Source organism: Callithrix jacchus, chromosome 9, assembly GCF_049354715.1.
Source record: "Callithrix jacchus isolate 240 chromosome 9, calJac240_pri, whole genome shotgun sequence".
Taxonomy (NCBI): domain Eukaryota; kingdom Metazoa; phylum Chordata; class Mammalia; order Primates; family Cebidae; genus Callithrix; species Callithrix jacchus.
Window position 1 is genome coordinate 31,048,395 of NC_133510.1, and position 917,991 is coordinate 31,966,385.

At 37.2% G+C, this 917,991-nt stretch overlaps 5 protein-coding genes and 3 pseudogenes across 22 annotated transcripts; 5 read left to right on the top strand and 3 right to left on the bottom strand.

Moving 5' to 3' along the window:
• Nucleotides 1-111,300: 111,300 nt before the first annotated feature.
• Nucleotides 111,301-647,119, bottom strand: TMEM117 (transmembrane protein 117). Of its 5 annotated transcripts, none has more exons than XM_003733723.6 (8): nt 646,736-647,119; nt 636,860-637,164; nt 546,702-546,834; nt 357,750-357,849; nt 291,253-291,350; nt 200,100-200,259; nt 124,397-124,526; nt 111,301-113,367 (listed from the first exon to the last, which is right to left on the bottom strand). In XM_003733723.6, the coding sequence occupies exons 2-8, from the start codon at nt 637,134-637,136 to the stop codon at nt 112,721-112,723; spliced, it is 1,545 nt and encodes a 514-aa protein (XP_003733771.1). In that variant the 5' UTR covers nt 637,137-637,164; nt 646,736-647,119; the 3' UTR covers nt 111,301-112,720. The 5 variants fall into 5 exon arrangements, with proteins under 5 accessions (XP_003733771.1, XP_035111650.1, XP_009001854.1 ...); XM_035255759.3 differs by lacking the exon at nt 646,736-647,119 and adding an exon at nt 646,345-646,484; XM_009003606.6 differs by lacking the exon at nt 646,736-647,119 and adding an exon at nt 643,604-644,172.
• On the bottom strand, nt 218,398-223,578 carry LOC103795195 (bifunctional coenzyme A synthase-like; annotated as a pseudogene).
• On the top strand, nt 497,134-498,143 carry LOC118144134 (zinc finger protein 75D pseudogene; annotated as a pseudogene).
• Nucleotides 588,807-593,196, top strand: LOC103795199 (protein LSM14 homolog A pseudogene; annotated as a pseudogene). Its single transcript, XR_013522253.1, has 2 exons — nt 588,807-588,812; nt 590,952-593,196. The product of XR_013522253.1 is annotated as a protein LSM14 homolog A pseudogene (transcript).
• LOC118144482 (uncharacterized) lies at nt 643,273-658,540 on the top strand. The gene is made up of 4 exons (XM_078338153.1): nt 643,273-643,370; nt 646,356-646,638; nt 646,694-647,329; nt 658,346-658,540. The coding sequence occupies exons 1-4, from the start codon at nt 643,273-643,275 to the stop codon at nt 658,436-658,438; spliced, it is 1,110 nt and encodes a 369-aa protein (XP_078194279.1). The 3' UTR covers nt 658,439-658,540.
• An 18,726-nt stretch (nt 658,541-677,266) lies between these two features.
• Nucleotides 677,267-689,977, top strand: TWF1 (twinfilin actin binding protein 1). Of its 2 annotated transcripts, XM_003733725.5 has the most exons (10): nt 677,267-677,332; nt 678,978-679,055; nt 681,013-681,191; nt 682,916-683,011; nt 683,968-684,072; nt 684,867-684,887; nt 685,657-685,782; nt 686,044-686,194; nt 686,368-686,489; nt 688,012-689,977. In XM_003733725.5, the coding sequence occupies exons 1-10, from the start codon at nt 677,308-677,310 to the stop codon at nt 688,180-688,182; spliced, it is 1,074 nt and encodes a 357-aa protein (XP_003733773.2). In that variant the 5' UTR covers nt 677,267-677,307; the 3' UTR covers nt 688,183-689,977. The 2 variants fall into 2 exon arrangements, with proteins under 2 accessions (XP_003733773.2, XP_002752399.4); XM_002752353.7 differs by lacking the exon at nt 684,867-684,887.
• A 3,488-nt stretch (nt 689,978-693,465) lies between these two features.
• On the bottom strand, nt 693,466-724,400 carry IRAK4 (interleukin 1 receptor associated kinase 4). 8 transcript variants are annotated; one of them, XM_054238155.2, is made up of 15 exons: nt 724,352-724,400; nt 723,345-723,650; nt 722,386-722,433; nt 715,110-715,279; nt 712,064-712,209; nt 711,046-711,228; nt 710,353-710,513; nt 709,387-709,451; nt 706,060-706,174; nt 705,526-705,635; nt 701,071-701,254; nt 699,847-699,909; nt 697,064-697,165; nt 696,665-696,823; nt 693,466-696,534 (listed from the first exon to the last, which is right to left on the bottom strand). In XM_054238155.2, exons 4-15 carry the CDS (start codon nt 715,268-715,270, stop codon nt 696,499-696,501), a joined length of 1,485 nt encoding a protein of 494 aa, XP_054094130.1. In that variant the 5' UTR covers nt 715,271-715,279; nt 722,386-722,433; nt 723,345-723,650; nt 724,352-724,400; the 3' UTR covers nt 693,466-696,498. The 8 variants fall into 8 exon arrangements, 7 of the variants coding, with proteins under 7 accessions (XP_054094130.1, XP_054094131.1, XP_054094129.1 ...); XM_054238156.2 differs by lacking the exon at nt 723,345-723,650 and having other exon boundaries at nt 697,064-697,141; XM_054238154.2 differs by lacking the exon at nt 723,345-723,650.
• A 202-nt stretch (nt 724,401-724,602) lies between these two features.
• Nucleotides 724,603-758,843, top strand: PUS7L (pseudouridine synthase 7 like). Of its 5 annotated transcripts, none has more exons than XM_002752356.7 (9): nt 724,603-724,764; nt 727,759-728,684; nt 732,704-732,863; nt 735,222-735,414; nt 738,547-738,645; nt 748,737-748,818; nt 750,759-751,039; nt 755,709-755,762; nt 756,726-758,843. In XM_002752356.7, the coding sequence occupies exons 2-9, from the start codon at nt 727,775-727,777 to the stop codon at nt 757,050-757,052; spliced, it is 2,106 nt and encodes a 701-aa protein (XP_002752402.1). In that variant the 5' UTR covers nt 724,603-724,764; nt 727,759-727,774; the 3' UTR covers nt 757,053-758,843. The 5 variants fall into 5 exon arrangements, with proteins under 5 accessions (XP_002752402.1, XP_009001858.1, XP_009001856.1 ...); XM_009003610.6 differs by having other exon boundaries at nt 728,578-728,684; XM_009003608.5 differs by having other exon boundaries at nt 724,603-724,635.
• Nucleotides 758,844-917,991: the final 159,148 nt, after the last annotated feature.

Genomic DNA, 917,991 nt, shown 5'->3' on the forward strand with positions numbered 1-917,991 from the left:
GGAGAGGCAAGGATGGAATTTTATATTACAAATCCTTTGGAAATCTTTGTAGGGCTCTAGGCATATTGGTGGCTTGCAGATCCTTGGTTTCTATAAGCCACTGAGTGAAATAAAACTCATAGTTAAGAAGAAAAGAAGGAAAAAACAAGACTGTGATCATTCAATGACTATTAAAGCAATAAATGTGTTCAGATTGAATTTTTTTCTTCAAGGTTTATTCCATAAATAGTAGATTCCCCAGGAGAATTACTGTTTTATGTGCAGACCCTGGGCAAACAGTAATCAACTGTTTCTTAAGAACTTTGTTCCTTGAAAAAGAGAAGGTTAATGCCCTGTTTCTCATTCTGATAATAATTGGCAGAATGCCATGGTTGCATTATACCAATATTAAGGGGAAGTGAGAACTAAGAAGCATGAATATAATTTGAGGGTGCTTAGCCCCTTTAAGGGCAGGCGTGGTGAAAATAGTCTTTATTCCATTTTCTTTATTTCCTCTTAAATCGTCTTTATTCCATTTTTTTTTAATTTCTTTATTTCCTCTGCAAAAAAAAAAAAAAAAACCTATGATTCTTTGGTTTAGTAACCTATATAATTTACCTCCCTTTTTAAAAGAGTGCCATATTACTTTTTAGTTTGCCTTATATAATGGTAAAAGGAGTCATGCATTTGTTCAGTTATACTGAAATATCATGGAACCCTTTCATCCTCCCCTAACTTGGTTATCTATAGCCAAAGTTGAGACACCCTGTAAATTGCCTTTACAAAATGAACAGTATATCAAAGCTCTAAAACAGCAGCCAACACTCTTTGAGTGTTGGAGTAGCAGAAGTTATTCGGTTGAACAAAACTGAGTTTACATCTACTGAATAAAAGATGAGCTTCAGTTCACTAAGCATGACCTCATCTATCAAAGTCCCACGTTGCTGACTAGTTAGGACTTCCTCTGAAGGTCAGCACATCTCACAGACACCTGCATGGTCCCAGTCCTGTTGATATAGGTAGCTTAAGGATTGACAATACCAACTGTTCTTAAAGAAAGACTTTTTATTTTCTTTTTTTTTCAAATGTAGAGTGTTGTAGCTCAGCAGTAAATTGATCTCTGAGAGAGTCATGCCGAAAGCATCCCTGAAGACAATAAGTGGTTGCTGTGCCCTGTACCCGCTTTGTTCACTGTGGTACCTGGACAGTCCCCAACTGCAGTCGCTCTTGCAGTGGAGTTGGCTCCTTGTGGTCTTCCTGACCTTTCATTATTGCACAGTTTTCTACCCTAGAATTCCATATTTTCCGTAAAGGACTTGTCACCTCTTTGCAGAATAATTGCCCTCACTAAATAGACCTACAGGTAGAAAGTCAGGAATTCCTAGGACTACAGTGGCTCCGGATTGGTGGTGACATAAATAGGCAAGAAATAGAACCATTGGAGAAGTTTGGAACAGGATAATCTGAATTGCCATTTCTCGTATTCTCTCCATTTGGCAGGTTGGGACAACTCCCCCACATCGTTTGTCTTTGTATTGGTATTAAATAATTGTTCATAGAGATTGTTTGCATGACAGATTCTGAAATTTTTCTTTAAATGATGGATGGCACAGTATGTTACCACCACCACCAATGTGTTGCATTTAAAACTTGACCCCCTATTTATCTCCAATGTTAGGTGTTTTAGAAAAGCAACCTGAAATAAGAGTATAACTCTATGTAAAAGCAGAAATGATATTGAGTTGAACTTTATTTTGGAGGCTTTTTCTCTTTGTTTCACAAAACCACAGCGATAGAGAAAGAAGGGAAAAATAATGAACAAAGCATGTGCAGAGCATGAGTATTCATTTATTGCTGACTTTAAATGTCCATGTCCTAATGGAGGGGAAAGAAAATTAACAAATAAATAGATACCATATCAGGTGGTGATAAGTGCTATGAAGAAAAATTAAGCTGGCTTGGGGTACTGTGGTGGACAGGGTGATCATTTAGGTCAGTTGGGCAGGAAGTCCTCTCTATAATAAAATATTATTGGGGCGAATACTTGAATGAAATGAGAGCATGAGCCACTTTCATACCTGGAGGGAAGAAATTACAAGCAGAGGGAACTGTGTCTGAGGTGAAAGCATGCTTACATGTCTTGAATGGAATAAGACACTGAAATGTATAGAAGATACTGTCAGAGGAGTGACCAAATCGGTTCTCCTAGGCCATGGTTAGGGATCTGGGTTTTTATTCTTAGTGACATAGGAGACATTAGCAAGTTTTGAGCATAGCTGTGTGCTATAATCTGACAGGTAAAATCACTCTTGTTACCATGTGGAGAATAAACAGAGGTGGGGTTGGGGGAGAAATGGGGATGTCGGTGAACAGGTACTCAGGAGGCACATTCATATCACAGAGTTTCAGACAAGAGGACAATGGTTTGGACTAGGATGGTAATGATGGGAACCAAAAGGATTTAACATGAAAGAAGATTCAATTAAATGAAATAATGTGCAGAAAAACTAAATGTCACAAAACATGTCGATTCTCCCCAATAGTTCTAATAAAAAAAATTGTTTTATGGTGATTCTAAACTATTATAGAAAAACAAATGTCCAAGAATAGCCAGGAATACTCTGAGAAAAAATTATGTTTGGAGACAGGGGATACTGATTCTACCATATATTACTAAGGTATAAAGCTAGAGGAATTAAGAGTCATTGCTTCAGGAAAAAACAAGCTAGATAACATGAACATATTTCACCAAAACCTCAGAAACTATCCTATACACATAAAGATACTTGATAGAAGTTAGCAGTTACATTGAGTAAGGCTGTGAAAATTGATTACGGGAAAACAAAAACATAGACATTTATCCTTATTTCATAAAAATCAATTCCACATACGTGAAAGACCAAAATGTGAAAAGTAAAATAAATTTATGAAAAACAATTAGAATTGTTTTAGCTTTAGAATATTTTAAAATAAACTCAAAAAGCATATATATATATGGGGGACGTCTGTGTGTAAGTTTACATAAACACATTTATTTGCATGCACACATTTACATACATTTATTTTTCTTCTCTTTGCTCACATGGCTACACATTTTACATTGCTGCAATTATGGTATGTATCATTTTGTCTCTACCTTTGCATAACATTTTGGGGAAACAATTGTGACAATAAAGTTATTAGACTTTAGTAAAAGATTAATGGCTGGTATATATTTCACCAATTTGTTGTAAATGTAGTTTATTTGTTTCTAACTTTTTTACTACTATAGATGCCACTGTAATCTATATCACGTAAGCTGTTTCTTTAGACAATATCATCAAGAAGGATTTAATGAAGCAAGTTATAAATGGTCCACTTGTTGAGTTTTAACTTGTTTTATTGCTTGTTCAAAGGCTGTATCAATGTACAATGCCACCAGCAATATATGGAATTAATTTTAAAACACCCTTTTGCCACCATTGAATATTACCAATTTAGTTTTTGTCTTCTATTTTGTTTTTTTATACATATAAAATGGTATATTTCTGTCTTAATTTGAATTTTTTCAAAAAAACTGTGAAGGTAAACATTTCTAGTTGTTTATACCTCATGTGTGAATTATCTATTTACATCTTACATTCATATATATGGTGTTTTAATTTTTTTATATGTAAGAATTAGATATCCTTTATAATCGTTAGAAATCCTTTAACACATTTCTCAAGTATATTGTTATGTTTAGAGTTTATTTTCATTTTTATTATGCTGAATTTTAATATCTATCATTGATGATTTCTTTTATAACCTCTTATATTTTTAAAAAATTCAGAATACTGTCTCTCCAAATAGCTGCTTATGGACATTCCAGAAATGAAGACTGTCACCTCCTCCAGAAACCACTCATTGCTTTTCGCGAATTCTGTATTTGAAGTCTTCTGAACGTGATTCAACTAAAATCTGTTTTCCTTACATTTCAACTTAATTTACATAATGTTGTTCCTGGTTTTAGTCATTAGGCCATACTGACAAACTCCTTTTCAAATATTCTTCCAGCACTCTTCTTCCAATACTAGATTTCTCCAAATAATTCAGTATGAACTATCTGTTTTTCCTTCTAGATGTTCTGGAGTTGCTTATGTGCCTCTGCATGTGTCATGCCCAGAACCACACACCATATTCCAGGAGAAATCTCTTCAGCCAAGACATACTTGGTTTAGAATCTGAGGCCATAAATTGGGATTCTCTTTTTTTTTTTTTTGAAACAGAGTCTAGCACTGTCGTCCGGGCTGGAGTGCAATGGCACAATCTCGGCTCACTGCAGCCTCCGCCTCCTGGTTGACAGGATTCTCCTGCCTCAGTCTCGCAAGTAGCTGGGATTACAGGCATGCACCACCATATCTGGCTAATTGTGTGTGTGTGTGTGTGTGTGTGTGTGTGTGTGTGTGTGTGTGTGTATTTTTGGTAGAGACTGGGTTTCACTATGTTGGCTAGACTGGTCTCCAACTTCTGGCCTCGTGGTCAGTCCGCTTTGGCTTTCCAAAGTGCTGGGATTACAAGCGTGAACCACTGCGCCCGGCAAATTGGGACTCTTTTACTGGATTTCTCTGTCTTAGAAAGAAGAAAAATATATTTTTCTCCCAATTCACCAGTGATCTTTTCTGATATATTTGAAATTCATAAAAACTGTAAAATGCTAAATAAGAGTACATTTGTATTCAAATTATATTCTCCCAAGTGTGTTTAGGAAATTATTGTTCGAAGAGCATATTCAACACTTTTGTAAAATGACATTCTATTTGGTGGTATTGTTACTATTCCATGAAGAATCCAACAGCATGTATTGTCCACTTCAAACTGAATTTTTCTAGTAATTTGGTTTTTTCATCTGTAGTAAAGACATTTCTCAGCACAGATCTTCATACATCATTTCATCTCTAAAAGATATTCTGAAAGAAGATAACTTTGACTTGCTATGAATAAAATAGCTTCATTTTATTTTAATAATTTGAATCATTTTAACTGCAAAGTAATGCCAATAGAAATGGAATTGTATCACTTTGGTTAAATTCTCACTGTACCTAAAGCAGCACACTAGTAAAATAGTCCTCCAAGTGATGATTAACAATAAGGCAGAATTGTTACATAGACAAATTTGACACGTTTTCTGAATGTTCAGTTTTAATATTCTGTATGTGACACCTGTTAACAATTCCAGAATTTGATCAGTTTTTTCTTTAACTGCTAAAGACTTCTACTTTGACTTTATCAAACATGAACTGTTTTGTTTCTGTATTACTTTATGCATTTTATCCCTATGTTTTGTAGTTACTCTCCATCCTATTACTCTTACTGTCCAATAACCATCACTTTGTCATTAGTGTAAGACTACTTGAGCAACTCTGCTCCAAGCCTTAGAGAAACTCTTTGAACCCTTGTCCTGATGAAAGGACAAAAAGCACACTGATGGGCTTAAGTAAGGAAGCCATGAAGGCTAGGAGTCTCTTAACTGGCTTCTAACTTAGGCCTGTATTTGGAGTAAAGGCTCTGAAAATGGGGTCTGAAAAAGAGGGAAAAACAAGTTCCAGCTCATATTACCTCCATGGAGTTTGACCAAAAGTAGGTTTGCTGCCAAAGCCCTACCTAGGAGCCAGAGAGTAAATATTTTGGGCACGTATTCTCTGTTGCAGTTATTCAACTCTGCATTTGTAGGGCATTTATGCTTCAGCAGCCATTCATAATATATAAATAAATGAACATAAGTATGTCCCAATAAACCTTATTTGCAGAAGCAGATGGCAGGCCATTTTTGGCCCATGGGCCATAGTTTGTCAACCTCTACTCTAAGTTATAGATACCCTGGGAAGTTGCAACAGTAATATGTACAGCCTGTTTGAGATTCAGGAATGTGTTGTCATAAACTTATTTTTCCATTTCTTATATGTAAATGTAGAGGAAATTCATGATTGAAATCCTAAACGCCTTTTGGGAAATCCAAAGTAAAAAGACCACATTTTCAGAGCCTTTACTCCAAATATAGTCAAGCTGCCCAGCCCAATAAATCTTGCCTCTGTCTTTCCTTAGGCTCCAAACTCTCTGCCTGTTCACTCTGAAGTAATAAAGCTGAGGATGCATGACCACAGAAAGACCTTTGCCTTTCCAGTGACCTACAAATAAATGTCTTTTTGCTGCACACATTAAGACCTCAAGGCTTCGGAAACAGGTTCTCAGAGTTTACCACTCGTAAAAGAGCCAATCAAACCTAGCATCGAGGATTTTACTTGACCTGTATAAGCAGGTGAATATACTTCCTTTAATCCATGGGGCTGGGTGGCATTGCCACTTTAGAACCCAGGGAGACAAACTTAGATATCATTTATAAGCCCAGAAGCCTAAGTATGCTCACCTATAAAATGGAATTAACAGTATTACTTAATTCATAGGGCTTTTGTGAGGATGTAATAAGATTATTCATGAGTACCTAGCACAGTGCTTAACATAAGTACTTATAAATGTTACCTATTATTAATACTTATTCTCAGTGCCAAAGAGGCTGGTAAGAGGACCTCACCTGAATCCCTTTTACAAAAAGCCACTAACAGCTAACTAAAAGCCACAAGTTTGCTACCAATTAGTTTGTTGAATTTTCTTCCCAAGATATATTAATTTATTCAGGTCCCCAAAATGAGTGAATCTTCTCCCTAATAGCAAGTATGTTTCACACATTCTACATTTCTCCTCTTGAGCACATCATGTGCATCATTATTCAGGCATGAAACTCTTTCCTTCTGAGGTTAGAGGCACCCAAAAAATCAAGCTCATCAGGGATCTAGGAAATCCATTCTTGTCCAGGCATCTCTGAATTCACTATAGCTGTATAGGAGGGCTTTCTCATGGAAGCTTCTTTAGCTCAAGCCCTGTGGAAGAATATGAGGCATCAGTTCCAAATAGTTTAGGGAAATTTGTAAAACCAACTTGATTTCTTTTCTAACCACCAAAACTGTAAGAGAGGAATAGATTTAGACTTTGTGAGGTCCCTGGAAGTAGCATCAGAATTCATCTTCGTTTGGAGCAAATGAATATATATCTATATCAAACTATTGGTGGAGAGTTATGCTTATAGACAGATATCAATCTATATTAGTATAGATATAGAATTGTCTATTCATATGGTTTGTATCTGTATCCTTATTCAACCTCTTGTTCAATTGTAATCTAATAGTTGGAGGCAGGGCCTAGTAGGAGGTGATTGTGAAGGGGGTTAGGGAAGTGCCGTGTAGAGAAGGGCAGGTCCCTGGCTAGGGCTCCACCCACGAGCCTGTGCCCACAGAGCTAGATGAGGACAGGCATTTCCGTTTTCAAGCCCAAATGTTACATTTTCCAAGACCACCCTGGCCCGCCATGCCTCTATCTTGTGCCTATAAAAACCCTGAGACCTTAGCTGCCCACAAGCAGCTGGATGTCAAGAGGAACACACCAGTGGAAGAATGCTCAAGCAGCTGGACGTCGAGAGAACATTGAAAGGAGCACAGTGGCAGATACCAGCAGATGCTGGCAGCACAACCAGTGGAACAACATGGAGTCTGGTGAGGGCAGCTGGAGGAGAGCCCAGCTGCTGGACGGCCCAACTCCGGGGGAAAAACCACCTTTCCACTCCGTCCTTTCTGGCTCCTGCATCTGCTGAGAGCTACCACCACTCAACAGAAAACCTTGCACCCATCCTCCAAGCCCATGTGTGATCCTATTTTTCAGGTACACCTAGGGTAGAACGCAGGATACAGAAAGCCCTCTGTCCTTGCAATAAGGCAGGATGTCCAACTGAGCTGATAAATGCAAGCTGCCTACGGACAGCTAAACTGAAAGAGCACACTGTAACAGATGCCCACTGAAGTTTCAGCTGTAAACATTCACCTGTAGACAGTGCCATGGCATCAAAGCCCCACAGTCTGACTGCCTGTATACTACCCTAGAGGTTTGACCAGCAGGGCACCAAAGAAGCAAGCAACACCCCCATCACATGCCCTGTGAGAGGGATAAAGGAACTTTTCTTGTTTTAATTGGATTATTGGAGCCATTTCTTATGAATGGTTTAACACCACCCCTCTTGGTGCTGTTCTCATGATAGTGAGTTCTCATGAGATCTGGTTGTTTAAAAGTGTGTAGCATCTCCCCACTCTCTCTGTTCCTCCTGCTCCAGCCCTGTGAAGTGCTTTCTCCCACTTTGCCTGCCACCACAATTTTAAGTTTCTCAGGGCCTCTCTAGAAGCCCAGCAGATGCCAGCATCATGCTTCCTGTACAGTATTTGGAACTATGAGCCAATTAAACCTTTTTTTCAATATAAATTACCCAATCTCAGGTATTTTTTCATAGCAGTGAAAAAATGGACTAATACACCAACCTAGGGCCACTCCTACACATTGCTCTCTGAAGTGGTCCATGCTCCATCTGGCTGCGTCAATATAAGATCCCAAGCCTTTACTTCAACTCAAGAAAATGCCGGAATTTACAGACATCTTTTTTCAGTCTGAGCATCAAAAATATCTGTGTCTTTGGGTTATTAGAAGAATATTAATACTAGTTATCCAAAATTTCCCTAAACATTCTGAAACATGTTTAAACATCTTTACATCCCTGCTCTGTCACTTAGTACCTTAGTCTTGGTGAGCTTCATTTTCTAAAAATGTATGTATATATCCTAACACATAGTGTATTTTATTAATATCTAACCTATAAGATTGCCTTTTTTCATCCTTACCAAATGGGACTTCTTGTTATGGCAGACATCAGGGACAGATACTAAGTTTATAGGTCACAGGACTATGAGGAACTGTATCTGACATGGTGATGTAGAGGACATACTGAGGCCCCAGACTCTGAGCAAGATTTTGAAAATAAGTATAATCTATGTGTGGGAAAAAAGAAGAAACTGAAAATTTGGTTGCCAGGAGGAGTAGATTATGGTAGAAATGCCAGTGTTCACCAACGTCCATGTTCTCTGTTTTTGGACACACAGAAAAACTATATTTTCCAGCCTCTCTTGCAATTAGGTATGGTCAAGTGATTAGATTCCAGTTAATGGAATATGGGCAGAAGTGAAGTATCCTAATTTTAGGTATAGCCCACAAAGCCTTCTGCAGTGGAGGACTCTAAGAGTCCCAGAAAGGTTAGAAAACTACAGCGCACATCTCGCTCATTGACTCTTTGTGTAGTCTGCAAATAAAATGACTTGGTGTTTTTTAATAAATTATTGGAATCATAGTTTGTGACATGTAAAATTACATAACATTCGAATTTATATGTCACAAATAAAGTTTTATTAAAAACATTCGTGTTCACATTCATTTACATTGTCTATGTCTACTTTTACACTACAATGACAGAGTCGAATTGGTGTGATAGACAACATATGTGGCACTCTCATTGCTATGCCCTACTGACTCAATACACTGCATGCTGCAATTATGTTATTGTAATTTTACAGCATTTGAGCTATGTGTATCATTGTACCATGGTATTTTACACGTATTTTTTTCTATCAGTTCATGTTCATTGGGAGAGAAGAAAAAGAAAGGTAGAGAGAAAATGACTTTAAATGGTTATCAAATTAGGTAGCAAAACATTGCGTTTTTCATTAAATGACAGTATATTTGTGGTATACTGTCAAATTTTGTTATCAAATTAGGCAGTAAAATATTATATTTTTCATTAAATGACAGTATACTGTGGTAGGCAAAATAATGGCCTCCCAATGATATCCAAATCATGACCTGTGAAACCTGTGAATATGTTACCTTATACCCCAAAAGGCAGTTTTCAGATGTAATTAAGTAAAGGACCTTGAAATAAGATTTTTCTGGTGGTCTCACTATAATTACAATGGTCCTTATAAAAGGGAGGCAGGAGAGTCAGAGTTAGTGAGAGAAAACTGGCAAATGGAATCCAAGACTGGAGTGATGTGATTGCTGATTGGGGCCTCTAAGTCAAGGGTTAGAAACACTCTAGCATCTGGGAAAAGCAAAACCAACAAACAACAAAACAGATTATTCCTTAGATCCTCCAGAAGAGCTTGGTTTTAACCCAGTAATATCTCCTTTGGGGTATTCTATTCTGCAGAATTAAAGAAAATAAATTTGCTGTAACACTTGTTACAGCAAAAATAGATAAGTATGACAATATACAGTGATATTATCAGACTAAGCCTTCATGACAACATTCTCAACTCATAGGAAAGCAATTCCCAGTAAAATTTGAAGATTTTAAACAACATATTTCATGGCAAAATTTCTTCACAAAAGCAAAAGATGAAAATGAGGCTGCACCCTCAGGAAGCTTCCAAGTGGCTTGTTAGCTAAGCAAAGAAAGCCTTTAACTGATGGTGAGTCAATTAAATCACATTTGATTGTGGTAGCAGAAGAAATGTATCCAGAGAAAACGAATCTAAAACTATTAGCCTTTGGATGAAAATAAGTTGCTCAAAGAGTTAAGGATATGAGAGCAATTATCAATAGTCAACAAAAAAATAAGGCAAATAATTTTGAGTGGTTTGCCTTAGTTCTTAATGAGTAGATGTTATATTTACTGCTCATTTCTACTGTTTATTCAAGGCTGAGTTTGAGGTTACTGAATAATCTGTGTGGAACCACTATAGGTGAGCCTAGTTTCAAAAAAGTTGAGAAAACTTTAATTCAGTACAACCTGAAGTGGAATCTGTTAAGATGTGTTTCAAATAATGGTGGTAAAAATATGTGTACAGCAGAAAAAGAATTAGTTGAACAAATTCATAAAGGTAGTGAAAAAATAAGATATTTAAAGACTTGGATCATCACTAGGTACCTTGCAGAAAATATTGTACTCTGTCATGTGTTACTGAACCAGAATCATCAAGAACAAACTTAAGTTGCTCTCATGGACTTACTTATCATCAATTCCCTGAATTTTTGTCAGGAATAGAAGCTGGCTATCTTGACTTGTCCTACCCCACAGCAGAGCAAGGGCCTGGCAGTGGTAAAAAAAAAAATTTGTTTTTGATCCTCTGGTTAAAATTAGATTTTTCTGAACAAGGAAATCTTTTTTTTTTATTGCATTTTAGGTTTTGGGGTACATGTGCAGAGCATGCAATACAGTTGCATAGGTACACACATGGCAGTGTGCTTTGTTTGCTTTCTCGCCTTCACCCACATTTGGCATTTCTCCCCAGGCAATCCCTCCCCACCTCCCCCTCCCACTGGCCCTCCCCTTTTCCCCACTATGGACCCCACTGTTTAGTACTCCCCTCTCTGTGTCCATGTGTTCCCATTTTTCATCATCCGCCTATGAGTGAGAATATGCAGTGTTTCATTTTCTGTTCTTGTGTCAGTTTGCTGAGAATGATGTTGAACAAGGAAATCTTTACTCAGCTATGATTAGCAAACACTAAATAGCTTTGGCAAATAGCTTTTTCCCACAGAATTGATCATGTTTAAGAAATCCAACCTAAAAAATAGAGGTAAAATAGCACTTACAAGTAAAACTTTATATGTTCATAAAAACTTGAGTCAAGTCATGTCAAACTGCCTTGCACACTTACTGTGCTGTAAACATAAAGCAAGGAAAACTCCATTTCCACACACACTTGAGGGTGCTATTTTCTCCCAGCTCAAACCACCATCTCAGCAGCGTTTTTGGTACTTCAACACAAGTGCAAAATAATTTTTTATTTATAAAAATCTCTACTTTCATATTTCAAAATTCTTTTGAGCAGCTTCCTCTTAATCTTCAATTGGAAGTGATTAGTCTGAATTCCAATGACATGTTACAAGACAAGAGAAGACTCTAACAGAATCTTGCAAATGTTTTCTAAGAGATAAATATGGACAAATAAAATTGAATGCTTATAGATTGATATCAATATTGGGCAGAACTTATCTATTTAAAAAGACATATAAAAACATAAAATATATAAAATTGTATTACACATCTGCATTATCCAATGAACATTTACAATCATTTTGATGATAAAGAAACTAATTTTGAATCCCAATTAAGCAAAAATATATCCCCTGCAACAAAACTATTCCATTTTCCTGATTAGTACACTTGTATTACAGAGATTTTCATTGTTATTATATTTTTAATTTCATCAAAATAATACTTACCAAAATTTGTTTTCTCTTTTGTTTTGTAAGTACCTAGATAATATATTTTATTTTGTCTATTGGCTGGCAGGCCTAAAATATTTACTACCCAGCCTTTATAAAAAAATGTTTTCTGATATCTGCCCTAGCAGATGGTGGAGGGAGCCATTAGATGCAACGGGACTGTACTTCTAATCACTATGTGGGAGGCTGATCACCAAACATTCAATTGAATCACAACACAAGTGATAAATTAACTCTTATTGTGGTAAGCCATTAACAAGGTTGTAGGTTGTTTGTTACAGCAGCCAGTATTTTTACCATGACTAAAACAACCTCTTAATTACATGATTGAAATTCACATTTCAGGAAGTCTCAGAAACCACAAGCATTTCCAAGAAATATTGTCATTTCAGGAAATGGCTACAGATACATACATTACCTTAGCAAAGGAAATCAGCATAATTTGTTTTTTGTTAATTCAGTCAACATTCTTTGGAGGCACTGTGATTAAAGCAGTATACAAGATTGATTTGATATTTTTATTTGAAGTTACATATTTCCACTTATTTTTAAATTGAGCAATTAAATGTATCTATTAATAAGTCAATAAATTGTAGAAACTCCATGCAATCATTTGTTAAATGAAAGTCTTTACTAAGACAAAGAAAATGCATTTTTGCTTTCCTAAAAGAGGAATTTCTCTTCTCTTTAGAATAATACTAAGCTGTTTTCCACTGGCAAATTAGAAAATAATAAATTTCAAGGTCTGATTTGGATATTACTTTGAAATGCACCCTGTGACAACATTAAGAAAACTCCTATAATATAATGCAGTCATCAAATTGCCAATATTTGTCCCAGCTGCATGAAGAACTAGAGAAAGCAAAACACTAAGGAGAAAAATGTTCCCCACCCCCATATTTTGCATTATAGAGTGAACAATTACCTTCAGTGAAAAGCATTTTTACTTTCTGATTCTGAGTAGAATCATATCTACAAAATTCAATTATACAAGTGTGGCCCAGCTTAAACTTTTAAAAATCACAATTAAAAAATATTTTCTGGATATCTATATGACTGTGTATCCCAGATCTCACTCTGATCATTTTAAGCAATATTTTCCAAATGTCCCTGAGCATGAGAATTACTTAGGGTGAGGAGGTAATTGTTAACATGCTGGCTCCCAAAATCTGATTCATTAAATGTAGTGAGGGACCAAGAGTCTGCACTTTCACCAATTCACCTTGTATATTAAAATGTTCACCTTGGAAGTTAGAATGTATGCTAGATATCAGTAACTGGCTTATTTAGCCTCTTTTCTGCCTTCTTAGACTCCCTTGCAGTGAGGGTTCTATCTACAAATTAATTCTGTTAACTAGATACACTTGTGGAAAATATGGAGGACAAAACAGGGTGGAAGCCATCTTTTTTGCCCTCTTTTTGGCTATGTCTGCTTTAGCATGGTTATGGTCATGGATTTTTCTCAAGTGATGTTTTAGTGTGGATGATCCAGTTCTCTATGTGCTAAACAGTGGCTGTTTTAGAAGTAGCAGTAGTTCTTTTTTTCTGGCATAGTTCCAGTTATTACCCACTGTTCTACAATTGTTCCTAGAGGTTCAGAGAGGAAATAAACTTTTAAAATAACTTCTGACTATTTTGTAAGCACCTAATTTCCAATATCATGTCAGTTCCTGCTTAAAATAGAATGGTTTCTGTTTCTTGAACTGAACTGTGACTAATAAGGAATGTGACACCAATGATAACATGATACAGCAGTGGGCTTTAGAGAAGCACCATCATTTGTACCTCTTGAAACCTATTCTTTTCTCATCATATAGGAATGTGTTTGTGAGAAAATATTAACAGTATCAAGATGCCCTTGAATTTTCTTGATTGACACTTGGATACTAAGTATGCTTGCCCATTGCTATTCTACCCCATCCCTTGCCCCCTACCACACACATATCAAAGGACAAGGAACACTGCTTCTCCAGGTGGAGGCGGCCTCAGGCTGGGACCACAACCAGCCTCCTGGTAGGACTGGAATCATGTGGTAGTTGAGAGACAGGATCCACCAGACTGTAAATTTCATGAGCACAGATGCTTTTGCTTGTTTTTCTTTTTCTCTTCAATGCTGCAATTACAAAACCCAAAACAATGCCTGGCAATCAACAGTCATTATATACACATTTAATAAACAGTAAAAATGTTTTGAATGATGAATTAACCTAGGATAATCTAAACAGGTTATTACTTCTTAGTGAGTAAGTTAAGGCTTTCATAGCTATGTGCTGCCTCAGAAATAGAATGGGAGATTAAGACTTTTTAAAAATGTTTCCAGGGTCCATAAGCAAGGATAGGATCTAAATGGTCTGAAACTTTGCCAACCAACACCTACATTTCTGAATACTATGATTCTTACCTTTACGCTTTGTTGACTGGGTAGGCCAGTCTGTGACCCCATGTTGTGCTCTCACGTGTTTTTCTGAGCTAATATTTGTCTATGACTAGATTCTCAAATTTATGCCCTAGAAACAACTCTGCTATTTCCCATCAGAATGCAGAGCCTAGCCTTGCACTTCCTTGCTTTTCTAGGCTCCTTACAAAGCTGGGTGCTGAGGTGAAAGTTATGTCTTAGTGATAGAAGCAAAACCTAAGTTATTAAAATTATCACTCCCATTTAAAGACAAGTCATCATAAGGTGGCTTAAAGTTGAGCCCCAAGGCACTGGGCTGATATTAGGTACATGCACCTTCCTGCAGTCAAGATTGGTCCCAGAAATTTTGAACGAGTTGATGACTGGTGGTAGACATCAAGGTTTAAGAGCTATGAGAAGTCAGTTATATAAGTTGAGATAATAAGTTGAGATAAACTGCTGAGGGAAATTTTATTTTATTCATTTGTATCACTTTGGACATGCTGTTCACTATCAATGAGTTTTGATTGGCCTGTCATTTCTGCAAGGAATATAAAACTATGTCTTAAACTGAGAACTGTGGGCTCAGCTTATGTTCAGATGCATGAAAAAAGGGGGATGCTGGAGTCTGCTGGGCCTGGCCTATGACATGATAATAATTAAACAAGCAATTTTCTGCACTCTCCTCCCCCTTTTTTTCTTTTTTAAGAATTCTGCCTTGCAACTTTCAGGTGAAGGGGCTTGCAGGATGCTATTTGGAAGGCTGCAGCTTGTCTCACTGTGTTCTTTTTGTCCTATTGAGTTGACTCAGCATGGCAGTCCTTTGAAGACAGTGAGAGCTCTCTGTTTGTATTCCTTCCAAAGAGATGAACCCTTACTGAAGTCTCAGCAGAGAATGTAGAAATCAGACTCCCTGGCCAAGCAGGCCAGTTCCCATGGAAAGCTGTGTGAGGCAAGGGTCTTATAGGCACCTTTATGTCTTTCACGTTTTGATCCTCTACATCTTTTTATGTTAAATCAGAATTTTAAAAGTAGATCTAAACTACACTTAAATGCAAATATTGCGATGCCTGGCTAGCACAACCCGTGGAGATCTGATATTATTACTGTTGCATTTTAGCTTTGTGGCGATTCTGGCACTAGATGGAAAGTAAAATTCTGAGTTAATCTCATGCTGCATTTGAGTTAGCAACTTTAAATTTATTTTTTGATACTTGAGTTTTGCCTTTATTTCTTTTCCTTAGAACATATAACATCTTATGCCTTGTGTGCTTTTATTTCTACCATTCTTACCACATTTATCATACCATGACTTGCATTTTAGTCACTTGCAAAGGTTGGTCTTCCCCAAAGTAAAAGTTGCTTGAAGGCAAGGAAGATATTTTCATGTAATCTCTATAACCATGGGCCATATCCTTTGCCAGAAGTCAGATGGTCTGGATACAATTTAAAATCTTTCTACTTAATGTGAGTCAGCATCCAGGACTTCTGTCTAGTAAGAAATAGTCTAAAAATAAAATAAAATAAAAACAACAACAATCTTTAGCTACTTCCCAGACATCAAAGGTCACTCATATTACTGGCAGAGAGGATCAGGGACTACCAGAAATAATACTGCTATACCCTGTCCTTGATCCTGGTTCCAACAGTGGTTTCTAGTTAGTGGGGGTTTCCAGCCAAACTCTCAGTCAGAAGAGGCAGTTGCCTCTGCATATAGATTCATATAGATTTAAAGTTATGTATTCTTAGTAGATTAATATTTTGTCCTTATAGAATGTCTCTTTATCTCAAAAATGCTGTTTTCCTCACAGTCTTACATTGCCTCATGGTGATGCCTTAATTTTCCTTAAAGTGTTTTTATTATAGGTCTTTTCTCTACCTTTGGTTTTTAATTCTATTTTTAGTGCATGCTTCTGGTAAGCAGCACATACTTGTTTTTTCCCTTTATAACCAGAGTAATGACTTATTATGGTATAAAAAATGATTACTTTTCCCATTTCCCTAGCAATTTAGAACTTTAGAACTTCCATTCAACCTCCCCTCCCATTTTTTGTGTTATTCTTGTTTGTGAAAGGTATCATTCCAATATCCTCTGACTTTTGTCATTGCTCTGCTATAATATTAAAATAGTCCTACTTCTTTTGGCTGTCTTAATGCTTTTCTCTCATTTTTGTTTTTAAGCAGTTTTACTATGAAGTACCTGTTTTTACTGTTTATTCAGAATAAAACCCAATCAATTGGGTTTGTAGCAGTTCTTGAATCAGTAGCTTGATGTCTGTTACCAATTTTGGAAAATATTTACTTCTTATTAAAATATTGTTTCTACTTCCTTCTCTTCTTTCTTCCCTATAGAAACTCTCTCCATCATCCAGTGCTTTTCTCTAGCCTGTTTAGTGCCTTTAACTCTAACTTCCATTTTAACTGATTTTAATATTTATGCTTTCACGTTCTTTTTGTTTGCATTTGCCTACTGTTGTTTTCTTTATCCATCAGTCTTCTTTTTAAATAAGAATTTCATTTTTAAAGTTTATTTATTATACTTTAAATTCTGGGGTATGTGTGCAGGTTTGTTACGTAGGTATACACATGCCACGGTAGTGTTTTGCTGCATCCATCGCCCCGTCATCTACATTAGGTATTTCTCCTAATGCTATCCCTCCCCCATTCCCCTACCCCTGCTATTCCTACCCTGGCCTGCCCACCCACCAGGCCCCAATGTGTGATGTTCCCCTCCCTGTGTCCCTGTGTTCTCATTGTTCAACACCCACTTATGAGTGAGAACGTGTGGAAAAGAAAATTTCATTATTAGTTATTTTGTGCAGGTTACTTATGAGCAATATGCAAGTCTTTTTGCTCTGTTTTCAGGACAGTATGATGGTTTCTGTCTTTAAATTTTTCATGAACCTGTAGCAAAATAACCTGTATACCTGATTTTATTTCCGCTTTTAACTTTATTGGTTATTTTATCTCACAGCAGCTTCTTGATTCCAGATAGCAAAGCACCTTGGAGTTGTTGAGGAGAGGAAAGAGGCTGCATTAAAGTAGCGATGTTTCCAAAAACCTTTCTCATGTGCTTCTCATATGCATCTCATTTAATGCTCCTATAAAACATTTTCAGTGAATTTATTCATTTCCCCTAGGTCTGGATTTAGAAAAGATAACCTCCATAATACTGCATAGTGGCTCATGCCTATCTTTGGAGATGAGGTAAAGAACTAATACCTAGCTGGATCCCATTTGAAGTCTATTTAAACCTTCTGAACATGAAATGTGGGCAGCGCAAATATATAAACCATATCAGCTGCCTAAGGACCCCTTATTTCCCTTACCTTACTACCTTATTTATTTATTTATTTTTGAGATGGGGTCTTGCTCTGTCACCAGGCTGGAGTGCAATGGCATGATCTTGGCTCTCTGCAATCTCAGCTTCCTGGGTCCAGGTGATTCCGCTGCCTCAGCCTCCTGAATAGCTGGGACTATAGGTGCACACCACACCTGGATAATTTTTCTTGTATTTTAGTAGAGACGGTGTTTCACCAGGTTGGCCAGGATAGTCTTGATCTCCTGACCTCATGATCCGCCTGCCTCAGCCTCCCAAAGTGCTGGGATTAAAGGCATGAACCACCACACCCAGTCCCTTACAACCTTTAAAAGAAGCTCACCTTGGCCTTGAAATAATAAAATTCATAATCTGGCATTCCTCATTTCATATAACAGAATAGGCGGAGTAAGGTTGAGACTAAAAATTAAATGTGATGTCTGCATTTCTGCTAATGGCTGTCACTGGTTAGCAATTTATATAGTCGTGCTCTCATTTAACTATTCACTTATGCTTCATAATTTAAATACATTAAAAACTAAATGAAGTATTTCCTGGAGTCCTTCTCTGGTGTGTGAGTATATGTGTACATTTTCTTAAGCAGAGTCATGTTTATGCTCCAAAGCTGTCAGAGCTGACATAAAAACAAAATCACTGCTTTGAACTCCAGGCCTAAAAATATCAGGGTAGGTCCTAGTACACACTATCCTTAATCAAACTTTTCTTTCTTTCTTTCTTCCTGCATTTAGCACAAGTGTCTTCTACAACTGGTCAAATATTTCCTACAGCCAGCCAAGTGTTTCCTCTCCAGGCCCACATTTTTCCTGGGGGAGAAAAGACATCTCTCCTCAATTTCAGATTACAGCAGAGATACCATGAACTTATCTCAGTTTTATGTTACCCAGTCAAAGGGAAGACAATAATATTTGGTAGGATTTTTGGTTGCAAGTAACTAAAATTAACTTAAGCCAATAATTGGAACAATTTTGGGAACTCACAGATTCCTCGGAGAGGATGGAGAATCAGGCTTAGAAAACAAGCCAGAATCAGGAAAACTTGGCAGCAAAAAACACAGCCTAATCCTGCCACAGGCAGGTCTGGTTAGAACACCTACAGAGCCACCTCCACTAATGGTCACTCCGTAGCCATCGTTAGACTCACAAACTTGCTTCTGGAAATGTAGTGTTTTAACTCTGTTCAGGCTGCTATACAAAAACACCATAGATTGGGAAATTGGTAAACAACAAAAACTTATTTCTCACAGTTCTCGAGGCTGAGAAGTCCAAGATTAAGGTGCCAATAGATTTGATGTCTGGTGAAAGTTCTGTGTTTCATAGATGGTGCCTTGTTGCTGTATCCTTACAAGGGAGAGGAGCAAAGAGGTGTCCTCCGGGCTCTTTTATAAGGGCACTCATCCCATTAACAAGGGTGGAGCTCTCATGACCTAATTATCTTCTAAAGGTCCTATCTCTTAATATTATCACATTGGAAATTAAGTTCCAGCACATACATTTTGGGGAAATGCTAACATAGGGTTAAAATAGTCTCTCTCTTTTTGCCCCGTTCTCTCACAATTCAAAGTCTAAGGTGAGAGAGTCTAACTATGTTAACTGAAGTCATATCCCTGCTTCTGGAGGCTGAGGGATAGTATCTGACTTCTGTTTCTCTAGTGAGAGATGCTATATTCTCACACAAGAGAGAGTTCTCATAATCATAAGGATGGTCAAATATCAGTCAAATAATTCACTGTGAACAGTCAACAATTTCCCCTTTCATTTTGAGAATTATTCTGGTCTAATTTCACATTACTCTGATTAATCCAGCTGGACTTTCTGCACTCCTAAATTAACTGGATACATGATGATAACATCAATTGTCTATGAACTCTGGTCCCAAAGTGGGGGATGCCTTTTCTTGGTAAACATGTATATGGAAAATCATCTAAATAATTAGAGTTCTTAGAGTTCTCCATCCTTGGAATAATTCTATGACAACATGGCCTTCAAATCTCCAGCACTGACCTTCATGCCTACTATGTAGGAATGCTCAATAAACCTTCCTTGCCTGAAACATACATATATAGGGGATACTTTTTATTTGGTATGTAGCTATGTACCACTCACTGTGAAGAGGAATTTATATGTAATATCTAACTTAAATGTCACAATTAATATCCTTACTTTACAAATGAGGCAACAGATGTAATGAGGTAAAGTAACTAGTTCAGTATCATACAGCTAATAAGGGGTAAAGTCACCAGAACTGTGGACTATCTAGAGAAAGCCAGGAAATGGGATAATTCCTCACACACGTGATCTACTCTGTGCTACCAAGAAAGGGGTGCTGCCACTTTTACTTTAGTTCAATTGTTCTTGAGATACATTTTATCAGCAATCTAAATAATCATAAACTAGAAACAGAACAGAAACCAGAAATTGTGTCTCTACCTATTCCATCTATATCTATTTACTTATTTTATCCAGACCTGTATTTTTCCTTTTGGTGAGGTCAGGGAAACTTTTGGAGAGAGGAAATTCTATCACCTACAAGACAGACAGGGCTTTGGGACACGATCAGAGTCTTCGAATTTAGGGAACAGGAGGAAATAGAATTTTACATCTATATTTTATTTACAAAGATAGGATTTCCACATCCATAAGCCAATTCTTAGACAGAAATGAAACACAGAAAGGAATCCATGAATATTTTTCTTTAAAAAGAAAGGGGAAAAAAGTTGACAATTGCTAATTGGTTAATTAGTGCTTAACTAAAATGACTCCAAATTTGAGTGCTCCCAGATAAGCAGTAGGAAAAGCAAGCAGGAAACAAATGTAATGCCTTGAAGTGAAATGCACATGGCTATTGTTCAGACAAGCAGCTGGCCTGTTTTCCTTGCCCATCCTTTTTTCAGGAGTGTTTTCCTGAAATAACATGTGACAACGCATTGAACAAAGGGAATGCCCAATAAATATGCATTCACTTTTCCAACCTGCCTCCATTCCCTGTGTGCAAAGATCTGAGGCTACTCTGTTTGTGGTCAGAATGAATGCATGTGTGCATTCATTTGTTCAACAGCATTTCCTAGGTGTCTGATACATTATCAGGTACCATGCTAGGCACTGAGAAATCACAGTAAACCAAACAGGCATGGTCCTAGTTCTCAGTGAACTCACGGCCTTGCACAGGAATAGACTTTAAGTAAGTGAGGACTTAACAACCTTCATAATGTGACTATGCAACAAAGATTAAGGGGCAACCATGCAGAATCTAATGAGTGGAAGAAATTCCAGATCCAGAAAAATAGTTTCCCCTTTCTTTCATGTCCCTCCTTCCTCAGGCAGGTATGCACACCTGACATTATTGGGTGAGATTTGAAGTGTAGGGTGTGATGTTGTCAGTGTTTGCATAAATCAGGTTGTACTTGACTGCAGCTCAGACACAGACCAAAGCCTCTAGAAAAACATGTGATGAGTTTGATCCAGTGTTCTACAGAGTATGCATGTGTTCAGCCACTTTGAGATTGCCTCATTCCCCGGGGAAGCTCCTGGCAACATATTCTTAGTCAGAATCTCAGGTATCCTAAAATAGGGCAGCAAAGATGTCTGCGATGGCAGATGCTCTTGTTTTAGTGTCAGTAAAAGATAATGGGGTTGCATAGTTGCCTCACATTCTCTGTGTCCTTAAATTTCCCTGTAGCTTCATAGCTAAGCAATTGTTCTTGTTGAGGCACTGAGCTTTGGAAGGTGTTTCTATCATAAAAGTCCAAGTATATTAGAGCTCTCTAATGTTTGAGGACAGCTGAAAATTATTTCATAACAATAATAACTAATGTTTATTAAGCACTTACATACCAAAAACCTTTCACACATGATCTCTTGAAAGAATGATTATCCTACTTCATGAAAACCATTAAACTGCAGTAAGCCAGGACTGGGAGTCTTGAAATTTAGTTAATTCCCCAAGAGCTTAAATATTTCATTTTGAACAGAAGACTTCAAATCCAAATCTCAAAGTCATATTTAATTTCAGGGCAATGCTTTTTTGCTGTGCCACTTAGGTCAAGTGATTTAACCCTTTGGGTGTTGGCTTTTAAAGGAATGAGGTTAAACTACATCAGCTCTAAGTTCCTTTCTAGTTGTGCCATTTTTCTAATTCGATCTGATGAATCCTGCCTTCTAAGTAGCAGAGAGTCGTGATCATGAGTTTAAAATCATATGCTTACTATATTCAAAGGAACACATTCAAAAAAGAAAAAGAGAAGTGTATTTGAATGTTACCTAGACTGAAGCAGTATTTAGTTTCTTTCTCTTTTTTTCAAAAATGTTTTCTAATTCCACATGGGTATTCTTTCTTCCTGGTTAGATAGAAACTTCAGAAGTGAAACCACAGTCCTTTCCAATGAATCTAAAATGAAATCCTAATGAGGCTACGTTCTATTTATATAAGAGTGAGAATGGGGAGGGGAATGATTTTCCCTACCACATTTTCACAAGCTTTTGAAAAATGGCAATTTAGATAAGGTTTGTCAGTCTTCCCACAATGGCTAGAATTCAAACCTCCAGGAAGCTGGAAATGAGTATTGTCCTCTCAACCAGAGCAGAGGACCAAGTTTGATTTTCTGTTTTAGCCTTGACTTTTTATGCAATCATTAAAAAAAGGTCTCTAATATGGCTCTTGAAAATGTCTGCCTCCAAATAAAGAAAAATAAAATATTTCATGCCTCACCGGAGAGCTGTGAGAACTCATTTTTGTTTGTAAATGTTAATCAAATGATAGGCATGGATACCTGCAAAGTATAGTTTCTCTCTAATTTAAAATTAGCCAGGTTATTGACTGAGGTCTGAGTAATTACTATCACTTGAGTGTGATGTGTAATTTGGTGCCATTATTCCCTTTGCATTAATTTGGAGCTAGGTGAGAGTTTTAGGTTTTTCATAGAGACAGTGTCTATATAATTTATTGAAATTCTGACCATGCTTTCTAATTATGTAAATATTTCAATCACCTCTCTTGCTGACTTGACTCTTAAGATGATAGAACACTTTCTATACATAATATTTGGTGAAGTTTCCCGGCTCCTATACATTAAATGCTATGAGAAAATATGTGTTACTGGGAAAGAAGAATGAAGCTGAGTGCTTTTCAATAATTCATCATTCTTCCAAGGTGAAAAATCCAACACTTACGTTTAGAAGCACTATCCACACACTCAACAATGTTGAAATTGCTTTTGTTCACTGAAATAGCTGGCTGTGTCATCAGATCTTTCATTTATTAGGGTGTGCTGAAAGCTGTGTGCCAGCATTCAAGGTAGCTGTCCAACTCCTTGGCTCTCCACGATGGGGAGTGTACACCTGGGTCTTGACTGACTTCATAGTGATCAGCTTGAGGTGGCCTCATCTTTTTGTGTGCGATCCTAAGAGACAAGAACCCAGAGTTAGCAATTCTAATTATTTCTCATTATGTTAACCTGTTACCTCCCACCTCCAGGCAAACTCATTTCTCTCTTCAAACTCTCCCTTCTGCTCACTGCAAGACAGCTACAATGACTTTCTTCTTGTTCCCTCAAACACCATAAGCCAAACACCATTCCCACCCCTTGGGGCAGAACTGCAAATCCTCGAAATACCGCAAGGCTTGTTCCTGGCTTCCTGCTGATCTCAAATGACACTTAAAATAGGCACCTTCAGCCGGGCACAGTGGCTCAAGCCTGTAATCCCAGCTCTTTGGGAGGCCGAGGCGGGTGAATCACGAGGTCAACAGATCGAGACCATCCTGGTCAACATGGTGAAACCCCATCTCTACTAAAAATACAAAAAATTCGCTGGGCATGGTGGCACGTGCCTGTAATCCCAGCTACTCAGGAGGCTGAGGCAGGAAAATTGCCTGAACCCAGGAGGCGGAGGTTGCGGTGAGCCGAGATCTCGCCATTGCACTCCAGCCTGGGTAACAAGAGCGAAACTCCGTCTCCAAAAAAAAAACAGACACCTTTCCTGATCACCCTCCTCAAATTACACTTACACACCCTGCTCTGCTCCCTTTTCTTCTGTTGAACTCTCTATCTCCTCACCCTGCCTGGTTTATTTTTCTTCAGTTGATATCATTGTTTGACATACATTTATTTATCTATCTTTCCCACTTATTATCCTCAATTTTTTCCTCCACAACAATCATCTCGACATGAAATTCATTTATTTTATGTGTTTATTGTCTCTTGCCCTCTACTTTATCCTCAATGCCTATAACAATGAAACAGTTTCACAGTATTTGTTGATTAAATGCATGATTGAATCATGACTGATAATATTCTCCATAGCTTAACAAGGTGTGAAATGTCCCTATCACTTAAAACAAAAATCCTATCTTTTCAGCACGACAGTTGGGATCTCTTTATAGTCAGGCTCGAAGCTTTTCATATAATCTTAACTTCTGCCATATATTTGCCCCTAGCCCATGCAGCATCTTTCCCACTCCAGAGGAGGATGAAATGCTCCCAGGGCTCACTCACCATTCTTCCCACTCCAGGTCTTTGTTCAAGCTGTATTGTGCTTCCTAACGTTTTTTTGATGAAATCTTACCCTTCCATAGTAGCTTGCTAGAGCTGCCATACCACGGACTGGTGGCATCAACAAGAGGGATTTATTGTCTCACGGTTCTGCTGGCTGTATTTCTGAACCAGGTGTGTGTCACTGGGGTTGGTTCTTCCTGAGGGCTGTGAGGAAGAATTTGCTTCAGGCTTCTCCTTTCTAGCTCTGGTGTTTTGCTCGCAATCTTTGACATTCCTTGGCTTTTGCCTCATCTTCATGTAGTATTCTCTCAAATTCTCCCTGTTTTAACAGACACCAGTCTTCTGGATTAGGGACCCATTCTACTCAGTATAATTTCCTCTTAAATAATTGCATCTGCAATGGCCCTGTTTCTAAATAAGGCCACATTCTGAGTCACTGGCATTAGAACTTCAATATATGGATTTAGGGGGACACAATTCACCTCAGACACCTTCCTTCAAAGTCTAGAGAAAATATCGCCTTCTCCAAAATGCTTTTCTTGATACTTTTAGTTGGAGTCCCTTTTTCTTCTTTGTTCTCATGGTGCTGGATTTAGGTCCATGTTTTTCCTTTTACGGTACTAATTTCATTAACTTTTTTATTTGCTCTTCAATACCTATGAGTGCGTAGGGGAGAATAACATTTATTTTTTCAACAATAGGATCTTACTTGGAATGGGCTGCTGTAGTAAAAGACAGATCAGCAAGAGGAAAACAGAAGTTTAATTTCACATATACAAGTAGACAACCAGGGAAGTAGTGCTCCAAGAGGTGGCTTAGAATTCCAGCTTATATAGCAGTTCAACAAGGAACAGCAAATTTTAGAGAAGTGATGAGACAAAGGAAAAGGCCTTTGAGTTCCAGGGGTGGGAACGTGTGAGTAGAAAAATAAATGGCAGATAAAGGCTCATTAGTACAGCTTGTTCGTGTAGATTCCTCTGGTATTATCTCTAGATAATAAAGGTATAAAGTTTTCTTCAGCAATTGACCTATGTTCTCTGTGGTAGAAGGAGGGGGTAGAATACTTTTTGCCTTTGCAAATGTATGTCCTGTTTTTAGACAAATGGAGGGCAGAAAACTTTCCTGTATCTGTTTCTTTTTAATTGCCTTCAACTCAACAATCCTTCATATTTTGGGGTGGCATCGTCTTGTCTCCTGCAGATGCTTACTCTGGTCTGGGAACATAATGTAAATAAAACATATGGAGGCCTCATGGAGGTCCTAGACTAATGAGAATGATTTTCATCTCTTGGAAGATACTCAATAAATTTTGATTGAATTCAATAATCCCCTCAATTTAGTATATTTTGTGATAAACACATATGAAGAAGCAAAGGGATAATGAAGGCAAAATGTTTCCACAGAAGAGATGTCTGCTTTTGTTTGGAGAAATGGATGAGTATTTGTAACACTAAGTGGGGAACAACAGAGGCTTTAAGAAGTTTAGGAGAGGCATGAAAGAACAAGACATGTTTGAGATGTTGCAAGTAGCTGAGAACACTTAGAATGTGTCCCAAGTATGGGGAAAGGCATGAGAGGTAATCAACCAGGAGTCAAACCATGAATGTCTTTTGGCATAATTAGGAAATCAAATGTGCCTGGATATTGAACACCATTTTTCTTGTTCTTTATAAATTTTTCTAAAGTCCCAAAGCCCCTCCTTCTGGCTTACGTAAGAATTCAGTTTGTTAAAGAGGAGATTAATAGCGGCAGTGAATATTATGCTTCAGGGAAAGTACTTTGCATTTCACATTCCTTTCCTTCTTTTTAAGTCAAGAGGAGAGGGGAAGACTTAGAATGAGAGGAGGGAAGGAGGGAGGGAGGGAGAGACAGAGAGAGAGAGAGAGAGAACAAGACATTCAGAGAGACTGAGGGTGCCTGCAAAGAGGTAAGGCTAGCATTTCACCCCTGAGTTGATGCTTGGTCAGCTGTAGAAATCCTTAGCTTCTCACCAGTAGAACTGCAAAAATGGAAGGCAGTGAGGGAATCCAGGTTATGTGTATTTCTTGACCAGAGAATTCTGAAGGTGGGAAGCTGAGTCAAGAGCTACACTAGGAGTAGGAGTGCAAGGCTGGAAGCAAGGTAGCAATGGGGCAGTTTCCTCTCTCAGCATTGTCGTGGCTGAGTGTGCCTCCTAGATGGTCACCAAGAAGAACTGTCTTCAAGGTAAGGTTGCCTCAGGGTCAGACACAGTGGATTGTGTTCCTGGGGCAGAAGAGGTTGCATGGGGATGGGAGCTGTGGAAGGGTCCAAAAGAGACTCATCAGAGAATACTTCACCCACTGCATGGATTGTACAACGTGGAAATACCCCTAAAGAGCCCACAAATGTGCTCCACAGGGAAGCCAGGATTTGAATGCAGCTGCTGGAAGCTCACAGGTGGCTAAGAAAATTTGATGCAGCCTCATCTGATTAAATAACTACCTCTTTTTTTCTTAGTTTTGTTGTTGTTGTTGTTTGTTTGTTTATTTTTTTAACTAGGCCAGATCCTAAAAGCTAGGGGCAAGAAATTGAGAGAGGGCATCAGAGAAAAGAAAAAGAGACTGTGCTCCTATATCACTTCCTTGCTGCTGGAACAACTAGCTTTAAATTGGATGGTAAACTGTCTTAATTTAGACTTACTTAATTACTTCAATTTAATTCTACATCTAGCTGTAAAATGATTGTACCTTCTGATTCAGTAAATTTAATAAGACTGTTACACAGATATTATCATATAGTGGATACAGAGTCCCTACAGGTTTTAGGTCAAGGAGCCATGTATTCAAGCCATTATTTAAAAGACAACACCAGTAAAATCCTGTGCTTTGTTCCTAGCCCAATCATTACTTTCTCACATGAGTCAACCCTTCCATCACCTTGATTAATTTTCCCTATTTTTAATATTTACCCCTATAGTGATATTTGCCTCTAAATGCCTCTTTCTCATAATTGCTTGGAAGCCAATGGGGATAGAAATTTCCCTTACCTTTTTCTTTTTTTGCTCTTTCATTCTACCAGTTCGTCCATAAAAACTTAATACATAAAAGGGGAAAATTGCATATATATATATTTTCTGTGGCTTTACTCTAAATTTCCTGAAAGTGGAGATTGTAACCTGTTTGTATTTATATTCTTGAATTTATCTAGACTAGTGCTCAATAGCCATTTTTTGAAATAAAATTAATTTTAAATTCCTTTTAGTGACTTTGAAATCGAATAATTCCCACATGGCATCTGCAGCTTCTGGATGTTTCCTGTTGTCTGTTTTTCTGCCAGTTCTCATTCATGTTGTCTTATCTCCCCATGAGCTTGGTTATATCATTGACTGTGTGCAGGACTTTGGTTTGAAAAAACCTTTCTAGAAATAATTTGAGGCATAGAAGATTATATTACTTTAGGAGAAGTTTTTTTTGCTTCTGTAGGTACCTGGGGAGATTAATAAAAAAGGATTTTCTTTTTTTAAGAGGAGTTCTCACTATGTCACCCTCACTGGAATACAGTGGCATGATTTTGGCTCACTGCAACCTCAGCCTCCAAGGCTCAACCAATCCTCCCACCATGACCTCTTGAGTAGCTGAGACCACATGTGCACACCACCATGTCTGGCAATTTAAAAAAAAATTTTTTTTGTATAGAGACTGGGTTTTGCCACGTTGTCCAAGCTGATCTTGAACTCCTGAGCTAAGGTGATCAGTGTGCCTCAGCCTCCCAGAGTGCTGGGACTACAGGCATGAACCATTGCACTTGGCCAACAAGGATTATTTTAATTCAATTTTAGAGTGAGATTGTTCTGGGTAATCTGGGCCAGGTTACAGCTAGGGAGAAGGCTAGTTTACTTCTTCAGGAGTTACCTTTACTCCTGAAGCATAGCCTTTGAGTCCCAATCCAGGGTAAAGGTGGTTTAGCAAACTCAGTGTTCAGCCCTGTACCCTTTTAAGATTATGAAAACTCTGGTTAGTCTTAGCAGCCTCATCTGGATCAGCAAATGTTCTCAGGACAAAACCAGCCCCAACTGCTGAGTTAGTCATTAAGGTAGAAGTCCCTTTCTTTTTCCAGTCTTTACCCAATATTCCTCATTGTTCTGTTATCTCTCTGATGTCCTCAAGTGGATGATTTTTATCTCTTGTCCCTATTTTCTAGTTGTCCTCAGTGGCAGGGTTGCTCCAAATTATGCAGTCCATCATTACTAGATGCTGAAGTCTTAAAAACCACAATGTTGAACTGACTTGTTGCTTTTTTACTAACTTTAAAGGAATTACCATTGACTTTGGTGGATTTTAAATTAGCCATAGCAGGAAACTGGTAGTTTTTGCCTGAGCACTAGATAACATTTTGAAAGCTACCAGGAAATGTTAATGAAATACCACATTCTATATCTCCAGAGTTCAGCCAAGTGTCTCCTCAATTTTAGATAGATACAGAATATATTTAAACTTTCATGCAAGTCAGTCTTAATTCCCTATGAATCTGTGTCATTTTGACTGCAATACAATGTAAGAATTAACCTTGTGGTAATTTAAAGTTTTTTATAGCACCCACTTACCAAAACAACAGGACTTATGAAAAAACAAAAGAGAGAAATAGAACAATGAAGCCTGGCAAATCAGACCCTAAGGACAAGACTTCTTTCTGAAGTGATTTTAAGATTATTTATCCATTACTACTTATCCAAATATTTATTAGAACCCTATGGTATGCCATGTATGATAATGGATGCTACAGGTTGGAAGCAAAAATGTAAAAAGAAAGCCATGACTCCTGTCCTCCATTACAGTGCCCATGCCTGGCACCTGCTTAATATACTATTACTCTAAAACTGAAAGCCATGACTCCTGTCCTCCATTACAGTGTCCATGCCTGGCACCTGCTTAATATACTATTACTCTAAAACTGAAAGCCATGACTCCTGTCCTCCATTACAGTGTCCATGCCTGGCACCTGCTTAATATACTATTACTCTAAAACTGAAAGCCATGACTCCTGTCCTCCATTACAGTGCCCATGCCTGGCACCTGCTTAATATACTATTACCCTAAAACTGAAAGCCATGACTCCTGTCCTCCATTACAGTGCCCATGCCTGGCACCTGCTTAATATACTATTACCCTAAAACTGAAAGCCATGACTCCTGTCCTCCATTACAGTGCCCATGCCTGGCACCTGCTTAATATACTATTACTCTAAAACTGAAAGCCATGACTCCTGTCCTCCATTACAGTGCCCATGCCTGGCACCTGCTTAATATACTATTACCCTAAAACTGAAAGCCATGACTCCTGTCCTCCATTACAGTGTCCATGCCTGGCACCTGCTTAATATACTATTACCCTAAAACTGAAAGCCATGACTCCTGTCCTCCATTACAGTGCCCATGCCTGGCACCTGCTTAATATACTATTACCCTAAAACTGAAAGCCATGACTCCTGTCCTCCATTACAGTGCCCATGCCTGGCACCTGCTTAATATACTATTACCCTAAAACTGAAAGCCATGACTCCTGTCCTCCATTACAGTGTCCATGCCTGGCACCTGCTTAATATACTATTACTCTAAAACTGAAAGCCATGACTCCTGTCCTCCATTACAGTGCCCATGCCTGGCACCTGCTTAATATACTATTACTCTAAAACTGAAAGCCATGACTCCTGTCCTCCATTACAGTGTCCATGCCTGGCACCTGCTTAATATACTATTACTCTAAAAACTGCAAATACAATCAGAGAGTCTGTTTTATTTGTTCTACTGCCCAGACATATTTGCAGTGGGTCAAAAAAATGGGACCTCCATAGTAACAAGAGGTGATCATTTGTTCAGAGTGTAATGAAGAGGGAAACAGAATGAGAAAGAGTTGGCATGTTGGGAGGATAGTTTTTGGCTGTGCTCATTGGGTGGGGGGCAGACAAGGGAACTGACAGATACAGTGACCCTGAGTCCCACCCCCTTTTCGAATATTTTCTCTTTGTGTTGCATGTCCCCTTCCAATGAGACTCCCTTTATCCTACCTCACCTCTCTTTTGAGTATGACCAAGCAAAGAGCAGTGAGAGTTCTTCTCAGTTGAATCAGCAGCTGTCTGTAATGGAGCCAAAATCAAGACACAGCTCTGCTCTCACTAATTTTCTAGATCAGAGGCTTTATTTAAAGGCTGTGGGAGAATTGAAAAATTTCCAACTGAGTAACCTTACTTACTCCCTAGACCCTTTCCAGGAATTGCTAACAATCCTAAATAAAGGAACTACTAAGCCAAGCACATTTTCTTTCTTTCTTTTCTTTTCTTTTTTTTTTTTTTTTTTACGAGACATAGGGCTTTATCAGTGGGGAAATGTACATATAGAGTAATCCAGCAGCGGCAGTATGGGCAAGAGAACTGCACCAGTTTTGCAGAAAGCATATAGCTTATACAGCATTTTCACTTAGCACTCCCCCTAACAATCTCCACCTGGCATCCTTACTGTTAACCCAAAACAGAAGGCCTTGATTCTCCCGTACAGCAGGTGTTTCACAGGACCATCCAGGGGCTCAGGTGTTCCTTATAATAAGAAATGACTCTCCTGATTGGCCATTCCTGAATTCCTTAGCTCAGAATTCCAAACAAATATTCAGAGGCACCTACCATACAGCGTCATTCTCAGGGTCTATGCCTATGATCGCTGTCAAATGCACTGATATGGTTTGGCTCTGTGTTCCCATCCAAATTTCCTGTTGAATTACCTTCACATGTTGAAGGAGGGGCCTTGTGGGAAGTGATTGGATTATGGGGGCGGCCTTCCCCCTTGCTGTTCTCACGACAGAGTTCTCGTGAGATCTGATGGTTTAAAAGTGCAGCGCTTCCTGCCCACCGCCTCCTGCCACCTTGGGAAGAAAGGGCTTGCTTCTCCTTTGCCTTCCACTGTGACTGGAAGTTTCCTGAGGCCTCCCCAGCCATGTGGAACTGTGAGTCAATTAAATCTCTTTTCTTTATAAATTACCCAGTCGCAGGTAGTTATTTATAGCAGTGTGAAAACAGACTACCATACATATGGGCGCCAAGTTGACAAGAGGTAGACTGCTGTGGCTTCGAAATGTGTCAAATTGGCCAGGCCGAAATACAGTGCATAGACTTCCCATTCCTGTGTTTCTGTTCGGGTGTACCACAGGATAGACTCCTGGGGGCTTTGAAGGCTGGAAGTGAATCAGCAGCCATTATGTAGAGGTGTCATTTACCTGCCAGCTCACCATGTGGTGAGAGGCAGCAGCTGGATCTGCAATTTCGGCACCTTTTCCTGGATCCTTCTTTAGTTTCTCTGACTCCTGGGCATGTATGTGTGTTTAGCTACCTTACAGAAGAAACTGGCTTCTGCAGGACACCTATACCATTAAGGTCAGAGGCAGCAGGAATTGACACAGGTTTCAGCTGGCTTTGTAAGCTCCAGATTGGGCTTGTGGGTTTCAACTTATTTCTGCTGTCCCTCACTTTCCTCCTGCCTTTCCCTCTTGATTGCCTCTTCAGCATCAGACTGGAAGACAAGAGCCTCGCAGAAACTGTTAACCAGCTCCCACAATTGCAGGAGGTCCAATTCCTGTAAAAAAATCCCATCTTCTGTTTCTTTGATAGAACTCTAACTAATATGGTAAATTATAGAAACTAATATGCTATTTAAAAAATTTATAATAATACAGGGTAATTTTTGCTAACATTATAAGTTATTTTACTGTGAAAGCTACTTGTTTGATAAAGGCCTGGTATTCCTGTAATTAAATGTGTGGGCACATAGAAACCCTGGCATTCTGTCTTGAAAAGTAATTATATTTGAATTTAGCATAATTTGAAATTTTATTTCCTTGGACATTATAATCCTTTTCAATTTATGAAAGAGAAAGGTAAATAGGGCTAAAAACTAATTGGCACAATAGCTATCATATACCTTTTTTTTTGAGATGGAGTTTTGCTGTTACCCAGGCTGGAGTGCAATGGCGCCATCTCGGCTCACCGCAACCTCTGCCTCCTGGGTGCAGGCAATTCTCCTGCCTCAGTCTCCTGAGTAGCTGGGATTACAGGCATGCACCACCGTGCCCAGCGAATTTTTTGTATTTTTAGTAGAGACGGGGTTTCACCATGTTGACCAGGATGGTCTCGATCTGTTGACCTCGTGATCCACCCACCTCGGCCTCCCAAAGTGCTGGGATTACAGGCTTGAGCCACCGCACCCGGCCACCTTTTTTTTTTTTTAATTGTACCTTAGGTTCTGGGTTACATGTGCAGATCATGCAGGCTTCTTGCATAGGTACACACATGGCAATGTGGTTTGCTACCTCCATCCCCCCCACTGCCCCCACGTCCCCATCACCTATATCTGGCATTTCTCCCCCACGTTATCCCTCCCACCCCCACCTCCACCCTCCGCTGTCCCTCCCTCACTCCCCAACAGACCCCAGTGTGTGATGCTCCCCTCCCTGTGTCCTTGTGTTCTCATTGTTCATCACCTGCCTATGAGTGAGAACATGCAAAGTTTGATTTTCTGTCCTTGGGTCAGTTTGCTGAGGATTATGGTTTCCAGATTCATCCATGTCCCTACAAAGGACACAAACTCATCATTTTTTATGGCTGCATAGTATTCCATGGTGTATATGTGCCACATTCTCCTTGTCCAGTCTATTGTCAATGGGCATTTCGGTTGGTTCCAGGTCTTTGGTATTGTAAACAGTGCTGATATAAACATATGTGTGCATGTGTCTTTATAATAGAATGATTTATAATCCTTTGAGTATATACCCAGGAATGGGATTGCTGGATCAAATGGAATTTCTATTTCTGGGTCCTTGAGGAAGCATCACACTATCTTCCACAATGGTTGACCTAGTTTACACTCCCACCAACAGTGTAAAAGTATGCCTATTTCTCCACATCCTCTCCAGCATCTGTTGTCTCCAGATTTTTTAATGATCTCAATTCTAACTGGTGTGAGATTGTATCTCAATGTGGTTTTGATTTGCCTTTATCTAATTATCAGTGATGATGAGCATTTTTTCCTATGTCTTTTGGCCTCATATTTGTCTTTTTGTGAATAGTGTCTGTTTATATCCTTTGCCCACTTTTTGATGGGTTAGTTTTTTTTTTTTTTTTTTTTTGTAAATCTGTTTCAGTTCTTTGTAGATTCTGGATATTAGCCCTTTGTTAGATGGGTAGATTGCAAAAATTTTTTCCCATTCTGTTGGTTTGCTGGTTCACTCTAATGATTATTTCTTTTGCTGTACAGAAGTTCTGGAGTTTAATTAGGTCCCATTTGAATATTTTGGCTTTTGTTTCCATTGCTTTTGGTGTTTTAGTCATAAAGTCCTTGTCTATGCCTGTGTCCTGAATGGTTTTGCCTAGGTTTTCTTCTAGGGTTTTTATGGTGTTACGTCTTATGTTTAAGTGTTTAATCCATCTGGAGTTAATTTTAGTGTAAGGTGTCAGGAAGGGGTCAAGTTTCTGCTTTCTGCACATAGCCAGCCTGTTTTCCCAACGCCATTTATTAAATAGGAAATCCTTTCCCCATTGCTTGTTTTTGTCAGGTTTGTCAAAGATCAGATGGTTGTAGATGTGTGGCATTGCCTTGAGGGCCTCTGTTCTGTTCCAGTGTTCTATATCTCTGTTTTGATACCAGTACCATGCTGTTTTGATTACTGTAGCCTTGTAGTGTAGTTTGAAATCAGGTAGCGTGATGCCTCTGGCTTTGTTCTTTTTGCTTAGGATTGTCTTGGCTATTTGAGCTCTCTTTTGGTTCCATATGAAGTTTAAGGTGGTTTTTTTCCAGTTCTGTGAAGAAGGTCATTGGTAGTTGGATGGGGATAGTGTTGAATCTATATCTATAAATTACTTTGGGCAGTATGGACATTTTCATGATATTGATTCTTCCTAACCATGAGCATGGAATGTTTCTCCATCTGTTTGTGTCCTCTCTTATTTCCTTGAGCAGTGGTTTGTAGTTCTCCTTGAAGAGGCCCTTTACATCATTTGTTAGTTGTATTCCTAGGTATTTTATTATCTTTGTAGCAATTGTGAATGGGAATTTGCTCATGATTTGGCTCTCTGTTAGTCTGTTACTGGTGTATCGAAATGCTCGTGATTTTTGCACATTGATTTTGTATCCTGAGACTTTGCTGAAGTTGCTTATCAGTTTAAGGAGATTTTGGGCTGAGATGATCGGGTCTTCTAAATATAAAATCATGTTGTCTGCAAATACATAGACAATTTGACTTCCTCTTTTCCTAATTGAATACCCTTTATTTTTTTTTTTCTTGCCTAATTGCCCTTGCTAGAACTTCCAATACTATGTTGAATAGGAGTGGTGAGGGAGGGCATCCTTGTCTAGTGCCAGATTTCAAAGGGAATGCTTCCAGTTTTTGCCCATTCAGTATGATATTGGCTGTATGTTTGTTGTAAATAGCTTTTATTGTTTTGAGATATGTTCCTTTGATACCTAGTTTATTGAGAGTTTTTAACATAAAGTGCTGTTGAATTTTGTCAAAGGCCTTCTCTGCATCTATGGAGATAATCATGTGGTTTTTGTCTTTGGTTCTGTTTATGTGATGGATTATGTTTATAGAGTTGTGTATGTTGAACCAGATTTGCATCTCTGGGATGAAGCCTACTTGATTGTGCTGTTGCAATTGGTTTGCCAGTATTTTATTGAAGATTTTTGCATCTATGTTCATCACGGATATTGGCCTGAAGTTTTCTTTATTTGTTGAGTCTCTGCTGGGTTTCAGTATCAGGATGATGTTGGTCTCATAAAATGATTTGGGAAGGATTCCTGCTTTTTGTATTGTTTGGAATAGTTTTAGAAGGAATGGTACCAGCTCCTCTTTGTATGTCTGCTAGAATTCAACTGTGAACCTGTCTGGACCTGGGCTTTTTTTTGCTTGGTAGGCTATTAATTGCTGCCTCAACTTCAGCCTTTGTTATTGGTCTATTCTAGGTTTCAACTTCTTCCTGGTTTAAGCTTGGGTGGGTGCAAGTGTCCAGGAATTTATTCATTTCTTCCAGGTTTACTGGTATGTGTACAGAGTTGTTTGTAGTAATCTCTGACAGTGGTTTGTATTTCTGTGGAATCAGTGGTGATTCCCTTTTATCATTTTTTATTGCATCTATTTGATTTTTCTCCCTTTTCTTTTATTATTAATCTGGCTAGAGGTCTATTTTGTTGATCTTGTCAAAAAGCCTGATCCTGGATTTACTGATTTTTTTGAAGTGTTTTTTGTGTCTCTGTCTCCTTCCATTCTGTTCTGATCTTAGTTTTTTCTTGTCTTCTGCTAGCTTTTGAGTTTTTTTTGTTTTTTTTATCTTGCTCCACTAGCTTTTCCAATTTGGGTGATAGGGTATTGATTTTAGATCTTTCCTCACTTCTCTGGTGGGCATTTATTGCTATAAATTTTCCTCTAGACACTGCTTTAAATGTGTCCCAGAGATTCTGGTATGTTGTGTCTTCATCCTCATTGGTTTCAAAGATCATCTTTATTTCTGCCTTCATTTCATAGTTTATCCAGTTGATATTCAGGAGCCAGTTGTTCAGCTTCCATGAAGTTGTGGGGTTCTGAGTTAGTTTCTTAATTCCGAGTTCTAATTTGATTGCCCTGTGGTCTGAGAGACTGTTTGTTATGATTTCCAGTCTTTTGCATTTGCTGAGGAGTGATTTACTTCCAATTATGTGGTCAATTTTAGAGCAGGTGCAATGTCATGCTGAGAAGAATGTATATTCTATGGATTTGGGGTAGAGATTTCTGTAGATGCCTATTAGGTCCACTTGGTGGCCAAGCACATTTTCTAAGTATGAAAAAGAATTCGAAAATTAAGCAGACTAACAAAATGCTGTGGAAATTAATCAAGATCCTCATGTTAGTTTTTCCTAAGTCTTAAAACCAGAGCTGTGACTGTGATTCATAATGTTGCACTATTTTCTCTCTCTCTGTTGTAAATCATTCAACCAAAACTACACACTTTGGTGAAGTTAAAATATTCATGAATAAGCTGACTGAGCAAACCCCCCTTGGAGCTTGTATGTAAAAGCTAAAGACAAATATGCCAAGAATTGCATTTTACAGAGTTAGGAAATAGGAAGTTCAAAGGTTACAAGAGAATTAGAGAATTAAAGGGTCAAAAGATGAAAGCAAATACAACTGCATGAAGACTGCAGTAATTCATATTTCCTGGGGAAGCTAATCTGATACTAGCAGTCATTATTGTAAAACTGCATTGTTTTTAGTGTTTCTTTTCTATTATGTTATTTAGTTAATTAATTAAGCTTAGTTGTTCAATTAAATTTTAATTAATACAGTAATTGGAACTAGGCAAACAAAGCCCTGCTTACCAGCAGTCCTTTGGAACCTGCTTTGATGAATAGGTCAAAATGATTTATAATTAGGTGTCAATTATTTATATGAAAATTATGTTGTTAAAGGCCCCGAGGGCATCTTGAAAAGTTTATTTTCTTCAAGAGCATTCAACGTCCTTCCTATTACCTTATTTATATATGTTAATTTTCTTAGGTTGATAGATATTCACAGAGAGTAAAACACGACTGTAAAACAGTATTTCTCTGTTTGCTTTTACAAATTCTAAGCCTATGGCAAGTGAATTAGTAGAGTTTTCTTCTGTTTTGTTTGGTTTAGTACATCTAACAGGAGCTCACTGGTGGAGAACATGGTGTCTATTCATGAGAATAAATAAGACTAAATTCAGGATTTTATTTTATTTATTTTTTTTTTAGAGAAAATGTGCCATAAATGGATTGGCTGATTTATTCTTTCCCTTGCTTTTCCTCTTTCCTCCCTCACTCTATCCCTTCCTTTTTTACTGCTACTTCGCAAGAAGTTTCTGGGCCTTTATGTTTATTTCTACATGAGGACACACTGATCAAGTGTTTGTTAAATGTAATGTTCATCAAATGCACTTTACATTTATATTGAACTTGCATGAATATTTTATCTTTTCATCCTCACAATTCTTCTAAGATGTTTACCAAAACAAAAAACCCTATTTTTTTTCCCTTTTACAGATGCGAAACTAAGTCTAAGAAAAGCAAAGTATTAGACTCAAGATCAACAATTACTAACTAATGGAGTTGCTATTATTATAACACACTCACTGATATTGACCAATTGTATGTGCCATAAAATTAGATTAAAATATTACTATCTATGAAATGTTTTATGATTATGCTACAAAGGCATATCGTGGAACATGATCTATGTGTGAATATTCTGTCTATCATCTAAAGCTAACGCCACCTAACCAGCCTCTCTGCATGTTAGATAAACGTAGATCCCCAACCAGTTCTGCTCTCCAAACATGGAGTCCTCTGAAATACAATCTGCAATACTTGGAATATTTAAATGGTCTTCTCACTTGCTAATTTTCCCTGCAAATGTTCATTTTTGGCCTTAGGTCAAGACTACTTTTTATGTTTCCTATAAAACTGATGTCCTTATCTAATGTTTTTTCCATGAAGCTACACAAAAGGGTCACACAGTCTGGATGTAACTGTGACTTGTGATTTTAGTTAATGTACCTATGTTGAACCAGAGTCACCTTGCCTATTATAATTTTGCATTTGTTCTTGTGTAAATGCTCAGAAATAGCATTTTTTAATTTTTAAAATGTCTAACGCAATTTTCTTTAATAAGTACATGATCTCCACATCTTTTCTGTAGCCTTTCTGAAAACATGAAAATTTTCTAATTGGATAGGTTTATGAATTTTAAAAAATGATTAGTAGGACAACATGTCCTCCATTTACCTTGGACAAAAGTGGCTCACCCATTTAAAAAGAAAAACCAACAACATTCCATGGAAATATTTATGGAAAAGTAGATACAGTCACTACTGAAGAGCTGATAAAGAATATAGGGCATATGATGCAAAAATACCTACTAAAAATATACATATGTATATATGTACATATAAGTAAAAATATATGTAAATATGTGCCTATATGATAAAATATAAAATGTTGAATATATGTCTACATGTAGTTAGTTTTTACACAAATAATGTATATACATACACCAGAAATACTCTACCTCATTTTTCCTTAGGTAAGCAGAAAAAATGATCTATATGTAGATATAGATACTGATTTGCTTTGTCATAGATTAGCTGAAGATGAAACATTTTGAGTGAGGCATGAGGCTTGAGGCTTCTACCTGCTTTACTGTTATATTTACATTTTGTCCTCTCTTCTGCAATTGGCTAAAGCCCTAGTAGAAATGGGCACAGGAAATTCTTTGAAATTGCATTGACAATTACTGCATGGAGGCAGCTGTATATATTATAATTACATCAATTACAATTACATTACAATTAAATAACCTTACTACATTGGTGCATGGGAATATGTTGCCAACTTCAAGTTCCTGCCTCATCCCCATTCCACCCTCCATAGTTCTACATTCAATTGACAGAAGCTAAAGCAGGGTAAAATCCATTCTGAGTTTCTCACTTGAGGCAACATATGAGGCTGTTGTTTATTTATTATTTATAATTTTATAATTTATTTATAATAAAACTAAATAATATTATAAATACATTTCATTGGATCTTATACCTACTTGTACATTTACGCTCCCTAGGCTTTGCAGTGTTCACCACCAAGTATTTCCACAAAACCCAAAAAGGTGCCTAATGTGCTCTCATAAACAATTACACCTCCTTGGGACTCTGCTATTGCTCCATTAGCTTTCATATATTCCCCTGGGCACCATAATCTTCTACTAGGCTCTGCCACGGCTCCCCCAGGCATCATTGAGAATGTGCTGAAGTCCCGCAGTGGATAAATGGGCAAAGGTAGCATGCCTTTCTTCCCTTTCTGTTATAATTTGTCAAAGAGATCCCCAAGCAGCCATGCCTCTACACCAACATTTTCAGAGCTTTTGTGTAAAACTGCTCTTTCTGTTTTTGTTAAAATTTTTCTCATTCTAGACCATCTGGGATGGACATGCATTTGATTGACAGCCACTATGTTGTGCTGAAATTTCTTATTCCCTTTCAATGACAAAGACTTTGTTATAAATGTGTCATGCCTGGTTCTTTCTTCCCTTTAGGCAAGCTCCTTTTCCAGAAGACTTCTCAGTCCCTGTAGAAAGAGACTTAAGTTAGGGACATACCAAAATTTTCTAGAGGAATCAGCATGTCAGCAGAAGACATAGATCATACTAAAGATGAAATCCTTGCTGCAGAAATAAGAACACATTTATAGGCTGGTAGATCTTAAAGGTCAGTTGATACTCTGACATTTCATTCAAAAAATGAAAAAAAAAAAGATAAATTCAGAGGATAGCAACTTCATACACAAAATTCATTTGGTTAAAAGACCTTGAGTCCATGCTATGAAATTGAGAGTCCTCCTGAAGTTTTAAAATTGACCAAAAAAGGTTGAGAAAGATAATTCTGGAGACGGAAGTTTTACCACTTATTGTCATTAACTCTCTCAGATCCTTAATTTTCTTATCTGTGAAATGGTAAGTCCTAACAGAGACAGGAGAAAATTGTTGACTTAGGTGCTATACTCCTTCTCTTTGGATAAAGAACCATGTAATTATTTTTCATCTTATTTTTAATTAGTGAAAAAATACATATATATTTTTTAATGTGAGATTTTAAAATCTTTCGTAGAATACTCTTTGTAATGCATGGCTATTACAAGCAGGTTATTTTACTATTTTACAATTATGTCACTTCTATAAATTAGGATAAGATAGCCTGGATAGAGGCTCCTTTTGATGTGAGTCCTCCTAACCTAGTTGCAGTTTTCTCAAATTTGTTCAGGGGCCAGGCCTGGCGGGAAGAAAGGGTCCCCACAGTGCTGGCTGTATGATATTGAATTTTTCTTTTCTTTCTCTTGGGCCCTAAAGGGTACCCTAGAACAGTGCGGGAAAGCTAAGAGCAAAATTATTTGTACATACTAAGCACTGTGAGAAGCTTTGCCCTTAAGCTTTGAATTTCTGAGTCTAAGAAGATCGAATTAAAATGGAAGTACATGACTTCCCTCAGAATTCGCTGAGCTCTTTCCCTAGGACCCAAACTTTACTCTCATTATTGAGTTGCTGAGATGATCTGGTTGTGTACACTGTAACACACTATATGAATGTTGTTAGAATAGTCATCATTTGAGGCAGAATTCAGAGCTGATTCATTAAGCAGCATTTACCGCTAATACTAAGGACCAAAGTCCCGATGAACACTGAAGTTTTATATTAGGGATGCAATTCCTATGACCTAGGACACCAGCCTGGAACTAAAACTTAAAATTTCAACAAAAGAATCAATTCCTTTCTTAGCAGATCACCTTAATTAAACCCATATAATTTCAGGAGTCTTTGGGGAAATATTTCTTGGGTAACATGTCCTATTCTCCATTGACTTGCCATCCTAGAAGCCAGAGGTGAATAAAGTCACAAAGATAAGATGTCCACCCCTGTGGTCTCTCCACTCCAGATGTCATTGTTCGGGTTTGCTGCTGGGACTCTGTGTCCACACTGAGCTCCACCAGGAATAGCAAATTGGAAACTCTCATTTGCTGTCCTGTGGTCTGTACTCCTCCCACGCTACAGAGAAGAATTGCCTTCTACCCAGCTGTCTCCACAGATCACAGTAAAATAACTCTTTAGGGTGCCTCTGGATTTTTTCGTAGATTTCCTTCTCCTTTCAGGGACAGGGGTGAGAAACTTTGTGTTCCATCCAAAATTGCTCTTCCTTTTTGTTATTAGTTTGCTCCCTAAAATGGTCCATTTCCTTTCATTCAAACTCATGAACCCCAGTCCTTGATTCTTTAGGTTAACTTCACCCACCACAGGTCCATATCCTCAGTCCCTATACCAAAGAAACTGATGGCATATCCATTTCCATTAGTCTTCTAGAAGTATTTAGTCAAGTCTGAATTTAAGTGAAATTTAAAAAAAGACATATGTTGCCAAATGGAGTTCTTCTGCTATAAGAATGTCCTAGCCATAAAGTATTGGCAGTGACACATAGATTCTACACTTTATGGTATTTTTTTAAAGTATGAAACTACTTGTCTGAGAAGGGCTATTTATTTTTGCCTAGAAATGGAATGGAGTGGAATCTGTGATTCAATCAGGGGACTATAAACTGAATTTCTGGTAAAATTTAGCATTTCACCCCTCAGGTAATGTTCCTTAAAGAAAACATATCACGTCTGGAAAAAGTATCTCATCTGTGCATCATTGCTCATTTATTCAGAAATTGCTAGTGAGTACTATACATGTGTCAGTCAGTGGTCCAGTTTCTGGGTTATGGTAGTGAACGAGATAACAAAGTCCAGGCCCTTAAGGAATTAAAACAAGATGGCAAAGTCCTAGCTCTTACAAAGTCAAATAAAGAAAAAAGAGAAATCCAGATTGCACTACATGCTATATAGGAACTTGTGTTGGCTTAGGTTGCCATAACAAAATATCACTGGGTGATGTTTGTTTAAGACTGGGTGGCTTTAAACAAGATAAATTTATTTCTCATAGTTCTAGAGATTGGAAAATCCAAGATGGAATTTCTGGCAGAGTTCAGTTCTGGTGAGGTTTGTCTTCCTGGCTTGCAGATGAGTACCTCCCTCTGTGTCCTCACATAGTAGAGAGAGAACCAGCTCTATAGTCTCTTACGATAAGGATACTAATTCCATCATGAGGTCCCTAGCCTCCTTATCTCAATATAATTACATACTAAATACTATCACATTAGAGGTTAGAGGTTTAACATAAGCATTTTGAGAGGACACAATTCAGTCCACAGCAAAAATAAATAGGGAGATGTGATGGAGAGTACTGGGGTAGACGAGAAACTTTAGGATAAACAAGAACTTTCTGAGGAAGAGCTAGCTGAGCTGAGATGAGAGCTGAGAAAGTAGCAATCTTGTGTGATGCTTAGGTAGAAATCATTTCAGACACAGGAACAGCAAATGCAAAAGCCCCAAGTATCTAAAGAGTATAGAAGGCAGATGTGGCGTAAGATAAGGGAGAAAGATAATGTCAGCTTGGACTAGGATGGTGGCTCTGGAGAAGTGGCTGAATCAGAAACACAGAACTGTAAGAACTTACAGATTCAATGTGGAAGATGAGTAGAAGGAGGAATCAAGGTGATTTCTGGGCAACTGGATATACCATCTACCATTTCCTGTAATCAAGGGAAGTAAAATCAATTCTTTATAAATTCAGAACATTGGTAAATCATTGACACAAATGACCTCATAAAGATACCAGTATAGCTATGGATTGATCATTCTGAAATATAATGAAATTATCTTCAAAATAAGTTCTTATCCAGAATCAGTTTCAGAGACTTCAAAGCTGGTAATATGGAAACCAAAAGATGGAACTGATCAAAATCAAGTAACAGATCATGAATTAACATATTACATTTGGAATTGCCTTCCCATTATTTATTTCACTTTTATGATCATCTGTCTCTGTGAGAAACAAATTATTTTCTGTGTTAAAATAACCATGAATAATAACATAGCTAATATTTATGTAGTCTTTGCTATATTCTACTATATTCTACCTTCTAGATGCTTCCCATGTGTTAACCAAGTTAACTAACAAATTAAATTTACTAATTTATTCCTAAAGCAGTGCTATCACTAGTCCCATCGTATAGGTAGTAAAACTGAGACACAATTAACTAAAATGATCTTCATGAAGTATCATAGCTACTAAGTGGGCAAAACTAAGATTCAAGCCCAGCAGTCTGAAACCATAGTTCATGCTTTTATCCACCTCAGTATAATGCTCTTCATTCATGATTAATAAGGCCAAGGAGATTGGGAGAATCCTAATTAGTGGGTTAGATTTTGTAAAAGCTCTAGAACTAGATTTTGTAAAAAAGCATGTTTAAAGATACCATTATGTGTCAGATAGATCCAAAGAAAACATAACTTTCAAGCGTTTTAAGGTCTTTCTAACACAATAAGGATTTTTTTCAGATCAATCCAATGAGGTAGCCATGAGAAAAACCTAGTCTATTCTGTGGTTTCTCTTCTGGAATTTGAAAATAAGTCACCATTGTCCTTTAGAAGAGATTTGATTGATTGCACTATGAGCTTTTAAATTCATGCCAGTTAACAACAGTTTCCTGTTTGTGAGCTGTAAACAGATGTATTGCAATAAATTTTGTGATCTGACAAAGCAAAGGCCAAAAAAAAATTTCTCTCTTCATTGCAGAATAAGATATTGACTTTCCACCATGTTCCAGTCACTCTCCTAGGCACTGGAGCCTCTCACAGTTTTGCTTGCTCCTTAGTGAACATAAGGCTTAGTTTTCTGATTTAGAAACAGAGAAAGATAATGATCAGGTTTTTATTGTGACATTTTAGGCCCAAAAGTTGCTTCCTATTAATTTTTTTTTTTTTTGCATCATGACACTGCTTCTTTTCTAATGAGTAATACACCAGTGTCTCTGAAATGATCTGTCTTCAGTGATTTTCTGGAAGAATATATTTTCAAAGACATCATCTGTTTGTAGAGAAGGAAGCACTATTAATAGTTAACATTCAGCATGGCACTTAATGACAGAATAACCTGAGATGAGAGTTGGGACACAAACCTTTAAATGTTTTATACAATAGTAACGTCTTTTTTTCCTGAGTGGTGCTTTCTAATTAGTTCTATGTGTTGTCATAACTTTTCCAACACTTCATTTTTGTAGCATAGTAACATTGGCCTACTTCTTCCTGTGAGTGTACCTTTGCTAGTTTCCTCAACAGATTGTATGGTGTGAGGGAAATCAATAGCTCATTTTTTAACATCAGGTGAGATGCATAAGCCCAGAAGAGTTTCAGTCAAGTTTTGCATCCTTCTGCCAAGGAAATACACGTTTTTTTCTTGTTTGAAGCTGCATGGTTTACAAGCAGCAATTGACAGTTTTACAGAACTTCTGCAGTCAGATCTGTCACAGTGGCTCCTTAAAGTCTTACTGAATGTGGTGTGAGTGTATCTATAACCACCTTTTCCACCAAGTTTAATTCCATAAAAGCTTTCTATCCTTGAATGTACCCAATAAACATTAAAGCTGGTTAAGTAACTGGAAGAAAGCTATTAATCATCTCTAAAACCAGGTGGTGGTGTTTGAAGTCTGCACAATTTCTATATGCTGAAAGGTGCAAGTTTAGTGGGATTGTTTTTTTCATTTTAAATACCTATCAAAGATAGCCTGTGTTTAGTCCACTTGTGTTGCTATTACAATACCTGAGACTGTGTAATTTATAAAGAAACAAGTCTATTTGCCCACAATCCTGGTGGCTGGAAAGTCGAAGAGCGTGGTGCCAGCATCTGCTGGATCTCTGGCGAATCCTTTCCTGTTGCATCATAACATGGTCAAAGGAGAAGTGGTATGAAAAGGGACCAAACGGAAGGGGGAACTTCACTTTATAACAACCAGTTCTCACCAGAATTAATTTCTGAAAGAGCAATAACCCACTCACTTCTAAGAGATGAGGTCAATCTATTCATGAAGGATCTGCCCTCAAAACCCAAATACTGACACCTCCCAACACTGCCTCATTGGGAATAAACTTTCAGCATGATTTTCCTAGGGACAAACCACATTCAAATCATAGCAAACTGTAACCTGCTTTATTTTGCTGACCTTTAGAGAAAGAAATGGTGGCAAGCTGATTTATTCCGAGCTGGAAGCCACTTTTGTGCCCTTAAACATATTCATACATATATTCTTATGGGTTTATGACTATTGCTACTTTTTAGAACATAGTAGTAGAAAATTGCCTGAACAAAACCTCTTTTTATATTACTTATTATAGTAGGATGCATCTTTATTAAAAATCATGACTCCTACAGAGAAATAGTAAAAATAGTCATGATCTGGAATGTCTATTCAAATGAACGCTGCTGGGAATAAGCAAATCCCAGAAGAATTAGACTTTACTTCTTGGTTTCATTGCCCACTCACACCTTTCCAAGAAGAATGTAATCTACATTTCCATATTGCCTTTTTCTTCTAAAATTTCTAGAGTTTTTTTCATTTTAATCATGTACCCACCCCTTCCCACTAAACTCTTCTTTAAAGGTACAGACATTAAACTGTTTTAATAATCATTTACAGAATGTTTTGCATCTTCTAAAGAATATCTGAGGAATTCAATAATTTGTTTTTACATTTTTCATTTATTTTCATTTTTAACTTTTGTGGGTACATGGTAAGCATATAAAGGTACATGAGATATTTTGATATAAGAATATATATAATGTGCAATAATCACATTGGGAAAATTGGGTAGTCATCACCTCAAGAATCTATCATTTCTTTATGTTACAAATGTTCCAATTATACTTTTAGTTATTTTTATCTTTATCATTTTAAGCTATGACATTTGGTATTTTTTTCAACTTATATTTTAGATTCAGGGGGTATATGTGCATATTTGCTACCTGAATATATTGCATGATGCTGAGGTTTAGGGCGTGAATGAACCTGTCACCCAGATACTAGCATAGTACCCAACAGTGAGTTTTTCAACTCTCACCCTTTCCTGCCTCCTCACTCTAATAGTTCCCAGTGTCTATTGCTGCCATCCTCATATCATGAGTATCCATTGTTTAGCTTCTACTTCTTATAAATGAGAACATGTGGTATTTGGTTTTCTGATCCTGTGCTAACTGGCTTAGGGTAATGGTCTCTAGCTACATACGGTCCTTCAAAGGACATGAATTTGTTCTTTTTTGTGGCTGCATAGTATTCTATGGTGTATATGTACCACATTTTCTTCACCCAACCCACCATTGGTCCATTCGGTTGATTTCATGTCTTTGCTATTGTGAATAGTGCTGCAATGAGCATATGAATGCACGTGTCTTTTTGGTAGAATGATTGGATATATACCCAGTAATGGGATTGCTGGGTCAAATAGTAGTTCGGTTTTAAGTTCTTTGAGAAATCTCCAGATTGCTTTCCATGGTGGCTGGACTAATTTACATTCCCACCAGCAGTGGCACTCCATTTTCTACACAGCATCCCTAGTAGGTGTGACTGTAGAGAATGTTGGGTAGGGTCTTTTGACTTTACTTCTATAGGCCTATGCAGTTCTCCCAGGCTCAGGTTTATGTACTCCCCAGGCTGCACAAGTATGGCACCAGCATCTTGGCTTCTGATGAGGCCTCGGGGCTTTTATTCATGGTAGAAGCTGAAGAGGGGACAGGCATGTCATATGAAGAGACAGGAAGCAAGAGGGAGACAAGAGCAGTCTCAGACTCTTTAACATTCAGTCTCATGGCAACTCATTAGCCTGGGGAGGGCACCAAGTCATTCATGAGGGATCTGTTTCATGACCCAAACACCTCCTACCATGCCTCACCTCCAATATTAGGGATCACATTTCAATATGAGATTTGGAAGGAACATCCACATTATATCAACCATTGCCTGATATTGGAGTCATACAGTATTTTGCTGAATTCTTTTTTTTTTTTTTTTTTTTTTTTTTTTGAGATGGGATCCCGCTCTGTCACCCAGGCTGGAGTGCAGTGGCTTGATCTTAGCTCACTGCAACCTCTGCCTACCAGGTTCAAGCAATTCCCCTGCCTCAGCCTCCAGAGTAGCTGCAATTACAGGTGCGCGCCACCATGCTTGGCTAATTTTTGCATTTTTAGTGGAGACCAGGTTTCACTATGTTGGTCAGGCTGGTCTTGAACTCCTTACCTCGTGATCTGCCCATCTTGGCCTCCTGAAGTGCTGGGATTACAGGCATGAGTCACTGCACCCAGCCCTTGTTGAATTCTTTATTTTTAGAGAAGACTAAAGCTAGAAAGGAGGCTCAACCAGCCTGCATTAATAGAGATTCAAAAGCAAGAAGGCATGAGTTTTCACATTCCAGATGAATGCTAGGGGAGGTAGCTGTAGTGGAGTGGTTTTGATGTGACCAGTAGTAAAAGGCTAGGGAAAGGAGCTGAGGAGAGTCACAGGAGTCAGTTGACAGTGCACCATGCACATCAGCCGCTGGGCTCTGCACCCGGATCTCGTAAGGGATCCTTGCCAGTCATCTCTTCTATCTGAGCTCTCTATGCCCAACATTAGTATACTACTTCCTCTTTCTTTCAATCTCCCATCCTTTGTCTCTCCTCCCCAAATGATATCCCTCCTAACCTTCCAAATTCTTCTTACTTGCTTTAGGAGAGGTGGTCACTATCTGACTTTCTTCTTACCCATGCCTAGTAAGTTGTTTCTAGATTCTGAACCCCTTAATATCTGTTCAAAAGTGCAGAACATAGCAACTCATTTTTATTTATTGTGAATTTATACTATTTATTCAAAATGATTTGATGACACTTTCAAGAAAAAATGTTATAAAAAGAAGACAGTCCCTTACATTTTAGAAGTAAAGGAATTCAGTGTTATCAATTACCCAAGATGATTTGATTACCATAATTAGGTCTTAAATTTAGCTGAATTAAATTTCCTGGCAGTAAAGAAAAAAAAGAAGATGTGAGAGTTATGAAGCATTGACTTTCTGGCAGAAGAAAACATTCAAATTTGTTAGTAGAGAAACTTCTTTCATTAACTAAATCCAAACATGAATTTATTGTATGAGTCATTAAATAAGATGCTATGACTTTCAAAAGATACTTAAGTGCTGCTAGTTTGCAGCAACATTACTGCAGCTGGAGGCCATTATCCTAAGTGAAATAACACAGAAACAGAAAATGAAATACCACATGTTCTCACTTATAAGTGAGAGCTAAACACTGAGTACACACATGGATATGTAGATGGAAACACTAGACACTGGGACTCCAAAAGTTGAGAGGGAGGAAAGGATTGGGGGACGGGTTGAAAAACTACCTATTGGATACTACCTTCACTGTTTGGATGAAGGGTTCCCTAAAGGCCAAACCCCTGGATTACACAATATACCCATGTAATAAACCTGCACATATGCCCCTAAATCTATAGTTTAAACAGATAGATAATGCTGTTAGTATGGATAGCTCTTGAACTGATACTCTGTAAAGCCTGAGGACATAATAACACATTGTAAGGGTGATTCGGTGGAATAGCGGAAAACACACTGGAACTAGAGTTCAAAGGTCTGGATTTGGATCCTGATCTTACAACTTTTGGGGGCTTTGTAACAGTTTACTGAGTTCTCTGAGCAGCATTTTTCTTATCTATAAAGAATAACACCTGCTTTAAGTCTGTTTTGTGGAAATTAAATAAATTAATATCCATAAAATTGTATTAGAATATTAAATGTTTTTAAATTTTTTTTTTTAATTTTTTTTTTATTTTTAATTTTTTATTGGATTATAGGTTTTGGGGTACATGAGCAGAGCATGCAAGACAGTTGCGTAGGTACACACATGGCAGTGTGCTTTGCTTTTCTTCTCCCCTTCACCCACATTTGGCATTTCTCCCCAGGCTATCCCTCCCCACCTCCCCCTCCCACTGGCCCTCCCCTTTTCCCCCCAATAGACCCCAGTGTTTAGTACTCCCCTTTCTGTGTCCATGTGTTCTCATTTTTCATCACCCACCTATGAGTGAGAATATGCGGTGTTTCATTTTCTGTTCTTGTGTCAGTTTGCTGAGGATGATGTTTTCCAGATTCATCCATGTCCCTACAAACGACACGAACTCATCATTTCTGATTGCTGCATAATATTCCATGGTGTATATGTGCCACATTTTTCCAATCCAGTCTATTATCAATGGGCATTTGGGTTGATTCCAGGTCTTTGCTATTGTAAACAGTGCTGCAATGAACATTCGTGTACATGTGTCCTTACTGTAGAACGATTTATAGTCTTTTGGATATATACCCAGTAATGGGATTGCTGGGTCAAATGGAATTTCTATTTCTAAGGCCTTGAGGAATCGCCACACTGTCTTCCACAATGGTTGAACTAATTTACACTCCCACCAACAGTGTAAAAGTGTTCCTTTTTCTCCACATCCTCTCCAGCATCTGTTGTCTCCAGATTTTTTAATGATCGCCATTCTAACTGGCGTGAGATGGTATCTCAATGTGGTTTTGATTTGCATCTCTCTGATGACCAGTGACGATGAGCATTTTTTCATATGATTGTTGGCCTCATATATGTCTTCTTTTGTAAAGTATCTGTTCATGTTCATGGTTAGGAAGAATTAATATCGTGAAAATGGCTATACTGCCCAAAGTAATTTACAGAATCAATGCTATCCCCATCAAGCTACCATTGACTTTCTTCACAGAACTGGAAAAAACCACCATGAACTTCATATGGAACCAAAAGAGAGCCCGCATAGCCAAGTCAATTCTAAGCAAAAAGAACACAGCGGGGGGCATCACACTACTGGATTTCAAACTATACTACAAGGCTACAGTAATCAAAACAGCATGGTACTGGTACAAAAACAGACATATAGACCAATGGAACAAAACAGAGGCACCGGAGGCAACACAACATACATACAACTATACAATCTTTGATAAACCTGACAAAAACAAGCAATGGGGAAAGGATTCCATGTTTAACAAATGGTGTTGGGAAAACTGGCTAGCCATGTGCAGAAAGCAGAAACTGGACCCATTCCTGACACCTTACACTAAAATTAACTCCAGATGGATTAAAGACTTAAACATAAGACCTGGCACCATAAAAACCCTAGAAGGAAATCTAGGCAAAACTATCCAGGACATAGGAGTAGGCAAGGACTTCATGAACAAAACACCAAGAGCATTGGCAACAAAAGCCAAAATAGACAAATGGGACCTAATGAAACTCCACAGCTTCTGCACGGCAAAAGAAACAGTCACTAGAGTGGATCGGCAACCAACAGAATGGGAAAAAATTTTCGCAGTCTACCCATCTGACAAAGGGCTGATATCCAGAATTTACAAACAACTCAAGCAGATTTACAGGAAAAAAACAAACAAGCCCATTCAAAAGTTTTTAAATTTTTAATTTGAGAATAAGAAGAGAAAATTACCACTACCAATACTTTCTCACAGCATTTAGTTTTATTTTTGCATTTGACATAATTTTCTTCTCTCAGAAATCTTATTCCCATTTTAGAGAGAGAAAGTAAGGCTTTTGGATCTTGGATTGAGTTTGGCCCGTAGATATACATAGACTCTTCAAAAAAGCAAACCAAAATAATACAGAACAAAGCAACAGTGGTACCATTCTGCTTGACTGTTTTTTTGAGGACCTGCTGGTATCTTGTCTTCTAGGGCATTTCAGAAGAGTTCCATAGTGGGCTGAGCACAGTCTTTCTCTGAAGTGGTGAGACCAGTTGGCTTTATACCTTGATAGGCAGAAAAGCAGAGTTTTTTTTCCTGGAGCCCCAATAGGGAACTGATAATTTTCCAAATTAGCCCACAAGAACAGAAACTACTATAGCCTCACCAGCACCCAAGGGAATGCTAATGTTCCAGGTGTATCAGAAGCACATTTTGAGCCCCAATGCTAAATCTATGTGTGGGAAACAAAGTAGAATAATTCCTCTAAGGGAATCCAAGTATCTTTTTTTTTTATTGTACTTTAGTTTCTGGGGTACATGTGCAGATCCTGTAGGACTGTTGCATGGGTACACACATGGCAATGTGGTTTGCTGCCTCCATCCCCCTGTCACCTACATCTGGCATTTCTCCCCATGTTATCCCTCCCTGACTTCTCCATCCCCCAGCTGTACCTCCCTTGGCCCCCCAACCAACAGACCTCAGTGTGTGATGCTCCCCTCCCTGTGCCCATGTGTTCTGATTGTTCAACACCCGCCTATGAGTGAGAATATGTGGTGTATGATTTTCTGTTCTTGTGTCAGTTTACTAAGAATAATGGTTTCCAGATTCATCCATGTTCCTACAAAGGACACGAGCTCATAATTTATTATGGCTGCATAGTATTCCATGGTGTATATGTGCCACATTTTCCTTGTTTAGTCTTATCGTTGATGGATATTTGGGTTGGTTCCAGGTCTTTAACAACATTCAATTATAGCTCCTCAATGGACTGATCTTCAACCTAAACATTTGATGAATTAATTTTTAAAAATAATATTACTCTTAAGGCTCAAATTTGAAGTCTAAATGATTAAATGGAAGAAATATTTCAAAATGCAGAGAATAAAATACAAACAAAAACCATCATGGAATATATCAAAAGTATAGGATGCAGATCTAATAGATGTAACTTATAAATAAGGAGAATTCCAAAAGAAGAAAAAGGAATACATGGATGAGAAACTAGAATTTTTGTAAAGGGAAGGATATTTATTTAAATTAAAGAATAACTGGAATCTGAATCTGCATATTAGAGGGTTTGCTGAAATCCAGAGATAAATAATTTAAAAAGAAAGTCACATAGCTAGGTGTAGCTAGATAACATTTCTGAACTCTAAGAATAAGAGGAAGAACATTTACAAATGGTTAGGAGGAATACAAGATGACTTACAAAGGAAAAGCAGTCATGTATCAGAGTTTTCTGTAGTGACAATAAAAGTTAGATACTCAAAAAAACCCTATAGACTGATGGAAAAAAAGAACTGTAGCTCAAGAATAATATTCTTTATCAGTTAGGATGAAAGATATTTGAGAACATGCAAGAATTCACATAATATCTATGCTACTATCTTGTCTGAGCCAAATACTTATTTGTGAGAAATCACTTATGAGAAATTATGTCTGAAAAAAACACTCATATTATGAGAATAGACATACTAAATGAATTGGAACAGAAACGTCAATATCAGCAGTAGCAGGAAATGAGAGACATTGGTTACATGCCAGTAATTCTGCTCCTTTTATACTTAAATTTAAATGGATAATATAATGATGGAGTGATTGGAACTATGCAAAAGGAATGCTAAATAATAATGAGAAAGAAAAGATACATAGCAATCTGGACAATCTCTAAGACACTGGGTCACTCAGGGCACCTCAGCCAGGTGTGGTGAGGAGAATATACTGCCTCCTCTCCCCCAAAGAAGTCCGCAGCCTATTTCCAAGAACCTATAAATATGCAATGTTATGTGACAAAAGGACTTTGCAAATGTGACTAAATCATGAACCTGGAGATGGGGAGATTATGTTCCATTATCTGGGTGGGGTCAATCTTATAATTTATTAAAGGCATCAAAATTTTTCCAGGTATGGTCACTGGGAAATTTGACTAGAGAAGAGTGGTAAGACAGGTGAAACGATGCTAGCTTTGTAAAAGGAGTAAGAAGCATGAGCCGATGAATGTGGGAGGCCTCTAGAAACTGGAAAAAGCATGGAACAAATGCTTCCCTAGAGCTCCAGAAACATATGTCTACCGAACCTTGATTTTAACCCAGTGAAATCCTTGCTGAACCCTAGCCAACAGAGCTCTAAAGTTACAAGTATGTTTTGTTTTAAGTCACTCAATTTGTGGTTATTTGTTGCAACAGTAGTAGGAAATTGATACTGAGCATCACCACTCAAGAAAGCAACACTTGAAAGGAGATCATGCATTATTGATACACTATATGTAACTAGCCTAATATGTTCTATTTAAAGATAGGAATGGCCACCTGGGTTAAAAAATACACACACATAAACACACACACTTTATAGAAAATAACCCTTAAAACAAAGTGATAAAATATATTTTAAAAAGAACACAAAGAAAGTGGGGAGGACTCAAGATGGCGCTGTGAGAACAACCCAGGATTGGAGCTCGCATTGAATCCGCAAACGGTGAGTCAGAGCTGCATTTCCAGACTGATCTTTGTTGCCCACAGAACGCGGAAACTCCCAAGTATAAAAAAAAGACACGGGACGCCAGGCAGTAGGTCTGCCTGGCGAAGCCGGCAGCCGGGGCGGCGGCGGCGGCCGGCCCTACCCAGCAATCCCCACAGGGCGCGCTTGTCCGGGTGCCCTGTTGAACCGGCAACCTGAGACTTGAGAGGGCTGGACTTGAGACTGAACGAGACTTGGACAGTAGGCCAGCCCAGGGTATTGCAGGGACAGATCCTCTGGGATACCCAGTGGGACGAACAAAACCGCGATTTCAAACTATCCCAAGCAGACAGTCCGAGACGCTCTGTGGGGGAGGGGCGTCCACCACTACCAAGGCAACCCGCCCCAACTGAGATACACGCCCACTGCTGACGCAGCCAGCCGTTGCTGAGGCAACCCATCCCTACTGAGATACACGCCCACTGCTGACGCAGCCTGCCGTTGCTGAGACAACACACTACAACGAAGAGACTCCGCCACAGGGTGTGGCGGAGACCACAGCAGAGCCTGCAGGAACAGTGCGAATCACACAACAGCAGGGCGGAGCCTCGGCAGCCAAACAGTGGCTAGTCTGCCTTCTAACTGGGCAGGACACCTCATTGGACATCCAAAAATAAAGCCCAAACCCCTCAACACAGAGCATTTGAGAAAAAAAAAGGGTTTTTTAATGAGCTCTGTTGCAGCAGAATCAAACATAGCAGCCTAACAGCCCTGAATGAACAACAGAGCGCACAGCTCAGCAATTGAGCCCCTATAAAGTATAAACTGTCTCCTCAAGCAGCTCCCTGACCCCTCTATATCCAAAAGACTGTCATTAGGCAGGCATCATCCTGGGACAAAGAGAGCAGAAAAAGAAACTGGTAGCATCCCTCGCTGTGCCACAGCTGCTAGAGGTGCACCCCAGACAAGCAGGGTCTGGAGCGGACCTCAGCAGTCGTACAGCGAAGGGGCTAGACTGGTAGAAGGAAAACCAAGCAACAGAAATACTTCATCATCAACATTCTGGGTGTCCACTCAGAGACCCAATCGAAAAGTCAGCAACTACGCAGACGACCAGCGGACAAATCCACAAAGATGGGAAGAAACCAGTGCAAAAAGGAGGAAAACACCCGAAACCAGAACACCTCGCCTCCTAGAAAGGACCAAAACTCCTCACCAGCAAGGGAACAAAGCTGGACGGAGAATGACTGTGACGAAATGATGGAATTAGACTTCAGAAGATGAATAATGAGAAACTTTTGTGAGCTAAAAGATCATGTATTAAATCAATGCAAAGAAACTAAGAACCTTGAAAAAAGATTTGAAAAAAGATTCGAGGAAATGATAACAAGAATGGATAAATTAGAGAGGAATATGAATCAATTAAAGGAGCTGAAAAACACAATACGAGAACTTCGCGAAGCAAACACAAGTTTCAATAGCTGAATTGACCAAGCAGAAGAAAGAATATCTGAAGTCGAAGACCAACTCAATGAAATAAAATGAGAAACCAAGATCAGAGAAAAAAGCGCAAAAAGGAATGAACAAAGTCTCCAAGAAATGTGGGACTATGTGAAAAGACCTAACCTACGTTTGATAGGTGTACCAGAAGGGGACGAAGAGAATGAATCCAAGCTGGAAAATACTCTTCAGGACATCATCCAGGAAAATTTCCCCCACCTAGCAAGACAGGCAAACAATCAATTGCAGGAAATACAGAGAACACCACAAAGATATTCCGCAAGAAGAGCAACCCCAAGGCACATAATCGTCAGATTCAACAGGGTTGAAATAAAGGAGAGAATACTAAGGGCAGCCAGAGAGAAAGGTCGGGTCACCCACAAAGGGAAGCCCATCAGACTCACAGCAGATCTCTCGGCAGAAACACTACAAGCCAGAAGAGAGTGGGGGCCAATATTCAACATTCTTAAAGAAAAGAACTTTCAACCCAGAATTTCATATCCAGCCAAACTGAGCTTCAGAAGTGAAGGAAAAATAAAATCCTTTGCGAACAAGCAAGTACTCAGAGATTTTGTCACCACCGGGCCTGCTTTACAAGAGCTCCTAAAAGAGGCACTACACATAGAAAGGATCAACCAGTACCAGCCATTCTAAAATCACACTGAATGCTAAAGAGCTTCAACATAATGAAGAATCTACAACAACTAACAGGCAAAACAGCCACTTAGCATCAAAATGGCAGTATCAAATTCACACATAACAATATTAACCCTAAATGTAAATGGACTAAATGCACCAATCAAAAGACACAGACTGGCAAATTGGATAAAAATCCAAAACCCATCAGTGTGCTGTATCCAGGAAACCCATCTCACATGCAAGGATACACAAAGGCTCAAAATAAAGGGATGGAGGAAGATTTACCAAGCTAATGGAAAGCAAAAAAAAACAGGAGTTGCAATTCTCATGTCTGATAAAATAGACTTTAAAGCAACAAAGATCAAAAGAGACAAAGAAGGCCATTACATAATGGTAAAAGGATCGATACAACAAGAAGAGCTAACGATCCTAAACATATATGAACCCAATGCAGGAGCACCCAGATACATAAGGCAAGTTCTTAATGACTTACAAAAGGACTTAGACTCCCACACAATAATAGTGGGAGACTTTAACACTCCACTGTCAATACTAGACAGATCAACCAGACAGAAAATCAACAAGGATATCCAGGGCTTGAACTCAGACCTGGAGCAAGCAAACCTGATAGACATTTACAGAACTCTCCACCCCAAATCCACAGAATACACATTCTTCTCAGCACCACATCACACCTACTCTAAAATTGACCACATAATTGGAAGTAAAGCACTGCTCAACAAATTCATAACAACTGAAATCGTAACAAACAGCCTCTCAGACCATAGTGCAATCAAGTTAGAACTCAGAATTCAGAAACAGACCCAGAACCACACAGCTTCATGGAAATTGAACAACTGGCTCTTGAATGTTGACTGGGTAAACAACGAAATGAAGGCAGAAATAAAGAAGTTCTTCGAAACCAATGAGAATGAAGACACAACGTGCCAGAACCTCTGGGACACATTTAAACCAGTCTCTAGAGGAAAGTATCTAGCAATAAGTGCCCATATGAGGAGAATGGAGACATCCAAATTGACACCCTATCGTCAAAATTGAAAGAGCTAGAGGAGCAAGATCAAAAAAACTCAAAACCCAGCAGAAGACAAGAAATTACTAAGATCAGAGCTGAGCTGAAGGAGATTGAGACACGAAAAACCCTTCAAAAAATCAATAAATCCAAGAGCTGGTTTTTTGAAAAGATCAACAAAATAGACAGACCACTAGCCAGATTGATTAAAAAGAAAAAAGAGAACAACCAAATAGATGCAATAAAAAATGATAAAGGGGAAATCACCACAGATTCCACAGAAATTCAAACCATCATCAGAGAATATTACAAACAACTCTATGCGCATAAACTAGTAAACCTGGAAGAAATGGATAAATTCCTGGACTCCTGTGTCTTCCCAAGCCTAAACCAGGAGGAAGCTGAAACTATGAATAGACCAATAACAAGGTCTGAAGTTGAGGCAGCAATTAAGAGCCTACCACACAAAAAAAGCCCACGTCCAGATGGGTTCACAGCCGAATTCTACCAGACACACAAGGAGAAGCTGGTACCATTCCTTCTAAAACTATTTCAAACAATCCAAAAAGAGGGAATCCTTCCAAAATCATTTTATGAGACCAACATCATCCGGATACCAAAACCCGGCAGAGACCCAACGAGAAAAGAAAACTTCAGGCCAATATCCATGATGAACATAAATGCAAAAATCTTCAATAAAATATTGGCAAGCCGATTGCAACAGCAAATCAAAAAACTTATTCATCATGATCAAGTAGGATTCATCCCAGGGATGCAAGGCTGTTTCAACATACACAAGTCTTTCAACGTAATTCACCACATAAACAGAACCAAAAACAAAAACCACATGATTATCTCAATTGACGCAGAGAAGGCATTTGACAAAATTCAACGGCCCTTTATGCTAAAAACCCTCAATAAACTCGGTATCGATGGAACGTATCTCAAAGTAATAAAAGCTATTTATGACAAACCAACAGCCAATATCATACTGAATGGGCAAAAACTGGAAGCATTCCCTTTAAAATCTGGCACTAGACAAGGATGCCCTCTCTCACCACTCCTATTCAATATAGTACTGGAAGTTCTAGCCAGAGCAATCAGGCAAGAAAAAGAAATAAAGGGTATTCAAATAGGAAAGGTGGAAGCCAAATTGTCTCTATTTGCAGACGACATGATAGTATACCTAGAAGACCCCATTGCCTCAGCCCAAAAACTCCTGAGACTGATAAGCAACTTCAGCAAAGTCTCAGGATATAAAATCAATGTGCAAAAATCACAAGCATTCGTCTACACCAATAACAGACTTAAAGAGAGCCAAATAAAGAGCGAACTGCCATTCGCAATTGCTACAAAAAGAATAAAATACCTTGGAATACAACTCACAAGGAACGTAAAAGACCTCTTCAAGGAGAACTACAAACCACTGCTCAACGAAATCAGAGAGGACACAAACAGATGGAGAAACATTCCATGTTCATGGTTAGGAAGAATTAATATCGTGAAAATGGCTATACTGCCCAAAGTAATTTACAGAATCAACGCTATCCCCATCAAGCTACCATTGACTTTCTTCACAGAACTGGAAAAATCCACCATGAACTTCATATGGAACCAAAAGAGAGCCCGCATAGCCAAGTCAATTCTAAGCAAAAAGAACACAGCAGGGGGCATCACACTACCGGATTTCAAACTATACTACAAGGCTACAGTAATCAAAACAGCATGGTACTGGTACAAAAACAGACATATAGACCAATGGAACAAAACAGAGGCACCGGAGGCAACACAACATACATACAACTATACAATCTTTGATAAACCTGACAAAAACAAGCAATGGGGAAAGGATTCCATGTTTAACAAATGGTGTTGGGAAAACTGGCTAGCCATGTGCAGAAAGCAGAAACTGGACCCCTTCCTGACACCTTACACTAAAATTAACTCCAGATGGATTAAAGACTTAAACATAAGACCTGGCACCATAAAAACACTAGAAGGAAATCTAGGCAAAACTATCCAGGACATAGGAGTAGGCAAGGACTTCATGAACAAAACACCAAAAGCATTGGCAACAAAAGCCAAAATAGACAAATGGGACCTAATGAAACTCCACAGCTTCTGCACGGCAAAAGAAACAGTCACTAGAGTGGATCGGCAACCAACAGAATGGGAAAAAATTTTCGCAGTCTACCCATCTGACAAAGGGCTGATATCCAGAATTTACAAAGAACTCAAACAGATTTACAGGAAAAAAACAAACAAGCCCATTCAAAAGTGGGCAAAGGATATGAACAGATACTTTACGAAAGAAGACATATATGAGGCCAACAATCATATGAAAAAATGCTCATCGTCACTGGTCATCAGAGAGATGCAAATCAAAACCACACTGAGATACCATCTCACGCCAGTTAGAATGGCGATCATTAAAAAATCTGGAGACAACAGATGCTGGAGAGGATGTGGAGTAATAGGATCACTTTTACACTGTTGGTGGGAGTGTAAATTAGTTCAACCATTGTGGAAGACAGTGTGGCGATTCCTCAAGGCCTTAGAAATAGAAATTCCATTTGACCCAGCAATCCCATTACTGGGTATATATCCAAAAGACTATAAATCGTTCTACTATAAGGACACATGTACACGAATGTTCATTGCAGCACTGTTTACAATAGCAAAGACCTGGAATCAACCCAAATGCCCATTGATAATAGACTGGATTGGAAAAATGTGGCACATATACACCATGGAATATTATGTAGCAATCAGAAATGATGAGTTTGTGTCGTTTGTAGGGACATGGATGAATCTGGAGAACATCATCCTTAGCAAACTGACACAAGAACAGAAAATGAAACACCACATATTCTCACTCATAGGTGGGTGATGAAAAATGAGAACCCCACATGGACACAGAAAGGGGAGTACTAAATACTGGGGTCTATTGGGGGGAAAAGGGGAGGGCCAGTGGGAGGGGGAGGTGGGGAGGGATAGCCTGGGGAGAAATGCCAAATGTGGGTGAAGGGGAGAAGAAAAGCAAAGCACACTGCCATGTGTGTACCTACGCAACTGTCTTGCATGCTCTGCTCATGTACCCCAAAACCTATAATCCAATAAAAAATTTAAAAAAAAAAAAGAAAGTTATATTGGCAATATCAGTATTAGATTAGGGAGAATTTAAGGCTAAAATCCAGAAACAGGAAGAATATTGTAAAATAATAAAGCACAATTTATAAATATAGCAAAGCAGTACATCACATACAACAAGCAGTATTGAAATAGAATGTTTTAAAAATTCTTATAAATGCAAGGAAAATGTGATTTAAAAATATATTCCATCATGAAAAATTTTAATATATTTCTTCCAGAACTATACAAATATCACAAACTAAAAATAAGTTAAGAATGGTGTTTGGGCTAATTAACAAAAGAGATTATGTCTTTGAAAGAGGGACCATACTTGTATTTTCTTATGTGCACAAAATATTTACAAAATCACTTACATACTAGCTCCACCCCCAAGAGTACATTTTTAGGTAACATGTTTTATTCAGAATAAAAAAAGATATCTGAAAAAAAATTGTCTCTTCGGATATTAAAAAGCACCATCTTAAATTGCCTTTGCAGAGAATAAAGGTTGTTTACATATGTACTTTCTATAAAGCAAGAATTATGAGAATGCATCACACTAAAGCTTGTGGGTATTAATTTATATAGAGAGATTGCATGGTCTTGAATGCCAATGAAAACTAAACATAAAATAATTTTAAATTGATCTTAAGAAATATATGAAAAAGATAAACAAGAAACAGTGGAGAAGATGAATTATTGAAATAAATAGAAAGGAAAATTAAAAACACTTAGATCTAAACATGATTCTTTGAAAAGACCAATAATAGAGATCAGCCCCTTGTGAACTTGATTAAGAAAAAAAGGAGAAAGATAAATAAATGTACAAGTTTAGGAATTAGAAAGAAGATATAGGAAACTAATAAGAAATTGAGAAAAAGATAAAACCAAAAATAAAAAATGGCTAAAAGAATTGCAAAGGGATACTAAATAAAATTCAGAGATCACTCAGAAAATTTCCCTAGTAAAATACAAAGTACCAAATTTAACACTCTTAAATAAGTAAAAACACATTTTTTTAATTGGTCAATTACTAGGGAGAACTTTGGACAATAATCAAAGAGATGCCATCTTAATAGATTGCCAAATGTTGAACCATCCTTGCATTTCTGGAATAAATTATACTTACTTATGCTGACTTGTTTTGGGGGGCACACTAATGGATTCTGTTTGCTAATATCTGTATAATTTCCATCTATAATCATAATATAGTTTAAATTTTTTGGACTACTTTTTAAAGAGATTTAATAGTAAAGGAAACTAGAAAGGTGTATTCCTTGTAAAGATTACAATAATTTAGAAAATAGTATTTTCTCTTTAAAGTTAAATAAGAACACAACTTTGAAATAATCTCCTGTTTGGTCATTTTTTAATGATTCCTTTTTATTTTTTAAACTTATAATAATTGATTAGTTACTTTTTAAAAAACTTTTGAGGGATTAACTTTGGTAATTTGTATTTTACTATGACAATTTTCTGTAATGGTTGTCTCTGAATTTTTTTAGTATTCCTTTATTGCTCTTTTAAGCTTTTATTTTTGGTTATCCATGATTGGACTTTATTTACATTTCCAGCCCCATCTTGCATTACTCTGCTTCACGCACATGGTCAAACATCAGAACATTACCAACCCCTTCCACTTCCATACTCCTTTTTGAATGTTCTCTTGGCCTTTGTGCTATAATCTTTATAGGTTACCAATTTCCATTAAGCCCTCTCTTACTAGGAAAGGCTGTGTCCTTCTTGCTCCTTGCTGCTATTTTCAGACTATTTCCCTTTCCTCTTCTTTACCTCTGTAAAAACCCTAGATGACATGTATTTCTGTTTTAAAGTCCTCTATACCCCATTCTTCTTCATTTCTTTAAATTTTAGCATCTGGCGATTGTATTATCTCCACTGGTATCTTTGCTTTAAATATAATGAGCAACTGTCCTTGTTTGCTGAGCCTGAAGGACAGTCCTGGGAAAACTATCCCTATTTGTCTATGGCTGAGAAATTTTCTGGAACATGACAATTCATATTAAAACTAGTAAATACCATTCAGGAGATAGGCATAGACAAAGACTTCATGATTAAAACACCAAAAGCAATGGCCACAAAAGCCAAAATTGACAAATGGTATCTAACTGAACTAAAGAGTTTCTGTACAGCAAAAGAAACTATCATCAGAGTAAATAGGAAACCTATAGAATGGGAGAAAATTTTTGCAATCTATCCATCTGAAAAAGGGCTAATATCCAGAATCTGCAAAAAACTTAAACAAATTTACAAGAAAAAAAAACCCCATCAAAAAGTGAAGGAAGGATATGAACAGACATTTCTCAAAAGAAGACATTTATATAGCCAACAAACATTTGAAAAAAAGCTCATATCACTGGTCACTAGAGAAATGAAAATCAAAACCACAATGATATACCATCTCATGCCAATTAGAATGGCTATCATTGAAAAGTCAGAAAACAACAGATGCTGGAGAGGATGTGGAGAAACAGGAACATTTTTACACTGTTGGTGGGAGTGTAAATTAGTTCAACCATTGTGGAAGATAGTATAAAAATTCCTCTAGGATCTAGAACCAGAAATACAATTTGATCCAGCAATCCCATTACTGGGTATATACCCAAATGATAATAAATCATTCTGTTATAAAGACACATGTACAAGTATGTTTACTGCAGCACTGTTCACAATAGCAAATACTTTATTTTATTTTATTTACTTTTTGAGACGGAGTTTCACTGTTGTTACCCAGACTGGAGTGCAATGGCACGATCTCGGCTCACTGCAACCTCCGCCTCCTAGGTTCAAGCAATTCTCCTGCCTCAGCCTCCTGAGTAGCTGGGACTACAGGCACGCATCACCATGCCCAGCTAATTTTTGTATTTTTAGTAGAGACGGGGTTTCACCTTGTTGACCAGGATGGTCTTGATCTCTTGACCTCATGATCCATCCGCCTCAGCCTCCCAAAGTGCTGGGATTATAGGCATGAGCCACCATGCCTGGCTTAGCAAAGACTTTAAACCAACCCAAATACCCATCAATGATAGATTGGATAAACAAAATGTGGTATATAAACACCATGGAATAGTATGCTGCCATAAAAAAGGGATGAGTTTGTGGCCCATGCAAGGACATGGATGAAGCTGGAAACCATCATGCTCAGCAAACTAATGCAGGAACAGAAAAACAGACACTATATGTTCTCACTCATAAGTGGGAGTTGAAAAATAAAAACACATGGACACAGAGAGGGGAACATCACACACCAGGGTATGTTGAGGGGTGGGGGAGCTAGGTGTGGGATAGCATTAGGGGAAATACCTAATGTAGATAATGGGTTGATGGGTACAGCAAACCACCATGGCACATGTACACCTATGTAACAAACCTCCACATTCTGCACATGTACCCCAGAACTTAAGTATAGTAACAAAAAGATATTATATATTGCTACAATAATGCAAAGAACCAAACATTTGTTTTCTACGATAAACAGAAGTTGGTACAAAAAAAATGAAAAAAGCACCACCCTATGAGTTCTGCCTTGCCCTACAATCCCAACTACTTTCCAGATGTGTTGTCTCCTCCTTGTTCCTGCTCTGGAGCCACTACATCCTCCCTTGCTCATTGCAGTTCCCTGAATGCGCTAGTTCCACTCCCTCTTCAAGGCTTGTGCACTAACCATTCCTTCATCTGAAATGTGCTTTCTCCAGATATCTGCAGTGCTTGGTCTTACTTTATTCCTGATTCTGCTCAAATGTCACCATCTCACAGAGAACTTTGCTGACTACCTTATCTAACAGAGCTATCCTAAACCTCATCCCTGTATGTTCTCTCCCCTTTGTCCAGCTTTACAGTGTACTAGCTGATATTTTATAAGTTTATTTCTCATATGTCTCTCCACATTAGAATACAAGAGCCATAAAAACAGGTACTTCATTTTTTCTCTTAAGGGAGTGCCTGTTTCTAGCAGGCTGACAGTAAAATATTTGCTGAATCAATGAAGGAATTTAGGATGCACCCCAGCCATATTTGATTCTTTGTTATCTCCTGTACACACTCTGTGCTCTTTTCCATCATCTTCTATTGAAATGCCATCCACACCTGAGCCTCTGCTCAAACACCATGTCTTCCATGAGGCCTTTGCTGACTTCCCCAGATGAAAATAGTTCCTCTTTCCTCCATTTCCATGTAACTTTCTATCACTCATTGAGTAGCATCTACTACATTCTGCCTCATGCTTTTTGTATTCAAACAAGCTATCCGCTTTTTCATCAGCTTTATTGAGATGGGTATTATTTACATGTAATAAAGCACGCACATTCTAAGTTTATATTTTAGGAGTTTGAAAAATATATACTTCATATAATCACTAACCCAGTCAAGTTATTCATTATCTCCACCACCACAGATATTTCTGCCATGTTTTTTGCAGTCAGCCCCTTGTTGCCCCACGGATTCCTGAACCAGCAACTAAAATCCCATTTCTATCATTACAGATTAGTTTTGCTGATTCTAGGGCTACAATGAATTGTATAGCACAAACTCTTTTAGGTTTGGTTTATTTCACTCAGTATAATGTTCTGAAATTTATCTATATAGTTTTAGTATCAGTAGTTTCATTTTTATTGCTGAGTAGTATTCCACCACATAGATATACCACAATTAGTTTATCCATTTACCTGTTAGTAAACCATTTGGTTGTTTACAACTTTGGCTACTTTGAATACAGCCGAAATGAACATTTTTGTGTATGCCTTTTGTAAACATATGCTTTCATTTATTTGGGGTACATATCTAAGAGTAGAAGCAGTGAGTTTTATAATAATATCTTTATAAAACTTGATAACAAGTTTTTGAAAGTGTATAATTTGCAAGCCCTCTAGCAATGTATGAGAATTTATTTTTCATTTCCCTGATGACTTTATGACCTTTTCATGTACTTAGTGGCATTCCTATGTCTTCTTTTGTAAAAGTACTATGCAAGACGTTTACCTATATTTACAATTGGCTTATTTGTCTTCTTTTTATTGAGTTGTAAGAGTTTTTTTTTAATATATTCTTTATATTGACATAAATTTATAATTGTATAAATGTATCTATTCTTTATGTATTCTGGATATAAGTCCTTTGTTAGAAATTGCAAGTATTTTCTCCCATTGTTGCTTGCTTTTTCATTTCCTTAAAATTATATTTTAAAGAGCAGAAATTTAAATCATTTTCTCATTCATTCATATTTTTTATGACATAAATAGTTTCGTTTGCCTTTTCCAATCTCACCGTTTTAAAAATAAGCTCACAGGTGTCTGCAGTGATGTTTATATGATTGTTGAACTTACAGTTATTAGAGCTGAAGAAGTATGATTTGAATACATCTAATTGCCATTCCAGTTGTTTAGTTGATGATTAAGCATATATGGTTAGCTCAAGCCATATGTGACACCATCAAAATGAGATTGCATCTGTCATAATGTTTCCGCTAACTGAGTTTATTAGCTACTCTCTTCTACAGGCACTGAGCAAGCATCAATTCAGCATCAGCCACATAATTGCAAACAACAGAAACCATATCTGTTTTAAGTAATAAATGAACTTATAAAAAGGGTGTCAGGTAGCTTGCAAGATTTGGGGCAATCTGCAAAGGCAGTTGTGGGAAACAAGCAGGAACCAAGAGGGTTCTGGAGGCTAAAAGACAGGAAGATCCTGGCATGATGTTTCACTCATAGTACTTGATGGTTCTGCCAGCATACATAGCAACTACTACTGTCTGTCAGCTATAGTGAATTTATAACTCTCCCTTAATTTTTGCATTTTTTTGTCCACAACTCAATATTTTGGAGAGAAGTATCAAATTTATTCAACATGTATTTCTTGATTACCTCTTTTAGTGTCAGGCAGTGACACTAAATGCTGAAAATATATTAAATAACAAAATAGAATAAAATGCCTGCCTTTATGAAGCTTATAGTATTAGATAAAAGAAATACAATAAAAATTAATATGATAAATAAGTAAAATATATTATATAATAAGATACTTGGTCCTGGTTTCCCTGAAGTAAATAGAGGGTGTATCTCTTCATTTGGCTTCTATACTTGTCAAAATGAGCACTTTATTATATATGTATGCAATGGAGAGTTGCATATAAAGTGCCCATTTTTATGAGTGTGAGGGAGAAACTGAATTGGGGGAAATTGAATTTTGGGGAAATTGGATTTTAATAATGTAATGTGAAGGAGAAATTGGATTTTGAGGAGGCAAAAATATAGAAAAAATAGTACAATATAGATATATTTAATTTAAAGCATAGACAAATACTTTCTATTAGTTTATATTTACCTAATATTTATTGAACCCTTTGTTCCAGGTACTGTACAAGTTACTTACACATATATTATCCCATTTTATCCTTAAAACAATCATATAATCCCTAAATTACCATCCATCCTTTTTTTTGAGATAAGGTAATTAGAAGCTCAGAGTGATTACTTAACTTGAGGTTGTATAACAGGATTCATACCCAAGCGCTTTCATTCTATGTCCTATATTTCTTTCATACGGCCATTCTCCAATTAATAGAAAGGTTTACTTACTGGGATTTTAAATAATGAGAAGTTTATTGTGTTCTCATCAACCATCATGTGGCTCCAGTTCCCCACCCCCATATGCAATAAATTACACAAACGTCTCCAATCCACAGAATAAGACTCAAGGATTTTTGCCTATGGCCCTTACAAATATTTTAAAATAAGAACTGACCTCTACTAAAGTTCAGGGCTGATTATTTCCACTTCTGGGGATAAGAAATTAGAGGAGGAGATTGTTGCATCTTGCTCTGACTGGTGAAATGCATCTCATCCATATCAAGTCAGATCATAAAATACATAAAACTGCATGAAAAATTATCAGCAAATAGAAAAATGTTTTCACTGAACTTTTCAAAAACACTCAGTCTCTGAGCTTGGGGTCACAAGAAGGATTATTACGTAGCATTTTTTTTTTCCTTTCATTAAGTGTTTACTCTTGGCAGTCTATCTGGCAACAAGCTCAAGGTTATGCTGTCAGTGCAAGATCATTAGCTTTACAATTTTTCAAAAAGTGTTTGCCTTAGCAAATGTTCATCCCAACCTCAGTGAACATGTTTGTGTCCAGGTGTAAATCCTGTTGCTGGAAGAACTGCTTGCTAATTACAGTGGCTGCTGTTCTTTATTTCTCTGTGTGTGAATTAAGCAGCAGAAATTCATCAGAAATTTTTTCTTCCTGAACAACATTAGCTGAAGTTGTTAGTATGAGCTTTGCTAGTTGTACCTCAGTAAGCACTTGTGTCCTCTCATTTATCCAAGGAAAGGTCTAAAGAGCTGTGCCCCCTTCACTCCAACATCATCAAGGCAACCAGAAAAAGTGACAAATGTCTAGTTATTTTTGGTGAAAGTGGTGTCAGTTTGATGTCAGAAAATACGCTGGCTAATGGATATTCTTTTGTTTTCTCTCTTTGAACATTCCTTAAAAAAGAAGAGTATCTGGTTTGGTGAGGCTGGGAGAACTGGGAGATGCACATGAAACTTTATAGAGCAACTAGAATGTGGTAGGCACTGTGCTCAAGACTTGAGCTACTAGGATAACATTGTCCTTCCTTCAACAAAACAAAAGAAATGCAAAACCCTCCATCTAGGGGAAAGAAGGACATGTAAAGAAATCTTAGCAATTGTGTATGATAATTGATATGAGAAGAACATTTTTCCACAGAGAAAAGGATACAGGGTCAAAAGAAATTGCTTCTTTGGGGGACTAGATTGCTAAGGTTTTATAAAGGAGTTGAGATTTTTGTTGGTCTCACAGGTAACAGGATTCCACAGATTTGATTTTAAAATCCATTATACATTTTACATTTCCAGTGTTAAATCTGAATTAGGCAGTCACACATATCTTACTTCTTTTTTCCACTTGTGCCTTCAGTGATTCTTGACATATATTTTGTATTTTTATGTATAATTAAATTCAAATGATATATACTTATATTTTTAATTGACAGCATCTAGCCATAGGCAACAATGAGTAGGAAGCAATTAATTGAGTAGTTGTCCATCTCCTTGCAGATTTTGGGGAAAGAGATAAATGGAGGCAGGACTGAGACAGGGCAGAGGGGTTGATTTGAAAACTCTTCAGTCTGATGCCAAGGAAATCTTTAGGCAAAGGCACATTTGAAGATACACAACCTTTATAAAGCCCATCCAACAATCTTGCTATACCAGTCGGTCTGTTACTCTGAAAGCAAATATTAGACAAAATTCAACTAAATGTCCAAAGAGGTTAGCAAGAGGGCGCTAAAACAGGACTTTGTAGAGTCATAAGACTTGAGTTCTTCTGGTTTGACCAGATTGAAGATGTGTGACTTCATGTCAAATCGTCTATAACTCCTATACTTCAAGTTTGTGGTGAGAATTAAACCAAATAAGGAAGATGTATTAGTCAGGGTTCTACTGAACAGAATCACTAAGAGAAAGATAAATTAGTTTACATAATAATGGAAGCTGTCAATCCCATAGCTCTCTGGTCAGCAAGTTGAAGAGCCAGAAGAGCTTATAGTGTAGGACTAGTCTGATGGGCTCTATCTAGGCTTGAGATCCTGGAAGAGCCAATATTGCAGTTTGAGTCTGAGGCAAGAAAAGACCAAGGTCCCAGCTCAAAGACAGCCAATCAGGAGGAGTTCCTTCCCTCTTACTCATGAAAGTCAAACTTTTTAAGGCCTTCAACTGATTGGAGGAGACCTATGCACCTTAGAGAGGGCTATCTGTTTTACCAAGTCTGCTAGTGTCAATGTTAACATTGTCCTTATCCGAGGACACCCTCACAGAAACACCAGATAATGTTGGTGTCTGACCAATTATCTGGGTACATTATGGCCCAGTGAGCTGACACAAAATTATCCATCATAGTAGATAAACTTGCTAAGTAAATTCATGTATCATATGTCTCTAAGTTATTCATATGTGGAGTTCATATGAGCCTGACTTATTTCCTGCCTGTTGAATATAAGCTGGTACTCATTCCTTTATCTCCAATCATTCATTATCCATTTGCATTCCAGGCCTTTCACATACCCAACAGTGTGCTTGGCCTGGAGATAAAATGGTGAGCGAAGCAATTTCCATCCTCACAGACATTATCAGCTGCTGGAGAAACACATTAATCAAGTACTCACAAACATAAACACTGATAAATCGTATTTAGTGCTAAGGAGAAAAAAATAACCAGGGGACTATATAGTCTTGGGCTGGGGTAGAGTGGGGTTATTGGAGGTTTCCTTGAAAAAGTGAAGCTAAACTGAAGTTGGAGGGTGAGAAGAGGCTAAAATGTATGAAGATAGGTGATGGAAAAGAGCTTTCATTATTAAACAGGCACTTGTTGAGTGCCTCTCCATGTGAGGCACTGTTTTAGATGGTTGGGCTAAATCTCTAAATAAACCAGATATGGAACTTACAGTCCAACCAGGGGAGACAGGCAATCAACACATAATAAATAAATTATATAGTTGCTAGAAGATGACAGGTAACCTGAAAAGATGAGTGAAACAGCAAGGTAAGAAGTCTCATCAGCACAGGAAGGTGAAGGTAGTGTTGCCATTTCAAATACGATTTTCAGGTTTGGCTTCACTGAGGAGGCATTATCCAAGCAAAGATTTGCAGATGACTACAGAGCTGGCCATGTGGGCATCTGGAAGAACAGGAGGGAACATCCTATGCAAATGTCTTAAGCTCGCACATCCTGTGAGGTGTGTTTGAGAAAAGGTAAGGAGGCCAAGGACTAAAGCAGAGAAAGCCAGGGCAGAGGAGGTAGAAGGCAACAGTATAATGAACAAAGCACAGAGCAAAATGCTATGACTTTTTAAAGAATCATCTCAGGTAGTTCTCATAGAACTCTGTGAGGCAGGCACAATTACCTCCACTTACCAGATGAGAATCAGGTTCAGAATTGTAAAGTGTCTGATTCAAAATTCTGTTAACCATGAATTCCATCTGTCCAAAGGCTGCAAAAGACTGCAGAGTGTAATGGTTAGAAATATCACCTCTGGGGCCTGACTGCCAGTTTGAATCCTAGTTCTGTTAACAACAAGCAGTGTGGCATTGGGTTAGTTATTTAACCTCTCTGTGCTTCAGTTTTCCCATTTGTAAAAATGAAATGCTTACAAAACTACCTTATATTGTTCTGAGAAGTGAATGAATTAATTCATGTGGAGTGCTTATGAATAGTGTCTGGCACATAGTAATTACTGTACTCAAAAATTATTAGCTATTGTATTGAATTCTATTCTAAGTAGTTACTCAGACAACTACTGTGTTTCTTCTAACAAATATGAATTGAGCTACCCTCTGGCTGTTGATGATAAAGAGATGAATGATAGCAAATTACCATGAGGTTCTATAAGTCTAGAACATAGGAGCAGGATCTGACCAGAGACAAAGACTTCCTAGGTGGAAGATAAAATGATGGATGTAAGCAAGGTGTTTAGACTTCACTATGTTGATAATGCAAATTTTTGGGAGCTTTTAGGCAGTGGAATAGGAATAAGGTTATACTTGTGGATATATTACTGTGACTGCAATGGGGAAGGTATTAAAAGGTATAGTGAGATGGGGGGAGGGACAGTTAGAAAGCATTTTTAGTGTTCCAGGAAGAAGACAGAGGGTCTGAACTAGGGCACAGTTAATAAGGATTTCTCAAAGAGATGCCCTGCAGAGACTGTAAGTATGTCAACTATTGGAATGGGTGAGGTGAAGGAAATAAAATAACCTAGGATAACTTCTATAGGTCTTATTTAGGCATGAGATGGTACTGGGTGAGCCATAAGGCCAACCATCAGATAGGAAATTCATGGGAACTGTTCTAAAGCTAATTTAGCAGATTAGAAGATGCCAGATTATTTGGTAAATACAGTAGCCTCTGATGGAGCAGAAGTACATGTGGTCTATGCTTCCTTTTCTCCATAACCTTCTAACAAGATGCGGTGTTACCCTCAAAGCAAGACCCAAAAACGATTAGTGAAAAGGCACAAAACCAGTGCCGTACTCTGTACTAGGTACCTGAACAGCTCCTTGCAGAAAAGGCGAGTGAGAACTGATTCCAGGACTTTGTGAATGAAGGGCCAGACAACTCTTTATTCAAGTTAGGATACAAGGTCCTTTATGAAGTCAGGGATAGCCTGTGTTGGGGAGTGGCAGTCGGGGGTTGGCTGGGGAATGCTGAACCCCATGGAACTGTCGTGTTCCTGCAAGGGTAATGGAGCCTGCAGAACATTCCTCGCCAGTCACCTTTCTTAAACACATTCATTTTTAAAAATAATTTGTTAAAGTGCTAATTATTTTTAGATAATTACAAACTCTAGGGTCTCAGATTTTGATAATAATTCAAATGTTTAACATCCATCTTTGGAGCATTGATTTCTGTTGGAGTACTTCAAATACTTCCTAATTCCCCCCACCCACCATCCCCCAGGCATTTTTAGAATTAATCTATACAACTGTTTAAAATTTAAACTTATTTCACACCACTTATAAAGAAATAAGTATTTTTAAAATAAATTACCAATATATTAGGAAATTCTGTCAGAAAGTTGTACATACACTAAATATAAAATGCCAATGGAGTCCAAGTATATATGTTTAGTGGGTGTTTGCATATTTAAATTTAAAGTTCAAGAGAGAGGGTTCAAAAGTCAAGAATTAGTCATTATTAATACAAAAGGTATAGATCAAAAAGAGTGGCAAAGTATACACTGCTTGGGCAGTATACCTGTGGTTGGAAATTTGTTTGCTTAATTACCCTGCATATATTGCTTGATTGCTTTTTCTCATTGAGAGTATCATAGTAGCCTCTCTAATTGCATATATTAAGTTGTTTAATCCTCACAATAGCCCTGTGAGTTAGGTATTGTTGTTATTCTATTTATATAGAAGAAGAAAACAAGGCAAAAATAGGTTAAGTAACTTATCCAAGATCACACACACATGCAAGATGACACACAATACAACACCTGTGACTTTCATCACAAAAAGGAAAATAATATCTTCTTATTTGGTGGTTTGACTAGACCAAATGCAGGTGTTTTCTTTTGCTTATTTTTAAAATAGAAAATAAGGTTACTGTCACTAAATAAAAACTATAGAAATATTCTGTTGCTTCCTGTAAGGCCCACCTCAGTGTTAGAGTTAAAAGAAGCTTCTTGATTAAACAATGTCACCCTTGGGAAGCAGCACTTTTAAGCTTGTGCCACTAACCAGAGGCAAGAAATTCTAGAAGTGGGGTGCTCCCTTTTCTTCCCTCAGTGAGAGGAATTGGATATTTGGCTCCTCAGTGGGGTCAGGCACCTATGAGGAACAGTTATTTCATAACTCTCTCCCATGGGCTGCAGGGCAAACCCAGGTGTAATCCTTACAGATTACACCTCTCTGGAGAGCTGTGTGGCTTCTCTCTGCCACATGAGATCCTGAAATGAATTGAGAGATCTTCTCGGGCCACCAGGTAGAGAATAGCCTACATCGGCAGCAGCAGTTGGCCACAGTTGTGAATTTTTGGCACAGAGCAGAGAGCAAATTCAAATGGTGTTTTCCCTAGAGTCAGACATAGGTTGTGGGGCAGTTTGGTGCATCTTCTCCTTAAGGTAGTTTTTTGAATCAAACAATTTTTAGTGGTACTGTTTTGATCCATCCTTATGTTTTAAACATCTAGAAGCTTCAGGAAATGGAAACAGTCAGGGATGTTTATCATTTCTGAAGGCTTTGTTTTTATTGTGATGGTTGTCATTATAGTGAGCTCTACTTTCTATTGCACATGGAGTATGCAGAGGATATTTATTTTTTATATATACTCTATATAATGCCCAGGCTAAACAATATGGTAAAAGAATCAACTCCTCACATGTCAGTATTAACCTTGAATGTAAACAGGCTAAATGCATCACTTAAAAGACAGAGTGGTAAGTTGGATAGAGAAGCAAGACCCACCTGTCTGTTATCTTCAGGATACTCACATGCAATGACACCCATAGGTTCAAAGTAAAGGGATAGAGAAAAATCTATTGAAAAACCAACAATGATCAAAAAGGACAAAGAAGGGCATTACATAGTGAAGAAATGTTCAAATCACCAAGAAGATTTAATTATCCTACATATGTATGCACCCAGTGTGGGACAACCCAGATTCATAAAACAAGTTCTTAGACCTATGAAAATATTTAGATTACCACGGTAATAGTGGGAGACTTCAACACCCCACTGATGCTATTAGATCACTGAGGCAGAAAATGAATAGATATTTGAGGCTTAAACTTGACACTTGACCAAATGGACCTAAGAGATATCTACAGAATAGTTCACCCAATGACAGAATACATATTCTTCTCATCTTCACATGGCACGTACTCCAGTATCAACCACATATTTACCTATAAAGAGATTCTCAACAAATTCAAAAAACTGGAATCATAATAACCACACTCTCGGACAACAGCACAAGAAAAATAGCAATCAATACCAGGAAGATCTCTCAAAACCATACAATGACATGAAAATTTGAAAAATTTGCTCTTGAATAACTTTTGGGTAAAGAATGAAAATGAGCAGAAATCACAAAAGTATTAAAAACTTATGAAAATACAGAAAAAGAATGCCAGGATCTCTAGGAAATAGTTATGGCATATTTAGAGTAAAGTTGATAGCTAAATGCATACATAAAAAGACAAAGATCTCAAATTAACACCCTATCATCACACATTGAACTAGAAAAACAAGAGCAAATGAACCCCAAAGTTAGCAGAAGAAAATAAATAACAAAAATCAGAGCTGAACTAAACAAAATTGAGATGTGCAAATATACACAAAAGATCAATGGGTCCAAAAGTTGTTTCTTTGAAAGAATAAATCAGTTTGATAGACATTCACCTAGTGGGCAAAGAGTAGGAACAAACACTTTTCAGAAGAAGACATACAGATGGCCAATTAACTTTTGGAAAAATACTCAACATCTCTAATCATTAGAGAAATGCAAATTAAAACCGCAACGAGATACCATCTCACACATCAGAATGTCTATTATTAAGAACTCAAAAAATAAACAGATGTTGGTGAAGTTGTTGAGAAAAGGGATTGCTTTTACACTGCTTGTGGAAATGTAAATTAGTTCAGGTATTGGGGAAAGCAGTTTGGTGATTTCTCAAAGAAATTAAATCAGAATTACCATTTGACCCAACTATCACATTATTGGGTATCTACCCAAAAGAATATAAATTATTGTACAATAAGGTCACATGCAAGCAAAGGTTCATCACAGCACTATTCACAACAGCAGAGATGTGGAATCAACCTTGGTGCTCATCAATGGTGGACGATATAAAGAAAATGTGATATATATACACCATGAAATACTACATAGCCATAAAAAGAACAAGATCATGTTCTTTGCAGCAACATGAATGGAATTGGAGGTCACCATTCTAAGCAAACTAGCACAGAAACAGAAAATCAAATACCACGTGTTCTCTTTTATAAGTGTGAGCTAAACTGTGAGTACATATGGACACAAAGAAGAGAACAACAGACACTGGGCCTATTTGAGGGTGGAGGCAAGGAGGAGGGAGAGGATTAAAAAACTACCTATCAAGTGCTTATACTTATACCTGGATGACAAAATAATCTGTACACCAAACCTCTGCAACACACAATAAACCTATATAACAAACCTGCACATATACCCCTAAGCCTAAAATAAAAGTAAAAAAAAAAAAACACATGCACAATCAGAAATGACAAAGGGATATTACTACCAACCCACATAAATTCAAAAGATCTGCAGGGACTATATAAACACCTCTATGCACAGAAACAAGAAAACCTAGAAGAAATAGATAAATTCCTGGAAACACATAACCTCCCAAGATTGAACTGGGAAGAAAGAAATCCAAACCAATAACAAGTTCTGAAATTGAATCAGTAATTAGAAACCTACCAACCAGAAAAAACCCTGAACCAGATTGATTCACAGCTGAATTATACCACACATGTAAAGAAGAGCTGGTAACAATACTACTGAAATTATTCCAAAGAATCAAGGGTTCAATTATTCCATAGAATGAATTAGGGAGGGACTTCTCCCTAATTCATTCTATGAAGTCAATATTGCTCTGATACCAAAACCTGGCAAAAACACATGAAAAAAAAAAACTTCAGGTCAATATCCCAGATAAACATAGACACAAAAAAATCATCAACAAAATACTAGCAAACCTAATCCAGTAGCACATCAAAAAGATAATTCACTATGATCAAGTAGATTTTATTCCTGTGATGCAAGGTTGGTTCAACATATGCCAATCAATAAATGTGACTGATCACATGAACAACTAACAATTAAAACCACATAATCATCTCAATAGATGCAGAAAAACTTTCGATAAAATTCAACATTTCTTGGTGTTAAAAACCCTTAGCAGACTGGGCATCGAAGGAACATACCTCAGATAAGAGCAAACACACGGCCCACATAATGCTGAGCAGGCAAAAGTTGGAAGAATTTCCCTTAAGAACTGGAACAAGACAAGAATATTCACTCTCATCACTCCTAGTCACCATAGTCCTAGAAGTCCTAACATGAGCAATCAGACAAGAGAAAGAAATAAAAGGCACCCAAATAGGAAGAGAAGAAGTCAAACCAGCTCTTGTTGTAGACAATATAACTCTATACCTTGAAAACCTCATAATCTGTACCCAAAGCCTCCTGGAAATGACAAGTTGGTAAAGTTTCAGGATATAAAAATCAATATAAAATAAGTAGCATTTCTTTTTTTTGTTTTATTTTACTTTAAGTTCTGGTATATATGTGCTAAACATGCAGGTTTATTATATAGATATACATGTTCTATGGTGGTTTGCTGCACCTGTTAACCATCATCTTGGTTTTAAGTCCCACATGTATTAGATATCATTAGGTATTTGTCCTAATGCTCTCTCTCTCCTCCTTCCCCTCCATCGACAGGCCCTGGTGTGTGATGTTCCCCTCCCTGTGTCCATGTGTTCTCATTGTTCAAATTCCACTTATGATTAAGAACATGCAGTGTTTGGTTTTCTGTTCCTGTGTTAGTTTGTTGAGGATGATGGTTTCCAGCCTCATCCATGTCCCTGCAAAGGACATGAACAAAAATGAGTAGCATTTATATATGTCAATAACATCCAAGCTGAAAGCCAAGTCAATAACAAAATCCCATTTACAACAGTCACAAAAAGAACAAAATACTTAGAAATACAGCTTGCCAGGGAGGTGTAAGATGTCTATAAGGAGAATTACAAAACAATGCTGCAATAAATCAGACATTGCCCAAACAAATGGAAAAACATTACATTCTTATGGATAAAAAAAATCAATATTGTTAAAATGGCCATACTACCTATAGCAATTTACAGAGTCAATACTATTTTTGTCAAACTACTAGTGCTATTTTCCACAGAATTAGAAAAATCTAAAATTTATACAGAACCAAAAAAGAGCCCAAATAGCCAAAGCAATCCTAAGCAAAAGAACAAAACCAGAGATATGCTACTGAGTTCAAACTATACTACAAGGTTACAGTAACCAAAACAGCATGACAATGATACAAAAACAGACACAAAGACCAATGGAACAGATTAGGTAACCCAGAAATAAAGCTGCATACCTAAAACCATCTGTTCTTCAACGAAGTTGATAATAACAAGAAATGAGGAAAAAACTCTCTATTAAATAACTGGTGCTGGGATAACTGGCTAGCCATATTCAGAAGATTGAAACTGCACTACTTCCTTTCACCATATACAAAAATCAACTCAAGATGGATTTGAATATTTAAATGTAAGATCTCAAACTATAAAAACCTGGAAGAAAACCTAGGAAATGCCATTCTGGACATAGGTATTGGCAAAGATTTCATAATGAAGATGCCTAAAGTAATTGCAACAAAAACAAAAATTAATAAATTGGACCTAATTAAACTAGAGAGCTTCTGGACAGCAAAAGAAACTATTGACAGAGTAAACAGATAACCTACAGAATGGGAAAAATGTTTGCAAACTATTTATCCAACAAAAATCTAATATCTAGAATCCAGATGGAACATAAATAAGCAAAAAATAAACAACTTGATCAAAAAATGGGCAAATGATATGAACAGTCACTTCTCGAAGAAGAAATACACACAGCCAACAAGTCTATTTTAAAATGTTCTTTTTTTTTTGAGACGGAGTTTCACGCTTGTTACCCAGGCTGGAGTGCAATGGCGTGATCTCAGCTCACGGCAACCTCCGCCTCCTGGGTTCAGGCAATTCTCCTGCCTCAGCCTCCTGAGTAGCTGGGGTTATGGGCACGTGCCACCATGCCCAGCTAATTTTTTTTTTGTACATTTTTTAGTAGAGACGGGGTTTCACCATGTTGACCAGGATGGTCTCGACCTCTTGACCTCGTGATCCACCCGCCTCGGCCTCCCAAAGTGCTAGGATTACAGGCTTGTTCAACATCACTAATCAGAAATTGAAATAAAAACCACAATGAGACTCTAACTCATAATGGCCAGAATGGCTATTATTAAAATCTCAAATACAGCAGATTACAGTGAGGCTGTGGAGAAAAGAGAACACTTAAACACAGCTGGTGGGAATGTAGATGAGTTCAGCCACCAGGAAAAGAAATTTGGAGATTTCTCAAAAGAAAACAGAACTACCATTCGACCCAGCCATTCCATTAGCTGATACATATCCAAAGAAATATAAATTGTTGTATTATAAAGACACATGCATGTATATGTTCATTGTAGCAACACTATTCACAATAGCAAAAACGTGGAATCAACATAGATGCCCATCAGTGGTGAATTACATAAAGAAAATGTGGTACATATATACCATGGAATACTATGCAGTCATTAAAAAGGTGAGATCATGTCTTTTGTCCTTTGCAGCAACACAGATGGCGCTGGAGGCCATTATGCTAAGTGAACTAATGAAGAAACAGTCAAATACCACATGTTCTGACTTGTAGGTGGGAGCTAAACATTGAGAACACATGCACACAAAGAGGGGGAACAATAGACACTGGGGCCTACTTGAGGATGGAGAGTGGAAGGAGGGTGAGGATCAAAAAATTATCAATTATGTACTATACTTACTACCTGAATGATGAAATCATTTGTACCCCAAACCAAAGTGACATGCAGTTTACCCATGTAACAAATCTGCACATCTCTAAAACCAAGGTCTATATTCTTCTGTTTTCTCTAATAAATATTAAGTATTTATTTATAGTTGTTCACTTTGCATGTAAGATTGTGGCCCGTTTTTCATTTACTTTTGAGAAAGGGATATGGTCTGTGTCTCAATTTTCTTCTTGCATTAGTATGTCCAATTTTTCCGGCACCATTTGTTGACAATGCTACCCTTTCTCCATTTGGTTGCCTAATTGGCTGTTTGTGTGGGTTTTTCTTGGCTCTTTATTCTGTTACATTGATTATCTGTCTGCGTTTTCTACTAATAAGCTTGATTAACCATACAATAACTGTGAGTATATAACTACAGGGTCTGAAAGTTCAGTAATGTCAGCCCTCTAACTTTTGTTCTTCCTCTTCAGTATGTGTTGGCAATTCTAGGTCTTTTGACTTTCTGTACAAACTAGAGTCCAAATTAAGTTTGTTGATATCCACAAAATATAATTTGCTGAGCTTCTGATTGGGATTGAGTTGAGTTTGTATATCAGGTTGGGAAGGACAGACATCTTAACAATATTGAGTCTTCCAATCCTTGAACATGGACTATCTCTCCATTTGCTTACATATTCTTTGACATCTTTCATCAGCATTTTATAGTTTTCTAGATATAGATTTTGTGGAATTTTTTAGATTTATACCTAAGTGTTTATTTTGGTGGTATTATAAATGGTGGTGGTCTTAATTTCAAATTTCAGTTGTTCATACTGTTATATAAGAAAACAATTGACTTTTGTATGTTGGTCTTATATATCGATTTTATTTCTTCTTTCGCAGGCCCCTATAGGTGAATCACAATGGAGGTCCTTAGGATTTTGGAACAAGGCCCTACTATTATCCAAAGATAATTATGCTCCTTTGATAAACAGCTCTTGGCCTGCTGCAGTATACCAAATGTATGCTTTTAAGTTCCTTTTTTATGATTTTGTCTTATTGCATAGCTGGCTTCTAGTACCATGTGGAATAGAGGGGTTAAGAGAGGATATAATTGCTTTGTTCCTGATCTTAGGGGGACAGCAGCCAGTTTTTTAACATTAAGCATTATGTAGTTGCAGGGTTTTTTGTAAATGTTCTTTATCAGGTTGAGGAAGTCCTTCTCTTATTTTAGATTACTGAGAGTTTTTATTGTAAGTAGGTGCTAGATTTTGTCAACTGCCTTCTCTGCACCAATTGCCCATATAATTTATTTCAGCCTATTTATGTGGTGGATTACATTAATTGATTTTCTAATGTTGAGCCAGCATTTTATACCTGTAATAAATGCCACTGCTCTTGGTGTATAATTGTTTTGATACATTGTTGGAATTGATTGTTAATATTTTTGCATTTATGTTTGTGAGGGATATTGGTCTGTAGTTTTTCTTTCTTGTGATGGCTTTATGGACTTTTGGTATTAGGATAATACTAGATTTGTAGAATAAGTTAGAAAGCATTTCTTCCATTTCTATTTTCTGGATCAGATTGTAGAAAATTGGTATTCTCTCTTTAAATGTCTGGTAGAATTTACTAGTAAAACTGTCTGTGCCGGCACTTTCTGTTTTGGAAGGTTATTATTGATTCAATTTCTTTAAGACATGTGGACACTTTTAGATTATCTTTTTCTCTTTGTATGAGTTGGGTAACTTGTGCCTTTAAAAAAATTGGTCCACTTCATCTAAGTTGTCAAATTTGTGGAGAGAGAGTTATTCATAATATCTTTTTATTCTCCTTTTGATAACCACGAGATCAGTAATGATGACTCCTCTTTTATTTCTGCTACTGGCATCTCTTTTCTTTTGTTTGTTAGCCTGGTACTATGATTTGAATCTTTGTCCTGTCCAAATTTCATGTTGAAATTTAATTGCTATTATAACAGTATTAAGAGGTAGAGCCTTTAAGAGGTGATTAGGCCATGAAGGTTCTGCCCTCATTATTAAATTAATATCAGAGTTAGTTTGTTAAAAAAGGGAGGAGTTATTACAGGCATGAGCCACTTCACCATGGCCGCATTAAGCTTTGTTAGGCTTTAAAAAACAACAACAAACAAAAGCTTCCTCCCGTGCTCCATTCCATGATCATTTACCATTATTGTCAAGGAACTACCTCATTTTTTGCTTTTTGTGAGAAAGAATAGGGAGGGAAGGGAAGGGGAGAGATGAGTACCAGAAGGACAAAAAAACCCTCATCACAGCTCTGAGGGAATGTTTAGGAGAAATAAGGATGATTTATCCCACATCTTGAAGGCTGGGTTTTCTAGAACTAGGCAGACATAGTTATACCGCTTTCTTGTCTGGGATAAAATTATAACCAACAAAGGATCAATAAAACCAGTTAATCTTGGGGGGAAAAAAAAGGGAGGAGTTTGTCTCCCCTTACTGCATCATGCCCACTCTTGTCCTTCTACCTTTCATCATCAGGTCACTCAGTTTTAGACTTCCCCCCAGTCTCCTGAAATGTGAGAAATAAATTTCTATTCATTATAATTTACTAGTCTCAAGTATTCGGTTGTAGAAGCAAAGTGGACTAAGACACTTGGCAAGCAGTTTATCAATTTTATTGTTCTTTTCCAAAACCAGAATTTGCCTTTGTTAATTTTTTTTCTATTGATTTCCTGTTTTCAATGACATCAATTCCTTTTGTAGTTTGTATTATTATTTTGTGCTTAATTTGGACTTAACTTTATCTTCTTTTTTAGATTTCATAAGGTATAAGCTTACATTGTTGATTATAAATATTTCTTCTTTTTTAATATATGAATCTGCTATTAATTTTCTTTAAGCTCTGCTTTTGCTATATTCCACAAATTTTGTTAAATAATATTTTAACTTTTACATAGTTCTAAATATTTTTAAATATGTGAGACTATTTTTGACCCTTTTTTTAGAGATATATTTGTGTGTTTGGATTTTTCCTTTATCTTTCTATTATTGGTAGTTTAATTTCATTGTGATTTGAGAACATGTTTTGTATAATTTATATTCTTTTAAATGTGGTAAGTTGTATTTTACTTATTGCTCACATGTAGTCTATCTTGCTAAATGTTCCATTTGAGCTTGGGAAGAATAAAAACATTCTATAAATTTTAATTAGTTTAAGTTGATTGATGGTATTGTTTATTTTGATTATATCCTTATTGATTCTCTGCCTGCTGAATCATTTTCAATTACTGAAAAAGAGGTGTGAGATTCTCCAACCATGGGAATGAATTTATCTGTTTCTCCTTTCAGTCTGATCAACTTATGCCTTATGTATTTTGATGCTATGTTGTTTGGTGCATACACATTACGGATTGCTATATCTTCTTGAAGAATTAGTCTCTTTATTACTATGTAATGTCATTCTTTACCCATGATAATTTTCCTTATTCTGAAGTCAGGTTTGTCTGAAGTTAATATAGGTATTCTAGCTTCCATTTGATTCACATCAGCATTCCATTCCTCTGTGTGTGTGTGTGTGTGTGTGTGTGTGTGTCAAAGGGGTTTCTTGCTGACAGTATATAGTTATAGCCTCCAAAACTGTGGAAAATAAATATCTGCTATTTAACCTGTCCAGTACATGCTGTTTTGTTATAGTAGCCAAAACAAGACTGATAGTGATATAACTGGGTTAACATCTACTATGTGTGTAACTGTTTTCTATTGGTTGCATTAAAAAAATATATTGCTCTCTTTTTCTACTTTCTCTGGCTGGCTTCAATTAAGCCTTTAATATAATTACATTTTTCTCTCCTTTCTTGATTTTTTATTTGATTTCCTTTATTCCTTTTCTGAAGCTCTTTCTTTCTTATGTAGATCAAAATTCTGACCTATATAATTTTTTTCTCTGAAGAACTTCTTCAAACATTTCTTACAGGGCAGGTCTACTTACAGAAAACCACTTCAGTTTTTATCTGTCTGAGAAAGGCTGTATTTTTCCTTTTTTGAAAATAACTTTGCCGGGAATAACATTCTAGGTTGGTGGTATTGTTTTTCTTTCAATACTTTAAATATTTCACTTCACTCTCTTCTGATTTGCATGGTTTCTGAGAAGCTCAGCATAATTTTCATCCTTATTTTTCTATAGGTGAAGTATTTTTTTCTTTCTTGCTTAAAAAGATTCTCTCTCTCTCTCTCCCCCCCCTTGTGTGTATGTGTGTGTGCATGTGTGCACATGTGTGTGTGTATGTGTGTTTTCTGCAGTTTTAATATGATATGCAAGGTGTTGATTATTTCATATTTATTGTAGTTGGTGTTTCCTAAGCTTCCTTTATCTGTGATTTGGTTTTTGTTACTAATTTTTGAAAATCTCACACATTATTACTTTTAATATTTCTTCTGTCCTTCTTTCCTTTTTCTTTTGTCATTCCAAGTACATGAATGTTATACCTTTTGAAACTGCCCCACAGTTCCTGGATGCTCTATATTTTAAAAATTTTATTATCTTTTGTATTTTCTCTTTGTATCTCTGGAAGTTTCTGTTACTATATTTTCAAGTTCACTGATTCTTTTGTTATGCATGTCCACTCTCCTGATGAACCCATCAAAGGTATTCTTCATTGCCGTTATGGTGTTTTTGACTAGCATTTCCTGTTCACTCTTTAAGTTTCCATTTCTCTGCTTATAGAACCCATCTGTTCTTACATGTCTATTTTTTATTCTAGAAACTTTAACATCATAATCTTAGCATTTAAATTCCCTATCTAATAATCCCCAAATCTATATCATATTTGAATTTTGTCATTATACTTGCTTTGTCTCATTAGGTTCTACTTTTTTTTCTTGTCTTTTGGCATGACTTGTAGTATTTTGTTGCAATCTGGACAGATACTGAATAACAGGAACTGAGGGAAAGAGGCCTTTAGTAAAAAGTTTTATGTTTATCTGGCTGGGGGTTGGGTTGTGTGTTTATGTTTATGGCAGATGTAGTAGCCAGAGGCTTCAGTTTCCTCATTTATGTCTCCCCTCTTGTGTTTGGCTTTCCAGAAAGCTACTTCTTAAATAGAATCTGTGTTTTGCAGCTCTCTACTCTTATTATACTGAAGCCCTGTTGGTGATAAGGTACAAGAGGAGAAATATTCTATAATATTTTGATGGTATCTGTGTTTTAGTGGGTCTGTGTGCCTGCACTGTGACTTTTACAGTGTTTCTTAACTTGTTTAGTCTCTCCTAGGTGAGACAGAAAGGTTGGAGGAAACCGGGATGGAATAAACACCTTTCTCACTGGTGTTGTAAGGATTAGCTAAAGTTGTTTCTCCTAGAGATGAGGCTTTTGTCATAGAGCATGTTTTGGGTTTCTCTGAAAATGATTTATTTACCCCTCCTCCTACCAAAAATATGAAGGTTTGGTTGTTTTTTTTTTTTGTTGGTGGTGATGGTGTTTTTGTCTGTTTTGTTTTGTTTTTGTTTTTGTTTTCATGGTTTGTTCACCACAAGAACCTGGGGATTCTGGGAGATAAAACTCAGAAACGTGTGAGAGCTCCTAGGACTGGGTGCCTAGGAATTCTGACTCTAAGCTAGTTTACTCTTGGCCTTTAGCAATTCATCAAAATATCATGAAAGGGTTTCTACCAGTTTATAGCTCTTATGGCTTCTGTAGCTCATAAGCTAATCTCAGCTGTGATTCTCTATATTTGGCTATGATTCTCTGTGTTTGGCCATGATTCTGTGTATTCATTTATTTTTCCAAATTTCAGGGACACAGATTTTTCCCGGAACTCAATTCTCTGATGAATTGAAGGAAAGTTATTGATTTTCAACATGTTGGGTTTTTTCTTATAAGGATGAAAGTAATGACTTCCAAGCTTTTGACATGTTGTAGCTGAAACTGAAGGTGTTGTATACATTTAGATGATCAACTTCCATTTGTTTATTATAATGCAATTGCTTTTTTATTATGCACTTTAGGTTCTGGGGTACATGTACAGATGATGCAGGATTGTTACATAGGTACATACATGGCAAGGTGGTTTGCTGCCTCCACCATCCAGTCATCTATATCTGCAATTTCTCCCCATGTTATCTCTCTCCAAACTCCCCACCCATTGCTGTCCCTCCCCTGCCCCTGCAACAGACCCCAGTGTGTGATGCTTCCCTCCATGTGTTCTCATTGTTCTACACCCGCCTATGAGTGAGAACATGTGGTGTTTGGTTTTCTGTTCTTGTGTCAGTTTGCTGAGAATGATGGTTTCCAGATTCATCCAAGTCCCTGCAAAGGACACGAACTCATCGTTTTTTTATGGCTGCTTAGTATTCTATGGTGAATATTATCATTATTATTTGAGATGGAGTCTTGCTCTGTCACCCAGTTTTGAGTGCAGTTGCATGATCTTGACTTACTGCAAACTTTACCTCCCAGGTTAAGCAATTCTCCTGCCTCAGCCTCCCAAGTAGCCGGGAATACAGGTGTGTGCCACAACGCTTGACTACATTTTTTTTTTTTTCTGTATTTTTAGTAGAGGCAGGATTTTGACATGTTGGCCATGCTGGTCCTAAACTCCTGACCTCAGACCATCCACCCACCTTGGCCTCCCAAAGTCCTAAAGTGCTGGGATTATACTTGGAAGCCACCATGCCTAGCCTGCAATTGCATTTAATCAGGTCAATTAGTGATAACAGAAGGACTATCACTGACTGTTGCAAATTGTTTTAGCCTTCAGAGACAGGATTCTAATTAGGCTTTCTTTCTGCACTTCCACCCCATTGCCCATTTCCCAGCCCAAATATTATATTCTGTTTGACAACTTCAAGTAGGTTATGTTCAAAGTAAAGAAACAATCAACATTGATGAATTCCTGCATGGGCTCTTTGAGTGTAGTTCAAAAGTGTGAATCTTTTTGTAGATCAGTTTGCAAAACAGTGAAACTCTAGGACACTAATTTGTGTTGATTGGCATGATTCGAGGACACAGAACCCAGAGAGCTATTTGCTTTGCCTACTAGCTTCCTTTCCCAGTGCCAGCAAGATCTCCCAACTCACATTAGTATTTCCTTGTTCATGTTCTGCCACTGGCTCACAAACCAGCATGTGGTCTTGAGACCATCTGTTTCAGGATTACCTGGGATGTGTGTTTAAAAGTTCATGTCCTAGCCCTGAGTCAAGATCTTAGGATGAGGGGTGTCAGAATCTGTTAATATAAATCTCTTTTGCTCCTGTTTCACCACCACAACCACCATGGTTCTCATATTCACTTAAATTTGAATCCTACTGCTCCTAGTGCAGACATTTAAAAAACCACTAAGTTTAGACTGATAATGGATGCATACTGTACAATTCAAAAGTATTAACTGAATACATAGTATTGTGCTGTAAAGAACATAAAATGAAGGATATATATATTATCAGTGTCTTCAAAACACAATTTACTAGGGGAGATAGGATAAAGCATCTAATTATGATACTCATCAAATTTAGAGACATGTAGTAATAGAAGCAGCAAGGATTACTTCTGCTTAAGGGGATCAGGAAAGATTAGTGAAGAAGGTGACATTTACATTAAGCTCTGAGGCATGCAGAAGGAAAGGTGTATATTCTAGGCAGAGGGAGCCCCAGGAGCAATAGTAAAGACCTTGGCAGTGACTGGCATGTGTGTGGCAAATGTAGGAGAACTGGAAGGAGGAGATGAAGCCAGAAACTAAACTGCAGCTGACTGTGATAGTCCTTGAATGCCAACTGAAGGAATTCTGCTTTATTCTGTTATTAAAAGGGGGAACGGTTATTGAAGGTTTCTGGACAGTGGATGGCATAGTTACCCTGAGAAATATGATGGCAGTAATATGAAAGGAAAGATTAATGCGAAAGACAGCTGGGGTCTGTAGCAACAGTTCATGTAATAGATACAAAAAGCTAATCCATGGAGCAGCAGTGGAGGTAGGGAAGAGGGACTCTGAAGTATGCTAGGAAGTTTTAGATTTGCTGCATGGTCCAATTTATTACAAAAAAGGAGAGGTACTACAAGCATGATGGCTCATGCCTATAATCCCAGCACTTTGAGAGGCCAAAGTAGGAGGATCACTTAAAACCAGGAGTTTGAGACCAGCCTAGGCAATGTAGTGAAACCCCATCCCTAAATAAAAAGAAAGAAAGAAAAAAAAAATTAGCTCAGTGTAGTGGCATTTGCCTGTGGTCCTAGCCACTCAGGAGGCTGAAGCAGGAGGATCACCTGAGCCCAGGAGTTTGAGGCTGCAATGTGCTATGACTGTGCCACTGCACTCTAACCTGGGTGACAGAGAGAAAGAGAGAGATCCTGCCTCTTAAAAAGAAATAGGGTAATGTTGAAGTTGATTTAGGTTTCTAGCTTGTATAAGAGGATCAATGGTGACAACAGTGAAGTGTAAACAGACTCAAATCTGTTGCAAGGTGTACCAATCTTAGGTGCTTTTGTAGATAACTGTAGCCTTTAAAAATTTGAGGTGATGAAGTTTAGCTGTTATGCAAGAAGGGTAGAATGTATGATGAAAGCAGCTCTCAGATCAAATTCTGCCACACATTTAGACATGTATTAAATATTTTCTAAGGGGGCATAAAACAGTGCACACAACCTGTCTTGTAATCTTGTTGACTGGCTGTCTGTCCTTTTAAGTAACTGACTCAAGCTTACTTTAAAAGTTCATTTGAGGATGACTGAATAATAGAAGCAGGATTCAGCCACCATTTTAATAACATCAGGAAACTTGCATCCTCTGTTTCAGTGGCTGGACCCAGAGGGCCCTCTAGGGATCAAGTCTTGAGTGTCTTTTCTAAAGTGAGACCAAAGAGCTTGTTAGAACACTTATTCAAGCCTTATGCAAGAATTAGAAGTATCATTAAAGTATCCTCAAATCTTAACTATCACTAATTTCACCAAGGAGGGCTTGTTTCTGAAATTTATTATACTACATAACAATATCATATCCAAAGCCAACATAGCTGGAACAGTTTAAAGGTACTTTAGAGTGTGGACATTCAGATGTGATGGTACCTTGCTAGCTGACCACCCAAGAAATAAGGGATTCTATTAGGACAGCTGACTTCCCTAGAGAGTACTTTAAACAAACATGCACACATTTACATCACTCTGTCTAGGGTAAAGTATTTTAAAGTAAGTCACATATATGGTAACACCAAGATCTGGGATTCAAGAAGAGAAATGATTTCAAGGAAAGAAGAATAATTTGCTTATGTAAATCCTGACATTCTACAGAAATATACAACTACCCATAATAGGAGATTTTTTGACCATTAAAAACAATCTCTTTTCAAATCTACTTGTTCTTTGCTTATCTTTGGCACCATGTAAAATACTCTGCCAATAGAAGAATACAGCAAAAGCCAAAAGTGGCCTTTACACCAGCAATTTTTTTCTTAGGCTCTGCATTTGAGAAAATTGGTTTTCTAAAGGAGCGATAAGGCATGAGCATATCAGAACAAAGACTGGCCAAAGAAACAACATATTCCAACATGTATGGATTCTAAGTGTGTTGATTCTCAGAATTCTGCAGAAAATGGGAGTATGCAATTGTATAATATGTCTGTAATCCAATTTGATTCCATGAGACTGAGATTTCGTCACCTTAAATTCAATGAAGAGCTTCAGAGGGTACATGAAAAATAATTCTGTCTGTAGAGCCATGGCAAAGTACGAGCCGACCTGCACCATCTTCCATCTCTCCTTTCCATGCCTCCAGCTGCCTGCCCAAAGCATGGATGTACAGCACAGGACAGAGCTGTGACACAAGCTAGTTGTTCTTCATTTAAATATGGTTTCACCCTTACTGGTTCTGCAAGTCCAAGGTCCTGAAATTCACTTGACCTCAGTTTTCAAATCTGTAAAAAAGAGGTAAGAATTGTGCCTGTCACAGAAATTGTGTGGGGATTACAGGAACTAATGAGTGTGAGGTGCTTAACAAAGGGCTGAGACACGGTACTTAATATATGCTAATGGGATCATTGCAGTGCAGTATCGGGTGAGCGAGAACTCTAAATTGTTTTTGCAAAAGAACTAGCTTTTGCATTTTCTTTGTTGAGTAGACTCACGTTTTACCTTGACTCAGGTCTTCTGCATTCAGGCAGGAGTCAGTTGAGCAGTACAGTATTTGTTAGTTAGGTAAAGGTAAGGCTGATTTACTTTAAGGAAGAAAGAGCAGAACATTTGTCCACCCGACAAGGGAGGTCCCTGTCAACATCCCCTGCTATATAAAGGTGAGGAAATTGGCATATGGGGGCCAAAGAGCCTCCTTAGAGTAAGAGAGACCTCTGCCACCTCTTCTAAGGTTCAATATTATCAGAAACTCTATGGTGAACTCCCATGATTTGAGATTAGTCAGCAGTGTGAAACAAGCCATGTGACTACAAGGGACCAATTTCCAACAGTAACCATATATGGCAATGAAGGAATCAATAACATAATGGACTGAGCAGACTTACAATTGCTCTTAAATGTCCATGGGGCTTAGTGGTCCACAGGGTTAATAATAGAAATGAGAACACCTCAGGGAGGTATTATTGGATTCTGGGTAGTTTGCAGGCGTAAATTTCAAGAGATTAGTTAAGAAAATACAAGTGATGAGGCCAAGTATTATGCTAAGCTCTCATACTACTTACATTGTATTCATGCATTCATCCATCCATTCATTCATTCCTTTATTCCTTCATTTATTCACCCATCAACGTGCATTTTTACAGGTGCTGTTTAAAACAGAGCTTTATAGGGCATGGTTTTGGTTGCCAAGTGGCCAATAATATCAAGGACACATGTTTCATAGGATAATGTATGAAGGAATATCATTATGTTTAATGTGTTACTATTTTGCCAATAAAACAAGTATACTTTAAAAAGCCTAGCCATCACCTTACTACATGTGCTAAAATGTTTCACTCTGTGTATGTGTGTGCTGTGTGTGTCTGTGTATACAAGCATTTGTGCTTACAGGTTCTCAGAATGACAAAGTATGCCAGTTTTTGCTCAGTTTTAGTGTGCTGACTGCTATTTGATGTGGAAGTTTGTTTTGCAAAACAATATAAAAGTTTGAAAACCTACCAGTACTTGGAGAAGAAAACTTCAGAAAGCATGCTCTGCCAATAGAGACATACATTGTTGCAATTCAGTATCAGATCTGGCTCCTTCATCTGCCAATAGAGACATCCATTTTTGCAATTCAGTATCAGATCTGGCTCCCAAGAAGCCTCGATTATCTTTTCTTCTGATGACAAACATAAACTGCCCACAGCAGAAGAGATACTGATGAAGACAGCTTTTCTTATCACCAAGTAATGATGACTCACTGCCACTTCAGCCCGTAGGAGTCTAGTATAAATGAATTCCCATTTGTCATAGATTATCAGATATTTCTGCATCTGTTCAACAAAGGTAATTATTAACGGTGCAATAAAAGTAGGACTGCTTCTGTGAATTTGTTATCTTTTTTCCTTTGCTAATCTATATTTTGCTTTTTGGTCCCAAGATGACAGAATAAACATGCTCTTTGGATGCAAGAGGGCATCTGATCCAATATTCCTTAATTAATGTAAGCTTTTGAAAATCATTCCAATATCCTTAGATGGTCTTTGAACACTCAGGCGGAATGAGGAAAAAACCTCACTGAACTTATTTTAAAATTCCTATTCGTGGCAGCATCTGATGGAATATTCTAAACAGCTGTCAAGCAGCCAGGTCTCCCCATAGCTTCTGGACAGCCCCAAGGCTCTCAGAAAGATGGTGGAGAGGATCAGGTTGACAGATTGTTTTTGCTGTCTTAATGAGCACAAATTAGCTGATTTTGCTAAAAAAAATCTCTCTAGATTATGACAAACAAAACATCTTTCACAACATGATATGTCTTTAGGGGGCTGCTCTGGTTTCTTCATGCCGGGGCTGACAGTCTAGCTTGCCTACTGTAGTTTGTTTCTAGTTAATTTTTTGCTATTATGACTCAGCCTTAGCATTTTCCTAGTAACACAAACGAAAAGGCTTAGAAAAAAAAAAGACAAATGTATTCTACATGTATTTTCACCTAGGTTGTCTGATGACAACTATCCACTGCTGAGTCATTTGTCTGTTGGTTGTTTAATTCTTTTTGGTAGTGAATGCTTTCTTGCAGGCATTAACATGTGTTATAAATATCTTCATTTTTGTGATCACTCATGTCCATCCATATTCTTCCACAACCCCTGACCAGTCAATTAAGCCACTTGTCACAATCCGTAAATTCATATATATTCCAACTTTTTGTTACTTTTCTCTGCACACAAAGCATATGACCAGGAAAACAAACCAAAGCATTGATCCTTGGGAAGAATATCCTTTTTCAATGTTTTTCATTGCCATCCATGAATAAGCTATGGTTGCTGTCCACTTTCAGTTGATGTCTGCATATCAAGCCAAGCCATCCATAAGCCAAGGTTAATTTTTTTCCTTTCTAGTAGTTGGTCAGTTAGTGTCCAGCATATGTCCAGAGGTGTGAGTTGAGAGAGGAATGCTATTATAATAAAGGGGGAAGTTTTGGGTGTCTGGACCTGGACTACCTGCTCATGCAGCTTACTTTTGTTCTCTGATCCTGCTTGTGCTTGATGCTGGATGTACCACTTCCATCTTATGATGAACTATTGCTGGACCTGCCCAAACTTATGACTAGGACTGATAGGACCCAGCCCATGATGAGCAATTGAATTGTATGGTCATGTGTTGTGTCATGGTAAAACACCCGATCTCTAGCAGGGGCCAGTACTATGTCAGAAGTTATTTTTCAAAAAACATGTAATTGTCTGCTGTAGATCGTATTGCTTCAGAAACCCAGACACCTGTGTTGTGATCTCCCACTGTGACATGAGACAGGCTCCACTTGGCCTCTTTTCTCACCACTGATACCTCCAATACCATTGGGTTTACCCATCTACTGCCCAAGTGGTGGCAGACTTGCTTGTTGTGCATCTTGGACCTGCTGTAGAGTCCTCTTCTGCTCTAGACTTAACAACCCCACTAAAACCTGGAAGCCTTTCCCATTGCCTGGTATATCAACTGGAAAAGTATTTTTCTGTGTGTAATGTAGCTAATACGGTTTGGCTGTGTTCCCACCCAAATCTCATCTTGAATTCCCACATGCTATGGGAGGGACATGGGGGGCAGGTAATTGAATCATAGAGGCAGGTCTTTCCCATTCTGTTCCAATGATAGTGAGTTCTCATGAGTGAGATATGATGGTTTTAAAAAGGGAAGTTTCTTTGCACAAGTTCCTATATATATATAATAATTATATATAATATATATTATATATATTATATATTATATATATAATAATTATATTATATATAATATATAATTTATATATATATATAATTATTATATAATATTTATATATATAATTGCATTTTAGGTTTTGGGGTAAATGGGAAGAACATATAAGATTGTTGCATAGGTACACACATGGCAATGTGCTTTGCTGCGTTCCTCTCCATCACCTGTATCTGGCATTTTTCCCCATGTTATCCCTCCCCAAATCCCCACCCCTTGCTCTCCCTCCCCTAGTTCCCCCCAACAGACCCCAGTGTGATGCTCCTCTCATGTGTCCATGTGTTCTCATTGTTCAACACCTGCCTATGAGTGAGAACATGCGGTGTTTGATTTTCTGTTCTTGTGTCAGTTTGCTGAGAATGATGGTTTCCAGGTTCATCCATGTCCCTACAAAGGACACGAACTCATCGTTTTTTATGGCTGCATAATATTCCATGGTGTATATGTGCCACATTTTCCCTGTCCAGTCTATCATTGATGGGCATTTGGGTTGGTCCCAAGTCTTTGCTATTGTAAACTGTGCTGCTATGAACATTCGCGTGCATGTGTCCTTATAATAGAATGATTTATAATCCTTTGGATATATACCCAGTAATGGGGTTGCTGGGTCAAATGGAATTTCTATTTCTAGGTCCTTGAGGAATTGCCACACTGTCTTCCACAATGGTTGAACTAATTTACACTCCCAGTAACAGTGTGAAAGTGTTTCTATTTCTCCACATCCTCTCCAGCATCCATTGTCTCCAGATTTTTTAATGATCACCATTCTAACTGGCGTGAGATGGTATCTCAATGTGGTTTTGATTTGCATTTCTCTAATGACCAGTGATGATGAGCATTTTTTCATATGTTTGTTGACCTCATATATGTCTTCTTTTGTAAAGTGTCTGTTCATATCCTTTGCTCACTTTTGAATGGATTTATTTGTTTTTTTCTTGTAAATCTGTTTTAGTTCTTTGTAGATTCTGGATGTTAGCCCTTTGTCAGATGGGTAGACTGCAAAAAATTTTTCCCATTCTGTTGGTTGCCTATTCACTCTGCTGATTGTTTCTTTTGCTGTGCAGAAGCTGTGGAATTTGATTAGGTCCCATTTTTCTGTTTTGGCTTTTGTTGCCAATGTTTTTGGTGTTTTAGTCATGCAGTCCTTGCCTATGCCTATGTCCTGAATGTTTTTGCCTAGATTTTCTTCTAGGGTTTTTATGGTGTTAGGTCTTATGTTTAAGTGTTTAATCCATCTGGAGTTAATTTTAGTGTAAGGTGTCAGGAAGAGGTCCAGTTTCTGTTTTCTACACATGGCTAGCCAGTTTTCCCAACAACATTTATTAAATAGGGAATTCTTTCCCCATTGCTTGTTTTTGTCAGGTTTGTCAAAGATCAGATGGTTGTAGATGTGTGGCATTGCCTCCGAGGCCTCTGTTCTGTTCCATTGGCCTATATCTCTGTTTTGGTAAGTTCTCTTCTCTTGTCTGCTGCCATGTAAGATGTACCTTTCACCTTCTGCCATGATTGTGAAGCCTCCCCAGCCACGTGGAACTGTGAGCCCATTAAACCCTTTTCTTTTGTAAATTGCCCAGTCTCTGGTGCTTCCTTATCAGCAGCATGAAAATGGACAGTAGCTCATTAGATATTATGCTGCTGCTTCTCCTCCTCCTCCTCCTTATTTTGGTGGTGGAAAGTACAAGGTACACTAATTTGGAAATTTGGAAATTTGCAAGGGGTGTCAACATGTTACTGAACACAGGGCCCCCTGAAATTTTATAAATATTTCAGGCTCCACAATTTTCTCAGGGCCCATATCCTACCCTGTTGAGCATATATCTACTACCATGACCACCTGTATGCCAGCTGTCTCTTGCTTATTTGTTCCTCTAACTATAGTATCATTGTTGAAATTGATCAATGTGAAATTCCCTAGGATGTCTACATGGTCCAGATTTCTTTGGACTATGTTGTGACTGTAGTAGGAAAGTTATCCTTTGGTAAAACTATGCACCTGATTCATGTAAATGCAAATGGTTTTCAATAATCTTTTCTGATTAAGATAGAGAAGAATGTATCTGATAAATTAATCTCTACATATACTGTACTTGAAGACATATCAATCTGCTCTAGCAAAAATACTGAATTTGGCACAGTTGCTGTGGTTGGAACTGCAATTTGGTTGAATTTGTAGTAATATTTTACCTTCAGGATTCACCTACTTTCTCCAGAGATCAGACTGGTAAAATAAGTAGAGATATGATAAGGATGACACCCTGACATCTAGAGAGCTTCAAGAGTGGCATTAATTTCTACTCCTCCTTGCTCTGGTGCACTTTTTTTTTTGTTTTTGTTTTTGTTTTTGAAACAGAGTCTCGCTCCATTACCAGGCACCAGGCTGGAGTGCAGTGGCATGATCTTGGCTCACTGCAACATCCACCTCCCAGGTTCAAGCAATTCTCCTGCCTCAGCCTCCCAAGTAGCTGGGACTACAGGTGTGTGCCACCACAACCAGCTAATTTTTGTATTTTTACTAGAGACGGGGTTTCACCATGTTGGTCAGGATGGTCTTGACCTCTTGACCTCATAATCCACCCACTTCCGCTTCCCAAAGTGTTGGGATTACAGGTGTGAACCTGTACCAGCTGGTGCAACATTTTTTAAGTTACTATCTTGGCTGGGCATAGATAGTTGGTTTTAGAGACTTCTGCTTGGCCTTCTTCACTGTGATAGCTTTCAGTCTATAGGCCAAGGACAAAATCACTTCAGGTGTTAAGTATATCAATCTCAACTATACATTCAGGGATGGGAGACATGACTACAAGGCAGGTCCATGGACCCAGTGGACTTATTGAAAGCCAGATTTTGGCCAGGACTCCATTTATAACTTGGTTTCTGAGTGCTCCTCAGTGTAAAAACAGACTATTATGACATTGTTGTGGTTTGAACACATCCCCAAATTTATTGTGTTGAAACTTATTCGTAAAATTCATATGTTGACAAGAGATGTGGCCTTTTGGAGGTAATTAGGATTAGACAAGGTCATCAAGGTGGAGCTCCACAATGGAACTCTGATGGCTTTATAGGAAGAGGAAGAGAGATATGAGCTGACACACTCTGGCCCTCTCACCATGTAATGCCCTCTGCCATGTTATGACACAGAGGGAAGGCTCTCATCAGATGCAAGCACCATGCCCTTACACTTCCCAGCCCTCAGAATTGTAAGTAATAAATTTCTTTTTTTTTTTTTTTTTTTTTTAAAAAAAGTGTCTAATCTCAGGTATTCTGGTAGATTCAGACAGACACTTTGGGTCTCCAAATAGCCCTGTCAATTCAAAGCCTGTGTCCAACAGTCCTCAAAATACTTTCATATTCTCCTTCCCCCTTACACACTTACCTGACTAACCAGCTATAGTTCCATTTGGAGGAAAGTTTGGTAGAATCATTATCATAGTACATGCTATGGTGTTTTAGGATCTTTCTTCCTGAGGATCCAGTTCTCTCTTTGATCAATGGGCTTCAGGTCTTCAATTGGCTCAGATCTAGAAACTGAACAAGGGTAATGACTTATCAGGGTGATTATGCGTAGTCTTCTGATCCTCTGTACTTAATATCTTCTCCTGGAGCAGACTGAGTATTACCTTAGTCCACTGCCAATTTCATTTGTCTGTAAAGACATATCTCCTTTATTTTCTGTAGCTCTGATCCATTGGAAGCCACTCTAACCTTGCCAGGAATCACAATTAATGGTTACTCCCTGGATTCTATTATTTAAGCACTACCACATGGCCTTAATTGTTTTTGGGTGTTATTAACTCCATTGCTATAAGTCCAAGTAAACAAAAACCTTTCTTACCAATAGCAATGGCCCTCTGGAGCTCCAGTGGTTGCTAGAGCTACCATTGTTCTAGCAAAAATACTGCAACTGGCACAGCAACAGTGATTGGAGCTACTGTTAGGTTGAGTATGTGGTTGTCGATGCTTAGATGATGCTATTGATCCTCTTAACCAATGTATTTCTTTGTTCTTGGCCAATGTTCATCTCCCAGGCCTTCCTGTGGAGCTTAATCATCCAGTGGCACTTCCGGCATTAGGACATAGCTCCATGACAGGATGTGTGTTGCTCCAGGAAGACTATGTCCCTGGGCAAGGTGGCTCTCTACAGCTGAGACAGACCCTAAAGGAGCTGTCAGCTGGAAGCTGTTCACTGAGTATATTCCCTGCTGCTGAACAGCAAGTGCTTTGTAGGGGATCTGGGCAACACTTCTTCATGTCTACCACAAGTCTTTTTTTTTTGCATTTTAGGTTTGGGGGTACATGTGAAGAACATGCAAGATTGTTGCATAGGTACACACATGGTAGTGTGATTTGCTGCCTTCCTCCCCATCACCTATATCTGGCATTTCTCCCCATGCTATCTTTCCCCAAATCCCCACCCCCACTATCCATCTCCTATTTCCCCTCAACAGACCCAAGTGTGTGATGCTCCCCTCCATGTGTCCATGTGTTCTCATTGTTCAACACCCACCTATGAGTGAGAACATGCGGTGTTTGATTTTCTGTTCTTGTGTCAGATTGCTGAGAATGATGGTTTCCAGGTTCATCCATGTCCCTACAAAGGACACGAACTCATCGTTTTTTATGGCTGCATAGTATTCCATGGTGTGTATATGCCACATTTTCCCTGTCCAGTCTATCATTGATGGGCATTTGGGTTGGTTCCAAGTATTTGCTATTGTAAACAGTGCTGCAATGAACATTCGTGTGCATGTGTCCTTATAATAGAATGATTTATAATCCTTTGGATATATACCCAGTAAAGAGGTTGCTGGGTCAAATGGCATTTCTATTTCTAGGTCCTTGAGGAATTGCCACACTGTCTTCCACAATGCACGAATACCAATACAAACTCTCTTAAAGACTTGTGGTAATGGCGAATACCACAAATCTTTAAGAGAGTTTGTATTGGTATTCTTGCTGTTTTGTGAGAACTCTTTGCAAAACTGAAGTGTTTGTTTTTGTTTTGTTTTGATTTAAAGGAGCTAGAACTGAGATACTATGAGTACCTTTCTATTTTTGTATATTATTTGTAGATATAAACCCAGACATATCTGCCTGTTTCTTCCCTGTCTAGGCACAGGTTAACTCTTTGAAGAACAGTATATATTGCACTTTGTTATGTGAAATGAAATCTTTGCAGGTAATCCTTTGTGTCCTTATAAAGACTTGGCTTGCAAGAGCCTTTTCTGAGGCCCTTCGGCTGGGTGGCCCAACCACTGTCTGTCACCATGACCCTGCTACCTGGAGTGAGTACATAGAAAAAGAATCCTGGAGCCAGTTTGGTGTGAATAATTTCTTCCAGTTGTGGAGAGGGAATTTTGAGACACCAAAGTCAAGCCAAAATCGATTTAATTATTTTATTGTATTGATGGGATCTTGAAATCTTTTCTTGGTCAGAATATTTTTTTTAAGCATGCTATACCTAATGATGCATTTTCTGCTTAAAATTCTTTAGTGGTTTCCCGCTATCTTCAGAAGAAAGAACAAAGTCCTCAACATGGTCAGTGAGGCCCCAGCATAATCTGAGCCCTGCTCACCTCTCCCATCTCAACATAGCCTTGTTATTTAAAAAGTTTATTGTAAGTAGACAAGTTATAGTTGTATGTATTTATGGAGTGCAAAATGATGCTATGATTTTTAATACAATTGTGGAATAATTAAATCAAGCTAATCAACATATCTATTATCACAAATATTTACCATATATTCTGAGAGGCACTAGATATATAGGATTGAGCCAAACAAAAGCTAGAGGGAAAGATACACATAATGACACAAATAATGATTTAATTATAGCTATAAAAAGGACTACCCATTACCCTTTTTTTAGTAAAAGGGGTATAAAAACAGATTCAATCTTTCCTGCCTTAGCAAAGCATTAATCTTTGGCATTATTTCAGTTGCGCAGGAGCATCGTCCTTAGGTCTGTGGTTTCTGCTTTGTTCAGTCACTGAGTGACTCCTACCAAAATTCAGTGGTGTCCCAGCCGTAAGGTCTGTTCTCAGGAGCCAGTGCCTCCTGTGTGGGGGTGGGGCAGGCACTGAGGTGTTACTTTCCCCCATATGGTGTGTCTGGTGGGTGGGACTGGAATACAACCTGGTCTCTTGTCCACAGTCCAGTTCTACTGGTACCCTGCCCAGAACCTGAGACCATTTGATTGGAGGCCAAGTGACTGGTCAATCACAAAATGCAAACTGGTCGATATCCCAGCTTGGGCTCTCTGTATGCCTCTCCTTTGGTTTCTCCCAGGAATGCTTCCTGCTTCAAACTGGACAGATTTCTCTGGAACAATGTTAACACCTTGCCAGCTTCAGTGGTGTCTGCTGCCACACCTCCCTCCATATTGGATCCCTTGCATAAAGGGCTCTTTTTCTGCCCTCTTGGACAGCTGCTCCTCAACCCTTTCAAATAGAGGAACCCTGCAGGGGAACTGGGCCATTGGCTCTTGGTCCTGTTTTCTTCAACATTCAGATTTATTTGTTTTTCAGGCTTGGATGTTGACATATATTTAAGTCCTTAGGTTTAAAAAAAAACAACAACAAAAAAACAGAAAAATAGCTTTGTTCTGTCCTTCAGAAAGGACAACAAGGTGTGGGAATGGAGTAGCATGGAGTAGAAAAATAGCTTACACTCACTACCTTTAGATACGAGGTGACTGATGATAAAATGCCAAGCAGAAAGAGGGGCCGTAAGACACTTCTTGTCTACTGTTTTGCCCTCCCCCATTGTTGTCACTCTGTGTAGAATCCTGGCTGGCAAGGCTGGCTTGGACCTCAGACCTCACACTATTGATTCGCTTAGGGCTAGATGCCAGGCTTCTCTTCCAGCCCATACACAACTAATCAAATTAATGGATGCTGCTGTTGGTTCTCATCAAATGCCATTAAAATATAACTCTTTCATGAATAATTCTAAACATTGACTCAAAGCAATTGATTACAAGAGCCACGTATTTCAAACAGGAGAAATAATTGATGTTTTTAACATGTAAATAAGCTTCTAGGGAGTTTGGAGATAACAGTTATAAGAATATGGCTATAATCACAGTTCATCTGAGTTTTAGAGCTTCCGACTTGTGTTTATTTTCCAGTTGTGGCTTTCAGAGTGCAGCACATAAAAGACTGCAACCTGTTTTATCATTTCAATTTCACTCTGTTCCATTCTGCCTGTAAACTTACTAAGTGCTATGGGTCTGCACTCAGATATATGAACTATGGAAAAAACATACAGAATGGGGACATTGTATTTCCTTTCTTCTAAAAGACTGGCATCTCAAGATACAGAGTCAGTCATTACTTCCTTCCCATCAATCACAGTCAATTCACCCATGAAGAGCTGTTGTAGAAGAAGAAACTGAAGAGTCAGGTGAGGATACAGCACCCTTGTCTCAGAAATTAGTGCAGGGAACTTCCAGCTGCCTCCTCTGACTGGCTGCTCATTGCTTCAGCTCTCTCACGCTTCATCCTGGTTTGCCTTCACTCACTACCGTGGGCTTCCCTTACCTGATATTTTTGTGCAAGTTTTTCTGGCTCAACTGGGATACTCTCTTTTAATTGGATTTTTTAAATTTGCTATTTTTACCCCTCATTCCCCATATTGAATATAAGAAATAATCCTGCCTGCCTCTTAACTGAAAGGATTTGATTGAGGGTCCACTCCCTTACAACATCTATCATGCAGATAACTTGAGAACATTATGCTACATAAATAAGTCGATTCTTTTTTTTTACATGGAGTCTCACTCTATTGCCCAGGCTGGAGTGCAATGGTGCAGTCTTGGCTTACTACAAACCTCCATCTCCTGAGTTCAAGCAATTCTCCCTTAGCCTCCCAAGTATGTGGGAATTTTTTTTGACAGAGACTTGCTTTGTTGCCAGGCTGTAGTGCAGTGGCACGATCTTGGCTCACTGTAACTTCTAACTTCCAGGTTCAAGCGATTCTCCTACCTCAGCCTTCTGAGTAGCTGGGACTACAAGCGACTGTCACCATGCCCAACTAATGTTTGTACTTCTTTTTTTAGTAGAGACGGGTTTTCACCCTGTTGGCCATGACGGTCTCGATCTCTTGACCTTGTGATCCACCCACCCCGGCATCCCAAAGTGCTGGGATTACAGATGTGAGCCACTGCGCCCAGCCCTAATTTTTGTATTTTTAGTAGAGACAGGGTTTCACCATGTTAGCCAGGCTGGTCTCTAACTACTGACCTTAGGTGATCTGCCCGTCTCAGCCTCCCAAAGTGCTGGGATTACAGGCTTGAGCCTGTAATTGAGTTGGGATTACAGTGAGCCACCTCACCTGGCCTAAAAAAAAATGAGTCAATTCTAAGTACATTATTTTATTTAATATGTAGTTATTCAGTCAAATTTTATTGAGTCAGAAACTATAACAAAAGATAATTAATGCATAATTCCTTCCCCCACACAAAGTCATCATTATAGGCAGGAGCAAAAAGTTTATAATGTAACAGGACACACAGATATATAAACATATAGTGGAAGAAAATGCTAAAGATACCATAATAGATAAAAGGTAGGTCACATAGGAACACAGTAGAGGGGCAGTGCATTTTATTTGGGAAAATGAAGAAAGACTTAATAAAAGAGATGACATTTGAGTTGATCTGGTTGGTTATGGTGGAAAGGAGATTCCAAACTAGACACCTAGTAAAAGCAGAGTTGATGGTACAAGTGACTCAATGGAGAGCTGTCAGTAGTTCAACGTGGCTGCAGGGTTAGAAGTCACTGGACAGGGGAGAGAAAACCCGAGAAGCTGTCATACAGCCTTGAGTGCCAGACAGTAATCTGCAATTTATCAGTGGTTCTCGAATTGATGTTTGTAAGAGAATCACCTATGGAACTTTAAAAACTCAGCTCAGCTCCAGCTCCATCTCAAGCCCCTGAATTGCACTTCCAAGGGTGAGACATGATTTGGCATATTTTGTAAATGCTCCTCTGACCAGAAACTCCCCAAGCTTGTTCCCTATCCTTTGTGGGCACAGAGCTGAACAGCCTTTCCTAGCATTCCTTGTACTTAGGCAGAGGCTGTACGAGTTTTGGCCAATGGAATGCAAGAAGTGATACATGCCACTTCCAGGTCTATTCCTGAAAATTTTTACAGCATCTGCCTCACCTGCTGTCCTTCATCACCAGCCTGCTGAATATGCTGAAGGCTCTAACTCAAGAAAGTCAAAGAACCTCTTGCTGAAACATGTCTGAGTCCCTGAGTCATTGTATGGAAGGCCACCCAGTGATCATCCAGTTCAATGGCCACATGAGCAAGAAATTAATTCTTATTGTGTTAAACCAGTGGGATTTTGGAGTTGTACACAATACTTTTGAAAACCACTGCTGGGCAATAACTGGCCACTGGAAGTGTGAAGTGTCACATTCAGATTGACATTTTAGAAATATTCTGATACAAGTGTGTAGAATAGATAGCACTAGAAAAGGTGACAGCCAGGAAGACCAATTAAGATCAGTTGTAGTCATCTGAGGAATAGATAATGAGATTGCTGTATGGCAGTAGTGATAATGATGGAGAGTAGGATAGTGGACCAATTATGGAAGACATAAGTATGTAAAATCTATTCATTTTGGGGAACATTTGGATGGGTAAATGACAGAACCTCTGAGTTTTCTAGTATATTTGAAGTTCAAAATATTGCTCCTTAGATTCAAAAACATGATTTGTTCAAAGATAATTTTATCGTAATTTCATGGTTATCAAGCCTGAGGAGTAATTGTTAGAGTTATCTTTCCTGATATGGCCATTGCCCTTCCTCTCATCTTACACATTTTGTTTCAGTCAAGAGTAACTTTTTAAGTGCAGATCTTTTCTAGGGTGGTTTGCTTGAAGTCAATTGGACTATCCAGATAAGATGATATATTCAAAGCAAATAAGTCTATATGGTGAATGGAAAACCCTGACACTTTTATTCTATGAAGCACTGTAGCTTGGCTGAAGTATTGCCTTGATTCCACAGGATACCAAGGTGAGCATTTTAAAAGGCAAGGCCAGAGCGACACCCTGATTCAGAAGTGGCTACCTCAACTGCATCCGAATACAGCCAGAAGAGCCTAAATTGCAGGGGCTCAGGTGTATGTGTCAGCTTTCTTGAAATGCTGAAGACACAAGCACTTTCACTTCAGGATTTATGAAAGGTGGTGGATTACTGGCAAGATGAGAGTGTCCTGATAAGAGAAACTAGTAAAGCAATCATAAAAGGAAGGAAATAATTTAGAACTCCAGAGTCTAGGAAACCTTGAGGAATAAGTTTGGCCCAGCAGCTCCAAGGGATTATGACCATTGATTTCAGACAGTATAACCACTTGCTTGAAACTAAGGGATCTGAACATCTGTTAAAAGTGAAAAGGGATTACATTGTAGCTTGTAGAGTTCAAAACAACTGCAGGTACAAAAAATTGGGAGCAAACGGCCTAAACATGTTATCTTGGAAGAAGCCGAGGGGGTTCTGTTGAAAGCTGGGCACTAAAGGGGACTGGGGCCCTCACCTGTCATATTCATCTCACGCCTGCATGACTTGCTGCAGCTACCTGCATGCTTTCACATGCACAGTCTTCTTTGGTCCTCTGCAAAATCCTGTGAGTAATTTTCATTCCAGGGATGAGAATAGGGCTCATTGTGTCAAGGGACACATCTTCATGGCCAGTCTTGATACCTTGACGGGGATTCTTAAAAATAATAAATTTGGGGTCGTCACTTCAAAATATCGTTGTCTCTAGAGCTCATATTCAAATTATGCTTCCTAGAACTGGCCAGTAACTAATTTTTTTTTCTTGTTTTAATATTCAAAACTACTGGTTCTTCCTCTGACATTCTCCTGGCTGTGTTCAAAACATGCAGAGCTCCAGTCTCCCATCCCCAAAGAAAGTGAAATGATAAACACATTTCAATGCTAGGAATTGTATTGGGACTAATCTGTATTGTGGTTTTAAAAATGTAGCTTAAATCAGATCAACTGGCAAGGAACTGACTGCTTTTGCCATTTAATTTTACTTTATCTGTTTCAATCATATGCTTTAAATTGTAAATTGCATCCAGGCAACTGTTAGAAATTAATATTTTACTTAGATTCTTGAGAGGTAAGAATTGCTAGAAGTCAAGCATATTTATGGCTTTACAACCATTTCCCAGGTTATCCTTACCAAAGATCCTGTTTGATACAGATATTCTAGTTTTGATGGGTGTTTATAGATGTTTGTGATGAAAAATTAGAATTTGGGGAGTCAGACAAGCCTGAATTCCAATCATAACTTTGCATTCGGCTAGCTTTAAGTCCTTGGGCAAGCCAAAAACGTCTCTAAGCTTGAGGTTCATCATTTGTATAGTGAAATTAACCATACTTACCTTCAATGGTTAAAGTTAATAAGAATATTGAATATGATATTTATTTTCACATAGAAAATATTCAAAGTAATAGTATTGTTAATATGAGAATTAAGCAAAGATCTGAATAGGGTGAAAAAGTTTATTGGAGCAAGGAGTATCTATAAATTGGTTTTGTTACTGTAATTCTCAATTATAAATTATAGTGGTCCTTCTCAATTATGTAAGTCCTTAAAAAGTTCAATAGTACTGTTAGTATTAAGGAATTTAAGACCTTGTGAAAGCTTATGTTGGAGGTAGATGTAAGCTATAAACCTGTGAAATATATGTTTTATATTCACTGAAGTAAAATAATTGATACCTCACACTAAATTAAAATATTATCAGTAGTATTTTATACTTATTAAATTAGTAATACTTTCCAAATTGGTTTCTCATTAAACTTTTTCAGAATCTCTCTCTAGCACAAAGTACCTGCAAGATATTTTCATTTACAGGATGTCAGCTTTTATATGCTGATAATATACATAAGCCAAATTTGTCCCTGTGTTTGTTCTCCCATCAAGGATGTTCCGGTCTCTCTAAATTGATGTGGTGATTTTTCTTTCTCCTCTCATGTTGTCTATTGTTTTGTTTCACAGTAACATTTCTTCCCTCCCAGGTCTCATCATGCTCCCTGGAGCTGACATACAGTAACTTCAATGCGAGAATGCTTAAGAAACCAGCTAACCAGCCAACCAACTAACCAACTAACTGGTTAGTTGGCTTTTATATAATACCCTTACTCAGCTATGTTGAACATAACTTTCGAGTCCTCTACACAACACGTTAAGATTACTGGCCTAATGAGAATTTTATGTTAAAGTTCCTTTCATAGAGGCTTCTATCCTCTCCCTGCAGTTTTAAAGCCTGTTCAAAGTAAAACTGCTGTTTTTATTTCTAAGATTTCATTGCAGCAACCTCCACTTGTTCTCCACCATCTGCCTAACCTTCTCTTTTCATTATAAATAGCTACCTCTTTTTCTAGTTTATTCAATAAGAGTGACTGTGAGTTATAAATTCTACATCTAAACTTCCCTAGTTGTTCAAATAAGACAGTTCTAGACCAGTCTAAATGGTAGTAAGTCACATTTCTGAGCTTGACTCTGTTATCTATATTTATTCTCACTAATTACAGCTCTATGCATACAAACATGTTTAAAAGTCTAAATGGGGATAAATGAGGAAAGCGCTAGTTTATCTGCAGCAGAACTAACTGAGTTGTTCTTGCTCTCTTAAAGGTAAGAGCTGGCTAATAGGTCAGAGTTGGGTTCTAAGGGATAAAGCTAGAGGAAATCAGGCCACATAGACTACTGAGGCAAGTCACAGTCTCGGAGGGAAAAACCAATATAAGCCTAATACCCTACTTGTAGCTGCCTAACAATGAGTTTAAATTTAAAGTAAGGGTCAGTCTGAGCGAAGACAGATAGATGAGAAGTAACGTTAGGGTACTGAGGTCTTAGCTGAATGTCAGATAATCCAGTTGGCCTCCTGAATTACCAGTTAAGGGACAGTGAAGAGTGATTTATTAGCATTGTCTTTCTCATATTTCGTATTGGGCTTTGTTGGTGACCCATGGGATAGCCAAATAATGTAACAAAACTGCTCATGGAGCCCAGTGGTGAGTTAACATGCATTGATTCCCTCTTTCGAATCTGAATGCCTGTGTTGGATTTCTTTCCACTGTACTGTCAGCCAGTGGTGCAGTGTTTTTGGACATGACTTGTATGAAGTGTGATGCTACAAAAAGATTTTTTTTCCTGCTTGACTCTTAGGGCAGATGAAGAAATAATTCTTAACATTTTAAATACAATTTGCTGGTGATCTCAGATATGCTAAAAGTAGCTACCATGGGGAGACATGGGGTATCTAATTATGATTATACAATACAAATAGACATGTGGTGATGAGATTTATGTCTAAGTGTATATTATCAAGCACAAATTCATAGTGTTTATTTAATTTCCCATTTAAACTACTAATGAAGTACTCTATAAATGTAGGATACTAAAATTGTGTCAAATTAATTCAAATTCTGCACTGTGTGAAGAAAATACTGTAATTACCTAACAGTAGAAATATAATTGTTTATAGTACTTAAGCATCACTGCAATTAAGACATAATATTTTTAAAGCTTTCTTTAGAATCTATGATTAGTAATTCTTTAAATCCTTTTTAACTTCAATTTCTGAGTTTGCTACGTATCTTTTTAAAAATTTCCTTAATGATTTAAAAGTTTTGGTTTTCAAAAAGCTCTGTAGACTCAGTCTATTGGTATGTGACTCAGGATTCAAGACTGAATGTGAATGAATTTGATTTTATTTCATTTTAGTATCTTTACTTTATATAAATGCAGTACCCAAAAGAGGCAGCAAAAGAAGAAAGTAGATCCATGTGTAGGTAAGAAAAGGTCACTATTGATATATACAATTCAATAGTGGAAGCCTTAGAAGGCTGAAGTCTTCTTTGCCTATTAAAATGTCCTTGGACATTAAGTGTATATTTTCATATTATTTGGTAGTGTTTCTAGCTAATCCCAAACATAAACATGTTGTTCTGTGTTTGCCATTTTTTGGTCTTACTTCTATTAGATTTTCTCATTAAAACATTTTCCCAGTTTAACAGGGCACTCAGATCAGCACATTTTGTGCAGGGTGTCGCTGTGCTGCGGCGCCGGCTGAAACGGCCTGCGCTAGCCGGGAGAGCTGCGCTGGCTTCCTGTGTCTCTCCTACACCTGAAAATTTCCCCGTTCTGTGGGCAACAAAGATCCGTCTGGAAATGCGGCTAGGACTCACCCTCTGCGGTTTCACTAAGAGCTGAAATCCCGAGTTGTTCCTACCACGCCATCTTGGAAAACTCCCCAAGATTGGGAGGGCAGATTAGCATATCCATCTGATTAAACGGGACTTTGACAGTGAGCCAGACAAGGAGATTCCCAGGAAGCGACATTTGAGCCAGTGCAGTGTGCCCCTGCATGGTAAATCACACAGATCCCAGTGCCCTACCAGCAGGCGACTAAAACACCTAGGAGAGAATCAACCGTTCAACTTAAAAAAAAAAAAAATAAGCGGGAGAAAGGGTTCTGAGGCAGGGAGCCTGGTGATCAGGCTCGGCAGGTCCCAACCCCACAGGGACAAACAAAACGGCGATTGGAAACGCTCGGGGTTGAGAGTTTCACTGTGGGCACAGCTGAATCCAGGACAGTGCAGCTCCGTGGTGGAGGGGCGTCCGCCACTACCGAGGCATTCCGCCCCTACTGAGGTACACGCCCATTGCTGATGCAGCCTGCCGTTGCCAAGGCAACCTTCCACAACAGAGAGACTCCGCCAACAGGGCGGAGCCCACGGGCAACAGGATGACAGGGCGGAGTCCACAGCAGCAGGGTGGAGCCCACAGCAGGAGGGACTGGAGTGCACTTCAGCAGTCATACAGCAGAGGGGCTAGACTATTAGAAGGAAAACTAAGTAACAGAAATACTTCAGCACCAACAATCTGGGCATACACTCAGAGACCCAATCGAAAAGCCAGCAACTACTAAGATGACAGGTGGATAAATCCACAAAGATGGGAAGAAACCAGCGCAAAAAGGAGGAAAACACCCAAAACCAAAACACCTCGCCTCCTACAAAGGACCAAAACTCCTCACCAGCAAGGGAACAAAGCTGGACAGAGAATGACTGTGAGGAAATGATGGAATTAGACTTCAGAAGGTGGATAATGAGAAACTTCCGTGAGCTAAAAGAACATGCTCTAAATCAATGCAAAGAAACTAAGAACCTTGAAAAAAGATTTGAGGAAATGATAACAAGAATGGACAACTTAGGAATATGAATGAATTGAAAGAGCTGAAAAACACAACACAAGAACTTCGCAAAGCATGCACAAGTTTCAACAGCTGAATTGACCAAGCAGAAGAAAGAATATCAGAAGACGAAGATCAACTCAATGAAATAAAACGAGAAACCAAGATTAGAGAAAAAAGTGCAAAAAGGAATGAGCAAAGTCTTCAAGAAATGTGAGACTATGTGAAGAGACCTAATCTACATTTGATAGGTGTACCAGAATGTAACGAAGAGAATGAATCCAAGCTGGGAAATACTCTTCAGGATATTATCCAGGAAAATTTCCCCAACCTAGCAAGGCAGGCCGATATTCAAGTCCAGGAAATACAGAGAACACCACAAAGATATTCCTCAAGAAGAGCAACCCCAAGGCATATATTTGTCAGATTCACCAGGGTTGAAATGAAGGAGAAAATGCTAAGGGCAGCCAGAGAGAAAGGTCGGGTCACCCACAAAGGGAAGCCCATCAGACTCACAGCAGATCTTTTGGCAGAAACCCTACAAGCCAGAAGAAAGTGGGGGCCAATATTCAACATCCTTAAACAAAAGAACTTTCAACCCAGAATTTCATATCCAGCCGAACTGAGCTTCAGAAGTGAAGGAAAAGTAAAATCCTCTGCAAACAAGCAAGTACTCAGAGATTGTGTCACCACCAGGCCTGCTTTACAAGAGTTCCTGAAAGAGGCACTACACATAGAAAGGAACAACCAGTACCAGCCATTCTAAAAACATACCAAATGCTAAAAAGCATCAACAAAAAGAAGAATCTGCATCAACTAACAGGCAAAACAGCCAGCTAGCATCAAAATGGCAGTATCAAATTCACACATAACAATATTAACTCTAAATGTAAATGGGCTAAATACACCAATCAAAAGACACAGACTGGCAAAATGGATAAAAATCCATAACCCATTGGTGTGCTGTATCCAGGAAACACATCTAACATGCAAGGATACACAAAGGCTCAAAATAAAGGGATGGAGGAAGATTTACCAAGCAAATGGAGAAAAAAAAAAAAGCAGGAGTTGCAATTCTCATCTCTGATAAAATAGACTTTAAAGCAACAAAGATCAAAAAAGACAAAGAAGGTCATTACATAATGGTAAAAGGATCGATACAACAAGAAGAGGTAACGATCGTAAATATATAAACCCAATACAGGAGCACCCAGATATATAAGGCAAGTTCTTAATGACTTACAAAGAGACCTAGACTCCCACACAATAATAGTGGGAGACTTTAACAAACCACTGGCAATATTAGACAGATCAACCAGACAGAAAATTAACAAGGATATCCAGGGCTTGAACTCAGACCTGGAACAAGCAAACCTGATAGACATTTACAGAACTCTCCACCCAAAACCACAGAATATACAGTCTTCTCAGCACCACATCACACCTACTCTAAAACTGACCACAATAGGAAGTAAAGCACTCCTCAGCAAATGCAAAACAACTGAAATCTTAACAAACAGTCTCTCAGACCATAGTGCAATCAAGGTAGAACTCAGAATTCAGAAACTAACTCAGAACTGCACAGCGTCATGGAAACTGAACAACTGGCTCTTGAATGTTAACTGGATAAACAATGAAATGAAGGCATAAATAAAGAAGTTCTTCAAAACCAGCGAGAACGAAGACACAACATACCAGAATCTCTGGGACACATTTAAAGCAGTTTCTAGAGGAAAATATATAGCAATAAGTGCCCACATGAGAAGAGAGTAGAGATCCAAAATCGACACTCTATTGTCAAAAATTGAAGAGCTAGAGGAGCAAGATCAAAAAAACTCAAAACCCAGCAGAAGACAAGAAATAACTAAGATCAGAGCAGAACTGAAGGAGATAGAGACACGAAAAACCCTTCAAAAAATCAATAAATCCAAGAGCTGGTTTTTTGAAAAGATCAACAAAATAGACAGACCACTAGCTAGACTGATAAAAAAGAAAAGAGAGAACAACCAAATAGATGCAATAAAAAATGATAAAGGGGAAATCACCACAGATTCCACAGAAATTCAAACCATCATCAGAGAATATTAATAACAACTCTATGTATATAAACTAGTAAACCTGGAAGAAATGGATAAATTCCTGGACATCTGTGTCCTCCCAAGTCTAAACCAGGAGGAAGCCGAAACTATGAATAGACCAATAACAAGGTCAGAAGTCGAGGCAGCAATTAAGAGCCTACCACACAAAAAAAGCCCAGGTCCAGACGGGTTCACAGCCGAATTCTACCAGACACACAAAGAGGAGCTGGTACCATTCCTTCTGAAACTATTCCAAATCATTTTATGAGACCAACATCATCCTGATACCAAAACCCAGCAGAGACTCAACAAGAAAAGAAAACTTCAGGCCAATATCCATGATGAACATAGATGCAAAAATCTTCAATAAAATACCGGCAAACCAATTGCAACAGCACATCAAAAAACTTATCCATCATGATCAAGTAGGATTCATCCCGGGGATGCAAGGCTGGTTCAACATACACAAATCTATCAACATAATTCACTACATAAACAGAACCAAAAACAAAAACCACATGATTATCTCAATTGATGCAAGGAAGGCATTTGACAAAATTCAACAGTGCTTTATGCTAAAAACCCTCAATAAACTCAGTATTGATGGAACATATCTCAAAGTAATAAAACCTATATTTATGAAAAACCAACAGCCAATATCATACTGAATGGACAAAAACTGGAAGCATTCCCTTTGAAATCTGGCACTAGACAAGGTTGCCCTCCTCACCACTCCTATTCATTACAGTACTGGAAGTTCTAGCCAGAGCAATCAGGCAAGAAAAAGAAATAAAGGGTATTCAAATAGGAAAGGAGGAAGCCAAATTGTCTCTATTTGCAGATGACATGATAGTATATCTAGAAGACCCCATCATCTCAGCCCAAAAACTCCTGAAACTGATAAGCAACTTCAGCAAAGTCTCAGGTTATAAAATCAGTGTGCAAAAATCACAAGCATTTCTATACACCAATAACAGACTTAAAGAGAGCCAAATCAAGAATGTACTGCCATTCACAATTGCTACAAAAACAATAAAATACCTAGGAATACAATTTACAAAGAACGTAAGGGAGCTCTTCAAGGAAAACTACAAACCACCGCTCAACAAAATAAGAGAGGACACAAACAGATGGAGAAACATTCCACGTTCGTGGTTAGGAAGAATCAATATCGTGAAAATGGCTATACTACCCAAAGTAATTTACAGAATCAACGCTATCCCCATCAAGCTACCATTGACTTTCTTCACAGAACTGGAAAAAACCACCATGAACTTCATATGGAAGAAAAAGAGAGCCCGCATAGCCAAGTCAATTCTAAGCAAAAAGAACACAGCGGGAGGAATCACACTACTGGACTTCAAACTATACTACAAGGCTGCAGTAATCAAAACAGCATGGTACTGGTACCAAAACAGAGATATAGACCAATGGAACAGAACGGAAGCATTGGAGGCAACACAACGTATCTACAACCATACAATCTTTGATAAACCTGACAAAAACAAGCAATGGGGAAAGGATTCCCTGTTTAACAAATGGTGTTGGGAAAACTGGCTAGCCATGTGCAGAAAGCAGAAACTGGACCCCTTCCTGACACCTTACACTAAAATTAACTGCAGATGGATCAAAGACTTAAACAGAAGACCTGGCACTGTAAAAACCCTAGAAGAAAATCTAGGCAAAACCATTCAAGACATAGGAGTAGGCAGGGACTTCATGACCAAAACACCAAAAGCATTGGCAACAAAAACCAAAATAGACAAATGGGACCTAATCAAATTCCACAGCTTCTGCACAGCAAAAGAAACAGTCACTAGAGTGAATCGGCAACCAACAGAATGGGAAAAAAATTTTGCAGTTTACCCATCTGACAAAGGGCTGATATCCAGAATTTACAAAGAACTCAAAGAGATCCACAGGAAAAAGCAAACAAGCCCATTCAAAAATGGGCAAAGGATATGAACAGACACTTTACAAAAGAAGACATACATGAGGCCAACAAACATATGAAAAAATGCTCATCATCACTGGTCATTAGAGAGATGCAAATGAAAACCACACTGAGATACCATCTCACGCCAGTTAGAATGGCGATCATTAAAAAATCTGGAGACAACAGATGCTGGAGAGGATGTGGAGAAAAAGGAACACTTTTACACTGTTGGTGGGAGTGTAAATTAGTTCAACCATTGTGGAAGACAGTGTGGCGAATCCTCAAGGCCTTAGAAATAGAAATTCCATTTGACCCAGCAATCCCATTACTGGGTATATATCCAAAGGACTATAAATTGTTCTACTATAAGGACACATGCATATGAATGTTCATTGCAGTACTGTTTACAATAGCAAAGACCTGGAAGCAACCCAAATGCCCATCGATGATAGACTGGACTGGGAAAATGTGGCACATATACACCATGGAATACTATGCAGCAATCAAAAATGATGAGTTCGTGTCCTTTGTAGGGACAGGGACCAATCTGGAGAACATCATCCTCAGAAAACTGACACAAGAACAGAAAATGAAATACCACATATTCTCACTCATAGGCGGGTGAGGAAAAATGAGAACACATGGACACAGGGAAGGGAGTACTACACATCGGGGTCTATTGGGGGGAATGGGGAGAGACAGCATGTGGGGGAGCTGGGGATGGATAGCCTGGGGAGAAATGCCAAATGTGGGTGAAGGGCAGGAAGGCAGCAAAATACACTGTCATGTGTGTACCTGTACAACTATTTGCAACATTCTGCACATGTACCCCAAAACCTAAAATGCAATAAAAAATAAAAAAATAAAATCCATCTGTTGCTCAAAAAAACATTTTTTCTTAATACCCATGTAAAAATTCTCAAATAATATTTTTATAAGACATGCATACTGATAATAAACATCTGCTTTCTAAATCAACTTCTTCATTTTACAAGACAACGACTTTCAGAATAAATAAAAATGTGGTACTAGGTGGTATTATTTGCATGTCCCACAGCTAAAAGTTGAATGTTCTAGGCTACAAAACTTTAGTGACCGCCCTTGTTGGCACCTATCAGACATAATATGGTAAATTCCTTTGGATAGTGTAGGTAATGGTTACTAGAGTGAGCTTGGTCTCTGCATTTTTTTGTGTCTGTCAGATATGTTAATGATTCTAAATAGCACCATGCATGGCTAATAAAGGTAAAAGAAACAGTGGGGGCATGGTTCCAAATGCTTAGTAAAGATGTTTATTAAAGCTGGTTCTCAAGTGACAGATAAATGCATAGTTCTATTATGCATGCTAAATTCAGTATGCTGCAAGCTTAAAAGCAGATAGATCAAAACGAGAGAGATTTAAAAAATCATAAAGACAAAATGCAGCTATGTCAGTGTGTGACAGGAGAATACTTTTTCCTTAAAAGTGATCTCCCCTCACCCCCTCAAGAAATGTAACCACAATTCATGGAACAAAATTGAAAGCAAGTCGGCAGTGTGCCTTTTCTTAACTTGCCTGACATCAAGCTTTAAAAACCGATGTAAATGGACTTTTATTAAGCTAAGATACAATTAAACAAAAAACATCACATAATAGCTGATGTATAATTCTTATTTTTTAATGTGCAATATTTAGTTTTTAAAAAACAAAAAACACACACGCAAAACAAGACACTAAACAAATTCTTTCATGCACGGCTTTTCTACCTGACAAGGTTCCGCTGCATGATTTTTGAGGAGTTCCCTTGCTCAGGATTTGTATATGGTTTTCAATTTTCACTATCCAGAGCCATATTTGCAGAAAGATGTACAAATATTGTAAATGGTGGGCTGTGCTTCTCTCACATGATGAAAACTTCAGTTCCTTGGTTGTCTGGGGCTTTGTGTAAATGCCACTAAATTTGAGAGTTCACAAAACTGTGTATCTTAACCTTTGTTCCCAAAGGTGAAGGGCAGGATTTTTAATCAAATAGCAATTTATCTTTAATTAGGAAAACATAATTAGGTATTATCACCTAATTGCAATTACTGGTGGGAGAAAGTAACATTTCATGATTACTGACCCATGTTGGGTTGTAGTTCTCCTATTACTGAATTCTGCATCTGTATTTATATTTGGCAGACAGCCAATAAAAATTAAAATGTGATCACCATGTTTTTCTGCAGTTCAGTTGTCAAAGTCACCAACTGCTGCTGAATAAGAAACCAAGAGATACTTCCTGAGTCACATTTAGCTATTTCTGTTTTCTGCTCAGACATCAAGTGTAGATCAAAATAGTTGTATACAAAATGCCCATGTGAAATAGGTTAGATAACTGTTCCACACTTCATTTCTGGTAAGTTAAAAACAGTTTAATGTCTCAAGGCACCACTATGGTTGAACATCAGATACATGGGTCATCAGCTAATCTACTATGCTGTAAAGTCAGTAATAGCTTGTGCAATTGTGAAAAGCAATCTCTAGAGGACTGTTAAGTATACAGTAGGCACGTGTATTATAATACAAGTAGAAAACAATGAATCCTAGAAAAAGCATGTTGAGCACCGTTGTGGCATTGTTCATATTTTTACCTAACGCTACGTAAACCTTACATATACAAAAGGAAAGACTAAATTTTTAATGTTATACTCAGGGTTGCTTTTTGTGAGTCTAGTTCGTAGGTGTACTCTTAGAAGTCATTGGGTCTTGGTCAGCTTCTGTTGCACTAGTAGATTCGTTCAAGTGTGAGCTCAAGTTTTCCGAGGTTAGGTGGGAAGACTTGTAGACGATCTCATTGAAGTCAGACCTGATGCAAACCAAAGAAGGGTCATTCAAAGGGTCTTCTACTGAAGCCTGGGTGTTTTCTCGAGTGATTCCCATATCTTTGCTATGTTCTGATGGAGACTTTCTTTTCATGCGAGTGTAGGTTTTGTCTTGATTCTCCATGCCTTGCTCATTTTTCAAAAATCGTCCAAAGAACCAAATAAAGAATCCAAACCACACAAAGGCTATCAGGCTTGGAACAAAGGCCAGACACTTGACATCAAGACTGGCTCCTATGAACCTGCTGTGTAAGAACATGTCTCCCTCGACATACGTTTTATTAGTCCGAGGGTTAGTATGATTGGATCTCCATTCCCAGGATAGCTTGGTTCTGTTCAAATCTTTTAAACTTTCTGAGTCTTTCACTGTATATATCTTCTGCCCTGGGCCGATATATTGTCCATATTCATGAGGTTTATAAAATATTTGGTTCTTCCACATATTAAGATCCAAAATCAAGACAAGGAAGATAATTCCATAGTTAAACCATTTACCTGCATTAAAAAAGAAATACTGCATTAATCAAAGGGCCATAAAATTGCAATAGGGTTTTCTCCAATAAAATGAAGATAATGGTATAATAGCATAAATTGTTAATGTTTTAGACTGGTTAACAATTTTCTGAGAGTGCTATGCTTCCATTAAGTGAATTGGCAAAGGGAATTGACTAAATGGATTCTGGGCATATGAGAACACAACTGTAGGTCCCTGAGCCAGTAATTTATGGAATTTATACTAACAAGATTGAGTCTGCTTGTTTTTTAGGCACCACAGCTACACTCAAATTTGGTTCCATGTAGGTTATCCTCTAGAACATTTCAATTAATGTGAAAAAACAAGGTCTAATGAAATTCTTAGAAAAGTTCAATGTATGATTGAACATCTCTTACAGTTTTATAATTATGTCTGGGAAAGACATAAATCATTTTGCAATGCAAGCACAGCAGTATATCAAATGAATTCATATTGCTGTTTGTAGGTGACCTGTTGATTAAACCATTAGTTGATGTGATTCAGATCAATAATCCTTGAGCATTCATTTCAAGACTTTAAAAATAATTGCATCAAATTCTCATTGAACAGAATGCATTTATCAGACACAAATGTAACCAAACTTTATGAGCTGCTTGAAAAGACATATTTGAAGAGATTGCAACTACTAATATTTTCTTTGTAGTATTTAATATCTTACATAAATAAGATATTTAATGACCTATTATCAAATGATACTTTTACATTTGCAAATGGAAAGAATGTGGAAAAACTTTTCAGGTACACCAGAATCCATTATGATTTTTCTTATGATTTCTACAAATGGAAAAAAAGTGAAAAAACTTTCAAGTCATACTAGATTCTACTATAATTTTTCATTATAAATTACTGCAAGTTTTACAGTATCTTGTATATTATAATAATATAATAATACCTGCCACATAGGTTTGTTATAGTAAGTTAGGACATATGTGCCAGGTTCCAGAAGCTTTAGTTACAATGATTTTATGTATTACGCCAAAATTTTTTCTTTTGTATTTGTAGTAGCATTATTTCACATTATTGTTACTGCTTCATATGATTAGGTATTTTGCAATATGCAGTCTAACAAAATATATAGCTGCATAAATACATAAGAGACGTAACTGTGAGGAGTTTAGTAAAGTATTTTATCATCATAATTACATATTTTAAAGCTCCTATTATATGTAAAGCTAAATGGTTTTAATCCTGGCTCCAAAATTACTAGCTGTGTGATCTTGGGCCAGTTGTTAAATTCTCTAAAGCCCAGTTTCTTTACATGCAGAAAATACAGTATTTATTAAAGTTGTCAGAATTTCATGCAATTACTAGAAGCTAAGGACAGTGCCTGGTACAAAAGAGGGACTCAGTAATTGTTATCATTATTATCACAAAAGCCTTGCCTAAACAATGATAATCTTTTTATTTGCATGAGAAGGTCCAACTTGCTCCTCTATGATGAGAACTTACCTAAATTATATGAAGGGAAATAGTAACTCTGCTGTCTTGACATTGTTCAGCTATATTGAGTTTATAGTATTTGAAATGAAAACTCTTGCCTAAATGATTTTTTTGGCATGTCCAACTGGAAAGAAACTTTGAGCATTGGGAATGTTGTTTCAGATATGATAAAATATTTCTAGCATCTGGGGCTGTTAAGTCCAAACCACTCATGAGATTTTCAAAATTAAAACAGGTCCATACTAAGGATCCACCATAATAGACTGTGTAGGACACCTTGGTAGATGCTGAAGACATAAGTTTCTGCCTTTCAGAAAGGAATTCATCATCTTGTTGGGGGAACAGGACAGAGATCAACAGATAAATAATAAGAGGCTACATCTATGTTAGGTAGAACAGCATATAGAAAAAGATGAGATGATGCAGAAGAAAGCAGCTGAGAGGAGAGAAAAGGAAAAGAATGGAGACTATTGTAGAAAAAGGCAGGAAAGGGATGAGAAACAGGAGAAATGAAAAAATTCAGAGGTTCTTATCCAGTATTAAGGAGGCTCTAATTTGTAGATTCCATGACAGAAAGCAAGTTGAAGGAGGGGCTTTGGGTTCTCCTTTATTGTAGGAGCTTTATATTTATTCTCTTGCTGTAAACTGTGTGTGTTACAAAGCCAGACTCAATTTGGGGTGGGCAGGGAAGAGGTCCTTGTGCTTGTATGACTGACCACCATCTCCTTTTTTTATTTTTATTTTCCTTTTGAGACAGGGTCTCATTCTGTTGCAAGGCTGGAGTGCAGTGGTGCAATTGTAGCTCACTGTAGCCTTGAACTCCTGGATAAAACAATCTTCCTTCCTCAGCCTCCCAAGTAGCTAGGACTGTAAACTCAAGTGACCATAACTGGCTCCCACTATCTTCTTGGCTGCCAAAGGTTTCTTTCTCCCAAAAAACTGTTTACAGCACTATTCAATTATTTTTCTACCAATCAAATAGTGCTGGGTCAGTCTGACAACTTAAACTTGCACACCCAAGGATCAGTTTTTATGATTTCTCATATGTCCTAAAGTCTGAACACTTAGATGGGGTGGAGAAGGAGCAATTTAAGACAGTGTGACCTACCATCAGTTAATGGATATCGCCACCTACTCCAACACATCTTTACTGGTTTGAGAAAGGGAGCACCATGGTGACAAAGCTGCAGGCTGGAAATAGCATATGGGCATCTCATCCAAACACTAAACTTAAAGCATATGACCTTTGGGTAGCCTGCTTAACCTCTCTAGACCACAGTTATTCTATGTTCAAATTGAGGAAACTGAACTAGATGTCTTCCAGTTTCATAATTCTGCCCTCCTCCCCCAAATCTGTCTACTTATTGGTTGTGTATAGAATTCAGTTTTTTATTCTGTGAAATGGAGAATAATACCAGTGTTAACTACCTCAAAAGATTATTTGTGAAGATAAAATAAAATGTTGTTGTATTTGAAAATTCTCTGAAATATATTGTTTGCCAAAAATGTAGTATGGTATTATTTCTCCAATTTCTTTTCTCTACTTCTTCAATCCAGATAATATAGGATCTTGGTGATGGAATAGAGAGAAGCAGATGTAAGGATTGTAACAAAGGTACATCCTAAAGGTGATCACATTATCTATTTTTTCTGTGGGGATAAAACAGTATGCATTACAAAATACTGACAATAATAGGAAGATGGCATGGGGCCAGTTATCCAAGAGGACCCAGTGTGTGGCTCTAGGTAAATATGCTTTGTGAATATGCGTATTTAACATGTTAAAAATCCTTAGCAATTGGTAGTTTGTCTACTGCTTGCAGTAGTATTGGCCCTGAAAAAAGGTCTTTTATGTCTATGAATTTTGAAGCTAAAGAAGAGGGGATCATGTCCCTACCTCTCGCTCACATAAGACAGGCCATGTCGGGGCAGGGAAGCACAGAGGGGAAGGGATGCAGTGAGGCAGGCTGGCTATTCATATCACATTTCCCTTCTTCTCCCTCCTGAGGATGCAGCAGCATTCTTCCTTCATTCAGCTGAAACTTGAAACTGCTAAAACGGTAGATAAAATGGCCCTTCTTACTATTTGTGTTTGTTTCTGCCCACCTGACGTGACCTCTAGTTCATTTATTTGTTTACAGAAGAAGGAAGTTCATCTTTCTCTGTCATCTATCCTTCCATTTTTCCCACACACTGTGCTGTTACCTTGGTAATAATTTCTCCTCCGTAAAAACTTCCTTTTGCCCTATCAGATGTGGCAAAGCAGACGGTAAAGTCACGGAGGGCAACCCAACCCCCGTGTTCTTGTTTATAAAGTGAGGGAGTTGAGCTAGATAATCCTTAAGATTTCTTCCCAGCCCTAAAAGTCTCTTTGATGAGCCTGTGAAACAAACATTGCCTAAATCTTAGTGTTTTATGCTGGGCCAGGGAATCTCAACATTAGAGCAAAGAAGATGGAATATACAATTTTTAGAAGGAGAAAGGTTTTCTGAAAAAAAATTATATATTCTGAGAAACACTGTTTACTATAAAAAATAAATTTGAGTCCTTGAAATGACCCACAAAGAAAGGATTTAAGACAAAAAAGAGCAGAATAGAAAGTGCTTCTGTAGCCATTTTCCCAAGTGTGTTGTGAATACACAATCGACAGTAACCAGAGGGTTGGTATTTCAGCATTAATCACATGAGAGCTTTTGCATCTTCCCCTGTTGTTTCAACTACATAGTACAATGTAAATCGGCAAGGAGGTAGGTAAGGATCTATACATTATTTCTATTAATCTCCTTGTTGAAATATCTCACTATCTCCTCTAATGAGAACTCACTGCATAGTGTTGGTGGGATTACCTCTTTCTTGATTTGGGGGCTTTTAATGAATCTTACTGGTTGTCAGAAATGATATTATAATGAAAATTTTATCTTTTTACTTTGTGGGAGTTTATAAAATTCGAGGACAGGTCATTGTAAAAGGATTCTTCATTAAATATCACCCTTAGTTAACATAGCAACTGACAACAATTTGACGGAAAGTGTTATTTTTTCAACTTAAGGAAAAAGAATACTTCTACCTTATAATGAACCTTTCATGATTGAAATATGCAAATATAATATTTTGAATCTCTTACTTTGCAGAGTTGCCAGTTAACATTGTAGCTGATCTGTGCTGTGGGCCCCTCTACTACATGGGTGCAATGACTTGGCCAGACTTTGACATCCAGTGCAGGTGCATGGATGTGCAGTTATGCTCCACAAAGGCATTCAGCAACCATTATGGGACAGCACAAAATCATGGCCTTGAAGATGAATTTTGGATAAATAAAAGAAATACACAGTTTGCTGTATAAGTCTTCTTGGCCATACATATTCAGTGTCCCCTCATTCCAGATGTGAGCGATAAAAACAGGGCTCACGAATTAGCATCTCTTCATGTCTCTCTCTAGGTAATTTAGGGATATCTAGAAACCACATTAAGTGCTTGGGTTATGAGGAAGCTATTTACTGAACTGAAAATATTTACTTATTTATGAAGTAGTCATAATTATTTGAGTTAACAAAGTACCTTTTAAGGCTTAAAGACATATTGATACAGCTTCTCAAAGGGCCTCTCTTGTCATTGTTATTTCCTAAGTGAGAGACTATGCCTTAGGAAGCGATCAGATGTGACGAGTACAGATAGGAACATGTGATCATAAACCAAGAAAGAAGAAGATGTGTGATTATAGTGAATTAGATGAACATTAGACTATGACTTTCTTGAGATTGGGAACTGTGTCATGTTCATTTCTGTGTTCCAGATACCAACTTGTTTTCGACCCATATTAACTCAGAGACATATCTGTTAACCAATTGGTAAACTCTGAGACAAAGCGCCCAGAAAAATACAAAGAGAGAAGTTTTAGCATTTCAAATCAAATGTATGTGTCATAATTACCTGATGAATTCCAGGATATAGCTAAAATTTGATATAATCTGAATAACAGGGAAAAGCAAAATGTTCATATTTCCAGGATTATGAATAATTACATATTTCAAGTCTTTCCTCTGGCTCTGAAGACAATTCCTAAAGGGCATGTGAATTTTATTACAAAGGTGCTTGTGTATGCACAAATGAAGACAGGAGACCTCAGTGTGGGCAGGGCGGACACTCAGGACTAGCAAGTAGCAGCAGGTCATGGGCAAAATGATGGCCTTGAAGATGAGTTTGGGAGAAATAAAAGAAATTGCTGCTTTATATAGAAATAAACATAGTTAACTCTTAGAGGTTAAAATGAAAATTACTTGAGGAGAGGTCTGGAAAAAATTACAACTGAGAGAAGAGTAAGAGGTCTTTGTGTACTTTGGATAAATTCATGATCTCTGGGGACTTTCTCTGTGTACAGAATGCATCACATTTCCTTATAACAAGTCCCTTGCTAATTTTGCCAGATAGAATATTCTGCTAGAGGAACCACTGGCCTCCCATCCCCAGCCTTCTCATGGCCTGATTGATATAGGAGAGCTCTTTTAAAAAAACCAATCTCTGGGAACTCATTTGCTAGAAATCATGCACCTATGCAAATAAAAATCCTTCGTTTTTATTCATTATTTTCCACATTCTCACCATTGTAAAATACCTGTACCCTCACACAACACAAGAAACTGAAACAGAACACAGACACTACACAGGCTTGTTTACTTCTACATTTTCAATTTTTGCCGAAAGGGCTCCCGTGGGCATCATTGTGCCAACAGTGTGAATTCTCTTCTCAAGGCTGCACAGGTCTTCCTTCTGGCCTGTTGCCCAACCCCCTCCTAATTTACTCAGATGATGGCCACCAATGGGACACTTCCTTTGTCTGGCTGCGATGACAGATGGCAGAGCTACCACCGGGATTGGCATTAATAGGACTCAGAGGAGCTTCCGAGACTGAATTAAGAGGCCATTCCTCTCTCACCTCCAGAGATTTAGTACATCGCATTTTCAATCCATCTATGCACTTACCTTACAGGTAAAGGGGAAGAGGGCAGAGGAGATCATTATACAGTTGCTTTTTGCATTTACTTTTAGGAGGAGACCAATGAACTTGGGCTAAAAGTACCAATGTGACTTAATTACTAACCATTTGTTCCCTGTTACTGAAGTCAAAACTCTGAGATAAAAAATTTTAAAATACCCTTGGATAGAAATGATTTATTTTTATAAGCTGTAGCCCAGCTTATAAAATGAAAGCTCATACATACTGCAGGAAGCCATCTGTCAAGGGGGATCCAGATGAGTTAAACAGATGCAACAATTCAAGTTATTTCTGACATACATAAATAAAACTACCTTGGAATCAGGATTAAAAAATACTCAAATCCTAAGTGCTTTTAAAAGGTCAATGGGAACTCATCAGTGTCAGATAACCCACTACAGAGTATTCCATTGAGAGAGAATTTTGCATTCTTAGCTTTCTCTTTTTTGAGGACTCAGGACAGTAGAGAACTCAGCATTGTGGATAAATGGCAAGAGAATGCCCCTCAAGCTACCCAGCATTTCTGAATTAAATAGGAAATCAGCCTGGGCCACACAGGAAAACCTCTGGCCAGAAGAAAGGAAAAGCTTTAAGTGAAAAACAGCGAAAGCTTGTCAAATGCTTACTGCATGGCAGACAGTGTCATAAGTGCCTTACATATATTAAGTTAGTTCTCACAACAACCCTGTGGGATAAATATTATTACTGTACCCATTAAATAGAGGAGGCACTGAGTTTCTGAGGGGGTTAAGAAACTCAATGAGGGCCACACCAACAGTAAGTACCAAAGGTAGAGCCTATGTATCAAATCTCTTTGCCCCATTGCTTCAGTGTATGCTGGATGTCTTTTCTAGATCATAGGGACATGGTAGATTGGGGCCAAGGTGGAGCCAACTCTTGACTGTGGAGACCCTTTGGGGTCCTCACCCAGGCTCTTCTAGTGCAGAACAAAAGCAGATAAAGCAACAGCAGGAGCCATCTGGGGTTCCGCAGGTTCCCTTCTCATCCCTGGCTCCAGCTTCCTCTGTGGTCACTCAGACCAGCACCTTTCTCCAATCATCTCCTCTGCTGGCTCCAGCTCTAAATTTTTCAGCTCCTAGGACTCTACCATATCCCTTTCTCCCCAGTCACCCCATTGCTATTGAATTGGCATTCTACCCCTTGGCCTTTGAGTTTAACAGTTGCATATGAAAACAAATTAAAGCTGAGATAAGAGGAATTCTAACTACAGAAAATGTCTCTCAGCAGCAATGTCTCAAAGAGCAGTCCTCTGCCAGCCAGCAGAGGTGTCACTTGCAGTGCTTGACAAAAGGGTGGATTCTGAGTCTGCCACATACCTCAGGCATCAGATTCTGGAGGTGTGGCTAATGCAGCTGTCTGTTAAATAAGCTCTCCAGGTGATTCTAATACACATTAATGTTTGTGATTCCTGATGGATCTAGAGGATTTTATGCTTAATAATCCCAGTGGTGATACTATAATACTTAAAGGAAAGCACTGAAGCCTCCATAAAAAAAAGTAACAGGACTTGGAGGTGATCAACAAGCTATAATTTGTAGTTTACATGGAAACTTGCAGGCTACTATTGGGAATATTGAAATGCAGCATGCAGCACAGTATTTTGGAAATTTTACCAAGGTTTCCACAGAAACCGTTGTCTTACAAACATAGACAGGTAAAGTAAAAGGCCCTTCACAGAAGACTAGATGCTATTCTGAGGTGGCCTCACCAACCTCTTCAGTCAGTTAACAAAACAGAGAGAGTGAAAGAAACAGAACAAAAACAAGAGAGCAAAAGCTCAGACTGCTTCAACCTCCAAACCTGTGACATTTTCCCAGGTACTTTCATCATGGATATGTGGATGCATGTGGTAAACTGGGCTTACCACAAATTGGATTTAATTTGTTTATGGTGGGGCCCCTCACTTCAAAGTCCTCACCTACCCTATTTTATTTTTTTGAGACAGGATCTAGCTCTGTTGCCAAGGTACCATCATGGCTTACCATGGTACCATCATGGCTTACCACAGCCTTGACCTCCTGGGCTCAAGCAATCCTCCCACCTCAGCCTCTCAAGTAGCTGGGATCACAGGTGTGCGCCATCACACTTGCCTGCCTGCCTTCCTGCCTTCCTTTCCCTCCCTCCTTCTTTTTCTTCCTTCCTTTTTTTTTTAAGAGATGAGGTTTCCCTATGTTGCCCAAGCTGATCTCAAACTCCGGGGTTCAAGTGATCCTCCTGCCTTGGCCTCCCAAAGTGCCAGGATTACAAGTGTAAGCCACTGCTTCTGGTCCCCTATTTTATTAATGTTTTGAATTTAACTCCAGAATCCTCAAAGGCCTTTTTGGCAAGTCCAGGCACCCAATTGTTTGCATGACGCATTTCAGGGAGACGCTCTGATCTGTCTGTGGTCTCTCGATCAGAAAGGAGACATCCCCAGGTATCAACATATCTTGGAGGACCTTTTCCAAAGTCCCATTCCCTGGCCCTCACCCAGACCTATTGGATCAAAACATTAGTGATGAAGCCCAACAATCCAAATATTTATGAAGTTCCCTGATGACCTGGCCATCAGCATCATACAGCAAACACTGCACCAAAGCCTTAATTAAAATACATTCCCACCTTCTGGCAAACCAGATTAATGTGCAGCCTCTGCTACAAAAGTTTAACTAATCTTTCATCCCTTTAGGTTTTCAGAAAATAATTCTTGGTGCAACAAGGGTTTTAGTTCAAATGAAAGTCATGGATTTGCTTCTACCTAAATGCACAGTAGGCTTTACCTCAAAGGTAATAACACTGAAGCTTCAGGGACTCTGCATGCATGGCCTGTTTCTGAGGCACTGAATATAATTTTGAGATATAATTTTGTATTCATCTTCTTAAACAGAACAGTTCAAATTGTGTAAACTCTGGACACCACAAATCTGAAATCTGTACCATTTATAAATGACAATGTAAATGATAGTCATACAAAATAACCCTAAATTAAATATTTTTAGCAGCTCACTTTTTTTCTTACCAATAGATCTCCTTTTTTTTTTTCTTTTTTAACCTGAAGTTCTGTACTTAAGCAGGATATTTTTAACAAGGTATTCTGATAGTCAGAGACAATATTAGTGTAATGATGGCCTGGGACAAGTGCTGGTAGCAAGAACAGATGGTCTATGCAAAAGCCCACCCAAAGGAATATGATGATGCCATGTGTGTGATAGCTGTTTTAGAAGTCCAAGAGGGTAGCATGCTGCAGAGATTAAGTGGGGACTCTGAAACCACACTATGTGACCTGAACTCAAATTGATTGATTTACCCAGTGAATTTAATAGATGGGCCTCATTCATTTTGAATAGAAGAGAAACCTGCTGCATCTTCCCTATTCATGAGCTCATTCTCCAATTTAGGAAGGTCGCCTCATGCTCAAAGCAAAAAACAGCCTCCTAGCTGGGAAGCAAAGGTTTTTTGCAGTACTCAGATGTTAATGTTTTCTGGGCACAGACTATTTTTATTCTGCAGCACAGACGGTAGTGTAAGCACAGATTTCTTCAGCAGTTTTTATTATAGCAGGTGTGGGATCCTAGGCCATTGTCCTTAAAACAGATGCACATTCATTACCTGCATTTGAACAGCTTTGGAACTAATGCCATCCTTTATCTGTGATCATTCAGCTCTCTGCTTCTTGTTATAAAGAAAGAAAGATATAAAACGTAGCTCCGGGAAGCCCTTTTTAGATGAGAATGACTGATATGTCATGAAAGGATATTATAATAAATCATATTTTACCCTTTTCAAAAGCAGAAAATATCTGAAAATAAAATAATCTGAAGATCCACAAGAGAATCACTTAAGATGAACCTGAGCTTTGCCACAGAAGTAGGTTTTGGAAAATCAAATGAGAAGTGGCCTAACTCCCTAAAGGCATATGTTCTGATTGGGGCTCTAGGATACCATCGTTTTAATTTCAGCAACACATGAAGAACAAGGCATAAATATTAAGTTGAAAATAGATACTGAGTTCTATGTGGTGAAAAAGAAACCCATCCAATGAATAAGATCAAAGTAGAGTGGTATACAGTGTATGGCAGAAATAGCTCTCTACACCAAAGATTTGTCTTTCCTCTTGGATAATCCTATACTAGAATACTAGATCTGACACCAGAAGTGGCTGCTCAACTAACAACTACCTTTCCTTGCTCTCCCTGACTCGAAGTAGGGCTATGTACTAGTTATCATCAATGGAACATGAGGAAAGGTGACATATTTCTTTTCCAAGCTAAAGAGTAAGGAACAGACAAGCCTTCTTAGTCACTTTCCCCATTCTCTTTATTTCCATCTGCCTGCTGCTTGCTAACACTGAAATTGTCAAAGCCACCAGTAACCTAGGTCCCAGAATGATGGTACAGAGCCCCCTGTTGATCTGAAAACCACCTTGCACTGTATGTGAATGAGAAATAAAACTGTATTTATACCTCTCAAATATCATGGCTTGCTTTTTACAGCAGCTAGCATTACCCTAAATAATATACGAAGATAATTAAGTTGTGTTCAAAGATATAACACACCTGTTATGTGAATACGATATTCCTCCTTGAAGATCTTCTGGAAGAAAGGAATCTTGAACTGCATGTGTGGGGTATGCAAACCAGGGAGATTTACATCAACATCTCCCATGAAATGTGGGAATTCCCAGTCCTGTCAGAGAAATTCAAATAAAAACACATTTGTGATTTGTTTCATTCTTAAGCAGCAAAACACCAAAAATTGACTTTTTTATAAGCACTTACTTTAAAATCATTTAAATGCAGCCAGCTGTTGGATATATCAGTTTCATTCTGTGATGGTTATTTTATGTACATTAAGTAGCAGTATGCATTCAAAATCAAAATTAAGTCATAACTTATATCTTCAGATTTTCTTTTTAATGTGGTAATAAGAAACCAATACAGAATTGATTTGCATCTACACATTTCTCTTTTTCATTCTGGAGAACTGAACTTAAATGTTTTTGGGAAGGAAGTTGTCCGTATTTAATAAATATGGGGTAAATTTGTTGTATTTTATGACTTTTAAAAAATATGAACCTTATAGCATGTTTTCTGTAAGAAGACAAAGAGGATCTGATTCACTTAACCAAGTTCTTTGATTCATATCAAGTGACTTTTATTAACCATGTCTACTGGCAACTGTCAGGAATGTAAAAATGACAGGCTCCTGTCCTGCTCTCTTGCAAGTCAGCATCATTTGAGCCAAACAATGGAAGACCTGACATGGCAGCGTGAGAGATCAACAGGGAATTAATTCCCAAATTGTTATTAGTTATTTCCTTGTTGTCAAGGCAAAACTGGGTGGGCCAATCCTCCTTCTCCAAAGGAAGGGAAACAGATTCAGATGAGGATACTTTTAGGTGTCTCACCTCCTCTTGGTTTTCAGATAGAGGCACCAAATTAAAGTTCGTAACTAGCATATAAAGAAATAATACGTGAAATTTGAAGAAACATTTGAGATCCATAGACATAAGTATACACATTTTCACTTATAATACCTAAATAATCAACAAATAATCAGTCCTATATTTAGTTAACATTCCTTTAAGAATTTGAATATGAAAATGTTAGGAACAAAATATTAATTTGAGATTTTAATTCATTACCTCAGTATAAAGAAATTAGGTTTATTCGAGGCTTTTATATATGCAGCTGAAAGCTATGTGCTAGTGATATAGTGCCTAAGCTTTTTAGAGGTTTCCATGTCCATTCCACTCTCCTATCTGTTGAGAATTCTGGTTAAGAGAGAATGGGCCTTGAATAAAAGATATGTGAGTGGCAATAATCAGGAAAGCCTGCAATGGCTATCAGTTTCCTGATCTATGATCATTTCAAGCTGCTAATAAGAAATAAATATACAAGAAGAAAAACAGAATAACACAACATTATCCCTTTCTATGAGTGTACACTTAAATCTCTCGTTGGTCTCACCTCCCCTTTTCTTTCAGACATCAGCAGCAAATAGACATGTAATTTGGGAAGTTCATAAAAACCAACACTCTAGAGCTGAATGAATTTGGCACATTTGGATCTAAAATATTAGTAGAAGATGGATTGGTGATAACACCTGTGAACTATTGCTGAGGTTAATGTGCATTTGCCTTTTTCTCCCCCATTAATGCCACCTTTGTTCTTTCTATGTTGCTTGGAAGACGCCTAAAAAAAATTGACATTGAATTTATTATTTTGCTAAAATATAACTCATGAAAAATTATGCTTGACAAAGAAGATGACTGATAACCAGAATATCTTTCACTTGCCCTGGATAAATGACACAAAGCATTATCAATAGAGCACTTCTCTTTTTATTTCTTCGTTTAAGGAAGAGAAGATTTCTTGGTAGTAACTGGGCAAGTATATTCAGAATTGGCTTCTTTTTAGAATGGCACTTTTGAATGCTCCCATTTAGCTTTTCCTTCCATGAAACTAAAGTTTTCTATTGGGTATGAAATTGGTTTTAGTTTGAAAGCAATCTCTAGAGATTTCTTGTAGACTATGATCAAAATCTCATTCACACACACACAAAATAGTTTCTTGATTATTTCCCACCTGTAATATGAGAGAGAAAGATAAGCTATGGAAAAGAAGAGTAAAGGAAAGAGGGGGAAGAACAAGCGTTTGTTTTTATCTGGAAGATTACTTTACTTTTTTTTCTTTTTTTAAAGAAAGGGCTCAGAGAAGGTAGTTTGGGCCTGGGGGTGTGAAGTGTGAGAGAAGCAGCTGGTGCCATGTAAGATATTTTTAAAAGAAGATAAATAAAAGGAATGATGACTCATTCAGAAAGTCTTTCCTATCAGTCCTTCCAATTTTACTTTTTTAATCACGATTTTGTTTTTCCAGACCTCCTTTACTTAATCTCCTAAGGGCTTGCCTCCATTTTCTCTCTGCTGCTCTGATTTTTACATTTCAATTCCTACTCCACATACCTCTTCAGACACTTCATTTTTGAGTGAGTGTAAACTCTGGCCTAATTTGACTTGGAGCAGAAGAGTAATAATAATAATTGCTAACATTTTGAAGAACATGTGGGGCTCATTTAATAGAAGAGGGACATCCTGGCTGAGCGCTGTGGCTCACCCCTGTAATCCTAGCATTTTGGGAGGTCGAGGTGGGCAGATTACCTGAGATAAGGAGTTTGAGACTAGCCTGACTAACATGATAAAACTCCATCTCTACTAAAAATACAAAAATTAGTTGGGTATGGTGGTGTGTGCTTATAATACCAGCTACTCGGGAGGCTGAGGCAGGAGAATTGCTTGAACTGGTGAGGTGGAGGTTGCAGTGAGCTGAGATCGCACCACTGTACTCCAGCCTGGGTGACAGAACGAGACTCAGTCTAAAAAAAAAAAAAAACTGAAATGGACATCCTAGGCTGGTAACCTCAGGTATTTAAAAGAGATAGAAAGCAGAGTGGGAATGATAATTCTGAATCTATCTAGGTTTCAGTCTCTTTATCTATGAATTGGTGTTAAATATATCAGCCTCACAGGCTCCCTGGGAGGATGAGATAACATTAGCACACTGCTGGAGACAGAGGAAAAAGACAGGTGAATGTCCAACAAAAATAGTTTATTTCCTGGCATGATTTCAAGGTCAAGTCTATCTTGGCAGTAAAGCAAAGGAAGTGGATAGGTATTTCAAGGAGGGTCACACATTGCCTGTTTCAAGATTCAGGAGAAAAAGGAAGAAAGCCATGTTCTCCTTTCTGCCCTTATCCATGGCAGAGCACTGCCCCGCTGAGGCCTTTGACCAGGACTTGGGCCACAGCAGTCCTCCCAGACGGCACCTGGAACAGGGCTTTTGAGAAGGTCACCTCTCTCAGACATGTAAGCATTGGACTTACTGTAGGAGATTGGTCATAGTGGTGGTGAAACTATAGGGAAAGGAAACAAAGTGGTGGGGAAACTTCTGAAAGGTCAGAAGGTTCTGCAAAGCTTCAGGGGAGGATAGCTGAAGAGGCAGCTCTTCTCTAACCCTGAGGCAGAGGGCAAGGAGTAGGTACAAGGAAATGTAGGGGAATTTATCTTAAACAGGCTTGTTTACTTATGTTGTCCAGAAACTGACCTTTGATCATCTGCCTGCATGACTGCTGCCTGCAAGGGGGAACTGTAACGTTAATTACCAGCAGATTGGGTTTGCTCCAGGCTTTCGGCAGTATGTCTGTAGTGAATAAAAGCAAGCAGCTCCAGCTGTTCCAGTAACTGCTCTCTTCTTCAGTTACTGGTGCCAGGCATCCTCTTAGCTGCTCTTACACTGCATACCTGTGTCTGAGTACTCAATTCATCCATTGCTCGGCCAGGGTCTGCGGGACAGACCTGGCACTTCATGAAGACAAGAACAGAAGCTTACTGGTTTCTTGTGCAACGTGGGTCACACTGTGTATGAAAGACTTTTAACTATGTGAGGGAGATGCTGCTGCCATGCAGGTGGGAGGGAGAGCCAGCAACATGTGCAACCAACTGATGGCAGAGAAAATCTGTGGACATTTGGGTTATAAATTATGGAGTACCTGCAATGTTCCATTATCATCCTAGGCTGTATATCTGTGTATATAGTTACACACGAAACCATTCTGTTAGCTATTATTAACCCATTTTTATTGAAGTATAATTGACAAAATATATATTTAAGGTCACAATGTGATGTCTTGATGTATGCATACATTATAAAATAATAACCACAATCAAGCTAATTAACACATCCACCTGCAGATGTGAGCATCTGCCTCAGAGAAGTTGTTGCTTGTCCAAAGTATCGTAGGTTCCATGCATCATAGCTGAGGTTTTTATCTGGCTCCAGAGTACATACTTGCTACTAGGCCATGCTGTCTTTCACTGTGGAAAGTGACATCACTTCCTGCTTTTAATTCAGAACTGGAATTACTTTTACCTGCTCTATGTGTTCTAATTGAGAATCACTGGTGGCAGTCGTCACCAAAGTCAGTTCCATGAGAGGCTTTAAACTATTTTCTTTCTTTTTTGTTTTTGCTGCAGCGATGTCATTTGATTCATTCTACACTGACGTAAACAAGAAGACCAACTTTAACACTTTCTCCAAGAAACAACTGCCCCAGGGATAGCTGGCTTCTAATCAGACTCTGATGAGTGGGGAGATTTGACTAACGGGTGATTGATAGCAAACACTGAGATTCTCTTGGCATAACTATGGACATACAGCCAGTTTTATATACAGATGGTATAGAAGTGTTATGAGAGTCATGGCTTTCTTTCCTTCTACATAAATGTAAAAGATATATCTTGAACACAAGATAAAAATGTTGAATTAAGGGAATGATGAGGCAAGAGGTATTCTGCTACAAAGCCCAGGGTAGACAGGCTGATCCTGGGATTGTATATTATAAAATATTCATTTATTTTGTTCTTTAAGAAATGTTATCAGTGTTTAGTAATTCAAAGTTTTCTTATCATTCTCTGCTATTAAATCTAACAATAACTACAGAGGCCTATCAGTTTTGTGGTTCAGTGATGTGAGAATTATTTAGGCACATGGTATTATACTACTTGAGTTCTCATCAGTTCAACAGAATGTACACGGTGTGTACTTCCAACTTTGTATCTTGGTTCATATATGATGAACAGTTAATTTTTATTCAGACGGGTGTATTTCCCATGTAAAAATAAATGAACTGTGTCATGATATATATCTAATCTTATTTTTTACATATATGGTTTACTTTTGCCTATAGCAATAAAAATCAGTTACTCATCCCTATTATTCATGAGCCACATTAGACATAGAATTTCAGTTAATATTAAATACATAGTCAAGGTAGTCTCAGGATATTTTGGATTCATAATTTCCCAATGTTTTCTCACTGATACCCATGCCTCAGGATCAAGGAAAAGAATTTGGTACTATTGAGGGGAATTCAAGCTTGAAATCAACACTGTTTTGAATTCCCTGACTGGCATTTAATTTCCCAAATCAAATGAAGAGATCTTATTTCTATTTAGAGAAGCATTAGGATAAAAGTGTAATGACACTGATTACGCTACCTTGCAAAACTAAAGTCATAGTATCAGAACGAAAGTTGTATTTTCTAGGCTAAAAATTAGCCACCTGGTTTATGAGGAAATTAAGAAAGAGATTAGATTTTACTGAAAAGCTGATGACCATTTAGAATAGGGTTGACAATAGATACTTAAATGTTGCATCTATTAAATAAAATACCAACAGTTTTTGATGTAGTAATTTGTATAACTTCTCTTTATAAGCATTAGATTATTAAGCTTGATATCAAATGTAACTTTACAGATACATTTCTTTCTTTCTATGTTAATCTCTATCCCTCCATATTTCATAACTGAATTTAGATCTATGAGTATCAGAACATCCTTCTACCAAAAATTTCCCCAGCTTGTAAAGTGTCCTTAGCTTTGCTATGCTTAGCAGTGTCCTAGCAACCGAATTTCAGATGAAAGTGAGCAGTGGTGCCCTGAAGAATTGTACTCAGGCTTTGGGTGATATTTTTGCTTCTTATTAAGAACTCTAGTGCCTGATTTCTTTCAGCAACAGTGTACTTCTTCTAATTGGCAAAGTTGTCGTAGTATCACTTGGCCAAATAAATCCTTGGAAACCTTGACATATAGTAGATTTTGCTTATGCGTTTGTTTATTAATGTAAGTTCCAGGGAGCTTAGAAGAATTTCTTTCTGTTTTGTACACTGCTGTATTTTTCTATGGCTGAAATAATGCTTGGCGTATAGTAAGAACTCAAGTATTTGTTGAACTGATGAATGGTGCTCTCTGAAAGTTAAAGATATAGAAGAATCCCTGCCTGTAATCCCAGCACTTTGAGAGGCTGAGGTGGGCAGATTGCTTGAGGTTCGAGACCACCCTGGCCCAATATGACAAAACCCTGTCTCTACTAAAAATACAAAAATAAGCCAGGCATGGCGATTCATGCCTGTAGTCCCAGCTACTTGGGAAGCTAAGGCAGGAGAATCACTTGAACCCAGGAGGCTAACATTGCAGTCATGCAAGATTGTGCCACTGCACTCCAGTCTGGGAGACAGAGTGAGACTCCATCTCAAAAAAAAAAAAAAATTCCTTTGTGGTTTCATATAAGTAAAAACACAGGATGGATATAAGTAAACAGAAACAACACAATAAAAACTTGTTTTTGTAAATAAATATTATACATCAATGTTACAGTAATTATTATTAAAAATTGGTTGTCTTTTTTCCCTTTAAACTAGGTATAGTGGAATCATACAGAGAGTGAAACAAAGATTGAGCCATATGTCACTGATCACAGAAGGAGTAGAAAATGAGGGACAGTGGAAGTCATTGTAAATATTGTGAGAAGAGGCAGTAAGTGTTTGAAGAATTGGTAAACAAATGTTTGTTGGGGTGATCCAAGTCACCCTTTTAGTCATCATGTAAATGCAAAGAAGTTCATGATACATGTGTAACCAAGTGAGAGAACAAGGAAAGAGTATAAACTACCATGTGATTTTAAAGGTCGGGGGATCATTCTGCACAGTGAGTGACAGCAGGAGGAGCACTAAGACAAGGCTGAATGTAAGAGATGCCCGAGGAACATGTGAAGGATCAACAATAGAGACATTGCAGGAGGTTACTTCCTAGGTGTCCTTTGACCACTCCCCTTTTCTCGTTTGTTGTATTCTCATTTTCTCTTAATATTCACTGTTGCTTTTTCCATTCAAGGGCAAATTAATTCTATAAACTTTTGGAATTTTCTCTCAGGAGGAACATATGCTATTTAAAGAACTTAAAATCTGTTGAGAAAAATCTAGACTTTCTGGTTCAAGTAGGCTCTTTTCAACAAGTAGTAAGGATGGCAGACCTCAGGCATCACTAAAACAAATCCAAGTCAAACTGTAAACCCTTATTTGAAATGTTGTTAAAAAACTGACTTTTTAAATGTGCTTTTGTATATTTCAAAATACCAATGAACTCGCAAAGTTGTTGTTTCTCAATTTAATTTATCCTTAAGATAATAGATCCTTAAGATCTATTTCACAGAGTTCTTTAATGTCTTTTATTCATCAATAATTTTTGTTACTTGCAAAGGCCAATATGAATTTTCCTAGAAAAGTCTGAAGCCAACATACATCAATGAAATATAAGCAATAGTTTAGTGCCTCTAGAAAATGCAAATAAATCAAGTCCAGAATAGGCCTGAAAAGTAAGTATAGTCTGTTACTTTTCAGAGGCTTTGCCTTGAGGCTCTGGCAAGATAGCAGCGGGTTTTTAAAAGCTAACTTCATTACACCTAGACACCTTGAAAACAAAGTGCCAAGGTGGAACCATGTCTGATGAAATGCACTTGGCCTCATTTACAGATGTCCTGCCCTGGCAGACTGACGTGATGAAGGACAAAATAGAATTCAGTCTTGTAAGTGTTTACAACTAATAGAAATGTATCATGTGGTATCCAGGAATCATGGAAAATCAGTACCCCCTCACTAGGCAGATATAGCTTACCAGTACACGAGGAAAGAGGGCTTCACATCATAAAGACACCAATAAAAGGGTAGAGGGGTGCAAATAATTGGCTATGAAGAGTTGCTGATAATAAGCTTAGCACAAAATCTAAAGAAAAATAATGAGAAGTCATCGTGGATCATCTTCATCAGTTATCAAACAACTTGATCTAGTTAGCACTTCTTAAGGAGAATGAAAGTTAACTATATAAATTGGCATATTTCTTACTCTAATGAGCACTCCCCCAATAAGGAAAGAGTGAAAGCTAGTGGAACAAAGTTCTTAGACAATATACTTTGGTGTTCTTGTTCAGGGTCTGGCTACAATTCAATAGCACATAGCTCCTGCTTATTTGGTGTTTTATTGTATTTGCATATTTGGTACAAAATGTCACTGCTCCAGTATCTGTTCTGGCTCCACACATGCTACCAGCAATGGTCACATTCAATTGTCTGAATGAATAATTTCTTCTATGGGCTGGATAGGAAAATTAATTGCATACTGTAAAGAGTAGGTATTATTGTCCTTGGTAAAATTTTTATTTAATATTGAGGTCATTTTTCTCCATGAAAAAATAATGGTGATGGAGATCAGTGGGAAAATATGATTCAATATAAAAATATTCACTTTACAAATAATGGAGAGAGTACAAGGTTGATCTAAATATTAGATGGTGGGTAGAGATGAATGACCTCCAGATTTCATCACAATAGTTTTAGTTCTATGGTTATATGTTTTTTCAGGAATGTCTTATGGAGCATATATTCTATTTGGGGAGATAGACCAATCAGAAAATAGCAAGACGATGTGATGTCACATAGTGGCAAGTGCTCTGAAGCAAATAAAGCAGAGGAAGTGGGGGAAGAGCAGTGAGTTGAGTGTGGTTTCTATTTTAATTATTCAAAAGAAAACTTCTTTGAGGAGGATCTTTGTGTAGAGGACTGATTGACATGAAGGAGGAAGCCCTGAGAAGCTGTGGAAGAGGATCATATCAGCTAGAGGGAGGAGCAAGTACAAAGGCCCTGAGGAGGAAATGAGATGGTTTTATTAAAGAAACAGCAAGGTAACAATGGTCATGTGAGTGATGTGGACAGTTATAAACTAACTGCAGAAGGGATAAATCTATTAGGAGGCTGTTGCAGTAGTGTAGGCATGAAATGATGGTGATTTAAATAAGGGTGGCCAGGTGGTCAGATCAAGATGTATTTTGAAGGCATCATCAACTGAATTTCTGAAAAGCTGGAGCAACAGCAATAGCATTTGCTGAGAAGGAAGACACTGGGAAACCAATACACTTGCAGAAAATAGAGAAGTGGGTAAGAAATCCAGAGAACTCAGAATATGCTAATATGGAAAAGCTTATTCGACAACCAAATGGAGGTATTATGTAGGCAGTTGAAAATCTTCGGGGAGAGTGCAAGGCTGAAGATACAGACATGGAGTCACCAGTCTATCTATTGATCTAAGGCCACAGAATTCGATAAAATCCTTTAGAAAGGCAGTATAGAAGGCCAAGAGAAGAGGCCAGGGACTAAGCACTGAGGCATTCCTGCATTTATAAATTGGAAGAGGAGAATCCAGTAAAGAAAACTGAAAAGAAAAGGCATGCACTAAAAGAAGAACAAAAGAACGTGGTGTCCTAGAAGCCAGGTAAAAAGGCCTTTCAAGAGGAAAGGCATGATCAATATGTGTCATATGCAGCTGAAGATTTAAGTAATAAAAAGACTGAATATTAACCATCAGATTTGGCAACATGAGGGTTGTTGGTCTTGATAAGACCTCTGAGCTCCTGAGGAAGCTGATGTTGGGGACAAAGGCCTGATTGGAGTTGGTTCAAGAGAACACAGGAGGTGAGAAGTAGAGGAAATATATACAGAACTCTTATGAGGAGCTCTGCCGTTAATTGGAGTCAAAGAAGCAATAACTGAAGAGAGACTATGATTAGATTAGTTTTAAATAATTTTGTTGTCATAAAATATGTTGAATTTTGGTAGAATAGAGGACTCTTAGTGAGATTCCCTTTTTATGTTTTCAGTAGTTTTTGCAATGGCAAATGTTAAAAGCTATCAATATGGATACACTGGTTGTTTACAGCTGATGTCCATTGTGATTGGGCAGTATCTATTCTCTTTGGTCAGTACCAGTGCTGTAGCAGTAGTTAAATATTCTGACCATCACCCTTTGTGAAGTCAAGATGGCTATTCTCAAACAAAACTGGGTTAAGTTCACTGTGTATTGAATGCAGAAGGCTTTTAGAAACAATAGGCTGGATCCTCACTGCTCTGTATCCAGTGTGGTTTCTTTCTGTTTTCATCTTTCTTAGTAAAGACTTCAGGTTCCGAAACAACCTCCATCTCTGACCCCTATGGACCACCCAGTGATAATATGTAACAGAAAATAAAACCTTTAGAGCAATGGATTTGAACTGCCAGGCTTTCCATGTCTTTCTTCAATGAGTGTTAGGTCAAGAGTGTTCATCCTCTGAGCTCTAGAGAAAAATTATCCACCCTCATGTAAGAGAGCAAAGACTAGGAAAACAAGATACATTGGAGCAGGTTAGAGGGAAGGAAAGAATAAAATACATTTTGTTGTTTGAGAATTATGCCCTCAGTGAATTGAAAAATTTTCTAAAACTATTGTTAGTCCAGAGGTCAATGGCCAAGAAAAGTCTAAAATACATTGCTTTCCTTGTTGGACACCTATGGGAGAGAGATGCTATCACCCTCAGGGTCTTTTTTGGAAAACAAGTCTACATGCTGGGGTAAAGAACTTTACATGCTTGTTAGCAGTTGCCTGTCTTTATACTGACACAATCCATTCAAAGCCTGAGGTGGCTACAGCAAACTTGGTTTATAGATTCTACATAGCATGAATAGAGTGAATGTGAAGTACACATTTCTCACAGAAGTTCTCAATGATATACTCTAGCTCCCCCTAGGAGGGCATCACACTCTTATTGAACTAATTCAACAGTCATTCAATGCCCACTAGATGCAAAGTGTCTATTCTCAAAGAATAACATTGATAGATAAAGAATCAAACTAAACTCTTCCTTTTATAGTTACAGACAATGACAGTCAATGAGGTTACAGGAATCCTCCCATATTATCCAACAGATTACTGGTAGAGACCAAATGAAATCCAATCAGTAGTCCCCAAACTATATTTCACTACATTTCCCTTCACATTACTGAGGATTCTTCAAGAAAATCATATATACGAGATTGACTATATTTTCAATTCAGACTAAGCAAACAAACATTTGTCATGAATTTGCTCTGTGCCAGGCATTTGATATATTTAATCAATTGTAAACCACATGTAAATATATATGGTAGGTAGGATTTTTCTTATTTTATATGGGAGTAAACTGAGGCTCAGAGAGCAGTTAAGTAGCATGTTCAATGCTGCACAATTGATACCAAAAGGATTTGCACCAGGAGAGCCTGATTGAATAGACTTTTTCTGTTTACCATAGTAAGAGTTTTCATGATATTTTCCCCCATCAGGCCTAATGTTACAATTATCTACCCACTTTGAACCCAACTGTCATGCCAATATGTCTTTCTGTTTGATGCTAAATTATATCTGTAATGAAAGGTTTACTTTCAGTGGTATGTTGCAGCTCATCTTGAAATAATATTTTCTCAGAATTTTTGCTACCTGGAGCACCTGGGGAGGGAATGCTAACACATACTGCAAAGTGAAGGAATGGCAGTGGTCTTATGTTTATCCTGCAAGTCATTGACAAAGCCTGAAAACTATGCAGGCTGAGATATGCATTTGACTCTAGATGGTTTACGGCCATCTTAGAATTTTTACTGCCAATGCATAGATTTGGCTCTAAACTTATCATATTTCTAGTAATGAATACTATCTCCCTAACTTCTTTGCATTTCGCTTTTCTCACCTGAGGATATTTTTCATCATGTTTAGGCACTCTGATGTCGGATTCCTGTATTATTGCATGGAAAAACAGAATGGCTTTTGAGATGATTTAGAGCCTACAAGTGATGGCTATCAAACTTCACACCTTGCTAAAAAGACAGAACTTTTATGTTTCTTTGGAACTTACATGATGCTAAGATTTGTACTCCTAACATACTGTGGCTGTGAATATCATTAAATGGTGAAACTTTTATGTTATGTACATGACTTAAGGCAGTGCAGACACACAAGAAGATCTATATGGGTAACAATTTTTTTGGCAAAGAAACCTAACTATTTTATCTTAAGTTTTCTTTGTTTGTATATCAATGGAGTGTTTAAGTTACTGAGTTACAAGAAGCTCTACACTTAAATGATTAATTCTTTTGGCTCCTAATTATGATCAGAAGATGACACATTGCATATAAATGTAAAATCATTGATCATTTTATTCCATATCCTTCTTTATATTTGATTTTAAATAGAATTGTCAATGTAACCAACATTAAAAACTACATCTATGATGTTATTATGAGGTTGAAGCTTCATGTAACGTTGCTACATAATATGCCATATTTATAATGAAATGTGTCATATTTAAAAGTACTACAAATGGTATCCTTAGGCATATGTGGAAACAAAGAAAGAGTGGACTTGTGAAGGTGGTAAAAATGATCAGAAAACAATTTTATGCTACCTCAGTATAATATCTCATAAAATTTTTACCCATAAAAATTGGCAAATCTATGGTTCTGAAAATGGAGTTTTAATGCACAGAAAAACTATATGGAAGCAATAATAAAAACTAAACATAAAACATAAAATTTTGCCTTTAAGCAGTGGATTGTACTTGGTGAGCCATAGGTAAATGTGAAATTATTACATTTGCCGGTTGCCAAAGGCTTTGCTTTATGGATATCTACAATGTTATATACATAAGTCAATTAATATGTTTTTCCCCATATAAACCCAGGTACACTTGATTTATTGCCTCTTGCTGGAGGAGAAGCTGGCAAATCAGCATCATTATGAAACTGTTTAGGAGACAGACTATTCAGAAATCAGTTCTCTGAAAAAGGCTCCAAATTATTTTACAAATATATGATTTGTTGACTGCTCTCTGCCCCCAATTCCCAACTCTGAGATTCCTGGACTTTTAATACTATATTTATCTTCAAATGAGAAATTCACTCTAACAACTACACACACAGAACAAAAACGTCAACTAATCATGTATCATCTGCCTTTCAATTAGCCTTAGCTTGAAATGGAGAGCTCTTCAAATCTCTTCTGTTAGAACAATACATAAGAAGAACATTTGGGTGTCTTAATGTAAATACTTGCAAGGTATGCTAATTAACTCAAAATCAGTGAAAGATTCTTTTCAATTTTACTTCCTAAGCCTCAATCATATGCAATGTGAAAGAATAATTATCATAATTAATGATTTTTTCTTTTTCAAGTCAGTAGTTTATGATTAATCATGCCTTTACTGACAATTATATATTACGTACAATAGGTTGCTCATGCAATAATCTAAAATAAAGAGATGTCCTTTAAAGCTTTTTAAATGAAAGGAAATACATCTTCCTTTACTGATATGATTAAACGTTTTGCTTGCCACCCTTCCAGCTGGGCACTGTAATTGATGTTCTAACAATGACCACCATTCAGCGATCTCCCACATGAAATAGGTTCGGCACTAGGTGTAGCCTTTTATATACATTTCTTTGCTCTATTTTAAAAATAAGTCTATGGGGTAGGTTTCATTTTTCTTATTTTGCAGTTGGAGACACTGTGGCTCACAGAAGGCACCTGACTTACCCACTGTAATACAGCTATAAATACAAGAGTAAAAAGCCAAACCTAGGTCTGTCCAGTCCCAAGAGTGTTTTTGCATGACGGCAAGTAGTTCAGCTTGTCCTGGCTCTAAATGACCTTAGATTACTGTCTTGGTCTAACCACTGTTTTGTTTGGATCTCTCATTAAGCCACAGCTGGGCGTGGTGGTGCACGTCTGTTGTCCCAGCTACTCAGGAGGCTGAGGAAGAAGCGCTTGAACCTGGGAGGTGGAGGGTGCCGTGAGCAGAGATGTGCCACTGAACTCCAGCCTGGGCAACAGCGGGAGACTCTGTCTCAAGCAAACAAATAAATAAATAATGAGAGAAAAAAGAAGCTACCAAATTGTGTAGAGATGTTTGCCCACAGCTGTGTAGAGACAAAGACTTCAGATTGCTCTTCTGGCTTAGTGTTTGTTACGTCTCTTTTCTCCCAACTATTTTGATTTGCAGTTATTATTTTTCATTGAAAATAGAGCTTGCCTTTATCATCACAATTCTAAGCTAACACTTGCTTTGCTATCCTAGCTAACAACTAATCTCTTTTGTTTGCTTTTTTTTAAAAAAAGTATTTCGTGTTTTATTTGTGCTGTCACCTTTTATTTGCTAAATATTTGCACATTCAAGAACTGTATGTGTCAGTCCCTCTACTAAGCCTTCACAATACAGCAGTGAAACTGGTAGAAATGGCTCTAGGCTCTGTCCTCATGGGGATTACAATTTGAATATAGCATAACTACATATAATTACAGAAAATATTAGTACTAGAGAAAAAATAAAGTAGGATAAGAATTGGCAGAAGCTACGTTAGATAGGGTAAGAAAATACCTCTATGAGTAAGAGCCTCTGCAGGGAAGGGGTACCAGGTGCTGTGATGTGTGCTATAGTTGCAACCAGGACCAAAACAGACAGAGGTTTACCATCAGATCTGGTGGGAGTGACAGGTAAAAGAACTAGTAAAGAGCCAAATAAGTGGTATATGTGTTGCAAAGGAAATAAATTAGGGACTGAGAAAAGAATGCAGAGGGCACTCTGGAAGGCATCTTGGAAGAGGAGACACCTGAGCTGAGAGGTGAGGATGCAAATGATCCAGCCTTTGAAAAAGTAGAGAATATTGAGCCAAGCGAGTGCTCAATTACCCACTTCATGCCAGTGCTCTGCTAGATCTTAGGAATACAATGGTGAACGAAAACTCACATGCACTCTGACTTCTTGGAGCAGAGTCTAGAAAGGGAGTTGAACACTAGTCAAATAATGATGGAAATAGACCTTAGTACTTCTCAATCAACCTGTATGGCCATGCCTATCTATCACTCACCTATCACAATGGCACTTTTTTTTTTTTTTTGTATATGTAACTCTTCCTATTTTCCTCAGGGCCAGCACCAAAGAATCTTCTGTTACAGCTTCATGAGAGACTACTAAATTAACTTCACATTTATGTATTAGTTATACACTCCTTGAAGGTACACTTCTTTATGTCTCTGTCAGTCCTTAGCACAATAGTAGATGCATGGTAGAAAATAAAAACCACTTGGCTGATTATTCACAAGTATTTACTAAGTGTTTACTGTGTGTCAGAAACTGTGCAAGGCCTAGGGATACCAAAGACATAAATCAAAACTCCTGCGGCCAAGAAAGCTCATCTAGTAGAAGAGGCAAACAAGTTAAACAATACTTAAAGAATAATACAGTGGCATTGTATTAATAACAGAGTCTTGAAAGAAGTTTCCTACGGACCCAAATGAATCCCTCATTCAAGCTCTGAGAGAATGAGTAAGTTAACCAATCATTCTCTATCTTCCATTTTCTTGGTGACCACAGGTTGTTGAGAGCATGTAGGTCATCACTGTATTACAGGAGTAGGATTAGCTGGGTAAATTGCTCATCTTTGCTATAATTTGGAAACAAATTCTAGCTTTGAGTTGTTGGTTTTAAACACAGACCAAATGAACTTTTCTCAGTGGGTAGGTTTGATTTACCTAACTTTAGATTAATTCTCTTTTAGAGTCTGTGAAAAAATGTCTTTCTTACCATAATTTAAGTCCCATTTTTTCCAAGACAGACCCTGCTTGTTAGACTGTGTGGTGAAATAGAAAATACAATCTAAAATACTGCTACAATGCTAATGAGAATGGTTTGCAAAATCTCTGTCAGCAAGTAGAAATGTTTTGGTGTCCCATGTTAACTTCGGTCAATTTGTGACATTGCTTAAAACCATAAAATAGATAAAAATGGGTATATGACTTAAGATCAGCAAGAATATTATTGAGAAAAGTGATTAAAACAAGATTCTCAAGTCCGTGGTTAAGGCTGTATGCCTTATTCACATCTAAGCTAGTTTTGACTTCATATTCTTGACGTCATTTAGATTGACTGCCATTTGGAAAAACACCGATTTGACAGTTTCTTTGGTCAGTATTTAGATTACACATCAATATGTTTTTAATGTGTAAAGCCAATATTCTTAATCTTCAACTTTTTTTTTTTTTTTTCTGATAGAGTCTCACTTTGTCACCCAGGCTGGAGTGCAGTGGTGCAATCTCAGCTCACCACAACCTCTGCCCATGGAATTCAGGCAATTCTCCTGCCTCAGCCTCCTGAGTAGCTGGAATAACAGGTGTGCACCACCATACCCAGCTAATTTTTTTATTTTTAGTAGAAATGGGATTTCACAATATTGGCCAGGCTGGTCTCAAACTCCTGACCTCAGGTGATCCATCCACCTCAGCCTCCCAAAGTTCTAGCATTATAGGCATGAGCCACTGTGCCTGGCCTAATCTTTGACTCTTGAGATAATAATTACTTTGGTACACGACTATGGCATTAAATCAGATAACCATGTAACGACCTGTCACTGAAACAGTAATACACATATATCATTTTCTCCAATGCCTCCATAATTAATAAGAAAAATTTACAATTATATTTACCTTCTTAAAATGGGGCTTTATGTATTGGTAAACACACATACACATTTTCCTTAATTATTTTCATAGAACATTTGACCATGTAAATTAAGAGTACAGAGAAAGTACATGTTCCAGCTAAGTAAATCTACTTTAAAAAAATCAGGTACAAATTTATGTTTTCTATGAGATTCAACTCTATTTTTAATCTGGTTTCATACTATGAAAGAAATTGAATTGTATTGAATTAATTTTTAATTAATTAAAAATAAAATTAAACTTCTTGTTTGTGCACAGATAAAAAAATGCTAACATTTTTGCTTTTAAAATAGCTGCCTTGGAAACTTGAAAACATAGTTTGTAACTTGTAAAGATAGGTGGTCTTTAGATAATTTTCTTATTTCTTTTTTTCTACTTACATGTTAATTTGAGCGTATGTTTATACAGTCATGTTTAAATGTACTTATATATCCATATTAATCTGGTAATTCTACTGGAAATCTTCTCTGCAGGAAAAATTAAACAAATAAAAAATCCATATCCATAAAGATAGATTTTCAATCTATTGTTATTTGTTATGGTGAAAATGTGGAAACTGCCTTTTGATAGAAAAGAGTGAAACAAATTACAGTAGGTAATTCCATGGAAATTATACAATTACTCAGAATTATAAGTATGCAAACTTTATGATATATAGTTAAGTGAAAACTACATAATACAAAATTGAATATATGCTATAATTTTAAGTAGAAACTTGCAGATGCACAGTAATAACAAAACAAAATGACATAAGGTAATACATCAAATTAGTTTTATTATTGCAGTAAAATTACAGATGGTTTTAAAATAACCTTGCTTTTCAAATTTTGAAAGTATTTGTATATTATTTTAATTGTGCGCACACATATATATATATAAACACACTCTAGACAACTTCTCATTTTCTCAGAGCAATTTTTCTTTTGGCTTTAAATCTCCCTTTAATTCTAACATACTCAATATCTTCCTTTAAACTCTAACCTTATATCCTCTTATAAATCTTGCTTTCATTCTATATTGCTTTTATTTACTTTTGGTTGGAGAAATTCCTTTTCAGCTCTGGGTTCAAAGGGGATATAATATCACCTGCCTTCTTTCAATGTCCCCAGAGTGCTGTGAGATTTAATGGGGTAATGTCCACACAGCACTTTATGCTCCTTAGAGAAAGGTTTTATATAAAAACAGTACATTATAATTATATATGCTACTACACAACCCACAGAGATATTAGAGCTACAATTTAGCACAAGTAGATTGGTTGGACTAACGCCAAGTGCAGGCTGGGCAATGTCCCTTTAAACCAGACTCCCAGGAGTGGGAGGAGGTTACTGCTTCTCCCTTCTGGCACTTGCAGTACCAAAAATGCAGTCTCAGCTCTTCTCAATGTTACAAACAGAACATTTCAGTTTTCATGTACCATCTTTTACAAAAAAATCATAGTATGTCATTTATGTTTACTTGATACTCTCATTTTCATTCCCTCCCCCTTCCCTGGGCTTAGTTCCAACTGAATACATTTCCAATCTATTTATGGGAGATAAACTTACAGAGCCAGTGCTAACGGCAGAAATCACTGACTACTGGAAATCATCAGGTGACACAAGGAATTGTGTATTAATAAAGAATAATACAATCTCTTAGTAGAATTAGAGGTCATTTAGCATAGCCAACTACTATCTGATGCATGTCACATATCCATCTGTTCACAAGTGGCCATTCTCTGAGAATTTCTAATTAAGGAACACTTGTTATTTATTTCATTTTTAATTTTTTATCCCATTTTAAAATTAATTGCAACTTTTATATTCACGGGGTATATGTGCAGGTTCGTTACCTGGGTATACTGTGTGATGCTTGGTTTGGGGTATGATTGATCCTTTTACCCTAGTACTGAGCAGAGTGTCCAAGAGTTGGTTTTTCCATCTTTGACTGCCTCCCTCCAACCCCTGCTCTAATAATCCACAGTGTCTTTTGTTGCTTTATGTCCATGTTTAGCCACTGTTTAGCTCCCACTTATAAGTGACAACATGTGGTATTTGGGTTTTTGTTCCTGTGTTAATTACTTAGGATAATGGCCTCCAGTGGCATCCATTTGCTGAAAAGGACACAATTTTGTTCTTTGTTATGGTTGCATAGTATTCCATGGTGTGTATGTACCACATTTTCTTTATCCAGTCCACCACTGATGGGCACCTAGGTTGGTTCCATGACTTTGCTATTGTGAATAGTGCTGGGATGAATACACGAGTGCATGTGTCTTTTGGGAAGAACAATTTCTTTTGAATATACATACCCAGTAATGGAATTTCTGGGTTAAATGGTAGTTCTATTTTTAGTTCCTTGATAAACATCCAAACTACTTTCCTCAGGTGCTGAACTTATTTGCATTTCTACCAACAGTGTATAAGCATTCTCTTTTCTCTGCAGTCTTGCCACTATCTGTTATTTTTCACTTTTTAATAATAGTCATATTGACTGATGTGATGGTATCTCATTGTGGTTTTGATTTGCATTTCTCTGATCATTAGTGATGTGGAAACACCACCTCTTTTAAAAGCTCTGACACTTAGAATGTTCTATTCTACGTTTAGCCACACTCTAGCCACTTGTAGTTTTGCTTTCTGAAGCTGAACTAAGTGTCTGTCCTCTGACTTAGTCACTTCACTGTGCTTCTTTATTCACTCTGTCAACACTTACTCTATAGCCATGGTGTAGTCCCATATGAGGCTCTGGGGACACCAAGAGAATTGCTGACAGCTTTCTGTTCTAGAGGATCACACAGTCTAGTGGGGACATAGGCATCAAATAGAGAAATGATAATTTTGGCAGGTGACATGCTGTCTTTAGAAAGAAAAGTACCAAGGAACAGAAAAGAGGGAGAAAGTAATTCTGCTCCTGTGAGCATTCAAGAAATCTCAAAATCCCAGAGAAGCCCAGAGAAGGTGATTTTGTTTTCTGTTGTAAAGATGGCTAAGATTTTGCTAACTGAAGACATTTTATGAAACAATTCTTGCATACAAACAAATGTGAATGGGCCAGTTTTATGCAAATGACAGTGAGAAGTCCATTGTGGCTGAATCTGGGTGATAAGGATGAAGTTGAAGGAGCCAGTGTGTGAAGGGTTTTAGTTTCTATGCTTACAAATTAGGCTTTATTTCTCATGCAATAGAGCTAACAGGGATTATGAAGAGCAAATGACATGATCAGATTTGTCCTTAGGAAGATGACTATAATAATGAAGGTGGAGTATTGACTACAGTGGAGAGAGTCTTAAGTTAAGAAGCTATTGCAAAAATTCAGACAAGACATGTTGAAGACCTATACACCAGTGGTAGAAAGATAGGAGTGAGATTTGAGAAGTTGCTAATGGCACTGATGTTAACATACTGGATATGGGAACCAAAGGAGTGGGAGAAGCAAGCGGTAAATCTATTTTCCTTACTTGAGAGACTAAGGGGCTGGTGACATCATTAACAGCACATCAACAACAAAATACAGAGGGGAGAGGAATTTGGGGAATAATGTAAGGTAATAACATCAGTTTTGACTTGTCAAGTATGAGGTTTCCATAGGATCTTCGGGTGGGAATATACAGAAGACAGCTGGAAATAGGGATCTGCAGCTTGGGGAATGTCAAAGTTGGAAATAAACTGAAAGAAAAACCCCAAATAAAATAAGCAGAACAAAATAGTTCAAATGAACTCAGTTGAATACCTAGTAATGGGATTGCTAGTGAGGCATTACTGTGACCTCTCTTACTCTGTTAATTCCATTATTTCTGCCACAGATGCTGTTGATGCTATGAACTCATTCAGATGACAGTAACATACATAAAATGGAGAAAAGTGATAAAGTTAACTACAATTTGCTTTTTTACAATTGTGCATTTGGTTTAGTTTTGTAGTTTGCAACAAATGTAGTTCATTTATCTGTTTTACATGTCATCTTGTAATTTGTCATTCTTTTTTTTTTTTTAATTTTTTATTGGATTTTAGGTTTTGGGGTACATGAGCAGAGCATGCAAGACAGTTGCATAGATACACACATGGCAGTGTGCTTTGCTTTTCTTCTCCCCTTCACCCACATTTGGTATTTCTCCCCAGGCTATCCCTCCCCACCTCCCCCTTCCACTGGCCCTCCCCTTTTCCCCCCAATAGATCCCTGTGTTTAGTACTCCCCTTTCTGTGTCCATGTGTTCTCATTTTTCATCACCCGCCTATGAGTGAGAATATGCGGTGTTTTATTTTCTGTTCTTGTGTCAGTTTGCTGAGAATGATGTTCTCCAGATTCATCCATGTCCCTACAAACGACACAAACTCATCATTTCTGATTGCTGCATAATATTCCATGGTGTATATGTGCCACATTTTTCCAATCCAGTCTATTATCAATGGGCATTTGGGTTGATTCCAGGTCTTTGCTATTGTAAACAGTGCTGCAATGAACATTCGTGTACATGTGTCCTTATAGTAGAACGATTTATAGTCTTCTGGATATATACCCAGTAATAGGATTGCTGGGTCAAATGGAATTTCTATTTCTAAGGCCTTGAGGAATCGCCACACTGTCTTCCACAATGGTTGAACTTTTTTAAATTTACACTCCCACCAACAGTGTAAAAGTGTTCCTTTTTCTCCACATCCTGTCCAGCATCTGCTGTCTCCATATTTTTTAATGATTGCCATTCTAACTGGCGTGAGATGGTATCTCAATGTGGTTTTGATTTGCATCTCTCTGATGACCAGTGACGATGAGCATTTTTTCATATGATTGTTGGCCTCATATATGTCTTCTTTCGTAAAGTATCTGTTTATATCCTTTGCCCACTTTTGAATGGGCTTGTTTGTTTTTTTCCTGTAAATCCGTTTGAGTTCTTTGTAAATTCTGGATATCAGCCCTTTGTCAGATGGGTGAACTGCAAAAATTTTTTCCCATTCTGTTGGTTGCCGATCCACTCTAGTGACTGTTTCTTTTGCCGTGCAGAAGCTGTGGAGTTTCATTAGGTCCCATTTGTCTATTTTGGCTTTTGTTGCCAATGCTTTTGGTGTTTTGTTCATGAAGTCCTTGCCTACTCCTATGTCCTGGATAGTTTTGCCTAGATTTTCTTCTAGGGTTTTTATGGTGCCAGGTCTTATGTTTAAGTCTTTAATCCATCTGGAGTGAATTTTAGTGTAAGGTGTCAGGAAGGGGTCCAGTTTCTGCTTTCTGCACATGGCTAGCTAGTTTTCCCAACACCATTTGTTAAACATGAAATCCTTTCCCCATTGCTTGTTTTTGTCGGGTTTATCAAAGATTGTATAGTTGTATGTATGTTGTGTTGCCTCCCGTGCCTCTGTTTTGTTCCATTGGTCTATATCTCTGTTTTGGTACCAGTACCATGCTGTTTTGATTACTGTAGCCTTGTAGTATAGTTTGAAATCCGGTAGTGTGATGCCCCCCGCTGTGTTCTTTTTGCTTAGAATTGACTTGGCTATGCGGGCTCTCTTTTGGTTCCATATGAAGTTCATGGTGGTTTTTTCCAGCTCTGTGAAGAAAGTCAATGGTAGCTTGATGGGGATAGCGTTGATTCTGTAAATGACTTTGGGCAGTATAGCCATTTTCACGATATTAATTCTTCCTAACCATGAACATGGAATGTTTCTCCATCTGTTTGTGTCCTCTCTGATTTCGTTGAGCAGTGGTTTGTAGTTCTCCTTGAAGAGGTCCCTTACGTTCCTTGTGAGTTGTATTCCAAGGTATTTTATTCTTTTTGTAGCAATTGCGAATGGCAGTTCGTTCTTGATTTGGCTCTCTTTAAGCCTGTTATTGGTGTATAGGAATGCTTGTGATTTTTGCACATTGATTTTATATCCTGAGACATTGCTGAAGTTGCTTATCAGTCTCAGGAGTTTTTGGGCTGAGGCAATGGGGTCTTCTAGGTATACTATCATGTCGTCTGCAAATAGAGACAATTTGGCTTCCACCTTTCCTATTTGAATACCCTTTATTTCTTTTTCTTGCCTGATTGCTCTGGCTAGAACTTCCAGTACTATATTGAATAGGAGTGGTGAGAGAGGGCATCCTTGTCTAGTGCCAGATTTCAAAGGGAATGCTTCCAGTTTTTGCCCATTCAGTATGATATTGGCTGTTGGTTTGTCATAAATAGCTTTTATTACTTTGAGATACGTTCCATCGATACCGAGTTTATTGAGGGTTTTTAGCATAAAGGGCTGTTGAATTTTGACAAATGCCTTCTCTGCGTCAATTGAGATAATCACGTGGTGTTTGTTTTTGGTTCTGTTTATGTGGTGAATTACGTTGATAGACTTGCGTATGTTGAACCAGCCTTGCATCCCCGGGATGAATCCTACTTGATCATAATGAATAAGTTTTTTGATTTGCTGTTGCAATCAACTTGCCAATATTTTATTGAAGATTTTTGCATCTATGTTCATCATGGATATTGGCCTGAAGTTTTCTTTTCTTGTTGGGTCTCTGCCGGGTTTTGGTATCAGAATGATGTTGGTCTCATAAAATGATTTGGGAAGGATTCCCTCTTTTTGGATTGTTTGAAATAGTTTTAGAAAGAATGGTACCAGCTCCACCTTGTGTGTCTGGTAGAATTCGGCTGTGAACCCGTCTGGACCTGGGCTTTTTTTGTGTGGTAGGCTCTTAATTGCTGCCTCAACTTCAGACCTTGTTATTGGTCTATTCATAGTTTCAGCTTCCTCCTGGTTTAGGCTTGGGAGGACACAGGAGTCCAGGAATGTATCCATTTCTTCCAGGTTTACTAGTTTATGTGCATAGAGTTGTTTGTAATATTCTCTGATGATGGTTTAAATTTCTGTGGAATCTGTGGTGATTTCCCCTTTATCATTTTTTATTGCATCTATTTGGTTGTTCTCTCTTTTGTTGTTAATCATTCTGGCTAGTGGTCTGTCTATTTTGTTGATCTTTTAAAAAAACCAGCTCTTGGATTTATTGATTTTTTGAAGGGTTTTTCGTGTCTCAGTCTCCTTCAGCTCAGTCTGATCTTAGTTATTTCTTGTCTTCTGCTGGGTTTTGAGTTTTTTTGATCTTGCTCCTCTAGCTCTTTCAATTTTGACGATAGGGTGTCAATTTTGGATATCTCCATTCTCCTCATATGGGCACTTATTGCTATATACTTTCCTCTAGAGACTGCTTTAAATGTGTCCCAGAGGTTCTGGCATGTTGTGTCTTCGTTCTCATTGGTTTCGAAGAACTTCTTTATTTCTTCCTTCATTTCATTGTTTACCCAGTCAACATTCAAGAGCCAGTTGTTCAGTTTCCATGAAGCTGTGCGGTTCTGGGTCGGTTTCTGTATTCTGAGTTCTAACTTGATTGCACTAAGGTCTGAGAGGCTGTTTGTTATGATTTCAGTTGTTTTGCATTTGTTGAGCAGTGCTTTACTTCCAATTATGTGGTCAATTTTAGAGTAGGTGTGATGTTGTGCTGAGAAGAATGTGTATTGTGTGGATTTGGGGTGGAGAGTTCTGTAAATGTCTATCAGGTTTGCTTGCTCCAGGTCTGAGTTCAAGCCCTGGATATCCTTGTTGATCTTCTGTCTGGTTGATCTGTCTAGTATTGACAGTGGAGTGTTAAAGTCTCCCACTATTATTGTGTGGGAGTCTAAGTCCTTTTGTAAGTCATTAAGAACTTGCCTTATGTATCTGGGTGCACCTGCATTGGGTCCATATATGTTTAGGATCGTTAGCTCTTCTTGTTGTATGGATCCTTTTACCATTATGTAATGGCCTTCTTTGTCTCTTTTGATCTTTGTTGCTTTAAAGTCTATTTTATCAGAAATGAAAATTGCAACTCCTGCTTTGTTTTGCTCTCAATTTGCTTGGGAAATCTTTCTCCAACCCTTTATTTTGAGCCTTTGTGTATCCTTGCATGTGAGATGGATTTCCTGTATACAGCACACTGATGGGTTTGGATTTTTATCCAATTTGCTAGTCTGTGTCTTTTGATTGGTGCATTTAGTCCATTTACATTTAGGGTTAATATTGTTATGTGTGAATTTGATACTGCCATTTTGATGCTAAGTGGCTGTTTTGCCTGTTAGTTGTTGTAGATTCTTCATTATGTTGAAGCTCTTTAGCATTCAGTGTGATTTTGGAATGGCTGGTACTGGTTGATCCTTTCTATGTGTAGTGTCTCTTTTAGGAGCTCTTGTAAAGCAGGCCTGGTGGTGACAAAATCTCTGAGTACTTGCTTGTTCGCAAAGGATTTTATTTTTCCTTCACTTCTGAAGCTCAGTTTGGCTGGATATGAAATTCTGGGTTGAAAGTTCTTTTCTTTAAGAATGTTGAATATTGGCCCCCACTCTCTTCTGGCTTGTAGTGTTTCTGCCGAGAGATCTGCTGTGAGTCTGATGGGCTTCCCTTTGTGGGTGACCCGACCTTTCTCTCTGGCTCCCCTTAGTATTCTCTCCTTTATTTCAACCCTGTTGAATCTGACGATTATGTGCCTTGGGGTTGCTCTTCTTGCAGAATATCTTTGTGTTGTTCTCTGTATTTTCTGCAATTGAGTGTTGGCCTGTCTTGCTAGGTGGGGGAAATTTTCCTGGATGATGTCCTGAAGAGTATTTTCCAGCTTGGATTCATTGTCTTCGTCCCCTTCTGGTACACCTATCAAACGTAGGTTAGGTCTTTTCACATAGTCCCACATTTCTTGGAGACTTTGTTCATTCCTTTTTGAGCTTTTTTCTCTAATCTTGGTTTCTCGTTTAATTTCATTGAGTTGGTCTTCGACTTCAGATATTCTTTCTTCTGCTTGGTCAATTCGGCTATTGAAACTTGTGTTTGCTTCGCGAAGTTCTCGTATTGTGTTTTTCAGCTCCTTTAATTCATTCATATTCCTCTCTAAGTTATCCATTCTTGTTATCATTTCCTCATATCTTTTTTTAAGTTCCTTAGTTTCTTTGCATTGATTTAATACATGATCTTTTAGCTCACAAAAGTTTCTCATTATCCACCTTCTGAAGTCTAATTCCATCATTTCGTCACAGTCATTCTTCGTCCAGCTTTGTTCCCTTGCTGGTGAGGAGTTTTGGTCCTTTGTAGGAAGCGAGGTGTTCTGGTTTCGGGTGTTTTCCTCCTTTTTTCGCTGGTTTCTTCCCATCTTTGTGGATTTGTCCGCTTGTCGTCTGCGTAGTTGCTGACTTTTTGATTGGGTCTCTGAGTGGACACCCAGAATGTTGATGATGAAGTATTTCTGTTGCTTGTTTTTTCTTCTACCAGTCTAGCCCCTTCGCTGTATGACTGCTGAGGTCCGCTCCAGACCCTGCTTGTCTGGGGTGCACCTCTAGCAGCTGTGGCACAGCGAGGGATGCTACCAGTTTTTTTTTTCTGCTATCTTTGTCCCAGGATGATGCCTGCCTAATGTCAGTCTTTTGGATATAGACGGGTCAGGGAGCTGCTTGAGGAGACAGTTTCTACTTTATAGGATCTCAATTGCTGAGCTGTGAGCTCTGTTGTTCATTCAGGGCTGTTAGGCTGCTATGTTTGATTCTGCTGCAACAGAGCTCATTTAAAAAACCCTTTTTTTTCTCAAATGCTCTGTGTTGAAGGGTTTGGGCTTTATTTTTGGATATCCGTTGAGGTCCTGCCCATCTAGGACGCAGACTAGCCACTGTTTGCCTGCCGAGGCTCCGCCCTGCTGTTGTGAGGCTCGCCCTGGCTCTGCTGTTCTGCTGTGTTCTCCGCCATGCCCTGCGGCAGAGTCTCTCTGTTGTAGCTGGTTGCCTTGGCAACAGCAGGCTGCGTCAGCAGTGGGCGTGTATCTCAGTAGGGATGGGTTGCTTCGGCAACAGCTGGCTGCGTCAGCAATGGGCATGTATCTCAGTTGGGGCGGGTTGCCTCGGTAATGGTGGATGCCCCTCCCCCACAGAGCGTCTCAGGCCGTCTGCACGGGGCTTGTTTGAAATCGCGGTTTTGTTCGTCCCACTAGGCCACCCCTAACGCTCTGTCCCTGCAATCCCCTGGGCTGGCCCACTGTCCAAGTCTGGCTCAGTCCCAAGTCCAGCCCTCTCACGTCTCCGGTCGCCGGTTCAACAGGGCACCCGGACAAGCGCGCATTGTGGGGAGCGCTGGGCAGGGCCGGCCGCCGCCACCCCCGCTGCCGGCTTCGCCAGGCGGATGTTCTGCCTTCGTCCCGCGTCTCCTCTTCACTTGGGAATTTCCCCGTTCCATGGGCAACAAAGATCAGTCTGGAAATGCCGCTCCGACTCACCTCTCCGCAGACTCAACGCAAGTTCCAGTCCTGGGTTGTTCTCACAGCGCCATCTTGAGTCTTCATCTGTCATTCTTTTCTTATCATATCCTATCACACATTTCTATCTTCCCCAAGACATCTTCCTGAGGAAAAGTCATTTAAGGCATTTCAGGACCTTGTATTCTTAAAATGAGGTCCTGACTGGGAGGACTCAAGATGGCGCTGTGAGAACAACCCAGGATTGGAGTTCTCGTTGTGTCTGCGGAGAGGTGAGTCTGAGCTGCATTTCCAGACTGATCTTTGTTGCTCACGGAATGGGGAAATACCCAAGTGAAGAGGAGACGCGGGACGCCAGGCAGATATTACGCCAGGCGAAGCCGGCAGCCGGGGTGGCAGCGGCCGGCCCTACCCAGCACTCCCCACAGGGCGCACTTGTCCGGGTGCCCCGTTGAACCGGCAACTGGAGACGTGAGAGGGCTGGACTTGAGACTGAGCTAGACTTGAACAGTGGGCCAGCCCAGGGGATTGCAGGAACAGAGCGTTAGGATTGGCCCAGTGGGACGAACAAAACTGCGATTTCAAACAAGCCCCGTGCAGACAGCCCGAGACGCTCTGAGGGGGAGGGGCGCCCACCATTACCGAGGTAACCCGCCCCAACTGAGATACACGCCCATTGCTGACGCAGCCAGCCGTTGCCGAGGCAACCTGTCCCTACTGAGATACACGCCCACTGCTGACACAGCCAGCCGTTGCCGAGGCAACCCGTCCCTACTGAGATACACGCCCACTGCTGATGCAGCCTGCCGTCGCCGAGGCAACCCGCTACAACAGAGAGACTCCGCCGCAGGGCGTGGCGGAGAACAGCAGAACAGCGGAGCCAGGGCGAGCCTCACAACAGCAGGGCGGAGCCTCGGCAGGCAAACAGTGGCTAGTCTGCATCCTAGCTGGGCAGGACCTCAACGGACATCCAAAAATAAAGCCCAAACCCCTCAACACAGCATTTGAGAAAAAGAAGGGTTTTTTTAATGAGCTCTGTTGCAGCAGAATCAAACATAGCAGCCTAACAGCCCTGAATGAACAACACAGCTCACAGCTCAGCAATTAAACCCCTATAAAGTACAAACTGTCTCCTCAAGCAGCTCCCTGACCCCTCTATATCCAAAAGACTGACATTAGGCAGGCACCATCCTGGGACAAAGATAGCAGAAAAAGAAACTGGTGGCATCCCTCGCTGTGCCACAGCTGCTAGAGGTGCACCCCAGACAAGCAGGGTCTGGAGCGAACCTCAGCACTCGTACAGTGAAGGGGCTAGACTGGTAGAAGGAAAACCAAGCAACAGAAATACTTCATCATCAACATTCAGGGTGTCCACTCAGAGACCCAATCGAAAAGTCAGCAACTACGCAGACGACCAGCGGACAAATCCGCAAAGATGGGAAGAAACCAGCGCAAAAAGGAGGAAAACACCCCCCGAAACCAGAACACCTCGCCTCCTAGAAAGGACCAAAACTCCTCACCAGCAAGGGAACAAAGCTGGATGGAGAATGACTGTGACGAAATGATGGAATTAGACTTCAGAAGATGGATAATGAGAAACTTTGGTGAGCTAAAAGATCATGTATTAAATCAATGCAAAGAAACTAAGAACCTTGAGAAAAGATTTGAAAAAAGATTTGAGGAAATGATAACAAGAATGGATAACTTAGAGAGGAATATGAATGAATTAAAGGAGCTGAGAAACACAATACGAGAACTTCACGAAGCATGCACAAGTTTCAATAGCCGAATTGACCAAGCAGAAGACAGAATATCTGAAGTCGAAGACCAACTCAATGAAATTAAACGAGAAACCAAGATTAGAGAAAAAAACGCAAAAAGGAATGAACAAAGTCTCCAAGAAATGTGGGACTATGTGAAAAGACCTATACGTTTGATAGGTGTACCAGAAGGGGACGAAGAGAATGAATCCAAGCTGGAATATACTCTTCAGGACATCATCCAGGAAAATTTCCCCCACCTAGCAAGACAAGCCAACACTCAATTGCAGGAAATTCAGAGAACAAGACAAAGATATTCCACAAGAAGAGCAACCCCAAGGCACATAATCGTCAGATTCAATAGGGTTGAAATAAAGGAGAGAATACTAAGGGCAGCCAGAGAGTAAGGTCAGGTCACCCACAAAGGGAAGCCCATCAGACTCACAGCAGATCTCTCGGCAGAAACACTACAAGCCAGAAGAGAGTGGGGGCCAATATTCAACATTCTTAAAGAAAAGAACTTTCAACCCAGAATTTCATATCCAGCCAAACTGAGCTTCAGAAGTGAAGGAAAAATAAAATCCTTTGCGAACAAGCAAGTACTCAGAGATTTTGTCACCACCAGGCCTGCTTTACAAGAGCTCCTAAAAGAGGCACTACACAAAAAAGGATCAACCAGTACCAGCCATTCCAAAATCACACTGAATGCTAAAGAGCTTCAACATAATGAAGAATCTACAACAACTAACAGGCAAAACAGCCACTTAGCATCAAAATGGCAGTATCAAATTCACACATAACAATATTAACCCTAAATGTAAATGGACTAAATGCACCAATCAAAAGACACAGACTGGCAAATTGGATAAAAAGCCAAAACCCATCAGTGTGCTGTATACAGGAAACCCATCTCACATGCAAGGATACACAAAGGCTCAAAATAAAGGGATGGAGGAAGATTTACCAAGCAAATGGAAAGCAAAAAAAAGCAGGAGTTGCAATTCTCATCTCTGATAAAATAGACTTTAAAGCAACAAAGATCAATAGAGACAAAGAAGGCCATTACATAATGGTAAAAGGATCCATACAACAAGAAGAGCTAACGATCCTAAACATATATGGACCCAATGCAGGAGCACCCAGATACATAAGGCAAGTTCTTAAGGACTTACAAAAGGACTTAGACTCTCACACAATAATAGTGGGAGACTTTAACACTCCACTGTCAATACTAGACAGATCTACCAGACAAAAAATCAACAAGGATATCCAGGGCTTGAACTCAGACCTGGAGCAAGCAAACCTGATAGACATTTACAGAACTCTCCACCCCAAATCCACAGAATACACATTCTTCTCAGCACCACATCACACCTACTCTAAAATTGACCACATAATTGGAAGTAAAGCACTGCTCAACAAATGCAAAACAACTGAAATCATAACAAACAGCCTCTCAGACCATAGTGCAATCAAGTTAGAACTCAGAATTCAGAAACCGACCCAGAACCGCACAGCTTCATGGAAACTGAACAACTGGCTCTTGAATGTTGACTGGGTAAACAACGAAATGAAGGCAGAAATAAAGAAGTTCTTCGAAACCAATGAGAACGAAGACACAACGTGCCAGAACCTCTGGGACACATTTAAACCAGTCTCTAGAGGAAAGTATATAGCAATAAGTGCCCATATGAGGAGAATGGAGAGATCCAAAATTGACACCCTATCGTCAAAAGTGAAAGAGCTAGAGGACCAAGACCAAAAAAACTCAAATCCCAGCAGAAGACAAGAAATAACTAAGATCAGAGCTGAGCTGAAGGAGATTGAGACACGAAAAACACTTCAAAAAATCAATAAATCCAAGAGCTGGTTTTTTTAAAAGATCAACAAAATAGACAGACCACTAGCCAGATTGATTAAAAAGAAAAGAGAGAACAACCAAATAGATGCAATAAAAAATGATAAAGGGGAAATCACCACAGATTCCACAGAAATTCAAACCATCATCAGAGAATATTACAAACAACTCTATGCGCATAAACTAGTAAACCTGGAAGACATGGACAAATTCCTGGATTCCTGTGTCCTCCCAAGCCTAAACCAGGAGGAAGCTGAAACTATGAATAGACCAATAACAAGGTCTGAAGTTGAGGCAGCAATTAAGAGCCTACCACACAAAAAAAGCCCAGGTCCAGACGGGTTCACAGCCGAATTCTACCAGACACACAAGGAAGAGCTGGCACCATTTCTTCTAAAACTATTTCAAACAATCCAAAAAGAGCGAATCCTTCCCAAATCATTTTATGAGACTAACATCATCCTGATACCAAAACCCAGCAGAGAGCCAACAAGAAAAGAAAACTTCAGGCCAATATCCATGATGAACATAGATGCAAAAATCTTCAATAAAATATTGGCAAGCCGATTGCAACAGCAAATCAAAAAACTTATTCATCATGATCAAGTAGGATTCATCCCGGGGATGCAAGGCTGGTTCAACATACGCAAGTCTATAAATGTAATTCACCACATAAACAGAACCAAAAACAAAAACCACATGATTATCTCAATTGACGCAGAGAAGGCATTTGACAAAATTCAACAGCCCTTTATGCTAAAAACCCTCAATAAACTCGGTATCGATGGAACGTATCTCAAAGTAATAAAAGCTATTTATGACAAACCAACAGCCAATATCATACTGAATGGGCAAAAACTGGAAGCATTCCCTTTGAAATCTGGCACTAGACAAGGATGCCCTCTGTCACCACTCCTATTCAATATAGTACTGGAAGTTCTAGCCAGAGCAATCAGGCAAGAAAAAGAAATAAAGGGTATTCAAATAGGAAAGGTGGAAGCCAAATTGTCTCTATTTGCAGACGACATGATAGTATACCTACAAGACCCCATTGCCTCAGCCCAAAAACTCCTGAAACTGATAAGCAACTTCAGCAAAGTCTCAGGATATAAAATCAATGTGCAAAAATCACAAGCATTCGTCTACACCCATAACAGACTTAAAGAAAGCCAAATCAAGAGCGAACTGCCATTCGCAATTGCTACAAAAAGAATAAAATACCTTGGAATACAACTCACAAGGAACGTAAGAGACCTCTTCAAGGAGAACTACAAACCACTGCTCAACGAAATCAGAGAGGACACAAACAGATGGAGAAACATTCCATGTTCATGGTTAGGAAGAATTAATATCGTGAAAATGGCTATACTGCCCAAAGTCATTTACAGAATCAACGCTATCCCCATCAAGCTACCATTGACTTTCTTCACAGAACTGGAAAAAACCACCATGAACTTCATATGGAACCAAAAGAGAGCCCGCATAGCCAAGTCAATTCCAAGCAAAAAGAACACAGCGGGGGGCATCACACTACCGGATTTCAAACTATACTACAAGGCTACAGTAATCAAAACAGCATGGTACTGGTACCAAAACAGAGATATAGACCAATGGAACAAAACAGAGGCACCGGAGGCAACACAACATACATACAACTATACAATCTTTGATAAACCTGACAAAAACAAGCAATGGGGAAAGGATTCCATGTTTAACAAATGGTGTTGGGAAAACTGGCTAGCCATGTGCAGAAAGCAGAAACTGGACCCCTTCCTGACACCTTACACTAAAATTCACTCCAGATGGATTAAAGACTTAAACATAAGACCTGGCACCATAAAAACCCTAGAAGAAAATCTAGGCAAAACTATCCAGGACATAGGAGTAGGCAAGGACTTCATGAACAAAACACCAAAAGCATTGGCAACAAAAGCCAAAATAGACAAATGGGACCTAATGAAACTCCACAGCTTCTGCACGGCAAAAGAAACAGTCACTAGAGTGGATCAGCAACCAACAGAATGGGAAGAAATTTTCGCAGTTTACCCATCTGACAAAGGGCTGATATCCAGAATTTACAAAGAACTCAAACAGATTTACAGGAAAAAAACAAACAAGCCCATTCAAAAGTGGGCAAAGGATATGAACAGATACTTTACGAAAGAAGACATATATGAGGCCAACAATCATATGAAAAAATGCTCATCGTCACTGGTCATCAGAGAGATTCAAATCAAAACCACATTGTGATACTATCTCACGCCAGTTAGAATGGCGATCATTAAAAAATCTGGAGACAACAGATGCTGGAGAGGATGTGGAGAAAAAGGAACACTTTTACACTGTTGGTGGGAGTGTAAATTAGTTCAACCGTTGTGGAAGACAGTGTGGCGATTCCTCAAGGCCTTAGAAATAGAAATTCCATTTGACCCAGCAATCCCATTACTGCGTATATATCCAAAAGACTATAAATCGTTCTACTATAAGGACACATGTACACGAATGTTCATTGCAGCACTGTTTACAATAGCAAAGACCTGGAATCAACCCAAATGCCCATTGATAATAGACTGGATTGGAAAAATGTGGCACATATACACCATGGAATATTATGCAGCAATCAGAAATGATGAGTTTGTGTCGTTTGTAGGGACATGGATGAATCTGGAAAACATCATCCTCAGCAAACTGACACAAGAACAGAAAATGAAACACCGCATATTCTCACTCATAGGTGGGTGATGAAAAATGAGAACACATGGACACAGAAAGGGGAGTACTAAACACTGGGGTCTATTGGGGGGAAAAGGGGAGGGTCAGTGGGAGGGGGAGGTGGGGAGGGATAGCCTGGGGAGAAAAGCCAAATGTGGGTGAAGGGGAGAAGAAAAGAAAGCACAGTGCCATGTGTGTACCTACGCAACTGTCTTGCATGCTCTGCTCATGTACCCCAAAACCTATAATCCAATAAAAAATTAAAAAAAAAAAAAATGAGGTCCTTTACACACACATAAGTTTTGAGAAGTTACCAGTGGGTCCTACAATTGCACATAAACCCAGTTCTCTCTCTTACCTGACATTTTTTTCCTGACTCTAAACAGATATCTACTGCAGAAGGCAATGTCCGTGAACCTGCTCAGAAAATTCTGGGAAGCCAGCGAATTAGCCATCAACCTTTATGAAACCTCCCTCCAGTGCTAGCATGGCTAGTTTTGCCTCCAGGTAACTACTGCCAAAGATGTCTCCTGCCCTGCTTCTTCTTTGGGTCAGGTAGTAGGCTGCTCCAGCCTCTTGCTGCAGTTATTATTTTAGTTCTATGTACCCCTGCTTCTTCTGGTGCTATGTTGTAGAATACAAAGAAGAATTATTCAGTGTTTCCAAAATTGCTCAAAAATTTTTGGAAAGGATGCTTTAGAACTTTATAATCAATACACTCAAGCCTACATTTTGGAGGGTGGCAGAATGAACTGTGCGACTTCCATGGTTTGGTTCTTTCTACTCCCAAAGGCTTGAATTTATATCAAGCTTCTCTTTGTCAACTCTCTAATGCCATGGGATGAATTACTTCCTAAAAGACTCTTCTATCATGCAAATGGACTTTTGGCAGGCCCATTCTCTAGGACTTTCCAGATGTACCTGATCATACCTGACTCAAGGTAAATACTGACTGGGTGATCATGTGTCATGCTGTGTATCTCATGTAGAATAACCAAGATAAAGTCTATGTAACCTCCAAATAGCCAATGGAAAGGAAATTTCAAATCAAAAAGAACGAATGTTATCTCTCAATTATTTTGAGAAACTCAAACCACTATCCCATTATTATATTCAAACAGAAATTTGATCAGGGTAAAGCAGTATCAGCCAGAAGACAGATATATTTCTAAACAAAAATATAGAGCTGAAAAGACCAACTTGTACAAGGAAAATCCATTTTTCAAATGATTGTGCATCGTTTAATTTTTACAACATCATGCATGAAAGTATAGTGACCTTGGCCTTTGGAAATAATAATAAAAACAGAGTACCATATATCCATTTATTTTGGGTCTGCTGATTTTATTAGTTTTACTACTAATAAAAAGTTATTTATTATGAGTATGCTGGTCAGATTAATTCTAACTGCAAGCTTTCCCCAGTGATTATGGTTCTGCAGAGTATTTTCAAAAGAATTTAGAAGATATAAAATTTCTTCCTGTGACTAATTTTCTTTATAGATTAACACTACTAAAAATTGTTTTCTGGGTTAAAGCACTTTCCTTTCAGTGAATTTTTTGGGGGGGATGAAGGCAGCAAACCACATTGCCATGTGTGTACCTATGCAACAGTCCTGCATGATCTACACATGTACCCCAGAACCTAAAGTACAATTTTAAAAATTTACATTATTTTAAAAAATGTTTGTGGATACAAAGTAGATGTATAGATTTATGGGGTACATGAGATGTTTTGATATAGCCATGCAATATATAATAATCACATCATGAAAAATGGGGCATTCATTCCCTCAAGCATTTATCCCTTTAAAACTTTTACTTACCATGCACATATGTCTGTCAAATGAAAAGAAGATACATTTATTCACCAGCCTCCTATCTGACCCTAATGCATAAAGGCTGTACTGAGGGTGATTGCTGGGAAATGCAATTTCAGCTTTTTTTAATGTCATGATGACATATTTGTTAATGCCAATGCTGTGAAGAGAATGGAAACCTCCTCCTGCAAGCAGTTTCAGTTTTCAAAAATCACTCAAGAAGAGTTGTCAAAAATATTCGGAACTATATTCTAATTGCTGTAACTCACTTGGATTTAGACAAACAGAATAGTTGTTCGGTTTGGGTTTTAAATCATTTTTTATTAAACATCCACAAGCAAAATGTAATGAAAATTTCTCTGTGTAACTCAAATCAGATTTCTATATGAATCAGAATATATATGCAGGCCTTGAAGGAATAAAAGAGTATGTGCCAAGAACATACACTGGGGAAAAGATAGTCTCTTCAATAAATGGTACTGAGACAACTGGATGTCCATATGCAGAAGAATGAAACTAGACTCCTAACTCTCGCCACATACAAAAATCAAATCAAAATGAATTAAAGGCTTAAATCTAAGTCCTTAAACTATGCAACCAATACAAGAAAACATTGGAGAAAATCACCAAGACATTGGTCTAGGAAAAAATTTCTTGAGTAATACCTTGCAAGCACAGGAAATGAAAACAAAAATAGACAAATGGGATCACGTCAAGTTAAAAAGCTTCTGCACAGCAAGGGGAACGATCAACAAAGTGAAGAGACAACTCACAGAATGGGAGAAAATATTTGCAGAATACCCATCTGACCAGGGATTAACAACCAAAATATACAAAGAGCTCAAACAACTCTATAGAAAAAAATCTAATAATCCAATCAAAAACTAGATAAAAGATTTGTATAGATATTTCTCAAAAAATGACATATGAGGGGCAAACTGGCATATGAACAGGTGCTCAACATCACTGATCATCAGAGAAATGCAAATCAAAACCACAATGAGATATCATCTCACCCCAGTTAAAATGGTTTTTATTCAAAAGATGGGTGATAGCAAATGCTGGAGAAGATGTGGAGAATAGGGAACCCTCATACACTGTTGGTAGGAATGTAAAGTAGTACAATCACTATGGAGAACAGAAGAGTTTGGAGGCTCCTCAAAATCTAAGAACAGAGCTAACATATGATCCAGGAATTCCACCGCTAGGTATACATTCAAAAGAAAGGAAATGGGTATATCAAAGAGATATCTGCACTCTCATGTTTGTTGCAACACTGTTCACAATAGCCAAGATTTGGAAGGAACTTATGTGTCCATTAGCAGATGAATGGATAAAGAAGATGTGGCATATATACAAAATAAAGTACTATTCAGTCATAAAAAATGAGATCCTGTTACCTGCAACAACATGGATAAAACTGGAGGTCATTATGTTAAGTGAAATAAGTCAGGCACAGTAAGACAAACATCACATGTTCTCAATTATTTGTTATCTAAAAATCAAAACAATTGAACTGATGGAGATAGACAGTAGAATGTTTGCAAGAGAATGGGAAGGGAAATGGATACAACGAAACATAGAAAGAATCAGTTAAGACCTAGTTTGACAGCACAACAGGGTAATTGTAGTCAATAATATTTAATTGTACATTTTGAAATAACTAAAAAATGTAACTAGATTGTGTGTAAAACAAAGGATAAATGTCTGGGGGGACAGATAGTCCAGTTTCCATGATGTGGTTATTATGCATTGCATGCCTGTATCAAAACATCTCATGTGCCCCATAATATATACATATTTTGCATATGGCAAGTTGGCTGCTTTTTGTCTTTCTCCTCTGCTAGACTGTGATACATATATACAGCCAGTATGTACTCACAAAAATTGAAAATTAAAAGAGTATGTAAGACAAGTTTATCCTAATGAAGACAGGCTCTTCCAGCAATTAACTACTGAAAGAAAGAAAAAACTAAAAATATTTAAGAAAGTATCAATGATATGGGCACATGATTTGGATAAGAACTGAATCCATTGAAAACACAAGTCCACTGGCCACTTCTCTGACAACCCATTCTGTATTTAATTTCCTCGAACTGACATTTGCAAATGAGCCATCTTTGCCTTTCCTGGATAAATCAGGTATACTTGGCATCTGGCAAATTGGCTGATTTTTGTCTTTATCCTCTGCTAGACTGTGAGTCACCTGAAGGCAAGGACTGCGTCTTATTCATGTTTTATGTTCTTAGTACCTGGTACAGTGTTTAGAACGTAGCAAATGTGTAAAATTTGTCAAAGGAACGAGTAAGTGAGTGGGTGGGTGAATTACTCTCTATTCCATAAGGCAGCTGCACTTGCATGAATTGGGAAAAGTTGACAGATTACGCCCTCAGGGAAAGAAGGGTGCTACTTCCAAAAGAATGCTCGGCACTTCTCTGGGAACATAAAATGCAGGTTCCAGAATGTATTCTCACATGGAGTGACACAGACCAGCAATCAGCACTCTGAAGTGGATCTGACAGGAATGTCAATGGCCATGTTGTGATTAATAATGGAGGGACAGTGCAGGCAGGCACTCAGAAAAGAGCAGCTTGCACTGCCTAATTTCCTCCATTATCAATTCAGCTAAAGTACCCAGACAACTTGATTCAAGTTTTCATAGCTGTTACAATAACTACTTCATTCATATTTTACTGAATGGGTGGCTTTCTTTCAACATGTGGCTATTATAAAGAAACTGATGTATTGTTTGTTTAAACAATAGAAAATCATTGTATAACAGAGGCCCTGAAGAATAAGCTAAATGGGTCTATTAGCTGTCAACTTTCACAGAAGAGAATTAAACATACATTTCTGAAAGTTTGAAGATGGACACTCCATCAAACTTTATAATCTATGCCCTTGAAAATAATAAGAAAATGTATCACTGGTAACAGCCTATAGTATTTTAAGAGGGGCAAAAATGCAATTTGTTTGAACTCTTGTATCATTGGATCTTTGTTAGAAATTTATGCTTAATAAAAATATAGTTTAAGTACTTGCTGTGGCTGAGAAAGGTTTTCAACCAAAAATGTTATTTTAATTATCTCACTGGTGTACAACCATAAGCCTGGAGATACAGGATAAGCTATAATGGAATCATCTTTCTGACAATCATCTTTCTGGAAAACTTTTTAAGAATGAAAACAGAATGAGACCTGTTAAGAAGAACAAACTCTGCTGGGAAAAGGGGCCTATTCTTCTTTCTTTTATTGTACTTTAGGTTCTGGGGTACATGTGCAGATTGTGAAGGACTGGTGAAGGACATGCATAGGTACATACATGGCAATGTGGTTTGCTGCCTCAATTCCCTGTCACCTATATCTGGCATTTCTCCCCATGTTATCCCTCCGCAACCTCCCTACCTCCCACTGCCTATCCTCTAGTCCCCCCCAACAGACCTCAGTGTGTGATGCTCTCCTCCCTGTGTCCATGTGTTCTCATTGTTCAACACCTACCTATGAGTGAGAACATGCAGTGTTTGATTTTCTGTTCTTATGTCACTTTGCTGAGAATGATGGTTTCCAGATTCATCCATGTCCCTACAAAGGAAACAAACTCATCATTTTTTATGGCTGCATAGTAAGTATTCCATGGTGTATATGTGCCACATTTTCCTTGTCCCGTCTATCATTGATGGGCATTTGGATTGGTTCTAGGTCTTTGCTATTGTAAACAGTGCCTCAATGAACATATGTGTGCATGTGCCTTTATAATAGAACAATTTATAATCCTTTGAATATATATCCAGTAATGGGATTGCTGGGTCAAATGGAATTTCTCTTTCTAGGTCCTTGAGGAATTGCCATACTGTCTTACACAATGGTTGAACTAATCCCACCAACAATGTAAAAGTATTTCTATTTCTCCACATCTGTTGCCTCCAGATTTTTAAATGATCACCATTCTAACTGGCATGAGATGGTATCTCAATGTGGTTTTGATTTGCATTTCTCTAATGACCAGTGATGGTGAGCATTTTTTCATATGTTTGTTGGCCTCATATATGTCTTCTTCTGAAAAGTATCTGTTCATGTCCTTTGCCCACTTTTGAATGGGTTTGTTTTTTTCTTATAAATCTGTTTTAGTTCTTTGTAGATTCTGGATATTAGCCTTTGTCAGATGGGTAGATTGCAAAAATTTTTTCCCATTCTGTTGGCTGCTGGTTCACTCTAATGATTGATACTTTTGCTGTACAGAAGCTCTGGAGTTTAATTAGATCCCATTTGTCTATTTTGGCTTCTGTTGCCAAGACTTTTGGTGTTTTAGTCATGAAGTCCTTGCCTATGCCTATTCCCTGAATGGTTTTGCCAAAGTTTTCTTCTAGGGTTTTTATGGTGTTAGGTCTTGTGTTTAAATGTTTAATCCATCTGGAATTAATTTTAGTGTAAGGTGTCAGGAACGGGTCCAGTTTGTGTTTTCTGCACGTGGCTAATGGTCTCAACTTTTCACCCTCACACTTCTATCTATGTCTTGAGGTCTTATTAGTTTGATCCTACCTGCCATCACTATCCATTACTGAAAGGTTTCAATATTCCCTTTTCTTAGTCCAAAGACAAAAACCACAAATGAAACCAAATGTCCTTCCCATTATTATTTTTAATATAACTACGTCCAGCATTAACTTTCTAAAGAAAATATAAGAAAAATTTGAAGAGATATACACACAAAATTTTTAAATAAATATTTGTTAAAATATATAGTTCTGAAATAGCAAATTATGCCACCAGCTGATATGCACTAAGAACGTATTATCAGATGTGTTTTGGGCATTTCCCTTCATTTGTGGCTCTTGTCTTTGGACTCAGAATAGGTACTTTGGTACCTTGGAGTAAAGGGTGATGACTAATAAAACCCGAAGTCATAGTTAGAAATTTGAGGATGAAGAGTTGGACTCATTAGAATGGGTCCCTTTTCCCACCAGAGTATATTTCTCTATAGCTCTCATTTTTTTTTTCGTTCTTAAAGTGTATTGCCCTCGTCAAAGAGATTATTCCTTTATATCTTATACCAGAATGTGTTCTGTTTTAAAGTGCACCTTGTTAATTTTCTAGATGTTCTTTATGCTATGTGATGTTCCTACTTTAAACTGAGATCTGTAATAAAACTTTCACATCCTCCTGAAGAGAAACACAGTCTCCCCTTAAAAGTCCCTCAGCTTTTTTGATGATGATGTCCAGATAGAACTCTAACTAGCAGTAGTTTCTCTTACTCCATTGTTCACAATTTATGATTAACCCTCGTCAGCACATGCAAAGCTCTATAAGGTCATGGTGCTTAATCCTGACTCATTGGGTTCCACCTTCAGAGTTACTTCAATTGCTTGACAGCAAGGCCAGGTGTAGAAGTTTTTTTTAAAAAGTCCTAAAATGATAATGTGCAGCCAGATTTGAAACTTAAGAGCTGAGTAAAGAAGAGTTGAGAGGAAAAATTCTGATGACAGAGTACAGTTAGTGGTTGACTGTTTCTCTGAGTTTTTCAAAAATGCTGTCCTCTCATTTTGATCCCTTGATTACTAACTCTTGTAAGAAAATCATCTCTATTAGTGAACAAAGACAAAGCTTCCAAAGAGAGAAGGGACATCTGAACTGAAGATTGTTCCCATCTTAAATTATTGGAGGAAGAGTGCCAGATACAAGAAAATTCATAAATGATCTTGATGATTGTCTCTCCAGAGTTCTTCTGTGCTCATATATGGAAAATTTTGGGTTTATAATGTGAGGAAGTTTCCTGCATAACAAAACACATATATACCATTGAAATAATTCAGAAAAACTAATGCCTTTGTCCTTTATGAATACTTAAAATATAATTATGTTTCAACCCTAGAGTATTCTTGGGAACATACTTGAGATTTGTATGATTCTATCACAGGTTGTGAATTTCCTGGCACTCATGTTTATTTCTACATCTATGTAGACTAAGTAGAGGTTAAAAATGCATGGCATTTGAAGTCCTTCCAGAATCTGTTACCTGGGGGAAAAACTCGCAACTTTTAATCTAGAAAACTATTCACCATGGAATAAAAGGTTGCATTATAGGTTGGATTTATTTAAGTGGAAGATTAGACAATGGGAAAAAGATCCCTTTTAACTAATCTGCTCTATGTGTGCATATTTGTAAAGGCAGATGGAATAGAAATTATGGGAAACAAGATTTGCAAATGAATTATATTCAGTTGTCTAGAAAAATAAAAAATAAATATCCTTATCAGGAATAAAAGTACTTAAAACTAATTCATTGGCCTAGAAAAATTATCATTTCTCATACGGCATTCCTGAGAAGAGCGTTGTTTTCAATAATATGCTTACTTAATACAACCATTTGCAAAGAGACAACCATTATGTCACTTCAGTGAGCTGAAGATTTTACTGATATTTTGGCCTATGGCATCTTTTCTCCTGTGTTGGAAAATTCATCAGTTACAAACCACATTCAGAGTAAGCACTCAACTCTGAAATCACTCTGCTGACTCAAATTGTGTTCTGAAGGGAATTGGTCAAGCTGCATTTGACACAATGAGGTACAACTTGGCAACATATGCTGAAGTGACACAGTCTGGGGAACAAGGAACAAAGCACATCTTGCTGCCTATACCATGTGATCGCACAGTAAGTGTAAGAGTTTAAAAGACAAATAGACCCACTGAGTACTTTTCCTATTGGGTAAAGAAAAAAGAGAGTAAGAATGAAAGCAAGAACCAGAGTGATAGAAAGACTCTTCGCTGAGTATTGTGTGTGCTGCATGTTTCCTGTGTATTTCTGAGGAGGAGATTATGAGCAACCACATTGTATATTTTGAATCAAGATGAAAGAACCACATTTATCTGATTTATGAACAACAGAAAAAAGCATCGTTATGCAGGAACAAAAAGTTGTATAGGTAAATTAATTCAATCCACCTTTGTATAATACTGCAAGTGGAAAGCAACACACCATTTATAAATTAAATGTAGTACCAACCATTTTGTTCAAAATAATCATTTCAAGAGCTTAATAAAAGGAAAGCAGTGGCTACAATAATAGAAGTCTTGCTTCCCAGCTAAGACTTAGATTGAAATGATTTAACTTACTTAAAGGTAACCAAATTAAACAAATAAAATGATTTTATTTGTATCAGACTGATAAAACTTCAGGGAAAAATACATTCAATACTTTAAAAGACATAGTTTAACAGATTGCAATTTCTGCATTTGTTAAAAGAGGAAACTTTAGTAGATGATCTGTAAGATTTCTTGCAGGTCTAAGACTCCATTTCTATAGAAGTGAAATAAACAGTCTTCGTATAGGATAAGAAATTACACTGTCCCTACTTATAATCCTATTTACAAAACCCTTAAAGATAATCTGGCAGCTCCAGGGCTCACTATTCATATATATATTTCCAATTTTAAAATGTACAATTAATTACATCTGCACATACAAAATAAGAATAACAACCAGGAAATAAATAAACAATAATGATATGTTGACTATGTAAATGAATAACAATTAGCTTTCTTTACAGCTTAATCCCCACGGATTTTTGGATTAGTCTGGTTGGTATATCTTTAGCTCTTCCCTGATTGAAATAACAGTTACAATGCTTATTATATTAATAATAGATCCAAATCATTTGGGATCTATTTTATGCTTCACATTTGACACATTTTCTTATTTAATCATCACAGTAATATTATTAATATGTTTTATCTGTTTTATAAAATGAGAAAATGTGCACTCATCTCAGAGAGGTAAAGTAACATACCTAAGGTCTCCCATCTATATAGTGACAATTCTAGAAATTGAATCTGTGTCAGACTGAAATCAGGTGCTGCTATTTCCATATGATAAAGGAACTGAGGGGAATATGCCCTGAAGACATGGGAGCTGGTGAAATGATCAGAAATTCAGAGCCAACAGAGTTCCCTCAACATTCCCTCCAGACAACTCAGCTCTGATAACTTTGCCTGGACAATAGTCCTGACAGTGAGTTCCACTGGCATGGATGGAACCCCCTTTCCACCATCTTATCCCACCAAAAGATCCCTACTCCTCTTCCGGGAGTCCACACCAGCCCCCAAGTCCAACCCAGCCTGTAGCTTGGAAATTTCCTTCCTCTTCCAAGTCCCCAGTTAGTTGATATCTCTGACGTGATTTGTGAGGACTGGTTTAATGCACCTTCTCTCGGCAGGCCCACTCTGTTGAGGGGATAAAGATGAAAGACGATAACAAGGGCAGGAGAAGCAATCAGATGTCCCAATAGAAGGCATAAGAGACCCTGCAGGGCCGGGCGCGGTGGCTCAAGCCTGTAATCCCAGCACTTTGGGAGGCCGAGGCGGGTGGATCATGAGGTCGAGAGATCAAGACCAACCTGGTCAACATGGTGAAACCCCGTCTCTACTAAAATACAAAAAATTAGCTGGGCATGGTGGCGCGTGCCTGTAATCCCAGTTACTCAGCAGGCTGAGGCAGGAGAATTGCCTGAACCCAGGAGGCGGAGGTTACGGTGAGCCGAGATCGCGCCATTGCACTCCAGCCTGGGTAACAAGAGCGAAACTCCGTCTAAAAAAAAAAAAAAAAAAAAAAAACCTGCAATCCTACTCACTGGAGATTGCACAACAGGAGATAGACCTTGGCCTTTTCCTATCCAGGATCTCCTCTATGTAGCAATGACAGCATGAGTAGGAAAGGAGGATCACTGCAGATGTAATTATGTAATTATGTGACTGGATAATGATGCGGACTGGCCACAGGACTCTGTCCCTAACAGTTTACTGACAGGCAAGCTTAGAGTCACAAATATATGGAATACTATAAATATTTTCTGTCTGTTTTTTCTTTGACTCCACCTCAGATTCCCAAATAATATCTCCCCCTGGGTTGTCCGTACCAGCCCCAGGTCCTTTCTTTAACACTTCATATCTGCCCAAATTAGGCTTGTGCATCACCTCCTTGCATGACCATGATATTTCAACCTGGACAGTAGTTTGACATTCTTACTGGTGCCAGCAGGACCAGGTACATGATTTGAAAGACCTAGCAGAAAGGAAAACATGGAGCCCTTTTTTCAAAAAGTATTAAAAATATGAAGAAGGCAACAACTGTCATTAAACCAAGTACAAAGTGCTTCAGCACATGGGAAGCATGTAACTGCACAAGCAGCATACCTAGGAAGCTAGCCCTGGGTGCCTGTTCAGTCTCTACTTGGTGAAAACCATACTCCTAGTTGGCTCTCCTCTAGGGATATAAAAACATACAATGAGTCTATTATCAAAATTATGTAAAGCAGCAGATGTTTGCTTTCCATCATACCTTACGGTTCTCAGGTGATACTAATAGGTTACCTATTATTTCCCTGACATTGTAGTTGCGGTTTTAAATGCAAGCCTGCTCTCCCTATTTATTTCTCAATGATTTAAGACAGGCCTTGGTATTTATTATCCATCACCTTTGTGGCCAGCACTGAACAAGCCAGGCATCCTACCACTAGGAGCTGCCCCCACCTGTCTGATCTACTCCAGCTTCTGGCTTCTAGTTCTTTGCCATTAGGAAGGCCACAGACCCAATATCATGGTCCACTTCAGTGCCGGCCAAACAGAGTCAAAGATGATCAGCTTGTCACAAAGCTCCCCAGACCTGAAATATTCCAATGGAGGCTCTGATACTGAGGATGCAAAACTGGATTTTTAAAGTTCAGTCACTGATATTCCTTTGTCTATAAATATAATTGATTTTAACATTTTATTTTAAATGGTGATAACATACATGTAACATAAAATCTACCATCTTAATCATTTTAAGTGTATAACAGTGTTGAGGACATTTAAATTTTGGTCAGTCTAATTACCATCTATCTCTACAACTTTTGTAATCATCAGAAACTGAAACTTTATACCCATTAAACAAGTCTCCATTTCCCCATCCCTCAAGCCCATGGCAACCACCATTACACCTTTTGTCTCTATGAATTTGACTACTCTAGGTACCTCATAAAAGTGGAATCATACAGTATTTCTCTGTTTGTGACTGTATTATTTGATTTTAACTTTGGATGTAAAATTTTCAGGTGAGTGTGGAGAACTCGAAGCAAGCCCCTTTAGACCCCTTAACAGACAACGAGTAAGTTTTTGGGAATTTGATTATTCCCATAGAAAATAACATCTGAAAGGCAGTGTTGTATCTGTTCTCTGGGTTGGAAATATTCTCATCACCACTTCCCCCAGGCAAAGTCTCTTTATTGGCCAGGTGCTGTGGCTTATGCCTGTAATCCCAGGACTTTGGGAGGCCAAGGTGGGCAGATCACTTGAGTTGAGGAGATTGAAACCAGCCTGGCCAACATGGCAAAACCCTGTCTCTACTAAAAATACAAAAAATTAGCTGGGCATGGTGGTGATCACCTGTAATCTCAGCTACTTGGGAGGCTGAGATACCTTGTCTATGAGAAATGCTTGAAGCAGGGAGGCGGGTGGGGGCAGAAGTTGCAGTGAGCAGATATTGCACCACTGCACTCCAATCTGTGCAACAGAGTGAGACTCTGTCTCAAAAAAAAAAATCAGTCTCTTTTCCTTCCTTTTCTTATTTGTCAAGAATGCTAAAAACCCTTGAGGTCAAATGTCCCAATCTACATTTGCAAGGTGGTCTGTTTTAAAAGCTATTACTAAAGAAGAAAAATATGTCTTTTTGTCTCATAACAGACAATAATCATTTAGGTAACTAAACCTGTAAACTTGGCCACTGTTAGATATTTAATGAGTCTTTTTTTTTTTTTTGGACTAATCAGCAACTCATTTCTGTTTTACTTCTCCTCAGTTCACCCTTTGTACTGGGAACACTTTGCCTACATATGCAAATCGTTGCAGGCTGACCTTGATAAATGGTCTTGTGTTTGTGTAATTTAGATTAGTTCAGTAATTGTTTGGAACAGAGGCCAGTAATCTTGCCAGGAGTATTAAGCATTCACTTTCAGGACTTGGTAGTCTGTGAGGAAGGAAAGGTCAGACCAAAGTTACTTTACCACCTTCACCCAAAGTCATGTCTACTTTTGCTCTCTCTAAGCAGTTGTCCGGAATCCATCAGCTGGAAGCTGGCTGAAAAGTGGGAGGGCTGATTCCCTAGACTTCCCTGGAAGCTGAGATGTAGTAAAGCTGGCTAACTTTAGAAAAAAGTTTAGAAAAAGTCAGAGAGCAAAGCCAAATGAAAAAGGTAATAAAAGTGGTCCTACGGCCTTTAGACATGACAAACAACCTTCTGTAGCTCTGCTTTCAAGAGCCAGTACACTGGAACTGTTCCTGACAAGCTAGATGGCTGACTTGTAGTTTTACAATATACTTTAGGTGTGTTTTATTATATAGAACTATTTTTGTGTGTGTGTTAAAATATCTGGGAACTCCTATGAAGTACAAGTAAAATGTGGTAGCCTCTAAGAATTCCAGAGTTTGATCTCTATCCCTTATTCCATCTGACAATAAGCAAAACTGTTCAGAACAGTTCTGACCAATTCTCATAATGAGAGAACTCACTACTTGCCACGTCAGCCTCTGTTGGAGTGCCTCGCTGCTTAACGTTCTCCTGCTTCATCAGTCCAAAACTGTTTCCTTTAACATATTCTCTGAGCCCATGGCCAGTATGTATACTGGCTCTTCTGGATTCTATTTCCATGAACGCTGCTATAATTTCTATTCGTTATTCCTTTCCCAGCTATAGAACCCAAATAGATGCTTGGATCCTTTGTCATCTGGTGTGACTGCAAATTCTCTCATTCCATGGTTGTTTCTCCTAACATGTTCTAGTTGATTTATAGACCCAACACAGTCACAGGCCAGGCTGACTACCTCAGAGCAGAGCAAGACTAACACCAAACTTACACTCCCATGTTTATTGCAGCACAATTCACAATAACAAAGATATTGGATAAACTTAAGAATCCATCAATGGATGATTAAAGAGAATGTAGCATATATAAACAGTGGAATCCTATTCAGCCATAAAAGAATAAAATCATGTCTTTTACAGCAATATGTATGGAACTGGACGTCATTATCTTATGTAAACTAAGTATATTTTAATATCTGGCAGTGCATTGCAGACTTTCCATGGCAAACTTTGTATATGTGTTTCTTTATTCTAAATGTAGAATCTTCAGGTTCAGAAAAGTCCTCTTGATTTGGATATATTAATATATGTATATTGGGTATATTATATATAATATAAAATCAAATATGATTAATTTAGGGAAAAATAAAAATCTTGATAATATTGAATCCTCCAATTCAAAGCAAAGTAGTTTATATATATATTTTTTCTTATATACCTCAGCAGAAATTTTAAGGGCTTCGTCACAATAAAGCCTACATTTTTTTTAAACTTTATGCATCTATTGTATTATTAAGATAACTTCTCTCATTGTATTTTCTAATTAGTTACTGATTATAGAAGAGCTATTTGATGTTTGTACAGTATATCTTAATTTAAAGCAGGACATTGTGTTAAACTTCTCAAATAATTCATCAATTGCCTAGAGGATCAAGGTCTGTTTTTAAAAATCATTCTGTGTTAATGAACCTTTAAAAACACTTCTTAAAAAATATTTTAAAACAAGATCTGAAAGCTTTAGCTCTAATATAAAGCCTGTAAAATCCCTTAAAATCAGAAATCAATAGTGCTTTTCCTTCTACTTTATTCAGTCAGCATTTCCCCATGTAGGTCAGTGGTTCTTCATTATACATGGCTGCTCCCTCTGCTCTATGGTTTGCAATGGAAAGAAACACTGTTAGGCTACATTTTTCTTCATCAGCACTTGATTTATACATTTTGCCCCCAAATATTCTACATTCTCTAATTCAATTAATGCCAAGATACTTTGAACTACTGACTATGATATGCATTTTAATGTGAAAATGTGTGTTTTAGAATGGATTGCATGCTGTCACACTAACTCCCAAGGAGCTCTTTCAAGGTTGGTCATCCTCATCTCTATCGGAAGGTACATCATGTATTCATTTTCCTCTCACACAGCTGTATGACTTAGTCCTTTGTAATTATGGAGTCAGATTGTCACTCTGTTGGAAAGACGTCCCTGAAGGATGAAGGGCATGGGACGCTGGAAGCAGGATCACCTGCCCTTTTCCCGGTATCTCCTTCTCCCCACAAAGCAACTCTGTGACATTCTTACCTAACCAGTGTCATCAGGTATTGTTAGAGCCTGAATGTGTCTTCCCAAATTAATTTGTTGAAACTTAGTCAATATGTCATACTATCAATCACCTCACTTTTAGAAGGTGATTAAGTCATGAGGCTATAGTGCTCATGAATGGATCATAAAATCCATCCCTTACAAAAAAGCCAGTTCTTCTGTTCCTTCAACTACATGAGGATACAGCCTTCATGTTCTCTGGAAGACACAGCAACAAAGTGCCATCTTGGAAGCAGACATCACTGGTTGGTGTCCTCACTGGACACCAACACTATTAGAGCCTTGATCTTGAACATCCCAGCCTCCTAACTGTAAGTAAAAAATTTTTGTTCTTATTAAATACGTAGCCTCAGGTATTTTGTTATGGCAGCACAAATGGAAAAAGACAGTACCTTTTATAAGCTTCCCCAACTGCAAAGGAATATTACACACAAAATAGGATAAAAGATACCAAAGACATTGAGTTTCAAACAGTGTTTTAAAAGATCAGACTTATTTCTTACATGTTTAGCTTCATAATACTGCTCCCATCAGCAGCTTCAATTATTATTCTTAGTTTTTAGGAATTGCTCTAGCTGACAGTAGGTCTGATTGATGTTTACTCACATCAGTTTGAATGAATAACTGTAACAGATGTAGACCGTAGCATGACTGGAGAAAAGGGAAAGGAAGAACAATCTAGACTTAATCACTTATAAAGTGCTAACTCTATGACTGATGCCATGTTTTACATATATAGCTTTCCCCCTCTTGTTCTTTTTTAAAGTTTTTAAATGTAACCATCGGGCATTTTTTCAATGTCTAATGGATTTATCTAAAACATAAAACCAGAAATCCAGGAATTATTTGTTTCTGGTTTCCCATAAAGCTTCATTAATCACCACGGATCACTAAAATCAGTAAAATGTCATAAAATCTTGCTTTCCATTTTCCTGCAAATCTAATGCTGACACCTCTATAGTAAGGGGTTAGAAAATTGAATGGGTTAGACATGTTCCAGAATGCAAATCAGTAGTTCATGGCAAATAGAATATATATATATATGTATGTGTCTATGTATGAAATACGTGCATAATGGTGGTTTTGCTGGCATGAGAATATTTTTACTCCTTACTGTTTGCTGAATTATTATTCTCTTCATTTTAAAGATAAAGACAATAAGGCTACAAATATGCATAAGTTCACAGGTTGAGTAAATGCTGGGACTAGGACTTGTACCCCAGCAAATCTGACTTTAGAATCTTTCCTTTTAAACACAGTACTATACAGCTTTCCCTCACAATATTTAGCAATAAATTATAAAATGTATTATTATGTGGCCAAAAGTATGAATCAAATAGCTGCATTCATGAAATTAAAAGTTAAACATATTGCTTGCCACATCCTAAATTGGTTCTATTTATGGATGATATATCATGTCTCTTCTACAGAAAAACCCATCTTTGCAACAAATCCCTGTTTTTTTTTGTGTTATTTCTTACAGTTAAAACATTTCCCCCTTTAGATTGCAGTCTATGTAGTTTTAGTGGCAAGAATTGTCACTGATTGCTGATACATAAGATAATTAACATATTCTACAGCCTGAGCGTTATGACACTTGAGTATTACAAATTTGGGTTAATCCAGCAAAATCTCCTTGATTCTTTTCAATGCTGTTGTGCAGATTTGCAAACATGCATATATTTTTAACATAGAAGCGAAAAGCTTCATCAACAAAAATCTGTACATATTTTTACCAAGATTATGTTTTGAGACAATATACATGAAAATCACAACTATATAGTTATACCATTAGACACATTTTAATTTTACTGATAGACAGTTAAAATTCAGGATGTTTTTCTGATAATACGGGATCTGCCATTATTAACTAGATGACCCTGAACATACAACTTAGCCTCTCTGAGCACATACTTCTTCCTTTGTAAAACAGATACAAGTGCCATCTTGCCTGGTTGAACTGCTATGATGATCAATGAGAAAAAAGCAATGAGAGTGAATTTTAAAATGCTATTTTTATATAAAGTATTTTAAAATGATTTTACTCATAGACTTATTCTGTTTAGACTTAGCTCATCTACTGTAATCTAACCTAAGTATTTTATTATGATCATGTTAGTTTCATACTAAAAGCCACTCAGGTCTACATATTCTGACCCTACATTCCTATACTACTCTGAATTTTCAAGTGCTTCCATAATCTGACTTCAGGCCATGTATCCAGTGTTAGTTTCCACTGTCAACCATCATGGACTCTACTGTTCTTCTCAAGTCTATCACCATAGTGTTCCATATCTCACCTATGGTGCTCCCAATATGCCATGTCTGCTTTTCTACTTAGTGAATTCTCTCCCAGTTTTCCAAGACTCAAATTTTCCATGACAATCTCTGGACCTTATGAAGAACTTACAGAGAATACCTCACATTTTAATGCCTTCCTTAAATTCTTTGATTTTTTGGTTTGTGTTTTGGCTTGCTCTCCTTGTGAAATTATAACCTCATGGTGAAAGGTCACTCTATATGCTTTTTCAGAAGATTTTTATAAGTGTTGAGCACATAAATGATTTTTTTTCTTAGATCATGCATCAGAAACTCATGAAACAGCACTTTTTAAATGTCACCATGCCAAGAGTTGAGTGTTGTGGGCACAATTCCACTGCTTGTGGAGAGCATCATGTGGTGGAGGATTCCGCCCTACACCCAGACATTAAAGAGTTGCAAGGTTCTCTTAATGGAACCTTCTTTATGAAGCCAATGCCACATAAGCCAAACCTTAGGTAATCATGCCAGGTGTCTCAGAGGAGGTGACTCTTAAGCTAAAAAAAATCTCAGAAAGAGTAAGAATCACCCAGGTGAAATGTACACCAACAGTATTCTTCAGCTTTCCAAGGTGATTAAAAAAGACTTAGGGTTCAGCTGAGGCCCAGAGCTGCATCATGCCTTTTCAAGAGCTTCGATAACAATCATGTACTCCTAATTCTTGGTAAGGTAGCTTTTCCATTAAGTCACATGGCTTTGCTTAGCCAAGATAATGATATGCAGAATGCATACTATTTTTCTAAAGTCAATAAATCCATTCCCTTAATTATATTACCAAACACTTGACCTGAAATAAAAATCTCTAAATTGAATATAAGCATTTCCACAGCAGACACAATTTTATCTCATAATTACTTGTCTTGACAGTCTTTGTCCTGCACAGGATTTGAAATCATACTTAAGAAGAATAAAATCTTATTAGGCGTTAAGCAAAAGTTTGTCATCAAAAGAGAAGTCCAATAAATAACATTACTGTTTATTATATACACACTATGTGCCAGCCACCAGCAAATCTATTTTAAAGTCTTCAAAAATTCTATTAAGTACAATAATTCATTTTATAAATGAGACAACAGAGGTTTCAGAGAGGTTTAGCAACTTCCCTCAGTATATAGCAGATTTGAAATCCAAGCTCATATCCATTTAAAGCCCAGTTGTTTTCTTTCATCAGCCTCTTCACGGGGTTGATTAGTCAGAAAGATAAACTCTAACCAGGCTCCACAGACCATGCCAGGTCACTCTCCTTTTCAGTGTTTTTATATTTCTCTTTACTTCTCCATAATAGAAATCATTGCAACTTGTACATATGTGTATTAGTTCATTCTCACGCTGCTATAAAAAACTGTCCAAGACTAGGTAATTTATAAAGCAAAGAGGTTTAATTGACTCACAGTTCCACAGGTCTGGGGAGGCCTCAAGGAACTTACAATCACTGACGAAGGGGAAGCAAGCACGTCCTTCTTCACATGGCGGCAGGAAGATGTGCCAAGCAAAGGAGGAAAAGCCCTTACCAAACCATCAGATCTGTGAGAACTCACTCACTATTGTGAAAACAGCATGGGGGTAACTGCCCCATGATTCAATTACCTCCCACCATGTCCCTCCTACAACAATTGTCAATTGTTATGGGAACTACAATTCAAGATGATATTTTGGTGGGGACACAGCCAAGCCATGTCAATATGTATTTATTTATATGATTCATTAGTTAGTATCTGCTTCTATCACAAGATTCCAGGCTCTAAAAGAGCAGTGCTAGTTTTATCCACCATATTTTATGCCCAGGGCCTGGAATATTGTTTGTTTGTGTTTAAAAAGCTCTTATCAAATAAATGACACTTTCTCCATACAGTGTACTCACTCCATGTAGTGAGAAGCAAGAAAATGGGAGTTGTTGATCAAAGGCACTTCTACTAAGAACAATACAGTCTCAAATTGGTAAGAGATGTGTAAATTGTCCGGGTGGTTTTGCCAACACAATTGCCCTTTATCAGTTTTGAAATATTAAGGAACACTCTTCAGTAATCATTTACATCTTATCAAACTGTAATAAAAATATGTAATGTGTTAAGAAACTTTCAATGTACAAAGGCATTTTAAATCTCTTAATGTCAGTCGCAACAGAATCAGTATAGCTTTATATAAATTATTTTAAAGTAAAAGAGATCTTAAAGTTATGGATATTTTCAGTCATCCAGTATTAATTAAAAGTGTGTACACACACACACACACAAAGAATTATGCATGCTATAAAAATGCTGGGAAATGCTGATATTCAATTTAGAACATTTTATTTCTAGTCAAGCATTTCTCTAGGGTGTGTCTGTGTATGGTAATAGTAGTTTGTTTAATTTGTTTTTATAAGCTCCTAGCTGGAAGCTGGCTCTGCCTAAAAAATTTATCGATGTGAAAATTCTATAATAAATTATATATTTCTCTTAACTCTAGAAAATTCTAGAATTCATGGAATTCTCACAGTGTTTGAGAATTTAGTTATAACACTAATTATGCCAGTGTTATAATTTTTAACTTAGATTACAATAGGGGTCTAGGACAATTTTATCAGTAGTTATGTTTTTATAAAATATTCAAAGGTAGGCTTAAATAACCCATTTGGTTTTCTTTTCCTTTGGTCCAGTTCTTTGTCTGATACAGAGCAATTTGGCATAACCCAAAGAGTGGCATTGTTATTCTAAGTCAGAAGATATTTTTTCCAGCTTCTAATAAGAAGTGAAATGCTCTGTACAATTTATTCCATTCTTGCAAAGTGAAGAAGGAAAGCTATTAAAATAAAACTATGCAATTTATTTCTTATAGCAACACTTAGTTTTATTGCTCCCATTTTATAGATATGGGTAACTGAAACCCAGCCAGTGTACCAGAGCTGGTAAGAGATGCAGTCAAGATGTGTCTTCTCTGGGACTTAGCTTACATACATGTAACAGAAAATATGGCTATTCCATCTAAATGTTCCTGAGATATATGATAAATTGATTAATAACTGTGATGCCTCTAGCACAGAGTTGATGATTGGTAGGCACTCACACATCATTATTAATAAATCTTATTATTGTAATTAATTAAATTTGTTTTTGTCAGCACAGGTAAAACCTATGCAACCAAGGTGAGAAGAATAAAGCTTTCTTCATCAGTCAGTGAATTAGCAAGTGTCATTCAGTACTACTGAGGAGTTGGGTGTTTTGGGGTACTGGAGGCTAGTAGCAGGCATGGATTCAGTCTCCAGGTAGCTACTCCCTAGAGGAAAGGAAAAATTTCCAGTGGGCAAGAGAGGGTATTCAAAACTTTGAGCAGTAAAAAACTGTTTAATTCTATAGGAAGCTTGGAAAGATGGTCAATATTGTCCATTAAATTTAAACAAACGTCACTGCATCATTAATTCATGAACAAGGGCCCTGCTATCTAAACAGTCAACATTTAAGCTTAAATTGACAAGTAGTTCCTTCTTAATCATTTAAAAGCTCTTTAACTGTTTGGTGTGGAGACTGTGCACAGAGGAAGTAAACATGCAAGCCTGAGAAACACCATCATGGGCTTTTCCAGTAATGGTTGGGCCCTGACCACAACTCTCATTTTATGAAACACCATGGTTATTAAAACTGATGAAGATCTCAGAGGATCTTACCTCTCATGTGACAATATCTGATTTGACACCTATGTTTGCTTTATTTACTTTGTAGTGTGCCTTACTTTAAAAAGTCACTTAGATGATCAAAGAGTTTGAATAGTACTACTAAGGTAGCTCATCTGCTACCTGACTCAAACTATACCAAAAGGCTACAGTAATCAAAACAGCATGATACTGGTGCTAAAACAGAGATACAGACTAATGGAAAAGAACAGAGGCCTCAGAAATAATGCCACAAATCTACAACCATTTGATCTTTGACAAATTAGACAAGAACAAGCAATGGGGGAAAAAATCCATATTTAATAAATGGTGTTGGGAAAACTGGCTAGCCATATGCAGAAAGCTGAAACTGGATCCCTTCCTTATACCTTATACAAAAACTAACTCCAGATGGATTAAAGATTTAAACATAAGACCTAACACCATAAAAACTCTAGAATAAAACCTAGGCAATACCATTCAGGACACAGGCATGGGCAAGGACTTCATGACTAAAACACCAAAAACAATGGTAACAAAAGCCAAAATAGACAAATGGGATCTAATTAAACTAAAGAGCTTCTGTACAGCAAAAGAAACTATCATTAGAGTGAACCGGTAACCAACAGAGTGGAAAAAATGTTTATAATCTACCCATCTGACAAAAGGGCTACTATCCAGAATCTACAAAGAACTTCAATTTACAAGAAAAAAAGAAACAACTCCAACAGAAAGTGGGCAAAAGATATGAACAGATACTTCTCAAAAAGACATTTATGGAGCCAACAAACACATGAAGAAAAGCTCATCATCACTGGTCATCAGAGAAATGCAAATCAAAACCACACTGAGATACCGTGTCATGCCAGTTAGAATGGTGATTATTAAAAAATCAGGAGACAACAGATTCTGGAGAGGATGTGGAGAAGTAGGAATGCATTTACACTGTTGGTGGGACTGTAAATTAGTTGAAGTATAGTGGAAGACAGTGTGGCAATTCCTCAAGAATATAGAACCAGAAATACCATTTGACCCAGCAATCCCATTACTAGATATATACCCAAAGGATTATATATCATTCTGTTATAAAGACACATGCACACATATGTTTACTGTGGCACTGTTCACATCAGCAAAGACTTAGAACCAACCCAAATGCCCATCAAGGATAGACTGGCTGGAAACCATCATTCTCAGCAAACTGAATCAAGAACAGAAAACCAAACACTGCGTGTTTTCACTCACAAGTGGGTGTTGAACAATGAGAACACATGGACACAGGGAGGGGAACATTATATACAGGGGCCTGGGGGACCCGGTTGGGGAGGGATAGCAGGGGGTGGGGGGATAGAGGAGAAATAGCATTAGGAGAAATACTCAATATAGATGACAGGGTGATGGATGCAGCAAACCACCATGGCACGTGTATATCTATGTAACAAACCTGCACGTTCTGCGCATGTACCCCAGAACTTAAAGTATAATAATAAAAATTATTTTAAAAAAAGAGAAAAAAGAACACTTTCTTTAAAAAAAAAAAAAAAGTCCCACCAGAAGAAATATTACAGCAGAATTAAAAGCCTTTATTTGAGATCTGAATCAAATATTCAATGGTCACCTCCACACAGAAATTGACCGAATCATAAATGTTGTGATTCTAGACTTTGTTTACATATTGATTCCTGTGGAATCAAATAATTTGGGGTTAGGTTCCCAGACTCGCTGAATAATGTTTTTAAACTTACAGTTTAGCTAAAATACTCTCAGATTTACATTTAAAAATATAAAATAGTGTAAAACAATGCCATTACCTTATAGTAATATAACAAAAGAATGAGACTTTGTTGCTACTTTTATCCAGAAGGAGGTTTCCTTTCATGTGTGAGTGTGCACACGTGGTCAATGTGTGGATGTTGGTGAGGTGGAAACATTACCTCCATGCACAGGCTGCCTATGGACATAGGATTTCTGCAAATCATATATGATAATTGGTTGTTTTGCTTTCTATTTTGTCACAGGATTAGTCAGTTTTCAATTAGAATCAAGATATTAGACTTGTCCAATATGGTAGTTATTAGCCACATGTGGCTATTAAACACTTGAATTGTGGACAGGCAGAACTGAGATGTGCTATAAGTATAAAATATACACTAACAAACAGTTTGAAAAAATAATGTAAAATATCTCATCAATAATTTTATATTACATGTAAAATTATAGTATTTAAAATATATTGGGTTAAATATGTTATTAAGATTAATGTTACATGTTCCTTTTTTAAAGTGGTTGCTAGAAAACTTAACATTACACATGTGGTTTACAATGCATTTCCATTGGACAGAGCTGCCTTAGAGCATAGTTAGGAGACTTCTAGAGTTATTAGGAGGAACAACCCCAAATAACTTAGAAATAAAGGTTTTCTTTTAACTTAACATAAAAAGTTCATAACTTTTTTTAAAAAAAAACTATGGCTCCTCATTAGGGAATGCAAATCAAAACCACAATGAGCTACCATTTAACATTCAGTAAGATGGCTACAATCCCAAAAAAATCCAGAAAATAACGGTGTTGGAAAGGATGTGGAGAAATTGGAACCCTTTTGTACTGATAGTGGGAATGTAAAATGGTGAAATGGTGCAGCTCCTATGAAAAAAGTTACGGCAGTTCCTCAAAAAATTAAAAATAGAATTACCAAATGATCCAGGAATTCTACTTCTGAGTATATATATTAAAAAAAAATTCTGAAAGTAGAAACTTGAACAGACATTTGTATGCCCATCATACAAATGTTCTAAACAGCATTCTTCACAATAGCCAAAAGATGGAAGTAACCCAATTATCCATGGATAGATCAACGGATAAACAAAATATGGTATATACATACAAATGCATGATTAGCTTTAAAAAGAAGGGAAATGCTAACATATGCTATAGCAGGGATAGACCTTAAAGACATTATGCTAAATGAAATAAGCCAGACAAAAAGAATAAATGCTATATGATTGCACTTGTACGAGGTAGACAGAGTAGTCAAATTTATAATGACAAAGTAGAAGAGAGGTTGCTCAGGCATAAGGGGAAAAGGGACTGGGGAGTTATTGTTTAATGGACACAGTTTCAGAGTCACAGGATGAAAAAGTTCTGGAGTTGGATGGTGAGGTGGTAGTTGTGTTAAAGAAAAAATATTCTGACATATTTTTAAATGGTAAAGAAGACTTTATTGAGACCATTTGTGATAGATGTCAACACTATCACAATAAGAAGAAAGATTGGATTGAATGCCAAATGTGGTACAGATAGGTGGGAATTACAGTTTCATGTACATCTTTCTGAGGACTATTCTGGCTAAGTGAGATTGACCAGTTTAGACTAGTGCTTAACTGTCACCTCCACTGCTTTAAATTCCTTATATCTTTTAATACAGCTCCAGTTCTCATTAGTTGTGTGTGTGTGCACGCATGTGTGTGCACCATATCATGGCATTGGTTGATACTGTGCAACAGGATATTTTCATACCTATTGCTACTAAAGCCTCGATTCTGTATGTTTGCACTGTGATTACTCAGAATCCTTACATGCTTCCTATGTCATTTCATATTATATTTGGGCCACTGTCCTAGAGTTGTAGCAGTCAAAATATTTTACACAGTGAAACCCTGAGAGATGTTTTATAGGTATATGCAATAAGATGGAAGGTGTTCTGGTTGTGGTGGGATAGTCCATCTCCCATCCACTACTCACTTCCTGGCCTCTGCTTGCCCCTTCTGTGACGCATGTGGCATCTCTGTGGAAGTTAGGGTTCTGAGAAGTGCAATTTGTCTGGAGCTATCCAAGACCTGCTGTCTTACTTCTGGTATTGTATCAGGTCCCTAAACTTTAAAAGCATCTCACCCTGATTCCAGCAATCACTGATGTAACAAGAGACTTATTTACTGATATAATCAACTATTTCTGGCATTCTATTTTCTGCATTACATTGGTTTTTTTGACTGGTATCTGACCTTCCTGGTAATGAGAAGATCTTTCTGCTACAGGAAGATTCAAGAATTTGAATTTTCTGTAGAAACAAGCAAATTGAAATGGTAGAAAAAGGTAAAGATTGAAAAATTTTAAATTTGGGAAAAACAGATCTAAATTCCAACCAAAAATATCTTTTAGTTATAAATTATATCACTGATTGTAATATGTGCCTTGTCTGGCTAGACTTTGCTGCTGTGGCTGATCCGTGAACTAATTTTCTAAAAGTAGCTGAATGAAGGAACTATAAGAGCTAACAGTTTTCTTGTAGAGTTATTGGCTTACTGGTAGAATAAAATGCACTGTTTCTGTAAAGCTTCAACCCCTGTACAGAAGTGAGAGTGTTAACAGTGCTGAAATTCTTGGTAGTTTTTATTTTCCATGGCAAATGAAGTTAATTCAACTCAATTTGAGTCAGCGCACATTTAAGAAAACTCTTAAGTGCAACACACTGGCCAAATAGTGGTGATATTAAGATATGTATGATGGCTATGCCTTCAAGGAGTTCATATTCTAGAGGGTCATGCACTGTTTTAGAACTTCCAAAGGAAATCAGCCATAACTAATGCAATTAGTACCAACTCTCAGAATGTTCTATAGTGAAAGAATAAAAGGGTCATTAATCAACTGGAGAAAAAGCTAGGGTTTTTGATCAACTACAGATAACATCAAACCACATTTGGTTGACAAGTTCACTATTTAGAAATTACTTAACTGGCTCACTGCTTTCAGAGAAAAACACATTTGTAATCTGTCAAAGAAGTTCAGGCCTGAGTCTAGACATTTAAGTCACTGTATGTAATGTAGTGGGACGCATTTTCCTTAATGGGCAGTGCATGACAGCTCACTAGCCAGCTCAGGAAGTGTGGAGATGTGGAATTAAAACACTAGAGGCTTGTGACCTTGGCAATTCTGGAGTTCTTATTGACTCAGAACTTTTCCTGCATAGCACACTTATATCTGAAAGGACTGACTCTAAATGTAATATGCAATACACTTGAGTAATTGATTGCTAGAAAAACTAGAACTCCTACTTCATATTTCTATGTAACAATAAGAATAAAATAGTCATGGAAGGTAAAATTATCCATTAATGGCCAGAATGAAACATAAATATAACAGATGCTAAAATATATGACATATTTATTATCCCAAGATGTTCAACGATTAACTATGCACATTTTCTTTTGTTATGCAAAAACATGCAGGCACTTTAATGAACATTATAAGAATTCCTAGGCAAGTAAAAATGAGTATGTCTTTTAGTCAACATATTGTCTAACACCAATCAAATTTTTAACGGAAGCATAAACATCTTCCACTTAATCATCTTGGTAAAAATTATGCATTTGGATTCCAAACGCAATCCTGTTATTCCTCTCTACAACTCTAACAAGTTTAATTATTTGCCTTTGATGTATCCTCCTAAACATTGTATTACCAACAATAGTTTTACACCAGAATGTACTATAAATTCATTCAAGTTTCAATAATGGCTGAAAAATGAATTATAGAGTTATAATCATCTCTTCAATTTTTAAATATTCACTAATCTTTCCTATTGAATTCTCATTTGTTTTGAGATAGAAGAGAGGATATGTGTTTTATTATCTTTGTAGCCTCAGTACCGACAGAATCGCTAATAAATACATAAAAATATAGGTAAATATATACAAATATAAATAGTTTATCAAGTCTTTTAATGACTTACATTTTGTATTAGGTCACATTGGTGACATTCTGGAGAGAGGCTGATGAGACAAACTTCCAAGGCCTCGGCCTTTACTAGAGCTTAACATACAGCTCAGGCTAGAAGGAAGGAGGCTTCAATATACAGATAGCCTGTGAAACTCTGCAGTTTGAAAAGGAGGAATGTGTGAACTCACGTAAGAAACATCAAACCATTCATTTGGGTGACACATTTGGTGAGTAGTGTGGTGAAGTTGTCTGGTGAGACCTGGATTGTGAAGGACCTCATAGGACGCTGAATGTTCTAAAGGCAATAAAAGCCACAGAAGTTTTCCAAATAGTGAGTGATATGATCAGAGCTGCTTTATAAAGGAAAACTCACAGTGGAAGATGGATTTGATGCCCTGAATTTCAGCACACTGCTCTTCATATGATCTGATGCAACATAGAATAGTTACATTATCTTTTCCATATGACAGTCTTTCAAACACATGAGGGTAATAGCATGTTCCTCCCGAAAGTCTATGTTCAAGCTTAGCATCAGTTCTCTAATGTCATTCTCTGGGTCTCTCAGCATCCTAGATGATGGCCTCTGCACACACTTTCCAGTTTTTCACTGTCTCTTTTGAAACGCAGCACACACGGTTTAACATAAAAAGCAGAAATCACAAATAAAAGGATTGATATATTTAAAACAACTGTATGTTGAACACACCTTATCAAAAATATGGGTTTCTGCATTAAAATCACATTTGGACTTTCTAAGATTCAGATGCCAGGGTTCTTTTTTTTTTTTTCTTAAACAGGGTCTCACTCTGTTGCCCAGCCTGCTGGAGTACAGTGGTGGTATTTTGACTCACTGCAACCTCTGCCTCCCAGGTTCAAGCAATTCTCCCACCTAAGCCTCTGGAGTAGCTGAGATTATAGGTGCATGCCGCCACATCTAGCTAATTTTTGTATTTTTTGGTAGAGATGGGGTTTCACCAAGTTGGCCAGGCTGGTCTTGATTCCCTGACCTCAAGTGGATTTGCCCCTTTGGACTCCCAAAGTGCTGGAATTATAGGTGTGAGCCACTGCACCCAGCCTTCAGATGCCAGAGTTCTATCCTAAGCTTTTCTATACCCTTTTTATAAAATTTTCTATGAGCAGTGTTCAAGAATTTGTATCATACACACACGAACACACCTGCTCCACACCACATACAGACATACACACATATATATCAGGTGATTCTTGGGTAGATTCAACCTTGAAAACAACTATTGTAAACAATCTTAACAAATAAAACTTACAATATCTGTAACTCATATTACAGGAAAAGGGGCAATTTCTTTAATCTGCAAGGAGCTATTACAAGACCATGAGAAAAACATCAATCATCCTAAGAGAAAATTACGTGAAGGATGTGAACAACCAATTCCCAAAAAGAATAAATATATAACAGCCAATAGACTTAAGAAAAAAAATCTCCACTACACATTTACCATCCCTTGTCCTCAATTTTGAAATAGAAAATCTCTGAAAATAAAGATTTTTCATCATTCAGCAGCAAAACTGCACCGGACCTGATGGTAAAACCTGATAATAAGGGAGAATATGAAAGACCAGTGTCTGCCCCCACTTAGTGTGGATATTCATAGTTTTCACTGTAGAAGGATGAAAGGGGCTTGTTTGTTTAAAGTTTTTCAATCTCAGGTCTCCTGAGGTGGTTATATAATATACAGTTCTATATCACCTTGCTAAAAATCAAAACAAAATCCAAATTTTAAGTCATTGAACTAAGGATCATGGACATGTGTAAATAAAGAAATGTATGTCAAAATGAAATATTCCTTTTTTTGTCAATCAAATTGGAAACTATTAATACAAACACAGTCCTCTTTGTTGGTTTGAGGAATGGTTACCTTTTTATTCTTACTATGGAATGAGAGATGAAATAACTACTAGAGAAAAATTTAGCTTAGCATATTATAAGTGATAATGTTCAACCAACAAATCCACTTCCAGGACTTTATCTCAAGAAAATAATCACCGTATCATGTTCATTGCAACACCATAAATAGTAATAAAATGGAAACATATATTTAACAATAGAGAATCTGTTAATACAGTTACAGATAAAATTACAATGCATTCATTAAAATGATCTTGGGAAAGTACCTAATGACGTGGGAAATGTTAGTAACATATTGTGACCTGAAAAAGCAGGTTTGCAAAACAGTAACATAGAAGATGATTCTATTTAAAAAATATATGCAATTATATGCACAGATTGAAGCCTAGAATGAAGGATTTATCTCTAAGGTTATATCAGGGTTACTTTTATTTCCTTTTTACTATTTAGTCTTTCAATTTTTTCCCTCCAAAGAACCTGTAATGTTTTTGTTACTTAAAATGTCAAGGCATTTTTAATGTAATGCCCTGAACTCAACATAATTCTGCTGAAATATTCTGACCATGACAAAGTAACATGAAGCTATCATTTCCCTTACCCTGGACACTTCCATTAAGAAAGCCCAAGTTTACAGTATAAAGGATTAACTAGTTATAATTCAGTGCAGTATAAACTGGCTTTAATATGATATAACGTTATAGAGCATAGTAGTGATACTGATGACGGTGAAAATAGTACTTCTAATAATAGCATCATCATAAGAAAGGAAGGGAAAAGAAAGAAATTAATGAAATTAGAGGCAAGCAGAAGCCACACTGACTTTGACAAAGTCAACAAAAATAAGCAATAGGAAAAGAACTCCCTATTTAATAAATGGTGCTGAGAAAACTGGCTAGTCATATGCAGAAGAATAAAACTGGCCCCTACTTTTTATCATATAGAAAAGTTAACCCAAGATAGATTAAAGACTTAAATGTAAAATCTCAAGCTATAACAATCCTCAATGAAAACCTAGAAAATAACATTGTAGATATCAGAATCGACAAAGAATTTAGGACTAAGTCCTCAAAAGCAATTGTAACAAAGCCAAAAATTGGCAAATGAGGCCTAAACTAAAGAGCTTTTGTACAGCAAAATAAATGTCAGAGAAACAGAGCCCACACAGTATTGGAGAAAATATCTGCAAACTATGCATCCAACAGAAATCTAATATCCAGAATCTGTAATATATTTAAACTCATTAAGTAAAACACAGATAATCCCATCTAAAAGTGTTCAAAGGAACATGAACAGACACTTCTCAAAAAAAAAGAAAAGACACACAAGCAGCCAACAAGCACATGAAAACATGTTCATCATCACTAATCATCAGAGAAATGCAAATCAAAACCATAATGAGATACTATCTTATGCCAGTCAGAATGGCTACTATAAAAATAAATAACAGATGCTGATGAGGTTACAGAGAAAAAGGAATGTTTATGCACTGCTGGTATGGCTGTAAATTAGTTCTACTACTTTGGAAAGCAGTTTGGAGATTTCTCAAGGAACTTAAACAGAATTACCATTCAACTCAGCAATCCTATCACTGGGTATATACCTAATAAAAAATAAATCATTCCACCACCAAAAAAGACATGTGCAATCACAGGTGTATCAGTGCTATTCACAACAGCAAAAACATGGAATCAACCTAAAGGTCCATCAGCAGTATATGGGATAAAGAAAATGTGATGCATGTGCACCCTGGAATACTACCTAGGCATGAAAAAGAAAAAAATCATGTCCTTTACAGCAAGATAGAGTCATCTGAAGGCTATCATCCTAAGTGAATTAACACAGGAACAGAAAACCAAATCCTGCACATTCTCACTTATAAGTGGGAGCTAAACATTGGGTACATGTGCACATAAAGATAGCAACAGGAGATACCAGGAATTACTAGAGAGGAAAGGGAAGGGACAAGGGCTGAAAAACTTATTGAGTACTATGCTCACTACCTGGGTAATAGGCTTATGCATACCATAGGTGATAGGATCATCATCCTCTGATCATTCATCAACATCAGCATCATGGAATATACTCATGTAATAAACATGCACAAGTACCCCCCGAATTTAAAATAAAAGTCGAAATTATTTTTAAAAAATGCACCTTGATCTCACAACCTTTTCCTTCCCCTGGGTCTTGTCCAGAAACCCATCTAGCATGTAAAGAGGAGGACTTACCTGGTCATCAAATGTCAAAGAATGGAAGAAAAATATGTGTATATTTTTAATATTATCTGAAAATTTCTTGGGAAGCTGGATGTAGGATACTGTGTACAATAGAGCACAACTGTTCTGAAAATCCTCTCTGTTACAATTTCTGCTGGCTGTGGCAGCTGTCATCTCTATGTCCTCCCTCTTTCTTTCCCCATAACAAGTCTTTTCAACCTTCGGTATAGGCAGGAATACTCAACTAGGTTCCTGAGCGTCTCCAGTTTGCATCTACACCCACCACCCTATTCACTAAAACAAAAGATCTTTCTTGACATTCACCCTCTTTAGAAGGCCAAGGAACAGATTATAAATAATTACTTATGTATTTTTTTGTTTTTTGTTGTAAAACTGAGATATATGTACCTCCCTGAATTCCTGCTTCTTCTCTGCTGTAGATCTTATTCAACTTGCCAAATGAATGTACTAAGCTATTGAAATCAAAGGTTAAACAAATGGTAATCTCTCAGATATGAAATATCATTTTCAGCATACATATAGGTATATACACACATACACATAAAAATTAGAGAAAAATGTACCAAGAACATACTTAGTTTTATTTTTCAGCTTTCCACAAATACACAACAGTAGTGATGTAGTTTTATAGGAGAAATTCAACAATTCCCCAAACTTCTTCGAATGAAATAAATTGAGACTATTATCTGGCAGTTTAGAATTTTCTTGCAGTTCTATCCTGTACCGGGTGTCTGATCAAAGAAATAGCAAACATTGACTTATTACCAGAGTTACATGAGAGCTGAGAAATCACAGTCTAATTTAAAACTCATGTTTTCTGGCAGAATCCCCTAGTGATTCTCATACTACTAAATGTAAGAGGAAGACCCAGGAAGCTGCATTTTTAAACAAAACTCAGGTGATTCTAATGCAGGTAACTATGATTGCAAGAACCATCTGTAATGATTTAAATGAACATATTCCCAGGCACCATTACACACTTACTAAACAAGAAACTTTGAGAGCTCTTCTGATCCAGAAAATCCACATCTTTGTAAAGGTTCCAGTGATTCCTATGATATGGTAACAGCGAGAATCACTGCCTTAGAATATGCCTCTATTGGTAGGTCATGACTACAGTTTCTCGTACTCCAAATTCTTTATATATCATCATATTATTATAGTTTTTCTTAGTTAAAACCAAAGAAGGTCTGAATGATCAACTGCAATTCAAAAAACAACTGAAACCTTTTTCAACTAAATTAATTTTTTCTATCCATATTATGTACTTTTGACATGTAAAAACATCATACTTCAACCATTTAAAAAAATCAACTATCACAAAAAATCATATAACAAGACAAGGAAAATACTATCATGCTATCAATGAGAAAAGTGGATTCCTAGAAATAAGCTGACTTAACTAAGGTCACACTGCCACTAAGAAATGCAACCCTGACTTTAGTCTATTATAAGAGTGTTCCCATCATTCACTAAGCTTCCTGTCACCTGCAATGTGCTTTATTTTCAACATTGTATACAGTATATTATTTCATTTTATATGCACAACAATATAGTAAGTTATGAGAAAGGTATGGTCATTTAAGTCAAAAAGATCTTTTTTAAAAAATCCTCATTCTGCTGAATCCAGAGTGTGTGCCTTAGGAATTTCTCATTTTCTTCTAATTTATAAAATTAAAGATAATGTTAATAATATTCTTCTTATTGGAAGGTTTTGTAAGATTAAATGAAATAAAGTACGTCTAAGCATCCAGGACAGTGCCCAGCACATAGTAAGTGCTCAATGAATGTTAACCTTTTAGTTCTTCTGCCTTCTTCTCTCCCTCAACTCCTGTCTTATGTTTAGTCCAGTAGTGTTTTCACTGCACCACTCTGCCCTTCGTAGTAGCTTGTTCCTCATTTCACTGTGCAGTGTTCTCATTATGGTCTCCCGCTATTGGATTCCACATTTAATCTAACTAGACTTGACAGTGAGCCTCTTGGACAACATTCTTCAAGGTGCCTTTTCATGTCCAACTCTAGAGTTAATAAACCTTGACTTAGAAACTGCCTATTGGGGTAGTCAGAAGAACCAGCCTCTACATCAGGTCCTGCCACTGACTGACTTGATGTCCTCAGACAAGTTAGAGAACCTCCCTGGGCTTCAGCTTTAAAACTCAAGATATGAAAAAGTGATTCTAAATTGTCCTCCTGCTCTAAAATTTCATGACTTTATTATATTAATGAACTTGTCTGTCTAAAAATAGCTCTTTTTCATTTCTTATTTTAGGCATGAGTTTAAAATGAATGCTCTGAATTATAGAGGATCATTATACTGGCTTCCGTGATTCCATTACCTACAAAATTCTTTTGAAATTTGTTCCTTAGCTTTATCATTGTATCTTAAAAAGTTCATAGAGGAGCCCATAGAAATGCCTCATATCCCTTACACCATCCATTAAAAATAGTTACAAAGGATCAGTCCATCAGATCTGGGAAAAGAATATTTGAGATGAATTTCCCCATAGCTTGCATTTATCATCACTTTACAATTCTGATCTGAAGTACAGCCATGCTCTGACTTTGGGTGCTAATAGGATGGCTAAATGTGTCATTCTTCAATGCTGCACTTTTTATTACTGGCTACAAGTAGGAATGACAAGTAGCAACTGCTACCCGGGACTTCCAGGACCAACCTTGACACACATACAAAGATAAGAGTGAGGGATAGGGCTGAAATATTCTTTTCAGAGTGATGGTCAAGCTCTAATTATAAGAAAAAAACACATTCATTGGAAAAATACAAATGCAAATAAGTTATATATTGCTGCTTCAGGATGGCTGTGAAAAAGTTCCTACCCATGTGCTGTAGTATAGAATTTTTATCTTTCCAGTTTTTTAAATCATGTTCTAGCTCTCTTTTAAATGAATACCTCAGGGATTGAAGCATTATACTTTAAATTGGGATAAAACTTGAATGTCTCTATTTTCCACTTACTTAACCAAATCTTATAATTCCTCCAAACTACATTCTTTCCACATTATACATAAAGACTTGAGTGATTTCTCCCACTCACATAATCCCTCACAGAATTTACTGTCAGTTTCAAAACTGTCATCTATCTCATATGCTAACCAGACTATTAGTTTCATTTTCAAGTGAATGTGTTTGTCACTCCAGTAACCATGGTTAAATCCTAAAAGTTTCTGCCTGATAGCCCCAATGCTTCCAGCTCACTGTTACCTTCTGCCAAATTCCTCAGATACCATGGGATGGCCACCTGTTAGCACAGCCTCCTTGGCACTGCATGCAGACTACCCACCAGGCTGGACTACTTCCTTCTGTATGGACAAACTCACCATGTTATATCTGTCTACCATTTGGAGATCTGCTGCCAGGACTGCTAATAAACATAATGTGGTCTCCTTCCGTGATTCTCCCTTAACAGTCTGTCTTCCGACAGTACTAGCAGTGATGAGGGAAGATAAATTGGTGAGATTAAATAAAGTTGAGATTTAACCCCGGAAGTACATACCATGAAGACATTTATGGTTAATCCAGGTATTACCTAAGTGATAAGCCCTTTACTCCATGTCACTACTTGGGACCTATAAAAGAAGCCACCATTATTGTGTTTTCAAATAGTATTTTTCCTTAAGGAAAAATGAAGATGTTAAACATATGTAAAGAGGAGCCTAAAATACTTTGAAGAAGTTATATAAAATATTCCCAAAGCTCAAAAAGATGTTAAATCTAGTGGACAAACATTTAAACAAATCTTTCTAAATAAACTGTAAACGTAACTAGTTGGAATAACTTGTCTTATTCCAACTTGTTAAAACACCATGACCATGTGATTAATATAGGTTTATGCTTGTTGCTCCCCTATATGGTCCAAAATGACTGAATCCACTTTCCACAACTGTAACCTCAAAAGAAATGCCCTACTAAAGTCAGGTCAGTAGAGTTTTAAAATAAACTCTACCAAGAGTCACAAGGTCTATTTTTAACTAGTCAACCTACTTCTGAGAGCCACGCACAAAACAGAAAACAAACACACTTTAAATCTGTTACTCGGTGAAATGTTTGTGTAATGCAATTTGTATGTTTATTTTTTCACTGCATTAAGAATTGCTTTTCAGGAAATATCACTTCTCTCCAAGTGCCTTTTGACTATACCAAAGAATGCTTTTAACACCTAACTGTGCGATTCATTCAGATTTTTCTTTACATAGTTAATTACTGTAAAATCATACTTCAGTGAAAATGACCAAATGTAATACTTTTGATAGTTCATTCACCTGCTGTTGGTTAAGTATTTCACCTCTTGAAAAATCACATTATTTGGTACATGTGAAATAATGTTACATTAATTTCTTTATTCCTTCACACAGCAAAATATTTATGGTAAAACTGCAATGAATTAACCATGCTTTGGGAATGAAAAAATGATAAAACATTTCCTCTCCTAAAGGAGCTTACACATTTACAGGATGTATGTATATACACAAGTAGTAGGTAATGTATATACGAGAGAGAAGTGTTGAAAAGCTGTATCAACGGTATGAGCAACCAAAACTTGATCCTTGAAACTTTCTTTCTAATAGTCTCTTCTTTATACAGCTTCTGTTATAAACTTAATGCACATAAATCTAAAATATTACACAGACACACATACTCCTGCACATATATATCTATGCATCCAGGCACATATATATTTGTATTTATCAATATAAAAATATGAGATTTATGTAATGTCTATAACCTACTTTCCATTTTTTCCTTTTCTTTTAAAAATAATTTCCAATATTATTGTAGATTCAGAGGGTCAAGTGCAGGTTTTTTACATGGGTATATTACGTGATGCTAAGAATTGGAGTATGGATGGCCCTGTTTTCCAGTAGAGAGCATAGTACCTGATAGGTAGTTTTTTGGTCCATGTCCCTTCTGCCTTCTCCAGTAGTCCCCAGTATCTGTAGTTCCCATTTTTATGTCTACCTGTATTCAATGTTTAGTTCTCATTTATAAATGAAAACATTCAGTATTTCATTTTCTGTTCTGTGTTAATTCACTTAGGATGATGGCCTCCAGATGAACCCATGTTGCTACAAAGAACACCATTTCATTCTTTTTCATTGCTACATAGTATTCCACTGTGTATAGGTACCACATTTTCTTTATCTAATTCACTGTTGATGGGCACCTAGGTTGATTCTATGTCCTTGCTATTGAGAATAATACTGTAATAAACATATATGTGCATGTGTTTTTTTGGTAGAACAACTTATTTTCCTTTGGATATATACTCAGTAATGGGATTGCTGGGTTGAATGGTAGTTCCGTTCAAGTTCTTTGAGAGATCTCCAAACTGCTTTTTACAGTGGTTGGACAATTTACATTCCCACCGGTAGTGCATTGCCTTTTCTCTACAGCCTCACCAGCATCTGTTATTTTTTTAAATCTTTTTTTATAATAGGCATTCTAATGGCTGTGACATGGTATGTCTCGCAGTTTTGATTTGCATTTCTCTGATGATTAGTGATGATGAACATTTTTTCATAGGCATGTTGATTGCTTGTATGTCTTTTTTTTGAGAAGTGTGTGTTCATAGGTGGGATCTGTTATTTGCTTGTTGAGTTGTTTAAGTATCTTATAAATTCTGGACATTAAACTTCTGTTTGATGCATAGTTTGCAGATATTTTCTCCAATATTCTGGGTTACCTTTTTACTACTTGCTATTTCATTATTTTTAATCTTTTTTAAATAATAGGCATCTGACAGCTATGAGATTACCATCTCATAAAAGTCTTACAGTTTTGATTTGCATTTCTCTGATGATTAGTGATGATTAGCATTTTTTCATATGCTTCTTGGCTGCTTGTATGTCTTTTTTTTTTTTTTAGAAGTGTCTGTTCATGTTCTTTGCCCAATTTTAGATGGGATTATGTGTTGTTTGCTTGTTGAGTTGTTTAAGTATCTTATAAATTCTGGATACTAGACCTCTGTTGGATGCATAGTTTGCAGATATTTTCTCCAATACTGTGGGTTGTCATTTTACTCTGCTATTTCTTTTCCTGTACAAAAGCACTTTTGTTTAATTAGGTCTCACTTGACAATTTTTGTTTTTGTTGCAATTGCTTTTGAAGACTTAGCCATAAGTTATTTGCCAAAGCCAATGTTGAGAAGGAAGAGTCTTTCCTCATGGATACCACTTCTCCAGGCCCATGGCAAGTACGGCCTGGCTACTTCTGATGTTCACACAAAATCCAATGGCTGTTTAGTCAGTTTATGGTAAATGCTGCCAGGCCTGTATCTCTCTCATTTCAGGAATGGGCTCCCCTCTGTCCCAGGAGGAGTCCAGAAGGGGCTATCTAGGAGCCAAGGCCTGGAGTCAGGGACCTCAGGAGCCCACTCTGTACTCTACCCCACTGTGGCTGAGCTGGTACCCAAGCTGCAAGACAAAGTCCCCTTTACTATTCACTCTGCTTTCCCCAAGTAGAAGGAATATCTCCCCATGGATACCACAGGTGGGGATGTTTGGATTATACCTGAAACCAGCATGGCACTGGATGTCACCCAAGGCTGCAGTGAGTACTTCCAGGCTACTGCTTATGTTCATTTAAGGCTCAAGGGCTCTTTAGACAGCAGATGATGAATCCTGCCATGACTGAGTCCTTCCCTTTAACTCAGTGGGTTCTCTTGTGGCCCAGGAACATTGTCCAGGAGGTAGAATCAGAAATGGGGGCCTCAGGACTCTGCCTGGTGCCCTATTCTACTGTGGTAAGCTAGTATCCAAGTTGCAAGACAAAGTCCTCTTTACTCTCTCCTCTCCTGAAACGAGGGAAGGACTTTCTCTTGGAGCTGTGAGCAGCGCTGCTTGGAACTGGAGGAGTGGTGCAAGCACTCCCTTGGCCACCCTGGCTGGTGTCTCACTAGGTCACATGACACAAAGTCAACTGGCTCCAAGCCCAGCACAGCCCAAGGACTGACTAGCCAAGAAATTGCAAGTCCCTGTAGCCTAAACTGCCTTTCAAATTTATTTTGGATCCCAAAGCACTTTAGCCTATATTTGAGAGGCTAGCCATGCTGCTATGCTGAGGTGGACAATTCCCCTCTAGCTAGGGCTGGTCTATGTGTGACAGCTGTGTGTCACACATTTTGCCCTGTGTTGTTTTTTACTATAACAGGCAGCACTAAGTTCCAATGTGAAGTCCCACAGTCACTGTGCTCTCCCTCCCCTAAGCACAGATTCTCTCTCTGTGCCATGTGGTGACTGCCATGGGAGAAGAGAGATGTCAGCAATTTAAGACTGACTTTCCTACCCTCTTCAATGTATCTTTCTTTGATATACTGTTAAAAGCAGGTACTGTGATCATTCATCTGATTTTGGTTCTTATGGAGGTGATTTCTTGTGTGGATTGTTGTTAAATTTCATGCTTCTATGGGGGGATGATCACTGGAAGGTTCTATTTGGATATTTTGCTCCATCTGTCTCACTTTTTTCCTTTGTTTACAAACATATTTTTAACTCTTTTCAAAAAATTGTATAAATTTATGGAGTATAAGTGTAATTTTGATACATGGATAGATTGTGTAGTGGTGAAGTCAGTACTTTTAGGGTATCCATCAATTGAATCTTTTTCTTAACCTAGCAAAGAAGGTAGGTAGGTGGGGCATGCTACAAATCAAATACTTATGCAAAGAAATAAAGGGATATATATAAGTCAAATGACGTAAGTACAAATACTTAGTAGAATCTGAGATAAGGTTTTCCTTAGAAGAAAGTTTTCTCTACAGTTTATTTCTTGTGTCCTGTATGTAGCATGTGCGAGTCACATTACATTTTGCTGGTATCTGTTAATGTCTTAGTTCTAGTGAGTTTACTAAAACCACAAGAAAAATGTGGTACAACAATAAAGGTAGAAAAATCCTATTAAGTAAACATCTATAAAAATTAATATTATAGGCTTGGCACAGTGGCTCAAGCCTGTAATCTCCAGCACTTTGAGAGGCTGAGGCGGGTGGATCACGAGGTCAAGAGATTGAGACCATCCTGGTCAACATGGTGAAACCTCGTCTGTATTAAAAATACAAAAAATTAGCTGGGCATGGTGGCACATGCCTGTAATCCCAGCTACTCAGGAGGCTGAGGCAGGAGAATTGCCTGAACCCAGGAGGTGGAGGTTGCAGTGAGCCGAGATCGCGCCATTGCACTCCAGCCTGGGCAACAAGAGCGAAACTCCGTCTCAAAAGAAAAAAAAAAAATTATACTTTCTCTAGAAATATTCAGAATTGGCCTGCTAATTTTGTTAAAAATAAAAAACTTCACAAAAGTAGCACCAAATTCTAATTTTTAAAAATTACAATACCTTTCTATAATGTAAGTGTAATTTTCCTACCATTAGAAAGCCTAGGATCGATTGCTTTCAAATTATTTAAATAATTATAATAAGGACAGGTGTTTTAGTGACACTAATTTTACTCTTTATTTTTCTCTTATCTGAAATATGTAAATATGGGATGAAGTAGAATACGGTTTAGTTGATTATGAACTTGTTAGGATATTTGTCTTACGTATTTTCAAATGTGTTGAGTACACATGCTTTCTGGTGCTCTGTTTCCTTAAATTAACTCTCTTACCACATGTACTAGTTCCTAGAACTTCTACGTGATGCTCATAAAGAGGGATACAGTTTGCACAAGACTCAGTGCTGAGCCGTCACTTCTTTGTCCTCATCGAGCCGTTATTACCCTGGGCCTACTCCTGCCATGCAAGGCACTCTGCTTGGGAAGCTCTATGGATATGAAGAGTTATAAGAAAAAAGTGACATGTTGATTTGCAGTTCAGGTAAGAAGTGCTACAGGAGTTCTGAAGAGGGAGTGATTACATGGCTTTAATGAGCAGAGAGTTGAAATGGTCTCCAGTGGTAGAATCTAGAGGAGTAGAACAGAAAAGGCACAATCTGTAGAGGAACAGGAGACTCCTGACACTGGGGAATAAGCATGCTGTGGGCAAATGCCCAGCAGCAAATACTTTGATCTGGGAGGAACTAGAGCATAGAAGACATGGGACAAGCCAGAGTCAGGGCCAGCCCATGGAGGGCACTCAGCTCCCAGAGGCTGGCCACTCCTCTTAGACAATGAGAAGTCATGGACAATATCTAGGGCTGAGAAGTGTACAACATGGCATTCCCAAACTAGAAGGATATGAAGAAGAGCTGCATAGGGCATATAGTACGAAGGGATAAGGACAAGTGGTGGCAGAAGATCCAAAGGAGATAGATTACTTAGATAGATAGAATAAAGGGTAGTCAAGACTGGAATGGTGGCAAGGAAATGAGAAAGAATGACATTAAAGGCACAGAGAAAGATAAATCAATAGGCTTGGCTAGCTGACTTAGGGGAAGAGAGAAAAGAGGAGTTAAGGGACCTAAATTTGGGGGCTAATTTTTTTATTCATCTTTATATTAGAAACCTATTAATTTGGAGTTTATAGCCCAACCTCTCTCCCCTTTTCTTCCAGATGACCTCATCATCACAGCCTCCCATCTTAGGAAGGGAGAAATCCCACAGATTTCTCCCTTCCTAAGAAATCTGGAATCAGGCCTGACAGCTAGAGAGTGCTTGCCTTTTGAGGCGTTGGAAGTAGCCATTTTCTTCTATTTGAATGAGAAACCTGGAAAGACTGCTTTACAATAAGAGGGGAAAAAAAAAGAGAGAGAGGCAGAAATATAAAAGATAAGAGATGGAAAATAAAGGCTGGGTCTGGATTCCTTGTTACGCCCTGGTCTCTGTTTTCCTGTGTTCCTAGAGGCAAACACATCCCTCTTCTTGAATTGGGTAGGATATCCCTATAATGCAGCAATACATTCCTCCTTTGATTAAATTAGCTTGGCAGGGTTATTGTTACATGTAGCCAAAATACTTAAATATTCCTCAGCATAAACTCTTCATCTTCGGTCAGTTGTACTCTGACTACTCTCTGAACACTTCAAGCACGTTATTTACATTTTACATTGTTAGGATATTTTTTTCATCTAGAATGTCTTTCCCTTTCCAATCCTGCTGATCCTGCCTATATAAATCCTGACTATCCTTTCTTTCTTCCATTTGTCTTTATTAAGCACTTTTTGAGTGAATTCATAGTATCTGTAAATTACAATGTTATTATTTTCCCACTTGAAGTTCTTGATTTTAGTGAACTTTTGGAAGAATACTTAAAACTTACACAGTAGAGTAGAAGCAAGAGGATGGTAATGAACAGTCAAAGAATTTATGCTCTCAAATATACGAATGTAAGCAGATTCAATTAGACAAGAGTCTACTTGATTACTAATACCATTGACTTTAAGATGGGTTCAGAGAGGTGTCGGTAGGCCATTTGGCCAATGGAGACATTTTACATGAGGAATCATATTAGTTAGGAAATAGAAAAAGATAAAAATAGCCTTCATATAAGTAATTCATGATGCATTATTACATAAATGCTAAAAATTCAATTCTGCAGATATCTATGGGACATCCTAATAGCTTAGTGACAGGCATATCTAGAACCTACCAATGCTGTCCATCTCAAAGTCCAAAGCTTTTCCAATTGCTATTTCAGGAAATAAGAAATTCATCAACTTTCAAATGAGTCAAAAATATTCTATTTTATCTCTTCAAGTAATTTTTTAAAATGATAATGTATTTTAAAATATTATCCATTAAGCTAGTAATATACTCAAGGAAACATCTTGAACCTAATACCCAGGATATATTATTTAACAAATTAAAAAAAGAAAACAAATAAACTGCTATTCTCTTTGAAACACCACTGAATATCTCTCATAAAGGCCTATTTTTGCCTCTAGAAATGAGAAAACCCATCTGCTATCCTGTGAAATCTCACATAAATTCAGAATAAAATGGAGTATCCTTCAGTAATCACAATCTTTGGTCTAGTGACTTATGATGCCGCAGGAGAGAAAAAAAGCAAAATTGCCTTATGAAAGCAGTAAGAAAATATCCAGCAAATGGATGGATATTTAATGAGCAAGATAAAGTACCAAGAAATAGCTAGTGTCTCTTTCTGCCCCATTCAAAAGAATATTCCTAAACCCCCAAAGAGTCACACCAAATTACAAGAGTAACACTGGTTACTGTGATGCTATTGTATGAAAAATCTGTTGCTAAGCAGGGCAGAAAAACTGTTTACATGAAAATGGAATGATCTTTGGTGAATACTGAAAGAAAGTAACAATTTCTATAACCAGAAAAAGAATTTTTACATCACTCCATTTCAACTGCTATAAAACCCTGAGTTGCTTCGACAATTGCTTTTCCCTGTTTTGCCGGTTTTATATCATCCTCATGTCTGCAGCTTTCCATTTACTAAATGACAGGGTTTTTTGGTTTTTGTTTCTGGGTGTGTTTTGCTTCCCCCTAAAGCCTAGGCAGAAAATACCAATGTGCTATATGGTTTCTAGGGGCCCACCTTGCGACGTTCATAAAATACATTTTTGGTGCCCCTCTTATAAAGTCCAATTGGCTTTTCCTACCAGTATAACTGCTGAAAATATAAACAGAGAAGGCCCCATTAATAGTAACTGTAAATGCTGTACTGAACTAGATTTATGGAGCCTGTTGCCATAGCCTGTTTGTTATACTGAGAACAGAGTATGCAACAGCTTAGTTGAGGGGATAGAAATACACTTACCTGCATCACAATAAGGAGGTCAAAGACCAAGATAAAAGAAGCAAGGAATGCTCTGGAAACTTCATCACTGGGCAAAAATCCCCGATTCAGCTTGTCCCAGCTGATCCAGTCCGTTGTAATCACAAGTACAACCACAGATGTCAGAGTAAAAAGCACTGTCCTGTAAGGAACAAGACACTCATTAAAGAACATAAGGCATTCAATATAGATACTAGAGAGTGATGTTATCTGTGCTGTATTAAATGTCTGCCCCTTGCAAGTGCCTACACTAATGTATATTGACCAAAAGGAAGATGAACAAAGTTGACCTGCACTTTGGGAGGCCAAGGTGGGTGAATCATCTGAGGTCAGGAGTTCAAGACCAGCCTTCCCAATATAGTAAAACCCTGTCTCTACTAAAAGTACAAAAAAAATTAGCCAAACACTGATGTGCGCCTATAGTCCCAGCCACTTAGGAGGCTGAGGCTGGAGAATCACTTGAATATGGGAGGCAGAGGTTGCAGTGAGCCGAGATGGCGCCACTGCACTCCAGCCTGGGCAACAGAGCGAGACTCTAAGAAAATAAAACAAAAAACTTAAGTGCTTTCTTTCAAAAGCAATTAGAAAAAGTTATACTAGCATCTCTTCCAAGATTTTCCCTAAAGAACATTAAGATAATAATTATGGAACAAATAATTAACAACAACAATATTAAAAAATGATTTTGGTTAGTGCAGTAAGTGTCCCAAGAAGACATTGGTATGTGGCTCTTAGTAAACACGTACATTGTTTAACAAGGGTAGTGGACATGCAACCTAAGGAGATAAGGCAGATGGTGAATGGTTGAGGAAATCTTTGTAGAATTATCCTTCTACAAAGGACGGGGATAGTTAGACCAGACACATAACCATCCCCAAGACATGATAAGCTCCATATAGGGAACACCTCTAAATGCCAACAATGTAGCCTGTTCTCATAGGACATTTATTATCCATCGCTTGTGGTCTAGTGACCTCTCTCCATGTCAGAGCATCTGCCCCCTGCTATAAGATATTAGGATGCTGACATTTTCTCTTACATATCTTTGTAGCCACAATAAAATCTTGCATAAGTATACACAGATAGAGTTCGAGGGTTAGTTGAAACTAAAGCATTTTTAAAAATCAGAAAAATACTCAAATTAGTCTTTCATGCTGACTTTTAAAGTAGAGCGGAAGTGTGGGTGGTGAAAATTTAATCTGCCAGAGAATTGTCCGTAATGTAGTTAAGGGCTATATTGATACCTAGATACTGTTTAGAATTACAAGAAGAAAAAAAAATATTTGAAATATATTTAATCAGATTAAAAAATAAAAGAAATAAAAAGGAAAACAGAAGAAAAAACAGAGTTGAAATAACATTGTAGAACACATACCCATTTTGGCAATTAACAAAACTGGTTTTGCTCTCTAATGTCTTGTAATAATTGAAACTCATACAAAATATGAATCTTCATAGAATTCTCTTTTCAATTGTACATACTGCAAACTTCTAAGCCAAAAATTTGGTTTTCCTTTTCACAACTTCTTATTTGAAGCAATTTATACTTTGATATAATGTATATAAAGAAATCCTTTTTATATTTTTTCTCCTCATTAATGAAAAGATATATTATTTTTAAAAATTTTAGAAAATGAACATTCCTATTAAACCTCATTATTTTATTAAAATTGCAAATTTTCAAATGAATTTGACTTCTGACCTCTAAAATATAAAGAGTACAGATTGTCTCTTGCTATGGTTTAAAGTAACTTTGATCACAGAAACTCAAATGAATTAAATAATTATGGGAAAAATTCTATTATAATTCAATAGCTAGAAATTGCAAGTATTATATAGTAAGAATAGTGGGACTTATGCAAAATTTTCTCCAGGTTAAGTCTATGTGTTTTTTTGTTTGTTTGTTTGAGTTTGAGAAACCTCAAGCAACTCTGAAAGAAATCACCATATTTTTTTTCAAGAAGAAATATGACAACCTCCATGAAGAATAGACAAATATTGATTATTAAAAGTTTTTGGTATTAAGGGTATTTTCTCATCATTCTTGGCTTTTCGAATGCATTTCCCACAAGGATGCCATGAATATATATGAATATATATACTTGACAAGATGCACTCATATGGCTGTATAGGTTGGTAAACAGTTGGGGTCCCAATTTTCTCAGGTCCCAATTTTCTCATGTCCCACTTTCTTTGCCTCCCCAGCCTCCTTCACAGAACCTCTCGCCTCCCTGTTATCCAGCACTGCCTGGTTAACCTCTGGTGAAACAAGGGTATTATAATACTTCATGCCAGTGTCTATTTGACTGGTCAGACCGTGTAGTCCACAAATTATTATTTTTAACATCATTATTTCATTTTCACCTGGAACTTCCTTTAGTAAAGACAGTTGATTAAGAGGAATTAATACTCTAATGTTACTTCATGGGTCTAAATATGTTAACTGTTACTGTAAAATTAAATATTTATTCAGAGGCACATTTTTAGGTGTGAAAGACTGGGGATTTGGAATAAGTGTCTGCTGAGCAATTAGAAAACTCATCTATTACAATTGTTGTAAAGGAGTCAGCAAGATAGCAGAATAGGAGATCCTCTACTCATATCTTCCCACAGAACAATAATTTGGCAGTTATCTATGGAAAAAAGTGCCTTTGTCAAGCTTTGGGGTTCAGATACGAAGTCCAAGACTGATCAGGGCTGTTCTGAGAGTGCAGGTCTGTACCCAATCAGCAGGCTTATGAACAGTGGTCCTGGATACAGATCCAAAAACAACCTCATTCCCCTATGAACTTGGCTACAGCTCCATTTGGCCTTGATCCTGCCACCAGAATCATCCACCAAGGAATGAGGAAGGAGTCATGCCCACATGCACTTTGTACAATAGACCTGTTGATCTCAGACCCAGCTATGAACCCTAAAGTGGCCCTATAATTCAGCTCCAGCCATTCTCACCTATAGTCTGAGAGCATTTCTGACCACACAGGGATCTTCCAAAAGATATGTCCATTCATGCCCTGGTGGCAGTCCCAACTTTGGTCTCACTGTAGTTGCTGAAAGAGCCCTTTAACTTGGTTCCAGCTCCTTTCAGCTGTGATCTGAAAACAGTTCTGTCCACCAACAGACTTTATAGAAAACATGCTCATCCATGCTCCCAGAAATAGGCCAGCTGATCTCAGGCTGAATATAGATCTTAAAGTAGGCCTGTGATCCATCTCCAGCTCTGCTTGAATGCAGTCAGGGGCAGTCTTGCCCAACCAAGAACCTGGCAGGAGGTACATCTGTCTGTGACCCTGGAAAGAGACCTAAAAACATTCAACTCAGCTGTGGATCCTGAAGTACCCCTGTAACTTAGTTCTAGACCCCCTCAGCCATAGTACAAGACTAGTTCTGCCTGACCAAGGATCTACCTAGTGACCCAGTTGGAGCCCTCCTAAGAACTTGGAGAGAAAAACATTCAACAGTATACCTGGTAACAGGCCTGCCATCTGTGGAGCCAAGTGTTGAATCTAAAGCACACCCTTGCCCTAGTGCCAGTTCTACTGCCCAAAGTCCAATCCATCTTGAGACCAGACCATATATATTCTGCTCCTCATATGGACCAGCAAAAGTCACATGACCCAGAAGAAGTCCTATCAGGCTGGGAACCTTGAAAGGGAAGATCAATATCTACCAAAGCCAATCTGTAAAGATTTGAGCAGGTATTTGTTCTTCAAATGCAAACACAAAAATGCAAAGCTACACAGATAATAAAGAATCAGATAAACATGACACCACAAAAGCAAAGTAGTAAGTGCCAGTAACAACTGCAAAGAAATTGAGATCTATGAACTGTCTGACAGGGAATTCAAAACAATTATATTAAAGAAAATCAATGGGATGGAAGGGGAAACAGACAACAAATGAAATCAGAAAAACAATTCATGAACAAAATCAGAAGTTAATAAAAAATAGAAATCATAAAAAAAATAGAAATCTTGGATTGAAGAATACAATGACAGAAATGAAAAATTCAAAAAAGAGGTACAATATCATATTTAATCAAGCAAAAGAAAAAATTAGCAAATGTAAAGACAGGTCACATTGAATTAGTAAGTTAGAGAAACAATTAAAAAAAGAGTAAAGAGGGCATACTAGGCTGAACTTAGTGAGTCATGCCTGTAATCCCAGCACTTTGGGAGGCCAAGGTGGGTGGACTGCTTGAGGTCAGGAGTTTGAAAGCAGCCTGGGCAACACAGTAAAACCCTGTCTCAAAAGAAAAAAAGAAAAGAAAAGAAAAATCAGCCAGGCATAGTGGCCTGCACCTGCAGTCCCAGCTACTCAGGAGGCTGAGGTGGGAGAATCATGAGTCTGGGAGGCAGAGTTTGCAGTGAGCCAAGATCACACCACTGAACTCTAATCTGGATGACAGGGTGAAACCCTGTCTTTAAAAAAAAAAAAAAAAGAGAGAGCATACTAACCTATGGGTATCATCAAGATAATAAATACATGATTTCTGAAAGTAACAAGAACAGAAACAGAAGGCTTGTTTAAAGAAATAATGTCTGAAAACTTCCCAGAGAGATATAGACATCCTGATTCATGAAGCTCAAAGAATCTAAAGAAGGACCCACCCAGAGAATATTTATCTGAGACACATTACAGTAGTTCACCTTATCCTTGGTTTCACTTTCAATGCTTTCACTCACCTGCAGTCAACCACAGTTTGAAAATACTAAATGGAAAATTCCAGAAATAATTCACAAAATTTAAATTGCATTCTGTTCTGAGCAGAGTGAAGAAATCTCACTCTGTCCTGCTCTGTCTTGTCCAGGATGTCGATTATACCTTTTTCCAGGATATTGACATAGAGCATACTTTAGTCACTTAGTAGTCATCTGTTATCAGATTGACTGTTGTGGCATTGAAGTTTGTTTTCAAGTAACACTTATTTTACTTAATAATGGCTTCTAAGCATAAGTGATGCTGGCAATTTGGATATGCCAAAGAGAAGCCAGCAAGTGAAAAGGTAAAAGTTATTGACTTAATAAAGAAAGAAAAAAATGGTATGCTGAGTTTGCTAAGATCTATGGTAAGAACAAATCTTATACCCATGAAATTAAGAAGAAAAAAAATTTTTCTGTTGCACCTCAGACTGCAGAAGTTATAGTCACAATGTGTGATAAGCAAAGATGAAAAAGGTTTTAAATTTGTTTCCAGAAGACATAAACAGAAACAGGTTCCAACTGATGGCAATTAGGTTCAGTGCTATCCACAGTTTCAGGCATCCACTGGGGATCTTAGAATGTATTCCTCACAGAGGGAATGCTTTATAATCAAATTGACAAAAGTCTTAAAGAGGGAAACTTTAAAGCAGCAAGAGAAAAGAGACTCATCACAAAGAAGGGTATCCTGATAAAACTATTGGTCAACACCTCAACAAAAAACATTGAAAACTGGGAGAATGGAATGATATATTCAAAGTGCTGAGGAAATTAACAGTCAAAAAAGAATACTATATCCAACAAGGCTGTCTTTCAGAAATGTAGGAGAGAAAAGGACTTACACATACAAACAAAAGCTAAGGGAATTAATTGGCACTAGATCTGACTTGTAAAAGAATGTTAAAGATAGAATTAAATGCTAAATTGAACTGAAAAGATGCTAATTAATGTCATAAAAACATCTATATGTATAAAATTCACTAGTAAAGTTAAAAATATAGTCAAGTTCAGAATATTGTAATAGTTGTATATAAACCACTTATAACTTAGAGAAGTTAAAAAACAAAAGTATTAGAAATAACTATAGATACACTAATTTGTTAAAGATATACAATATAAAAAGATGCACAATGTAACATCAATAGCATAAAATGTTGATTGGAGAGTAAAAGTGTAGAGTATTTGTATGTAACTGAAGTCAAGTTCTTATCAACTTAAAATGGAATGTTGTAAGATCTTTTATGCAAGCTTCATGCTAACCACAAAGAAAAAACCTTTGGTAGATATACAAAAGACAAGAAGAAAGGAATTAAAATATAAGATTATAGAAAATCATCAAAATACAAAGGGAGACAGCAGGAGAAAAAGAAAGGAAAAGAATAGCAAAACATTTTAAAAAGTGGAAGTCATAAATCTTTACCTATCAATGATTACTTTAAATGTACATGGATTATATTCTTTAATCTAAAAATGCAGAGTGGCTGAATAGATTAAAAAAGCAAAAACAAGAGCCAATTATATGCTCCCTATAAGAATCACTTCAGTCTTAAGGACATATATAGCTTTAAATGCAGGAATGGAAAAAGATATTCTAATCAAATGGTAACCAAAAGACAGCAGGGTTGGATATATTTATATTAGACAAAATGGACTTTTCGTCAAAATCTATCACAAGAAACAAAGAAGGTCATTATATAATAACAAAGGGTCAATATATCAAGAGAATGTAACAATTTTAAACATGTCTGTATCCAGTACCAGAGCATCTAAACATACCAAGCAACTACTAACAGAAGGGAGAAAAGAGACAGCAATACAGTAATAGGGGACTTCAATTTCTATTTGCAACGATGAATAGATCATACAGATCAAAACTGACAACTAAACACTGGACTTGAATAACACCATCCACCAAATGAATAACAAATATATTCAAAACATTCCATCTGAAGAAGCAAAATGAACCTTCTTCTCCAGCACACATGAAACATTCTTCAGCATAGATTATATGTTAAGCCACAAAACAGTACTTAAACATTTTTTAAGATTAAAATAATTTCAAGTATCTTTTCGGACCACAATGGTATGAAACTAGAAATCAAAAACAGGAAGAATTTTGTAAAATGTACAAGCATATGAAAACTAAACAACGTGCTACCTGAACAACCAATGAGTCAAAGAAGAAATCAAAAGGAAAATCAGAAAGTATCTTGAGACAACAAAAAATAAAAACAGAACATACCAAAATTGATAGAATACAGCAAATACAGTTCTAAGAGGGAAGTTTTTAATAATAATTGCCTGTATTAAGAATAAAGAAAGATCCCTAATAAAATACTAAATTTTATGTTTCAAGGAACTAGTAAAAGAAGAACAAACTAGGGCCAAAGTTAGAAGATAGGATGTAACAAAGATCAGAGCAGAAAGAAATCAAATAGAGAATAAAAAAAAATGAAATACCAACAAAGCTAAAACTTGGTGTTTTGCAAAGATAAACAAAACTGATAAACCTTTAGCCAGACCAACCAAGAAGAAAAGAAGAGACTCAAGTAAAATTTTAAGTAAAAGGAAAGACATTAAAATTGATACCCAAGAAATACAAAGGGTCATAAGAGACTACTCGGAATAAGAATATTCCAACAAAATGGAAAACCTGGAATAAATGGATAAATTCCTAGAAACATACAAGTTACCAAGACTGAATAATGAAGTAGAAAACCTGAACAGACCGATCATGAATAAGTGACTGCATCAGTAACCAAAAACCTCTAAATAAAATCCCAAAACCCGATAGCTTCACAAGTGAATTATATCAGAGGTTTAAAGAGGAATTAATATTAATCCTTCTCAAATTCTTCGAAAAATTCAGAAGGAGAGGATATCTCTGAACTCATTTGATGAAGCTAGCATTATTCTGATACTGAAGTCAGATATGGATACTATAAAAAAAGAAAAATCATAGGTCAATATTCCTAATGAACATAAATACAATCAAGCCAAATTAACAGCACTTTAAAAGAATACCATGATCCAGTGACATTTATCCTTGAGAAGCAAGGATATGTCAGCTTACACAAATCAGTAAATGTGATGCATCATGTTAATAGAATAAAGGATACTAATTATATGATCATCTCAAATTCAGAGAAAGTATTTGATAAAACTCAATATTCTTCCATTATAAAAACTCTCAACTAATTAGGTATGGAAGAAATGTACCTCAACAGAATTAAGGCTATATAACAACCTCCCAAACAACATCATACTTAACAGTGAAAAGCTGAAAACTTTTACTCTAAGATCAGGAACAAGAAAAGATGCCCACTCCCATCATTTCTATTTGACATGGTACTGAAAGTATAGCCAGAGCAATTAGGCAAGAAAAGGAAAGAAAAGATACCCAAATAAGAAAGGAAAAAGTTAAACTGTTTCTGATTGCAGATAACATGATCTTACATACAGAAAATTCTAAAGATTCCACCAAAAAAAAAAAAAATCAACATACAAATGTTAGTTGTGTTTCTATACACTAATAATAAACCATCTAAAAAAGAATCAAAACAATCCGATTTACAAAAGAGTAATAAAGAATAAAATTCTTGGAAATAAATTTAACCAGAGTTGTAGTATCTGTACACTGAAAATTGTAAGATGTTGCTGAAAGAAACTGAAGAAGAGACAAATAAATGGAATGACTCCTATCTTCAGAGATGGGAATAATTAATACTGTTAAAATGTCCATACTATTCTAAAAAAAAAAAAGTCCATACTATTCAAATAAATCTACAGATTCAATGTAATCCCTCTAAAAATTCCAATGGCATTTATTCAAATCAATCAGAAAAACAATTCTAAAATTAATATAAAACTACAGAAGATGGTGAATAGCCAAAGAAATCTTGAGAATGTAGAGCAGAGCCAGGCACAGTAGCTCATGCCATAATATCAGTGCTTTGGGAGACCAAGGTAGGAGGATCTCTTGAGGCTGGAAGTTCCAGACCACCCTGGGTAACATAGGGAAACCTCGTTTTTATAAAAAAAGAAAAATTAAAAACTAGCTGGGTTATGATGGTGCATGCTTATAGCCCCAGAATCTCCAGAAATTGAGGTGGGAGGATTGCTTGAGTCCAGGAGGTTGAGTTTGCAATGAGCTATGACTATGCCATTGCACTGCAGCCCAGCTGACAGACAGAAATCCTGTCTTTAAAAAATAAAAAAAGAACAAAACTGGAGACAACACACCTTCTGATTTCAAATTATGTTACAAAGCTATAGTAATCAAAGCAGTATGCTACTGGCATAAAAATGAGATACACAAACCAATAGATTAGAGAGCTAGAAATAAACCCATACATAGATAGTCAACTAATCTTTGACAAAAGCACTAAGAATACAAAATAGGAAAAGAATGGCATTGTAATAAATGAATAACCACATACAAAAGAAAGAAATTAGACTCCTATATCATACACAAATATTAACACAAAATAGATTAAAGACTTAAATGTAAAGCCTGAAACAATAAAACTCTTATAAGAAAACAGGGGAAAAACTCCTTGACATTGGTATTGGCAATGATTTTTTGGATATGACACCAAAAGCAGAGGCAAAAAAATAAAAAATAAGCAAATGACATAACATCAAACTAAGAAACTTATCTACAGCAAAAGAAACAATCAACAACATAAAAAGGCAAGTTATGAAATGGGAGATGGTTTTGCAAACCTTCTATATGACAAGGGGTTAATATTAAAAATATATAAGGAACTCATACAACTTAATAGCAAAAATGAAATCACCTGGTTAGAAAATACACAAGGGATGTGAATAGACATTCTTCCCAAGAAAACATACAAATACACAACAAGTGTATAAAAAGGTGCTTTACCTCACTAATTATCAGGGAAATGCAAATTACAACCACAATGACATATCACTGTTAGAATATCTATTATCAAAAAAGATAAGCTCTAACCAGGGTTGGTGATGGTGTTAAGGAAAGGGTTCCCTAGACTGGATGTGGTGGCTCATGCCTGTAATCCCAGCACTCTGGTGGGCCAAGGCAAGCAGATCATGAGGTCAGGAGTTTGAGACCAACCTGGCCAACAAAAATGAAACCCAATCTGTACAGGTGCCTGTAATCCCAACTACTTGGGAGGCTGAGGCAGAAGAATTACTTGATCCAGAAGGCAGTGGTTGCAGTGAGCTGAGATTGTGTCATTTCGCTCCAGCCTGGGCGACGGTGTGAGACTCTCTTGAAAAAAAAGAAAAGAAGGAAAGAAGGAAGGGCAGAAGGAAGGGCAGAAGGAAAGGTGGAAAAAAGAGAAAAAGGAAAAGGGATCCTTTTTATACTGTTATGGGAATGGGAATGTAAATTGATTCAGCAAGTATGGCAAACAGTAAGGAGGTTATACAAAAAATTTAAAAATAGGACTACTATACAATCCAACAATTTCACTTCTGGATATATATCTAAAGGCAATTAAGTCAGCATCTTGATGAGATAGCTTCACTTTCTTGTTCATTGCAGTATTACTTGCAGTAGCCAAGATGTAAAACCAACTTAAGTGCCTTTTAATGGATGAATGAATAAAGAAAATGTTATACACACACACACACACACACACACACACACACGGATAGTATTCAGACTTAAAAGAGATTAATTCCTTCCATTTGCAACATGGATGCACTTGAAGAACATTATGCTAAATGAAATAAGCCAGATCTACAAAGACCCATACTGTATGGTATCACTTATATGTGATATCTGAAAAAGTAGAACTTTACAGAAACAAAGAGTAGAAGGATAGTTATCAGGGGTAAAGAGTGGGGAAAACTGGGAGATGTTGTTTGAAGTGTGCAAACTTTGATTTATAAGATGAATAGGTTCTGAGGATCTAATGTACAGCATGGTAGCTATAATTAGTAATACTGTAGTTTTACTTGAAATTCACTAGGAAGGTAGGCATTGTCTTCATCATACATAGACATATACATACACACACCATGGTAACTATGTATGATGAATGTGTTCATTAATTTGATTGTGTTGATATATGCATATGCATATCAAATCATGTTGTGTACTTTAAATATATACAATTTTGTTAATTATACCTCAATAAAGCTGAAAAAGGGAGTAATTCTTGTTCATGCTAATAATCTCATTGTGAATAAAGTAATTACAACTTTTTATTATAATTTGATAAGTACTTTGGTAATTAGAATTTATCATAACATTTTGTGTGAGAGATTCCTGAAGCCAAATCAGCACCAATTCACATCTCAGATGTTTGCATTATTTGATGCATTTATACAATATAAAATACTCTTTTTACGAGCTCTTGATAAGTGGTTTTCTGGCTTTATAATGTACTTCCATTTTGACACAAGGTATTGCTACAGATCTCAGGAAACGGTTACTGGTAACCTCTTATTACTCCAAAGAGAAATTAAAGGAGGTGTTCTGCCTGGTATTTAATATTTAATTCTCCAAAAAGAATAAAAATGGCAATCATTAAATATGAATGCATTCAGCTCAGAGAAAAAGACCTAAAACTAAAATCTCAAGAGAATGGAAAAAAGAAGAGAGAGACCAAAATACTTTAATTGGTCAGACCACTCTCCAACATTATGCTCAGTGTGTTATATAGATATAACTGCAGAAGTAAATGTATTGCATGCCATTTGTTTTTCTGAGCCACTGCTTATAAAATTGGTAGACTTTACCATGCTATGATAATTCAGTCAAAACCATTCGTTTAAAAGAGCCAGGGCTCCGTTAGTTAGGTTATATTGAAAACAGCCACTTTTCTGTAAAACTGCCATGAAGGAAATAGTAATAATAGCAGATTACTGTTTCAGAAATACAGCACTTAAGCCAAGCACTGGTATAAGGTCATTATACAAATTAACCACAAATTAACTCATGTAATGTTTACTACAGCCCAATACCATCCCACCCAATTTACAAGTGCTAAAACTAAATCACAGAAAGTTTCAATAACTAAATCAAACTTATAACACATACTTTATAAATTACATAACATGTATGATAGAAATGATATAAGATGCTTCAAACCCTGGCTGACTCATGATAGTTTTTATCATAAGCACTGCTTAGGAAGCACTTGAATATTATCCTCCTGTTATTATGTTTGTAGCTAGTATTTCATTCATTCGTTATTTTTCATAAAAGTGTGCTATTATAAAATTATCATCCAGAAGTACTTAACATTGAAAAGTAAAGCTGACAGAGATTGTCAAGGACCTGCAGGGGACAGTTAAAAGAAAATTTCATGGCAGTGAAAATGGAACCTCATGGATGCTGGCCATCAGTGCACCATGCTTGGGTTTTTATTTAACCAATATGGTGGAAAGATGTTTACTCCAGATCATACTTCTTGTGGGGGTTTCAACTCCTGTTTTTAAGTAGTATCCAATTAAACAATTATCTGGATTATTTTCCTTTCAGGCTACAGCCACTGCCAGCACGACACACTGGTTCATTAATTCCGCTCTCTCTGGTTTCTGGCAACTAGTCAAATGGAAAGAACTCATACATAATTATCAGCTTCAGTGGTTGGAATCTTCATTATCACGATTCCAAATTTCCAGTTAGTCTATTTCCTTTTCCTCATTTGTTGCTAATACCTCTTAGGTTAATAGAAATTAGAATGTGAGGCTAAGAAGGGATAACAGAGCTTTTATAATCCAATGGTTCCTAACCTCTGGGGTGGGCTCCTGAGAACCATAGAGTTGTTGCTAAAGAAGTGGGAATGCATATGTGCACTAAGATGTCAGTAAAGTGAACAAATAAAATGCTTCCATAGAGGTTAGGGCACCTGCTTGTGTCACAGAGGCTGCCGGTGACAGAACTGATAAGAATTTATATCTACTGACACTAAGGATTTGCATTGTAGTAGCCCACTCATTTCCGTTCAGCTAAAAATCTGCAGAAATTCTCAAAAATATAATATCATCTTGATATTATTTGTTAGAAATACACATTTTAGAGCCCACTTGTCTATTATACATGGGATTAGAGATATAGTAGCACATGTAAATAAATCCAGATAATCTCCTAAAACAAGGTTTTAAAAAGGTCTTAACTGCTCCTTTATTCTAACTCCTGGGTTTTTAAAAATATGGAACTTTAGGTATCTAAATTTATGGATATTGTTTTCTTTCATTCATTACCACTCAAGATAGACTTCTTGAGTAGTCAGCCTGAAAGCAGTATTTAAATCAAAAGAGAGAGGAACTGGCATTAGGTTTAGATAATCCACCAAGGGCTGACTCATTTATGGTTAACTATCATGCATTTAATTTTCATTAAACTGGAGGCAAAAAATGTGCAGAATTACCTAATATAAGCTGATTGCCAAAATTTGATAACTTTTTTCCTATCAAAAATAGAAACTTCATGTGATTCAACATAATAAATGTGCTTTTATGTGTTTAAATACATTAACTATTATTCATGTTCTAAATGTTTATAATCTTTGATTCTAGTCATATATTCCTTATGTTCATGCTGCACAATTATAAAATCTTAAAGGAAATAAAAATCACTTTTATTTCTTTTTATAATACTCATGTTAAAATTTTGGAATGCAACCAAAAAAGTCAAATGCTGTATCAGTTTCTTACAGAAAAATAAAGATCTGTGAATCTATTAAAATGGAAAGGTTTAAAGTTAACACTACAGTAAAAGAATACATGAAGTGGGATAGCAAACTTAATTTTATAATTAAATTACGATATGGTCTCACATATCAAAAAGCTAAATACATGAAACAAAATGTTGCATGACAATTGAATTTAAAACAATTAAATGTCATAATTTCTAACCATGTTGTTCACGGAAAAAAAAAAAGAACAGGCGAAGCAAAAATGTGCTTCCCTTTATTTTCACTGCAAAACCAAGAACCAATTCAAACGTTCAGTTGCCTGTGAACACTAAGTCCCAGCACACTGAAGTCACAGATGGCCATGAAAGAATGCCAACACTTTTTGCTTGTTTTAATTATCAACGTTGCCACTGCAACTCTGTAAGAAAAGCAATCACCACTCATGTACTCAAGCCAGTTTATCCTGAAATATGTGGGTTTACTGAACCCTAAAGCCCAGCTGATGAAGTCAACGTTGCTCTTTAGGAAGTGGGTAAGGAAGTGATTTGGTTCCCTTCTGGTTTCCTACTCTTGAGATCAGGAAACATCAGGGGAGCGAAAAGGTAATGTTTGCCAAGTGACCTAGTGAAAGAGCACAGCTTTTCCATATGGCTTTCAGTAAGTAAATGCTTCTGCTGGTTTTTGGCCAACCTGAACACATTCGTTAAGATAGCATCCTTGGGAATGGAGATGCAGTTATTAACTTCTCTTGTTTGTGACTCCATTGAGATCTGGAGTCTGTAAAGAAAATTACTAGACTCTAATGTTATCCATTAAAGTAAACATTTATGTGTTATTTATCTTTGTAGGTCTCTATTACTTCAATAAGAAAAGAACTCTGAGCACAGCAGCACCTCAAAAGTGCTAAACAAAATAAAATGAAGTAACAACTTGGTAATGCTTGCTCTTGACAGAATATAAAAGAGGTGGCTGAAAAAGGTACCTCTGGGTTGGAGCATCTGGCCACTCAGATTGTAATATATGTGAACAGTGTCCCAGCATCCTAATCTATGTAAACAATGTCCCCTGGAGTTCCGCAGTACCCAGCCATTGCAACTATGTTGGACCCTGCACATTGGCAATCTCCATATGAAAAGTGAAGACTGAAACAACTGTATTGTTGCAGTGGATTGAATTCCTCTCCTTATGTCTCAAGGATGTTAGTTTACTGAGAGGCACTTAAAAGTAGCTTATCAGTATAGAACATAGTTAATCTTGCTTAAGAAGAACCATTTTAGTTTCTTTGTGTTTCACAGTTTTAGGGTATAGAATAAAAAATAGGAAAAAGAAGACCTAGCAGATTGCAAAGCCTTTCAGAGATGGACTATGCCATTTATTATTGATTACCAATGACTGGTACATTGCTGCTGCTTAATAACTAGTTGAATTAATAAATTCATCTATTTAACCTCAGGTGAAAAATGTGCATCCTTTGATATCCACCAAGCTCAGATGCTACCGCAAATAATGGTACTTTCCTCTTTACAAAGCAAAGAGGCTTGTGCATTGCAAAATTAGGTTGGATGGATCTAATGGGCATGTTAATCCTGTGTGTCTCTTAGTAAACTCACCAGCCCAATTTTTCTTGCCAGTGAATTACCTTGTACATAGTAAATAATTCACCAGTTCAACAGAGGGAAATTGTATTAGTCTGTTTTCACACTGCTGATAAAGACATACTTGAGACTGGCAAGAAAAAGAAAGAGGTTTAATTGGATTTATAATTCCACATGGCTGGGAGGCCTCAGAATCATGGAGAGAGGTGAAAAGCATTTTTTTTTCCTTGAGACCAAGTCTCACTCTGTTGCCAGTCTAAAGTGCAGTGGGATGATCTTGGCTCACTGCAACCTCCAACTCCCGGGTTCAAGTGATTCTTCTGCCTCAGCCTCCTGAGTAGTTGGGATTATAGGCTTGTACCACCACACCCAGGTAATTTCTGTATTTTTAGTAGAGACAGGGTTTCATCATGTTGGCCAGGATGGTCTCAATCTCTTGACTCATAATCCACCCGCCTTGGCCTCCCAAAGTTTTGGGATTACAGGACTGAGCCACTGTACCTGGTGGAAAGGCAATTCTTATATGGCAGCAGCAAGAGAAAAATTAGAAAGACATAAAAGTGGAAACCTCTGATAAACCCATCAAATACTCCTATCACAAGAGTAGCACAGGAAAGACTGACCCCCATGATTCAATTACCTCCCCCGGTTCTCTCCCATAACACATAGGAATTCTGGGAGATACAATTCAAATTGAGATTTGAGTGGGGACATAGCCAAACTATATCATTCCACCCTGTCTCCTCCAAATCTCACGTCCTCACATTTAAAAACCAATCATGCCTTCCCAACAGTCTCCCAATGTCTTAATTCATTTCAGCATTAACCCAAAAGTCCACAGTCCAAGGTCTCATCTGAGACAAGACAAGTCCCTTCTGTCCATGAGCCTGTAAAATCAAGCAAGCTAGTTACTTCCTAGATACAACAGGGGTACCAGTATTGAGTAAATACAGCCATTCTATATGGGAGAAATTGGCCAAAACAAAGGGGTTACAGAGCCCATGCGTGTCCGAAATCCAGTGGGGCAGTCAAATTTTAAAGCTCCAAAATGATCTCCTTTCACTCTAGGCCTCACACTCAGGTCATGCTGATGCAAGACATGGGTTCCAGTGGTCTTGGGCAGCTCTGCCCCTGTGTCTTTGCAGGGGACAGACTCCCTCCTGGCTGTTTTCATTGCCGGCATTGTGTGTCTGTGGCTTTTCCAGGTGCACAGTGCAAGCTGTTGATGGATCTACCATTCTGGGGTCTGGAGATCAGTGACCCTCTTCTCACAGCTCCACAAAGCAGTGCTCCAACCCTGTGTGGGGGCTCTGACCCCATATTTCCCTTCTGCACCTCCCTAGCAGAGGTTCTCCATGAGGGCCTCATCCCTGCAGCAAACTTTTGCCTAGGCATTTCCATACATGTTCTGAAATCTAGGCAGAGGTTCCCAAACCTCAGTTCTTTTGTGCATCCACAGGCTCAACACCATGTGGAAGCTGCCAAGGTTTGAGGCTTCCACCCTCTTAAGCCACAGCCCGAACTGTACATTGGCCCCTTTCAGCCATGGCTGGAGCAGCTGGGACACAGGGCACCAAGTCTCTAGGCTGCACACAGTACAATGACCCTGGGCCCACCCTACAAAACCATTTTTCCCCCTGGGCTTCCAGGACTGTGATGGGGGTACTACTGTGACATGGCCTGGAAATATTTTCCCCATGGACTTGGGGATTCATATTAGGCTCCTTGCTATTTAGGCAAATTTCTGCAGCTGGCTTAAATTTCTCCCCAGAAAATGGGTTTTTCTTTTCTATCACATAGTCAGGCTGCAAATATTCCAAACATTTATGCTCCACTTCCCTTATGAAACTGAATGTCTTTAACAGTAACAAGTCACCTTTTGAATGCTTTGCTGCTTAGAAATTTCTTCCTTAGATACCTTAAATCATCTTTCTCAGGTAGAAAGTTCCACAGATCTCTAGGGTGGGGGTAAAATGCCAGCAGTCTCTTTGCTAAAAACATAACAAGAGTCACCTCTATTCCAGTTCCCAACAAGTTCCTCTCCTCCACCTGGACCTTATTGTCCATATTGCTATGAGAATTTGGGCAAAGCCATTCAATAAGTCTCTAAGAGGTTCCAAACTTTCCCATATTTTCCTGTCTTCTTCTGAGGTCTCCGAACTGTTCCAATCTCTGCCTGTTCCCCACTTCCAAAGTCACTTTCACATTTTTGGGTATCTTTTCAGCAACGTCTCACTCTATTGGTACCAATTTACTGTATATTAATCTGACACTGACATACCTGAGATGGAGAAAAAAAAAAGAAGTTTAATTGGACTTACAGTTCCACAGGGCTAGGGAGGTCTCCGAATCCTGGTGGGAGGCAAAAGGCACTTCTTACATGGTGGTAGCAAGAGAAAAAAAAATGAGAAAGCAGCAAAAGCACAAACCCCTGATAAACCCATCAGACCTCCTGAGACTTACTTACTCTGATGAGGGTAGCACGGGAAAGACAGGCCCCCATTCAATGACCTCGCCTTCAATCCCTCCTACAACACCTGGGAATTCTAGAAGCTACAATTCAAGTGGACACTTGGGTGGAGACACAGCCAAATCATATCAGAAATGCACAAAATATTCTCTACTAATCATTACTGCAGGTATAAATTATTACCGCAAAATTGGTAACAAAGGTCATAATAAAGATATGGCAACAGATTAATGCCCATTGATACAGACAATGCCAGGAAGAACTATATCCATTACTATTTATTTAAGGATAATAAAATGATACCTACAAGACTCCAGACATTGTCTGGACTTTTAAAAATGCAAAGTAGAATTTTCTTAACTAACTGTATCAAGTTGCATCTTTTATCTGTTGTTAAAAGTACTCTTAAAAAAAAATAAATGAAAAAGTAGGATGTTGTCAAATGTTGTGAACAGGACAAAAGCACGTTTGATTTCTAAATAGGATGAATTTATATACTGAGTTAAAAATAAGGTTCTGATAACATTTTGTGACTTGGATGAAAACAAAATGTTTACATAAATCAAGGCTAAGAACAAGAGTATGTTTGAGTTGCATCTCAAACATCTCTTGAAGAGGATATATCATCATGAGACTTTCCACCAAGAAATAAATTTTGGTAACTCCCCAAAAATACCCCAAAAAGAGACAATGTTTTCCATGATAAGGGACATATGACATAATGGCTAGGAAGATAGATATTATAAACATAAAATATTTTTCTGTTATGAAAGAAAACTATAAAATAAACAGAAGGAACACAAACAATTCCTTATACACAAATATTTAAAGGAGGTAATGTCATGTCACAATGGAAGATAAAAAATTTAGTATTAGGAGTCATATGAGACATATTTCATTCTTAAATTCTAAGGAAAAAATTTTGTAAAGCACCCAATGCTTTATTACTATAGAAATATATTTAGTTTCTCTTGGAAACTTGTGAATATGCTGATTTATTTAAGACTAATTCAGGAAAAACTGGGAAAACAACCATACTTCACTCAAAAATAAGGAAAATGCATGTAGCACTTGTGATCAGGGGATGTACTCATCAGTTTGATTGAATTCATAATTGATTGTTGGCATTTTAAAGGCAAATCATCAGCCTTGTTTAGTAAATTCAGTGGAGAACTTTAAAGCTATATAAAAAGTATAATTTCATCAAAATTTGGAAATTCTCTTAACATAAAATGTTACTTCAGGTAATGTAAAAGACTGGAAAATAGGATTGCTCTTTGAATATGAAACTTTTATTGTCATGTAGGCAAAGGAACAGAGAATACAGGAAATACTGAATGAGCAACCACCATGATAAAGATATAGAGCTAAAATATAAAGACCTGGGACTGTTCTCACCTTTGAGTAACTTGCTATCAATTGAAGGATGCCAATGTATACACAAATAACCATACCTCAGTGAAAAAAAAATGCTACAGATGTTTCTGAGAATATCTGATTGATTTTTATTCATGAATGAAGGGTGGCTGAGAGTTCTGATTAAATTGGACCTAAAAGATAGATAAATTTCTACAGTCGAAAGGATACTGCAGGCAGGAAGACAAATTTGAAAGGAAACATTGAAATTGTAGTGAGTAGGTAGTAAAACATTGGAGAAGAATGACAGATATTTCCACAGTTTCTAGACTACGTGAATGAAAGAATTGTGAAGCCATTAACTGAACTGAGAAATAGGAAAGAAAATAGAAATGAAATATGAATTTGGTTTTGCACTCATCGTTGAGTTTAAGGAACTGGCAGGACATCCATATAGGGATTAACAACAGTCAGCTGGAGATAGTAATCTAGACCAAAACAAGGTCAGGGCCTGAATGTTGAATCTTTGAAACAAAAGTAAAAGCCACAGTGATGAATGATGTTTTTCAGGTAAAAAATAAATAAAAGTAAAAAGTGTATACAGGGAAAAACAAAAATAGAATTTTGAAGATTACTGCTTTTTATGGTGTATTCTGAGACTGAATGAGACTAATAAGGTGTAGCCAGAGATAGATTAAGAAATCCAGAGGAAACCAATAAGAAGCCGGAGAAGGAGAGAATTTCAGGAACAAACCAGTGGCCCAAAACTCCAAAACCACATGGAAGTTTTATAGGATAAAGACTGAAGATGACCACAGTTGAAGACATTTCTTTCTTTAACACAAGATTGCTTTGAAAATTGCAGGCTGGGCACGGTGGCTCATGCCTATAATCCCAGCACTTTGGGAGGTCGAAGTGAGTGAATCAACTGAGCTTAGGAGTTCAAGACCAGCCTGGGCAACACAGTGAAACCCCCTAAAACACAAAACATTAGGTGGGTATGATGGTGTGCGCCTGTGATCCCAGCTGTTCAGGAGGCTGAGGCAAGTGAATCACTTGAACCTGGGAGGCGGAGGTTGCAGTGAGCTAAGAGTGTGTCCAGCCTGGTCAACAGAGCGAAACTCCATCTCCAAAAAAGAAAAAGAAAAAACATTGCAAACTTGGATTTAAATATAGTTTCAGATATTTTCTTTGTAAATTCAGATATGGGCTTAATTTGTGTTCTGCTCCCAGGGTCTCTCTTGGTAAAGGTGAAAAGAAAACTAAAGAAAATTATTTGGATAGTTTATTTAAAACAATTTGGCTGCAACTGGCCAAAGTAATTGGCAACTTTGTTAAGAGTTTACCCAAATATCTGAAGCAAAGGTATTTAGTACTTTAATTTTCCATTATGTTCATGGATGAAGAAGAGCATTCAAAACTCATCCAGGCATATTAAAATGCTACCTAATATCAAGTCATTTCATTTTGTAGAAACATATTTTTTAGTAATAGCTTTTGAGTTAGACTTGATCATTTCCTTACTAACAGAAAGTTGTTGTCATTAATATTTTGAGGAACAACTATATATGGACACAAAATTACAAGATACAAATATATCTACTCCAGAGCACTTTATAACATAATTAGAAAATGGGCTATAATTTAATTAGGTAGAGAAGACCATCATGTACTTCTAACTGTAATGAGGAATAAAAGAAAGTCTCAAGGAGGCCCTAAAATTATCCATTGCCTTGAAGGATGAGCAAATAAAATCAAGAGAAAGGATCATGTTATATCTAATAATAAAATTAGCAATTAACACCATTGTGTTGAGAGGACATGGATTGGGTTCGATCTATGCTTATCCAAGCAAAATGAGATTAGATATTTATAGGTGAAACCATATTTCTGATGGACTTAAAATTCTTAAATTCTTAAAAATTTTCAATGAAGAATTTTTTTTTTTAACCTGGGAACATACACTTTATTTCGGTTACAGGTTCCAGTACTTGCCCCAGCCCTAGTCAGTTGTGGGTATCACAGACACTCATAGGCAAGAATGGGGAGAGGCCTGCTCCCCCACGAATCACATCCTCAGTGTTAGCCAAATACCAGCTTGCTGGGTAGGCCTCTTGTGTCCACCAGGTGCTTCTGCAGGAGGGCCCAGGCTTTCTCCACCTGGCGCTGGGTGATATGTGGCTTCCACAAGGGGCTGAGCACCATGTGGCTCTGTTCCACAAGCTCTTCCCGCTCTTCTGGTTCTGCAGCCGGCTTTGAGCCTCAGCCTCACTCAGGCCATCCCTCTCCATAATGTGTTTTACAGCCGCAGTCTCAGGGATGACAACAGTCCACACTTCATGGACCAGGTTCTGCCAGCTGGCTTCAAGCAGCATAACAGCATCAATCACACACACACGCTTTCCCTCAGTCATAGCCCGATCCATCTCCTCTCAGGCCAGCTCTGTGATAATTGGCCACATAATGTCCATGAGAATCTTCAGCTGCTTCTTGTTCCCAAACACCCGGCTGCCTAGGACCTTCCTGTTGATGATGCCATCTTTATGGAGAGTATCTCTTCCAAATGCCTCCACCACAGGCTGGTAGGCAGGGCTACCTGGGCAAAGGCCCAATGACCCAGGTGGTCACTGTCAATGATAAATGCCCCCAGGCCTTTCAGCCGCTGAGCTATTAAGCTCTTCCCAGAGCCACTGATGCCAGTCAGCCGGATCACATAGAGACTAGGGGAGCTCTGGCCTCTCATATGAAGGCCAAAGCAGGTTTCCCAGAATTTGCTGATGGAAGCTGGAGGAGCTGACTTTGTCCTCGTCATTCTCCATATGACTTAGGTCCTTCAGCAGCTGGACCTGGTACAAGGCAAGCTCCTCCAGGTCATTCTCCAGGCAGAAGCGGTTGATGGCCATTCCCCCATGATAGGTCTCCTTGCTGACCACCAGGAACTCCAGGGAGGGGGTCAAAGCCAGTGGGCCCATAGGGGTCCAGCAGGGGGACAACATGGAAAGTCAAGGAGGGCTTGACATCCATCAGGAACTCACTCAGATGTTCCATGTGTCCTGTATAAGGTTGGAGCAGCTCAGGGAGCAACTTGCTCTTCAACAGATCTTGGTCTGCTATTCCCACCACCAGCTGCTCCTGGGCCAGGACGTACACACTGAGCAACACCTTGTGGGCATTGTGCAGGTGGTCAAACGTGTCACCCACAGAGCCACGGTAGTAGCCACACACTGGCTGCTTTGGAGACCTGGACATGGGGGAAGCTGGCCTGATCGTCGAGGATAAGGGGATATCCAGGGGCTCCACACGCACTTCTCCTGTCCCATAATCGGGGTATAGCAGCACTGAGGCCAGTTGCGGACAACAGCTGTAACAGCTGGTGGCATAACACACTACCTGCTGCTTGACTGAGTTGTACTGGCTTCCATCCAGGGTCTGGAAGTCTGTCAACATGACTTCTGGCAGGTGGGCGAGATTCTGGACTGAGGTAGGCAGGGGAGGGAGAAAGCTGCTCTTGGTTCGGATATTGGTCAGTAGGATTCTGACATCCAGATGCCTGTGGATGTCGGGGCCAGCATAGAGGTGTGTGATGAAATCAAGAACCTCAAACGTGGCCCACATGGGGGTGGACTGGGGCTGAGCCGGGCCTTCCAGGCTCATGCCTGGCTGCAGGTGTACATAGAGTGTGTCATTCACCAGCCAGGCTGCCGAGGTCAGGATGGGGGCCAGGCGAGGGGCCAGGGAGGCCAGCGGCGTCATCAGCACCAGGAGGCCAGACCATGAATAAGGCCATTCTGCCCAGGCCTGCGGACAGTCAGGGAGATGAAGTGACGGTGATTGAGGGGCCTGCGGCTGAGGCAGAGGTCTGCAAGGGGCCTTGGACCCCAGAGAGGGGAACCTGGAGCAGGTTTCAATGCTGATCGAGAGGAGCGAGAGGAAGGGACAGTGCCCGGCAGACGGTGCCTCCTCACTGTGCTCTAAGCTTTGGTGTCCTCATTTCTCAGACGGGGTGGTGACTTCGCTGAACTGAATTGAAATCCTGGGAGGTAGGAACTGGACTGGAAGCCTTGTCACAGGGCTGGGGGATCCAAAACTCCTGGGCCTTCTTGCTAAGCTGCACGAGGGTACTCACGGAATCAAAGGGGGAGTTTAAAGGGGGCTGCTCAAGCTCATGTCGGCCCCCTACTCACTGAAACCTCCATCTTTTGGTTCTGCTTGCACCACCGCGGAGGCTGCCCTGGCTGCAAGGAAAACTAATACAGCTTTAGAAATTTAGGATACTTGGGATCCTAAAATGACTGTTCATTGAAAACACTTCCTAGACCAGATATAGAAAAGAAATGTTTAACTCTTGACATCTACGATAATTAAGATCAACTAAAAAGGATTACCTATACAAACTGGAAAATAAACCTCGGCTTAAGAAAAAACATGATTCACAGGAAAACGCTCACTGAATTAGAAAACAAAAATCAGCATTGAAAGAAAATCCTATCCATCTACTTGATTTCAAATGTATAAATAATTGTCAAGGAAGGCAATATCTAACGTTTTCCCCAAAATTTAACAAGAAAGAATAATGCGTTCAAAACCTATCCAGGCATATTAAAATGCTACCTAGTATCTAAATGCAATTTCTCTTAGATAAATTTAACCAACACAGTCCTAGAAGATTACTAGTCAGTATCTATTCCCAAAACAAACAAACAGAAAAACCTCTTCATGTATTTAGAAAGAACTTCTCAAAGAAAGAAAAGGGTCTGGCTAAGAAACATAGCTCATACTAATTATTTTTAAATTGAACATTTATTTTGTTTACTTAACTGCTTTAGATTGATAAGTAAAGATCATATATATTTATGGAATATAACATACTTTGATATAGGTATACAATATAGAATGGCTTAATCAAGCTATTTGACATATGCATGATCTCTCAGACTTATTTTTTGTGGTATTTAACCTACTGTCTTGGAAATTTTCAAGTATACAACATATTGTTATTAACTATAGAAACTATGATATACAATAGATTCATTAAACTTCTTTCTCCTGTCTAACTGAAACTTTTTGCCCTTTGACCAGGGTCTCCCCAGTCCCTTCACCCCCAGCTACTGATACCCATTTTATTATTTTTCTATGAGTTCAACTTGTTTAGATTTCACTTGTGAGATCATGCTATATTTGTATTACTATGCCTAGCTTATTTCACTTAACACATTGTCCTCCAACTTCATCCATGTTGCTGCAAATGATAGAATTTCCCCTTTTTTATTTTAGGCAGAGTCTCGCTCTGTCGCCCAGGCTGGAGTGCAATGGCACCATTTCGGCTCACTGCACCTTCCACCTCCTGGGTTCAAGTGATTCTCCTGCCTCAGCCTCCTGCCTAGCTGGAATTGCAGGTACACACCACCATGCCCAGCTAGTTATTCTGTATTTTTATAGAGACAGGGTTTTGCCATGTTGGCCAGGCTGGTCTTGAACTCCTAACCTCAGGTGATCCACCCACCTAGGCCTCCCAAAGTGTTGGAATTACAAGTGTGAGCCATAATGCCAGGCTGGATTTCCTTCTTTTTAAAACTTGAATACTATTTAGTTCTATATACAGTGTCTCATTCCTTTTTATGGCTGAATAGTACTAGATTATGTATATGTACCACATTTTTAAAAATCTGTTCATCTGTTGATGAACACTTAAATTGCTTCCAAATCTTGGCTATTGTGAACAGTGCTGTGACAAATATGGGAGTGCAGATATCTCTTTCAAACACTGATTTCCTTTATTTTGGATATATACCTAGTAGTGGGATTGCTTGATCATATGGTAGCTCTATTTTTAGTTTTTAAAAGAACTTCTAAACTGTTCTCCATAGTGGTTGTACTAATTTACATTCCCACCTATAGTGTATGAGGGTTCCCTTTTCTCCCATCTTCATTATCTGTTCTTGTCTGTCTTTTGGATGGAAACCATTTTAACTGGGGTGAGAAGACATCTCACTGCAGTTCTGATTTGCATTTCTCTGATGATCAGTGATGCCGAGCACCTTTTTATCTGCCTGTTTGCCATCTGTATGTCTTCTTTTGAGAAATGCCTACTCAAAACTTTTGCCGATTTTTTTCATCAGGTTATTCAATTTTTTTCTATAGAGTGGTTTGAACTCCTTATATATTTTGGTCATTCATCCCTTGTAAGATGGTTGGTTTGTAAACATTTTCTTCCATTCTGTGGGTTGTCTTTTTATTTTATTGATTGTTTCCTTTGCTGTGCAGAAGCTTTTTAACTTGATGTGATCCCATTTGTCAATTTTTGCTTTGGTTGCCTGCAGACCAGTGTTCTTAAGAGTTTCTCCAATGCTTGCTTCTTAGTAGTATCATAGGCTGAAGTCTTAGATTTAAGCCTTTAATCCATTTTGATATGATTTTCTATATGGTGAGAGATAGGGCTCTAGTTTCATGCTTCTGCATATTTATATCCAGTTTTCCAGCACCATTTATTGAAAAGACTATCTTTTCTCCAGTGTATGTTCTTGGCAATTTTGTTAAAAATGAGTACACTGTAGCTGTATGAATTTGTTTCTGGGTTCTCAATTCTGTTCCATTGGCCTATGTGTCTGCTTTTATGCCAGTACTATACTGTTTTGGTTAACTATAGCTCTGGAGTTTAATTTGAAATCAGGTAATGTGACTACTCCAGTTTAGTCCTTTTTGCTTAGGACAGCTTTGGTACCCTGGGTCTGTTGTGGTTATATATAACTTTTAGAATTGCTTTTTCTATTTAGGTGAAGAATGTCATTGCTTTTTTGATAGGATTGCATTGAATATGTAGATTGTTTTGGTCAGTATGGTCATTTAAACAATATTGATCCTTCTAATCCATGAACATGGAATTGCTTTCCAGATTTTGGTGCCCTCTTCAATTTCTTTCATTAGTGATTTATAATTTTCATTATCAAGATCTTTCACTTCTTTGGTTAAGTCAATTGCTAGGTATTTATTTTTGTGTGTGGCTACTGGGATTACTTTTTAAAATTTATATTTCACATGGTTCACTGTTGGCATATAGAAATGCTACTGATTTTTTATGTTGATTTCATATCCTGCAACTTACATGAATTTGTTTCTCATTTCTAAGAGCCAGGAGAGCTCTGGCTGACATCTGGCAGGTACACTTTTGGGATGAAGCTACCAGAGAAAGGAACAGGCAGCAAATATTTGCTGTTCTGCAGCCCCTGTGGGTGATTCCCAGGCCAGTAGGATCTGGAATGGACCTCTAGCAAACTCCAGCAGACTTGCAGCAGAGGGGCCTGACTATTAAAAGAAAAACTAATAAACAGAAAGAAATAGCTTCAACAACAACAGAAAGGACACCCACTTGGAAACCCCATCCAAAAGTCACCAACTTCAAAGACCAAAGATATAAATCCATGAAGATGGGAAGGAACCAGCACAAAAAGTCTGAAATCACCAAAAGCCAGAATGCCTCTTCTCCTCTAAGGGATCACAACTCCTCACCAGCAAGGGAACAAAACTGGATGGAGAATGAGTGTGACAAATTGACAGAAGCAGGCTTCAGAAGGTGGGTAATAACAAACTTCTCCCAGCTAAAGAAGCATGTTCTAACCAAATGCAAGGAAACTAAGACCTTGAAAAAAGGTTAGACGGAATGCTAATGAGAATAACCAGCATGGAAAAGAACATAAACATGATGGAGCTGAAAAACACAGCACAAGGACTCCATGAGGCATACACAAGTTTCAATAGCTGAATCGATCAAGCAGAAGAAAGGATATCAGAGATTAAAGATCAACTCAATGAAATAAAGCAAGAAGGCAAATTAGAGAAAAAAGAATGAAAATAAATGAAGAAAGCCTCTAAGAAACATGGGATTATGTGAAAAGACCTGATCTACATTTGGTAGGTGTACCTGAAAGTAATGGGAAGAATGAAACCAAGTTGGAAAACATTCTTCAGGATATTATCCAGGACAACCTACCCAAACTAGCAAGGCAGGCCAACATTCAGATATAGGAAATGCAGAGAACACCAGAAACAAAAAAGATATTCCTTGAGAAGAGCAACCCCAAGGCACATAATTGTCAGATTTACAAAAGTTGAAATGAATGAAAAAATGCTAAGGGCAACCAGAGAGAAAGGTTGGGTTACCCACAAAGGGAAGCCCATCAGACTCACAGCAGATCTCTTGGTAGAAACCCTACAAGCCAGAAGAGAGTGGGGGCCAATATTTAACATCCTAAAAGGAAAGAATATTCAACCCAGAATTTCATATCCAGACAAATTAAGCTTCATAAGCGAAGGAGAAATAACAGCCTTTATGGACAAGCAACTGCTGAGAGATTTCATCACCACCAGGCCTGCCCTACAAGAGCTCCTGAAGGAAGCACTAAATACGGAAAGGAACAACTAGTACCAGCCACCACAAAAACACACCAAACTGTAAAGACCATCAACACTATGAAGAAACTGCATCAACTAAGGGGCAAAACAACCAGCTAGCATCAAAATGGCAGGATCAAATTAACTTATAACAATATTAACGTTAAATGTAAATGGGCTAAATGCCCCAATCAAAAGACACAGACTGGCAAATTGGATAAAAAGTCAAGACCCATCAGTGTGCTGTATCCAGGAAACCCATCTCTCATGCAAAGACATACATGGGCTCAAAATAAAGGGAAGAAGGAAGATTTACCAAGCAAATGAAGAGCAATAAAAAGCAGGAGTTGCAATCCTAGTCTCTGATAAAACAGACTTTAAACCAACAAGGATATAACAAAAAAGAAAGCTACAGACCAATATACCTGATGAACACAAATGCACAAATCTTCAATGAAATACTAGCTAACCAAATCCAACAGCACATCAAAAAGATAATCCACCATAATCAAGTGAGTTTCATACCTGGGAAACAGGGATGGTTTAACAACACAAGTCAATAAATGTGAATTGAAAACAGAATTAATGTAAACAGAATTAAAAAGAAAAATCACATGATAATCTCAAGAGATGCAGAAAAACCATCTGACAAAATCCAGCATCACGTTATGATTAAAACCCTCAGCACAATTAGAAATAGAAGGGGCATAGCTTAATGTAATAAAAGTCATTTATGACAAACCCACAGCAACCATAATACTGAATGGGGAAAAGTTGAAAGCACTCAACTTTTTGGAAAATGACAAGGATGTCCACTCTCACCACTTCTATTCAAAATAGTACTGGAAGTCCCAGCCAGAGCAATCCAATGAGAAAGAGATAAAGGGCATCCAAATCAGAAAAGAGGAAGTAAAATCATCATTCTTTGCTGATGATATGATTGTATACCTGGAAAACCATAAAGACTCATCCTAAAAGCTTCTAGAACCGATAAATGAATTCAGCAAAGTTTCAGGATACACAATTAATGTACACAAATCAGTAACTCTGCTATACACCAAGAGTGACCAAGCTGAGAATCAAATCAAGAACTGAACCCCTTTTACAATAGCTGCAAATAAATAAATAAGTAATACTTAGGAATATATCTAACCAAGGAGGTGAAAAACTGCTACAAGGAAAACTACAAAACATGGCTGAAAAAAACTATTAACGACCTCTTTTTGTGTAAGGAGGCATTATACTTTGAGAGATTAAATAGTCTGTTTAAGATTACAAAGTTATTAAATATGGAGTTTAAATTTAAACCCTAATCTCTATGACTCCAACACCAAAGCTCTTAGTCACTGTGCTATTTGGATGTACCTTATTATGGTGTTGCCATGAAGATTAAATAAAATAATGAATGTGAAATAACATGGAAAATGCATTCGTTATTATTGCATTTAAAAGACAACAGTTTAGTCATTCTTTAGTCTTCTTTTTCCAAGTTATTTCACAGATATTCCAAGATAAAGCTACTATAAATTATCTCACTACCCAATAGTTGGAAAATTTTTCTTCCAAATTATGAGATTATTAAATTTTCTTTTTATCCAGAGATGATGTCTGTAATCCACAAAACCAGATTTCTCGTTGACAATAATTTTCTCTGCTTTGTTTAGTAGTATTAACTGATAGGGAGCATATGCTGCTATGGAAACATAAATACCTGTTTGGGCCCAATAAGGCCTTGGAAAGTATCATTCATCAAATTGAAAAATATAACATATAACAAAAATATAATTAGTGGATTTGCAAATGTTGGATGAATCAATAAACAAAATGGAAGACAAGTATAATTATAATGAGAGAATGTTTAACTAATTTTAACAATGTAAAAACAACATAGCTGATAGAAATGTAGAGGATGAGGAAGGGAGACGAGGTAGAGAGAAACACAGAAACATAAATTGAAGATAAAATTAGAAAAACTAACCTAAAAAAATAAAGAAGGAGAATTGCAAAATGTAGTCTGGAAGGGGCAGTAGAGAATAGTAATATAAGAGAGTAAATTTCCCATTATAGATTGTTCATTATTTACAATTACTGTGTGAAATTCATAAATTTTTTAAATTAAAGTAATAGTACAATTTACGATTTTAAAACAAGAGGAATCAATTACAGGAAGAGTTTTCAGGAGTCACCCACGAATGGGGGTTGTACTGTTTTGCTTTTAAGTTTATGCCTTTTGGCGTTACTTAAATTTTTATTTTTATTTTTATCATTTCCATGTATTACTTTTAGAGTCATAAAATTATCACATAGGTAACCCAAAAGCAATCCTAGTTTGAATGTCAGACAATAAAAAAGAAAACTTGCCATTGATATCAGAATCAAGTATAACAATAACAGAGATGAATCCCTTAAATGTAATGTTCAGTGAAAAAAAATATATATATATATTATTTATATATTTATATATTTATATATATATATATTTATATATATAATTTAGAAAGATTCTGAAATGGGTAATCAGACTCTATTGTTTAGGGATGCATATAAGGTTGGTAAAACCAAAGGAAACCAAGTAACTGATTATTACCAAGCACAAATTATGGCCATCTTAGGAGAGGAAGGAACTGTGATCTGGAAGGGAAACAAAAGATGTTTTGGGGTCCCTATAGTTGTCTATTTTTTTACCTGAGTGGTGGGCACTTGACACCTATTAAAAAAGGAAAACTATGGGCCAATTTCAATATAAAATATTGCTCATACTTATTAGATTTCAAGAAAATTAAAATTTAAACCACAAAGATATACTTGCATACACCTACTAGTTTACCAATGTGAGTTGTTAATATACCTGTATTAAACATATATACATATAGTTTATAGGATACATATGTGTAACATATATGTTTATATATACTCATATATAATAAACTCATATTTATGTAATATTTTATAATTTTTAAAAAGGACTTCATTTAACCCTGAAAAAAAAGACATCATCGGTCAAGTACTGTGGCTCACACCTATAATCCCAGCACTTTGGGAGGCTAAGATGGGTAAATCACATGAGGCCAGGAGTTCGAGACCAGCCTGGACAACATGGTGAAACCCCATCTCTACTAAAAATACAAAAAGATAAAAATTAGCTGGGTATGGTGGTATATGTCTGTAGTCCTAGCTACTTGAGAGGCTGAGGCAGGAGAATCAGTTGAACACAGCAGGTGGAGGTTGCAGTGAGCCAAGATTGTGCCATTGCACTCCAACATGGGCAACAGAGAAAGACTCTGTCTCAAAAAAAAAAAACATGTCATGATCAAGTAGAACTTTTTTCCAGACAAAGAATCTATAAGAAAGGAAGATTACAGAATGATAATCCTTATAAAATTATTAAAAATTAAAAATAGAACTACCATAGGATCAAGGAATCCCACTACTGCGTGTATATCCAAGAGAAATGAAATCAGTATGTTAAAGAGCTACCTGTATTCCCATATTCAATGCAAGGAAATTTTCTCCTATGGGCCAATTTCAATATAAAATGTTGCTGGACAACATTTTATTTGTTGTTTGTATGTCTCGGGTATTATTCACAATAGCTGAGACATGGAAACAACCTAAGTGTCCACTGATGAATAATGGATAAGGAAAACATGGAATACATAATGTCCTCCAGGTTCATTCATGTTGTCATAAACCACATGATTTCCTTCTCTTTTTTTTTCCTTTTTTTATTATACTTTAAGTTCTGGGGCACATGTGCAGAACGTGCAGGTTTGTTACATAGGTACACATGTGCCATCGTGGTTTGCTGCACCCATTAACCCGTCATCTACATTAGATTTTTCTCCTAATGCTATCCCTCCCCTACTCCCCCATCCCACAACAGGCCCTGGTGTATGATGTTCCCCTCATTATGTCTACATGTTCTCATTGTTCAACTCCCATTTATGAGTGAGAATATGTGGTGTTTGGATTTTGTTCTTCTGTTAGTTTGCTGAGACTGATGGTTTTCAGCTTCATCCATGTGCCTGCAAAGGACATGAACTCATCTTTTTTTATGGCTGGATGGTATTCCATGGTGTATATCTGCCATGTTTTCTTTATCTGTTAAATAAAGTAAGCCAGACACAGAAGGACAAATGCTACATGATACCAATTATATGATGAATCTAAAATTGTAAAACAGAAGCAGAGAATAGAATGGTTGCTAGGAACCTGGATAGAGAAAGGAGGATCAAATGATATACATTTTGGTTATACAAGATGTGTAAGTCCAAGAGATCAACTGGACACCATAGTGTCTACAATTAACACTACTGTGTTGTACACTTACAATTTTGCTAACAAAGTAAATCTTTTTTTTTGGAGAGGGGATGAAGTCTTGCTCTTGGCCCCCAGGTTAGAGAGCAATGGCACGATCTCAGCTCACTGCAACCTCTGCCTCCCGGGTTCAAAGGATTCTTTTGCCTTAGTCTCCTCAGTAGCTCAGATTACAGGTGCCTGCCACCAGGCTGGGCTAATTTTTGTATTTTTAGTAGAGATAGCGTTCACCATGTTGGCCAGGGTGGTCTCAAACTCATGACCTCAGGTGATTCGCCCACCTTGGTTTCCCAAAGCATGGGGATTACAGATGTGAGCCACCCGTGCCAGCCAGAAAGTAAGTCTTATGTTAATTATTCTTATCACACAAATAATAATAAAGAAATTGGGAGCAAACTTTTAGAGCTGATAAGCAGGATCAGACATAGATTGTGGTGATGGTTTCACAGTGTATACTTATTTCCAAATTCATTAGGTTGTATATATTAAATATGTACAACTTGTTGTATATCAATCATAACTTAACTATTTTTAAATAATCAGTTTTATTTCTTATAAACTAGCAATGAACAATCTAAAAATGCAATTAAGAAAAATATTTCATTTATGATAGCATCAAAAAAACTAAATATTTATGAATAAATTTAACATAAGTCAAGGCCCATGCACTGAAAATTACAAAACATAGCTGAAAAATTAAAGAAGACACAAATAAACAGAAATATATCTTATATTCATGTATTGAAAGATTTGACACTGTTAAGATGGAAATATTCTTCAGACTGACATCCATATTCAATACAATCCCTACCCAAATCCCAGCTGCTTTATTAGCAGAAATTGACAAGCTAATCCTAAAATTCATATGGAAATGCAAGGGAACCCTGGCATAAAGACAGTTATGTAGATTGACAAAACAGAATTGAGAATCCAAAAAGCAACCCATATATATACACATCCATTGTCAGTTGATTTCTGACAAGACTGCCAACACTGTACAATGAGGAAAAGAATAATCTTTATAACAAATGTTGTTGGGACAACTGAATAATCACATGCAAAATAATGAAGCTGGATACTATCCTATACCATATATAATAACTCAAAATGAATCCAGAACCTAAATATAAGAGCCAAAACTATAAAACTCAGAACAAATCTTTGTCAACTTCAAAGAAACCAAAGAAAACATAGATAAATTGAACTTCATCAAAATTAAAAATATATGTGTCTCAAAGGACACCAAAAGAAAGTGAAAATGCAGGCCACAAACTAGGAAAAAATAATTTGCAAATCACTTATCAGATATGTGACTTGCATACAGAATACATAAAGAACTCTTACAACTCAACCATAAAAAGACAAATAACCCAATTTAAAAATGGGTAAATATTTTGAATACACATTTCTCCAGGAAAGATATAAAAATGGCCAGTAAGCACATAAAAATACGTTCAATATAGTCATTAGGAAAATGCAAATCAAACCCACAATGAGATAGCAGTCCACAACAACTAGGATGGTTACAATAAAAGTGACAGACAATAATAAATGTTTAAGAGGATATAGCACAATTAGAACCATCATTCATCGCCAGTAGGATTACAAAATGCTATAGCTAGTTTGGTAAGCAGTTTGGTAGTTTTTCAAAATGTTAGATGTCACTATATTGCCCAGGAGTTTTTCAAAATGTTACAGATTTACCATATTATTTAACAATTTCACTTCTAGCTAAACACCCAAGAGAAATAAAACCATATATCCATAGAGAAAGTATATGAATGTTGATAGCAGTATTATTGCTAATAGCCTCAAAGTAGAAACAACCCAAATATCTATCAAGTGATGAATGAGTAAATGAAATGTGTTTTTTCCATACAATGGAATATTACTTGTGAATAAATGATAAATGCTCCATAATGGACAAACCTTGAAAGCATTATGTTAAGTGAAAGACTAGCTAAAAAGTACTACATATTGTATTATTCTATTTATTGAAACATCCAGGATAGGTAAATAAATAAAGACAGAACACAGACTGGTGTTTTCCAGGGCCTGGGGAAGGGGAGAATGGGAAGGAACTGCACAATGGGTAGGGGATTTTCTTTTGGAGTGATGAAAATGTTTCAGAATCAGATAGAGAGGGTTGTTGTACAATATTACAAAAGTCCTAAATGTTACTAAATTGTATACTTTAAAATGGTTAATTTTATGTTATGTCAATTTCACCTCAATAAAAATATGAAGGCTGGAAAAAAGGAACTATATCCTAGATGGGTTCACTTGTCTCCATCTTCACTATTCACATTCTAGTCAAAGCTCTGCCCTCTCTCCCGCAAAGCACTGACATAGCCTTCTAACTATTACTGCTTTTAGTTTTGCCTCTCTATGATACATGCTCCACAGAGCAGCCAAAAATGACCTTTTAAACTTAAACTAGATCATATCACTCACTTCTAATAGTGTGTCATTGCACTTAGAATGAAATCCAGACACCCTACCTTAGCCCTACTACATGATCTACACCTTGTTCCCCTCTCCAAGATTGTCTGGTACCATTTTCACTCTGGCGATTCCTTTTCTCTTGATCATACCAACCTTCTTTCTGCTGTGCAGCCTTTGGATTAGGGTCTGTTTCCTTTTCTGGCTTCTCATTATATAGTGTTCCATTTAAACTTCACAGAAGAGTTCTCTGAACTCCAAAAGTAGCCACCGAAGGACTCTTTTCTTTTTTATCATCATATTTTACTTCTTGACAAGCATCTCCAAAGCTGATATTTTCTTTGGCTTCTCCTCATTTCTTTATCATCTACTATCCCCAGAGCACATATTTTGAAATCCTACTGCTAGGTTTCTAGTCTCAGCTCTGTCACTTTTGGGACAAATTATATTTTCTGTACATAATACATAAAGTTGTTGTATAGCTTAGATGTGGTAATTTTTATAGAATGCTTAAAACTTTAATAAATGCTAAAAAGCTATAGTATATGCTAGTTAAAATTATTTTCAATTCTTTTAGTGACAATCCATATAAATGATGACACTTGGTATTATTTTCATATATTCAAACCACATCTTTATATTTTTTCTTTTTCTGTTGGTTTTACGTTATCTAGAAAAAGCATCTGTTTTTTCAGATATCTATGGTTCTGTGAGCAGTTTCATCCTTCTGACATACATACACTATCTAAATAATAAAGTTGGTCATGATGTCCTTTACTTCCCTTGCAGCAGTTAGGTGGGACATCTCTGCTTTCCTTATCCCTTCCCTAACAGCTTCCCACCAACATCCTTCTTATCTGAGGGATCTGTGAGTAGCTTTCCCCATTCTACACATCCCTTCACAGATACCCACCTCACAGAAACACTGGCTCCAGTGTCCTGAGAGCCACAGAGTTAAGGTAACAAATATGGAGGGGACCAGCATAGCTGGTGGGTGATTCTGAAGGTACAAAACCACATTCACATTTGTGCTTTGTGAGGGAAAAGTGAATGTCTTATGGTGAAGCTTCAGTAATAGTTATAAAACCAAGGAAGTAAGGCCGGGCGCGGTGGCTCAAGCCTGTAATCCCAGCACTTTGGGAGGCCGAGGCGGGTGGATCACGAGGTCAACAGATCGAGACCATCTTGGTCAACATGGTGAAACCCTGTCTCTACTAAAATTACAAAAAATTAGCTGGGCACGGTGGTGCGTGCCTGTAATCCCAGCTGCTCGGGAGGCTGAGGCAGGAGAATTGCCTGAACCCAGGAGGCGGAGATTGCGGTGAGCCGAGATCGCGCCACTGCACTCCAGCCTGGGTAAAAAGAGCGAAACTCCGTCTCAAAAAAAAAAAAAAAAAAAAAAAACCAAGGAAGTGAGAGGGCACACTGAGAAATGGATTTTGAATTTTCAGCTAGTGGGAGATCTTCTAGGTAGACAACAAAGACAAAAAAAAGACAGTGATCAAATAAATAGACAATTGGGAGGCCGAGGCGGGTGGATCACGAGGTCAAGAGATCGAGACCATCCTGGTCAACATGGTGAAACCCCATCTCTACTAAAAATACAAAAAATTAGCTGGGCATGGTGGTGCGTGCCTGTAGTCCCAGCTACTCGGGAGGCTGAGGCAGGAGAATTGCCTGAACCCAGGAGGCGGAGGTTGCGGTGAGCCGAGATCGCGCCATTGCACTCCAGCCTGGGTAACAAGAGTGAAACTCCATCTCAAAAAAAACAAAAATAAAAATAAATAGACAAAAGAAAAACAAAGTTGTCAGGAAAAAAAAAGGTTATCTCCCAAACACCCATTAACTTATAGTTTTACCATATTCAGTGCATCTTTTGTATATGTAGATAGTCAATGCTATTTATAGATAAACTGAGAACTCTGTCTTTAGAAAACCATGAAACCGACATAGCAACATTTTAGAGCATAAAATAGGGCTTCTAATTGAGTAGAACTGTTGTAAAACATTACCCAATTCTTTTGCTCTGAAAATATTATGATCCTCCAGGATATAAATACTCCTTTGCCGAAAGAAATTATGAACTAAAAGTATTCTTGATTATTTTGTCTTAGCAGGTAAAGAGATATGTACATTTTATATTTATGCTTTCCATGCACAGTGGTTTTTCCATTATCTTATGAGAAACATAATGACAAATAATTCTGAAGAATGTTCAGCATTATTACGGCAGGTCAATCAAATGGCTAACTACCTCCAGAAACAGTCCTCTTCTTTAAGTGGCATTATTTTGCTTTAAAGGTGATTAAAATAATAAATGAAGAAGTGATTTCATTTTTAAAAACAATTCTGTAAGGAACCAGATTATCCAGTCTATCATTGATGGGCTTTTGGATTGGTTCCAAGTCTTTGCTATTGTGAATAGTGCTGCAATAAACATACATGTGCATGTGTCTTTATAGTGAAATGATTTATAATCCTTTGGGTATATACCCAGTAATGGGATTGCTCGGTCAAATGGTATTTCTGGTTCTAGATCCTTGAGTACTCACCACACTATCTCCACAAGGATTGAACTAATTTACACTCCCACTAACAGTGTAAAAGCGTGTCTATTTATACATATCCTCTTCAGGAATCTGTTGTTTCCTGACTTTTTAATGATCGCCATTCTAACTGGCATGACATGGTATCTCATTGTGGTTTTAATTTGCATTTCTTTAATGACCAGTGATAATGAGCTTTTTTCCGTATGTTTGTTGACCAGATTAAGGAAACACAGAGAAGCAGATTTCTGAGAACACTTGAGGTTATAAGTAAAAGCAACAGAATTTATTTTACCATATTATTAACTTTTCAAAGTGAAAATGTTATTTCAAACACCAGCCTATTTAAAGTGCTAACTTATAAATGCCATTGCCTGTCTGTGATAGGCCTTATAGAACATAGATGGAAGAAAAGTCACGGCTTTATAAAAAGCACAATTTCAAAAAAAAGTATTGCATAAAAATAAAGCAGAGATTAAAACAAACTCTGGTTGTGCAAATTTTTCTCACTTAGTTTCCATTCTTAAAGTAGCTGCTTCATTTTAGCAAGATAGCAATATTAAAAATGAACCTCATGCAATGAAAATCATGGTAGATCACATTAATTTAGCTGCTATAGAATTATATGACAGCAAATCACATGAAACTTTCACTCTGGTGGCTACCTTAGTATGAAGGTCTTTGTATCTAATGATTACTTTTATACTTTGGACAAGATAACCTCCTTCATTTCTATCAAGCACATGGGTTTGTGGAAGCAGCACTAATGAACAGATTTCTCTGTTTTACTGATTCTATCAGAGTGACCAAAGGATCCTTGGTCAACTTTTAACTCTCTGTTTCAGTTTTCTACTTCCTGCCAAAAGAAAATAGTTTTCTTTCTATATTTATATTATACAGTTTCCTAAAAATAAACAAATAATGTATGAGTATAGTATATACTACACACTAGAATTCATACATGTACATACACATTGCATAGTGTGTGTGTAGAAACTGAAAAATTTGTGGTACTATCAAAATTTGAGCCTGTTGACTATAGTCAGCATAACCTTTCAAAAGGCAGTACTTATTTTGCATAAAATATTCAGGAAAGGCTCTAGAGACACAGGTTCATTCCTACATTAATCCTTACCGCTATTTCTTTCATAAAAACCCCACATAGATTTCCTGTTAATAGCAAAAACATTGGCTGTTTACATTCCATTTCATTAAACAAGGTAATTCTCCAACTTTGAACAAAGGTCTTTAACTTGTAATTCATACCCAAATCAATAAAGAATTACAATGAGATGAATCTTGCAGGGTGTAAAGGAAAAAACTACTTCAGAACTTCATTCAGAAGGGCTCCTGACTTGCTTTAATTGAATTTCACTCCAATGCTTTGTTACAAACGCCATTCAAAATGCTGCATTTGTGAAGGTTTCTCAGAGACTCCTACTTCTCAGTGTACCACTAAACTGGAAAAATTACTGTGGTTTTCCTTATAGGTGAAATGTCATAACAGCAATAGCAGGATTATTCAACACCATCATACCCTCCATCTTTGTTCCTATTATTTAAATTGGACTGTTTCCTAAAGCTTTATTTTGTAATAATGACTTCTCTCCATAGCAATACTATTGATAGGAATCTGCAGCATCAAGTTTTTTTAAAAAAATATAAACCTTGATATCAAAGCAGTACCAAAACAGGCCAAATCCTCAACAATATCAAAAAGCTTTCTATGTATTGTGCAAAAAATTCCAGACTATTGATCTCATAAATATCAAAATTTCAGAATATTTTTTGCAATTTCCACATTATAGTTTGATACTTTAAATCAAATAGCATGTGAGGAAATTAGGTTTTCAGTTAGGCAGAGTCATGTTTTAAGCTTAACTCTACTATTTACTAATTAAGTGACAATAAGCAAGTTATTTACCCTTTTAGAGCCTTAGCTTCTTCATCTGAGATAGTGATAACCCATCCCCCTTTAGTTATTTACTGAGTTAATCATGCAAAATGCCTATAAGATTGCTCCATAAGTGATTTTTGTTTTACAGACATTATTGATTTTTTATTGATTTAAAAATATATATATATTTTAAGATGGACCAAACATCTAGTATATATTAATATAACTTGTATACACTCACAATTTTAAAATATATTTTAAAAATCTAAAACATAATTAGATAATGTCCTGTAAAAGACACAGTTATTAATTAATAGAGATTCTCGTAGAAGAAGCATGCTATATAAAGTTCAATGTGGCACTCACAATTACAAGCTAGAATTTTTTTTTTTTTTTTTTTTTTTGAGACCAAGTCTTGCTCTGTTGTCAGGCTGAGTGCAGCGGCCCAATCTCGGCTCACTGCAACCTCTGCCTCCTGGGTTCAAGCGTTTCTTCCGCCTCAGCCTCCCAAGTAGCTGCCATCATGCCCGGCTATTTTTTGTATTTTTAGTAGAGACGGGGTTTCACCATGTTGGCCAGGATGGTCTCAATCTCTTGACCTCGTGATCTGCCCACCTCGGCCTCCCGAAGTGCTGAGATTACAGGCATAATCCACTGCGCCCTGCCCAAGCTAGAATATTTTAAAAGAAGTTTGTTAAAAAAAATTAGTCTCTCTTTTTACTTGTGGAGTCTGATTAAGATACTTATATCTCAAGATTTATGCCCATCTGGCTGCCAGGATCTATGATTTGCACATGGTTTCCCACTGTGAAACTAGTGGGGGTGGGAAGGGGTGGAGGATGGTCATAAACAAGACAAAACAAAGCTAATCTCTATCTGTAAACAGATATTTGTTTTTCCCTTCTAAATTCATGTAATCTGAAGTACATGTTGCCATGGCAAATGATAACCAAAGTAATTGACTTTAAAATAATTTCATGATTGTAGAGCAACTTTTCCTTATATTACCAAATAATAAATACTGTATGTTTTTATTTGTTTTTGTATTTACTGTAGAGGATATTAATAGATGATATTATCAATGGATTAAAAATAGAGGATATTAAAAAATTAAAATGCCTAGAAAATGAAAAGTTCTTTATTAGTAAGTACTTTTCTTTGTAAGTATGAATTATAGCATCCTTTAGGTACAATTTCATGTGAAATTATGTGACTTCTCATCATGAAAGGAGTCTCCGTACTTGTGCACCTAATGGCCTAGGCAGCATATGAGGAAAGGTTTAGACTCCACTTAGCCAGAGGGCAAGTCAAAAAATCACAAGTGAATCTGTAAGACACAATCTCATTACCATAGTAATTACCACTGTAAATGCAGTGGTAACTCAAATTGCTCAAGCGCAGGCTTTCTCGCCTTTCTCTAACCTGCAGATATCTGTAGGAATAACAGCCTTAGTGGCCAAGGCAGATCTGGACAGAAGAGCCAAGTGTCATGGAAAGACTCTACTGCTACTAACAGTCTCTACGTTGGCCTGGGAGCTGTAGGGAAAATGTCCACAGCCAATACTGACCAGTGAAACTAATCAGCAGAACCCAATCAAGGGAAGTTTCAACATGGTGTTCTAAATGTTCTCAGATATCATATAAATTATTAAAAATTTCCATGGTGGTTTTTTAAACAAGAAACTATTGGTTCTTAACTAAAATTTATAACATAAATTGATGTCCTTCATTCTTCAACTCATCAAGTAGCAGTAGTAGCAAATGTGGGCCAGGTTACAAACAATTTTATAACGAATTATTATTGCTTTTTTAAAATATGTGTTTCAAATGCTTTTCCTGTAATTCAAATACATAATTTTAATTCAAAAAGGGTAATTCTATTTTTAAGATGGCCACTGTTACTATTTAACCATTATAACAATAAGGGCACATGGAAACATTTAGATAAAGTGCCTATTTCAGTGAATGCCATGTTTTACTGTTCCTTGTGGAACATATTTAATTGCCTACTAAACGCAGAGCACCTAAGGATGGAGAAGTCTTGTGTAACTTTTACTGACAATCATCCTAATGACCATCACCATTCCCAAATATCAGTTTAACATAACTCCTTGAAAGAAGTCCATATGTTAATGAATTTCCTGTAAAGTCTCAATATAGGAAGAAAAGTAGTTGTGCAGTAAAACTATAAAGACTGACAAACTTGACTTTGAATCCTGACTCAGTCCCTTTAGAAAGCTTTCTAATAATCTAATAATCATATTAAACATGTTTTTGAACCATCTGAGATTCAGTTTCCTCATCTTAAAACTGGAGTTATAATAACCACATCATAGAGGATGGTGAAGAGTATGTGAGATAATTTAGTTCACACAGCACATTGTAGGGACTCATATTATAGGTTGCTGCATAGCTAGAAAATTTAGGATAATGCTCACTACCTCAATATCAAGACAGCTCACTCCATTAATTTACCTCCGATGCAGTTTAGTAAGAAGCAGTGACTTGGGAACTGTTAAAGGATAACAGAACACTAATATGAAAAGTGAAGTACATTTTTGTACTTTACTCAAATGTTTTCTATGCAAAGGCAGAAATACAAGCCACAAATCAATAAAATCAATTTAAAATTATGAATTTGATATTTTTTATCTTTTTCTTAATGAATCCTTGACATCTGTGGTGACTTGCTTAGAGCAGATCTCAATTCAGACAAATTTCAAGTGCTCAGTAGCTATATGTAGCTAATGGCTCCTGTATTAGAAAATTTACATTAATGAACATCTGGCTGAATTTATTAATATTCATCTCAATGTTCCAGCAGTCTCTGGACACAGCCACAACTATACATTTGCTAATTCTGTAAAGTTTATATGTGATTCTCAAGGATAACTATCTTCTCCACTGAGATCCTTAAAAGAAACCCTGACTATTGAATTGTGAAAAGCTTTCCAAAATAAAATGTAATTACAAATGTTTTGAACCAATCTTTAATATTTTTTCAAAAGAGTTTGAATAAATATAGATTCTTTCATTTAACAAGGTTGATTTTTCTTCTGTTAAGAGTTTAAATAACAGAAATGTCAAAACACTCTAATCTTTTTTTTTCCTGGTAATGCTTTAATGTTAAAAATATTTCTCTAGAATACACACCATATGTCATAAGAGAAGAAGAAAAAACGTTTGCCATAAGTGAATGAAACTTCATAATCAGTCATATGAGCTACAAGTCTTTTAAACTCTTGAAAGAAATAGAACAGCCATTATTCAATGAGGACATAGCTGCTCATATATTATAGACAGTAATTACCTACGGTAGGAGGAACTAATGTCAAAAATATATAAACACTTTTTTTAATGCAATAGAATGAATAGGGAGGCTTGTTTATGCTTTGGAAAAGACTGTACTATCTAGCATCAAAAATTATAAAAAAATGTATTTTGTTCATAAATGCCCATCTAATGCTTTGGTAGCTACTGAGTTGAATTCAAAGCTAAGCCAAGATAAAGAAATTCCTTAGAAAAAGGTAATTAAGTATCTATTATGACAAATGGTAATTTTCAAACTATGTTCTTATCTTCTTATAAAGGTAATAAATATTATTAATCTCCATAAAGGTAATAAATATTAATAATCTATTTATTTTAAATATACTGGATTCATATTATTCTAAAGAATACTACTGAAATTAACAAAGTTATATCTTAACAGCAATTAGTTCAGAAAGATTATGGCAGAAATATTTCTGGCACAATCCAAAAACATATGTGTATAATATATACTTTATTTAAAAATAGAACCACCATCTTTTCTCATAAATTTCCTCCTTATTGCATACAACATATTTTTGTTCCAAGAGTAAAATATAAAGTAAGCTGTGTCTCCTGCATAATGTGTTTTATTCAGGGTGTAGCATCAGAGACATGGGTGTTAAGTGGGATCTAGGTTGGAGTAGTTGATTTGGCTTTAGGATGCTCAAGATAGTGATTTACAATGAAATCTCTAAGTCAATTTGCCCTAATACTAGTGAAAATTCTGGTTAGGAGAGAAGGTTTTATGTAGAAGAGAAACTCAAAATCTGATATTAGTAGCAAATATTGTTACAAGCTACCAGTCCTTTGAAGACACAACCCTAGCAAGTAGTCGAGGATATGACAGGCAAGGTCCTTCCTCTATTTGAGATGGCTAAAAGGCCTAGACATTGTATTAAGATCTGGATTCAAGACAGAGCTCCAAGCCTAAAACAGAATAGGAAAGACAAACAGCAAATGGAGTGGACACCTATATAGAGAGTCTGAGTCAACATGTCAAAAGAGTGAGAAGAATCAGCAAATGGAAAGAGTACAGATGTCTAGAGCTCCATTCAAGCACATAATATTGAGCCTGGGGCAGCAAGACTCCTTCTAAACCACCATATGTGGAAATTTCTCCCCAGGGGTGTGCAACTTCTCCTCTCCATCTCTTTCTTCTTTGTTTAAGTGATATGGTCTCCAATGACCTAGCATATATGATATTTGAGGATTCAATGAAGTCACATACATAAAAACATGTAGTATACAATAGATATTTCATAAACTCTTTCTTCCTTTATGTGAAGAAGGGTTAACTTGAAGGAATAAAAAGGTCATTTGTCAGGGTCATCAGGGGCCCAGTCACAGACCAGGAAAAGAGAGGGCACTAAGCATATGACTAGGCTATCTGTGTAAATAATCGCAGAATTACAAACCCTTTTAGAAAAGACTTAAAACCAAATGAATTATTGTTATATACTGAGGCAGGTAAAATCAATAACCTGTAGAAACAATTGCACATTTTTAAAAATAATGATGATGCTTTAAGGGTATTGATTTTTTAAAACAAACATTTCTTTGATTATCCCAAATAATGCTATTCTCAGAGACAGAAATCAAGTAAGATGAAAGCACATGTTATTTTATACATTTTAATTGCATCTGCAAACACTTTTTGGGGTTTGTGACATCATATCAATTCCCATTGCATTATATTACTACTGGCTATATCTGTTGTCATAAAACCCAAGAATACATAGTAATCTATAGCAGTAAAATTCCATATTGTATAAATCTACATCAAAATTCAGATGAAATAGTCATGTATTATTTATAAGAGTAATTTCATCTTGTGAATCTGATCAAATTATAAATAATGAGATAAAACCTGAAATAGAATTTAACTTTATTGAAATATGTGATGGCATATTTCTTCTTTCCTTCATATTTAAAAGGTTAAAACATGACATTTTGGGACCACATTCAATAGTAAGTAGTTTAAGTATAATAATGAGATTCCATATATCCGACCAACAGGGCTATAAATACTGTGGGCTGGATGTGACCACAATTAAAAAAAAGCAGAAATGCAATTAAAAAGAAAAGTAGGAAAAAGTATTGTTCCTTTCAGCATACATACATTGTTTTATATGTGAATATATGTAAGTATAAAATTTATATATAAATTTAGGGAAACATAAATTTATATATATCCTTATTCTGTGTGTATGTGTATTATGTCCATATAGTATGTATGTATGTGTTTATATTTATTTTTAAAGTTTTACAAAAATGCTGACCACAAATTACGTTTCTAACTAGCATTTTTAGTAATATAACGAGTTATAAATGACTGATATAAATAATTTTATATAAAATCTACTTGAGAACATGAGGAATGGTCTGGAATGGCTTTCTAAGTCAGGTTATTAATAATTTGCTTGACTGTACAATAATCCTATAGTTCTTAGCAGTGTCCAGTAATGACATTCTCATTCTCAAATATGAGGATTGCTTTCCAAAACATATTTTCCATATCAAAAATTATTTTTCAAAGGCTAATAGAAAAATACAGAAAAGGGTATAACAGAAAATGAAATTATTCCTCCAGTAATGCAGTGGTCAATTTTCCTGCCAGTATTTTGTTATTCTTGGCTGTATTTTATTCCTGTATTTTCTCTATAGCTACGTACATATATGTGTGTGCATGTGTCTGTGTTACCAAATTGTGATCCTACCAAGTCCAAGTTTATAGCCTTTTTTTTCATTATTAGACTTTAAATTATGGGATACATGTACAGAACTTGCAGGTTTGTTACATAGGTATACATGTGCCATGATGATTTGCTGCATCCATCACCCCGTCATCTATATTAGGTATTTCTCCTAATGCTATCCTTCCCCTATCCCCCTACACCCTGCTAGCCCTCCCCTAGGCCCCTACCCCCTGACAGGCCCCACTGTGTGATGTTCCCCTTCCTGTGTCCATGTGTTCTCACTGTTAAACACCCACTTATGAGTGAGAACATGCAATGTTTGGTTTTCTGTTCTTGTGCTAGTTTGCTGAGAATTATGGTTTCCAGCTTTATCCATATCCCTGCAAAGGACATGAACTCATCATTTTTCTGACTCCATAGTATTCCATGGTGTATACGTGCCAGGTTTTCTTTATCCAGTCTATCACTGATGGGCATTTGGGTTGGTTCCAAGTCTTTGCTATTATGAACAGTGCCGCAATAAACATATTTGTGTGTGTGTTTTTATAATAGAATGATTTATAATCCTCTGTGTATATACCCAGTAATGGGATTGCTGGTCAAATGGTATTTCTGGTTCAACATTCCTGAGGATTCACCACACTGTCTTCCACAATGGTTGCACTAGTTTACACTCCTATCAACAGTGTAAAAGCAGTCCTATTTCTCCACATCTTCTCCAGAATCTGTTTCCTGATTTTTTAATGATCGCCATTCTAACTGGTGTGAAATGGTATCTCAAAGTAGTATAGATTTGCATTTATTTAATGACCAGTGATAATGAGCTTTTTTCCTATGTTTGTCAGCTGCAAAATGTCTTCTTTTAAAAAGTATCTGTTCGTAGTCTTCACTCACTTTTTGATGTTTTTTTTTTTTCCTTGTAAATTTGTTTAAGTTCTTTTTAGATTCTGGATATTAGCCCTTTGTCAGATGGGTAGATTGCAAAAACTTTTTCCCATTCTGTTAGATGCCAGTTCACTCTGATAGTTTCCTTTGTTGTGCAGAAGCTCTTACATTTAGTTGGATCCCATTTGTCTATTTCGGCTTTTGTTGCCATTGTTTCTAGTGTCTTAGTCATAAAGTCCTTGCCCATGCCTAGGTCCTGAATGGTATTGCCTAGGTTTTCTTCTAGGATTTTTATGGATTTAGGTCTTATGTTTAAATCTAATCCATCTGGAATTAATTTTTATATAAAGTGTAAGGAATAGATCCAGTTTCAGCTTTCTGCATATGGCTAGCCAGTTTTCCCAACACCATTTATTAAATAGGGAATTTTTTCCCCATTGCTTGTTCTTGTCGAATTTGTCAAAGATCAAATGGTTGTAGATGTGTGGTGTTATTTCTGAGGCCTCTGTTCTGTTCCATTGGTCTATATCTCTGTTTTGGTACCAGTACCATGCTGTTTTGCTTACTGTAGCCTTCTAGTATAGTTTGAAGTCAGGTACCGTGATTCCTCCAGCTTTGTTTTTTGTTGTTTTTTTCCTCAGCATTGTCTTGGCTATGAGGGCTCTTTTTTTGGTTCCATATGAAGTTTAAGATGTTTTTTTCCAATTCTGTGAAGAAAGTCAATGCTAGCTTGATGGGGATAGCATTGAATCTATAAATTACTTTGGGCAGCATGGCCATTTTCATGATATTGATTCTTCCTAATCATGAGCATGAAATCTTTTTCCATCTGTTGGTGTCTTCTCTTATTTCCTTGAGGAGTGGTTTGTGGTTCTCCTTGAAGACGTCCTTTACATTCCTTGTTAGTTTTATTCCTAGTTATTTTATTCTCTTCGTAGCAATTGTGAATGGGAGTTCACTCATAATTTGGCTCTCTGTTTGTCTGTTATTTGTGTTTAGGCATGCTTGTGATTTTTGAACATTGATTTTGTCTCCTAAGACTTTGCTGAAGTTGCTTATCAGCTTAAGGAGATTTTGGGATGAGATAATGGGGTCTTCTAAATATACAATCATGTCATCTGCAAATATTTTGACTTCCTCTTTTCCTAATTGAATACCCTTTATTTCTTTTTCTTGCCTGATTGCCTAGGCCAGAACTTCCAACAGTATGTTGAATCGGAGTGGTGAGAGAGGGCATCCTTGTCTAGTGCCTGTTTTCAAAGGGAATGCTTCCAGTTTTTGCCCATTTAGTATGATATTGCCTGTGGGTTTGTCATAAATAGCTCCTGCTCTTACAATTAACTTCTTACATCATCGATATTTGTAAGAAAAATTTAATATCATTCAAAAAAACTATCTTACATAGCTGTGTAATATACCATGATATAAATTTATCTAACTAACTTGGACTTGTTATTAGGCATTTAGTTATTGTGTGTCATACATGTCAGTATTAAAAATCCTAGTCAATATCTGGTACTTTCTTAAGACATGCCCCTAAAAGCAGAATAATTATTGAATTAAGGGTATGACTATTTTATGGATATTTTCCATATTGTAAAATTTGTTTTTTGAAAGGTTCATTCAAATTACACCCTAGCAGTAGGGTATGAGAAGTTCTACTTTTATCTTATGTAGTAAAGCCTTTTAAAAATCTGGGCTAATTTGTTAGATAAAAATGGCAGAGTTTTCATTTCCTTTTCTGGGATCAATAATGAGGTTTTTCATTTTGTATATTTATAAGTCATTTCTATGCATTTTTCTATAAACTACTTCATAGTCGTCTTCTAATTGATTAATTCTTACTGAGACTATTAATCCTCTTCTTCTCATACTAATTAAAAACAACTTCCTAGCATGTCAGCCACTTTCAATTTTGTTAACTATTTTCTGTCAAGAACATATATGTACATGTATAAAATATAGTTGAATATATCAGGCTTTTTACTTGTGGTGATTTTTCCTTTTATGCTTAGAAATCCATTACAATTCTGAACTTACTTAACTCCTCACACATATGCCATTCTCATCTATATTTCCTTTTTATTTTTTTGCTTCAGAGTGGCTTTTTTTTTTTTTTGGTCAAATGAAGGGAAAAAAAATGATGATTAACCTTGACTTTTTTTCAAATAGGTAATTTTCCAAGTTTATCTACCTAAGATAAAAATGTTCTCTGCAGTTTTGTAATGTGTGTGTGTGTGTGTGTGTGTGTGTGTGTGTGTGTGAATTATCAGTATAGCACAGTAGCTTTTATGCAAGTTCTAAAATCACATTGGGCTTATAACTGGCTTTACAACTTAATAGTGCATGACCTTGAACAAATCATCTAATCTCTGTGTGGCCACATTTTCCAAGTATAAAGCATGAATAACAATAATGTCAGCTTCATTATGATGTGAGAATGGCATAAACTAAGCATACGAGGAACCTAAAGTGCGCCAGCTCACCTGTTGAGCCAATCAAGCAATCCTGGATTCTAATCTCCAGATTTTGTTGTGGGAAAAGGGAGCTCCTAACCCACACCTGAAATTCAGCATCTGCTCTGTGGCTTTCAATTTGGGAGGCTCATATAGGTCTTTTCTTATCCTCTGTCAGACCTCAGTTTTAGTATTTTGAGTGGATTATTGATCTCCTTTTAAGGTTTTCCCTTAGGGTAGACTAAACTTTGCATAAATCTGGGAGACCACATTTTAAGTTGATCATCCTGAACATCCCTTCAAATATGGTGAAAATTTTAGCAATATTTATCCTGCCTCTTGATTTTTGAACCAATACATACTGTTTTAATTTTTGATTGTATAATTAAAAAATAAATCTAACAGGTTAAATATGTGTTCCAAACTATTCGTTAATGTTTAATTAACAATTTTTAAATTCTCATTTATTTATTCTTTTTCCTGTGTTTTGACAAGTCATTACACATGAAATAGAAAGACGTCAGAAACATACCATTTTAAACCACAGTTCAAAAAATTCACTTAGTTTACAGACATCTGTTTCATACAGCATTAATATTTCTTAGAGGGCTGCTTTTTTCCCTGTTCTCCTTTCTCCTTTCTGTTCCTCCTATTTTTTCTGACCTCTTCTTCTTTTCTTTGCTAATTAATTACTAACAACCACAAAATCTTACTTCATAAGCTTTATTATCCTCATTTTTCTATAGCAAAATTGTCCTGGGCAGGAGTGAGACTGACATGTCCATAATACCCCTCTAATGTGTCCTCTGTGTCAAAAATATCCTGCTAGGTACTTTTCACAGTCCTGTGGGGAAAAAAAAACTGAAGCTCATAGGGTTCAATAAGGTGCTCCAAGTTATGTAACTGAGAAAGGAATCCAATCCCAATATAAATCAAACCTGTGTAAACATCAAACCCTAATCCTAGACCACTACTCTATAAGAATCAACCAAGGGATGTGAAAATGAAGAGGATGGAGCCCTGATTACATAATAGGGATTGGGAAAAATGACTTCATAAAAATCGATATTCAAGCTGAATCTTTGCTTTTTGTTTTGTTTTTTCCTTTTTCTTGTTTTTGAGACACAGTCTCACCCTGTCGCCCATGTTGGAGTGCAATGGAGCGATCTCAGCTCACTGTAACCTCCACTTCTTGGGTTCAATAAATTCTCCTGCCTCAGCCTTCTGAGTAACAGGGTTACAAGTTTGTGCCACCACACTTGGCTAATTTTTGTATTTTTAATAGGATGGGGTTTTGCTATATCGCCCAGGCTGGTCTCAAACTCTGGGCTTAAGTGATTCGCCCACCTAGGATTAGAGGTATGAGCCATCATGCATGGCCACAAGCTGAATTTATGAATATGGATAAAGTTTAATAGGTGGATAAAAGAGGAAAGGCCTCATAGACAAAGGTAGAGCATGATCAGTGTCACCAGAGATGAAGCATGTAACAAGCTTGTGAAACTGGGAGAAGACTGCAGATAAACTGAAGCATTGATGTGTCAAGAGACAAAGAAAAAAAGGCTAGAAATGAGGGATGAGCTAGATGCTGCAAAGCCTTGACTATTATGCTAAGAAGTCTGCAATTTTTTTTTTTTTTTTTTTGGCTTGTAAGTGATTAATCTGAAGCAGAGATCGGTGAGGGAGGGCTGGGGTGATCTCTGGGTAGGAAGTTAGCACTAAGATAGTAAAAGTTTCTAAGAGTGATCTGATCCAGTCCACGTTATAAGAAGCTAATGCTGAATGCTTTTGTTTGTTGCCTATATCTTTGTAGTTTCTGAAATTTTTGTTTTACATATATAGAGGTAAATAAATGACTTTAAATATTTTATTTGACCACGCAGGGTACAACGTCACAAACTTAAAAACTAGTTACGACTGTTGGTAGATTCAGTGTCAGCTAATAATATTATTTGATATTCCGAATTATTCTGTGGTTTGGGTTACAAATTAACCCAATATATAGTTTTTTAAAATCCACCTTATATATAAAGTAATGAACTATAAAATGTGTCCTCAGTGATCTAGGACAGTGGTCAAACTACACGTGGCCTCATGTTGCTATCATAGACGATTAAATGCCGGTTCTCAGTGAAGCCAAATCTATCATCTTATAAGCTACCCTTACGATTTCATCAATATCAAAAAATCATCCAACTGATGGCCTTAGAGGCCTGAAATACCAGTGCCCTGAAAGAGGCTTTGAAAGCAGGAAGCTTTCACAGCTCATAAATTGGCATGACAGATCTGTCAGTAACCAGCTTTTAAATGCCTCCCTGGGATTTCAAGTTTCCATTTTAGAAGATTTTAGAAGAACTGTTTTCATTTTATATCCCATTAAATTATGATGATGCTTCAGATTTTTCCTTTAATAATGTTGTAAATCTGTTTCAAAGATGAATGCCTGGGCATTGTAGTGCATCCATCAGCGGTATCATTCACTCTGGAGTACTGGTCCTCAACCCTACAGCACCGCTGCATCCTACGACAAGACGATATGTAATGCTGAGTCAAGACGTGCACCAGAGTAATCATGTCACCTATTTTACTTAAAGTAAAATAAAATAATATTTTTATTTTTTTATTTTACTTTAAGTTCCGGAAAACAAGTGATGAATCTGTAGGTTTGTTACATAGGTATACGTGTGCCATGGTGGTTTGCTGCAGCTATCAACCTGTCATCTAGGTTTTAAGCCCCGCATACATTAGCTATTTGTCCTAATGCTCTCCCTCCCCTTGTTCCCCACCACCCTCCACAACTGGCCCCGGTGGGTGTTGTTTCCTTCTGTGTCCATGTGTTCTCATTATTCAACTCCCACTTAAGAGTGAGAACATGAGGTGTTTGGTTTTCTGTTCTGTTAGTTTGCTGAGAATGATGGCTTCCAGCTTCATCTATGTCCCTGCAAAGGACATGAACTCAATCCTTTTCATGGTGTTCCATGGTGTACCACATTTTTTTAATCCAATCTATCATTGATGGGCATTTGGGTTGGCTCCATGTCTTTACTATTGTGAACAGTGCTGCAATAAACACTTGTGTGCATGTGTCTTTATAGTAGAATGATTTATATTCCTTTGGGTATATACCCACTAACGGGATTTCTGGGTCAAATGGTATTTCTGGTTCTAGATCCTTGAGGAATCACCACACTGTCTTCCACAATGATTGAACTAATTTACATTCCTACCCACTGTGTAAAAGCATTGCTATTTCTCCACAGCCTCCCCAGCAGCTATCGTTTCCTGGTTTTTTAATAATAGCCATTCTGACTGGTGTGAGATGGTATCTCCTTGTGGTTTTGATTTGCATTTCTCTAATGATTAGTGATGTTGAGCTTTTTTCCATATGTTTGCTGGCTAGATAAATGTCTTCTTTTGAGAAGTGTCTGTTCACATCCTTTGCCTACTTTTTGATGGGGTTTTTAATTTTTTTTCTTGTAAATGTGCTTAAGTTTCTCGTTGATTCTGAATATTAGACATGGATCATTCGGTGCTGATAGTGGCTGATACTGTCCAGGATTCTGGAGAAGAGTCAGCAGGCAGCACTAGAGGGCTTCTCACGGGAGGAGTGGGCAGCAGTCACACTGCAGCCCCTGGTCCACATGTGCTACATCTGCCAGTGCTAATGCCAGGTTCTCAATACTGTCTGTATCATCCAGGACTTCTGGAGGTGTTTTCTGTGCTTCCTGGGGGCTTATAAAGGGTCATTACCTAGTGGTGGTTAACCAGCTGCCTCTTGAGCTGGAGACCCTGAGGAATTGGCAGGGCTTGTCTGCAGCCCCATGTGGAGAAGGACTCTGAGACCTTATCTAAACTGGGCAGAGACTGTGATTGATGAGCAATGCCTGCCATAAAAAGGAAAGTTCATGGTACAGATTGGTTAATTAGCCAACTCCAGAAAGCATCATTCATGTCTGGTCTATGTAAATGGTATAATGATCTATGTAAATGGCATACCCAAGACTAGCTATAATGGAAGCCTGATGGTCATGGCAATGGCAACCAATTCTCCAGAAATTCACCCATCTGGATCTAGTTGCTCAGAGTTTGTTCCCCAATCCACACGATTGAGAGGAGTCCACCCATTCCAAACCTTATGATCCAGTCTTCCCACCCAAATGGGGGATATGTCCTCATACTCAGCTTCTAAGTCACAATCTGAGACTCAAACTGGAAGCTGTTAGCATAACCCTAGTCTTCATTCTCACCTCAAACCCCATCTGTCTCTTGCTCTCAAACCCCAAATGAAAGCTAGAACTCATTCTCCTCCAGACTAGCCTGGCATAGCAGGTGGGAGAGAGAGCATTCTGCTGCCATCCCAACCCTCTGGTAGACCCCAGACTATCACAGCCCCAGGAGCTGATGATGCATTAGTCTTGTCTCCCTCACCCTCTCCCCAGGACTAACCACTGCAATGACTGGTCCAGGCAGAACTGGTTCCTCTGAAAGTTGCTTCCTGGGAATTACTGCCCCCTGGCATAGGGTTGGAACCCAGTTGATTAAAATGGGCCAATTAAGAGGTCAAGGTTTTCACTACTCTGATGATTAGTGAGGTTGAACATGTTTTCATATGTCTCTTTGCCATTCAGGCAAAAACAATGTAGTGTATATTTCAAGAAACTTAGAACATTTTCAATGATGTCACCACAAGAAAACGACAAATGTTTAAAGTGATGGATGTGGTAAATACTCCAGTTGATCATTATATGGTGTGTAAATGCACTGAAATATAACATTGTACCATATAAATTTGGGGAAGAGTGGGCAGCAGTCACACTGCAGTTCCTGGTCCAAATGTGCCACATCTGGTAATTGTTAACAATTATATAAATTTAAAACTAAAATAAGAAAACCTATATCTTTATTTCTCTGGCATTAAAGAAAGAAAGCTTGAGAGTAAGAGAAAATGTTGCTTTCTCATCCCGTTGCTATTTTCTCCTGAAACTTTTCCATAGTTAATCTGTGATATTATAAACACAGTAGCACAATCATTTCTTAATTGTATAAAGTGTAGCTAGTTACTACTATACAAATTTCACTTTTGGAAGAGAAAAGTAATGATCTGAAGATACAGATTGCAGCAATAACACAATGAATGTTAACTTGAAGGCCTAAATACCACTGCTGTGAGCAGAAATAGTTGTTTTGCCTATGCCAATATTTTCTATTAAATGGGCTGAAGATTGACATACTCTTAAGAGTGCCAAATTTATTAATGAGGCAGTGTTGGGTATCTGAATGCAAATCAAAAGCTCCCATTCTCCCTCCTCTACCTGTACTTCTTGAGATGATGAAAAATAACCACTGCTTCTGAGTGACTGCCACTCAAAACTCTGTGCAGGATGCAATAGATGCAAGGCCCAGCAATGCTTTTAGACCAATATTTTGGAATAAATTAAACCACAAATATAAACCCCAGGTTGATGTGTTTGAACTTCTCAGCAAACATTCTTCATACATATTTAATTGCTCCATTGAGACTGTTACTGTTTGGAGAGGTTCCAGGCATTATTTCCATTCCATTAGTAAGCTTGCAGGGTGTCTACTTCTTAACCCAAAATGATTGATTCTATAAATGCCTTTCCACTGACTGACCTGAACGCTAATTGAGTTTGTGTATAGATTAAAAGAAAAAGTGTGTTTTCAGAAAATGTTCAACATATATTGCTGTCACTTAAATTCCTTGTAGCAGGAGAAAGTGGCACATCTAAATGATGACACTAAATGTCTTATCTGAATTGTCTTTTTAAAACATAGAGTGCAAAAATTAAGTTACAATGCTGGAAAAGAGTAGCAAAAAACACATTTTCAATGCAAAAGCAAACAGTCTGCTTTAAGAAGAGCATAAACATTTGTGCATATATTAATACCATATTCTGGCAGCTTCCAATTCTCCTTCTTGTGGTTAATGTATTTATTGTAAAAAATATATATAAATTTCTTTTTTTCTATTACAGAAGAGTAAAACCCAGAATATCTTATTATTTAGTTCTACTAGGTAGGGAAAGCTAAATGTTTCTTAAAATCTTTTACAAACATGTATCAAAATAGTAAAGTATCTATTGCTGTACTTATAAAGTCAAACTCCTACCTTTATGCATAGTTCAGAAAAATAAAAAACACCTAAGTAATGTTAATGTAATGTGACTCAGCTTGAGAAACTGAGCTTATAATTCTCGCATTTGTTTATCTCTTTGTTATTCTGGAGATGGTAATCAAATTAAGATTCTTAATGCTCTGACCTAATTCAGAACAAGTAAAAGTGCAAACTGATGCAAGAACAGAAAACCAAACACCGCATGTTCTCACTCATAAGTGGGCGTTGAACAATGGGAACATATGGACACAGGGAGGGGAACATCACACACCAGGTCCTGTTATGGGGTGAGGGGCTATGGAAGGTACAGCAGGGGGTGGGGGTATTGGGGAGGGATAGCATTAGGAGAAATACCTAATGTAGATGACGGGGTGATGGATACAGCAAGCCACCATGGAATGTGTATACCTATGTAACAAACCTGCACATTCTGCACATGTACCCCAGAGCTTAAAGTAGAATTTAAAAAGACATGAAAATTCAATAAATACAGTTTTAATTGAAGGAATTTTTTAAATGATACATATAATAATTGTTTTGGATTACTCCCATATGGAGTTATTTGGATGCTAGATACATTATATATAAAATGTATTTCTTTTAAATGGTCATTTCCTACCAATAAATGTAGGCCAATTTGGGATTATAGAAAGTTCTGTTTTCCTGATTTTTTTCCTAATAATCATTCTAAAGTCCACCACAAGCGCTCTCTTTAGTTACCTTACTATACTATCCAGAGTTCTCAGCCGTATTTTGTTGGTTGCTCCCTAAGTTTTTTTCTTAAATAAGTACATTGAAAGAAATAAAAGGCATCCAAATAAGAAAAGAAGAATTGAAATTGTCTCCGCTGATGACTTGATCTTATATACAGAACATACTAAAGACTCCAACAAAAAACTGTTAGAACTAATAAATAAATTCAGTTAAGTTGCAGGATGTAAAATCAACATATAAACATTAATCACATTTCTGCATGCTAAAAACAAACCATCTGAAAAAGATGTAATAAAACAATCCCATTTACAATAGCATCAAAAATTAAAATACTTAGAAGTAAATTTAACCAAGAAGGTGTAAAATCTGTATGCTGAAAACTATAAAATATTGATGAAAGAAACTGAAGAGACAAATAAATGGGAAGATATCTAGTGTTCATGGATTGGAATAACTAACATAGTTAAAATGCCCATACCACCCAAAACAATCTACAGTGTCAATGCAATTGCTGTTATAATTCCAATGGCATTATTCACAGAAAGAGAAAAAAAACTCTAAAATATGTATGGAATCACAAAAGACTATGAATAGTCAAAGGAGTCTTGGTCCAAAAGAACAAAGCTAGAGGTATCACACTACCTGATTTCAAAATATACTACAAAGTTATAATAATCAAAATAGCATGATACAAACAGAAAAACAGACACATCAACCCAATGGAACAGAACAGACAGCCTAGGAATAACCAATTTATAGTCAATTAATTTTTGACAAAGAAACCAAGAACACATAATAAGGAAATGCAGTTTCTTCATAAGTGGTGCTGAGGAAACTGATATCAATATCAAAATATGGAAGACTATAATTGGACACTTTTTTCACCCCATATACAGAACTCAACACAGAGTAAGTTTAAGACTTAAACCTAATACCCGAACCTACAAAACTATTAGAAGATAACACGGAGGAAAATATCCATGACATTGGTCTGGGCAATGATTTCTTGTATATGATCAACAGTTGCCTAAAGACAAAGTAGACAAACAAGATGACATCAAACATAAAACCTACTGCACAGCCAAGGAAGTAATCAACAGAGTCAGAAGACAATCTCTGTAATGGAAGAATATATTTGCAAGCAATATATCTGATAAGGGGTTAATGCCCAAAATATATAAAGAACTCAAATGACTCAATATTAAGAAAAAAAAGTCTGATTTAAAATGAGCAAAGGACCTGAACAAACATTTACCCAAAAAAGACATACACATTAGTTTACCTAATGTTGAACTGTTTTGTGTTGCTAGAATAAAAATTATCAGAATATGGGAAGAGAAAAGACATACAAATGGCCAATAGGTATATGAAAAAATGCTCAAAATCACTAATCATTCAGGAAATGCAAATTAAAACCACATCGAGACATCACCTCACACCTATTACAATGACTATTATCTAGAAGACAAAAGATAAGTGCTGGTAAAGATGTAGAGAAAAGGGAGCTTTTGCACATTGTTGGTGGGAATATAAATTAGTGCTGCCATTTTGAAAAACCATGCGGAAGTTTCTCAAAAGAATTAAAATATAATTACCATATGATCCAGCAATTCCAAGTCTGGGTATATATCGAAGAGAATTGAAATTAGCATATCAAAAATATATCTGTACTCTCATGTTTATCATAACATTATTCACAATAGCTATGATATGAAATCAACTTAGATGCCCATCAATGGATGAATGGATAAGGGAAATGTATATACACACAACAGAATACTATTCAGCCTTAAACATGAAAGAAATTCTGTCACTTGACAACATGGATGAATGTGGAGAACATTATCCTAAATGAAATAAGTCAGGCACAGAAAGACAAGTATTACATGGTGTTACTTATATGTAGAATCTGAAAAAGTTGAATTTGTAGAAGAAGAGAGAAGATTGTTGCCAGAGGTGGGAGGGTAAGGAGTGGATGGGGAAACAGAAAATGTTAGTGAAAAGGTACAAAGTGTTAGTTAGGAGGAATGTTACAGTAATCAGAATGTCACAGCACATTCTGATGTGACTATAGTTAATAATAACTTATTTTTTATTTCAAAATTTGCTAAAGGAGATTTTAAATGTTCCCATCACAAAGAAATGGTAAGTGTGTGAAGTGACAGACATGTTAATTTACCTGATTTAATAATTCTATAATATACATATGTATCATAGCACATTGTACCTCATAAATATATATAATTATTATTTCTCAATTAAACAAAATTTTTAAAAAGGATAACTGATTTGAATGCATTTATACTTTAGTTATTATTTATTTAAAATATTTAGTCAAATTTTTAAATATCTCAGGAGTGTGTAAACTGTTATAATAGTAAAGAAAAACCTCTTCAGAATTTCTCAGGCATAGTTTTCTAATTGAGTCTGCCATTGAAGTATACAAGATAATGACCTACTGACCCATTTCTATATATTCTGTGAAGATATAAGTTCTATTCTGACCTAAATCTGATAATGCTATCATTGAAAAGGTAGCATACAAAGAGACACAAGAAAGATTCAAAATCAAAGATCAGTAAACATGCAACCTACAGAACAGGAGAAAATATTTGCAAACTATGCATTTGACAAAGGTCTAATATCCAGCATCTATAAGGAACTTAAACACATTTACAAGACAAAAACAACCCCATTAAAAAGTGGGCAAAGGACATGAACAGACACTTTTCAAAAGAAAACTACATGAGTCCAACAAGCATATGAAAAAATGCTCAATATCACTAATCATTGGAGATATGCAAATCAAAACCATGTCACACCAGTCAGAATGGCTGTTAATAAGAAGTAAAAAAATTAACAGATGCCCGCAAAGTTGCATAGAAAAGGGAACAATTATACGTTGTTGGTAGGAGTGTCAATTATTTCAACCATTATGGAAAGCAGTATGGTGATTCCTCAAAGAGCTAAAAATGAAACTACCATTTGACCCAGCAATCTCATTACTATTTATATACCCAGAGAAGTAGAATTCATTCTATCATAAAGACATGAATGTTAACTGCAGCACTATTCACAATAGCCAAGACATGGAATCAGCTTAATACCCATCAATGACAGATTGGATAAAGAAAATGTGGCACATATATACCATGGAATGCTATGCAGCCACTAAAAAGAATGAAATAATGTCCTTTTCAGGGATGTGGATGGAGCTGGAGGCCATTACCCTTAGCAAACTAACTCAGGAACAGAAAACCCAATACTGCATGTTCTTACTTATAAGTGAGAGCTAAATGATAAGAACTTGGGAACACAAAGAAGGGAGCAACAGAAACTGGGGTCTACTTGAGGCTGGAGGGTGGGAGGAGGAAGAGAACCAGAAAAAATAACTATTGTGTACTAGGTTTAATACGTGGGTGATGAAAAAGTCTGTACAACAAGCCCCCATGACACGAGTTTACCTAAATAACAAACCTGCATGTGTACCATTGAATCTAAAATAAAAGTTAAAAAAAATGAAATAAGACAAATTATCTGGGAATTGATGGGAAAACATGATGAGACTTGAGGAGAATGTTAGATATTCACAAAGATATTTCTGAACTCCATGCAGAACAAGAAGGAAAAAACAGAGCCGCTGGTGGAAGAATAGGGTCCTAACAAAAATGTCAACTATATTTTATAAGTACCATAAACTTATTGTCAAATTAAAAAAGGAAGAGAAGAATAGCCAAGCAAATTCTGAAAAAGAAAAAAAAATTAATGGGGACCAATCCTCCAGATGTTAAAATATATTATAAAGCTCCACTGATTAAAACAATTTAGTATGCATAGAAAGGTTTTTAAAAATGGATTTGGGGCCGGGTGTGGTGGCTTACACCTGTAATCCCAGCATTTTGGGATGCTGAGGCAAGCGGATCATGAGGTCAGGAGATCAAGACCATCCTGACTGTGGTGAAACCCCATCTCTACTAAAATACAAAAAATTAGCCGGGTGTGGTGGCACACACCTGTAGTCCCAGCTACTCAGGAGGCTGAGGCAGGGGAAGCTCTTGAATCTGGGAGATGGAGGTTGAAGTGAGCCGAGATCATGCCACTGAACTCCAGCCTGGCAAAAGAGCAAGACTCTGTCTCAAAAAAAAGGACTTGGAACCAACCCAAATGCCCATCAATGATAGATTGGATAAAGAAAATGTGGCACATATACATTGTGGAATACCACACAACCATAAAAAAGAATGAGTTCATGTCTTTTGCAGGGACATGGATGAAGCTGGAAACCGTAATTCTGTGCAACCTGACACAAGAACAGAAAATCAGACACCACATGTTCTCACTCACAAGTCAGTGATGAACAGTGAAAACACATGGACACAGAGAGGGGAACATCACATACCGGGGCCTGTTGGGTGTTGGGGTCTAGGGGAGGGATAGCATTAGGAGAAATGCCTAATGTAGATGACAGGGTGATGGAGGCAGCAAACCAATGGCATGTGTATACCTATGTAACAAACCTGCACATTCTGCACATGTACCCCAGAACTTAAGGTATAATAATAATTTTTAATTAAAAATAAAAAATTATGTTTGTAGTTAAAAAATATATCTATAGAGAAGACAAGGAAGTCCAGAGATTAGTACATAATGGCCAGGATATATCAAAACTGTGAGGGAAGATGAATCATTTAACAAATTATTGTGGGACTATTGTTTGCCAGCTTTAAAATATAATGGCATGTTTCTTACCTCATACCATAAGACAAATCCCAGATGGATCAGAGTCTTCGACACAAAAAAAATAAAGGTGCAAAACTACCAAAAGAAGCCAAAGAAAACATTTTCCATAATATTGGAGTAGGAGAGTGCTTCTAATAATAACAAATTCTAGAAGTCATGCACAGGAAGATTGATAAATTAGATTACATAAAAATAAAATATTTCTGCATGGCAAAAAAGTACCCACTACTACCAAATAAAAAGAAAGTTATTAATCTCATTCAAAGTAAGAAAAATACAAATTAAAACAAAGAATCGCTATGTCTTTTTAATCTACCAAAGAGAAGAATTAAAATGTTGATAATATACGTTTTAGTAAAAGTGTCTGACAAAGAATAAGTTATCAGATAAGGTCAGCCCTTCTTATGTGCAGGCTCCACATCTGTGGATTCAATTAACCTCAAATCAAATATATTTGGAAAAAACAACATAAAAGGCAACATAATAAAAAATAGCATGTTTAAGAAACCAATAAAGTATTATAACAAATGCTTATATTGCATTTTACATTGTATTAGGTATTACACATAATCTAGAGATGATTCAGGGTATAAGGCAGGATGTGCGTGGTTTATACGTAAATACCATTTTATCCATTTTATACAAGGGACTTGATCATTCATGGATTTTGGTATCCACAAGGGTTCTACAACCAATTCACACAGATAACAAAGGAAGTCTCTGATCCAGTGCATGATTCAACAGTGGGGAGATTTGATACAACTTAGAAGAACAATTTGTCAACATCTATCAAAATTTTAAAAAAACATATTCCCTTTGGCCCAAGAATTAAATTCCTAGGAAAACATACACAGCTTCATTCAAGTATGAAATAATACATGTAAATCGATATTCACTGCAAACATTTGAAAACAACCTAAATTGGTATTAACAAGGAAGTGGTTTAATAAATTATGTTTTTTCTGGAAAATGTGGAAAGAGATCCAAAATAGATCATTAAATGAAAAGAGTACAAAGTTCCTATGATATACCTCCACAATATTTATATACAAGAAATAAAAAAGCATTAACATATATATAGTATATAAATACACATATACATACATATACAAACACATACATACCCATTTCTTAAGTGTTACAAAAGAAATTAGCCACAGTTTCTGGGAAGACGTAGTGGGTAACTGGGAGATTAGGAGAGGATGGAAAAAACCACCAATCGTTGCAATATCTGTTCCCTCTTCTTCCTCAGAACAGAAAACTTGATTATTCAGTAAGTGTGTGGCAGTCACACCAAGGACAGGCATATGACTGGATTTGAGCTGACAGGGTATCAATGAAAGTTATATGTGCAACTTTTGGGAAATGGCAAACGTTCTCCTGAAAAGGAGAAAGACATACGTTCCCTTCATAACAACCTTCCTCCTTCCTACAAACTGGAATGTGAAGATTCAAGCTGAATTTCAAACGTCTACTGTGACCCATAAATTAGAATGACAAAGATAGCAGTGCAACAAAATATAAAGAGGTTGGGAATCTATAAATCATACAGCAGAATACATGGCCCAATTCTTGAATACATGGCCCAATTCTAAACTTTTTAAAGGTCACTATTGCCGTTAGGTTTCTGTCACTCTCAGTTAAACAGAATCCTAATATAGCAGGGCAGTCGCTTTTGCCCAAATACTTTTTATTTTATCTTATTTTTTTATCTGCATGTATTTTCTATTCAAAAGTAATGTCTGTAAGTTATTACTAGAATATATTATTTTACCAGAATTGGAAGGCAGAATTACCAGTATTGTTTGGAATATATGTGTATCAAAAATGATCTTTAAAACTGCAATTTTGACAAAGTCATATGAGGAAATATGTCAGCCACTTAGAAAGATAAAGAGTAAAATAGCAACTATCTTTTTAATAACAAACTGCAGTGTATGAGAGCATGTGTATGTGTGCATATGACTATATCCTGTGATATTAAATATCTGGCATATAACTTGTCATACTAGTACCATTGACAAATATTGATAGAACATTATGGACAATAGAAAAGATGCTACAGGCAGGAAAAGCATCAAATGTCCTAATTTCCAATATTCTGGTACATTTAATACCTCTGATTAGAAAGTTTCTATAACTGAACACTGAACAAATTGGAATGATTTTGGATGATTATGGAGATCACTAAGAACCAATATGGGTTTAAGAAGAGACAGGCATAAAAAATAACAATTTCTGTGCTGCTAAAAAGGTTTAATCTTTATAAATAAGAATAATATTGTGATAGGAACATCTTTATTTCAGTGTATTTGATAAAATTTTTTGACAGGACAATCCTTAATGCCACAGGTAGAGTTGTAGCTTCTTGTATTATCATTCCCAAAAAGTGACAAATAGAAGAGTTATGCTGCATGCTTGCTGGGAGAACTAATATTAAGTTGCTAAGTCTGTGTTCAACCTCGTTCTATTCAACATTTTCACCAATTATTTGGATACACACTTAGAAGATATGCTTATGAAATTTGCAACTAATAAAAAGTTGAGAAATATAATACCATGAAAGACAAAATCACAAAGCAATTGTGACAAGTTAGAAATTATAGTCTAAAACCAGAACAAATAAGAAAATATATTTAACAGATGCAAATTAAAAACACTACACTAGGATTGAAAAATGGAGAAACCTATATTAATGTTGATATTTCTGATAAGCTCAATTTAAATGGACAATGTGTCACAATTGTCACATAAAACAACTTCAGGCATAAATCAAAGAAAAACAGTATCAAGAATAAAAGATAATGGTACAGAGGAAAAGATTTTATGTGGTGTACCATGATCAACTGAGTACATTTGTATTAAAAAATAAATTGATAAAACTTTCTAATCAACTAGTTGAAACCAGTTGAGTTTGTTATTAGAACCTAGGATGTTTGAAACAAAAAAAATACCTTTGTCTTTACATATTATAAGAATTCCCATTGAGAAGTGAGTTGCAATTGGGTGAGTTCTGTTGTTGAGACAGGGTCTTGTTATGTTCCCTAGGCTGGAGTGCAGTGGTTATTCACAAGCACGATAACTGCACAGTACAGTCTTGAACTACTGACCTCAAGCCATCCTCCTGTAGTTGGGACTACAGGCACACATCACTGTACAACCTACTGTGCCCAGGTAGGTTGACTTTTTCACAGTCATATATACATATATATGACTGGTTATACATATAGCCTGGTTATCGCCTCATCCCTCCTTCTGTTTTTCCTTCTATAAAGTTTTACTGAGTGTTTACTATTATGTACAACTATATTGACATTTAAGATACAAAAATCAGTTTGAAAGCTCTTCCCCTTATGTACTTCACAGTATTTGTAAAGATACTTCACACTAAACTGGTTCATTAAGTAATGCTTCACCCTCTTTCCTATGCTTGACCTCTTTTAAATTTCTGATAAATGTTTTATTGCAAAACACAAACACAAACACACACACACACTCCCACACTTCTTATCTGTAATTTCCTCACATTTTTTAAGACAAGTGAGAATTTAATCAGGTTTCAATAATGAAGTCAAAGCCATTATGATATATAGAGAAAGAATTACTTTCATGGCTCTTTTTTCACGATTCTATTAATGAGTTTTAGTGTCCTGAAACTCTTCACACAGCAGCGCTAAAGAAACGTCTGCAGATATCACTGTTTAATACATTCTCAAAGCATACAAAAATACTTTTTATCTACATGTATAATGCAAATGCGTTAACTCATTTTCAACTGGTACTATTTCATCTGTGCCCTGAGGTAATAGGGCATTCATTCATTTATTCAATAGATATGTATCTAATGACGGGTATATGCCATGAATTGTATCAGATAATGATGATTAAACAATCAAAAATAGCTATAGTCCCTGTCTTTTTTTTTTTTTTTTTTTTTTGAGACAGGTTCTCACTCTGTCTCCCAGGCTGGAGTGCAGTGTGGGGTCTCGGTTCACCACAACCTCCACCTCCCGGGTTCAAGCAATTCTCCTGACTCAGCTTCCCAAGTAGCTGGGATTACAGGTGCATGTCACCATGCACAGCAAATTTTATATTTTTAGTAGAGATGGGGTTTCACCATGCTGGCCAAGCTGGTCTTAAACTGAGCTCAGGTGATCTGCCTGCCTCAGCTTCCCAAAGTGCTGGGATTACAGGTGTGAGCCACCATGCCCAGACTACAGTCCCTGTCTTAAAGGAGCTTGCAGACTAATGGGGGGCATATAAACAAGTATAAATTATAATGTAGAATATGTGTTATAATATAAAAGAATGATCTTCTATGAAAGAAAAATAAAACCTATTCAAACAATGTCTGGGAGCTTCAGAAGCCTTTACTGAAGAAATGATGCCTGTCGTGTCCTGAAGAATAAGAAAAACTAAGCAGATGAAAGGTGAGTGTTTTAAGCAGATGTACCTTGAAACTTCTGCTTCACATAATGGGGAACTAGGAAACAGATTGAAACTCTTGCTGAAAAACTGAAAAGCCTGCATACCATATAAAAAGAATATTCTTTAAAAGCATCAAACAGCTAACAAGGTAGTGAGGTATTACTGGCCTTGCAAGAAAACCTAGTTCTGCTTGGAAGGGACCTGCTAACTCTGATTTTAGCAACCTTGAGCAGCTCATGATTCAAAATGAAAGCCTTGTTATCCACAAGGGTAGAGGCTCTGATAAATCCTTCCTGACTTTAAGTTGGGAGCATGAAAGGCTACATCCTTAGGACAGGTGAACTTTGAATAAAGTAGCCCTTGCATGAACTCCTATTACAGCTTTATTGCTTCATTCTGGGTCATTCATGATACCTCAGGCCTTGAACTTGTATTGAGGAAAATCTGTAGCATCTACCAAAAGAAACAAAAACCTACTCTGAAAAGGAAGCTATCATCTTATGCCCGAAATTACCCTGATAAAGTGTTTTTAAAATACAAACTGCCTATTATTGGGCCAGTGATGACTGGGCATGCAAGCAAACAAAATATCAACACTGAGAACCAATAGAAACATTCACTAAAAATATTCAAATATTAGAATTCCCAGACAGACTGTTAAACAATCATGCTTATTATCTTCTAAGTAAGAAAGTCAAGAAATAAAACTTCAGCTTTAAAATTTTAAGAAGGAGCTAAAATTTTTTAAAGGATGTGGCAGCTTTGAAAAAATACAAATAGAAATTCTAGAAGTAACAAATAATGGCTGAAATTAAGAACAGGACTAAGAGAAGATTAAAGAGAAAACTAATTAACTAGAAATATGGTAGGAGAACCTATTGAGAACATAGCATGGAGAGACAAAATGGTAGGAGAGGAGAAAACAAAGGAGAGAGTCAGAGAATAAGGCATACATGAAAAGGTTTAATATGTATTTAATTGGCACCTTAGATAGAAAAGTGGAAGAGAATGACACAATGGCTCACTCTGTCTGTCTGTCTCTCTCTCTCTCTCTCTCTATCTATCTATCTATGAATGAAATTAAGACATTTCTAAAACTGAGGAATGAAAACCAATTTTCTGTTTCAATAATCCCAAGAAATCATGAGAATAATAAACAAATTTTTCAGAAAATTCACATCTAGGAATGCCATTAAAAAGAGAATGGCCAAAAACAGAGAGTAAATCTCAAAAGCAGGTACAGAGAAAGGACAGACTAAGTAGCTATCTACTTAACTGAAACAATGGAAACCAGAAGAGAGTTAAATGATGTATTTGAAATGTACATTTGATATGTTTAATGCAAAAAAGAATTTCAACTTAGAATACTATAGTCAGCAAAATGTTTTTCAAGATTAGATTAGAATTCCCAGATACAGACTATCTGGGAATGACTGTAGACTGTAAGATGAAACTAAGACATTTTCAAGAAAATGATACCTGAAAGTTTGTAACTAACAGACATGTACTTTAAAGAATAATAAAGAACTTACATCAAGCAGAAGGAAAAATGCAAAATGATTCCAGGTGGAAGCTAATAGATGAAGAAAAGAGTTAAGAGAAAAGAAAGCAAACTGGAAGAAGGGAAAATATGTGAAAGTATTTTTTAAAATTCTTATATTACAGCAGAGTTTATAACTTTTATACTGATAAGGGAATATAAATGCAATTGTGTAAAAATAGATCAAAGAAAGTAAAAATTGAAGTACAAATTTAGATGATAGATTTAAATCCAAGTATATCAGGGTTTACATTAAATGTACACAGGCCAAATGTTCCTATCTAAAAAAAAGTATTTTTAGATTGTTTCTAAAAATCTAACTGTGCATTTAACAAGAAACATTTAAAACATATCTATCCTAAGTGATTAAAAGTAAAAGAGTAGGCAAAAGGATACCCATGACAACAGAAGAGAGAAGGTGTTTCTATATTAATATCAGATAAAACAGACTTTAAAGGCAAAAAAATATTTTGAGAGAGTATAAAGAGTATCACTTCAAAATGACAAAAAAGGATGGCTTAAAAATTTTATGAACTACTTAAAATGTCCTCAAAATACTAAGAAAAATGAGACTCTATTATTTGAAAATAAGAAAAAATGGACTCCATTATTACTTGAGGGTTTTAATACACTTACATGTAGCTCTCAGTAACTAAAAGAAACAGACACATAAAAATAACATTAAAAACATAGATAAATTGAACACACTTAATAAACTTAATCTAATGAATACATAGAACATGTACTGCCAAAAGAGAGAATATACATTTTTAAACATAACAGGAGATTTTCAAAAAGTGATTACATATAAAGGGTTATAATGTATGTTTTGAGAAATTTCAAAATGTTGAAATTACAAAAAGTATATAAGCTAACAATTAATTATGACAGAAGTCAATAATGAATAGATAAGTAAACAATGTTAATATGTAACTAAAGTAATACTTAGTTTCTGAAATGCATATATGAAGAAGAATGTATGCTTGTGAAATAATTATTTCAGTATCCACTTCAAGGTATTATGAAAAGAAATTGCAAAAAATATGGGAAATAAGGAGAATTTAAAAGAGCGGAAATTAAGAAAATAAAGAAACAGGCCATAAAAAGAGTCAACAAAGACCAAGATTAACTTCTTTGAAATGACTAATTAATTTGAAAAACTATAGAAAATAATAATGAAGGAAAGAAGCACACAGAACCAATATTAGGAACGAAAAGCCATCATTACAAATCCTGCAGACTCTACAGATACTAAGAGAAAATTAAGAACAACTTTATGCAATAAATCTGAAAATGTAGAAAAAACTGGACAAATGCTGAAAAATGTATAATTCATCACAGCCTCCCAACACTAAACCAGGAAGAAGTTGAATCCCCGAATAGACCAATAACAAGGTCTGATGTTGAGGCAGCAATCAATAGCCTACCAACCAAAAAAAGTCCAGGACCAGATGGGTTCACAGCTGAATTCTACGAGACATACAAAGAGGAGCTGGTACCATTCCTTCTGAAACTATTCCAAACACTACAAAAAGAGGGAATCCTCCCTAACTCATTTTATCAGATCAACAGCATCCTGATACCAACCTGGCAGAGACACAACTAAAAAAGAAAATTTCAGGCCAATATCCATGATGAACATTGATGCCAAAATCATCAATAAAATACTGATAAACCAAATCCAACAGCACATCAAAAAGCTTATCCATCAGGATGAAGCCGGCTTCATCCCTGGGATGCAAGGCTGGTTCAACATACACAAATCTATAAATGTAATCCATCACATAAACAGAACCAAAAACAAAAACCAAATGATTATCTCAATAGATGCAGAAAAGGCCTTTTACAAAATTCAACAGCACTTTATGCTAAAAACTCTCAATAAACTAGGTATTGCTGGACTGTATCTCAAAAAAAAAAGCTATTTATGACAAACCCACAGACAATATCATACTAAATGGGCAAAAACTGGAAGCATTCTCTTTAAAAACTGGCACAAAACAAGGGTGCTCTCTCTCACCACTCCTATTCAACTTAGTATTGGAAGCTCTGGCCAGAGCAATCAGGCAAGAAAAAGAAATAAAGGGTATTCAATCAGGAAAGGAGGAAGTCAAATTGTCTCTACTTGCAGATGACATGACTGTATATTTAGAAGACCCCATCGTCTCAGCCCCAAATCTCCTTAAGCTCATAAGCAACTTCAGCAAAGTCTCAGGAGACAAAATCAATGTGCAAAAATCACAAGCATTCCTATACACCAATAACAGACAGAGAGCCAAATCATGAGCAAACTCATTCACAATTGCTACAAAGAGAATAAAATAACTAGAAATACAACTAACTAGGGACATGAAAGACCTCTTCAAGAACTACAAACCACTGCTCAAGGAAATAAGAGAAGATACAAACATATGGAAAAATATTCCATGCTCATGGTTAGGAAGAATCAATATTGTGAAAATGGCTATATTGCCCAAAGTAATTTATAGATTCAGTGCTATCCCCATCATGCTACCATTGACCTTCTTTGCAGAACTGGAAAAAACCACCAATATTGTGAAAATGGCCATATTGCCCAAAGTAATTTATAGATTCAATGCTATCTCCCTCAAGCTAGCATTGACTTTCTTCACAGAACTGGAAAAAACTAAACTTCATATGGTACCAAAAAAGAGCCCCCATAGCCAAGACAATCCTAAGAAAAAACAAAAAACAAAAAAACAAAGCTGGAGGTATCATGCTCCCTGACTTCCAACTATACTACAAGGCTACAGTGATCAAAACAACAGGGTGGTGGGTGTTGAACAATGAGAACACATGGACACAGGGAGGGGAACATCACACACTGGGGCTTGTTGAGGGGTAGGAGAGATAGGGGAGAAATAGCAGGAGGTGGGAGAATTGGGGAGGGCCAACATTAGGAGAAATACCTAATATAGTTGATGGGTGATGGATGCAGCAAACCAGCATGGCATGTGTATACCTATGTAACAATCCTGCATGATCTGTATATGTACCCTAGAACTTAAAGTATAATAATAAAAAGTAAGACCAACATAGACCATGAATATATATAACAACTAAAGAAAATGAATAATTAATAAAGACAATTTTCTCATAGAAAAAGCTCTTGTTTCAAATACCTTCATTGAGTTATATCAAATATTCAAGTTAAAAATAACTACTTTTATACAAACCCTTCCTGAGAACAAAAGGAGTATACAATCCCCAACTGATTTTATGATGCCAGCATAATCTGGATAGACATGAGGATAGTACAAGAAAAGAAAAATAGAGGCCAATATCATACACAAACCTAGATGCAAAACTCTAAAGAAATATTGGCAATTGAATCTAGCAGCATATGGAAAGTAAGATGCAAGATTCTAAATTCTTTTTATGCCAGATTATTTTAATATTAGGAAATTAACATACAAGCATGTTCATAAATGCACTATTAACAATGACAAGAACTTGAAAGCATACTACATGCTCTTCAAAATGAGAATGAACAAATAACTTGTGTATATTCACCTAATAGAATTTTATTCAGCAGTCAAAATAAATGAATTATAGACGTGGGCACTAATGTGATACAATTTAGCATTATAATATCACAAGGAAAAGAAAATGCCACTATGATGCCTTATCATAAAGATAAATAAAAATGAAAGATACAATAAAATATTTTTTCAGGAAAATAAAATATTTCACTATGAGTTTTGCTTTGGTAGGAAGGGAATGAGATGAAAGCAGTTCTTGAAGGTAAATGTCAGTGATATAGCTATTGTTTTGCATGATAGTACTATACACATTCAAAAATTATTGGAAATAGTTAACCAAATAATTAAATGTGACCATGAATGAACTAGAGAAGAAACAGTTTCCTGAATCAAGGATTAATTCTGTCCACTTGAATTAAAAAAAAAAAAAGAAAACAAAAAAGTAAGTAGATGTGATTTATATATTAACATTTGAAATATATGATCATACGATTATTTCCACAGATGCAGAACATTATTGTATGAAATTCAACATCCACACATAATAAAATTCTAAGCAAACTAGAAATGGAGAGAACATTACTATTAAACCGATAAATGTCAACTATGAACTCTCTGCAAACATCATACTTACTAAAGACTTTATTGAAGTAAGTAACAACTCAACTCTCCTCATTTCAAGTGTTGTGTTGGTGGTTTTAACCATCACAATAAGGCAAGAAAGAGACAGAAAAGATGTAGGAACTGAAAACCGTAAAAACAAAGCTGTCATTCACAAGAGATATAATTAATAAGATAAAAATAAATAGCATATAAATCATTAAAATTAGAAAGATAATTTAATAAACTTGCTGGCTACAAAGTCAATACATAAAATTTAAGTTTATTCTTATGTACAAAAGTTAGAAAGTAAAACTATTAAAAATACTATAATTCATAATAATATTTAAAAATACCAAATGATAGTCATATTTCTTTTTTCTTTTCTTTTTCTTTTTTTGTTTTGAGACAGAGTTTTGCTCTTGTTGCCCAGGCTGGAGTGCAGGGGCGCAATCTCAGCTCACTGCAACCTCCGCCTCCGGGGTCATATGATTCTCCTGCCTCAGCCTCCCAAGTAGCTGAGATTACAAGCACATGCCACCATCCACAGCAAATTTTTGTATTTTTAGTAGAGACAAGATTTCACCATGTTGGTCAAGCTTGTCTTGAATTCCTGACCTCAGGTGATACATCCACCTCAGCCTCCCAAAGTGCTGGCATTACAGGCGTGAGCCACCACACCAGGCAAAAAATATCAAGTGCTAGTAAGATTTCAAACACATCTATTGAGAACGTGATATAGTTTACTGAGAAACATTAAAGAAGACATAAATAAAGGAATATGTATCGATATTCAAAAGATAGAAGGTTCAAAATTGTTAAAGTGTGCGAATTCTTCACAAATTGGTCTATAGTCTCAATAAAATTGTGGTCAAAATCCCAATTTTATTGTGGAAGTTGACAGGCTGATTCTTACAGTTAAATGGAAAAATTCTTAAAGTTAAAATTAAAAAGCCAAAGGATTATGAAGATACTCTTAAAGAAACAGAACAAAGTGGCAGGAACTACTTCAACATATATCATAATAAATGTACAGTAATTAAGAGAATATGATATTGGTACTGAGTAATGAGACCAATTAAAAATCGAGCCACAAATAAATGTACATTATATGGCAAAGGTAGCACTGCAGACCAGTGGTCAGGGGAAGCTTTTCCATAAATGGTTGCAGGACAATCGTTTATCCATAAGAAAAAATAAAAGTTTACTTCTGCTACAACCACTCAACATCAGTTCAACTTTAGATTTAAAAAGCAAAGCAGTAAGCTTGGAAAATAATACAAAGAGTATCTTTATAACTTTAGAACCTTTTTGTTCTTAATAAAACACTAAAAGTTACTAAACTTAAAAAGTTGACTACATTATAATTAATAAATCACGATAAAGAAGATAAAAATAAAGAACGGCAAATGTTTATTTACATAATACTTCCTAGGTTCCAGGCACTCTTTTTACTGCTTTGTATATGTTAATAACAACTACATGAGGTAGGACTACTACTATTCTCATTTTTATAGTAGAGGCATGGAGAAGTTTAATGACTTAGCGAAGTTCAAATTGTTATTTGAGATAAAGCCATTATTTGAATCAGACAGTTTTGCATCAAAGTTCATGCTTTTACCCATAACAAGAGTAAAAAGACCAGGCACAGAATGAGCAACACATACAACTGACAACGAATTTGCACGCAGAAAATATTTTAAAACTCTTCTATTATGAAAATACATATAAACCAATGGAAACATGGGCAAGAAACTTGAACAGGCACTTCAGAAACAAAGATTGTTAATGGTCAATACAAGAATCAGGGGGATACAAATTGAAGCCATAATGAAATGTCACTGAACAACCACCAGATTGGCTAAAACGTGAGGCTATAAACATTAGGTGAAGCAAAAAGGTAGAACAAAGATAACTTTCATACACTAATTGTGGGGGTGCAAACTGATATTTCAGAAAGCTGTAGAGCTTATCTAGTGAAGGTAAAAATACACATACCACATATCTCTCCTTTACTCCTGAGTTTACATATTCTAGACTTATGGGGATACACATCATCCAAGAGACATGTATGCAAGAATGATCCTGAAGACATTATTTTTAATAGCTAAAAATGTGAAACAGTTCAAATGCCCATCAAGAGCAGAATGGATTTTTACAAAGCTATGTTCATACAATGTAATACAGTGCAAAAATGATAGAGGGTGATAACTTGAACAAGGGAAATGGTAGGGAGGATAGCAGATAGCTGTTTCCACAATAAGGAAAAGGAAGAAAGGAAGAATTTTCAGGACCTGATTGGATGTAGAGGTGATGAATGGAAAACAAAGTTAAGTGAAGGACATTACCATTTCAGAAAGAGAGAGAGAGAGAGAGAGGGAGGGAGGAAGACGAAAAAGCAGAATTGAGAGGAAAATAGAGTACCCTTTTGGGAATTAGGTTTTTGGAGTCTCTGGGACATTCAAGATGAGATATCCACTGGACAACACATGTTTCTCATCTATTTGGTACATGTGTTTAAACCAAGCAAGTTTGATCACCATTCAAAAGCAGGAAATAGAAAATATAGATGGGTCAGCCCCTCTACTGACTGACTACATAATATCCAGCAAGTCACGAACCCCTCTCAGCCTGTTTCCTTATGTACAAAACTGGGAAAACAGTATTATTTCACAAAGTTCATGCTCTGATTAAATGAGGCAGTAAAAAACCACCACTCTCAGGTCATAACAGGGGCTTGAGTCAGGAATCTGAATCTGAAATGAAGACAATAGATTGCTTTTACATAATGTGTGGGAAAGCACACCATTAGCACATACCTCAGAAATGTGACTGCAGAGCTCAAAAAACTGAATGGAAGAGGATTTTTAAAATGCAAAGTTAGTTTGGTTTATGTTATTTTTATAAGCAAATGTTTCCATTGATTTATATGTTTAATGAGGTTCTGTATTAAAAATATTGGAATAAAGAGAAACATTTTTCCCCAAAGCTCATGTATATAATCTATAATAAATTTTCTTCCAATGTAGTTAAAGCTAACACTTGTTAAATGTTACAGCTTAATTATGGCTCCCAGAGGATATCTTAAACAGGGGAACTGGTGGAAATACAAGCCTATCTATTGTCTCCACCAGGATTACAAAGCAAGGAGGCAAATGAAAGGGAAAGTCTTCCAGGGATTAAAGGAAGTCCAAAGACAGTTTCTAGAAAAGTGAGAAATGGGGCAAAGAGAATCTAGAAGTGAATTGTTCCAAAATCCCTGTGCAATGCACGTGAGCTGTGCTGTGCGTGTTCTCTAGCTTGGTACATATACCTGGACCCCATGAGCACATGTTCCTCTCTAGCAGCTACATACTAGGAACTGTGATCACAAGTCAACCAAAAAGAGGTCACAGTGGTGTGACTCCAAGGTAAAATGGTCTCAACTGAGCTAGGACACTTCATTAATATCTCTAATGTGATGTTTAATAGGCACTTCAACCTACCATGTAATATTTCATTGCTCGGATCAGAAAACTTGAAGCTCAAATGTTTCTTCCTGTTTCTTTCTCTGATAATCAGCTAATTTGGCATCATAACTTGGGTGACTAGAAGGCACCTATCCAAAGAGAAATCTTGATTCTCTTCTCCCAACCTGCTTCTCCACCAGTCTTTCCATCTCTAAACAGCATCATTACTAGACGCTCAAGGCCACAGATAAGTCATCTTTGGAGATAGTCTCTTTCTGTTTCTCCTCATGTCTATTTTCCCTGTAAGACATGTTCTGAATCTATGTACATCTCTCCATCTGTACCACTACCATTTTTGTTCAAGCCAACATACATGTTTTACCCAAATCACTGTTTATTGTACTGCCTTCCTATAATCCATTCTCCATACAGCAACTATAGCAATCATTTTATAAAGTTTCGTAACTTTCACAATGGCTTTCTGCTACACCATGTGTGTGGGCCACAGGCTCCCCACCACATCTTGCCCATTACTTCTTGGACTGACCATGCCTCAGACGACCTTCCACCTTTTTCACTTCCTACAGGACACGCTGGCCTTTTTTCTATTCTTGGAACATGCCAAACATACAGCACATCCCCACCCCAGAGCCTTTGCATTAACTACATACTGCGCACAGGATGCTTTGTCCTAGACTTTCATATGGCCTCGTTTCTTCCTGTCATTCAGTTCTCTGATTAGGTATCCATGGAAATTTTCCTGGCTCATAATTTGAAGTGGTCTCTTTGGATCCCCACATTGCTTTATCTTTTTTACGACATATGCCATTATAGGATTGACTGATTGATTGATTGAAGATCTTTTATTTATTTAGATCTGTATAACTCCACCAGAATATAAACTGCAGGTCCTGACAGAAGGTACTTCATCTGGTTTTTCTCACATATGTTTGAAATCTAAATTAGTCACTGACACCTAACAGGTAAAAGCTATTTGTCAAATTAATAATTAAGTCCCTGATATACAAAATGTCAGCAAATTCTCTCAGTTTTCTTTCCAAAACATTTCTAGAATCTATCTACTTTTTTTTCATCTCCTCTGTTTCCTTTGTAGTTCAAGTCACCATAATCTCTCTCAGGGGTGACTGCAATGTCCTCCTTCCTAATTGGTCTCTTGCTTCCCTCAGCAGCCAGAGCAATCTTTAAAAATGTAAATGAAATCATATTGTGCTTCTATTTAAAACTGTCCGTGACTTCCTATCACTCTTAGAACAAAATTTCTACACCTGAGATGATCTAAGCTTTGACTGTTGCCAACTTTCCCCTATCACTCTCTCCCTCTCAAACCTACCCTACCCTTAACCTCCGAGTTTTGTGTATCTCCCTAAGCCTTCTTGTCGATTAAACTTCCTGGATCTCAGGTTCTTCAGCTATAAAAATAGTAGTTCTGGAAAGGCACAAGATGCTCCACAACATTTACTAGACACATGCTGTGTGGCAGACTCTCTCTTGGGTCTTGGGAACAGAAATCTGAACAAGCTTAGTCACTGCCCTTGAGGAAATCAACATATGAAATAAACAACTACAGTGCCCTGAAAGCTGTAACACAGGGACTTGCAATCAAATGGTGCGGAGTCTATTGGCAGAGCCTGGGAGAAGCAGAGACAATGCTCAGAAAGGTCCTTTCTACATTGTAAAGCACTATGCAAATGCGATGTATGTAAAATAGGATTATTGTTGAAATATAGAAATATGAGATTTGTTTTCAGTAAAGTTTGTTCTGCCTTACCACATGATTAGGCAGAAAACTGTCTAGCCAACCCCAAAACCCATTTTGTTCCAACTTGCAAATAAAATCAAATAATCTATTTTCTTGCTTTTGTAAATGTAATAAAGTACATATGATTGAATCTTTTTTGCAACAGGGTCTCTCTGTCACCTGGGCTGGATTGCAGTGGCATGATTTCAGCTCACTGAAACCTCAACCTCCCAAGCTCAAGTGATCTCCTCACCTCAGCATCCTAAGTAGTTGGGACTACAGGTACACACCACCATGCCCGGCTAATTTTTTCTAATTTCTGTAGAGATGGGGTTTCGCCATATTCCCCAGGCTAGTCTCGAACTCCTGAGCTGAAGCAATCTGCCTGCCTTGGCCTCCCAAATTGCTGGGTGAATCTCTTCTTTTATGACAGCAAATAATAAAGTTCCTAGGATCAGGTTTTTGCAAATCAAGTTTCTGCTATGACCCTGTAATGCAAATATTGAATATGTGGGAATTGCAACATAACAAGTCCAATCTTGAACCATATTTTGAGCCAAAGGCATACAGGCCCTAGAAATTGCCTTTGTAAAAATCCATGATATTAAGTTGTATTTGTATTTCTTGACTCCTTATTTAAAAAAAAAATTAGTTGCTTTGGGGATTGGAATTAACTGGGCAAATTTTTATTGTATTTATATCACACATTTATATGAGCTTGCTAGGGCTGCTATACCAAAGTACCACAGGTTAGATTCCTAAACAACAGACATTTATTTTCTCTTCATTCAAGAGACTAGAAGCCTCAAATCAAGGTGTTGGCAGAGTTGACGTCTTCTGAGTCCTCTCTCCCTGGCTTGTAGATGGCTGTCTTCACCCTGTGTCTTCACATAATCTATACTCTGTATCCTAATTTTCTCTTCTTGTGAGGATACCAGTCATATCGGACTAGGGCCCACTCCAGTGCTTCATTTTACCTTATCACCTCTTTAAAGTCCCAGTCTTCAAATGCAGTTATATTCTGAGGTATCAGCATTAGGAATTCAACATATGAATTTGGGCAATGTACATTTAGCTAATAACATGTATATTATACACATACACACAAATACACACACACACATATATATACACATACCCACACATATATATGTGTGTGTGTGTGTGTGTGTGTATATATATATATATTTTTTAATTCGGATATAAGGAAAACTCTCCCTACTTCAGGATAGATGAGAATCTATGATATTGAACCCAGAGGTCTGATAGTTATTATACCTTATTTAGAAAGAGTGATTAATTCTATCACCATGCTATTTCAAGGATACTTCTAGTGACCTTTATCTCTGCCCTAGTGATCCCATTTTTATCCAGAGACGATTTCTCAGTCAATAACCACTTACATGGAAAAGATGGCCATAGGACCTGAACAGATTGTGAAACAGGTGCAAGAAGAAAAACTTCTAAATAAATAGTGGTAGTAATTCTGTCTGGTTCTCTAAGAAATCATTGTGGTTCCCTCAAAGGGGGAAAATGCTTTCCTCAGGAGCTATATTAATTTTTTTCTATTTATCTTATTAAACAGAGTGCCATGTAAATGTAGAGTCTATAAGCTGCATGACGCAGCGAAATGAACATGTGTATGGGTGTTTAAAACTGTTTTTGTGATGTTAGTCAGATAAATTGAGTTTCCTCCTCACATAACAGTGATTGTAACATCTATCTCACAGGGCTGTTACAAGTTAAGTGTGATTATATATTTAAGGCACCAGCCGTAGTAGAGCATCTCAGAGATGTTAGTGCCCTTCTTCCTTCTCCAAACCTAGCCAGTGACTTTAATCTACCATAGACACAAATTTGTTAAATAATAGTTCTATAGGGCAGAAAATCATAGGAGTTAACTGGAATATGCTACAGTGAGGATGGATTTATAAGAAGCAATGATGCTAAGTGTCCACTCTCAGAGACATGCAGTTGGCACTACTATATTTTACATTAAAAAAATATACTGTGGTAAAGTCACTGATTAAGATGTTGTTTATATACCAAAATTGCTTAATAGAAAAAATGATAAAAGTATCTTCATATAATGTAGGTGTGAAATTAGAATTCAGATTATATGATTCTATATGTAATCATCTTACGCTAAAAGGAAAAAAATCTGTTCATTTATTCATAGAGAGAAAAATACTAAATTGCCTTTGATAGTTTCAACCTTGGCAACGTGCTGTTCTTTTAATTCCAGAAACTCTATCACTGCACTATTTTTGCAATGCAACTGGGGTAATTCAAATGTATGCCAAGTACATTTTAACATAGTTTCATGGCAGTTTTTTGGCTCATCATTTCCTCTCTGTGATACTCAAATTTCATTTCATTAAGCACCGTGTTACTTCATGGTATATTACAAAAGAATCCCAGCCAAGTGTATTTCAGAAGTGTGAGGGGAAACCTAAAAGTTGTGTGTTCCTTCTCAACTGAATAAAGTATACTAGGTATTTTTCTTTGACATATAATCTTTGTTCCTTTCTTTATTCCAAATTGCTATTCTAACGAAGAGACATAAAAATACTGTACTAAGAAAGTGCAGCATTCAGTGATTCTCATCAAGACAGCAAGTATGAATAAATCATGCATATCCAGGGGAACTGAGCTCAGCATTCTCCTTCCTTATGGAAGGGGGAAAAGGAAGACACTGCATAGAAGCCTGGAGTTATTGTGGTCTCTACCCCAAGTTTTCAGGACACAGCTTTGGGGAGGTTGGGAGGAGAGCTGAGGAAGACTGAAATGAATGAGCTTGGGGAGAGCAAAACTATGGTGATTTTTTAAAATTACTAGTTTACTATACAAGGACAGCTGCACTCACTAATTTATCACGGCAAATCTCACTGCCTCTAGGGTAGTTTATTTACTAAAAGGATATTCAAAAGCAAGACCTACTTTACAGACAAAGTGATTGGGGGACCACACTTACATGGCAGTTGAGTTTCAGAGACAAAAATGAAGCTCCCAGTGACTTTCACATCCTGTTTCATATGCTTTCTAATACTTGACAGTTCCCAAAGGTAATTTCCTTTTATATTAACACTTTCTTAAAAAAAAAAAAAAAAAGAAGCAGAAAAAGAAAGCAAAGAAAAACAAACAAAAAAATCATTGCCATCCCTGGTTCCCTTTGTGCTGGACTTGGCACAGATGGAGGATATAGAGAAGAATTATCAATGAATCTGGAGATTTAACATAGATGGGACAAAATTGGTCTAATTTAAAGTATTTGTATACTTTGCATTCTTGGGCAGATTAACAAGTAAAATCTCTAAAGCCTAATATTGATACAAAGATGTATAGATAAAATATGGTCTTGCATGGGATGATACTAAAACTTGTCATGAACCAAGGCTTAAAACCAATCCAATATATGTGTGTGTGTGTGTGTATGAGCCTGTGCATGTGTGTGTGGGTGTGTGTAAGAGAATCAAGGAAGAAACAGGTAAATATGGAATAAGAATAAAGTTGAAGTTCTCTTCTTTACATTAGAAGGGAAGCTATAAGGACTATGACATAATGGGGGAAAAATGTTTACTAAAAAAAGGAGGGTACAGTAAAAGCCTACACAGAGTTAATAAAATATGAAAGAGCTGCAGATTGACAGCAAGGATGATGGATCACATCCCAGAAATTCTTTGTCTTCTGGAAGGGCCAAGCCAATTGGCAGAATGAGGCAAAAAATCATACTTTTCAGAAGCTTCTCTTGGCAGGTTTGGTATTTTTGCTTATCATTGACCTGAATTTCTGTTATTGCATTGGTTTGCTCTAGGACCTCACAAGTCAGTCTGTATAAGCTCTAGTTGGCTGAGTTAGTTAATTAAGGTGAAACTCCAATCTGAATAGCAGGAAAACAGGATCCTAAAACTTGGAAAAACTCAATAGCTTATTAAAACAAAAAAAACAAAGATGGTGCACTTTGGTTTAACATATGACCAGCCTATTCTTAGGAGCAATGGAAGTGCCAATTTGGAGAAATGCAGGATATTCTTAATAGTCTTTGTTTTGAAACGATGTGTACAAAATAAGTAAATTTCAACTTTGGGATAAGAAAGAGACTCCACCAAACATTCATATAAACTAAGGGATCTAGTTCCAAATGATGGTCCAGGTAGAAGCCACCATGAAGGAAGAAGGCCTGGTATGGGGATTGAGGGGACTTTAACACAATAGAAAGGCTCAAGTCATTTACAGGAACACTGGAATGATAATGCTGAACAAGGAGAACTTCGTGTAAAGAAATTCATATGGGGCCGGGCGTGGTGGCTCACGCCTGTGGTCCCAGCACTTTGGGAGGCCGAGGCGGGTGGATCATGAGGTCAAGAGATCGAGACCATCCTGGTCAACATGGTGAAACCCCATCTCTACTAAAAATACAAAAAATTAGCTGGGCATGGTGGCGCATGCCTGTAATCCCAGCTACTCAGGAGGCTGAGGCAGGAGAATTGCCTGAACCCAGGAGGCGGAGGTTGCAGTGAGCCGACATCATGCCATTGCACTCCAGCCTGGGTAACAAGAGCGAAAACTCTGTCTCAAAAAAAAAAAAAAAAAAAGAAATTCATATGGAATGGCCTAAGAACTGAGGACTAAAAAAAGGTTAAAATACAATCTTTCCCTTCTATGTGTCCATGTGTTCACACACTCCTGCCCGTGAAAATGGAGGAAATCTTCCCTTCTACCTAAAGGTAGCAAAAAAGGGACAGAAGAATGAGAAGGCTAGACAGCAAAGATCTTATTCCCCTATACCACCAGCACCTACTTTAAGGAGGGAGTGGTGATATGTAGAAATGACAAGATTCACATGAAGGTACCCAAGGTGCATCAGGGCTTCTCTGACTGTAGCCCAAGGGAGATGGCAGGTCTTTCCTATAAAAGAATGATATCACAGTCTAGGGCATTTGTAAATGGATATGGGTAGGCACAGGAGACTGTTAAAGCTCCAGATGTCCTCCTTTTCTCTCTGCCAATGCCATAAAGTCCTGCAGATGACCCAGAAGTTCCTGCATTCACTAAATGGATGGAAAGGTAATGAGAAGACTGCGGAGGCCTGGTCTCAAGTCCCTTTAGGTCCCAACAGTTCAAGACTAAGTCCCTTGACTGTGGGGACCTAAAGGGAGGGGGGAGGTGAATGGAATTCATGACGAGAGACACAAGGCTAGGAATTAAAAATCAAACAGGAAGTTGCACTTCAACCATCACTGTCCATGCATAAAGCTAAATGAACAGTTGAGATCGTCAAGGATACACATAAAGTGTATCCTTCCTCCAACATCATAAAGTCAGGTAAAGAAGTCAAGAAGATGGAGTGAAAGAGGGAGATGTGAAAAACTAAACATTTATCTAAAATAGACAGATTTAACCAAATAAGACTGAGTTCTCTGAAAGATCCTATTTTAACTAAAAGTGTCACAGATATTAATTGTAATTTAAATTTTGTGATGAATCCCTATATCCCACATTATATAGCAATCAGGTGGATGCTCATGAGAAAGACATGATCAGCTACAGATCACAAATATATCGTAACTTTTTACACATTTGATATATCACTGTACTAAATAATATCAGTAAAGTAATTAGTCCATAGTTAGAAGCTTATCCTAAGGCAAACACACTAGCTATGTTAAGAGAATGGGTGCTCCAGCCTTGAAGTTTATGCATAAGTAGGCAACAACAAAATTTTCTGCTATAAACAACAAACATTAATTAATAATTTGGGAGAAGGCCCCTTAGATGGCCTTCTCTTTTCTCTTTCTATTCTAACTAAGATAGAGTATTTTTAAAATTGGGCCCAAATAGATACAAAATATTTATAATGGTACAAAGCATTTTTATTGTACAGATGTACAAGGTCTTAACCTATATTCTATCAACATGACTTAACACTGACAATTTTAAGCTTCATCACAAGGTCAAGGTAATTTGTCAGATTTCTCTTCTGTAAAGAAACTTTCCCCCACTTTCACTTTCCACAGTCTTTTCTTCGGAAGCAAGTCATAAATTTCAGCTCATACTCAAGGGATGGGGAGTTAAGCTTCACCATCTTGAGGAGATGAATATCTACATAAATTTCTTAAAATTCTTCTCTACAGGAGATTTCTCTTTTTCCAATTTACTTATTTATTTAATCATCTTTATCTAAATATGAACTCATGAGTATTTGATAATTTGGGTTATAATCTAATATTATATAATTCATTTTGTTGACCAAATTTCTCTAGCTTTGGCCATTGAGAACTCTTTTGGGTTGACTCTTGCATCCCTTTGAAATACTCCCATCATTCCGTTTTTTGAACACTTCCTTACTTTATGGCATGACATAATGCTCCAGGATCATCTCTATTCTCCGCCTCAGATTTAGAATCAGTCACTTCTCCAAGGAGCCATAGTTCCTTTTATTGGAGAATATTAGAAATGAAGATCTGGACAATGGGTGTGCTCATCACGACTGAGGTGTCATTCTATCTAAGTTCTCTTGGCAGATAGAGTGAGATATATACAAACATAGCTAAAATTATCCTTGTAACTATCAATTTTTCTATGTATTAAGCTAAACACGAATTCATACTGATGTCTGACTCTAATCCAGTATGACATTGTTCATTATAGCCTGTCCCCAACCCCTTGCTTATCTGTAACTTCACTCTTTGACAGTGAGAAATATGGATTCTGTCATCTACCATTCATTTACTCATCTATCCATTCCAGCAAACACGTAAAACAAGCTTAGAGTTGTTAACCGATAACCCCATGAGAAACAGCTCTACCAACTAGAATATAGTTGTGCATGTCTAGTTTCCTTCACACTCATTCTTAAAATTCCCAGTCAATACACTGTTTTCTAAAGGTACCTAAATTAGTATGTTTTTCTCCACCTCCCAAGTCATTAAATATCTTTACAAAGATAGTTGAAACATAGTGGCTAGATAGTGTTCTACGGAATGGAATGAGCATGCTAAAACTAATTTAACATTTACTTAGGATGTTACTTTGAGTTGTTTTAATCATTATTCTGAATACTTCATGTTTGTCCAAACACATAGATAACCTTAGAGAAGGAAATAGTCTGCCCAGAATTATATTTTAGAATGTAAAGAACTTTAGATGCCGACTGTTCTCACAACCAATGCTGGAATGTTATCTCCCTAGTAGATGCTTTTGGCAGGAATGCTGAACTCATTATTTTCCAACGAGTAGAGTTATTATTTGAGTAGCTATGATGTTTAGTATCTTAGTACTTCTAGTGTCCACTAATAAAATGCTGGGGTTTTGTTGTGCTTAATATAGCCAACATTTAGGACATCAACTATAATCTTTAATTTCGATCTTGCAAATGAGTTTTAAAGAAATTAAGCCCTTGAAAATCCTGAAGTTAAACAAATTTAAAAAAAAAAAACAAAAAATAGCAATTGGCTTTTCATATGTGAACTTAAATGAAGTTTCTGGTAATACATCATATTTTATTGGCAAATTAAACTATATGCTATACACCTTAATCCCCATAATTGAGAGAAAATGATAAACAATTATATCAAGTTAAACTACACAGAATATTCTGAGTGTTACTACTGACTTACAATAGTTGTTATCTTGATATATCTAATCATCAGCAAATTCTTTTTGTTTCAATTTTCTTGACTCGTTTATACAAACAACAACAACAAAGAATATAGGGAGGAAATGAGAAACGGTCAAAAGCCTCCTAGACCAGGGATCAGTAGCCCTGGGTCTTTAACGCCACAGGAACTTTAATTTCGTGATCTTAGACAAGTCACTTATTTTTGTTTCAATTTCTTTGTCAACAATACAAGGGTAATAGAACATAAGAAGATAAACTCCAAGGGTTTCTTGGATATTTTATCTTTCTGTACATAACCCAAATCCATTTGCAAGGAGAAAGAAAGGGTTATAGTAAATACATTTGTTGAAAATATGACCAATCATTTTAAAATACGTTAAATATCTTGAAATCTTAGAATAACTGAAGCCGTTCAGTACATCCCAGGTTCACTAGCTATGCAACTTAAGCAGCAGGTTTTTTTCTTTAAAATACTGCTAATAATGATAATAACCATGCAGATTGGCAGTGTAGATTAAATGAAACGATGATTGTGAAAAGCCCAGTACCAGGAACACAGGAAGCACTTGATTAATGACAGCTGCTCTAGAACAGAATTATAAGGATATTGCAATAGAGAGGTAATGACTGATAGGTAATAAGCCTCATATGTCTGATAGGTTAAATATCTTTCTATATTTGGGTTCAACCCATTCGGACTTGTTTGTTTCTCTTTTCTTGCCTAATTGCTCTGACTAAGACTTTAAGTATTATGTTGAAAAGAAGTGGGGACAGTGGGCATCCTTGCCATGTTCAGAGGAAAAGCTTTCAGTTTTTGCCATTGAGTATGATGTTAGCTGTGGGCTTTTCATGTATGATCTTTATTATGTTGACTTACATTCTTTCTATACCAAGTTTGTAGAGTTTTTATCATGAAAATATGTTGAATTTTGTCAGAAGCTTTTTCTGTACCTATGGGGATAACTGTGGTTATTCTTCATGCTGTTACCGTAATGTGGCATAATTACATTAATTGATTTGCATATGTTGAATCACCCTTGTATCCTAGAGATGAATCCCAATTGGTCATGGTGCATGATCTTTTAAATGTGCTCTTAAATTTGGTTTACTGGTTTTGTTTTGTTTTGTTTTGTTTGTTTTGTTTGAGATGGAGTCCTCTTCTGTCACCCAGGCTAGAGTAAAGTGGCACAAACTTGGCTCACTGCAAACTCTGCATCCCAGGTTCAAGTGATTCTCCTACCTCAGCCTCCCAAGTAGCTGGAATTACAGGTGTGCACCCATGCCCAGCCAATTTTTGTATTTTTAGTAGAGTTGGAGTTTCACCATGTTGGTAAGGCTGGTCTCAAACTCCTGAACTCAAGTGATCCACTCGCCTCGGCCTCTGAAAATACTGGGATTACAGGTGTGAGCCACCATGCTCAGCCTGGTTTGCTAGTACTTTTAAACAATTGTTGCATCTTTGTTTATCAGGGTTTATGTTTCTTGCTCACTATTTCATTCTCAGTAGAAAGAAGGCCTAACACAATTGAAAGATATAAATAAGAACAAATATATAAATAAGGTAAGCATATATTTTCTCTGACTTAATAATAGCAAAGCTTTGTCCAGCTTACACATAGAAACACTGGCTCCTCTTTGGTTTCTGGAATATGAGTCACTCATATGTCAAGGCATTACAGTCAGGTTTCATTTAACCTTTGTGAGAAGGAACTGAGAGATTGACTCATCTGACCTGTGACACCTGCCTATAGATTCTGCCTCTAGTTTGTCAGAAAACTTCCTGGGTATGAAAACAAATATCAAAGCATGTCAACCTTCAATACAGTTAATGCATTTATCCCTTATTCTAGAAAGAAGGCACTCACAAAAGGAGCTCCGGACAGCAGGGGAAATGAAGAAAAAGGATATTCTGAAAACAAGAGCTGGCACTACGTAACCAGCACTGCTAAGGGGAATTCAGGCTGGATCTGGGCGATGGCAGCACTCTAATCCCAGGAAGAGACTGCTCATCAGTGGGGACTGTCACAGATCTCAACTTCTCTCAGATAGACCCTCCCTTGTATGTTCCACCTCCCTTAGTTTTGAACCATGGCTCATAAAACAAATAATAATTCATTGTCACTTAATAATGATAAATGAGTTTCTGTGTGGAGGACAAGAAACTGTTAGTCACTAATACTGTTACCAAAACTCTTGTGCCTGACATTTCCCTGATTCTTAGGTCTTTATTATTAACTTACTATGTTATTATTATGATGTTACTCTCCATACCATATTTAATGTATACTAAGATAATAATAATTTGATTTGCTCTTGTCTGATCAGAGGTAAGCAACTAAGTTCCTTTTGTTAGACTTTAATAACTGTGATATTCAAAGCAGGAAAATTAACAGCTGCTACATTTGTTTCCCAGTTAAGAATTAAGATAATTATGGTTAAAAGATACCCCGTCCAAACCATTTCACTGGTAGAGAAAGTACTTTAAAAAATATACAACATTGCTCATCCAAAAGAGAAAACATAAAATAATCCTTTCTATATACCAGATTGGAACAGAGTACACAGCTGCTGTGCACAGATACACACAGCAACACACTATGAACATTTTGCTTTCCAATTTCTCCTGGAGCTTCCAAGTCATCACAAACCACAGTTTTTACCAACTCCTTTGCCACTGTAATATTCAAACACTATAATACTTGCCACTCTAATACTCCAGTCTCCAGCATCAATTCCCTTGCCATTTGCTGTCCAGTCTTAATATACAAATTTCAGCTTTCTGTTATTGCAGCACCCCATTTCTAGGGATGATTTTCTGCCAACATCAGAATGGGTTATTTTATGCTGCAGTATCAAACAGTCTTTAAATTTCAGTGGATTGTTTCTCACTCAAACTACAAGTCTGCAGTGTTAACAAGAATGCTTATTTTATCCTGGTCATTCAGGGAATCTAAATGACAAGGGCTCCAGCTAGACACAAGCTTCCACAATTGTTATGAGAAAAGAGCTCCTTTCAGTTCATCTCATTGAATGTTAAATGTTTCCACCTAGATATGGCACATGCCACTTTTGTTCACATTTGCCTTGGTCAAAGCAAGTTATGTAATCAGAGAGGGCAGAAAGGTGAAATTCTCTTATATGTCTGGAAGGTGAAGAACCGGAGTAACCGTGGAGCCCTAATGACCACTAGACCTCCCAATCCCTTCTTCCACAAATTCTTCTACTAATCATAGAACTCTGTTTTGTCTTATTTTTTTTTAAAGCTAAGCCTTTGGGAAATATCATCCTAAAATGCTTCCCTTGAAAAGCACACAAATTGTGTCTCTCGGGAGTACACAAATCAGGAGGATAGAAGCTAACATGAATATCCTATTACTTGTTCTTTATGTAGCTGTTCTTTTACTTCAGACACGTCAGTGAAAATGGTTGTTGGTAGTGTCTCTGAAAAATAGAAGAGCATAAGGCATTCATATAGCATTTAGATTCTTAGATCTTTACTCTTTTTAATTATCCAAAGGGCTAGGAAAAGGGCTTTGGAAGAGATCTATAAATATTCCATCCTTTCCCATTTCAAATATAGCCAGTATTTAGCCTCCCCTACATTGTGAAAGCACAGGTGCTACAGCAGCCTCATCTTTGCACAATTGCAGAAGGAAATAGGAACCATTTTCTTCAACATAGAGACACCTATCACTGAAAATTAAGGAAGAACTCAGCTGGCACAGCTGCAAACAATACAGTTTCTGACAGGCCTTTGTGAGTTAAAGCAGCTACAAGTAGGTAAGAGGTACATTTCTTGGAACAAAATTACATATTGTACTGCTCAAACTGCCATGTATAGTCATACTGCAAGTTAAGAAAGATTTCCTTTGCAATTTTTTTTCTCCACCATACATTTTTTTTACACTAATCTCTTTCCTTAACTAAAACAAAATCAAAAGAAAATACTCCTTTTTGAGTGGGCAACACAAAGTATGTAAATACTGTCTTTTATTTAATCTAAAACCTTGCCAATGAGTTCTGTATTTTATCTCCTAGGGCTAAAAAACAAAACAAAACACCAAATGCCCTTTTTACTTGCTAAATCCCTTTTATGTGAAAAGTATGAGCAAAAAGGAAGATTTCTTCACCTCCCACATCATTTCTACATTCAACTTTTCCCATCAGATTTTCCTTTTTTTAAACCATGAATATTGTTGTCAAGATAATCTAAATGTATAGAAATGGATAAAATGGAAAAAAATTTAAAGTGGCATTTAAATTGTTCTTCAGTTACTCTATGTAGTGATTTAAAATACTGCTTTCAAAATATAACAGTGAAAACAATCTTTCTAATATATTGCCTAATTATTAATAATTTTACAGAAACAAAGTGTGAATTTTAGTTTGCTCTCTATTTAAGAATATTATCTATTTGCCAGTGAGTAATTAAATTATCATTTTTACAACATTTAAACTATTCTTTAGAATACCCAATGAGCTATGTTATCACATATGCTAAAAATAAACCCATTTGAGGCTGGGCATGGTGGCTCATGCCTGTAATCCCAACACTTTGGGAGGCTGAGGTGGGCGGATCACCCTTGGTCAGGAGTTCAAGACCTGCCTTGTCAACATGGTAAAACCCTGTCTCTACTAGAAGTACAAAAAAAAAAAAAAAGATAGCCAGGCATGGTGACACATGCCTGTAATCCCAGCTACTGGGTACACTGAGGCAGGAGAGTCACTAGAACTCAGGAGGCAGAGGCTGCAGTGAGCCGAGATTGCACCACTGTACTCCAGCCTGGGCAACAGAGTGAGACTCTTATCTCCAAAAAAAAAATTTGTAAGAGATTGGTGATATATAGATGTAAGCAATAATGTTCAAAGAAAAAAGCATAGTAAGCTGCTTCAGGAAAAATCTAGCATGAATTTCTATCCTCTGAAACAGCAATCATGATTAAGAACAGCTAATAATACCAATCACAGGGGCCTGTAGATTATTCTATGCATGGCTTACCCTTGCAAATAGTATACATGGGACCTTGATAACTAGTAGAGAACAGTCATCAATCACCTGCCTTTGAAGATACATGTATTAGTCCATTGTCATGCTGCTGTGAAGAAATATCTGAGACTGGGTAATTTATAAAGAAAAGAGTTTTAATTGACCCACAGTTCCACATGGCTGGGAAGGCCTCAGAAAACATACAATTACAGCCAAAAGGGAAGCAAACACATCCTTCTTCACATGGCAGCAGGAGAAAGAAGTGCCAAATGAAGGGGGAAAAGGCCTTTATAAAACCTTCAGATCTTGTGAGAACTCACTCACGATCAGGAGAACAGCAAAAGGGCAACCATCTCCATGATAAAATTACCTACCTCCCACTGGGTATCTCCCATGACAAGTGGGGAATATGGGAACTACAATTCAAGATGAGATTTAGGTGGGGAAAAAGAGTGAGATCATATCAGTACACTCATAAGAAACATGTGTAAACATAATAAATAGATATTGTTTTAAGAGAGACCATGTATAAAGACTTTTGCTACTAGTTTATCTCCTTTCAAATTCTGATTTTTAAAACCCCTTTAGAGAATTTTGTAGGGAAGAGGGCTCCCAAGAATTTTATGTTCCTCTTTAGCACCCTACCTAAAAAAGAATTAACATTAATCACTTGGAAATTGGCACACTGATGTATCCTTTGTTCTCCTAGAGGCAGTCCTAGTGTAATAATTAAAAACTAGGACTCTGGAGTCACAGACCTATGCCTATAACAATAGCACCTATCTTACAGGATTGTCATGATTAAATAAATAAAGATATAGGATGTAAAGCCTTTGGCCTAGTGCCTCAAGCAAAACATACTATCAATAAATATTTCCTATAATCATTAAATTATATATTATTCAGAAAAGCTATATGGGAAGTTTACAAATAGGAAAAAAGATGGAGGTTAAATATTACCATAAAAACAGTCCACACATGACTCATGAAGATAAAGTGTGAATACACATCTAAAAAATCATATTCATTTTCATAACAATATTGAAAAAATCCACTTTTTGTTTACCTGCTAAGAACTGAGTTCAAAATATTGTATATCTCCAGCAACATTTAATGGATAATGCTAAAGCACAAAAGATAACAGAGTGTATATTTTCCTCAAGTACTTAGTTTCTATAATGTTTGTAGCTTTTGCATTAAAAAAAAAATCAACCTCCAGAATTAAATCCAAGAATAAACAGATTTTTTTCTCTTTTGTTTCAAAAGGCAGGTAGGTACAGGATAACATATACCGACACTAGCTCCAATCAATTACAGTAGTCCCCCCTTATCTGCTTGGCATGTGTTCCAAGACCTTCAGTGGATGTTTGAAGTCCTGGGTAGTGTCAAATCCTATATATCCTATGCACGAACTTATTTTTCCTTCTTTACAATTGCAGGTATAGAAGATCCGTTCTTACTATATTTCTCAGCATATGATATTTAAACCTCACTGTATGATTTTTTTTCTTTCCTTATTAAGTAGAGAACTTTCACCTTTTCACTTAAAGGAAGCCATATGGCTTCTCTTCTGCTTATCCCCAAATTGCCAGTATCACTACTTTTGTGCTTGGGGGCTGTCTCTAGCTAAAATAAGGATCACTTGAACACAGCACAGCAATACCTTGACAATAGATCTGGTAAGTGAGATAGCTACTAAGTAACTAAAGGGCAGACAGCATAGACAGCATGGATTGACGCTAGGCAAAGAGATGATTGATGTCCCAGCAGGATATGAGTCTTCGTCACACTTAGCACAGCGCATAATTCAAAATTTAGTTATGGTTTATTTCTGGAATATTCCACTTAATATTTTTAGACTGCAATTGACCAAGGCTAACTGAAACCATGGAAAACAAAACCATAAATAAAGGGGAAATACTGTAGAACATTTATAAGTGTTAGTTTATATAACTTTTCATGGGATTATATAATTACTCAATTGTATATTATACTACGTGGAATCACTGTGCTTGGGGAGGGTGCCACAGCCATGTGAAAGTGCCCTTCTTGCTGCCTCTCCATTCCTTTTTGTTTGAACTTGTTAACATACACATAAATAATGGTGACTCCACAAAGTTCCATAAGACATGGATTGTTTTCTAATTGCAAGGATTGGGCTGAAGCGCTAAAGGAAATTACATAAAGAAGAAATGCCAATGTAGCAGATGTGATTTGTAAAGACGTTCCTTTTCTGTATCACTTCTCAGAGCAAAATCGTATCTTGTCAAATATACTAGGCAATTTAGTATTTATAGGAGACAGTTTTATATATCAGATTTTACCAGTGAAAATTACAGCTTCTTTTTGCTGAGTCAAATACCCACCTCTAGTCAAATCATAAGTGTATTGCTATATTAGCAAAACTTCTCTTTTATAAATGTGAATATACAACAATATATAGAAAGAAATTAATTCATAAAATAATTAGTATAATTTTTTTAATTGTACTTCAAGTACTGGGGTACATGTGCAGATCTTGTAGGATTGTTGCATAGGTACACACATGCCATGATGGTTTGCTGTCTCCATCCCCCTGTCACGTACATCAGGCATTTCTCCCAGTGTTATCCCTCCCCAACCTCCCCAACCTCCCCACCCCCTGATGTCCCTCCCCTCGCCCCCAACCCCCAATAGACCCCACTGTGTGACATTCCCCTCGCTGTACCCATGTGTTCTCATTGTTCAACACCCACCTATGAGTGAGAACATGTGGTGTTTGCTTTTCTGTTCTTGTGTCAGTTTGCTGAGAATGATGGTTTCCAGATTCATCCATGTTCCTATGAAGGACATGAACTCCTCCTTTTTTATGGCTGCATAGTATTCCATGGTGTATATGTGCCACATTTTCTTTGTCTACCAGAGGTACAAAGAGGAGCTTGTACCATTCCTTTTGAAACTGTTCCAAACAATACTAAAAGAGGGAATCCTCCCTAACTCATTTTATGAGACCCACATCATCCTGATACCAAAACCTGGCAGAGACAAAACTAAAAAAGAAAACTTCAGGACAACATCCATGATGAACATAGATGCAAAAATCTTCAATAAAATACTGCCAAACTGAATGCAACAGCACATGAAAAAGCTTATCCATCACAATCAAGTAGGCTTCCTCCTGTGGATGCAAAGCTGGTTCAACACATGCAAATCTATAAATGTAATCCATCACATAAACAGAAGCGAAGAGAAAAACCACATGATCATCTCAATAGATGCAGAGAAGACCTTTGAAAAAAATTCAACAGCCCCTTATGCTAACAACCCTCAATAAGCTAGGTATTGATGGAACGTATCTCAAAATAATAAAAGCTATTTACAACAAACCCACAGCCAATATCATAATGAATGGGCAAACTCTGGAGGCATTTCCTTTGAAAACTGGCACTAGACAAGGATGCCCTCTCTCACCATTCCTATTCAATATAGTATTGGAAATTCTTGCTGGAGCAATCAGGCAAGAAAAAGAAATAAAGGTATTCAATTAGGAAAAGAGGAAGTCAAATTGTCTCTATTTGCATTTGACATGACTGTATATTTAGAAGACCCCATCGTCTCAGCCCAAAATCTCCTTTAGCAGGTAGCAAATTCAGCAAAGTCTCAGGATACAAAATCAATGTGCAGAAATCACAAGCATTCCTATACACCAATAACAGACAGAGAGCCAAATCATGAGTGAACTCCCATTCACAATTGCTACAAAGAGAATAAAATACCCAGGAATACAACTAACAAAGGATGTGAAGGACCTCTTCAAGGAGAACTACAAACCACTGCTCAAGGATATTGGTTTTAATGGAGCATGGTAATCACCAAAAATTTCCCTTTAGATAGAATTCTATATCTCTAAGGAAAATACACCCAACTCAAATCCTTTACTGAATGAGGCAAGGCAGAAATAAATAAGTGAAACAATTTCCTACCAGAATAAAGTGATCCTAACATTTCCTTTCTTCCAGAAAGCTCTTGCTGATTTTCCCCAGTCAGGATAAGGTTTGTCCTGAAGCATCATATCAGTGACCTGAAGCAATAAAAGGAACTTATTTAGCATGTTCAGAAATCTTAAAATCAGATTTAGCTACAATTTACATTCTATTGAGAATAAAGTAAGTGCACATTTTAACATTATAATATATGCAGAAATAAAAATTAGGATATACTTCAATTAAAAACCTTAATAGTTTATTTGACTGTACATACTGAATAAACACATTTAAAGTCATTCAACATGTTAGATATTAAGATTTTTTTTAATTAAGATTACCTTATATAAGGTATCTTTCAATATTAAAATCACCACAGAAACAAAGCATATGTAACAAAATACTATATTCTTTTAAAGTTTGTCTAAATAAGAAACTCCAAATTGAAGTATTTCCTGATGTCTAGATTTTTAGTGATATTATTAATAAAATACTATCTTCTCTTTTTCTCTTCCTTACTTCTTCAAGTATATGTGTGGTAAAGTACTTGTACCCAGTTTTAGGGCATATTTATTCTAATTAGCTAGCATTCTCTCACTCGCAATTCTATGCCTTCATCTAAAATTGTTCTTCCTCTTTTCCCCACCTGCACAGATTCTGCCCATCTTCTGAGGCCTAAGTCATATTACTATTGTGATGTCTTCACTGTTCTCCCCAACTTCTAGAAAACTTGTGGTTCCTGATCCATCCTTCTCATGTCATGTATCACTTTCTATCTTCTCTTTTACTTACTTACATACTTTTTTCTTTCTTCACTAGGCTTTGAAATCCTCAACGGTGAAGATCTTTATATCCCTTCTAATGTCAAAAAGATTTTTATATACTAGACCAAAATATTTGCTCAAAAAAGAAATGATAACATAAATTAAGATATAAATGCCAGTTTTTAAAGATCCATTAACAAAGTACATTGCTCATTAACCACATCACATATTAATGGTTTCAGCAGAAGCCCAAAGTATTATAAATAGTTAATCTATTAGAAAGGTATTTTAAAAATCCAAAGGGGATCAAGAATAAATTTCCTTTAAAAAAGTGTTACATAAATGTGTGTGTATGTTATATATGCACATGTTTTTCCCATTTCTAGCCTTCCCTTCAAGAGAGGAAAACACAATTCCACTATTTATGATTTTAACTAATGTTCAAACCCAGACAAGATAGATTCAAATTAAGAAAACAGAAACAAAATGAGGTTTACTGCATTGAGTAAGGGAATATTTTCATCACCCACTAAAGTAACTTTTTCTCTTGCCCTTAAACCTTTATCATTGCATTTAAGTGCAGCTTTCAGCAGTGGCCTTGAAATGGGTGATATTTAATCGTTTATGATGAAAGATTGTGATTCAGTGGAGAGTCCTTTTAGATCAGTGACCCCTTCAATAGTACTGGACTTCCTATGGAAGGCACATCCATTCTCAAACAGGGGCATCCAAAAATGATCTCTGGAAACATTCACAGGCATGTCAATGCTTCACGTGGTTACTTAGGTGACACAATCAGAATGGTGGATAAGGAGCCTAGTTTCCAGGAAAAATATGATTATAATTATTTATATTATTTCTAAATGTCATTTCTAGGAATAGAGTTCCCAAGATTCTCTTGGTTGGTGAGAGCTAGAGTTAGTCCATTCCTCTTCACTGACTAACACTACAGATTTATGTAGGCTCTATCTAACTTACAGCCTACAATAATTTTACATGATGTGGCTTCATTGTTGAATCAAAAAAGATTCAACAATCATGCGTGGTTTTAATGTAAACTTTCAGTTCATTTATTTAAACTGTCAATCACTTTATAAATGTGAATGCAACTAATATTAAGAATTCAAAAAGGAAAATATTTTTTACTTATTTTTAATAGGAAACTAGTTCATTAATGGTTTTTTCATCTGTATATTTTCTTTTTGGTCCTTTAAAATTACAGGATTATATTTTCTCATTCAAACTAATACCCTTGGATTGTATTTTCCATCAAAATGATTCATGGCACTTATAAAAATGAGTAAAGGGAAGTTGAAAAGATAAAAATTAATCATTAATCAAGTGAATTACATTTTACTGAAAAAAAAAGAAAAGTGAAAATGGAGAAACTTAAATCTCATGTACTCTTAGGTATAAAAAGAGTTTTATATCATAACTCTTCTTGAGGAAAAAAATGCTATTTTTCCAAATACAACAATTTCAGCCACTGTTCCTTTATAACCTTCTTTAATAACAGGTTTACTGTCAAATATTTTAACAAAACCTAAAGGTTACATGGATAAATACATAGATAAATATTTCTTGTTGCAACAGACTTTTAAAAGATTTAATTAATTCTCTTCAGCAATATTTATTCTGTTCCAGAAAGAATGAACATGGTAATAAATATTTCCAAGGAACAGAATGATTACTGAGCGGGCTTTATTTAATTTTCAATGTTTTCTCCAGGGCATTTTCTGGGAAATACTATGTTTTCTAGAATGAGGCAATCTGCTGCTGTATGACCAATTATTACAGCTGCATGTTTTATAAAAATGATATTCTAGAATAAAGCATTTTCTCAGGAAAATGGCAAAATGAAGCAAAAACATTCTTTCTGATGCCAGGCAGCTGATCTCTGTCACCTCCAGCTCCAACTCTTTATTTAAGTCATATCATCAGATCAATGTCAGGTCACTTGCAGCCAAATTGGCAGAAACAGAGACAGTCATTAAAGGGATGCATTCCATAAAGAAAAATCCAATTATGTCCTGCATTAGAGAAATCAAATTCATTTCTGGTGTTGGTCAAGGACAGTCTTTGTAAGAAAAGATGCAGGAAAAGGAGACTAAAGACAATGCAATGAGGTTTCTGTGTAGCATAAATACACAAAACCTGTGAATGCTTCTCTCACAGGCAGGTATTAGAATTTGGAAATGCAAGTCTTTCTCCGCTGGGAGAAATTTGTTTAACTCTTTGAGTCTCACAATCCTTCCCTTCCTCTTTCCTCTCTACTAGGTCTATCAGAATCTCATTATGGCACTCACCACATCATGGCTTGTCAGATAATCTTTTTCAGTAGAATATAACTTGTTTGAGAACACAGATATTGTGCAATCTGAGCAAAAACATGCATTTTGAGGTTTAAAAGTCAGTAAATGATTGTAAAATTTTTATCTCTACAGGAATATAGGTGAAATCTTCACTTGCCTGTGAGGTGAGCCTATATGGTGTCAGGCAACAACAGCATGAAAATAGCAATGATGACAGTTATACTTCACATTTGTTATAATGCTTCATGGATTACAAAGGTCTTAATGGATTTTTCTTATTAACCATCACAGCACTTTGTAAAGTAAGTCATTATTCTACACCTTTCAGAAAGGAAGGAAGAGAAGTCAATGAGGTTAAATAACAGAGCAAGGTTGTATACCTATTATACCATTATGTACGCTATTTCCAGAGCCAGCCTGCCTGGGTTCTAACACTAAATTTATCTCTTAGTAGCCTTTTTTTAAATTTAGGGCAAGGTAATTAACATCTCTGTGTCTTGGTTTCTTATTAATCATCTATCAGCACACAATATGTATATATTAGCAGGTGATATAATAATTATGGGTGTGTTATTGTTAGTATCTGAGATTTCTATCCAATCGCTTTGCTTTATAACAGTAACACATTACACAAATGAATTTAGAGTCAAAGGACTTGTTTCTGTAAAGATAAGACTATCACACACTGAACTATTAGAAAATGATAAAGACATAATTTAATGTTAAAGTATGATACAGTCTATAATTGCTGTTAAAAATCAAAGAAAAGGGGGTCACTGAGGGCTGCAGTCATCTAAATATTTTATTTCATAAAATATTTGTGTGACATAACTGAGTATTAATTGACATTTTGTATGATTCTCTAGTTTTGCCAGTCTTATCTTCTCAGCCTGATTACAAGCGAATTCCCATGCAGATAGTACATATACTATATCTAAAGTTGTATTTGATATAGTTGTATGCTAAGCATGTGATATTTGTGTAAAATATTCATTGATTAGGGATACTAGGCCAAAATATAAAAATAACTATGCTATGTAGTATCACTACGAGTGGGGTATCATTTAAGATAAACAAGTGCTGGTCTATCAATAAACAAGCATATACAGAAAGAATATTAATGAACATAATAGATAAAATTGCATTTGATGGTATGTCAATTTGTTCTTTCTGCTTAACAATATATTCACATCACTCAGTATTGGCACATATAAAGCTGTTTAAGTAGTTTCCTCTTGCTTTAGTCTCCATCATGCCCTTTAAAAACAATTTTCAACTTTTATTTTAGGTTCAGGGAGTATATGTGCAGGTTTCTTGCATGGGTAGATTGTGTATCGCTAGGGTTTGGTGTACAAAAGATTTCATAACCCAGGTAGTGAGCATAGCATCTGATAGGTAGGTTTTTCATCCACACCCTCCTCTCACTCTCCCCACTCAAATATGCCCTTGTGTCAGTTGTTCCCATCATTGTGCCTATGTGTATTCAATATTTGGCTCCCACTTATAAGTGAGAAGGTGCAGTATTTGGTTTTCTAGTCCTTTATGAATTTGCTTAGGATAATGGTCTCCAGCTGCATCCATGTTGCTGCGAAGGACATGATTTCACATCACAATTTCAAAGGACACAATTTCATTATTTTTTATGTCTGCATAGTACTTTACTATATTTTCTTTATCCAGTCCACCACTGATAGGCATGTAGGTTGATTTCACATCTTTGCTATTGTGAATAGGGCTGTAATAAACATCCATGTCCATTTGTCTTTAAGGCACAACAATTTATATCCTTTAGGCATATGCCAAGTAATAGGATTGGTAGGTCAAATAGTAGTTCTATTTCAAGTGCTTTGTGAAATCTCCAAACTGCTTTTCACAGTGGCTGAACTCCCACCAGCAAGGTATAAGCAATCATTTTTCTCTGCAGCATAGCAGGCATCTGTCATTTTTTTTTAAATAATAGCCATTTTAACTGGTGTGAGATGGTACCTCATTGTGGTTTGATTTGCATTTCTCTAATGATTAGTCATGTAGAGCATTTTTTTTCTTGTTTGTTGGCCATATGTATGTCTTTTTTTGATAAGTGTCTATTTATGTCTTTTGCCCATTTTTTAATGGGATTATTTGTTTTTTGTTTGTTGATTTATTTAAGTTACCTATACATTCTGGCTATCAGACCTTTGTCAGATGGATAGTTTGCAAATATTTTGTCCTATTCTGTAATGTATTCATCTTTTCTCATTCTGCTAATAAAGACATACCTGAGATTGATTAATCTATAAAGGAAGAGGTTATGGACTCACAGTTCCACATGGCTGGAGAGGCCTCACAATCATGGTAGAAGGCAAAGGAAAAGCAAAAGCACGACTTGCATAATAACAAACAAGAGAGCATGTGCAGGGGAGCTCCCATTTATAAAACCATCAGATCTTGTGCAACTTATTCACTACCACAAGAACAGTATGGAAGAAACTGCCCTCATGATTAAATTATCCCCAAGGCACCTCCTTGACATGTGGGGATTATTATAATTCAAGGTGAAATTTGGGTGGGCACATAGCCAAATCATATCATGTAGGTTGTCCATTTACTTTGTTGATAGTTTCTTTTGCTGGGCAGAAGCTCTTTAGTTTAATTAGGTCTCACATGTCAATTTTTGTTTTTGTTGCAATTGCTTGTGGGATCTTCATAAATTGCTGTCAATGCCTATGTTCAGAATGGTTTTTTCTAGATTTTCTTCTAGGGTTTTTATAGTTTTAGATATTACATTTAAGTCTTTAATCCATCTTGAGTTGATTTTTGTATATGGTGAAAGGAAGGGGCCAGTTTCATTCTTCTGCATATGGCTAGCCAGTTTTCCCAGCACCATTTATTGAATAGGGAGTCCCTTCTCCATTGCTTATTATTATCAATTTTGTTGAAGATCAGATGGTTTTATGTGTATGGCTTTATTTCTGGGTTCTCTAACCTGATCCATTGGTTTCTGTGTTTGTTTTTTACCAATATTATGCTGTTTTGGTTACTGTAGGTTTGTAGTATAGTTTGAGGTCAGGTGGTGTGATGCCTCTGATTTTGTGCTGTTTGCTTAGCCTTGCTTTGGCTAGATGGGCTCTTTTATTGTTCCATATGAATTTTAGAATAGACTTGTAATTCTGTGAAAAATGATAGAAAAAGCACTGAATCTGTAAATTGCTACAGAAAATATGGCAATTTTAACAATATTGATTATTCCTATTCATGAACATAGAATGTTTATCTATTCGTTTGTGTCATCTCTGATTTCTTTCAAAAGTGTTTTCTAATTCTCATTGTAGATGTTTTCCACCTGCCTGGTTAGCTGTATTCCTAGGTATTTTTTTTTCTTTTTGTGGCTATTGTGAATGGGATTGTGTTCTTGATTTGGCTTTCAGCTTGAACATTATTAACATACAGAAATGCTGCTGATTTTTGTACACTGATTTTGTATCCTGAAACTTTACAGAGTTGTTTATCAGTTTCAGAGTCTTTGAGGGTTTTCTGGTATAGAATCATGTTGACTGTGAAGAGAGAGAGTTTGATTTCCTCTCTTCCTATATGGGTCTTTTATTTCTTTCTCTTGCCTAGTTTCTTTGGCTAGGAATTCCAGTACTATTTTGAATAGTGGTGAGAGTGGGTATCCTTGTCTTGTTCTCAGGAGGAATGAATCCACATTTTTCCCCACGAGCATAATGTCAGCTATGGGTTTGCCATAGATGGCTCTTGTCACAGAATATACATTCTTCTCAGCTGCACATGACACATACTCTAAGATCAACCATATGTTTGACCATAAAGCTATTCTCAACAAATTCAAAAAAAGAAAAATCATACCAACTACATTCTCAAACTACAGCATAATACAAATAGAAATCAATATCAAGAAGATGTATCAAAATCATACAATTACATAGGACTTAATCTGCTGCTGAAAAACATCTGGGTACAGAGTGAAATTAAGGCAAAAATAAAAAATTCTTTGAAAAAAATTAAAACAAATAAGCAACATACCAGCAGTGTTAATAACAGTGCTAAACACCTATATCAAGTTAAAAGGATCTCAGATTAACAATCCAACATCACACCTAGAGAACTAGAAACAAGAGCAAACCAACCCCAAAGCTAGCAGGAGAAATGAAGTAACCAAAATCAGAGATGAACTGAACAAAACTGAGACATGAAAAAAAATCCATACAAAAGATGAAAGAAACAAAAAGTTGGTTCTTTTGGAGAATAAACAAGATTGATAGACTACTAGCTAGACTAAGTTAAAAAAAGAGATTTACTCTCCCTCTTTCTCTTCCTCTTTCTTCCTCTCCTTTACTTATTTTTTTTTTCTTTCCTTCTCTCAAAAAAAAAAAAAATCAACTTGTAAACCTCTAGATCCAGGTCGGCAATGTCTCTTTCATTGCTTGATTTCCTTTCTTCCCTTCCCTCCCTCCCTCCCTCCCTCCCTCCCCACTTCCTCCCTTCCTTCCTCCCTACTGTCCTTATTCCCTTCCTTTCTGCCTTCTCCCCCCCCCAAAAAAAAGAGAAAAAATAAAAAAGAGATTTAAATCAACACAATTAGAAATGACAAAATAGACATTAACACTGGCCCCACAGAAATACAGAAAAACCTCAGAGACTGATCTCTACATATAAAAATTAGAAAAACCTGAAGAAAAGGACAAATTCCTGGAAGCATATAACTTTGCAAGACTGAACCAGGAAGAAATTGAAATCCTGAACAGACCAAAACAAATTTCAACATTGAATCTGTAATAAAACATCCTACCCGCCCCCACCCCCCAAAAAAAGGCCCTATGTGGTGGCTCATCCCTGTAATTCCAGCACTTTGCCAAGGTGGAAAAATCACCTGAGTTAAGGAGTTCGATACCAGCCTAGCCAACATGGCGAAACCCTGTCTCTACTAAAACTACACACACACAAAATTCCGGGTGTGATGGTGTACAACTGTAATCCCAGGTACTTGGGAGGCTAAGGCAGGAGAATCTCTTGAGCCTGGGAGGCAGAGGTTGCAGTGAGTGGAGATTGCAACATTGCACTCCAGCCTGGATGACACAGCGAGACTCCATTAAAAAAAAAAAAAAAATCCTACCACTTCCAGAAAGAAGTCTTGGAGCAGATGGATTCACATACAAGAAGACACACCAGACACACAAGAAGAGCTAGTATCAATCCTACTGAAATTATTCCAAATGTTGAAGAAATCCTACTGAAATTATTCCAAATGTTGAGGAAAAGGAAGATATCCATAACTTATTCTATGAGGCCAGCATCATTCTGATACCAAAACCTTGAAGAGACACAATGAATAAAGAAAACTGCAGTCCAGTATCCCTGATGAATATACACACAAACATCATCAACAAAATACTAGCAACCAAATCCAGCAGCATATCAAATAGCTAATCCACGACAATCAAGTAGGCTTTTATTCCTAGGATGCAAGTTTGGTTCATTATATGCTAATCAATAAATCCATTTATTGGATCACATGAACAGAATTAAAAAGTTACCACATGATCACCTCAGAAGATGCAGAAATGGCTTTTGATAAAATTCAACATCTCTTAATGTTAAAAACATTCAACAAAGTAGGCATCAAAGAACCATCATACCTTATTATATGCATTCTTCTAATATATGAAATGTTTCAATTTTGTTTGAATTATTACCTTTATAATTAAACTTCATTTAAGGCATGTATTAATATTTCCGATTTAGATTCAACTTACTCCCTACTATGAACAGTGACAAGAAAATTTTATTTCTGCTTCCTTTCCCTCTGTCTTCTTCCCCTTTACTACCGTATTTTATTATTTTTCTTATTAACATATCTCATTCTTTGAATAGCTTATATCCTTATTTTAGTTATCATCTTTAAATGATATCTTCTCATCTATTAAAAAATGAAAATATAAAAATATTTTACTTTATTATGCTATATGTAATATTTATGTTCTTAGGGTTTCAGAATATTTCTACATTCTGCTATTTAATTGGAAGCCACATATTTCTCTTAAACTCGACCCTAAAACTAAATTGGCATGAAAACAATGTAGCCTACAACCAAATTGCTTATTTTTAAAATACTTGGCCAATAATTAGGCAGGGTTTAAAATTATTAGGTCACATTTTTTCCCTAAGAAACGGGAGGCATTCCTTTATTGCCTTAACATTGTTGATGCTAAGAAGTCTGAGAAAACTGAACCTGAAATTATTTTTTCCATCTTTGCAGGTAAATTTTTAATAAAGTATTTTTTTTTATATTTTGAGGATAATAATGTTGTTAAGTTTATTGATTTGTGTCAATTTTCTAGGCATGATTTGCCCTTTCAGTCTAGGAAAGGAAAATCCAAGAGATTTTCCTTTCTTCTGTTCAGCCTTTTTGGAATCTTATTGTAATCCATGACTTTCGTTTTCCATTGCTTTAGTTCTATTTTTAGGGATAACAATTATGTAGATGCTGGTTTTCTCTGTCCTCTATGTCTACATTCCTTTTTAACTTTTAATTTTGCTCTTTGAGTTAGGAACCAATGAGGATTTTGAATTGTGTCAAGTAATATTTGCAGAGATTTCAATTTGACCTTTATTTCTCTAATTTTCTTTCTTCCATGTTTCTTTCCTGAGTCTACATTTACCTGAGTTAAACCTATTGTCTCACACCATCCTCTTTGAATTCTGGTACTATTGCTTTGAAACTTCATTTTATAAGACAATTACTTCACTCATTTAAAAAATTCAATATAACATGTTTGATCACCATTTTCCTCAGGTCCTTGATAACATTTCAACTTCCGACTTCTGTTGGATTTTCCTATTATTTTCTTCCTCTTCTCTTCTTAACAACAAATTCTCACACTAGTTCCTTTGGGACTGATTGACATGTGAACGATGTGAGTTTTTTTCTGGACTTCCTCTATCCAAGAGGCTCATCTTGAAAGGTGGCAGGACTCACTCAGCCAGTGCATCCTACCTGCCAGGGCTTTCAGAGTTTGGCACCTACCTTGAAGAATAAATCCATCTACTGGATTACACGAACAGAATTAAAAAGTTACCACATGATCACCTCAAAAGATGCAAAGATGGCTTTTGATAAAATTCAACATCTCTTAATGTTAAAAACATTCAACAAACTAGGCATCAAAAAACCATCATACCTTTTTACGTGCATCATAAAGGAAATAAAAAGGTATGACACTTTTGAAGAACTGTCCTTTACCATCTTTGCCTTGATCAGTAACCATTATGTTTTCTCTTTTCGTTGTCTTGTAACATAGTTGACTGTTAGCATTTGGGAACCCTCCTTTACAGATGTGATTCAGAGTTAGATATGTCACTTAGTCTTAATATAAAGTTAACATATTTGATTCTTGTTCTCTGTGTTCTTTTAGTTGAGTGCCAAAACCTCTTTATCTTAAAACAAAATTTCTGAATTGTTATTGAAAGTGATAAGAGGCTCATTTACAATGACACAGATTTTTGGCAATTTTGAGCATATATCACCCAAAATAATTAGTATATCTGTGATAGACTTGTTTCCTTTTTTAACTGTATCCATCAGATGACCTAAATAACATTCAAAGCCAGTTTTTAATTAACAATGTTTTCTATTAATGTCTTCTGCAAGTACAACTTTGTTCAAAATAAAATAAATGTAATATGAGATTCTGTAGGAATCTGAACATAAAACCATTTCAGCTCTTTAGAGATATAATTTTGAAGAAGACTTTGTTTAATATTTAGTATGTATGGTAAACATTTGGTTTATCTGACTACCTATCTTTATGATATAAATGAAACATGAAAAGTATTTCATAAATACAATGCTAAGTATTCTTTAACAGCATTTAGTAGGTAGAATTTTCATCTCTTCTCTTGAAGATAATAGTAATACCATGGTCTCACATTGGAAGTGTCTCCTATGCCATGAAAATTGTAGCAAAATATGCCACCAGAAACAGGATTTTCATAGATTTCCCTAATTATTTTTTAAATACTTGGATAAATGTCCTGGTATAATTGCTATCATGGCCAACATTCTTTTAGTTCCTTGTACAACTAAGAAAGATAATTGAGGTAATTAGGGAAGAATTGCCCCATCACTGAAAATATTCTTTTCCTGACTTGGTTGATATCATTTTATTCAATTTCATTGAAGAAATTGTGGTCATATGTTGGTCAGTATATTATGGTCATATACTGGTTCACATCAGGAATAATTCTTTAGGTGAAATTATAAGCAAATATTTGGTACTTTCTCAGCATGCACAGCCAATACATGCCAAGCTTTCAATATTAAAGAAACCCATAATTTAATATATGCTTTGAAATTTCCTATGGTGGTTCATTCAGTGACAAGATGGAAAGACAATAAATTTCTTTTAATTTGTAAAAGCAGATTAAATGTTTGAGAACTTTTCTTGGCCATGGAATGTGGTTCAGGAAATATTGATTTACCCATAGCCAAAGCCAACATCAAAATGAGAACATCTTCACATACACAGGCCAAGAGGAAAGCTCTTTATCATGATGAAGGACACGAGCACTGACTAGGAGTTATGAGACATTGGTTACCAACCAGAAAATGTCAAAATTTAAATTAGAGAGGAGGTGAGGTGAACAATAGGGCTCCAACTTCAAGTTGTTCACTTTACTTCTCTGCTTCTGAGCATATTGATATAAAGTTCTAAATACACTGCAGTCATATTTCCCAAAGTTTCTTTCAACATCGTCATAACTCTAGTATGAAAAATGACTCAATTTTTAAAAATATTTGACTGCTTATAACTTTTAAGCCTCACCCCTCCTTCTTTTCTTCCTACCTGACACTTGAGAAAGCTGATAAGAAAACTATGGTGCCCCTTCCTTTGGTACCAGCAGGAAGTTTAAACCATGTATGGAAACCTCCACCATGGCTTCACTCCAAGTACACCATAAAAATCCAAGCCAGTTGCCTTTCTTGGCTCTAGCTCTAGTCATTTTCAGAATTGCTGGGAGCCTCCATGCTCTTCTGAAAAAGCCTCATTACTTACAAGATAAATATTTTTATACCCTTTTAGGGTAAGTCTGATGTCATCAATCCCAACATCTGAACGAATTTTGGGTATGTATCCATCTTATTTGCACAGAATGTTAACAACAGTAATAAAGCCAACATCATCATGACAGGTAAAAAGTTTCTGATCAAATTTTCTCATTTATTATTTGAGGTCCTAACTTTTCTTATGGAACAGTCAATACAAGCATCTTATGTTGTGGCCCTGCTTTTTGGTAATTTTGCATCCATTGTAGCACAGCATTATTTTCTTATGCACCATCTTAAATCACTATGAGATGGAAACAAAGCCTAAATTTCATGTTTTTGACACTGTGAAAATACTGTACTGTACAGGACATATGTATGTAGTTTTGCCCTCCTTTTGCTGCCCTTCCTATTCCAACCATTCACAGCACATCACATACACAGATATACATATATAATCCATCTTACAACATCATTTCCAACTGAGACAAAGAACAGCCCAAAGGCTAACCAGAAAGGATTATGCATACTCACCGAGGAACATTAGCCAAGAACACAATTAAGTAAATGGAAACTGTGGATGGAAGTTTCTTAAATCACCTAGTGATGTCTTGAACAAATTGCCACAAGAAATATATTAAAATCACTAGCAAATATCTACTGATGAACATTAAACCTGGAATGTATTCTACAGCTATTTAGAAGCACAACCAGGATTTTATAATGCATAAATATTAATGAGCCTGCTTATTATCTCCAATGATAGCCTGCGCTGCTTTTGTGATGTATTGCACCTTATTGCTGAATCCCTGCTGATTTACAATGAGTGATAGACTGTTTTATTATTAAATAAGGAAATTGGGCATGTCTCAGAATATAGAAACATTTAGAGAAAGACACCTGAATCATCTAAATACAGAAATATACACAATCAAAAAGTATATTTCCAGGCAAGTTCTGCAGAGTTTCTAAAAGTGTGCTAACAAATACAAAATAAATATGATGCATCCCAGTATGATTTGCTTTCTACCACATTGAATTGTAATTTAGAATAAATTGAAAAAAATGAGAATTATCACTAGTTGTGCTGAGCAAGAGGCCAGCAGAAAAAAAATTTTTACACCTTCTTATGGCATGTTATTCCTTATGGGTGGCTAAATTATCAAACAATATTAGCCCAATATTATATGGTTGAGCATTTATTTTTGCCTGAAAGAATGGGTAGCTTTCAGGGTGCATAACTTCTCTGCTTTCTTAACATGGATAACTGATCAATTACTAGAGAAGGTAACTATGAATAATATACCATAATATAATGATTTTGAAAATGTATACAGGGATGGAGGGCTAATAGGAAAAAAAGGATGTTTTCAGAAATGTGATCACAAAAATTATTATCCACAAAGGAGCCCTTGGAACACAAAAAAGCAAATATTTTCTCAAAGGAAAATAAATCTCATCTTAAACATCCTCAGCGTTTCAGTTTTCTAAATGAAATGCCTACTACATGCTATCCCTAATGATGGAGTCAAAGGAGTTGGCTCCGTCTCCCAGGTCCAGCACCACTGGTAGCCTGCCATATTGTTTGCATAATATCATTTATCAAAACAGTTAAGCCAACTCTATATGGTGACAAACCCAAATCTGTAGGCTAGTGTGGGGAAGATAACTTCAACTGGCTTGATGTTTGTTTTTAATGTTAGGAAATGGCAAGTCCAAGAAAAGACTGATAAGTCAACCATCTGACATAACCATAATCATTTTCAGAATTTGAGAGATTAAAAAGTAAGGGAACTATCCAGTAACATGGCTTATAAGTTTGTGCAAGCATTGTTTCTATATTTTATTGTCGCTTGAAAACAGATATAATGTTATGGACTGAGTGTTCAAGTGACATTCATAATAAAGAACTTTGAAATTTAAAAGCAAGAACCTAAATGTGTACTGCTGTAAAAGAAATCCTACTTAGGATTCAGTGTCTAAAAATAAAGTCAAATACTTTTATTTTAAATATAAGTGAATTATTTGCTTTTGGACATATTTTTAAGATTACACCAAGTAAAAGTGTTTTAGTCAAACAATTTCATTTTCTGCATTTTGTTAGTATATCAGATGTAATTACATATGTGAGATGCTTTCATTTTACTTTTCTGAGATTTTCTATATTGAAGCTCAGTTCCATTTGACTTTTATTAACACTTGCTTATTTTTCAGAAAGAAATCATTATGGTGGCTGTTTAACACAGTAAATGTTTGCTTACATTTAAAAACATATTAAACATATTCATGGTCCCTGCCCTTATATCGGTTGTTTCTGATTTGACAACACACTTAGTCTGAGTCCTTGGGTTTTGTTTCACATGAGTGAAAAAAACAAGTGCTCTAAGTCATTAGCATTGGCAGATCCCCTCAAGCCAGCCACAGTACCACTCATTACCTCTCTGGGTTTGAGTCACACTTTATTTTGGTCTCTGAAGATATCCTTTACATTTGTACAAAAAACTATGGTTTTGAAAAGATTGAAGCTATTTATTATCTGTCTGTTTTATTTTTAAAAATTATATAGCCACCGTTTTTTGTATTGGGAAATTGTTGCTGTTGCTTTTTCCTGGTTATCTCACCCACTGTATTTTCAGGAACAGTTCAATTGGTCCATACGCTTTCTCTCACCCTCATTTTAGCATTGTAAAATACCAGATGTTTTAACAAAGAATTCAAGTTTCCATCATTAGTCCTAAAAAGACACGCTTAAATTCCAGAAAGAATTAATCAAGATATTTAATGATTTTTCAAGGGTACACAGCCAAATAAACCCTATAGTTCTAAGTCTGGTTACACTTGAAAAGTGTCTACCCTCCCAACACACACCTCACTTCTACCTTTACTTCTCTGAAGCAACGAACGGCTAATCAAGTTTTCACTTTATACCTTTGAGGACCTACAACATGTTGACTGACAACTAATTAACAAATTTTTCCATAATCCAGACATTATTATGTTCCCAATTTTATAGAACAGGAACATATAACCATGCAGCTTGGAGAGGCTTGATAGCTGGCTCAGTGTTACAGTACATCAGAGTCAGGACACAGATTAAACACAATCAAGCCTGATCCCAAATTCCAAGCTCTTAGCCAATGGATTATGTGTCTACCTCACTAATGTTAACAATATTTAATGAAGTAATATTTTTTCAAGCTAATTATTTTATATTTTCAGATTTTTTAAACCATTTATTCAATACATTCAACCAACACTTCACCTCATTAAAGATACAAGTCCTCTTTTCAGCTCAGTCTGTTTTAATATGTAATTTGTATGTTGTACATTAAATTGGTTCACATTTTCAATACTTTACTTTTCATTTGCCTCTTTTCCAAAGATAGCTTGACAAGCTCATAGTTTCTTTCCACATTATTTTGGTTTCTTGTTTTTCCATTATATTGACTTAAACATTTAAAGTCAATATCTGAGATTTATGTGCCATATAATTTTTTCTGATGCACAACCGCAGTAGCTTATCTCCTTGTGTGCAACATAATTTATAATTTACTCGTCACGTACACTGGTAAGGTGAAATGCTGATCACAATTAGTGTAGTCATATACTTTATAAAAGGCAAATTAACAGAAAATATAAATATATTTATATATGAAGATTAGATTGAGAAGAAATAAAATGCATTTAACTGTTTTTCCAGACTATCTAAATAAGAAGGCAATATTCAAATAATCAGTGATTCATATGTTTCAGAAATTAGAAATTAGACATGAATCCTTTAAAAGTTTAAGGGGAAATACATGAAAAAAAGGTAAAGTAAGAAATACTTAGAAGAAATAATGGTTTTGGCTATTGTGAATACTGCCTAATAAACATGAGAGTGTGGTTATCTTTCCGACATGTTTATTTTGTTTCCTTTTGATATATACCAGTAGTGAGATTGCTGGATCAGATGGTAGTTCTATTTATAATTTATTGAAAAACTTCCAGGCCAGGTACTATGGCTGATGCCTGCAATTCCAGCACTTTGGGAGACTGAGAAGGACAGATCATGAGGTCAGGAGTTTGAGACCATCCTGGCTAAGATAGTGAAATGTGAAACCATTTCTACTAAAAAAGCAAAAAATTAGCCAGGTATGGTGGCATGCACTTGTAGTCCCGGCTCCTCAGAAGGCTGAGGCAGGAGAATTGCTTGAACATGGGAGGTGGAAGTTGCAGTGAGACGAGATTGCCCCATTGCACTAGGGTGTCAGAGTAAGACTCTGTCTCAAAAAAAAAAAAAAAAAAGAAAAAGAAAAACCTCCATGCTGCTCTTCCTATAGAAACGGAAAATGATTGTACTAATTTACATTTTCATTAACAGTGTATAAGTGCCCATCTACAGAATGAACAAAGAAAATGTTATACACACACAGAGAGAAATAATGTTTAGTCATAAAACAGAATGAATTTCCATCACTTGTGTCAATATAGATAAGCCTAGAGGACATTATGTTAAGTACATTAACCCATTTAGTAGAGATGGGTTTCAGGTTTCACTGGACTAAGCCAGGCACAGGAAGAAAAAGACCACGTGCTCTCACTGATGTGGAATCTAAAGAAGTCACTCTCATAGTAGAGAGTAGAATGGTGGTTACAGAGGGTACCATGGGTACAAAGATATAGCAAGGAAGAATAAATCCTGGTGTTCTATTACACAGTATGATGACTATACCTAATAATAATGCACTTTTCATTCTATCATAGCTTGAAGAGACGATTTTGAACTTTATTAGCACAAGAAAATAATAAATGTTTAAAGTGTTACAAATATTTATACAATAATTTTCAAAGGACTCTTGGAAACATCAGTTCATTTATACTCATCACCATTCAATGTCACACTAGTTTGACAATCTTTATTTCAGAAATGGTGAAACAGGCACAGAGAAGTTTCATGATTTGCACAAAGCAATTTAGCACTGCAGCCAAACTAGCCCATTTTATTTGGTCTTCTTCCTTTGCTTATACTAGCATTTGGAAAATGGCAATCCCCTTATGCAAAGACAGAAAAGAGTAGGCATCCAGTAGATCCTGAAAGGCAGTGCAATAAGAGCAGGAATTACATGGCTAAGCCTCAGGTGCACAGACCCTTGGGTGCTGAGAGTGGATCACTGGTTCTGCTGCTTAAGACCTCACTGATGGAAAGGGAGTGAGGGTGACATTTGACCACTCTGTACCCTTTATCCCAAACCCACTTCCCACCTTACTGGTATACTAAAATTGAGTATATGTTATTAGAGGGAAGTTTATAAACACGTGTGATTAGTATCAATCCTACCCTTATACATTAACTTTAATGCTTAAAGCTGACTCTGATCATACATACATCAATAAAATTTATATCCCTTAACCCTTTTACATTTGCTCATGATTGAGACATGAAAAACCCTTCAAAAAATCAATAAATCCAAGAGCTGGTTTTTTGAAAAGATCAACAAAATAGACAGACCACTAGCCAAATTGATTAAAAAGAAAAGAGAGAACAACCAAATAGATGCAATAAAAAATGATAAAGGGGAAATCACCACAGATTCCACAGAAATTCAAACCATCATCAGAGAATATTACAAACAACTATATGCGCATAAACTAGTAAACCTGGAAGAAATGGATATATTCCTGGACTCCTGTGTCCTCCCAAGCCTAAACCAGGAGGAAGCTGAAACTATGAACAGACCAATAACAAGGTCTGAAGTTGAGGCAGCAATTAACAGCCTACCACACAAAAAAGTCCAGGTCCAGACGGGTTCACAGCCGAATTCTACCAGACACACAAGGAGGAGCTGGTACCATTCCTTCTAAAACTATTTCAAACAATCCAAAAAGAGGGAATCCTTCCCAAATCATTTTATGAGACCAACATCATCCTGATACCAAAACCCGGCAGAGACCCAACAAGAAAAGAAAACTTCAGGCCAATATCCATGATGAACATAGATGCAAAAATCTTCAATAAAATATTGGCAAGCCGATTGCAACAGCAAATTAAAAAACTTATTCATCATGATCAAGTAGGATTCATCCCAGGGATGCAAGGCTGGTTCAACATACGCAAGTCTATCAACGTAATTCACCACATAAACAGAACCAAAAACAAAAACCACATGATTATCTCAATTGATGCAGAGAAGGCATTTGACAAAATTCAACAGCCCTTTATGCAAAAAACCCTCAATAAACTCGGTATCGATGGAACGTATCTCAAAGTAATAAAAGCTATTTACGACAAACCAACAGCCAATATCATACTGAATGGGCAAAAACTGGAAGCATTCCCTTTGAAATCTGGCACTAGACAAGGATGCCCTCTCTCACCACTCCTATTCAATATAGTACTGGAAGTTCTAGCCAGAGCAATCAGGCAAGAAAAAGAAATAAATGGTATTCAAATAGGAAAGGTGGAAGCCAAATTGTCTCTATTTGCAGACGACATGATAGTATACCTAGAAGACCCCATTGCCTCAGCCCAAAAACTCCTGAAACTGATAAGCACCTTCAGCAAAGTCTCAGGATATAAAATCAATGTGCAAAAATCACAAGCATTCGTCTACACCCATAACAGACTTAAAGAAAGCCAAATCAAGAGCGAACTGCCATTTGCAATTGCTACAAAAAGAATAAAATACCTTGGAATACAACTCACAAGGAACGTAAGAGACCTCTTCAAGGAGAACTACAAACCACTGCTCAACGAAATCAGAGAGGACACAAACAGATGGAGAAACATTCCATGTTCATGGTTAGGAAGAATTAATATCGTGAAAATGGCTATACTGCCCAAAGTCATTTACAGAATCAACGCTATCCCCATCAAGCTACCATTGACTTTCTTCACAGAACTGGAAAAAACCACCATGAACTTCATATGGAACCAAAAGAGAGCCCGCATAGCCAAGTCAATTCTAAGCAAAAAGAACACAGCGGGGGGCATCACACTACTGGATTTCAAACTATACTACAAGGCTAAAGTAATCAAAACAGCATGGTACTGGTACCAAAACAGAGATATAGACCAATGGAACAAAACAGAGGCACCGGAGGCAACACAACCTACATACAACTATACAATCTTTGATAAACCTGACAAAAACAAGCAATGGGGAAAGGATTCCATGTTTAACAAATGGTGTTGGGAAAACTGGCTAGCCATGTGCAGAAAGCAGAAACTGGACCCCTTCCTGACACCTTACACTAAAATTAACTCCAGATGGATTAAAGACTTAAACATAAGACCTGGCACCATAAAAACCCTAGAAAAAGTGGGCAAAGGATATGAACAGATACTTTACGAAAGAAGACATATATGAGGCCTACAATCATATGAAAAAATGCTCATCGTCACTGGTCATAAGAGAGATGCAAATCAAAACCTCATTGAGATACCATCTCACGCCAGTTAGAATGGCGATCATTAAAAAATCTGGAGACAACAGATGCTGGAGAGGATGTGGAGAAAAGGAACATTTTTACACTGTTGGTGGGAGTATAAATTAGTTCAACCATTGTGGAAGACAGTGTGGCGATTCCTCAAGGCCTTAGAAATAGAAATTCCATTTGACCCAGCAATCCCATTACTGGGTATATATCCAAAAGACTATAAATCGTTCTACTATAAGGACACATGTACACGAATGTTCATTGCAGCACTGTTTACAATAGCAAAGACCTGGAATCAACCCAAATGCCCATTGATAATAGACTGGATTGGAAAAATGTGGCACATATACACCATGGAATATTATGCAGCAATCAGAAATGATGAGTTTGTCATTTGTAGGGACATGGATGAATCTGGAGAACATCATCCTCAGCAAACTGACACAAGAACAGAAAATGAAACACCGCATATTCTCACTCATAGGTGGGTGATGAAAAATGAGAACACATGGACATAGAAAGGGGAGTACTACACAGTGGGGTCTATTGGGGGGAAAAGGGGAGGGCCAGTGGGAGGGGGAGGTGGGGAGGGATAGCCTGGGGAGAAATGCCAAATGTGGGTGAAGGGGAGAAGCAAAGCAAAGCACACAGCCATGTGTGTACCTACGCAACTGTCTTTCATGCTCTGCTCATGTACCCCAAAACCTATAATCCAATAAAAAATTAAAAAAAAAGAAAAGGTAAATATTTCAGGTGGTATATATCCCAATTACCCTGATTTGATCTTTACACATTATATGAATGTATTCCATTGTCAAGTGTACCCTGAAAATATGTACCTCTATTATGTACCAACAAAAAATTAATTTGTTACATGCCAAAGTACTTTTCTAGGCTCTTGGGCTACATCAATAAAAAGAAATACGGTGGCTCACGCCTATAATCCCAGCACTTTGGGAGGCCAAGGTGGGTGGATCACGAGGTCAAGAGATCGAGACCATCCTGGTCAAGATCATGAAAGTCTCTACTAAAGATACAAAAAATTAGCTGGGCATGGTGGCGCACGCCTGTAATCCCAGCTACTCGGGAGGCTGAGGCAGGAGAATTGCGTGAACCCAGGAGGCGGAGGTTGCGGTGAGCCGAGATCGCGCCATTGCACTCCAGCCTGGGTAACGAGAGCGAAACTTCGTCTCAAAAAAAAAAAAAAAGAAATAAAATTTACAGTTTACATTCCAGTGGAAGAAAAATATTTAAAGATTGAACACAATAAATAAGTTTCATAGCCTGTTACAAGGTATTAAATGACATGGAAAAAACAAAAAAATTAAGCAGCCTGGTAAGACAAATGGGAGTGCTGTGGGAGGTGGGAGCAGAGGGGGGTTATGTTTGCAACTGTACTTGGGGTGGTAAGGGTAGGATTCATTGAGAAGATGATGTTTGAGCACAATCAACAGCAGGTGGGAGATGTTATATACAAAACACAGAGCAGTAGGAGCAAGGAAGCTTGTTATTAAAGTCCATTGATTATCTCTATCTCTCTATTGACCCCTGATGACAAGAGACAAGTAGTGTCTCGCCCAGGAATGGCATAGTTAGGGCTGACTTACTCTAAAACCACAATAATCTTCCAGTACTCTCAGATCCTATCTCACTGTCAAATTATGAGCCCCTTGAAATCATTAAGCAATAAGATGTAGCAAAATTAAAACTGGTACCAGAAAAACAATCGGGAAAAATGGATCAAGATTAGCTGCAAATGGTAAGTAGAAAGGCAAAGCCGAAATCACTTATTGGACACTCAAATAAAAGATGACCAAAGTCAATGAAAGAGAAAACAGAATTGCAGGCCTAAAAGAGAAGCCCAAATCAGCAGTAGATAAATTCGATTATGGACAGGTAAGTAGCTCACATTGGCCAGCTTATTTAGTGTGATGGTTAAGGCTTGTGTTTATGCCTTTCTGCCTCATTAAGGTTATCTACAATTATTTCATTGTATTTTGTATCCCCTTTCAAATGTGTCCTAGAAGAAGCTCTAGGTACATCTTCTCCTTCCAAATACCAGGCCGGATTCTCTTAATCCATTCTCAGAACCACCTGAAAAAAGATTTAATTTCATCAAATGCTCTTGAAATAGACAGTTTGCTGTATCGATTCTTCCTTAGAAGTAGTGAATAGATAGATCAATGGTAAGTAAATCATTGATGAGAGCTCCCTACGAGTCACTTAGGATATTACACAATGTATACCAAACCCCTTACCTGAAGCAGTCATCTGAAAAAACAAATGTTGGTGCTCAAAAGGGTTATTTCAGGAGATGACTGATCCTCAAACATTAGGACATAGTGCTTTGCCTGAGAAGTGGCTGCTTCTTTGATTTAATCTTGTTTATAACTCAAGACCCAGCACAAATGTAACATATCCATTGTCTCCATTAGATTACAAAATTCCTCCAGGTTAGAGATCCCATCTTATTCAATCTGAATTTCCTTAGCACATCGTATTAATTCAAAAACATTACTGAAACTAAGCATTAAAAATATATAGCTGTTGTCCCCCAGGGACTTTCAAATATTAGATGTGATTAAATTAACAAGTGAATATCAGGCTTACAGCACTAGTTCTAAAGGGCATAATATGAAGAACTATACAGTCAGAGCTACTCTTACAGGGAATAATATATAATAGTATACTTTTTAAAAAGTAGAGAAATGAGAATTTTGTTTTGACAAGCATATAGATCACAGAATATGAAAATATTAAGGATCATGATGACCTTGATATTTTTCCCCATTTACATTTGTCCATCTGGATTAGACTGATATGGTGGAAATAAATGAGCAAATATGAGTCTGGATACAATTAAAAAGCATATATACATTAAATAGTTTTAAGAAACCTCCCTAGTGAGAGTCCATCTGTGCAAGAAACTAATGTGTAGTTGAAAACTTGTCTGCCTTGAGAATTAAGTAAAAATGGCTAAATACAAAATTACTTCTGGTTTAGCATAAGATTATTTTATATATACTCTCAGGTTCTCCCACTGTTCAAATGACTCCCAAGGAATAAGTTAGGCCTGCTTAAAGGTAGGGTAACTGCTTCAGTCCACCAGGGAATCATTACCAAGTAGCCGCTCAGGAACTGAAATGTTAAAGCACTGGGAACACATGCACAGGATAATGATGCTTTGGAAGAATGGAGACAAAATCAATTTTGCTTACTTAGTGCCATTATTGTCTAAATTTTTATGTATAAATTATTAACTTTTGTTTCTTTGGTTTCTTCCACAGAGTTGTTATAAAGTGAAGAGTGCTAAGGTAGTCCTAATATTAGGCACAGTAAAATCAGTCTTCCAGAACACACCATGTGGTAACTCAAAATTACGTGAAACTGAGAAGAGTTATAACTAGATTTTTAAAACATATGCTCCTGCAAAAATAGGCAATTGTGAGAGTAAATCATTCTCATTTTCACCTACCCCTTTCCACAGGAAAACTGGCTACGTGTGACACAACATATGGAGATGTTTGGCAGTAGTTCACACATGTATGCCTCCCTCTCTGCATCTGTCCATGTGCATTTAACAGCTCAAAGAGAATTTGCAAAGTTGGCTATAAATTAAACAAACAAGTTGTAGAATGAAGGATATCATGCTCCCTAGACTAATCTTGCTGCGTTTGTCAATGCTGGCTCTCTGGAGGAAACAAATGTTCTGATTATTTTCATTGAGACGTAAGATTCCTTGGAAAGGCATGTCAACAGGAGTTCCTCAGTTGTCAGTATTGGTGATGGAAGGGTTTCCAGTAATATCTTTAAAAGCAGATGTCAAAATCCCAACCACACCTCATTATCAGGACTTCCAAAGGCCCTTTTCACAAAAGTGGAGGTTTTGGCAGAGGTTCTTGCCAAATCATCGGCTGATCATTCTGCATTCCACCTGCTGAAACACCCTTAGGAATTTGTATTGGATGTGTTATTATTTTCTGTCTCAGATTGCTACAGAACATTCTGATTACCTGTTTTAAAAGTGCTGCATTGTGTTAGAATGGGTGGTAGATTTATCTGAGAAATGGTGCTAATAATAACATTATAAGAAAATAGGAGCATGTGTGTGTATATCCGTACATATATATTACTTTTAAGTCTGAAAAGGAGCAGAACTATATAAACTGTTTTATCTTAAGCATTAGCCAAGCTATCTTTGCTTGCACATCATGTTAAAAAGAAGTGTCAAACTACTTTAAAAAAACCCCAAATCCATGATAAAGTGAAGACCATCTACTTGATTCAGAGAATAGAGCACCTCTTAAGTCAGTGCTATTCATTGCACATGGTGAAATACTGGAATATCTGTATCACGTACACTAGGAATAATTTCACAAACTAGTAACACATAACTAAATAATATGTATACAGTATAAATTCACAACCATAAATATGCATTCATGAAAAAAACAAATGCCTTTTTTAAGCATCAATGTCTTTTTCTAATGATTTTTACTTTGTTTTGGTATTTTTAATAAATCACTTTTCTGTTCTATTTTTTATAGACTAGCCTTTCTTAGAATATGCAAGAGCAGGTGGCAAAATCCAAAATATAATTTATGGGACAAGAGCTTTAAAGTTGGGAATTTTTATTACTGTATTTTTTTCTATAAATAGGAAAAAGTCTTTATCTAATTTTTGTGATGGAACATTTTGATTAAGCTCATGACCTTAGCCTGGAAACCACTGTTCCTTCAATCATTGTTTCAGCAATCATGTTTTGTATAACTACCAGGACTAAATACTAGAATCGTCACTGATAATGCAAAGTAAGACAAGATGTCAGCTCTTATCAAAAAGCATTTAAGGCTGAAGGGGAATACAGACAAATAAATCAATGATTACCTGTGTATAAATGTAAAGATGGAGCTATATATAGGTTTCTACTGCAGCACAAAGTAAGAGCATCTAAATTACACTCAACCCTATTGAGGGAAGCTTCCTGAAAGAGGTGACGTGGTATTTCAAAGACTGAGTAGGGGTTACCTTAAAAAAAAAGAAAAGCTCAGTCTAGGCAGAGGAAGGTGTACAAGCAAAAAAGGTATGAGTACTTGGCATAGGAAGTTATGCTTAAATATGTTTGAGATTGCATTAGTTTTCTATTATTCCTGGAACAAATTATCACAAATTAAATGGCTTAAAACAATATGTATTTACTAGCTCACAGTTGTGTAGTCAGAAAATGAGGTACACTGTAAAACCAGGAACAAAAATCCAGAAAAGCCACAAAGTGAAACAGGGTCTAAGTAGAGCTGAGTTCCTTTCCGGAGGCTCTAGGAAAGGATCTGTTTTCAAGTCATTCTGGTTGTTGGCAGAATTCAGTCCCATGCAGTTGCAGGACCGAGATCCCCATTTCCTGGTAGGCTATAGGCTGGAGTTTTTCACTGTTTTTAGAGGCTGCCTGCTTGGTCCCCTTCAACAATCTTCAAGGCAAGTCATGATGAGCCAGCGCCATTTCAAGCATTGAATCTCCCTGGGCTCCCCTCCCAATCTACCTCATCTCTCCTGCTGCATCTCCCTAACCCTTCTGCCTCATGTCCCTAAACTCTTCTGCCATTATCTGCTGCTTTTCATGGCTCATGTGATCACAGTGGGCTCACCCAGACAATCCAAGCTAATTTCTCTACTACTTTTTAAAATATTTTTGAAATGGAGTCTTGTTCTGTCACCCAGGCTGGAGTGCTGTGGTGTGATCTTGGCTCACTGCAGCCTCCATCTCCTGAGTTAAAGCCATTCTCCTGCCTTACCCTCCCAAGTAGCTGAGATTACAGGCACCCGCCACCACGCCTGGCTAATTTGTGTGTTTTTAGTAATGATGGGGTTTCACTTTGTTAGCCAGGCTGTTCTTGAACTCCTGACCTCAAGGGATCTGCCTGCCTCAGCCTCCCAAAGTGCTGGGATTAGAGGTGCAAGCCATTGCACCTGGCCCTAGTTTCCCTACTTTACGGTCAGCTGATTAGTAACCTGAATTCAACTGCAAAGTCCCTTCCCAACAGTACCTAGATTGGTGTTTGGTTGAAGAACCCGAAGACAGAAATGCCGGGGGACATGTTTAGAATTCTACCTACTGCAGGGATGTAGATTTTAGGCCTTGGGTTTGGGAAGGTCTTGCTGAGTGTGAGGGAAGCTGTCAGTCAATGAATACGTAGAAAAGAAGGAGTCTATCAAATGGGCTATTAGCTATCAACTCCGTCACTTTTTTATGTGACAAGCCAGGCCAAACATGCAGGTCCCCACTTTCCCACCTCTTCTCTCAGCACACTAGGCTACTCAGTTGCATGTTAATCCTTTGAGACCTTATTCCTGATGCAGCTTGAATTTGATTCTAGTTTTAAAACTCATTTTCACTTTCTCTAGGCTTGCTCTAGTTCTCTCAAATAAGTTTTCCCAGTCCCCTGGGAAAGCATAGCATAGCACTAAGATTGTTCCTGGATGTGTCGGCAAGGGTATTGCCAGATGAGATTGACATTTGAGTCAGCGGATTGGGAGAGAAAGACCACCCTCAATGTGGGCGAGCGCCATCCAACTGGCTGCCAGCAAGGCTGGAACAAAGCAGGTGGAAAAAGGGAGACAAGCAGCCTGCTGCTGAGTCTTTCCACTCTCACTCTTCCTTTGCCATACTGAGCACTTGGCTTCCTCTCTTCCTGCTCTTGGACATCAGACTACAGGTTCCTTGGCCTTTGTGGACTCTGGGACTTGCACCAGTGGCCTCCTGGAAGCTCTTGAGCCTTCAGCCTCAGATTGAGGGCTGCACTGTCAGCTTCTGGTTTTCAGGCTCTTGGACTTGGACTGAGCTACACTACTGACTTCTCTATTTCCCCAGCTTGCAGATGGCCTATGATGGGACTTTGCCTTGTAATTGTGTGAGCCAATTCTGTGAGCCAATTCTCCCTAATAAACTCCCTTTATGTATGTATATATAAAGCAGGGCTGTTTTTGGATCGTTGTTGTTTTATTTAAGACAGTCTTTCTCTTATCGGCCAGACTAGAGTGCAGTAGGGCGATCTCGGCCCACTGCAACCTCCACATCCCAGGTTCAAGCAATTCTCCTGCCTTAGCCTCCTGAGTAGCTGAGATTACAGGGACATGCCACCATGCCTGGCTAATTTTTGTACTTTTAGTACAGACGGGGTTTTGCCATGTTGACCAGGTTGGTCTTGAACTCCTGACCTCAGGTGATCCACCCACCTCAGCCTCCCAAAGTGCTGGGATTACAGGCGTGAGCCACTGTGCCCAGCCATATAAAGCTATTTTCATATATATCCTCTTGGTTCTGTCTCTCTGGAGTACACTGACAAATACAACTACTTACTATGTGTCAAGTATTATGCTAAGCAATTTATATATATTATCCCATTTAAAGTGTATCTCAGACTCTCAGAAGTAGATATGTTATCTCCTTTTAAAGGGAAGAAAACCATAATGCAGATAATTGCATAATTTATCGAGGGTAATTAAAATATTGTATCTTGCACATAATAGATTTGGGAACCATGTCTAGGATCACTTTTCAATCCAATCTCTTAACTACAATGTGGTATTTACAGGTTTAAAATTGGTAAAAAAGACCTTATCCAAAGAGCCTGATCATTGAAATGATGCCCACCTAAGAGAATGCTGAAATTTAATATGCAATGAACTCGATGAAGATATATAGTTCTACATATCAAACCTGCAAGTGACAGGGAGCTAATAGAGATAAGTAGACTACATGAGAGAAAAAGCACCTATTAAAAGTATGCAAAAATGACTGGGGGGTCTTACATGTTAAAAGTAAGTAAGGTTAAATATAAGTTTCTGTTTTCTTAGCCAATAAACAAATTAGATAGGTACAGAATGGGAGTGGCATGGTTTAGTAGTAACAAGAGTTATATGACAAAATTTAGTTGTCAGTGAACTCATTCGCCAATAAATTGATGGGATTATCAGAGACAAATGTAATCTTGGACTAAATTAACAGTGTATCTAAAACATGAGCGGTAACAGCAGAACTCCACATTTTAAGAAAAATATTGGTAAGTGACCGAGATATTGGACCTTGAATTCAAGTCAATTAAGAAATAACCAGATGTTGTAGATGCTTGCTTTGAAAAAAAATACTTAGGTGAATTATGTTACGTCTTTAATTATATAATAGTTTGTCATATGGAAGAGGATGTTTTGGTATAACCTCAACAGTTGGAATAATAATTATAGAATGTAAGCTCAGGAAAAGTGTTTGGTGTCACTGTAAGGAGAAATTTTCAAATACTCAGACTTGTCAAGAGCTGGAATGGGCTTTCCTGTGAGGTAATGAGATTTCCATTCCTGGAAGACATCTAAGCATAGTCCAGACAATTCTTTTGCAAGAATAACCCAGTGAACTTTGAAATTAACAAGATAGCCATGAAATTCTCCTCCAAAACTGAGAAACTATAAATAAATGGATGACTTATAATGAAATTTTAATCAATTCATAGCCAAATCAGTACCCACTTTATAAGTTGTGAAGATTAAGTTATTAATAACTTTCCTGAAGCATGGTGAATAGGATGAGACAAAAATCTAATAACAAGAAGAAATATGCAGTGTTTCAGCCTTTGTATACTCAGCTCACCACCATTAACTGAATTTGGAATAATTCACTTCGCTCTACCTGCAGAGGCACAGCCACAAATAAACATAGACCACAAATAAGCTATAAATAAATATTTCAATTACAGTATGGTCTTGTGATTATGTGTGTGCAAAGAGCAATTGTTTATAAGACTTGGGTGGCAGGATTGCAAAGAGCTTGTTCATTTTGCATTGAGCCTTCAATGAGCTATAACAGTAAATTTTTTTGTGTAAAGAAGAAAAGGAAGATGAATGCTCAATGATATTTTTCACAGCACATACAATTTTTTTATCTAGTGAAATTTACAGATTTAGAGACTTGACCATTTAGTCCAAAATAGTTAGAAATATCTTTTTTTTCTAAAGCAATGTTTCTTTCCTGAAGTGATAGGTACTGCACTGTAAATTGAATGCCCCTACATGAAACCAGTAAGAAATGTCTCTTATATTTCTCTAATGGTTTGTAGCTTGATTTTTGTTAATCTGAGAAATGCAGCTGAGACAGTAATTTATCAACATGAGTAACATGACTGGCTTGGGTATTTTACAGTCATGCAGAACTTTACCCTTTTCCTTCCTGAGCTAGTCCTCCATTATATAATACCTTACCAAACATCATTTTTTATATTCTTAACACTCTTACTCTCTTCCTATGTTGCTTTATAAAATTCTGTGAGGATAGCATTTTAAGGACATCTATTTTGAGGCTACATATGCATAGCATTCTTTCCATCACCAGCAGGAATTCCATAGTACTAGAAAGACCTCACAATGCAGAGAATGAAACAGTTATAGTCAAGTGACAGCCACCAGATTTTATTCTCCATATAGTATTATTTTTAAAGGGAAAAATATTTCCTTTTGGTTTAAGTAAACCAAAGCTTAATTAAGAGCTCAAAGCAAGCTCCGTGGCCAATTTCCCTTGGACTCTAGGTTAAGTTACTTAAACTCTCATCCTTCTCTCCATATGTAAGGCAAAAAAAATAGTTACCTGGCACAACTATGTTTGAGAGCCTAAGTGTGAAACTCTATACAAGCTTATGGGGATCAACGGATGAACAAATCACAGCTCTTGCCATTGAGGAATTCACGGTTTGATGGGAATCTCTGCACATGAGATTACTAGTAAACAAAGACTTGCACAATAAAGCAATACTGAGATAGTACTTCTACACCTCATATAAACAGAGATGTATTATTCACTTGTTCATTTCACAGGTATTTGTTGGGCAGGTACTATGTACCAAGCACCATTATGGGTGCTGGGTATAAAATAAAGAATAAAAGAGAAAAAAATCCTTGCCCTAGCAGAGCTTAAGTTCTACTAAAAATGAGAATGTTCTAGTCTAGTCAACCCTAAGTGAGGCAAGCACTTTCATATGTGGATGATGTTATTCTTCATAAGAGTAATAATGTTTGAGAAGAAATTTTGAAATAAGATTAAACTTCTTCCTTAAAAAATCAGACAAATAATCCACCTTCTCCCCATCTCCCCAATATACCCATCTCCCTTGAGCTTCTATTTTATTTTTCTTCCATTACAAACTTCTTGAATAAAATCATCTACACTTGCTGTTCTTTATCTTTACCTCCACTTAACCTGACTGTCTCCAAATTATTTCTACATCATAACATCTACTGAACTGACTTCCTACATATCAACAAAAGCCATTCATTTCAACTAAACCAATAAACATCTGGTCCAGGATTTTGTATACCTGACCTTCCAGCGCATTTGTTACAGTTGACCACTGCTGTCTTTTACAGTTCTCATTCCTTTGATTTGTGAGAATGTTCTTATTTGCTCCCCATCCTCCATCTGTGTAGTCAGGCTTTATCAGTCTACCTTCCCAGCTCTCCTTTTCCAGCTCTACTTTCTTTATTTGACTAAATAAATAAATGGCCTTGGGCCTTTATCTTAGGCCATCATGTCACCTAACTCCCATAATTTCTGTAATCATCTGTGGGCAAAAGATGTTTGAATGTGTATATCCAATTGTATTCTCCCCTGAGTTATGTGCCCTCAGGCTTGAGCTGATCTAGTTCACCTCTTATTTAACATTTCCACTTATACATCTTTTGGATACCTCAAACTCAAAGCAAGCTCCTTGGCCAATTTCCCTTGGACTCTAGGTTAAGTTACTTAAACTCTCATCCTTCTCTCCATATGTAAGGCCAAAAAAATAGTTACCTGGCACAACTATGTTTGAGAGCCTAAGTGTGAAACTCTATACAAGCTTATGGGGATCAATGGATGAACAAATCACAGCTCTTGCCATCATTGGCCCCATCCCAACCTAAAGAGACTGCTCTTCTTCTAGTGCTCCCTCACTCAGTGAATGACACTAACCCAGTTTCACAAGCCTGAGGTCATCCTTTTTTCCTCCCCATTTTCAATTCCCACCACTAGTATCACAAAATCTCACCACTCAACCTCCATCATTTCTGTCAAATATGTCCTCTTCTCTCTTCCACCATTAACACCTTAAACTCCATCTTCTCTGGCATAACTCCTAACTGAAATCTCTGCAGCCCCTTTTTGTCTTCTCAAAAAAATTCTCTATATTGCAGCTGAAGTAGTGATAAAATCTGCTTCAATAGTTTCTTATATCCTTAGAATTCAAAATATTTATCATACTTTAAAATATTTAAAACCTGGCCCTTCAACCTCTGTAATTTTCCCTCACTCATGCAACTTCAGCCCAAATTGTACAGTTTCAAGGTCTTTGCACTTCTCTGAATCTCTTCCTCTTTGGATCTTCAAACACTCTGATCTTTCTCCATGAGACTCCATGTTCCTGTTGCTATTGCCTCTCTCAAACCTGCTGGCTGATTTTCATTCTTCAGGCATCACCACTTTTTTTGAGATGTCTTACTTGACCTCCTACTTTTAAGTCAGGTTTTTCTGTTGTGTGATAATCTCACTAGATAAACTCTGTACAAAATGTTCATCAAATGCTCAACATATTTAAATATATTTGTTTTTCCTGCTAAACTGTAAACTCCCTAAAAGTAAGAACTATGTGTATGTTATTTACAAGTGTATTTTAGAAACTAACACAGTGCTAGTTACGAGATAGGTATTCAGTACATTTTTGTTGAATAAAAGAAATAAATAAATGAATGACTTTATTAAAGGTATTCAAAATTCTGGCCTAAGAAAATCCAAGATAAGTAACAAATATAATTGATATTTCATCCCCATGTTACATATTAAAACAAAAAAATTAAACTACCCAAAGCATAAAACTAAAAAAAGTAGTTAAGTATAGTGAGAAGGGGTTGGCAACCTTTTCCTATAAAGGGTTAGATAGTAAATACTTTTGGCTTTTGGGCCACAGAGTCTCTGTCATAACTTCTCAGCTGGCTATTTGATCCCAAAACAACTGTGCACAACAGGTTAACAAATGGCTGTGGTTGTGTTCCAACAAACTTTATTTACAAAAAACAATGGTAGGCTGGATATGGTCATGGGTCACAGTTCTCTGATCTCTTTATTAAATGTCCACATGACAGGACATTTGGTAAAAAAAAAAAAAATACTCACTAAGTATGCTTATATTATAATGCATATATAATATGCTTAGGCTGTATATCATATGCTATAATATACTTAGATTATGCTATATATATAATATGCTTAGATTGTAATGTCAAGACAAGAAATCTGGGGTTCTCCAAATTTTACACAGAGAGTTAAATTAATATGGTTAAAATATTTGCATGGAAAAAGCTTAAAAATTAAAAAAAAAAATTAAAAGCAATTACCAGTGGGTCACAAATGTATGAAGAATTGATTTCTCTTCAAACTTTTCTGAATTTTCTTAGACATTAACCACTTGTTTTATATTTAGAAATAATGCATTATTTTAACTATTAGGGGAAAACAAGCATTAAAAATATTTAAGTATAAAGAAAATTTACTCAAATAGCTAGAATACTCAAATAGCTAGAAGAAAATATGTGGGAACCATTTATTTGACTTACTGTTCAACTTCTATTATTAAAATTTATGGAATAAATTTCAAAAAAAAATCTAAAATACATATAACAATTAAACATTTTATGAAAATAAAGTACCCAAAACAACCTGCAATGTTTTGTACAGAAAATCTGACAAATATTAATATATTTTCTATATTAAGAACCTATTGATAATAAGAAAGATTCTAGTGTTTTAAGCAAGTAATGAATAAATGTCAAAGACAATTCATGAAACTGCACGTATTTGAAAAACATATGAAAACAATGCACATTTAAACTCAAAAGAAGGCAACCAAGTTAAACACCAGTGCAACAGCCCCCAACTGTAAAAATCCATTGTAAAAACAATTTTACTTTATATTCTCAGTAAAGTGAAGAAAGTTATTAAATTGATAAAATAAAAACAAGCTGTCAGGCATGGTGGCTCACACCTGTATTCCATCATTTTGGGAGGCCGAGGTGGATAGGTTGCCTGAGCTTAGAAGTTGGAGGCCAGCCTGGGCAACATGGTAAAACCTTGTCTCTATCAAAAATACAAAAATTTAGCCAGGCATACTGGCACATACCACCCATGGTCCCCACTATTCAGAAGGCTGAAGTGGGAGGATAACTTAACCCTGGGAGGTGGATGTTGCAGTGAGTCAAGATTTCACCACTGCACTCAAACCTGGGTGACAGAGTAAGACCCCATCTAAAAAAAAAAAAAAAAAAAAAAAAACAGGCTACTTAAAAATGGCATTATAAAACGGGTATAACTTGAGAAGAAGAAAGATTCTGCAGCCAGGCATGGTGGCCCACAACTGTAATCTCAGCATTTTGGGAGGCTGAGGTGGGAGGATCACCTGAGGTCAGAAGTTCGAGACCAGCCTGGCCAGCGTGGCAAAATCCCATCTCTACTAAAAATACAAAAATTAGCTGGACATGGTGGCATGCACCTGTAATCCCAGCTACTCAGGAGGCTGAGGCCAAAGAATCCCTTGAACCCAGGAGGCAGAGGTTTCAGTGAGCCAAGATCGTACCACTGCACTCCACCCTGGGTGACACAGGGAAACTTAGTCTCAAAAAAAAAAAAAAAAAAAGAAAAAGAAAAGAAATATTTTTCGAGGGAGGACTCAAGATGGCGCTGTGAGAACAACCCAGGATTGGAGTTCTCGTTGTGTCTGCGGAGAGGTGAGTCTGAGCTGCATTTCCAGACTGATCTTTGTTGCTCACGGAACGGGGAAATTCCCAAGTGAAGAGGAGACGCGGGACGACAGGCAGATATTCCGCCTGGCGAAGCCGGCAGCCGGGGTGGCGGTGGCCGGCCCTACCCAGCGCTCCCCACAGGGCGCACTTGTCCGGGTGCCCCGTTGAACCGGCAACTGGAGACGTGAGAGGGCTGGACTTGAGACTGAGCTAGACTTGGACAGTGGGCCAGCCCAGGGGATTGCAGGAACAGAGCGTTAGGATTGGCCCAGTGGGACGAACAAAACCGCGATTTCAAACAAGCCCCGTGCAGACGGCCCGAGACGCTCTGAGGGGGAGGGGCGGCCACCATTACTGAGGCAACCTGCCCCAACTGAGATACACGCCCATTGCTGACGCAGCCAGCCGTTGCCGAGGCAACCCGTCCCTACTGAGATACACGCCCACTGCTGATGCAGCCTGCTGTTGCCGAGGCAACCCAATACAACAGAGAGACTCCGCCGCAGGGCGTGGTGGAGAACAGCAGAACAGCGGAGCCAGGGCAGCCTCACAACAGCAGGGCGGAGCCTCGGCAGGCAAACAGTGGCTAGTCTGCAACCTAGCTGGGCAGGACCTCAACGGACATCCAAAAATAAAGCCCAAACCCCTCAACACAGAGCATTTGAGAAAAAAAAGGGTTTTTTTAATGAGCTCTGTTGCAGCAGAATCAAACATAGCAGCCTAACAGCCCTGAATGAACAACACAGCTCACAGCTCAGCAATTAAGCCCCTATAAAGTACAAACTGTCTCCTCAAGCAGCTCCCTGACCCCTCTATATCCAAAAGACTGACATTAGGCAGGCACCATCCTGGGACAAAGATAGCAGAAAAAGAAACTGGTAGCATCCCTCGCTGTGCCACAGCTGCTAGAGGTGCACCCCAGACAAGCAGGGTCTGGAGCGGAACTCAGCACTCGTACAGCGAAGGGGCTAGACTGGTAGAAGGAAAACCAAGCAACAGAAATACTTCATCATCAACATTCAGGGTGTCCACTCAGAGACCCAATCGAAAAGTCAGCAACTACGCAGATGACCAGCGGACAAATCCACAAAGATGGGAAGAAACCAGCGCAAAAAGGAGGAAAACACCCGAACACCTCGCCTCCTAAAAAGGACCAAAACTCCTCACCAGCAAGGGAACAAAGCTGGACGGAGAATGAATGTGACGAAATGACGGAATTAGACTTCAGAAGATGGATAATGAGAAACTTTGGTGAGCTAAAAGATCATGTATTAAATCAATGCAAAGAAACTAAGAACCTTGAAAAAAGATTTGAGGAAATAACAAGAATGGATAACTTAGAGAGGAATATGAATGAATTAAAGGAGCTGAGAAACACAATACGAGAACTTCCCGAAGCATGCACAAGTTAAATAGCCGAATTGACCAAGCAGAAGAAAGAATATCTGAAGTCGAAGACCAACTCAATGAAATAAAACGAGAAACCAAGATTAGAAAAAAAAACGCAAAAAGGAATGAACAAAGTCTCCAAGAAATGTGGGACTATGTGAAAAGACCTAACCTACGTTTGATAGGTGTACCAGAAGGGGACGAAGAGAATGAATCCAAGCTGGAAAATACTCTTCAGGACATCATCCAGGAAAATTTCCCCCACCTAGCAAGACAGGCCAACACTCAATTGCAGGAAATTCAGAGAACACCACAAAGATATTCCGCAAGAAGAGCAACCCCAAGGCATATAATCGTCAGATTCAATAGGGTTGAAATAAAGGAGAGAATACTAAGGGCAGCCAGAGAGAAAGGTCGGGTCACCCACAAAGGGAAGCCCATCAGACTCAAAGCAGATCTCTCGGCAGAAACACTACAAGCCAGAAGAGAGTGGGGGCCAATATTCAACATTCTTAAAGAAAAGAACTTTCAACCCAGAATTTCATATCCAGCCAAACTGAGCTTCAGAAGTGAAGGAAAAATAAAATCCTTTGTGAACAAGCAAGTACTCAGAGATTTTGTCACCACCAGGCCTGCTTTACAAGAGCTCCTAAAAGAGGCACTACACATAGAAAGGATCAACCAGTACTAGCCATTCCAAAATCACACTAAATGCTAAAGAGCTTCAACATAATGAAGAATCTACAACAACTAACAGGCAAAACAGCCACTTAGCATCAAAATGGCAGTATCAAATTCACACATAACAATATTAACCCTAAATGTAAATGGACTAAATGCACCAATCAAAAGACACAGACTGGCAAATTGGATAAAAAGCTAAAACCCATCAGTGTGCTGTATCCAGGAAACCCATCTCACATGCAAGGATACACAAAGGCTCAAAATAAAGAGATGGAGGAAGATTTACCAAGCAAATGGAAAGCAAAAAAAAGCAGGAGTTGCAATTCTCATCTCCGATAAAATAGACTTTAAAGCAACAAAGATCAAAAGAGACAAAGAAGGCCATTACATAATGGTAAAAGGATCGATACAACAAGAAGAGCTAACGATCCTAAACATATATGGACCCAATGCAGGAGCACCCAGATACATAAGGCAAGTTCTTAAGGACTTACAAAAGGACTTAGACTCCCACACAATAATAGTGGGAGACTTTAACACTCCACTGTCAATACTAGACAGATCTACCAGACAAAAAATCAACAAGGATATCCAGGGCTTGAACTCAGACCTGGAGCAAGCAAACCTGATAGACATTTACAGAACTCTCCACCCCAAATCCACAGAATACATATTCTTCTCAGCACCACATCACACCTACTCTAAAATTGACCACATAATTGGAAGTAAAGCACTGCTCAGCAAATGCAAAACAACTGAAATCATAACAAACAGTCTCTCAGACCATAGTGCAATCAAGTTAGAACTCAGAATTCAGAAACAGACCCAGAACCGCACAGCTTCATGGAAACTGAACAACTGGCTCTTGAATGTTGACTGGGTAAACAACGAAATGAAGGCAGAAATAAAGAAGTTCTTCGAAACCAATGAGAACGAAGACACAACGTGCCAGAACCTCTGGGACACATTTAAAGCAGTCTCTAGAGGAAAGTATATAGCAATAAGTGCCCATATGAGGAGAATGGAGAGATCCAAAATTGACAGCCTATCATCAAAATTGAAAGAGCTAGAGGACCAAGACCAAAAAAACTCAAAACCCAGCAGAAGACAAGAAATAACTAAGATCAGAGCTGAGCTGAAGGAGATTGAGACACGAAAAACCCTTCAAAAAATCAATAAATCCAAGAGCTGGTTTTTTGAAAAGATCAACAAAATAGACAGACCACTAGCCAGATTGATTAAAAAGAAAAGAGAGAACAACCAAATAGATGCAATAAAAAATGATAAAGGGGAAATCACCACAGATTCCACAGAAATTCAAACCATCACCAGAGAATATTACAAACAACTCTATGCGCATAAACTAGTAAACCTGGAAGAAATGGACAAATTCCTGGATTCCTGTGTCCTCCCAAGCCTAAACCAGGAGGAAGCTGAAACTATTAATAGACCAATAACAAGGTCTGAAGTTGAGGCAGCAATTAAGAGCCTACCACACAAAAAAAGCCCAGGTCCAGACGGGTTCACAGCCGAATTCTACCAGACACACAAGGAAGAGCTGGCACCATCTCTTCTAAAACTATTTCAAACAATCCAAAAAGAGGGAATCCTTCCCAAATCATTTTATGAGACCAACATCATTCTGATACCAAAACCTGGCAGAGACCCAACGAGAAAAGAAAACTTCAGGCCAATATCCATGATGAACATAGATGCAAAAATCTTCAATAAAATATTGGCAAGCCGATTGCAACAGAAAATCAAAAAACTTATTCATCATGATCAAGTAGGATTCATCCCGGAGATGCAAGGCTGGTTCAACATACGCAAGTCTATAAATGTAATTCACCACATAAACAGAACCAAAAACAAATACCACATGATTATCTCAATTGACGCAGAGAAGGCATTTGACAAAATTCAACAGCCCTTTATGCTAAAAACCCTCAATAAACTCGGTATCGATGGAACGTATCTCAAAGTAATAAAAGCTATTTATGACAAACCAACAGCCAATATCATACTGAATGGGCAAAAACTGGAAGCATTCCCTTTGAAATCTGGCACTAGACAAGGATGCCCTCTTTCACCACTCCTATTCAATATAGTACTGGAAGTTCTAGCCAGAGCAATCAGGCAAGAAAAAGAAATAAAGGGTATTCAAATAGGAAAGGTGGAAGCCAAATTGTCTCTATTTGCAGACGACATGATAGTATACCTAGAAGACCCCATTGCCTCAGCCCAAAAACTCCTGAAACTAATAAGCACCTTCAGCAAAGTCTCAGGATATAAAATCAATGTGCAAAAATCACAAGCATTCGTCTACACCAATAACAGACTTAAAGAAACCCAAATCAAGAGCAAACTGCCATTCACAATTGCTACAAAAAGAATAAAATACCTTGGAATACAACTCACAAGGAACGTAAGAGACCTCTTCAAGGAGAACTACAAACCACTGCTCAACAAAATCAGAGAGGACACAAACAGATGGAGAAACATTCCATGTTCATGGTTAGGAAGAATTAATATCGTGAAAATGGCTATACTGCCCAAAGTCATTTACAGAATCAACGCTATCCCCATCAAGCTATCATTGACTTTCTTCACAGAACTGGAAAAAACCACCATGAACTTCATATGGAACCAAAAGAGAGCCCGCATAGCCAAGTCAATTCTAAGCAAAAAGAACACAGTGGGGGGCATCACACTACCAGATTTCAAACTATACTACAAGGCTACAGTAATCAAAACAGCATGGTACTGGTACCAAAACAGAGATATAGACCAATGGAACAAAACAGAGGCACCGGAGGCAACACAACATACATACAACTATACAATCTTTGATAAACCTGACAAAAACAAGCAATGGGGAAAGGATTCCATGTTTAACAAATGGTGTTGGGAAAACTGGCTAGCCATGTGCAGAAAGCAGAAACTGGACCCCTTCCTGACACCTTACACTAAAATTAACTCCAGATGGATTAAAGACTTAAACATAAGACCTGGCACCATAAAAACCCTAGAAGGAAATCTAGGCAAAACTATCCAGGACATAGGAGTAGGCAAGGACTTCATGAACAAAACACCAAAAGCATTGGCAACAAAAGCCAAAATAGACAAATGGGACCTAATGAAACTCCACAGCTTCTGCACAACAAAAGAAACAGTCACTAGAGTGGATCGGCAACCAACAGAATGGGAAAAAATTTTTGCAGTTTACCCATCTGACAAAGGGCTGATATCCAGAATTTACAAAGAACTCAAACAGATTTACAGGAAAAAAACAAACAAGCCCATTCAAAAGTGGGCAAAGGATATGAACAGATACTTTACGAAAGAAGACATATATGAGGCCAACAATCATATGAAAAAATGCTTATCGTCACTGATCATCAGAGAGATGCAAATCAAAACCACATTGAGATACCATCTCACGTCAGTTAGAATGGCGATCATTAAAAAATCTGGAGACAACAGATGCTGGAGAGGATGTGGAGAAAAAGGAACACTTTTACACTGTTGGTGGGAGTGTAAATTAGTTCAACCATTGTGGAAGACGGTGTGGCGATTCCTCAAGGCCTTAGAAATAGAAATTCCATTTGACCAGCAATCCCATTACTGGGTATATATCCAAAAGACTATAAATCGTTCTACTATAAGGACACATGTAAACGAATGTTCATTGCAGCACTGTTTACAATAGCAAAGACCTGGAATCAACCCAAATGCCCATTGATAATAGACTGGATTGGAAAAATGTGGCACATATACACCATGGAATATTATGCAGCAATCAGAAATGATGAGTTTGTGTCGTTTGTAGGGACATGGATGAATCTGGAGAACATCATCCTCAGCAAACTGAGACAAGAACAGAAAATGAAACACCGCATATTCTCACTCATAGGTTGGAGATGAAAAATGAGAACACATGGACACAGAAAGGGGAGTACTAAACACTGGGGACTATTGGGGGAAAAGGGGAGGGGCAGTGGGAGGGGGAGGTGGGGAGGGATAGCCTGGGGAGAAATGCCAAATGTGGGTGAAGGGGAGAAGAAAAGAAAGCACACAGCCATGTGTGTACCTATGCAACTGTCTTTCATGCTCTGCTCATGTACCCCAAAACCTATAATCCAATAAAAAATTAAAAAAAAAAAAAGAAATATTTTTCAAAGAAAACTACCATATAAGTAGGTGTACTGAAATTAAAACACACACACACACACACACACACACATGCTTGCACACAACAGAGACAGTGTTATGGGTTTAACTGTGTTCCTGAAAAGGACATATTGAAAACCTATGTCCCACAGAATATAACCTTATTTGGAGATAGGGTCATTTTAGATGTGATTAGTTAAGATGTCATACTTGAATAGGTGAGCTCTTAATCCAATATGACTGGTGTCCTAATAGGAAGAGGAGAGAGATTAAGAAAGAACTGCTACGTAAAGACACAGAGAGACACAGAGAGAAGATGGCCAGGTAAAGATGGAGATGGAGGCCTGAATTATGCCACCACAAACCAAAGAATGTCTCAAGTCACCAGAAGTGAAGGAGGCAAGAAAGGATACTCTCCTACTGGCTGAGAGGAAGCATGGCCCTGCCAACACCTTGGTTTCAAACTCTTAGCCTCAGAACTGGGAGAAAATACATTCTGTTGTTTTAAGCCTCTTATTCAATGGTATTTGGTTACAACAGCCATAGGAAACTAATACAGGCAGTAAATAACAGAATGTGCTATCCTAAAACAACCTGTGAAAAATGCTCTCCAGTGGCCTTCCACTGTCCCCAGCATAAAATCCATTCATCTTAACAAAGCCTTCAAGACTACCAGATGTGGCCACTGCTTACAACCAAACTTCATCTCCCAAGCACTGCTGCCTCACCGACTATGTTTTATTCTGGCCATCCTTGAGTTCCTCAAGGATGCTAGCACACTTGAGTTATGCCTTGGCTGTCTTCCGGCTTTGTACATGTTGTTCCCTATGCCTGGAACAATCTTCCCTCCACTTTCTCGCTACTTGGCTCCTTCTCATACATTTTGCTCCTTCTCAGCAAAAATGTTAGTTTCTCAAGAGGCATTCCTTAATCATGCCTCTAAAGTTACTGTCCGCTTTCTCAACCTTGATGTTTCCTATTATGGCAATCAGTTTCTGCAACAGAAAATAGCATAGTTAAAAGGAGTCTAACTTAGATGGGCTACTTAGGGACAGCCTCTCACTGAATGAGTAAAACCATTTTAATATGATATTAAATACTATTTCTGAGAAGCATAACTTGGGAGAAATCTTTCAGAAATACATTTGGCTCAGCGTATTCAGAGGCTACAAAAAGGTTTTCTAAGAAAAAAAAATGGGAGAAAAGGGACAGTTTTTCCTTTCAAAAGAATTCCAGTCAATAAATGCAGAAGGAAAGAGGGAAATACAGTATCACTGTAAGGCAAACACCACAGTAATAATTATTGCTGATAAGATCCATTAGTGGATGTTAAGATTAATGGGCAAAAGTTGAGAAGAAACAGGATATTTGTATAGTCTCAAAGTTATCTCCCTCAAGATATTTATTAATAACAAAGAGAAAACAGAACACTGGATCAGATCTCAGGACAGAAAAAGATGTTGGAAAAACTGGCAAAATTGCAATAAGATCTGTAGTTTTGTCTTTGTACAAATGTCAATTTCCTGATTGTATAATTGAATTGTGATTATGTAAAGCATTAATATTAGGGGAAGCCTACAATTTTTGCAACTGTTTTATCAGACTAAAATTATTTCAAAATTAAAAGTTAAAAATGTTAAAGTTAATTTTAAAAAGTCACAGGAAAAAGAGAACATTGATCCATCGGCACGTAAAATTCACTGGTTCTGCCTCCAGGAGGTACAAAGAAACTTGCTTGGTTCTTTAGACCTTGCTTGGCCTACACTGAATGCATTTAGGTCTGTATTGAAAATGAAGGCTTTACATGAGTTTATCTTGAAAAGAAAAATACATTTGGAGGTCTCACATTCCCTAATTTCAAAACACTTACTACAAAGCAGGGAAAAGCTTCATGACATTGGCATTGGCAATGATTTCTTGATATACTACCAAAAACACATGCAATAAAACAAAGTATAAATTGAATTTCAAAGTTAAAAAATCTTGTGTATCAAAGAACACCATCCACAGAATGAAAAGGCAACCGCGGAATGGAAGAAAAATTTTGTAAATCTTAAATTTGATGGGGATTAATGTCCAGAATATATAAATAGCTCCTATAACTTAACAACAGAAAACAAGTCAGTACATAAGAACCTTAACAGTCAAATAATATAACCAAAAGATAAACAGATGGACAATAAGTACATGAAAATGATGCTCACCATCACCAATCATTAGAGAAATGCAAATCAAAACCATGAAGAGATGTGACTTCACACCTGACAGAATGATCATTATTTTCTAAAAGAAAGAAAATAATTGCTGGTGAGAACATAGAGAAATTGGAATCCTTGTGTATTCCTGCTAGCAATTATGGAAGCTGTGGAAAACAAGATGGCAGTTTCTCAAAAAATTAAACACAGAACTACTGTATGATCCAGCAATTCCACTCAGGGTATGTACTCAAAGGGACTGAAAACAGAGATAACGTACACCAATGTTCACAGCAAACATTTTTTTACAATAGCCAAAACGTAAAGTAATCCAAGTATCCTTCAATGGAGGAATGAATAAACAAAATTTAGTATACATACACAATAGAATATTAGCCTTAAAAAGGAAGGAAATTCTGACATATGCCACAACATGGATGAAACCTGAAGACATTTGCTTAGGAACATGAGTTAACACAAAAGGACAAATGTTGTATAATTTCAACTACATAAGGTACCTAGTGTAGTCAAATTCCTAGAGATGGAAAGTAGAATGGTAGCTACCAGTGGCTGATGGGAGGAGAATAAGAGGAGTTATTGCTGATGAAACAGAATTTCAGTTTGAAAAGAGGAAAATGTTCTGGAGATGAGTGGTGGTTACAGTTTCATACAATGTGAATGACCAGTGTCACCAGACTCTACACTTCAAGATGCTTAAAATAGTAAATTTTATGTTATGTTCATTGTATCACAATAAAAAGACACATATATTTTAGTTCAAAAGTTCTAATTTGGGGAACCTTTATCAAGAAAATAACATGAAAAAGTTGAAAAAGCTTCATGTACAAGATGCATTATTATTTAGAATAGCGCAACAGTAGAAAGAGCCTAGATGTCCAACAATAAAAGAAGTGTTAATTAAAGTAGGTTAAGGCCACACAGAGTTATAATACAGTCATTAAAAAGATTTTAATAAAAAGGAGTAAGTGCTTATTTTATTATGCTAAGTAATAAAATAATGTACAAATGCATAACAAGTTATAAAGAAAATTAATCACAAGTTAACCGTGGGTTTTCACAATGTGGTAGAAATATTTTCTAGTGTTTCAATAAAACAATGTTTAGGGAAGGGAAACAGCAGTAGGTTCTCTAAGGTAGCCATCAATTGTACAAATCCAGGATTTTTCTGCTTGGCCTACCTGAATACAGGCACTTAGGAAATAACAGGACTATATGGAATTTTCAAGAGGAAAGTAAATAAATTCTTGTAGTTCTGACTGTGCTGGGCACTAAATTACATACTAGATCTGCACTATGTAATGTAGACCTCAGAACTGTGAACCTATAGACATTATTTACTCTTCTAAAGAAGAAACTAAGACTCAACAAAGCTAAGCAACTTACTTGTATATTGAAATGGCAGAGATGAAACCAGAACCCCTCTGATTCTATGGCTTATATTCTTTCTATACTGCAAATCTCCAGAGTTTTCTACTTGGGGCAAAAGGAGTGCAGTGGGCATTGGAAGAATTATATTAATCCCTGGGGGGCATTTAATGCAAGGCAACCTCTCTATGTCCAACAGGAATACAACACATTCAGAATCATTTAAGCTCAAGGATTTGACAGTGAAACCATATGTGGAGATGTTCAATATAGTATATAACAAATTACGTTCAAGTACAATGGAGGACATTTTATTGCACATAATTTCAGGCAAAAATACATAATCTTGGGGCTATCTTAGTGCATGTATCCTAAGTGCATATTCCGTGAAACTGAAGTGGAAAAAAAGATGTAATAATCCCATGAGAGACTAGAAATCCTTTAAGAAAGAGCACATTTGACAAATTATTGCAAAATTAGTTTGTTTATGCAACAAATATTTATTAAGGAATAACACTGAGCTACATATAATACGAGTATGGAACCAAAAATTACAGGTTTTAAATTTTGACAGACTGGTATGTTTTCATATTTGATAACAAGCCTTATAAATCTGGGTAGAGAGGCTAATTTTACAGACAGGAGTACTTGGAGAATTTAAAATTCTGTACTAAAATTGCTTTTATTCATTCAATAAGGAAGAAGATTTTGCAGAATGCTTAAATTTGGGTGAATATAGATAGGAGTTTGACTAGAGGATTAATAAATATGATCATTTTCCTGCAAGGCTTGTAGCAGCATAATCATTTAAGCAGTAAAACATGTTTATTTTTTTAAAAATTTTATTTGTCCACTTAGAAACAGAGAAATCTTGTGTAATTCACCCCATAAAGACTGATTTTGTTGCCAAACTGCAAGTATTTTTAGTTTTTATACTGGCTCTCCCTCTAAAATCTTTGTATGAAGGAAATCAAGTTGTTTTTAGAATATTTGGTCCAAACACAATGTGAAATTTCATTTATTTCACAAAAGCTTTTGTTTATACCCTCCAGCAAAATTCATTTTTATAGATTCACCATTTTATTTAACTCAACTGAAGATGTTAGTGCTATTAAACATGAGTGTGGCTAAACTATACCATCAATTTCCTTGAGGGGATATCACTGGCCTGTTTACTTGAAATCTTTCTACTTTTTTGATGTAGGCATTTTTTGCTACAAAATTCCATCTTAGCACTGCTTTTGCTGTATCCCATAGGTTTTGGTATGTTGTGTTTCCATTTTCACTTGTTTCAAGAAATAATTTTATTTCCTTCTTAATTTCTTCTTCAACCCTATGGTCATTCAGAAGCACGTTTTTATTTTCTGTGTATTTGTACAGTTTCCAAAGTTCATGTTATTGATTTCCAGTTTCATTCCATTGTGATCCAAGAAGAGAGCTGATATGATTTTGAACTTTAAATTTGATATGATTTTGAATTTGTTGAGACTTGTTCTGTGGCCTAACATATGATCTATCATAGAGAATGTTTCCTGAGCTGATAAAAAAGAATGTATAAAACATTCTTTTTTATACATTAGGGTTGAATAAAACGTTCCATAAAAGTCTGTTAGGTCCATTTGGTCTAAAGTGCAGTTTAAATCCAATGATTCTTTGTTGATATTCTGTTTAGATGATCTGGCCAGTGTTGAGAGTAGGGTGTTAAAGTCCCCAACTATTATTGTACTGGAGCCTATCTCTCCCTTTATATGTAATAATAATTGCTTTATGTATCTGGATGCTCCAGTGTTGGGTGCATATATATTTAGAATTGTTATATCCTCTTGTTAAATTGACTCCTCTCATTATGTAATGACCTTCTATGTCTCTTTTGATTGTTTTTGACGTAAAGTCTGTTTTATCTAAGTATAGCTACTCCTGCCAGCTTTTGGTTTTCATTTGTGAGGAATACCTTTTTTCCATCCCTTCACTTTCAGTGCATATGAGTCTTTACAGGTGAAGTAAATTTCTTTAGGCTGCATATAGTTAGGTCATGTTGTTATTTTTCATCCATTCAGCCAAGCTATATCTTTTAAGTAGGAAAATTAATCTCTTTTGTAAACAGATTGAAGCTTACTGATAGAAGAGGACTTATTATTATCATTTTGTTAATTGTTTTCTGGTTAGTTTTATATATCATCTATTCCTTTCTCTCATAGTTTATTATTGTGATTTGGTGGTTTTCTGTAGTGGTTACATTTGATTCCTCTCTCCTGTGTGTCTGCTCTACCAGTGAGGTTTTTCTTTCTTTCTTTTTTTTTTTTTTTTTTGTACTTTAGGTTCAAAACATGTGCAGATCATGCAGGATTGTTGTATAGGTACACACATGGCAAGGTGGTTTGCTGCCTTCATCCCCCCATCACCTATATCTGGTAATTCTCCCCTCATTATCCCTCCCCACCCCTACTGTCCCTCCCTGAGTCCCACCCACTAACTGCAGTGTGTGATGCTGCCCTCCCTGTGTCCATGTGCTCTAATTGTTCAACATCCACCTATGAGTGATAATATATGGTGTTTGGTTTTCTGTTCTTGTGTCAGTTTTAAACTTTATGTGTTCATGCCATATTGTCACTCATATGTAGAGCTAAAAAGTTGATCTCATGAAGGCAAAGAGTAGAATTATGCTTACCAGAGGTTGAGAAGAGTGTGGTGTAGAGGCAGTAAGGGGGTGTGATAGAGAGAGGTTGGTTAACAGGTACAAACATACAGTTAGATAGATAGTGTTAGATAGAACAGTAAGGTGACTATAGTTAACAATATATTGTATATATCAAAATGGCTAGAACAGGAGGTTTGAACTGTTCCCACAAAAAAGAAATGATAAATATTAGAGGTGATGGATATCCTAAATACCCTGATTTAATCATTACACATTATATGCATGTATCAAAATATCACATGTATCTATAAGTATGTAAAAATATTGTATATCAATACAAAATATACCATCCAGATCATGGTTTAAGTGATTCTCAGAGTACTGAGAGCTCACTGTGTCACACCTTCTGCCTCAACTGCTCACTCTATCAAGACTAAGATTGCCAGCCCCCTAATTCAGAAATCCTATTATGTTCCAGAGTTTACAGAATCTTCATAGCCTATTCTTTTCATTCCAAATTTGTGTTCCTATATTTCCATACTGTTGCCTTTTACAAGGGTTTCTTCCAGCCCCTCACAGAGTATAGTTTTCTTTAACGGCCTTTGTAGCAACTTGGATGGAGCTGGAGGCTATTATTCTAAGTGAAGTAACTCAGGAATGGAAAACCAAATATCATATGTTCCCATTTATAAGTGGGAGCTAAGCTATGAGGATGAAAGAACATAAGAATGATATAATGAACTTTGGGGACTCAGGGGAAGGAGCGGGATGGTGGTGAAGGATTTAAAATAGCTACATATTGGGTACAGTGTATACTGGGTGATGGGTGCACCAAAATCCAGAAATCAACACTAAATATCTTATCCATCTAACCAAAAACCACTTTACCCCAAAAACTATTAAAATAAATTTAAAAATAAAATAAGATACTAATAAATTCACTGAAGAAAAAAAAGAAGTATGTTTTTCTGACTTGGGTTTATGTTTCAACCCCTTTACGCTGTCTCTCAGGTTTCTCTTACTCCGCTGTATAGTCTTCTCATTCCAAGCCCATTAGGGATAAAGAAAGCTTTGTCCAATCCCGGTCCCACCCTAACTCCTGCACGAGGCCCCCAAGATCCACTGGAATCCAGTCCATTTATTTTAGGATCCCTTTCATCTAGGAAGGGAGAAACAAAAGGTGGTACCAATATAGGGCTCAATGCTAGATGAAAACAGAAAATACTTTGGGAAAATCTAGTCGACCTGGCAAGTTACGATGAGTGGCTTCAACAATCTCTAAATGCCACTGGAAGATTCAATGTTTGTCCTAAAATATAAAAAGTAAGCAGGGTGCTACCTAGAATGTTATATTTTAGAAGTCACATTTGTGAACACTGGCTAGTCAATGGCAGTCCAACAACGCTATTTAAATTAGTACATTTTGGTGATGCTCACCCTTTTATCCTCGGAAGACTCAGTGAAATAATTTTTCCAATCATCATTCTGGCTGTAGTAAAATAAAGCCAAATTCTCTCTTTTCGTGTTCTAATACCATAAATTCTCATAAGTAAAACTGATGATGATAAAAAATAATCTTTATCACAGTGCTTTCCAAAGTGCTACACATTTACCTATTGCTTCTAAGGCAAAGTATGCTTAGGTAAGTTTCGTTAAGTTAGGTAAATTTGCCACCTGATTCTATTATCTTTTCATACGTTCAGTAAAAGATCATTTCAGAAATGCAGACCTAGATAAAGTTAGAATATTTATATTATTACTAAATAAATGTTGAACTCATTCTGGATAAAAAAAAAAACAGGTTTTTTTCATAGCATTTTAATGTTCTCCATGTCCCCAAGTGTTACGTCATGAGATCGTCTTGTAAGAGAAAAGGTATTAAGAAGGTATGAAAAGACTCAGTGAGCAATTCAAAAATAATGTACTCACTACTCAAGAATTTTAATCTTATTTCTTATATGTGGCTTGTGCCTAGATATCTGTTAAAATGCAAACCTATGGACTTGCTAAACCATTCTTTCTTCCGCAGAAGAATGTGCAAGCTTTACAGGAAGTCATTTCTAAAGTTTTCTAGCCCGATTTCTTCAAATGGCAAATCCCTTATTTAAGACTCTTCAACAAACATTTAACTGAGGCAGAAGAAAGAACTGAGGCTGACCAGAAGGTCCGATTCTCCTGTTAGTGTTGTAGGAATTCTGCATATGCATTTTTCCAATGTTAGTGACCAGTCGAAATATACCGATCGCATCTCTTAGGATATTTCCTAGGGAGCAAAAATCACTTGAAAAGGGCTATTTTTAAAAATCTTTAATAATTAATTTTGAAAAAGACCATCATGCAATACCTACTCCAAAGGGTCACACAACTAAATATGTATTAGTCTGCCTTTATGAAATAGAGGCAAGATGACATCAGAGACATTTTCAATGGAACAAGTGCAAAGGCCACTGTGTGATCAGTATTCATTCAGTCTCATAACTACTACAACCTTATTTATGTATTCATTCATTCAGTCTTAATGCTACAGTACATCTGGAAGACAGATACATCTGGAAGAACAAGGGAGAAAAAGGACAAGACATAAAAGCTCTTTCTAAAAACAGTTAGGTTTTGACCATATAAGCTTCCAGACCAAGAAAACCCAAGCAGCCAGTTAATGGATAAGCATTAGGTCAGAGCATGAAGAGCTAAGAGACAGGACAGGTTGAGTGACAGATGAGGGAGTAGTTTTACTGGAAAAGATCAGAGATGTGTTATTTTGTCCAACACCATTCAACTCTGTCTGAGGAGAGAGAGAAAATGCACCCTCAGGACATGGTGCCACCTACTATTCCTGGGAAAAAAAAGTGTTTCATGCAGAAGAATATTGAGGAAGCTGAGACAGTGGGGCCAAGAAGTGGCCCCCACCCCAAACTTTGTATCGGGTCCTAAAGATGGGACACTATGGGCATTTAAAAACTGGGGTGGAACACAAATCTGTCCACATACAGTGCCCAAAGTTCTATGTCTTCAAATATTTATCCTTATCTTTATTTTTTGGGAGTTTTCTAGAATGTTCATGTTCCCTGGAACTCCATATGGCATCTCATTGTTTAAACTAACTTCAGTGGTTTCAAATAACAGGCATATTCTGATGATTCTCAAATGACTGCATAAAGTCCAATTTATTTTCTCTATCTGATTGCTGACTGTACTCCTCTACCTTGATGTTCCATAGATGACCTCACTACCTCTCTCACCACATAATTCTCACCTTCCTGAATTATGGATTTCTGTGATCAGTGTCAACTTGTCACTTGGTAAACCTATCCATGTAATAAAAATTAATTAATTAATTAATTTGCCACTACCATAAATCAGTAAGAATGGGGAATAAATACATTAGGACAACAAACTGAAATACTGCAATAAAATGATAATATGGTAATAATCATAGATAACATGTAATAAGTGTTCCTATATGCAGGCATCTTCTAAGCGTCCTGTCTGCATTAATTCATGTAATCTATATGCTTATGAATGATAATTACTAAGAACTGTGCTAGGGTATGTCACCCACACATATGCATTTACAAATATATGCATTTACAAATGGTATACATAAATTCCATTGATTTAATTAGCAAAATTCCTATAAGGTGAGTATTAGTCCCCTCACTTTCCTTTTAAGGAAATAGAAGCAATAAAATTAATAGCAATAGCTAGCATTTATGAGCGCCTATCATGACATAAGTTCCATGCTAAGTGACTTACAAGGATGTATAATGCAGTTTACTTTACCAGTAAATAAATTAAGACCCAGGTCACATAATTAATAAGTACCAGGATTGAGATTTAAACCCAACTGTAGGCAAAGTCAACATTCTCTCCACTATTAATAGAATAGGCTATCTTTATCATTTTCTCTTTATTAAGATAGGAACAGATACAAAAATTTTCAGAAAAATTACATCAAAACACAATTATAGTCACACTTCCAGGGATTAATTTGTGTTTATGTTAACTAATGAGGAAAGAGAAATGTGTATTTTGTTGTCAAATAAATGGGGTGTTACTCAATATCCCTGAAAACCCTACTGCTGAACGCTCATGACACTTCATGATTATAGTCCATTAGTAACTGTGTAGCCTTGACTCCAAGTGCCTCTATTTCCTCAGATATAAAACAGAAATAATCATAAACATACCTAATAACATTTGGCTCTAAATAAATTAATAGATTTAAAACATTTAGAACAGGTTTTAGCACATTGATTCTAATTTTATATTACTATTGTTGTTACTATGGCAGCTACAATAATTCATTTCAAATCACCAACACAGATCAAGGCATTGATAGGGTACTTTTTTTAGAAACAGAATCTCACAATGTTGCCCAGGCTGGAATGCAGTGGAACGATCATAGCTCACTGCAGCCTCAAACTCCTAGGCTCAAATGATCCTCTCACCTCAGCCTCCCTAGTAGCTAGGACTATAGGTATGCACCACAGAGCCCAGCTAATTAAAATTGTTTGTAGTGATAGGATCTTGCTACGTTGTGAGACTGGTTTCAAACTCCTGGCTTCAAGCAATCCTCCCACCTCAGCCTCCCAAAGTGATGGAATCACAGGTGTGAACCACCACACCCAGTTAACTTCTTAAATGGTATAAGGAAATCCAACATTATTCAATAATTATATTCCTGAAAAAATATATACAAATCAAAATTTTGATAAATAGCATTCTTGATTGAAATAAGCTTCATTGGTGGATCACACTGCACTGTAACTAGTAATTTTCTTTTCTCACTTATTTTTGAAAATGGAAAAGGGGAGAAATATGGGTATTTACATATTAACTTTTCTGTGAGTTATACAAATATGTATGTGTGTGTATATATGTGTGTGTGTGTGTGTGTGTATGTATGTATGTAATTTACTTAATGTATGAACAAAACAATTCAGATGCTCAATATAACCCCACTGAATTGACTTGGTGATCGAAAAGGGCCAATGCAGCTTACAAATACACGAGCTTTTCTCTGTGGATTGGACATCTACACATTCTCAGTACTTACTTTAATTCTTGGAATACCTTCAGGAAATGTCATTTTGCTTTCCAGGTTAGTAGAAACATCCTGCTAATTTACAATCTGCCACTTCTCTCTGAGCCTTCTTTTGGCCGGGGTCTTTGCTTTCATCCACTCTCTGATTTGAAACTAGGAACCTGGGTGGAGATGAGCATTATCCTAAATTGCCTACGTTTTGTTCCTGTGCCTTCTCTGTCATTCCCACACCAGCACTTAGTTTCTTACCAGGCATCTGGTAGCCTAGATACTTTATTAAAATTATTTTTCAGTATTCTCAAGAACCATCTGAATTAAGTTCATTCTGCTGATGTTTTCAACAAAGTTCCAAAGTAATTAATAATTTTATCAGCATTTTAACTTTTAATGGCATGTTTACAGATAACCATAAATATACTTACTTTTAGGATATCAGTGCTAATTTACAGGCACGCAGAAATTATATGCCCCACAGTTTGACACCAAATCTTGTGATTATTTGGCTGCACATTATTATCATGAATTTCAAGCATGAATGGGCAAAGCCTTCATTAGAAATTATGGACCCACTGTTTAGGAAAAAAAAAAGGTGCTAACATCAAAAGTGAGGCTGGCATTTGGTAAGCTTTCAAAAGCACAGCTCTGCAATTGTTTCAGCCTGATTAACCATTCACACCTTTGCATTTGTTTTAGGAAACTAAACCATCTGCAGGTTTTAGTTTAAAAAAAGTCTTTAAAGAGTAAATAATGCTATTGGACACTGCAGTCTGTTTTCCCTGTAAGTAAACAGAACAAGAGCTAGAGTCCAACAAGCTGGCAAATAATATTTTTTCAAAGGAAACGCTAAAAACAGAGATTTTAAGGCAGTAACAGACATTATATCTAAAGAGGACTTAACACTTTCAAACTCAGCCTTCCACTTCCCATGGCTGCAATATTTGGTGTTTAAAGATTGCCATTGACCATTCCTGCTGCTTAAATATTATTCCAGAACCAATACAATTACCTACCCATAAAATATTTTCCATTTGCTGCCTCCATCTCCAATCAGCCCAGTACCCAGAAATTCTCTGCAGATTTCTTCCTCCCAGCACTAGACATCAAACATATATCACCCCAGTCTCTGAGGCTGCGGGCATCTTGTATTCTGCAACCCTTGCTCCTCCTCACTTTTCTTCTCTACTTGCACATTAGCTACAATCTGTGAGCCAGCTGTACCACAGCAAGGATGCCAAAGAGCAGGGCAAACACTGACAGCTGCCGACAACATGGTCAATAATCACTTTCCTATAGTGTAGAATTCCTATTGTGTAAAATCTCTGTAATTGACTTTTTTCAGGCCTGCTATTTTTTTTAAGTTCCCAAATGCAGTTTAATTTTTACAGTAATATTTCTAAAGTTTGTTATTTTCCAATGGTACTAGAACACCCTAGACTCAACATTTAAACCCCAACAATATATGATTAAATTTTTTAAGATGCCATGGCAACCAAAGATTAAATCTGAATTTGAATAATAGAACTCAGACTCCCTTAAAAATTGTCTCTCAGCTGAAAAGAATCCTAATATAATTTTATGTGGAGTCTTGTCAAGTGCATTCAAGAAATGTCAAACTATATTTTTAGCCATGGAGTTTGCTTAATCCCATAAGATGCTATCTCGCCTTTATGTTGACAAATGAACAGGACTGAAATATCAAGGATCTGAGCTTCTGTCAGGATCCACTTCACATCAAAAATTGTTGTTCTTGAGCAGCTGTTTTGTCAAAACTTTCGAATTAAAATCTGTACTTATCTTTATGATTCCCCTGGGTTTACTATTGAATTCCTTTGTTGTCACACCTGAATTGACTCCAAGCTTTACTGTTATAGACAAGTCAATGAAATGTTGTGGAAACATAAGGAGAGGTCCTGATAATTGTCATTGACTAGGAAAATGCCACCTTTACTCAGCTGCTTCCCAAATTTGCTTCCTGAATGACATATCTGGCCCAAACTCCCTTCCCTTCTTGTTTTTCTGCATATAATCCATTTTAGGGAATATAGCATTCATACTTTAATAAAATCTACTACTTGGACTCTACTAAAATAAGCAGGACTAAAAGTATATGCAAGAAAACTATTTGGATGAGTATCTCATTTTTGCCTCAAATACTCATAGACTTTAGAACTCAGAACTCATCAGGACAAATATTATAAGACAAAGTTTTATGGCAAATTATCTACATGGAGTCAAGATTATATTTTAAAGTTTTGTATTACTCGACACTTTTTTTAGTCACTTATTTTAATAAATGGGACTATGATTTGCCTACTCAATATTGTCTTATCATCTTTTGAAAAGCATACCTAAAGTATAAGCATTTCTTAGAGAATACAAAATTTTTATTGTGTTTTAATCACATAATTCATATAATTCACATTGTTATTTCTATAAGCAGAGAAAATTGTAAATGACCTAACACTAACAACAGATATATTTATAATTTAGAGTGACCTACTTACAGCTGACCTCATTGTTTTTTTAAGAGGTTGCTATGTAAAATAGTGATTATGTAGTCTTGGTATCAGTTCCTGTTGGGCTAAGCTTTGGAAATGACACTAGAGCGACAATAAAAAGATGTTAAAATTAGTAAAAAGTCTTTATTCAGAAAATGCAAATTGAGAATGATATTTTAAGATGTTCTAATGTATGAAACACTGTAATTTTTTAAATTAAGTAACACTAACAATATTAGCAGTCATAATTCCACATACTTTATCTTTTATCGCACAGCAGTTCACAGCCATATTCTCTAAGTAATAATTACTAAAGGTAAGCCACCCCCTGGGCAAATGACAACAATACTTACTAATGTTTAATAAGAAGTAAAGAATCAAATTAAAGCACATGTAGAATTGGGGGAGAAGGTCATTTGCTGGTGGGCAGGTAAATTGGAAGAAAGTTTATGTAGATGATACTATATTACAATAGACAAAATTATAAAAGGATTGTTCTTCATATTAGGAACAGAAAGGGTAGGGCTGGCAGTGCTTGTCCTGATAACTAGAGAGAGGAAAACTTAAATAATCTGGCCAAAGCCTGGGCATAGTAATATCTGTCAGTTTTTCCATCAAGGATGGTAGAATCTAGCCTTGGGAAAAGGGAAATCCACTGTGAGCATCAAAAGCAAGCCAGAGTCAAAGTTGCTTTGTAAGAATCACACAGCAAGTTCTAGACTTAACTCTGGAGGCTAGGTAATATTTACGGAGCACTTACATTGCCTTGTGGAAATGTGTGGGCCTTTGGAGTGCTGCAACCCAAAGAGAAAGCCAACCCTCTTTATATCCATCTTGCCCTCATGCCTGCTTCTCTGTTGTATAGTCTTCCAGCACCAACAGATTCTTCCTCTTGGTTTCTCTTCAACCATAATATCTGATGAGTATGGCCCCATAATATCTGATTTTGACATAAGATATGCCAAAATGTTCCCATGCCAAAGTTCCTGGAATCACCTTAGAGAAACAGTCCCCACATTTGTCTGCATTTTGGAATCTCTTGAATGTTCCAACACCCAGGCTACATGCAAACCGGTTAAACCACTAACCTGGAGTGAGACACAGGCATCAGTAGTCTTAGAAACTTCCTAGGTGATCCCAGTATCCTGACAAGTTTGGGGATCATAGCCTTATAAGCTTCAGGTAAAAACTGATTACAGTACCCAACTGAACAATAAGCTTTGTTCCCTAAATCTATATATTTACTGCTTAAGAGATTTATAAATACTGACATCTTAATATTTGTATTCATTTAAGATTTCCACAATGCATATTCATTAAGTACCCATCTGCACACAGTTTCCTGATGATAAACCAAAGCTGGTAAGTAAGTCAACAAATACAGCATGAGCCTGAGGTCTCTGCATCCATTGTGGTAAAGGCTAACCTGATTGCTTTAACAAGTGTTTAATTAACACTTCAGTAAGTGTTATTTTGAAAATGCTTTTTGCTCACTTCGGCCTTAAATGTTTGGGCAGAATAAGTGCTAAGCAGTGCAAGGATTCCGGATGTTCTTAACAGCTGTGATTAGTATGCAGAGACTCCTTGTCTCCCCTGAATTTTAGTGGACAGAACAGAACAGGGAGAACCAACCTTTTAAAGGATGGGTAAGTTTAAGGGTGTGATAGAGATATTACGAAATGGCACCTGCCCCAAACTCATGCCCTGTGCTATGCTTTTCTTGCAACATTCATGCCATAGTCAGTTTCCAGATTAATGTGCCCTGTTTAAAAAGCACAAAACAGGACTCTCTGTCAGGTGACCAATGGGCAGAATTGCTGCTGAAATTGCATCCTACTTTGCATTAGTGATATTTTTTGTTTTAAACCAAACTTTAATGCCTCTTCCAAGAAATACAATCTCTGGTTCAACACAGTTCCCTTCAACTCCACACAGACCCTTTTTTCTCATACCAGATGTTTCACACTTTTACTAGATCAGCCTGGCCTTGACGGCATTTGAATTTGCAATGCTGGTATTTATTATTTATGCAAGTTTAACAGAGAACACCACTGTCACTCATTAAAACCTTGCCACAAACTGATAACTTAAGCTACTGAAACTTGGTAAGATTTGAACAGACCAAAAGGCATTGCAGAAAAACTTCTACACAGCATGACCATTTACCAAACCAGCAAGGCCAGGGAAGGGCTGGCTGGAACAAGACCACTGAGAGATGAGTAACAGAAAGTTAACTTCAAATGCAATGGTATTTTGACTCATTTTTTACCATATTTAATACAGTCTAACATTTATTCCTTACTAATTTGTTGTGACTTTACATGCATTTCATATATATGTGTTAAGTGAATAGATTCATGAAGAATTAAGAGAAACCCACAGTGGAGTTTTGGAATATTAAAGACCTGTAATTTTGCAGCATCAAAATTTGATAAAATATTACAATACTATGTATACAAACACCTTATTTGATGAGTTTTGTTATTTCAAAATGTTTGTTGAAAAAAGGAGGCTGAATGGAGACAAAAAGATAATTATCTTAGGAAATATTTGGGCAAACATAGCAGTAAAAAATAAATTTAGACTACTCTTCATTTAGTTGAATAAGCTCAGTACTTCAAAAATCCCTTGACACCAGAGAAAACATTTTCTCAAAGATATTATGACTTACAGAGATAGTCAATTGAAAGTGTCACCAATTTTAGAAAGATGGAAATGGCATTACAATAGAGACTTGTAGGGCTAAGAAAGGTATGCAAAAGTACCAAGAATAATTATTCTGCTTATTTTTTTAAATCATATAATCAAAATAGGGGGCTATTTTTAGATATATAGCATCTAGTTGGGAAGAAAACTGGTTCACTTTGCTAATTTTTTATTTAAGTAAAATAAAATACCTTTTTTTTAAACCTGCAGTTTAGATTTGCCCAAAATCTTCCTTAATTTGATTATATTTAGTTCAAATTGAAAATGCCAAAGAGAAAGTAGGATAATTACAACATTAAAAAAAAGTACTTGGATTTTGAAATTTAGGTTTCATTTTTCTTCAAAAGCTATAGGTTCATAGTATTTTTATGATGTATTTTAAAACCTTTACAAGAGGTTTTGTTCTTTCAGTGAAAACAGATGGCTTCTCTCTAGGTTTTCTGTTTCATCTCACTCACTTGACTCATCAGCATTACTTCTCATATATCCTCTGGTTAGTAGTCAAGAACAATTTGGAATTCTTAATTTGACCCATGTGGTGTCCTACTTTCTTTTTGTGAGTCCTTGTTTATAGCACTAAAGAAACTGTTGATGTGAACTTTATCTCCTGTTTTAACTTATGTCTTTGAAAACGGCAGAGATATTTATTTGATTTTACACTTGAACAGTAATTTCTATTGCTATAGCATGCTTCATTGACTCCTTATGCAATATTGTGTTCCAAAAGCTACTGAAGACATTTCATTGAGCAATTTGGTAGACTAGTGAAAGACAATAGAGACAGTCCCAGGTCTGTCATAAAGCTTAACAAATTTTGTCAGCCTGGGAAAAAAAGAAGTTATTTATTTCCTCCTAATCAGCTTTCAGATATATAAGAGAAGACTATATCCCAAACAAAGTTTTAGGAAAACACTTACTCAACCATTTCTTTTTTTTTTTTTTTTTTTTTTTTTTTAACGGATTGGAGGTTTCAGTGGGATGGGAGAATCACAAGGAATCAGGTGTTCAGAGGAATGTATTGAGTAGAGGTGAGGAACTAGGATGTTGAAAAGTAAAAAAAGGAGAGAAGGAGAGGAAGAGGAAGAAAAAGAGGGAGAGAGAACAGGAATATTGCTTCATTCTAAAAATGGGTATTAATGGCTGATCAATATTTTGTGTATTTAAAATGGAGAACTCTATAAATATTTATTGAGTTTACTTGATCTGGATCTGAGTTGAAGTCCTGGATATCCTTATTAATTTTCTGTCTCGTTGTGTCTAAATCTCATTATGGGTCTTATGTATCTGGGTATTAAGATCTCTTATTGTTGCATTGATCCTTTTGCCACTGTATCTTTGTTGCTTTGAAATCTATTTTATCAAATGTGAGAATTGCAACTCCTGCTTTTTGTTTATTTATTTATTTTTGCTCTCCAATTGGTTGGTTAATTTTTCTCCAACCCTTTGTTTTGAGTCTTTGTGTATCTTTGGATATACCGTTAGGTTTTGGCTGCATCTTTTGATTGGGGGATTTAGTCGATTTAAATTTAGGGTTACTGCTTTTGATGTTAACTGGCGATTTTATCTATTCGTTGATGTAAATTCTTCTTTATGCTGATGCTCTTTACTTTTTGGTATATTTTTAGAAAGGCATACTGGTTGTTTCTTTCTATGTGTAATGCTTCTTTCAGAAGTTCTTGTAAAGCAGGCCTGGTGGTAATAAAATCTCTGAGTACTTGCTTGTTCATAAAAGATTTTATTTTTCCTTCAATTCTGAAGCTTAGTTTGGCAGGATATGAGATTCTAGGCTGAAAGTTCTGTTCTTTAAGTATGTTGAATATTGGCCCCCACTCTCTTCTGGCTTGTAGGGTTTCCACTGAGAGATCAGCTGTAAGTCTAATAGGCTTCCCTTTATGGGTAACCTGGCCTTTCTCTCTGGCTGCCCTTAGTATTTTCTCCTTCATTTCGATCCTGGTGAATCTAATGATTATGTGCCTTGGGGTTGCTCTTCTTGAGGAATATCTTTGTGGTGTTCTCTGTATTACCTGGGGCTGAATAGTGTCCTGCTTTGCTAGATTGGGAAAATTTTCCTGGATAATATCCTGAAAAGTATTTTCCAGTTTGGATTAATTCTCTCCATCACATTCAGGTACACCAATCAAACGTAAATTGGGTCTTTTCACATAGTCCCATATTTCTTGGAGACTGCTCATTCCTTTTCATCCTTTTTTCTCTATTCTTGTCTTGTCGTTTTATTTCATTAAGTTGGTCTTCGACCTCTGATATCCTTTCTTCTGCTTGATCCATTTCTTATCAAATATTGTATTCCCTGTGTTCACTCAAATACTTTAAACATAATAAAGCTTTTATGAAGCAAGAACAATAAAGCATAAGTACAAGATACTTCATTGCTATAAATCTCTTTCCAATGTTTAACTAAATATGGCTAAAACACATTTAACTAAAAATGTGGCATACTCTATGAAAATAAAAAACTTTGCTGCTCTAAAAATCCATGGAACAAACAACTGCTAAAGAATAGCAATTTCATACAAATACTTAGCACTTAAATAACAAGAATCGCAATATCTATCTTACACAATGATAATACAAGATAAAACTTACTCTTTTACTTTCTTCCAGTACCAGAAATAGGAAGCTTTCCACCATCTTTATAAAAAAGAAATAGGAATATAGGGATTTGGGAATTTTCTAAAGTTGAAAAGCAATAGTTTGGCAGAGATGTAACAGTTATATCATTTCATACCTAGAGATGCTCATTTCCCCCAACTAATGACAATATTCAACAAATCCAATTGACATGTAAGCAGGAAAAAAAAAATGGAACCAAAATATATGTCTATATGCCATATTGGATTAAGATCTAAAATTAAATGCTTGCAAGAAAATTATTCAGTTTGTCAGAATACTATAGTATGTGAAAGCAATGAAAACTTTGGAACCGGATAGCCTAGGTTATATTCCAAGTTCTCCAATTCATACTGCCATGTCTGTGTGATCTTGGGCAAGGGCAAGACACTTAATCTCTCTAAGCTTCATTATCTCCACCTGTTTCAGGGTTTTTATGAATGAAAAATGAGTATGTATCTGATATAAAGTCAATGATACAATAAAATGAGTACTCATCAATATTAGCTGAGTTTAGAAACTGAAAAATGACACTATGTGCTTCTTTTATAGTACTTCTAGAAGTAGTTCAATGATTCCCCTGATCATTTCTTTTATTTTTTAGTTAACACCTCCTGCAGGCCCAGCATGCTTCTAAAATACATACATGTGCATATATATATATATATATATATATATATATACACACACACTACTCTTAAGTATATATAATATATAATTATATATATACACACACTACTCTTAAGTATATATAATGTATAATTAGATATAAACTTTATTCTAAATATGTGCATTTAGAATAGTTCTTGGGCCACAGGAGGCACTAAATAAAAGGTGAAAGAAATGATAAGAAAGCCATCAACTGCTTCTAAACATACTACAAAAAAGCACATAGCTTCTTTTTTCAAGTTCTAATATGAGCCTATATTAACAGTCAGTCCTCATTTCATTGTATCATTGACTTTCAAAGAGGCAAATATAAAGTATCAGTGCCTCCTGGGTTTTATTCAGACTTCTTCAGGTAAATGATAAATAGTGCTTTAAAGGTGTGGAACATTATGTTAGAAAAATTGTAAAGAATATGTGGACAAATGAGGAACCCACCTAGAGGAAGTATAAACTAAGTAAAATAAAGTATAATGGAATTGGAAGAAGCTGAAACTGTTGGGAATTAAAAAGATGAAAAGTCTTTAGTGGGAATGTCTTCTATGAGAGATATCCTGAGTTTCTTCCATATCTTAATGCAGTTCAATTCAATACCTAGGTGAATTTTCCTAGGTGCCTTTCATACTGTTAGCGAATATGAAGATGAAATTTATATTCCATAAATTTTTCATAAATGAATATAAATTACATACAATATACCTAGCACATACTATGGAATTATTTGATATTTTGATGGGTATTGACATTAGGAGACTTATAGTGAAAGCCAGAATTTGTGCTTCTATTCTTAAATATCTGTACATTGTAGTACAATCTTTCTTACCTAGAAATCTTTTTTTATTTCATGTCATATTCTATTTGTAATTTTTTAATTCTGAAAGTCCTAAAAATTAAAAGACTCTTGATCATCACTTATGATGCTATCTGAACACAGGAAGTTAGACTTTCCTGCCTTATTAATTTTTTAGCGGGAACTTATTATTTTGAAGGAACATGAAACACAAAGCTAAAATATTTATAGAGACATTAAAATATTTATATGTGCAAAAGCAAAATGACCAGATTTACTTCCCTCTAAAATTCCTAATGAATGAAAAGGAAATATGAAAAAGAATTTCTCTTTTATGCTCTTTGCTTCAATCGAATGATCAAACAAACTGATGTGTTTTTTTGACGGTTATGGGTGCTACTAAATCTGCCATCCTTTGGTTTCTTCTGTTTGGTGGTCCATGTTGGTGCCCCACTCACGTCCTCTTGACCTACTGGTGCACTCCATTCCCCAAAAGCACAGGCCCAGGGGATCAGGCTGAGGGCAGACTTTATGTGACACCTTATAAGTATATCTTTGCTTGCCTCCTTCTCTTTCTCTTTTCTGTTTCTCTCATCTTGTATAGATTCCCCAAGAGTACTTCCTCTTTAAATCTTGTGCCCCTAAATCCCTGATGCATGCTTTTTTTCTTGGAGAACCTCACATAACATAAAATCTTTATAGAAAGATAGTATACTAATTAATGCTTGATCCCGTTTGCATTTTCACTCTGTAAGTAATGAAATGGAACATACAAATGTACCGAACATGAGGTTAACTAATCGGGGTAGGCTGAGTTCAAAACGGTCCCAATGAACAGGTAGAGAGAGAAAGCAAAAGAGAAAGATGCAGAGGAACGTTTGGCTTTTAGATCCAGCTCCCATGGCTAAATATCTGGTTTTCATCCTTCCATTTGTCATATACATGTGTTCAGTGAGTTTGCTAACCCTGGCCTTCTATTCCAAGTTTCATAGTTTAATTTTTCTTCTATTATGAAGTTCAATAAAGCTGTTATTGCTACTTTATTTCAAGTGTTAAATCAAATTAAACTATGCTTTTTATTCTGTCATTCTGAAACATCAGTAGAAGAGAAATAATTAGAAAATTGGCACTGAACATAATATGAATTGTCAAGCTCAATTCCAGATGGAATAACAAGCTAGTATTGTTGGTTGTACTCCAGGTTATTGTTCATTCACCAACTTACTGTTTGCAGAATAGTCCACAAAATAGTGACATATATAAACTAGAAAACTTTTAAGTACACTATTTTTAATTTGATAAATTGAAAACAACACAGTCAAACTACTTTCTTAAATAATTGTGCAATAAGCATAAAATGACAATTTAAAAAAATACCACACTGTAGGTTCTATGTTTATATACTTATAAATTTTATTTCATATTATCTACATTTAAGATAGAAGGATATTTCTATGCTCAAAGATACTTTATGCTCAAACACTACAGAAATATTTACTCCCTCTATTCTGTTCTAGAATTGTAAATAAATATTAACCCTTGATGTAATGGTATTACTCTCAAGTATATACCATTATATAATTCTCTGTCTTGAGTACCTATTTTATGCCTGGGTCTCTGTTGGGTGTTAGGAATATTATTATAAACATTATTGACATTGTAACTCCCCTCAGGAAGCTTCTAGTCAAGTAAGGAAGAGTTTTCAACTTTTCCTCTTAACTATTACAAGCAGTCTTTTGAAGCAAAGCTAATAGCAGTATAAATATTAATTATAAAATCGCTCTGAAAAAAATACAAAGTGTGTAAAAAATAAGAAAGCAAAATTTGTCACTCAAATATTTAGATAGATATTGTAGTACTTATACATAAAACAGGCACAGCTAAAATAGAAGGGTAAAATATATTTCTAAAAAACACCTTTTTTCTAAAATCATATCCTTGCTAGAGCCTCAATAGAGAGAAATAATTATAAAAAATTACAACTTATTTCTTACTATACTCAACCACAAAGGCTATGTTTTATTAATCCAAAAGCATTTTTAATGGTTAAGCTTGTCTGGCTCTAATGAAACTCCAAGTTTCAAGGGAAAAAAACGTCCACTAAAACCACACATGGTCACCATAAATGTCTTAAACAAAAGTAAAGCCAACTGGTAAACAACGAAATTGTTTTATGTGTCTATGATATCACTTCCTGGTAAAGCCTTTGCTAGTAGTGGCACATATATATATATATAAATTCCAACAGAGAATCCTAGGGCTAATATGTTAAAGCCAAGCAATGTCCCATAACTATTAGGAGTTGATATACATAGTATACTGTTTTTAGGATGAAGAATGCTTTATGAGGACTTCAGTATTGACTAACAGAATTGTTTTGGGTTTTTGTTGTTGCTGTTGTTGTTTTGTTTGTTTTTGAGACAGAATCTTGCTCCATCTCCCAGGCTGGAGTACAGTGGCACAATCTTGTCTCATTGCAACTTCTGCCTCCCAGGTTCAAGCCTTTCTCCTGCCTCAGCCTGCCAAGTAGCTGGGATTACAGGCATGTGCCACCACACCAGACTAATTATTGTATTTTTAGTAGAGATGGGGTTTTACCATGTGGCCAGGCTGGTCTTGAACTCCTGACCTCAAGTGATCCACCTGTTTCAACCTCCCAAAGTTCTGGGATTACAGGCATAAACCACCATGCCTGGCCCAAAATTGTTTTCTTAGGTCATGGCTCAATTTCACCTTATCTGTACCCCTCACCCCAACAAGAATCTCAAACCTAGAGTCTGATGACCTGATTCTATTGTGAGTTACACCATGTACTGCTGTAAAAGGGAAGCAAATAGAACAGGATGTACCCGGGGCTAGAATAGGGGATGATTAGGTATAGATCAACAGGAAGTGCTTCTTCTCTCTGGTATTAAATTAGGGGCAGAAACAAGTGCCATCATGATGTCCTCAGAATCCTCTGCCACCTTGAGACCTCATCAGAAACTGAAGCAACAATGGAAAAATTTGGGTAATGGAATATGAAACTGGCCGACTCTCCTCCAGCTTCTCACTTAATGGCACAATGCATGAGCATATAGGTGGATACCTGGAATTTGTGTCTCATGAGACACCCCATGTTGTTTTATTTACATCTTCATGACAGAGCTTTTCTCTGCTCCTGCCCATTGCAAAGACCCAGCTTAATGCGGGATTACATAGTTCAGCACTTTATGTATTTCTTATATATTAACTTATTTTAAAAACCTATTTACCAAAAGAATTAGTACCCTTAACCCTAACTTAAATATGTCTTGTCCTCTGCATGGGGAGTACCACAGAGCTAGGAAATGTCAGAACTTCCTAGGAAATTGGACCCAGTAGAGCTTGAAGCTCTGTAATGTGAAGGCCAAAGATACTTCTAATATTGATTGACACCATCCTTATCTTTGGATCACATCAGTATTGATATGCCTTTTAAAACCATGAAAAAAGTTTTGAATTATTTCCATAAAGAAAAATCCCCCATTTCAGATATACATAAAAGACACACTTTGATAGTTAATGTAAACAGTTGCTTTTCCAGGGCAGTCACCTTCATCATTGATATTTATTTCATGATTATAATTCTACAAACAGATGAAGGTCAAGGCTACCTTAGACTGCACTTATGAGGAAAAATACGATTTTTAAAAATGTTATCAATACACACATATGTAAACATATAAATATTCATACAGAAACTTACTGCCCACTCAGTGAATAGAAATGGGAATAGAGATGATGTGCTCTGGAAATCTTCCCTGTGTGACTGTACTTTAAAATCAGAGTGCTTGGTATTTTCTTTGCTATTTCTGTCCCTGTGTCTAATGGGGAAAGGTCAGTGTTTCATATAACACAGCATAAAGAGGCTTTGAATTCTCCTCCAGCTTACAGAAAGGTCCCAGGGGGTTAGATGACTTAAGATCACCTTATGGGGTTCAGCCTAGAACACCATTTTCTTCACTCTCAATCCAGTCTTAGTTCTATGATGTAGCAGTAATCTTTTGTATAGAAAAAGGTAATCAGGTTAGCTAGTAGAAACATAAGGCATTAAAATAGTAAAGATGGAAGAAACTGTGAAGGTCATCCAGACCTTGGAAAGAGACAAAGATCACAGGCTGAACTGCAGAATTATTTGTACTCCCCTTAGCCAGATGAGAAGGGAAGACAAGTGCACAGTAGAAATCCAACCAGGAAGGGTTAAAGGTCTTTGGTCAAAAGTGCACCATGCAATTTCCTCCCAAGGCTGCTGTAGCCATTGGATCCCTCCTACAGTTAAAAAGGAAAAAAATACTAATTTAAAAAATAATAATAATGACCAGTAAATAGGGGCAGAGCTGTGCATGGTATAAAGAGCATCATCTCGAGGAAATGGCTGGGGAGGAATTAGAAAGAATTGGGTTATAAACAAACAATGTTGTCATAGTGGAAAAGAAAATGATTTCTGTAATAAATGGCTGACATGAGCTCGCAAACTCCAGAGTGAGCTCCTGGGTCCTGCTGGTTCATTGCTTCTCTTCTAATTGTTGTCAGGCTCAATGTGAGAGAAAAGTCAGTAAGCAATGTATCATATCATCTTAGTCTTACTGCAGCATTGTTGATTGAAAGAAACTCCAGGCACTTTGGACCCTGAGCCTGGGAGAAGGTGGGCTGCTCACACTCATGGGGCTCAGGAAGCCCAGGCATCCTGAAGTTTGGATCAATGACTTGCTTTTGCCATCACCTCAAGGAACTGAGCCCAGCTAAGGGGATGAGGGGGCCCACAATGTGCACAACAAGGAAGCACTTATGTCTACCTTATACTTGAGCATTTTAAGTCACATCACAGGGCCACACATTTAAGATTTACAGAAAATATGCAACACAGGGAGGAACTATTAATCCTATCTGAGAAATCTGTAAACTGAGCCTCAGAGAACTGCATTATTTGTGGAAGGTCAAACAATAGGTGGTCAGGTCAAAGAATTCCAGTTCCTGAACGCTTAATCTAGTTAGCTTTTCCATCTTCTTAAGCAGATTCACCATAAATTTTTTTTAAAATTCCCTCAAATTTCAAAAAAATTATGTGTTTCAAAGTTTATGTATTTCCTTTTAAAAAGCTTTTTTCCAATAAAAAACAGAAATTTTTGGCATGAGGCAGCCTAGTCCCAATGTCTGACTTAATCTAATTTCTATTTTTAGAGATTACAAATAAATCATTTTTCAAGTTTACATTTTAAAGTTAATGGAATAGGATACATGTAGGAATCTGTTCTGTTAGCATTCTAAAAATCAACAGAGGTAGACAGAGGCTCAAAAGCAGGCTGCAGAAACCCTTTCATGGTTACCTGATACTCTTCCTGGATGTTCTCAGTAGGAACAGTTAAGCTACAACTGCTGCCTGTTCCCAGAAAGTACCTGTTCTAGGTAAGAAGCAATCAACAGAAATGGCAGGAACTCTTTTGTAACAATCTACCTACAACATCTTGGATGTATCTGCAGGGGCATGTCCATGCCGAGTCTTGCTTGGGTCAGGCATTATCTGTCCTCTGGTATATCTCCTCATTTTTAAGTGAATAGACTGACAAAGATAATTAGAATCAACCGCATTTATGAGCAGTGTTAATGAAGTGCTCCATTTTTATGGGAATTATACTCTTTGCATTTCGTGAATCTCTCATAAATTTACAGAAGCCAGAGTATTTTAGCAACATGCTATGTTTAAGGTTTTAACCCAATGATTAAAAACAGAAGACACTTTCTTGACAGATGAGCTCAGCAGGAGACATGTTTGTCTGTTTGTGCCAGGCTTATATTAACAAAGACTAATAATATACAAAAGAGATTAAAAGAGAATACCCAGAACTCAGTTACCATCATATTAGTAGTTTCGATGAGGAAAATGAATGTAGAAAAATATTTATTAAATTATTAAAAAATATTTCATACAGTCTTCTGAGACAGGCCAGACCACATTCCTTACCTGAAAAGTGTACATGCCTAAAAAAATAAAGGCCGAAATTATTTAAACAAACAAAATTATTTATAACTTCACAGGGAGAATTTCTATTAATGTTATGACTGTATATGTTTATATGCTCAAACATACACGTGTGCTTAGACAGATAGATAGATGGATATATTCTGGTGGGCCATTACTTATATTCTAATTGCAATAATTTTTTTCTGAAGTCCACAGATATTGCATATAATCTCTGGAATTATCATTACTCATAACTTTGTTTTACTTGAAGAGAAGTAATTATTTTACTCTACACCATCAAAAGCAAAGTCTGTCCAACATTGTAAACATGTCTTCCGTCTGATGTTTGAAATGGGTGAAGTTAAAATTTTCTTACCATCCAAGCTGTGACAAAGTCCCCCATCCAGGTCCCTACTGCAGCTAATTTCATGAAACTTTCATTTCGGATGCCCATATAGTCTGTAATGATATATGCTCTGTGGAAACAAACACACAAGACATTGTCCGGACTCAGAGAGTCATACAGTTCAAGTTTTCTGGTTCAGCAACAGGCAAAGGGACTTTCCCACTCTCAAAAAGCTGTCTTGCTCTTGTCCCATCACATATGCTTACAAATCTGCAAATCTGAAAAGAGCTCTCAGGATGTCTGGGTCACTTTCAATTACACTTGAAGACTGAATGTGGCTCTACCAATTACCATCTACATTTCATATTTGAGCTGTATGACTAATGACAGCTTTTGAAAAATCCAACAGAAATACTCAGCAAAGGTATTATTGCATGATCACTCAAGTATGAGCAGAGCAGAAACACTTCCAAGATTGGAATAACTTGAAAGATGAGAGAAGAGCTAACTTTCCTTCAGTTCCATCAAATCAGAACAATTTGAAAAATGCTGGGATTAGGCTTTAGATATAATATCAAATCTGAATGTTCAGAATAACATCAAGATTTAAGAAGAATTTCCACCCATAATAAAGCAGTACGAAATTTGATCCAAATACATGTGATTTAAATCCTAAAATAAAAACATTTAATTATACCATTTACTTTTTGTATAACTAATTCCTATTTCCACTGATCATTAAATACTAGTATTAAAATTATGCCTATTGTTCATTAGGCATTTTCATTTCTACTTTTTCATTTAATATTCAAGAAAACCCTAAATATTATTTTTCTATATTGCAATTTGTCTGAGAAAGCTGGGACTCAGACAGATCACATAACTTGCCCTATTCATATCATATAACAAATGAATGGTAGCTAGGTGTCAAATTTCTCTCGCTCTTTTAGTTTTTATTTTACTCTTAAGTTTTTGTTCACTTGGATACTTTTATCTTAAGTTTTGCTCCTTTTCTTACATATAATAATGCCTGTACAACTTAGAGTATTGGTAAAATTTAATTCTTCTTAAATTAATTTTAAAACAGATAATGATTGTTCATTATCTATCTACTGAAATTATGAAAAAACATGTTGTTGAAGTTAATGATAGGTAAACTGTCTCCAATTCAGTTTTTTTCTTTCCTGGAGTTATTTCAGATGGTTCTCTTATCTATAAAATAAACAGATATTTAACTAGTTTTATTTAACAACCAAAGCAAACTTTAAAATTCTTAACGTAAGTCTTTTCAACAAACTTCATTCACCTATCTTGGAGGGTCTGTGTAAATATTTAAAGGACCAACTCCAAAATTCTGAATCTCCAATTCCATGGATTTTCATAGTAGCCCAAAATTTATAGCTACCACAAACTGTATGCTTATGAGGTACCAAAGATAGTTATTACCATTTTAAATACAGTGTATATATCAACTCTCACACTGGTACCATGAAATGTATTATTATTCCCAATTTACAATATGAAATTGAGATTTAGAGAGTTTTTGCAACTCCCTCAAGGTATAGCATTTGGTAAATGGATAGGATTTAAATCTAAACTTGATTGACTCACAAACCCAGAAATTTAACCATTAAGCTACACCTTCTTCTTGTAAGTGTTAGTGGAGATATAAAACACAATGAATATCTACTCTCTCCACAAGTAGCTTAGTAGATGATGAAAATTAAGGTTTATTTTCATTTAAGAGAAATCATAATAAGAAGTCAAGAATAGCATGCAGAACTTTTAGCTTTCCAGAGCATCCATCAAATCGTGAGTTTCAATTCATGTTGAGTACACCAGTCGAAGAGCTTCTACTTGAAAGCTCCCAAGTTATTCCCTTGGACAACTTGGTATAGCACCATTCAATACCACTATCACAGAACAGCTCTTGGGCAGTGAACTCAACATTACTATAGAGGATTAGCACTGGTAATTGCCCAGTTCTTTCAATGATACCTAATTTGAAGAACTTGTCCAATGACCCAGCTGTCCACTTTTCCAATGAGTTCTAGAATATCTTGGATAGAGAGGAAATTTTAGGGTATATGCCCTGTAATTGCAAAGATGTATATAAAAGAAGGTATCATTCTTTTATTTTAGTATCTAAAAATAGAGACAGGCAGCTGGATACACTTGGAAAAGATCAACCATCCAGCTAAGAACCAAAAAACAAAAAAATACCACCACACTCTGGGGCTTTTCATAGGGAAAAGAGTGGGAAGAGAGAAAGGATCAGGAAAAATAACTAATGGGTACTAGGCTTAATACCTGAGTGATGAAACAACCTGTACAACAAACCCCCATGACATGAGTTTATCTATATAGGAAAACTGCACATATACTCCTGAACTTAAAATAAAAGTTTTTGAAAAGTGCAAAAAATGTCACAAATTTGCTATCGTAGAAGTTATTGACAAAATGAGTTTTAATGAAGTGGTGTTACTGTAGATGTATATATAATTTGAATATATGTTCATCAAAAGCAGCATTTTTCAAGTAATCAAAAAATTAAACTTTATTTTGATATGTTTTCATAATAAAAAATACGAAAATCACTCAAAAATCTTAATGGCATCAGAGAGTTGGTGAAGCAATGAAAACTAAAAAAATCAAGATACCAGATTAGAGAAAATCGTGGAAAGTTAGAACCATGGAGAAGTTAGTTGTATTTTCTCTGGGCATGTTTGCTGACTCTGCATGCAAGGCAAGAGGATGAGAATCTGGGTTTTGCTCTTTGCAATGGGCAGTCTCAGTGAGCTGAAGAGACAGCATTGGAAACTTAAGGAGCCAAGATCCTAGTGAGGAAGGAAAAGCCCAGAAGAGAGGATGAAACACAGTTGGTTGCCTTTCAAGACATTTGCCAAATTCTGAACTTATACAGGAGGGTATTAAAAGACTAAGTAAAATTTCTAAAAAGCATTAAGGAGGTTTGGCAACTTCCTCATCCTGAGGATTCTATTAAAAGAGTTCAGAACCAGCCAGAGAAGGTGGTCCAAGAGAATACGCCCTCTGGAGGGCGACTGAAAACTAGAGATGGAGGAATCCCTGATGAAAGTGTAAACCAGCCCTTACCCATGCCAGTCCATTCTATGACCGGATTGTGGTGATCAGCTTCTACACTTTCCACCTAACAGATGAAAAAGTAAACCTTTTGGGGAAAATTTTTTGTTTTATCCTCTACATACTTTTATACATAGTATCTTTCTATCATTCAAAAATTACTAGGATGTCAAGAAACAAGTTCATATCACTGAAAACCAAGAGAAAAAAACTAGATATAAGGTCCAGGACAGAAAACTATTCTGACTATCTTGTCTACTGTTGATTGTCCAGAGGAGAATTAATAAATATTTGTTTAAATTATAATTTAATAAAGTGATCCAAATCCTTCATATTTATTTATATATGACATGAGTAGATCTCCATACATTACATCCTATAAACAGCCATAAAATGAGATTGAATCATGGAAAACTATTCCATGGAGCAAGATACTAAAACTCTTAAAAATTGTTTGGTGTGTTCACTTTATCTCTCCAATGACATTTATAGTTTCTTGACTGCAAGATAGCTTTCCTGTATTCACCCAGAATAATATCAGCACAAAATAAAGTATCCTTGTCTGTGGCTGTGTACATATATGTGCTAGATGCTATAACAATGCAGATGAGATAGTACCTACAATTTATGAAATAACTAATATACTTAAAATGGAGAGTAATATCTAAAGAATAGTTATTTAGTAGTTATTTTTATTTTTGCTGCTCTGGATAAATATGAAGAAGAGTTACCAATATGTAGACCTGTCATAAAAATTTTCAGCTACTATTTCACTCATGTGCATATCCATTAACATTTAACAAGACTTCCTGGTTGGGTTGTAAAGAACAAGACAGGCATATATTTATATCAGCAATTTTAGCCAGTTTGAATACCACATCAGACTCTAGAAAAGTGAAATTGTGGGGTTTCATACACCTAATGATTTGGGCAAGTAATTCAGAAGTAAATTTTATTTGCTAAGAGGCACAATTACAGTCATTTTGTTAGGTGCATTCACTGATTATTTTAACTACTCACTCATCCTTTGTTTTCTCTTACGCTTTATCTGTTTTCTTTTTTCCACTATCTAGAAAATCTTGCAGTTCTAACAGCCTCCTAAGTAATCACTAATATAGGTTTTTAAGATCCTAAATAAATTCTTTCTCAACCTCTAACTTCAATTATTTTTTCCTTGAGATTTAAACCTTAACTGTCAAATCTATAACCAACATGTGGAGACTTCAATATACAAGATCTGGAAAAGGTTAATTATCATAACATCTTGACAACATGAGATACCAAGGCTATTAAAACCTGTTGCAAAATGACTAAACTAAAGAGACTCTAACATGAACTAAATAGTCAATAAAACTATAATATAGTGAATTGGTCTTACAGTAAGGGTCTTGCTCACTAGCAACAAAAGTTCCAGTTCACTTTAGTCTATTTCTCATACATAAGTGGTTGCAGTCAATGCCAGGTGATTTAGGGGTTGAGTCTCTGAAATTGTAACAGTAGGCAGTACATACAGATCATCAAACCAATATGGATCCATGCTTCACTGAAAACCCATCGGCGGCCAGCTGGATTCATGTCACAGCTGTCTCTCCCAGCCATGTTTGGGCAACATAAATAAGATTGGGGGCTTCACACACAAGTAGGTCATGGGCAAGGAATTGACTTACATGAGTACAGGCCTGCATTAAACACACTAAAACTAAAGCAAAAGCTCTAAGTATTCTTAAGGCATTAAAATAAAAATCTGTCACTACAACATGCCAGAAACTAAACCTAGATTTTTTTAAATTAACCTTTTCTCAATCATTTTGTGTTTGTAATGAAATGATTAACTAGATTAATGACTCTAGTCCCTTAATCAACTATTACCCAAATAACCACATCTTAGTATATTTGATCAAAATCTCTAGTTCTTGAATTAAAATACTTTGATGGAGCTCAATACACAGGTAAGGACCTTCGAGACCAGACCCATGGTTTGAAGCGATAGGACAAGATCCCCCGGAATGTCAAAAAAAGCTGCAGACAATTTTTAGATGTAGCCTGAAATGATTAAAATTGCATCTGATCCTAACAATGGTCATTGATGAAAGTCCAACTCAAATTTCCCAACTTTAGCCATTAATTCCCTCTAAGTTCTATAAAGAAGACATATATAAGAAGACTGTAGACAGCATGTTCATTAACCAAGCCCACCCTTACTGTGAATACATCCAGCATACATCAATTCTTCCTCTACTCCTTGCCTTACTTCAGTCCATTCAGTGACATTCATTTGTTCTGTATACAGAAACATTAGTATTACATCAATTTCTCTCTTTCCTTTACTATCAATACTTGATTACTCACTAAGGTTACTTCTGAAAGGCTCTCATATCTATGCTGTTTTTCTGTCATCAGCATTATTGATGTCTAAATTCTGTCCAAAATCATCTCTAACCTGAAAATAAAGTAATAATTTCCTATTTGTGTAACTATTCCCCCTACTGTAAATTATTTATTGACACTATGGGGATTTCTAGGGAAAAAATAGGGCATACTGGAGAAGCAGAAGTCCTGGAACCAGAAAATATTAAGCTTGCAACCCACCCCATACCCCCATGACTTAGGACAAGTGATCAACCTTGATAATCATCCATTTCCTTATCTATATAGTGGGAGTAAAAATGGTTTTCCTTCACAGGGGTTTATTGGGGAACACATGATATAAAGTATGTAATGTTTTTAATACAACTATTTCATAATACGCCTGAAAAAAGAAAAAAAAAGGTAAACCTCTGGTCAACTGGCTTCCATTTTTCAAAATAATATTGTAGCCCCCAGTGTTACAGGGTAAGGCATGTGATATATGGTTTGGCTGTGTCCCCACCCAAATCTCATCTTGGATTGTAACTTCCACAATTCCCACATGTCATGGGAGGGACCCAGTGGTGGGTAGTTGAATCATGGGGGCAGGTCTTTCTTGTGCTGTTCACACAACGGTGAGTGGGTCTCATGATATCTGACGGTTTTAAAAAGAGGAGTTCCCCTGCACAAACTCTCTCTTTGCCAGCCACCATCCACGTAAGATGTGACCTGCTCTTCCTTGCCTTCCACCATGATTGTGAGCATCCCCAGGTATGTGGAACTGTAAGTCTATTAAAAACCTCTCTTTCTTCCCTGTCTCAGGTATATCTTTATCAGCAGGGTGAAAATAGACTAAGACAGCATGGGTAAGAAGAACCTCCACTCTGCAAGGCATTAATTTTAGACTAATCTCTTTACATTTCAGAATCTCCTTCTTTCAGGCCCTCCTCCTCCTAGGAAATCAATCTCTCCAACTTATCACCATTCCATAACACACCTTATCATGGCTGCCCAGAGTGCTATGTTTGTCTCATGCCATCCTCTGTCTTCTGTCTTGAGATTCTAACTCAGTCTATCCACTGAGAAATCTATTGCCATTACTTTTGAAAGTTATTGCCTCCCTGGTGTTGTCATAATACTTTGAATATATCTCTATGTTAAATAATTTTCCCAGAGTAATTATTTTCTTTCATTGCCCTCTTTCCCACAAGATTTACTTCATCAAGGGTAAAAAAAGTGTCATTTTTTTGGCAAATGCAATTCTTGGCCGAGTGTATAGTATGTTTTTGGAATGCAATAAATATGCAAAATAATTAAGTAGTTAATTACTTAAAGCATTTGACATCAGGGCCAAAGTAAGATGAGTATAAAAGCACAAAAGGTAAAAACAAGGATTCGCAATATAAGATAAAATAAAAGCAATCATCAAAGACAAACTGTGCACCATGTAATTATGGTGCTCTAACACAGTTAGAATAGATTGTTATTATATCATTTTTATTACCTGTTCTGGAATAAAAAGCTAGAGGCTAGAATATAAATAAATCAAAATGAAGAACACATGTTGTAAGTTTACTCACTTTGAACATGTTAGTTGAATAATTTCAAAAGTAAAATATTGAAAATCTACTTAATCATATTATTTTAAAGTATTTCTTAAATGAGATCACATATCAATATATGATTTAGTGTACCAATTTGCTGGCACAAACAATACCAGAGCTAGATAGTAAAACACATTTATTTTATCCATGTGAAAAAGAAAGAAAATGTATTCCACTGTCCTTCAAATGGATACTGTAAAACTACATTTGTTGTTTGTCCTTTAAAGTCAAAATATAGAGGTCTACGAGGTTAAAAAACAATATAGTCTCAAAATTAACTTTAAAGTTAGAGAATTTTTGTGGTAACACCCCAAATTTATTTCATAGTTTAATTTTTTTCTTTTATCAACTTCACAAATATTCCAGAAATATGCAGTATAATTTGATGCTCTGAATTGTTCTGTATTTTACCTCTAATGAATTAAACAAATACAACCAAGATACTTCATGTTTCTTTAGTAAAGTTATTTTAAAAATATATACATAACCAAGCTTTAAAATCCTGAGATTCTTGCTAAGAGAACCCCAATAAATCCCCAAAGGAATACTGGGAGTCACAAATTATCTGAAAGTAACTTCATACTTAATTTAGTCACATTTTCATGTTAAATAACATTTATTATGTTTATTCAAGTAAAATGTACACACTGCATTGCCATACATTTTTATTATTGTAAAAGTGAATTGTCAGCTAAGCCAGAATGGCATTCATTAATTTACCCTCTATTATGATACATCTATCTAAACTAATTCGAAGAGCATAAAATAACTTACAGATTTTGCAGATTTTGATGCTGTTCCTAGTAAACAAAAAGCAAGTTGAATTACAATGGGTATGTGTCAGCAGAGGTAAGTGTTCATAGTTGTAAATGGTCAAAATAGATAAGAAATACTTGAATAAAAACAACGAGACATAAATATAATTTTAATATTCGCCAGAAACTATAACTTGTCCAATGTCTATAATAAAATGAAGAGACCTTAAAATGAGACTGTTCTTATACTTTCCACAAAATTTTCAGATTCAAAGCAATTGTGACAATTTCTTTTCTTTCTCTTCTTCCCCTTACTCCTTCTTCTCTTCCTTCTCTTTGTCTATCTTCCTATGGATATAAATTCAACCATCTCTTTTTCTCTTCCCTGTGGCTACTCAACACTATTTCCCAATGATTTACTCCACATTCCTGTTGCAAAAATTGTAGGCTCCAGTGATATGGGGACAGGAGAAGGGACTATCTTTTTACCTAGGAACCATCTTGCAGCATATGAATTTATATTGGATAAGCACCTATCTAATTCACTTTCACTTATTCATTAAACAAATAATTATGTCTCACTGCATGTTAGACCATGAGCCTGATACTTGTAAACTCATAAATTTTCAAGGGAAAGAAAATAGCACCCCAGAGCTAGTGGTCCCATTTTGGACTATCACTCAGTGCCTCTTATCTAGTAATTTCTTCCTGCCATTGGGATAAGCTTATGGAGACGTGCCCAATGATGCCAAGCTCTGCTATTGTTTCCTTTTCTGTTAATTTAGAACCCTTAAAAAGAGAGAGAGAGAAAGAAGGAAATATCTTTCCTGGAGGTTATATGAGAAAACAACCCAGTGATTACTGGAGACCACAATTTTATCCCCTGTAATCTGGGGATAAAGTATGTAGCAAGAGAAGGAAAGTGAGAAAGAGAGAGAGTTGCAGAGAGTGAGAGAGCAGGCAGAGGATAAAAGTCCGCTGGCATATGCAAAGAAGGAGAGAAGAAAGACAAGAAAAAACACGTGTGGTGAGGCAGTCTAATTCCAATGCCTTCCTGGGACATGCATACCAGCACTTTGGATCCCATGGGACACCTCTGTTGCTTCCTAATAATTACTGCTCCCTACCCTATCTTTGTTCTTGAGCTAACTTCACTGAACTTCTATTTGTTGTAATGAAAAGCACTGTAACCATTCACCCAGGAAAGATGGTAGAGTCTAAAAGTGTGGTTCTTAGTATTTTGTTCAATTTTAACTATGCAAAAATTCTTTTAGCCTTTTAGAAATGACACTAAATTGGCTATAAGAAAAAAGTCATCAGTGTAGTTGATAGACCCGAGGTTGGTTCTCAAATTACTCCCAATAAGAACAAAGATAAATATATGTGCCCTCTCCTTATGGCGTTGCTCTAGACATGGGGAAAACTTATGTTTAAATCTAATGTACTGTTTACACATACAAATTTCACAGGTGTCCTGAGGTTTAGAATAGCACTCCCCTCTCCAGTTAAAAAATGTGATAAATGTTCCAGTTAAGACCAATCTGTTAAGCCTGGGCAACATAGTGCACCACATCTCTACAAAACTAAAAAATTGGCGAGGCTTAGTGGTGCATATCTGTAGTTCAAGCTACTTAGAGGCTGAGGGGAGAGGACTTCTTGAGCCTTGAAGGTCAAGGCTAGTGAGCCCACCTTGATCACACCACTGCACTCCAGCCTGGACAACAGAGTGATAACCTGTCCTATAAAAAACAAAAACTCCAAAAGATCAACGTGTCTCCATTTTGAGAGATGTGGGACAAACCGTGAGTGTGTCAACGGAGTGACAATAAGTGAGGGAATATCTGTCCACTGAAAGCTAGATATGACATCACTTATTTAGCTAATATAAAGGGAGCCTGATTTTGAAATAAAAAGTGTTGACAAAATATAAAATAAAGGCAGATAATGTATAAATCTGGAGAGAGTGGTGGCTGCATTTCTGACAGGCCAAAGATATTTTATAGGTCTCTTACAAAGTGTCAGAAGAAGGTGACAAGAAGATGAGATTAAGCAGACATCATTTAGTAGTGTAGAATAGAGCTGGAGAGTGTAACACAGGCATTTGGGAGAGAGGCCCAGGAATTGAGTTTGACAATGATATAGAAGTGGTATAGGGTATGGGATAAAGGATTTTGAAGCAGTTTCCCCATTTGTGCTTGGCCATCCCTGAACTTGGACCTTCCACAAAGAACTCTAAAGCCCATGGGACATCTCTCTAGTCTTGCAAAGTCTCATTATCATCAAATGCCCTCAAAATTAGAAGTGAATTAGTTCTCATTGCTCCATAAATTTGTTTCATAATTTTACTAATTATATGGTTTCTCTTTACTTAACCACAAAGAATTTCATGCTCTGCTTTTGCAATGTGTCTTTCAAAAGCTGTACCACACAAGAAGGAAAGGAAAGAAAAGGGGGGAAGGGGAGGGAGGAGAGAGGAGGGAAGGGGAGGAAGGAGAAGGGCAGGTAGGGGAAGGGAGAGGAGGGAGGGGAGGGATATATAACAGATACCTCCCTTATAATGTCTTTAATCAGTCAACCAATATACCCACATCATTGTACCATGCCTGTGCCACCACAAATCAATATCAACAGGGCCATTGATGCCCAGCAGTCTCAAATTCCCACAGAGATTATGAAAAAATCACTTTTCACTTTTACTTGCTCTTATACTTGTTCTTACTGTCTGATTCAGGTGTGAGTAGTTGGGACTAGGAGTAAAATATGCTCTGATTTAGTCACAATAATCCTTTCTTTTTCAACACTTGCCCATTGTCTTTGAACTAGATACCTCTGCTTCAACTGTTTCTTAGACGTTGTATTTCAGGAAGCCTTTTGGTACCACATGTAAACAGCACCCGACAAGCAAGATTAAATGTAAACTTGATGGAGTAAGAAATTATGTTTCCCTCTTCCAAAATCTACTACAATGGCAGTGTAGGAATTAAAAAAAATAAAACCTGCAAAGTAGAAAAAATGGCAGAACATGAGAAATTTTTAATGCAATTTTAGAAAGCAGATTGAGGAATGGTGATGAGCATAGTTTTGGCTTTTTTGTTGTATTAACTTATTCTGGAGCATGTAATAAGAAGGAAGCTAAACTCTGCCTCTGGATCTCAGTAATGCTCAGGGATGGGAAGCTCAAGGTTTCTGAACCTAGAGAGAAGTGGGATGGAAGTGAAAACAGGAGGATCAGTAGAAATCTTGTATAACAAGTTGTTAGGCCACCAGGTATCTTCGCTGATACAGGAAACCAGGAAATGACTTTCACCTCACCTAATTTAGATGGGATGTTTGCTACATGAAGAAATTTAAGCCTAGAATGAGGCACCTTAATGAGAAGGAGCTTTAAAATACAAGGGGTGTGTGTGTGTGTGTGTGTGTATGTGTGTGTGTGTGTGTGTGTGTACCATTATTCACAACGTTGTTTGTCTAGGTTGAAGACAAAAGTTTCATCTCAAGAAAACAAAAAACAAAAAAGCTGAGCAGCCCCTCTAGCTTAAAAAGGGATTATTAACAATTGAGAGTCTCCCAGTGAAATGGCCAACTTCCTTACAAACACAGCCTCCCTCTCCCTAATTCTTATTCATCAATAACCCTATCCAGGCACAGAGACTTTCCGATCATGTTTTTATTGCTCAGCCTTAAATATGAATAAACTTCAGGTATTATCATATATTTGAATAAAATCTCTAACAAGGAAAACAAAAAGCTCAAAATGAAATAAAAACAAGAAACAAAACAGACCATGCAGAAAACAGAAAAAGTGAGAACAGAATAAATATATTTTTCAGAACTGCAAAGTCAAAATTCAATTACATGCTGCTATGAAAAAAAAAAACACCTAAAACTAAGGCTACATAAAGGTTGAAAATAGTGGGAAAACATACAAATAACAACAAAAAGAAATTTGGTTTAGCTATATTAATATCAATTTTATAGGTACATAGTATTATAAATTAAGAGCAATTCTTACTAAGATTCAACTTATCAGGAAGATACAGTGCACTATCAAAATATATAAATTAAAATAAATTGGTAAAACAGTAAGGAAAAATAAATGATTCCCATAGAAAATGTGAAATAATATCTTTTTCTCAATAATCAATGAAACGAGCAGACAAAAACTAGCAAGGATACAAAGGATTTAAATAAGAAGATTAGCAAACTCTGCCGAATGGATATGTATAGAGTAACTCACTTCACAACTACAGAATGTACATTCTTTTAATGCAACAGAGAACATATAGAAATATTGATCATAAGCAGGGCTGTAAAAAAGTCTCAATCATACATAGGATATTCTTTGTCCATAATGTAACTAAACTATACATCAGTAACATATAATTTGAGAACTCCAAGATCATTGGAAACTAAGAGAGACACTTCCAAATAACAGGAGTCAAACAGAAACCTCAATGAGACAGAGTAAATATTTTGAAAAGGGGAGAGAAGGTGGCACTGTAGGACCAACTCAGGATTGCAGCTCCCAGTGAAATTGCAGATGGTGAGTGGACGCCACATTTCCAGACGGACCTTTATTGCCCACAGACCAGAAGATTCCCAGGTGTAGGAGCCCCACAGGCCACCAGCGCAGCTGTTTGGGCCGGCGCAGCTGTTGGGACCAGCATGGCTGTTTGGGCCGGGACCACAGCACAGCGGCACTCCGTACAAAATACACTGGTTTGGTTGCCCTGTTAAAGCAGCAATTGGAGATTTTGGAAGGCAGATTAGCACATTCTTCTGATTAAATGGGACTTAAACAGAAAGCCAGACCAGGAGATTCCCGGGCAGCAACATGGTTCCAGCTGGCGCAGTGGGTCGCTGCATGGGAAATCATAAAGATCCCAGCACCCTTTCAGCAGGTGACTGGAACACCTGGGAGAGAGTCAACTGTTCAACTTTAAAAAAAAAAAGGGCTCTGAGGCAGGGAGCCAGGTGAGCAGGCTTGGCGCGTCCCACCCCAACAAAAACAAACAAAACAGCAATTGGAAACTCTCGGGGTTGAGAGTTTCACGGCAAGCACAGCTGAACCCAGCACGGTGCAGCTTGGAGGTGGAGGGGCATCTGCAATTACCGACGTACTCGACCCCTATGGAGGTACACTGCCATTGCTGACACAGCCTGCCATTGCCAAGGCAACCCGCCATAACAGAGAGAGTCTGCCACTACAGAGGTGGACCATCATCACCATGGCAGCTCTAACCACATATAAACAGGACCACAGGGAATTACACAAGGCAGCAGGGCAGAGCCCAGAGCAACAGGGCAAAGCCCATGATACCAGGGCGGAGCCCACGGCAGCAGGCGGAGCCCACAGCAACAGAGCAGAGCCCACAGCAGCTCAGCATAGCCACTACAGGCAGGCAGTGATTAGACTGCCTTCTTGTTGGGCAGGACAGTGCAACAGATACTCATAAATAAAGCCCTAACTCCCCAGGACAGAGCACCTGAGGAAAAAAAAGGGGCTTTATGAGTTCTGCTGAAGCAGACTTAAACGTACCTGCCTAGCAGCCCTAAATGAACAATGGAGCTCACAGCTCAGCACTTGAGCTCCTATAAAGTACAGACTGTCTGCTCAAGTATAAAGTACAGACAGTCTCCTCAAGTAGCTCCCTGACCCCCATATATCCAAAGAGTCACCTCACAAAGGACTGATCAGACTGACATTTTGCAGGCCTCATTCAGGGACAAAGATAAGAGAAGAAGAAACATGTAGCAACTCTCACGGTTCCACAGCTGCTACAGGTACCCCAGGCAAGCAGGGCCTGGAGTGGACCTCAGTAATCCTACAGCAGAGGGGCCAGACTGTTAGAAGGAAAACTAAGAAACAGAAATACTTCATCATCAACAATCTGGACGTCCACTCAGAGACCCAATCGGAAAATCAGCAACTACTCAGATGACAGGTGGATAAATCCATAAAGGTGGGAAGAAACCAGTGAAAAAAGGAGGAAAACACCCAAAACCAGTACACCTTGCCACCCACAAGGGACCACAACAACCCACCAGCAAGGGAACAAAGCAGGATGGAGAATGAGTGTGATGAAATGACAGAATCAGAATTCAGAAGGTGGGTAATGAGAAACTTCCGTGAGCTAAAAGAATATGTTCTAACTCAATGCAAAGAAACTAAGAAACTTGAAAAAAGATTCGAGGAAATGATAAGAAGAGTGGACAACTTAAAGAGGAATATGAGTGAATTGAAGGAGCTGAAAAACACAACACGAGAACTTCGCAAAATGTGCACAAGTTTCAACAGCCAAATTGACCAAGCAGAAGAAATAATATCAGAAGTCGAAGATCAACTCAATGAAATAAAACAAGAAGCCAAGATTAGAGAAAAAAGCATGAAAAGGAATGAAGAAAGTCTCCAAGAAATGTGGGACTATGTGAAGAGACCTAATCTACATTTGATAGGTGTACCTGAATGTGACAAACAGAATTAATCCAAGCTGGAAAATACTCTTCAGGATATTATCCAGGAAAATTTCCCCAACCTAGCAAGGCAGGCCAATATTCAAGTCCAGGAAATACAGAGAACACCACAAAGATAGTCTGCAAGAAGAGCAACCCCAAGGCACATAATCATGAGATTCACCAGGATTGAAATGAAGGAGAAAATACTAAGGGCAGCCAGAGAGAAAGGTCGGGTCACCCACAAAGGGAAGCCCATCAGACTCACAGAAGACCTCTTGGCAGAAACTCTACAAGCCAGAAGAGAGTGGGGCCAATATTCAACATCCTTAAAGTAAAGAACTTTCAACCCAAAATTTCATATCCAGTCAAACTGAGCTTCAGAAGTGAAGGAAAAATAAAATCCTTTGTGAACAAGCAAGTACTCAGAGATTTTGTCACCACCAGGCCTGCTTTACAAGAGCTCCTGAAAGAGGCACTACACATAGAAAGGAAAAACCAGAACCAGCCATTCCAAAACATACCAAATGCTAAAGAGCATCAACAAATGAAGAATCTGCATCAACAAACAGGCAAAACAGTCAGCTAGCATCAAAATGGCAGTATCAAATTCACACATAATAATATTAACCCTAAATGTAAATGGGCTAAATGCACCAATCAAAAGACACAGACTGGTAAATTGGATAAAAATCCAAAACCCATCGGTGTGCTGTATCCAGGAAACCCATCTCACATGCAAGGATACACAAAGGCTCAAAATAAAGGGATGGAGGAAGATTTACCAAGCAAATGGAGGGCAAAAAAAAGCAGGAGTTGCAATTCTCATCTCTGATAAAATAGACTTTAAAGCAACAAAGATCAAAAGAGACAAAGAAGGTCATTACATAATGGTAAAAGGATCAATACAATAAGAAGAGCTAATAATCCTAAATATGTATGGACCCAATACAGGAGCACCCAGATATATAAGGCAAGTTCTTAATGACTTACAAAGAGACTTAGACTCTCACACAATAATAGTGGGAGACTTTAACACTCCACTGTCAATATTAGACAGATCAACGAGACAGAAAATTAACAAGGATATCCAGGGCTTGAACTCAGACCTGGAACAAGCAAACCTGATAGACATTTACAGAACTCTCCACCCCAAATCCACACAATACACATTCTTCTCAGCAACATATCACACCTACTCGAAAATTGACCACATAACTGGAAGTAAAGCACTCCTCAGCAAATGCAAAACAACTGACATACTAACAAACAATCTCTCAGACCATCGTGCAATCAATTTAGAACTCCGAATTCAGAAACTAACTCAGAAATGCACACCTTCATGGAACCTGAACAACTGGCTCTTGAATGTTGACTGGATAAACAATGAAATGAAGGTAGAAATAGAGAAGTTCTACAAAACCAACGAGAACGAAGACACAACATACCAGAATGTCGGGGACACATTTAAAGCAGTCTCCAGAGGAAAATATATAGCTATAAGTGCCCATATGAGAAGAGTGGAGAGATCCAAAATTGACACCCTATCATCAAAATTGAAAGAGCTAGAGAAGCAAGATCAAAAAAACTCAAAACCTAGCAGAAGACAAGAAATAACTAAGATCAGAGCTGAACTGAAGGAGATAGAGACACGAAAACCCTTCAAAAATTCAATAAATCCAAGAGCTGATTTTTTGAAAAGATCAACAGAATAGACAGACCACTAGCCCAGATTGATAAAAAAGAAAAGAGAGAATAACCAAATAGATGCAATAAAAAACGATACAAGGGAAATCACCACAGATTCCACAGAAATTCAAACCATCATCAGAGATTATTACAAACAACTCTATGCACATAAACTAGTAAACCTGGAAGAAATGGATATATTCCTGGACACTAGTGTCCTCCCAAGCCTAAACCAGGAGGAAGCTGAAACTATGAATAGACCAATAATAAGGTCTGAAGTTGAGGCAGCAATTAAGAGCCAACCACACAAAAAAAGCCAATGTCCAGATGGGTTCACAGCCAAATTCTACCAGACACACAAAGAGAATCTGGCACCAGTCCTTCTGAAACTATTTCAAATAATCCAAAAAGAGGGAATCCTTCCCAAATCATCTTATGAGACCAACATCATCCTGATACCAAAACCCAGCAGAGACTCAACAAGAAAAGAAAACTTCAGGCCAATATCCATGATGAACACAAATGCAAAAATCTTCAATAAAATACTGTCAAGCTGATTGCAACAGCACATCAAAAAGCTTATCCACCATGATCAAGTAGGATTCATCCCAGGGATGCAAGGCTGGTTCAACATACGCAAGTCTATAAACGTAATTCACCACATAAACAGAACCATAAACAAAAACCACATGATTATCTCAATTGACGCAGAGAAGGCCTTTGACAAAATTCAACAGCCCTTTATGCTAAAAACCCTCAATAAACTCGGTATTGATGGAATGTATCTCAAAATAATAAAAGCTATTTACGACAAACCAACAGCCAATATCATACCTAATGGGCAAAAACTGGAAGCATTCCCTTTGAAATCTGGCACTAGACAAGGATGCGCTCTCTCACCACTCCTATTCAATATAGTACTGGAAGTTCTAGCCAGAGCAATCAGGCAAGAAAAAATATATATATACAAATAGGGTATACAAATAGGAAAGGAGGAAGCCAAATTGTCTCTATTTGCAGATGACATGATAGTATATCTAGGAGACCACATCGTGTCAGCCCAAAAACTCCTGAAACTGATAAGCAAGTTCAGCAAAGTCTCCGGATATAAAATCAATGTGCAAAAATCACAAGCATTCCTATACACCAAAAACAGACTTAAAGAAAGTCAAATCAGGAATAACTGCCATTCACAATTGCTACAAAGAGAATAAAATACCTAGGAATACAACTAACAAGGAATGTAAGGGACATCTTCAAGGAGAACTACAAACCACTGCTCAACGAAATAAGAGAGGAAACAAACAGATGGAGAAACACTCCATGTTCATGATTAGGAAGATTCAATATCGTGAAAATGGCCATACTGCCCAAAGTAATTTACAGACTCAACACTATCCCCATCAAGCTACCATTGACTTCCTTTACAGAACTGGAAAAAAATCACCTTGAACTTCCATATGGAACCAAAAGAGAGCCCACATAGCCAAGTCAATTCTAAGCAAAAAGAAGGCATCACACCACTGGATTTCAAACTATACTACAAGGCTACAGTAATCAAAACAGCATGCTACTGGTACCAAAACAGAGATATAGACCAATGGAACAAAACAGAGGAATTGGAGGCAACACAACATATCTACCACCATACAATCTTTGATAAACCTGTCAAAGAAAAAAGCAATGGGGAAAGGATTCCCTGTTTAATAAAAAAGTGTTGGAAAAGCTGGCTAGCCATGTGCAGAAAGCAGAAACTGGACCCCTTCCTGACACCTTACACTAAAATTAACTCCAGATGGATTAAAGACTTAAACATAAGGCCTGGCACTATAAAAACCCTAGAAGAAAATCTAGGCAAAACTATGCAGGACATAGGAGTAGGCAAGGACTTCATGACCAAAACACCAAAAGCATTGGCAACAAAAGCCAAAATAGACAAATGGGACCTAATCAAATTCCACAGCTTCTGCATGGCAAAAGAAACAGTCACTAGAGTGAATCGGCAACCAACAGAATGGGAAAAAATCTTTGCAGTTTACCCATCTGACAAAGGAGTGATATCCAGAATTTACAAAGAACTCAAGCAGATTTACAAGAAAAAGACAAACAAGCCCATTAAAAAATGGGCAAAGGATATGAACAGACACTTTACAAAAGAAGACATACATGAGGCCAACAAACATATGAAAAAATGCTCATCATCACTGGTCATCAGAGAAATGCAAATCAAAACTACAGTGAGATACCATCTCACGCCAGTTAGAATGGCGATCATTAAAAAATCTGGAGACAACAGATGCTGGAGAGGATGTGGAGAAATAGGAACACTTTTACACTGCTGGTGGGAGTGTAAATTAGTTTAACCATTGTGGAAGACAGTGTGGCGATTACTCAAAGACCTAGAAATAGAAATTCCATTTGACCCAGCAATCCCATTACTGGGCATATATCCAAAGGACTATAAATCGTTCTACTATAAGGACACATGCACACGAATGTTCATTGCAGCACTGTTTACAATAGCAAAGACCTGGAACCAGCCCAAATGCCCAATGATGATAGATTGGACTGGAAAAATGTGGCACATATACACCATGGAATATTATGCAGCAATCAAAAATGATGAGTTCATGTCCTTTGTAGGGACATGGATGAATCTGGAGAACATCATTCTCAGCAAACTGACACAAGAACAGAAAATGAAATCCCGTATATTCTCACTCATAGGTGGGTGATGAACAATGAGAATACATGGACAGAGGGAGGGGAGCACTACACATTGGGGTCTATTGAGGGGAATAGGGGATGGATAGCGGCGGAGGGAGCTGGGGAAGGATACCATAGGGAGAAATGCCAGATGTGGGTGAAGGGGAGGAAGACATCAAATTGCACTGCCACTTGTGTACCTATGCAACTATCTTGCATGTTCTGCACATGTACCCCAAAATCTAAAATGCAATTAAAATATATATTTGGAACAGGGTAATAATGAAAGTATTATAAGAAACAGTAAAACCATACTTAAACTTTTAATTTTGAATAAATATATTGGAAAATAAGAAATGCTAAAACTGAGTGATTAAGACTTCTTGTCGAGGAATTGGAGACTGAAGAGCAAAATTAATCCCAGTGAGAGAAATATATAATTTTTAAAAGACGTTAATTAAATAAGTAGTAAAGAAAACGGAAATATATGACACACCAACACAGTTACTCCTGTGAAAAGATGTAAAATTAATCAGTACCTGGCAAGACTGATCAAAATACACAGAAGAAACACAACATCCTAAATCAATGTCAGAAATTAAATAGGGGCATTGCTATAGATCTTGCAGAGATTAAACAAATAATCATCTCACTTTTAAAAATGCTATACAAACTGAAAATGAAAATTTAAGTGAAATTGGTAAGTATCTAGAAAAAAAAATTATAAATTACCAACATGTACATAGGAATATAAAGTAGATCTATCACTATTCACAAAATTCTATCTATAATTAGAAACTTTCCCACAAGAAAGATCCAGGCCCAGATGTACATAATCTGGAATGGTAAACTACTCAAATGCCTATCAACAGAAGAATGGTTAAACATATTATATGGAGACTACTCAACAATGAAAACTACTACTAATCGAAGCCTGGATAGATCTCAGAAACTGTCACAGAAAAGAAGTCAAAACCCCCTCACCAAAAACAATATATTATTACAAATATATAAACCTCAGAAATAGCCAAAACTAAACAATGGTGTTAGAGAAGTTGTATAAGTGGTAAAACTCTCTTTAGCAAAGTAAAAAAGCAAAGGGCCTAAAAACTGAGATAGTTGTTACTTTGGAGGGAAGGGAGAGGTTTTTTTACTAGGACAGCCAGAGGGCAGCCGCTGGGACCCTGACAATACTCCCTTGTTTAACATTAGTGATAATAACATGAGCAACATAGTGTTTACCTAATAATATTTTATAATAATTTACCCTGCAATAATTAAAACATACATGTGTGTAATCTGCCTACACTTTTATGGAGGAAGATTATTTTCCACATTTTAAAAATTACGAAAAAAAAAAGAATGAACCAATTCGTATAGTAAAGGTGCAACAAGCGGCAGCTTTTTTTTTTTTTTTTTTTTTTGCAGGAGAAACAGTGGGACAGTAAAAGATCAATGTAACTTTGGGAAAAAATTGTTTTTATGTTGGATCGAATGGTGCCACAAAGGGAGGTAGAAGAATGAAGATTCCTGAAATATGATCGAGTCTGTGCATGTTGGAGCTGTGCAATGAATGAAATATCCTGGCTAGAAGAAGGGCAAGGTAAAAAATAATAAACGATGAAGCTGAAGATTAATGATGTAGTGAAGGGCATTGTAATGAGTGCCCACAATGTAATTTAGCCTATATTTTAAAATCTGTGAACAATTCACATTTGGAAACTAGATAGTATGAGTTTCTTCCATAAGTTGCTACAGTTTAAATATCTTTCTGCATTTTAACTGACTCTGCATCTTGATATCTCTTAATGGGAACTAGACGGTACAGCTGAAAGCAAGGGCTACCATTTTTACATACATCATGACTGATAAGGTAGAGATTAAGTCTAGTGCCATTTGAAAGACTCACAAAAATATACAACTGCTTCATTTATTTATAGAGTGGGAGGCAAGAGGTCACCTCAAAGCAAATGTTCCCTGGGTTCCATGAGGAATTTCCCTGTAGTTTTCTGGGTTAAGATAAGTTACTGAGGAAGGCGAATGGGAAAGAGTGTAATAAACTGTAACTCTAGTAAAGCTCTGCAAGACTACTGACATGCAGAGCGGATCACCAGGGAGGAAAAGAGATCTGCTCCCTACGATGGGAAGTACCGAGACTTATTGTGGAGGACCTGACAAAGACCCAGTGCTACAGAAGAATGATGAGACATCTCCAAACAATAACTGTGGGGAAAGTGGATGGCCATGCTGCTGACTTGGGCTGCTCACTAAAAGGCATGTGTAGGAGAGCCGTTTTCAGCCCCCAGTATGACTGATGGAAGCTCTTCTGAACTCACCATTCTGGGGTTAGAAACAGCACTGTGGCCAATGCAGGGTCTGGGCCAAGGACGACACTCATGCTGAGTAAACAGAAGTCCATGCACCTATGCAGAAGCAAGCTTCAACAATGACACCATGTAGCAGTAACAGTAAGACACAAGTGAAATAGAATAATAATCAGAATGGCACAGCTTTTGCTATAGAGGGTATTTGAAAAAAACAGACCCTAGTGACCCCTACATAGGACTGGGTAAGACATCAAGTTTAAGGTTGACTGGCTGCGTATAACTTCAAAAGTAATATTGGATTCCTTGCTAATGAATGCAGGTAGGACTTCAAGGCATTAATTAGGAAGGTTAAAATGTATCAGCCCAAATTTGTACTCATTTTGCAAAGCATTCATGCCACCAATATATGATGCCAGAGATTTCTACACAATCAGCTTAAATCTGCTGGGCATACATATAATCCCTCACAAATACTGAAAGCATAGGCATTTGGTGGTAATTAAAGGTCTGTTTGCCTGGGAATTTCTCTTCAAGCAACTCAGGAACAAGGAGCTTAGAAGCATACCCAGCCCTGAAAGAACAGTCACTTAGAATGCCTCCCAGCCATCTGCAATGGAACTTATAGGCAGCTGCTTATCCCTGAAGGAGAGGGTCAGCTACTTATTCATTCTTTCAACAATATTGATTGAACACCTCCTAGATGCCGGGAACTGTGCTAAGTGCTGGGAATACCAAGATGAATAAGACATACTCATTACCATTTAGCAAATGAAAAAAGACTTGCAAACAAATCAACAGAGCCCTCTGTGTAAAATGTTGTGCATGAGAGGCGAAGCAAGGATGAGAGAAGCCTAATTCTTCTAGTGTGAAGAGAAGCGGGGTCAGAGAGAAGAGAAGGCTTTACAGAGAAGGGCAGAGGAAGGCAAAAGTGTTTGAAGTAGAAGAAAACAGACAGACAAAGGAAGAGAAGGCCGGAAACAGCAGGGCATGAGAGGAGCGGAGAGGGCAGCTTAGGGCTGCTGCTGGAATGCCCAGTGCAGCAGGCAGGCATGCTGGAGAGGCAGAGGATGTTTCCCAGCAGGCTTTGAGCAGCATTAACAAGGCTTGATTTTTAAAACACTCACTGAAATGGGAACATTAGAAACACAAACCTCTATCCCAACATCTACCTAATATTATTTATTTCATATCTTTAAAACAGTTTCCATTTAGGAAAGGTTATCAGTCAAACTTCTCCAGAGAAACAGAACCAGCAGATGATGAAGTAGATGGGGGGAGGGAGGGAGGGAGGGAGGGAGGGAGGGAGGGAGGGAGAGGGAAAAGGAGAGACAGACAGACAGACAGACAGACAGACAGACAGACAGACACAGAGAGATTTATTTCAAGGAACTGGCTTATGCTGGCAACCAGGCTGGAATTTCATAGGAAGAAGCTGATGTTGAAAAAAATTCAGGAAGAATTTCTTCTTTCTCTGGGAAACATCAATTTTTGCTTCTGCAGCCTTTCAACTGATTGGGTATGACCCAGCCACATTATCAAGAAGAAGCTCCTTTAATTAGTCATTTTATTGGAGATGTGAACTATGTCTACAAAACATTTTCACAGCAACACCTAGATTTGTATTTGTTTAAATAACTGGGTACTATAGCCTAGCCAAGTTGATACATAAAATTATCACAGAAATCATATTCATAATTTACATTTAAAGATACAGTTCTTTCTACATCCAAAAATATAACTCCTATCAACATGACATATTTAAATATTTAAATATCTCTATGATCCTAATTTTATAATTCAACACAGAAATCCTGTTAACATTGCCTCCACTTTCCCTCACCACCTCATCAAGTAGAAATGGTGTTTCTCATTATCATTGAGAAGTCAACAGATATACTCACACATGAATATTTTATCATTTAAACTGTGGGATTTCACAATATTTCCGAAACTTCAACTCAATTTCCAAGAGATCATACCTGTGCCTTAATCCATGAATCTTGCTGCAACACAGAACTACGTGGCTCTCTTTTTCTTCTGGCTCCTTTTTGAAGTTATTATACTAGAATTATTTGTGCTGTCAAGCATCAACTTCCTGCTTTCATGTTAACAGCTGCAGTTAACAGGTAAATTATATTCATATCCAACCTAAAAGCTGTTCCTCTGAAACCCCAAGGTATTCACTTTAAATTCCTCTTGAGAATAGAGGTCATGTTTGGGTTGGGTATTTTTACAAATGTCCTACTTCTTCCCATTAAAAAACAGACTATTCCTTGAACAGAGCCAAATACTGCAACTAGCACACTGTATACTAAACAGTCATCCGCCTATGAGAAACACTATACAATGTTCAATATCATATGAAATCGCCAACTGCCATTTCTGAAATCCTGACAGTTTCAGGGCACTACATGAACACAGGTAGAAGAACACAGGTAGAATCTGACACATTGCCTGATGCTATAGATGTCTAGAGAATATTTGTTAAATCTAAAAAAAGGGAGAGAAATTCCACCTTCTAGAGTTAAATGAGTGAAGAAGAACTAGAAGTTGATATCAAACTAAATAAAATATTGTATACATTTATATTCAGTTGTTTGATATAAAAGCATAACCAGTTGACCTTGAACAATGGAGGAGTTAGAGACACTGCAAAATCTAACAGATTCACAAATCTGTGTGCATGCATACATAAGTTCATTGCAGCTCTATCCACAATAGCAAAGACATGAAATCAACCTAAATGCCCACTAATGGCAGACTGGATAAAGAATATGTGGTACGGCCGGGTGCAGTGGCTCACTCCTATAATCCCAGCACTTTGGGAGGCTGAAGTGGGCAGATCACCTGAGGACAGGAGTTTGAGACCAGCATGGCCAACACGGCAAAACCCTGTCTCTACTAAAAGTACAAAAATTAGCCAGGCATGGTGGCGGGCACCTGTAATCCCAGCTACTCAGGAGGCTGAGGCAGGAGAATTGCTTGAAGTGGGAGGTGAAGGTTGCAGTGAGCTGAGCTCGCACCACTGCACTCTAGCCTGGGTGGCAAGAGTAAGACGCCATCTCACAAAATAAAAAAGAAATGTGATACATAATTAGAAGTAAAACATTCTTCAGCAAATGCAAAGGAAAAAAACCTGAAATCATAGCACTCTCTCAGACCACGGCACAATCAAATTAGAAGTCAATATTTAAAACTCATTCAAACTATATACTACAAAGAAATTGAACAACCTTCTTCAAATAATGAAATTAAGCTACAAATCAAGAAGTTCTTTGAAATTAATGAGAACAAAGCTACAATGTACCAGAATCTCTGTGATGCAGCTAAAGCAGTGTTGAGGGAAATTTATAGCACCAAATGCCCACAAGAAAAAGCGAGAAAGAACTCAAATTAACAATCTAATATCACAACTAAAAAAAACTAAAGAACCAAGAGCAAACAAAATCCAAAATTACAAGATAAGAAATAACCAAGATTAGAGCTGAATTGAAAGATATAGAGACAGAAGAAAACCCTTCAAAAAAATCAACCAATCGAGGAGGTGGTTTTCTGAAAAAATTAATAAAACAGATAGACCACTAGCTAAACTAATAAAGAAGAAAAGAGAGAAGATTCATATAAATACAATCAGAAATTATAAGGGGGAATGTCACCACTGACCCCACAAAAATGCAAACAACCATCAGAGAATACTGTAAATAAATACCTCTAAATACATAAAGTAGAAAATCTATTTTAAAAAAAAAGGATAAATTCCTGGACTATACACCCTCCCAAGACTGAACCAGAAAGAAACTGAATCCTAGAATAGACCAATAATCAGTTCTGAAACTGAGGTACTAAGTAACCTACAAACAAAAAAAGTCAAGGATAGGCAGATTCACAGCTGAATTCTACCAGAGATACAAAAAAGAGCTGATACCATTCCTACTGAAACTATTCCCAAAAAAATTGAAAAGGAGGGACTCCTCCCTAACTCATTCCTGAGGCCAGCATCATTCTGTATCAAAACCTGGCAGAGATACAACAGAAAAAGAAAACTTCAGGACAATATCCTTGGTGAACACTGATGCAAAAATTGTCAACAAAATATTGACAAACCAAGCTTAGCAGCACATCAAAAAGCTTATCTACCATGATCAAGTAGGCCTCATCCCTGGGATGCAAGGCTGATTCAACATACACAAATCAATAAATGTGATTCATCACATAAACACTACTAAAGACGAAAACCATATGATTATCTCAATAGATGCAGAAAAGGCCTTTAATAAAATTCAACATTTCTTCATGTTAAAAACACTACGTATTGAAGGAACACACTTCAAAATAATAAGAGCCATTTGTGACAAACCCACAGCCAATATCATACTGAATGGGCAAAAACTGGAATCATTCCCCTTGAAACCCAACACACGACAAGGATGTCCTCTCTCACCACTCCTATTCAACATAGTATTGAAAGTTCTGGCCAAAGCATTCAGGCAAGAGAAAGAAAGAAAGGGTATTCAGATAGAAAGAAAGGAAGTCAAACTGTCTTCGCTTGCAGATGACATAATCCTATATCTAGAAAACCCCATCATCTCAGCCCAAAAGCTTTTTAAGCTGATAAGCAACTTCAGCAAAGTCTCAGGATACAAAATCAATGTGAAAAAATGTTAGCATTCCTATACACCAACAACATGCAAGTAGAGAACTGAATCACAAATGAACTCCCATTCACGACTGCCACAGAAAAAGAATAAAATACCTAGGAATATAGCTAACAGGAGAAGTGAAGAATCTCTTCATGGAGAATTACAAACTACTGCTCAAAGAAATCAGAGATGACTACAAAAATGGAAAAGAAAAATCCATGCTCATGGATACAAAGAACCAATATTGTTAAAATGGGCATACTGCAAAAAGCAATTTATAGATTCAATTCTGTTCCCATTAAATTACCTTTAACATTATTCAAAGAATTCTAAAAAAAAATATTTTAAAATTCATATAAAATAAAAAAAGAGCATGACAAGCCAGGGCCATCCTAAGCTCAAAGAACAAAGCTAGAAGCGTCACGCTATCTGACTTCAAACTATAATACAGGGCTACAGTAATCAAAACAGCATGGTCCCAATACAAAAACAGACACATAGAACACTGTAACAGAACAGAAAACCCAGAAATAAGACCACACACCTACAAACATCTGATCATTGGCAAACCCGACAAAAACAAGCAATGGAGTAGGATACCCTGTTTAATAAATGGTGTTGGGAGAACTGGCTAGCCATATGCAGAAAATGGAACCTGGACCCTTTCTTTACAACACATACAAAAATCGACTCACGATGGATTAAGGACTTAAATGAAAAACTCAAAGCTATAAGAGTCCTAGAAGGAAATCTAGGCAATATCATTCAGGACATAGGCATGGACAAAGATTTCATGACAAAAATGCAAAAAACAATTGCAATGAAAGCAAAAATTGACAAATGGAACCAAAGAGCTTCTGCACAGCAAAGGAAACTATCATCACATTAAACAGATAACCCACAGAATAAAAATTTTTGCTGAAAACATCTAATATTCAGCAACTATAAGGAACTTAGACAAATTTACAAAAAAAAAATTTTAAGTGGGCAAAGGACATAGACACTTTTTAAAAGAAGAAATATGTACAGCCAACAGAAAAAAAAGCTCAACCAGCAATGATCATTTGAGAAATGCAAATCAAAACCACAATGAGGTATTATCTCATGCCAGTCAGAATGGCTATTACTAAAAATCATAAAACAACAGAGGCTGGTGAGGTTGTGTAGAAAAAGAAACGCTTTTACACAGTTGGTGGGAATATAAATTACGTCAACCACTGTGGAAGACAGTGTGGTGTTTCCTCAAAGACGTAGAGGCAAATATGTCATTTGACCCAGCAATCTATTACTGGGCATATACCCAAAGGGATATATGTATATCTATTGTAAGGATATATGTGCATGTATGTTCACTGTAGTGTTATTCCCAAAAGCAAAGACATGAAATCAACCTAAATGCCCATCAATCACAGACTGGATTAAAAAAAGTATAGTACATATACACCATGGAATACTATGCAGCCATAAAGAGGAATGAGATCATTTCCTTTGCAAGGACATGGATGGAGTTGGAGACCATTATCCTCAGCAAACTAATGCAGGAACAGAAAACCAAATACTGTGTGTTCTCACTTATTAAGTGAGAGCTGAATGATGAGAACACACAGACACATGGTGGGGAACAACACGCATTGTGGCTTGTTGGAGGTTGGGAGATGGAAGAAGAAAAAGCATTAAGAGGAACAGCTAATGGATGCTGGGTTTAATATTTGAGTGATGGGATAATCTGTCACAAACCACTACAGCACATGTTTACCTATGTAACAAACCTTCACATCCTGCACATGTACCGCTGAACTTAAAAGTTGGAATGACAAAAGGATATGCGGTACATATACAACTATGAAATACTACGCAGCCATAAAAAAGAATGAAATCATGTCCTTCGCTGCAACATGGATGGAGTTGGAGGCCATTACCCTAAGCGAATTAACACAGGAATAGAAAAGCAAATACTGCATGCTCTCACAAGTGGAAGCTAAATATTGAGTACATATTGACACAAAGAAGGGAACAAGAGGCACAGGGCATATCTGAGGCGAAGGGTAGGAGGATGAGGATAAAAAAATTACTATTGGGTACTATGCTCATTACCTGGATGATAAAAATAACCTGTATACCAAACCCCCAAACACACAATTTACCCATATAACAAACCTCCATATGTATCCTCAAACCTTAAATAAAAATTGAAAGAAAAAAAAAGCTATATAACTTCAACTCTCCTAAAAATAACTATTAATAGCCTACTGCTGTCTGAAAGCCAAACTGATAACATAAATAATTAATACATAATTCATCTGTTATATGCATTACATACTACATTTGTACAATAAAGTAAGCTAGAGAAAAGAAATGTGATTAAGAAAATCAAAAGAAAGATATAGTTACTACTTATAAATTGGAAAAGGATAATTATAAAGGTCTTCATCCTTGTCATCTTTATGCTAATTTGGCTGAAGAGGAAGAGTAAGAGGAGGGGCTGGCCTTGAGGTATCAGGGACGGCACAGATGGGAGAAAGTTCACATAAAAGAGGATCGATACAGTTCAAATCCATGTTGTTCAATGGTTAACTGTATTTATTACAAATTTTAGGTTTACTCGTACTCAAAAAAATACTTTTAGACATGGATACGGTTTGGCTCTGTGACCCCTCCCAAATCTCATCTTGTAGCTCCCATAATTTCCATGTGTTATGTGAGGGACCCAGTGGTAGATAACTGAATCATGGGGGCAGGTCTTTCCCCTGCTGTTCTCGTGATACTAAGTCTCATGAGATCTGATGGTTTTAAAAACAGGAGATTCCCTGCACAAGCTCTCTTCTCTTGTCTGCCACAATGTGATATGTGCCTCTCACCTTCTGCCATGACTGTGGGGCCTCTCCAGTCACGTGCAACTGTAAGTCCAATTAACCTCTTTCTTTTGTAAATTGCCCAGTCTTAGGTATGCTTATCAGCAGCATGAAAATGGACTAATGCAAACATCTTCATAAAATCCTTAATTGAAATGACTCATTACTTGTGAACTGGTGGCCTCCATAGATGAAGGAGATGGGGAACACACAGTTGGACCTCTTAACTATGGTTGCTATTAAATATCTGTGTCCTAACACCCAGAAACCAGGAAGGGGTCCTGAGCAATCAAAGTGTGAATTGTGATCCTACCTCTAAGGGTCAGCAGATAAATGAGGCTAAGCTAGAGCTGCTCAGTCAAAAGAAAAAGTCAAATCACCAAATCCAGAGAGAAGATTTACTAGAAATGAGGACACCAGGATATAAAATCAGAAAACGTCTACAGGCAGGCACAGGGGAAGCTGGTAGCAACTCCTGAGCTGAAAAGCAGGCCCTCTGGTCAAATACATGGCTAGCTTCTTACCCAGCTCCTGGAGCTGTGAGCAATGGCATGCTAGAAGAGCTTAAAATGAGCAGAAGAATAACCCTAAGGGAGGCCTCCAGATAAATATTCGTGTCTGTACCTTGTGAACCTTATTATTATAGTCAAGCTATGAATGAGTGTATGATGCAGGGAAATAACAGGTAGACAGCACCTTTTTACTTAATACTGCTTTGATAAATTTTCAGTGGCCTTAGTTGTCCTAACAATCCACATGCAGATCAGCAGCATTCAAAATTAAGAACAGAAGACAGCCATCAGGAAAATGATAATTCATACTCATTTGAAGGTTTTTTTTTTTTTTTTGGTCAATTTACCTAAGTCATCCTTATTCTTCTGTTCTTTCCTCTTCACAATATGATTTTACCTTCTCTGGGCACACACCTTTATTGGCACCAAACAATGGCCCAAGTGCTGCTGCAGGCCACATCTCTATCCTCTTCTCTGAGTTTTCTCTCTTCAAGCCCTAAAGTTCCCATTCTACTGACTTTAAATGACTTCTTTTAAAAGACTAACTGGATTTCCCTTTGCCATTTCTCCAACATACTACTTTTCAGAGTCCCGAACATCCTTCGCCACTGCCCAAAGTGAGCATATCCTACAGACCTCTCGTGCTGATCCACGTTCTACTCATTCTCAACCTTTGTTGCACATTAGATTCACCTAGGGCAGTTTAAAAAGACACTATATTGCCTAACCCCCTCCCTGAGAGGTTCTGACTTAATTAAGCTGATGAAAAGCATATGCATCAGTACAGTATTTTTTTAAACCTCCTGGTGATACTAACACACAGTCAGACTGTGGAGTCACTGACATGGCTAAAGCTTCTACACATAGCCCTAGGTGGTCAGGAAGACAATTTGGGTGTGAATCACCACATTGAGCCACATAGGGTCTCAGAAGTCACTACAAAGGACCACTGGAAAGCAGACTATGTAATAAGAATCATGACCACTGTAAGAATCCTAAGTGCTGAAATGACATAGGCAAGTACCTTTAGATAGGTAAGAATGATCAAGGCTGGAGCTCATGCGATAGGTAAGAACGATCAAGGTTGGAGCTCATGCAAATAAAACATTTACATTCTCTCGACTTCCAATAAATGGCTTCATTTATTCATTTAGTTGAGTGTTCACTGGATTAATAGTACATCTCATTCAGAAGAACCATGATCTTCCTGCCATCGGGAGGCATCTAGAGTGTGCTGAGGTGGTCAGCTTTTTACTACACAAATTTCCTCTTCAAGCTCATGAAAAAAAATGATGAAACTATCAAAGAACAGTCTGTTTCAGAATCATTTATTTAAAAAGCACACAGCATATGATGACATAATTATATCTTTGGTGATTAACACAACCAGAATTTATTTAAATTAGAGACCTTCTGGCTGCAACAAGCTGTCATCATAAGGTGATGTGCTTGGCACACATTGCATTCAAGTGGAGCATAAGTAAAAATAATCTCACACAAACTACTTTTGTTCACTTTGGAGTCAGCTTTCTGAAAAAAAAATTAACAGTAAAACATGAATTATGAGTACAGAGGAGATAAAATACAGTTTAACATTACTTTAGGTTATTTAGGAATTGGGGGAAAGTCTGTTAGCTAATGACTGCATCATATTCCCAAATGACACCTGAGAACTGGAAAGTAAAATGCAAGAAACGTATTTTAAATCCAGAGATGGAAATAAACCCACTCTTGACAAAGTATAACAAGATTTGATTGATTAAGGGGTGTTATAATCATAAACTGCATTAAGTTTAAAAAAGTAAAAAATGCCTCTGCCTGAAAAGTAGAGGCTAAAGAAAAATTGCAATGTGTATTGATTTTAATAAACTATCATGTAATAGTTGAAAAGCTCATCAAAAACACACACACACAAATCCCTACTTTCACCAATTCCTACTAAATTTGAGGGACCAGTCAATAACATGACATACAATCTCTCTACTTCTCTTCATCTCATAAACATGTAATATTCAGCCATTCTGAACTACCGTTGCTTTGCTACATCTCTGAGGCTACTGCACAATTACAATGGTGTTTAGAATACCTTCCTTTACCTTTTTCAGCAGTCGACCCTTGCTTCTCTTTTAAAATAAACCTCCAATATCACTTCTTCTTTCCACCCTTCCCCTACTTTCTAAAGCTGAGATGGATTTTTCCATCTTCTAAACCAAAGTTAATGTAGGTACCTAATAAAATTATTTTGTTTAAATAAATGTCATTCTCTTCAAATCAAATTTGGATACTCAAGGAGAAAGGGGTTGGCCTCAATATAAAATTATATTATTTCCCATGAACATATTTTCCTTTTATTCATTTGCCTTTCTTCTTTTAAAAAGCTTTTTAAGCATGAAAGTTTAAAAATTTCATTAACCTATAAAAAGCATTAAAGATTGGAAGGAAAATGTCACCTGATATTCCATCACTCAGAACAACTGCTACAATTTCCTTCCAATATATTTTCTGTACATGTTTTTTTAAAATAAAGAAGGCAAGATGTGTATCAGGATAAAATGTGGCAGAAGATTTAGAGAGATGATATTAATAGATAATTAAGTAGATAGATCACAATTTACAAAATAAAATTATCTACAAACAAAACAATCGATAGTCCATATATCTCAAGTGGCAACACAAAGACATAGAAAGGAGTTTTACTGGTAAGGTCACTTCACTCAAAGAAGCGAGAAGTATTTAAGGAAGAGTCAAATAATATCATTCCAACATATATCATGGCAAAAACTAACAATAATGGCTGACCATAAAGACAAAAGCACAGATGGTTTCCATGCCCAATATAGATGATATAAAAACGAAGCTCTAAAGTAAGTGGTAGGTTGTTCAATAATTATTTTATTTCTTTCTCTCTTGCTGGTCAAAAACAAGATATAGCCTGGTTTCATTTTCAAAGAACCTGATGACTTCAGGATCAAGCTACTGCATATTGCTCACCATGAGCCAATGCAGTAACAAACCCAAGCAGAGGAACTGCCCAAAGGCGTGTCCAGAGCCCCAGGACAGAATGCGTAGACTCTGAGGACAAGACCAATCACATTGCAACTGATTCAATCAATACATCCTGCAAATAGTGACAGGCATTGCAATAGCTAATGATCAAAAAGGACAACTGCAATGTCTCATAGAAAATGCGATAATTAAAGAAAAAACAGTATAAAACAGTATGCTATAGATTAGGTAAAGCTTCCATGTGTAAATGGCATCAGAATTGACATTTAAATGATGAGTCAATATAGCTAAGAAAAGAGAGATGGGAATAATTCAGGTAGAAGAAACAATATAAGCAAAAGTAAGGAGGCAATAGATTTGATTATGAACTCGAGGCACTTAAAATATGTTGAAACTGAAGTCAAAAATAAGGGGTTAGTTGATGGAAAGCTAGGGGGTGAGAGTGATGAGGAACAAAAACTGAAAACATAGGTGGGAACTGATCCTCAGGAGCCAACTACAACAAGGGAGAGAGTTTAAATCACTCCAAAATTTAAAGGGAATTTTCAATGATTCTGAGCTTGGATGTCAGATGATATAGTTTGTGTTTTATTAACACTCAGATGACAACATGGAGATTCATAAGATGAAATAAGATCAATTAAGAGGCTACTGCAGTGAGTCAAGAAAAGACAAGGGCCTGACTAAGAAACTAGCAGCAGTTATGAGGAGGTGCGCTCACACTTAAAGTCTATTAGGGATGAGAACTAACAGAATTTGTAGGATGAGGGTAGTAAGAAAAAGGATGGAGTTAAAATGAACTCAGTATCTCTGCTTCAGCAACTGGTGAACCTGTGGTGCTGCCATGCACCAAATTACCAAATACAGTAAGTGAGGAAGGTTTGAAGAGAGGAGATTCATTCAATTTTGGAAAAGTTGAGTTTTACCTGCCTGTGGAACACAAGGGCATGCCCAGTAAGTAGTTGAAATACTAGTCTGCACTGGGATCGACAGAAAGATACAAGAATATTCAGGTTAGAGGTGCAGTTTGTAGTTTAAAAAGTAGGTGAAATTCCAGAGAGAAGAAAAGGAAATTGAGGCCATAATCCCAGGGCAACCAACCTCAAAGAAATTGAAGAAGAAAAAGAAACCACACTGTTTAAAGAGAAGGTAGCTACAGAGAAATGAGAACAAATTAGAAAGTATTGTAAAATGATATAACAAAAAATACAAGAAAACAGAATATAATAAGAAATTCCAGGAATGAAATGATTGACAGTGTGAAATGTTTAAATAAAGTGAGAAAATTCAGAATTGAAATATATCTGTTAAATTTAACATGCAGATGATTATTGAGTTCAGAAAGAACATTTTCGGTGATTAAAAAGAGAAAAATAATGTGCAGTCAGTTGGGTCATGTATAGGAAGACTGTTAGGAAGAAAGGTGATGAAGACCATAAATGTAGGCATTTATTTTAATGTGAAACTTGGCTGGAAAGGGCCAGAAAGATACACCAATAACTAGGCAACATAGGCTTAAGCAATGGGAAAGAAAGACACAATTGTGTTTCTAGTAAATGAAACTGAACCAGAAGGCACTTTATCATGTATCAGGGCTAGTTTCATAAAGACTTGATTTCTCTAATAACTCTAAGTTACTTGAGTGCAGAAACAGTAGCTCAGGTATAGTGCACACAGTAGCTTTTCCATAAATGCTACTTAATCAAAGAGTAAATACAAGAGTCAATCAATCAGAACAAATGTAAGGACTATGATGAATGCAGACAGGTTTGAAAATTGTAGAAACAGCCTCATGTCACAGAATAAAACTATGATGGGAACATGTACATCTGGCTTTTCATTCAAATAATAGCAAAAATAACAAGTTTTATGACTTCAGTAAAAAAAAAAAATCCTGTAATATTTGAGCCTTAGATTCTTTATCTGTAAGTAAGAAAGTCAGAGTTGATCATGAATGGCATAGACGATTTTAACTCATCCTCAAGTCTCATGGGTTGGTCACAGCATCCTGAAACACATTACAGAAAATTCTGCAGCCCTGTCTTTATTCAATAGAGTAGAGGATTTTAAAGGATTGGTGATGTCTGCCATGTATGCAGAAGGAGGAACAGATGACGCCTATGCTACATATTTGCCAATCCTGAAATAGTTCATGTGTACAGCTCTTAAAAATAAAAAATATATATGATTTATGGTCTTTTTCAGAAAATTCATTCATAATTAAGTTTTTCAAAATATTCTACAGTAAATTGGATTTAAGATTAAAGAGATGTTTTATTCATAGTCTGTCTCTGATTTTTTTATAAACACCAAACGAGAATGTCTAGAATAGAGTCCATATACAGGAAATGTGGAAGTAGTAGCATTTTTAAAGGAAACAGTAGTGTTTGTTCTATTAGCTAAATACAAAGAAGATTAATGTGTTCTCCAACCCCCACCCCTTAGACTTCTACTAATACTTATGTGGTGACTTTTCAGCATGCCTGATGCTCAATGGGTATTCTTTTATCTCAGAAGTTTGCCTTGATGGAGGTTGGTGATAAGTATGATTGGCCTCACTGACTAGATGGAGAAAACGAAGCACAGAGAGAATAAATTACTTCTTCAGAGGCTACTGAGCAAACCAGAAATGGATGTGAAAATGTTTCTTTGGCCAAGCAGAGAGAAGGCTTGATTTAGGCATTTCCTCAGCCATCTTCAAAGCTGTAAAAGGGTTCTCTTGAGAACTGGGTTCAGTACCCCTGAGTTTTACCATTCATCGAATACTAAGCTAAAATACAGTCCTAAAGGCAGAAGTGAACACCTTAATTTTACTGACTATCTAGTTATAAAACAGCTTTAGTCCCACAGCCATTCACTCAGAGGTACCAGCAAATAAATATCTCATTTCTGGTTGCAATTATGATCAGGGACAAGACGGATATAAAGGAGTTAAAAGTTGCCATTTTTCTTTAAAATAAAAATTTAAACTTATTTAAGTTCGGTACAAGTGATTAGTGGTACAGGTGAAGAAAGAGATTAAGTAGACTATCCCTTTTAAATTCAATTTAGTGGGTGTGCTCATCACACGTCAACAGATCTGTGGAAGTATTGTCTAAACGGTTGAGATTTTACTCATTTTACTATAAAGTGTCAGAATGCAGAATAAGCAAACAAAGTTACAAATGAAAATAAACAAACATACAAAGAGTTTATTTGGCCTGTAAAAGCCAGGTCAGACACTGGTGGCTCTTTTGCTGTGTTATTCAATTGGTTCAGTGAAGGACATGAGCAACTTTTAAAAGCCCTATTCCACAATGACTGCATACTACTTTTCCAGAATATGAAAACAAAAAATTTTGTGGATATAATTCTTGCCACATGTCCACAAAGAAAACAGTTGTTTTCCTGAAAAGTAATTTGGAAATGGTACATTTTAAAATGAATGATAATGAAAGAAATAAAATAATATTTCTTGTAGAGGAAATACTATGTAAATCCATAATTGGAGGATGATTTAAATACCACTGAAGCATTTTAAATAATCTTCATTAAAAATAGTACAAAAATTAGAAATTCTGCCTGTGCTGTCTACCCTTCACTACTATATGTTAATTTTTAATATTAAAATTATATCTGTTTCCTATCTCCAAGTCAACTCACATTAAAATACAGTGACATAGTGAGTGACTCTTTAATTAAATATGACAATGCTCTCAAACCACTGTGCACTAAAGCAAGAGTCTAGGTTCTAAGTGAATTTATTTTATTTCTCTTGTAAAAAAGTAGATAATGTAAAGCTTAGGCTACTTCTTCCCCTCTTTTGATGCTTGTCACAAATAAATGTTTCTTAAAAGAGAATGTGTTAATTGGACAAATATACACGGAGTTTTGTTTTGTTTTGTTTTGTTTTGTTTTGTTTTGTTTTTTGAGACGGAGTTTCGCTCTTGTCACCCAGGCTGGAGTGCAATGGTGCGACCTCAGCTCACTGCAACCTCCGCCTCCTGGGTTCAGGCAATCTCCTGCCTCAGCCTCCCGAGTAGCTGGGATTACAGCACGCGCCACCATGCCCAGCTAATTTTTTGTATTTGTAGTAGAGACGGGGTTTCACCATGTGGACCAGGATGGTCTCGATCTCTTAACCTCGTGATCCACCCGCCTCGGCCTCCCAAAGTGCTGGGATTACAGGCTTGAGCCACCGCGCCCAGCCCACGGAGTTTTTTTCACACTATGAGCCCTGGAGCCAAGGAGGCTCAGGTTCAAACCTTTGCCCCATATCTTACCAACTCTGCAGAATAAGGGAAAGTTAATTTTTAACTTCAATTTTTTAGTTTCATAGTAGAAATCTGTGACAGTTTATACGTGTTTATTTTGAGAACTAAGTGAGATAATTTCTTGTAAAGCACTTAAACTTCGCACCTGACCTCTAGTAAGTACTCAATAAATAGAGTATTGTTGTTAATTTTAAAAATTATACCATCATCAACTTTACTGATGGGACAGCCAAATATCATTCATCCTGACTGCCATCTGAAGGAAGACCCCTTATGAATGCAATGTTAGGAGTAAAATAAAAATAAAAGAGAAAACAGATTCAAGAATAATACTTTATCAACTCTGTTTTACATAGGAAATAGATGTCTACATTTCCATAAATGAAACTAAGCTCAAAAATGAGATAAGAAATATTAAATATACTATTCACTATAATTGAAATTCATCTTTTATTCCACATCTGAAATAGTGAATACCTGTAACTCTGTGGTATCAATTATTATTAGATTATGCCATCTATAGAAGTTTTCCAAGATTCAAATGTTTCTTCCCAGATAATTTCTTTGTTTAATTTTTTTAAAAATTGACATATTTGTATATATTTATGGAGTAGAAAGTGATGTTATATGTATACAATATATCATTACTAAATATAGTTACTATATTGTGCAATAGATCTCAAAAATTTATTTCTTATGTTTAACTGAAACTTCATACTCTTTGTACCAATAGGCACCCGGATATACAATTGTTATTCAAAGTAATAACAATATAGAATTGTCACTCAAAGCAAAAGACTAACTGTAACAGTAAAATATATTTTTAATCGGAGTTCAATTTTTTTAAATTTTAGATTCCATCCCTTATATTTGTGTTTGACCTCAAGCAAGTTACTCAGCCTTGTTGAAAACTGTGCCTGCTTTTACATATTTAAATGGAAATAATAGACAAGGTTTTCAGTCCATAAGCTCCTCTTTCAGACTGGAGCTGGGAAGTCATGCAATCCTAACGGTAAGTAAAAAAGGTGCACAAACCAAGAAATCAACAACTGTTTTTTGGATTTGTCAGAGAAGTGCAAGCTGCTCACCCCAAAACTGGAAAAATAGACAGGTGGATACCAAAAAAATCGCAACTTAATAGAGCAGAAACCTGTAAGTAGAAACCTCTGAACGAACCAGTGCCAGGACAGAAAAACCTGAACTGTAATTGATGAATTGCTAGAGGCTCAGTGTGGACACATGTGAGGGTTAAAATCTCCACAGGGACCACATCATAGGAAGATCCCAAGATTTAGAAGTTTTACTTCCTGGAACTCTACCAGGTTCTCAGAGTGAAAATTGCTTTAAAATCTCCCTGTACTTTCTGCAGGGGAAAACACTTCTTTTGGAATCTGACAGAGCACTCTGCTCTTCACAAGACCTACCCTCAAGAGAAACTGTTTTATGATGCCTAACCTTAGTGGGATTGATCAGAGCCTCTCTGACCTGGGGAAGGGAAATATCCAACTCTAGACCCCTCTACCTATCCTGTCCCACACAGGGGCCAGGAGGTTTGTGAAGGAGACTAAAAGACACTTTTTAAATTCACAGTCCAGGGGCTAAAACACTGAGATCTAACCATAGGACTATAGAACATTTCCCCTCTTCCACACTTTACCATCACATTAGTAAAGGCCAATTTACTGCAGTAAATTTACCTTAACCAATGCGTGATTGCCAGGTATACTACCAGGTATACTAAAAAGCAAAAAAAAAAAAAAAACCACATCAAAGAAACAGAACAAGCATCAGAATCAGGGTCAGATATGGCAGGAATGCTGGAACTATCAAACCAGAAATTTTCTTTAACACTGATTAATATGCTAAAAACTCTAAAAAAGTAGGCAACATGCAAGAATAAATGTATACTGTAAGCAGAGAGAGAAATAATAAGACAAAAGTTCTAGAGATCAAAAACAATGTAACAGAAACAAAGACTGCCTGTGATGAGGTCCTTTGCAAACTAAGAAAACCTGAAGAAAGACTCTTTGTCCTTGAGGCTATGACAATAGAAACTTACCATATTGAAAACCAAAGGGAAAAAAGACTGAAAAAAAATTTGAACAGAACATCCAAAAACTATGGAACATCTATAAAAGGTGTAATGTAACCTTAGTGGGACTACCAGAAAGAGAAAGAGAGAAAGGAACAGAAGAAATATATGAAGCACTAATGTTGGAGAATTTTCCCAAATTAATGTCAGACACCAAACCACAGATTCAGGAAGTTCAAAAAACACCAAGCAGGATCAATGCCAAAAAGCTACACGTAGGCATATCATATTCAAACTGCAAAAAATATATATTTTTAAATCTTGAAAGAACCCAGAGAAAAAATAATAACTTATTCTACAGAGGTGTAAAGATAAGAATTACATCTAACTTCACCTCAGAAGCCATACAGCAAGAAGACAGTGCAGTGAAATATTAAAAGTGTTAAGAGAGAAAAAATAACACCAATCTAGAATTCTGTTCTCTGCAAAGATATTCTTCAAAAGTGAAGAAGAATAAAGACATTCTCAGATGAACAAAAATTGAGGGAATTTGTTGCCAGTAGACCTGCCTTGCAAGAAATATTAAAAGTTGTTCTCCAGAGAGAAGAAAAAGTATACAGGTCAGAAACTCAGAGCCACATAAAGGAAAAGCATTGGAGAAGGAAAATAAGAGAAAATGGAGGCAGTAATACCAGTCACAGGGCCTTTGTGGTACTTAAATGAGTTTAAATAAATAATTTATTAACTCACCAAGCAAGCAAATGGTAGGTGCTCAATAAATATTTATGACAGAAAAAATAAAACCTAATTACCGGTTTACTGAAACATTTAAGCCTCATATAATTTTGATTGAGCAGATTGTGTATCCTCAAAATATTTATTTTAAAAAATAAAGGGAAAGAGGAATGCAGAGAGAAAAAAGAAGAATGGAGAGATGAAGGGAGGGAAGAAACACAAAGGTATAAATGACTTCAAATTGCTGTTATAGTTAATATACTAATTAATCATTCTATTTTACAGCAACAATATTTACACTGAGTTCCAAATAAGTTTTCCAGGACAGCATCCATTTAACAGCATCTGTTGAAACTCTAGTAACAAGTGATCATTTACAAACTGTTAACTCCCTATCTTGCTTATAATAGTCATTGCTCCTCTCCATTGCTTTCCAAAAATGCCAGTTTCACTTCTCTCATTAGAGTTCATATTGTAAAGTTTTAGTTCTGAGGTTTGTTGGTTCACAATCAAATTGTGACAATGAACATTAGATAGTTCTCATCAACTATGATATAAGAATTAGTGGGGGGAAAAACAGAACAAAATTCAATTTTCTATATCTTCTAAAGTGCTTGAGGGGAAACTCTAGTGAAGACTGATAAAAAGTCAAAGATGAGATAGCTGCTCAAGAGAAAAGAAAAACGATGGTATCGATTCAGCCATATGACTTTTCCACAAATATACAAGGTTAACATTTGTCACCTCATAGCTGCGTGGATTCCAGCAGCAAGTGCGGGGATCCATCAGCATGCCCAGTTACAGGACTACATCCATGAGGAGCCAAACTCAGTAAAAGAAATGATGAAATCTGCCCCAAAAGGCTAAATATTAAAAAGGAATAAAAATAACTGAAAAAAAATCATAGAGGAGAAATATGAAGCAAAGTTAATGAGAGACAGATTGCCACCAAGGTCATCCAAAGAAATGCAGGAAGTACATAATAAGTAGAAAGATAATGTGAGAAACAAGTACGACCTACTAAACGCAATGGTTAGAAATTGAACCTACAAAGATATACCTCAAAGTTCGGCAAGGCATTCTGTGGTGCTTCTTGCTCCCTAGAGTAATGGTACTGATTAATGTCATCTTCCCTCAGACTTCATTACAGTATCATGTAATGAAGAAACTTTAGAGTTAACTGGCAAAATGTGTTGTCCATAAGTTACAGGAAAAAAATCCTCTAAAAAACATGGGGCTGGCCGGGGGGCTGGGTGTGGTGGCTCACGCCTGAAATCCCAGCACTTTGGGAGGCCAAGGTGGGCAGATCACTTGAAGTCAGGAGTTCAAGACCAGCCTGGCCAACATGGTGAAACTCCATCTCTATTGAAAAAATACAAAACTTACTCAGGTGTGGTAGCAGATGCCTGTAATCCCAGCTACTCAGAAGGCAGAGGCAGGAGAATTGCTTGAACCAGAAGGTGGAGGTTGCAGTGAGCCAAGACTGTGCCACTGCAATCCAACCTGGGCAACAGAGTGAGACCATGTTTCAAAAAAAAAAAATGGAATTATGCTGATAAAAGTTGAGACGAAAGAAGACCTCATAAAATAATATAAAGTAAGTGGTCATAAAAATGCCTCTCTCCTTAACTCTACAGAAATAAAATTTTTCCTTTGTACTAGTCTATTCTTACACTGCTAATAAAGACATACCCAGGACCGAGTAATTTATAAAGGAAAGAGGTTTAATTGACTCACAGTTTAGCATGGCTGCAGAGGCCTCAGAAAACTTAAAATCCTGAAGAAAGAGAAGTAAGCGCGTCCTTCTTCACATGGTGGTGGCAAGGCAAAGTACAGAGCAAAGGAGGGGAAAAGCCCCTTATAAAACCAACAGATCTCATGAGAATTCACTCACTATCACAAGAACAGCATGGAGGTAACCACCCCTATGATTTAATTACCTCCCACTAGGTCCCTCCTACAACATGTGGGGATTCTGGAAACTACAGTTTAAGATGAGATTTGGATGAGGACACAACCAAACCATATCATCCTCCTATCCAAAATATTTATAATTCCAACCAAAAAACACAAGGAACTTAAAACCAAAAAAAAGGTAGAATAGTGGTGTTTGGACTATTTCTGAAACCTTTTGTTTGTATTGTATATTAGGGCTAGGACAATGGGAGCTCAAATCAAAAAGTACTCAGGAATGCTGAGAGGAAGGTAAGAAAACAAATGGAAGAAAAAGGAGAGAGATAAATAGTATTACAGAGATGAATAGACAGAAATTCAGAGAAACATTTAGAGAGATGAATACAAGCAGAGAGAAACAGAGAATTATAGAAGAATGACTTACTGAGGGGGAAAAAAAGAACTGTAAGAAATCACCTATCTCACTTCTCCATATTCAGGTCTCTTCAAACTACATTGGTTAGACAGAAGAAAACATATCTTATTAGATCTAAAGATGAACAGACTTGGGGAGTTTAATGAATAAACTATTTTAGATAGCTGATTCCCTTATGTGGGAAATGTTCCTTACAGCAAACATAAATCCAACATCCTTTGCTGTGCTTTCTTCTAAATATTAATGGAGGATGGTCTAAGTCTGTTCTCTAGGAAATAATTTTTCTTTCTTATACCTCCCTTTAGGCTTTTTATTCTCCTGGCTGAATAATAGTTCCTTTTCCTGTTCTTCATTATTCTAATTTTTAAACTTTTAATTATCTTTATTGGTTTCCTGAGTATCTTCCACAAATTCCCCCAAGCCCACCTCAAAGTGATCTAATAACAAGAACCACATGAACGTGTATAGATCAGTTTATGACACTCGTAGAAAATAAAGCAGTTACATAGGCCCTACTTCCTTTGACCATCACAGTCTTCCCTTTATACAGACATTACAGTTACCCGTGCTATATCGAAAAGAAAAAGGCATACAGGGATTAAACACCTTAGATATTGCTAGACAGAGAGAGGAGGACAGCCACACGGTCAGGAACACTAAGTGCAGAGGCAGCCATTCCAGCTGATGTAGGGAGGAAAGTGGAAGGACATAGACAGAAACAGAAAATGACAGCCTGAATGTATCAGTGAATTAAGGTCTCTGAGGGGGTTTGCATGCCATGCAAGAATTTTTTTCATTTAATCCATTGGGCAATGGATGTTTTAAGTAATCTAGTGAAAGACCAGGCTTATTTTAATGGACAGCTGTTCTTCCCACGTTATGTTGTATGATGTGGAACAGGTGGGAGAAGCTTATGCTCAATAACCTACAAGGATATTGAAAGTCTCTTGCAGTTAGCCAGATGAGAGGTGATGAGTCCCAAACTAAGGCAAAAGCTATAAAGACCGAAGATCTGGACCCACATGCAGGGAACGTTAATGGACAGAGGAAGGAGAATCCATGGAGAGACTGAAGGAAAGTAGCCAAAGGAGGAGTAAGAGCAGATGGCAAGAGTGGCACTTAAGACAAACAGCAGTGCCATAGTCTGAATGTTTGTCACTCCAAGGCATCATCACCAACCTAATAAGTTAATTAGGTTTCAACATATTCATACAGGGGTTTTCAACATATTCATATGTTGAAACCTAATCTCTAATTTGGTGGTATTAGGAGGTGGGGCCTATGGAATCTGATTCAGAGTTCTCCTGAATGGGATAAGTGCTCTTCTAAAGGCATCCCCAGAATGCCGCCTTTTCCTTTTACTATGGAAGGATGCAGCAAGACGTCTTCTACAAACCAGAAGATGGTCCTCAACAGGCACTGTATCTGCAGGTACCTTGATCTTGAACTTCCTATCTCCAGGACTGTGGGAAATAAATTTCTGTTGTTTATAATCTGCCCAGTGTGTGGTATTTTATTATAGCAAAATGTTGCAGTGAACCAAACTGGTGTTTGTGATAGTTGGATGAGCAGTAGCACAGAGGCTACAAAGACACTCCAGAATTACCAAGAATGGCTTTAAAGTGAGTGCTTTCACTAAGCAGTGGGGATGCAGATGAAAACCTGTAGTGCATCGAGAAGCAAATAGTGAGTGATAGAAACTATTCTTTCTAGAAGTTGTATGGTGATGATGAAAAATGAGATAAAGCAATAACTTGAGGGAAATTTAAGAGGCAGAGAAAGGAGTTTTGCTTTGGGGGATGTTATAGACAGAAGAGAATAAGCACAATATGAGCAAAGTATCATCAAGCATTATATTTTGTGGGTGAAAACACATCATCACTTGGCAATGAATAAGCTTTAGCTAAAAATAGAATGAACCTGGCATTCCTGTGATATAAAATGTTAGGCATTAATGTATGCAGTAAATCTGAGACAATTAGGATGTTTAATGGAATTTATTGGTCTCTGTCTTAACATGCATAGATATCTATATATATTCCAAACTCTCTATTAGTACTGCCCATAGAAAAAAATGACCAGTATTCCAAATGAAAAGAATAAATCTTAATTCTTTTATATATATATAAAAGAAAAAATCTCAATTCATATATATATGAATATACATATATGATTATATATATATATAATGTCACTATGTATCATTGTTCCACATATTAGTAGGTAATAGAATGCTAGTGATTCCAATCTGGCATGTTTATGGGGCATAAAATAACCCATGTTTGTTGTTTTTAGCTTCAGCATTATTTTCAGTACACTGAATAATATAAACATATGTAGCACCATGTCTAGCCCATTATAGAGAATAAATGAATTGAATTAAAGTTCATCATTATTTTTAGAGTCCTGATATGCCTGATTCCTTTGCTCAAAAAGAATCATTCTAATTTTAATACATTTTTAAATACCTCGAAGGCTTTTGTCAGTCTGATATTACTGTTCCTCTGTAATCTGTAACTAGCATTCCTATTAATGCAATATCAGATCATCATTCTTAATGTCCCCACTACCACGTGGCTTGCTCAGCTACCAATATGCTACAGCTTCTAGGCTCATTTTAGCCTTTTAAAAATATCCCACTTTTTTTGGTGAACTTCTCAAAGTGCTCCTCCATATACATATGGCAAAATAATATTCTGTTTCTTTCTCATGTTCCCCCTCATTAGTAACATTTGATACTGAAATTCTAAACTCTAGATTTTGAAGTCATGTTTTATGCAGTTCTAAGCGAGGACTTCACCCAATTCACTGACCCATTCAAGCTTCATCTAGAGTATCTCTAGTTTTATCTTAATATTCTTAATATTTTATCTGAAAACAGGGTTGTACTGCTAAACCAAAGGTTTGAAAAACAAAACAAAAAGTTTTAAAGTTTTAGACACCCTACTATATCATTATTTTTGTAAAAGAAAATGTAAATAATTAAACTTCCACATATACCCAAGTGCTTTCACCATCTTATGGAAAAGTATTAGAATTATAGTGTTACTATTAATTCCTTCAAACAAGTCCACTGTGCCATTTAGGGCATGAAAATCAAAACATTACAGAGATCTGCAAAGGGCAATGGTCACCAGCCAGAAATCTATTTAAGTATTTGTATGGAATAACTGTTTTTTAAAAAGTCAAAAGAAAAGAAAATTGCTGATACCAAGAAAAGACTGAGGTTGCAAAGCACAGAGGTTGCTGTTTTGTAAAAGAATAATTCGTTGTTGCTCTACTTAGGATCACTTTGGAAAAGTGGAAATAACTTCAGGTTGACTGTTTTTTTTTTTTTTTTAAGATAGCCTGAGGTTGGCCTTGCCTGTAATCAAATAGTAACAGCAGATTTCTAAGCAGATAGATAAGAAACAAATGTCAAAAGCAAATTAACACATTTATGAGGCTGCTCCATCCCCTGAGCAGTTGAAAGACATCCCATAAGATCATGGGCTGGCCCTCTGCCAGCCATACCTGAGGCAAGAGACGTCTGCAATGAGATCAAGAAATGACACAAGGGAACCACTATAAGGAAACAAGAAAAGATGAATGGATCTATTCTATCACTCCTTTGAAAGCATTATCTCTCACATCTACGTTCAATATTATTTGGAGAGATTGAATAAGACCTACTCCTTTCAGAAATGTTAAGGCAAAACAAGAACAGGTAACACAGATTTTGAGTGTTATCAACGAGCCCAGCTGGCTATTTCTCAAGGAAGTTCTCATAGTATAGGATCTGGCTCCCAGCCTTCAAGACTCAAAAATCTGACTTTGGCAGAAGTCTAAGAAGGGATTCAGCCCTTAGGGCTATACCCACAGCAGACTGATGTAATACTGATAACCATATTTAAAAAGAGAAATGCAAACATCATCAGGACCAAAGCCCTCATATTTGCTTGACTCTGGTATTCCTTCTCAATAGGCATACACATAGGAGAATCCAAATTATGATCAGAAACTTGTGGAGTTAGATGGTCTCAGAAAAAAAAGGGCATTTGTGATAATTCTGTGATAATAGGCAAAAATGTCTGCTGCCTCTGTCTTCAAAAGAGAGATGCTCTGTGTAATGGAGAATATATCACTGGCAGCCTCTCTCTCAGACAATGCTCAGCTACATCACACCATCACTGACCTCTACAATGGTAAGACCTCTGAGGGGTCAGGGACACTGCCAGTCTTATTCATCACTATAGCCTGTGTCTGGTACCCAGAAGGCATTCAATATATATTTGTTTGGCTGAATGAATTCAACTCATCTTTTTCTATGTTTGCAGTGCTAACCAATGCATATTCTATTTTCAAATACGTTAATATTCAATCCAATTACTACAGACCCTACTGACCCTGGGACCATTTTATACAAAAGCTGAGCTTATCCATCTCTGCTCTAACTTATTAAATTGGACTCTTAGGAGAGTCATCCTATATTCCTATTTCAAAATTAATTATGGATGCATATCTGAATTGTCCCCAAGCACCGGCAACCCTCATTTTTACTTATTCCAGATTATTGTATTTCTAATTGGTATAATTCCAACTTGGCCACTGGTGAAGATCTGGAAGCTATCTTTGAGTCATGAAAATTAATACCTAACCTGAAAATAAGTGACAATTTTGAACTGAGCCCTTTCTTTTTGCCTCTTCATCTTTAGGGCTTTTTCTTTGCAACTCTCTCTTGAATCTAAAGGCCGACTTTCATTTTTTTCTTTCCACTTCCAAATTGATATATATTCATCATCCAGCCTCCATTCCACTAAACTTCTAATACATATCTTCCACATCTTTCCCCATTTTGCCCTTTATTTCCCCGTGGCCCCATCAAATTTCTATTTGCAGACCACCTAACCCCCCCCCATTCAAATCCATTCCTAACATAAGCTTCATGCAAAATGGCTTCCCAGTCCTACTCATTGAATGAATTTACTTATTTTTCTCTAAGTTTTTTGCCAAAAACTTGTCTGTTTTGAGAATTCCACATACAAAAAGCCAAAAAGAATTGAGAATATTAAACTTAATAAAGAAAATAAAAATGTTAATGCTTCAGGATCAGACCTTCACTAAACTGCTAGTATGTTTGTGCGATATGCATTGTACATGAGTCATGTGCATGTACAGCACAGACAAATACCCTTTACCTTACACCGCTTTTCACTATAGAAGCAGCAAGAACAAGTTGTACTGATATCATGAATCTTGTTAATGTTCAATGTGTGTTTTTTTTTCCCTGATCCCATACATGACAAAAAATGTTGACCAAGATGGTAATATCTTAACTAATTAGTCTTGTAGGATCACACTACTAATGTAAAAGTATGTTAGTACATATGTATGAAGCAATGCCAAATACTTTCAGACAAACAGTATTTACTAGTTGTTTATAAATTAAAGTGTCTAACAAAGTCCTTGGCACACAGTAGGAACTTACATTTTAATTTCTCTCTCCTCTTTTTAGTTGAGTATTCCACCTTTAGTTGAGTATTTCCCTAACTTGCTCTCTTCCTTAATTAATAGTGAATTTTTATAAATATCGACTTGGATGCCCACAGAGTGGATTTTCTTAGTGATAATGGAATTCCTGTCTTCATTCTAGGAATAGAAAGAATTAAATATTGGACACGAAAGACAAGATTTAAGAGGATATTTGTGTCAATTGATTTATGCTCTTTCATCAACTATCTGGACTTGCTCTGTGTGCTAGGGATGTCAAAGGTAATTTTTTAATACTTTTCACTAATGCATTTCTTTCATCAGTCCTTCTGGGCCTTTCAATATAATCAGAAAGCCAGCCAAAATAAGAATTTAGGAACCATTACTATTAATTAATGCAAGCTCCTGGGTAAAGTGTCAAAACATTTCCAAAGGGCCAGACTTTAACCTCCAATTCATTCCATTCACTTTTGTCCAATTACCAAATGCATGCCACTCTACCAAAGTGCACATTTTTCAAGTTTGACATTGACATGCACTGCACAGAGATCAGAACTGGGCAGAATCCCATGACTTAGTATGATTTATATTCTGTCATTGGAGCTAATGCATAGTGAATGGTTCAGAATTCTCTTCCCTTTCTCCAGCCCTTTAAATTAAATCAGGCATAGGCACAATATTAATTTTAAAGTTAACTTAGTCTAATTGAATGGCAATGCTTTATTATAGTCATGTATCAAACAAGGGCCATAATACATCATAAGGGACACAGCTGAAGTAGATTTTTCCACGCTTTGCTTTTCGTTCTGCTTGATTTTTCATTCACTAGCTCTTTAAATATTATTAGTAGATTAATATACTCTGTTAGTAAATTAACAATGCTAAATCATCCCTGTATAAGCCACAGCAATACTAAGTCATGCACAGTGATATGCAAACCAGCTCATATTTCTTTAAACAGAAGAATTCTTAAGCCACTGAAACACAGAGCTGAAGGAATCTTAAGTGGTCATCCAGTCTATCCACCTTTCTCCAAGAAAGATCAATTTTCTCACATTCCACCTCTGTTTCTCAGATGATTCTGTTTCTTAGTAGCATCTAAGAAAAAGTAACGAGTAAATATTTCTTAAAAGATCTATGTAATGTTATTCAATTAAAAAGATGATTTCATTAGTATGGTTGATTTATAACTTCTTAGAAATAAGAAAAAGAAACTTCCCATGGTTGGATTGAGAAATCAAGCACGATTTTTTTGTTAACATCCATCCTTTGATTTCCACTGTAAACACTGGAATTGGTCTAACCAAAAACTGCGAGGTTTGTGCCAATGTCTTCCATCCCCCAGAGAGGGATGCTGGATACTGTGATTCTTGTTCATAGTAATTGTGAGAACTAAATGAGATGGTATACATAAAACAGGTTAAAAACATTCCAGAAAATTAAAAGCATCATAAAATTATATTAATAATTATAAAACTGAGATTGCTTAAAACAGTAGCAATTAGAAATAACGAAGTTAGAGAGAAATAGCCTTTAGCTTTATACTGTGGGGAGATGTGAATATGTAATTTAATTTGAATAATGTGAATAATTCTGTCATTCTTTCTTCAGAAAAAAAAATTTCCCTTGACCAAAACACTGGAAAAAAAAATAGGATTCAGCCTAATCCAACTCCAAGCCTAATTAGTGTTCTTATAGATTCAGAACATTATCACGCTCATCTCAAACTTTCACAGTCTGTTTCCCTATCTCTGAAACACTTGCCCCTTCCTCCCACCACCATTACAGTCTAATTTCCAATCGTCCTACTGTTTGCAACATAAATGTCACTGCTTCAAGGGAATTTTTCTGCTCCAAACTCCACTCCAAACTAGGTCAAGTCAATTTCCTGTACTGCAGACTTGCAGAACACTTCGTACTCCTCCTCCTTAGTTGCATTTAAGGAAACTGAATTCAAAAAGTTATGTGGTCCTAATATATGCTCTGTGCACACAGGAGTTATGTCTGTCTTGTATGTCCACCTCCTGGCAGAGAGTTGGAGTTCAATAACTATTAGTGAAAGAATGAATAGTTCTTAGGTGCTACATGGAGATTGCTGAAGCTTTTCCATGACACTTGAGTTCGTTGGGTAGGTATCTAGTTTTCTATAGTGTGTGGCTGCTTTTGAAGGAGTTCAGTATTTTTACTCTCATGAGTTAGCTTCAACAACAGCTAGCTATTCCACTGGGAAAGTCACTCCTCTGTGTGGGCAAGAGGTGATGCTATTTCAATATGCCTCTGGATGGTCCCTAGATGGTAATAAAGGTAAAGCCTTCTATACAAGCCAGCATTAAAGCATTTCATCTCCTACCTCCTAGGCAAGATGATCTCACTGCACTACACTTAGAAAAGCCCCTGGTTCTAAATTTCAAGCTCTGATTAGTATCCATCAGTACCTGGCCCACTCTACTGAGCTCAGCCAGACACTGCTTTGTTTTTTAAAGCAACACCCACCCTGTCAGAGGATGTGAGTGGAAATATGCTTCCAGATTCTGTGATTTTTATCAACATGTGAAAAATCTAGAAGGTAATAAATGCCTACACTAAGTTGAGCATTTAAATCCACACAGTGGTAAGAGAATGGCTTATTTCTATACTTAGCTCTGTATTATTTCGTTATGAAGAGAGGTACCTGACACATATTGGCTTCCTCACTATGATCAGCATAACCATTCTTTGTTACCAGCGAAACATGCTAATTCATATTCCAAGATGAGGCATCTGAGCTGAGTATCTTCTTGTGCCCCTAGGATGGCTATACTTTCTTTCCATGGTTTATCATTAATCTTCTCTGACTCCATCTATGCCACCAGAAAATACGGGTGTAGTATTTGAAATGAATAGCTAACATATCCAAATAGATGGTCATAATACAGCTTGACTAAAAACCAGTGACTGGACTACATTTATCAGAATTTTTCTAGACACTAACAAAAAAAAAAAACTAGGAACATGCAGTTTTCAAATATTTCTGTTTTTATACTCCAGATTCCCTTAGATAAATATAACATCTAGAATACTGTCCTTTCCAAAGCCTTGAATTTTTAAAAGAATTCAGAGTTGATTGTATTCTGCCCTTTGCTGTGTTGACTGACTGTAAAGTGCTGATAACAGAAATATTCCCCTTTCTGACCTTAGTATCAATCAGTGGACACTGTCTACCTTGAAATTTTATTGTCCCTTTCTTAGTGACATGCTGTAAATAGAAACATTATTGTTATAAATTGTTCTTTGAAGTTTGACATTGTACAAATTACACTGTATACTCTATTTTATTAAATGGCAAAACTCAACAGGCTTTCTATCATGAGCCCAACCTATTGTCCTTGTCTCCTAAGAAATGAGTGCTATGTTGGCAGGTTAAGCATGAGGTCTCATCCTAATCATTCTGCCAATAAGTAAGTTGATACGGTTTGACAATGTCCCCACCCAAATCTCAACTTGAATTGTAGCTCCCAGAATTCCCACATGGCATGGAAGAACCCGGGGGTAGGGTAATTGAATCATGGATGCCAGTCTTTCCTGTGCTGTTCTCATGATAGTGAATAAGTCTCACGAAGTCTGATGGGCTTATCAGGGGTTTCCACTTTTGCTTCTTCCTCATTTTCTCATGCCACTGCCAAGGAAGAAGTGCCTTTCACTTCCCACCATAATTCATAGGCCTCCCCAGCCATGTGAAACTGTAAGTCCAATTAAACCTCTTTCCTTCCCAGTCTCAGGTTTGTCTTTACCAATAGCATGAAAACGGACTAATATGTAAGTCATAAAATATTTTTCTGAGGATTCACCTTAAAGCATTTATCTTGATTTGTTTTAATATGTATCTTTGTTTACTTTAACATAGAGAGGTAATATACTTTGTCAGAGGTAATACAGTCTATCAGTAAGAGGTGATTCCTGTACACAGCAATAAAAAAAAATAAACATAAATACAAGATTAAGAATTAGTACACAAACAAAAAGGCACAAGAATGAAAGTAAAAAGGAATTAAGTGTTTTCTTGTCTTTAAAATGTGTTCTGGGCTGGGCATGGTGGCTCATGCCTGTAATCCCAGCACTTTGGGAGGCTGCAGCAGGTGGATGACCTAAGGTCAGGAGTTTAAGAACAGCCTGAGCAACGTGGTGAAACCCAATCCCTACTAAAAATACAAAATTAGCAGGGCATGGTGGCACATGTCTGTAATCCTAGCTACTTGGGAGGCTGAGGCAGGAGAACTGCCTGGGCCCAGGGGACAGAGGTTGCAGTGAGCTGAGATTGCACCACTGCTCTCCAGCCGGACAGAGTAAGCCTCAGTCTCAAAAAACTAAAAAATAAAAAAATAAAAATAATAGGTGCTCTGCCCTCAAAATTAGGAACAATAAACCCTGGAGAATCTAAAAGTGGGATGGGAACAAGGGTTGAGAAACGACCTGTCAGAGGCTATGTTCACTACTTGAGTGACTATGTAATTGGAAGCCCAAACCTCAGCATCACACAATATACCCACGTAACAATCCTGCACATGTACCCCCTGAATCTAAAATAAAATTTAAATTTAAAAATTTGTTTAAAGGTACTTAAATCAATCACAAGTATCTCTATGTCTGAATACATACCATGTTTAATGCAGCAGAATTGATGTGTGGAATAGAAAAAAATGCTATGGTTGTCATCATAAAATTTATAGTCTAGTTCATCAAGTATGGGATAAATACATAAGACATTAAGAAAAGAAGACATTATGTGATAAGTATTGCTAATCACAATAGGTGCTAATCACTAATCTTTTGTTAATCACTAAAAGAAGGATTGGCAAAATACAGCTCCTTTGTAAATAATTATTACAAATTATTTGTAGATAATCTGTTGGAACACAGCCACATTTATTTGTTTAAGAATTGCCTATGGCTGTTTTTGTTTACAACAAGAGAACTCAATTTTGCAACAGAAACCTATGGCCCACCATATCTTTAAGAAAAAGTTTGCTAACCCCTACTATAAAAGGTTAGAGGGAGAAGAAATTGCTATGCACTGGACTGGGAAAGAATGGCTTGAAGAATGGGTAGAAATCAGTGAGGAGAGGTGTTATGCAGAATTATAGATTCATGATAGGTGTGTTCTCATGTGACTCTCTTGAGCTGAGAGAGTCACATGAGCAAAAGTGTGGAGGTGAAAATCTGTGGGGTGGGACAATACAGAAGCCAACCTGGCTTAAGGCGGTAGGGGCCATTGTTTGGGAAGGAGAGGCCAAGTGGAAAAGTTGGTTTTGAGTATGGCACAAGACTGGCAAAAAGCGCCTACATGTCCAGTGAAGAAACAGAGACTTTCTCCTCCTAGTCAACAGAGGAGAGTTTTGTAGTTGTCGGGGTAGTGGGTTATTTTGCTTTATTTTAGCAGATAAGTAAAACACCAAAGATATAGTTTAGAAAATATTACTATTTTTGTATTTCAGTAAAGCATTTATTGTATTTCTTCTAACTAGATCAGTTTGCTGCAGAGCAAAGATTATCAAGGAGTTTTTTATACCACCTCTATAAATTCATTCTTTCTTTTCATTCATTTCAAAGAACATTTAACATTGTTATTTATAGTTTCTTACCCAGGACATATTTGTGTCCCTTATACCTATGATCCATATTTTCCTCATGTTTAATACTTGAAGAATCAAAGCCCTGAGCAGCAACAGAGAAACAGAATGACCTTTGACCCAGTCCCTTTTGATGTACATGGTGTACAGATGCTGTCATTTTGACTTGCCCAAAGGTTAAAGCTTAAAGACAGTATAGAAAGTGCAGTCCTCCAAAGAAATAAATACACTAGGGTTAGCTCCCAGGCATATAGTATTTGATACTTTTGCTCCTAGCTGTTGGCCCTTTTAGACTAGTGCTGGGGGCAACAGATCAGCCTAGGAAAGATTTGGCAAGTCAGTTAAAGTATCCAGTGACCCTGAGTGGTATAGCTCAGTTGTCTACCATTTGTGCCTAAGAGTCCAGGTAAATTCTGCAGCAGAGAATTATAGGTTCATGATAGGTGTATTCTCAGAACTACCTAAGGTCCAACTAAGGAAGTCTCCCCAGATCTTCAGGTTAACCTTGAACCAAATTCGACTTTCAGATGTCACCCAGGACCAGATTAGATATCACAAGATCACTCATAGTCTAAATGAAGACATCAGTTCTGATTCAAATCAGCCTCATACTCCAGACGCTATGATAGAATTGGATTTAACCCAACTAACCTTGTTTTATGGAATTTTTTTAATACTTTAAGTTCTGGGATACATGTACAGAATGTGCAGATTTGTTACATAGGTATACACGTGCCATGGTGGTTTGCTGCACCCATCAACCCATCATCTACATTAGGTATTTCTCCTAATGCTATCCCTCCCCTTGCCACCCATACCCAACAGGCTCCAGTGTGTGATGTTCCACTCCCTGTGTCCATATGTTCTCATTGTTCAACTCCAACTTATGAGAGAACACATGGTGTCTGGTTTTCTGTTCTTGTGTCAGTTTGCTGAGAATGATGGTTTCCAGCTTTACCCATGTCCCTGCAAAGGAGATGAACTCATCCCTTTTATGGCTACATAGTATTCCATTGTGTATATGTGCCACATTTTCTTTATTCAGTCTATCATTGATGGGCATTTGGGTTGGTTCCAAGTCTTTGCTATTGTGTACAATGTTGCAATAAACATACATATGCATGTGTCTTTATAGTAGAATGATTTATAATCCTTTGGGTATATATCTGGTAATGGGATTGCTGGGTCAAATGGTATTTCTGGTTCTAGATCCTTGAAGAGTTTTATGGAAAATTTTTAAGGGGAAATACAATAAAATGGAAAAATCACAAGCTCTGGAACTAAAAGATCTGAGTTGATTTTATTAGTTGAGTCCCCATGAAACAATCACTTAATTTCCCTGGATATAATTTTTTTCTTACCTGTAAACTTATGTAATATTGTCATGATTATATTAATCTCACAGTGTTATTGGAGAAAAATCAAAGAGAAAACATTTGTGAAGCTACATTTTTAACCTTAAGCTGCTCTGCAAATATTACTAATCATTAGCACTTCATATTTATACAGAAATTCCTAAAGTGTTGCTGAGGAGCCCTGGAGACACCCTTTGAGTTCTGCAACAACAAAACTGTTTTTATAACAGAAGTAAGCTGTTATTTGACTTTTTCCACTCTTACCCTCTAAAGTTACAGTGAAGTGTGCCAGAGGCTAAGGGGCATATGATATCATCATGCTGTCAGCTGACAGAATGCTGTGCTTGTGTACATTTGTATTTTCCAGAATTTTCTAAAGTAAATCTTTGGGGTGCTCAATAAATTTTAAGAATGTAAAAGACTTCTGATATCAAAAGTTTAGGAACCATTATTTTATATCAGTTTAGAGCTCCTTTTGTACTTCATAAACAAATAATGCACAGATTGTCTGCTCCATTGGTAAATACATGTGAAGACTAGAGAGGCAGAAACATCTTTGAATGATATACATTTGTAAATTTATCAATTTAAAACTAATAAGGAGGCCAGGTGTGGTGGTTCATGCCTGTAATCGTAGCATTTGGAAAGCCAAGGAGGGTGAATCACTTGAGCCCAGGAGTTTGAGACAAGCCTAGGAAACATGGTAACACCCCATCTCTTCATGAAATAGGGAAATTGGTTGGGCGTGGGGACACATGCCTATAGTCCCAGCTGTTCAGCAGGCTGAGGTAAGAGGATAACCAGAGCCCGGGGAGATTGAGGCTGCAGTGTGCTGTGATCATAACACTGCACTCCAACCTGACTGACAGGAGTGAGATTCTTATCTCAAAAAAATAAATAAATAAAAATAAAAAAATAAGAAGAGTAAGGAAAAACACTGTAAATTCAATTATATCAATTAAGGTGCTTATTGAATACGTTTTATATGTTTAGCACATTGTTATTAGACACACACACACAAAATCCAACATACTTCCTACTCAAAATACCTTGAAGCAATTAGTGAATAAAAGAGCATTTTTAGGGCAATATGAATATTGATTAAAATGCTGAGTTATTTTATGTTGTAAAATAATATAATATTATATAAATACTAAATTGTACTAATTTTATGGCACAGACCAAAAGTAAATAGAACTAGGATAGGAATAGATCTATGACAGTGCGTATAAGAGAAATAAGAACAATGGCATCATACTCCTCTGCTTGGTCCTAAAAACATTAATTAAAGTCATGATAATGTAAATAATTACAATGAATTTAATTAAAATGAGATCGAAGTTGTTGTCCAATGGAAACAAGACTAAGGAAGTCTCCCTGTTCATTATAATATAGGCCATGAATATTGTTGGGCCTCATACACTATGTTCATGCATTTCATGGCTAAAAGTAAAATCTGTTTCTAAAAATTAGGCCTCCATATTTTGTTTGATAGTGAAAGAGCTTACCAAAACCTCAGATGCAACAGCACAGCTGCTTGCAAATGGCCCTTGACCATTTGAATCTCTGATCTATCCAGATAAGAATTTTGCTTAGGCCTTGTGCCAGAAACTAAGAAAGCAAAGCAGGTCTGGATTTGAACAGAAACAGAGTCGAAGGCCAGCATACAGAACAAATCTAGACCTGGGATGGAAAACAGGACCAAAGTAGAATGGAGGCAGGAACCAAGAGCTGCAGCTGGGTACAGTGGCTCACACTTGTAATTCCAGCACTTTGGGAGGCCAACGCAGGAAGATTACAAGGTCAGCAGAGTGAAACCATCCTGGCCAACATGGTGAAACCCTGTCTCTTCTGAAATACAAAAAAAATTAACCAGGCATGGGGGCACACACCTATAGTCCCAGCTACTCAGGAGGCTGAGGTAGGGGAATTGCTTGAACCCAGGAGGTGGAGGTTACAGTGAACTGAGATCACACCACTGCACTCCAGCCTGGGGACAGAGCAAGACTTCATCTAAAAAATAAACAAATAAATAAATAAATAAATAGAGTTGGTTGGAAGCAACATCCAAGATTCTCCAGGCCAAAGAATTTTAATATTCAATGTCCTGCTGAATAAAAGCTCTGGTAAAGTCTTTCTGGATCACTTCTCTTTTTTTTTTTTGAGAAAGAGTCTCACTCAGTCACCAGGCACCAGGCTGGAGTGCAGTGGCACGACCTCAGCTGACTGCAACCTCCGCCTCCCGGGTTCAAGCAATTCTCCTGCCTCACCCTCCCAAGTAGCTGAGACCACAAGTGCACGCCACCACACCCAGCTAAATTTTTTGTATTTTTGGCACAGACGGGGTTTCACTATGTTGGCCAGGATGGTCTCGATCTCTCGACCTCATGATCCACCTGGCTCGGCCTCCCAAAGCGCTGAGATTACAGGCGTGAGCTACCGCACCCGGCCACTTCTCTTTTTTAAAACTAATGTTTGTAGTAAATTGACCTTAGATAACTTATAGTAGAAAAACCTTGATAAAGGAGAATAATTAAATTAATTTAAACCCTGTACTGATACTCTGTCTCCTTCCCTATTTCTCTCCTTTCTCCTACTCTTCATCTTCTTCTCTTTTCAGAAACTGTGACTCCAGAAGAAATTATAATTTTGAAAGAAGCACTACTTTATTTATTTTTACTCTTCTCTGGGAAAAAAAATAGCCTAAGAAGGTGACCAAAGGCATAGTGTTTTTATACATTTTATAATGGTTATGGTCAGGAACAGTCAGGCATGGGGATAAAGAAGATAATTTCTCTCTTTGAGAAAACAAAGATGTTCTATAATTTCTGTTTTGTTCTTTTTTTTCTTTTCTTGAGACAGAGTGTCGTTCTGTCGCCAGGCTGGAGTGAGTAGCATGATCTCCAACTCCTGGGTTCAAGCGATTCTCCTACCTCAGCCTCCCGAGTAGCTGGGACTACAGGTGCTTGCAACCATGCCTAGCTAATTTTTGTATTTTTAGTAGAGATGGGGTTTTACCATGGGTGGACAGGATGGACAATGATTTCTTCACCTCATGGTCCACCAGCCTGGGCCTCCCAAAGTGTTGGGATTACAGGCATGAGCCACCATGCCCCGCCCTATTTCAAAGTAGTACAGATTTAGTGAGATGGCATACAAGAGCTAAAATGTATGATTAGCAACTACCTTTCACAGGTGAGAAAACACCAATTGGCTTTCCCCTAAACATGTTTCTCAATCTATTTTCTGCATGGCTGGAAATGGACTCTTGAACCCCTGTAGAGGGAGAGCTAAAGGTGATATGCTTTTCATGTGTGCTCAGATCAAGCTCCCTATTGATAATTTGGTGATAGCAAACCAGACAGAGTCATTATACCAGAGCCCCAGAACCACTAGCCACCTTGACATCAGCTTTGTAATTAGGATTCTTACTTTGAAGTTCAAATGAATACATGTTGTGTATCTATATTTCTTAATCTGTGGTTATAATATGCAGATGCCCTGGTAACCATGTATTAATTTAATCAAGTGACATTTATTGAGTACTATGTAAAGCACGTTTCTAGACACTACAGTAGAAAAAACGAGACAAAGTATCTGTCAAATTAACTTTAGGTAATTATGGAAATAAAACATGTGTAACAGTAGGCCTCCAAAGACTACAAATGAGAAATGTTTGTACATTCAAAATAAAGGTTTAATGAGGTAGTCTTACGAATTAGTAGCAAAACATGGATGATGCCAATGTGTCAAGATTTCTAACAATACAAAATCAACATCATTTTCCTCACTGGTAACATTTAATGAAATCTTCCTATATAGCAGGAACTCTTATTGAATCTTCACAGCAACCATAGCTGAATGCAGTTTTCAGAAATTCTGCTTATATTAGTTGGTACAGAGAAGCAAGCTAAAAGTAAAAACTTTCAGGGAAAAAAATTTCAGGGAAATCCTCCCATATAAAGTTTACTTACTCTTCAGAAACTGGATGTCAGATAAACTTTCACACCACATGAGGAGCACTGGTCTGATGGTACCAGTAGGAATGAGAGCTTTTTTATATAGGAAGCAACAACATAAAGTATATTTAGTACAGAATTTACGTGGCCATTGTTATGTCACTATAAATATACGAAGTCAATAAATTAGGCTTAGCATGGGAGCCTGAGATACCAGTATGAAGCCCTGAAAAGGACAGATCTTGGGAATTCAAGCCATCTCACCAGGTAGAAAAGGTAAAGTGAATAATTATCCCCAGATAGTGACCTTTTCTGATACAGATGAGGGAAAGAATGAAAGACACAACAGGGAAAGCTCATACTTCACATAATACATTTGCCTCTTACAGTGAAATATCACTTTAGGACACAATTGGATTTTAAAGTTATATTTTAATAATTAAAATAATTAGTATAATGATATTTAAGTGCCTTTTATATTGATAGTATGTTATATTGATAATGACATAATGATATACTACTGACAAAGGCTTAAAAAAAATCTACGGATATGGTAGCAATGGCTTAAGTGATTATCATGCTGAACTTTTTTGTTCCACAGATATTGGAAGACTTTTCAAAGTACAATATAAATGATGTTGAAATAATATAAAAATGTCAGAGCCAAGTTTAGTATTCCCTTTGCCGCACTAATAAATATGTTAGAATCTAAAGGCTTTAGGATAAAGAATCACTCTTAGTTTTGGGTTGAAAAAACACAAATATATTTCTAGCTACATATATATATATATATATATATATACACACACACACACACACACACACACACCCCTATATATACATATGATTTAGTCTGTCATCTATCTTTAAACTAGTATTTAACCAGTTAGACATTTTCTTCTTGGAGACCATTTTAATAAATACAACATACTGCTTTAGGGAATTCACATAACATTTGAAACTGTTGTGTTCAAAACATTTTGTTTGTATTTTTTGTTGTATCTAAGGATACTTTTATTTAGGAAAATGAATTTAATACAAATCAATAGGAAAAAAGAAAACCAAACTGGGAGGAAAAACTGAACAAAATACATGACAAGACAAAAGACATTTCACATATGCAAAAAAAATGATAGTAATAAAAATATAAAAAGATGAGCACTCTCATTAGTAATCAAGCAAATAAAAACTAAGACCACAGTGAGAGCATTTTACACCCAAAATATTATTAGCACAAATTATAAAATCTGACCAGATGCAGTGGTTTACACCTGTAACTCCAGGGCTTTGGGAGGCCAAGGCAGGTGAATCGCTTGAGTCCAGGAGTTCAAGAGCAGCCTGAGTAACCTTGTGAAATTCCATGTCTACAAAAAATACATGAAATTAGCCTGGCATGGTGATACATGTACGCCCAGCTACTCAAGAGGCTGAGGCAGGAGAGATCACTTGAGCTAGGAAGCGGAGGTTACAGTGAGCCAAGATCCCACTACTGCACCCCAGCCTGGGTGGCAGAGTGAAACCATGTCTCAAAAACAAAATTAATTAATTAATTAATCTGACAATATCCAATACAAATTTAAGTGAGGATATGGATCAAATGTATATTACCAAGTATAATGTAAACTGGTAAGTATTTTTGAAAACAATTTTCATTATGTGATAATTGACTATGTTATTTATGTTACTGAACATGAACGTTCAATATCCAAGTTGAACATTTGGATAAATCATGGTCTTGCAACTCTGCTCTCCATTATATTCCCAGAAAAAAACTTGCACATGTTTAAAGGAAGATGTTTACACTAATATTCATAGGAACACATATAAAATTGGGACTAAAACCAGAAATAGTCCAAATGTCCAATAACAGAAAAATGGAGGCCAGGCGTGGTGACTTACACCTGTAATCCCAGCACTTTGAGAGGCCAAGGTAGATGGATCATGAGGTCAAGAGATCAAGATTGTCCTGACCAACATGGTGAAACCCCATCTCTACTAAAAATACAAAAATTAATTGGGCATGTTGGCATATGCCTGTAGTCCCAGCTACTCAGGAAACTGAGGCAAAGAATTGCTTGAATCCAGGAGGCAGAGGCTGCAGTGAGCCAAGATCGCGCCACTGCACTCCAGTGTGGCTACTGAGCAAGACTCCCTCTCATAAAAAAAAAGAAAAATGGATAAATAACTTGTGGTATACTCACACAATGGAATGTTTTACTAGAAGAAAATTAATAAAGTATACTCACAACATCAAAGATGAAAAAAACAAATTACAAAAAGAAGTTCCAAGATAAGCAAAATCAAGCAACATACTTTTGGCTACACACACACACACACACACACACACACAACATAAAAGTATTTCAAAAATAACTCATGGGAGAAATAAAGCCAATATTCAAAATAATCACTATGTGAAGGGATGCAGGGTAAGACTACTAGTAGCAGTCTGATTCCTGATTTGGGCAGTAGAGTTCATTACATTGTTGTGCGTGTAACATACTTTCATGTTGCATGAAATATATTTATAAATTGGTATATTTCAATGTCTTTAAAGGCTTATTGTAAAATTGTTATATAATTATTAATAGTTGTAATTATTTCCAATTTTTTCCTTTATTTTCTAGAATGTATTTGTGTAACATATTTCCCTCAATTCTATTTTATTGAACAATCATTTATATATGATTTTAAAAACCATAAGAAGAAAAAGTAAGGATGTTTACTGTTTCGTTTATAAAAAAAGATTTAGTAATATCTATATCTATGTCTATATCCCTATACATAGACTGACTTAGAACAGAAACCTATAGAAAACAGTAGCTATAGAAGCGATAGATAATACTTCCTTCAAACACAATTAGAAGTCACTTAAAATACTCAGTAGTATCAGTTAAGTTTCATACATTCCTAGAGAAAAAAATGTTGAATTTAGACTAAGAAATCCTTAAAATTTTTAATTGTTAAATTCCTTTCTAACTCTTACTGAAATTTTCTACACTTCCATGGATTTCATGCTTATAAATAACATGGGTACAATTTTGATTTTATATCAAACTGTGTAGATAAAGATTAATGTGGTATCAATGTCATTCTAATGGAATTATTCTATTTTACAGATTAGCAATAGTTGTGGTCCTTTTTGTTGAAATGATCTTATAAATCACAATTATTTGGCTGATAATTTCATAAATATAAATTAAATAATATTTTATATTCTTTACCAAGGAGAGTTTTTCTAGTATACCGGTCTGTTCTAAATTGTTTTGAAAGTTTCTCCCATTAAGATTTATACAACTAACTCTCTCTCACAGTAATTGTGGTTCTGGCTCTAAAACCTTATACTATATATGTGACATTAAATTATGCTGATGAGATTTTATTAATGGAATTGTGGGGCATCATGCTTCTAATTTACAAGGCTTCCAGGAAATAACTTGCTTGATGAGATTAGAGATTTATTTGTTTACTAACTCAGAAGTTTTGCATGTTGGACTTACTTCAGTCTCAAATAAATCCCCAAAGGAGTCAATAACTTTAAAAATAATTATAATCAATAATCATGGAAGCCTCAAACTCAGAACTTAAGAGTCTATCTGAAGGAAAACATTGTACAGCAGAAATCTCAGATTTATATCCCAAGGCCATCTAATTATTGATTCTCTACAAATGAGGTTTTTTAATGTATAAACAGATAATCACAGAACACAGACACTTCTGTCTTTCAGTGTGAATAACCATAGAGATTTGCATATATGTTTAATACTGCCTGGCACAAAGAAACCACAAAAAAATGAACTGGTGAATGCAAAAAGCTAGAACACCATGCATCTAATTAGGATCACATTTAGCTGAATTAAATCAGACACAAATATGGTTTGTGATTCCACAACTATATCATTTTCAAATTTATGGCAACTGATTACTTCAGAGACATGACAAATATTACTAAATTAAACAAGTTTTCAAAAATAGAATTTAAACTAAATCAGAAGAAGTGACTAAAACGGATTATTCTTTTAGTACCAATATTTTTCAGCTTCATGTGTCAATTTATTTATCTACTTCTTCAAAAAATACTTATTGGGGACCTATTTCATGCCATGCAAATGCCAATGGAAAATAATATTATGGTTTATTTAAATCTGTTATAATTATTTGTTCATAATATTAGTCCAAAAGTAATTACAACAAATTCCAATTTAAATATAAAAACACTTTTCATTATGCAATGTTTATATATATATATATATATATATAAAACTGAGTTTTAGGTTTTGGGGTACATGTGAAGAACATGCAGGATTGTTGCATAGGTACATACATGGCAATGTGGTTTGCTGCCTTCCGCCCCATCACCTATATCTGGCATTTCTCCCCATGTTATCTCTCCCCAACTCCCCATTCCCTGCTGTCCCTCTCCTAGTTCCCCCCACAGACCGTTATGCAATCTTATATCAAAATAAGAAGATAAGTAATTTAGAACACAAATGGGCAAACTAAACTTTTTCTGCAAAGGGATAGATAGTGAATATTTTAGGCTTTGTAGGTGAGATCATCTGTTACAATTCTACTCTGCCATGGAAACACAAAAGTAGCCATATGTAACAGACAATACATCAGACAACACATAAATGAATAATGTGACTGTGTTCCAATAAAACTTTACTTATGGAAACTGAAATTTTAATTTTATATCATCTTCATTGAGTCATAAAATATTATTTTACTTTTGATTTTTTTTTCAACCATTTAAAAACACAAAAATTATCCTTAGCTTGTAGACCATGCCAAAACAGGTAGGAGGTGAGATGTAGCCCATGAGCCACAGTTTGCTGACCTAGAACATAAAACTATCCTCTTTGAGAAAAGTCCCTTTCTTAAAAACATCATCTTTATGCATGACATGTGATATGGTTTGGTCATGTCCCCACCCAAATCTTAACTAGAATTGTAGTTTCCATAATCTCCATGCGTCATGGGAGAGACAAGATGGGAAGTCATTTAATTATGGGGGCAGTTACCTTCATGCTGTTTTTATCATCATGAGTGAGTTCTGGTGAGATCTGATGGTTTCATAAGGGGCTTTTCTCTGTTTTGTTTGGCACTGCTCCTTGCTGTTGCCATTTGAAGAAAGACGTGTTTGCTTTCCCTTCTGCACTGATTGTAAGTTTCCTGAGGCCTCTCCAGTCGTGCTGAACTGTGAGTCAATTAAACCTCTTTCCTTTATAAATTACCCAGGCTTGAGAATGTCTTTATTAGCAATGTGAGAACAGACTAATACAACATGAGAAAAGAAATTTGTGTTTCTCATATGGTTTGAAAAGCTCTACAATGGTACTTTGGACAGAACTGTCAAACCTCAATATACCTAAAGAAAGACTTTCATATGCACTCATTTTCTTTTTTTCAGAAATGAAGTTTCATTCTGTCACCCAGCCTGGAGTTCAATTGAGTGATCCTGGCACACTACAACCTGTGCCTCCCCAGTTCAAGTGGGAGGCACACTTGCCTCTTGCCTCAGCCTCCCAAGAAGTTGGGATTACAGGTGCCCACCACTATAGCTGGCTAATTTTTTTGTATTTTTAGTAGAGATGGATTTTTACCATGCTGGCCAGGCTGGTCTCGAACTCCTTACCTCAGATGATGCACCCACCTCGGCCTCCCAAAGTGCTGGGATTACAGGTGTGAGCCACCACACTTGGCCCTCATTTTGAATTCATATAAAATAGTACCTCTCTGGAGATAAATAATTTTATAGTTTGTTTCCCCATAACCTCATATAATCTTATGTTGAGACCATCAGATCTGCCTTACCTAAAATATCTGGAGATAGATATCCTTAAATACTAAAATGTAAATATGTAAAAGCAGAATATATTGAAAGTTGAGTACCAAAGTGCCTCCCTGTGGTTCATCCAATCATGAATTGGTTCTTGTGTTATCTGCAGAGTATACTTGCAGCTACAAATGACTCACCATGGATGAACCAGCTACATTTGCACGCATGCTGTCAAAATGCTGTATCCACCTGAGGATAGCCACTTTCCTAGAATGTTAAAGAGCTGTGTTATGTGTGTTGCTTGACATCTATCCTCAGCCAACTTATCCAGTTCAAATTATTCAATGTGGTTTTATTGTTAACTCCAACAACAAATCAAAATTCTGAGGGATCTTAAATATTTCTGTCATTGGCATATCTCTCTGCTCTGAAGGCGTGATCCTGCAAAACACTAGTTGAGGGGAACAAAAGTGCCAATAATATGAAAATGTCTTTTATACAAATGGTGTTCTATTGCTCAAAGTTAAACATTTTGGATAATTACACCATTTTCTTTTCCTAAGGTTTTATCATCAATACATAAGTTATGATTATTTAATCCCTGTAATTTTCCTTTCTAAATTCTGTCTCTTGGTTTTTGCATTTCTTTTGAGTTACTTGCTTGTAGGAAATGTCAAAAAAAAAAAATACTGGTATCTTTCCTTCTTTTCTTTGAGTTTGTACAATATAAGTACAACAACATATTTTTATATAGGGAATTTCTAAAGCTATGTCTTTGAGAAGAAAATATTTTCTATGAATAATAAAATACAATGTATGAATGAAGAAGATGAATGGTCAACAAAAGGAATAATAAAATGATGCTGTCGGAATCCTTTGTTTTGTTTGAAGGACTATGCCAAAAGGATGAAGCAGTCACATTTTGCATCTTTTTCAAGGTCACAACTGCAGGTGAAATTATCTTAATGTTACTAAGTTGTTTTTAGAAAAGAACCCCTTCATTTAAAAAAAATGCTTGGAATATAATTTAGCAGATGGTATTTCAAAGTGAAAGCAAAATCTTCTAGGACTCATTCACTTCCAATCAACAGAAAAGTGTAGTAAATTAACCAAGCTCAGGGCTGACATGTTATATGACATTTGGCCACGTTAAAAGACTGGAAAATGTAGTCGTTCAAGCCATTGTTTATGTTTCTAAGTGCTAAATTTAGCTCAACATTTCTAAGTAACAAATTTAGATCCGACAAAAGTAACAAAAAAAAAAGAGCTCCCTTTGGCAAATATTCTCACATAGGCTATAAACTGAAATGATTCAAACATTAAATGAAAATAAAGATCTTCAAATTCTGTGCAACTTCAGAGCAGAGTTCTTGACCTGTTTACAGCAAGTTGTACCTGTAGAAATGCTAGCTTCAAAGTAGCATCTAGTAAAGAAAAACAGGTTCGGAAGGCGATAGAAATGTGACTCATTAGAGCAACTGTTCTAATGAACGCTTTTCACTGCCTTCAGCAGGTTAAGAATATTAAAGCTTTGTTCCTGCTGAGCCTGCCTGGATATTTTCTATGTGTTAACTCCCCAGGAACTTGTTGTAATGTCTCCTGGTGAGTATGAGACTGTACCACATTCTGCAGTTGCCAGCTGGTAGAAGCAAAAACACCTGGGCAAGGTACTTGTTAAATGGCATATTTCTTCTCCCTGGCAGGCTCTGCAGACTGGGAAATCTGCTTCTTAGTTGGGCCTTTATTCTAATGGTCCAAACTGTCAAATCAATAGTTTAAGGCCTGTCTACTGCTACTTCTGGAAATTGTGGGTGCTTTGTTTTTTGTTTTTCATTTCTTCCACTGGGCTATTTTATAACCTGCTACAATAAATCCCCAATTAGTTCATTATCTACTACCATTCTCAAAGGGCTATATTTATTATACTAAAGTTCAACTACTAAGGGGACAACTATGTTTATCCATGCGTAATCAGAAATTAACATATTGTTATGGACACTGATTAATCAAATACATATCAGCATTGGTTAATTGAAAATATGTGCTGATTTGCTATTCATATTTAAATCTACAGTATAAATGTAGGATCATGAACAGAACATCTTACTTACATGCTAAGCAGCTCTTAACTTCATGAGCTGGAAGTTCTGAGCAAGATACGAAAACCTTTCTAAGATCACAATAATGATCCATTATTCATTTTTATAAAGAAGAGATGAATTAGTAACCTTTTCATTAAAGATTGTTTCTTCCTTACCTTTGGTGTTCAAGTTATGATTTGCTTGAATATTATGTTGCTTTATATGTCACTGAAATCCAATTCTTTCTGTCATTAATTAACAGAGGAAAAAGTGGCTCATATATCAAGGTAACTTTTATGTCACAGGCCACAGACACTCTGAATATATTATAGTTCTTAATTTTATCAGTCATCCACATTTCTCTGATATAATTTCTTCACTAGTTTTTAAAGTACTTCCAGCACTTTACAAAGTCCATTCCAATTATTTCTCAGATCATGCAGGTGATTTCTCACATATGTTTTTAATGCAATGCCTGAGAAACTACCTGGCACCTGCCATTTCCTCCTATGAAAATGTTGGTTCATTTTGTATTGGTAATGGCAGTGATTGCATCAGCTGATTGGTTTTTCAAAGTCCTTAAAATTCTAACAAGGAACTTTGTCCCCACTATTGTCAGTGCTACTGGGACTTATGCAGTGCCAGTCTACCAAGTTATGGTACTGATGCTATCCCAAAAATGTGATCCCAAAGCCCAGTTTTACAGAAGAAAAGAGAAACCCTCTGCTCCTTCTTCATATGATGCTACCTGACCATAGTTCCAAAACAAGGCTGCCTTTGCTCCTAATGTCTCCTGGATATTCTCATGTAAAAGAGTACCATAATTTCCCCCCTACACCCTGAGGCACAAGTCTACAGCAAGATAAGCTAAAAAACAACATGATAGGTGGACACCATATAATATAGCCAAGTTCAATCTTCTTTTTAAAATAAATTACTTTATATTAAACTTACTCCCTGACTCACTCCCACTGGCATATCCTTTCCTAGGAGGATCCTATGTACCCAAAAATGAAGAAAAGATTACTATCCATGTTTTACAAATAAAAAATCTAAGGCTAAGAAACAGAACCAGCTACTTAATTTTTGAGATGAAGTGCAAGAGGAAAACATGGATCTCCTTGTTCAAAAAATATTACACATTTCAAAATAGCAACTACAGAACATTAAACCAAGTGGAGGGCCCTCCTGACCAGGGCACCGTGCAGCTATGCAGGTCACATGCCCATGGAGCCAGCTCCGCACAAAGAAATGAAGTAACTTACCCAAGGGCACACAGCTACTGCATGCCTGAATCAGGATTTGAACACAGAGGGCTGATTCCAGCTCCTAGATTTGAAGCCACCCGGTGCCCTGTTCCCAATACAACATCCCCACCATCCTTCAGATGTACCCAGTCTTGGCCACTACCTAAGAGGAGAGCATAGCTCAGGTTTAAGTTGGGAATCATAAAATAACCTGGTATAGTCTCTTACATGTAGACAAAGTTACGACTGAGCCAGTCTAAAAAATCAGCACTTATCACCATGGAAAAAGCACAAGGATTTTTCATATGTTGAAAACACTCAACTGAGAAAACTGAATGAGCCTCTAACATGAAGGAGAAAATGACGAGAAAAAATGATGCATTCATATACATGGGTTACACTAATGCATTAGTGTATAAACAGATGGGGCTTGCATTCCTTTTTAAATTTTGTCTAAATTACCACAAAGTAAGGGATGCTCCCATGTTCTTAAGGATTCTAGGAAACAAGATCTCACCCCTCATAAAAAGGTTGAATTTGCCTCTTCTTCCAAAATTCTTCAACTGTTTCTGAGACATCATTAATTTTTGTAAGAATCGTAATTTTTAAACAAAGTTATTAAATATCTTTTTGCTGTCAAATATATATTCTGATAAAGTCCCAAGTCAGACAGATCTAGAATTAAAGCCTCATTTGTCTCTATTACTTACTAGCAATGGAACCTTAAGGAAGTTATGTATCTCTCTGAGCTGTATATCTATAATTGAGAGATATAATTGCTTAGCAAATAAGCACTCAATAAATATTTTTATTTATTTTATTTTAATCCTTTAACTTTTCCTAGAGCATTTGCATGACAGAGGTTTGTAAATTTAATTTCCATAGGAGCTATTAGTTTATTTCTGGTATCAACTAATAAAAGACTAATGAGAAGCTATTTAATAAATAAAAACCATAATAAGAATGCCCAAATGTCCCCATTTACTGAGGAAAATCCAAGTTGATATTTAATGTCTTAGCCTAATTATTAATAAAGAGTCTCCTTTGATTCTCAAAAGTGTCCCATTTTGGATGACAAATTGTATGATCACCTTGACTATAATGCAGCTTCAAAGGCTACCAGTTCCTCCATTCCAGATAAATAATTCTTTGCAAAAATTATTTTTATTGGTGGCTTTGTAAAATCAAACAGAAAAACAGGGAAGTTACACTGACTCATTAACAAAGGCTGATTAAACACTTCTTGTGTTAACCCCTCTGTTAGCATGTGAGGTCAACAAAAATAAAGAACAGAATCACTATAATCACTAGTTTTTTATTTTGCTATCCTTTTCTTTTTCCTTTCCAAATGGCTCATGTACTAAAATCACTAAGAACTACATTCCCAGATTAAAATAATCATAATACCTTAACTTTTCCTTACAGAAATAATTGCCCTTTTTCTTCCGCCACTAGCATTTTTGACATTTCCAATTGTGCCTAGCCATAAATAGAATACCAAACACTGGAGGTCAACTTGCGAATGTATTCAGAGAGTGGCTTCAGGCTTTGTCTACACCATATCTTCGAGACTGGCTCTTCTAAGAAGCTCCTTCCAACAACTGCTTTCCTTGCTCCAACCTCCAACAGCATTTCTTCCAACAGTACTCCAAGGACCTCCAATCTCCAGCTTCAACTGATCTGCAATTTGACACACTGACTTCCAATAAACTTTTAAATAAGGACGTATCTGTGTCCCCAGCTGTACTAAAGTCTCCTTGAGAGCAGCTGAAAAATCTCAGTATTACTTGAAATTCATTAAACACTAAATGTATGCCAAATGCTTTACATTATTTAGTTATTTAATCTTTAGAAACATCCTTGAAGGTATATATTACAGTTAAAAAAATGCTTGGTGGGGTACTGGGGCTGGGGGAATAAGTAACTTGCCTGAGTTCACCCAGCCAATAGGAAGGAAAGCAGAAGCAAGGTGTGACCCACAGTTGATTGCATCTTAAGTTCATGCTCTTAGCACTCTGATATTCTTTTTTATATGGCCTGAAAATAGAGTTCTCTGGGCATCAGGCATGGTAAGTGTTCAAAAATGATCTATTTATAAATGTTTTAAAAGCTTATAATATAGGACAGGGAAGCAATTGTTACAGGCTTTCAACAGAAAACAAAAGACAATGTGGTTTTCTAAATCACTTCTTTTAATCAAAAATTATTTTTACCTGCTTGGTCCATGACACATATCTAACAAACAACAGCCACTCAATAAACATTTGCGGAATGGAAAAACTTATCTTCAGGTTATTTGTTATTTTCAAGCTGTATTCAGGAGGTTTTTGTTTTATTTTGTTCTTTTCATTACCAGGCTGATCTCCTCATTTGAAGCAAAAGCCCTGCCCAACCTGAGCCCAATATAGGGTCCTATGACTTCCTGAGATCTAAACACTTGACCTCAATGTGGACTTAGTGTGTCTGGCCCAAGAGGCAAGAACTTATCACAAAAGTAACTCAGAATCCAAGGAGCTAATTCTTGTCAGAAAGAGACAAAAGACAAAAGACATCTTTTCCACTGAGGATTCAGGAAGAAAGAGAACAATGGGAATGTGAAGCGTCTAGTGACAAGAGCAATCTTTTTAGCATCCTCAGATTCTCTTCTGGTGTGCCTGGCTAGGTAAAAGAAATAAAAATTCCACATCCAAAGTAAAGAGAAAGGGTAAATAAAGCATGTCATATGTTGCCTTTTAATCTTTTTTTTCCTATTTCTCTATTATTACCTAGGAAAGGAGCTACGCTGCTTTATCAATATCTTCTCAAAGTTCTCAATGCCAAGTTGGAATAAATGGGAAAAAGTCTCCATTGGAGACAACCCGTTTGTCTTTAATAGTGAGGAGTGCATCAATCTACCAAGTCCTGGATATAAAGCTGGAAGCCTCCTGAATCCCTGGTGCTGTTCGGGCTATTAAATTTCTATTTCAAGCAATATTTCTTGAAATGTCATTTGCAGAAAACCTGCATCAAAGGAGCCTGGATGCTCACTAAACTACAGATACCCAGGCTTGTCACCATCCCTGCTTAACCAGAACCTCTGGGTTGAAACCTAAAAACCTGCATTTTAGAACACTCCTTAGATGAATTTTAAACACACAGAAATTTGAGAACCAATCACTGGCTTTGAACCAGGCCACAACAAATGCCATTTATAGGATACATGTGATATTACCTTTCTGTGAAATTCAGGTCCTGAGATGCCCCAGAATTTCATCGCCGTTCCACATTTTTTCCTCGAGTTTTGCTAGGGTGCCCAGGATACTACAGAAAGCTGTTAGCAGCTACATAAGTAGAACACAACTAGATCCAAATCTGTTTTTGGTTGAATACCAATTCTAACTGTAAGGGGTTTATTTATACTTCTAAATTTCAGATTCTCTATCTGTAAAACAGACATTGTAATAAAATAGTAACATATTTCACACGATGTTACAAAGATTAACTGTAGTTTATATTTTCAGCAACACAGGTTAAAATTTCCATTCCCTTTAATTTTATTATTTATGCGTAAACCTAGGGGCTTTCTATCTTCTTTCAAAGACATTTTGGAACCTTGGGTCATTCATTATTTCAGTCCCAAGGTCTGCAGGATAAAGCAGCATCAGTCATGTGCAAGGGAAGGGTGAATGCACACCTGGACACAAGATGCATCTGAAGCGCGGCCTCCCCCAGCTGCATCCACTCAGGCAGGAGGACGAACACCCGTCTGGCACGAGCGCAGCTGTTGTGCTTCCCAGAGCTATTTGGAAACACAGCTTTAAGCAAATCTTATGAAGGAACCACAGCGTTAGTTAAAAGACAAAGGCAATTGTTATCTTGATAAAAGAATTATGTAATTTATAAAACTAACAAAATATACTTTCTTTTTTCTTTTCTTTTCTTTTTTTTTTTTTTTTTTTTGAGACGGAGCTTCGCTCTTGTTACCCAGGCTGGAGTGCAATGGCGCAATCTCGGCTCACCGCAACCTCCGCCTCCTTGGTTCAGGCAATTCTCCTGCCTCAGCCTCCTGAGTAGCTGGGATTACAGGCATGTGCCACCGTGCCCAGTTAATTTTTTGTATTTTTAGTAGAGACGGGGTATCACCATGTTGACCAGGATCGATCTCTTGACCTCGTGATCCACCCGCCTCGGCCTCCCAAAGTGCTGGGATTACAGGATTGAGCCACCGCGAAATAATAATTTCTTTACAGACAGAGCTCTTCTGGTGCATTTTAAATGTTTTTTCTACAAGAAACATATTCTACCCCTGAATTTTCAGGAACGTTTCTACTGTGTCACAGCCTAGAAGGTTGAATCTGCCTCCTTTCCCTCCAGAGAGCAATGATTTTCCTTACTGCTTTGCTTTCCTCATTGCCTGTGGAAGCTCAGCTCTGGGTCAACTAGAGAAAAAGCCACAAAGCAATCATAGTCTCTAAACCCTTGGAGAGACCAGGTGTCTTCTCTCATTTACTGGAGGAGGCTAAATGCAATTGGTAATGCCTCATGCAAGGTATTCATATGACACTAAAGTTAGGATATAATACATATAACAAATGAGAGTTAGTGACATTTGTTTTAGTCTCTGCTCTGTCATCAAAAGACCTGTGAAGCAGTCCCTTTCCCTCTGAGCTTGGCTTTCTCATCTCTAAAATGAAGCCTGCCATCACTTCCTTGCTCTCCCCCAGAGGATCACTGCAGGACCCAAATGAGAAAATGTACATGAAAAGCCTGGTAAAATGATAAACCAAAACAGGTATTGTGAATCACAACTGTCAAACACTGCAGGCTGACTGACCCAATATCCACTCCCAACTTCTTTATTTCTTAACTTCCATTTCTATAGGAGCTCAGAATGCAAATATTTTAACTGTTTCATTTTTCCTTACAGATTCTGATAGCCTGTAACACAGGTAAATCTTTCCAAGTAGATGTGCTAGTGCTGTCTTTCCCTCCTTTCTGCGTTGTACAAGGATGTGATGTCTGGAGCCGCAGCAGCCATACTATAAACATGAAACAAAAAGTACAATGTGGACAGCCAACATGTGAAGGATGGTGGAGAATAAAGATAAAAGGAATGTCTGGAGGCTGGGCGCAGTGGCTCACGCCTGTAATCCCAGCATTCTGGGAGGCCAAGGTAGGTGGATCACTTGAGTCCAGGAGTTCAAGACCAGCCTGAGCAACATGGCAAGACCCTATCTATACAAAAAATACAAAAAAATTAGCCAGGCATGGTGTCATGTGTCTGTAGTCCCAGCTACTTAGAAAGGTGAAGTGGGAGGGGCACTTGAGCCCAGGAGGCAGAGGTTGCAGTAAGCCAAACCCATGCCACTGCACTCCAGCCTGAGCAGCAGAGCCAGACTGTGTCAAAAAAAAAAAAAAAAAAAGAAAAGAAAAAAAGAAAAGCAACTCTCTTCTCTGTTTAAATTACTATTAGTCAGATATTTTGTTGCTTACAGCCAAATATAGTCCTAAAACAGGGATAGAAGCCAGAATAATCATTTAAAGCCTAAATTAGATCAGGTCCCTCCTCTGCTTTAAAACATTCCAGTGGTTTCCCACCTCACTCAGGGTACTGGCAACCTTTCCAAGATCCTAAAGCCCTACTCAATCAGGCCCTCTTGTGAACTTTCTGACCTCATCTCCTGCTATCTTCCCCAGACACAGTCTGCTCCAGGCAAAATAAGCTTCTTTGTCTTGAATCAACATACCAGGCACACTCCTGCCTTGAGTCTTTTCATTTTTACTGTTTCTTCAATATGGAACGCTCCTCCCTTTGATATTTACCACCCTCTCCCTCTCTACTGCCAGGACTTTGCTGAAATGTCACCTCTCAGTGAGATCTTCATTCCATCCTATATCAAACTACAACCTCCCCAGCCCCCAGTACTGTTTTACTCATCTATAACCTTTTTAACTAATATAAATCTCATATATATCCTGCAAAGAGTAGGTTTTACATAAAAAGCTAATTTAATAATTGAGGGTTTTTTCAGAACCATAAAAATATAACATTTTTAAAGACATTTTATTGTTTATGTCAGGGTAACTACCAAAAATACCTTACAAAACAAGCCATATGCATAGTCAGTCATTACCTAAGTAAACATAACTAAAAACCATAAAGAATAAAGATTTTAATGGTGATTCTCCTTTGTATTTACTCTAAGCTCTTTGGGTAGGCTTAAACTCCTTGATAAGACCCAGGAAGAATAGTTAACTGTGACAACTGGCTGCCATTATTGGTAGAGATAGTGATTTACAGAAGTATCTACACCAAGTAACTACAGGCATGCTTCATTTTATTGCGCTCCACAGATACTGTGTTTTTCACAAATTGAAGGTTTGTGGCAACCCTGCATCAAGCAATCTGTCAGAGCCATTTTTCCAACAGCATGGGCTCACTTCATGTCCCTGTGTCACATTTTGGTAACTGTCACAATATTTTAAACATTGTCATTATTATTATCTGTTTCAGTGATCTTTGATGTTATATTGCAGTTATTTTGGAGCATCATGATCCACACCTATTTAAGAAAGTGAGCTTAATTGATGAAAGCTGTGTGTGTTCAGACTGCTCTACTAACCAGCGGTTCTTTCTCTCTCTCTCTCTCTCTCTCTCTCTCTCTCTCACACACACACATACACACACACAACCCTCAGGCTTCCCAATTCCGGGAGAGGCAACAATAGTGAAATTAGGCAAACTAATAACCCTACAATGGCCTCTAAAGGTTAAAGTGAAAGAAGAGTTTCACATCTCTCACTTTAAATCAAAAGCTAGAAATGATTCAGCTTAGTGAAGAAGGCATGTCAAAAGCCAGGATAAGCCAAAAGCTAGGCCCTTAACACCAGTCAGCCAAGTTGTGAATGCAAAGGAAAAGTTCTTGAAGGAAATTAAAAGTGCTACTCCAGTGAACACACCAATGATAAGAAATGCCAAATGTGGGTGAAGGGGAGAAGAAAAGCAAAGCACACTGCCATGTGTGTACCTACGCAACTGTCTTGCATGCTCTGCTCATGTACCCCAAAACCTATAATCCAATGAAAAATTAAAAAAATAAAAAATAAAAAATAAATAAAGAGAAGCAGTGTAATGAGAAAAAAAAAGAAAGAAAGAAAGCAAAACAGCCTCATTGCTGACTTGGAGAAAGGTTTAGTGGTCTGGATAGAACATCAAACCAGCCACAACATTCCTCTAAACCAAAGCCTAATCCACAGCAAGGCCCTAACTCTCTTCAATTCTGTGAAGGCTGAAAAAGGTGATGAAGCTGCAGAAGAAATGTCTGAAGTTAGCAGAGGATGGATCATCCAGTTTAAGGAAAAAAGTCACCTCCATAACATAAAAGTGCCAGGTGAAGCAACAAGTGCTGATGGAGAAGCGGCAGCAAGGTATGCAGAAAATCCAGCCCAGATCACTGATGAAGGTGGCTACACTGAACAACAGATTTCAATGGAAATGAAATGGACTTCCATTGGAAGAAGATGTCATCTAAGACTTTCATACCTCAAGAGAAGAAGTAGATGCCTGGCTTCAAAGGACAGGTTGACTCTCTTGTTAGAGGATACTGTAGTTAGTGACTGTGGGTTGAAGCCAATGCTCATTTACCATTTCAAAAATCCTTGAGCCCTTAAGAATTATACTATATCTACTCTGTCTATACTCTATAAATGAAACAATAAAGCCTGGATGACAGCACATTTGTTTACAGCATGGCTTGCTGAATATTTTAAGCCCACTTTTGAGACCTATGGCTCAGAAAAAAAATTCCTTTCAAAATATTACTGTATTAATATTAGGAAATATCACTGACAATGCACCTGGTTACCCAAGAGCTCTGATGGAGATGTACAAGGAGATTAATGTTGTTTTCATGTCTGTCAACATAGCATCCACTCTGCAACCCATGGATCAAGGACTAACTTCAACTGTCAAGACTTATTGTTTAAGACAGACATTTCACAAAGCTATAGCAGCCATAGATAGTGATTCCTCTGATGGATCTGGGCAAAGTAAATTGAAAATAATATGTAAAGGATTTACCATTCTAGATGGCATTAAGAATGCTTGTGATTCATGAGGAGGTCAAAATATCAACATTAACAGGAGTTTGGAAGAAGTTGATTCCAACCCTCATGGATGGCTTTGAGGGGTTCAAGACTTCAGTTAAAACAGTAACTACAGATATTGTGAAAACAACAAGAGAACTAGAATTAGAAGTGTATTCTGTCTTCCACAATGGTTGAACTAATTTACATTCCCACCAATAATGTAAAAGCATTCCTATTTCTCCACATCCTCTCTAACATCTGTTGTTTCCTGATTTTTTAATGAATGCCATTCTAACTGGCGTGAGATGGTATCTCACTGTGACTTTGATTTGCATTTCTCTAATGACCAGTGATGATGAGGATTTTTTTCATACATCTGTTGGCTGCATAAATGTCTCTTTTGAGAAATGTCTGTTCATATTCTTTGCCCACTTTTTGAACCATTGTGGAAGACAGTGTGGCGATACCTCAAAGATCTAGAACTAGAAATACCATTTTACCCAGCAATCCCATTACTGGGTATATATCCAAAGGATTATAAATCACTCCACTATAAAGACACATGCCCACTTATGTTTACTGCAGCACTGTTGATAATAGCAAAGACTTGGAGCCAACCCAAATGCCCATCAATGATAGACTGGATAAAAAGAATGTGCCACATATACACCATGGAATACTATGCAGCCATAAAAAGGATGAGTTCATGTCCTTTGCAGAGACATGGATGAAGCTGGAAACCATCATTCCCAGCAAACTAACACAAGAACAGAAAACCAAACACCACATGTTCTAACTCATAAGTGGGAGTTGAAAAATGAGAACACATGGACACAGGGAGGGAACATCACACATGGGGGCTTGTTGGGGAACAGGGGGCAGGGGAGGGATATTAGGAGAAATACCTAATGTAGATGACGGGTTGATGAGTGCAGCAAACCACCATGACACATGTATACCTATGTAACAAACCTGCATGTTCTGCACATGTACCACAGTACTTAAAGTATAATAATAATTTTTAAAAGTAATATCATTAAATGCCAAAAAAAAAAGTAGACCCTGAAGAGGTGACTGAATTGCTGCAGTCTCATGATAAAACTAACAGATGACGAGTTGCTTCTTATAAATGAGCAAAGAAAGTATTTTCTTGAGATGAAAACTATTCCTGGTGAACATGCTGTGAACACTATTAAAATGACAACAAAGGATTTGGAATATTACATAAACTTTGTTGACAAAGAAGCAGTGGAGTTTAAGAGAATTGACTACAGTTTTGAAAGAAGTTCTGCCATGGGTATAAGGTTATCAAGCAGCAGCACATGCTACAGAGAAGTCTTTCATGAAAAGAAGCATCAACTGATGCAGCAAACTTCATTTTTATTTCAAGAAATTGCCATAGCTCCCCGAACCTTCAGAAACCACCTTCATGGCCAGCAGCCATCAACACCAAGGCAAGACTCTCCACCAGCAAAGATTACAATTTGTTGGCAGCTCAAATGATCATTAGCATTTTTGAGTAATTAAGTTTAACTTGTTATGTACATTTACTTAGACATAATTCTGCTGTATACTTACTAGACTATGGTATAGTGTACATACAGCTTTTATATGCACTGGGAAATCAAGAAATTTATGTGACTTACTTTATTGCAATATTTTCTTTATTTTGGCAGTCTAGAACTGAATCTGCCTATCTCCCAAAGTAGGGGTTCTTCCAGTCAAGCAATAGCCTCAGAATTCAACAGGCGACACAGGTAACTTAAAACATTTAGCTTCTTTACTGTGGCTCACAAAGTCAGCAAGAAATTCAGCAACTCTACAAATAGTTCTAGAAAATGCTTAGTAAATTGTCTTTGCTTCTAAAGCCAAAGCCGTTCCCATCATCTCATCTATAGTTATCCTTTGTTAAATTAAGTTTCGTCTAAAGTTGCCTCCTTACCTATTTTAAGTTCAGCCCAAAGGTTCCTCTGTACACAGTAAACTGTAACCTGACTGGATGTGTAATCAAGGACTCAACTGTTCAAATTGCGCCAAATAAGGCACTGTTTCTCTACCTCATTTGCATCTTCTATATGCCACTTTCCTTTATTTGTCCATAAATCTTCTTGCACCAACCGCTGCACTAGTCTCTGAGACTACTCTGGTTCAGGAGGCTGCCTGATTCACAAATCATTCTTTGCTCAGTTAAACTCTGCTAAATTTAACCCGTCTAAGGTTTCTCTTTTAACACCATCAAACCCTTGCCAGACTCCTCATATGATCTTTCTTAAAGATCCTAACTCTAACTCAGAGCTTATTTACTATTTACTTCAGCTGCAAATAATATTCTCCTTATGTATCATTAATGTAGAGAGAGGGGCCACATCACAAGGTAACTTTAATATAGACCCCACTTTGCTGAATGTTAGCTAGGTTTGTTTATCTGTACATGAGTGGGACTCTTCATCTTATCACTGCTGCTCACCATATGAACTCATTCTCCCTTTCTGTCTATCAGGAAAATTTACTAAGCACTTTTTAGAATGCCCTCAAGCACAACTGCTTTACATGGATTTTTACCAAATAAAATTTGTGATTTGGTGGAGTTTTGATTTTTCCAATTTTAAAAAAAAGTAATCCTATAATCATATTCACAATTCCCTATGAACTACTTATTGTTTTCAAGAAATATGTAATGTGCTTTAAACATGTCCCAGAAACTATACTAGGTACTAAGGATATGTAATATGCTAGGTACTAAGGTATGACCAAAGCCTCCATTTCAGGGAGTTTATAGTTTACTATTATTCTTTTTTTGTGAGACAGAGTGTCGCTTTGTTGCCCAGGCTGGAGTGCAATGGCGCAATCTTGGCTCACTGCAAACTCCGCCTCTCAGGTTCAAGTGATTCTCCTGCCTCACCCTCCCGAGTATCTGGGATTACAGGCACCTGCCACAATGCCCAGCTAATTTTTGTATTTTTAGTAGAGATGAGGTTTTGCCATGTTGGCCAGCTGGTCTTGAACTCCTGACCTCAAGTGATCCTCCCACCTTGGCCTCCCAAGGTGCTGGGATTACAGGCGTGAGCCACCATGCCCAGCCAGTTGACTATTATTCTTACATATTAATTTTATCTTAATTTTATCAGCTCATACTACTAAATTTAAGCTTTTTAAAAGGGCTATTGTGTTTTTATTCTCTATGTGTAAGGCATACCACATAATGTTTTGATATGCAGTAAAATGGTTACTATAGTCAACTAAAGCTCATCATCACACATAGTTACCCTTTCCTTTTTTGTATGTGGTAAGAACACCTAAAATCTACTCTTAGCAATTATCACAAACACAATATAATATTATAAACTATAGTCTGCTGTACATTATAGCTTTAGACTTATTCATCCTATAAACATACAACTTTATAACCTTGACCTACATCTCTCCATTACAGGGCTATTGTTATTGAACTAAATTATGCATACAACTCTTAGTGTTCTAAACCAAAGATAGAAACAAAAATTTATCATATCACATTGGTGATCATATCATTCAGGAGAGAAAGCTTTTTCTTTAAAAAAAATTAATCACGAGTCATTATACTGACATTATAATGACACTGCAAAACATTTCATAAAAGTCTTGACTAACAAAGCTAACAGACGGACAGAGCACACACACACACTCCTTCAAAGAGCCACTTGCTAAAATATCCTTTCAATTTGAATAACTTTAGCACCAGTTAGTGGCAGAATCAAAGATTCAATTTTGGTCTAAATTGCAATCCCCAAACTTTATTGAAGTAATAAATTAGTATAAGCTTCCAAACCCTTTTCCAATTAAAAAATACATATGTACATATTGCAAATAGCTAAAGTTTAAATGAAATTAAACAGCAATATTTAAGAGCAGAAACTTTTTTAACTTTTTAAAAAACAAAATAGAAATAATGTCAACTGATTCATCCTGTTCTTATGGTTCTTAAGCAGAAAGTTTCTTCTCCCTGACCTGTTTAATTTTGGTTTGATTCCAGAAGGTTGTCATCACCTCTCTTTTTAGGGAATCGTCTCTTTCTCTGTGGTTGTCTTTTTTGATCCAGCCAGACGTAGATCTCTCTTCAGAATTAGTTCTTAGTAATCCCTTCAAGGAGACCCCCCAGGAGGCCCATAAATTCACCTAGCATAAAAACATATTTAGAATCTCCCTAATACTAGAAGAGTTCTCACTCTAAGAAATTATTTTGACTTTCCCTCCTTGTTTCTGATTAATGCTGTATCTGAAAGGAACAAGCCTATTAATTTACACTTCCTTCATTGGTTGCCCCTGGCAACCACCTTTAGCCACTTCTCTCCCTCAGAGCCATGCATCCTTTTGTAACATCAGAGAACTACATATAATTTGAATTGGCTTTATTACATCTTCTAAGTATGAAATGAAAAGAACAATGGACAGAGCAAAGAAACCCAGGATTGACAAATCCAGATTCTATTTAACCACATAGGAACTTCACTTTTTCAACTGGCAAGTGTGTTGGAGGTTACTTTGAGCACTGAGATCGCATTTCAAAAGCAAACTGACATTGCTAATAAAATATTCAAGGTTATGCAGAGAATACAAACTGTCAATGAGGGATTTAATGGCTCCACTGCATTCCTTTATACTCTTTAAAAACATCTTCTTGCTTCAAAACAGAAATTATTCTATATTGAAGAAATACTCATATACATTCTTCCTGTTTCAGGAAAGAAGATGATAAAAGATTCTTGGGAGATAGGATTTTCAGTCTCAGTGTCTCTTTACGAGTTCTCTGAGCAGTTACTTTCTGCAGGAGGAGGGAGGGTGCTGTTTCTATATGTTCAGACTGTTCAACTGAGAAGACATCGTGTGGCTCCCCACAGCAGGTGCACGACATCATTTCACCCATGAGGCCAAGAGTTAATGCTCCTCAAAAACAAACTTTTAATATTACTTTTTTAGGTTTACATCTTAAAGTCATTTTAGAAACTGGACCTGGATTCATAACTAATCCACCATTATGGCCACAATTAGGCTTGAGGTCATCCTTTCCATTTCAGTGATCTCTTGCAGTTTCTTGTTTTAGCATGTATCAAATCAGATTCCCTAAAGGGAGCACAGTATTGGCCTACCTCATCTTTTCTTGCCAGGCAATGGTTCATAAGTCACTAACTACTGCTTAGCTAGTCCATGTCAGGAGACTCTAGTATTCCAATTCTCTGTGGTCTAGGGAAAATTAGGATCACTTGGTTAAGACCATGGCTCCCAGGTGTAACTCTTCAGTGAGGACTTTAATCAAAAATGTCCTTCTTACAAGGAACAAAGAATAGAGAAATGCCATGAAACCTATCTGATTTAGCCCATCATCAGCAAAACTCTGAGCCAGTTAATGGGAAAATTAATCATATTTGGTTTATTCCACCAAGGTTAGAGTCTTGGAAGCAAAATATTGAGCTATTTCATAGAAGGTATGGACATCTATATAGATACTTTAATTAGATACTCTGAGACATATAAATTTAGTTAGGTGGACTGTCTCTTTCAAGAAAACTGGTACATAACTAACCACTTCTTCCAAAGAAAGTGGGCAACAACCCTTCTGATATAATTTGAAGCACAGCTAGTTCTTCCTACTTAAATATATCTTTCAACTTTATTTACTTCTAATGCAAGTGGCAATATTGATGGAAAAAATTATAAAATGAATCTAGTATCATTCAAAACTCTTTCTTGCTCCTAGGCAATCATTTTATTCATTGTTCAATCAGATGGTCCAGAACATTTGCCTTCTTTAAATCTTCCACAACCCCAAAAACATACCACTCCCTGTTTGATAGAGAGGATATGATGAAGGTCATCTTGGCATAACCCTTCATCCTGAGTGTCCCTCCCAAAATTACCATAGGCACAACTACCAATTCACTTTAAAAATGCCCTTCTGTTTTGCTCAAGCTTCCCTTTTTTCCTCTGCCTCTGAAGAAAAGATAACCACCTCCTATTCATGACCGGTAAACCTATTTTTGAGTCCATCTAATCTCACTTTTGAACTCTCCATCTCTTACTCCCTACTGTTTTCTTCCCCCACCCCATAAATTTATTACCTCAACTACTCTAATCCTAAACCAATACAAAACAATAATGACAAATTAAATGCCCATGAATATGGGTCCTCCTCCATATGGAATGACTGTTTCAGTACTTCGCTAACATTGATAGATATCTCATCTCCTTTACAGGCAGTCACGAAAAAAACGTAATCATACCAAGTACATCCTGGAGTTCACAGTGTTACCGAAATGTGTGGGGATAACAGAAGGTGTCATGTCCCATGAAGCACAGAGTTTCACTCAGAAAAATCCCCATTAAACACGTCTCCTTTCCAGTATCTCTCCATGACCCCCAGTCACCATATCTCACCTCACAATCCTCCCACTACAGAGTACTGAGACGAGTCTTTTCTCTTTCTCATTTTTCTTACAAAGTGAAATTTTTGGCTTTAATATAAAACATAGCTCAGCTAAGCTCCAACAGCTCCCTCTTACTGTCTTCTCAGAAATGTTCTTCCCATCCGACAAAGAAATTCTCATCTGAGTTGCAAAGAAGATAAAATCTTCATATCAAATCCAATAAAAAATTTAAAAAAAAAATCTTCATATCATAGTCTGAAAACCTTCTCTGACCCCAGATACCAGAGATCTACCATTGTAACATTTTTTACACTGCAAAAATTTTCCTGAAAATATATGCCCTCTGCCTGTTTTCTAACCACCAATTCCCTAATTCCCTGTAATAAATATTTTCAACTCAATTGAAATTACTTTCTTGAGCTTCCCCAAAGATCGCTTAACTACCAAAGCCAATGGGTTATTCAAATTTTTATTTTTTGTGTGTCTTTGCAGAACCATTTTAAACCTTCCTCTTTGAACCCTTGCATTGGGGTTGTAATCACAAGAGTAGACCTTGAAGGCTGATAATCATTGGTTCACAACCAACTTGGCCACTTAAAACTTGCACAGCCCTATTTAATGACCAAAGCCCACTTTTCTGTTCCATAACTGGATGAAAATATTCTCTATTTAATTGGGTTGCTACAAAAATAAAATGAGTCAAAACACATAAAGCCACCAAACAGTGCCTAAACTGAGAGGCAATAAAGGTCACCTCTCCCCCATCAAACATGACTATCTTCTCTATTAGCGTCTCCTTTTTCTCAGTGCCCATTCCTTTAACTCTGTTTCTTGCTATTTTTTTCTCAATCATCTATAAAATATAAGCATATGCCAAAGTTAGTTAAAAGTTCATACTTCCTCCTGTTCCTCCTCCTCCTCGTTGTCTCTCTCTTTCCCAGGAAACTCACCAATTTTGTAGCTTCAACATATACAGCTCTAACCTTTCTCCTGTGCTTTTGTGACTTTCTCGTCTCTTAAAATTTCCATGTCTAAAAATAAATCTTATCTCTGAAATCTGTTTCTCTCCAGACATACTTTTCTCTATAAATGCTGCCATTGTTCTAGCAAGTAAAATTACTCAACAACTTCCCCACTACTTAGAAGATGAAGCCCACAGGCTCCTGAGCTCTCATGTTGAAGCCCTCCACAATCAGCCTGCAACCTTAGCTGTTTCCTGAATTGTTCCCCCAGAAACACCAGGTTAAACTCCGCTGCTGAGCCTCTGTTCTTGAAGGCCCTTTTGCCAAGAATACTCTCCCAGTTTTCCCCAACTTTAACTTAAATTCTAAGTTCCTTCAAAGGCTAGACAATTCCACCTCTTCCTGAAACCTTCTTCAGTTGCCCCAACCATCCCCCTGAAAATTTGCAATGATTATTGTTGCTATCACACCTGCTCTTTTCACATGTATTTCCTTAAATGGTTTGGTAAAAGAAAAGGAAGACAATGCCAGAAGATGTGAAGGAAAAATTAAACATCTATGAAGCTTCCCACTTATCCTAGTCACTGGGCTACTAGCTTTCACTAATCTTCCCAATAGTCCTGAAAGGTAGTTGCTACTGTTGAATGTTTAATTCTTCCAGGGATAGACACTTTATATTTCTTATATTTGGAAATCATTTGATGATACTTGCTTTCTCACTTTTTCTTCCAAATTCCCAAGGTACTTGGGATAGTTTTCACCTAAACTTCATCATAACAGAAGTATCCAGCTATTCATAAGCTGTTTTCACCATATTCTTCTTATTTAGGCTGTCATCCTTTAGCCAAGTGAGAGGCTGGGTCCCTAACTTTAGTCCATAAAGCTGTCACAACAATCCTCATGGACAATTTACAGTGACATGCCCATAGGCATGTCAAAAAGAAATACATAGAAATGTCATAGTTAAATACTTGGTGGCAATTTATTCTGCTTTTTCTGTTGCTATAATTTTAATGAGCACACTGCACTTTCTCATATGGGACCTGCCAACCATTAGAGAATATTGCTGGGTATACTATGTAAGCCCTTGCCTGTCATAGAGAGATTTGCTGACAAAATGAAAATTATGCCTATTTCTTCAGTGACACAAGAGGTAAAATGGTGCAAACTTTTGTAAATGACTTACGAAATGTATGCCATAACCCATTTACACTTTTTTTAAGGACCACCCCAAAATGAAAGAGTGAGATTGTCACACATTCTTAAACAACTAAAATACATCTGCTAAGGCAAATGTTGGCAGAATTCTCCAAAAAACTAAGCTTCTGTCCCTGTAACAATGAAGATTCTGGGGGAAAAAAATGTGATATATAATTCTTTCACAATTAGTTACACATTTTCTTTTTATCTTAAAGGAATTTTAATAAAGTGAAAAGACAATGGGTACCTCTATGCCACTTTTTATAAATCCACACATGATCCTAATTTATTTCTAAATCATACATCGGCGGTCCCCAATCCCTGAGATGCAGACCGATACCATTCTGCTGCCTGTTGGATCCAGTTCACAAAGCAAGAAGTGAGCTGCATGCCAAGGAGCATTACCGCCTGAGCTCCACTTCCTGTCAGATCAGCAGTGGCGTGACATTCTCACAGGAGTGTGAACTCCATTGTGAACTGTGCATGTGAACAATCTAGGTTGCATGCACCTATGAGAATCTAATTAATGCCTGATGATCTGAGGTAAAAGTTGCTTCTCAAAACCATATGTCCACCTCGACCCATCCCCCAATACATGGAAAAATTGTCTTCCACAAAACCAGTCCCTGGTGCCAAAAAAGTTACAGACTGCTGCTATAGATCCTTTGAATAAACTAAAACATATCATTTCAAATCAGCTGATTTCTCTGATCTGCAAAGTTCACAGAGAAGAATGCACCAAGTATTTTGACAACACAGTAAAAAAACTGAAGAAAAAATAGCAAAATCCATGAGTCCATAGGGCTCAGATTTCATCTGCTTCATATTCAAAATACAATTTATTACAGTAATTATATGTATGCTGTAGAAGCCACTCTCTTTCCACAGGAGAAACCCTTTTCAGGATGTATATGTCAGTGTGGGTATTTTCTTAAGTCACGAAGATAACTTTCACTCCTTCAGTACATGAAGTTTGTTAACTGCTTAAAACAGTGCCATGGAAGAGCTATAGTGGAACAAGAAGCAGTATTTGGTTCACTTTCAAATGGATATTGCAGAAAAATACAAAAACCTTAGAAAATGAATACATTGGTATTCACAGCATAGAAAAACTGATCCAGGTAATATCACCCACCAATCCCTTCCTGGGTAACACTTCATGAAATAGCTTTCTATTTTGATTACAGAAGATTATGTTCAGTAAGAAAATACAGGTTTCAGATTTTTTCATACTGATTTGACTATCCCTTGTGGTATATGTAAGCTTTCATTTTTGACTTGAGGCTGCTGAGATTCTTAGAAAATATATTATTTTGAGAAGACTAAATTACCCACTATCTGATGTCAATAACATGTATCATGATTGTCCCAGAAAAAAAGCATCTCTATTTTCTACATCTCTCTATTGTTTATTTTCTCCAAATTAAATATTGAATAGAAATAAATAACAAAGCACAGCTGCTCTCAAGTGGCTTCTTATTAATATACCCAGAATTTAAAAAGGCTTTAGCAATAATTCACTTTTACATAGAACACTCTCAGTTAAATAAAACTGGAAAAATGTGAAATCCTGACTTTGTGAATTGAAACCTGTACAGGCATTAGGTAACTAGATCTAATCACCAATTCTCCACACATAAACACCATTTCATGCAAAAACAAATCTGCTTTACACAAGGTTTGTTATTAAGTTATATCCTGACATACATATTTTTTCTATTTCTAGATAAATAAATCAAGCAACAGAAGTATATGGTTCCCCCACAACCACACAGTTTATCAGTGGCAGAACAGAGCCAGAATCTAGACATAAACTTTAAATGGTATTCTTTGGGTTGGCTCTCAATACTTTACATAAAAATTGAAAAATTCTTTTTTTGAGAAATATTGTTTTTTCATCAATTAGCTGGCCACATACCTCCTATATTTTTCTCCAAAAAACTTAATCATAGCACAGCCTTTCTATGGCAAATTTTCTCTCAGGACCTCTATAAAATGCTTTGCCACTATACACTAACTCAGAGAGACAAACCTTCCCATTTGGAGACAGAAATGGTCTGTGCTTACGGTTTTTGGGTATTCACAAAACCGTTATTCTATCATATCATGCTGCTATCACCTCACAGCATTTAAACCCAGTCTGTAATTATTTTATGTGTCTGTATATTATTTGCTTCCCATTAAAAGTTCCTTAAGGGCAGGGCGCCTACCTGTCTCAGTCATGTATCCCCAAAACCTCATGGGACCATGACTGGCACATTTTTCTAAATAAATGATTCATTTATTTTTCTTAAATAAATGATTCATTCATAAGACCCTCTTACCAACTGGGCAATTTAGATACTCTGCTTCCTTTTCTAAAGGGAGTAGAAGTGCACAAAACATAGTCCTCTCAAATTCAACACTTCAATGTAAAATATAACTTTTAAAGTTACACAAATGGAAGATAACCATCATTTAAGGTTGTTTCTTTCCAAAGGTTGTAGGAACAAATAGGATGGAGATCTCTGGCTTTCTCTGAGAGTCAGTGACAACTCAGAGGCATGAGACTTGCTGTGATCAGAGGTCAGGTAACCATTTCTTTACCCTACATATAGGTGGGTACCTGATCACATCTGTTCTGAATAAAAGGCCTCTCTGTGCCTCAGTTTCTTCATCTGTAAAACTGAGATAATAATATAGCCTTCCCCATAAGGTTAATATGTCCATGTGAAGATTTGAAATTACATAAAATATATGTTATACAGATAGATAAATAGATAGATACATAGGCAGATAGATAGATAGATAGAGATAGGATACACACATACACACACACACACACACACACACACATCACAGTGCCTAGCACATAGTGTTCACAGAAGTAACGTTATCAGGTGTAATGGGAAGTCTATTACTGATATTTCCTCCCATGTCACCCACTTTCCCACATATGTATTATTTATGTTAAAATACAAAAGAAAAAGTCAAGTTCTTGATACCTGCTAAAGTTGACACACATTTTTGCAAAGCTGTATTCTAACATCCATAATTACTATTAATTTTACAAAACCCCTTTCAAAACTCTGTTCATGTAGGTATAATTGAAACTTTAAAACATGTACTCTCTATAAACGAGATTAAAATAAAAATTAAAATGTTAACTTGACAAATGACAAAAATTTTATTGGGAACACCTTTCCCAACAGGACATAAGCAAGTAGTTTGAGAAAAGAGGTTTGGAAAAGTGTGTCAATTCCCCTCATCCGCTGATGCTGGGAGGAACATCAGCGGGACATTACAAAAAGCAATTTGTCAATATATTTTAAAATGCTTTCAAATGGGTATACAACAGGGTGCAATGGTGTGTGCCTATGGTCTCAGCTACTCAGGAAGAGCCCAAGAGTTCAAGGCTGCAGTAAGGTATGAGTGCACCACTGAACTCCAGGCTGGGTGACAAAGCAAGAATGTAAAAGAAAGGGAAGAAAAGGGGAGGGGAGAGGAGGAGAGGGGAGCGGGAAAGAAGAAAGAAAGAAAGAGAGAGAGAGAGGAAGAAAGAAAATTTTTAAATATAAAGGTTAAATTTTCATTTAAAAATATGCACATATCTATCTATTTGTAATTCTACTTGTTATTTGTTTTAAAATTATAACTGCTATAAATTTAGATATAACAATTATGCTATGACTGTTTAAAAGAATAAAAAGCTGAAAACAAGCTGAAAGTATAAGTTTATATAATTATTGGTAGACATATACAATAAAATACTTTAAGCTCTTAATAAATAAGATGTTAAAGATGTGGAAAATAATTATAATTATAAAGTTAAAAAATAGGTACAAGATGTATAGGGTAAAATTTTTACTTAAAGAAAGTATGGGATGTACTTAAAGAAAGTAGGCGCAGTGGCTCATGCCTATAATCCCAGCATTTTGGGAGGCCAGGTGGGTGGATCACGAGATCAGGAGTTCAAGAGCAGCCTGGCTAAGATAGTGAAACCCCATCTGTACTAAAAACTATAAAATATTAGCCAGGTGCAGTGGCAGGCCCCTGTAATCCCAGATACTCAGGAGACTGAGACAGGAGAATCGCTAGAACCAAGGAAGCAGAGGTTGCAGAGACAAGATCCACTGTACTCCAGCCAGGGTGACAGAGTGAGACTCCATCTCAAAAAAAAAAAAAAAGAAAGAAAAAGAAAAGAGAGCATATGTATATCTTATTCACAATACATTTGTATAGCATTCAATATGTTTAAAATACTGTTCTAAGCACTTTACAAATATTAACTAATTTAATCTTAATTTTAATCCTATAAGAAAATGATATTATTTTTACCACTTTACTAATGAGGAAAAGGAGGCACAAAAAGAGAAGCACACAAACCTGACACCACAGAGCTAGTAAATAGATGTATCAGGACTTGAATTCCAGTATTCTGGCTCCACAGTCCATGCGTTAATTCACTGATTATTTTTCCTAAGGTTTATTTTTTCTATCCATATTTTTAATATGCTACAGTGAATTTGTATTATTTTCACTGTAATCAAAGTGATTTTAAGTGTATGGTAAGAGAGATATATTTAAAAAAGCATTTCCTGGGTAACTGTTCCCAACAGATACATGTTTATTTCTTGCCATAGTATTTTTTTATTTTCATGAAAATGTCCTAAATATAAATAATCAGTACAGACATACAAAATTTTTTATATAATTTTCATCTAATCTGAATCTTACTATCTCTTTTTAGCTTTAACAGAAAAAGGAGCTTCCTGTCAATTATACAGTTTTCATGGGTTTTTACAAATAAAATAGAGTTTGTATCACAGATTTTTTAATACTTTTCTTATCTAACATGTTTTCTAGGTTAACAGCTTAATTGTCATCATCCATTGCCTACCTATTATAAAGAAAGTAATAAACATGTAACACTCTAATAAAAATCTGAGTAGGATTAATACTGAGGTGAGTTTATGACCGTGACTAGTGATACTATATCAGTATTTGGAGACATGAACATTTTTTGTGAATAAGATCAGTCTACGTCAATAATCCTATTGGTATCCATAAGGAAAGTATCATTATCACACACAACCTAACAAGCCAAAAACTTAAAGGCAAGTTGTGCTCCAAATGATAACATTGTACTTCTGATATTTAAAAGTTTGTAAAATAATCCAAAGTTTTCCAATCTTATTTACGAGACATCTGTTTTGAAATGTGCCATGTGGGTTTTAAGATAACCTCTGCACGCAGCTTTCACAATGATCATAGCTAACACTTTGAGACAGTTCAGTTGAATTTCAAAACTGACTGTTCATATATTCAGGGAGATTTGCAATAAAATCTATTTCCAGATTATGAAAAAAACAGCCTTTCAAGAAGTCTCAATATGACCCCAAGGTGTTCTTCAAATTCAAAGCATTTTAGTTCCCTCACACATGTCTGAAAATTTAGAAATTACCAGATAAGTTATTCCTTTCCAATCCTCAATTAAGATTTATAAGCACATAGATTCTAAGTACAAACCTTTTAAAATAGGAAAATGTCCTTCTCAATATACACTACTGCTCACTTTGACATCCAGGGGATCTCCATCTAAATTGGTTTACTAGAGGTAATACCTCCAGGGTATTTATAACTAACATTAATAATATGTCACTAGTTATCAGGGATGCAATTTTTCAACAAGTTCTTTGATCTGCATCACTTCCTTTCACTTACAATTACCTAACTTGGTGAAAAAGAAACGAGCATTTAAAACTCATCACATCCAAACTTAAAAACCATATTTGTCTTAATCTGAACCAACATTTATTTTGCAATAGTTCTGTTGCATTTTCACTCTGTAATAGGTTGTTAAAATAATATTCTTCCTCTCACTTTTTACTGAGGCCCTTAGATAGGTACCAACCACTTATAATAAGTACCAACCACTCCCAAATTACACATTTGTGGTATCATTCTTAAAAGCATATTTGATCTTTGTCCCAGGTTCCTGGCACAGAGTTTCACAAACCCTTGGAATTTCCTGAATGATAAGAGTGTCTTTTGTTATTCATACAAACGTCTTTGGACCATACCTGAATTTATGCCAACAAGGTGGTTCACAGATATGGGACTGGGAGACTGCCTGGATGGCTTCAGGATGGAGGCTGGTTGCCAGAAACCAATCATGAAATTAGGGGGTTGAAACTTTCACTCTCCCAAATGTCTGGGGAAAGGAAGGGGGCTCAAGATTGAGAGCAATCACATGGCCAATGATTTAATCGATTATATCCATAAAATGAAACCTAGATAAAAACTCTTCAGCAATAATGTTGAGCATTATTGATGTGCTAGAAAGACCAGTTGGAAAGGGCACAGAAGCTCTGTACCCAGGACCCCTCCAGAACTTGCCGCCCTGAGTATCTCTTCATCTCTTGTCATTTGTATCCTTTCTAATAAACTGTTATTGTAACTACAGCACTTTCATAAGTCCTGAATCAATTCTAACAAATGTTTTAACCTGACAGGAACTTCCATATTTGTAGTCAAAGCAGAAGAGCAGGTAGCATGGGGGCCCAGGATGTCCAGCTGGCATCTGAAGGGAAGGCAACTGTACAAGACGGAGCTCCTTAACCTGTGGTGTCTGCACAGACTTACAGTAGTGTCAGAAGTGAACTAAATTGTAGGACACCTAGTTGGTGTCAGGAACCAACAAAAAGACCTTAAAGGAGGTGATCAAGAACTTCTTTTGCAACCCTGACCTGGATACCACATCTGAGGTTGGAGAGACTGGGAGAAAAGGTGTAAAGTTATAACAGCTTGTGGTATTCCTTGGGGGCAGGGAGTCATTTTCTTGTACCTCAAGCCCTGGGAAAGGGATATCAGAGAGATGTATATGTCTCCTAGAATGAAAGTGAGCCTACACCTGAGAAATCTAAAGAGGAAGAGAGGAAAGGAGGAAAGGAACAGGAAAAGTCATAATTGAGTGTAGCAGTTATGGCAACCTTCTCTAACAACATTGCCAAGAGCAGTCCCTGCACTGGGGGAAGAACACAATTACAGAATGTGTACGGAGATCTCCCCCGGGGCAGACATGGGCCACACTTAAGAGGGCCAGCAGTTGTCTTAAATTCTGCCCGAGAGTCCTCGAGACGGGGTAGAGACACCAGCAGTGTCTGGGAAATAAGGGTGGAAACTTAAGTGACCAGCCAGTAGAGATTTATTCACCCGTATCACAGAACTGCAGGGGAGAGATTCCTAGCAACACCACAGACGGTCTCCAAAGAATCCACAGAAACACCCACAACAGCCTGGAGTATCCCTGAGGGGCTGCCCATGACTGCTACACTCAATTATGACTTTTCCTGTTCCTTTCCTCCTTTCTCTTTGTTTGCAGGAAGAGCCAGAGGCATGCTAGAAAATTGGGGTGGGAGGAGGCAGGGAGAAACTCCAAAGTGCTAGGTGGTGAAATAAAGATGCCTACCATGGCCTCTTACCCAGGGTCAACCTGAAGCTGCCTGAGTCAGGGAAAAAGGTGCTTTAACTAAGTGCATTGGGAGGTTTGATTACTACCCTGGACTGGATTGAGACTGCTTTGGAGGCACTAAAAGTAACCAGATGAATAAATGTATTTCTACCCAAAAGATGCCAGAAAAGTAGAGATATGATCTCTTTTTCATCAAAGAAGGCGGGAAGGGGTGAATAAGCTCCATAGAACTGAAACTAAAAATAGAATACTTTGAAGAAACCTAGTTATTCAACGAGATAAATATCTTCCTCAAATTTGCCATTATTGCTAATATGTACTGTTTTATTATGTGCTGCACATATTTAATATACATGATGACCCTATGAACTATAGATACTACCATCACCTTTGTATTTGATAAGGAAACTACTTACCAATATTGCACATGACCAAGGAGTAGAGCTGGTATCTGAACCCAGATCTCATTGACACCAGAGGTAGTGCCCTTATTTAATGCATCATGTTCACTTGCCCACTGAATATAGGTTTTAAAAATCATACCGACAAATTGCATAATGATGGTTAAGCCCATATGACTCCTTTTGAAGTTGTTATTATATACTCAGGTTTGTTAGCTTGTACTTTGAATAATGAGTGGGGTAACTTTCAATAATGAATAGGGTTCATGTGAGACATGGCCATTGAGAATACTAATTCTCACCTCTGTCTTAGCACTGCCCCTATTCACATAGCCTTGTTACCATTTTATGCATCTCAATTTCTTTATCAAGATAGTATGATTTCCACTGTCATATAACTTGATTATGGCAAATTCAAATAGATGCCTTTAAATGGTTACCTGATTTACCATTTGACAGGAGAGGAAATATTTAGTGAAAGAATACATAATGTACAATTTTCCTTACAACATTGGTCTTGTCAGAACCTAGCTTTACAATAATTTTTAATTATGTACCTTTGGGCTTCAAGTATATTTTATTATTCATTTATTCTTGAGAAATGAAAGGAAGTCTGCCATTTCTTGCATACATACATAGTATAGTTTTGCTACTGTTGTTCAGTAGAACAGATGTGGATATCATATATTATTATTACTGTCATTATTATTATTAGTATCCTCCCTCTCACATCAAATTACCATGGCTACTGAGTTGGAGAAGGTTTTACAACATGTCAAACTTTCTACAGGATTTATCATATTTTGAGGCCACAAGGTCCTCTCCGGACTTCAAGGACATCCATGTGTATGTCTATATACATTTCCTTCACCATTCCTGAGCTTCCCACTCTGAATTTTATATGCAGTCAGCAACACACTTGGGAATGTTTCAAAATGAATGACTCCGTACTATGTACCACATAAAGGGATTATTATTGTTGTCTTCAATTATCTCAAATCCCAAGGACCAAAATAAATGAAGTCTTAGGAATAATGAAATAATAAATTTTCATTTAGAAGAAGTTGCAATCTGAATATCCTTAATACATGCCATCAGTCTTACTCCTAAACTTCCTAGGACATGGGTGATATTGCCCTTGAATGTCCTCAGGGCTGTCAGTAAGATTAAATCTTCAGTCTTTACTGAAGTAAAGTCTTAACTCAAGGGAATATAAGACATTCCTTGTGAAACAAAAGGTGACAGACAAAAATGGTTTAAGAAATCACTCTTTAGAACTATATTAGCGATAGATCTCCTAAGTGTTCTTTTACCAGATTGAAACCTCCTTAAGATCATGTACCTAACAAGCACAATGCCAAAACATATGCTTGTTTCATCACTATTAGATATTTTTTTTACAGGAAAGGCAGAGAAAGAGACTGAAACACAGTTGAAAAAGATGATCAGGAAAGAGATTCATCTTCATATCAACTTCTCAGTGCCTAGAAGATGCTCATCACCCTTAAAGTTCTGGCCTGTTTAAGAATCTTACTATTCAGACAGGTGCACTGTCTCACGTCTGTAATCCCAGAACTTTAGGAGGCTAAAACAGGCAGATCATTAGAGGTCAGGCAGTCCAGACCAGCATGGCCAGCATGGTGAAACCCCATATCTTCTAAAAATACAAAAATTAGTCAGGTATGGTGGTGCACACTTGTAATCCCAGCTACTTGGGAGGCTGGGGCAGGAGGATCACTTAAGCCCAGGAGGCAGAGGTTGCAGTGACCCAAGACCGTGCCACTGCACTCCAGCCTGGACAACAGAGTGAGATTCTGTCTCAAAAAAAAAAAAAAAAAAAAGCTCTGCTATTCTCTGAATGTCCAACCCAGCAAACAAAGACTGTAGTCTGGATTCCCTACTATCCAATAGCTCTGCTCACATGTTGAGCTCCTAGCCTTCAAGAAATCCCACCTTATTTCCCTTCATTCTGCAATAGAATTGTGAATTATTGTTTTGCTGTATCTGTCCCTCAGTACCCTAGACTGATTAAAATCAAACACTAACTGCAACTAACTTTTCTGTAAAATGTGGCAAATAAAATAAAACTTCAGTATTTACTAACCATCAATCATTATTTGCTCTGGGATAACTGTTATTTGCAAAGTGGTGAAATGAAGTTAATTCCTTGGGCCATTCTTTCCAATTGAAAAGCCATTATTAACTCAGCCCTTTATTTTAAGGGCACAGATTATTATGTTTGATGTCACTTTTTAAAATGATTGGACCCATTTGTCTTGTAGATAAAAAATAGTTTTTACAGATTATAATTTTAGATAAATGGTTTGTAATGAATGAAAAATCATTATCTTACACAAAAATACATTATAAACTTGTTTTTTGATGTTCTCACATAATGTCCCACATGCAAGAAAATAAATGCATGGATAGGGACTAACCCAGGCATTTCTTTCTTTTTTTTTTAATGTTTTTTATTTTACTTTAAGTTTCAGGATACCTGTGCAGAATGCGCGGGTTTGTTACATAGGTATACATGTGCCATGGTGGTCTGCTGCACCTATTTACCCATCCTCTAGGTTACCTCCCCTCAGCCCCCACCCTACCTGGCCCTGGTGTGTGATGTTCCCCTTCCTCTGTGCACATGTTTACACTGTTCAACTCCCAGTTACAAATGAGAACATGTGTTGTTTGGTTTTCTGTTCCTGTGTTAGTTTGCTGAGAATTATGGCTTCCAGCTTCATCTATGTCCCTGCAAAGGATATGATCTCATTCCTTTTTACAGCTGCATAGTATTCCATGGTGTATATGTACCATATTTTCTTTATCCAGTCTATCATTAATGATTTGGGTTGGTTCTATGACTTTTCTATTGTAAACAGTGCTGTAATAAACATACCTGTGCATGTCTCTTTACAGTACAATGATTTATATTCCTTTGGGTATATACCCGGTAATGGGATTGCTGTAACCCAGCCATTTCTTGACCATCATTTAAACTAGGGTAGAATTATCCAACATTTCATATGTATTTTCTAACACTTGCTATATAAATATAAAAAATGTAGTGAGAGTTATACAGTTATATAATGACAAAAATGATTACAGCATGAAATGCCACTCCCTTGGAGTACTGATTCTTATAATACTTTATTTCAAAAGCTTTCTTTTAAAGAAATACTCTGTCCAGTATGTGTTTGCATTTCTCATGTTCTGAATGCTCACATACATTCAGAGTCAACGACACCTAGTGTGACAAATACACCCCATGCTGTCTTGGCCAACAGTGTTACTCTCTAGCATGCTAAAAATACTCTCAGGCAATGGATATACTAACTTACTAGGAGTTCAGCATATTCTGAGACATATACTATTTATTCAGCTGTATCCTCAGTTCTGCCCTTTATTTTGTGCACTGAAAACCATTTTGATTCATAGTAGCCAAAAAATATGTGCATATGATAGTACACAGAAAAATTTATCAGATTCAGCTAAAGCTGTTTTTGAAATGTATAGGAAAATGTTTAACCTTTAATATAATGGAATGGAAGAAAAGTTGAAAATTAATGAGCTAAATCCATCTCAAAAATTTACAAAAATAACAGTAAAGCAAATGTAAATAAAGTGAAAAGAGAGAGGTGGTAAAGATAAGAACAGAAATTAAAGAAACAGAAAACAAACAAAACTTAGAATCAATGAGGCTAAACACTGGGTCTTGAAAATGATTGTAAAATTAATAATCCCTTGGCAAGATGAATAAAGAATAAAAGGGAAAAAGAAAAGTACAATGTTAGAAATGAAAGAAGGGACATCATTACAAAATCTATAATATTAAAATAAGATAGGTTGTAACATGTAATAAGAAATTTGAAAATGTAAAGAAAATGAATAAAATTCTAAAATACAACAAAATTGATACAAGAAACAAAAAATTTCAATAATTTTAATAATTATATAAGGTAAATCTGTGATTTAAAATTTTTTCCCAAAAAATTTCGGGCCCAGGTAGCTTCACTAGAAAATACTACCAAACATTTAAAGCAAAAAACAAAGCCAACTTTGTACACTCTTCCAGTGAAGAGATAAGGAAGGAGCTCTTCTCAACTTACTTTACATCAGTATAACCCTGGTATTACATTCTAATGATAAATTGGTGCAAAAGGAAAATTTCAACTCAGTTTCACTTGTGAGCATAAATAAAAAATCCTAAACAAAATATCAACCAAGCATATACAGTAATATATAAAACAAATGACACAGCTTGACCAATTGGCAATTTTTCTCTGAGGGCCTACCATTTTGGGCTTTATGGTCTACAATCATATAAAGGATTAGAGGCAAAGCCCACAGACTATTCAATTTAGTTGGCAAACATATTGATACCTTACAAAGCAAGAATTTTTAAAAAAGTAATACCTTCTATGAAATGATGAACTAGAAAGTAAAATGCACCCTACATCTCTTATCTTGAATATAGATAGAGGTGGGTGATTTGGGGGGCTAACTTCACAGTATGTATGTGGTCAAAATAATCCAAGCCAAAATATTAGTATCTAGTAATTCAAGGTTTCCACAGCCTACAGTTTTAGACAGAGCAAACTCAAACTCTCTCTGCAGTAAAGTCCTTTAAATGTGAAGTTCAAAGAATTCCTACCAATATAATCCCATGGATTATGAGCTCAGAGGTAAATACGATCAAACACATGAGGAAATAAGCAACCAGAATGCAGACAGCAGAAAATAACAGGACCAAAGGCTGATGACACTGCATTTAGCACATATATAATATAAATGTTTTAGTTGGGGTAATCTAGAGGGACAGAATAAATATACATATATTATTGGTAACACCAGACACACCCAGGATTAATACTTTGTATCCCTCAATCCAATCAAGTTGGTACTCGGTATTAACCATCACAAGTCCACCCCTTGTCAACTTAGATCCATACACATCTGCTGAGATCATGCATAATCTTCAAATAAGACAGTAATGAGGTCATAATTATGCCTAACATAATACAACTATCCTTCATACGAGACACCAATCCCCAACCCGAAAATACTATGACATAAAGTTAACAATACTTAAATGCTGACATGAAGTCAATAAATTGTATGTCACATGATAAAGGAAAAGTAAATAAATTGAAGATATTTTCTTAGTACAAGTGTATACATGCACAAACATGTTTTTAACAAAAAAAAGGAGGAAATACTCATGACAGTTATAGCCCTCAGTTCTGAAGCTGGTCACATGGTCGTAGCTGATACTGATGACTACCTTCTTCTCCTACCCATTCTGTATTCCCTTTGCCTTCAGGAAGCAGCTCAGCAAATTATGTTTTTGTTTTTTTTGGTTTTTTCCCCTAGTGGAGTAACCCAAACCTTCATTCCTCAAGGGTATGGGTCATATGTAGTCCTGCCTGGATTGGGCTGTTTTCATTTCCCATTGACCTTAATCACAGAGCATGGTAATACTAAGAGACTCCCTAATGGATCTCCTGTATTCCATGCATACTCTTCCTTACCTCCATTGTGGAGCAATAGACTGATTTCATCTTTACAGTCTGGGTCAGTCACCCCAGCCAACATTGTAATTCCCTTCTTAGCCTGTTGATTTAAAGGTAGGAGGAGCCCAAAGTGTCCTGGTGGCAATCTTAATGAAATCATTGTTGTGCCTCCTGGTGGTAGTGTTCCTCCCTCTGGAACTAAGACCTCTAGGTCAGCAGAACATAATGTCATGAGAACAGGAAGCAAAAATTTTGCTAGTGGATCACTAGGGTGACAGTGAGTGGTGCCACTTCCACTTTCACCCCTTGATTCCTGGACCTGTGAATCATGGCTCTGGGAGAAACAGTCCCATATATTGAACACTTGATTCAAAGCATACTTGTCCTTCTGGAGAACTTTGCCCCACCTGTGCAAAGTATTGTGACCTAGTTGATGCTGTAATTCTGACTTCAAAGGCCATTCCTCCATTCTATCAATCCAGGTGCTTTAGGGTGATAGGGAACACCAATGAATTCAATGAGCATGAACTCACTGCTCTTCTTTTTTTTTTTTTTTTTTTGAGATGGAGTCTTGCACAGTTGCGTGGGCTGAAGTGCAGTGGCATGATCTCAGCTCACTGCAACCTCCACCTCCCAGGTTCAAGTGATACTCATGTCTCAGCCTTCTGAGTGGCAAGGATTACAGGTGCCCACCACCACATCTGGCTAATATTTGTATTTTTAGTAGAGACGGGGTTTCACCATGTTGGCCAGGCTGGTCTCGAACTCCTGATATCGTGATCCACTGGCCTCAGCCTCCTAAAGTGCTGGGATTACAGGGGTGAACCACCATACCCACCACGGCCACACTTCTTTAGCCATAAAATGAGTACCTTAGTCAGAGGCAATGCTGTGTGGAACAGCATGACAGTGAATAAGGCATTCTGTGAGTCCACGGATGGTAGTCTTGGCAGAAGCACTGCATGCAGGATAGGCAAACCCACATCGAGAGTAAGAACCTCTACCCTTTCCATGACAGAAGAGGTCTAATATAATCCACCTGGCACCAGGTAGCTAGCTGATCACCCCAAGGAATGGTGCCATATCAAGGGCTCAGTCTCTGCTGCTGGCAAATTGTGCACTCAGCAGTGACCACAGCCAGGTCAGCCTTGGTGAGTGGAAGTCCATGTTGCTGAGCCCATGCGTAACTTCCCTCTCTGCCACCATGGCCAATTTTTTCATGGATCCATTAGGCAATGACAGGGTGACTGGGAAAAGAAGTTGAATGGGATCCACAGAATGGGTCATCCTAGCCAACTGATTATTAAAATCCTCCTCTGCTGAGGTCACCTGTCAGTGAGCACTCACATGGGATACAAATATCTTCACAGTGGCTGGGCGCAGTGGCTCATGCCTGTAATCCCAGTACTTTGGGAGGCTGAGGCAGGCGGATCATGAGGTCAGATCGAGACTATCCTGGCCAACATGGTGAAACCCCATTTCTACTAAAAAGTACAAAATTAGCCAGGCATAGTGGCAAGCACCTGTAGTCGCAGCTACTTGGGAGGCTGAGGCGGGAGAATCACTTGAACCCAGGAGGCAGAGGTTGCAGTGAGCCAAGATCGCACCACTGCACTTCAGCCTGGCAACAGAGCAGGATTCTGTCTCAAAAAAAAAGAAAAAGGAAAATCTTCATAGTTTTTCACCACTCAGAGAGGTCTGTTCCCCAAATTTCTGTCACCAATTTTCCAATCATGCTTCTTCCCAGTTCCTGACCATGCTTCTTCCAAGTCCCAAACCATTGGCTACAGCCCATGAATCAGTATATAATTGCACATCTGGCCATTTCTCCTTTCATGCAAAGTTAACAACCAGGTGCAATGCTCAAAGTTCTGCCCACTGGGAAGATTTCCCTTGACTGTTTTCCTTCAGGGATGTCCTAGAAAGGGGCAGTAGTGCTGCAGCTGTCCACTTTTGGTGGTGCCTGCATATCGTGAAGACCCATCTGTTAGCCAGGCCCTAAGCTTCTCTTCCTCTGTCAACTGATCATAGAGGACTCCCCAAGAGGCCATCGATGTAGGCTGCAGGAGAGAAGGCAGGGTGGCAGGAGTGGAGACCATGGGCATTTGAGTCACTTCCTCATGTAACTTACTTGTGCCTTAACGACCTACTCGAGTCCAGTCACATACATACCACTTCTATTTGATGATGGAGTGCTGCTGGCATGACCCACTTTATGGCTAGATGGGTCAGAAAACACCCAATTCATGGTAGGCAGTTCAGGTTGCATGGTGACTTGATGACCCATAGTCAAACATTCAGTTTCTACCAAAGCCCAGTAACAGGCCAAGAGCTGTATCTCAAAAGGAGAGTTTTTATCTGCAGAAGATGGCAGGGCCTTGCTCCAAAATTCTAGAGGCCTCTGCTGTGATCCACCTATGGGGGCCTGCCAAAGGCTCCAAATAACATCCCTATCTGCCAGGGATACCTCAAGCACCATTGGATCTGCCGGGTCATATGGCCCAAGTGGCAGAACAGCTCACACCCAAATGAAGAATGTGTTGCCTCCAGAATCCAAATAGGCCCCCTAGGTGTTGTGCCTCTTTAATGCAGCAACTTATCCTTCACCTTAGAAAGACTATCTCAACAGGCCCCACACCACTGGACTCCTAGAAATTTTACTGAGGTAGAAGGTCCCTGAATTTTAATCAGATTTATTTCCCATCCTCTGGCATGCAAATGTCTCAGCAATAAGTCTGGTGTGTTTGCTACTTCTGCTCACTGGATCAATCAGCATAATATCATCAGCGTAATAGACCCATATGATGTCTTACAGAAGCAAAAAGCAATCAAGGACTCTCCAAATAAGATCATGACAAAAAGCTGGACAGGATACAAGTTCAGTGTATCAGATCCTGTATCTTGAAACTTTGCTAAAATTATTCATCAGATCTACAAGTCTTTGGGCAGAGATTATGGGGTTTTCTAGGTATAGAATCATATCTTCTGTGAAGAGAAAAAGTTTGACTTGATCCCTTTCTATGTGAATGACTTTTTTTTTATTTCTTTCTTTCACCTGATTGCTCTGGATAGGACTTCCAGAACTGTTGGAGTAATGAAAGTGAACATCCTTGTCTTGTTCCGGATCTCAAAGAAAATGCTTCTGGCTTTTACCCATTCAGTATGATGTTGACTGTGGGTTTGTTATAGATGGCTTAGTATTTTGAGGTACGTTCCTTGAATGCCTAGTTTGTGGAGGGTTTTCAACATGAAGGGATGTTGAATTTTATTGAAAGCCTTTTATATGACTACTGAGATGATCATGTGGTTTTTGTTTTGTTTTAATTCTGTTGATGGTACAGATCACATTTATTGATTTGTATGATGAACCAACCTTACATCCAGGAATAAACCCTACTTGATCATGGTAGATTGGCTTTTTGCTGTGCTCCTGGACTTGATTTGCTAGTATTTTTGCTGAGGAATTTTGCGTCTATGTTCATCAGGGATATTGGTCTGAAGTTTTCTTTTTTCACTGTGTCTCTGTCAGGTTTTGGTATCAGAATGATGCTGGCACAGGAAGCTGAGGATGGGAAAACTATTGGGTACTATGCTGACAACCTGGATAATGAAATATTGTGGGTTATAAATAATGTATACACCAAACTCCAGTAACACACAATTTATCCATGTAACAAATTTGCACATGTATCTCCTAAACCTAAAATAAAAGTTGGAAAGAAAGGAAAAGCATATATGAAAACATTACTGAGAGGTAGCACAAGCAGCTTAATTGTGGTCAGAGAACACCACATGCATGATACAGATTCTGTGAAATTTGACAAAAATTGCTTTATAGCTGACCTGCTAAATGGTTAATTATTGTAAATAATTCATGTAGCTCAAGAAAACTATGTATTATTGCATTGATTGGAATGGAGTACTTTTGCAGTAGATCAGGTAGCTAATCATGTCGTTTATATGTATTTATTTTTTCCATGTGCTTATTTTTTCATTTGTCCATTTACTTCCATCAATCATTGCTTTTTAAATTTTGACACTATGTTATTAAGTATGCCAAAAACTCTTCCTGATAAGTTGAGCATTTTTGTTCTATAGTATGTGATCATCTCAATGGATATAGAATAATCATTCTATGAAATCTAACACCCACTCATGAATTAAAAAACAAATTCTTATCTAACTATGAATAAGTTCAGGCAATTCTCCTGCCTCAGCCTTATTTTGTCCAATAAGGAAGATATCAAAAAGAAACATAAACTCTTAAAGCACTCATTTAAAATCAGAAGCAATAAAAGGATGCTTTTTATTACCACTAACATTCAGCATTATACTGGAGCTTCATGTCAATGCAATAATACAGCAATAGGATATAAAATATATAAGGTGTGGAAATAAAGAAACAAAACTGTCATTTTTCAGATGATTTCCAATCCACAAAGAAAGCTGGAAAGATGTACATATAAATTACTCAAATTATGAAGAGATTTTAGCCCATTTGCTAGATATAAGAACAAATATAAAAGTCAGCTGCATTCCTATAAATCAAGAAGAAATTGTTAGAAAACTTAATCTAGTAAAATAAGAAAATGTATTTACAGCAGACACACAAAAACATAAAGAAACTAAAAAGTGGAATTCTGGAGCCAGTTTGTACAGCTTGCAAGAAATCACTGTTAAATTTTCAAGAATTTTGTGAGCCAGTCAAACACAATCATTATTAAAAATTAAATTATATAAACTTATAATTATTAATAATACCTAATTATGTTACTACATTTGGCAATAATTTAAATTGTTGAGGTTATTGGCATCTAGTGTTCTATTTAGTGGGATTACTATGTAATGACACACTACATCTCTTCTCAACTCCCCCATTCAGTGATGTCATGGCAATAACTTGGCATTGGCCATGGTAGGAGAATTTACAGCATGAAAATGAGCAAATCTACAAATTGTTCCCCTTCTCCCATTCCCTAGATAGCCTATTGTTAAACATTTACTGGCACATCACCAAACCAATGAATAAATCTATCATAAGATGTAAAAGACGTTTATGGAAAAAATTATTTAAAAATAATTTATTGAGCACCTACTATATGCCAGGGACTATTCCAGGAAGTAACCAGGAAGATAAAACTCTTTGTTATCATTTATATGATATCAAGGAGAAGCAATATGTAAATATGAGGTTAATCCCAGCACTTTGGGAGGCCAAGGCAGGTAGATCACAAGGTCAAGAGATCGAGACCAACCTGGTCAACATGGTGAAACCCCGTCTCTACTAAAAATACAAAAAATTAGCTGGGCATGGTGGCGCGTGCCTGTAATCCCAGCTACTCAGGAGGCTGAGGCTGGAGAATTGCCTGAACCCAGGAGGCGGAGGTTGTGGTGAGCCGAGATCGTGCCACTGCACTCCAGCCTCGGTAACAAAAGCAAAACTCCGTCTCAGAAAAAAGAATGATGGTAGTGAAATAAAAATACTCTAGGAGAGGTTGAGGTTTCTTTTTAAGTAGTATGGATGGTAAAGACTTCATTGAGAAGGAAAAAGCTGATTAAAAACCTAAATACAAAGGAGGAATAAAGCTAAATAAAATAAAAAGTATAACACATTCACAGATTAAAACCCAAAATATTTCAAATTTTGGGAATTTTAATCTGCAAATATGTTATACTTTTGCATTTCATAAAATCTGTAACTTTATCACATATTTATCTATACATAGATTGCCAGTCAAAATCTCCAAAGCTTTTGGTAGAACTTGATCATCTAATTCTAAAATTTACATGAAAGAGCAAAATCCCAAGAATAGTCAACGTTTCTGAAAAGCAGAGTTGGGAACTCCTGCCCTATTAATTATTAATATAGTAACATATACAATACTACTATATATGCAATAACATATAGTATTAATTTATTATAAGGTTATAGTGATTAAGAAAAATACGGTATTAGCATAAGTTCAGAGCCCAGAAACGGATCTCACAGATTCGGAAAACCGATATCCCAGAGATAGCATAGGAGATTAGTGAAAGAATGGGGAAAGGCTATTGTAACTAGTGCCTAGGGAAAGCTTCAAAACAGACAAAAACTTAGAAAAATATCTCCATAATCTTAGTTTAAAGAATTTCTTAAATAAGAAACACATAATCCAAAGAAGAAAGAGACTTATAAAATTACAAACTCTTGTTTGTCAAAAGAAACATCAAAGAAATGGAAAACAAGCCACAGTAAAATTATATGATGTCTGGCATTTACTTGGTGGGTAGGTGGTACAGTCTATGAATTGATGAAATGGATACTGTTGTAGCTGAGCAGTGAATACCAATATTCTATCTACTTTTATATGTGTTTGAAATGGCCACAATTTGCAGAACCCATTCAGAACACATATGTGTTGAAAAAAGATTAATATTCAAAGCATAAACAAATTATAAAATGTTAATAAGAAAAAAAAGGATTCAGTATAAAAGAAAATGGCCACCAGATATAAACATGTTTTTTACACAAAAGGAATACTGTCACCAGATCCTTGAGGTGTTGATTCACCAGCTGGAAATCTCTGTGGCTAGGAGCATCTTTGCCCAAGCTTTTACTTGGGCCCGCTGGGCTCATTCCACCCACTCAGACTGGCAGACTGTGCTTGACTCACACTACTGGTCTCAATCTCATGCCTGTCAAGGGCAAGCCAGGCACAGAGTGTCAAGGTGCATGTGAGCAATCAAGCGTGGGGTCCAGCCACTGTATACAGCCAGGCACACTGGCTGTGATGGGGTGGTTAGCTCCAGGTTATGCATGGGTGCCAGCTCCCTGTGAGGCTGTGACTGGATCAGGTGTACCACAAGCAGCTTCCATGGCTGGCACTGAGAAACACCATGGCATTCAGAAGCTTGAAGATGCCAGGAACCATAGAACCCCAGAGAGGGTGTCACAGCCCTAGCTTGGTGAGCTCCTAGGTCTAGGCTCCCCAAGTGGCCACAGCTTTTCTCTCCTTTTCTCTTCTCTCCTTCTTGTCACCCACAACATGGCAAGCAAGGGCATATTTCAGCCCTGTTTGTACTATAGCTCTTTAGCCCTGCCATTTGGCAGGTCCTGAGTTCTTGTCCTGTGCCCAGGAAAAATGAGGTATGCAGACAAGTGGAAGGTGAGCAAGATGAAGAGGGGTTTTACTGAGTGACAGAACAGCTCAGAAGAGACCCTTAGTAGGTAGCTCCTATTCTGCAGGTAGGGCATTCTGACATGTATTCAGCTGTCAGCAGAGAGGAAACCCTCAGTGGGTAGCTCCCTCTGCATCTGGTACCCCCAACATCTGTCCAGCTCTCAGCAGAGAGGAGACCCTGGAGTGGGTAGCTCCTCTCCAAACACAGGTCATCTAGTTGTCTCTTTGGAGTCTGGCGGAGTCCAGAGTTTTTATGGGCTTCAGAGGGAAGAAAGTGTGGCTAATTGGTTCATGGGTGGCCATGGATGGGCCTGGAAAAAGCACCATATGTTCCCATTCTTGTCCATCTGCCAGGCCCCCAGGCTTCAGGCCCTCCCTGGCTTGAAGATGGGGCTTCACTGGGGACCCACTCCTTTCTACCCAGGAGCCTATCTGCCTCCTGCCATTGCCCAGGTTCTTTGTGCCAAGGGGTGCCTGCAGGCCCTAGCCACCACCCTCAGCCTTCTTCCCATGCTTGTCAGTGTCCAACGTCCAGAGGGTCTGAGGAAGTGGGGGTCCTGCATGTCAGCACTTCCCTGAGTGGCCAGGTTGTGACAACACCCGGGCTCAGCCTCAACTTTGCACCAAGATGGGAGTGACCATCAGGAGTGGGGAGAGACCAGGCAGTGGGAGCAGGTAGTGCCAAGCTGTGGGGAAGCAGGGGCTTCCTAGGCTGTCAAGAGCACAGAGATGCCTGGCCTGTAGCTATGGCTGGATGGCTACAGCTGCTCTCAGGAGAGTGGGGCTCCTGCCTGCTTCCAGCCCCCAAGAGCACACTGATGCCTGAGTCCACAGCCATGGCTTTCGTGGCTGCAGCTGCATCCAGGAAATGCAAGGCTCCTGATCTGCCAACCTTGAAGGGAGGGGGCTTCCACCTGTTCCCAGTTCCCACCAGCTTCTTAGAGCTACAGACCCAGCCGCACCTCCCCCACTGTAGCCAGTGTGTTTGCAGCAGTCACTCCAGGTGGGCCACTGTTGCCATCAATATGGAAGATCAATGACTATGAAAAGATATTTCAACCTCATTTGTAATCAGGGAAATTAAAACCATGAAGAAATAACATATTACACAGATGGGTAAAAACTGTAGTCTGTTATATAAGTAAATAAGAACTGGTCTGCAGCTGATAAGAGTACAAATTGGTACAAGCAACTGGGATAATCATTTGGCATTATCTAACAAAGTTGAAGATATATATAACATATAACCCTACCATCTGACTCCTAGGTATATTTGTTATCTGTAAATGTGTACCCAAAGAGACATGTTATAAAAATGTTCTTAGCAACAAAATTTGAAATGGCAAGAAAACTGCCAACAACCAGAATTTCCACTAAGAACAAAAAAAGATTTTTTGTGGTATTTTCCTTCGATAGATATGGCAATGAAAGCAAATACCTTAGTCATAAACAGCAATATTGCTACACCTAAAAAAAAAAAGTTGAGCGAAAAAAGCAAGTCTTGGAAGTGTATGTTATGACTATGAAATCAAATTCCAAAAATGAAAAATAATATATTAATTGAATGCATTTATACCTGATAAAATATGAAGAAATGCAAATAATTATAAACACATAATTCATTATAGGACTTTCCACTGGAAGAAGGCAGTAGGGGAGTGGGGGAAGATCAAAGAGAGGTCCATGGAATACTTCAGGATATTGGTTAAGATTCTGTTGCTTAAGCTGAGTGTTGGGTAGAAGATTGTTCCTTTCACTATTATCCTTTAAACTTACAAATACTGAATATACTCCTTTCTATATTTACTCAATATATTTCAAAATGCATATATCATTGTTAAAAAGGATAATGTATATAACAACTTCAATGGAAGGGATTTTTTTACTCTCTTACAATGTGAGATGACAATGTGGGATGACGACCACTGAGATCTGTAATGGTCTCTGTGATCTAGAAACTTCTATTTTTCTACTTTATATTATCAGTGCCCGAAAACTGTATAGAAAAGCACAGAGCTAAACATCAGAGAGCAAAGAGCTAGAAAACAGTTAGTGGGAAAGAATGAGATACGTCCTTCTATCATGTCATAAAACACCTGCCATATCTTTCATTTAATAGAGATATTAAGAAAACGCAGGGACCCTCAATAGTCCTGCAGTTGCCTTCCTTTCTTTTCAGGTGTTATTCCCATCATTTTCATCTTGAATCAAATGAAAGACAGAAAATTCATGGTCCAATTCCCTCCCTGATGTAACCACACATCAATTTGTCATCAAGCATAACCTATTTAGCGAATTGCAAGACCTCAACACTTTAACACTGTCAGCAGGTAAAAGTCATCTAAAATCCAACCCAGATTCAATACATTAATCAAGAATATAGACTTTAAGAGAAGAGTACACTCAATTTAACACACTACATTAAGGTAAACAGCAATGAATAGAAAGAATCAACATTCATTGTCAATCCCAGACTAATGTAGTAGTCTCCTAGCTGGTTTCCTGCTTCAAGTTTCTTCAGTCACTCAATTCTACAAATACATCCAGTTAAACAATATATTGGGTTAATTACTTGCTTGCTATTGTTTCTCTCACTAGAACACACGTTTTTTTGAGCAAAGGAAATGTATTTTATTCGTCTTCAAATGTCCAGCATTTGGCATATGGTAACATTAAATAAAAAAGAAATGGATGAATAAAGATATAATCACAGAATACATAAGCATTCATCTACTCAATTCCTTTGTATCACAGGTGAGAAAAATGAGACCATCCAAATTTCTCAAAATGCCTACAGGGTTGTTTCATTAGCATTCTTACTGTACTAATCAGGGAACTCAACAGAAACAGAACCAGTAGGACATAACACACACATGAAGATTTACTATAGTGGAATTGGCTCACACAATTATGGAGACTGAGAAGTCCCACAATCTGCCATCTGCGAGTGGCAGACTCAAGAAAGACAACACTGTAATTCAGTCCAGTTCTGAAAGCCTAAGAACCATAGACCTGATGGTGGAAATCCCAGTTTGAGGACCAGAAAAGATAAGATGAGATGTTCCAGCTTAAGACGGCAAATTCCTCCTTTCTCTCCATTTTGTTCTATTCAGGACCCCAAAAGATTGATTGGTGCCTGTTCACACTAGAGGGCAATCTACTGAGTCTACTGATTCAAATGCTAATCTCATCTAGAAACATCCTCACAGACACATCCAGAACTAATATTTAATCTGGGCACCCTGTTGCCATTGAATCTGATGCATAAAATTGTCACAATGTTAAAAAGTACACCATAATAACATTGCCTTCCTAAAGAATACAGATTTTTCAAAATGTAAAAGAATCATTCATTTTCAATTTTCACTTTCACAAATTTTTATTTCATTTGTGTTTGATTTATTGAGTGAACAGTTTGTGAGCCTACTCTGAATTCAAGACTGAAGTCTAAAAATATCTACCAGAAACAGCAAATTCTGCATTTGCAGAATTCTAACATGAATTTAGAAGTAATTGCCATGGACTAAATTGCATTAAGCATCACATATATATTTTAATCTATTTGGATTAATTTAACAACTATTATTTATGCTGTTCATATCAATTATTTATATCTAATACCAATGCTATATCATGCAAAGATAAATGTTATTGATTTCCCTATGAGGCCCTAAGAACCCAAGGATAGAGTCCCTCACTGCCCCATTTATATTTCTGTTTTTTCATAGTTTAGCCTCTGTGAATTTCCTTTACTTTCTCAGCTACTAATGTAAGACAATGTTTGTTGTAGCTAAGTTAGCATTTCCATATGTCTGTAGCAGGAGGGTTTTTTCAGATGTAAAATCTATCATAGTGTAATTAAAGGAAGTTTAAAACCATCTGATCTTTGACAACCCTGAAAAAAACAAGCAATGGGGAAAAGATTCCCTATTTAATAAACGGTGTTGGGAAAACTGGCTAGCCATATGCAGAAAGCTGAAACTGGACCCCTTCCTTATACCTTATACAAAAATTAACTCTAGGTGGATTAAAGGTTTAAACATAAGACCCACACCACAAAAATCCTAGTAGAAAACCTAGGCAATACATTCAGGACATAGGGACAGACAAGGACTTCAAGACTAAAACACCAATAGCAATGGCAACAAAAGCCAAAATAGACAAAGGGGATCTAATCAAACTTAAGTGCTTCTGCACAGCAAAAGAAACTATCAGTAGAGTGAACCAGCCACCAACAGAATGGAAAAAAATTTTTGCAATCTACCTGCCTCACAAAGGGCTAATAGATAAAAACAACACCATCAAAAACTGGATGAAGGATATGAATAGACACTTTTCAAAAGAAGACACTTATGCAGCCAACAAATATATGGAAAAAAGCTCATCATCACTGGTCATTAGAGAAATGCAAATCAAAATCACACTAAGATACCATCTCATGCCAGTTAGAATGACAATCATTAAAAATTCTGGAAACAACAGATGCTGGAGAGGATGTAAAGAAACAGGAATGCTTTTACACTGTCGGTGGGAGTGTAAATTAGTTCAACTATTGTGGAATACAGTGTGATGATTCCTCAAGGATCTAGAAATAGAATTACCATAGGACCTAGCAATTCCATTACTGGATATATACCCAAAGGATTATAAATCATTCTATTATAAAGACACATGCACATGTATGTTCATTGTGGCACTGTTTACAATAGCAGACTTGGAACCAACCCAAATGCCCATCAATGATAAACTGGATAAAGAAAATGTGGCACATATACACCATAGAATACTACTATGCTGCCATAAAAAAGGATGAGCTCACATTCTTTGCAGGGACACGAATGAAACTGGAAACCATCATTCTCAGCAAACTGACACAAGAACAGAAAACCAAACACTGCATGTTATCACTCATAAGTGCGTATTAAGCAACGAGAACACATGGACACAGGGAAGAGAACATCACACAATAGGGCCTGTGGTGGGGTCAGGGGGCTAGGGGAGGGATAGCCGGGAGTAGGGGGATTGGGGAGGGATAACGTTAGGAGATATACCTAATGTAGATGACAGGGGGATGGATGCAGCAAACCACCATGGCATGTATATACCTATGTAACAATCCTGTATGATCTGCACGTATACTCCAGAACTTAAAGTACAATAAAGAAAAAAGTAAAAAAAAGATTATACAGTAAAATATGGCAAAGCTGAGACACAATATGAACAAAGGAACATCGAGTTGAAATAGCTGTGGTCCCTGTTTTATAATTTTCTACAAATTCTAATTACATCTCTCCTTGTCAATTGCTTATCAATCACTTATCATAGTATTTTGTAGTCATTTGATTTTGTTATCTCCTTAAATAAACAGTAAGCACATTGATACCAAGAATGTATATTTAAAAAAGGAAGTTTAACCTGTTTCCTAAGAAAGAAACTGTTTTCCATCTCCATGTTTTTCTCATCCTTCTTTTGTTGAGAGACTTAGAATTGTATAAAATGATCTACAAAAGTAACAGTATCAGAGAGTAAATGGATACTACAAGAATGATATACATGATCTTTGCAATTGACTAGGTAGATGAGAATCGCAAGAAACATTTAGTGCATCTCCACCTCCACTGAACTAAAGAAAACATCAAACCCCATTAATGGTCTTTGATTCTGCTCTGAAAAGATCACTAGCATCTTTAATCTGAAGTCAGGGTAAGTAACATTCAGTGGCAGAGTGCTGTCTAGTCCATTATCCATTGCCAATCAAGGCATATTATATTAAAAGTATTTTTATTAGATTCTACTCAGTCATCCTTGAAGGAGAGAGAAAAAACTTTGAAGCTGATATCAAAATATGCTTCTACACTTAGAAATGTTTTTCTACTGAACAGATTAATAGAATTATCCAAAAGCCTGAAGACAAACACTGAGGAAACATTTAGATCTAAAGCACATCATGTATGTGACCTTTGGCACATCACTCCATAATCCTGGGCCTGTTATTTCACCTGTTAGCTGAGGTTGTTGGTTTTCCAGCTAGGATATATCATGACTCTATCAAGGACATATTATGGAGATAAAGGATCAGTTTTCAAAACTGGCACATTATAATAAAATTATTACAGAAAGGGGGCCATCCTAATCCAGACCCCCAGAGATGGTTCTTGGATCTTGTGCAAGGAATAATTCAGAGTGAGTCAATAAAGTGAAAGAAAGTTTATTAAGAAAGTAAAGAAATGATTGAATCCACAGAGAGGTGAGTCAGAGCTGCATTTCCAGACTGATCTTTGTTGCCCACAGAATGGGGAAATTCCCAAGTATAAAGGAGATGTGGGACGCCAGGTAGAGATACTGCCTAGTGAAGCTGGAAGCCGGGGTGGCGGCGGCCAGCCCTACCCAGTGCTCCAAACAGGGCGCGCTTGTCCGGGTGCCCTGTTGAACTGGCAACCTGAGACTTGAGAGGGCTGAACTTGAGACTGAACGGGACTTGGACAGTGGGCCAGCCCAGGGGATTCCAAGAACACAGCGTTTGGGGTAGCGCAGTGGGACGGACAAAACAGTGATTCCAAAGGCTCCCCGTGCAGTCAGTCCCTGAGACGCTCTGTGGGGGAAAGGTGTCCACCATTAACGAGGCAACCCGGCCCTACTGAGATATACGCCCACTGCTGACGTGGCCTGCCATTGCTGAGGCAACCCGCTACAACAGAGAGACTCCGCCGCAGGGCGTAGACCATGGCAGAGACCGCAGCAGAAGAGCAGAGCCTGCAGCAACAGGGCGAACCTCACAACAGCAGGGCAGAGCCCGGGCAGGCAACTAGTGACTAGACTGCCTCCTAGCTGGGCATGAAACCTCAACGAACATCCAACAATAAAGCCTGAGCCCCCCAAGACAGAGCATTTGATTAAAAAAGGGTTTTTTAATGAGCTCTGTTGCAGCAGAATCAAACATAGCAGCCTAATAGCCCTAACAGAGCTCAAGCTCAGCATCTGAACTCCTATAAAGTACAGACTGTCTCCTCAAGCAGCTCCCTGACCCCTCTATATCCAAAAGACTGACATTTGGCAGGCATCATCCTGGGACAAAGATAGCAGAAAAAGAAACTGGTAGCATCCCTCACTGTTCCACAGCTGCTATAGGTGCACCCCAGAAAAGCAGGGTCTGGAGTGGACCTCAGCAGTCGTACAGCGAAGGGGCTAGACTGGTAGAAGAAAAACAAAGTAACAGAAATACTTCATCACCAACAATCTGGGTGTTCACTCAGAGACACAATCGAAAAGTCAGCAACTACGCAGACCACAAGTGGATAAATCCACAAAGATGGGAAGAAACCAGCGAAAAAAGGAGGAAAACACGCAAAACCAGAACACTTCGCCTCCTAGAAAGGACCAGAACTCCTCACCAGCAAGAAAACAAAGCTGGACGGAGAATGACTGTGATGAAATGACGGAATTAGACTTCAGAAGGTGGATAATGAGAAACTTTTGTGAGCTAAAAGAACATGTATTAAATCAATGCAAAGAAACTAAGGAACTTGAAAAAAGATATGAAAAAAGGTTTGAGGAAATGAAAACAAGAATGGATAACTTAGAGAGGAATATGAATCAATTAAAGGAGCTGAAAAACACAATACGAGAATTTTGCGAAGCATGCACAACTTTCAATAGCCGAATTGACCAGGCAGAAGAAAGAATATCTGAAGTCGAAGATCAACTCAATGAAATAAAACGAGAAACCAAGATCAGAGAAAAAAGCGCAAAAAGGAATGAACAAAGTCTCCAAGAAATATGGGACTATGTGAAAAGACCTAACCTACGTTTGGTAGGTGTACCAGAAGGGGATGAAGAGAATGAATCCAAGCTGGAAAATACTCTTCAGGACATCATCCAGGAAAATATCCCCCAACTAGCAAGACAGGCCAATACTCAAATGCAGGAAATACAGAGAACACCACAAAGATATTCCGCAAGAAGAGCAACCCCAAGGCACATAATCGTCAGATTCAACAAGGTTGAAATAAAGGAGAAAATACTAAGGGCAGCCAGAGAGAAAGGCGGGTCACCCACAAAGGGAAGCCCATCAGACTCACAGCAGATCTCTCGGCAGAAACACTACAAGCCAGAAGAGGGTGGGGGCCAATATTCAACATTCTTAAAGAAAAGAACTTTCAACTCAGAATTTCATATCCAGCCAAACTGAGCTTCATAAGTGAAGGAAAAATAAAATCCTTTATGAACAAGCAAGTACTCAGAGATTTTGTCACCACCAGGCCTGCTTTACAAGAGCTCCTGAAAGAGGCACTACACATAGAAAGGAACAACCAGTACCAGCCATTCCAAAATCACACTAAATGCTAAAGAGCATCAACATAATGAAGAATCTACAACAACTAACGGGCAAAACAGCCAGCTAGCATCAAAATGGCAGTATCAAATTCACACATAACAATATTAACCCTAAATGTAAATGGACTAAATGCACCAATCAAAAGACACAGACTGGCAAATTGGATAAAAATCCAAAACTCATCAGTGTGCTGTATCCAGGAAACCCATCTCACATGCAAGGATACACAAAGGCTCAAAATAAAGGGATGGAGGAAGATTTACCAAGCAAATTGAGAGCAAAACAAAGCAGGAGTTGCAATTCTCATCTCTGATAAAATAGACTTTAAAGCAACAAAGATCAAAAGAGACAAAGAAGGCCATTACATAATGGTAAAAGGATGGATACAACAAGAAGAGCTAACGATCCTAAACATATATGGACCCAATGCAGGAGCACCCAGATACATAAGGCATGTTCTTAATGAATAGACCAATAACAAGGTCAGAAGTCGAGGCAGCAATTAAGAGCCTACCACACAAAAAAAGCCCTGGTCCAGACGGGTTCACAGCCGAATTCTACCAGACACACAAGGAGGAGCTGGTACCATTCCTTCTAAAACTATTCCAAATGATCCAAAAAGAGGGAATCCTTCCCAAATCATTTTATGAGACCAACATCATCCTGATACCAAAACCCAGCAGAGACCCAAGAAGAAAGGAAAACTTCAGACCAATATCCATGATGAATGTAGATGCGAAAATCTTCAATAAAATATTAGCAAGCCGATTGCAACAGCAAATCAAAAAATTTATTCATCATGATCAAGTAGCATTCATCCCGGGGATGCAAGGCTGGTTCAACATACGCAAGTCTATAAACATAATTCACCACATAAACAGAACCAAAAACAAAAACCACATGATTATCTCAATTGACACAGAGAAGGCATTTGACAAAATTCAGCAGCCCTTTATGCTAAAAACCCTAAATAAACTCGGTATCGATGGAACGTATCTCAAAGTAATAAAAGCTATTTATGACAAACCAACAGCCAATATCATACTGAATGGGCAAAAACTGGAAGCATTCCCTTTGAAATCCGGCACTAGACAAGGATGCCCTCTAAGTTCTAGCCAGAGCAATCAGGCAAGAAAAAGAAATAAAGGATATTCAAATAGGAAAGGTGGAAGCCAAATTGTGCTATTTGCAGACGACATGATAGTATACCTAGAAGACCCCATCGCCTCAGCCCAAAAACTCCTGAAACTGATAAGCAACTTCAGCAAAGTCTCAGGATATAAAATCAATGTGCAAAAATCACAAGCATTCGTCTACACCAATAACAGACTTAACGAAAGCCAAATCAAGAATGAACTGCCATTCACAATTGCTAAAAAAAGAATAAAATACCTTGGAATACAACTCACAAGGAACGTAAGGGACCTCTTCAAGGAGAACTACATACCACTGCTCAACGAAATCAGAGAGGACACAAACAGATGGAGAAACATTCCATGTTCATGGTTAGGAAGAATTAATATCGTGAAAATGGCTATACTGCCCAAAGTCATTTACAGAATCAATGCTATCCCCATCAAGCTACCACTGACTTTCTTCACAGAACTGGAAAAAACCACCACGAACTTCATATGGAACCAAAAGAGAGCCCGCATAGCCAAGTCAATTCTAAGCAAAAAGAACACAGCGGGGGGCATCATACTACCGGATTTCAAACTATACTACAAGGCTAAAGTAATCAAAACAGCATGGTACTGGTACCAAAACAGAGATATAGACCAATGGAACAAAACAGAGGCACCGGAGGCAACACAACATATCTACAACTATACAATCTTTGATAAACCTGGCAAAAACAAGCAATGGGGAAAGGATTCCCTGTTTAACAAATGGTGTTGGGGAAACTGGCTAGCCATGTGCAGAAAGCAGAAACTGGACCCCTTCCTGACACCTTACACTAAAATTCACTCCAGATGGATTAAAGACTTAAACATAAGACCTGGCACCATAAAAACCCTAGAAGGAAATCTAGGCAAAACTATCCAGGACATAGGAGTAGGCAAGGACTTCATGAACAAAACACCAAAAGCATTGGCAACAAAAGCCAAAATAGACAAATGGGACCTAATCAAACTCCACAGCTTCTGCATGGCAAAAGAAACAGTCACTAGAGTGAATCGGCAACCAACAGAATGGGAAAAAATGTTTGCAGTTTACCCATCTGACAAAGGGCTGATATCCAGAATTTACAAAGAACTCAAACAGATTTACAGGAAAAAACCAACAAGCCCATTCAAAAGTGGGCAAAGGATATGAACAGACACTTTACAAAAGAAGACATAAATGAGGCCAACAATCATATGAAAAAATGCTCATCGTCACTGGTCATCAGAGAGATGCAAATCAAAACCACATTGAGATACCATCTCACGCCAGTTAGAATGGCGATCATTAAAAATCTGGAGACAACAGATGCTGGAGAGGATGTGGAGAAAAAGGAACACTTTTACACTGTTGATGGGAGTGTAAATTAATTCAACCATTGTGGAAGACAGTGTGGCGATTCCTCAAGGCCTTAGAAATAGAAATTCCATTTGACCCAGCAATCCCATTACTGGGTATATATCCAAAGGACTATAAATCGGTCTACTATAAGGACACATGTACACGAATGTTCATTGCAGCACTGTTTACAATAGCAAAGACCTGGAATCAACCCAAATGCCCATTGATAATAGATTGGATTGGAAAAAATGTGGCACATATACACCATGGAATATTATGCAGCAATCAGAAATGATGAGTTTGTGTTGTTTGTAGGGACATGGATGAATTTGGAGAACATCATCCTTAGCAAACTGACACAAGAACAGAAAATGAAACACCACGTATTCTCACACATAGGCAGGTGATGAAAAATGAGAACACATGGACACAGGGAGGGGAGTACTAAACACTGGGGTCTATTGGGGGGAAAAGGGGAGGGCCAGTGGGAGGGGTAGGTGGGGAGGGATAGCCTGGGGAGAAATGCCAAATGTGGGTGAAGGGGAGAAAGGAAGCAAAACACACTGCCATGTGTGTACCTACGCAACTGTCTTGCATGTTCTGCTCATGTACCCCAAAACCTAAAATGCAATAAAAATAAATAAATAAATAAATAAATAAATAAATAAATAAAATATGTATTAAAAAAAAAGAAAGTAAAGAAACAAAAGAATGGCTATTCCATAGACAAAGCACCCCAGAGGGCTGCTAGTTGCCCATTTTTATGGTTATTTCTTAATGATATTCTAATCAAGGGGTAGATTATTAATGCTTTCCCTTTTTAGACCATACAAGGTAACTTCCTGATGTTGCCATGGCATTTTAAAACTGTCTTGGCACTGGTGGGAGAATAGCAACAAGGACATCCAGAGGTCACTTTCATCGCCATCTTGGTTTTGGTGGGTTTTGGCTGACTTCTTTACTGCAACTTCTTTTATCAGCAAGATCTTTATGACCTCTATTTTGTGCTGACCTCCTATCTTATCCTGTGACTTAGAATGCCTTAATCACCTGAGAATGCAGCTCAGTAGGCCTCAGCCTCATTTTAACTTCTCTTATTCAAGATGGAGTTGTTCTGGTTCACACTAAGTGAAGAAAACATCAAACTCCATTAATGGTCTTTGATTCTGCTCTGAAAAGATCTCTAGCATCTTTAATCTGAAGGTAGGGTAAGTAACATCTAGTGGCAGAGCACTGTCTGTAAGGGTTCTCTTATATAACAAAAATTTCCCCCATCCCTTTTATAAGAGAACCCTTAATCCTAAGGGTTGCAGAGGAATGAAGATCTATCTTCTGTAACTTCTTCAGGTTGAATAGAGTTGATGATATTCCTACCTAACTATTAGGGTCTCTTGTATTCAGGGTAGAGAAGAACTCATTCAAAAAGCATCAGTATGGTGTGGGCCATTCTTAACTCCAAGTTTTGACAAAAGGTGCTATATGAAAGATTAGTAAGTGTTTAAGGAAACATTTAATAAGCTTGTCCTGCATTCCTACACCAAGAATACAACAGCAAAATATTCCACAACAGTAAAGCAAAATAAGTAAAATTATTTCAAATAAACTAAATTAGAAGACTTTCCATGAACTGGGCAACTGTTAGTACCAAGCTGATATGGGGTTGCTAGATGATTCCAAGATATGCCCACAACTAGAATAGTGATACAGATTTTTACACTACTCACCTCTCTTGTTTCTTTTGAGCTTCAGTCAGAGATCATTGAATGGTTCACAGGAATAAGCAACATTAGCTTAAATTGAAAAAATGAACTTAAAAACAATGGATGAGACTAGAATTTAATAACAAGTGTACAATGGTTCTTAAGACATATTTTTTCAATCTCCAATTTTCCATCTTTACTAAAGACAAATCATGGTAAGATTGATTTGCTTTATTATACTTGGCCTGATTATTTGTAAAAAGTGCAGCAAGAATAATTACTTTTCACATAAGCTCTTTTTAAATTGGCTTTGATGGAACTCTATTCCATAGAAGCAATTACAAGTTAAGATTTTTTTAAAGCTGAGCATAGTCATGGGTTTCTACCATCAAATATCTGTGAGTTGAGTAAATTCCTCTCCTTTTGAGGTCCCAAGATAACTTTGGGCTTCTGGACTTGTTAGAAAATGGCATTCTTTACTTACCACAGGTCAGAAACCCTGTACAGAAACTGTTGAGACTAAGTATGAGGCATTTTCCCAAAGGACTTTTATTGGGTCTACAAATCAAATTTGATTCCTTAAAGGAAAGCATGCCATTCCAGTCAAAGCCCTAGTAAAATAACCAGTTTTTCCATTTGCATTCTCTCATAAAAGGAAACAGATTCTTATTGCACTTATGCAAATAACTATATTGTCATAAATTAAAGATACTCACAAATAGTTTCTAAATTATAGAGAAATCAAGTAGAGAGAAACAAATATGCTCCAAATTTTGTTCATGGGTATACTTTACTCAATTGCTACAATTTGTAAATAGCTCAAAAGAAAAGTTTTCTCAACTCTGAAACACAAAGTATGAGAAGCATTTTTAAGCAAAAAGTTAAAAATATTACTTCAGACTTTTTTTTGAGACTTAGTTTTACTCTTGTTACCCAGGCTGGAGTGCAATAACGGAACCTTGGCTCACTGCAACCTCCGCCTCCTGGGTTCAGGCAATTCTCCTGCCTCAGCCTCCTGTACTTCAGACTTCTTTAGTGCAGTTTATGTAGTTAACTCCCTGTTTGATATTCATGAACATTTCAACCCTCCATGAGAATCCTGAAATTTGTTTCCTTTATTCTAATATCACAATTTCCAAAGTTATCAGAAACCTGCATTTAAGTGCACCTGTCAAAGTCCAGTAGCTGACTATAAACCACCTTGTAAAAAGGGCCAAAACAAGAGACAACAATGTCTGTGGATGACAAAAAGTTTTAGGGCAGCCACAGTTAAAAACATGACTGACAAATTTGGGATACCTCTGTGGCACACAATGATTTTATGTAACAATTACAGTTATTAACAATGTACACTAAGTTATATCAGAATTATGGGAGTTTCCTACAAGTTTCAACATATATCAATAGCACATTTATACAAATGCAGCCCAAAGAAAGTCACAGACTATTGTACATTTGACAATGCTTCCTGCATGATTTTTATACCAAATAAGCCAAATGTCATGGTTACATTAGTGCATTATTGATGTAAAACCCAATTCTTAATAAAACTTTATAGACAATTGTATTTAATCTTAATTAGTTTGACCCTCAGATAAGATTCTCATAAATCTATTATTTAAAAACTGCTCTTTTACAAGTTTTGTTCAAGAGCAGATAATAAACAGGTTTTTGCTTTAAGAAAACCTGTTGTGCTTTTATTCCAATATTCAATATATGGAAAAACTGAATAATGCCACTTTAGCCAATAAATTCACACACAGAATTTCTTTTATAATTAACTTCTCAGATACCTTCCACAACTTGCTTAAACCTTCAGCTTTATCCAATTTAACTTAACCCATTTGTGCTGGAGGTTGCAAATTTTGGGGGGAAAATCAGACCATGACTATGACCTTGAGCAGTAAGATATAAATAACTCCCACAAGCTTAGCATTCCAATAATGGAACACTAGACATAAATAGGTTGAAACAAACCTTTAACCCTTTAATTTAGGCAAGAAAAATCTACATTCTCATGCCTTTCTATAATATTTTCCAAGAACACATTTTACTTTTTTTACACATCTTGCATGTAAAACTGTTTATTTAGTAGTCTCAAATACATGTTACACTGTTAACTCTTAGTGACTTTTACTTTTGGTGGAAACCCTAGTTAGTAAGTGGTTTTAATTATGTACTAGGTGTGAAGCCTAGCCTAGGTCACACCAGGCAGAAGTGCAGATAAGAGCTAACTCCAGCATAGCAAGACGGCATGGCTAACTCCACATGTCCCCAGGCTTTATCTAGAATTTAATGCTCCAAGGTAGGTAAACTGAACAATTTTCAAAAGTCAAAACAGCAGCTTATGACAGGCCTGAATAATTTAGACCAAATGTTTACATTTTTGAAGATGTTTTTATTTCACCAATAATCTTTAAAACTGTCTTTATTTCCCAAATATTACTTAAGTCACATGAATTAAAAGGCATTACACTTTTTACTTTTCTAAGAAAATATTTAAGCTCTTATTTTTAAGCCAATTAATCAAAGCTCTTTTATATCACACATACAACATATATACCTACACATACAGACAGAAGATAAAAGACTCATATCTAAGTCAGGAATTGAAACCTAAACTTGTGCCACCATTGTGAAAAGAGAAAGCCTGGCCACATGGTTACAAGGTCAAGATCCCAAGAACACACAAGTCAAGAAGGAAACCTCATCCAGTTTTTTCAGGGAGCTGCAGCAAAGTTTGTAACTGACCAGTTTGCTGGGCCATCTTGAAAAGTGGGCTGATAGGTGTCCTAAGCCCATGTTCTATCCTAAAGTGCCCCTCTCCATCATAAAACACAGAAAGACACACAAAGCACACCAAATTCACAACAGGTTAAGATTAGCCTTTTTCCCATTAATCAAAACTTTACAAAGGAGATAAACAGTTATTTTTATCATTCATCCAACCAGTTTGCAGAGAGAGAAAGAAAAGTATTGCTTGCAGCAGGGTAGGGAAAGCAACACACTCAGGGAAGCCAGAGAAAGATCCACACAATGCAACTGACACTGCGAAGTTCAGGCAGCCTGTCAGTAGTAAAGGAATCTTTTCTGGTGGTCCCGTCAGCTGTCAAGTTTCCCTGTTTAGGAAGGAAAAGGCTCTCCGTGTCCCATGAGCCTGAACATGCCTAATCCTATACAATGCCTTAAATGCCTAAGGATTAGGCTTATCACAGCCATAAGCAAAGAGTACAAAGCAGATTATTCCAAAGAGAATAGCAGTTAACATCCTGTAGTGCCAAACTCATTCTTAGCCAAGAAGGACTTTGCCAAGAAGGACTTTACCAAGAGGGACTTTACTGAGAGGGGCCTCTAACCCCCTAAATCTTAGAAGGAACTCTAACCCTTCTAGGACAGGCATCTCACCCTTCTAGGACAGGCATCTAACCCAAGGTCAGTCAAGTGTCCTTGCCTTTAATTGAGAGGAGCCTTTAACCTTCTCTGTCTTAGGAGAGACTCTAACTCCCCTGAGTTAAGCCTCTAACCTAATTCCATTCTTTTCCCCAGATATATGTACCCCACTTACCCAAAGTTGTCCAATCAGTGCTGCAGTCTATTTCCTTTGGGTGGGGGTCTCTCCTCAGTATTATCTCTTCAGGGTTCACCAGAAAGATGTTACCAGAGCCTATCACTTACCCAAAGTTAGCATTTGGATAAGGGGTTTCCGCACTATAGTCCCTTCCGTGGTCACCAGAAAGACATTAGAGGAAAGGGGTCCCAATCCAGACCCTAAGAGAGGGTTCTTGGATCTCATGCAAGAAAGAATTCAGGGTGAGTCCACAGCATAAAGTGAAGGCAAGTTTATTAAGAAAGCAGATGAATAACAGAACGGCTACTCCATAAACAGAGCAGCCCTTGTGGTTGCCCATTTTTATGGTTATTTCTTGAAGATATGCTAATTAGGGGATGGATTATTCATGCTTCCCATTTTTAGACCATACAGGGTAACTTCCTGATGCTTCCATGGCATTTGTAAACTGTCATGGCACTGCTGGTAGTGCAGCAATGAGGACGACCAGAGGCCATCTGGTTTTGGTGGGTTTGGGCCAGCTTCTTTACTGCAACCTGTTTTATCAGCAAAGTCTTTATGACCTGTATTTTGTGCCAACCTTTGATCTCATCCTGTAACTTAGAATGCCTTAACCATCTAGGAATGCAGCCCAGTAGGTCTCAGCCTTATTTTACCCAGCTCCTATTCAAAATGGAGTAGCTCTGATTCATATATCTGTGATAAAAATAACACTAAGCTTAAACACTGATTTGTTCATTCATTCACCACATGCCTTTGTTCCAGATACTGGAATGATGAAAGTGTTTTAATATCTTTAAATTAAAAAAATCTACACTCAGTCAAACTCCTTTTTGACAGTAAATAATAAGTATATATTTCAAATATAGAAAACCTAAGAGTGTGTTATTACACACACTCATAGTCTAGTTAGTTTAGTCTTTGAAGCCTAGACTAACATAAGGACTCCAAGGGCCTGGACTCACACTCGTGTCTTCTCTCTATATTTAACACATTTCTTTAATGCTACTTGTAAGGCATCCTAACAATCAAACAATAGGTCTAAAATCCTAGAATATAATCCTCTACCATTCATTTAGTCACAGTTAAGAAATATGATTTAAACATGACAGTTTGACATCGTGTGCCTTCTCATGTAACGCAGTAAGAAGGAAACATCTCTCATGTAGTATTCCCAATAAAAATGCAGCATCTGAATCCAATCGTGAAGCAACATCAGATAACTGCAAATTGAGGGGCATTCTACTATATTATAGACCTATCCTATCCTCTTTTAAAATGTCTAGGTTATAAAAGGCTAAGAAGGCCAGGTGCGATTGTTCACGCCTGTAATCCCAGCATTCTGGGAAGCCAACACAGGTGGATCACTTGAGGTCAGGAGTTTGAGACCAGCCTGGCCAACATGGTGAAACTCCATCTCTATTAACAATGCAAACATTAGCTGGGTGTGGTGGCGAATGCTTGTAATCCCAGCTACTTGAGAGGTATTGCTTGAGCCCAGGAAATGGAGTTTACAATGAGCCAAGATTGTGCCACCGCACTCCTGGGTGGCAGAAAGAGACTCCATCTCTAAATAAAAAATAAATAAAATAAAAGGCTAAGAAATTGTTTGAGGTTTAAAAAGACAAAAGAAAAGAGCTAACTACCAAACACAACTCATATTGCATCTTGGGCTGGTAAAACAGTTCAGTTGATAGGACAATCCTTAATGAAAGAGTTATCAAAATGTCTACGTGGTCTATAGATTGTTAAATCTGTATCAGTGTTAAATATCTTGATAACTGTCTTGTGTTTACAAACAAAAATGTTCTTGTTTTTAGAAAACACAACTGTTTAGGTATATATACAAACAGAAAATAATAGAGCAAATATGGTGATCATCACTAAATATGAATATTTTAAAGTTTCTGTACTATTGTTCACAACTTGTCTATAAGTTCTAAATGAGTTCAAATAAAAGATTAACAAAATGATTAAACGTGTATTGCCAATTAAGAGATCTGGAAAAATAAAATTCCAGTCCTACTCTCATGAGTATAACAGGAACATATAGAAACAAGTAAAATATATCATAAATTATGAATCATGATAAATGCTATGAAAAAAAAGCCCTACAGTGTTTAATTAAGAAATAAAGGAACTGGCAAGGTTTCAATGGGAACCACTGATATAAAGGTCAGGGACTGTCTCACTGAGAAGGTGGCATGTGAAAACCCATCTTTTCAGAGGCACGTGGAAACTGAGAGAAAAGCACAGAGGCATCTAGGCAAGCATGTGTGAAGGTCATGAAATGGGTCCCCAGGTTTTTAATCACAGTCTAAATTTACAAGGAAAGACAGAAAAAAAATTGTGGCAGCAGGGTACCAAAGCAGCAGGAATATAAAATCAGAACAGCCTATGGAACTATTTTAGACATGTGGACATGGTTCCAACAAGATAATACCACTGCAGACAGCTAAAAAACAACCACAGCAAGGAGGAAGCCAAGTCTTTGAAATGAAATTTCTCATTTGAGCTAAAGAATGAGAATAACCACAAGATCAAGATGTGATAATTCATATAACAGGGTCACCTGTTATAGCCACAAACCAGTCAGTATGGTTTCCAATGCAAAGGGTAGAAAAGACTATTTGTCCACAACACAAAGATTATTTGTGCTGATAACTAAAGTCATCTTTGAATGAGAAGAACAATAACCTGGTCTGCCTAAAATTTCCTCCAAAAGGTTATGTAAATACCTTTATGGAGGGGATGTATAACCCTTTGATTATACCAGAAATTCATAAATTCTTTGTCAAGAATTGTAGCTGTGTAATGAATCTAAATTTGGAATTCTATCACATATGTAATTGACAGAGATTTGAAATACCATCTGTTACCATATTTAAACTTCAGAAATTTTCTCTAGAAATATTCTTTTTCTCAAGGAAAGAAGACTCTTTAATACTGGTTTAGTAGAATAAAAAAATGAGATGTTCCAACAGGCTGCCAACAACATTTTTTTTCTAAAATACAACAGCTGAATTCACAAATTGTCCCAGCCTTTCATTACTACATGTTCCTAATCTCATAAAAAGACCTTTCAACACTAATCAATACAACAGTAAAAAAAGAGGAATAGATTTCTACATTCTTGTTTTTTTCTCTTTAAGTAGAATTTAATTTTAACACTTACCTATTCCTCCATATCTTTCATTTACCTATACAGTTTATTTTTCTAAAATTCCATATAAGTTTAAACTCTATTTCCACATTAGCAGAAGGAGAAGTCAATTATGAATAATTATTAATTTAAGCAAATCTGGAGCTTATCTAATTCCTTCTTAAATAAAAGTCAGTATGAATCCAATCAGCTGCACACTCGTTGCATATGGTGATTAGGTGCTCCGGGACTGTATCTGTTCAACTTGACATCTGCTTCATTATGTTATAATTATTATTATTATACAAGATGGTGTCTTCAATTTACATAAACACTTTACAGGCATTGCTGCATTGACTCCTCAAAACAACCATTTGAGCATTATAATCTCCAAACTAAAGCCTGGCAAAGTCAAGTTACTTGCCTAAGGTCAATCACTCAAGTTACTATACAGTGAGTCCTATTAAGTATGTAGTGGAGCAACTTACTCACCTTTTGGTTGTAACATGAAATCTAGCTCCTTATCCAAGCAATCCGAACCTGTCTATATTTAGGAATGGACGAAAGCTAGCACTTGTTCTCTCTCTCTTTCTCTCTCTCTCTCTCTCTCTCTCTCTCTCTCTCTCTCTCTCTCCATATATATATATATATATACACACACACACACACACATACATATATGTATATATACACAAAAAATATATATATGTAGATATACATATATATACACATATATATGAGCATACATTCAAAGGCATATTTTTAAACCTACATTAATAGTTAAAATAACTGTTCCTTAAGAAAATCTAATAAGAAATGTTTTAGTAAACTTGCCTTTCAATTACCATAATCCTTCAAAATGTCATTTTCATTTGTTTTCTTTCTCTCCCTCCCTCCCTGCCTTCTCTCTTCCCTCCACCCCACCTTCCTTCCCACCTGTTTTTCTCCCTTCTTTTTCCCTTCCTTCCATTTCTCCTTTCTTGCCTTCATTTATTTAGCTATACACCCTGCTTTCTTCCCCAAAAGTTTATGAGACATTAAATAATCTCCTTGCTCTTGTTTCTTAACTTGTTCTTATCAGTACATGCCCTCAATCCATGCTCTTGGTACCACTCATCACAGAAATAAGTCCTATAATGATGAGAACTGCTCCCGTTCACATCTGCCTATACAGCAATCATATTTTTATCCTACACGTTGTTTGAGGTCACCTTACTTTTATGACTTCATCATCCATCATAGGCATTTCTGCTGCTCAGCATATACCCTAAGTAGATATATCAATTGACTTCTCTTCATTTAGCTACATTTTCTTTGCTGCTGACACTCTGATGCAGAGCACCAGAACAACTGTACACATCTCCTTAGTGCTGCACTTAGCAATATTATGCTTCTGGCTTACAAGGAGCAAATGTCAACAGTTCATCGTCTTTTCCGATCTCATGTTACCATGTTAGTCTTCTGAAAAGGAATTCCCGTCTTCATGTGGAATAACCAGATGTCAGTTGATCAGTAACATGGAAAAGAATAATAGTTAAATCCGTGGGTTTTCCTACTGTATTTTAGGAAACTAGGTCACCTTCTTGTTTCTATCCAAGGGCAGTCTTTGCTTTTTTCTGTTAAGAAGGCTGGATTCATCAGTCTAGCATGAATGAAAGCATTCTGCATCATGTTGAAGCCACTGAACTGGAGTCTGATAATTGATCTGCTTCCTTTATTTGTAGTGTTTGATGAGATGGCAGACTTCACTGATGTAATCCACTGTCTAGAAATTAAATTAAAATGAAGACAGCTTGTTTTTCTTTTACATTCATCTCTGTTCTTGAGTAGCATTTTTGTGGTTTGAGTATAATATGCACGAAGTCCATATTTATGCGAATCATGAGAAAGAATATATGAGAGTGATTTTGATCATTTGGGGACACTTTTATTGCTGAGTGTTATCCCTTCCTAATATTTCACACTTTCACATAAATACAGAGTTACTGACTGAGGACTTCATGGCTTTTTAAAACTGAGTATCACCCCTCCTCGACATCATGCTTCTTTATTATGCTCACATTCCTCATGGCACCTGTAAATGCTTCAGATGATACTTGTACTTCATTTTACCATTGAAGCACACATATAATATGCACGTCTGTGCATTCGAAACATTTAAAGGAGACATCTTTTGATCCTTAGAGTAACCATATGCACAAGGTAGTATCACTGTTCTCATTTGACAGTTAAGAAAAACAAGTTCAAAGAGGTTCCCCTTGTTCACCCAAGTCATGAGGCCAGAATTTTAATGGAGAGTCACTCTCTTAATTACACTGTTTTAATTACATTGCTTTTACACCCTTTCTGTCACCTCTGTATTGTAGTTTGGTCAATAAAAATAGTTATAGGTAGTATCATAATTATTCTTCAGCTCAGAAAGGCTAAGTGCCTTGTCTAAGTACACACAGCTAATGAGTGCTCAAACTCAAGGATTCTGACTTTAACTCCTTTGGTGTTTCACTATGTAATGTTGTCTTTAATGTTCACATAAAAACAAAAACAAAATTATAATTCCATACCATGAAGGAACAATAATTTTTAATGCATCCTTTATGTAGATTTATTTTATTCATGCAAAGGCAGAAGCAAACCTACTTGGTTTATTATTTTTAAATAACATAGATACATATTATACATATGTGGTAAGTTCAAGGATTTGGAGGTTAACCATGGAAAAGGGAAGACCCCCAAGAGTCAGTACCACAGAGCATGCTTTATTGCTACTTATGGCTGCATGAGAGAAGTCCCTCCCAGTAACAATACTTCCAGAGATAGTGGCAGGTGGTCACTACTCAGAAGGAGAATAGGGCAAAGGATCTCCTGGGGAGGAGAACTTGCAGAGGGAGCTTACCTGCCTAGGTTAGGTCATTCAGCAGCAAAGTATTTGAATTAGAAGGACCAAAGGGCAGCAAGGTTTGGTGTCTTTATTGCTAGAGTTTGTCTTATCTACGGTCAGCAGATACTGGATGCAGATTTACAACCTACGTAAAACAAGCAAGCTGCAAGTGTCTAAAAATCTCTTATTTGCGCTATATTTAAAGCAATTGGATGCGTAAGAATTTGAGTTTGGTTCTAGCTAACCAAACTCCTAGCCTGCTATGAAGAAGTAAATAGCATAAAGGCCAAATCAAGCTACAAGGACCTTCTTTAGCTCTTTTCTATAATACTATACACATGAACATGGAAGAGGCTGGAGGCTGTTATCCTTAGAGAACGAATGTATAAGCAGAAAGCCAAATCACATGTTGTCACTTATAAGTTGGGACCAGATAGTAAGAATTTATGAACACAAAGAAGGAAACAACAGACACTAACTAGGTCCTATTTGAGGATGGGGGGTGGGAGGACAGAGAGTAGCAGAAAAGATAACTACTGGGTACTGGGCTTAATACCTGGGTGATGAAATAATCTGTATAACAAACCCCCATGACATGAGTTTACCTATGTAACAATCCATCACATAGACCCCTAAACCTAAAATAAAAGCTTATTTATGTATATACACACACAAATCTCTCATCTACTGACTGGATTTCAGCTCATCTGTGAGACAGCAAAAAACAATAGTTAAATACATGGGTTTTCCTCCTCTTTATATTTTTAACAAACTGCTTCATAACCCTGATTTCACACTGCAAGCAGAAAGAAATAAATGCCTGGGTTTTGTAAGCCCTGTAGTTTCTATCGTCAAATTCAGCTAGCACCAGAAATCATGGTATACGTCATTTGGTTAACCAACGGATGTGAAAACTGAAGAAGAACAATCTTAGATTCTGCCATTTCTATGTATTGTAGCCTCTATTCTGTCTTGAACATCTTCCCCAAATGAAGTGTAGAGTGTGGGCTGAGTACTGGCTGCTAGCTATTTTTGGCAAACTGTTGACTCCTTAAAATATAAAAATATTCTATCAAGAACTCAAGAATGTCTATAGAATCACCAAAGTTTATATAAAAACTCCCAAGCCCTAGGTTTAAATCAGCATTCATAGCCTTAACACACGCCCAAAGTTTTCAACATATTTGCTTAAATACTCAGAGAAAACTTTAGAGTTGAAAGGCACAAATGATAATGTTAGGCTAGTCCCTTAAATTTACACATCTGGGTAAATGATGTCCCAAGAACACAACAGTAGATGACAGCAACAATAGACTAGAAGCCAGGAATCTTAGTTCAAACTGAGTTCTTGAACTATGCCATGATACCACTTTATGAATCCTCCTCAGATGGACTTTGACCAAGAGAATACATTGAAGGTGGGTAAGTAAGAGGCATAACCACTGCCCCACATAGTGCTTTTAGAATGTTGACCATTGTCAGCCAGGGCTCCATATAATAAAAAGACATAAAACAACTGTGAGGGAATAATGATCCACTGTTACCAATATCAGGATACTGCTAACACAGATCATATTATTTTTATTGAAAGTTATTTCTTTTATCAAAGATATCATAGACCTGATCATTGGATTTGACCAAAAGACCTGGAATTCTTTAATCCTGGTTTGTTCTGAACTTTAAATTTATTTTTAATATGCACAGTTAATTATTAGAAATTTCTAAGAAAACATCATTACTGACTAAACCATTCTCTATGCTACACAGTGGTAGGAGGAGGAGGATTTCTATTTGCTGAGTATGTTTACCAACCAGATTCTATTACAAAGTATCAAGAATCAGACTTTGATTCTGTCTGAAAGAACTTTTTTCTCAAGTTGGGGATTATCATATGTGGAATGAGAAAAAAATCAAAGAGGTTTGGGGGTATTCATTAGTTATGTTCACAGAGCCTTTATTAGAATGCTTCTAAAACTTTCTAGAGACAGAATTCCATCTTTTGATAATTAAAAATAAAAAGGAAGGACTTCCACATATCTATGTAATATTAAAGGCACCACTTGCATAGTTTATAATCTATACATATTTACACTGATTAATGAACCTGCCAACTAGAATAAATGAAAATTAATCAGAAATTACATTTATGAAATAAACATTACATAAACTTGAAATAATGAGTACACTAAACTCAAACTTATTTGCCTAAATGCCATTACCCAGAAGAATAAGAAAGAAAAAGATGAGGAGCAAGAGGAGAAAGAGAAATATACAGAGAAGAGAGCCCCAGATCAGAAGCTAAAGATCTGAGACCTGGTCCTAATTCCAGTGCTTATTAATGATGCAGATCTGAATGACTCAATATCATCTTGAAGCCTCTGTTTCTCCCTCTGCCACTCTATCAGGGCTGCTGTAAGTGAGCATGTTTAGGAAACTACAATGGGTCTCCTGGGCAGTGGGAATTGACTGTATCTAGTCTTTCAGGGAAGTGTATGACCTGTTGTATAGGATTTGCCTGAGATGGTCTTTGTTCCAGGGTTTTGCATGCATTACATTCTGGGAAAATGATGGGCTGGTGACACCAGAAGAACCTGCCCTAAAAATGTTGAAAAAATGGCTGCCATTTCATCTTAAAGCCCCACCCCAAACAACATTCTTTCATACAAAAACACAATTAAACAAGCAAAAAATTCTATAGACAATCTGAATATATAAATCTCCTCCTTCCCTGGCCTCTGCCCGGAGCTGAGAACCACTGACTTAGATGGCTTGACAGCTACAAGAGTAGAGTTAATTGGCTGGGCTCAGTAGCTCACACCTGTAATCCCAGCACTTTGGGAGGCCAAGGTGGGCAGATCGAAACCCTGTCTCTACTAAAAATACAAAAATTAGCTGGGTGTGGTGGTGCGCACCTGTAATCCCACTGCTTGAAAGGCTGAGGCAGGAGAATCACTTGAACCAAGATGGCACCACTGCACCACTGCACTCCAGCCTGGCAACAGAGCGAGACTCCGTTCCCCAACAACCTCGCTAAATAAACAGTAGAGTTAATTATCAAAAGTATTTTCTACATAAAATATTGATAAGGTCCTAGGAGTTGCTTAAGACATATAATGCAATTTGAGGAATTCATAATATTAGAAGTCTCCATTTATGTAACAACCATTGGAATAAACAGTGCAAAAAGTTAGTTTTATAATCTAAGAAATGTACCATTTTTATTAAAACAACTACCTCTAAATTACTATGGCCATTTCTAATTATTTCAAATATGTTTCATCTAATATAATGTTGGGAGTTTATATGTTTATATTGCATGCTTAGAACACCTGCAAATTCAGTAGGTCCAAAATATAATTTTGACCTTTCCTTAAATCACACATATCATTGTCAAATAATCTGAAAGGAAATCTGAAGCTTAAAAAAGGAGGGAAAAAATGAGTTTTTGAATGAAAGAGTCCTTTCTTTATTCACTCAGCAAAAATTCACTTTCTTAACAGTTTTGGAAATCTAGTTGACTAACTAGGGTTAGTGCAACTCCCTATACTTTGATGTTTCTTATCTAATTTCAAGACAAAGGCAGAAAAAGGTTGTGTCTGGGCACAGCTGCAACACACAGCATGAAATGAACCCCAGCAGAGTGGCCTCACCACGAGCAGCCATCACATACCAAATTGAGGGTGATTAATGCATGATGCACTAACCATAGTCTAATTAAATAACAGTGGTTAATTACTAATTAGTATGTGACTTATGTAGATAGAAATACTTAGACTTGTCAGATGTTTAAAAGAACATTGAAAAAATCAGAGTTCTGTCATTTCAATGACCTATTTAAAAATTATGCATCAGAGAGGGTTTTTTTGCTATCATTTGCCTAGCCAAAACACACACTGAAGAACTTGTTTTTTCTTTCTTTTTTTTCTTTTGTAGAAATATTTTATTTTATTTTATTGCATTTTAGGTTTTGGGGTACATGTGAAGAACATGCAAGATAGTTGCATAGGTACACACGTGGCAGTGTGATTTGCTGCCTTTCTCCCCATCACCTATATCTGGCATTTCTCCCCATGCTATCTCTCCCTAACTCCCCACCTCCCGCTGTCCCTCCCCTATTCCCCCCAACAGACCCCAGTGTGTGGTGCTTCCCTCCCTGTGTCCATGTGTTCTCATTGTTCAACACCCGCCTATGAGTGAGAACATGTGGTGTTTGATTTTCTGTTCTTGTGTCAGTTTGCTGAGAATGATGTTCTTCGGGTTCATCCATGTCCCTACAAAGAAAAAGAACTCATCATTTTTGATTGCTGCATAATATTCCATGGTGTATATGTGCCACATTTTCCCTGTCCAGTCTATCATCAATGGGCATTTGGGTTGGTTCCAGGTCTTTGCTATTGTAAACTGTGCTGCAATGAACATTCGTGTGCATGTGTCCTTATAGTAGAATGATTTATAATCCTTTGAATATATACCCAGTAATGGGATTGCTGGGTCAAATGGAATTTCTATTTCTAGGTCCTTGAGGAATCACCACGCTGTCTTCCACAATGGTTGAACTAATTTACACTCCCACCAGCACTATAAAAGTGTTCCTATTTCTCCACATCCTCTCCAGCATCTGTTGTCTCCCGATTTTTTAATGATTGCCATTCTAACTGGTGTGAGATGGTATCTCAATGTAGTTTTGATTTGCATTTCTCTAATGACCAGTGATGATGAGCATTTTTTCATATGTTTGTTGGCCTCATGTATGTCTTCTTTTGTAAAGTGTCTGTTCATATCCTTTGCCCACTTTTGAATGTCCTTATTCTATTTAAATAATAACATTACCTTTAATGTCTTGAAAGACTATAAAGCCTAAAATGGTATAATATTTCAAAGTGGTGAGGAGGGCAACATAGTGTCTAACATCCATTTAAACACCAGCATATTCATAATATCATTATTAGTCAGCTAGATACATTTGGTTCTTACTTCTTACATGTTTATCAAGTGTATACTTGGAAAGCTCTGGTTTCAATTAAAAACCCCTCTAGTTAGCCAATCTAATGACAAACACTCAGAATATGCAAATCTATTCTGCAAGTGATTCATGTTTCCATGGTCTTTGGGGTGAGGAGGGCCAGCAGAATTTGATCCTTACTTTTAGAAATCATATGATATTTCTTTCCACAACTGTGAGACTTGGTGGGTTTTGGGTTTTTCCTTTTCTGGCATCTATAGGAAAAAACACCATCTGTCTCACCACCAAAAAGAAAAAGGGAAAGAAAAGGAAAAGCTTGATATGGCATGTGAGGCCAACATTTACTTTCAATTATCTATCTTCACACACACACACACACACACACACACACACAGCTTCATAAATAATGCTTTCTCCTTTTGTGAAAAGTGTAGGTGGAAATACTACATGTTTCCTCCTAAATGAGCAGATCAGATTGATGCCCATCTTTACTAAACATTATTTTTCCACAATCTCACCAAACAAACCAACTAATCATACCTTTCCTATCTCCTTGGTAATAGTGACATATTTGCTGTCTTAAAACAAAAGCCCATAAACAAAAGACAACACTCTAAAATCCATGACACATTTGCCTGAAAGGAGGCTTAAGGATGGAGGGCCTATTATATAATTGATCAAATTATCTCTATGGCCAGAATAACACCATCATCGAATCATCAAGGATACTTAATTAAAATGCACTTCTGAGTCCCACCTAACACCTCACAGAATCTGTATTTTTGGCGGGCACAGCAGGTGATACTGATGCAACCTAAATTATAAAGGTGGTTTGTGGGGTTGAGGATGCTTCCCTGATCATTTGCATCATCCACACACCTTCAGGCACTCTGTTCACCATTGACCTCCACCTTCATCCCCATTAGCTCTTACAAGATGAAAGAAAATTTTGACTTCATATTTCCAATAAAGAATCAAGAGAAGTGTAGCAAGAAATCAAGGTGAAGACTTAACTGTCAAGTCATGTTTTCTTTCCTATCTAGTTTAAAACACTCATTGATTGAAATGTAGACTTATGTAATGAAAGCCCTAGAGAAAAAAGAATTAAATAATCCAAAAAGAGTAATTCAATTAGAAGGAAGAAAGATTAAAAAAAGAAGGAGGAAAGGGGAACCATTCCTAGGGCAGGTGGGACACAGGAAGACAGGGAGAGACTGCTGTGGCCCAGGGGATGGTCCCATTTCCACCTGGGAGGTGAACTGAGTGAACTCCCAAAGTTAGGTCTGTGAGTGAACAGTGCTAAATTATTCTTGCTGGCTTAGGACAAGGAGGAATGACTTCACCCAGAGTCTAGGACTGGCCAGATATCTGGCTGCCTTTAAATAAAGGGAAAGAAGCCAAACGTGCCACTGAACAGCACCAGGAGAAGGAGCGGTAGGGTAATGAGAGGGAGTGGTCATCAGAAAGCAAAGCAGCCAGGGGGAGTACAGGGGAGGCAGAACCCTATGAACCCCACTTCACCAAAAGCAGAAGGGAGCTAGGAGGAGAGGGCTATTGCTATCAATCCAGGCATGGGGGTGACACACAGATTCACAGTTTATTCCTGGGTATTTCTGTTTTATTCTTGTTTTTGAGACACAGAGATTGCAACTGTGTAGTATTTCCTAACTAGTGGGTTTTTCTAATTAAGCCTGTTCCCACCAAAATAAAACTCTCTACATTAATTTTTTTTAAATCCCATTACATCTAAATGAGTTGCATAGTCTTATTTGTTGTTTGGTAAATCCCATTATATCTAAGTGAGGTATATAATATTTATTTGTTGTTTCTGTCATTGTTGCCTACCTTCATATAACAAACAAACCTGTGTCATATATAACAGAGTATCAGGGATCAGCTGGGGAAATTACTATACTACTACTTATTTTATTGTTTCTATTAGAAAAATACATTCTGAATTCTGAAGAGTTAATTAATAAGCAAATATTTGGATCAATACATGTGGATAACTTAGGACTTCCTGTAAAACTCAATTCTGACAAGTTCTGGCTCCTATAGGTGTTTGCTACAAATGTTTATCCACAGTGCCCTCTAGCGGTTCTTCTCATTTCAACACAGACAAAAAAAAAACCTCAAGCAAAAGCTTTTTCATCTTATGAGACAAATACATGCACGTAAGTCTCAGAATCATACAATCCAAAAATTTTAAGTCCAAAAAATACTAATAAATCTCATTATATATGATATATAATAAATTGCTCATTGTTCATGACACAAAAGAAATATGTTCTTCAGAATCAATAAATAGAATGGGTTTTGTTCTTTTTCAATTAAGAATATCAATATGAGCTTGGCGCAGGGGCTCACGCCTGTAATTCTAGCACTTTGGGAGGGTGAGCAGGAGGATCGTCTGAGGTCAGGAATTCCGAGACCAGCCTGGCCAACAAAATGAAACCCCATCTCTACTAAAAAAAAAAAAAAAAATTAGCTGGGCGTGGTGAGGGAGGCTGAGGCAGCAGAATTGCTTGAACCTGGGAGGCATAGGTTACAGTGAGCCAAGATCACGCCATTGTACTCCAGCTTGGGCAAAAAGAGTGAAACTCCATCTCAAAAACAAAGAATATCAATATGAATACAATGACTGACTTAAGACTTCTTTCCAATTAAAATTTTCTTTTTCTTTTTTTTTTAAGTCCAGCATCCCTCTTTGGGGTGATGCACTGTTCTTGGACAGATCTTGTATGTAGTAATAATAGCCAAAGTGGAAAAAAAAGTACTATGTAACTTCATCATCTGTGACTCAAATCTATGATTTATATATTATTACTGTAGCCACCAATTTTTTTTCTGAACCAAGTTTGTTAGGGTCTTTCAGATATCTCTCAACAAATAAAATCTCCTGAGGCTAATCATAGAAGTTACGGCAGGCTTTGCTGTTCTCAGGCTAGATAGAAGGTAGTGTGCCTTAAGCTTAATTAAATTATATTATTTTCACATACTTATCACAGTATTTCACAGAACATAGAAAAAACACTGTACAACAAATAGAGGTTATAAGGAAAGATCAGAGTAGGGAGAACAAAGAAAATGAAAGAAGGAAGAAAGAAAAGTGTCAACATAAAAGCACCACATCAAGGGGAAAAAAATAGCAGTAACCAAAAGATGGAAGATACCAGTGTTCATTTTCTTTGGTATATCTAGGTGATTAACCATATAGTGTGGGAACGTATGCCACCTGTGGAATTGGGTAGTGTAATGTATCTTTTGATCATGCATAGATCTACTTACACTTACCAAACAACAGAAGGTTAGGAAGTTTGGTTAAAAAAAAAATGCAGTGGTTTTCAAAGTGTTATCCCAGATCCAGGAGCATCAGCATCACCTGAGAACATGTTAGAAATTCTCAGGCCATACTCCAGCTATTTCTACCTGGAGCTGATATCCTACCTGGAAGCAAACACTTCATGTTGAGTCATGAAAAACTCAGCTCCCCAGGCACCTTGCCTACAGTCATCCGCCTCATCTTTCAATTTCATCTTATCTTCCTCATCCTAACCACAAGGCTTCCCCAGGTCTGCTGAGGGAGCATGTCCAAACCACCCTCAGTGACAAGGGGAAAATGATTCTGTTATTCTCTGCACCACAGTGGGGTGACTGGAACTCTGTAAGGTTTCCATGGTCCCTCTACCTGCCATGGCCTATCTACATAGAGGCAGTTCAGTTCTATTGTTTGTTTTCATGCTGTGGGAGATAGAGGGACTTCTGAATACGGCTTGCCACTGCCCAGGCTTCACCGTGAAAAGAACACAAGTCTTTCCTTCTCTATGTACAGTCCACAGCTGTATCTGAGGTGTCTACTGTTCTCCCTATGCCCTTCCCCTGAAAGTTTGTTGAGTTTAGAACCCTTTTTGAACTTCCAGTTTCCAGTCCAACATGTCAGGAGACTAGAAGTTGCCACTCCATCCTAACAGCAAGCAAAAACTGAGTGATCTGAAAAATGAACAACTCTTCTTAGATCTGTCAGTGAAGTGAAGCCATAGGGCAAACCCTACACCAAAACTTGGAGAGACAGACAGGCAAATACAGAGAATCACAACTTACCAAAGAAGGAATTCATGAGCAGAAACCTGCAGGAACCAATGCTGGGGCACAGAAACCTGAGCTGCAATTGATAAACGAAATGATGGAGGTTCAGTATGGACAAGTGTGGGATCTAAAAACTCGAGGGAATCCAGCCATGGAGGACCCTCACACTTCTGTGAGTCTTACCTCCAGATCTTCACGGTGACTATCAGAGAAAAATCCCCCTATGCTTTCAGCAGTGAGGAGGGATGAGGAACCATCTGAAATACGAAAGAAAAAATATTCTGTTCTTTGCAAGGCCTTTCCTCCAAAGCCTAACATCCTGGGTTTTATCAGAGCCTGACCGCCCTAGGGGAAGAGATATACCTAACTCCAGACCACACTAGTCATCATATTCCACCTAAGTTGGGGAAAAACTGTGATGCACTGGTAAAGTTCAGAGCTCAGGGCCACAGGTTCATTAAAAGTCTGAGACCTAGGCTGGGCCTGGTGGCTCATGCCTATAATCCCAGCGCTTTGGGAGGCTGAGGCAGGCTAATCACTTGACCTCAGGAGTTTGAGACCAATGTGGACAACATGGCGAAAGCCTATCTCTACACAAAATACAAAAATTAGCTAGGTGTGGTGGTGTGTGCTTGTAGTTCCAGATACTTGAGAGGCTGTGGCGGAAAGCGTGCTTAAGTTTGGGAGGTTGAGGCAGCAGAAGTGAGCCCTGTTCGTGCCACTACTGCACATGACCCTGAATGACAAAGTGAGACCCTGTCTCAAAAAAAAAAGAAAAAAAGGAAGGAAGGAAGGAAGGAAGGAAGGAAGGAAGGAAGGAAGGAAGGAAGGAAGGAAGGAAGGAAAGAAGGGAGGGAGGGAGGGAGGGAGGGAGGGAGGGAGGGAGGAAGGGAGGGAGAGAGGGAAGGGAGAGAAGGGACGGAGGGAGGGATGAGGAAAAAGAAAAAAGTCTGAGACCTAATCAGAGGACTACAAAAGGTTCCCCTTCCCCCACAACCTATCACTGCACCACTGAAGGCCTATTTACTGCACCTCCTACCCAGTACATCATGTCTTCCTTTCAACAAGAAATTACAAAGAAAATAATTACAAAGCAAAAACCCCAGTTTGAAAAAATGGAACTGGTGTCAGAACCAGAGTCCCAGATGCCAGGAATGTTGGAATTATCAGACCAGGAATGTTTAAAAACTATCGCTAATATGCTAAGTGCTTTTATCAAAAAAATAACTTGTAAGAACAGATGGGTAACATAAGCAGAAAGCTAAAATTCTAAGAAATACTATTTTTAAATGCTACAGATCAAAACGAGTGCATCAGAAATGAAGAATGTCTTTGATGGGCTCATTGATAGACTAGACATGACTGAGAAAAAAAAATATCGGAACTTTTTTCTGAGAATACGTCAATGAAGATTTCTAAAACTAAAAGGCAAAGAGAAAAAAATAAAATAAAAAAGAATATATAAGAACCATGAAAGGTATAACTATGTGTAATGGGAATATCAGAAAAAGAAAAAACAGGAAAAAAAAACAGACACAATATTTGTGTGAGATGACTGAGAATTTCTCCAAATTCATGTTAGACAACAAACCACAGGTCTATGATACTCAGAGAATACCAGGCAGAATATGCACCAAGAAAAGCATCCAACACCTGGGCATGTTGTAATCCAACTGCAGACAATCAAAGATAAAGAAACAAAATCTTAAAGAAAACCAGAGTGGGAAAAAAAACAACACCTTACATATGGAGGAAAAAAGATAAGAAATATTTCCAACTTCACCTTGGAAACTATGCAATAAAAAGAGAGTAGGGTGAAATACAGTGGACCCCTTATCCATGGTTTTGCTTTCCACAATTTCAGTTACCCTCTGTCAACTGTGGTCTGAAAATATTAAATGAAAAAGTCTACAAATAAATAATTCATAAGTTTTAAACTGTTCACCATTCCAAGTAGTGTGATGAAATCTCACACCACCCCATTCCATCCCTCCTGGGAAGTGAATCATCTCTTTATCCTGTTTATTTATGCTTACATGCTATACATGTAATTAGTCACTTAATATCCTTCCCATTTATCAGATAACAGACAACAAAACAAAGTTCAGTATAGCACAATAAAATATGTTGAGAGAGAAACTATGTTGACATAACTTTTATTACATTATATTGTTACAATTGTTCTATTTCATTATTATTGTTGTTAGTATCTTACTATGCCTAACTTATAAATTAAACTTGATCATAGATATGTATGTATAGGAAAGAATACAGTTGCATTAGTCTGTTTTCATGCTGCCAATAAAAGACATATCTAAGACTGGGACAAACAAAGACGTTTAATGAACTTACAATTGTGCATGGCTGGGGAGGCCTCACAATCATTGCAGAAAGCAAGAAGGAGCTAGTCACGTCTTACATGGATGGGAGCAGGCAAAGAGAGAAAGCTTGTGCAGGAAAACTCCTCTTTACTATCAGCTCTCATGAGACTTATTCACTATCACAAGAATAGCAACAGAAAGACCTGCAGCCATGATTCAATTACCTCCCACTGGGTACCTCCCACTACAAGTGGGAATTGTGGGAGTTTCAATTCAAGATGAGATTTGGATGGGACACAGCCAAACCATATCAATAGTATATACAGGGCTTGGTACTACCCTCAGTTTCACTAGAAGTCTTAGAATGTATCCCCTACGGATAGGAGGGACTATTTTATTAAAGGGTTGAGAGAAACGAACTCATTTTTTTTCTATAAAAAAAATAGAATTCTGTACCCTGTGAAATTATTCTTCAAAAGTAAAAGAGAAATAAAGAGTTTCTTAGACAAGAAAAAAATGAGTTGCTAGTAGACCTATCTTGCAAGAAATGTTAGAAAAAAGTTCTTAAGACACAAGGGAAATGATATAGATCAAAAATTCTGATCTTCATCAAGGAGAGTATTGTAAAGAACAAATTATGGTAGAAGACTTTCGTGTTTTTTATTCTTAATCTGACAATTTGTTCAAAATAAGAAGGTCAAAACTGTATTTGAATATGTATGCTCATGTGTATAAGTAAAACGAATGACAGCAATTATACAAGAGATGAGAGGGAGGAATTAGAAATACCTTATTATAAGGTACATGCACTACCCATCAAAGTGGTACAGTGTTATTAGAAAGGGGACTTGGATTACTTGTAAATGTAGATTGCAAACTCTAGGACAAACACCTAAAAAGTAAGAAAACAAGTATGGTGATATTCTAGGAAGAGAAAATAAAATATTCAATTTAATCCACAAAAGGCAGCATTAGTGGAGAACACAAAAATAGGAGCAAAGAACAAGGGCAATAAATGGAAAATAGACAGACATCACCCCAAGAAGAGTGAGTCCAGCTAAGGTCTCCAGGATGTGGATGGAGAGAATTGGAAAACTGATCTTCCAGGGAATCTTCCAAGGCTCCCAAAATCTTGGAGCTTCACTAGCCAGATATAGCACACTTCCCTGACACCGCTTCCCTGAGTGGCACAGGAACGGAGGGCTTTAATACCCAGAGCAGCAGGGAGGCATGGCGAGAAGGTAGTCAAGCAGAGGAAGAGGAAAGTGGCCTCCAAGGAAGCCAGAGCTGACTGAAGTCTTCTTGGGAAAATATATTCATTGATTTTGTACCAAACCTGATGTACCCTCATTTGTCAAAGATGGCACCAGGTGGGTGTCAGTGTCACACACAGGAGTAAAACTGTTCCTAGAGCAAACAATGATGACAGAGCTGAAGGCAGATGTATACTTGAATCCCCAGATGGGGGCTATGTGGGAGACTAACACGTCTGTGAAAGAAACTCCAGTCCCAGTAAGAAATACAGCACGTAAATAGGGTATGTTGGCCTGAGAGTGCTCACAGGCACTTCCAGAGCTTCTGTTATCATGAAGCAGCTGGACCACTTGAGGCTACCAGCCAACTTCAGAAAGTATGCCATTAGCGATTGAGGCCAGAGATCCACTCAAAAAAGCAGATCTTGGAAATATTGATGTTAGAGTAGTTCCTGACCATTCTGCCCAAGGAGACCCAGAACTTGGTGCAGAAGCATCATCCACAGAATATCAAACAGGCTCTGGTCCTGGTGAAATGCTTGAGAGAGAACCTGGTGGAACAAAGAATGAGGTCACAGCCCATGAGCTGGGAAAGGAGTCAGTGCTCTTGGGAGGAAAGCAGTGGCCCCAGGCTTCAAGTGGAAACCAGCAGAGCCCCAACCAAAGGATATGTTCCAGAAAGAATATTGGAATATATACAGGATGCTACAAGAATAGCTGAGCTGGAATACTAATGACTAAATCCAGCCTGTATATGAACGAGCTGTGCATGCTCAATAAATTTTAGCCCATTCTGAGCAGAAAAGCACCAAAGACTGGAAGATGACATCTGAGCTCATCCTGCCTGAGTCCCAGAGTTTGCTGACATTTGAGATGTGGCTGTGTATTTTTCTAAGGAAGAATGGCAATTATTGCATCCTCCTGAGAAGACTTCACAGTGACATAACGCAGAATATCTATGAAACTATCATCTCTCTAGGGTTAAAGCTAAAAGGTGACACTGGAAATGATCATCCTATATCTGTTTCTGCATCAGATATACAAACGCCAGGATACAAAGTATCAAAAAAGACCTGAATGAAAATTGCCCAGAAAACACTGGGCACAGAATATTATGGCAATACACACAAGGAACAGAAACGGCAAACTTTTCCAAGGAAGTAAAGAAAGAAACTTGCCACTTGTAAACAAGAGCTTCCAAAACTTATAGATCTTCACAGGAAACATCACACAGGACAGAATCCTTTCAAATGTCAGGAATGTGGGAAAAGCTTCAGAGTTAGCTCTGATCTTATTAAACACCAGAGAATTCACACTCAACAGAAAGCCTATAAATGTCAACCATATGACAGGAGGTTTAGATGGAGTTCAGACCTTAATAAGCACTACATGACACATCAAGGAGTAAAACCACATAGATGTTCATGTTGTGGGAAAAGCTCTAGTCATGACACAAATCTCTACACACATCAAAGAATTCACACAAGAGAGAAGTCCTTTAAATGCCATGAATGTGGAAAAAGAGTCATTCCTAACTCCCACCTTATTAAACACCAGAGAACACAGGTGAACTGCCTTATACTTGTAGCATATGCAGAAGCAACTTTAGTAGGCTATCAAGCCTTGTTAGACACCAGAAACTCCACAGAAAAGAAGCATGTCTAGTGTCTCCAAACTGAGGAAAGTTACCATGTAGAGCTTTCCCTTAGAAGTGATGAAAGAATACAAAATTATGAGGTGACCAATGATAGAAATCTGTCATCAATAGAACATCTGAGAGGTGTACATCTTATGCTTCACAAGAAGGAATCTAAGCTGTCTGGGTCATTCAACATTGCATCTTCAGTGCCTAGCACAATACTTATACATAATGAGTAGTTTATAAACAAAAAATGAAAATAGAGGTATATCTTTACCTATCTATCTATATGCATGTATCTGGTTACTCAAAGCTTCCCCACCCCCAGTCATATAATTCTTCAGGTATCAGGTGCTCTACAGATATATAATGGCCAAGACTTAGTCTCATTCTTTATTCTTCGTCAGGAGAGATGAAAAATAAGAGTGTTTGGCTGGGCGTGGTGGCTCACGCCTATAATCCCAGCACTTTGGGAGGCCGAGGCGGGTGGATCACGAGGTCAAGAGATCAAGACCATCCTGGTCAACATGGTGAAACCCCGTCTCTACTAAAAATATAAAAAATTAGCTGGGCATGGTGGCGTGTGCCTGTAGTTCCAGCTACTTGGGAGGCTGAGGCAGGAAAATTGCTTGAACCCACGAGGCAGAGGTTGCAGTGAGCTGAGATCGCACCATTGCACTCCATCCTGGGTAACAAGAGAGAAACTCCATCTCAGAAAAAAAAAAAAGAGTGTTTGAGCCCTCTCAAGGGAGCACACAGAGAACTACTAAGTTAGAGACAGTTTTAATAGATATCATTGTATCTACATGAACAACCAAGCCCAGGACTCGGGTAACTTTACTCTGTAGCAGAAAGAGGATTCGATGTTTGCCCTGGGAGAAATACCCCATTCTAGCTGCTTCTCTTCTGAATACCCACTACCACAATGTCTTCTGTCAAGAAATTACAAGTAGCAAGGAAAGGTCTGAATATAAGCACAGACCTAGGGACCTTGCAAGCACTTCATATCTCTCCTCTTGTTGACTCTATCAACACAGACAAATAAAATAAAATGAAGAGGGAGGTAGTCTTGGTCCTCATCCAGGTGTCTGTTTCTTTGCAGAAAGCACAGAGAAGTGGCGAATGTTCTCTTCTGACTTTCATTATGTGTACTGGATGGAGGTTTTCAAACTGGTGCCATACCACTAAAGGGCCTAAAGGGAGGCCTATCTTTATGGCTGATCAGCTACAACCCTATGTATTAGCCTGTTTTCATGCTGCTGATAAAGACATACCTAAGACTGGGTAATTTACATAGGGAAAAGGGTTTAATGGACCTACAACTCCATGTGATTGGGGGAGCCTCACAATCATGGCAGAAGGTAAGGAGAAGAAATTCACATCTTATGTGGATTGCAGCAAGCAAAAAGAGAGCTTGTCCAGGGGAAACTCAATCATCAAATCTTGTGAGATTTATTCACTATCATGAGAATAGCATGGTTAAAGACCCACCCCCATGAATCAGTTACCTTCCACCGGGTCCCTCTTGTAACATGTGGACATTGTGGGAGTTACAATTCAAAATGAGATTTGGGTAGGGACACAGCCAAACTATATCACCCTGTATGTCTGAATATTCTGCAAGAAGGCCTGGAGATTTTACAAAACTGGTTTATTGAGAATAGCAAGGACAGCCCTGTGACCTCTTAATTTTGGTGCACAGCTAACACCCAGGAGGGAACATCCTGAAGAGTTAGAGAAAAATAAGGCATGTGGCTTAGAGTGATGACCCCAGTCAGAGCCAGCCAGATGGGAATTGTTTTCTGATGTTATTTGTTTTCCTCTTTCCCTGTTGGTCAAAGTGACTATCTCTTAAGAAAAGATAATGTAATATCAAAGGAAGTTGGAAAGCATGGATTTCTATCTATGTTGGATCCTGGTTTATAATGTTGGCCAAGGTTTCCATGTATTTTTTATAAAATTGCACTTTTTAATGAAAATGACATGTTTCATGTTAAATTTAGACATTAAACAAAATTTTTTTCACCAAATCATGCAGAAATGGCCAATGTTCACTTTTTTGAAGCAGATGTCTTCAGATATTTTTTCTACCAAGAGTCCACTCTAATCCTGTTTTCAAATTTGTAAAATAAGCATAATAATTCCCACTTCCTAGGGTTGCTGTGAGGATTAAATACACATGTGAGCGTGCCTGACAATGACTGGCCACAGTAGATGTTTCCTAAACATTTGGAACTTCCTTCATTCTTCTTTCAGCTGGTTACTAGAAAAGAAAATAAGCTTTGCCTACTTGTTCAGTTTTTAAGCATCCTTCATTAATGAGTTTTCCCACATTTCTCGCTGGTTTTTAGGCCCACTAATGATGGTCAGAATGGTAGGCCTTCTGGAATGATATTCCTTTCTACAGGTGCTCCTCTCTAGTCAGCCTGAAACAATACACTGATGTCCCAACTCAGCTAGGTAAACTGCTCATGAGTAACAAAACCAAAATATCCTAGAAATCCCACACTTGAGATTCCTGAAAATGGAATGGGGGTGAAGGCCAGGGGTGGAATTTTTGTAGACAATATTTATGCTATTAGCTGCATCCTCAAGCCAATAAAGTGGAAAGAGGTGACTATACAAAGGACTGTATAAAAGTTCCCTGTGTTGAAGCATGGTATGGGTGTTCTCTTGGCTGTCTCCTATAAGGCCAGTAATCCCTTCTTAGGATGGTCTGGGCTTCTTGTTGTTCTTGGAGGGCTCCAGGCCTATTCTCTCAGGATATCCCCTCAGCAGGGGTTTCACTCTTGAATTCTTAAGAAAGAGCTGGCCTGTTAACAGGGTGCCATGTCCTCCAGAAGCACTTCTTGTCCCTGCACACAGTCTGACTGGGAAACCACCCCTCCTCTACTAATTCTGAGGCAGGAGAGCCACAGGAAAGGCTGGACATGGGAGAATTTCCCTGGAGAGGCAAAATCCTCAAAACACCCCTCCTTGACGTTTATGTGCCACATATTCAGTAATTTTTCTCAAATACTATGGTCACAATGTCACTCTTCCACTCATAAAGCTGCAACAGCTCCCAGTTCCCACACCCTTCAAGTCCCACTCCGTCCTACAGCCTCAAGGCCCTACTTCACCTTGCCCCAGATGATTGCCAACCCTCTCTCCTCTGTTACAGCTCACATACACCTGCTACTGAACCAGCCTGTGAATCTGTCTTCAATTAGGTTTTGTTTTTAGCCCCTAAGATTGCTTCCCGACCTGTCCAAATTCTACCTTCAGCCTCACACCCTGTTTCCTCCTTGTAGCCCCCAAACTCACTTCACATTGTCCTCTTAGAACAGCTTCTGAAATACAAAATTTGTTTAAACCCCTATTGGAGGGCCCTTGTCCCAGAATTTCTACTTCAATTGGTCTGGAGTAGGGCCAGAAATTTGGCATTTCTAACAAGTTCTCACATATGCTGACGATCCAGCAACCTCACTTTGAGAACTACTGTCTTAGAGCACCTCTACTCTACTTTCTCCAGAGGGCAGGGGTTGTCTTAGAAGCCCAGCAATTCTACCAAAGGCTGGCTGAGCACTAGGTATCTATAAGCACTTTCTGAATATATGGGCCTGACCATTTTCTGGTTAAATTTGAACTTAATCTGTACCTTATTTTCAACCAACTGGCAAATCTGCCCCAATAATTAAGAGCGGATATTAAATCTCCATATGTTCCCTCAATGTGGAAGCTTCCAATGCCTATCTTTCTCATCTCACCCCGTTTCTGTCCCCAGGAGCCTGGTCTCCTCAAAGACCTCTGGACAATGGGTCTGCACTGGCTCTGGGTCTCCACGAGCAGGATCTCATGAACTAGCACTTCTTCCATCTGCTTCTCTGGCCCTTGCACATCAGTCACCACAACCTCAAAGGTGGCTACATAAAGGACCTCTGGGATCTGTTGTCCTCTAAGGGTGGAACTGACCTAAACACCAAGGAACCATCTCTGTAAACTGGTTTTTCTCTTTTCTGGTGTTGCATCTCCTCCACTTTCCTACCTGTTGACCCTTTGCAATTCAGCCCATCTTGTATGCTGTCCCCTCTAAAAACCAACATGGGCAGAGGTCACAGAAAAGCCTGAAATAAGGTAGCAGGGAAGTGCAGGAACCTACTTCTCTCCAGGGAGATTCAACTTTCTCTGAGCATTCTTAGCCCTTGCTTCATTCTGGAGGTGGCCAGGGGTTGGATCCATCCAGTGTCCCAGAGGTACAGTTGACAGTGTGATGAGGAAGACTCATCCCAGTTGCCCAGGCCTGTCCAAAATCCTCTGAGAAAGTAGGGGCTCCCTCTAGTGGTTTGGGAGAATCTAGTGTTTTGCAAGTTAGCAGCTGCACAGGTGCTGAAGGATGGGAGAGGCCTCTAGAGAGGCAGTCTGAGGACAACTGCAAGTCAGCAGCCCCTGCAAGTCCCCAGCTGCTGCAATTCAGCCCCTGCACAGGTGCTGAAGGCCCAGAGAGGCCTCTTGAAATGTCTTAGGAGTCTCTAGAGTCTTAGGAGCAACTTCTGAGGAGCCCTCAGTCAGCTGAATAGCAGTGTATGAGGGTTTCCTTATACTTATCAACATTTGAAATTGTCTTTTTCATTTTAGCTGCCCTAGTGAGTGAATTGTAGTACTGTGTTGTGGTTATAATCTGCATTTCCTTGATGATCAATTAAGATGTGTTTTCATGTGTTTAGGTATTTGAATATTCTCTTGTGAAGCGCCTGCTAAGTTTCTTGACCATATATCTGTCTGTGTTTTTCCTTACTGATTTGTTTGATTCTAAATTTGAGTTGTTAGATACATATTCTGCAAATATCTTCTCTTATTTCCTGGCTTGCTGTTTCACTCACTTAATGATGTCCCTTGATAAAGGGAGGTTTCAAGTTGTAATGTCGTCCAATTTATCAAATATTTTCTGTCATTATTATTAGTACTGTTGGAGTTCTGGTGAAGAAATCATTGTCTACTCAAAATCATAAAAATAATTTCCTGTGTTTTAATTTTTCAGTTTTATTATTTTACCTTACACATTTAGACTTACTGCATGTGGAATTGATTTCTTAAATAAAATGTGATATGTCCAAAATAAATAAATAGAAAACAGTAACAAACATGGTAGATATTAACCTAATTAATAGTCACTTTAATGTCAGTGATCTAGAAACACCAATTAAAAGAAAGATTATGAAGGTATATCCAAAATCAAGACTCAAATATATGCTGTCTACAAGAAACCCCGTTTAAGTATAAAGACATAGAGATTAAAAGTAAATGGATAGAGAAAGACATGCTATGTTAACACTAACTAAAAGAAAGTCATATTCTTGGCTGGAGCCCTGACAACATTTCCAGTCCTTGCCTTTCCCTCTGCCAATATCTGGATGATCTTGTTTCTGTAATTTCCAAGCAGTAATTTAAGTCCTGTGATTGTAGGCAGAACCACTACCCTATCTACAAAATAATCTAGGTATTGCATCAGTTGTGAGGGATTTTTGCTATAGATCTTAACTTGCCTAGTTGATTCCACAGCCCTTGAAACACTGATTTGGACTTCTAGCCTAACAGCCAGACACTCTACTAGACCAGTAAGAACGCTATCTGCTTATCTTCCTCTCTGGCCCCAGGCAGTTGTGAGAACCAGCTCTATCACAGAATCTGGCATAAGCAGTAATATTAGTATGGGTGCAAGCATGAGCTTTAAAAGGAGACTGAACTGGATTCAAATCTGGGGACCACCACTTGATAGGTATGTGGTCTTAGAAAAGGTCAGAAAAGGTAGTTAAGCTCTCTGAGGCTCAGTTTCCTCATATGTAAAATGGAGAGAACCATAACAACAATGGCACATCAATAATAAGAATCATAGTAGTAAAGGAAGAGAAGGTGGGCCTACAGGGCTTTATAGTAAAAATTAGGTGAATATTTATCAGGTACCAAATTCATGCCAGGCCTATGCAAGCACTCAGTAACTATTAATACCAATGCCAATGGTGATGATGGTGATGATGATGATGATGATGATGATGATGTTGGTTACAGATTCTATATATGGTGTCCTATATAAGGTGTTCTTATTTTTAGAACCTGAGGGGAATAGAAGAATTGGAGAACACAATGGAAGAAGCAGAAAGAAATCAGTCATCTTTAACAAAGAAACTGATAACTAGTCCCAGTTAAATATGTAGTCTGATTATTATATTGAAAGTAGAAGTGGAGATATTCAAGTAGAAGATAAGAAACTCAAAGAAAGAAAAGAAGATCTTCTTACTGTTTCTTATTAAATCTCCTGTCCCTATACCAAAAAAAGAAGAAAAATGGAAACAAAACTAAAACAAACAGGTACCTACGCATCATTTCACCTGTTCTTCCTGCTGTTTCTGTTAGAGAGAACCACATGGAGAGAAAAGTTCCAGAAATACTCTGCTTTAGGAGTATGAATCTTAATGGTGGCACGTGCTGGCTTTGGGGTCAAATGTATCTGAGTTCTACCTCAGTTCTACCATCCTCCAGCTAACCTAATCTCTCAGGGCCTCAGAGTTTTCATCTTTACCCTGCTAAAGCAAATGTATTAGAACATTTTGTAGAATGCAAATCCAACTCAAACTAGCTTCAACAAAAAGAATCTACTGGCTTAAGACTGAGCCTCCAAAACAACTGGAATAACAGGCCATGGCTGGGTGTTTTTTGTGACTCTTATATCTGCTCTCTGTACTGTCAACTTGATTTCCTCTCACCAAGACCAACAAATATGGCCAGTGAAAGCTCCCACTGCTTCAGCTACCAGGGAGGTTCCAAGTTAAAATTTTTTTCTGAGGAAGTGCTCCAATAAGCTCATTTTGAGTCGAGTGCCCATCTCTGATCCAACTAGATTGCCACTGGGATATGGTTATATAAAAAGATGGCTGCTCCTATAGTAACCACAGCAGACAACAGAAGAAAGAATCATGCTGGGAGAAAATCCCACAGACATTCACTAAATCGATATTTTTAAACTGCTTACAATAATGTTTTTTTTTAATTTTAATGATATGTGTCAGTGAAAATGGCTTCATTAACTTTTGAGTGAAAATGACATAGAACTGTATCTAGGAAACAATCTCAACTTTAAGGAGTGTAATATATACTAAAATCACTGTAAGAAAATGCACTAAAACATTAATACGGTTTATCTCAGGTAACAGAATCATGAATAACTTCCAGTTTTTCTAAATGTTTTACTTGTTCTATATTTTTCTTAAATAAGCTTATATTACTTTTATATTCAGCAGGAAATAGTGAAAGATTTCAGTTGTCATTATTGTTTTTTTAATATTACCTATATTTGTTTCAGGTTAAATTCTGCAATACGTAAGACAGGTTCATACATTAGTTAAAATCCAACGGAATGAGACAAAGTTCTACAAGCTTTCTTGTGACTGCTACAGTAATTGTGAAAATTATCCAGAGAATATATGAGTTTATTTGGAGTGAGAACTATAGAACAAGGAGTTTCCAGAGATGACTCATTAAAATCACATCGGTTGTTAATTTTACAATCTGAAAATTTATCCTATTACTGTTATTGTCTCAATAATGTATGGATTATTACTCGGTTTGCTTATAGCCTGTGATGTCTGATCATTCAGTATTCCACAAATCATATAAGGTCTAGATCAGTAGCTAGCATTATCTAATGGGAGGGGGTGAGGGATGAAAGACTACCTACTGGGTACAGTGCAGACTGCTCAGGTGATGAGTACACCAAAATCTCAAGAATTCACCACTAAGAACTTTTCCATGCAACCAAGCACGACCTGTTCCCAAAAAACCATTGAAATAACAATTTTAGAAATCAACAAGACAAGTAATTACTGTTGATGCCTTCTTTACAGTGCTTCAAAGAGCAAGAAGAGAGAGTTCCAATCTATCTGGTAGCAAAAATGTCAATTCCTGTTTAAACACTAAGGCATCTAAAATTGTCTTTAGAGGATACCAGGTTTTACAAAAGGTATCATCTACTCAGGGGGGAAAAAACTACAGGCTTCAGAGTCAGAGTAAAGGTTAGTTTTGCAAGCCCTGTGGCCTTCAGCAAATTCCTTAATTTCTGAAGCTTCAATTTTCCCATAAGATAGTAATTCTAACATATAAAATTGCTGCAGCTTCAGTGGTTCACGCCTGTAATCCCAGTATGGGAGCCTGAGGCAGGCAGGTCACAAGGTCAGGAGTTCGAGACCACCCTAGCCAATAAGGTAAAACCCCGTCTCTACTAAAAATACAAAAATTAGCCAGCCATGGTGGCAGGCACCTGTAGTCCCAGCTACTCAGGTGGCTGAGGCAGGATAATTGCTTAAACCCAGGAGGCAGAGGTTTGTGAGCCAAGATCACACCACCACACTCCAGCCTAGGTGACAGAGCAAGACTGTCTCCAAAAAAAAAAAAAAAAAAGATTGCTGTTGGATTGGATGAGGTAACACATGATATTCTCATTATCATATGTAGTATCTCCATCACACAATAGGCACTCATCAAAAGTTCATTTCCTCCTTCACCTCCCATCCCAACTCCTCTTCTCATTCCAAGAAAGATCATTTTCCATCAAACATAATATGTTAAATAAGTAAATGCAAAACATGATTTCTCCTGAGCATATATATTCTTAAGAGAAAAGGATAATTATAAGCCTTTCAATTAATTGAAAAGGAATAGTAATTATAAAATATACAACTAGATTAAAAAGAAAAAACTGTATTAAATATTTGGACCATGTAACTATTGCTAATATCCCAAATCCTAGATTTCACTACTGCTTTGTTGATGTTGTTTATTTGTATGTTTGTTTTGCTTTCTAATCTCTAGTCCTCCAAAACGACAAAGCTTTAAAGATTGTATAAAACTTATTCTATGGAAAAAAAATTTGCTCATCATCAAATGCTAGGCTTAAATTCACTTAGGAAACTCCTTTTGTTATAATGAGAAGTAGGAATATAAGATAAAGCCTTTTCTTGTTGAATCATGATATTCTATAGTCACCATAATATTTGTTATAATGAGAAGTAGGAATATAAGATAAAGACTTTTCTTGTTGAATCATGATATTCTACAGTCACCAAACAGTTTAAGGGGTCTATTAATAATAAACATGCCTCCAATCCTCAGAGATGAAGCTCATTGCCTTAGTTCTGCCTGGAGAAACCGCAAAAAGAAAATGTTTCTTAACCTCTGTTAGAGCATGGGACCTTTCAATACCATGGTCCCTTTCCTCAAAAAAAGACAAGGGCAAGTAGAAATTTTCCATTGTTTTAGTTCAAGGATTTGACCCGAACCAGAAGACATTTATAGACCTTCCATGGACTCAGGACTTAATCCTGACTTAGCAGGATTAAGTCAGAGAGAACTATAGAACAAGGAGTTTTTAGTAATATTCTACATTATTTGATAGTCTACATTAACATCTCCATTCTCATGAAAGCATTCTTATGAGCTTTGAAAGAAAAAAAAATCTAGTCAGACACAGCTGCTCACACGCATAATCCCAGCACTTTGGGAGGCTGAGGTGGGTGGATTACTTGAGCCCAGGAGTTCAAGACCAGCCTGGGCAACATGGCAAAACCTTGTCTCTACAAATAATACAAAAATTAGGTGAATATGGTAGCATGTGCCTATAGTCCCACCTACTCAGGAGGCTGAGTCGGGAGAATTACTTGAGTCCTGGAGGTTGAGGCTACAGTGAGCCAAGGTCTCCCACTGCATTCCAGTCTGGGCAACAGAATGAGACCCTGTCTCAAAAAAAAAAAAAAACAGAAAAAAGATCTGAATTAGAGGGCTTTTTTTTAAGCATTTAATATAAACAATTCTATATCTGCAGCCTTCCTGAGACAGATACATAGTGATCTTTTTTCACTTCCCTCCCATTTTCTCCTCACATCATCCACTCCCACCCCCATCTTCTCCAGGGCTCTCCTCAATCCCAAACCCTAACATGAGTCTAGTGTACCAGGAATATATGTGTTCCCAATCACTGGGCTTAGGAAATGCTTACATCTATGTATTCTGTCCCCTGAAAGAGTTAAGGATCCCTTGAATTGAGCTGAGGCATACAGTACAAGTGATAATGGTAAGTGTAACAAATACCCATTGTTGAGCATCTATTATGTGCCAGGCACTGTGCCAGTGTTTCACATTTCACAATATAAAATTCTCTCAATACGTCTGTAACGTAGGTGTTACATAATATCCATTTTACAGATATACAATATTTTATAGCCAGGAAGTCGTCAGTTTGGATTGCATTCTGACACAAAGACTACAGTTTGACTAACTAATGCCCCAGTGATTTACTGGAATGTCTTTATTCCAGAAAGACCAAGCAGAAGACTTTAGCTAAAATATCACATTTGTGTGACCTTTTCTTTGCCTACATAACCGAATAGTGTCTACTTTCCGTAGCTTTTCTTTTACTTTTTGTCTGAACTATTTAACATTTGTTCCACACTGCTGTGTATTGTTATTCATTCAACATGTATTTAGTGAGTATCTTCCTTGTGCCAAGATTTGGACTCTGGGGAAAGGCCAGTGACCAAGACATAGTCTTTGACCTCAAGCCTCTTGGGTTTAAAGATGAAAAAGGACATAAAGGTTATTGCACCTAAGGGTTCAGGGAAGACTTCTTGGAGTTGGCATATAAACGGAACCTTGACTGATAAGTAGAAAACAGTCTGAGGAAAGGAAGTGAAACAGGGTCTGATAATGCAACTTGTGCCACAGCTTAGGCGGTAAGTGAAGCTGGGGGCTTGGGCCAGACCTAGAGACGTGTGCATACCTGAAAGAGCATGGAGAGCTAGAACACTGTTTCAGAATTTGGAGATAAAGTCAGAGGACATCTGTGGTATGAACAAGCCTGAAGAAGCAGTCAGGGGTTGGATCATGAAGAGTATTTTCAGTCACATAAACCGACAATTCAGGTTAGCTGTGGTGGCTCACGCCTATAATCCCAACACTTTGAGAGGCTGAGATGGAAGGATTGCTTCAACCCAGGAGTTTGAAACCAGCCTGGGCAACATGGTGAGACCCTGTGCCTACAAAAAGTTTTAAAAACAAAAAAGAAATTAGCCAAGCAGTGTGGCATGCACCTATAGTCCCAGCTACTTGGGAGGCTGAGGTGGGAGGATCACTTAAGCCTGTGAATGGAGGCTGCAGTGAGTTAGAATCACACCACTGTACTACAGCCCAGGCAACACAGTGATACGTCATCTCTAAATCAAAGAAATTAATTAAGTTAAAATTAAAACAAACTAATTTATACTGAAGTATAACGAGAGCAGTGAATTTTAAAATAGTGGTTATTATGCTCAGACTTGCTTGAGACAGGGTCTCACTCATTACCCAGGCTGGAGTACTGGAGTGCAGTGATGTGATCTCAACTCACCGCAACCTCTGCCTCCGAGGCTCAAGTGATCTTCCCACCTCAGCCTCTGGAGTAGCTGGGACTACAGGTATGCACCACCATTCCCAGATAATTTTTGTATATTTTTTGGTAGAGATGGGGTTTTACCATGTTAACCAGGCTGCTCTCAAACTCAAGCAATCCACCCACCTCAGCCTCCCAAACTTGCATTAAGTTCACTTAGTGTTGAAAATGGGTCACAAAGGCTAAGACTGGAAACAGATCAGATGAGTGGCTGCTGCAGTCATTCAAATGCAAATAGATGATGGTGGAAAACAAAATAAGATGTAATCAGCAATCTCTCTCTTGCTCTCTCTCTCTCATCTTGTCCATAGATAGAAATTATAACTAATATTTTTGAGCATATATTATAAGCAGTCTCTTTCCTAAGTGCTTTATATTTGATTCCTTTAATCCTCAAAACAAGCCAATTCTTCATTATATTACTTGACTCCTTTAATTCTCCAAACAAGCCAATTCCTCATTATATACATTAGGAAACAGCTTGAAATCAAATTACTTGGCCAAGGTCCTTGAGGAGGTCAGAGACAATATCTTATATTTCTTTCATTTTAGACAGACAGACAGATCAATAGATGGGTATCAATAAATATTTATGGATTGGTTATTACAATTGTTATCCAGCGGAACAAAATTTCTTGGAAAGAAACAACTTATCTCCCGAGGTGCTGAAACAGAGACTATGTGACATTTTGTCAAGGATGCTTTGAAACAAAATCCCATATTGTACGGAAGTTTTACTCAGAAAATCATAAGACCCCAAATAACACTAACATTCCTATGATTTTATAATTGAAGGAATTTAAAGGATGTATGACTTGATAATTAATAGGGAAACCTCTGAGCTTGCAAGGTTCTTCACCAGTAAGAAAACATCACTAGTGTCACCCACACTTGCAATCACCATATTCTCTGCCTACTATTTCTAAGGCCCTCTTTCAGTGCTCCCCATAAGACTGTGCAAAGGAAATACACAGCTTTGTGTGGCAGGACACTGATCACACATATTTTGCTGGAAACCTAATCTAATCATAACAGAGACACAGTAATATCTTATTAAATTCTTAAGTCCCCTTTAATTTCCTAAAGCACCATCACGTGATAATATGCTAATCTTCACAATGTAGCATTTTAGAATGGAATTAGGGATATATTCCAAAGAAGGGTTGAAAATCTCTCAAATCGGAGGACTGTGCCTTTATTGCTTTTCCAATATTAACATGCTCTGAGACTTTGGGCAGGTCTCTTATGCCTCTCTCCGCTTCATCTGTACCTAATTTGTAAAATAAGGAATAATACTTAACAGCTACCTCACAGGGACATACTGAAAAAATAATGAGCTAATATGGACAGGCAAGATGCTTTGAGATCTTTGGATGAAAGATCCAGCACATTAAATCCTAATGAATGTTAAAGAATTAGAGTCACGCAAATTCGTTAATTGAATATATTTCAGAGAAATGGCCAATGATATCATAAGCTATATAAAAAAACTTTTACAGTGTGAAGTATGAAAACATTGAAATACAAGATCACTTTCTAAATGCGCTTTCCTTTCAGATTAAAAGCCAGTAATGCTCAATTCCATCTTTTTTCGAAAGCTTCAAAGGATAGTAAAATGTCCCATGATAGTATCTTAAAAGGAAATCTGGAGTTACCTTAAAGTCATTTCTGGATAATAAAATAGTTTTATTATCCAAAAAGTCTAATTTTTGAAAATGCAAGAAAAAAAAAACCTCAGATTTATTTGACCCTCAATTCCAGTGCTCATCTACATTTCTCACATGGGTTGAAAGCAGGCAGATGGTTAGCAGCTGCAAGGAATGACAGAGTTCTAGGCTGAAGGATGATGATCCATTGCTCTAATATCCTCCACTCCAAGAACTATCTTTAAGAGTTTTCATTATCAATTTTCTCATAATTAATATTTCCTAAGGCAGATCGGCTTCCACATTAGGAAATGCTGGCTTGATTTATGTACTAGTTTCAATTTTACCAAAGGGCATGTTTCCCATTTTAGAAATATAGTCTAAAATGCCATCTGAGAGCTAGTACATAATACAGTCACTGTCTTATTCAAGGCATTATATGTAAGGTATGCAGAAATAACACAGAAATAAAAATTTGCTTCAGAGTCAGAAAATGCCACTCATTCAAAAGATAAGAGAGATTTAAAGATCTAAGCTCCTAAAGGAAGATTAATTATTCCAGATTATTGTTTGAGGTTAAAATTGTAGGCAGAAATGAAAATAATAATTATCTGGACGAACATAGGGACAGATTTTATGTACCTAGGATTCCTAACAAGGGCTTTGACATTCTCATAAGGCTTAATAAACAGCTAAGTACAGCATCCCCTAACAGAGAACAGAATTGTCCAGAAAAAGAAATACATTCGAATTAAAAGAGGTCATCAATCTGACTAAAATCCTGCAACTGAAATTTCCAATACTCGAATGTTATGCTGCTTTCACAGATATCAACCAGTCTTTGAAAAAAGAGATAAACCAGTCACGGGTAGAACAAATTGTAGAATGTAGAAAAACACTGCAGTTAAAAAAAAATGTAGCAATAGACAGATTCTAGGTCTTATATTTGTGAAACCAAAACTAAATTTCAAATACAAATGAGTCATCAGGAAAGCATAACTGCAAAACTGCCTGTCAGACCTCCCATTCCAGGGAGGTCTCAATCAAGCACAGTGACTAGAAAGCAATGAATAATATAAACATATGCCCAAGAGGAACAGATTCCGAAAATCTGTCCCAGAAATATAATATAAAGTTGGAAGGAATGAAGTTTTATCTATTTGTAAACCTACCTTTTAAATATTTCATCAGAACCAGTAAAAAACTGAACGTGGCATGTGCTATCTCATTAGCACTTGGAGAAGAGTCAGTAAATGCTTCATACTGGTACCACCCTTCCCTTTACCCTTGCCCAGAGTAAACATAACTTACTGAAAAATGATAGTTTCCCACCAAGCATAGGGAGGGTTTTTAAATCCTTTTGAAAACTCTGCCCCACTTAGTCACTACCTACCAAATGGAGTTGTGTTCTGAGGTGACAGCTATTTCCTATCTCCAACTTAGAAACTCATAAAGAAAAGTTACTTATAATTAAAATGCAGTGGTTTCTCATTTACATATTACATTTAGCAAACATTTACATACATACTTGTAAATGTTTTGCAAAATACCAACTATCATTCAGAGCAACCTCATATTTATTTATTTCATTTTCTTTTTATTATTTGTATAAATGTATGCAGTAAACATTAATTTTGTTCCATGGATACATTGCAGAGTGGTGAGATCGGGGCTTTTAGGGTATCCATCACCCAAATAACATACATTCTACCCACAAAATCTTACTGATACCCCAACCTATCACCATGCAATTCCCATTGCTAACCATTGTGAAATATTTGATGATGTTCTTTGCAGAATTTTCCAATGCATTACAGTTCATATAGTCTCAAGTCTACATGCTTTCATTCTAATTTGCTGGAATTTAATAACCACTTTCCTGAAGGAAAAGAAATAAAACACTACCATATGAATGCAACTTAATTGTAACACTACCGAAGTTCGGATCACTACAATTTGAAAAATGTGTGTGATATACACATACATAAGCTAAATCCTATAATTCACACTTACACTTCTGTGAGTGGTACTTTTATGCCCAGGGTTAAATAACACAAATACACACATGTTGTTCTCATTCTACTAGATTCTGCCAGGTATCTAATACATATATTATATACATTATATAATGTATATATTATATATATATACACACATATATATGCATGTTTGTTTTAATATATAGGTGAATCTAACATGCCCAGTTCTGTGAAGGCTTATTACCACACAGTTTAACTTACTTTATTCTATTATAAAAAGATATTTAAATGAAACCTTCCTATTACAGTATTTCAACTTCTCATGTTTTCCATAAGCACTAATATCCTGGCAAATATAGAAAGAAATATTAATTTTTAACTTCCTGGAGGAAGCCAAGAAAGATTTATAACTTGAAGATATCACAGAGCTCAGAAATCGATAACACTGAATCATCAGAACAAAATGTGTCCATGACTAATGTACTTGTGTTTTGTTCTACAGGTATGAATATGAACACTGATACTAACTTTACAAAAGAAGAAATGCATATGCTAACAAGCACATGAAAAAGTTCTAACTCATTAGTACCTAAAATAATGCAAATTAAAATAATATTCAATGTTTGTCCATTTGATTAACAATTTTTAAACTGACTCAGGGCACATAAGACTCCCAAGGGAAAAATAAAACTAACTAAAAACTACCGGTAGAGGTTAATTCACAGTAAAATGTACATTCTACACAAGACAATGTGAATATCATAGGGACAAGGTAACAGAAACAAAAAGCTAGAAAATAGATGAAAATATGTTAAACATAATTAAAGAGATCAAAAAAATGATAAAAGTCACATGAAAAAAACCCTCTGCATGTGTGCCATAACAAACACCCCACGTACTGGGTAACTAACCAACAGAAATTTGGTTCTGGAGACTAGAAGTCTGAGATCAAAGCATTGGCAGGTGTGGTTTTTTCTGAGGGTCTCCTTGACTGGCAGACGGCCACGTTCTTGGTGTGTGTTCACATTGTCATCTCTGTGTATGATTGTGTCTAGGGCCTTAACTCTTCTTAAAAGGACACAAGTCATATTGGATTGGGGCCTACCCATATGACCTCATTTTACATTAGTCATCTCCTTCAAGGCCCTGTAGCTAAATATAATCACAATCTGAGATACTGGGGGCTAGGGCTTCAACAAATGAATTTGGGAGGCAGGGGCATGATTTAGCCCAAAACTGTACAGAAGGGAGAAAATATGACTGAAAAAAGAATAAAACTTATGAAATAAAAAATATAGCCTGAATTTTAAAATTTAATTGGTAGATTAAACAGCAGAAGTTCAGTTTGGAGTTCTGAAAAAAGAATTCATGAACTGGAAAACATCTGTGGATAACATCTAATATGTACAGAGAAATAGAAAGGTGAAGAATAAGACAGAATGATTAAGACAGACTGAGAATAGGATGAGATTGTTCAATTTCTGTCTCATTGAAATTCCAGAAAGGATGTTATGGAAGTGAGTGAGAGGTAATATTTAAAGAGATAATGGTTGAGAATTTTCCAATAGTCATGAAAGAAATTGATTGATTCTAAAATGTGGGAATACCAAGAAATTCTAAGCCAGACAAATGAAAAGAAATTCACATTTAGATGTAGTGAAGTACAGAACTTCAAATACAAAGAGATCTTAAAAGCAGTAATGGAAGAAAAAAATCATTATCTACAATGGAATAAAGATTATAAAGACATCAGCAATAATAGATACCACAGGACAACAGAATAATGTCTTCAAAGTGCTAAAGGAAAATAATAGTCAAATTCTAATTCTATGTCCAGTTATACCATCATTCAAAAAAGAAGGCAAAAGGAAAATAAAAATATAACAAAAAGTTAATCATGACTACTTCTAAGTACATTAATTGTGGATGATTTTTATTTCTTTATATTTTTCTGTATTTTCAAAAATTTCTGTAATAAGTTCATTTTTTAACCTCTATCATTTTAACATTAACAATTGACATTTACACAAAAAATTAATTAAAATATATTCATCTTTGTTAAAACAACTGACTAGATAGAATAGCTTCATAGTCATTTTCTTTACTTTGATTATTTTTCTTTCTTTGTGTAATTACATCTCAGAGCCCATTACAATAAATATCATTCATTCAGACACAGACTTTTACTCCTTCCCAATAAAATGTGTGACCAAAAAAAGTAAATAAATAACAATTTAAGACAAGAAGTGGGACTGCAATTTAGAATTCAAGTATAGCAGAACTATAAAATATAATTAACTCAGCATTATTGAACCCACAAACATAGAACTTGCAACTTGAAGTGAGTCCTCTGGATCCCTCACTGAAGGTTTGTTCTTCCAGCATCGCCTATTATGTCAGCAGTGAGGGGCAAGGCCAATGAGCCAAAGCAAAAATCCTACTGGGATTCCATCCAGTTAATCCTAGCTTGTTGTAGAAATTACTTCTTTTAATCACCTTCATTTTCAGTTTCTAACATTTGCTTACCAACATCTTGATTACTTTTATTAACATATCCAACACTAATTATAAGCTGAGTGAAGCTGCTAAATCTTTCCTTCCAAAACAATGTTCCATATACACACAACATTTGAAAATAAAATCAGTAAGAAATCATCAGTCCACAGTTACATTTTCCAAGCAGTTTTAAATAAGTGACTATCATAATTAACATGTAAAAAGTTATGCTCTTCATTAATAATGCCTTAAATCTGGGATAACAATCAATATATATAATGACAAACAACCTGTTCATTTTGTTTTTCAGTGTTTCTTTGGAATAGGCCAAATTTTTTTTAAATTATATCACCTTTTTTGGTTCAAATATTACTTTAAAATAAATATAAAACTTGGACCTTGTAATTTTCAGTGTTTCACTTTTACTCACTTTTGGACTTTGGCAGAATCCTGGTGTTTTTCTTGCAATAAAATGACTTACAATAACTTTCCAGCCCACACTTTACTTGGTGAGCATAAAAGATAAAAGCTTTTAAACAAAATCTTTAATCAATCTATAAAGCATTATTGAGAAATTCAAGTAACCATCTGACTTCTTTGCAACTAGAGATTTGTAGGAACTTATGGACATTTCCCTCCCATTGTTTTCTCTCAAATGATTCCAGTTTATTAATATGCAATCTTTATATATGTTAGATCAATATGGAAAAAAATCTCAAAGAGAGAAGCTTCAAATAAAGCCATCACACAGGAACTTATTTCAGCTCAAACTTCCATTGGAAATGCTGCTATTTTGTTGCTATTTCTTTAAAAGAATCTTACTCCTCCAATATTTAATGGCATGGTTTCGTTTCTCAAATAAAAGACATTTCAACATGTGGGCTGATTTAAAACATTCCATTTTGCCCAACTGAAGACAAATGAGGTAAACAGGGAAACAGTAATAGATTGCAAAGTAATACTTTTCCTTTACCTCTTTGGACTAAATATTTGAGTAATAAATGGTTTGGTGCAAAGCACAAGGCATTGCATCCAAACTATTTAAATGTCTCTTTTACTAGTTATTGGTTTCCACAAGAGTCTGTCATAGGGGAAATTTATGTTCTAATTTATTCCACCCAGAATTATTTCTTTCCCTATGATAATTTTCTGTAAGTCACAAAGAAATGCTAGCAGATGCTGATAAAAGGAGATCAACTACAGTGGAAAGAGTCAGGTGCTCATCTGATGAAAACACTATCTCAATGTAACACAGTAGTCATGGTACATCTTTCAGGTAAATCAGGAGGGGGAAGCTAATGACATGCTTTTGTTGTTGCTGTTGTTGTTGAGACGGAATCTCGGTCTGTCGCTCTGCTGAAGTGCAATGACGTGATCTTGGCTCACTGAAACCTCCACTTCCCAGGTTCAAGTAATTCTCATGCCTCGGCCTCCTGAGTAGCTGGGACTACAGGCATGCACCACTGCACGCAGCTAATTTTTGTATTTTTAGTGGAGATGGGGTTTCACCATGTTGGCCAGTCTGGTCTCAAACCCATAACCTCAAGTGACCTGCCCGCGTAGGCCTCTCAAAATGCTGGGATTACAGACGTGAGCCACCCCACCCAGCCATAATGATACTTTTAATGCCCTCGGGTTCTGACCATTCTGGTTTCACATGCTTATGGGAGACTATATGGAGTAACAGTGGCTTTCAAACAATGAATAAGAATTCTATCATGGATTCTGATCCAACACACAAAAGCAAACACAGTTTACGAAACAGTACCTATCATTAAAATATGCCATTACTGGTATTTTTTATTCTGTTCTTTTTTGATGTTTTAATGCTTGTTGAGTCCCACAGACTGGCACGTGAAGTGCTTACTGTGACCTTGGGCAAGTTATTTACCTTCCTTGTATCTCAGTGTTTTTCATTCCGAGTTTAAAAATTTAAATGAGATAACATATGTAAAGTTCTTGACACATCATAAGCTCTCAATGTAGATTAATTCCCTCCTGTTCACACTACTCTGTTACTTATATATAAAATAAATCCTCATATTGTATTGATCAAAGTCAAATATTAAATGGCCCCCACATATATGTGTGTGTGTATGTATAATATATACATAAAGATATATACACACACATATGTGTATGTGTGTATACAATAGATATATAATGTGTGTATATAATACATATAATGATAATGTATATATAATGATATCTACACACATATATGTATATATATCTAATATATACATAATGATATATATATATACACACACACACATACATATATGTGGGGGCCATTTAGTATTTTGCCACTGGAAGAGACTACATATATGTGTGTGTGTGTGTGTGTGTATGTGTGTGTATATATATGTGTATGTGTGTGTGTATATATATATGTACACACATACACATATTATAGATTGATAGATAGACTCTTACAGTGACAAAAACTGTAATTACTTTGGCACAAACCTATACATTTATGCACAAACTGTGATAGATGGCTATAGCGGTGACTCCTAGTGTATTACACCTTCCTGTATCCACAACTCTGCATGGTCCTCTTCCTCACAGACTGCGAACTTGGCCATGGGACTTACTTTGGTAAAGGAGAGATACTAGCCAACATGACAAACACAGAAGCTGAAGAATTGCTTGTGCATTGGGTCTTGCCCTCTTGGTGCTGGGAACTCTTTCTTGCAACTTTTGGAACGCTGCCACAATGTGAACAAACCCGGAAAGCCTATCAGAGACTTGTAGTCCTGTAAACAGCCAGAACCACCAAACATGTAAGTTAGGTCATCTTAAAGCACGTCAGAAAACAGCTGCTCAAGGTGAGCTAAAGAATATCCAGCTAAGCCTAGCCTGAATTGCTGGCCCACAGATAAGCATTCACATAAAATGGCTGCTACTTTAAGCTTCTCAATTTTGAGGTGGTTTATTATGCAACTTTTTCAATTGCATAGTATTTATTCAAGTTTATAAAAAGAACTTAAAAATCAGATCTGTTAATCTGCTTGAAAAGCTATAGATTAAGGATATCATTGGCCAGGGAAAATGAGGTAGCATGTGGAAGGGATCAAAATACTTTATCCAGGAAATTTGTATAGCTCAAATCTTTGATAGCTGAGCTCCTAAACAAAATACATAATACGTGAATTCTCTCTGTTTTCTATTTGGCAATACCACAGAACAAGTAAAAGAAGGTCATTCTATTCACAGTTTATCTCCCAGGAGAGATTGTGACTGAGCAATTTGGGGTGTGATTTTTCCTGAAAGGGAGAAGCACAAAAGATAATTTTTAAGAGGAACAGAAGGTCTTCTCCCAGTATGAGCTAAGTGGAAAATATTAAGATTCCATCTCAGTAATTTGTCAAGTATATGTAGAGAAGCAGATTAAATAATTACATAATATAGAAAGGTAGAAGTATTATTTTTAATGAATTTAATTAGAAAAAAATTGTGAGTTTCTTAGCAGGACCCATATTTTCCTGTATGGATTCCTAAAGTGAATCCAATGTGTAGATTGGGTTTGCCTAGCAGACATCTCCCTTGCGTGAACATGGATACATTAGAACCTGATGTCATCAGCCATTCAATAGTGCACGATTTTCCTTATTCAGATTCATGCTCTCCCTGAACCCTTCTGATCATTTTGTATTCCTCAGGGAAACTATTTAAGCTGACCCACATCTGGTTTCTCTGACATTTGTAGTCTCACCTTAAAATAATGAACTCACATTCCTATTTATAGATTTAAAAGAAATGTTTTAATTTTTCATTCGCACATTGTAATTCTATGTATCTATAGGGTACTATTTGGTGTTCTGATACATATATATGTTGTATAATGATCAAGTCAGGGTATTTGGTGTATCCATTGCCTCATGCATTTATCCCTTCTTTGTGATGAGAACATTCAAAGGCTCTCTTCTAGCTATTGTATCATATACAATACCTTACTGTTAACCACCATCACCCTACTGTGCAACAGAACACCAGAGCTTACTCCTCCTATCTAATTGTAACTCTGCTCTTTGACCAACCTCTCCCCATCCTCTCCTCCCCCTTCACCTTCTGTCTCTGGTCATCACTGCTCTACTCTCTGCTACTATGATACCTATACTTTTTTTTCTTTGCAATTCCATTTCTTGAAAATATAATTTTTATAATAGAACCCATTTTCTCTTCATTTGGATTTCATTTTGAGGCAATACTTTGCTCTATTGTAAATACTTGTATTGTTTTTGTAATATTAAAGAATTTTAAACTAGGTAGATGCATTAGAAGTCAGAAGGTTTAAGCAATCACTCAAAGCAGAAATCTTATCTATATTCTCCCTGACAGGTGGTTTATCTAGTAGCTGCTCAAACACTCCTACTAGTAAGGAACTCATTGCTTTACTAACAAAACAGGCACTTTAATTTTACATGGCTCTAAGAGTTAAAAAGTTATTGCTTATATTAAGCCCAAACTGAAGCTCTGTAACTATGATCCATTCATCCTTTCTCTTTCTGTCCTCTGGCACTATACAGATGAAGTCTACTCCCAATTGTAAACGACAGCCCTTCAAGTATTTGAAGATAGTGATAATATTCCCCAGGCTAAAGCCCAGATTGAACAATTCCTGAAATAAATTGTCAGAAAAGCCTTTATTCAAGTGGTCTGGCCTTCGAATATAATCAAATGGCCAATGAACCTTCAAGAATATGGACAGAAATATGGTGAAAATGTGCTAGACATGGCCTGATACTGCAGAGTACTATTAATTTCCTTATTTTAGAAAACAATGCTACCTATGGCTCATTAGCTCCTTTAACAGTCAGATCACACTGGTGATTCCCATTTAGCCTCCAGTCGGCTAAACTGTAAGAGCTTTACTAAAACAAACTTCTGTTAAGAGTATAACTTCTATTTTGGGGGGAGATATTTAATACAAGCATAGGATTTAAAGTTGTCTCTCATTTTAATCCAGGTACTTTCAAGCCATCACATCATCCATCACATTTTGTAATTCTGTTTCCTTTAGCTACTTCTCTCAGCCTCTTATCATCATCCCAAAGATCAATAGGCTGAGGAATCCAGCAGATCCAGAACCCAATGGTACTGTTAGATACGATGGAGGGTCATCTGGCTATCAGTCTTTTCAGTATATGTTTTTCTATGTCATCCTAAAACCATAATGCTTTCTGCTTTTTTTTTTTTCAGCATAAAATAATGAATCGCATCACAAAACCACTGAGTTTTGTGATGCAAAGATCACCTTTGTTTAAAGAATAAAAGCAATGTACCCCAAGAGTCTGCTAATGCTTGGTGAATAAAAGTTTATTTTAAACAGAAGAGAATGTATCTTTCAGTTATCCTATGACTTAATCACCAGACTAATCCTATAAAGTAGATATGATATCATCATTTTTACTTTATACCTAGGAAAATTCCATGTAGCTAACACTGCCAATTCTCTTGAGCGAGAAAGCCTGCATTTGAATTCTGACTGCCTGACATGATTATCAGCTACATAACTGTCAGCAAACTACTTAAACTCTGTTAGTGGTCTGTCTCTCCTCCTAAACTGTCATGAGCATTACATAAAATGATATACATCAATCATGTAACCTAGCGCTTGGCAAAGAGATAGGTCTTGATAAGTATCATCTATAACTATTATAGCCCGAGATGAGAAAGTTTGAGAAGTGACAGAAGCAGGGTTTGAAGCAGAGTTTCTCTGACTCTAAAACCACTAAAAATATATAGAGTCAAGGGTGCATAAAACTCATTTTATTTTTCCTCTAGCAAATACAATTTGTCTTCCTGCCCATACAATAGAAAATAAATATGAGGTATTGAGACTAACAAGACGAACAATGCAACCAAAGACATCGTCCAGTTAGAGATTTTATAGTGACAACTTAAAGACAAAAACCGGGTTACGAACTAGGTCATGGAAAAGATGAGTTACAAGGCAGACAACTGATAGCCCAAGGCAGGACATTTGTGAGGCAATGACAAATTCATTTGATGTCAGATATTGAGGGCAAAGGCTGAATGGCATTTTGATTGTGATAGGTTAAGCTTTATCCTGGTTCTTAACACATTCCTGATCTTCCTGGGCTTTAGACAGCTCCCTACATTTTCATAGGCAGGAATGTTAATTATTACATCTTAGAAACTAACGCTAAGGAAACTATTTATTAGAGTTACACATTATTAACAGATATGTCAATAATATTAAGAATATAAACACAGGAGAATAATAATTATCTACTTTATAATTTTTGGTAAAAAAATCTAATTCAGTGTTGTAGCAAAGTTGAGGAGATGACACTAAATACATGATAACTGGAACAAAAGACATCAAAAAAAGTACATCTGGAAAAGGTAAGTTGAGATAGAGAGATAGATCATAAATTTTGCCTATCATAGTTATTAGATAAGAGGATAAGAGAAATTAGAACAGAAATTTCAAGGAGCATTCTTCTATCAGGTGTCAACCAATCCAAAGTCTATTTAACCAATCATTCAGCATTTTCTTAAAACATGTGAAAGAAACAAGAACTTAGAAACAAAACAAGCCCTTTACAAAACATACTTTATAAAGGATAATTCCCAGCTACGTATCTCTTAATTTTAAATAAATAACATTAATATTCTCCTATAAAAGGAAAAATTTTTGAATAAAGTCAGATTTTAAAGTGCACAAGTTTTCTTAAAAGCCTTTAATATTGGGATTCAACTAGAGAAGTACATAGAATTCCTCTAGTCACTGCAGCCCCTAAGAAAAAACAACAAAGCACCACCATTCTGTGTCAGGTGAAGAAACAGGTAGTGAAACAAATCTGTACAGAACCGGACAAAGGCAGGAAACTATTCTCTTCCAACCATGGCTTAAAGTCAAATACTGAAGGGTATACAAAAAGTTACATGATTCAGTTTAATCAAGCCATCTTTCTCTGGTCTGATGACTAGAAAAATTCTCTAGAAAGAGCCAAGTAAATTCTGGTATAATCCATAAGACTTCTTGCTTGCCATAATCTAAACTGACCAAAAAAAGATACAAAATAGCATTTTTTTTGCTTCTAAAAAGTCTCACTACCCAAGAAAACATTTCTACTTAAAAAATTTTAAAGTCACTATAATGTGGCCTATGTAAATGGGTTATGATCCTGATTTAGGAACAGTCAAAGAAGTTCACCTATGGTTCCTTGACAGTAGACTTCTCAATAAGTGTACCAGCAAGAATTATAACATCTTGGAAACTAGCCCAAAACCAAGAACTCCAAATTGCTGTAGCAGCTTTGAATATTAGGCTCCTGTAGCAGTAGGTATATGATAATCTGAAATGATATATGTCATTGCAAAGACCTGCTGGTCTTGTCTCAGACTTTCAGCCAAAGGCTATGACAGTTTCTTTTTTTATATCATATTTTTTCTCTACTATACTTTAAGTTCTTGGGTACGTGTGCAGAATGCGCAGGTTTGTTACATAGGTATACACGTGCCATGGTGGTTTGCTGCACCCATCAACCCATCATCTACATTAGGTGTTTCTCCTAATGTTATCCCTCCCCAGCCCCTAACAGGCCTCAGTGTGTGGTGTTCCCTTCCCTGTGTCCATGCATTGTCCAACTCCCACTTACAAGTGAGAACAGGTGGCATTTGGTTTTCTGTTCTTGTGTTAATTTGCTGAGAATGATGGTTTCTAGCTTCATCCATGTCCCTGCAAAGGACATGAACGCATCCTTTTTTGTGGTTGCACAGTATTCCGTGGCATCTATGTGCCACATTTTCTTTATCCAGTCTATCATCGATGGGTACCAAATGCAATGACAATTTCAAAAGCTGCTTATCACCCCTTCAAAAATTCCTGGGGCTGGGCACAGTGGCTCACACCTGTAATCCCAGAACTTTGGGAGGTTGAGTTGGGTGGATAACAAGGTCAGGAGTTCGAGATCAGTCAGACCAACATGGTGAAACCCTGTCTCTACTAAAAATACAAAAATTAACCTAGTATGGTGGCACATGCGTATAATCCTGGCTACTCAGGAGGCTGAGGCAGGAGAATCGCTTGAACCTGGGAGGCGGCGGTTGCAGTGAGCTGAGATTGTGCCATTGCACTCCAGCCTGGGAGACAGAGCTCTCACTCTGTCTCGAAAAAAAAAAAAGAAATAAAGAAAATTCCTGGTACACTTGCAGTTAAATTAAGGCTTGTTGGTTTCACCTGTGAGATTACTTTTTTTAAAGTTCAAAAGCTGAAACTCTTAACTGCTTGGGATGGCTAAAGTCAAGTAACAAGAGATTTAAAAGGATTTTCTTAAAGGGTCCTCAGCTTAATTAAAAGTGGATATTCAAGTTATAGGTATATTTAAAAGATCTTTATATTTTTCTGGAATTTTTTTTTCCTTCTCGGTCAACTGAATTATTTTTCTCCATTTTTTGTCTTGCTTCTCTTAATGCACACATGAGCCCTAAGATAACTTCTGGTAGCCTGAGACTCCTTGGGAAAGACAAAGAAGGTGTCACAGAGCCTGTTTTGGGGAAAAAAAAAAAAAAAACTATTTTCCTCATGAAACCATAGGAATTAAAAGCAGAGAATTCCCTCTCAAAATCAAAGGCTCTGTTCTGTTTTACATTGTGTTATCTGACAGTTTTGAGTTTTGGGGGTATCAAATTACTTCATATTATGAGAGAGCTTTGAGATTTAATAACTAGGTAGGAAATATACAAGGGATGGATAATAGGGAGGGATACTTAACTCTTTTACATTTGAATCAGAGAAGCATGCTCTTGGTCACCTGAAAGACATGGAAACATCCCCACCCACCACTGAGAGATGAGATTCCCATGGGGGATGTGCAGATTACAAAACAAGTTAATTGGCTTTCAGTTGCCTTGGAATGAAATGCATGGTGGAAGCACTGTGCTGTCTTCTCCCACAGTATCCCCTTCCTTTTGGGGATCCAAGATCCATTATAAAATAGAACCCTTAATTTTGGGGATCTTTGACTTCACTGTGCCTGCTTATGAGGCCCTAAAAATGCATGCTATCCTGGCCCTGTTCCTCCAAGGGCTCCACCCTGAAACCAGTAATCCAATTGAGAATTGGCAAATTAAAAATCTTGATTCCACTTATAGGAGGTATCTAAAATATTCAAACACATAGAAGCAGAGAGTGCAGTAATGGTTGCCAGGGGCTAGAGGGACAGGGAACTAAGAAGATACTAATCAGTGAGTATAGAGCTTTTGTTATTCAAGATTAATAGGTTCTAGACATCTGCTGTACAACATTGTGCCTGTAGTTAACAACACTGCATTGTATATTTTAAAATTTGTTAAAAGGATAGATTTCATGTTAACTGTTCCTGTCTCATAAAAAATAATGTTCATCTAGAGTACTAGAGGTTGGAGGGACATAGTGTGCTAAATGTTACGATGTAGGTGACACACGGTTCCATGTGAACACATAGAAGAAGCATTTTAGCTGACTTTGAAATATTAGGAAAGTTTTCCCAGAGGAAGTGATGTCTAAGCAGAGACCTGAATGAGTATGAGCTTGCAGTGAAGGCATGAAGGGTAGGGGCTGAAGGAATTTAAGACCTAGAGGTAAGAAAAAGAAAGTCCTCTTCACAGAACTAAAAGAAGTTCACTTGGATGGAATTCAGCCTTTGGACAAAAATAACAAAAGAGCAGAATAACGAGATAAGCTGGGGCCATATTCCTTAGAGCAATAAAAGTCATGGGAAGAACTTGGACTTTATTTTGAAGACAAGAAGCTGTTCACTGAAGAGTTGGAAGCAAGGATATATGTTTTAGAATTACCATCACATGTACATATTGAACTAGGAAGGGCAGCTGTTGCAGTAATCCAAGAAAGAAATAATAAGGGGAGTAGCAGTAAGGTAGAACTAATTAAATGGATTTGAGAGATACTTAGCAGGTAGAATCAATAAGCCTTTGTGATGTGCTGCATGCATGAGATAAGGGAGGAGGAAAAAAGAACGAACAACACACCTAAGTCTGGCCTTAGCTACTGGGTACATAACTGTGCTATTGGTTGATATGGAACAGAGAAGCCAGCAAGGGTAGGGTGAGAGAAGTGAAGAGTTTAATTTTGGATTATCCAGGTTGAATACCGTTGACATATTCAAATGGTTGTGTCTAGTAGCTAGTATAATATTAAGCTGAAAAAAAATCAAGGGTAGATATATATATCTTAGAATCTGCATAAAGATAGTCAATCAAGCCAGGAAGGTAGGTTCATACAAGTAGCCTAACAAGAGTAAGAAAACAAGATTAAAACCCTGAGTGATGAGGGCCCAAAGAAAACTGAAAAGCAGTACAGTAGTCCCCTCTTGTCCACCAGTGGATACCTAAAACCACGGATAATACTGAACCCTATATATACTGTTTTTTCCTATATACACATACCTATGATAAAGTTTAATTTCTAAGTTAGGCAGGGGAAAATCTTAACAACAATACTTTATAATGAAGTAGAACAATTATAACAACATGCCCCCATCATTACTCTTGCACATGAAGGGTTCCTTGAACACAAGCACTGTTGTACATTGCCAGTCAATCTGAAAACCAAGATAGCAGCTAAGTGACTAACCAGCCTGATGCATATCCAACGGATATGCTGAACAAAGGGAGATTTGCACCCCAGGAAGGATGGCACAAGCTACTAAGGATGACCTCACAACTTAAAACTTATTAATTCTTCATTTCTGGAACTTTCCATTTAATATTCTCAGATCATGGTTGGCCACAGGCAACTGAAACTACAAAGAAAAACCAGGGATAACGAGGTATTACTAAACCTAGAGGAGAGATTAAAGAAAGAAGGAGAGTGAGTGGTGTTAGGAACCATGAAATACTGCATTTCCAGGAGGCAGGAATGGTGATGAGTGCCAAGGGATGGAGGGAGAAAGAAGTTAAATAGAATAAGGACTGAGAAGCATCCACTGGATGGTTTGACAGAGTCCCCAGGTGACCATGTGATTTTAGAAACACCCAAGATGGGAGCAAGACTTCAAGCAAAGACCTAGACTATGAGACAGGCATGAAAACCTTTTAGTGAGTGGGAAGGAATGTTCAGCAAGTTGCCAGATGACAGAATGGAAGAATTATGAGGTGAACGCCAGAAGCCTCCAAGGGTTTTCATACAAGGGTGGAAACATGATTTTAAATTAATTGTTAAAGGGTTTATAAGTCTGTATTGCACACTAACATATATATCACAAACAATATTTTGCTTCTATCTTTTCTTGACAGCAATTAAAGTGTATTTTTTACTTTATTCTGAAAGTAAACGGATATTTCTATGGCTCTGCTGTGCTTTCTTTGATAAGTGATGCTGTGACATTCCCAGCTGATACGGTTTTATTATATCTTTTTATATTTCCGCTTACAATATAATTCTTACTTCCCAAAGTAAAATTCAAACTCATTTCCTACTAAAAGGATATGCACATCAATCTGCATGTCACACAAAGCTCATGAGGAAGTGTTAAATGATTTTAGTAAGAATTATTTGCCCATGTGCAAGCTGCAGTAAAAACTGCCAATTCTGGAAACAATCTTAAATATAGGTACTTTCTCATGCATTACCCCATTATTCCTAAATTCATGTGGTATATGGCACCTATATTCTGATGACTCTAAGAATTTCTACTGTGCTAAAGAGATTATTTTTTTCTTAATTCTGCAAAGGGTTTTAGCTACCCCTATAGCAGAATAAGATGAGAAGTAGCCTGGATTTAATCTTCCTTCAGCAGTTTTTTCTAGCTGAATATTTACCTTTATGGAAAAAAATAATTTAAAAGTTAAGTTATAGACAACAAATTACAGAACTGTATAGACAGAAAAAGGTGTCACCTGCAAATTATTTTTTCCTTTGTCACAAGTAGAACTTAGACCATTCCCAAAAAACAACCATTCATCTGCAGAAGAAATTTGACAAACTCTTTATCAAACTTGATATTGTTGAAAAAGTCAAATATGCAAGATATTCTCTTTGGAGGCTAGTAAGTTCCACTTGGGTGCCATACACTACAATTAGGCTAGTCCTTAAAACTGCAAATAAAGACTGTACTGACAGACTTGAAAAGAAACAGCTGGCTCAAATACATTGTTCTGTTTACGGTAAGGATGTTGTTAGGAATGTCACTGAAGAGGTTCTCTACATTTTATAGAATCCTCTTTATGAAACCTCACAGGAAAAATTTGTGTTCAATAAGAAAGATCAATAGTGCTTCTTCCAAATATATGCTGTATAATATCATATGTGGTCTCTATGCCTGAGACTGAGTCTTCTATTTATTATTTGCTAATATTCTGTGGAACTATTTAAAGTCCCCTACCATAAACACAGAAGAAAATATCCAGAAAAACATAGGGCAAAAAAAAAAATATTCAGCACAGAGAATGGAGAATAGCATAGGAAAAACTCTTATCTTTCATACATAAGGATTTTGTAGCCATTCTGGGGGGTAGCGGGGGTGGGGTTATGCATGTGCACACAGGTTTCTGTATATTTTCATCATTCAGAACACACTATTTTATTTTATATGTACTGCATTAGTTATCTACTGCTGGGAATAAATTATCACCAAACATATCAGTTTAAAACAGAAAGCATCATTATCTTGGTTTCTGTGGGTCAGGAATCAGAGTACAATTTAGCTGAATGCTCTAGCTGAGGATCTCCCACAAGGCTATAATCACATCGGCTGAGGCTATAATCATCTCATGGTTTGATCTGGGAAGGAACTGCTTCCAACCTTCATGAGGTTGATGGCAGGCCTCAGGTCCTTGCTGGCTATTATCTGGAGACAGTTGCTTACCACATGAGCTTCTTCATAGGATGACATACTGCCAATGTGGCAGCTTGCTTCCCCCAGAGTAAGGGCTCCAAGGGTGTACAATACAGATGCCAGCCTAACCTCAGAAGTAGCATGTGGCTGGATGCAGTGGCTCCTGCCTGTAGTCCCAGCACTTCAGAAGTCCACGTGGGAGGATCTCTTGAGCTCAGGAGTTCAAGACCAGCCTGGGAAACATGTGAAACCCATTTCTACAAAAAGATACAAAAAATTAGCTGGACATGGTGGCACATGCCTGTAATCTCAGCTACCCAAGAGGCTTAGGTGGGAAGATCATTTGAGCAGGAGGTCAAGGTTGTCATGAGCTGTGATTGTGCCACTGCACTCCAGCCTGGGCAACAGAATGAGACCTCTTTCAAAAAAAAAAAAAAAAAAAGAAAGAAAGAGAAGAAGAAGAAGAAAAGAAGTTACATGGCATTACTTTTATCAAATTATATTCATTAGAAGTGATCCACTGGGTTCAATCTCTACTTAAGGGGAAAGAAATAAAGGACTAGGCTTAAACACCAGGAGGTGGGGATACCTGAGACCATCTCAAAGGCTGCCCACTACACAGTTATAGTCATTTCCCACATTACAGGGACTCTTCTTTAGTCCTATTGGAATCTGAGGCAGGGCATGACAGGTTTGCCTTAAGAAAAATTGAACTCATTTTAATTTTCTTAAATTATTGTCATGGGCACAAAAAATACAATCAAATTAGTGAATTAGTCCTTTGACAATTTTTTGTCAATCACTGAGACCATTTCTGAGGCTTCACTATGAATATGAATTTCTATGACTTTATTTTTTGCCTAGTAGCTCATTCTTATATAGTCAGCCTGATACAAGTTACTCCTAGAAAAGAGCTTTTATCTTAAAATAACTTCATGTACTCTAATACTAATAGTACTGAACTTGGCTGCAAATTAGTTAAAAGTGAGTATGATAACTCAGTGTGCATCAAGGCCAAGATTTCCCCTTAGAGTATCCCAAAGTAATTTTCTTTCCCTCCTTATCTCTCTGTTCTCTCCTACTGGCTTTAAGTATGGTGACTGTATTTTTAAGTTAGTCATGGGCATCATAATTTATGTCTTTTCTTCTCTGTTATTATTAACAGCACTCCCTTTCACTTTCAAAGGTGTCCTCATTTGAATAACAAATTTCAGAACCATCCTGTTTTTAGGTAATGTTGTATATTATTTTAATTATATTATTTATGTTCTGGTTTTTATTAGGTTTTGTTTTAGGGACTTTAAAGAGTGGAATGGAGGAAGCACCTCTTATCCTCTTTTTTTTTCTAGTGGGAAAGGTTTAGATAAAGAGAAAACAGATATTGAAAGAGTGAAGTACTCAGCTATTCACAATAGCAAAGGCCTATCAATGGTAGATTAGATAAAGAAAATGTGGTCACATATACCAGGGAATACTACACAGCCATAAAAAAGAATGAAATAATGTCCTTTGCAGCAACATGGGTGCAAATGGAGGCCATTATCCTAAATGAATTCATGAAGAAAGCCAAATACCACATTAACTTATAAGTGGGAGGTAAACATTGAGTACACATGGACGTAAACATGGCAACAGTAGACACTGGGGACTACTAGCAGGTGGAGAGATGGAGTGGGACTAGGGTTGAAAAATTATTGGGGACTATGCTCACAAGCTGGGTGACAGGATCAATCATAGCCTAAACCTCAGCATCATGCAACATACCCATATAACAAACCTGCACCCTGAATCTAAAGTAAAAGTCAAAATTATAAAAAGAAAAAACAGTGAAGTGCTCATTGCTGACTCTTCCTAATCTCAGTCCAAGTACTAGTGTACATCTGACATATGTTTAATGAAAGCAAAAATGGCTCAGACCATTAAGCAGAATTTGAAGAGATGTATTTGGCAAGGACGCAATATGCCTAAGGACAATATCAAATGCAAAGCAAACAAAATTCACAGAAAAATATGAGCAAGCCTGTTTTGACTCCCTCTTGAACCTTCTGGGCAGATGAGAACTTTCTGGGTAACTCTAAGAGGAGGCAGAGTAACCCACATAGCAAGTGGCTCTAAGCCAATTTGCACATGTCACAATTTTTCAGTCTAGTGCTTCCTCTGGGCTGTGATGGAAGACCTCATAGAGACAAACAACCACATGATTTACTATCTTCCCTGATTTCAACCAAGATCAGAAATACATGCTACGTGAAGGGCTTTGCTCAGAAAAATTTCAAGGTAAGGCTCAACTTAATTCTTTGTATTATTTTCTTTTTAACTCAAATTCTTCCCTTCATGACCTCATCCTTTGCCTTCAGCAAACTCCTAACGTACCGAGAAGTAGGAGCTGACTTGAACACATATGTCTCTACTGCCAATTATTACCTCACTCACACCGTAGCATTACTAGCATAGAAAGGGAGCCTTGTTACCAGGGCAACCAGGACGAGTGCAAAAGTTCGGCCACAGTTGGAGCCTCTATATTAAATGTTCAAATTCCAACTGTGTTCTTGACTCATTTTAAATTTGTAGACATAAGAAGGTATAACATTTTATAATTTCTCTGACTTATTATACATGTTTTATCCATATCTGCATAAGGTCCTGTTGACCTGTTCCTTTTCTTCAAAATTCAATAATTTAACTAATTTATTTCTATTAACTAGGGAGACATTTAGAACAAAGTATTTAGAACAAAAATGGCATAAGGAGTACCAATCAGAATGAATGTAGTCACCATATCAGAATATATACAGTACTAATTATAGATAAGAACAAAGCCAGAGCATACTAGCCACCGGTCAGTCCAGTGTCTAACTAATCCTGAGACCTTACCTTCCTCATGAAATAGCTTTCTCCTCTGTTCAATTATTGCACTTATCCTGATTAGTCATCTGGTATCACCAAGTACAATTGGAAAAATAACTAGATTTTGATGTGAAATGCATCCACAACTTTTATGTCAAGCCATAGATAGGATGATTTTTAAAACAGTCTATATATTTCCTTCATAGGAAGAAAGATATCGTGTGTTAGAAGGTGGAGAAGAATGTTAAGTCATTACATATAGGAGGAGAAGTAGGAGACCAGGAAGTGTATCATCCCTTTCTAGTTGAGAGGTAGGAGCAGTCTCACGTGGTAGTCAGTAGAGTTGTTCCTAAAAATGCTTCTGGTTCTCCACTCCCAGGCCCCTGCACTTAACATGCCCTTGTGCTTGGGTGGGGCCAAATAATTAGTTCTAATCAGATTGTGAGCAGAAGTGGTTTATGTCACTTCCAGGCTGAATTTTCACCTACTGACTGCTCTGAGACCTCCTTGAGAGCTACCAGCAACCTTCCACATTACAGCTACTATTTCAGCCTTGATCCCAGAGGGAGAGTATAACATAGTCAGTGACAGAGCCCTCCAGCTGACTAACTATGAAAATGTAGTAAGTGCAAGAAATCAACTTAGTTGTTTCAGATCACTGAGATGTTTGGATTCGTTTGTTACCAAGGCATAATCTAACCTCCTAACTGATACATATTAGTTTTAAGAGCCTATCATTGATGTCTTCTGTTTACTGTCCTAATTCTGAGATACTTAGTTCAATGGCTGGGAGTCTATAAACTCTCTCATATTGTACAAAAAATTTGGGAGGCTGGGGGAAATGGGTCCATAGAATTCATTCAATTCTCTAAAACTCCTTACTTTAGCTTCATTTTACTGCTAATTCCTAAGTAATCCATGAATTTAGACTATTACCACAAATGACAATCTTGACTTGGATCTCCAATCATGCCAACCTTGACTTGAATCTTCTAGTCCTAAATTCTTACCTTATCTTTGTAAGCTATGATCACTCATTGTGTGGCTATGACAAAATATGTCCACAACGTACTTCATGGACCAGCTCTGATGTCAGGGAAATCTGTCTTTAAATTATAACTGGAGCTGAAATTTCCTAGCTCATCTCTTTTTTGCTGAGCCCTGTATTAACTTGATAGGATCCCAACAGAAATATCACATCTGTTGCTCCTTTAACATCTATGCTATGAAATGTTGATGTCTCAGTTTTATGAACTGTCTATCTACATACTTGATTAAGATGCCTCTGTAGGGCTCAAAATGTATCTCTTTGTTACTTGTAACTTTTTATCATCAGAGATTTATTTTGGATATTTAGCTGTAAGTTTGTACATCAAATTCTCTAATAAAAGTAAAATGCTTTCATAACTATATTTTATTACCTAACAATGTATATTACACATATAGATACATATATAGTGTGTATATATTAATATATTTTAAGTGTGATTTATAATATAATTAAAATAACAGAATATGCATATATAGATATATTAATAATATTTAAGCAATCAAATATTGAGGCAATACTGAAATCTGAGGTAATACCAAAACTAATTTTTTTTGCTAAAAGAATATAAGCATCTTATATGTGACACATATTATTTCCTATTACTATATAGGATGCTGAATAATATATGCTTTGGAATGTGCCTAGAAACTATCCTCCTAATCTTTTAAAATGTGTATTTTAGGGAAGAGTATTAAACTATGTAGGCTACAAAATATATATTTAAATCCAATACTCCCCTTTCTTTCTTCATATTTTGTTTTTATTTTATTCATCTTCTACTTTAAATGACATAAGGCAGTGGTTCTTAAAATTAGGTAAGTATATTAATTTAGTAGGTTACTTAAATCAGTATCAGTTTTTGAGTGTCCGAATTCTAAAGAATTTTACTATTATAAATATTATGCTCTTCAAGTCACATAATCCCACATCTTCTGACACTAACTTAATTATGTTATGCATATTTGCTTCTCCAGGAAAAAAAAGAAAAAGTAGAGTGTCAGGGTACCCTGGTAGTAACTTAAAGGAAACTGAAATAGAGAAAAGTTAACCAATTCTAATGTGATCCTCTTCTTAAGAAAGCACAGGCAGCTCACTTAAGTCCACCATGAAAAAACTATTACTCTCCTGACCTGGTACTGGAAGGGTAGAAGAGTTTGCAGACATTGCTAACTCAGGAGCAAGGATAGCGTATGCAGTTGTGCTGTCACTGATGTTACCTTAGGAGGGAAATATTTATATATTAAAATATTTTATTAATAGGAATCTGTTTACTGTTTTTCATCAATCCCTCAAGAATAACTATGGAATTAATAACAAATGGAATAATCTGTCACAGAAATATCACTTTCTCAGAAGGTGTTGAGCCGTCTCTTATTAACTATTAAATTAGGCTATATAAATTTTGGTAAACCTTGAGCCTCAGGCTATCATATTCCATGACTAGAAAGTAATTATTTCTGACATATTCACCACCGGGAAGAAGGAGTTGAGATGGATCTAAAGATATTCATTATCATATGGTCTCGAGATAATGAATACACACACACACACACATGCACAAACACGGGCTACCACATCATTAATTCCCATGCTATCATCCAAAATTCTGTCAAATTTTCTTTCTTTTTTTAAAGAATTATCAAATAATCATTTAGCTAATGTAATGTGTAACTTGTGAACCTTAATGAAATATTATAGATTTTAATATCTACTTTTCATTGATGGAAAATAAAATAAAGAACTGCTTATTTATGTTCATAAAGATGCATTCCAACATGATTCAAGCCAGGTGCTATATATTTCGTGGGCTAATTTCACTCCATAAGTATCTTTAACATTACACATTAAGTACTATGGCATAGGACATTCATATTTATTGAAGACCTACTGGGGCCAGGTATTCATTTGGGCATTTTGTATGAAATTAAAAATAATTATTGCAATTGCATGACAATGTAATAATATTATTGCCATAAGTTAGATCATTTCATTATGTTGGCCAAATTACTTATTGTTTTTATTACAGCAATTAATATTTATGGAGAGCAAAATTGCCTCAACTAAAACATATATTTTCTGTTACTATAATAGCTACTAACATTTATCAAGACTTCATTATATGGTGGGCATCATACCAGTTGCTTTGCGTTGGTCTTCCTTGATTGTCACAACAACCCTGCAATGGGTACTAACATCCTCATTTTACACTTGAGGAAACTGAGACTGAGAAAGTGTAGTTTACTCAGAGTCACATGGCTAAAGGATGCCGCGACAAAAATCCATGCTGTTTCTGTTATATCACACTGCCTCTCACATCAAATAAAGCCAAAGACAACTAAGATTTTTAGCAACCTTAGAAATTTAGTTTGACTCTTCATTTTAGAAGCATGCATTTCCCCCAGGTTACTGATGATGATGAAGTCAGGAATAATGATATTGATAACCCTATAACAACTCATTTCTAGAAAACAAGAAAACCATCAAGTTTTTCTATATTATTTTTGTCTTCATGTAGTTAAGATGGGGCTAATATCCAAGTATTTTATTTGCCAGATCAGAATTTTCCCCCTCTAACAAGCTGATAAAATAATTGATAAGAGAGCTGAAGTAAACAACCATGAATAATGATCACGGAACACCTCTTAAGTGTGGCAAATCAGTGTCCATTCTGAATATTTAATAACACACTCCCACAGAGTAACAAGGATGCAACATTGATTATGCTCTTCATTAATGTTTTAAAACTTCACCTATTCAAACAACACTAACTGAACTTGTGATAATTTGGATATGCTGTGTTATTTTATCTTTGTACTATCAAAACCAAGTAATGCAAAACCAACAGTATTAACAGCAGCAAACTGTGCCTTATTGCTGTTTCCTCCAGCTAAATAAATCGTCTCTCTCTTTCTCTCTCTCCCTCCCTCCTCCCTCCCTCCCTCCTTCTCTCTGTCTCTCTTTCTCTCTCTCTCTCTCTCTCTCTCTCTCTCTCTCTCTCTCTCTCTCTCCTCTCTCTCTCTCTCCCTGTGTTCTTTCTTCCTCTTACCCACTTCCCTCTCCCTCCTTCTCTCTCTCCTCTTACTCAACCCCCATCTCCAGGGCCTCCCTGGGTCAACCCTCTTGACCAGAATCAGCCATTCATTTCCAGCCTTTCTTCTCAGCAGCTCATTCTCAGCAACTAGCCTTGCCCCTTACTCCCAGCCTTAGTAATTAATTGTGCTATTATTGTGAATTAATCATACAAGAAAGTCAATGTTTAGCCTAATTAAGAGTGAAGCCAACAAATTATCTAAAGCACCACTCCAGCAGAATTTGCATCCAGCCTTGTATGAGCAGTCAATCAAGCTTTTCAGCTATTGAATCAAGGAGTTCTGGGCTTCATTAAAACATACAGACGGCTCTCTTCCTACACCAGCTCCTGAACCCTTTCCCAGTTCTCCATTCTTTACCCACCCCTAAATGCTGTGTTTAGCTACATACCTTTGGAAATCATATTGTATCTCTTTTTTTAATTTGCTATGATTGGTAGTTTTGTACTTCAGTAGTTTCATCAGTTTAAGTCCCTTATCGTTTATTAAAGACTATTTCAATTTTTTCTTACCAACTCCCAAAATAAATTTGGCACCTTTAAGAACAAAGAAGCAAACACACAAACATTCCTTCCCTCCTTGGAAGGAAGCTGCCAGTGTAAACAATGGCAGCAGGTTGACCAATTTATTACTTGAAAAGCAGTAACAAGTGAAAATCACAGTTCTTAACAGTAAAATTGTGTACTTGGGCTCCTACTACTCGATCAGTATTAATTAGAAAAAAAAAAGTTTGTGTAAGGAAACAGAAAGCATTACTGAAGGTGTTGAAAATAGTGAACTAACAAAAGTTTTTAATTAAAACATGAAAATAAACTACTGCCTGAAGTATAAGTTCACCCTGATTTTTTCCACTAAATGATAATTCAGTCTTGAGAAAAAGTATGTGCTAAAACCTACAAATCTGACAGCAGAAACTAGACTATAAATCAGACAGTCTTTTCATACTTATGAACCAGCGTATTAGTCATTCTTTTAAAAATCAGGATAAATGAAAGAGTTCCAGAGGCTAAGGCTTAAATCAGCTTGGTACATGTACTTTAATTAGATCTTGAACAATTTCTTTCAGCCTTCCAAGTCTATGCCAGTCTCTCCCTCATTTATTTTTCCTATTCGTCCTTGCTTGCTTTTGTTGCCCACTCTGTACACAGAAACCATGCATTTTAGACTTTAGGAAAGTGTCCATTTCAATTATTCTCTCCTGCCACCTCCCTTGGTGCAATTGTCCTTGTCTCATCACACTAACTGAGGGTACTCAGCGTACCCAGCCAGATGAGTTCTCCATGTGACTTCTTAACTAAAGCATATCAAAAAGGAAACAGAAGAGAGAGACAGAATCTATTCCATTCTCAATACAGTCACCACCTAACTCATACCTTCATGTTATTCAGGTTCTGAATATGAATGCTAACAATTATTTTCGAAATTGTCTGTATCACTTTGTCTTATTTCTCAATTTCTCTCTCTGAAATACTTAACACATAGTGAGTGTTAGTTAATATTGGTAATGATTCACTGGGAAAGGTTATGTATCAGGAAAAATGGAACTTTTCTTTGTGATTAACACTAGAAAACATCAGTTTCTTCATATCCTGCTCTAAATCATATACACTCTTCAGAAACATCCCAGTTCACAGAGTGAGTCAAATGTCTAATTCCCTCAGTGCTAAACATAATTTATCCTTACAATACTGAAATAAGTCTATAAACACTGACAAGTATATGCAACACGCAAGTCTCTATACATACTGTTATTTAAACCTATTTTACAACATAAAGTAAAAGGGGCCAAGTACATCACAGAATGGCAAGTGCTTATTAAAGAGTTCACTATGTATATTTCCTCAAAAAGCCCATTAACAGCACATCAGGGGAATATTTCAACACCAAGTTTCAGAAATTCAAAAGGGGGAAGATTCCCTTCTTTTCCAGTGATTCATTAATGAAACAGTCAGTGCTGAAAACATGCCTTTTGCTGCCATCAAGTGGTTCTTTTCAGAATATCCTCATCAACCTCATGGTGTGCTAGTGTTGCTTCCCCCACTGCTTCCTTCCTTGTACATTATACATTATCATCCTCTGGGGAACAGGAATATTTGAAAAGACCAAGCAAGCCTTTCCTTAAAAAAGGGGGCTTTATACTATGGATGCTATAAAAATTACATTACTAAAAAATTATTCAGAAAGACAACTTCAAAAAGGGTTTGAAGTACTCAAAACCTAAAAATCCCTCCCAGCCCCGGGTGACCTGTTTAGTTTCTAGTCACTAAAGACTTTGACCTGAACGTGGGAGCACAACTCTCTTTATTAATACCAAGTAGATAATTTCAAAATAGACTGGCTTCAGGGTACATACCTGAAAAGAGAGGAAATTAGAAAATGTATTTAGAGTAATTTTTAATCAAGTCAAATCCCATTACCATGGAAGAAAATGGTTTGGTTTCTTTTCTACTGATGTCTCATTTTCTCAAGGCTGCATTCCTATATATAAATAATGCAGCATATTGTATAGTCACTGCAAAAGTTCAACTGTGGTTACTATATAATTCTCATTTTAATTTAGTTGATTGCCTAGCCCCTTTTTCTTTGCATATCTTCCCTTTTTTATTGTTTTTTTTTTTTAAGCTCTCGGGTACATGAGCAGGATGTGCAGGTTTGTTTCATAGGTAAAGATGTGCCATGGTGGTTTGCTGCACCTACCAACCCATCACCTAGGTACTAAATCCAGCATGCATCAGCTCTTTTCCCTAATGCTCTCCCACCCCAACCCTTCCCCAATAGGCCCCACTGTGTGTTGTCTCCCTCCCCGTGTCCATGTGCTCTCATTGTTCAACTCCCACTTATAAATGAGAACATGCAGTGTTTGGTTTTCTGTTCCTGTGTTAGTTTGCTGAGGATGATGGCTTCTAGCTTCATCCATGTCCCTTCAAAATATATGATCTTGTTCCTTTTTACGGCTGCATAGTATTCCATGGTGTATATGTACTCCATTTTCTTTATTCAGTCTATTACTGATGGACAGTTGGGTTGATTCCATGTCTTTGCTATTGTGAACAGTGCTGCAATGAACATTAAGTGTGCATGTGTCTTTATAATAGAATGATTTATAATTCCTTTGCATATATACCCAGTAATGGGATTGCTGGGTCAAATGGCATTTCTGGTTCAAAATCTTTGAGGAATTACCACACTGTCTTCCACAATGGTTGAACTAATCTACATTCCCACCAAACAGTGGGAAGCATTCCTATTTCTCTATAACCTCACCAGCATCTGTCGTTTCCTGATTTTTTAATAATGACCATTCTGACTGGCATGAAATGGTATATCATTGTCGTTTTGATTTGCATTTCTCTAATGATCAGTGATGTTGAGCTATTTTTCATGTGTTTGTTGTTCGCATGTATGTCTTTTTGTTGAGAAGTGTCTGTTCGTATCCTTTGCCCACTTTTTAATGAGGTTGTTTGTTTTTACCTTGTAAATTTGCTTATATTCCTTGTAGATTCTGGATATTAGACCTTTGTCAGATGGATAGATTGCAAAGATTTTCTCCCATTCCATACATTGTCTGTTCACTCTGATGACAGTTCATTTGCTATACAGAAGCTCTTCAGTTTCATTAGATGCCATTTGTCAATTTCTGCTTTTGCTGCAATTGCTTTTGGCAATTTCATCATTAAGTCTTTGCCCATGCCTATGCCCTGAATGGTCTTGCCTAGATTTTCTTCTAGGGTTTCATAGTTTTGGGTTTTACATTTAAGTCTTTAATCCATCTTGAGATAACTTTTTGTATGAGGTGTAAGAAAGTGATCCAGTTTCAATTTTCTGCATATAGCTAGCCAGTTCTCCCAGCACCATTTATTAAATTGCCTTCCCCATTGCTTTTGTCAGGTTTGTTGAAAATCAGATGGTTGTAGATGTGCGATTTTATTTCTGAGTTCTCTATTCTGTTCCATTGGTTTACATGCCTGTTTTTGTACCAGTACCATGCTATTTTGGTTACTGTGGTCTTGTAGTATAGTTTGAAGACATCATAGCATGATGCCTCCAGTTTTTTCTTCTTGTTTATATAGTCTGGACTATATGAGCTTTTTTGGTTCCACATGAATTTTAAAATAGATTTTTCTAATTCTGTGAATAATGTCAATGGTAGTTGAATGGGCATAGCATTGAATCTATAAATTGCTTTGGGGAATATGGCCATTTTCACCATATTGATTCTTCCTATCCGTGAGCATGGAATGGTTTTTCCATCTGTTTGTGCCTTCTCTGATTTCCTTGAGCAGTGGTTTGTAGTTCTCCTTGAAGAGGTCCTTCACTTCCCTTGTTAGCTGTATTCCTAGGTATTTTATTCTCTTTGTGGCAATTGTGAATGGGAATTCATTCATGATTTGGGTTTCTGTTTGTCTGTTGTTGGTGTATGGGAATGCTTATGATCTCTGCAAATTAATTTTGTACCCCGAGACCTCACTAAAGTTGCCTGTCCACTTAAGAAGCTTTTGAGCTGAGAAGATGGGGTTTCTAGATATAGGATAATGTCATCTGCAAAGACAAATTGACTTCCTGTCTTCTTATTTGAATACCCTTTATTTCTTTCTCTTGCCTGATTGCCCTGGCCAGAACTTCCAACACTATGTTGAATAGGAGTGGTGAGACGGCATCCTTGACTTATGCCAGTTTCCAAGTGGAATGCCTCCAGTTTTTGCCCACTCAGTATGATAGTGGCTGTGGGTTCGTCATAAATGGCTCCTATTATTTTGAGGTATGTTCCTTCAGTACCTAGTTTATTGAGAGTTTTAACATGAAGGGGTGTTGAATTTTATCAAAAGTATTTTCTGTGTCTACTGAGATAATTATGTGGTTTTCGTCTTTAGTTCTGTTTATGTGGTGAATTACGTTATTGATTTGCGCATGCTGAACCAGCCTTGCATCCCAGGGATGAAGCCAACTTGATCGTGGTGGATAAGCTTTTTGATGTGCTGCTGGATTCAGTTTGCCAGTATTTTATTGAGGATTTCTGCATGAATGTTCAACAGGTGTATTGGCTGGAAGTTTTCTTCTTTTGTACCTCTGCCAGGTTTTGGTATCATGATGATGCTAACCTCATAAAATGAGTTAGGGAGGATCCCCTCCTTTGCAATTGTTTGGAATAGTTTCAGAAGAAATGCTACCAGCTCCTTTGTACCTCTGGTAGAATTCTGGACCTGAGCTTTTTTTGGTTGTAGGCTATTTATTACTCCCTCAACTTCAAAACTTATTACTGGTCTATTCAGTGACTCAACTCCCTGGTTCAGTCTTGGGAGGGTGTATGGGCACAGGAATCTATCCATTTCTTCTAGATTTCCAGTTTATTTGCACAGAGTTAGTTACAGTATTATCTGATGGTTGTTTGTATTTCTGTGGGATCAGTGGTGGTATCCCCTTATCATTTCTGATTGTGTTTATTTGAATCTTCTCTCTTTTCTTCATTATTAGTCTTGGTAGCCATCTATTTTAGCGATTCTTTTTTTTAAACCAGTTCCTGAATTCATTGATTTTTTAAAGGGTTTTTCATGTCTCTATCTCCTTCAGTTTCACTCTGAGCTTAGCTATTTCCTGTCTTCTGCTAGCTATGAGATTTGTTTGCTCTTGGTTCTCTAGCTCTTTTAGTTGTAATGTTAGTAAGTCACTTTGAGATCTTCCTAGCTCTTTCATGTTGGCATTTAGTGCTATACATTTCTCTTAACACTGCTTTAGCTGCATTCTAGAAATTCTGATATGTTGTTTCTTTGCTCTCATTGATTTCAAATAACTTCTTGATTTCTGCCTTAATTTCATTATTTACCCAGAAGTCATTCAGCAGCAGGTTGTTCAATTTCCATGTAGTTACGTAGTTTTGAGTGGGCTTTTAAATCTTGAGTTCTAATTTGATTTTGCTGTGGTCTCAGAGACTTTTGTTATGCTTTCAGTCCTTTTGCATTTACTGAGGTGTGTTTTACTTCCAATTATGTGATCAATTTTAGAGTAAGTGCCATGTGGTACTGAAAAAGAATGTATATTCTGATGTTTCGGGGTGGAGAGTTCTGTAGATATCTATCAGGTCCACTTGACCTAGAGCTAAGTTCAAGTCCTGAATATATTTAATTTTCTGTCTTGATGATCTAATACTGACAGTGGGGTATTAAAGTCTCCCACTATTTTGTGTGGAGGTCTAAGTATCTTGGTAGGTCTCTAAGAACTTGCTTTAAGAATCTGGGTGCTCCTGTATTGGGTGCAAATATATTTAGGATTGTTATCTGTTCTCGTTGAATTGAATCGTTTCACATTACTCAATGCCTTTCTTTGTCTTTTTTGACCTTTATTTATTTAAAGTCTCTTTTGTCAGAAACTAGGATTGCAACCTCTGCTTTTTTCTGCTTTCCATTTGCTTGGTAAATTTTCCTCCATCCCTTTATTTTGAGTCTATGTGTGTCTTTGCATATGAAATTTGTCTCCCGAATACAGCACACAGATGGGTCTTGCCTTTGTATCCAGCTTGCCCTCCTGTGTCTTTTAATTGGGGCATTTAGCCCATTTACATTTCAGGTTAATATTGTTATGCATGAATTAGATCCTGTCATCATGATGCTAGCTGGTTAATTTTGCAGAGTTGTTAATGTAGTTGCTTCATAGTATCATTGGTCTGTGTACTTCAGTGTGTTTTTGCAGTGGCTGGTAATGGTTTTTCCTATCCATGTTTAGTGCTTCCTTAAGGAGCTCTTGCAAGACAGGCCTGGTGGTGACAAAATCCCTCAGCATCTGTCTGAAAAAGATTTTATTTCTCCTTCACTTTTGAAGCTTAGTTTGCCTGGATATGAAATTCTGGGTTGGAGTTTCTTTTCTTTAAGAATGTTGAATATTGGCCCCCAGTCTCTTTGGCTTGCAGGGTTTCTTCTTAGGGGTCCACTGTTAGTCTGATGGGCTTTCCTTTGTAGGTGACCTGACCCTTCTCTGGCTGCCCGTAACATTTTTTCCTTCATTTTAACCTTGGAGAATCTGATGATTATGTGTCTTAGGGTAGATCTTTCTATGGAGTATCTTATTGGTGTTCTCTGGATTTCCTGAATTTGAATATTGGCCTGTCTTGCTAGCTGGCAAAGTTCTCCTGGATGATACGCTGAAGTGTATTTTCCAACTTGGTTCCATTCTCCCATCTCTTTCAGGTACATCAGTCAGTTGTAGGTTTGGCCTTTTTACACAGTCCCATAATTCTCTTAAATGTTTTGTTCATTCATTTTCATTCTTTATTCTCTAATCTTGTCTGCCTGCCTTATTTCTTCAAGCTCTGATATTCTCTGTTCTGCTTGGTAAAATCAGCTATTGATACTTGTGTTTGCATCACAAAGTTCTCTTCCTATGTTTTTCAGCCCCATCAGGTCATTTATGTTCCTCTCTAGACTTTTTAATCTAGTTAACAGCTCTTGTAATCTTTTATCATGGTTCTTAGCTTCTTTGCATTGGGTTAGAACATAATCCTTTGACTCAGTGGAATTCATTATTACCCACTTTTTAAGTCTATTTCTGTCAGTTCATCCATCTCAGCTTCAGCCCTGTTCTGTGTTCTTGCTGGAGAGGTGTTGTGGTCATCTGGAGGAAAAGAGGCATTCTGGCTTCCGGGATTTTCAGTGTTTTTGTGTTGGTTTTTCCTCATTTTGTGGAATTATCTACCTTTGAACCTTGAAGCTGATGACCTTTGGATGGGGTTTTTATGAGGTCTTTTTTGTTGATGTTATTGTTGTTGTTGCTTTGTTTTTCTTGTAGCAGGCCCTTTGTCTGCAGGTCTGCTGCACTTTGCTGAGGGTCCACTCCAGACCCTGTTCTCCTGGGTATCACCAGTGGTAGTTGCAGAATAGCAAAGATTGCTGCCTGCTCCCCCCTCTGAAAGGTTCATCCCAGAGGGGCACCAACTTGATGCCAGCCAGAGCTCTCCTGTATGAGATGTCTGCAGACCCCTGTTGGGAGGTCTCACCCAGACAGGAGGCATAGGGTCAGGGACCTTCAGCAAAGCTGGTGTGCTGTGCTCAGGGAATCCCGCTCATCAGGATCAGCTGATCTCTTCAGAGCCGGCAGGCAAGAAAGATTAAGTCGCTGAACCTGACACCGTAGCCACCCCTCCCCCCAGGGGCTATCCCAGGGAGATGAGAGTTCAGTCTGTAAGCCCCTGACTGGAGCTGGTAGACTTTCTACAGGGAGGCCCTGCCCAGTGAGGAAGGATCTAGAGAAGCAGTCTGGTCACAGCTGCTTTGGTGCACTGTGGGGAATTCCACCCAGTTCAAACCTTCCAGGCTCCTTAGCACTGTCAGAGGAAAATTGCCTACTGAAGCCCCAGTAATGGGGATGAAGCAATACCTCAGAAAACATGGTGTCTTCTAAGACAACCCCTTATAGCATAGTTGTATCCATTTGTTCTAAGAACTGATTTTCCTCCAAGTTTACACGCCTACGTCAGTGTGCTCCCTAGATCAAATGATGTGTGCCATAAACATTAGTAATACATCTTTTATAAATGGTGATTTATTTTTTTTTATTTTTAGAGGCAGGGTCTTGCTGTTTCACTCTAGCTAGAGTGCAGTGGCACAATCATAACTCACTGTAACCTGGAACTCCCAAGTTTAAGCAATCCTCCTGCCTCAGCTTTCCAAGTAGCTAGGACTACACGGTGTGCCATCACCCCCAGCTAAGTTTTTTATTTTTTGTAAGAGACAAAGTCTCATTCTGTTGCCCAAACTGGTCTCACACTTCTGGTCTCAAGTGATCCTCCTGCCTCAGCTTTCCAAAGCACTGGGATTATAGGCATAAGTCATTATGCTCAGCCTTGATTTATTTATTTTTTTCTGCAGAACTAAACCATTTGTCCCTTGCTTTATATTTTTCTAAAATGTGGCACCTTTCATATACCTCTCAGTAAAAGATGTTTTTCCAATGAAGATGAGGGATAATGATGAAGAGTTCAACATTTACACAAAAATCTGTAAGACTGTATTTAGTCTGAGAATAAAAAAGACAACTTTCAATTTTAGTTAAGATACACATCAATTCTAGGCTAACTATTCTCTTATTTCCTAAGCATATCTCCTGCTTGTTTCAATTGTCAAATTCAACTTGAATAATAAAATACAGAGAAAGGCTAATGGGCATACGGTGAATGAGTAACACGGTCAACCATCAATCAGATCTGTGTTCTCTTTTAAACAATAAAGTGGCAGAACCTCTCTAGTCCTCAGTATCTTGATCTCCAAAATTGAGACAATACAAATTCCTAATCCATGGAGTCATTGAGAAATTTAATTGAGATAATTGATGCCTGGTGTAAATGCTCAACAACTATTAGCTCTCATTTTGTTTCCAGTTACTGAGTACTTTACAGAGTACAAAGAATTATTTATTGCATTTAATTTATTGCTTTCAAATCTACTCCCTTCCTCTAAGCATTTCTGGTTAGCACGGACTTCAGTAGCTCTAGATCAAACAAACAAACAAGCAGAACAAGCAGAATTAGATCAAAAGTCAGCTTCTGAGCAAAACATGTATTTTATATATTATGTAATGTATTATTGCCAGCAATTGCTTTTAAAATGTTTTTACATAGGTTCTTTCTTTTGTCACTCCCAATGCTTTGAGTACAAAAAAACTCAGACAGAAATCTTTGGCTGTGTTAGGTAACTCCCATCATTACCCATTCTAGTTTTACCGGCAGTGCTCCAAGGCTGACGCACGTTTTGACTAGCCACAGGTCAGAGCCTTCAAAACAGACCTGGTATTAACACTAAGTCCAAGAAATAATTACAGACAAAGTATTTTAATAACTTTCTAAAGCCTAAACATTTTATCCAAAATCACATTCTTGAATTTATCACTTGTTAGTATGGACTAACATATAAAACATGCAAAATGTATTTTTCCCTTTGCTATTCATCTCCTTTAACGGTGAGAGAAAAAAACAGTTAAATTCTAAATGAGCTTCCCTCTTAGTACTGAACAATGCTGGCCAAAATCTACATGTAACATCAGAACAATGCAATTGTTTTCCATGGAACTGCACAACAATCCTACCTAGGCTACATTCTGAAGAAAAGGATATTACCCAGCTTTCTGATCTATTGGGGAAAACAGATCAAAATCTTTTTCAGTAACTATTTCAACACACAACAAATATATAAAGTGGTTTATTATTGTCACTAATCTAATTTTAATACTAAGCCAATCTCCTTATATTCTGGCCTTAAAACTTACTGAGACCAGGCTGAGCATGGTGGTTCACGCCTGTAATCCAGCACTTTGGAAGGCTGAGGCAGGTGGATAACCTGAGGTCAGGAGTTCAAGACCAGCCTGGCTAACATGGTAAAACTCCATCTGTACTATAAATTACAAAAATTAGCCAGGCATGGTGGCAAGTGCCTGTAATCTCAGCTACTCTAGAGGCTGAGGCAGGAGAATCACTGGAACCTGGGAGGCGGACGCTGCAGTGAGCTGAGATCGTGTCACTGCATTCCAGCCCGGGCTGACAACAGCGAGACTCCATCTCCAAAAAAAAAAACCGAAAATTTACTGAGAGCAAACGAGAAGGAAACTATATTAAAAGACCAATCCTTGCATTTCATTACGTAATGAAAGACATGGAGAAAGGAAAAAATATACAACCTACTTGTTAGCACATCTTCATGCCTTAGTGATTTGGTAAGTATATATCACAAGCTAGGAGTTAATACAGGGTGTCCCACTTTTAAAACAACCTATTTATAACAAAGATCTCTCTGTTGGGACTGTCAAGAGAGTTAAAGAAAAAGCCTCCAGTTCCAAACACTTTTCATTTAGCCAGGCATTGCAGAGCAATAAAATTGCAAACCTGGAAACCTTCATCTTAGCCTCACTCTATGAATCATTTGAATATATGCAAATCAATAAGATTTCCTTATTTTTATACCCTCTTGTCAGTATAATGAAATTAGTACCTGTCCTCCCACCACCCTATACAAAATTCCTTAAAAAAAAAAAAAAAGGAACAGAATCTAAGTATTGGAATGTGCTATATGCTTCCTGGAAAGAAAATTTAGTGTCTTAGGTAAGAAAATATACACAAAATACTCCTTCTTCTTAGAATTGCATATTTGTAAAGCAAATTTCGACTACTACAAGCTAAAAATTCTGAAATTCTTATGAGTCTCAAACATAACACACATCACAGTAGAAAGGGGAAATATAACCTACCCCATGTTCCCATCCATTAGAAGAATCGTATTGTATATGTGAGAAAATATGAAGAGAAAGAGAATTGTGCTGAAGAACATTGTCATCCATGATCCATGATCCTCTCGAAACATTTTTAATCGGAGCAACTGACCTGAAATACAAATATTATTAAAAATTAATGTACATTATAACTCAAAATTCATAGATCATTGCTTTATTTTAGTGAATCTCGATTGTCTCACTATATTCTGAAGTCTTTGTCATAGGACTGCCTTATGAATGAAGCCACCATATAATGTTCCTTCTGCTCTCTTGTAAATAAATGATCATAAATAAAGTCCAAGACGATCCTCATATCACATTTCATCCTAAATAGTACTAATGCAAGAATCTAGTTCAGAGATAGTTCATCATGCTAGCATGAAAACAAGATAAATTAGAGCCCCTAACTTACCTGCTATTTTTTATTTTACAAATATATTTTTTGTTCATACTAAAACTACTTAAGGCAAATGATAAAGAAGTTGCATGAATCCCATATCATTTCCTTTTGCTTCTATAGATCCATTCCCAATACTGGCCAGATGATAAAACCAAGGCCAACCTTACTTACAAGATCTAATTGTTTAAGGTACATGAAAACTTGAAAGAAAAAATTAAGTCTTTGTTATAAAACACACAGCTTAGCCTCACTTTTAATTGAAATAATCCATACCCCCCCATACAAGTACAAACACAAGTGCAAACGAGAGGTGATAGTGAATGTGTTAATGAAGCTTGGTGTGACTGCTGGCCAAACATAATTTTCACCCTGATGACTAAAATTCCATTTATGAAGACAAATGCTAAAATTAGAGAGAATGTTAAGATGCATACACTTTAAGGAAGAAAACTATATTAAGATGAACACTAAAGTAAAAATTACTAACATCAGAATTTAACCAGAGAAATGTTTTGATTTATGGTAAAGAGAAATGATGGCACCAGCACCCTGAAAGATGAGAAAGGTGAAAATTCTTGGGAGTAAGAAAGAAGTGAGCATAGGTCACTTCTCCCAAGATAAATTTTGTCTATTATACTTACCTTCCTTCCTAAGAATAATAAGGGAGATGATGTGCATATAGGAACTATCATTAAAATAGAGTAGACCTGAATCTTACAATAAAAATTCTTACTACAGAAAATATTTCCTTTTTTAATTATATGTCAGTTATGAAATATATATATATATATATATATATATATATATATATATATATATTTCTAACTGGAAATTATCTCTCTGAGGACAAACAGTATCTCACAATATCTCCCTGAGCATAAGAAGAAATAATCTTTTAAGATTTAACTACTGAACGTTTCCTTATATCTCGCCTTTATTAAAATAGCACTTTAGATTTCATTTGAAAACCAGGCTAAAAGAAATATTATCCTAGCCAAAACTTCAGATGGAGGGTTAAAAAAAGGGGAAGGATATTTGGTTACATCACATCATGAATTCTTGGCCTATACAAGAGAAGCAAAGGTTAAAACTGAAAGTCAGGGAGAATGTGACTGTATAACTAAAAGAAGAATGTGGAAAACCTTCTACTGTAACAAATGATACTAGCCCCGCAAATCATAAGATCACAGCACTTTCCTATTAATTGAGTCAATAATTATGAAAAGCCAGAGATTTTCAAGCCTCCACACAACATATTGACAAGAATATTATAAAAAGATATTATTGAGAGTAAGACCACATGCTATAAATATCTCACACTATAAAGAATATTTATTCATTCATTGAACAAATATTTAATGTGTGCCTCTTACATGCCAGAAACCGTTCTAGGTGCTAGAGATTCAACTGTAAGCAATGCAAGAGAGTGCTTGAAGTCAATTTTCATTTGAGTATTTAATGGAATTGTGACCTTACTTTGGACTCATGGACTCTCTTTGTTCAGGGGTCCCTTTGCTGCAAGTCCTTTCAGCTTTAGAACAAGACCTATTTATTTAATTCAGCAGTTGACAATTAAGAACTTCAAAGACCAGCAATTCGAGTTTTTTCAAGATTTAAATGTGAATTTCTTTCTTAACATAAGCATATGTCAAAAATTTCACTAACAGATACTTTAAGTCAAATACTAATGCTGGTGATTTAACAGTGCTTTGTAAATAAAATATTGTAGACTAATTATACACAGGTGGAAACAGCACAAAGTTAGCAAAACCAGAGATGTGGCAGTACTGTCTATTCTGTCGTTGCCAAGCTCATCATCTGCCACTAATTTCAGCCATTAGTGTCATTAGAACAAAATGGCAGGTTAACATGACTTGAAATTCATTTGAATAAAAGTGCTGCAAATTTTAAGCTCAGAACTAATATGACCCAAGCACTGAGTTAAAATGTATTATAAATTTTTCCCATAAGTACTTAAAGATTAACTAAATGAGTAACGCTCAAATATTAGAAACATATACACATGGACTTCCCCTCAGGTAACTGTTCTCACAAGGGACTTCAGTGTTGAGTCGAATCATATCTCAAATCATATCAAATCATATCTCCCAGAAGCTACTTACAGGTTAACTCAATGAATAACCCTCAAATGTTAGAAACACATACACACAGACTGTCCTCAGCTTACTGTTCTCATGAAGAACTTCTCCCATGCAATGTAATCAGACCAAGAACCTTGGAACTACCTGAGGATGTCAGATAGAAACACATTGTCCCTGCCCTTCAGGGTGACTATATATGTGGTTTGTCTGGGACAATAGTGGTCTATAATTTTTGTCCTGGCATAAGTATTAATAGTAATCCCTTCCTTTCTTAAGTGTGCTGGTTTGGAAAATAAATTATGTGCCATTTTCCTATAGGTCCCAGAATTCAGAATTTTATGACTTTCTTTTAGAGGAGTTTCAGAAGACAACTGAGTGACAACAATCTTTACAGGCCAGTAGAAGTGAAAAACATCACTAAGAGGGACACACTTCTGACATGGTCAAAAACGATTTTTATTTTAATTACAGATATAGTAATATTTATAAATATGAGTATTTATGTTATTAATAAGATCCATCTTGGAGTGTATAGACTGTCACCTTCAACACAGTCGAAGAAATTAGAAAATACACCTCAGAGCAATCAAAAGCATTAATGTGGAACACACATCCATATGTGTGATGGAGAGGGTGGGAGTGCACAGGGATTGATGATTATGAATGCCGGCTAAAGTCAGATGAAATGGCAGCCTAGAACTTCAGAATTGTTCTGGAAATACAGGTTTAGGGCCACTACTATGTCATAAAATTCTAACAAAATTAATGAGATAAAAGCATATTTAAAAGTGTATATAAAATGAGCCCACATATGTTGTGGAAAATAGAGGTAGACAATTGTGACAGGGAGAATTACGGAGAAACTACTTGGTTTCTTGGCTTCTTTGCTGCTGTGTTCTCTTCACCAAAAGAACGGAAAGAAGAATTTCCTTTCTGCCTCACTGCCAGACTTTTGAGTTCTAGGTCCCTTTACTTTGGAGTGATTTGCACATGGAGGCCTGTGCAAAGAAATACACTAAAGAGTCTCAGAGGAAGGAGGAGAAGTGTTTGTGTTTCCAGGAAGGAGATGTGGGTAGCCCTACCTCTGGAAGGCTGTTAAAGCAGGAGATCACATAGACCAAGGGCTTCTGTATTCATAAAGAATACAAGGATTTAGGTCTCCAAGGTGGCAGAATCTCATTTGGGATGACTACATGGATGTTGGTGAAGGTCAAGGTATTAAGGGTCATGATACGGTTTGGCTGTGTGTCCCCACCCAAATCTCACCTTGAATTGTAATAATTCTCATGTGTGGTGGGAGGGTCCAAGTAAGAGGTAATTGAATCATGGAGGTGAATCATTCCTGTGCTGTTCTTGTGGTAATGAATAAGTTTCATGAGAGCTGATGGTTTTACTAATGTGAGTTCCTCTACACAAGCTCTCTCTTGACTGCCACCATGCAAGATGTAACTTTGCTCCTCCTTTGCCTTCTGCCATGATTGTGAGGCCTCCCCAGCCACGTGGAACTGTGAGACAATTAAATCTCTTTCCTTTATAAATTATCCAGTCTCAGGTATGTCTCTATTAGCAGCATGAGAACAGACTAGTAGTTTGGAAGTCTGAGTTATCAAACTAAGCTAGCCCCAGGGGAATGGCACCAATAGGGCAGCCACACACCTCTATTAGGTGCATGATGACCTGAGTAGATTCCAGGCATCTTAGACAGAGTCATTGTGCCAAAGTGGTAGCAGACCATTACTGAAGTAGCAGTAGGAAAAGGGGTAGAGAAGTAAAAACAAGCTGAAGGAGTCTTTTCAGGATCTGTAGCCCTGAACTCCTCCAAAACCTTAGTGATAGAAAAGGCGATTTGAAATATTATTGATATTGTACTCTCTGCTTACCTTAGTAAGCAAAAACTCGAGTAAGACTTAATTTAGAGGCAACAGTGTGGCATTACACATGAGACCCTGACTAGGAAAAACAAAAGGACAAATGAAGGGGTTCATTCCTCAAAAAGACTGCAAATCGAAATTAGCACTACTGTCCATTAAGTCTTCTGCTCTAAAACCTCCTATATATAATTTGACCCACCCATTTTTACAAGAAACAAATAGAATCTGCAGTTATTGAAACGAGTATATTTAGTTTGTTGGAGTAAAAAGATACAATAGTCAAAAAATCAGCATAGCCGGCATTCCACATGCCAGTAAGAGTATTACTGCTGCAAATAACAGAAGGGAAAACAAAAAATAACTAAACTAAAACTAGGTTAAATTATAAGGAGTCTTTATTGACTTCCTTCTAACATCTTCCATCTTTTTTTTCTCATGTCTGTTCTCTAAACAAAACGTAATTGATTTTTATATATAATAGATATTCAAGAAATAATGCAGATCTAGTTTAGCTAAAGGAACAGACTGACTACAAACAAGGCCTGATCCAGCACTCAGACAATATCACCGAGGCTTGGTTAATCTCTATTTCCCAGCTCCATTTCCTCAGAGTGGGGTCTCATCCTAACTGGCTCTTCCTAGTTTCTCCCCAGGACACACGCACGCACCCTTTGTTGTCCCAGGATGACCATAACAACCTGAGGACTGCTTCTTCATTGTTGTCCGTGGATGAAAAGACAATACTTTTGCCGTAGCATTTCTAGAGACAGTTATGAGATTCTATCTGTTCGGGCTCATTTGGGTCCTGAACCGATTACCCTAGCCAGAGTTATGAAAAGCAATTTAATTAATCCTTAGGATTAGCTAAGCATATGCTACCTGCTCCACTCCTACAGCCAGATGAAATTCAGATGAAATTAGTTCCCTAGCATCACCTTGATCCCAAATGAAAGCCAAGTTTGGCAAGCATAGTATTGAAGAGGGGACAGCCACAGACAAAAATCCTCCAGGTCCTTGAATCACTGCTTAGAACCCAGGTGCCTGCCATGTTTTGGGCTTTATGTGAATGAGAAATTCAACTGGTCTACAGTCATTATACATTTTGGAGGTTTGTATTCCTGCAGCTACCATTATCTTATAGGTTCAGAGATGACTGATGGAAAGAGGCCCATAGAAAGCAAGAAAAATGGGGTTTAAATGGCGCACATGAAGTCTTTATTTCCTTTATCTTTCTTTACATCCCTAGTTCTAAGCATAATACATAATAAAATATTTTTACTGAATGAAATACAGATGGAAGATTCTAGAAAGAAAATTAAGACCTGCACTCAAGTCCTCCAAAAGAAAAATTATTCAAGTAAAATATGAAGAAAACACACCTTGCTGGCAATGATCCTAATGAGACATAGTGGGAGTGAGATGCAGCTTCTCCTTCACATGGTTTCTTTTTTCTTCTCTCGTCCCACTGATCACAAAACCTACACCACTACCTTGCTGATGCTATACCTGCTAACCTAGAGGCTTTAATCATACAAGGAAAATCGCCATTCTATATTGCTCTTCTGTGTTCTCATGTTTAAACAGGCCTTTTACTCAAAGAATTCCAGAAACTGGCCTTAGGAGATCCAAATATCCACCCAAGGTTGTGGGGTGTCTCACCTTGAAAAGGAAGAACTTTTTTACATATGAACAACTGTTTTATAGCCTTGTCGTCCCCAACCAGACCACTAGGTGGCATATTACCTCAAAATTACCATCACAACCAGATTATGCTGCCCTGCATACCCCAGCCATCATATGCTTTACCCAGCCCAGCCTGCACACCCTAGTGTCAGTTCCTGTTCATTGTCTAATAAAAAATCCTACGGGCTCTTTTCGGGGAGCCAGTCCGAGAATCCTTATACCTCTACTGTCTCCCTTGAGCTCGAGCACAAGCCCCAAAATGAAGCCCTGTCTGGCTAATCTGCTTGGCCTTATGTTAATTTCTATTGCACTGGAGCCTAAGAGCCTGTAGTCTATAACGCTAAGGCCCACAGATTTGTATAATTTTTGTCTACTATATGTGTGCTATACCCTTTTATAAACTGTAGCACAGTAGAGACCAGATTGATCTTCTTTACCACTATGTCCCCATGGCACAGTACCTGGCATACAACATGTCTTAAGTATTTGTCCAATGGATAAAAATATAAAGGGCTATACAAATAAATGAACAAGCTCCTGCTTCCTTACAGCATTTTCATCAACACCACTGTTTTCTATACACCCTGTATTTGTCTTACACACCCCCAGTGAACTCCCAACTCTGATGTACACCTACACTTTGTTTTCTCTGATTTTGGCTACTGTGGAAAAAAGTTGCACAACACAGTTGAGAAGCCACTATGTAATCATTATTCCAAATGTGGCTGCTATCACAGCACTGCTCATTAATGCATCAATGCTTTTTCCTGTCCTTGTCAATTCTCTTTCCTGTTCTCCTCAACATCTATTTCAAGTTTCATCTCAAAGCTTCTATTGAGCCCCTTTCACTCTTAGAATATGGCTTTGGTCCCAACCTCAAGGTGGCATCCTTCCCATTAAACATGATTTCCCTCAACTTCCTACCTGCTCACATTCATCTACTTATCTACCTTCATGACTATCCTAACTTCCTTCCCTTATTTCTCAGAGGATGCAGTTCACCTCCCAAAGAAGACCCTATTGTGCCTTTTTAAAACCACACCCTCTCCTCTCTTGGGAGACTTGTTCCAGCCATCTTTTCTCTCCTTTGTATATCTGATCTCTCTCTCTCCTCATTCTCTTTTCTCCACATCTGAAGCCTCTTAAGTTGATCCTAAAAACACCATCCATTCTCCTTGTTTTCTCATACAGACTTCAAGAAAGAGTAAATTTTATCACACTGACTCGCTGAGATCTTACTTGCCATGCAAACATTCTACTGAAATTGTCCTGGCAAATGCAATGACCTCTACCACTCCCAAATCCAGACGAAATATATGGGTCTTTAATTTGCAAAACATTCTGGCTGCATCTGACCTAAAAGTTGTTCTCCATCTCTATTTGACACTACTTCCTTGACTTTCCTAGCACCAAATATGCCATTCTCTTTCTATTTTTCTGATTTTTCTCAGTTACCATTTTAGGCATACCTTCTTCCAATTATCCCATAAATGATGATGTTCCATGGTGTGTCCTCAGTCCTTGTCTTTATCATATCTCTGTATGATCTTATCCTCTCTCAAGTATCTCCAGCAGAAACTTTTCTTCCTGAGCTTCACACTGGAAGTCGGCTGCTCACTATAGTCCTAGATATCCTATCAGCAAATCAAATGCAGTATGCAAAAACAAAGCCAAAATCCCTACCCTCTGCCCCAATATACGATATGCCCCAAATTTGCAATTTGCACCATCCCACCCCTAAGTCCACTCCTACTTCTGAATTTATCTTATCATTTTCAAAATAATTCAAGACAGAATTCATTCTTGGTTTTTTCTTCCTTCACACCTTCCATTTCAATCAATGGCCATGTCATTTAATGTCCGTACACCCAAACTCTTCTCTCGTAATTTAGGTTCTTGTTGTCTCTTGATAAGATTTATTGCAACACCCTCTTAACTGGCCTGTCTTACTCCATCCTTTTCCATCTCAAATCCACCCTCCACAGAGCCAACAGATCTAACTAAAATCATGTGTGGCCAAGTCACCCCATCACTTTAAAAAATCTTTTAATAATTACCATTCCCCATAATATAAAATCCAAGCTCCCTAACATGGTATACAAGGCTTGACTTGATTTGACCCATACTTTCCTCTCCTCCCTCATCACTCCCTTCCTTTCACTCTGTTTCCATCAACACTAAGCAGTTTGCATTTTCTACACTCACACTGAACCCTCTGCTTCTCCATAACTCAACTAACTGCTCTACTTCATGTAAAGTATAAATACAAGTCAGAAATGATCTCTAGGAAGCCATCTTCCTTGTTAATATTTTATATCTGGGTTTATAGAAAGAGTTCATGGGATGGACTCTCACAGGAGGTAGTAAGTTCCTTTCAGTGCAGACAGGTAGGAATGGCCAGGCATAGTTTAAAGGGTTGGATTACATGACTTTTAAGATCCAGTCCAATTCTGGGATTTATGATTTGTGTTGTCAGTGAGAGATTAGCTCAAAATCTGCTAATTCAAAAGACTGTTAGTTAAATATATATATATATATATAATCCTTACCCACTAAAAGAAAAATTATTCCTCCCTGTATTTTATCTGTCATTGTATGCCTCTCTAACATATAAAATGGACCTGAAGTAACACACTGATAACATTCTTTAAAGGTCAAGTTAATATTTAACATTTTAAATATTAGAATACTTGAAAATAAATGTAATCCCTATTTCTTATGGCTAGAAGAGAATAAAAGATAAAATGAAATTTGATCACAGCACTTGAAAATTAATTGAAAGTCACTTCCAGTCAGACTAAAATAAGTATATTAAGAATTCATCACAAACTTGTGTAAATTTATAGTTTATGAAAACATGATATGACTATTTTTGTTTAAATTCACTAACTAGAAACTGGTAACAGAAGCCTGAGCAACACAGAAAAACTCTGTCTCTAAAATAAAAAATTAGCCAGGAAGAGTGGAGCACCTACAGTGCCAGCTACTCCAGAGGTTGAGGTGGGAGATTCAACTGAGCCCAAGGAGGTCGAGGCTGCAGTGAGCCATGATCATGCCACTGCATTCTAGCCTGAGTGACAGAGTAAGACCCTGTCTCAAAAAAATTAAAAATGGTAACAGAATAAAAATAACTAAATTATGAGAATCATTCCATGAATGGGACATCGACAAAGTTATCTAACAAACTACACCAGAGTATCATTATGGGGGTCTAGTTAGACAAACATGGCTTTATATAATAATGTACAAAACATAAAACTTTTGTACTCTGGAAGTACCATTACATTAATATTCAGATAAATCTCATTTCAGTGTACAAAGAGGATTTTAAAACTTTGAGCAGATGGTTATCATCCCTTATTAGGAATAAGAGCATACTCAAGAAATGTCTGTTATTCACTGAATTTGACAGAATATTGAAATATAATCTCATATAATACTAAAAAAAAATTACAGTATGAAATTCAAAAGAGGTTATAAAAAGAAAAAAAGCATTGTAAGAAACAGCATAAATAATAGTGTTCAGATCTAAAGTTTAATGTCATTTCAAAAATGTGTATGTTAAAATATTTAGTAAAATTGCTAAATAAACACATGTTGACAGAAATTATTCTCAGTAACACAGTAATAAACCTTCCATTTGAGATAATCCAAATATTCTATTTTACTATAACAATTTGGCTTTTTCCATTAAACCATCCTCAGGTTTAACTAACTCAAATTGCTTATTGCTCAACATGAAAAAAAACATGACTCCAAGAGAAAATAAAGGTATTCATTTATTAGAATCTATTATTTTCCTTTCAAGGAAAAGTTAGCCATAGAATAAAAAGAATGCTAAATTAATACTACATATTAGCTTGCAGCCCAAGACAAGCTTTATCGGCACACTTAATTTATGCATATTATGTTCTGTAATTTTGATGGAATCAATTTGGCCTATATGTTATGAATATATACCAAGTGAAATCATACCACATAGCATTTTTAAGGTCAAAACCCATCAAATATCAGCAATTTTATATCACTTAACCTAATAGACATAACTAGCTACAATAGGTTTACAATAATTACATTAGAAACATTTCAACATTTAATAATCAAAATTCTTTTAATCTATTTTTATAATTCTAGTAAAAGTAAACAAAATATTTTCTGAACCATTAGAGAGTGTCACTATTGAAATTCTGGGCTGGGCGCGGTGGCTCACACCTGTAATCCTAGCACTTTGGGAGGCCAAGGCAGGCAGATCATGAGGTCAAGAGATCAAGACCATCCTGGTCAACATGGTGAAACGCCATCCTATTAAAAATACAAAAATCAGCTGTGCATGGTAGTGCACACCTGTAATCCCAGCTACTCGGGAGGCTGAGGCAGGACATCACTTGAACGCGGGAGGCAGAGGTTGCAGCGAACTGAGATTGTGCCACTGTAATCCAGCCTGCCAAAAGAGCAAGACTTCGTCTCAAAAAAAAAAAAAAAAAAAATCTGTATTTGAAATGGGCAATGAGATAGAAAGTATAGTTCCCAATTCTTAAAAATTAATATTTCTACCATTATTAAATTTTTATACCTTTATCATTATAGTGATACCAATATTAAAAAACAAGAATACTTAACAATTTTAAAATAGCTTTTCCTTTAACTTCAGATATTATATTAATGCAATTAAGAAAGAAACGTTAAATTTTCAAGATTAAGCCCCTACAGGCCAATTTCCATGGTTTTAAGCAATCTTGATCAATCACAAGGTGTGGATGCCAGCTCCCTGATAAAAAGGCGGGGTGGATGGGAAAGGAAGATTGGTCCTTCCAGATATAAACAGGCCAAGGCCAAGATTCTGCCATGTCAGCTACATTTATATTATTCCTATTATTTGTACCTACACATGCAGATCTCTCTGACTCTCTCTTTTATCCTGAATTTGATTTTCATTCATGGCTTTCCAAAGTCCTCTAATCTTTCAGACTAGTGTCTTGTACTTGCAAATGTACTATTGTCTCCATTTATAGATTAGTAAATATATTAATAATTTATAAGATAAAAGTTTAAATGACAGGTTAAGAGTATCATAGAGAGGTGCTGATTATAGTTGCTATGCTTTTTAATCCCCTAGTAATATCCAAGAATAATGTATTTCAACTTCATTGACTAATAAATGAGAAAGCTGAGGTATAAATAGTTCAAATAACACACCAATGGTCACACAACAGTTTGAAGGCAGAGTCCAGGGCTCTTTTGATGTACTTTAAGGTCAGTTAGGACAAATCTATCAATCATCATTTCTTTTAAGCCAAGAGTAAGGATCTTTTGGACAGTTCTCCAGTAACTCTCTAAGCCCAAGTTAAAGTAGAATCAAAAGAACAATATTCAGGAATCACTTCGGTGATCATCATCAAAAAGGGTGTTTGAAAGGTGTTCAAAAAAAAAGTACCCCATCCTGAAAAAAAAAAAATCTTATTTTATAAAATCAAAGTAAATCCAACTACCAAATAATTTTTATTAAAAATGTAACAAAAGTTACTTCACATAAATTCTTATGTAAGTAGTCATTTTCTCTATTTTATCTAGACTCCTAAGATTTTACAAATCTAGAAATAAATAATATAATTGTAAATACTACAGGCTTTTGTGTTAATGACAGTAGCTCATATGGCAAAGTCTTCATTTGGTTGATAATGTTTTCCTAATGAAAACATTCATTTACTACATATTTGTTGAGTGCCTACCATGTGCCTGCCCAGTGCTGCATACTGTAAATATGATGGTAAGTGGGGGAAACAAAACAAACAGATTTTCATGCATATCAAAAGGGCTAGAGGGAAGAAGAATAGTCAGCTAAAATTTAAAGAGTACCAGTGAGCAAACTTAAAATCTAGAGTTACTTTTGGACCAAACACCCGTAAGAATGCTGAGAAAATAAAATAAAAGTAAGCCCAAGGACACTGCAAGGTGGAGATGCTGAGTCTGGGTCTCCCAGCACAAATCAGGATCCTCCAAAGAACATAAAATTCACCTAAAACTATAGTATCTCTTGGATTCCAAATTTGGCAAATGTAAATACTCTCTGGAGGAAAATGAGCTTTATTTAAATCCTCAGAATTTAGATAGATTATATTACTAAAATATGAGTTCAAAATAAAAGTTCACTAAACTCAAAAAGAAATGTTACCAGGGGTGAGAGTTGATAGAAATAGCAATAAAACTTTAGATATTACAAGAACTTTAAACATTGAAATTACCAATATTTGAAATATGCTATGCCTCAATTTAATATACTTGGGAATTTCTCTACCCTCTGAAACACATGGAATATAGTAATAATTTTTGGTATCATTGTTAATAACTATGTCAACAGTGTCATTTCTGGGTTCTTCTTTTGACTTATTTTTCTTCTGGATTATGGGTCATATTTTGCTGCATATTTTGCCTAGTAGTTTTTGACTGGATGCCTGACATTGTGAATTTTTGCCTTCTTGGGGGCAGGATATTTTTCTATGCCTGTAAGTACTGTTGAGTTTTATTCTTGGATGCATTTGAATTACTTGGAAATAGTTTGGTGCTATTGAATATTTCTATTAAACTTTGTTAGGCAGCAGGAGCCTTTAGGGTTAATTTTGCCCCAATTCCATTGTTCTGAGTACTCTACCTGGTGGTACATACATGACAAGGTTTTATGTTTTTGCCTTGTAGGGACACAAACTATTCTTAGCCCTGTGTGAGCTCTAAGAATTTTTCCTGTGTTCCTTTTGAGTGATACTTTCCCAGCTCTGGGTGGTTTCTCACATCCTGTGCTGATCATTACTCAGCTGAAGATCCAGAGGCATCTGCAGATCTCTAGGGCTATTCCTCTGCACTTCCTTTTCCACGCTGGTATTCTGCAGTATTAAACAGCTCTCTTGGCCTCCCCACACACCCAACTCTATCTCCTCCATTTAGGAAGACACTGACTGGCCTCTGTCTGATTTCCACCTTCCTGCAATGAAGCCAGAAAACTCTAAAGGATTGTAAGCTGGAGTAACTGCAGGGCTTATTTATCTTAAAAGACAAAAAAGATCTTAAAATCAGACAGTAAAGACAGATTATTTGAAAGGCTAGAAGACTTCCCAACAGCAACAAAATACACTTAGATGAGCCAAATTTATTGCATCTTTTTCCTCTTGGGAGATTTGCTGATTTTCAGGGTCACAGCAACCATATGGAAAACTGTGGCTTAGAGCTTGAGGCAGTGCCACTGGGCCAGAGATAAAAACCGAAATTCATGTCTACAAATACAATCAGGACATGAGGGACCAAAATACCAGAAAAAAAGGAAACTCAGAAAGTGACCCAAAATTATATTACAATCTCCCATAGAGCATTTGCTGACACCTACTAAACTATGTAGGTGAGAGGTAAGATCAAGCAGAGAACTGCTGATAAAAGAAAAAACTAAGCATAAATTTTAGTCTCACAAAGCTGAATAAACAAAAATTACAGTTCAGAGAACATAAAAGTATATTATTTCTGGGCAGAGTTCAGGCTTTAGGGTGTGATACATGAAAGGCAATATCATAGGGGTAAGGACAAATCAGAAACATCAAACCAAAGCTGAAACCCAGTATCTATATATACAAGTCAGGAGAAAATAATTTTCTCTAGAGAGGATTGTATCATCATGAACTTCTCCAATTCTTTATATATTATCTCTAATATTCAATTTTTAAGTAAGGCACACAAGGAAACAAGACATAAAAAATTACTGAAATCCACTTGGGGAGGCCGAGGCAGGTGGATCACGAGGTCAACAGATCGAGACCATCCTGGTCAACATGGTGATACCCCATCTCTACTAAAAATACAAAAAATTAGCTGGGCATGGTGACGCGTGCCTGTAATCCCAGCTACTCAGGAGGCTGAGGCAGGAGAATTGTCTGAACCCAGGAGGCGGAGGTTGCGGTGAGCCGAGATCGCGCCATTGCACTCCAGCCTGGGTAACAAGAGCGAAACTCCATCTCAAAAAAAAAAAAAAATTACTGAAATCCAGGAGATGATTAACATATTGATCAGCTGTAGAATAGCTAAGTTTTCTAATATACATAGTAAAGTATCAACAGTAGCCATTAAAATAGTAGATATTGAATACATAATTTCTAAACCTAGTAGAGGAGTGAATGAGGGATAGAAAGAGAAAAGGAATAAATAAAATTCAATCTGTGTATAAAAAAGTGGGGGGAAGAAAGAAGGAAAAGCTGTGCTAACAGAAAACACACACAAAAAAGCTTGGCAGAATCAAATCCTAATATAAATGTAATATATTGATGATCTTGCCAGTTAAAATACAATTGTTAGACAGAAGACAGAAAACTGATAGAAAAACAAATCCAAAGATTTGTGTTTGCAAGAGACATACGAATACAGAAGTGTTCGAAGTAAGAGGCCGTAAATTTATATACCAGTTAAAACCAACCAAAGGAAAGCTAAAATAGGTATTAATTTCAGGCAACATACATTTTAAGTTAAAAAACAATATTAGGAATAAATGGAATCATTATATAATGACAAACATTAAATTCTCCAGGTAAATACAATGATTTTTAAATTGATAGATAAGACAAATTATACAAGTAAGATAGATTCAAAATACTGCATGTAAAACAAAATCGAATAAAACTATAAGAAGGAATTTAAAAATCTCTAATCAGTGTGAGATGTTAGCATTCCTCTCTCACTTAATGATAAGTCATGCAAACCAAAAAAGCAAAACAAAAAAAAATTATCAAAGAAATAGTGTATTTAAATAATATAATTAAAACTTGATTTAATGGACTTCATATTGAACCCTGCATGGAACAATTAGAGAACACATATTCTCTTCCAACACACCTTGAAAACCTTAAAAATTGACAAAACAAATCTCAGTGAAGCTCAAAGATTACATATCACACAGACCACATTTCCAAACAAATGTAATCAATTATAAATTAATAACAAAATGTTAAATAATTCTTATACCTCACACTTCAGAATTTAAAAACACATTTCAAAACAATTCATGAATAAAACAAAAATCCCAATGGAGATTAAGAAACATTATCAAGAGACAACATTTCAAATTTTTGGAATGCAATAAAATAGTCGATAATGGGAAAATCAGTCTTCAATTGTTTAGATTATAAAAGAAAGTCTGAGTATCTATGAGCTGTATATCCAACTTAAGAAAAAGAACACAAGGTAATAAACTCATAAAAAGTGAAAGAAAGTTTATATTAAAAGAGTAGAAAAAAATAATTAAGTCAAAGGCAAAAATAAATATAGAGGATCAATAAAGCCAGAAACATTAAAGTTTTATAAAACCAATAAATCTCTTACTAGACTGATGAAGAAAAAAAAGAAAAGGTACTAAAAATATCAGAAATGAAAAAACTACAAACATAGCAGGGATAAAAAATGGATAAATATCTTGATAAATATGTTATTTGCCAAAATGATTAAAGAGGTACAAAACTTGAATTATTCTATCAATAAAAAATATTTCATTCAGTAGTTCAAGCACCTTTCAATAAAGAGAATCCCATGTCTAAATGATTTGAGAGAGGAGTTCTTTTAGACCTTCAAGTAACAATTCATTCCAATATTTCACAAACTCTTCTTCCCTAAGATTTTATTATTTACTTAAAAAATCAAATGTAAAGGGGTAGGTTTTTATAAGAATGACTAATGTGAATTTCAATCTGCAATTCAGAGGTCACTATTTACTTTTTCTCAGACTACATTCCCTAGCTTATGAAAATGTTTATCAGAAGACTTTAAGCTTTATAACTCCTGGAGTTTTACAAAGAGGAGCAGCAAGTTGATTGGAAGAGGGGAGAAGAGTGTTGAATCTACAGTTACAAAGCACTTCACTTTACATAAGATAGCAAACAAATCAGTTATCCATTAATGGAAAGGATATGCCAGTCAATGTTTTAGGACTAAAGCACCCTGGTGCTTCTACTGATTTCAGGTAAGAATTTCACTGCCAATTTTGAATTGCATTATTCCATTAAAGTACAAAATTTCCTTGACATATGTATGCAACAAATAACTTGAAGATGTATAAAGCCAAAACATAGATATACTGAATTTTTCTAAACATATATTTAATTAGCATACAGACTAACCTCAAACATTATTTATGCATCTACTAAGGGTGCTGGGGATAAATATGTTTAATATGTTCTGTGTTATACATACATGGCAAGTGGCTAGTTTGAGCTTAAAGCTAGGGTTCAGACTGGCTTGCTAAACTGAAAGGAAAGAATTCCAATAATTTCAATAGTTTACTTTCTGGTTAAATCTCAAATGAAACAGGCAACACAACATTGCATCTGAATCACATGATGGTACACATGAGGGTCAAGCTCAGCCCATAGATCCTGGTCTGAGCCCCACCAGACATAGAAGCACACTATCCTGTACTAGGGGATAAATACATATAATTCAGAGGTGGAAAAGGGAACATTTTTTCCACTTCTGGATGGAAATCTGTACAGGTTTTGAAATTGGAAGGATTACATGTAATTCCTCTTCATTTTAGTAGCCTGGGGGCTTTTAATTGTGGAAACCCTGGGAAACCATAGCACTGACACAGATGACTGACGAGGTGAAGTCTTAAAGCCTGCAGCTATGGCGGAACACTACCCTCCACCAGCCCCCGGGGGAGAACATCAATAGAGAGCACAGAACAGAATATGACAGATGACTTTGCAAGCCCATCTGATACACTCTGAGACAAGAAATAAGTGTTTGAGATTTTAAATAAGATTAGAAATTGGACATTGCAAAGAGTCAGGGAAATCAGGTTGCACATATGATAAATGTGACCCTTTAACCCAATGTAATACTTTTAACCAAAAATTTAAAAAAAACTTTTTTAAGTATTGTAGCCAGCCTACAAGTTGGCCCTCAATGAGTCTCACCTCTAGCTAGTCACACACATTGAATTATTACTTCCCCATGTGACCAACATATGAAATAGCATGAGGAACTTCTAAGGCTAGGTTGTGAAAGTTAATGTAGTTTCCACCTCAGTCTCTCTTGAGTTGCTCTCTCTGGAGGAAATCAGCTATTACAACATGAGGACAATCAAGTTCCCCTGTGAAAAATTCCACTTGAGGAACTGAGGGATCCAGCCAACGGCTAGCACCAATCTGCCAGGGAAAATGAGAGAATATCTTCCATCCATCTTGAAAGAGAACTCTCCAGTCAAGCCTTAGCTCTGTCTGATATAGTCACAGCAACCTTATGACAAATCCCAAGCCAGAACCAGCCAACCTGCTCCCAAGCTTCCCAGTCAGAGAAAATGTAAGATAACAAATGTTTATTCTTGTTGTAAGCCACTGAGTTTTGGATGTATTTGTTACACAGCAATAAATAACTTTACACTCCACAATTACTATGAAAATGAATAGGAGCCACTTGAGAACTTGAAACATGGAAATAACATGATGAAATTGTGATATGATAATATAATTTTATGAGGAGAGATGTGAGACCACAAACTAGAAACAAAAGTACAATGTTCATAGGGTAAATACTTATTTTACATTATTAAAATGTTTGATATTTTATTAAGACAGAGCAAAAGAACTTCTGTGAAAATAACCTTCACAACATGAAATACTTGAAATAATTAAATAATTTCAAAGGGCAACTTTTATGTAGTAAATGCCAGCAATGGCATTTTTTATTTCTACTGTAGTTCACATAATGTATCATCCTTTCTTACCATATTTTATAGCATTTTAGTCAGACTGTTGATGTCTATATTACCAATAATAGACATAGGAGTTGTTTTATATATGATCATTGTTTGTAAGTCTATATAAACAATGAAAAATAAAGCACTATAATTTAGACGCTTAGGATTCTTCCATCTTTAAGAATTCAGACAGTATTCCTTCCAAGTTTTAATCTACTGAGATTTCTAACTTGTCTCAGATATAGAAAGAATAGACAAGGCGCCACACCACATTCTGGAGAGCCAAGAAACTGTATTTACAGAAAAGAGATTAGTATATAAAATCCATTAAGAGTCATAGTGCCATTATTTGTTTGAAATCCCATTCCTACTGAATTCACTATTTTATTTGGTGCCTATTTAACAGGCATTTATATAGTTCTGTGTTCTAGGCTCTGTGTTTTATTAAAGAGCAATTTATTTAGCCACTATTCTAACATTTGATGGTCATAACTTAATATTTAATATCCATATAGTATTAATTGTGTTTCCTTCCCGAACTTCACAAATAAATCTTTCTATTAATTAAACACTGTTGACTATTACTGACATTTATTTTTCTGCAATATAAGGACATAAAAAATCTGTGGTTAGAATACTGGTATATTTTTCAATACTTTCAATTTCCAGAGTCATCTGTACTCATTGGTGTTACATGACTATGTAAAATGAAATTGATGATTTTTATTGTACACTAACTTGAAATTATGACAGAAAATTATCTTACACATTTTTACTTAACCAAATATGCAAACTTGCAACTTCAGAGAGATTGGTAGGAAAATATCTCCAAATATATTATCATTTTAATTAGCCTCTTGTACAGTCTAAGAAATAGTTATCTATTAGTGCCTGGCAGAAGTATAACATGATGAGTTTGTGATGAAAAATACTGACATTGTAACATACTATATTCTACTGTGATTCATCATTAACACATGAGATAAAACAGTGATACTTGTTATAGGAGTATTGTCACATTTGTGAAACTGAAAAATGTGTGACCAGATACCACCCTGGTCTGTACATCTAACACATGAAGAATCACTTTTAGGTAGCTAGTAAATACAAAGCATTACTTGAAATCTTGACTGTTCCTTTTAACAAATATGTTGGGATAAATCCATTATAATGGACCCCCCCCCCGATTTGTTCTACCAACCAGATTATTACTAGAGAATCAGCACCATTATGTGGAATGTCTATTCCCTAATCCTGGGTTTTTCATTCCAGATAAATAATGGCCTACTCTCCACTTCCAGGGCAGAAGCAACATACCTGATAGACCATTTTGAAAGAAGAAATTTGGCATATATAAGTCAACGTCTTTTCTCTAGAGACCAAATCTCTCCTAGAGAGCACTCCAAATTGTGCTCTGCTCCTCCAGGAGAGGTGTGTCCAACCCAGTATTGCCTGGGACCAGGGAAACCTATTTAATTTTGGGGTTTAATAATGGGAAGTCCCGTGCCTGCAAATTCTCCAGTATAAAGTCTTTTAGGAATAAGATGGTATTTGGTCACCATAGGCTTTATTTCTATCTTGTTTCTTTATTTATTTAAAACATAGGCTGAGAAAAGGGGTGCTTCTTCTTGGACCTCCTATGGGACTTAAAAATATCAGTGGTGAGAAGAACCAAATAGTCTACAAAACAGTAAAAGACAACCACACAGACACTAATCAGCATTTTCATGAGTTCCGGCTTTCATTCTCTTGCAAACTATCTATGTTATCTGAAGTTACAATGAAGAGATTCAAAAAACTTAATCAAGCGTAAAGTTAGCAAACTGACATGGTTTAACCAAACCTCAAAGCAAAGGTGATTTTAGCCATCAAGAAACCTGAGAGGCCAAATGGAATGCAATAATGATGTCATATCATCCTAACATAAGATCCAAATTCACCAAATGTGTCACTGTCTTGTAATGCTTTTGCCTTACATGATACTTAAATTATTCAGTATAATTAAACCAAAAGTACAAATCAGGGCTACATTTACCTACATTCTAATTTTACATAATATTCCCTTTTCTTTCACTAAGTCACTGGGATGGGTTATTTCCTAATGTATCCTTAAATTCAATTTTTTAAAAACCTAGAAATAATTACAATTCAATTACTGCTCCAATTAGTGATGTTATATCTCTTTCTATTTAGAGAACTCATTGCATGAGTATTGCCTTCTAATGCAAAAAAGAAAGAGAAAGAAAGAGAGATACAGAGACAGAAAGAGAGAGACTATACAAGTGATAAGAGAAACCAGTTTGTAAGATATATTTGAATCACTGGTTAAATCTAAGGAGTCCTTAATGTGTTTTTTCTGGTTCTGCTGACAAGAAGATGCCCCAAGGTGGGCAATTTACATGGAGGTTTAATTTGGAGAAAGAAATCTTTAGGAATTCTATGGTATACTTCAGGAAGGAAGTCCACTTTTAGTGTTTGAGAGTGGATGTTTGAGAGATCTGGTAATAAAAGAAAGCCGCCAAACAGAGGTAGAAATGGAGAAGTCACCAATAGGGAAAGTCAGTGAATGTGAGCTGAGCACACAGAAGAATGCATTTATTCAATGAGTATTCACTGAGTGACTCTCTATGCAGAACCTAACCTTAACTGCTATGAGAATAGAGAAAATTGGAAGAAAGGCTGGAAGAAAGAGGAGGTGAAAACAATATAACTTTTACTGAGTTCTTCCAATTTACAAAGGTCTTTTACATAATACTTCATTCAAATATCAAAATAAGCAACTAGATACAATTGTGCTAATTTTGTAGATGAAAGAGTGGAGGTTCAGAGAGATTACCTGATTTCTCTAAGGTCACACAGCTAGTAAGTGGAATAGCTAGGATTTAAATCTAGGTCTATCAGACTCCAAATCTTACTCTCTCTCTACCAGATACTAAAAAAAAAAAAAAACATGTAAAGGAAACTGAACACTGGAAAAGAAGGAAAACACTTTTCTTCATCCACCAAATATTAATTGACTACTTTCTCTGTTTGAGTATATGAATATTCTGGGAAAAAATAAAAAATATATTTTTCTATATTTTTGAAGCTTCTAGGCTAGAGATTGGTGGGTGGGTGGATGGATGAATGGATGGATAGATAGATAGGTAGATAGATACCAACAAATAATGCAGAGTTTAGTAAGAAAAGTGCCAAAGAAAAATGAGAAAATGCCATGGGCTCAAATAAGAAAAGATCACATTATTTTAAGAGCATCAAAAAAGGGCATGTTAAGAAACACAGGTTTCTAAGAATGGGAACCAGCTACTCCAGTTATAAAAGCTAAATGAAGTAAAAGTGTAGAGATGGAAAGCACAATGCAGATCAAGGACTAACAAAAAGCAGGAATGTGACTGAAGTGTAAGATGGAGGGAACCACAGGAGCCAAGAGCAGAAAGGTGGGCTGCCTCGGCTGGTGAAAGACTTCTTAACTTGGTTAAGATATTATACTTAATTTTGAGAATAACAAATAACTAGATTGCCAAGCAGAGAAGAGGTACTCTCTGAATTATCCTTCAAAAAATAAATTTATAGGAAGTAATCTACATTTTAAAGGATGGATTTTTAAATGCTACTGAAATAGTACAGTAAAAAGCAATCTAGAGCCAGATGTGGCGGTGCACCTGTAGTGCCAGTGACTCGGGAGGCTGAGGCACAGGGATCACTCCTTGAGCCCAGGAGATTAAGGCGGCAGTGAGTTGTGATCATGCCACTCCATTCCAGCCTGGGCAAAAGAGTGAGATCCTGTCTCAAAAAAAAAAAAAAGCACACTCTAGGTTTTAACTGGTATAGCAAAAAAGTAATTTTTAAAGAGGGGAGTGCAAAAGATGTTTTAGGGATAAAATCTATAAAATTTGATAGCTGTTATCCTGTTGAGTGTAAGTAGGTCAGAGAGCAACTTCAGTGTTTCAAACTCAGGAAACTGGGGAAATGGTAAAGACAATAAGAAAAGGAGAAGTTGCAGAGATTAACCATTAACATGGGTTGTGCCTCAGGAAGAAGGAATAATAATCGAATCTGGATTTCCATAAAAATAACAGAATGAAGAGGTTCTAGAGAGAGATGAAAATATCATGAGTGAGGTTAGACCTAGAGATATAAATATGAACTGCATCAATTTAGAGCTGATCAGTAACTTCTTGAGACTAGTCACCAAAAGACAGAACATGCAAATCAAAACCACAATGAGAGATCACTTCACACCTGTCAGAACAGCAATTAACAACAACAAAAAAAGTGTGGAAAGGATGTGGAGAAACTGGAATCCTTGCACACTAATGATAAGAATGCAAAATGGTGCCACCACTGTGCCAGCGTGGAGGCTTTTCAAAAAATTAAAAACAGATACCATACAATCTAGCTATTCAATTTCTGGATGTTGATCCAGAAGAAATGAAATCAGGATCTCAAAGCAATACCTGCATGCCCATGTTCATTTCAGTCGCCACAGCCAAGCTATATAAACCTAAAGTATACACTCTCCTATAATATATACTCTGACAGGAAAGTATATATTTGTAATGTTATATACAAATTTCCCCCTCCCGTCAGCCTGGCTCTGACAGGAGAGGGAAATGGGGAATTACTAACCAATGGGCACAAAGTTCCAGTTAAACTAGATGAATAAATTCTAGACATCTGCTGTACAACGCTGTGCCTGCAGTCAACAATGCATTGTACACTTAAAAATGTGTTGAGAGTATACTTCATGTCCAGTGTTTTACCACAATAAAATAAACTTTTTAAAAAGAGTGAGGACGCATGCAATGAGGAGAAGAGGAGGAGCAAGAATAGAGGGTAGGAGATACAACACCAAAGTTTTTGAACTAGGGAAGCAGCTCTCTTGTGTGGTTCACTTAATACTTGTAGGAAACTGGAAATTAAGGAGCCAATAAAGGAGACCAAAAAAGCAGCGTATATAGTAGATAATTTTCATTATGGAAACCAAATGAGAAAACTTCAAGTGCAGTTGCAATATCAAATTATACAGAGATTAGAGAATTAAGACAAAAGAAGATTTGGTGTATGATACTCAATTGAGACTAAAGAAAGTATTTTCAGAGGTATGGTGAGACTATTAAAATGCTTTTGAGTGGTAAGGCAGACACTGTGGAACTCAGTAGAAAGCAGGATAATTCCCAGTGTTCAAGAGGCAGGCATAGAGCTAAGGGCTAACAAGACCCACTGGAAGCATCTATACAAAGGAAGCATCAACTTAATTTTTTTAAAAAAAAGGAAAATAAATTCAAAGAAAAAGTCTACAGCCAAGCAAGTATTTATCTTGAAAAATAAAATCAGAAGTAGCTTCTAATTGGTTAATTAGCTATGCAGCTAGACAAAGCTATCCAAAAGGTTTAGCATGGTGAAATAACCTTTTGTTTAGGCAGTGATTCTCAGGTGAGATTGGCTGTTAACCTTTGTAAACTTTGCTGTTAACCTTGGCAAGAACTGGGTGACAAGTTTAAAAAGATAAGTCAAAAAAAGTATTCAAAACCCCTGCAAGAGATGTTCTAAAAATGAAACAATAAATTATGATTGCTGATGACATAAAAATAGCCATCAACTTTAATCAGACTAGACCAGGTGGAGGCCACATATACAAAAAGCGCACTGTTGCTAATTACATAAAGAAAAGAAAAGAAAAAAAGAAATGTTCCAGGCAAGGACAGAATGACGTCCCCCTTGTAACAGCCATAATCACACCACTCTGCAGGCAGTCTGCAGCACCATGTGGGTTATATTTTTGCCAAATAATGTGAGTGTGTCTGACAGTTATGCTCTATCTCAGGCTGTGCCCTTGATGATAAGAGTGTTCTAGTGGAGCAGAAATAGAAACTGAAGGATTTCCCCATCTACCAGAGAATAACCCTATGAAATCAACCTAACAAACCAGTAATGATGACTCAGTGCCATAGACCAAGTGACTGGAATAGAGATCAAGTCCTTCTATAGAAATCTAAATCTATCTCAACCGGCTAATGTCTAAAAAATATAACCCAAGATTATCACTTTATTGTGCACCCTTTGGTACAACAGCGACAGGGTAATAGGACAAGGGGATTATGAGGTCACTCACTCCAGCTGCCCTGTTCTATGAGTTTATAAATCCTCATAAAAACGTTTGCCTTTTGCTTGATAAAAATCTAAAAGAATCCTAAAATTAGACACATATAAAAGAATTGGTTTGAAAATTCAGGTTAGAAATATGAACCCCAATATTGCAGCCCAAGATCTTTTAAAAATAAATGTTAGTAAAAGCTAAAAATATGTTTATACTTACCATACACATAATGGGTAAAGGTGAAGCCTTGGGAGACAGATGACTGAGGCTTAATTCCTGGTTTTGCCACTGCCCACTGGGGTAACAGTTACATAACCTCTCCTTGCTTCTGGTTATATGTAAAATGAGGGTAATAATAGTAACCACTTCATAAGATTGCTGTGAAGATTACATTGTGACTTACATAAATCACTTACTAAAATGCCCTGACACAGGGCATGCACTCAATGTGAGTTAGTATTCTTTGTTTGGTTTTAGAGACAAGATCTTGCAGCCTCAAACTACTGAGCTCAAGGGATCTTCCTGCTTTAGCCTCCTGAATAGCTAGGACTATAGGCTTGTGCCACCACACCAGGCTAATATTTTTTCTTTTTTTAGAGATGAGGGTCTCGCTATGTTGCCCAGGCTGGTCTCAAACTCCTGGTCTCAAGCAATCCTCCTAGCTTGACCTCCAAAAGTGTTGGGAGTACAGGCATGAGCCACTGTGCCCAGCCATAGTACTAGCATTGTATCACTATATCAATAAATCAGATTCAATCTCTGCATGTAACTTATCACATCTAAAACTGGGCATAGAGAGGCCTTCAATAAATGGTTAAGGTAACTAACAGCTTCAGGTAATCTGATTATGCTCTAGGAGGCTGCAACCTTAACACAGATCTGACTGCAGCAGGGAAGAAGGATGGACCACTGGGAGGAGGAGGGAGGGGAGTATTGACTCTAATAGTGAGACTGTAACATCAGAGAAGCAGCCTAGATATACCTCAGGCCAACAAGAAATCAGAACCAGCCAGAGGCTCCATCAAATATATCTACCTGGCTTATGTTTAGCCCTTTATACTCCTAGGATGAAGTAGGAAAACGCTGAGATGCCATTTGATTTTTTAGTCCCAGTAGTTGAAGAGAGAACACTATCAAGACTCATCAGTTTCATACTCCAGCAACAGTAATGCAACAACTCTTCACTGTGTTAGTCCTTCTGACAATGTACAAAGATCCATGAACTAAGATGTTCACATCAGAATGATGTTAAGTAGTAAAATAAAGGCAGCATCCTGTGAACATCCTAAATGTTCAACTAAATATGGAGGCACAATAAAGTGATAAAATCATGCAGCCATTAAGATGTACTTATACTTGATATTTACCAACCTAGAAGGGGAAGAATCATGATAAATATTGAATACACAGAATAAATCATGTTTTATAAACACATATCCATAAGAAAGCATGCCAAAATGTTAACAGTGATGTTCTCTAGATGACAGATTACTAGAGAATTTTTTCTTCTTTGAACTTTACTACATTTTCTAAATTCTACATAAAGTTCTTATTTTAGCTTAATAATTTAAACAACATCTTGAAGAAAATAAAGAGGTTACCATGACTGGTATTAAGTCACTGAAAAATATTTGGCAACGAAGAACAAAGAGTTGGAACAGGGAATCAATCCCCTCTCTCCATTCCATTTCCCCCTCTAACTTTCTCCCTCCATGCCTCCCCACTTCTGCTGGATTTGAGGGTGGCTCAAAATGTGGCTGGGAATAGAAGAATGAGTTAGTAGTGACTATGAATTTATCCCCCACTTTTTTCTTGCCCAACCATTAGCCACACCGTGCCACTATTTACTGTAATTGCCACAGTAGCCCTTTTGCTAGATCAGACTAGAGTTATTAGAGTGAGGTTGCCAGGCGGGCAGTGGTGGGGGAGGGTGTTGAGGCGGGTGCTGAAGCTGCAATATCTGCAACGGTGGCAGTGAAATGTGGTCATAGCCTCCCATTAAAAAAAAAAAAAGTTTTCCCAAAAAGTTGCCTCCTCCTAGTTTAAAGATGCTATACTCAGGAAATGCCACTAGATTTTTTCCCCCTTTCTTTCTTTTCTCCTTTCCTTTTTTCCATTCTTCCTTCCTTCTTTTTCTTCCTTTCTTTCTTTCTTCCCTACTTCTTTCCCTCCTTTTTCTTCCTCTTTCTTTTTTAGTAATAGAAACAAGGCTGGGCACAGTGGCTCACGCCTGTAACCCCAGGACTTTGGGAGGCCAAGGCAGGCAGATCACGAGGTCAGGAATTCAAGACCAGCCTGATCAACATGGAGAAACCCCATGCCTACTTAAAATACAAAATTAGCCAGGCATGGTGCTACATGTCTGTATTCCCAGCTACTCAGCAGGCTGAGGCAGGAGAATCACTTGAACCCAAGAGGCGGAGGTTGTGGTGAGCCAAGACAGTGCCATTGCACTCCAGCCTGGGCAATAAGAGTGAAACTCCACCTCAAAAAAAAAAAAATAGACACAAGTCTTCTCTGTTCTCCTAGGCCTCACCTGAGCAGGCCTTTAAATTAGACAATTCTAGGGCTAGCAGATAGTCACTGTCCTGGGACTAAGTGCAATAAACCCTTCTGTGACCAAGCAAGAGTATTTATCTATGCAAAGTTGGTCACTGAAGGGGATGAAGATCAATTTGTATAAGAAGCACTGATATTTGAAATGAAAGAAAGTTATAGGTGTGGACTGGACAACGTTAAGTGGCATGAAAGGGTAATGAAGCTCTAGAAACAAAATAACCTTGAGACGAGAACTACGACTGATGAGCTAGACTCAAGACAAGAAGTCCAAGATCCACAGAGGAGGGTTAACTTTGGTCTGCCCCTCTGTTTCCAGCCACCTGGCACAATACTTGGATCGTAGGAGGTAATGGCTCATCATGGGAATATAAACTGAAAGAGAAGTGTGGAGTGCCTCTGGTAAATGTCACTGAAGGGTGGCCAAGCCTCCCTCCAAGGAGTATGGGTAAGACCTAGACTTTGAGAACCTGGATATCTGTATACCTGGAAAGGACTATCACTCAATACTGACATCATGTGGAAGCAAAGAAGAAATGGCAGTAACACTGTTTAAACATCAGTGCTTTCCCTTGCAGGTAGAAAGCAGCCAGATTTTCCTCTCACAGCATAAGCTTCAGGGGTTCTTGGGTAAATCAAGATGAGAGGAAAATCGCAAGAAAGAGATACTAGACTTTCAGATAGGCAGATTTATAGTGAGTTTTAATATAAATTTGCTGAAGGAAGGGGTACCACAACTTATACCACCGAGTATTACAGAACTATTCATAAGTACTATACTATGAACAAAATCAAATACCATCAAGTTTCTACCCTTTGAAGGTTTCAGCTTCCTCTCCCTTTGATCCCAAAGTTTCCATATGCCCAAATATTTTTTGGTTAGCTCCTCAATCCGAAATTCAATTTATTTCATGAGTGAAACAGAGGAGAACAAAGAGAAGGCACTGTTACCATGAAATCTCATCAGTCTGACTGTTCTTCCACATGTAGACATATCAGTCAGGGACAGTAAAAGTAATCCATTCTTCCCCACTGTCTTCTCCCCCATCCTCTCTATCAAGCATTCAACTAGAGGCTGAAAGCTCCATTGGCAGGGCCTGTGTCTGTTTTGTTCTCCACTGAATTCCCAGCACAGTGTTTGGCACATAGAAGGAGCATCACAAATATCTGTGAAATGAATTAGTTCATTCAATTGTAAGATCAGACTTCACACAGGGGTAAAGAAGAATAAAATGTATCACAATCTAGGGGAAGACTGAGGAGTGGGTTCATTAGAGCTAAGTTTCTTAGGGGACCTGCAGGTCTGAGAAGAGAAATAAGCAGTAATAGAGGGAAGGGAAGCAATACCAAAACAGAATCAGAGAAAGTTTAGTAACTCAAAATTTTCCCCATAGATGAATGTTCCTAGTACCAAGCCTTCAAGCACATCCCCTCCCGAACCTGCTGCATGTCCCCTGACTCTCCCACACATTGGTATACATGGGGTTGTAGGATCATGGTTTCCATTTAATTGATTAGATTTAGCCAAAGACTTCTCCTGTGATTCTTTGTCTACCCTCAGATGTACCAGAGAAAATATGGAAAGGATAAAGCATTTCTACCTTTCACATCAGGATATTTCTATCTAATATCCCAAAAACATATAAGAGAACTAATTCAATTAAAATGCATCAATATAAATGGAAAAGTCCATGAGAACTTTTGTCCTACTTGACAAGATACAGTTAATATTTGGTCACATGTAATATTTCTATTCTCTGCAAACATAAATTATATTTCTGTAAACATAAATTTAAAAATAAAAGATATCTTATTACCTTCTGCCATGATGAAAGTGAACAAAGTGAATAATTAAAAGATGTCCAAATTATCCTTTATTCTTTATTAAAGTATGTTATATAATTCTGTGCCTTGCATAAATCCAATTTGTATTTATTTTCTAGAGATAATATAATGCATACTGTAAAAGCAACTGTCCCACAGTGGCAAAAACAGGAATGACTCATAAACTCAGAGAACAACCGGGTGTTAGATTGAAATAGAATCCCAGATGGACATGGTCTGCTGCTCCTCCCTCTGTGCCCAGTTTCTCTGAGATGTCACTCAGATAGTCCCAGCCCTCTTCAGGCAAAAAAGTCCCTCTCTGTTAGTTTCCTTCCCTTCAGGTAAATAGGAACTTTTATCCCACAACATGATAGGGCAGATACTTAATACAAACTTTATTAACCTATATGAATATGTAGATAGTAAGAAGTTTAAGATATGATCATAAAACAATGTGACTCTTTTGTTACTAGACATTGTTTCAATCAACATTTATTAAACATGAGGTACTTTCCTGTAGTGAAGAATGAAGCAGATCCAGTAGCTATATTCAAGGACATAGAGCTTGGTAGGTATGCCTTTAAAGCCAGCCTTCCTACCTGGAGTCCAAGGACCCATAGACAGTCCATGACTGAGCTTCCAGAAGCTTCTGAATACCTTAATAAATGCAATGTGTTTACATGTTTGTACGTGCATTTGGCAGGGCCGTATGTTCAATAGATACCAAATTCTCAAAAGGATTAGTGGCCTCAGTGAAGAATCACTGCCTTGAGGCTTATAAAGGATTCTGCTTCTCAAAACAGTTTCAGATGCTCGAAACATTTTTTGAACTTTTCCTTTGGAATGTTTCAAAGCCTAGGATACCTTTTATGAATAATCTCAATAATGACAAGCCTTCCTTGGAGGAGATCTCCAATTTCTAAAGTCATGCAAAAACACAGCAGACAGATACAATAGGAAATGCCTAAACTGCATAGTTTATATTTGGATAAAATGAATATAACTATAAATTAATGAGACTAATTTTCTTGGGGTACTTAGATTAAAGGCTACCCATATATTAATTGAAAATCACATGTGAAAGTACCAACAAAAACATCAGTACTTTAAGGATAATATTAACCAAGGTGAAAAAAAGACACATTTCCATTTTTTCATTTATTAAACACATATTTTTTGAATGTATACTATGTACCAAGCAATCTTAAAAATGCCAAGGATACAGGAGTTAACAAAACACATAAAAATCCCTGCCCTCATGTAGCTTTAATTCTGCCCTTTTTTTTTTTTTTTTTTTTTTTTTTTTGAGACACTGTCTCACCCCCTCACCCAGGCTGGAGGGCGGTGGCATGATCTCGGCTCACTGCAACCTCTGTCACCCAAGTTCAAGCAGTCGTCCTGCCTCAGCCTCCTGAGGAGCTGGGATTACAGACACTCACACCATGCCTGGCTAATTTTTGTGTTTTTAGTAGGGATGGTATTTCACCATGTTGGCCAGGGCAGTCTCAAATTCCAGACCTCAAGTGATCCACCCATCTTAGCCTCCCAAAGTACTGGGATTACAAGCATGAGCCACTGCACCCAGTCTTATTCTGCCATCTTTGTTTAACAATTGAATTCATCCAACATATACTGCGCAACTATGAATGTGTACATAGAAATAAAATAGAAAAAATAAAATAGGAGTTTAAAAAGTATGTCATAGAGAAAATAATGTTTGGGTAGAAAATTATTAATGGCAAAATACAATGTAATGTTTAGCATGCTGATACAAATATTTGGTTAAAATGAACACAATTAATATAACCGAAACAGAAATAAACAGTAATGATATTAAGTGCTTGACAATTCTTAGAAAATATACAATGTACTTTTAACTTATATTTACTCATGTGATCTAAGCAAAAGCTACAGAAAGATTTGGAGGATTTGGGAGCTCAGGATCACAACATGGAGGAAACAGAAAAATGGATGTCATCAAACTCAGGACTGCTCCCTTCTCTAAAAATATAAAGATATGCCGCATCCAGAAATTTATAGAAAAGGAAGTTCTTGCTCCAGGCCTAAATCACTTTCCTAAATTAAATAACCAAATTAGCCTCTATCCTTCTCTAATCTGAACACTTCAGGTTATTTCTAACCACTCTCAAGCTGCAGATCAAAGAGCCCAGAAATACAACTTTCTGATATTATCCACTATGGTTTTAAAAGTCTATGTGAAAATGCAAATAAATAAATCAATATTTAAAAATAAATAAGTAAAGTCTATGTTAATGGACTAACTGTTCATATAATCTAATGGGAGAATGTCTTGAGACATGGGTCTGCCAGGAGAAGAAAGGTGATCATCTTCTTGTTCCCATTCCCCGTCAAGATTGTCCATCACCCCTCCGATTGGGTGCCTAGAAAACACAGATGAGTGCATACTGGGAATAAGAGAATGAATAGAGAGAATCCTCAAGTATTCTAGATTGAGTACTAAGAAACTCATCTGATGCCTTACAACTACAGCTGCCCTTTCTAAGCTTTCTCTGCATAACTTAAGCTAGAAATCTTGAGGTTAGGGGAGACATACACAGGCACACACATGCTCAAAAACAGGTATTTTGATAAGCAAATGTTGATGCGAATGCTATTTTGGAGTGAAGAAACTGGAACAACAGGGACTAAACTTCTTGGTATAACAATATAAAGGAGTTTTCTTGGGTATAGAGAATAATAGTTTTATAACTGATTTCTCTTATTCAGATATAAAGGTTTGGGACCAGGGAAATGGGAGCCAAGCACCAACCTGGGAGTGATAAATGATCAACCTATAAAAAGGCTGGGCCTCAGGAGAAAGACTGGTTTGTGAAGGGCCTGATGAGGAGTCTAGAATTGGGGATATTAAGATTTAAATAGATATTAAAAGTTAAATCAAATTTTAAACACTAATATCAAAACATCAGAAATTGTAAAACTAAAAGGTTGTTTTTGTCTGTTTGTTTTAAAAGATAGGGTCATGCTCTATCACCTAGGCTGGAGTGCTGTGGTGCCATCATAGCTCACTGTAACCTTGAACTCCTAGGCTGAAGCGATCCTGCCCCATCAGCCTACAAAGTTCTGGGATTACAGGCATAAGCCACCTTGTCTGGCCTAAAAGGTTGTTTTTAAGGAAATAAACTTTCTTCTAGTGAACTGTTTAATGAATCTGTTTTATTGTATGACTTTGGGGAAAATAAGAAATCATTCTTTTTAATCTGTGAACATGCCAATTTGCTCATGCAAACTGATCTTAGAAAAATCAAAATACTTCTTTTCTTAAATGATACCATCTGGCAAAATGACCATGCATTCATTTACAACACAATACTCTGTGAACATGTGATCACTCAACATGATAGTGATGAAAGTTAAAGAATTGGGCTTTGTTTCTTTTTGTAGAAGAAAAAGTTAAGCCATTAGAACGATGGCATTTGAGAACATAAAGGAGTCATTGAGGCAGGGCAAACACTTGCTTAACCACTCTTAGTGGTAGGAAAATTATAAAGGACAGGATTCTTGTTCCAAGAGGTCAGATAACCAGATAACCATGGGTAAGCATATAAATGGGCCAGGCTGTGCTGCGCTGCAAGATAAAGTGTTCCTTGGGTTGATTAATCTCCAAGAAAAAGAGCTCGCTAGCAGAAACCTTTTTAAGTGCAGATATATCAAATATTTTAACATTTTCTTTAATGTCAGGGTTCTCCTAAACCCACATCTTAGGCTATAAATGCTCCCTTATCACCTGCCTCTTCATCTTTTCTTTATCTGAAAAAGAACGTTGCTAACTACAGTAGATATTTTTCAAATATTCTAACCAGTATTTTTATTCTACTTTAGGTTCTGGGGTACATGTGCAGATCATGCAGGATTGTTGCATAGGTACATACATGGCAAGGTGGTTTGCTGCCTTCATCCCCCCCATCACCTGTACCTGGTATTTCTCCCCATGTTATCCCTCCCTATCCTCCCCACCTCCCACTGTCCTAACCAGTTGTAAATGAAATTGAATGTAAATTATTAATGCAACACATAAATATCATTCCAACAAAATTTTCTGCTGCACTGATATCCCATTTTTTAAATGAGATGACTCATTTTAATGTCCTTTCAGCTAATCTGTATTATTCTATATTCAATAAGGCCCTCTTATACTCAATTGATTTTATGTCCTCAACACTTGATTTCTTAGAAAATTTCTTATTAAAACACTAGCAGAAGCAGTCAATAGTAGTGCTTAGTAACCTTTTCCCATCAGCACTAGAAAAACCAAATTATCTTTTTCATAATCTCATGGTATTCACTTTCCTTGACTTGTACCCAAAAAATATATACAATCCTTCTTCTGAAAAGTACATACCAGTAGCACCAAGAGAGGTCTGATAATATTTTATTCTTTTTCTGAGCATAACTGTACTCTAGAAAACAAAGTAAATTTCAGAAAACATTTATCACTGGCAAGAGTAAAGTTACCAATGTCACAGTTTAAATATTCCATCAATACCTCATGAGTTTTCCAGAAAAGGTCAACTAGAAAATAAAGGTCTTCTATTTTATGGTCTATAAGTTTAGGAAAAATAATTTACTTGTAGTATTTATTTTTCTATTTAAAGGTACTAGTGTGCTTTTGCACTTGCGAAGCTACTGCTGGGTTTTAATCACTTATCCAGTTTTTTAAGATTATGCTGAAATCTTATCTTATTTACTAATATGCAAGTAACTATTTTTACTTGATGTCATTTGAGTAACTAATGGCTTGTTCTCTAATCTATCCATTTAATGGAAGTGTTAAATAGCACTGAATCTAGGACTGGCTCTTCTGAGTCATCATGTATCCCTCTTACTTCTAAAACATTAATAGTCACCTTTGGGTGATACTACCGTGGTCTGTCTGGTTCCAATACCCTCCTACCCCTATCCCTTCTCTTCCCGCAGTGGAAGCCACTTACGCACTCCTGGATGTTCATTCTTATCTCAGGCTTTGGACCAATAGCCTCCTCATGAGAAGGGAACTTTAGCTCAATATAGAGCACTAGATATCAAGTCAACCTTGCTATTAGCTCAACTCTGATAACTGACTCTTTGGCAAAGTTCTAACAACAGGATTCTGTCTTGTTTTCCTGAAACCAAGTCCCAGCTGATCCTAGAGGATGTGGTAACTGGGTCCCTTGCTCATTTCCTTCTGTGCCTGGGCCTTTGTTCTGATGAAACCATTATGTCAGTTCTCTAGATACTATAAAGTACCTTCCTGAAGGGAGCTTTCCCCCAGTGTCTACAGTTATACCCTGATCCCAACCCATCTCTAGCCTCCCTCACTCTAGGGCATGTCTAGTTCCAACTTCCAGGTCCCCCAGATCACTTCTGTTCCAATTAACCCTGTCATGTCTGACACTGCCTTGCAACATAAGACAATCAGTTGTAAATTCACCAACAGAACGCACAATTGATCAAACAGAATATTTTCATGGATATTGAGTAAGCAAATGTCTTCCCAAATCCATAAAATGTTAATAGCATTTTCTCTATGTAATATGCCACAATTATCACTGCAGAATAGAAAACAAAATGTACAAATTTTATATACTGTTAAGAAATGGTACAATATTTGCTGAATGCTAAATCCCATTCTCTCCTTGGCTCTTGAAAAAAAGGTTAGGCAAACAGATTCATAATTCCATGAAATATGTATATTTACTTTTCTTTTTGAAATAGAAATCTTAAAAATGTCTTCAGATGCTTCAGCTATTCTTCATAATTCTAAAAAGCTGGTTAGTAGCTCTGTGGTGCTCTGCTCTATTTTGTACACTAGCAGTTTCACTTTATAATTTTCTTGGTGAGGAAAATGACACATGTAAATAAGTTAAACAGCACCAGCCAGGTGCGGTGGCTCATGCCTGTAATCCCAGAACTTTGGGAGGCCAAGACTTGCAGATCACTTGAGGTCAGGAGTTCAAGACCAACCTAGCCAACATGGTGAAATCCCATCTCTACTAAAAATACAAACATTAGCCAGTTATGGTGGTACACACCTGTAATCCCAGTTACTTGGAAAGCTGAAGCAGGAGAATGGCTTGAACCCAGGAGACCAAGGTTGCAATGAGCCAAGATTGCGCCCCTGCACTCCAACCTGAGTAACAGAGCAAGGCTCCATCTCAAAAAAACAAAAAAACAGGGCCAAATGAATGATCTATTGTTGAAACAGAAATCATTTGGAGAAAAATAACTCCCATATGCTACTGGCAGAAACATAACTTGTTTCATTCATTTCAGAAACCCTTTGCACAATTTGTTTCCAGAGTTTTTCTAAAAGTCAACTTCTTTTGACACAATAATTCTCTTTCTAGGAGTCTTTCCCAAAAAAATAAAAAAAATTATTCAAAGATTTATATACAAAGATGTTTCATTTATATCAAAATAAAAATAGAAACAACCTAAGTAAGCAATGAAGGTTGATTCAATAAATAACAGTACATCTGTCTATATGATGGGCTATAATGTAATCAGGGAAATCAAGAAAAAAAATTATGTTCTGGTTAGTCAAGAGTCTCCAAATAGTAGGTGATTTTAATTTTCTTTTTCTTTTTCGTTGTTCTTCCTCTTGTTCTTCCTTTCTTTTCTTCCTTCCTCTCTCTCTCCCACTCTCTTTGCTCTGTAGTTCCAAATGTTCTGTACTAAGCATGCATTACTCTTTAAATAATCCCTCTCCCAAAAAGAAAAAATTGCAGAGAATATAAAATAATTTAAGGGCATGAGAGTTTCTTCAGGTGCAATAAAGAAAGATCTAATTGATTTCTCTTTTTAATTCCTTAATAAATTAATGAGTAATTTTCCAAAAAGCTGTGGTCACTGTTATAACTTCTGAAACTACCTCTGTGTAATGACTGCCCCATCCTCAGAACACTGCCTCAGTATATCTCTAAAGAAGATCTTAACGAATAAGCTAAGATGCAAATAAACCAAAAAAATCCTTTTTGTAAGTACCCTATTTAAACACAATAGGCTGCAGCAAACTCTGGCAGTCTAATCCCACTAAAAGACTTTTACTGTGATTTGGAGGATCGGACTCTTGGAGAACAAGCTGAGAAAATAGTTGTGAGTGGGCTCCAAACCTAAAAACTTACCTTCAATTACAAACTACCTTCAATTATAAACCACTAGGAGGAAATGATCATGGATCGTGTGAACACTCACGAAGTGCTTACCAATTTTGACCCACTTTATAGTAATATACATATGAGAATGAGTATATATGAATCCTTACCATAAACCTCTTCAGAGATAAGAAAAGTAGTTTGCACAAGGTCACATATCTAGGTAGTGGAAAATCCAGCTCTGCCTGCCTCCAAAGCTCATTTTCTTTCTAATATACTACTTGATTCTGCCAATTCAAAAGACGACAATTAAGCAGAAGGTATGTAAAGTACCGTGCACTGTGGTGGGTACTGAGCAGGTGCTCAATAAATGGTGGTCACTTTTATAGTTGCTAGAAGTTAGTCACTTGTGTACATTCTCATTTCAAAAAGAATAAAAATTTAGGGAAACACACCTGAAATGGATTTCAAAGGTCTTCTGTTAGTTGAAGTGGCTTACTAAGGAAACAAAGCACAATTTCCCACGATTCCAATATGCAGAATTCACAATATGGTAAATTACTGTTTATTCAGAATGATCATGATGTGAGGCTATTATTGCTACTTAAAAAGGCATATAGGAACTACCAATATTTTACACTGCACACAATAAAACCCCCTACCATACACTAAAAATGAGTTTATAGTTTTAACAATGAAGAAAGTTCATAATCTTCTACAAATTATGAACATAAATTGTTACTATGGTTTATAAACAGTACTCATCAGTAAAGATTTTCAGTAAAACAAGCCCGAGATAATCCAACTTTCACTACCTTACAAAGTTCATTGCTAATAGGCTGCTTTCAATTGGAGCTGAGAAAAATATTTTGGGTTTCATTAACATAGTTAATGAACATAATTAAACATAGTTAGGACCAGACTTTAAGCAATATGGATCTATAGAAAGCAGCTACTTTCATGTGTTTAGATCGAGACTTGTATTGAATTCACAGCAGTACGAAAGGTTCTTGTGCAAGGGCAAGGGTTGCATTCTCAAGATTTTTTGATCTTGCCATAATGCTTGATTATCTGCTTATAACATATACTTGATAGAAATCCATTGACTGACAGCTGCTCCATCCTAATTAGAAAATGAATGCTGTCTTTCTTGGCTGAAGTAAGAATCTAGAAGTTCTCAAGTCTGTCACATCGGTTACTTTTTCAACAACTTATGAGGTAACTTTTGTCTCAGAGCCAATCCTACTTTCGGTAGATCTTCTGACTCTCCGGTTCTGTTGCAAATGCTAATGAATCAGTTCAGGAGTTGAATTTCAAGAAAAGTGTTATGTAAGAGAAGCAGCCTATTAGAGCACAACTAACCACTGTGTTGGATATTGTGAAATAAGTTATTTAACACCAACATCACATGGTGCTTTCGGCCATGGAAAACTGTGTAAGGGACACTTATAATAGGTCAGTGAGATTAACTCACTCCTGGAACACCAAAGGCACTTTTTTCCTGTATCCTAGATATCTAAAGTGGATTACAGATGAGATGAAAACAGCCTCCCATCCCTTAGCCAGATTTAGAATAGATCTGGAAATGTGAGGTTCAAGTAGGAGCTATTATTATTAATCACTACTCAGAAAGGGTCTATTATTAATCATTGTTAATCACAATATATCCTGAAAGTCTAGCTTGACAGTAAATACCTACACGGAAATTAAAATGTCTAGCTAGATTACTAAGACGAACCTACACAGTTAACAGGAAATAAAGTCATAAGAACTCACATTCATAGAATTAAGAACGAAGTACTTCTAAATCATCCAAAAACTACAAACTCATCTAGAGGGAAAGATATGGAATTCTGTTTTGAACTGTTAAGTTTCAGATGCCAATAAGTAAAGAGCAGAAGTTAGGAGAGAAGCTAAAACTGTGAAGGAAATCTGTGTGTGAGTGTGCAAGTGTGTGCATGTGTGTGTGGTATATTAGTCACATTCATAGGCTTGACATCGATGCCATGGGAATTAGACAAGAGTCATGAGGGAGAAAGTATGGACAAAGAAAATGAAGGCAAAGGCCAGGCATGATGGCTCATGCCTGTAATCCCAGCATTTTGGGAGGCCAAGGCCCAAGCGGATCACTTGAGGTCAGGAATTTGAGACTAGGCTGGCCAACATGGTGAAACCCCACCTATACTAAAAATACAAAAATTAGCTGGGCATGGTAGCACACACCTGTGGTCCCAACTACCCAGGAGGCCAAGGCAGAAGAATTGCTTGAACCCAGGAGGCAGAGGCTACAGTGAGCTAATAACATGCCACTGCACTCCAGCCTGGGCAACAGAGCAAGACTCAGTCTCTAAAAAAAGAAAAAAGAAAATGAAGGCAGAAGGCAAAACTTTCAGCAATGCCTGTTTAATAGTATAAAAAGAAACAGTTACAAAAGGACAGTATGGATGGAACTGATAGGTGAGAAAGAATTGAAACAATTCAGTACCACAAAAGCTAAAGAAAACATTCTGAGAAAGCAGCTCTCAGGAGTTTGACAAGATGGTGAGAGACTGAGAAGACTGAATCTGGCAATGTTTTATTCAAAGCATTGTGGGTTGCAAAAGAATACTCAATATAGTTCAAGTGAGGGGGGAATTTATTTAATAATGATAGAGGCCATCTCACAGGGAAAGAAAAAGTTATCTTATAGGCACGTGAACTAGGCAACTAGGTCTAGTCATTCTCTCAACGTTTATATGGTGAATTTCTCTTCTCTGTTTTTTCTCTTGAGCAGCTTCCTCTTCTTGTGCAGAGACCAATATGGTTGCCTCACTCAAAAATTAGGCAAACTATAGGGCAAACACCCACCATAAACTGAAACTTCCTCATCTTAATGCAAAGTCATTAGAAAGCATGATAAAATGATAAGCTGTGGGTCAGCAATTGAGTTCACCAGCCTTGGGTCATGTACACATTCCTAGCCAGTCAACTGCAGTGAGGGGGAAGTCACATGGTGTAACCATGGCCACCAAAGCCTCCAGCAAAGGCCATGGACTGAGAAAAAATGAAAAAAGAATGTGTGAACCACAAAAATGTATTTATTTCAGGCAATCTAGAAGTGACTGTTACACTTAACTCAATGTTAAAAACATGGGGGTGCCTACACTGTACGAGGTGCCATAGACTGAACTCGAATGCTGCTTCTTCCCAAATGTCAGCAGAGTAGGAGACAAAGAACATTGAGGACAACCATATAACTACAAACTATGAACAATATAACTGCCATATAGAAGTGATCAGATGATGACTGGAAGAAATAGAAATGACTTTATAAAGGACTTTGCTGAGCTCTGAAAAATGACTAAGATTTCCATAAAAGATGGAAACAGGGAGATAGGGAAGGAGAAGGCTCAATCTAGGAGACACTGTCTCCACTGCTAGGCTGAGAGTCTCTTGTGGATAAGGAATATTTCCCACGAATCTCTATATCTCCAGTGCCTTGTATACTATTGCTGCAACGTAGGATCTCAATTAATTTTAATATTTTTATTATTAAATATTGTGATTATTGTGATAGTCACACTGTCAACTTGATTGGATTAAAGAATGAAAAATATTGTTCCTGGGTGTGTCTTTAAGGGTGCTGCCAAAGGAGACTGACATTAAGTCAGTGGACTGGGAGAGGCAGACCCACCCTCAATCTGAATGGGCACCATCTAATCAGCTGCCAGCATGGCTAGAATAAAGCAGGCAGGTGAAAATGGAAGATCAGGTTTGTCTTTATCAGCAAAATTATGAGAAAGTTTTGAGTCTGTTGAGAAAACAATCATATTCAGTACTTGAAGGTTATTGAGACATAAATGAAGGGATCAGTTTAAGGACATATTATGAAGGGCCTTGAATATAAACTAAGCATTAGACTGTTAGCATGGTATAGGAAATATCACTGCCCGGGAAACAAAGAGACTAAAGTATAGCACCAGATCTGACAAAAGTTTCCTTGACCATTTTTCATGTATAGTATGAGATGGCACATTTTCTCCACCACTTCAGACAGTTGTTTTGAGACGTGAATTAATAATGTAATGTTGAAGATGGTGACATTCATCTTTGTATTTCCCACAGCACCCATCACAGAACTTTGCCTAGTAAATGTATAATGGCTTTAATTCATTTGTAAACTGTAAAACTATTCAAATATAATAAGACACATGCATGCATATATTCATTAAAGTACTATTCTCCATAGCAAAGACACAGAATCAACCTAAACGTGCATCAGTGATAGGCTGGATAAAGAAAATGTGGTACATATACACCATAGAACACTATGCAGCCATGAAAAAGAATGAGATCATGTTCTTTGAAAGGACATGGATAGAGCTGGAGGCCATTATCCTTAGCAAACTTACACAGGAACAGAAAATCAAATACCTCATATTCTTATTTACAAGCAGGAATGAAATGATGAGAACACATAAAAGTGAACAACTCAACACACTGGGGTCTTTTGAGGGATAGAGGGTGGGAGGAGGAGAGAATCAGGAAAAATAACCAATGGATAGTAGGCTTAATGCTGGGTGATGAAATAATCAGCACAATGAACTCCCATGACACAAGTTTACCTATGTAACACACCTGCATTAGCCCGGAACTTAAAAGCTTTTTAAAAAGCAAAATGTTCAATCCTCACAATTAATAAACATATTGAACTTAGTACATATGCAACAATTATGTGTTCAACTGAGTTAGTTTTTATTTTTGTATATATTTTCTAAGAATATTGCCATATAAATTCCGTGCATGTGTGTGTGTGTGTGTGTGTGTGTGAGGGAGTCTCGAGTGTAATGGCATGATCTCAGCTCACTGCAACTTCCACCTCCTGGGTTGAAATGATTCTCCTGCCTCAGCCTCCAAGTAGCTGGGATTATTGGCACCTGTCACCACACCCGGCTAATTTTTTTTGTATTTTTAGTAGATACAGGGTTTCACCATGTTGGCCAGGCTGGTCTCAAACTCCTGACCTCATGATCCACCTTCCCCAGCCTCCCAAAGTGCTAGATTACAGGCGTGAGCCACTGTACCTGCCTTTGCCATATAAATTCTATTTTCAAAATGTGCATTGAAACTCTGTGACGTCAATAGCAACGATATGGAATAAACCGGAATGCCCATCAATGATAGATTGGATAAAGAAAATGTGATATATATACACCATGGAATACTATGCAGCCACAGAAAGAATGAGATCGTGTCCTTTGTGGGGACATGGGCAGTGCTGGAGGCCATTATCCTTAGCAAACTAATGCAGGAACAGAAAGCCAAAGACCACATGTTCTACGTGGCAGCTAAATAAAAACACACAGATGCATAGTGGGGAACAGTATGTACCAGGGCCTACTGGAGGATGGAGGGTGGGAGAAAGACAAGGAGGAAATATCACTAATAGGTACCAGGCTTAATACCTGGGTGATGAAATAATCTGTACAACCAACCCCATGACACATGTTTACCTATGTAACAAACCTGCACATCCTGCACTTGTACGTCTGAACTTAAAAGTTAAATTTAAAAAGGGAAAGAAAAAGGGCTGGGCGCGGTGGCTCACGCCTCTAATCCTGGCACGTTGGGAGGCTGAGGCAGGTGGATCACAAGGTCAAGAGATCAAGACCATCCTGGTCAACAAGGTGAAACCCCATCTGTACTAAAAATACAAAAATTAGCTGGGCATGGTGGTGCACGCCTGTAGTCCCAGCTACTCGGGAATCTGAGGCAGGAGAATTGCTTGAACCCAGGAGGCAGAGGTTGCGGTGAGCCAAGATCATGCCATTGCACTCCAGTCTGGGTAACAACAGCAAAACTCCATCTCAAAAAAAAAAAAAAAAAAAAAAGAGAAAGAGAAAGAAAAAGAAAAAGAAAATCTGTAATGTGACACTAGGGATGCAAAGATGAACCAGCCACCATTCTCTCCCTCAAAGAATTTAGAATTTAATAAGGGAGATGAGACATTTGTGAAAACACATATAATACCAACCAACGCCCTGAAAATGGAAATGTGAGTAAGGCAGTTTGCTGTGGTAGCTGTCTCCGAGGTGGCTGCCATTAATTCCTTTTCTCCCTATATGTCCATGCCATGCTCTTGGCAAAGAGCAAAGACTTTCTTTCCACTTCCTTGAATCTGAGCTGGCCTGTGATTTCAGTGACCAATAGAATATCATAGAAGTGATGGTATGTCGCTTGCAGACCTAACCTTTAAGAGGAATGGCAGCTTCCATCTTGGTCTCCTGATGCCTTTAAGAAGTTGATATCCTGAGAGAAGCCAAAGCTCAGAAGGACAAGGTGCCATGCAGAGATGGAGAAAGGCCAAGAAGCACTGAGGTCCCAAGCTTGTGAGTGAAGAAGCCATCTTGAATATGGATCCTCTAGTCCCAGCTACTTCATTTGATGAGACTTCAGATGAACCATGCACCCGAGGCCTTCATAAATTGCTAACCCACAAAATCACAAGAAAAGAAAAATTGATATTCTAAACCACTAAGTCTGGGATAGGTTTTTAGGCAGAAATAAGCAAGTGAAATATATGGGATGACAGAAGAAAAATTAATTTTAAAGTAGAAAATAGGGAAAGATTCATGAAAAGGTGGTTTTGAAGAACAGGTCAAATTTGGATGGGAAAAAATAGCTAAAGGGGATTGTGATTTTTCACAAAGAGAACTGAGTATAAAATGAATCATGAAGGTAAGAAAGTCTAGAATACTTAAGTAATGGACAGAGATTTAGGTTGATTTAAGTATGCACATTTTGGGAAATGTGTAATGGGAATAAGGGCAAGACTGAAACTTAGTTTCAAAAAATGCCTTGAGGGTATCTGAACTACATACTGCAGCCAACTGGGTGATTTAAGTTTTTAAGCAGTAAAATGTCATAAGATTCTCACCTCTTCACTGTTCTCACCCTAGTCCAAGCCTCCATGATGTCTTAAGACTTCTAGAAAAGCATTTGATTTGTCTCTGTGCTTCCATTCTTGTCCTCCTACAGTTAGTTTTTGACATGGCAACTAATATAATCAATTAATAATATAAATTAGGTCATGTCCCTTCCTGTTCAAAATGATGTGAGAATTTTAAAGGATACTTAGAATACAATCCATAATTGTGGCCTCCTAAAAGAGCCAACATAATCTGGCATGTAACCAAATTCCAGCCTCCCAGAAGGAAAGCAGGTGTTCAAGGTAGGCCATGTTGTTTATGTAAACAGCTTAGACACAGTGAACCAGCTTTTTAAATTATGGAATGATGAGACCCTTCCCCAAACACAAGTTCCCAGACTCCAGCCAAGGGCCAACTTTGCAAGGTTTTCCAAACTCTTCTCCTCCCACTCTCTACCTTCCACATTGCACTCCAGCTAGGCTGGCCTTCTTGCTGTTTCTGGAACATCACATCAAGCTCATTTCACCTCTGGGCTTTTCACTTGCTACTCTTTCTGCCTAGACATTCCCTTCAGTCTATGATAAAAATCTCACTTCTTCAGACGAGCCTTCCCTGATAACCTTATCTAAAATAGTGCCTACGCCATCCCTTGCTCTTTTTCCCATTAAACTGCTTTATTTTATTTCATAATCTTGAATACCATATGACATTTATTATTCATTTTCATTTATCACTGTATAGTCTATCTTCTCCTACAGATAAAAACATGACAGGACTTTATCTATTTTGTTTATCACTGGAGTCCCAGTACCTAAAATAGTGTCTGATGCATTGCAGATTTTCAGTAAATACCTCTGGAATGAAAAAAAGAAGGAAGTTAGATTAGAGCTTCACTTTATGAAGAATGTACAGAAAATGGTTAACACAGCAGATCTAAGTTGCTGTCCTTAGAAAAGCCTGCTTGCAAAGTTGGCCCTTGGCTGGCATCTGGAAACTTGGGTTTAGGGAAGGGTCTGTCTCATCATTCCATAATTGAAAGGCTGGTTCACTGTGCCTAAGCTGTTTACATAAACAATATGGCTTACCCTGAACGCCTGCTTTCCTTCTGGGAACTTGGAATTTGGTTACATGCCAGGCAAAGGGTGCCTACATGACCAGCCCCTAGTGGGAACCCTAGCCACTGAGCCTCTAACAAGTTTTCCTGGTTGACAGCATTTCTTACGTGTTGTCACAATCCTTTGCTGGGGGAATTAACTGTGTCTCCTGTGCCTTCACTGGGAAACAATTCTGGAAGTTTGTGCCTGATTTCCCCAGGATTTTGCCCCCATGCACCTTTTTCCTGTTACCTTTCCTTTGGATTCTTTCTGCATAATAAATCCCAGCCATGAGTCCTAATATATGCTGAGGCCTGTGAGTTCTCCTCGTGAGTCATCAAAACTAGGGGTGGTCTTGACCTCCTGATACCGAGAGTATTATGACAGCAGCTTACAAGGTAGATTTGATGACTAGAGTAATTATTGACAAAGAGGCCAGTTGGGGAAAAGGCTATTGCAATGTTCTAAGAGAGAGATAACAACTCTAGCAGTGGAGGCAAAAAATTTGGCTTTTTTGTAAGTATATTTTCCAGGGGACAGTTTTGCAAACTTCTAATGAAAGACAAGAGATGAAGAAATAATAGAGAGCTAAGGAAGCTGAAAGTAAACGCAGACTACTTTTAAACAATAGAGGGGAAAATACGAATATGGTAGTTTTAGGGTAACTTAATTAGGAGAAAATTATATAAAATAAGAGGATATGAGTATTTTCTAGAAAGCAGTTAGCTTAAAATTTCAAGAGGGGGCCCAGCACCGCCACCGCAGCCACCACAGCACCACAGCTTGAGGGCAGGAGGCTGGGGGAGGGTAGCGGAGCCGGTGCCGCCATGTTGGGTCTGAAGCGGCTGCTATAGGCACCGACAGAACGAGTCGGGTGCGGAGCAGGCCACAGCGGGCGTGGGATCTGCCTCTCCGCAAGCGACCTGGGGCAGTGGCGGCGGCGGCGGCGGCGGCGGTGCCATGAGCGGGGCACCCCTTACATCCGCAGCAAGATCAGCCTCATCTCCAAGGCGGAGATCTGCTACGAGAGCATCCTCTACACCGACACTGAAAACTCCACCTTAGCCCTCGCCAAAGTTCGATCCTTTGGTACAGAAGACAGACCAACAGATCGTCCAATACCACCTCGAGATGAAGTCTTTGAATACATTATAATCCGTGGGAGTGACACTAAAGACCTCACTGTTCGTGAGCCACCAAAACCACAGTGTTCTTCGCCTCAAGACCCAGCTACCGTTTAGTCAGTCCTCACTGGGCTCATCACTTCTTCATTCCAGTCCACGGGTTCTTCTGGGCCTTTCGGCAGGATGCCCACATACAGTCAGTTCAGTCCAAGTTCCTTAGTTGGGCAGCTGTTTGGTGCTGCTGTTATTGCTGAAGCTCTTTGACATCCTTTGGAACAGAAACATCGAACAGTGGTACCTTACCCCAAAGTACTGCAGTTGGTTCTGCCTTTACACAGGATACAGGATCCCTAAAAACACGGTTATCTCAAGGTCGTTCAAGCCCTTAGTTAAACCCTTTGAGAAAAAGCCCAACCATGGAACAAGCAGTGCAGACCACCTCGGCCCACTTACCTGCTCCAGCACCAGTTGGGAGAAGGAGTCCTGTATCAACCAGGCCTTTGCCATCTACCAGCCAAAAAGCAACAGAGGAGCACAGCCGAGCTGAAGTACACAAAGTTTCAAGGCCAGAAAATGAGCAATTCAGAAATGATAATAAGAGACAAGTAGCTCCAGGTGTTCCTTCAGCTCCAAGGAGAGGGCATGGGGGTCATCGGGGTGGCAAGGGAAGATCTGGTATTCGGCGAGATGGGCCAATGAAATTTGAGAAAGACTTTGACTTTAAAAGTGCAAATGCACAATTCAACAAGGAAGAGATTGACAGAGAGTTTCATAATAAGCTTAAATTAAAAAAGATAAACTTGAGAAACAGGAGAAGCCTGTAAATGGTGAAGATAAAGGAGACTCAGGAGTTGATACACAAAACAGTGAAGGAAATGCTGATGAAGAAGATCCACTTGGACCTAATTGCTATTATGACAAAACTAAATCCTTCATTGATAATATTTCTTGTAATGACAATAGAAAATGGAGACCAACCTGGGCTGAAGAAAGATTAAATGCTGAAACATTTGGAATCCCACTTCGTCCAAATCGTGATCGTGGGGGATACCAAGGCAGAGGAGGTCTTGGTTTCTGTGGTGGCAGAGGATTCAGAGGAGGTCGTGGGGGTGGGGAGTTTGCAGATTTTGAATATAGGAAAGACAACAAAGTTGCTGCATAAGTCTACAAACAAGTCTCTGAAAATAGGTGAATTTCTCTTCATGGTCCTGAAAATTGTTTTCAGTCTTTGCGAAGAATGAAGAAGTGAATTCACTGTACATTTGTCACCAGCACTGGGTTCTAGTTTTTTGTTTGTTTTTCAGCTTAATTTGAAAGATAAAATGCAGTTACTTTTGGGGGTGGAAGGCTCATCTTACAACATGATCATTAAATATATTTGGAATAGCAAAAAAAAAAAAAAATTCAAGAGATATTTCCCAAAGGAAACATTAGAAGTTGGCACAAGAACAGAAATTGAATCTAAAAAAGTTAACACTGTAAGCTCAATGAGGGCAGGGACTTCTGTGTGTTTTGTTCACTGGCATATTCCATGCACCTAGAAGAGTACCTAGCACATGGTATGCACTCAACAAATACTCATCAAATGGTAAAGGGAAAAGAAGGGTCATATTTTAAAAGTAGATAAATCCTGAAATGTGAAGGAATAGAATTGAGAGATGTCAAAATGATGTCAGTAAAGTAAGAAGCTAGTGGGTGTGGAGGAGGATGGTCCTTAAACAAAACAGGAAACATCCATGACCATCTCTCTGGGGAAATCATCAAGAATCAGTAAGAAAGTAACAAAAATAAGTAGTTTATCTGCCAAGATTTCCTCTTTAGAAAAAAAAAAGATGAATTTTTAAATACTTTTAGAATATACATAACATGACACCTAAGTGAATTGAGACAAACCAATGTCTTCTTTAAAATATTCATTAGAAAATATTCCTTGGGGCCAGGCGCTGTGGCTCACACCTGTAATCCCAGCACTTTGGGAGGCCGAGGTGGGCAGATCTCAAGGTCAGGAGATAGAGAACATCTTGGCCAACATGGTGAAACCCTGTCTCTACTGAAAATACAAAAATTAGCAGGGTGTGGTAGCATGTGCCTATAGTCCTAGCTACTCTGGAGTCTGAGGCAGAAGAATCACTTGAACCTGAGAGGCAGAGGTTGCAGTGAGCCAAGATGGCACCACTGCACTCCAACCTGGACGACAAGAGCGATACTCCATCTCCAAAACAACAACAACAAAAAAGAAAATATTTCTCTAGCCCTAAAATCTGATGAAAAAGACAGATGCAACTTTTATCTTCAAAACCCAGCTAGAATGACAGGGCATCCAAATGATTCTCATTTAAATGAAGAGAGAAAAGGTACTTTTACACTGCATGAGGTGAGATTTTTTTTTTTTTTTTTTTTTCTGAAACGGAATTTCGCTCTTGTTACCCAGGCTGGAGTGCAATGGCATGATCTCGGCTCACCGCAACCTCTGCCTCCTGGGTTCAGGCAATTCTCCTGCCTCAGCCTCCTGAGTAGCTGGGACTACCGGCACGCACCACCGTGCCCAGCTAGTTTTTTGTATTTTTAGTAGAGATGGGGTTTCACCATGTTGACCAGGATGGTCTCGATCTCTTGACCTTGTGATCCACCCGCCTCAGCCTCCCAAAGTGCCAGGATTACAGGCTTGAGCCACTGCGCCCGGCAGAGGTGAGATTTATTGACAGATCTTCACTAATCGTCTTGCAGTCCAGACCAAAGTACAATGACAATATAACCCAGAAGTTACAAAAAGAGTTGTTAACATTTGAAAGGAAAATACCAAAAGTCAAATTTCTATTTATTTTATAACTGCTTCCAAAAGAGAACACTGAAAATAAAACTATATTCCTACATTAAATGTTACTTTCCCCCCTTTTATGAGTTAGATATTATAGAACATGTCATGAATGCTGGGCAGCACTTCCCAAATACCCCTTTCAAGACCAAATGACTGATTTTCCAAGCTGCTGGGAAGGTTGTCAGCTGACTGCTCACAACTCTGTCCTCAGCCCTCTCTAAGAACTGCCCTCACCTGAAGAGAGCTGTCTCTCCCAAGATCACGCTGCCTTTCCAAAGCAGCCCTCATCCAATGGCTGATCTGTGTGACTGTGTAAAAGCTCAAGCCCTCCTCCAAAATCAGGCCTACTCTGAAGGACTATTCTAGTTTCAGAGCTCCCTGTGTGGGGCTTGCAGGGACCTTGTTGTGACTATATTGCAACCAAACTACTGCCTCTGTCTTATCCTGCTCTGCCCTCTTCCCTTCCAAGAGCACTTCCCATTGACTTCCTGCAGCTCCTTCTCAAAATCTGCTACCCAAAGAACCTGCAAGAAAGATGCAAGAATCAACCATTGTTCTAAGAATTAAATATAAATGAAATCTATGTGTTGCTTTTTTCATAATTTCAGCAAAGTGATTATAGTCTGTCCCTCAACATTTCTCTTATTTAAAAGTAAATGCAACGTTAGAAAGTAAGAAAGTATAAATCCTACTTTCAAACAAAACTATTTCAACCACATCATTTATTTATTAGTTTTTATTATTATGCTTTAAGTTCTGGGGTACATGTGCAGAACATGCAAGTTTATTATACAGTTATACATGTGCCATGGTGGTTTGCTGCATCCATCTGCCTGTCATCTACATTAGGTATTTCTCCTAATGTTAGCCTTCCCTAATCCCCCCACCCCCTGCTATCCCTCCCCTAAACCCCCACATCCTGACAGGCCCCAGTGTGTGATGCTCCCCTCCCTGTGTCCATGTGTTTTCATTGTTCAACACCCACTCATGAGTGAGAACATGCAATGTTTGGTTTCTCTTCTTATGCCAGTTTGCTGAGAATGATGGTTTCCAGCTTCATCCATGTCCCTGCAAAGGACATGAATTCATCCTTTTATATGGCTGCATAGTGTTCCATGGTGTATATATGCCACATTTTCTTTATCCAGTCTATCTTTGATGGGCATTTGGTTTCATTCAAAGTCTTTACTAATGTGAACAGTGCCTCAATAAACATACATGTGCATGTGTCTTTATAGTTGAATGTTTTATAATCCTTTGGATATATACCCAGAAATGGGTTGCTGGGTCAAATGTCAATCACACCATTTATTATCTAATCAGGGGTGGGTTCCCAACCTCTGGGTCTTAGAATGGTATGGGTTCATGGCCTGTTAGGAACTGGGCTGCACTGCAGGAGATGAGCAGCTGGAAAATGAGCATTACTGCCTGAGCTCCACCTCCTATCTGATCAGTGGCAGCATCAAATTCTCATAAGAGTGCAAACCTTTGCCAGATGCAGTGACTCATGCCTGTAATCCCAGCACTTTGACAGGCTGAGTGGGGTGGATCACAAGGTCAGGCATTCAAGACTAGCCTGGCCAACACAGTGAAACCCCATCTCTAATAAAAATGCAAAAAATTATCCAGGTTGTAGTGGCAGGCTCCTGGAGTCCCAGTTACTTGGGAGGCTGAGGCAGGAGAATCACTTGAACCTGGGAGGTGGAGGTTACAGTGAGCCAAGATCACACCACTGCACTCCAACCCAGGTGACAGTGTGAGACTCTGTCTCAAAAAAATAAAAATAAAGGAAAGGAAAGAAAAGAAAGAGTGCAAACCCTATGTGAACTGCACATGCAAGGGGTCTAGGTTGTACACTCCTTTTAACAATCCAGGCTGGGCAAAGTGGCTCACGCCTGTAATCCCAGCACTTTCGGATGCCAAAGTGGGCAGATCATCTGAGGTCAGCAGGTCGAGTGCAGCCTGGCCAAAATAGTGAAACCCTGTCTCTACTAAAAATACAAAAATTAGCCAGGCATGGTGATGGGCTCCTGTAATCCCAGCTACTCAGGAGGCTAAGGCAGGAGAATTGCTTGAACCTGGGAGGCAGAGGTTGCAGTGAGCCGAGACCATGCCATTGCACTCCAGCCTGGGTGACAAGAACGAAACTGTCTCAAAAAAAAAAAAAAAAAAAAGAATCCAATGCCTGATGATCTGAAGTGGAGCTTTCACCCTGAAACCATCTCCTGCTCCCCAAACCTCAGTCACTGGAAAAACTGTCTTCCATAAAACCCAGCCCTGGTGCCAAAAAAGGTTAGGGACCACTGATCAGTATTACCTTGGGCAACCTAATCTCTCATCCTCAGTTTCCTCAAGATTTAAAAAAATTATAATAGTATCTATCTCATTAAGTTGTTGTAATGATTAACTAATGTATACAGAAATACACAATAAGGGCTCAATAAATATCACCTCACTTCTCTCCATTCATCATCAGCGGGGCATGAGTTTAGAATTGCTTTTCCATAAGCAATTCATTCACACTGATGATGCAAACTCCTAGTAACAAAAAGTACACAATTATATAACAGTCCTATGGCGAACAGATGGCAAATCTGATCGATAAGGTACGAGAAAGTATTATTCACACTACATAGAATCACATGAAGAACAGTAAATTATTCTTTACTGAGCATTTACAATATACAAAGTACAACGTGGAGTCTTTTGCACTTTATATTTTATTTAATCGTCAAAACAATACTGTGAGGTAGGTAGTATGCCTCTTTCACAGATATGAAACTGGTGATGTTTGGAGAAAGTAAATTATTTAAAGTTACATGTCTAGTAAGTGGCACAACCAACATTTAAACTTAGTTTTTCTGCATCTGGACTTTCATATTATACTATGTAATCTCTTTGCTTTACTTCTCTTCAACATGTTTGCCCCAAATAGAGGCTAACTTTGGCACACCAGCTATACAAAAACACATAGAGCCATCTTAGCTTCCATAACGTAGCAGAAAGAAGGGATCTGTAACCGCTACTTTAATCCTCACTATGAAGCAAACAAATGGTCTCACCTGCAGCCACATAATTTACCCTTATAGCCACAGCCCCTTTCCTTCCACATCCAGTCCATAAAATCTGTCTTCTTATAACTGTTGTCCTTGAGTCGATTGGCCTTTGTCCAGTTATTGAAGCTACCGCAGCCCTCTATCTGATCCTAAATAAGTATAACTTCTGCTGAACTTTCTGCCATTGTGAGTGTAACTTCTGCTGAATTTTCTTCCATCCAGGCCTTGACAGTGAGATGCATCAGAGCTGTTGGAGTCAGAGTGCTAGCATCTTCTACAGTAAGGGCCCCAGTCCTGAGATCACATGTCTGCACTGGCTGAAGGACATGGTCATAAACGATTAAATCCTAAGTAGATTCCAGGTGCACCTTTTAAAGAACATCCTTAGTTTAGTTCCTTATAAAAGCACCTATGTATGCCACAAAGGTTGCCTTCCAACTGTTTAATTTTTCATGATGCTATTTCAACAAGCTGCAATAATTTGTTTTACTCAGTTCTGTGTACACTGCAGAAAATAACAGGAAGAGAAGTACATTCTTTACTTTTAACCTGCATTAATCATTACTCTCCCCAGGGAATAGCTATTTATAAGATTCTCAATAACATTTTCTCCTAGGAAACCTCCTCTTGAGTACTGGATTCTAGCTTTGTCTCAAGCAGTAGTACTGCTTCTTGCTTTGGGTAAAAATGACAGCAAGTGCTGCCATCCAACCTCTCACTAAAAACAGATGAAGCCCAGGCCAGGCACAGTGGCTCACGCCTATAATCCCAGCACGTTGGGAGGCCAAGGCCAGTGGATCACTTTAGGTCAGGAGTTCGGGACCAGCCTCACCAAATGGCAAAACTCTGTCTCTACAGAAAAAAAACAAAAACTGGCTCAGCGTGGTGGTGTGTGCCTGTAGTCCCAGTTACTCCAGACGCTGAGGCATAAGAATTGCTTGAACAAAAAAGGCAGAGGTTGTAGTAAGCCGAGATCATGCCACTGCACTGCAGCCTGGGCAACAGAGAGAGGCTCTGTCTTCAAAAAAAAAAAGAAAGAAAGAAAATAGGTGAGGCCCATGAACACAGAGAGGGGAACAAGTCAAACTGGGGCCTTTCTGGGGGTGAAGGGTGTGAGGAGGGAGAGAATCAGGAAAAATAATTAATGGGTACTAGGCTTATTATCTGGCTAATGAAATAACATATACAATAAACCCCCTTGACACACATTTACCTATGTAGCAAACTTGCACATCCTACACATGCACCCCTGAACTTTAAATAAAAGTTAAAAAGAGAAATGGTTACCTCGCCAGAAAAAAAATTCTCAAACCTATATCCCCCTCAAATTACTGCTGTCTCTTTCCTCACCTTTAAAGCCAACTTTTTTAAGCTATGCAAGCTGTTTGAATTTGCCTAAGTATTATTTAACCCTGAATCAACTGCAATCTGACTTCTACGCCCCACCACTCTACTAAAATACCTTTTACAAAATCTTAAGTGATCTACATACAAATCTATGTGACACATCCCAGTCCTTCCCTACTTGACCACTTTTTCTTTTTGGTTGAAATACTCTCTTCTCTTGATGCCTATGACACCATACTCTCTTAGCTATTCCTCTATCTTTAGCAATTCTCCTTCCTCTTCTTTGCAGGTACACCACCCTCTATATGTCCCTTATATTCCTTAGTCCCTGATCTCCTCTCCCTTCACCTCCTTAGATGTTTTCTTATCTATCACTAATCTTGTCTCCAGGATTTTCCACCATTCGTCCTTCTTTCTGCTACCAAAGTGATCTATATCACATATCTAAATTATTACTCCACTGCTTAAGATCTTTTAATGCCACTCTATAGCATATGGGATAGATAATTTGATACCCAAGGTTCCCCATGTCATGGTGACTGCCTTTATCTCTATCCCAATTTATCCTCGATTTTCTAGAAATACCTCATTCCTTGTAATTACCTGTACTCAACATGCTGTTTCATACTAAAATGTCTCATACCTGGAATGCTCGTTCTCTGTCGGTACTTAGCTAACTTCTACCTATTCTTTCAAATTAATCTCTTGTATAACTGTCACAAGGAAGCCTTCCCTGGTTACCTGTGGTTGAACTAAATGTCTGTCTTCTATATTCTGACAGCTTCCTGCACATATCTCTAACTGCTTCTACCCTATTACAGTGAAATTTATTGTACACATATTTGTCCTACGCATTAAGGTTAAAGCTTCTTTATTTACACTTGGTGTTAGCCAAAAATCCAAAAGGTAATAAAGCTTCTTTATTTAAAAAATAAAATCGGCCAGGCACGGTGGCTCATGCCTGTAATCCTAGCACTTTGGGAGGCTGAGGCGGGAGTATCACAAAGTCAGGAGATTGAGAACATCCTGGCTAATACAATGAAACCCAATCTCTCCTAAATATACAAAAAATTAGCCAGGGCATGCTGATGTGTGCCTGTAATCTCAGCTACTCAGAAGGCTAAGTAAGGAGAATTGCTTGAACCCTTAGAGATTGCAGTAAGGGAGCCAGAGATTGCAGTAAGCCAAGATTGTGCCACTGCACTCCAGCCTGGGCAACAGGGCGAGGTGCAAAAGAAAAAAAGAAAGAAAGAAAGAGAGAGAGAGAGAGAGAGAGAGAGAAGGGAGGGAGGGAGGGAGGGAGGGAGGGAGGGAGGAAGGGAGGGAGGGAAGGAAAAAGATAAATAAAAGTATATATTTATGCCTAAAAAGAAAACTCCCAAAAGTGTTAACAGTAGTCATCTCAAATGGAAAATTATAGATACTGTTCTTTTTTGTTTCCCTCTTGGCTGCATTTCCTTAATGTTTTACAATGAATCCACACTTGTTTTAAAAGAAAAATTTCTTTCTCATGAACATAAACTGTGTCTAGATATCAAAAAAAAAAAGAAAGAAAAGAAAAAGAAAAACAAGGGAGGCCCTCAAATTTCTATGAAAGCAAAAGAACAAGTCAGGAAGGAAGCTGTACTCTATTCTCTCTGTCACGTGTTGACAACAAGCCTACACAGGCATAGGGCACCTTGATCTCAAACAATGTCCTTACACAGCCTGCCTTGACTATGACCAATACACTCAAAGCTGAATTGTTCACACCAAAAAAGGAGGTGTACACCCTGCTCTCAAGAGACTGTGATTGCTACTGATCCATGAAGTGCTTATTGGCTTGCCTCCTCACTTTCATTAATGGGATGGGATAGGTGTCTTGGGTAGCGACTATTTGGGGCCAGTATTGCATAGGCAGTTACAATAATTTACCAAGACAACTGTAAATAAAAAAAGGCAGATAGAGAAAGTAGAAGGTATGAAAATATGTTGCAAGAGTGCAATGGGCAAATCAGCAAGAGTGGAGATGACTGCAAGGAGACAAAGGCTTGCAGGGATTTTATAGGATGATGCTTGTGCTATGGTTTGTGCAGTAGTGATAATGCCAAGAATGCAGTGAGCTAACTTGTAGGGTCTGGTGACAAGCTGAGCACAGGATGATTACATTTGTGCAGGAGAACTACATGTCCTGGACCAGGAGGAAAGGCAGACTTTTACAGCTTATCTGCTTTTCCTTTTGGCTTTCCCCTGTTCCCACTAGCCTGAGTCTTTTTCCCTAATTAGGACTCCACAACAAGCAAACAAAACAGTGAGAGTAGAGCAAGAATACGGGAGATGGTAGAGACAGCTGCTTGGAAGATGCTTCCCTACCAAAAAAAGCCCATTGTCTTTCACAGATATGGGATCATCAGCAGAAGCCTTTACTAGAAGCCATGAAACAAGCATGGATTTCTGGAAACGATAGAGAGACGTGAACAGAAATTACCACTAAAACAAATACTATAAATCTAAAACCTGACTTTTTGGGAAAATGGATTTGAATGAATTTTTTTTTATTCCATTGAGAATTTATTTACCTAAGAAATAATAAAATAATACACAGTATTGAATACAGTGATCTAAAAGAGTATTACCACATATGAACTCACAAAAGCATTTTAATTAATAAGCAATGACAATATTTTCATATGAGTAAAATAGTCATTTCACCTCTGCTATCCACATGGGCAAATTATGGCTCCTTTCACTAATAGAGTAATCCAGTTTTTGTTGTCATTTTGTTTTGTTTTGTTTTGTTTTTTGAGATAGTATCACTCTGTTCCCCAGGCTGGAGTGCTGTGGTGTGATCATGGCTCACTGAAGCCTTGACCTTCTGTGCTCAAGAGAGCCTCTCACCACAGCTTCCTGAGTAGCTGGACTAGAGGTATGTGCCATCGCACCCAGCAAATTTTTGTATTTCTTATAGAGTCAGGTTTTTGCCATGTTGCCAAGGATGATCTAAAACTCTTGGGCTCGGGCAATCCTCCTACTTCAGCCTCCCAAAGTGCTGAGATTATAGGCATGAGCCACTATGCCTGGCTACAGGCCACTCTTAATATATTTCCTCCCTTAGAATAGACTTGGTTGGCTAACTCCTTGCTGTTTTTTGTTTTCTTGGGTTTTTTTTTTGTTTTTGTTTTTGTCTTTCATACAAACAAAGAATGGTATTTGTGTAATGTTTTCATCATCTGAATGTTTTTCACATTTTCACTAGGTTCCAAAGAAGGTAATATGCATGAATAAACCACAATTTTAGAAATGGGCTGCCAGGGTCTATACATTAAAAGGAATTCCAACTGATTCATTCCCTTATAACCACTCATAACTGTTCTTACATCAGCCTGAAAAGGCAGTAAGTGGTTTTGGAAATCTTTGTTTAGCTGATTAGCTGGATGTTGGCTCATATTTTAACTGTCCTGCTTTTTTGGTTAGTGTATATTCCAAATCATGAGAAATCTATTTTGTTCTCAGTATCTAAGATCTCGGCGATTTCATAGTTATTTTTAGCAGGCTTTGTATATGAATGTGGTTATGAAGAGATATGAATTGAATAATCTTCATATGTACTATAATACATCTAGAAGAAACATAAAGACACTAAATGTATGATCCTGAGCCTTCAACAATGTTTCTCTTTTTAAATGCATGTTTCCAAAATAACCAAAATCACTTCTTGAGAAAATGTAATAGGGCTTATTATACCTATTCTTCCTAATTTATCTAATGAAGCTTATTTGTATATATTAAATAAGCTAAACATCCTCAAGTTTTACATTAAAAAGAACAAAATATAGAACTCTTCTCCTTTTTATAATGGATACAAAAACCACCATTGGAAACTTTGGGGGGGAAAAAAAAACAAAAACTCAAATAAAAACTTTGCATTTTTAAAAAGCACTTCAAATCACAATGCTCTTATTACATTGTCTCAACCTTAGCCGTGTATAACTAAGAAAAATAAGTCCCAGAACTGAGATGAGCTTCAATTACAAAAGATGCTGCAGAGAAACAAACATCTATATTGTTAATCTTAGCTTTTTTCCTCTAAACATCTGAAATAATTTTTTTTGCCAGTTCTAGAATCTTAAAATCTACCTCTGATCATTGAAAAAGCTGCCGTGTTTAGTATCTTCCACCAGAAGGTGCCCTTGCCCTAGGAAGAGAGCCTCCTTCCCATCCATGCACAGCTAAACTCCACAACATTTACACTCATTGACCTAAAGTGAATTTTAAATTGACTTTTTATAGATGAAACCTCTTAGAGATGAGCAAACTCTTGAAGTACTTTTAATGAAATTTGTGATGTGAGACAATAGAAGTTAATGCTTGCAGAAAGTGGAGACCTCTTTAAACTGTCCTCGAAATAAGGGGTAAAGTGACGTAATTTGGTAAAGAAAGATAAAGGGTATAAACATAATATTTCTATGCCAAGACTGTTTAAAGCAGTACTGTGCAACAGGAACATAATGCAAGCTTTACACATAATTTTAAATTTTTTAGTAAACACATTTTTACAGTCTTTAAAGAGTGAAACAGATTTAATATTTTACCTAATCAAATATATCTAAAATATTATCATTTCAACATAAAAGCAATGTAAAAAGTATTAGTAAAACATCTCACATTTTCTTTGTATTCATTCTGGTATACATGTCATATTTAGACCAAATTTCAAATGCTTAGTAGCCACATGTAGTTAATGGCCACTATACTGAACAGAGCATGCCTACAAAATCTAACCTACTTCACTGAGCACCAATTTAATTTGTGATTTAAAAAATAAACATTCAGCCTATATTTCCTAGCTCACATAATATGCACACACAAAAATGCTTTTTTTTCTTATGCTTACTACTGATGCAAAGGAATGCACAAATGCTTTCCTCTGTATATCATATGAAAACAATTGTTCTAATTTCCCTTCATCTCTATAACCTTTGGACTGCATAATAACCTACAAATATAAAATAAATCCTAGCCTTGTTTAATAATGTCTGTGTTCCTGATAGCACCAAACATAAACTATAAGGGCATGTATAATAGACCAAAATTTGCAAGTTCCCATATACATGTCATTTGGATAATAAAATAAACAAGCATTTAAAAAGTAGATTTAACAAGCATCTCCTTGTTATCGGTTTTAGAATTCTCTATTTAACCAGATCTGTGAATTAGAATTTTCTGAATCACAGGTAACAAAAACATAACCTATTTATCATCCAGATTCTCTTCTTTCATAATAAATAGTACTTCTACATGAAGAATGGCAAACTGATACAAAAGTATTCTTATCAAAAATGAAAAGCGTTAACTTCTTATTAGGCAATAAGGTCCTGAAAGTAGACTGGGTTTTATTTTTCTTGTCAAGCAAGAGTACAGTTTAAAAGACAACCTTGTTTCTTTTACAAGCTGTGTTTATGAGAGCAGTGAAATACAATCACTTTGAGAAACTGCAGCAGCAAGAGGTCACACCACTCTGGCTCTGTGGAAAATGGCTCAAGGGATACTGTCTCAGTCTGCAGCAGATCCTTTAGGGACCCCTGCACCCAGTTCCAAGGCACCATTAACTGATACTAAGCAAAACTGGACTTTTACATTAAGAACAGCATACCCAGGGGGAGCTGGCATTCATTTGCAATTCCTTACACTCTCCAAATTTCTACAAAGCCTCAACTGCTTAATTCTGCAAAAGAATTTTGAAATTAGACATGAGTAGCTGATAGGCTGATTTTCTTTCTGCACAGGAAAAATAAAAGGAATAAAAATTGAAGTTAGAAAGGAATTTTTCAAAGTTATCTAACCATGTAATGTGGTTGGTTTTATGTTGTTCTATTCAAGTAACAGTATATAGTTCACGTAGTTATGAAAAGTAATAAAAAGACAAAAGTCACCTTGATAAAGAAAACAAGGCCTTAGAATAGTGGGTAAATTTATAATCTATAGGAGCCTTTACATCCTCCTATTTGATCTTCATAAATTCATAGAATTGAGGACAGGAATTATTACTTCATTTTATAAATATAAAAACTAAAGCTCAGAAAATTTCCTATGACAAGTTGATGAAATAGAGAAGTATGAAAAATGCTACCTGAAAAATATTAGAGATACTCTAATAACTTAAAGAAAGCTTTAATTTATATTCCTTACAAGTGAATTATTCTTCTGTCTTGGTAGAAACAGATTTCCTTTCTAAGGGTCTATTACAGTCTTCATGTAATTTTTTTCTAGCCTGCTGGAATCACTTTCAATCTTGCTCAAGGGAAGGGAACCTCTTGGAGGCTTAGCAGCATCTTCTGCAACAATGTGGCTCTTTCTAACAGTACACTCTCAATTATTCAAGATAACGCAGAAAGGCCTAGAGATAGATTATACCAAAGGCAGCAGAAACAAATTAACAGTTAGTTGAATTAGATAAACTTGAATAACTGAGTATTTTAAACTGTGCATGCTGATACAATGTACACTGATAAAATACGTGGAAAGGAGTTGGGGCTCTCCAAAAATACAGCAAGCAGGCACAATAGGATGGTTTGGAATCAAACTATGGAGAAGACATAGCCCTCATTAGAGCCAGAATTAGGAGAGGGCATGACTTGAACCTCTACCTGTTAGCTATACGCATTGATACACCTGTCGCACCCAATAGCAAAATATATTTACATACTACTTTGAGGCCTGCACTGAGAAGACATACAAGTTTCCTTCAGTTACATGGCACTCATACTGACACCTCACCAACAGGGAGCAAGGGAGTTGCATATGCAATTATACACTGAAATATACAGGGGTCACCAATGACCCCCATAAAAACTTCTGTTTCTGGCCGGGCGCGGTGGCTCACGCCTGTAATCCCAGCACTTTGGGAGGCTGAGGCGGGCAGATCATGAGGTCAAGAGATAGAGACCATCCTGGCCAACATGGCGAAACCCCGTCTCTAATAAAAATATATAAAACTTAGCTAGGCATGGTGGTGCACGCCTGTAGTCACAGCTACTTGGGAGGCTGAGGCAGGAGAATTGCTTGCACCTGGGAGGCGGAGGTTGCCGCGAGCCAAGGTCGCGCCACTGCACTCCAGCCTGGCACCTGGTGATGGAGTGAGATTCTGTCTCAAAAAAAAAAAAAAAATCTTTTGTTTCTGTTTTAATATTTAACTTCATTGACATTGGATACAATGTTTTAAATTGTTCTGATGATAAAGTTTTAGAAAACATAAAATAAAATCTGCCTTATTCATTAACCTTAATCACTTACTTATGCTCTATGTCAAAATAATAGTTGAGTTTGAATTCTGAGGCTCCTACAGGAACAGAACAATTTCAGTATGTGCTATGATAAAACTGTTCATCTGTATATCCAAAATAGAACTATATTAAAATAATATTAACATACAGGGTTTTCAGATCCCTGATCTGACAATGCTTGACAAACTTATTCATTTATCAGCATTTATATTTAGCATTTATCATTTAATATTTACTTCTCTCCCTCAGAAAGACAAAATTTTAATCACAATCACAGCATACATCTAGCCAGTTAATAAAAGCATGATTTAACTACTACCTATTGTTGTCACCTTATTTTATTCTATATTTTTAGCTGCAACAAAAATTGTTCCTTCCTCTTATCAATGGAAGCATATAGATTATTTCTGAAAACAATTTCCTAAATTGAAACACTTTTGCTATTTCATCCTCTATTTCCTCTTCTAAGAAAAATGGTTGTTTGACATGAAGCAGGCTAGCATGTAAGCTGACCAACATACTGTCAGCAGCCTTTGTGAGGAAGATTGCCTCCACATCAATGACTGGAGAAATCACAACAGTTTAGCTGTTACCTTGTGCAAAATAATATACCAATTAAGCTAACGATAAAAGTCATCCTGAGTTCAGGGCACACTCTTCAAAGCCTTGAAATTCCTCTGACTACAGAAAGCTGTCTAGTTTGAAAGCACAGTTTGCAGAAAAGTCAGTGGTTTGTCAGGGCTGTGATTTTTTTTCTTTGTCTTTCTTATTTACTTTTTCTTACAAAAGCAAAACTTTTCATTGTAAAATGTGAAACAATCCTAAGATATACATACACACACTAAGATACAGTTTTAAGAACTTGAGTGTATCCTTTCACAACTTTCCGTATGTTCAAATAAATCATAAACATATATAAAGTGTTATTATATTTGTGTATTTGTATTTATTTTTTGCTTTTACAAAAAAAGAACCATACTATGCATATCATTTTGCAATTGGTATTTCTCACTTAGTATCATGGGCATTTAACAGATTTAAACCAATGGCTAAATAATATTTTATAACATTAATAATCCACATTTTATTCAAACGTTTTCTTTTTATGTGATCATTCATACTGATTTCAGCTATTAGCTGCTACAAGCCCTCAAAATATTACGTATATGTTTGTATAAAACCACTTATATTTCTTTTTGTTCTGCTTTGTTTTGTTTTGAGATGGAGTCTCACTCTGTCTCCCAGGGTGCAGTACAGTGGCATGATCTCGGCTCACTGCAACCTCCACCTCCCGGATTCGATCGATTCTCCCACCTCAACCTATAGAGTAGCTGGGATTACAGGCACCCACCACTATGCCCAGCTAATTTTTTTGTATTTTTAGTAGAAACAGGGTTTCACCATGTTTACCAGACTGGTCTCGAACTCCCAACCTCGTGATTCACCTGCCTCGGTCTCCCAAAGTGCTAGGATTACAGGCATGAAAGTGGCACCCAGCCAAAACTACTTATATTTCTATAAAATAGATTCTCTCAATTAATGTGTCAAAGATTATAGCTTCTTTTCAAAAATTGATATTTCTTCAAATTGAAGGACAGAGGAAACTAAGTTGAAAGCCCACGGTCTGGTCGGGGGCCTGCATGGCAAGGAAGGTGTGCCCCAACTCTGGGAGCCAACAGAGACTCAGAGAGCAAAATCAGCCAGAGAATGCCACCACACCTGAACAATCCTAGATAAATCAAATCGTGAGTTACAACAGCTGCTGTTGTTCATCATAAAGGCCAGCAAGGTGAACAATAACCAGAAAGGAAAGGACAAAGTCATGAGAACAGGATGAGCCACTAGATACCATGCAGATCATGAAGGGCACACTTCTCCTGTACCTACAGATGACATCTTGGAGGAGAGGAAGAATAAATCTGAGATAATAAGTATTTTACTCAAAAGAACTAAGCCAATCAAAACTATCCCAACAAGGTTTGCAATTTTGAAGACTGAAAGTTTAAGCCATCCAAATTATTTCATATAAATAAATGGACCAAGTGGGAATAACTGCAGGTTTTCCAGATGGAGCCTGTAGACCCATATCATCCTGGGGGAAAAAAAGTAATATAAAATGGGGAAGAGAGAAGAGTAGGAAATGAAGGCAAGGTAAAGTGGCCTCTGACTTCTTTCCCCTATACACTGTTAGCCAGGCCCAATAATGCTGTGATAATTTGTCATTCTTCTCTTTCAATAATAAATAAAGTAGCCCAACAGGTTTTTGTTCTAGGCCCTGTCCCAAATTGAATACTTTGGATTTTAAGCAGCTAGATGATCAATCCAACCAAAGTCACAGTCAGAGGAAAAGGCAAAGAAAATAATCAAGAGATAGAGAAATAAATTTATGAAGGAAACTTTATTGGACACAGTCCTGCCTGACTTTTAGAATGCAAATGAGAAATACATAAGCTAAGTTGAATTGCTTGAGCTACTGAAAGCAAAAAGCAATAACATAGTCCAAAAGCTCAGAAGTGGATTTCCAGGTATCTCAAAAATAAAAATATATCGTGCAGATCTGCTTCAGCGTTCTGAGCACTTCCTACTGTTTATAGTGAAAGACATTCAGCTACTAAATCTCCTGTACAAGTCAGATGGTTCTCGGTACACCTTCAGCACAACGCTTTCTACTTATCCTGTTGCCCTACCAGATTCTGACTCTTTTCACACAACCACACACAACCACACACACACACACACACACACGCACACACTTCCTCACCATTCTTTTCAACCCCTGTCCTGAGTTTAAGCAAACCTTAATGTTGCAAAGAAGCTGTTTGTATTTAACTTTTTACAAATACATCATTACAAAATCATTTTGGGCGACCTGTATCTATTACTTCCATCTCAAAATTATACAGGCTAACCTGTTTTTTACAGAAGAAAATTAATACAGTTTGTATTAACAAGTTTAGCTCCCCTGAACTTAAGAAAACTTACTAAATGTCAAATGTCATTTACTAGTGGGAAAATGTAATTCCCACATGCATCCCTAGAGGGATTTCAGTGACCCTGGCCTTACTTCATCCCAGCAGATCTAATTTGATATCCCCATTACTCTTCCAGAAATGAAGGGTTTCAGTGCATATTTAAATGGTAATGAAGTCAGTACATCAGATAGCAGCTCAAATTAACTCAACTGATACAAATGGAGTAGTGCCCATTCTGTGCTATACTGACAAAGAACTTAAACTGAAGAACAAGTTAAATTAAAAAGAATGCTAAAAGTGCAGCATCAACTATCCAAGAACCTGTGTAGACTAACAAAATAGTTGGGGGAAACAGACTATATGAGGCTATCTCCCACAATTTAATACATTTTTTTGTTTGTTTGCTTGTTTGTTTGAGACAGAGTCATGCTCTTGCCACATAGGCTGGAGTGCAGTGGCATGATCTTGGCTCACTGCAACCTCTGCCTCCCAGGTTCAAGCAATTCTCCTGCCTCAGCCTCCAGAGTAGCTGGGATTATAAGCACCTGCCACCATGACCAGCTAATTTTTTTTTTTGTACTTTTAATAGAGATGGGATTTCACCATGTTGGCCAGGCTAGTGTCGAACTCCTGACCTCAGGTGATCCACCCACCTCGGCCTCCCAGAGTGCTGGGATTACAGGCATGAGACACCGCGCCCAGCCTTAATATCATTTTCAATAAAGCTTTCTAACCTCTTACCCATGAAAAGAGGAGACTAATTAAAGTTCCATCATTCCTTCTTATTTATTGTAATGCAAAAGTTAAATGTCCTGTTGTCTTCACTATTTTCATTCCTTCCTACAATGTTATTGAAGTAAGAAATTTATCTAGTCCAAAGAAAAAAATAGCAATAATTACCAATGTGAGAAAAACTAAGATAGGAAACTAGAACAGCATAAACAAATGAAAAGAAGGGAGGTAAAAATGTGAGACATGTAATAAAAAATACAACAAATAAAAAAATACATGAACTTTTCAGCTCAGATTAAAAGCTTGCTTTGTAAGCAAGCTACAACAAAAAAACCATTATAACTCTGGCTATAATATTAAATGATCAAAAGGTTGTTGGAAGAATAAAAGAAATGAAAGAGAAAAAATATATGCAGATAGCTTTAAGGCAAAGAAAAAAGATGCAAAAGACAAAAATAAAATAGCAAAACCTCAAGAAAACTTATCAAAGTATTCTTCTGAGAGCCTTGTTGGTAAAAGACTCTGAGAATGAAATAGAGAAAAGAAAAAGAAAAAAATAAAAACTAACTGGAAAAAAAGATACAATAATAATAGGTAGAAACAGTAAAGAAAAAATTTAAGATTAAAACGAAAGTGAGCAGAGTTTTTAACAAAAATGTTTTCCTGCCTCAGCATAAGCCTCAGATTTTTATTAATATCCAGTACAAGCAAGAAGATAGTTAAACATGTTTCATTACATTTTGGTATTAAAATTCATTGTTAAATAAATACTTCATTAGGCTACCTAACCTCTGAATGTTGGATGAATTTGGTACCTTTCTATCACATAGTACAGTTAACAGAATTTCAGATGTATTTGTAAAATGTAAATATACTCTCACATACTAAAAGGCTTTGATTAAAGTGGATTCTCAAACAAATACTTAACTTTTAAAATAATCTCTATGCTGCACAGCACTTGTTAAAAATGCCTGCTTATACTGTACTAAACCTATTAGAAGAAAAATGAGAATTTCTTTCATATATAAACTGTAAGACACTACTTGGAGAATTCAAATCCACTATTATCCTTCCATCAAAAGGACAGAATGAAAGCAGTTTAAATTAGAAGCTATTATTTCTATCACTTTTAATCAGTTTGTAAAATCTTCTGTCTCTCCTGAAGCATCCATCACTATTGAGCATCATCTTCCTAAAATTTTATTTCTCATGGTGCCTTTGATGAAATGTTCTACTGATCTTCCTACATCCTCTTATTGCCCCTACATTTTAGAGTCTGACTTATCTTTTAATTCAAGATATTTTCCAGTGCTATAAAACATCTCATTTGCATCATCATTTTTTATCTTCCTCTCTCTGCCAAAAAAAGAAGAATCGAGAGGGGAAAAAGAAAGCCATAATCTGTGGATTTTACAGAAATTTCATAATGCTATTGAGGTATTAAGAATTCAAAGACTAGCTGAATTTTATTTCATGACAATTTCTTTGTACCATAAGGCAAGACACACTACTTGATGGTAGAGTGGTGAAGCACACTATTATCTTGTCATAATTGGAACATGGAAAAATGCAAAAATACCTTTGTGAGTGGGTATTATCAATAAATTATGCTCAATGTCTTCCTGTACAATGTGTCATGTAATGATTTATGATCTTCCATTCTTGAATAAGCTAAATCTCTGGTAACATTAAAATATACACAAAGGCTTTGTAAAAATGAGTATTTGAAATTCTCAACTAAAAGTGAGCAAATTAGGGGCCAGGCGCGGTGGCTCACGACTGTAATCCCAGCACTTTGGGAGGCCGAGGCAGGTGGATCACGAGGTCAACAGATCGAGACCATCCTGGTCAACATGGTGAAATCCCGTCTCTACTAAAAATACAAAAATTAGCTGGGCATGGTGGCGCATGCCTGTAATCCCAGCTACTCAGGAGGCTGAGGCAGGAGAATTGCCTGAATCTAGGAGGCGGAGGTTGCGGTGAGCTGAGCATGTGCCATTGCACTCCATCCTGGGTAACAAGAGTGAAACTCCATCTCGGAAAAAAAAAAGTGAGCAAATTAGATGCCCGAAAGAAAGTATCTTACAGAAAAGTTCCCTATTTCTTAATATCTGCTATGTCATTGAGTTCCACTGGCTGAGCAGTCAAAATGCCTTCATCATAGGTTTTCTATGGTTAGAGGTACAGACACTTTTTCATTTATTTTTAGGACAGTATTGGTGCTCAGAATGATGGTCTGTGCCAATACTGGTCTTTGAGCCAATCTTTGATTACTACAGGATATAAGCCAAAAATGGAAAATACTGAACCTGCAATTGAGATAGGTAGCAGGTGGTCCTGAAGACAGAGTGCTTGGAAATGCCTTAGTCAGATCTCACTCCACTAAAAATGCAGGAATAGACCAACGCAGGAGGATTACTTGAAGCCAGGAATTTGGGACAAGCCTGAGTAAGAAGGCAAGACCTCATCTCTACAAATTAAAAAGTAAAAAGGAAATTAGCTGAGCATGGTGGAACGCTCCTGTAGCCCAAGCTACTCAGGAGGCTGAGGCAGGAAGATCACCTGAGACCAGAGGAGGTCAAAGCTGCAGTGAGCTATGATTACTCAACTACCATTTAAGGTAAGAGAGCATCCAGAAAACTCATCAACTGATATATATATTTTTTTGTTATCAGAACAATACTTGGAAAAATTTCTGAAGACTAAATAGGGCCTAGTACTGTGCTGTGAACAAAAGAAAAAACGTTCCTCAATAATGTTTGAAAAATACTTCCAATTAGTCTTTTATGAAACATTATTAGCTTCTTGTTGGCATACATCAATTAACAAAAATTATCAAATCAGATCAATAATGAGTCAATCCACTTCTCAAATGTTGCAAAATTGCTCTGTAATGGCTTACCTAGTTGTATTAAATACTAGTCACTGTTGCACAGACAGCTAAAGATAGATATTTTATTCAGATTTCCAGACACAAAACCATGAACAGACACTTCTCAAAAGAAGATATACATGCAGCCAACAAATATGAAAAAAGCTCAACATCACTGACCATTACAGAAATGCAAATCAAAACCACAATGAGATACCATCTCACACCAGTCAGAATGGCTAGTATTAAAAAGTAAAAAAGGCCAGCTGCGGTAGCTCAAGCCTGTAATTCTAGCACTTTGGGAGGCAGAGGCAGGCAGATCACCTGAGGTCAGGAGTTTGAGACCAGCCTGGCCAACATGGCAAAACCCATCTCTACTAAAAACTAAAAAAGGAGCTGGGCATGGTGGCACACACCTATAATCCCAGCTACTAGGGAGGCTGAGGCAGAAGAATCACTTGAACCCAGGAGTCAGAGGTTGCAGTGAGCTGAGATCATGCCATTGCACTCCAGCCTGGATGACAGAGCAAGACTCTGTCTTAAACAAAAAAAAAAAAAAGAGGGCAGGAAGCTGGGCCCAGTGGCTCACACCTGTAATCCCAGCACTTTGGGAGGCTGAGGTGGGCAGATCACGAGGTCAGGAGATCAAGACCATCCTGGCCAACATGGTGAAACCCTGCCTCTACTAAAAATACAAAAATTAGCCAGGTGTGGTAATCCCAGCTACTCAGGAGGCTGAGGCAGGAGAATCGCTTGAACCCGGGAGGTGGAGGTTGCAGTGAGCCAAGATCATACCACTGCACTCCAGTCTGGTGATGGAGCTATACTCTGTCTCAAAAAAAAAAAAAAAAAAGACACATGCACATATATGTTCACTGCAGCACTATTCACAAAACCAAAGGCATGAAATCAAACTAAATGTCCATTGATGATAGACTGGATAAAGAAAATATAATACATATATGCCACTGAATACTATGTAGCCATAAAAAGGAATGAGATATTGTCCTTCACAGGGACATGGATAGAGCTGGAGCCATTATCCTCAGAAAACTAATGCAGGAACAGAAAACCAAATACCACATGTTCTCACTTATAAGTGGGAGCTAAATGATGAGAACACATGGACATCAGAGGGGAACACCACACACTGGGGCTGGTAGAAGGGTAGGGGGTGGTGGGAGAAGGGAGAGGATCAGGAAGAACAGTTAATGTATGCTGGGCTTAATACCTGGGTGATGGGATAATCTGTATAGCTAACCACCATGGCACACATTTACCAATGTAACAAACCTGCACATCCTGAATATGTACCCCTCAACTCAAAATTAAAGTTGGAAATAACAAAGTTTTTTTAAAAAATGTCGAGATGCAAGGAAATAGCATGAGCCTGAAAGGCAGAAAATGATGCAGCAAGTACAGGGAACAGAAACCCCATTCGATTTTGGCCTCACATTCCAGATTTTAACAGTTGTTTTCTATTCTGTATACAGAAAGAAAATGAGAGTAAGCCACTGACTGATCGATCCTGCCATCAGAGTACACGTTTGGAAGCATATTCCCATTTGCCCACAAATTTCTGTCACCTGTGGGAAGAAAACAATTCTGTTAAGTATATATTATTTTGCATATACTGTAGAAAATAAACATTCCTGAAATTTGCCTTCATCTCTTCATGTCCTTACTATAAATCACATCTCTGACAGGTAAGTTATTATTTGCAAAGTGCTTAGAACAGCAGCTGGCACATTATAAATACAATTGAATTCAATAAAGTAAATAGTGAAGGCTTCTTAGAGAAGGATAGCAGCTGCAAGTTTTCAAGAGCTCAAAAAAACTGAACCATTTATGCCAAGAAATCTCTTTCTAAAGAGGTTTTTGATAACAAACTCAACTTCAAATATACAGTTATTTGGATTATTTCTTATGTCAGTTTTGTTAAGTTATGCCTATCAAGACTTTTTTCTATTATATTCCTTTAGTGGATTCATTTCTTAGAATCTATTGGCATAAACTGACATTCCCTATACTTTTCATCTCTTTAGATCTGTAATGAAATTCCATCTTTAATTCTTGATATTGGTAATCTGTGTTTTCTCTCTTTGCTTCTTAAACAATATTTCTAGAAATTTCTAGTCTTATAAATGTTCTCAAATAATTAACATGTAGATTTGTTAATTTTCTCTATTGTTTTGCTGTTTTTCCTTTTCCTTTTTTATTTCAGCTCTTATCTGCTCTCCATTTAAAATCCTTCTTTCTACTTACTTTTGATTCAATTTGTTCTTTTTCCAACCCCTTACAGAAAAAGCAGAGCAATGATTTGCAACTTTTTTCTTTTCTAATATAAGCATTTAAATATAAATTTACCTCTAAGCACTGCTTTTGTTACATCCCATACATTTTTATATAACATCATCATCATTCAGTTAGAAATATTTTCTAATTTCTCTTCTAAATTCTTCTTTGATCCATATGCATTTTGAAGTGTGTTTTTTTATTTCTAAATATTTGGAGGGAGAGAGAGAAGTGGGGGAGGAGAGAGAGAGAGAGAGAGAGTGTGTGTGTGTGTGTGTGTGTGTGTGTGTGTACACGTGTGTATGTGTGTATTTAATTTTTATTTCTAATTTAATTTCATTTGTGGTCAGAGAACATACTCCGTATTATTTTATCTTTTGAAAATTCTTAGACTTATTTTATGGCTCAATAAAATCTATCTTAATATTCCACTGTACTTGAAAAAAAAAGTGTATTTTTTTTCGAAGTAATGTTCTGTGAATATCAGACCAAGGTGTCTGTGCTGTAACTGTTAATTTCTTACTGATGTTTCTGTATAGATAATTTAATTCTATCGATTAGTAGGGGAAGGACAATAAATTAACTATGATCATGCCTTCTGCCCTCTGTTAGTTTTAGTATCAGATATTTGGAATTTCTAGATACATATATATTTATGATTGTTATATTGACCCTTTCATTATTTTAAAATATCTTTTTGGTTACTTTGTCTGATATTAACATTCTGACACTGGTTTTCTTTTGCTAACTGTTTACAGAATATATTCATTTTCCATCCTGTTGCTTTCAACTGCTCTGTGTTGTTATATTTAAAGCACATCATTTATAAACACTACATACTTGGATCAAGCTTTTCTAAATTAAGTCTGATAGTATCTGCCTTTTAATTGGAATGTTTAGTATTTCTGCATACAAAATTATAGATACAGTTGGATTTAGGTCTACCACTTGGCTATTTATCCTTGTCCCATCTTTATACACTTCCTCTGGTCCTCTTTTCCTACCTTCTTTTGGTATACTATTATTTTATTAGTATAATAATTTATATCCTATTTAGGTTTCTTATCTATCCTCTTTTTGCTTTTCAGTGACTCTCCTAAAAATTGGAACATCCCTTTTTAACTTACGAGTTTAGTTTGGGTTAATATTGTGCCACTTCATGTAAAATACAAGAATCTTGCTAAAGTGTAATTCCACTTGCCTCCAATCTCTGCCATTATTGTCATATATTTTATATTATGTTACAAAATCATGACATACAATATAATTTTCCTTTTAAACATTGTTGTCTTTTAAAGAAATTAAGCAAAAAAAGTCTAATTGAGCATATATTTATGATTTCTAGTGCTCTGCATCCTTTCTTATATATTTGACATTTCTATATGGTTTCATTGATCAGCAGCCTGAAGAACTTTCTTTAGCATCTCTTGTAGTGCAGGTCTGCTATAGACAATTGTCTTGTTGATTTGTTTGAAAAATATCTTTACTTATTTATATTTTTGTTTTTTAGAGACAAGAGCTTGCTCTGTCACCCAGGCTGGCACGCAGTGATGCAATCACAACTCACTGCAGCCTCAACCTCCCAGGCTCCGGTGATCTTCCTGCCTCCCTCCCAAGTAGCTGGGACTACCGGTGTACACCACTTCACACAGCTTATTTTTTTATTATTATTATTTTTTTTATAGAGACGAGGTCTCACTACGTTTCCCAGGCTGGTCTCCAACTCGGCTCAAGCAATCCTCCTACCTGAGAGTGTCTTTATTTTACCTTCATTTTATAAATAGGTGTTAGCTGGATATAGAATTTTAGGTTGAAATTTTTATTTATTTCAGTACTTTAAAGATATCTTCTGGCATCCCTCATTTGTGATAAGAAATTAACCATCTTTCATATCATCATTCCCCTATGTGAAATGTTCTTTTAGTTCTGACAGCTTTCAACATTTTCTCTTTATCTTTGATTTCAACACTTTGACTATGAAACTGTTCGTAGTTCTCTACGTCCTTGCCCATGAACAAAGTATGAAGGCTGCTATAAAGTCTTTGCTAATGCCAGCTTCTGGATCACCTAAGTGCTTGTTTCTATTAACTACTTTCTCTGGACTATGGGTCACACTGTCCTGGTTTTCTGTATATATAGTAAACTTTGATTTTAAACTGGGCTTTACAAATGATACATTGTTGTTTTACTATCTTCCTCTAAGAGTGGTGATTTTACTAATAATTAATATTATTAATTATTGGCTAATCACTTCAAATCTGTGAAGGCTTGATTTGTCTAATTGCTTTAAATTAAATTTAAAATTACTGGCTAATCACTTTGAATTGTGAAGGCTTGTTTTGATACTTGATATGTATGTCTACACTAATTGTGTTTTTTTTTTTCTTTCTTGAGACAGAGTCTCGTTCTGTCACCTAGGCTGGAGTGCAGTAGCAAAATCTCTGCTCACTGCAACCTCCACCTCCCAGGTTCAAGCTGTTCTCCTGCCTCAGCCCCTCCAGTAACTGGGATTACAGGTATGCACCATCATGCCTGGCTAACTTCTACATTTTTAGTAGAGATGGGGTTTCACCATGCTGGCCAGGCTGGTCTCACCTCAAGTGATCTGGCTGCCTTGGCCTCCCAAAGTGCTGGATTACAGGTGTGAACCACTGAACCCGGCCAAGTCTCTAAATTAGTTTTGTCCACACTCCTGAGGCAATTCCTATAACCCAAGGATCTATTCTTTATTTCTAAGGGACACCCTTCTGGGGATTCAGTGCCCATCACTTTATCAATTCTTCTAACTTGTTATGACTCAAATACCAAACTCCGTCTTTAGTACAGTAGACAGCCACTGAAATTTCTGTTCAACTCTTCCCACCTCCCAGCCATTGCTTAGTCTCAAAAACTCCCTTAAGAATGTACAGTTCAGGGCCAGTTAAGAATTAAAGGAGAGTTTATACATAAAATTTGGGGCTTCCCACTCTTGGGGTCTGCCCTTTCTAGGATTTGCTCTATTACTTTCCAACTGTTTTGTCAGCCTTGAACTCCATACTCTGAGTCCCCAAATCAAGAGAATTATGGCTTTCTTCTAGAGTTAGATAGGCCCCCATGCATAATGGTCCAATCTTTTCAAAGCAACCTTAAGAGTCACTCTAAAAAATCTAAATCAAATGATATCAGTCTTCTACTCAAAACTCTTTGATGGCTTATTCTTAAAATGAAACACCACAATCTATCAAGTCTAATATCACTAAAGTCCTAGCTACCTCCTCCTTCCTTACTCTTTAGGCTCCACTAACTTCCTTGAAGTTTGTTTTGTTGTCATTTTGTTTTGTTTTGTTTTGTTTTGAGACAGTTTCGCTTTGTTGCTCAGACTGGAGTGCAGTGGCACAATATCGGCTCACTGCAACCTCTGCCTCCCGAGTTCAAGCAGTTCTCATGCCTCAGCCTCCTGAGTAGCTGGGATTCCAGGTGCCTGTCACCATGCCCAGCTGATTTTTTCCTATGTTAGTAGAGACGGGGTTTCACCATAGGCCATCTGCCTGTCTCGGCTTCCAAAACTGCTGGGATTACAGGCGTGAGCCACCATGCCCAGCCAATGTTTTTTTGTTTTTATTTTTTTATTATACTTTAAGTTCTGGGATACATATGCAGAACATGCAGGTTTGTTACATAGGTATACACATGCCATAGTGGTTTGCTGCACCCATCAACCTAATGTCTACATTAGGTTTTTCTCCTACTGCTCTCCCTCCCCTAGCCCCCACCCTGCAACAGGACCTGGTGTGTGATGTTCCCCTCCCTATGTCCATGTGTTCTCATTGTTCAACTCCCACTTATGAGTGAGAACATGCAGTGTTTGGTTTTCTGTTCTTGTATTAGTTCACTAAGAATGATGGTTTCCACCTTCCTCCATGTCCCTGCAAAGGACATGAACTCATCCTTTTTATGGCTGCATAGTATTCCATGGTGTATACATGCCACAACAAACATACGAGAAGAGCTCATCATCACCAGTCATTAGAGAAATGCAAATCAAAACCACAATGAGATACTGTCTCACACCAGTTAGAATGGCAATCATTAAAAGGTCAGGGAACAACAGATGCTGGAGAGGATGTGGAGAAATAGGAACGCTTTTACACTATTTGTGGGAGCGTAAATTAGTTCAACCATTGTGGAAGACAGTATGGTGATTCCTCAAGGATCTAGAACCAGAAATACCATTTGACCCAGCAATCCCATTACTGGGTATTTACCCAAAGATTATAAATCATTCTACTACAAAGACACATGCATGCGTGTTTATTACAGCACTGTTCACAACAGCAAAGACTTGGAACCAAACCAAATGCCCATCAATGATAGACTGGATAAAGAAAATGTGGCCGATGTTTTTAAATGTACCAAATGTTTTTACCACTCAGATTCTGCATGTGCTATTCTTTCAATCTGAGTACACTTCCAGATTTTCACTTGACTGTCTCCTCTCATCATTCAGATCTTAATTTCAATATAACCTCCTCCAAGGGAGCTAACCTGACCACTCTATTTAGAGTAGCCTCTGCACTCTGCCCCAGGCATTTTCTGTCACAGCTCCCTGTTTTGTTCATAGACTATATCACTATCTAGAAGTATGCTGTTTTCTAAAATGTTACTTTTTAAATTTATATATCAGTCAGGACTTTTAATTTCTCCCAGTCAGGCACTCAGGACAAGTTAGGTTATGTCATGCTTGGAGTCATGCCAACTTCAAAATCTCAGGGGCTTCAAACAATGAAAGTTTATTTCCTTCTCATACTATGTGTCTATTGAGGATCAGTTAAGGACCCTACTCATCACTGCCTTCACTCTGGCAGACTCAGACAGACACAGTAGCAACTGTCTAAGAGCACTGCTGATAGCCAAGGAAGAGAAAAAGAAGCTTAAGGGTCTTGCATGTGCAATCAAATGCTCTAGTCCAGAAATACCACACATCACCCCTGTTCTGACCTAATCAGCCATAACTAATCACAAGTACAACCTCACCATGTGTCACACATGATGAGACAAAAATATCTGATGAATTGCATGAATAACCACAATTGTATATATTTCCCCCACCAGAATACATAACCTATAAGAACAAAAACGTTGAGTGTTTTGTTGTTGTTATCATTATTCACCACTGTATCCCTAGTGCATAGAATCAAGCCTCCCACATAATAGACACACTAGAAATACCTCTCGAATGAACGGATAACATCTCTTTATTACTCTTTCTTGCATATCTAAAGCAAAAATATGTCTAGACCTGCTCAAAGTATTGTATCTAAAGATTTTCCTCCACCTACTGTGACAGTGTTCTGAAGAAGAGTAAAAATATTCTTCTTTCATATTCAGTTTGATCTGTCATCTAGAATTCAGCTGTTAAGCAAATTCTCTGTCTTCTTTTAAACATAGATTTTTAAGCACTTGTGTTTACAAAATTCAGTGGATGGCATAGAGTTCAGTAATCTGTTTAAGCTCCAAATAGAAGCAGGAGAGCAACCCAGAAATAAATGGATAGGGTCATTTTCATGTGCCTGAACTAGCAGACTCATGGCTGGGGTTATAACAGGGAAAGAATCTGGGAGGTCTGTGAACCTCCATCTCTATAACCCCCACCCCCACATGGACAGAACATCTATTCATCCCTAGAGAAAAAAAAGATGCTTTTCTTACTCTAAGGGCGGACCTGAGAGTCAGAACATTAAAGACAATCAACTGTGACTTTCCCACATTATCTGTATCCAGGACCACGTTCCCCAATTCCAGTGCTGGAAATACTATTACAGAGTTAGCATTGCCTCCACTATTGGCAGTGATGGGGAACAGGCACAGAGAAGAGTCCCTCTTAAAAATTATTAAATAACTCACCCATCCTAAAAAGCATCTTTCTTCTCTTCTATGTCCCACTGGAGGAAGGGAGGTGAGGTGGACAGACCCACTAAGGAGTACAATAGGGAGCTGAGAAGAGCAAAGGAATTGCCCAAATAAAAATCATGGATCCTGCATTCTCCCAGAATAACACACAGAGCTTAAGGGCTTCACTAAAACACCAACTTTACACCTTATTTAATTTAGAAACTAAATAAAGCTATACAGATTTATGTGTTTATTGGTGTCTCCATTTTAGTTAAGGAGGGAGGGCTTATTATAAAGGGACCCTATGACCAACTGTCCCACCTGCCTACACTTCTCCTCCTACTCTCTTTTCTGTTCCCTCTGCTCCAGCCACTGACCTTCTTGCCACCTTGTTCAGCAAACACTCTAACACACCACTGCTTTCAGGCTTTTAGAGCTGCCCTGCCCTCTTCTTGAGATGTCTTCCCTCAGAAAGCTACCAATGTTGTTCCTTCATCTTCCTCAGGTCATCTCATCAGAGAGGGAATTCCAGGAACTCTGTGGACCCCTCCCAGGACTCTTCCTGCTTCATTAGTTGCCACAACATTTATCACCCTCTGATATAATATATAATGATTTATTTGTTTATTATCCATCTTTTCATACTACACTGTAAGCTCAGTCAGGGCAGGGACCTTGTTGGGTTCAATGCTGGATCCCCAGGGCCTAGAAAATGCTATGTATTTACTGAATGAACAAAATCAAGTCCTGTATCATTAAGGCTCCTACACTTTGCAAATGAGACATATTAATGAGCATCATCCACAAGTTCAACAAGTGCTAAGCTTCAAAAAAGAAACTCAATGACATTAACACCTTTGTAGCTTAATATATATATATCAATGAGCATAAATCTGCTTTTTCTTAAAGTCTCTTCTAGTGTCACAAATAACCACCAGAACCATACATTTGTTTCTTTCAGCAAACTAGGAGAATAAAGTAAGATGATCTAATGATAATTTAAGTTGCCAATTTTAGAAATAGATTGTTATGCCTTATGTTCAGTATATGATGGGAATGGACTCAGGGAATAGGAGTCCTTAAAGTGATGTTATTTAGAAAAGGAGAAAACTGTATTGGTACTATCTGTCTTCCTCACATATTCTCTTCCTTCCTTCCCCTCTATTTCATTCTCATTGCCACTACTTCTAAATCAAGCCTTGATTACTGGAGGTCAGGGGTATTCCTGCAACTGCGGCTCACCTCCATGCCTCAAGGCCAACTAAGCTTGCATGCATTTTCCTACGATGCTATTTTGATCTTGTCATCATTGTGATCAAAAACTGCTTCTTCTCTGACTTTATACATGCTGTTTTTTCCCACAATAGGTTTATATACCTTTTTGAAGTTTACAAACCAAGAAGGGAGGGATATGCTCCATGGCTTCCTATTGTTTTCAGAATGAATTTTAATTTCCCAAACCTGGAATTCCAGACCCTCCACAATTTGCACTGAAGCTTCTCTTTCCTGCTGCCACTATACCCAAAACTACTGATGCAGGAAAACTGGCCCACTCACACTCTACACTGCAACCATTTTGCCTTTTCCTTCCCCACAACTTTGTGCTTGCCATTTCTCCAGTTGGACAGCCCTCCTCCCTCCAACAGGATTCCGTGGGAGTTGAATGGCAAAGCTCAGATTCAGACCCAGGAAATGTAGAAACAGTGATCAAACACTGAGACTTTTTTGGTAATAGTCATCATTGTCAGAGATTCTCAGAGATTGGCTGAAAATGTAACAAAGAAGCTCTCACCAATTCCATTCACCCTGAGATTCTGTGATTCCCACAAACTTCTACTTCACTAGGAAGCTTCATTTGATGATTTCTCTCGTGTATGACTTCCTGCCCCCTTCAAAACAGACTGTCCCACTGCAGTGTTGGCCATTTATCATATTTGATAATTTTCCCTCCTAAAAGGCAGAGGCTCATGGCATCTGGTGCTTTCCCTTGCAAATTATAGGTATTCAACACATTAATTAATTAATTAGTTTGTTTGTTTGTTTGAAAAGGAGTTTTGCTCTTGCTACCCAGGCTGGAGTGCAATGGCGCAATCTCGGCTCACTGCAACCTCCGCTTCCTGGTTTCAGGCAATTCTCCTGCCTCAGCCCTCCTGAGTAGCTGCGATTACAGGCACACGCCACCATGCCCAGCTAATTTTTTGTATTTTTAGTAGAGACGGGGTTTCATCATGTTGACCAGGATGGTCTCGATCTGTTGACCTCGTGATCCACCTGCCTTGGCCTCCCAAAGTGCTGGGATTACAGGCGTGAGCCACCGCACCCGGCCCTTCAACACATTTATTAATGATGATGTTGAAAAATGGCACAGCTCAAACAAGAATAAATAGGAAATGACACAAAAAAACACTCTTTCCCAGGCTGCTGAAGAGTAAGTTCAAACTCACTCTCTCAGGTTTGTGTATTTGCTGGTTACTCTTAACTAGTCTGTCCATTTCAATGGCCATGTCCTCGAAGACGCACAAAGTATCCTAACAAGCATGGAGTAGCCTAAGAATATCTGAATTTGTCTCCTCTGAAATTAATGGAAAGAAATACAGTCCAACCAAGAACGTCAGATTACTGATGGCCACAAGGGCAGGAAGCACTGTGCTTAGTTTCTCTGGGCTCCACAGCAATGATAGACTTTGTCCTGAAACTATACAACTTCTTGTAGGAGGAATTAAATGACTTTCTTTATCCAAAAGAGAGAGCTGGTCAGGCAGGAGGCAGTGCCAGAAAAAGATGCCAGAACCCAGGCAATGCGGAGCAAAGCTGTAGGGAGTGGCCTAGCACAATCCGGTCCTAAGGCAGACAAGGTGCACAGGCTGCCAGTTCGCCATCTGGGATGCCTGAAAAGGCGCCTGTCTGGGAATCAGGAGGCTTCAGTTTATGTTCCAATTTTACTTCTGGCTACTGTTATGACCTTGGAGCCTGTACATTTCTATTTACCCATCAACAATAACTCTGGGTCACAGCCAAGAAAGGAATACAAATTAAAAACAACAGGACTGCTTGGACCACCTGTGATACTCAAAATCAGATAAACAGTGTCAAGGCCACCACTGTAAAACAACTAACGTCTGTCTTTGGAGAAGCCTGTTTTTCCAGTCTGATCCTCTGTATATCCCTAAATCTTATAATAGCCTTTCCTTGTCCCTGCTTCTATCCAGACCCCTGCATGGCAACACTGTTATCATATCAGCACATTCCCCTACTTCCTCCCACCTGTCATCACTTATTTATCGCTTGGGCACAAATCTCTCAATGATGGGAATTATTAACATCCTTGTTAGTTCATCACACCTCTCAAGTAGCATAATATTTTAAACCCAGTGAAAATATCTGCAAGAAATGATTCCAGTTGTAGTAGTTAATAAAAGATAAAAGGAAACAAATCAGGGGAAAATTCTGGCAGCATCATCTCAAATCACATTACTCACCCAGCCAGGACTGATTACTCCATTATTTGAACAATAAGCAAACTAAGACCTCTATCAATATGGTTTTAAATGAATCAAGTAATCAAGCACTTTTCATTTCCAATTTTCCCATATGTTATTTACCCAGCTGTCAAATTCCACCCTGGCTGATTACATCTCACTAAAAGTAAAGTGGTTTCCCTCTGCACCGTGTATATCAGCCTCCCTTCTGAATTCCATGTGATAGCCCTGTTTGTGAGAAACTTCTACCATTACCTCCCATAGGTGGGAAATGAGAAAAGGATGTGGAGGCAATGATTGGACCTGGTAAGAAAAGAGTCTCTTGGCCCCTGAATGACTCATTTGTATCAAGTACAATTAAAAAAAATACCTAGAAAGGTACCCCGGTTTGTAATTGCTTAATTATAATGCTCTAACCTGAGTTAGTTTATTAAGTCCTTGAGGTATCCTTTTACAGTGTTTGTATCCTCTGTCCTACGGGAACTAGAGCAGCCAGACGATTCTATCACACTGAAAGCTGCAGCTCATTGCCCTTTAGCACTAATGGCTGTGCAACTGACTGCACTGCAAACTAATGAAGGTACCTAATAAGCCGGTGAGGGGGGAAATGGCCATGTAGTTGGGACTTCCAGCCACACCTTCCTTTCCTGCTCTAGGAGAGAGAACATAACAGGAACATAAAGTAACAAGATAAGGGTGTTGAACAATGAGAACACATGGACATGGGGAGGGGAGCATCACACACTCTGGGGTCTGTTGGAGGAAAATAGGGGAGGGACAGCGGGGGGTGGGGAGTTGGGGAGAGATAGCATGGGGAGAAATGCCAGATATAGGTGAAGGGGAGGAAGGCAGCAAATCACACTGCCACATGTGTACCTATGCAACTATCCTGCATGGTCTTCACATGTACCCCAAAATGTAATTAAAAAAAAAAAAAGATAAGCTTTTTGAAAAGGGCTGCAAAGTTCAGTAGCTCGAACACAACAAATTTCCCTTTGAAGAAGGGCGTTCCTGGGGATTTTTAAAAACATCAAATATCAATAAACATCCAGTTTACCTTTCCTAATCTAACATCTTTTTAAGAAACTGCTTTTTTAAATTCCTTATTCCAGAAGGTCACTCCAAACTTTGAAATGACATTTTCTCTAACTTATTTTTTTTAATTGCATTTTAGGTTTTGGGGTGCATGTGCAGAACATGCAAGATAGTTGCATAGGTACACACGTGGCAGTGTGTTTTGCTACCTTCCTCCCCTTCACCCACATTTGGTATTTCTCCCCATGCTATCCCTCCCCAGCTCCCCCCACCCGCTGTCCCTCCCCTATTCCCCCCAATAGATCCCAGTGTGTAGTGCTCCCTTCCCTGTGTCCACGTGTTCTCATTGTTCATCACCTGCCTATGAGTGAGAACAGGCGGTATTTCATTTTCTGTTCTTTTTTTTTTTGCCAATCAGTGTGAGCTTGTAAGGTTGCTCAGGTTAGCCTTGAACTCATGACCTCACCTTCGCAAGCACCACGACATCCGGCCGGAGCCACTTTGGACCCCTTCTGTTCTTATATTCTATGATCACTTTGGTGTCTAAAAATTACTGTGAAAAAAGACTGAGTGTTAACAATTCAAGCACCTAGAAGAGGTATGATTCCAGCATTCAGTATAGACTGGTTGAAAATGAAGATGGTGATACAACATTAAATATTTGTCATGAGTGTCAAGATATTTTGAGGGGACAAAACTTAAAACTATACATTTTCTACATGGTATTTGGCTATATAGACATTGTTCAAAAAATTTCCCCAAAATGAAGTCCTTAGCAATCTGATAATACAATTCTTAAAATAATCGGTTGTTAACATTTACCTTGAGTAGTCATAAATACAGTTTTAAAAAAATATACTCTCAACTAGCATGATAAACTTGGTCATTTATACTATTTAGCTATTCAGATCTCAAATTAATACAAAGGAAGTCAAACCATCCCCCATCACTGTATTAAAATAATAGTTTTTTATTCCTAAATATCTAATTCTTCATGTTTTGATATTCCTGTATCACCATGACTACCTTGCCCATGCTTTCCAGAGTCTTTGAATATTTTCTGTTTTGAAATGGTAAAATTGTATGTGCAGTTCAACATACCAAAAAAATTCAAACTAAGCTTAAAGCTAAGAAAATAGAAAACAAACAGGCATTTCACTTTATTAAATTCATTAAATGACAAAATCTTGTTGAGTTACTTGGTATTGTATGGGAGATGTCCTTTTTGTTACAGTAAAATGAAAGAAACCAGAATTTGTCTTCTCAAATCTTTGTTGAGAATGCTTTTGTCCCCAATCTTCCTGTTTCAAACAAAAACAGACATAGGTACATAGAAAATAGCAAACTCTTAATAGTTTGTATAATACAAACACAAGAAAAGTACATCTTCAGCATATATACATCTATTGTACCCATTTAGCTGTCAAATTATTCTATTTTTTTTAACTACAGCATTTAAAAAAGAATCATGATTTTTTATGCAGCTGGCTATCTTGGGGTAAGCAAAGATTATGAAATGTTTATCATAGTCAAGTAAAGGTCCACAATCCAGTTTCAACAATTCTGAGATCCAAAAACTCTGATTTTTATAACTAATTTATTGGCGAAACCTGACCAAACCTGAATCCATTTAGCTGCAAAACCTAACCTGAACTTACTTGAGTCTGTCCCTGGTCTTTACTTATCCAACTTCATGTAAATATGTATACATATATACAGAAATATTAACATGTCTGATAATGGGATATTTAGCAGGGTGACCTTAAATGAAGGCACAGGCTCTACATTCTGAAACACATCTGCCCTCAGGGTTTTGAATAAGAAGTGGTGGGCCAGGGCCAGGCACAGTGGTTCACGCCTGTAATCCCAACCCTTTGGGAGTCCCAGGTGGGTGCAGCACCTGAGGTCATGAGTTCAAGATCAGCCTGGCCAACATGGCAAAACCCCATCTCTACTAAAAATGCAAATTAGCTGGGCATGGTGGCCCATGCCTGTAATCCCAGCTACTTGGTAGACTGAGGCAGGAGAATCACTTGAGCCAGGGAGGCAGAGTTTGCAGTGAGCCGAGATCATGCCACTGCACTCCAGCTTGGTGACAGAGCAAGGCAGAGCGAGGTTCAGAGAAAGAAAAAGAAAATGGTGGGCCTGGACTAAACTTAGTAACTCATACCCTTGCTGTTCTGTGAACTATTCAAGGTAAATGGACCATCACTTATGTGCTCCTGACCTGGGGCCGTCACTTCCTTAACTCTTTATCTTCTCTTCTAACCAGATTCTCCTAAGGACTTTCTTTCATTTTTCAAGGAAGATAATCACTCCTCCCAGCCTAATCTTCCTAGTTACCTTTAATTTCACTCTCACTCTTGCCTAGAGTTGTGGAAGTTTCACATGGCCTCACATACCCCAGTCTGCTTGCCCACTGCTCCACCCCTTATTTTAGACTAGTCTGAACGAACTTAAGCCAGAATTATTGCAGGTAGCCCCTAAAATACCTTCTTACTTCCTTTTTACTCCCTGAATCTCTCCCTTTCCAATTCCCCTAAAATTTTGTTTCAAGACTAATCTTGTCATCATCTCACACTGTTCAAATATTTTCCGTGACTTAAGATCATAATGGAAGAGAAAAAATCAAAAGATAGAAGACTGGCACTTAAACACTAAAGAATTTTGGCCCAACCTACCTTTTCACTGCAAGTCCTTTTTCCTAACATAAATTGTTCTCAGTCAAAATGAGCATGAATTCTTCATCTTTTCCCCCAACTCCCAAAAAGAAAGCTGAGCTGTCCCTATCTTTGGTCACACTATCTACCTCATGACCTGAAATCTGTAATGAATGCCTTTTATCATATCTGAAGCCCACTCACGCTTGAGACTCAATTTAGGTCCCACATGAGCAACAAAGCTTTCTTTCATTGTCCTGGCCCGCTACAATCCTCTCTCCTTAATTCCCATAGCACTCAGTCTGGTTCATTTGATACTCGATATACATTGTCTTGTATCATCAGAGTATTTAATTTTTCATGCATATGTATCTTGTCTCTTTAACCAGATATTAAATTCCTTGAAATCACAGATCATGTCTTATTTTTGAAGAATGAACAAATAAATACCTTTCTATATCTTACAATAAAAAAAAATTGTGTCAAATACAATATGTAAAGGATGAAGAAACATTAACTTATTTATTCAATCAAATGTATTGAAAGCTACTGTGCCAGGCATTATTTTAGGGACTGAAGATTAAATGGTAAACAAGAGCAACATAATCTCTCACTCATAGAGTTTAGGGTATAGCTGGGAAATGTCACATTAATAACTATATAAGCAAATACGTGTTTCAAAAAAGAAATATGCAGTATTAACAGACTTAGAATCATTTTCAGATGCTACACCTACCAACTCATTCTGAGGTGGCCTGCCTTCCAACCACCCGTTTCAGCTAAGTAATGCCTTCGATGAATACAAAGAACATAATTCTTGTTGAGAGACTGACAGCTCCTTGCGGTGGAGGTCATCCAACAACGTTAAAAGGTCAGTGTTAAAACAAGAAAAATAACAGGAGTTTTTCTGAAAAATACATTGTCACAGTCTTGATGTTCTAAAATCCATCCTCAGATAAAATTATTCAATCAAACCAACTTGAAACCTGATCACTTTGCCTTTCAGAGCATTGTTTTCATGAAATAAAGCATCACACACAGACTTGCTTTCATGAATAAATGTTATACTCTACACTTTGATGAAAGTTTGCTTTAAGACACAAGAATACAAAATTTCTGCATTTGCCACTTCACTATTCAGCTTCTCCTGTACAAAGCAGAAGAAAAAAGAAATGCTTTACCAAAATTTACAGCAAAGTTCTACAATTTGGTGTAAGGAAAAATACCTCTGTGGAGCTTACAATTTTTGTCGCTGCTGATAACCACAGTGATGTAGTTTCCCCTTGTGCCCAGCTCTGAGGAAGCTCAACACTAAGCAAAGTTTTGAAACTCATGAAATCAAAACATATTTAATTCTGCCTTTTCTATGGTCCTGATTTTCTACTGCTACTGTATTATGCATATATGTTGCAAATAATTTCAATTCCTTTTTGGAATAAAACGTATTTATTGAATGAGCTCAAGAAATTAAAATTCTCCTTGTAGATAAGTCCTAATTGTTGGCATTATAATTTTTGAAATCTCTATTCATGGATATCTCTAAAGTATCATCCCCCCAAAAAACTAAGATGCATTATTAAAACATATTTAAAAAAAAAAACTAGAATCACCCAAGCAAATGAAAGAGAGAGGTACTGGAAGAGTATAAACTGACATTCCAATGGAATCTAACTTTTATAAATCCTGATACCTCAAGATTTAGTGTTAAACCAAAAAAAAAAAAATTCTAAACATATCCATTCTGATTTCAGAATTGCTACTGAATTATGTCACTACCTAAAGAGTCACAAAATCATATTTATGTCTCACAGAAAAATTAAATTTATAACCAATGAAGTATATTAAATCATGTGCCACAGAATCATTCACTCTCATACATGCCTTAAATTGGCAATATTATATTGTCCTTCTGGAATCTACTAAGAAGAGATTTCCCATAACAAAATAAATGAAGGAAGACTTACAAGTTGACTAAATGAAAGGAATAGCATTCTATACAATATTTGTATTTGGCATTTTATTAGAAAATTATTTTTTTAAAAGAAGCTGTTTAGATGATCCACAAAATTATTTTGATCATTTTTGTAAGCCATTCCAATATTTCTGTAACAAAAATTTCTGTGCTTGTAATTAGCAATCCCAAACCTCCCAACATACACACATCATCATCATCATCATCACCACCACCACCTATCAGAAGTTTGCATGTACAAATTGTTAAATATACCCTTTAAAAAATGAATTATGAATAAACGCTAACTATTTGGGAACAGGGGCAGAAACAGTGATCATATACCAAGCCTATAAAACATTTATGTTTGCATTAAATTTTTAATTCCTTTTCATATCATCACATGGCTGTGACTCTTTGGTACAAGTAGTCACAAGTGGGAGCTGAAGAGAAGACAACTGCAGTCTTACAGGAGGGAGTCAGAGAAAGTGCCACAGAGGAGATAATGCTTGAATTCAGATTTGAAGGAAAATGAAAAACAAGCCAAGGTGACAAAGCAGGGAGGAGCATAATGGGCATGGGAGAGCACATAGGCAAAACACTGGGGCATGAGATAACACAGCAGTCTTGAGAACCAGCAGATAACTCCCTGCAGTCTGCGGAAAGTCAAACACCAGGTCTGGAGTGAGGAAGAAGTAGATCATAAATAGCTTTGGATATCAATCAAAGGAGTTTATATTTTATTCTGTCGATGATTCTGCAGGTCAAAGTAACTCCGTGTTGATTGCTAATCCATCATGTTGACTCTGACCAACCCTAGTTCTGTGAAGACCTCTACGATTTCTATGTTATCTACTTACCATGAATCCTTCCTTTAGGCAAGTTCCCTATCATGGATAAGCCCTGGGTCTGGAGGGTAACAGGGCAAGGACCCACCATCTCACAAGCACTATGTCCCTATTAAATGTTGTTTCCTGAGACACTGGATGTGTCAGCCTCTTTCTTCAGCCTCTCAGCTCCCTCAGTCTTTGGGGATAGGTTTGCACAGACCTGTTCACCACAGAAGAATGGTAGAAGCCACTTCTCTTGCAGAGAAGGCCTTTGACAAAATTCAACAGCCCTTTATGCTAAAAACCCTCAATAAACTAGGTATTGATAGAATATATCTCAAAATAATAAAGCTATTTATGACAAACCAACAGCCAATATCATACTGAATGGGCAAAAACTGGAAGCATTCCCTTTGAAATCTGGCACTAGACAAGGATGCCCTCTCACCACTCCTATTCAATATAGTACTGGAAGTTCTAGCCAGAGCAATCAGGCAAGAAAAAGAAATAAAGGGTATTCAAATAGGAAAGGAGGAAACCAAATTGTCTCTATTTGCAGACGACATGATTGTATATCTAGAAGACCCCATCATCTCAGCCCAAAATCTCCTGAAGCTGATAAGCAACTTCAGCAAAGTCTCAGAATACAAAATCAAACTGCAAAAATCACAAGCATTCCTATAAACCAATAACAGACTTAAAGAGAGCCAAATCAAGAACAAACTGCCATTCACAATTGCTACAAAGAGAATAAAATACCTAGGAATACAACTAAAGGACCTCTTCAAAGAGAACTACAAACCACTGCTCAACAAAATAAGAGAGGACACAAACAGATGGAGAAACATTCCATGTTCATGGTTAGGAAGAATCAGTATCGTGAAAATGGCCATACTGCCCAAAGTAATTTATAGATTCAATGCTATCCCCATCAAGCTACCAATGATCTTCTCTACAGAACTGGAAAAAAACCACCTTAAACTTCATATGGAACCAAAAGAGAGCCTGCATAGCCAAGTCAATTCTAAGCAAAAAGAACAAAACGGGAGGTATCACACTACGAGGCTTCAAACTATACTACAAGGCTACAGTAATCAAAGCAGCATGGTACTGGTACCAAAACAGACATATAGACCAATGGAACAGAACAGAGGCCTCAGAGGCAACACAACATATCTACAACCATCTGATCTTTGACAAACCTGACAAAAACAAGCAATGGGGAAAGGATTCCCTGTTTAATAAATGGTATTGGGAAAACTGGCTAGCCATGTGCAGAAAGCAGAAACTGGACCCCTTCCTGACACCTTACACTAAAATTAACTCCAGATGGATTAAAGACTTAAACATAAGACCTGGCACCATAAAAACCTAGAAGAAAATCTAGGCAAAACCATTCAGGACATAGGCGGAGGCAATTAATTCATGACCAAAACACCAAAAGCATTAGCAACAAAAGCCAAAATAGACAAATGGGACCTAATCAAACTCCACAGCTTCTGCACGGCAAAAGAAACAGTCATTAGAGTGACGACAACCAACAGAATGGGAAAAAATTTTTGCAGTTTACCCATCTGATAAAGGGCTGATATCCAGAATTTACAAAGAACTAAAACAGATTTACAAGAAAAAAACAAACAAGCCCATTCAAAAGTGGACAAAGAATATGAACAGACACTTTACAAAAGAAGACATACATGAGGCCAACAAACATATAAAAAAATGCTCATCATCACTGCTCATTAGAGAAATGCAAATCAAAACTACATTGAGATACCATCTCACACCAGTTAGAATGGCAATCATTAAAAAATCGGGAGACAACAGATGCTGGAGAGGATGTGGAGAAATAGGAACATTTTTACACTGTTGGTGGGAGTGTAAATTAGTTCAACCATTGTGGAAGACAGTGTGGCGATTCCTCAAGGACCTAGAAATAGAAATTCCATTTGACCCAGCAATCCCATTACTGGGTATATATCCAAAGGATTATAAATCGTTCTACTATAAGGACACATGCACACGAATGTTCACTGCAGCACCATTTACAATAGCAAAGACCTGGAACCAACCCAAATGCCCATCGATGATAGACTGGACAGGGAAAATGTGGCACATATATACCATGAAATATTATGCAGCCATCAAAAACGATGAGTTTATGTCCTTTGTAGGGACATGGATGAACCTGGAAACCATCATTCTCAGCAAACTGACACAAGAACAGAAAATCAAACACTGCATGTTCTCACTCATAGGTGGGTGCTGAACAATGAGAACACATGGACATAAGGAGGGGAGGACTACACACTGGGGTCTGTTGGGGGAAAATAGGGGAGGGACAGCGGGGGTGGGGAGTTGGTGAGAGATAGCATGGGGAGAAATGCCAGATATAGGTGAAGGGGAGGAAGGCAGCAAATCACACTGCCACGTGTGTACCTATGCAACAATCTTGCATGTTCTTCACATGTACCCCAAAACCTAAAATGCAATAAAAAAATATAAAAAATGGATAAACATAAAAATAAAAAGAAGATAAAAAGAAATCAAGTAAGAATTTATCTAGCCCTATGGTGGACACAGTCATTGATGCCTAAAAATTATGAGTTTTGATTGAGCTTACAGAATCCATTCAAAAGGTAAGCTAGACTAAAATTTCAGACTTCACCAAAAAAAAAAAAAAAAGTCATTTACCAATACAGAAAAAATAATTCTAGTGGCAAGATCCATAATGAACAAAAGGAGCCGATAACTATTAGGAGGAAATGATTAATAGTTCCTAAAGCAAGGAAGAATCAATTCCCATGAGCAGAGACAGAAGGAGAAGACAAGTTCAAAGTTCATTAGGAAACTGGATCAGAAAATGACAGGGGAGAAGTCTGGAGTTCATCAGGAAATTAAATCAAGAGTCTTTACCAAGATTTACAGAAGGTTATGATTCCTTAATATCCCATATAATTTCATAGGATTTTTAGTAAGAAAAAAAGAAGAAAATTGCCAAATAGAAGGAATAAAGCTGACTGCATCATAGAATCTTTCCCACTGTAAGAAAAAAAAAAAATGAACTCACTTCCATTATTTTAAAATAATTTGTACTCAATAAACCACAGGAAATCTAAAGTGTTTTTTTGGAGCTGATTATTTATACCAACAGGAGAATTAAAATGTAAGCCATAACTGAAATGTGACTTTAGCATAAGAGATAAAAGTTTGTAACAGAATAATTTAATAAACTGTAGAAATTACGAAACCAAATGCTCTGTTTATTATTAATACCATTAGCTTAATGGTATGTTTCTCAATCAATCTTCAATAAAGGCGGGTAACTTTTCTCCAAACTGAATATTTTGGTCTAAATTTGCCTTAACTTCCTACACTAAGAACATTTCTTGAATGGGATCCAAATACACCCAGCCATTGCTTGTAACAGGTATCTATTGTTTTGTCTCCCCAGTCCTCTCTACCCATTCTTGGAAAATGACCTGCTCCCATTCACTCTCCACCCTTATCCTCTTCTATCCATATAATTACTATGCAGAGCATGATGCTTGTTTAATGTTTGGTGGATGATCCAAAAAACACTGAACTCCTAAATACTCTCTGTGTTTATGACCCATCTCTCCACTCCACTTTAGGACTGACTCTCTAAAGACCACACCCTACTTAGCAATCACCACTGAAGAATAGTTTACTTCTGTTACAACATGTCATCTGACCACACCCACCAATCCTTTCCCTTTTCTTACTACCATCTCATCTGCTGAGTTTCATCCAAATCTTCAGGTCCCTGCCCATTCCTCCCAGACCATCATCTCCCTCACCTATTTTCCATGTCCAGGCCGAACTCCCTGTCAATCAAATCAATAATGCTTTTACTAGAACTCTCCATTTATTTTCCATCCTTTGTTTCCAATACAGCAAGCCTGAGCAGTCCTCACCCAGATGAATCATGCTCAAATTCTCTTCTGGATGACTGAGCTCTCAAAATGAACACTCCTCAACAATCCAGATTGGTATCATTCAAATTTATACTGGCTAACAACCCTGAGTGATAATCAGTAACCCTTTCCTTTGTTCTGAGTCAGTTCACTTCCAAACTCCCTAGGGCCACTGTTCTTAAATCCCTTACATCATCAAGCCCCTCTATCTTTATCATCAGATCATCTTTTTCATAGTAAAAGAGGTTATCAGGTGAAAGAAGAATATTCACCTTCCCATTTCTCCACCTCAAACACACCTATGGGAGTACCAATCTTTATCTCACTCATGCCTGTTTGAGAAACTGGGGTCTCTCCTCTTGTCTCTAAGCCACCATTTCTACCTGTGTCTTAAGTCCCAGACCACAGAAACCTTCAGATGCCATCTTTTTTCTACATCTTTTTATCTCCACTTTAATTTAGCTCCTTCTCCTATAAATATAAGCAGGTCAATTAATCTTAAACCCCAAATAAAACTATCTGCTCCACCACCAACAATAAAACTTCCCCTTGGCCCTTCTTCCATTTTTAGCACTTCCCCATTTCTTTCTTCTAGTTTCTTACTAAATGTCTAGAAACTATGTGCATATATTCATATGCATGCATTTTATACATATATGCATAGACAATAAATATAAAATATGTGCATTTTATATATTTATATAATAAAAACAGATGGCAATAGTTTAAGAAATAGAGAAAAATATATATGTAATACTGTGGGGGGGGGTATGTGTATTTATTTATTCCTTAAATCATTGCCATTGCCATGATTTCTAACCCAACCTTTAGACCAAAAATACCTTCACTAATTCACCTATTATCTTATCACTGCTAAGTCCAAAGCTGTTATTAAATTCTCTTCCTGACTGACCCAGCTACAGCATTTAATACTACTTTCTTTTCCCCCACTCACACAGACAATACATTTATTTTTTTAGTCCTTCTCTCTCCTACAGGAAGTAAATTTTTATGAGGGCAGAGACCCTGCCTGCTCGATTCACTGTCTAGAATTGTGTCTGGCATGCAATAAGTGATGAACTTTTATTGAATAAATATCACCTACCTCTAGGCAAAAATCAGTTCGTTGAGAGGTGGGAACCACTCCCTAACTGAGACAACTTCACTCTTTCCTGAGAGTTTAAACTTGAGACCAGGAAAGTCAAGCCAGTCTCTCCAGGTAAATAAAAATTCATCTTCAGTGTAAAGGGAGAATAAAGCAGATAGTATAGAGAAAGTGAGACAAACAGCATCCTAAAAGATTTCAAGCCCTTGGTTCCATTCATCCCAATGTCCAAAATAAATTCCACCCTTGGCCTATCCCAACATCCTTATAGTAATCCTTTTTAACTTAAACCAATTTAGTCTCGTTGTTATTACCAAGAGATTCCTTACTAATACACTATTCTACAGTTGGATGGGCTCAAAATAAATGTCCTAAAGCCAATGTTAAAAAAAAAGGAGGGGGGAGTTTAGAGTTGCAACTCCATGAATGAAAATATGTGTAAAATACATGTAATGAAAATGTGGTATGATATGGCTGGGTGCAGTGGCATGATGTGGGCTCATTGCAACCTCTGCCTCCTGGGTTCAAGCAATTCTCCTGCGTCAGCCTCCCAAGTAGCTGGGATTACAGACATATACCACCACACCCACGTAATTTTTTTTTTTTTTTTAGTAGAGGTGGGGTTTCACCATGTTGACCAGGATGGTCTCGAACTCTTCACATCGTGATCCACCCACCTCAACCTCCCAAAGTGCTGGAATTATAGGCATGAGCTACCGCACCCCGCTGGTATTTTCTTTATGATTTATAAACTCTCTACTATACAATACCTAGGTACTACTTATGGGGGAATAAAGCCATTTTCATGTTTATATCTTCTCTAAATAAAATTATATATATATATATATTCATTTTATCTTTTTTTTTTTTTTTATTTGTGACAGAGTAAGACTCTGTCACCCAGGCTGGAGTGCAGTGGCGTGATCTCGGCTTATTGCAACCTCCACCTCCTGGGTTCAAGCCATCCTCCCCTTCAACCTCTCAAGTAGCTAGGATTACAAATATGTACCACTATGCCTGGTTAATGTTTGTATTTTTAGTAGAGATGGGGTTTCCCCATGTGGGCCACGCTGGTCTCAAACTTCTGACCTCAAGTGATCTGCCCATCTTGCCCTCCCAAAGTGGTGGGATTACAGGCCTGAGCCACCACACCTGGCCTACTGCTTTTTTTTTTTTTTTTTTTGAAGTGAAGTTTGGTACTAATTTTACCTCATGCTCATTTTCCTTAGACAGTAGGAAAAGTATACCATTAAACAGAGAATAGTTGAAGAATCCAGTTACAACAATGCATGACAACTCCAGGCAGGAAGACGAACTCAAACACCTCTTACATTGGCATTTAGAAACAGCAAAGTTGTATCTTGGAGAATAGAAATTAATTAGCAACATTAAATTTCATGGGTCATGGTACTTACCAAACAAACGCTGATGAAACAGAAATTTGCCAGCTATTAGTCCTATGAGAATGGCAAGCAGCCATAGAAGCACCTTCAAAATCCTCCAGCCAACTCCTCTAGGGTATTTATTTGTAACAAATGAAAAACAGTTTCCAACAACAATAACATTGGCTTCTGTTTGGCTATGAGAAACTGGGTCCTCCGCAAATATTAAGAAGTTAAAGAAGATCACCAAGTAAGCCACAATCATGCGAGACCAGGGATGCTGAAAATAGTAACGAAAGTCTTTACCCATTCTTCAAAACTTCAACTTCGTAGTTTACCTGTGTAAGAAAAGATAGATAGGGTTAGAGCAGGAAAACAAATAGTCTCTCTCTCTTCTTGTTATCAGTTCAGGTTTACAACAGTTCCATAAAATGTATTTGGAAAATATAATACCTGTTTCCGCTTATGGCTCCAAGACAAGTCCGAGAATGAGGAAAGAGAATATTGTCCCTTCCCTAATATCTAATCATACCTCTAATCATTTGAGGACTTGGGAAAGAAAGACAGTAAAAGAGTAGGGGAGGAGAAAGGGGATGTGAGAGGGCAGAACACTGTCTAAGATTGGGATGGTGAGCAAGATTGTCACCCCAGGTGACAGAGGTCCTCCCAGGTGGAAATGCAGAGCTGGCACAACCATGGCTCACTGCAGCCTCCACCTCCTGGGCTCAAGCAATCCTCCCACCTCCACCTCCCCAGTAGTTTGAACCACAGGCATGTGCCACTATGCCTAGTTTCACTTTCTTATTTTCTGTAGAGACAGGGTTTTGTCATGTACCTTAGATTGGTCTTGTACTTCTGGGCTAAAGTGATCTGCCCACCTAAGGCTCCCAAAATGCTGGGATAATGGGTGTGAGCTACCATGCTCAGACTCCTCTTTTCTATTATCACTTTTGTCTTACAATCATAATACAGAGTTATTTAAAAATCAAAACAACACAGAGGTAAAATGAGCATATATTAACAAAAATTAAACCATATTCTCTCCTCTGCCCAAATCCCTCTCCTCAGAGATATGACTGCTTACAAATTTGGTGGAATTACTTTCAGAACTTCTTCTAAACACTGACAAATGTATATACGTGCATAAACTTTTATTAAAATGTTCACAGTCTAGTTATCAAATAATTTCAATAGAGAGTAAGTTCTATGACATAGCTAAGTCTGGGACAGAGTAGTTGCCCACAGGAAGGACTGGAAAACTTTGCCCTGGAGGAATGAGAACAAAGAGGAAGATTTTACAGAGGACATGTCCAAGTCCAAGGCTGGAGGATTAGTAGAATTTTTTCTAGTCAGGAAGGGACAAATAGAAGGCTAGCCACTCTAGGCAGTGGCCACGGCACATCCAAAGGCAAAGAGCATTGCAAAATATGTAATATGACCACAGTAGTGGGTCCTAACCTGAATGTGCACTGAAAGTACAATGCTGTCTGCAAATGCAAATGTTCAAGCCCACCTCCAAAGTCTTGCTCAGCTCCACCCTCTCCCCTCTTTGGGAACCAGCTTGCCCATAAAGAACACAAGCTACAACTTCCACATGAAAAGGTCTATCTGGGTCCACCAGGGCTTGTAAGTGGATGATTACGTCTTTCTAATTCTGGGGTTTGGCTTTCGTGAGCCCATTTTCTCTCAGACAAAACTATATGTTTCTCAGCAATCCCTCTCCCCTCTTTGGGAACCAGCTTGCCCATAAAGAACACAAGCTACAACTTCCACATGAAAAGGTCTATCTGGGTCCACCAGGGCTTGTAAGTGGATGATTACGTCTTTCTAATTCTGGGGTTTGGCTTTCGTGAGCCCATTTTCTCTCAGACAAAACTATATGTTTCTCAGCAATAATGCTGATTAAATCTTAGATATCAAAAATAATACAGGCAAAAATTTGACTGCCATCTGCCAATTCATTTTTCTTCTCTCTCAATTTATTCAGAATTCAGAAAGAGAAGAGGGAGAAGAGGGTCCCTTACAGAGCCTACAGCAGTTTACATGCCAGGCTCTGTGCTAGATGTCCCCATGTATCATTGTGTCATTTTTGTCATAACAACCCCCTGAAATGCCGTTATTATCATTCCTGTCACTTCATTTTACAAGGTGGAAATTGGGGCTGACACAGATTTTGTAACTTGCTCAAAGTCACCCAGCAGGAGAACTCTGATCTGGGCCTGAGGATGACTCCAGGGGAATGATCACTGTTCTTTGCAAACAGCCAGATCAATTCCCGGCACTTTCCTTACCTAGAGAGCAGGCCTAGTGCCCAGTCCCAGGAATGCCATCCCTTGAATGTCTGCTGGAGACATGCTCTTCTCTAGACACAATAACATTAACTATGTAATACCTACTTCTAATACGTAAGAAAATGTGTGTGTTTGTGTGTGTGTGTGTGTGTGTGAGAGAGAGAGAGAGAGAAAAAATCTTTTACAAACCCTGAACACTTGGTAGGGAAGGATCCTAAGTCAATGGAAGATCTGAGATATCTTCTAAGGTTCCCAATTCCCAGTCCAATATTCTGGGCTGATGAATACCAATTCAACCCACAACCTTAGTTAATGAAGACTTGTCATAACCATTTTACAAAAACAATATAAACATGCAAAAAGACTGGCAATAGAATTCAGCCTAGCAAAAAGTCACTGTGCCTTGGATTCATAAGCTTCTAGGCAATTTCAAGTCCCTTGTTATCTTTGTTGAACACTCTGAAATCTGTCCCCTGGGGCTGTAGCTTGGATCGCCTAGGAATGGTGACTATCCTAAGAGTCTTGTTTTTCTTTTTGTACTTCTGAATATGAGGCTCATCACCTGCTATATAGCAGCAGAAACCTAAATGTGTGATTCTCATGCCAAAGAGAGCAGAGCAAATAGTGAAGCACAAAAATGAACTTTTATGCGTTTTCATGATATTCAATGTATAAGAATGCCAGAATAGGTTGGTTTTCAACTCAACTTCACACAACACTTTTGGAAATGTCCAAAGACCACCACGAAAAGAAAATTTCACAAAAATCATCTCAAGACCCATTGAGTCATGAAAAAGAAATAGTTTCTATATCCCCCTCAGAACTAGAAAAAAAGTAGTATTTAAGAAGCTGTTATTACAAGTTGCTGTTGTTTCTTTTGCCAGTGAAGAATTCTGATATGGCTGCTACCACCACCTTCCCTCCCACCATGAACACACACAATTAAGGCAGTAGGATTTAGAAATACTACTGAAATACCGTTATTATCATTCCTATCACTTCATTTTACAGAGAGAAAATTGAGGCTCACAAAGACTTCATAACTGACCCAAAGTCACCTGGCAGAAGAGCTGTGAACTGAGCCTCTGAGGCTAATTCCAGGGCCTGATCACCATTTACTGCAGATAGCCATATCAACTCCAGTACATACAATCTTGATTCTTTTTTAAAATACATGCATTTTGGAGGGCTAGCACATACTTATTTTTTTGTTTTTAACTTCAGAATCTTGCTTCATGGGCTATGTAATGTCCACATGCTCAAGTTAAATTGGAACATTCAAAAAATTTCTGAGACAGCTGTTTTTCTCCAGCATTTATATTATTTCAGGAAAGAGGACTACAGCATTGAGCAATAATCCCGCACTAGTACATGATCTTATTTAATTCCCACAGTAATGCCATGAATGCTACTAGCACTCCAACATTACATGGAAGAAAACAAAGGCTCAGAGCAGTTGCTGCCTGTTTAATTTACATATGCAGTAAGTGGAAACACCAGGATTTGAATCCAGACTAACACCGTCTAAGATTGGGATAGAGAGCAAGATGACATGCAGAGGTCCTCCCAGATGGAAATGCAGAGCTGGTACAACCATGGCTCACTGCAGCCTCCACCTCCTGGGCTCAAGCAATCCTCCCATCTTCGCCTCCCCAGGAGCTTGAACCACAGGCATGTGCCACCATGCCTGGTTTCACTTTTGTATTTTCTATGGAGACAGAGGTTTACCTTGTACCTTAGATTTGTCTTGAACTTCTGGGCTCAAGTGATCTGCCCACCTAAGGCTCCCAAAGTGCTGGGATTATGGGTTTGAGCCACCATACTCGGCCTCCCCTTTTCAATTATCACTTTTGTCTTACAATCATAATACAGAGTTATTTAAAAATCAAAACAACACAGAGGTAAAATCAGCACATATTAACAAAAATTAAACAATATTCTCTCCTCTGCCCAAATCCCTCTCCTCAGAGATATGATTGCTTACAAATTTGGTGGAATAACTTTCAGATCTTCTTCTAAATATTGACAAATGCATATATGTGCATAAACTTTTATTAAAATGTTCACAGTCTAGTTATCAAATAATTTCAATAGAGAGTAAGTTCTATAACATAGCTAAGCCTAGGACAGAGTAGTTGCCCACAAGAAGGACTGGACAACTTTGCTCTGGGGGAATGAGAACAAAGAGGAAGATTTTACAGAGGACATGTCCAAGTCTAAGGGCCCTTAATCTTTCTAATCTATCTAACCTAGCCCTTAACCTTTCTAATACACCACAAAGCTGGAAGTGCTTTTTACAGTAAGGTATTTCCCATCATGCTTACAGCATATTCTTTATTTTCACTAACAGCTTCAACTAGGAGAACAAAACTGGACCCCATTATTGATCATTTAAGCTGGCTGGAATTTATTCTTGCCTCATAATCCATAAGTTGATGTGATATTTTCTAGAGGGTCCCAAATTTCGAACCCTTACATAATAATTTGAATAAAACCTCTGCTTAGCCTCACTTCACGACTTCGTACACAGGCTGCAAACATTTGCCTAGTCATCTCAGCCCTGCTTTCTAGTTCCTTAGATACTCCGATATTATCCAGAGAACCAAAACTGTTTTCACCTCTGTAGTGCATATAAAACATCTTAACAATCAGTATAATCATTTGGTGAATCTACTGTTAATTTAAATCCAGGCTTGAGGCTGTTCAAATGGACTATGTTACACAGGCACATAGTCTTCAAAATCTTTCCATTTTAAAACATTCATTTCTGTAACCACAGATGAGAATGAGCTTTTATCTTAGCTCCTAGCTCATTATAGCAAAATTATCTGTGTATGTGTTTGTCTCCTCTTGATCGAAAGCTCCTCAAAGAAGGGGCTGTTTACTGCCAGGGCACAGCACAGTACTGGGCTCATATTGGGTGATCAATAGGCATCTCCTGGATAAGTTGAGTGGTACATTCACAAAGAGAAGCTCCCTCATTGTTTAGGTGAGAGGAGAAGAAGATGGAGCAACCTGACATTCAACTTCCACTAAGGGAAACAAAGCAAAGAGGAGTAGTGGAGTCCAAAGACTGCATTGATGACTTGACCAGTAACAATACTAATGCACTCCCACCCAACCACTTCTCATTTCAGCACAAGGTGATGAATTACTATTTCTAGGGCTAACATTTATTGAGCACATACTATATACCAGACAATATGTTGATGAGTTTTACAAGCATCTCTTAAATTTCATAGCAACCCAATGAAGAAAATATTATTTTCCCCATTTTACAAATGTTGAAACTGAGATTTAGAGTTTAGTAACTTGTAAAGAGTAACAACATTAATTTATGCCAGAGCCACAATTTAAATCCAAGCCACCTCGCTTCAACATTCCATTCAATGCCTTCCCCACACAAGGACATAAATTCCAAAATGTTACCCTTTACATTAGTTAGAAAGTTTCTGATAATAAAGCAGTCTTATATAAAAAAAAATCACAGTACTTCTATTTTGTGCAAAGGCACAGAGGAAACTGTCTGGGACTGATTTACAGACATATCAGTAGTTCTGTGTGGCAGGAACGCCAGGTGCTTGGAGTTATGCTGTGACAGTTAAGGATAATTTGGAGCCAATCCAACAACTATTATTCAAAAGTGTTGGTCTGTATTTTACTGAGCGGAGAATAGAGAATTATCACAGGTTTCAACGCAGAAGAGCGATTCAATCAGTGATGATGTACAGATGTGTTAATTTTATAATAACATTCATTCATTTGTTCAATATTTACCAATTGCCTATTTTTTGCCAGGCACTGGCCTATGTGCTAGGGTAACTAACAGACAAAGCCCTGATGCCATGCATCTGATAGTTTCTTTGGGGGAAACAGATACTAAAGAGATGAAAATTAAACACAGAATTTAAGAAATACACAAAGAAAATTAAAGCAAGGAAAAGTGAACAGGGAGTGTCAGGTGTGAGGGAAGTTGAAGACCTCATTATAAGGTGACATTAGAAGACAGGCATGGAAGAAGGGAGAGAAGCCAGCAGCTATCTGGGGAAAGAGTGATCCAGGCAGAGGGAACAGAAGTTGCAAAGGCCATTGTCAGGTGCATGTTTAGAGCAAATGAAGGATCTGCATAGAGGGTAGTATGACTGGATGGGTAGTATGACACATGCGGGGGTGTATGAAAGAGATGAGGTACACAAGGTAGCATCTGATCGTGAGCAGGCCTTGAAGCTCTTCTATGTGGGCTTTCACCTTGAGTGAGATAGGAAGCAGAGGAGGAACATAATCTGACCTATATGTCAGAAGGGCCAGTCTGTTTCCTGGTTGAAAATATTTTGTAAAAAAAGGAGGGCCAGGAACAGAAGCAGGGAAGCTACTGAGGAAGCTGTTGCCAAAGAGATGCAACTTGGACCAAGCAGAGAGAAATTAAGGCAGGCAGTTTAAACAGCTCTACTTCTGGATACACTGAGAGAGAACTAGTAAGACTTACCGATGCATTGGATGTAGACGTGATCTAGGCAAAATGCAGAATGGAACTGCCATATCCTGAGATGGAAAATGCATTTCCTGAGATGAAGAGGGTTGCAGTAGATGTAGATAATAAACTTGTAATTAACACTTTTTAGTGCTTTTAAGGGTTTGGGCTCTTGGAAAGCACTTTCCAAGTATTCTCTCAATTATTTCTGAAACCAGCCATTTGGATTTAGCAGTGAAGAAACAGAAATTCAGAGGTTATGATCTGCCAGGGTCATACAGCTACCAACTGACAAAAACAGGCACAACTACCTCTATACAACCCCAAAGTTTTGCTCTTAGTTACCTTTGTGTGGAGTACAAAATACAGAATAAAATGTCAATGGGAAGGAACTAAGAGTAAATACTAAGTGATGACTTGCACCTAGTAGGCCCTCAATAAATATTTGCTGATGGATGAAAAAATGAATAAACAGATGTGTGGATAATAGATAACAGACTGGCCTTGGGTGAGAAAAAAAAAAAAAAAACCCAGAGGACTCCATTCCAGAGAGAGTAGAGTCTGGAAAACGGACATCCAAATCTGCAAAAGGAGAAACGGCAGAAAGGTAGAAAAACCAGATATATGGAATGTCATCAAAGAGCTACAAATTTTCAAAAGCAATCTCAGGTGGCAAAACATCTTTTCTGTTTTTGTCTATTGGTGGTATGGGATGTGAGGGTGGAGAGAAGCAGAACCCATGAGGTGTATGGGAAGTCTTTTGCTTTTGAGACTGAGTCTTGCTCAATAGCCAGACTAGAGTGCAGTGGTGTGATCTCAGCTCACTGCAACCTCTGCCTCCCAGGTTCAAGCGATTGCCCTACCCCAGCCTCCCAAGTAGCTGGGACTACAGAAACGTGCCACCATGCCTGGCTAATTTTTTTATATTTTAGTAGAGACAGGGTTTTACCATGTTGGCCAAGACAGTCTCGATCTCCTGACCTCATGGTCTGCCTGCCTCAGCCTCCCAAAGTGCTGGGATTACAGGCGGGAGTCGCCAAGCCCAGCCAAGAAGCCTTATACTTTCCCAGCAGCCTAGTCCCAAACACACACATACGTACACATACACACAGACCAGTCCTGAGGTAATGATAGATCTTAGTATATTATCTTAAATTGTTAGATAAAAAGATAAGATTATGTATAGCATTTTACATGATGCAAGTGCTTAATACAGGTTAAAAAAAACAAATAGCAATAATAACAGAAATAAAGTTAGAACACCTTACTTTTAGTCTAATACAAAAGACCACAGGGGCTTTTAAATAAAAAGCAACCTTTTAAGTCAATCAATAAAACCACCATAAGTGGTTCTGATAGATTCCAGGATAATATTTGCGGTACCTTAGCTAATTCAGAAGATTACATCAATAAATTACTTCCTAGACTTTCTCTTCACACTGTTTCAATCTTTATGTGATTTGTTTTCCCTTGTTCCTATCCTGCAGCCCTAGGGCAAACAAATTGCTTAATCAGTGCAAGTTTCTAAGACAGAGGCTCAAAAGCAAAGTAGGTCTAGGGGTCCTCTGAACAGAGACAACTTTCCATTGAAATGGCAAAATATTTATAAGACTTAGCACATTATAAAGTTAAAAAATAATCACTACTATATTCTTCAAAAATGTTTAGACCTTTTTCAGTGATTTGTTTGTAATAAAGAAATGCCGGTCAGATTTGGTGGCTGGCTCACGCCTGTAATCCCAGAACTTTGGGAGGCCAATGTGGGCAGATTACGAGGTGAGTCCAGCCTGAGCAACATGGTGAAACCCCGTCTCAACTAAAAATACAAAAATTAGCCAGGTGTGGTAGTGCACTGCACGCCTGTAATCCCAGCTACACAGGAGGCTGAGGCAGTATCACTTGAACCCGGGAGGCCAAGGTTGCAGTGAGCCGAGATTGCGCCACTGGATTCCAGTCTGGGCGACAGAGCAAGACTCTATCTCAAAAAAAAAAAAAAAAAAAAGGAATTGCCATGATCATATTCTGAACGCAAAGAAAATAACATTTAATAAATTAAATAAAATTCATTCACGGATGAAGTTTATTTTTTTAACGATATCTTCAAGAAGCATGGACAAAACTGTTAAGAACCAGTTTCTCATCACAAGGATCAGATGGAGGGTGGGATGGGAGGGATAAATACCTGGGTCAGAATGTCAAAATCCACAACTACTTTTAAACTACAGAGACTGGGAGGATAAAAGAAAGTATATCCATGGTCAAATGTCAATACTTTACAACAAAAATGGGGTTTACAGGGATTCAACTACTTTTCTATTCCATAAATTGGAAGACGTTGTTTCCAATCCAAAACAAAATCCTGAAAGCTTCCTAGAAGTCCTCCTTGGATTTCAGACAATACATCATTTACAGTTTGCTGGACAATACATGTAGTCTTATATTCAACATACTTTTACTCATTTTTTTTTCCTTTTGAGTTCCTGACAAACATGTGATGTTTACTCCTCTCTCTCTCTCTCTCTCACGCGCACACACAAACACACGCGCGCACACACACACACCATTGTTCCACAGAGGGTAGAACACACTTGTGGGCCTGTGGCATTTTCAAAAATAGGATTGAAAAAAATAGTTTTATTTAGTCACGATGAAGTTAGCAAACACCCAAACACCCAAGTCTTTCCCCCTCCCCCCCGCAAGAACACCACCAATAAACTGCAACCTGTTAATTTAATTAAGAAAAATAGGGCTTTTACTCAGTTCCTAGGCTAGGAATCACTGAAGCGAGGAAAGTTCAAGGTCTGCTCTCCCGCTGTATCTCGGCATCCGGGAGCCCGAGCCGAGAGTTTGAGGGCTCCCACCAAGAGCCCTTCGCCCGGGAGTCCCCTCTGCCCTTAGCCAGAGGGCTGGCGCGTCCGCCTCCCTCTCTGACACTTCATCCAGCCTCTTTGGCTGCCATCCCCAGGAAGGCAGGAGTAGAGGCGCCCGGGAATTCGGGGGCCGGGCCGGGGTTCCGCGGCTGCTTCCGCACTCGCCGGCAGGGACAAGGAGTCAGCTGGGCTGCGGGCGGTCGGGCCCGGAGGGCTCCGCTTCGGCCGGACCTAGCGGCGGGGGAGGCGCACCCAACGCCCTGGCCCTCGTACTCACCCGAAGGGTCGCGCGGGGCGTGGGGCGACTGCACACCGGAGTCGCGGTCTAGCACAGCCCTTGGCGCGCCGGCGGCCTCGCTGGGAAGCACGGCGAGACGGGCCGGCGGCGTCGCTGCCGCTGCTGCTGTCACGGAGCTATAAATACCGGCTCGGCCCACACCCGCCGCCGCCTACGCCGGGCACCCTCCGCGCCGGTGCTTCGCGGCGCCGCGCTCCAGCCGCAAAGTCCGCGGCCGCGGGCCGGGCAACACGAGCGCAAGGGTACCGGCGCCGCGCAGGTGACCGCGATCATGCCCGCTCTGTGCAACCCCTGAAGCTGGAGGCATGGCCTCTCCCCGCCCCCGTCCTCTCGCTGGCTCCCCTCCCGCCGGCACCACGGGCTGACTTCAGCGGGCGGGCAGCTTGCGCCACGGGCCGAGCCTGCCCGGGCCGGGCCCGCCTCTGCATAGCGGCAGCTGCAGGCGGGGAACGACTCAGGAACCTGGTGGGGGTTGGGGGACAGCTGACAGAAAATCCACCATCCTGCAGGGAACCAGTGAGGGTCCCACTGGAATGTCCTCGAAGAGCTACAAACTTTCGAAACAAATCTCAGGTCGCAAAACATCATTTCTGTTTTTGTCTATTGGTGGTGTGGGGATATGGGGGTGGGGAGAAGCAGAGCTCATGGGGACTATGAGGAGTCTTATACTTACTTTCCAACCTGCTCAGCCTCACACACACACACATATGCACACACACGCACACATTCATACATAGAGATGCACAAATACACTCATGTATTCATATGTATACACACATGTAAGCACACGTACACACATGCATGCACACACATATACATCAGCGCACACACTCATGCACAATTTTTAAACTTTTTGCAACATGAGGTTCTCAGGAGCCTGTCATTCTATGGTGCCTAAATGATACCGCTGCAGCATAGGGCAGGAAGACCCTTTGACCACATACCAATTCCTCTCTTCCTGAATGTAACCTCCTTTCCATCAAATATGTGTTGCTACACCTAAGAGCAACTGCTACTTCAGTTTACCAGTTGCTTATAATGTGTTAACAGCTGCTATCCAGCATGCTTATATTTCGTGGTAATGGAAGTTATCCCTAGTGTGTATAATCAAATGGAAAAATGATAATTTCTATATGCCCATAGTAGCAAACTTATGAAGGAAGAGCTAGGCCCTCTCCTGAACTGGCAGCCTGATTCAGGAATGAGTTGGATGGCAAGAGGGAGAGCTGAAGTGTCAGCAGATTTTGAAATGGGATGGAGAGAGCCATGCCCAAGTGCCTCAGGGCAACTAATCTGCACGGGGGTAATCGGGAATTCAGTGCCATACTCCTCATTAATTTGACATTTTTCTAGCTTCCAAGAATGACCATATATATATTTATATATATACATACACATACATATGTGTGTATATGGAGAGAGAGAGAGAGAGACAGAGACAGAGAGTAGTCACAGTTTGTGATCATTTTACAGAACTCTTAACTAGTAAGGTTCTCTTTTGTAATGCTTTAACAAGTTTTCCCAGAAAGAGTTGTTGCCTATGTTAGCACTTTGTACATTTCACTATTACACTTTTGTTGTACTTTTTTGCAACTTCTTTTTTCCCCCACTACACTATGAACTCATGAATTCTTCGAGGGCAGAGACTAATCTTACTCATCATTGTATCCTTAGTATCTAACATAGTAAGTTATAGTAATGGCTCATAAGTAGTTGATTAATTCTACATATTAGTCATTAGATTCCACTGTGCTTTTATAACTGTAATTAGTATTATTCGCTAAAGAATAACTGTTTAACATGGGTTCCATATGCTGTATTTTCCTTGGCTCTCCATTTAAAGCAAGGACTCTTCAGTCGGTTAAAACTGAAAATTAGTAAAGCATCACAAATTATATAGAATACTGAGGTACAGACCTCAGTATTTATTTCTTTTATTATTAGTATTTTCTTTGAGACAGAGTCTCACTCTGTCCCCTAGGCTGGAGTGCAGTGACATAATTATAGCTTACTGCAGCCTTGACCTGCTGTGCTCAAGTGATCCTCCCACCTCAGCCTCCAGAGTAGCTAGGATGACAGACACACAATACCACACCTGGTGTATTTTTTGTAGAGACAGGGTTTTGCCACATTGTCCAGGCTGGTCTCAAACTCCTGAGCTCAAGTGATCTGCCCACCTCATCCTCTTAAAGTGCTGGGGTTACAGGTGTGAGCCACTGTGCCCAGCCTTTTTTCTTTTTCAAGAGACAGAGTCTTGCTCTGTCACCCAGGCTGGCGTGTACTGGTGCAATCATAGCTCGTTGTAACTTTAAACTCCTGGGCTCAAGCAATCCTCCTGACTCAGCCTCCCAAGCAGCTGAGACCACAGGTGCACACCACCACACCTGGCTAATTTTTAAAATTCTGTAGAGACAAGGTTTATGTTGCCCGCCTGATCATGAACTCCTGGCCTCAAACCATCCTTCAGCCTCTGCCTCCCAAAGTGCTGAGATTTCAGGTGTGAGCCACAGCACCCAGTTGAAGTCTGTAATTTATAACCCCCTGTTGCCCTCAGACAAAATAAAATAAAGGAAAAGAGGAAGCCCTTTTCCTTTCATTGAGAGAGAGACTGAAAAATACATTGTATTTTAGGGGATAGTGGGGTAAAAATCATTCAACAGCTTGTCTTTTGTCTACTTAAGAAATAGAACTCAATCCACTCCATAATCAATTGAACTACATGGGTGTCTACTAAAATGAACGTCAGTTCATCAGAATCAGAATGCCTGGCATCACTTACATGGAACTTATTAGCCTACCTTTAGATCTCTCTTCATATAATAATAATTTTAAGAATAAGCTCTACCAATGCTTACTATTTACTGTTGAGAGGTCGTGGGGCTTAGAGAATCTAGTTCTCCAGGACCGCTTCAAGGCAAAATACTGAAATGGGCAAGGCTTTTTTTCAGTACCAATGTTCCCTTTTTACAACTGACCAAGAAACATGTACCCTTTGCCTTGGCAGCCAGCCATGATCTCCAGCTCAGCCCTGTTTCAGAACCAGGCAGAGGAATAGCCTATTCACCTGGTCGCAATAACAGTGAGTGATAAAAGCTTAAGTTGGCTGGGCACAGTAGCTCGCACCTGTAATCCCAGCACTTTGGGAGACCAAGGCAGGTGGATCACCTGAAGTCAGGAGTTTGACACCAGCCTGGCCAACATGGTGAAACCCTGTCTCTACTAAAAATACAAAAATTAGCCAGATGTGGTGTCAGACACCTGTAATCCTAGCAACTTGGGGGCAGAAGCACGAGAATCGCTTGAGCCCAGGAGGCACAGATTGCAGTGAGTCGAGATCTCACCACCGTACTCCAGCCTGGGCTACAGAGTGAAGTTTTGTCTCAAAAAAAAAAAAAAAAAAAAAAGCTCAACTTATTGAGGGCTTATTGTATACTAAGCTCATTACTAAAGACCCGTGAGATAGCTGTTAAACACAGAGTATCCTCCTCCACATTTACCTTTGAGGAGAGAGGCATACTGAGATTGAGTAGTTCGTTTGAGATCTCACAAGTAGCCATAGTGGTAGAGTAAGGATCAGAAGCCAGGCAGTGTGGCTTGTGAGCTCACGTTTTAACCTCTCATCTTATAGAATACTTCCTCCCCATATAAGAGGAAAGACATATGGGTTTTATAATATGAGTTTTATAGTTAGGAGACCTGGCATAATTGATATTGGCGTAAATTCTGGCTCCACGGTTTACTAGATATAAACTTATACAAATTGCTACTAAAAATTACAATAGGAATCTCCAGGTCTTCCTTCTTCACCATTGAAGTGGTAAGATGTTAGATCTAGACCTGGACTTAGGAGCTCAAAGTAGGTCACTGAAATGTGTTCACAGACAGATCCCACTAAGGATTGCAACTACTGTTTTCTTCATTCTTCAGTCTCCTTCCATCCCAATCACTACCACGCAGGTGTATCAGGGGTTTCAAATGACCCAATGTCTATAAGACACCTGTAGTGTCTCCTATGTAATAGGTACTCGGTAAAGGCCATTCTTCCTTCCTATCAAACCTCACTATTCTATGAAAACTTTTCTCTAGGTCAAATTCTATTGGCCCACTAGCCAGGAGATGATTGCTTACTCACACAGAGTTAACCACTTATTCAGTGCTGGCCAGCAGTGATTTTCAAACGGTATAGATAGATTTCCCAAAAAGAAACCAAGAGAGTAGGGCATAAATCTCCCATTCTCTCATCCATATTTTAGCCCAAATAACCATTTCTTTTATATACAGGAATTTAGCCAATTGGCCATAGTTCCAGAGTGTCAGGGTAACAGTAGAAATTGTTTTTGAAAACTCTCAAATCACACTAGTCAATCATCTGCCGACTCCACCTCTACATCTGAAATCAACCCTGTGGATAGGCTTAAAATGTATGTTGTTTACATATCATTCTTTTGTAAAATCTGATCCAAGAGTTAAAAAATCAGAAGTAACCACGCGGGACATGATGTTTTTCTGTTCACTTCACACGTCTTAGTACCTCAATAATACAGTTTACTCTTTATTTAAAAAAAAAAAAGAAAAGAAAAAGACAAGATCAGTGTTCAATGTACATTTCAAAAATTGGTGAGAGCTTTCATTATGAACCAAGTTATCCTCTCTAAATGACATTTTGAAAGCCAGGGGAAAGTATAGGTGTAATCATCAGTAACCTCTACCAAGTCAATTGGGAAATGCTTTTGTCATTGATTACATGGACTCTAAGGAAAACTATTTTTAACTTCCAATAGATCAATCAGAATGATACTAATTGCATGCTCTGAATATAAACAGCATAATTTCCTTATTGCCAAAGAGGCAAGAAGAGAAATTTGCCAACCAAACATAGACAAATTATGATCCATAATTTTCTTTGGTATTTAAAGGGTTATGATTCTACTACCAGGATTTTCTTCAACAATCCTAATTTCAACTGTTCATTCCCATTGAATCCAATGCACGCTGATCTGTCTTAAGCCCCATATCCTGAATTTTGCTTGTGAAAAGATGACCATCACATGTCTACTGCATGGAATACAAGAACCTGTGCTCTGACATCCTTATGATGCCAACTGGTAGCAATATGATATTAAGCAAATTAATTAACCTCTGTACTTTAGAAGTAGCAGCTTTGCATGTTCTTAGAGGGATTAAAAAAATGAACATTACACTTTTAGTATTTGGTCTTGTATGTATTAAATTTTCCATAAATGTTGGTGCTGTTTATTATCATTATTATTCATTTTCCCCTGCCCTGCTTATATTCTGTGTGTCCCATAGAATTTCTTTTACTGAAGAAAACTGGTTCACCTAGTCTTTGCTTAACCTTATAAATGGCTGGGCAAGGTGCTTTCCTCAACATTTTTCAAAGCACAGGAGTTATGCAAGCAGATGCTGGGCTAGTAGTCACACCAGAAATACAGTTGTTACTTGCCTGGTGGGGTGGTCAGCATCACCCCTGATTCATACACAGGGCTATCCAGAATCTGTATAAATGCAGCAGTTTCTTCAAAGGGCCATTCCTCTTACCTTGACAGAGAGGGGCAATTGTGCTGCCCTGGCCCCTACAGTTCCTTTTATTGCCTCTTGCTTTCTCCTCTGCCCCATGCTCACTCCCACATGCACAGAGGCTCATTTCCAGTATGCAGTGCTTAGATGACCTCATAAACAGGAATGTGACTGCTGGTTTTAAATGGCAAATTTGCCTTGCGGCAGTTTTGAGCTGACATTCCCTTTCTCCCTGGTTCTAAAACAAATGATCTTTTTCTTTCTTCAAAACTGTTTTTTTTTTCTTCAAAACAGGCCTCAGACAAGTTTGATAGACCTAGCCCAAGGAAGGAGGGAGGCTTAATCTGGGGGAACACAATAATATACTTGCTTTTGAGAGCTCTTGACTTCATGTAAAGTACCAAATACACCCAATCAATAAGCATCTCCAAGCAACTGGTCTATCAAGGCACTTCAGAATGTTGAGGTTTCTAATATAAATACAGTGTGCCTATTTCCTTAGGGAACTCATAATCTAAATGAGTAGACAATACACGGCTTATAATCACCATAAATAGTAATACAAGGTGACAGATGATCAGGGCTAAATGCACTGTACTGACCGTAAAGGCTACAGAAATTTGAAATGGGAAAATAAAACTATCCCTGGGAATTGCTGTAGAAAGCCAGATAGAAGAAGTTTGAAGCAAACATTGAAAGATAAGGAGAATTTAGATACACAGAAAAGGGAAAAGAAAAACAGTGATGAGAGCTGGGCATAGTGGCATGCCCTTGTAGTCCCGGCTACTTAGGATGCTGAGGCAGGAGGAAGGCTTGAGCTCAGAAGTTCAAGACCAACCTGGACAACAAAATAGCCAAACCCTGTGCCTTCTAAAAACAAAAACAAAAAAACCCAATGCCCAAAGCTCTAATTACCAAAAGGCTCTCAGTGAAGAAGTGCTGAAGCCGGGGAGAAAGACAGCAAAAAGGGTAAGAAAGAAAGGAGAGAAAGATGAAGGGAAAGAGCCAGAGGGAACCAGAATGTTGTAGTCCATTCATGAGAGCAGGGACTCATGGGGGATAGTGAAATATATCATTTGTAGTAGTAGGATAAACCAGATTGTTGAGAATGGATTTCTCAGTTCCAGCCATTTTATCAGTAAGGGGATGAGGGCAGGGACTCAGGATAGAAAGAGATGAAATGAAAGTAAAAAGAAATAATTGGCACCAGGAATTCTAAATAATAAGAAACGAAAATTATTTCTTTGTTTCATGACAAGGATTATGAGTACCAGGTGCCATGAAATGAAAAACAGTAAGAGTCACCCTCTCCCATGGATTTGAAGTGCTGGTCTCTCTGCCTCTCTCAAAGGTTAAGGGGAGCAACTCCCCACCACCAATATTTCATATGAAGGAATAAGGGAGAAGCCTGGAATGCCTTCTTCCAATGAGCTACCTGAGACGTGACTGAGGCCCCTCCTCCATCATAGCTGCTGAGCCCTGAGGCCTGGCTGGCCCATTCTTCTGATTTTTAGGATGCCATTAAAGAGCTGAATCTCACAGAGCACGTAATCTGCTCACAGTGAGCACTCATTTGCAGTCAGTAGTATAATAATACTTCAAAATATTGTAGACTAAGGTACAATTCACATATCCTCCTTTCCTCAAGTTAGCATATATCTCCTATCCTCACTGTATTCATTTTCCAGCTGCCCTAACAAATTACCACAAACGTGATTTAAAAAAACAGAAATTTATTTTTTCACAGTTCTAGGGACTAGAAGTGTAAAATTACCTGTGGCAGCAGATCACCCTCCGAAGGTTCTAGAAGAGAATCCTTCTTTTTCTCTCACAGTTTACGGTGGTTCCCAGTGTTGCTTGACTTGCAGACACATCACTCCAATTTGTGCTTCCACCTTCATGCATTCTCTGTTCTGTGTCTGTGTGTTCAAATCTCTATCTTCTCTTAGAAAGGCACATCATTGGATTTAGGGCTCACTCCATATCCAGGATGATTTCTTCTTGAGATTTTAACTAATTACATCTGCATGGGACACTAATTACATCTTACATTGGGACACTATTCAGCCCACTACATCACTTTTTTTTTTGAGACAGAGTCTCAATCTCTGCTCACTGCAAGCTCCACCTCCTGGGTTCAAGCTATTCTTCTGCCTCAGCCTCCCATGTAGCTGGGACTACAGATGCATGCCACCACACTTGGCTAACTTTTGTATTTTTAGTAGAGACAGGGTTTCACCATATTGGCCAGGCTGGTCTCGAACTCCGGACCTTGTGATCTGCCTGCCTTGGCCTCCAAAGTGTTGGAATTACAGGTGTGAACCACCGCACCCAGCCCCCATTTTAAAATAAGCAACTATCCCTCATCTATATGTCATAATTTTACTTATAATTCCAGGTCATTTCTTCAATATGGGGTAAAAATACATAGAAGGAAGTCTAAAAATACATAAATCATTTACTTTATGATAAAGAGAATGTGTTTTTGTAAATATTCCCCCAAACAATATTATTTATCTCTCACATTTACTGCAGCATTGCAAAGCAATGAGTTTTTATTTTGCTTCTATCCGCTGAGGTTTGTTAGGCCTCTGAATGCCAATTATGTTGCCATTCCCAAATGTAAAACCATTGTTTTCAGGAAGCTCTTCTATGTCAGGCAGGTCAATGTTCTGGCAATTTGGTGATGAGAAAGATAAAGCTCAAGGCTCAAACAGCTTATTCTAATGAGTGAACAGACAATGAATACCAAATGCATAATGATGTAAGGTTATACTATGAGACGTGCTATTAAGAAAAATACGTAGAATCAGAGCATCAAGAAGGATGTGGGTGACAATTTTAGAAAGGGTGGTCAGGGCAGATTTCCTTTGAGGTGACATTTATGCAGAATAATTAAGCGACCTCCTTGCTACATACGTGTCTTTTACATCTGTTTCCTCCATTGCATTTTTTTTTAAGATGGAGTCTCGCTCTGTCGCCCAGGCTGGAGTGCAGTGTGACACAATTTCGGCTCACTGCAACCTCCACCTCCCAGGTTCAAGCAATTCCCCTGCCTCAGCCTCCCAACTAGTAGCTGGTACTATAGGCATGAACCACCTACTACAGGCATGCCCAGCTAATTTTTTTTTATTTTTTTTTTTTTGAGACGGGGTTTCGCTCTTTTTACCCAGGCTGGAGGGCAATGGCGCGATCTCGGCTCACCGCAACCTCCGCCTCCTGGGTTCAGGCAATTCTCCTGCCTCAGCCTCCTGAGTAGCTGGGATTACAGGCACACGCCACCGTGCCCAGCTAATTTTTTGTATTTTTAGTAGAGACGGGGTTTCACCATGTTGACCAGAATGGTCTCGCTCTTTTGACCTCGTGATCCACCAGCCTCGGCCTCCCAAAGTGCTGGGATTACAGGCTTGAGCCACCGTGCCCGGCCAATTTTTTGTATTTTTAGTGGAGATGGGGTTTCACGGTGTTAGTCTGGATAGTCAACTATATATATGTTTTTTTCTATATTTAAATATAACTCAGATAATCATGTTTAGTAATATAAACATGGTCCTTTATGTCAAAAGGGTATTTTGGTCATTACATCACCAACCAACTATAGACTAATGCATCCGTGATGTATTCCTTCAGTCACTGCACTCCAGGCACTACTCTAGGTGCAGGCAGATACAGAAATGATCAACACAAACAAAAATCCCCAGTATCACGTAACTCTATTAGAATGAGGCTTGCGGGGCCGGGCGCGGTGACTCACGCCTGTAATCCCAGCACTTTGGGAGGCCGAGGGGTGTGAATCACGAGGTCAAGAGATCGAGACCATCCTGGTCAACATGGTGAAACCCCATCTCTACTAAAAATACAAAAAAATTAGCTGGGCATAGTGGCGCGTGCCTGTAATCCCAGCTACTCGGGAGGCTGAGGCAGGAGAATTGTCTGAACCCAGGAGGCGGAGGTTGCGGTGAGCCAAGATCGCGCCATTGCACTCCAGCCTGGGTAACAAGAGCGAAACTCCGTCTCAAAAAAAAAAAAAAAAAAGAAAAAAGAATGAGGCTTGCGTTCCAGTATTAGATATAAAGAGAGAAAACAGAGCTTTGCTCCCTAGCTCTTTCTTTCTCCTCTCTTACACTTAATAAATCACTTTTTAGTTGTAGGCCTCAGTTTCCAAGTCTATAAAATAAGGAATTTGAACTAGACAATCTCTGAATTTTCTTCTTACCCCTTCACTCTATTGTTTTTAAGTAGGCAGCAAGTCAATTTACAATAGTTAGCCAGATATGTTAAGCAGCTTCCAATTTAGGCAGCCACCAATATCCCTGGAATTCTGAGCAGCAAACAGTAGCAGGAATCCCCAACTCTAGAGTCTATAGTTAGGTGAGTGATCTCATCGTGGGAAAATGATGACATTATCTGTTTGAAGCAGTAGACTCAGCTGGCAATTGGAAATATGGGGAGTAGATCTAGCCTCAGGGGGTGCTGAGCTGCCAAAAACTTGGACAGAGAATTCAGTGGCTTCAAGATTAAATTAATACATGTGAAATACTTAGAAGAGTGCCTGGCACAGAGTAAACCTCAGTAAATAAAGCTGTTGCTATTATTGGCTTGTCCCAGAAGAACTGGATTACACTTAGAAAGCCAAGGTAGACTCACTGGGCAGCCATGGCAAAGACTCAGTGGGCACACTGGTGCCTGCCATATACTGTATGCACCCTGATTGCTGGCATCCACCCACCAAAGCTACAAATGTAGATTTCTGGGTTGGGCAACAGAAATGTACCTTCGATGGCACATTTCAATGGAATTTTTTTAAAGTCTGCGTTCAGGCTTTGGAGGAAAATAATACATTTGGATTCAGACAATGAGAAGTTATCCAGGTAGAGATGGTGGAGATTTCCATTAGGCAGTTGTTTATACAGCAGACCTACATACAACTCAGGCAAGAAACTAGAGCTGAAATAACAGAAGTGTCAGCCACTAGCATCCATTGTGAGTCAATGTTTCTCAAAGTGTGGTCTCCAACCATCTGTGTTACAGTAAACTCAGGTGGGTGTTTAACAAACAAATTCCAGAACCCTACCTACTGAACCAGAATCTCTTAAAGTGGAGTTTCATAATCTCCATTGTATTGACCTCCTAAATAATTCTTATGCACATTTAATTCAGAAAGAGACACAGAAAGAGAATTATTCACGTAACTGCTCTTCCTATATTTAAATAGTATAATATTTAATAATATAATCACATAAAATGTAATAATAATATGTAACCATATAATCACAGTGCTTTATATCAAAGGGAGTATTCTGGTCACTGCATTAGCCAACCAAACAAAGACAGATGCATCTGTGATGTATCCATTCACATGAAGATAAAGTTGCCTGAGGAGAATGTAAAGAATGAGGAGGGAAGGTAGCCAGGAAAGGGGTATGGACAGGGCTGTGTGGTGCCTAGAATTCAGTCACTTCATATCACCTTTTAAGTGAGTAGGGATCAGCCCCCACTGCATATTGGGATAATCCAGTGCTTGGGGTCCACCCAGCCAGACTAATGAAATCAATATTCCTTAAAAGGGGGTAAGGTAGGCCCCTTCCCTCCAAGTCCCAAATAGCTGCTTCTACGCCAACCCTTGTTAACTGGTGGCAATTTTGCCTGTGGATTTTCTTTGATCCTCATACTAATTTAAAACTTTGGTTGCAAATATTTAAAACCCAGTAGATTTCATTTTTTAAAAACAGAATGATTAGCTTCTCATGAAAACCAAAAAACTGGCCTTGCAGGGTCTACATTCTTGAATGGTATATAGCTGCCCAACAAGGTCTTCAATCATTTAAGTTTCCCACCGGGTTGCCTGGCATCTGAAGGCATTTGGGGACTACAATGCACACTACCACAGGGCTTTCTCTAACTCAGCATCCGCCATCCTGCATCCAAGGGCCCACGCCAGCCTCTCCTGTCACAGATCTCCAGATTTCCCTGAGCAAACATGACAATGGTTTGGGAAAATCACAGGAAACAGGCTCCACCTTATCTGCTGGTTTTATCCTCTCTTTCTAGGGCCCATTTCCTGGAGCCATAGTTGCCAACATCTCATGTCCTCTGGAGAGAACTAGAGCCGCCTGGAAGCGGCACTCACCTCAGGCCAAGTGAAGTCTGACACTGAAACTGATACTTCTGCATTCTACCCACAGAGATAGATTCCCTGCTAATCACAAATTAGCTGGACACTTGGGTCCCCCAGAATGAATCCTGGCAAGTTCCTCAAGCCTTAGTGAAATCACTCTTCTTCAGGAGGAAGCAATGCCAGCTTGTTTGACCAGAGAGCCTCCCTACCTCTGTGGAAGGCTGGATTCTACATCGGAAGTCGATGGACATATTTGGTGAGAGGAATTCAAGAAAATGGTCCCTCCTTCCAGTAGTGAATTTTCTCATCTCTTTTGTTTACATCACAATATTAGCTAAGGGATTAACTAATTAGCTAATTAGCTATTTTTTTAAATATCCGTGCTAGACATCTACAATTTTTATTGCTTTCGTGCTGTGAGATTCTATATATGTGTTAATGTAAGTAATTTGTCAAACTATTGTTAAAACTATAAAGCTGGCAAAAAATGTTCCTTATCTACAGTAAAAAGGAAAACAATAGGAAATTAGCATTTGAACTGATATGTAAAGTACTTCAATTTAATCACTATCAGCACACAAAGTTTTCTTTAATTACACTTACACAATTTTGTTCTCCCTACTGTGAGATGATTTTCAGCCTTACCCAAAAGAACGTGGTTATCCTTTTCTTGATCATCTCATCATTTAGCTTGAGTAAATGTACAGTAGAACGGAAAGGAGGTAGATTTTGGGAGTTAGGCCTGGGTTCAAATTCTAGTTTGCTACCTTTTCTATCTGTGAACTTGGGCAAGTTGTTTAACCTTTCTGAGATACATACGCTTTTCTTTCTTTATATATATATATAATATTTTGTACTTTAGGTTCTGGGGTACATGTGCAGAACATACAGGATTGTTGCATAGGTACATACATGGCAATGTAGTTTGCTGCCTCCATCCCTGCCCCCATCACCTATCTCTGGCATTTCTCCTCATGTTATCCCTCCCCAACTCCCCACCCCGCGCTGTACCTCCCCTAGTTCCCCGCAACAGACCCCAGTGTGTGATGCTCCCCACCCTGTGTCCATGTGTTCTCAATGTTCAACACCTGCCTATGAGTGAGAACATGCGGTGTTTGGTTTTCTGTTCTTGTGTCAGTTTGCTGAGAATGATGGTTTCCAGATTCATCCATGTCGCTACAAAGGACACGAACTCATCGTTCTTTATGGCTGCATAGTATTCCATGGTGTATATGTGCCACATTTTCCCACTCCAGTCTATCATTGAGGGACATTTGGGTTGGTTCCAGGTCTTTGCTATTGTAAACAGTGTAAAGAAAAAAAACACAATGAACATATGTGTGCATATGTCTTTATAATAGAACGATTTGTAATCCTTTGAATATATACCCAGTAATGGGATTGCTGGGTGAAATGGAATTTCTATTTCTAGGTCCTTGAGGAATTACCACACTGTCTTCCAAAATGATTGAACTAATTTACATTCCCACCAACAGTGTAAAAGTGTTCCTATTTTCCCACATCCTCTCCAGTATCTGTTGTCTCCCGATTTTTTAATGATCACCATTCTAACTGGCGTGGGATGGTATCTCAATGTGGTTTTGATTTGCATTTCTCTAATGATCAGTGATGACACATACCCTTTTCTAACATTTTTGGCTAACAATATAAAATGTATGGACTGCGGTGAGGATTAAATGAAATAGTATGAGTAAACAGATCCTGCACATCTTCTATTACCTTCTATTACCTTAGTACAACAGGTTTCATTCCAGTGGATAACAGGTCTAATAAATGTACTCAAATTTTTATAATAAAATTTATATAAAAATGGTTCACCAAAAATTAATGGAAAAGTATCATCATACTCTCTGGGTCCATGACTTTGACTTGAAATCACTTAAACATGTATTGTAGGTTCCATTTGTATAACAGGTCGAATATTGTTATAATTATCTCTATTAAATAGAGAAAAAGGTTTTCAAGTTTCAATAGATTACCACTTTTATTTCTTTTCTTTATTTCTTCTCTCTTTTTTTTTAAATTTGAGACAGGATCTCACTCTGTTGCCCAGGCTGTAGTGCAGTGGCATAATCTCTGCTCATTGCAACCTCTGCCTCCTGGGCTCTAGTGATCCTCCCACCTCAGCCTCCCAAATAGCTGGGAGTACAGGCATGTACCACCATGCCTGGCTATTCCCACTGATTTCAATCTATATTTAATTCATCGTCTTAGCAAAAATTTACTGTCTACTATAGGAACAGCTAAAAGAACATCATCCCTGCTCATCTGATAGAAAAATAATACAGACAGGTAAGCATATCATTTATTACACTACAATATAGAAACTGAGGAATAAGTCTCCCATGAGAACACAGAGTACCAGACCACCAGCCTCACCTAAAGATATGAAAAGATTCACAGAGGTAACAGGTGATATTATAAAATTACTATAGGCCCGGCACGGTGGCTTAAGCCTGTAATCCCAGCACTCTGGGAGGCCAAGGCGGGTGGATCACGAGATCAAGAAGTGAAACCCCGTCTCTACTAAAAATAAAAAAATTAGCTGGGCATGGTAGTGCGTGCCTGTAATCCCAGCTACTCAGGAGGCTGAGGCAGGAGAATTGCCTGAACCCAGGAGGCGGAGGTTGCGGTGAGACGAGATTATGCCATTGCACTCCAGCCTGGGTAACAAGAGCGAAACTCTGTCTCAAAAAAAAAAAAGAATTACTATGAAAAGAATTTGTACCCTTACAAATAGGACGTGATTTAATGGCAATTTACTTGTATAGTACTTTGCATTAATTTCTGCTCTGCTCTGTGTCCATAGGTTGCTTTGTGCATGAATGCCTTGTCCCAGAATAGACTTATTGCATTTAAGAGAGATCCAAAGAACTTAAAAATATCCCTTCAATTCTAAAATATCATTATAGCACATAATTTTTGGTATAATATTTTTTATATATAATGGAAAAAATTAAAGTTCCCCTTAGAATATTTAAGGATTTTAGATTGGGCATGGTGGCTCACACCTGTAATCCCAGCACTTTGGGAGGCCGAGATGGGTGGATCACTTGAGGGAGACCAGCCTGGCCAACATGACAGAACTCAGTCTCCGCTAAAATCACAAAAATTAGTTTGGGCCTGCAGTCTCAGTTACTCAGGTGGCTGAGGCAGGAGAATCACTTAAACCTAGGAGGTAGAGGCTGCAGTGAGCCAAGACCACACCACTGCACTCCAGCCTGTGTGACAGAGTGAGACTCCATCTCAAAAAAAAAAAAAGATATTTAAAGATTTTATAAATACCAGGCTACGGCCATCTATAAAATTACGCAAATTAATTTTGTCACCAAACTGAACTATGTTATAATATATCATTACTGAAAAATCATTAATGTAGTGTAATAAATAATACGAATTTACTTAAGTCTGCAAAAGCAAAAGTTTTTTTTTTAATTGTCTCTCTAAGAAAACAATTTTTTTAAAATATACTTTAAGTTCTGGGGTACATGTGCAGATTGTGCAGGATTGTTACATAGGTCTACACATGCCATGGTGGTTTGCTGCAAAGTTTATAATATTTTCTGAGAGTTTTTATGAAGGATTTAACAACAAAAAATAAAAATCTTGTTTTAATGCAGATGTTAGGTAATTATCTGGACTCACACAAGAGTTAAGTAACTGTCTTCCCAAAGCCAACCTCTCATTGAAGTCAACTCACATTTGTGCCTTAGTAAAAATACACATAAACAGATGGGAATACATCTTCAGTGCCCTAGAGAAATCCCAAAATCTTGAATATTGATTCCATGCTCATAAATGTCTGGACCTCTTAAAGTTCTAAAAATTCTTTGAGACTCATAATCTTTTGCTTCTTTGTAGTCATCCTCGTGAAAAAGACAGGCAAAATCATACATTCATAACAACGTGGTCACACCCATAGCTAGCTTACCCAATATAGTGTTCCAGGCCCTCATTGCTGACACCTTAGAAATGCACAAAATAGGGGTTGGGTGTGGTGGCTCACACCTGTAATCCAGCACTTTGGGAGGCCAAGGTGGGAGGATCAAAATGCAAGGAGTTCGAGTCCAGCCTGGCCAATATGGTAACCCTGTCTCTTCTAAAAATACAAAAATTAGTGGGGCGTGGTGGCAGGCACCTGTAGTCTCAGCTACTCAGAAGGCTGAGAGAGAAGAATCACTTGAATCCGGGAGGCAGAGGTTGCAGTGAGCAGATTGTGCCACTGCACTCCAGCCTAGGCGACAGAGCGAGACTCCGTCCCAAAAGAAAAAAATGCACAAAATAATAAAAAATGCTTTAAAAACTTATCTTGCTTGAGAGGCACCAAATCTCTGCCCTTCTCCACTAAAAAAAAAACAATGATTTAATATTCAGTAGCCTTGCAGATACTCACATTTGAAGCATAACACAAACAGAATAGAAATAGAAATCATGAAAGATGGGCTTAGTCAGCTCTGCCACTGTTAATCTGTATCACCCTGGATGAGTTACTTAACCTCTGTGCCTTCAGGACCTTAATGCATTTTTATAAACTTTAGTAGATTCAGGCATTTGCAGGGGATATGGAATTCATATTCAAAATCTTAAGACTTCTTGGCTGGGCATAGTGGCTCAAAATTGTAATTCCAGCACTTTGGGAGGCTGAGGTGGGGGGACAGCTTCAGTCCAGAAGTTTGAGAGCAGCCTGGGCAACATAGTGAAAATCTGTCTCTACTAAAAAATACAAAAAATAGCCAGGTGTGGTGATGTGTGTCTGTAGTCCCAGCTATGTGTGAAGCTGAAGTGAGAGGATTTCATGAGCCCAAGAGGTTGAGGCTGCAGCCACCTATGATCAAACCACTGCACTCCAGCCTCTTAAGACTTCTGTGGGCACCCAAGGTTCATCCCATGTGCTTATGTGTATTTTTGCTAAGGCATATGATTTCTTCGTGATTTCAGGTACACAATAAGGGTATTGCATTAAAAAATGCTTAATCCGCTGGGCGCGGTGGCTCACGCCTGTAATCCCAGCACTTTGGGAGGCCGAGGCGGGTGGATCACGAGGTCAAGAGATCGAGACCATCCTGGTCAACATGGCGAAACCCCGTCTCTACTAAAAATACAAAAAATTAGCTGGGCATGGTGGCGCGCGCCTGTAATCCCAGCTACTCGGGAGCCTGAGGCAGGAGAATTGCCTGAACCCAGGAGGCGGAGGTTGCGGTGAGCCGAAATCGCGCCATTGCACTCCAGCCTGGGTGACAAGAGCGAAACTCCGTCTCAAAAAAAAAAAAAAAAAAATGCTTAATCCCTAAAATTCTATAGTTCTAAATAATTTATATGAAATAGTAATGTAAATTTTATTCCTTTTGTGCCTTTATACTTCTTATAGAAAGACAAAAGTGTTTGGTAAACATTTAACTTACTATTTGTCTATATGTGTATGAGACTAATTTCTGTTTGTGAGTAAGCAGTGTCCTTCCTGCTGTCTTTTGATTATGAGGACAATAAAGCAGGCAAGATGTGTAAAATTGTTCATCTGCAGAATAATAATGCTTGCTGTATATTTTTCTATAGCAATGTATTTATGCTATTTTAAAAATATACCTGTGTCCAGGCTCGGTGGCTCACGCTTGTAATCCAAGCACTTTGGAAGGCCGAGGTGGGCGGATCATGAGGTCAAGAGATGGAGACCATCCTGGCCAACATGGTGAAACCCCATCTCTTATAAAAATGCAAAAATTAGCTGGGCATGCTGGCATGCACCTGTAGTCCCAGCAACTCGGGAGGCTGAGGCAGGAGAATCGCTTGAACCCTGGAGGCAGAGGTTGCAGTGAGCCAAGATCGCGCCACTGGACATTAGCCTGGTGAGAGAATGAGAGTCTGTCTAAAATACATACATACATACATACATACATAAATACACCTGTAATTACACCCTGTTAAGAGCTAAAAAGGAAGAACATCTGAAAATACATGCGATGGAAAATAATAGGTTTTCTATTTTTCTTAACAAGTTTAATTTTACCATATTTATTCAACTGCCTTTATGTTGGAAATATAAGCTTAGATCTTTCCATATGGAAAAGAACCACAAAATAATTAGGATGCTAAATACAACTCTTCTGTAGAATTCAGCATCCGCCCACAAAGTTTCATACTGTAATGATACCTATTTCAATGTAGCCACCCAGTCTTGGGTACTATAATAGAGAAAATCAATGCTGTTGGGTCAGACATCACTCCTGAAATACCATAAGGGGAAATGCAATACTTTTCAGAGAAACAAGATAGGAAAGTTCAGCTTACAGTGGAATCTGCCCCACCAACCAAACTTTGGAATCAAAAATCAGAAAGATCTACAATAAATAGAAAGACTTAAAGACAGGTGGAGGCCTTCACTCTTTTTTTCCTTTACCAAAACTAAAAACCAAGAAAGCAGGTAAGTACTTGGCATACACTGTGCCTACAGCACATCATAGAAAGTGGATTTTTAGGTCCACAATCAAACAACTGGTTCAACAAATCCCTCCCTCCGTCTTCCCCTCCACCTAGTATTCAGTGACTTAATCTGTAGCTGTGGGTGATGTTGCCTCTCCCCGAAAAATTGTGTGTCTTTAGTTTCTTGTTAACCCTTTGTTCTCTATCTATGTATCACATCATGGAGAATTATGGGAACCCTACTGGTTTTGCTAGAGTGATGTGGCACTGAGATGTATTTCAAATTGAAAGAACAAGTCACAAGGCAGGAAAAAGAAAGTTATAGGAAAAAATAAAAAGTGGAAAGATGTATGAAGGTATGTGGTTCCTTTAAAATATTACGGATGTACATACACCTCTAATCTCTATTTTTGATTCCATTAAAATATATATCAAAATCTGAACTGATATCATAAGAGAAATATTAAAATGTTAAGATTAAAAGAACAGATAAAAATTTTAAAGTAAGAAAAGTAGGTTAAAGTGGGTGGGGTGTGGGAGTGGGGGTGCAGATTGTTTCTAAATTAGAAAAAAAGGTGTTCAAAGGTTCATTTTATTTTCCAGTAAATGGAAGGAAAAAAATGTCAGTAATTATATGTACTTTCTCTTTTCACAGGAAATTTGATTTACTCTAACACTTAAAGTTTATCATATATAAATGGGTAGGAGCGAGACTCTATTTGTATAACTGTGTCTACAAGTTTTAACATGTATGAAGAGGAGAAAAATCAAAGTCCTTTATTTCAGTAACAGTACGAAGGTGCACTTGAGATTCTACAAACTCATCAGAGAGGCATCCTTGAAAAGTGAAACCTTCTCTCCCATATTTTAGAGATGCTAAATAAGAGCAAATATATACCTGTGCTATAACTAAGTACATATTTTCAAGTAGGAGAAGTGAAAAGTGGACATGAAGTCTCCTTGTTTCTGTATATTTTTTAAAAATAGCATCATCACTAATGAGATAAACAGAGATCTGACTCTAAATTTAATTTGAATATTAAACTCTCTGAAGAATAAAGCCCTTATGCTTGCATTAATATAGCTGATATGAGTAAATTTTATGCAAGTGAAAAATTATGAAATAATTCCTAGTCTAATTCTGAGCTTAGAAAAGAAGTGTATTTTTATTTTTTCTGCATTGATGCTAAGTGGAATCAACTAATCTAATACAGTGTGCCTTCAAAAGTATTCTAAGATGGCTGTGTTCATATACTAACATAATTTATAGCCTGAAAAATAAAAGGTGATTTTTTTCTTAACTCAAAGGAATGATGTAGTTACTTGGAAATCCACTGTGAAATATTTAAATAGTTTCCACTGCCTTCAATAATGGAAGAGTTTCTTAGGTGCTGCCTAAGTATATAAAAATCCTAAGCTCATTCCAGTCATTTAAGGTTATAAATTCAACTTTTGCTTTTAACAAGTCAGAACTCCAAATGGAAATAAACAAATGTATATATTCTTTTCAATCATATAATCACAAATCATCCTCATTATTCTCCCCAGAGGAGTTTTGAATTCAATCACTATGTTTTGGAAACATAGTGATTGAATAAAAACTCTTATAGCAGAAATATATTTCCCTAATTAGCTCATTATCCCTTCAGGTAAGGCCAACACATTTGACAGATATCCATAAAGATTATTTTTCTGAGTGTATGTTAACAGGCACAGTTTGTACCCAAATTGCTTTTCCTGAAAATTTAAAGCCTTATGAATTTTTACTCAATTTTGTCACTGATTTCTATTTTAAGAAGAGCATATTAGAACCAGTATTTAGATTCATTTAAATATGGGCCTTTCAAAGGCCCTACATCTGCTCAGGATGCTGAAGAATCCACTGTGCTCTTTGATGGCTGAAAGAGCTAGACAGCCAGGATATTTCTACATTCTTTCACAGCTCCCAGTTCCCAAATAACTTCAATTTATTCTAAACTCTTAATGCATTCAGGTTGTGCATAATGTTAATTATACCACCTTGCATAAAATTAATATACCTCAGATGTCAGATAAATTAATGCTGGCATCATATTATAATTTTGGTCTCAGGTAGTTTATTTTCAATACCTTCAACAATATCAATGTTTCACTTTAGAGAATGTTTAGTTCATAGTGCAGATAAATTTAAAAGCCTAAGAAATTTGGAGGATTCTGCTTGAATCAAATCACCGAGGTGAAACACTGGCATGTGATGGCTAAGTCTTTTCTTTCTTTGCAGATAGTTTCCAAATCCAGGGCTTATCAAAACCCCTGTTCTGCCAAATACTCAACCATCTCTCCAGAGTTTTAGACTGGGTAGTAGGCAGGAGGTGAGTAAAGTCATAGGTAGTGAACAGGAGTGAGTAAAATCATGAGTAGTGGACAGAAGGTGAATAACGTCATGGGTAGTGGATAGGAGGTGAATAAAGTCGTAAGTAGTGGACAGGAGGTGAGTAATGTCGTGGGTAGAGGACAGGAGGTGGGTAACATCCTGGGTAGAGGACAGGAGGTAAGTAAAGTCATGAGCAATGGACAGGAGGTGGGTAATGTGGGTAGTGGACAGGAGGTGAGTAAAGTCAGGAGTGAGCCAACTGTGATGCGGAAGGAAATGAAGTGGTTTGTAGTATAATGGAGCAGAACACTTTGCCCACAATTACCTCCAATAAGTCAAATGGCCTTTTGTCTATCTCCTCCCTTTCCCCAAACTGACAACCCCAGATGACTGCTCAAATGCCATTTGAAGTGACAGCCAAAGACTTTGAGCTTAGAACTCTTACAATATGTGCACAAAATAAGTATTTTTAAAAATCTTCATAACACAAAAACCACCTAAGATAATAGAAAGCCTTATCAATATACAAGAATATGCAAACAAATGTATGTTTTATTTAGATGTTCCAAAATTTAACACACTAAAATTTGAAGCTGCAAACATTTGGAAAGTGTAACACATTTGGGTCTCAAACAAAAGGAATGGAGTTTTATCCTTTTTTCTCTTGTACTACCTTCCTGTCTTTGTGGGTAGCCAGCTATCAGGTCTCTATTTATCATTGTTATCAATGTTCAAAATGATGCCACTGAGAGCTGATGGTGTTGTTTTGCATGTGTGCGAGTGTGGCAAAAAAAAAAAAAAAAAAAAAAAACACAAAAAACAGCTGCATGACCAGCACTTCTCCCCATCCGGCATATGTGAAAAGGCAGCCCTTTGGTTTATGGCTGCTGTAGCAATTTTTACAGCCTGTTACTGTTTATGGCTTTGGGTCCTTCATCTTGTATGCTACCTGACACCTTGACTCCAAACAAGCGACCTATTTTTCACTTCATGATCTGCTGTTGCTGTTTCCTGGTATTTTATAGCCAGACTGCCTCATTTGAAAATGTACCTCTGCGTATCCTTATAACACCTCTCCTGTGTCTTCAGCAATTCACTCTGCATCAGTTCCTGAGACAGCTGATACTGGGGTATTCTATTGACAGAACTGAGATAACTGGTGTGGGTGAGAGGCAGATGAACACTTCTCTGACTTCCTAAATGGCCCTTATCAACTAGTTACAAGACTTAAAATTCTTAATTGTTAAGACACTGACAATTTGTATCCAAAGTTAAAGTATTAAAGGTCTTCATATATGATAAATGAGAAAGACAACCAATAATTTAACAAAAGCACTAGTTATTTAACATTGACTAGGAGCTAGCCACTGAATCTCTTTGTCCTTAAAACCCAGCATCACCAGCAAGAAGTTATTATTGTTCCCAGTTTACAGATGAGAAAACTGAGACTTATGAAAAGATGAAGGAAATTTTCCTGGATGACACATCTAGCAAGTGACAGGGTAAGATTCAAACCCAGGACTGTCTGACCCCAAAGCCCAAGGTTGCTTCATTGTACACAGTGGAACAGTCTTGGTCAGCCATTCACACCTCCACAGGAGCTGCAGTGCTCAATAAATGTTTGATGAATCTGTGAATGAGCTCCTTGTGGTGAATTAGTTTACCAGATTGGCTTCCAGTTACCTGGCAAGTATTCTGAACAAGCTTGACTCTGGATGAGTTAGTTGTGCTAGGAGAAAGGAAAGGTGCAGCCCAGAATAGAGGGCCCAGCACCAGCAGGTTTAGGTGATAACATCTAGAGAAGCCAATGGGAAGAAAGTCACAAATATGATATGATATTAGAAGGATGGTAGGGAAGAGAATAGAAACAGCCCCACAAAGCACCAAAACCGATTCTGGGATAATATTGTTCAGAGACGACCCTGCTGCTATGTATGGTCCCTTCATGCCCCCTTTGACCATCTCGCATTCCACATCACCCAAGTAGGAAGCTGTGGAAGTGAGCTTTTTCTGTAGGGGAAACAATGCCTCTCTGATGTATACTTAAACTTTAAATTCCTCAAAGTGCAATTCAGCTCACTTAAAGCTGTATTTTTTAAATGAAAATCACATATAATTTCAAGTGTGTTCCTGTTCCAGACCAGAGTTGCAGAACTGAAAGATCTGTGTCCTTTTCAACATGTTAGTCCATCTCCATTATAAACATCTAAGATGTGCTATCACAACGTGACTATACCTGAAAATCTACGAGGGATCTATCCCACTTCACTGTTAATGAGCTATCCCTTCACTGCTCTCTATCCCACTTCACTGTTAACGAGCCAGAAAAAATGGGAAATATCAGGGCGCTGACAATGGTTGTGAAAGAAAGGAAGGGAAGAAGGGAAAAAAAGGAAGGGAGAAAGGAAAAACAGAGTTTAAAACCAAAAAGTATCAAGGCTAAAGTGAATTGGAGGTTATCTACTAGAGCCAAGGAAAGTGAAATGTGATTTAACTGGACCTGTGCTATTGTTTGTGAAAGAACAATTCAGGAACAAACGACAGTCACTGAGTAAGGAAGGGCCTTGAAATGAGCTTCTTTGAGAGTGTAGAAAACACTGACTAGGGAAATGAACTGATGAGACTCACATAGTCTGGCACACCAAAGGGCCAGAGTGTGAAGAAATAAACTGTAATGTTATCTCAGAGAAAGGGAAAGAAAAAGAGTTCAGGATTTGAAGGATGAGAAAAAAAATCAGTTCAGGGCCAGCACGGTGGCTTAGACCTGTAATCCCAGCACTTTGGGAGGCCAAGGCGGTTGGATCACCTGAGGTCAGGAGTTCGAGATCAGCCTGACCAACATGGAGAAATCCCTTCTCTACTAAAAAAATATACAAATTAGCCGGGCATAATGGTAGGCACTTGTAATCCCAGCTACTTGGGAGGCTGAGGCAGGAGAATCTTTTGAACCTGGGAGGCAGAGGTTGCGGTGAGCCAAAATTGTGCAATTGCACTCCAGCCTGGGCAACAGAGCAAGACTCCTTCTCAAAAAAAGAAAAAGAAAAGAAAAACCAGTTCAGAAAACCTGAATAAAATAGCATCCAGGATCATGAATAAAGCTGGTAAGAGCATGAGTATGAAGGAAACTGGGATGGACTTACTGAGTCAGTGAGTAACGGGAATCCAAACAGAAAAGTGCTATTGGGAGCCTGAATGGAAAATTGAATCTGGGAACTTGAGTGGCAGACTCAGCTGCTGCTGGTGCTGCTTTTTTCTTTCTTTTCTTTTTCTTCCTTCCTGCTTTCTTTTTCTTTCTCTCTCCTTCCTTCCTTCCTTTCTCCTCCTCTTGTTCTTCTTCCTCCTCCTCCTTTTCTTCTTTTTCCCTCTTCCTCTTCCTCTCTCCTTCTCCTTCTTCTTCTTTTGGAGACATGGTCTAACTCTGTTGCTCATGCTGAAGTAGAGTGCACATGATCATAGCTCACTGCAGCCTTGAATTCCTGGGCTCAAACAATGCTCCCACCTCAGCCTCTCAAGTAGCTGGGACTACAGCCACATGCCACTACACCCAACTAATGTGTGTGTGTGTGTGTGTGTGTGTGTGTGTGTGTGTGTGTGTATGCTTTCTGTAGACAAGAGGAGTGGGAAGTCTCACTTTGTTGGCCAGGCTGGTCTGGAACTCCTGCCTTCCTCCTCGGCCTCCCACAGTGCTATGATTACAGACATGAGCCACTGCACCCGACCTCGGCTTCTTCTTAGTAAGAGCCCAGGCTAGTATAAAATCAAAGTCAACTGATTTAATAATATTGATCAAAATTGCCAAGGGTAAGGGCTAGTGTGGACCAGGGAGCAGAAACAAGATGAATGTGGAAGAGTAAGGTTAACTTTTGAAACCTTTGCCAATCTGATAACTGAATAGCACAAAAATAAGAATTTGACATTTCTCTCACTAGTATATAAATATATCCTTCACTTTCCTTTCACTGTAGTAAATCCAAGGTGCACATTAATTGTAGTAAAATGTGTGCATTGCAGTGAGTAAAGAGAACACAAAGAAAAGGGTGGGTCAATTTCTTTTAATATGCTTAATTCTCCATTGACAACAGATCAAACAAAGCTGAAATGAAAGGCCAGAGAGAAATTGTTCCCAAGGATTTTCTCTTTGAGGAGCTGTCTCTGAGAACTCATTTAAGAAAGAACAGTGTCAGGTCTAAGCCTGTAGGTAGCAAAGAATGAAGTACAAACCAGAATTGTTAAGATGACATCATAAATTCAGACACTACTGATGTCTGTTCACAGGACTATTCAGCTGTTTAGCAGTGCTACTCAACATATAGAATCCGAAACATTTTTTTTTTTCAGATGGCGAATACTTTTTGGATTTTTACATAACCTTGGAATGAGTCACTATTTAAGAAAAATGTCCAAATTCAGAAAATATATGTATCTCTTACAATCTTTTCATTTACTATAGTAGTGAATCTCATTAAAGTTTTAAGAATACAGAAATACATGCTGAAAGATATACAGTATTTCTAAATCTGATAACCAAGGCATATTTAGCTGCTTTTTTGCAAAGGAATATTTTCAGGTCTCAGCTGATTTGCTTCTCTATTTAGCAAAGTTATAGGAAACTTTTGCCACTATCTTGTTACGTGCAGAGACTGTAGATTAACTTGCTGTAATTTCAACTTTAAAACCATATGTGTCCTTTGTTGCTCAAATTCTCACTAATTGAAATCTAAAATTTAGGAATCAAATGAATTTGATAACACAGCATCCGTGTTGTACCAACCTGCTATGAAAGATTTCACTCTATAAACTGTATGATGAAGGACATTTTTACATAACAGTCTTGGTAAAACAAAATGCCTCACTTATAAAATATATTTGGCTGCTAGTAACAGAGAATGTAATTAATTGTGGCTTTAAGAGAATGAAAGTTATTCTTCTTGAATGTAAGACAATTCTAGAGGGAGGCAGGCCAGATCTGGTAGGAGAGAGTGACAGTCAACAAGAACACAGAAGATTCTTTGTCTTTCTTTTCCATGATCCTAATTTGAGGTTTTCATCATTTAGATAGCCTCAGGTCCAAGATAGCAACTGAAACTCCAGGCATCACACCTTCATTCCAACGAAAACAGGAGTTGGGGTAGGGAAATAGAAAAGGATCATCATCCCCACTATCTAGCCCCACTTAAGAAACCTTTCACGAAGACTCACCCAATTTTTCATATCGTTGGTTGAAACTTACTCACATGGCCACATCTAGCTGCAAAGGAAGTAGAAATGTGACCTTTTAGCTGAGCACCTTGCCACATCAAATAAAATCTTGTTGTATTGTTAAGAATAAAAATTATTGTGTAGCAACTATCTACTGAAAACTATCATTAAAGCATTACCAACACCTATGTGCCAATATAATTATCTTAATGAATGACTTTTGAATAATTCTTTTTCTGGAATTCATTATATTACTGTTCCCATTATTAACATACAATGTAAGAGTTAACTCCTTCATTGGCACATCCCTAAATAAAGGTCACCATACTGACCTAACCTATTCTGAAAACACATAACAGATACATTGAAGTTTTACGATAAAGCTGTTGTTGTGCAGTAGCACTTAGTGAAAGGGTTAATCTGTTTTGGATCCCAAACATGAGGCTATGATTTTCAGGCAGCTCCAAAGAGTAGTTTAGGCTGGAAGTGAAGGGGCTTTAATTATCCTGTAATCTCACTGAGCATCCCTGCCCTCTCGCCCTGCCTGCCAATTTGCTATGAATACCTTTCTTGAATTTGTTTTAAAAAATCCAGCAGAACAGAATAAAACAAACAAAGCCTGGTATGCAAGCTCAGCTTACAGCCCCCCTTGCACCATCTTCCCACCAGACTGCAGATTCTGGCCCTAAATTTATTTAATGTGGAAAGTCTGGAGTTGCCTGTGTTGTGATTGCAGAAATATATAAAGGACATAGAAGGTGGTCCCCCTTTGTGGATCAGTATGAGAGAATATCTCCTGCACATGCTATTTAAATGTTAGGGGAGGTTTTTAGGTGTTAATTCACATCACTAGCAAAGACAGAGAAACAGAGAAAAAGAAAGAGAGCAATATGTTCAAAGTGATTTGCAAATATTCCTATTAGGCATTTAAATCATCCTACCCCACACGAGATGTTAGAGATAATGAGAAAGAGATTCAAGACGCTGTTGCTAAGGCTCTTTTCCAGCCCAGCGTGGAAATCTCACTATAAATAATACATCAAAAAGCTGGTTGCTTTGTGCTTTCCTGCACTTTGATTCCAATATGCATCCTTATCATTATCAACAGCTCTTTTGAACTGAAGTGTTCCCTGTTTCTTTCATTGGAAAGTATGTATCATTTATTAACATTACTTTAGTCTAGACTTTACTTGGGAAAATAATAAAGAAATATCATTTGATTGAACTATTCCTTAACCCAGACTCTTTGTTCTGTTTTCTCAAGCACCACTGAGTCCAACAGGAATGAAATAATTTTCTCTTATATATTCCATTTTGTGAAAAGTTTTAGCAATCTTGTCAGGTGCTTATTGTGAATTGTTGAGGGTTATAATTACATGCATATAATAAATAATATCAGTCAGGGTATGTTACTTAAATCTTGATCCTTATTTTTTATAATCCAAAGGGTTATTTTTCTTACTTAATGCTTTATAAATCTAAGGATGTGTTACATAAAACATAGCGGTTCACAGGGCCCAGTGATATTGTGGTTTTATGAACCTATATAAGAAATCAACTTTGGATTGTTGCTTTTGAGGTTGGAAATTCAATCCAACTCCATTTGCACTGTTTTAAGTGACTTATTATTTTGAAACATATTGTATTGTAAAGAATTGTGTTAGATTTAATTCTAACAAAATATGAAGCCCAACATACATCGAGCATATCATATATGTTAGAGCTTCATAAAGTCATATCTCACTTGATTTTCATGACAAACATCAGACTTGGGTATAAAACAAGAGAGAAAATGGAAACTTCGGTTAAATAATGTTCTTCATGGTCATACAACTTCTATGTGTTTTTAAAAAATTTATAGTAGGGTTTCTTCTCTAGGTAAATCTAATGCAAAAAGTGCAGCTCTTTATAATTACCTCACCAAGTAAAGAAGAAATGAATCTAACAATAAGGTTTCAATTCAGAGAAGAAACAAGATGGATGGATGAATTTTTTTATGGTTTCATGTGTACATGCACTATACACAAACATGTACACTGCTTACATTAATGTGACATACATCATAGTCTCTTCTATTGTAAAAATACTTTATGGAGGGTGTGATTTTAAAATGTCATTCTTTGGTATTTGACCACACAGAAGATCTAGGTCAGAAGTCCTAAACTACATTTCAAAGGTCAAATCTGACTTGCAGTTACAGTCCTCTTGTTTTGTTTTCCTACATAATCAAAATAGAGATTTTACATAAAATCCCAGTTCCAACACCACTTGCAAATTATAAGATTGGTCATCTTGCACTTGAATTCCCACAGAGCATCAGCCAGCCAGAGTTGAGCAGTAGTGCCTCTTTTTTTTTTTTTTCTTTGAGACAGGGTCTATTGCCCAGGCTGGAGTGCAGTGGGGTGATCATGGCTCATTGCAGCCTCTACCTCCTGAGCTCAAGTGATCCCATCTCAGCCTCTTGAAAGCTGGGACTAGAGAGGCAAGCCACCCCACCTGGCCTAGTGGTAGCTCCTTTTAGATAGATCCTGTGTTCCCTCTCATTGCCACAGTCTCCATTTATTAGCTGCAATCACTTGTTATTTAACTGCCACTATAAGCATTTGTGTTTTGTGACCACCATTATAGGTTCTAAACATTAGCTCTAACAAATTATAAAAAGTAGGAATTCTATGCCTGTTTCCCACACCCAAGATTCATCTCCCCTCCTGTGATAATTGCCTTTCACTCATGGGCAGTGTGTATTGGGTAAACCAGCCAGCTCGGCCAAGGATGATTTGACATAAGCCACGCAGCATCATTCACACGCTTTCTCTTAGGGACTTTAAACTTGGATTGAGAAGAGCTATTCAATCTCTGCATGCAGCTACAACCCTGTCAATTTGGAAAGTGTAGGGTAGCTGTATTCAGCCATTTTGACTGCACAAGTAGAGAGAGCCTAATTGGAAAAAAAGAAGAGAAAAGTAGACGTGATAACCACATTGTCAAGATCCATAAGATTCTCCAATAGCCTCCTAATAAACCCTCTTATCTGCATATATTGTCTAAAAATGGTTTGCTTCTTATAGACATTTGTCTTAGCCTTGAAACCTACTGATTTCCCCATGCTATGGTTCAATTTCCAAATCTTTTAAGTTAAAAAAACAAAACCTGGTATTTTGTTCAGCCCGTCACACAGCATTACGTTGGTACTTAAATAATCTATTATATATTATTTGAAAACTGTAAACTACCATACAATTCTAAAGTATTATTCTCATGACAGGTCTGGCAAATGTTCACTAAATGGAGACACAATAGATGAAGAAAAGTGGGAAAATATTTGTGGCTAGAGCAGAGCAAGGCACCAAGACCCTTGCAGCTTTTAAGTCAAACTACTGTACTGGCAGTAAATTAGCACTTTCTGGTGGCTTTTGGGGTGGTCCCAACCTAAATGGACATCCCTCTTCTTCAAGACTGAACATACAGTGGTCTTTCCCAAGCATGAATATGGAAGAATTATATTTCTGTCATCAGTACTTCTGAGCAAGGCCAACCTTCTTAAGCAACTTCCCTGAGGCACCAGGATATGAATCAGTCAAAACACTGCAAGTGAACAATGCAATTTTCTCTCTGCTCAGCAATGTAGTTAAAAACTGGCAAATCAGGGTGAACCATTGTGTCAGGAAGAATTTGGTTAGAATGAAACTCCTCCCTATATTTCTTAAATCCATACAAGTCATAAAACTCAGATTAAATTTAGTTTATTCCTGAATATGAGGGTATGTCTGAAAAACAGAGCTCAGATAATAGGGAATAGAACATAACCTTGTTTCCTGTGATCCTTGTAAAGAAAAACAATTGCAGGCCTGTTAATCATTCATTAAAAAGACATTGTATAGTATTTGAACACTGATTAACTTGCACTTATATTATTGACCTGAATAAATTACTTGTTCATTGGCAGATTATAATTTTGTGTGTCAAGGCCCCCAAAATAAGAACTAGCTTAGTTCTGCACCTAGTAGCAGAAGAGAAGCAGTACCAAAAACAAAACAAAACAAAACAAAAAACCAACCCTCAAAAACTAACATTACCCTTCAGAGGGAAACGTTTTTAAAAGCAGGATTGGAAAAGATTTTTAAGTAATATCTGCTGTTACCTTACAAATCTGTCCAAGTGAATTTTGAATAATTATTGGATTAAACAATAAACAGTCAACCTAAAGCAAAGCAGTAAAATAGTATAATCGACCACAGAGGAATACTCAAATCAGCTAATCTCTCTTAGTGGCTGTCTCTTTTTGGAATGAAGAGATAGATACGCTAGGTCTCTAAATGTGTCCAGCTGAAAAGAAAAGTTAACAGTCTGAGATTAACTCAATTAAAATCGTGGAAAAATTTGATGAGAGACAGTTTATAGTATATTCGTTCTTTTAAAACAATGGAGCAAGGAGAAGGCTTTTCTACACTAAATGGTATCGATTATAGAAAGAGTAAACCAAAAACGATAATGTGCACATCTTTTTCAAGCTGAAAAATGCCTGTTTGATAAAATGATCATTTCCGTTTTTGAGCATCCCTTTGCTGAGTAGCGAATGGCGCGTCGGCGGGGTCGCTAGAGGGCAGACGTCGGAGCACTGAGATCTCTCGGTTCTGCGGCATTTTCCCCAGGAGAAGCCGGAGAAGCGACAGCAAGAGCGGAGGCAAGACCCTAGGCAGAGAACTAGGGTCGCGAGGCCGGGGGTTGGACAGCAGCAGATCGGCGGGTCGCTCTGGCACGCAGTCGGCCTCTCGGGGCGGGGCGGCCGCAGGTCGCGGACGGATGACGCGCCGGGGCGGGCGGAGGAGCAGCCACTTCCTGGAGCCGCCGGCCGGGGCCGCTCGCTGCACTCAGCTCCGGAGCCGGGAGCCAGCGGCCGCCGCCATGTCCCACCAGACCGGCATCCAAGGTAACGGCGCCCGGCGCGACCCGCAGGGAAGGGGCTCCCCAGAGGCTCGGGAGAGCCGGGTGGGCTGCAGGGCGGACAGCGCTGGAGTCGGACCCGGAGCTCCGGGAGTCTGCCTCGCGGGGCGAGCCGGGCCTCAGTGCTGCTCCGTGCTCCTGCTTCCCTGGCGCTCCCGGCCTGCGTCCTCTTCCAGCCCGGGCCCTGCTGCTGCCACGTTGCAGATGGACCCGAAATTCGGAGGAGCGAAGGAAATTGGATTTCGAGGTGGCCTGGTTGAAGGGGGCGTGCCCTCCACCGTCCCCGACATTAGTTCAACTTTCCCCCTTTTGGTCAGGTAGGGAAGAGCTGGGACAGTGAGGGCGACTGGGGCTTCCCTACGCTGTCGACAGCCAGGCAAGTTTTCCTTTTCGTGGTGCAAAAGAGAATGTTACGGGACTTTGATTACAGAAAGAAACACGCCAGAATCTTTCTCATATCAGTAGGAGTGCTTCCCAAAACTCTCCGGCATTTTCTTCCCAAATAGGAAAGTGAATTATGTTCTGAGAAATCCCGGGTGTGGAGTGTGTTTTGATCTTTAGGTACTCCCCAAGGGAAACTGAAATCCTGATCTATATGGTTGCACGTAATCATCGCGTGCAGACAGTTGAACGTGCAGTTATATCTGACCTCCATTATTTCCTGGTTTGAAATTGGGCAGTCTAGAAGTGCTCACCTCATCAAGAGTCAAATAATATATCCCCGGGTTACTAGCGATCACTTAACGAGTTCTAGTATAAACTCAAGCTCCTCCTGTCAATTACGAGTTCTCCTAGATGAACACTTAATTGCATGTTTTATTCTTAAAAGATTTTTCATACCACCCCACACATCCCTCTGCACGCATGCACTCACAAAAACAAAGTAGTCTCAAATCTGAAAGCATTGTTTTATTTATCCGTATTAATTTCGATATGTAAATATATAGTTACTGACTTTCATGCTTGAGCCTTATAGCAAGCACTACCTACTTAAATAGTGGTTTCTTGCTGTTAATAGACAACACAGAAATGAAATTAGAACGAAACTGAAGTTTTACTGGAACACAAGTGTTAGTTATTAAATATATATTTATTCAATGAGTTTAATCTAGCTTTTGAGAAATCCACGTTAGAAAAATATAACCTGAAGTAAGATTGAATGCATTTCATTGCCTTTTCTTTAGTCAAGTTAGGATATTTGATATATACTGTTGTTTTTAACGGGAAAATAAAGTGAACTGATGAAGAAGGTGGCTATCATAAGCTTGAAACTGAATTAGAGAATGAAAGCAGGTTCTCAGTATTTTTCCAAAGAGCAATACAAGTTTTTCAAAATTGTAACTTGCTCATTATTGGGTTTGAGTAACTTCAGTATGTTCATCCCTGTGTTATTTCTGCTACAAAATTATGTAGCTAAAACAGATTCAAATTATTAGCATACTTTAAAAATGTTTATATTTCTTAATTGTATAGTCTTCATTATTTTATGCCATTAGTTTTATAATACTGATAATAAGGATGCTACATGCTCCAGATTTTTTCTTTGTATTCTAAATAATTTTTTCCCATATAGATAGCAAAGTATTCATATGTAAGTATTAAAAGTTTACTTTCTTTATCTTTTTTCACAGCAAGTGAAGATGTTAAAGAGATCTTTGCCAGAGCCAGAAATGGAAAGTACAGACTTCTGAAAATATCTATTGAAAATGGTTAGTTAAATATTTTAAAATATTTTTTGTTCCTGGATTAGTGGCTGTTGTATTTTTAAATTTACTGTGTGTTGTCAGTGATTTGAACTATTAATTAATGTGAAACAAGTTCAGATATTACCTTACGGTAACTTGGATTCCTCATATATTGTGCAGGTCCCTATGGGCCCCTGATTTCATTCTCAATTCTGTGACTATCAAGGAAATAGATGTTTTTTGATGTGACTTCTTCCTCTTTTACTTTTTGTGTCTCAGTTTCTGCACTACAGTCCATTTCTAATGTCAGTGCTTCCATCTGTGGAATGGAAATCAGTAAACAGGTGATTATCAAAAACAATAGTTACTTGTGAATTATTCGGTAAAGTTTGTTTTGAAATAGAAACAAAGGATTTCAATCTCCCATTTTCTTCATTTGATTGCAACCTTTGCTACAGAAATGATCATTACCCTTTCTTGTTTTGGGAAAGTTCTGAGACTATAACAAACTACAAATTGATTCTTTAAAAATAATTCTTTAAGCAGGGAATCTGGTTGAGTGGTAGAATTTTTTAAGTCAGGCAGATCTGAATTTGAACAATTTCTGTTATAGCTACTCAATCCCAAAGAATATGTTAAAATATTCCAGTGGCCTAACTTCTTAAGTATCTGGAAATATTTTGCTTTGGAAAAGTAATTTGTTCTTTCACAAACTGGAATTAAATCTAATTGGTTTTCTGTTTTTTTGCTTATATATTAAAACCAGAATAGTTTATAAAATATGCATTTGTTTACAAATAACATTCAATAGGAGTATAGTATATTGTAAAGCAGCATATTTTAAAAATACTGGGCCAAAACTTTAAATGCCATCATTTCCTAAGTGACTAAGGAATTAAAATGGAAAAGTTAATCTAGCATCTCTAAGGAAGGAAAATGCCACTATTTCCTAAATTATTATTTTCTAGTTTTACTTTTTGTTTTGTGAAAATTTTTAAAAAAGGAAAATTCCAAAGACTAAAATCATAAATACCTATATCTCCCCTTTATTAATAATTGATAACATTTTATATTTACTTAAAGCATTTTAGAAAATTCAGTGTTTTTCTGGTATAAGAGCATCCCCTTTAAACAATTTTACTTCTGATCCCTTTCCCCTGTGGCAACTAGAATTAGGAGTTTTGATATTTGTGCAGTCTTTTTTTATATGTATCTCTAAATAGCGTATACTGCTCTTTGAGTTCACATAAACTGCATGATACCATCTTATTCTAGATCTTTCCTTTTTCTCAAAATGTTACATTTGCAATTAGTTTTGATATCTCAATAATTAATTTTAAATCTGAACAGAATGTTTTTACAGTGTCTTGTTGATGATCATCGAGGCTATTTCCAGTCTTCACTGTTACTGTATAGTACTGCAGTGAACACCTTTGTACTTATGTATAAGAGATTCTGTATGCAAAGTAGATTCACAATTTTATTTGATTCTGTCGAATAGCATTTCAAAGTGGCTATACCATCTAGGCAAATGTTTAAATCTGGAGCATTATGGCCAAATAAATAGGAGTTAAACCTGGTTTTAATATTTTTTACTGTACAATTTAGTGTTAATTTCAGAAATTATACCTTTGAATGGTAGTTTAAATATATTTTGTGGATAACTTAAGCACAGACATTTTGGAAAATAGAAATGTAACCACCCATTATTTGATCATTCAATTCAATATTATGATCAATTTTGTATGTTTCTTAGGCTGTGTATATTTAAAAATTTTAACCATGTTCGTAAAATGTTATCTGTTTTTATAATGCTTGATATCATAATTATTTTCTATATTGCCACATTTTTCCTTTTGACTTGTTGATGTGAATAATAATAACTGGGAAATGACTACCATTTTATTTTTCTAGTCTTCATCACACTACCACTTGGTTTTTCAAACCATTTACCTGTCTTTCTAAAAATAATTTTTCATAGAGCAACTTGTGATTGGATCGTGTAGTCAGCCTTCAGATTCCTGGGATAAGGATTATGATTCCTTTGTTTTACCCCTGTTGGAAGACAAACAACCATGCTATATATTATTCAGGTTAGATTCTCAGAATGCCCAGGGCTATGAGTGGATATTCATTGCATGGTCTCCAGATCATTCTCATGTAAGTAACTTCTTTGTAGTTTGTTTTACATTAAATGCTAGAAAGATGTTTTTGAAATTTCTAGGCCAAATAAAGGCAATAATCATTTCCCATAGAAGGGAATGATCATAAGGAAAATCCTTGGATTGATAATGTGGAATCAGGAATAATGTACTCAGATTCAGGAGTTTTGTCCTTGAAATCAAAATAATTATTACTCATTTAAAATTTAAAAATTTGTGGCAGTGACAACTTTAAAAAATTATTATTAAGGCAAGTCTCACTCCTGGCTCACTGCAACCTCTGCCTCCCAGATGCGAGTTATTCTCCTGCCTCAGCATCCTGAGTAGCTGGGATTACTGGCATGTGCCATCACACCCAGCTAATTTTTATATATTTAGTAGAAACAGGGTTTCACTCTGTTGCCCAGGCTGGTCTTGAACTCGTGGCCTTAAGTGATCCACCCACCTCGGCCTCCCAAAGTGCTGGGATTACAGGTATTAGCCACTGTGTCCAGCATAATTTGTGACAGTTTTAAAAATGACTCCATGCAAACTGCTTGGCCCTGAGAGTAATAATTGTAATAAATCTGAGAACTAGTTGAACATAATATTACATTTTTTTAGTATTATCACGTATTTATTAGTCACTACCATTCAAGTGATGGGCTTACATACAAAAACAAGTATTTTAGGAAAGTTGGTGGTAGATTGACTAAATAGAAAAATGGACAAAATTAATATATGAACACAGCCCAATATTTTAAAAATTAATTTGAATCTTTCTTCTTAAAAAAATAATGGTTTTTAAAGTTATCTACATACTGTTCTCAAAAGATCATCCTATTCCTCTTTAACTCCACATGTTCTGTCTGAAAGAAATACTGGATTTGACCATGTGGGATTATGAAATTATTTGTTAATTGGTAGTTATCTTTCATAGCTTTCCATAGTTTCCAGTAGATACTTTAATAATAGTATATGTTACATTTTTTTCCAATCCTGTGTCCCTCCTAGGATGGTATATGCCATTGGTAAGCCATGAATTTTCTTAACAACTTAGTTTGTTAATACCCGATACAGCTTTGAGAAGAATGTCACTACCAAAATTACTTCATTTCAGTGTTCCTCACATTTTAATTTTCTATTCTTGAACTCATGAGTTTGAAAAATGAAGAATTTTTTGAAATTTATTTTTTTTAACTTAAAAAAAAAAATGTGGCTGGGCACAGTGGCTCACACCTATAATCCCAGCACTTTGGGAGGCCAAGGTGGGTGGATCACCGGAGGTTAGGAGTTCGAGACCAGCCTGATCAACATGGTGAAACCTGTCTCTACTAAAAATACAAAAAATTAGCCACGCATTGTGGCACATACCTGTAATCCCAGCTCCTCTGGAGGTTGAGGCAGCAGAATCCCCGGTACGACTCTCCTGCCTCAGCCAGAGGTTGCAGTGAGTCAAGATCATGCTATTGTACTCCAGCCTGGGCAAGAAGAGTGAAACTGCATCTCAAAAAAAAAGTGACATTGTAAATTAAAGGCTGTCTTAATAGCCGTTGATAGTTTAGATGCCCATGTTATGATGGTTATTTGTACACATGTACTTTAACATATTATAGTCAGTGGACTTATGCTCAGTTTTATTTTTAATATGCTTCAGGATTTTAATTTATTCAGAATGTGCTTTCTTTTGTAATCTTATGTTTTTGCCTATAAACTTCTAAGTAAACTTTCACAACTGAATAGGTTCGTCAAAAAATGTTGTATGCAGCAACAAGAGCAACTCTGAAAAAGGAATTTGGAGGTGGCCACATTAAAGATGAAGTATTTGGAACAGTAAAGGTATTATATTTTTATGTGGACTCTATATGTTGCAATTAAAATGATTAAAGATGAGAACTCCTAGGTAATAGGTAATTGATATGAATTCAGATGGATATTCTGAAAACATGAGAATAAGAAATATTTCATATGATATAAAGTTAACTATAATGAATATGTAACTGAGTTTATTCATTTGCATCTATTTGACATTGACAGTAAGTGGTATTGAAACATACTGATTCTTTTAAAGTATTTATATGGTAAATATATGTATTTATACATATATATACAAATTGAAATATATTTTTCAACTTTTTTTGTTCTAAACAGAGCTTTTCTGATTCAGAAAGTCATATGATCTAGTGGTTAGAGCACAAGACTATATGGGAGTATATTGCTTATTCATCAATTGTGAAGTGGGCCAGTTTCTCGGTTTTATGAGCCTCAGTCTTCTAAATCACAAAATTTTGATGCTAGGTAGATCTCTTTGTAGTATTTGTTTCCTTTGATATGAAAATTTTAATATCTGAATAATTAATAAAGAAATTATATAAATCATTATAACATAGTATTCAGAATATGAATATGTTGATTATTAGATCATTATGTTGATTATTAGATAATCATAGGGCAGTTGATTATTAATCACAGGGCAGTTTTCCCCAGAAGTTAGTGACAGTTGTCCTATAGAGTTAAAGGATGACCAGGTTAAGTATTTCACTTTACCAGTACCAAACTCATACAAAAGATTTAGTAATTATAAAACTTCAGGAAGTGAACAGTAGGTACTCCCCTTAAAAAGTTTTGAAACTTAAAATTAACGATTAAAGAAAAGTAAAAAGATATTGAAATTCATAATGCTATTTACTTTTATTTAAAATCTTTTCTGTTAATGATTTTGTTTTTCCTCAAGTAACTTCACTTTAGTTTTACTTTTAGAGAATTATTGATTATAGTCCATTCTGTACTTTTAGGAAGATGTATCATTGCATGGATATAAAAAATATTTGCTATCACAGTCTTCCCCTGCCCCACTGACTGCAGCTGAGGAAGAATTACGACAGATTAAAATCAATGAGGTAAGTTACAGCTTCAAAGCCTTTGCAAGGTTTTAAGTGTTTGAAAATAACATATTTTTAATTAATAGATGTGGAGGTAACTAGAGATTAAAGAAGTTAGGTAGCTAGGTTTATTCTGTTTAGTTTAGAGATAAGGCTATGTGCTTAATGTGTTTTCAGAAAAGAAAAGTTAAACATGAATATTAAACTTTATATGCATTTTATAAATAGCTTTTCCTGTAATCTCCTGTCAGAATATTAAATCCTCCTGTTGAAGTACAACCGTTGTTAACTTTGTACTTTGAATATTATATAGAGAAAAAGCGTGTGTTACCCATTTGGTGCAAAGAATATATCTAATAAGGTTACACGAATCAGGTTATTGTTTTGTTGGCTTTCTAGAGACTTCTAAGTTAATTTCTACAAATTAACTTCTATGAACACTACTTGAATAGAGATATATGGAAGATTACTATTTGAGTACTTGTTGAGCTTATTAGAGTCAATACATTTCAGCCATATTATTTTGTAGTTTATCATTATTTTTAATGTGTTTTCTGCAGCTATTCTAATATACTGGAATAACTACTGTATTTCTATTAGGACTTTAAAGAAAAGAATAAGGAGCCAAAACCACTATTAATTAGCCTGAGTCAGAGACTAATAGGAATCAGTCTGGAGAATGGTTGAATATTATTTAATATTAAACTGGTAGCAAGGATCTGTCATACTTTAATTCATATTATTTGAGTAGGGCTTTTTATGTGATTTTTTTTTTTACAAGTTTGATAGTTTGTTTTATTTCTTGCAATCAGAACCCAGAGGATCATATTGGGGTATGCATTCGCATATGTTCTATGATGTTTCCATTAACCAGTATCATTTATGCTGTAGAATCTCCATTCATATTTTTTTCTAAAAGTAAAATTTCTATTGGACTTTCTGTTGCAACACGGCAAATGAGACCCTATACTAGCTATCATTTATCAAGTGCAAAAATCTTTTATGTGCATTGAATGCTTTCTTGAAATATCTTTCTCTTTTTTCAATACATGCACACTATGTTCTTAGTAAAGAAATCTCTTAAGTCTGGAACTTCTGCAGTAGTATAACTTGTTGAGCTGTGTTGTGTCTTTGTACACTGTTTGTATTCCTTTCAATTCAGTGCATGGTGTTTGTGTTGCATTTTCTGTCCAACAGAACAAAGTAAAGTTCTATACATATTGTATGTAGATTGTTGTTTATAAATTATGTCAAGAAAAATTTTATAATGAATGGTGTAATCTGATGACACTCTAAAGAGCGTGTGTAGCTCATTCAAATTGTACCAAACCAAACATAAAAACAAACAAAACCCCTCAAACCCCACTAACACTGTACACTTATTCAAATGTTCACTTCCAACATTATCATAAAGATGTGTCATGCACTCTGCATGTTGACAGAATGCTAGCAGGACCATGAACAAATGTGAAAAATAATTTTAATTATAGGTTGGGCTAGGGTTGAATGATATTATTTTATAGAGGTTGGGTTTTCTTATTTTTGTCATATGATACTGCTAACTGCTAAACTTTACCTGTAAATTAAATCTGTCATACTTAGGTACAGACTGACGTGGGTGTAGACACGAAGCATCAAACACTACAAGGAGTAGCATTTCCTATTTCTCGAGAAGCCTTTCAAGCTTTGGAAAAATTGAATAACAGACAGCTTAACTATGTGCAGTTGGTAAGAGACGTATAATGAGTATTAAATGGCTGCTCTTTTTGGTAGTTCATGGCTTATATAGGGTTTATTCCTAATAGATTTTAAGTTTTAAATGTGCTTTCTGATTTTTAAAATTCATTTTGTAAATATTCATTGTAAAAAATTCAAACAGTCCAGAACTAAGTTCCTCTTTTATTTCTTAGTCTTTTTTTAAAGTATGTTTTAACTTAATTTCCTTATACATGGTTTTAATGAATGTATTTTATTGTTTCTTATTTGCAGGAAATAGACATAAAAAATGAAATTATAATTTTGGCCAACACAACAAATACAGAACTAAAAGATTTGCCAAAGAGGATTCCCAAGGATTCAGCTCGTTACCATTTCTTTCTATATAAACATTCCCATGAAGGAGATTATTTAGAATCCATAGGTATATGATACATTGTTTTTAATATGTTACTTTAAGTTTGTTTATTGGTATATTAGCCCTATATTTGTATATATTTCTTGCCCAGAGGGCTTAGCTATAGTTTTATGAAGTTTTTATGTACTTGCTTTAACTGATATGCTGCTAATTATATTTGTTATTATTTGAACTTACAGTTTTTATTTATTCAATGCCCGGATACACATGCAGTATAAGAGAACGGATGCTGTATTCTAGCTGCAAGAGCCCTCTGCTGGACATTGTAGAAAGACAACTACAAATGGATGTAATCAGAAAGGTAGCCCACCTATTTTGAAATCTTCAGTTTTTGCTAGAGTTTTCATTTCTATGTAGTTTATAATGCATTGTGATTTGTAAATGAAAATATTTATTTTGCTTGTTATCATCCTAAATCCTTAGGATCTCCTTTAAGTGACTGGGGATTACCTATCATGATCCCTATTTCTCTCTATCTCTGTACTCTCTAGTAAGCCACATGTGGCTATTTAAGTTTAAATACCATTTAAAGTTATGTTTTTTTTTTGTTTTTTTTTTTTTGAGATGGAGTTTCATTCTTGTTACTCAGGCTGGAGTGCAATGGTGTGATCTTGGCTCACCGCAACCTCTGCCTCCTGGGTTCAGGCAATTCTCCTACCTCAGCCTCCTGAGTAGCTGGGATTACAGGCACACGCCACCATGCCCAGCTAATTTTTTGTATTTGTAGTAGAGACGGTGTTTCACCATGTTGACCAGGATGGTCTCGATCTCTTGACCTTGTGATCCACCCGCCTCGGCCTCCCAAAGTGCTGGGATTACAGGCTTGAGCCACCGCGCCTGGCCTAAAGTTGTTTCTTAACTCCACTAACCTCATGTTAAATGCTCATTAGCTAAATGTGGCTATGGCTACTGTACTGGATAGTGCAGAATTTATAGGACATTTCCAGCAGTGCAAAAAGTCCTATTGGACAGTGCTGCCAGAGCTACAGATTTGCAGTTATTTCTGGACTCCATATTAATAAGGAATTACAGTCTCCCTTATGACTGCGAATTATGGGATGGTTGGAAATCTTTCCAGTTTGGGGGAAGGGAGGAATAAAATAAACATTTGAATTTTGGGAACTAAGCTACAAATTTTCTTAATACAGATAAGGCATGGGGAAAGATGTATTCTTGAGCCCTTAAACTCATAAAAATACAGGTCCTTAAAAACTACCAGTGTTTTTAGATTCTGAACCCTTCATGCTTTTTAAGTTCCTAAGAATCAATCACTCTAGCATGAGTAGCACCTTCTATAGCAGGGATTAGCTGACTTTCTACTGAGGACCAAAGAGTAAGTAAAGGCTTTGCCAGGCCACATATAATATCTGTCACATATTCTTATTGTTGTTAACAACTCTTAAAAAGTGTAAAACAATCTTACCTTGGGCAAGATTTGGCCTTCGGCCCATGGTTTGTTTATCTCTCTTCACTTGAAGGATTTCAAGTGACCCAAGTGATAAAAGGGCCATGAGTAAATGTTTCTTGAATAAATCGTGTATCAAAGCAACTTGAGAATATAATGGTGGCTTCTGTTTTTAAACACTATTTTAAATTGGAGCAGTAAGAAAGAAGGAAGTGAATGTAGCTGATTATATATTCAAGTAACTCATTTAGCCCCTTCTCCCCAAAGAAGAAAGTGAAACTGTTTTCATATGACCCTTGATTCTTCCTTACTGGAATGAGTATTACATATTTATTTGTGAGCATTTATATATATGAAAACCAGCTTGTTGCTTGTATTAGGTTTTGAATGTTGTGCTTTCTAATTTTATCTTTTATAGATTGAGATAGACAATGGGGATGAGTTGACTGCAGACTTCCTTTATGAAGAAGTACATCCCAAGCAGCATGCACACAAGCAAAGTTTTGCAAAACCAAAAGGTCCTGCAGGAAAAAGAGGAATTCGGAGACTAATTAGGGGTCCAGCAGAAACTGAAGCTACTACTGATTAAAGTCATCACATTAAACATTGCAATACTAGTTTTTTAAAAGTCCAGCTTTTAGTACAGGAGAACTGAAATCATTCCATGTTGATATATAGTAGGGAAAAAATTGTACTTTTTGGAAAATAGCACTTTTCACTTCTGTGTGTTTTTAAAATTAATGTTATAGAAGACTCATGATTTCTATTTTTGAGTTAAAGCTAGAAAAGGGGTTCAACATAATGTTTAATTTTGTCACACTTTTCATAGTGTTGATTCCACACTTTCACATACTTCTTAAAATTTTATACAGTTGGGCCAGTTCTAGACAGTCTGATGTCTTGAAGGATAAACTTACTACTTTCTTGTGGGACAGAAAGACCTTAGTGTGTGTCTTGGAAAAGGCCAGAAGTTGCTTACTCTGAGTAGCTGTGCTAACTCTTGTCAAACTGTAGGATCATGTCTGCAACTTTTAGAAATAGTGCTTTATATTGCAGCAGCCTTTTATATTTGACTTTTTTAAAATAGTGTTAACATTGCAGATTAGCTCACTCTGAAACTTTAAGGGTACCAGATATTTTGTATACTACAGGATTTCTGATGACATTGAAGGACTTTAAACAGCTTTAGTAAATTATCTTTCTAATGCTCTGTGTGGCCAAACATTTATGTTTAGATTGAAATTTGAATTAATATTCAAAAGGAAAAAAATGTTGAGTTTTAAAAATCAGGATTTACTTTTTTCTCCAAAACTACACGTTTATAGGCAAACTGTGTTCTTTATTACTTCTGAGCAAATACTGAGATTTAAAATTAAAGTCCTAGTACTTAAGAGGCTAACACAGATAAACACCTTAATAATCTCCTTTCAGTTAATACTGTATTTCAAAACATGTTTAACTGTTCTGATGCTTTGCATTTTCAGTTAAAACCTAGAGAGATTTTGAGCCTCGTATTTCTCTGATACTTGAAATAGAGGGAGCAAGAACACTTCATGGTTAATCTGTTAAACCTGCTGCAAGAGCCATAACTTTGAGGCATTTTCTAAATGAACTGTGGGTATCCAGGATTTGTAATTTCTTGATCTAAACTTTATGCTGCGTAAATCAAATATCAGAAATGCACATTTCATAGTGTGAAGCACTCATTTCTAAACCTTATTATCTAAGGTAATATATGCACCTTTCAGAAATTTGTGTTCAAGTAAGTAAAGCATATTAGAATAATTATGGGTTGACAGATTTTTAAAATAGAATTTAGAGTATTTGTGTGGGGTTTTGTTTGTTTACAAATAATCAGACTATAATATTTAAACATGCAAAGTAACTGACAATAATGTTGCACTTGTTTACTAAAGATATAAGTTGTTCCGTGGGTGCACATGTAGACTGACATACAGACACCCAAATTATTGCATTAAGAATCCTGGAGCTGTGTTGCTGACCATAGCTAAAGCTGTTATTTTCAGTCAGGAAGACTACCTGTCATGAAGGTATAAAATAATATAGAAGTGAATGTTTTTTCTGTACCATCTATGTGCAATTATACTCTAAATTCTACACTACATTAAAGTAAATGGACATTCCAGAATATAGATGTGATTCTAGTCTTAAACTAATTATTATTAAACCAATGATTGCTGAAAATCAGTGATGCATTTGTTATAGAGTATAACTCATCGTTTACAGTATGTTTTAGGTGGCATTATCATAACTAGATGAATAACATATTCCCAATAAATTTATATAGCAGTGAAGAATTACATGCCTTCTGGTGGACATTTTATAAGTGCATTTTATATCACAATAAAATTTTTTTCTCTTTAGGTTGTGTATGTTCTGTTGGTTTTTCTATTAGAATTTTAAAAAATATTTGTATAATTTTGCATAATTCAGTACCTGATGATAGGTTAGAAGTCCCATTCATTTATTTGTTAATTAGTCTGCCTAAGTCCAAAAAGGATTTTAAGTAGCTTCAAACCTAGGCAAGAATAGTCATGACTATAGGGTGCTTAATATAAAATTTTGCCCCTGTTGTAGCAATAATAAAAATGCCATGAGTTAATTCATTTTCTGTGATAGAAGCACCCCAGCACCAATTTACTTGACACTAAGCTCTTCAGAGACTTGCTATTGTATTCATTCATTTGAAAAATGTTGAATGCACTCCTACTGTGTGCAATTTGCTATCAAATTCTTTTTGTTAGAAATGCAACAAAATGGATGTCTTTTGTAGCAGTTTTACAAAAGATGCAGAAATAGCTTTAGAAAGGCTCATTGTTAAAAGTTTTAAACATTAGCTAAGACACTTCTACTCAGAACTAAACTCATGTGCCTGAGGTATGCACTTTAAATAGTTTGATGTATATCCTTTCACATTTTCTTTGCATATATGACCATATATTGTAATGATGGAATGTTCTTTTTTAAAATAAAATACTAATTCTGGGCTTCATACTAGGTTTTGACCCAGTAGGTGGGTCCAGGAATCAAATAGTTCCATAAATGATTCATGGCTAGCCATGACTGAGAACAGTTTACCTTAAATTATATAAATTGCAGCTCTTCCCCACCCCGATTCAGCCAGCAAACAAGTTTTGCAGTGTACTAGTTATGATAGTGGCAATATCGCATAGAAGAAAGTTTAGATCTTACTGTTGCCCAGTAGCTCTCTACCTTCCTTATCAGTCTGCTTCAGTTCACTTGCAGCTCTCTGTTCCTCTGGTAGACGAAGCACAGCCTCAAGAGCACATCACTCTAACCCCGTATCTACATGCCTTCCTCACAGGTCTCTGCTCAAGGGTCACTGTCATCTCCTTAGGGAGGTCTCCCCCAATTTCCCTATTTGATTGTATGCCATGTTCCTCTCACCTTAATCCTGCTTTATTCCTCCTCATGGCACTTAGGCATTCTATATCTGTGCAGATATTGTCTCCTCCACTAAAATAGAAGTTCACCGGGGGCAAGAAACTTAGCTTCACTCACTGCTACATTCTTAGCACCTAGACGTTTCTATGACATAGTGGGCATTTCTCAATTTGTTGAATGAATAAATGAATTTACCTTTCCTTGAAGAGCAGACATGAAAGGAGCACATGCCAGCAGTGGTGGGTCACCAGAGGATCTACCCTCCATCACTCTATTTCTGGCCACAGCAAAACTCACTAGCACTGGCAAAATCTGCCCTGCGATGGCCATGGGTTCCACTATTCAAAGTACCTCTATAGATCCATTCCTGAGCATGAAGAGCCTTCTAGTAGGGATCCTTATTCAGCTGATTCCGTGCTCCAAAAAGACTGAGACCAGCCTCTACTCAATTGTCAGTGCTGCTCTACTACCACCCTCATTTGCTAGGATTCAGCCAGGTTGTAGTTTCTTAGTGAACTCTGGATGGTTAATGGAAAGAGGCAAACCATGAATGTGGGTGAGATTGTATTTCTTGGTTTTCTAATACCAAGCTGTATTAGTAAGACAAGCTGGGCCATTTCCTTGTGTGTGTATTCGTGACTGCCATTTACTGGCTACATGACTAAATCAGTCATGATTTAGTCATACTAATGCATAACAAACTACCCCCCAATGTGAATTTCATGGTAGCTTATGCCTGTAATCTCATACTTCGTGAAGCTGAGGCAGGAGGATTCCTTGAATCCAGGAGTTCAAATCCAGCCTCAGAAACATAGTGAGATCCTGTCTCTACAAAGAATTAAAAAAAAAAAAAATTAGTTGGGCATGGGGGCACACACCTGTACTCCCAGCTACTCAAGGGGCTGAGGCAGAAGAATCACATGAGCCTGGGAGACCAAAGCTGCAGTAAGCTGGGATTACACTGCTGTACTCCAGCATGAGTGACAAAATGAGACTCTACCATTAAAAAAAAAAAAAGGAGTGGTTTAACACTATCCTTCCTCCGGTGCCTCTGTTTTGTTCCATTGGTCTATATCTCTGTTTTGGTACCAGTACCATGCTGTTTTGATTACTGTAGCTTTGTAGTATAGTTTGAAATCCGGTAGTGTGATGCCCCCTGCTGTGTTCTTTTTGCTTAGAATTGACTTGGCTATGCGGGCTCTCTTTTGGTTCCTTATGAAGTTCATGGTGGTTTTTTCCAGTTCTGTGAAGAAAGTCAATGGTAGCTTGATGGGGATAGTGTTGATTCTGTAAATTACTTTGGTGGGAGTGTAAATTAGTTCAACCATTGTGGAAGACAGTGTGGCGATTCCTCAAGGCCTTAGAAATAGAAATTCCATTTGACCCAGCAATCCCATTACTGGGTATATATCCAAAGGACTATAAATCATTCTACTATAAGGACACATGCACACGAATGTTCATTGCAGCACTGTTTACAATAGCAAAGACCTGGAATCAACCCAAATGCCCATTGATGATAGACTGGATTGGAAAAATGTGGCACATATACACCATGGAATATTATGCAGCAATCAGAAATGATGAGTTTGTGTCGTTTGTAGGGACATGGATGAAATCTGGAGAACATCATTCTCAGCAAACTGACACAAGAACAGAAAATAAAACACTGCATATTCTCACTCATAGGCGGGTGATGAAAAATGAGACCACATGGACACAGGGAGGGGAGTACTAAACACAGGGGTCTATCGGGGGGAAAAGGGGAGGGCCAGTGGGAGGGGGAGTTGGGGAGGGATAGCCTGGGGAGAAATGCCAAATGTGGGTGAAGGGGAGAAAGGAAGCAAAACACACTGCCATGTGTGTACCTACACAACTGTCTTGCATGTTCTGCTCATGTACCCCAAAACCTAAAATGCAATGAAAAATTAAAAAAAAAATTAATTTGCACGTGGGCATCATAGGCTATATCATTCAGAACTTATTTATATGTTAGTATTTCTGTGGTGTATGAAGCTTATATTTCTGTTTAATCAATTTTTTTTAAATATATGGTTTTATTTTATTTTAGTTAATTAGAGTTGGGGTCTTGCTGTGTTGCCCAGGCTGAAATGCAGTAGCTATTCACAGACATGATCACAGCACACTATGACCTCAAAAAAAAAAAAAAAAAAACTATCCTTCCTCACAAATCTATAGTTGGTTGATCTCTCATGTCTCATGTATGTCTGTGATCAGGTGGCAGGCGGCTGATTAAGGATGACCTCATCTGAGATGCCTTGTCTCTGTTTTGCATGGTCTGTCATCAGCAGCATGTTCACGTTGGCTTGTTCTCATGTCGGTGGCAGGGTTCCAAATGAGAGAGGTAGTGCACAAGGGCTTTTGAGGGCTGGGCTTGGAACTGACCATCACTTTTGCTGTAAGCAAGTTACAAGGCCGGCCCAGATTTAATGGTTGAGGAAATAGATTTTATCTCTTGATGGGAAAAATTACAAAGCCATATTGCAAAAGGCATCAAATATATGGAAGAATGGAGAACTGCAGTCCAAATACAATAAATCTTTGGGGTGTCTCAATTTCCTCAAGAAGTAAAAGAATAGAACCTACATTATGGATTTATCAAATCAGATCATGCTTATAAAACAGCACAATGTTTGGCACAATAACTCTCAACACATGACAGAGAAAATGATTATGATTAATATGATGTACAGGCATAGTGTTAATGGTAAAGATTGCAACTGATGCCAGATGCTGATTTCTGCATGCAACTTATTAGCTACATAATCTTAGGTGATTTCCTCATCTGTAAAATGTGAATATTATTACCAAATTCATATGATTGTTAAAAGGGTTAAACAAATTATGCACTTTGAACAGTACTCATAAATGTTTAATAAAAACAGTACAATATATAACTTAAAAATTAAAAATTTATATATTGTTAGCCCCTTTTGCATCACTATAAAGGAATACCTGATGCTAGGTAATTTATAAAGAAAGAAGGTTTGTTTTGGCTTATGGTTCTGCAGCTGTACTAGCATGGCATCAGTATCTGCCTGGCTTCTGATGAAGGCCCTGGGAAGCTTACAATCATGACAGAAGGCAAAGCGGGAGCGTATCATATGGAAGCAGCAGTATCAAAAGAAAGAAAGGGGAGGTCCAGACTCTTTTCAGCCACCAGATTTCACATGAACTGAGAACTCACCCATCACCAATGGCTCTAAGCCATTCATGAGGGATCCGCCCCCATAGCCCAAACATTTCCCATCAAGCCCCACCTCCAACACTGGGGATCACATTTAAACATGAGATTTGAGGGAGACAAATATCCAAACAATATCATTCTACCCTCAGCCCCCTAAATCTCATGTCTTTCCCACATTGCACAATATAATCATCCCTTCCCAATAGTCCCTCAAAATCTTAACTCATTCTAGCATCACTCAAAAGTCCAGTCTGATTTGAGACTCAAGGTAAGTTCCTTCTAACTATGAGCCATTCCAACAAAATATAAGTTATTTACTTGCAAGATATAGTTGGTGGTGCAGTTATTGAGTAAAACATTCTTGTCCCAAAAGGGAGAAATTGGCTAAAGAAAGGGATAACAGGCTCCACCCAAGTCTGAAACCTAGTAGGGAAGACAATAAACTTTAAAGCCCCAACATATTCCTTGATTCCATGTCCCACATCATGGGCACACTGGTACAAGGGGTGGGCCCTCAAGGCCTTGGGCAGCTCCATTCCTGTGGCTTTGCAGGGTGTGTGGCTTCCTTCATGGTTGAAGTTGAGTGCCTGTGGCTTTTCTAGGCTCAGTGTGCAAGCTGCTGGTGGCTCTACCATTCTTAGGTCTGAAGGGTAGCAGCACCCTTCCCATAGCTCCACTAGGCAGTGCCCTGCTGGGGACTCTGTGGTTGAAGATAGTCCAACCCCATATTTCAGTATGTGCACTATAAGTCCCCCACTGCATATGCTCTGTATAATTTCCGCATACCCATCAAATGTGCACAGAACCTGTAAATATGATGGGAAATCTTCATGGGAAAAACATCATGGGAGAGTATCTGTATTTGTTTTCTATTACTGCATAATAAATTACTACAAGTTTAAAGTCTTAATGCAACTTACTTATTTGAGACAGAATCTTGCTGTGTTACCCAGGCTGGAATGCAGTGGCACAATCTCAGCTCACTGCAATCTCTGCCTCTCTGGTTCCAGCAGTTCTCCTGCCTCAGCCACCCAAGTAGCTGGGACTATAGGCATGCACCACCACATCCAACTAATTTTTGTATTTTTAGTAGAGACAGGGTTTCACCATTTTGGCTAGGCTGGTCTTGAACTCCTGATATCAAGTGACCTGGCCGCCTCAGCCTCCGAAAGTGCTGGGATTTACAGGTGTGAGCCACCACATCTGGCCAATGTGACCCATTATCTCACGGTTTTATATATTAGAAGTCCAGCACAGCATAGATAGGTTCTCATACTGGGATCACACAAAGCTGAAATCTAGGCATCAGCCTAGGCTGTGGTATCATCTGAGGTTCAGAGAACTCTTCTAAGCTCACTCAAAGATTGTTGGAAGAACTCAATTCCTTGTGGTTGCAAGTGAGGTCCCATGTTTTTTTCCTGCTTGCTCACAACTGGAAGGTAGCTCTCATCTCCTAGAGGCTACCTTTAGGTTTTAGCCAATGTACCCCTCTCACAACATGGTACTTACTTCTTCAAGGCTTACAGGGAGAATCGTTCTTGTAAGGGTTCACCTGATTAGGTCAGGCCCTTTCAATAGTCTCAAAGGGAGTTGTTTAGGAAGTCTAACTGCATCTGCAAAATTTCTTCAACTCTGTCATGCAAAATAATCTAATAATGGACATATCATTATGGCAGTATCATCAAGGGATATTTGGCTTGTGGTAAATGATTGCTGTAAACACAATCTATAAAAATGAGTAACAGGATTTTATAACTGGATCTATAAACTTTAAATTTTATATCATTTTACAATTTACAAAGTACTTGTATATATTCCACATCATTTGATTTTCATGACTACCTGTCAGAGAAGCACAGCAGATATTAGCCCAGTGTTATTAGTGGCTCATAGCAGCTAAGTGTGTGTCCAAAGCTTTACAGGAAATTAGTAGTGCAGTCAGTTGGGCTTCAAATGAGAGTGTTTCGACCCTACATACAGGCAAGGCTCTTTTTGCTAGCCCTGTAATTTTCAAACTGAGTTTGGTGATGCTTGAAGGAGATGTTGCAGGGATTACTCTAAGAACTGAGGGTGATACTAATGAGTAGGGCTAAGTGTTGATGTGATGGCCCTATTTTTGTATGTTGGATGTTCAACCTATGCTTTAATGACTCCTGTCTTGCACTAGGCTGCCTTGTTAAAGATAAAGAAGAATATTTAGGAACAAAATTAGTTGAAAAAATGGTTGAGACAGGTGTATATAAAAAGTCAAGGGTCTAGTCCCATGAAGTTTTAAGAAGCTGTCATCTCTTGCAGCAGCTGTTGAACCTTTAAAAAAAAAAAGAGAGAAAAAAAACCAAAAGAACCATATTACACAGCTGCTTTGAAATTGTGCACTTAAGAAAATATGATGAACCCCACCCCTTTCACTTTTTAAATAAGTGTAAAAAATTCATACCTTCTTAATGTCTGGTCTCTTATTTTTCTTTTCATGAAGACATTGACTAGCAACAGAGTACATAGCTTCAACTGAAGTGGAATCAGCATCAGTCATCTTTTCATCAATATAATCTTCAACTGTCTTTTCTTCATCTTCAATTTCTTCTTTAATATCTAGCTTTAAAATGAGTGTTAAAACTTTAAGAGCTTCAAATCAAAGTGAAATAAATTGAAAATACAGTTTAATTATTTAAATTAATTTACTTTGTAGTAACATGCACTCTCATTTTACTATCTTATCTTAAAACTTTATTAATAATTGAAGACCAGCCTGGGCAACATGACAAAACCCTGTTTCTACTAAAAATACAAAAAATTAGCCAGGCATGGTGGTGTGCCTGTAATCTCAGCTACTCACGAGGCTGAGGCAGGAGAATCGCTTGAACCTGGGAGGTGGAGGTTGCAGTGAGCCAAGATTGCGCCAGTGCACTCCAGCCTGGGTGATAGAGTGAGACTCTGTCTCAATTTAAAAAAAAAAAAAAAAGAACTGAAGACATACAGGACAAATCCTACATAAATAATACAGCTGTCTACCACAAACTAACATTTTGGTTAACGACAGACCACATATATAGATGGTGGTCCTATAAGATTAAAATACCATATTTTTATGGTACCTCTTTTATGTTTACATATACAAATATTTACCATTATGTTACAATTGCTTACAGAATTCAGGACATCATGCTTTACAGCATATGTTTGTAGCCTAACAGCAATATCATATAGCCCAGGTGTGTAGTAGGTCATACCATCTAGGTTGGTGTAAGCACACTATATGAGGTTCACACAATGAAACTGCCTAACAACACATTTCTCAGAATGTATTCCTGTCATTAGGCAACACTTGACTCTGTGTGTGTGCGTGTGTCTAAATATATAAATATATGTATTTATATATATTAGTTCATAACATAAACATATATATAAAAATATGTATAAATATATAATATATAAAAATAAGAATTATATATATTAGTTCATAAAATAAATAAAAACTGAAAAGCAAATGGGTGCAAGTATCTCCCATTTGCCCTTCAATTTTTATATTTATGTTATGAACTAATTGCTTATATGTTCTCATTAGCAGCAGCATTTACTAGGTGGGCAGCACAGGGTGGTCTGCTTCTTGATTTGCTTCAAATGGTGCAATTTCAACTTCTAGACCCAGACTCCTCCTCCCTGTACCCAACAAACTTCTCTATGGGTATTCAGATTTCTGAATCAAAGAGAAAAAGGGAGGGGAAAAATGGGGAGCAGAATATGATAAAAAATTAATATAGAGAGAAGTGTAGAAATAAGGTGGTAGAGCTGAGTGAGTCATGGCCCCCCAAAACATGTCTATGTCATAATTCCTGGAAACTGTGAATATGCTCGTATCAGGAAAAGAAGGACCTTTTCAGATGTAATCGAATATCCTGAGATGAGATCATTTCGGATTATGGATAATCCTGAAAGTAAGCCCTATATCCAATGAGCAAGAAAAGATTCTCTCTGGAGCCTCCAGAGAAAGCATGGTCTTGCCAATACCCTGATTTCAGACTCTGACCTCCAGATATATGAGCATATAAATTTCTGTTATTTTAAGTCACACAGTTTTTGGTCTATTTTTACAAAAGTCCTAGGAAACTAATACAGTTGAAAAAAAAACTATTCATGAGAGGTAGGATGTCAACTCTCCAAAAACTCTGAAAATGTTTGGCAATGGCAGAATCTATTGCCATTGGGTTCTTCAAAGGATCACTTTCTTTTAACTATGCTTGCATGAAAATCTTACTACTTTAGAGTCACATCACAGTCAAACCTTCAGAATAGGTGAAAGAATACAACCTTCTCCAAAGATTTATGATTTTCACTATTATATGTTGAAATGCAAAACTTGTGACTGAGAGTCTATGTTTTTCTGCATTTCATTCTTACTCAACCCAAAGTTTTGAGGCTTTTTTTTTTTTTTTGAGACGGAGTTTCGCTCTTGTTACCCAGGCTGGAGTGAAATGGCGCAATCTCGGCTCACCACAACCTCCGCCTCCTGGGTTCAAGCAATTCTCCTGCCTCAGCCTCCCGAGTAGCTGCAATTATAGGCACGTGCCACCATGCCCAGTTAATTTTTTGTATTTTTAGTAGAGATGGGGTTTCACCATGTTGACCAGGATGGTCCCGATCTCTTGACCTCATGATCCACCCGCTTCGGCCTCCCAAAGTGCTGGGATTACAGGCGTGAGCCACAGAGCCCGGCCTGTTTTGAGTCTTTTATATATTTTCAAGGAAAAAGTCTTAGGCAAAAATGATGGCAAATTTAGGCAAAGTATATGCTGCAAGTTAGAATCAATGTGGGTTCAGTCTTGAGCCCTCCATTCCCAAAAAGCAGGTCACAGAAACTCCAACTTGAAGGCAGTTGGTCAGAAGTTCTGGGCACCTAAACTTGTGACTGGTGTCTGGTGGATGGCAGTCCTCGGGACTGATCCCTTAACCTGTGGGATCTGACTCTGATGCTATCTCCAGGAACATAGTGTTAGAATTAAATTGGAGGGCACCCAGCTCACTTCCGCTGCAAAGTAGATTGCCTGCTTGTTGGTGGGGAGAAACCCTCCCCATTCACATCTGGTCACAGAAATTTTCTGTGATGATTGTTGTGGTGATGTGAGAGCAGAGGAAAAACATGAATTGAATTTTTCCTAACAATAGAAAATTAGATATGTTCTTTACTGTAACTTTGTAAATAAAATACTCCATGATAGAAGTAAGTAGAGAACTTTTATTAGCAATTTTACTCTGATAGACATTTGAATGGAAGTCATTTTTTTTCCCTTCTGAAAATGCTGAAAACACTGTTATTAATAGTAACCACCCTGAAAGTAACAAAATAAACATAAGCTAAAGAGGACCTCAGAAATCATTTAGTTTTACCCACAAAGAAATCAGAACAAAGAATATAAAAGTGACTTTTCTAGGTTTCACAAATACTTCATGGCAGAGCTGAGAATGACAAATATTTAATGCTCTATTCATATGCTACAGTGTAATAGCCAATGGAAAGACTGCCAACAGAAGATGTTATTTCTGGATGTCAAATTTATACATATAAATTGTGACTACAAATGCAGAGAAAAAAGGACTGAGGAAAACCAATATTTCAATTACCAATAACTGAGGTTCACGGTGTTCATCCACAGCTGGAAGTCCAGTTATTATTTCTAGTAAAACCTATGAAGACAAAAAAAATCTGTTAATATGCAAGACAGGGTGGGCATGGTGCTAATGCCTGTAATCCGAGCACTTTGGGAGACAGATGTGGGAGGATCACTTGAGCTTCGGAGTTTAAGACCAGCCTGGGCAACAGGGAGACCCTGTCTCTACAAAAAAATTTTAAAAAAAACATTAGCTAGCTGTGGTGGCACACACCTATAGTCCCAGCTACTTGGGAGGCTGAAGTGAGAGGATCACTTGAACCTGGGAGATTGAGGGTGCAGTGAGTTGTAATGGCACCACTGCACTTCACCCTGGGTTACAGAGTGAAATCTTGTCTCTCTAAAAAATATATATACTATAGATGATACTAATAAATTAGATATATAACACTCAAGACAAAGATAAATGTAAACTAGAAGGAATATGAATCTTGCTTATAAAATTTGATGAATCATTCCATACAAAGCAACATCTTTTAGATATTTAAGTGGAAAGAACATGAGCTTTGGGCATTTCTCACCATCCTTCCTTCAGGGACATCTTGGACCCCATCATGACCATAAGCAGCACTTTTCTTTTGGCAACTTATTAAAGAGTCAGCCCCATTCAACATATAATCCTTTTCCTGCCTCTTGGGGATTCTTCACAAGAATAACTTTCTGGCTCTCAGAAGGATATTATTTTCTAAACATTAGGCATATTCTATAGCCCTATGCCTTATTTTCACAGTGCTATGAAGTTAAGTTTCCATATATGAAACACATATGAGAAAATAAAAGGAAGAAAAGCCCCTGGCATCTCCAACCACCCACACCTATCTCTTACTCTATCTTAAAAGTTATTGGGAACAGACAGGTAGATTAGTAAATGACAAAAAATGTGAGACTACGGTATATACTATATGACATGATTCATTTAATGCATTAGGTGCCATGCTAATTCATAAATACAATTGGCAAGAAAATAATTTCTTATAGTCATTTCAAAAATAACTCAAAAGTTTTACACATTGGAAGAAGTTTTCATAAACTTTCTGGCCTAAGTAGAGGTTAATGCGAAAACATACTGTTACATAAGAGAGCTAAACAAGATGGGTGTATTAAATAATATTCTATTTCACTTTCACAATTATAGCAGAATGATTATTTTTTTACTAATTATGTGTATGGAACTTACCACACCAAAGCTATAAATGTCAGATTTGGGTGTTATTTCTCCTCGCAAAGCTTCAGGTGCCATATAAGCTGTTGTTCCCACAATTCTGCTCGTCATGACCGTCTGGGCAAACTTCTCAGAAGCCCGTGCAAGGCCAAAGTCAGATATTTTGGCAGTAAAGGCTTGATCTAGTAAGATATTTGCACTGAAAAAAAAGTAAAGTTTGAAGAAAAAAATGTTTCCCTACCCCAAAAAGTCAAACAGTTCCTTAGCTAGATGCATGCATGTATGTACGTATGTATAAGCATACATGTATATGTACATACATATTTACAGATTATAACATTTTATAGTATGTAGCATCATACAACCCTGAAATTTATAGAAAAAAAGCTAGAACTAAGATTATAGCTAAAGAGAAGCAACTGTCCTCTTTTTTATGTTTCTAGAGGAAAAAATTTAGAAGAATAAAAATGAAATAAAATTGTCTACATTAGTAAGAGTATTTTAATTATTCCACAAATAATTTATTGTAGGGTAAATTCCTACAAAATCTTCCAAAGCGCCTTTATTAATTCCTTTCTTTTTTTTTTTTGAGATGGAGTTTTGCTTTCGTTGCCAAGGCTGGAATATAATGGCATGATTTCGGCTCACCAGAACCTCTGCCTCCTGGGTTCAAGCAATTCTGCCTCAGCCTCCCAAGTAGCTGGGATTACAGGCATGCACCACCACGCCTGGCTAATTTTGTATTTTTAGTAGAGACGGGGTTTCTCCAAGTTGATCAGGCTGGTCTTGAACTCCAGACCTCAGGTGATCTGCCCGCCTCAGTCTCCCACAGTGCTAGGATTACAGGCGTGAGCCACCATGCCCGGCTATTAATTCCTTTCTTAATATTTATCAATTCATTTAAAAACAAATTTCCAACCAAAATATTACAATTATGCATTTCTTTATTCATTTTTTTTCTGTACTATCAGGAATCTTTTGAAGAAAAAAAATATAGCCAAAATATCTCATTCATTATATGCTTTCAAACTTTCATTAAATAAAATCTTATTGAAAACTCCCTAAGTGGTAGAGTATTTAAGCTCCCAGCTGGATGTGAGGGAATCTTAAAATCTTATCTGTGACAGACATAAATAATTTTTTAAAACATAATGGTAATATTGGGTACAAAATGCTGAGCGAACAACCATGTGCCTGGAAAAAGTAGGAAAAGTTTCAAACAGAAGGTGAAAAGTGTGCTTAGTATTGAAGGATTATTATAAGTTGATGTTTATATGAGGGAAAGAAAGGAACTGCAAGCAAATATACAAAGTGATGAAAGTATGAAGGCATATGGTATACATGGTCAACTTCAAGGAACAAGTATATAAGAAACATGGAGATAATTTGAACTTCACCCTATGAGCAACAGGATACCAGCCAGAGTTTTCACAGTAGGAAGCTGATGTTACTAGACTTCACTTTTAGGACCATGACCTGGTAGTGATGTAGTGAATAGATGAGAACCAATACAGACTGGATTTAGGTTGACTACAAAGGTTTATAACAAATCAAATGAGAGATAATGAGGGTCTAAATGGTCATAAAACTGGGGTAAATGGGAAATAAAAATTTTGAGGCTCACTTGACAAAATTTTGTAATTAGCACATTATAGAGAATGAGAAAGTCTTTAGCTTGAGAGAGAGAATTTGATCAGAAAGGAAATGCAGAAGACTTTAGGTTGGGAAGAGCTGATGAGTTTGATTTCTGATATGCTGATTTAGAGGCTACTGTGGGATACCCAGATGAAGTGTTTTGGGTATGGGGATACCAAAAAATCCAGGATTGAAAGCTAGTGATACAGATTTGAGAGACACTCACATATAAATAGCAGTTAAAATCAATATAACATCACTCAGTAAGAACATACAGGGAGAGGCCAGGCATGGTGGTTCACTCCTGTAATCCCAGCATTCTGGGAGGCCAAAGCAGGTGATCACCAGAGGTTGGGAGTTCGAGACCAGTCTGACCAACATGGAGAAACTCCGTCTCTATGAAAAATATAAAATGAGCCAGGTGTGGTGGTGCATGCCTGTAATCCCTGCTACTTGGAGGCTGAGGCACGAGAATCTCTTGAACCTGGGAGGTGAAGGTTGCAGTGAGCCAAGACTACACCTCTGCACTCCAACAAGAGTGAAACTCCATCTCAAAAAAAAAAAACCAAAAAAAAAAAAAACAAGAACATACAGGGAGAAAAGAGACCATGATGTAAGAACATGAGAAAGTACCAATACATTGAGGACAAGAGATGGTGTTGCTTTTCTCATCTAAGGTCAGTTCCTCTGCTTGGGCTGCTTCCTACATTCTCAGGAATCCTACTGAACACACTATCTCATTTCTCTCACCCATTATATCCTCTCCCTCTTAATCTGCATCCTTCCTATAAGCATAGTTTAGTCTCTGCTACTGTTAAAAAAAGTTTCCTGAATGACGTATCTATTTCTAGTTGTCCCCTTCATCAGTAAAATGTCTTAAAAAAGACTTGTCTATGTTCATATCTCAGTTCTCTAGCTCTCACTCTTTCAACTACAATGTGATTTCTAAGCCAATTACTATATGGAAACGGGTTTCCATAAAGTCACCAATGACCATGATGATGCTAATCCAATGACTTAAGCACTTGACCCTTTTTGACTACTCCCTCTTGGGAAACACTTTCTTTCCTCATTTTCACGGACTCCACACTCTCCAGGTTTTCATCTTACCTTTCTCTGTATGTGTACTTCCTTAGATTCCTTTTTGTGATTATCTCTTTCATTTGGCCATTAAGTCTTAGGGTTCCTCAGGACTTAATCTTGTGACCTTTTCTTAATCTGTATCTCCCCTTAAGTGAATACAGTCACTTCAATTACCACCTGTATGCAAGTAATATATACATTTATACCTTCAGCTCAGACTTTCAGCTCCAAATCTGTATATCACACTGCCTAACGTGTCTACTTCTATATCTTAAAACAACCTCAAACACAGGTACAAAGAATAATTCACGTTTTCGAATCACCTCTCTAACCCCAGTCTAACCAGGTCTCCTTTCAGTCCTTTCTATATAAGAGAATCATGCCATAATCATTCCAGAATGCAAGTCTTGATGCCATTATTCCAGGAGTCATTCCTGAACTTCCCTCTTCCTGACCCCCAGAACAACCAAGATATCAAAAAGTTCTGTCATTTTAATTTTTCTAATCTGCTCACCTCTCTTCATATGAACTGCTACCTAGGATAGCCCACTAACTGCCGCTTCTTACAAACTGTTCTCTACACTAGTCAAAGTTGTCTTTGCAAAACTTAAATATGATGCCACATTCCTACTTAAAATTTTCAATGGTATCTCATTACACTTGTGATAAAACTAAAAGCCTTACCTTGGTCCATTAAGTCCTATAGGACTTAGCTTCCTACACCTCTGTAATTTTATCTTCCAATCCACCACTCCATAACTTTCTGCATCTCAGTCATAATGCATTTACTTCATTTTTTTTCTTTTTCTTTTTTTTTTGAGACAGAATCTTGCTTTATTGCCCAGGCTGGAGAGCAGTGGTATGATCATAGCTCACTTCACCTGAACTGCTGGGCTCAAGCATCCTCCCTCCTCAGCTTCCCCAGCATCTGGAACTATAGCCATGCACTACCACATTTGACTGATTTTTTTTTTTTTGTAGAGATGAGGTCTCACTATGTCGTCCAGGCAACATAGCCAGGTCTGCAACTCCTGGCCTCAAATGCCTCCTATCTTGGCTCCCAGAGCATATTCATTTCTTGTAACTCATCATGTTCACATATTCTCTCTCACCACTGGTCTTACAAATGCAGTTCTTTCTGCCTAAAATGTTCTTCTCCCCATCTTCTATTCTACAGCTACCCTCAAATTGTGCCTACTTATTTCCTGCCCAATTTTTGAATCTCTGTTTAAATATCACTTTCTTGGAAAACATTCTTTATATTAATCCTATATACTATACTATATATACATATGTGTGTACTGTACACATTTACATTCTATTATTATGTGATTGATTGATGTTGAGTTCTATATATTAATATGTTACTTATAGTAGGTAAATATTTAGCTAGATAAATACAGAAGAAGAAAGAGAACTGAAAAGTACTCATGGAGGATGAAGGTAATTCAGAAAAGAATGGTGATCCAGAAACTAAGAAAACAATTTCCATAAGGCAAAAGTGTCAAGAAGAACAGAATAAACTACTGTTAAAACAAACAAAAAAGGTAAAGTAGGATGAGTACTGGAAGTAGGTCACTGGGCTTGGAATAAAGGAAATTACAGATGTCCTTAGTGAGAAGAGCTTCCATGGAGTGATGGGGAAAATGTCCAGAAGCACTAGGTTAAGATATGCATGTAAACAGTGAATAGAGTGACAGCAAATTATTCTTTAAAGATGGTTTTCCAAAAGCTTTAAACAGTAGCATTTACCTTTTAATATCTCTATGAATATGATGATTTTCATGTAGAAAATTGATGCCATTAGCTGCATCCTGAGCAATCTTGCATCTCATGTGCCAAGAAAGTGGTGGAGTACCATCCTTATAAAGAAATAAACCAAATTATAAACAAGAAAGAATAATAAAAAATCTACAAAGAATATATAACACACAATATTTTTCTAGGCAACAACTAAATATGATGTTATAGCACTAATAATTTAGGACTACAATTTTAAATTATTAAAAAGAATCTCTAAATAAGCTCAAATGGGTGCTTACATTTCTTATTTGAAGATAAAAACATATAAAAGCATCTCCCTAGCATAGTCTTGACTGAATTGTACATTTTAGATTACCGCCTAATAGACTGGCAATCCAGTTGTTCACATATCAACTATATAATTTTCATAGAGCAGAAGAAATATGAAAGTTAATTTGTTTTAAATAATCCAGTAACAAAATGAATATTAATATTCCGGCATACAAACAAAAAGCCAAACAATGTGATGAACAAATATCTTACCAAGCAAGATAGTCTGTCTAGCAATGAACCATTAGGCATGTAAACATATACTAAGCAGAGGTCATCTCCATCACTTGAGAAACCAAGCAGTTCTACTAAGTTTTCATGTTGACACCTGTGACAAATAATTTTTCATCCAAAATTATAATAAATATTTATATATTCAATTGTAGGTTGGAAGTTATTCAAAGTTTTAACAGAAAAAAAGGAGCAAGAAAGTAGTATGTTATATATCATTTCTAACATGTTTATGTTGATATATGCTTATAGTAACTATAATTTTCTGCAAATATTCTTTTTTCAGCCAATATTAATCAACAATAGAAGTAAAATCTCTCCTTTTTTTTTTTGAGACAGGGTCTAACTCTGTTGCCCAGGCTGAAGTACAGTGCAGTCATAGTTCCCTGAGGTCTTGACCATCTGGACTCAAGTGATCCTCCTGCCTCAGCCTCCCAAGTATCTTGAACTACTGGTGCAGACTACACTCAGTTAATTTTTTAGATTTTTTGTAAAGATGAAGCCTCACACTGTTTCCCAGGCTGGTCTTAAATTGTTGGCCTCAAGTGATCCTTCCACCTCGGCCTCCCAAAGTACTGGAATTACAGGCGTGAGCCACCACACCTGGCCAAACCTCTTCCTATTTTACAGTAAAAGTTAAGTAATTTGGATCACTGGAACTTCCGATAAGTTTGGTCAAGGACTAGGCTGATGCTTACTTTCTTTAGCCCAATTTTCAATGATGGCACAAGTAAGATTTCAAGAAGTCTGTTGAAACTTTTATGCTAATACTTTCAAGAATTTTCTAACACACTCAAAGCACTGATTTACAGACATGATCTTGAATCACATCTAATTTACACGTTTTGGATCTTTAATCATACTGGATTATTTATAACCGAATATGAGTGTCTTTATAAACTGGAGAGTAATAAAACTAAAGAGATCTACAATATAATAAAATGGCAAATATCTGTGGTACAGAATATAGAAAACAGGGCTCAGAGTTATATGTCCTAAATTTAAAGTCTAGCTCTGCCCACTCCTGGATATGTGACCTATGGCAAGTTAACAGCCTTACTGAGCTTCAGCTCCTTTATCTGCTAAACGCAGAAAATAGTACCTATTATGTGATATGAATGTTAAGACAGTTAAATGAGCAAATATAAACATGACAGCCTAAAAACATCTAGCACGTGTTTTATTAAGTGCTTATTCATTTTGTTCATTCAAAATGATCCACAATTCTAGCAGTTCAGTATATCAACTATGACTTCTATCCTCATAAATATTTTAAGAAGTGCAAATTAAAGCAGTAAGTGTCTCATTTTCCACCAAATTGGCACAAGATAGAATTTTGCTCATTGCCCAGGCTGGAGTGCAATGGTGCAATCTCGGCTCACTGCAACCTCCACCTCTCAGGTTCAAGCAATTCTCTTGCCTCAGCCTCCCAGGTAGCTAGGATTACAGGCTAATTTTTGTATTCTTAGTAGAGACAGGGTTTCATCATGTTGGTCAGGCTGGTCTTGAACTCCTGACCTCAGGTGATCTGCTCACAGCCTCCCAAAGCGCTGGGATTATTATAGGCATGAGCCACTGTGCCCAGCCCAAATTGACACATTTTAAACATAAGAAGTTAACATTTGATGAGTTAATACTATATACGAGGCACTATGGCAAGCGATTTACCTGCTTTGCTTAATCCTCACAGTAACTTAATGAAGTAAATACTATTATCCCATTTTATAGATGAGAAAATTAATGAACAGAAAGTTAAGAAATTTGGGCAAGATCATTCTGCTAGTAAGGTCCAGAGATTAGCACTTATTAAAAAATAGTAGTAATATTAAATGAAAGTAAGGAACCAGTAAAGTTTGAAATTGTAATACACTGCCTGTAGAAATACAAATTACTATAACTTATCTCAGAAGCCATTTGAATGTATATTTAGAAAGTCTTTAAAAAGTTCCTGCATTCCTACCTAGTAATTCTTTTTCTAGGACTTTACCTTAGATGATGAAAGAAGTATAACTGCATTTAAAGATTTATGTGCAAACAGCTTTAAAGAAACTTTATTTTTAATACTGAATATTAAAAACAAACCTAGTAATAGTTAAATAAAACATGATCCTCACATATGCTAGAATGTTGTACAATAATTTAAAATGTTTTCAAATTATTTTTAATGACATGGGAAAATACTACATACACATCATGAAGCAAGTATATAAAAATATTAGCAGCGGTTATCTCTGAGTGATATATTTGAGAGATGGTTTGTATTATAAGTTTCAAGATACATGTGCAGAACGTGCAGGTTTGTTACATAGGTAAACACATGCCATGGTGATTTACTGCACCTATGAATCCATTACCTAGGTATTAAGCCCTGCATGCATGTGGGTTTGTATATTTTAAAAATATTTTCCTGATTATTTACTGTGAACAAGTTACTTTTAGGACAGGAGAGTAGGGGTAGGAGTGGAGAAAACAAATCCTGAACCAAAAAAAGGGTTTGATCTTTTGTCAGTGGGCATTATTTTTACTCTGCAGAAATCAATTCTAATCTACTCTTCTTGAGATTGAGTAACTATGATTGGTGATTTACAGCAGTGGGTTCAATGGGTATAATTTGATAAATCTCATTAGGATTCAGATAAAAAATTCAGGCTCTGCAATCAAACATCTGAATTTCAATCCCATCTGTAGCACTGTCTATGTGATCTTGGACAAGCTATTTGATGTTTCTACATCTCAATTAACAAACAAAAAGGGCAGTTGTAACAGGTCTGAAGGTTAGATAGACAATGCAGATAAAGTACACAGCACAGTCTGGCATGTTGGACAAACTTAAATATTAATCATTACTACTCACTGTAATTATTAGAATACATTCCCTCCTTTGTCCCTCCTACTCTTCCTGAGGGGATGTCCAACAATTTTCCAGCACACACGGTCAATGCCTTCTAAGCATCCTTGCATATAACATGACTCTAGTTCCTTTATATGTGCTACTTTATATATAAGGGTCTATTAATCATGAATTCTGGAAGCAGAAAAGATGATAATGAAAGATATGATAGTGAAATTCCATGTAACTTGGTCATGATTTAAAATAATGACTGCTATTTAATCTTCAGGCATATGAGTACTTGTAATTAAAGAATGGTGGAGCCAAAAGTACTTTTAGTTTCTATAATCTAAACACTTTATTTTAATTTCACATATGTGCAAACATCACTAGTTCAGGGCATACTCTAGAGTGAACCAGGTTCCTTACTCCTTGTTTTTTTTCTTTTCACTATACCACACTGCCAAATTAAGACTTACTTTGCCATTACTTTTATTTCTTGATCAAATTGCTGTTTCAGTTCTTCAGTAGTAACGTCAACCACCTGAAGACATAAAATATACAATGTAATACCACACAACTCTAAGGCTCCTAATGCTCAGAGGGCTCAAGAGATCAGTTGGCTGATCACCCTTTCTTTAAAATAATAAGGTATTACTTTACCAATCTATAGAACAACTGAGATCTAGAAATTCTAGTGATTTGCTCAAGGTCCATGGCTGAGTGGAATGAAAAATATATATAAATTTCGCTGAGTTGTTGCAGAAACAAAATGAAATAACACGAAATTTTACTACATAAAAAATTTTTAAAAAAATTCTAGGAAATAGAAAACATAAGCAAATTTAAATGCAAAATGGAAAACAAAACCTACAAAAGCACTGCAATGTATATGACAAAGTAACTATCTTTATCACATACGTATGTATTCTATTGATATTTTTAGGCTCTAATAAAAGGTTTAGAATATAACAAGTCAATAAGTAAAAGGTGAATATTCCAATAGAAATGGTAACAAAGGACATGGATAAAAAAAAATTTTTATCTTTTTTCTTAATGTATACTTTCTAAACTTTATTTTTAAATAGGAAAACTAATGTAAACAAAGTTTTTTAAAAAAATAGTTTTCCTGGTATCTTACCATTGTAATTTTGATTACACATGAAGTACTGTGTGGGGCAGGGCTTTTCAACTTTAGTTTGTGTATCTCCCAAAATTGTATGTATGATTGTGTTATATGTACATAACTACATTTTTCTAGGGATAGGGTCCATAGCTTTAAATAGATTTTTAAATTTTAAGAACTACTATTTAGAATGATGTTTATTTAAAGAAAATACATACTGAAAAATGTATTTCCTAAAGTTTAATATATTTAAAGCCTACTTTCGAGAACACTAGGAAGCAACTCTTTCTTTCCTTTTATTCCTGAAAATATAACTTACTGCTGAAAGCTTCTTCACTGCCACAGTTGTGCTGTTCACGTAGCCTTTATACACAACTCCAAATCCTCCCTCTCCCATTTTATTACCACCAACAGAAATGGGTCGTTCATCAAAGTTATTTGTGACATTCTTCAATTCGTAAAATGAAAAACTGTGAAAACCTACAATGTCAAAATAAGAAAAACGTATTTAAATTTTAAAAATTGGTTTTAATAATTCTGCTATGTTTTCATTTCAATATTTCACGTATATGCAATTATTTATAACTTTGAATTAGACAAGATGGGAGAGGATACAACAATTTCTAAAATACAATTTACAAGTTTTTCTTGAGAATTTGGTTTGGTGATCCTACCCTCCAAACACTATAGTCACCTACCCCAAATTCTAGTCACCCATTTGGGTAGGTCTTGTCTACCTGCCCAAAACTCTAGTCACATATTTTATTTTAAAAAGTGATCCTTCCAAGTTACGTAAATATTTACTTAATTTTTTTCATAGGACATGCTTGCATGTCCTATTGCCTCTAATCACTGATGAAGATGGTTCTTAATAAATCAGGAGGAAAAAACTCCCAAAAGAGCCAGTGTGCCTGTGATTGCTGCACAAATGAATGAACGTGAGCTTTCTTTGAAAGCACCAGTTATCTTAATGACAAATCCACCAGTGGAAAGCGCTGAAAATGTTACTTACGTGTATCACTAACTTCTAAACTTTTATTTTCTGGACTTGAAGAGTCAGGTGGCATATAGCTTTGTCCAAGATTATTCACAGGTGTCATCAATGTCCTGTCTTTGTCATAGAAAGGCAGCTGTTTCTGCTGAACTGTTACAGCTTCTTTAGAAGGCAGTGTATTAGCAGTTTTGGGAACAGCATCTAACAAACCAAGTAAGATACAAGTTGTTTTTCAGTAAGAAAAAGTGGTTGTGAAAAAAGTTAAACTAGAAATTTGGTGAAAAAAGTTAAACTAGAAATTTGGTTCATTTAGTATCATTCCAGTTTCTACAGGTTGTTCCCATATTCTCATAGCACACACAAGAAGCTACCTAGTAAGAATCTGTAAGTTATAATGAAGATGGGTAGAGAGAGTAAGGCAGTGTTTTCAAACAGTGATCCAGCAGCCACCTATATCAAAGGTACTGAAGCACTTGTTTAAGAATATAGACCTTGAACCTAATTCCAGAATTCTGATTAAGTGGATTTGGAAGAGGCCACAGGAATCTACATGTTTAACAAGAACCTACGTATTCTTATCCATGATAAAGGTTGACAACCACTGGTGTGAAAGGCATCAAAGCAAAAAAAGAAAGGTTATAAAGAAGGCAACTAGACACTAACACATTAATATAATTTTTTAAAAATCATGACCATAGAATTCCATCATGATGGAAGCTGAAGATGAAAAAAAGCAAGAGCTCAAAAGAATAATTACTTTCTTACAGCCTAAGCCAGATGTATGAGGTCTTTCCTTCTAAACTTCCTATTGGCACCAAACTATCTGACTCTTACGAAGCTTCTATCACCTTAGTAGCAGAGTTCACAGTGTCCTTTGTGCTGCTTTTTAAAGAGTTAAGGAGTGCTGAAAGAAATAAAGGGACTCTCAAATGCAAGCTTCATCTACTATGAGAAAAAAGAGTAAGAAGAAACGTTTTTATTTCTTCCATTTGTCTTTCCACCTTAATTGTGGACACCCTGGTCACAATCAGTTTACCTGGGAGCAAAAGACTCGCAGGAGCAAAAAACTCATTTTGGATCAAAAGTTGCACAAGATCACCAACTGTGCAATTTGTGGTACCCCAGTCAAACAGTAATTCAGAAGTGGGACTTTTTCCAGTTTGAAGTAATGCTTCAAATCTCCTTAAAAGTAAGTAACAAAGAAACAAAATTAGTCTATTGTCTTAGTCCATTTTGTGCTGCAATAATAGAATACCACAGACTGTATAATTTACAAGCAATAGTTAATTTGGCTCATGGTTCTGGAGGCTGCGAAGTCTAAGATTGAGGTGCTGCATCTGGTAAGGGCCTTCTTGCTACATCATCCCATGGTGGAAGGGCGGAAGGGCAAAAGAGCATGAACACGTGTGTGAGAGAGAGAAAGAGAGAGAGGGAAGGAAAGAAAGACAGGGGCAAACTCATCCTTTTATCAGAAACTCACTCCTGAGATAACTAACCCACTCCTGCCATAACAACATTAATCGACTCATAAGTACAGAGCCCTCATGACCTAACTACCCCTTTTCAGGTCCCACCTCTCAACACTGTTGCAACACATGAACTTTTGGGGACACATTCAAACAACAGAATTTATAAACTGAGGTCATATGAAAATAGGTGTTGATCTCCCCTGTCTGTTTTGCCCACAGCATCTCCTATAACACTAAAGAAAAGGGACAGCAAGATAACTAGCAAGAATTACAAAGAGACAGGAAAGATAGGAGGAAAAAAGATGCCAAAGATGATGATAATTTACTGGGTACTTACTGGGTCTTTACTTTGTGTTAAAGGATGCATACACATGAGCATGTTCAAAGGCATTATGATTATGATACTAATTTACTAGTGAAAAAGCCAGGCTTGGAAAGGTAGAGTAACCATCTCATAGCCACATAGCCAAAGTGATGTACCTAAGTTGAGGTCCAAATTCAGATCTCATTTGACGTAAGAGTGTGTTCTCAATCTACTCAGTTATATTACTTCCCACATGACTTAGGACTCTGATAGCTAATTTTTAATAAATTAGCCTGCTTAATTAAATGGAATATACAAAAACTTAGGAAATTATCCCTTTGATCTTAACTGTAATTAAATTGAGGGAAAAAAATCACAAAATCAGCTTCATCCCATTTCTTTTCATTTCTTTAAAATTAAAAATTAGTTTTGAAAAATACCATTTAAAAATTGAACCAGTATCATTTTTTTGTTTTTTCCTCTAAAGATTTTATTTTCAAAAATTTCAACTTATAAAAAAGTTGAAAAAAATGATAGAATGAACCACCATTCACCTAGATTCATCAATTTAACAATTTATAAAATAATGCCATATTTGGGCTTTTGTGCATACTCTCTTTCAATCTGTGTTTGTGGGTGTGTATGTTTTAGAACACTGGCCAGATGTCTTATAGAATGAGTCTAACAGCCTAGATCTATCAGACTACTTTCTCACGATCAAATTCACATTAAACATTTTGGCAAAAATACTACAAAGGTGATAATGTGCCCTTCCCACTGTATCATATCCAGGGGTACATATTGGCATTTTGCACCATTACTATTGGTGCTGAAGTTTGATCACTTGGTGGAAGGAAGTGTACTTCATATTTCCTCATTTTAAAAAAGTACCCTTTGCTTTCATACTTCAGAAGTAATTTGTGTACAGTACTTTTTAATCTATCAATGAGGGGATCTTGCTCCATCACTGAGGCTGGAGTACAGTGGCATGATCATGGCTCACGGAAGCCTTGACTTTCTGAGCTTGAATGATCCTCCCACCTCAACCTCCCAAGTAGCTGGGACTACAGGCGTGCACTACCACACCCAGCTATTTCTTTTGTAGAGATGGGGCTTTACCAGGCTGGTCTTGAACCCCTGGATTTAAGCAATCTGCCCAACTCAGCCTCCAAAAGTGTTGGGATTACAGGCATGAGTTAATGTGCCCAGCCTATAATACTTTAAAATCTTGTGCATATCCTGCTCACATGCATGAGAACCAGCTTTCACCTTATGTTTTTAGGTTCAGTGATGAGCCTTGCACGAATAAGTTACTCATTTGACTGGTTGCAAACAGGTATTTTTCTCATTCTACCATTCTTTTAACAATTATTTGCAGGTATTACTCTGTAAAGAGCTTTTTGTGTCACAGGAGTCTTAGAAAAAAGAATTAAAAAAGAGAAGAGCTTTATCTTCCTACCACCACTGCCCCAATTATCTTCCATAAGTTTTTAACAGTAATATCAACAAATTATCTTTAAATATTGGCTTAACATAGTTTAAACTTAAGCTTCTTTCAAGTAATTTAACATGTTCGCTCTTCTTATGAGGAAACATTTCCTGGAAGGGAGCCAAAGCTTTAGGTACTTTCCCAGATTGATGCCGAAAATAACAAATAGTCTTCTTTTCCTTTTCCTATGAAAGAAAAATTTTGATATAGGTTTAACTGCAATGACTGGCAAAAATAAAATCTGCATGCATATTTTACACTAAATTGAACAGAGATGGGTAAAGAATTTTGAAAAATTGAAATTATCTGAAGATAGCACTGAGTAATCCTGGCTAAGATTTAAGAATTCTGTTTATAAAAGTGTATACCTGTAAGCAACAACTTTAAAATGTCAAGTTGAAAAACTCCCCAAATACATTGTTAGAGTATATTAGAGATTCACACATTTTGAAGTTTAAGCTGCAGATTTTTACTAGACATTCTTATAATATTGTCATCTTCCTTTAACCTGGAAATGAGAAGTGTGCAGGAGAGTAAACTTCACTTGGCTTGTCAAACAGAGAACCACAGCAAAGGTGGGAATCTTGATTCTAACCCAAAAAACTTATTTGAAAGATCACAATATTGGCCCAATTAACATATGGAGAAAGAAGACAAAATTGCAAAAGGAAGAACCAAAAGGAGGTTACTTATTACCATTGTCTCCTCCACAGTAGGGAGGTTCACTTGCTAAACTGCCACATTAGACAGTACTTATACCTATTAATCATTCTACAATGTGATGTAAGAATTCAAAAATAAAAAGAATTTTATCTATTACCTTATATGAAACTGATCGTATCTATCATCACCAGATGGTTTTTTAATAGCTACAGCTAACTTCTTCCATCCTTCTTGAGGATCAATATAATCCGACAGCTTTCTAATTAGTCCAACATTGAGGCAGCGCACATATGTTGATGGTGTTATGGGTTTGTTCATCTTCTATTCCTAAAATATGGAAAACTCTCATTAAAATTTTATAGTACTTTTAGAGATGATATCTGTCAGTTTATATATCACACTTTGCTATATCAACTGATTATACCATAATAAAGAAACATTCCAAAGTCATGTCGTTGATACCCTTAGATGAAATTAAAATTGTAATTCATTTGTCCAATTGCACTCTGGGTTTGCTTTCTTTTCCAACCTATTAAAGCAATACAAATTGGAGGACTTTTTTCTGACACTGATATTTTCCAAGTAAAATTTATAGAAAGAGGCAAAAAAGTTACCAGAAAAATTCCTTTTAACAGTAGTATCAACAAACTATCAGAACTAGCATATTCAGAAATCAAATCTATTAATAAAAACATTTACCTTTCAATTTAATATATTTTTCTCAATCAGTACTTATTTACTATTAAAAATTTGTACAACATTATTTGGTAGAAGTAAAAAAAAAAGACTGAAATGATTTGTGTAGCATTAACAGATATGGTCCACCCACCTGCTTTTCACATAGCTTGCTCTTCCTTGACCTCTGCACAGTTTTTGAGTCCACGAGATCTGCCTGACCATAATTCATTTGCTACTATGCCAAAACCTGTGCTTCACCATTTCAACTACTCTCCAGACAGAATTTTTATTCTTGCAATCCCCCTTTTCTTCTGCTACTCCATCCTGGAGAGCTGCATCCAGGAATAAATCTAACAATTTTATATTTGTACACCAGAGCTGATGATGTGAATACAAATTTATGGTAACCCCCTTCTACTGGGCCTTCAACACTGCCATTAATCCTTCCACTTGTCTTCTCTCATTGTCTTTAGTGACTGTTTCATACCTTTACGTCTTCCCACATGATTTTTATTTATTCTTCATGTCCCTCATTCTGAATAGGTAAGGATCTTTCCTTTCAATTAAGACAATTAGACTCAGATATTCTTCTGTCAATTATTTTTGCTTCCTTATATACATTTCAAAAATACAATTAATTTTAGGGTAAATAATGTGTTCATATAGAACTATATTCTAAAACTATAAAAAAAGAGTAAAAAGCAAAAAGCTTCTTTGTGTTATAGGTTTCTATGCTAGTATTCACTTCTTCTCTTTGGACTTCTTTGACCACATCTAAATAGGTCTAGCTGCCCTTGACCTAATTATCTTTCACCACTGCATAATGTATTTTTAATCATATATTTACAATGTATTTATAATCATATATTTATTTGTTTACTTGTTTACTGTCTCCCCCATTCGAATTTAAGATCCATGAGTTCAGGACCATGTTAATTTTATTCATAAATATATACCTAGTGACTTGCATACTGTAGAGAATGGTGTTGTTCAATATTTGTTTTAGGAATAATTAAATTACTTCCCAGTACAGTTTTATCATCTCTGTTTCACAAAGGTGGTAAGTGAAAGATCCAAGACTTACACTTATGTCTGACTCCAAAATTCATGCCACAAAACCCTACTTCTATAACACAATGCATTGTTTATGCCATTCTCTTTTTCAGAAAGACCATTCCTTTCCTTTCATTCATGAATACATTCAGCAAACATTTACGTCAGTCTTTGTAGTAACAAATGGGAGCATAGAGAAGAGAAAAATCTTTGTTTCCAAGCTATTCAATATACCAAGGGATACACATAGTGACAGGTAGTGATAAATACTGCAAGAGTGTTATGGGGCCCAGAAAAGGAGCATCAGGCAGAGACAATCTGGAGCAGGGATATCAAGACAGATTAGATTGGAGTGGGTGGTTGGAAGGATGAATGAAAGGGAATGAAGACAAACCCAAAAGAAAATTCCAGGCAGAGGGAATAGCATGGGAAAAGGTGGGAGCATGTGTGTCTCAGGCAAAGAGCTTGCTATGGCTGGATCGTAGGATTGTGTGATTAAGTGAGAGGAGATAAGGGTGGAAAGGTAGTAGGGCCATATCACCATGTAGCTCATATAGTAAGACAAGGAATTTGAACTTATACTAAAAGTTACAGGAGAGCCACGTCACGATTTTTAGGAGGGAAGTTAAATAATTTTATATGGTTAAGTGGAGTCCTCTGGATAAAAATTAAAGGGATGTATACTGAGGCAAGAAAATTAGTTTGAAAACTTCTGCAATAATCGAGGTGAACTGAAATGAGAACTTGGAAAAAGCATAGGGCAGGGGAATGAAGAAGTAAACATCAAAACATTTAGGAGGCAAATCACAACGGTTTCACTAGAGATCAGCAATTAGAAGAAAGGGAGATAGAACATTTTTTTTTTTGTTTGCTTGTGTTAAATGTGAAATATCTACCTTTGGTACCATTTAGGGGCCTTCACACCAAGTACTTATATATGTGGTCTAGAACTTAGGAGCTCGGTTTCAGCAAAGAATGTTCACCATGTATATATAAGGGGTTTTCAAAAAGTTCATGAAAAATGCATATTGTGCAATAGTCATGCAAGGATTTCAAATTGTTTTTGCAAAACGTATTTCCAAAATAAACTCATACTAACTTGTTATAACTAACTTGTTATCATCCATGTCTAAACAGAATCTAGTTTGAGGCACTAAGAAGAATAAGACAGTTTGAAAAGAACCTCTACCACAGTAACATGAATTCTGCTAAAAGTGAAGCTAGAACAAACACCACGTTTATGGTAGAGGCTGGTTGAAAGAATGGTGAAATCACTGATGCTTTACAAAAAGTTTATGGGGACAATGACCCTCCAGAAAATCAGCAGTGTACAAATCAGTAACTCATTTTAAGGGATAAGATAATGTTGATGATGAAGCCTGCCACAGCAGACCATCCACGTCAATTTTTGGGGAAAACATTCATCTTGTTTCTGCCCTAAATGAAGAGTACCTATAATTAACAGCAGTACCCACAGCGAACACCATAGACAACCCTATACAATTCTGACTGAAAAATTAAAGTTCAGCACACTTTCCACTCGATGGCTGCCCAAACTCCAGATCAGCTACAGACAAGAGCAGAGCTTTAAATGGAAACTTTAAACAAGTAGAATCAAGATCCTAAAACATTGTAACAGGAGATGAAACATGATTTTATGGGTATGATCCTTAATCACAATCAAAGCAATGGCTCCCAAAAGTGGCAGCGGTCCAATCAAAGCGAAAGTAGACAGTCAAAAGCAAAGGTATGGCCACAATTTTTAGGGATGCTCAAGGTGTTTTGCTTGTTGACTTTCTGGAGGGCCAAAGAATGATAACATCTGCTTATTAGAGTGTTTTGAGAAACAGTAGCTTTTCTGAGTGTTTCTAAACTAAAGCTTTTCTGCTAAAGCTTTAGTCAAATGTTTAGCAGAAAAACATCTGGAAAAGCTTCACCACAGAGTTGTTCTCCATCACAATACCCCTGCTCTTTGCTCTCATCAAACATCAAATTTTTTGTAAGTTTCAACTGGAAATCATTAGGCATTCACCTTACAGTCCTGATTTGTCTCCTTCTGACTACTTTTTGTTTCCTAATCTTGAAAAATCTTTATAGGGCATCCATTTTTCATCAATTAATAATGTAGAAAAGACTTTAGTGACAAGGTTAAATTCCCAGGACTCCCAGTTCTTTAGAAATAGACCAAATGGCTGGTATTATCCCTTACAAAAGTGTCTTAAACTTCATGGAGCTTACGTTCAGAAATAAAGTTTACTTTTTTTTTTTTTTTTTTGAGGTGGAGTCTTGCTCTGTCATCCATGCTGTAGTGCAGTGGTATAATCTTGCCTCACTGCAACCTCCGCCTCCCAGGTGGAAGCGATTCTCCTGCCTCAGATTCCCAAGTAGTTGGGATTACAGGCATGCACCACCACATCTAGCTAATTTTTGTAGTTTTGGTAGAAATGGGGTTTTGCCATGTTGGCCAGGCTGGTCTTGAACTCCTGACCTCAGGTGATCTGCTCGCCTGGACCTCCCAAATTGCTAGGATTACAAGTGTGAGCCACTGTGCCCAGCCAAAGTTTACATTTTTAATCTTTTAATTCAATTTCTCCACAAGCTTTTTGAAATGCCCTCATACAAATTAAGAACACATATACATATATGGTTGAAACAACAGTAAAAATAAGGTTACCTATGAGTAATGCTTAGAATGGAAAGGAATGATGTGAGAGAAATTTTAAAAATACTTCTTAGTCATGAAACCAAGGAAAAAACCAGGACAGTAGCATACTTGAGACTTCGAGAAAAGGTGACAGGTTGGTATAAAAGACTCAGAGAGGTCAATTAGACACTGATGGATATGTTAGGCTCTGAAATTAGAAGGCCACTGGTGACTTGGAACAGCTGTAGTAAAAAAGTCAGTGAATGGCAAAAACAGATTTTCCAAGAAGTCTGGTTATGAAGGGCAGGAGAAAGAGAGAGAAAGAGACAGGTGAGAGGGGTGGGAAGGGAGGGGAAATGAAGGTGGGAGTAGGGTGAGAAAGGGAGAGAGGGAGGGAGAACATGCAAGCACTAGCAGTTTTCGAATTTGGTCTCAGGACCTTTTACCCTCTTAAAAACTATTATAGACCCCAAAGGGCTTTTGTTCGTTATATCTACCAATATTTACCATATTAAATTGGTGCTGAGAAATTTAAAAATTACTTATTAATTCATTTAAAATAACCATATACATGTTAGCATACATATTTTAATAAAAATAATTACCTTTTCCCCAAAACAGAAGAGTAACAATGTTTTAAAGTTTTGCTAATCTCTTCAATATTTAACTTAATAGAAGAGAGCCGAATCCTTATATCTGCTTCCCCACTCAACCCACTGCAGTATGTTTTGGTTGATGTATGTGAAGAGAATCCAGCATCACACAGACATATAGTTACAAAGAAAGGTGTATTTTAATAGCCTTTTCACAAAGTAGCAAATATTTCTCTTTGATACTACACTAAAATTTGACAAGGAATAACTTCTTAAAGGTAAGCAGCAATGTGGAATCTGAAGCTGTATCAGTTAACTTAGAACATTAAAATCTATTGCACTCTGAATAAATCCTTTAACTATATGTGATTTTTACCTTACAAACCTCCTGAAAGAGCATTGGGGACTCCAACTACACTTTGAGAACTGCTGGTGTTAAGGGTTTAAGACTTAAACTGTTTGGCAATACAAATGGGATAATGAATGGCGTACAGGTGACAAAATCAGCCTTGAATAGAAAGAAACCTCTTCTGAATCTAGAAAGGAAGCAGAGGTTTGAATACAGATATATTTGAAGGGAGAAGAGTTCCCACATAATGTTATTTTTTCTGTGAAACAGGAAGTGAAAGTCATCTAGGGCCAGGTAAAAGAATATCCCACTTACCTTAAAGGCCACCTGTTAAATGCCTATTATTTCTTCAAATCCAATTCAAAAGGCACTGTTAGCTTCCATGATAGTCATCTCTTTTGCTTCAAAATGTCACCTAGTCATTCTTCTAACAATTGTTATATATTACTGTTTATGTGTCTGCTTTCTCTGTTAGATGGTATGTTCTCCTGGGCTGGGATCTAACCAAATTCACCTGAGCAATGACTCACAACACTGGTTGTGATGAAAGACTGATGATTTTTAAATTTTAATTAAGAGATTTTATCTAGGTTACCTATAGACTCTGTAGTTGCTCTCTTCAAGTTATTTCTTATTTATGAAGATTTCTCTCTACTGTATGGTACAACAGATTGACAAAGCTAGAAAAGACATAACTGCTTAGTAATCTTATGAATTAGAGCTAAATACAAAGAATTGAGGGAAAAAAACCCAGACTATCTAAAGGCCAGGGATAAATTTGGTAGCTCTCCTGCACCCAGACTTCAAGCAGAGGTGATGGGTGTAAGGATACTAGGAAAAAGAAGGCCTTCTGCGAACTCTTCCATACATGTACTCAGAAGTTCAAAATCCCAGAAATTTTACTTTAAATGTACATTCATATACCACTCCCAACCACATACTTATAAGAACATAAGCCAAAATATTAAAAGTGGTTATCCCTTAGTGATGACTTTTATGATCGTTTTGTTTTCATTTTGCTTTTCTGAATTTTCAATAATGAAAAGAGACTGCAAAAAAACTTAGAAAGTATCATCTCTTTCAAACTGTTCAAGATTTACCTTAGTACACTTAGGATTAATAAAGGTGGAACAGAATATGTTGCTTACAAATAAGTAAGTAAATATCTTCATGACTGTTTCCTCTCACCACTAATTCTCATAGTAAAGAAAACCCAATCATATTTTCGAATAAGACAACTCAGACAAGTACAAAAGGTGAGGGGGTGGTGATTGAGAAGTATATTAAAATCAGCACCTGCTTACAGAAACCAATGCCTTTCCAAACAAAGTACTACGCCCAAAATAGGAGTGCAAAAGATTCTTGTCAAATGTGTTAATCAGCTTTTAAAACCGTGCTTCATTAGCACTCTGATCAGAGAAAAAGATTGTGCAGGGGTGGAGGGAAGATGAACTTTGAGATTGCACAGGGCTAAGTTCTAACTAAAGCCAACTGTGACCAGAGCTAGTAAATCCACTTCTCTGGACCTTGCTTTTCTTCATCTGAAAAACAGAGATAGTAATACCTAAGAATTGCTGTAAGAATTAAAATCAACACATGCAAGGGGCCAAATCTTGTCACATAATAGGTGGTCAAAAAAAAAGCTACAATTTTTATTTTTTGGCAGAAATTATTCTTATATCACATTTTTAAAAAAGAAATGTGCAGAGTTGTATTTAGGTTCAATTTCCAGAACAGTGGTGAGGCTCTACTGAAAGGGTACAAATAAGAAGTCTGAGAATATAGTTAAGCTTTTCAGATAGTGGCAGTCTTATTTGATCAACCACAGCACTTTTAATATATTTATATCCTTTCTAAAATACTCTGTTTACTTCCACACATTCTTATCAAAATATGCTGCATAACCATTAATCTTTATTTTTAGATACATCATCATTATGAACAAAAGCTGGTGAAGCCTTCCAGAGCTATTAAATTAGATAGGGCTGCCTATTACAAACTGGGATCTGTGCTGGTGTACCATAAACCAAACATAACACATCTTTCTTGAACACCGATCCAACACGACATTTTTAAGTAATTAAAAATGCTTTGCATATATTTAAAAACAACTCACCAAATATTTGCTGAGTGTCTACTCTGTGCTGGATATTGCTCCAGGCCCCTGGAGATGAAGGATTAGGAAAATTAGAGAAAAAAAAAATCCCGAACTCACGGAGTTTATATTCTAATGGGGGAAGGCAAGCAATACGCAAATAAATAAACTCTATACTATGTTAGATGGTGCCAAGTGAAATGAAAAAACAAAATGAAACAGAGAAAGAGTTGTAATTATAAATAGGGTAGTCAGAGGAAGCCTCAGTAAGAAGGTGCCATTTGATTAAAGGTCAAAAAGAATGAGAAAGCCAGCTACTAGGCTATCTGTGAGAAAAGTTTCCAGACAAAAGAAATAGTAAACGCAATGGTTGGAAGTGGGCCCAATAGGCAACAGCAAGGACATGGTGAGATTGCAGAAGAGGGAACAGGCAAGTAGCAGATGCGGTCAGGAAGCTAATGGGGCCAGGTCTCCTAGAACCTTAGAGTTTTTGTATTGACTTTGTCTATCCTCTGGGTGAGATGCAGAGGCTGGAAATCTTTTTTTTTTTTTCCCGTGAGACAGAGTCTCGTTCTGTTAGTCAGGCACCAGGCTGGAGTGCAGTGGCATGATCTTGGCTCACTACAACCTCCGCCTCCCAGGTTCGAGCAATTCTCCTGTCTCAGCCTCCCAAGTAGCTGGAACTACAGGCACGCGCCACCATGCCCAGCTAATTTTTGTATTTTTTTTTTAAGTAGAGACGGGGTTTCACCATGTTGACCAGGATGGTCTCGATCTCTTGACCTCGTAATCCGCCTGCCTCGGCCTCCCAAAGTGCTGGGATTACAGGCGTGAGCCACCGCGCCAGGACACTTGGAAGTTTTGAGAAAAGGGGAGACATGCTTTATACTCTTGTCTTAAAAGGATACTGGGGCTGCTGGGAATAAAGGATGTTGGAGTAAGGACAGAGAAGCAAGAAAGGAGGATTTAGGAGAGCGTACCAATAAGCCAGGTGGAAGGGGCTGGAGGCTGGGACCAGGGTGTTAGCAGAGCAAGTCCTAGGATTCGGAGGTGAGGCCAATAGAAAGCTATGGGCTGATGAGGAGCGTGAGAAGACCGGCACCAAGGTTTTTGGCATAACCAAGTTTCCCAATGTTTACTGAGATGGAGAAGGCTCGGGAAGGTGCGAGTTCGGCCTGGAACATCAGAGGCTCGGTTTGGAGAGGTATAAGGCAAACTTCAAATGAACACTTTGTACGTAAACAGAAGAAATTTGAACTTCCCGACTGCCTTCTTCAAGGAACACTCTAAGAAAGGGAAGAGGCAGATTTTAATATCCTCGGCTTATAAGGGGCCTGGGGCAGTTACGTTTTGGAGGCACTAATAGCGCCATTTGTTCCCATTCTAAAATGCTCAGAGTGCTTTCTCGCTTTCTAAGGGTTTGCTTTTATCCCTTTGTCTCTCTCCCCTCTGGCTTCCAAGATGGCAGGTATACCCCCCCACTCCACCTCTGCGAATGTTCTCATCTGATCCCGTAAGCCCCTCCACTTTCTAATTCCCTCGAAGCTTGGAAGCCAGAGGAACAAGCGAATTATAATCGTGTGTAGGCTCCGCGAGCTGTCAGCGTCACAGGCATCTCTGCCAGGTGATGGCCTGACTTCCTGGTTCTGGGGAAAACAGACTTCATTTCGCAAAGGGACTGACGGAACACAAAGCAAGGGAGGTGAGAAACTTAAAGTCCGACTGCGCCCCAGAACAGCTGGCTGACGTCCCTCCGAGCCTCCGGCTCTTCCTCAGGGCCGACGAACTTCTAGATTCACCGGGACCCACCCGTCTTCAGGAGAAAGCTCTGTCCAAGCAACCCACTTCCTCTCTAACTTTTCTTTCGGATAATAAAGCGATTTCCGTTCCTCAGCTGACCCCGGCAACCCTGGGGCAGAGGGACCGAGGCCTGGACGCGGACCTCGGATGACCTTTGACTGAGGCGCGCAGGTGAGGAATGCCTTACCTGCCCGGGCGCGGGCTGCTGAAGCAGGCGACGGAAGAACCAGAGAACTAGGAAACGCCGCGGGAGGGCGGGGCCAACCCAGCAGGCTCCGCCCCACTTCCCCAATGGCTTCATCTTGGCGCCTCCAGGAGGCTCCGCTAAGTGAGAAACTCCACGTCTTGCGTAGGGCGGGTCTTTACGTGGGCGCCTGCCCCTTTAAATACTCCCTGTCGGCGGCTGAACCACTTAAGGCTTCCGGGCATGCGCACGGCGTTGTGCAAATGAATTTCTTCGATTGAGCCGAGGTAGATCGGGTCCAGCTTCTTGCGCGATGGGAGGCTTGTATGTGGGGCGGTGACGAGATCGGCACTGAGGATCCGTACCCTTTGTCACCAAAGAAGGGTGACGTGGGCTAGTGTCGCGCCTTTGGACAGGTAGAGTTAGGGGAGGGAGAAGAAACAAGTAGGGCTGCTGGCCTGGTCGGGGACACCTTTGGACTTACCCTCGTTCTGTGAAGTGTAGTAGCTTCTGCAGGACTGGGTTCAGTATTTCTAATACCTTCCCAGGATCCCTCCTCAACCAAAGAATTCCTCAATCACGGGCCAAGCAAACTACCCCTCCACCCCCTGCCCCTCACGGTCATCAGCAGTATCTGTTGAATGGGAACACTGCACCTTCAGGCATAACGCCATTTGGGCTCCTTTGCTGCCATCCAGTTCGGTTCCACTCTTTTACCAGGTTGCTGGAATTCCCTCATTTCTCCTCAACTTTCCCTAACTGTTTCACTTGCTTAGAATGTCTATCTTCCTCCTTTTTTCAGGGGGAAAGAAAAGATCATTATTCTTTCAGGGCCAGTCCCTACAGCTGTGTTCTTGACCACCCTGTTTTCTTTTTAAACTGCTCGAACTGTTACTCCATCGGATACATCCTGCTCACTTCCATCAGAATCATCTTACTAAAGCATGTTCTGGGATTGTGTCACATTTCTACTCAAACACTAACCGTCCATTGACCACCGAGTAAATTCTAAGTCCTTGTCAGGGCATTCAGCATCTTCCATCATCTGATACTAACTCAGCTGTATTTTCCAGCACTGTACTCTTCCTGCATCCCCATCCCCACTGCTCTGTATTTGGGCTGCTTACTTTTCTCTCATACATTGCATGTTTTGTTTGTACATTACTTGTGAGGTCTCTGCCTCATTTCTATCGCTTGAACTATTGGAGAACTTAGATGGCCACTTCTTGCATTATGCCTCTCCTAATTATCTTCTATTACACTCTCACAGCTCTTATTTTGTATTAGTTATTTCATTTATTCAACAATTAGTATTTATTGCAGACCCACCATGTGCTTAACACTGTTCAAAATGTGGGATCATCAGTAGTAAATAAGGCAGACAAGGTTACTTTTCAAGTGGAACTAACATTCTCTTTGGAGGAGGTAGACAAAAATAATAACGAAAAATGTTAGCTAGAACTGCTATGCAGAAAATTAAATAGAGTTTTGTGAAAGAGGATCACTTGCAGGTTCCTATAGATTAATGGTCAGGAAAGACTTCTCTAAGAACATGAATCCTAAAAGATGCAACTATATGATTGGGGAAGGAACCGTTTAATCAACAGGAACAGTTAGCACAAAAGCACTGAAGAAGGCCAGAGTAGCTGGAGTATAGTGGGTAGTGGGGCAAAGGTACAAAATGAGTTTGGAGAATAAACAGGGTTCCTAATCTTAGATGTCTTTGGAAGCCAGAGTGAGTAATTTGGATCTTATTGCAAATGTGATTAGAGGATTTTAAACTGGATTGTGATATGATTTAACTTATGTTTTAAGACACCATTCTGGCTAGATAATGGATTATAGTGGGCTAGTTGTAGAAGCAGGAGTTGTTTCACAACATCTAAAAGTTTTTGGAATGGAAGTACTAAAGTAGGTGTGACGAAGGGCAGTGGGAATGGTAAGAATCAGATGCTTAAGATTAATGTGGTTTTTGCAGATGAGAAAGTCAAAGTTATCATCATGACAGTGGATGACCAAGATGAAGTAGAGGTGGGAGGTTGAACCTGAAATTGAGGACTTGAGGGTCCAAGTCATTGAATGGATGATCCATATTAGATGATCATGAAAACATGTTGGATAAGAAGGTAGTGAGGCAGAGATCAGTGAATGAAGAGGAGTTGTCTGGGGATCTGAGAGAGGATGACAGCAGAGGGTAAAGCCTGATGGCAGGCTCTTCAAAAGATTTGGGGTTTTGGAGGTAGTAGATAAAGAAATGGCTTGCAAGAAACAGTGATATAGAACATATTTACAGCCTCTAGGTCCTAAGGTAGATGGGTGGGAAAGAAAAAATAGCCCTCACTTGAGAGGACTAAAGAAGCGGCCGCCTAAAGAAATAGCCAGGTTTCAATTAGGGCAAGAACGTGAGGGAACTGTACAGGAAATTAAGTAATTAAGGAAAGTAAATATGTCTTATGTATTCCTTAGGAAATTAGGATATAGAGAATTTGCTGTGATTTCTATATGGCACGATCTAAAGGATTGAGAAGGGATGTGATTTGCTAAATTGGTTCAGATTAGTAGAGTACATTATAGAAATGAGATGATGGTCCAGATGATAATAAATTACTTGGAGAATGTGGGCAAACACAGAACTCAGTAGTACGGAGTCCCTGGGCAATTTCTCTTTCCTGCAGCTCCATATGGTATGGTAGTCATAGGTTTGTGTGAAACGTCAGAGATCAGAGTAGTGTTCTCTGGTGTTGTGTTCCCAGGAAGCTCTGTAAGGGTTTCTTCTTTCTAATGCCGGTGATATAGTTAGACTTTTCCTTGGGTCAACCTCAAAAGCTTCTGTATATCCTAACGGGGGCATTAGAGAAGGTCAAGGACTAACTTAATCCTGCCTTGAAATATAATCAAATTTCAAATTTGTATTTATAACTTCATTTACCCATCAGTTTTCCTATTGTCTTCTTGTTATCTCTCCTGTCACTAACCACAAGAAAACTTAGCCACATATTCTCTGGAATTAGCTGGAAGTTTTAGGCTCCAGGAATGGAATTTGAACAGATCTTTGTTTTATAGTCCTGTGTTGTCACCTCTTCTTGTGTGCCTACAAATGGTATTTTTAAGATAAACTTAAAATTGACTCATTTTAATCCTGGATAATAGGTACAAATCTAGAGTGAGTGAAGATACAAGTTACCAAATCTCTAGCTATACCAGATATAGTTTGCCTATTAATTCAGCTTGGTTTAGGAAAATCAAAGTACACAGGATGTTCATATAGTCATAAATTAAGTTAATGATGCCATTTAAGAAGACTCAGCATTAAAAGAGAGGCAGAATTAACGAAATCCTGCGAACCTATTCCAATTTGGTCATCCATAACTTCTCTTTCTGGTAACTACCTCTTTGTTTTTGTTTTCTAGCCATTATGATAGAAGAATGGAAGAAGATACAGATTATAGAATCAGGTTTAGTTCTTTGTGTTTCTTTAATGATCATGTTGGATTTCATGGCACTATAAAAAGCTCACCAAGTGACTTTATTGTTATTGAAATTGATGAACAGGGACAGTTAGTTAATAAGACCATTGATGAGCCTATTTTCAAGGTTAGTGAAATACAATCTAAGCCAAATAATTTTCCCAAAAAACCAAAACTAGATCTTCAAAATCTGTCCTTTGAAGATGGAAGAAAGCAAGAAGTTAATACTTTGGTTAAGTACACTGATGGTGACCAAAATCATCAGTCCGGTTCAGAAAAGGAAGATACTATAAGTGATGGAACTTCCGAATGTGAAGAAAAAGCTGATGTTTTAAGCTCTTTTTTAGATGAAAAAACTCATGAGTTACTGAATCATTTTGCTTGTGGTATAAAAGAGAAGTGGCTTTCTAAAACAGAGCTAATTGGACCACCTCCTGAATTCTCAATAGGCAGAATCCTTGACAAAAAACAGAGGGCTAGTTTACATAGTGGCATTAGGCAGAAATTTCCGTTTTTAATAACTGTAGGAAAAAACAGTGAAATTATTGTAAAACCAAATCATGAGTATAAAGAACTTTGTCATTTGGTGTCAGAAGAGGAAGCTTTTGATTTTTTTAAATATTTGGATGCAAAGAAAGAAAATTCCAAATTTACCTTTAAACCTGATGCAAACAAAGGCCACAGAAGAGCTGTCCACCATTTTGTCAACAAAAAGTTTGGAAACCTTGTGGAAACCAAGTCTTTTTCTGAAATGAATTGCAGTGCTGGTAATTCGAATGTGGTGATAACAGTAAGATTTCGGGAAAAAGTACACAAGCGTAGGAAAAGGCCGCTTCCTGAATGCCAAGGAGGAAAAGTTATATATACAGGTAATTTAATAAATCATGATCCATTTTCTTGGATAAGCTCAGTTAAATGTAAAATTGTGAAAATGAATTGAATAGACTTGGCTAGAGAGATTGGAAAGAATATATGCTTTACCTGTAGGGAGAGGAATTGCTGATAAGCAATTTAAGCAACTCTAGGAATTCTTATTTATTCTGTTACTTAGTGGAAGATGATAAAACCTTTCAAATTACATTGAATATAAAAATTAGCCTTACTGATAACCTAGGCATTTATATTAGCCTAGTCACAAATGTATAAAGTTAAAGCAGTTGGTTTGTGTTTAATACGTTTTATTGAAGGTAAATCTTGACTTCGTATTTTTGAAGTCATCTCAATTAAAATTAAGTTTTTGGAGATAAGAATAATATATTCGCTGTGCTTGGGAAAGTGAAGAGATACTTTGTAATCCAAAACAAATTATATTTCCCTACCCAGGGTAGGGAACCTGAAAACTTGTCTTGCCAGTCTTCTAGACAACATGTGCTGAAACTTTAGCATGCATATAATCATCAAAAGGTCTTGTTAAAACAGATTTCAGGGCCCCATTCTCAGTTTCTGATTCTGGAGTGTTCACAGATTCACAGGCAATGTTTTTTTTTTTTGCTGGTCTGGGGACTACATTTGAGAATCATGGTTTTAGGGTTTGTGTTTAATTCCCAGGGTGAATGGAACTGATGAATTCTCACTGTAAAAGTCCAGCTGACCATGTTTAATTGGCCTCAATTCTACTTGAAGGATGGGAAATGTTTCAGATAATCATATTTAGTAAGTTTATTTACCAAGGTATTTTAAGATAAAACCAGCAACCTAAATTTGCACAGTTACACAGAAATAGGATGGTGCCATGTAGGGACTACAGGTACAAATGAAAAGAGTTTGGACCTTGGAGCTATGTGGGTTTGATTTTATATTATGACTTTTAGTTCACAAAAAGACTTATGAAAATTTTTAACATCTTTAAGATTTGATTTCACACATATAAAAATGGGAAGAATAATACCATGGGTAAGTTACTTAATAATTCATAACTTTTGGTTGTACTTGAAAAATGGGTAATAGGAAAGCCTGACTCACAATGATATTCTGAGGATTAAATAATGAAATTGCTTACTATGTAATAGTTACTTAAATATTAGTGTCTTTTATTTCTTTTTCTTCTGATAATTTCTGTCTGGTCATGAATGTATTAAATATATATGTGTGTGCATGTATAACTTGACATATTAGGCATATGGTAACTGTTAACAGATATATCTATTTTGAAGGAAAAAGAATACTAGCTTTACACATAGAGAGAGGAATTGCTGGTTAGTGATTTAAGTAGCTCTAGGAATTCTTATTTATTTTTTGCTACTTGAAATTCTAACCATATCAATTTGGGTTAATGAGTAAAAAAATTGTAGGAACTTAGTTTATATTATTTTTTCTAAAGTTGTGAATTATTGGAGGCATATGTTAAAAGGAGGGATGATGGTTCAAAAAACCTTTTATTTTTAATTTTAAATTATTTTAAATATACATACATAAAATGTACCATCTTAACCATTTTTAAGCATCAGTGGTGTTGAGGACATTCACATTGTTGTGCAACCATCAGCACCATTCATCTTCAGAATTTTTTCACCATCCCAAACTAAAACTCCATATTAATTAAACAATCCCTCCTTCTCTCCACCTCAAAATGGCAGTCACCATTTTGCATTCTGTCTTTATGGATTAGACAACTGTAGGTATCACATATAAGTGGAATCATACAGTATTTGTGTTTTTTTTAAATGGGCTTACTTCACTTAGCATGTTTTTGAGATTCATTCATGTTGTAGCATTATGTTAGAATTTCCTTCCCTTGTAAGGCTGAATAATACCACACAGTAAGTGTATGCCACATTTTGTTTACCCATTCATCTGCCAGTGGATGGGGTATATTGGTCAATAAAGCACACATGATATTTGATTTAGAAGCATTCAACCTTGGGACTTGGAAAGAATTTGAGGGAAAATGTGGATGTGAGGTGATTTCTGAGGCTAGGTTATAAAGTGTTGTACTTTTTGTCATGTTCTTGGATTGCTCACTCTGGGGAAAGCCAGCTACTGTACTATGAGGATACTCAAGCAGCCCTTTGGATAGGGACTAGTACTTCATGCTAACAGCCAGTACCAACCCGCCAGCCATGTGAATGAGCCCCTTTGGAAATGGATCCTCCAGTTTCTTTTGGGCTTTAAAATAACTTTAGCCCTAGCCATATCTAACTGCATACAACCTCATGAGAGCCTGAGCTAGAACCACCTCTGTTCTTGAAGTCCTGATGCAAAGAAACTGCAGGAGATAAATGAATAATGTAAGCCACTAAAGTTTAAGATGACTTGTTACATAACAATAAATAATACATAGCATTTAACATTTGACATGCACAAATTACTGATCAGTGACAAACTCAAGGAACCACGTATGCAGATTTCTGGAATGCCTTCTCTACAAAGCTTTATCTTATCTGTACTCTCCCTGTGAATTCCAGCCTACTCAGCATTCCTGAATTCCTCTTAACTCAGCAATGTAAAAAGACAAATGTAAATCAATTAAATATTTTAAATTGGGACTACAAATTTCATTCTCTTAAACGTTCAAATGTGTACAGTTTTATGTAGATACAGATTATAATTAATACAATATCTTGAATTTGATTTTCTTAAATATATTTCTATACTAAATTCTAAATCTTAATGGGTGAAAAAAGTGCTTATCCACCTAGGCTACTATCAGCAACAAACTGATATCTCAGACAAGTTGGGGATTTCTTTTAAACTGATGAGTTTCTTGAATGACATGTCCAAAACTGTCAGGGTGAATGGCTGCTGCTGTTGGACCTTCAAGAATGCATAGAAGTAAGACAAATAATAAATGGAGGGAACACATTTTATTTTTCAATTTTTATTTTAGTTTCAGGGCATACATGTGCAGGTTTGTTACTAGGGCATATTGTGTGATGCTATGGTTTGGGGTACAGTTGAACCCATTACCCAGGTAGTGAGCATAGTACCTAATAGGTAGTTTTTCAGTCTATGCCCTTCCTCCCTCCTACCTCTTATAGACCCATTTTTATGTCCATGTGTACCCAGTGTTTAGCTCCTACTTATAAGTGAGAACATGAGGTATTTGGTTTTCTGCTCCTTTGTTAATTCGCTTAGGATAATGGCCTCCAGCAGCATCCATGTTGCTGCAAGGGACATGAGTCTGCTCTTTTTAATGGCTGTGTAGTAGTTCATGGTGTACATGTACCACTTTTTTTTCCTTTGAAACAGAGTCACTGTCACTCCTTCACCCAGGCTGAAAAGCAGTGGCACCATTATGGCTTGCTACTGCCACGACCTCCTAGGCTCAAGCAGTCTTCCCACTTCAGCCCCCTGGATAGCTGTAACCACAGGTGTGTGCTACCACACCTGGCTAACATTTTATTTTTTTTGTAGAGATGGGGTCTCCATATGTTGACCAGCCTAGTCTTAGCTTGCTCTTGGAATCCGTCTGCCTCAGCCTCTCAGAGTGCTAGGATTACACGCATGAACCACTGTACCCAGCTACATTTTCTTCATGAAATCCACTGTTGCTGGGCACCTGGGTTTATTCCATGTCTTTGCTATTCTGAATAGTTCTGTGGTGAACATAGAAGGGGAACACATGTTTTAGACAGAGGACTTAGATGTACAAAAGTACAAAACTGCTGAAGGCTCTAGTTAATCCAGGGATTACAAGAAGTTCTCTGTGGCAGGATCATATGAAGGGAAGTGGGGCACTTGAAGCCTGGAAAGGTAGATTTGGGCTAGATATGAATGGCAAATTAAGGAATTTGGATTTTTTGCCAACTCTATCATGCTGATTTTATATTTTCATTAAAAAATACTCCTTACATTAATAGTTTGATTCATTATAGTAATCTGTCAGCTAAGAATGTAACTGATATACAGTAGCTGCTTTTTTTGTAATCTACGATTTTTTTTGTTTCAGCTTTTACCCTACGAAAGGAAAACCTGGAAATGTTTGAAGCAATTGGTTTTTTAGCTATCAAACTTGGTGTGATTCCTTCGGATTTTAGTTATGCAGGCCTTAAAGACAAGAAAGCCATCACCTATCAAACAATAGTTGTTAGGAAAGTGACTCCAGAGAGGTAATAAGATATTACTTTATAAGACTGACCTTTACTTTCATAGCTTAGAATAATACTGGGAGCACATTAACCTCACTATCAATATTCGTGAATTACAAGCTTATTGAGCAGCACATTCTGCATTCATAAATATCTTCTAAATAGAGATATGTCTTAAGTTTACATTGAAAATATAGGAAGTTTTAGGATTGAAACTTTGACAAGCGGCAGATTTAAATTGTCTAAATTGTTTCTAAACATCCTGTATTGTGTTCAAATATGCACTTATATTCAGGAAAGTATCTTATAAATCATGTTTTTCTAATTAATTATATTATGCCTTTATTATTATGGAGACTTACATTTAAAATAAATCCTTGTTAAGTAGAATGTAAATTACTCAAATTTAGCTTCTGTCAGCTTGATCGAATTTCATAAATATTTTTGTAAATGTAAAAGACATATTTATTGTAGAAAATAGAAAGAAGTTTTTTAAAAAATGAAGTTACTAATAGGCTTATTACTCAGAAGTAACTGCAATAGGTCGAGCGTGGTGGCTCATGCCTGTAATCCCAGAACTTTGGGAGGCCGAGGCAGGTGAATCGCTTGAGGTCAGGAGTTCGAGACCAGCCTGGGCAAACATGGTAAAACCCGTCTCTACCAAAAATATCAAAAATTAGCTGGGTATGGTGGCACACACCTGTAATCCCAGCTACTCAGGAGGCTGAGGCAGGAGAATTGCTTGAACCTTGGAGGTGGGGGAGTTGCAGTGAGCTGGGATTGTGCCACTGCACTCGAGCCTAGGTGATAGAATGAGACTGTCTCAAAACAAAAAAAAAAAAAAGAAAAAACACTGCAATAACATTTTTAATTTCTCTTTAAACCTTTTTTGGAGACTGTATCACACAGAAATGTTAATTTATTTTTTATTTTTTTGAGATGGATTTTTGCTCTTATTTCCCAGACTGCAGTGTAATGGCATAATCCCGGCTTACTATAACCTATGCCTCCTGGGTTCAACTGATTCTCCTGTGTCAGCCTCCTGAGTAGCTGGGATTACAGGCACCCACCACATCTGGCTAATTTTTGTATTTTTAGTAGACAGGGTTTCACCATGTTGGCCAGGCTGGTCTCGAACTCCTGACGTCAGATGACCCACATGCCTCGGCCTCACAAAGTGCTGGGATTACAGGCCTGAGCCACTGCACCTGGCCAACACTTATTATATACATGAAAATCAAACTATGTATACAATTTATATTTTACTTGATAAAATAATGTTAGATGAAAATTTATGTCATGAAATATTTCAAAATTATGTCTATCATAAAGACTAATTTCTTTAACATTCCCTGTTTTTGAAAATTGAAATTCTAGTTTTTCACTGTAAATAATACCATCATTAATATTGTTATACTTAAATCTGTAACTTATAGGTAATTTCCTTAAGAAAAACTTCAAAATGTGAACATTGGGTCAAAATTCAGCCTAATTAATATAATATCAATATATTAATTCTTAGTTAACAGATGTTTAAATATCCACTATATGCAGGTAGACCTTCTAGTGCTTCTAAGCTCTTATATGGGGTACAAAAAGAAGTGTATGATTTTGCTTTTGTGGTCAAGAAATGCAGGATAGGGCAGGAAGAAGGACTTTAGATGTTAAAATGTATTTAAGATGAGATCTCTCCTCTTAGGAGGGGAGATTACTTTGATTTAGCTTATCAGTCTGGAATTTTAATTACACTTAAAGTAATAGTAAGACTTTAGTAGATGCAAAAAACTGGAGATATATTTGCAGGGCAGTACATGCAATAGTCTGTCACATATATAATTCCTATAAGGACTATGGAAAGTATGGCTATAAAGGAAATTTTATATCAGCCCTTATGGGATCATACAAGTGACTCTAGAAATATTGAAAATATCAATTCTTTAGATGTTGGGAAGAATTGAAAGTTTGAGTAAGGAAGTGGTCAGAGTAGAATTTCAGGAAAATCCTCTGGTGCTAGTGATTTTTCTTAGTGATGTAGGGAAAGAGACTGAGAAGAAAAGAAACAGAATTGGGGACAGGAAGATCAGGAGAACTGCTAGGAAGTTCTGTCACTTGAGCTAAGGAGAAGTCAGAAGGCCTACATAAGAAGAGTGTAGCATTAGTAATATATGTTAAAATAATTCTGTTAACATAATCCTATAGTGATGGGTACTAAGCACACATTTGGTGAACTAACATTAACTTCAGAATATTCTAAAAAGATTTATATTAGTAGTCTCCTAGAAGAATACTAATTGCTTGGCAACTGCCACTGAAAACCTTATAATAAAGTTATTTTTAAATGTAAGATTTAACTGAGTTTATATGATTTATTACTTACAGGTTGAAAAATATTGACAAAGAAATTGAAAAGAAAAAAATGAATGTCTTTAATATTCGATCTGTAGATGATTCCCTAAGACTTGGTCAGCTCAAAGGAAATCACTTCGATATTGTCATTAGAAATTTAAAAAAACAAATAAATGATTCTGCAAACCTGAGAGAGAGAATTTCAGAGGCAATAGAAAATGTTAAGGTAAGAAAACTTAATTTTACAAGAGTATCCAGGGAAATCTTCATAGTCCCTTTTTCTACACTGAAGCAAGAGGGGAAATTTCTTTTTCTTTTGTTCCTTTTCAAGTGATAATTATTTTTTACAGTGATAATTAGGGCCATTTGGCTTATATTTTATTTTTAGCTTAATACCTTTTGTGTTTAAATGAAACAAAATAGATAAACATGATTTTTAAAATGCAAGGTATGGTGTTCTCTAGAGAAGGGGGATAATCTACATTTATAAGAGAGAGCTTTTTTTTTAAGCATCTGCTGTATCTACTTAGAGTAGTATCTAGTTAAGGGAATTTTTTTTTGGAAATTTTGATGTATACAAATTATAGATCATACACACTGTATTAGTCCATTCTCATGCTGCTAGTGAAGACCGTACCTGAGACTGGGTTTAGTTGATTTGCTGGGGAGGCCTCAGAAAACCTACAGTCATGGTATAAAGGGAAGCAAACACATCCTTCTTTCCATGGTGGCAAGAAGTGCTGAGGAAAGGAGGAAAAGCCCCTTATAAAACCATCAGATATTGTGAGAACTCACTCACTATCATGAGAATAGCATGGGATTAAAAACCTTCACGATGCAATCCCACTGGGTCCCTCCCCTGACACGTGGGGATTATGGACACTACAATTCAAAATGAGATTTGGGTGGGGACACAGCCAAACCATATCACAAACTTTATTGTTTTACAGTAAAAAATTACCTAACATAAGTTTCTAAATGACATTTTCAGACATTTAAATGTGCACATACGACTATAATCTTCAAGACTAGATCATCTAGACTGGAAGTGAACAAATTTTTTACTGTAAAGGACCGGATAATAAATATTTTTGACTTTTTAGACATGTGGTTCCTCTTGCAGCTAATTTATTGCCATTGTATGGAAGCAGCCACAGATGATATATAAGTGAATGAGCATGGCTGTGTTCCAATAAAACATTATTTACAAAAACAGGTGTTGGACCTGTTTCATTTTATAAATGAAACAGGTTTCATTTGTGGGCTACAGTAGTTTGCTAATCCCTGATCTAGATAAGTAGTTCTCAACTGGAGGAGCTTTTAAAAAATTTCACCCATTGATGAAACTCCCGAACTAATTAAAAAAGAACATTTAGGGATGCAGGTTAGGCATTAGTACTTATTTTTTAAAAACTTCTTAGGTGATTCTACTTTAGAGCCAATACCAAAAACACTGATCCAAGTTTCTGACCACAAAGACCTTTTTACACAATTTTATTCCTCTCTAACAGGAAAACAAACAAAAACTGGTTATTAATCTGCCTTGCAGTTAGGAAAATATCTTCCAACTAAAGATCTTTTAACTCCAGCACTTTAATCTGTATATGGAAGTTCTCTGATTGTATACCCTTTATATGTTGTGTTAGTCTGTCCTTATGCTGCTATGAAGAAATACCCGGCACTGAGTAATTTATAAAGAAAAGAGTTTTAATTGACCCACAGTTCCATATATCTGAGGAAGCCTTAAGAAACTTACAATCATGGCAGAAGGCACCTCTTCACAGGGTGACAGGAGAGAGAATGAATGTCAGCAGGGGAAATGCCAGACATTTATAAAACCATCAGATCTCATGATAACTCACTATCATGAGAACAGCATGGGGGAAACTGACCCTATAATTCAATTACTTCCCACCGGGTCCTTCCCATGACATGTGGGGATTGCAATTCAAGATGAGATTTGGTGGGGACCCAGCCAAACCACATCATATGTTATTTTATCTTTTTTTTTCTTGACCTACCTAAAATTCTACCTTTTTTCCCCTCAAAAATTGTTATTAAAATGATATATCTTTAAAAAGGGTAAAAGTTCCTTTAAACTCTGATAGCGTTTATTACCTGTCTTTCATTTGTTATTTATGAATATACAACTGCCTATTACAAAATTCCCATTAGAAACAATCTTAGTTTTAGCCAGCTTCCATTAGTTCTCATGATGCGAGAAAGGAATTGAGAAATCCTGAAAAGAAGGAGTCTTCGAAGGTTTGTTTCGAGGGGTTATATCTCTGTTATAAATCTTTTGTTGTAGCCAAGTAATTTGAGGGTTAGCTTTAAACTCTTCTGTTTATTCTAGGACATCATCTGATGTTATTTTTCCAAATTCGAAATATTAAAAATATTTAACTATGAGATTTAATTCAGGGAGTACTTATTCTATCTGCAATTAATTTTTTAAATGACATGAGATAAAGATGCAGTTGCTTTTGTACCATGCTGATAACAAATTGGCCCAGCATCTTTTATTAAAAAGTTCTTTAGTTGGTACTCAATAATAATTGTTGACTGAAAAAATGCATACCCTCATAAAGTAAGTGTGGAGAGGACTCTTTTATCTTTGAAGAAAGTATCTGGTCTGGTGTTTTCTTTGTGAGCACATGTTTAATGACTAACCAATTTCTTTAATGGTTGCAGTAATAAATTATAATTTTCTATTTCTTCTGAGTAAGGGGACAGTTTTAAAACATGGTCTGAAGGGTTCACCTCCATTAAGAGGTGAATTCTGTATTCCGCCTCTGGCATACAGATTGTTCCAGATGCTGAAATAGCTGGACTGGTAGAGTACTGCTGAAGTGACTCCATTGTCTCAGGTCAGGCTTTAAGAATCTGAGATGAACTAAAGAACAAATGGTTACGTAGAAAGGAATCAAGATGTGTGGGGTTTGAAAGTAAGCCTGTTCCTTATTCCCAATGTCTCCAGACAGTCAGAGTCTCAAAATAAGAAAGAGCGTCAGGGATCAGATCTGGGTACTAGGTGAACAACTCATATTGGATGTCCAGAACTTTTCTGCCTTTAGGACTGAAAATCCCACATACCAGGAAACTCCTCAGTAACATGAATGGAATGCTGACATATTTTTAAAGTTTCCTTCACTGGTTTTATGTTCTAACTTCTAATTCTGTGTTTTCTCTTTTATTCTTTAATTGCATGGCATTTTTCAGACTATTGGGTCTCTATGTGCATACTGCTGATTACAGACTTCTTGTATTAAAATAGATATGAAGAGAAAAATTCAATACGTATTTTGACACATAATTGTATTTGTATACTCTTAATTTGTTGATTATTTTGTATACCTAGAAAAAAGGCTTTGTGAATTACTATGGACCACAGAGATTTGGGAAGGGAAGGAAAGTTCACACAGACCAAATTGGACTAGCTTTGCTGAAGAATGAAATGGTATGGATTTTGAAAAATGTAATCTTATCTGTTTCTGTCAGTTATACTTATTACATAGTCCAGCCTCTTGCTTTCATAACTCTAGCATATAAATGTATATAAACACCCACATACCAAATATATTATATCACTGAACATTTAGTAAGCTGCTCCTATGTCCTTGGTATCACGTTACAAGAAAGCCAAATGTGTGAGTCTCCTTGTGGTTAGTACATATTTGAGATTTGATACAGAAATGACTATCACTTTCAATTTTAGTGAATTGAATAGAAGATTTAGAGGAAATTTTGACCCTGCCATCCCAGAAATCAGATATCAGATCATATAAAAGATAGGAATCCAGAGACTAAAAAGGGAGCAGCAAATTTGAAAACAAAATCTGACTAGTCCAAAATGAAACTGAAACTGCGTGTAACAACTAAGAAGCTGCATTTGCTGAAATATTAAAAGTGTATGTGTGTGTATATATGCTTTTATATATATATATATATATATATATAATGACATATTTTTACACTAAAATGGAGTGCACATAACGGAGGAAAACAAAACTATAAAAATTACATATTTAAACAAGTACAAGTTTATTCTTATAATAGTATCTTGTTCACTAACATGTATTCTAATATGATTTATTGACTGGGAGAGAAAGAAACAGTAAAATGATTTGTGAGAAGCATAGTGCATTGAACATCATCTTACATACCAAGGAATGTTCAGAGCTGAGAATTTAGACCACGTCTGCAAATCTGTAGTTAGTTCTGGGCTTCACATTTCAAAGGGGATTTTAGCGACTGGAATATAACTGATATGGTAAAGAATCTAGCAATGTTTACCTCAGCAGTGGTTCTTCAGTCTATAAAGCTCTGAAAATTAACTTGTAAAATGTTAAAAATTTTGTTATATGGAAGATGAACTTAATCGTTTGGGGCCTGTGGGATGCAGCATATGTTCTACTTGAGTTCTGCCATTTTGTCACATGTGTTACTATGGGTACTCAACTTTTCCAAGCCTCTGTTTCCTTATCTGTAAAATGGAGATAGCATGTATGTATTTAAGAGTCTTGTAGTCCAGCATAAAAAATACTTTTTCTTAACAATTGTTTAACTAACTGGAATGTCCTGTTTCTTATAACATTTAAGCAAAAGCTAGATGACCACCTTTTTACCTCTTTCAAACCTCATATTACATGCTCTTGAATTTTTTTAAAATTTTGCTTTGGTAGTAATAATCAATTATTGCTGTGTAATAAATTATCCCAAAACACAGTGGCTTAAGACAACAAGCATTTATTATCTCTGTTTCTGAGAGTCAGGAATCTAGGAGCAGCTTAGCTGAGTGATTCTGGATCAGGGTCCCTCGTGAGGCTGCAGTGACACTATTGTCCAGGGCTATACTCTCTGAAGACTTGACTGGGATGGAGAATCTGCTTCCAAGCTCATGCTCATGGCTGTTGGCAGGGGACTTTACTTTCTTGCTTCAAGACTACTTGTGGCATGTCTTCCCCTAAAGAGATAAGTCCAAGGATGCAAAGAGAGAGACAACAGATACCTCAGTGTCTTCTGTAATCTAGTCTCAGAAGTGGCCTACTTTTACTTCTTCTGTCTTTTAGCCATACCAACCAACCTTGATAAGTGTGGGAGAAGACTACACCACATGTGAGGACCAAGTGATGGAGAGCATTGAAGGGCATCTTAGAGGCTGGTTCCTGCAGCTAAAACGCTGTGTCTTCTTTCCTTTGCCTGAAGCACCCTCTCCCCAACTGTATATTCTTTAGGTCTTGATTTAAATATTCTCATTCTACTCCCCAATAAAGAGTGAATTCCTCTTATTTTGTGATCCTGTACCCATATTGGGATTCCCATCTTTTTTTTTTTTTTTTTTTTTTTATTGGATTATAGGTTTTGGGGTACATGAGCAGAGCATGCAAGACAGTTGCGTAGGTACACACATGGCAGTGTGCTTTGCTTTTCTTCTCCCCTTCACCCACATTTGGCATTTCTCCCCAGGCTATCCCTCCCCACCTCCCCCTCCCACTGGCCCTCCCCTTTTCCCCCCAATAGACCCCAGTGTTTAGTACTCCCCTTTCTGTGTCCATGTGTTCTCATTTTTCATCACCCACCTATGAGTGAGAATATGCGGTGTTTCATTTTCTGTTCTTGTGTCAGTTTGCTGAGGATGATGTTCTCCAGATTCATCCATGTCCCTACAAACGACACGAACTCATCATTTCTGATTGCTGCATAATATTCCATGGTGTATATGTGCCACATTTTTCCAATCCAGTCTATTATCAATGGGCATTTGGGTTGATTCCAGGTCTTTGCTATTGTAAACAGTGCTGCAATGAACATTCGTGTACATGTGTCCTTATAGTAGAACGATTTATAGTCTTTTGGATATATACCCAGTAATGGGATTGCTGGGTCAAATGGAATTTCTATTTCTAAGGCCTTGAGGAATCGCCACACTGTCTTCCACAATGCTTGAACTAATTTACACTCCCACCAACAGTGTAAAAGTGTTCCTTTTTCTCCACATCCTCTCCAGCATCTGTTGTCTCCAGATTTTTTAATGATCACCATTCTAACTGGCGTGAGATGGTATCTCAATGTGGTTTTGATTTGCATCTCTCTGATGACCAGTGATGATGAGCATTTTTTCATATGATTGTTGGCCTCATATATGTCTTCTTTCGTAAAGTATCTGTTCATATCCTTTGCCCACTTTTGAATGGGCTTGTTTGTTTTTTTCCTGTAAATCTGCTTGAGTTGTTTGTAAATTCTGGATATCAGCCCTTTGTCAGATGGGTAGACTGCGAAAATTTTTTCCCATTCTGTTGGTTGCCGATCCACTCTAGTGACTGTTTCTTTTGCCGTGCAGAAGCTGTGGAGTTTCATTAGGTCCCATTTGTCTATTTTGGCTTTTGTTGCCAATGCTCTTGGTGTTTTGTTCATGAAGTCCTTGCCTACTCCTATGTCCTGGATAGTTTTGCCTAGATTTCCTTCTAGGGTTTTTATGGTGCCAGGTCTTATGTTTAAGTCTTTAATCCATCTGGAGTTAATTTTAGTGTAAGGTGTCAGGAAGGGGTCCAGTTTCTGCTTTCTGCACATGGCTAGCTAGTTTTCCCAACACCATTTGTTAAACATGGAATCCTTGCCCCATTGCTTGTTTTTGTCAGGTTTATCAAAGATTGTATAGTTGTATGTATGTTGTGTTGCCTCCGGTGCCTCTGTTTTGTTCCATTGGTCTATATCTCTGTTTTGGTACCAGTACCATGCTGTTTTGATTACTGTAGCCTTGTAGTATAGTTTGAAATCCGGTAGTGTGATGCCCCCCGCTGTGTTCTTTTTGCTTAGAATTGACTTGGCTATGCGGGCTCTCTTTTGGTTCCATATGAAGTTCATGGTGGTTTTTTCCAGTTCTGTGAAGAAAGTCAATGGTAGCTTGATGGGGATAGCGTTGATTCTGTAAATTACTTTGGGCAGTATAGCCATTTTCACGATATTAATTCTTCCTAACCATGAACATGGAATGTTTCTCCATCTGTTTGTGTCCTCTCTGATTTCGTTGAGCAGTGGTTTGTAGTTCTCCTTGAAGAGGTCCCTTACGTTCCTTGTGAGTTGTATTCCAAGGTATTTTATTCTTTTTGTAGCAATTGCGAATGGCAGTTCGCTCTTGATTTGGCTTTCTTTAAGTCTGTTATTGGTGTAGACGAATGCTTGTGATTTTTGCACATTGATTTTATATCCTGAGACTTTGCTGAAGTTGTTTATCAGTTTCAGGAGTTTTTGGGCTGAGGCGATGGGGTCTTCTAGGTATACTATCATGTCGTCTGCAAATAGAGACAATTTGGCTTCCACCTTTCCTATTTGAATACCCTTTATTTCTTTTTCTTGCCTGATTGCTCTGGCTAGAACTTCCAGTACTATATTGAATAGGAGTGGTGAGAGAGGGCATCCTTGTCTAGTGCCAGATTTCAAAGGGAATGCTTCCAGTTTTTGCCCATTCAGTATGATATTGGCTGTTGGTTTGTCATAAATAGCTTTTATTACTTTGAGATACGTTCCATCGATACCGAGTTTATTGAGGGTTTTTAGCATAAAGGGCTGTTGAATTTTGTCAAATGCCTTCTCTGCGTCAATTGAGATAATCATGTGGTTTTTGTTTTTGGTTCTGTTTATGTGGTGAATTACGTTGATAGACTTGCGTATGTTGAACCAGCCTTGCATCCCTGGGATGAATCCTACTTGATCATGATGAATAAGTTTTTTGATTTGCTGTTGCAATCGGCTTGCCAATATTTTATTGAAGATTTTTGCATCTATGTTCATCATGGATATTGGCCTGAAGTTTTCTTTTCTCGTTGGGTCTCTGCCGGGTTTTGGTATCAGGATGATGTTGGTCTCATAAAATGATTTGGGAAGGATTCCCTCTTTTTGGATTGTTTGAAATAGTTTTAGAAGGAATGGTACCAGCTCCTCCTTGTGTGTCTGGTAGAATTCGGCTGTGAACCCATCTGGACCTGGGCTTTTTTTGTGAGGTAGGCTCTTAATTGCTGCCTCAACTTCAGACCTTGTTATTGGTCTATTCATAGTTTCAGCTTCCTCCTGGTTTAGGCTTGGGAGGACACAGGAGTCCAGGAATTTATCCATTTCTTCCAGATTTACTAGTTTATGCGCATATAGTTGTTTGTAATATTCTCTGATGATGGTTTGAATTTCTGTGGAATCTGTGGTGATTTCCCCTTTATCATTTTTTATTGCATCTATTTGGTTGTTCTCTCTTTTATTTTTAATCAATCTGGCTAGTGGTCTGTCTATTTTGTTGATCTTTTCAAAAAACCAGCTCTTGGACTTATTGATTTTTTGAAGGGTTTTTCGTGTCTCAATCTCCTTCAGCTCAGCTCTGATCTTAGTAATTTCTTGTCTTCTGCTGGGTTTTGAGTTTTTTTGATCTTGCTCCTCTAGTTCTTTCAATTTTGACGATAGGGTGTCAATTTTGGATCTCTCCATTCTCCTCATATGGGCACTTATTGCTATATACTTTCCTCTAGAGACTGCTTTAAATGTGTCCCAGAGGTTCTGGCACGTTGTGTCTTCATTCTCATTGGTTTCGAAGAACTTCTTTATTTCTGCCTTCATTTCATTGTTTACCCAGTCAACATTCAAGAGCCAGTCGTTCAGTTTCCATGAAGCTGTGCGGTTCTGGGTCGGTTTCTGAATTCTGAGTTCTAACTTGATTGCACTATGGTCTGAGAGGCTGTTTGTTATGATTTCAGTTGTTTTGCATTTGTTGAGCAGTGCTTTACTTCCAATTATGTGGTCAATTTTAGAGTAGGTGTGATGTGGTGCTGAGAAGAATGTGTATTCTGTGGATTTGGGGTGGAGAGTTCTGTAAATGTCCACCAGGTTTGCTTGCTCCAGGTCTGAGTTCAAGCCCTGGGTATCCTTGTTGATTTTCTGTCTGGTTGATCTGTCTAGTATTGACAGTGGAGTGTTAAAGTCTCCCACTATTATTGTGTGGGAGTCTAAGTCCTTCTGTAAGTCATTAAGAACTTGCCTTATGTATCTGGGTGCTCCTGTGTTGGGTCCATATATGTTTAGGATCGTTAGCTCTTCTTGTTGTATCGATCCTTTTACCATTATGTAATGGCCTTCTTTGTCTCTTTTGATCTTTGTTGCTTTAAAGTCTATTTTATCAGAGATGAGAATTGCAACTCCTGCTTTTTTTTGCTTTCCATTAGCTTGGTAAATCTTCCTCCATCCCTTTATTTTGAGCCTTTGTGTATCCTTGCATGTGAGATGGGTTTCCTGGATACAGCACACTGATGGGTTTTGGATTTTTATCCAATTTTCCAGTCTGTGTCTTTTGATTGGTGCATTTAGTCCATTTACATTTATGGTTAATATTGTTATGTGTGAATTTGATACTGCCATTTTGATTCTAAGTGGCTGTTTTGCCTGTTAGTTGTTGTAGATTCTTCATTATGTTGAAGCTCTTTAGCATTCAGTGTGATTTTGGAATGGCTGGTACTGATTGATCCTTTCTATGTGTAGTGCCTCTTTTAGGAGCTCTTGTAAAGCAGGCCTGGTGGTGACAAAATCTCTGAGTACTTGCTTGTTCGCAAAGGATTTTATTCTTCCTTCACTTCTGAAGCTCAGTTTGGCTGGATATGAAATTCTGGGTTGAAAGTTCTTTTCTTTAAGAATGTTGAATATTGGCCCCCACTCTCTTCTGGCTTGTAGTGTTTCTGCCGAGAGATCTGCTGTGAGTCTGATGGGCTTCCCTTTGTGGGTGACCCGACCTTTCTCTCTGGCTGCCCTTAGTATTCTCTCCTTTATTTCAACCCTGTTGAATCTGACGATTATGTGCCTTGGGGTTGCTCTTCTTGCGGAATATCTTTGTGGTGTTCTCTGTATTTCCTGCAATTGAGTGTTGGCTTGTCTTGCTAGGTGGGGGAAATTTTCCTGGATGATGTCCTGAAGAGTATTTTCCAGCTGGGATTCATTCTCTTCGTCCCCTTCTGGTACACCTATCAAACGTAGGTTAGGTCTTTTCACATAGTCCCACATTTCTTGGAGACTTTGTTCATTCCTTTTTGCGCTTTTTTCTCTGATCTTGGTTTCTCGTTTTATTTCATTGAGTTGGTCTTCGACTTCAGATATTCTTTCTTCTGCTTGGTCAATTCAGCTATTGAAACTTGCGTTTGCTTCGCGAAGTTCTCGTATTGTGTTTTTCAGCTCCTTTAATTCATTCATATTCCTCTCTAAGGTATCCATTCTTGTTATCATTTCCTCGAATCTTTTTTCAAGGTTCTTAGTTTCTTTGCATTGATTTAATACATGATCTTTTAGCTCACAAAAGTTTCTCATTATCCATCTTCTGAAGTCTAATTCCGTCATTTCGTCACAGTCATTCTCCGTCCAGCTTTGTTCCCTTGCTGGTGAGGAGTTTTGGTCCTTTCTAGGAGGCGATGTGTTCTGGTTTCGGGTGTTTTCCTCCTTTTTGCGCTGGTTTCTTCCCATCTTTGTGGATTTGTCCGCTGGTCGTCTGCGTAGTTGCTGACTTTTCGTTTGGGTCTCTTAGTGGACACCCAGAATGTTGATGATGAAGTATTTCTGTTGCTTGGTTTTCCTTCTACCAGTCTAGCCCCTTCGCTGTACGACTGTTGAGGTCCGCTCCAGACCCTGCTTGTCTGGGGTGCACCTCTAGTAGCCGTGGCACAGCGAGGGATGCTACCAGTTTCTTTTTCTGCTCTCTTTGTCCCAGGATGATGCCTGCCTAATGACAGTCTTTTGGATATAGAGGGGTCAGGGAGCTGCTTGAGGAGACAGTTTGTACTTTATAGGGGTTTAATTGCTGAGTTGTGCACTCTGTTGTTCATTCAGGGCTGTTAGGCTGCTATGTTTGATTCTGCTGCAACACAGCTCATTAAACAACCCTTTTTTTTTTCTCAAATGCTCTGTGTTGAGGGGTTTGGGCTTTATTTTTGGATGTCCGATCAGGTGTCCTGCCCAGCTCAAAGGCAGACTAGCCACTGTTTGGCTGCCGAGGCTCCGCCCTGCTGTTGTGTGATTCGTGCTGTTCCTGCCCGCTCTCCTGTGGTCTCCGCCACGCCCTGCGGCGGAGTCTCTTCGTTGTAGCGTGTTGCCTCAGCAACGGCAGGCTGCGTCAGCAGTGGGCGTGTATCTCAGTAGGGACGGGTTGCCTCGGCAACGGCTGGCTGTGTCAGCAATGGGCGTGTATCTCAGTTGGGGCGGGTTGCCTCGGCAACGGCTGGCTGCCTCAGCAGTGGGCGTGTATATCAGTTGGGGAAGGTTGCCTTCGTAGTGGTGGACGCCCCTCCCCCACAGAGCGTCTTGGACCGTCTGCCCGGGATAGTTTGAAATCGCGGTTTTGTTCATCCCACTGGGTATCCCAAACGATCTGTCCCTGCAATCCCCTGGGCTGGGCTACTGTGCAAGTCTCGTTCAGTCTCAAGTCCAGCCCTCTCAAGTCTCAGGTTGCCGGTTCAACAAGGCACCCGGACAAGCGCGCCCTGTGGGGATTGCTGGGTAGGGCCGGCCGCCGCCGCCCCGGCTGCCGGCTTCGCCAGGCAGACCTACTGCCTGGCGTCCCGTGTCTTTTTATACTTGGGAGTTTCCCCGTTCTGTGGGCAACAAAGATCAGTCTGGAAATGCAGCACTGACTCACCGTTTGCGAATTCAACGCGGGCTCCGATCCTGGGTTGTTCTCACAGCGCCATCTTGAGTCCCGAGAGCGGGATTCCCATCTTAAGTTTTTTTATATTTTATTGTTATTGCTTATTGAATTTTGTCAGTAGGCAGTAAGTTTTAGTTGGGCAGAGACCATGTCACTATTACTCAATGCTCTGTCTCTAATACCCTACGCAGTACCTAGCACATAGTAGATACCTAATAATATTTGTTTGAATAAATGAATACTGTAAAAGAAAAGTGAGTGGGGAATTGGGTTGAATAACCTATTAAGATTCTTTGCTACTCTAAGGCAAGCTTTAAAAATAAATCCGAGTGCTAGAGTTAGTGATAAAATACACAAACTAGTAGATAATTATTTTTTTTAAAAAAAGTCACATCTTTTAATCTATTTGGGATTAAAAATAAAATATTAAATTTGGCAATTTTTTCATTAAGGTTTTGGCATTTATTTTTAAGACCAAAGAATTCAGAAAATTGAGCACACAAATGAAATTAAGGCTTGCCATTCCCCTCTGATTGCTACTTTCCTTTTTTCATCAGGTGCTTTGGTCAAGTCTGAGATTTATGTCATTATTTTACCCATATATTCTTAGCTCAATAATAGAGACAAAGGATGACAGAGTAGAGGTGATTCTGTCAATTGCCAATGACAATAGAATTTACACTGTGTACTTACTTTGTTAGCACTCTCATTGATAGAACCTCCAGTTTTATGTTTCTTTCTATGTTTTGTCTTATGCATCCTTTTTGGTTTTAAGGAAGAACCATCTTTTACAAATTTCCAGTATCCTTTTCTTCTTCAAGGGCTTCTGAATCTTGAGGAATAAAAAGTCAGTTAAGTTTTTTGTGGCTATGAAATGGGTGAAACATAACTAATTTATTTAATCCTAATCTGAAAGTTATAGCTGTGTTTTCTTCGGAAAGTTCTGAGGCTTCTTTTTAAATGTTATCTTTCTGAGTGATTTTCTTTACTTTTGCTCTGGGAGTGAGGCATTCTACAACTCCAGAGCTACTTCTTTTTCTCTTCCCTTTTCTGACTCAGGTAAGCTGGATACTTAAACTCTTTATTTTTCTTTGAGGTTGTCTTTGGGGTTCACTAGTTTCTACTTCCGAACCCTCAAAGTAGCTCTTGATCTTTTCTGTTTACAGAGGCTTGCATTTCTTGTGTCCATATTTAAGTCTTTGGCACAGATATTGTCTTCCTTTTTCATTTGGCCTTACTTGTTTTTTTCTTTTTTCTTCTATAACAATACAAACATTGGTTTAATTTTACTCTGATTACAGCCATTTAAATATTAAATATTTTCAAATGCATCTATTTCAATGTTAACAAATATTTAATATTTATTTTTAGGCCAGAAGGGGCTTAGTTTTCACTGTCTTAGGAAATATGCCAGGTTTTCTTGGTGCTTCTTCTGATGGGTTGTTAAGAAATTGAAATGATTACAAAAAAGTTGTACTATGTATAATATTTGCTAATTTTTTTTGCTTTTGGAAACTGTATTAAAAATAAGGATTTAATACATTTAGCCTAAGTTTCTTAGAATTCTTACACCTTACTAAGAATGTCAATACATTTTAACATTAATATTTAAGAAAAATGACAAAAGTAGAATTATGGAAATGATAGCAAAATACTTTTTTCATTCTATATTTTTAAACCTATATATAAAGTTATTTCATGCAGGAGGTTTATTTCTACATTTAACATTGACTATCTAATTTTTGAAAGCCTAAAGAGAAGATTGTAGCTTCAAGTATAATTTATTAAATGCCTATTCTTTTAGGATGCTAGAGAATTTGCATCTTTTTTTAAAAAAGTAATTTGACATTTTTATTAACACATGTTTATTTGCTTGATTTTTCAAGGTGAAAGCCATAAAATTGTTTCTTACACCAGAAGACTTGGATGATCCTGTAAATAGAGCAAAGAAGTATTATCTTCAAACTGGTATTTAAGTTTCTTTATCCCATACATAGCCATGCAGATACAGATACACACTACAAATGTTTTATCAGGAGGAGAGCATTTATTATAACATAAATGTGATAAAAAAATAGATTACAGTGGGCCGGGTGTGGTGGCTTATGCCTGTAATCCCAGCACTTTGTGAGGCTGAGGCAGGTGGATCACCTGAGGTCAAGAGTTTGAGACCAGCCTGACCAACATGGAGAAACCCCATCTATACTAAAAATACAAAATTAGCCGGGCATGGTGGTATGTGCCTGTAGTCCCAGCTACTTGAGAATTGCTTGAACCCAGGAGGTGGAGGTTGCTGTGAGCTGAGATGGCATCATTGCACTCCAGCCTGGGCAATAAGAGCAAAACTCTATCTCAAAAAAAAAAAAAAAAAAAAAAAAAGGAAGAAATAGATTATAGTATGTTACATACTGAATAATTTCATTATATGACTTACACACTTGTGTTTTTGGTCAGATTTGGAAGTTTTTTTGTCTGTGCTAACTCTTGTTTAGGGGTAGTGATAGTGGGAGAAATAGTTTCTTTGTTTTTCTTGGCTGAAATCCTCTGAAGACAGAAGAGTTCCAAATTCTAATCTGGCACTGATGGCAATATAATTAATTGCAGCTGGGGAGATGCAAACTTAAATAAATAGAAGTTCATTTATGATTTTCCAAACTTTATGAATTGTTTTCAATCTACTTGCCAATTAGCCCTGTCAGTGTTTAAAACTTTAGGCCAATATGATCGAATATATATAGGATGCTTGATGCAAACCACTAAGGAACATTGTTATGAGTGTGGCTTGAGTCAGACTGCATGGGTTTAACTCTCACTTTAATATTTCGCAACTGTGTGATCTTGTGCAAGTGATTTGACGTCATTTTGTTAGTTTCCTTATCTGTAAATTGAAGCAAATCACAGTACCTAAAGGAGTATTAGGAGATTTAGATATGAAAATGGATGTAATGTTCTTGGAATAATGCCTCGCATGTACTACATATGGATAAATATTACCTTTATTTAAATAATTAAAAACAGCAACCACACTACTTCAGATTCATTCAGATATCTGACTGACATACTGAATTTCACTTACACTGAAATAAAGGATGTCAGTTTTCAAATATTTATTTGTTATCTTTAATTATGTACATATTACATGTGTGCAGTTATTCACAGGAAAGCAGTATTTTTGTGCCACTCCACAATGTGTAAAACAGTGTAGGCACTTCTAACTGTTGTGAGTAATTTAGGTAGTACTAAGGAAAATTCAAAGTGACTTGTTTGTGTCTGTTGTGGAGTCCCTAGAAGATAATTTCCTTATGGTAATGATTCTTAAACATTCATATGCATAAGAAACACCTGCTACATTTATTTCAATGCAAATTCCAAGGCCCTACCTGAATAAGCATCTTTGGGGTAGATTCTAGTAATTTACATTTCAAAGTGCATCCCATTTTGTGAGGTATAGTAGTGTGCCTGAAGGCTCCAGATCTCAACCCTTTCTTAGTAAAAAAAAAAAATTCGTGTTTATGTCCAGAATAGCTCTTTTAAAAACTGTAGCCTCTACTAGGTAAGCAATTAAATTATGTAATCCTTGAGGTTTTTTTGTTTGTTTTCTTTTAACAGTCCTGTGAATAACTTCATGAGTTTATCTCTATTCTGAAGTAAGGGACTCTAGTAAGCACTTGCTAATATTGGACTCTTGCTTTTTTTTTTTTTAATAGCAGGGAAAGTGAAAGTAGGGCCATATTATGCTTATTATTACTTTTAAAAGAAGCTCTTCAAGTGTAGCTAGGTTTAACTGAAAGTATTGAATATCATCTCAATAACCATGTTCATTGCCTCAGTTTGAGAGTAGAACAAAAGCCTTTGTAACTGGCCTTTAAATAAAATGTGGCTGACTTCCAATTTACTCATTGTTTCAGAGGATGCTAAAGGCACACTTTCATTGATGCCTGAATTCAAAGTGCGGGAGAGAGCATTGCTGGAGGCATTGCATCGCTTTGGCATGACAGAGGAAGGTTGTATCCAGGCATGGTTCTCTTTACCCCATTCCATGCGCATATTTTATGTTCATGCATATACTAGCAAAATTTGGAATGAAGCAGTATCTTACAGACTTGCAACCTATGGAGCAAGAGTAGTGGAGGGTGATTTAGTCTGTTTGGATGAAGATGTTGATGACGAGAATTTCCCAAGTAGTAAAGTAAGTATCATTTCATCAGAGTTTTCTAAGAGTAGTTAGTATACCAAAAACATGAATTTTCAAAAGCCCTGATTATGGAAACACTTTCAACATATATTTAATTTATTTGTCTATTTTTACTTATATTTACTCATCTCTTGCTTCAAGTCTGCTGTCAGTTTAGGCTTAACAGGTGTTGGTAAATGAAAAGATAAAAATAGTGGTATGGAGTGAAAGATATATAGGTAGTAAAGCTTCCTTTGAAAAACACATTTAAAAAAGATTACACAAACAATGTACAAAACAGCCCTTAAAAACAAAAATGAAGACATTACAGATTATGCTGCCATCCCTGCTATCATCCTAATTGATTCCCTCTGCTTCCTCCGGAGACTCAACCCCTGTTGTTTGTTATGTGTCTTTCTAGGCCTTTCTCTATGTTTTCACATAAATATCCATAAAAAATTGATTTTTATTCTATTAGTTAACACTGAGAAAAGAAAAGGTAGGACTTATTGGCTCAAAACTTAAAATATGGAGAGGAGAAAGAATATGATTTTTATAATGGTATACGGAACATGTGATGTGTGTATTTCTTTTATATAAATGTAGTTTAATGTATTCATAATTTCCTCTGTCTTAGAGACATTTATATTAGTGCAATTATAATTTATATTATAAAATATGATCCTTTCATTTCCTCCTTGTCTGATTGTTTTTATCTCTGTGGGTTTGAACTAATGAAACTGGCTTTCATTTGATAGTACTTTAATGCAAAAGAACAAATTATTATTCTCTAACTTTATCATAAGTCAGTCTCACAAATTTTAAAAATTAGTGAAAATTTGGATAATATTTTCATATATAACATAATAAAATCATTGAATTTTATAGAAGAAAAGGATTTTAGAGATATACTTTTTAAAATTCCCATTTTATAGAAATGAAAATTGAGTCCCAGCTTGGAGAGGAGACATATTCAGAGTCACACAGGTAGTGGAATTAAAAAGACCCAGCTTCCTGACCCCTAGCTCACTTTGGTCTCTGCTAGAAAAATCATGGAGTATAGTCTGTAGTGAGAACTAGAACATGGTCCAGTTTTTCAAAAATAGAGGTAAAACAGACTCCTAACTCTACATAAAGGAAACTTTATCTAAATTTATGTCAGAGTTCTAGACGTATTAATGAAGGTTTTCTTTTGGTTGTTTTAAGTAATAGAAACTCATTTCAAACTACAGTAACTGAAGGAAACCTGAGAATTTATTGGCTCTCATAACTGAAAGCCCATGATTGATTCAGGCACAGCTGTATTTGGGACTTGAGAGTCCTAAACGATCTCATTTTTTTCATCATTCAGCTCTGCTTTTCTCTGTTAGATCCGTTCCCAGTCTAGCTTACACCTTTGGTGGCAAGATGGTTATTAGTGACCCTAGGCTTATTTCTCACCACTCTAGACTTGCTTCTCTGCAGAAAAATGGTTTTTCTTTCTCAACAGTGTCAACAAACGCTGTGTAATTGAGTCTCAGTGGCTAGGAATGGCCTGGCCTGGATCACATGTACAGAACCAAACCAGAAAGTGTGGACTGCAGTATGTGATTGACTGAAACTGCATTCTTGGGCCTCCTTTCTGGGACCCTAACCCACATCTGACATGTGGGAGAGGCTCCCTGGAAAATGAGAGTGCTACTACTTGAAAAAAGGGAGTAAAGATTGCATGAGCCAGAACATCAGATGTCTGCTTCAGTGTTTCATTAAATGGATAAATAGGCATAAACTACAATTCCTTTTGCACCAACCTAATAGGAAAGAAATAAGAAAATGGCCACTAGGAGGCAGCATATGTTACTAACAATGATAATTTAATTGAGCTACAGACTCAAACTGTGTGAAAAGAAATCTAGCATTGTAGGTTTTATTTTACCTCGTGTGGGAGAAGAGACGTGTCAGTGATTCCCTTTTGATAAATAATAAAAAATCCTTATCATTTCTTAATACCTACCAGAAAATATGTCCATTTAAATATTGGAAAGCACACTAATTAGTAAGTCAGCCATTTCTAATTCAGATTTTTGGAAGTTAAAGATTACTTTCACAAGATACAGCAATAATTTCTGAAATACATGAGTTTTATAAGACTTCTTCATTCAGAATAACATTTGCAAGGATAGTTTTGTGATCGGAATTTTATCTGCTTTTTGCAACTGTAGGAGAAGAGGAAAACATTTTCTCCTATATATTTTGCAGAATTCACTATGATGAGCAGCAAAAACAATGTTTCTGTATATTTTAAGATAAATCACTTATTTTATTAGTTACTACTGAGGAAAAAAGGCAGGAGAGGCCCAAAATATAAAATTTGAAAAGGAAAAAGAATAAAATTCTTAATAAGTGGTATATGGGGCATGTAATGTGCGTCTACAATTAAAAATTTTAGGAAACTAATCTGATTCCCTTTTTTGATAGGACTACTAGACTAACAGGTGTATCTATGTCTCAAGTCACTTGTAAATTTTCTTATATATTTTTTCTTGGTGGGCAAGACAGAGAAATGTGAGTTAGACAATTAAAACCTTAGGTGAATTTATAGTTGGGAGCAGCCATACAAGGAAAGCATGTTTGTCCATGAATTGCTTGATATCAATCTGGAGGGAGTTCAGGAAAGACAAAGCATGGTGTTTTATACCTGACCACGTTTATTCAGTGTTTTCATAAATTACTTAAATCACAGTATGTAGGTATACTTATGACTCTGTGAAAGAGAGAAGTGATGATGCAAGAGAGATCACAATCCCTTGTAGTCTGTCTCTTGTATTTTGATCAGATCACATCTGGAGCTTAATATCTGTTTCTGAGTGCAGTAATTAAAAGAGTAACCAATAAACAAAAAAAAAAATTAAAAACAAAAAAGGAGTGACATTATTGATAAGACTAGGGAGAGTTGAGGGGAAAGCAGGCAGATTTAGAGGTGCTCTAGGCACTATAGAGTGTGATGCATGCTTTAGGATCATGAGAATGCTGTGAATCCTGTGGAGAAAGGATACTTGCATTTCTGTTTGAGCTTTCATGTATAAGAGAAAGCAGAACTACTTTCCTGTGATATCCTAGAGCAACATTTCATATCCTTAATCTGTCATGCACCTTTTTGGACATGCTTTGTGGACATCCTCTTGTATGTGACACCTGTTACTATTCTATGAAACAAATGCTGAGAAATACCACTTCTTAAAAAATTTTTTTGTAAACGACCAAAATGCATTTATTTAATATACATCACAAGGGCTCAACCGAGGCTTCATTTAAAAGACAAAGACAAAACAAAAATAATACCACAGCTTAAGATACAGAGTCCTGTACAGAAATCAAAAAAAGGACAGACCATCTAAGGAAAAAAAAGACGACACAAGGACAGGCTGGGCAGCCTGGGTCAGGGCCCCTGCCTGAGGACCCGCTTTGAGTAGGCTTTTAGAAGGTACTTCTTAAAAAGCTCTGGGGTCGGCAGCATGCGTGTATCGATGTTGGGTTCTAGCAGGCTCTGGTTGGAGAGCAGAATGGTCCTGACGTCATACAAGGAAGACCACTTGTCCTTCAGGATGTCCAGGCATATGTTACCCTGGATGTCGACACTGGGGTGGTAGCAGGGCGTGAGGAACTTCACCGTGGGTGCATTGTGAGGATAACCACTGGGGAACTCTAGCGAGAGCTTATACTTCAGGTCTTCATATACTGTTCCAGCTGCTCCATGGATGGTCCCTACCCATTTGAAAAGGTTGTCTGATTCAGGGAAGGCAGAAATCCCTTTATCGCCAGACATCATGAGGGTCATTAGCTCCTGCTCTAGCCTTTTGCCTATGGGACACGAGGCGGCGCCCCCGCTGGGCTCGGCTCCTTTACGGAGGCAGCGACGCTAGTGGCGGCTGGGTCGCAGTTTTGGTATGCCATCCAGGCGGCGCTTGCAGAGATTCAGGAACTCGGAGAACACAACTGAAACTGCTTAAATTTTTTTTTTTTTCATTTTTATTTTAGAGGCAGAGTCTTGCTGTATCACCCAGGCTGGAGTGCAGCGGAGCCTTCATGTTTCACTGCAGCCTTGAGTTCCTGGGCTCACACAATCCTCCTGAGTCTCCTATGTAGCTGGCACTACAGCCATGTGGCACCACACCTGGCTAATTAAAAAAAAATTTTTTTTGTAGAAACAGGGTCTCCCTATGTTGTCCATGCTGGTCTCAAACTCCTAGCCCCAAGCGATCCTCCCAAAGTGCTGGATTACAGACGAGCAACCACATCCAGCCACAGAAACATCAGTTCTATATAGAGTATTATATTTTGGGGGGACAGAGATTAGTGGGGGTGAGGAGTGGGTTTATATTATAGAAGCAGATTTTTAATTCAACATAATAAAAACTTTTTGATTTAGAAAAAGATTGCTGGTGATTGAGGTATTGCCTCAGTTTTCAGCAGCCCACCTTTCTCCATGTTATCTAACTTAAGTGATTAGTGGTTAAAGCAGGAAGAATCATTCTAATTTTTATGTAGTCTACTCCTCCAGAAACAAATTATGACAAGATCTTGTTTGGGTCTATGTATATTCAGCATAGGAACTGATTTATATATAATAGAGTTAGGGAATTGAAAGTAGAGGGAATTTGGAACATTTGGGAATCATTCATATTTTCATGTTTTTTAAAACTAGGTTCACCTGGTAACTGAAGAGGAGGGATCAGCTAATACGTATGCAATACATCAGGTAAATTAGCTTAAAAATTAGTATCACTTAGATGTAAGGGTAGACATTGTCCCCCAAAAGCAAAATGTTGACTAGTTCTCTCTTTTTTTTAACTTTTAAATTAAGATATAATTTATATACAACCAAATTTACTTAGTTTACAGTTGTATAGGCTTTGATAAACATACAAGTTTTGATCAATGTTAGTACTGTGTGGCCACTACAAACATCAATCATAAAGAACAGTTTTCCCCCCTCCAAATTTTCCTGTGCCCACTCCCATCTCTCACCCCGGGCAGCCCCTGGCCAGTTTTCTATCACTGTGTGTTTGCCCTTAAAATGTCATATAAATGGAATACTATGGTATATGGCCTTTTGTGTCTGGCATATTTCACTTAGCATAGTTAATTTCAGATTCATTCATATTATGTATATATTTGAATTTTTTACCTACTTCCTTTTCTTGACTACATTTTGGCACTGTTCCAGCAAAGGAAGAATACCCTATAAAATGCAGTGTTTACTCACAAGCAGCTAAGTAAATAAACATTGTATGTGTTGCTATGTGTTTGCTTTCTTGTTTTGAAAGAAATAAGAATTTAAAATTGTCCACCAAAATTCCAGTTATGTGAGCAGTAACGGTTACTCTTTGTATTACAGAAAGTACATGCTTTATTTTATACAGATTAAATCTTTATCAGCTAACTAAGTATACCTAAACTTCTTGAATAGAGGATTGTCTAATAATATCTGATTTGAGTTGGTTACCTCAGTTACTGTGAGTTCTTGATTTTAGTTAGCTATTTAACAACATAAAAATATCATAGCATATTATTCAAAGCATGTTTTAGACTTACTGTGATGTTTATATTCTCAGACCCTTTTTACAAATCCAGGTCCCAGACATAAAAGTACCATTAAAAATAGGATCATATATCTTTTTGAAGGCTATTTTCATATTTTTTCCCCTCTTTTCTTTCGCAGGTGGTTCTTCCAATACTTGGATCCAATATTCAGTACCCAAAGAACAAAGTAGGGCAGTGGTACCATGATATACTTAGCAGCGATGGACTACAGACATGTAGATTTAAAGTACCTGCTCTGAAACTGAATGTACCAGGATGCTATAGACAGATTTTGAAACATCCCCGTAATCTCTCATACCAACTAATTGAAGATCATGACATTGATGTCAAAATGAAAGATCCCCACCTTGATGAAGCATCTTTGTCTCTTTTGATCTCTTTTGATCTTGATTCTTCATGCTATGCTACTGTTTGTTTGAAGGAAATAATGAAGCATGATGTTTAAAACTGATACCCTTGGTATAACCGTATATATGTCACTCTTTGAAGGAAAGGTAGCTAAAGTGTCTAAAGCACCTCCCACGTTTAGGAGCTTCATAATTGTTATCTCTTTTACTTGTCACAACATTCTGAGAAGTTAGGATTTAATACGATAATTTTACCGAGGACATGTAAGTGTCAGTGTCTAAATTTAAGTTCCATGTGACTACAAAGGCTGTGGTATTTTTTTTTCTATTATATGTTTCAGTGACCTTTATTCTGTGTCATAAAGTTACAGTCTTTTAAAACCATTAGAAATATATATAAAACTGCAAGATAACATTTAAGAAAAAAGTTGTAAATATTCATATCCTCCCGCTCCTTGCCTAGACTGTTGGTGAAATTAGGTTGCAGTGAAGCAAATGTTGGAGAGAAAGATAGATGAAACATTTTGCTGATTATTATTGTCATCTTTTTCTATTTTTGCAATTATCTATCAGAACAATATACAAGGGAAATACCATCCCTCTGTTTGTCATAGATACCCCGAGTAGTTATTACCTCTTTGTGAGACAAATAATCTTTGATGAAAATTGAAGTAAAATTTCTCATCCAATTTTTATATCTTGACATACACTGATCCTCTTGATCATTTATAATTTTTTTTTCATATTATCTAAAACAGATGTTAGAGTCAGACAGATCCATGCTTAGATTCTAGCTCTGACACTTACTGGTGACTTTGAGTATGTTGTTGATTTTCATGTGTGGGGGTTACTTACAGAATCAAGACAATACCAACTTCCTAAGTGACAGATAATCCTATTTTATATGAGAGAAAATCCACATTTTATGTTGCTGGAGGAAGAAAACATTATGCCCATTTGAAAATTGTAATTTTTGTTGGTTTAACTATCCTACATTATAAGTCATCCTTAACCTTTTTCTATCAGTTAGATATGGGAGTTGGTGGGGGAGGAATGACTGTCACATAGACATGTATTGATTTGGGAAGATCTGAGCATTCTTTCCTTGTTGGTAAGATATAATGATGAAATTTAAAAAGCAGTATGGAGCATTATATTATCAGTAATGTGATACTTTATATACTTCCGCCAGTTTAACCATTTTGGGAAATGTTAGCATAAGGAAATAAAATTCAAAAGAAGGAAGACAAGCTGTATGCAATGCACAACTTGCTTATTGCAATATTTTTATATATAATGAAAGACACTAAAAACAGTATTCAAAGTCCAGCATTACATAACTAAAGTAAGTAAAATATGTGCCAACTTGATGGTAAAATATGTAATTATCTAAAAGAGCAATGAACAATTTAGTTACATGAGAAAATGTTGCCCCCTAAAGTAGAACACATGTATTACAACTGCAATAATATTCTGAATTCATCTTTTATAAATAAGAGACATGTTAACATAGTGATTAAATGCACAGATATTGGAGAAAAACTCACCTAATTTGAACCCTGGCTCTGCCATATATAGCACTGCAGCCTGGGGCAAGTTATTTAAATTCGTGTGCTCCAGTTGCAACATCTGTAAAATGGGCATGTTAATATTACCTACCTCATAGGATTATTGTAAGAATTTTCTAAGTTAATATATGTAAATCAGCTTTAAAAAGTACCTGGCACTTAGTTGTTAAATAAGTGTCTACAGATACAAGTTTGGAAGAGAAAAGAAAATAAATGAAAATGCCTTCCTGTTAAGATGATGGGATATTTGGATTTTTTTAATACTAAAAAGTTTTTTTTTGCTATGTATTTTGACAATAAATAATTCTCAACACACAAAAATTGGATATTGTAGTACCATTGATTTTCTTTGGATTACTGCCATCATTTTAATGTTATATTGAGAATGAAGTGATGCTCTATGGGGTAGTATAACCAATTTATCATAAATTACGTCCTATAAATGTAATCATAAAATGAGTTATATAAATTTAATATTTATATATTATATTATTAATATATATAATATATTAAATATTATAAATTTAATATTTAATAATTTATATAACTCATTTTATGATTACATTTATAGGAAATTATTAAATTCTAGTTTTTAAGTTTTGAATAGCAATCGAAAAATAGGAAAGCATGAAAATGTATCATTGATGTTACTTTCCTTGCCTGCAGATGGCACTATAATTTTAGACATTTATTTATTTATTTAGTAAATACTCCAGCTTTGTATAAAGGATCACTAAGTTTATCACCATAAAATGTATTGAGATATCATTCATGTGGAATATTATTTTATATGCCAATAATACTTGCCATGTTAAATTTTTTGTTGTCTAAGGACTTTATTATTAATAGTATTCTTTGGACCAATTGATCACTAGTCAGGTTTTTGCAGTTTCGCTGGGGCATTTCAGAGCTTCACGAGCATGATCTTTGGATTAGTTTTTCTTTTTTTCATATTATTATTAGAGACTTTATTTTTAAAGTGTCATCTTAGACTGCAAGGATGTTCATTAAACATCACAATTAAACATGCCAGAGGAGAAGCCATGTCATCAAAATGCCCTCAACCTACCCAAACATCTCAAACCCACCCTTTGCTGACCGTCTATAACCTCATTTCCAAAGTTTTGCTTTATTTTTATTTTTCCTTCCAACTTTTAGGCTTGGAACATGTGCATGTTTGTTAGATGGGTAAATTGCGTTGTGTGGGGGTTTGGTATACAAATTATTTGGTCACCCAGATAATGAGCATAGTACCTGATAGTTTGTTTTTCTGTCCCCCTCTTTCTCCTAATCTCCACCCTCCAGTATGCCTTGGTGCCTATTGTTCCCATCTTAGAGTCCATTTGTACTCAGTGTTCAGCTCCCACTTATAAGTTAGTACATTTGGTATTTGGTTTTCTGTTCCTACATTAATTTGCTTAGAATAATGGCCTCCAGCTACATCCATCTTGCTATAAAAATATGATTTTGTTCTTTGTTATGACTGTCATATTATCTGGTGTGTATGTACTGTATTTTCTTTATCCAGTCCACTGTTGATGGGCATCTAGGTTGGTTCCATGTCTGCTATTGTCAGTAGTGCTGTAATGAACATATGTGTGAATGGTCTTTTTGTAGAACGATTTATATTTTTTGGTTATATAACCAACAATGGGATTGCTGGGTCAAAAGGTATTTCTCTTTTAAGTTCTTTGAGAAATATTCAAACTGCTTTCCACAGTGGCTGAACTAATTTATATTCCCACCAGCAGTGTGTAGCATTCCCTTTTCTCTGCAGCACCCCCAACATCTGTTATTCTTTGACTTTTTAATAATAGCTATTTTGACTGGTGTGAGATGGTGTCTCATTGTGGTTTTGATTTTCATTTCTCTAATGATTTGTGATGTTTAGCATTTTTTCATGTGCTTTTGGCCCATGGATGTCTTCTTTTGAGAAGTATCTGTTTGTGTCCTTTCTTCCTTTTTGAATGGGGTTATTTTTTGCTTGTTAAGTTCTTTACAGATTCTGGATATCAGACCTTTGTTCATGCATACTTTGAAAACATTCTGTCCCATTCTGTAGATTGTCAGTTTACTCTGTTGATAGTTTCTTTGACTGTCCAGAAGCTATTTAGTTTAATTATAGATAACATTTGTCAATTTTTTTTTCTGCAGTTGGAGTTTCCCTCTGTCACTGAGGCTGGAGTGCAGTGATGTGATCTAGGCTCACTGCAACCTCCACCTCCCTGGTTCAAGCAATTCTCCTGCCCCAGCCTCTTGAGTAGCTGGGATTACAGGTACCCACCACCACACCTGGCAAATGTTTGTAGTTTAGTAGAGATGGGGTTTCACCATGTTGGCCAGGCTGGTCTTGAATTCCTGACCTCAAGAGATCCACCCACCTCAGCCTCCCAAAGTGTTGGGATTACAGGCATGAGCCACTGTGCCCAGCCTTCACTTGTCAATTATTAGATTTGTTCTAGTGGCTTTTGGAGTCTTTATCATGACATCTTTGTTAGGTCTTATGGCCAGAATAGTATTTCCTAGGTTTTCTTCTAGGGTTTTTATAGTTTTAGGTTTTACATTTAAGTTGTTAATCCATCTTGAGTTGATTTTTGTATCTGGTAAAAGGAAGGGGTCCAGTTTCAATCCTCAGCTTGTGGCTAACCAGTTATCCCAGCACCATTTATTAAATAGGGAGTCCTTTCTCCATTTCCTGATTCCAAAGGAAAAATCAGGTGTCTATAGATATGTGGCTTTATTTCTGGGTTATCTAACCTGTTCATTGGTCCATGTGTCTGTTTTTGTACTAGTACCATGCTGTCTTGTTTACTATAGCCTTGTAGTATAGTTTGATGTCAGGTAATGTGGTATCTCCAGCTTTGTTCTTTTTGGATTAGTTTTAATTGCCAAGGTTGTTTGAAATTGAGCTAGCAGTAGTGCCTGGGAGTCAGTTAGGTGAAACAAATCGAGGTCATTTTATTAGCATTAAGATGAAAATGTCTTGATTTTTTGTGAGTTATAAAAAAACTGAAAATCATGTAACTTTTTATTTAGCTAACATTTTCTGAGTATCTATTATGCCAGTATCTCCCACTTTAATCCATATACCCCCACTGTGTAGAGGTATTATCTTTTCTTACTTTGCAGATTGGAAACATACCTGAGTGGTTTATTAACCTATTCAAGGTCAAGCAAAATAGTGTGTGGTTGAGTTTGATTATGCTTCCTAAATCAGTACTGTTTTCATCTACCTAACATTTGACTAAGAACAAGTTTTTTGGATAATAACTTCCACTTCTACCAACTTGATATTACTTGCCATTGATTTAATAGGCATATTAGGGCCTGTCTTGGGAGAGACACGATTCCTTTTGAGATTCTGAGACCAAAATAGAAAGTAAAGGGGATCCCTTCAGGAAATCCCGAAATCATTTTGGGATTTTCCCATTATATTTTGGGATTTGTATCATAATAATATGTAAAATCATTATAGATCATAGGAGGTATTTTAGATGGTACCTGGCACAAATATTGAAAAAACATAGTGAGAAACTTGTTCCTTTTCAATTCACTTTCAGTTCTTGCATTAGTCATTTTGTTTAAGGAAGGAGAAAGCTGATATACTATTTACATATATCAACATTTGCTGATTTACCTTTTTAACCAACTATGCAGGCCTCAGGCTTAGAAACATCAGCAGGCAACAATATAATATGTGACTAGAATTTAATAGGATTGCTTTGTTTTATTGAATTTATTTTCCCTTTTATTTATGGCAATCAATTCTGGCTTCCTGCTTATGTGATGGAATTATGTTTCCTTTAAAACTGAATTTAATGTTAAAGAGGTAAAATCAATTAAAGATATTAAATAAATAATAGTATAGATGCAGTAATTATGATACCAATACATGAATGATTAGAGTATGGGATATATACTGGTACAGTTGAGAATCCCTTAATTCAGAGATGGGCTCTACCACTGCTTTAATATGTGACTTTAGTAACCCACTGATTCTTTTGTAGAATTCTCAGACTTGAGGTACTGTTACCGTTTTTCAGTTCAAGATAGTATTAAATCAAACAAAATTATGAAATATATACAAATTTAAGACATTATGAGCAGAGGCATTGATGATAACATGCTGTATCTTAAAATTTTACAGGTAGAGATTTGATTTTAGAAGCTCTCATGAAACATTAAGAACAGTGTCTGGTGCCTGGTAAATTCTTGGTAAATTTCATCTAGTACTATTAATAGTATTACTTTACTATGCTCTCTGATAAAATTTTTATAATGAAATGATTAGTGACTTTCCATTGAGGTCTGATCTGACTTAGTCTTGGCATAAAGAAATTACAAGTCATACTTTTAGAGTTTTAGAGGTTTTTTTTTTTTTTTTAAAGTAGAAACAACTATTTTTAAATCTGGGGATTCAGTAGTTTCTTCAAATTAGGCTCTTTAAGAGCTGTCTAGGTCAATGTTTGTTAACATTTTCTACCCGGGAGCAACCTTTAAGAGAACAAAAATAAAATGAAACTCTATATTATTAAATACAAAGTTTTTGTTTTGTTTTGTTTTGACATTGATAGAAGGGTAGAAAAAGAGGTTGGCGGAAGATATGGGGAAGTAGGAAAATAGGACTTTTTTCCTCCATTTACTTTTGATGTTTGAATTTCAAACATGAATATATTTGTGTATTATTTTGCGGTTAAAAACATTGAAGATTACTTAAAGTTCAGAGAGGGGAAATTTAAGGGAATTAATGGATTGATTGCATTTGTTCAGAATGGTTTTGGTGGCTCATGACAACATTTTGAGAGAGAGAGAGTTTTATGCATTGTACATTTTAATAGCACCAATGGCAGCTAGGATAACTAAAGTTTAGGGCCTGTGTTAATAGATTTTGCTTTCTAATTTCAGAAAGATTCTGTTTTAGAGATAGCTTGATATCTTAAGTTCTGTTTTAATCTTTTTTTTAAGCCCTTTGATTTATATATATATTTAATAGGCCACAAAGTAATGTCAAATATATGGCATAATTAAGCAACAAATATTTAAATGACTCTAAGTGAAAGATACTCTACAAAATGCTATGGGAAAGACAAAAATAAATAAGATCCCTTCCTTCGAGGGATTAACAGTGTTATATCCCTTAAGTTTTCATTTAATTTGAAATGCCACATGCAAAAGGAATATGCAGACTAAATAGCAAAGAGGAAAACAAGCAACATCTTTTCATTTCACTTATAGCTCACTACATGACCAATAATGTGTTACTTGACCTCTCAGCACTCCATTCTAAATCCTTAAATGATACTTATTTAGCATTTCTAAGCATCTTGAGATCTCCTCTTAAAATATGCTTTGAACTATTCAGTCTAAATGCTGCTTTCTAAAAAGCTACTAGTTTAAAGAATGGGAAATGGTGTTAATGGAGTTAATCTTGTGTAATTTCAGTGTGGGTTGTCAAGAATACCTCTAAGTAAAGAAAATGACTCTAATCTTCTTAAGCAATTCATTTTCTCAGCAACTTTGAGGCAGGAGTTAATTTATTCTGCCTGTGTACATATGCCATCTCTTATAAAAGAAAAATTTTACTTATGGAAAGAAGTCAAGATAGCCATGAAATTATTTAAATTTAGCCTTTAGAACAAATTACAAAATATAGGATATATTTGATTGTCTTTTTTTATTACAAACTCAACTACCAATGTAGAAATAAAATGCCTGTTGTAAGGATGGAGTTTAGCTCTGTAGTCAAAACAAGAGCTATTTGGTTATTTTAAAAGAAAAGAGATCAAAGAGCTGGTCACTCCTTAACTAAGGGTGTTTGGGCATCAGGACAGGGTGAAGAGTAGAGGGGGTAGAAACTCAATTCTTTATGCTTTTACACCAAGCCTCCCTTTTCCAATAAGCCTTACTGGCATTTTCTTAGACTAGTTAAGTCAGGATTCTGATTTTTTGACTACAATAGGGTTTTAATTTTAGCTGATCATTGTTTCCACTGCCTCCCCTGTGGCAGGGGAACACAAAAGACTAGTGTTCTTTTCTAAAAAGGGAAGATGGATATTTTTTTCTATGAATAACCTTTATAATTCCTTTACAATAAAATGAATGATTGGTTATAATAAAGTGAATTTTTTTGCATATGATTTTCAAAGGGAAACTAATTTGTTTTATTTTTCTATAAAATATTTCAAAGAAATCAAGTATTTTTTAGTCTATGTAAATAAATAATGTAATTTTCACATTTAGGAGGCAATAGCAAATCTGGGAAGAAGTTATTCTAAGTTGAAAGAGCATTCTCCCAATGCACTGAAAACATTTGATAACTATTTTTTATGTCTTCTTTATTTTGATTATTACAATAATGTTCTAGCTGGGTGGCCTTCCTTTTTCACTCTAGTCAGTCCATCTTTTACACTATTGTCAATTATTCTCCAAAAAGTAGAAATGTGATCCTGTCATTGTTTTTAGGCCATAGAACATTTCAGAAGCTTCCCCGTATCTATGGAGTAACAGTCCAAACCCCTCAACATAGCACATTTAGACCTGCAAGTATGGCCCCAAATCTTCAAGTGGCATCCATCACTACTCCATAGGACTTACCCTTTGTTACAGCTGTTTCACAAATACAGATTGAATACCCCTTATCAAAAATATTTGCGACTAAAAGTTTCAGATTTCAGATATGTTTGGATTTGGGAATATTTGTACATGTATAATGAGATACTCCTAGAGTTGGGATCCAAGTCTAAACAAAATTTGTTTATGTTTCATATATACCTTATACACACAGCTTGAAGGTAATTTATTTTTCCCTTGGGAACACTGAATAGACAATATGTTGTGTACCTACATTTTGACTATGACCTATCACATGAAGTCAGGTGTGGAATTTTCCACTTGTGGCATCATGTCTGTACTCAGAAAGTTTTGGATTTTGGAGGATTTTGGATTCTGAAATTTCAGATTAGAGATGCTCAGCCTATATAGCAAATGTTCCTATGTTATACACCTTAACCTCCCATTCCCATTGGCAGGAACATCTCCTCTGCTTGTATTAAATGTCTTTTCTGCGAAATCTGTTCTCATAGCCTTTTGTATAGTTGTCTGCCATCTCATTGCTCACATTATCTTGTACTTATTTGATTAAATATCTGGATTATCTACTATGAACTATTCAAGAGCATTGATCTTTATACCTCTGGCACCTATCAATGCCTGACATATAACAGGGTTAAAAATGTTGAGTAAATACTGTAAATAAACCTTAGCAAATTTATTTGATAAATATACATCTCAAGAAAGTTATAAAGTAGTTCTTTCCCCTCATAAGAAGTTTAGAGTATTAAAATTGGATATTATTATGATACTCTTTCTTTTGTAATAGTTTCATCTTTGTCTTTTCTTGAAATATTAAGTGCATTGTAGAATTTTATTTAAAATTTAGAACAAGCTATCAGGTATGATAACTATTCTCATTTTACAAATGAGGATTCTAGGCCTCCAAGGACGTAAGTAGCTTTCTCCAGGTTGTAAAGAGAGTTTAACCTGGCCCTTTTTGGTTTTAAGGCCGTGGTGATAACCACTTTGCTCTATTGATTTCTAATGGAAAGTGCTTCAATTTTCTACTTTGCCTAGCTAGTGATTATTTAATTTCTGCTTATCTCTGAATTTATCTAAAACTTCATGACCTTAAAGAAAGTTGGGGAAAATTTACTTTAATTGCTTTAATGACAACAGCTGTCAATCATTGAGTACTGTGTATTAAGTATCTGATATTTTATCACCAAATACTTACATGTGGGATGAGTGCTGTTATTGTTTTCATTTTATAGATGAGTACACAGATAGAATGCAGTTAGGAAACTGGAGAAAGAGAAAACATGGAGAATTATCTGGAACTAATAAGATAGTAAAGTACAGATTTAAGAAGTCCAGTGAATCCCAAGCAGTGAAAATTGAAAAACAGCAGTGAGATACATTATAGTGAATATGCAGAACATGAATTAGAAGAAAAATCTTAACAGTCTAATGAATGACCAGTATACTCAGCAGCCACAGAACCTCTATTCTTTTAAAGTATCCATGGAACATTTATAGAAATTGACTATGCCCTGGACTATAACCATAAGCAATACCTTTCCATATGACTGAAACCATATGAGTGTATTCTTTTGCCACAACACAATTATGCTAGAAATGAACAATATAAAGTTAAATGGAAAATCTCTATATATTGAAAATTAAGAGATACACCTTTTTTTTTGTTGAGATGAAGTCTCACTCTATCACCCTGGCTGGAGTGCAGTGGCACGATCTTGGCTCACTGCAGTCTCCGTCTCCTGGGTTCAAGTGAGGTTCTCCTGCATCAGCCTCCCTAGGAGCTGGGATTATAGGCATGTGCCATCATACCCAGCTACGTTTTGTATTTTTAGTGGAGATGGGGTTCTACCATGCTGGCTAGGCTGGTCTCGAATTCCTGACCTCAAGTGATCGGCCAGCCTCAGCATCCCAAAGTGCTGGGATTACAGGTGAAGAGATACACTTCTAAGTAATCTATACAGCAAGTAAGAGATAACCAAATTAGAAAATATTTTGAACTTAATGATATTAAACCATACTACACATCAAATTTGTGTGATGCACTTAAATTAGCATGTAGAGGGAGATTATATTCATAAATGCTTATGGTAAAAAAGAAGGAAGGCTATACATTATGTAGCTATGTACCCATCTAAAGAAGTTAGGAAAATGACATCAAGTAGACTATCAAAAAAAGAAGGAAATGATAACTTAAAACAAATGAATGAAATAAAACAGAATGGAAGAGAGAATCTATAAATCCAAAAGCTGGTTTGTTGAAAATACTAATAGAGCTGACAGACCTGTGATGAGACTGAAGGAAATAATGCAGTTACAAATAACCAATATCATAATTGGAAAGGAAATAATTATAGGTGCTATAAAAATTAAAAATATGATAGTATATTATGAATGATTTTATGCCAGTATAATTCAAAGAAGATAAAATGGAAAATTCATTGAAAAATATGATTTAACAGTGTTATGTTATGTAAATATTATAATAATACTGTAATCATTAAATGAACCAGTAGTCTAAAGTTTTTCCATATAGGAGAGTCAGGCCCAGATTGTTTCAATGGTTGGTTCTACTACACATTCAAAAAAATAATTCAAGTCTACACAAACTGTTCCTGAGATTAGAAAAAATAAGGAAGAGTCCCCCCAACAGTTTCTTACTTTATGGGACCACAAACCTAAAAGATAGAAGACTGCTTTTGCATCCAAGAAATCCTTCATGAATACCTCTCTAATCACAAATCCCCACCTCCAAGGTTGGCTTTATTTCAACTTTTATAATACTTTTCTTTATAGCTTTACTATAGTACAGTTTTGTCTGATGTTGAACTTTATGTGAATGGAATTGTACATGTCTGTGCTTGTGTCTTCCTTCTTTTACTCAATACTATCTGAGATTAATCATATTATTGAATATTTTGTTTAGGGTTTTTGCATCTCTGTTTTAGTGTGCGTTTGGAATGTAAATTTCCATTCTCAGACTATCTTCTGGCCTGAATTTGGTCACTTTAGTATATGTTTAAAAAATATTATTTAAAATTCCAATAAATTTTAAGAACTTTTATATTGTTATGTATCATAAATTTTTAGAAAGCAAGAACAAATATTATAAAACATCGTTTGGTTTGAGGAAACTGCTAAATCTGTTAGTAATTGAAACAAAGATTCCTTTTTAAAAGCTGGTTTGTTTTCTCTTTGCTTTGCTGTATTTGGGGTTTTGGGAGAAGGCACACACATGCAGATGCACATACATACGAATGCATATATTGAACTTGCATTTCTTTTTTGGAGACAAAGTCTCACTCTGTTGCCCAGGCTGGGGTGCAGTGGCTTGATCTTGGCTCATTGCAACCTCCATTTCCCAGGCTCAAGTGATTCTCCTGCCTCAGCCTCCCATGGAGCTGGGACTACAGGCACACTCCACCATGCCCAGTTAATTTTTGTATTTTTAGTAGAAACAGGGTTTCTCCATGTTGGCCAGAATGTTCTCGACTTCTTGACCTTGTGGTCTGCTCACCTCTGCCTCCCAAAGTGCTGGGATTACAGGCATGAGCCATCACACATGGCCAATGAGCTTGCTTTTACATACTAGGGGAATAGTCTTTGAGAAAACCTATGGTGGTTACCATGAACACAACAAAGGAAACCATCAATAGAATGAAGAGCCAACCTATGGAATGGGAGAAAATATTTGCAAACCATAAATGTCATAAGGAGTTAATACCCAAAAGTATAAGGAACTTAATAGCAAGAAAAAAGGCTTGATTAAAAAATGAACAAAGGACCTGAATAAACATTTCTTAAAGGATGACATATAAATAATGAATAGGTATATGAAAAAACGCTCAACATTGCTAATCATTAGGGAAATGCAAATCAAAACCACAGTGAGTATCACCTCACATCTCTTAGAATGGCTATTATAAAAAAAGATGAAAGACAACAAATCTTGGCAAGGATGTAGAGAAAAGGAAATCCTTGTACATTGCTGGTGGGAATGTAAATTAGTACAGTCATAATGAAAAATAGTATAGAGTCTCCTCAAAAAATTAAAAATAGAACTACCATATGATTCAACAATCTCACTACTGGGCATATATCTGAAGGAAATGAAAGAAGTATGTTGAAGAGAACTTTGCACTCCCATGTTTATTGCAGCAGCATTCACAATAGCCAACCTATGTGTCCATCAGCAGATAAGTGTATAAAGGAAATGTGGTACATATACACAATGGAATACTATTAAGCCTTTAAAAAGAAGGAAATTCTGTCATTTGCTACAATATGGATGAACCTGGAGGACATTTCAACTGTTGTAAACTTTGAATGGCTCTAAAAGAAGACTTAAAAATTTTCCATAAAATTTTATAAGCAGTTAAAGTTTATATTATATTATATAATACACACACACACACACACATATATATATAAAGACTAACAGGCGAAGTGTTTGTGAGAGTGCCCAGCAAATAGGCACTCTCACAAACACTTCGCCTGTTATTCTTTTAATCGTAAGTTTAACCAGGAAGTGTATGACACACAAAACCCACTATTAAACTATTATGGTCAGAAAAGCAAGCTTACATGTCTCATTAAAATTTCAAAAATCCTTTATTTTGAAATTTTATACAAATTCTATACTTAATGGCTTCCCTAGTAGTTGTGTTTTGTTTTTCTTACAATTATGTAAAGAAAGGTAATCATTTTTCCCCTTAACGCCCCTAATTTTCTCCAGTCTACTATAGAGTGACACAGTTACCATTTTCTTCATGTGAGGGGAAAAAGTTGGGGAGCAATACCTTACATGGAGCCAGATAAAATAGAGGAAGAGGCTGAAGGCAAGATTCCTCATTATTCTTAACCAGTCTGCATTTTCAGAGTATATTAAAAACAAATAAGGTTATAAAACATGATGTCCACATAAAAATGACTATTTATTGCCCTGTGTGTTTCTCCTTTGTTTTCCTCTCTCTTTTTGGTCCATGCCCCCATGCTCTCAGTCTTCATTGGACTTGAGCAATTCCACAGCCACAGAAAACCATAGGTGGTTGGTTGGCTTCATAAAATACTTCTGCGACCTTTGTACTGATAATTACTTAGAGTTCCCAAAAGGAAACTCACCGGGAGCAATCCTTCAACTTCAATGCCTGCTCTGATTTCACAGTGAAATACATCCTTGCGCTTATAACCCCCTCATAGCTCATGTAACTCTACTAGGTACACTTGCATGGCTTAGTGCACTAAGAAAAGCTGGGGGCTACCCTACAGTTCGCTCTGCCTATTTCTGGAGTTTCAGAATGCTTATTTTTATTATGCAGTTTTTTAAGATGATGAATTAAAGTATTTTGATAATCAGCTGAATAGCTCTAACAATTGCAGTTGAATAGAATTTATTTTAGCAGGAGCTACTGGAAAATAATCTGTATATGTTCTTCGATGAGAAAAATTGCAAACTTAGCATTTTCAATCCTTGACTACTGAGTTTACAATTGTGTTTTATGTTATCCAGGTGAGACATAAGTTAGAATTTAGATTTCTGCCAAAACACCTTCAGGTAACTTCTGACATGAACATAGCTATATAACTGGGCATTTTCCCCCTTCTGGAAATCATACAGAAAAAAATGAGAAAATGGCAATTTTTAAAAAAAACCTACAAACAATATAATAAGCAAATCTAATGAACATCTATGAACTAGCTACCAGGAGCAGAAGAGACCTGAAAATTTGCATAGTAGAGAATGCAAAAGTGGCAAGACTGTACAGTAATAGCAGATCTCAAAAGCAGCAAAAACTGCTTTTTCTAAAGAAAAAAAGTAACTTTGATTATTTTCAAGGGTGTAAAATATTAAGCAAGCAAGCAGTCTGGCAGCAGAAACCCTCCTGAACCTGATTTGGGGCTAAACAAAGCATCACAAACAATAGTGTGCTATATTTGTAGGAAGTAGAAGAGGGAATCTTTGAGTTATAAAGCTTGGAAGACTATCTTGGCCTCTCCCTCCTAATCAAGAACTTCCTGCAAATATCTCTTCCGGGAAATTTAATTCATTAAATTATGAGTAATAAAGGATATTGGCATGGCATTAATACAAAGATATTGTCAGATAAATGTGTGGAAGAGAGCAGCAAAATTTATCATAAGACTACACAAAGGTCGACATAAACAAGATAAAAAAATGTGATAAACACAATTTTTTTTTTTTGTAAAACCATAATTTCTGTATGACTGTAAAAAATAAATGGATCAAATATAAGAGAACGTAGGAAAGATATGACAAGACAAAAGGAGGAGGAGATGAAACCTGGGATAGTGGATCTTAGGAAAGATACAAAAGACAAAAGCAAAATCATCAGAGAGATGGAAATACAATGAAAGAAGCCGGCCGGGCGCGGTGGCTTACGCCTGTAATCCCAGCACTTTGGGAGGCCGAGGCGGGTGGATCACGAGGTCAAGAGATCAGACCATCCTGGTCAACATGGTGAAACCACGTCTCTACTAAAAATACAAAAAATTAGCTGGGCATGGTGGTGTGTGCCTGTAATCCCAGCTACTCAGGAGGCTGAGGCAGGAGAATTGCCTGAACCCAGGAGGCGGAGGTTGCGGTGAGCCGAGATCGCACCATTGCACTCCAGCCTGGGTAAGAAGGGTGAAACTCCGTCTCAAAAAGAAAGAAAGAAAGAAAGAAGCACAGGTAACAACAGACAATAAAAAAGCACACATTAAGAGAAAACAAAGACTACCACTAGAACAAAGTTGAGCTCTCCCAAGTATGAAGATTCAAACACACAACAGATACTCACGGATACAAGAAAAACAATAAAATGAAATGTTAATGGTTTGATATAAAAGACTACAAAAGACCTTTATGTTTGTGTTAACAAGAATATCTGAGACAAAACAAAAATTATACTTTCCTATGGAATTAACAGAGGGTATCGGATTTAAGGAAAGCTTGATGGACTGACCACAAGGGTGAAAGGGTGAAATAATTTTTTTTTTTAAGCAACACGGTCTTGCTATGTTGCTCACGCTGGAGTACACGGCCTATTCACAGGTATGATTATCATAAGGCACTGCAGCCTCAAACTGCTGGGCTCATGCAATCCCCCTGCCACAGTCTCCAATAGCTGGGACTACAGGCACATGGCATTGCCTCAGGCTGACATGAATTCTTTATGACTAAGTAGAGAGCCATAATAGCTCCCATTCTGAGGGTAGGTAAACTCAACCTAACATAATCTGTGTACCAGCGTAAGCTCAACTCAAACTCTAGAAATAATCAGAATAAGCAGCCTTTCCTCCAATAGCCAAATAAGGGAAGAGTTTGTACTGTTTGAGAAATAAATAAAGCAAAACACTACTGATATCTTATACACAATATTGGGAATTGAGTTTTCTTTTTTATTTTTTTAGAGCCAACCTTGCTGACCAAGGGAACTGAATTTTTAAAATAAGACATTAAATGAAGCAAGAAAGTGTGATCCATAATGAAGAGAACACTTAATGTTAAAATATTGAACAGCTTCTCCCAAAGATCAGAAACAAGGCAATAATGTCTGCTCTCACCACTTCTGTGATACTAGAGGGCCTAGCCAGGGAAATAAAGCAAGGAAAGGAAATTAGATTTAATTACATAAAGTTTGGAAAAGAAGAAATTAAATTTTTATTTTTGGAAGACAACATGATGGTAGACATATAAAATGCAAAGGAATCTACAAACAAACAGCCAGAACTAATTGATGCTTTAGGCAGTTCACAGACTAAAAGGTCAATGTGCAAAAGTTAACTTTATTTCTATAGAATAGCAATAAATAATTGTACAATAAAAATTTAAAAACAATAATATTTACAATAGTGTAAAAATATAAAACATTTGGGAATGTTTTTAACAAGTAGTTAACATGTTTTTTACACTGTTAACAAAACATTTCTGAGAGAAAAATTAAAAAGATATATATGGGAAAGATATATGATGTTCATTGACTGGAAGACTCAATGTTGTTAAAATGGTTTACCCCAGATTGGTATACAGAGTAGATTAAATGCCAACCAAAACACAACCTCTGTTTGACAGCCTGTTTGTGTGAAAAAATACAATAGCAAAGACCTGGAATCAACCAAAATGCCCATTGATAATAGACTGGATTGGAAAAATGTGGCACATATACACCATGGAATATTATGCAGCAATCAGAAATGATGAGTTTGTGTCGTTTGTAGGGACATGGATGAATCTGGAGAACGTCATCCTCAGCAAACTGACACAAGAACAGAAAATGAAACACCACATATTCTCACTCATAGGCGGGTGATGAAAAATGAGAACACATGGACACAGAAAGGGGAGTACTAAACACTGGGGTCTATTGGGGGGAAAAGGGGAGCGCCAGTGGGAGGGGGAGGTGGGGAGGGATAGCCTGGGGAGAAATGCCAAATGTGGGTGAAGGGGAGAAGGAAAGAAAAGCACACTGCCATGTGTGTTCCTACGCAACTGTCTTGCATGCTCTGCTCATGTACCCCAAAACCTAAAATCCAATTAAAAAAAAAAAAAAAAAGAAAAAAAAGAAAAAATGATATAAATAATCAGTCTCCAACCTTTTTGGCACCAGGAACTGGTTTCATGGATGACAATTTTTCCACAGACAGGGCCAGGGGATTTGAGGAGATGGTTTTGGGATGAAACTTCCACCTCAGATCATCAGGCTTTAGGAGCCCAAAACCTAGATTCCTCACATGCACAGTTCACAATAGGGTTTGTGCTTCTGTGAGAATCTAATGCTGCCACTGATCTAACAGGAGGCAAAGCTCGGGCACTAATGCTGGCTCATCTACCACTTACCTCCAGCTATGTGGCTGGGTTCCTAACAGACCAGTGCCAGTACCAGTGGGTATCTGTCTATGGCTCAGGTTTTTGGAACCTCTGGAACAAATGATCTGGAAAATTGTTGGTCAGTTTCTCATAAATTTCACATACACTTACAATATGATTCAGTAATTCCAAACTAGATGTTTCTCAAAGATTAATGAAAATAAATACATAGAAATAGAAATACCATTTGACCCAGCAATCCCATTACTGGGTATATACGCAAAGGATTATAAATCATTCTATTACAAAGACACATGCACACGTATGTTTATCGTGGCACTATTCACAATAACAAAGACTTGGAACCAACCCAAATGCCCATCAATAATAGACTGGATAAAGAAAATGTGGCACATACACCATGGAATACTATGCAGCCATAAAAAGGATGAGTTCATGTCCTTTGCAGGGACATGGATGAATCGGGAAACCATTATTCTCAGCAAACTGACACAAGAACAGAAAACAAAACATTGCATGTTCTCACTCATAAGTAGGTGTTGAACAATGAGAACACATGGACACAGGGAGGGGAACATCACACACCAGGACCTTTGGGGGGTGGGATGCTGGGGGGGGGTACCAGGGCTGGGGGGTTAGGCGAGGGACAGCATTAGGAGAAATACCTAATGTAGATGATGGGGTGATGGATGCAGCAAATCACCATGGCTCATATATACCTATGTAACAAACCTGCACATTCTGTACATGTACCCCAGTATTTAAAGTATAATTAAAATAATAATAATGCATTTCTACAAAAAAGAAGGATAAAAAATGTTCATGGTGACTTATTTATAATAGTCAACAACTGGAAGCAACTCAAATGTCCATAAAAGAAACATGGATAAACAAATGATGGTATATTTATATAATGGAATAAAAACAATTTTAAACTACTGATCATGCAACATGCATGCATGTTGAAAACATTATGTTACATAAGAGAAGCCAGAAGCAAAACAGAACATGTGCTATGATTCCATTTATATGCAGTTCAAAGCAGGCAAGATAAACTATGGTAATAAAAATCAGAACAATGGTTGTCTCAGTGTGTAGGGGGGAGAGGAGAAGCCAGTGTGCAGAGGAAAGGAGGTTTGATTTGATTCAAGGACCACAGGGAAATTTTTCATGTGAAAGAAATGTTCCCTATCTTGTTTGAGATGGGATCAATGGATTTATTAATATGTCAAAACTAGTCACACTGTACACACTTAAGATCTGTGCATTTCTGAATGTAAATTATACTTGAATAAAAATGTTATAAAATGTGTGTGGGAGGCATGGCAATTTCTCTCTCACATACTCCTCCAAGAGTGAGGTTGAAAGACAGCATGCAGTTAGCTACAGGCCTGCATTTATTTACCTACATACTTTCAGGATATATACTGCAGCACTGACGACAAGGATATGTTCTCTCCAGCAATTCTGCCAGTGCTTAGCGGGGCAGGGGGGTATTAAGGCCTGGCCATCTCTGCCCAATCTGAGACTTCTCTAATGCACAGTCTTTGTTGTGGAGCTCCCTGCAAAGTTGGTCATGACTTTTTCAGAGCTACACTGCAGTCAGAAGATCTTCCTACCCAACTGTCCTTTCCTTCCCCTCCCTATTCTCAAGTTTCAGACCCATAGTATGGTCTGAAAACTTTTCCGGTTCCTTCTCTTCATTACCTGTCAGTCATTAGCCCTCAAATCCTTTTGCATGTCTAATTCCATCTTGGCTTCTGATACAATTTAATTTAATTTATTCCATCTGTCTTCTGTCAATTTAAAATAAAACTGTGAGGAAAATGCGGCCATATATATGTCATATCATAGCAGAGAGCAAATGTCACTCTATCCTGTATGATGCAGGCTCACCCAAAACAAATAGAATCAAAATGATCATAGGTAAATATGAAGAGAAAGCAGTGGTCATGATGTTAATATCAGTTTAGGATGAATTCAAGCCAAAATACATTAAATCAGACAAAGAAGTATGCTTTATAGTGCTAAAACTTCTAAACTACAAAATTACAATGAGCTGGAATAGTTATGCATTGATAAAAGGAGTTTCATCAGTCCAAAAGCAGATATTATATAGATAGAAGGAAAAATAGAACTATACTACATTCAATGTAGTATATTTTACTTTCCTTCATCCATGATGGAATAAATGGGAAAAAATACGTTTAGATATAACGAATTATATTAATTCATAAAGTAGATATTTATATGACATAAAATGAGCTATATACATAGAGAATACAGAGTAAAACTTGTTTTCATTGCCAATGTAGTAGTCCATGGAAAATGGCTATATATTTACATATATAAGCATAAAAAAATTAAATCCCAAAACACTGAAAGAGTGGAAGCATTTTTCAATCATAATTTAATGCAAGTAAAAATGTTTAATGAGCATAGCAAAAACACTATGAGGTCCCATGAGAGCAGGGATATTGTTGGTTTGTGGGTTTTTATCATCAGCACCTAGCACAGTGCCTGCCACATAGTAGGTACCCAATAATTCCTATGAATGAGTAATTGAAGAATAGAAGACAATACTATTGATGTAATTCTTTGTGAAGGACTACAACTAAATTTATTCCATGTAAATGAAAGTCTTTCTGGAGGCAGAGAGATGCTATAGCCATTGATTGATTTGTTTATTCAACAAATATTTACTTACATGGCAGACACTAGGTTAAGCATGAAGTAAACAGTGATAAAAGGAATAGACATAGTTCCTGGCCTTAAAGAACTTACGGTGTGGGAGATTACTGTTTAAGAACTTAGCAATTCTCTGTTTCTAATAGTCTATGTACCACTGTAATTATACATTTGTAATGGTGCAGTATTAGACGGCTCTCACAGCTATTTTCTTGATTCTCACGGTACAGATGTTGTATGCAATATATAGATAAAAGAAACAGATACTTAAAAAGTTATGCTTTGTTTTCATTTGATTTAAGAAATATTTATTGAGTGCCCACTATGTGTCAAGAAATTTTTAGGAGCTAGAGAAACAGAAATAGACAAGACAGATAATAATCCTTCTAGTGAAGATGGTGGGAGGGGCTGGCAAACAATAAACAAGTAAGTTTAAAACGTCAATTTTAATATGGAAAGTATTGCAGAATAAATAAATACAGTGATGCAATTAGAGAGTGACTATACAGAGGGAATTCAATGAAGAATTTTCCTGAGGTGGTGACATAGAAACTGAAAAATAAAAAGTAGAGGGGAGCGGAGCAACACAGTAGAATAGAAGGCTCCACTAACTGTCTCCCCCTGACAAGGACACCAATTTAACAAGTATCTACACGAAAAAAACACCTTCATAAGAGCAAATAATCAGGTGAGCCCTCACAGTACCTGGGCTTAACTTCATACAACAGAAAGAGGCACTGAAGAGGCAGGAAAAACAGTCTTGAAGCACCAACACCACTCCTTCCCCATTCTCTGGCAGTGGCGGCATGGTGCAGAGAGCATTTCTGTGCACCGGAGAGAGAGATGGACTCAGTGCTGCCCTGTTATAGCAGAAAACAAAACTGGACCAAACTCCGCTGATGCCCACCCACAGAGAGCCCATTCAAATCAGCCCTAGCCAAAGGGGAATCGCTGATTCCAGTGGTCCAAACTTGAGTGCCCATAAGCCTTGCCACTCTCAGCTAAAGTGGTCTTGAGCCCTAAAAAATCTTGAAAGGCAATTTGAAAAGATTGAAAGAACCTACCTGAAGTCCTAGCTTAATCCTAATATGGAACTGGGCCCAGAGCCAGTGGACTGGGGGCATGTGACCTACTGATGCACTAGTGGGAGCAGCCAACAGAGTGCTGGCATCAGCCCTCCCTTAATCTCAGGCTTCAAAGCTCATGGCTTCAAGACTCCTTCCCTCTGCTTAAGGAGAAGAGAGAGAAAAGTGGGAAAGACTTTGTCTTGCATCTTGGATACCAGCTCAGCTACAGCAGAGCATGGTACCAGCCAGAGTCATGAGGCCCCCTTTCCAGGCCCTAGCTACTGGATGACATTTCTAGATACATGCTGCACCATAAGGGAAGAATCTGCTGCTTTGAAGGGAAAGACAGAGTCCTTCAAAGGATTCATCAACTGCTAAGTGAAGAGCCCATGGGCCCTGAATAACCAGCAGCAATACCCAGGTACTACATCAAGGGGGTGAGCCTCTGAGACTTCTGAGACTTGCTGGTCTCAGGTGAGACTGAGCACGTTCCCAGATATAGTGGTTACAGGGTGAGATTCCTTCCCTGTTTGCAGCTAGAGAAAAATGGAGGCAAAAGTAACGGGGACGTTGTCTTGCACCTTATGTACTAGCTTGACCACAGAAGGGAAGGACACCAGTTGGGCTCTTGGGGTACATGATTCCAAGACTTAGCTCTTGGATGGCATTTCAGGACCTGCCCTTGGTCAGAAGGGAACCCACTGCCAAAAAGGGTGAGTCCCAGGCCATGCAGCATTCACCATAAGTGACTTATGAGCCATTGGGCCATCATCTGATAGTACTCCTTGTGGGCCTATGGTGGTGGTGGCCATGGTGTGAGGCTCCTCTGACTTTGGAAAGAGAGGGTAGAGTGGGAAGGACTGCATCTTATAATGAATGTCAGGTTAGCCTCAGTACAATAGAATATCTGGTAGACTTCTAAGGTTTTTGACTCTATTCCTGGCTCCAAGATGGCAGATTTGGACTCACCCAGGACCTGTACAAAATTGCCATCCTGAAAGGAAGGACACAGACCTAGCTGGCCTTGCCACCTACTGATTGTAGAGCTTGCAGGTGATAGCCAGGGTGTAGTTACAGCAGGCCCTGGGTAAGACCCAGTGCTGTGCCGGCTTCAGGTCTGACCCAGCACGGTTCCAGTATTGGTGGCCACAGGAGAGCTTGTATCACTCTATCCCCAGCTTCGGTTGGCTCAGAACAGAGAGAGAGAGAGAAACTCTCTTTGTTTGGGAGAAAGTAAGGGAAGAGAATGAGAGTCTCTGCCTGGTAATCCAGAGAGATCTTCTGGACCTTTCCAAGACCATCAAGGCAGTGCCTCTGTGAGTCTGCAGGAAACACAGTGTTAATGGGCTTGTGGTGCCCTTTAATACAGATTCAGCTTAATCACAATACCCACATCATTTCAAACATCTGGAAAGATTTCCCAAGAAGGATGAGTATAAACAACCCCAGAATGAGAAGACGACAATAAATACCTAACGCTTTAATGCTCAGTCACAGACAAACATCAACAAGTTTTAAGAGCATCCAGGAAAACATGCCTCACCAAATAAACTAAACAAGGAACCAGGGACCAGTTCTGGAGAAACAGAGATATTTTACCTTTCACATAGAGAATTCCAAATAGCTGTGTTGAGGAAACTCAAAGAAATTCAAGATAACACAAAAGGAATTCAGAGATCTATCAGACAAATTTTATCAGACAAAACCGATAGACAAATTTTATCAGAACCAGGGACCAATTCTGGAGAAACAGAGATAATTGACATTTCAGACAAAGAATTCAAAATGGATACTGTGTTGAGAAAATGCAAAGAAATTCAAGATAACACAAAAGGAATTAAGAATTTTATCAATTCTATCAGACAAATTCTATCAGCCAAATCTGACAGACAAATATTACTAGAACCAGGGACAAATTCTGGAGAAACAGAGATAGTTGACATTTCAGACATCTTTGTTGAAATAGCTCTGTTGAGGAAACTCAAAGAAATTCAAGATAACACAGAGAAGGAAATCAGAATTTTATCAGACAAATTTAACAAAGAGATTGAAATAATTAAAAAGAATCAAGCAGAGTTCTGGAGTATAAAAATGTAATCGGCATATTGAAGAATGGATCACATTCTTTTTAATAGCAGAATTGATCAAGGAGGAGAAAGAATCCATGAGCTCAAAGACAGGATATTTAAAAATATACAGTCAAAGGAGATAAAATGAAGCATGCCTTCCAAATCTGGAAAGCAGACTCAAAAAGGCAAATCTAAGAGCAATTGGTTGTAAAAGGGGGTAGAGAAAGAAATAGGGGTCAAAAGTTTATTCAAAGGCATAATAGAGATCTTCCCAAACCTAGAGAAAGATATCAATATCCAAGTACAAGAAGGTTATTAAACACCAGGCAGATTTAACCCAAAGGAGACTACCACAAGGCATTTAGTAATCAAACTCCCCAAAGGCAAGAATAAAGAAAGAATACTAAAAACAGCAAGAGAAAAGAAACAAATAATATACAATAAAGCTCCACTACATTTGGCAGCAGACTTTAGTGGAAACCTTATAGGCCAGAAGAGAGTGGCATGACACATTTAAAGTGCTGACAGAAAAAAATTTTTACCCAAGGATAGCATATCTGACAAAAATACCCTTCAAACATGAGGGAGAAGTAAAGACTTTCCAAGACAAATAGAAGCTGAGGGATTTCATCAATACTAGACTTGTACTAGAAGAAATGCTAAAGGGAATACTTCAATGACAAATAAAAGAATGTTAATAAGCAATAAGAAATCCTCTGAAAGTAGAAAACACACTGTTAATACAAAAGTATGCAGTAAAACACAGAATATTATAACACTGTAACTGTGGTTTGTAAACTACGTCTCAAGTAGAAAGACTAAACAATGAAAAATCAAAAATAACGACAACTTTTCAAGACACAGAGAGCACAGTAAGCTATAAATAAAAACAACAATAATTAAGAAGCTGGGGGCCAAACTTAAAGAGCAGAGCCTTTATCAGTTTTTCTTGTTTGTTTGCTTATGTCAACAGGGTTAAGTTGCTGTTAGTTTAAAATAATGTGTTCTAAGATAATATTTGCAAGCCTCATGGTAACCTTAAACCAAGAACTATACAATGTATACACAAAAAATAATACTTATCAATAATAACATTGAATGCGAATGGACTAAACTCTCCAATCAAAATACATAGACTGGCTGAATGGATGAAAAAACAATACCCAATGAAGTGTTTTCTGTAAGAAACATACTTCACCTATGAAGACAAACATAGACTGAAAATAAAAGGATGAAAAATATATTCCAGGCCAATGGAAATCAAAAAAGAGGAGTAGCTATACTCATATCAGACAAAATAGGTTTCAACACCAACACTATTAGACAAGACAAAAAAGGCTACCATATAATGACAAAGCAGTCAATTCATCAAGAGGATATGATTGTAAACATATATGCAACCAACACTGGAGCACCCAGATATATAAAGCAAATATTATTAGAGCTAAAGAGAGAGATAGACCTGAATATAATAGCTGAAGACATCAATACTTCACTTTCAGCATTGTACAAATCTTACAGAAAATCAGTAAAGAAACATCAGACTTAACCTGCTCTATAGACCAAATAGACCTAACAGATATTTACAGAACATTTCCTTCAGCAACTGCAGAATAAATATTCTTTCCCTCAGCACATGAATCATTCTCAAGGATAGATCATATGTTAGGTCACAAATAAGTCTTAAAGCATTCAAAAAGTTGAATTATCAAGCATCTTCTCTGACCACAATGGAATAAAATAAAAAATCAATGATGAGGAATTTTGGAAACTCCACAGATATATGGAAATTAAACAGTATGCTGCTGAATTATCAGTGGGTCAATGGAGAAATTAAATAGAAAACTGAAAATTTTCCTGAAATAGCAATTGTAAGGCATTGAACTCAATGCTGTCTTGTTAGACCAAACTCAGCTGCTGCCTAGCCACAGATGGAGCATTTAAACCAGCTGTAGCCAGAGGGACATTGCGGATCCCAGCAGTCCGGACTTGAGTGCCCACAAACCTCACCACTGAGGGCCAAAGTGCTCACAGTCTCTTAGTAAACTTGAAAGGCAGTCTAGGCCATAAGGACTTCAGCTCTTAGGTAAGTCCTAGAACACTTGGCCAGGAGACAGTAGACTGTGGTTACATGTGACATACTGAGACACTAGCTGGGGAAGCCCAAGGAGTGCTGGCATTACCCCTCCCCTAAGTCCAGGCTGCACAACTTAGGGCTCCAAAAGAGACATTGTCCTGGTTGAGAAGAGGAGCGGGAAGAGTGTGGAGGACATTGTTTTGCATCTTTGATACCAGCTCAGCCATAGCAAAGTAGGGCACTGGTCAGAATCATAAGGCACGAATGCCAGGCTGTAGCTCCAAGATGACATTTCTAGACACACTCTGGGCCAGAAGGGAACCTACTGCCTTGAAGCAAAGAACGCCATTCTACCAGCATTCATCATCTGCTAACTAAAAAGCCCCTTGGCCCTGAATAACCAGCTGTAATACTGAAGTACTGCATTGAAGGTCTCACTTAGGTGAGCCTCTGAGTGTTGCTGGCTTCAGGTGAGACTCAGCACAATCTCAGCGGTGGTAGATACTGGGCGAGACTCCTTCTACTTGAGAAAAGTGGAGGAAAATGTCTATCTCAAGAATATATCATATGTTAGGTCACAAAACAAGTCTTAAAACATTCAGAAAAATTGACATAATATCAAGTATCTTCTCTGATCACAATGGAATAAAACCAGAAATTAAAAACAAGAGGAATTTTGAAAACTATACAAACACATGGAAATTAATATGCATCTGAATGACCAGTGGGTCAATGAAGAAATTAAATAGAAAACTGAAAAATTTATTGAAACAAATAATAATGAAAACACAATATAGCAAAATCTATGGGTACAGCAAAAGCAGTACTAAGAGAGAAGTTTATAGTTATAAGTGCACACTTTGAGAAAGAAGAAAAAATTCAAATAAACAATCTAATGATGCATATTAAAGAACTAGAAAAGCAAGAGCACCAAACCACAAATTAGTAGAAGAAAATAAATAAGAAAGATTAAAGTCAAAATAAATGAAACTGAAAAAAAAACAATATAAAAGGTCAATGAACCAAAAAAAAAAAATGTTTCTAAAAGTTAAACAAAGTTGACCAACCTTTAGCCAGATCAAGAGAAAAGCAGAAAAGATTCAAATAAATAAAATCAGAGATGAAAAGGAGACACTGCAGAAATTCAAAGGATCATTAGCAGCTACTATGAGCAACTATTTGCCAATAAATTGAAGAATCTAGAAGAAATTGACAAATTCCTCGAGACATACAATGTATCAAGATTGAAACAGAAAGAATACCAAAACCTAAGCAGTCCAGCAAGTAACAAGATCAAAGTCATGATAAAAAGTCCCCCAGTAAAGAAAAGCCCTGAGTTTGACTAAACATTCAAAGGATAACAAATACCAATCCTACTCAAACTATTCGAAAAAGCAGAGGAGGAGGAGGAAATACTTCCAAACTTTTCCTCTGAGGCTAATACCCACATACCGAAACCAGACACACAGTAAAAAAAAAAAAAAAAAAAAAAAAAACGACAGGCCAGTATATCTGATGATCTGATGAATATTAACGCAAAATTGTCAAACAAATAATAGCAAATGGAATTCAACATTACCTTAGAAATGTCATTCATCATGACCAAGTAAGTTTTATCCCTGGGATGCAAAGATGGTTCCACATATGCAAATCAATCAATATGATATATCTTATCAAAAGAATTAAGGAAAAAAGACATATAATCATTTCAATTAATGGTGAGAAAGCATTTGATAAAATTCAACATCGCTTTATGATAAAAACCCTCAAAAAAAAAAAAAAAAAAGAAAACCAGGAATAGAGGGAACATACCTTAACATAGTAAATACCATGCATGACAGACCCACATTTGATGTAATACTGAATGGGGAGAAACTGAAGGCCCTTCCTCTAATATCTGAAACATGACAATAATGCCCCCTTCGCCACTGTTATTTCAACATAGTACTGGAAGTCTTAGGTAGAGCAATTAGATAAAAGAAAGAAATAAAGGGCATCCAAATTGAAAAGGAAGAAGTCAAATTATCCTTATTTGCATGATATAATCTTATATAAAAAAAACCTAAAGACTGGGCCAGGCGCAGTGGCTCACACCTATAATCACAGCACTTTGGGAGGCCAAGTGGGTGGATCATGAGGTCAGGAGTTCAAGACCAGCCTGATCATCACAGTGAAACCCCATCTCTACTACAAATACAAAAATTAGCCGGGCATGGTGGTGGGTGCCTGTAGTCCCAATTTCTTGGGAGGCTGAGGCAGGATAATCACTTGAACCCAAGAGCCAGAGGTTGCAGTGAGCTGAAATCATGCCATTGTACTCCAGTCTGGGTGACACAGTAAGACTGTCTCAGAAAACAAAAACAAACAAAAAGAAACAAAACAACAAAAAATCCCCTAAAGACTTCATGAAGAAACTATTAGAACTGGTAAACAAATTTAGTAAAGTTGCAGGATATGAAATCAACATACAAAAATTAGTAGCATTTCTATGTGCCAACAGTGAACAACTGGATAAGAAAATAAAAAGTAATGCCATTTGTAATAGCCACAAATAAAGTTAAATACCTGAAAATTAACCAAATAAGTGAAAGATCTGTTACAAAACTGTAAAGGATGGATGACAGAAATTGAAGAGAAGACCAAAAATTGGAAAAAATATTTCTTGTTCATGGATTGGAAGAATCAACACTGTTAAAATGTTCCTCCTACCCAAAGCACTCTACAGATTCAATGCAATCCCTATCAAAATATCAATGACATTCTTTACAGAAATAGAAAAAAATTCCTAAAATTTATATGGAACCAAGACAGACCCAGAATAATGAAAGCAATCCTAAACAAAAAGAACAAAACTGGAGGAATCATATTACCTGACTTCAAATTATACTACAGAGCTTTAGTGATCAAAACAGCATGATACTGGCATAAAAATAGATACATATAATCCAAAGAAGCAGAATAGAGAACATAGAAACATACCCACAAGGATAAATGCTTGAGGAGATGGATACCCCATTTTACATGATGTAATTGCTAACACTGCATGCCTGTATCAAAACATCTCATGTACCGCATATGTATATATGCCTAGTATGTACTGACAAAAATTAAACATTTTTTTTTAAAAAGAAAAGGAAAGTAAAGAGTTAGAACCAGCCGTTGGAGAGCCATGAGAAAATCTTCAGAGGGAACATCAAGTTCAAGGCAATTAGCAGGATGGGAGCTTGGCACCTTTAAGGAAGGAAAAGAAGGCAAATGTTAGTGGGACAAGAGGTTACACAGTATGAGATAAGATTCAGAAAGCCAAATAACGTTGGACTTTATAAGCCATGGATTTTTTTCTGCATGCATCAAGAAGTGACTGAAAAGTTCACACAACTTACTTAGCATGGACTCACAGATGAGGATTTTGTGCCGCGACATATACAGCAAACTAATTGTGCCTACACTTGATTTCAAAGACAACATGGACTGAGTACAGAAATTGCAAGTTATTATCTTCATCATCTGGGGAATTTCTTTAGGCCAATGAATCACCTTGAAGACACTGAATGTCATCCTTGAGAAATGTAGGGGTGAAAGGAGGGTGGGAAGTGGTAATGCCCAGGAGACACTGAGGATATTGCTCCTTAGGAAAATGTCTGAGAAGACCCTCAAAACTGTCAAACTACAGGAACAACTGTAACAGCAACACCATGTAGCAGAAAGAAGCAATTGCGGAACCAGCTCTATTTCTGCCTGAATGCAGAAGGCAGAATGAACCTCTCTTCTACTGGGTAAGGCCAGGGATTTTAGAGAATTCAGGGAAAAAGTGGAGCTCAAAGAGAAATGTTGAACTTACTACTAAAATGGCCGGCATGTGCTTAAGCAATTAATAGGGAAAATAAAAAAGAAGTGACCTAAGGTGTACCCCACATTTTTAGAGCAATTTGTAAGTGTGACCATACACCTCTCATCTCAGGAATACTGTCTTGTCTGGGGGGTGAAAACAAGATTTTGGTACACAGTTACATAAATTATTTGAGATTCAGTAGCTCTTTCAGGGTTGCAAAATCAAGCTGGCACCAGAGTCTGTGCTCTTATCCCATATTATGTTTTTGATCTATCCATTAATTTAAAACAATATTGTTGTAATTAAAAAAAAAACTATTGTCTTTATTTGGCATACACTTTTTATTAAATTTTGGTTTCTGGTTTGTATATTTTATATTCAGTCATTTTCGCCATTGCTCAAATAGTAACTAATGAATTATCCAGGACTGCTGGCCTTGAGAACCTTCCATAAAGGCTCCGTACTGCAGCCATTGTTTATTATTATTATTATTTGCTGCCCAAACCCTGTTCTGTTTTTGCTAATGATATCTTGCTTTTGCTCATTTTATGTTAACTCTGCTTCATTATCTGTATTCCTAACATGATGAAAATTCAGGTTATTGTTCATATCTGAGCAGTGATGGTCATGTGGGATTAGAAAGACCTTTGTGGTTATCCAGTTTCACCTTTCCCATCCCTTTTCTTCAGCTCTCTCTTATGTCCTATCAGCTGCTCATATCATGTTTTCTTTTGCTTAAGTTAGCCAGGTTTGGTTTCTGTTGCTTGTTACCAAAGAATCCTAACTAATACATAAGTCATGATAGGGTCTTTGCTAATTTCTCATTTCTGTAAATAAGTCCTCTAGGGAAGTAAGTCCTGCCAAGAAAATAGACAGCTAAGCTGATCATGAATGTTTATCATGGTTTTAATAGTGATATGTATTATTTCTGCACTGTATTATATGCATTTTCATAAGAAATGCTTTAGTGGAAGAAATATGTTTGTCATAATATAGTAAGGTCTTACTCAAAAGATGCCCAGAGACAATCTTGAGCAGTATTTCTCACTCTTGTAGTACACAGAGACAGTATTTACTGCTCACACTTTGGACAGGAGCCAAAAGAGCAAAGAAGCGTTCAGAGAGATGAAGTGAACAGGAATTTATTCCAGATGTATGCTCCCTAAAAGCACCTTAAAGCTTTGGTAACCTTAATTTTAACATAAACACAGATTCCTATCTTCCTATTTTATATTTGTATTTGCAATTTGACTATTTTGTTTGTTTGCTTGTTTTTTGAGGTGAAGTTACAATCTATTTCCCAGGCTGGAGTGCAGTGGCATGATCTCGGCTCACTTCAACCTCCGCCTTCCAGGTACAAGTGATTCTCCTGCTGGAATTACAGGCGCTCAGCACTACACCTGGCTAACTTCTGTATTTTTGGTAAAGATGGGTTTCCCCATGTTGGCCAGGCTGGTCTTGAACTCCTGACCTCAGGTGATCCACCCACCTTGGCCTCCCAAAGTGCTGAGATTATAGGCATGAGTCACCATGTCCAGCCCAATTTGACTTCTGGCTTTTGTAAATTCTCACAAAATAATTATAGATTATACAATTCAGATTTTATACTTTGTAACACTATTTTGTAGTGAGGCTGAAGAGTTGTTTTTAATAGTATAAAAAAGTCTTAAGATTAAAATTTTCTTTTTATAACTTCTTTCAAGGTCAAGAAAAACAAGTCTTTTTGAAACTGAATATAACTTTGTTGAACTTTAAATCTGTAATCAGCATTAAAAACAGAAAGTAACATTTTAAAGTTATTCACTAGTTTTCCTTGAAGAGCTCCCTTACAGTTCCTTCTGAGTTGTATTCTTAAGTATTTTATTCTTTTTGTAGCAATTGTGAATGGCAGTTTGTCCTTGACTTGGCTCTCTTTAAGTCTGTTATTGGTGTATAGGAATGCTTGTGATTTTTGCACATTGATTTTATATCCTGAGACTTTGCTGAAGTTGCTTATCAGTTTCAGGAGTTTTTGGGCTGAGACGATGGGGTCTTCTAGATATACAATGATGTTGTCTGCAAATAGAGACAATTTGGCTTCCACCTTTCCTATTTGAATATCCTTTATTTCTTTTTCTTGCCTGATCACTGCTCAATGAAATAAGAGAGGACACAAACAGATGGAGAAACATTCCATGTTCATGGTTAGGAAGAATCAATATTGTGAAAATGGCTATACTGCCCAAAGTAATTTACAGAATCAACGCTATCCCCATCAAGCTACCAATGACCTTCTTCACAGAACTGGAAAAAACCACCATGAACTTCATATGGAACCAAAAGAGAGCCTGCATAGCCAAGTCAATTCTAAGCAAAAAGAACACAGCAGGAGGCATCACACTACCGGACTTCAAACTATACTACAAGGTTACAGTAATCAAAACAGCATGGTACTCATACCAAACAGAGATATAGAACAATGGAACAGAACAGAGGCATCGGAGGCAACACAACATATCTACAACCATACAATCTTTGATAAACCTGACAAAAACAAGAAATGGGGAAAGGATTCCCTGTTTAATAAATGGTGTTGGGAAAACTGGCTAGCCATGTGCAGAAAGCAGAAACTGGACCCCTTCCTGACACCTTACACTAAAATTGACTCCTGACAGATTTAAGACTTAAACATAAGACCTGGCACCATAAAAACCCTAGAAGAAAATCTAAGCAGAACCCTTCAGGACATAGGAGTAGGCAAGGACTTCATGACCAAAACACCAAAAGCATTAGCAGCAAAAGCCAAAATAGACAAATGGAACCTAATGAAACTCCACAGCTTCTGCACGGCAAAAGAAACAGTCACTAGAGTGAATCGGCAACCAACAGAATGGAAAAAAATTTTTGCAGCTTACCCATCTGACAAAGGGCTGATATCCAGAATTTACAAAGAACTCAAACAGATTTACAGGAAAAAAACAAACAAGCCCATTCAAAAATGGGCAAAGGATATGAACAGACACTTTAGAAAAGAAGACATTTATGAGGCCAACAAACATATGAAAAAATGCTCATTATCACTGGTCATTAGAGAGATGCAAATCAAAACCACATTGAGATACCATCTCACGTCAGTTAGAATGGCGATCATTAAAAAATCTGGAGACAACAGATGCTGGAGAGGATGTGTAGAAATAGGAACACTTTTAAACTGCTGGTGGGAGTGTAAATTAGTTCAACCATTGTGGAAGACAGTGTGGTGATTCCTCAAGGATCTAGAAATAGAAATTCCATTTGACCCAGCAATCCCATTACTGGGTATATATCCAAAAAACTATAAATCGTTCTACTATAAGGACACATGCACATGAATGTTCATTGCAGCACTGTTTACAATAGCAAAGACCTGGAACCAACCCAAATGCCAATCCATGATAGACTGGAATGGGAAAATGTGGCACATATACACCATGGAATATTATGCAGCAATCAAAAATGATGAGTTTGTGTCCTTTGTAGGGACATGGATGAATCTGGAGAACATCATTCTCAGCAAACTGACACAAGAACAGAAAATGAAATACTGCATATTCTCACTCATAGGCGGGTGACGAAAAATGAGAACACATGGACACAGGAGGGGAGTACTACACACTGGGGTCCATTGGGGGGAATAGGGGAGAGACATCGGGGTGGGGGAGCTGGGGAGGGATAGCCTGGGGAGAAATGCCAAATGTGGGTGAAGGGGAGGAAGGCAGCAGAACACACTGCCATGTGTGTACCTATGCAACTATCTTGCATGTTCTGCACATGTACCCCAAAACCTAAAATGCAATTAAAAAATAAATGAATAAAAATGAAAAAAAGAAAATAAAATCATAGAATATGGTAAAAAAAATAAAGTTATTCACTAATAGTATTCTTGTCTAAATATAAAATAATTTATTAAAAAAATTACAGGGGAGGGGACTCAAGATGGCGCTGTGAGAACAACCCAGGATCGGAGCCCGCGTTGAATTCGCAAACGGTGAGTCAGTGCTGCATTTCCAGACTGATCTTTGTTGCCCACAGAACGGGGAAACTCCCAAGTATAAAAAGACACGGGACGCCAGGCAGTAGGTCTGCCTGGCGAAGCCGGCAGCCGGGGCGGCGGCGGCCGGCCCTACCCAGCAATCCCCACAGGGCGCGCTTGTCCGGGTGCCTTGTTGAACCGGCAACCTGAGACTTGAGAGGGCTGGACTTGAGACTGAACGAGACTTGCACAGTAGCCCAGCCCAGGGGATTGCAGGGACAGATCGTTTGGGATACCCAGTGGGACGAACAAAACCGTGATTTCAAACTATCCCGGGCAGACGGTCCGAGACACTCTGTGGGGGAGGGGCGTCCACCACTATGAAGGCAACCTTCCCCAACTGATATACACGCCCACTGCTGAGGCAGCCAGCCGTTGCCGAGGCAACCCGCCCCACCTGAGATACACGCCCACTGCTGACGCAGCCAGCCATTGCCGAGGCAACCCGCCCCAACTGAGATACACGCCCACTGCTGACGCAGCCAGCCGTTGCCGAGGCAACCCGCCCCAACTGAGATACACGCCCACTGCTGACGCAGCCAGCCGTTGCCGAGGCAACCCGTCCCTACTTAGATACACGCCCACTGCTGACGCAGCCTGCCGTTGCTGAGGCAACACGCTACAACGAAGAGACTCCGCCGCAGGGCGTGGCGGAGACCACAGCAGAGCCGGCAGGAACAGCGCGAATCACACAACAGCAGGGCGGAGCCTCGGCAGCCAAACAGTGGCTAGTCTGCCTTTGAGCTGGGCAGGACACCTGATTGGACATCCAAAAATAAAGCCCAAACCCCTCAACACAGAGCATTTGAGAAAAAAAAAGGGTTGTTTAATGAGCTGTGTTGCAGCAGAATCAAACATAGCAGCCTAACAGCCCTGAATGAACAACAGAGTGCACAGCTCAGCAATTAAACCCCTATAAAGTACAAACTGTCTCCTCAAGCAGCTCCCTGACCCCTTTATATCCAAAAGACTGTCATTAGGCAGGCATCATCCTGGGACAAAGAGAGCAGAAAAAGAAACTGGTAGCATCCCTCGCTGTGCCACGGCTACTAGAGGTGCACCCCAGACAAGCAGGGTCTGGAGCGGACCTCAACAGTCGTACAGCGAAGGGGCTAGACTGGTAGAAGGAAAACCAAGCAACAGAAATACTTCATCATCAACATTCTGGGTGTCCACTCAGAGACCCAAACGAAAAGTCAGCAACTACGCAGACGACCAGCGGACAAATCCACAAAGATGGGAAGAAACCAGCGCAAAAAGGAGGAAAACACCCGAAACCAGAACACATCGCCTCCTAGAAAGGACCAAGACTCCTCACCAGCAAGGGAACAAAGCTGGACGGAGAATGACTGCGACGAAATGACGGAATTAGACTTCAGAAGATGGATAATGAGAAACTTTTGTGAGCTAAAAGATCATGTATTAAATCAATGCAAAGAAACTAAGAACCTTGAAAAAAGATTTGAAAAAAGATTCGAGGAAATGATAACAAGAATGGATACCTTAGAGAGGAATATGAATGAATTAAAGGAGCTGAAAAACACAATACGAGAACTTCGCGAAGCAAACGCAAGTTTCAATAGCCGAATTGACCAAGCAGAAGAAAGAATATCTGAAGTCGAAGACCAACTCAATGAAATAAAACGAGAAACCAAGATCAGAGAAAACGCAAAAAGGAATGAACAAAGTCTCCAAGAAATGTGGGACTATGTGAAAAGACCTAACCTACGTTTGATAGGTGTACCAGAAGGGGACGAAGAGAATGAATCCCAGCTGGAAAATACTCTTCAGGACATCATCCAGGAAAATTTCCCCCACCTAGCAAGACAAGCCAACACTCAATTGCAGGAAATACAGAGAACACCACAAAGATATTCCGCAAGAAGAGCAACCCCAAGGCACATAATCGTCAGATTCAACAGGGTTGAAATAAAGGAGAGAATACTAAGGGCAGCCAGAGAGAAAGGTCGGGTCACCCACAAAGGGAAGCCCATCAGACTCACAGCAGATCTCTCGGCAGAAACACTACAAGCCAGAAGAGAGTGGGGGCCAATATTCAACATTCTTAAAGAAAAGAACTTTCAACCCAGAATTTCATATCCAGCCAAACTGAGCTTCAGAAGTGAAGGAAGAATAAAATCCTTTGCGAACAAGCAAGTACTCAGAGATTTTGTCACCACCAGGCCTGCTTTACAAGAGCTCCTAAAAGAGGCACTACACATAGAAAGGATCAATCAGTACCAGCCATTCCAAAATCACACTGAATGCTAAAGAGCTTCAACATAATGAAGAATCTACAACAACTAACAGGCAAAACAGCCACTTAGAATCAAAATGGCAGTATCAAATTCACACATAACAATATTAACCATAAATGTAAATGGACTAAATGCACCAATCAAAAGACACAGACTGGAAAATTGGATAAAAATCCAAAACCCATCAGTGTGCTATATCCAGGAAACCCATCTCACATGCAAGGATACACAAAGGCTCAAAATAAAGGGATGGAGGAAGATTTACCAAGCTAATGGAAAGCAAAAAAAAGCAGGAGTTGCAATTCTCATCTCTGATAAAATAGACTTTAAAGCAACAAAGATCAAAAGAGACAAAGAAGGCCATTACATAATGGTAAAAGGATCGATACAACAAGAAGAGCTAACGATCCTAAACATATATGGACCCAACACAGGAGCACCCAGATACATAAGGCAAGTTCTTAATGACTTACAGAAGGACTTAGACTCCCACACAATAATAGTGGGAGACTTTAACACTCCACTGTCAATACTAGACAGATCAACCAGACAGAAAATCAACAAGGATACCCAGGGCTTGAACTCAGACCTGGAGCAAGCAAACCTGGTGGACATTTACAGAACTCTCCACCCCAAATCCACAGAATACACATTCTTCTCAGCACCACATCACACCTACTCTAAAATTGACCACATAATTGGAAGTAAAGCACTGCTCAACAAATGCAAAACAACTGAAATCATAACAAACAGCCTCTCAGACCATAGTGCAATCAAGTTAGAACTCAGAATTCAGAAACCGACCCAGAACCGCACAGCTTCATGGAAACTGAACAACTGGCTCTTGAATGTTGACTGGGTAAACAACGAAATGAAGGCAGAAATAAAGAAATTCTTCGAAACCAATGAGAATGAAGACACAACGTGCCAGAACCTCTGGGACACATTTAAAGCAGTCTCTAGAGGAAAGTATATAGCAATAAGTGCCCATATGAGGAGAATGAAGAGATCCAAAATTGACACCCTATCGTCAAAATTGAAAGAACTAGAGGAGCAAGATCAAAAAAACTCAAAACCCAGCAGAAGACAAGAAATTACTAAGATCAGAGCTGAGCTGAAGGAGATTGAGACACAAAAAACCCTTCAAAAAATCAATAAATCCAAGAGCTGGTTTTTTGAAAAGATCAACAAAATAGACAGACCACTAGCCAGATTGATTAAAAATAAAAGAGAGAACAACCAAATAGATGCAATAAAAAATGATAAAGGGGAAATCACCACAGATTCCACAGAAATTCAAACCATCATCAGAGAATATTACAAACAACTCTATGCGCATAAACTCGTAAACCTGGAAGAAATGGATAAATTCCTGGACTCCTGTGTCCTCCCAAGCCTAAACCAGGAGGAAGCTGAAACTATGAATAGACCAATAACAAGGTCTGAAGTTGAGGCAGCAATTAAGAGCCTACCTCACAAAAAAAGCCCAGGTCCAGATGGGTTCACAGCCGAATTCTACCAGACACACAAGGAGGAGCTGGTACCATTCCTTCTAAAACTATTTCAAACAATCCAAAAAGAGGGAATCCTTCCCAAATCATTTTATGAGACCAACACCATCCTGATACCAAAACCCGGCAGAGACCCAACGAGAAAAGAAAACTTCAGGCCAATATCCATGATGAACATAGATGCAAAAATCTTCAATAAAATATTGGCAAGCCGATTGCAACAGCAAATCAAAAAACTTATTCATCATGATCAAGTAGGATTCATCCCAGGGATGCAAGGCTGGTTCAACATACGCAAGTCTATCAACGTAATTCACCACATAAACAGAACCAAAAACAAAAACCACATGATTATCTCAATTGACGCAGAGAAGGCATTTGACAAAATTCAACAGCCCTTTATGCTAAAAACCCTCAATAAACTCGGTATCGATGGAACGTATCTCAAAGTAATAAAAGCTATTTATGACAAACCAACAACCAATATCATACTGAATGGGCAAAAACTGGAAGCATTCCCTTTGAAATCTGGTACTAGACAAAGATGCCCTCTCTCACCACTCCTATTCAATATAGTACTGGAAGTTCTAGCCAGAGCAATCAGGCAAGAAAAAGAAATAAAGGGTATTCAAATAGGAAAGGTGGAAGCCAAATTGTCTCTATTTGCAGACGACATGATAGTATACCTAGAAGACCCCATCGCCTCAGCCCAAAAACTCCTGAAACTGATAAACAACTTCAGCAAAGTCTCAGGATATAAAATCAATGTGCAAAAATCACAAGCATTCGTCTACACCAATAACAGACTTAAAGAAAGCCAAATCAAGAGCGAACTGCCATTCGCAATTGCTACAAAAAGAATAAAATACCTTGGAATACAACTCACAAGGAACGTAAGGGACCTCTTCAAGGAGAACTACAAACCACTGCTCAACGAAATCAGAGAGGACACAAACAGATGGAGAAACATTCCATGTTCATGGTTAGGAAGAATTAATATCGTGAAAATGGCTATACTGCCCAAAGTAATTTACAGAATCAACGCTATCCCCATCAAGCTACCATTGACTTTCTTCACAGAACTGGAAAAAACCACCATGAACTTCATATGGAACCAAAAGAGAGCCCGCATAGCCAAGTCAATTCTAAGCAAAAAGAACACAGCGGGGGGCATCACACTACCGGATTTCAAACTATACTACAAGGCTACAGTAATCAAAACAGCATGGTACTGGTACCAAAACAGAGATATAGACCAATGGAACAAAACAGAGGCACCGGAGGCAACACAACATACATACAACTATACAATCTTTGATAAACCTGACAAAAACAAGCAATGGGGCAAGGATTCCATGTTTAACAAATGGTGTTGGGAAAACTGGCTAGCCATGTGCAGAAAGCAGAAACTGGACCCCTTCCTGACACCTTACACTAAAATTAACTCCAGATGGATTAAAGACTTAAACATAAGACCTGGCACCATAAAAACCCTAGAAGGAAATCTAGGCAAAACTATCCAGGACATAGGAGTAGGCAAGGACTTCATGAACAAAACACCAAGAGCATTGGCAACAAAAGCCAAAATAGACAAATGGGACCTAATGAAACTCCACAGCTTCTGCGCGGCAAAAGAAACAGTCACTAGAGTGGATCGGCAACCAACAGAATGGGAAAAAATTTTCGCAGTCTACCCATCTGACAAAGGGCTGATATCCAGAATTTACAAACAACTCAAGCAGATTTACAGGAAAAAAACAAACAAGCCCATTCAAAAGTGGGCAAAGGATATGAACAGACACTTTACGAAAGAAGACATATATGAGGCCAACAATCATATGAAAAAATGCTCATCGTCACTGGTCATCAGAGAGATGCAAATCAAAACCACATTGAGATACCATCTCACGCCAGTTAGAATGGCGATCATTAAAAAATCTGGAGACAACAGATGCTGGAGAGGATGTGGAGAAAAAGGAACACTTTTACACTGTTGGTGGGAGTGTAAATTAGTTCAAGCATTGTGGAAGACAGTGTGGCGATTCCTCAAGGCCTTAGAAATAGAAATTCCATTTGACCCAGCAATCCCATTACTGGGTATATATCCAAAAGACTATAAATCGTTCTATTATAAGGACACATGTACACGAATGTTCATTGTAGCACTGTTTACAATAGCAAAGACCTGGAATCAACCCAAATGCCCATTGATAATAGACTGGATTGGAAAAATGTGGCACATATACACCATGGAATATTATGCAGCAATCAGAAATGATGAGTTCGTGTCGTTGTAGGGACATGGATGAATCTGGAAAACATCATCCTCAGCAAACTGACACAAGAACAGAAAATGAAACACCGCATATTCTCACTCATAGGTGGGTGATGAAAAATGAGAACACATGGACACAGAAAGGGGAGTACTAAACACTGGGGTCTATTGGGGGGAAAAGGGGAGGGCCAGTGGGAGGGGGAGGTGGGGAGGGATAGCCTGGGGAGAAATGCCAAATGTGGGTGAAGGGGAGAAGAAAAGCAAAGCACACTGCCATGTGTGTACCTACGCAACTGTCTTGCATGCTCTGCTCATGTACCCCAAAACCTATAATCCAATAAAAAAAAAAAAAGAAAAAAAAATTACAGTTGTATTTATTGTGGCTTACATTTTCTTTTATTTATTTTTTGGTTTCTGATTGGTGTATCCAATAATCTTTTATTTCAAAATATCCTTCAAATGGTAAATAACAATTTTAAGACTTGTATTCTAATGTTGGAATTGAATATTTACTATATTTAATAGTAATAAATACTAATAATTATATGGCTTAATGTAAACAGTATTTATAATTTTTATTATATTTTATTTTTGGGCTTTTTCTTTAACATAAATGGGACTACGTAATCTGAATATCTATGCTTCATTATTTTGCCTCATCATTTTCTTGTTCTTCTATTTTTATTTCTCATTCTTATTAGCCAATTCCAACCATTCTTATAAATGTTTTTTTTCTCTTCTAAGATGTCTTAAAGTTGCCTGTCTCTAACAGTCATCTAACACGGGATACAGGCTCCTTTGTGATAAGTTTTTTGTTGTCTTATTTTCGGTATTCCGTGTATTTTACCTCAAGCTGCACTGTAAATTCCCTGAAATCAGAGACTGAGGCAGTATAACCAAATAGTTTAGAATCATGGACTCTATGGCTGTATATCTTGGGTGAATGTCAGCTCTGTCACTATTTTCTTAGGGTCAAAGGATTCAATTTCTCTAAGTCGTTTCCTCTTTGCTTAAAAATACTCTAAAAAATACCTGCTTTTATTTTTTCAATAATCATAAGCTATCCAAAACATTAGCACAATTTATTGGCTTTATTTCTGATGATATTCTATTAAATATATGTTATTCTCACTTTATAGATGAAGATTCTTTTGCTCAAAGAAGCCAAAAGCTTCCATGAGATGTTATTGTAAGAGGTGAAACCAAGGCTTGAACCTAGGGCCATGACCCATGGCAAAGTACTTTGCATACTGAAAATAGTAAATTAGGTGATTAGCTAGTGTGGTAGCTCTCGCTTGTAGCATCAGCTCCTCAGGACTGAGGCAGGAGAATTTCTTGAGCCCAGGAGTTCAAGACTGCCATGAGCTGTGATTACACCACTGCATTCCAGCCTGAGTGACACAGTGAGATCCTATCCCTAAAATAGTAATAATAATAAAAAATAAATTTAAAATAAATAAATTAGATGATTGATGAGTTGTCCCTTCTTCATATTTTTGCATATTTAGGCTTTCTTACATGTAGACAGTTGTTAATTTCTTTGAGTTTCTCACTAGTTTATTGTAAACTCCCCTTTTCCAACCTCAAACATTTTAAGAATAGGGTAGGGCTAATTATCTATCAGCTACCATTTGATTTCTAATCAAATTCCGAAACTAATTTGAAATTTCCTGCTTGACTTGCAAAGTCAGTCTCTGTTTCTTCATTTTGTGCTTTTCAACCTCATCGTTTCTTAGATCACCTTTCTGTGACTGCATAGCTGAGTCACACTTTCCTGTTCACGGCTCCATTGCTTACTTCCTTTCTACCCCCAAGCCATTACATCTGTCCTGCCTCACAAAATATGTTTCTTGTCAGGTGAGTCTGTTTTTAATTCAAGTCTTCAATCATCCTTCATTGCCTGGAACACTTACAGCTTGTCTGAAATCCCATTTGTAATTTTACCCCTTTACTTTCGATTTGTTCTTTTTTTTTTCTTTTAGAAATCTTGTTTCCTTGATTTTCTTATATCTCTTCATCTATATTGCTTGTCCAAATGACTATTTTTTTATGCTGGCTATAGCAGAACAAGTTAATCTGTTAATCACATATATACTAATTAGAGTTCTCTCTAAAATTTTAACTGTGTGGATGGAAAAAATATTTCTGCCTCTTTTTATAAATCTAAATTTTAAAACTAGCATTTTATATATTTTTAATGATAATATTTCAGGAGTAAGTAAAATTTGGGTAAGATAGAAATTTCTAACTCTGGTAGACTTCAATCCTACATTGTGGTACATAAGCACATTTGGTTGTAGCTCAGTGTCTGTTAAAAAACTTGACCATCTCTGTGTGTTGATATAGAGCGCTGATTATACTGCCTACTGATTTCTTTTTTCTCACAGTGGTAATCACAGCGGCTGTTATGACCCAAGGCAGCTCAACCTCTTGGACTGAAGGGTTTGCCTTGCCAAATCTAGAGCCTGAGAGCAAAACTCCATATTCTCACATGTGAAACCGAATGTTTTATTTGAGGTTTTCAGCAATAATTTTGATCATTCATTATCCTTTTGAAGACACAAGACTAGTCAGCAACACTTAATTCTACCAAGGTAAGACTGTCAGAGTATCTGTGAAATTGACCCAACTCTTGATTTCAAGAGATCCTAATTTGATAACTTTGCAATCATGTATTTGCTAAAACTCTATTATGCTTGTAAATTAGTTCAAAAAAGTCTAATATACCTAGAGTTTGGATTCCTATATCAAGAATTGCCTTATTCTTCTCTTAATTCTTCTTCCAAGTCAAAGATATCTGAAATTTCATGCCATGAGACAAATTCTAGCCCTGGGCTAAAATATAGAAAGCCCTAGGCTCACTGAATCTTTAGCTCAATAATAAACCCCATTTATATTGTTGATTACCCATGAATGTTACTAAAGTCACCTACTTGGAACCTGAGCCTTGCTGGTACACTCTATGCTTTTTGCCTTGAGTTTCTAATCGTGTGTTGCCCAAAAACTCTAATTTTCAGCCTCTGTCTTCTAGCATGGCTTCAAGTCCTCCCAGATAACTGACCTACCTGATTTCTAATCAGATTCCAAGGCACTTGCCAACTCCAACCTGTCTTCTATAATATTCATGACTTCGATGTTTGCCTGCTTAGATAATCTTTAATCATAGCTTTAATGTTTACTCTCTCATAGTCAAAATTCTTAGTTCTGTCTCTGCAAGTTACAGCTTTTTTGTTTCAATCTAAATTCTGGTGAAATATTCTGGTCAGTCATTCAGCAACTTGAACATTATGTATAAGGGAAGAAATACTGCCTTTCTCAAGCATAGCCTTTATAATTTATAATTTAATCACATAGTTGTCACAGGGTTTTGTGTACAGATTATTTTGTCACCCAAGTTATAAGCATAGTACTTGATAGGTAGTTTTTCGATCCTCACCCTACTCCCACCTTCCACCCCCAAGTAGGTCCCGGTGTCTGTTGTTCCCTTCTTTGTGTCCAGGTGTACTCAATGTTTAGCTCCCAGGTATAAGTGAAAATATGCCGTATTTGGTTTTCTGTTCCTGTGTTAGTTCACTTAGGACTATGGCCTCCAGCTTCATTCATGTTATTGAAAAAGACATCATTTAGTTCTTTTTTATGGCTATGTAGTATTTTGTGGTGTATAGGTACCATATTTTCTTTATCTAGTCCACTGCTGATGGGCATCTAAGTTGATTCCATGTCTTTGCTACTGTGAAGAGAGCTATGACAAACATGCATATGTGTGTCTTTATGGTAGAAAAATTTATATTCCTTTGAGTATATACCCAATGATGGGACTGCTGGGTCAAATGGTAATTCTATTTTAAGTTATTTAAGAAATAAAATGCTTTCCACAATGACTGAACTAATTTACATTTCTATCAGTAGCATATAAGCTTTCTCCTTTCTCTGTGACCTCTCCAGCATCTGTTATTTTTTGACATTTTAGTAATAGCCATTCTGACTGGTATGAGATGAAACCACATCTTACTGTGGTTTTGATTTGCATTTTTCCATGATTAGTGATGTTGAGCATGTTTTCATATGTTTACTGGTCTCATGTATGGCTTATTTTGAAAAGTGTCTGTTCAAGTTCTTTGCCTACACTTTAATGCACCTGTTTGTTTTTTCCTTGTTAGCTTGCTTTAAGTCCTTTATAGATTCTGGGTAGTCGACCATTATTGGATGCATAGTTTGCAAATAGTTTCTTCCTTTCTGTAGGCTGTCTGTTTACTTCGTTGATAGTTTCTTTTGCTGTGCAGAAGATCTTTAGTTTAATTAGGCTCCATTTGTCAATTTTTGTTTTTGTTGTGATTGCTTTTAGGGTCATCATCATGAAATCTTTGCCAGGGTCTATGTCCAGAATGGTATTTCCTAGTCTATCATCCAGGGTTTTAATGGTTTTAGGTTTTACATTTAAATCTTTAATCCATGTTGGAGTTGTTTTTTGTATATGGTGAAAAAAAGGGATCCAGTTTCAATCTTCTTCATATGGCTTACCAGTTATCCGAGCATCATTTATTGACCAGGGATTTAATTTACCAATTTGTCTTTGTTTACTTTGTCAAAAACAGATAATTTCAAGTATGTAGCTCCCTATTCCTTTCTGTTGGTCTATGTGTCTTTTTTTTTGACATCAGGTAATGTGATACCTCCAGTTTTGTTCTTTTGGTTTTTTTTTGCTTAGGATTGCTTTGGTTGTTTGGACTCTTTTTTTTTGGTTCTATGAGTTTTAGCTTTCAAGATCAGACAAGATTGAATGCATTCAGGGTGGTATGGCTATAGAAAGGTTCCAAACCAATTTTAAAACAGTTTTTTTTTTTATTCTGTGAAGAATGTCATTGGTAGTTACATAGAAATAGCACTGAATCTGTAACTTGCTTTGGTAAGTATGGCCATTTTAACAATATTGATACTTCCTATCCATGAGCATAGAATAGTTTCAATTTGTTTGTATCATCTGTGTTTTCTTTGAGCAGTGTATTGAAATTCTTGTTTTAGAGATGTTTCACCTCCCTTGTTAAATGGATTCCTAGGTATTTTATTCTTCTTATGGTTGTTGTAAATGGGATTGCATTCTTGATTTGGCTCTTAGCTTGGATGTTGTTGGTGTATAGAAATGCTACTGATTAGCCAGTTTTCCAAAACCATTTATTAAACAGGGAATCTTTTTCCCATTGCTTGTTTATGTCAGGTTTGTCAAAAATCAGATGGTTGTAGATGTGTGGTGTTACTTCGGAGGCCTCTGTTCTGTTCCATTGATCTATACCTCTGTTTTGGTACCAGTATAATGCTGTTTTGATTACTGCAGCCTTGCAGTATAGTTTTAATTCAGGTAGTGTGATGCCTTCAGCATTTTTTTTTTTTTTGCTTAGGATTGTCTTGGCTATGCAGGCTCTTTTCTGGTTCCATATGAAGTTTAAGGTTGTTTTTTCCAGTTCTGTGAAGAAGATCAAGCATAGCTTGATGGGGATAGCATTGAATCTATAAGTTACTTTGGGCAGTATGACCATTTTCATTATATTTATTCTTCCAAACCATGTGCATGGAATGTTTTTCCATGTGCAGAAAGATGAAACTGGACCCCTTCCTTACACCTTATACAAAAATTAACTACAGATGGATTAAAGATTTAACCATAAGGCCTAACACCATAAAAACCCTAGAAGAAAACCTAGACAATATCATTCAGGACATAGGGATAGGTAAGGACTTCATGACTAAAACACCAAAAGCAATGGCAACAAAAGCCAAAATAGACAAAGGGGATCTAATTAAAGTTAAGAGCTCTGCACAGCAAAATAAACTATCATTTGAGTGAACCAACAACCAAAGAATGGGAAAAAAATTTCACAGTTTCCCCATCTGACTAAGGCTAATATCCACACTCTACAAAGAACTTAAACAAATTTACAAGAAAAAAACAAACAATCCCATCAAAAAGTGGGTGAAGGATATGAACAAACAAAGAAGACATTTATGCAGCCAACAAACATGAAAAATGGCTCATGATCACTGGTCATTACAGAGATGCAAATCAAAACCACATTGAGATACCACTTCCTGCCAGTTAGAATGACAATCATTAAAAAATCTGAAGACAACAGTTGCTGGAGAGGATGTGGAGAAATAGAATCACTTTTACACTGTTGGTGGGAATGTAAATAAGTTCGACCATTGTGGAAGACAGTGTGGTAATTCCTCAAGGATCTAGAAATAGAAATACCATTTGACTCAGCAATCCCATTACTGGATACATACCCAAAGGGTTATACATTTTTCCATTATAAAGACACATGCACATGTATGTTCATTGCAGCACTGTTTATGATAGCAAAGACTTGGAACCAACCCAAATGCCCATCAATGATAGACTAGATAAAGAAAATGCGGCACCTATACAGCATAGAATACTATGCAGCCATAAAAAAGGATGAGTTCATGTCTTTTGCAGGGACATGGATGAAGCTGAAAACCATCATTCTCAGCAAACTGACACAAGAACAGAAACCAAACACTGCATGTTCTCACTCATAAGTGGTTGTTGAGCAGTGAGAACACATGGACAGAGGGAGGGGAACATTACACACCTGGGCCTGTTGCGGGGGTGGGAGGCCTAGGGGAGGGATAGCAGGGGATTGGGTGGTGGGAGAGCTAGTATAGGGATAGCAGGGGTTGGGGGGACTGGGGAGGGATAACAGGAGAAATACCTAATGAAGATGACAAGTGCATGGATGCAGTAAACCACCATGGCATGTGAATACCTATGTAACAATCCTGCACAATCTGCACATGTAACCCAGAACTTAAAGTATAATAATAATAAAAAGAAATGCCACTAATTTTTGTACATTAATTTTGTATCCTGAAACTTTGCAAATGTTGTTTATCAGATTAAGGAGCTTTTGGGCAGAGTGTATGGGATTTTATAGGTATAAAATCAAGTCATCTGCAAATAGATACTTTGACTTCATCTATTCCTATTTGAATGCCCTTTATTTCTTTCTCTTGCCTGATTTCTCTGGCTAGGACTTGCAGAACTATATTAAACAGGGGTGGTGAGAGTGGGCATCCTTATCTTGTTCTGGTTGTCAAGGGGAATGCTTCTAGCTTTTGCCCAATCAGTATGATGTTGGCTGTGGGTTTTTTATAGATGACTCTTATTATTTGGAAGTATGTTCCTTTGATGCCTAGTTTGCTGAGGGTTTTTAACATGATGGATGCTGAATTTTATCAAAAGTCCTTTTTGTATCTATTGAGAATATCATATGCTTTTTGTTTTTAGTTCTGTTTGTGTAATGAATCACATTTATTGATTTGCATATGTTGAACCGATCTGCATCCCAGGGAAAAGCCTACTTGATCATTGTGGATTAATTTTTTGATGTGCTGCCGGATTTGGTTTGCTAGTATTTTGTTGAGGATTTTTGCATCTATGTTCATCAAGGATATTGGCTTAAAGTTTTCGTGTGTGTGTGTGTGTGTGTGTGTGTGTGTGTGTGTCTATCTGTCTGTCTGTCAGGTTTTAGTATCAGAATGATGCTGGTCTCAAAGAATGAGTTGCAGAGCAGTCCCTTTTCAATTTTTGGAATAATTCCAGGAGGAATAATACCAGCTCTTCTTTATATATCTGGTAGAATTTGGCTGTGACTCCAACTAGTCCTGGGCTTTTTCTGGTTGGTAGGGTTTTTATTACTGATTCAATTTTGGAACTCTGCTCAGGTATTCGATTTTTTCCTGGTTCAGTCATGAGAGGTTGTATGTTTCCAGGAATTTATTCATTTCTTCTAGGGTTTTTAGTTTGTGTACACAGAGGTGTTAGTAGTATCTGAGATGTTTTTGCATTTCTGTAGTGTCAGTGATAAAGCTCTCTTTGTCATTTCTCATTGAGTTTATTTGGATCGTCTTTCTTTTTTTCAATTAGTCTAGCGAGCAGTCTATGTATTTTATTTATTCTTTCAAAAAATGAACAAATTGAACTTGTTTATCTTTTGTATGGATTATTCATAGCTCAATTTCATTCAGTTCAGCTCTGATTTTGGTTATTTCTTGTTTTCTGTTAGCTTTGGAGTTGGTTTGCTCTTGTTTCTTTAGTTTCTCTAGATGTGATGTTAGGTTGTTAATTTGAGATCTCTCTAACTCTTTGATGTAAGCATTTAACACTGTAAACTTCCCTCTTAACACTGCTTCAGTTGTGTTCCAGAGATTCTGGTATGTTGTATCTTTGTTCTACTAGTTTCAAAGCATTTCTTGATTTCTGCCTTAATTGCATTGCTTACCCAAAAGTCATTCAGGAGAAAGTTGTTTAGTTTCCATGTAATTGTATGATTTTGAGCAATTTTTGTAATATTGATTTCAATTTTTATTGCAATGTGGTCCAAGAGTGTAATTGGTATGATTTCAGGGTTTTTTTTGAATTTTTTAAGGATTGCCTTATGGCTGGGAATGTGGTCAATTTTAGATCATCAGCTATGTACAGATGAGAAGAATGTATATTCCATTATTTTTGAACAAAGAGTTATGTAGATGTCTATTAGGTCCATTTGGTAAAGTGTCAAGTTCAGGTCCTAAATATTTTCATTAGTTTTCTGCCTTGATGATCTATCTAATACAGCCAATGGACTGTTGAAGTCTCCTATTATTGTGGGATTATCTAAGTCTCTTTCTAAGTCTCTAAGAACTTGCTTTACGAATCTGGGTGCTCCTTTGTTGAATGTATATATAGGAGAGGTAGGTCTTCTTGTTTAATTGAACCCTTTAGTATTATGCAATGCCTTTCTTTATCTTTTTTTATAATCTTAACAATTCTTTTTTTTATTGCATTTTAGGTTTTGGGGTACATGTGAAGAACATGCAAGATAGTTGCATAGGTACACACGTGGCAGTGTGATTTGCTGCCTTCCTCCCCTTCACCTATATCTGGCTTTCTCCCCATGCTATCTCTCCCCAATTCCCCATCCCCCACTGTCCCTCCCCTATTCCCTCCGACAGACCCCAGTATGTAGTGCTCCCCTCCGTGCCCATGTATTCTCATTGTCCAACACCCGCCTATGAGTGAGAATACGTAGTTTCCATTTTCTGTTCTTGTGTCAGTTTGCTGAGAATGATGTTCTCCAGATTCATCCATGTCCCTACAAAGGACATGAACTCATTGTTTTTTATTGCTGCATAATATTCCATGGTGTATATGTGCCACATTTTCCCATTTCAGTCTATCATCAATGGGCATTTGGGTTGGTTCCAGGTCTTTGCTATTGTAAACAGTGCTGCAATGAACATTCATGTGCATGTGTCCTTATAGTAGAACGATTTATAGTTTTTTGGATATATACCCAGTAATGGGATTGCTGGGTCAAATGGAATTTCTATTTCTAGATCCTTGAGGAATCGCCACACTGTCTTCCACAATGTTTGAACTAATTTACACTCCCACCAGCAGTTTAAAAGTGTTCCTATTTCTACACATCCTCTCCAGCATCTGTTGCCTCCAGATTTTTTAATGATCGCCATTCTAGTGAGATGGTCTCTCAGTGTAGTTTTGATTTGCATTTCTCTAATGACCAGTGATGATGAGCATTTTTTTATGTTTGTTGGCCTCATATATGTCTTCTTTTGTAAAGTGTCTGTTCATATCTTTTGCCCACTTTTGAATGGGCTTGTTTGTTTTTTTCTTGTAAATCTGTTTGAGTTCTTTGTAAATTCTGGATATCAGCCCTTTGTCAGATGGGTAAACTGCAAAACTGACCAAAAAAGGAGCAAAATATGTGGCCAAAACTTGCTTTTACAGTAAGATTTTGCTTATATGTTCTTGCTAGAATCCAGTCATATGCTGCTTAAAGATACAACGGAAGCTAGGAAACATAGTTCTTATTCCAGGTAGCTATGGGTCTAACTAAAAAGTCAAGGGTTCTTTATTGTGGAAAAGGAGAAAAAGAACTATTGGGGGCCATGAGGAGTCTGTAGCACCATGTGAGAGTTACTTGAGGTTAAAGATGCTCTGAAAATAAAAATAGAAATACTAAGTCATTGGAGAATACCTCAAGGTAGTCATTGCAATTTTTTAATATAACAGTCACAATGTGTTCACATCTTATAACCTGCCATGTGTCTTGTCAACTCAGTAAATTAAATATACTTGAACTAAGAGACAGAAAATAAGTAAATAGTAAAAATAACACATTATCCATATGCCCTAATAATCTATTTATCAAAGCAGGTCAGATATAAAGAATATGAATTGTTCATAATTATCTGAAATTGAAATAAAACTCCTTCATAAAATAGAACTTCAGTAGTTTTATATTCCTATATCATCACTTCAAGTGTGGAAAAAAGAACAGTACACTTAATTGAAACAAATGAAATGAACTAGAAATCCTGACAAGTATCATTTAACAGAAGGTAGGGGCTGCTTGGACCAGCCTCCAAAAGAATTAGGAAGACATGCAAATGTTGCAGAACAAAAACTTTGTGATAAATACTAAATATACTATGCTGCCTTTTGAATTTCTTAATTATTTTCTTGTTGTATGTGAATAAATTTTAAAAATAAGGAAGAAATATCTAGAAACATATTTCATGCCAGTTTAAAATAATATTAATTGAAGAGTGTTCCAACCTTAGTGGTCTCTTAATTCATTACTTGTATCACTTGTTTTTCACAATTTTCTCCTTTTTTGCACCTGCACTTGCAGGATATGAAAGGTGTGCTACTCTTTCCCCCTACAAAAAAAACCACTTTGTTGAATTTATACCTTACTTTGTGAAGGAAAGCTTAGTGTACTTAGAACTTCTGCACTTGAAAGGATTGAATCCAATAATGTTACATTCAAACAATTGTCATTTATTAAATAGTTATATTTCCTCATTAATGTTAGCATTTTTCTCATCTACCTGCTATAAAATTGTCACCAAAATACAACTTTAGAGACAGTTTGAGGCATCTACGGCCCACTCTTCTCCTTTCTTTGCATCTGAGAGCAACTGTGTTTTAGAATAAGGAGGGAGGATAACACCAAAGAGGTCTTTCTTGGTATATTCTTCAAATATAGCCAGGAATTTAAAATAATGTTGACATATATTTTGTAGCACACAAATATTATCTTCTGGCTATTAACATTCTGTTCAATAAAATTAGATTCCTCCCCCACCCTCATTCAAACTATCCTTTCTCTTTCTAATGAAGTTTAAATGAGTTGGAAGTTATTCTCCTTCTTTCCTTTGCGTTACCAGGGTGATGGGATGCAGATAACCAACAGCTATGGAGATTCTGACAATGCCAGGAGAATGCATTCCCTTTATGTTTAGTAAGAAATCTCAAAAAATTAAGGGTGGAAAGTGATTGTTGGAAGAGTGAAGAGCAGGAGTGGATTGAGGTTTTATGAGGCCTGATATTTATTTAATAGGGGAGAGAGAAGGTTTCTTTTTAGGATAAAAATACAAAATATCTTTAGAAGCTTAAAAAAATGATCATGCAAACATGGTGGCCTATTCATAGGAGAGGTCCTGAAATGTTTAGCCTCACAGAAAGTCCATATGTGGTCTAGTGTTCAAAAGCATTTTGTGCGGATTTTTGCCATTGATTTATGTTATACTTCACCTGGTTCCCCTTTTGACTCACTGGACTTTCTTAGGCAAAGCACTGGGTTTGTTAAATGACAGAATAGAAGTTGAGCAGTGCAGCCCAACTTCTCATGATTCCAGTACAGCCTATTTCAGCCTATGTGCAGGAACCTGGAGGCTGCCCTTTTGGTTTTTTTTCTAGCAAGAGATAATATGGATTTTATCTGGAAGGAGAATATTAATGAAGAAATTTTCCCTTGTGAAGAATCATGTTAGATAGTGCCCATTTATTCTATGCATATTGATTATTCATTATAAATAAAGTACCTCAAGTAAAATTCCAAATGCCATGATATCTAAGACAATAACCGTACAACTTCTAGGCATGTTTTATAAGCTAAGTTAGGAAATAGAAAGTTGGATGTTTTTGTGTATGTGAAAATAAATAATCACTTCATCAGTAAAGTGGACAAGTATTACTACTTAAAAAAATCCCTGACCATTTTATATTTACAGGTTACTAATAAATAGTTTAACTATAAAGTAATGAGCTTCACCTTTAGCTAAACAAACTCATATTTTGAAATAAATATATTTCTTTAAAATGGAGTCATTTTGAAAAGTGACATGCTTATGCATTTATTCCACTATTACTGAAATATTTGTTTTGGAATTTCCCACATAATTTGTTTTATATACAAATATATGTATGCATGTATGTATAAATAAAATGTAAATATGCATATATGTTTTATCCCTTGCATGGCCTATATGAATATATGTGCACACACATTCATTCATGTACAAAGTTTTATCCTGTGCATGACTTATATATGTAAAACTACAAAATATGCATAAAATTACAAAATCTACTGTTGTATTTGTCTTTGTGTGCAGATATAAGAGTAAAATAAATAAAGGGAAGTAACATAAACATGGATATTGGATATCCTCAATATTGTTACAGTGTTTTAATTTGTAACTGTAAGGTGTAATTTCTCTGTATTAATCTATAATTAAATGTAACTCCAAGTCTTGTTTTTGGAATATTTTATTTTAGAATTGGAAAATTTAAAGACATTTTCTAGTGCATTTTAAGAAAATTAGAAGAAATATTAAGAAAATGTTTTAAAAAGTAATAACCAAGATATGTATCCTATCACAGACATATATTTTAATATGTAAGACTTCAGCAATAAACATGTTGCATACTAACACATATTATGTAATTGATTTAGTATTGTACCAGTGTCAGGTTGGTACAATGAAAAGTAAGTCAAAATATCTATTATGATTTAGTGTGTGGATACAGTGGCATGGAAAGGGAGTGAGCACATTTGCATATTAACAGCATTTACTGGTTACTCACTGTGTTCCAGGTGGTGCTGTAATCACCTGACATATATTACTTAATCTCCACAGTAAACTTATGAGATCATATTAGTCTTATTTTGTAGATGTGGAAACTAAGACATAGAGAGATTATGCATATTGCCAAAGATGATACAGGTGGTAAGTGAAACAGGCACATTTTTTTTAATGTTTAATTTTTTTGCCTTGTCTTATGGTGCTGAGTAACAGGCAGGTTTTGAAGCTAGGCAGTCTAGTCTCCATTCTAGCTTTTAAACACCATGTGTTATTGTTCACAATGCCCCTTATCAATTTTGAATGTTGATTATTTTAAAACATTGTTAGTATCATAGGCAAGAATTTAAAATGTTTTTCATGTTTTAATCGCATTTTTTTAGTAATGGGATTGAATTTTTTAAATTATTATATATTTATATATATATTTTTGATGAATTGTCTATTCCCACTGATATGTTCAAACTTTTCTTATGATTTGTAAGAATTCTTCACATAGTAAGGACATGAATATTTTATCTGTCAAATAGATGGCTTTAGCAAAACTGGACTCTACCTATTTTCCCTCAATGGCATATTCTATCTTATCCCTGGTTCATCTATTATACTGTTTTCTGTCTTTTTGAAACACATTTTTCTTATGTAACCTCTACTGTGTGGGATCTCAGTTTAAATATCTCTTAGTAAAGCATTGCCTGAACTGAATAGAGAGGCACTTCTGCTAGGCAAGTAAAATGACCTGTGTTTCCCCTTTCTGAAATACAAATCATGAATGTATTTATTAATCCAAAATGTATCCATCCTAATAGAAGGTAAATTACCTGAGGATCAGCCTTTTGTTAGTCTTGTGTACCTTTACAACTGGGGCAGAGCTTGGTATTCAGAAATTGGGGAATAATATAAATGGCCATTTAGAAATATGTATGAAAAGCCTAACCTTTAATCAGCATTTTCAGTTCCACAAATATTTTTAAAATAAATAATTGGACAAGTGTACAAAGATTTATATATAAAGTGGCTTGTTTCTTCAAGGTTCTAATACTAGAAGATATGAACCATGTCAATTTCTAACAACAAGGAATTGTTGAGTAAGTTGTGGTTCTTACTGGTTCAATCTTGGGAGATCGTATGTTTCCAGAGATTTATTCATTTTGTCTAGGATTTCTAGTTTGTGCACATAGAGTTCATAGTTATCTCTGATGATCTCTTTGTATTTCTGTGGTATCAGTTGTAATGCACCCTTATCATTTTGGATTGTGCTTATTGAATCTTCTCTTTTTTTCTTAAACTAGCTACTGGTCCATTGATTTTATTTGTCTTTTTAAAGAACCATCTTTTAATTTTGTTGATTCTTTGTATGATTTTCCTATCTTAATTTCATTTAGTTCAGCTTTGATATTTGTTATTTATTTTCTTCTTCTAGCTTTGGGTTTTTTTTGTTCTTGCATTTCTAGTTCCTTGAGTTATGATGTTAGGTTGTTAATTTAAGGTCCTTCTATCTTTTTAATACAGGGGTTTAACGCTATAAAAATTCTCTTAGCACTGCTTTTGTTAAATCCAAGAGGTTTTGGTATGTTATGTCTCTGTTTTCATTCATTTTAAAACATGTTTGATTTCTGACTTAATTTCATTGTTTACTCAAAAATCATTCAGGATCAAGTTGTTTAGTTTCCATGTACTTGTGTATTTTTGAGAGGTCCTCTTGATATTGATTTAGAATTTTATCCCACCATGATCCAAGAAGGTACTGGATACGATTTTGATTCTTTAATATTTACTGAGATTTGCTTTGTGGCCAAGCATATGGTCAATTCTGGAGACTGTTCCATGCTCAGATGAGAAAAATGTGTATTCTGTTGTTGTTAGGTAGAACGTTCTGCAAACGTCTACTAGTTCTACTTTGTCAAGAATCCAATGTAAGTCCAGAGTTTCCTTGTTGACTTTCTGACTTGATTATCTGTCTTGTGTTAAATCTTGCTTTATTTAAACTTTTAGCATGATATAATACCCCTTTTATCTTATTTTCCTGTTGTTGGTTTAAAGTCTGTTTTATCCAGTATAAAAATGGCTACTCTGCTTGCTTTTCTTTTTCCATTTGTGTTATATGTCTTTTTTCCACTCCTTTGAGTCAATCTTTAGTTATCTGGTGGGGTCTCTTGCAGACAGCAGATAGTTAGGTCATGTTTTTCTTAATCAAATTTGCCACTCTCTATCTTTTCAGTGGAATACATAGGCCATTTATGTTCAAGGTTAATATCGACATGTGAGGTCTTTTTCTTCTGGTTATAGTTTTGTTAGCTAGTTGCCTTGTAGTCTCAATTGTGTAATTACTTCACGGGATTGTGAACTTTCTACTTACTTGTGCTTTTATTATGGCAAGTATCACCCTTTCATTTCTATGTCTAGGACTCCTTTGAGAATTTCTTGTAGGACCTGTCTAGTGATGACAAATCCTTAGCATTTGCTCAACTGGAAAATACTTCATTTCTTCTTCATTTATGAATCTTAGTTTGGCAGGATATAAAATTCTTGACTAGCCTTTTATTTTCTTTTAGGAGGTTAAAGATAGACCACTAATATCTTTTCTGATTTGTAAGGTTTCTGCTGAAAAGCCTGCTGTTAGTCTGATAGGATTGCCTTTATATGTGATTTGATGCTTCTGTTTAGCTGCCTTTAAAATTTGCTCTTTCATGTTGACCTTGAATAGTCTAATGACTACATTCCTTCATGCTTCATCATGTAGAGTATCTTGCAGATATTCTTTGCATTTCTTAAACCTGGATGTCTACATCTGTAGCCAGATCAGGGAAATGTTCCTGAATTATTCTTTCAAATATGTTTTCCAAACCTCTTTTTCTTCTCTTACCATAGGAATGCCTAAAAATTGTAGGTTTGACCACTTTACATAATCCTATATTTCTCAAAGACTTTGTTCACTTTTAAAAATTCTATTTTCTTAATTTTTTTCTGACTGTGTTAATTTGAAAGACAGGTCTTCAAGCTCTGAAATTATTTCTTCTGCTTGGTCTAGTCTTGTTATAACTTTCAATTTTATTGTAAAATTCCTTCAGTGTATTTTATATTTCCAGAAGTTCTGTTTTTCAAAAAAACCCCCAGAACTATCTCATCTTTCATCTCCTGATCTGTTTTTCTGTCTTTTTGTGTTATTTTTCAACTTTTACTTAGATCTTACTGAACTTGCTTACAACCCATACCTTAAATTATTTATCTGTCATTTCAAAGTTTTCATTTTGGTAAGGACCTATTGCTAGAGAGTTAGTGTGGTCTTTTGGGGGTATCACAACATTTTATTTCTTTACGGTGCTGGAGTTCTTGTGCTGGCTCCTTCTCATCTGTAGAAACTGTCACTTTTTATTTTTGAACTTACTTTTATTTGATTGAGCTCTTTTCTTCCTTCATTGAGTGTGTGACTATTGCATATGCTTGTAGGGTCCTTTGGCTTTGCTTCTATGTGGTTTTAGGGGCTGAGGCTCTGTATGAACTAGTTGGTTATAGATAGTGTAGTGGTTTTCTAAAGTGCTAGTTGTTTTTAGGTTATAGTAGCAATGTGCTGTATGTGTGATCAGGCTCACTGTCTCCAACAATAATAGAAAGAGCCATATTTTATTCTCCAGCACTATGCACCTCTGTCAGCAGGAATTACATTGGCTTGTGCAATTCACCACAAGGCCAGTAGGTGGTGCTTGTGAGTGACCCCTGGCTATTGTACACTAATGTCAGAAGTTGTGAACAGTGTGGTTTAACCTCCCAGCCAATAGATGGTGCTTATAGGCAAGAGGAAGTTAGGGTGATGGTAGTGGATTTTCTTTTTCTTTTCTTTTTTTTTTTTTTTTTTGAGATGGAGTCTTGTTCTGTCACCCAGGCTGGAGTGCAGTGGTGAGATCTCGGCTCACTGCAACCTTTGCCTCCCAGGTTCAAACAATTCTCCTGCCTCAGCCTCCGAGTAGCTGGGATTACAGGCTCCTGCCACCACACCTGGCTTATTTTTGTATGTTTAGTAAAGATGGGGTTTTCACCATATTGGTCAGACTGGTCTTGAACTCCTGACCTCAGGTGATCCACTGGCCTTGGCCTCCCACAGTGCTGGGATTATAGGCATGAGCCACTGTGCCCAGCTGGTAGTGAAATTTTTACTTGGCCTTTATTAATTGGGGAGGTAATGGGGTGTCCTTAGTGATGGGTGGGATGTGTGGCTCTCAGGGGTCACTCCCCACACTTTGCTGCCAAGGCAGCTAGAGGCAGCAAAGCTAGACACTGCTGGGTCAGGCTGGTCTAGGCTCTCTAGGGCAAGTGTAGGTGCTGACCTTGGTGAAGTTCTGGGGCAGCTCTCATGGCACTGGGACAACCCTCTGGGGAAGGGCAGAAGCATCTCTGCTGTGCCACAGAGTCTGCTCAGGGGAAGGGGTGGCCTGGGGTTTTCAGCCCAGTAGGGAGCTGTAGGGCCTACCCAGCTCCCACATCCTGATCTGGTGGGTCTCCCTCCTCTCAGTGTCTGGCCCTGGCAACAGGCCCAACCAGTTAGGCTACTTCCAAGTGATCTATGCCCAGATCATTGAGCCGTTCCAGGCATTCCAGAGTATAAAATTCCCTGCGGCAGAAAGTAAGGACGTCAGGCCAGACACTTTTCAGGAAGGTCTTGTGAAAGGAGGGGTGCCCAACTCCTGTGCCATAACATAAACTTGCACTAAACTCTTCTGTTTTCTGACAGTGGGGCTCCTCTCCTGCTAAAGATCAGGCCACAAATCTCATCTTCATACCCATAGGTGGTGTGCTCAAGTCCTGGGGAACTGGGACTAGACCAGTAGATTTGTCCTCTGGCCATTCAGGGTCATGCAGTGGCTGTGATGGAGGTGTTGAAATTCTTCTAGGTTACCAACAAACCACTCCAGGCAGGACAATGGAGGCTGTGCTGTGGGTGCCCACTCACTCCACCAGGCAGTCTTGAGAGGGAGCAGTAGGCATGAGGGGCCCATGATATGATACATCTCAATCCTGTGACAGTGTTGGTGGCTTCTGTCTTGGGTCCATGAGCACACCAGGCCTCAAACTCTCCTGGCCTCCACAGATGGCAGGAGCTGCAGCCACTTGGGGTATCACCCAGAGCCTTGGGGGATGGGTGCCTAGAGTTATGTTTTGCTACAGCTGCCCAGCACACTGAAGTCTTGAGGCCTCCATGCAGGTTTAAGTGGTGCCTCTGCTTGTTCTCCAGACAGCTCTCTTTGCCACTCCAAAGATCAGCAGGAGTCATGGGAACTCCTATAGCTAGGATCTCAGAGGTCCACGGTCGGAGTATGGTACCCTGGGTTTCCTTCGCTCGTCCCTTCCTTGGGTTCAGTCTGGGTCTAAGAATTGGTCCTGGCACCTAGCAACACCCAGCAGGATACCTCTCTTCCTTCCTCTTCAATCACACTGTCTTCCATCACATCCCTATTAAATTTCAGTGTTTTCTCTCTAAAGATTTGTTTGAAGTGTGAAGGTTGACTTGATATTTTGGTTCCTTTCTGAGATGGAAAAGACACATCTCAGCTGCATCTAGTCAGTTGTCTTTAATCTCCTGGACTCATTTCTATTCAGTCAATCTTTACGTCTATGCTTATGCCAGTACCACACTGTCTTGATTACAGCAGATTTGCAATAAATTTTAAAATCAAGTGAATTTTTCAGCTTTGGTTTTCTTTTTCAGGATTGTTTTGGCTAACCTGGGTCCCTTGTGTTTCTATATAAATTTTAGAATCAGCTTGTCTATTTCTTCAAAAGAATCAATTGAGATTTTACTAAGGATTGCTTTGCACCTGTAGATCCATTTGGGGAGTATTGCATCCGAACAACATTAAGTTTTCCAATCCATGTACAAAGAATGTCTACCCTCTATTTAGGTCTCTAATTCTGTCTCATCAGTGTTTTCTGTGCCACATAGCCTACTGAGGGGAAGAGGGGTGGCCTGGGGTTTTCAGCCCAGTAGGGAGCTGTGGGGCCTACCCAGCTCCTATATCCTGATCCTTCCTCACAGTTTCTGGCCCTGGCAACACTTATAAATAATACTTAAAAATAATTTTATTCCTGGAGGGGTGTGGTGGCTCACGCTTGTAATCCCAGAACTTTGGGGGGCCAAGGTGGGTGGATCATGAGGTCAGGAGATCAAGACCATCCTGGCCAACATGGTGAAACCCTGTCTCTACTAAAAATATAAAAAATTAGCCGGGTGTGGTGGCTTGCACCTGTAGTCCCAGCTACTCGGGAAGCTGAGGCAGGGGAATCTCTTGAACCCGGGAGGTGGAGGTTGCAGCAAGCGGAGATTGTGCCACTGTACTCCAGCCTGGGCGACAGAGACTCCATCTCAAAATAATAATAACAATAATAATAATAATTGTATTCCTAAGTATTTTTTATACTGTTGTATTTTTAGACTATTTGAAATGCTTTTTAGTTTTTAGTGTATACATTTTGAATATTTAGCAAGAAGTTTTGGTAGGTTTTGCTCATTTATTCAGTCTCTTACCTAATATTTCAACTGTTGTAACTCCATGCAAAAAGATGTCATTACCACGTCACCCAAGGTAATTCTATGTGAAAAGCCAACTAGTTCATTTTATCACTACTTTGTTACTACTTACATGCCATGTTCATATTCTAACTAAATGTTTTCTAAACTTTATTATTTTCCTTTTGCCTTTATGATTCATGTCATAGCTACATGCCATTTAATATATTTTTAAAAAATCTCATCATGTTTTAAACATGAATTTATCTAAAAGGAAATGTTATATATTTAAGAAGATATGAATGTCTTCAATGCATTAAAATATATTACTATTAAAGTAAAAAATGTCATGCATGTTCCACCTGAAATTATTTTTAGGTAAGCATAAGTTTACTACCATTTGGGAAGCTCTATTATAATCAACTTAATTAACTGAATAAATAAAAATTTCTCTAAAATTTATTTCATCATGGCTGAATGATTACTTAGTGACATAAAGCAAATAATTAGGGTCACTATCAGATCACATACGCGAAAAACAAATAATTATTTCAGTTCTCAATTGTGTTTTCTAGAGAATATCTAAGTAATATGTATGAGCTTGTGATACTCTTATGAGTAAAATCTTCTCTCATTGAATGCTACATGGATTACATCACACTGCTATCTGCTAAACATGATTAATTCCCTCCTAGAAGGTAGAGATTGTGTCCATTTAACTTGCCTCACACAACAGGCAGCATAACTTTATGTTCATTTGGGAACTTAATAAATGCAAGTGGATGATATAATATATGTGTTAATCACCAATCATTCTGAAAAATAATGATGTACTCAGAGTTGATGGTTCCACCCTATAGGTTTTTTATTTTTATTGAAAATTGAACATTATTGAGAGACCTCCACTTAAAAGGAAACACAACAGAAAATTCTTCAGCTTTTCAACAGAAAGAGGGAGCTTCTGTCTTTGATAATTAAATTCCTTTCAAAGATAAGAATCACTTGAACATTTATTTTACTTGGAAATTAACAATATTTATTTAAATAACAATTTAAAGCATTGCATCTAAAAAAGAAAACACTTCTTGTTGGGATTTTTAAACAATCCTTCAGTGAAAATCAGGTCACAGACTCTTTTGCAGAAATAATTAGTTAAGAGTTACATGGTAGTGAAACGGAGACTCTTGGCTTATCTCCTGACACTACAGTTCTGAAACATTTAGAAATACCAAAAACTAGCTTCATTCTATCCCTTTCCATCTCCATGACACTCCTTCCTCAAATCTGGGTCCAGCTTCTGTGAAGCTAGAGACAATTTCCAAGTGTGGAAAGAGTCTTGCTTATAGTTACTCCTATGGTCTAGGAATGTAAAAGCTAAAAGAGTAATTGTAATCTAACCAGGAAGTAAAGAGACACAACTCACATAATTTGATTTTGAACATAAAATTTCCTAGATGTGGCACTTCAGAAAAAAGAATCATGAAGCCAAAGAAGGTGAGGAGTGTATTGTTCAATAAACACACAGAGTATTTGAGAAGTTTTATAATCTAATATAGGCTGTGACTTATAGCTTCGCACCATATTGTTATAGGCTTGCAAAATATATGCCTGAAATAAATTTTAGTGTCATTTTGAGATTTTGTTAAAAATAATCAGGGAGGATCCTTTTAACCAAGAGCAAACAGCTAATTAGACTGTTTTATAATCTGCATGTTCCCCATCTATAAAATGTACATTCTATATTTCTTTTGGTTACACTGTAACTGTGGCTGTAGAGTTGCCTTGATTAAAAAGATGATAGAGCATCTATCTGACTGGCAATCTTAATAGAAATTCCTGTACAAAGGTGACAGGAAGCTCTTTGATCAAATGTCCAAACAAAAGGTAATGCAATCATCTGTCTTCCCATCGAAAATGCCCTTCATCTTTCAAGATGTTTATATACTTGAATGGAGTGATTAGGATCAATGAAACTGTTTGTATTCTAAAATCTTTAAATTAAACATCCATAAGACCATAAATTTTATTTTTCTGCTCTTTTAAAGACAGTAGGAGGATAAATCGTTTTGCAACAGTAAAATTAATCTGGATATATGTTTCCTGTCTTAGATTTTTTTTTTAGAATAGCAAACACATCAAATAAGATAGATAAAGCAGAGGGTTTGGTCTTTTAAGTGACAGAAAATTGAGGTGAATGTCTAAAATCTCAGGCCCAATGACTCTTGGTAATGGAAAAAACTGTCCCTTTGCCAGTGCACATATACATTTGCTTTGATATAGTTAAGTCTGTTGAATAATTTCTCTTCCCCAGTTTGTGCCTCCTTGGTATTGGACACAAATCTGGCCCTCCTTTGTATTAATATTAGCTTGCCCTTCTTCCCTGCCTCTTTTTCCTTCTCCCTTTCTCCTGATGTACTCAGTTCACATCCTCCACTAAGGTGTAGCTTTAGACTATCACTTTAGGCTAGGCTAAGACAAGCATTCTTTCATATTTATTTGTCATAAAAATATGTATATAAATTAATATTTAGCTTTTTATGAGCTATGACCATAAAGTTCTAAGTACAAAAAGTGTCTGACTTAAATTATTATAATTATCATGAATATACATATAACAAAAACATGAATATGTTATGCATTTGATTGATGGGCGGTAAATTTAAAAATAAACTTTTACTGGTAATGTGTATCTTAATGAGATGGATATGGAATTAATTTCCCTAATTAGTTTGTATGCACAGATGTGTATTAGTTAATGCTAGGGTATGTCCTAAGGGAATATATCATGGTAAGGTTCAGGATGGGTGTAAATGATATCTTTCCTTGAAAGGGGGGAAATGACTATTATGAAAGGGGATATAGGAAAGTAAAATCTATTTCCTTAGCAAAGATACTTTCTCATTCAGCGTCTTGGGACATTTCAAGGTTCTTAAGAAAATTATTACTTGAAAAAGATCCTTGTTTTGTCCCACATGGGTGTATATCTGGGAATAAGCCAATTCGAAGACTGCTAATATGAACTGTTACAGGTCACTAGGACTATCCTAGTCCAAGCCTTGTGTTTTCCAGTAGAGACTAAGGACCTTCTTTGATATTAAATTCCCTGTGCGAAACTAAGCTATTGTCTGTGGAGTGCCAACCGTAAAGTATCTAGAAACAATTAAGAGATGTCAAGAGTATTGCAGAGAACAGATTTTCCTCAAGGTATACTAGAGGCATTGGAATTGTGTATCAACCAAGTTTACCTAAGACAATGACCATTTGCTTTAGAGACATTAACCCATGTTAGAGAGTATAAACTATTTAAATAAATTTTCTATATTTAATACCTGTCTGAGAAACTTAGCCTCAAAGTCATTTGTGTAAATGTTGATTTTTCTGACAGTTTCTCAGAGTGAATCTCTTTAGTATCCTCCTTGTTCTGATATTTCTGGTCATTTTCCTTTTTTTCTTTTAATTTGAAAAATTCAGAAAGGGAAGGGATTAATAATGATCCATATCCTGTGACCCAGAACTAATAGCTGTCAACATTTCGGCTTTTGTGCTTTTGTCTTTTGTCTATGTGTGTTTTTTTAAAGAAGATTTCATAAATGACAAATGGTATTCATTTCTTGTGACTGTTGTAACAAGTTACCACAAATTGGTTGACATAGAACTTCATAAATGTATTTTCAGTTCTGGAGGCTCTAGGTCAGAAATGAGTTTCACCGAGCAGAAATCAAGGTGTGGCCAGGGCCATGCTGCCTCCAGAGGCTCTAGGGAAGATTCTGTTCAGCTTGCCTCATCCAGCCTTTGATGGGTGTTGTCATTCCTTGGCATTCCCTAATGGTATTCTTTATTTTAAAAACTGTCAACTGTTATTCTCACAGATGCTCTACTTTTCCCATCCCCTGGGTCAGCTCCATTCTTTACCTAAAACATCTATAAATTCATTTTCAAGATTTGAAGAAAAGTACTTTTTACTTATTGGGAGAAAATTACTGTTTTAAATAAATTATTAATTTTTTTTTTTTTTTTGAGACGGAGTTTTCGCTCTTGTTACCCAGGCTGGAGTGCAATGGCGCGATCTCGGCTCACCGCAACCTCCGCCTCCTGGGTTCAGGCAATTCTCCTGCCTCAGCCTCCTGAGTAGCTGGAATTACAGGCACACGCCACCATGCCCAGCTAATTTTTTGTATTTTTAGTAGTGACGGGGATTCACCATGTTGACCAGGATGGTCTCGATCTGTTGATCTGTTGATCCACCTGCCTCAGCCTCCCAAAGTGCTGGGATTACAGGCGTGAGCCACCGCGCCCGGCCCAAATTATTAATTTTTAATGGAATCCTGTACCATTAATCTGAAATTCTGCAGTGAAGGAACATGACTATTTTCTGTGACAAGTATAACACTATTCACAGCTCAAAGAGCAGAAATAAATGCTGAAGAGATCCCTGGACCTTAGTTAAAAGAAAGTTCCACCTGAAGTCTAAAATAAAAAGAAAATGAAACCAATAATTTTTAATATTAAAGTGTTGTATAAAATATATCACAAAATAACATTATTTAACCAAGCTTATATTTATAAAAAGTCTATAAGAACTCCTCCACACATACACATTTCTAATTAATACAAACCCATACTTTATATTCTTTTACAAATAGTTCACATGATCCCTCATAGTCGAAGCAATGCTCAGTGTATTACCCTGTTTGTAGCATGTTTTCAGAAAGATAATATGTCAGAGATGAGGACATGTGTCATTATGAGTGATTTTTATAAAAAGAGTTCATGTAAATGAGAGCATTTTAAGTGCTTTCACTTCAAAGAATTATAAATATTTGAGGTGATAGATATGCTAACTGGTCTGGTTTGATCATTCTACAATGTATACATGGGTTGAAACATCACATTACATCCCATACACATATATGATTATTGTTTGTCAATTAAAAATAATAAAATAAGAACTAATCACAGATGATGAGGCCTGCTATTATCTGAATGTTTGTGTCCTCCCAAATTCACATGTTGAGACTTAACCACCATGGTAACGATATTAAGAGGTGTGGCCTTTAGAAGGTGACCAGGATATCAGGGTTCCACTCTCATGAATTGGGACTATTGTAACAAAGGCCTGAGGGAGCTTGTTTGCTCCTTCTGTCATGTGAGAACCCATAGAAGGCACTATCTTTGGGGAACAGACCCTCACCATATGTTGAATCCGCTGGCATCTTGATTTTAGACTTCCTAGAGCCTCTGGGAACTGTAAGCAATAAATTTCTGTTGTTTATAAATTGAAAAAAAAAAAAGTTCATGACCCTTCAAGGTAAGCGATTTTTATCATGAAAATAAGGAAGGATGAAGGAGACCTTGTTTCAGAAATAAATTTTCATCTATTTTTACATTTGAATGAAATAATATTTTTCTAACAATAGACGTTTAAAAAGGATGGAAGCCAACATATAGCATGATTGCAATGTTTAAATTACGTGAAGAATGTGTTCCAAATAAGCGAGCCATTTCAAAGAGATAAAGTTCTCTTTGTCTTTTTTAGCAACAAGAACAGTGGTTGTAAGAAATCTATTTTAGGTTTTTCTAAGACCATGTGGTTTTGAGATACTCAGCCATTTTACTTTCTTATTGCCAGAGAAGTCATTATTCAAATAAAAAGATTCTTGGAGGATTTAAAATAAAACATGTGATTGTACTTTGTCAGTAAATCTCACTGTATAGGTCATCTTAGCCACCATCAGTCTTTCTGCAGTAGCTCAAGGCAACGTTAACCATGGGCCACTATGACTACTTGGAAATTTTGTCACTGCTAGTGATGCTATTTTTCTGCTTCATGACTTTCTGACCCTTTCTTTAATGCTAAACTCCTTTTTTTGTGATGGCATTTCTGGGAATTGGTGGATTTATTTCACTTCTTCCTTGTTTCCCACAGCTATGCCAAAAGGTTACAGTTATATCACTTCACTTCTTCCTTGTTTCCCACAGCTATGCCAAAAGGTTACAGTTATATCACTACATGTTTATTTCTTTGCTGCCTGCTTGGCATATGGACAATATATTTCTGCTCTTGGAGCATCTGAAATGCAACAGTCTTCTCTTCACACAAGCCAAACCCAGCTTTGATGATGACAGCTTGGACACATGCCAGGGTCTTGCTTTTAGTTATTCTTGCTTGGTAATTTATTATAAAGAAAGTATCACATGTGGCTCATTAGGAAAAAGTTATCAATTGTATATAGTTAAAGCTGTGATCAATTTTAAAATGTGGCAGTGAAGAATCTGCTCACTGATTAAAACTAGAAAAAAGTATCATCATGACTAGTAAGTTAATGTCAGATAATAGAAGTGGTGGGATTTTTGATAAGACTAAAAAAAATGGGGAATTTTTAATTTTATTGATGCTTTTCATATTTATAAAAAGTCAGTGTGATTCATGCAATGACTCTTTGAGTTAGATATTTTTATGAACTCTATAACTGGTGGGCATAAAACTTAGGAATATTAAATGTCCTAGGAAATACACATAGTAAGTTGCAGAGAGGGTTGCAAACTCTGATACCTGACTCTTTTTTTATGACAGTGTGCCTATCGGAGGAGTCAACAAAAAAATAAGTTATATCACGAGTGGAAAAAAGAAAGGAAAGATATTCAGCTTTCATCTAATCTCTGAATGTCTTCCTTTTGGGGGCCAGAAGTATTATCTTTCACTATTTGAGATTATTGCTAAAATGTATTAATTTTCTTGGGCAATAGGGAGTGGTTTTAGGCTTCTCTACCCATTTCCATTAGAATGGATTAATTCATTACAGTTGTTGCTTCAATTCAGTCATTTTGAAAGAAGCAGGGGTTGCTGGAGGTTGAGAACTGAGAAAGTAGATTTTAATAGAAAACGGATTTGCCTTGAAGGGGGTTGTGGTGCTATGATGGAGAAGTTAGATCAAGAGGAGAGTGTGAGAATTGACAGGGTAAAAAAGGAACCCTAGACAAATTTAGACCACTCTCTGCTGTGGTAAGGGCCAGACGAGAAACCTGGGATAGAAGTAAATGAAGGCCAGGGTTAGCAAAAATCATACTCTGATTCAGTCTTCGTTCTTGTCTCATTCATCTTTTTCTGGTTCTGTTAGATTTTCAAGAAATCATTCCCAAAAGCTAGGGTTATATGATATGGGGGAGCACTTCTGTTCATGTCAGCTAAGTGAAAAATCTGCTGCAGTTAAGATTGACAGGGGCAAACTGAGTTGGGTGGGGGACATAGGCCGTAGCTGCTTTGTTCTATCATTAATGGGAAACAGACATCTAAACACCTCTTGTAAATGCTCGAATTTATCTCAAATATGTTAGGCATCACTATGGTATCTTTTATTTGGTCTTCATACCGTGAATATGAAGACCCTTCCAGCATTTTTACAATATGCTTCAGTTTATGAAGACATTCTCCACCCTATGAAGAGTCATCTAGAATGAAATTAATGATTTCCTTCTTAGGACTGGGTTACGTATCGATGGACACATTTGCTTTACACACACCCTTTATCCACAGAGATCCGAAAGGCAGCTAGGCATTTTTGGTGAATAAATTTTACCTCAAACTGAAATACATGGAATTGCAGATTCTGTTTCAACTTAAAATCTTTATGTTCTTTAAAACATGAAAATTTCTTTAAAAACCTTAGCTATACCTTTCCAAGTAGAATAATCATTCTACACAAGTTCCTTCTCATTGAGTTTTTTCCTTCTTAGAAAATTTCCATTTTTAATGATTTATATTTACTCAGTGAAAGATTATATGAGAATTAAAGTCAAACTAAAGAATAAGGAACTTTTTTTGTTAGACAATTTTTAAAAACTGTTTTAAGAAAGATTTAAAAATTGAAAATAAACATCCTATTTTGGCGTATGGTTTTCTCTGATTCTGTGGACTAGATCATTAATCAGAAGGCTATAATTTATTAGATGAGTGAGCAACTGCCAAGGTGAGACTGTAATTTGTAGACAAATAGCTGAAATTGTTTGGGTGTATTCAATGTATATTTTACCATGTTGTAAATTTGTCCAGCTTGAGATACTGGCTATCAGAGACTTTATCAGAATCGTATATATTAAGTTCATAGATGATTATTTGCATGTGTTCCTTATTTTGAGGACACATTTAGACTCTCAACTGTACTAGCAGTTACAGCGAGGTGCTATTCACCACGATGATTCAAAAAAGTGTTCAATAAAACTACTTCTCAACTGTTTTTTTTCTCTTGCAAAAGGGCAACTTAATATAAATACTTTCTGGTACTTTGAAAAGTCATAATTTTCTAACATCTCAGTCCTTTTGTCCATATTTTGCAGTCTCCCTTTAATTGTTGACTTGTATATTCATGTGTAGTAAAATTCAGTTTAAAGTGACTACCAGGGAAAGGCTTCAGGCTATTAAGTGGAGATAACAATTATGTTCTTATTTCACTTGTAGAAAGGGCCAATTGTGAAGTACTTCTAGGAACACTTTATCTCAGTCTCTGTGTTATGTATGGAGTTGTCCTGGTGAATAACTGGTTTGCCTTTTAAGGGTTTCATAGATAGTAATATATGTCTTATCAACCTTGTCACTTACATTCTTAATGCTGAAAATTCTGATTTGTCTTTAAAGCAAGAAAGGGTCATTCCTAAAGTTTCAAAAGATGAGCAAGACAGAAGTTTAAATGCATAGCTGAACATTTTTCTTCTGAATATTGTTATTTATTTTAAGGATAGTAATATAACTTACCATGATGCATTTAAAATGTTTTAATCAGTGAGAGGTAGAGTTGGCTGCAATTCTAATTAACTTAGATTCAGGCAAATTAATTAAATTAGAATTTCAGATAGCATTAAATATTTTTTCCAGACTATTTACATTTTTCATAATAAATTCACAGAAAATGGGAGGCAATATTTAACCAACTTAATAAAATGTTTCCTCAAAGCCTTAGCACAGCAATTATAAATACATAAATTAATTTGCTAAATAAAAATATTGCATCTATTAAAAAGTTGAATAGAGCACCTATTTAGAAATATATTCATGCAGTTCTACTTCATGTATATAACCAGTAAATTTGCTTTTCTTAAATGTTTCTGAAAGGCTGTTTGCTTTTTGAAACTGTACTCACATAGTCTTCACACCTCTTGGGCCCCTGAAGGAAAGAGATAAAGTAATCGAAAGAGGAAGGATCCAAAGAGGCAGAAACATAATGATTAGAAATCCAGAGATATTATTATCAAAGTTGTTAATGGAGTAAAGTTTCAAGAAGCAGTTCCTCATTAACAGTGTTAAATGTAGCACAAAGATCCAGTAAAACAAAGACTAAAAAGCTCATGCTGCCTTTGGGAATTTGGGATTCATTTGTGACTTTTCAGAGAACGTTTAGAGTAGAATTACTGAAATCAGATTGCTGAGGCTACAAGAGAAAATGGGAAGTGAAAAATTAGAGACAAAAGATCTGGCTAATTTTTCAAGTCCGGATGGTTAAGGTAGGGAGTAGATGGCAGAGGAAATGACAGGGCAAAGGGAGAGTTTTGAGGAAGGAACGCAATTGTGCATGTTTATACACAGAGGGAAAGCACTGGCAGGGGAGAAGCTAAAAGGAAGGGAGAAGAGAGATATTAAACTGTATTCATGAGTTTCTTTATTATTAGTAAAAATTTAGCTAGGCTAAAAAGCAACTTCTTTAAGCTTTATAGAGTTGAAAATCAGGACATGGTAAAAAGAATTTCTAGAAGTTATAAAATTGTATTTGTTTCTAAAGTTTATGGTGTGTACTCCCCCAAACTACCTTAAAAATCTACTCACATCATTCATTCTCAGCAACTTTCATAATTTGGGATGTGTTTCTTTCTTGGGAAGAGCTTAGGTGAGATTACTATTGTTTCTTAAATATACGTGTGTATATATATATATATATTTCTTATTAAACTTTGTTATAATGGGTCTCAAAATTCTGTGACAAGTTTTTGGTTAAGTTGTTTCCATTAAAAAGTACTGATTTAAAAAACTGATGACTTAAAACGGCTGGAAGCAAAAACAAAAAAAAAAACCAAAGTGGTTCACAAAACACAAAACATTCTCCTTTCCTTGTGAAGGTTTTACAATGCATTGTTATTATTAACTAGTCTTTCACTATTAAACTGATATGGCCAATTGAAACAAACAGTTCTGACACTGTTCTTCCACCACTGATTAAGACTGGGGTGGCAGGTATTAGGGGTAATATTCATAGCGCTCTGTGCTTTCTGGGCAGATTTTGGTGACTTTGCCAGCTCCAGCAGCCTTCTTCTCCATCACTTTGATGACACACGGCAGCTGTCTATCTCATCTCATGAACAGCAAAGCGACTTAGAGGTGGGTAGTCTGAGAAGCTGTCAACACACATGGGCTTTCCAGGAACCATATCAACAATGGCAGCATCATCAGACTTCAGGAATGTAGGACCGTCTTCCAGCTTTTTACCAGAAGGGCCATCAATCTTTTTCTTCAGCTCAGCAAACTTGCATGCAATGTGAGGTGTGTGGCAATCCAGTACAGGGTCATAGCCAGCACTGATTTGGCCTGGATGGCTCAGGATAAATATTTTTGTTGGCTTTGTGGAAGATTGGATGGCTGTAGTTGTGCCACTTTATTTCTGGAGTCTTTAGCCCCTTCCATTGGTCTGTGTGTCTGTTTTTTTGTATCAGTATCAAACGGTTTTGGTTACTGTGGCCTTCTAGTTTGAGATTAGGTGATATGATGCTTACAGCTTTGTTCTTGGTGCTTAGGGTTGCTTTGGCTATTTGTGCTCTTTTTTGGTTCTATTTGAATTTTAGAATAGTTTTTTCCAATTCTATGAAAAATGGTATTGGTAGTTTGATAGGGATATCACTGAATCTGTAGATTGCTTTGGGCAGTATGGCCATTTTAACAATATTGATTCTTCTAATCTATTAGCATGGAATACTTTTCCATTTGTCTGTGTCACCCATAAATGATTCTTTTGGTAATAATTTCCAACTTAATCCTACTGTGGTAACAGAACTTCTTTCTATAATTTTAATATTTTTCTATTTGTTGATATTTGCTTTATTACTTAGTACATTGCTAATTTTGGTAAATAATTTATATACACTTAAAATAATGTATATTGTAAAGTTTGAGATGTAGTATTCTACATATGTCAATGAGGTTACTTTTGATAATGTGTTATTCAAATTGTTTATGTCCTCACTGTGTGTATCCTTGTTCTGTCAATTATTGAGAAAAGTGTGTTAAAATCTTCCACTCTAATTATATATTTTTAATTTCTCCTTTTAGTTTTTTTCAAATGTTGCTTTATATACTTTGAGGTTTTATTACTATGTGCGTACAAATTTAAGTTTTATATTTTCCTAGTGGATTGAGAAAGACAGACATAAAGAAATGTCTATCTTTATCTATAGCAAAACTTTTACCTTAAAGTTTACTCTGTTTAATACTGCTATGTAAGTATAGCTATGCTTGCTTTCTTATGGTTAACCTTTGCATGGTGTATCTTTTTCTTTTTTGAAATGAAGTTCACTCTTGTTGCCCAGGCTGTAGTGCAACAGCACGATCTTGGCTCGTGGCAACCTCCACCTCCCAGGTTCAAGCAAATCTCCTGCCTTCACCTCCTGAGTAGCTGGAATTACAAGCATGTGTTACCACACTCGGCTAATTTTGTATTTTTAGTAGAGACAGGGTTTCTCCATGTTGGTCAGGCTGGCCTCGAACTCCTGACCTCAGGTGATCCATCCTCCTCAGCCTCCCAAAGTGCTGGGATTGCAGGCATAAGCCACTGTGCATGGTGTATCTTTATCTACTTGATGTGTCACTTGCAAGAATATAATTGTTATTTAATCCACTTTAATAATATTTGAGTTTTCACTGAAATATTATTTTGTTTCTGTTATTTTCTGCTAAGTTATTTTATGTAGTTATTTTCTGCTAAGATGCCTATTGATATACTTAGCTTAAAATATTTATTTATTATGTCTTATATTCGCTTTTCCTTCTTTTTCTTTTTTCCTTAGTATTAAGTAATATTTATAATTTCATTTTTTTGAATCTTAATATGTAAGAAGCAAAATAATGACAAATTGTACTCACCGTATACTCGGTGATTTTAATTTCTTTTTCTTGATTCTTGTATTTTTAATAAGTATTGTAAAAATAAAGCAGTCCAATTTGCTCAGAATTTTGGACTGTTTGCCACAGAATTTTCTAGTATCTTCGAGTGAAATTAGTGAAGGTTGTTATTTGAATACATTTGAAAAAGATAATTTCAAAATTTAGAAAGTCATGATGGAAATAAAATATGCAGATTTAACTTTTGATCCCTCTTGTAGGTGAGAGGTGATTATGATTAAGTTTCATTGTTGCCAATGAATTGTTAAGATCTTGTTTCCTTTCACAGAAAAGGTCTGCCTCAAATCAATGGGGTAAAAAGAAAGAGAAAGGAAGTTAAATAGTTACTATGTTATTTCCAACCTAAATAATTATGGAATAAAATTTATGTAACTACCTCAACCTGTAAAAGGTCAATTACTCCTTTAAACATTTCAGAGCTGGGTACATAATTGTTGTGTTCCTTGATTCTTATTTTCGTTCTTAAGTTAGTATAAGGACAATGCAGCAAATATAGAAATTTCTCTTTTAATACTTTTTCCTGTTAGTCTCTAGGCAAATTTCTAAAAATATTTGTACCTAGCAGGATAACTGAATGTCACCACATCTCAGGAGTTTGATTCATTCTATCAGCCTGCTGGAACTGCAAAAGACAATTATGAGGTAAACAAAAACTTTGAATTTGTTTTGTTTTGGAGCCCCTGAAATTTCCAGTTTTTTTTTTTTTTTTTTTTTTTTTTTCTGAAGTCATTCATTTCAGTTGAGCAAATTTGGATTGTAATTTGAGTGTTTTTTTCATCAAGACTTTAAGCCTGGCTTCAGTTCCCTCACTTGTTGGTTAAGAGTTCATAAAATGTTTGCATGTGTTTCTGTGATATGAAATAATTCCAGTGTGTTTAACAGTTTTCCCAGAGCCAGAAACTGTGCATCCTGAATAGATTTTCATTCTACTGATGGCAAGGAAAAGCAATGATATTAATATAGATTATTTCCCTCCTCTATTTTTCTTTCATCTTATCCTTAAATGTGCCCAAACAACATAAACTAAATAAAGTTTTCTAAATGTATGAGACATGTTAGAAATGATAAATGAGAGTGAAAAAGTAAGATTTGAAGTTATCTCTAAGCATAACACTTAATACATATTTATCCAACATTTACCATGTGCTAGACCTTGTGGTAAACATTTGCAAACATTAGTTCATTTTGAACTTCTAATACCCAGAGAAGATAGATACTACTGTTATCATTCACATTTTACATAGGAAGAAACATAGGCCTGAGAGGTTGAGTAACATGGCCAAATTCACAAAACTTCTGGCAATGAAGTTGGGATTCAAACCCTCTAATCCGTGTTCTTAACTGCCTAGTTATTCTGCCTCTCATTAAGTGGTGATGAGTTGACTGCATTGCTGTAAGAAAAAAAAAAATGATGGCCTGGTGAATTTCAGTCTTTATAGTAAGTTGTTCAAATTAAAATTTGTGAGTGAACCACTGTGCTTTCTCCCTAATTAAATATTAAGAAATATAAGGGCAGAAACAATATCTATTTGTGTATCCTGAATTTCTTAGCAAACTACAAACATAAGCATTAATCATTGTACTTCAAAGGGAATCTTATTTGCAGATAGATGACTAGTCCCAGTTAAAAACCTTGTATTGCCCCTGAATTAGGCTTTTTACTTCTCAGATTGCCTAATTGTCCAGCAATTAGGCTCAATGTTAGGCCCCTACATTGCATACCTCTAGGAGGTGCCACTCATAGGGCACACAGGGCAAATGGCACAACCTATCTATATAGCTAACTGCATTGGCTTTGCTATGTCAGCCAGTATTCTTTGGTCTAAGTCATTAATGATGAATGGCTGCTTCATTGTAGACAATGTGTGCTAGTATTCCCAAGAAAGTGAACAGAAGGTTTGACGGGGTTGATTACAGTGATTAATTAATTCATTCCTTAATTTATTGAGACACTAGAATTCAGAGGTTAGGAGCTGGAGACTAGAGTCAGAATACCTGACTCAAATCCCAACTCTATACCTAAACTAGCTGATGACCTCTGACAAGTATATTTCTCAAGCCTTCAGAGTTCTCACTTATAAATAAATATTTTGGTTCCAATCTCCTGGGATCTTTGTGATCACTAAATAATTATATTACAGAATGTTAAATATTATATTATATTGAAAATTACTTAACCTCTCTGGCCTATGTTTACTCATTTATAAATGGAGCCAAGGAGGCAGGAATAGGGCTGTGGGAGAGGCAGGGTAAAGTTGAGGTATGCTGGAGGTGGAAAGGAAGGATGAACTTAGGTCAGTGGTTACTAAGGTTTTGAGTTTCACAACCAGTGAACCACATATACCCATACATGTTGTACCGTGGGTCCCCAAGACCATCCTTAGATTTGATGATTCACTGGAAGGTTTCACAGAACTCAGAAAGCTGTTATATCCATGGTTGCAGATTATTACAGCAGAAAAGATACAGATTAAAATCAGCAAAGGAAAAACAAACAGAGGGTGAAATCTAGAGATAAGGCAACTTCACTTCTTCAAGTGAAGTTGCAGAAACAGCAGATAGTGCTTAATTCTCTCAGTCACAATGTGTGAGAGCATGTGTGGGCAATCCAGAAAACTCACTCCAGCATTTTTGGGATCAAGACTTAGTATTGGGAGTTTGTCATTGGGGGTTAGTCATGTAGGCATAAAGTGCTCTCATGACTGACCTTAGCTACTCAGTCTCTAGTCCCTCCCAGAGGTCAAACTGATACAGAATGGCCCTAGGTTCCAGGTGAACGAAAACACGCTTTCACCATACTCACATTGTTAGCAGAAACACTTCTGGCATGGCCCGAAGCTCAGGTATAAAATGATATGTTTATTAGGTAGGATATTTCAAGAACTTTTGGATTATCTCTTAGGAGCCAGTCAAGGCCAGTCTTGAAGACAGTCGGAATGCACAGGATTTGAATAGCCCAAGCCCAAGTTAACCTTTTACTGCAAATACATATATACCTAGACATACTGTGTTGATCTAATCCTTCCAAAATTTATGTTGAAACCTAATTCCCATTGTGGTGGTATTAAGAGGTGGGGCCTGTTTGCAAGTAATTAAGTAATGAGTTATCCACCTTCATGAATGGGATTCGTGCCCTTATAAAAGAAATTTAAAAGGAGTTTCCTGGGCCCTCCTGCCATAGGTGCCATCTTTGAAGTACAGAGCAAGCCCTCACCAAACACTGAGTCACTGGTGCCTTGATATTAGACTTCTCAGCCTCTAGAACTGTAAGCAAGAAATTCTATTTTTATAAATTACTCAGTCTATGATAATTTTGTTATAGCAGCCAAATGAACTAAGGCAAATATACATATATGCATACATACACATATATAGATACATATATATGTAATAGATATATACCTATTTAAGGTTTTGATGAGACTGGAATAGAAGAAAAATCATTGAATTACTAACTTCTTAGTTTTCCAAATAAAGCTATTAGATTAACTGTATTCAATTATCACCCTTACTTAATAAAACAAAGGTCATTTTTACCAGCAAAAAAGATAGAGGGACTCAATTGCAGAAAACAGATGTTCTTATTGAGATAAGACATTCATGCATACATATGCACATATGCATTCACAGAGCAAAAATGTTAAAATGTATACATTTCTAATATAAAGGCTTATTTTATACCATTCCCACATATATCTGTTTCCATGAACAGTTACCAGTTTGGAAATCCGTATTTGATTATATATCACAAAGCAGAGCTTGTTCATCCAACTGTTTCCTACACTATATTATTTTTTCACAGTTTAAAATAGAAAATACTATTTTCAATACATAGAAGTGTTGGTCAAAAATGGAAAACAAAACCTATTTTATTTCATTTGGAATATTCTGGGGAAATTAAACTGAAAGTCCAAGCAATGATTGTGTCATGCCTTTGGCTGCCAATTGGATGACTCGCTAGAGTAGTCTGTGATTAGGAAGCTCAACGGTTCTTCTTACACTGAGCACTGTGAGCTTGAGGGTTGGAGGTGCATGGGCACCAATTGCCTCAAAGAGAGCAGCCCAGAATTTATCTGAGAAGAATGTTTTGGATCAGACCATCAAAAAGTGTTTGGAAACAGCTGGGCCAGATGGACTTCTTGAGTCTTAATGTGTATTACCTGACTTGTGGAAATACAAATTTAAAAAAAGTGAATGCTTCTTTTAAGGAGTTTGGGATATAGCTACAGAAATAAAACTAACAGGAATGAAACAGTACAAAGTAATCAAATGCTAAATAAGTGAACTAACTATGTAGAGATGAGAAGGTCTTAGAATGATGGAAAGTTTCAGGGGAGATGTAAAATCTGATCTGAACGGTAAAGAACTAGTAGGATTTTGGCAAGTAGAAGAGAGTTTTCCAGGTGGGAGAAAGAGAAGGAGCTGAAGCCTAGAGGAGGGATTAGTTATAGGCTATGCCAGCACCAGTGGTGGTCCCAGCAGCTTAAGTGGAACTCAGTCTTATTTTTATTTATTTATTTTTTATGAGAGTCTCGCTCTGTCTTCGAGGCTGGATGCCTCAGCCTCCCAAGTAGCTGGGATTACAGGCATGCACTACCACACCTGGCTAATTTCTGTACTTTTAGTAGAAACAGGGTCTCACCATGTTGGCCAGGGTGGTCTTGAGCTCCTGGTCTCAAGTGATCCATCTGCCTCGGCCTCCCAAAGTGCTGGGATTACAGGTGTGAGCCATCGCGCCCAGCCCAGAACTCAGTCTTATAAAATAATAAAAACATTGACTTCCTAGTGAAGGACCAAATAAGGCAGGTCTAGAAACCTAGGCAGCAGAGTTGGATTATGAATTGTGTAGACCGGACATATAGATTTGTGTGGGGGTGAGTATCTGTAATTTATTGAGCAAATGTATATTGAGGACTACTGTGCGTCAGACACTGTGCATAGTACCTGAAAGTAGTGATTATGTCAGATGTAATCAATGCTACCAAATGCTTAACAATGGGCTCCCTGAGAGAAAATAAGCCCTGACTTATAGTGTTTACTGATGATTATGGTATAAATGCACGCACAATGGACAATTTTAAGTTATCAGTATGACTTTGCTGAAGGCGGTGTTTGAGAAGAGATGTGGACTGTTCCACCTTTTCCAGCTGATGAGAGCCAGGTCTAGCACACCACTGGATAATCCCAGGCACTGTAAATCTGAAAAGTGGTATCTCTGGGAGAGCCATGTAGCAATATTGTTGAGGGTAATAGGAGATAACAGCCTAAGATTATTTGCTGTACCGGGCATAGAGCAATAAAGGCTGTGTTGGAGAGTTAGTGAAAATGTGGAGAAAAGTGTGGATAATGGAATTATTTTAAGGGGAGAAAGAGTGGGACTTGGAAAAGTAGCTCAGGGTGATGGAGGAAAAGTCAAAGACTGGCTTCAGGAATACTACTGAATTCGGTAGCTAGGGAGGCCTATTATTAGAAATAGTGTGGTTGGTGTTTTAGGCCTCCACTTCCATGACCTTTGACCCTAGCAGCTGAGGTTCTTTTGCTTCTTTCAAAAACTTAATCCTATCCCATGCCCTGGGACTAATCCTGGACTATGCAAAGGAAGTTCTTAAAAACTTTATGAGAGGCAGCTGTGTGATAAAATGAAACGAGGCCTGGGTTCAGGAACTGAAGATTTGATTTTTAAATCCTGGCTCTGCTGCTTGCTAGTAACATGACCTTGAATAGTTTGCTTTCAACTATTAGCCTTTAATTTTCTCGTCTGAAAAGTTAGGACTATAATGATGAACATTTCATCTTCACATATACTATCTCATTTAATCCTCAAAACAACTTTGTATAGAAGGTCATTCAAGTCCTATTAATGCCCTGTATTACTCATGAGGAAAATGTAAGTGAGAGGATCTTCATGACTTGCCCAGGACTCATAGCTAGTGATAGAAACAGAAATGCAAATGCATTGATGGCAAATATTCCTGATTGTTATGATTTTTTGAATCCTACCTATGTGTGAAGGACTTTACATGTGCTTTACTTATATTATCTCAATTATTCTCACAATTACATTGTGAATTATCACCCCTATTTAAAGAAGCAGAAACTTAGAATTTAGGTAAGTTGCCCACGGTCAGAGAGCTATTATGTAGTGAAATGCATGTTTTCTATTTGATACATTAGCTCTTTTCTCTTTTAAGAGATGGTGTATTCAATATAAATAAAATCACCTGGCAAACTTAACTCCATTGTGGATTCCATTTTGTTATTGCTTTGGTATTATCTATCTTTCAAGTTGTATAACCAACTATTTGATATCTTTTGAAATTAATCATTCACAAACATTACAAGTATGCAAATAATGCAAGTGACTTCAATATACTCACCATATTTTAATAAAACCATGGCTTTACTGCTCTTAAAGTATAAGATCATATCTGTTCATGACATATTTTAGTAGAACTGTTTTCATTAAAAACAAGTACACAATTAGCATTAAAATTAAAATTAATATTAAATTGATAAAATCAATATCTTAAGGTTAAGACTATTGTGCATTTTAACAAGTGTATTATAATCAAAATTTCACATTACATGAAGTTATTTATGTGTTTTTGAGAGCTATGAATTTTAAAAATTTTGGAAATCTGATTCCAAAAATCAATCAATAAATTTAAACACAATTAGTAGACAGTTGATTTCAATTCCCTTCAAAGAAAGTATTTTTAGGCAGTGCCTGAAGAAAATGTCATCTGATTAAAGGCCATGTAAACCTCCAGGATGCAAGAACATACCTGAGCTATTTCAGAAAATTATATTTCAGTTGCTTAATTAACAGTTTTTCTTATAATTCTGATTAAAAATAAATTCAAACTATGGACAATTATAAGTCTATTTTAAACATTATAAATGATTAGAAATAAGTAGGTAAGCTAGGCAAATTCCTTCCTTTTCTTGGGATATTGGGCAAAATTGCCCTATGGTATAAAGCCACATTTATAATGTAGCCTCTGAAAGTTTAACCTATATTATAATGTAGCCTCTGAAAGTTTAACATATATATTGCTATTCCAATGCTTTTAATTAGAATTCTTCTTTTATTCATGCCACTGAAATAGCTGTATTTGATCTATTTGGCAAGAATTAATGAAAATTTTTGATAGACAGAGAAGTGTTAATACAGCATGTTTTACTTCCTAGATAACTCCTGCAAAATGCTGCTCGAAAAAGAAGTTATTCCAATATATCTGCAAGGTTTTCTAACTGTGTGTTTGATCACATTAGAGAAAAATGTTTAAAAGGAACTAAGTAGAGTTCATCTACTTCAAAATCAATTATATTCAAAATGCTCATTACGGCAGGGTGTATTGAGCTGTCCACGTTGCAGCAAAATGGAGGCTGAATTTTCTGACTCTGCACTTGGAGCAAAAGGAAGGTAGAACCCATCACTGGAGGAGAAAGGTTGTAAAGTGGAGAACTTTTGAAGGAACACAGAATTTGTTTACTGCAGACTCCTCTTTTGTATAAAGTCTACCATCTACCAAAGAGCTGGACTGTGGAAAAACATTCATAAAAGAGACATTGAGTAGATAGATAGGTAATGATCTTCTTATGGTTCTGTGTATGGACCTTGGCCTTAGCATACCACTGCAACTCTTTTTACCATATCAGTTTTCTATTCTGAGCCAGCGTTAGATGCTCTTCTGGTTTCTATGCCAGGAAATAATCCCCTGATTTATTTGATCGAATATATCTATGTATCATTTTCTTTTAATAGTCACACAAATATTTTCATAAAAAATAGATTATAGAAATCATACAGAATGCTGTAATTAAAAATAATCTATTTAACTTTCCATAATTCTTTGAGACTGTTTAAATCTAAACCAAATGTTCTTCAGACTCTAAAATTAACTTCTAAAATTGTAATCTTATCTTACATAATGAAATATTTCCTTAAATAATATTTTCTCCATAATTTAAGTTAAAAAAAAAAAGAAACTGGTGAAATACTGTGATTCTGACCTGTGCCTATGTCTCAGGAACCTCAGGAACCCATGTGGAACGTTTATTAGGAAGTATTCTTGGGATCAGCAGAGGAAGGGATGTGATAGAAACAAGATTGGGCACAGGGAGAAGTGGAGCTGTGATGTGACCCCAGTGAAGGTCTCAGCCAATCCGTGGGGCGCTGTGGATCTAAAATGGTCCTTCCAATTATTCTGAGTTGTGGCTGGGGGCTGGACTGTATACCCCATGTAAATTAATTGTATTTATTTAATTAATACGGACTGACCTTGGAGGGAGACATGACCTTGGGGGAGGCAGTTTTCTAGAGCCAGAAATTCCAGCTAAAGAAGGCTGATGATTGAGGGCTGTTTTCAGGCCACATTCCCAGTAGCTGGGAAATAAGCTCTTCCTCCTCGAAGAGGAATCTAAATGTCTATAACAACCCATCTTTGATTTCATTTATTCTGACCTGATTTTGTTTGAGCTTTCTTTCTCCCTGTTGTTTAATGAGAGTGAAGATAACCCAATCAAGTAGCCTATTACTTAAACCCACAGCAGCTTTGAATTAGAGCCATTTCCTGGCAGTAACAGATTTGGTTCAACTTTTCTCCAATAACACATGTCTAACATCATAGTTGGATTGATATTTATGAAGTGAAGCTAAAATACAGAGGGGAATAAAATACTGACTGTACAGTTTATACCACAAAATTCCAGACCTCTATGGATTGATGAAGAATGGAATAAGATGGAGAGTTATTTTTACAAGATAAACTCTTATAACAGAATGCCAAGTGATGTTTTTCCTGTTTTCTTCAAATTTCTGCTAAGGTAAAAAACTGAAATAAAAGTTTCTAAGATCTGAAACGAAAGTTTCTAAACTCTGTATATTCTACATTGAAGGAGCTTCCAGAAGTAAGGTTAGCTATCATCCTGTAGGTCTTAATTAATTACATAGCTAACCCTATCACCAACAACCACTTTCACCCCTCTTCCTCAAGCCCGCGTGAAAGAAGGGCCATCAACAGTCTTTTGGAGATAGTGGTGTCTACGCAGAGAGGTGAGAGGGAGGGAGCTGTTTGCAATCCTCAGTATCAAGGAGGGTTGTTTTAGAATAATCACTTACACAAGATTGATGGTGCAGCAAAGGGAGATGGGAATCTTGTTCCCCAGGTGGAAATCAGCTTATCAGCAGTTTTGCTAATTTGAGTCTGCACTACATGAACAGGGGAGGGAAGAACTGGAGAGAGGTGTGAGGCTCACAGCAGCATGATACCTCTCTCTCACTTTTTGGCTTTGCAAGAATATGTGCGTTTCTCACAGAGGAGATCTGGTTTTGGCCTGTGTTGCTGATATCTAAACTGGATGAATAACCTCAGCAACAAAAGGTTGCAAACAGTCTCTCCTTTGGTAGAGAGCTGATTTCCTACTTCAGAGAACTAACTGTTCAGTGGTAAGGACCCTGGAGGAGCCAGCTTTTGGATACCTGCCACACTGAGGTCATTGAGAACCAGCATTGGGCAGTTAAAGGGTGACATCTCCAAAGAGGGCCCACTATGGGAAGCCATATGACGTTTCAATAAGCCAGACTCTTCATGCTCATCCACTCTTCTCAGTCTGAAAGCTGAGCTTCAATGGCTCACTGTCCAGTAATGCAAGCATGGCTAGGAGATTCTACTGCTCTGGGATAGTCTCCTATTTTGTTGGTTTTTATTTTGCCAGGCAGAGGTTGCTCTACAAGTGATTGCTCTTCCTGATTGCAGCTGGAGGCAGATTGCCTGGATTTATATGAACTCTATCTTGCTAATTGTGCAGTCTTTGGTAGCTTAGTAAATGATTCTGTAACTCAGTTTTCTTATCTGTTATTTGAGGATAATAAAAATGTAATGTTATGGGGTTGTTATGTAGTTTAAGTGCACATAGTGTATATAAAACATTAAGCCTAGAGCCTAGACTATTGTATAACCTCAGTAGATATTTACTGTTAATGAGAGCAGTCACAGCTTTTCATTTGTTTGTTTGTTTGTTTGTTTTGTGAAAGCAAGTGTACGAAGAAAGTAAAGAAATAAAAGAATGGCTACTTCATAGACAGAGCGCTGCTGGTTGCCCATATTTATGGTTATTTCTTGATGATAGGCTAAACAAAGGGTGGGTTATTCCCTTTTTAGACCATATAGGGTAACTTCATGACATTGCCATGGCATTTATTTACTGTCATGTGCTGGTAGGAATGTGGCGGTGAGGATGACCAGACGTCACTCTTGTGGCCATCTTGGTTTTGGTGTGTTTCACCTGGCTTCTTTACCACAGCCTGTTTTATCAGCAAGAATTTTATGACCTGTATCTTGTGTTGACCTCCTGTCTTATCCTATGACTTATAACACCATAACATCTGCGAATGCAGCCCAGTAGGTCTCAGCCTCATTTTACCCAGCCCCTATTCAAGATGGAATTTCTCTGGTTCAAATACCTCTGACACTACTGGGCAATTGATCTCATTTTAACCTACTCTTTTACCTTCTCTGGTCTTTAAAGAATGACTAATGTCATAGGACTCCAGAATATCCAGTGTGGGAGAGTGGTTATCATGTTATCTTTCTGAGACCCAGAGGATCATTTAGGACATCACTAACCATTATTATGTTTCTGGAAGAAATTTCTAATTATGTTATACTATTTATCAAATGGTTAGCATTCTGGGAAAAAAAAACCTTTTACCTTTCCATAAGGAAAACAGCTGTATTAAATAAGCATTGCAGAGTGGCAGACAGCACAGGCTCATAAATGAAGTTACTCTGTTTCTTTATTTGTTTATGAAGTTAAGGGACCATTTCTATAGTTCATCACAGTTTGTCGTTTCGTTGTTTGATACTGGACTCTGCCATGAATCTGCATCACACATAGTTGGTACTCTGATGATATCCTTCTCTACCTCTGTGAGGTAACTGAACCTGTTGTCTATCTGGATTTCCTGCTGTTGGCTAAGATCATGATTCAAATGAAATGCCTGGCATTGCCATTGTCTTGGCTTAGACAAATGACTTTCAAATATCAGGGTAATTAAACACCATTTGGAGGAGCTTCTAAAAACACATATCTTCAAATTTCACCTTCAGAATTTCTGAGTCAGTAGATCTGGGATTGAGCTCAGAAGGTGGTCTATAGCTCACGTGTTTTTTTCCTGAGTCATGCTTTACCACCCAGGCTAGGGTGCAGTGGCGTGATCTCTGCACTCCAGGGTTCAAGTGATTCTCCTGCCTGAGCCTCCCAGGTAGCTGGGATTACAGGCATGCACCATTACAGCTAGCTAATTTTTGTATTTTTTAGTAGAGACAGGGCATAGTCATGCTGACCAGGCTGGTCTTGAACTCCTGGCCTCAAGTGATCCACCCGCCTCAGCCTCCAAAAAGGCTAGGATTACAGACATGAGTCACCATGTCTGGCCAGATCATACTTCTCTGAACACTGTCCTAGAGAAGAATTGTAGAATTCTTTTGGGACTCACTCATCATCAGGTACCCATTTCAATATTGATGTTAGCCTGGAGTTAACATATTTATTGAGCATCTACTACATGCTCAGAATTTGCCTGTATTTACATAATTTTACACTCCAAGCACCTATCTTTCAATTATTGCCTAATTAAATAAACACAGGATGGGATAAATTCTCTGTTAGGAGCAAATAAAGGGCAAAATGCAACTGGTCTTAGAAAGCCAGAGACGTTTCCTCAGAGAAAGTGCTAGTAAATTGTATTCTGAAGAATGAACAAAAGTGAGCCATGTGAATAGGTGATGGGTTAAGAGTGATCTAGTAAGTGATTGATCTACAGCATGGAAGCTGAAGTATTTGGTTGTCCTGAGTATATAGAAAATAATTGAAGCCAAAATAGTGAAGAATATGACTTAGGGAGAGTGCATAGTTTTATAGGTTAAAAAAAAGGCCAAGGACAGACTTCTGAGATGATAAGAGATGTAATAATACTGAGTTAATGGATTTCTCCTTTTCATTTTATTATATACTATTCTAACAGGAAATTCTCAATGCAGCTAAATGATCTTTACAGTCATTCTTCTTATTTAATGGAAAATGTATTTAAGAATTTTATCAATAGTCATATATTAAACATGAAGTCCACTTTCAGTGAGACAGAAAACAAAATTTTTGTTTGTTTGTTTGAGATGGAGTATCGCTTTGTGGCCAGGCTGGAGTGCAGTGGCGCAATCTGGGCTCACTGCAACCTCCACCTTCTGGGTTCAAGCGATTCCCCTGCCTCAGCCTCCTGAGTAGGGACTATAGGCATGTGCCAGCATGCCCAGCTAATTAAAAAAAAAAATTTGAGTAGAGACAGGTTTCATCATGTTGGCCAGGATGGTCTCAATCTCTTGACCTCATAATCCGCCTGCCTCGGGATCCAAAAGTGCTGGGATTACAGGCTTGAGCCACCACACCTGGCCGAAAACATGATTCTTAATTATGGCTTGTGTAAGCTTAGCCTTGTTTGGACAGGGTGTAACAGTATATGAGTGGGAATCTTCACAGATGCCATGTAAGATATTGGCCAGGTATTTCCCTGCTCACTTTTTCTGCCTAATCCTGAGCTAGATGGTGAAGTAGCACTTGATATTCAGACTTCTAAGCATGGACTAAGCATGGATTACCTAGCTGGAATAGCATTTGAGAAAGATTTTTTTTTAACTGTAATTTAGAATTCAATGAAAGCTAAGGAAAGGGGTTCACCCAATGCATGTGACTGCCCCCTCTTCAGATTCCCTAATTTGTTATCCAAAAACTCTATAACCCATCATCTCTCACATCTGTGGAGAGAGTATGAATGAATTTGATAAGGTAAGGACAGAGATGGGATGAGAAGAAAACTCTGGCTGAGGGAAGGAACTTGAACCTGAATCCAGGATCCCAAGTAAGTAAACAAAATGTAGGCTCTTGAGGGCTCTGAAAATTAAAACCAGAGGCTTTCTTCTGCCAAGCACTCTTCTGCAATTCCCTATCAGTGAGCATCTTAGAGATATCAATATATCATATATAAAAATACATGTGAATTGAAACTCTATGTTAAGCACCTTCTAGGTACCAGATATTATTAGGGGTATTGAAGACAAGGTCCTTCCCTCCAGGAGCTTACAATCTAGTTGTATGTCCCTTATACTGGAGATTCACTCTGAGCTAAATCCAGTCCACTAGATTTGTTTTGTATAATCTTCATAGTGTTTTAATAAAACTGTAAATTCATTGGCTTCACTTAAAAAGTTTTTGCATGAAAATATGAATTTTTTGGTTTTCTTAAAAAATCAGAAAATTGGCTGGGTGCAGTGGCTCATGCCTGTAATCCCAGCACTTTGGGAGGCCAAGGAGGGTGGGTCACAAAGTGAAGAGATCGAGACCATCCTGGCCAACATGATGAAATCCTGTCTATACTAAAAATACAAAAATTAGCTGGGTGTAGTGGTATGTGCCTGTAGTCCCAGCTATTCCAGAGGCTGAGGCAGGGAAATTGCTTGAACTCAGGAGGCGAAGGTTGCAGTAAGCTGAGATCACACCACTGCACTCCAGCCTGGCAATAGAGAGAGACTCCATCTCAAAAAACAACAAAACAAAACAAAACAAAACAAAAATTAGAACATCTGTCAATTCTGGACAAAACATTTATTCATGGCAAAAGTCCACGTCATGAATGGGAGCCATGAAGCGACTGTCCCTTTAGGATGTGGCAAGCCCTGCAGTGCCCATTCCTGCCTAGCATCTGTAGACTCATGAGTTTTTAACTCCTGCTTTGCCTCTCAGTCACTATAAAAATCCTTCTTCATCAATCCCCAGGTTGCAGTGTTTAAGACTTTCATGCTGGAAGTCTGAAGGTACAGTCTATCCATCTCCAAGACTCCAGTTCCTCCCAAATATTGTCCAGGTATGTTCTAGTTGTAAAAGCATTCTTAGGGACTCCTTAAAGGCCAGATATTCTCAGGTGGCCAAATTTTTCTACACTTGAGTGAGACAGCTTTTCAAAAAAAAATTGTCAAAACAAAAATGGCATGGCTAGCTGAACATCCATATACCTAAGAGAGGTAATATGAGTTTCACAAAACAAGGAAGATCTATCTCTTTAAAGTTACTTATCTTCTACTTGGAATAATGGAACCCATAAACCTGATACTTCCATCACTATAGAAGATCACTCAAATGAGTCTTCACCAGACAAAGTTATAAATGTATTTTCTCCTGTGTGACTCTATTAATTACTTGCTACACATGTGAGAACACAATTAGAACACAATGAGGAAAATACTATGAAGATAGGAACCTGGTACTTAAAATGTAGTCAATAACCTTTAACTTAATTAATAAAATAGTGTACATTTTCTCCAAAAATTGTCACCTTTAAACATTAAAACTCATGGACTCTTACCGAAAAATGATATAGCATTGAAAATTCTCATACAACTTAAAATACTTATACCTCAGCCATTTGCTGTAGCCCAGTTTTTCATTGCTAGGTGAAGTACTCTTTTTTTATTTTCCACATTAGAAAGTACCAACTTGAAGATATACAGGTCCTTTCAGTTCCTATTTAATATTATACAATAGAACTGTGAAAGTCTTTAAAGATCATCTAGTACAGCCGAAGTATTTCATTTGTGCACATTAAAACTTGACAGCTGTTTTTAGACCTACTTGTATTTTGCTAGCTCCCATTGTGTTGCCAGGCTTTGATCTAGAGGATTCCTTATCTGTGGTCTACAGAAAATGAATTAAAAACATGGCCTTTCATCTACTGTGAGCTCAGCCTTGTGAATTATTTGCTTAGCCCTGCTCCTTTTTAGAAGATGTGTTGTTTCTCTCACTGGTTTCTGGTAAGTATCCTCTTTTTTCTTGATGAACCAATTCCTTTATCCCTTTCTACAAAAGGGCCCAGCAGATGTCACTTCACATTTGTCAAGCCTAAACCACATAATCTTTTTAGCATGGGATATTTTATAATATCTTCCTGGGACTTTCTCTTTACTATCTTTAATTAATCCCCCAAATTGCTAAGTAGTTGAACTACATGATCAAAAAACATTGGGGAAACCTTGGGAAGAGTACCCAAACTTCATTTATCTCTCCTTTCCATATATAGGGAACAGACTATGATGATTTGGGGCAGTTCACTCAATTGTCTGAATTAATTTTATAATTTCAGAACTTTTAGTGGCCTTATTTTAAACTTAACTACAAAATTTCACTACGTATCATACTTGGATGCAAAAAAAATTAACCATGAAATTTATAAGATTTGGATACTTAAGTTACTCTCTTAATACTGTAAGATAGTAAAATATTGCTGTAAGACAGTTAATATTTGTATAAGACAGTACCTGATAATACTATAAGATTCTCTATCATGATGCCATTAAAGAAGAGAAGATGGAAAATAATTTTCATTGCCTTGGGCATAGTTCTACTCTGCTGTTACTCAATATTTGATCTAAATTCTTATTAAAACAAGTTTATAACATGCAGTTAACACTTCACTCTAATTGTTCTCTAGAAGAATATTTAATTTGTTCATATATTCACAAGCAATTAAAGATATATTTCCTAGAAAGCCACAAGTTTGAAATAATTATGCAATTCAAAGTTTAAAACTGGTCTGCTTTAAATTTTCTTTTTTTTTTTTTAAGATGGGGTTTCACTTTGTTGGTCAGGCTGATCTTGAACTCCCGACCTCAGGTGATCCACCCGCCTTGGTCTCCAAAGTGCTTGGATTACAGGAGTGAGCCACCGTGCCCAGCTAAAATTTACAGTAATCTTTCCAAATATCAATTTGACTTCTTAAAATGGTAGTTTTTTTTAAACAAAAGCTACAGAGCCAATTTGTTCATCAAATATACAGTTCATCAGTTGTGACTTTGAAATAACAAATTAACATGTCTTTCTAAAATCACTGTATATATAATACATTTTTCCTCTGTAACTCATTAGTTCTATGTACAAACTATTTTTTATTGCATTTTAGGTTTTGGGGTACATGTGCAGAACATGCAAGATCGTTGCATAGGTACACACATGGCAGTGTGTTTTGCTGCCTTCCTCCCCTTCACCCACATTTGGCATTTCTCCCCAGGCTATCCCTCCCCAGCTCCCCCCCGCCACTGTCCTTCCCCTATTCTCCCCAACAGACCCCAATGTGTAGTACTCCCTTCCCTGTGTCCATGTGTTCTCATTGTTCATCACCCACCTATGAGTGAGAATATGTGGTATTTCATTTTCTGTTCTTGTGTCAGTTGCTGAGAATGATGTTCTTCGGGTTCATCCATGTTCCTACAAAGGACATGAACTCATCATTTTTGATGGCTGCATAATATTCCATGGTGTATATGTGCCATATTTTCCCAGTTCAGTCTATCATCGATGGGTATTTGGGTTGGTTCCAGGTCTTTGCTATTGTAAACTGTGCTGCAATGAACATTTGTGTGCATGTGTCCGTATAGTAGAACTATTTATAGTCCTTTGGATATATACCCAGTAATGGGATTGCTGGGTCAAATGGAATTTCTATTTCTAAGGCCTTGAGGAATTGCTGCACTGTCTTCCACAATGGTTGAACTAATTTACACTCCCAGTAACAGTGTAAAAGTGTTCCTATTTCTCCACATCCTCTCCAGCATCTGTTGTCTCCAGATTTTTAAATGATTGCCATTCTAACTGGCTATGTACAAACTATTAAAGGAAACATGAAAATTTTATTTTTGAAGTTCTATTAAACTTGATTTTATAGGAATGACACATGAAAATGGCCTATATCAACCTAAAATTAACAAATACAAATCTGAAATAAGTATCTTTGAAAAAGTTATAAAAGCTGAATTCCTGCATAATAATATTTGGCTCTCTGTGTCTTAGTTGAGGTTGTTATTGCTAGTTTCAGAATTAAATTATATCCATTCCATATTTCAGCCTTAGCTAAAAGTAAAATTTTCTCATCAAGTTATTAATTACTAAATGTAAGTTGTTAAGAGAAAATGTTGACAACTTATAATTCAATCATCCCAGAACTAATAGTTCTGATATAATTAAAGGCTAGTTTAATCCAACAATTCTATATAATTTCTTAGTTTAATTTAAAGAGTATGTTTATAGTGTGGCTTGTTTCATTAGAAAGGCTCTCTTTATTTTGCTGTAGTGCAATTAAATATTTATTCAGGAAAATATATTATTACCAATGTGTTAGATGACAGAACACAAGGCAAAGTTTGTTCAAACTGTCAAAAAAAATCAGAACATTTAAGATATCTGCAAGTATTTTGACTACCAAGATTTACTGAGTTGAAGATTTCCATATGATTTCTTCTTTGCTGAAGCGTAGTTGTTAAAATAAGTTGTTTTTAAGTTTATGAAATTTTCTATAGACATTGTCCTGTGTCTTTCTGTAAGGACTCATGTATAATAATCAACTGCTATTAATTTAGCAAAAATTATTTATTTATTATTATTACTATCCAAATAGTTTTAATGAATTAATGTTTGAGAGAAGATAAATATACTTATATTCAATAAAAAATTATTTGAGATTCTCTTTGTATGGATTAAGCTGATTATTCCCTGTACTTTGTCAGTTTTTCAGGACTTTCTATAGTCTGATTCATGGCTAGATCAGTATTTCCACATAATTCTGCATAGTTCAGCTCTTACCTTCCTTTCAAACATTCAGCATTAAGGATCAATATGTAACAGAACTTTCTGCTGAGTACTGAGAGTCTAGTCAAATAGGAGAGTGAGTATTAGGACTGATTGAGTTCTAAGTGGAAGTTGTTTTTTAAGGTCTGCTTGAAGCCTAAGGTAATACTAGTTCTAAAAGTCCTCAGCTTCAGGAAGCATCAGGCCACCTGACTTCAAACTATACTACAAGGCTACAGTAACCAAAACAGGATGGTACTGGTACCAAACAGATATACAGATCAATGGAACAGAGCAGAGGCCTCTGAAATAACATCACACATCTACAACCATTTGATGTTTTACAAACCTGAGAAAAACAAGCAATGGGGAAAGGATTTCCGATTTAATAAACAGTGTTGGGGAAACTGGCCAGCCAGAGACAGAAAACTGAAACTGGACCCTTTCCTTATACCTTATAAAAAATTAACTCAAGATGGATTAAAGGCTAAAACCATAAAAACCCTAAAAGAAAACCTAGCCAATACCATTCAGGACACAGCAATGGGCAAAGACTTCATGACTAAAACACCAAAAAGCAATTGCAACAAAAGCCAAAATTGACAAATGTGATCTAATGAAACTAAAGAGCTTCTGCACAGCAAAATAATCTGTCATCAGAGTGAATAGGCTACCTACAGATGGGAGAACATCTTTGCAACCTATCCATCTGACAAAGGGCTAATATCCAGAATCTACAAGAAACTTAAACAAATTTTCAAGACAAAAACAAACAACCCCATCAAAAAGAGGGTGAAGGATATGAACAGACACTTTTCAAAAGAAGACATTTATGCAGCCAAAAAACATATGAAAAAATGCTCATCATCACTGGTCATTAGAGAAATGCAAATCAAAATTACAGTGAGATACCATCTTATGCCAGTTAGAATGGTGATCATTTAAAAGTCAGGAAATAACATGCTGGAGAGGATATGGAGAAATAGAAATGCTTTTACACTGTTGGTGGGAGTGTAAATTAGTTCAACCATTGTGGAAGACAGTGTGGTGATTCTTCAAAGATCTAGAATCAGAAATACCATATGACCCAGCAATCCTATTACTGGGTATGTACCCAAAAGATGATAAATCATTCTACTATAAAGACACATGAACATGTATGTTTATTGTGGCACTATTCACAGTAGCAAAGAGTTGGAACCATCCCAAATGCCCATCAATCATAGACTGGATAAAGAAAATGTGGCATATATACACCATGGAATACTATGCAACCATAAAAAAGGATAAGTTCATGTCCTTTGCAGGGACATGGATGAAGCTGGAAACGATCATTCTCAGCAAACTAACCCAGGAACAGAAAACCAAACACTGCATGTTCTCACTCATAAATTGGAGTTGGACAATGAGAATGTATGAACCCAGGGAGGGGAACATCACACACCAGGACCTGTTGGGGGGTGGAGGGCAAGGAGAGGGATAGCATTAGGAGAATGTAGATGACGGGTTGATGGGTGCAGCAAACCACCATGGCACATGTATACCTATGTAACAAACCTGCATGTTCTGCACATGTATCCCAAATTTAAAGTATAATTTAAAAAAAAAAGGAGAAAGAAAAAACGTCCTCAGCTTCCCTGAAATCAGTCTTGAAAGTCCTACAGAGCCTTCAAGGACTCTCAGTCCAGGATCATTACAGATGAACTTCTTCAAGAGAGGTAAGAATTGATCTCATTCTTCTGTGAGGACTGAGGAAGTGTTAAGGGGTGATCAATATCCGTTAGCATGAAGTCCCTAAACTTGACCTAACTGCTGCTTTGACCTTAAATCCTGGAGGCAAGGAGAGTTCTGATGAGCTTTAGGAATCTTACCGAAATAAATAACATATTGGAACTCTCTGTCTCTGAGCACTCTCTGATATGCTTTCCAAGTTGAAGAGTGATGCCGACTCACATTTAGCATTAACCATTTTATATTAACAACTCTTCATTACCTCAGCCTATATGTATAATGATAACACACATATGTTCATGCCATATATTTTAATATTTATTAGTAGATGATGTATGCAAATATAAGAATATTCACTGAAAGACAAAGTGCCTCTGTATAAAAATGTCATTCCAGGGTGTCTTTGCGAGATTGATCCAAGATGACCGACCACTAACACCTCGGGATTGTAGCGCCCAGTGAAAGCTCAGAGAACAAGACGCTGCCACATCTTTAGACAAATTTTCATCACTCACCGATCAGCCGATTCCCAGTGGAGGAGCCCCACGGGTCGCCAGCGTGACTCTTGTGGCCGCCGCAGTGGTTTTGCTGGTGTCTCGGCGCAGCAGCTCTTCATGCAGAGCCAACGGGACTGCTTCCCTTGTTGTGGACTCAAGAGGGAAGCCAGACCAGGGATTCCCAGGCAGAAGAGCACCATCAGTCTTATCGCTGCTATTTAGGCCGCCACAGTGTGTTGCTCGGATCCCAGCACTGGGAATCAGTAAGTCGGACGTCGACTCAGAAACCTAATTAGAAAGGCGGTTCATCTACAATGAAGGGGAAAAAACAGCCTAAGAAGGCCGAGTATACTCAAAATCAGAACCCATCAGCAACAGAACAAGCCTTGATGGAAAAGGACTCATCAGCAACCTAACAAGCCCTGATGGAAAAGGACTCATCAGTAACAGAACAAGCCCTGATGGAAAAGGACTGTGTTCCATTATCTGAAGTTGGCTTTAAAAGGTGGATGATAAGAAACTTCTGGGAGTTAAAGGAACTTGTTCTAACCCAATGTAAAGAAACTAAGAACTTGGAAAAAAGGTTTGATGAAATGTTCAAAAGAATAGACATTATAGAGAGGAATATAAATGAACTTATGGAGTTGAAAAATACAACATGAGAACTTAGTGAAACATGTACAAGCTTAAACAGCTGAATGGATCAAGCAGAAGAAAGGATATCAGAGGTCGAAGACCAACTTAATGAAACAAAACGACAAGAATAGAGAAAAAAGGATAAAAAGGAATGAGCAAAGTCTCCAAGCAATATGGGACTATGTGAAAAGACCTAATATACGTTTGATTGGTGTATCTGAATGTGACGGAGAGAATGAATTCAAGCTGGAAAATACTTTCCAGAACATTATCCAGGAAAAATTTCCTAATTTAGCAAAGCAGGACACTATTCAACCCCAGGCAATACAGAGAACACCACAAAGATATTCCTCAAGAAGACCAACCCCAAGGCACATAATTGTTAGATTCACCAAGATCGAAATGAAGGAGAAAATATTAAGGGCAGCCAGAGAGAAAGATCAAGTTACTCATAAAGGTAAGCCTATTAGGCTTACAGCAGACCTCTCAACGGAAACCCTACAAGCTAGAAGAGAGTGGGAGCCAATATTCAATATACTTAATCAACAGAACTTTCAGCCCAGAATTTCATATCCTGCCAATTTAAGCTTTACATTTGAAGGAAAAATAAAATATTTTAGGAACAAGCAAGTACTCAGAGATTTTATTACCACCAGGCCTGCTTTACAAGAACTTCTAAAAGAAGCATTATACGCAGAAAGGAACAACCAGTATGACCCTTTCTAAAAATACACCAAAAAGTAAAGAGCATTAACATAAAGAAGAATTTTCATCAATGAAAGGACAAAATAGCCAGTTAATATCAAATGGCAGCAACCCTAAATTTAAATCGACCAAATCTCCCAATCAAAAGATACAGACAAAATCTAACGGTATATCCAAAGATATACATAGACTCAAAATATGGGTTGGAAAAAAAAAACGTACCAACCAAATAGAGAGCAAAAATAAATAAATAAAAAGCAGGAGTTGCAATTTTCATATTTGACAAAATAGATTTCAAAGCTACAAGGATACAAGGGTAAAAGGATTAATGTAATAATAAGAGATCTTAACACCCAGATGCATAAGACCCAGAATGAGATTTAGATTCAACGAGACAGAAAATTGATAACGATATCCGGGACTGGAACTAAGATCCAGAACAAATAAACTCAATAGAGCTCGCCATTTTAAACACACAAAATATACATTATCCACAAAATCTAACGATATATCTGAAGACATACAAAGACTCAAAACAAGGGGATGGAAAAAAACTCACCAACTAAATGGAGAGCAAAAATAAATAAAAAGCAGGAGTTGCAATTCTCACACTTAATAAAATAGATCTCAAAGCTACAAGGATGCAAGGGTAAAAGGATTAATGTAACAATAAGAGATCTTAACACCCAGATACATAAGACACATAATGAGATTTAGATTCAACGAGACAAAAAATTGATAACGATATCCAGGACTTGAACTCAGAGCCAGAACAAATAAACACAATAGAGGTCTTCATTTTAAACACATAAAATAGGCATTAACCACTTTAAACACTCAAAATGTTGATCGGCCATTATTGAAACCCATTTTAGGAATGAAGTAATATTCCTTTTTCCCTCTTTTTCTTTTTTTCCCCTTCTTTTTCTATTTTTCCCTCAAAAAAAAAAAAAACTAGCTGAACGTGATAGTGGGTGTCTGTAGTGCCAACTACTTGGGAGACTGAGGCAGGAGAATCACTTGAACCCGGGCGTCAAGCAAAAAAAAAAAAAAATGTCATTCTAACCTGAGGATTAAGTACTTTTTTGTTGCTAAAAATGTATGTATTATTTTTATTGTATATGTATAAGAGAGAAAAAGAGAGAGACAGAGAGAGACGAAAAGGGGGAGGGAAGAAAGGAGAGAAACAGAAACAGAGAGCTTATGTGCGGATTATATTTATGTATATACAATCAAAACATGTTATAACATGAAACTTCATGGGCTTCTTATCCAACTCCTTTATTTTCTAGTATAGGCCAAAAGCTCCAGATGGTTTGTGAACTGGCAATATCTTTTATTTTGCTTGATCTATTAATTTGGGAAAATTTCAGTGACTGTAACAAAAGAAATACTAAGGAAAAAAAAAGAAATGGTTGACACAAATAAGGGATCCAATATAATTTTACCTCTGAATGATTTGCAATTCAGTAAGAAAAGCTGGTGCACTTATATTAACATTATCTATATATAATATCCTTGTTTCATCTTCCTATTTGGCCAGCAAGCTTATTTAAAGCAGAGATAATGCCTTCTCTACAGCCTGTGAACCTACTCTGTGCAGTGCTGCATCATTCATAGCCGAATAATCACTCCAGAGTGAAGGATAAATAATGACTTCTAAGGAAACAAAGACCAAGAGTCCACTTTTTGTGACTTATTCTGAAAATACACCTCTACTTCCAAGATTCTGTGAATTTTGTTCCAGCTTTTTCTTTACTTACACTCTTCCTCTCTTTTTCTTCTTTATTTTTTGTCAAAGCCCTGCTGATTTTTCCATGTACAATGCAAATGCTAATTCTTCTGTGATGTCTGTTGTAATACCCTAATAGAACTTAATGTTTTCTTTGTCTATATTCTTGATTTCTGCTTTGCATTATATTAGATATTTGCATGTCTTTCTCATCTATTAGTCACAGAGTTGCCTCTGGAACTAATGGGTGATTTAAAGGCAGGTCTCTGCGGAGGTGAAGTGGGTAAGATTCAGTTTTAGGGCTATTTTAAACAGAGATGCTCAGCTTTTGTTTTATGAACTGGGGAAAGCCAATACAATTTCTTGGATAAAATCTTTTAACTGCTAAAAGCCAAAATTTAAAGATGACTACCAACATTTTTAATTACTTAAAGGATTATTTTATTAATTACTATCTTTTGGCGAACACAGGGCAGAGAGTTTTTCAATAAAGGTCTATATCTGCCTAATGAGATCATTTAAAAGAGCTATACTGCATTTTAGTTTAAAGCATAGTGAATAAAGTCAGTATTACAGCTTGAATACAATCTTATTCAAATGTTAAACTAGGAGAGTGACAGAACCTCAAGCATTGGTGGAGTGGCAGGGAAGAAGAAAAGAATCAGGGTGCCTGGAAATGAATTATGAAGAAGGGTGGTGAGACTTTATGTAAGGGACACTAATGGATGGTTCATACATTTTTTCATTCCCACAGTTGCCCCTCTTTGAGCCTTCTCCTGAAATATACATTTTGCACTAACACAAAGGCAAAAAGCTCTTTGGAAGATCCATTGGAGCCATGTGTAAATAGTACTTGGGATCCTAACACAATGACAACTCTCAGCATCCCTAGGCTCCAGATTCATACTAGTGGGTATTGTGGGTGATGAGTTTTTTATTCTTCCTACAAGAGTGTCTTACCAGACATGATTTATCAGAGGCTTGGAGACTCACAGGTATGCTTTTTAAGCTTCTAGGCTAGACGGACAGTATGAAAACATTAGTCAATCTCTTCCAAATTGATTTAAATGCATCATGAGTTGATTTCCTCCAAATCAATTGAACAAACCTCAGTCATTAATATTTTTCATTCTTCAAGGAATCAGAAATAATTTTTTAAAAACACAAAACATTCTTTTAGAAACCAGTTATCTTTAAAAACTAATTAATATTTCATTCTGCTTAAACATATCACTAAAATTAAACGGAACTTATAAAATATGTATTTTACTTCCTGAGGTCCTTGACTTAATTTGTTAATTTTGGCTTAAATGTAAAACATATTTCAAAAGAGATAATACTATTAAACCTGAACCTAGAACTTGAGATTGAAAAGATTTTAGCAGTTTCTAATCTATCTTTCAATGCAAGCATATCTAATAACATAATGTTCACATTTTGGCATTTTTTTTTTAGAAAACTCTTTTCAGAAAGCCAGGCACCTCATAAGATGGCCAATTTCTTATCCAGCGCTACTTGTCATATCTTGACATTGCGTTATATCAAGCTACAATATGCCTACAGAAATGATGTTACCACAGATCAATTGTTGTTAAGCCTTCTGGGAATCTGCAGAAGTTCTCTCTCCCAGAAAAGTTATTTAAGTATGTAAAGATACATACAGGCATACTTCAGGGATATTGTAAGTTTGGTTCCAGATCACTGCAATAAAGTGAATATTGCAATAAGCCCAGCCACACAAATGTGTTGGTTTCTCAGTACATATAACAGTTATGTTTACACTATACTGTATTCTCTTAAGTATTCAATAACATTATGTCAAAACATTTATATATCTTAGTTAAAAATATTTAAAAAATAATAATAAAAAAATAAAAGCAAAAAAAATATTTTATTGTTAAAAAATACTAATAATCTTCTGAGTCTTCAGCAGGTTGTAATCTTTTGGCAGGTGAAGGGTCTTGCCTTGATGTTGATGGCTGCTGGCTGATCTGGTGGTGGTTGCTGAAAGCTGGGGTGGCTGAGGCAATTTCTTAAAATAAGACAATGACAAAGTGTGCTGCATCATGAAAGATTTCTCTGTAGCATGTGATGCTGGTTGATAGCATTTTACTCACAGAAGGTTCAGAATCTGAGTCATTCCTCCCAAACCTTGCCACTGCTGTATCAGTTTTATGTAATATTCTAAATACTTTGTTGTCATTTAAATAATGTTCACAGCATGTTCAACAGGAGTAGATTCCATCTCAAGAAACCACTTTCTTTGCTCATCTATAAGAAGCAACTCTTCATCTGTCAAAATTTTATTGTGAGATTGCAGCAATTTAGTTACATCTTCAGGCTCCATTTCTAGTTCTAGTTCTCTTACTATTTCCACCACATATACAGTTACTTTTTCCACTGAAGTCTTGAACCCCTCAAAGTTATTTATGAAGGTTGAATACACTTCTTTCAAATTCCTGTTAATATTGATATTTTGACCTTCTCCTATGAATTACACATGTTTTAAATGACATCTAGAATGGTGAATCCGTTCCAGCAGGTTCAACTGACTTTGCTAGATCCATTAGAGGAATCACTATCTATGGCACCTCTAGCCTTTTAAAATATATTTCTTAAACAAGACTTGAAAATCAAAATGATTCATTGATCCATGGGCAGTAGAATAGGTGTTGTGTTACCAGGCATGAAAACAAATCCATCTCCTTGAAAGTCTCCATCAGAGCTCTTAAGTAACCGGGTGCATTTGTCACTGAGCTGTACTAGTTTGAAAGGAATTTTTCTGAGCACTTCTCAACAGTGGGCTTAAAATATCCAGTAAATCATGCTATAAACAGATGTGCTATCATCCAGGCTTCGTTCTTCTATTGAGAGAGCACAGGCTATTAATTTTTTTTACACAGTGTATTCTAATTCAAGCAGATATGTTTTGCCCTTTCTCTGAAACCTGCTTAAATGATATCTATCTGTATAGGATAAACTCTGTCATCTGAGGGTTCTGAAGTAGACTTAAAAGTCCACGACATGTAATATTTTGCTGAGGTATCATTTGAATTGTGAGTATTGCAAGACTGGTGTGTGAACATAAATCACAGAGCAGGGAAGAAAGGCTAAACAAACACACAGAGCTAAAAAAAACTCAGTCCTCAGTGCTACTCTCTGTGATAAATTATTTCATTTAGTTGTCAAAATATCCCATGATGCTTGCATTATTACATCCCCTTTAGCAATGAGGTCAGTGATAAATTATATGTAGGTATTTGGCGACAAACATCTTTGGACTCGTGTGTCATAATTTCAAGACCTATACACATTTTATCCTTTATTCTGGATTACATGCCTCTTGTGATCAGAGACAATTTGATGGCCACATCCTTTGACACCCTCAGTATTTAAGACAATTTGTTGAACTCTGTAGGTTCTCAGTCAATGTCTGAGAAATGAATGAATGATAAGGTTTAAAAATTCAGACAGAAAAAGTTTATAGGGGTAATTAATTGACTAACTTAACTGGAGAGGAAATATTTAAGAGGAAAAGGAAATATGTGGTTAAAAATATTAGTAGAGCCAGAGAAAATGCAAAATAAATGCCCAGTAGCATAATTGCAAATTTTAATTTAATGAGATATTTTCAAGATCCACTGAAAGTATTAACAGAATATGACAAAAGTACATCGGTAGTTGTATTTTGACTCACTAAACTGGAAAGATATTAGGGGAAATAAATTTAATGGTAAAATATTGATAACACAAGGCATATTGCTAGTTACCCAGAGTTCAGATGAGTGATTTAAGTAAAGATTTAATGAAAATGACAAATTTATTGTAATGTAAAAAATTATTGCTAAATTGCAATGTGTATTTTTTTTTTTTTTTGCTAGGGCTGCCATACTAAAGTATCACAAAGTATTTCTGTGTGGCTTAAACAACAGAAATGTGTTGTCTTATAGGTCTAGAGACTAGAAATCTGAAATCAAGATGTTGGCATATTTGGTTCCTTATGAGGACTATGAGGGAAGGATTTGTTCCAAACCTCTCTCCTTGGCTTGTAGATGACTGTCTTATTTCTATATTTCTTCACATCATCTTCCCTCTATGCATGCCTCTCTGTGCCCAAATTTCCTCTTTTTATGAGTACACCAGTCATATTGGATTACATTGTACCCTGATGACCGCATTTCAATTTGATTATTTCTGTAAAGACTCAATTTCCAAATAATTTCACATTTGAGGTACTAGAGAATCAAACTTCAGTTTATAAATTTGGCATAGGAGTACACAATTTAACTCATAAAACAATGTCTATGGTAATCCTGGCTAACAATAGCAAGAACTAAAAGATAAACTCGTTTATTAATCATTTATTGAATTCCACTTGTACACCAGACATGGTGCTAGACATTAAAGGTACCAAACTAAGTAAAGATAAGATACATATATCTTCAAGGGTTTTAAAGTCTCTTGGATGAGGCAGATAAGTAAGTAACTAATTATAACACAATTCATTTAGAAGTATAATTTAAATATTTACAAAGTACCATCTAAGAATAGAATGGGCGGAAAGTTAAAAAATAAGAAAAGGCATCAGTGAGGAGATCACTTTTAGGTGAAGTCTTGGATGATGTAAAGAAGCTTGAGAAATTAAGTTGGAAAGCAAATTCTAACAGAGGGAATAGCAAGGTTTATTCTCAGTAATGTCAAATTCTTAGTATGAAGTGCATGTTGCAAGTAAAAGATGAAAAGCTTGAAAGTTAGGTATGCAGCTTATCAAGAAGGTCGTGCAAATGAGAGCGACTAAATTATTTTAAGTAGAGAAGTGATTTATAAAAATTACCCAGAAGGCTATTTTAAGAGTATCTTGGGAAGGAATAAAGCAAGAGCCAAGGAGCCCAGGTAAGAAGACATGGCACTAGTCATATGAGAGACCAAGAGGGCCTTAATGACAAGAGTAGCAAATGGAGAGCAAGGTATAGAAAACAGAGAAATGCGCATGATAGAGTTGACGCTAGTGAGCAATGTGTGGAATTAGGTGGTTGTTAAGCATGACTCCTAGATTTCTGAATTGTGTACTGGTTGGATAGCATTGGTATTAAATAATATAGGAATACAATAATCAAGATTTTAGGATAAAGATAACTCGCCCAGTTTTGAACACACCGAGTTTGAGATACTTGTGAGGCATCAAAGTTGAGCTGTTTAGTGGAAAGTAAGAAATATATATAGGAAGATCAGGGGAGACATGTGGTAGAGACTAAGATTTGGTAGTCATCAGCATACATATTCACTCACTTTTACAGCCAACATTTATTGAGGACCTACTAGATCCCAAGAATTATGCTTTTGGTGAGCATTCAAGGTAGAAGACTGGATTGAGATATCCTAATGAAAACATGAAGAAAATATGACCCAGGCTCTGGGAAACACCAATATAAAAAAAAATGACAGAGAAAGAGGAACTGGATAAAGTAGACTGGGAATGGTTAATCAAAAAGTGAAGAATCTGAGAAATTGAAGCCTAGCAAGAAGGATGTGTTTAACAGTATCAAATTATATTGTAAGACAATTAAGATAAAGACTGGAATTAGGAAGGGTTCTGTCAGGAAATATCTGGCACCTCAAATGGGGCAATTAAGGAGAGAATGAGAGAGAGAGAGAGAGAGCTGTAGAAGAGAGCCAAGAACCTCCTGACTTAGGATGTGATCATGAGTAGAAAAATATAGTTGCAGCCAAACCACGGGATGGCAGGAAGGGCGCTGGGTGAATACCTTGCATACTCTGGCCTCCTATGGTGCCTCCCATTGACAAAACCCAACTGGATGTCAGAGGAAAACAAGTTATTGATATAATTCATTTAGGTCAGCTTCTCTGATCAAGAAGCAGAGTGGAAAAGAGTAGAGAGAAGACCTGGTAGGGTAAGTGGAGAATATTCTGTTCAGGTTTTAAAAGATATTGTACTTTGCAATTTGATGATCAAGAGTAGGGTGAAAGGAACATGGTGGAATGAGGATAGAAGCCACATTGCAGTAGACAGAAGAACAAATGAGAGCTGTGAAAATAAAGATATATCGGCTGGGCGCAGTTGATCACACCTGTAATACCAGCACTTTAGGAGGCCAAGCCGAGTGGATCATGAGGTCAGGAGATTGAGACCATCCTGGCTAACACAGTGAAACCCCATCTCTACTAATAATACAAACACGTATCCAGGCATGGTGGCTCATGCCTGTAGTCCCAGATAATGAGGAGGCTGAGGCAGAAGAATTGCTTGAAGCCAGGAGGCTGAGGTTGCAGATTGTGCCTGGGTGAGAGTGAGACTCTGTCTCAAAAGAAAAAAATACAGATACATCTGTAGTCTTTCCAAATGCTTAACTGAGGAGGGAAAGAAAAAAAAATAAGGTCTTATTTTTTAGCTACAAGAAGATGAAGTGTTGAGAGATTTAGTGATATATTTAGGCTGAATGAAAACACTGAGTGGGGAGATGTACATCTGAAGAAGCAATGTCTAAGGTGCCACAGGTGATTAGAATCCAGAACAGGAGAAAGGAGTAACTTTTGACAATTGTCCCTTCTTCTGACCAGCTACCTTGTCTATCTTCTTGCTGCATTTAACACCTAGTCTGATGTGGCCATTCTAGTCCCCAACGACAAGAAACGCGTGAACCTGGTCCACTGGCAAGCAGAGGTCTGATTTTGCACAGGCATAATTTTGAAACCTTATCCTTGAGGAATGTCCCCAGAAAAAATTCAATGACCTCAGATTCCCTGATGGGCAGAGAGATACAACTACTTTTTCTATTTTAGATACTGCTCAGTCATCTCTGCTTTTCTCTATGCTTCTGTTCTCTTTCTCTCACTCCGCCCCCCTCAGCATATTCCCTTGATTACTTATCTAACTCATGGTTCAAAATGGCCCCTTTAACAATCTACAGGCGAGAGATGTAGAAGCATAGGGTCCACTATTCACTCAGCAGAAGTTGTGACCAGCAAAATATCCCTTCAAGAAGTGTAAGTAGGGTAGACATTCCAGAACACAAACATTTCTCTTATAATCAGAATTTTAATTTCTGCTTCAATCCATCCATTTTACTCCATAGTGATATTATTTTATTTAAGAACTTTCACTAACACTCATATTTGAACAAACTTTGATTGAATATGAAACTACATTTATCAGGCTTGGTGCTTGTGGTGTATAAATTCTAACTTACCTTAATTTTATATAATGGGCAGATTGAATTAAAATGATTATACTCAGAATAATCTCTGTGTGGTCAAAACCATAAATAAATGTGTAAGATTTTGTTACTGCAAAATAGCAATGTTGCACTGTGGTCAGCAATTTAAACAACGTAGCACATATTTATAGTTGGCATCACATATGGGGTCTATTTCTGCCTCACTTAACTCTGGGATTAAGATTTGAACCTATCTCCTTGCCCTTGAGTTTATCTGCCTCTTTCAAAGAGAATAAACGATTTCTGTCTAAAGTTAAGTATAATTTATATGCAGTAGATTTACTAAATTGCTTCCAATTCTGCATTTTAAAAATAAGCAAACTAGAAAGAAATTTTTGCCCTAAAAGTCTTTGTTTTTCTACAAATGTACCTTTTCTTTAGCTACATATGTTCAATTAATTTTCTCTACAGCTTAAAATGGTAACTAGAAAACTCTTAAAGAGTTAGAATTGACATTGCTGTAGAAAAGTGCCTCAATGCAGAGGTTGCAGTGAGCTGAGACTGCACCATTTCACTCCAGCCTGAGCAACAGAGCAAGACTCCATCTCAAAATTATAATAATAATAAAATAAAAAGAATGGAAGATGAGCACTTGGATCAGAGACAGCGAGTCCTGGGGAGTACTGGGGAGCCAAGCGCTGCAGTAAAAAGAGTGGGAACAGGTGGGATCCAGAGAGCTGGCTTGTTTCTCCTTTAAGAAAGGAAGAAAGCTACCAGGATTTTCCTTGTCCATCATAAAACCACAGCCCAAAGAATAAAGAGTTTGACTCCAAAAAAAAAAAAAAAAAAAAGAAAAGTGCCTCAATGTTCTATTGCTTTCTTACTCAGCTATTATCTTCTAGGAATGTAAATTTATTTGTAAAAATTGGCAAAAACACAGCCTTCCTGGAAAGTTTTATCTATTAAGCAAAAGTAGAGAGGACACACAGAATTCCTTTCCTGTTTCAATACTGATTGTGGCTTCCTTAGGACTGTGTTGAGAAAGATTTTGAAGGTGGGGGTAGAGTGTTGCAGTTAGCTATATAGCTGGTGATCTCAGCTATATGCATGGAATGGGAATCTGAGCTGTAGCTTCCATCTCAATACTAATGTCACATCAGAACTAAGTAAGTAGCATTTCTCCTTAAAAAGAAGCATGTCAGCAAAGAAATACATAATAGGAGAAAGCATGTGTGACTGTATATATTTTTATGTATGACCATGTATAATTCTTTGATCTACTTAGATATTAGCTGTCCAATAGTTAGAGGCATTTGAAGGGAGAAAAACATGCCCTCATACCTCCTGCCTTAACTACTGGGTGCTACCTGGATATAAGGACATAGGACCTAGCTTTACTCCTTTCCCAAATGCAGGAGTTATATAGGAGGAATCCCAGTAGCAGACCAAGACCACAAATTTTACCTGTCCCCAAATATAAAGGAACAAATAGGCTTTGTTACTAAGGGAGAATAGAATGATAGGTGGCTATAGAAGGGGTTCTCATGTTGATGTACCATTAACTCTGGGGCAAGAAGTTGAAGAAAGGAAAACTGACACTGTCTTGTATAAATAAACAGGAATGTGAGGATAGAGTAGCAGAAAAGAGAAGAGAGAGAGAGAGGGAAAAGATAGGCCAGACACTATGTCAGGAGCCTGCATCCTAAAAATAAATGTGCTCAGTAGAGAATTCCTGACTGTGGGGTGGTAGAATTTTTAACAATAATGATTCTAACTTTCTATTCTATGCTGTGACAAAAACCTTCTCCATCTTCATCGTCATAGTATAAAACCATCACCTTCATCACATTTTTGCGGGGAAAGAGGTTTGTTTAAAAAAAGAAGAGGTTTGTTTATGGAAGCTCTGGAGACAATCCAACTGTAGCTAATTTTCTGTTTGCTCTTGTTCTGATTTGGTCCACCATTCATATTGCTGCTAATCACTGCCTAGAAAACTTAGATTTCTGTTTATTTTTGTATAGTACAACTATCACCATGTGGACATCAATAGAGTAAAGAATTTTGGGAGGTAACACTTTCCTTTACTATTGCATCCCAATATTTCCCACAGAATCCCTCTTCATGAGACTAGACAGGTTTGGAGTACTATTTTCCTCTTATTACTCCAACACACTATATGCTGTACTAATTTAAACATTTTTTAAATTTTCAACTCATTTTTTAAAAACTGTGCATGTTTGCATATTATTTTCACTGCTATATTTCTCACAACCTAACAGTCTTTAACAGAGCAGGTATTCATTCAACAAATAGTTGTTGAAAAATACAAGTACAAATTTTATATTTTATAAAATAACTTACTTTTCTTACATATGATGTGATAAGATATAATCTAGACTAGTCTCAAATGTACTTGATTCTAAAAATGTGAATCAATAAACCACAGAACTAACTTCATGACCCGCAAATGGTCATGATCCACAGTTTGAGAAACAGTGACTTAAACATTAAGGAAGAATATTCTATGTCTAGAATAATGGCAACAGCCCACTAGAACCCAGATTTCCAACTAATTATAACAAAAATATTTTGACAAAAACAAAAGAAACTACCTGAGGACTGCAAAAAAAGCACATAAAAGTAGGAGAAAAAGAGTCAAAAGTAAATGCACAAGGTATATTTTCCATTTTTTTCTCTTATGCTTTGCTTCAAGGGTGAGCCAGTCACGGAGCAGCACATCAGCACTGGATGCATAATAGGTTACAACTTCAATAGGAAGCTCATCTTTACAACCAGAGAAACCAACAAAGAAGGTTCTGGGGGCTGGAGAGAAGAGAATCTCAGAGAAGAGAGAACTAGAAAAGACAATCCCCTGATTCTGTGTAAAACCTGCAGATGATTCAGGCTTACTTATTATTTATGGATGCAAGAGACAAGCTCAAACAAGTGGACTAAGTGTTTTTGGAACTGAGCTGAGATTTTAACCACTACAAAAAGAAAGTGAGACAGAATTTGTGATCTGAACCTAGCCATGTTGATTGCCTGTTAAATGTAAATCAATCTTCTCCAGAGGATTATAACAGAACCTAGAGTCTACAGAACATGACATTCATAATGTCCAGGATACAATTCAAAATTATTCAGCATAAAACCAGGAAAACATGGACAATTTTCAACAGAGAAAAAACAAGAGATGTCCTAGATAACCCAGATGCTGGAATTATCAAAGATTTTAATAGTTATTACAAGTAGTTTTATGAAGAAAGAAAAACATAATTGAAATGAATTAAGATAATTTGTCATCACAGAAAAGAAACTTTAAAATTAACTAAATAGGAGGGTTAGAATTAAAAAAGTAGTTTATCTAAAAATAAAAAGTCACTGAATGTGCTCAATGGTAGAATGTAGATGACAAAGTAACTCGAAGACAGGTAATTTGATCAAATCCGAAGAACAGAGAGCAAAAAATAAACACGTGTGACAGCAATAAAAAGGTCTAATGTACATGCAGTATGAATTTCAGAAAGAGAGGAGACAGAGAATGGGATAGTAAAAATATATTTGAAAAATAATGGCCTGGAGTTTTCCAAATTTGTGAAAGATGAAAATGTACATACATAAGAAGCTCAGCAGACCAACAAACAAGATAAATTAAAAAATCAAATTTAAACAAGTAATACTAAAAATGTGGGAAACTAAATGTTTTCTTTTAATCTTATAAGTATCCTGTTTTTCCTTAAAGGATAAATTTCATACATACAGAGCAATGATTTGAATGACGGCAGGTTGCTCATTAAAATCTGGGAGATCAGAAGACAGTAGGTTAGCATCTTTAAAGTGCTGAAAGAAAAGAACAGCTAACCTAGACTTTTACAGCCAGTGAAAATATTCTTCAATGGTACTGGTAAAATAGAAAACTTCTGGTATCTATTCCAGCTTCATTCTGACAAGTAAGAGCTAATCAAACTGAAAAATCAACAACATTTCTTAGATATCAGGGAAGTGAGGACACAGAAAAATGCTGCTTCCCAAACTGGAGAGACAGACAGGTAAATACCTATCATCACAATTTACTGGAGTAGAAACCCATGAGCAGAAATCTCTGAGGGAACCAGTGCCAGGATATGAAAACTTGAATTGTATTTCATGAATCGCTTGGAGGCTCACTGTGAACAAGTCTGAGTTGAGAACTGCAGGGGACCCAGTTATAAGGAGGCCTTCATGATTTTGTGAGTTGTACCTCCAGGAACTCTAGCAGGTCCTTATAGTAAATATTGGAGAAAAATCCTCTCATTCTTCTAATAGGAGGAGGAGAAAAAAAAAACCATTCTGAAATATACTTGAGCATTCTGGTTTTAGCAAAATTTGTCCTCAGGAGAAATTATTTTACCACAGCCTGCTCTGCTGGGTTTTCTTCAGAGCCTAAACCTCCCTTCGGTAAGGAAAACACCCAGCTCCAGCCAGCCGTAGCCTTCCACGCAGGAAAAGGAAATACCCAACTTCAACTCCCTTCAGCTTTACACATGGGAGAAGGAAAATACCGAAGTCGGGCTTCTCCTAGCCATCATGTCTCATCTAGCAGGGTAAAAACTGTGAAGTAATGATGAAGCTCACAATCCAGGGGCACAGGCTTACCAAAAGACTGACACCTTATCGTAGGACTATAAAATGCTTCCTGATATGGTTTGGTGGTGTTTCCACCCAAATCTCACCTTGAATTATAATAATCCCCACGTGTCAAGGGCAGGGCCAGGTGGAGATAATTGAATCATGAGGGCGGTTTCCCTCACACTGTTCTCATGGTAATAAGTCTCTCAAGATCTAATGGTTTATAAATGAGAGTTCCCCTGCACAAGCTCTCTTGCCTGCTGCCACGTAAGACATGACTTTGCCTTTCCTTTGCCTCTGCCATGATTGTGAGGCCTCCTCAGCCATGTGGAACTGTGAATCTATTTTTTTTTTTTTTTTTTTTTTTTGAGACGGAGTTTCGCTGTTGTTACCCAGACTGGAGTGCAATGGCGCGATCTCGGCCCACCGCAACTTCCGCCTCCTGGGTTCAGGCAATTCTCCTGCCTCAGCCTCCTGAGTAGCTGGGATTAAAGGCACGTGCCACCATACCCAGCTAATTTTTTGTATTTTTAGTAAAGACAGGGTTTCACCATACTGACCAGGATTGTCTCGATCTCAATTTAACATAATAATGATCCACCCGCCTCGGCCTCCCAAAGTGCTGGGATTACAGGCTTGAGCCACCACGCCCGGCCGGAACTGTGAATCTATTAAACCTCTTTCCTTTATAAATTACCCAGTCTTGGGTATGTCTTTATTAGCAGTGTGAGAACAGATGAATACACTTCCCCTCCCAATACGTGTTACCAACATATTACTAAAGGCCTATTTACCAGAGTTCCTTTCATCTAGTATATCATGTCTACCTTTCAACAAAAGATTATAATTCACACCAAAAAGTACCCCCACAACAGAGTTTAAAGAGATGGAATAAGCATCAGAATCAGAGTTAGACATAGCAGGAATGTTGACATTATCTGACCAAATTTTTAAAAATCTGTAATTAATATGCTAAGAACTTAATAACAATATACAATAATAGATAAATAATGTGAGCAGAGAGACCGGGCATGGTGGCTCATACCTGTAATCTCAGCACTTTGAGAGGTTGAGGTGGGTGGATCATTTGAGGCCCATTCAAGATCAGCCTGGCTAACATGACAAAACTTCGTCTCTACTAAAAATACAAAAATTAGCCAGGTGTGGTGGCATGTGCCTGTAATCTCAGCTATTCAGGAAGCTGAGGCATGAGAATCACTTGAAATTGGAAGGCAGAGGTTGCAGTGAGCTGAGATTTCACCACTGTACTTTAACTTGGGTAATAGAGATGGAAATTGTAACAGAAAAATCAAAAAGAAATGGTAGAGATAAAAAACAGCAGCAGAAATTAAAAATTCTCTTTGATGAGCTGATTAGGAGGTGGGATATGGCTGAGGAAAAATTGCTGAGCTGGAGAATATGATAATAGAACTTCCCAAACTGAAAAGCAAAAAGAAAAGAGACAGAAAAAAAATCCCTAGAATATCCAAAAACTGTGGGACAACAAAAAGGTTTACTATATGAATAATGAGTATATTAGAAAGACAAGAAAGAGAGAAAAGAACAGAAGCAATATTTAACATAATAATGACTGAGAATTTCCCAAATTAATGCCAGACACAAAACCATAGATCTAGGAAGCTCAGAAAATATCAAGCACGATAAGCACCCATGTCCCACTCTCAGAAAATAAATACACCTGGGCATGTAATATTTAAACTACAGAAAAATCAAAGATAATGAAAAAATACTGCAAAAACTCTGAGGAGAAACTATCTTTAGCAGAGCAAAGATAAGAATTACATTCAACTTCCCCTCAGAAGTTATGCAAGCAAGAAGAGATTAGAGTAAAATATTTAAAATGTTCAGAGAAAAACATCTCACCAATCTGGAATTACATACCCTGGGAAACTTCCTTTAAGTTGAAGGACAAATAAGGACTTTCTCAGACAAACAAAAATTGAAGGAATTTGTTGCAAGTTATATAGGCACACAAACAAATACCCACACACAAACACACACCACACACATACGTGCACACATTTATGTTTATGTATAAGTAAAATGAATAACAGCAATTATACAAGCAATGAGAGAGAGAAATTAGAAATATTTTGCTAGTATAAGATACCTCTACTACCTACGAAGTAATATAATTTTATTCGAAAGTGACTTGAATTAGTTGCAAATATTCATTGCAAACTCTAAGGAAACCACTAAAGAAAGCTTAAAAGTAAGTATAATTGATATATTAAGAAAAGCAAGAAAATGGAATCATCTAAAATGCTCAATGAAATTCATAAAAAGAAGAAAAGGTACAGAAGAAAAAATAGGAACAAAGATACCAATAAAGATCCCTAGAGTGCATAAGAAAAGCAGGGATCCACTATACGTTATTCATGAGAACTCATTTCAAATGTGAAGACATATGCACATTAATATAAAAGAATGGAGAAACATTTACCATACTAACACTAACAAAAATAAAGTGGGAGTAGCTATGTTAATTTGGAGCAGAAAAAATTACCAAAGAAAAAGAGAGGCAACATATAATGATAAGGGAGTTAATACTCTGAGAAGACATAACAATCCTTAATGGGTATGTGCCCAACAACAGAACATCAAAATACATGAGGCAAAACTGATAGAAATGTAAGAGAAATTGATAAAACTACCATTATATATGGAGATTTTATACTGTAATAGAAATGCACAGATCTAGCAGGAGGACAATCAGTAAAAACATGATTGAACTCAATAGCATCATCAATCAACTGGATAAGAATGGAACACAAAGAATAAATCTGGAGAGAAATTTCAAAATATTTTTAATTAAATGAAAATTAAAATATAAATGATCAAAGTTTGCGAGATGAGGTGCTGAGAGAGACATTTATAGCATTAAATACAGCAGAAGAAACTTCTTTTCTAATATATGCATTCAATGCTATATGTTGGTAGTGGAGGGGGAGTTGTGCATATGTGGGGACAGGAAGTATATAAGAACTAGATGTTCTTTCCACTCAATTTTACTGTAAACCTAAAACTGCACTAAGAACTAAATTTTATTAATGAAAACCAATGAGATAACACTTCATACCTAATGGAATGATCTGAATCTAGGGTGACAATATCAAGTGTTATCGAGAATATGTTACTGAGAATTTAGGTTGCTTCATATTCTTAACAATCCAAGAGTTGTTGAGAATATGAAGTAATCCAAATTCTCTATATTGCTGGTGGGAATGCAAATTAGTACAAATGCTTTAGATAATTATTAGATATTATATACTAGTGTTCAAAATATGCATACCTTGTGATCCAGAAATTCCACTCATAGGTATACACCCAACATAAATACATATATATGAGCACCAATAAATGTTTAAAGCAGTATTATTCATTATAGCCTCAAATTGGAAAGAACTCTAACATCTGTCAATAGTGAATGAATTAATAAATGCTATACATTTATTGATGGAATGCTAGATGATAAAATGAACAACTGGATAAACATAAGAAACATAACATTGAGTGAAAGATGCTAAAAATTTAACATGTATGATTCCATTTATATAAGTTTAAAATAAATTGAGACTACAATATTTAGAGATAATGTTTGTGTTACAAAACTACAGATTCAAGTAGTTATAAATTTTGAAACTGATAAAGATATACTCAAATAAAGGTAAATTAAGATAATTTGTTGTTAGCACAGTGTACGAGAAAATTTTTAAAAATGTCTTTAGGGAGAAGAGGCATAATATCACAGGGAAATGTGTGTTATCAGGCATGAAGAAAGAACAACAGAAGTGGAAAATATATCTGACTAAATGAGAAAGATTTCTTTTAACTCTTAAATTCTTTAAAATATGTATAGCTCTTTAAAGCAAAAACAACAACACTGTCTGCTGTTGTTTTGAGCAACTGTAGATTATATTATATGAAACAAAGTTTATAGACAGAATGTCAACAGATAAGTTAAAATGGAACACTAAAGATATTCAAAATCCCAAATAATGCAGGAAAAGAAGAATGAAGGAATAAAGTTAGTGGGAACATATAAAAAAAGAAATAATAAAATGGTAGATCTAAACCCAACCATATCAATAATGATATTAAATGGTCATGTTCTAAATACACCAATTAAAGATAGAGATTGATAGAGCATATAAAAAGGCAAAACTCAACTACACTTTGAAATAAACCTCAAATATACAGGCACACATAGATGGAAAAAGATATACCATACGAGCAGTATGCATACAAAAGTTAAAGTGAAAACTTTAGTATCAGATAAAATACACTTTAAGACAAATGGTATTGCCAGAGAGAAATATTTTACAATGACTGAAATGTCAATTCACAGTTCCCTCCTCCTTTCTGTGGCTGATCCTTCCACCTGGCTTCTAGATTCCTTATATTCGCTGCTTCTCCAGTGATCCTCTCTCTCAATCTCTATCTCAAAAACATCACTTCTTTCCCTTTCAAATTCCTTTACATTGCTCTGCAAGTATATTCAAGCATTTCCTATCTTAAAAACAAAGAAACAAACCTGGATGCTATTTCAAAACTGCTGACTAGATGCAGCTAGTATGAACCTCTCCCACTAAGAGGAACCAAAATGACAACTGGATATTCACATTTCAAATAGATCATCTAGGAGGTAACACTAGGATTCAACAGAGAAGTGATGAGAAGCACCAAAAGCAGGTAAGGGGAGAGTGAGTCCCTGCTTGAGTGGGATTGGATGGGATACAGAAGAAGCTTCTGGGTGCAGGGAAAGGGTAAGAGAGAGACCCCCAGGGCTCCATACTTACACCATGGTCTTTTAGAATGCTAGCTATGGCAGAATGTCTCAACGCATACAAATTTTGAAACTAACATAGGGAATGGCCTAGAGATTGCATAGAGGCATTGCTAGAATGAGGGAACTCATGTAATGCCTCACAGGTATCCAAGCCCTGAGCAGCTGCAGTTTGGCACCATTCTCAGAGCCAAATCCCCAGAGAACTGTGTCTTGCCTTGGGAACAATGTCACAGCGTTTACCACCATGATAAAGAGGGAGAAGGGAGGCTGGGGACTCCCATGCACACCAAGGACAAATCCCACTGTGCTGTTGCGGGCTGCTGTGGGACCAAGGTGAAAACAAATTCCACTCCCCATAGCTACTTGCCTTTTTCTCCAGCCAAGAAGGGTCCCCCCGGTGGTAAGCCCACAGCCAGAACTATTCTGAGAACCTAGACTTCAAAGATTTATATTTTGCAATGGTGCCTGGACTGCCACTGCCACTGCCACTGCTGGGCCAAGGAGGAATAAGGAAGGATAGGCACACTTACATAAACCTAGTACAAATCCCACTGCTGCTGCTGTAGGCTGCTGTGTGACAGAGGCATGAGTAAACTGCTTTCCCCACAGCTACCTGCTTATATTGCTCCAGTGAGAAGGGACCCACCTGCCCTGGTGGCAGTTATGCAGCTTAGACACTGCTGCCCACACCTGGCATTCTGCCATGGCCTGGGGACCGCTGGCCTTTGCGTAACACAACAAACACCTGAATACACTACCAGGGGGCCTGATGACAAGTCTTCCAGACTGGGCCCCTCTACTTAGTACTTGAGCATGCACCCAGAAGTGTGGAAACTTCCCAGCCAAACCTACTACTGTTAACATCTGAGCACTCTTCCCAGAGTCTGAGGTTGGGCTGATTAAACTTTCCAATACCACCTCACCCAGCACACACCTACACATGATCCCAGGTTTCCATACTGGGCCCCTCTACCCAGTATAGCATGCCATCCAGAAGTGTGGAAACTTCCCAACCAAGCCTGTTACTGTAAACACCTGAGCACTCTTCCCAGAGTCTGAGGTTGGGCTGATTCAATCTTCCGATACCACCACAGCCAGCACACACCTACACATGATCCCAGGGGTCCTCTGGCCCAACCAACCTGTCACAGCCACTGCTAACACCAGCACAGACCATTTGGGTTCCAGTGGTTGGCTCTACTTTCTTTGTCTATACCAAAGAAGCTGCCCAGGGGCCCAAAAACTTGCCCACATGCCTGACTCCTACTGCCTCTGTCAGCATCTGAGCAAGCCACCTGAAGCCCCAAGAATCAGCCTTACTGGAACCAATAATACTGGTGCCATTGTAAGCTGCTCTGGGTTGTGCTAAAGTCATGCTGAGTCCATTCCTGCCACCGCTAGGGCCCAAAGACTGGCCAAGCTGGCATCCTAATCACCAGCAAACAGTAGCACAGCCTCCACTATTAGCTGCACACTAAGCCACCATTTATTGAACACTCTCTTCAATAAGTGATGCTGGGAAACTTGGATATCCACATATGTAAGAATAAGATTGGACTCTATCACTCACTATATACAAAATCAACTTAAAATGGATTAAAGACTTAAATGTAAGATGTGAAGCTAAAAAAATACTAAAGGAAAACCTAGAAAAAAATTTTGTGGACATTTGCCTAAACAATGAATTCATGACTAAGATTCCAAAAGCAAATGCAACAAAAACAAAAATAGACAAATGAGACTTAATTAAACTAAAAAGCTTCTGTATGGCAAAAACAACAAATAAACAAAGAGAGTCGAGTCAATTTGCAGAATGAAAGAAAATATGTGCAAATTATTCATTAGACAGGGGATTGATATTCCGGATATAGGAAGAACTCAAATAACTTACCAAGAAAAAACAAAAACTCTCAATAAACTAGGTATCAATGAAACCTATCTCAAAATAATAACAGCTATTTATGACAAACCCGTAGGCAATATCTGGCTGAATGGGCAAAAACTGGAAGCACTCCCTTCGAAAACTGGCACTAGACGAGGATGCCCTCTCTCACCACTCCTATTCAACATAGTACTGGAAGTTCTGGCCAAAGCAATCAGGCAAGAAAAAGAAATAAAAAATATTTAATTAGGAAAAGAGAAAGCCAAATTGTCTCTATTTTCAGATAACATGATTGTATATTTAGAAGATCCCATGTCTCAGTCCAAAACTTCAGCAGAGTCTCAGGATAAAAAATCAGTGTGCAAAAATCACAAGCATTCCTATACACAAATAACAGACAAGAGCCAAATCTTGAGCAAACTCCCATACAAAGAGAATAAAATATCTAGGAATACAACTAATAAGGGACCTGAAGAACCTTTTCAAGAAGAACTACAAACCACTGCTCAAGGAAATAAGAGATAACACAAACAGATGGGAAAACATTCCATGCTCGAGGATAGGAAGAATCAATATCATGAAAATGGCCACACTGCCCAAAGTAATTTATAGATTCAATGCTATCCCCATCAAGCTACCATTGACCTTCTTCACAGAACTGGAGAAAACACCTTAAACTTCATATGGAACCAAAAAAGAACCTGCATAGCCAAGACAATCCTGAGCAAAAAAAAAAAAAACAAAGCTGGAGGCATCACAATACCTGACTTCAAACTATACTACAAGGCTACGGTAACCAAAGTACCAAAACAGATATATAGACCAATGGAACAGAGCAGAGGCCTCGAAAGTAATGCCACACATCTACAACAATCTGATCTTTGACAAACCTCACAAAAACAAGCAATGAGGAAAAGATTTCCTGTTTAATAAATGCTGTTGAGAAAACTGGCTAGCCATGTGCAGAAAGCTGAAACTGGATCCCTTCCTTACACCTTATACAAAAATTAACTCCAGATACATTATAGTTTAAACATAAGACCTAACACCATAAAAAACCCTAAAAGAAAACCTAGGCAATACCATTCAGGACATAGACATGGGCAAGGATTTCATAACTAAAACACCAAAAGCAATGGCAGCAAAAGCCAGAATAGACAAATGGGATGTAATTAAACTCAAGAGCTTCTGCACAGCAAAAGAAACAATCATTGGAGTGAACAGGCAACCAACAAAATGGAAAAAATTTTATGCAGTCTCCCCATCTGACAAAGGGCTAATATCCAGAATCTACAAAGAACTTAAACAAATTTACAAGAAAAAAAGCAAATAACCCCATCAAAAAGTAGGTGAAGAATATGAGCAAACACTTTTTTTAAAATTTTTTATTGCATTTTAGGTTTTGGGGTACATGTGCAGAACATGCAAGACAGTTGCATAGGTACACACATGGCAGTGTGTTTTGCTTCCTTTCTCCTCTTCACCCATATTTGGCATCTCTCCCCAGGCTATCCCTCCCTAGCTCCCCCCTCCACTGGCCCTCCCCCTTTCCCCCCAATAGACCCCAGTGTGTAGTACTCCCCTCCCTGTGTCCATGTGTTCTCATTTTTCATCACCCACCTATGAGTGAGAATATGCAGTATTTCATTTTCTGTTCTTGTGTCAGTTTGCTGAGAATGATGTTCTCCAGATTCATCCATGTCCCTACAAACAACACGAACTCATCATTTCTGATTGCTGCATAATATTCCATGGTGTATATGTGCCACATTTTCCCAGTCCAGTCTATCATCAATGGGAATTTGGGTTGGGTCCAGGTCTTTGCTATTGTAAACAGTGCTGCAATGAACATTTGTGTGCATGTGTCCTTATAGTAGAACGATTTATAGTCCTTTGGATATATACCCAGTAATGGGATTGCTGGGTCAAATGGAATTTCTATTTCTAAGGCCTTGAGGAATCGCCACACTGTCTTCCACAATGGTTGAACTAATTTACACTCCCACCAGCAGTGTAAAAGTGTTCCTTTTTCTCCACATCCTCTCCAGCATCTGTTGTCTCCAGATTTTTTAATGATCGCCATTCTAACTGGCGTGAGATGGTATCTCAATGTGGTTTTGATTTGCATCTCTCTAATGACCAGTGATGATGAGCATTTTTTCATATGTTTGTTGGCCTCATATATGTCTTCTTTTGTAAAGTGTCTGTTCATATCCTTTGCCCATTTTTGAATGGGCTTGATTTTGTTTTTCTGTGAATCTGTTTGAGTTCTTTGTAGATTCTGGATATCAGCCCTTTGTCAGATGGGTAAGCTGCAAAAATTTTTTCCCATTCTGTTGGTTGCCAATTCACTCTAGTGACTGCTTCTTTTGCTGTGCAGAAGCTGGGGAGTTTGATTAGGTCCCATTTGGCTTTTGTTGCCAATGCTTTTGGTGTTTTGTTCATGAAGTCCTTACCTACTCCTATGTCCTGGATGGTTTTGCCTAGATTTTGTTCTAGGGTTTTTATGGTGCCAGGTCTTATGTTTAAGTCTTTAATCCATCTGGAGTTAATTTTAGTATAAGGTGTCAGGAAGGGGTCCAGTTTCTGCTTTCTGTTTTTGTCAGGTTTGTCAAAGATTGTATTGTTGTAGATATGTTGTGTTGCCTCCGATGCCTCTGTTCTGTTCCATTGGTCTATATCTCTGTTTTGGTACCAGTACCGTGCTGTTTTGATTACTGTAGCCTTGTAGTATAGTTTGAAATCCAGTAGTGTGATGCCCCCCACTGTGTTCTTTTTGCTTATAATTGACTTGGCTATGCGGGCTCTCTTTTGGTTCCATATGAAGTTCATGCTGGTTTTTTCCAGTTCTGTGAAGAAAGTCAATGGTAGCTTGATGGAGATAGCATTGATTCTGTAAATTACTTTGGGCAATATAGATATTTTCACGATATTAATTATTCCTAACCATGAACATGGAATGTTTCTCCATCTGTTTGTGTCCTCTCTTATTTCATTGAGCAGTGGTTTGTAGTTTTCCTTGAAGAGGTCCCTTACATTCCTTGTGAGTTATATTCCTAGGTATTTTATTCTTTTTGTAGCAATTGTGAATGGCAGTTCGTTCTTGATTTGGCTTTCTTTAAGTCTGTTATTGGTGTAGAGGAATGCTTGTGATTTTTGCACATTGATTTTATATCCTGAGACTTTTCTGAAGTTGCTTATCAGTTTCAGGCGTTTTTGGGCTGAGGAGATGGGGTCTTGTAGGTATACTATCATGTCGTCTGCAAATCTCAATTTGGCTTCCACCTTTACTATTTGAATGCCCTTTATTTCTTTTTATTGCCTGATTGCTCTGGCTAGCACTTCCAGTACTATATTGAATAGGAGTGGTGAAAGAGGGCATCCTTGTCTAGTGCCAGGTTTCAAAGGGAATGCTTTCAGTTTTTGCCCATTCAGTATGATATTGGCTGTTGGTTTGTCGTAAATAGCTTTTATTACTTTGAGATATGTTCCATTGATACCGAGTTTATTGAGGGTTTTTAGCATAAAGGTCTGTTGAATTTTGTCGAATGCCTTCTCTGCATCTATTGAGATAATCATGTGGTTTTTGTTTTTGGTTCTGTTTATGTGGTGAATTACATTTATAGACTTGCATATGTTGAACCAGCCTTGCATCCCCAGGATAAATCCTACTTGATCATGATGAATAAGTTTTTTGATTTGCTGTTGCAATCGGCTTGTCAATATTTTATTGAAGATTTTTGAATCTATGTTCATCATGGATATTGGCCTGAAGTTTTCTTTTCTTTTTGTATCTTTGCTGGGTTTTGGTATCAGGAGGATGTTGGTCTCATAAAATGATTTGGGAACGATTCTCTCTTTTTGGATTATTTGGAATAGTTTCAGAAGGAATGGTACCATCTCCTCTTTGTGTGTCTGGTAGAATTTGGCTGTGAATCCACTGGACCTGGGTTTTTTTTGTGTGGTAGGCTCTTAATTGCTTCCTTGACTTCTGACCTTGTTATTGGTCTATTCATAATTTCAGCTTCCTCCTGGTTTAGGCTTTGAAGGACACAGGAATCCAGGAATTTATCCATTTCTTCCAGGTTTACTAGTTTATGTGCATAGAGTTGTTTTTAATATTCTCTGATGATGGTTTGAATTTCTGTGGAATCTGTGGTGATTTCCTCTTTATCATTTTTTATTGTATCTATTTGGTTGTTCTCTCTTTTCTTTTTTATCAATCTGGCTAGTGGTTTGTCTGTTTTGTTGACCTTTTCAAAAAACCAGCTCTTGGATTTATTGATTTTTTGAAGGGTTTTTCGTGTCTCTATCTCCTTCAGTTCAGCTCTGATCTTAGTTATTTCTTGTCTTCTGCTAGGTTTTGAGTTTTCTGGATCTTGCTCCTCTAGCTCTTTAAATTTTGATGATAGGGTGGCAATTTTGGATCTCTCCTTTCTTCTCATGTGGGCACTTATTGCCATATATTTCCAGGTTTACTTGTTCCAGGTCTGAGTTCAAGCCCTGGATATCCTTGTTGATTTTCTGTCTGGTTGATCTGTCTAATATTGACAGTGGAGTGTTAAAGTCTCCCACTATTATTGTGTGGGAGTCTAAGTCTCTTTGTAAGTCATTAAGAACTTGCCTTATGTACCTGGGTGCTCCTGTATTGGGTCCATATATGTTTAGGATTGTTAGCTCTTCTTGTATCAATCCTTTTACCATTATGTAATGGCCTTCTTTGTCTTTTTTGATCTTTGTTGCTTTAAAGTCTATTTTATCAGAGATGAGAATTGCAACTCCTGGTTTTTTTGGCTCTCCATTTGCTTGGTAAATCTTCCTTCATCCCTTTATTTTGAGCCTTTGTGTATCCTTGCATGTGAGATGGGTTTCCTGGATACAGCACACTGATGGGTTTTGGATTTTTATCCAATTTGCCAGTCTGTGTCTTTTGATTGGTGCATTTAGTCCATTTACATTTAGGGTTAATATTGTTATGTGTGAATTTGATACTGCCATTTTGATGCTAGCTAGCTGTTTTGCCCGTTAGTTGATGTATATTCTTCATTACGTTGATGCTGTTTAGCATTTAGTGTGATTTTGGAATGGCTGGTACTGGTTGTTCCTTTCTATGTGTAGTGCCTCTTTCAGGAGCTCTTGTAAAGCAGGCCTGGTGGTGACAATATCTATGAGTACTTGCTTGTTCGCAAAGGATTTTATTTTTCCTTCACTTATGAAGCTCAATTTGACTGTGTATGAAATTCTGGGTTGAAAGTTCTTTTCTTTAAGGATGTTGAATATTGGCCCCCACTCTCTTCTGGCTTGTAGTGTTTCTGCCGAGAGATCTCCTGTGAGTCTGATGGGCTTCCCTTTGTGGGTGACCCGACCTTTCTCTCTGGCTGCCCTTAGTATTTTCTCATTTATTTCAACCCTGGTGAATCTGACGATTATGTGCCTTGGGGTTGCTCTTCTTGTGGAATATCTTTGTGGTGTTCTCTGCATTTCCTGCATTTGAGTGTTGGCCTGCCTTTCTATGTGGGGGAAATTTTCCTGGATAATATCCTGAAGAGTCTTTTCCAGCTTGGATTCATTCTCTTCGTCACATTCTTGTACACCTATCAAACGTAGGTTAGGTCTCTTCACATAGTCCCACAGTTCTTGGAGACTTTGTTCATTCCTTTTTGTGCTTTTTTCTCTAATCTTGGTTTCTCATTTTATTTCATTGAGTTGATCTTCGACTTCTGATATTCTTTCTTCTGCTTTGTCAATTCAGCTGTTGAAACTTGTGCCTGCTTCGTGAAGTTCTTGTATTGTGTTTTTCAGCTCCTTCAATTCCTTCATATTCCTCTCTAATTTATCCATTCTTGTTATCATTTCCTTAAATCTTTTTTCAAATCTTTTTTCAAGGTTCTTAGTTTCTTTGCATTTATTTAAAACATGTTCTTTTAGCTCACAAAAGTTTCTCATTATCCACCTTCTGAAGTCTAATTCCGTCATTTCATTACAGTCATTCTCCGTCCAGCTTTGTTCCCTTGCTGGTGAGAAGTTTGTAGGAGTCGCGGTGTTCTGGTTTCAGGTGTTTTCCTCCTTTTTGCGCTGGTTTCTTCCCATCTTTGTGGATTTATCCACCTGTCGTCTGAGTAGTTGCTGACTTTTCAGTTGGTTCTCTGAGTGGACGCCCAGATTGTTGATGATGAAGTATTTCTGTTACTTGGTTTTCCTTCTACCAGTCTAGCCCCTCCACTGTATGACTGCTGAGCTCCACTCCAGGCCCTGCTTGTCTGTGGTGCACCCATAGCAGCTGTGGAACAGTGAGGGATGCTACCAGTTTCTTTTTCTGCTATCTTCGTTCCAGAATGATGCCTGCCAAATGTCAGTCTTCTGGATATAGAGTGGTCAGGGAGCTGCTTGAGGAGACATTCTGTACTTTATAGGAGCTCAAGTGCTGATCTGTGAGCTCTGTTGTTCATTCAGGGCTGTTAGGCTGCTACATTTAATTCTGCTGCAGCAGAACTCATAAGAAAAACCCTTTTTTTCTCAGATGCTCTGTCTCGGGGGGTTGGGGTTTTCTTTATGTGTCCATTGCGCTGTCCTGCCCAGCTAGAAGGCAGTCTAGTCACTATTTGCCTGCCGAGGCTCCACCCTGCTGGTGTGAGGTCCTGTTGCTGCAGGCTCTGCCCTGCTGCTGTGGTCTCCGCCCTGCTACTATGGGCTATGCCCTGCAGCGGAGTCTCTCTGTTGTGGCGGGTTGCCTTGGCAATGGCAGGCTGTGTCAGCAATGGGAGTGTACCTCAATAGGGGCGGGTTGCCTCTGTAATGGTGAACGCCCCTCCCCCACCGAGCTGCACCATCCTGGATTCAGCTGTGCCTGCACTGAAACTCTCCACCAAAGGTTTTGGAATCGCCGTTTTGTTTGTCCCACTTCCTTGGCCCAAACGCCATTTCCCTGGAATCTCCTGGCCTGGTTCACTGTCCAAGTCCCGTTCAATCAGATGGATATGCCAATCTGCCCTCTCAAGTCTCAGATTGCCAGTTCAACAGGGCACCCAGACCAGTGAGCTTTGTGCGGAGTGCTGTGGAGCGCTGCTGTGCTGCAGCGCTGGCCGCCGGCTGCACTGGCTGCTGGCTGCACCAGCCAAACCCGCTTCGCTGGCGTCCCACATCTCTTTTATACCTGGGAATTTCCCCGTTCTGTGGGCAACAAAAATCCTTCTGGAAATGCAGCCCTGACTCACCCTCTGTGCGTTCACCGAGAGCTTCAATCCTGGGTTGTTCTCACTGCCCCATCTTGAGTCGGTTCATGAGCAAACACTTTTCTAAAGAAGACAATTATGCATCCAACAAATCTATGAAAAAATGCTCATCATTGCTGGTCATTACAAAAATGCCAATCAGAACCACATTGAGATACCATCTCACACCAGTTAGAATGGCGATCATGAAAGTATCTGGAGACAACAGATGCTTGAGAGGATGTGGAGAAATAGAAATGCTTTTACACTATTGGTAGAAGTGTAAATTAGTTAAAACATTGTGGAAGACAGTGTGCCAATTCCTCAAGGACCAATTTCTAGAAATAGAAATTCTATTTGACTCAGCAAGCCCATTACTGGGTATACACCCAAAGGATTATAAGTCATTCTATTATAAAGACACATGCACACATATGTTCATTGCTGCATTATTTGTAGATGCAAAGAGCAAATACTTGGAACCAATCCAAATGCCCATCAATGATAGACTGGATAAAGAACATATGGCACATATACACCATGGAATATTATACAACCATAAAAAATGATGAGTTCATGTCCTTTGCAGGGACATGGATGAAACTGGAAACCATCATTCTCAGGAAACTGACACAAGAACAGAAAATCAAACACCACATGTTCTCACTCATAAGTGGATGTTGAACAATGAGAACACATGGACACAGGGAGGGGAACATCACACACTGGGGCCTGTTGGTGGGTGGGGGAGCCAGGGGAGGGATTGCATGGGATGGAGAATTGGGGAGGGATAACATTAAGAGAAATACCTATTGTAGGTGATGGGAGGATAGATGCAGCAGACCACCATGGTTATGTATACCTATGTAACAATCCTGCACAATCTGCACACACACCTCAGTACTTAAAGTATAATAATTTTTAAAAAGTGTGCAAAGGAAATAAATAGATATTTCTCAAAAAAAGACACATAAATGGCCAACAAGTGTATGAATAATTGCTGAACATCACTAATCATCAGAGAAATGCAAATCAAAATCACAATGAGATGTCATCTTATCCCAGTAAGAATGATTACTACAGATGCTGGTGAAGATGTGGAGAAAAGAAAACCTTTATCCACTGCTGGTGGGAATGTAAACTAGTATACTCAATATGTAAAACATTAGGGAGATTTCTCAAAAAATTTCCCCTGCAATTCAGCAATTCCTTTGCTGGGTATCTACCCAAAAGAAAATAAATCAATATATCAAAGCAGTATCTGCACTTATGTGGTTATTGCATCACTATTCACAATAGCAAAGATATAGAATCAGGGTAAGTGCCCATCAACAGATGAATGGATAAAGAAAAATGATGTAGATATACAATGGAATACTATTTGGCCATGAAAAAGAAATAAATAATGTCATTTGCAGCAATCTAGATGGAACTGAAGGTCATTAAGTGAGAAATAAGCCAGGCACAAGAAGACAAATATTACATGTTCTGGCTTATGTGTGAAAGCTAACAAACTTAATCACATGGAGGTAGAGAGTGGAAATATAAATAACAGAGACTGGAGAAAGTGAGCGTGGGGGAAGTGAGGAGGAGAAAGAGAAGTAGGTTAACAGATACAAACATAGTTAAAATAAATAATAGTTTAAATAAATAAATAATATTTAAAATAAATAAATGCAATGTTTGATAGTAGAGCAGGGTGATTGAGTTTACAAAAATGTACTCAAGCAATGGATACGGTATATAACCTGTGTCACAGTGACTCAATCACTGTGCATTATATACATGTAACACAATTTCACATGTACCCCATAAATTTGTACATCATAATAATAATGATAAAATGATCTTGCTTGAAAACATAATTCATCAGGAAGATACATAATTATAAGGTATGCCCCAAAACAAATCCACAAATATATGAAGTCAAATTGACAGAATTAAAAGGCAAGTAGTAGTATACTCCTACACAAGTATAGTAGGAAATTTAAAAACAACTGTTTCAGCAATTGACAAAGCAAGGAGACAAAAGAAAAAATAATAAAGACATAGAAAATCTCAGTATATCCAGTTGCTTTGATCTAATTGACATTTATAGAAGACTACATCTAATAATTGCAGATTTCACATTATTTTCAAGTATGAATAGTGGATTTACCAAAATAGACTATACATTAGAGAATAAAACAAGCCTCAATAATATAAAGGGATCAAAAATCATACAAAGTATATTCTTTCACCAAAACATAATTAATTAACTTAGAAATTAATAAAAAGCATTGAGAAAAATCCTCAAATATGTAAAAATCAGTTTATAAATTAATTACAGGTCAAAGACAAAATCACAAGAGAAATATAAAAAATATTCTGAACAAAATGACAATGAAAATATTATGTCAAAGTAAAACATGCTAAAGAAGTACTTTGGGAGAAAGTTTTAGCTTCTAATACTTTTATTAAACAAGAATTAATGATCTATGGTTCCAACCTTAAAAATCTAGAATATGAAGAGCAAAGTAAACCCAAATTAAATAGCAAAAAGGAAGTAATGAAGAGCAGAAATCAAAGAAATAGTAAACAGACCAATAATAGAGACAAAAAAGGAAAACAAATGCAGATTCTATGAAAGGATGGATAAAATTGTCAAATTTTTAGCTAGACTAATCAAGGGGAAAAGAATCACAAATGAAAAAGGGATTGTTACCACAGATAGCAAGGACAGCCAAAGGAGAGTAAGAGAATACTATAAGCAAATGTATGCCAACAAATTTGAAAGCTCAGATGAAACAAATGTTTATTTTTAAAAAACCAAAATTTGCTGTAAAAGTAACAAGAATTTCAACTACCATGTCAATGAAAGATGTTTAATTAGTTTATCTAAAATATTCTTAAAAAGAAAATTCCAAGCCCATAGATTATCTCCAGAAAATCTTATTAAAAGTAAAGGAGAAGAGAAGACCAATATTACTCATACATTTTAGGGAAACAAAGGAGGAGGGATCACTGACTAATGGGCAGCGATTACCTTAATATGACAAACAGACAAATGTTGCACACACAATAGAAATTTATAGACCAATATCCTTCATGATAAAATCCTTAACACAATGTTTGTAAATTAATTTTAACAACAGTTTAAAAGGGCAAGACATTCTAATAAAATGGAACTTGTCCCCTGAATATAAGGTTAACATTCAAAAAGTGGTAAATGGTAAAGTTTGCCATATTCATGAAATAAAGAAAAAAATCCCACATGATCTTTTCAATAAATGCAGAAGAAGCCTGTAACAAAACTCTGCATATATTTCTGAGAGTATCCGCAAACTAGAAATGGTAGGGAACTTTCTGAAAGAAATAAAAGGTACCAGCCAATAGCTATCATATTTAATGATGAAAAATTGAATTGTTTCCCCATTTCACTGGGAGCAAACCAATACTGCCTGTTTTAATATTTCTATTCAACATTGGTCTAAGGTCTTAGACATTGAAAAAAGGCAAAATACAGAAATAAAAGCTTAAAACACAGAAAAAAAGAAAATTAAACTGTTTCTATCTACAGATCTGTAATTGTTTACAAAGAAAAATCTCAGGTAATGGAAAAAATATTTACTAAATTAACTAATAGATTTAGCATTGTCGTGGGACACAAGGTTCATATAAAAAGTTAGTTATAGTCTTATATACTTACAGAAAACAATTGAAGAAAAAAAACCTCTTTCCGAGTAACACAAAAAACCAAGTCAAAACATGAAATACTGAGGAATGACACTAGCAAAGGATGTCCAAGATATCTGCACTGGAAACTGCAAACATAGCTGATAGAAATCAAAGAAATGCTACATACATAAAGAGAAATTAATGCTCAATATTCTTAAGCCAACTAATATGCTTAAAGTCCCAAATTTATCTATAGAATCAATGCGATCCCAAACAAAATTCCACCATGTTGTTTAATAGAAATTGACAAACGTTTCCTAAAACTTCCATGGAAATGCAAAGCAACTAGAGTAAACATAAAATTTTTGTTTTAAAGAAGAAAGTTGGAGGACTTACCCTATAATTTGGTATTCACAATAGAGACATACAGATCGGCATAACTAAACAGAGAGCCCAGTAATGGTACTATACACATATGGCCAGTTGATTTATAACAAAAGTGCCAAGGCAATTCAATAGGACACATCTTTTCAATAAACGGTACTAGATTGACAGAATGGAAATAAATAATCCTTACTGAGCATCATGGATAAACATTAGCTCAAAAACAATCATAAATGTAGGCAAGATGCGGAATAAAAAGCTCCACCCATCGTCCCACCTGCAAGGACACCAAATTAAGAACCATCTACAGAGAAAAAACACCTTCATAAGAACCAAAAATTGGGTAAGTCCTCATTGTACTGGTTAGATTTAACTTTTTATCTATGAAAGAGAAATTGAAGAGATAAAAAAAAATCCTCAACAGCCAAACCACCACACCGACATCTTGGGCAGCAGCTGCCCAGTGTGGAGAGCTTTCCTGTGCATTGGAAAAGTGCTGTCCTGTTACAGCAGAAGGAAATACTAGACCAAACTCAGCTGGTGCCCACCCACAGAGAGACCATTAAACCAGCCCTCATCAGAGAACAATGTCAAATCCCAACAGTCTGAACTTCAGTGCCCACAAACTGAAGGCCAAAGTACTCTCAGTCTCTAAGTAGACTTGAAAGGCAGTCTAGGCCGTAAGGACTGCAGCTCTTAGGCAGATAAAGAAAATGTAGTACATATACACAGTGGAGTACTATTCATCCATAAAAAAGAGTGAGATTCATTCATTTGCAACAACATGGATGGAACTGGAGATCATTATGTTAGGCAAAATAAGCCAGACACAGAAAGTCAAACATCACATGTTGTCAATTATATGGGGGATCAAAAAATTAAAACCACTGAACTCATGAACATAGTAGAAAGATGGTTACCATAGTCTGGGCAGAGTAGTGAGGGGTTGGAGGGGAGAAGGGGATAGCTAATGGGTATAAAACATAGTTAGAAAGAATAAATAAGACCTACTATTTGCTGGTAAAACAAGGTGACTATAGTCAATAATAAGTGCACATTTTATAATAACTGAAAGAGTGTATTTGGATTGTTTGCAACTCAATGGATAAATGCTTGAGGAGATGGATACTGCATTCTTCACAATCTGCTTATTTCATATTACATGCTTGTATCATAACATCTCATATACCCCATAAATATATACATCTACTATGTATCCATGAAAGTTAAAAAAATTAAATTATTAAATAGAACATTTCTAGAAGAAACATGAGAAAATATTTGTGACCCTGGGGTAGGGAAAGATTTCCTTTTTAGAACAGTAAAAGAAATGAAAGAAAAAAAGTGTTTTGGAAAAATTTATCAGGCCATACATGGTGGCTTACACTTGTAATCCCAGCACTTTGGGAGGCTGATGTAGGTGGATCATTTAAGGCTAAGAGTTGGAGACCAGCCTTGCCAATGTGGCAAAACCATGTCTCTACTAAAAATACAAAAATTAGCTGGTCGTGGTGGTACATGCCTGTAATCCTAGCTACTTGAGAGGCTAAGGCACAAGAATCGCTTGAACCCAGAGGCAGAGGCTGCAGTAAGCCAATATGGTGCCACTGCACTCTAGCCTGGGTGATAGAGTAAGACTTTGTCTTGAAAAACAAACTTTTTTAAAAAAAGCCAGACATCGTGGTATAAACCCATAGTCTCAGCTTCTCAAGGAGGCTCAGTGGGTGGATTGCATGAGCCCAGGTGGTCAAGGTTGCAGTGATAGAGCAACACTGCCCTCCACCCTGGGCTACAGAGTTTGTTTTTATCAAAATTAAAAACTTTGCTCTTCAAAACACACAATTAAGCAAATCAAAAGGCAAGCTGCAAACTGGTAAAAATTATTTGAAGCACACATATCAAACAAAAGACTTGTATACCAAGTAAATGATAAACAAGCAACCTAATGGAAGATGGGAAGATGATCAAAGTTACTAGTTATCAAGGAAATGCAAATTAAAATCACAAGGAGATACCAAAACCCAGATACTAAAATGTCTAAATTTTTTTTAAGTGATCATATTAAGTGTTGGTAAGGATGTGTATCAACTGAAATTCTCATTACTGGTGAAGGGGATATAAAATGATAGAACTACTTTGGAAGAGTCTGGTATTTTCTTAAATGAACATACATATACTATATGACTTGACCTTTTAATTCCAAGGAAGGTAGTCAATAAAAAAGTCTAAGATTAGTTCATGATACTTTAAAGGAGCTTTATTTGTAGAAGCCTCAAACTAGTAAATACCCAAAAGCCAATCAAAAGAAGAATGGGTCAAGAAACTGTTGTGTAGACATAAAATGGATACTACTCTTCAGCTGAAAAAAGAAATGAATACAAACAATCACATGAGTGAATCACAAAATAATGATGCTGAATGAAAAAGCTGGAGAAAATAGAATATGTATTCTATGATTCCTTTTCTATAAAATTCTAGAAAATATAAACTAATCTACTGGAACAAAAAACAGATCAATAATTGGGGAGACGGGTTAAGGGAGGAATGGATTACGATGGGGCACATGAGTTGATGGAAATGTTTTTCTTGATTGTGGTGAAAGTCTCACATATGTATACTTATGTCAAAGATTATTAAATTATAAAATTTAATTGTAGGAATTTTATTGACCTCACTTGTATCTTAATATAGTTATAAAATAAAGCAATATAGGTGTACATTTCTGATGGCTCTACACTAAGTAATAGCAAAACATATTTTTGCCCTTGAAACATAAAATATAACCAGATCATAAAACACTAATTTGTAAAGTTAAGGACCATAGCTTTTGCATTTATATCTCCCACTGGCCTTGTACAGTGACATCAATAAACTTTTAATGCTTATTGTCTGAAAATATCTTTTATTAGACTGTAAAATAATAAAAACACCTTTTCTGATCAAAGGGATCACATTTTCTGATCAAACTCTATTGAGAATTGTTTAGAAGAGTGAAAAGCATAAAACACATATTAAAATGAAGAAAGAATAGTTACCCAGAAACATATCAACAGAAGAAAAATATCTCTCTGCTAAGATCATTAGTATACACGAGGAAATAAACATATTAAAGTCTTTCAACTGAAACACACTCACATACACTTACATGCTCACACAGTACTTTTATCTTTGCCATAAAGAAAAGGAGAATCATAAATTGGAGATCCCTCACACTGTATTTAAAAGCAACCTACAATTAGCTTTAAAATGAGATACTTTATCCAAACTGAATGAAGGGTAAAAGCTTTGAAAAAAACCCAGCTGTTCCAGTGAGTACTTTCATGCATTTAAGTAATGGGACATGCTTCAAGGTGCTCTATTTCCTGTCTTACACCAAGAAAGGATGCATTATACTGCTACCTGACCCTCCGTCCCTAGCACACTTGCTACATATAAATTCCACCTGAGGATTTCTTTGTCACTTAAGAATTTTCTCTAATTTTTTTTTCTTTGGCTGATAGTTTCCATACACAAATTTCTGAAGAAATCCTTGAACAGAATAATATCCTCCTCGTGTTGATTTATAGTCGCTGAATGTAGAGAAGTTTTTTATTTTTTCTTTCATTTGTTGATTTTTACCTCCTCTGGGTGGCAGTGGAAAGACTAAAACTACTAGATTTATCTCAAAATAGAGGATATTTGTATATAGTTTCATAGTACATAGTACATCAGACACATGACATTCCAAATGGTGGTTATAATTTAAAAATAATACATCAGTGAAATTTAATCTTAGTGTAGAACATTTCAGGCCTCCACAAACATTTATGAGTTCAATTTTTTTCTGCTTATTAAACAGCAATCTTCCTGGCACATATATACTACTGTGCATCCTAGCTAAATAAACCACTGTCAAATGAAGTTAGTTAAATTTAATGTAAATTTCATGTAACAAATTTATTATGTACCTTCTACAAATAAGATCATTTGATGTCTGCATGTGAAACTGGTTCTTAATTTTTTGAGTCTTAATAATTTAATTTAATGTAGATTTGTTAAGTTTTTGTGCATTTTGATTGCCATTAGATCTAGTGATGTGATACACAGAGGTTATTTTGCAACTGGGGAAAGGATTACCAACAGTTTTGTCCTGCCAACAGTTAACACTCTGAATGAGCATGTAATACTACAGTTCATTTTTCTGTGTGAACACTAGCATGTTATACTGAGTGGTCTTGTAAAGAACTGTGATCTTTGAACTTTGGGAGTTACTCAGGCTCTGCAGAAATCATAGAGTAGTTAAGTGGGAAAGTTTTAAAATCAGCATTTCAAAATAATTTCCCCAAAATAAAGACATTGAAAGAAAAAGAGGGGCTGAGCATGGTGGCTCACACCTGTAATCCCAGCATTTTGGGAGATGGGTGGATCACCTGAGGTTAGGAGTTCAAGACCAGTCTGGCCAATATGGTGTAACGCCATCTCTACTAAAAATACACACACAAAAAATTACCCTGGCATGGTAGTGCATGCCTGTGATCCCAGCTACTCAGGAGGCTGAGACAGAGAATCGTTAGAACCCAGGAGGTGAAGGTTGCAGTGAGCTGAGACTGTGCCACTGCCCTCCAACCTGGGGTGAAAAAGTGAGACTTCATGCAAAAAAAAAAAAAAAAAAAAGAAGGAAAGAGAAAGAAAAGAAAGAAAGAAAGAAAAAGAGGGAGGAGAGTCTTAGTCTTCTGAAACTCAAAGAATGAAATTATAAAATTAGGCTGGGTGCAGTGACTTACACCTGCAGTCTCAGCACTTTGGGAGGCCAAGGCAGGCGGATCAGTAGGCCAGGAGTTCAATCAGCCTGGCTAACATGGTAAAACCCCACCTCTACTAAAAATACACACACAAAAAAAATTACCCTGGCATGGTTGTGCATGCTTGTAATCCCAGCTACTTGGGAGGCTGAGGCAGAGAATTGTTAGAACCCAGGAGGTGAAGCCTGCAGTGAGCCGAGACTGTGCCACTGCCCTCCAGCCTGGGGTGAAAAGGTGAGACTTCATAAAAAAAAAAAAGGAAAAAAGAAAGGAAGGAAGGAAGGAAGAAAAGAAAAAGAGGGAGGAGAGTCTTAGTCTTCTGAGACTCAAAGAATGAAATTAGGCTGGGCTCAGTGGCTCACACCTGTAATCTGAGCACTTTGGGAGGCCAAGGTGGGTGGATCATGAGGCCAGGAGCTTAATCAGCCTGGCTAACATGGTGAAACCCCATCTCTACTAAAAATACAAAAATTAGCTGGGCATGGTGGGCGAGCACCTGTAATCGCAGCTCCTCAGGAGGCTGAGGTGGAAAAATCACTTGAACCTGGAAGGCAGAGGTTACAGTGAGCCACGCTCGCTCTGCTGCACTGGAACAAGAGCGAAACTCCATCTCAAAAGTAAATAAATAAATAATGAAACAAAAAACTTGATTTTCTATCAAACTGTCAGAATCTATTTTGGAGTTATTTAGAGAACTCTTACTGATACTTTCAGCTTTTTTGACCCCTTTTATTCACGTAGAAAGCATAGGAAAAACCAAGGATATACTCAATGCTTGTGGATTTGCTGTCAAGCTGAATCTGTGAAACAGAACAGAGATCCCTTTCCTCTGTAGTAATGGTCCCTAGGAGTCTATATCATCTCCTGAAAACACCACCTTCATGTTCTGTGGGATCTCAAGCTCACTGCTGAAATTTAGCCTAGTGACCAGACAAAGTTCTGACCTGCCAGTGAGCAAAGACTACCTCACATTGAGAACATCCACAGACCACAAGCATGACAAGAATTTGTCAGTTAAATGGATTTCATTTGTTCATAAATAAATAGCTGAATATGTATTCATTCATACAGCTGCATATTTGTTCTAGCAGTACGGAACTACTTCATTCCATACTTCAACCCACCCTCTCTTATATTCCTCCTTTTTCTCTTCATTTATTTCATTTAAATCTTACTACTATTTTTTGACATCATTTTTATGAAGAATCATTGAAAAAAGAATATTAAAGTTGGAAGGGACTGGAAAGATCTGATTTATCATTTTACAGTTGAATACATGAGGGTCCAAGATTTGAAATAACTCCTCAGTGATTGCCAGATAATAGCAGAACCTAGAACTAACTCTCTGAGTCACTAGCTTATGATTGATTTAATGCTCTTTTTGTCATACTCATTTGCTCTCAAGATACATGACTTTTCCTTTTTAAAATTTGAACTAGTTCTTTACATAGGCAGCCTTACATGGTATGATTTAAAGGCATCAGTAATCCTGCTTGAAGCAACATTTCTTCACTGCTTGCCAGGATGCAGGGAATTTCCACCATTAAATTATCAAAAGAGAAGGTCTACTGTTTCTTATGAACAGACCCTGGACCCAACACAAAGATTTGCCTTATTTGAAACCTCTGCAATGATTTTGGCAAATGGATATTTTATCCCTTGATCTTAACCCTTTGGCATTCCTTATTTCCTAATCTCATTCAATACAGAAGATTGCAGTTAGGTTTTCTGAGGATACTGGCTTCCAATCCAGAAGAATGTACAAGGGAAAGTCTTATATTTCCTAAGTATGTAGATTGCACAATGGATTAAACAGAGAGGAATTTATGGGATACTGTATTAATGGCTTAGAAGTAATAGGAAGGAAGTAGGGAAGAAAGCAAGGAATAAAGGGAGGAAGAGAAGGAGAGGGATGGGGAATAAAGGAAAGAATGAAAAAATAAAAGAATAAAGACTATAAAAAAAGGAAGAAAGAGTGACAAACCAAGGCACTGAATATCTAATTGTTGTTAATTGTTATAGGCTAGAGTTTTTCCAGACTTAGATATAAGCACAGTGACAAACTTTAAGGGCAAATAGAGCCACACAAGATTTGTTCAAACTGATGAAGAGTTCAGAGTTGAAATACTTTTATTAGATATTAAATAAGGTTCTCTGCTGAATCCATGAGAAGAATAAACAATTAGGAATAAGGATTTTTGTTATAATAAGAATAACCACATAGGATGAATAAGGAGCTCATGAGGTTTAACTATTGCTTTAAGGTGCACATATCTAATCCAGGAGTGTCTTTGACCATAATGGGCTTGTGATTCCTCATTCCTCCACCTCTTAAAGACAGGTATAAATGCTAGGGATGTATTACTTTTGGAGAAATGCTTATAGACGATGAGCTCACAGTAGGAATGACTTCGCCAGTGCAAATACTTTAAGACTGATTTCTTTTCCCCTCAACTCTACTTGAATAGGCTCTGATCATTTTCTTCTGGGGCTAGCGTTTTAAAAATAGTGTTCATAATTGATCAATATTCCTTCAGTTTGATACTTTATTGTTTCAGATGATTTAATACACCTCATCTCAAAGTTTAATATGCATTAGAATCACCTGGGGATCTTATAAAAAATTATGAGGTGGAGCCCTAGATACTGTGTTCCTAACAAGCTAGCAGGTATGCCAGTATCACTGGTTTGTAAACCATACATTGAGTATCAATAAGTTAGTATATTTAATGAAATTACCTTCATCTTTTGTAGGCCTAGGAGCTGGTCTATCTCTTTAGGGAATATATAATCTGACATTCTTTTGAGATTAAATAAAAAGAATGTGAAGCTCATGTACTTTCCCCCAAGTTATTTTCCCCAGTCACTCATCATTACCAAAGGTGAGGGTCAAAGATAGTCCAAAGAAAAAGGTCATCAGCTGAGTTCATGTCCTTTGCAGGGACATGGATGAAACTGGAAACCTTCATTCTCAGAAGACTGACACAAGAACAGAAAACCAAACACCTCATGTTCTCACTCATTAGTGGGTGTTGAACAATGAGAACACATGTACACAGGGAGGGGAACATCATGCATTAAGGCCTGGGGGGTGGGAGGCTAAGGGGAGGAATAGCAGAGGGTGGGAGGACTGGGGAAGGATAGCATTAGGAGAAATACCTAATGTACATTATGGGGTGATGGATGCAGCAAACCACCACCATGGCACGTTTATATCTGTGTAACAAACCTGCATGACCTGCGCATGTACCCCAGATTTTAAACTATAACTAATAAATTTTTTAAAAAAGAAAAAGGTCATCAGCTATGATTGGGGGTAGGCTCAATATCTCAGGTGGTTTAGGACATATCATGGATAACAAAGGTTTTGTCAAAATGTAGAATTAACGATTCTAGGATTGTATCAATGCTAACACAAGGAACACACCTCTTATATTTAGAATGTTCAAGAAATAGATGATACACAAAAGGATCACTCCAACAATGAAAGTTGAGTAAAGATAGAACCAAATATGTTGACACATTCTTTCTTCTTTTCTGATTTGTCAAGATCATATACCAATTGTTAGGTCTAAAACTACACTGAATGTAGATAAATCTGACTTTAGAAGGCAGGAAAAATAAGGTTAAATAAGCTCAAATCCTCTCTTCTTTCCAACTTCTTTTATTCCCTTGCACTCTTTAGTAATTGTTGCTCAGCTTGAGTACTCAAAAGAAGGTAAAATCCATGGGCCAATGGAACTCTGAGATAATATATCCCTAGCTTATGGTAAACAGAGCAGAAATATTTCCTATAGATTTGCTTCAGCATCATTTTATGACACAGTGTCTTATCAAAAATCTGGACTCATGGGTATGTGAGAAATTTGCTAAACAAATGATACACAAAATGGTTAAAATCCATGTTAGATCTATTACATGTATTATATTTGGTGAATCGGGTGATCAAGCAATTAACAAATATTTATTGAAAGCATAATTAAGAGTCTATACTACTCTTCTAGGATCTTGGGCTATCATAGTATATATATATATATATATATATATATATATATATATATATATATACAAGGAATTGTCTAGGAGGATAGGCAGCTTTGGGATCTAGATAAGAAACGAATTAAGAAGACTAGAATTGATGGCATTGAGGTAACGAATGAGAAGGAGAAGGAAGAAGCCAAGACCTCCAGTGCTGCTTTTGATAATTAGCTGAATGGTGATGGCATTCACTGACAGCGTATAAAGACAAAGAACATTGTGGGTAGCTGAGGTGGAATTCATTCAGGTTTGGAAATGTAAAGTAGGAAAGATGCAGGATATTTAGCAGGCAGTCACATACATGGGCTGGAGCTCACATGAGCAGACCAGTTGAAGATATAAATTTGGGGATTATGAATCTATTGATGTAACTGGAATCATGAGAACAAAAGCTGTTCTCATGGACAGTGTGAGGTTGAGGATTAATGAGGATTGAAGGTTGAAATCTGGTGAATACAATATTAATGGGATACTTGGATAAAAATGTACAGTTGATGTGTATGGAGTTTTTTTTACTTTTAATTATAAAATATTAACATGGTACATTCATACAGCCTGTACCCCTTACTTTGATTCTTTTAAAATTAATATACTATTAAATTATCACGAAGTTACTCAATTCCTATAAGTATATGTAGCAATATGACTAGAAATAACAAAATCAAAGCTGTAAGGTCTAGGCAGGGTGGGCCTGGTTTGTCTCTGACTCCAGCTTGGTGCCATGTATGGGTTGCTATCTCATCAGTCTTTACAACACCTCTGCAGCAGGAGTCAAAGCAGCAATCAGACAAGCCAAATATAAACCTCCACATACCTGACATTCTCCACCAAGCACATGGATTTATTCTCTCTTCTTACATTCCCCATTGGTGCTTCTGTCTTCCAAAAATGTAACAAAAATATTTCAAGTACATATAGCATTTATAACATGATACCAGCCCATATTTTTGACCAATGATAGCAACCAAAGTTATGAAGATACCTGTGAGTTAAAAGCAATTATGCTGTTTTTAGGGACGGTTAATGACTGAAACAAACAGTCAGTATTAGATCCATGTGAGCAGTTTGTTTAGAATAATTCAAAAGAAGAAAATAATGGAGAATGGGAGAGAAGTAGATGCGAATTAAAAGAAAAAGGACTAAATAAAGGTGAATTATGTTAACCATCGCCTATTATTTGGCTAACTTAAAGGTTAAGAAAAATTTCACATTTCTTGGAAATATTTTAAGTGTAACATTTGCTTTGCAAATTTACTGCAATATTAGAGGGTAGGTCTTTGCTATTGTCATGGAAGCATGCTAGAAAAACAAGATTAGAAGACATATTATTAGTTTTACTTCCACAATTTGGAAAAGAAAAAACTGTAGCCTTTTACTTACCTCCAAATATTGAAAAATCATTGTCATGTACAAAATTATAGCCATATCAATTTGTGGAAGATCTTAGGACAATGAGAGCAAGATGTACTCTCTTAAATTGAAAGAAAAAGTGAAAAGTATCCACCGAATAACTCCAAGCTCTATATTTAATAGAAAGAAATGAGGTACAAACTAATTTTGGATTCAAGATGGAAAAGAATAGTCAATTCACAAATTCTGTGAGTGGACAGCTCATTACAATCTTTGGTAGTAGCATAGCCAGTTTGAAAGTCATTTGGGCCATTTGACCCTGTCTTCAGTTTTTCCCATGCTATGACAGTTCACTGTGGCTGTTTACCTTTAGCAAAGAGCAAAGAACTGAAAGAAAAGATAAACGCTTGCTCCTAAATGTCCTGTTTAAGCCTGCATTATTCCCAATAGCAAAGTCGTAGAATCAGCCTCAATGTCTATCAACAGTGGATTGATAAAGAAAATGTGGTACACATCCATGGAACACTATACAGCCATAAAAAAGAATGAAATCATGTCCTTTGCAACAACATGGATGCTGCTGGAGGCCATTCTCCTAAGTTAAATAACACAGAAACAGAAAATCAAATGCCCCATCCCCTCACTTATGAGTGAAGAGCTAAACAATGGACACTCATGAAGATAAAGATGGAAATAATAGTCACTGGAGGCTCCATAAGAGGGGAGGGGGATAAGAATTGAAAAACTACCTTGGGGTACTATGTTTACTCTTTGGGTGATGGGGTCACTGGAAACCCAAACCACAATATGATCCAATACACCCATGTGAAAAACTGCATGTGTGCTCCCTGAAGCTAAAACTTAAAAAAAATAAAATTGAAAGGCAAAAACATACACAATTGCACCAAAATCTGTCATGGGGCCCATGTGGACAATGGCATGGAGGATGATAGTCTGTGTTCTTTATAACATAGTCAGTTTAACACTTCCGACTGTCACATTTTTTAAATAGCTAGGATACGTTTTCATTTTATATCTGTGTTGAATATAAAAGTTGAATATAAAAAGTCTCTAGTTGAATAGAGGCTTTTGCCTTAAAACGAATCATCTTTTACTTTCAGAATATCTATAACTACCAAAAATTGTTTTAAAAATTATTTAATTGTTTCCTCAATGCAAAATGGGCCATTATTTATGGTTGCAAATAGATTGATAAATGAATACATTAGTGTCTTGAACTCATAATTTTCTGCACGAAGTTATCTAAAATGATTTACATATGTATATTTTGTTTCCATGCTGTGGAAGATAAATTTTAGATCTAAAAAACTAGAGGTATTATCTTTAGCTCTGACCTTGAGGTACTTTCTCAGAGTAGTTTTGTTACTTTTGAAAATTGTGTGGATTATATCATCTTCAGTAACATTGTAACAGGCACTTAGGCTGAGATAAATTTATTCTTCTTTGTCCTGTCTTACTAACCAGAGCTCTTCGATTAGGAAGCCGCTGTTCTGCTATAAGGTGGTATGATTAGCACTCTGGGGCCCAAGCCATCCATGTTTTATTTTAATTATTTTTGAGGCAGAGTCTTGCCCTTTCACCCAGGTAGGAGGGCAGTCACATGGTCATGACTCATTGCAGTCTTGACCTCTTGGGCCCAAGTGAACCTCCTGCCTCGTTTTAAAATTTTTCGTAGAGATGAGGTCTCACTGTGTTTCCCAGGCTGGTCTTGAACTCCTGGGCTCAAATGATCTTTCTGCTTTGGTTTCCCAAAATGCTGTGATTACAGACATGAGCCATCACACCCGACCCCATGTTTTAAAGGAGGTATAATTTGGCCTGTTAAAGAAAGGTTTCTTGTTTTTGTTTTTTACATTTGATGTGATATCTACATAAATGGAAGATCCTTTCATTGCTAACATTCTAAGAGAATGGGGCATAGTTAATATTATTTTCCAAAACTCTTACGTGAATAAATGTATCAACAAAGTAGATATATCAACAAAGTGGACATCCTCCATCACCTAGAGGTTGAACTATTTTTCATTTTGTAATAATTCTAGTTCATTTTGCATAGTACTATTTGCAGCATTTTATATGTGTTGAGAAGATGCAGAACTTGTTTACCAAACCAGTTATGGCAAAAATGGCCTTAGGCAGAGGTTGAGCTGAGATCATGCTACTACACTCCAGCCTGGACGACAGACTCTGTCTCAAAAAAAAAAAAGGTCTTAGGGATTTCTTGAGTTTGTGATCTAAAACATGCACCTGCCTTTTATTTTTAAAAATTATAATCACTCTTTAGTGACATTATGCATTTGGATTTTTCTATTTTAGAGATGAATATAGATTCTGTAAAAACAGTGTGTGCATAGAAGCAAAAAATAATCTCATATTTAGGGAGATTATACGTTTGTCTTTATGTTCTCTACATGAAATAAAAGGGGACAATAGTTTTGTCATTTAATAAAAGAAAAACATTGAAACATAGACATTTATAGTCTAAGGGAAATTACAAAAGAAAACCTGGGATTCATAGTCTTCTTGACTCTACCTTGCCTTTCTGAACATAGCAAATATTACCCCCTTTTTGATCCATCATGGTGCCCCAAGAAGGAGCAAATGAATGACCCTTTTCTCATCTTTCTCACTTAAATATATTTCACTTCCATGTTAATATTCTGTCAATATGCTCTGGGTTGTAATTATATTTTTAAAGGAATTTTGACAATGTTGGGCAGCTAATCTATAAAGAACAAAATCAAATGTCTATAAGCATCTTGTTTTTAATAATTGTACCATGAGTAATTTAATTGCAAGACACACTTCTCAATGATGAAGCACTGTAAGACAAAGTATATTCTGCATTGTATGTCAATTTGTACACAGGTACCCAAACCATATCCTTGCTCCTTATTGGATTTTCTTTATTATATTCCTGGCATTTATAACTATCTGAAATTACCTAATTTACTTGTTGACTTATGGTTTACTTCCCATCATGAATGTATAAACTTCAGAGAGCAGGGATTTCTGATGGTCTTGTCCACTGCTGTATCCCCAGGAACTGTATCCCAGAACCTGGCACAGATGTGATACCTGGTAAATGTTAGCTGAATGGATAAATAAAGGAGTAAATGAATTAATGAATGAATGTCACTTCTCTGGATCTCAGTATCTGGGACCTACAAGACCTAACTCTTCCTTTCAAATATTCTACTGCAAGTTGGGAAAGGAAGTTTGAAGAAGGTAATATAGTTTGCAATAAAGTTACTTGGGATATTAACTCTACATACATCTGGGACTAAAAGATGGGCTCTTAATTCCTGGCCTACTTTGCTTTCATGTGCAAGTCAATTATAAATGGTAGTGATTTTTTATTTGGAGATTGTAGAAATTTCTTCTTACCTACATTGTTGAGATGACTAGAACTCCTAATTATAGTATATTGTAGTAATTAGAAATTCCTGTGCATGAATATATGTATTTAGAGAAATAGTTAATAAAAATAAAAATGTAAATGTACAGTCTAATAACAGCTGTGTAAAACATACCTATATCAATTGGTACCAGTCAATGGATGTAAATGGCTCCAATTTGAAATGTATTTAACTTTTTTCTATAGAATTAAAGTTAATAAAAGATAACTCTTAACTCTTGGAAATTCTGAAATTGCAGTTTTAAAAATATATGTTTGGCCTGCTCTTGTTCCCTGGTTAGGTGACACTCTAAAAATCAGTCCATTTCAGTTTTGCATTCTTTCTATCAATGTTTTAGCTTTTTTTCAGAGGGAGAGTGTTAGCTTCCGGGATTGTTTTAAATATTGCTTGGAATTACTTGTCATTTTTTAAAAGACATTGTATCATAGCTGATAAATCAGTTTCAGGCATCTTTAAAATCCCTAGTTTGTTATTCTACCCTTCTTATGATATCCCTTCCCCCCACAAAGAAATAAATTATTCTTATATGTTAATGGATTATTAAAAACCTTGTCTTACAAATAATTTACAGTCACTACTGACAGGTAAGTTAGAAGAAAAAGACTCCTCAATATTTTAGGTCCTCCACCAAATCTCACAGTGTAATGATAGAGAACCTCAAAATAAAAACTGAAAGCTGTATTCTATTCTGAATTTATTCTGAGACTTGCATTAGTTAAAATTTCTTCACTTTGAGGCTTGTTATATAGTCCATCAGCAGGCCTTTTGAATATATGAAAATCTACTAAAATATTATAATGTCCAGGTTAAAATGAAGAGGAAATATACAGAAAAATAACAATTCCATGCCATTTTGTTTTTTACTTTTTGAATATTTGAGCTAAGTCACTGTTTTGAAAGTAAATCTATGAAGGGTCTGTGCTGATAGGACGAAGTCCAGAGTCTTCCACCTGCATCCTAGACTGCCTTTCCAAATTTCCCTGCTGTGTTTGTTTCTTTCTGATTTGAAAAGTTCCTTTCTTGGAGCATCGCTTCCCTTAACTCAGGAAGCTTCGTGGTCTTTCAGTTCTCCCTACCACAGCTCAAGCTATTTCCTCTGCTTAAAACCCTTTTCTATAATTTGTTTAAGCCACTCCTATTTATCTACCAATAACCAGTTAAAATATTGCCTCAGTGGTAACATATTTTTTAACTTTCCATTTGTCCCCTACAGAATATTTATTCCTTTCTTTCTCATCACATAGTATTTTGTATTTATCTTTGGTCACATTGTATAGTTATTGAATATCCTGTAGTAAACCTAATAATTTATTAGAGTCAGAAACTGAAACCTCTTCCTGCTTCTCCAGGGTCTAGAACGATGCCTAGTACACAAACGAATCTCAATAATTATTCAGAGAGTATTGGGTACATGGTGGTTCTAAATTGGAACATAAGTGAGATTTCACTACAGTTAATTCAGTTAATTGATAGTTTCTGTTTTATTTCACCAAACTTTTCCTCACTCATTACTTCTTTCACTTTATGTCCTCCTCCTTATACAGATGAGTTTCTTTCTCTTTCACATATGTGCACAATATGAAAATACAAATTATTTTTCTGGTATATATAATAGATAACATATAAGGATAAGGATATGCATTTATATACACATACATCCATATGTTTGTACACATACATGTCTGAAATGAGTATTGTATATAATATAGAATAACAATGGCTTCTATCTATTTGAGTATGGCTGTGGTTTAAATGTTTGTGTTTCCCCAAAATTCCTATGGGAAATCCTAACCCCATGGTTACGGTATTGGGACCTGTGACCTTTTAGGAGGACATTAGACCACAAAGGCAGAGCCTTCATGAATGGGATTAGTGCCCTTGTAAAAGAAGCCAGAGACTTGCCTTCTCCCTTCCACCATGTGAGGACACAGCTAGAAGGAGCCATCTCTGAACCAGAAAGTGGACCCTCACCAGACATTGAACTGCCAGTACTTTGATCTAGGACTTCCCAGTCTCTAGAACTGTGAGAAATAAATTTCTATTGTTTATAAACTACCCAGTTTATGGCATTTTCTGATAGCCACCCAAATAGACTAAGACAAGTATGTAATATATGTTAAGTTTGTGCCATAAAATTATTATACCAAATCATATTTATTTCTTATAATACCTCTTCAAAGAAGGTATTGACCCCATTTCACAAACTGATGCTCAGATATCTGAAGGACTCTCTGTGAGGAGGTGCATTAGATAGGCCATAGCATGGCTGGTTGAGTCTTTAAATTTTTTTTTAATTAGAGAAGAATCTTTAAAAGTTGCCAACAGTTTTCTGTTTCTAGAGGTAGAGATGTCAGTTTACCTTGGAACAGACTTTGATTTGGCAGTGGAGGCTGCGGGAATCACTAGATGCAGTGCTTTCGTTATACAAACATAAGACAAATACCGACCCATTATTGTTGGAGAAAACCATAAAGCAACCATGAACTTGATAGCCAATGTTTCATATGGGATGTTAAAGCTTCTGTTGAATAAAAATACCTGGTACATTTTTAGGAGGACCATTTCATGCTGGAGACAGAATTCTCTCCTCTCTTTTATCGAGTCTGGTCTTAAGCTGACAAATGCCCAACAGCATTAGTATTCTTGAAAGGTATGTGTTTGCATGCTGAGGAAGAGTTTTCTTTTCTCAGATTTTCTTATTATGTAGTCACAGGACTAGATCACAGCAGAAAAGAAATGCAGACACGATTTCCTCATCTTATACCCACAAAGGCCAAAAAAGGAGCCAGGTCACATGTCACATGCTAACTTAACGTCACTTTGGCATCCCACAAAGGGTATTATTTAAGATTAATTTATGAAATTTACTGGGTTAACATTGTTTTTCCTTTTCTGGGTTATGTGGGCCAAACCACACTTCATAGGTGCAAGAGAGTATTTTCTCCCTGAAGGAAAGAAAGTGTGTTCCCATTGTCATGCCCAATGGAGGAAAGGCTTTGAGGGAAAGGAGGCAGAGGCAGGTATGGAAACTGGGGTTTGGTGCTCGGAATTTGAAATCTGCCTCTTTATTCAAATTCTATGGGTGGTTAATAAGGGAGCTGAAGGTACACTGATTAAGTTTCCTTTTGGTGGGTGGAAGTAAAAGGAGGTTCAATGGCCTTAGCCAATTTTAGAGCTATGTCATACTTCCATTACTCCAGGTTCAGCAGAGACTTAGCTGTGCTCACCCTTGAGTAGAAATAGGATGATGTGTGTTTAACAACCTGACAAAATACTTGGGAGACAAAGGGAAGTGGTCTGTAAAGCTCCTGAAGTGGGACTGGTCCTGATTGAGGGGCCAACACAAATTTGCAGAGCATATAGACATGACTAAGTATGGTGGTTTTATATTGTGTCTACTCAGCCAAATTGAAACAACATTTCCAGAACCCCTTTACTATATAGTTCCAGATTAGAATTGACCTCAGCAGAGATTTGTGTGATATTTGGAAGGCAGAAGGAAAACAGTAGTAACTATGCTTTGAAAGTCCATGAAAGGCGCCAGGCATGGTTGAAGCTTGTGCACCACATTGCTGACCTACTGGCCCAATTTTTTAGTGAAGGGCTGTAGCTGGCCTGCAGTTTCTCCTGTTTCCCTCCTGTCTTCCTTCAGCTTCTTGGGGTACTGAGCCATGAACATGTGTAGCTCCACAGAGAAGTGAATGAATCCCTTTTGCATGTCACCTTCATTTCAAGATTAAAAAGAGTGAGAGACTGTTTCTTACTATTCTGTGTTCTAGTTTGTCCTTAGACAACTTCAGTTCATATCCAGATTCTCAGTCCTATTGTCTTGTAGTGACTTCAGGCCACTAGAGGCAGAGACAGTGTGATTCCATAAACTTCTTTATTAGTTCCCACAACTTCCTAAGGCCTAATTTCTATAATAAATCCCTCATTCCATAGCAATTATAGTGTTTCTACTTCATTGATCAAATTCTAACTGATACACTTGGTAAAGACTAGATAGATGCATCTGGGTTGATTGGTTATATATTTGGTAAAAATGTTTTGGAGCACTGTGGCTGTCTACAATTAGAAAGAAAGATTAATAAGTTTCTGAATCATGGTTCTATTTAGTGCTACCTTTGAAGGGTAATCATTTTATTATCTTAAGTAGGATTATATATTACATGAGTCAATAACATCGAATGATAAGCCAGGAATGTTCTGTGAGATGCAAATTCAACTGACGCTGTAGCTTAAATTTACATTATCAAGTTCAGACCATCAAGTTTAAATTCAGATATCTTATAACTCAAGATAGTTATTAATCACTCCCCCAAAGTATTTAACTCAAACCCCTAGATGATTAGTGTTCCATTCATTCTATTCAGTCTTTTTAAAATACATTCTCTATGCCAGGCACTGTGTCAGATACTAGGGACATAATTACAGGTTTAAAAAAAAAGACATAGCCCTTTCCCCCAGGATGTTTTCTACCTAGAGGTATCTGACCCCTTGCAACCTTTTAAAGTAGCCAGTTTGGCCATTCATCACTGTGACTGACAGATAAAAATAAGACTCAGAAGGCTAAATCTGTTGAGATAATTTTTCCAGTCCTCTCCTGGCTCTTGCCTCCCAGGATTTCAAATTCTGGGTTCCAGACTCTTGAATTACAAACCTGCTTCTACTCCTTCCATGTATTTGGGGATCTTTGATTTCACCTTTTCATTGAGCTTTGTTTTTTCCTTGCTTCTGACAATTCCTAAAGGCTTTTCCAGTTCTGGCCTATAAAAACCAGGCCAGATAGATTACCCTCAACCAATCTCCTGGCTGAGGGAGTGGGATTCAGATAAGTGAGGAGACACAGGTGAAACACAGAATTGTAATATAATAAAACAAGTGCTATACTGTTTATGCAAAACATGGTACACATTCACTGATGGTGATGTAATCAGCACTATAAAGTACCTCCATCAGTTTCTGGCCCTATCTATACTCTGTTATTCATCCACTCATCCTACAAATATTTATTTTTATTTTTATTATTAGATAATAAAAATAGATAACTTATACATTTTTTGAGATAGAGTCTCACTCTGTCACCCAGGCTGGAGTGCAGTGGCACAATCTCGGCTCATTGCAACCTCCGTCTCCCTGGTTCAAGTGATTCTCCTGTCTCAGCCTCCCGAGTAGCTGAGATTACGGGTGTGCACCACAAAGCCCAGCTAATTTTTATATTTTTAGTAGAGATGCGGGTTTGCCATGTTGGCTAGGCTGGTCTTGAACTCCTGAGCTTGTGATCTGCCTGACTCAGCTTCCCAAAGTGCTGGGATTACAGGTGTGAGCTACTGCTCCCAGCCCTACAAATATTTATTATGCACCACCCATGTGCCACCCTCACTCATTAATTTTCCTTCATCTCACAGATACCTCTTCTGCTGTTTCAGGCTGCCACCCAGGCTTTGGAGAAACAATATAAAGCAATGGTTAATGATGTGGAGTTAAGTTGCTTGGGTTCAAATCTTGATTCACACTCCTTTATGTCTTAGTTCTTCATCCATAAAATAGAAATAATCACACACCTACCTCCCTGGAGTGTTAAGGTTAATGTCATTTATGCATTGAATCCCTACCCCAGGACCTGAAAGCCCTACCCCAGGACCAGTTAGATAGATCTTCAGTGGGTATAACTATTATCATCATCAATGATTCCATCTTTACATGTACTCTAAGACCAATTTTTCATTTTGCCATATTTTCAATCTTTCTTTATTTGCTCCTGTCTCATATATCATTAAAGCCCCTCAATTCTATATATCTCTAGCTATGACCCTCATCATTCTCCTTTCCTTTATAATCCAAATGCTTAGAAACATTAATGCAACTACTTTTATTTCCTTACATTGAATTCACTTTCCAGCCCTTCCCAATAATGCTGACTAATAATTTTATTAATTTCCAAGTCCAAAGGTTGCTTGGTCCTCATTTATTTAAATTACTACATCACTTGAACAATACATCATTATTTAAATTACTGCATCTTTTCCTCGGCTCTGGCACTTGTTGCAATAGTTTTCAAGTTGGTCATACTGCTTGGTTTCTTTCCCCTTCATATTTTTGCCACAATCGTGATCCTTTCAAAATACAAATGTAATACACTCTACTTCTCGGGCCAAAGCAGTGTGGAGGTAATGAGGGGACACAACATCAATATCAAAATAGTACTTCTCCTCCCAAAACTTATAACCCAGACCCATCATGGGGAAAACGTCAGGTAAATTTAAAGATAGGAGGGTTCTGCAATATCTTGTCAGTACTCCTCACAACTATCGAAGTCATCCAAAACAAAAAGTCTGAGAAAACATTACCACTAAGAGGGGCCTAAGGAGATATGACAACAAGTTGTCATGTGGTATCCTGGATGGGATCTTAAGAAAATTAGATCCTAAGAAAACTAAGAAAATATGACTAAACTATGAATGTTGGTTAATACTCAGGTATCAATATTGGTTTATTAGTTGTAATAAATCTAGCATATAAATATAAGATGTTAATAATAGGGGAAACTGTGCAGGAGGGTGGGCATGTGGAAACTCTGTACTGTTTGATTTTTCTGTAAATCTAAACTGTACTAAAAAATAGCCTATTAATAAAAAATAGTTTCTTTCTCTCCTTCTCCCTCTCTCTCTTTCCCAAATCCTCCCTTCCTCTCTGTGAAGCTCTAGATCCCTCAAATTTTTTATCCAAATACAGGATCTTGGGTGGCTAGTGACATTTAATGTGTGCTCTGAAATAGTCTTGTTGTCCACTCTTTCTTCTGTCTCGTTCTTTCAAAGAAAAAAGAGAATAATGCCTTCTGTTGGAGTCCTTACCACAGCACTGATGTCAATGTCAGTGTCAAATGTTTAAGGCATCAATGTCCTTGTAAAGCAGCCAGTAGTACCTTGATTCCTGCAAAATCTACTAACTCTACTACTGCTGACTTGATGATATTGTCTTGGGATCTGAGATTCTAATGGGCGTCTTGTGAAACAGTTGTTTCCTTGCTTGTTATCTCAATTCCTTCTCCTTGCGGCTGAGGCATCAATCCATGGGGACTGGGAAGAAGGACAATCAGAGGAACAGATATTGCATTCCTAAGCTTAGAACCACTGCTCCTTTGTCACTTACTCCAAAAGTTATTGGAACTCTTACTTCTTGTGGATAAACTATTTCCCAAGAAGTTTCTTGACTACACATGCAAACAGATTACTAAGGGCCTGGGCCACTAGCCCTCAAAACCTGTCTGGACACGTCTGAATCTGAGGTAAAAAACAGCTCAGGCTCAAGATACACAAACATGATCATGTCGTTGTGTTGTTTAGAATTCTTTAATAACTCCTTACTTCACATGACCTTACAAGGCACTCTCACATCCTACTTCAGTATATAGCTCCAGACTTAGCCCTCCACAAACTCTCTGTAGTTTCTCTAGTCCAGCCACATTGGATTATTGTAAGCACCTACATTTCATTGATTCACCAGGATTCTCAGTCTCCATGGTTCACCCATCCTGTCCAAAATTGAGTTAGCTACCCTTCCTTCCCTAACCAGGACCCCAAAGTGTCAATATCTTTGTATATTTTCACCACTACTACACTACTCCATTGTGTTAGTACTGTATTGATGTTTAACAAGTTCCCCCCAAACTTAGTGGCTTAAAACAGTGAATACTTATTGTAACAGTTTCTGTGGGTCAGGAATCCAGGCATGGCTTAACTGGGTCCTCTATCGAGGGTCTCCTGAAGGCTGCAATCAGAGGTGTTGGTTGGAGCAATGGTCTCATATACAGGCTCAACTGAGAAAGATCCACTTCAAAGCTCATTGACATTGTCACAGGCAGAATTCAGCTCTACATGTACTGATGGCTTCAATTCCTCCCAGGCTACTGACCACAGGCCTCCCTCAGTTACTTATGATGTAGACCTGTTCATAGGTAACTGGTTTCCATCAGAGCAAGCAAGAGAGCAATATAAGTTGAACAAGAGAAAAACTAAGAGTCTTTTTGACATCTAATTTGGAAAAGACATCCCATTACTTTTGTTGTATTCTATTTGTTTGAAACTAGTTACTAGACTCAGCCCACATGCAAGTGGAGAGCATCATACAAGGGCATGAATACCAGGAGACAGGGACCATTGGAGTGTTTTGTGGTTGCTTTGTGAAGGGCAATAAACACTCATCCATAATTGGTTAGGATGATGAGACTGTGAGACTGATGATGCTTCCATCCCTCCATCCAAGTGGTAGAAAAGATTTATTGCTCACATAATGACACTTTTTTTAAAAAGCTAGGCAGGCATAAAAGCTAGTCTGGAATGTCTTCAGTGAAAAGGGAAGCCAATGGCTTTGGTTTCTGTTGTTGTGAGAGGGTGGGGCTATAGTGAGTGTTGCCAGGGGAACTGGGTTTGAATGGTTTGCACTTCTCCACCAGCACCAAGGAATGGAGCTCCAAGGCTTTCTTTTTATCTTCCCCTTTTGTGGGACAAAAGGGAAAGGGATAGGGAAGGGCATGAAAGCTGTCAATAGTCAAACATCAAAAATGAAATTGGTCAGATTCCATATTACTGGGACCTGTCTAATGCATCCATTGTATATAATTATTTAGGTACTTGTTTGCCTTTTATTGGACAAAGAATATAATTTATTTATCTTTATGTTCTCAGCACCTGGCACTTTATGTTGCAGTGACTGGCATATGATGGTCACTCAATAAATGTTGGTGAAATGAATAATTGAATGACTGAATAGGCTTTCCCTTTTCTTTTGATGATTATTTATTTACTCGTTGTATATCTATTGATCTTTCAAGATTCAGCTCAATTATTATTTCTTTTTTGATGCCTTTCTTGTTCCCTTCCCTCTTTTTCTGGTAGAACTGACCACCTCCTTCTTTGTGGTACAGACTTCTGTCCTAAAGCTAACATAACTCAGTGGCCTTTATTTCTATACAGGACTGTCTTCCTTATTAGTCTGAAAGTTCTTGGACAGTAAGAACTAGTCTTATCATATTTGTACCCTCAGTATCTAATAGCACGTTATGCTATTAGACACAGCAAATGTTCAGTTAGTGTTACATGTGAGATTCAATTAATTCTGCTATGGAGAAGGGAGTAAGAGAAAGCTAAATACAGGAAGAAAATATCTGGATCTCGGAGACTAAATAAAAGGGGTGCAGAAGTGGAGAGGCTTGGGGAAGAAAATAATCCAGACATAGTAAGTAGCAGAAAGAAAGACAAAAAACTGCAAAAAAAAAAAAAAAACCCCATGGTATATTCAAGTAATACAGTAAGACTACGTTGGCTGGAGGCGAGGCTAAAGAAGTAGGTGCACAACTAGGTCGTGAAATTTTGCAGGCTGCGTTAAGTAGGGTGGAGCAGTGGAAGATTTAAACAAAATTTGAGCACAGTTGTTAATAGAAGTAAACTGTTCTAGAAAAATAGCTCTAATGGCAGGGTAGGATGTATTTGAGTAGGGAGTGACCTAGAATCAGTCACAGATGAGGACTGGGTTGTTTTAATGGGACAACATGAATGAAAGAAATCAGCATGGATTGAGGATAACCATTAGCATTCTCTAAGCTGATGAGAGGAATCTGGGAGCTCTGAGATTTGCAGGTAGTGAGAAAACTCCATTGAAGGGATTGTGAGGATGTAGAGACAATGGAAGTATCATCCAAAGAAAAAAGGATTTGTTATAATTTTCTTGATAATTGATCGACTGGTGTCCCCAGTAAGGCCTTTATTCCACTTCTGATTTTAGAAGGATATGCTTTAATATAAGATGATAGGAAAAAAAAAGAGAAACAAAAAGAAAACCTACTATGCCTAAAGAATCAAAATGGATACAGAAAATAGTTTTTCTCCCTGGTTAAAACTCTATAGAATTGTATTATCTCCTCAATTTTAGTTTTTTATTAGAAGAATTACCACACACTTCTTATATCAAGTCACAAAACTATTTTCTAACATGGAATATTGTAGCTTAAACTTTCTGTTCAAAGAAAAATGTTGCAATGGTTACAGGCATGATTATTTTCACGGGTAACTCTGAGAAAGAGAAATAGACACGTTTGAAGATATTTGGTGTTCCTAGTTTAAGTTGGAGTCTGAGGGATTCTAGTTTAGAATCCATAACTCTTATACTTGATAAAGGCCATCATTGGCTAGTCGGGTGGAAAACAGGCTACAGGACAAAAAGATACCCATTTGCTCTATCTCAAAGTTCCTGTAGCTCTTCTGTAGAGCAGCCTATGGGGACTCTCTTTAATGACATTTTTTTTTTCTTCAGCTCTCTCACATAATATCAGTTGTAATTTTAGTATTGAATGGTTAGTGGAAAGGCAAAGTAACAAAATGCTGTTCTGAATTCAGTAAGACTTTAAAGTAAACTTATATTTTACTAACAGCAATAGCATATGCACATATTTGACGACAACTGTATTCTACTACCTGTGTGATAGTAGCATTTATTCAGTTGTACATTTGATTTACCTTATCTCTTTCAGTAACCTCGTGGCTCTGAAAGGGTTCTTGACCCATGAGTTAGAAATGGATTTGGCCAAACTTCCTTACTTTATAGATAAGGAAACAAGTTATTCGAGTAACTTGTAACTTACAAGCAACTTACATGGGTTACTCAAGGTTACCCAGAGTTTTAAGGGCAGAGTAGGATCTGGAACTCATAATCTTTAGATCAATTAAAACAATTCCAAAATAACCCAAGGCATTAATATCTATTAATGCAAAAGCAAAACTAACTTGTAGTTCTTAACGCTAAATGACATGATACATCAGTTCCACTCTTCAGAGGGGAGTCTCAGACTTTAAACTTTCTGGCATATTTGACATATTGTAATGGACCCTAGATTGCTAGTGAATGTTACAAATCATTTTCATAATTTTTATTATTCAAAAAAATACAGAGGGTTTAGAATCTACATATGATAAATGTTATCTGCCTATCTACATGTCCAAGGACTTGGTACCATGGTTCTGTCTCTTTTGCATTAGTTTTTCCTCATTGAGAACAGGAAAGATGTAATAAAAAAAGTAAAAGCCAGCATGGCTTGGCATCCAGGAAGAGGAACAGAGAAGGGTCAGAAGGGTACATGTTTGAGATGCTGAACCTATGTGTAGATGGCTGTGTTCTCCCCATCAGCTGAAGGAGTGTATTTGAAGTGGCATAATAATTAGGTTCAAAAATTTACCCTCAGTGTGCCCTTCAAAGTAAAACCTTGAGTTGAACCTTGGGGCAATTCATTTCAATGGTTTTTCAACCTCTGTAGAATACAGCTGCAGATGGGAAATCTCAAGAGAACTGTTTTTCTCCCCTTTGAGAGCTATAATGCATATTTTCTGGGAAGAGTGTTGGTGAAAGCAACTTCCCTTTTAATTTCATATCAGTTATTTATTCTTTATGATTAAACTGATACTCAAAATTATTATTGGACCTCATTTTTTTCTGAACTTACATTATTATAATAATAATGCAATTTAGGTTTTCTGAACTTACATCTTACTTTTATGAGATAAAGTATCCAAAGACAGAAATTTTAAGTTATACATACATTCTAAACTCTGTGTATTTTTTTTTCAAATGACAAAACCCAGGAAAATAAACACATTGCAAAATTAAAATGCATATAGCTGTCACTTTATTAAACGTATCAAATATTTTTCTTTTCTTGGTTTGCAGATGAGTTTTGCAATTAATATGTTTGATTCAGTTGAAATAAAAGTTTGGATACTACTTCCTTTAGAACAAAGTTAACACATAATCACATATAGCAGACACTCTATATTGTCAATTAAAAAGATCTTAAATATTTTTAAGGGACATGGACTTAAACAAACAGACACTTGCTGACACTTAAGCACTTTAAAAGTGTGAGAGAATGTAATGTTATGTTCTGGCACAAAGCCAGAATGTTTTGTTTTCTTACCAACATTTTATTTCCTTGAACTCGAAAAGAAGTGACAGGTTATTTTGTCTGTAATGGTGGTTATTTTCAACTTCAAAAACTTTTCTGTGATCTTTAAACCTTATAATTTGTTCACAGTTACAAGTTAATACAAGCACTGAGCAGCATCTGTATGTAATTTTAGCTGAGAGATATAGCGGGAACTTTTAGTCTTTCCAAACTTATTTCATTAGACATGCATTGTCTAGAACAAGTCTGCTGCAAGCATAGTATTGAGTTAGCTTACATACAAATTAGTGTTGGAAATCTGAACATGTGTGTGTTTTGGAGGGCCTTAAGTGGCATCCTACATTGATCTCGTTCTCTGCTATATGGAGAACTGGAAAGGAGGCAGAAAAGACAGAAACATTTGTAACAGAGCTTGTCATGCCAAGCTTTGTGGTCGTGCATTCCCACGTGCTACATCACTGAAATCCGAAGGAAATCTCACCTATTTTTTGACACTAAAGCTTCTCCTGTGCTTGGTGTTGCTATGATGCTCTGTTTTTGGGCTATTCCTTCCCAGGGAAGTGACTGGCCCTCTCCAACTTCTCCTCTTCCTCACAGGTATTTATTTCCCTGAAGTATAATTGAAGCTTTTTAGAGATGTGAAATTTAGTATAAAGTAGTCTTGGGAGAGAAAAAAAAATATTGTGGGCAAGGCATCTCCTCAGGTCTTCTCAAATAACAGACAGACTGATCCTGCCATCATGTAAGAAAAAAAAATCCCATGGATCATCCTGATGAAGTGAAGGGTAGAAATTTTCGAAGAGAAAAAACTAGAGTTTGTTTGAAAGAGGGTGAAGAAAAAACAAACTGAATTTAGTGTTTTGTGGCAGTCCCAATTATTTAAAAAACTATGGAGTTAGAAGGCATGGAATTTTGTAATAAAATTAGAGAGTCTATCGTTTATGTGATTTTAGGGTAATTGTGAACAATGTCAACTTAAAGATGACAAATTGGAGACAAATTATGGGAATTGCATGAATTTTCCAAAAGCTATCTGCTTTCTTACATCCAGTGTTTGTGTTTGTAGCTGTTTCTAACTGTGGAAAAAAATGATAAAGGCAAATCTTACCTGATACCTTATTAGGCAAATTAATTAGGGGAAGTTTTGGATGGAGAAATTCCTCTGTAGACGTCTAAAGGTGTATCCTTATCACTTAAAAACAGAACCAGGGATTCTGCTTGTTATTTTTATGCGAGATTCTTTCCCACTAGCAATAGGGACAGAGACTGGGGTGCTTTGTGGTGGTGGCAAAAGGCTGGCAGTGAAAAATACAATAATGCTGCTGTTTTCTGTTTCCAATTCTTGCTGCCCAGAGCTGGAAAACAGAAAACGTGCTGCCTTGAATAATTCAACTTTTAAATCTGTTGGTAGTTCAAGACAATTTCGATTTACTTTTATTCAACATTATATTCCCTGGCTAGTTTCATCCCAACGTTTTTGGCTTTTTTTCTCCCCTGTGCCTCAAGTTTTTTTGATTTTTAAGAATTAGTGGGATGAGCTACTTTAGAAATATTAAGCAAGACTATCTAGTCAGAAACCAGATAGACAACGAAAGATAAGAAAAAAGAAATCATGCCAAATCTAAAATAACAAAAAGTCAGCTTGAATTTTACAAGGCTTTATGGTTTTATAACGACTCTGTTATCCCACTCAATGTTCTAAGAGAGTTTTAAAGCTCTATTCTTGCCCATTATCTTGCTGTAGATAACAAGCTTGACATGCTTTAAATATTTATAGTGGGACTCCAACGTGTTACAGAAAACAATGCAGCTTCTAGCATATGGACAATGAAGCTAGAATCTTCATTGGTGTCACACATGGTGATAGAGTGAAAATAAACAGTCTAAAACAGGTAAGCGAGATGAGGCTGGATCAGCCAAATGACGATAAACTTTCACATGTGTCTTACCAATATGTGTTTTATTATATGTTTGTTGTTCATTCTTAGTTAAAAAATTTTTGCTTAAACAGTATGAAAATGTTAATAAAGAGAATGTAAACAGAAAAATGTTCAAGTTAATACTTTCCTAATAAAACTTTTATTTTCTCTCTCTCTCTTTCTCCCTCCCTTTGTCTCTCTCTTGCTATCTCTCTTACACAAACACACAGACACATACACACACCCGCCCCCCCCACTCATCCCTAAGATTGTGTTTGCAGGTCTTCATTCTCCCTTCCTTCAAACAGGCTTTCCTCACATGATAGAGAACATAACTGGTAGTAGCCGCTCTGAGGTTGTAAACACGACAATTTCATGACTCTGAGCAAAGACAAGGCTTCTCTTTGCTTTATTCCAAATATAATACTCCTATGGAATAATTCTGATTAACCACATCTGAGTCTTATACCTATCCTTGACACCAATCCCTGTTGCTAACACAAGATACTGTTGAGGTTGTAAGGGTTGTTCTTGTGCCCACAACTGGCAGCCTCACTAGTGTCAAATAGTTGGGGCAGGGAAGAACCAGCTCCCCAAAAGAAGGGAGTTGGATTTACTAGAAGAAGGAGAAAGGCATATTCAGCAGATAAAAATGTAGACGGCCACTATATGGAAAATAAAGGATATAGTGAGAAAATGAGAATTGCCGGATATGCTGTTTTCCAAGAATTGGTCACAGAATTTCCAGCAGACAATGACAGTATGTTTTTTATTTATTCAATTGATATTTCTTGTCTACAATTATAACCTTTTATGTACAGTTTCTTCTGTGTTGTGATATAGGAGTGAGCAGTAGCTAAAACTTAAATTCAAATCCCTTCCCCTGATGGAGTGGTTTATGAATGCTTCTTGTGACTTGTAGAATGTCCCACTGCAGCCACATTGGTTGTTTCTGTAATTCTGAATTCTCTAATTCGTTCGTGGGCCCTGCTGCTGCCACCACAACATCATAGTCACAACTGCCCTGTTGGTCCCACTTCCTCTGCCTGTACACACCCTGACCCCACACACTTTATTGCTCGGTTATGACCTGCTACAACCTGGATTTGTCATCTTCTCTTTGGTATCATGCCCACATTCTCATGCTTGTCAATACTTTCTCTTTTCCATCACTTTCATCTTCAGCTTAGGTAAGAAATAGCCTTCTTCTCTCCAATGAAGTAACTCCTAACTGACTCCCAAATCTTATCCCTTGCAGTTTTCTAGAGATAGAAACACTTCATTAGGCTCAGTTTTTAAAAATTCTTCACCTGAGGCTTCTACATCCGTTGTTGGGTGCTGGTATTTTCACTAATGTTTGATTCCTTGAATTCATCCCTGACATACTTCTGCTAGTGCCCCAGGACAGTCCTGGTTCTTACACACAGCTCACTGAGGTCCATCTCAAGACCTCACTCCCTACAGAGTGGAAGGTTTGTTTGACCCTTTCTTTGTTCAGCGGTCTCAGAAGCTTCTTTCAAGTGGGCTTTTTGAGTTTGCATGCAACTAGAATCTTCCAAGTTCTTTTCTTTTTTATTCCTTGATATGCTGGAAATTTACAGTGAATGTACATTTTGGGCTTTGTCTGTTGCCCTTGCTGCATGACTATAATATAAAACAGAATGAAATAAGATCAAAACCAAAAGAATACAGAAAAGGTCAAGGGATTGCAGGTTAAGGACTAACTGATTCCAACTGTAGGAATCAGGTAACAATTTTAAGAAGAGGTGATATTTGAGCTGAGCTTTGATGGGTGGGTTGGATTTTGATTGGGGGCATGGAAGCACTTCAGATTGAGAGATTGGCATAGACAGAGAATTGTGACATCCGTGGCCAGTTTGGGGAAATAAAATTGCATGCTCACAGAACTTTGCGGGAACAAAATATATTCCTAATGATCCTTTAAAATGTTCCTCTTCCAAAAAAAAAAAGTTCCTCTTCAAAGTGACTCCTTTAGTCACTTTGAATGAATAGTCACTTTCTGAAAAGTGAATACTATTCAGAATGCATATTTGTTGGAAAGTGAATAAAAGGAAAAGATTATTGAATCCCATATATGAATACAGTCTTAATTAGGAGGGGCCAGGTATCTTAGCAAGGAAGCAATATTTTCTTTTCTGCTTTTTTGTTTTGTTTTGTTTTTTTGAGATGGGGTCTCACTTTCATTACCCAGGCTGAAGTGCAGTGGCATGATCACAATGCACTGCAGCCTCAAGTTCCTGGGCTCAGGGATTCTCCCACCTCAGCCTCCCAAGTAGCTGGGACTGCCAGCATATGCCAGCATGTCTGGCTAATTGTCTTTGTATTTTTGTACAGATGGGTTTTTACTATGTTGCCCAGACTGGTCTCAAACTCCTGCTTTCAACTCCTGCCCCCCTTGGTCTCTCAAAATGCTGGGATTACAGACATGAGTCACTGTGCATGGCTTGGAGGCAATATTTTCTAAAACAATTTTATTGACAGCAATGAAAATGTTGGATAAAGAACTGCTAGATTGGGAATAAGGAGACCAGCCAAGAAACTACTGCAGATTATGAGGAAAGCAGTTGGTTAAACAGGCTGAATTCAAGGAGAGCTGATCAGAAAATAATTTTGGAGGTCAGTAGAAGGGAAAAGCCTGCTGTTTGACCGAAGCTGCTGTTATTATCTGGCTGCTGGGGCCTTCTATAGGGCAGATGTCCAAATGCCGCTCTTTCTTTGATGCGGGCTCTTTTCTAACTACCTCTGAGACCCACATCCAAAGGCTGCAGGGACCGCTACATTTCCATTCTCTGTCATACGTGATACTCTCTCATATCTTGTAAGCTTACTTTGCAGGGCAACCTTCAGTTTTTCAGGCTTCTGTCTTGGAGGTAGACTCTACATAGCCTTTTTTTCCTGGTATCCCATTCCCCATGAGACAATGCTCTTAGGCAAGTGTTAGGCAGACAATTCTCTCAGGCCAGAGTCAGGCTTATTTCAATGACATTCATTCGGTCCCACATATTCAGGCAGATTAGTCCTGAGAAACTCTGGAAATGCAAGTGGCCACTCCCACTACTTCTCTTTCCTCTCTACTCACTTAGCAACCAAAGGCAACTGCAACCATGTGCCACCCTCAGACTGTTCCATGTGAGAGGCTCATACCTAGACCCTCTGCTCTCCAAACTCCAGGGATTTATTAGGTTCTCTCAAAAACTATATTGCTTTATTCTTGAATTAGCTTTGCATGATCCAAATAGTTTATGTAGCTTAGGAAGCATCCAGCTAGAGAATGAGATACCATCTGAATTTTTCAACCAATCTATCCAAAGATTCCCCTTTGCTCTCTATCACTGATGATGCAGCTGGCAAATTCCCTTAGAAGGAACTTCTTTCCAAAGTGAATAAAAGGAAAAGATTGTTGAATTTCATAAGAAACTTAGTGATTGCTTGCCACGTAGTAATATTTAGCTACCATTACTTTTTCTGGGTTTAGTATTCTCTGAAGTTACTCATGTGTGGTGGTATTTGCTCCTTATTCCTTTCATATTATTATACTGGAGAATAATGAAGAATATTAAGAAATAAGAATTTCTCTCAAATATCTGAGTTAAAAATATATCCTTTACTTAAGTGATGTCTGCACTCTCATGTATATTGCACCGCTATTCACAATGGCCAAGATTTGGAAGCAACCTGTGTCCATCAACAGATAAATAGTTAAAGAAAATATTGTACTTATACATGATGGAGTACTATTAAGCCATAAAAAAGAATGAGAACCAGTTATTTGCAACAACATTGATAGAACTGAAGGTCATTATGTCATGTGAAATAAACCATCCTTTTACTGACTGGATGTTTCTCTTTTTGCCCAAGACCAATCCATCTACCACTTCTTAGGATATTATCCTTACTCCTGTTTCCTTCATGAATCTTCAATGACTCCCTCTCTACTGGTTCTATTCCACTGACTTTTAACTATTCTTAAGGCACTTTTATCTTTAAAAAGTTCTTCATCACTGGTCACTAGAGAAATGCAAATCAAAACCACAATGAGATACAATCTCACACCAGTTAGAACGGCAATCATTAAAAATTCAGGAAACAACAGATGCTAGAGAGGATGTGGAGAAATAGGAACAATTTTACTGTTGGTGGAAGTGTAAATTCATTCAACCATTGTGGAGGACAGTGTGGCTATTGCTCAAGGATCTAGAACTAGAAATACCATTTGATCTAGCAATCCCATTACTGGGTATATACCCAAAGAAGCATAAATCATTCTATTATAAAGATGCATGCACACATATGCATATACCCAAAGGAATATAAAGACACATGCACACATATGTATATACCCAAAGGAGTATAAATCATTTTATTATAAAGACACATGCACACATATGTTTATTGAGACAGTGTTCACAATAGCAAACATTTTGAACTGACCTAAATGTCCAGCAATGATAGACTGAATAAAGAAAATCTGGCACATATACCCCATGGAATACTATGCAGCTATAAAAAAGGATGAGTTTGGCCAGGCATGGTGGCTCAGCACTTTGGGAGGCCGAGGTGGGCAGATCACCTGACATCCGGAGTTCAAGACCAGCTTGACCAATATGGAGAAACCCTGTCCTTACTAAAAAGAAAAAAGTACAAAATTAGCCAGGCATGGTGGCACATACCTGAAATCCCAGCTACTCAGGAGGCTGTCGCAGGAAAATCGCAAGAAACCAGGAGGTGGAGGTTGCAGTGAGCCGAGATCGAGCCATTGCACTCCAGCCTGGGCAACAAGAGCAAAATTCCATCTCAAAGAAAAAATAATAATAATAAAGATGAGTTCATGTCCTTTGCAGGGATGTGGATGAAGTCAGAAACCATCATTCTCAGCAAACTAACACAACAGAAAACCAAACACTGCACATTTTCACTCATAAGTGGGAGTTAAATAATAAGAACACATGGACACAAGAGGGGAACATCACACACTGGGGCCTGTCAGGATGTGGGGTACTAGGGGAGGGATGTAGCAGGAGTTGGAGGATGGGGGAGGGATAGCATTAGGAGAAATACCTAATGTAGATGACGGGGTAATGGATGCAGCAAACCACTGTGGCATGTGTATACCAATGTAACAAACGTGCATGTTCTGCACATGTACCCCAGAACTTGAAGTATAATAATAATAATAAGTTCTTCAACCATGTCTCTCAGAGATTGTGCTTTTGCCATAACTCAGTTACTGAAATATGAATCTGTGCTCCTTGTCTCCATCTGCCTTGCCTCCCGGTGCTCGATCTACTCGTTTCCCTCTAATGGCTCCACTAACGTCATTGATGATTCTCTTTTTGTGAAATGCAGCAGATATTATCACTCTTCATTTTATTTTACCTCTTCCCCATTCTTAGTTGACTAAAGTTGTCCTTCCAGAAATATTCTGGCTCTTAAGTAATCTTATTTTAACTTTTCCCTCATTTTTAAAAAGATAGCATCTTAAAATGAATCATCCCTGCAGCTTTAATGGAACAAGCAGGAAGAATTTTTCCCATATTCCAGTGTGATAAACAAATCCCACAGAGGTGGGCATACCCATATATGTGCTCCCATATTAAAAACACACAGAGAGAAACAAGGAGAAAGAGGGGAAGTAGGGATGACACATAGATATTCTCAATACGCTTCATTTAGAAACTACTTTGGAAAAAAAACACCCACAAAACCCTGAGTACTGTATTAAATTAAAATAGAGACACAGTAAAAGAGAGAGGATTTAAGTAAATTCATATGTGGGACTTTGTAACAAAGTCGGAATCGTGATTGCAGAATCATGCCTGATAGTTCTTTTTTTTTTTTAAGACAGAGTTTCGCTCTTGTTACCCAGGCTGGAGTGCAATGGCACGATCTTGGCTCACCGCAACCTCTGCCTCCTGGGTTCAGGCAATTCTCCTGTCTCAGCCTCCTGAGTAGCTGGAATTACAGGCACGTGCCACCATGCCCAGCTAATTTTTTGTATTTTGAGTAGAGACGGGGTTTCACCATGTTGACCAGGATGGTCTCAATCTCTTGACCTCGTGATCCACCCTCCTCGGCCTCCCAAAGTGCTGGGATTATAGGATAGTTCTTACTAACAGATGTGATTTGGGCTCTCTACTCTGCTCCTCTACCTTCACTATAGCTTACATTAGATGGGGAAAAGCACAAATAAGAATAATCAATAAATATTGTGATGTGGTGAAGCCTGATCCAGAATTATGGTGAACCACTCTAAAATAGATGACTGAGTCCACCACTCCTTATCTTGTATTTATTCAAGGAATGGGAATCTAGGTATTTTCAATGCTTACAACTTTATATGGCACAAATTCAGTGTGTGTGTGTGAAAACTTCTGTTTTCTTCTGGAAGAATAAAAAAAAATAATGTTGAGAGATGATAATATCTGGTCTGTGCTGAAGCAACATTTTTATTTTGTATACAAACAATCTTTGTGTATTATTCTCAGCATCAACTCGAAGGTCGAGGAAAGTTACAATAGAACTTATTTATACAAAACCATGAAAGTAAAAAAATACTATGTAAGGCATCCCTTTGGCTGATGTATTATATTTTCAAAGTAATTCCTGTGAATTGGAATTTATTTATCTTATTTTATTTATTGAAATTTATCTTATTTTAATTTTCTGTGAAAAGTGCATACCTTTACACAAAATATAATTTTGGTCTCGATTTTTGTGGGTGAGACTATGCTGTAATAGAGATTCTGCAGTTTGATAAATTCATTTCAGTTTTTTTAAATGACTTATACTTAAGTTTCTCTATCTGTATGCAGTGTAAAATGTTGGAACAAAAGAAGTCAGTATAATTGACTTATATTGCATAATCTATATAATTTCTCAAAAGAAATGATATAATGCACCCCTTTTTTCTCTAAGCTGTCTGTGAAAGTTTATTGACTATATGTAATTCATTTGAGCTTATCTGAATGCTTAAATATTGATTTCAGCTTTTTATTTCCATTTTATTTTGTTTCTTGAAGAACAAGGTATTTCTTGAAGCTCCTATACAATATTCCAAGACGCAACATCTATTTTTTGCTACTTTCCCTTCATAATGAAGATTCAATATTTATATTGTTCTTCTTTAGTCTGCAATCTCTTCCATTCCCAGGTGGTCTTGTATATTTTATACTTTATTCCAAATCAGAAAATTACAGAAAAATAAAATATTAGGTGTGTAAATGGTCATAGAAGTTATCCAATCCAATCGTCTCATTTCACAGGTAAGAAAAGACAGATCTTAAAAGGATTTGACATACAGGTTTGTAGGTTTGACATACAGTTCTTTGGTGTGACAATGTCTTGAGCATCACTCTGACTAGGCCATATTGGTTATAAATAATTATTTTTGACAAATGTGGTGAAGTATACCGGAATGAAAAAGCCTGTATCAATTTTTGCTGTGTCAGCAAATGCCTGCTCCTGAGTGCAGGCATCTACTTTGCTCTTTGCAAACTTATCAGAGAGTCTTGTATTTAAACCATTCAGTCATCATCATGTTAGCTTGATGGATTTCCAGGATCTCCCCAGCTAGAACAGAGTTGTAATTTTAGCTCCTCCCACTGCTTCCAGAGTTTTGAAATTTAAACTGGATAGGGAAGCAGCAGTTCCTTTCTCTTTCGATCCTTGGAACAATGCCCTCCCTTCCTTCATTGGCTTGCTAAACGCTCTTTGCTCTTTTTTCACCCTGTGGTGGTATTCCACCTTATTTGGCATTTGGTCAGGTCACTGGAGCAAACTCCAAGACTGGCTCCTGTGTTCTCTGATCTTCTGCCATTTTTTTTTCTAGCAAAAAACCTCTGCTAGTTAAATGCCACAGTGTCTATTTTTAGTTTACCAGTTCCTTAAAATACAATTATTTTTGCTTTTTCTCATTACAATATATCTTTGCCTTAGTGTAGAATTAAAAACAAAATCTTAGTGGCAATAACTCTTTTAAACTTTTTAACCCCTAACAGATTGTTAAAATTTTGTCTCATTAGTAAATTGAAATGCAGCATATACTACTTTAATACTTTGTATAGAAGGGAGTACTTTACTTATATGGCCCTCAGATGTCAAGAACTTATTTTCCAGAACATTTTGCCAAAAGACCAATTTTCAGGAGCAAGACACATCAGTGCATTATGCTTTGTACAATTTCAATATAAAGACCATTTAAACAGAAACAATTGTATAATTGTTTAGAAAAATGTATTTCCTTTTAAAGCAGTTGACTCTTCCACTTATATTTCATTTTTTGTGGACTAGAAACATCACTGTGTATAGAAGTCAATTGATGTCTTTTGTGTGAATCCATTGTGTCAGAAAAAAGTTCTACTAAATAATCCTGTAATACTGTATGACAGGATATAGAACTTAATATGCAAAATGGTGTAAAAGGTCAAGAAGTTTCAAATAAGATAGAAAATGATGATTAGACCCATCAGGATTCTAAATTCTCTTAAGTAAACTTAGCAGCACTACATATTTTAAAAGAAAACTAATGAATGATTCATGAATCCCTGAAAATCAAGGGAAAGTTATTAATTTCCTTTTTTCTTTGTCTTTAAAAAATTTTTTTAACTCATGAGTTAAGTGCCACGTAGTTGACAATGTATTTTAGTTAAATGCAAACATGTTCTTTGGAGGAAATATAAAGAAAAATGGAATACATTGTTAAATGACTCATAAATAGCAATAGATCATATTTTTGTCAGAATTTTCCTATTTTTGACTTGTGAGATTCTAGTTATAGGTTCCAATTTGTATTAAATTGTGTCTGAAAATAAATATTTACCCTTAAGGATTATTTTGTTTAATTACCTGAGGCTCTTTTAAGCTTTTTCCATATAGTTTTAAAAAAGTGTTTTCAATATTAACATATTAAATAAAAGCACAGTATTATATACTCACACATAGAACAATGAATGAGTGTAGATGTATAAACTTTCACAATCCACCTGTACAACTAAAATCCAGATCAAGAAACAGAATGCTTCTACCACCTTAGAAACTCTACTTCACGCTAATCTCTATTCTTTCCATCCCAAGGATTAGCCAGTACCTGAACTTCTAATGACATTGAGTATTTTTCTCTGTTCTTGTATATTGTATAGATACGGAATCATGCAATATGCATCCTTTTCTGTGGGGTTTAGGTCTCTCTCTAAACAATTTTTTTGTGATGTTCATTTATATTGTTGCATGTAACTGCAGATTTTACATTCTCATTCTGTCTAGTATTCTATCGTGCACATATCCCATCATTTGTTGATCTTTTCTGCTGATGATTGGCTTTTGGGTAGCTTGTAGGTTTGGGCTAAACCTAAAGACTGTGGTTGTAGCAATTTGCACCCCCAGTCAGCACTGTCTGAGAGCTATAGTTATACCATGTCGTTGCCACCATTTGACATTATCCATCTTTTAAACTTATCCAGCCTGTAGGTGTGTGCTTTTTTACTTACATTTTCTTGATTAATAATTTTGAGTAAATTTTTCAATGTTTATTTGCTGTTTTTATATTCTCTTTTGTGAAATGTCTTTTAAAATCTTTTGACTATATTTATTCTTTGGTTGTCTTTTATTTAATGTAGAGGAGCCTTTATTAATATGTTCTGGATACAAATCTTTGTCAAATAAATGTTTCTCCCACACTTTTTACTCTCTTGATAGTGACTTAAATAGTTCTTAAATTTCCTATAACCCCATGCATTATTTTTCCTTTAGAAATCCCATATCTTATTTTTTGATTTGTTTCTCTATTTAGAAATGAGTCCCTTGTCATTTTATATAACTACAAATAATTTCTCCCACATACTTCTCTCTCTCCTAATGGTATCTTTTGATGCACAGAGTTTCTTAATTTTACTGTAATCCAGTTTATCATTTTTGGTCGACAGTTTTTAATCTTTCTAAATAAATTATTGCCTACTCCCAAGGCCCATATGTTATCTTACGTTTTCTTTAAAAGCTTTCTTGCTTCATCTTTCACATATAAAGCTGCAATCCATTAGGAATTCATTTCTGGTTATACTGTGAGGTAGAGAATTATATTTTAATTTTTATTACATAAAGAATACATATTCATTATAGAGAAAGCAGAAAATAGAGATTACTTATGTTTTACCACCCAAAACTATCACTCTGACACTGTGAGTTGTATATTTCCACACATTGCTACTGTTGTTACTTTTTAGTTTTGTTACCTAATGGTATTGATGTAAAAGATACTCTTTATTTTTTCTTTCTCTCAGTTATATAAACTAAGACTAACAAGTCTAGTTCTTTTTCTTGAAACCTCACCTCATGGTCCATGATTAAAAAAAAAAAAGAAACAAAACAAATTGGCCCTAAGGTAATGTGAATGCCTTTTTATTTTATGTTTCCCTTTTT

Excerpts from the sequence above, each read along its gene's own strand:
- TMEM117 (XM_003733723.6), bottom strand. The coding sequence starts at position 637,136 with ATGGGTAAAGACTTTCGTTACTATTTTCAGCATCCCTGGTCTCGCATG. Across the intron at positions 357,850-546,701 it reads CTAATGGATGGGAACATGGG|AGCATATATCATTACAGACT; the intron begins GTAGGTTATATT and ends TTGTTTCCACAG. Across the intron at positions 291,351-357,749 it reads ACTTTGTCACAGCTTGGATG|GTCACTGATATGATGCTTCA; the intron begins GTAAGAAAATTT and ends TTATTGCTTCAG.
- LOC118144482 (XM_078338153.1), top strand. The coding sequence starts at position 643,273 with ATGACACATGCGGGGGTGTATGAAAGAGATGAGGTACACAAGGTAGCA. Across the intron at positions 643,371-646,355 it reads TATGTGGGCTTTCACCTTGA|GCTAGGAATCACTGAAGCGA; the intron begins GTGAGATAGGAA and ends CTCAGTTCCTAG. Across the intron at positions 646,639-646,693 it reads CTCGCCGGCAGGGACAAGGA|CGGCGGGGGAGGCGCACCCA; the intron begins GTCAGCTGGGCT and ends GGCCGGACCTAG.
- TWF1 (XM_003733725.5), top strand. The coding sequence starts at position 677,308 with ATGTCCCACCAGACCGGCATCCAAG. Across the intron at positions 677,333-678,977 it reads CCACCAGACCGGCATCCAAG|CAAGTGAAGATGTTAAAGAG; the intron begins GTAACGGCGCCC and ends CTTTTTTCACAG. Across the intron at positions 679,056-681,012 it reads GAAAATATCTATTGAAAATG|AGCAACTTGTGATTGGATCG; the intron begins GTTAGTTAAATA and ends AATTTTTCATAG.
- IRAK4 (XM_054238154.2), bottom strand. The coding sequence starts at position 715,270 with ATGAACAAACCCATAACACCATCAACATATGTGCGCTGCCTCAATGTT. Across the intron at positions 711,229-712,063 it reads TGCGAGTCTTTTGCTCCCAG|ATGCTGTTCCCAAAACTGCT; the intron begins GTAAACTGATTG and ends TTGGTTTGTTAG. Across the intron at positions 696,824-697,063 it reads GATTCTCCTGCCTCAGCCTC|CTAGATATTAAAGAAGAAAT; the intron begins GTGAGTAGCTGA and ends CTCATTTTAAAG.
- PUS7L (XM_002752356.7), top strand. The coding sequence starts at position 727,775 with ATGGAAGAAGATACAGATTATAGAATCAGGTTTAGTTCTTTGTGTTTC. Across the intron at positions 732,864-735,221 it reads AGGAAAGTGACTCCAGAGAG|GTTGAAAAATATTGACAAAG; the intron begins GTAATAAGATAT and ends TATTACTTACAG. Across the intron at positions 748,819-750,758 it reads GAAGTATTATCTTCAAACTG|AGGATGCTAAAGGCACACTT; the intron begins GTATTTAAGTTT and ends TCATTGTTTCAG.